At 40.1% G+C, this 1,153,433-nt stretch overlaps 9 protein-coding genes, 1 long non-coding RNA gene, 1 other non-coding gene and 1 pseudogene across 33 annotated transcripts in view; 4 read left to right on the top strand and 8 right to left on the bottom strand.

Annotated features, from left to right (window-relative positions):
* PDE11A (phosphodiesterase 11A) overlaps positions 1 to 107,488 on the bottom strand; it is a 349,760-nt gene extending 242,272 nt beyond the window's left edge. The window contains exons 1-4 of the mRNA XM_060178283.1: positions 106,277 to 107,488; positions 77,562 to 77,720; positions 5,196 to 5,285; positions 527 to 667 (exon numbers count right to left, since the gene is read on the bottom strand). Of these exons, the coding sequence (XP_060034266.1) occupies positions 527 to 667; positions 5,196 to 5,285; positions 77,562 to 77,720; positions 106,277 to 107,173 (1,287 nt within the window). The 5' untranslated portion in view covers positions 107,174 to 107,488. The remainder of the gene's footprint in view (positions 1 to 526; positions 668 to 5,195; positions 5,286 to 77,561; positions 77,721 to 106,276) is intronic.
* A 34,141-nt stretch (positions 107,489 to 141,629) lies between these two features.
* LOC103123573 (cytochrome c 2-like) lies at positions 141,630 to 166,287 on the bottom strand (annotated as a pseudogene).
* Positions 166,288 to 173,704: 7,417 nt separating this feature from the next.
* RBM45 (RNA binding motif protein 45) lies at positions 173,705 to 187,110 on the top strand. Of its 3 annotated transcripts, XM_016193008.2 has the most exons (11): positions 173,705 to 174,138; positions 174,666 to 174,788; positions 177,091 to 177,217; positions 177,813 to 177,935; positions 179,324 to 179,503; positions 181,323 to 181,452; positions 181,600 to 181,684; positions 181,900 to 182,066; positions 182,718 to 182,918; positions 186,659 to 186,690; positions 186,855 to 187,110. In XM_016193008.2, the coding sequence occupies exons 1-9, from the start codon at positions 173,839 to 173,841 to the stop codon at positions 182,908 to 182,910; spliced, it is 1,428 nt and encodes a 475-aa protein (XP_016048494.1). In that variant the 5' UTR covers positions 173,705 to 173,838; the 3' UTR covers positions 182,911 to 182,918; positions 186,659 to 186,690; positions 186,855 to 187,110. The 3 variants fall into 3 exon arrangements, with proteins under 3 accessions (XP_016048494.1, XP_060033644.1, XP_007534298.1); XM_060177661.1 differs by lacking the exon at positions 186,659 to 186,690 and having other exon boundaries at positions 181,609 to 181,684; XM_007534236.3 differs by lacking the exon at positions 186,659 to 186,690.
* Positions 187,111 to 188,847: 1,737 nt separating this feature from the next.
* Positions 188,848 to 188,978, bottom strand: LOC132534536 (small nucleolar RNA SNORA44). The gene has a single exon (XR_009546236.1). It is a non-coding gene; the product is annotated as a small nucleolar RNA SNORA44 (small nucleolar RNA).
* Positions 188,979 to 231,746: 42,768 nt separating this feature from the next.
* Positions 231,747 to 434,639, top strand: OSBPL6 (oxysterol binding protein like 6). 10 transcript variants are annotated; one of them, XM_060177652.1, is made up of 27 exons: positions 232,153 to 232,259; positions 334,160 to 334,231; positions 342,434 to 342,654; positions 358,997 to 359,089; positions 366,795 to 366,917; positions 369,631 to 369,684; positions 371,061 to 371,174; positions 371,282 to 371,452; positions 378,933 to 379,065; positions 382,213 to 382,316; positions 382,848 to 382,940; positions 388,252 to 388,326; positions 394,425 to 394,590; positions 399,140 to 399,273; positions 400,268 to 400,291; positions 409,213 to 409,320; positions 412,868 to 413,005; positions 416,948 to 417,035; positions 417,688 to 417,941; positions 418,926 to 419,063; positions 419,463 to 419,526; positions 421,807 to 421,885; positions 424,455 to 424,599; positions 426,463 to 426,607; positions 429,352 to 429,478; positions 432,250 to 432,372; positions 434,284 to 434,639. In XM_060177652.1, exons 3-27 carry the CDS (start codon positions 342,553 to 342,555, stop codon positions 434,390 to 434,392), a joined length of 2,904 nt encoding a protein of 967 aa, XP_060033635.1. In that variant the 5' UTR covers positions 232,153 to 232,259; positions 334,160 to 334,231; positions 342,434 to 342,552; the 3' UTR covers positions 434,393 to 434,639. The 10 variants fall into 10 exon arrangements, with proteins under 10 accessions (XP_060033634.1, XP_060033633.1, XP_060033638.1 ...); XM_060177651.1 differs by lacking the exons at positions 232,153 to 232,259; positions 334,160 to 334,231 and adding an exon at positions 231,747 to 231,841; XM_060177650.1 differs by lacking the exon at positions 334,160 to 334,231 and having other exon boundaries at positions 232,118 to 232,259.
* Positions 434,640 to 471,301: 36,662 nt separating this feature from the next.
* PRKRA (protein activator of interferon induced protein kinase EIF2AK2) lies at positions 471,302 to 485,610 on the bottom strand. Of its 3 annotated transcripts, none has more exons than XM_007534229.3 (8): positions 485,323 to 485,610; positions 484,663 to 484,832; positions 482,635 to 482,716; positions 478,969 to 479,047; positions 477,112 to 477,229; positions 476,481 to 476,575; positions 474,911 to 475,085; positions 471,302 to 471,942 (listed from the first exon to the last, which is right to left on the bottom strand). In XM_007534229.3, the coding sequence occupies exons 1-8, from the start codon at positions 485,520 to 485,522 to the stop codon at positions 471,785 to 471,787; spliced, it is 1,077 nt and encodes a 358-aa protein (XP_007534291.2). In that variant the 5' UTR covers positions 485,523 to 485,610; the 3' UTR covers positions 471,302 to 471,784. The 3 variants fall into 3 exon arrangements, with proteins under 3 accessions (XP_007534291.2, XP_060033630.1, XP_016048490.1); XM_060177647.1 differs by having other exon boundaries at positions 485,304 to 485,593; XM_016193004.2 differs by lacking the exons at positions 484,663 to 484,832; positions 485,323 to 485,610 and adding an exon at positions 479,955 to 480,064.
* A 764-nt stretch (positions 485,611 to 486,374) lies between these two features.
* PJVK (pejvakin) lies at positions 486,375 to 495,833 on the top strand. 2 transcript variants are annotated; one of them, XM_007534228.2, is made up of 6 exons: positions 486,375 to 487,707; positions 488,400 to 488,595; positions 489,402 to 489,543; positions 490,661 to 490,778; positions 493,968 to 494,066; positions 494,583 to 495,833. In XM_007534228.2, the coding sequence occupies exons 1-6, from the start codon at positions 487,497 to 487,499 to the stop codon at positions 494,873 to 494,875; spliced, it is 1,059 nt and encodes a 352-aa protein (XP_007534290.1). In that variant the 5' UTR covers positions 486,375 to 487,496; the 3' UTR covers positions 494,876 to 495,833. The 2 variants fall into 2 exon arrangements, with proteins under 2 accessions (XP_007534290.1, XP_060033632.1); XM_060177649.1 differs by having other exon boundaries at positions 486,381 to 486,792.
* Positions 495,834 to 499,378: 3,545 nt separating this feature from the next.
* Positions 499,379 to 508,734, bottom strand: FKBP7 (FKBP prolyl isomerase 7). Its single transcript, XM_016193005.2, has 4 exons — positions 508,441 to 508,734; positions 507,022 to 507,173; positions 501,770 to 501,900; positions 499,379 to 499,704 (listed from the first exon to the last, which is right to left on the bottom strand). Exons 1-4 carry the CDS (start codon positions 508,710 to 508,712, stop codon positions 499,543 to 499,545), a joined length of 717 nt encoding a protein of 238 aa, XP_016048491.2. The 5' UTR covers positions 508,713 to 508,734; the 3' UTR covers positions 499,379 to 499,542.
* Positions 508,735 to 513,041: 4,307 nt separating this feature from the next.
* Positions 513,042 to 533,207, top strand: PLEKHA3 (pleckstrin homology domain containing A3). Of its 3 annotated transcripts, none has more exons than XM_060177646.1 (8): positions 513,042 to 513,197; positions 516,617 to 516,733; positions 518,368 to 518,523; positions 521,360 to 521,496; positions 522,972 to 523,184; positions 527,071 to 527,114; positions 529,534 to 529,649; positions 531,903 to 532,121. In XM_060177646.1, the coding sequence occupies exons 1-8, from the start codon at positions 513,158 to 513,160 to the stop codon at positions 531,908 to 531,910; spliced, it is 831 nt and encodes a 276-aa protein (XP_060033629.1). In that variant the 5' UTR covers positions 513,042 to 513,157; the 3' UTR covers positions 531,911 to 532,121. The 3 variants fall into 3 exon arrangements, with proteins under 3 accessions (XP_060033629.1, XP_060033628.1, XP_060033627.1); XM_060177645.1 differs by having other exon boundaries at positions 513,044 to 513,197; positions 522,972 to 523,136; positions 531,922 to 533,207; XM_060177644.1 differs by having other exon boundaries at positions 513,044 to 513,197; positions 531,922 to 533,207.
* Positions 533,208 to 553,314: 20,107 nt separating this feature from the next.
* TTN (titin) lies at positions 553,315 to 886,162 on the bottom strand. Of its 2 annotated transcripts, XM_060177642.1 has the most exons (315): positions 885,962 to 886,162; positions 882,907 to 883,010; positions 879,687 to 879,890; positions 877,954 to 878,241; positions 876,681 to 876,766; positions 876,348 to 876,592; positions 870,435 to 870,762; positions 869,737 to 869,889; positions 868,934 to 869,071; positions 867,504 to 867,635; positions 865,903 to 866,037; positions 865,191 to 865,328; positions 864,588 to 864,725; positions 861,008 to 861,301; positions 860,779 to 860,901; positions 859,501 to 859,782; positions 858,876 to 858,941; positions 857,152 to 857,410; positions 856,888 to 856,948; positions 856,546 to 856,761; positions 853,508 to 853,650; positions 851,903 to 852,108; positions 850,539 to 850,772; positions 850,184 to 850,428; positions 848,747 to 849,018; positions 848,469 to 848,633; positions 848,197 to 848,365; positions 846,403 to 848,096; positions 845,978 to 846,259; positions 844,181 to 844,447; positions 843,815 to 844,087; positions 843,433 to 843,696; positions 843,080 to 843,340; positions 840,980 to 841,240; positions 840,046 to 840,309; positions 839,694 to 839,954; positions 839,323 to 839,583; positions 838,465 to 838,725; positions 837,860 to 838,001; positions 837,607 to 837,772; positions 833,982 to 834,213; positions 830,845 to 831,129; positions 830,494 to 830,619; positions 823,436 to 823,624; positions 817,625 to 817,681; positions 803,544 to 806,027; positions 802,528 to 802,806; positions 799,665 to 800,228; positions 798,726 to 799,007; positions 798,348 to 798,626; positions 797,624 to 797,902; positions 797,249 to 797,527; positions 796,844 to 797,131; positions 796,451 to 796,729; positions 796,085 to 796,366; positions 795,690 to 795,968; positions 794,926 to 795,204; positions 794,546 to 794,824; positions 794,130 to 794,417; positions 793,730 to 794,008; positions 793,271 to 793,552; positions 792,894 to 793,172; positions 792,488 to 792,766; positions 792,111 to 792,389; positions 791,721 to 792,008; positions 791,197 to 791,475; positions 790,687 to 790,968; positions 789,068 to 789,346; positions 788,669 to 788,950; positions 787,408 to 787,686; positions 787,005 to 787,292; positions 786,572 to 786,850; positions 786,198 to 786,476; positions 785,824 to 786,102; positions 785,417 to 785,704; positions 785,007 to 785,294; positions 784,203 to 784,484; positions 783,216 to 783,494; positions 782,797 to 783,078; positions 782,338 to 782,616; positions 781,950 to 782,237; positions 781,475 to 781,753; positions 781,105 to 781,383; positions 780,711 to 780,989; positions 780,286 to 780,573; positions 779,853 to 780,140; positions 777,832 to 778,113; positions 776,563 to 776,841; positions 775,583 to 775,864; positions 775,189 to 775,467; positions 774,363 to 774,650; positions 773,764 to 774,042; positions 773,386 to 773,664; positions 773,014 to 773,292; positions 771,851 to 772,138; positions 771,414 to 771,701; positions 770,431 to 770,721; positions 768,759 to 769,046; positions 768,103 to 768,195; positions 767,696 to 767,981; positions 765,955 to 766,138; positions 765,653 to 765,742; positions 765,293 to 765,560; positions 764,927 to 765,187; positions 762,929 to 763,138; positions 762,695 to 762,772; positions 762,568 to 762,594; positions 761,977 to 762,036; positions 761,592 to 761,675; positions 759,178 to 759,255; positions 758,503 to 758,556; positions 756,223 to 756,627; positions 755,490 to 755,552; positions 754,382 to 754,459; positions 754,157 to 754,234; positions 753,256 to 753,342; positions 752,928 to 753,008; positions 752,720 to 752,794; positions 752,244 to 752,324; positions 750,813 to 750,896; positions 750,230 to 750,310; positions 750,013 to 750,093; positions 749,764 to 749,847; positions 749,389 to 749,490; positions 748,808 to 748,918; positions 746,414 to 746,494; positions 746,160 to 746,228; positions 745,435 to 745,518; positions 745,186 to 745,269; positions 744,828 to 744,911; positions 744,525 to 744,608; positions 743,719 to 743,799; positions 743,206 to 743,418; positions 740,817 to 740,894; positions 740,513 to 740,587; positions 740,180 to 740,272; positions 738,496 to 738,573; positions 738,129 to 738,287; positions 737,845 to 737,928; positions 737,595 to 737,672; positions 737,020 to 737,103; positions 736,734 to 736,811; positions 736,158 to 736,241; positions 735,631 to 735,954; positions 735,273 to 735,356; positions 734,120 to 734,194; positions 733,871 to 733,954; positions 733,273 to 733,350; positions 732,526 to 732,615; positions 731,829 to 731,903; positions 730,766 to 730,834; positions 730,544 to 730,633; positions 730,108 to 730,404; positions 729,333 to 729,413; positions 728,567 to 728,644; positions 718,366 to 718,449; positions 717,503 to 717,586; positions 717,330 to 717,413; positions 704,743 to 704,826; positions 699,392 to 699,475; positions 699,224 to 699,307; positions 698,970 to 699,059; positions 698,759 to 698,842; positions 698,549 to 698,632; positions 698,340 to 698,417; positions 697,882 to 697,965; positions 696,713 to 696,814; positions 696,434 to 696,511; positions 692,258 to 692,377; positions 690,709 to 690,777; positions 687,845 to 687,925; positions 686,916 to 686,990; positions 686,238 to 686,321; positions 684,116 to 684,178; positions 683,328 to 683,417; positions 683,174 to 683,224; positions 682,045 to 682,446; positions 681,594 to 681,872; positions 681,051 to 681,326; positions 680,735 to 680,874; positions 679,572 to 679,698; positions 679,211 to 679,474; positions 678,673 to 678,939; positions 678,270 to 678,533; positions 678,051 to 678,190; positions 677,740 to 677,866; positions 677,346 to 677,612; positions 676,986 to 677,252; positions 675,554 to 675,820; positions 675,321 to 675,460; positions 674,743 to 674,869; positions 673,189 to 673,331; positions 668,737 to 668,860; positions 667,813 to 668,079; positions 665,101 to 665,198; positions 664,006 to 664,174; positions 663,658 to 663,924; positions 663,292 to 663,558; positions 662,921 to 663,199; positions 662,421 to 662,829; positions 662,202 to 662,326; positions 661,591 to 661,857; positions 660,623 to 660,892; positions 660,229 to 660,531; positions 659,831 to 660,133; positions 658,934 to 659,121; positions 658,710 to 658,824; positions 658,038 to 658,322; positions 657,757 to 657,908; positions 656,004 to 656,151; positions 655,368 to 655,545; positions 654,546 to 654,667; positions 654,165 to 654,452; positions 653,763 to 654,059; positions 653,464 to 653,650; positions 652,892 to 653,007; positions 652,499 to 652,798; positions 652,042 to 652,341; positions 651,843 to 651,948; positions 651,537 to 651,733; positions 650,929 to 651,234; positions 650,546 to 650,824; positions 649,189 to 649,488; positions 648,774 to 649,076; positions 648,286 to 648,648; positions 645,985 to 646,287; positions 645,547 to 645,846; positions 644,065 to 644,361; positions 643,679 to 643,963; positions 643,302 to 643,595; positions 641,258 to 641,557; positions 640,830 to 641,138; positions 640,551 to 640,741; positions 639,428 to 639,857; positions 638,095 to 638,403; positions 637,813 to 637,961; positions 637,362 to 637,394; positions 637,145 to 637,274; positions 636,754 to 637,053; positions 636,338 to 636,655; positions 634,911 to 635,207; positions 634,497 to 634,796; positions 634,095 to 634,409; positions 633,858 to 634,006; positions 633,267 to 633,417; positions 632,893 to 633,174; positions 632,022 to 632,324; positions 631,345 to 631,647; positions 630,962 to 631,243; positions 630,530 to 630,829; positions 630,134 to 630,436; positions 629,738 to 630,046; positions 629,341 to 629,622; positions 628,759 to 629,058; positions 628,379 to 628,672; positions 625,317 to 628,283; positions 624,404 to 624,724; positions 623,997 to 624,281; positions 623,189 to 623,488; positions 621,986 to 622,288; positions 620,532 to 620,807; positions 620,140 to 620,439; positions 619,734 to 620,036; positions 619,104 to 619,403; positions 617,973 to 618,260; positions 617,231 to 617,527; positions 616,837 to 617,139; positions 616,424 to 616,729; positions 614,999 to 615,286; positions 614,456 to 614,746; positions 614,079 to 614,366; positions 613,265 to 613,852; positions 613,065 to 613,169; positions 611,481 to 611,678; positions 611,089 to 611,385; positions 610,412 to 610,999; positions 610,018 to 610,320; positions 592,800 to 609,905; positions 591,619 to 591,915; positions 590,919 to 591,506; positions 590,522 to 590,824; positions 590,122 to 590,418; positions 587,881 to 588,168; positions 587,472 to 587,771; positions 586,304 to 586,606; positions 585,900 to 586,205; positions 584,020 to 585,786; positions 583,052 to 583,345; positions 581,737 to 582,024; positions 581,022 to 581,321; positions 578,695 to 580,761; positions 578,289 to 578,591; positions 577,272 to 577,577; positions 576,878 to 577,168; positions 576,489 to 576,785; positions 576,051 to 576,356; positions 574,089 to 574,394; positions 572,873 to 573,154; positions 571,809 to 572,402; positions 571,400 to 571,687; positions 570,990 to 571,289; positions 570,323 to 570,625; positions 569,117 to 569,419; positions 568,430 to 569,014; positions 567,997 to 568,302; positions 567,197 to 567,496; positions 565,964 to 566,539; positions 564,868 to 565,173; positions 563,884 to 564,477; positions 558,056 to 563,748; positions 556,974 to 557,130; positions 556,160 to 556,845; positions 555,920 to 556,073; positions 554,779 to 555,081; positions 553,315 to 554,611 (listed from the first exon to the last, which is right to left on the bottom strand). In XM_060177642.1, the coding sequence occupies exons 2-315, from the start codon at positions 882,995 to 882,997 to the stop codon at positions 554,313 to 554,315; spliced, it is 103,017 nt and encodes a 34,338-aa protein (XP_060033625.1). In that variant the 5' UTR covers positions 882,998 to 883,010; positions 885,962 to 886,162; the 3' UTR covers positions 553,315 to 554,312. The 2 variants fall into 2 exon arrangements, with proteins under 2 accessions (XP_060033625.1, XP_060033624.1); XM_060177641.1 differs by lacking the exons at positions 553,315 to 554,611; positions 554,779 to 555,081; positions 555,920 to 556,073; ... (266 more) ...; positions 803,544 to 806,027; positions 865,903 to 866,037 and adding an exon at positions 808,306 to 816,524 and having other exon boundaries at positions 865,191 to 865,341; positions 867,505 to 867,635.
* LOC132534312 (uncharacterized) lies at positions 800,438 to 802,246 on the bottom strand. The gene is made up of 2 exons (XR_009546035.1): positions 800,989 to 802,246; positions 800,438 to 800,925 (listed from the first exon to the last, which is right to left on the bottom strand). It is a non-coding gene; the product is annotated as an uncharacterized LOC132534312 (long non-coding RNA).
* Positions 886,163 to 946,037: 59,875 nt separating the features above from the next.
* CCDC141 (coiled-coil domain containing 141) overlaps positions 946,038 to 1,153,433 on the bottom strand; it is a 214,787-nt gene continuing 7,391 nt past the window's right edge. For 2 of the 6 annotated variants that reach the window (XM_060177636.1, XM_060177635.1), the window contains 22 exons: positions 1,122,266 to 1,122,457; positions 1,117,301 to 1,117,409; positions 1,110,929 to 1,111,182; positions 1,085,988 to 1,086,104; positions 1,065,479 to 1,065,673; positions 1,038,480 to 1,038,652; positions 1,017,432 to 1,017,567; positions 1,009,922 to 1,010,041; positions 1,006,871 to 1,007,062; positions 1,002,411 to 1,002,590; positions 993,538 to 993,717; positions 992,810 to 992,935; positions 987,575 to 987,763; positions 984,757 to 984,936; positions 981,713 to 981,862; positions 969,895 to 970,035; positions 968,524 to 968,718; positions 966,075 to 966,258; positions 961,695 to 961,807; positions 957,434 to 957,550; positions 949,346 to 950,196; positions 946,038 to 947,380 (listed from right to left, as the gene is read on the bottom strand). In XM_060177636.1, coding sequence (XP_060033619.1) covers positions 947,113 to 947,380; positions 949,346 to 950,196; positions 957,434 to 957,550; positions 961,695 to 961,807; positions 966,075 to 966,258; positions 968,524 to 968,718; positions 969,895 to 970,035; positions 981,713 to 981,862; positions 984,757 to 984,936; positions 987,575 to 987,763; positions 992,810 to 992,935; positions 993,538 to 993,717; positions 1,002,411 to 1,002,590; positions 1,006,871 to 1,007,062; positions 1,009,922 to 1,010,041; positions 1,017,432 to 1,017,567; positions 1,038,480 to 1,038,652; positions 1,065,479 to 1,065,673; positions 1,085,988 to 1,086,104; positions 1,110,929 to 1,111,182; positions 1,117,301 to 1,117,409; positions 1,122,266 to 1,122,457 — 4,362 coding nt within the window. In that variant the 3' untranslated portion in view covers positions 946,038 to 947,112. The remainder of the gene's footprint in view (positions 947,381 to 949,345; positions 950,197 to 957,433; positions 957,551 to 961,694; positions 961,808 to 966,074; positions 966,259 to 968,523; positions 968,719 to 969,894; positions 970,036 to 981,712; positions 981,863 to 984,756; positions 984,937 to 987,574; positions 987,764 to 992,809; positions 992,936 to 993,537; positions 993,718 to 1,002,410; positions 1,002,591 to 1,006,870; positions 1,007,063 to 1,009,921; positions 1,010,042 to 1,017,431; positions 1,017,568 to 1,038,479; positions 1,038,653 to 1,065,478; positions 1,065,674 to 1,085,987; positions 1,086,105 to 1,110,928; positions 1,111,183 to 1,117,300; positions 1,117,410 to 1,122,265; positions 1,122,458 to 1,153,433) is intronic. The other 4 variants (XM_060177637.1, XM_060177639.1, XM_060177638.1 and 1 more) reach the window with 4 other exon arrangements.

Genomic DNA, 1,153,433 nt, shown 5'->3' with positions numbered 1-1,153,433 from the left:
GTGTGAGGACTGACTGGGCAAGCTACTCAACCCCTTAGAGCCCTTATCCATAAACACACAGACCCTTGCCAATGTTATGAGTCTAGTTCTAGCGTGACAGCAAAACAGTTAAAAAGTACATGCGAGAGGAAAATAAAAAACTAATTTTTATTAAAACCGCCTCATGATTAGAAAAGTCACAAAGACAAAAAGGTCAGGCCACTATTTCCCAAATTTAATTACATGTAAATATAAACTGAACAATATTCCATTAATGCAGACTGTAACGGTTCATGAAAAATAAATGAGAGGCCGGGTGGTGGTGCACCTGGTTGAGTGCACATGTTACAGTGTGCAAGGACCCAGGTTCAAGCCCCCAGTCCCCACCTGCAGGGGGAAAGCTTCACAAGTGGTGAAGCAGTGCTGCAGGTGTGTGTCTCTGTCTCTCACCTTCTCTATCCCTCCCTTCCCTCTTGATTTCTGACTGTCTCTATCCAATAAATAAATAAATAAAATTTAAAAAAAAGAAAAAGAAATGATAACTTACTGGTGATTCAATGTCCTCCAAAAGTAAAACCGAGCAGCGTTCACACTTCAATAGAGTCTGGGCCCGGTGCATTATTTTCTTGACGATTTTCTCCAGGTCAGTCTGTTCTTCAAAGAGGTCATTAACTACCTCTAGCAAAGCCTAGGAAAGATGAAATGAATATATCTAAGTAGATATAGAGCTGAATAAAAATGCTGACTCCTTTTCTCAAAAGATAAAAAGCCTAACTAGTCTATAATAAAATGAAAATACTTTGTGTAGCTACATTATAAAATCATCTATGATTTTTTGACATATTTCTATCATTCCACTTTATAACACAGTATTGAACTGAGAAAGAGAACTTGATATAAATCCCACATAGAGTTTTATAACTTTCTCCCACATAGCTAACAACAACATGGTCCCATATTGTTATTAACTATAATATTCCCCTGCCTACAGTACCTTTTTTTTTTTTAACAATTCAAGTAGGTATAAACTCAGTGTTTTATAAATAACAAATATGTAATTCTCTCATAAGGATATTGATTTCAGAAAATTACAAATCAGTTCTTCCTCACCATTAGAAATTAATAGCTTCTTGGTCAAACTTGAGACTTATTTTCACCAATACATCTCTCACAGAATGCTGAAAAAATTACAGCAATGAGTGCTGAGTTTCAGAGCTTTCAAATATCACATATGTATATATATGTGTGTGTGTACATATATATATATATATTTCATTAATCCCTCTACACAAAAATTATTGACTAACCCAATACTAAGAACACTTAAACATTATTATAACACAGAAAAAAGCATCATTAAATCTTTTGCTAAAACAACAGAATGAGAAACACAAATTAAAGAAAATTTTAAATTCTAACTTTAAAAAACTGTGTATTTATCTAAAAATAAAATTACATTAGCCTGTAATTTTATACAGCTACATTAGCTTGCATGTTTGCGTTGAAATAACATTTACTTAGAAATTTTTTTATTATTATTACCACCAGAATTATCATGCCATTTTTCCTTTTGCCTGTTTCCCTCCCTCCTTGCCTCTCTCCCTTCATTCCTTCCTTCAGATATAGATAGAGAGAAATTGAGAGGGGACAGATGGATAGAAAGTGAGAGAAAGAGAGACCTGTGTTTCACTCCTACGAAGCTTTCCCCACACATATGCAGTCAGAGAAGTACAGTGAATTGGTTGGAGAGCAATTTATTCAGTAGAATTTAACAAAATACATACTCTCAAATCTGACCTCTCCTGAAATGATTTCATGGGTATCAAATTCACATCTATTCAGCTAGAGGGTATTAATCATCATTCCAGGGACAAGACAAATTTTCAAGTTTGGTAATGAATATAATTTCTCCTGAAACCATTTGAAACGTGAACATTTTTTTTTTCTAAATCTATTCAGGTAGAAAAGCATTTGAATGAGTTAAGAGATCCATGAAATGAGTCAACTTCACTGAAGCATCTAAAAGAAAACCAAATATCCTGGTAGCACTCACTAAAAAGAGCTTCCAAATATAGATATGGGCCACAAATTGCGCTCTGGTCTCAAAGTAAAAAAAAAAAAAAAAAAAAAGGAAGTAGACCCTCACTGTTTGGCATTTGAACATCAAATTTCTATAAGCGGTCAATGTGCAATATCATGTTCAAATACAGCATTAACAATGAGCCTGGATAATTATCAACAAAATTCCCTGTTAATAAGAGGGAGGAACAGTATTTCCTTAATCATCCAGACATTTCTTCAGATAAATTAGATGAACTGAACAATTATTTAACTTTTTAATTTGTTGTGACTACATAAATAGAGCCTCTGGGACCAATAAGCAAGAACATTTATCTCAGATAGAAAACTAATTGTGCCTTGAGTCTTGCACTGACAAATTGCATTATAGTGATTTTATTGTTTCCAATTTCAATGTGCTGCTTACTAACAAGTGATGAAGGTTTTGCAAATAACAATGCAGATTAGTTCCAGAATAGGAGAAAAAGAAAAGAAAAATTGAGGATGATATGCAGATCAACAGAGATTTTTAGATATTTTCTTCACAACTAAACACTCCCTGCTTCTTGACTTGCCTTCCAAGAAACAACTATTGTATTTTCCTCCTTCTGCTAGTAATTTTTCTTTCCCTCCTGTGCTCCTCCTTGATCCTCTTCCCTTCTTATATCTATACATTTCCTGCTAGATTAATCCTCCCGGTATCCTAGTTTTAAATATCATCTATCTGTTGATAGTTTCCAAATAACAATTTCTGGTCCTGATCATTGCCAAACTAAATTCCTCTACCCAGATGTTCATTTGCAAGTGCTCAAGTCAGAAATCATCTTTAGTTATAATATTTCCACGTCACCAAGTCCTGTAGATGTCATCACTAATTTGGGAGGAAACATGGCACATCTCACTTCCCTAGTCCAAGACAAACTCCTTTTATTCTTCAAGACAGTGATTTTATATCACTCTGCTGTAAGTGGGGCTGCTAGATGATCTGGTAGTTCCATGTTTAATTGTTTTTAGGAATTTCCAGACTGTTTTTCATAGTGTCTGCAACAAAAAGTTCCTTCTCTTTACATCCTTGTCAACACTTGTGTTTTTTTTGTCTTTGCTATTCTAATAGGTTTGACTAGTGCTAGTAACGCTAATTCTCATTGTGGTTTTGATTTTTTACCTTACCATAATGATATGTGATGTTGACATCATTTTATATACCTGCTAATACATTTTATCTGATCTGGAAAACTAGTGGGTCAGCAAAATAGCTCACCAGAGAGGGAGTCTGCTTTTTTCACACACACGACATATGTTCAAACCTAGACCTCACCTACTAGGGGAGGTCTTGGCATTGTGGTGTTTTCCCCTCTCTTCCTCTATCTCTGTTTTTTTTTTTTTTTTGCTTTTGTTGCTTGTCATAAAAAAAAAAAATACTCATTTCCAATAAGAAGGCTTATTTTATTTATATTATTGAGAAGTATTTGTTTTTTCTTTAGTGAGTTTTACAGTATTGGGTTCTATATTGTCTTTAGTTCTTTTCTCGTTAGTTTTTGTGAACTGTAATACAAGTTCAGTTTCAGACCTCTACATGTGAAAACTTAATTTTCTCACCATTCATTGAAAATATCTGATTTTTCCATGAAGAGTTCCTGGACTTCTTTTCAAATATTAGTTGACTGTGTATGCATGGATAATTTATTTCTGTACTCTTAATTCAACTCTTGTATACTACTTTTGTATTCTTTTATACAATTCTTTTTTATGTTTATTTTATTTATTTATTGGAGAGAGTCTGAGAGAAATTGAGAGGGAAGGGAGAGAGAGAGGGAGAGAGAGAGGGATCTTCAGTATAAGCCTCTTCTAGTTCCTCTTCTCCCTTTGACTCTTTTCTCCTCCTACAGTCAGTTGATTGTCTCCATGGAAACCAGTGATGTCTCTTAAAAAGCATATCAGGTTTGATTCAAAATCTTCTAATGGATTTTCCTTGCACTCAGAATAAAAGTTAAAGTTGCGGTCATGCCTACAGGCCATTTCACCATCTGGCCCCTGGCCCACTCCCCACTCTCATTTTATTTCACTCTGTTCCCTGCCCTGTGTTTACCAGATGCACGGAGACAAGTTCTCTTCTCCCTCAGGGTCACTTGAGATTTTTGGATTAATTTACTTAAAAATGAAGATGTAACTGACGTGTGATTACATTGAAATTTAGAAGCATTCTGATTTGATATGTGTATACTGGTAAATGCAAGTTTGCTCTCCCCAGATCTTTGTGTGGTTTTATTTTTCCATTTCACTCAGGTCATTGCACAGATACGATCTGCTTCTATAGACCTTCACCACTATCTCTGAAATAAGCATTCTCTCAGACTGTCTTCAGTGACCAATCATTATTCTTTTATCTCACATCATTTCTCCTTAGAGAACTTGTCACTACTGAATACTATATATTTTTCATCTATGTGTTTTTCTATTACCTGTTTCTCCCATGATCGTTAAGTTCTATTACTATTAAAAAGCAGGGGCTTTGGGGGCACACAGTAAGTGTTTCTTGAATGAGTACATGAGTGATCCCGTACATGAGGATACAAAGAATGAAATACAGTAAGCTTCTCTTAAGGGGTTCAAAATGTAGCTGGAGAGGAAAATTATACGAAGTATAAGTGTACACAACATGGACACATATACAAGGAAAAATAAATAAAGAAGGAAAGATTAATTGAAAGACTGGGCTCAGTCATAAAGGACAAGCTATTGGGACAAAACGGATGGAACTGGAGGTGATTATGCTTAGCAGAATAAGTAAAGAGATGAAAGACAACTACCGGATGGCTTCACTCACACGTGGAATCTAAACTGATATACACGAACCTAAAAAAAAAAACAAAAACAGAAGCATGGAAAGTGTTTCTAAGACTTGTGAGAACTCTGGTGGTTCTCTCTGGGAGGCTGGAGGGAGGTTCACAGAACTCGGATGGTGGGTGTGGTGTGGAGCTGTACACTGTAATCTTACAATCTTGTAACCTACTATCAATCACAAAAATTTTAAATTAAGAGAGTAAAAATGCCTAGACAATTCAAATATTATCTGCTATCTTTAGAAGACAGTGATTCACAGACACTTGAAAAACAGACCATTTTCAGGTCTGTCAGCAATATTTCTTTCCACTCACCCTGCTTCTTTCATATTCTTTCCTTGAGGCAGCAAATAGCTGAGCATTAGATATGGCAATTCCACAAAATGGGAGATACATCTGCATAACCTGGGGGCAAAAAGAGCATTAGAAGCAAGAAAACATCACTGAACCAAACCCTACCTCTCCTGAATATGCCTGGTTGTAATATTTGCTTAATATTTTCTTTTCAATCACAGAGACAGGGTATATAAAGTTGTTCATACTCATATTTTAACTTCAGAAGAGATATTTTCAGAGCTAACTGTAAGATGGTTTCAGTCAAGTTGGAAACAGGGACAACTGCATGTATGAAGACATAAACTGAGGTGACAGACTAGAAGGCACCTTTGCATTTATTCTTTGATCAGAAAAAATTTGACATATCTAGACTTTAGGTCAAAACATTTTTATGAAATCCTCACTCTATTTTCATTCCAGAATTTTATTCCAGAGAGAGGGGATGTCCTAAATAAGGACCTAAGAATAGGGAGTCGGACGGTAGCACAGCGGGTTAAGCGCACGTGGCACAAAGCTAAAGGACCGGTGTTAAGGATCCTGGTTTAAGCCCTCTTGCAGATGGGGAGCCACTTCATAGGTGGTGAAGCAGGTCTGCAGGTGTCTATCTTTCTCTCTCCCTCTCTGTCTCCCCTCCTCTCTCAACTTCTCTCTGTCCTATCCAACGACAGCAACGACAAAAATAATAATAATGACCACAACAATGATAAAACAACAAGGGCAACGAAAGGGGAAAAAATGGTCTCCGGGAGCAGTGGATTCACGGTGCAGGCACGGAGCCCCAGCAATAACCTTGGAGGCAAATCTTCACAACATGTGGCACTGGGGAAAGTGACATTACTCTGGGACTTTAAAACAGAAGGAAAAGGGCACCCCCAAGTGCCCTCTCTCTCTCTCTATCTCTCTCTCTCTTTCACCCCCTTCTGTAAAGAGGTACAGAAAGATAGCAAAACAAGTTTCTGCTAAGCTGCTAAGATGGCAGTGCAGGGCTCATGGTGGATGGGGGGAAGTATATCTCTCAGTCTTAGGTATTATTTGCCCGTCATGCAACTGATGCTATTAAAAGTCAGTCATCAGTCTGTTCTCTATGGACTATGCATCTTTGTCTCTAGTTTCTGTAAGATCTCATATGTCTCATGGTCAATTTGTCTTTTCCAGCAACAATCAAAGTTTTCACTGATTATACAGATCTCTAATATAAACACTGATTGAAGATTGCCGAGAAGAGACAAAATTGTGCCTATATGGCTACATTGCAAGTTGAGAGAGGATCTTACAGCACTCTTGGGTCATACTCATCATCACTCTGAATATCATAAAATAGCATGATCCAGAGTTTTTAAATAAATGTACAAGATCTGGGGAAATAGTATAGTGGTTATGCAAAAGACTCTCATGCTGGAGGATCTGAATCCCCAGGTTCAATCTGCATTACCCTCAGAGGACACAGTTGAACATGTTTTGTTCTCTTTATCTCTGCATTTCTCCTATTAAAAACTTAATAAATAACTGTTTTTAAAAAATTAAGTTAAGGGGCCAGGTGGTGGCGCACCTGGTTGAGCAACATGTTACAGTGCGAAAGGACCTGGGTTCGAGTCCCTGGCCCCCACCTGCAGGGGGAAAGCTTTGCGAGTGGTGAAGCAGGGCTGCAGGTGTCTCTCTGTGTATCTCCTCCTTCCCTCTCGATTTCTGGCTGTTTCTATACAATAAATAAAGATAATTTTAAAAATTAAGTTAATAAGCAGGAGACACAAACAAACACATTTACAAAGAATATCAAAATATGAAGCAATATGGAAATAAGACATTAGAATAAATAAAATATCTATGTTTCAGCCCCAGATACAAATCTAGATAGATAACAGAGAGATGGATATAAATATTGCTCTACTCTGCTCTTTCTAAAGCTCCCCTCCTCCAATTAAGAAAGAACATTAACTTGGTCATCCATGTTCCGAATACCAAAAGGTCTAAGAAGCCTTAATGACTAGGAGCTAATGAGTCTGTACACCCTTGTGCAGCACTCTCCAGCTTGAGAGCACTTTGTGAACACTGACTAATTAATCTTTACAGCATCTCACTCAGGAAGGGAGTTAGACTAAAAATCATTAAGTAGTGTGAAAAAGTCACTTTAGCCTCCATGAAAAGTATCACGAATAAGCATAAAATCTGAGTATCTGGCCCTTCTATCAATGTCCTAAAGAAAGTCCGTGGTTATCAAGCTTTCCCAAACATATAAAGCACAGAGTCCCGTGGCCTGACCTTGTTCAGTTACACCGGAAGTCTACACTGGAGAGCCTCAGTGAGGACCCTGGGGCTGTCCCTGCAGACTTCACTATAATGGCAAAACAGCTTGAATAGCGCATGACTCTCAAGCAAATTCATGGCTGAAAGAAGGCCTCCCTACCTACCATTATGCAACATCTTCCTCTGTGCACATTCAGAAACTGGTGTTCTGAGGTCTCTTTTTGCCTTCAGGTCTTAACGGTAAGGCAAAGCTTCACTGATCTGGGTCCTACTGATCTGGAACTGGGAATGTTAAATAAGCTCTCTTGTGGAATACTTTGAAAAAATGAAGTATCAAAATGTGGAAGCAGTTGAATTATTTTCATAAAGTGAAACACCTGCATGTTTTAGAAACAGCATATTTAAAATAGCAAATATATATATGGAAGTTTTCTAGAAACTTTGAAGGAGATTTCTGTTTCCAAAGGTATAGTTTTTTTTTTTCCAAAGGTATAGTTTTCTTTTTTTTTAATTTTTACTTTTTATGGTGGTGTGGGGGATTGAATTTGGGACTTTGTGGCCTCAAGCATGGGAACCTCTTTGCATAACCATTATACCATCTACACCTGCCCTACCAAAGGTATAATTTTCTTTAATGGAGCATTATTTCAATGCAAATTCATAAAACACAATAGGTGTGGTCTTAATTTCAAGAGTCAGAATCACAAACAAGTATGTCAATTTACAACAAAGTATAAACTCTTGTTTAAAGCATCACTTTGTATCATATTGAACTTTTTTTTTTTAATTTGAAAACACAGAGACGCAAATTCTCAAGTTTATTCATGAAAATATCCAGTGTCCAGGGGAACTCAACAGCTAATGGACCCCTTTGTGAGCCCTTAATAGGACCTGGCTCTCAATGTGGATTGACAATGGTAGGGGCTGTCCCATTCATTCTCCTAAGGGAAGATGGGTCAGCATACTCTCCCACTCGAAGAAGACTGGTTCTGAAATGAGTGCAGCCTAGAATGTTCCTAGTCGTGACCACAGAATGCGAGCTCAGACCTACAGGGATGCAGAAGTTGCATAGGCTCCTGTACTGAATAAGGGCCCCAGATCAAATCGATGGGGTTTACAGTTAACAATATTTATACACTTTCCCCATATTTTGGAGCTACTCTCAGCCCTGATCCAGCTTTCTAGTCCTATTTCCAACCCTGACACCATCTCCCCAGACAATACCTTGGGTCCACCTGCAAGTTAGCTGTTGGGCTCAGACAAAACTTAGTAGAGTCATGAGCCCCTTGAATTTGCCTAAAATAAATGGAGACCCCAAATTTTCATCTGCAATATTCTTGCCTTTAGGTTCATGATTAGTCAACAATTTGTCCTGCTTTATATCTTAACTCTTTTTCAGCCACCAGGTTCCAGATGCTACCATGATGCCAACCTGACTTCTCTGGGCAGATGACCCCACCAATGTATCCTGGAGCCCCGACTCCCCAGAGCTCTGCCTCACTAGGGAAAGAGAGACACAGGATGAGAGTATGGATTGACCTGTCAATGTCCATGTTCAGTGGGGAAGCAATTACAGAAGCCAGACCTTCCACCTTCTGCACTCCATAAGGATCTTGGGTCCATACTCCCAGAGGGATAAAGAATAAAAAAGCTTTCAAGGGAATGGATGGGATATGGATTCTGGTGGTGGGAATTTTATGGAATTGTACCCTTCTTATCCTATGATCTTGTCAATATTTACATTTTATAAATAAAAAACTTTAAAAATAAAGTGTATGCTTTGCAAACCTGAGATCACAGCTGGGCTCCTAGCATCATATGTGGTCAGAGTAGTTCTCTCCTTTTCAATCTCTCTCTCATTAAATTAAAAAAAAATTTAAACAGTAAATAAACATGTCATTATATACTATCTTTAATTGTCCATTTAAGAAATTAACTTTCTAAAATGGGTGGGGGTTATCATTTAAAAATAATGGAAAGCAAGATGGGAAACAAAGAAGGTCATTCTTCTGACTATCTTTCTTAGAAGAGAGAAATGTCGGTGCTTTTGACTCTGGCCCAGATATTAAAGCTGGAATTGGGATGAATACTTTTTCATTAATCTCACTCCTCTCCTCAAAACTAGTCATAGTTAATGATCCCCAAGAGGCCAAGCTTTCCCATGGCTGGACAGACTATAAGAAAGTTTTATAGCACCATAAGCTTTATGGCACCATTAAATACTGTTGGTATTTTAGAGGTTCTGGTCAGTTGAGCACTTGAATGATATCATATGATAGCTTTATTTCTATTTACCCCAATCTTCTCTTGACTAGAAACAATTATAAAATGTCAACTCTGGGAAGCTGGGTGGGAGTGCACTTGGGTAAGCACACATGTTACTATGTGCAAGGACTTGAGTTCAAGCCCTCCCACCCCATCACGTGCCACACTAGCAGTAGGGAGATTCATCTGTTTCCCTCTCCTGCCTGGAGCAGTAGATTCCTAGCAGGCACCAAACCCCAGGCATAATCTTGTTATTTGGAGGCATTAATTGAAAGGAAAACACTGTGAAGACACATTCCTGGAGTCATGTCCTTACACCTTAAAAAGGAGGGTGGGGGGAATACTCAAATAGAACCATTATGAATATTTGGAAACTAGCATTCAAGATTTCTTTTTTCTCCTGATTAACATAAACCCAGTAGGCTAATCCTATGCACAATATCTCATTAGCTGATTTTTTTTTACTTTTTATACCCAGCTGTTACTTACTACAACCAATTTACAGTCATAATAAAAATAACCCACTGCATTACCCTGACAAGAAAAATGTATAGAAGTAGATTGTTACTAACAGCAGTAACAAGACCAGCTGTAAATAGGCAAGAGGAATCTTACTGGGGAGTATGTTCTAAGATGATTGGACTACTTATGAAGTTACCAAAAACACTACATTGTTTACTTTAAAAAGGTACATTTTGTGATTTAAAAAAAAAATACACCTGAATAAAGTTGTTTAAATCATCATAAAATTTTCACTTGTATAGATTAATAACATTTACTCAGACAACAATCCACTTCTGAATATTTAGGATAGTACTAGCTTTATTTTTAAAAATTTAAAATCTTAATTAACTTGTTCTTTGGAAGAAAATGAAATAAAGGTACTGACTGGGTGAAAAGAACAACCAGGAATTCATTTTGAAGTTTGTTCTTTACACTGGAGGTTTTTTTTTTTTTTTTTTTCAGATGTGTTTGGGTTCTAGAATGAGTACTACAGAGCCAGTCTAAATATCCAAGCAGTACAAAACACAGACTGAAAAATCAGTCTCCCAATTCAGTTGCCCAGACATCAGGTTGTCCTCCCCTAGGGCAAACACTCATGACAATGTTTTCATACCTTTTAAGTTGGAGATTAATTTTTCAAACTTTCATTCTGGATAACAATAAAGCAAAGCCCCATGGACCCACTGCGCTGCGCCAGGCCCCAGCAATGGCTTGCTAACCTTGCCAACTGCCCTGCTATCTCCTCCCTCCATCCCCACATCCAGCCTCAGCCTCTGGAGCTCTGTGCAGTGTAAGTGCTGTAGCCCATCAGACAGGGGAATCCTATTCTGGCACCACATGGGAGCTAATATGGCAACTATGGTGTCTTCCCTCTATCTGTCTCTATCTGCATTAAAAAAAGGGGGGGGTTGGGCAGTAGCGCAGTGGGTTAAGCGCACGTGGAGCAAGGACTGGCATAAGGATCCTGGTTCCCCGCCTGCAGGCGAGTCGCTTTACAGGCAGTGAAGCAGGTCTGCAGGTGTCCATCTTTCTCTCCCCCTCTCTGTCTTCCCTTCCTCTCTACATTTCTCTCTGTCCTATCCAACAACGAACGACATCAACAACAACAATAATAAGCACAACAAGGCTACAACAAGGGCAGCAAAAGGGGGAAAAATGGCCTCCAGGAGCAGTGGATTCATGGTGCAGGCACTAGCCCCAGTAATAACCCTGGGTGCAGAAGAAAAAAAAAAAGACCCAAAGCAGTGAAACTGTGTCCCGGTTCTACATGCATACGAATACAACCACAATAGCATCTTCACACCTAAAAAAAGGTAACAACAATTTTAAAATATTGCACTTATTGTTTAAATTCCTCTTATGTTTGAATTAGAACCCAAATAAGGTATGCACATTGCTGTTTTCAAATCATCCCTTAATAAGCCTCTTTAATTTATAAATGGCCCTTCTGCCTCTCTTGTTTTCTTTGTAAAATTTTTTTGTGAGGAATCAAGGTCATATATCTTCTGGTGTTTCTCAAAGTGTGGATATACTGGTTACATCCCTGTGGGGGTCATTTCATGACCTCCCCCCTGTCAGCTGTATTTCCTCTAAGTTGGGAGATAGAAAAAAGAGATCTGAACAGGGGAAAAAATTATTATCTTTATTTATTAGACAGAGACAGCCAGAAATCAAGAGGGATGGGGCAGATAGAGGAGAGAGAGAGACACCTGCAGCACTGCTTCACCACTTGCAAAGCTTTCCCCCTGCAGGTGGGGACTGGGGGCTTGAACTTGAGTCCTTTCCCATTGTAACATGTACACTCAACCAGGTGCGCCACCAATCCATCCCTGGATACTACTAATTTTAGATTAATAATTCTGGTGTCAAACATCTCCAGTCACATTTTTTGGACATTCTGTGATTATATTCTTAAAATAAAGCTCTTATATTAAAACTTACTTTGTGCACCTCACACTAAAGAATTTCCTTTGACTACAGAATCTTTCTTTCTTGTCCTGCTATCAGTTCTCCTTTTAATATCTTCCTGATGTTATTTACAGTACATTCTTCTGCATTCTGCATATATATATAGTCAGTATATTCTTCTGCATTCTGTGCATATATACTACTTATATGTTTATATAAATTATATATAAACATGTTTATATTATATGCTATACAATATAAACATATATGTTGCATTATAATATATACATAATGCTTCATTTTAGTGATATTTGTAAACTATAAGTGGGCTCACACTACAAGTTATATTCTACAACTTATTGTTGCCTGGCAACTTATCTTGGAAATCTTCGTCAATTTAAAGAGCTCTATTTCTTTCAAATTTCTACTAATTTTTCAAAGAAGTGAGTGTTCACAATAATAGACAATCATATTCTCTCCAAATTTTCTATATTACAAATAGCACAATTATGGACTTTCTTACAAATATATATTTGTGCACCTGGACAATACTCCTACTGGACAGGTTCCAGCAGTATAATTTTGGTTGAAGAATACACGCGTGCACACGCAAACACACACACACACAACAATCTTAATAGCTATTGCCAAAACATGCTTAATAAGGCTCTAGCAACTTCTGCCCCCACTAACTATCAGAGTATATACCTACTCCTACTTATGCAACACTGACTTTTCTCATTCTATGATTTTTATCTGACTGGTTAAATCAATACTCACTGTTGCATTTGCTTGCATTTATTTGATTACTAGTTATGTTTTGAGAGTTATAGTTTCCACAAATTGCTGTATATATATATGTATATATATGTATATATACATACATATTATTAAAGCTATTTTATTGTTATTTTTGACGGATACAGAAGTCGACAGGGCAGGTTAAGTGCAGGTGGTGCAAAGGGCAAGGACCCCGGTTCGAAACCCTGGCTCCCCACCTGCAGGGGAGTTGCTTCATAGTTGGTGAAGCAGGTCTGCAGGTGTCTATCTTTCTCTCCCCCTTTCTGTCTTCCCCTCCCCTCTCCATTTCTCTCTGTCCTATCCAACAACAACAATAATAACAATAATAACTATAACAATAAAACAAGGACAACAAAAGGGAATAAATATTTGAAAAGAAAGAAATACAGAAGGAAAGAAAGGAAGAAAGAAAGAGAAAGGAAGAAAGAAGGAAAGAAAGGAAAAAAGAAAGAAAGAAAGGGAGAGAGAGAGAGAGAAACCTCAACTGGGTTTGGTATACTGCACCCAACCAAAGGACTATAAGGAAGGGGAGGAGGCAGGAGTGGGGGAAACAGGGTCCTGGTGCATGACGGTGGAAAAGGACCTAAGTTGAGGATGAGTATTTTGCAGGCGCCTATCACAGAAAGATGAGAAATTATACTTAGGTGTCAACAAATGCTCAAAGTCACTGATGATCAGTGAAATGCAAATAAAAACAGTGAGATACCACTCAGTCATTTTTACTGGACATTCATTCACTTGTTATTGTCTAGCAAGCATTTTTCATACTCTAATAATATTAGGCATCCTTCTATTCTCCTATTACTTGGTAATTTTCAATTTAATCTACTTGATCCAATATAATGGGTTTAGAAGCTGTGGTTGCTTTGTCTAGTATGATTTGATACCATGAATCAATAAGCTCGGCCTACTTTAGAACAATACCTACCTTTACAACTCTGCCAGGGTCATTTTTATAAGCAGGCTGACCTATATATCTCATTCTGTATACTTGTTCCATCCATTTTTATAAATCACAGTTGTTGTAAGAAGTTAAAATTACAGTTTAATCAAGACCTTCTTGAGTTTACCATTTACCAACTACAGATTTAAAAAATGTCGGAAGTTCTACTCCCACCTTTTGCAACCCATGCTCCCAGAGAGGGAGAAATGATAGAGGAAGATGATGGAGAGCTCTGAATTCCAGTTCCATCAGGACCCAGAGAAAGAAAAGCAAAAAAGGAAGGACACTTGGAAACAGTAATAGTATGACTATGACTTAGAAAGGAAGAGAAAGCAGGACCATAGGAAAAAGGTGGGCAAATATGTGTAAATATAGGTAGACAGTTATAGAAATAATAGTCAACCCATATCTGTTTCCTTTGGAGTACTGCAGTTTCAAATGGAGGGAATGGAGACACAGAACTCTGGTGGTCGGAATGGTGTGGCGTTATATCTGTTATCCTATAATTTTGTAAGTCAATATTAAAATCACTAATAAAAATAAAATTTAAAAAGATAAAAGCAGCTGCCTTTAGAAAGGAGATCAGACATTACTTGAAAGGAAGGAAGGAAGGAAGAAAGAAAGGAAGGAAGGGAAAGGATGACTGATGAAGTAGCATGAGAGTGAATATACCTAACTGAATCTGGCTTCACCATATTCATATATGAGAAATAAAATTTTCTTGTAGAAACTACCCAGTCTATGACATTTTGTTATAGCAGCCTCATTTGATTAATACTCCTCATCAAAAAGTTCAGCAAAATTTTTGGCTGAAATTGGCAAGATAATTTTTAAATGTACATGAAAATATATTAAGATCTTTTACACTTAATTTCCATTAAACTACTTCAGGAGATTGTATGTGGGTGAATGTGGAGGCGTAGGGAGGGAGAGTTGATTTTGTAGTCAAATGACTTCTGTTTCGAATTTTAAAGCTTCCCAACCTGCAACACCAAATATACACATTCAGCATCGTGGTTTTAAAACTGCCAGCACAACCTTCTCAGTCCATGGCATTACTCTTCTCCCAACTTCCTCTTAAGGAATAAAAAGGTAGCAGTGAGATTTCTAAATAGGCAATTGCCATTTGAGCAGTAATCTCACTCTTGTACACGTTAGTTACTTAATGAACCAACTTTCCAGGATAAATATGACTATAATAAACAAAATGCTGACAAGGAATAAGAATGAATCACAATCTGCAAATTTCACAGAGTAACTGTGGACTATTCACTTTGTCGGGACACATATATGATTTGGCAGGACTTCAAGCTTCTTGTTGCTCAACTGAAGTTTATTTTTTGTGGTTGAAATTGATCAATTAATTATGTACGATTCAACAGCTATCTCACAATAGCATTACATATTGGTGCTGCTAGTCATAAAAGAACTAGTTTTTCTGATGCTATTTTTCTAATGAATTTGAGAAGATGTTTTGATAAATTTGAGAGGTAGTTTAGTTTTAAAGTCAGTTAGTGAAATAAACAGTTCATACAGGCATACAGAGTAGAAGCCTGCACACAAGCAGGTGTACAATATTTAACTTACAGGTAGATAACAGTCATATTCAGCACCTGGGTGAGTAATCAATGAATAAAATTATGTGAGAAAAGACAAAGTATGTGATCTTACAGAGAATCCCTGTATCTATTCCTGGGAAACCCAAGTCAAATGCAGAGTAACAAACTTAAAATTTGAAAACTGGGGATCAAGGGGAGGCAGAGGTAGACAGTATAATGGTTATGTAAACAGACTCTCGTGCATAAGGCTCTGTAGTTCTAGGTTCAATCCCCCTCACCATCATAAGCCAGAGCTGAGCAGTGTTCTGGTAAAAAATTAAAAAAAACAGAAGCCCGGGTGGTAACGCAGTGGGTTAAAACGTGTACATGGCACAAAGCACAAAGACTGGCATAAGGATCCCGGTTCCAGCACGCAGCTCCCCACGCACAGGTGGGTCACTTTACAAGCAGTAAAGCAGGTCTGCAGGTGTCTTTCCTCCTCTGTCTTCCCCTCCTCCCTCAGTTTCTTTCTTTCTTTTCTTTCATTTTTTCCTCCAGGGTTATTGCTGGGGCTCGGTGCCTGCACTAGGAATCCAGGGTTCGTGGAGGCCATTTTTTCCCATTTTATTGTTGCCCTTGTAGTTTATCATTGTTATTATTGTTGTTGTTGTCATTGCTGTCATTGTTGGATAGGACAGAAAGAAATCGAGACAGGACAGGAAGACAGAGAGGGGGAGAGAAAGACACCTGCAGACCTGCTTCATCGACTGTGAAGCGACCCCCCTACAGGTGGGGAGCCAGGGGCTCCAACTGGGATCCGTACTCCGGTCCTTGCACTTTGTGCCATGTGCGCTTAACCTGCTGCACTACCGCCCACCCCACCCCCCTCGGTTTCTTTCTGTCCTATCCAACAACAACAATAATAATAGTAACAATAAACAACAAGGGCAACAAAAGGGAAATAATGACCTCCAGCACTTGTAGTGCAGGCACTGAGCCCCCAGCAATAACCTTGGAGGCATAAATAAATAGATAAATAAAATAAAATAAAAATTTTAAATAAAATGAAAGAGTTGAATCTCGGCGTCAATAAAATAGTTCACTTGGATGTGATGCTTTGCTGTGTGCACTATCCGGGTTCAAGTCCAGCCCTCATTGGACTGAAGGAAGCTTTAGTGGGTCCCTTCCTTCCTCTTTCCCTTCCTCCTCTCAGTGTCTGTCTTTATCTTTAATAGAAAGTAGAATACTAAATAACTACCAAGTTCTGGAATACCCTGTTCTCTACTCAGATATGAGATGCAAAAAAGAGTAGAAAAGGTATGAAATTACAATCATAAAGAAAAAGGCATGCACATCAATTAAACTAATGCAATACCCGGAGGCACTTTAGAAATGAAAAAGGAGCTCGGAGTCGGGCAGTAGCTCAGTGCGTTAAGCGCAGGTGGTGCAAAGCCCAAGGACCGGCATAAGGATCCCGGTTTGAGCCCCCTGCTCCCCACCTGCAGGGGAGTCGCTTCACAGGTGGTGAAGCAGATCTGCAGGTGTCTTTCTCTCCCCCTCTCTGTCTTCCCTCCTCTCTTGATTTCTCTCTATCCTATCCAACAACAACGACATCAATAACAACAATAACTACAACAATAAAACAACAAGGGCAACAAAAGGGAGTGAATAAATAAAATATAATTTTTAAAAAAAAAGAAATGAAAAAGGAAAACACAACACCGAACCCTCTGATTAATGAGACACAATTCCCCAAAACACACTCATGAACTAACTGGAACCTTGGAGAGTTCAGAACCTAACCAGTCTCTGAACCTTAAGTGAAAGCATTTCTGAACATTCATATTAAGCAGTTCTGCACTGTGACTTCCTGGTTAGGTTTAAATCCCCTGGAGATTCGTATTTAGTTATCCCACGCTTAACACCATCAATAACAGCACTTATTATTATTATTATTTTTTTTGCCTCCAGGTTATCAGTGGAGCTCGGTGCCTGCATTATGAATCCAGTGCTCCTGGAGGCCATTTTTTCCCTTTTTGTTGCCCTTGTTGTTTATCGTCGTTGTTATTATTGTTCTTATTGCTGTCGTTGCTGTTGGATAGGACAGAGAGCAATCGAGAGAGATGGGGAAGACAGAGAGGGGGAAAGATAGACACCTGCAGACCTGCTTCACCGCCTGTGAAGCGACTCCCCTGCAGGTGGGGAACCAGGGCTTGAAACCAGGAAGCTTTGGCCGGTCCTTGTGCTTCACACCATGTTTGCTTAGCCCGCTGCGCTACTGCTCGGCCCCTGAACAGCACTTATTTTACCCCACTGAAGGTACCATCTTTTTCTAAGTTTGCTATTAATAAATGATAATTTAAATCCCACATTTTCATTTATCAAATGAAATATATATGTGTCTTAGCAATAATCAAGACTCCTGGTAAGAATATTTATAAAAACGGTTGCCGGGTGGTGGCACACCAGGTTATGTGCACACAGCAAAAAGCACAAGGATCCCAGATAGACCCCCATCCCTATCTGCAGGGATTGCTTCACAAACAGGGAAGGAAGTCAGCAGGTATCTGTCTATACTTCTCTCTCTCCATCTCTATTTCCCCTTCTCCTCTCAATTTATCTCTGTCCTATCCAATGGAGGGGAGGGATGGCCACCAGGAGCAGTGGATTTACAGTGCTGACACTGAGCAATAAACCTGGAGACCAAAAAGTAAGTAAGGAAAGAAAGAAAGAAAGAAAGAAAGAAAGAAAGAAAGAAAGAAAGAAAGAAAGAATATTTATAAAGTCTCCACCAAAAGGTACTTTAAAAACTCATGTTTGACTTAAACTTGTCCTAGGTTCAAGTTCTATCACTATTGGTGCTTTAGAATCATTTAAAGTATTCATAGATCCAGGGCCAGGAAATGGTGCGCCTTGTTAAGCTCAAAGACTACCGAGTACAAGGACCCGGTTTGAGCCCCTGCTCCCCACATGCAGGGGAGACATTTTGAAAGCAGTGAAGCAAGTCTACAAGTGCTAATCTTTCCCCCCTTCTTTATCTCCCTATCCTCTCTCAATTTCTCTCTGTCATATCTAATAAAAATTAGAAAGAAAAAAAAAGGTGGGGGGGATGGCAACAGGGAGTGGTGGATTTGTAGTTCCCACAATGAGCCCCAGCAAGAACCCTGATGGAAAAAAAAAAAAGTATTCATAGACCCATCTTCTTAGCACCACTGCTGCTATCTCGGACTTTTAGGACTACCCTGTATTGGACATCTCTGAGCTAAACAGCTACAAATTCTACCAGGTAAGAAGACCCAAGGGTTCAGCCACAATGAAACCAAAGGAAGACATCATTTTACTGTTTTGATGTAGGTGTGAACCTTTAAAATCAGTGCTTTTGCTTTGGTGTGAACAGTGATCATCTTGAATTGACATCTGAGCCCAATACATGTGTGAGACTGCATTACTGTCATATGTTTTACATTGGCTTGTTCTAGCCCTCCCCCTCCAAGAGAATTGGATGAGTCTTGTTAATTTCGCGGGCCTGCTTGGCCCCGCCCCAAGGGACCCTGGGAGAGGGTTCCGGAGTCTGAGAGTTCCTGAGTTCCGGAGTTCGAGAGTGCGAGGGTGCGAGAGTTTCTGAGTTCGAGAGTAAGGGAGAGGGTTCCTGAGTTCGAGAGAAAAGGAAAGAGTGCTTGCGCCGCCACAAAGAGACAGCAGAGTTCTGTTTGGTGATTAGTTTGTCTTAGTTTATGAATCGTTGTTCCTGAATAAAGAAATACAGCTTCCCTGCCCAGCCGTTGTCTCCGCGTCTCTGTTCACCACCGTGAAGCTAGCCGGCCCGGCAAGAGCCCCGGAAATTTTAACAACAAATGGCGCCCAACGTGGGGCTGACCTGCACATCTCTCAGATAAGTAAAGACAATTTGGCTACCTATGTACGATGGCCTTCTCTTCTGCTTGTGAAGAGATCTCCAAAGGCCTCTGCTCTTTCTTCACGAGACTGTTTTGCTGTTTCTAGAACATTTATCTCTGGACCACTCTGTGGTTTCCACTCGCTCGGGCGAACTCAGAACAGCCAGCGGGAAGAGCCAGTGGGCGGGAGGCAAGGCGCGGAGCTGCTGTTTCCACCTGGTCAAACAGCCAGCCAGCCGGCTGCGCCCAGACAACCCCGCGCACTGCGCCCGCAGCCCTGCAGCCCCGCAGCCCGCAGGAGGCCTACGCCACCATGCAAGAGCCCGATGCCAGCACGCTAGAGCCCGATGCCAACATGCTGGAGCCCGATGCCAACATGCTGGAGCCTGAGGCCAACATGCTGGAGCCCGATGCCAACATGCTGGAGCCTGAGGCCAACATGCTGGAGCCCGAGGCCAACATGCAAGAGCCTGAGGCCAGCCCACAGGAGCCGGCTCTCCACCGCGTGGCGCAGGGCACTGGACGCGTGATCCCTCCACGCTGCTCGGCCACTGCGAACAGGGCAGCAGACATGGCAGGGCCATGGGGCAGGGCCGCGGCGTTCTATCATGGCCGCCACCCCTGGGCACCTAGGCTCACGCCTTCTACAAAGATGGCCTGCCTGCCCTCTTTCTATGAATTCTGGAACCATCCCGGGCCTCCCGGACCCCCGGGCTCCCTGCCAAAACTGGGCACACGAGATCTCCAGCCGCCGGTCCGGTCTGAAGACAGACAAGCTGGAGTACGCAGAGATTTGTGCAGAGATCGCAACCTGCAATTCCTAGAAGTGGAGCTGCGCGAGAAGCCACCTCCGGATGGTGAACCCCCCCCCAACAACTAAGACAATATAGATTTAAATTCGTGTTTAAAATGACATGTCTTCGTAACAAAGGTTTCTCTCCTCGTGTATTAATGACTATGTTTATGTGTATGTTTAAAGTTTGGTAAACAGTAGCTTTAAGGCTAAATTCTTACTAGTCAAAGATAAATGAAAAAGGTTTTCAACATAATTCTCATAAAGATAAAAATTAACTTACATTTAAAGTCTGAGGTAAAAATTAGTTAACAATCAATATATTTCAACTAAGTTGGTCTAAACAAAAGGTTAAATAGACTTGTTGATATGTAAAACACTACCTTCTCTATTAGAAATGGTAGATCGCACAATGGCTATGCTAATTATTCTCATGCCTGAGGTTTCCTCTCCGGCCCACACCTAGGGTGTGTCTCCATCTTGAATGGGTGTAACAAAAGGTTAAAAGACGTTGTTGATATGTAAAAGTCTCAAATTCCTTCTCTATTAGAAATGTTAGATCGTGCAGTAGATATGCTAATAACAAGTTTTGTTTCATAGTAAGTAAGTTGCAGCCAGCTGCCTTTGGGACCCTAGGCCGTTCCCCGCCCCCATGCAAATGCCCGTCGAGGCAAGTAGCCCCCCAGAGGCAAGAAATGTTTTTTTTTTTTCAGATATGGCCCCCTCAGGCCTTCCCTTGGCAACATGCTGGTTTTGGTTATATATGTTTCTGTTCACCCCACACCCTTGATACTATAGTCATTTAGTTAAAAAGAAAAGGGGGAATTGTCGTATGCTTTACATTGGCTTGTTCTAGCCCTCCCCCTCCAAGAGAATTGGATGAGTCCTGTTAATTTCGCGGGCCTGCTTGGCCCCGCCCCAAGGGACCCTGGGAGAGGGTTCCGGAGTCCGAGAGTTCCTGAGTTCCGGAGTTCGAGAGTGCGAGGGTGCGAGAGTTTCTGAGTTCGAGAGTAAGGGAGAGGGTTCCTGAGTTCGAGAGAAAAGGAAAGAGTGCTTGCGCCGCCGCAAAGAGACAGCAGAGTTCTGTTTGGTGATTAGTTTGTCTTAGTTTATGAATCGTTGTTCCTGAATAAAGAAATACAGCTTCCCTGCCCAGCCGTTGTCTCCGCGTCTCTGTTCACCACCGTGAAGCTAGCCGGCCCGGCAAGAGCCCCGGAAATTTTAACAACACATTACACAACAAAGCACAGGGAATACTGAAATGACTCTATGAACAACTGCTCTTCCACACCTTCCATACACAAGAGGGGCCCCTGCTTCATGTCCACCGGTCTTTGACCAGTTCCCAGGACCTTTGCAGGAAGGTACAATCAGAGGCAGAGCTGTGATTTGAAGCCAGAAGACGTGTGCTTGAATCCTGATCTCGAACCCGCCATCAATCATAATATGACATTGAGTACGATAACTAATGTCTGTAAAAGGATCTCAGCCCTGACTCCCTACCCCAGGGAGATATCAGAAAGATCAACATCTCTAGCCAGCTATGAAACTGCCCCTTTGGGTCTTTGCAACTGCAACAACAACAAAAGAAAACTAACAATTCGTGTCAAGAAGTAGTTTGCTTTATTTTATCCAGGTCTCCAGAAGCTCCATTCAGCCTCTTCTGTAGATCTCTTATTTTATTTTTTTTTTAATTTAAAAAAGGAGACATTAACAAAACCATAGAATGAGAAGGTACAACTCCACACAATTCCCACCACCAGAACTCTGTATCCCATCCCCTCCCCTGATAGCTTTCCTATTCTTTATCCCTCTGGGAGTACGGACCCAGGGTCATTGTGGGATGCAGAAGGTGGAAGGTCTGGCTTCTGTAATTGCTTCCCCGCTGAACATGGGCGTTGACAGGTTGATCCACACTCCCAGCCTGCCTCTCTCTTTCCCTAGTAGGGTGCAGCTCTGGGGAAGCAGAGCTCCAAGACACATTGGTGGGGCTACTCTCATCCCTGATCCAGCTTTCTGTCCCTTTTCCAGCCATGACATCACCTCCCCAGACAATAACTTGGATCCACCTGCATATCAGATGTCAGGCTCAGAGAGAAAACAAAAAACAAACAAACAAAAAAACGAATATAGCTACAGGCCCTTGGAAATATAACTAAAATATGCCTACTAGCTATCTACACAATGGAGGACCCTCCAACACTTCATCTGCACTATTCCAGCCTGTAGATCTCTTCACTTACTGTCACCTATTGACATAGGCAACCACAAAAAATGCTGACAGGAACTAACGCCACTTGAGTAAGGCTCAAGATACCGACCAAGAGGCCAAACAGCTAACAAAGAAGGCTGAGACAAGTCTGAGAGATACTACTGAGTCTCAAGTCACAATCATGTTCTCTTTCTGGTTTTTCCCTGCTCTCTGAGAAACACTGCTGTTTTCCACCCCTGGGATATTTTGAGTATGGTTATATTTTGGCACTTGTGTGACAATGTCAGAGTCACATTGTGCCAGTGACATTTGTGCCCATTTTTCATTCTCTGTCTAGAAAAAAATTGACACTCTACCTTTGTAGTTTTGAGTCATGGACAGAATGTCATCCCTGCATGCTCTGTGCAATGTAAACAAACCATATAAATCGCTGATTAATTAGAGCCCCACTCTCCACAGACCTCTCCTAAAACAAAACAAAACAACAACAACCAAATAAAAAAGCTAAGAAGGTTCACAGGTTCTCCAGGTTGCCCATCGCAGACCCTCTGTTACAGATAAGCGAATATTTGAAAAGTGGAGATCTGGTGGTGGCAATTGTGTGGAGTTGTACCCCTCTTATCCTACAGGGTTTTGTCAGTGTTTCCTTTTTATAAATAAAAAATGTTTTGAAAGAATATATTAAGTATGGAACCACTTATAAGTGCTTGCACCCAAACAAGCACTGTTGATGATAGAGAATGAGAGCCAGCTCTCTTCAGAAACATTTCTGAAATATGAAAACTAAGGAATAAACACACGAGGTGTTACTATAAAATGTGCAGGATCCGGAGATGGCTACGCTAAAGATTTTCATGCCTGAGGCTCTGAAGTCCTAGGTTCAGTTGCTAGCACCACCATAAACCAGAGCTGAATAATGCCCTGTTACAGAATAAAAAATAATAATAAAGTGTTTAATAAAAAAAAGAAAAGTGCCTTAAACTAGAAATTTACTTACTCATTCTCAGCGCTCAAAATATTATGGCATGGTTTGTAGTTTTGAACACCCCTTTGATATTCCTGGGAGCAAGAGTTTTCAGAGTTTAGGTTCTTAAGAGGACTGTCAAGCTTAACTGCCGTGTCCCTAAAATCCCTTGTGAATCACCACTTTGCACATTTTCAGTAGGAAAGATTTATGTGCTTTCACAGCCCACAAATCAGTGACCATAGATCACTGTTTGCTTTGGGAAGGCCTGGCTTATGCTTGTTGACTCATATCATTTCACTAGTAGAAGTACTCACTTAAAAAATTATCTTTTAAAAGAGTATTTATTATTGGATAGAGACAGAGAAATTGAGTGGGGAGGGGGAGATAGGGAGAGAAGGAGAGATACCTGCAGCCTTGCTTCACTACTCATGAAGCTTTCCTCTTGCAGGTGGGGACCAGGAGCTTGAAGCTGGGTCCTTGAGCGCTGTAGTGTGAGCATTTAACCAGATGCACCACTGCCTGGCCCCTTGAAGTGCCCAGTTTATAGGATAAGTTGTATGGTGACCTCATTCTAGCACACTTAGTTTTATAAATCAATCCTGAGGGAAACAGGAAAAACAAGCTTTGAGGAAACACAGAATGTATTTAACACAGAAACATCGTAACAGGGTAAATGTTTTGTTGGTAAGGGAATGAGAATATTTCTTGTAGGATTTTCTCTGTGAAATTGATCTAAAGTTTCTTTCTATATTTTCTTTCCCTAAAACTTCAGTGAGCTGAGCAAGAACACTTCTGACTCTGCTTGAATTCTAAGCTGAAAAGAAACATCTTTCTAGCTCAGACAAGAAGCAGATTCACCTGTCACCCAATACACAGGCATGACAGGAGATAGAACTGGGCTATGAAGCTTGAGGCTTTTAATTTTCGTCTTAAATCAATTTTTATTGAAGGAGTATTAAATGACATAATCTTGGGTTGTACATCATCATTCTTTTTTAATTGGGAAGATTAATGGTTTACAGTCAACAGGGGATATAGTTGTTGGTACAGGTTTAAAATTTCTCAGTTTTCTGTAAAGCCGGCTGAACCTTGGCCCAGGTCCTCCTCCGCTATTGTGCACCAGGACCTGATCCCTGCCACCGCCAGCCCCAGCCCCAGAGTCCTTTACTTTGCTGCAATACACCAAAACCAATCCAAGTTCTGCTTTGTGTTTTTACTTCTGTTTTTTATTCCCAATTTCTGTCCATGAGTGAGATCATCCCATATTCATCCTTCTGTTTCTGGATAATTTCACTTCAAGTTCCATCCAAGATGAGGTGAAGAAGGGGGATCCATTATTTTTCACAGCTGAGCAGTATTTCATTGTGTATATATACCACAATTTTCTCACCCACTCATCTGATATTGGACAGCTGTGTTCCTTACAGGTTTTGGCAATTACAAATTGTACTGCTATAAACATAGGTATACACAGATGTTTTGCAATGGGTGTCTTTCATTCCATAGGATATATCCCCAGGAGAGAAATTGCAGGGCCATAGTGTAGGTCCATGTCTAGCTTTCTGAGAGTTCTCCAGACTGCTCTCCACAGGCACTGGACATTACATTCCCACCAGCAGTGCAGGAGGGTTCCTCTGCCCCCACAGCCTGATATATGACATTCTGCTATAGGTGAAGTGGTAGCTCATTGTCTTTATTTGCATTTCCCTGACCATCAGTGACACGGAGAATTTTTTTATATGTCTGTTGGCCTTTTGGATCTCTCATCTGGCTAATATTCTGTTCATATCTCCCCCCCTATTTTTTGATGGAGTTATTTGTTTTTTGTTGCTGAGTTTGGAGAGCTTCTTACATACTTTGGTTATTAGCCTCTTATCTAATGTCATGGCATGTAGGTATCTACTCCCATTCTATAAGAAGTCTCTCTGTTTGGGTGATGATTTCTTTTGCTGTGCAGATTTTTTTAATTGGATGTAGTCCCATTTGGTTTATTTCTGTTTTAGTCTTCCATGCAATTGGATTTGTATCCTGAAAGATGCCTATAAAATTTAAATAGAAAAAGTTTTGCCAATATTTTTCTCTAAGTATTTGATAGTTTCTGGTCTAACATTCAAGTTTTTGATCTATTGGAGTTAATTTTCTGAATGTTGAAATGTAGTGGTTCAGTTTCATTCTTCTGCATGTTTCAACCCAATCACCCTCACACCGTTTGTTAAAGAGACTCTCCTTTCTCCCTTTACAGTTTGCCCCCACCCCCTTGTCAAGTCGATATCCATAGGAGCGGGGCTAATTTCTGGGCTCTCAATTCTATTCTCTTGGTCAGTGTATATATTTTTGTTCCAGTACCAGGCAGTTTTGATTACAATGGCCCTATAATATAGTCTGAAATCTGGGAGTTGATGCCCTCAGTTCATTTTTATTTTTATTATTTATTTATTTATTTATTTATTTTTACCTCCAGGGTTATTGCTAGGGCTCAGTGCCTACACTATGAATCCACTGCTTCTAGAGGCCAGTTTTTTTATTGGATAGGAAAGAGAGAAATTGAGAGGGGAAGGAAAGATAGAGAGGGAGAAAGAACGACACCTGCAGACCTGCTTCACCACTTGTGAAGTGACTGCCTCCCCTCGCAGATGGGGGAGCCAGAGGCTCAAACCGAGATCCTTGCATGGGTCCTTGTGCTTCATATTATGTGTGCTTAACCCAGTGCGCCACCGTCCAGCCTCCCCCAGTTCATTCTTTTTTCTTGATTGTTTTGACAATCCTAAGTATCTTCTGGTTCCAGGTAAACATTTGTAGCTATTCTATTCTTTAAAAATTGGTGGGATCTTGATAGGTATTGCATTAAATTTTTAAATGGCTCTGGGTAGAATAATCATTTTGAAGATGTTAATTCTTCCACTCTCTGAATATAAAGTACCTTTCCACTTTGCATCATTTTCAATTTCCTTGAATAGTGAATCATAGTTTTAGTATACAAGGTTTTCATTCGTTAGGTTTTTTCCTAGATGTCCTATTGTTTTTGCTGCTATAATGAAAAGGACTGATTTCTTCTTGATGTTTGCATAAAGGAACACCACCAATTTCTGCACACTAATTTTGTAGCCTGATGCCTTACTATATATTGCCTGATAATTTCCAAGTGATTCCTGAGGGTTTTTTTTCTTTTCTTTTTCTTTCTTTTTTGCCTTCAGGGTTATTGCTGGTACTCAGTGCCCGCACCATGAATCCACTGCTCCTGGAGGCCATTTCCCCCCCCACACACACTTTTATTGCCCTTGTCGTTGTAGCCTTGTTGCTTGTTGTGGTTATTATTGTTGTTGTTGATGTCATTCATTGTTGCATAGGACAGAGAGAAATGGAGAGGGGAAGGGAAGACAGAGAGGGGGAGAGAAAGACAGACACCTGCAGACCTGCTTCACCGCCTGTGAAGTGACTCCCCTGCAGGTGGGGAGCCGGGAGCTTGAACCAGGGTCTTTATGCCGGTCCTTGCGCTTAACCTGCTGTGCTATCGCCCTACCCCCTCTTTAGGTTTTCTACGTATCCTATCACATCATCTGCAAGTGGTGAGAGTTTGACTTCTTTTCTTGCAACCTTTATCCCTTTAATTCCTTGCTCTTGCCTGGTTGCTATGGCAAGAACTTCCAACACAATGCTGAATAGTAATAGTGGTAGTGGGCAGCCCTTTCTAGTAGTGTTCTAAGTGGGAATGCCTTCAGATCTCACCATTAAATATAATGTTGGCTGTAGGTCTGGTGTAAATGACCTCTATCAAATTAAGGAATTTTTCTATCTATTCCAATTTTTTGTAGTGTTTGATCATGAAGAGAGAATGGATTTGGGGGCTGGATGGTGGTACACTTGGTTGATCGTACATGTTACACTGTGCAAGGACCCAGGTTCGAGTCCCCTGTCCTCACCTGCAGGGGGAAAGCTTCCCAAGTGGTGAAGCAGTGCTGCAGGTGTCTCTCTGTCTCTCTCCCTGTCTATCACCCCCTTCCCTCTCGATTTCTGGTTGTGTATATCCAATAAATAAATAAATAAATATTTTTTAAAAATTGGAACATGTCATCCTGGAGCACCAAAGTCCCTGAGATGACTCCCACAGACCAGGTATAATTTTTATTTTAACATCTTTGTTATTTTATAGAAAACATTGTTGTTTAATTACTTTGATTTCAACTATTTGGCCACTATTTACATGCATATTAAATTCATTTTTCTCTGTAAATTGTCTCCTCATATTTCTCTATTTATTTAAATCATATAAAATAAATATCTACATGATTGAATTTCAATCTTCTTACATAGTATATAGACATATTTCCTTATCTTTCTCTTTATCTTACCACTCTAACTCTAGCTTAGTATTGCCATAATTAATTTCCTGCCTTTACACAACAAGCATGACTTTCATATGTTTATTCTGTGCCTTCTGTTTAGAATGCCATGCTCTCATTTTCCACCCAAGAGACTCTTATTCTTCCACAGATACAATATCCTTTCCTAGGTTAATGCAAAGCAGATATTGCCTGAGTTTGGAGTATTACACCAAAGTAATCAACTCCTGGGGGGAGAGTGAGAGTGAATTTTTAACTCCACTACACAGGAGTGAAGATAGGGACACAGACCTTTGGTGGCTCCTGTTAACTTATAGCCGTATAAATCACTATTTAATCAATATGAGAAGGAAAATGGATTGAATGTCTCAAACTTTTTGATGCATAGACCACAGTTTTCAGTATATATTCCTTCAATCTAATCACTTAAGACTTTAAATTGGTAACATGATTGAATTTAACAGTGGACTTAAATTGTCAATGCATTTCTAATAATGACTTTAAAAACATTAAATCACCTATAATCTTAGACCAGGGAGATCAGAAGCAACTGGTCTCGTCAACAAGATATAGTTACTTGTAAATAGCATCAAATAGCATAAATCACGATAAGGTCTTGTATGATACAGTAAACATAGTATTTTTCAAAGTAACCCAAACTCCCAAATAACTTGATTATAACAATAACAATCTATTACCTTCTTAAATTTTAAGACCCACTCTCTATAAAACCCACTATTTCTCTCAGTCCTGAAACCTCTGGGGCTTTGCTCATTCTCCTTCATGCTTCTCTCAATCCACACCATTTGATGCTGCATCTGCTGAGCTCAACCTAGTCAATGAGACCAGTAGCACCTTGACATGTTTCACTTCAGATGGAGTCCAGAGACTCCAGGCATGGGATGTCAACCCTTCAGCTCCATTACCATTACTCTGGTGAGACCTTCCCTAGCTCATGGGACTCCTTAATTTCATTTCGGGTGATGCACTTCCTAACAAAGCCACAGAACCTAGATATAGTCCATGTGCACATGTATTCATATGTTAGGGGAAAATATATTCCTTAAAGTAAAATTGTACAATAGTTTGCAGTGACTGAATAAGTGCAGCAAGCAAACAGAAAGACAGAAAAAAAAAAAAGACACCATAAAGTGTAAAATAGTTTCACATAATTTCTACTTAGACTTAGATACCCTCCTCACTTGCCTCAATCATTCTAAGGCTAACCTTTTCAGATAAAGGTCTACAAAAACTGGATAAGGGCAAAAGACCAATATATTTTAATGATGGCTCTTTTGGTCACTACCAGGCCATCCCATCATCCAGGGCCCTAGTCAGGTAATCCTGGGATTCCCACATAGATGTGATGGGCCTAGACCTCTAACAGATCCCTCTCTCCAACACTGCTGGTCACCTCCATCAGGAAAAGCATTGTGGACCCTCTTGTGGGCCTCTACAGAACCTTTCCCTTAATGTGGAACAACAATGGTGGGGACTGCCCCACTCTCCAGATGGCGGCTGTGTCACAATACTCTGCCACTCAAGGAAGACGAGTCCTGCAATAAGTGCAGCCTAGAATGTTCCCAGCTATGACCATGGAATGCGAGCTCAGACCTAGAGGGATGCAGAGGTTACACAGACTCCTGTGCTGAAGATGGGCCCCAGAACAGATCGATGGGGTTTACAGTTGATGGTATTTATATACTTTTCCCATATTTGGGAGCTACTCTCAGCCCTGATCCAGCTTTCTAGTCTTATTTACAATTCTGACACGATCTCCCCAGACAATACCTTTAGCCGACCTGTATGTTAGCTGTTGGCTCAAGCAAAAATTAGTAAAGTCATGGGCCCCTTGGAATATACCTAAAATAGACTTTCTAGCTTTTTACAAAATAAAGACCCCAGATATCACTTGCTCTATTATTTTTAAAAACTTTTTTTTATTATCTTTATTTATTGGATAGAAACAGTCAGAAATCGAGAGGCTAGGGGGAGATAGAGAGGGAGAGAGAAAGAGAGAAACCTGCAGCCTTGCTTCTCCACTTGCAAAGCTTTCCCCCTGCAGGCGGGGACCAGGGGCTCAAACCTGGGTCCTTGCACATTGTAACGTGCACTCAACCAGGTGCGCCACCACCTAGCCTCCCCACTTGCTCTATTCTTACCTTTAGGTTCCTGATTATTAAACAATTTGTTTTGCTTTATATTTTAATGCTTTTCAGTCATGAAGTTGCATATGCTACCATGAAGCCAACCTGACTTCTCTGGGCAGAGGACCTCACCAATGTGTCCTAGAACCCCATCTCTCCAAAGCCCTATACCACTAGGAAAAGACTGAAACAGGCTAGGTGTATGGATCAATCCGCCAATGTCCATGTCCAGTGGAGAAGCCATTATAGAAGCCAGACCTTCCACCTTCTGCACTTCATAATGATCCTGGGTCCATACTCCCAGAGGGATAAAAAATAGGAAACCTTCCAATGGAGGGGATGGGATACGGAACGCTGGTGGTGGGAATTATGTGGAATTGTATCCCTCTTATCCTACGGTGTTGTTGATCATTATTAAATCAGTAAGGGGGGGAGAGAAAGGGAGGGAAGGAAGTAAGGAGGGAGGGAGGGAGGAAGGGAGGAAGGTAGAAAATTCTTTCCTGCAGTAGATGGCATGATTTTTGCTTGGCAGTGTCTATTCCACCTTTTCTCAACAGAAGCACTTCAATTTCTCTTTGGGAATTACTTTTCCCCCAGAGCACACAGCCTTAATTGTCTTGTCAAAGAATCCTGTCTTGTCCCAGCTGAGGAACAGAAATGTGACTCACACTGAGCCAATTAAACTGCCTCTTGGTAATCCTGAGAAGCGTCATGGGTACAGAAAAGGCTTGGGGTTGATTCACTCCTGAGCAATTCTCTTCAGCAACTGCCCTTTAGTTCCCACTGCCCTGGTGCCCAGAATATCCCAACATAGGCTCCTTCTGAAAACTGGTTCTTCAAGGTCTCTCTCCTTCACTCTTTAATTCTGTCAGAAACCTATACCCTTCCAATAATTTAACTTTATTTTTTCTCTGTTGGCTTGTTCATTTCCATTTCAGGTAACTGATTAACCAATAACATAGCCCTCCTGCATGGAGACTTCTTCAACTCTTTGAAGTATTTCTGCCATCTTACTGTGGTCACACCCTCCTCTGAACACTGCATATAAAAATTCTCCTATAACTAGTATGTTCTGTAAATTATATCATAGCTACTCATTTTTCTTCTCATCTGATTCCCTGGCAGGTATTCACTACATTCTCTGGAACACCTTCCACAGAACCTGAAACAGCTGGGGAGCTTATAGATGTGGACTGAATTAGAACTACTAACTTTGAAAATAAGTAATCATTTGCCTTCACAAAGAATATAAATATATCAGATTTTGTTGCCACGTTGTCTTGTTTTATCTGGGCTAAAGTTAAGAGTAGTGTCTATCAAGAATGGCTTAAATTGAATGGGCAGATGATTCATGAACACAAGTGTAGGGCCTCTTTTGTAAAATCAAAGTGGAAATTATCAGACCAAGGTCTGTGTTGTTCTTAAACTGTCCCCACCACCATGAAAAAAATGTTAATACCAAAGTACATGCTAAGGAAGAAGGGGGTCGGAAAGTGGCACACCTGGGATGGTGAACATATTACAATATGCAAGGACCCAGGTTCAAGCTTCCAGTCTCCACTTATAGGGAGAAGGCTTCACAGCAGTGTTGCTGGTGTCTCTATTTTTCTCTTCCTTTCTATCTTCCCCTTTCCTATCAAATTATCTCTGTCTCTATCCAATAAATAAATAAATAAACAAACATGTTTAAACAGAAAAACAGTGATTCAGAAGACCTCACGTTGACTCAACTGTCAGTCTTCCAAGCATGAGGCCCCAAACTCAATCCCCAGCATCACAGATGCTAGAGTGATGCTCTGGTTCTTTCCTCCATTGTTCATAAACAAACAGATACTGAACAATGAAACAGCAACTCTATCACAAAGACCATTCCTAAAAGTAAGCAATACTAGGTAAAGATTCAAAGCATAACCATAGCATTCAAGAGACCGCAGAGCAGCAGAGCACAGGATTTGCTTGCCTGAGACCATGGAGGGCACACATTCAATCCCTGGCAATACAGTATACCAGAACTCAGCACTGTCTAGTATCACTTGCTCTCTCAAATAAATAACTAAATATTTAATTTAAAATTTATGTTTACAAAATAAAGTATAAACCATGTTCATTTTCCATTTCAAACAGAAAACCACTTTGTTTATATATACTTGCTGGGAAACAACTAGATACTCCTTAGCTAACTGAGGTTAAGAAAAATTCACAGGATACAAAGTTTCATTCTTCTCTTCTAAATCTGTACCTCTTCCAAGATGAGAAAACTGACATGTTAATAGGGAAATTTGGAGTAGGGCACCAAAGTAAAAACCCTGGGTTGAGGGTGAGCTTCACGGGTAGGGGTGGGGTGGGGGAGGGGGATGGGATGGAAAACAGTCTTTTGGTGGTGGGAATGGTGTTTATGTACACTCCTATTAACTTATAGTGATATAAATCAATATTTAATTAATATGAGAGGGGAAAATTGATTGAATGCCTCAAACTTTTCAAAGCAAAGACTGGGTTTTTTTTTTTTAATACATGGCTGAGTCTTTAAAAGCCTAGACCAGGGAGAACAGCAACCGGTGGCACAGCTATATACAAATAATGTCAAAGGACATAAATTAGGATGATGTTATGCATGATACAGCAAATCCTAACAAAGGGATATTTCAAAGTTAACCCAATTGCCAAATAATGTGATTATAGTAATAACTATTTATTGTCTTCTTAAGCCCTAAGACAGCAGGAACCCCCCCCCCCCTTCCTCTTTAGAGCCTATATTTTCCCCAGTCCTGGAACCTCTAGGGTGGGGCTCACCTTCCTGCATGCTTCTCTCAATTCATACCAAATGATACTGCATCCACTGATCCCAACCTAATCAACGCAAGGAGTACCGCCTCAGCATGGTTCACTTCAGACTGTGATCAGAGACATCAGGCATGTAATGTCAACCCTTCACCCTCATTACTCAGGTGAGACCTTTCCTTTCATAGTATTCTCTAATTCCATTCCAGGAGGTTCACTTACTAATAAAGTCCCAAAACCCAGATATAAACCGGGTCCCATTAGACAGAGCATATGCTCACATGTATCCATAAATTAGGGCAAAATATAGACCTCAAAGCAAAATATACACAATAGTCTGTAGTGAGTCAGTATCAAGTTCCTAATGAAATAGTGTCTACTTAGATTTAGGTACCCTCCTCACCTACTTCCTATTACAGTCCTCACTCCAAAGCTAACCTTATCAAAGCAAGGACTGCAAAAGCTAAATAAGGGCAAGAGACTGGCATACTTTAACGATGACTCTTTAGTCACTATCAGGCCATCCCATCAGCTGGGGCCCTAATCGGAGAGTTCTGAGATTCCCAAACAGACATGATGGACTTAGAACTTGAATAAATCCCTCTATCCATTGTTACTGGTCATTTCTATCAGGAACAACACAATAGACCCCTTTGTGGGCCCCCATAGGACCTTGCCCTCAACTTGGATCAACAATGGTAGAGAATGTTCCATCCTCTGAACATAGGATGGACAACATACTCTATGCTACACCTGAGGAAGATGGGTCGATATTGGGGCAGCTTGGAATGTTCCTACTCATGACCACAGAATGTGAGCTCAGGGATGCAGAGGTCACATAGGCTCTTAAGCTGAATATGGGCCCCAGATCACATCAGATTGATGCCGTTTACAGTCAACACTATTTATACCCCTTTCCCATATTAGGGAGCTACTCTCTTCCCCGATTCAGCTTTCTGGTCTTTCTTCCAGCCATGACATCATCTCCCCAGACAGTAATTAGGATCCACCTGCATATCAGATTTCAGGCTCAGGGGAAAAAAGAGAAAGGAAAAAAAAAAAAAAACTAGTATAGCCACAGGCCCTTTGGAATAGAACTAAAATATGCCTACTGGCTATCTACAAAATGGAAGACCCCCTCCCCAACTCTTCATCTGCACTATTCCAGCCTTTAGGTCCATGACTGGTCAACAATTTGTTTGGCTTTGTATGTTAACTCTCTTTTCAGCCACAGGTTCCAGATGCTAGTATGATGCTGACCAGACTTCCCTGGACAGACAACCTCACCAATGTGTCCTGGAGCCCCACTTCCCCAAAACTCTTCCCTACTAGGGAAAATGAGAGACAAGCGGGGAGTATGGATTGACCTGTCAGTGCCCACATTCATCGGGGAAGCAATTACAGAAGCCAGACCTTCCACCTTCTGCATCCCACAGTGACTTTGGGTCCATACTCCCAGAGGGTTAAAGAATAGAAAAACGGTCAGGGGAGGGGATGGGACACAGAGTTCTGGTGGTGAGAATTGTGTGGAGTTGTACCCCTCTTATCCTATGGTTTAGTCAATGTTTCCTTTTTATAAATAAAAAATTAAATTAAAAAAGTAACTAATTTAGCCAACACCCCTTAGCTTTTCTACATGAAGTGCAGGACTGATAATAAACTAATATCTCATTTGCGATTGATAAAACAAAACAAAAACAAAACAACAAAAAAAGAACTCTTGCTTCTTCAGGTAGTTACTGGATGAAGGTGGAGAGGAGAAGGAGGAAGGACCATAATGAAACAGTAAATACCTGGAGATCTCCAATGTGTATTATTGTGCAGTGCTTCTTATTCACATGTAGAAGAATCATCTGGGACCCTATTAGATTGCAACTTCTGATTCAATAGCTCTGCATGGGCCCAAGAATCTGTGTTTCTATCAAGATGCTGCTTCATACATTATATTTGGAATAGCAAGGTACTCGAAAATATGTCATCAATTGTTCTATCCTTTCCTGACACCTCCAGACATCAATGTACAAATATTTGCACCTTGCAGGAAAACCCAACATTGTGCATAACATACACAATTTCTCCTGACCAAAACAAACAAAAAGGATAAAGAACATGACAAATTTAATTCTCTATTTTCCATTATCTCAGAACTTCAACTGGTAGAGATATTAAATTTAATAGCGCTTCTTTCACAGAACTTAATATTATCAATTCAATACAAGAAGTTTTTAATTCTAAAAACAACAAGAGCAAAACATATGACTTCCCCTGGGTGGTGTTGCTGAGGAAGAAACAGAATTCAACTATATTGTACGATGTGATTTCCAAACCAATTATGTCCGAAAAAGAATCGTACTTAAAATCAGTTGTGAACCCGAAATGAGTTTTTTTTTTGAACTAGGAAAAGACACAGCATGCATGGAACTACATGATGATCCAGGCTATTAGAGACAAACCTTGGAGGCTTGGGGGCAGCATCAGAGAGAAGAGCTGAAGGCCTGGATGCTCAAGGCTTCACCTCAGGCTTTTAGTTCTAATAATTCTCTTTATAAGAACATTCTTTCCACCTGACCCTGAAAATGAAGTTAAAGCCAATACATGTATTATTTTAAAGTATAATGAATAATGGAAAACGTAAAAATTATAAACTTCATTCAGTGGTGGAGAGACAGCTCACTGGGCAGTGTCTGTGCTGCTAATGCACATAGCCCAGGCTCAAGTCCCTGCACCATATAGGAGTGCCAGGGTACTGGGGGCATCTCTGGTGCTGCGGAGTCACTCCTTCTCTCAGCCTATTATTCTGTTCTTCTCTCTGAATTAAAATATCAGCCTGGGAACAGAAAAATTCTTATGCAGGGCTGGAGTAGATAGCATAATGGTCATGCAAAGAGACTCTCACACCTGAGGTTCTGAAGTCCCAGGTTCAAAACCCCACACCACCGTAAGCCAGAGCCACTCAGTAAAAAACAAAAAACAAAAAAAAAGAGGGGGCTGGGTGGCAGCACAGCGGGTTAAGCGCACATGGCGCAAGGACCAGCGTAAGAATCCCGGTTCGAGTCCCCAGCTCCCCACCTGCAAGGCGGTCGCTTCGCAAGTGGTGAAGTAGGTCTGCAGGTGTCTATCTTTCTCTCTCCCCCTCTCTGTCTTCCCCTCCTTTCTCAATTTCTCTCTGTCCTATCCAACAACAACAACAACAACAGCTATAACAACAATAACAACCATAACAAGGGCAACAAAAATGGGAAAAACAGCCTCCAGGAGCAGTGGATTCATAGTGTTGGCACCGAGCCCCAGTGAGAACCTGGAGGGAAAGAAAGAAAGGAAGAAGGAAAGGAAAGAAAGAAAGGAAGAAAGGAAGAAAGAGAAAGAGAGAAAGAGAGAAAGAGAGAAAGAGAGAAAGAGAGAAAGAGAGAAAGAGAGAAAGAGAGAAAGAAAGAAAGAAAGAAAGAAAGAAAGAAAGAAAGAAGGAAAGAAAGAAAGAAATAGAGAAAAATTCTTGGGTAAGATCTTAGCTCTGAAAAAATAAAAGCCAAACTATTTGTTGAAGTGTATGTATTGTTTTTTTCCTTGCAACCTTCCAGTTGATTTTAAGCATAATTAGAACCCTATGGTACAGAAAGTATTACAGCATGATTTCTCCCCCCCAACAATATGTGCATGGGCTTAATGGGGGTTGGTCAAATGAGAAGTAGAGGTGAGTAGTGTGAGATCAACACAAGTCATATATCTATGACCTTGGGAGAACTACTGCAGTTTCCAATGGAGGGAATGGGGATACAGAACTCTGGTGGTGGGAAAGGTATGGAATTACACCCCTGTTATCTTATAAATTTGTAAATCAATATTAAATCACAATAAAAATTTTAAATCACCGTAAATCCTGTACACAATTACTTTTATTTGATCTCTAAACTTTTATGTAATTATATATACCTAGTTGTAAATCTATATCTACAAAGGAAAATAAGGGTGAGACAGCATAAATTATTCTCTTGTAATTTAAAAAGGTACTCATGAAATATCATTCTTGTAAACAGTGTGAATAACTCATTTCACTCTGTTGGCTATTACCTCATAAAAGAAATGGAAAGAATAACTCCCAAAGAAGCAATGCTAAAACCTCTAGTGACTTCATCAGGAAAGAACACCATTTCTGAGACTGGGCAACTCTCATAGCTGAGGTTAGGAGAAAACAAGTATTGTATTTTTCTGTCTTCGCATATAATTTCATTCTAAAGTTAAATGAAGATTGATACCATAATATAAATAAGCAGAGAGAGCTTGAAGAGTCAGAGGTTCCTAATACATTAAGTAAAAGAAAAATGCATATATTGAATTCATAGAATAGCTACTTGACCAAAGTCTGTTGAGCCCTACTACACTATAGGCGTTATGCTAATTACTGGTAATCAGCAGCACCTGTGATGATAAGGTTATTATTCTCAGGATGCTTATATTCTAAAGTGGGCAGAGGAAGGGCAGACACAGAGAGTAAATAAAGAAAAAATACAATAATTTCCCAGCTATTAAAAAGTGACTTAACAGGCTGGGTGGTAGCACACCTGGTTGAGCGCACGTTACAATTTGCAAGCACCCAGGTTTAAGCCCCCTGCACCCCCGTCCCCACCTGCAGAGGGAAAGCTTCGCACGCAAGTGGTGAAACAGTGTTGCAGGTGTCTCTCTGTCACCTCCTTCCCTCTCAAGTTCTGGCTGTCTCTATCAAAAATAAACAAAATAGAAGGAGTCATTAAGGATGAATTCCCTATGAGAGGGACATTGAAGTGACCAGAAGATGCTGATCGGGGGACAGAGAATTCCAAAAAGACAAGGAATTGTATTGAGGTACTGGAGAAAATTTCCCCTGCTGGGGTTCTTCTAGGGCTAGACAAAATAGCACCAGACTGGCTTACAAAGGATAATCAATTTATTAATATATGCATGGAGAACTTACATAGTTGTAAATTCTAGAGTAAAAAAGGGACAAATAGGAGAACATACAAATAAAATAAAATAAAAAATTCTAGAGTACAAAAGGGACAAATAGGAGTATATATGTTAAGAAATTCTGAACATCAAGGAGCGTCATGGAGACCTCACACGACCAGGAGAGAATGATTTCATCTGCTACTCTAAGAATAAAAAGCGGTTCATGATGCAGGACTAACCACTGATACGCCCACACCTGGATGGCTCCTCAAACTAGATCTTAAAAAGGGGAAGGTGTAGTTGCAGAAATTGTTTCTTTTAATTAAAGAAGGACAAATAACTGAGTCAAGAGTAATGGCTAAAAGGAGAAGGGTGAACATCAGATGATCTCACTTCTAGGTGGACAGAAAGGGAAAACACAAATTAAAACTTGGGCAGGGTTTTTGTGTATTGCACCAAAGCAAGGGACTCTGATGAAGGAAGGCAGGGAAGTCAATGAGTTGGGGAGTTTCGGTGTCTTGATACATGATGTTGAAAAAGGGCCTATGTCGGAGGCAAGAATGTTTTACAGATATCTATCGTGGGGAGATGAGGAATGACACCCACAAGTCAACAACTAGACTATAAACCACTAACTACCACCACCCCACAGTAAAATGTAGTAATAATAATGAAGAGGAGGGGTGGGGAGGGATGGGAAAGAGAAGGAGAAGGAGGAGGAGAAGAAGAAGGGCTTCTTCTCAATCTATACAGCCGTGTCCTGCTCTTAAAATAATTTGTAGAGGCCAGGGAGAAATCCATCAGGTAGAAAGCATACTTTATCATGTGAGAACCTGGGTCTAAGGCCCTGCTCAACATATAAGATTACAAAACAAGAATGAAACTTCCAGAACAGTGGAACAATGCTGAGGTTCCCTCCCCACCCCCCATATCTAAATGGAAAAAATATAGAGTGTTGGAACTGTGTAGGTACAAAACCCCAACAAAGCCCTGGTGAAGGGGAAAAAATAGTAACCTGTAATATTTATTTAAATAATGGAAATGGACTTCCAAAGATCCAGAAAGTCTTAAGTTTCCCAGACCAAAGCAACTCCTATTAAAAGAGGCCTACTCTGGACATAATATGGAAAGTCAGGAGGCCTAATGAGTGATCTGATACTCTCAGGTGCACATCAAACTTCCCCTGGAAAATCTCCCTCTTGGTTTGTAAGTCTCTCCTTTTACCTGTATGATTCCCTGAAACAGAAGAAAGAGCAGGGGAGAGGAGCTGTTTGAGAAGGTGTCATAGCTTTCAATGATAAAGAATCTTTCCCCAGGCAAAAGAACTCACTTGGGTAGTGGGCTGCTTTGCCTTATAAGAGACCCAGGTTCAAGCCTGGTCCCATTGCATTAAGGAAGCATCAGTAGTATGGCTTCTGTACCCTTTTCTCTGTACCTCTGTCTCTACCTGGAAAAAAAAAGAAGAACCTTTCTCTTTCTGTAGTAGTGTTTGACTTTTTGTGGCAGCAAACAGCCTCATTATTCACATACTAGTTGATAAATCAGTAAGTTATTCAAAAGTCAAATTAAGTGGAGTTGGATTTAGATAGGAAGAAGAAAATTAATAATAGAAGCCTAAGTGTTAGTGGGGGGGCTAGATGGATATTTCTCTAAATTTTACTTTAGTTAGAACCTTTACATTTTTAGGTAATTAGAATATTTATCAGTATTTAATACTGATTGATATTTATGAAAATAAATCACTGTAAAAATATTAACTAAATAACAGTATATATAGTCAAATCATGACCCTTGCCCAAATAGTGATGGACTCACTTATCTCTTTAACACAACAGGTTTGGTAATTATCTCAAAACCTCCTCAGCAGGGGTAATGAGCCGTCGTTACCACTTTGATCTCTGGACCACTTGGGGGAAGAAATTACTTACAGTTTTTAATATTTTTCATCTTCATGTTAGAGTTTCAAAGTGTCATTAGAAGTCAGATATTAAAAATAAATTAAGGCTGACTGGCTTCAGTTGAAATAGACATTGGGATCATAGATTCTCTTTATCACCCACCATAAAGGACCGATAATTACTTGAAAATAAACTGACTTTGATACTGATGTATTACCAAGAAGCTAATCAAACCATTTTGGAACTCACTGAGAATGAAGGAAGTTCAGCTGGAAAGCAAAGTTAGTGATGTTTGTTTATGAATATTGTTTTCCAAACTGAATTTCATGAGAGTCATTTCATACGTTTCAAAGCCAAATTCGTATTTAAACATATTTCAGAATAAATTTATTAGCACTCACAGGCTGTCACAAAGTAAAATTTCATGAAAGAACCAAGGCAAATTATGTAAAAGAGAACATTGTTTTAATTGGGGCAGGGGTGACGGTTTCGAGTACAGTCTTTGACACAGGGGCACAACCACTCCTCTTCCCCTGGAGTCAGTTGTAGGGTTCTGGGAATGGGCCACTTTTATTTTCTCACTAACCCACTACTTTAATTCCTTGACTAAATGAACGCCAAGTCCTGGGCTCAGTGCCTACACAATGATTCCACCATTCCTGGTGGTCTTTTTATTTGTATTTGTTATGATAAAAAGAGACAAGCAGAGAGAGGAGGGAAGGAGGGGGAGAGACAGAGAGGAGAGGGAGTTATAGCATTGCTTCATCACTCATGAAGCCTCCTTACTGCAGGTGGGGACTGACATATATAAGGTGGGGACTGACATATATAAGTTCTGACATATATAAGTTCTTCCCCACAACACAACAATTCTCCAGATACCAGTAGTCATCCTACAATTTAACACTGTTAGGTCCTATAGATGATAGGATCATGGTTGCCTAAAAAAAAAAAAAAAAAAAAAAAAAAAAAAAAAAAAAAAAAACTAGTGGTCCGGGAGGTGGCACAGTGGATAAAGCATTGGATTCTCAACCATGAGGTCCTGAGTTTAATCCCCGGCAGCACATGTACCAGAGTGATGTCTGGTTCTTTCTTTCTCTCCTCCTATCTTTCTCATAAATAAATAAGTAAATTCTTTTTTAAAAAAGAAAGTCTTTAAAAAAAGGCTCCTTGGCATCATAGGCATAATTTTATTGCTAACTGTGACACCTACATAAATAAAGTGTTTTTGTGTGTATCATATTAGGAAGCTTTGCCACCAGAAGGCAGGGACTATATATCTTATTCGAAAGATAAAATATTGAAATTTGAGGGCCATATATGTGAAAAAAAGTCAAACAAACTCATTACTAGAAGTGATCACTATATTCAGCAAGTAAGTTTTATTGTGTGACTAAGAGTTGCAACAATTTATATTGATATCAATATTATAAGTGGCAATTCACCCTACTGAACAACAATTTATGCTATAGATAGTAAAAATGTAGTGAGTTTATTTCTTTATCTTGTTATTTTACTACTATGTATCTCCTAGATAAATATGTATATTAAAAATGCATGTAACCATGCAGACTGCTAAGAGTTTTTATTTTCAAGTACATACTTCTTAGTTTTTTAATTATCTTTATTTACTTATTTACTTCTTCTTCTAGTGTTTGCCCTTCTTCCGTAGCCAGTCAACAACGTCAGGTTGAGGCCGATGTAAAGTTTCGAGACCTCCTTTGAATCTGGAGAGGTGACAGTCATTGACTATGTGGGTCATAGTCTGTCTGTAGCCGCAGGGGCAGTTCGGGTCGTCTCTGGCTCCCCAGCGATGGAACATAGCGGCGCACCGGCCATGGCCTGTTCGATAGCGACTGAGGAGGACCCAATCATAACGTGCTACTTATTTACTTGTTGGATAGAGACAACCAGAAATTGAGAGGGAAGGGGATGATAGCGAGGGAGAGACACACCTGCAACACTGCTTCATTACTCACAAAGCTTTCCTCCTGCAGGTGGAGACCAGGGGCTTGAACCCAGGTCCTTGTGCATTGTAGCATGTGCGCTCGACCGGATGAACCACCATCCGGTCCCATCATTTATTTTTTGTATAGAGACAGAGAAGTACAGAGGCGATGAGAGTGTGAGAGAGACCACAGTCATGAAGTTTCCTTCAATGCAGGAGCAGCTGGGCTCGAACCTGGGCTGTGCACATGTCAATATGTCAAAGCATATTTTTGTGATTTTTTTCCAGAGCACTGCTTGGTTCTGGTTTGTAGTGGTGCCAGGGAATTGAACGTGGGACCTTGGAGCTTCAGGAATGAGAATCTGTTTGCGTGACCATTATGCTATCTCCCTGTTTCTTGAGTACCTACTATATACATCAGACATTTATAATTGCCAGAAATACAAAGTTGAAGATTTTATCCCTGTTTTCATATGTATGTTCAGAAGAGAAGCTAATCATTATTATTTTAAGTAAATGTCTGTGGTTTAACTGAATTCTGGATTGAATAAGCAAATGGAAAGAACAAGGATGATCTGTTTGGGCTCCTATAAATGGCAAGAACTTATGTGAACAATATATGGGAGGACAGCATCTAGAAAGAGACTTGTCCCCCCTTTCCTGGCAACTTACAAATACTCAATATATGTTTTTAAAGGAAAAATATAAAGTAGTTAGTTGAGTGACATGGTGTTGGGGGGAGGTGTCCAGCAAGTACCGCTCATTCCATGCATATGCTATCCCTCAATCAATGGACATAGGAGCAGACGGAAGGAGAGAGGACGGAGGGAGAGGAGAAGGAGACTCAATCCTGAAATAATTCATCCTAAAATCTGTGGACTTTACACTGAAAACAGTGGAGAGTGGTGAAAGGTATGAGCCGAGTGGCATGGTCACATTAGGACAGCAGAAATACAACTCAAGTAATAACATACCAGAGAGAGAATAAGAATCAAGAATGTGCAAATAGAAATAGTTACTTTAAAAGGCCAAAGATCCAAGATTCTTTTGTAAATAAAATGATAGAATTTCACAATCAATGAGATAATAAAGGATGGAGTAGAATCAAGGAAAATGGCAAACTCTTTAACTGTAATTGAAAGAATGATGACAGTACTTGGACAATACTTGGACAAAAAAGAAAGAAAGAAAGAAAGAAAGAAAGAAAGAAAGAAAGAAAGAAAGAAAGAAAGAAAAGAAAGAAAAGAAAAGAAAAGAAAAGAAAAGAAAAGAAAAGAAAAGAAAAGAAAAGAAAAGAAAAGAAAAACCTTAATCCTAAGACACCAAGTCAGAAGTTATGGAGACAGGACTTCCAGAGGTAGTGCTACGAAGCAGCAGCAGCAGTATTTCTCTCCTCTCCTCTCTCGAGTCAACTAGGAGAGACTGGCTTTGGACATATGAGAAGCTAGCAAGAGAGGCACATTGAAATAAATATGGAAACTTGGAGCTTCAGAAATGAAACAAGCCTCGTGGTCTACATTCATCACAAGGAGAAGAGCTGAAATGATACGCACTAATGAGACTTCCAAGCAGAGCAGCAGAGAGCAGAAAATTGCATCTTTGGAGGTGCCCACTCAATTAAAAGACAGAGAGAGGGAGAGAAACAATGTATTGAAGTGGAAATTACAAACAAATGAAATATAACACATTTGTTTCAATATATACTGATCCTCCATATATAGATAGATAGATAGATAGACAGACAGACAGACAGATAGAAAGATATAGATATATGATGTCTTACTAGTCATTTCTTTAATCTCTATGAAGCAGTAAGATGACAGAGCTACCCAACCCTCCTCCCTGAAATCTCCTCTGTTGCCATGACTATGGGTTGCAGTCAAAAAGGTTTGAATGGGGAGTCAGGCGGTAGCGCAGCGGGTTAAGCACACATGACATGAAGCACAAGGACTGGCGTAAAGATCCTGGTTCGAGCCCCAGCTCCCCACCTGCAGGGGGGTCACTTCACAGGCAGTGAAGTAGGTCTGCAGGTGTCTATCTTTTTCTCCCCCTATCTTCCCCTCCTCTCTCCATTTCTCTTTGTCCTAACAATGACGACATCAATAACAACAACAGTAAAAAAGAGCAACAAAAGGGAAAATAAATAAACATAAATTTTTTAAAAGGTTTGATACTTGCTGCTTTAATGTTACAGATCTAGTGAAAGGTGACTTCTCAAATCAAGAAGCAAATGCCAAGTAAGGAGAAGTTTCAAGGATTAACAACTGAGTATCATCTGAAGTCATTCATTTTCTCTTTCAGTATCTTTTTCAGTATCTCCAGTGAATTAATAGAAGTACAATTTGATATCTCTGACTTTTATATCCTATGACTAATGTACAATCAACTCTTTTGTTTTTGGTCTAACTAGAATTCCAACTGCATCAACTCAAGGCACTTTTATGAATTAAAGTCATTTCTTATTTTTTGTTTTCATTTATTGTTGAGAGAAGTTAAACTGCAACACAGAAGTTAAACTACAACATCATTATTTCAACTACCTAGTTAAAGAGTTTGCCATCTTCCTTGATTCTGCTCTGTCCTTTATTCTCACATTATATATCGCATCGATTGTGAAATTCTATCATTTTATTTACAAAAGACTCTTGGATCTTTGGCCTTTTAAAGTAACAATTTATATTTCCACATTGATTGACTGACATACCAATAATAAGACAATCATTCTGATATTAGGGAGAAAAACAGTTACACTGTCACAATGACAGGATTAGTTTCACTGATGAAACTTTAGGTTTAAAATATTAGCCCAGTTTTCAATATCTACACAGGTCTATGAAGATTTATTTAGTCATTTGACAAGGACATTGGTTGTGTGTGTTTAAAAGAAATTCTTCTGAAGCAGAAAATTAACTCAATGTAGCTTTTTCACTCCATTACACATATTAAACTACATTGATTTGGGTAATAGAAAGAGATGGAAAGAAATGGAGAGGTATAGGAGGAAAAGGCCGGGAAGGTTATAAATTTCAAATTAAAGAGAGTCAAGAGAATCACCAACCATTTATTGTTAGAGAAATGAAACTGTACTCATGCCCTTGAAAATGTTGATAGTGTCGTATAAAATAATCATTTCCAAATGGAGGTGTGTAGTTCTAAAGCAGACATGAGAGTGGTGAAAAAGGTGCTGTAACCCTAAGCAGTTCAATGAGGATATCTCCCTCTCTCTCTCTCTCTCTCTCTCTCTCTCTCTCACACACACACACACACACACACAGGTTCAAATATCAGGTCATTTATTCATTGTGATTTGGGGAAAATCATTTAACCTCAGTAAGTTAATATCCTCATCTGTTAGTATTTTGAGGAGACCATAAGAAACTTCAGAAGGTTGCTACTAGGTGTCCATAGGGGAATGTAATAAAATATTTATTATTTGAATTTATCATGACATTAGTTTCTCAGGATGGCTGAAACAAAGCACCACAAATTATGTGGTAAAGAAGTGTATAATCTCACAGTTCTGGAATCTAGAAGCCTTGAATCAAGGTGTTTGAAGGACCATAATCTCTCTGAAACTTGCAGAGGAAGGATCCCTACTCTTCTAGCTTCTGGTTTGTGCTACAGTAACATTCCTAGCCTTGAGCCCATGTGTTTCCTATTTTCTTAATTTAGTTTAATCTAATTTATTGTAGAGATACAGAGGGAGAGACACCTGCGGCCCTGCTCCACCACTCATGAAGCTTCTGCCCTGTAGGTATGGATGGGAGACTTGAGCCCAGGTCCTTGCACAAAGTAATGTGTGAGTTACCAGTTGTGCCACCGCCCAGCCTGTGATGCCTATTTTCACATGGCACTCACCCTGTGTCTTTGCAATCAGGCCTGCAAACTATATCCTATAGAGGAACATTCAGACTGGATAACCGCTAACTTCAGGCCCAATGTAGAGCTCAGTACACAGAGGATTTTGTGCACAAGAGTATGCTCTGCAATTCTCAAATGCAATAACATCCCACAGAAAAAGAACATGTAGCCTTAGTGTGAACTATTTGTTAATCATGTAACGCTAATAGCCCTCCTTAGAACTTCAAGAGGACGACACAGAATTTAAATGGACATAAATTACATACTTATTAATCAAAATGAATTCTTTTCAGTCGAGTTTTTTTTTTCTTAAATTTTTTAAATCACTAATAGGGGTCTTTCCTTTTTTTCTTGTCTAATTTTCTTTCTGCCATGATTCTAATTATAATGCTATTTTAATCATGAAAAAGCATACCGAAGCATTAAATATTCATTTATATATACATACACACTCACACACACACACACACACACACACACACACACATATATATATATATACATATTGCCTCCAGTTTTATCGCTGAGGCTCAGTGCTCATTTTTCCATTTTTATTTATTTATTAATTTACTGGATAGGTCAGAGAGAAAATGAGAGAGGAGAGAGTGGGGGAGAGAAAGACAGACACCTGCAGACCTACTTTACCATTTGTGAAAGGACCCCCCCCCCCGCAAGAGGGGAACAGGGGGCTTGAACCGGGACCCTTGCACTTCATACTGTGCGCTTAGCCCAGTGCACCACCGTCCAGCCCCCTTCCTTATACTTTACATAACAAAACTCCACAAAGTTTAGCATACTGTTAAAATTTGATCTTCTAACATGTAACAATGAGCATAACTATAACACAATGCAAGTTAGTTAATTTAAGAAATAAATATAGAAACATCGGGCCGGGTGGTGACACATCCAATTGAGCACATACACTACTCTACACAAGGAACTGGGGTTGAGTCCCCACTACCCACCCACAGAGGGGAAGCTTCACATGTGGTGAAGCAGGTCTGCAGATCTCTCTCTCTCTCTCTCTCTCCCTTTCTATCTTCCCCACTGTTCAAATTCTCTCTGTCCAATCTAGTAAAAAGAAGGAGAGAGAGAGAGAGAGAGAGAGAGAGAGAGAGAAGGAAGAATAACTGTCAGTGTGGTAGTGGATTCACAGTGCAGGCACCAAGCTCCAGTGATAACCCTGGAGACAATTAAAATAAAAATTAAAAACTTAACTAAAATATCTGAGAACAAATTGAGGATGATACATCATACAGCATTCTTTTTAGCTGTATTGATCCACACTTATTCAAATTCATTAATGACCTTCTCTAACAGAATATGACAGAGAAAAGGACTATAGGCAAACGTGAAGGGAAGAGAATGCAGAGATAGAAGGAATGACTTTAGTACTCTATAGTGTCAGGCAACTTTCTTTGTTTCTAAAAAGTGCTAGTCAAGTGTGACTCCTAAACATAATTTCTTATGTTTTATACATATTTCGTTTTTAGTCAGGGTTTCCCTGCGTCAGACTGACTTTTCAGATACAAAGAGACAGAGACAAAAACTGAAGGAAAGACACTGCGACACAGAAGCTTCCGCCAAGTGCAGATTAAACCCAGTCAGCACACTGTACATATGACACAACAAGTACACTATTTACATGAGCTATTTTGTCAGCCACAAATGCAACTTTATTCAACCAGTCTTGGATCCCTGGGATAAATCCCATTTGCTCATGACGTATGATCTTTTTAATATACTGCTGTATCCAGGTGGCTAGATTTTGTTCAATATTTTAGCGTCTGTGTTCATCAGAATATTGGTCCTCCAGTTTCCTTTTTTTGTTGTGTCCCTATCTGCATTTGGTATCAAGGTGATGTTGGCTTCATAGAAAGTGAAAGGGAGAATTCCCTATCTTTAACACTTTCACAGAGGTTAAAAAGTATAGGGTTTTTTGCTTGTTTTGGGTTTTGTTTTGTTGTTGTTGTTTGCTTTGCCTCCAGGGTTATTGCTGGGGCTCAGAGCCTGCACTATGAATCCACTGCTCCTGGAGGCCATTTCCCCCCCCCCATTTTGTTGTTGTTGCTGCTGTTATTGTTGTTGGATAGGACAGAGAGAAACTGAGAGAGGACGGAAAGACAGAGGGGGAAAGAAGGGAAGACACCTGCAGACCTGCTTCACCTCTTGTGAAGTGACACCCTGCAGGTGGGGAGCCGGGGGCTCAAACCAGAATCATTGCTCCCATCCTTGTGCTTCACACCATGTGCACTTAACTCACTGCGCCACCCGACCCCCAAAAGCATAGGTATTAACTTTTCCTTGTAGGTTTGTAGAATTCCTTTCTAACACCATCTGGTCCAGGACTTTTATTGTTGGGAAGGTTCTTGATAACTTTCAATTTCTTTGACTGTGATTGGTTTGTTCATGTTTTCTAGTTCCTCTTGTTTCAATTTTGGAAGAGTCTATGTCTCAAGGAATCTTTCCATTTCTTCCAGGTTCTCTAGCTTTGTGGCATACAGTTGTTCATAGAAGCAAACATATCTTAGAGGAACTATTAAATTCAGACTTGGCCCTATCAAAAGCCTGCAGTCGTCCAACCTCCCTTCAGAGAATGGAGCATTCCCTACCATTGCTGATCCACATTGAGGGCAAGGTCCTATAGGGGGCCCAGGGGTTTCATTATGTTGTTCCTGATGGAGATGGCCAGTGACAGTGACAAGGGGAATCTGTTAGAGATCTAGGGCCATCATGTGGGAATCCCAAGACTCCCTAACTAGGACCCCAGGTGGGGTGGCCTGACTGTGACTAAAGAGTCATCATTAAAGTATGCCAGCCTCTTGCCTTTATTCAGCTTTTGTAGTCCTTACTTTGTCTGACAAGGTTAGCTTTGGAGTGATAGAGTGACCTGTAAAGAGGGTATCTAGTCTGAGTAGAAACTATTTCATTAGTTTTTATGGTGTCTTTTTGGATCTTTCTGCTTGCTTGCTTGCTTGCTTGCTACATTTATTGACTCACTGCAAACTACTGTGTACTTTTGCTTTAAGGTGTATGATTTCCCCTGACTTACGGATGCATGTACATATGCCCCATCTCATGGGCCCTGTCTATATCTAGGTTTTGAGGTTTGTTAAGAAGTGCACCACCCGAAATGGAATTAAGGAGTCCTACAAGCTAGGAAGGTCTCACCAGAGTAATGAAGCTAAAGAGTTGACATTCTACACCTGACGTCACTGGACGCAGTCCAAAGTGAAACATATCAAGGGGGTACCGGCTGTATTGATTAGGCTGGGATCAGCAGGTGCAGTATCAGCTGGTATGAATTGGGAGAAGCATGCAGGAAAGTGAGACTAGAGGTTTCAGGACTGGGAGAAATACGGGCTTTCTAGAGAAAGGGGAAGGTTGCTGCTGTCTGAGAGTTTAAGAAGGCAATAGACAGTGATAGCTATAGCCAAATTATTTGGCAATTGGGTTAATTTTGAAAATCCCATTGTTAGGATTTGCTGTAGCATACAAGACCCCACCATAATTTATGTCCTTTTATACTATTTACCTATAGTTGTATCTTATAAAGGAACACCACCAGTTGCTTCTCTTCTCTCTGGTCTAAGCTTCTAGGATATTTACTATTTCAAAGAACAAGTCATTATCAGAGATGTATTAACAATTTGGTCCCACTGTTAAAATTCAATCTGATTACCAATCTGAAGTCTAAGTGCTTAGATAAAGGAACATATACTCAGAGCTATGGCCTATATATTAAAAAGTTTGAGACATTCGATCCATTTTTCCCCTCTCATATAAGTTGAACGGTTATTTGTGAGACTATAAGTTAATATGAGTGTATATTAACACCATTCCCACCACCAAAGGTCTGTGTCCCACTACCCCCCACCCCCCACCCCCAGTGAAGCTGAACATCAGAGATTTTTTACTTTGGTGCCATATTCCAGACTCAGTCAGATTCTGCTTTGAGTTTCTCTTTCTGTTCTTTTTTTTAACTTCTGTCTATGAGTAGGATCATCCCGTACTCAACTTTGGTCTTGTCAATAATTCCATTTATAAATAAAAAATAACATATATATGTAATAATAATAAATAATAAAAACAAACAAACCCTGTAGTCATTATGGATGAGCAGCAGTAGTGAATCTATACCACAAGGTGGCGCTATAATGGATGGACTTTGGCGATTTTTTTTTCCACATTTTTTTCTTTTTCTCTCTCCTTTTTTGTGCTTAATTTAATCAGCCTCTACTCAAATAAAAATTATTCCATCTTACTGGTCCAAGGAAAACTGGAAAATCTGGATCTTAGAGTGTAGTAAGGTAGTGAGCAAAGATTGCATAAATGGTATAAAAGCAGTTAGAATTATTATACAGAAAAACCACTCCAGGCTTTCATCGATACCAAAGAAGTCACTTGAGACTACTCGTGCTTATTGTGATATTCTAATTACGTGAGAAATAAAACAAATTCATGAGCTTTCTGATATTTGACAAACTAAAGGAAACTTTTCGTATGTCCTGGACTCACTGATCCTTTTGTTTTGAGATACATGGTAATAAATTTATAGCTTTCCAGCAGGCAGATAAACAGGAAAAAATATCTAAGAATTCACTCATTATAACCATAACATAAACAAGTTTGATCATCAGATCTGTGTAATCTGATTATTTCAGTCAACTAAGATTGACAACTGAGATTGACAGCTTAGAAAAATGACCTTCCAGATGACGTCTATAATTTATGAAGGGTTTTGGGCTGGGGAGACAGCACAATGGTTATGCAAAGAGAGTCTCATGCCTAAAGCTCCAAAGTTCTAGGTTCAATCCCCAGCACCACCATAAGCCAGAGCTGAGCAGAGCTCTGGTCTCTCTCCCCCCTCTCTGTAACTCTCATTAAAATCAGTAAAATATCAAAAAAAAAAAAGTTTTTATCTGAAATGCAAGACCAACTCAATTCCCAAAGAATTAATCAACAAAACAAACTAACATACGTTCTATTTAATGCACTAGCCTCCTATTTCCTTCAGCAAAATTCTCACTTCTACTTAACAGCTCTCAATCAATCCTAAAATAACTATCATACTGTGCAACTGTTGGACTTAGTAAAATGAGTTATCAAGAAAATGGAGTGTTCCAATCAGTTCTTGAAAAGGATTTACTGAAATCTGATAGTGTCTTAATGCCACTCTGATTTTGGACTGATGTTGAAGAGCTAAAAGTGATGCATAGCACAACGCCTGGAGTTACTGCTCAGCCAACAGACTAAATAGTAAACAAAGCCTTTATATATTAAAATCTACCATGTTTAATTCTGTCATGAAACCAACATCATATTGCTGAAGGGTTCTGAGCCAAGGAAAACCTGGAGAGAAAGTAAACGTATGTTATACCAGACTCTCCTTTCATCATTTTCAGGTTGTGAGTTTTTATTCTCTATGCTTTCCTTGATTCCACATTAACTTGTGTCTATTTCTGTTTCAGTCCCCAATCAAATCAAAAGTTCTTTAGATTTGGGAATGCATTGTCTCATTTTCAGCTCCCCACAGTTATAATAATAAAAACACAATAAAGACTACAGTTTGCTAAGCTCTTATTAGAACTTAGGTACTGTGATAGTAGATATACCATTCTCACCAACATGATCCCTGGAAACCAGTACTAATGTTCTCTCTGCTAACAAATGGGACACGAGGCTATAAGTCAATTTCCCAGGTTTATACAACTATCAATCAAAGAGCCGGGCTTTGAATCTAAGAGCACTTGAATCCAAAGTCCCTGGCTCGTCTTGTAGAGTGGACTCAGAGCACAGTGGTCAACAACACAGTGCCTGTAGTCTACCTGTCTCCGAAGCTACCAGACTTTATGGGGCTGGCACATTATTTACACATTCTGTGCCCCAGAATTATCATACCGCACAGCAGTTCACAAAGCAGAAATTCAAAAACTCATATAAAATATGTTCCAAGTCCTTTCAGGAACTGCCAAGCTGATTTATTTATTTAAAATAATCATACTCTAGCAGACTAATAAATCAACTGGCATCTGATATAACTGAAGCAAGGTGCATGTTTGATCTTCAGAGGTAAGATCCCCAGTGGTTTCTGAGAGGCGACATTATGCTATGACTATTGGTAATCCAGTGCTTGTAGTTAAATGGCATTTTCTCTTTTCAGTCATTCTACACAACTCTCATTTAGTAAGTCAACTTGGTAACAGTATACATGTATAATAAACTTCTATTTAAAGTGAAACTTATGTCAACATTACTAAATCTTGTTGAAATGGTACGCAGTTTCATCACCACCTTTATTTCATTTACTCTCTGTGTTGCCTTCACTTATCAAAGCTATATTCATAGCTTTCTGGTAGTAATGGGGAATCTGTTTTAAATTATCATTTCAAAAAGCATGTAAGAAGAAGCATCATAGGGGATCCTATCATTTTCTGGAAGACTCACTTCAACCAAAACAATCAGTAATGAATAATATTCTTCTCTTGCAGTCGAAGACATTCAGCCACCACATTTGAAGAAATGAATTCATTTTTCAGTGGGATAGGAAGTCACAGAAAGTGACAAACTTTGAGCTTCACCGAAGCTCTATCACTAACCAGCTGTGTGTCACTGGACCAAATACTGCTTTGTGCCTCGATCTTTTGTTCTGTAAATAAGAAGTCTTTTGTTCTTGAATGTTGAGATTGTAAGAATTGGGGACCTGGGGACAGCACACCTGGTAGAGCAGGTGCCTTGGTGCCTGAGCCCCAGTAATACAAGGGCACCCATCACACAGGGTGGGGTTGTTGTGGTCTTCCCTTTCAGGCTCTCTCCTCCCCACCTCTCTCCCTCCCCTTCTCTCTCTCTCTCTCTCTCTCTCTCTCTCTCTCTCTCTATATATATATATATATATATATATATATATATATTTAAAATAAAAAGAAGGAAAATATTGATCCAGGAGTGGTAGAATCATGCATGTTCATGGTCCCAGTACCAAAAAGAAATGAAGAATTGGCAGTCCAAAGGAGAAATGTTGGGGTTCCAGGAGTCATGTAAAATGTTACATGAAGATCGAGAATGCCCAGGCACTTGTATTTACTTCCAAAACTCTTAAGGTAAATTGCTGGAAAAAGGGACTAAAAGGACCCTAGAAATAACTATGGACATAGAATGGCTATGAATATGCAATTGTGTGTGTGCAGTTAGGAAGGTTTTAAGATTTATACTCTGCTCTTGTTTTCACGCCGTTTTTGGTCATAGGAGGATCTGGAGCAAAAGCTCCCATAGACAGAAAAGCCTGGCTTGTACCTTCTGATGATAATCATGCCTTGTGAAGCAAAGTGCCATGAGAAGCAGGTAGAGGGTAAGAATGGAGGGTTGACCTTTGGGCAGTAAAGTCCTAGTATGGGTGGGGAGTCATGTACACATACTCCATGAGTCACGCAGAACATACATCTTCCTTGAATTGTTTGGCTCACTTGCCTTCAACTTCTGCTTTCTCTGATGTAACTGTAGTAAACACCAATACAAGGAGCCCAAACTTCGGTTAGGGGGCTGCACTGAGGATTCCCCTGCTGTGGGGAACTTCCTTGGATACAGCCCCTCGAGCACACTTGCTCCCTGCATTATGTGTATGAGTCTTTCTTTTCACTTAAGGCCACTTACGGCTGATGTCAGGGCCTGAAGCCTGAGAGAAAATAAGGTGACCTGTATATATGTCTATGTCAGACATGACCCTGGTCCTTCCCAGAAGAAATGGAGAACCATAACAAATTGAAATGCCATAGTATCGAAGGTGATGTATGTTTGTGTGTACGCATATAACACACACACATTCACAGATTTCTATGTAACTTGTCACTACAGTATAAGCGCTCTTAATTGTTTCACATCAGTAATTTGCAACAGAAATGGATTAACACTATAAAGCATATTGGCTTGTCTAGAGCACGCTGAACAGTCATAGCTAGGAAATTAATGCACCTGCCTACAGCTGTGCCTGCTAGCTGACAGGTATCGAGTGTATTTGTTCCCAAACCTCGTCATGTCAGTTTTACTAATATAACTTCAGAAATGAGCTTAATTACATAAATCAAATACATACATGAAATGCAAAACCATTTTATTTTGTGAGAAAATTCAATGTCCTAGAAAAAATTGATAAAACTGTCCTCAAAAAGATAAAGCCCTCAAGAAATATATGGATAAAACAATTTAAAAAATAGTCAAAAATCATAAAAACGTAGAGGGATTTGTGATTTCTGTCAATATAAATCCTTTTCAATATAGCTCTATTTTAAATCAAACACAGTATCAATGAATTATAGGCATGATTTACATAAAAAATAAAGTGGTTCCCTAGTTAGTGGACCCAGGATTAAAAAAAAAACTTTCCTAGTAAGGAAAGATTATCCAATGTTATAGATAACTACTTTATTTTTGAAATAATTATTTATAGTGGGGGCCTAACTAACCAATACTGTCTCAGTCATATAGATAAGAAGAATTCTGTATTATTTAACCTTATCTCCTTTATTTCTTCTTTCTTTTTCAGATCACTGTTCAGCTCTGGCTTATGTTGGTGTTGGGGACTGAACCTGGGACTCTGAAGCCTCAGGCACTATAGTCTTTTGCACAATGTTTATACTATCTCCCCGTCTGTGACCTTATTTTTAACATAACCTATTATAGTCACATCTTTCAGGTTTTACAAAGTACACAATAACCTTAAATTTCATTGATTTTTGCTTAAGGCATTGCACACTGGACATTACTTATTATAGATAGCTGATTCAAAACTTGAAGATTAAAGTCCTAACTTTGGAAACTGAATACAATATGTAATGTTCAACTTTTTTCCAACAAATGATCTTGAGACAGTGATCTTCTGGTTACTTTTCAAACAGATACAACCCTCTGCTATCTTCTCTCAGTAAAATTTCAAGGATTCCATGAAGACCCCCTCTCCCCCAAACCTATGCCACCTGACCAGCTTGTACATGTCTACAGTGCTGTAATTAATAATTCACACTAGTTTTCTTTCTTTGTTAAATATTTTATTTTATTAATGAGAAATTCAGGAGGAGAAAGAGAAAGAACCAGACATCATTCTGGTTGGTACATGTGCTTCCGGGGATTGAACACATGACCTCATGCTCGAGAGTCCAGTGCACCATCTCCCGGACCACAACACTACTTTTCAGAAATTATTTCTGAAAGCAGTTCCTCTCACAGTGAAAATTAAGAGTCAGTGAGCCCTCTCACCCTTGTGGAGGAGAAAAGGAAAAGAAAGGGTAAAGAACAGAAGGTCTCAGAATGTTAAGTGCATACTACGAGATTGCTAGTTTGCCCTAATGTTTGAAAATTTCAAGTATCTAGTCTATCATTCAACGGTCACAGAATAACTATTAGTTGACAACTTATAGAATCACCAAACTAAGAAATATTGTTTGCTTTCCAAGCTGCATTTTCCTAACTTCTAAGTGGGGACAATGGTATATATCAAACTGAATAGTTACATAAAATAAAGGTGTAGCAGATACAGTGAATGAATGAATATTAGTTTCACATCATTGCATGATTTTTTTCCACATCAGAAATCAAAAGATATTTTTTTACACTGATAGTTGAATAGATAATAAACAGCTGTCTCTTGAATCATTTTGCTTGGAAACATTCTATGTATGACTATTGCAGAAAAAAAAAAGATGGTGTTTACTCTCCTAGGAAATATTAAAAACAAGAAATGTCTCACCTGTGTTTTAATTTTTAACATTTATTGTATGTTTTGTTTGCTTATACTTTGTGCTATAGCAAAAAAAAAATTTAAAAAAGAGCCAATGTTCTTTTATGAATTTTTCAATGGCTCTCAAACATTCCTCACAGGTTTTTTTTTTTTTCCAGTGCCAAGGGCCTCAGGCACTTGTTTGATTTCACAAGTTAAGGCTGAATTTTTCACACAGGAAGAGAGAGACAAACAGAGATGCACAGAGAGGAACAGACAGCAAAGCACAGAAACTTTCCCTGGGGCCACAGCATTATCATGTGGAAGAGAGGGGCCTCTAGCCTGGGCCACTGTCCTCTTGCCAGGCCTCAGAAACCTTTCTCAAGTTAATGCTTTCTTCTTCATTGTCACAGCTCAGTATGAAAAGCAGCAGACTAGGTGTGTAAAATGAAATGAAGTCTCTCTCTCTCTCTCTCTGTGTGTGTGTGTGTGTGTGTGTGTGTGTGTGTGTGTGTGTGTCTGTGTGGATAGTACACCTGCTTTGTCAGTGCATAAACCAGATTCAAGCCTGCATTGGAGGAATAATCAGTGCTTTGATGATTTTACCACCCTACACACACACACACAGTGTGCCTCTGCCGCCCTCTTTTTTTTTTCTTTTTTGAAAAAAAAAATTATCTTTATTTATTTATTGGATAGAGACAGACAGCCAGAAATCAAGAGTGAAGGGTATGATAGAGAGGGAAAGTCAAAGGGACACCTGCAACACTGCTTCACCACCCTGCAAGTGGGGAGCAAGGGCTCAGACCTTGAGCATTGTTAACATGTGTGCTCAACCAGGTGTACCACCATCTGGTCCCATGTCTCTGCCTTTCTATCTCTCTCTCTTTCTACCTGAAAATGACACCCGAGTGCAATGAAGCTCCTAGCAACAACAGAAGAACAGGAGGAGGAGGTGGAGGAGAAAGACGAGGAAGAAGATAGCTTAGGACAAAGGAAAGAAAGAAAGGGTAGGGGGAGGGAAGGACAAACAATCCATTAGAATATGGGGCAAGAACTTAGAAACTTCAGCAAGGAAGACATCCAAAGAGCCAACAGACTCATGACAAAGTGCTCAAAGTCACTGTCAAAGAATTATAAATAAAGAGAATGATAAGATATAACTTTGTACCTGTGATAGTCATACATTAGAAAGAACAACCAAATGTTGGAAAAGATGTGGAGCATAAGAGACAATTCTGCACTGCTGGTAGAAGTATGAATTGGCCCAAACCTTTTGAAAAACACTCTAGAGATTTCTCAAAACACTAGGACCTACTCTGTGACATGGCAATTTCTCTCCTGGGAATTCACCTAAGGGGGGAAACACACACAACACACACACACACACACACACACACACACCTATCAGGAGAGATCTGTGTCCGCCTATGTTCATAGCAGCACAATTTGTAATAGTTAAAACCTGGAAGCAACCTAGATTACCAATGACAGATGAGTGGCTATATATATAGTCTATGTATTTTATATATATTATATATATATAATATAATGGGCTGGGCAGTGTTGAACCTATTTAAGCAAACATATTACTAAGGACTCAGGTTCCAGTCCCCACTCCCCACCTTCAAAGCGGATGCATCACAAGCAGTGAAGCATGTCTACAGGTGTCTTTCTTTCTCTCTTCTACAATATGCCCACCTCCCCTCTCAATTTGTCTCTGTTTTCTCAAATAAAATAGAAAGGAAAAAATGAAAAAAAAAATAGCCACCAGTAACAGTGGGTTCACTGTGCCAGCACAGAGCCCCAGTGATAAACTTGGTAGCAAAAAAGAAAAAATATATACATATATTTGCAATTACCTAGTCTATTATTTAAAAATGTAAAAACTAAGCACAAGGACCGGCATAAGGATCCCGGTTCGAGCCCCGGCTCCCCACCTGCAGGGGAGTCGCTTCAGAGGCGGTGAAGCAGGTCTGCAGGTGTCTGTCTTTCTCTCCTCCTCTCTGTCTTCCCCTCCTCTTTCCATTTCTCTCTGTCCTATACAACAATGACAACAACAATAATAACTACCACAATAAAACAACAAGGGTAACAAAAGGGAATAAATAAATAAAATAAATATTTTTAAAAATGTAAAAACTATATATCACAAATATAAGGACAGAGTCATATGAGTTAATTTGTGTATGCAGATTAAAATCTCCACAAGTATACATTTTAATGTTATTCCAATGATTGATGCTTCTAAGATAGCAGACCATGCAAACAGCATACATGGCATGCATTCTACCATCTTCCTTTTGACTGCATTTCTAAATACAGCACTAGACCAGCAGGTCTGTCTGTAGCGTGAGATCCCTTAGTGCCCATAACAAGTGTAGTACAAACACTCGCATCACTGAACCATGAAGGGCAAAGGTTATTTTTGCAAAGTACATTTCTGGGAATAACTGTGAAGAATCATCCTCCGAGTGAATGACTGTGACCTTGTGCTTCCAACACAAGCAGAACTATGTTTTATATGCTGGTTCTGGTGAAGATGTAATTTCAAAAGAGAGTGACTTATTACTCTACATGACTGGGGAACAATAACCCTTGCTTAACCCAATGATCTGTGCATTATCTTCCCCAAGGAAACAAGAAAAGAAAAAAGCTGTTCAGTTTCTAGTTTTCTTTTACTTAAGAAATCCATGCTTCAGATCAGACATTTGCCATAATTTCTATAGTTCTCTTGTTTTTCACTGAATGAGTCTTCAAAGTGGAAAGCAAATGGAAACATCCATGGCAACAAGCCTCAGGCATCAGAATCAAATCTTAAAACAGCAGCCATTCTAAACCCAGACCAAAGTGAGTTTATTTTAAATCTCAGCCACATAATTCCTGCCACCTATGCTCAGAAAATTCAAAAGACAGGAACAGCAATATTTTCATCATTATCCTGTGACTATCTTAATCATCAAAATGTAGTGTCAAACTGCTAAGATGATATTTTAAAACAAATTTAGAGTCAAATACTGAGAAGGAGCAGTGGACACGTAAGTCAAGGAAGTGTGATTCTGCTTTCATGTCAGAAGAGAGTAACTTTGGGCTTATTCTGATGCCTCATTCTGGGTATGGAAATAGAAAATTAGACAAAACACCTAGCAAATTTCACTTACATTTAACCAGAAAATACCACTGAGAGCTCATGGCAATAGGACTTGATGACAGTACTAAAATAAGGCAAAATTAATCAAAACTTTTGAGACAGAAAACAATACAGGTATGTTTTGAGAAACTGAACATACCTAATAAGCACTGACAACAAAGTTAAGATTTCACAGCTAGGGCCGAGGAGGTGGCGCACTGGGTTGAGCACACACGTTACAGTGCACAAGGACCCAGGTTTGAGTCCCTGGTCCCCACCTGCAGGGGGAAGGCTTCATGAGTGGTGAAGAAGGGCTGCAGGTGTCTCTCTGTCTCTCTCCTTCTATCACTCCCTTCCCTCTCAATTTCTGGCTGTCTATAGCCAATAAATAAAGATTTAAAATTTTTAAAAAATCAGTTAAAAGAAAGATTTCCAGCTAGATATTAAGTACTCAACTAAACACTGAGTGACATCTTTACAAAAAAGGTATTGACTTTCCGGAGGCTTATTCTATGCTCCATAGAACAATTCTTCCAAAAGCACCAAACAGGCTTTTCAGATGGCCAGAGCACCTTCAGGTCTTTTGATGATGTCAACTAATTCTAATTGAGGGATCATTTTAAATTCTCTCCAGTGAGAGAGTTGTGATATTGCATTTTAGTTTCATTTAAACCTCTTTCAAGAACTGAGGCTAATAGACCTTTAGAGTATCTCTGGGCAGCTCTAACTTATATAACCTCATTTTTAAAACTGTTCATTACTTTCTCCCCCTCTTAACGTGCTCTCACTGTAGCTCAGAGCTTCCCATGGGGAGCTTAGCTGCCTGCTTTGGTAATATAGTAGTGCCTACCTTTGAGACTCCTTCTCATTTTTAAATGGAGTGTACAGAATATGAAGGGGATGGGAGAAAGGCTTCTTAAGCATTGTTGATTGGGAATGGAAACAGAATCTGCCAGTGTAAATAGCCTCCAATCATATCTTGCCAGAATATTATCCAGGGCACATGTGGGTGATATAAAAGGAAATAATGGAAAATGACAAAAAGAAATGGTTTCATTTCTACCCCCATACAAAAAAATAAATAACAAAAGAAGAAATATTCTGGATTATTTTAAAAATCAATATACTGTAAGAAATAAAAATTACAATGTGTGCTATCGTCATCTTAAATTCTATTTGAATTCTGAAATGAGAAATATGATGCAGTTTCATTTAAATAGCAAACTTTTGCTAAATAAAGGGGAAACCCCTAAACAGACTTCCTGGAACACCCACTTCATTGCTCTGTGAAATTGAACAGTATATGAAAATTCTGACATGAATAACAGCTCTTTGAAGCAAAGAAAGCCACAGTTAGACTAGTCCTTATCCCCTTTTCACACTCAAAAGAAAAAAATCATTAAAAACATAAATTTTTAGTGCCTTTTTGTCAGTGAAGACACAAAGGTGAAATAAAAGGAAAATATTAAATTATCGACTTCATAGTTGTATGTGCACAAAGCCAACATCCTAAAAATAATTCTTGACTCTCTAGCCAATTAGTTTTTTATATATTTTTTTTACTGTCATAAGGCACAAACTTAGTTACAGGTATATGGAAAAGGCTGAAATGCCCACAGGCAGTGTGACTTAGAAGTAATGTTTTATCCAATCAGACATTCCAAAATTTATTAATAATGTAGAAGCACAATTATAATTATATATGTGTACCAAGTAGATCATGATTCTAAGTGTTCATGAGTCCCCAAAGAATAGATAACTCAATAGAAAAATTATGAACATTCACAAAGCAGCCCTAGGTTATCAAGAGGAGAAGGACAAACAGACACTATGTCCAGCTCTGCCACATACAAGACAAGTGATCCTAGAAACAATCTTAAATCTCTCCCATTCAGTTTTCACATAATAGTTACCCCCGGGTTGGGATGATGATGAAGTGACATCAGTATGCAAAGCATCTATCACTGAGTACACGATTAATAAATGGCTTGCTATTTTCTCATTTAAAAAGAAAAATAAGCACTGAGCAAAGCTTCAAGCTCTTCTGGTGTCAGTTCTTTGCTTTAAATTCCTTAGAAAAACAGTAAGTGTGGGAGCACAGGTTTAATATGCTATTAGAAGACAATAAATTGACAAGAATTTACATTCAGAAGTAATCAAAAAGCCATAGTCCATAATACAGAAGTGATCCAAACACTCTTTATTGCCATCAACTTTGTGGGACTTTGCCAATGTCAGAAATGGCATTTCACTGATTAAAAAACTAGCAGCCTCTTAATGTGCACAATAGATAAAAGATATGAACTCTAATTACTAAAGTTAATGATATTCAAGATATGTGTATTGGTAACAATATTCTAGAGGTAGTCTTAGAGCATGTACTAGTATGGTATAAAAAGCTCACATTTCCCAAACTTGTAGGAAACTTGGGGATAGAGTCTGAGACTAGTCCAATCCTGCCACTGGGTCAAAGGCTCCTGTTGTTGATTTGGTGGATTATATTAATTCACTTACATGTACAAAATCATCCTTAGCCCTAGGGTAAATTTGACTTGGATATGATATACAATCTTTTTGAGATGAATTGCTGAATCCAGTTTGATAGGATTTTATTCAAGAGCTCAGCATCTATTTCATCACAAATATTTGCCTCTAGTTAGTCTTTTGTTTGTTTTGCCATATCTATGCCAGCTTTTGGTATCAGAGCAATATTGGCTTCATAGAAAGTGCTAGGGAATATTCCTGAAGTCTCAATTTTTGAAATAATTTGATATATATATATATATATATATATTAGGCAGAATATATATATTAGGCAGACTGGAGGGTTTTTTTTTCCCTCTGGGGGTTACCAATGGGACTTGGTACCAGCATTATAAATCCACTGCCCCTGGGGACCATTTTTTCCATTTTATTGGATAGGACAGAGCGAGAGGAAGAGAGAAAGACAGACACCTGCAGTCCTGCTATGCTGCTTGCAAAGCTTCACTCCTGCAGGTGGGGAGCCAGGGGCTCAAACCCTGACCCTTGAGCAGGTCCTTGCACTTCTCAGAACATTAGAAATGGACCTACCCTATGACCCAGCAATTCCTCTCCTGGGGATATACCCAAAGGAAACAAGCAAACCTACCCAAAGAAATTTGCGTATACCTATGTTCACAGCATAATTTGGAATAGTCCAACCTCGAAAACAGCCCAGACGTCCAACAGCAGGTGAGTGAATAAAAACACTGTGGCGCATACACAATGGAATACTACTCAGCTATCAAAACTGATGAAGTCTTCTCTTTTGCTTCATTACGTTCAGTGAGATAAGTCAGAAAGAGCAAGAAAAATACCAGATGATCTCTCTTTGAAGTGGAAGTTAAGACACAAACCTGAAAAGGAAAACACCAGGCAAACCTTGGGCTGGGCAGAGTTTCCCGCACCAAAGCAAAAGGCTCTGGGGAAAATGGGTTGGGAGGGAGTGAAAAGGGTGATGGGCACTGGTGTGCCCATGTGGCAATAACCAAACTATCAACCACTGACCCTACAATATTAAGGATGGACAGACAGACAGAAATCAGATTCTCTTGGAAGGTTTTATAAAATTCACTGGTAAAACCATATAGTCCTGGAGTTTTGTTTCTGAGGAGACTTGATTACTGTTTCAATTTCCTCAGTTGTAACTGGTCTGTTCGTATTTTCTGACTGTTCCCAACTCACAAATATCAGGAAGATATGACTCTACTGACTTATTCATCTCTTCCAGAAATCTCTAGCTTGGTGGCATTTAGATGTCCATATTACTCTCTCCTGACACTTGGTTTCTGTGGTATCTATTGTGATGTCTCCTTTTTCATTTACAGGCCTGTTAGGGTCTTTTTTTTTTTTTTTCCTGAGCCTGACTAAATGTTTTTACATTGAAACTAAGAGCTGGTACTTCATACTACTCTTTTTTCTTTCTGACTAAACACATTGATTTCTGTAGGTAGAATAGGAGCACAGAAATCTGTGGCAGGTGTGGTGCAGAACTGAACACTGTAATCTTACAAGCTTGTAAGCTACTAACTTTAAGTACATATATGTTTAATTTAGAACAGTGGTTAAACAATTCATATGGAATGCTTGCATACACAGAATAAATTAAAATATGCTGAAATTAAGTAAAATTAAAAATCAAAGAAATAAAAATTTTAGATTACACTCTATAATTTGAGTAAAAGTTTATATATACTTGACATACTGTTTTTCACATCATAAAGCAACACTACTGTCTAGAGAGAAAGTGGGTAAAAATTTATAAAGATACTTAAAATTTTAAATTCCATCAGAGGTTCATGCTCAACATGATTTGCCACAAGGGTAATGTAAATCCAAACCTGATCACACCCGCTAAAATGCCTACAATAAAAAGCCAATAATAACAATAACTGTAAAAGTTATGAAAAATAGGAACATTCATACACTGCTGGTGGGTATGTATAAGGATGAATACGGGATAGTCTCACTCGTGGGCAGAACTTAAACAACAAGAACAGAAAGGGGAAGCACAAAGCAGAACTTGCACTGGTTTCTTGTACTGCAAGGACTTTGGGGAAGGAGGTCACAGGGTGTTGGGGGAAAGCGAGGGTGAAGGGTGGAGGGGGGGTCCAGGTACTGATACATGATGACGGAAAAGGACCTAAGCTGGGGGTGAAACTGTTTTGCAGACACTTTTCAGGGTGAGATAGAAAACTGTACCTATGTGCAAACAACTGTACTGCAAACCATTAACCTTCCAACAAAAAAGAAAGAAAGAAAAATTACAGATAAAAAAGGTTAGACATTAGTTAAATTACCCTAAGAATCTACAATTCCGGGAGTCGGGCTGTAGCGCAGCGGGTTAAGTGCAGGTGGCGCAAAGCACAAGGACCGGCATAAGGATCCCGGTTCGAACCCCGGCTCCCCACCTGCAGGGGAGTCGCTTCACAGGCGGTGAAGCAGGTCTGCAGGTGTCTGTCTTTCTCTCCTCCTCTCTGTCTTCCCCTCCTCTCTCCATTTCTCTCTGTCCTATCCAACAACGACAACAACAATAATAACTACCACAATAAAACAACATGGGCAACAAAAGGGAATAAATAAATAAAATAAATATTAAAAAAAAAGAATCTACAATTCCACACCTAGGTATACACCCCAGAAAAACAAAATCATATGTCCGCACAAAATCTTGTCCATGAAACAGCTGTCAATAAATCTATGTAAACCAAAAAAGAAATATGTATACAATTATAAGCAGAATGTTTATAGTAGTATTTTCATAATAGTCAGGAAGTGGAAAGAAGACAAAATATTTAACAACTGATGAAAGGATAAATAAAATGTAGTGTATCCGTACAACTGAATACTATTTGTCCATAAAAAAAAAATCGGCTTCCCTAGGCAGACAACCTCACCAATGTACCCTGGAATCCCACCTCTCTAGAGCCCCGCCCCACTAGGGAAAGAGAGAAACAGGCTGGGAGTATGGATCAACCTGTCAATGCCCATGTCCAGTAGAGAAGCAATGACAGAAGCCAGACCTTCCACCTTCTGCACCCCATAATGATCCTCGGTCTAGCTCCCAAAGGGATAAAGAATAGGAAGGCTTCCTATGGAGGGATGGGATGTGGCCCTCTGGTGATGGGAACTGTGTGGAATTGTACTCGTCTTATCTGACGGTCTTCTCGATCATTATTAAATCAATTAAAAATTGGCAGTGATTATATTATAACATATAGCAACCTGGGTAACATTATGCTAAGTAAAAGAAGTCAGTCATAAAAAACCACACACATTTTACATGATCCCATGTATAAAAAGTGTACCAGTAGGTAAATCCACAGACAGATGAAGTAGGCTATTGTTTGACTAAAATAGAGTTAGGGGTAAACAAAAGACTGTTAATGGGTATTCGGTTTCAAGATAGAGATATTTTTAAAACCAGTTATGGTGATAAGTATGCCCCATCTCTGCAAATTCATGGAAAACCATAACTGTACACTGCAGACAGGTGAATTTTAAGGTGTGACTGTATTACAGCACATTAGGAAATAATGTTCACCCCACTTGCAAGAAAGAAGCTTCAGAAGTGGTAAAACAGTGCAGCATGTGTCTCTCATTCTCTCTCCTTCTCTAGCTCCCCCTTCCTTTCAATTTCTCTCTGTCTTTATCCAAAAAAAAAAAAATTAAAAAAAATGACCACTTGGTGTGATGCATTCATCTTGCAGGCACCAAGCCCCAGTGATAATCCTGGTGGCAAATAAATAAATAAACAAAAAAAATATTCAAACCCCTTCATCCAGTAATCCTCACCATTAGTCTCAAATATTGTAAACTGCCATATATTAAACCTAAAAAAAATAGCAATTTAATAGAACTATCCTACGGATGCCACTCAAGGCTTATTCGCATAGAAAAATCACTAGGGGAGGGCAGTGAAATAACTCAGTTTGTGTGTTGGTTTGCCATATGTGTGACCCAACTTCGAGCCCAGCCCCCACCTCCTTGAAGGAAGCTTCAGCTTTGTATCCTCTTTTACTCTCATTAGTTCTTTGCCTCTATGTCTCTATCTAGAAAAATAAAAATAAAATATTTGGGGTGGGGATACAGTGCAGAGTCAGCATACTAGACTAGCAAGCCTGAGGTCCCAGAGGTCAGAGGAGCCACCACATTCAAGAGCTAAGGAGTTCCCTTCTCTCCCTCACTTCCTTTCTTCTCTCTCATAAACAAATGATTCCAACTTTTAATTGACAAGCTATTAACTGTAATTTTATTATAGCATGATTTAGAAACCTAAATATTGAATGAAATGGTTAAACTGGTATGTAAGTAAAGAAAAAGTAATAAAGAAATACACTAAGAATATTAGGTTACAGGAGTCGGGCGGTAACACAATGGGTTAAGCACAGGTGGCACAAAGCTCAAGGACAGGAGTAAGGATCCCGGTTCAAGCCCCCGGATCCCCACCTGCAGGGGAGTCGCTTCACAGGCGGTGAAGCAGGTCTGCAGGTGTCTGTCTTTCTCTCCCCCTCTCTGTCTTCCCCTCCTCTCTCCATTTCTCTCTGTCCTACCTAACAATGATGGCATCAATAACAACAACAATAACTACAACAACAATTTTTTTAAAAAGACAACAAGGCAACAAAAGGGAAAGTAAATGAATAAAATTTTTTAAAAATTTAAAAAAGAAACAATCTCATCATTGAAGAAATGGAAAACTAACCCAGAAAGACTAAGATTTTCAAGTCAAAGATAAACAAATATACCTACAATTCTTCTCAATCTCACTTTTAATATAACAGAATTTTATTTAAATTTTCCAAATTCCAATCCAAGTATTTTGTTGTCCTAGGTGTAAATAACTCTTGAAGTTTTATGCAGACTATAGCCCAACCAATTATTCAAAGAAGACAGCTATCTATCTGAATTTGAAATCTCCAGTAAACAAGAATTCTCAACACCCTGTTCTAATCTGTTAATAACAATTCTTCCTGCCAACAAAAGCTTATTTATTTCTAATCTGTATTTGCAGAATAGTGTCCCTTATCCAAATTCTGTGAGATAATTCTTTATCATTTTTCACATTAAGAAACAGTTTGACTAAAGATGATTTCATATTCTGCCAACTGTCAAAAATGGATGTACTGACCTTGAAAAATCATAATGCAGAAACTCCTGAGTATTCCACATTTCCCTTTCAAATACCTCAGAGTTCTTCTGTCCAGAAATATATATATCAGGGTAAGATCATTTCAGTCCAGGTGATGGTAAATTGATATTGTGATTATAGTTTGATATTCACGAGAAAATGTAGCATAAAGATGAGGGAGATGACTCCAACAACAATCCTAATCCATACTCCCAGTAGGATAGAAGTGATAGGAGGAAGAGGATAAGAGGGCTTTCAACTCCAGCTCTATTGGGGCGCAGAGATAAAGGAGGAAAAAGAGAGAGACATTTGGATGTAGCAATAGGATTATGGGAGGTTTGGGGGGGGGGGCAGGATTGGACCTGGAAGAAAAAGGGGAAATCATGTACAGATGTAGACAGATAGTTAAAGAGATGATAGTTAACCCATGTCTGTCTGCCACCTTGGGAGAACTATGGTGGCTTGCCACAAATGGATTGGAGATTCAGAACTCTGGTGGTAGGAATGATGTGGAATTATACCCCTATTGACATGCAATTTTGTAAAACAATATGAAATCACTAATAAATTTTTTAAAAAGAAAAAAATGAACATAGTACAAGATACGAACATAGAAACATGAAGAAAGAAAATGAACATAGAACAAGAGTGAAATGAGCATAGTAAAAAAAAACCAACATGTTTTTGTACTCCACATTTAGTGCTTACAGGGACATATAACTTATGTGACCACCTGAAGTTAACAAAAGAAAAAAAGAACATATATTCAATTAGTTTTCCATCACTTGTCATGGCTTAGATATCATAGTTGAAAGAGAAATTTGGATCAAATGTTACTACACAGCAAAACATATTCTATTTTTAAAAGTACATCATTTGAGGCCAGGTGATGATACACCTGGTTGAGCACACCTGTCACAACGCGCAAGGACCTGGGCTCGAGTCCCTGATCTCCTGCAGGGAGAAAGCTTTGTGAGTCATCACTCACATGAAGCAGGGCTGCACGTGTTCCCTATTTCCCCTTCACTAATTATTTCTGGCTGTCTCTATCCAACAAATAAAGATAAGATTTTTTTAAAAAAGAGCATCATTTAATTTCTTTTTCTTCTTTTTCTTTTTCTTTTTTTTTTTTAGTTTCAGGGAATAGGGTTTCTTTTTTGGCCTCCAGGGTTATCACTGAGACTCAACGCCTGCACTATGAATCCACCACTCCTGGAGGCCATTTTTTCCCATTTTGTTGCTCTTGTTGTTATTGTCATTGTTGTCACTGCTGTTGTTGCTGTTGGATAGGACAGAGAGAAATTGAGAGAGGAGGGGAAGACGGGGAGACAGATAGACACCTCCAGACCTCCAGACATGCTTCACTGCCCATGAAGCGACCCCCTGCAGGAGTCAGAGGCTTGAACCAGGACCCTTGTTCTGGTCCTTGCACTTCATGCCACATGTGCTTAACCCGATGCACTACCGCCTGTGCCGAATAGGGTTTTTTTAGCTCATATTTCAAACTTTGCATTACTATCTCCCTCTTGGGGAATAATGTGGCACTTTAATTTCAGCAGAAAGTATCCCTATCCATCCTCATGTAAGAAGCATTATCTTCTTTCTTTTTTGATGATATTTTTTTAAAAATAATTTTCTTGGTGGATTAATGGTTTCTGGGGAGTGAGGGCAGGCAGAGGGCTGGGGGAGTGCTTTGGGTCCTGGTGGATGATGGTAGAAAAGGGCCTAATTTGGGGGTGAGAGTGTTTTGCAAACACTTATCATGGGCAGACATTGTACCCATGCATAAGATACCATCTCAAGATGAGCTCTCTGGAGATTATCTGGCTTAGTTAGGCCTATTCTTTTCTGTGAAAGGGTTACAAAAAATATTGAATTGCCCACATTATAAAAGTTATATATGTAATTGCCGTTTGAAAATGTTATATTCTTACATGTTTCTTTTGTTTATTGTCTGTCTTTACTAGAAGACCTCTACACTATCATGCCCCAGGACTCATGCTCCCTACAGGGCCCCTCTGTGAGCACAGTGTGTGTGTGTGTGTGTGTGTGTGTGTGTGTGATGACACCATTTATTTGACTATATTCAAAGCTTACTTTCAATTCATCATCTTCTTGCCCCCCTGCAAAGAACTCTGTAAGCAAAACAAAGATGGTTAGTTTCATAATATTAAAATGAGGAGAGGGATGCTGGGAACCACTGTATCACAGAGTTACCCAATAGTAGGAATGGGACTAGACCACTTCTTTTTTTGTTTCTCAACCAAGTGTAATAATTGAGAAAAATTGGATCTTGATAGAGATATGCTCTGGGAAGTCTGGTAGGAAGAAGGCTCTCACACATGCAAAGTATAGCACAAGATCAAACTAGACACATTAAGAGGTGGAGAGAGACTTTCCAGAGCGCATGGAAAACTATATGCATGGTGAGAGGAGAAGTGAAGGCAGAGGAACTCTTTGGCAGATAAGAGAAGAAGAAGAAAACTGAAGCCTTTAATGTCAGTATTAGAATTCAGAACTTTAGACGTTGGTATGAGGCATGCCAGGGTGAACTCAGAGCCTCACACGTGCAAAGCATGTGCTCTGTCACTACACCATATCCCTGGCCCCAAAGGGCTCAGTTTTTTTTTTTTTCCTCAACAGCTGGAATAGAAAGAGGTAACTTGGACAGTGGAGGAAGAGAGTCCAGGATTCAAATGCCAAAGCTGTCTCTTTCTGTTTCCCAATCTTCTTCTTTTTCTTTCTTACAGCTCTTTATAAATAGCACATATGAGTGAGATCACCCAGTATTTCTCTTTCTGGCTTATTTCACTTAGCATGATCCCCTCCAGTTCCATCCATACTGTAGCAAAAAACAAGATCTCATCTATTCTTATAGCTGAATATTATTTTGTTGTGTATATATCCCACAACTTCTTTATCCACTATAATGTCTGTAGATACTTGGGTTTTCTCCAGACTTGGAGCAGGGTATACATTGCTTGATGAATATGGGTGTACATATATCTTTTGGACATTGTTTCTGTGTTCTTCAAAGAGATACCGAGGAGGGGTGTCACTGGATCATGTAGGAGATCTATTCTTAAATATACTGAAGCATTTCCATAGAGGCTGGAGTAATCAGCATTCCTTCCAGCAGTGTAAAAGTACTCCCTTGTCTCCACAACAGCAACCTTTGCTTCTACTCTTGTTAATGTGATCATTCTCACAGGTGCTGGCTGATGTCTCATTGATGTCTTTGACGAACATTTCTCAGATAATGAGTTTTCCTTTTCCCAGGTGCCTATAGGCCATCACTGTATCTTCCTTGGTGAACTGTCTGTTCAAGTCTTCTCCCCATCTTTTGATGAGGTTTTTTTGTTGGCGGCAGTGTGAGTTCTGAGTTCCTTACATATCTTGATTACTAGTCGTTTATCCTACACACAATGGGCAAATATCTCACCCCATTTAGTAGGGTATCTTTTTTGTTGTGGTGATGGACACAAGAGAAAATATGCATGTAGCTAACTAGTTGTAATTTTATTTTTCTTCTTGGGCATTTGGTCATATGTTTTTATCCAGTTGTAGTCACTGGGGAATATTAATATGAAAAATATTAAGCTATAAAATATTGGGAACTGGGAGTCAGGTGGTAGTGCGGCGGGTTAAGCACACATGGCGTGAAGCATAAGGACTGGCATAAGGATCCTGGTTCGAGCCCCCCAGCTCCCCACCTGCAGGGGAGTAGCTTCACAGGCGGTGAAGTAGGTCTGCAGGTGTCTATCTTTCTCTCCTCCTCTCTGTCTTCACCTCCTCTCTCCATTTCTCTCTGTCCTAACAATGACGACATCAATAAAAACAACAATAATAACTACAACAACAATAAAAAGGGCAACAAAAAGGAAAAACAAATACTATATATAGATAAGATAGATAGATTGGGAACCACTACTATAAGCAGACAATTATCACTCTGGAATAGTGCATTGAAAGAGCATAAAGAGGAGAATTTATGTAATTAATTAGGAATATAAATAAGTGTATGACAATGAAATAGCTCACTAGGATAGTGTGCTGCTTTGTCATATGTATGTGACCCTGGTTGGAGATTGGCCCCCATTGCAGGAGGCTTTGGTGCTGTGCGCTCTCTCTCTCTCTCTCTCATCTCTCTATCTCTGTATTTAAAAAGAAATAAATAAAAATAAAAATATGGGAGTGAAAATCACAAGACCACATTAGAGGCAGAGCAACCTGTGTCTGTAGAGTTGTAACCCCTAAGATGGAGCCTGGCAGACTAACTTTCCAACTTACCCTGAGGGTACTCTACACAGCACTAACCTCTTTTATAAGAACACTTTAAAAAGGAACTATTTGAAAAGTATTTTGAAAAATATCTATGTGTAGAAAATAACTTTGTGGTCCAGGAGGTGGCACAATGGATAAAGCATTGGACTCTTGAGCATGAGGTCCCAAGTTCAATCCCTGGCAGCACATGTACCAGAGTGATGTCTGGTTCTTTCTCTCTCTCCTCCTATATTTCAAATAAATAAATAAATAAATAAATAAAATTTAAAAAAGGAAAATAACTCTTCATAAAATAACAGCAAAAATCTGCTTATCCCTGTTCCCATTAAATTGATCTTATTAAACTAGTTATTCGGGAACTGGCTATTATGATAAGAGAATTTGAAGTCGTATCTAGAGGCTTGCAAAACAAATAAATGAATGAGTACTGTGTCAGTCAAATGCTGCGCAAATCACAAATCAGTAAGCTGCATTCAGCCTTCAGAAGAAGAAAAAGAAAAAGAGAAAGAAGGGAGTTGGGCGGTGGCGCAGTGGGTTAAGCGCAGGTGGCGCAAAGCACAAGGACCGGCATAAGGACCCCGGTTCGAACCCCTGGCTCTCCACCTGCAGGGGAGTCGCTTCACAGGCGGTGAAGCAGGTCTGCAGGTGTCTTGTCTTTCTCTCTCCCTGTCTTCCCCTCCTCTCTCCATTTCTCTTTCCTATCCAACAACGAACAACATCAACAATGGTAATAATAATAACCACAACAAGGCTACAACAACAAGGGCAATAAAAGGGGGAACAAATGGCTTCCAGGAGCAGTGGATTCATGGTTGCAGGCACCGAGCCCAGCAATAACCCTGGAGGAAAAAAAAGAAAAAGAGAAAGAAAAGCCAAGAGCTTGTGAAATCCTTCCCTCTCTGGCTATGAAACGTAGGCCTGTCACAAACAGCAAAACTGCAGAGTCTGAGAGACGTATTAGCATCACCATGCATCACTCTCAGCACCTACTGGCAGGGGACCATCATCAGTAACAAGTTCCTGGCCTGTGTGAACAAATCCTCAGCAGCCATGCTCATCTGACCTCACTCCAGCTCTGCAGAGTGTCAGCATGAGGGAGAGCAGCAGGCTAGGCAGACACTGAGTTATGAGCTAAAGAGAGCTGACCACAGATTCAAGAAACCCTGTAGAGATTATCCAAAGAAAAAAGCCACAACTGGTTACAGATTGGAAAGTTACTAATGGATATATCATTCTCTATGCAGTGCTACAATAAGAAATGGTTCCTCTGAGCTATCCCTGGGAAAAGTAGACGAGAACCCACATCCATTTCTATATCCCAGGATTCATTCTGATATATATCTTGGTAAATGACCAATGTTGGTTCCCATCCAGTTCTCATTTAGTTTATTCTTTAAAATAACACCTTCCTGGGGGCTGGGCAGTGGTGCAGCAGATTAAGCACACATGGTGCTAAGCACAAGGACTGGTATATGGATCCTGATTCAAGCCCCCGGCTCCCCACCTTCAGAGGGGTCACTTCACAAGAGGTGAAGCAGGTCTGCAGGTGTCCTTCTTCTCTCCCCCCTCTATCTACCCTTCTTCTCTTAATTTCTCTCTGTCTTATCCAACAACAACAGCTATATTAACAATAACAACAACAACAAAAAAGTAAAAAATGGCCACCCTGATCAGTGGATTCCTAGTGCAGGCACCAATCCCCAGTGATAACCCTAAAGACAAAAAAAAAAAAAAAAAGATAAAATGAAATAAAATACACCTTCCTTTACTCACCCAGGAATAACAAAGTGGATAATTAACTGGTTGCAAGGACTCTCAGTATCCCACATAAATTAGTTATCTTACACATATCATTGAAAAACAGAAACATCTGCTAGAAACTCATGAGGTAGACCAGAAGATTCCAATCATCTCTTCTATATATACTGCTTTTGTGAACACATCCAGTGTGAATTACTAAATGGATTATATGTCAGATGGTAACAGAAATCATTAAATTATTAATGTGTGCACATGGTGGTCTACATTTCACACAAAACTCTATTACTGAAAAGTCATTTTGTAAAACGGCATCTTGTTGCTGTTTTCCTTGCATTTATCTGATCATCTGTGACTCTGAGCATTCTTTCATGTGTCTACTGACCCTTGGCATCTCTGCGTTGGGGAACATTCTGCCCATCTCCTGCATGCTTCAATGGGACTGTTTGGTTTTTATTGCGAGTTTGGAGATTTTTTACTTGATATGACAGAGAAAAATTGAGAGGGAAGAGGGAGATAGATAGATAGATAGATAGATAGATAGATAGATAGGGACAGACAGACAGACAAGAGAGAGAAAGACAGACACCTGCAGATCTGCTTCACTCCCTCTGCAGGTGGGGAGTGGGGCCTAGAGCTTGGATCCTTGCACATGGTTACATGTGTGCTCAACAAAGTGTACCATCACCTGGCTCCTGTTGATGTATTTTGGTAATTAGCCCTTTGTCCGATGTATGGCATGTAAAGATTTTCTTGTGCTCCATGGTGAGTCTCTCTGTTTTGGTAGAAGTGCCTTTAGCTATGCAGAAACTTTTCAGTTTGATCTTATCCCAATGGCTTACTATTGGTTTTGTTTTTCTTGCTGTTGGACTTGTCATCAAATATGTTTTTAAAGTTTACATTTAAAAAAAGAGTTCTGGGAGTTGGGCGGTAGCACAGCGGGTTAAGCACAGACAGCACGAAGCACAAGGACCGGCATAAGGATCCCAGTTTGAGCCTCCAGCTCCCCACCTGCAGAGGAGTCACTTCACAAGTGTTGAAGCAGGTCTGCAGGTGTCTGTCTTTCTCTCCCCCTCTCTTCACTGCCTCTCTCCATTTCTCTCTGTCCTATCCAACAATGACAACATCAATAACAACAACAATAATAACTACAACAATAAAACAAGGACAACAAAAGTGAATAAATAAATAAATATGAAAAAAAAGAGTTCTTCCACTAAGGAGAGTGGTAAAGCAACTGAAGATAATTCTTCCAGTGCTGCACACACCTGGCCATGCATAGGGTCTGGGTTTGAATCCCAGAACCACATGGAAGGGACCATGGCACTACGGAAAACTACACAGATCCTATGTGCAACTATACGGGATAAATAAATAACCCAGAAATGAGTATACCACATTTACTTTTTCAATTATTTGAGATAAACAATTCGTTAGTTTTCATTATTGCAAAATATTTTGGAGTTACATCAAACATAACACAGTTACCAGTCTCCAGCAATCAATACTCTAAGATAACAGGATATTATAATAAATGTGTAATAATTTTGTCACTAGCCATATACGTGATAGTATACAGCTGTATGTATAAAATAAAACTAATATGGTTAAATTATTTTAGTTTAACTTTAAGATAGGTGGTACGGTCTCCTAAAGGTAATTTATTGACAGTAAGAGCCATATCCTACACTTGACATCAATAACCTGTTTTACTTCTCAAAACAACCCTATAGTGGAGGTTACAAGGTTAAGAGGGACTGAGCAGCCTGTTCAAGGTCATTCAACATAGATTTAAGTCTGCCATAGATAATATCTGACCTAAAGTCCCTTACCAAACACTAGCCACCGCTTCTGCTTCCTTGCTTACAGTCAACACTGAATAGTTGTTTCTGAGATTTATTCAGGGGTTGTGAGAGAAGGTTGTCTGAAGTCTGACAACCCAGACTTCAGTCTTGCCCACCAGACTAAGGAAAATTAATTTTGAGTTTGAAAATGTGAATGAACAAAGGTGTTGGAACACTGTGAAAAGTAGCAAATGCACTCTGCTACCATCTTGACATTTCCAAAACCTATCTGGTAACTTGCAGTAAGAGCTATAAAACTTTTCTTAGCCCTTGACTCAGTAATTTCAGTCTTTGGAATATGTATGCCCAAAAGAAATGATACAGTCAGAAAAGTTAATTTTTCCAAGCTGTACATTCAGGGGTTATTTATATCAGAGGAAAATTGGATACAACCAAAATTGTCAGTAATATGACAATGACTAAAAAAAATTAAGCTATGTAGAAAAAGAAAAAGGGGTAAACTTATAACCTCTCAAAATGACAAATTTATACTACATTCACACATGAACAGAGCTGTAAGGAATAACTCTTTTATGTTAAAAGCACAGTACAGGGAGTCAGGTGGTAGCGCAGCGGGTTAAGCGCACATGGCGCAAAGCGCAAGGACTGGTGTAAGGATCCTGGTTCAAGCTCCCGGCTCCCCACCTTCAGGGGAGTCGCTTCACAGACAGTGAAGCAGGTCTGCAGGTTTCTATCTTTCTCTCCCCCTCTCTGTCTTCCCCTCCTCTCTCCATTTCTCTCTCTGTCCTATCCAACAACGACAACAATAATAGCTACAACAGCAAGGGCAACAAAAGGGAATAAATAAATAAATAAATAAATATTGTTTTAAAAGTACAGTACAAAGTAGTATAAGCATCATCTTTTATAGCCAAGTAAAGCAGTATGTTCCCAAAATTGGGAACAAAACAAAAGAAGTGTAACTCATAAGATGTATCTCTCCTTGAATATCATTGTTGAAAGTCTAATAGTTCCTGGCATAAAGGTTATGCTTAATAAGAAGCCTATATAAATTATATAATTTCAAATGTAGTTGACTATATCTCACATGTATTAATGTGTGATCAGTTAAAAAAAACGAAAACCTATTCTTTCATAAAGACTTATGAGGTCCCAGTTCTTTCCCTATATTTTCTTATTCAATATCCCTACATAAACTTATGAGATAAGTATGATTATAAATGCTTTTCAAAGGGAAGAACACTGGACCACAATAAAGCACAGAATTGTGCAAGGTTATACAGGTTGAAGTAGAGACAGAAGTTCAAATCAGGTATATGGCTTACATGCAATGATTATGCCACAATGTCTTCCCTTACTTAGAAGTATCTAATTACTGTTATTTCTCATTAATTATTTCTAGATTTCATCTTCAGCTTTTCTTCATTATTATTTCTGTGTGTCTTACAATATATATAATTCTTGAATTAAAGATCAATAACCAGATAAAGAAACAGAGATAAGATACATTCCATCCAGTGTCAACTGCATTAATCCATCTGCCTTAACTAGAAGGATAACATCCTAAAAAGTGACACTAGACTTCTGTTTACACAGGTAAAGAATTATAGAGACTTGAAACATAAAATTCTGGGTACATGAAATAATTCCACATGTGAAATATATAACATCTGAAGCAAGGAAATTCTCAAATAAGGCTGAATCAAATAAATAAGATGTCTGGGAAGATGGGTCCTGATATTGGGGCAGTTTGGAATGTTCCTACTCATGACCAAGAATGTGAGCTCTGATCTATAAGGATGCAGAGGTCACATAGGCTCCTAAGCTGAATATGGGCCCCAGATCACATCAAATTGATGGGGTTTACAGTCAACAATATTTATACACCTTTCCCATATTTGGGAGCTACTCTCTTCTCTGATCCAGCTTTCTGGTCCTTTTTCCAGCCATGACATCATCTCCCCAGACAATAACTAGGATCCACCTGCATATCATATTTCAAATTCGGGAAAAAAAAACTAGTATAGTCACAGACACTTTGGAATATAACTAAAATATGCCTACTAGCTATCTACAAAACAGAGATTCCCCCACAATTCTTCACCTGCACTATTCCAGCCTTTAGGTTCGTGACTAGTCAACAATTTGTTTGGCTTGATATGTTAAACTCTCTTTTCAGCCACCAGGTTCCAGATGCTAGCAGGATGCCAATCAGACTTCCCTGGACAGACAACCTCACCAATGTGTTCTGGAGCTCCGATTCCCCAGAACCCCGCCCAACCAGGGAAAGAGAGAGGCAGGCTGGGAGTATGGATTGACCTGTCAACGCCCATGTTCAGCGGGGAAGCAATTACAGAAGCCAGACCTTCCAACTTCTGCATCCCACAATGACCTTGGGTCCATACTCCCAGGGTGTTAAAGAATAGGAAAGCTATCAAGGGAGGGGAGGGGATACGGAGTTCTGGTGGTGGGAATTGTGTGGAATTGTACCCCTCTTATCCTCTGGTTTTGTCTGTGTTTCCTTTTCATAAATAAATAAAAAATATATATCGAGTCGGACAGTATTGCAGTGGGTTAAGCGCACGTGGCACAAAGCGCACGTGGCGCAAAATCCAAGGACCGGCCTAAGGATCCCACTTCAAGCCCCTGACTCTCCACCTGCAGGGGAGTCGCTTCACAAGCAGTGAAGCAGGTCTGCAGGTGTCTATCTTTCTCTCCCCATCTCTGTCTTCCCCTCCTCTCTCCATTTCTCTCTGTCCTATCCAACAACGATGATGACAACAACAATAACTACAATAAAACAACAAGGGCAATAAAAGGGAATAAATAAAAATATTTTTAAAATATCAACAATATAAAGAGAGAAAAACAAAAAAAAGAAATAAGATGTCTGAAAATGACAAATATAGGCTATTTTTCAACTATTTGGGAAAGTTATTGTTTAGAAATAGAAAACCATAAGCAATAAAGTGCAGTGTGTGATCTGCATGCATGCAATTCAGGTTCAAGCCCCACCACCACAAGAGAGAACCATGGCACTGAGGTTTTTAAAAAATCATTTAAAAATCATAAAAGTTTTAAAAAATCATATATAGATGCATGGCAGTCATCAAATTTAAGCAAGCTAATTTGAAATTTTCTTTTACCACCCATGTTATAAACAGCCCACCAGACTCTACTTTAACATGAAAAAGTTTCAGAGCTAGAACTTCAGTTCTTTGAAGAGTCTAACTGGTTAACTAACTACTGGTGAAAAAATTTAAGATTTCAGGGTAAAAACATATATAACTTCTACCAAGGTAAAAAAAGGGGGGAGGGACAGAGTAGAACTGGGACTGGGTTTGGTGTATCGCACCAAAGTAAAGGACTTGGAGTTGGGGGGACTTTCAGGTCCTGGTTCATAGCAGTGGAGGAGGACCTAGGCTGAGTGAGAGTGTTTTGCAAAAAACTGAGAGATTTTACATATGTATCAACAACTGTGTTCACTATGAACAATTAACCCCTTTAGTAAAAATAAATAAAACATAAGAGAGCAAAGTAGAAGACCAGAGAATAGTAAGACTACTACTGAAGTTTGCAATGAACAGCAAACTAGGAAAAAGATGAAGTGATTATTTTCAATTATATCACGTTCTATGAAACATAAAAAACTAATTATGTTTTTATTGTTGCTGTTATTGATGTCATCATCGTTGGATAGGACAGAGAGAAATGGAGAGAGATGGGCAAGACAGAGGGGGGAGAGAAAGACAGACACCTGCAGACCTGCTTCACCGCCTGTGAAGCGACTCTCCTGCAGGTGGGGAGCTGGGGATGTTTTATATGATATCAGAGTTACTCGAAACTTTACATCAGGCTCAACCTGACGCTGTTGACCGGCTATGGAAGAAGGGCAAACGCTAGAAGAAGAGTTACTTGATCCATAAATCAAATGGTCCAACAGCTAGTTACATAATTTCTACCCCTTTTCAGGAAGAATAGCAATTAGTGCTCAAAAAAAAGAGAGAGAGGTAGAAGTACAAAAAGTATGAAATCTCACCTTTTCATCATCCTCTGTAAATGGAGCACCTTCAGGAGTCTTATTTATTGCTTGGGCCACACCAATGATCTCACCATCACTGCTTCGGATAGGCATGCACAATAATGATTTTGTCTTGTAGCCAGTTAGCTTGTCGATTTCATCATTGAATCTTCGATCCTAAAAATAAGACAGAGTATGGGGTTTACAGTCAACAATATTTATACACCTTTCCCATATTTGGGAGCTATCCTCTACCCTGATTCAGCTTTCTGGTCCTTTTTCCAGCCATGACATCATCTCCCCAAATAATAACTAGGATCCACCTGTATATCAGATGTCAGGCTCAGGGGGAAAAAAAATTATATAGCCACAGAACCTTTGGAATATAACTAAAATATGCCTACTAGCTATCTACAAAACAGAGATCCCCCCCCCCAACTCTTCATTTGCACTACTCCAGCCTTTAGGTTCATGATTAGTCAACAATTTGTTTGGCTTTATATGTTAACTCTCTTTTCAGCCACCACGATCCAGATGCTAGCAGGATGCCAACCAGACTTCCTTGGACAGACAACCTCACCATTGTGTCCTGGAGCTCTGATTCCCCCAAAGTCCTGCCCCACTAGGGAAAGAGAGAGGCAGGCTGGGAGTATGGATCAACCTGTCAACGCCCATATTCAGCGGGGAAGCAATTGCAGAAGCCAGACCTTCCACCTTCTGTACCCCATAATGACCCTGGGTCCATACTCCCAGAGGGTTAAAGAACAGGAAAGCTATCAGGGGAGGGGAGGGGATACGGAGTTCTGGTGGTGGGAATTGTGTGGAATTGTACCCCTCTTATCCTATGGTTTTGTCAGTGTTTGCTTTTTTATAAATAAAATTTTTTAAATTTTTAAAAATTTAGACAGAATAGACATTATCTGTATGTGCACTGTTGTTAGAAAGAGAAAAGTGTATTTTATGTGTGTTACCTTATCACTGAGAACTTTACATACGCAATTTTTCTTCTTTCCTTGATAGCAGGGCTTCACTGGGGCCTTCTGGCTCTTTGCATAGTATATGCACGTGGTGGCCAGAGGCTTGAACACGGGTCCTTGCAGTAGTGTGTACTCTACTAGGTGTGTGTACTCTACACCTAGTACTCTAGTGTGTACTCTACACCTAGTACTCTAGTGTGTACTCTACTAGGTGTGTGTACTCTACACCTAGTACTCTACACCTAGTAGTGTGTACTCTACTAGGTGGTCACTCTCCAAAACCCTTCCATATAATTCTAATAATAATAGATTTGATTTCACACTGAATTCTAGAGGAACAGAGATGAAAATGAATCACTACTATAGTTGTTATTGCTGATAAATGAAGATGAAGATTTAAAAGTCTACATGAAAGGAAGTGTCATTCTCATGGAGGAAAGTGAGGTGATGGCAAAACTCTACATATAAAAAAGTCAAGAAGGCTGATAAATCAGTTTGTGAAGCAAGTTTAATAGTTTGACTTAACTCAGTGGCATAGACCAGGACAAGGGGGATCTGGGTACATATAAGCATTATCTGAGGCTTTTAAATAGTCATGTCTAAGCTTTACTCCAACCCAAATTATATAATATATATACATATATATGCATATATATATTTCCAAGTGCTCATAGGTGATTATCAACTAAGAATAATTGTTTTAAATGCTCTATTCTTTGTTATAGTCTGAATCTCCAGAAAATATTTCTGAATAGACTGGCCACCAAAACTGTGGAGTGGTCTTTCACAAAGCATCTAAAGCCACATGGTAGCAACAGACATCCACTGGTATGAACAAGAAACTCAAAAATATCACAAGTGACCGCCATCCTCTTCCAGCTACTTACATTCACCTCATAAACTTGTAACTTGAGGAGAAAAAATAATTATCTTGATAGATGTGGTATTAATCTTCCAATTTAAAAACTGAATAGGAAGATGTATTATACTACATCTCACCAATTCTTTTAAAAAGCACTGCATGTTAAAGCTTGATTTGTCTTCTCTTCATTACACCACTTGCAGTGTAATTCTCACAAATCAAGTTAAAATTTTATATGATCCATTTAACAAGAGATTGGAATATCTGATCCATCTGCACACTTTCCTAATGTATGATTAAACTTTGGGTTAATTTTCTAATATAAAAATGAAGCTAAGTCAAAAATTGAGGTGTAAACTAATTGTAGGTGATGAAGAAAAATAGGAAAATAATTTGATAAAATTGTATGTTACTCTTGAAAACGAAGAAAATTTTAATAACAAATGATAGCAAAAAAATCCAGATTTCAGTAAAAGCAATAATCAACCCTATAATAGTAGGGGCAATGGAAGATATTGTGGAGTACGGAACAGAGGTCATATCTAGTCTAAGGTCAAAAAAGAAAGGGAGTGGGGGAGGGACGGGTGGTAGTGCACCAGGTTAAATGCACATTGTGTGAAGTGCAAGGACCTAAGCAAGAATCCGGGTTCGAGCCCCCAGCTCTCCACCTGCGGGGGAGGGGTCGCTTCACAAGCAGTGAAGCAGGTCTGCAGGTGTTCGTCTTACTCTCCCCCTCTCTGTCTTCCTCATCCCCTCTCAATTTCTCTCTGTCCTATATAACCACAATAACAGGAAGAACAACAACAAAGGGGGGAGGGGACGGCCTCCAGGAGCAGTGGATTCATAGTGCAGGCCCCAGCGATAACACTGGAGGCAAAAAAAAAAAAAAAAAAAAAAGTGAGATGTTAAAGCTGATACAACTCAAAGTATCAGTATCCCAAGAGGAAGGATTAATAACAAAAGCCACAAGAGAACAGAGGAACTGGAGAAGTGAAGTAGATAAAGAGGGAAAGGACAACTGCCTCAATTTCAATCATCTGTTGAATAAAGATATCTAAAGCGAATGAACATGGAAGAAAACAGTTATCAAACTGTTTCCTGGACTTTGTGGAAACTCCGGTGGCTATTAGAGGGAAGAACTCTGGTGCTGGGTGTGGTGACACTCACACACATATATACAGGGCACGGAATCTTTAAATTTTGTAAACTAATGTTAAATCACAAATAATAAAAAATCATTTTTAAATATTATCTTTATTAACTTGTTGGATAGAGTGGATAGAGACAGCCAGAAATTGAGATGGAAGGGGGAGGCAGAAAGACCAACACTGCTTCACCACTCTTGTGAAGCTTTCCCTTTGCAGACAGGGATCTAGGGGCTTGAAACTAGGTCCCTGTGCACTATAACATGTGCACTCAACCATGTGCACCACCACCAGGCCCAATAAAAATCATTTTAAAGGGCAGACAAAAACAAACTATTATTTAAAAAATATTTTTTTGAAGATAGCACTGAAGAGCTATAGGACAGCAAGCTTGAGGCTGAAGAAGGAAGGTCTAATTCGCATGTCTAAACCTGTAAGCCTATTATAGAGGACAGCGTTGGCTGGGGAGCGTTTTGTTTTTGAACAGAGGTGAGAGAGGGAGAACCAGAAGAGGAAAGACGCCTGCAGAACTGCTCCGCCACTTGTGAAGCTCCCCCCCTGCAGATGAGGAGCAGGGGCTTGAACCTGGGTCTTCTTGCATAGTGACATCTGGGTGCAACATCGCCTGGCCCCACTAGAGGGTTTTTTTTTTTTAATTCTTATTTATAAAAAGGCTTGGGGGTCGGGCGGTGGCGCAGCGGGTTAAGCGCAGGTGGCGCAAAGTGCAGGGACCGGCGTGAGGATCCCGGTTCGAGCCCCCGGCTCCCCACCTGCAGGGGAGTCGCTTCACAGGCGGTGAAGCAGGTCTGCAGGTGTCTGTCTTTCTCTTCCCATCTTCCCCTCCTCTCTCCATTTCTCTCTGTCCTATCCAACAACGAACAACATCAACAATGGCAATAATAACCACAATGAGGCTACAACAACAAGGGCAACAAAAGGGGAAAAAAATGGCCTCCAGGAGCGGTGGATTCATGGTGCAGGCACCGAGCCCAGCAATAACCCTGGAGGGGAAAAAAAAAAAAAAAAAGGCTTAGAGGGTTTTAAGGAGATGGCTAGGAGTAACATAACGGATCCTCCCCCTTACAGAGTGATGTCATAGCTAAATAATTCATTGGAAGCAAGAGTTTCATCGAGAAAGGGCCTGGAATAGAACATCGAGATTGTTTAGGCAATAATGAGGAACTCTGGGAGTCGGGCTGTAGCGCAGCGGGTTAAGCGCAGGTGGCACAAAGCACAAGGACCGGCATAAGGATCCCGGTTCGAACCCAGGCTCCCCACCTACAGGGAAGTCGCTTCACAAGCGGTGAAGCAGGTCTGCAGGTGTCTACCTTTCTCTCCTCCTCTCTCCATTTCTCTCTGTCCTATCCAACAACGACAACAACAATAATAACTACAACAATAAAACAACAAGGGCAACAAAAGGGAATAAATAAATAAAATAAATATTAAAAAAAAAAAAGAATGAGGAACTCTGCTTAGTAACTCTGAAGATGAGGTCTCCTGGAGCTTACCAGATTTACCTGCAAAGTTTCACCAAGAGCCAGGTCAGAAGGAAACAGAACAGATATGAAGGCAGAAACACTGGGTCTATTTATTACTGAAAGTGGATATTTGAATAAGAAACTTAGCAAATGTCTCTAGATCTATAATGAAATATCACATAGAGAATTGTGTCCAGTTTTTTCATTTCCCTGAGAAAAAAGAAATAAGAAATTTTCTACAATGGGAAATATTTCTAATAAATTAAAAGTAAGAGCTTCTATAATAAGGTTGTTAAAATCTGCAATGAGTCCTTTTTACGGGTGAGGTAGATTCTCTTTGTTTAGAGAATTTTTATGTCATAACATTTTTCTTAGCTCAGACATATTAAGTATAACTGTTCTTGAGAAATGCAGAGATCTCCATTCCTTCTGTGTGCATTGCAGACCTATTTTTTGTAGCACTCAACTATGATTTTTTTTTTTAATTTGGTGTATATTAACACCGTTCCCACCACCAAAGGTCTGTGTCCCCACCCCCACCCCCTTATAATGAAGCCAAAAATCTATCCTCTCCCCGCACCTAGAGTTTTTTACTTTGGTGAAATACTATGATTTTTAATATTTTAAAATACAAAGTTATAAAGCCAATATCAATTTTCCCTTTTTGACACTGGAACTGACCTATGATCCTACACAGAAAATAATAGTTGGCACTCTTTTCCCCCCAACCAGAAGACTGCTCTTCTCTGGCTTATATTGGTGATGGGGCTTGAACCTGGGACATTTAGTGTCTCGAACAAGAAAGTCTTTATGCATCTGTATTGTGCTCCCAAATTTAATCATAATTAAGATCCTAAGGCTTCTAGTAATTCATCAAAATTGATTACACTATGGGACAACTTGCTTGATCTTCTTAACCTGTCATTTCTGACTACTGACTCAAAAGCATCCTTAATATTTGACACCATCTTTTCATATTGGCCACATGCTTAAAGTATGAATTTTCTTGACTATTAAAAAACATTTTATATAATATCTTATCCAAAGCAATAAAATCTAGCAGCTTGTAAGAAAAAAATAAATAAATAACTAGTGCTACTTCCCTCACAGACAGTATCTGTCATTGGCAGGTGATTCACACTGGTGTCATAAATGTTTGAATTCTTCACAAAAATTTTCCACTAGGTCTTCATTCACACTAAATTCAATATGTAGTCAAGTCCCGCAGTCTAAGTACCTGCATACCTATCCATCCAAAGTCCTCTGGTGCCAACTGCCTCAAGTAGAGAACAATAGCACAATCTGGCTTTGCAGCAGCAGCCAGTTCATGACTTTGGCTTTCAGTCTTGATTTTCTAAGTCAGTAGACAAGTAAAAAGTAAACAAGTGCTACACAAATTACTCCAGCACTGAATGTGGTGAATTGGCCTTCAAAAGAAAATACTAAGTAAGATTTGCCTTCAGCTTACATTATGAAACTGATTGGTTCCTCAGATGATATAGACAATGGCTATCACTTACCAAGTAGCTATCATGTGCCAGGATGAGACAGGTGCTTTACACACATGAAACATTCACAGCAGTACAGAAAAGAAATGGCATTGTCTCACTGCATACATGAGGAGCCTGAGGTGGAAAGAAGATAATTCATCTAAGTCGATAACTGAGTGTGGGTGCTAATTCAAAGATGTTTGAGCCTAAATCTTGGATCATTTCACTATACTATTCTCTCAAAGAAGTAGAGAGTTGCCCTTGGAATCACTGTCCAACTTGTTGGTAAACAAATCTCTAAGACCATAGAGACTTTTCAGAGGTATAAACTGTGGTTTGTGTTCAAAGTAATGCATGAGAACAGAATCAGAAGTTAATACTGTATGTTTTTCTTCTTGATGAAAAACACTACATCATCACTACAGACACTTTTGTTCCCAGTCTAAGATTAAACATATTATCAAAGGTTAATGGGGCCAGGTGGTGGCACATCTGGTTAAGTGCACACATTGCAGTGCACAAGAACCCAGGTTCAAGCCCCTGGTCCCCACCTGCAGGGTGAAAATTTCACAAGTGGTAAAGCAGGGATGCAAGTGTCTCTCTGTCTCTTTCCCTCTCTATCTCCCCCACCCTTCTCAATTTCCCTCTGTCTCTATCTAATAAATTTTTTTTTCTTTTTTTTGTATTTTACTTTATTTTTGAGAGAGATGCAGAGAGAGAAAGACACAGAGGCAAATATCAGAGCACTGCACAGCTCTGGCTTATTGTGGTGTGGGGGATTGAACCTGGGACTTTGGAGTCTCAGGCATGAGAGTCTCTTTGCATAACCATTATGCTGTCTACCCCCACCCTATAAATAAATTTTTTTACCAAAAAAAAAAAGTTTACTTTTAGAGAAGATAGATACAGAACTCAAGTAGGCAAAAGCCTGAAACTACCTCCGAAGGCCTGAAGCTCTGCTTAGTAAAGAGTAAGAACATCTTGAGTTGAAATACTTTTCCCCAAGTATAGCCCGCTGTATAGAAATGAAGATATGGTCAATGAGAGTGAAGTTACAATTCCGATTTTTGTTTAATTAAAAAATAAAACGTTAAAGGGGCCAGGTGGTGGACACCTGGATAAGCTCACATAGTACTAAGCACAAAGATCCCGGTTTGAACCCCAGGCTTTCCACCTGAAGAGGGAACACTTCACAGTGGTGAAGCAGGTCTGAGGTGGTCTCTCTCTCTCTCACACTCACTCACTCTTTCTATCCCTCTCTATCTTCTCCCTCCTCTCTCAATTGTTCTCTGTCCTATCCAATAATATGGAAAAAATAGCCACTAGGAACAGTGGATTCATAGTGCCAGCAGCAAACTCTGGAGTAATAAACAGATGTTCAAAAAAGTAATAAAAAGGAAAAAGTATAAAGTTAGTATAAAGCACGATAACTTGGCATCCCTATCACTGGAAGGCTGGGTTTACATACTATCCTGAATTCTGTAATGTTGGGGAATGGGCCCACTGTCCCGGAAAGTCCAGGCCATTGTTGCCACGAGATCAGAGTGGGTTGACCCCTAACTCTCCTTTCAGGTCGAGAGAAGGGCTGGTTCCTTCAGTCTCTGGAATTTATGACAACTGGACCCCCAGACATGGGCATCTTTCTACACATGCCACCGCTCCCCCCCCCTTTTCCTTCTTTGATTAAAAGCCATGGATTACTGTGTTAACTTTAAAATCCCAGCAAACATCTTAATTGCTCAAGCTGTCTCTGCTTTTCTTCTCAGGTTTGGGTTAATGGATACCCCAAGCCTTCCCCCTGAGTTATGGCCTATATCTACCTGCTTTTTCTTTCAATAAACGAATTGTCCCACTGAAGCTCTCCCAGGGCTGCCTGCTTGTCTCCCGGTGCACTTTGCCCTTAGCGTGCTGAGCTACCCCAGGACCCCCGGGGGCCGCTTTTGACCTTCGTCTCCCAATGGTCAGAGAGACTGGTGGACCCAGAGTGAGCCGGCACTGTAAGATTTCTTAGATCTTATTTTTGAGAAGTCATCTCTTATGCCACTTATTATATTCGGTTGCTTTCGTGGGTGTCTGTCCCCAGCAGTCAAACCAACCCATGACTAAAACAACAAATGACTCCAAAGGACTTCCCCTCTAGCCAAATACCAAGGAGCCTTGGGATCAATAAGTCACTGTTACAGCTATTACTTTGAAGCTCTACTTAGAGTTCACCTATAGTTACTAAAGTTCCACAGTAAAGAAAAATGTACAATTTATTCTAGCATAATTTGCTTGCTTATATTCTCCTAAACTCTAAGTCTTTCCTCAGAGACATATACACATCTTTTGCTTTACAATATGTATATATATATATATATATATATACATATACATATATATATATATGTAAGATCTGTAATAAACAATGCTAGCTTTGCCTTGAAAATTATCAATATCTCTAAATTACCATGGGAAAATTATTAGCAGTGTGCTCCAGTTCATTGTTAATGATATAAATAAGTTGTCCCAGCAAGCTTTCTATTTGCCAATAAGAGCAAAAAATATGAAATATGAAATATTTTCATTTTGAAAGCAACTAATCGTGTTGTACAAGGAAAGAAGGAAGGAAGGGAGGGAGAGAGAGAAAAAAAGAAAGAAAGGGAGGAAAGGAAGGAAGGAAGGAAGGAAGGAAGGAAGGAAGGAAGGAAGGAAGGAAGGAAGGAAAAAGTAGAAGAGGGAGTCGGGCAGTAGCACAGCAGGTTAAGCGCATGTGGCGCAAAGGATCCCGGTTGGAGCCCCTGAGTCACCACCAGCAGGGGAGTCACTTTACAAGCAGTGAAGCAGGTCTGCAAGTGTCTGTCTTTCTCTCCCCCTCTCTTCCCCTCCTCTCTCCATTTCTGTCTGTCCTATCCAATGACGACAACAACAATAATAACTACAACAATAAAAACAACAAGGGCAACAAAAGGGAATAAATAAATATTTAAAAAGAAAGAAAGAAAGAGAGAGAGAGAGGAGAAAATGTGTTTGGAACAGAAAGATGATACACACACACCCCAGAATCCTAGATTAAAATGCCAACAGAGTTGAATTTTTAAAAATGACTTTTTAAGAAGAAAATAAAGGCTGGGTGATTTTTTTTTAAAAAAAAGGAAAGAAGAGAGAAAATACTTCCTATGTACAACAAGAAAAAAACCTTCAGGAAACATTTGCCAGCAGAAACTTCAGGTTAACAGAAATAAGATTTGAATCAATCAATCAGGCTGAGAATCATCAGCATGATAACTTCTGAATCACCACTGCTAACAATTCTTGGTGGATATTAGGCTATGTAAGAGCTATAGCATTGAAATAACATTTGTCACTGCTCTCACTTTAATAAGAGCCTGGGTTTTGCCCATAGTCTTTAAGTATCATTTTTCCTATAACTAATCAACTCAGAATATACTTTATGGGAAGGTTCTTTTTTATTACAAGGCATTGACCTACAGTGGGGGAAAGACAACCAATGGCCACATGAGGTAACAGTGTGAAATATAATTAAAATCTATTTATTTTTAAAGAAAATCACACATTTAATGTGATTATATTTTTTTAAAAAAGAAAAATGTCTTTCTCTCCCCCTCTCTGTATTCCCCTCCTCTCTCCATTTCTCTCTGTTCTATCCAACAACAATGACATCAATAACAATAATAACTATAACAATAAAAAACAAGGGCAACAGAAAGGAATAAACATTTTTTTAAATTAAGAATAATGACATTAAAATATCTTTAATCTAAACAAGATCAGAAGAGAAAACACAAGTAGAACCTGAACTGGAGTTGGTGTATTGCACCAAAGTAAAAGACTCTGGGGTGGGTGGAGGGGAGAATACAGGTCCAAAAAGGATGACAGAGGACCTAGTGGGGGTTGTATTGTTATGTGGAAAACTGAGAAATGTTATGCATGTACAAACTATTGTATTTACTGTTGAATCTAAAACATTAATTCCCCAATAAATAAATTTTAAAAAATAGATACACCATGGAATACTATTCAGCTGTGAAGAAGAATGAATTTACCTTCTTCCCTTCCTCCTGGAATAGAGCTTGAAGGAATCCTGTGAAGTGATATCAGCCAGAAAGAGAAGGATAAAGATGGGCACATGTCACTCATGGACAGAAGTGGTGAAAGAACAGAAATGGGCAGGTGTCTCTGTCTCTCTCCCTCTCAATTTCCCCTTCCTAAATTTCTCTCTGTCTCTATCCAATAATAAATAAATAAATATTAAATAGAAAAACAGGTATGCTGATTGTCAAAATTAACATAAGTACTTTATACTTGTCAAGTATAGAATGTGTATTATGTCTCATAAATCCTAATATTCCAGCATGTTTGCTTAAAGTATTTGACTAAGTGTTAGGGTAATCCCACCTGTGTTTGAAACATCATGTATACGGAGTGTACTGTGAAAGTAATTTTTTAAAAATATTTTATTTACTTACTCCCTTTTGTTGCCTTTGTTGCTTTATTATTGTTGTTATTGATATCGTCATTGTTAGGACAGAGAGAAATGGAGAGAGGAGGGGAATACAGAGAGAGAGAAAGCTAGACACCTGCAGATCTGCTTCACCGCTTGTGAAATGACTCCCCTGCAGGTGGGGAGTTGGGGGGGTAAAACTGGGATCCTTAAGCCAGTCCTTGTGCTTTGCGCCACCTACACTTGACCCATTGCGCTACGCCCAACTCCTGAAAGTGATTTTTAAAGTCAGGTCTGGTAAGATAATCAGACTTGGGGCCGGGTGGTGGCGCACCTGGTTGAACGCCCATTACAATGCGCAAGGACCCAGGTTCGAGCCCCCCGTCCCCACCTGCAGGGGGAAAGCTTCACAAGTGGTGAAGCAGTGCTGCAGGTGTCTCTCTGTCTCTCATTCTCTCTATCCCTCCCTTCCCTCTCAATTTCTGACTGTCTCTAGCCAATAAATAAATAAGGATAATAAAATTTTTTTTAAAAAATTAAAAAAAAAGATAATCAAACTTGAAAGTGACTTCCATGAAGGAATCATGATACTCACAGACCTTTGGAAACTAGAGGAACAGGCCTGCCGTTCAGGGCCACAGGGCAGAAGAGTAGAAGGCAGAGTAGGGCCCAAAGCTTCTATTTGGTTCTCTTGGGAAAATAAGGGTGAGGCAGCAGGGGTTCCTTGAATCAGTCAGTTGAGGGTTGGATATGTCCAACACTTTTGGTTGGCCCTGGACTATAGAGATAGTTTTCTTGAATCTCGTTTGTCTGTGACTTTTGAGCGAGGGAAAATACAAACTTGATGTTTGAGCTTGGTACAGAAGATGTCTGGTGATGTGGGCCCTTGTTCTTGTTGGGTGGTATATCAGAGATGTGCTTGCAGGGAAGTCACTTGCTATGATGAATGCCAGATCATCAGAAAAATTGGAAATACAGGGACTATCATATTTTAAATCAAAGCTTCCCTCTTAGATACAATGTCCTCTGAGAGGTTATCCCTATGAATAAATCCTGTCACAATATACACTTTAAAGTATTAATAAAATGTTATAATCCAAGGGCCGGGCGGTAGCGCAGCAGGTTAAGCACACATGGCACAATGTGCAAGGACCAGCATCAGGATCCCCATTCGAGCCCCTGGCTCCCCACAAGCAGGGGAAGTTGCTTCACAAAGCAGTGAAGCAGGTCTGCAGGTGTCTATCTCTCACTCCTCCTCTCTGTCTTACCCTCCTCTCCTGATTTCTCTCTGCCCTATCCAACAGCTGTTACAACAATAACAATAACAACCACAACAAGGGCAATAACAAGGACAACAAAATGGGAAAAATAGCCTCCAGGAGCCTTGGATTCGTAATGCTGGCACCGAGCCCCAGCAATAACCCTGGAGGCAAAAATAAATAAATAAATAAGTAAAGTTCCCATTCTCTTTCCTATTCCTCAAAATCCAGCATTTTCTCTCCTTCTCTTTCTCTCTCTCTCTTTAAAAAAAAAGAAAAGAAATATTATAATCCTATTCTACCCATATGAATATTCTACCCATTGTCTCACTAAAACCTAATAATTAGACTTAAATTATAGACTAGGCCCTTACAAAATATTATGGGGTAGGTATATCTGGAGATATTATCCTGACATTATAGGTGAAAAAAATTAGAACAGAATCCAAAATTCCTATCTTTCGGTCTAGAATATGTTCTATGTTCTGGTGTCTTTTACAGCTTAACAAAATGATTAGCAATCTAAGAATTCTATTCTCAATCAGTGTCCAAATCAAAGAAGGAGATTCTAAACTACAGCTTCTAACCTATAATCCAGTTTCACTTGATTGAAATATTCTTCTCTTTTGAACACTGAATTTCAATTTGTAAAGCTTAATGGATGAAAAATGCTGAAAACAAGTTCTTAACTGTCATGGTATTTTGTTCTGCTGCTCACTGTTAAATATTTTATTTTTTCAGTTGGCAAGTATAATGAAGAGCTGATAACTACAGAAAAGAAATAGCTCTCACTTGGACTTGCCCCCTTAATATTCAATAACTACTCTTTAGAAAGAGTAGGATATAAATGCAAACATCTCAGATGTTTGGATTTCTATGGGACTATTTGAAAGTATAAGATGTATAGTCAGCGAGGGGATAGATAGCATAATGGTTATGTAAAGAGACTCTCATGCCTGAAGCTCCAGTGTTCCAGGTTCAATCCCCTACACCACCACAAACCAGAGCTGAGTAGTGCTCCGGTAAAAAAAAAAAAAAAAAAAAAAAAAAGTCTGGCAGTAGTGCAGTGGGTTAAGCTCAGGTGGCCCATGCAAAGTGTAAGGATCCCAGTTCGAACCCCCGGCTCCCCACCTACAGGGGAGCTGCTTCACAGGCAGTAATGCAGGTCTACAGGTGTCTCTCTTTCTCTCCCCCTCTCTCCATTTCTCTCTGCCCTATCCAACAACGATGACAACAGTAAAACAAGGGCTACAAAAGGGAATAAGTAAATATTAAAAAACAAACAAAAACATCAAAAAATACACTCAAAAGTACAATATTCTTGGAAAAAAGTAAATAAGGTTAGTCAGTACAGCCTCCCTCTGGGCCAGGCAGTGGCATACTTGGCTAAGCGCACACATTACAGTGTGCAAGGACCGGGGTTCAAGGCCCTGGTCCCCATCTGCAGGGAGAAAGCTTCACAAGTGGTGAATCAGGGTTTCAGGTGTCTCTCTGTCTCTTTCTCTCTATTTCTGCTTCCCTTCTCATTTTATCTCTGTCTCTAACAAATAAATAAACTTTTAAAAAAATACAGCCTCCCTTATCTGAAACTATTTTCAAAAAAAAAAAAAAATCCTAATAGGAGGGTGGGGGCACAAAACTGTGGTTGTGGGTACAATGTGGAATTATACCCAGTAGCGTTACAATCTTGTAAAACAGTATTAATCACAAAATTTTAAATGGCTTGACAAAAAGGGGGGAGGTGGAAAATAAGGCAAAGGGGCAGATAGGAGTGTGCAAAGGACACTTTGTGGTCAGCAGAGGCTACACAGGAAGTGGGTGGATATAAAGTCTTTCCAGTCTGTTTGAATCCTAGCAACTCTGAGAGATTTAACCCCTCCATGCTTTGGCTTCTCCTTCTGGAACGAGGAGGTTGGTGGTTGCTAGCTTTAGGGATTATCGAGAAGATTAAATTTAAACAATGCTTACTAATGAGGTAATGCCTGGCGCACAATTAGTATTCCATAAATGGAGTCCTTATTAACAGTGGAGTTTCAGTTTTCTCTATTATAGTGGCTTCGTTTTTTAAAAAAAAGGAAAAACCCTGTGGTGAGGGGTAGACATGCAGCTTCCTGGGACAGTGGGGGGTGGGAGTGGGTGGGAGGGATGGGTCACAGTCTTTTGGTGGTGGGAATGGTGTTTATGTACACTCCTAGTAAAATGTAGTCATATAAATCACTAGTTAATTAATACGAGAGGGCAAAAATTAATTGTATGTCTCGAAGTTTTTCAAAACACAAACTGAACCTTTTCAATATATAGGCTGTGTAATTGATATGCAGACTCTCTCAAAAGCCTAGACCAAGTAGATCAGAAGCAACCAATAGCACAACTATATACAAGATACTGGGTACTGTACAGCAAACCCTAACAAAAGGACTTTTCAAAGTTAACCCAATTACCAAACAATGTGATGATAACATTAACTATCGATTGTCTTTTGGAACCCTAAGACAGCAGGAACCTCACATCTGCACTATAGAGCCTCTACTTCCCCCAGTCCTGGAACCCATGGATAGGGCCCACTTTCCCGTATGCCTCTCCCAATCCATGTCAAATAATATTGCATCTGCCGATCACAACCCAACCAACACAACGATTGCCACCTCAACATGCTTCACTTCAGACTGTGTCCAGAAACTTCACATGTGGAATGACAACCCTTCAACTTCATTACTCAGGTGAGACCTTTCCTTTCATAGTATACTCTAATTTCATCTCAGGTGGTTCACTTTCTAACAAAGTCCCAAAACCTAGATATACACCAGTTTCTGTGAGAGAGAGCATATGTTCACACATATCCATAAACTACTGCAAAATATATGCCTGAAAGCAGAAGTACACTAGAGTTTGCAGTGAGTACCCCCCCCTAACATTTCCTCTCCACTATTCCAAGCTTTGGGTCCATGATTGCTCAACAATTTGTTTGGCTTCGTATGTTAACTCTCTTTTCAGTCACCAGGTTCCAGATGTCATCAGGATGCTGGCCAGGCTTCTCTAGACTGAAGACCCCACCAATATGTCCTGGAGCTCCGCTTCCCCAGAGACCCACCCTACTAGGGAAAGAGAGAGGCAGACTGGGAGTATGGACCGACCAGTCAACGCCCATGTTCAGCGAGGAAGCAATTACAGAAGCCAGACCTTCTACCTTCTGCAACCCACAATGACCCTGGGTCCATGCTCCCAGAGGGATAGAGAATGGGAAAGCTATCAGGGATAGCTTTATTTAAAAATAAATAAATAAATAAATAAAATAAAAATTTAAAAAGTGATATTCCACAGGCTGATTGTTTTTAATTCAGGTATAAAAGATTTTTCTTGTACTAAATTTGTGACAACCTAGAGATATATTTCATGATAGGAAACAGAATTTATCATTAATGTGTTACTGAAACCAATCAATTAATAAGAAACACTTGAAACTACAGAAATTTCATATATTTACTACCAGGAAAATTTTACTATTTACTATTTTAGTCCTGAGACTATACAAATAAATAAATAAATAATTTTAGCCTGAATGCCTAAGAATGATAGAAGACCAAAATTTCTCCCAAAATATTAGAATCCCAACCCACTATTTTATAACTATCTACTTCTTTTATAAGCTATATTCCACTTTCCAAAAGAATGTGGTTATATTGCAAAGCATCACCCTTAAAATAAGCCACTAATGGAGCTCACAGTGAACTCATGGATCTTGTTGCATTTTTCTATAAAACAGTTAAGAGCTGTTAAGTGAAAAGTTTCATAGGACTCTCCAATACTGTATAAAACATGAAGCTCTTAACTTCCAAATTAATCCAGCTTTGTAAATAAACAGGTAACCCAAGTTTCAGGAATCAAAAAAATATATTGGTCAGATTAGTAAACATGTAGTTTGTGGGCTGGGAAAAAAACTAAGTTAACCTTAAAGTGCCTTCCCATGATTCTGTAGGGACTGTACTTTTACATAATCTATCCTCTCGTACACAGCAGCAAATAAAAATTGTCACTGTGTTTATCATGATCGTGTGTTTGTCAGGAAAAGGGGTGAAATAGCAAATGTTTCTGCCTCAAGTATAAAACCAGTTGTGTTTCTGGCCCAGTATTATGTATTATGATCATGAGCTTGGGGAAATTTAAAACACTATGTGAAAAACTAAAATAAGATTTTATGAAACACCTTTGCAATACTAGTGTTAGACTAGGATCAGCATCTGCCTTTTAAGTAAATTTCAGAAACTCAATCATAGGACCATGGAACCACATCTGTAAGCATTGGCTCATTGGGGAGTAAGTCATAATCATCATTAGATATTTTTTGTTTGTTTAGATGCAGGTAGTTGGCACTACTAAAGCCAAACACTTTGAAATGTTCTATTTCAAGAGAGGTTGTTCTAAATGGAAAATGTTAATTCAATAAAGTTTTATAACTAAATATTATTTACATTTAATAGCTATGATAAAAAACATACTGTCAGTAGTACACTTTATATTTAACTACAACTTCATGTAGAATAGGGGGTGATGTTTTTTTGCTTGCTTTTTTTCCCATCTGCTTTCTTCAATATAAGCAATCATTTCTCCCCATTCACATCATGAAAAGACACGGCAAGATTGGAATAAATGAGTAGAGATGGAGCGAGAACAGTTGTGGAAGAAGAGTGAAGACCATAGGAACAGAAAAACACTATCCAGGGCACTTAAATGGCATGAGATTTAACTGGGATGGAGCTGGGGCCATGTGAAAGGAAGCAATAATAATGTCCACATCACATATCCTCAAATCCTGATTGGGATTTGGACAGGAACATGGCAAGGATCAGGTATATGCCATCACAGAGAAAAACAAGTCTGTAGTCATTTCAACCCAGAGCTATGGTACATTCGTCAGGCAACTCAGTGAGATTCTCCGATGCTCAATGCAAGTAAAGTAAGTCTTCATTTAACACTGAGAGACTTAGAAACTGTGACTTGAAGTGAAATGCCAATGAAACCAATCACACAATGGGATTCTTGATATAAACAGAAGTTAAGTTTCTTGACATACTTCTAGTCACAAGACATCACCAAACTTCCAAATACTCAAGCATTTCTAATACTAATCAATAATTCACATTTCATTCATTTATTTTTCATCACACTTAGTCCATTCAGAGTTATGGGTGGTTGGATTCTGTCCTGGCAGCTCAGGAACCAACTCTGGAAAAGACGCCCTTCCATTACTGGGGTGTCTCTCTCTCTGTCTCTGTCTCTCTGTCTCTGTCTCTCTCTCTCTCTGTCTCTGTCTCAAACCAAGATAACTGTGACACACCCAAGAACTTAACAATTATATCTCGGGGATACGGAAGGAAACAGTATTAGGAGAAACCCCATGCCAGTGTAGGTAGACTATGCAAACTCTACCTAGACAGTGAGCCTGATTGGGAATCAATTCAATTTCCCAGCACAGACATTACAATCCGACCCTACTGTGAGTTGAGGCAGTAGACCACAGGGAAGGGAGAATCGATTGCTCTCCTTCCAGCTAGTCACTTGCATTATGATACTGCACTGAGTTCCACAAATTATGTAGCTGGCTCTACTTCGAATCTTTACTTATCCAGCTATTTTCTTTTTTCTTTCTGGTTTTTTTTTTTTTTTTTTTTGCCTCTAGGGTTATCGCAGCTATTTTCTTATAATTACCCTTCGCCAGAAATGAAAAAGAGCTACCAGATGATGTCACTCATATGTGGAATATAGAGAACTGAAACATAGGAACTTGAAAAAAATACATATATGCATTTTTTCCTCAACCTGTAGGAACCTGAGGTAACTGTGGTGGTTGTCACTGAGAGGGGAATGGGGAACACAGAATTCAGTGGCAGAAGTAGCATAGAACTATACTACCTTTTAAGTCCCTAGTAAATCACTAATAAAAATGTTAAAAAGAAACACATTTAAAATAATTAGTTATCCTTCTCCAGATCACAGAGGTTTAGAACCTCTGAGTCACCAAGTTGCAGATGCTACCATGATGCTAACAACCTGACTTCCCTGGGCAGATGCCTCACCCATGTGTCCTGGAACCCCACCTCCCCAGAGCCCTGCCCACTAGGGAAAGAGAGAAACAGGCTGAGAGTGTGGATCCACCTGCCAGTGCCCATGTTCAGTGGAGAAACAACTACAAAAGACAGAACTCCCACCTTCTGCACCCCATAAAGATCTTTGGTCTATACTCCCAGAGGGATAATGACCAAGAAAGCTTCCAATGGAGAGGATACAGAACTCTAGTGGTTGGAATTCTATGGAATTGTACCCCTCTTATCCCACATTCTTGTTGATAATGATTAAATTACTAATAATAATTTTAAAAAGAACCTCGGAGTTACACCTCCCTGCTGGCCCAATCCACACCTGCAAGACTTCTTCCATCTATCCACTTTACCCATTCCCACTTGAGTGATTCAAAGCCTCACCTCAGACTGTCATTATTGATTCTTACTTCATTTCACAGCTACAAGTTTCTCTTGCTGATGCCACTCAGTCACCATAAGCAAGTTACCCAGAACGCCACTCTGATTGTGCTAAATATGCTTTGAAGGGCTCCTGGTGACCTGCTGCTAGTGAAGTTCAAATTCTTCAGTCGGAAATTCTAGGTTTCTTTCTACTATTCTCACATGATTTTTTGAATATTCATTCTATAGCATATTCAATCACTGATCAAATTAAACTCTCCCCTATACATATTTGCACGTGCTCATCACAACCTTTTCAACAGTGAAATCCGATGCTTTTTCCAAGTTGAATGGCACACCCTCAGTGAAGTCTTCCGTGTTGACATCAGTCAGAATGTGACTACATCTTCCTTTGAGGCCAACGCTACTTAGCGTGTGTCATTGACAAAGGACAGACAACTCAACGCCAGTTATCTGTACAGCACGCCCTTAGATGGTAAGCACCTGGAGGGCAAGAAGCGTTTCTTACACCTAAGTATATCTCCTGGACTTTACCCATGCCTTGGGCCTAGTATTCACTCAGTATGTGTGTACTGGAGTTGATGAATAAATGAGTCTGTTGTGTAAACAGGTTTTTCTGAAAGGCTGTCACACCTATAACCCTTTGCGTCATCGCTTTGCCTCCTCTCAGTTCTCCTAACAAAACATCCTGGCTGCTTTTCAGACCCAAAGCCCATTAAACACCTGTATTATCATCATCAACACTAACAAAAATATCACCTCACACTTTTTATTAATGTTTAGAGCTCTGTATTCTCAATGCTTAAAATCGTCTCAAAGAGAACACCTGTTACTCAAGCGCTCTTCCTTTCAACCTCTTGGGGGCACGTTTTTCATGACTATATTAAAGTGGACTGTTTAATAACTTAGAGCGTCAGTGGAAAAGCAAACTGCAGTCACCATGAACCACACAGGATACCTAAAACGACTATTCCACTTGCAACACTTTATCATCCTCCCCCCACCTATTTCAAATTTGTTTTTAGGACACATTGAGAAAAGTAATGAAAAATGATGAAATAAAGGAGGAGTGTTGGGGGGGCGTTTTTATGGCCAAAATTTTTGTTCAGCTTTAGCATTTCATGAAATAGTTTGACCTTCATTTCAGAATGCCATGCTTACTGCAGAATTTTGTAAATGTCTTCAGTATCTTTTCTTACTCATTGTCTGACACTCCAAAGGCTCATCAGTCTAATCACCAATTTAACCATCACAATTAAATCTTGGAGCTCCGAGTGATGGAAAAAATGATCTCCTGAAGAAGAAAAATAGTGTGTGGTTGAATATGAAAAAGAAACAACCTAAAAATATCTGAGCAACAAGGACCAGCAGAAGGATCCCTGTTCAAGCCCCCGGCTCCCCACCTGCAGGGGAGTCACTTCACAAGCGGTGAAGCAGGTCTGCAGGTGTCTCTTTCTCTCCCCCTCTCTGTCTTCCCCTCCTCTATTTCTCTCTGTCCTATCCAACAATGATGACATCAATAACAACAACAATAACTACAACAATAAAACAACAAGGGCAACAAAAGGGGATAAATAAATAAATATTTTTAAGAAAACATCTGAGCAAGAATAGTATCAGGGTGAATGATTCTAACTTTACAAAGCAAGATCAATTTAATCACATAAAGTGTCAAAATCGTAAGAGTATAACGATAAAACTATAGCCGCAGGAGATGCAGAGACAGGGACAAAGCCATAGAACGTATGAGGGAGACAACCTAATAAAAAGTCTGACTTGTGTGACTGACTAGGAGAAACAAAATATAGAACTTGTGGAGACAACACTAATAAAAAGTCTGACTTGTGTGACTGACTAGGAGAAACAAAGTATAGAACTTGTGATAGAATAGGCAAGATTTGAGTTTTATCATTCACATTTAGAGGGATCTTAGGTGGAAAACGGAAGAGAAACCCCCACCTGCAGGGGGAAAGCTTCACAAGTGGTGAAGCAGGGTTGCAAGCATCTCTCTGTTTCTTTCTCTATCACCCCCTTCCCTCTCGATTTCTGGCTGTCTCTATCCAAATCAATAAATAAAGATAATTTTAAAAAGAAAGAAAGAAAATGGAAGAGAAACTATTTCCATACTCCTTGAGTGTAATGCTGGTTCTAAAAGATTTAAATGACATATATAGCATGGGTCAGGGAAGAATTGGGATGGTCAAAATATGCTGAGTTCACAAATCAGTGCAAGACAAAGAGAAAAACTACTGAAGATGAGATAAGAAGAAAGAAACAGAATCCTGGCTTGTATCATGATCAAAACTAGCATAACAGGATGTAGGTATATAGCTCATTGGTATATATGAGATCCTGAGCTGGATCCCTAGCTTTAAAAAACATAATATTGAGCAGGGATAGATAATACAATTGTTATGCAAAGAGCCTCTGGTGTCTGAGGCTCCAAAGTCCCAAATTCAATCCCCTGCACCACCATAAACCAGAGCTGCTCAGTGCTCTGGGTGGGGTGGACATAATGTTATCATTTTTTTTCCTGAGTAATTACAATGTATCAGGTACAGTTTTAGGGACTTCAATGTAATAGTTCACTTTTCTCTTAAAGCAGTAATTTTTAAAACACAGCTATTATTATTTCCATTTTGAAAATGAGGAAATGAAGACTATGAGATTAAGAAATTTTCCCAAGGTGACATTAATAGGTCACTGTTATATGCCATAACAAAGAAAATTGTTTTATCAAGGAAAAACAGTATAAAAAGAAAAAATACACCAGGCTACATAAAAATATGTATTAGAAGTCAATAGGGTAAAAAAGGAGAAACTTGCTAACCAAATAAAAATTAAGACTAGCAATTAGCAAGATCTTAAATTCTCAATCCACATAATACCCCCTTCCCTGCCTTTTGCCAATATTAATGGCCCAGTCTTTACAAGTCATCACTGCTACCATGAAGAGAAAAAAAGGATAAAACTTTTTTCTCAATATCATTTTACAATTATTAAAAAGGCAATTTTGCTTTTCAGGCTGCCTTCATAGTAAGAGTTAGGCCCAGAAAAAAAAAAAAAAGTGTCAACTGCTAAAAATTTGATTTTCTATGCCTATAATAACACCTACAGCTATAATTCTAGGCAACAGAATCACAAGTTAATTGCAGAGGAATCAGGAATTATTCTGTTGAAGACAAAATAATACACAAACAGTATTGTTAAAATTTAGGAGCTGAAAGGGGAAGTAAAAAATAAAAACTATAGGAATGGGAGAAAAATCCAGTGGAGAAAAGTAAGAAAAGTAAAATCAATAAAGAGAAAAGACTGGAATTCCTGAGAAGTTCATCTCAGAAGGGATTTTTTTTTTTTTTTTGGCCTCCAGGGTTATTGCAGGGGATCGGTGCCCACACCACAAATTCACTGCTCCTGGAGGCTATTTTTTTCTCTTTTGTTGCCCTTTTTGTTTTATTATTGTTGTGATTATTATTGTTGTTGTTTTTATGTCGTTGTTTGGATAAGACAAAGAGAAATGGAGAGAGGAGGGGAAGACAGAGAGGGGGAGAGACAGACACTTGTAGACCTCCTTCACCACTTGTGAAGTGACCCCCTGCAGGTGGGGAGCCAGGGGCTCAAATCTGGTTCCTTATGCCAATCTTTGCACTTCACACCATATGTGCTTAACCCACTGGGCTACCGCCCGACCCCCTCAAAAGGGATATTTTTATCCCAAGCACACAATAAGGACATAGAAATAGTGGGAGGGAAGTTTGTGATTGTTCACATTTTTACAGAATCTCCAACAGACCAATTATTAAATTATGTCCCATAGATGTCTAAAACTGTACAGAAATGGACACTAAAGACCAAACGAATGTTATCTCTTACTTGACCTAACCCTGTCAAAGTCCTTAAGGATACATGAATAAAGCACTTCACCAATAACAGAAAGTTAACAAAAGTAGCATTTTAACAAATATGTTAAGTTGTTAAGTGTTGTATTGACAGACATCTCAAAAAAAAAAAAAAAAAAAACATAGGGAGTCGGGCGGTAGCGCAGTGGGTTAAGCGCAGGTGGCGCAAAGCACAAGGACCGGCATAAGGATCCCGGTTCGAGCCCCCGGCTCCCCACCTGCAGGGGAGTCGCTTCACAAGCCGTGAAGCAGGTCTGCAGGTGTCTATCTTTCTCTCCTCCTCTCTGTCTTCCCCTCCTCTCTCCATTTCTCTCTGTCCTATCCAACAACGACAACAATAATAACTACAACAATAAAACAACAAGGGCAACAAAAGGGAATAAATAAAATAAACATTTTAAAAAAACATAAAGCTTGGATTTTGTATAAACTGGTCACTTTTCTATATGAAATTGTCAACTTTCCCCCCACACCTATGGACATCTAATCTTTGATAAGGAGGCCCAAAGGATTAAATGGAAGAAGGAGGCTCTCTTCAATAAATGGTGCTGGGAAAAACTGGGTTGAAACATGCAGAAGAATGAAACTGAACCACTTTATCTCATCAGAAACAAAAATCAACTCCAAATGGATTAAAGACCTGGATGTTAGACCAGAAACAATCAAATACTTAGAGGAAAACATTGGTAAAACACTTTCCCTCCTAAACCTCAAGGACATATTTGATGAAATAAACCCAAGTGCAAGGAAGACTAAAGCAGAAACAAACAAACTATATTAAATTGAAAAGCTTCTGCACAGCCAAAGAAACTATCACACAAAGAGACCCCTCACAGAATGGGAGAAGATCTTCACATGCCATACATCAGACAAGAGACTAATCACCAAAATATACAAAGAGCTCAGCAAACTTAGCAACAGAAAAGCAAATGACCCCATCCATAAATGGGCAGAGGATATGAGCAGAACATTCATTCCAGAGGAGATCCAAAAGGCTAACAAACATATGAAAAACTTCTCCAGGTCGCTGATTGTCAGAGAAATGCAAATAAAGACAACACTGAGATACCACCTCACTCCTGTGAGGTATGGCATACATCAAAAAGGACAGCAGCAACAAATGCTGGAGAGGCTGTGGGGACAGAGGAAGCCTTTTGCACTGCTGGTGGGAATGTAAACTGGTCCAATCTCTGTGGAGAGCAGTCTGGAGAACTCTCACAAGGCTAGATAAGGACCTTCCATATGACCCAGTAATTCCTCTCCTGGGGATCTACCCCAAGTACTCCATAACACCCAACCAAAAAGATGTGTGTACTCCTATGTTCATAGCAGCACAATTCATAATAGCTAAAACCTGGAAGCAACCCAGGTGCCCAACAACAGATGAGTGGCTGAGAAAGCTGTGGTCTATATACACAATGGAATACTATGCAGCTATCAAGAACAATGAACCCACCTTCTCTGACCCATCTTGGACAGAGCTAGAAGGAATTATGTTAAGTGAGCTAAGTCAGAAAGATAAAGATGAGTATGGGATGATCCCACTCATCAACAGAAGTTGAGAAAGAAGATCAGAAAGGGAAACTAAAAGCAGGATCTGACTAAATTGAAAGTAGGGCACCAAAGTAAAAACCCTGTGGTGAGGGGTAAACATACAGCTTCCTGGGCCGGCAGTGGGGGGGGGGGGCGATGGGACACAATCTTTTGGTGGTGGGAATGGTGTTTATGTACACACCTATTAAATTTTAGTCATGTAAATCACTATTAATATGAAAGGGGGAAAATTGATTGTATGTCTAACAAAGGGACTTTTCAAAGTTAACCCAATTACCAAATAATGTGATGTTAACAATAACTATCCATTGTCTTCTTGAACCCTAAGACAGCAGGAACCTCACATTTCCACTATAGAGCCTCTACTTTCCCCAGTCCTGGGACCCTAGGGTATGGCCCACTTTCCCGTATGCTTCTTCCAATTCTTTTTTTTTTTCTCTGTCCTATCAACAACGACTACAACAATAAAATAATAAGGGCAACAAAATGGAATAAGTAAATAAATATAAAATATTTTTTAAAAAAAGAAACACAAAGAAGGAAAAAAAATGACCCCAAACTCCATGACCCGAGATGTTCATATTTTTGGACGGTATTTTTGTAACCTACTTAAAAAAAAAAAAGATTTGGAAAATGTTCTATCTATCCTTGTCAATACCCTTAATGATAGAGGCCTCAGGACTTGTACTTACATAAATGCTTCTTGAATTTTTCCACCCAAGTTACCCTAGAGGCGGGGAAGATGAATGAATGTATTGCTAGGCTGGTGGAAGGTGAAACCATGTGTGCCTTACTGGTGTGTAAGAGAGCAGAAGAAACTTCTTTGAAACCCTAAAGCAACCAGAAGGACAGAAATTACTAAAGTTAGGGCAGAAATAAATAACATTGAGAATAGGAAAACCATACAAAAGATCAATGAAAGTAAATGTTGGTTCTTCGAAAGAGTAAACAAAATCGACAAACCTTTAGCCAGACTCACAAAACAAAAAAGGGAGAAGACCCAAATAAATCGGATAGTAAATGAAAGAGGAGATATCACAACAGACACTGCAGAAATTCAACATATCATGCGAGGCTTCTATGAACAACTATATGCCACCAAGTTAGAGAACCTGGAAGAAATGAATGATTTCCTAGATACCTACCAACTTCCAAAACTAAGTAAAGAGGAAGTGGATAACATGAACAGGCCCATCACAGCTAATGAAATTGAAACAGTTATCAAAAATCTTCCCAAAAATAAAAGTCCTGGACCAGATGGTTTTACAAATGAATTCTACAAAACTTTCAAAGAAGAACTAATACCTCTACTTTTAAAAGTCTTCCAGAAGATTGAAGACACTGGAATACTCCCTGCCAGCTTCTATGAAGCCAACATCACCCTGATACCAAAAGCAGACAGGGACACAACCAAAAAAGAAAACTACAGACCAATATCTCTGATGAACATAGATGTGAAAATATTGAACAAAATTCTAGCCAACCGGATACAGCAGTATATCAAAAAAAATTGTTCATCATGACCAAGTGGGGTTTATCCCAGGCATGCAAGGTTGGTTTAATATACGTAAATCAATCAATGTGATCCACCACATCAACAAAAGCAAGACCAAAAACCACATGGTCATATCAATAGATGCAGAGAAAGCCTTTGACAAAATACAACATCCCTTTATGATCAAAACACTACAAAAAATAGGAATAGATGGAAAATTCCTGAAGATAGTGGAGTCTATATATAGCAAACCTACAGCCAACATCATACTCAATGGTGAAAAACTGGAAGCATTTCCCCTCAGATCAGGTACTAGACAGGGCTGCCCACTATCACCATTACTATTCAACATAGTGTTGGAAGTTCTTGCCATAGCAATCAGGCAGGAGCAAGGAATTAAAGGAATACAGATTGGAAGAGAAGAAGTCAAACTCTCCTTATTTGCAGATGACATGATAGTATACATGGAAAAACCTAAGGAATCTAGCAAGAAGCTTTTGGAAATCATCAGGCAATACAGTAATGTATCAGGCTATAAAATTAACATTCAAAAGTCAGTGGCATTCCTCTATGCAAACACTAAGTTAGAAGAAATTGAAATCCAGAAATCAGTTCCTTTTTCTATAGCAACAAAAACAATAAAATATCTAGGAATAAACCTAACCAAAGAAGTGAAAGACTTGTATACTGAAAATTATGAGTCACTACTCAAAGAAACTGAAAAAGACACAAAGAAGTGGAAAGATATTCCATGCTCATGGGTTGGAAGAATTAACATCATCAAAATGAATATATTACCCAGAGCCATCTACAAATTTAATGCTATCCCCATCAAGATCCCAAGCACATTTTTTAGGAGAATAGAACAAATGCTACAAATGTTTATCTGGAACCAGAAAAGACCTAGAATTGCCAAAACAATCTTGAGAAAAAAGAACAGAACCAGAGGCATCACACTGCCAGATCTCAAACTGTATTATAGGGCCATTGTCATCAAAACTGCTTGGTACTGGAACATGAACAGACACACTGACCAGTGGAATAGAATTGAGAGCCCAGAAATGAGGCCCCACACCTATGGACAGCTTCTCCCAATTCTTATCAAATAATATTGCATCTGCTGATTGCAACCTAATCAATACAACGAGTGCCACCCCAGCATGCTTCACTTCAGATTGTGTCCAGAGACTTCAGGTGTGGAATGACAACCCTTCAGCTTCATCACTCGGGTGAGACCTTTCCTTTCATAGTATTCTCTAACTCCATCCCAGGTGGTTCACTTCCTAACAAAGTCCCAAAACCTAGATATAGACCAGGTTCCAGGAGATAGAGCATATGTTCACACGTATCCATAAACCAGGGCAAATATATACCTGAAAGCAGTAGTACACTAGAGTTTGCAGTGAGTACCCCCCAACACTTCATCTCCACTATTCCATCCTTTGGGTCCATGATTCTTCAACAATTTGTTTGGCTTTGTATGTTAACTCTCTTTTCAGCCCCCAGGTTCCAGATGCCATCAGGATGCTGGCCAGGCTTCCCCGGATTGAAGACCCCACCAATGAGTCCTGGAGCTCCGCTTCTCCAGAGACCCACCCTACTAGGGAAAGAGAGAGGCAGACTGGGAGTATGGACCGACCAGTCAACGCCCATATTCAGCGGGGAAGCAATTACAGAAGCCAGACCTTCTACCTTCTGCAACCCTCAATGACCCTGGGTCCATGCTCCCAGAGGGATAGAGAATGGGAAAGCTAGTGGGGAGGGGATGGGATATAGAGATTGGGTGGCGGGAATTGTGTGGCGTTGTACCCTCTCATCCTATGATTTTGTTAATGTCTCCTTTCTTATATTAAAAAAAAAGAAGAAGAAGAAGAAAATAAATTGTCAACTTTCAGATGGAGTAGAGAAATTTTTTCCAGTAGTGTCCTTCCCAGCACTTGTCATTATAATTTTTTTTTCCCTCCAGGGTTACTGCTAGGGCTCAGTGCCTGCACTGTGAATCCACTGCTCCTGGAGGCTACCTTTCCCATTTTTGTTGCCCGTTACCCTGGTTGTTGTTATTGTTATTGTTGTTGTTGCTGTTGTTGTTGGATAGGACAGAGAAAGATCAAGAAAGGAGGGGAGACAGACAGGGGGAGAGAAAGACAGACACCTACAGACCTGCCTCACCGTCTGTGAAAGGACCCCCTGCAAGCTGGGGGCTTGAACCAGTATCCTTATGCTGGTCCTTGTGCTTTAAGTCACTATAACTAACAGCAACCAAGCTCTAGAAAAATCTGTCACTCTATTTAACAACTACAGTAAGTGTTCATTAGATGATTATAATACTTTCATAACCAAGGACAAGAACTTACAACTCCTATGAGCCTGAAGAAGTATCACCGTAAGTGATGTCAATTTTCACCACATTCAGCGAACAAATATTAAAATAAATTAGAAGTTAGAAATCACTAGTTTTCAGAGCTGGCTTATAATATCAATTACAAAGATGAATGTTCTGGCAATACCAGACTTTAGATTTCCCTTTCCAGTTGAAACTTACCCTCCAGATTGCCTTTGTAATTACTAGAACTTTGTCTCTTTCTTTTTGATTTACAAACTGAAACCCCACTAGTTCAGTCCTGTCAAAAGCTGACTCATATAATGCTGTATTCCAGCCTAAAGATAAATAAGTCCTCTTGTCCACAAAAAAGTACAAACTAAGCAACAGCTTAACAGAAACAGAAACAGCTCAAATATATTTTTAAAGAAACAAATCCTTTTCTCATCTTCCCTGTCCTGGATTTCATGCAATTGTAAGCTAGAGGTGGGAACAGAAGAACCCTTAAGCACTTTCTTCCCTTCCCAGTCTTGAATGAAAAGGAAATGCACTATGATCTCAAAAAGATATCAGAGACACAAACATGCCTATTTTCTTAAGATTAACACTGGAATTCTAGATATTTTCTAGTGTTCACAAATACATCCTAAAGTCAAATTGTGATATTCTTAAAGTATCTTGACAGAGAAAAATGTGGTATTACTTGGTTAGAAAAGTATCCCTTCTAAAAAGAAAAAAAAAAAAGTATCCCTTCTAACTATGAATTTTCTACAAGGCACTGGTGTTAGGTAAAGACCTTCACATGGGGGTCGGGCGGTAGCACAGCAGGTTAAGCACACGAGGTGCAAAGTGCAAGACCAGCATAAGGATCCCGTTTTGAGCCCAGGGCTCCCCACCTGCAGAGGAGTCACTTCACAAGTGGTGAAGCAGGTCTGCAGGTGTCTATCTTTCTCTCCCCCTCTCTGTCTTCCCCTCCTCTCTCCATTTCTCTCTGTTCTATCCAACAAGGAACTACATCAACAACAACAATAATGACCACAACAAGGCTACAACAACAAGGGCAACAAAAGGGGGAAAAATGGCCTCCAGGGGCAGTGGATTCATGGTGCAGCCACTGAGCCCCAGCAATAACCCTGGAGGCAGAAAAAAAAAATCGCATTAGGGAATACTCTATTAACATTCTAACTTGGCATAAACTTAGAAGGAATTTAAATAAGATTCATATTGTAAGGAGTGAGGATCAATGTGTTCTCGGATGCCGAAAGGCAACTGAAGTTTTGGTTTGCATGGCATTGGGACCTTAAGAGGGGAACAATGCAAAATCCTACCTGGTAGGCATCTGGAATGTTGACCGTTTCTCCATGCTCCCCCACATAGCCAATGATGCCTTTGCCCCAGGGGACCTGCACCTCGTTGGAGTTCTCTGTGTTGCTACAGGGGAGCAGTGGAGTTCCTGCATGGACATCAAAGAATTTGGAGACCAAGCTCTTCTTGCCAGCAGCTGCCCCTTCAACCAGAAAGAGAGAACAGCGGTCAGCATCTACCATGAGGCAGACAAAAATGAGGATCTTGTAGCTCAGGCTGGTAAGGTCAAGGTCATTGGAGATATCTTTGACAAGTTCCAGGAAGAACTGACGCTCGTTGTGTTTTTTGAGGTGGCACTTGTAGTCCATGGCAGTAGGGGGGTACTGAGGCAGATTAACCCTTGATTCCAGCAGGGCGCTGAGAATGTGGGCTGTGGTGGGCGGCAAGGAGCTGGCCTTGCGGAGAAGCGCTCTCCGGCGCACACTGCTCAGGGGTTCCTGGGAGCGAGAGGTCACCTGTTCATCGTAGGTCCTGTTCGCATGAATGGCCTTGGAGCGAGCGAAACTCTTCCTCAGCTCTTTCTGAGAAGTTCTCCGCTGCAGGTTCTCATTGCCCGGATTGCCGCCGGCCCAGCTGGTACTCAGGGCAGCCCCACCACAGTTCCCAGGGGTGGCCTGGCTATTGTCAGAGTCATTTTGTGCCACGCCACTACCAATGCTGCTGCCGCCATCGTCAGTCAAGCTGGTGGTGCCAAGCGGTGTGGACCTCGGACTCACGGCCCCCTGACTCTCTCTGTGCCTCTGCAGCCACTTCTCCACCATCTCCTGTTTCCCCTTCCGCATCCAGTAATCTTCGAATAATTCTGGGTGCCTGTCCAGGAAACTTTCCACCTCCCCAAAATCCAGGCGGGAAGTTGTCATGGTCCCGGACACAATTTTCGTTGCTTCTCTCTACTTGGATGAGACGTCTACCTGTCAAAGCCCGCCCGCTAGCTGCACATGTCAACCCCCCGCAGTACTGGGATCCCAGCTAAGTGCAGAAATTCTGCTGAGCAGTGTGATTCCAGCTTGGGGGGGGCCGGGGCGCCCCTTTCTCCAGGCTCGGAGAGTGGCTGGCACTAACCCCTCCCTCTGTCTTGAGACTCCTGCGCCCGGGTGCAGAGAGCTGCGGCGGCCACAGCTCGGTCCGGAAAAGCCAGAGTTTCTCGCTGCCCTCGCTCCGCCCGCCGCCACTGCTGTAACGCGCGAGTGGAGCACAGGGAGAGGAGGTGGGGCAGGACACGCCCCTGCGAGGGCCACGCGGACCCGAGGCTCAGGGTGGGAGGAGGGAGACGCGGGCTCCAGAGCAGCCCAAGTCGGGACTAGCCCAGAATGGGAGGGAACAGGATCAACACCGAAAGAGAGCACGATCAGAGAGGTAAACCTCTTTCCTGCCGCCTCCTTTCTCTCTTACGTCCCCAACCCTCCCACTTCCCTGCCCCCCCCCCCCAATTTGACAGTTTTTCTAGGAGGTCCCGGGAGTCCAGCAAGAGAGAGCCCAAGTGCCAAGTGTGAGGTTTTACAAGGATCAGACCCAGAAGCTGACTCCAAAGAGTATGCTGGGAGACAGGCAGGATTCCTGGGACTGCCTGCTAACACTGCCCAAGTCCTTGTGGGCTTTCAGAAATAGTGATGGGATTGAGTTTACTGGAAGTTAGCAAATTAAGCTACCCTGTCTGAGCAATTCCTGATTTCAAACACATTCAAAGATCTGGCTATGAGGAGTTGAGAAAAGAATGGGAGGTGGAGGGAGGATGTAAAATGGTAGTTTGAATGAGGAACTCTGCCCAGCACTGACAGGGTTTGGTGGATTTGAGGGTTCAAAGGGCTTTCTTCCAAGCCTGCCCTTCATAGTGGGAGGTTTTTCTTCTTTTCATGAACAACTTGATGATACCTGTGTCCACTCAATCTGAAATGTCACCAAGACTATTTCCTTCATGCTCAGTATCCCAGTGTTGCTGGGAAAGGATTTCTCCTCTCTGGGGCTTTTTTTTTACTTTATTCCCTTTGCCCTAGAGATGCTCCAGGTCTGGCTAATCTCACTAGTTAGGCTGAAAATAACATCAGATTTCCCTTGGGTCTTTTCCAAACCTAGTGGTTAAGCTCAAGTGATTTGCCAGAAAAGAACAGGATAACACTTTCTAGAAGCCCAGGGGTCTCTTCTTTGTGAGAAACAAAAGCAGCTCAAAAAACAGAGCAATAGTATAGACTGGCTCTCACAGAATAGAGTGGTAAAGAGGGAGAGAAAGAGAGAGAGAGAAGAGGGAGAGAAATGAAAAGAAATTGGACAGCAATGTTTTATTTTTTTATTTATAAAAAGGAAACATTGACTAAACCATAGGATAAGAGGGATACAACTCCACACAATTCCCACCACCAGAACTCTGTATCCCATCCCCTCCCCTGATAGTTTTCTCAATATGTATACCCCTTTCCCATATTAGGGAGCTACTCTCTTCCTCTCTTCCCTGATCCAGCTTTCTGATTCTTTTTCCAGCCATGACATCTTTTCCCCAGACAATAACTTGGATCCACCTGCATATCATATTTCAGGCTCAGGGGAAAAAAAGAAAAATTAAAAAAAAACTAGTATAACCGCAGTTTGGAATATAACTAAAATATGCCTACTAACTATCTACAAAATAGAGGACCACCCACCCCCCAACTCTTCATCTGCACTATTCCAGCCTTTAGGTCCATGATTGGTCAACAATTTGCTTGGCTTTGTATGTTAACTCTTTTCAACCACCAGGCTCCAGATGCTAGCATGATGCCGACCAGACTTCCCTGGACAGACAACTCCACCAATGTGTCCTGGAGCTCTGCTTCCCCAAAGCCCTTCCCCACTAGGGAAAGAGAGAGGCAGGCTGGGAGTATGGATCGATCTGTCAATGCCCATGTTCAGTGGGGAAGCAATTACAGAAGCCAGACCTACCACATTCTGCATCTGACGGCAACGTTTTAACAGGTTTTCACATGGGAGGCATACACCAAGTAGGACACAGTAGGTAAAACTTACACCCAGAAGACATCCTCAGGCAAGTGGACAGAGTACTAACTATGTAGTGAGCAAATTAAATTAACCTATTTAGTGATCCTAAGGTAGACTTCTGATATGGGAGGACTCTTGTTCCATTTGAAAGGTGGGGAGATGTTGAGAATTGAATAGTTCTCCTAAGGCACACAGGCAGTCAGTGTCAAAACTAGACTGAATCCATTTCACTTGACTTCAGGGTGAGGCATACTCTTGGTCACATCACTGCATAACTTCCTGCTTGTGTTATCTTGGTCTAATCTATGCCAGTATTTGTGTCAGAGACAAAAATGGAGAGACAGGAGTAAAAGTTTCTCTGAATAGTGTTCTGATAGCACCAAGAGAACCAAAGAGGGAGAGAGAAAGGCACTGGCTCAAAAATACCAAACTTTCCAATACAGTATGTCTACGGCACTGTAAATACACCCTAGTATAAATCAGCTCCTTCGTAGGGCTACATTATGGTGGAGAGACAGCCACACACACACAAAGACACACACAGGAAACAATGTCAGTGATAAGTGTTATGAAGGAAAAATAAAGAATTAGCAAAGAATTAAATAAAGGTGTTCAACAATTTGCTTGGTTTTGTATAGTAACTCTCTTTTCAACCACCAGGTTCCAGACGCTAGCAGGATGCGACCAGCCTTCCCTGGACCGACAACCCCACCAATGTGCCTTGGATCTCTGCTTCCCCAGAGCTCTTCCCCACTAGGGAAAGAGAGAGGCAGGCTGGGAGTATAGATCGACCTGTCAAAGCCCATGTTCAGCGGGGAAGCCATTACAGAAGCCAGACCTTCAACCTTCTGCATCCCACAATGATCTTGGGTCCATGCTCCCAGAGGGATAGAGAGTGGGAAAGCTATCAGTGGAGGGGATTTTATACGGTGGTCTGGTAGTGGGAACTGTGCGAAGCTGTACCCCTCTTATCCTATAGTTTTGTCAATATTTCCTTTTTATAAATAAAAAATTTAAAAAAAGAAATAAAGGAGTGAGGTGATGGAAATGTCTTTCTTTTTTAATATTTTTATTTAGATATTATTGGATGGAGACCGAGAGAAGTTGAGAAAGAAGGGGATATAGAGAAAGAGAAAGACAGAGAGATACCTGCAGCCCTGCTTCACCACTTGTGAAGCCTTCCCCCTGCAGGTGGAGGCAGGGGGCTTGAATTTGGATCTTTGAGCACTGTAATGTGTGTGTTTAACCAGGTGTGCCACTGCCTAGCCCACGGAAATGTGTAAAACTCACCTAAACAAAGGTCTATTAGAAACGGAGAATGAGATTCGACTTCCGGAGGCGGAGCTACGAGCAGCAGATGGCTTTCTCTCCTCTCCTCTCCTCTCCCAGATCAACTAGGAATACCAAAGGAGACCACCCGGACCGAAACAAGACAGGACTAGAATGACCACAGAAACCCAGTAAATCACCCGTGAGTACAAACACGCGTGGCTGGTGACAGAGAGGAGAGAGGGGCCTAAGGAGAGATTAAGTGACTGCTAACAGTTCGACAGTTTGTCAGTGGAGACACCACCTCCAGTCTGCTCCACCAACAAGGGGACAGCTGAAGGGAGGAAAGGACTCCCCAGAGACTCACCAAGTACAACTCTGAGTCTCCATTGCTACTACCCTCAGAATCTGGAGCAGCAACAGGGAGGGACACCAGGGCACAGAGATCTAACCGGGAAACTCAGGAGAAGACCTATACCTCGGTGGCATAGCTGAAGGGCTGTGAAAGTCTCTTTGCATAACCACTGGATTATCTCTGCCACACCCTGCTTTATCTCTTGGTCAGGAGTCATTGATTAAGCCAAGAAGCCTATTGATAGTTTAAAAGCCCTCAGGCTACCATAGCCTACAGGGGAAAAAAAAAGGCTTTTACACCACTGAACTCCAACTCAGGGATTGAAAAAACTGTTAACTTATATAAAATGGTTAAAACAACAAGAAAAAATAATGGAGACTCGAACCAGGACAAGAGTCCAGCTAAAAGTCCTCCAGAGGGCGAAGCACAAAACAACGAGTTCAACATCCAAACATTAGCTAAGGAAATAATAACAGGAGTGAGTAAAGAATTTGAAAAAATTGTAATCAGAAATGCAGGAACAACAAATGAGAATATGGAAGAAAATTCTAATAATCGCATGGTTATTAGAGAGCTGAAAGCTGAAATTGCTGAGCTAAGAAGGCAACTAGCTGAACAAGCTAAAACAGTATCAGAGCAGGGCAACAAAATAGATGAACTCCAGAAAGCAGTAGAGGGCAGAGAGAATAGAATCAATGAGGCTGAAGACAGAATTAGCAAGATTGAGGATGAATTAGAGACAACTAAAAAAGAAGTAAGAGATCTCAAAAAGAGATTAAGAGATGCTGAAAACAACAACAGAGTCCTATGGGATGACTTCAAAAGAAACAATATACGCATTATTGGCTTACCAGAGGAAGAAAGAGAAGGGGAGGAAGAAAGCGTTCTCCAGGCCATAATAGCTGAAAATTTCTCTAGTCTAGACAACACCAAAGACATAAAGATTCAAGAAGCCCAGAGGGTCCCAAACAGAATTAACCCAGACCTAAAGACACCAAGACATGTCATACTTAGATTGGAAAGGAATAAGGATAAAGAAAGGATCCTCAAGGCTGCAAGAGAAAAACAAAGAGTCACCTACAAAGGAAAACCCATAAGATTAGCAGCGGACTTCTCCATACAAACACTACAGGCCAGAAGAGAATGGCAAGATATCTATCGAGTGCTCAATGAGAAAGGCTTTCAGCCAAAAATACTATATCCTGCTAGATTGTCATTCAGACTAGATGGAAGCATCAAAACCTTCTCAGACAAGCAACAGTTGAAGGAAGCAACCATCACCAAGGCTGCCTTGAAAGAAGTTCTGAAAGGTTTCCTATAAACAACCAGACCACCACAAATAGAACATATATCAAAACACTCTAAAACTCTACAAGAATGGCGTTAAAATATCTTCAATCTTTGATATCAATAAATGTGAATGGCCTGAATTCACCTATTAAAAGACACAGAGTAGGAATATGGATCAGAAAACACAACCCAACAATATGTTGTCTACAGGAAACTCACCTAACGCAACAAGACAAACACAGACTTAAAGTGAAAGGATGGAAAACTATCATACAAGCCAATGGCCCACAAAAAAGGGCAGGAACAGCTATTCTCATATCTGACATGATAGACTTTAAAATAGATAAAATTAAAAAAGATAGGAATGGACACTACTTAATGCTCAGAGGATCAGTCAATCAAGAGGACTTAACAATTATTAATATCTATGCACCCAATGAGAAGCCATCTAAATACATCAAACTTCTACTGAAAGAGCTACAGCAATATATTAACAGTAACACAATCATAGTAGGGGACTTCAACACCCCACTATCTCAACTTGACAGATCATCCAGGCAGAAAATCAGTAAAGACATAAGGGAGCTAAATGAAGAGATAGATAAACTAGAACTATTGGACATTTTCAGAGTCATTCATCCCAAGAAACTGGAATACACATTTTACTCAAATCCACATGGATCATTCTCAAGGATAGACCATATGTTAGGCCACAAAGACAGCATCAGCCTATTCAAGAGCACTGAAATCATCCCAAGCATCTTCTCAGACCACAGTGGAATTAAACTAACACTTAACAATCAACAAAAGATTAGTAACAGTGCCAAAATGTGGAAGCTCAACAGTACACTTCTTAACAACTTCTGGGTCAAAGAGGAAATCAAGGAAGAAATCAAAATGTTTCGAGAGTTCAATGAAAATGAAGACACAAGCTATCAAAATATTTGGGACACAGCTAAAGCAGTCCTAAGAGGGAAGTTCATAGCTATACAAGCACACATTAGGAAACAAGAAAAGGCACAAATAAACAGCCTGATTGCACATCTTAAAGACCTAGAAGAAGAACAACAAAGGAACCCTAAAGCAACCAGAAGGACAGAAATTACTAAAGTTAGGGCAGAAATAAATAACATTGAGAATAGGAAAACCATACAAAAGATCAATGAAAGTAAATGTTGGTTCTTCGAAAGAGTAAACAAAATCGACAAACCTTTAGCCAGACTCACAAAACAAAAAAGGGAGAAGACCCAAATAAATCGGATAGTAAATGAAAGAGGAGATATCACAACAGACACTGCAGAAATTCAACATATCATGCGAGGCTTCTATGAACAACTATATGCCACCAAGTTAGAGAACCTGGAAGAAATGAATGATTTCCTAGATACCTACCAACTTCCAAAACTAAGTAAAGAGGAAGTGGATAACATGAACAGGCCCATCACAGCTAATGAAATTGAAACAGTTATCAAAAATCTTCCCAAAAATAAAAGTCCTGGACCAGATGGTTTTACAAATGAATTCTACAAAACTTTCAAAGAAGAACTAATACCTCTACTTTTAAAAGTCTTCCAGAAGATTGAAGACACTGGAATACTCCCTGCCAGCTTCTATGAAGCCAACATCACCCTGATACCAAAAGCAGACAGGGACACAACCAAAAAAGAAAACTACAGACCAATATCTCTGATGAACATAGATGCGAAAATATTGAACAAAATTCTAGCCAACCGGATACAGCAGTATATCAAAAAGATTGTCCATCATGACCAAGTGGGGTTTATCCCAGGCATGCAAGGTTGGTTTAATATACGTAAATCAATCAATGTGATCCACCATATCAACAAAAGCAAGACCAAAAACCACATGGTCATATCAATAGATGCAGAGAAAGCCTTTGACAAAATACAACATCCCTTTATGATCAAAACACTACAAAAAATGGGAATAGATGGAAAATTCCTGAAGATAGTGGAGTCTATATATAGCAAACCTACAGCCAACATCATACTCAATGGTGAAAAACTGGAAGCATTTCCCCTCAGATCAGGTACTAGACAGGGATGCCCACTATCACCATTACTATTCAACATAGTGTTGGAAGTTCTTGCCATAGCAATCAGGCAGGAGCAAGGAATTAAAGGAATACAGATTGGAAGAGAAGAAGTCAAACTCTCCTTATTTGCAGATGACATGATAGTATACATGGAAAAACCTAAGGAATCTAGCAAGAAGCTTTTGGAAATCATCAGGCAATACAGTAATGTGTCAGGTTATAAAATTAACATTCAAAAGTCAGTGGCATTCCTCTATGTAAACACTAAGTTAGAAGAAATTGAAATCCAGAAATCAGTTCCTTTTTCTATAGCAACAAAAACAATAAAATATCTAGGAATAAACCTAACCAAAGAAGTGAAAGACTTGTATACTGAAAATTATGAGTCACTACTCAAAGAAATTGAAAAAGACACAAAGAAGTGGAAAGATATTCCATGCTCATGGGTTGGAAGAATTAACATCATCAAAATGAATATATTACCCAGAGCCATCTACAAATTTAATGCTATCCCCATCAAGATCCCAAGCACATTTTTTAGGAGAATAGAACAAATGCTACAAATGTTTATCTGGAACCAGAAAAGACCTAGAATTGCCAAAACAATCTTGAGAAAAAAGAACAGAACCGGAGGCATCACACTGCCAGATCTCAAACTATATTATAGGGCCATTGTCATCAAAACTGCTTGGTACTGGAACATGAACAGACACACTGACCAGTGGAATAGAATTGAGAGCCCAGAAATGAGGCCCCACACCTATGGACATCTAATCTTTGACAAAGGGGCCCAGACTATTACATGGGGAAAGCAGAGTCTCTTCAACAAATGGTGTTGGAAACAATGGGTTGAAACATGCAGAAGAATGAAGCTGAATCACTGTATTTCACCAAATACAAAAGTAAATTCCAAGTGGATCAAGGACTTGGATGTTAGACCAGAAACTATCAGATACTTAGAGGAAAATATTGGAAGAACTTTTTTCCGCATAAATTTTAAAGACATTTTCAATGAAACGAATCCAATTACAAGGAAGACTAAGGCAAGTATAAACCTATGGGACTACATCAAATTAAAAAGCTTCTTCACAGCAAAAGAAACCACTACCGAAATCAAGAGACCCCTCACAGAATGGGAGAAGATCTTTACATGCCATACATCAGATAAGAGTTTAATAACCAACATATATAAAGAGCTTACCAGACTCAACAACAAGACAACAAATAACCCCATCCAAAAATGGGGGGAGGACTTGGACAGAATATTCACCACAGAAGAGATCCAAAAGGCTGAGAAACACATGAAAAAATGCTCCAAGTCTCTCATTGTCAGAGAAATGCAAATAAAGACAACAATGAGATATCACTTCACTCCTGTGAGAATGTCACACATCAGAAAAGGTAACAGCAGCAAATGCTGGAGAGGGTGTGGGGTCAAAGGAACCCTCCTGCACTGCTGGTGGGAATGTCAATTGGTCCAACCTCTGTGGAGAACAGTCTGGAGAACTCTCAGAAGGCTAGAAATGGACCTACCCTATGACCCTGCAATTCCCCTCCTGGGGATATATCCTAAGGAACCCAACACATCCATCCAAAAAACATATGTGTGTACACATATGTTCTTGGCAGCACAATTTGTAATAGCCAAAACCTGGAAGCAACCCAGGTGTCCAACAACAGATGAGTGGCTGAGCAAGTTGTGGTATATATACACAATGGAATACTACTCAGCTGTAAAAAATGGTGACTTCACTGTTTTCAGCCGATCTTGGATGGACCTTGAAAAAATCATGTTGAGTGAAATAAGTCAGAAACAGAAGGATGAATATGGGATGATCTCACTCTCAGGCCGAAGTTGAAAAACAAGATTAGAAAAGAAAACACAAGTCGAACCTGAAATGGAATTGGAGTATTACACCAAAGTAAAAGACTCTGGGGTGGGTGGGTGGGTGGGGAGAATACAGGTCCATGAAAAATGATGAATGAAATAGTGGGGGTTGTATTGCTAAATGGGAATCTGGGGAATGTTATGCATGTAAAAAAAAAAAAAAAGTAGAAACGCAAAGCAGAAATTGAGTTTGGAGTATGGCACCAAAGTAAGAAAGCAGAAGTATACTAGAGTTTGCAGTAAGTACCTCCCTAATACTTCCTCTCCACTTTTCCAAGCTTTGGGTCCATGATTGCTCAACAATTTGTTTGGCTTTGTATGTTAACTCTCTTTTTAGTCACCAGGTTCCAGGTGTCATCAGGATGCCGGCCAGACTTCCCTGGATTGAAGACACCACCAATGTGTCCTGGAGCTCAGCTTCCCCAGAGACCCATCCTACTAGGGAAAGAGAGAGGCAGACTGGGAGTATGGACCGACCAGTCAACGCCCATGTTCAGCGAGGAAGCAATTACAGAAGCCAGACCTTCTACCTTCTGCAACCCTCAATGACCCTGGGTCCATGCTCCCAGAGGGATAGAGAATGGGAAAGCTATCGGGGGAGGGGGTGGGATATGGAGATTGGGCGGTGGGAATTGTGTGGAGTTGTACCCCTCCTAAAATAAAAAAAAAATAAAAAAATTTATTTATTTAAAAAAAAAAAAAAAAAAAAAAAAAAGAAACGGAGAATGAGCTATGCTGGTAACTAGAACAATACCTCTATAAAAATAGAAAGAGTGGCATAACAGAACCGGGTGGTATGTGATCTCAGAACCTATGTTAGTATCTCTTTCCAATTCCATGTTCATAATAACATCATATAACTGTCAATAAGCCACAACAGAAGTATTTACAGCATGGAAATCAGCACAAGTCATGAATCAGAAATTTTCTCCCAGACTGCTTAGCTATCAGACATTTATCATCATACATTCTTTAAAAAATCAACTGTTCATCAGCTGCAAAGTGGATAAATTAAATGTTGTTTATCAGAAACTGAATATTATTTTACCATAATAAAATAAAAGTATGCATGCACTAATATGTGCCATGACTTTGATGAATGTCGACACCATTATGCAAAGTGAGAGTCACCTACAAGACACTTAATATTCTATGATTTCATTTATATGAAATAGTCAGAACAGTTAAACCCATAAGAAGCAGAGGGTAAATTAGGGATTCCCAGGAAATGGAAGAGGTCTAGATGGGAACAGAGAAGAAGGAAGGTGACCACTACTGGGCCCAATTTTTTAAAATTTATTTATTTATTTCCTTTTGTTGCCCTTGTTGTTTTATTATTGTAGTTGTTGTTGTTATTGATGTCGTCGTTATTGGTAGGACAGAGAGAAATGGAAAGAGGAAGGGAAGACAGAGAGGGCAAGAAAGAGACTTGCAGACCTGCTTCACTACCTGTGAAGCGACTCCCCTGCAGGTGGGGAGCCGGGGGCTCGCACCAGGATCCTTATGCTGGTCCTTGCACTTTGCACCACGTGTGCTTAACCCACTGCACTACCACCCAACTCCCTGGGCCCAAAGTTTCTTATTCCAGGGAGTAATGAGAATGTTCTGAAGTTAGATGTTGTGATGGTTGTACAAGTCTATAAATAAAATTAATGAATTGTACACTAATTAGGTGAGCAGCATTTGATATGAATTGTATCTCAATAGTGTTCTTATAAAACAACAAAACCATTCACAAACACATGACTGCTCAAAGCACAACAGTCATAGTGCCGTGTGTGGATGCAAAAGATGCACTGAGCATCCTCAAGGAAAGGAAAGGAAATTGGTCCTGGGTTGCCTGGAAACAGATGGTTTAAAAAACAGACATTTCAAAAAACAAAATAGACATTTCCTGTCTTTTGCTACAATAGAGATGGAACTGGAGAGAACAATACTAAGTACAGTAAGCCAGAGAAGGGTCCAGGTGTGGTGTGTCAGGCAAAGTTCACACACTACTGTGCACAAGGACCCAGCCAGGTTCAGGCCCCACGTGCAATGGAGAAGTTCACAAGTAGTGGAACAGTGCTGTGGGTGACTCTCTTTCTCCCCATCTCTATATCTGTCTTTCTCAGAAAGGAAAGGGAAAAACAGTTGTCCCTGGGAACTGTGGAGTCATTGTGCAGGCATGGAGCCTCAGGACTAGCCCTGGTAATCAAAATGATGGTGATGATGATGATGATGATGATGATGATGATGATGATGTCGTTAGAAGGAATGGGGCAAACACTGAATGATCTCACTCATAAGAAGAACTTAAGAAACAAAGAAAATGAAAATACATGGTGAGACATTTAAACCTTTGGTCTACTTCAGCAATTCTAAGGACCTTAAAGGGTGATAGGGGGCTGGCAGGTGGTTCACTCTGGAGAGTGAACATGTACCATGTGTGAGGGCCCAGCTTTGAGCCCCAGGTCACCACAGGGGAGAACTGACAAAGGTGTAGCTTCAACAGCAGTGATGCTGTGGTGTCTCTCCTCTTTCTCCCTCTCTCTACCTCTATATCTCTGTCTTTTGCTCTCTAAAAAAAAAAAAGTTGCCCAGAGTGGTGGAGTCACGCAGACACTGAGCCTCAGTGATAATATAGTAGCAAATAATAAGATAAAATAAAACAAAGTAATAAAGAGAAGGGTGGAGGCTCAGTGTCCTGTAGTAGAGGAACATGGCACTTTGTTAGTGGGTGAGATGTGCTGACATGACACCTACTTTAAGGAAATGTAAAACTGCACTCCTACAACAATAGTCTTGTAAAGCAATGTTTATTCAATAAAAATAAGTTAATATAAGTAACTAATGGGAATTTACGTAATTCCATCTTCTTCGTATTTATTATACAAACACTGTAGCATTTATACATTTCAGAATCTGGGGACAAAAGACCAGGAGCCTCCACCTACAGCCCCACATGAGTGGGAGTAGAGAATGCTGGGAAGGACGGGAAAATGAATTTTCTGCTTTGGTTTTGAATTGGCTGTGAGCGGCCCTCTTAGCACAGTGGGCAGCGTGCCAATCTCATAATGTGAAGGTCTTGAATTGGCTATATCCTTGCTCCATGTTTGGTTCATGAGGTCAAAGGAGGAGTCAGTAATTACAGAAGAAAGCAAAAGGTGACAGAGAGCAAACATCAGATGGTCAAGGGGGTTAGGATGGGGGGCTGATTAATCAATGTGTACTGATGTACATACTGATGTTCCAACTGCCATTTCATCTTCATTCTCAACTTGTAGAATGGCATGCGCATTAGTCATGGCTCCAGCAGGAAACAAGATAAATCCAAAGTCCAAGAGGCTTACTACACAAAGGGACTAACTACAGAGGTGGAGTGGAAACAGTCAAAAACAAGTTGGGTTTTGCAACAGCATTAAGAGTCCCTACAGGGGCCAGGTGGTGGCACACCTGGTTTAGCGCACACATTACAGTGTGCAAGGACCCAGGTTCAAGCCCTGGTCCCCACCTGTAGAGGGAAAGCTTCACGAGTGGTGAAGCAGGGCTGCAGGTGTCTTTTTCCTTTTCTACTGCCTCCTCCCCTCTCAACTTCTCTCTGTCCCTATCAGATAAATAAATAAAGAAGTCCCAACACAGATGAGGAAAGATTATCAGAAGCCTAAAGATGAGAGTGACAAACCTCATGAGAATAGGGGGCAGGGTAGGGGCACACCTGATTAAGTACACGTAGTACTATGCTCTAGGACCTGCACAAGGACTGGGTTCTAGCCCCCCCACACACAAGGACTGGGTTCTAGCCCCCCCCCCGAAAGCCTGTCCCAGGAGAGAAGGATAGAATGTCTGGGACACCTCCTCATAAAACGGAAAAAATCCCATGGTGGAGGGAAACGCAGGGCCACAGAGGCGGGCGGATGCCACTTACCTGTGTCTGGGCGGCTTTTCTGGACCTCAGGCTGGGCATGAGTGCGGGACACGTTGAGCGCCAGATGTTGTGCCAGATCTTGTTGAGCGCGGGCCGCGGAGATGAGAGAGAGGAGGTCCGGAGCGAAGCGGGAACACAAATCTTTATTTGCGCTGGCACCTCAGAGTTGGGTGCTAGAGAAGCAGGTTGGGCCACGTGGAGGTAGCGAAAATAGCTGCCTCATGCAGTAACCTTTCCTGCATCTGAACACCGGAGTGAAGCGCTCAGCCTGATGCTGTTGACTGGCTACGGAAGAAGGGCAAATGCTAGAAGAAGAAGAAGAGAACGAGGTGCGGAAAACGAAGGGTTTTTATAGGAGTAGCTTTCATGAGAATGGGAAGGGGGAGGAGTAACCATAGCACTCCAGGATAGGATGATAGCTCTCGTGAGAATGGGAGGGGGGAGGAGTAACCAAAGCACTCCAGATATCGTGGAGATATAGACAATGCCCTGAGGACACAACATGGCTGAACAGGCACTCCAAGAATGTCCCAACTCTCATGGGAACTAGTAGCCTGAGGGGAAAACATGGCAGATGTGAATGCATCTGCACAATTTCCCAGCATCTCCCCCTTTCCTTTTATCTAATGCCCAGGGCAACAGTGTGTAAAGTCTGTGAACTACTCAGGGTCAGTCTATGAAAAACCAGTAACATGAAGGGAAGAAAGCTGCTGTAAAATTGTCTAAAGTGTCCAAAGGGTATACCAGCAAGTCTGATAAAAGTCTCAGTCCAAAGTAGGCGACTAGGGGGAGAAATGGCAGGGGATGAAATGCTGCATGAGGAAGGTCAGCCTCTGGAATTCTGCTTTTCTGTAGAGAGTGAGCTGGAACCGCCAAAACATGACAGGTAAAAGCAGAAGCAGGAAAGGCAGACAGACAGTCAAAAAGTTCTGTCCTTGGAGTCTGTGAATCAGGTTCTTCAGATCGCATCAGGTGACATCTAGGGTTTGGGGGGGGGGTGTGCCACTGTAGTCGTGCAATCTAGTGGGTGATTTCAGGGTGTGCAGGGGTCCAGATGTTTTTTTCTGGGATTCCTGTGGAAGAAACACAAACAATCTGCTTCTCGTGGTTAGCAGGGCATCTGATTTAAATGCTTTATAGAAAAAGAGGTTTGGTTCCTTGACCAAATGAGTATTGGGGGATGTATCTTTCCTATTCATTTATGATTATATTTTATAGTATTTGTCATGGCAGTCAGCCGTTATCTGGAAGGTCCTGGGTGATTCATGGGGAAAAATAACTTATCTTTTAACAAAGACTCTAAAGTGTAGGGAAGCAGGAACTATCTTATCCCCCCCTTTTTTTTTGTATCTTGCCTTTGTTGCCCTAGTTGTTTTATTGTATGTAATTATATTGTTGTTATTGCTGTTATTGTGGTCGTTGGATAGAACAGAGAGAAATGGATAGAGGAGGGAAAGACAGAGAGGGGGAGAGAAAGACACCTGTAGACCTGCTTCACCGCCCGTGAAGTGATTCCCCTGCAGGTGGGGAGCTGGGGACTCAAACTGGGATCCTCAAGCCAGTTCTTGCACTTAGCGCCACCTGCGCTAAACCTGCTGCGCCACCGCCCAATTCCCAGGAACTATCTTTTAACATAAACTCTATGGCCATGCCAATAGCAACCTTGAGGGCACATGTGGCTCCCCACATGTCCCCTTGTCTTATATCATGCTTTGATGTTTGGCGGACTTTGTTTTGTGGCAGGGTGGACTGTGCCTGTCTTAGGTTGGGGATCAGCCTTCCGTCTTACCCGTCATTGGAACACCTGGTCATTTTTGCCCAGTAGTACTAGGTGCCCTGTCTTAGGTTGACTGGATAGCGCTAGTTTCCTCTTACCCGTCATTGGCTAGCCAGCCCTCTACATGGTGGATGTTCTGATGGAGGGGGGCAAATCCTCCCCAGCAACTCAATATTCTGCCATGTCCAGCCGATGTTAGTGAGTTTGTATTGGTTGCATCTTTATGGCATCAATCTGTTGTCGCAAAAGGCCATGAGCTTGTTAAGAATTATAGGACCGTGGTCTGGGAGGTGTCGCAGTGGATAAGGCGTTAGACTCTCAAGCGTGAGGTCCCAAGTTCGATCCCTGGCAGCACATGTACCAGAAAGATATCTGGTTCTTTCTCTCTCCTCCTCTCTTTATCATTAATAAATTAATTAAAATGTTTTTTTTAAAAATTATAGGACCTATTGTGAGCAGAAGAAGTAAAACAAGCTAGGGTCCTACAACTAAGGGTAGACAGGTAAGGAAGAGGGAATGTATCCATTGTATGAAGAGGTGGGATCATATCTCAAGTCTAAGGGAAGCAGTCAGTGGATGTGATGTCTAGGGGAACAGCCATTTGTCTTTGGGGGTAGTAAAGATGTCTGTGGCATGGGTGATGTTATAAAGGGAAACATCTTTAAATTGTTGGCTGACAAAGGCATGGCTTATGGTGGCAAGACAAGATACACCAGTTAAGTGTACAAGAATATGTGAATGTTGTTAATTCACATAGGTTGGATATGGAGGAACTTCTTACAGTTTAATACCTTACCATATGAACAGATGGCTCCTCATATGAAGGCTTGATAGCTGTAATCACTTACTTGTGAAAACAATAAAACTTGTAACAAGTTAGAGGTTTACTATAATTGACTTTGGACTATAAACAGACTCAGGTTACTTAGAGAGTTAACACATGTTAGTGACAATGGTTTTAACATTTAGAGTACTTCTGAGCAGATGGGTCATACAAAAATTTTTGGTCATTCAACACACTCACTCACAAAACACAACTGGCCGGTCATAACATAAGACATTCAGAGAAGGTGTAGGAGAGAGGGCTCTGTGAGCCAACTTTTGTAGGTTCTGCCATGTCATATCATGGATCCTGGGATGTATCCTGTGGCTAGTCCTCTTGTATTTCTTGTTCTTCAGGGATAACAGTTTGGCAAACGCTAGAAGAAGAAGAAGGGATAACAGTGCCATCATGAGGGTATTGCCGGACATGGCGGGCAGGAACTCAGACAGGTTTAGAGTAATTATGTGGGAAAATGCATGCAAAACCTCTTCCCATGGTCAATAGAGGGTCAGGCCCTTTCCAAATTTTATCAAGTGGGTCTTTCCATTTGACCTTAATAGATGGGAGAGTAGATGGTGTTTGCCAGTGAAAAATAATAGGAGGTAAGTCTGAGTTATTGTAAATATTAAAGAGATTTAACGTAGTTAAGGCTTTTGCTAGCTGGATATTGGGCGGGTACATTCCTCCTTTATCTTTATTTAATTGAGCCTTAAGGGTTTGATGGGCCCTCTCGACAATGCCTTGTCCCTGTGGATTATAGGGAATGCCTGTGGTATGAGTAATGTTCCAGAGGGAACAAAAATCTTTAAATTGTTTGCTTGTAAACGCTGGTCCACGGTCAGTTTTCACTTGAAGAGGTAAGCCCATCACAGCAAAACAGGAGAGCATATGGCTTATAAGCTTTTCAGAGCTTTCTCCTGTCTGAGCTGTTGCCCACATAAATTTAGAAAAGGTATCAATTGAGACAAACACATATTTTTGTTTGCCAAAGTTTGGTATGTGGGTGACATCAATTTGCCAAATAGCATTAGCTTTTAAGCCTCGGGGGTTAACACCAAGAGTCTGAATAGCAGGTGTTTTTATGAGACTTGCACAGGAAGAGCATGTAGCTAGGATATGTTTTAATTGTGGTAATGGAACATCAGGAAATCGAGCTTGAAGGCCTTTAAGATTAACATGGGTTAGAGAATGGAAATCAGCAGGATCAGAGACAGAGACTAGGAGAGCTCCTGTGGATGCAAGGCGGTCAGCTGCAGCATTCCGTTTGGACAGGGCACCAGGAAGAGGGCTGTGGGAACAAAGGTGCTGAATATATATATAGTGGTTGGGTTCGAGAAGAGAGCATAGAGGCGATTTGAATCAAGAGAGGGGAAAGTGGGTTGTCATCAATTTTCACATAAGAACGAGCAAGCCATGGGAGTAAGTTAACAGTATACACACTGTCAGAAAAAAAGGTTGAACGATTCTGGTACAGCTTTTAATGCAAGGAAAACAGCATAAAGTTCTTTGTACTGAGGGGAATTCTCAGGAAGCTCAATAAAGAGAGGTTTAGGGGGACGGAATTGTGGTATCATGCCTTCCCAGACAATAGAGCGCAAGAGTAGTGAGCGGACGTCAGGATTATAAACCTTTCTCTCTAAGCTTGTCTTCACCCTTGAGATGAAGCTCGCTAATGATTCATCAGTGCCTTGGCAAAGAGAGTTAATGGGAACTGAGGAATCTACATCGGGTGGGATCACCCTTTCCCATGCTTGTGTTGCACAGATGCGTACCTGTTCAAAATAACTGGCTGGAAACCTGGCTTCTGCCTGCTGAGCTCCAGATTCATAAGCTCCTTCTCCAAACAAAGCATCAGAATCCCATTCTACCTGTTTGTTACTATTTTCCTGCAACTGTCTAGAGCACTCATCACAGAAGCATGCCTTCCACTGTAGGTAGAGGGGGTCTGGGAGTACAGCACGAGCCAGATCTTTCCAATCTTGGGGTGTGTTAAGATGGTGGTAAAAATGCCTTAAAACGGACTTGGTCCATGGAGTGTGCTTTCTGTCCTCCCTGACTGCTTGACTGAGTGCTCCGAGATCTTTAGAGGAGTATGGCTGCCACAGCTGAGGGTTTTGTTTAGAAGGGGCCACATTTACCGGGAAGGTGTGGATTTGGTTCGATGACACTGGGGAGAGATCTTCGGAAGTGGAAGGTGCCGTGGAAACTGCTGTAGTAGCAGGGGAATCTGAACACGTATCTACCGGGATGGAGCTCTCGGGGTGGACTGCAAATGGTTTAAGGTCCTTAAATGCTGAAAAAATATCCTTTAACTCTTGTATCTCAGCCACAAGGTCTCTTAATGATGAGGTGTCAGCAGGGGGTGGGGTCAGAGAAGCAGAAACCTCAGGGGAATCCAAAACCGGGGCGGTAGGAGGAGGGGCTAGAGAACCGGAAGCCTCAGGGGAAGCAGGGGGCGGGGCCAGAGAAGCAGAAGGAACTGAACACGTGTCTGCCACAGAAGGGACCGAACAGGTGTCTGCAGAAGGAGCCGAACACGTGTCTGTGGGGACAGCTGGGGGAGGGGTCAAAGGAGTGGCCAAACACGTGTCTGCGGGGGCAGTGGGGAGAGGGGTCGTGGAAGCGGAAGCTGCCGCAGGAGAAACCGAACACGTGTCTCCAAAGGCAGCGGTTTTGGGGCTGACTGAAGATTGCTTGGGGTGTTTAAGTCTTAAGCAAATATATTTTAACTCCCGTATCTCAGCCTCAAGGTCACTTAACCTTTTGGCAGGAGGCCTTGTACATATCCTGAAAATAGTAAATATAGCCATGAGAACCCACGGTGTAGCGAAAATTAAAGCGTCTCTGAGATCAAAAGCCTGTCCCAGGAGAGAAGGATAGAATGTCTGGGACACCTCCTCATAAAATGGAAAAAATCCCATGGTGGAGGGAAACGCAGGGCCACAGAGGCGGGCGGATGCCACTTACCTGTGTCTGGGCGGCTTTTCTGGACCTCAGGCTGGGCATGAGTGCGGGACACATTGAGCGCCAGATGTTGTGCCAGATCTTGTTGAGCGCGGGCCGCGGAGATGAGAGAGAGGAGGTCTGGAGCGAAGCGGGAACAGAAATCTTTATTTGCGCTGGCACCTCAGAGTTGGGTGCTAGAGAAGCAGGTTGGGCCACATAGAGGTAGCGAAAATGGCTTCCTCACGCAGTAACCTTTCCTGCGTCTGAACACCGGAGTGAAGCGCTGGCAAGAGAGCGAGGTGCGGAAAACGAAAGGTTTTTATAGGAGTAGCTTTCACGAGAATGGGAAGGGGGAGGAGTAACCATAGCACTCCAGGATAGGATGATAACTCTCATGCGAATGGGAGGGGGGAGGAGTAACCAAAGCACTCCAGATATCGTGGGGATATAGACAATGCCCTGAGGGCACAACATGGCTGAACAGGCACTCCGAGAATGTCCCAACTCTCATGGGAACTAGTAGCCTGAGGGGAAAACATGACAGATGTGAATGCATCTGCACAATTTCCCAGCAACAATGATTATGTAAATAGACCACAGCATCAAGCAATGCAGGGGAGCTGGTGTAATGCCCAACATCGTGTGTGTGTGTGTGTGTGTGTGTGTGTGTGTGTGTGTGTGTGTGTGTGTGTTTGTGTGTGTGTGTAGAGGTGGGAGTGGAAAAGGCGGTGCTGATTTTGAAAAATTGACTCACATGTTAATGAAAGTAGAGAAGTCCCATGAACGATTGTTTGCAAGCTGGAAATCCAAAAAAGCCAATGATGTAATTCAGACTGAATCCAGGGACTTGAGAACAAGTGGAACATATGAAATTCTAGTCCAACAAAAGTTGTATAAGGGCAAGAGACCATCATACTTTCATGTTGTCCCTTTTGGCCACTACCAGGCCACTCTATCATCTAGGACCCTAGTCAGGGAATCCTGGGATTTCTGCATAGATGTGATGGGCCCAGATATCTAACAGATCCCTCTCTCCACCATCACTGGTCATTTCCATCAGGAACATCATCATAAATTATAAACTCTCTTGGAGGCCTCTACGTGGCCTTGCCCTTAATGTAGAACGATGGTATAAACTGCCCCATCTCCAAAGTGAGGCTGAGTCAACATACTCTGCCACTCAAGAAGACTAGTCCTGAAATGAATGCAGCCTAGAATTTTCTAGCTGTGTGGGTTAAGCACATGTGGTGAGAAGCACAAGGGCCAGCATAAGGATCCCATTTTGAGCCCCCGGCTCCCCACCTGCAGGGAAGTCACTTCACAGGCAGTGAAGCAGGTCTACAGGTGTCTATCTTTCTCTCCCCCTGTCTTCCCCTCCTCTCTCCATTTCTCTCTGTTCTAACAACAATGATATCAATAACAACAACAATAATAACTACAAAAGCAAGGGCAACAAAAGGGAAAATAAATAAATATCAAAAAATTAAGCTTAAAAAATTAAATTTAAAATACCTTCTCTACATCTGGAGAAAATCAGAGTAGTATCTGAGAAAATTTTAAAAATATATTTGAGATTCCGGAGGCGGGGCGATGAGCAGCAGCAGATCTGTTTCTCTCCTCTCCTCTCCCCTCCCCCTCTCCCCTCCCCTCTTCTCTTCTCCTCTCCCAGATCAACTAGGAATACCAAAGGAGACCACCTGGGACCGAAACAAGACAGGACTAGAAGGACTTCAGGAACCCACCAAATCACCGGTGAGTGCAAACACCTGTGGCTGGTGACAGAGAGGCGCCTAGGGAGAGATTAATGGCTGGTAACAGTCCAGCAGTTTATCAGTTGAGACACAACCTCCAGTCTGTTCCACCAACAAGGGGACAGCTGAAGGGAGGAGACAACTCCCCTGAGACTCACCAAGTACAACTCTGAGTCTCCATTGCTACTGCCCTCAGAATCTGGAGCAGCAGCAGAGAGGCCCTGGGCTGACAACAGGGGACAGAGAACTAACCAGGAAGCTCAGGAGACCTCATAACCATGGGGCTATGAGAGTCTCTTTGCATAACCACTGGATTATCTCTGCCACACCCTGTTTAGTCTCTTAGTCAGGAGTCAGTGATTAAGCTAAGAAGCCTACTTATACTTTAAAAGCCGTCAGACTCCCATAGCCTACAGGGAAGAAAAAGCACTGAATTCCAAATCAGGGATTAAAATACTATTGAAACAACTGTTAACTTCCACCACTGTGAACCCTTTAACTACCTTACTTAGACACAAGCCAATACAGGCAAGAGTGATCAGTAATTTGAAAAGTACTGAGAGAGGGAACTCACAACATAATATATAAAATGGTTAAACCAACAAGAAGAAATACTGGAGAAATGAACCAGGACAAGAGTCCAGCTAAAAGCCCCCCAAAAGGTGAAGCACAAAATAATGAGGTCAACATCCAAACACTAGCTAAGGAAATAATCACAGGAGTGAGTAAAGAATTTGAAAGAATTGTCATCAGAAATATTGGAACAACAAATGAGACTATGGAAGAAAACATTTAATTATCTCAAGGTTATTAGAGAGCCGAAAGCTGAAATAGCTGAGCTAAGAATACAACTAGCTGAACAAGCTAAAACAGTATCAGAACAGGGTAACAAAATAGATGAACTCTAGAAAACAGTAGAGGGGAGAAAGAATAGAATCAATGAGTCTGAAGACAGAATTAGCAAGATCGAGGACGAATTAGAGACAACTAAAAAAGAAGTAAGAGATCTCAAAAAGAGATTAAGAGATACTGAAAACAACAACAGAGACCTAGGGGATGACTTCAAAAGAAACAATATACACATTATTGGCTTACCAGAGGAAGAAAGAGAGAGAGTAAGAAAGCATTCTTCAGGCCATAACAGCTGAAAATTTCTCTAGTCTAGACAAGATTAAACATAAATATTCAAGAAGCCCAGAAGGTCCCAAACAGAATTAACCCAGACCGAAAGACACCAAGACACATCATATTTAGAATGGAAAGGAATAAGGATAAAGGAAGGATCCTGAAGGCTTCAAGAGAAAAAACAAAGAGTCACCTACAGAGGAAAACCCATAAGATTAGCAGCAGACTTCTCTACACAAACACTACAGGCCTGAAGAGAATGGCAAGATATCTATCGAGTACTCAATGAGAAAGGCTTTCAACCAAGAATACTGTATCCTGCTAGACTGTCATTCAGACTAAATGGAGGCATAAAAATCTTCTCAGACAAGCAACAGCTGAAGGAATCAACTATCACCAAGCCTGCCCTGAAAGAATTTCTGCAAGGTCTCCTATAAACAGTCAGACCATCATAAATAGGACATATATCAGAACACTCTAAAACTCTACAAGAATGGCGTTAAAATATCTTGAATTTTTTATATCAATAAATGTGAATGGCCTGAATTCACCTATTAAAAGACACAAGAGTAGGAAGATGGATCAGAAAATACAACCCAACAATATGCTGTCTACAGGAAACCCACCTAACTCAACAAGACAAACACAGACTCAAAGTGAAAGGATGGAAAACTATCATACAGGCCAATGGCCCACAATAAAGGGCAGGAACAGCTATTCTCATATCTGACATGATAGACTTTAACATAGATAAGATTAAAAAAGATAGGAATGGACACTACTTAATGCTCAGAGGATCAGTGAATCAAGAGGACTTAACAACTATTAACATCTATGCACCCAATGAGAAGCCATCTAAATAAATCAAATGTCTACTGAAAGAGCTACAGCAATATATTAACAGCAACACAGTCATAGTAGGAGACTTCAACACCCCACTCTCTCAACTTCACAGATCATCAGGCAGAAAAACAATAAAGACATAAGGGAGCTAAATGAGGAGATAGATAAACTAAAACTATTAGATATTTTCAGAGTCATTCATCCCAAGAAACTGGAATACACATTTTACTCAAGTCCACATGGGTCATTTTCAAGGATAGACCATATGTTAGGCCACAAAGACAGCATCAGCAAATTCAAGAGCATTGAAATCATCCCAAGCATCTTCTCAGACCACAGTGGAATTAAACTCTTAACTATCAACAAAAGATTATAATAGTCTCAAAATGTGGAAGCTCAACAGTACACTACTTAACAACTACTGGGTCAAAGAGGAAATAAAGGAAGAAATCAAAATGTTTTGAGAGTTCAAAGAAAATGAAGACACAAGCTGTCAAAATATTTGGGACACAGGTAAGGCAGTAATGAGAGGGAAGTTCATAGCTATACAAGCACACATTAGGAAACAAGAAAGGGGAGTCGGGCTGTAGCGCAGCAGGTTAAGCACAGGTGGCGCAAAGCACAAGGACCGGCATAAGGATCACGGTTCGAACCCCGGCTCCCCACCTGCAGGGGAGTCGCTTCACAGGTGATGAAGCAGGTCTGCAGGTGTCTATCTTTCTCTCCTCCTCTCTGTCTTCTCCTCCTCTCTCCATTTCTCTCTGTCCTATCCAACAGTGACAACAACAATAATAACTGCAACAATAAAACAACAAGGGCAACAAAAGGGAATAAATAAATAAAATATTTTTTTTAAAAAAAGGAAACAAGAAAAAGCACAAATAAGCAGCCTGATTGCACATCTTAAAGACCTAGAAGAACAACAAAGGAACCCTAAAGCAACCAGAAGGACAGAAATCACTAAAGTTAGGGAAGAAATAAATAACATTGAGAATAAGAAAACCATACAAAAGATCAACAAAAGTAAATGTTGGTTCTTCAAAAGAGTGAACAAAATCGACAAACCTTTAGCCAGACTCACAAAACAAAACAGGGAGAAGACCCAAATAAATTGGATAGTAAATGAAAGAGGAGATATCACAACAGACACTGCAGAAATTCAACATATCATGCGAGGCTTCTATGAACAACTATATGCCACCAAGCAAGAGAACGTGGAAGAAATGGACGAGTTCCTAGATACCTACCAACTTCCAAAACTAAGTAAAGAGGAAGTGGATAACATGAACAGGCCCATCACAGCTAATGAAATTGAAACAGTTATCAAAAATCTCCCCAAAAATAAAAGTCCTGGACCAGATGGTTTTACAAATGAATTCTACAAAACTTTCAAAGAAGAACTAATACCTCTACTTTTAAAAGTCTTCCAGAAGACGGAAGACACTGGAATACTCCCTGCCAGCTTCTATGAAGCCAACATCACTTTGATACCAAAAGCAGACAGGGACACAACCAAAAAAGAAAACTACAGACCAATATCTCTGATGAACATAGATGCGAAAATACTGAACAGAATTCTAGCCAACCGGATACAGCAGTATATTAAAAAGACTGTTCATAACCAAGTGGGGTTTATCCCAGGCATGCAAGGTTGGTTTAATATACGTAAATCAATCAATGTGATCCACCACATCAACAAAAGCAAGACCAAAAACCACATGGTCATATCAATAGATGCAGAGAAAGCCTTTGACAAAATACAACATCCCTTCCTTTATGATCAAAACACTACAAAAAATGGGAATAGATGGAAAATTCCTGAAGATAGTGGAGTCTATATATAGGAAACCTACAGCCAACATCATACTCAATGGTGAAAAACTGGAAGCATTTTTCCTCAGATCAGGTACTAGACAGGGATGCCCACTATTACCATTACTATTCAACATAGTGTTGGAAGTTCTTGCCATAGCAATCAGGCAGGAGCAAGGAATTAAAGGGATACAGATTGGAAGAGAAGAAGTCAAACTCTCCCTATTTGCAGATGACATGATAATATACATAGAAAAACCTAAGGAATCCAGCAAGAAGCTTTTGGAAATCATCAGGCAATACAGTAAGGTGTCAGGCTACAAAATTAACATTCAAAAGTCAGTGGCATTCCTCCTTGCAAACACTAAGTTAGAAAATGAACTCATTTTACTATAGCAACTCATTTCCAGAAATCAACTCATTTTACTATATTAACAAAAACAATAAAATATCTAGGAGTAAACCTAACCAAAGAAGTGAAAGACTTGTATACTGAAAATTATGAAATTGAAAAGACACAAAGCAGTGGAAAGATATTCCATGTTCATGTGTTGGAAGAATTAATGTCATCAAAATGAATATACTACCCAGAGCCATTATACAAATTTAATGCTATCCTCATCAAGATCCCAACATTTTTTAGGAGAATAGAACAAATGCTACAAATATTTATCTGGAACCAGAAAAGACCTAGAATTGCCAAAACAATCTTGAGAAAAAAGAACAGAACCAGAGGCATCACACTACTGGATCTCAAATTGTATTATAGGGCCATTGTCATCAAAACTGCTTGGTACTGGAACATGAATAGACACACTGACGAGTGGAATAGAATTGAGAGCCCAGAAGTGAGGCCCCACACCTATGGACATCTAATCTTTGACAAAGGGGCCCAGACTATTAAATGGGGAAAGCAGAGTCTCTTCAACAAATGGTGTTGGAAACAATGGGTTGAAACATGCAGAAGAATGAAGCTGAACCACTATATTTCATCAAATACATAAGTAAATTCCAAGTGGATCAAGGACTTGGATGTTAGACCACAAACTATCAGATACTTAAAGGAAAATATTGGCAGAACTCTTTTCCGCATAAATTTTAAAGACATCTTCAATGAAATGAATCCAATTACAAAGAAGACTAAGGCAAGCATAAACCTATGGGACTACATCAAATGAAAAAGCTTATGCACAACTAAAGAAACTACTACCCAAACCAAGAGACCCCTCACAGAATGGGAGAAGATCTTTACATGCCGTACATCAGACAAGAGGCTAATAACCAGAACATATAAAGAGTTTGCTAATCTCAACAAGACAACAAATAACCCCATCCAAAAATGGGGAGAAGACATGGACAGAATATTCACCATAGAAGAGATCTAAAAGGTCGAGAAACACATGAAAAAAAGTGCCAAGTCTCTGATTGTCAGAGAAATGTAAATAAAGACAACAATGAGATATCACTTCATTCCTGTGAGAATGTCATACATCAGAAAAAGTAACAGCAGGGGGTCGGGCGGTGGCGCAGTGGGTTAAGTGCATGTGGCACAAAGCACAGGGACCAGCGTGGGGAATCTTGGTTCAAGCCCCCGGCACCCTACCTGCAGGGGAGTCGCTTCACAGGCAGTGAAGCAGGTCTGCAGGTGTCTGTCTTTCTCTCCCCTTCTCTGTCTTCCCCTCCTCTCTCCATTTCTCTCTGTCTTATTCAACAACGAACAATGTCAACGATGGTAATAATAATAACCACAATGAGGCTACAACAACAAGGGCAACAAAAGGGGGAAAAAATGGCCTCCAGGAGCGGTGGATTCATGGTGCAGGCACCGAGCCCAGCAATAACCCTGGAGGAAAAAATAATAATAATAAAAGAAAAAAAAAGAAAAGGTAACAGCAGCAAATGCTGGAGAGGGTGTGGGGTCAAAGGAACCCTCCTGCACTGCTGGTGGGAATGTCAATTGGTCCAACCTCTGTGGAGAACAGTCTGGAGAACTCTCACAAGGCTAGAAACGGACCTACCCTATGATCCTGCAATTCCTCTCCTGGGGATATATCCTAAGGAACCCAACAAACCCATCCAAAAAGATCTGTGTACACATATGTTCTTGGCAGCACAATTTGTAATAGCCAAAACCTGGAAGCAACCCAGGTGTCCAACAACAGACGAGTGGCTGAGCAAGTTGTGGTCTATATACACAATGGAATACTACTCAGCTATAAAAAATGGTGACTTCACCGTTTTCATCCGATCTTGGATGGACCTTGAAAAAATCATGTTGAGTGAAGTAAGTCAGAAACAGAAGGATGAATATGGGATGATCTCACTCTCAGGCAGAAGTTGAAAAACAAGATCAGAAAAGAAAACACAAGTAGAACCTGAAATGGAATTGGCATATTGTACCAAATTAAAAGATTCTGGGGTGGGTGGGTCGGGAGATTACAGGTCCAAGAAGGATGACAGAGGACCTAGTGGGGGTTGTATTGTTATATGGGAAACTGGGAAATGTTATGCATGTACAAACTATTGTAATTACTGTTGAATGTAAAACATTAATTCCCCAGTAAAGAAATTAAGATATATATATATTTGAAAAAAATTATTTGAAACTTTACTAAAGGAACTTTACTTAAAGTATTTTAAATAAACTAAATTAAAATTAAATAAATCAACTGTTAAGTTAGATGATTATATAAAAATAGTGTATCATTCTTTTTCTCAAAGAATGTTTATAATTTAACTAGAAAAATATATTTGCAATAAAGTAAATAAAATCATGTACTATTAAATTACTCTGCAATTTTTTTCTTGTTTTTTTTTGTATTTGTATGTCTACACTTATAATGTTAGAGATTATAGGCTGACTACAGACAATACCATGCATCGTACTTGAATACACTTTTGATTTCTTTTATAGATTTCTTTGTCTACTATTTTCCATTAATGTATTTTGTATTGTCAATAGTACTTTTTGAAAGAATATGAATTAGACATCACTCTGGTACATTTGCTGTACCAGATTGAACTGGGGACTGAACTCAGGACCTCATGCTTGAGAGTCCAGTGCTTTATTCACTGTGCCACCTAATGGACCACAAGAAGGTATCTATTATGTAATGTATGTTTATTGGTGATTTTACAAGATTGTAAGATAATAGGGATGTAATTCTACAACACTCCCACCACCAAAGTTCTGTTCCCCACCCTCCAGTGGTAGCCACCATAGTTCTCCCAAGGTCATAGATGAAAGGTGACTAAATATACATTCATATATTTTTTTTAAGTTCATGTCTTAGTTCATTGTATACGTTCCATGCTTCTTTTTTAATTTTGTATTTATTTCTAAGATGCAAGTGAGTGATTTTTACTCCATTGTTTAACTCTTTCCCCCACCCCACCTAAGTACTCCTCATTATTTTTCTTCCCCTTCTGATATCTTAGTCTTTTAATCAAGAAAATGAAAAGGCATGTACCAGAGAAGCACATGGGTCATTTGAGCAAAGATGGCTGACCCCATGTGGAAGCTGATGCCCATTTTTACTTACTTCTGAGGCCACACCTTCACTTCCTCTCTAAGCCATTCATACATCTGTGATAACTTCCTTTTCCCTCCTCTCTCTCACATAAGGAAAAACAGAGCCTGACTTCCTCAGGTGATTTCCAGATTCTCTTCCCTCTCAGTGATGGAGCAAAAACAAAGGTTCCTGAACACAAAAGTTTCAGGTCCTACTGCAGCTGGGAGTCAGAGCCTCTGGGAATATGGAGAGAGAAATAGAGAGAGAGAGAGAGAAACAGAGGGGAGGAACCCAGAATATAGAAGAGAACTACATATCTGGATAATATATGGCAGGGAGTAGCAGACAATGAGTCTAGAAATTGAAAATAGAGGTGCAGTGGTATATGGATCTTACATTAGTTTCCCAGGGCTGCTGAATTAAATTACCAACACTTGGTGATTGCACATGAAAGAAATGATTCTCTGACAGTTAAGAATGCCAGTACTCTGAAATAAAGGTGTTGTGAAGACTGACTTTTTTTTTCCTTTGAGGGAGAATTTATTCCATACCTCTCACCAAGCTTGGGGTGGTTGCCAGTAATCCCTGATGTTCACATTCCAATATCTACTTCTGTCTTAACATCTATCTGTTTCTATTTTCCCTTATACATTATACATAGAAAAGTATCTGAGAAACAGAACAGGAAAGAAGGAGACGAGCTGGGTGGCAGCGGGCCTGGTTGAGTGCACATGCTACAATGCACAAGGACCCAGGTCTGAACCTCAGTACACACCTGCAAGAGAAAAGCTTTGAAAGTGGTGAAACAGTACTGCAGGTCTCTCTCTCTCTCTCTCTCTCCCTCTTTATTTCCCCCTCCCCTCTTGATTTCTGGCTGCCTCTATCCAATCAATAAAATAATAAAAAGTTTAAAAGAGAGAGGAGGAGGAGGAAGAGGAAAAGAAAAAGGAAGAGGATGAGGTGGTGGAGGAGGGGAAAGAGGAGGAGTGAAGAGGAGGGGAGGGGAGGGGAGGGGGAGGAGGAATCTGAAAGGAGATCACATACCAGAAGCACTCACAAGTGAAACTTAACAGGGGCTGGGAAGACAGCATAACAGTTACGCAAAAAACATCCTTCCCTGAGGCACCAAAGTCCCCATGTTCAATCCCTAGCACAACATAAACCAGAAGTGAACAGAACTTTGGTGGTGGGTGTGGTGTGGAACTATCCACTGTAACTTTACAATCTCATAATCCACTATTAATCACAAATAAAAACTGGGAGAAAAGCATATATAGAGGGCCAGCAAGATAGCTCACTTAGATAGTGTCATAGCTTTGTCATGAGCATGACTCATGTTCAAACCTGCCCCTCACACACACTGAAAAAAAGTTTTGGTGTTGTAGTATCTTTATATCTATTTCGGTCTCTGTTTTTCTATCTAAAAAGTTGACCTGGAATGGTAATGCCCCAATGACAACTCAATAAATAAGTAAATAAATAAATAAACTGCCTAACACAGATATTGGAGGGAGGACTGCCAAGAGGCCTTAAATTTTAGCTCCAGAAGATGTAGGAACCAAATTTAATGAAATTGTTACCTGTAGTAACTTGAACAGGTTATAAAACAAATGAGTGTACTGCCTTGAGGTGGAACAAATTATTACTAGTATGCCTTGGTTATTACTAGCTATATCTAATAAGATTCTACAAAAGAAGTTAACTGGGGGGGGGGGGAGTTGGCCTAATAGCAGGGTGCAAGGAAAAATTAAAAATTCAGAAATTCTAGCTGAACTTGAAAGCTACAACTGTTTTTCAGCTCAACTTTAGATGAATTTAAAAATACTCTATACAACAAAAGTACAACTCAGTCTTGGGGCAAAGAACTGATAGCTCAAGAAAAACACTGATTTCATGAATAACTGACAAGCACAAAAATATCACAAAAAAATAACAAAAATATACAAGGCTTTTGAAGACACTTACACTGCCCAAAGCACCACCCCACTAGATTCAAACAATACTACCGAATACTTAAAAAACAGTCCTCAAGATGAAGTCATATGGTGACTTGACCAGACTAGATAACACATTCCTTCTGGCTCCCTGACAGCAGTGACTATAGAGTCCTGTGTTCTTAAACCTTTTACACTAAACATGTGAAGTAGTTCTCAGATATAAACCTCTAGTCACTGGCTCTTGTGGAAAGCAGGAAACACACTATTTATTTTTAAAGAATTATTATTATTATTTAAATATTTATTTATTCTCTTTTGTTGCCTTTGTTGTTTTATTGTTGTTGTTATTGTTGTTATTAATACCGTTGTTGTTGGATAGGACAGAGAGAAATAGAGAGAGGAGAAGACAGAGAAGAGGAGAGAAAGACAGACACCTGCAGACCTGCTTCACCGCCTGTGAAGTGACTCTCCTGGAGGTGGGGAGCTGGAGGCTTGAACCGGGATCCTTACACCGGTCCTTGCGCCTTGAGCCATGTGCGCTTAACCCGCTGCGCTACTGCCTGACCCCCTGAGCACCTTTTTTGATGCAGAGTCAGAGACAGAGAAATAGACAGACAAGACACCGCAGCACTAGAATTAGAAGCGGCATTTCTTGCGTTGTTCTAGAAGCCTTCCTTAATCAGAATGGTTTTGTTTTAAATATTGAGATTCTTTGAAGGAGGGTTTGACTTAATCAAATGATTCTGTAAATGAAATATATTTGAACATGAGAGAAATGACCCAACACTCACATCTTACGGAGGCTGAAATACTGCCCTTCTCTGCATGCATGCCTCCCTCTCCCTTCTCATCTGCTCCTGTGACCCCAACCACTATGCTGGCGCCCTAACCCCATCTCTCCTCTGATAGTATGCTGGGCTTAAATGGGGCCCCATTTGCAAGGCATAAAGAACTGAAGCTAGTGAACAGCACAAAACTATAATCACAATTTGATGACAACAACCACTGAATAAAAAAATATATATGGAAAAGAAATTTTGATTCAAAATTCCTATCCATGTTACTAGTTTATCAGAATGTGATAAGGAAAAATAAACAACATATTCTCAAAATCATACTACATTATATACAATATCTTGTAGGACACAGGGGCTCAGTTTAAAAAAATAATAGTTCAGGGAGTCGGGCGATAGTGCAGCGGGTTAAGCACATGTGGTATAAAGCGCAACTACAGGTGTAAGGATTCCAGTTCAAGCCCCTGGATCCCCACCTTCAGGGGAGTCTCTCCACAAGCGGTGAAGCAGGTCTGCAGGTGTCTGTCTTTCTCTCCTCCTCTCTGTCTTCCCCTCCTCTCTGTTTCTCTCTGTCCTATCCAACAACAACAATATTAATAACAACAATAATAACTACAACAATAAAACAACAAAGGCAACAAAAGAGAAAACAAATAAATATTTAAATAATAATAATTCTTTTAAAATAAATAGTATGTTTCCTGCTTTCCACAAGAGCCAGTGACTAGAGGTTTACATCTGAGAACTACTTCACATGTTTAGTATAAAAGGTTTTAAGAACACAGGAACTAACAATATCCCACGGCTTTCTGAAGACTGCTCTCTGTTCCTTCTGAAACACTTAAATAATTGCCAAGTAAACTGTTCTCTCGTTTTTATTCTAACAACTGAAACAACACTTTATCCTTCCAGATCCTCATCAATATAGATTAAAATGTCCTATGCTGAAACTGATATAACCACATCTTACATAATCATCTGTCTGCCATACGTTTCAAGTACCCTTTTGTTGTTATGCAACCAGCATAACATTTCCTGGTCACTAGTGTCTGTTGCTGGTGCTACAAAACAAGGATTTTCACTTTCTTCTTTCAGATTTCAAAATCACAGGAATTTTCTCTCTAACATGAATCTTTTTTCTTCTACTTAATCCTTAGTTCAAGTTTAAGAGAATTGGCAGACTTCAATAACTTGACAACTTGAAACTATTCTAAAATTAATTGTGCTTTCCTTTGCTATGTTAAGCTACATCAAATTTAAACTGAAGAACACTCAAAGAGTAATCCCATTAGGAGGTCCTGATATTCACAATGAGGTGTGAATATCACACAAAAATACGATGTCTGGGTTGGAAGTATGGATTGACCTGCCAACACCCATGTTCAGTGGGGAAGCAATTACAGAAGCCAGACCTTCCACCTTCTGAACCCCATAATGTCCCTGGGTCCATACTACCAGAGGGTTAAAGAATAGAAAAGCTATCAGGGGAGTGAATGGGATATGGAGTTCTCGTGGCGGGAACTGTGTGAAATTATACCCCTTTTATCCTATGGTCTTGTCAATGTTTCCATTTCATAAATAAAAACAAAAAATGATGTCTGTTATCAGCTAAGAGTTTGACCAGTAGTGCACAAAATTGGAGTGTTTTTTTTAAGTTAACTTAAGTATTTATAATAAGAGAAACTTAACTAGATCTATCTTTATGAAAAGTAATGCCAGTGTCTGTTCCATTTACATTTACATATTAGAGAAAGAAGAATGCAGAAACTACTTCCATCACCAACAGCAGTTACTAGGCTTAGGGGAAGGTGGGAGGAGTAGCATGAATGGACACTGGATCCTGCTGTGTCTCCCAGACACCAGTCAGTGGGAGATGAGAGCTTGTACCTGTGTGTTAAAGACTACACTGTAAACCATTAGCTCTCCAATAGAACATTTAAATATGTACAGTATAGAACTACAGAAGCACAAGACATTTCAATTTCCTTACTGTTCTCCTCCATCCTAACCTTACCCATTTCTTCGTGAGCAGTCAAAAACAAGTGTCATCTCTCAAGGGCACTTGACCAGTAGATCACACACAATTCAAACTGTTTATTCAAATGCTAACTTTACCATAGAAGTCTGGGTCAAGAAAGATGAGGTTTAACTTCTTCAAACATGCAAGATTAAAAAGTGGAAACTTTGTTAATAACCCTCCATGTTTAGATTTAGACTTAATAAGCTTGGGATCCTAGGAGAAGGGCCTATAAAAGGCATCAAAAATTCTCTGACAGATTAGACTTAGACCTAATAAGCCTGGAAACCTAACAGAAAGGCCCCAAGAAGGAAGACCCCATAAACCTAATACTGCTTTGTATACAACAAATGACACTCACTCTTTAACAAATGGAAGAGTCTAAACTTGTCAGGTAAAGAAATGACTACCAAAGCTGGATACGGGCAAGAGACTGGCTAACTTAATGATGACCTTTTTGGTCAATACAAAACCATCCCATCATCTGGGACACTTGAATTCCCACACAGGTATGATGGGTCTAGACCTCTAATAGATCCCTCTCTCCACCATCACTGGCCATTCCCATCAGGAATGTCAGCATAAGACTACTTATGTGCTAGTCCAGGAACTTGTCCTCACTATAAAGTAGCAATGGTAAGGACTGCCCTGCTCTCCAAAGGGAGGCTGGGTCTTCCTACCCTGCCACTCAAGGAACACTGGTCCTGAAATGAGTGCAGCTTAGACTATTCGCAGCTGTTTTCATGAACTGTGAGCTCAAACTGACAGGGACTTCGAGGTTATACAGGCTCCTATGCTAAATATGAATATATATGGGCCATAGGTCAGTTTGAAGGGGTAAACAGTTCATTTTTATTTATATATTGTCATAGTAAGGAGTTACTCTCTGCCCTAATTCAACATTCTAGCCCTATTCTCAACTCTGACAATCCAACTCTATGTTAGCTATCAAACTTAAGGGAAAACTACGATAGTCATGGGCCCTAGGAGCATACCCAAAATGGACTTCCTCACTCCTATCCACCTTAAGATCCCTATTCTCATCTGCTCTATTCCTACTTTTTAATTTCATATTTATTAATCATTTTGATCTGCTTTATATCTTATTACCTTTAAGCCACCAACTTCCAGATGCTATCATGATTCCATTCTGATTTCCCTGGGCAGACAACCTCAGCAATGAGTTCCAGAACTCCTCCAGAGCCCTACCTGACTAGGCAAAGATAGAAGCAGGCTGGGGATATGGATCAACCTGCCAATGTCCATGTCCAACAGAGAAGTAATTACAGAAGCCAGACCTTCCACCTTGTGCACCCCAAAAAAGAATATTGGACCACACTCCCAGCAGAGAAGAAATGACAGGGGAAGATGATCAGAGGGCTCTGAACTCCAACTCCATCAGAACCCAGAGAGAAAAGAGAAAAAAAGAAAAGACATTTGGGAGTAGTAATAGGTATAGATGTGACTTAGAAAAGAAGGCAGGACATTGGGAAGGGGAGGGCAAAGATATATTAATAGAGACACATAGTTATAGAATAATGGTCAACCATATCTGTGATCTTGGGAGAACTACTGCAGCTTCCAATGGAGAGAACGGGGAATTCAGAACTCTAGTGGTGGGAATGGTACAGAATTATACACATTATCTTATAATTTTGTAAATCAATATTGTCAATAATAAATTTTTTTAAGTGGGTGTTTTGGCCTATTTAGAACTAATATTATTTCCATTATAAGATCATTTTATGTGGGATGCATCTGCAAAAGCCTACCGCCTCCTTGGCCACTGGAGGCTAGGATGGGGCGGCCGCCAGAGGTCTAGGGAGGCACCTGAGGGTCGGGGATGGGCACGCGGAGGAAGACACGACCCCAGGAATGCTTCAAAGAGACAACTCAATTTCACTGGGGTGAGAACAGATTTATAGATGGTTTAGAAAAAGAAGAAAAGGGGCAAAAAGGGAGAGGACCAATAGGGGAAGGTGAGTCCAAATAAGGAATATTGGGGAGAGGTCCATTTCTGGTACATGGAACAAGGTGGCTAGTACAGGAATTTATGGTCAGGCTGGTCCTGGTGAGTGGGGCTAATCTTATCTCTGGCCAGGGGGCTTCTTTATTGCAGGGCAGTGATCCATTCCGCTTCCCCATAAGCCAAGGGGGGAAGTACCAGCCAACCTCTTTGTAGAGGGAACCCAGGATTCAACCCCCTCAAGGCCTGGGGTCGCCTAGGGACCACTCCCCACAATTTTATGAAGATGTTGCCTGTTTAAAATACTGAATAAGATCTTCTCTCTCACTCTTTTTTTTAGATCAGGAAGATCATTTTAATTCCAGGAATGTATTTCTTCGAGTTTTCCAAATATTTCTGCAGAGTTCCCTCTCCCCCAGATAATACCAATAAACTTGAAAATAATAAGTTCCTGTAGTTACATTTATAAATCTTATTTACTGATATGACCCACATATGGAAACAAAAGATTACTCTGAACATTGGTGGAGAACGTATAGTGTGGAACTATACCCCTGTAATCCTATAATCTTACTAAACTACTATTAAATCACTAATGAAAATAGGGAAAGTTAATAAAAGAAAAATAAAAAGAATAATTTTAGACTAATAGAAAGGCTATTATAAACAAAAATATATTTTTTCACCTACAAGAAATTACAAAATTAGCCTTTTGTGTTCTACTCTGTGACTTCCCTGTAGAAATTCAATACCCACGTTATTTAGTATTATGAACAAACAACTCAGAAGTGTTTTGCCTAAGTAGTAACCCATCCTCTCAGAATCATATAAATTCCTTCTAAAAAATATTTTGCAAGTAATTTAATCCAGCTCATCATTTTTCAGATTTGTAAACCAAAATAAATGGCAATAACTTGTGCAAAGATATGATTGGAATCAATAATCTCTGATGATCAACTCATATTTCCACATTTTTGCTGTACATCATAACAACAAACCTTTGTATATTTCTCTACCAAAATATATTGTTTCAAGAAAATATTTAAAAATCTACTTCCTTTTCCTTTTTTTTTTAAATCAGCCAGAACAAAAAATAGACAAAGAGAAATAAAAATGCTAAGTCGAAAATGACAAAAATTTTGAAGAAGCACCTGTAACTTCTAACCTTGGAGTTTGTACATATAGCCATCCTACATTTGTATAATCAGAAGGCTACTGATGACATACAATTTTGTCCAAAGTAAAGGGATACCCATTACTAATGTTCTTGGAAGGAGAAATTATTTTCCAAAGTAGGTGGCAAATCCTAAGGAGTTAAATCATAACCTTCTAGTTGGTTGCAAAGAGGAAAGTAGATATTGGTGGGTTGTGAATCTCTTCCTAAAGTCAGTCGGACACCAAAGTCAAAGGAACGAAGAAGAAAACACACAGACATGGCCTCTTCAAAAGAACATTACCTTGTTATAGGACAGGAAAGAAGCAAAAGGTGCTTGATAAAGCTATCACTGCCAGTTTTTGTTATCTAAAGATATGTGCCATAAATTCTAATAAATCATGCACACTCAGACACATACACAAATCTCCTAACAGAACTGTAATAGGTAAGTAGCATATTTATTTACCCACCCACTATAATTGCCCCTGGTTCCCATCTGCAGGGCAAAAACTTCACAAGTGATGAAGGGAGCTACAGGTGTTTATCATTCTCTCTCCTTCTTTATCTCACCTTCACTCTTAATTCTGTATCAAGAAAAGGAAAAAAACAGAGAGAGAGAAAAGAGAAACTGCTGGGAATGGTGTTATTTGTCATGTAGGCACCAAGTCCCAACAATACCCCTAAAAATAAAATAATACAGAGTTAAATAAAAATACATATCAGAATATACATGCTATTCAGATAAAAATCATGATCACATTTCCATGGAGTTAAAAAAAAAAAAGTTGGGGGCTGGGAGGTAGCGCAGCAGGTTAAGCACACATGGCACAAGGCATAAGGATCCTGGTTCGAGTCCCCAGCTCTCCACCTACAAGGCGGTTGCTTCGCAGGCAGTGAGGCAGGTCTGCAGGTGTCTCTCTTTCTCTCCTCCTCTCTGTCTTCCCCTCCTCTCTCCATTTCTCTCTGTCCTGTCCAACAACAACAACAGCTATAACAACAATAACTAACCACAACAAGGGCAACAAAATGGGAAAAATAGCCTCCAGGAGCAGTGGAGAAAAATAGTGGAAAAATAGCCTCCAGTTCAGCAGGCGCTGAACACACCAGCGATAACCCTGGAGGCAAAGAAAAAAAAAAAGTCTTTTACCAGAAACCAACAAGTACATAAAGGGAAACACTGACCAAAAAAATGCTCAAAGCCACTGATTGTCAGAGAAATACAAATGAAGAGAATGATGAGCTACCTCTTCACGTATGTACCCATTTGTGACTAAGTGTCTTACGAAGTCACAGCTGTAAATTGGCAAGTTTTTAGGTGATAAAAACAAAACTTGTTCCTCTCCACTATTCCAACCTTTGGGTCCATGATTGCTCAACAATTTGTTTGGCTTTGTATGTTAACTCTTTTCAGTCACCAGGTTCCAGATGTCATCAGGATGCCGGCCAGGCTTCCCTGGACTGAAGACCCCACCAGTATGTCCTGGAGCTCCGCTTCCCCAGAGACCCATCCTACTAGGGAAAGAGAGAGGCAGACTGGGAGTACGGTCCGACCAGTCAATGCCCATGTTCAGCGGGGAAGCAATTACAGAAACCAGACCTTCTACCTTCTGCAACCCTCAATGACCCTGGGTCCATGCTCCCAGAGGGATAGAGAATGGGAAAGCTATCAGGTGAGGGGGTGGGATATGGAGATTGGGTGGTGGGAATTGTGTGGAGTTGTACCCCTCCTACCCTATGGTTTTGTTAATTTATCCTTTCTTAAATTAAAAAAAATAAAAACTTGTTGCTTTAACACAATCCCCATCCCCATCCCCATCCCCAGTGACACACCTCAGCTGCTAATCCCTTGCCATGCCACCAGGAATTGGCTGGCATTTATTTTTCTAGCTGGCTGTGGGAGCCTGAGCCAACCACAGGGCTTTGATTTCAGCTAGATTTTTTTAAAATTTATTTATTTTTATTTATTCAATTTTTTTATTTTTGAGAGAGATGCAGAGAGAGAGAGAGAAACACCAGAGCACTGCTCAGCTCAGGTTTATGGTGGTGTGGGGGAACCTGGGACTTAGGAGCCTCAGGCATGAGAGTCTGTTTGCATAACCATTATGCTGTCTCCCCCGCCTCAGCTAGATTTCTTCCTTAGACAGTAGTGGGACCTGTGGGCAGTTCAGTATCCCTGAGTTCACAAGGTAAGCATGTAGATCTACTGCCCAGCCACAGTCAACATGTTCTGTTTCGGGTTTGGAGCCAGTGGTCAATGAGTATGGCTTTTTGAGTCCCGAGAATCTCTCCCTCACCCTTTTCCATCCACTAACCACATGGGTCTGCACTCACCTGTGGCTTAGTGAGTTTCTGAAGAAATCTTGGTTATATTGTGTTGACTTTTCAAGTGATTTTCACTGCTTTTTCTACTTGATTGGGAGAAGGAGCTGAGACAGCTGTTACTCTACAGCCACACCTTCAGAAGGCTCCTGGTTCCTGTTACAATATTTAAAGTCCACATGATGTAGGGTTGTTGCTACGATTGTAAATATAGTATAAATTGTATCCTAAAAAAGCCATATGAGACATAGACTTTTCTTTAAAACATGAACATTTCCAGGACTGACAAAAGAACTCACTGGGATAATAATGTACCTGCTTTACCATGCGCACTACCCAGGCTCAAGTCTGCCCCCCCAACACACACTACATTGGAAGAAGTGCTGCATGTGTCTCTCTCTGTCCTCTAAGATTCAAAATAATAATATAAAAATAGGCAAAGAAAAAAGAAAATGTCAACCCAAAGGTAGCCCCAGAAATGATGAGAGAGGAGTTTCATACATACATACATACATATATATACATATACATTTAATAGGACACCATGTCTGTGTTCTGTGTGTAACTATGTCTAACTCCTCACAGAGACCCTCTAGCACCACATGAAATGTTCATTATTTTTAATTTTTATTATCTTTATTTATTGGATAGAGATAGCCAGAAATCAAGAGGGGAGGGGAGGTAGAGAGGGAGAGAGACAGAGACACCTGCAGCCCTGCTTCACCGCTCATGATGCTTCCTCCCTGCAAATGGAGACCAAGGGGCTTGAACCTGGGACCACCTGGTCCCCTGTGATGTTTATTATCTAACCTCATGTCCACTTTGTACATTTCATACTATGTGAATGGCATCAGCTTCACATCAAAGTTCTTTGTTGTTGTTTTTCCCCATCAGGATTACTGCTGGGGCTCAGTGCTGGCAGTATGTTCCTGGTGGCCATTTTTTACCTTTATAATTTTTTATTATTTATTTATTTTTATTTGACAGGACAGAGAGAAACTGAGAGGGGAAGGGAGATAGAGAGGGAAAGGGGCCAGGTGGTGGCACAGCTAGTGGACATAACATGTTACAATGCTCAAGGATGCAGGTTCAAGACCCCAGTCCCCACCGGCCGCGGAAAGCTCTGTCTCTCTCCTTCTCTATCTCCCCCTTCCCTCTTGATTTCTGGCTGTCTCTATGCAAAAAATAAATTTTTTTAAAAAAAAATTTGTTTTAAACAGAGGGAGGATAGAGAAAAAGATACACATCTGAAGACCTGCTACGCCGCTCATGAAGCATCACCCCTACCGCCCAGCACCTTCCCGTCATGCTGTATGGGCTAAGGCCTTCTGCCTCAAGGAGGCCTGTTGACGCAGTTATTCAGTAACTCAGACATTCACCAGATACCATTCTTCAGAGAACAGGAACTGCAGCAACGTGAAACCTGTGTTACTGCATGTAGTCAAGAATTCCAAAGTTCTATACAAAGCTCTTAATAATTAACGAAATGGAACAGCAGAAAAACAGTATTGCGAGAATATATCAATAAGTAAGGCATTATGAATCACAGGATTGCCAACAAGGAACATATGCATGGGGAGAATTCGTGAGTGGTGGAGCAGTACTGTGGTCTCACTTCTCTGTCTCTCCATCTGTCTTTCACTCTCTGACTTAAAAAGAAAAAACAGGGCACCGGGTGGTAGCACAGCAGGTTAAGTGCACATGGCACAAAGCACAAGGACTAGCCTAAGGATCCTGGTTAGAGCCCCCGGCACCCCACCTGCAGGGGGGGTCACTTCACAAGCAGCGAAGCAGGTCTGCAGGTGTTTATCTTTCTCTCCCCCTCTGTCTTCCCCTCCTCGCTCCATTTCTCTCTGTCCTATCCAACAATGACAGCAATGACAACAATAATAACAACAAGGGCAACAAACTGGGAAAAATGGCCTTCAAGAGCAGTAGATATCCCCACACCTATGGACATCTAATCTTTGACAAAAGGGCCCAGACTATTAAATGGGGAAAGCAGAGTCTCTTCAACAAATAGTGTTGGAAACAATGGGTTGAAACATGCAGAAGAATGAAACTGAATCACTGTATTTCACCAAATACAAAAGTAAATTCCAAGTGGATCAAGGACTTGGATGTTAGACCACAAACTATCAAATACTTAGAGGAAAATATTGGCAGAACTCTTTTCCGCATAAATTTTAAAGACATTTTCAATGAAATGAATCCAATTACAAAGAAGACTAAGGCAAGTATAAACCTATGGGACTACATCAAATTAAAAAGCTTCTTCACAGCAAAAGAAACCACTACTCAAACCAAGAGACCCCTCACAGAATGGGAGAAGATCTTTACATGTCATACATCAGATAAGAGTTTAATAACCAACATATATGAAGAGCTTGCCAGACTCAACAACAAGACAACAAATAACCCCATCCAAAAATGGGGGGAGGACATGGACAGAATATTCATCACAGAAGAGATCCAAAAGGCCGAGAAACACAGGAAAAAATGCGCCAAGTCTCTGATTGTCAGAGAAATGCAAATCAAGACAACAATGAGATATCACTTCACTCCTGTGAGAATGTCATACATCAGAAAAGGTAACAGCAGCAAATGCTGGAGAGGGTGTGGGGTCAAAGGAACCCTCCTGCACTGCTGGTGGGAATGTCAATGGGTCCAACCTCTGTGGAGAACAGTCTGGAGAACTCTCAGAAGGCTAGAAATGGACCTACCCAATTCCTCTCCTGGGGATATATCCTAAGGAACCCAACACATCCATCCAAAAAGATCTGTGTACACATATGTTCTTGGCAGCACAATTTGTAATAGCCAAAACCTGGAAGCAACCCAGGTGTCCAACAACAGATGAGTGGCTGAGCAAGTTGTGGTCTATATACACAATGGAATACTACTCAGCTATAAAAAATGGTGACTTCACCATTTTCAGCCGATCTTGGATGGACCTTGAAAAAATCATGTTGAGTGAAATAAGTCAGAAACAGAAGGATGAATATGGGATGATCTCACTCTCAGGCCGAAGTTGAAAAACAAGATTAGAAAAGAAAACACAAGTCGAACCTGAAATGGAATTGGAGTATTACACCAAAGTAAAAAACTCTGGGGTGGGTGGGTGGGGAGAATACAGGTCCATGAAGGATGATAAATGACATAGTGGGGGTTGTATTGTTAAATGGGAAACTGGGGAATGTTATGCATGTACAAACTGTTGTATTTACTGTTGAATGTAAAACATTAATTCCCCAATAAAGAAATAAATTTAAAATAAAAAAAGAGCCGTAGATAGGTAGTGCAGGCACCGTGCCCCAGAGATAGCCCTGGAGGCAAAATATATATATATATATGGAGAGAGAGAGAGAGAAAGAGAGAATAGAGTCTGTAGGGAAAGGAGGAATCATGAACGGATGGAACACTAATGATAACCTTGGCAAAAAGAAAAGAATTGGTAAGACAGACAGACAGATAAGACTATTGGAAAAGTGATACAAATTTTTGCATAGGAAACATGGAGGGGCCAGATGGTGGCACACCTGCTTATGTGCACGCATTACAGTGCACAAGGGCTTGGGTTCAAACCCCCGGCCCCCACCTATGGGGAGCTTCACATGTGGTGAAGTAGATCTTTCTCTCGCTCGCCCTCCCTTCCTTTCTCTGTCTCTATCCAATGATTAATTAATATTTTTAAAAGCACATATAAAAAAAGAAAACATGGAAAAAATACATCAGGATTCTTTCAACAACCCAATATATGCATGTCTATGTGTATACATGCACATATGCACGTACATATATATATATATATAGAGAGAGAGAGAGACATCACGATACTGAGGCTTCTTCCAGCACAGGAGAGGTGGGGCTCAAACCTGGGCTGTGTGTGCAACAAAGCAGGTACATTATCCAAGTGAGCCATCTTGTCAGTCCCCTAACTCTTTTTCTTTTTTTTTATTATTTATTTTTATTGATTTTCCCTTTTGTTGCCCTTTTTTTTTATTGTTGTTGTAGTTATTGTTGTTGTTGCTATTGTCGTTGTTGGATAGGACAGAGAGAAATGGAAAGAGGACGGGAAGAAAGAGAGCGGGGAAAGGAAGAGAGACACCTGCAGACCTGCTTCACCGCCTGTGAAGTGACTCCCCTGAAGGGCTCAAACAGGGATCCTTATGATCCTTGTGCTTCGCGCCACATGCACTTAACCTGCTGCGCCCTCATTCCCTAATTCTTAAGTAATGTTACAGTCAAGGCTTTTTACAGCTTTTAAATGTTTAACTACAGTCATCAGGATGCCGGCCAGACTTCCCTGGATTGAAGACCCCACCAATGTGTCCTGGAGCTCAGCTTCCCCAGAGACCCACCCTACTAGGGAAAGAGAGAGGCAGACTGGGAGTATGGACCGAACAGTCAACGCCCACGTTCAGCGGGGAAGCAATTACAGAAGCCAGACCTTCTACCTTCTGCAACCCACAAGGACCCTGGGTCCATGCTCCCAGAGGGATAGAGAATGGGAAAGCTATCGGGGGAGGGGGTGGGATATGGAGATTGGGCGGTGGGAAAAAAAAAATGTTTAACTACAATCTATAATAATAAAATCTATACTTGTAATGAGTTTTAAATTTCAAATTAATGCTATAAAGCAATAAAGTTCTCAAAATAACCAAAATAACCATAGGGAAATAAGAATTACTTTATAATCAATCTAGACATCAGTATTTCAGAGATTGATTGCTCTTGAAATAGGATAATAAAATTACAAAAATACTATCGATGAATATTAATCTAAAGTTAAAGGGCCAAATAAGTGGAAACAATAAGTAAATTTTAAACTGCTTCACTCGATCTATCAACTGAAAGTCCTACTGCAATAATTCAATTCAGTTCTGACACTAAACACTTAAAGTTAGCACAGACATTATTGTCCCAAAAAAGACTGTCCTCACTCCACACAGAAAGTGCAAGTTTGAGAGTTGGGCAGTAGCGCAGCGGGTTAAGCGCACATGGCGCCAAGCACAAGAACTGGCATAAGGATCTTGGTTTGAGCCCCCGGCTCCCCACCTGCAGGAGAGTCACTTCACAGGCGGTGAAGCAGGTCTGCAGGTGTCTGTCTGTCTCTCCCCCTCTCTGTCTTCCCCTCCTCTCTCCATTTCTCTCTGTCCTATCCAATAATTACATTAATAACAACAATAATAACAATAACAACAATAAAAAGGGCAACAAAAGGGAAATAAATAAATATAAAAAAGGAAAGAAAGTGCAAGTTCAGTGATTCCCCAGGCCATCCAAATTTCTGACCAAATTTAAGAGTTCCCAAGACCTCATTAAGTTCAATAATTCACTCAGAACAGAATTAAATTTGATTTTATTGATAGTTACAAATCAAGTAAGTTAGATGAAGAGATCATATAGAGATACTAGAGTCCAAAAAATAGTCTCTCATTACTGATACTGCATAATAAGGGTTGAGCATCTGCCCCCTTAAATTCATGTGCTCCTGAATTATAAAATGCAAACAGAGCTTCCAGTGTAGAGTGCCTAGAATTTTCACTAAGACTTCGCTACAGGACTTCCAGGAGAATGGAAGAATGGGGAACAGAACTGATCTCCCCAAAAACAGCAAGTATCTACAACTATCGAACTTAACAAAACTCACCAACTACAACTGAGCCATCTGCAGGAGCACCACAGCCTCAGGCACCCAGTAGCAGATGCTGTCGTGACCCCATCCTGACTTACCTGGGCACACGACCTCACCTGTATCCCAAAGGCTCACCTCTCCACTAGGGAAAGAAAGAAACAGCTAGGGGTCGGGAGTCGGGCGGTAGCATAGCGGGTTAAGTGCTCGTGGTGAGAAACAACTAGGGGTATAGATTGACCCTCAACACCCATGTCTAGCAGAACAGCAATTACAGAAGCCACAACTGCCACCTTCTGCACCTGGTTGAATGCACATTTTACAATGAGCAAGGACCTGGGTTCAAGCCCCCAGTCCCCACCTGCAGAGAGAAAGCTTTGCAAGTAGTGAAGCAGTGCTGCAGGTGTTTCTCTGTCTCTCTCCCTCTCTAGCTCCCTCTTCCCTCTTGATTTCTGGCTGTCTCTAGCCAATAAATAAATAAATAAATATATTTTAAAAATTTAAGAATTTTGGTACTTACTCCCAGAGGGATAAACAGGGAGCCTTCCAATGGAGGGGATGGGATACAGACTCTTGGTGGTGGGAACTGTATGGAATTGTACCCCTGTTATCTGACAATCTTGTTAATCATTATTAAATCACTACAGAATTAAAAAGATGTAAAGTGGGTGGGGGAGACAGCATAATGGTTATGCAAACAGACTCTCATGCCTGAGGCTCCAAAGTCCCAGGTTCAATCCCTCACACCACCATAAGCCAGAGCTGAGCAGTGCTCTGGTGTTTCTCTCTGTGTCTCTCAAAAGTAAAATAAATATTTAAAAAAAAACTAAAAAAAAAAAAAAAAAGATGTAAAGCATCCTTAACAAAGACTTTACTTCATTCTGGCGTGTTTCAGTGTAAGTGTTTTGTCAAATATATATTCTGTAGTGTGAACCTTTATTATAGGTTTCCCATAAGTAAAAATTTGCTGAATTCAAAACATGTTTCTCAGAGTATAGTTTAGTTTAGTTTAGAACCAGAGTCATTGTAGATAATGATTAGTTACATCGAAATATGGCCATGCAAACAGAATGGGCCCCATAATTCAGCAAGACTAGTATCCATACAAAATAACCAAGTGCAAACAAAATACACACAGGGGACACAGAACGTGAAGCGAAGACTAGGGCTGTGCAGCCGTAAATAAGCAGCACTAAGGTGAGTGGAAAATCACTAGAAGATACAGTAAGCAAGTGGTGACTGCCCTGGGTGTTTCAGAGGGAGCGTGGTCGTGCCAATACCTTGAGTTTGCACCTCCAGTCTCCAAGACTGTGAAACCATAATTTCTTGCTATTTTAAGCCACTTAATTTAATGTGTTCAGAATGCTACACTATTCCTGTGAAGTGAATATAACTCTTGAATACTAAGATATATTAGTAACGACCTAAAATAGCAGGTTCAGCATATACCGCCCACTTTATCCATGTGGGGTGGGGTGAAGTTTGTCTGGAAGCAAAAGCAGTCTAGGAACCAACCTTTTACCAACTGGCCATCCTAGTGAGATGCGCCGCTCCCTCCCAAGTGAATGAACACTTTGGTAAAACGAAAGCCAGCAGCCTTCTTTCACAAACGTTGCTTTCTCCAAAATTCCAAATGACAAACACTTCCTATATCATAACTATTTATAATATACGCATCTAATAATTCGCTTTTTCTGTTTTAAGTGTCTGAAGCAAGGCTTTTGATTACTGAGGAGTCCTCTTCAAAGATGTCCCTCTCAAATAAATACACTGTCACCTACAAGACAAGATAAAGAGCCAGCCTGCCCCTTCTATGAAGTTCCTATTTTATTTCAGAAAGTTTAGGAAGACCTAAATAACTGACCCTCTGAATAACAACTTGCTTTTTCCCTTTCCTTGTTTTAATTATCACTTCTTTTAATTCATCAATAAAATGTGAACTCAAGAAGTCTTAGGTACTGCACTCTTAACCCCAATAAAAGCAGAATAGAGAGCCAGTGATGTCTCTCAGTAGAGCACAGGACCCTCAAGGGTGAGGTCCTAGTTTTGATTCACAGTGCTGCATATGCCAGACCTGACTGGTCTTCTAGTCAACTCCAGTCACTCCACATAAAATAATAAATACTAAAGTAGTCTGGGAGGTGACACGGCGGATAAAGCATTGGATTCTCAACCATGAGGACCTGAGTTCAATCCCTGGCAGCACATGTACCAGAGTGATGAATGATTCTTTTTCTCTCTCCTCCTAGCTTTCTCATTAACAAATAAGTAAATTATTTAAATAAATAAATGCTTTTTACAACAAAGAATAGGTCAATCCAAAGACAGAAAGACTACTGGTTGTCAGGAGCCTGGGTAAGAAGAAATGGGGAGGGGGGCCCAGCAGTAGTGCACCAGGTTAAGCTCACATAGTACAAAGCGCAAGGACCTGCGCAAGGATCCAGGTTTGAGCCCCCACTCCTCACCTTCAGGGGGGGATTGCTTCAGAAGTAAGTCTTTCTCTCCCCTTCTCTATCTTCCCCTCCTATCTCCATTTCTTTCTGTCCTACCCAAATAAAAAAAATGGAAAAAATGGCCTCCAGGAGTAGTGGATTCGTAGTACAAGTAGCAAGCCCTGGCGATAACCCTGGAGGGAAAGGTAGGAAGGAAGGAAGGAAGGAAGGAAGGAAGGAGGGAGGGAGGGGGGAGGGAGGGAGCGAGGAAGGAAGGAAGGAAGGAAGGAAGGGAGGAAGGAAGGAGAGCGCGAGTGATGGAGGGAGGGTGAGGGAGGGAGAAAGTGGAGTGGTTTCTTAATGAGTGTAGAGGGTCCTTTAGGATAATAAAAACTTTGAAATTACAGAGCAGCGGTAACTATACAACACTGGCTGTGCCAAGTGTTACTGAATGATACACTTCTGCTTTCTTTTAAAGATGTATTTACTTATTTTCACAAGAGAGAGAAAAATAAAGGTGAGTATTGTTCTACTCAGCTCTGGCATTTGGCAGTGTTGGGAGTCAAACACGGAGCCTCAGGCATGCAAGGTTTGTGCTCTAATGCAGAGCAATTTCTTCAGCCCTAAATTTCATATTTTAAATGGATAGCTTTACATCATAGTAATTTCATCTCAATAAAAAAGATCATAGTTGGACAATGGTTCATCTAATAGAGTGCTCATTGCCATATGCATGGACCTGGGGGTTAGCTCATGAATGGTGGCCTGGTGCTGTGGCATCTCTTCTCTTTCCCTTCCTCTCTGTCTCTCTCTCTCTATCAAAAAAGGACAAAAGGAAGACTCAAGTGGGAATGGTGGAATCATACAGGCTTAAAGACCCAGTGAAAGGGGTTCGTTGGTGGCACATCTGGTTGAGTACACATGTTACAATTAAAAGGACCTGGGTTCAAGTCCCCAGTCCCCACCTGCTTCATGAGTGGTGATGCAGGGCTGCAGTTGTCTCTGTCTCTCCCCCTGTCTCCCTATCCCTTCCCTCTCAATTTCTGACTATCTCTAGTAAACAAATAAATAAAGATAATAAAAGTCTTTGAGGATTCGACTTCCGGAGGCGGAGCTACGAGCAGCAGATCGCTTTCTCTCCTCTCCTCTCCTCTCCCGGATCAACTAGGAATACCAAAGGAGACCACCCGGACCGAAACAAGACAGGACTAGAATGACCACAGAAACCCAGTAAATCACCCGTGAGTACAAACACGCGTGGCTGGTGACAGAGAGGAGAGAGGGGCCTAAGGAGAGATTAAGTGACTGCTAACAGTTCCACAGTTTGTCAGTGGAGACACCACCTCCAGTCTGCTCCACCAACAAGGGGACAGCTGAAGGGAGGAAAGGACTCCCCAGAGACTCTCCAAGTGCAACTCTGAGTCTCCATTGCTACTACCCTCAGAATCTGGAGCAGCAACAGGGAGGGACACCAGGGGACAGAGATCTAACTGGGAAACTCAGGAGAAGACCTATACCTCAGTGGCATAGCTGAGGGGCTGTGAAAGTCTCTTTGCATAACCACTGGATTATCTCTGCCACACCCTGCTATATCTCTTGGTCAGGAGTCAGTGATTAAGCTAAGAAGCCTATTGATAGTTTAAAAGCCCTCAGGCTCCCATAGCCTACAGGGGAAAAAAAAAAGGCTTTTACACCACTGAACTGCAACTCAGGGATTGAAAAAACTGTTAACTTATATAAAATGGTTAAAACAACAAGAAAAAATATTGAAGACTCGAACCAGGACACGAGTCCAGCTAAAAGTCCTCCAGAGGGTGAAGCACAAAACAACGAGTTCAACATCCAAACATTAGCTAAGGAAATAATAACAGGAGTGAGTAAAGAATTTGAAAAAATTGTAATCAGAAATGCAGGAACAACAAATGAGAATATGGAAGAAAATTCTAATTATCTCATGGTTATTAGAGAGCTGAAAGCTGAAATCACTGAGCTAAGAAGGCAACTAGCTGAATAAGCTAAAACAGTATCAGAGCAGGGCAACAAAATAGATGAACTCCAGAAAGCAGTAGAGGGCAGAGAGAATAGAATCAATGAGGCTGAAGACAGAATTAGCAAGATTGAGGATGAATTAGAGACAACTAAAAAAGAAGTAAGAGATCTCAAAAAGAGATTAAGAGATACTGAAAACAACAACAGAGTCCTATGGGATGACTTCAAAAGAAACAATATACGTATTATTGGCTTACCAGAGGAAGAAAGAGAAGGGGAGGAAGAAAGCGTTCTCCAGGCCATAATAGCTGAAAATTTCTCTAGTCTAGACAACACCAAAGACATAAAGATTCAAGAAGCCCAGAGGGTCCCAAACAGAATTAACCCAGACCTAAAGACACCAAGACATGTCATACTTAGATTGGAAAGGAATAAGGATAAAGAAAGGATCCTCAAGGCTGCAAGAGAAAAACAAAGAGTCACCTACAAAAGAAAACCCATAAGCTTAGCAGCAGACTTCTCCATACAAACACTACAGGCCAGAAGAGAATGGCAAGATATCTATCGAGTGCTCAATGAGAAAGGCTTTCAGCCAAGAATACTATATCCTGCTAGATTGTCATTCAGACTAGATGGAAGCATCAAAACCTTCTCAGACAAGCAACAGTTGAAGGAAGCAACCATCACCAAGCCTGCACTGAAAGAAGTTCTGAAAGGTCTCCTATAAACAACCAGACCACCACAAATAGGACATATATCAAAACACTCTAAAACTCTACAAGAATGGCGTTAAAATATCTTCAATCTTTGATATCAATAAATGTCAATGGCCTGAATTCACCTATTAAAAGACACAGAGTAGGAAGATGGATCAGAAAACACAACCCAACAATATGTTGTCTACAAGAAACTCACCTAACGCAACAAGACAAACACAGACTTAAAGTGAAAGGATGGAAAACTATCATTCAAGCCAATGGCCCACAAAAAAGGGCAGGAACAGCTATTCTCATATCTGACATGATAGACTTTAAAATAGATAAGATTAAAAAAGATAGGAATGGATACTACTTAATGCTCAGAGGATCAGTCAATCAAGAGGACTTAACAATTATTAATATCTATGCACCCAATGAGAAGCCATCTAAATACATCAAACTTCTACTGAAAGAGCTACAACAATATATTAACAGTAACACAATCATAGTAGGGGACTTCAACACCCCACTATCTCAACTTGACAGATCATCCAGGCAGAAAATCAGTAAAGACATAAGGGAGCTAAATGAAGAGATAGATAAACTAGAACTATTGGACATTTTCAGAGTCATTCATCCCAAGAAACTGGAATACACATTTTACTCAAATCCACATGGATCATTCTCAAGGATAGACCATATGTTAGGCCACAAAGACAGCATCAGCCTATTCAAGAGCACTGAAATCATCCCAAGCATCTTCTCAGACCAGAGTGGAATGAAACTAACATTTAACAATCAACAAAAGATTAGTAACAGTCCCAAAATGTGGAAGCTCAACAGTACACTTCTTAACAACTTCTGGGTCAAAGAGGAAATCAAGGAAGAAATCAAAATGTTTCGAGAGTTCAATGAAAATGAAGACACAAGCTATCAAAATATTTGGGACACAGCTAAAGCAGTCCTAAGAGGGAAGTTCATAGCTATACAAGCACACATTAGGAAACAAGAAAAGGCACAAATAAACAGCCTGATTGCACATCTTAAAGACCTAGAAGAAGAACAACAAAGGAATCCTAAAGCAACCAGAAGGACAGAAATTACTAAAGTTAGGGCAGAAATAAATAACATTGAGAATAGGAAAACCATACAAAAGATCAATGAAAGTAAATGTTGGTTCTTTGAAAGAGTAAATAAAATCGACAAAGCTTTAGCCAGACTCACAAAACAAAAAAGGGAGAAGACCCAAATAAATCGGATAGTAAATGAAAGAGGAGAAATCACAACAGACACTGCAGAAATTCAACATATCATGCGAGGCTTCTATGAACAATTATATGCCACCAAGCTAGAGAACCTGGAAGAAATGAATGATTTCCTAGATACTTACCAACTTCCAAAACTAAGTAAAGAGGAAGTGGATAACATGAACAGGCCCATCACAGCTAATGAAATTGAAACAGTTATCAAAAATCTTCCCAAAAATAAAAGTCCTGGACCAGATGGTTTTACAAATGAATTCTACAAAATTTTCAAAGAAGAACTAATACCTCTACTTTTAAAAGTCTTCCAGAAGATTGAAGACACTGGAATACTCCCTGCCAGCTTCTATGAAGCCAACATCACCCTGATACCAAAAGCAGACAGGGACACAACCAAAAAAGAAAACTACAGACCAATATCTCTGATGAACATAGATGCAAAAATATTGAACAAAATTCTAGCCAACCGGATACAGCAGTATATCAAAAAAATTGTTCATCATGACCAAGTGGGGTTTATCCCAGGCATGCAAGGTTGGTTTAATATACGTAAATCAATCAATGTGATCCACCACATCAACAAAAGCAAGACCAAAAACCACATGGTCATATCAATAGATGCAGAGAAAGCCTTTGACAAAATACAACATCCCTTTATGATCAAAACACTACAAAAAATAGGAATAGATGGAAAATTCCTGAAGATAGTGGAGTCTATATATAGCAAACCTACAGCCAACATCATACTCAATGGTGAAAAACTGGAAGCATTTCCCCTCAGATCAGGTACTAGACAGGGATGCCCACTATCACCATTACTATTCAACATAGTGTTGGAAGTTCTTGCCATAGCAATCAGGCAGGAGCAAGGAATTAAAGGAATACAGATTGGAAGAGAAGAAGTCAAACTCTCCTTATTTGCAGATGACATGATAGTATACATAGAAAAACCTAAGGAATCCAGCAAGAAGCTTTTGGAAATCATCAGGCAATACAGTAATGTGTCAGGCTATAAAATTAACATTCAAAAGTCAGTGGCATTCCTCTATGCAAACACTAAGTTAGAAGAAATTGAAATCCAGAAATCAGTTCCTTTTTCTATAGCAACAAAAGCAATAAAATATCTAGGAATAAACCTAACCAAAGAAGTGAAAGACTTGTATACTGAAAATTATGAGTCACTACTCAAAGAAATTGAAAAAGACACAAAGAAGTGGAAAGATATTCCATGTTCATGGGTTGGAAGAATTAACATCATCAAAATGAATATACTACCCAGAGCCATCTACAAATTTAATGCTATCCCCATCAAGATCCCAAGCACATTTTTTAGGAGTATAGAAAAAATGCTACAAATGTTTATCTGGAACCAGAAAAGACCTAGAAAAAAAGACCTCGAGATTGCCAAAACAATCTCGAGAAGAAAGAACAGAACCGGAGGCATCAGACTCCCAGATCTCAAACTGTATTATAGGGCCATTGTCATCAAAACTGCTTGGTACTGGAACATGAACAGACACACTGACCAGTGGAATAGAATTGAGAGCCCAGAAATGAGGCCCCACACGTATGGACATCTAATCTTTGACAAAGGGGCCCAGACTATTACATGGGGAAAGCAGAGTCTCTTCAACAAATGGTGTTGGAAACAATGGGTTGAAACATGCAGAAGAATGAAACTGAATCACTGTATTTCACCAAATACAAAAGTAAATTCCAAGTGGATCAAGGACTTGGATGTTAGACCACAAACTATCAGATACTTAGAGGAAAATATTGGCAGAACTTTTTTCCGCATAAATTTTAAAGACATTTTCAATGAAACGAATCCAATTACAAGGAAGACTAAGGAAAATATAAACCTATGGGACTACATCAAATTAAAAAGCTTCTTCACAGCAAAAGAAACCACTACCCAAACCAAGAGACCCCTCACAGAATGGGAGAAGATCTTTACATGCCATACATCAGATAAGAGTTTAATAACCAACATATATAAAGAGCTTGCCAGACTCAACAACAAGACAACAAATAACCCCATCCAAAACTGGGGGGAGGACTTGGACAAAACATTCACCACAGAAGAGATCCAAAAGGCCGAGAAACACATGAAAAAATGCTGCAAGTCTCTGATTGTCAGAGAAATGCAAATCAAGACAACAATGAGATACCACTTCACTCCTGTGAGAATGTCAGACATCAGAAAAGGTAACAGCAGCAAATGCTGGAGAGGTTGTGGGGTCAAAGGAACCCTCCTGCACTGCTGGTGGGAATGTAAATTGGTCCAACCTCTGTGGAGAACAGTCTGGAGAACTCTCAGAAGGCTAGAAATGGACCTACCCTATGACCCTGCAATTCCCCTCCTGGGGATATATCCTAAGGAACCCAACACATCCATCCAAAAAGATCTGTGTACACATATGTTCTTGGCAGTACAATTTGTAATAGCCAAAACCTGGAAGCAACCCAGGTGTCCAACAACAGATGAGTGGCTGAGCAAGTTGTGGTATATATACACAATGGACTACTACTCAGCTGTAAAAAATGGTGACTTCACCGTTTTCAGCCGATCTTGGACGGACCTTGAAAAAATCATGTTGAGTGAAATAAGTCAGAAACAGAAGGATGAATACGGGATGATCTCACTCTCAGGCCGAAGTTGAAAAACAAGATTAGAAAAGAAAACACAAGTCGAACCTGAAATGGAATTGGACTATTACACCAAAGTAAAAGACTCTGGGGTGGGTGGTGGGTGGGGAGAATACAGGTCCATGAAAAATGATGAATGAAATAGTGGGGGCTGTATTGTTAAATGGGAATCTGGGGAATGTTATGCATGTAAAAAAAAAAAAAAAGAAGTAGAAACGCAAAGCAGAAATTGACTGAGTTTGGAGTATGGCACCAAAGTAAGAAAGCAGAAGTACACTAGAGTTTGCAGTGAGTACCTCCCTAATACTTCCTCTCCACTTTTCCAAGCTTTGGGTCCATGATTGCTCAACAATTTGTTTGGCTTTGTATGTTAACTCTTTTTTCAGTCACCAGGTTCCAGGTGTCATCAGGATGCCGGCCAGATTTCCCTGGATTGAAGACCCCAGCAATATGTCCTGGAGCTCAGCTTCCCCAGAGCCCCACCCTACTAGGGAAAGAGAGAGGCAGACTGGGGGTATGGACCGACCAGTCAACGCCCATGTTCAGTGGGGAAGCAATTACAGAAGCCAGACCTTCTACCTTCTGCAACCCACAATGACCCTGGGTCCATGCTTCCAGAGGGATAGAGAATGGGAAAGCTATCAGGGGAGGGATGGGATATGGTGATTGGGCTGTGGGAATTGTGTGGAGTTGTACCCCTCCTACCCTATGGTTTTGTTAATTAATCCTTTCTTAAAAAAAAAAAAAAAAAGAACAGGGCTCCATCTCCAGACAGGCATTGCTGAAAGGCTCCTGGTGGCATCCCAGGTATTCTGACACATAGACTGGAAAGGAGCTCCACAGTGAAGGTGGGTGGTGATGTGTAAGAATTTAGCTAGAAGCATCATAGTGTTCTTGGTGAGAGTGAAAAGTCAATTGCTGGAAATTAAATGCACTGTGAAGTGGCAAAAAAAAAAAAAAAAAGTCTTTGAGGACAAACTTTAAAAAAAAAAAAGACCCCGTGAAAATCCTGGTGACTAAATAAATAAAAATTCCTTTCCAAATAGTGAAATTGGGGTCTATAAAAAATGGTAGGCCCGGGAGTCGGGCTGTAGCGCAGCAGGTTAAATGCAGGTGGCGCAAAGCACAAGGACTGGCATAAGGATCCCGGTTGGAACCCCGGCTCCCCACCTGCAGGGCAGTCGCTTCACAAGCGGTGAAGCAGGTCTGCAGGTGTCTAGCTTTCTCTCCTCCTCTCTGTCTTCCCCTCCTCTCTCCATTTCTCTCTGTCCTATCCAACAATGACAACAACAATAATAACTACAACAATAAAATAACAAGGGCAACAAAAGGGAATAAATAAATCAAATAAATATTTTTTAAAAAATGGTAGGCCCTCCTTGAACAATTCTAAACAAAGTTTTATAGTTGTACTTCTGGAGCAAATGCTAATAGCTGGTATATAACATCGATAGAATATTAAATTACTCTGCAAGTATTAATTTACTTACCCTTTTCATATATTTTCAGTTCAACCCTAAAATGGTTTCTCAGTTTAATTTTTATCTGACTACCCACTTGCCCACCAATAAGAAATTACTGAACACACTTTTTCAAGCAACGTACAACATTCTTCCAACACTACTGCAAATAGAAGCCTACTGTCATGCCACTGACATGACCAGTTTTTCTCCTCACTCATTACTGACTTGTAGCTAGATTGTGCTTCTTCTAGCTAAACATATTGCAAACAATGAAATATTTTTATAGCCAAAAACTTACACCACAGAGGACTGCTAATTTCTCTGATCAAAAAGATGGTCAGTTATCCAAGTGCAGGCTTTATAATATATACATCAATATTTCAGAAAAACAAATATTAAGACTTTTAGTGCTTCAAATGAGAAAATAATTTATCAATTCGTGTGCCTTCTTTGCTACAGAACATCTGCATCTCTCCATTCTAATGTTTACCTTTGCTCTTTTTTCCTTCAGTATAAGAAAATCCTGGTGCTTGTCCTGTTTCTCTACCAAAAAGGCTCCAAAAATTTGGTCTGCTCTTGTGTTTTCCACCGTGTGACTGGCACTGAGCACATTTACAAATAACTATCTCCTTGCCTGCTTGAAGCATTTCCCATTTTGTTGTGCAATGAAACCTTAAATCACAGATAGAATCAGTTTGAAACTTTGATTGAATGGAATATTAGTGACATTAAAAAAAACAGAATTTAAATGATGCATGCTTTAAAGTTTGAGTGCTCAAAAACAGATACAACATACAGTTCATCAAGGCTTAATGAGTGACCAGGGGTTAGTAGAGTGGATTAAGCGTTAGACTCTCAAGCATGAGGTACCAGGCTTAATGCCAGGCATCACATACACCAGAGTGATGCTCGGGTTCTATCTGTCTAGCTATCTTTTAAAAAAATATTTATTTATTCCCTTTTGTTGCCCTTGTTGTTTTATTGTTGTAGTTATTGTTGTTACTGATGTCATTGTTGTTGGATAGGACAGAGACAAATGGAAAGAGGAAGGGAAGACAGAGGGGGAGAGAAAGACAGACACCTGCAGACCTGCTTCACTCCCTGTGAAGGGACTCCCCTGCAGCTGGGGAGCCAGAACTCAAACAGGGATCCTTACACCGGTCCTTGCGCTTTGCACCACATACGCTTAACCAAATGCGCTACTGCCCAACTCCCCTATCTTGTTCTCTGCCTTTCTCTTAATCTCACCAGCTTTGTTTTAGATTTCTAACTTTAGCTACTTCAGAAACAGCTATCAACATAAGCCTGGTTTTACCTCATTTTTCAAATAACTACAGTAATTAATCTAGGCTAATAAAATTTTCACTTCCGAAAAATACATATGGGAAACATGATGTGAAGCATATAAGTAGTTTAATATTCCCTTGCTTAAAAAATTAAGATAGCGGGAGTTGGGCAGTAAGGCAGCAGGTTAAGCGCACGTGGCGCAAAGTGCAAGGACCAGCATAAGGATCCCAGTTCCAGCCCCGGCTCCCCACCTGCAGGGGAGTCGCTTCACAGGTGGTGAAGCAGGTCTGCAGGTGTCTGTCTTTCTCTCTCCCTCTCTGTCTTCCCCTTCTCTCTCCATTTCTCTCTGTTCTGTCCAACAACGACATCAGTAACAACCACAATAATAACTACAACAATAAAAAAAAAAAATTAAGATGGGGGCCAGGCGGTAGTGCATGGTGCAAAGCCCAAGGGCTGGCTCAAAGATCCTGGTTTGAGCCCACGGCTCCCCACCTGTAGGCGTGGGGGGGGGGGGTTCACTTCACAAGTAGTGAAGCAGTTCTGCAGTTATCTATCTTTCTCTCCCCGTCTCTGTCTTCCCCTGCTTACTCGATTTCTCTCTGTCCTATCCCACAATGATAGGAGTAACAACAATAATAATAGCAACAATGATAAATAACAAGGGCAACAAAAGGGGGGGAAATGGCCTACTGGAGCAGTGGATTTGTAGTGCAGGCACTGAGCCCCAGCAATAACCCTAAAGGCAAAAAATAAAATAAATTTTTTAAAATTAAGATAGGGCTGAATAAATTAATTAATCATAAATTAATTAGCTGATTGATTAATTAGAGAGGTCCAGCAGTGGTAAAGCAGACTTTCATTTGTAAGGTATCTGAGGTACCATGTTCATTCCACAGCATCACCTTAAACCACCTGAGCTGATCAGTGCTCTGGAAAAATAAAAATAATTTAGTTAGCTTTTAAATTAAGGATAGGACAAACTGAGAAGTATGTTATTTATTATTAATTAGTACAAATGCCTGCAATAATCTGTAAAATTAAAATCCATACAGAAAAGAATGGTCAAAGCTAAATAATATACAATTTCCTATTTATTTTATATTCTCAACTGTAAGTATTATCTGAAAGCATTATCTAAAAGTAGTCAGAAATAACACTGAGTTCAGTCATGGTAAGTCTCTGCTACTTATATAGTGGAATTATACAGTTCTATGTAGGAAAGATGTATTAATGCCTGGTGATAAATTTATATCACCAAATTTTACAAAGATATTTAAGACTTTCAAAAACTGTTATATAGTTAAATAGATGCTTCTTCCACCAAAAAATGTAAAAATTAAAATAATTCCAACATATTCAAAAATACGGTTAGAAATGTAATCTGGTACTACAACAATAAAACAACAAGGGCAGAAAATGGAATAAATAAATATTTTTTAAAAAAGAAATGCAATCTGGGTTTTGTTTTCATGATCTTTTAAGTTCTTTGAAAGACAGGTTCTGGGAAGACAGAGTACAGATGGGCTTCAACGTGAGGTACTATTATAGAAACTATGATTGCACCTTATGCTTTGCCAATATAATTGTAAGTAATTTTCACCTCCATAAATTTATTGAGAAGATGTTTTTTTAATATTTTTATTATTGGATAGAGACAGAGAAATTGAGAGGGGCAAGGAAGATAAAGAGATAAAGAGAGAGGCACCTGCAGCCCTGCTACAGCACTCATGAAGCTTCTCCACTGCAGGTGGGGACCAGGGGCTTGAAACTGTGTCCTTGTGCACTGCAATGTGAAAGCTTAACCAGGTGCGCCACTACCTGGCCCTTTGAGAACAGACAATGTCTATGCTATTCTGCAAATACTGAAAGTTACAATACTGGTTTGTAAAATTTGCATATTACTCAATAATGCTGGTACTTCATTTATATTGACAATAACTTGCCTTTTTTGTAGATCACTGAAACTGGCTCATTTTACATAGAAGTGGGATGTCCTAGAAGATGTTTGGTGATCTGGCATTGTGATTTTTTAATTTATTTTGAGTAAGAGAGATAGATATATTGAAACCAGAGCACTACACAGCTTATGGTGGTGCTGGCGGTTGAACCTGGCACCTCAGACTCTCAGGCATGAATGTCTTTTCCATAACCATTATGCTGTCTCCCCAGCCCCAACCTACAAAATTTTTGTTTTTTAAATATTTATTTATTTATTCCCTTTTGTTGCCCTTGTTTTATTGTTGTAGTTATTATTGTTGTTGTTGATGATGTCATCGTTGTTGGATAGGACAGAGAGAAATGGAGAGAGGAGGGAAAGACAGAGAGGGGAGAAAAAGACACCAGCAGACCTGCTTCACCGCCTGTGAAGCCGGGATCCTTAGGACAGTCCTTGCGCTTTGCACCACATGTGCTTAACCCGCTGCAATACGGCCCAACTCCCTAAAATTTTTATCTTAATTACTTTAAGAACCCAAATTAGTGTCAATATCCCAAAAGGAGGAAAATAATTTTCTCTGGGTAGTAGTAAAAAAAATTATTTAATATTTTAGATATAATAAAAATGAACTTTATCAAGAAAAGCTTACTTTTCCAAACTCCACTTCTACATATGAGTTCTATCAAATCTCAAATTAAGTACAGAATTCAGTGAGGCCTCCAGCCAGAGAAAATAATTAGTTTCAGTATATTTGTATAACACTGGCATAGTCAAGGTCGAGTGTAAGAAGTGACAGAAGAGGACAGTGGATCTGACTCAAATATTTTAAGAATGAAAACTATAGACACTCAATAACATGATCATGGATTCTGCGTGCTGTGGTGGAAGTTTTTCGTAATAGCATCCTAATGAGGCCCGAGACAAATCACTTCAAATCTACGATCCTGGACTCTCACAGACGGATGTCTTTGGCCACTTGCCCTTTTTTTAAAAAAAAATTTTTTATATTTATTTATTTTCCCTTTTGTTGCCCTTGGTTTTTTTTTTCTCATTGTCGTAGTTATTATTGTTGTTGTTATTGATGTCCTTGTTAGATAGGACAGAGAGAAATGAGAGGGGAGGGGGAAGACAGAGAGGGGGAGCGAAAGACAGACACCTGCAGACCTGCTTCACCGCGGGAGCCGGGGCTCGAACCGGGATCCTTGCTCCGGTCTAACCTGCTGCGCCACCGCCGACTCCCCGCCACCTCCCCCTCTAATGAACTTTGACCCGAGATGGGAGCAGAAGCCAGCTTTCCAAGCTCCCCATCTGGATCCATCAGAAGTGACTTCTGAGCAGCGCGGAAGGGTCAGCTGAGAATCTTTCCGCCCCCAAATCAGAGTTTGAGGCGAGGCCACTCCTAGCAACGGTCCGACCAGGCTGAAGCTCAGGTGAGCCTGTTACACAGGGGCCGGCGGAGGCCCGGGGTGCGAGGCACTTAGTCCCGGGCCGGGCGGCGGCGCAGCGGGTTAACCGCACGTGGCGCAAAGCGCAGGGACCGGCGTAAGGATCCCGGTTCGAGCCCCCGGCTCCCCACCTGCAGGGGAGTCGCTTCCCAGGCGGTGAAGCAGGTCTGCAGGTGTCTGTCTGTCTCTCCCCCACTCTGTCTTCCCCTCCTCTCTCCATTTCTCTCTGTCCTATCCAACAACGACAGCAATGGCAACAATAACAACAAGGGCAACACAAATGGGAAAATGGTCCCCAGGAGCAGTGGGTTTGTAGTGCAGGCACCGCGCCCAGCAATATCCCTGGAGGCAAAAAAAAAAAAAAAAAAGCACTTGGTCCAAAGGGGCTGTTCCCACCCCTCCTCGGGTCAACATTGGCCCAGACGCCCCTGCCCATCGCCACTACTCAATCTGCTGCTTCTACACCACTGCCCCACCTACCAGGAGACCAGCAGCTCCACCCTCGCCAACCCCAAAGAACCCCAAGCGTTCACCTGGGCCTCTGCTGTGTCAAAGCGGGAAGCTCTAAGTCCAGGCTGGACTTCCACACGGCGCCCAACACACGCACGCGCATGCGTAACAGTCTGCCGTTGGGCACGTGCTTCCCTGGGCGCCACGCGCATGCGTAACAGTCAGCCGTTGGGCACGTGCTTTGGGCACGTGCTTCCCTGGGCGCCAGCCAATGGCAGCGCTCGCTCTCTCCACGCCGCTCACCCCGCGATAGCGAGGACTTCCAGCTTGCCCCTTCCGTGTGGTTGCTCGCAGATTCTAATGTAACAGAGGGAGTGGAGTTCGGGTCTGGTGACAAGCTCAGTGTTTTAATTTTGACCTAACCCAAGAGTAAAACTGTCTGTACATTCAGTGTAAACCGATTTTTACCCGGAGTAGGAACTTAACGGTGTAACCTAATGGTCCATTAACATTGGATCACAATTCAAATCATGTCAATAAATGAATAAAATGAAGGATTATAATGGGCACAACGTTGTGCTGAGCAACTTAGAAATACAAACACTGAGGTCAGGCAACAGTGCAGCGGTTAAGCGCACCTGGCACAAAGCACAAGGACCTGCGAAAGGATCCCGCTTCGAGCCCCCGGCTCCACACCTGCAGGGGAGTCGCTTCACAGGCGGCGGTGAAGCAGGTCTGCAGGTGTCTATCTTTCTCTCCCCCTCTCTGTCTTCCCCTCCTCTCTCCATTTCTCTCTGTCCTATCCAACAACGACGACATCAACAACAACAATACTAATAACCACAACGATAAAACAACAAGGGCAACAAAAAGGGGGAACAATAGCCTCCAGGAGCAGTGAATTTGTGGTGCAGGCACCAAGCCCCAACAATAACCCTGGAGGCAAAAAAAAAAAAAAAAAAAAAGGAATATATACACTGCCCCATTGCTCCAGTTCTCTGAGTTATATTTAAGTATAGCTGGAGTTGTATTTAAGTATAATGTAAGTGAAGTCATCATCATAAATGAGCTTCATTAAAAAATGCAAAGGTTCAAGAACTGACAGCAAGGTTCAAAGCTACTTGTTAAATGCCAAAAGAGCAAAATGTTCCTGAAGGAGGAAGGTAACATGGAGGGAAGGGCTGAGAAAACTGCAAGGCTATTGGAAGGCAGGTTAGAACATCAGAGCTGTGTAATGGATGAGCAGAGGCAAATAGCTTACCCATAATTACAGAAGTTAGTGAGACATGAATGGAAATACCCAGGCCCCACCTGTAGGATCACAAGTAGTTAAGCTGGGCTGCAGGTGTTTCTTTGTCTCTTTCCCTATCTTCCCCTCTCCTCTCAATTTCTCTATCTCTATCCAGTAATAAATAAATAAAACAAGCCAAGATGTTTACATTTTTCAGCAATCAAGTTACTTAGAAATGTCAAAGTGGGGGCCGGGTGGTGGCGCACCTGGTTGAGCGCACATGTTACAGTTGCACAAGAACCTGAGTTTGAGTCCCCCTCCTGCAGGGGGAATGCTTCACAAGTGGTGAAGCAAGGCTATAGGTGTCTCTCTGTCTCCTTCTCTCTCTGTCTCCCCCTTCCTATCAATTCCTGGCAGTCTCTATCAAATAAATAAAATTTTAAAAATTAAAAACAAGGGAGTCGGGCAGTAGTGCAGAGGGTAAAGCGCACGTGGCGCAAAGCGCAAGGACCCGCATAAGGATCCCGGTTTGAGCCCCAGGGTCCAGCCCCCGGCTCCCCACCTGCAGGCGGTGAAGCAGGTGTGTAGGTGTCTTTCTCTCCCCCTCTCTGTCTTCCTCTCCTCTCTCCATTTCTCTCTGTCCTATCCAACAATGAAGACAGACAACAATAATAACTATAACAATAAAACAAGGGTAACAAAAAGGGAATAATAAATAAATAGTTTTTTAAAAGATTAAAAAACAAACAAACAAACAAAGAAATGTCAAAGTGAAAATTGTATGCTTTGGGTAAGAGGAAGTATGCCCAATATTTTTGTTTTCCAGAGCATGACCCACTACACAGTTTCCTATACCTGGGGGATTAATGGTTTACAGTCAACAGTAAAATACAGTAGTTAGTACATGGGTAATATTTCTCAGTCTTCCCCATAGCACTCTAGCCCTTACTCCCAGGTCCTCCTCCGCCATCCTGTTCTAGGACCTGAACATTTTCCCCTCGAACCCCAGAGCCTTTTACTTTGGTGCAATACACAGTTCTGCCATGCTGAAAATGCTTTGCTTGAGCACTGTGTTTTAAGTATCTTTGGGATCCTTGAAATGTGGCTAATGAGTAACTGACTTTTAAATATTTTAATTGTAACTGACTTTGATTACGTTTATTTTAAAATTAAGCTTGTTAATTTTAAGACTTCTTTATTTAATGTGTGGTAAGGACCAAACTCAGGACCTCATAGATGGAAATCCTTCGCTGTGCTCAGTGAGTCACCCCCCTTAATGCTCACATAGCTGAATGACTGTTCTCACTAGTAACCGTGAGTTCTGATATCTAAACGATGTACGTCATCAGAATGAGTCAAAAGGACCAAGACTTCTGGGAAAAATAATTAGAAATATGACTTTTATTTTCAAACTCAGAGACACACAACAACAAAAAATAAATAAATAAAGAGAAATATAACATTTCTTGAATATGTACCACAGACCCAACTCAGTGCTTACGTAGATTGTTTCTAGTCTTATAGATGAGATAAATTAAATGGAGACTCTTAACCATATTAACAAAGATGAGTTTGAAATTGATCACTACTTAACACCAGTGGTAAAAAAAAAAAAATCTATTAAAATTTTCAAATAAGGAGGCCTGGAGTTCCAGGTTGAGCTCTTCTGTTTCCATATGTTAAGGAGCTGAGCCCTGGATCCCCTCCTGCAGGGTGGAAGCTTCTCATGGGATGAAGGAAGTATGCAGCTCCTCTCCCTCTTCCTTCCTTTTTTCCTCTCCAAATGGGAGCACCCCATGGACAGCACCTTGGAACTTCATGGATACTAGAGTTGTCTGTCAAACTGTCAGTGAAATTTTAGGTTGGGCCTGGAAGGCTTAGCACTGTTGCACACGCACAAGACTCTGAGTTTCTCTTTTCAGCCACCAGTCCCAGATGCTAGATAATGCGACCAGACTTCCCTGAACAATCAACCCCACCAATATGTCCTGGAGCTCCGCTTCCCTGGAACACCACCTCACTAGGGAAAGAGAGAGGCAGGCTGGGAGTATGGATCGACCTGTCAATGCCATGTTCAGCTGGGAAGCAATTACAGAAGCCAGACCTTCTGCACCCCATAATGACCCTGGGTCCATACTCCCAGAGGGATAAAGAATAGGAAAGCTGCCCCCACACCTATGGACATCTAATCTTTGACAAAGGGGCCCAGACTATTACATGGGGAAAGCAGAGTCTCTTCAACAAATGGTGTTGGAAACAATGGGTTGAAACATGCAGAAGAATGAAACTGAATCACTGTATTTCACCAAATACAAAAGTAAATTCCAAGTGGATCAAGGACTTGGATGTTAGACCACAAACTATCAGATACTTAGAAGAAAATATTGGCAGAACTCTTTTCCACATAAATTTTAAAGACATCTTCAATGAAACGAATCCAATTACAAAGAAGACTAAGGCAAGTATAAACCTATGGGACTACATCAAATTAAAAAGCTTCTTCACAGCAAAAGAAACCACTACTCAAACCAAGAGACCCTTCACAGAATGGGAGAAGATCTTTACATGCCATACATCAAACAAGAGTTTAATAACCAACATATATAAAGAGCTTGCCAGACTCAACAACAAGACAACAAATAACCCCATCCAAAAATGGGGGGAGGACATGGACAGAATATTCACCACAGAAGAGATCCAAAAGGCTGAGAAACACATGAAAAAATGCTCCAAGTCTCTGATTGTCAGAGAAATGCAAATAAAGACAACAATGAAATACCACTTCACTCCTGTGAGAATGCCATACATCAGAAAAGGTAACAGCAGCAAATGCTGGAGAGGGTGTGGGGTCAAAGGAACCCTCCTACACTGCTGGTGGGAATGTCAATTGGTCCAACCTCTGTGGAGAACAGTCTGGAGAACTCTCAGAAGGCTAGAAATGGACCTACCCTATGACCCTGCAATTCCTCTCCTGGGGATATATCCTAAGGAACCCAACACACCCATCCAAAAAGATCTGTGTACACATATGTTCTTGGCAGCACAATTTGTAATAGCCAAAACCTAGAAGCAACCCAGGTGTCCAACAACAGATGAGTGGCTGAGCAAGTTGTATACACAATGGACTCAGCTGTAAAAAAATGGTGACTTCACCGTTTTCATCCGATCTTGGATGGACCTTGAAAAATTCATGTTGAGTGAAATAAGTCAGAAACAGAAGGATGAATATGGGATGATCTCACTCTCAGGCAGAAGTTGAAAAACAAGATCAGAAAAGAAAACACAAGTAGAACCTGAAATGGAATTGGTGTATCGCACCAAAGTAAAAGACTCTGGGGTGGGTGGGTGGGTGGGGAGAATTCAGGTCCATGAAGGATGACAGAGGACCTAGTGGGGGTTGTATTGTTATATGGGAAACTGGGGAATGTTATGCATGTACAAACTATTGTTATTTACTGTTGAATGTAAAACATTAATTCCCCAATAAAGAAATTAAAAAAAAAAGAATAAGAAAGCTATCAGGGAACATGATGGGATATGGAGATCTGGTGGTGGGAACTGTGTGGAGCTGTACCCCTCTTATCCTATGGTTTTGTCAATATTTCCTTTTTATAAATAAAAAGAAATAAAAAGAAATACTCTGAGTTTATCCACTAGAGCCACACTAAAAAGGGTATACACACAGACATACACATGTAATTTAATTGAAGACCATGTAATTTTAAATGAATGGATTGTATGAAAAATAAACTCTATCTCAATAACCATGTTTAAAATAATTATGTCTTAATAAGAAATATATATATATTGTGTTTTAGTATTTATTTTCCACTAGATTTATCAGTAGACTTCAGGTCCTGCACAAATCCACTGATCCTAGTGACATTTTCTTAAATAAAGGGTATGGGACAGAGAGCAAGTGGGAGAGAGAAAGAAGGAGGAGGAGGAGGAGGAGGAGAAGGAGACATCTGTAGCATTGTCCCACTGCTCCTGAAGCTTCTCTGCTGCAGGTGGAGACGGGGGACTTGAACTCAGGTCCTCAAAACCTGGGGCCTTACTCATGATAATGTGTCAGCTCTACTGGCTGCACTATCACATTGCCCCTAATTGGATAATTTATAAGCAGACTCACTTTCCTTGGATATGAGCGTTTCACGAATGGTAGAGAAGCTAGGCATTTCTAGCATTTCCCATTATTTATTTTCCTGGATTTATTTATACAAGCTTTATACATCCCTTAGGAAGAAATAATTAACTACCCTGATCATCAACCTAAAATACCTATGATGGCAATTAGTAATCCTGCTTTACGTAGACATTTCCCAATCAGTAAAATTTAATGCTTAGCTAGCAAAGTTCAATCACTAAATACACAGTTATACATTCTCCACTAGATGGCACTGGCGTGCAAAAAAGAATTAAAAGAACCTGTACTTCCTTATTATAGCAATGAAAGCATTACATTCATCACATTGTCTCCATCCGCTTTAATTGATCTGGCTAAGATAAAAAGATGTGAGAAATTAAGACAAGATACTACTTTGATCTGTGGAAATACAGTAAATAGTGTTAAAACAGAGATCTCATTTTATTAGACGTGAAATGTAATAGGATGAAGTCAGAATCTTGTGTTAAAGTTGGGGAGAAAAAACAGACTCTTTGACTTCCAGTTGTCAGCACACAACCATACAACATCAAGAGTGGGAAATGGAGACCACTATAATAGGAAGAAAGAAAATATATATTATGCAGCAATATATATGTGTGTGTGTGTGTGTGTGTGTGTGTGTGTGTACATATTACCTCATTTGATCCCTTAGCTGTCAGTTCATCTATTATCACATACAACCAAAACTACACAAGTCAAAACTACTCACTTCATGAGGAAAAAGAGTGATTATTTGAACATAGTGTCACTTGCATATGTGCTGTGCCCAACATTTAGTAGGCACCCACTCAGAAACATTTGTTACTTCAGCAAATGGATGAATTACTAATCACTTAAATTTGAGAACAATCTCATCAAGTAGACAAAATTTCAATGTTACAATGGAGGAAACTTAAGTTGGAAATATAATTTGTCCAAATCAACATAATTCGGTGGTAAAGTCATTTAACACGATACCACATTACTTTGTTTTTTGCTGTCAGGCACTCAGCCACTACAGCACTTTTAGATTTATCCCTTATTTAATTCCACCAATTAATCAAGTCTTTTTTCTGAATTTCTTCCAGTTTTTGTGCTAACCTTTCCTCTAAGACCCAATCAATAATTCTTTTTTTTTGGGGGGGGGGGGCAGGTGGTGGCACACCTGGTTGAGCACTCGTGTTGCAATGTGCAAAGACCCAGGTTCAAGCCCCCAGTCCCCACCTGCAAGGGGAAAGCTTTGCGAGTGGTAAAGCAGGATTGCAGGTGTCTTTATGTCTCTCTCCCTCTCTGTCTCTCCCTTCCACTTGATTTCTGACTGTCTCTAGCCAATAAATGAATAAAGATAATAAATAAATTTTAAATACTTCTTTTTTATTTGTTTTTTTTTTAATTTTTTTTATAATAAAAAGGAAACATTGACACAATTCCCACCACCAGAACTCTGTATCCCATCCCCTCCCCTGATAGCTTTCCTATTCTTTAACCCTCTGGGAGTATGGACCAAGGGTCATTGTGGGATGCAGAAGGTGGGAGGTCTGTCTTCTGTAATCACTTCCCCGCTGAATATGGGCGTTGACAGGTCGATCCATACTCCCAGCCTCCATACTCTCTTTGCCTAGTGAGGAAGAGCTTTGAGGAAGCAGAGCTCCAGGACACATTGGTGGGGTTGTCTGTCCAAGGAAGTCTGGTTGGCACCATGCTAGCATCTGGAACCTGGTGGCTGAAAAGAGAGTTAACATACAAAACCAAGCAAATTGTTGACCAATTATGGACCTAAAGGCTGGAATAGTGCAGATGAAGAGTTGGGGGTAGTCCTCCATTTTGTAGATAGCTAGTAGGCATATTTTAGTTAAATTCCAAAGGGCCTGTGGCTATACTAGTTTTTTGTTTTGTTTTGTTTTGTTTTGTTTTGTTTTGTTTTTTGCCCCTAAGCCTGAAATCTGATATGCCAGTGGATCCAAGTTATTGTCTGGAGAGATGATGTCATGGCTGGAAAAAGGACAGAAAGCTGGATCAGGGAAAAAGGTAGCTCCCTAATATGGGAAAGGGGTATAAATATTGTTGACTGTAAACCCCATCGATTTCGAAACAATAATTCTTAGAAACCCACTAACAGCTTCCACTGAGAGAGAATGGAAGCCTGGACTGTTTTCGGGCTCCCCCGGGCCGCGAGGAGGCGCTGCAGGCCACCGCCCCAGAAAGCAGCATCCCGGGCGTCCCGCCTGCGCCCGCGGCCAACTCTTTTACTCTTTCACCTTCCGGAAGCGGCGTCGCGGCGTCGCAACTGCTGCTGGAGCCACGGCGACTGCGGTGGCGGACGCGGGGCCGAGCGGGCGGCCTGCGGTGGAGCCGGGGCCGGGCTCCCGCGCCGGGTGGAGCGCCATGGACGAGGCCGGCGGCAGTGCGAGCGGGGGAGGCTTCCGCCCGGGCGTGGACAGCCTGGACGAGCCGCCCAACAGCCGCATCTTCCTGGTGATCAGCAAGTACACGCCGGAGTCGGTGCTGCGGGAGCGCTTCGCGCCCTTCGGCGACATCCAGGACATCTGGGTGGTGCGGGACAAGCACACCAAGGAGTCCAAGGGCATCGCCTTCGTCAAGTTCGCTCGCAGCTCGCAGGCCTGCCGGGCCATGGAGGAGATGCACGGCCAGTGCCTCAGCCCCAGCGACAGCAAGCCCATCAAGGTGCGCGCCCGGGCGGGGTGCGGGATGCAGCTGTGGCTCGGGGCCGGGGGGGGGGGGGGGGCGGGATGCAGCTGTGGCTCGGACCCGGGGCCGGGGGGGGGGTGCGGGATGCAGCTGTGGCTCGGGGCCGGGATGCAGCTGTGGCTCGGACCCGGGGCCGGTGGGAGGGGTGCGGGATGCAGCTGTGGCTCGGACCCGGGGCCGGGGGGTGTGCGGGATGCAGCTGTGGCTCGGACCTGGGGCCGGGCGGGGGTGCGGAGTGCAGTTCTGCCGCCGGTGTGATTCTTTCTCTCACTGTCTGAAATAAAAGAATGAAAAAAGTCAACCTGAGAGAATCACACCACATCTCACAGCCACTGTCATACAGAAGAGAAAAAAAGAAAATTTCGTGATACTCTTCTTATATCGCACTAAATCTAAGATGAATTCATACCAACGATGAGATATCTGTACTTCAAGAATAGAAAAGCTTTCCTGATCTTTTTTTTTTTTTTTCACTTTTTACTGTTGTTGTTCACTTCTCTTAGGTTTTCATTGCTCAGTCCAGATCATCTGGAAGTCACAGAGACGTTGAAGATGAAGAACTTACAAGAATCTTTGTTATGATACCAAAGTCCTACACGGAAGAAGATCTACGGGAAAAATTTAAGGTACTTACATTATCGTCTGCTCAGCCCGTGTCTTTGATCGTTCTCGAAGTGTTACTGATTTAGATCATTAGGTTGGATGTGGGCAATTGAATGACTTACTGTTATTTTAGACACAGACAGACAGAGAGAGACCACTACACCAGAGTTTTGTTCCCAGGCTCAAACCTGTCTGAATGAATTATTTCACCCCTCCTAAATGACTCGTTTTTTTTTTTTTAGTTACCTGTGTCAGTCTACTTTTTAAATACTAGGCCTATTATAGATTTAATTACTTTAAGTTAAAGAATATGTAAGACCTGGAAAATATTCATAATAAATTTCCCCTCGACTTTCTAATGGAAACGTGTACTCCCAGAAATGAAATGTCAAGCTCAGTTTTAAGTAAAGTCACACACCTAGTAGCAGGCGATAGAGCCTCTATTTAAAATCCTGGCTGTCTGAATTCAGAGCCAGTTCTGTCTGGCATTCTGAGACTTCAGAGCACACCTTTATCCCGCTCTGTTGACATGGTGACTTGGGCAGACTTGAGTGTGTCAACTGTAGTATCTAGTATTTGCTATACATCTATGGTAAATTAACATTGTAGTTATTCAGAGAAGGCTTATCATTTATAGTTTGTGTCATAAGATTAGGCCTGGAGAGGCTGGGTGGTGGTGCACTTGGTTAAGTGCACATGTTACAATGTGTGAGGACCCAGGTTCGAGCCCCTGGTTCCCCACCTGCCGGGGGAAAGCTTTGCAAGTGGTGAAGCAGGGCTGCGGGTGTCTCTCTGTCACTCTCTCTCTCTATTACCTCCTTCCCTCTTGATTTCTGACTGTCTCTATCCAATAAATAAAAAAAGAAAACAAGGCCTCCAGGAGCTGAATTTAAAGAATAAAATGGCGGCAGAGGAAGGCAGTTTGGTGGAGGGAGAGGTAGGTGTATGTTTTTACTTACTTGCAGTCTGGGAAGTGACTGAGTGAACAACAGTGTTGGACTTTGAAGCATGAGGTCCCGAGTTTGAGTCCCAGTGACCTCCGTGCCAGAGTGATCCTCTGGTTCTCTTTCCTCATGCTAATTTTTTTTTTTTTTAAAGATCTGTTCATTTATTTATGAGAGAGGAGAGTTATACTTTCACAAAAATAAAAAAGCAACTTAAAATTTGAGTTGTAATTTTGTATTCTTTTTCTACTACTACTATTAATATCATGGGTTGGATCGATAGTACACAAGAAAGGAAGAAGAAGTAATAAGTAATTTTCAAGTTTACTCTTTATGTTCTGTTCTATTTGTTAACGAGAACACTGCTCAGCTGGCTTATCGTGGTGCAAGGGGTTGAACCTAGGACTTTGGAGCCTCAGAAATGACCATCTCTTTGCATAACTATTATGCTATCTCCCCTACCTCATACCCCAGTTTAGAATTTAACAAAACATTTAAAATGTAACAAATACTAGAATTATACTGTATTTTCTTCAATAGTCAGTAAAAGGTTTATCAAATTCTGCCATTTTCTAAATGAACCTTGATGATATTTTAGTATAATTAGGTTGTATACTGATTTTATTTTTAGAATGAAAAATAAATACTAAGAATGTTACCTCATATTTCTTCCAGAATGAAAAGTAAGCACTTATAACATAGTTTCTCTCACAGAGTGTTAACTTTCTAAATGTTTTGGAAATAAGTTTTGAAAGACTCTGTTTCAGAATATGCTACAGTCACTTACTCTTTTAGAAAGCAGACTAGTCACTAAAGACGACACTTACTAAGTGATTATGTTCCCAACCTTATGTAAACAACTGTAGGTGTGTTAGTTCTTTTAGCCTTAACAACAAACAAACAAATTTCTATGTCATGAGTACAGCTATTAGTCTCATTTAACAGATAAGGATATAGGTACAGAGGAGGTAACTAAACTGCATAATTATGAAGTGGCTGAACCAACACTTTAATCTAGAAGATTTGATTCCAGAGTCTGTGCTTTTAGCCATCACAGACAAGACTTTGAAGCTGTCCAAACCATGTAAAAATTCTTACTCAGAGGATCCATGCACAGGAGAAAGGAAAGAAGCAAGTAATAGATACCCTTAAAAGGTCATTGTAACAATAAGATCATGTTTACAAGGCAAGTTCTCAGTAAATTAAAACCATCATTACTATGGTTATTTTACTACTACTTTATTAGCGTGACTTTATTTCATTATTAGAAATGCAATTCTAATTTTAGTTGTTCTTTCTTGCAAGTAAAGGCACAAATAAAAAAATTAAACTCACTCTAATCTCATTAATTTTAACTAATCATTTCTTTTAACTCTCATAGGTATATGGAGATATTGAATATTGCAGTATTATTAAGAATAAAGTCACTGGAGAAAGTAAAGGTTTGGGCTATGTTAGGTACTTAAAGCCATCGCAGGCAGCCCAAGCAATAGAAAACTGTGACCGAAGTAAGTATATGTTTGTTTAACTTTGTAAAGGGGGGAGTAGAGACGGAGAGAGACAGAGAGACACCTGCAGCCCTCCTTCACCACTTGCGAAGCGTTCCTCCTGCAGGTGGGGCCCAAGGGCTTGAACCCAGGTCCTTAAACACTGTAGTGTGTGCACCTAACCAGGTGCACCACCACCCTGCCCTTTAAAGTTAATCTTTGGACTCTTACTTAAAACCCTAGATTCAGAGACAATGTGGTTAAAGGGTGGTTCTAATTAATTGAAGAGTATCTACATTAAAAACGGGTAAGAAAGTTGCTATAAAAGAACATATTCTCAGTATACTTCAAAGGAAATGACAGGTTTAATATGAAGGAGTCAGCTGAGGTAGACTAGAAGAAAGGGCGTTCTTGACCTCCATGTCTACATTGATACATTCTTTGGGACTCTTGTTTCTTATTGACTCTTTGCCGTCTTCCAAAAAAGCTAAGAAGTAGGTCTGGTAGAGATGGTTGTTACATAGATTTTTTTAATGTAGCTGGGCTTTCAAAGCTAAGTCAAGCAGTAGCGAGTGTACTTAGAGATATCTAGATATTCACAGATTCTCTCTTTCAGGTTTTAGGGCAATCTTGGCTGAACCGAAAAATAAAGCAGCTGAATCCTCAGAACAAGATTATTATAGTAATATGAGGCAGGAGACTTTAGGGCATGAACCTAGAGTAAATATGTTTCCGTTTGGTAAGTGAGCTACTTTACCTTGACTCAATAGGATACAAGTCGTATGCACGTCTGATTTGAGTGTGTGTATATATATTACCAGCAGTCTGTAAATGTCAGCAAATAAATGTCTTAATGTAATGTTTTTTTCTCTTCCAAGAAGTTGATCATGAACCCTCATGTCTTTGATAGTTCATACCATATATATACATATATATATATGTATGTATATTACTTTCCAATGATAAGTTTTCTTTAAAAAAATTTTTTATTCCCTTTTGTTGCCCTTGCTGTTTTATTGTTGTAGTTATTGTTGTTATTGATGTCGTCATTGTTGGATAGGACAGAGACAAATGGAGAGAGGAGGGGAAGACAGAGGGGGAGAGAAAGGTTGATCTGCAGACCTGCTTCACCGATTGTGAAGTGACTCCCCTGCAGGTGGGGAGCTGGGGGCTCGAACCGGGATCCTTACTCTGGTCCTTGTGTTTTTGCGCCACGTGCACTTAACCCGCTGCACTACCGCCCGACCCCTATTCCTGATAAGTTTTCTATGGCATGTTTAGTTCTCTGTGTCTTTTGTTTTGTTTTGTTTTGTTTTGTTTTGAATTAAGCTATGCACTATTACAATTTGAGGGTAGCATCAGCTCCTCAAAAAGGCATAAGCCAAAAAGATGTATGCAGTCATCCCCCCAAAAAAAAAAAATCCTACAACAGTAGTTTATTGCCAAGCTATTGTTGCTTTAAAATTAGGAGAAAGGAAAAGGATGACAAAAATAGAAACCAGAAAACAGAGGGCAAATGACACTTGAAAGCAAGGTCTGTGAATTATTTTGCAAAACATTCTTTTAGGTAAAATACTTGATGTGCTGGGAGTCGGGCGGGTTAAGCGCATGTGGCTCAAAGCGCAAGGACTAGCATAAGGATCTGGGTTTGAGCCCCCGGCTCCCCAACTTCAGAGGAGTCACTTCACAGGCTGTGAAATAGGTCTGCAGGTGTCAATCTTTTTCTCCCCCTCTCTCCCTTCCCCTCCTCTCTCCATTTCTCTCTGTCCTATCCAGCAACAACAACATCAATAACCACAACAATGTTAAACAACAAGGACAACAAAAAAGGAAATAAATAAATATTAAAAAATAATTTAAAAATACTTGATGTGCTTTACATACTAAACATTCCTATGAAGTTATATTACATATTTCTGCATAGAAAGTAGGTCAGTGGAGAGTTGTGGGTATTCTCCGTGGCATCTTCTGTTACAGCTAATGACTAAGTGCATGCCGCAAAATGCAGTGCCTGTGATCAACTTGGTGACAGATCATTTTATTTTTTAATACCAGAAGTGTTAAATGAATTTTTAAATGAATAGAGAAAGTTAGATTTACTCTTTTCTTTCATATATACCATTGGAGAACAACAATCTGAATTTGCAAGTTTTGACAAGAATGACAACAGAGGCCAGGAAGCTATCTCCAAACGTTTGTCAGTTGTATCAAGAGTTCCTTTCACTGAAGAGCAGCTTTTCAGTATTTTTGATATAATACCAGGATTGGAATACTGTGAAGTTCAGCGAGACCCTTACTCAAATTTTGGTAAAGTAATGTCTACATTATTTTTAAATTCACTGTGTTTTGTCAAAATGACTTTTCTCAATAGTGCTTTTTTAATGTTTAAACCTGTATAAGTGTTTTTTCCTTTGGCTCCAGTTTAGACTTCAAAATACAGAGATACCTTAATAAATAATTTCCTGTCATATATCCCCTTTATACAATGTGTGTGTGTGTGTGTGTCTGTGTGTGTGTGTGTGAGAGAGAGAGAGAGAGAGAGAGAGAGAGAGAGAGAGAGAAATTGATCAAGAGAGAGGTACTAGAGCTCTGCTCTGTCTTTGTGGGGCCAAAGGTTGAATCCAGGGCCTCTTACATGTAAGTCATGCACTGAGCTATTTCTCTGATCCCAGTAGTTTTTAAAATATTCTAACTTCCACAAAATAGAGCCTGTAATTCTAATTGTACTGGAATACCTCAGTATAAAGTCTGTCTGTGCTTTTTTGGCTAATAAACAAGGTTTTAAAAATCCTTAGTGGTTTCTTCTCATCACTAAGGCTGTTTTGCTTAAACTAAGGATACTCTTTCCCTTCATTTCAAGTATTTAACTGCTCTACTCCAGCTACAGCAGGGTTGGTTAGGGGTAGATAGCATCGTGGTTATGCAAAGAGGCTCTAATGCCTGAAGCTTTGAAGGTTCTATCCTCCACCACTACCACCATGACCTGAGCAGTGCTTTGGTATTTAAAACAAAAGAAGAAAGGCTCTGATAAAAGTTATTTGTGAGGGAGTCTGGCAGTAGCGCACGAAAGCACGAGGACCAGCCGAAGGATCCCAGTTCGAGCCCCTGGCTCCCCACCTGGAGGGGAGTCGCTTCACAAGTGGTGAAGCAGGCCTACAGGTGTCTTATCTTTCTCTCCCCCTATCTCTCTTCCCCATCTCTCTCCATTTCTCTGTCCTATCCAACAACAACAACATCAATCATAACTACAACAATAAAATAACAAGGGCAACAAAAGGGAATAAATAGTAATTTTTTTTTTAAAAAAAAAAGTTATTTGTGGTTTTGTTTGTTTACCAGAGCACTGCTCAGTTCTTGTTTATGATGGGTCAGGGGGTTGAACCTGGGACTTTGGAGCCTGAGGCATGAGAGTCTCTTTGTAGCCATTATACTATCTCCCCCTTTTTCTTTCTTTCTTTTTTTTTTTAAATTAAATCGCTTCTTATTTTCATTTCCTTTACTGGATAGAGACAGAAATTGAGGGAGAGAGCAGGAGAGATACCTGCAGCACTGCTTCATGGCTGTCTAAAACACACGTCCGCCTCCACAGATGAGCATGGGAGCTTGAACACAGGGCCTGTGCACAGACATGTGGACTCAAGCCAGTACACCGCCACCCAACCCCAGTCATTTGAACTTGTAACTAGTTAAATGAATGAAGCTGTTTTCTGGTTCTAGCCTACTACATCTTTGTGAGATTGTGTGCCCTTTTTATCCCCAAGGCATTGTGACATAATGAAAAAGGTTTGGCACTTTTCTGTGCCAGTGTTGGTGGGAATTAGAAACAACATATATAAAATACTTAGTACAAGTCCTGGCATTTGTTGGTTTGCTTTAAAGAACTAGAGGTAAAGAATAATACAGAGGCTAGAACTTAAGAATAGTGATTTTTTTTTTTTTTAACCAAAATCTGAGTTACGTTGATTTTCTAGGAAAACAGCTGTAGCATCTGACACGTTCAGCCCTGCATTTCTTAGTGCTGTGATAATAAGGTGTTTCTATGTTGGTTCATTTTTCAGACAACACACACTTTCCGTTCTCTGCTAGCTTTCTTTTTAATTCCTCTCTGTGCTTTACATTGTTTCAGGTCATGGAGTAGTGCAGTATTTTAATGTAGCATCAGCTATTTATGCAAAATACAAGTTGCATGGGTTTCAGTACCCTCCTGGGAATCGAATAGGTGTTTCTTTCATGGATGATGGGAGTAATGCAACCGAGTAAGTAACCTTTAACTTCGAGTGCACATAATTATGACTGTAAAACTAAAGTAGAAAAGTAGTTGTCCTCTCAGGTGAGAAGTAACCAAAAATGTTAAAAGACTGAATATTTCTACTTTTCTGTAAACTATTAGTTATTATCTCTAGTCTTCTTAGAAAAATGGCAACGCAGATGGTAGCTGCCCAGCTTGCATCAATGGTGTGGAATAATCCAAGTCAACAGCAGTTTCTAGTAAGTATGTAAGAATGTGACCTTCATAGTTCTTCAGTGTGTTGATTTTCAGGGTGGAAAGTAAATGTGGTGTCTGCTAATTAATACTTACTTAGGAAATTCTTCAGAGCTTTGGCAAAAAATACCACATAGATACTGTGATAAACACCACCTTTACCTTTCGGTTTTAAAATCCTTAATGTCCCCTCCCCCCCATTTTGCATCTGTCTCTTCAGCCACAGTTTGGAGGGAGTTCTGGTTCACAGTTGCCGCAAATCCAGACAGATGTTGTGCTGCCATCATGCAAAAAAAAAGCCCCTCCTGAAACAGCTGTAAAGGAAAGACTTTTTATTGTCTTTAATCCTCGTCCTTTGCCTTTAGATGTATTAGAGGACATATTCTGGTAAGATATTGACAAAGCTTTAAGTTCTACAGATTTAAACCGCTACCATAAGCAGTCTCACATTTTCCTCCTGACTAAATTAAATAGTGATTTATAAGACTATAGGTTAATAGGAGTATAATTTAACACCATTCCCACCACCGAAGGTCTGTGTCCCTACCCTCACCCCTTACAGTGGACCTGATAGTCCACCACCTTGCCCAGAGTCTTTTACTGTGGTGCAATATTCCAAACCCAGTCCAAGTCCTGCTTTGTGTTTCTCTTTCTGTTTTTATTTCTCAACTTCCGTGTATAAGTGGGATCCCATATTCATCCTTCTCTCTTTCTGGCTTATCTCATCCTGGTGAAACACTTATTAACAGGTACGTTAGGGTATTTGTCCGTACATTAGAGGCAATGAGAAGCTACTAGAGAGATTTCTATGGAGGAAATTATACTTAGATGTTAGAAAGACAGAAGAGAATTGAAAGGGACTAACCCAGGGACCAGGGGAACTAGTGAAGAATGTATTAAGATAAGGTAGATATCCTAGAAGGAAGATCGATGTAGGTGGAGGAGTGAAAAGGGAAGACAGAATGGAAGCAAGCCTTTAGACCTGAGCATCGCTAACAATTTCAGTTATTTTTTTTTCCCCCTCCCGCTTTGTTTCAGCCGCTTCGGTAATCTGATCGAGGTTTACCTTGTGTCAGGAAAAAATGTGGGGTACGCTAAGTATGCAGATAGAATCAGCGCTAATGACGCCATTACTACTTTGCATGGAAAAATCCTGAATGGAGTCAGACTTAAAGTCATGCTGGCAGATTCCCCAAGAGAAGAATCTAATAAACGGCAAAGAACTTACTGAATTTTGAGGTAAGCCTTTTTTAGTCTGAGTTTTAAAATACACTGACTCAGTAGTATAGCAGGAAGATTATATGTAAGTATCTGTTGATGGAGTTTCTTTTGCAGTTAGAAGTACTGTGGGCTTAAAACTGAACTGATAGAACCTCAAATGATTTTTAACTTGAGCTTCTTAAACTTGGAATGAATGTTTTTGGACCAGAAGGTACCAGCTTACCTATCTGATGGGAAGTGTGCTTTGCCGTGTGCAGGGCCCAGGTTCAAGCCTCAGCACCACAAGAGCAAATCCCAGCACTCTCCTCGGGGAAGCTCCAGTGCCTGTGGTATCTCTCACTCTCTCTCTCTCTCTGTCTGTCTGTCTGTATCTGTATTGGCTGGGAAAGAGTCAGCTGAAGAACAGTGGAATCATGAATGTGTGAGACCTTGGCATCTCAGAAAAGAAAAACACTGTATTTATTAGAATGTTGTTTTTGCCTATCTATAAAGTAATATCAAATTTCAATTCCAAAATTAATTTTTTTTTGCTTATGGATACTTAAATAACATTAAAGTTGAAATACGTCTAAAGATATTTTTAACTAAAAAATGTAATGTCCTTAGTTGTGAATTGAGATAATTTAGAGGTATCCTTATAGCCTTTAAAGGGTTTTAAATTCTCATCACTAGGGTTGGGGAGATGGTATAATGATTATACAAAAGACTCTGAGGCTCAATCCCATGCACTACCATAATCCAGAGATGAGTAGTATTCTGGTCTTGGTGTCTCTCCCTCTCTTTTTCTCATTAAAATATTTAATAAAGGGAGTTGGATGGTAGCACAGTGGTTTAAGTGCACATGACGCAAAGTGCGAGGACTGGTATAAGGATCCGGCTCAAGCCCCCAACTCCCCACCTGCAGGGGAGTCGCTTCACAGGTGGTGAAGCAGGTCTGCAGGTGTCTGTCTTTCTCTCCCCCCTCTGTCTTCCCCTCCTCTCTCCTTTTCTCTCTGTCCTATCCAACAACAACGACATCAGTAACAACAACGATAACTACAACAACAATAAAAACAAGGACAACAGAAGGGAAATTTAATTAATTAAAAATATTTAATAAATAAATTCTCACCAGTAAAATGCCTTATCAAATAATACATCTTTGAACCTAAATGTTGGTGTTTTTTAGACTTATACTTGTGAATTTGTGCATCAAAACTACCTATTCGGAAAATATTCTCACGTGCAAATATATTTTTAAAATAACAATGACAGGGCTGACAGAATAAATTCACTTAAATAGTGTGCTGCTTTGCCAGGGTTGTGGTCTCTTTCACTCTCTGCCTCTCTCAATTTTAAAAATAAATAAATAAATAAATAAATAAATAAATAAGGGCCAGGTGGTGATGTATCTGAGTGCACATGTGTGCAAGGACCCAGGTTCAAACCCCCAGTTCCCACCTGCAGGAGGAAAGCTTCACAAGTGGTGAAGCAGTGCTGCAGGTGTTTCTCTGTCTCTCTCTCTATCACCCCCTTCCCTCTCAATTTCTGGCTGTCTATCCAATTATTAAATATAATTTTTTAATTTAGAAAATAAATAACCCTGACAAATTAACAAAAATGCTCATCTGTAGACAACTACATATATAGTTATGTGAGTTACTTTGTATTTTATTTTTCAGAACTCAAACTCATTTTTAAGGCATTTATATTTCTCTAGTTAGAGAAACATTCTCATAAAATTAGAAATAGTTATTTTTATTATTGTTATCATTCTTATTAGTCTGTAAATCCTGAGTTTCAAGGGAAACAGTTTATCTGCTTAACACACCAGAGACACTAGTTCTGCTACTGGCTGAATGCTAACACTTAGCAAGCTTTGTAGATTGAGCCTGGCTTGAAGGCAATTTTTTCACTTCAGGACTAGCCTTCTGTCCAATTCTGAGAATTAACAAGTCTGAATGAATTGTCTCCAGTCTTCAGGTGGTGCTTCCTTTAATGAGAGTGCTAAGTTCCTCCATCCTAGAAGACACTTGACCATTAGGATGAAGCCCATTAGGAGCAATCCAATTGAGAAAGGCTTTCTAATGTTTTATTTCATTATAAAGATGATTCCCATTACTGTATATAATTAGAAATGTTACAGTGCTCATAAGGAGATTCGTAAGACTTTCTCACAACAAAGCATTTTTGTGTTTACAAAAGTTAAGAACCAAATTCAATTTTAAAAAGCTATCGGGAGCCCAGCGGTAGCACAGCGGGTTAAGTGCATGTGGTGCAAAGTGCAAGGACCAGCGTAAGGATCCCGGTTGGAGCCCCCGGCTCCTCACCTGTAGGGGAGTCACTTCACAGGTGGTGAAGCAGGTCTGCAGGTGTCTATCTTTCTCTCCCCCTCTCTGTCTTCCCCTCCTCGCTCCATTTCTCTCTGTCCTATCCAACAACAACAATAATAACAACAAGGGCAACAAAAGGGAATAAATATTTTTTTAAAAGCTGTCTTCTAGAAAATAGAAAAATATACTGATTGATATCTGTAAGTATTTCAGTATACCAATAACAGTTTTTACTTTTATTCAACAACTCTTTGTCCTCAAAAAAGAACTATTTATACTCACTTCTTATTTTGGGAAAATGTATTATCTACTCTTAAAATTGAGCCTTCCTGAATTATTACTTTTATAGAAAGAATATTAGACTAAAAGTCAGGAATTTTGATTATAATACTTGCTCTGACACATAACTATTCTTGAACAGATCTTTTATGTTTTATAAGTCAAATTTTTTCATAAGATTATAGAAAGAAATGAGTCAGCAAAATCTCTTTTAGGTTGTGTTTTTTTTTTTTTTTAAGATTATTTGTAGTGAGTTAGATCTCTTGCTGTGGTGACTTCAGTGAACTTTCTGACATCATTTTATCCAATTATCAGAACTAAAATTTTAGTACAGAATCTCTTGTGAGGATGAAGCTTTGTAATAACTGTGCGCCGCCCCCCCACACACACACACAGTTATGTCTATTCATTCAATTCCTTATACTAAGGGAAGTGCATATGCTTCAGCAGTGCATGTTACTGATCATAACATATCAACCTGTCCTTTCCCGGCTATTGACCTGCTCACTCTTAGAGCAAAAGTAAAGTAGGGTGAGAACAGATGAGACAGTAGGGCATAATTAGCCAGATTGAGTGTGAACATCATCTAGTTGCAGTATCACTTTTTCAAAGTTGATTTTTGCTTCAGATCTTCTATTTGGACTCCATAACAAGAGTCCCTTCCTGTTGGTACACTACATCAATATATTCTCTTACTTTAAGGTTCAGTACAACAGTATGAAAGACTTGCCCAACTTTACATGATTGTGGTAACCGAAGTTTAGAGGTGGGGCACTTGTTTGTTTGTTATTATTTCTTTATAAGTAAAAATATAAATGAATGATACATGATAAAGTATATAGGCAATGTAGAAGAGTAATATTAAAATATATTAAAACAAATATTTTCAGGTAGATATTTATAATTTCTTTATTTTCAAGGGGACACATGCCACTGAAGAGAGCTAGTTCCTTTTGTCTCTGAGGAATAAGCCTAGGATTAAATGAGCCACACCTAGGAAATAGGAAAAGGAACTGGCCTGAGGGTATATCTTTTAAAGTAGTTGAGTTCTATTTTGAGATGGGTCTGATATGAAAATGTCTTTCTCTTTCTACTTGAGGAAAATAGACAATTTCAGTATTTCCAAGCATTCTGGTCCTGTTTTAATCCATAGCATTTTCCCTCCAGAAATTCAGTGCCTGCTTGCATCATCCTTCTGAGTAAGTTTGGTTTTGTTTATTTGGGGACATCTTCAATAAGTAAGCATATCACACTGGTTATATTCAAATAAAAGATCAATTCCTCACATTTTAGGAATACTATATACAACAGCTGTTTCCTTTCAGGTGATGATTTTCATACTTGTGTTGTGTTCTTTCTACAGAACAAAGACTAAATAATGACATAATCCTCAGCTGACTGACTGAAAATGTGACTGGACGCTCTCCCTGTGGACTGTTGACAGCTTTTTTTTTTCAGATACCTGATAGTCTGCACAACATTGGTTTGTCTGGGGAGCAGGAATTATTGACATGTATTTTGAAATCCAAACATTAATGCTAAAGTTGTCTAGGTAGTTGTCTCTTAGAACAATATATTGTCATGTGAAGCAAAAATAAAGCTTTCTTTGCTTAACTAAATCATGCCTTATTTATGTAAAAGAGAAGAATGAGAAAATTCAGTAGTGTTTGAAAAATGACTAAAATTCATTGATGTTGAGGTGCACTTTTTTTCACATTTGACACTTCTAAAATTTGAAACACCTTGATATAGTATGCCTTAGTATAACTGGCAACACTTTTTCATTAGTGGGACAAAATAAAGGCATTAATTTCAATCGCTTTCATCTTAGAGTCAATAAAACAGGTAATTGTCACTCCACACACAGGTTAGCTACTTAAACATATTCTAAACAGCATTTCATTGGAATGTTTTTATATTTATACCAAAACTTCTTGGTGGTTTTGTAAATATCTTTAAGGATTACAGAGCAATGTTGGGTTTTGTTTTTTGGTTTGTTTGTTGTTGGTTTTTTTGTTGGCTATTGATAACATTTTTAGTTAAAGTCACTATTGACGTGGGGGGGACATTTTCTTCTTATAAATCTGGAAATATATGACCACTCCAAAAAAAATAGCTTTTCCGAACAGACTTCTTCTTCTAGTGTTTGCCCTTCTTCCGTAGCCAGTTAATGGCTTTGAAAGTGACTGGGATCCATGTGGATTCAGTCGGCTAGGAAGGATCGTCAGTTTCCCTAATGAATGGGTACTCACGGGATGCACCACGGGAAGGTCGATCCAATGCATCCCTCCGAACAGACTATGATAGGAGAAATAGTCATAAACTTAAAAAATTAGAAATTAATTAAAAGACTACTCTGCTTATATCTTCTTTTTAAAATGTATGTCTAGATCAAGAACTTGACACCTTAAAGAAAAGAAAGAAAAAAAGGACAGAGGGTCAGCAAAATAGATGAGCTGAATAGCTCGCTCTTTTGCTGTGTATATACCGCCCATGTATACAAGCGCAACTCCCCCACCCTATTAAAGAGAGCTTCAGGGCTGCGGTGTCTCTCTATCTCACTCTCCCTTCTCCCCCACCCCCACCTCCCTCTCAGCTTCTATATCTCTTTCTGGTATGAAGTTGTTAAAGCTTCATATAACTACCTTCTTATACTGCTCTCATCCTGAATTAAACTAAAAATAGACTAAAAGTAGGGGGGTTGGGTGGTGGCACACCTGGTTGACCGCACATGTTGCAGTGAACAACGACCCAGGTTTGAGCCCCCGGTCCCCACCTGCAGGGGGGAAAACTTTACAAGTGGTGAAGCAGTGCTGCAGGGGTCTCTCTGTTTTTCTCCCTATCACCTCCTTCCCTCTTGATTTCTGACTGTCTCTATCCAATAAATAAAGATACAAAAAAAGAAAAAACTAAAAATGGTGAAAGGCTAAATGCACTGAGCATAATAAAGTATTTTATACTTGGGGTCATCCTTCCATTAAAGACATTAAATCTTGTTGTTTTTTTAACTTTTTAAAAAAATTTTATTTTTATCAACACTAGAGAAAGATGGGATGCTTGGGATCAATCTTCAAAACCTCAAGACTGTGGCCACTGTAGCCCCTGCCACTCTTCCTTGTCCCAGCTTGGTTCCTTTTGATTCTCCTCTATATTGCCCAGTACATCCTAGGAGCAGATGAAGATCGCTTTACTGGTAACAGGTCTTACGAGAAAAGCAGAACTCCAGCAACTGGTCTCTGTCACCATCTTTACTATTGGCACTGCCAGGGAATCTGCTGAATAAATTAAAATTTCTTATGTTCATTCTAACCAAAACTGGTAAAAATCCAAGAGAAAATATTGAAGTCCATGTTCTGAAATATAGGAAAGTTGGGTGGCAGCTACAGGTATTATACTGAGCTGTGCTGTCAAAGTCTCTCCAGTTTATTCTTGCATGTAGTTGGAGAGCCCATGGCTACCACCAGCCATAAACCTTGGAAACATGCTGAAGACATTACGTCTTCTTTTATTATTTTTTTAGCGATTCAGTATTGATTTACAAAATTACATGTCAGAAGGGGTATAATTCCATGCTGTTGCCACCACCAGAGTTCTGAATCCTAAGTCTCCATTGCAAACCACTGTGGTTCTCCCAAGGTTGCAGACACGGTTAACAGTCATCTCTACAACTGTCTGTCCACATTAGTACATAATTGTCCCCTTTTTCTTCCAGGTCCAATCCTCTCTTCTCCAAGCCACACATAACCCTATTGCTATATCCAAATCTCTCTCCTTTTGTCCTCTCTCTCTGGGACCTGATAGAACTGGAGTTCAGAGGCCTCTTATCTTCTTCCTATCACTTCTCCACTGGGAGTATGGGTCAAAGTTGTTTTGGGGGTGCAGAAGGCAGGAGTTCTGGCTTCTGTAACTGCTTTTCTGCTGGAGTTGGATATTGGCAGGTCAATCCACATCCCCAGCCTGTTTGTCTTTCCCTGGTTGGTAGGGCTCTGGAAAGGTGAAGTTCGAGGACACATTGTGACATCGTCTGCCCAGAGAAGTCAGGGTAGAATCAAGGTCGAATCTGCATCTGGTGTCTGAGAGGTGGCAGGACATAAAAGTAGACAAAATGGTTAAGGAACAAGAACCAAAAACTAGAAACAGCAGATGAGGTTAGGGATCTTAAGGTGGAAGAAAGCTTGGAAGTCTATTTTAGGCATGTTTCTGGGGGCCCACAACTATGGTAGTTTTTGCTTGGGTTTGATAGCATGAAGCTAGATTAAAAAAAAAAAAAAAACATTGGAGGCCAGGTGGTAGCGCAGCGGGTTAAGCACACGTGATGCGAAGCTGGGCTGATCAAATGACACAAGTGGCAGAAAATAAGGTCATCAGATAAAGAGAGGACTGCAAAAGTAGGATAATGGCAAGAGACAAGTTCACTTAATAATGGCCCTTATAGTCAACATCACACCACCTAACCATCTGGGGCTCTAGTCAGGGAATCCTTGGATTCCCACACAAATACGATAGGCCTGGACCTCTAATGGATCCCTCCCTGCACCACCACTGGCCACTTCTACTAGGAACATCATCACAGGCCCTCTTGTGGGCCCCTTCAGGACCGTGCGCTCACCATACACAGCTGTGGTAGGGACTGCCCCAGTCCCTGGAGGGAGGCTGGGATGTCCTGCCCTGCCACTAGAGGGAGACTGGTCCTGAGGTGAGTGCAGCCTGCATTGTTCTCAACTGGGATCATGAGCTGTGAGCTCAGACCAGTAAGGGCTTAGAGGTTACACGGGTGCTGGTGCTAAATATAAATGTGTATATGGGCCCTGGACTGGGTGGAAGTAAACAATTCTATCCACAGAGTATTTTCAAGAATGGGAGCTATTTTCTGCCCTTAGCCAACTGTAGCTCTTTGATGCCATTTTCTCAAAATGTTTTTTTTTTTGGGGGGGGAGGATGAGGGGGATCTGCCTTCTTTGGGCCTTTCTGTTAGATTGCTAAGCTAACTTGGTCTAAGTCTAATCAATTAGAGAATTTATAATGCCTTCTTTTGGCAATACAACTAGGTTATTTTTTATCAGTAATTTTAGTATATTTAGATAAAATGTTCAGTCAAACTGAACCTATGTTTCTGGGAGCTAACGTGTAAATTCAGAAAAAGAAAATGCTTATTTTAGAAATGAAAAAAACTAAGGAAAGTTGAGGGTTAATTACCAGCTAAGGTAGATTCATTTCACCCGAGGCTCATTTAATGCATGTGATTCCACTTTAACAGTCTAAAATTAAACGGCCCCACCAGTTAATCTGATTCTACCACTCAGCACTGCGGTGCAGTGTTAGCCTGGCTCAAAGCTGAGTTTTGCGTGTAGTAAGACAAGCACCTTATTTTGCCACCTGTCCTCCCCACCTGAAATATTTCAAATCTAAATAATGTCAAAACTGCTTCCTACCTCTTACCTGAGTACATTGCATTTTCAGTGACTCCTCATAATGTGAGCTGGCCCTTAAGTTTTCCACAGGATCATAAAGGAATTGAATCTTACATGGTGGCTGTCATGTATTCTGCTCTTGAAATTTTCCATTCCGAGTAATCTCAAATTCTCCATCCTGCCTTTGTGGTCAAGCATCCAGTTCTAGCAAACTGGTGTTTCAGTAAGGTGCTTTGTCTAGGTTTAGTTCTTAAGAGCCTCATAAATTCAACAAAGATGTATGTCTCTGCCTATAAAAATAAACTTGTTTGTTCGTGTGTGTGTGTGTGTGTGTGTTCCACAGCTGTGTCTTAGTGAACATGGTTATTGTGACTTCTTTGTACATTTGGTCTTAACTTAACCTTTACCCCATTCTTTTTTTTTAAGTAAATCTTTTTTTAATATTTACTTATTTCCTTTTGTTGCCCTTGCTATTTTATTGTTATAGTTATTATTGTTGTTATTGATGTTGTTGTTGGATAGGACAGAGAGAGAGGGGGAGAGAAAGATAGACACCTGCAGACCGGCTTCACCTCCTGTGAAGTGACTCCCCTGCAGGTGGGGAGCCGGGGGCTTGAACTGGGATCCTTATCCAGTCCTTGTGCTTTGCGCCACCTCCATATCTCCCCCTCTCCATATCTCTCTGTCCTATCCAACAACGACATCAATAATAACTACAACAGTAAAGCAACAAGGGCAACAAAGGGGAATAAATAAATATAAAATAAATAAAACCAGATCAGAACTTCTTACTGTCAGGGCTTTTATGAAAGATAGAAATGATAAAAGAAGCTATCAAATTTGGGGGGGGTGGTTTGTTATAGTCAAATATATATAGAAAATATTGGGTTACTAATTAACAAGTTTTTAACCATATAACTTCTCAAATACTAATGAATCCATCTCTATCTCCTAAAGAGAAACACTGAAATGTGTCTTTCAAAGCACACTGCTAGCAGGGAACTGGATTCCACGGAATACAATTTAAGAAAAATTCTATAGGGCAGGGGAGGTAGCATAATGATTATGCATAGTGCCCTCACCACCATAAGCCAGATATAATTCTTTAATATATACTGGTTTCTGTTTGCAAAGTGTGATGTGGTTTTATTTATTTATGTTTGTTTCAAATTTTTTTATCCTTCCATAGATGAAAGTTTACTGCAAAATACTATTCTAAAAGTTGAGCTTTTTCAGAGTTAATTGGGATCTTTTTCAGTATTCATCAACCAGTGGAAACTAGAAATAAAGGGTTTTACCACTAGGTGGTGACAAATACTATCACTCAGAAACAGTGATGTGCCTCTTTGCAACATTAAGACACTGAACAACATGATTAGATTTGTATTGTTTAAACTGAAGTTTTAAAGTTTGGTATCCTCAAGAATCACAGCAACTATGTGAAATGCAGACACATTGATTCTGTAGATTGGGGTGGGCAGGGGCGGGGGTATCTTTTCAACAAACATGCTAAGTCATTCTGATAAGATTGTGAGTGGCATTAACTTTTGCTATCTCACAACCTAAACAGATTCCATATGTTGAGCCCTAGGTGGAAAGTTTTAAGAGTAACATGTTGAGAAGTTTCTAAGTCTTTATATCTTAGGTATTTTTTAGAATCAAGCATCTGACTTCCCCTTATGATAAGTAAATATGAATTGCAACAAACAAATGAAAAAATACAGTGTCATAAATGATAGAGTCTGGAGGAAAATGACAGGCTAGATATCTTTTTTAAAAATATATTTATTCCCTTTTTGTTGCCTTTTTTATTGTTGTAGTTACAATGTTGTTGTTACTGATGTCGTTGGATAGAACAGAGAGAAATGGAGAGAGGGGGAGAGAAAGACAGACACCTGCAGACCTGCTTCACCTGCAGGTGGGGAGCCAGGAGCTCGAACCGGGATCCTTATACCAGTCTTTGTGCTTTGTGTCACCTGAGCTTAACCCACTGCACCACCGCTCTACTCCCCAGACTAGATTTTTTATATAACCGTGTATCTTTTGATGTTTACAAGGGAAGCGAAATACTTGCTCGGAGCTGCCTAGTTTACTTTTAATTTTAAAGTGAATTATGTTAATTATCATTAAAGATTTTTGGCTCTAATGATTTATGTAGGCATGTCTTATTCTTTTTAAATAGCAAAGGAATATAATGATATGTAATTAGCATCAGTGTCTAAAAGTCTGAAATTGGATCATTGAAAGTTTGTATAGCGGGGGGGGGGGGGGGGGGGGGTAGACAGCATTATGCAAAGAGATTCTCATGCCTGAGGCTCCTAAGTCCTAGGTTCAGTCCCCTGCACTACAGTAAGCCAGAGCTGTGCAGTGTTCTGTTGTTTCTGTGTCTTTCTCTCTCTGCATCTCTCTCAAAAATAAAATAAGTAAAATACTTTAAAAAAAGAAAAGAAAAAAAAAGTTTGTGTAATATGTGTGAGTTCTCGCAACCCTAAAGTGAAACCTCTTATAAAATGAATGGTATTGATACACACCCAAAACCATTTGATTTGTAAAGACATTGCAACTTTCTGAAATGTCTTAATAAATGCATAAAACGCATTATCACTGAGGACACATCCTGATATTTACATAATATTTTTTACTTGGTGTAGTCTTGCTCCTACCTGTGGATGGTAAGCTTTATTAAAAATAATAACAATTATTTCTATACATTGATTTCAACTAAGAGAAAAAATAGAGGTCTTCCTTAGTAGATATGTCAGTTTTATTATTTGCTTTCTAATAAATGGATTGCATTATTTCCCTTTTCTAGAAACAGGAACTCAAGAACACATGGATTCTGGCAACGAAAGGTATGGTATTGCTAGGGCTCTGGACAGAAACACTGAGTTAAAACGAAGTTGCAGGGGGGTCGGGAGGTAGCACAGTGGGTTAAGCACACATGGCATGAAACGCAAGAACCCTGTGAGGATCCTGGTTGGAGCCCCTGTCTCCCCACCTGGAGGAGAGTCACCTTACAGGAGGTGAAACGGGTCTGCAGGTATCTATCTTTCTCTCCCCCTCTGTCTTCCCCTCCTCTTTCCATTTCTCTCTGTCCTATCCAACAACAATGACAGCAATGACAACAATAATAATAACCACAACAATGATTAAAAAAAAAACAAGGGCAACAAAAAGGGGAAAAAGGCCTCCAGGAGCAGTGGATTCCTGGTGCAGGCACCCAGCCCCAGCGATAACCCTGGAGGCAAAAAAAAAAATGAAGTTGCAGTTCACTCATTACAGTGATCATTGCTTTGACTTTAAGATAGAAAGTAGCTGTGCTAAAGAGGAAACAGTTCCCACTGTACTTGAAGAAAGTGACCAGAGCCTGTAAAAAATCCTTTTGAATATTGAAAAGGGAGTTCAGAGAGTGCAGCTGATATCTGAGCTTCAAGGTTCTCGGAGGAAGCTGGCTAATCTCCAGCTGGCAAGTGCTTCATCCCCTGTGGAACCTTGATCAGACTGCTGCAAAATTGGGTGAAGGAAGGCATTAAGGTGTTTTGGGAAAATGGTTTGTGTTTGAAATACACAACCAGAAACTATGAAAAGGCAAGTATTCCCCCCTCCCAGAATTTTTTTTTAAAAAAAGAAGAAAAAAAAAAGCCCAGCATAATAAAATAGCCAAAATACTTATTGCAGAGATTCATGAATCTACACCTTGAATTTTTCCACCTGTCTGTCTTTGTTGTTTTATAAACAAATGATGTTACTGCTGATTTTCTTACTCCTCATTTCAGTTATCAGTAATAGTCATAACATTCCTGAGCATAAAGTTCTTGTTCTCGTGGTCTGGGAGGTGGTGCAGTGGATAGAGCATCGTACTCTCAAGCATGAGGTCCTGAGTTTGATCCCTGGCAGTACTGTACCAGAGTGATATCTGGTTCTTTCTCTCCTCCTATCTTTCTCATTAATAAATAAATAAAATGTTTAAAAAAATTTTAAATCCTATTTTAAAAAATTCTTGTTCTGTTATTTTTAATACAAAAAGAAAATATTTTTGTTCTGTTATTTTTTAATGTGGAAAGTAACTACTCCGGGGCCAGTCAGTGGCTCACCTGGTTAAGTGCTCACATTACAGTGCTCAGAGACCCAGATTCAAGCCCTAACCTTCAGGGGAAAAGCTTCAGGAGTGGTGAAATTGAGTTTTAGGTGTCTCTGTCTCTTTCCTTTTCTATCCTTTTCCCCTCTCAATTTCTGTCTCTACCCAATAATAAATAAAATCATTTTAAAAAACAGATTAAAAAGAAAAAACTACCTCAAGTTATCTGCCAACTTCCTAGGAGATCTAATTTATAAAAATGTATAATTCTTTTCAGCAGCAAAGACTGTCACATTAGATTTTAGCCATTGTAGATCCTTTTGTCATCCTTACATCAGTGAGCCATTGGCACAGGAGTCCTCATCCCTGCTCTATGTTAGTAACTTGGGGGAAGATTAATTATATTTTGTTACTTACTGAACTGACTTTAACAAAGATCTCTAATAGTCTACTAGTTGCTGAGAGCTCTGGGACTGACTCTGCCTGTTCACCCATATTAGTTATCAAGGAAATGCACATTAATACTTTAATAATACAGTTTGTACTGTTAGAAACAGCAAAAACAGTTTCACCAAGTTCTGCTGAGGTTAGGTTGGTGCAATCCCTCTTTAGAAATACTTGACAAGGGGGCCAGGTGGTAGCATAGCGGATTAAGCGCACATGGCACAAAATGCAACGCGTAACAATCCCTGTTCAAGCCCCAGCTCCCCATCTTCAGGAGGGTCGCTTCACAGGCGGTGAAGCAGGTCTGCAGGTGTCTGTCTTTCTCTTCCCCTTCTCTCTCCATTTCTCTCTGTCCTATCCCACAACAGCATCAATGGCAGCAATAATAAGGGCAACAAAAATGGGGAAAATGGCCTCCAGGAGCAGTGGATTCGTACTGCAGGCACCTAGCCCCAGCGATAACCCTGGAGGAAAAAAATAATAACTTGACAAATATCTAACAATGGAATACACATCTACACTCTCCACTCCCTGGTTCTGCTTAAAAGTATATGTCCAAGGGCGTCGGGCAGTAGCACAGCGTAGGGATCCCAGTTGGAGCCCTCGGCTCCCCACCTGCAGGGGAGTCACTTCACAGGCGGTGAAGCAGGTCTGCAGGTGTCTGTCTTTCTCTCCCCCTGTCTTCTCCTCTCTCCATTTCTCTCTGTCCTATCCAACAATGACGACATCAACAACAACAATAATAACTGCAACAACAATAAAAACAAGGGCAACAAAAAGGAAATAAATATTTTTTTTAAGTATATGTTCAGCAGAGAGAAGAAAATATATACCCGCCTGCTACACACACACCCCAAAAATGCTTTTAACATTATTCACAAAAGCCTCAAATTGGAAACAACCCCAGTGTCCATTGCTAGAATATATGCAATGGTGTACTCTAGGAAAAAAGTGAGTGGTCTTCAAAGCAATGTTGACAAAAGGACCCTGCCAACTAAAATGATGTATGACATTACCATGTGCAAGGACCCCAATGCAGGAGGGAAGTTTCATAAGTGGTCAAACTGCTGTAAGTAAGTGACTTTCTCCCTCTCTAACCACCTTTCCTCTCAATTGCTCTATATGAAAAAAAAAAAAAAGCAGTAAAAAATTCTGTATGGTTCATCCCCACTTAAAGTAGTGCTTAGAAGGAAAGCAACAAGACAGAATGGAGTTTGAAGGGGTCTGGTACCTTTTCTAGCTAGTATTGCAGTAGTGATGAGCTGTGCTCTGTGGCTCATGCTTTCTATGTGTTTATTTTAAATGCCTCTATGTAGTGTTTTATTTTATTGGATAGAGACAGAAACTGAAAAGGAAGGAGACAGAGAAGGAGAGAGTGAAGGAGATGCCTGCAAGCACTGCTTCACCACTTGTGATGCATTTTTCCTGCAGCTGAGAACTGGAGGCTTGAATCCAGGTCCTTGCACGTTGTAACCTGTATGATCTAACAAATGCACCACTGCCCAGTCCCAGCTCCTGGGTTATGCTTTAAAAAAAAAAAAATGTCTAAATGAGTTAAGCAAAATAAAAGATGAGATAATCCTGTAATGTAAAAAAACGATATATCGGGAAGTAGCGCAGTGGTTTAAGTGCAGGTAGCACAAAGTGCAAGGACCGGAGTAAGGATCCCGGTTCGAGCCCCCAGCTCCCCACCTGCAGGGGGTCGCCTCACAGGTGGTGAACCAGGTCTGCAGGTGTCTGTCTTTCTCTTCCCCTCCTCTCTCCATTTCTCTTTGTCCTGTCCAACAATGATGACATCAATAACTACAATAATAAAAAACAAGGCAACAAAAGGAATTAAGTAAATAAATATTTTAAAAAGCAATATATCAAAAAAGGCTAAAAGAATTTTTTTTTTTACTTTTAAGCATGAGTGGCAAAGAAATGTCTACTTTGGTGCAACAGCATGAAGAGCAAAAAAATGAGAGTAGAAAGAAGCTAAATCAGGGTTTGTATCAGAAAAAGTAGGTAGTCTTAGAGCCAAAGAAAACCCAACCCATAATCATCAGTGAATATGGGATGAAGAAGCCGGCAGGACAACGCCCAGCACAGTGCATATATTACTATCCTGGGGAAGTTGGGTTCAAGACACTCTCCACACACCCCCCACACACACACCTGCTGAGATTAAGCTTCCCAAGTGGCAAAGCAAGTGTCTCCCTTTCTACTTCCCTTTGTCTCTATTTAAAGGGGGGAAAAATCAGAACACTGAGAAACTACTTTCTGAACCCTCTAAGTTTTCATGAACCAGCTAAGGAAAAATGAGAGGTTTGCCCCAATATCATAGTGGCCTTTATCAACATTATACATTGTGCTTAATGAGATTTCCTTTAAGGGATCCTAAGACTTAAAAAAAATGAAAACAGCAAAGCAAAAGATAAAATTTTATTATTATTTTTTGTAGAGGATGGAACGCTTTATTTTCTTAGTTACGAGTTTATAAAGGGGTAGCTGTGCAGAGGAAGTGGCCAGGCTGGCCAGTGAGACCAGTATCTCCTTATAAGGGAAAAGAGCAAGGCAATGAGAAGGTGTGGATGGTGATGCAGAAACCGGGAAATAGAAGTTTGAAGAAGGTGAAGACCACCAGAGGGAGGAGGGGTGGGGTGATGCGAGGCTGATAGGAAGGTTGGAATTCCCCGTGGACTCTGGCCACATCTCGCTGGACCACAAGGCAGGCATGCCAAAGGGAGTCTGATAGATGAGCTTCTGGGGGGTAAAATTTTTTTAAAAAAACACTGATTTTCGTTAGTAACTGCATTATCACTTGCCAGAATTTATGATTGCAGAGCACCACTCTGGCTGGCACATGGGATGCCAGCACTGAACTGGAAACCTCACGCTTAAGAATCCAACACCTTGGGAGTAGGACCGTAGCGCAGCGGGTTAAGCGCAGGTGGTGTAAAGCACAAGGACCGCCATAAGGATCCCAGTTCGAGCCACCTGCTCCCCACCTGCAGGGGCGTCGCTTCACAGGCGGTGAAGCAGGTCTGCAGGTGTCTATCTTTCTCTCCCCCTCTCCATTTCTCTCTGTCCTATACAACAACGACGACATCAATAATAACTACAACAATAAAACAATAAGGACAACAAAAAGGAATAAATAAATTTAAAGAAAAAAGAATCCGACACCTGGTAGTGGGGTGGTAGGGCAGCCAGTTAAGCGCAAAGCGCAAGGACCCACGTAAGGATCCTGGTTGGAGCCCCGGCCTCACCATCTTCAGGGGAGTCACTTCACAGGCGGTGAAGCGGGTCTATAGGTGTCTGTCTTTCTCTCCCCCTCTCTGTCTTCCCCTCCTCTCTCCATTTCTCTCTGTCCTAACAATGACGACATCAATAATAATAATAATAAACAAGGGCAACAAAAGGGAAAATAAATATAAAAATAATTATAGTAAAAAGAATCCAACACCTTCTCCACTGCACCACTGTCTAGGCCCTGAGATAAAACTTTAAAAGCACCCTTAGATTAATATAATAAGAAAAAAAGAGTACAGATTTTAAAGGATAGCTACAGATATTTAGTCTCTGAATAATAGGTATTTCCAAAGACAGCCAAAATATTGGGGGTATAGCATAATGGTTGTACAAAGAGACGCTCATGCCTGAGGTTCTAAAGATCCAGGTTCAGTCCCTTGCACCATCATAAGTCAGAGTTGAGAGAGTTCTGGTGAAAAGAATGAAGGAAGGCGAGTAAAAATATGTGAATTTTAAGAAATCTTGATCAAAAAAAAAAAAAGGCTGGGGTAGATAGCATAATGGTTATGCAAAGGCACTTTCATGCCTGAGGCTCCACCACCATAAACAGAACTGAGCAGTGCTCTGGTGGTAAAAAAAAAAAAAAAAAAAAAAAAAAAACTCAAATTCTCTCCTGCACATTAAAGCCAGCAGGAATTGAGCAATTGAATAATCTCTACAGAATTGTATGTGAGGATTTCTTTCCCCATTCAAATGTAAAAGTAATAGAAAAATGTTTGCCTTAGGAAGACAGCGTAATGGTTATGTAAAACAACTTAAGTGCCTGAGGCTGTAAACTCCCAGGTTCAGTCCCAGCATAACAGGCCAGAGCTGAGCAGTGCTCTGGTTAAGGAAAAGAAAAATGTTCAACATACATACTCCTATTGGCCCTTTATGAAAAAATTTGGCAAAATAAATACAGTTACTACACTAGATGGATCAAAATTAAGAACAGAGAATAAGAAAAGAGGAGCCAGTCAGTGAAATCAGTGAAAGTGGTATTAGGAAAATGCAGATCGATGTTTAATGAGAATGATTAATGCTTTATTTAACATAGTCTTAATGGGGTTTATAACCAGTTTGTTAGTCAAAATTAAGAGTACCTTATGTGATGGGGGTGAAGTGAGTGATACAGCCCTTTTGTAAAGATCACTCTTTGTTTACTTTGAAGACTAAATGTAAGTTTAAAGCATCTTTTGAAATCTGTCAAAGTTGTTCATAATAAAATTAATAACAAAATATCACTTGTCCAAATTCTTGAAAAAGACATAAATGACCAGAAAAAGCAATTAAGACTAAAACTTTAAATTCTAAAACCAAAATAAATTGCTTCCTCTAAGATGCAAATTTGATCTTTAGATCAAATTCTGCTATACATACTTAACAAAAAAGATGTCAGGATGCAATTTAAGAGAGAGTATAAACTTAAATTACAATGGCATACTCAGTAATAAGATTACAATCAGTAAAAAAATGTATACTTGGGAGTCGGGCAGTAGCACAGTGGGTTAAGTGCACATGGCATGAAGTGCAAGGACTGGCGTAAGGAAGCTGGTTCGAGCCCTGGCTCCCCACCTGCAGGGGAGTTGCTTCACAGGCAGTGAAGCAGGTCTGCAGGTGTCTTTCTTTCTCTCCCCCTCTCTGTCTTCCCCTCCTCTCTCCATTTCTCTCTGTCCTGTTCAACAACGACATCAATAACAACTACAACAGTAAAACAACAAGGGCAACAAAAAGGGAATAAATAAATATTTTTTTTAAAAAAGAAAACTACCTGTTTAAAAAAGATATATACCTATTAAACCTAGAATTAGTAAGCATAGAAAAAAATGGAATATAACTTTTTCTGAAATGCAGTTATTTACAAATCAATCTGTAATGTTGATTGATACAGGCAGCGGCACAGGGGGACAAGAATCCAGACTTCTACACATCAGTTGATTTGGAAGTATTTATAGCAGGATTAAAAACTAAAAATAGTAATTAAAAAAAACTTTTTCCCCATCATTTTTTGTTCTAAAAATGAATTATAAAAGACATTACTTACCCTCTGCCCTAAGCCTCCATCCTGTTAGTCTCAGATTTCAGCCAGAAATGAAATGGGTCAGCATCTGAGTGGACTGAGAGCAATCCACGGAGCCTCATAATCCCCTGGAAGTGGACTTTAAAGGGCGGAAGTTGTGCAGGACCTGTCCTTTCACCACAAAGTAATAAAAATTAGAACATAACAAAGCAGGATCAACTGGAAAATGACTGGAGGGCTAAAACAGCCATCAAGAAAAGTGCAACAGAGTTGAGAGAGAATGAAAACAACAAAAGTTGATGCATTTAGAGTCGTGTAAAATCACAAACTGATAACCATGGAGAGGAGGAAGGAATGACTAGAACAGGTGACACTAAAAACAAAAGTTGCAACAAAGATAAGATTAATTATAATTAATGTAAAATATATTTTTTAAGTTCTAAGTAATAGTCATTTAAAAGCATGGGAAGACTTTTTTTTTTTTTGCCTCCAGGGTTAATGCTGGGGCTCGGTGCCAGCACTACAAATCCACTGCTGCTGGAGGCCATGTTTCCCATTTTGCTGCCTTTGTTGCTGCCCTTGCTGTTGTCATTTTTACTATTGTTATTGCTGTTGTTGATGTCAGGTAGGACAGAGAGAAATGGGGAGAGAAAGACAGACACCTGCCGACCTGCTTCACCGCCTGTGAAGCGACTCCCCTGCAGGTGGGGAGCCAGGGCTCGAACCAGCTTCCTTACGCCAGTCCTTGCACTTCATGCCATGTGCACTTAACCCACTGCGCTCCTGCCCAACCCCCCAGGAACACTTTTTTAAAATGTTATCCTAGACTATGTTTTTTTTTTTTTTTTAACTTCAACATAAAGTAGTTAGTATACAATTTTAGGAAATCTAAAAGTTAGAAAACCTGAGCAGGTAGTAACCAAAAAGCATTCAATTAAATTTTCTCAGATGAGCCCTGATCACTTAATACATTCTTCCAGACGTTTTGAGAGACACGTTATTATGCCTATGCCACATGACTTTTTCAGCAAGCAAAAAAAAAAAGGTGAGTATGTAACTGATTTCCCATATTAATGTTAACTCTGACACCAAAACTTAAAGACAACCAAAATCAAAGCTATAGACTATGGTTAGGTTGACAGAAAAGTCATGACGTATTTTTCTGTGCAGAATGTGTCACAATTTCTGACAATAGTTCATCCATGAAAGTGGATATCAGCACATGTATAGGATGCATTGGATCAGCACATGTAGGGATGCATTGGATCGACCTTCTCGTGGTGCATCCCGTGAGTACCCATCCATTGGGGAAACTGACGATCCTTCCTAGCCGACTGAATCCACATGGATCCCAGTCACTTTCAAAGCCAGCAACAAGCAGCTCCTGACAGCTTTCAACCTGACGCTGTTGACTGGCTACGAAGAAGGGCAAATGCTAGAAGAAGAAGAAGCACATGTAAATTAAAAAATTAGGGAGCACAAATAATTTGTTCAAAGAGCAGTTCACTCACCCAAGCCAGATAAGATTTATCTTGCTATGTCCACGACATAGGTTTGCTGAATTGGTTACTCGTCCATTGCTGTTATCATGCGAATGCTGTGGACTATTCAGATGTTTGCAGTTTTACCTTTACTTATTTTCATTGATTGGATAGAGGCAGCCAGAAATCAAGAGGAAGGGGTGGGAGTAAAGACGGAAAGCAGCAGAGAGACACCTGCAGCCCTACTTCACCACTCCTGACACTTTCCCTCAGCAGGTGGGGACCAGAGGCTTGAACCTGGGTCCTTGTGCGCGCTGTACTGTGAGCACTTAAGCAGGTGCGCCACCACCTGGACCCATGTTTGCAGTTTATTGAAACATTCAATAAACGGGGTAAGAGAGGCTTCTCCTGATCCATTGCAATTAACCAGTATCTCTATATTACTCCCAATTAATTGTATGACTGCTTTATAACGGAAAAGGCGTGGGGTGAGGTGGGTATTTATTCCCTTTTGTTGCCCTTGTTATTTTATTGCTCTTGTTATTATTGTTGTTGTTATTGATCATTGTTGTTGCATAGGACAGAGAGAAATGGAGAGAGGAGGGGAAGACAGAGATGGGGAGAGAAAGAAAGACACCTGCAGACCTGCTTCACTGCTTGTGAAGCGACTCTCCTGCAGGTGGGAAGCCAGGGGCTGGAACCAGGATCCTTGCTGTCATTGCACTTTGTGCCACGTGCACTTAACCTGCTGTGCTACCACCGACTCCCTGATGTTTATTTTTTTGTGACAACAAGCAGGATACAAATACTTGTATATACTGTGGTTTATAAGTTTTAAGCTAAATTGAAATTTCAGTAGAAGCTAACTTGTTTCCTTTTCATTGCTCATATTTTTTGTAATTTTTTAAATCTAAAAAATACACTGTTTTCCTTTCAAGATGAAGAGCCTTTTGCAAGCAAATCCTGTTTAGTTTTGTAACTTCAAATCCAGCTATCCACTGTGCACATAACAGGTACAAAATATGAATCCATTTGGATTACTTTTTGCATTATGACAAATTCTTTTATGGCTCCTGCTATAGAGTTTCTGTAATCAAGTTCATATTATTTATAAATTTCCTCTTCCTTTCTCTCTCTCCTTCTCTCTCTTTCTTTCTTTCTTTCTTTCTTTCTTTCTTCCTTTCTTCCTTTCTTCCTTTCCTTCTTTCTTTCTCTCCAGGGTTATTGCTGGGGCTTGGTGCCAGCAATACTGCTCCCAACTGTCATATTTTACTTTCTCTTTTTCCTAATTTACTTGCTAGGACAGAGATAAATTGAGACAGAGAGGGAGAGAGAAAAAGAGACACCTGCAGTCCAGTTTCACTACTCAAGTGTCCTCCTGAAGGTACAGAGTGGGAGTTCAAACCCAGGTCCTTGAGGATGGTGATATTATGCACTTAACACAGTTGTTCCAGCACCCACACCCTATGACTGTTACAGTGTTTCTTCAGGTACTATCTTTTGGGGGTGGAGCCCTCTTCCTAGGTTTATTTTAACATATCCTGATTAGAAAATTGAACCTGGGACTTTGGAGCCTCAGGCATGAGAGTCTCTTTGCTTAACCATTATGATGTCTCCCCCACCCATGTTCTGGCTTTTATCACATCAATAGACGCTGAGGGTCAGCATGTTCAACACTTCAGTTTCCACTTATTTATTTATTTATTTGCCTCCAGGGTTATTGCTGGGGCTCAGTGCCTGCACTACAACTCCACTGCTCCTGGAGGCCATTTTTTCCCATTTAGTTGCCCTTGTCATTATTGTTACTGTTTCCATTGACGTTATCATTGTTGGACAGGACAGAAATGGAGAGAGGAGGGGAAGACAGAGAGGGTCTGAGAGAAAGACAGACACCTGCAGACCTGCTTCACGGCTTGTGTAGTGAACCCCCTGCAGGTGGAGAGGCCAGGCTCAAACCGGGATCCTTAGGCCTGTAATTGTGCTTTGTGCCATGTACACTTAACCTGCTGCGCTACCACCTGACCCCCCATTTCCCACTTTCTTCATAGCATGTATTTTCTGTTCCTGGTTTACAGAAAAGCTTACGTTAGTGTACATAGCTGCCTCTTTCTAAACTATGTATTTATATTTTCCTATATTACATATCATGACCTCTATTTGTTCTGGGAGATAGCTTGAACCATCTACAGTCAACAGCTCTGCCACCAAAAGTCCTAGAATTTTATATGCAATTTCTCTTTTATTTCCTGCCATCATTTCAATAAATAAAATCTATTTTAGCATCTGTTGGCACCCAAGCATGCCTAAGTTTAGCACATTACCAAAAAATATCAAATTCTTGAAAGATAGACATAAGCAAATTTAGAGCATCTTCAAATAGTCAGGAAAATTATATAAAAGAAAAATAGAAAACTGTCTTCTATTCTTGTCTGCAGATCTGTTCTTTAAGATTAGCTACTTTTAAATGTGTACATTAAGGGCTAGTGTATTTTTTCACAGTTTAGTTATTCTATTCTCTATGCCTCATCCAAAATATTGTCTCTTCTTTGATTTTTTAAAAATTATTTATGAGATAGATTACTTAAAACTTCAACTATAAAATATACGGAATAACAGAATGACCTCTGTCTATCCCTCGCTGCACTGCACATCTCCAAGGATTGGCAAGTTATGACTCAGGTGTCACATCTTCTTCACTCCTCATTTTTGTTTGTAGACTTTCACTGGCAGGCAGCTGTGCTCTTTTTTTATGTCAACGTCTGCTTTCATGCTCCAGTAGGAGAGCTGAGTAATGTCAATAGATCATATAACCTACCGAGCCTAAAATATTTACTATCCAGCAACATGCAAAGCAGAAAGTTTGCTCATCCCTGAACCCATATTCTCATCAACTCCCTATCAGCAAAGATATCTTATTTCAAAATGTTCAGTATCTATTCTAAAAGATAAGGACTCAAAAAAAAAATGAAAGAAAGCATGCTTACTGTAAATGTATTAGCAATAGTTGATTAGCTTTGACTCTTCTCTACAAAACTACCACATAATAAAGACAGGTGGAAAGTATGCATTTTTCCCTTTTTTTTCTGTTAAATCTTTTTTTTTAATTTTCTTTTTTATTTAAGAAAGGAGACATTAACTAAACCATAGAATAAGAGGGGTACAATTCCACACAATTCCCATAGCCCTATCTCCATATCCCACCCTCTCCCCTGATAGCCTTCCCATTCTATATGCCTCTGGGAGTATGGACCCAGGGTCTTTGTGGGTTGCAGAGGGTGGAAGGTCTGGCTTCTGTAATTGCTTCCCCGCTGAACATGGGCGTTGACAGGTCGATCCATACTCCCAGTCTGTCTCTCTCTTTCCCTAGTAGGGTGGGGCTCTGAGGAAGCAGAGCTCCAGTACACATTGATGGGGTCGTCTGTTCAGGGAAGTCTGGTCAGCATCTTGCTGGCATCCGGAACCTGGTGGCTGAAAAGAGAGTTAACATACAAAGCCAAACAAATTGTTGAGCAGTCATGGACCTATAGACTGTAATAGTGCAGATGAAGTGTTGGAGCTATTCCCTGCATGCTCTTGTGTACTTCTGCTTTCAGGTATATATTTTTCCCTAGTTTATGGGCACGTGTGAACCTATGCTCTATCTCAGGGGACCTGGACTACTACCTAGGTTTGGGGACTTTATTGGGGAGTGGAACACCTGGAATGGACCTTTTTTTTTTTTTTTTCTTAATTTTATTCAACTCCTTCCAGAGTCTAGAGACCATTTTCTTACCTTTAAGAGAATTTCAGACTTTATCTTTATTAATAGTCTTCTTGCTTCTTTCTCTTTTTTTTCTTTTTCTTTTTCCTCTTTTTTTCTTTTTAACCACCACAGGACCTCATTACTCAAGGCCAGATATTAAAATAGAATCAGAGATGGAGAGAGGGAAAGACGCCACAATGTCCCTCAATGTAATAAGGACAGGGCTTGAACTTGGGTGGTATGCATGACAAAGCAGACACTCTGCCAGTGTAATTTACTGGCCATAGTTTTTTCATTTATTTTTAGTTTTCTTAAATATATATATAGAAGAGAGACTGGGTGGTGGCCTCTGTTGTTGGACACCTGAGTTGCTTCCAGGTTTTGTTTATTACAAATTGTGCAGCTATGAACATAAGTATACACAAATCTTTTTGGATGGGTAAGTTTGGTCCCTTAAAATATATCCCCCGGGGGAGGAGGGTTGGGCAGTAACGCAGTGGGTTGGGCCATAGCACAGCGGGTTAGGTGCACATGGCGCAAAGCACAAGAACTGGCATAAGGATCCTGGTTGGAGCCCCTGGCTCCGCACCTGCAGGGAAGTGGCTTCACAGGCGGTGAAGCAGGTCTGCAGGTGTCTATCTTTCCCTCTCTCCCTCTCTGATTTCCCCTCCTTTCTCCATTTCTCTCTGTCCTATCCAACAATGACAACATCAATAACAACAATAATAAGTACAACATAAAAAAAAGGGCAACAAAAGGGAAAATAAATAAATTTTTAAAAAAAGCTATATCCCCAGGAGAGGAATTGCAGGGTCATAGGGTAGGTCCACTTCTAGCCTTCTGAGAGTTATCCAGACTGCTTTCCATAGGGGTTGGATCAATTTACATTCCCACCAGCAGTGCAGGAGGGTTCCTTTATCCCTACATCCTCTCCAGCATTTGTTACTGCTACCTTTTCTGATGTGTGACATTCTCATAGGGAGTGAAGTGGTATCTCATTGTTGTCTTTATTTGCATTTCTCTAACAATCAATCATTTGGAGCATTTTTTCATATGTTTATTGGCCTTTTGGACCTCTTCTCTGGTGAATATTCTGTTCATATCCTCTCCCCATTTTAGGGTGGGGTCATTTTTTGTTGTTATTGTTGTTGCTGGGTTTGGTGAGCTCTTTATATATTTTGGTTATTAGCCTCTTTTAAAAATTTTTTATTATCTTTATTTATTGATTGGATAGAGACAGTAGTCAGAAATCGAGAGGGAAGAGAGGGTGAGAGACAGAGAGGCACCTGCAGCACTGCTTCACCACTTGTGAAGCTTTCCCCCTGCAGGTGGGGACTGGGAGCTCAAACCCAGGTCCTTGCGCATTGTAACATGTTTGCTCAACCAGGTGCGCCACCACCTGGCCCGGTTATTAGCCTCTTATCTGATGTTGGGATATAAAGATCTTCTCCCATTCTGTAAGGGGTCTCTTTCTTTGGGTAGTGGTTTCTTTTGCTGTGCAGAAACTTTTTAATTTAATATTTTTCCCATTTTCAGAAAAATGGAATTAGATTTAATCTAAGTAACATAGGATAGTTCTGTTTCATTTTTGTTAACATCTATTTTTAGGTCACCGAAGACAATACAATTAATGTTTAGATTAAGAAAACAATATTCTACCTTTAGAGTTCTGAAAATAAAATCCTGCCATGTTCGGTAGTTTTTTATATAACTAATTTTTTTTTTTCCTCTATTGGGGGATTAATGTTTTACATTTGATAGTGAATACAATCGCTTGTATATGCATAACATTTCTCAGTTTAACTAATTATTTTAAACTGATTCAAGTTTAAAAAAAACTTTTTTTTCAAAGTAATCACCTCTAGTTGCATTTTTTCTTTACTAAAATAAAATAATATTTGCAGTTGTAGTTTAATGTGTTAAAGTGTTGTCTAAAAAGAAACATTAAACTTCTTGGCTTGTGTTTGTCACATCTCTTTTTTTTATTAAAATTTTTTTTTCATTTCTGTTTTTTTTAAAAGAATTTATTTATTTATTTATTTATTTATTTATTTATTTATGAGAAAGCTAGGCGGAGAGAGAGAAAGAACCATGTGCTGCCAGGAATTGAACTCAGGATCTCATGGTTGAGAATCCAGTGCTTTATCTACTGTGTCACCTCCCGAATCACTTCATTTCTGTTTTTATAGTTGGTCCTTTTTGATTTTGTTTTTCTTTTTTAACCAGAGTACTGCTCAACTCTAGCTTATGATGGTTTGGGAGATTGAACCTGGCACTATGGAGCCTCAAGCATGAGAGACTGTTTGCTTAACTATTACGCTATCTATCCCGGCCCCTTTTTGATAATTTTTCAGTCCTCCCATATTTTATTTGTTTTCTGGCAAGATATAAAAGTAGGACACATAAATTGATAGTAGGTGCTGAGTGGAACTATACCCAATAATCTTACAATCTTGTAACCTACTATTAATCACACACTACTACTGCTATTACTACTACTTAATAGAACCATGATACCTATTATCCTATGTAAATTTTGGTCACCAGCATATGATTTTCATCAAATTATAGACTTCAGAAATCAGTAGTGAATTCTGATGTAGTTTAAATATATGAATTAAACAACTTTTTTTTTTTTTACAATTTGAACATTATATTCATGGTTCTAAAAATTGGAATTGGGGTTGCTTGATTAATTTTATGATAAGTCATTTCTATTTATATAATCTCTGGTACCAGATTGATTTTTATGTGCTAGGACATTTCTTTTTCTTTAAGATTTTATTTATTTATGAGAAAGATAGGAGGAGAAAGAAAGAACCAGACATCACTCTGGCACATGTGCTGCCAGGGATCGAACTCGGGACCTCATGCTTGAGAGTCCAAAGCTTTATCACTGTGCCACCTCCCAGACCACATGCTAGGACATTTCTAAAGCATCCAAGTAAAGATTAAAATAATTTTCTCTTTCTCAACAGTTTCTTGTGCAGTGTTTCTATTAGTCTAAAAAAAGTATCCAGTTGGGAGAGGACTTAGGTTGGGAGGAAACAGAAATTTGGTGAGGATATTGTGACTTGCATGTCCCAAGTTTGGGTATAAAACTACTCCTGAAATCTGATAAATTTGTAAAACAATATTAGACCACTAATAAAAAATAAACAAATTTAAGTGTCCAAGGCTTTTCCCTGAAGTTTTCAGATGAGTATAAGTAAAATGACATGTATAGCACATTTATTCTACAGTACCTAGTTCTTCTCATCCAAATGTCACTTTTTAAATTCTTTTTAATTTATTTATTATTGGATAGAGACAGAGAGAAATTGAGAGGGGGGGAGATAGAGAGGAAGAGAGACAGAGAGACACTTCTTCTTGCAGACCTGCTTCACCGCCTGTGAAGGGATTCCCCTGCTGTTGGGGAGCCAGGGACTTGAACCGATCCTAACCCATCCTTGTGCTTTGCGCCACGTGCGCTTAACCCGTTACTACTGCCCAACTCCCTTGAGTCACTTTTAAAAAGTGGATTTTCAGGAGATTACAGAATAGAAAAACCCGTGTCACTGGGCATATAATATATACACTAAAAGCATCCATACAGAAAGGATTAGAATTTAAGTGAGGATTAAGATGAGGGCTAGAACAAAATAGTGGTGATTATAGAAACAGGATGGAAACCATGAGACCAGAGTGAGCAGTAAGTTTGCCTTCAAGATAACTAAATCATATTTTCATGTTTCTACTCTCTAGTAGAGAGCATGAAAGCCACATTTAGGGAGTCGGGCTGTAGCGCAGCGGGTTAAGCGCAGGTGGCGCAAAACACAAGGACCGGCATAAGGATCCCGGTTCGAACCCCGGCTCCCCACCTGCAGGGGAGTCGCTTCACAGGCGGTGAAGCAGGTTTGCAGGTGTCTATCTTTCTCTCCCCCTCTCTGTCTTCCCCTCCTCTCTCCATTTCTCTCTGTCCTATCCAACAACGACAACAACAATAATAACTACAACAATAAAACAACAAGGGCAACAAAAGGGAATAAATAAATAAATAAAATAAAATATTAAGAAGAAAAGAATAAAAAAAAAAGAAAGCCACATTTAAGTAAAATTTATGAACATGGTTGTCAGTAAAATCACTTTGTTTCACCAGGCATGAAATGTGGTTTCATCTTCTTTCATTTCTTCATATTAATGCTCTGTATCCCATTAGGGGGATGCTTGAGAAAAAGAATTTGGGGTGCTTTAACTTTCTTTTTTGCCTCCAGGGTTATTGCTGGGGCTCAGTGCCTACACCAGGAATCCACTACTCCTGGAGACTGTTTTTTCCCCTTTTTGTTGCCCTTGTTGTTTTATTGTTGTTGTGGTTGTTATTATTGTTGTTATTGATGACATTGTTGGATAGGACAGAGAGAAATGGAGAGAGGAGGGGAAGACAGATTGACACCTGCAAACCTGCTTCACCGGTTCTGAAGCGACCCCCCTGCAGGTGGGGAGCTGGGGGCTCAAACCCGGATCCTTACATTGGTCCTTGCGCTTCGCGCCAAGTGTGCTTAACCCGATGTGCTACCGCCCAACCCCCGGGTGTTTTAAATTTTAAGCACACTGTAAAAGTGAGTAAATTTTGTGGTTTTAGATCTTGTTTTGAATCCTGCACTAGTCTTCTGGGCTCAGCTGATTTTGGAAGATAGATAAGATAGATAGATAGATATCTCTATATAGGGGAAACTAGGAAATCTTTTTTGATGACTATAGAATTTAAATTTTGCAAGATAGGAAAGTTCTGGGAATTAATTGTGAAGTAGTGTAAATGTACTTAATCCTTAACTGTAAAATTTTTATTGCCTAAGCTGTTCAAAATATGCTTTTTCAAATGATTTTAATTTATTTATTGGACAGAGACAGTCACAAATAGAGAGGAAAGGGAGAGACAGATAGACAGACACCTGTTACACTGCTTCACTACTAGCAAAACTAGTAGTCTCCCTGCAGGTAGAGACTGGGGGATTGAACCCAGGTCCTTGAGCATTGTAACATGTACGTTCAACCAGTTGAGCCACCACCCAGCCCATTTTTTTTGTTTGTTTTAAATACTAAGTTACCTACACTCTTAGACAGGATGGATCAGGATCATTTGGTCCTGCCACTTTTTAAAATATTGTTTTTAGTAGATATCATTAAATGACATAAATCATGGTGAAATCAAATATAGTAAGGTAAATCCCAACCATGGGTTTTCCAAAGAAAAACAAGTGCCCAACTAACTTGATTATAATCATTATCTATCTCCTTTTTTAAATCCCAAAGCTATAAGGAACCTTTTCCATTCTCTCTAAAATCCATATATCTCCCAGTCCTGGAACCTTTGGGACTTTGCTTGTCTTTCTTGAGCCTCTCCTCTTGATCCCTCACCCTGTTACACTGCCTCTGCTGACCTCAAGTAAATCAGCACAACCAGAACTACCAGGCCACGTTGTGCTACCACTGCCTCTTTGCCTCTGATTGTATCCAGAGACACCAAGCCTGCGATGTCAACTTCCAACCCCAATAATCTGGTGAGACACATGGGATTACCTAGCTCCACTTCAGATGGTGCTTTCTCTAGGAAAGTTACAGATCCTAGACATAGGGGACTAGGCACATGTATACATAATGCACATATACATAAGTTAGGGACAGCTATATACCTCAAAATAAAAGTGCTTAATAGTCCTCTGTGATTAGATTTAGAACTATTCATCTCAGCAATCTAGTAGAAAGGTCTAAAGAAGGCGCCATACATTTTCTAATCAAATATTTATTGCTTGCACTTAGACACCTTCTGTCCTACCCCTATTTCATTTTCCTCAATCACCTTATCTACTCAACTAATTACAGACAAGAAACTAAGATACATCTCTTTTTTTAAAATTTATTTATTTAAAAAACAAAAAAGGAGACATTAACAAAACTGTAGGATAGGAAGGGTACAACTCCACACAATTCCCACCACCAGATCTCCGTATCCCATCCCCTCCCCTGACAGCTTTCCCATTCTTTATCCCTCTGGGTGTATGGACCCAAGGTCATTGTGGGATGCAGAAGGTGGAAGGTCTGGCTTCTATAATTGCTTCCCCGCTGAACATGGGCATTGACAGGTCGATCCAAACTCCCAGTCTGCCTCTCTCTTTCTCTAGTAGGGTGCAGCTCTGGGGAAGCAGAGCTCCAGGACACATTGGTGGGGTTATCTGTCCAGGGAAGTCTGGGCGCCATCATGCTGGCCTCTGGAACCTGGTGGCTGAAAAGAGAGTTAACGTACAAAGCCAAACAAATTGTTGAACAGCTATGGACCTAAAGGCTGGAATAGTGCAGATGAAGTGTTGGGGGTTACTCACTGCAGACTATTGTGTACTTTTGTTTTCAGGTATATATTTTGCCCTAGATATATCTCTTAATCTCTTTTGACAACATCAGCATAATTATCACCCTCTGATAATCTTTAGAAGAAACACTATATACAGTTGACCAAGAGATACACTGGCAAAAAAAATTATCAATTAAAGGATAATTATTGTCCCTATGACAACCTTTAGTATAATCACCAAACAAGTAAATGCAGTAAAACTCAAGATCAGTTTAGACCCCACTAAGATCCTAGGTGAATTTCCTCCCTAACTTGAGGGCAGACCCCATAAACCTAATACAGGCTTGACTACAACAAATGATGCTCATTATTTTAACATCTGGGAGAAAACCTAAAATTGTCACTTAAAGAAGGAACTACAGTGCTGGTGGTATAGTGGTAAGCATAGCTGCCTTCCAAGAAGGAACTACGAAAGGACGCTTCCCTCACTATAAGCTACCGATAGTGAGGACTGCCCCACTCTGAAGGGAGGCTGGGCCAACCTACTCTCCCACTTGAGGAAGATGGGTCCTGAAATGAGTGCAGCCTAGAATGTTCCCAGCTGTGAATATGGACTGTGAACACAGGCTGACAGGGACTCGGAGGTTATACAAGCTCCTGTGCTAAATATGAATAGATATGGACTCTGGGTCCTGACCAGCCTGGCTAATAGTTCATTGTAATTACATATTTTCTTCACTGTCTGTCCTGATCCAGTTTTCTAGTCCTATTCTTAACTCTGACACCATCTTCCCAAACAATGTATTTAGTCCACCTGCAGGTTAGCTATCAATGTCCAGGAAAAATTACCACAGTTATGGGCCCCTAGGAACATACCTAAAGTAAACTTCCCCTGCGGGTGAGGAGAAGGGTTTGAACACAGGTCCTCAGCATAACAAATGTGCTACATTCTGGCCTCTGGTTCTGCTTCTTTTATAAACTCTGATTAATACACAAACTGATTAAATTATGTTGCACTCATTCATTGGAATACCATGCAAACATTATGAAAGGAATGTGGTAATTTCATAGATATTAACATAGATTATTTTCAAAGAAATTTTCTTCACTAAAAATGCCCTCAATATAGGGGATTGAGAAATATTTCATCTGGTAAGGCACACACTTTGGCATGCATAAAAACCCAGGTTTGAGCCTCTACTCACCATATGCGCCCACTTGCAATGGGCAGAGTTTCACAAGTGATGGAGCAGTATTATGGTGTCTCTCCACTCTCTGTGCCTTACTTTCCCTTTCTCTCGCTTTGTCTCTCTCACCTTCTGTCTTAAAAAAAAAAAATTCCTTGGGAACAAAGGAATCTTGCAGGAGCAGAGTCCCAGTTAATACTCTGGTGACAAAAAAAAAAAGTGCCTCAGTACATAAGATGTTTGCAGTGATACTGTTTATATAATTCTTATCTATATATTATCTTCTTTGCATATTTAACAGCTCTAGGGAGACTTAAGACTGGTCTCAGTGGCTTCTCCAGAGAAGGAAGCTAGTAGCCTGGCAGTAAGAGAAAGACTTTTGACTTAATGTCTTTTGCACCTTTTTGGATATTATAAATTACTTGATTCAATTAGAAAATAATAATTGTTTTGAAATATCCTTAGTTCCAGCCAAATGCATTTTTGTTGTCTAGTCATTGCTATATTGCTTTTGATAGAGTTAAATGAGAGCAAATAGTGTTTTAAAACATTTAACTTAATTTATTTATTTTTGCCTCCAAGGTTGTTGCAGGGGCTCTGTGCCTGCACTACGATTCCACAGTTCCTGGTGAACATTTTCTTCCATTTTACTGAATAGGACAGAGAGAAATTAGGTGGGAGGGAAATAGAGAGGGAGAAAGACGCCTGCAGACCTGCTTCATAGCTTGCACACCAACCTCCCTGCAGGTGGGGGCAGGGCTCAAACTGGGATTCTTGAGCCTGTCTTTGTGCTTCTTACCATGTATGAGTAACCCAGTGTGCCACCGCCTGACCCCCGTGTTAGAACATTTAAAAAAATAGAAAAATATTGGGGCTGGAAAAATAACCTGTTTTTTTCATGTGTTTGAACCAGGTTTGAGCCTGGCTCTCACCACATAAGAGAAGGTTCTATGCTATGATTTCTTTACCTCTCTCTCTCCCTGCCTCTCTGCCCTCAGGAGTGCTGAAGCAGTGCTGTGGATAGCTCCTTTTCTTTGTCTGTGTGTCTTATCTATCATCTATTTATCTATCTCTGTTTCTGAGACTCAACCAAAGAAATCGGGAGGAGTGGTCCTGGAGGTGGCACAATGGATAAAGCATTGGATTCTCAAGCATGAAGTCCTGAGTTCAATCCCCTTCTGCACATGTACCAGAGTGCTATCTGTTTTTCTCTCTCTCTCTCCCTCTCTCTCTCTCTCTCTCTATCTTTCTATCTATCTCTCTATCTCATTAATAAATAAATAAAATCTTTAAAAAAGAAAAGAAAAGAAAACGGGAGAAAAATGGCCGACAGGAGCAGTGGGCTGTGCAGGCACTGAGTAGAGCAATAACACTTGTAGCAAAAAAAAAAAAAAAAAAAAAAAGTCATTGCGTTTTATTAAAATGATTCAGAAGATTCCCTCCTAGTAATAAACTCTGAAACGCTTTATTATTTTCCAACTCCAGTATTATTTTATTGAGGAAATGTTGATTTACAGAATTTTGTTGTCAAAAGGGTACATTTTCATATTCCCCAAGACAGATGTCTTGAAATACATTTCACTCTGAAGCTTTTTGTCAAGAAAAGAGACTGTGTAGTTTTATTTGGCCTGATTAGGTTTTTTTTTTGTTTTTTTTTCCTGCACCAAAGTAAAAGACTCTGAGGGTGGGACCTCCGGAGGGTTCAGGTCCTGGATCATGATGGCAGAGGAGGACCTAGTGAAGGTTGAATTGTTATGTGGAAAACTGGGAAATGTTATGCATGTACACTATTGTATTTTACTGTCAACTGTAAGCCATGAATTCCATAATAAAGAATTTTTTTTTTAAAAAAAAGGTCTTTTTTTTTTTTTTCCAGGTCAGCCAGTGGTGCACTGGGTTAAGCACACGTAGTAAAGCTCAAGGATCCTGTTAAGATCCCCCATCCCTATCTGCAAGGAGGGCTTTTTTTTTTTTTTTTTTTTTAATTTAAGAAAGGATTAATTAACAAAACCATAGGGTAGGAGGGGTACAACTCCACACAATTCCCACCACCCAATCTCCATAACCCACCCCCTCCCTGCAAGGAGGGCTTTTTGCAGACAGTAAAGCAGGTCTGCAGGAGTCTTTCTCTCCCCCTTTCTATCTTTTCCTCCCCTCTCAATTTCTCTGTCCTATCCTATAAAGCAGAAAAAAAAAAAAGGCTGCCAAAACCTGGATTTGTAGTGCAGGCACTGAGCCCCAGTGATAACCCTGGAGGCAAGAAAAAAAAAAATCTGGAGTTACATTTAGCAAATTATATTTATTTATTTATTTAAAAAACATTTTTAAAATTTTATTTATTGATTCATGAGAAATGATAGAAGAGAGAGAAAGAACCAGACATTATTCTGGCACATGTGCTACCTGGAATTGAACTCAGGACCTCATGCTTGAGAGTCCAATGCCTTATCCACTGTGCTACCTCCTGGACCACAAGCAAATTATATTTATGTAGCTAGAGTACACCTAAATAATATAATGAGAAAGGGATGGAGAGCCAGGATGGCTGCATAAAGACAGTGGTAGGCTGACTCTTCTCAAGAAATCTTGGGTGGGGTAGATAGCATAAATAAATCTCTTGAGTGCATGAAAATTACCCCAAACATCTTCTCAGGAAAAGGTCCTTTTTTATTCTGAAAGGAAGGAATACAAATTATTTCAATGTCCATTCATCTATACCTTTCTTATCATGAAGTTGTCTATGATAGAATTAAACAGTGTTATATGATTCTTTCTTATTTTTATTTCTTTTTTTATTTTTGTTCTTTTGATTTATTTAAGTCGCAAATAAGAGACATAATTTATTTTTGTATTTGCACTTTTTGGTAAGTTTAATTAATGGCATAACTTAAATGGCATTAGATGGCAGTTTACATTAAATTAAATGGCATACTGAAATTTTGTAAACATAGCTTTTATATCTATTTACTAAAGATACTAATTTCTACATTTTCAAAAGTACAAACTTTGATTTATCTCTTTTCTTTCCTTGATTACTGTGGGCAATGGGGACATAACGCATCTTGTAGAGCATGCGCGTTACCACACTCCAGGACCTGTGATCAAGGCCACAGACACCACTAAGGAGCACCAGTCAGGTGTGTGGAAAGGTTTGTGACAGTGGAGGAACAGATGGTGTCTCTCCCTCTCACTTTCTCTCCCCTTTTATCTACAATGATAAGAGTGGGGTAAGGGCAGAGGAATCCTGCAGGGATGGTTTAAAAAAAAAAAGGGAGTAGTTCTATTTTTTCTTAAAGATATATTTATGTGTTATAAGAGACTGAGAAAAAAGAATGACAGAGTCCAAAGAACCATTTAACTCTTGCATGTATTTTTACTTTTTCATTCTTATTGGCAGAAGTAATTTTTAGCAGCAACGTTCTGTGCATTGTTCTACCTGTATTTCAGTGGTTCTGGTATCGTGTTTCATTGTTATTATATCCTATATAGTCTCCAATATATAGTTAGTTTTTAATGCAAAAACCATCTTGAGGAAAAGAAACAGAAATGGAGGCATCAAACTCCCAGACCTTAAACTATATTATAAAGCCATCATCATCAAAACAGCATGGTATTGGAACAAAAATAGGCACACAGACCAGTGAAACAGAATTGAAAGCCCAGAAATAAATCCCAACACCTATGGGCATCTAATCTTTGATAAGGGGGCCCAAAGGATTAAATGGAAAAAGGAAGCTCTCTTCAATAAATGGTGCTGGGAAAACTGGGTTGTAACATGCAGAAGAATGAAATTGAACCACTTTATCTCACCAGAAACAAAAATCAACTCCAAATGGATCAAAGACCTAGATGTCAGACCAGAAACAATCAAATACTTAGAGGAAAACATTGGTAAAACACTTTCCCACCTACACCTCAAGGACATCTTTGATGAATCAAACCCAATTGCAAGGAAGACTAAAGCAGAAACAAATCAATGGGACTACATCAAATTGAAAAGCTTCTGCACATCCAAAGAAACTATTAAACAAACAGAGAGACCCTCACAGAATGGAAGAAGATCTTCACATGCCTTACATCAGACAAGAAACTAATCACCAAAATATATCAAGAGCTCAGCAAACTTAGCACCAAAAAAGCAAATGACCCCATCCAAAAATGGGCAGAGGATATGAACAAAACATTCACCTCAGAGGAGATCCAAAAGGCTAACAAACATATGAAAAACTGCTCTAGGTCACTGATTATCAGAGAAATGCAAATTAAGACAACACTAAGATACCACCTCACTCCTGTAAGAATGGCATACATCAAAAAGGACAGCAGCAACAAATGCTGGAGAGGATGTGGGGACAGAGGAACCCTTTTACATTGCTGGTGGGAATGTAAATTGGTACAGCCTCTGTGGAGAGCAGTCTGGAAAACTCTCAGAAGGCTAGACACGGACCTTCCATATGATCCAGTAATTCCTCTCCTGGGGTTATACCCCAAGGACTCCATAACACCCAACCAAAAAGAGGTGTGTACTCCTATGTTCATAGCAGCACAATTCATAATAGCTAAAACCTGGAAGCAACCCAAGTGCCCAACAACAGATGAGTGGTTGAGAAAGCTGTGGTATATATACACAATGGAATACTATGCAGCTATCAAGAACAATGAACCCACCTTCTCTGACCCATCTTGGACAGAGCTAGAAGGAATTATGTTAAGTGAACTAAGTCAGAAAGATAAAGATGAGTATGGGATGATCCCACTCATCAACAGAAGTTGAGGAAGAAGATCTGAAAGGGAAACTAAAAGCAGGACCTGACTAAATTGTAAGTAGGGCACCAAAGTAAAAGCCCTGTGGTGAGGGGTAGACATGCAGCTTCCTGGGCCAGTGAGGGGTGGGAGTGGGCGGGAGGGATGGGTCACAGTCTTTTGGTGGTGGGAATGGTGTTTATGTACACTCCTAGCAAAATGTAGACATATAAATCAGTAGTTAATTAATATGAGAGGGGGAAAATCAGTTGTATGTCTCTCAAAACATAAACTGAGTCTTTTTAATATATAGGCTGTGTATTTGATATGCGGACTCTCTCAAAAGTCTAGAAAAAGTAGATTAGAAGCATCCAATAGCACAGCTAGATACAAGATACTGGATACTGTACAGCAAACCCTAACAAAAGGACTTTTCAAAGTTAACCCAATTACCAAATAATGTGATGATAACATTAACTATCGATTGTCTTTTTGAACCTTAAGACAGCAGGAACCTCACATCTCCACTATAGAGTCCCTACTTCCCCCAGTCCTGGAACCCTTGGATAGGGCCCACTTTCCCGTATGCCTCTCCCAATCCATACCAAATAATATTGCATCCGCCAATCACAACCTAACCAACGCAACGATTGCCACCTCAACATGCTTCACCTCAGACTGTGTCCAGAGACTTCACGTGTGGAATGACAACCCTTCAGCTTCATTACTCGGGTGAGACCTTTCCTTTTATAGTACACTCTAATTTCATCTCAGGTGGTTCACTTTCTAACTAAGTCCCACAACCTAGATATACACCAGTTTCTGTGAGAGAGAGCTTATGGTCACACGTATCCATAAACTACTGCAAAATACATACCTGAAAGCAGAAGTACACTAGAGTTTGCAGTGAGTACCCCCCTAACACTTCCTCTCCACTATTCCAACCTTTGGGTCCATGATTGCTCAACAATTTGTTTGGCTTTGTATGTTAACTCTCTTTTCAATCACCAGGTTCCAGATGCCACCAGGATGCCGGCCAGGCTTCCCTGGATTGAAGACCCCAGCAATGTGTCCTGGAGCTCAACTTCCCCAGAGACACACCCTACTAGGGAAAGAGAGAGGCAGACTGGGAGTATGGACGACCAGTCAAAGCCCATGTTCAGCGGGGAAGCAATTACAGAAGCCAGACCTTCTACCTTCTGCAACCCTCAATGACCCTGGGTCCATGCTCCCAGAGGGATAGAGAATGGGAAAGCTATCAGGGGAGGGGGTGGGTTATGGAGATCGGGTGGTGGGAATTGTGTGGAGTTGTACCCCTCCTACCTTATGGTTTTGTTCATTAATCCTTTCTTAAATAAAAAATTTTTAAAAAAAAGAAAAAAATTTCTTTATTGGGGAATTAATGTTTTACATTTGACAGTAAATACAATAGTTTGTACATGCATAAACCAATGTTAGTTTAAATTTCATTACTGAAAGGATTGAGAGAGCTACTTAAAAACTTTTCTAGGTAGGAATAACAGAATTCAATTTTGCTATGGAAATTCCCATTCTTCTTTTTCTTTTCCTTTTTCTTTTTCTTTTTTTTTTTTCCCATTCTTCTTGCCTTAGAATCAGAGTGTGCTCTCCATTTTCATTTTTCTGTAGTTCATTGCGATTTTCTCTATGGCTAAATATATGGTCAATTTTATAAAATTCCTGTGGGTGTTTGAAGATATATTCTCATTTTTAACAATAAGGACTTTTTCATTCATAATACTAATGAAATGTACTGGAATTTTATTTACTTTTGTCTCCTTGATCTACTGTAGAAAGAAATGAATAATTTTGTACCACTGGTGTGTGTGTGTATGTGTGTTTAAAGATTCTACTTATTTATTAATGAGACAGATAGGAGGAGAGCAAGAACCAGACATCACTCTGGTACATGTGCTGCCAGGAATTGAACTCAGGACCTCATGCTTGAGAGTCTAGTGCCTTAGCCACTGCGCCACCTCCTGGACCACCATCCTTTTTTTTTTTTTTTTTAATATATTTTATTTATTTATTAATGAGAAAGATAGCAGGAGAGAGAAGAAACCAGGCATCACTCTGGTACATGTGCTGCTGGGACCACCATCCTTTAATATATATTATATATATGTATTATATATAATATATATATATATATATATATTGCCTCCAGGGTTATCACTGGGACTCGGTGCCTGCACTATGAATCCATTGCTCCTGGAGGCTATTTTTTTCCTTTTATTTCCCTTGTTCTTTATTGTTGTTGTTGTTATTGATGTCATTGTTGTTGAACAGAGAGAAATCGAGAGAGGAGGGGAAGATAGAGAGGGGGAGAGAAAGATAGACACCTGCAGACCTGCTTTACCACCTGTGAAGGGACTCCTCTGCAGGTGGGGAGCCCGGGGCTCGAACCAGGATCCTTCGCTGCTCCTTGCGCTTTGTGCTATGTGCTCTTAACCCGCTGTGCTACCGCCCAACTCCCTGCATTCCTGTTCTTCAGAAGCACAGTGATGGTGTATTGCACCAAAGTAAAGGACTGGGGGGTGGGAGACATAGTCAGGTCCTGGAACATGATGGTGGAGGAGGACCTAGGTGGGGGTTAGAGTGTTATGTGGAAAACTGAAAAATGCTACACATGTACAAACTACTGTATTGTATTTGACTGTTAACTCTAAACTATTAATCTCCCCTAATAATAAGTGGGGAAAAATGCTGCTTTAAGAATAAAAAGAAGTGTGGGGCCGGGTGGTGGCGCACCTAGTTGAGCACACATGTTACAATGCACAAGGACCCAGGTTTGAGACCCCAGTCCCCACCTGCTGGGAGAAAGCTTTGCAAGTGGTGAAGCAGTGCTGCCGGTGTCTCCCTTTCTCTCTCCTTCTCTATCTCCCCTCTCCTTCTCAATTTTTGGCTGTCTCTATCCAATAAACAAATAAAGATGCGAGTCAGCGGGTTAAGTGCACGTGGCATGAAGCATGTAAGGATTCCGGTTTGAGCCCCTGACTCCCCACCTGCAGGGGCATCACATTTGGTTTCGGGTTAACGGCTGTTCTCAATATTTGGGGTTTTCTCTAACCTCCACAGGAAGTATTACCTGTAGAGTACATGTGTTAAGCCCTGGGTTCAAGCTGCAGCACCACATGGGAGCACCAGGGGAGCTTTCTGGATAGTGGGGAGGTGCTGTGCTGTCACTCTTCTCTGTTTGTGTTTGTGTCTCTTCCTCTCTCCTTTTCTAAGATTGAGAAATTGTATCAGGTGGGTACTCAGCGGTGGTAACATGCATGTGTGAAGTCCTGGATTCATTCTCTGGTTACATGTTAGAATATATAGATAAATGACCTGAGCAGTGGTACAGCTAGTAGAGCTCACGTGTTACTTTCTACAAAGACCCTTGGTTAACCCCTGGTCCCAACCTGCTTGGGGGAAGCTTTATGAGTGGTGCAACAGTACTGTAAGTGTTTCTCTTCCTCCCTCCGTCTCTTTCTCTCCCCTTTCACTATCTATTCTTTTTTTTTTTACATTTATTTATTTATTCCCTTTTGTTGCCCTTGTTTTATTGTTGTAGTTATTATTGATGTCCTCGTTGTTGGATAAGACATAGAGAAATAGAGACAGGAGGGGAAGGGGAAGGAGAAAGACACCAGCAGACCTGCTTCAGTGCTTGTGAAGCGACTCCCCTGCAGGTGGGGAGCCCTGGGCTCGAACCGGGATCCTTCCTCCTGTCCCTGCACTTTGTGCCACCTGTGCTTAACCCGATATGCTATTGCCCGACTCCCTCTTTTTAAAAAAATTTTTAAAAAATATTTATTTATTTTCCCTTTTGTTACCCTTGTTTTTTATTATTGTTGTAGTTATTATTGTTGTTGTTATTGATGTCATTGCTGTTGGATAGGACAGAAAAAAACGGAGAGAGGAGGGGAAGACAGAGGGGGAGAGAAAGTCACCTGCAGACCTGTTTCACCACCTGTGAAGCGACTCCCCTGCAGGAGGGGAACCAGGGGCTTGAACCAGGATCCTTGTGCTATCCATTCCTTTCTGTCTCTACCCAATAAAAAATGAAATAAAATAAAATAATCTCTTGAGGTCTAGTAGAACAAAAATCACCAAGTTCTTACACATGCTAAGTCTGAAATGCCTGTGAAATATCTAAGGGGAGATATTAGGTATGAAGTTAGAAAGGAATGGATATAGCCCAGAGAAGATGACTGGACTGGAGGGTTTATCTAGAGAAGAGAAGCATTGGAGGCCCTGGGTGAAGTCTTAGACAAGTCAAACATTAAGAAATTGCTGGAATTGGAATTGAGGGAGGTGAGTCAGGAAGAAGAAAAAAATACTGAGAATGTGATGTTCCAGAAGTCAAGAAAGAAAACTGAATGTCTCAAAGAGGAATTAGTGAACTTATCAAATGTAGCTAAAGGCTAAAGGTGTAGAGATAAAAGTATACAGTGGATCTGGTCAGATGAAAATTACCAAGAACAAATTATAGTATCCATTGAGAGAAATTTTGGTGAACCACTGGGCAGAAACTAGATTGAAGAAAGTTGTGGATGGATTATGAAGTTAAGTGGAGAAATTTAACTATGGAAGGGAACAGAGTGGTCCGGGAGGTGGCGCAGTGCATAAAACACTGGATTCTCAACCAAGAGGTCCTGAGTTCGATCCCCAGCAGCACATGTAGCAGAGCGATGTCTGGTTCTTTCTCTCCTCCTCTCTCTCTCATGAATAATTAAATTCTTAAAAAAAAATGAAGAAGAAAGAAAGGGAACAGAGAAAAATCTAGTAAAGGAGCTATGATGTTAAGATCAAGGAAGGCTTTCTGGAGTGGACAACTCTATAGTATGTCTGTTTGTTGTTGGAAATGGTCCCACACAGAAGGAGTGGTTGATAACTTGGCAGAGGGAAAGGATAACTGAGGGAGCAAAGTCCTCGAGGCAGCTAAGGCAGCTGAGCTCCAGAGCCTGTCATGTGACCTCAAGTAGGCAGGGAGTACAGGGTCCACAATGGATAAAGCTGGAAAGCATGAAGTTTCTGTTTGACGCTATTTTCTCAACATAAAAAGAAAAAAATGAGAAAAGATAGCTGAGTTTCAAAGTAATAAAGAATGACAAAATTGAGACTGGAAAAACAGGCATGCAATGATGTTTGAGAGTCAGCAACAAAAGCTATAGTAAAAGTAATATGATCGCTGTGTTATAGACAGGGCACTTTTGAGGACCAAAATTTTCAAAGTAGAGTGAAGTCAATGTGCAAATTTTCTCCAGTGTTCAGTCACTCAGATGCAGGGCAACAGAAGGTTGGGGGTGGAGAGAGAGGTCATACAAAGTCGGACTTTAGCTATTCAGAGAAAGCAGAAGTCAAGTGTATCTTATTGAAGCATTAGAGTAGTGGACTCTAGAATATAAAATTGATGCAAAGGAACAGGAAGAGGAGGACACCGATGGAGAGTGACAAAGTTGTGGGCTGGAGAGAATTAGTTACTGTGCTGCTCTGCTGCTCTGTTCTTGGAGCTTCCTCCTGGTAGTTAGGACTTATTTTTTCTTGTTTTAATCAGACTCTGTCTATCTCTCTATGCCACATCGACTGATGTCAGCTGAACTTTGTATGTTCACTGTGCCATACACTTGAGGCAGTTCTTGCTGAAGTCTACCTGCAATTGAGGGTGGAGGACGTGAATGTTCAAGATATGCTTCAGGATTGCTCTGTGTGTATGTGTGTGTGTGATTCTTGATGAGGAGGAAAAAATCATACTACTTTGTTTATTTTTATTTTTTATATTTATTTATTTATTTTCCTTTTTGTTGCCCTTGTTATTTTATTGTAGTTATTTCTGTCGTCGTTGTTGGATAGGACAGAGAGAAATAGAGAGAGGAGGGGAAGACAGAGAGGAGGAGAGAAAGACAGACACCTGCAGACCTGCTTCACGACTCTCCTGCACGTGGGGAGAGGGGGGCTGGAACAGGTATCCTTACTCGGGTCCTTGTGCTTCGTGCCACGTGCGTTTAATCTGCTGTGTTACCGCCAGACCACCGACTACCCTGTTTTTTTTTTTCATGGGTGGTGAAGCAGTTCTTCTATTATATATATATATATATTTTTTAATTTTATTTATTTATTCCTTTTGTTGCCCTTGTTGTTTTGTTGTTGTAGTTATTATTGATGTCATTGTTGTTGAATAGGACAGAGAGAAATGGAGAGAGGAGGGGAAGACAGAGAGGGGAGAGAAAGATAGACACCTGCAGACCTGCTTCACCGCCTGTGAAGTGACTCCCCTGCAGGTGGGGAGCCGGGTCTACCCTGTTTTTATACTGACTCAGTTCTGGATCTTTTGTCAAGAGCAGTACACTACTGAGCAGATTCGTACACACTATGGTCCTGTAGCGGCAGATTTATCATACACGCAGAACAGCAAATGGCTAACAGCAACCAAATAATGATTCATGATAGTCTGTCCTGAAAAAAATTGATTTCACAGAGAGAAATCTTTGGAAGGATGAATGAGTTAACTAAGACTTAAAGATCTGAACAATATGACTCAGAAAACATTTCTTTCTTTCTTTTATTTTATTTTATTTTTTTGAGAGAGATGTAGAGGGAGGGAGAGAGAGAAACACCAGAGCACTGCTCAGCTCTGGCTTGTGGTAGGGCAGGGGATTGATCCTGGGACTTTGGAGCCTTAGGCTTGAGAGCCTGTTTGCATAATCATTATGCTATCTCCCCCACCCGTTTTAATTATTTTTTAAAGACTTTCTTTACTTATTGATGAGAAAGATAGGCTGAGAGAAAGAACCAGACATCACTCTGGTACATGTGCTGCTGGGGATTGAACTCAGGACCTCATGCAGGAGAGTCCAGTGCCCTAGCCACTGCACCACCTCCTGGACCACAACTATATACAATTTTGCTATTTAATTAAAATAATCTATAGCAAATGTCAAAGACATGTACTGAGGTTTTGAAATTAATTTATAATTCTTTCTTGTTAAAGAATTGTTTAGATCTGTTAGTCAAATGTGGCTACAAAGATAATATCTGTGTTGCTTTAGTTTCAATTTCTTAAAATTTTTTATTTATAAAAAGGAAACATTGACTAAGCCATAGGATAAGAGTACAACTTCACACAATTCTGCCAGTTATTTCCCTTTATTTCTCCAGTTCTTTCTCCATTGTCCCATTTAATGATCTGCATTGACACTCTATTTCATGATCAGGGTATCTTTTTGACTCTCCATTTATGCACCTTAAAATTTACCATAGGAGTAGATTTCTTTTCCCCCATCGGTTCTTAATGAGGTGGTATCTTCTTCCAAGAAGTTGAAAATGTCATAAAACGTGTTATGTACTAAATTTAAAAAAGAAAAAAAAATGGGTGGGGGTAGATAGCATAATGGTTATACAAATAGACTCTCATGCCTGAGGCTCCAAAGCTCCAGATTCAATCCCTCGCACCACCGTAAACCAGAGCTGAGCAGTGCTCTGGTTAAAAAAAAAGAAAAGAAAAGAAAAAAGAAAAAAAAAGGAATCACCTATGTCAAATCACTTTGGATGAGAGATATAAATATATTCTATATACATGATATATACTTAGTATGTAAAAATACATTTAAAGTCTTAGATACTGGATTGTATATGTAAAATTGTTTAAAGGTTAAGTTTTATGTCATGTACATTTTACTTAAATAATTCACCCCCCCAAAAAAAATTAAAAAATGTTTTTCCAGCTCATGTGTTTCATTCTTTATATTACACATATAAGTAAAACCATCTGGTAGTTGTCTCACTTCTTTTTATTTTATTTATTTATTTTCCTTTTTGTTGCCCTTGTTGCTTTTTATTGTTGTAGTTATTATTGTTGTTGTTATTGATGTTGTTGTTGGATAGGACAGAGAGAGGAGGGGAAGACAGAGAGGGGGAGAGAAAGATAGACACCTGCAGACCTGCTTCAGGCTTGTGAAGGGACCCTCCCCCTGCAGGTGGGGATCTGGGGGCTCAAGCCGGGATCCTTATTTGGGTCCTTGCGCTTTGCGCCACGTGCGCTTAACCTGTTGCGCTACCTCCAGACTCCCTGTCTCACTTCTTTACTTACTTCACTAAGCATAATCACCTCTATCCATTTCGTCCCAAAGGACATAATACTGACTTTTAAAATTGCTGCATAGTATTCAATCCCACAACATCTTTATTCAGTCATCTGTTGATGGATATTTAGGTTGATTTCATATCTTGGCTATTGTGGAAAATGTAGTTATGAACGTGAGGGTGCATATGTCTTTTTGAATTAGTGTTTTCCTGTCTTTTGGATAGAAGTCACACAGTTTTGAAATGTGTCTAACACCATGGTGGAACTCAGTTTTAAAATTTTATTTAATGTCAATTAAAATTTAGATAGCTACATGTGACTGCACTACTGCCTACTTGATTTCATTATTTAAGATCAGTGTATTGATCAGCACCATTCTACATTGTACTCCATCTTATAAAGGAGATCCTGATTGGTCTACTTAGAAAGGGCTATTTCTTCATACTAATATTAAATGTCTTTCCTGATTGCAGAAATTTTCTTTTCAAGTATTTTCTTTTAAAATTTATTTTTATTGAGGACATACCATTTTATATGACTGTTGTTGTTTTAGAGGTACAACTTCACACCTCCAAATATGTGCCAGCACACCTCACCCATCACCAAAGTGGCATTTTAAACCAACTCTAACTTGGCTGTACGAATGTTCTGTTGATGTCTACAATATCCTCATGGGAAATAGATAATGGATGAATTCCATGCCCTGTATTGGGGCCAGGAAGGAGGAACAAGTCTCTTTCATTTTATCCAGCTGTGCAGAGAACTGATAATTATTTTCTTTTTGTTTTAATTTTTTAAATTTATTTATTACTGGATAGAGATAGAGAGAAATTGAGAGAAGTGGGGGAGATAGAGAGGGAGAAGAAGACAGAGAGACACCTGTAGCCCTACTTCACCACTTGTGAAGCTTTCCCTCTACAGGCAGGGACCAGGGGCTTGAAGCTGGGACTTTGTGCAATGTAATGTATGCACTTAACCAGGTGCGCCACCGCCTGGGCCCCCACTTTTTAAAAAAAATTATTTCTTTATTGGGGAATTAATGTTTTACATTCAACAGTAAATACAATAGTTTGTACATGCATAACATTCCCCAGTTTCCCATATAACAATACAACCCCCACTATGTCATTTATCATCCTTCATGGACCTGTATTCTCCCCACCCACCCACCCCAGAGTCTTTTACTTGGGTGCAATACGCCAATTCCATTTCAGGTTCTACTTGTGATTTCTTTTCTGATCTTGTTTTTCAACTTCTGCCTGAGAGTGAGATCATCCCATATTCATCCTTCTGTTTCTGACTTATTTCACTCAACATGATTTTTTCAAGGTCCATCCAAGATCGGCTGAAAACAGTGAAGTCATCATTTTTTACAGCTGAGTAGTATTCCATTGTGTATATATACCACAACTTGCTCAGCCACTCATCTGTTGTTGGACACCTGGGTTGCTTCTAGGTTTTGGCTATTACAAATTGTGCTGCCAAGAACATATGTGTACACAGATCTTTTTGGATGGGTGTGTTGGGTTCCTTAGGATATATCCCCAGGAGAGGAATTGCAGGGTCATAGGGTAGGTCCATTTCTAGCCTTGTGAGAGTTCTCCAGACTGTTCTCCACAGAGGTTGGGCCAATTGACATTCCCACCAGCAGTGCAGGAGGGTTCCTTTGACCCCACACCCTCTCCAGCATTTGCTGCTGTTACCTTTTCTGATGTATGACATTCTCACAGGAGTGAAGTGATATCTCATTGTTGTCTTGATTTGCATTTCTCTGACAATCAGAGACTTGGAGCATTTTTTCATGTGTTTCTTGGCCTTTGGATCTCTTCTGTGGTGAATATTCTGTCCACGTCCTCCCCCTATTTTTGGATGGGGTTATTTGTTGTCTTGTTGTTGAGTCTGGCAAGCTCTTTATATATGTTGGTTATTAAACTCTTATCTGATGTATGACATGTAAAAATCTTCTCCCATTCTGTGAGGGGTCTCTTGGTTTGGGTAGTGGTTTCTTTTGCTGTGAAGAAGCTTTTTAATTTGTTGTAGTCCATAGGTTTATACTTGTCTTAGTCTTCCTTGTAATTGGATTCGTTTCATAGAAAATGTCTTTAAATTGAAGTATTACACCAAAGTAAAAGACTCTGGGGTGGGTGGGTGGGTTGGGAGAATACAGGTCCATGAAAGATGATGAATGACATAGTGGGGGTTGTATTGTTAAATGGGAATCTGGGGAATGTTATGCATGTACAAACTATTGTATTTACTGTTGAATGTAAAGCATTAATTCCCCAATAAAGAAATAAATTATAAAAAAAAAAAGAAAATGTCTTTAAAATTTATGCGGAAAAGAGTTCTGCCAATATTTTCCTCTAAGTATCTGAAAGTTTGTGGTCTAACATCCAAGTCCTTGATCCACTTGGAATTTACTTTTGTATTTGGTGAAATACAGTGATTCAGTTTCATTCTTCTGCATGTTTCAACCCATTGTTTCCAACACCATTTGTTGAAGAGACTCTGCTTTCCCCATGTAATAGTCTGGGCCCCTTTGTCAAAGACTAGATGTCCATAGGTGTGGGGCCTCATTTCTGGGCTCTCAATTCTATTCCACTCGTCAGTGTGTCTATTCATGTTCCAGTACCAAGGAGTTTTGATGACAATGGCCCTATAATACAGTTTGAGATCTGGGAGTGTGATGCCTCCAGTTCTGTTCTTTTTTCTCAAGATTGTTTTGGCAATTCTAGGTCTTTTCTGGTTCCAGATAAAATATTTTCTTTTTTAATCTATTTATAAGTCAACAAAATCCTCACAAATAATATTTTTTTAAAAAAGAATTTATTTATTTATTTATTCATGAGAAAGATAGGAGGAGAGAAAGAATCAGACATCACTTTGGTACATGTGCTGCCGGGGATCTAACGCAGGACCTCATGGTTGAGAATCCAATGCTTTATCCACTGCGCCACCTCCTGGACCACACAAATAATCTTTTAAAACATTTTTCTTTCACCTTGAAAACAAGACCCATGTGAGAGGTTTCAAAAGAACTTACCTTTAGGTAACTGATGTTTCTCTGTAGGACAGAACTAATTGGATGATCGAACAATTCCTGGAAAGGCAGGAAGATAAATGATAGGCAGAGAAGCAAATAGTGGAAGCCAAGTCAGGCCTGCTATATGGCGCAGCCCCAGCCGGCTAGGGCTAACTGCAAATCGGAAAGTCCTGGACTAAACTGAAGCTATTTTCCCTTACATTGATAATTTAAAGACCTACTGGCTATATTGGATATGCACAAATAGTACCTGGGGACAATGAAAGGAAATCCCTGGGGGAAGTACATTGTGACAACAATTATGGCAGTGAGTGTGACAAGACACACAGAGATAATATGGAACAGAGTAAAAAAAATGTGCAAGCATTCTTAAGATAACACATGAACTTTAGGGATCACTGAAGATGTTTTAAGTGGTGGAGTTTTATGGTTTCTATGTGTTAGACACTGGGTTCTATCCCTGCCAATACACAAGAATGCCTACCAATGAGTGGGTGGGACTCTCTGGAAGGTGGAGCAGTGCTATGGTGTCTCTAGCACTCTAGAAATAAAAATAAAAACTGTGGGGGGCTGAGCGGGTTAAGCACACATGGTGTGAAGTGCAAATGATGCAAAGCACAAGGACCTGCATAAGGATCCCGGTTCGAGCCCCCTGCTTCCCACCTGCAGGGGGTGGGGTTTGCTTCACCGCCTGTGAACAACAGCAGCAATAATAACACAAAGGGCAAAAAATGGGAAAAATGGCTTCCAGGAGCAGTGGATTCATGGTGCAGGCACTGAGCCCTGGAGGCAAGGGGAAAAAAAGTTCTGTGTATTCTCATCTTCTTTTACCTTATCCTATATATGAGGTTTGACTTTTTTCCTTTTTCTAAAAAAATTTATTTATTTTCCCTTTTGTTGCCCTTGTTGTCTTTTTATTGTTGCTGTCGTCGTTGTTGGATAGGACAGAGAGAAATGGAGAGAGGAGGGAAAGACAGAGGGGGGAAACAAAGAGAGACACCTGCAGACCTGCTTCACCGCCTGTGAAGCGACTCCCCTGCAGGTGGGGAGCTGGGGGGCTCGAACCCGGATCCCTACGCCGGTCCTTGCGCTTTGCGTCACCTATGCTTAACCCGCTGCGCCACCGCCTGACTCCCCCTTTTTTTTTTAAAAGTAGAATGGTTTTAGTTCTGTCAATGGAACTCTATTGGAACAAAACGAGGCAATGAACAAGGGAAGGCCGGTCACCTGGTTATTCCTTTGAAGAAACTCTTCATGGGGAAGGGGCTAAGGTGAGAATGCCATGTAGTACCAGCATCTATTGTTTTATGACAGGAGTTCATGCAAGCATTGTTGGCCAGAGTAGAAGAAGCTGATTGCAAAGGTGAGACTGAAGATTCAGTTAAATTATGGGAAAGAGAGCTTAGAGTCATGCTTAATAGCAAGTTAGGATTTAATTTTTTCCCCCTTCTGTTGTCCTTGTTGTAGTTATTATTGAAGTCATCGTTTTTGGATAGGACAGAGAAATGGAGAGAGGAGAGGAAGACAGAGATGGGGAGAGAAAGACACCTGCAGACCTGCTTCACTGCTTGTGAAGAGACTCTCCTGCGGGGGGGGGGGGTGCTCAAACCTTGTGCTTGGTGCCATGTGCACTTAACCCATTGCTACCGCCGGACACCCCCCCCCCCCCGCAAGTCAGGATTTTATCAGCACAGAGAACAGTGAAATGCCATCCCAGTTGTCTCAGTGGGTGGCAATATTTCAATTTTTGGAGGTACTACTTCTTCCCCTCTCTCTGCCACATCGGGACTCCTAGAAAGCCCACCAAACTCTCTCACGCAGCTTCTATAATATTTTCCGTTAGGCTCAACCAGAGCTTTCTGAAAAATTTCCCCCTGGAGATGGTGATGACAGAAATGTCTTTGAAATACTCCTGACATTTCCCTTGTCACCTATTTACAGAAGAAACGTCTGTGTAAATATTTGAACAACCCAATCCTTCTCAGCAAATTTCCCTTCGATTAGTAGCCCTTGGGCACAGGCAAGGGGCAATTTTAAAAGGCGAAAGCCATAAAGAAGGTGGGGAGGATTGGATGAGGTGAGACTGAATGACAGACTCCCCCACCTTTTTTTTAAACCAAACCTGAATTTAGTGTTTTTCTGCGTCTGGGAAGTTGCTAATTTGGAGAATCAGGGAATGTGGGAGGGAGCTCTCTCTCCTTCCTTCTCTCTCTCATCTCTCTTTCTCTCTCCTGTACATTTATTGACCAGCCACAACCCAAGTCAGGGCTATGAGAAGCTCCAATAGAGGTTTTTCAGCGCCTCCGGGAAGGCCACCAGGCTGTCCACCCCTTACATTTCTTCCATCCACGGAACGCAGAGAGGCTGTACTCCAAGCCCCAGCCGCCTGGGGAGCCATTAGAGGACACTCCTTTCCTTTCTTGCAGGGCGCCGACCCTTCTCCAGGGATCTGGGGTGAACGAGGGCGCATGTACGACTCCCAGACCCGGAGATGCAGGGTCAGTCCCCAAGGTAGGGACACCAGGGTTTTTCGTGGGGAGCAGGTGGGGGCAGCTCAGGCGGTGGACCTGGGCGCTCTGGCACGCCAGCGCTCCAGGTCCGAGGCTCTACCGGCCGCACGACGGGGTAGGGCTGGCGTGGAGGGGAGCCCCGAGCGTCCTCAGCTCCACTCCTCCCCGCCAGCCAGCCGCAGCGGGAGCCCGAGCCGGGGGCGGGCAGCCCCGAGCGCCGCCCCGCCCGTGCGCCCCGCCCGTGGGGGAGGAGGGGCTGCGGCGCGCCGGGGCCACTGGAGGCGCAGCGCCGCCGCCGCGGCTGTCGGAGTGGAGACCGCGGCTCGGCCGCCAGCTCCCCGGCCAGCCCGCGCGCCCCCCGGGGCCGCCTCCCGCCGCCGCCGCCGCCGAACCTGCAGCGCCGCTGCTGGTCCTTCCAGGTGGGTGTCCTGGCGTCCGGGGGGCACCCCTGCAGCCCCCGCGATGGTGCCCGCACCGCGGCCCGGTTGCATTGTGCGCGTCCGAAGCGCCCAGGACTCCCAGGGACGCGCGGGTGGGTAGCCTTGTCTTTGGGCCCCTGAGGCATGGCCGACCCCCGGGGTTAGAGTGGGAGGTTGGGGGGGGGAGTCCCCAGGGCAATCCAAGCGGCCTGAGCTGGGGGGCGGCGGTGCGGGTGTTGCCGGGCGGCGGAGGTGGGAGGGGAGTGTGGGTCACCGTCCCTGCTCGGCGCCCTGCTTGCAGCCTCAGTGGCCGGGAGACTGCGGCCGCCCGGCTCCGGTGCCCGCATTTCTCGGGGCGCCCCCTCCCCCCTCGCGGCTGTTGGGGATTGAAGCTGGGACCCTGAGGAGGACTGATGTCATGGTCAGTGGAGAACTGAACCCGCGCGGGGCAGAGTGCAGGCGCCCGAGCCCATTCTGCAAACGCCTGCGCCGCGCGCACCTTTCAGGGAAGCCGGGGATCGGACCCGCGCGCCGGGCAAGTTGTGCATCGCGTGTGACGGTGCGCGTGCACTGCGGACTGCCCTCGGGGCCACCCCTGCCCGCCCGCTGCGGTCTCCCCTGCAGCCTGCCCTGCAGCCTGCGCCCGCACCGCCGGCCTGGGCCCTGCCTGTCCGTCTGTCTGTCTGCCTGCCGGGGTTCACACTGGGGCAGGGTTTGCATTGCAGCAGAGACGCGCTTCCCCTGCATTGAATGTAGCCTGGAGCTGCCGGCAGATCCTGTCGCCGGGGATGCTGGGGGAGGCGGGTTTGGAAGGCCTGGGGAAGAGGCCGGGTAGAAGTAATGACACTAGCAGCAGATTTTTTTTCCTTAAGCCTCTACACATCTCCATGACACCTTTTAAGCTGCTTTGTGAAAGTTCTGACCAAATACCGATTTCATTGCAATTCTTTGATATACTTGAACCGTAGCTTAAACATGAGAGTCTTAAAGCTGGAGAAAGCATTACATAATGGACAGGAAGCAAATGACACGAAACTAAGTGAACCCATTGGGTTGCCAGCTTATTTCTTTCTCCTGGACGCTAAGTCCTGTAACTCTCCGTAAAAATATCATTTTCAATTGCTGGATAAGTTTTAGCAAATTGTAGATGATGTTCCAGTCGTGATTTACCCCTAAATGAGAAAACAATTTTTTTTCTTGAATGACTTCTCTTAAATGTCAAAGTTGCATGTTGATGGATAGTTGTATTCCACAGAGATAACCAGCAAATTCATTTAAAATAACTCATCCTAGTATCATTAACTTGGCTTTCCTCTTGGTTGTATTATTTTTCTTCTCCTGTACCCTGCCTTTTTTTCTCTTCTTTTTGAAGCGTTTCTACAGTTTTATTCACTGCAAGCTTGCAATGTTGATATTCCCATCAAATGCTACAGCATTGCAGATACAAAGACTAATAATAAATGAAACAGAAAGCCTCACTGTAACTCAGTGAGCGGAGCTCCCAAGGTCGAAGGGAAGCTGCAGTGTAGCTTAGCTGTAATCACCAACAGAGAATTCACATAGCCCTCATTGGGTTATAAGGAAAGTGGAATATTATTCATATTTTCCCCTAACATATTTTATTCTAAAAGTATAAAAGTATTTTGATATTAAAATATTGACTTTTATAAAGACTAAAGACCCCGGTTTTTTTTTTTTTTTTGCTTATATTTGAATTGTCATGTTGACAACTCAGTTACACATTTAGTGGATGAACTCCTTTGGGGACATCTCAGTTTTAACACAGTGATGGTTTACTAGTTGCCTCTTCATTGTAGTAGAATGTGATCCTTTTGAACTTACATACTCTGTATTTTTTTTTTTTTGCCTGTATATTGCTTGAACCTTTTACTTACTTCAAGAAAGGTAAAAGTCCTTCCAAGATGAAATGTTTGTGGTGGGGATGGGTAGTTCCACTGCATAGGCAGAATTAGGTAAATGCCTAAGTAGGTAATGTTCTGTATGATTTTAGTTGGGAAGCTAACTAGGGAGAAAGTTAAAATTTTCCTAAGACCTGGGGAAGAGGCCCGGTAGAAGTAATGACACTAGCAGATTTTTTTTTTTTAAAGCCTCTACTTTGTATAGACACATCTGCATGACACCTTTTAAGCTGCTTTTGAAAGTTCTGACCAAATACCAATTTCATTGCAATTCTTTGCTATACCTGAACTGTAGTTTAAACATAAGTAACATTCAATAATTACATATAGAGTACCAATCTGCTCAAAATATTGGTTGAGATATTTTGGGAAGATACAAAGAAGAATAAAAGACATCCTTGCCGGCTAGGTTTGTAGTTTTATTTGCAGGCATGAATCCTCTAACAAGGGATTTTTTTTAAAAAAAATATTTATTTATTTATTTTCCCTTTTGTTGCCCTTATTGTCTTTTTATTGTTGTAGTTATTATTGTTGTTGTTATTGATGTCGTTGTTGTTAGAATAGAGATAAATGGAGAGAGGAGAGGAAGACAGAGAGGGGGAGAGAGAGAGACACCTGCAGACCTGCTTCATTGCTTGTGAAGCGACTCCTTTGCAGGTGGGGAGCCGGGGGATCTAACCGGGATCCTTATGCCGGTCCTTACGCATTGCGCCAGGTGCGCTTAATCAGGCTGCGCTACCGCCTGACTTCCAAAAGGGATTTTTTTTTTAAACTTTTACTGCTGAGATTATGCAATAATTTTAATATTTAAGAATTTTTTTTCCTAGGGCACCAGTTGGTGTCTCACCTGGCAGAGCATACATGTTGCAATATGCAAGGAACCAAGTTCAAGCTCCCAGTCCCCCGCTGCACAGGAATGCTTCACCAACAACAGTGAAGTAGTGCAGCAGGTTTCTTTCTCTTCCTCTGCCATCCTCTCTTCCTCTCTCCCTCTCTTCCTGTTTCCTCTCTTATTATCTGTGTCTCTATTCAATAAATGAGTAAAATATTAAACAAATTTCTCTGTTTAATTTTGAAAAAAGGAACCTCAGGGGGTCAGCTTGTGGCGCACCTGGTTCAGCCTACATAGTACTTAGATGGAAGGATCCCTGTTGGCGTCCTGGGCTCCCCATCTGCAGGGCAGGGATGCTTCATAAGCAGCGAAGCAGGTCTTCAGGTGTCTTTCTCTCCCTCTCTACTACTTCCTCCCCTCTCAACTTCTCTCTGTCCTATCCAATAAAATGAAAAAAAAAAAAAAAGTAACCAGGAGCTGTGGATTCTGGTACGGGCACCTAGCCCCAGCAATAACCCTGGAGGGAAAAAAGAAAAAAGGGAGAAAAAAAATAATCTCATAGTACTTGTTAACTTTTGGAACTTCTTCCCCTGTCAAGGTTATGTCACAAAAATTCATCTATGTTGGATGTAGCTGTAGTTAGTTGATTCTTGCAGTTGTACAATATCCAATTATGTATCTGTTACACAGTGAGCTTCCCTACCTATTCTGCTGTTTGTCATTTTTTTTCTTTTGAGAATAATTGCAGAGAGGAATACTCTGATCATTCATGCTTCATGGACATATGTGTTAGTATTTCAGAGGCCTTTTTTTCTTTTCTTTTTCGTTTTGACAGAGGGTGAGAACTGGAAAGAGATAGAAAGGGAAGAGGGTGGGAGAGACAATGTGTTAGTGCTTTTATTGGTAAACTCCAAGCTATAGAATTGTTTATTTGAAGGGTGTGTGATTAATAAGCTTATTAAGTATTACCAAATTATTTTCAGAAATATTGTACTTATTTACAGAAACCAGGAAAGTAAATATAAATAATCAAATAAAGCCATTTCCCACATCTGTAGCTTGAGGGATGAAGAAACAGTATCTGGGAGGCCGGCCTTAGTGCACGCGGTTAAGCGCACATAGTATGAAGCATAAGGACCCGCTGGTTCGATGTCACCTTCAGCGGGATCGCTTCACAAGCGGTGAAGCAGGTCTGCAGATGTCTTTCTCTCTTCCTTTTTTCTCCTCTCTCACCTCTCTCAATTTCTCTGTGTCATATCCAATAAAACGGAAAAAAAAAAAGAAAAAGGCCGCCAGGAGCAGTGAATTCTTAGTGTAGGCACCAAGCCCCAGCGATAACCCTGGAGGCAAATTAAATAAGTAATTAAGTAAACAGTATCAGCAGTAACTGTTCAGTTATTGCACAATTCAGTTGCCAAGAATTTATGGTAGAGATTTATAAAGAAGGATGACCAGGAAGCAGTCTGAGATGAGGTAAACCACCTCAAACGACATGCTATGAACAGAAATGGAGGGATTGGAGGTTGGGCAGTGGCGCAGCGGGTTAAGCGCACGTGTGAAGCGCAAGGACTGGAATGAGAATCCTGGTTCGAGTCCCTGGCCCCCCACCTGCAGTGGGGGGGCGGGGGTCGCTTCACAGGCGGTGAAACAGGTCTGCAGGTGTCTTATCTTTTCCTCTCTATCCAACGGCAATAACAACAACGACAAGCAACAAACAGGAAAAAATAGCCTGAAGGAGCAGTGCATTCTTAGTGCAGGCACCCAGTCCTAACCATAACCCTGGAAGCAAACAAAACCAGAAATGGAAGGATTCAAAAGAAATTTTCTACAACTGACCTCTTAAGGGGTTAACAAAAATGTCAGGAGAACTGATAAGGTGAGAGTTGGAAATCCAAGATAGTGTCCTAGTTAGGAGACTATTGATGGAAAGAGTTTTCCAGTTGAAGAAAACTGGAAAAAAAAAAAAAGGATTCTTACAGACACTGGAAGGAGAATCCAAGACAATGATTCTGGACAAGAAGAAAAGGGAATCAAATATGCTTAACTATAACTAGAAGAAATAAAAATGAGGTGGGGCCAGGAGGTGGGCACCTGGTTAAGCGCACACATTGCAGTGCACAAAGGATACAGATTCAAGCCGCTGGTCCCTACCCGCAGAAGGAAAGCTTCACCAATGAGTCTTTTTCTGTCTCTCTCTCTTTTTAAAAATATTTATTTATTTATTTTCCTTTTTGTTGCCCTTGTTTTTTATTGTTGTTGTAGTTATTATTATTATTTTTTATTTATTCCCTTTTGTTGCCCTTGTTTTATTGTTGTAGTTATTATTGTTGTTGTTGTTGTTGTTGGATAGGACAGAGAGAAATGGAGAGAGGAGGGGAAGACAGAGAGGAGGAGAGAAAGATAGACACCTGCAGACCTGCTTCACCGCCTGTGAAGCGACTCCCCTGCAGGTGGGGAGCCGGGGTTCGAACCGGGGTCCTTATGCCGGTCCTTGTGCTTTGCGCCACCTGCGCTTAACCCGCTGCGCTACAGCCCGACTCCCTGTTGTTGTAGTTATTGTTATTGATGTCGTCGATGTTGGATAGGACAGAGGGAAATGGAGAGAGGAGGGGAAGACAGAGAAGGGGAGAGAAAGATAGACACCTGCAGACCTGCTTCACCGCTTGTGAAGCGACTCTCCTGCAGGTGGGGAGCCGGGGGCTCAAACCGGGATCCTTATGCGGGTGCTTGCGCTTCACCTTGTGCGCTTTACCCGCTGCGCTATCGCCCGACCCCCTTTTTAAAAAAAAAATAATTAAAAAAATTTATTTCCCCTTTTTGTTGCCCTTGTTGTTGTTGTAGTTATCGTTGTTCGATAGGACAGAGAGAAGTGGAGAGAGGAGGGGAAGACAGAGAGGGGGAGAGAAAGAGAAACACCTGCAGACCTGCTTCACCGCCTGTGAAGAGACTCCCCTGCAGGTGGGGAGCCAGAGGCTCGAACCTGGATCCTTACGCAGGTCCTTGCGCTTCGCGCCACTTGCATTTAACCCGCGCTACCGCCCGACTCCCGAAAAATCTAAATCTTAATAAAACTTAGAAATGTTAATTAATAAATAAATAAAATATTAAAAATAAAAATCTAAATCTTAATAAAATTTAGAAATGTTAAGCAATATTTGTAAAATAAAAGATAAAACTAAAAATAAAAGAGGTAGCAGGGAGACTTTTAGTGTTATGTAGATTGTTTAGTTAGGGAGGTAGATTCAAATGAGGTTTTGAAGACAAGAATATAGGAAGTGAAGACACAGAAGGATATGATCTTCTAATGCTGTATCCTAGTGAACATGAAAAAAAATGTAATGGGGAGATTGCATGCATTCATTTCTATTGTTTGTTACTTGAGTAACAAACATGAGTTAAGTACTTTCTGGGTTAAGGTACAAAGAAGATTTTACAGGGGCCATGTGGTGGCGCGCTGGCTTAAGCACACACATTACAGTGCACAAGGACCTGGGTTCAAGCCCCTTTTCCCCACCTGCAGGGGGAAAGCTTCATATGTGGTGAAGCAGGGCTTCATGGTCACAGCTGGGAACATTCTAGGCTGCACTCCTTTCAGGACCAGTCTTTCTCAAGTGGCAGATTAGGCTGACCCGGCCTCCCTTCAGAGAGTGGAGCAGTCCGTATTATAATTGCTTCATGGTAAGGGCAAAGTCCTGGACAGGCTCTCAAAAACATCTAATAATGATGTTCCTGATGGAAGTGACTGGTGATGGTGGAGAGAGGGATCTATTAGAAGTCTAGACCCATTCTGTCTATGTGGGAATCCAGTGATTCCCTGACAAGGGCCCCAGATAATCGGGTGGACTGGTATTGACCAAAAAGGCCACTATTATGTGTGGTTTTGGTTTTAGAATTTGCATTAAGTATCTGTTTTTTTCTTTTGTTGCCTTTTTTTTTTTTTTTTTGCAGACTTATGTTTAGACCTTTAGAGGGGAAAAATGCAACCCTTGCAAAGAAGTTATTTTTGAGTAGAGTTGTACTTTATTGACTTTCTAAAAACAGAAGTCTTTATAAGGATTTACTCCTGAGAAGACTTTAGTTACAAGGATATTTAACTAATTTTTAAAAAATTTGTGATTAGTAGTGGGCTACAATATTGTAAGACTATAGAGAATAGTTCTTTTTTATATTTGTTAGTGATTTACTATTAACTTACAAAATTACATGTCAACAGGGGTAAAATCCACTTTGTTCCCCACCACCAGGATTCTGAGTCTCCAGTCGCCTCACTGCAAGCCACCACGTGGATCAGCCATCATCTTTACAACTATCTGTTTTCATTTATGCACAATTCCCCCCATTTTCTTCCAGATCCTTTCCTCTCCACCCCTCCAAGCCACTCATGACAACATTACTTCCTCCATATGCCCCTCTTCTTTCCCCCATCTCTCTCTGGGTGCTGATGAAGCTGGAGTTCACTGCTCTCTAGCTTCTTTCTCCTATTACTTCTCCCCTACTGGGAGTATGGATCAAGGTGGTTTTGGGCTGTGGAAGGTTTCTGTAATTGCTTTTCTGCTGGACGTGGACATTGGCAGGTTGATCCATACACCTAGCCTGTTTCTTTCCCTAGTGGACCAGGGCTTTGAGGTGTGAGGTTCTAGGACACACGGGTGAGGTCATCTGCCCAGAGAAGTCAGGATGGCATCATGGTACATCTACAAACTGGTGTGTGGAAGGTGGCAGGACATACATGGAGACAAAATAGTTAATGAATAGGAACCATAAAGTAGTGACAGGGTGGAGGAGATTAGGGATCTTAGGGTAAAAGAAAGCTGGAAAGTCCATTTTAGGCATGTTCCTGGGCGCACACAGTTATGATAGTTTTGCTTGAGTGTGATAGCTAGCCTGAAGTTGGATCCCGGTCCGAACCCCTGGCTCCCCACCTATGAAGAGTGGTGAAGCACGTCTGCAGGTGTCTCTCTTTCTCTCCCCCACCTCAATTTCTCTCTGTCCTATCCAATAAAATAGAAAAAATGACCAACAGGAACAATAAATTCGAAGTGTTGGCACCGAGCCCCAGTGATAACCCAGGAGGGGGGAAGAAACTGAGGAAGACTTAAGTATAAAGCGCTAATAATAACCACAAGATTATCTTCTCTTTTAGAGATGATGAATTCTGCTTTCTGTTTAAGAAACTCTATATGTCAACTAATAAAATATGTGAAGAAATCACTCAGACATTAGAGATACTTGTATTTGTTTGATGTACTCATATTTGAATGGCCTTTATGTCAAATTCATAAAGTTCTAAAACTGAGGGGGATTTAAAAAATTTTATTCTGACTTCTCCCATTTTCCAGGTAGATAAAGGTGAGACCCGAGATTAAGTATTAGCACCATGTCCAGAGACAGCTAGGAGCTAATGTACCAAGTATTTCACTTCACTTTACTTACTGGTGGTGGTAGCTGGAATTCAGATTCTTTCTTCAGTGTAAACTGTAAGTAGGTGAATCAGAAGATGAGTCAAAAACCACATGGACAGTGGGGTTTTAAGCTTATTTATTTATTTGAAAGGTGGAGAGAGAGAAAGAACCAGACATCACTCTGGTACATGTACTACTGGGGATTAAACTCAGGACCCCGTGGTTGAGAATCCAGTGCTTTATCCACTGAGCCACCTCTGGACCACACTTTATTTATTTTTATTTTTATTTTACCAGAGCACTATTCAGCTCTGGCTTATGGTGGTGTAGGGCTTGAACCTGGGATTTGGAGCCTCAGGCATGTGAGTCTGTTTGCATAGCCATTATGCTGTCTACCCTCCACACTATTTTTTTTAAGTGTTTTTTTTTTAATATTTATTTTCCCTTTTGTTGTCCTTTTTTAAAATTGTTATAGTTTTTATTATTGTTATTGATGTCATCGTTGTTAGGACAGAGAAACGGAGAGAGGAGGGGAAGACAGAGGGGGAGGGAAAGATAGACACCTGCAGACCTGCTTCACCACACGTAAAGCAACTCCCCTGCAGGTGAGGAGCCGGGGGCTCAAACCCGAACCCTTTTGCCAGTCTTTGCGCTTTGTGCCACGTGTGCTTAACCCAGTGCACTGCCACAGACTCCCTTAAGCTTCCTTTCTATCATTTGCCTTCTTCTTTAGCTGGTATAGAGAATGAAATCATGCATATAATATTTAATTTTTTAAGGTTTATTGAGAATAATCTTTGTTTTTGAGAGTATGATGGAAAGAATATCATGATTTAGTATAGTATATACTTTTTAATAGAATAATTTTTGATTGTATGCTACTGTGATGCAAATAGCGTTATTTCTTTCTTTTAACTCAATAGGATAGAGAAAAACTACATATTTTTCTATCTCTGTTCTTTCCAGAATGAGAATATGAAAGAAGAATCAAAGTATAAAGGAAACTCAGTCAGGACAAATTTTGGGACTTGGGAGATAACTCAACTTTAGAACACAGTACTTGCATGCCTGAGGCCTTCATGGGTCCAGTTCTGTCCCTGAAACTGCCATAAATCAGAGCAGAATCGTGCTCTGGTCTCTCTCTAGTTCTGCTTCATAGAAAATAAGTAAAATAAATGACATTAGCTTTTACCTTTTCATCTTGTGTCTTATCTAGGCAGTTCTCACTGTCACTCATGAACAGACCTATTCTGTTGACTGGAGTGTGCAAGGAGTATGCAAAACAAGAGAATATTTTTAGAATTTTTTTTTTCAAAAGTCAAACCTAAAATAAACCTGTCCTCAATTTCCAGGATAGCTTTATTTTGTATCTCCTAAGCCAGTGCCTAAGCTTTACCATGAATTTGAAGAAGTCACTTTGATTTCTTTTTATTTATTTATTTATTTATTTATTTATTTATTTATTTATTTATTTTCCCACCGCCCAATCTCCATATCCCACCCCCTCCCCCGACAGCTTTCCCATTCTCTATCCCTCTGGGAGCATGGACCCAGGGTCATTGAGGGTTGCAGAAGGTAGAAGGTCTGGCTTCTGTAATTGCTTCCTCGCTGAACATGGGCGTTGACTGGTCGGTCCATACTCCCAGTCTGCCTCTCTCTTTCCCTAGTAGGATGGGTCTCTGGGGAAGCTGAGCTCCAGGACACATTGGTGGTGTCTTCAATCCAGGGAAGTCTGGCCGGCATCCTGATGACACCTGGAACCTGGTGACTGAAAAGAGAGTTAACATACAAAGCCAAACAAATTGTTGAGCAATCATGGACCCAAAGCTTGGAAAAGTGGAAAGGTAGTATTAGGGAGGTACTCACTGCAAACTCTAGTATACTTCTGCTTTCTTACTTTGGTGCCATACTCCAAACTCAGTCAATTTCTGCTTTGCGTTTCTACTTCTTTTTTTTTTTTTTACATGCATAACATTTCCCAGATTCCCATTTAGCAATACAACCCCCACTATTTCATTCATCATTTTTCATGGACCTGTATTCTCCCCACCCACCCACCCACCCCAGAGTCTTTTACTTTGGTGTAATACTCCAATTCCATTTCAGGTTCGACTTGTGTTTTCTTTTCTAATCTTGTTTTTCAACTTCGGCCTGAGAGTGAGATCATCCCATATTCATCCTTCTGTTTCTGACTTATTTCACTCAACATGATTTTTTCAAGGTCCATCCAAGATCGGCTGAAAACGGTGAAGTCACCATTTTTTACAGCTGAGTAGTATTCCATTGTGTATATATACCACAACTTGCTCAGCCACTCATCTGTTGTTGGACACATGGGTTGCTTCCAGGTTTTGGCTATTACAAATTGTGCTGCCAAGAACATATGTGTACACAGATCTTTTTGGATGGATGTGTTGGGTTCCTTAGGATATATCCCCAGGAGGGGAATTGCAGGGTCATAGGGTAGGTCCATTTCTAGCCTTCTGAGAGTTCTCCAGACTGTTCTCCACAGAGGTTGGACCAATTGACATTCCCACCAGCAGTGCAGGAGGGTTCCTTTGACCCCACATCCTCTCCAGCATTTGCTGCTGTTACCTTTTCTGATGTGTGACATTCTCACAGGAGTGAAGTGATATCTCATTGTTGTCTTGATTTGCATTTCTCTGACAATCAGAGACTTGGAGCATTTTTTCATGTGTTTCTCGGCCTTTTGGATCTCTTCTGTGGTGAATATTCTGTCCAATTCCTCCCCCCACTTTTGGATGGGGTTATTTGTTGTCTTGTTGTTGAGTCTGGTAAGCTCCTTATATATGTTGGTTATTAAACTCTTATCTGATGTATGGCATGTAAAGATCTTCTCCCATTCTGTGAGGGGTCTCTTGATTTGGGTACTGGTTTCTTTTGCTGTGAAGAAGCTTTTTAATTTGATGTAGTCCCATAGGTTTATACTTGCCTTAGTCTTCCTTGTAATTGGATTCGTTTCATTGAAAATGTCTTTAAAATTTATGCGGAAAAAAGTTCTTCCAATATTTTCCTCTAAGTATCTGATAGTTTGTGGTCTAACATCCAAGTCCTTGATCCACTTGGAATTTACTTTTGTATTTGGTGAAATACAGTGATTCAGCTTCATTCTTCTGCATGTTTCAACCCATTGTTTCCAACACCATTTGTTGAAGAGACTCTGCTTTCCCCATGTAATAGTCTGGGCCCCTTTGTCAAAGACTAGATGTCCATAGGTGTGGGGCCTCATTTCTGGGGTCTCAATTCTATTCCACTGGTCAGTGTGTCTGTTCATGTTCCAGTACCAAGCAGTTTTGATGACAATGGCCCTATAATACAGTTTGAGATCTGGCAGTGTGATGCCTCCGGTTCTGTTCTTTTTTCTCAAGATTGTTTTGGCAATTCTAGGTCTTTTCTGGTTCCAGATAAACATTTGTAGCATTTGTTCTATTCTCCTAAAAAATGTGCTTGGGATCTTGATGGGGATAGCATTAAATTTGTAGATGGCTCTGGGTAATATATTCATTTTGATGATGTTAATTCTTCCAACCCATGAGCATGGAATATCTTTCCACTTCTTTGTGTCTTTTTCAATTTCTTTGAGTAGTGACTCATAATTTTCAGTATACAAGTCTTTCACTTCTTTGGTTAGGTTTATTCCTAGATATTTTATTGTTTTTGTTGCTATAGAAAAAGGAACTGATTTCTGGATTTCAATTTCTTCTAACTTAGTGTTTGCATAGAGGAATGCCACTGACTTTTGAATGTTAATTTTGTAGCCTGACACATTACTGTATTGCCTGATGATTTCCAAAAGCTTCTTGCTAGATTCCTTAGGTTTTTCCATGTATACTATCATGTCATCTGCAAATAAGGAGAGTTTGACTTCTTCTCTTCCAATCTGTATTCCTTTAATTCCTTGCTCCTGCCTGATTGCTATGGCAAGAACTTCCAACACTATGTTGAATAGTAATGGTGATAGTGGGCAGCCCTGTCTAGTACCTGATCTGAGGGGAAATGCTTCCAGTTTTTCACCATTGAGTATGATGTTGGCTGTAGGTTTGCTATATATAGACTCCACTATCTTCAGGAATTTTCCATCTATTCCTATTTTTTGTAGTGTTTTGATCATAAAGGGATGTTGTATTTTGTCAAAGGCTTTCTCTGCATCTGTTGATATGACCATGTGGTTTTTGGTCTTACTTTTGTTGATGTGGTGGATCACATTGATTGATTTACGTATATTAAACCAACCTTGCATGCCTGGGATAAACCCCACTTGGTCATGATGAACAATCTTTTTGATATACTGCTGTATCCGGTTGGCTAGAATTTTGTTCAGTATTTTCGCATCTATGTTCATCAGAGATATTGGTCTGTAGTTTTCTTTTTTGGTTGTGTCCCTGTCTGCTTTTGGTATCAGGGTGATGTTGGCTTCATAGAAGCTTGCAGGGAGTATTCCAGTGTCTTCAATCTTCTGGAAGACTTTTAAAAGTAGAGGTATTAGTTCTTCTTTGAAAGTTTTGTAGAATTCATTTGTAAAACCATCTGGTCCAGGACTTTTATTTTTGGGAAGATTTTTGATAACTTTCAATTTCATTAGCTGTGATGGGCCTGTTCATGTTGTCCACTTCCTCTTTACTTAGTTTTGGAAGTTGGTAGGTATCTAGGAAATCATTCATTTCTTCCAGGTTCTTTAACTTGGTGGCATATAGTTGTTCATAGAAGCCTCGCATGATATGTTGAATTTCTGCAGTGTCTGTTGTGATATCTCCTCTTTCATTTACTATCCGATTTATTTGGGTCTTCTCCCTTTTTTGTTTTGTGAGTCTGGCTAAAGGTTTGTCAATTTTGTTTACTCTTTCGAAGAACCAACATTTACTTTCATTGATCTTTTGTATGGTTTTCCTATTCTCAATGTTATTCATTTCTGCCCTAACTTTAGTAATTTCTGTCCTTCTGGTTGCTTTAGGGTTCCTTTGTTGTTCTTCTTCTAGGTCTTTAAGATGTGCAATCAGGCTGTTTATTTGTGCCTTTTCTTGTTTCCTAATGTGTGCTTGTATAGCTATGAACTTCCCTCTTAGGACTGCTTTAGCTGTGTCCCAAATATTTTGATAGCTTGTGTCGTCATTTTCATTGAACTCTCGAAACATTTTGATTTCTTCCTTGATTTCCTCTTTGACCCAGAAGTTGTTAAGAAGTGTACTGTTGAGCTTCCACATTTTGGCACTGTTACTAATCTTTTGTTGATTGTTAAGTGTTAGTTTAATTCCACTGTGGTCTGAGAAGATGCTTGGGATGATTTCAGTGCTCTTGAATAGGCTGATGCTGTCTTTGTGGCCTAACATATGGTCTATCCTTGAGAATGATCCATGTGGATTTGAGTAAAATGTGTATTCCAGTTTCTTGGGATGAATGACTCTGAAAATGTCCAATAGTTCTAGTTTATCTATCTCTTCATTTAGCTCCCTTATGTCTTTACTGATTTTCTTCCTGGATGATCTGTCAAGTTGAGATAGTGGGGTGTTGAAGTCCCCTACTATGATTGTGTTACTGTTAATATATTGCTGTAGCTCTTTCAGTAGAAGTTTGATGTATTTAGATGGCTTCTCATTGGGTGCATAGATATTAATAATTGTTAAGTCCTCTTGATTGACTGATCCTCTGAGCATTAAGTAGTGTCCATTCCTATCTTTTTTAATCTTATGTATTTTAAAGTCTATCATGTCAGATATGAGAATAGCTGTTCCTGCCCTTTTTTGTGGGCCATTGGCTTGAATGATAGTTTTCCATCCTTTCACTTTAAGTCTGTGTTTGTCTTGTTGAGTTAGGTGAGTTTCCTGTAGACAACATATTGTTGGGTTGTGTTTTCTGATCCATCTTCCTACTCTGTGTCTTTTAGTAGGTGAATTCAGGCCATTCACATTTATTGATATCAAAGATTGAAGATATTTTAACGCCATTCTTGTAGAGTTTTAGAGTGTTTTGATATATGTTCTATTTGTGGTGGTCTGGTTGTTTATAGGAAACTTTTCAGAACTTCTTTCAAGGCAGGCTTGGTGATGGTTGCTTCCTTCAACTGTTGCTTGTCTGAGAAGGTTTTGATGCTTCCATCTAGTCTGAATGATAATCTAGCAGGATATAGTATTCTTGGCTGAAAGCCTTTCTCATTGAGCACTCGATAGATATCTTGCCATTCTCTTCTGGCCTGTAGTGTTTGTATGGAGAAGTCTGCTGCTAATCTTATGGGTTTTCCTTTGTAGGTGACTCTTTGTTTTTCTCTTGCAGCCTTGAGGATCCTTTCTTTATCCTTATTCCTTTCCAATCTAAGTATGACATGTCTTGGTGTCTTTAGGTCTGGGTTAATTCTGTTTGGGACCCTCTGGGCTTCTTGAATCTTTATGTCTTTGGTGTTGTCTAGACTAGAGAAATTTTCAGCTATTATGGCCTGGAGAACGCTTTCTTCCTCCCCTTCTCTTTCTTCCTCTGGTAAGCCAATAATGCGTATATTGTTTCTTTTGAAGTCATCCCATAGGACTCTGTTGTTGTTTTCAGCATCTCTTAATCTCTTTTTGAGATCTCTTACTTCTTCTTTAGTTGTCTCTAATTCATCCTCAATCTTGCTAATTCTGTCTTCAGCCTCATTGATTCTATTCTCTCTGCCCACTACTGCTTTCTGGAGTTCATCTCTTTTGTTGCCCTGCTCTGATACTGTTTTAGCTTGTTCAGCTAGTTGCCTTCTTAGCTCAGCAATTTCAGCTTTCAGCTCTCTAATAACCATGAGATTATTGGAATTTTCTTCCATATTCTCATTTGTTGTTCCTGCAGTTCTGATTACAATTTTTTCAAATTCTTTACTCACTCCTGTTATTATTTCCTTAGCTAATGTTTGGATGTTGAACTCGTTGTTTTGTGCTTCGCCCTCTGGAGGACTTTTAGCTGGACTCTTGTCCTGGTTCGAGTCTCCATTATTTTTTCTTGTTGTTTTAACCATTTTATATAAGTTAACAGTTTTTTCAATCCCTGAGTTGGAGTTCAGTGGTATAAAAGCCTTTTTTTTTTTTTTTTTCCCCTGTAGGCTATGGTAGCCTGAGGGCTTTTAAACTACCAATAGGCTTCTTGGCTTAATCAATGACTCCTGACCAAGAGATAAAGCAGGGTGTGGCAGAGATAATCCAGTGGTTATGCAAAGAGACTTTCACAGCCCTTCAGCTATGCCACCGAGGTATAGGTCTTCTCCTGAGTTTCCCGGTTAGATCTCTGTGCCCTGGTGTCCCTCCCTGTTGCTGCTCCAGATTCTGAGGGTAGTAGCAATGGAGACTCAGAGTTGTACTTGGTGAGTCTCTGGGGAGTCCTTTCCTCCCTTCAGTTGTCCCCTTGTTGGTGGAGCAGACTGGAGGTGGTGTCTCCACTGACAGACTGTCGAACTGTTAGCAGTCACTTAATCTCTCCTTAGGCCCCTCTCTCCTCTCAGTCACCAGCCACGCGTGTTTGTACTCACGGGTGATTTACTGGGTTTCTGTGGTCATTCTAGTCCTGTTTTGTTTCGGTCCGGGTGATCTCCTTTGGTATTCCTAGTTGATCCGGGAGAGGAGAGGAGAGGAGAGGAGAGAAAGCGATCTGCTGCTCGTAGCTCCGCCTCCGGAAGTCGAATCCCGTGTTTAGTCTTAAACTGTGTGACTGAGGCCGCCATGCAACAGACTCCGCACAGCCGGCTGGCAGCTACAGCAACTCTCACTTTGATTTCTTTTAAAAAATGTATAAAGCAATGTTGACACAAGCAACACACGCTTCTACTGAAGTTTGATAACTTATCTAAAAGAACATTATATATATTTTTAAAAAGTGTTACTTGTCATTTATGGAGAGTGATTTTATTTTAAATTAAGATAACATTTTTGTGTTCTGTTTATCTGTAGCAGCTAGACAAGTTTTTGCATATTCTCACCCCATTAGGCACCAATCTGAACAGTTTTTGTTGTATAATTTTTCTCAGAATAGAAAAGTAGCACAATTTGAATGGCATGTTGATTATGAAAAGACGTTAATGAAATTCTTTTTGATCTGAATAAACTTGAAATTGAAACAAGAATTATAAAAAGAATGTGATCACCAAGGTAGTCAAAGCAAATGTAGGGTTCCTATAAAACTCCAGGAAGGAAGCCAGGAAGAAGAGAATAAACTAACTGCACAAGAGATGCAGGTTAGTGGGATAGGAAGGTCAGGGAAGGAAGCAGTTGTATATTGCACCCAGCTTGTTTTTGTTTTTAATCCCAGTCTCTTTTCCAAAATGGTCAACAGGAAATAAAAGCAAAAGCATCAGATATTAGGGAAGATGTTATGAAGATTTGGTATTATGGATACCTGCCTCTCCAGTTAAAAAAAAAAAGGCTTTTAACTATCTTGAAGAACACAGATGGTGTAAGGCAAAATGTTGATGTCTAGGCTCATTGTATTATAGGGGAATTGATTTTTAAATTCTTTTTATTATTTATTTTTATGAGAGCACTGCTCAGTTCTGGTTAATAGTGGTGTGGGGGGATTGAACCTGGGACTTTTGAGCCTCAGGCATGAGAGTCTCTTTGCATAACCATTATGCTGTCTACCCTCCACTTGATTTTTGAATTCTGTTTTTTTTCTAGCCTTTTTGTATTATTTATTTTCCCTTTCATTGCCCTTGTTGTTTTACGATTTTAAAATTCTTTAAAAAATTTTTTCAATATTTATTTACTCCCTTTTGTTGCCCTTGTTGTTTTATTATTGTAGTTATTATTGTTGTTGTCGTTGTTAGATAGGACAGAGAGAAATGGAGAGAGGAGGGGAAGACAGAGGGGTAGAGAAGGATAGACACCTGAGACCTGTGCCTGTGAAGTAACCTCCCTGCAGGTGTGCAGCGGAGGTTTGAACCAGGATCCTTACGCCGGTCCTTGGGCTTCCGCGCCACATGCACTTAACCCGCTGTGCTACCACCCAACTCCAGTTTTGAAACTCTTAAGGATCACTTGTACTGATTGAGAATATAGAACTGTTGTAACAGTAGCATTCCTTTACAGTTTGGGGACCCATTCTTGGTTGATGTAAGAACATGGTGGTCATTACCATAAAGACTCACTACTACCCCAGCCAGCACTTTACTGTTGAAAGACGAAGCAATTCGAAGCAGTTACCCTTTGGGACATAATTGGCACATCTCCAATTTTTCTGCCCATGCCGCTGCACCTTCCAACTATCTAGTCTCTCTGGGAGGGAGACTCAAGGAACATTTATTGGGACCAGAGACCAGATGAGATTTTAGGTAGACAAGATAATGAAATAGTGTTGGATAGGGAGAGCACAGCAATAGATAAAATAGTATTAGTTGCCACTCCAATTTCATCAGATGCAGCCTGCACTTAAGCTCTTCTGCTACACCTCAAGTTTGGTATGATGTCTAGGGAAATGTATTTTTTAAACATTTATTATTAGTGATTTAATAATAATTAACAAGATTGTAACATAACGGGGTACAGTTCCATACAGTTCCCACTGCCAGAGTTTCATGTCCAGTCCCCTCTGTCGGAAGCTTCCCTATTCTTAATCCCGCTAGAAGTGTGGACCAAAATTCTTTATGGGGTGCAGAAGATGGAAGGTCTGGCTTCTGTAACTACTTCTCTGCTGAACATGGGCATTGGCAGGTCGATCCATATCCCCAGCCTGTTTCTAGAAGATGTATTTTTAAACTGTACTTTTGGCTTTTGTGAGCCTGTCTGGATTTTATTATTATTATTATTATTATTATTATTATTTTTCTCCGTTGGGGGAATGAGTGGTTTACAGTCAACAGTAAACTACAATAGTTTGTACATGTATAACGTCTTTGCTGCTGGACTCTTTAAAGCTATCTCCTTCATCCCATGAAGTATCTACTCACTGGACTATTTGTATAATTACCACCAAAACCTTTATGGTATTTTAGTCTTAAATACATGGCTTTCCTAAGAATAGCTTTGCTCATCGTGCTTTTGCCCTTGTAGGGCCCACTGAGTATTGCAGTATAGAATAATAATATACAGAAAGCCAAAGTAGCAACTGAATGGTCAGTGGGCCATAGCTTAGGGAAGAATAATTGTATGCTGATATGAATTTAATAAGCAATAATATGAATAATTAAGAGTCATGCTGAAGAGGACAGACAGTGGCAACCAGAGATCATGTTACAAAATGTTTTTCTAAGGCAGAATTACAGTTTAATTATCATCATTAATACATATTTATTCAAAGTCAATACACATAGGCCTTCATTTGGAATTGGTAATTTTAAATTATAAACCATGCTGACAAATTATACAGGGAAAACTATTACATCAGTCTCTTTCTTTTGGCCTATGGGCATAACATTAGGATTAAATATGTATCTTGATAAATGAGTCAAGTGAATAATATGCATTCCTTTTCTCTGTGGAAGTTCTGATGTTCTTTTTTTTTTTCTTTTTAATTTCTTTATTGGGGAATTAATGTTTTACGTTCGACAGTAAATACAATAGTTTGTACATGCATAACATTTCCCAGTTTTCCATATAACAATACAACCTCTACTACGTCCTCTGCCATCCATTCTTTTTCAATCAAGTTTATTTGAGAAAAGAAGGCATAAGCAGTAGCCCGTAACAGTGTTTGATGAGAAACCTTGTGTGCAAGGCCGGGTGGTGGTACACCTTGAGAAGGGACTCAGTTTCAAGCCCCCCACTCCCCACCTACAGGGAGGGTACTTCTTGAATGGTGAAGCAAGTCTGCAGTTGTCTGTTTTTCTCTCTCTTTATCACTATCTCTTCTTCTCTCTCAATTTCTGCTTTAGCAGATAAAAATAAAGTCGAAAGAAAAAAAAAAAAAGGAAAAAATGGTCGCCAGGAGCAGTGGATTTGCTGACACTTAGTCCTGGCGATCACCCGGGAGGCGAAAAACAAAGCAAAGAAACTAGTGTCAAAGTCGGATGATAATGAGGAGTAAATGTAGAGATGGGGGAAGGTCAGAGAAGCTTGATGTTGCATAAGAGGAGACACTGGAATGTCTCCTTTGGTGGTTGCCTTTATGGGAGTCCTGTGGGAGCATCTGGAAAGCTCTTTCCATAATTCCATAATGGCCTTTTGAAATTCATGGATGCATTTGATTCTTAGTGAGTGTATGGTCTTTTAATTCCTAATGGGATGTTGGAAGCAGATTTAATTTGATATAAAAGCACATTCAGCGACATATCTTCTTCTTTTTTTCTTTTCTTTTTTTAAAGAATTTTTTTTCTTGCCATGTAGGCTTCTTAAAAATTATCTTTATTTATTTGTTGGATAGAGACATCCAGAAGTTAAGAGAGAAGGGAGTGATAGAGAGGTAGAGAGACAGAGAGACACCTGCAGTCCTGCTTCACCACTTCATGAAGCTTTCCTCCTGCAGGTGGGGACCGGGGACTCAAACCTTGGTCCTTGTGCATTGTAACATTTGCATTTTTCCCTTAATATTTGTGTATATGATAGTGAGGGAGAAAGAGAAACTACAGCACTATTCTACCGCTTATGAAGTTTTGTTTGTATCTGTCTTTCGTCTTTATATCCACAGTACGTCACAATGGCAAGATATGCTCTCTACCTTGAACTTATCTCCCTGAGCTATTAATTACATTTCTTTATAAAAAATTACTTTATTGTTATTTTTATTTTCATGGGACAGAGAGAAATTGAGAGAGCAGGACAGCGAAAGAGAGGGGTTGAGTGGTAGTGTAGAGGGTTAAACGAAACGCACATGGCCCGAAGTGCAAGGAGCAACGTAAAAGATCTGGGTTCGAACCCCCGGCTCCCCACCTGCAGGGGGGTTGCTTCACAGGCATTGAAGCAGGTCTGCAGGTGTCTGTCTTTCTCTCCTCCTCTCTGTCTCCCCTCCTCTCTCCATTGCTCTTTGTTCTATTCAACAACAATGACAATAATAATAACGACAACAACAAGGGTAACAACAAGGGCAACAAAATGGTAAAAATGGGCTCTGGGAGCAGTGGATTAGTAGTGTAGGAACTGAGTCCCAGCAGTAACCCTGGAGACAAACAACAAAAAGAGAGGAGAGATACCTGCTGCACTGCTTCATCCCACTCAAAGTAATCCCCTTGCAGGTGGGGACCTAGGACTTGAACCTGTGTTCTTTTTTGGTGTGTGTTCTGGTCAGACGGAGCCTTTTTTTATTTTTATAAGTTTTTTTTAAAATTTATTTATTTTCCCTTTGTTGCCCTTGTTGTTTAACATTGTTGTGGTTATTGATGTTGTTGTTGTTGGATAAGACAGAGAAAAATAGAGACAGGAGGGAAAGACAGAAACCTACAGACCTGCTTCACCACTTGTGAAGTGGCTCCCCTGCAGGTGGGGATCTGGGGGCTTGAACCGGGATCCTTAAGCGGGTCCTTGCGCTTTGCGCCACGTGCACAACCCGCTGCGCTACCGCCCGACTCCTAGACAAAGCCTAGTTAAGGTACAGACATTTGAGTTGAAGCTGAATGATGGGAAGAAAGAGCTTGTGAGAAATGCTGGATCTAAGTCCTTCCTGGCAGAGGAAACAGCAGTGTAGGGGCCCTGACAATGATCCTTTAGGTGGCTAAGATGCCTATAATAGGCTTTAAAGTTTTAAAAACACTGTCTGGAGGGGTTGGGCAGTGGCACACCTGGTTAGCATACGTGATACCATGTGCAAGGGCCCGGGCTTGAACCACCGCTTCCCACCTGCTGGGGGGGGGGTGCACTTCATATATATGCACATCTCTCTTTCACCCACCCCTCTCAATTTCTCTATGTTCTACCAAATAAAATAAAATAAAATAAAATAAAATAAAATAAAATGAAGAAAAGAAAGAACAGCATAACTACTGGGAGTGGTGGATTCGTAGTGTTTGCACATTGATAACTCTGGAGACAAAGAAAGAAAAAGAAAGAAAGAAAGAAAGTCAGTCTGGTTTGGGCAGGTTACTTTCATAAAAACAGTACTGTTTTACTTTTGAGTATTCATGGACTGTCTTTCTTTTGATCAACGACAAAAATAATTTTTCCGCATATCGCACCAAAGTAAAAGACTCTGGGGTGGGTGGGTGGGGAGAATACAGGTCCATGAAGGATGATAGAGGACCTAGTGGGGGTTGTATTGTTAAATGGGAAACTGGGGAATGTTATGCATGTACAAACTATTGTATTTACTGTTGAATGTAAAACATTAATTCCCCAATAAAGAAATTTAAAAAAGGGAAAATAAATGAATATAAATTTTTTTTTCCTAAAAAAATTAACTGCTGATAAATCAGGCTTACCAGCAGTGACTAATCACATTTTGTTTGGTGTATTGCACCAAAGTAAAAGACTCTGGGATGGAGGTAGGGGGAGTGTTCAGGGCCTGGAACATGATGGCAGAGGAGGACCTAGAGGGGGTTGAACTGTTATGTGGAAAACTGAGAAATGTTACACATGTACAAACTACTGGATTTTACTGTCTACTGTAAACCATTAATCTCCCCAATAAAGAAAAAGTAAATGAAATATTCAAAAAAGAGTTTTGTTGATTAAAAGTTGACTTAATTTTAATAGAATTTTTCATCACTTGGGCTTATAATCTAAAAGTTTTAAGTATAACAACATCTGAGCATTATATGGACTTTTTAATAATAGAGATTTCCAATGTTAAGAAATTAAAGCTAAATATAGCCTCTAAAAACCTAACTAAATACATTGAGTTGTCATTTTTAATAAGACTATAACAAAATTGTAGTTGTTTCTTGTGACATCCAGGGCTAAGTAGTATTACTATGATTTATGTTACCTATTTATGAAAGTTTTTGTTTTTTAAATAATTTAAAAACAATACAGGGCATAGAAAACTGTATGAAAATATTAAGTTTCGGGGATAGGTGGTGACACACCTGGTTGAGCGCACATGTTAGAATGTGCAAGGACCCAGGTTCAAGCTCCTGGTCCCCACCTGCAGGGGGAAAGTTTTGTGAGTGGTGAAGCAGGGCTGCAGGTGTCTCTCTGTCTCTCTCCCTCTCTATCACTCCCTTCCCTCTCAATTTCTGACTCTTCCTATCCAATAAAGATAATAAAAAAATTTAAAAAAGAAAATTAAAATTTTAAAATTATATTTATTTATTGGATAGAGACAGCCAGAAATCGAGAGGGTAGGGGAGATAGAGAGGGAGAGAGACAGAGAGACACCTGCTGCAGGTGGGGACTGGGGTTTGAACCCGGGTCCTTGAGCACTGTAAAGTGCGCTCAGCCAGGTGTGCCACCACCTGGTCCTCCAAAAAAGAAAATATTAAGTTTCTCAAGATAGTCAAGAAAATTCTATATTAGATTAGCAATATATTTAGAACTAGGGCAAAGTAACTTAGGATATTGTAAGATATCATGCATAATTAACACTATGAATTATACATCAGTACATTGTGTATGTATACCTCAGCCAGAACTTTGATGTAATTATACAGATATGTTTATTTGTATTACAGAAAAATATATTGCTGATGAATAATAAGTGTCTATAAAAAGTTCTAGATGAGTTTTAAAAAGCTTATGTAAAGGAGCTGGGTGGTGGCACACATAGTACAAAGCACAAGGACCCACTCAAGGATCCCAGTTTGAGCCCCCAGCTCCCCATCTGCAGGGGGGTTGCTTCACAAGTGGTGAAGCAGGTCTGCAGGTGTCTATTTCTCTCTCCCTCTCTATCTTCCCCTCTCCTCTCAAGTCCTCTTTGTCTTATCCATTAAGAAGGAAAAAAATGGCTGCATTTTTTTCAGCAGTGGATTCTTTATTTTTTTTTAAAGATTTTATTTATTCATTCATGAGAAAGATAGGAGAGAGAGAAAAAGAACCAGACATCACTCTGGTACATGTGCTGCCGGGGATCGAACTCAGGACCTTATGCTTGAGAGTATGATGCTCCATCCACTGCGCCACCTCCCAGACCACAGCAGTGGATTCTTAATGCTGGCACTGAACCCCAGCAATGACCCTGGATGCAAAAAATAAAACAAACGAAAAAAAAAAACTTAATGTAAAATTAGATTTTTGTAATGAATGATTAGGTAGGTAAGGGCTATAATTACAGGTTAGATGGAACAAAGCTACCTGTGTTACCTTGAATAAGCCATTTAACCCTCTCTGAGAAATCCTATTTATAAAACAAAGAGTATAAATGTAAAAATAGTACCTTGCACATAAGAGTTGTTGAGAGAATAGAGTGAGCTAGTATATATGCATTTTAGATTGTTGAGAGAATAGAGTGAGCTAGTGTATATGCATTTTAGAAGCGTGTGCACTATGTGCCTGTGTAAGTGCAGACAATGTTTGTAGCATGTCTGTTGAAGATTAAATGTTAATATTGACTAATCAGAAAACTTTTAAAAATGTAAATATAGTCATAATGTTTTATGCTTTGCTGTAATTCAAAAGCTAATTAGGAGAGATAAGGAAATTGTCAACAGTATATTTAAGACTCTTGTTTTGATGTGAATAAACTGTTAAGCATATTTTATGTTTGCCTTCTTAGTGACCACCAATGCCTGTGTCCAAGAGGTTTTTTTTTTCCCTCCAGGGTTATCACTGGGGCACGGTGTCTATACTAGGAATCCACTGCTCCTGGAGGCCACTTTTTCCCTTTTGTTGCCCTTGTTTATTGGTGGTATTGTTACAATTATTGTTGTCATTGTTGTTGGATAGGACAGAGAGAAATGGAGAGAGGCGGGGAAGAGAAAGACAGACACCTGCAGACCTGCTTCACCGCCTGTGAAGCGACTCCCCTGCAGGTGGGGAGCTGTGGGCTCGAACTTCATGCCACTTGCCTTAGCCCGCTGTGCTACCGCCTGGGCCCGTCCAAGAGATTTCATTAGGTCTTAGAGGACAGAGAAGTGGATTAAATTGTGGCTTCTGTTCTCGAGAACCTATTCAACCAATATGGGAGACAAAATTGTAATATCATTGTATTGTATATATAATTACAACATATAATTGTATTATATACAATTATATTGTCTATAATTTGTATAAATTTATATTGTAGTATAAATTATAAAGTGTAATGAGCTAACTACCACACCAAGAATATGATTTAGTACTTTGGCACTGTAAGAGGCTGGGATATATTTGAAGATAATATGTGGGAATAAATTTGGGGGAATAAAAATTTTGGAACTGATGATGTTTTTAGGGGACTGGAAAGAATAGGAGAAATTTGAAATCGAGAATGAACAGTTAGATGAATACATAAAAACTGAGGACCAAGTCCCCATGCCAGGAAGAGAAATGGTCTATGACAAATATCACAGAAGAGTCAAGGAGAATGAGGAGTGAAGACAGACCATAAAACTTATTCATTCCTTTTCTTTCCTGGGGCTAGAGATTTGGCTGGGGGAGTTACTGACTTTTCTTGACAAGATAGCATATGGTGCATAACTGAAAAAGTACCAGGTCAGGTATGGGAGAGTTATATATTGATGTGATTTAAATACAGTGAAATTTTTAGTAGTCTTTTCTTTTAATTCCTTATGGAGCACAGACCTGCTACCATTTGTTTAGATGCTGCGGCTGCTGCTGCTGGTGGTGGTGGTGGTTGTTGCTGTTTTCTGCCAGACATTCTCCTGAATGTTTGCGAGGATCATCCTCTCCATGGAAGTTTTGTAGGTAGATGAGAATGCCATGGTCCATCTGTAGTAAGTGACCACATTGGAGGCAAACTCAGTTTGTCTGGTCCAGAAGCCTGGACCCTTAACCAATCTAAAGACAGAGTATAATTATAATTAACCTCCAGGAATTTTAGATGCAGGCTTGTTAAGACTCATCTGTCGTTGATAGCCAGCCTCACTGACCTCCTTGCTGTTCTTTAAATAAACCTGAGTCATTCCCACTTCAAGGCCTTGGCACTTATTCTTTTCTTTTCTTTCTTTCTTTCTTTCTTTCTTTCTTTCTTTCTTTCTTTCTTTCTTTCTGTTTTTTTTTTTTGCCTCTGGGTTATTGCTGGGCTCAGTGCCTGCACCATGAATCCACTGCTCCTGGAGGCTATTCCCCCCCCCCCCCTTTTTTTGTTGCCCTTGTTGTTGTAGCCTTGATGTGGGTATTGTTGTTGATGTTGTTCCTTGTTGGATAGGACAGAGAGAAATGGAGAGAGGAGGGGAAGACAGAGAGGGGGAGAGAAAGACAGACACCTGCAGACCTGCTTCACCACCTGTGAAGCGACTTCCCTGCAGGTGGAGAGCCGGGGACTCGAACCCGGATCCTTATGCTGGGCCTTGCGCCACATGCACTTAACCCACTGGGCTACTGCCTGACTCCCTTTTCTTTTCTTTGTTAAAGAATTGTGTTTTTTTTTAAATGTATTTATAAAATGGAAATATTGACAAGACCATAGGTAAGAGGCACATAATTCCTACCACCAGAACTCCATATCCCATCCCTTCCCCTGATAGCATTCCTATTCTTTAACCCTCTAGGAGTATGGACCCAGAATTATGGCATGCAGAAGTGGAAGGTCTGGCTTCTGTAACTGCTTCACTGCTGTACATGAGTGTTGGCAGGTCGATCCATACTCCCAGCCTGTCTTTTTCTTTCTCTAGTGGGGCAGGGCTCTGGGGAAGCTGGGCTCCAGGACACATTGGTGGGGTCGTCTGTTCAGGGAAGTCAGGTTGGCAGCATAGTATCAACCTGGTGGTTGAAACAGAGTTAAGATATAAAGCGGAACAAATTGTTGACTAGTCATGAAACTAAAGGCAAGAATATTGCAGATGAAGATTTGGGGTCTCCATTTTGGAAGAAGCTAGTAGGTTTGTTTTAGGTATATTCCAAGGGGCTCATGATTTTACTAGTTTTTCCCTGAGTCTGACAGCTAACATGTAGGTGGACCCAAGTTTTTGTCTGGGAGATGGTGTCAGAGTTGAAAAAAGGACTAGAAAGCTGGATCAGGGATGAGAGTAGTTCCCAAATATGGGGGAAGTATATGCAGAGGTTACATAGGCTCCTGTGCTGAATATGGGCCCCAGATAAAATTGATGGGGTTTACAGTTAACAGCCCTCTTAAGTGTTAAGATTTCAACATAAGAATTTATTGTGGAGACACATTCAGACCTTTACAATGATCCTTAGTGAACACTGTTGAACCAATGAGTATACCATTTAGAAAAAGCCATTGTTGGAGAATAACAAGAATCCAGGTAGAGTTTGGGTCACAGTTACTAATTAGAACATTCTAGCTTGGCATTGTGGTGAGCACTAATTACAGGGCAACTTGATTTCAGTGTACTTTCATTTCTCCTTCATTGACCTTTGTATTGTTGTTATCATACATTTAACTGTCGTATGTTTTAAATCCCATATTACATGACAATCATTTTATTGTGGGTTCTGATATTGGGGCAGCTTGAAATGTTCCTACTCATGACCACAGAATGTGAGCTCAGATCTACAGGGATGCAGAGGTCACATAGCCTCCTAAGCTGAATATGGGCCCCAGATCACATCAAATTGATGGGGTTTACAGTCAACAATACTTGTGTACCTTTCCCATATTTGGGAGCTACTCTCTTCCCTGATGCAGCTTTCTGGTCCTTTTTCCACCCATGACATCATCTCCCCAGACAATAACTTGGATCCACCTGTATTATCAGATTTCAGGCACAGAGGAAAAAAGAAACAACAACAACAAATGAATATAGCCACAGGCCCTTTTGAATATAACTAAAATATGCCTACTAGCTATCTACAAAGTGGTGAGCCCCCCAACTCTTCATCTGTACTACTCCAGCCTTTATGTTTATGATTAGTCAACAATTTGTTTGGCTTTATATGTTAACTCTCTTTCCAGCCACCAGGTTCCAGATGCCAGCATGATGCCAACCAGACTTCCCTGGACAGACAACCCCACCAATGTGTCCTGGAGCTCTGATTCCCCAGGAACCATGCCCCACTGGGGAGAGAGGCAGGCTGGGAGTATGGATCGACCTGTCAATGCCCATGTTCAGCGGGGAAGCAATTACAGAAGCCAGACCTTCCACCTTCTGCAACCCACAATGACCCTGGGTCCATACTCCCAGAGGGATAAAGAATAGGAAAGCTATCAAGGGAGGGGATGGGATACGGAGTTCTGGTGGTGGGAATTGTGTGGAATTGTACCCCTCTTATTCTATGGTTTTGTCAGTGTTGCCTTTTTATAAATAAAATAAAAAAGAAAAAATATTTATAATTTTGATATGATAGAAGTTGAGAAGGAAGAGGGAGTTGGGGGTGGGGTGGGGAGATAAACCTGCAGCACTGCTTCACCACAAATGAAACTTCCTGCCTGCAGGTGGGAACTGGTGCTGAACTGGGCCTTTGCACATTTTAAAATGTGTGTTCCACTGTCTGGCCCCTATTGCAATGATTTTTAATAGTCACCTGTTAAAAAAGAGTTAAGTAAGCTTTTGTGTTTAGTTATGTAGTTACCATTTATAAGGCCCTTCGTGTCCTTTCATGGACTTGTATTTTCTATTTTTCTATTTTCTATATTTTTGTATTGTCTGAAGTCATTTTCTTTCTGCTTAAAAGCTTTAACATCTCTTGTGCCTGATTGTATGATTTTTTTTTTAAGTCTTCTGTGTGTCTAAAACTATTTCTATTTTGTCCTCAGTTGTGAAAGAATGTCAAATCCAAATGGATAGCACTTTTTTCTAGCAAACGAAAGAGTGTTCCTGGTTTGTATTCTTTCTTTCTTTTTTTAAAAATTTATTTTTTAAGTTTTTAAAAATTTATTTATTTATTTTCCCTTTTGTTGCCCTTGTTTTTTAAATTAATTAATTTTTTAATTCCCTTTTGTTGCCCTTGTTGTTTTATAAAAATAATTTTTTATTTTATTTTTTGTTTTTCATAGTTGTGGTCTACTTTTTGTTCATTTCAGACAGGAAAGTAACCCTGGTGCCTGTTAATTCATCATGGCCAGAAATGAAGTTCTCCAGCAATCTGCTGAAACTAAAATTCAGGAATGAAGCAGAAGCTTTGAGTAGTTGTTATAGACATTCAGAGTGGATGAGATGAGGTTGAGTTTCTTCTAGAAGCGTTAGAAACACATAAACAAGTTGGCTAGTGGTTTTATTGATTCCTTGTTGTTGTTTTTTTTGCCTCTGGGGTTAATCACTGGGGCTTGGTGACTGCACTATAATAAATTCACTACTTCTGGAAACCATCTTTTTCCCGTTGTTGTTGTTGGATAGGACAGAGAGAAATAGAGAGAGCAGAGGAAGAGAGAAAGATAGACACCTGTAGACCTGCTTCACGGCTTGTGAAGTGACCCCCCTGCAGGTGGGGAACCAGGATCCTTATGCCAGTCTCGTGCTTCATACTATGTGTACTTAACCCTGTGCAGCACTGCCCGGCCCCTTGTTTTTTTTTTTTTTTTTTTTTTTTAAGCTACTGTGTATAAGTTTGCTAAATGTCTACTGCTGTGTCAGGGTCTTGAGATGCAATTTCACATCTCAAAGGTAGGACTTAGGGAGATAACATAATGCTTATGCAAAAAGACTTTCATGTCTGAGACACCAGAGGTCCTTAATTCAGTCATCAGCATCAGAGTTGAATGATGCTCTGGTACAAACAAATAAATAAATACTGAAAACAAGACAAAACAAAAAAGCAGCCAACCAAACAAACTTTGAAAGGGCCAGTGAAGTAGCTTAGTTGGATCATATGCTGCTTTGCCATGTGTGCAACCCAGGTTCAAGCCTGACCCCCACCGCCAGTGCTGTGGCCCCCTTTTTATTCTCTTGGTCTCTCTGCCATCTCTGTCTAAAAATATAATAATAATTGGCTTAAGGTAGCAAGGTGTTGTTATTGATAATCTTTCTTCACACCCCGTTGTTTCCCTCCCCCTCTCTCAGCCTCCATCCTCAATATCACAAATAAGCAAAGAGAAACATCAATGACTACCATAGCCCTATGGTTTAGAAATTGTATAATAAAATTTCAAATATAGTTCTCTAGCTCCAAAGTCAGCTGGTCAATACTAATTTGTTCTTGCTAATATTGAGGTTTGTGTTGAGCAAGTAACTGGGGAATGTCAGGCAGAGGTTGATGAGTGGGAAAGGAAAAAATCTCAGAGATGATTTGAGTGAAATATACTGGTATCTATCCTGAGGAAATGTGGAAATGTACATTTGTGACAACAAAAATCCTGTGAATCATTACTCCCCTGATACAGTGATAATGGTATAACTTAAAAGTGAAAAACATAAAGATCTCAGAGGTCCTAATCTCTCTCTAGTGTGATCATGGCTTTAATGACTTTAGAGGGAGCTTGAAGTTAGCCTATGATTAAGAGAGTGAAAATTGATTTTGGAGACATTGTCCCCAGAATTTTGCCTGATTTTCTAACAAATCCTGGGTCTTCAGTAACAGTCCCAGATAGTTTATAAATCTGAGAGAGGCAAAACAATATTGCTAAATAATAATAATAATAATAATAATAATGAAGTTGTCCTAGACAAGATAGAGCAGGTTTCACAAAGGATAAAATTGACAAATTAGACTGTTTGTAAGTTCTTTTCATCAAAAAGTATTAATAGAGAGCAAAACAGCAAGTAATAGAAGAGATTTCTACTACATAGTATTTAGGTCAGTTACTTGGCTGATTGAGAAGTCATATGTAGTTACTTATTGCAACACTAAAATGTTTTATTCCTCCTACCAGAAATTCATTATCAAACAGTATGGCTTTGTGTATTTCCAGAATTGTTTGTCTAATCCTCTTAAGGGCATTATACCAGTAAGCAGCAGAGCTAAGTGTTTGGTCAGTTTTAATTAGAATGGTCATTTGTCACACTTTGGAAGTATTTGGCTTTTGGCTGTGGAAGTATCAAGATCTGGGCAAAGAAGCTGTATTAATTGTATACTTTAAAGTTACATTTGAAACTGTTAAAACTACTCACTACTAGTTAATGAATTGTTTAGTAAGATCTACTTAGTATGCTGGTCAGATTGTGTATCTACTGATATTTTTCCACAATTCTTTTGTTAACATTATAGTCAAAGGTCATATTATTATTATTATTATTATTATTATTATTATTTTGCCCCCAGGATTATTGCTGGGGCTTGGTGCCTACTCCTGGAGGTCATCTTTTTTCCCTTTTGTTGCCCTTGTTGTTCTATTGTTATTATGGTTATATTATTGTTCTTATTGCTGTCATTGTTGTTGGATAGGACAGAGAGAAATGGAGAGAGGAGGGGAAGACAGAGAGTTGGAGAGAAAGACAGACACCTGCAGACCTGCTTCACTGCTTGTGAAGCGACACCTCTGCAGGTGGGGAGCCGGGGGCTCGAACTGGGATCCTTATGCCGGTCTATGCACCAAAGGTCATATTATTAAGGTTTATATTATTGGTCATTTTAAGAAGCTCAACATATAATTTTGTCTTATATTAAAATAGTCTCAGGTAGTTAGGAGGAAATAAAAAAGGATTCCCAGTTTGATTTTTCCATGGGTAAGAAGCAATTGCATGCTATGTTAACATAAAAAAAAGAAAGATTAGAGAGTACTGTATGGTCAGTAATTATAAAGTGAGATAAGCACTGAGACAGAGACAGACTACAAGGGAAAACCAGCATCATTACTTGGTAGTTGTCCTTTATATTCCATAGACCAATGAAACAAAAAAGTCAGTACAAAACAATGAGGCCATAGTGGTATAACCCATATACTACATTATTTTAATAGGTTATTTTAACTTTAAATTTAATCAGAGCATGATTTTTAATGTATCAAAAGTAGTTACCAAGTAAAATACAAAGGTTGCTAGAATATTCAAAGAAGAATGATATAAAACACAGTGTTTGGGGTTGGGTTGCAGGGATAGGCTATGCTGCTAGCTTTGTTTATGAGAGAGAGGGAGAGGAAGAGAACAGAGAGGGAGAGAGGGAGAGGAAGAGAACAGAGAGGGAGAGAGGGAGAGGGAGAGAACAGAATTGTGACTGGGTGTTTCTGTACCCAGTAAAGCTCACATGTTAACTGTGTTTGTTCTAAGACCTGAGTTCAGGCCCTTGATCCCCACCTACAGAGTGAAAGCTTCACAAGCAGTGTCTTTCTATTTATTTGTCTCTCTGTCTCTCTCTCTCCCTCTCCCTCTGACTCTGTGCTTCTCTCTCTCTTCCTCTGTTTCACCTTTGAACAAAGAAAATGAAAAAAAAAAAGGATAGGAGCAGTGGAGTCATTGTGTACATTGTGTAGGTACTGAGCCCCAAGAATAACTCTGCTGGCAAAACAAACCAAAAAGAAAATAAAAAGCAAAAGCAGAACACCCAGTTGACTGGGGAAATGGTTCAGCAGGTAGAGCAAAAGACTTGCATCTGAGAGACCCCAGGTTCTACTTGTGCTCCCACTTATGACAAAACAATACTCTGGTCTCTTTCTCTTTTGTGAAACAAATAAAACCCTCAGGCAAACAACAACATTTACAAATGGCTACTAGTTGCCATGAAATAATGACTACATATCAAAGATAATTTTAATATGTCAAATAATTTTGAAAGGAATTTATTATTTTTTTATCATTTCCAGAGTAAAATTTTCACACAAGAGAGAAGAAAATATCTACAAAATTCTAACACTAAGTTCAACCACCCCAATAAAGACCTTTAAGCCCCAGGCATGCAGAGGACTATAGTTTACACTGACTAGTTTGACTTTTCACCTAACAGTGAGAAGGGATTTACAAATCCTCAATGTCTAAGGAACAATACATACAAATAAAAGTTTTTTTTTTTTAAGTGTTTAAACAATACAATGTTTATTAGGGTGAAACAGGTAAAAAGCAAAATAAGCAATTATCATCAGGGGTTAAGAGTATGCTAGGTCCATAAAATCTGAGTATAGTTATCAAAAGTTTAGTCCCATAAGATGAATAATTATCAGCTGAAGTAAAAGTTGCTGATGGCTGTAGAGAGGTGGAAAAGTTTACCAGCTAGCAGAGTCACACATGTTCAGTTCCCAGGGGAAGTAGCCATGGCAGATACCTGGAGCACCTCCATCGAGATGCTTCTTTTTTTATTTTATTTTATTTTTTTTATTTCTTTATTGGGGAATTAATGTTTTACATTCAACAGTAAATACAATAGTTTGTACATGCATAACATTCCCCAGTTTCCCATATAACAATACAACCCCCACTATGTCCTCTATCATCCTTCATGGACCTGTATTCTCCCCACCCACAAATAAAAGCTTTATGTGTGACCTTAGATAACCATGATAAAATTTTAAAAAATATTTTATTTATTTATGAGAAAGATAGGAAGAGAGAGAAAGAACCAGACATCACTCTGGTACATATGCTGCTGAGGATCGAACTTGGGACCTCATGCTTGAGATTCCAAAGCTTTATCACTGCGCCACCTCCCGGGCGACAACCATGATAAAATTATGAACAAAGATACTAGCATTTTAACAGGGTCAGGTTCTCGGCAAGTGATAAATTATTTATTTTTTTGGTTTTCAAGGCGAGGAGAGAAAATTTGATTCATGCTAGATCATTTACAAAAGGATTCGATGTGCAAAGCCTTTATTAACTGCTTTATAACTCTTAAAGGAATTGCTTTTCCAAGTGAAAAAGTGTTACAACTTGTGTCCTGCTTATTAAGGGTGTGTATGTATGTTAGTGGAATGGAGTGTTATATTCACTTCCTATGAAGACTGTAACAAATTACCATAGACTTGGTGGTTAAGACATCATGGATTTATTCTCTCATAGTTCCGTACGTGAGAACTCTAAAATTAGTTTACTTGATGGAGATCCTGGTGTTGGCAGGGTCACACTCCTCCAGGCATTTATTCTTTAACTTGTGACACTATACCCCTCTGAATCACTGCATCTTCAGTTATCCAGCTTTTCCTCAGCGTTCATCTTTCCTGCTTATGTCAAAATTCCTTTTTTTCAGATCCAAGTCCCTGGTCCTCATCTGTATAGGCGAAGCAGTGCTGCAGGAGTGTCTTTCTCTTTCACTATCTCCCCTTCCCTCTCAAATTCTCTCTCAAAAAGAAGAGAGAGAGCTGGGAGGTGGTGCCCTTGGTTGAGTGCACACATTACAGTGCACAAGGACCCTTTTTCAAGCCCCTGTCTCCATTTGCAGGGAGAAAGCTCCATGAGCAGTGAAGCAGTGTTGCAGGTGTCTGTTTCTCTCCTTTATCTGCTACTTCCTTCTCAATTTTCTGTCTCTATCCAAAACAAAAAAGAACCCCCCCCCAAATTCCCTCTTTCTCTTGTATTTCTTTTTTTAAAATAGTTTTTGTTTTTCCCTTTTGTTGCCCTTGTTTTATTGTAGATATTATTGTTGTTGCTATTAATGTCATCATTGTTGGATAGGACAGAGAGAAATGGAGAGAGGCGGGGAAGACAGAGAGGGGGAGAGAAAGACAGACACCTGCAGACTTGCTTCACCTCCTGTGAGGTGACGCCCCTGCAGGTGAGGGCCAGGCCTCGAACCGGGATCCTTAAGCCTGTCCTTGCGCTTTGCGCCATGTGCACTTAACCCGCTGAGCTACCGCGGACTCCCCTCTTATATATCTTATAAAGACGTGTATTGAATATAATTTGCATTTGAAGTATTACAAGCACCTCTCAGTATCTTAGCTTAAGTATATGTATATATGCATGTGTGTGTATGTGACCATTGACCATATAAAATAACAAATTCCAGGGATTCAAAGATCAGGTAGTGAATATGTCTGGGCTTTGGGGTGGGGGCATTTTTCATCCTGCCACATTTGGACTTTCCAGCTGTGAGTACACAGGCCATCAGGAGAGCCTGCAGAGGTGAATTATTGAACACCTGGGTGGCATTATTATGCAGGTGATGTTGCCTTTAAGAACGACAACATCTGAACTAGAGTTACATTGCTGGCTGTGTTGGGGGAGGCAGAGAGATTGGAGTGAATATTTTGAAAGAATCTTGAGAGAAGATAACCAGTGTTCAGAGACCTTCCTAAAGCTAAGTAGTAACTGCTTTGAGAAAGTTCAATTTAAAAGCTAATGACTTCCAATTCATATTGAATGCATTTTTAAGTCCTTAATTGGGTGATGATAAGCAAATATTAGTCAAATTAAGGAGACTGAGTTTGGAGACTTGTGTGCCATTTAGCACAATTTTATTAGAAGTAAAACATTCTTCAAGAGGCTACATTCACTGGTACGCCTCACGATTTGGTCTTAAACCTTTTTTTAGTTATTACAAATATTGGCAGCTTTATCCTAAGCACCAATTAAATTTAAATTTGCAATGTTTTCATTATTTTTATTTAAAAATACTTTAATGAGAGAGATACAGAGGAAAAGAGAGACAGAGTGACACTAGAACATTACTCAGCTCTGGATTATGAGTTCTGGGGTACAGGGGATTGAACCTGGGGCCTCAGTCATGAAAGCCTTTTCCATAACCATTATGTTGTGTCCCCAGCCAATTGTATTTCTTTTTAATTTTTGCCATAATTAGGGATTCACTGCTTCAGGCTAATTTTTTTTTTCCCAGATAGAAAGACAGAGAGACAAATGGAAAAATGTCATAGTGCAGAAGCTTCCTTTAATATCATGGGGTCTGGGATTGAGCCTGGGTGGTCTGCATCTTGGTGACGGTACACTTTATTTCTTATTTACATTTTAGACTTTAACAATAACCCTATTAAATCAACAGCTAGTCCTTCCTGCTTTTTAGACTTGTCTGTGTAAAACCTTGACCTATTGGGAAGTATGTAACCTGCTCATGGTCACAAATAATAAGCACATTTTTCTTTCTTCTTCTTCTTGTTCTCCTTCTCCTCCTTTTTTTTTTTTTTTTTTGCCTCCAGGTTTATCACTGGGGCTCGGTGCCTGCACCACAAATCCACTGCTCCTGGAGGCTATTTCCCCCCCTTTTGTTGCCTTTATTTATCGTTGTTGTTGTGATTGTTACTGTTGTTGTTAGATAGGACAGACAGAAATCGAGAGGAGGGGAAGACAGAGATGGAGAGAGAAAGATAGACACCTGCAGACCTGCTTCACCACTTTTGAAGTGACCTGCCCCCCTGCAGGTGGGGAGCTGGGTTCGAACCAGGATCCTTATGCTGGTCCTTGCACTTTGCACCACGTGCGCTTAACCTGCTGTGCTACCGCCCGACTCCTATCCACATTTATTAATAACTTGAATTTTATATGGTATCAATGGACTAACCATCTAAAGTGATTTTATTTTAGTTTAGCCTGACCCCCCCCCATTATGCACATTTTTAAGCTTTGAACCTACAGTCTATACATTTACTTACTGTGCCAGGGTTTGATGCCCAGCTGTTAACTGTTTTAGACTTTGCAGGTCATACAATCAACTTTTGCAGGCAATGTTTCAGCTCAGCCGGAGGTGGCTTTTGTTTCAGTAAAACTTTATTCAAAAGACTAAACACTGGCCAGGTTTGGTCTGTTTTCCAGCCTCTGCAGAGTACTATGCAATGACTTGCTTTTCCAAAGTAGTTTTATTAATTATGTATTTTCTGATAATTACAGGTAAGTTGATAGTGTCCAGACAGCAGAGTATTCTGCTTACCTTTCACCCACCCCTGCAGTGTTAACAGATCACCTAACCATGGTACATTTATGAAAATGGCATTGGTAAAACACTATTAACTAAATTATAAACCTCATTTAAATGCCACGATTTGTTTTCTTTCTATATCTTTTCTTCTTTCTTTGCAGGGTTATTGCTGGGGCTCGATGCCAGCATTATGAATCCACTGCTTTGTTGGCCTTTTTTTTTTTTCCCTTCCTTTTTAATTTTATTTGCTAGGACAGAGAGAAATTGAGAGGGGAGGAGGAGACAGATAAAGGAAGGAAGGAAGATAGGAAGAAAGAGGAAGGGAGTCGGGCAGGAGTCCTATCTAACAATGATGACATCAATAGCAACAACAATAATAACTACAACTACAATAAAAAACAAGGGCAACAAAAGGGGAAATAAATACATACAAATTTAAAAAAAAAGAAAGACCCCTGAAGACCACCACTCATGAAGCATCCCCACCTGCAGGTGATGAGTGGGTCCTTAAGCACAGTGATAGCACGCTTTTAACCAGGTACACCACTGTCTGGCCTGTCACCATTTTTTTTTTCCAGCAGTTCTCTTGACTCTCATCAAGGATTGAATCCAAGATCTTCTCACACAGCATTTAGTTATTTGTCACCTTAGTCTCAGCCAACTGAGTCTTTTCTTTCTGTCAAGATCTTGACATTTTTGAAGAGTACCGCTCAGATATTTTGTAGGGTATTTTAAAATTAATGTTTGTCTGACTTTTGATGATTTTGATTAGGCCATGTATATTTGTCAAGAATGCCAAAAGGTAATGTTCTTTTCTTCAAATATCATCACATCAGGAGATGCACGGTATCATTATGCTCTCCTAGAGGTGATGCTAACCGTGCTCACTTAATTAAAATAGTGGCTGCTAGGTTACTCTGCTGTGAAGTTACTATTTTCCCTCTTCAGTTAATAAAAATCTTGGGGACAATATTTTCAGAAAAGCACATATCCTGTTTCTCCTCATCTGTTTACATATTAATTTTAGTGTGCCCATAAGTAGATTTTGACTGTAACAGTTATTACTGAGGTGTTTGCCTAATGGTGGTAGTTGATTCCTCTTTTCTGTATTTTGCAACTGAATTATTCTGTGAAAAATATCTGCCTCTTCTCCTCTAGTTAAGTTAAAAGGATTTTTCTTTAAATTTTTTAAAAATCATCTTTATTTATTAAATAGAGACAGCTGGAAATCAAGAGGGAAAGGGGTGATAGAGAGACAGAGAGACACCTGCAGCCCTGATTCACCACTCTTGAAGCTTTCCCCTTGCAGATAGGGACCGGGGTCTTGAACCTGGATTCTTGAGCACTCAACGAGGTGCACCACCTCCTGGACTACTTTAAGTGCTTTTGCTAAGTAGTTTTTCATGAATCTAGCCCAACTTTGCATCCGTTGTCTAGTTCTTTGTTACTCAAATGATAAGTGTTGGCTTAGCGGGTTTGACATCGCCTGGTATTAAATTTGAAATGCAGAAACTCAAGCCCACCACAACCTTCTGCAGCAGAAAATGCCTTGTAGCAAGGTCTCCGAGTATTTACTGAATACATGAATTGCCTAATCTAGATTATATTTTTACTTTTTATTAGTGATTTAATGGTGATCAACAAGATTGTAAGACAGCAAGGGTACATTCCATACAGTTCCCACCACCAGAGTTCCAATTCTCATCCTCTCCATCCTCTTCAATAGCTTCCCTATTCTTTTTTTTTTTAAACAGTTTATTTTAATTTTTATTTATTTATTTATTATTGAATAGAGACAGAGAGAAATTAAGAGGGAAGGTGTAGATAGAGAGGTAGAGAGAGGGGCCGAGTGGTGGTGCACCTGGTTGGGCATGCATGTTACAGTGTGCAAGGACCCAGGTTCAAGCCCCTGGTCCCCACCTGCAGGAGGAAAGCTTTTCGAGTGTTGAAGCAGTGTTGCAGATGTCTTCTCTCTGTCTCTCTCACTCCCTTCCTTCTTAATTTCTGGCTGTCTCTATCCAATAAATAAATTAATAAGAGAGGAGAGAGATGGAGAGACACCTGCAGCCCTATTTCACCACTCATGAAGCTTCCCCCCTGCAGGTGGGGACCAGGAGCTTGAACCCAGGACTTTGCGCACTATAGTGTGTGCATTTAACCAAGTGCACCAGCACCTGGCCCTGAAGTTTCCCTATTCTTTATTCCTATCTTGGAATATGGACCACAATTCTCTATGGGGTGCAGAAGGTGGAAGGTCTGGCTTCTGTAATTACTTTTTTGCTGGATGTGGACGTTGGCAGGTCAATCCATTCTCCCAGCCTGTTTCTATCTTTCCCTAGTGGGTTAGGGTTCTGGAGAGGTGAGGTTTCAGGACACATTTATGAGTTTGTCTGCTAAGGGAAGTCAATATGGTGTCATGATAGTGTCTGCAACTTAGTGGCTGAAAGGAGGCAAGATATAAAGCAGGACACATTGTTTAATAAACAAGAACCCAAAGGTAAGAATAGAGCAGATGAAACTAGGGTCTTCATGTAGGAAGAGTCTAGGAAGTCTACTTTAGGTATATTCCAGAGGGCCCATGACTTGAATAATTTTTGCCTGAGCGTGATAGTTAACATGCAAGTGGACTAAAAATATTGTCTGGGAAGATGGTGTCAGAGTTGCGAATAGGGCTAGAAAGCTGGATGAGGGCAGATGGTAGCTTCCAAACCTGAGGAAAATATATAAATGCTATTGACTGGCTTAACCCACTGATCTGAGCTAGGGCCCATATGTGGCACTAAAGAGTAAACCAGTAACTTTGTGCATGTGTGATGGTGCAGAGGGAACTACTTTTTTTAAAGCCTGTATTCGGACAGAGGAGAAAGATGAAGAGACAAAGCACCGATTCACCATCCTGGGAGGTGGCGCTACCATGGGGTGCCGGGGCTGAAGGCTGAGTATAAGCTTGCACTCTACCGACTGACCTTGATTCTGTCCCTACTGTGGAAGAGTAAAATAAATAAACGAAAAAGAAACTCAGTAATTTTCCCTTCAGTTCGGGTTCGTATGATACTATTTAGTTATGACATCTCTCTTTACCCAAGCGTTTCTTTCCCTTTTTCCGTATTTAAAATTTTCTCTTGTAAACAATGCAAGGTTAAATTTCTAATCTGAAAACCTGTTTAAATATTTGATTCGTTTACATCTCAGGTGATCAGTGGCATACTCGAGATTAAATACATTGCTATTTCCCCCTTTCTCCTCTCGATTTCCCTCCGTCCTCACCACAACAATGGCATTTCGTACTATGTGCCATTAACCTGGTGCGGCACCACCCCACTCCCCCCACCGGAAGTAATTTTCTTTTCTTTTCTTTTCTTTTCTTTTTTTTTTTTTTTGCCTCCAGGGTCATTGCTGGGGCTCGGTGCCTGCACTAGGAATCCACTGCTCCTGGTAGCCATGTTTTCCCATTTTTGTTGCTCTCGTTGCCCATGTTGGTGTTATTATTGTTATCATTGTCATTGCTGCCATTGTTGTGGCTAGGACAGCAAGAAATCGAGAGGAGAGGAAGATAGAAAGACAGACACCTGCAGACCTGCTTCACTGCTTGTGCAGCATCCTCCCCGCTGCAGGTGGGGAGCCGGGGCTCCAACCCGGATCCTTACTCCAGTCCTTGGCTTCGCACCATGTGTGCTTAACCTGCTGTGCTACTGCCTTGCCCCCGGAAGTAATTTTCTACTAGGATGTTCAAGACATTAGTCCAGTCCCAGCTCACTTTCAGTGTTTCTGGTAAAACTAGAACTATTATTAAACTTTTTCTTCTTAGTTCAAGTTTGTTTTCTGCCTGATAGTAGTATTTTCTATTTATTTATTATTGGACAGAAATTGAGAGGGGAAGAGAGACACCTGCAGCCCTGCTTTACCACTCGTGAAGCTTTCCGCCTGCAGGTGGGTAGTGGGGACTTGAACCCTGGTCCTTGCACACTGTGGTGTGTGCACTTAACCGGGTGCGCCACCACCTGGCCCCATGTTTTCTCTTTCTAAATACATTTTTTCCCCCTTTATTTCTGGACCAATTCAATCTGAAAAGGTATGTTCTTAAATCCTGTAACATCTTTGTGTGGTGTGTGTGTGTGTGTTGATAGCAGATTCTCCACATTTTCTCTATTGTCTTTTCATAGGGCTGTTTTTACTTGAACTTTGGCCGTCCCTATGAGAGAGTGTCACACGAGACAGAGTATGAACAAGAGGCCACCTGGAGACCCAGTGTGGTCTGTGCAGTGTCTGGGATAGAGCCTCAGGCATGAAAGTCCAGTTCTCTGCTACTTGAGCTATTATTACTCCTTCTGCCTGGTGTCTATTCCTATTTAACAGCAAGTCCCCATTCAACTCAGAACTGATTTGGAAATGCCAAGCTTTCTAGTAGGGCTTCTGTTTATGGAGGCATCACAGACAGAACATCCATTTGCAAGTCTGTCTTTACAATCACAGCAGTATGTCTAGGGATTTTCTGAGTTGTTGAGGGCAGATAGTGATAGTAATCTCCCAAACTTCTGCCTGAAGTTCAAGTCCTGACTGCTGTTATTTACTGAAATAGTTTAAAGTATTTTCAAAACACAATGCCGTTTTCTTGTTTTGTATCTTTCATTTCATTAATGTATATATACTAAAAATAAAATTATATTGACAATAAAATTTTTGGGGGGTTAGGCGGTGGCGCACTGGGTTATGCCCACGTGGCGCAAAGCGCAAGGACCAGAGTAGGGATCTTGGTTGGAGCCCCCGGCTCCCCGCCTGCAGGGGGGTCACTTCACAAGCAGTGAAGCAGATCTACAGGTGTCTATCTTTCTGTCCCCATCTCTGTCTTCCCTTCCTCTCTCGATTTCTCTCTGTCCTAACCAACAACAACAGCAGTAACAACAATAATAATAACAAGGGCAACAAAAATGGGAAAAATGGCCTTCTGGAGCAGTGGACTTGTAGTGCAGGCACCGAGCCCCAGCAATAACCCTGGAGACAAATAAATAAGATTAAAAAAAACTGTTAAGTTTAAAAATGAAAAAAAAGTAATCAAAGACTTTCACATTGACCCTTCTGTCATTAGGCCAGACTAGTATTTTATTGTGAGATTATTTGATTTAAGGCTACTACTTGATGGCCATCTTTCTTTTATTCAAAAGAGAAAAACATTTATTTATTCATGACACAGAGAGTGAGGTGGGGGCAGGCACCAGAGCACTGCTTCAACATGCATGATACTGGGAAGAGAACCTGGGACCTTACACATGTAAGTCCTGTGCTCTACCACTGAACAACCAACCTGTCCAGTCCCTTCCCTCAGCCACCTTTTGAAGTGAATTGATATCTCAAGTTTGGGTATCTTTGCAAGACTGATGTGGACATAGCATGTTTTTTTTTTTTAAAGATTTTATTTATTTATTCATGAAGATAGAAGGAGAGAGAGAGAGAGAAAGAACCAGACATGACTCTGGTACATGTGCTGCCAGGGATTGAACTCAGGACCTCCTGATTGAGAATCCAACACTTTATCCATTGCACCACCTCCTGGACCACAGACATAGCATGTCTTATTCATACTAGACATATAAATAACCAGTTTTGTCTCTCCTGGGATAAAAACAGGGACTGGTATGTATACAGTTACTTGGAACCAAACTACCAAATTTAATTGGGTGTGATTATTTTACTTCTGTTTTCTTTTCTGATCTTGTTTTTCAACTTCTGCCTGAGAGTGAGATCATCCCACATTCATCCTTCTGTTTCTGACTTATTTCACTCAACATGATTTTTTCAAGGTCCATCCAAGATCGGCTGAAAACAGTGAAGTCACCATTTTTTATAGCTGAGTAGTATTCCACTGTGTATACAGACCACAACTTGCTCAGCCACTCATCTATTGTTGGACCCCTGGGTTGCTTCCAGGTTTTGGCTATTACAAATTGTGCTGCCAAGAACATTTGTGTACACAGATCTTTTTGGATGGATATGTTGGGTTCCTTAGGATATATCCCCAGGAGAGGAATTGCAGGATCATAGGGTAGGTCCATTTCTAGCCTTGTGAGAGTTCTCCAGACTGTTCTCCACAGAGGTTGGACCAATTGACATTCCCACCAGCAGTGTAGGAGGGTTCCTTTGACCCCACACCCTCTCCAGCATTTGCTGCTGTTACCTTTTCTGATGTATGGCATTCTCACAAGAGTGAAGTGAAATCTCATTGTTGTCTTTATTTGCTTTTCTCTGACAATCAGAGACTTGGAGCATTTTTTCATGTATTTCTTGGCCTTTTGGATAAATCTTCTGTGGTGAATATTCTGTCCATGTCCTCCCCCCATTTTTGGATGGGGTTATTTGTTGTCTTGTTGTTGAGTCTGGCAAGCTCTTTATATATGTTGGTTATGAAACTCTTGTCTGATGTATGGCATGTAAAGATCTTCTCCCATTTTGTGAGGGGTCTCTTGGTTTGGGTAGTGGTTTCTTTTGCTGTGAAGAAGCTTTTTAATTTGATGTAGTCCCATAGATTTATACTTGCCTTAGTTTTCTTTGTAATTGGATTCATTTCATTGAAGATGTCTTTAAAATTTATGTGGAAAAGAGTTCTGCCAATATTTTCTTCTAAGTATCTGATAGTTTGTGGTCTAACATCCAAGTCCTTGATCCACTTGGAATTTACTTTTGTATTTGGTGAAATACAGTGGTTCAGTTTCATTCTTCTGCATGTTTCAACCCATTGTTTCCAACACCATTTGTTGAAGAGACTCTGCTTTCTCCATTTAATAGTCTGAGTCCCTTTGTGAAAGATTAGATATCCATAGGTGTGGGAGCTTGGGCTCTCAATTCTATTCCAGTCATCATCAACTATTCATGTTCCAGTACCAAGCAGTTTTGATGACAATGGCCCTATAATACAATTTGAGATCTGGGAGTGTGATGTCTCCGGTTCTGTTCTTTTTTCTCAATATTGTTTTGGCAATTCTAGGTCTTTTCTGGTTCCAGATAAACATTTGTAGCATTTGTTCTATTCTCTAGTCCTGTCTTGTTTCGGTCCCAGGTGGTCTCCTTTGGTAGTCCTAGTTGATCCAGGAGAGGAGAGGAGAGAAACAGATCTGCTGCTCGTAGCCCCGCCTCCGGACGGTGTGATTATTTTGTCAACATACAAAGTCAGGAAGGTTTTTTTTTGTTTGTTTTTTTCTTTTTTATGAATCTACTGCTCCTGGAGGCTATTTTCCCCCCTTTGTTGCTGTTTTTGTTTATGCTTGTTGTTGTTATTTAATGCCGTCATTGTTGGATAGGACAGTGATAAATGGAGAGAGGAGGGGAAGACAGAAAGGGGGAGAGAAAGACACCTGCAGACCTGCTTCACCACCTGTGAAGCGACTTCCCACTGGTGGGGAGCTGGGGCTTGAACCGGGATCACTGTACTGGTCCTTGTGGCTTCATGCCATGTGGGCTTAATCCACTGCGCTGCCACCCAACCCCCCAGGAAGGTCTTGAATCACCTAGTCAATCTGGGAAGGCCTGTGTACAAATATAGCTCTGTAGTTCTGATGAGGTTTCAGAGGTTTATTTGTTTATTTATTTAAATTCCATAGCACTGCTCATCTCTGGTTTATGGTGGTGTAGAGACTTGAACCTGAGGCTTGGGAGTCTCAGGCACAAGAATCTCTGCATAACCATGATGCTATCTCTCCCACCCTCAGAGACTTTGGAGAACAGTCTGTCCTGGAGGTCCAGTGACCTCCAGTCTTCAGTGAAGAGCTGACCTTGACTTTGACTTGCCTTTTGAGTTTCCCACTCCTTCGTCTCCACAGTGGTCCTTTGGGAGCACGATTGCTTCTGCAGCTTCATATTTGTTTTCTCACCACAGCCTAACACCATCTAGATAGGAATTCCCAGCTTTCAGCTATCCCTATAGCTATAGGGCTTGAATCTTTGCCATACCCCACTCTAAAATACCCCCACACCTTCATTTTTGGATTTGCCTTTGCTGGGGTGGTAGACATTGATCCTAACTGATACCTGTTCTCTCATCATTGCCACTCTGCTTGGAGCCAGATGAGTCCTTTTCCTACTGTTGGGAGGATTGGCTTCTGTGTCTAGCGTGCCACTGCTGCTGAGGACAGAGGCATCCTTCTGTTCCACATATTGTCTTCACAAAAGCTATAATGCTTATGAGTGGTGTAAGTTATAATTGAAATGCTATAAATGAACTCTGATTAAACTGTATTGTGCTTTACACAAGATCTGGGCTCATCATTTAGAACACAACATTTAAGGAAGATATATTTCTTTTTTTAAAAAAATTTTGAATTATCTTTATTTATTGGATAGAGAAAGCCAGAAATTAAGGGGGAAAGGGAGATAGGGAGAGAGACAGGGAGACCCCTGCAGACCTGATTCACCACTTGCAAAGCTTTCCCCCTGCAGGTGGGAGCCAGGGGGCTTGAACCCTGGTCCTTGCACATTGTAACATGTGTGCTCAACCAGGTGTGTCTGACCCCTAGGAAGATAAATTTCAAGTTCCATGTAGTTGAACTGAAAAGCCAACTTTTGGGCCTAAGCCCCACTGGTAAATTGGGAGACTAGCTTGTAGCAGCAGCAAGGGGGTGGGACGTCATCATCAAATTTTCATTAAGCTCCCACTTGTGCATCATGCTGCTCTGACTGTTGGATCTAGGGGGCCTCTGCTGGGCCTGTTTTTATAAGCTATTATGAGACCCCCTTACAGATTGCCCTCTGAACCTCACTACACTGTAGAGCTTTCTGTGACATAAGTTGTTTCTTACTAATGGGGTGGATTAAGGCAAAAAGCATTCCAAGTCTGATCAAGTACAATTTTAATTTAAATGCCTCCTTTGTCTGGAACCCAAGTTGTGGTAGTCACTGAGCCTGTACTAATTTGTGTGATTCTTTCAGGGACTGAGATACTCTTAGAGTTTTTTGAAATTAGTACTTCCTGTTGGTTCAGTGTTTCTTTTAAGTGAAGGGATGGTGCGACACATAGCGATTTTCAAAAAGATTAAAGCAGTGTGTTCTAATGTGAGCTTTACTAATTGCCTGAACTAATTATACAAAAAGGGCCAAGCCATTCGTGTTAATAAGAAGTGACTTTAGAGAGTACAGTTTGACCCAGAGAGTGGATAACTACTGCAAACACTAATCAGTGAGGTAGTGTCCATTGTTAAAAAAAAAAAAAAGCACCTTACTTGGAAATTATTCATGTCTATTCATATTGAGTTTCCCCCACATTGTTAGACTTTCAATTTGGTCATTTAATTTTTTCAGTGAGAACATGCACCCTTTTGAGCCCAGAGTCTGAACTAACAATGGGTGATGGAAACTGGTTGTTTCATAACATGTGCATTCTATGAATAAGCGAAGCGTCCTCTGGATTGTTTTCCTGAAGGCTCATCTTCGACACATTTTAAATGTTAGTGCCCCCAGAATTCTCTTCTCTTTTATTGATGGTTTTTTGTTCATTGTATTTTGCTTCATATTATTTATATGAAGTTCTGGGTTTAACTGGAAATTTTTCTCAAGTCATTTTTTAAATCTATGATAAGTGGTTTGCAAGATTATAAGACTATAGATACAGTTTCATAGTGTACCCACAACCACAACCAAATTTCTGTGCCCCTACCCTCCCAAAGATAACCACCATAGTTTTTTTTTTTTTATAAACTTTATTTAATTTTTTAGGACAGAGAGAAATTAACAGGGAAAGGAAGAGGGAGAGAGAGAGGGAGAGGGAAAGAGAGACACCTGTTGCCTTGCTTCACCACTTATGAAGTTTTCTCCCTGCAGGTAGGGACTGGGGTCTTGAAACTTTTTTTGTGCCTGGTAGCATGTACACTCCACCAGGTGCACCACCACCCAGCCCCAGGCCACCATAGGTCGCATAAGGTTTAGAGACAGTTTATTTACTTCTGCTGCTTTTTTGTTTTGCAAGTTCATGGCTCCAGTTCTCTAAATCCCACATATACACGACACCATCTGCTAGTTGTCTTTTATCTCTTTATTTATTTCACCAAGCATAATCACCTCCAGTTCTATTTTGTCCCAGAGGACACGATATCATCTATTATGACTGCAGATGAGTATTCCATGGAATACATATCCCATAACCTCTTTAGCCAGTCATCTGTGGATGGGCATTTAAGCTGTTTCTGCTTTTTGGCTATTGTGAATAATGCAATTAAAATCCATTGTGTTTTGACTCCACTAACAAATCCCACATTCCAGTTATCTTCTTTATTTCTAATGTGAGTTTCCATGTAGATATCCTGTGGAAGTTGTAATATAGTCATTCTCATAGAACTAGGGTCCTTTCTCTCAACCTGCCCTTTCCCACCTGGCCTAACTCTTAGGGAGCAGTATATAGCTCAAGGCCATGTTCTCTACGTCCCCATCATTATGCCTTTGTTCACACTCCCCTTGTCTCCTTCCTGAACTGAAGTGAACGCCTCACAACTATCCTCCCCAAATCTAACTTGCTTCCTTCCTGAAATTATATGTTTTCTAGTAGTGTTTTCTTTTCTTTTTAATATTTATTAATTTATTTATTCCCTTTTGTTGCCCTTGTTGTTTTATTGTTGTAGTTATTATTGTTGTTGTTATTGATGTCATTGTTAGGACAGAGAGAAATGGAGAGAGGAGGGGAAGACAGAGAGGGGGAGAGAAAGATAGACACCTGCAGATCTACTTCACTGCCTGTGAAGTGACTCCCCTGCAGGTGGGGAGCCAGGGGTTTGAACCATGATCCTGACGCCAGTCCTTGTGCTTTGCACCACCTGCGCTTAATCCGTTGTGCTACCGCCAGACTCCCTCTAGTAGTGTTTTCTTAAATATTTATTGTGTGAGAGAAAATGAGACAGGAGAGGAGAGAGGAAAATAAGAGAGCTTAGAACTCCGTTCATCTCTGGTATAAGGTAGTACTAGGGATCGAACCTGTGACCTCTAGGGTCTCAGGTCTGCAACTTCTGTGTTCTAAAAGGTGGATCTGTCTCCCCAGTTCTAGAAAAGGGTTAAAACACAAATATAAAATCATGCCATCATCTACTTAATAGTGTTCAGTGACTATGTCTTATTGAAGATAAACATAGCTTATTAATGTGGCCAGGCAATCTTATATAATCTTCATAATTCACAGAAGTTCCTATTTGTTGGGCATTTTCTTGAATGTCCAGCTTTAATTCATCTCCCTCCTTCCCTGTGTAAGGTCTTTGTACAAATGCTTCCTTGGGTATGGTATTCTCTCCATCTTAATACTTGCCTGGTTACTGACTACTTACCCTTCTAGTTAAAGCTTCACCATTATTCCTCAGTGATATTTCCATAATCCTTCCCAGTTGGATTGATTCCACTGCTAAATATGCCAACAGGATGCCAACCATCCTGTATTTCCTAGGATTCATTATCACTGTAATTAATGAGTATTGGTGTAATTATTGTTTTGATGTCTGATTCTCCAGTTAGCCAATAAACTCCCTAAGAGCAGGGGCATGCCTGTCTGGCTCACCGTTCTCTCCTCAGTGCCTTTCATAACAAGTATTTGTCAGATGACTGAGTAATGAATGTGGCTGGGCAGAAACCGTGGCATATGTTATGTGTATTTGTACTTATGTTGGAATACAAGGTATTTGATGTTCTAGGACTTGAACACTTCCCACACTGTAATGAAGCAATACTGTGAAAGCTTTTTTTTAGCTCATGTTGACTGTTCAGATGTTGCGTCCTAAATTCTCTTTATTCTGGAAGTAGATTGCGTGTCAGGATTCTACCAGAGGAACAGAACCAGAAAGAGATAAAAGACCTGGTTGGTGTAGGAGTCAGTTTACGGAAATCAGAGACTTGCTAAGTGATTAGGAAATCTGTAGAGCAGGTGGGGCAGAGGGGAGAGCTGCTGTTCAGGGCTGGACTTTCTTCAGGGAAGCCTAACTGTACTCATCAGGTTTGTTTTTTTTTGCTTCCAGGGTTATCGCTGGGACTTGGTGCCTGCACAACAAATCCATTGCTCCTAGAGGCCATTTTTTTCCATTTTTGTTGGCCTTGTTATTGTTGTCATTGATGTTGTTGGATAGGACAGAGAGAAATGGAGAGAGGAGAGGAGACAGAAAGGGGGAGAGAAAGTTAGACACCTGCAGACCTGCTTCACCGCTTGTGAAGCGACCCCCTGCAGGTGGGGAGCCGGACACTTGAACCAGGATCCTTGTGTGGGTCCCAGCACTTCATACTATGTACTCTGAACCCGGTATGCCACCGCCTGATCCCCTGAATTTTTAAAAAGTATTTTATTTATTTATTTAATTTATTTTTGAGAGAGAAAGATACAGTGAGAAACACCAGTGCACTGCTCTGCTCTAGCTTATGGTGGTGTGGAGGATTGAACCTGGATTTCAGAGCCTCAAGCATGAGAATCTATTTGCATAACTATTATGCTATCAACCCCTGCAACCCTGATTTTGTTTTTAAAGCACCTATTTGAAAAAGAAACTTGGCACTTCTGAGACTTTAGAATGATTAAGTATTTTATCCCATGGGTTTCTAATTGACTATGAAAATAATGTCTATCTTAAAGTTTTTTTTTTTTACCTCTTGAATTATTCCAAAGGATCTCCTTACTCTCCAAAACAAATGTTTTATTACTTAAGTAATAATAAATATTCTAAGATCACTGACTTACTTGTAGTGCTTCTGGTAAAGTGGACAGCTACTTTCTGCTGCTGACATTTACTGAGCCCTGCATAGAGAAGTTTGGCCCATACTGTAAGTCACTTTTTTTTAAGTAAATATATATACTTAAAAAACTCTTTTATTTAAAAAGATAGCATAGACATTCTATTTTGAAAATCTCAACTGATTCCAAGAAGAGTTTTATAATTAAAGATGAAGTACAGGGGAGTCCGGCAGTAGCACAGCGGGTTAAGCGCATGTGGCACAAAACAGAAGGTCCGGCATGAGGATCCCAGTTTGAGCCCCCAGCTCCCCACCTGCAGGGGAGTCCCTTCACAAGTGGTGAAGCAGGTCTGCAGGTGTCTTTCTCTCACCCTCTCTGTCTTCCCCTCCTCTCTCCATTTCTCTCTGTCCTGTCCAACAACGACAACATCAATAACAATAATAATAACTACAACAATAAAACAACAAGGGCAACAAAAGGGAGTAAATAAATATATGTATTTTTTTTCCTCCAGGGTTATTGCTGGGCTCGGTGCCTGCACCATGAATCCACCACTCCTGGAGGCCATTTTTTCCCCTTTTTGTTGCCCTTGTTGTTGTAGCCTCGTTGTGGTTATTATTATTGCCATTGTTGATGTTGTTCGTTGTTGGATAGGACAAAGAGAAATGGAGAGAGGAGGGGAAGACAGAGAGGGGGAGAGAAAGATAGACACCTGCAGACCTGCTTCACTGCTTGTGAAGTGACTCCCCTGCAGGTGGGGAGCCGGGGGCTCGAACCGGGATCCTTACGACGGTCCTTGCGCTTTGCGCCACATGCACTTAACCTACTGCGCCACCGCCCCACCTGCATAAATAAAAATTTTTTAAAAAAAGAAGTATATATGGTAGATATTGGGAAGGAAAATCAACTAGTTGGTATTGGGGAAAAAAATAAAAGACCAACATTCATAAATTATTTTTGCATGTTTTCTGAATAGTTTCAAGGCAAATTTAAAAGCAGTTTGGACTTGAATATAGTTCTTGGTACATATTCATATTTATTACATAGTGGTAATCATATTCACTAAATACGTTCTCCAAAAAAGGCAAGTGTGACAGGCTCTTGCTGATCCAATCTAGGAGAATTGGAGCATCATAATAAATAATGACAACAGTGTATTACAGGCCATGAGATGAAATAAAGTTCAGTGAATCTATATTGATAAGCAAACAAATTAAAGTGGTAGAAGGAGAGCTTTTCTTGTAGGAGAATGCCAAGGAACAATATAAAAGAAGGGTAGGAAATAGAAAAATCATTTGGCAAACATCAGAGTGATGGTTGATAAAAGTAGGCATTGTCAATGTGTGGGAGGAAGTTTGATGAACAGGATATTGGCAGAGGCTCATAATATTTCTCCACCAAAAAATGTTCATTAATTACAAGGAAAGGAGGACAGTTGTGACTGTACCATGAAGACTTACAGAAACGTATTTGTCCAGATGACCAAGGTTAACATCAGTGAGAGGATGGATGATCTGACATCTGTACCTCTTGACATGATGCTGAGAATAGCACATGGTCATTTTTTTTTTAAAAGATAAATTCCCATGACTAGTTTGCTAATTTTATTTTCATTTTTTATTTGTGATTAATAGGTTACAAGACAGTAAGATTACATAATGTATTCCATGGGGTCTGGGCGATATCACATCGGGTTAAGTGCATATGGCAGGAAGCACCAAGGACCAGTGAAAGGATTCGGGTTAGAGCCCCTGGCTCCCCACGTGCAGGCGAGTCGCTTCACAAGTGGTGAAGCAGGTTTGCAGGTGTCTGTCTTTCTCTCCCCCTCTCCGTCTTCTCCTTCTCTCTCTTGATTTCTCTCTGTTCTATCCAATAACACCATCAATGACAAAAACAATAATAAAAACAAGGGCCACAAAAGAGGAAAAAATAGCCTCCAGGAGCAGTGGATTCATGGTGCAGGCACCAAGCCCCAGCAATAACCCTGGAGGCCAAAAAATAAAATAGTAAAACAAAATAATGTACTCCACACCACACCTACCACCGAAGTTCTACCCCATGCTCCCCCCTCCTCAGGATAACCACTGTAGTTCTCACAAGTCTTAGCATCAATTTGTTTGCTTCTGTTTTTTTTTTTTTCCAAGTTTATGTCTATCAGTTCTCTAGATCCCACATATGAATGAAACAATCTGGTAGTTGTCTTTCATCTCTTTACTTACTTTGCTGAGCATAGTCACTTCTAGTTCTATCCATTTTGCCCCAAAGGACACAATATCATTTCTTTGTATGTCCTAAGTCTGGAGTTTGGTCATGGAGAGTTATCATGTGAACCTAAACTGAGGGTGACCCAGGTCATCTGGGAGAAAAACTACAAAGATATTTTAACCCTTTAAGCCTGTCAGGGATGAGAAGCAGGGAAAAATTGAAGAATTATTCCAGAGTTAGAGAGACTTATAGTTATTACATAAGAGAGTGTCCTTGCCTTAGGAAATCTATACTTGGTAGATACATGAAGAGGCCACATATTCACAACTTACTCTCTGACAGTGCAAAAAATTACTGAAGACTATAAACAATTGCATCTTGAGATAAAGGGAAAAACAGGACTACTTCATACTACTTCTATAACTTTCCTTTTTGGTGGTATAATTTTAAATCATTCATTTTTTCATTCAGTCACTCATTCATTCAGTCATTCACTCATTTGTTTACTCTTTGCAGGAGCACTACTCAGCTCTGCCATATTGTACTATTGGGAATTGAGCATGGGACCTCAGCGCTTCAGTCAGGGAAGTCTCATTGAGTATCTTCTATGCTATTTACCTACTCTGAATAGAATTTTTTTTTTTTTAAGTTGTAAAGATCAAGCAATTGTTTTGGGCTAAAAGAGCCTGAGAGATATGCCAAGTACGATGAGTGATCTGAGTTGGATCTTTTCACTCATAAAGGAACTTTATATTGAGAGAATTGTCAAAACTTCCAGCAGGTGTCTGGGTGAAGAGGATATGGACTTTCTTTGTGCTGCTCTTGCAGGTCACCTCTAAGTGTGACATTATTTATGAAATAGCTTTTTAAAAGTGCAATTGCTTTTCTGCAATGTAAACAGTTTTTTTTTTTTTTCACTGAAATAGAATAGAATTTGTTCCTGCTGTTAAGAGACCAACTGGGCTGTGCATTTGCTATAGAGAAGAATGAATGGATGTTAAGATTTGAAGAAGGAAATGACTAATGATGCACTTAAAGGCAGGTGTGGCCAGGGAGGTGGTACAGTATAAAGGATGTTGGACTATCAAGCAGGAGGCCCTAAATTCAGTCCCTTGCATCTCATGTGCCAGAGTGATGCTCTGGCTCTCTTTCCCTTCTCTTCCCCCCCCCCTTTTTTTTTGCCTCTAGGGTTATTGCTGAGGCCTGGTGTGGGCACTACAAATTCACTGCTTCTGGCTGCCATTTTTTTCATTTTTATTGGATAGGACAGAGTGGATTTGAGAGATAAGAGGGAGATAGAGAGGGAGAGACACCTAGTATCTATACACCTGCAGACCTGCTTCACCACTTATAAAGTGATCCCCCTGCAGGTGGGGGACCAGGGGCTTGAACCGGGGTCCTTGTGCTTAATACTGTGTGTGCTTAACCCAGTGTGCCACTGCCTAGCCCCTCCCCTCATTAATGAGTGAATGTATACATATATATTTAAAATAAAATAGAATATGTGGGAGGGGCCGGCAGTAGAGCACCTGGCTAAACGTATATATTAACAATGCGCAAGGACCTGGGTTCAAACCCCTGGTCCCCACCTGCTTCCTGTGTGGTGAAGCAGTGCTGCAGATGCCCTTTCCTATCTTTCCCTTCCCTCTTGATTTTTTTTCTCTCTCTCTTTTTAAAATTTATTTTTATAAAAGAACCAGACATCACTCTGGTACATGTGCTGCCAGGAACTGAACTTGGCACCTCATGCTTGAGAATCCAATGCCCTACCTACTGTGCCACCTCCCGAACCACTCCCTCTTGATTTCTCTGTCTCTTATTCAATAAATAGTAAATAAAAATAAATATTAAAAATATATAAAATAAGTTCAGGGTAAGACTATCTGCCTGGTAGGTTGTGTAGAATGGATCCTTCTTAGAACAAAATAGGTCAAATATGTAATTGCTGTTTTTCAAAAGGAGAATATAGGTTGGGCTTATGCAAAGAGACCCTCATGCCTGAGGCTCCAAAGTCCCAGGTTCAATCTCCTGCACCACCATAAATCAGAGCTAAGCAGTGCTCTGGTTTAAAAATATATGTGTGTGTGTGTGTATACATATATATAAAATAAGAAGAAAGAAAGAAAAAATAGAGGAGAATATTAATGAAATGTCAACTGTTATTGATCCAGTGCTGTACAGAGCTATATGGTCCAATTTTCAGTCTCTTTCACACTATTAATAGAAGTGTTCTGGTTTGGTAATGGGAATATACTTCTCCTTGTTTCTCTTTTCTCCTCATTATGATTCTCCAATATCTTCCCACCCAGCTGGTGTCTTCTATAGTCCTCTTTCAACATCTTTCTCTTCTCTTGACTTCTCTTTCTGTTTTTTATTGCTCACCTCTTTAATTTTCCCATCATATGCATAATTCTTTGTGTCTTCGTTATCTTTCCTCTCATCTAAAGTTTTATTTCCCTGCCACTCTGCTACTTGCTTTCCCTTTTGTTGCAACCCCAATGAGTCTAGTTATAATACTGCCTTTCCAATTAGCCTTGTTTAAGAGAAAGGTTAATAAGAATTAGACTCTGAGCAGTAGAGTTATTTGTAACATACGAAGTCTTTTACAGTTTTGTCATTTGTAATTAGTAGTACTACAAGGTTATAGAATTACAGTGAATAGTTCCACACTAACCCACTACCCGAGTTCTGTATCCCCCCCCCTTTCACCTCCCAAAGATAATCACTTAATTATTACAGGTCTTACAGTTTGCTTCTGTTTTTCTTTTTTCCAAGTTCATGTCCATAATTTCTCTAGATTCCACATATCAGTGAATCAATCTGGTAGATGTCTCTCATCTCTTTCCTTATTTTGCTAAGTATAGTCACCTCCAGTTCTGTTCATTTTGTCCCAAAGGACACAATCTCACTCGTTTTGATCGCAGAGTAGTATTCCATGAAGTATATAGCCCATAACGTCTTTAGCCAGTCATCTGTTGACGGGCATTTAGGCTGCTTCCAATCTTTGGCTACTGTGAATAATGCAGCTATCAACATTCAGGTGAATATGTCTCATTGAGTTAGTATTTCAGTGTCCTTTGGATAAATGCCTAAGTGGTATGGCTAGATGGTAAGATAATTCCATTTTTACTTATTTCAGGGCTGTCCATAAACTCTTGCAAAGGGGCTGCACCAGTTTGCATTCCCATTAGCAGTTTAACAGAGGTCCTTTTTTTTTTTCTTTTTTAAAAAAGTATTTATTTCCTTTTGTTGCCCTTGTTTTATTGTTGTGGTTATTGTTGTATAGGACAGAGAGAAATGGAGGGAGGAGGGGAAGACAGAGAGAGGGAGAGAAAGACACCTGCAGACCTGCTTCACCGCCTATGAAGCGACTCCCGTGCAGGTGGGGAGCCGGGGACTCGAACCGGGATCCTTTTGCCAGTACTTGTGCTTTGCACCACCTGTGCTTAACCCGTTGCGCTACTGCCTGACTCCCAGAGGCCCCTTTTCTGTATAACCTCACTAGCACCTGTCATTTCCTGGTTTGTTTATGTAAGCCATTTCCTCAGGTGTGAGATGTTATCTCAATGTAGTTTTAATTTGAATTTCTCTAATAATAAGTGAGGTGGAGCATTTCTTCATGTGTGTGTGGGCCATGTGTATCTCTTCTTTAGAAAACTGTCTAGTTCTTTTCCAATCCGGGTTCCAGCCCCCGGCTCCCCACCTGCAAGGGGGTCGCTTCTCAAGTGGTGAAGCAGGTCTGCAGGTGTCTGTCTTTCTCTCCCCCTCTCTGTCTTCCCCTCCTCAACATTCCTCTCTGTCCTATCCAACAACAAGGACAGCAATAACAACAACAATAAAGAACAAGGGCAACAAAAGCAAAAAAAAAAAAAAAAAAAAAAAAAAGGCCTCCAAGAGTAGTGGATTTGTGGTGCAGGCACAGAACCCCAGCAATAACCCTGGAGGCAAAAAACAAACAAACAACAACAAAAAAAAACCCCTGAGAATCATCTAATACAGTTGTGGCAATATAGACATTTATTACTTGGAGAACATCAGTGAAATTTTTATCTTCTACACACACATCAAACACACTGACTGAGGAACAAAAACTCTTCTAATTTAATTTACATTTCTCCTAAATATGCTCATACTTTCATCTACTTTTACTATTTCTTTCAGTGTCACTCAATAATTATACACCATGTATTAAAAGATTCTATGCTTTTAAAAAAATTTTAACCACAGCACTGCTCATATCTGGCTTATGCTGGTGTCATAATCTGAGTCCTCAAAGCCTCCATCATAAAAGCCTTATTGCCTAACCCTTATGGTACCTCCCCAACCCCTATACTTACTTTCATAATTTATTCCTTTAAGCTGTAGTATGCGCTTACTAGGTTATTGCCAGTGATGTTTCTTCCCTACAGTAACAGGACAGAGAATATCATGCTCACCCACATTTAATAATGCCATTTAAGTTCTTGATTGGTATTCAGGTTTATAGTTCTCTGCTCTCTCCTCTCCTCTCCTCTCCTCTCCTCTCCTCTCCTCTCCTCTCCTCTTCTCTTCTCTCTCTCACTATCTCCTTCTCTTTCTCTCTGTTCCTCCCTTTTTCTCTCTGTTTCTCTGTTGCATACACACACAGCAGTTACTAAGCAGCCATCACTAAGCTGTACACAACTGGGATTTTTACAGACTATTGCAGTGGTTAGTATTTACAGTCAGTATAAGTAGTCTGCTTGAAACACCTGAACCCCAGCATGAGGGGGGAGCAAAGAGGCTCTTCACTGCATAGAATCCTTGAACAGCATCAATGAGTTGAAAATTCATTTGTCTCTGAGCTAAACACACAAGAGAACCTGGCTTGCCTGACATGTTTCACTTATTCCACAAGGACATTCCCCCCACCCCCTAGAAACTTTTACTGTTCGTCCACACTCCAGCAACATCTTGCTACTGTATTTTTCCCATGCAGTGTCTCAGCTCAATGTGCTAAAGGTACAAAATTGACAGGGAAATCACCCTCCAGGAGGTGGTTGTAATGTCAGCAAAATAGCAGGAGCACAGCACAGTCACAGGCTGAGGATGTGGTTACAGCTCAACTGGTGATGCTTCAGCAACATCATATCTTACTTCTTTGGAGAAGAATACACTTTAAGAATGGCTGCATTTCCTCTACAAAGCAGCATAATAATGTGTATCTGTAAACTATATTTTATAAGCAGTGGTTTCGAATTTTAATTAGACTTTCTTCAACTTTAAAGAAAAAAAAAGGGGGGGGGGAGAAAGGCATACTTCCTTCAATCCAAGATAGTCAATTAGCACAATAGTCCTTAATTTCTCCAACTTCAGCCAAACCTATTTGGCATTTACACCTAGCCAGGCTTCTGATTAGGTATGTGTCTGGCTTTCATCTCAGTGGCTGTTTTTGCTGTAAGTGCCTATAATGACATTGTCATTTAAATGGCTGTAGGGTTTGGCTGGACACACAGACTGTGTCCTGATTTTTCTACAGTGTTTTGATTCAAGCACTTACCCTGGTTAAAGCAAGAATTAAGGAAATAAAAGAGGTTTGTAAAGGAGTATGTATCCATCATTACTTTAAATATAATAAGGGGCTTATAGGAATATAAATCCTGGGATAAAATAATCTGGTTTATTTAGCAACATATGCTATAAATGTCTGGATAATAGAACTGTGGGCAATTTTAATTTCATGAAAGAGAGGTTTCACTTTAATACTTTTGGCCATAAACAAATAACTTCTTATAGTAATACTCTGTTTTGAAACGCTATATGGAATAACAGTTTCCATACATTTCAAGATCATTTTCAGCAGACTTCACTAACTCATTGAAAATCATTACATCTCTGCAGTATATGAGCAGTTACTCCATCGGAGTGGAGTCCCCATAATCAGCTCACAGACTGTGTACAGGGTGACTGCATTCTGCCCAATAGCCCCAGCTCCGTCCTCAAACGTTCAAAATCTAAAAACATTTGAATTCCTTGTATGCTCATGTTTATGAAGTCTCCAGAATATAGTTTAAGGAGAGTCCTGACTGTGTCGCACTGAAATATCATCATTAAAATAGCCCCAGAAGGCATCCCAGGCGGCAGTGCAGTGGGTAAAGTGCTGGACTTTCAAGCATGGGGTTGAAAGTTTGATGTCAGGCATGTCGTGTGCCATAATGATCCTCTGGTTCTTTCTTTCTCCTCCTCTTTCTCATTCATTCATTAATTTTAAAATTTGAACAGGGGGAGAGGCAATGGTGCACCTGGTTGAGCACACATATTAAAATGTGCAAGGACTCAATTTCAAACCCCGGCCCCCACCTGCAGAGGGAAAGCTTCACAAGTGGTGAAGCAGTGTTGCGGGTGTCTCTCTGTCTCTCTCCCTCTCTATCACCCCCTTCCTTGTCAGTTTCTGGCTGTCTCTATCCAATAAATAAATAAAAATAACTTTTAAAAAAAGGTTAAATATAAACATAGATAAGGCAAATAACACAACTCTAGAGTCCATGGTAAGTATTTGACAAATGTTATTAGTAAGGCTTCATTAGAAAAAAATGGACACTTGGATTCATGAAGCAGAATCAAGAGCCCAGAAATGAGCCCACACATATACAACCACCTGCATGGGAAAAAAATGCAGTAGCAAGATGTTGCTGGAGTGGGGACGAACAGTAAAAGTTTCTGGGGGAAAAAAAATGACTTTGTGGGATAAATGTAACATGTCAGGCAAGCCAGGTTCTCTTGTGTGTTTAGCTCAGAGACAAATGAATTTTCAACCCATTGATGCTGTTCAAGGATTCTATGCAGTGAAGAGCCTCTTTGCTCCCCCCTCATGCTGGGGTTCAGGTGTTTCAAGCAGACTACTTATACTGACTGTAAATACTAACCACTGCAATAGTCTGTAAAAATCCCAGTTGTGTACAGTTTAGTGATGGCTGCTTAGTAACTGCTGTGTGTGTATGCAACAGAGAAACAAGAGAGAAAGAGGGAGGAACAGAGAGAAAGAGAAGGAGATAGTGATAGAGATAGAGAGATAGATAGAGAGAGAGAGAATAGAATAGAGCAGAGCAGAGAACTATCAACCTGAATACCAATCAAGAACTTAAATGGCATTATTAAATTTGGGTGAGCATGATATTCTCTGTCCTGTTACTGTAGGGAAGAAACATCACTGGCAATAACCTAGTAAGCGCATACTACAGCTTAAAGGAATAAATTATGAAAGTAAGTATAGGGGTTGGGGAGGTACCATAAGGGTTAGGCAATAAGGCTTTTATGATGGAGGCTTTGAGGACTCAGATTATGACACCAGCATAAGCCAGATATGAGCAGTGCTGTGGTTAAAAAATGTTTTTAAAGCATAGAATCTTTTAATACATGGTGTATAATTATTGAGTGATACTGAAAGAAATAGTAAAGGTAGATGAAAGAAAGTATATTTAGGAAAAATGTAAATTAAATTAGAAGAGTTTTTGTTCCTCAGTCAGTGTGTTTGATGTGTGTGTAGAAGATAAAAATTTCACTGATGTTCTCCAAGTAATAAATGTCTATATTGCTACAACAGTATTAGGTGATTCTCAGGTGTTTTTTTTTTTTTTTTTTCCTCCAGGGTTATTGCTGAGGCTCTGTGCCTGCACAACGAATCCACTCCTCCTGGAGGCCATTGTTTTTTTTTTTTTTTTTTGCTTTTGTTGCCCTTGTTCTTTATTGTTGTTGTTGTTATTGCTGTCCTTGTTGTTGGATAGGACAGAGAGGAATGTTGAGGAGGGGAAGACAGAGAGGGGGAGAGAAAGACAGACACCTGCAGACCTGCTTCACCACTTGTGAAGCGACCCCCTTGCAGGTGGGGAGCCGGGGGATTGAACCCAGATGGTTACAGGTCCTTGGGCTTCGCCACGCGCCCTTAACCCTCTGCGCTACTACTCAGCCCCGATTCTCAGTTTTTTAAAGATAGACATTTGTAGTGCTCATTAATCAAATGGAATCTGTTCTTACATAGATATCCACCAAATTTGCAAAAATATGGCTTTGATACAGTACCAAGGTAATTGATTCAGTTAACCAATGATTTTTTTCTTTAAATTGGGAGATGAATGGTGTACAGTATGATTGCTGTCACATGGATACAATTTCTCATCTCACGAAGATAAGTGTCTGCAGAACACTCTTCCTGTCAAGTTAGGTCCATCATCCTATACCAGGACCTTCCTTAAAAGCCGCCCATCCAGGGAGTCGGGCTGTAGCGCAGCGGGCTAAGCGCACGTGGTGCAAAGCGCAAGGACCGGCATAAGGATCCCGGTTCGAGCCCCCGGCTCCCCACCTGCAGGGGAGTTGCTTCACAGGTGGTGAAGCCGGTCTGCAGGTGTCTATCTTTCTCTCCTCCTCTCTGTCTTCCCCTCCTCTCTCCATTTCTCTCTGTCCTATCCAACAACGACGACAACAACAATAACTACAACAATAAAACAACAAGGGCAACAAAAGGGAATAAATAAATTAAATAAAAAAAAAAAAGCCGCCCATCCTGCCCACCTCCCCCAGAGTTCTGTTGTTTTGGTGCGGTATACCATCATTCCAAGTTTTATTTTTTATTTCCTCTTTCTGTTCTTGTTTCTTAAGTTCTGTCCATGAGTGAGATGATCCCATATTCATCACTCTTTCTTACTTATCTCACTTCACATGATTCCTTCCAGCTCCACCCAAGATGTGAAGAATTCATCATTCTTTGTAGCTGAGTTGTATTCCATTGTGGTTTTATAATCAGTATAATGTACCAAGTATAATCAGTATAATCTACTTGATGTACCAAGTAGAGATATTTAGATAGTTACTTAGCAGGACAGGTGTAAATATGAGCAGATATGGCTTCCTTGAGCCTAGATCTCTACTGTGGAGTGAGTCTCCTACACGTGCACAACACTTAAATGGTCCTCACTGGGGTAGTGGCCACCCCCAACTCTGAATTTAAAAAAGAATGCACACACAAATTCCATGCTCTCTGACACTTTAAGCTTTTCATTCTTCCTCTCCTTCTCCTTCTCCTTCTCCTTCTCCTTCTCCTTCTCCTTCTCCTTCTTCTCCTCCTCCTTCTCCTCCTCCTCCTTCTCCTTCTTTTTCCCCTTCCCCCTCCTCCTCTTCCTCTCCTTCTCCTTATCTTTCTCCTTCTCCTCCTCCTTCTCTTAATCATAATACATTGGGAATGGATGGGAAAATTTCCAAAGAAATCATCCTGTGGAGACTGCTACCAATAATGTTTTATAGCATGTCTCCTGCATAATTTAGGATGTTCTTTTTCTGTGGTTATATCAGGGAGTAGCCCTTGGCTACAGGTGTCTCAGGTAACTAGCCCGACTTCTTAGAATGGAAGCTGCCATGCTAATCGCTTGTTCACCCGTCTACTTAATTTACATAGATGTTTAAGAATCTTCTATAATCTAATTTATAGTGACTCATATACTGAAAGCAGATCTAACAATCAGATTGACAAAACTAGCTCACTTGGATAGCTTGCTGCTTTGCCATGTGACATATACAAGACTCGGAGTTGAGCCAGCCCCCAACCATGTTAAAGGAAGCTTTGATGCTGTTCTCTCTCTCTCTCTGTCTTCTACTTGAAAAAGTGAGCCTGAGCAGTGAAACCCCAGAGATGATAAAGAGAGAAAGAGAGAGAGATATAATAACCTTGGTCTCACAGACAGCTTACTAAAAATGACCTTGATATGAATAGAAATTAATTATAGTTTTTTTTAATATTTCAAAACTAAATGTTATTATGAGGAGTCGTATTTGTTTATGTGTGTGCTACCAGGTGTTCCACTACATGTTTTCATAGTTGTATTTGTTTATGACAGGAGAAATTAAGGTGAACCTCTGCCAAGAAATAAAAATCACCCAACCTAGGTTTAAGCCCCCAGCCCCCACCTATAAGGGGAAAGTTTCGAGAGCAGTGAAACAGTTTTGTAGATATCTGTCTTTCTTCCTCTCTGTCTCTCCCTTCCCTTTCAATTTATTTTTCTCTATTCAGTAAATAAATTAATTAGATATTTAAAAAAAATCACCCATAGTACCATTAGCCAGAAGTAAATAGCACTTTGTGTTAAGTAATCAGATTTTTCTGGCATAATATTTAGGTTTCTTTTTTTTTTTTCTCAAAATTTTTTAAAAGATTATTTATTTATTTATTAATGAGAAACATAGGAGGAGAGACAAAGAGCCAGACATCACTCTGGTACATGTGCTGCCAGGGGATTGAACTCGGGACCTCATGCTTGAGAGTCTGATGCTTTATCCACTGCACCACCTCCCGGACCACAATATTTAGATTTATATAAATAACTTATATTTAAAAAGCCATGTTGGCCACATACATACTATTTGGTAAACCTCTCCTTTCCTTATCCCTTGCTCCAGTAAGAGAAAACACTTGGACCGCTTTTGCATATTGGTGACTGTATGTTTACATCGGTATTTGGAATGGCTATAGGCATTTTCTGGTCACAGGCTGTATTCTGATTCTTTTGCTTTTACAAGTAATGTTGTGATAAACATCTTTGTACACATGACTGGGCGACTACTTGATTATATATTTAAGATAATTTCTTAAACGTAGATGGTACTACATGAAAGCAGAATACACGCCGATGGCTTGTGAGGGTCGTTATTCGTTCAGCCTAATTCTTTGATCTGTGAAGATGGTCTCTCTTTGTTTTAAATTGCAGCTTGGTCTTTTAGACTCAGCATTTCTCTGTATTATGTTAGCCATTTGAAGTATGTGGCATATTGGATAATTCATGTTCATTTAGAGCATTCCTATTCTAGCTTATTGCTTTGTGAAAACACTTTATAACTCAGAGACATGGGTTGATTTTCTTCATGGTAGGTACTTTCCTCACTAGATTGGAGTTCTGACTGAGATTTAGTCAAATCTAACATTAATATTTTCATAGAGCCTTTGAATAGGAAGGTATTTTAAATATTTCTAAGAAAACTGTCAACAGTAAAAGGGTTCAAAATGCCCTTTCCCCTTGCCCCCAGACCTTTCATTTGATTGCCTTACTTTAGGGTAGACTATTCCTTGAATCATTTGATAAAACCAAGTAGCTAAATATTTTTACCAGCTAAGTGATTGGCTTCCATGTGCTGTTTTTCCTCAAGTGTTCTTCTTAATGGTTTTAGCACACTTACCTGTTATTCCTTTTTAAAGCTCATATCTTTGGCTCTTGGAAATAGTCTGTTCTCTTGGGTCCCTAAGGCTCTGGGAGTCTGACAATTTTATGATTATGCAAATTTTATTGAGGTTGTCTTGATGGATGTTCCGGAGCCCTTGGCTGACTACACAGAGACTGCGCCTTTAGCTGTCACAGGGCTGGCTAGTGTGACCTTCACATCAGACTGCATAAAACATGCTTGCCAGGCATCCTAGGACAATTTGGAACCGTTGCCTGGGCAACCTCACTGCATATAATCAAATGCCCAAAGGAACACCCAAGTCCCCGTGAGGAGGCCACATCTGAAAGGAGGGACTCTGTCCTTAGCATAGCAGGAGAAGAGCATTCACTGATTTTAGGGCCCTTTGCTAATGTCAGGGAGAAGTGAGTTATGGTTTGACAGTGAACTCAGGGAGGGAAAATAATAAAGGAAAAGGGAATCAAGGGAACAGGGCTAGAGGAGAGACAGAGGGAGGAGAAGATTTTATTGAAGCAAGTTAGATATTAAAATGAAAAATACAAATCAGTGAAAAAAATTTCTCACGCATAAGAAAACATTGTGGCAGAGTGACAGAATGGTACAGAGAATGAAAACAGAAAAGTTTTATTTAGAAAAAAAAAAATCCATGCTGCAGCGAGGGAAAAACAAAGGCAGAGACATCTGAATAGTATACAATAAAAATAATTTTTCTGAAGCAAATTTGTCTATGTAATATTTCTGATCTAGTCTTTGGATTGTGGGTTTTCTCCTCTGTACCTTCTGTTGTTATCTGGAGTAAATCACGAGTGGACACCCCCCCCCCCACATCTGAATGACATCACTCAGAATCATAGGACACCCTTTTGCTTCCATGAATGAGAACCGCCATAGATTTGAGAATATTTACAGCTTTTTTTTTTTTTTTTTAAATGCAGTCTACTATATATTAGGGTGGCTGTTAGGACAGGTGCAACATTTTAGCAGCTTGAGCAAGCTGAGTGCAGACTGGGTGAGAAAGGCATCGGGATGAAAGGTGATCCTGAGATAAAAGCATTTCTGGGGAGACCGAAGAGCTGACTATTTCCTACCCTCACTTATGTGTTTAATTCATCCCACTGAGTAAAGAAAATTCCCTCCTGAAATACCTAGAACTTCTCTCAACAAATTCCCTTGCACATCTCAAAGCATGTACAGGAGAGATGAGAATTTTACTGCAGTAGACCAACCAGCACTTGAAAAAATATTCAAGGCAGCTATTCAATAAATGTTGGACAGAGTGATCATATTCAGATTTCAGGTTCTGAATTTCATCTTAAAACTATTTGTAGGGGAGTCGGGCTGTAGCGCAGCGGGTTAAGCGCAGGTGGCGCAAAGCACAAGGACCGGCATAAGGATCCCGGTTCGAACCCCGGCTCCCCACCTGCAGGGGAGTCGCTTCACAGGCGGTGAAGCAGGTCTGCAGGTGTCTATCTTTCTCTCCCCCTCTATGTCTTCCCCTCCTCTCTCCGTTTCTCTCTGTCCTATCCAACAACGACGACGACAACAATAATAACTACAACAATAAAACAACAAGGGCAACAAAAGGGAATAAATAAATAAAATAAAAAATATTAAAAAAAATTTTTAAAAAACTATTTGTAAGGGGTTGGGTTGTGCTGCACCTGGCTAAACGCACGCATTACAGTGCACAAGGACCTAGGTTCAAACCCCTTGCCCTCACCTGTAGAGGGAAGCTTCACGAGAGGTGTAATAGTGTTGTAGGTATGTTTGTGTGTCGTAACACGCCATTTCTGTCTGTCTTTATCCAAAATAAATAAATAAAATATATTCAAAATAAGTAAAATGTATGGGTTTAGAAAATATTCATAACATTAGAGTGAGGAGGAGGGGGAAATTTCCCTGCTATGTATCAGAACCTTTTCTGCAATTATGGGAGTTTGGATAGTGTTATGACATGGAGACAGAAAAATTCACTAGTGAGAACGTTTTAAAAATGTTTCTTTTTTTTTTTTTAAAGAAATTATTTTTTTGATAGAAGTGAGGAGAGGCAGAGAAAAGGAGAGACACCTTTAGTACTGGCTCTGCTGCTCATGAAGCGGGGACTTCTGCAGCTGGAGACCAGAGCCAGGGTCCTTGTGTATGATAAATTGTACTGTGCTGGGTGTGCCACTGCCAAGCCCCCCCAAGCCTATACTAATTTTGTATTAATTAATTAACTAATTAAATTTATTATTATTTTTAAAGAGTGATTTTTTTATTCCCTTTTGTTGCCCTTGTTGTTTTATGGTTGTAGTTATTCTTGTTGTTGGATAGGACAGAGAGAAATGGAGAGAGGAGGGGAAGACAAAGAGGGGGGAAGAAAGACAGACACCTGCAGACCTGCTTCACCACTTGCTTGTGAAGGGACTTCCTTGCAGGTGGGGGGCCGGGGGCTCAAACTGGGATCCTTATGCTGGTCCTTGCGCTTTGTGCCACATGCACTTAACCCACTGCACTGCCGTCCGACTCCCTAATGAAATTTATTTATTTATTTATTTTTACCAAAGAACTACTCAGCTTTGACTTAGAATAGTACAGGGGATTGAACCTGGAACTTCAAAGCCTCTGTGATGAAAGTCATTTGCATAACCATTATACGATCCCCAGAAAAAAAAAAGCCCAGAAAAGATGGCGAAGGGGAGATAGTGGTTATGCAAACAAATTCTAGTGCCTGAGCCTCTGAGGTCTCAGGTTCAGTCCCTCACACCACTGTAAACCAGAGCTGAGCAGTGCTCTGATTTAAAAAAAAGAAAGAGAGAAAGAAAGAAAGAAAGAAAGAAAGATAGATAGATGCATAAACATGCTGCATTAGTGTTTTAGAGTCACCATAACAGAATACCATAAGTTGGGTAACTTTAAAAACAGACATGTATGGACAAGCTGTTTCAACCTGTAGCCAGACTTCTAGTGTCATTTCACAGTCAAAGTGACCTCTTTGCCCTTTCCTGTGGGTTGCTCCCATTAGGTTTAAAACACTGTCACGCCTTTGAAACAGTAACACTGCTGGGTTGGGGAGACAGCATAATGGCTATGCAAAAAAGACTTAAAAAAAAACAAAAAAAAACAGACATGTGTTTTCTCAGAGTTCTAGCGGTTGAAAGTTAAAGTGCTGGGAGAGTTGGATTCTCCTGAGGCCTCTCTACTTGGCTTCAGGTCACTGCTTCTTTGCTGTGAACTCATGTGACTTTTCTCTGTTCATCTCCCCTAGTGTGTCTTCCTTTTCTTAGGGATATCAGTCTTAAGGGAGTAGGACAATATCCGCATAATTTCATTTAACCATAATTACGCACATAGAGGCCTCATATATAACTGCAGTCACAGTGAAGTCTTGGACTTCAACATCATGGATATTGTTTCCTTACCATGTGCTTGCATACATATTATGGACCTTGGCTTATGTCAGATTAGTAGGAATAGGAAGAGTTACTCACCAAATGGAGTTGAGGAAAAGTAAGTATACTTAGGAGAAAAGATGACATCAGAGCTTTACGTCATATTATACCAAGAAAGTCAACTTCAGAATGATGGGAGTCTTTTGTTTTATTTATATTTGTGAATTAACAGCGGTTTATCAGATCATAAGATCACAGGGTGGTCAAAGTCATAAATGTGAGAAATAAAACTTCAAGGCTTAATTTAGGCTTGAGGATAGAAAAACGTTCCCAAGTTTTATTTCTTTAGATTTTTAGGTTTCAGAGAACGCATTTCTTTTATTTAAATATATTTTTAAATTTCTTTATTGGGGAATTAATGTTTTACATTCAACAGTAAATACAATAGTTTGTACATGCATAACATTCCCCAGTTTCCCATATAACAATACAACCCCCACTGGGTCCTCTGTCATCCTTCATGGACCTGTATTCTCCCCACCCACCCACCCCAGAGTCTTTTACTTTGGTGTGATACGCCAATTCCATTTCAGGTTCTACTTGTGTTTTCTTTTCTGATCTTGTTTTTCAACTTCGGCCTGAGAGTGAGATCATCCCATATTCATCCTTCTGTTTCTGAGTTATTTCACTTAACATGAATTTTTCAAGGTCCATCCAAGATCGGCTGAAAACAGTGAAGTCACCATTTTTTACAGCTGAGTAGTATTCCATTGTGTATATAGACCACAACTTGCTCAGCCACTCATCTGTTGTTGGACCCTTGGGTTGCTTCCAGGTTTTGGCTATTACAAATTGTGCTGCCAAGAACATATGTGTACACAGATCTTTTTGGATGGATATGTTGGGTTCCTTAGGCTATGTCCCCAGGAAAGGAATTGCAGGGTCATAGGGTAGGTCCATTTCTAGCCTTGTGAGAGTTCTCCAGACTGTTCTTCACAGAGGTTGGACCAATTTACATTCCCACCAGCAGTATAGGAGGGTTCCTTTGACCCCACAACCTAGAGAAAATATTTCTTAAGCTATAGAAACAAGTAATGTAGCCAAAAGATTGACAGATTGAACTGTATTAAAGTTAAAAATTTGTATAAAATGCCTGAAATTTGGTTTGATAGAATTTGTCAGTCAAAAGAGATTTAGAATAAGTGAAACAGGGAGTCAGGCAGTAGCACAGCGGGTTAAGTGCAGGTGGCTCAAAGCGCAAGGACGTAAGGATCCCCGTTCGAGTCCCCTGCTCCCCAACTGCAGGGGAGTCGCTTCACAAACGGTGAAGCAGGTCTGCAGGTGTCTTTCTCTCCCCCTCTCTGTCTCCCCCTCCTCTCCGTTTCTCTCTGTCCTAACCACCACAACCACATCAATAACAATAACAATAATAACTAATCAACAATAAAACAACAAGGGCAACAACAGGGAATAAATAAATATTTTTTAAAAAAGAATAAGTGAAATAAGATTAGCTGTAAATTAATTGATATTTGAAACTGGGTAACTCGGGTCACTATATTAGAAACACAAAAGATAAAAAGATTAGAGTATACAGAGATGACATGGCAATCAAGAAGAAAAGCATGAATAGTCCAGTAGAAAAACAGACAAAGGACACTAAAGAGTATTTTATAGATACAGATAAAGAAACAAATGCAGGAAAGAAGTGTGTCGTACAGCTTTGCCAAGTGTGTGACCCAGCATTGACTGCTCTCCACTGCGCTGGTTGAAACGTTGATGTTATGGTGCCTTTCTGTCTGTCTCTGTCTCTCAGCCTCCCTACATATATATCAACCTGAACAATTTGGCATTGTTTGTGATTTGGAGAGGAGTAATTGTTGGTATGCTTCTAAATTCTGCTTCTAAGACCCATTCTGTTGTTGCATTACTTACGATGTGGTCTATTTACATAATCACTGTTTTACCTGGGTCCCGCCCTGCCTGCAGGGTATTGGTTTAATTCCCACTGGGTAGATGGAAGTTTTCTATGTTCTGTTCATGCTCTTTTTTTGCTCCGCCCCCTCTCCTAGTCATTTCCTTTCCCTTGCCACTTCCAGTGAAGAGATGCATAAAAGGCGATGTATCTGATTAATAAACGAGATACTGCTTTCCAGCTCAGTCATGAGTCCCTGGTCGTCTCTCTACCGCCTGTGAAGCTAACCCAGCCCTGCAAGTAATAATTCTCAAAGACAGTTTTGCACACATGCTGTCACGCTGTCTATGTGTGGGGCAAGTGACGCATGATCCAAAAAGATTATTCAGAGAGACATAGGTTCTATATCTAACTGAGACTCTGAGGGTGTCTCCACTGAATGCGGACCCCTATAGGATGGGGAACAAGCAATGGAGCTCCCCCTTCACAACCTCGTTTATTAGCAGATTTTACTGTACATTGTCAATTCCAGGTTTCAAAGGAGTTGATTCAGCAGGAAGCCGAACAAACAGTGGACTACATGGATAGATAGCTTTAGGATACCGGAAGTGGTTATTGAACTTCTAAAGGTTTTAAATCTAGACTCATAATCTAAATAACCATTTAATAACCATTTTTTTCCTCCATAAGCTACTGATCCTCTCTTAACATATCTGCAGTCAATTTATCCAGGGGCCTTTGTGTCCTGAAGCCCTGTGCACATTGACCTTTCCTAGAATTAACTTTACTAGGAACAGAGTCATGTAGGTGCTGGGGTAGATATTAAGCACACATGAAATCTGAAATCATCAGATACTTATTAGAATGTGCTGCTACACTTACCCTATCTCGGATATACTCTCCCAGCATCCAGGTTTGTAGAGACTTTTGTCTTTGAAGTCTGTTCCACATTAGTACTGAAGTTGGGAATTAGCTGTGAGCTTTCCCACATCTCTCACATAGATAAGGTTTCTGTAGACTTTGAGAACTTTGATGATTCTTCATTTAAATCTCCCTCCCTCCCTTCCTCCCTTCCTCCCTTCCTCCCTTCCTCCCTTCCTCCCTTCCTCCCTTCCTCCCTTCCTTCCTTCCTTCCTTTCTCTCTCTTTTTTTCTCTCTTTCTCTCTCTCTCTTTCTTTCTTTCTCTCTTTCTTTCTTTCTTTCTCTCTTTCTCTCTTTCTTTCCTGGTTACCAGTAACATTTTTGAGTGGTTGTCCAATGCAGCAGGAACTTTCCAGTAATTGTAACCAGAATCCCCACATTTCTTTGGGCTGTACTTGTCTCCCTCTTTCCCCAAGAATCAGCAGATATTCATCTGTGACGTCATCTTTTAATTTGGCAGTGTAGCTGATGTTAAATGTCACCCTGTCAGAAGTCAAGCATAGTGACTGCAGTTTTTCCTTTTATTTAAATCAGTGAGAATTTTGAGTCATAGCAGTTTGGTTAGAGAAACAAAAATCAACCCAGGGATCCAGATATAGATTAGTAAGTAATCTCTTATAATCTGAAATTACAAATCAGTGTTTGATGCAAACACTGCATTCCTATCATCTTGTGGTGCTTTTCAAAACCCTACCAACTGGGCAAAATGTGGTTAAAAACCTTGTGTTTAAAGCCCTCCTGTGGGCCTCTTCAAGACCCTGCCCTCGACTGGGAGTATGGACCGACCAGTCAACGTCCATGTTCAGCGGGGAAGCAATTACAGAAGCCAGACCTTCCACCTTCTGCAACCCACAACGACCCTGGGTCCATGCTCCCAGAGGGATAGAGAATGGGAAAGCTATTGGGGAGGGGATGGGGTATGGAGATTGCGTGGCGGGAATTGTGTGGAGTTGTACCCCTCCTACCCTGTCGTTTTGTTAATTTATCCTTTCTTAAATAAAAAATAAATTAAAAAAAAAAGACCCTCCCCTCACTATAAAGTAGCAATGGTAGGGACTGTCCCACTCTCTGAAGGGAGACTGGATCATCCTACACTCTACTCAAGGAAGAAGGGTCCTGAAAGGAATGCAGGCTAGGATGCTCCCAGCTGTGACCATGGACTGCAAGCTCAGGCTGACAGGGACTCAGAGGTGCTACAGGCTTCTGTGCTAAACATGAATGTATATGGGCCCAGGGTCAGATCGGTGTGATAAAGACGTAGTTGTATTTATATATTTTCTTCAAATTTAGGAGATACTCTGTGCCTTAATTCAGCTTTCTAGCCTGATTCTCAAGTCTGACACCATCTTCCCTGACAATATTTTTAGTCCACCTGCATGTTAACTATCAAGCTCAAGCAAAAATTGCTATAGTCATGGGCCCCCTAGGAGCATACCGAAAATAGATTTCCTAGCTTCTTTCCACCCTAAGACTCCTATTCTCATCTGCTCTAATCCTACTCTTGGTTCCTGTTGTTTTTTTTTCAAGTAACTTAAACTTTTATTGAAAGCAAAACATGTTAGGGAAAGAGAGAGAGAGAGAGAGAGAGAGAAGAGACTACCTTTACACTGGTTCCTGTTTATTAAAAATTTTGTCCTGCTTTATATCATACTGTCTTTTATCCACCAAGTTGCTTATTGCTACTATGATTCCATCCCACCTTCCCTGGATAGACGACCTCACCTCTCCAGAGCCCTACTGCACTAAGGAAAGATAGAAACAAGCTAGGGAGAGTGGATTGACCTGCCAACACCCATGTCCAGTGGAAAAGGAATTACAGAATCCAGAACTCCCACCTTCTGCACCCCATAAAGAATTCTGGTCCATAATCCGAGAGAGGGAGAAATATTAGGGGGAAGATAACAAGAGATTTCTGAACTCCAATTCTGTTAGGACCTGGAGAGGGACGAGGGAAAAAGAAAGGAGATTTGGAAGTAGTAATAGGTATAGATGTGAGTTAGAAAGGGAGAGGAAGGCAGGATTATAGAAAACATGGTCAAATAAATATAATTATAGATAGATTGCTGTACAAACAGGTCAACCCATACCTGTGACTTTGGAAGAACCACTGCAGTCTCCAATGGAGATAATGAGAACAGAAAACTCTGGTGGTGGGGATAAGGTGGGATTATACCCCTGTTAGCCCATAACTTTATAAATCAATATTAAATCAGTAATAAAAAACCTTACGCTTTATCAAATAAAAAGCCTTATGCTTTATCAAAGAAATAGTCAATGAATTCAATGATTTAAGAGCCCTGTTTTAAACATTAAAAAAAAATCTTTAAATTCATTTTCCCTTTTGTTGCCCTTGTTTTATTGTTGTTGTAGTTATTTTGTTGTTGTTATTATTGATGTCATTGTTGTTAGGACAGAGAGAAATGGAGAGAGGAGGGGAAGACAGAGAGGGCAAGAGAAAGATAGACACCTGCAGACCTGCTTCACTGCTTGTGAAGCGACTCCCCTGCAGGTGGGGAGCCGGGGGCTTGAACCTGGATCCTTACACCTGTCCTTGCGCTTCGTGCCACAAGCGCTTAACCCATTGTGCTACCGCCTGATTTCCGTGTTTTAGACATTTTAATCATCTAAGCCTTGTCCTAAACATTAAAAAAAGAGTTTTTTTTTTAACATTATAGCTAGGAAATTATATATATGTATACAACACACCTTCAACATATAGTTGTATTTTCTTATAAAAGCTTTTACATAAAAATATTACACAAGGAAGGGGAAGATGTCCGAGTGCTATTGAGATGCTGGACTAAGTGATACCATATATAAAGCCTTTGTGCTCTCCATTCTCATAGTTTTGGAAGCTATCCTGAAAACTGACCTTGTAGCCTCATCTGGGCCCTATATTCCTTTTTTTTTTTTTTCCCCATGAAGGTTATTGCTTGGTGCCTACATGATTCCATCATTTCTGGCACCCACTTTTTTTAAAAATGGGGGTGAGAGACTGCGAAATAGATATGCAGCACTGCTCCACCAATAGTGAAGCTCCTCCCCCTGCCCCCTGCATGTGGAGACTGGGGGTCTTGAACCTGAGTCCTCACACATGGCAGTGAGTAAACTACCAAGTGCACCAACCTTCCAGCTCCAGGATCCTGGATGATGATGATGATGATGATGATGACTGTCCTTCTATTTCTTCTCCTACTTCTCTTCCTCCTCCTCCTCCTGCTCTTCCTTTTCCTCCTCCTCATCCTTCTTTTTAACTATTTTTATTTTATTATTGGATAGAGACAGGAATTGAGAGGGGAGGGGAAGACAGAGACACCTGCAGCCCTGCTTCATCACTCGTGAAGCAGCCCTGCGGGTAGGGACTGGGGCTTGAACCTGGGTTCTTGCACACTGTATTTTGTACACTTACCCAGGTGTGCCACCACCTGACCCCCGGATCCTGGAATCTTCTGATCTCTTCTTTTCAGCATTTCTGCATTTCTTACCTTGTTGCTGTCACCTGTCACTCTACTTATACAGTTTTTTTTTCATCCAGCTTTCCTTTCATGTTAACATTTTCTGTCTCTTTTTTCCCTTTATTGTGAGTGCGTTTTCTGACTCTCCTTTTTGAAAGCCACTTTACTCCTCAGTCTGAACACTTATCAGTAATGACCAATAACCCTAAGTAACCGTCTTTCAGTCCCTGCTCCTGCTGGCTGATAACTGTTCGCGTCTGTGTGGCAGATGCTTCCTGAACATCTTCACTAGTGGTTTCTAGATGCCTTTTCTGTATTTCCCCTGCTGCTGTCTTCCACTCCTCTTCCTCCACTTCAACTCCTGCAATATTGAAACACTTAGAGTTGTCTCTTGCTCTTCTGAAAAATGACAACAGAATTATCTGTGGACTTCATCTTTAATTCCACTAGCTGCTCCTACCACCAATAGCAACAACAACAAAAACAAAAACCTCACCGCCAAGAACTCCAGTTCCCATCCTCTCCTCAGAGTCCAGTATCTAGGTATCAAATCACACCATGCCCCAAATAGAATAGATGTGCTGTTCGTCTTTCATGGAATTATTCCCCACTTTCTCAAAATAGAATTTCTGGTGTCTTCTTCAGATAACATTGTTGGGAAACCTTGATGCCTTTATTATTTATTATGACCTCTTAATTCACCTCCATTTATTTCTTGCTCCGTCCCAGAAGGTCTCTTATTCTGCTGCTTGAATTACCTTCTTCTCAGTTTAGTTTGATTGTATCACTCTCCTGATTAAAGGTCCCTGCATCCTCATTTGTTTTCCTGACAGGGCAAAAGCCAGTCCATTTCCAGCACACTAACAACTGTGCCCAGTCTGCACTAGATACTCAGCAGTATTTGCTGAATGAACAAACCTGGTTTCAGTCAGTCTTACTCGTCAGCTTTATTTCCCTGTGACCATCAACAATAGGGGGTCTATACTGTTGTGTCCTCACCTCTTACCTTTGGCCCAACACCCCCCAGTTAATTGCTCATTCATTGTTTTGTTGTGTTTTTACTTTTCTTTACTGTCCTTTATTTAATTTCAACTCAACTCAAATCCAATTATCTGTTTCCCTTGAGCATTCTTCAGTTCAGAAAACTCACTTTTGTCTTTTTCTTTGTTGAATTCAATCAGTTTTCATTGCATATCTTCTTTCTTCATTCCCATCCATTTCTGTTGCTTTGTATTTTGCGTTATTAAATGTTTAATTCTTCAAATACTGTATGAGGATAGTCAGTTCTGTGTGGTATGTTGTACTAGCTTTCTTTTGCTTCATGACTTCTTGGTGGGGAGAATTATTAGCTGTTTGTCTTTTTTCCTGGTAGTTTTCTATTCTTAGACTATTTATGGATGCCCTTTAACTGGTTCAAGTGTTTATATTTCTGTCCAAATAGGTAAAGTTTTTTTTTTAATTGGTCAGTTGGTGTTAGCGGATGGTAGAGTTTGACATGTCTTGTTTAATTCCTATCTCAGTCTTCCTTGTAAAAGCATTCCCACCCAACTTACTTACTCCCTTCCTCCTTCCCTCCCCTACTCTCTCACCTTCTATTCTCCCTCCCTTCTCCTTTCTTTATTTATTCTCCCCTTTTCCTTTTTCCCTTTCTTCCCCAAATATACTTCTCAAAGGTCTCTGGTCCCTCACATTCAAGCCCTTCCCCTTGCATGGTGATGTTAGTGTGGTTTTGTCTGTGCTTTACTGAAACCCTCACCATACCCCTCTTGTCACATTTTTTTAAAGTTTTTTTTTTAATATTTATTTTTTATTCCTTTTTTGTTGCCCTCATTTTTTTATTGTGTGGTTATTACTGTTGTTGCCACTGACACCTGCAGACCTGCTTCACTGCCTGTGAATCGACTCCCTTGCAGGTGGGGCTCAAACTGGGATCCCCATGCCGGTCCCTGCACTTTGCACCACGTGCGCCCAACCCGCCACTGACAAGACTCCCTAAAGCTTTTATTTATAAAAAGGAAACACTGGGGAGTCGGGCGGTAGTGCAGTGGGTTAAGCACATGTGGTGCAAAGTGCAAGGATTGGTGTAAGGATCCGGGTTCGAGCCCCCGGCTTCCCACCTGCAGGGGAGTTGCACCACAAGTGGTGAAACAGGTCTGCAGGTGTCTGTCTTTCTCTCTCTTAACCTCCTCTCTCTATTTCTCTCTGTCCTATCTGACAACAATGACGACATCAATAATAATAATTACTACAACAGTAAAACAACAAGGGCAACAAAAGGGAATAAATAAATATAAATATTAAAAAAAAAACACTGACAAGACCATAGGATAAGAGGGGTACAATTCCACACAATTTCTACCACTGGAACTCCATATCCCATCCCCTTCCTAGATAGCTTTCCTATTCTTTAACCCTCTGAGAGCATGGACCCAGGATCATTATGGGGTGCAGAAGGTGGAAGTTCTGGCTTCTGTAACTGCTTCCTCACTGAACATGGGCGTTGGCAGGCTGATCCATACTCCCAGTCTCTCTCTTTCTTTCCCTAGCGGAGCAGGGATCTAGGGAGGTGAGGCTCCAGGACACATTGATGGGGTCATCTGCCCTGGGAAGTCAGGTTGGCATCATGGTGGCATCTGGAACCTGGTGGCTGAAAAAGAGTTAAATAGAAAATAGAGCAAATTGTTGACTAGTCATGAACCTAAAGATAAGAGTATTGTGGATGGAAGTTTGGAGTCTGCATTTTTGAAAAAGCTAGTAGATTTATTTTAGGTCTATTCCAAGGGGCCCATGACCCAACTAGTTTTTGCCTGTGCCTAATATCCAATATGCAGGTGACCTAAGCTATTGTCTGGGGGGGGATGGTGTCATCATTGGAAAAAGGACCAGAAAGCTGGATCAAGGAAGAGAGTAGCTCCCAAATATGGAAAAAGTATATAAATATTGTTAACTATAAACCCCACTGATCTGATCTGGGGCCCATAGTCAGCACAGGGGCCTGTGTAACCTCTGTATCCCTCTAAGTCTGAGCTCACACTCTGTGGTCGCGGCTAGAACATTCCAGGCTGTGCCAATTTCAGGACCCATCATCCTCGGGTGATAGGCAGAGTATGCTATCCAACCTTCCTTCAGAGAATGGAAGATTCCCTACCATTGTTGATCCTCACTGAGGGCCAGGTCTGTTAGGGGCCCATAGAGGGGTCCATTATGTTGTTCCTGATGGAGATGACCAGTGTTCTTGTCACATTTTTCCCCCACTCTTTTTTGTTTGTTTTTGCCACCAGGGTTATCACTGGGGCTCAGTGTCTACCCAACTCTACCACTCCCAGTGGTCATCTTTTCTTTTCTTTTATCTTTTTTTTTTTTAAAAAAAGATAGAAGTAGAGATAGAGAGAGGGTGAATGACAGGACAGTCTCCATGATGCTTTTCCATTAATCATGAAGTTTCTGCTCTAAGGCACTTTGTGTGGTAGCTGGAGCTCAATCCAAGGTCTCACACAGGATTTTTTTTTTTTTTAAGATTTTCTTTTCTTTTTAACCTTTTATTTACTTATTATTGGATAGAGACAGAGAGAACTTGAGAGGGAAGGGGGAGATAGAGAGGGAAAGAGACAGAGAGACATCTGCAGCCCCACTTCACCACTTGTGAAGCTTTCCCCCTGCAGGTGAAGACCAGGGGCTTGAACCTGCACACTATAATGTGAGCACTTAACCAGGTGCGCCACTGCCTGGCCCCATGTGTGTGTTCTACTGGGTGAGTCACCTGCAGATCCCTGCCCTATTCTTTTTATCTGTAGTTTGTATTAGCTGTAGGAGTTTTACTGGAAATTTATGTCTGGATCTCCACTTGTGATTGGAAGTTTGTGCTAAGTCCTGCCTTAATACCACTGATTGGCTTGTGCCTTGTGATGAGATTGCCCTCATGCTAAGTTTGTGGCCTTTTGGAAAGGCTGTATAGAGAGATTTGGATAGGGTGGAAGGTAGATAGCATAATGGTTATGCAAACAGACTCTCATAACTGAGGCTTCAAAATCCCAGGTTTAATCCCCGGCATCACCATAAGCCATAGCTGAACAGTGCTCTGGTTAAAAAAAAAAAAGAGAGTGAAAGATTTGGATTCATGCAACTACCATTGTCCCTGGAACCCAACAGTTCTGTAAGGAACAAACTTTGTTGGAGACTGTGCTATATGAAATAGAACTGGGTAGTACCACCATATGGTATGGATTTTGTATGCTAGTTTGTAACCTATCAAAGTAATAAAATTTGAACACCACTTTCCAATAAATCATGATGTTTAAAAGCTACAAATTCATTTATTTTCATATATGTGTCATCCTTTATCTAATTAATTTGTTATTAGAGAGAGAATAATATTTTTTATAAAGCTGTCATTTGTTTTTTTAACTTTTTAAAATTATCTTTATTATAAATAAATAAAATCTTAAAAAAAGAATTAATTGCAGCTTTTTCTCTTTAGAGCAAAGGAATAATATATAGAGGACCTATTTATAACTTTTTACTCTCCTTCACTTGTTCATCTTTGTGTTTGATTTTAGTCAACTCCCTATAGGCTCAGGGCTGACTTTCTTATTTTCAAAACACCTCAGATAGAGAAATACAGAGAGAGAGTATAGAAAGAACTCAAGCTTGGCTTCTGTTCCTGAGGGAGAGTCATCATGGCTCCGAATAGGGGTGGAAAGATTGAATCCAGTCCTAAAAGTTTTTATTTTGGTTAAGGCATCAACTCTATCAATATTATGAAGTCAAAGTTAGCAACAATAATTACTATAAATCCTCCTCTTTCTCTTCTCAACTAGAGGAATATCTGTGTCTAATTTTCTGTGGCATAAAATTGTATTAATTGTGTGAGTGCCCATTTCCACTTAACAAGCAAGGACTTTCCAGGAGAGCAGAACGGAGATTGCAAGGGGCCTTTCATGTTTGATTGCTGCAGAGGAGGCGGGCTTCAACAAGAGCTTCTCGGAAAGCATATATATCATTCTGGACACTTAATCTATCCTCCCAGGCCCCTATGATGGGGATCTTTAAGACTCAGAGTTCTGCTGTCTTTCAAGGTGGTTGTTCTTTCTGCTCACACACTCTTCCTGCCTAAAGCAGTGAAGCCACAGAAGAGCTTTGCTGAGTTAAACTCTAAATTCCTGTACTGCTGACAGTTCCCTCGTGGGTAGTGGTGCCAAGTGGCCACGGCTTTTGTGCTGTCCTTCTGCGCTCTTCTCAGAGTACAGATCATGGTGGTGGTACTCACTTTCCTGTGTGTTTGCCGTTGTGTGCTTTCACCTTTTGAAATGCTGGAGTTGAAGCAGAAAGAAATGTAAATTCTGGGAGTCCGGCGGTAGCGCAGCGGGTTAAGCGCATGTGGCGCAAAGCACAAGGACCGGCATAAGGATCCCGGTTCGAGCCCCCAGCTCCCCACCTGCAGGGGCGTCGCTTCACAGGTGGTGAAGCAGGTCTGCAGTGTCTATCTTTCTCTCGCCCTCTCTGTCTTCCCCTCCTCTCTGTATTTCTCTCTGTCCTATCCAACAATGACGACATCAATAATAACTACAACAATAAAACAACAAGGCAACAAAAGGGAGTAAGTAGATAAATATTAAAAAAATGACCTTGGGACAAGTTATTCGGTCTGATATCTTTGGAACTTATTCAAGCTTTGGTATTAACACTACCCTGTGGTTTGACCTTGATACTTGTGAGTTTCCTGCCACAGGAAGAGACAAATCAGAGTCCGGCATCCACAGTGGAGAAGCTCAGCTTCCTGATTTTGTGAACTGCATGGACTGTTGTATGGTATCACGGATGTATAGAAGTTTTCTTCTTTAGTAGCAGAAAAGCTGTGCTCTTTGATAGATTTATTAGAGGCAAAAAGCAAAGAGCTGGTGTGTATGGGAGGCAGCATAGTGTCTTAGAGAAAATGCCTGTTCCATGGATATGAAGTGTTAGATTTAGAAGGAGAAATAGAATTAAAAAAAAATTATTTACTCTCTTTTGTTGCCCTTGTTTTATTGTTGGAGTTATTATGGGGAATATAATTTTAAATAGATTGTAATGGATTTTCTACAAGTGTAGTAGCTGGAGTGGAAGTTCCAGCTGAGTCATGATTTTTTTCTTCTATTTTTTCTTTTCTTATGGGAGTTTTTTTTTTTTTTTAAGTGACAAGTCACCTTTTCTCTGCTGCATGCTTTACTGTGATAAAGCAATAGGAAGTGGGCAGAGGCTAGGCAGTGATGCATGTGAAAGTGCACACTTTGGGGTGTGTGAAGACTCAGTTCAAGCCCCTGGTCCCCACCTGAATGGTGATGTGGGGGAGGGCGGAGAAGCTTCACTTGCAGTAAATGGCTGTGCATCTCTCTTTGTCCTTCCCTCTCTGTCTCTACCAGGGAAAAAGTAAAGAATAAATAAATAAAAGGAGGGGAGAGCACCAGGAGCAGTGGAGTCATGATGTTGACACCAAGCCCCAGTGATAACTCAGGTGGAAAAAAAAAACCCAAAAAGATCATGTTTAGTAATTTTTTAAGTAGTATGTCAGATGGTGTTCCTCAGGCTGTCCTAAAACCTCGGTCGGTACAATCAGCCATTGCTTTTACACACATGCAGAGCCCTTGAGGAGGGAGCACCAGTTCGTTTCATGCAGAACAGAAAGGCTACGTACGAGGGGATCCTGAAATATAAGGAGCGCGTTCCCTAGACTGGACATTACAGGGGAAGAGAATACTGCAAGTAGACCCTGGTCCTGGTGCGTTCATCTATTATTTGAAGATGAGTCAAGGCAGAATGATTTATCCAAGTGATCTTCTTGTAAGCATGCCTTTTCCACTAGAATGTGTTTGTTTACAGCATCACTCTGAGGGTCAGCTCATAGTGCAGGGAGCTGGGTGGTGGCACACCTGCTTAAGTGCTCACATTTCAGTGAGCCAGGACTCAGGTTCAAGCCCCTGGTCCTCACCTGCAGGTGGGAAAACTTCATGAGTGGTGAAGTAGAGCTGCACGTGTTTCTCTCAACCTCCCTACCTTCCCCTCCCCTCTCAGTTTCTCTCTGTCTTATCAAATATATAAGAAAAAATATAATAAAAATAATAATGTCACTCTCAGGGCTGGGGAGATAGCATGATGCAAAAGACTCTCATGCCTGAGGCTCTGAAGTCCCTGGTTCAATCCTAAACTGTGCAGTGTGCTGGTAATAATAATAATAAACAAATAAATAATACATTTGGCAACTTTATTTATTTTGAAACTTTGGGCTGCAACAACGTATCATGCCAGTACTATTTGTATTTTCTGGGTAAATCCTGGCTTGTGAGGATTGTAGAGTAGATTTACACCTGCAATTTGTAGGTGCTTTCCATCTCTCCCTCTCTCTCCTTCCATAAGGGTTTTATCTTGTGATAATTGTAACTAACTGAAGTCATTCTATCAATTTAAAAACTAAAGGCCAGGAGTAGATAGTATAATGGCTGTGCAAAGAGACTCTCATGCCTGAGGCTCCAAAGTCCCAGGCTCAATCCCCCACACCACATAAGCCAAAGCTGAGCAGTGCTCTGGTAAACAAAAATCCTAAAGTAAAATAAAGGAATAAGTGTTATTATTTTAAATTTTACTAGTGATTTAATATTGATTTACAAAATTACATGCCAACGGGTATGATTGTGTGTTTCCACCACAAGAGTTATTCAAATCAAAGAGTTTACCTTTGCAGTCATGGTCTCTGAATACTTACCATGTTGTTTTGGAAGAGTCACAATGTGTTGTTTTATGTTTTTTCTGTGCAAAAAACACATGACTTGCTGGGGCCTTATCTGGGGAGTCCTGAGATTCCCACACAGACATGATGGGCCTAGACCTTGAATAAATCCCTCTCTCCATTGTTACCCGTTATTCCTATCAGGAACAACAAAATATAACAGAGCTGTTATAATTTAGTCTCCCCAGAAAGTCCCTTCCTGCATCCCACCCCCTGCCACTTCCCGCGAATAGCTGAACACTGGCCAGTGCTTGGTTCCACAGAAACACAAACTCTGTTACGCCAGCTTTTGCATGAAGGGAAAAAGCCTTATTGCCATTAGAAGCAAGCTTCAAGGAAGAAGTTATTTTACTCAAATCCACGTTTTCCTCCCTCCAAAAGGAGTCAGTTTTTTTTTTTTAAGATGATGATTTTTTTAAAAAAAAATTTTATTTATTAATGAAAGAACCAGACAATACTCTGGCACATGTGCTGCCGGGGATTGAACTCAGGACCTCATGCCTGAGAGACCAATGTTTTATCTACTGTACCACCTCCCGGACCACAGGAGTTAAGTCTTATGTGGGCCTGTGTGGGGGAGGGCTAGAAAGTCAGGAAGTGAATTTAGGGACAAGTTGGAGACATCTCTCACCTTGAGATCTTCCTTCCCTGAGATGCAAGATGCATCCTTCCTTTAATAGTAAAGCTTGGGACCAATTTAGTTGGTCTTAAATATTTTTTATTATTTTGAAGGGACAAAGGGAGCCAGTCGGTGTGTTTCCGACTTTTATAGTTGTCATATTGTTTCCACTTCTGCTCTTAGCATATTAACTGTTCCTTTGCAAGAGTTGTTGCAAGCAGAGCACCCGGAGTTACAGTCAGTTTGCCCTCACTCCAGGGCCCTGTCTGACAGTCCTGTCATTCGGAGAGCATGGTTTCACTCTCATTTGACTTCCCGTACTCCCTAGGTAACTGCTGTTGAGATTTTGTTTTTGTTTTTTCCTCCACCAGAACTTAGTTTGCTTATTCATGAACTTCATAGGCATTTGCATTTCTCAGTAGGAACTCTTTCCTATCTGGCTGCTTTTATTCAGAACTATTGGTAGTGATGTCTTTTGACTAATGTATTGAGTGGATATACTATCTGTTGAGACTTGAGATCTTTATCTCAGAGTTAGAGAAATACGAGTTTTTGACTGATACTCTGAGAAAACCCAGGCTCTGGTCTCATTTCATTATTGCCCACGCTCATAGAGATATGAGTAATTTTTCTCTGTGTACAAGGACCCTCCATCCCCTCCAAAGGCAGTTGATTCAATTTGGAGGGTTGGTGGTTGAGGATGTGCTTCAGCCAGAAATTATCTGCCAGTGGCTAGCTGAGTCATTTCTTATAATGGTGTGCCCCAGCCTTCAGGCACCCTGCTCATTTCTCTAATTTATCTGTCTGTTTTTGAAAACCTCTTGATCAATCTTCTTTGGATGTTGTGCTGGTATATATGGGTTTTTTTTATCAATCTATTTTTTAAATTTTTTGTTTATAAGAAGGAAGCACTGATAAAAACCATAGGATAAGAGGGGTACAACTCCACACAGTTCTCACCACCAGAACTCCGTATCCCATCCCCTTCCCTGATAGCTTTCCTATTCTTTATCTCTCTGGGAGTATGGTCCTTACGGGGTGCAGAAGGTGGAAGGTCTGGCTTCTGTAATTGCTTCCCTGCTGAACATGGGCATTGACAGGTGGATCCCTATTCCCAGCCTGTCTTTCTCTTTCCCTAGTGGCGCAGGGCTCTGGGGAAGAGGGGCTCCAGGACACATTGGTGTGTGGGATTGAACCTGATACTTTGGAGCCTCAGGCATGAGAGGCTCTTTGCATAACCATTATGCTATCAAACCCCCCCCCCCATTGCTGATATTTTTAAGGTCAAACATTGATAATTGAGAGATCCAGAAAGCCATTTACTTGTCTTTTTTTTTTTTTTTTTTTTGTGGGATTACTTAATGGTTCTGTTCTACTAATTAAGTAGAAGAGAAATGATCAAAATAGTGGTTAAGTTAATGTATCCAGAGCTTGTGTTTAGTTTAAGCTCATTTAACTTAAAAGAAATCAGTGAGAATTCAAAAGTAGAAGAGATCCAAATGTGTTTTTCTTCCGTAGGGAATTTTCTTTGAATTTTCTAGCTCAGTTATCTCTATTTCAGGTTAGAAAAGGATAGCATAGACCAATAAAATAAAAATAAAAGGCAAAATTACCCTTGCATTTAGCTTTTAGGCAAGAAGTGTGTAATAATTTATTTGGAAAGGCTTATAAGTAGAGCAGTGAACCCAAGGGTGAACTAATTTATAGATGCCTCTGGCTTCTTTGACAGGCAGCAATTTCTTTCTCAAAGAAAAGTTTAAACACTGATGCTGCTGAATTGCTTGTCATTTCTTTAGCTGGTTGGCATGAAGAGAGCCCTCAAGGTAAATAACTGACTTTATTCCCTTTGTTGTCTGTATTAAGTTTGAGTCAATACTGGATGATATGACTGGCTTCCGGTAGTCATAGCTGCTGTTGATCATTTCCACTGAGATCTTGCTCATTCCTTAGTAGGTGCTAATGGTAATCATCTAATATTACCATTTTTCAGTTATTAGGTGGAGCATTTTTATCGAGAAACCATTCTGTATCAAGGCCAGGTAGTATAGCACCTGGTAGAGTACACATGTGTGAGTACCCAGGTTCAAGAATGCTCCAAGTCCCCACCAGCAAGGGGGAAGCTTCACAAATGATGCAGTGTTGCCGTTGTCTCTCTTTCCCACTTAGTCTATTTTTTTTTTTTTTTTGGCCCTAGTTACAGGGCTTGTAGTCGAAAAGCAGGATAGGTGCTGATTTTTTTTTTAATTCTTTTTATTTGCATATTTACTGGATAGAGGTAGCCAGAAATCGAGAAGAAGGGAAAGATAGGGAGGGAGAGAGACAGAAAGACAACTGCAGCATTGCTTTCCTCCTGCAGGTGTGAACTGGGAGCTTGAACCTGGGTCCTTGTGCATTATGACAAGTGTAGTCAACCAGGTATGCGACCACCCAGCCCCAAGTGCTGATTTTTACCTTGTTTTATCTGGCCTTTTCCAAAGGTGATTGATAGTTTTGTTGTTTGACAGTTAAGATTTTTTCCCCTTATATATCTAGGATAGTGCTATGTTCCCAACACTATAAAGAAAAGCTCTCTGCTTCCCAAAATCGCCAAATTAAAACGCTTCCCCACCCACCTCACTGTAATAATCAGTGCTCTTTAATTTCTTCAGTACAAGGAAGGATTAAGGGTTGTTGATTATGACTGTATGGTTTTGAATTAAGATCACCCACAAATCATACTGAGTGGCCAGATACTTATTTTATTTACTTATTTTTTTGTATGTGTGCCTCCGGGGTTATTGCTGGGGTTCAGTGCCTGCACTACAAACCCACTGCTTCTGGAGGCTATTTTTTTCCCCTTTTGTTGATCTTATTGTTTATCATTGTTGTTGTTATTGCTGTTGTTGTTGGATAGGACAGAGAGAAATTGAGAGTGGAGGAGAAGATAGAGAGGAGGAGAGAAAGATAAACACCTGCAGACCTGCTTCACTGTCTGTGAAGCAACCGCCCTGCAGGTGGGGAGCCGGGGGCTTGAACTGGTATCCTTGAGCCAGTCCTTGCGCTTTACACCATGTGCACTTAACCTGCTGTGCTACCGCCTGGCCCCCAGATACTTATTTTATAGAACAGTATATTTCACATAGGCTTTATCTACTTGTTGCTTCCGCCTTCTTAGAGCGGAAAACACACTGCATATATCATTTGACAGGCTATGTCTTATCTACAGTAAGAAGTTTAACATTCACCATGAAGGTGTCTAGTAACCAATGTATCTTTATTCTTTTTGAGACCATCAACTTGTGGATTTAAATATACCTGATATGCTTCAATCCATCTGCAGTCATTCTGTTGATGAGCCAGCTGCCTCTCACTGTTCACTAGAGTAACACTCTGCTGATCACCTTCCGAGCTCTGTGTATAATGTGTGTGTTTAATTATTTTAACACAGCCCCACTAGTCACTGATAATTAAGTGTTCTGGTTTATTGTACATTTTTGTTCCCAGAAATGGAATTGGCCACTTTTCAAGGAGCTCTGGTTGCTGTTAATAAAAATATTTCAAGATAGAATATGATCACTGGGGATGGTGATTGCCGCTTGACTAGTCATTATTTCAAGGTCCCTTCAGAGAATAAAGTTGAGAATTGTAGCTTAAATTAAACTGTTTCGGGGCCAGGTGGTGGTGAACCTGCTTGAACATGTTAGCGAGCATAAATCAAACCACCATCCACTGCAAGGAAGCAAAGATGTTTATTGACGAATTGCAATCCGGGCCGAGATGGTGACTGGTGTTAGTCTACCAAGCTTGACCCCAAACAGGGCTCAAACCACACAATTTATAGGAATTCAGACTACACTCGGGAGGGGGGGACACATCACCTTATCAACCTACATCCAATAACAGGCTATAGTAAACACAAAATCCAATCATTTCAAACTTAGCAAAAGCATGATCCATTCAAAGCAAAGCGCAGGCTAGTTTCAAATATAGTAAGATCACACAACCAATAGAATCTAGCCAGGTAGGGTCACCACATCCCCCCCACCATCAGCTATGACCACCCATCTGGTAAACAGCACGCCACAAACTCTGTGCAAAGGTCCTGTTAAGGCTTGTCCCCATGCAGGGTCCTTCAAACAACTTACAAAACAATGGGTGGCCTTCACTGATTAGGTCCTGTTTTTCAAGGGGAAAGGGGCAAGGAATTTTCCATCTCCCTCAGCAAACAACTTAACTTTCAAAAAAGAAAAAGGAACTTAACACTTAAACCCTAAAACTAAAAGGGAGAAACTTAAGAAATTTAAAATCTAATTCAGAAGGGGGTTTCAATGTAACAGCTTACTACTGCCTGTCACAGAACACACATGTTATAAAGGAAATGGACCTGGATTCAAGGCACTGGTCTCCACCTGCAGGGGAAACTTCATGAGTAGTAAAGCAGAGCTGTAGATCTCTCTCTCTTTCCATATATATAGCCTTTCCCTCTCACTGTCTCTATGGAGTAAATAAATAAATTTTTAAATAAATCATTTCATAAGCTCATACATCCAATTCAAATTGAAGCTTACTGACAAATGATTAGTCAGACAAGTGTGGGGTGAATGACTAAACCTTATAGGGTAATGTACTCCATCTGCAGGGGAAAGCTTAACAAGTGGTAGAGTGGGCCTACAGTGTCTTCCTCTTCTCTCTGCTCTCATCCTCTTTCAAAGAGGAAAACAAATGACTGCCAGGAGAGCTGCAGTCATGTAGGCACCAACAATCATTTAAAAAAAAAAAGGTGGGGAAGGTAAAGAAAGGGGGAGGCGGTATTATGCAATTATAGAAAGTGGAACTCAAAGGGATCTCAGAATATTGAATGGACTGTTCCCTGCCTACTCCTGTACTTTTTCACAAAAGTTGTATTTAAGTGTTGGAGTAGAGAAGAGGTTCAAAAGGTGAAGCCCATACCGTCACTAGCTTGAGCAATATGGAAGTGACTGGAAGCCTTGGCGTGACTGTGGAGAGATCAGAAAACAGATGACAGCAGTTCCAATGGAGAATTTTATACTGAGAACATTTCAGCTTTGGTTGATATTCCAACTATTTTCTCATTTTGAATTCAATTTTCTTTTCTTCCTCCCCCCCCCCCTTTTAAAAAAATAGCTTCTGTCTCTAGATATCAGTTATTTGAGAAGGCTGGGTGGTGACTATTCCAGCTGAGTGCATATATTACAGTGCACAAGGACCTGGTTCAAGCCCCCAGTCCCCACCTGTAGGGGAGCTTCACCACCAGTGAAGCAGTGCTGCGGGTATCTCTCTGTCTTTCTCCCCACCTCCTTCTTCCTTCTTGATTTCTGTCTCTATCCAACATACATATATATATATATATATTTTTTTTTTTTAAAAGAAATCAGTAAACCAGCTAACTAGATAGGTTAAATTGAAACAAAATTAACTGCCAGCCAGTTCTAGCTTTTCTTGTTGGCCATGAGAACTCACATGTCATCACTTTGTCAGATTTCTTTTACTAATTGTAACTTTCGTATTACTGTTTATTTTTATTTATTTATTCTTTTTACCAGAGCACTGATTGATTAGCTCTGGCTTGCGTTGATGTGGAGGACTGAACCTGTGACTTCAGAGCCTCATGCATGAGAGTCTGTCTGCATATTCATTATGCTGTCACCTCTGCCTGTTATTGGTTTTTTTATTTATTTAAATGAGAGGCAATATATAAAGCACTTTTAACTAGCATCTGTATTGTACAAAATGCAATGACAGACTTGAGCTTCTGTGTTCTCTGGTTCTGCTGGGATATACATGATAGCACATGGTTGATATCTAGGCAAAACTTCACGTTTTCCTGTTATCATAACTAAAGATGCAGAAATGAACCATTTTACTTACTTTACAAAGAAATTCAACACTCAGTACAGTGGTTTTTAATGTTTTATTTTGCTATAAATGGTCTTTACTATGAAGGATTAAAATGCCAGCCTCAAACCATGTCAGTTTTTAAATTGAATATCTATAATATATGAAGTAAATGTTAGCTAGCTCCAATTATTTGACTATTAAATAATCTTTAATTCATACTGCAGAGATTTGTTTTGATGCTGAAAACGAAAATTTTCCAGCTTTGAAAGCTAGTATGCAAATACTAGCGAAACTCCATTTCATCATTATCATTCAGGATCTTTCTCCATAAGGAGTGTCACTTCATGAATTAAGATACTTATGTAAAGTATCACTATATTTATATTTAGCCTTAATATTAATTTAAAAGAGGAAATGCTAATATTTTGAATCAGGCATCAGTGAAATGCAATAAGGACTGTTATCTTTTTGCTATTTCAAGAGATAAAATAATTTACTAGCTTCCTTCTAGGACAGACATAGAGGGCATCCAGCCCCAGTTAGACAACCCCTTGAAATGCTAGCAAAACATCTGTAAACCCCATCGATTTGATCTGGAGCCCATATTCAGCACAGGAGCCTATGTAACCTCTGCATCCCTGTAGGTCTGAGCTTGCATTCTTTGGTCACGTCTAGGAACATTCCAGGCTGCACTATTTTCAGGACCTATCATCCTCAGTTGATAGGTAGAGTATGTTATCCAACCTCCCTTTGGAGAATGGAACATTTCCTACCCTTGTTGATCCACACTGAGGGCAAGGTCCTATAGGGGCCCAGAAAGGAGTCCATTATGTTGTTTCTGATGGAGATGACCAGTAACAGTGGAGAGAGGGATCTGTTAGAGGTCTAGGCCAATCATGTCTGTATGGGAATCCCAGCCTTGAGGATCCTTTCTTTATCCTTATTCCTTTCCATTCTAAGTATGACATGTCTTGGTGTCTTTAGGTCTGGGTTAATTCTGTTTGGGACCCTCTGGGCTTCTTGAATCTTTATGTCTTTGGTGTTGTCTAGACTAGAGAAATTTTCAGCTATTATGGCCTGGAGAATGCTTTCTTCCTCCCCTTCTCTTTCTTCCTCTGGTAAGCCAATAATGCGTATATTGTTTCTTTTGAAGTCCCCTTGTTGTGGAGCAGACTGGAGGTGGTATCTCCACTGATAAACTGTTGAACTGTTAGCAGTCACTTAATCTCTCCTCAGGCCCCTCTCTCCTCTCTGTCACCAGCCACGAGTGTTTGTACTCACGGGTGATTTACTGGGTTCCTGTGGTCATTCTCATCCTGTCTTGTTTCGGTCCGGGTGGTCTCCTTTGGTATTCCTAGTTGATCCGGGAGAGGAGAGGAGAGGAGAGGAGAGGAGAGGAGAGGAGAGGAGAGGAGAGGAGAGGAGAGGAGAGGAGAGGAGAGGAGAGGAGAGGAGAGGAGAGAAAGCGATCTGCTGCTCATAGCTCCGCCTCCCGAGACTCGTTTATTGAGAAAGCAGGCAGATATACCCACTGCACAGGGATATGGTTAAGGTAATCATTAACCCAAACACAAAGTAACACAATGCATAGTCACATTTTAACCTACAAACTATTGGTCACAAATGAAGAGTTACCATACAAGGTTTGATCACAAGCTCACAATGCAATTTTCCCCGGGGGTAAATTACAGGCACTTCAGAGGAGGGAGAGGAGGGGGGCAGTTGAGTAACAGGACGTTTGCAGTGGTTTTCAAGTTTGGCCAAACACAATATACAGTAATTCATGGCCTTTGTTTTAAGGGGGAGAGGATGGACATGTGTAGAAAGGTAGCCCTGTCTGGAGAAGCCATCTGTCATTAGTTCACAAGGTGAGGGGGGGGGGGGAAACCTACCATTTTCTCAGCCTGGAGGCTGGAGAACCTGGGGTTTACCTGGGTGCTCAGATCTCATGGAAACAATGGCCTGGACTTCCTGGGCAGTGGGGCCACTCTCCAACATAGGTCTAAGTAGAAACTATTTCATTAGTTACTTTATGGTGCCTTTTTTAGGTCTTTCTACTTGCTTGCTCCATTTATTGAGTCACTGCAAACCATTGTGCACTTTTGCTTAAGATATATATTTTCCCCTAACTTATGGATACATGTGTGCATATGCCCTATCTCATGGACCCCGGTCTATATCTAGGTTTTGAGAACGGAACCAAGGAGTTGCATGAGCTGGGAAAGGTCTCACCAGAGTAATGAAGCTGGAGGGTTGACATTCCACGCCTGATGTCTCTGGACACAATTTGAAGTGAAACATGGTACTGGTACTGGTTGCATTGATTAGGTTGAGATCACAGGCGCATTACCCGTTGGTATGAATTGAGAGAATTATGCAGGAAAGCGAGCCCCACCTCAGAGGTTCCAGGACTGGGAGAACTATGGGTTATATAGAAGATGGGGAAGGCTTCTGCTGTTTTGGGGTTTAAGAAATTATTGTTATAGCCAAATTGTTTGGAACTTGGGTTGAATGTGACTTTTCTTCCTTTCTAAGTCAAACCAGTACCTGTTACTACTTCTATCTGTCCTTTCTTTTGTCCTCTTCTCTCTGGGTCCTGCTGGAATTGGAGTTCAGAGCTCTCTGGTTATCTTCCCCTAACACTTATCCTTCTGGGAGTATGGGCCAAAATTCCTAAACGTGTGGGCCCCTTAGTTGTCTTTAATTTTGCTATGCCTTCAAATATCTAGGGAAATGACACTTTCTTTTTTGGAAACACATTCAAATACTAATTCTCAATCAGTATACACAATATCTTTTTTTTTTTTTTTTAAATAGGTTAAAAAGTACATCTACAGGGCAGGGTGGTGGTGCAGGTGATACAGCTCACATGCTACCATAAGTGATGACAACCTGAGTTCAAGCCCAGGGCCCCACCAGGTGGACGACTTTTCCTGAGAAGTGGACTAGTGCCACAGCTTTCTCTCCATCTCTCTTTCTCCTTCTCTTCTTCCTTCCCTCCCTCTTTCACCCTCAATCAGAGGCTGTGGGGGGAAAGCCACCAGGAAAAGTGGAGGATCAAGCCCCAGTGACAAGCCTGGTGAAGGGAAAAACAAAAACAAAAAAACTGCATTTGTGTTTTCTCTTTCTCTACTCTATTGGTAATGCTGGGGATTGAACCTGGGCACGCTAAGCTTTATGTAAATCTAAGCAACATATAAAACGTCAAGTTTCTCAAGAAAAGTAGAGATGAGGTGTCAGAAGGTGGTATGGGATTTATTAGCAGATGAATAGTACAGTCAGTGAAGTGATGTTCTCCATTAGTATCAAGTTTTTTGCCTCCAGGGTTATCACTGGGGCTTAGAGGCTGTTTTTTTTCCTTTTGTTGCCCTTGTTGTTTTCATTGTTTTTGTTATTATTGCTGTCGTTAGATAACACAGAGAGACGTTGAGAGAGGAGGGGAAGAGAAAGAGTGGGAGAGAAAGATAGACACCTGCAGACCTGCTTCACCGCTTGTGATGCGACCCCCCCCTCCTCAGGTGGGGAGCCAGGGGCTCGAACAGGGATCCTTGTGCTTTGCACCATGTGCGCTTAACCCACTGCGCCACCACCACCACCCAGCCTCAGTGTCAAGACTCTTAACAATGAATGGCATGTATAGCATGTGTAATGTAATGGTAGGCCATAGTTCTAGCAAAAAAAAAAAAATGTATAAAGATCCTGATTATTATAACCTAAGGGAGGCCGGGAATACATTTTTCCTGCTCATAGTATTGCTCGCATGTGCAGACTTTGAACCTCAGGGACATCCAGTGCCCGCAGACAGTCAGCATTTGAGTGAATTTTGAGATAACATCCAATTTTTGAAATGGAAGCTCAGTGGAGCAAAGCATTCAGCCAATTACTGAATTCTGACCCTTACAGATATCAAGGATCCCTTGCCAATTTCATGGTGTCTTTTGTGCTGTAATTCTAATTGACAGTTTGTTCTGTGCCAAAAACTCTTGTCCCACTGCTGCTGCTGGAAAACGTTAAAGATGTCAGGCGAGGGGCTGGGCAGTGGCAATGTGGGCTAAGCGCACATAATATGAAACCCAAGGACCTACACAGGGATACTGGTTCGAGCCTCTGGCTCCCCACCTGCAGGGGGGGTTGCTTTACAAATGGTGAAGCAGATCTTCAGGTGTCTGTCTGTCCCTCTCTATCTACCCCCTCCTCTCTCAATTTCTCTCTGTCCTATCCAATGAAATGAAAATAAATAAATAAATAAATAAAAGCCTCCAGGAGCAGTGGATTCATAATGCCAGCACTGAACCCCAGCAATAACCCTGGAGGGAAAAAAAAAAAGATGTCAAGCAAGACCCAAAACAACACACTTCCTAGTACTCACCTGTGTTCATGAGGAAAGTTTCTGCTTCCAGTAGGGCAGGCATTTGAACTGCACCACGGAGTCTGCGAGAGAGAGCCCTGCAGCAGGGTTGGGGTAGGCTCAGGTCAGATGTACACCAAGAGTGACAGAAATAAGGCAGAGAGTGCTTTTCAAGAAAAATTTCAATTTGCCTCTCATATCAAGGAAGATACCAGTTTCCTTTAGCAGCAAGAGATGACCAGGGAGTCATAAAGCATACCCTTTAACTGGAGTCGGGAAATATGTGCAGTGTCAATTCGCTTTACAAGTTAACATTGGGCATCTTCTATACACTGAATATTCTTCGGTCTTGTTTGTTTTTGCAAAACTGGGGGCTTCACACATGCATCATGTCACTACCTCCTGGCTGATTTATCCCCCTCTTTTTGTTTCGGCTAGAGAGAGACAGAGGGAGAGGGAGAGTCACCTCAGCTTCCCCTGGTACCATGGTGTTGGGGTTCTAGCACAGGAATTCATTCATGGTAAGGTGGTGAGCTAACTCTCAGCTCTTGTGCCAAGTTTTTTTCTTTTTTTTTTTTTTGCCTCCAGGGTTATCACTGGGGTTTGGTGCCTGCACTATGAATCCACTGCTCCTGGAGGGGATTTCCCCCATTTTTTGCCCTTGTTGTTGTTGTTACTATTATTGTTGTCATTGTTGCTTGTGGATAGGACAGAGAGAAATCAAGAGAGGAGGAGAGAAAGACAGATACCTGCAGCCTGCTTCACCGCCCATGAAGCGACCCTCCCCTGCAGGTGGGGAGCCTGGAGCTCGAACCAGGATCCTTACGCTGGTCCTTGCGCTTCGTGCCATGTACGCTTAACCCGCTGCGCTACCGCCCCTCCCCAAGTATTCTTACTTGATACTAATTACAACCATATGGAATGGGTCCTTGTAGCTATCCCGCTTTACACATAAGAAATTATGGAAGAGAGAAGATGTCTCTCCCAAGGTCACATAGCTAAAGAGTAACAGAGTATGAATTTGAAAGTAGGTGCTTCCAAAGCTTCACTACTTAACTCATGACAGCTGCCTTAAGTGGTGCTTTGAACTTTTGGGTTCATGAAGTTTATTTCTTTTTTTTTTTTAATATTTTTAATTTTATTTGTTTATTCCCTTTTGTTGCCCTTGTTGTTTTATTGTTGTAGTTATTATTGTTGTCGTCGTTGTTGGATAGGACAGAGAGAAACGGAGAGAGGAGGGGAAGACAGAGGGGGGGAGAGAAAGATAGACACCTGCAGACCTGCTTCACCACTTGTGAAGCGACTCGAACAGGGATCCTTATGCCGGTCCTTGTGCTTTGCGCCACCTGCGCTTAACCCGCTGCGCTACAGGCCGACTCCCCATGAAGTTTATTTCTATGAGCCTCAGAAAACTTAGATATGCAATATGAAAGTTTTGATGACTCTTTGCCTGTAATTTTTCTTGGGATGGCACATTTGTAGTGTGAAGGAAATACGACATGTGAAAAAGTTGGAATTACTTGTAGGCCTCATTGAAAAACAACAAAATGAAAAAACTTAAACCTAATATTGATTGCTCTGGTTCAGAATCTCTATGAATTAGCAGCCAGACATACTACTCAATGTCTTTTGAGGGGAGGGCCCTAAATGATGTATATATATGGCATGAGATAATAATTCTGAGGTTTGGATATCAACGGATTACAAGATTTTTATATTCACTTACCGTTTGAAGACTTACCATGTGGTATGTGCCCTGTAATTTTATTTATTTTTTTTCCTGCAATTTTATTATCTCTAATTTTCAATGCAACTTGAACTAGGTTTTATTAGAGCTCAGATCTCCATTTTTTTGGAAGAAGAAATTGAAAAGTAGGCCCAGTTTCATAACTAAAAGACATCAACACTAGAATTTGAAGCAAAGCTATTTAACTCTGAGACTCACGTTCCTTCTGTGATACCACAGACTGCCTTCTCTACCCATTAGGAAAAACCAAACAAACATGAAATTAGAACAAATTTGTACTATAAAAAATGTTGTTGTTTACTGTCTCAGTATTAGATGTTTTCCAACTTTATTGCCACTACCACCTCTACAGGACTTTTGTATATAAAATGCTATTTTATATATTACTTCCTTATGGTGTAAAAATCAAACCAGTAAGTCACTGTGGAAAATGAATAAAGACCTAGGTGATAAAGCAAGAAGTCTGAAAAGTGGAGCAGGGGAGACAGGGTAATGGTTATGCAAAATGACTCATCCCTGAGCCACCAGAGGCCTCAGATTCAGTCCCCAGCACCACCATAAATTAGAGCAGTGCTCTGGTAAAACAAACAAACAAATACAAGTAGGGGATGGGACCAGAGGTCTGGCGGTGGGAACTGTGCGAAGTTGTACCCCTTTTATCCTATGGTTTTGTCAATGTTTCCTTTTTATAAATAAATAAATAAATACAAGTAAGTAAATAGGGAGGAGAAGATAGCATAAAGATTATGCAAGGAGACTCTCATACCTGCGGTTCCTAAGTCCCAAATTCAATCCCCACCACCATAAACCAGATCTGAGTAGTGCTCTTGTGAAAAGGCAGCACAGAAGGTCAAAGAAACTAACTTGAAGACAAATAAGGCCAGAGATAGCTTGTTAAATAATTTATAAAGAAGCATAAAGATTAGTCAAACTTTAGACTTATCATTTCAAACACTATATAAATTATGATTGTACCACTGACAGTATTTACCTATTTTGTTAACAAAGTTTTGACATTTATTTTGACTTCAGTTTGCACATGGCAGGCGTATCATACTTTAAAAGAACAGCTATAATAGCTATTTTAGAACACTCAGAGTCGCCTGCTATCTGCCCCAAGGATTCAGTTGTCATTTCTGTAATCCAAGAGACACAACTGGTGATGTGATACTGGAAACTGAATGTTCTAGATGTCATTGATATGAAAGCCATATCAAGTGGAAGAACTCAACAGAAAACTTCCCATGAACTTGACTCTAAATCAAATCATTTCTATTTCTTCCCCCCCTTTTTTTGCCTCCAGGGTTATTATCACTGGGGCTTGGTGCCAGCACTATGAATCTACCGCTCCTGCGGTAATTCTTTAGATTTTTTTTTTTTTTTGATGGGACAGAGAGAAATTGAGAGGAGAGGGGAAGACAGAGAGGGAGAAAGATAGATACCTGCAGACCTGCTGTACCATTTGTGAAGGGGACAAGCTTCATGAGCGGTGAAGCAGGGCTATTAAGTGCCTCTTTGCCTCCCTCCCTGTTTATCTCCCCCCTCCTCTCAATTTCTGGCCATCTCTATCCAATTAGCAAATAAAGATTATTAAAAAAAAAAAAAAAAGACTTCCCTCCTTGAGACTGACAGATTTCAGGTACAATCCCTTGTATCAAAATAAGCCAGAGGTGAGCAGTGCTCTGGTTAAAAAATAAAAAGTCTTTGGAGGGAAGTGTTTGAAAGACTATCCTAGTCAGGGGAAAAGCACAAAATGGTCAAAGAGGGGAGTCTGTTGGGGGGAAATTACAGAAAGTTTTGCTTGGTTCAAAGTTGTTTTTTTTTTTTTTTTTTAATTATCTTTATTGGGTAGAGATAGTCAGAAATGGAAAGAGAGGAGAGAGAGAGAGAGAGAGAGAGAGAGAGAGAGAGGTTTGCAGCCTTGCCTCACCACTCGTGAAGCTTTTCCCCCCTGCAGGTGGGGACCAGGGGCTCGAACCTAGGCCCTTGTGCATTGTAACATGTGCACTCAACCAAGTGCGCCACTACCCAGCCCCTGAAAGTTTTAAGAAACCTATCATGGAAAAGAAAGTTGAATAACGTGGTCCGGGAGGTGGCTCAGTAAATAAGGCATTAGACCCTCAAGCATGAGGTCCAGAGTTCAAATCCCTGGCAGCACATATACCAGAGTGATGTCTGGTTCTTTCTCTCTCTCTCCTCCTATCTTTCTCATAAATGAATGAAGTATATATTTAAAGAAAGTTGGATAAGTAGTTGGAGTTAACTGTGGAGGGCCTTTAGCACCTTGATTACGTGGGATTATGAGGATCACTAAGTAGGACCGTTAATGTTTGAGCATTTTGACTGTGTGTTGGGGGGGACAAAAATTGCTGTTACACAACTACAGTTTTTGTGGGGTGGGTCAAAATGGCTTTTTTTTTTTTAGAGTAAAATTTTCCATAGAAATAGTGTTAGTTATAGCACATCACAAATATACCCTGCCATTCAGACAAACCTCAGTTCCATCAGGCTAGTGTGTGCTTATTTTTTATTTCTCCCGAAGGTCCACATTGTTAGAATCCACATTTCACAGCTTTCCTGTTAACCACATGAGTAATCCATTTATCTGGCAAACAACATGGTTTGTTTGAAACCTGAGTCATTAACCTCCTGTTTCTTCCAGTTTCCTACTTAGCATTTCCCTTCATACTCATTTGTGAGTAGTGAGGGCCTCCTACCTAGCGTTTCCCTTCATACTCATTTGTGAGTAGTGAGGGGCTCCTACTCAGCATTTCCCTTCATATTTATTTGTGAGTAGTGAGGGGCTCCTACTCAGCGTTTCCCTTCATACTCATTTGTAAGTAGTGAGGGGCTCCTTGCTTTGCTTCCCAGCAAAGGGCAGCTCTGGACATTTGTTTGTTTGTTTTTCTTTTCAAAGGAGTTATTTTAGTGTGCTTTGGAAATATTCTGAGCTGATATTTTTAGCTACTGGAGGCTAATTGTAGGAAAAAAAAAACTGAACCTTACCATTATGTTTGAAATCATTGACAAAGCACAATCGCAAAAGGGTCATGTTGGTGCTCTCTGAACAATTCACTTGCTTGACTTGAGGCCTATGGAGCATGACCAGTTTGTTTTTCTATGTGATTATGCTTTGGAACTCCTAGTCATTGATTTCAATAAATAATTATAATGATAGCGAGCAGTTTCATAATTTTGAGTACTGTGTATGTAATGATTTATCTGATCTTCTGAGCACTCTAAAAATGTACACTTATGATCTCTCCCTTTTCTCATCATGAAACAGGCAGTGAGAACCTGTGTACCACCTGCACCCTATTACTGATAATTGACAAAGACAAATTTAATGGGCTGGGGAGATAGCATAATGGTTATGCAAAAAGCCATTCATGCCCGAGGCTCCAAAGGCCCCAGGTTCAATCCCTACTACCACCATAAACCAGTAAAAATAAAATGAAATAGGGAGTCGGGTAGTAGCGCTGCCGGCTAAGCGCACGTGGTGCAAAGCGCAAGGACCCACATAAGCCCCAGGCTCCCCACCTGCAGGAGGTCATTTCACAAGCAGAGAAGCAGGTCTGCAAGTGTCTATCTTTCTCTCTCCCCCTCTGTCTTCCCCTCCTCTCTCCATTTCTCTCTGTTCTATCCAACAATGACGACAACAATAATAACTACAACAATAAAACAATAAGGGCAAGAAAAGGGAATAAATAAATCAGTATAAAAATTAAAAATAAAATAAAATGGAATGAAATGGAAGTGACAGATTTAAACCTAAGCATCTAGGTTCTGAATTCTTTACTACTCCAGCTCATTAAAATCCAAGGATACCAGTAAGGATGTTCCTCAGAGTTAAGCAAATACAATGTATGTCTTTAAGGTTAATTATTTTATATAGCATGATGTTTGGAGTTTAAGAAATTCCATACCAGTGTTATGATATACAGACACCTTTAGTCTATTTAATGTCTCTTTTAAATTTTTTTAATAAGAAAATGTATTTATTCCTAATTTTTAGTTCCAATAGTTTACAAATACACTTTTACTCTGATAATACGGCTTTGCAACTAGCAAAGCAGTTGAACTACCCATAAATTTAGGTGGGGAGACCATTAATGTCTCTTTTAATTAAGTAATAATTGGATAGACACAGAGTGAAGTTGAGAGGGGAGTGGGAGATAGGGAGAGAGACAGAGAGACACCTGCAGCCCTGCTTCACCACTTGTGAAGCTTTCCCCCTGCAGGTGGGGACCAGGGGCTTGAACCTGGGCCCTTGTGCACTGTAATGTGAGTGCTTAATCAGGTGTGCCACCTGGCCCCAATGCCTCTCTTTGTCCATGACTAATTATACATAACTTCACAGAGATGACTCTTGGGATCTGAGCCAGAACTTAAGATGATTAAGTGTTCAAGGGACAGAGAAGAGCATGCCAGGTACATGTATATAAAGAGATAGAGATGAAGTGGTATTCAGTGTGCATGTTTGCAAGACAATATGATGTTGATTATATCTAAAACAGAAAATGAGGGCGGGGGGTCGGGCAGTAGCGCAGCGGGTTAAGGGCACATGGCGCGAGGCGCAAGGACTGGAGTAAGGACCCCGGTTTGAGCCCAAGGCTCCCCACCTGCACGGTGGTTGCATCACAAGTGGTGAAACAGGTCTGAAGGTGTCTGGCTATCTTTGGGAGTTGGGCAGTAGCGCGGTGGGTTAAGCACAGGTGGCACAAAGCGCAAGGACCCGAATAAGGATCCCAGTTCGAGCCCCTGAATTCACAGGCGGTGAAGCAGGTCTGCAGTTGTCTTTCTCTCCCCCTCTCTGTCTTCCCCTCTTCTCTCCATTTCTCTCTGTCCTATCCAACAATGACGACATCAATAACTGCAACAATAAAAAACAAGGGCAACAAAAAAGGAATAATAAATAAATATTTCTAAATAAAATAAAATAACTTTTTTTTAAAAAAAAAAAAGGGCAGGGGTAGATAGCATAATGGTTATGCAAAGAGACTCTCATGCCTGAGGCTCCAAAGTCCCAGGTTCAATCCCCTGTACCATCATAAACTAGAGCTGAGCAGTGTTCTGGTAAATAAATAAATAAATAAATAAATATTTCAAAATAAAGAAAAAGAAAGTAGGGCAGAAAAGCGTGTTCAGTGGGTAGATCTCAGGCCTTGTACCCTGGGTTCATTCTCTGGCACCACAAAGATAGTTCTAGAATATCTCAGTGGTTGGTGGAGCAGTGCTTTGGTCTCTCTCTCTCTCTCTTCTTTCTCTTTCAAAAGATATAGAATAGAAGAAATTGGGCTGATAAGTGTGTCCTCAGTATTGAGCATGTACAAGGTCATGGTTTCATCCCCAGCACCATAAATAAATAAATAAATAAATAAATAAATAAATAAATAAAGTAGAGGGGTGAAGAGGAGAGTGATTCAGATGTAGTTTAAAATGGCAAATTATACCTAGCCAAATATCCTATCACTATTCTTGACCTTTTATTTTTTAATTAAAAATTTTTTAAATTACTTTTTTTTATTACTGGGTAGAGAGAAATAGAGAGGAGGATATGGAGAGAGAGAGAGAGACCGACCGACCGACCTGTAGTGCCCTGCTTCACCACTCATGAATCTTTCCCCCTGCAGGTGGGGACTGGGGGCTCAAACCTGGGTCCTTGCACACTGTGATGCCTGAGCGCAAGCAGGTGCACCACCACTCAGCCCCTATATTTATTTTTTTTAATTATAAGATAACAGATACACAGTTCCATTCCGTTCCCATCTCCAGAGTTATGTGTCCCTAGTCCCTCCATTGGAAACTGCAGTGGTTCTATTAAGGTCACAGATATGGGCTGACTATTATTTCTATGTATTTATCTATATTTTTGCACATTTTTTATGGTCCTGTCTTCTCTTTCTTTTTAAATCACACCTACACCTATCACTGCATCTGAATGACCTCCCTTTTCTCCTCTTCTCTCTCTGGGTCCTGGTAGAATCGGGGTTCAGAGCCCTTTAGTCTTCTTCCCCTAACATTCCTTTTCATGTGGGAGTATGGATCAAGATTCTCTTTGGGGTGTAGAAGGTAGGCGTTCTGGCTTCTGTAATTACTTCTCACTGGACATGGATGTTGTCAGTGGATCCATATCCCCAGCCTGTTTCTATCTTTCCCTAAGTGGGGCAGGGTTCTGGAGAGCTGAGGTTCCGGGACACATTGCTGAAGTCGTGTACCCAGGGAGATCAGGATGGAATCATAGCAGCGTCTGCAACCTGGTGTCTGAAAGACAGTAAGTTAAGAGGCAGGACAAAATGTTGAATAAATAGGAACCAGAAAGTAGAAATAGAAAAGGTAAGAATAGTGGTCCGGGAGGCGGTGCAGTGGATAAAGCATTGTATTCTCAGCCATGAGATCCCAAGTTCAATCCCCGGCAGCACATGTACCAGAGTGATTTCTGGTTCTTTCTCTCCTATCTCTCTCGTGAATAAATAAATAAATTCTTAAAAAAAGAAAAGAAAAGTGAGAATATGGATTTTAGGGTGATAAGATGCTAGGGAGTCTATTTTAGGTATGTTCCTAAGAACCATGATTTTAGTGATTTTTGAGCAATATGCAGGTGGACTGCAACTATTGTCTGGGAAGAGAATAGTCAGTTGAGAATAGAACTTGAAAGCTGGATTAGGGCAGAGAAAATATATAAATATAATTAACTTTATACCGCATGGATCTGACCCAGGGCCCATATCTATTCATAATTAGAGCAGTAGACTGACCTCTGAGCTCCGAACAATCTGAGCTCTCAGTCCACGGTCACAGCTGGGAACGTTCTAGGCTGCACTTATTTCAGGACATGTCATTCTTGAGTGGCAGAGTAGGATGATCCGACCCCTATGTATTTTAACAAGAACAAATATAAGGGTTTATATCTATTTGCAGAAGATTTCTGGCAGCTTCTAATGTCACATATAAAACTGTAAACACCTTCCATTTAGCAGGAGAGAATAATTGAAGGTATACTATAGCATGATTAATTATGTGTTTTAAGAAAGATGAAGGGGCTGGGTGGTGGCACATCTGGTTGAGTGTACATGTTGTAGTGTACAAGGACCCAGGTTCGAGCCCCCCAGTCCCTCATGAAGAGGGAAAGCTTTGCAAGTAGTAAAGCAGGGCTGCAGGTGTCTCTCTGTCTTTCTCCCTCTTTATCTCCCCCTTCCCTTTCATGAGAGTTGGTTTGCATAGCCATATGCTATCTCCCCCACCCCAAACTCTAAATTTCTTTTAAAAATATTATGTATGTATGTATGTATGTATTAATGAGAGGGATAGCAGGAGAGAGAGAGAGACAGAGAGAGAGGAAATACCAGACTTCACTCTGGTACATGTGGGAGAAAGAGAGAGAGAGAGAGAGAGAACACACCAGACTTCACTCTGGTACATGTGTTGCTGGGGATCAAACTGAAGTCCTCAGGTTTGAAAGTCCTATGCTTTATCCACTGTGTCACCTCCAGGACCACTAAACTCTTAAGTTTCTTAAGGGAAAGAGTTTCATTGAATTGTTTGTAACATTTCAGTATCTTCTTTCCTGTCTAGTTTCTGTATCTGTGTGTAAACCACAGATAATTTGCTGTGGAATGTAGAAATCAATTACTACTTAATGGCAGCTATAAAAACTCAGATATACTATTTCAGCTTATGCATTTTAGCTTCTTCGATATATAATTGCACTAGTGAGATTAGATTTCTAAGGTTAAAAGTCTTTTGCTTGCTAGTTATTGATAAGAAAGCCGTAGTATTGTCAGGGAAAAGTAGCTTGAACCTGTGATTTCCCTCTTCCAGAAATTGTCACAGAACAATATATTCCCACAATTTCTGTTGGGTTATCACACTAAAACCATTTTCTAGAGACTTAGCTACTCAAAGAAATCAATTCCTTGTCTAAATATTGCTGCTAGTAGAAGTAATAATTGACTCTTGTTAGCCAATTAAGATGGTGGCAACAGTAGACAATGTAAACCAGGCAATGAAGAAAAGCTTTGAGCTAACAGAATAGCTGATGTGGCTGGAGCACTATTTTGCTACGTGTACCACCCAGGTTCAGGTCTAGCCACACACAGTGGTAGAAGCTTTGATGCTGTGGTCTCTATCATTCTCTCTCTCTTTCTCTCACTCTCACTCTCTCCCTCCCTCTTCCCCTCCCTGCCTACCTCCATCCTTCCCTCTTTGTCTCTTTACTGAAAAAGTCATCCCAGAGTAGTGAAGACCCAATGATGAAAAGAGATAAATAACGGTTTTCTACCATTTATAGGAATCAATTTTCTTTTCCTTTTTCTCTTTTTCTTTTCTTTTAAAAGTATTTTATTTATTTATTTTTATTAATGATAAAGGTAGGAGGAGAGAGAAAGAACCAGACATCACTCTGATACATGTGCTGCTGGGGGATTGAACTCAGGACCTCTTGCTTGAGAGTCCAGTGCTTTAGCCACTGCACCACCTCCTGTGTTGTTTTCGATGGGTTATGTTGTTTTCACCTGGCTGGCTTCACGGGCGGGTAACAGATGACCAGGGACTCATGGTTGAGCTGTAGGCAGTATCTCTTTATTCATGCAGGACGCAGCACAATCTAAGACGAGCTAAGCTAAACTCAAGGTAAAGTACCGTAAAACTCACAATGCTGTCTTTATATATACTTGCCAAGTAAGGTGGAAATAGGATGTGAAATAGAGAGGGTGGAGAGAAAAGTGACTGGTGAAAATCAGAGTGTGACAAAGAGGGGGCAGATTAGGCGAGAATCCTATCACTGAACCACAAATGCCCTGGAGGGAGGGTGGAACTTGTTAACAGTGGTTTATGTAAATAGAATGAAGTGGTTATGTAAATAGAATAGTGTTAAGCAGGAGGGATTTAAACCAAATGAAACAGAAGGGGTCTCATGCATACCAACACTCCTGGACCACTTCTTTTATTTTTTTAAGGGAGCGGTTTCCAGGAAAGAAATTTAGGATAGTTGAATTTATTTTGCCTCCAGGGATATCACTAGGGCTCGGCGCCTGCACTACGAATCCCCTGCTCCTGGAGGCCACTTTCCCCATTTTGTTGCCTTTGTTGTTGTTATTGTTGCCATTGCTGTTGTTGTTGGATAGGACAGAGAGAAATGGAGAGAGGAGGGGAAGATAGAGAAGGGGAGAGAAAGAAAGATAGACATCTGCAGACTTCCTCCTCTTCTTCTTCCCCTCCTTCTTCCTTCTTCTTCTCCTCTCCCTCCCCCTTCTTCTTCTCCATTATCATCATCTTTTTCTTCTCCTCCTCCTCTTTCTTTTACCAGAGCAGTGCTCAGCTCTGGCTTATGGTGGTGCAGGGGATTGAAACTGGGACTTTGGAGCCTCAGGTATGAGAGGCTCTTTGCATAGCCATTATGCTATCTACCCCTGGTGTGTGTGTGTGTGTGTGTGTGTGTGTGTGTGTGTGTGAGAGAGAGAGAGAGAGAGAGAGAGGACTGTCTTTTCACTATGTCTAAATAATCTGGTTATTCTGATTGTACTGTTGTAAGAATTTTTCACTCGATATGTTTACAGAATGGTGGAACTTGCTTTATCTCATCTCACCTCCGCTTTGCATTCTGTGTATTAAGTTAGCTGCATGGCATGGTCTAGCCTTTGGTAGAATATATTTTCTATTCAAGACTTTGAAGGGCTTGAATAAGAATTGATGGAATGTGTGAGGAGGCGTGTACTGGACAAGAACATGGTGTATAGTGGATAAATCCAGGTTGTGGGAGGATTAGTCAGATGATGGCTTACAGGAAAAATTCTGTTCCAAAGATAATGGATCATTTGCTTTTTGAGTGAGCCATTCAGAACTCACCTAGGCTAAATCACTAAACTTCCATCTCTGGATTTTCCAGAGACTTCTACTCCAGTACTGGCCAGTATCAGGGCCTTTGCTTAAATCAGCCTTTCTACCGTTTACTTTATTAGTGGCTTTAGAGGAGGGTATCTGGAATATATATATATATTTTAATATTGAATATATAATTCAATATTGAATATCTTAAACTAGATCATGATTTTTTGGGGGTTGGTGTTGTTGATGTAATATTTTAGGTATCAGTATTGCTAAAAGTTTTAAATGCCAATATTTTCTTCCTTTGAGTTCATTTCTCTTTTTTCCAAGTCATTTTATTGAGGAAATAATGGCTGACAGGACAGATTTTGGCACATGGCTACAGCCTCTATTCTCTGTGTGGTAAGTATCTGCCCACCTTTCCCACCACCCACCTGAGTCTTTTTCTCCGCCATCATTAACACCGTCTTCCTCGAGTCTCCCAGAGTCCTTTACTTCACTGCGATACACCAGTTCTCTCTCTCTCTCTATATATATATATATATATCTCCAGTTCAGGTCTTACATTGTGTTTTACCTTTCTTTTTTCCCCCTTAGTTTCCACCTATAAGTGAGATGAGCTGTTCATTCATCTTTTTCCTTCTGGCTTATCTCACTTAATATGATTTTTTTATTTCTTTATTGGGGAATTAATGTTTTATATTCAACAGTAATTACAATAGTTTGTACATGCATAACATTCCCCAGGTTTCCATATAACAGTACAACCCCCACTAGGTCCTCTGTCATCTTTCTTGGATCTGTATTCTCCCCACCCCAGAGTCTTTTACTTTGGTGCAATACACCAATTCCAGTTCAGGTTCTACTTGTGTTTTCTTTTCTGATCTTGTTTTTCAACTTCTGCCTGAGGGTGAGATCATCCCATGTTCATCCTTCTGTTTCTGACTTACTTCACTTAACATGAAATTTTCAAGGTCCATCCAAGATCAGCTGAAAACGGTGAAGTCACCATTTTTTTTATAGCTGAGTAGTATTCCATTGTATATACATATATTTACCACAACTTGCCCAGCCACTCATCTGTTGTTGGACCCTTGGGCTGCTTCCAGGTTTTGGCTATTACAAATTGTGCTGCCAAGAACATATGTGTACACAGATCTTTTTGGATGGGTGTGTTGGGTTCCTTAGATGATTTTTTTAAAGTTTCATCCAGAATGAGACAAAGGAGATTTTGTCTCTTTTATGACTATAATATCTGTCTGTCTGTCTGGTTATCTATCTATCTATCTATCTATCTATCTATCTATCTATCTATCTCTCACAATTTTCTCCCTTTCTTTGCCTGTGTCTTGAATCTGGCTTGTGCACATAGCAAAGCAGCACACTATTCAAGTGAGGTATTTTGCTGGCCTTGCCATAATATTCTTGGCAACTTGTCCACCATTGGGCATCTAGTTTGTTTCCAAACATAGGTGTACATAGAACTCTTTGGTTGGGTGTTTCTTTGTTCTTTGCAGCAGGAATGTGCAGTTAGGTATTGTGAGACTTTGGACAAACTTCATCAGACCAAGGAACTCAGAACATCTGAGTTTCTTTCTTTTTTTAAAAAATTTGTTTATGATTTATTTTCCCTTTTGTTGCCCTTGTTGTTTTTTTGTTGTTTTAGTTATTATTGTTGTTGTTGATGATGTCATTGTTGTTGGATAGGACAGAGAGAAATGGAGAATGGAGGGGAAGACAGAGAGGGCGAGAGAAAGAGAGACACCTGCAGACCTGCTTCACTGCCTGTGAAGCGACTCCCCTGCAGGTGAGGAGCTGGGATCCTTATGCCAGTCTTTGCACTTTGTGCCACCTATGCTTAATCCACTGCACTACTGCCTGACAACCCCCCCCCAGTTTATTTCATTTCCCTTCCTCCCTCCATCCCTTCCTCCCTCCCTCCCTTCCTCCCTTCCTCCCTCTCTTCCTTCCTTCCTTCCTTCCTTTTTTATTTCTTTTCCCTGTTGTTGCCCTTGTTTTTTATTGTTGTAGTTATTGTTGTTGTTATTGGTGTTGTCTTTGTTAGATAGAACAGAGAGAAATGGAGAGAGGTGGGGAAGACGGGGGAGAAAAAGATAGACACCTGCAGACCTGCTTCACCACCTGTGAGTTTATTTCTTAACTAGAGCTTTAAGAATTTATCTTTGCTGTGTGTTGTTACAAAAAGTAATTAGGCCTGAACTTTGTAAGTTTATCACCTCTGGACTTCTGCCCTGCATCCATGTTAGGTGCAAGGTAAAACACTGACCTGTTCAATTTTTAATTAAAATCAAACATACTGCTTGATTACCTTTTTGGTTTTCAATGAAGACAGTACATAATAGTCACTTCGAAATTTGGAATTTACATATAAATATTTCTATACCAAGTAAATTTTTGAAGTTGAATTGAAATCAGTATTCACAGTGTTTCTGATTTGCATGACTCTCAGAGATGGTTGGCTATTTCTGAACTACTGATTCCTAGAATGAGAACTTCCAGTGTTGAGTGTACTAGACATCCTAAGACACAGCACTTTTTAATTTTTAAAAATATTTGTTTATTTATTTATTTATTTTCCCTTTTGTTGCCCTTGTTTTATTGTTGTAGTTATTATTATTGGTGTTATTGATGTCATTGTTGTTAGATAGGACAGAGAGAAATGGAGAGAGGAGGGGAAGGCAGAAGGGGAGAGAGAAAGATAGACACCTGCAGACCTGCTTTACCGCCTGTGAAGCGACTCTCCTGCAGGTGGGGAGCCGGGGGCTCGAACCGGGATCCTTACTTGTGCTTGGCGCCATGTGCGCTTAACCCTCTGTGCCTGACTCCCAAGACACAACACTTTGTCATGACTTATTTCTTGAAAGTTGCACATAATGTCCTTATGAATATTAGCCTAAGAATATGCCAAAACTTTTATTTTGTGGCATTTCTCTGTGTGAAAACACATCCTTTAATGTACCTTGGACAGTAGTAGATTTATTTTCAATAAGGCCCGTAGAAGCAGAAACCTTGTAAATTTTATTTTTTAACTCTCACACATACAGAGAGAGTGAAGTATGGTTCAGTCTGTTTCCCAGAGTTGTCACAGCCTGGTGGGAGAGATAAGAGGTGTAAGTAAGCTGCACTCTTACTTACTCTTTCTGGGCCCAAAGTATACTGGTTATAGTGACAAGCTGCTTCTTTGTAGCTAGAGAGATGAACGAACAAGTTGGGAGTTATGTTCTAAGGTGGATTTTTGAAGGATGTATGTATATACAAAGAGTGTAGGTGGGGGGAGGGAAATGCAGAATGCTTCTCTGGTTTCCTTTATCATAGGCTAGAAGTGAAGACACGCTGTGCGTGTGATGTGGGTGAGGGGCTAGGAATCTCTCAGGTATGGTCAGCAAGATTGGCCCTCCCTTCATGCTCCCCTGTGTTGTGGAAGCAATGGGGGCCAAGGGCGACACCTTGATCTTCAGCTAACTTATGATCCTCTATTCTTTACCTTCCCATTTGTCACTGCAAGATGTTTAGAAGTTTAGGAGAGAGGCAGGCTGGGAGTATGGATCGACCTGTCAACGCCCATGTTCAGCGGGGAAGCAATTACAGAAGCCAGACCTTCCACCTTCTGCACCCCATAATGACCTTGGGTCCATACTCCCAGAGGGATAAAGAATAGGAAAGCGATCAGAGGAGGGGATGAGATACAGAGGTCTGGTGGTGGGAATTGTGTGAAGTTGTACCCCTTTTATCCTATGGTTTTGTCAATATTTCCTTTTTATAAATAAAAAATTAAAAAAAAAAAAAGAAATCTAGGAGAGAGGAATGAGATGACCCTGAGCAAGAAGAATTGCAGTGTAGCACAGGGGATTCTAGGCAATATTTTTCTTCTCTCTGTGTCAGTGTTCTCTTTTCGGTCATCCTATAATTAGATATCATTAAAGAGTACAGGTTGAGTAGTGCTTGTAGAAAAATAAGCAGTGTGGGGGCCAGGTGGTGGTGCCTCTGGTTGATCGTACAGATTACAGTGCACAAGGACCCAGGTTCAAGCTCCCGGTCCCCACCTGCAGAGGAAAAGCTTCACCAGTGGTGAAGCAGGGCTACAGATGTCTTTCTATCTCTCTTCCTCTCTATCACCCCCTTCCCTCTCGATTTCTGGCTGTGTCTATCCAACAAATACATAAATAAAGATAATAAAAAATTTAAAAAAGAAAACTAAGCTATCTTTTAAAAATAATTAATCTTAATGTTAAGCATACAAAATTAATCTTGATGATGGGGGCTGGACAGTGGAGCAGTGGGTCAAGTGCACTAGTACAAAATTAATCTTGTTGAACTCTAACCTTAGTTCTTTCACAGTCATCAAATTAAGTTTACCTAAGATCTACAAAGAATCATGTTACAATATGGTTGAATTTTTGACATTAATTTTTTAATTATCTTTGTTTATTGGATAGAGACAGCGAGAAATCAAGAGAGAAGGGGGTGGTAGAGAGGGAGAGAGAAAGAGAGATGCTGATGTTAAGTTTTGTTTCTGACCGTACCCGTTACAAAGTAAGATAAACTGAGGCCAACACAGGACATAGAGGAAGATGAAGTATTTATTTACACAAGCACATAGAATAGCCATTATAACAATTTACACATGGAAAGACATAGGAACTAACACACAAGGACCTCAGGAGAGCTGAGGGGTTCCCCCTCCAAAGCTGGAGTGCCAAAAGTGGCCCCATTGTCTGGGAGAGAGAGACAGAGAATCCTCAAACTCATATAACGATCAGGAACAGGACGGTCACTCTTACCCCGAGGGGCAGAGGGGCAAAGGGGCTGTTTCTTTGTGAGTTCTGTAGTCTCACTCTTTGTAAAAAACAGTTGTCCTTGGGGTGTTCAGCAGGAGGGAGTCTCTGAACATCTGAAGAGCCAGTTGGCCTTGGGTGCTCAGCAAGAGGGAGTTTCCCAATATCTGAGGAGCCAGGTGGCCTCTGTCTGGCCATCTGAAAAAATGGAGAACTTTTTAAAATGAGAGAGCTCTGAGGAAAGCCTCAGGGTAAACTCGCTTTGTCACCGTGAGAAAGGCGAAACCCTGCTCCATCACTCGTGAAGCTTTCTCCCAGCTGGTGGGGACCAGGAGCTTGAACCTGGGTCCTTGTGCATTCAGCCAGGTGCACCACTACTGTTTGACCACCTAGAGTTTTTTGGTATTTCATTATGTTACTTTATATATTTATTTTGTATAGAGACAGAGAAATTGAGAGGAACTCGGAAAGTTGGGAGAGACAAAGAGAAACACTTGCAGTGCTGCTCGACCGCTGTGAAGCTTCTGCTTCCCCCTACAGATGGGAACAGGGATTTGAACCAGGCAACATAGTTGAGTTTTAAAAATAAAACTTTTGGGAGTTGGGCGTTAGCACAGCGGGTTAAGCGCAGCTGGCGCAAAGCACAAGAACCAACCTTCCTTCCTTCCTTCCTTCCTTCCTTCCTTCCTTCCTTCCTTCCTTCCTTCCTTCCTTCCTTCCTTCCTTCCTATCTTCCTTTCTCTTTCCCTCTCTCTCTCTCTTTCTTTCTTTCTCTCTAGTTTGTATTACCAGATCTCTAGATTCCACATATGATTGAAACCATCCAGCAGTAGGCTTTCACCTCCACTTATTTCACTAAGCATTATCACTTCCACTATATTTTAATAAGGATATGCCACAACACCAATTGAAAGAGCTATAACACTACGTAGTTTCTGTCTTGTGACTTTTTGCTACATTTAAATGTCTTTATCCCCAAATACTCTTTATCCCTTGATCGAATATTAGTAACCTTTCATTTAGAGGGATTTTTAATAAAATAGTGACCTAGATCAAGTCAATGTCAAAATCCATACCCCTGAGACTAAAGGCTCCCGCCCTGCACTGGGAAGAAGCTGGTTCTTATGAATACAGAATGTCCTCAAGTGTGACCCTCTGGACAAAGTCATTTGGAGGTGGATGTGAGAAGAGGATGTACGATGACCTTTTCTTTGCACTCTGCACAGGTTATTGTATTTACTTCTCAGCTCCTTAATTAGCTGTGATTGCCCCCATTTTACAGCAGAGGACTCCAAAGCACAGAAAGATTATATAACTTGCCTGTGGTTTTATACTTAGGAACGGAAGTTGGAATTGTCTTATATCTAAGTTACCAGCGGAAATTTTTAGTGTAGAAATAAAAGGAGAGAAAGAGCACCAGAAGAGATTGGGGAGATAGCTCAGTATATTAGAGCACAGGGTTTGCATGCCTGAGACCTCAGATGTCCCAGATTTAATCTCTGGCACAACTATGAGGCAGAGTTGAGCGGTTCTTTGATGTGTGGGTATGTTGTGATGTACTTCTTTTTTTATTATTGTTGTTGTCATTGCTGTTATTGTTGGATAGGACATAGAGAAATGGAGAGAGGAGGGGAAGACAGAGAAGGGGAGAGGAAGAGAGACACCTGCAGACCTGCTACAGGTGGAGAGCTGGGGGCTCGAACCAGGTCCTTACGCCAGTCCTTTCGCTTTGTGTCATGTGCGCTTAAACTGCTGCGCTACTGCTAGATCCCCGTGATGTACTTCTGTATATTTAGAAATCCACATTGCACACACCCCTGTGTTCTGCATGAATCCATGCTCCCATTATGGTTGACTCCAAGTTCCCGGAGCATCTCTCTGAGGGCTGATGTCAGAGGAGATGCATAAGCACTTCTGAGTCAGTGCAAGTTGGTTTCAACTCACACTAGTTGTGTGCAAACACAGCCACACCCCCAATTACATGAGTTTATGAGCTGAAGAACCTAAGGCCTGGCAGTAATTGTGTACTGTTCCTTCTTCCCTCTAAGAGAGAATGAACAGTAATTGAAGCCAGCACTGGTTCTGAACGCCTCAGGCAAGTGGCATTCCGGGCACCCTGATCAGTAGGTAAGGGTCTGCATAAACACAGCTATTCTGGAGGCAGAACAGTGTTTAAAAAAATCCTGCTAGGTTTTTCATAGAGGGTTTTAATTTGTTTTGTAACCTGACCATGAAAAATCTGTGATTAGGTAGATAATGGCTCGTAAATTAGGCAGGTGGTAGATGCAGTAATTGTGTGACCAGGCTAACCCATCAGCAGTGTTTTTGAAAGAATGACGTGGCTGCCTCATTTCCATTCCTAATGTACAACTCAGCACCAGGGAGAACAGAGCCTAATAATGCCACAAGCCTCTGGAGTACCATTAGCAGCCTGGTGGGTCTTTTTTTAGGAGAACCCAGCGGCCCTCTCTTGGGAATGTTGAACTTTGTGCAGCCTTTATCTCCAGATCACTCCTGAACAGATCTGCAAATCATCTTTGGATTATTTTGAGTTACCTCTGGGCAAATGTAGTAAGAACTCAGAGCTGATGTGAGGGCCTTACCTGACAGTCAGCCTGTGAGCACAGTCAACTGTACTTACTGCTATGATGGATGACAGATATTTTAACTAAAATGATCAGCTCAGTAAATAATCTGGGTTGTTTTCTGAGGCCCATGACATTTGGCTACAGTAATAAAAGTGACATAGGTGGTCTGGGAGATGGCGCAGTGGATAAAGCACTGGATTCTCAAGCATGAGGTCCCGAGTTTGATCCCCGGCAGCACATGTGCCAGAGTGATGTCTGGTTCTTTCTCTCCTCCTATCTTTCTCATGAATAAATAAATTAAAAAAATTTTAAAAATGTGTTTAAAAAAAGTGACATAGTCTCCACCCTCAAAGATGTTGCCAGACCATCATGAGTAAATATGGGTTCAATGTATGGTCTCCATGTAGTCATAAGGGTGGAGGGAAAGCAGACGGGGGGGACAATTCCACTAAGTCAGACATACTATAAAGCATATTGAGAACACATTGAGGTGCATCTGATTTTATTGTGTTTCTCATCATCACACCTCCTCAAACACTCTTTTTTAAAAAATATTTATTTATTCCCTTTTGTTGCCCTTGTTGTTTTATTGTTGTAGTTATTATTGTTGTTCTTCTTAAATGAATCCAGCTCTTGGCTATGAATAAGTAAAGCAGTTCCAAGAATTATCCCAGTTTTAAGACATGGGTATGAATCTGAAGAGTCCTATGCATAGATAGATATTGATAGTTGTCTTGGGGTGCAAATAACTATGGTTATGTGTTTTCATTGATCCCCAAAGGCTGGGTCACATGATGCACAAACCCTTATGCCTTCCATGCCTGAATGCTACGTGCTGGATCTTGTCATCATGTTCATGACATGGCTCAACTAAACAGACAGTAGACATGGACTGGGATGTTATTAATCCAATGTGTAGTGGAGATTAACTTATCAGGAAAGAAATTGATGTATTTTGTACTTTGACAGGATCCATGATGTAGCATTATAATCTACTTTAATATAAAGAAGGATATAAGAAAAAGGTTAACAGACATTTGTTACATACTAATAATTTCATCCTCTACTTTAAAATCTGGAGGAAGAAATAATATATACAAATAGGTCAGAGTTCTTCTTCCTGCTAATGTTACAGTACTTTTCCTAAGTCTATATCTCTAATTTGTGTTTTAGTTTATTTTGTTTTTGGATTCCCTCAATATATGCCTCTTCTTTTCTAGCCAAACCTGATTCATGAAATGGACAAAAACTGGAAAAACGTCTGCTTCTGTGTCTGTGAACTTGAGATTCCACTGTGACGCTCTTAACTACGCACAGCAGCTAGACTCTCACTGCAGCTATGAGTTCAGATGAGAAGGGGGTATCCCCTGCTCACAAAGCATCCACTCCAACCCACAGAAGTGCCTCCTCTTCAGCATCCTCCCAGAGGGAGAGTCGGCAGGTAAGAGAAGATTCTAAAGAGCACTTTGTCATTTTCTGCAACTATGTCTCCATTGGGATATGGTGGAGTTGCTAATTAATTCTACAATTTTATTGTGAAGATATTTGTCCTACAGGAATTTTTTTCTGTAGATTTACCTAATTACACCATCAAGACTCTGGCCCTCTTTTTCTGATACTCAGCCCATATATTTACAGTGCAGACCTGAGACTGGCCTACAGTGTTCTTCTCACTGTCTGTGTCTGGAAGCAGGGGCCAACCTTAGAAACCTGAAAGTTCTGCTCTTCTCCCTAACCTCCCCTTTCTCCTATATATTTTTTTTAATCAAAGCTTTTTTTTTTTTTTTTTTTTTAATTATTGATCTGAATGAGAGAAACAGAATACAGAGCACAGTTCCACTCTAGCCTATTATGGGCCCAGGGCTAGAACCTGTGACCTTTGGGCCTAAGATATATATATATAAAGAAGTTTGGTGTGCAACCATTGTGCTGTCTCCCTACTCCCCTCCTGCCTTCTTCTTGGAGATGAAAAGGTCTCCCTATGAGCCTCTCACTGGCCTGCTGAGCACTTACTCATGTTTGGTGTTTCATGGACTTTTGAGACAGTCAACTTCAGTAATTAGGTTATAAATAAAATTGTGGTCTCAGGGAATTAAAGGAGGAGAGAACTTGGTACTTAAACACAGATTAAATCATTAATTCTTAATTTACCCACTGAACCAATTCTACAAATGAATTTTCTCTACATAAGTACTTTGTGGCTATTCTACAACCAAGGTTAAGTGTAGATAAATCATCTGAATATGCTTCATTGTCAAGACAAGTGGCTAATTCACCCAGCACATATCTGACTATTGATACTAGCCTGTGGTTCTATTTTTGTTGTGTAACTAGAGATTCACAATAAACAGGCATTATTAACTTTAATTTTTGTTTCCTCTGAGGTGATGAGCAATGAATGATTTTTCTTGTGGAGTCACCCCCCACCTCCCATTTTAAGTGCTCAAAGTTTATGCCCAGTTTCTAAAAGTATGAACATCTCTTATACTATAGTAGTATAGATTTGTGTTTTGATACAGCCCATTGCAAGTATGAATTAAATCTAGTTAGTGAGAATGCACTGCTGTGAGTATTCCTGAGGGATCTCTCTATCTGCAAACCTTTCCAGAACTTCCATTCCCATTTCTAGCAAGACTCCAGGAGAATCTTGAAGAATCCAGGGTTTCATCTTTATGTGTAAATCTTTCACACATTCTTTTAAAAGGTATTTATTTTTATTATTTTTTAATTTGACAGTACAGAAAGAAGTTGAGATAAAGGAGAAAGGAAGAGAGACACTTGCAGCACTGTTTCACCCCTTGTAAAGTTTTCCCTCTGCACAGAGGGACTGGGATTTGAACCTGGGTCCTTTCACATGGTAATTATATGCTCAGTCAGGTGTGCCACCACTGGTTTCTTTTTCATAGATTCTAAGGTAGATATCTATTTTTAATATTTTATTTATTTATTTATTAATAAAAGTCAGATACAGACAGGTGGGGGAGGGGAGAGGTGGAAGGAGGGAGAGAGAGAGTGGGGGGGCAGAGAGAGGCAGAGCACTGCTCAGCTCTGGCTTATGGTGGTGCTGGAGACTGAAAAACTGGGGATGTCAGAGCCTCACACTTGCAAGTCTTTTCGCACAACCCATATGCTGTCTCCCCAGCCTGGGTAGATATTTCTACTATAAGTTTGTAATTTTTTACATCAGTGTCCTTTCTTACAGAATTCAAAGAGGGTACCTCCATTCAGTTCATTAGAAACTAACTAAATCTGTGTCTTGGCACAGTGACAGTGTACACTGCATTTCATTGGCTGAGGCAGAGAGAGTTAATACAATGAATGAATCCATATTTATGTTAAATCACTTCCGCAGGCTTGACAGGCCTTTTAAGTTTGAAAATTTAAGTCTACCCTTCCCTTCTGTCCTTTCTGGAGATTTTATCCATTTATTCCCCTTGCCCTGGGCACTTAAAATTAGAGCCATAAGCAGCATGGCCTTCCTGGCTGTGGGAGAAGGCAGGGATCAACCTGGTTTACCCTGGAGAATTACAGCAAATGGAAAAGACTGATGACTGCTGTGGAAACATCTGCCTGTCGCACCTGAGCTCTGGGGCTGATGTGCAAAACAACAGGAAAGAGCTGAGGCCCTGGTCTGCCAGAGGGAGTCTGAAGGTGAACTGTATGACTGCTCACTGTCTTATGTATGGAAAGTTTTTGATAATGGGAATTGAGTAAGCATCTATAAGTTGGCAGTGAATTCTGGAAAAAAAAAAAAAGAGAAAGAAAGAGAGAGAGAGAAAGAAAGAAAGAGAGTTCAGATGGTTACTCTGTAAAGCGTTCACAGTCCTGTTTATCACAGCAGGTGGAAATTTTCCCAAATACTTTCTTCTCTGCTTCCTTCCTGCCTCCTATTTTGTCTCTCTCATCTCCCTGAAGGGAGGAAAGACTAGAGAACAACTGCAGCTCTGTTTTGCCTTCTTCCGTATCTCAGTTACTTCCTGAACATCCAGCAATTTTCTGTAAATCAGAAATTTGGGGTGATGATGTGATATATTATGCAATGATAAGATTTTTGTGTGCTGACTGTTTTCATGGTGAAGAGCAGCATGAAGAGCTAGTGGAAGTGTGAGACATTTGTCTTGGTGGAGGGTTGCCATCCTCCTGGTTTGACTGAACTATTGCAAATTCTGTAACTGTTCTCCTAAATTGACCATGTAGATAGCATGCAGCTAAGCATTTCTAAGTAGATTACCAGTATCACCTTAAATCCGTATGCAAAAATCGATTTGCTAATCATTTTCTCTTGGATCCAGAATTCCTTTTTTTTTTTTTTTTTTCTTCCTTTGCCTCTTTACCATTCAGTGGGCGAAGTTCTCTTGATTAATTTTTCTTTATAATTTTATAATCCAGACTCTCTTCACCTTGACCCGTGTTTCTGGAAAATGCTCTTGCCTCATCCCCTCTCTTAGAGAATTGTGAAATCAAATCACCTTTGTGTTGCAGACTGATGTTCAGGATCTTTTAAAGACTCAGTTCCCTACACAAGGCCAGATTTCCTTAGTATCAGTGACTACTATGTACTCTAACCTATCTAGTCTTCTCTGCTCTTACTTCTAACACTGCCTTAACTCCATCTTTCCCCTTGTCTTTCCCGCATGGAATTCCCACCACCACCCCTCCACCACCACCCCCCCTTTTTTGCCTCCAGGGTTATCGCTGGGGCTTGGTGTCTACACTAAAATCCGCGGCTCCTGAAGGCCTTTTTCCCCATTGTTATTGTTGGATAGGACACAGAGAAATTGAGAGAGGAGGGGAAGAAAGAGACACCTGCAAACCAGCTTCACCGCTTGTGAAGCAACTCCCTGCAGGTGGGGAGCCTGAGGCTGAACCGGTATCCTTGCGCTCCGCACTATGTTCACTTAATGCGGTGCACGACCGCCCGGCCCTTCTTTCACATGGTACCTCCCTGTGTTCAAGGCTTTGGTCATGTGACACTCTGAAAGCTTAACTCACCTGGTCCTCTCCTTTACTCTGAACATTTATATGATTTTGAGCAATATTGACACACTTATGTTGATTATGTTCTTTTGTCATTGTCATCAGGGCTTCACTGCTCTAGGCCATAGCTTTCAAGTAGAGAGAGGCAGGGAAAGACACCACAGCGCTGAAGCTTCCTCCAATGCAGTGGGAACCAGGCTTGAACCTGGGTCCCATACATGGCACAGCACGTGCACTATCCAAGTGAGTCATGTTGTCAGGCCCTGATTGCCTGCCTGTTTATGCACTGACCTGCTCAGCTATATAGCAAACTCTTAAAAAGATTACACATCATAACTTAAGAGACGGCCCTTGCACTTCAAAGATTTTAATATATTCTAGAGGATATATTTGTAAAGGCTTACAACAATATTAGTCTTGTCTTTTTATTACAAAATTTTCATTTCAGATTTATTTGCCCTTTCCTCTCTTCCTTCCTTGTAGACAAGTAAAAGAAAGAGCCCCTGCCAGGTGCATAATAGTAATAGGCTGTCCTTCCAGTCAAAAAATTATGTAGCCCACTATGTGAAGGAGGCAGAAGAGATAGGGGAGAAAGTGAATCAGTGCCCCTGTGATTTTGTTGTTTCTTCACCAAGGACAAGGTCGAGACTCCACTTAATATTTAACCAGTTGATGACATTAGTGATTGATTCATTTATATTTCATTCATGTGTATTATTAGATATCTTATTGTCCAACAAAATTCACCGGTTGTGTATATCAAGCACTGGCAGAGAGGAGTTAGTGGAGTCCAGATCTTGTGCTTTATGCTGACAGGGAGCTAAACAGTAGAAAAAATGGCTGAGGCTTATGAAGAAAAAACTGTCAGAAGCGGGAAATAAGTCTTTACTCTGAATCTGGATCAACCTCTCTATTTGCTGTGTGGTGACATTGTGCGCTAGGACCGTTCTAGTGGGGATGAGCTGGATGGATTCAGTTTACATGTTTGCTCTGATAATCTTTCTCACATTTACATATTTTAGAGAAGGTTTTACAACATGCAAGACTCAAACCATGTCTCTGGAGTTCAGGGAACTATATATATATATTTTTTAATATTTATTTTTATTTATTTATTCCCTTTTGTTGCCCTTGTTGTTTTATTGTTGTAGTTATTATTGTTGTCATTGTTGTTGGATAGGAAAAAGAGAGAAATGGAGAGGGGAGGGGGAAGACAGAGAGAGGGAGAGAAAGATAGACACCTGCAGACCTGTTTCACTGCTTGTGAAGCGACACCCCTACAGGTGGGGAGCCAGGGCTTGAACCAGGATCCTTATGCGGGTCCTTGTGCTTAGCGCCACCTGCGCTTAACCCGCTGTGCTACAGCCCGACTCCCGGGAGCTATATTTTTAAAAGCGAGGCCTCTAGTTGAAGCTGTTGGTTATTTTTATTTGTATCCTTATGAAGTCACTGGAAAAAGTAAAACACCATTGCTCTAAGAAGTTAGTTTTAATACATACCCCAATGATTAATATAATATATTAGAGTATACAGTGATAATTCTGTGAGGTTCGACATGACAAGTGCTTACATAAATTGATTGCTGTTGCTTAATGGGAAACCAGTGGAGAAAATATCGGCCACTCCTTAAAATAATTTAAAGTTTGCTGAAGCGATCATAAAATAATCTTTTAGGGAAAAATTACATCATAAATAAGGTATAAAGGTTGTCAGGTTTTCTAAAATATATTCTCTGTCTCATGGTCAATCCTTACAATTAATATAAGATTTCAGTTATATGGGTACCTAAATTCTTGCCTCCATATTATTTATAGCAATGCACTTGAAAAGCAACTATGACCCATTCAGCTAAAATCTACTGATGACATATAAAATGTTTTCCCAGCAGGGATTCCGTGGGCAACTGTAACTAGTGACTGCTGATGTAACCTTTTAGTTTTGATGATAGTAGCACCAGCTCATTTTTATTAAAAGTGAAGAAAGTGCTTAGAAATCCAGAAAAGTGGAGCCAGGTGGTGGCACAGCTGGTTGAGCGCACATGTTACAATGTGCAAGGGACCGGCCCCCACCTGCAGAGAAAAAGCTTTGCAAGTGGTGAAGCAGGGCTGCAGGTGTCCCTCTGCTTCTTTCCCTCTCTGTCTCCCCCTACCCTCTCCATTTCTGGCTGTCTCTATTGAATAAATAAAGATAATTAAAAAAAACACACAACTTATTTATTAAAAAAAGAAAGCCAAAAAAGTGAAAAATATTTACCAGTGTTTATACATTATGTGTATCTTACAGTATATACATACTAAGTGGGAATTTTATAACAATAATTTTTGTTGCACAAACTGATTATTAAAAAAAAAAACTCCCTGGGGTAGGGTGGGGGAGGGACTGTCAGTGGTGCAGCTGTAGAGTTCATATGTTACAGTGTGCAAGGACCCAGATCCAAGCCTCCAGTCCCCACCTGCAGTCGTGAAGCAATGCTGTGGGTGTCTTTCTTTCTCTCTCCCTCTCTGCCTTTCCTCCAAAATAAATAAATTAAATACTTTTATTTTATTTTATTTATTTTGTTTTGTTTTGCTTCCAGGGTTATCACTGGGGCTTGGTGCCAGCATTACGAATCCACTGCTCCTGGAAGTTATTTTTCCCATTTTGTTGCCCTTGTTTTTGCCCTTGTTGTGGTTGTCGTTGTTATAGCTATTGTTGTTGTTGGATAAGACAGAAATCAAGAGAAGACAGAAAGACAGAGAGGAGGAGAGAAAGATAGACACCTGCCGACCAGCTTTACCGCCTATGAAGCGACCCCCTTGCAGGTGGGGAGCTGGGGGCCAGAACCGGGATCCTTAGGCCAGTCCTTGTGCTTTGCGCCATGTGTGCTTAACACGGGGCGCTACTGTCCAGCCCCCAAATTAAATATTTTTAAACTTTCCCAGGGCCAGGTGGTGGCACATTTAGTTGAGTGCACACATTACTATGTACAAGGACCTGGGTTTAAGTCCCCAGTCCCCGCCTTCAGTGAGGGAAGCTTCACAAATGATGAGATAGTGCTGCAGGTGTCTCTCTTTCTGTTCAATCGCCTCTCCCCTTTCAATTTCTCTCTGTCCTGTCAAAAGATAGACCTTTTTCAATTAAACTTCTAAATCATCTTCTTCAGATAACTTTGTTAAATGAAATAACCAAATCACTGCTTTGAAATGTAGTATTTCTGTAATTGAATATGAAACCTAGATCTATCTCTGATTCATTTAAAATATAAAGTCACCTCAAAAATGTTCTAGTTTTTAGAGAAAAAAAGTTTAAGTACTCTTGATTTAATATTTACCTTCCAATTTAGATTCTTCCAATCTTATTAATGAGGGTGGATGTGACTTAAAATCCACCATTGTGTGTGTGCAGAATAAAATTTTAGCTTTATGTGGAATTCAGAGGATGACCCTGGACCCCAACTGTCAGGTTCAAAGAGGAATATTCATCTGATTTTAAAATCTGCAGTGTCAGTACTAGATTGATGCTGGTGAATAAGCCCTTTGGTGCTAGATATATTTAATTTCATGTTTTTTCTTTTATTATTTGTAAAATGACAAAAATGAGATTAGCTAAAAAGAGAAGGATGAACACTTGATGAGTTCAGGGACTCCACCCAGCCCATGGACTGAAGACGTTTGGACTTACAGATAATTCATTGGGAAAATAAGGTCTGCTTGCAGTAATTTACACTTGGGGTCAACTTTTGTGATTTAAATACATTCTGTAAATTGAGTTGCTGAAAAATCTAAATATTGGGCAAAGCTTATGAATTATATGAACAGTAACAAAAACGAATAGGAACAGCTGATATTTTATGAGTTCCCAATGTGAAAAAATTGGAGCTATTGTCATTTTTTCCCCAGAGAAATAGCACTGATATAAAGTAATGGAATACCTTGTCCACAGCCTATGGGCATGCAAGAAAGCTTTTACTCCCTGAGAACCTTACTCTGGAACCCCTGTTTGTGGTCTCCTCATTGTTCTGAGAGGTAACAAAGTGAATACTCATGGGAAAGGCCTTCTGTACATGCCAAAGTCCACTTTGTAAGGCAGTATTTGTCAATTAGTTTTGCTTTATGTGTTGCCTCTTCCTTTTCCCCACCAGCATTAGTAGTGATTTTTTTATATCATCCTGAACTTGGGAAATAATAGACCAAAATATTAATAGTTGTTATGAAAAACAGACAGAAACAGTGTATTTTGTATCCTTTATGTTTTCTTTCTTTCTTTCTTTCTTTCTTTCTTTCTTTCTTTCTTTTTTCTTTCTGGGTTATCACTAGGCTTGGTGCCAGCACTATGAATCCATGTTTTCCATTTTCTTGGATAGGACAGAAAGAAATTGAGAGAGGAGGGAAAATAGAACAAGAAAGAGAGACACCTGCAGACTTGTTTCACCACTCATGAAGTTTCACAGTTGCAGGTGGGGCACCAGGGACTCGAACCTGGATCCTCGAGCGTGTCCTTACGCTTAGTACTATGAGCTTAACTGAGTGTGCCACTGCCCAGCCCCTGCTTTTCTAAGAAATTTTTTAAAAATTGGACTGAGAATCTTTGATTATTTCTTTGTGTGCGGAAAACAATAATGTGTCTTCTCAGTAAAAGTGAGCAGCCCACAGCTTTCTTCGTCTTCCGCCATTTGGAGACTGCTGTCGCCGCTGCTTGGTTTTTTCAGTATGTGCTTAGTCCAGGTCAGATGTGCTGAGACCGAGACCAGTAGGTAGAACTTTACCACCTGGCACGCAGACGCTCATTATCCACAAGTGATTACACACTTTGTCTCTGGGCAAAATCTGTTCACTGTTTTCTCTGCTGTGTCTACCAAAACCCCTTCATTTCTCTAGATCTGCCTTACCACTTACTTTAAAAGTTTCCTTCTATTACTTTGAGCCTATTGATCTTGGGTAGCATTTGTCTGTCAGACCCAAGATTAACCCTGCCTGTTCCATTCCTAAGTGCAATACCCAGTGGAGAGAGCCAGTGTACAGAGTGAGTTACTGGACCTCAGAGTGTCTCATTCAGTAGGTTACTGAGGAGGCCTGGACATCTGCTGATTACAGAAGCTCCCCTAAAAGGCTCTCATCCACCCAGGTTTAATTCTCATGGCTATACAGAGTATACTTGTAGGTGCTTTGCTAGTACTATAAAGACATCCTCCTGAAAGACTGTAAGTCTGAGAAACTGCTTGATTTGATTTTCAAGTTGGGAAAATAAAAATTTTACTATCTAACATCCAGAGTAGCTCCTCAACTGTGAGTAAAATAGTGTCACGGCAGCTGAGATCTGTTTGTCAGGGAGTAAGAACGTGAACATTTTATATATAACAACAACTATTTACTCATTTTTTTGTTCAGCAAATATTTGAGTATATATAGGCAAATAAATCATAGACATAACTTCTTTGAGTATACCTGTGTTACAGAAACAAACTGTCCCAATTATGCATACAGAATGTTTTTTTCTTGTATTGTTAGCAAAATCATGTGACTGATAATCATACTGAAAACTTTTGTTGTTCTTATTCCAGATCATTGTAATAATCTTGCAAAAAATTAGAAATTAGCTTGACTTTGGTCTTCCTTTCCCTGACCTTAAACTAACACCTCATGTTTCAGAGCCTTTATGCTTGAAGCGACTTAGTGTTTGTTTGTTCCAATGACTTGCTGTTTGTTTATGATAACTGTAATGAAGTATGGTCATAGTTGTAGGGATAGTGTTATGTACTTGTGAGTACTGAGACTACAAATAAGAAGCAATTTCACCACTGAGGTCTGTTTCTCGTTCTACTTTGTTTTTAAAAGAGTTGAAGGTGATCTTTTTTTAACTTTCAGTTTCTTTTTTAAATACCTTTTTATTCATTCATTATTGGATAGAGACAGAGAGACAGAAAGAAATTGAGCAGGGAATGGGAGATAGAGAGGGAGAGAGATAGACACCTGCAGCCCTGCTTCACCACTGGTGAAGCTTTCCTCCTGCAGGTGGGGACCAAGGGCTTGAACCTCGGTTCTTGCTCACTGTAATTTGAGCACTTGACCAGGTGCACCACTGCCTAACCCCTAACGTCCCATTTCTTTTTGAAAAAGAGAAAGGTGAAGACCAGAGCACCATTCTGTGTGGTGCTGGGTATTGAACCCAGGACCACAAACATGTAAGACATAAGCTCTGCCAGCTGAGTCACCTTCTTGGCCCCACTTTTCTATCTAAAGGCACACAAAGGGATTTTTTTTAAAAAAAAAACCTGCTTGGTCATATGCTCTTACGGTCAGAGCTACTCCTAGTTACAGATGGGCCACTTAATGTGTCCTGATGGCCTGCCTTTCTTTCTTTCTTTCTTTCTTTCTTTCTTTCTTTCTTTCTTTCTTTCTTTCTTCCTCCAGGGTTATTGCTGGGGCTAGGTGCCTGCACCAGGAATCCACTGCTCCTGGAGGCTATTTTTCCCTTTTGTTGCCCTTGTTGTTTATCGTTGTTGTGGTTATTATTGTTGTTGTTATTGATATCACTGTTGTTGGATAGGACAGAGAGAAATAGAGGAGGGGAAGACAGAAGGGGGGAGAGAAAGACACCTGCAGACCTGCTTCACTGCTTGCGAAGCAACCCCCCTGCAGGTGGGGAGCTGGGAGCTCAAACCGGGATCCTTACGTCATTCCTTGCACCTCGTGTCATGTGCGCTTAACCTGCTGCGCTACTGCTCATACCCTTGATGGTGTTTCTTATATAAGGTGGGTTTCCAACAATACATCAGTTCAACATGAGGCTTTTGCTGTTGGTTCAGAGTGACTTTCATATTTCTCTGCAGCAAGAATCAAGACTTTGGTGACTGTTTTCCTTCCTCTAGGCTTTCCCAGGTGTATTGTGTAGAATTTTTCCAGCCACTTTTTTCTAAAGTATTCTACTTTCACTCATGTTAGTAGCTCTTAGAGAGAGATTTATTATTAATGTGATTCTGCCCTCTTTCAGTGAGGGCTAGAGAGTTGTTGCTGCAGAGAAAGTAGTAGAATTACTCCTCTAGTCATGCTTTTCTGACTTAAGTGATTTAAATACTTTATGCTGTTCCAAAATTAATAATGATCCTTAGAGGGACAGCAGGCAAGTCCCCGTGCATCTTCTGCTGCTGGCATTCAGAAGGTCGCCAGATCCTCACCGTCATCCACGGCTCTTGCAGTCCTCCTGGTGAGTGCTGTAGGGCGCCAGTCTCCACTTACTTCCTCAGCCTTCTCAGTACATCCCGCTACTCTGCTACTCTCACTACTCTGGTCACAAGGTGGTGCTCACTAGTTACTGGGCTGATCAAGTAACAAGAGCTCTTTGCTCGTATGCATTCTTTACTGCCAGAAGGGGACCCACATGTCATATGCCTGTTGGCTATTTGGAGACCTCTTTCTGTGACATTTAGATGCCTAAGATTCCAAGCATGTATTCTTGTGCTATTTACATAGAGCTGAGGTCCTAGCTGTCATTTGTTGAGTATTGTCCACTCCCAGGCAACACTGCGTATACTGGATGCCAGTTCTGTGGAATATAACATCTTCTCAGACTCTGCAGATCAAAGGGCACTGAGGTAGAGGGGCTGGGCAGTCGAGCAGCGGGTTAAGCGCATGTGACACGAAGTACAAGGACTGGCACAAGGATCCTGGTTGGAGCCCCCCACCCCACCCCACCCCCACTCCCCACCTGCAGGGGAGTCGCCTCACAGGCAGTGAAGCAGGTCTGCAGGTGTCTTTCTCTCTCCCTCTCTGTCTTCCCCTCCTCTCTCCATTTCTCTCTGTCCTATCCAACAACAGCAACAAAAATAAAAGCAAAAACTGTAACAAAGGAAAAAAAAAAAAGGCCTCCAGGAGCAGTGGATTCATAGTGTAGGCACTGAGCCCCAGCAATAACCCTGGAGGCAAAAAAAAAAAAAAAGAGGGAGGTTTATGATTTGCCTAAGTCATATGGTAAATACCAGCATTGGGGTAGGTTTGCTATACATATGGCTGAAAACATTCTTTTCTCTGCATTGAGCATCACATCTCTTCTTTTTAAGATTTTACTTATTTTTATGTATATTGGATGGAAATAAACAGAAAGTGAAATGGAAGGAAGAGATAGAAAGGGAAAGAGATACCTGCAAACCTGCTTTCACCACTTGTGAAGCATCCCCCCTAAAGGTGGGGACTGGGGGCTTGAACCGGGATCTTTACACACTGTAATGTGTGTGCTCAAGCGAGTAAGCCACCACCTGGTCCCTGACATGGCACTGCTAAAGTCAAAGCTGACTGATTTGATTTCAGTTTTCTTTTTATTGCCATCACAGTTTACTGTTGGGATTTCTGTGCCTACATGATCACCACTTCTTTTTTTCATTCTTTTTTCTTTTTGATAGAGTCAGAAATTGAAAGGGATGGGGATGATAGCTAGCTAGATAGAGAGCTAGCCAGATGCATACAGACAGATCTGCACCCCTGCGTCACCACTTGTGAAGCTTATTACCCTGCCCTCCATTGCAGTTGGGGGCCAAGAACTTAAAAATGTGCTTGTGTGTGGTACTGTGTGTTCCACCACCTAGCCCCTTGCTTCTTTATAATTTGAAAATGAACCCTAAATTTGCATCATGTTTGAGTGATGTAACCTTTATATTTTTGTTTCTCTTATTTCTGCCTCTACTTCCATGGAAGTTGTGGTAGAGGTTACCTTTCATGTGTGCAGTTAGTCTTTAGGGAACACTGTGCATGGCTGTAATTTTTATCATTTACTGTTAGCTTTTACTTCAATAAAAGACTGTATTTAAAAGCTTGGACCCCAGAGTAAAATCATAATTTATATCCCAATTTCAGTATTTACTGATTGTGTGGCATTAATTTAACTTCTCTGTTCAAATAGCCACAAACATCAATTGAATAGTCATTACTTAGAGGGTTTTTGTGAAGTTGAAATGAAATCATTCACATATAGAATAGAGACAAATGCAGTATGCACTAATATTAGTGGCCACAACCAGCATCATCACTGTTGTATCAAGGTTACCACCATCCTTGAAGTAGTGTTGCTACTACTTAAAATTAAAATTAAATATAACTAGGAAGATGTCTTTATTTTAGAAAGACAAGCTAAAACTTGAATTTAAAAAATACTTTAAAAGGCTCTAGGTAATGTGTATCATTAAAATACATTAAAATATATATAATTCATGAATATAAAAATAGCCTAGATGAAATAGAACTATTTCAGTGAAATCTGTATGAAAAACTAGTCAGTACAGAAATGTATAGGCATAACTTAAATTTTTTTTTTTTTTTTAATCAGAGCTCTGCTCAGCTCTGACTTCAGGTGGTGTTGGTGATTGAACCTGGGACTTTGGAGCCTCTGGCACAAGAATTACTTTGCATAACATTATGCTATCTATGTGTTCCCCCTCCAAATATTTTCAACAGTCCTTTTATATCTGTAAAATTGAGGTAAATGACAGGGCCAACTAAGTAACAGACCTATTCAAGAGATTGGACTCTGTTCTCTCTGCAAGAATTACTCTAAACCATTCGGCTGTTATTAAATGTCCCATTGTCTGTCTGTTTACTCATATCTTTGGTACTGAGTAAACCAGGCTCTAGTTATGTTGGCAGATTTCCACTTGCTGTAGCAGAGGTATTGGAATCAGTAAACAGTGCTGGGAAGCACACTTTCACCAAGTCAAAGAGGCACCATGAAACATTTGGCATAGACTTTGGGTTTTATGTTGAATATGCATCAGTTTTCTCTGAACAGGGGGCGCAAAGGACAGGTAAGATACTTCCCTATCCTCTTCGTGTTCTCAGTTCTGTAAATCTGACCTGAATGAACCTAAGTTCTTCAACTGTCACAATTGTACTTCTCTGTTAGGAGATAATTGCTAATGTTGGAGGGCTAATTGATAGTATGTGGGGAGGTAGAGAGAGAGAGAGAGAGAGAGAATTAATATGTACTTACCTTTCGATTTTTCACTGAAATTAAAACTGTTGGTATTTTTTCCCCCCTAAAGTCTTTTAAAAAACACTGACCTGGAAATTAAACTGTAATTTTAGTATTTGAGAGAAAACTTGATTGTAAAAGAGTAATTAACAGGTTTATATAACCCTTTATTAAACCTGCTTATATAACATGGATAGCACCTAAAAGGCATGTGACATGTGTTACCAAGGTACTGTGAAAGAATATGAAAATAGCCAGCTTGTGAAAAAGCACAAGTTATGGTCTTCAAGGAAACTTTAGGGAAAGAATAATTTGTTATTGAAGATATCGCCAACATTAAGGTTGATGTGTTCCCATTGACATACTAGTTTTAAATCTGATAAGTAAGAACTTTCCACTTGATTGTTTGGTTTAAAAGTTAAGCACTACAGCCACCGAGACGGCTTAATTGGTAGATTGCAGAATTATCAACATGAGAACACAGGCTCTATCCCAAGTGTCACATATGCTGCAGTTCCTGTTCTGGTCATTCTCTTTCATAAAATGAGTAAGTCGTGTGTGTGTGTGTGTGTGTGTGTGTGTGTGTGTGTGTGTGTATGTGTGTTAAATCTTTCACAAGTTAAAAAAAATCTGTCTTATTGGAGCTGTGATTCTTGTAAATCCAAGATAGACAGCATTTTTATGACTAAAAGAACGATTCTACAGATTAATCAGAAAGCACTGAAAAATCCCAGACATCTTTGACTGGCTGTTACAAAATGTAAACCTTTGTTGGGGGAGGGGAGCCACAAGTTCAATGACATTTATTACAGTAGTGGATTAAGGTTTTTTGTGTTTTTTTTTGGATAATGATAAGTTCTAAAAAAAAAATAGGCAAATGTAAGATTCATATGTATGTGTAATTTTTTGGTTTTGTTATAATTTTGATGCTAATGAAATATATTTTTGGAATGATCAAGATGATAGCATTATACATTGTGCTCTATTTTTTTGGTAAACTACACATGTATATGTCATAGTAGAACTATTCATTTAAATAATGTTTATCAATAAATGTTTTTATGATTCTCTGTACTGGGAAGTCAACAAATTTAAAGGTTGAGGTTTTCACACAGCTAACTATTCACTCTGTGTACTACATTTGAAATTAATTAGCCTCTCAGTTTAGATTCATAATATAAAAACATTTTTTAATTAGCTAGGAAAGAAAAGTACATTCTTTGTGAGTTATTGTGATATTGTACAAATTCTTTTAACTTTTTTTGTATTATCTTTATTTATTTATTGGGAAGAGGCAGCCAGAAATCGAGAGAGGAGGGATTGCTAGAAGTGGAGACAGAGAGACACCTCCAGTACTGCTTCACCACTCTTAAGAGCTTCCCCCCTACAAGTGGGGAGTCGGGGTTCAAACCTGGATCCTTGTGCTTTGTAACATGTGCACTCAACCAGGTGCACCACCATCTGGCCCTGATATGGTACAAATTCTATACTATTTTGTTTTGTTTTTTGGTTGCTAACTTTTTTGATCCACAAACTTCTAGCTAGCAACTTTAGGTAACCTCTAACATCTGTAGAGACAAAACTAATTTGTACCACACTTTGAATATTTTAATTGATTTCTGTATTTGTGCCTTGATTTAGAAATGAGGGGATTAATTTTCCTTTTTCTGGTCAAGTTCTTCCAGTTAATCCTTTATTTTTGACTTATATAAGTTTCACATCAAGTTGTTTTTTTTTTTTTTTGCACCATGTTTATTTGATGGCAGAGATGGGACAAGCAATGTATATCTGTTTTATTACCCAGAAACCTGCAAGTATGAGACTAGAGTAGGATCCTTGAGGAGAAGTTCAAACCAAAGATATTTTGCTAGAAATTTTTTAGTAAAAATAATACCACAGAGAACAAGTATTATAGGGTTAATGTATGAACTTACGGAAGTTTGTTCATCTTCCCTTGGTCTTTCGTGTAATAAGAAATCTCTTGAATATATAAGCTTTACAGGAATAGTTCTCTTGTCTACTTAGTTCTGTGCCTGGCACAGTGTAAGTGCTCAGTAATGACTTTCATTAATTGAATCAATGAATGAAAAATAATAACACATCACACTGGCAGTTTCTGGTCTTCTACTCCATTATATTTCTATTAACTGGTGAGGGAAGTAATAGAAAAATATATATATAAAGGCATGTACTGTTTATTGTACCTGATAAATTGTTTTTCTTTTCTGTGCATTTTTATTTTTTATTATCATAATTTATTTATTGGATAGACACAGTCAGAAATCCAGAGGGTAGGGGAGCATAGAGAGGAATCAAGACAGAGAAACCTGCAACACTGCTTCACCACTTGCAAGCTTTCCCTCTGCTGGTGGGGGCTGGGGGATGGAATCTGGGTCCTTGCGCTTTATAACGTGTGCACTCAACCAGGTGATCCCTCTGAGCATTTTTACATAAAATCTATGATCTACACGGTGTTAGGCTATATATATCTTTCTGTTTGTCTATGATGAGTGAAGAAGATCTTGTATTTCTATAAAGGCACATTGTCTAATTAGTAGGCGTATCATTTTCATAAGATATAAAAAAAGTGCAGATTTAATCTTTCTGTCTCAACAATTTCCAAGAGCTATTAATCTCTGACTCTCTCTCTCTTAACACAGAACCAACTTTTCAGGACAAGTTCTGCAGCAAATGTATAACATAGAAAACAAAAGCCTTTACAGACATTACTGTTGCCATTGCACTCCTCAGGAAGTTGTGGTTTTAAACACAATGTACTGTTTTTACTGGGATCTGTGTCATCTCCCTCCCCCACACCCATCCCTATGAGGAATGAGTTGTATAACCCCGGACTATGTTTCTATTTCCAGAGTATCCATGTACTGGAAAGAACTGCTTCCTCTAGTACGGAGCCTTCTTTGAGTCGACAGTTGCTGGAACCTGAGCCTGTTCCCCTGTCCAAGGTCAGTGATGGGATGTATCACTTTCAGTCATGGGATGATGCCTTTCTGAACTGAAAATGATTGTTATACCTGACTCCCACTAAATGACTTGTGACATCCATTGTAGAGATGCCCTTCCATTCTTTCAGCCTCTGATGGTATGTAAGATCTCTCTGTTCTCCATAAGGAGCGACCAGACAAAGAGTATGTTTTGCTCATAGATCCAGAATTCTCTATACTCTTAGGGAGAATATCAGAAGAAACCATTGTCATATAGAGAACTGAGAAAATATTTCTAAGCTGAACTAACAGGAAGAACTAGATCCAGCATTAATTATTAGATCCAGCAATGATAACAGTGGCTACCACAATGTGCTGGTGCACTGCATCCCACTTTAATAACACAATCCCATTTAATATTGTTCCCACAGCACAGATAGTCATACATTTTGCAATAATGGGAACCAAATATTAGTGCCATACCCACAGTATAAGAAAAGAAAAGAAAACTGCTTAGGAGCAGAGTAAGGATTCAAACTTAGACTCAGTATAGGCTCTGCTCTACTTGCAGGGTGAAACACTGGGTTGCCAGAAAAGTCATGACATTTTTTTTCTATGCAAAAATGTGTCAGGACTTTTCTGACAATTGGAATCTGAATGGTCAAGAGCTCTTCTGTATACGTGCTACTGAGTTGTCAGAAAACTGACTTTAGGCTCCACCAGTATCTGCAGACACATGTTTTCTACACTTTCCATGCTGTTTCTCTTCACTGCTGGTGTCTGTCCCTCTGTCCAAGTTCCTGGCATGCCCTTCCACCTACCATCCTCCTTCATAAAGCAAGCCTGCAGGAATCCTCTTTCAAATACCCAATGCACTGCCAGCCTAGACTGACTTGTGTAACCTGACTCTCATACCATACTTACTGCTTTCTTTCACGTTCTCTCATATGTTAACTTCCCTAGGAAGAACAATCTGAAAATTGGCTTAAGGGTGTTTGTGATTTATCTGGGGCAATCATTAAGGATAAGGAGAATGAGGGAAGAGATTAGGCCAGGTGTCAGTGCTAAGCAAGAAAGGATTTTAGCACATGTCCCAGACCTCACCCAGTGAGGTCTGGGACATGAATTGTAGCACAGAGTTGCTCTCACCTTGAGATAAGGGGGACTTTTTTGGTCCTTCAACCCTTTGTCTATTATATCTTTGAGTCATTGAGAGTCATCAGGGAGAAGAATGTTGTGGCATAACATCACAGGCATGAAGGCCCCAGCTAGGCCAAGCACAGTTCCTTGTCAGAGGCAGTTGTTAGCCTTAGCAGTACTGTGCTCACGGCAGCCTGATACAGGAATCTGGGTAGGCCACTAAAGGTATCCTCTTCCCACTATTCCTACACACTGTTACTCACTTTTGCCTTGTTATAGAACTAATCCTACTGTATTTTTTTTTTTTTTGTATTAATACATCTCTTGGGGCCTTGTAAGCCAAAGGATCAACTCAGATATCAAAGCATCTCACCACTTCTCAACACTTTTGAGAGAAATAGGGTTTCCTGTGGTTGGTGGTGGAAAAACATTGTTTAAAGTGCCCATTGTTCTGTCTCAGGATTTGTTCAAGTTCTTTGTCCATTGCTTTCACTTCCTAAAGGATTTGAACTTAACCTCTGCCATGGTGCATACACACACACACACACACACACACACACACACACACACAACTTTAAGAAAGGAAGTATCTTGTATGAAAAGACTAGGGCTGTTATTAAGTTACTTTCTGTTTTTAACTGTTCTCATCAGATCAGAATTTTAAAATTTTTTTATTAGTTATTTAATATTAATTTGAAAAATTATAATATACCACCAGTGTTCTGTGTCCCCATTCCCTCCACTGGGAACTGCATGATTTCTCCGAAGATCACAGATATGGGTTGACTATTATTTCTTTTTTTTTTGAAGATGTTTTAAAAATTATTTTTATTTATTGGATAGAGAGAGCCAGTAATCAAGAAGGGAGGGAGTGATAGAGAGGGAGAGAGACAGAGAGACACCTGCAGCCCTGCTTCACCACTTGTGAAACTTTCCCCCTGCAGGTGGGGTCTAAGGGCTCGAACCAGGGTCCTTTTGTATTGTAACACGTGCGCTCAACCAGCTGCACCATCACCCGCCCCCCTATTATTTCTTTTTTATTTTTGTTTTCATTTTTTTTTACCAGAGCGCTAATCAGCTCTGGCTTATGGTGGTGTGGAGGATTGAACCTAGGACTTCAGAGCCTCAGGCATAAGAGTCTTTATGCTATCTACCCTCCACCCCCGCCCGGTTGACTATTATTTCTCTATCTATCTATATTTAATATATTTGTCCATTGTTTTCTATGGTCCTGCTTTCACACCTAACTACTTCTGAGTGTCATTCTCTCCTCCCTTCCTTTATTTTTTCCCTCTTCTCTCTTGGACCCTGATGGAATTGGAGTTCAGAGACCTCTGGTCATCTTCCCCTAACATTTACCCCTCTGGGAATATGGACCAAAATTATTTTTGGGGTGCAGAAGGTGGACAGACTGGCTGACTCAAGTCAGGTAATGACATGATCACATTAAGGCTTTAGAACTCTGTTATAAATAAACCTAGAAAAATTAGAAACTTTTCAATAGAAATTAACATCAGTTCTTAAAAAAATTCTTCAATTTTCAGAAAGTAATTTTAGTTTTCCTAAGAGAGACCTCTTCCACTGAGTAGAACAATGTATTCAGTAATGTGATGAGTGTTTCACTTCTTACACACCTGATTTGTAAAATTACTATTACCATTTATATTTGAAATAGAGAGTGTTGTTTGATTTGTTGTTATTCTTTGCTTCTTTGTCAATTTAATGGCTTATTTAAATATAAGACTATATTACGAGGCTGGGAAAATCGCATAATGGCTATGCACAGACTTTCATGCCATAGGTAATAAAGGTCCCAGGTTCAGTCCCCAGCACCACCATAAACCTGAGTTTAGAACAGCTATATTAGGATTCTTTTCAGGTTTTTGTTTGGTTGGTTTTAGTAATTTTGAATCTGAAGGAATAGAATTATTCACAGGTCGCTAGTGTGTATGTTTTAAAAATACCTTTTAATTTTTCATCTTTTCTGTGCTATTACTTTTATTCTTTCCTCATACAGTTAAACTCCCAAGGTGGTAAGCATATGCACAGTGGGAGGAGACCTAGGAATAACATAGTCACAACCTCAGAGGAAAATCAGCCGTGGTGCACCTGGTTACAATGTACAAGGTTGGGGTTCCTAGTCCCCACCTGCAGGGAGAAAGCTTCACAATGATGAAGCAGTGCTACAGGTGTCTCTCTGTCTCTCTTCCACTCTATCTCTCCCTTCTCTCTCGATTTCTGGCTGTCTCTATCCAATAAGTAAAGATAATTAAAAAGTTAAAATAAAACATTAGATAAAATTTAAAAAAAGAAAGAAAAAAGAACATTTAATTCTGAGTTTAAGTAGAGAAAATAATTATTTTAAAGTATTTATTAATATTTAAAGTATTAAATAATATAATATTTTAAAGTATTTATTTCTGTTTTGAGACTAGCAATATAGCTTACCCGGATAGTGTGCCTGCTTTGCCATGTGCAGGGTCTAGATACAAGCCTGATTCCCCGACACACTTTCTCTCTCTCTCTCTCTCTCTTTCTCTCTCTAAAGGAGGCTTTTTCTGTGCTGTGGTGTCTTTCCATCTGCCTGTCTTTTGGTCTGGCTGTCTGGCTGGCTGCCTTCTGTCTGTATCTTTTTCTATCTGAGAAAAGTCAGCCTGGAGCTGGAGTGAAGCCCCAGTGGTGACAGAAAATAATGTTTCTGTTTTCACAAGTAATTCAGATTATTCATCATATACATACACGCACAGGAAAGCAGTCCAAGACAGCAGCAGTCTTCAAATAATATCTAGACGAAAATAAAGCTTTTCTTCTTGAAATACTATCCATGAATGGGACTTCTAAAAACAGAAATGTCCTAACTATAGCCTGTTAGGGAGAGATTGCTAGTGGATATGTATAGATATACATATGTGGAGGATGTGTTCAAGGCCTTGGTTATAACACAGTTTTAAAAAGAAACCAATAGAAAGTCATCATTTTAATAAGAAAAAAAGTACCTGCTTTTCCGGCAGGTACGTTTTCTGGCAGGAAACCAAAGATGCTGGACTTTTTTTTTTTATATATATATATAAGAACCTACTTTTTTCTTGTTATTACTCTAACTATTCATAAACAGTTACCATTTCTTGAGTTGAAGTTCAATATTTAAAAATGGAAATGTAAAGTTAAATCACCTGAACAGTGTGCTTACTCTGACCCGTGTAGGACCCTGGTTCCAGGTTTGTCCCCACGATACTGGAAGAAGCTTCAGTAGTATGACTTTTTTTTTGCCTCCAGGGTTATCACTGGAGCTTGGTGCTGATTCGACAAATCCACTGCTCCTGGTGACCATTTTTTCCATTTTATTGGGCAGGACAGAGAGAAATTGAGAGAGAAAGATAGACACCTGCAGACCTGTTTCACAATTTCTGATATCCCTCCCCACCTCCCCACTATCCCTTTGCAGATGGGGAGCCAGGGGCTTGAACCAGGTCCTTCTCTTAGAGCATTATGTGTGCTTAACCTGGTGAGCCACTGCCTAGCCTCCCCAGTACTATAATATCTTTAACTCTCTCCCTCTCATCTCTCTGGATTTGCCTCTCCCTATCTGAAAAAGTTGGCTTGGGTCAGTGAAACCCTAGTGCTGTTTTAAAAATGAAAAAAAAAAAAAAGCATTCTTGAAACATGAGAGGATCTACTTTACACTCCAAGTGATAATGTCTTTGATTGTCTAAAAATCATGATATGCAGTCTGTAAAACTGATTTATCATCAACATTTAAAAAGGCAATCACTGTCTCAGGCACTCAGAAACTAATGGGAGACTGGAGAGCTGAGGCCCTGTGGTGGAATAAGATGAAGGCGTGTGAGGGTGAGATACCTGTCTTGAGGAAATGTAGAAATGTACCCTTATGACAACAACAACCAAAAAAAAAAATCCTGTAAATCAACATTTCCTCAATAAAGTAATACTGGAGTTGAGAATATATATATATCACTGTGTCAGGGACCAGTGTGTACCCAGTTAAGGACACATAATACTAAGCACAAAGGCCAGCACAAGGGGCTTCAAGCCCCCTCCCCACCTGCAGGGGAGACACTTCACAAGCAGTGAAGCAGTTCTCTCACCCTCTCTATCTCCCTTACCCTCTCAATTTTTTTCTGTCCTATCCAATAAAATGGAAAAAATGGCCACCAGGAATAGTGGATTTGTACTGTAGGCACTGAGCCCCACTGATAACCCTGGAGGAGAAAAAAAAAATACCATCTAGTTAACAAATGTGGTCAGATTAATCACAGTTATTTATTTATCTTCAAGTAGAAAATCACACTATAAATTGTTTTCTTATGTAAAGAAAAAGGTACAGTTCCCTTATAAGGGTTCTTTTTTAGTTTGTTGGATAGAGACAGTCAGAAATCAAAAAGGGAGGGGAAGATAGAGAGGGAGAGAGACAGAGAGACACCTGCAGCCCTGCTTCACCACTCACAAAGCTTTCCCCCTGCAAGTGGGGACCAGGGGCTCAAACCTGGGTCCTTGTGCACAGTAATGTATGCATTCAACCAGATGCACCACCACCCAGTGCCACCCCCCCCCCATATAGGTTCTTAATGTTGCCTGCCAGTATTGAACACCTATAGTTATATTTCTGTGATGGACATGGTCTGTGTTACTGTATCTCTTTTTCTTTCTTTCTTTCTTTCTTTCTTTCTTTCTTTCTTTCTTTCTTTCTTTCTTTCTTTCTTTCTTTTTCTCTTCCTTCATTTCTTTCTTTTTAAAATTTCTTTATTGGGTGAATTAATGGTTTACAGTCAACAGTAAAATACAACTGTTTGTACATGTGTAACATTTCCCAGTTTTCCACATGACACTGCAACCCCCACTAGGTCCTCCTCTGCCATCATGTTCCAGGACCTGAACCAGCGTCTTTTACTTTGGTGCAGTACACCTTGTATCCAGCTTGCGAAAGCTGAGGCAGCAGAGCAGGTTAAACTGGGAGGTATTGCTTCCCTGCGCTGTGAGCAAGATTGAGGCAGTTTGCCTGTGGAACTAACTCTTTGTTCTACCTCTGCTCAATTGTATCACATGCCAAAGCTTTCGAATATGAGTGTTTGCCAGGCCAATGGTTACTTCAGAGTGGCGTTTTAGAAGTCAGTTGCCCCAGGGATTTTAAGGCCCAGGATGTTGTTAAGAGCCAGATAGCTACCACAGAAACAAAGTGAGGACATCTTTCCCTCATTCCAAGCTCATATTGCCAGACTCAAAGACTTTGGAAAATTCAAGAAGTTTGGATTTTTAAAGTCTCAAAGTCTCTGATTTTTTAATGTTGAGAGTTCATCAAAGAAATTAAATGCCATGTAAGGTAGGTGGTGATGCACTCAGTAGAGTGCACATGATACTATGACAAGGACTTGGGTTCATGCCCCAAGCTCCCACCTGCAGGGGGGGAGCTTCATGAAGAGTAGAGCAATGCTGCAGGTCTCTCTCTCTCTCTCTCTCTACCCTCTCCCTTTCTGTTCCTCCCTCTTTTCTCTATTTCTCTCTGTATCAAAAAGAAAGAAAGAAAGGGAGTGGGGAGAGAGAGAAAGAAGATAGGAAGGAAGAGAAGAAAGGAGGAGAGAGGTAAAGGAGAAACTAGACACCATACACTAAGCACATCTTATGAAAGAGGAAACCATGACTGTTATTGTGGGTCTGTTGCCATATCACCCTGAAGGCACCCAGTCTTGGTGATCTTACCTGATCTTGGAATATTGTTGGTGTAGGCTGGGGAGACAGCAGAGTAGTTGTGCAAAAAGATTTTCTTGCCCAAGGTTTCAAGGTTCTTCAAGGTCCCAGGCTCAATCCCCAGCACCACCACAATGAAAATCTTAACAGTGCTGTTATTAAAAAATAATTAATTAATTGAAATTAGTACTGATGGTGTGGACTGTAGAATCTCATATTTCTGGCATTGTAGTGTGATGTTCTTCCCATGGGTTCTCGAACATTTATGTCTCCAGATGTGTATTTTTGAAATACAGACTTCTTGGTGTATGTTTGATGAGTGGGTCAGTAGGGTCTCTCAGTCTCCCCCCACCTCTCTCTCTCTCTCTCTCTATCTATCTATATATATATTGAAAAATACTTTTGGCCTCACTCAGAGAAAGCAGAAGCCCACAGCACTACTTTTCCACATAAATAAGTTACAAGCCACTAAGATTGCTGCAACCTTCCATTTCTACATAGAAAGCCAGATTCACACACTAATTGAACATGTGTCATCAAAACAGTCTTATTTTTAAAACTTTAAATTGCCCCTGTGCCCAGAGATTAACTGTCTGGAAAAATAAAGTGCATTTGAAACCTGATAAAGAGCAATTGAAATTTCATCTCGCCCCAAACTCCAGCCCCAGTGAGTGTCTGATGACCTGACATACCTCCAGGTCTACCTGGAGACTCCTAACTGAAAGCTCAAGTGTATATCTGGGTCTGATGTTAGTATGTGCTCAGAAATGTTGTTTATACTTCTAGTCAGCTAAGTGCTGTTTCAAAACTTCTACTTAAGAATTTTCTCTAAGTGTATCATCAAGCATCCAGAAATATGTGGTTTGTTTTTCTTGTCTCTCAGGAAGCCGACAGCTGGGAAATTATAGAAGGATTGAAAATAGGCCAAACCAATGTCCAGAGACCAGACAAACATGAAGGATTTATGCTAAAGAAAAGAAAATGGCCATTAAAAGGCTGGCACAAGGTAACATTTGCATCTTATTCATGTTCAGATCATCATTGTAAAGAGAGAATATCTTATTTGGTGTCACTAAGTAGAAAAACAAGAGTGTGGATATATGTGCTCAGTTGATTATCAGGACCCTATTGTGTGGGCTGCAACTGTTATGCCTATTTAAATATGAGATCAATAATGCCTGCAGACAGGATAAGCTGTGTTATATGATGTCTAAATTCCAGTTCCTGCATATTATTATCTACTCTGCTTTTTCCACTGTGAAAGATTATGCGTATGCTGTTATTGACTATTCTTCTAAATATGATGTGTTTTTTAATGAGATGTTTTTAAGCCACTGAATGGATTTATACCACACCATTATTGAACTAACCGTTACCCCTGTTATGTGTAGATGTGTAGAACATACATATTTTTTTAGTGCTATGATATGATGATGAGTATCCTTATATATGAACTTCTGTTCAATCCCTTGGGATAAATTCCTTAAATTATTGCTACCAGTGCACAAAAAAGATGGGAAATCACTGGTCCTTCAGATGTGTTCATCATCCTTAATGGTACAGAGTTCATTCCTTCACACACACACACACACAGACACACACACACACACACACACACACACACACACACTTTTCCCATTTTCCAGTTTATGTGGTGAAGAAGGCATTTTTGTATTACATTGTTGAAATTATTTCAGTAGCAAGAATTCTGTGAGGCTGAGGAGGAGACATTGTTTTCCATTCTCCATATTCCATTCTTCATAGACCACCAGCATTTTCTTTGGAATCACTGGAAGAATAAGTTGATTTATTTGGTCTCATCTGCTAGTGGATTTCACCTCTGGGCAAAGCAATTTGTTGGCACAAGTCACTCAATGGTGACTGTCCATTGACTTAAAGCAGGGATGTGACAGCCATAAATGATACACTTTAACGAAAAGACTTAAAGCTGAAAAGGTGGGAATGTTTCTGAAGGTAGAAAAAGAATAGGTCAAAAATATAGATGAAAATAGATGTAAACAAAGAACTAGTGTTCCCTCTCATTTGTCAGAAACATCATCAGTCTTCCCTGAACACGTACTATTTTCCCGCTTCCAGGAATCTCCTCCCTGTTCTTCAGTGTTGCCTGACTCATCAGACTGCTTCCTAGAATCGCCTTTTGCCTTTCGTACTGACCATACATACCACTTTGCAATTCCTCAAATCGATGCCCATGCTGACTTCTTTCTCTGTGTCCTCCCCATAGATCATCCCAACCTAAATTCTTTATTAAGTAGAAAAAATAGGAAAAGGGGTTCAAAGAAACATTCATGAATTGCTAAGTACTGCATCCTCATTCCGTTCATCAGTAAATTGGACTGTATTTCAACAGGCAGTCTTTCTGTTCCCTGCCTTTGAGAATTTTGTAGTGCCACTCCGTTGACTTTTTAAAATATTTATTTATTTATTTTTGTACAGAGACAGATATTGAGAGTGGGTGGGAGATAGAGAGGGAGAGGAGAGACAGAGACACCCACAACACTACTTCACCATTCGTGAAGCTTTCCCCTGGGGACCAGGGACTTTAGCCCAGATCCTTGTGCACTTAACCAGATGCACCACCACCTGGACCCTCTACTGGCTTTTAATGTTATCAGATATTTATTCAAGCCTTATCACAGTTGATTTCCCAAATCATGGGCAGTTTAGTACATTAAGTGTTTTTCAACACTAGAGATTACTTTTTAGTGCTTTCATATTGCCCTCAAACCTGTAACACAATGGTTACAGTGGCCTTTTGTGAGTCTGTGCAGTGTCGCCAGACCTGACTGCCTGCCGCCTGAGCAGCAAAGAGCAGAATCACATCAAAACTTCCCAGCCATGTAATTTTTCGTTAACAGAAAGACTGCCAGCACTCCTAGAGGCTAGACAAAGTCCTATACCAATTGATTGCAGTCATGGGAGCTGTTTGGTCTCTTATAAATTGCTTCCCGGGACAGAACACAGCAGAGAGTTCCTGAGAGTTTGCAAAAGAAAAGTTAACTAAATTCACTTGGACTGACTAGCACCTTGGAGGAGAGAGAATATTGCCCCAAGTCTCTCTTATTAAGGTAGTTCAGGAATGATTTTTAATCTTTTTTTTTTTTTTTTTTTACTAACAGTGAAATGCAAGCATGTTTACAGTATATTGCAAAGCCACTTCTTACACTTTCCAGATAACCTGTTCTCCATAGATCTAGGCTACTGACATCTGTAACACCCTTGAGCACCTTTCAAGAATTATCTAGGGAACTACAGGAATTTCTGCCTCCAAAGTGGGGTGGGGGGCACAGACACACCTCTATAGATAGGCTTCTCACAGAATCTTTGTGGCTTGACCCAGATTATTTTCATTTATGAGTCTGAAAAAGATCCAAAAAGTGATCCTTCATAAAGGTCTTAGCTCCATGTCCTGTGATTTCCTTTCTCTACAACCATCCTGTGCTCCAACTAGGAAAAACCATGATAGGAAGACTTTCTGTTTGTGTAGAAGCGCCCTAGTAGAGTAATAGTATATATCTCAAACTCTGGCTTCCTCACCACTTACTGTGTTGGTCTGTGGCCAGATGCACTGAATTCAAATACATTAAAATTATTGGGCATATTGATGACTAATACCAAACAGTGTTAAACGCACACTTGTGAATGCTTCATTTAATTCAAAATGCAGGCAATAACTGGGGGTTATTTGGTTCTTGCAGCGTTTTTTTGTCCTGGATAATGGAATGTTAAAGTATTCAAAGGCACCACTTGATGTAAGTAGCACACAGGACAAGTTTCAAAGATTGATTTAGAATTCTGCTTCAAGTGAGTAAACACGGAAGTATACAAGCCTTGTGCCATAGTTACCAGCTTTGTGCGTTTCGGTGCCTGTAAGATTTAACAAAACTTCCAAACCTCCATGTTTCTTAGAAGTTTAATGCTTATGCTAAAGCTAGCATAAATTCTCAAAATGGTGCGTGAAGACTTAACCATTAGGATGTATGTTGTTAAAAACTGAAGCTTGAACCTAAAAGTAACACACTAACAAACATCACCTTTCCTATCTTGACGCTTATCTCTCAATAAGCTGTGCTTAATGTGCTTTCAAAGATTTAAAGCAACCTTATTCTCACCAATGCCTTTTTATGATCTGTGTTTTGAAACTCATTTCTGTTTCATTTATCCTTTTACCTTGAAATCCCAACACACTAAATTTATTCCAAATTACTTCTCCTTTATTATAAAAAGTAGACTTTTTTTGCATGCAAAATTGAGACATTCCCTCCTTATTATAAGGTAAGGGGTCAAATTCCATTGCTTAGCTCTGTTTCTTCCATTGAGCCAGCTATGTGACCTTGATAAAAATTGGAGAGTCAGAAGGAAGAGCTAGCTGACTGCTCCCAGATTTCTGGTCCCAGCTGCCTGTTTCTGCCTCAACAGCTGTCTTCTAATTACTTTGGGATGTTCTGGGTTGACCATAGTTATATTAGGATCCACTAAAGACATATTTCTGAGTTACACATTAGATAGCCTAGTATTATGAACAATTGACTTTATATGTCATGCCCTAAACCAGAATAATTTTTTTTTTTTTTTGTCATCAGGGTTATCACTGGTCTCTGTGCCTGTATGATGAATCCACTGCTCCCAGTGGTTTTATTGTTGTTGTTGTTTGATAGGACATAGGGAAATTGAGAGGGAAGGGGGAGATATAGAGAGGAAGAGAGATTGAGAGATATCTTCAGCACTTACCTCACCACCCCTGAAGCTTCCCCCTCGCAGGTAGGGCCCAGGGGCTTGAACCTAGATCCGATCCTTGTGCTTGATAACGTGTGCTCAAGTGGGGGTGCTCTACCGCCCAGCCCTGATAAAGAATCTTATTGAAATTGGTGTGAGGTCACTACAAGTTCAGCTGTCTCCAGATTAATAGCCTTACCCTCAGAACCTTAACCATTTTATTTTCTTTGAAAAGAAGGTGTATATCTCATCACCCACTGATCAATATTACATTAATATGTGTTTATCTTACATTAATATGTAATGAATGTTAATAAATATTGTAAATATCATTCATCTCCATGGTGTTTCAGTCAGGAAACACATCAGATCTTCTATCCTTCCAGCCTATTCACTAGTCTCTTGATTTCAGATACAAAAAGGGAAAGTTCATGGGAGCATCGATGTCGGACTCTCGGTTATGTCAATTAAAAAGAAGGCTCGGAGAATAGACCTTGACACAGAAGAGCACATCTATCATCTGAAGGTAAATTACTTTTTCAACAGCTTCTGGACCTAGGAAAGTCAGTTGCCTACGTCACCAGTAAATGGAAGATCAGTGTCTCCATTACCTTCTGTTGTGCCCTGTTTTAGGTGAAATCCCAAGACTGGTTTGACGGATGGGTCTCCAGACTCCGCCATCACCGATTGTATCGGCAGAATGAAATTGTGAGATCACCGAGAGATGCGAGCTTTCACATATTTCCTTCAACCTCCACAGCTGAATCCTCACCAGCTGCTAACGTGTCTGTTGTGGATGGAAAGGTACAGTTCTGTGAGATGAAAATAAGTCTAGGGGACAACAACCATATGGTTTCATGAATGTGTGGGATATAGATAACTCAAACCAATGAGCTTGCAAAAGCACACAAAACCACCTAACCAGTAACAACAGCAAAATGGTAGCCAACTTGTCTCTTGGACTTTGTGAGAATCGAACTGGTTATCCTTCAGTGGTGGGCAGGTGGGACACAGAAATTTCCTAGAGGTCATGGTGATTTACAGTTAACGTTCATGGGTATACTTAAAAAAAAAAAAAAAAAGGCCCAGGGGGCTGGCAGGATAGCTAACGTGGATACTCGCCTGCTTTGTCATGCATCCGAGCCAAGTTCTAGCCTCGCCTCCACTGTACTCCAAAGCTGAAGCTTTGGTTCTGTGGTATCTTTCCTTCTCTTCCTCTGTCTTGTCTCTTTCTATCTGAAAAAGTCAGCTCAGAGCCATGAAGTCCTGGTGATGGTTACAGTAAGTAAATAAATAAATAGTTTAGGAATTGCCTAGAAAATTGCGTACCATATAACTGAGTCTCATTTTGACAACCAGAAGGAGAAGGTTTGCTTGTATTTTAAACACTCAGAAGACCACAGTAACTTTTGGCATCCAAGTCAATCATATGTACAGGTTAGGCAGAATGTAGGCCACCAAGAGAATTTCAGTTACTTTTTTGTAAATGAATCGCATCCCAATTTTATGTGAAATTTGTAGAAGTATTAGGGAGTAGTGTGAAAGTTTGGTTAAACAGCTTCTAGAAATCAGTGTCTTAGGGCTGGGGAGATAGCACAGTGATTATGCAAAAAGACTTTCACGCCAGAGGCTCTGGAGTTTCAGTCCCCAGCACCACCATAAGCATAACTGAGCAGTGTTCTGGCCTCTTTCTTTCCCTGCCCCTCTCTGTATCTGTATAAAATAAAATAAATAAATAAAAAAGAGAAATCAGTGTCTTTCTGGGTAATAATAAGAATGCTAAAGTTTTTGTTTAATGTTTTAAGTTATTTATTTATTTGAGAGAGACAGAAAGAAATTAAGAGGAGATGGGGAGAGGGATTGAGAGACACCAGCTGCATTGTTTCACCACCAAGTTTCCCCCTCGCACATGGGGACTGGGGGCTTGAATCATGTGCAACTCCATCCAGCCCTAAGGGGGGGAAAATATATATATATCAAATTAAAGCAAAGTGGGCTAAAAAATGTGACAATAATATTAGCAGAGTGAAAGTAACCATTTGACTTTTTTAAAATCTCTGATCTTTAATTATAGCCAAAGCACAGAAACAGTAAAGAATTTTTCTGAGTGGCATAGTCATCAGTGAGCTAAGTCAGGATCTGAATTCTCACTAATCTGTTTCTAAAATCTTATCAGATGGGGTACCAGATTAAAGGAAGTTGAAGTTATTCCTTAGGTTCTGTTAAAAATTCATTTTATACAAGGTCAGAAGAGAAGACACTAAGCAGAACCTGGACTGGAGTCGGTGTATTGCACCAAAGTCAAAGACTCTGGGCTGGGGGCGGGGAAGTACAGGTCCTGGAAAAAGGATGACTGAGGACCTCATGGGGTTGTATTGTTGTGTGGAAAACTGAGAAATGTTATGCATGTACAAACTATTGTGTTTTCTGGTGACTGTAGGGCAGTAATCCTAAAGAGGAAAATTTCATTTTCTATGTTACTGAAATAATAGAAGTTTTGTCTGTTAAAAATCAAGATTAGAGTTTGTGAAGGATCCGTGTTCTTTGAAAGTCTTATATAGAATTAGTAAACCCGGGAGTCGGGCTGTAGCACAGCGGGTTAAGCGCAGGTGGCGCAAAGCACAAGGACCGGCATAAGGATCCCGGTTCGAACCCCGGCTCCCCACCTGCAGGGGAGTCGCTTCACAGGCAGTGAAGCAGGTCTGTAGTGTCTGTAGTGTCTGTCTTTCTCTCCTCCTCTCTGTCTTCCCCTCCTCTCTCCATTTCTCTCTGTCCTATCCAACAACGACAACAACAATAATAACTACAACAATAAAACAATAAGGGCAACAAAAAGGGAATAAATAAATAAAATATTAAAAAAATAAAAAGAAAGAATTAGTAAATCCATCTGGACCCAGGCGTTTATTCTTGGGAACACTTTTTATTAATCTGTCATTGCCTATTGAGGCAATCTACTTGTTCTTGGGCTGAGTTTGGCAGGTGATACCAGCCTTTGGTAAAAATCAAGGTCCAGTTGGTACAGTGAATAAAGTGTTGGACTCTCAAGCATGATGTTTCTAGTTCTCTCCCTGGCATTGCAGGTTTCAGAGTGGTGTTCTGATTCTTTCTTTCATAAAAATAAAAAAAAAATCTTTTTGAAAAATCAAGAGGAGATATCAGGCAGTGGCATACCTGGTTAAGTGCACATAATAATATCATGTGCAAGAAGCCATGCAAAGATCCAGGTTCAAGCCCCTGTTTCCCACCCACAGAAGGGATGCTTCATGAGTAGTGAAGCATGTCTGCAGGTGTCTGTCTTTCTCTCTTCCTCTATATCTTCCCCATCCCTCTCAAATTATCTGTTCTAGCAAATGAAAATAGAAAAAAAAAAAAAAAGGAAAAAATGGCTGCTCGGAGCAGTGGCTTCATAGTGACAGCACTGAGACCCAGTGATAACCTTGGAGGTTGGAAGAAAGGAAGGGAGGAAGGAAAGGAAAGACAGATCAAGGGATCTAGCACTGTGGTAATGCCCAGATTTCCATACTCAAAGCTCTGGAAATCCCAGGTTCAATTCCCAACCATACCATACACCACAGCCAGGAAGTGACAATGAGTGAAATTTTAATCTTTAGAAAAAAATTAAGGTTGAGACAACTTGTTGAGAAGCAGCTGTTTCTGCCTTTGATTTGTAATTAAGTTTCTGAGCCCTAGCTACATGGCACTGCCCGGGGATGCAGCTTCCCACTTGCAACCTTTGAGAACAGAAAGCATTTGTGTGTAGTTGACTGCCACGAGGCATTAGATTTAAGAGCATTGCAATTAAAGAGGTTGCTTTTCTCTGATTTCTGATGTAGAAATACATATGATACAAATATTCATTTATTTTTGGAAAACCTCATGGAGTAAGGCAAATCAAATCAGTAAAGGAAATACTAGTGTTTTGGGGTTTGTTTGGTTTTTTTCCCCTTTTGTTGCCCTGTTGTTGTAGCCTTGTTGTTATTATTGTTGTTGTTATTGATATCATTTGTTTTTGGATAGGACGGAGAGAAATGGAGAGAGGAGGGGAAGACAGAGAGGGGGAGAGAAAGAGAGATACCTGCAGACCTGCTTCATCACCTGTGAAGCGACTCCCCTGTAGGTGGGGAGCAGGGGGCTGGAACCGGGATCCTTACGCCGGACCTTGTGCTTTGTGCCATGTGCACTTAACCACTGCACTACCGCCCAACCCCCTGGGTTTTGCTGCCTTACTGGAAATGGCTTTAGTATTTTTGTTAACTACCATTAGTTATATTTCACAAGACTCTCAAACCTTAGATGATTTCATTCAGATTGCAGCCTTGGGTAAAGATAGATAGCATAATGTCTATGCAAACAGATTCATGCCTGAGGTTTCAAAGTCCCAGGTTTAATCCCCTATACCACTATAAGTCAGAATTGAGCAGTACTCTGGTAAAACAAAACAAAAGAAACAAAAAGCCCCACCTGCAGGGGGAAAGCTTCACAAGTGGTGAAACAGTGCTGCAGGTGTCTCTCCTTCTCTATCACCCCCTTCCCTCTCAATTTCTGACTGTCTCTATCCAGTAAATAAATAAAGATTTAAAAAAAAGTAGCTTTGCCAAGACCTGTTTATTCAGCCTTATCCTACTACTACTAGGTGTTGGATTCACCCTAATACTAGGCAGTGCTGAAATGAAAGGAAACAAACCAGAAAGTCAAGGAGTTAGTGAATATAAAATGACCCAATGCAAGATGTTTAAAATATTTCCCATGTCTCTCTGTGGACCTACCATGTTCCCAGAGTTAGTCCAAATTAAACAAGAATGCATCCCAGATGGGTGTTTAGAATGCATAAATGCTTACTCAAAAGACCCCCTTGAAGCAAACAAGTAATGCACTCTTCCTCACCTTTGGTAATTGGCCCTGTACCAGCTTACCCATCACTCCCCTTGGTGACTGTTTCTTGACTGATCTATTCTAATGAGCTTTAACAAACTATGAATGACTGATGCGTTGGTTTCTTCAACTTCTGCCTGCCTCTTTGGCACATAATGTGGATAAAAGATGTATCACACTCATCTGTACTTTTATTTATATAACAACGTGGGTGACATCTGAAAATGAAGAAATAAAACCAAATCCTCCCCACCGTTTGCTTTGGAATAAGAAGGCTCTTCAAACTCTGTTGTCATAAAGGACCTTTTGCTCTCTTCACAAATGACATACCTCCAAGATCTTACTCAGTGGGAGGTTTTCATCACATTTATCAAAATGCAGCATGAATTGAAAAGAGGCTTTTTGTCACTTTGTTTGCATTCTAAGTATCAACTTAGGAGACTTCTGAATGTTAATTGGTTTGTGGTCTTGTGTGGATAATAAATAAGTCTGGGCTTGCTAAATGTGTAAATCACTCACTTCACAGTGATTTAGAAGAGACACCATCAGTTCTAATTGAATATTAGAGTTAGATATAAAATTTTAAAATTGTTTCAGCTTTGGGAGGGCATAAGAATATGTTTCTTTTTTATTTTAACTTTACTATCTTTTTTTTTTTAAGACTTTATTTATTTAGGGGGTGAGGTGGTAGCCCAGTGGGTTCAGTGCACATGGCGCAAAGCGCAACGACTGTGTAAGGATCCCAGTTCGAGCCCCCGGCTCTCCACCTGCAGGAGGGTCGCTTCACAGGCGGTGAAGCAGTTCTGCAGGTGCCTATCTCTCCCTCTCTCTGTCTTCCCCTGCTCTCTCAATTTCTCTCTTTCCTATCCAACAGCAACAACAACAACAATAATAATAACAATGATAACAAGGGTAACAAAAGGGAAAAAATAGCCTCCAGGAGCAGTGGATTCGTAGTGCAGGCACTGAGCCCCAGAAATAACCATGGGGGCAAAAAAAAGAAAAAAGATTGTATTTATTTATTAATGAGAAGGATAGGATGAGAGAGAGAAAGGGAGAGAGAGAACCAGACATCATTCTGGTACATGTACTACCAGGGATCAAACCCAAGACCTCATGTTTGAGAGTCCAATGCTCCCAGGCCACTTCACCTTACTATCTGTTGGATCACATACAATTTATTCGACATAAACTCTCTTTAATGGAAAGCAGCTATAGGTAATTATGGCTTGCCAGGACTTCCTTTTAATGGATTTCTGTGTTATTATTGTTGTTATTTTGCCACCAGGGTTATCCTGGGATTCAGTATCTGCACAACTCCACCAATCCTGACAGCCATTTATTTTCTTTCCTGTAGATGTAGGGGGCAAGGCAGAGAAAGCAAGAGACACTGCAGTACTGCTTCACCACTTGTGAAGCTTCACCCTTGTAGGATCTTCTGTCTGGTAGCTGGGGAGTCAACCCAGAGTCTCATGCATGGTAACATGTATGCTCTGCTGGGTGAGCCACCTTCTGTTCCCCTATAATTTTTACTATGTTTCGACCAAATGGTGGGGTTGCTTACTGGTAGATAAGCTTGAGTGGGCAGTGACCACTTGAATCGATCATAAGGATACAGCGACAATTTTGAAAAGGAAAGGCCATCAGCCATCAGTTAAGAGTATTCATGTAGGGCTGGGCAGTGGCGCACCCGCCTGAGCACACATGTTATAATGTACAAGGACCCCAGTTCAAGCCCCCAGTCCCCACCTGGAGGGAGGAAGCTTCCCAACCAGTGAACCAGTGCTGCAGGTGTGTCTTTCTCCCTCTCCCTCTCTCCTTCCCCTCTCAATTTCTGTCTCTAGCCAAAATAAATAAAATGTATTTTTAAAAAAGATCATTGCGCTAATGTGGTTGGGATGTGGCTTGGTGGGCAGAGTGCAGGACTTGCATATGTGCTGCCCCAGGTTTGATCCTTCTACCTCGTATGGCTGAGTGGTACACTGGTCTTGCTTTCTCTTAAAAGAGTACGGCAAAAAGGGCATTGTATCAATTACAACTCAGTGATTAGGGTAAAAATATTGGGGATTTGGTGTGGTGCCCTGGTTACGCACACATTACCATGCCAAAAAAGAGAGAGAGAGAGAGAAGGAAGGAAGGAAAAAAAAAAGAAGGAAGAAAGAAAGAAAAAGAGAGAGGAAGGGAAAGGAAAAAAAAATCTGGGGGCTAGGCAGTGGCGCATTTGTTTGAGTGCACAGGTTACAGTGCTCAAGAACCCAGGTTTGAGCCCCCTATCCCCACCTACAGGGGGAAAGCTTCACAGTGGTGAAACAAGGCTGCAGGTGTCTCTCTGTCTGTCTATCCCTTCCCTCTAGATTTAGGACTGCCTCTATCCAATAAATAAAGATAATTTAAAAAATTTTTTTTAAAGAAAAAAACCTACCTCTAGCAGAGGAGAACCTAGAGGGAGTTGTTATGTGGAAATTGTGTGCATGTACAAACTATTGTATTTCATTGTCTTCTGTAAAGCATTAACCCCCCAATAAAGAAATTTTTTAAAAAGGAGGAAAAAAAAAAAAAGAAAAACTGCCCCCAAGAGCTGTGGATTCCTAGTGCCAGCACTAAGCCCCGGCGATGATAAACCCTGGTGAGGGAAAGGGAAAAAAAGAGAAAAAAAATCTGTATGTGTGAGTATGAGATCAGACAATATGTGAGTATGAGATCAGACAATATGTGAGTATGAGATCAGACAATATGTGAGTATGAGATCAGACAATATGTGAGTATGAGATCAGACAATATGTGAGTATGAGATCAGACAATATGTGAGTATGAGATCAGACAATATGTGAGTATGAGATCAGACAATATGTGAGTATGAGATCAGACAATATGTGAGTATGAGATCAGACAATATGTGAGTATGAGATCAGACTGTCCTCTGTTGTGTGATGCAAAGAGCAGTGTAACAGGAGTGTTGCTGTCGTCCCTCCATCATGTCAGATCTCTTCCATATTTTATGCTCTCGCTCTCTCTCTTTCTCTTTTCCTCCCCCTTTCCCTCTCCCTCTCCCTCTCCCTCTTCTCTCTCTCTCTCTTTCTCTATTTATTTATTGCCACCAGGGAGGTCCTATAGATAACCACCGTAGTTCTCACAAGTCTTAGAAACGATTCTGGTTTTTGGCTTTGTTTCTTTGTTTGCTTATTTGCGCTAGCAAGTTCCTGTGAATGAGATCTCTAGAGTCCCTGTCTGAGTGGTAGTTGTCTTTCTCTTTTTTTGCAGGTTTCTTCTGGATCCTGTGGATCCTTTCAGCTTTTCTAATCAATTAAATATATTGTTTCTGCCTAGTGTAAACATAGCAGCCCTCAGTTAAATATATTCTTTCTGCCTAGTGTAAACGTAGCAGCCCATCTGTTTTTGTCCATTCTAGGTACAGCCAAACAGCTTTTCCTGGCAGTCCCCTTTGCCCTGCAGCAGCAGCCTGCCTGCCACCTGCACGACTGGTCAGAGTAAAGTGGCAGCCTGGTTACAGGACTCGGAAGAGATGGACAGGTGTGCAGAAGGTGAGCTCTTGCCCAGTGGGGGCTATCGGAAAACACGAAAACAAAAGCAAACTAAGCAGTTGAGGTGTGTACCTTTCACCCTCAACCTCCCTTAATTGCCTCTCCTTTCCTCTTTCATTCTCATTCTCTCCTTCCTTCCTTCCTTCCTTCCTTCCTTCCTTCCTTCCTTCCTTCCTTCCTTCCTCTTTCTTTCTTTCTTTCTTTCTTTCTTTCTTTCTTTCTTTCTTTCTTTCTTTCTTTCTTTCTTTCTTTCTTTCCATGTTCCCTACCCAATAAACTACCACTCAGTCTCCACATTTTATTTTTTTGGCGGGGGGTGAGGGCATGGATTAGTAGCTTACAATATTATTATTGACATATGCCCAAATCTTGGAAACAACCCAAATGTCCAGTGATATCTGGCTAGGAAAATTGTGATATAGGTATACAGTAGAGTACTACTCAGCTATCAAAAAGGATAAAGTCATCTTTGCTTCATCCTGGATGAAACTTGAAGGAATTATGCTAAGTGAGATAAGTGCAAAAGAGAAGGATACATACTTTTCCCCTTATTTTTTTTTTTACTACCCATTCTTCTTCTCTTAGCTAAGGCTTCTCTTACCTATCAGCTTTATCCTCCAGTCCCACAATGACTAATCTGGTTTTGACCTTACCCTGCCTTCCACCCTCTTCACCGGTCTTCTCATTGCTAATTCCCTCTGGATTCTTAGCCTCTCACACCGCGGACCATTGGAATCATCATAGCTGTGTTGCTTTCTCTGGTATACCCAGTGTTCTGCTCTTTGATTCTCTGCTAGACTATTTCACAGCTGCCTTCTCTGGTGCTCTCTCTGTCTTGCCTATAAGTAAGTGTACCTTTCCTGACAATCCACCAGTCAATGGGTAATTCCAGTACAGTGTGTCATATATCCACATGTGACTAGCAACACCTTTCTTTTTTTATATTTATTTATTTATTTATTTATTTATTTATTTATTTTCCCTTTTGTTGCCCTTGTTGTTTTTCATTGTTGTTGTAGTTACTGATGTCGTCGTTGTTAGATAGGACAGAGAGAAATGGAGAGAGGAGGGGAGGACAGAGAGGGGGAGAGAAAGATAAGACACCTGCAGACCTGCTTCACCACCATGAAGCGACTCCCCTGCAGGTGGGAGCCGGGGGCTCGAACCGGGATCCTTATGCCGGTCCTTGCGCTTCGCACCATATGCGCTTAACACACTGTGCTACTGCCTGACCCCATTTTTGTTGTTGTTGTTGTTTGCTTGCTTGCTTTACATATATTTATAAAAGGGAAACACCAACACGTCCATAGGAGAATAGGGATAGGGGTACAATTCCAATTCCCACCACCAGACTCCATATCCATTCCCCTCCCTTGCTCTCTCTCTCTCTCTCTCTCTCCTTCTGTTTTTCTCCTGCTGCCCCTCCTAAAGCATATTGGATGGTTATTATGGACTAAGCTGTGAACTAAGCTCTTTACATATATAGCTTTGTGTAAATATTTCTGAAGGTTTATTTACCTAAGATACAGAAATAGAGTTTCATAGGAGAGATCTATCAGAGCGAGAAACCAGAGCACCATTCCTGTACATGTGGTGCCAGCCATGAAGTCAGGAGCCTCAGCCAGACAAGTCCTGTACTCCACCGGCCAGGCTTTTTCTTCAGCCAGTCTTTGCAGTAATGCAAAGCAGTGTTATGAGCCTCCTGTTTTTAGATAGGTAAACTCAAGCTTAGAGGGATCAAATAACTTGTCTACTGTGCTCAGAAAGTACTTTACATAGCTGGAGGGTTAAGTCAGATTAACCTGATCCTAATGAAAATGATCTGTGCTTAGGAAATGGCAGGTAAGCTTGTAGTTTCAACTGAAGTCTGTATTTTCAGAAGGTCACAGTAATTATGGCAGTGGTGCTGATTATGATACCTGTGTTGTTCAGGGTGATATTGTGGCAGCTGGTAGGTGTTGGGCATTTATTTCCTCTACAGTAAGTACTTCCATATCTGTGTTAACTCAGTTGAATACATTTTATAATCCTCTCAACTCAGTTTTACAGATGAGGAGATTTAGAATACAGACAAGTTAGCAAACTTTGATCAAGTTCATACAGTAACACTTGACACTGGCTCATCCAACTGAAACTGAATGTTGTTATGTCTTCAAAATATATACACTTTCTTCTCACTGTCATTACTCTTCCTCTTGAACTCAGTACCTTTTCAAGTATGTAAAGGAATTGTTTAACATATGAAGATCGTTTTCCCCACAGAAACAAATAGTGAATCATTATTCCGTATGGTGGCATTACAGATGGGTCTGTACAGAAGTTGAAAAATAAGAACAGAAGGGAAAACACAAAGTAGAACTTGGACTGGGGTTGGTGTATTGCAGCAAAGTAAAGGACTCTGGGGTGAGGGGAATGTTCAGGTCCTGGAACATGATGGCAGAGGAGGACCTAGAGGGAGGTTAGAGTGTTATGTGGAAAACTGAGAAATGTTACACATGTACCAACTACTGTGTTTTACTGTTGACTGTAAACCATTAATCCCCCCAATAAAGAAAAAAAGTGGGTCTGTAACTGTTTACCAAATCAACCTGACCTGTGGGCAGGAATACTATTTTGTAATGCAGATATTAAAATTTTCTATGTAGTTCAAATACACCCCTAAAGAAATCAAACATCATTTATTCGTTTTAAGCATTAACTCAAGAAAATGAGTTTCATGCCCAGATGATGTTGGTGCCGCTCGACCAGAGAATGGCTTTTTGAGAATCTTCAGTTTTCTTTAGTATAAAGTTAATAGATTTTAATGAAATCACTGCAGAATTGCATGTGAGCTATTTACAGATAAATCTGTTTTGAGTGTGCTTTTTATATGACAGAGGCCACCTGAGCATAAAAGTAGACACAAATAAATTGAGGTTTTAATGGTTTTCTGTGCAAATAGGTGTTGATTTCTAAGAGTGGGCTTTGAAGTAACTGACTTATACTGCTAATAGAGATAGCTCTGTTTATTTTCCAATGTCATCATTTTCAAAATATGGGTCAATATAACCATGTTTGCCATAATTCAGATTGATTCCTTTTTTTGTCATTATCATAATTCCTTGACAAGTTATTAATACATGTATTTTTACTTTTGATTCTTATTAGACCTTGCACACTGTCAGTCAAACCTTGTGGAACTTAGCAAACTGCTACAGAACTTGGAAATACTTCAGAGAACCCAGTCAGCACCTAATTTTACTGACATGCAGGTAAACATGTCATTGAGACGGGTAATAGTACTTAAAATATCAATTCAATTTTTATTGGACTGTGAATATCTGCATAAGGTAACATTTAAAAGAAAATTCCATTTTTATTCTGGAATTACACCTAGTAGTTTTGAGTTTTGGTATCATTGTATTATCTTTCTTAAAACATTTTACCTTTAAACACAAATTAATTAGAAGAAATTAATACCTGAATCATCCTTCCATGCTTGTATTAGATATGATTTAGATACTCTCAGAGATATTATTGTCATTCCATGTAAGAAAGAAGTTAAAGATATCTCATGCTGTTTTCATTTTGCATGACAGAAAAGCCTATGTTACGATTAAATTGTTATCTCTGTTCTTATTGTCTACTCTGCATCAGACTACTGCCTTTCTCTCCAGCTGGTTGGCTTAGATGTGTAACAGTGATTCTTTACTAACTTGCTATGCTCTCTCTTTGTACTCTCTTTGTACTGTCTGTGTGAACTTAATAATACTTTGTTGCTTTTAACTATTTGTGTAATGTAGGCTAACTGTGTAGATATTTCAAAGAAAGACAAGCGAGTCACAAGACGATGGAGAACAAAAAGTGTCAGCAAAGATACAAAAATACAACTGCAGGTACAAACTTTATTTTCCCCTACATTTCTGTTGATGCGTACTTTAGAAATATTTGTCTTTGAAAAAAGTAAAAATATTAGTCTCTGTATAAAAAAATAGTCTTTGTTCATAAAATACTGAGGAAGCAATGCATGCTTAAAATTCAGTTCTTTTCATATTATAACCTAAAATAATAGGAATTCCATTTTTTGAATCCTGGCATAGTAAAAAGAAAAGTTAAAGTTAAAATTAGACAATATGGCTGCAAAGTGGTATTTCATTCTCAGTTGTTGCTCTGGAGCCATTAAAATATATTTTAATAAAGAGCTGCTTTGGAAATCTAAACTAAAAATCCACGGGTTATAATGAACATTCATTCATATGTGCTAGACTTTAAAGGAACCTCTGATGCATTATCTCATTCCAGACTCGTATCTGTCAATAAAAGGTAGCGAGGATTGAAAGAGAATAGAAATCAGCAGTCTTGGATTCCAATCCAATCACTGTGATTTCCTGGCACTGTAGTCTTTTGCATTTTTCCTGAATTTTCTAGGTTACTTCTATTTGTTCCTAGATAAAGTAATGATCGCTGGACTCCCTGTTAGCTCTAAAATCCTATTATTCTGCAAAATAGATATTAATTTAATCCTTAATTACTTTAGAACCCTGAATCATTAAGCTCTTAATGGTTAATGATAAATTTATCTGAAATGAGTAAAGAATTTTGAAGACTATTTAATACTATTGCATTACAATGATATGAAATACTATAAAAGCCTCTTGTCATAACTCATATTACATTCAGATTTTTACACGAATATCTTTACTACTCTTCTTCTGACTATATATTATAAACAACTCCTGCCCTGCACAATCAAAATTAGACTTGTGATTTTTTTCTTTTTTATCAGACTACAAATCAAATTAGACTCTAATATAAAAGTCATAGGGACTGCTTTTCAGAATCCTTTAGTGTCTTCTAATTAAGTACCAACACTTCTTTAATTCTAACTGTATTGATAACACTTTGTGTTGCAATTCTGAATATGCAAATAAACTCTTTTGCTTGCTGCTCTGATGTATTTGAAAATAAAATTCCTTAACACTACTGATTTATTCTTTTTTCTCTAGAATGTGCACACTCTGTGAACACATTTTTTGTGTCCCTTTGTTGAATATGTTTTTGTTTTTATTCAGGAAATTAATACTGTAGGGAAAAATGTACGGAATGATTTCATGAGAAAATTATCTACAATTGCTTTTGGAGGTTGCCTTTGTTTTGAGTATGTGATTGTTTAAATCTATGGCTTTTTTTTTTTTTTTTTAAGAATTGGATTCTATGGTTATCATAGCTAGGTAAAAAGAACCATTATAAATAATTGAAGAAAGTCAGCATCATATGAATATGTACCTTTATGGATAGATATGATTTTAATCTTGTTTTTATAAGATAGTCCAATAAACAGATTTGGATTCACAGCTTGAATAGGTTGCTTCTCAGAGAGTCTGACTGCAATGTCTGGCCACCTACTGCTACTACAAGGTCTGCCGTGGCCCCATAGCATTTTTTTTTAAGGAAGCAGAATGTACCTTTGAATTGCCTGCATAGTGATGGGATGTGCTTTTCAATTTGAAGACAGTTCATGTATATTTTTGAGTCCTTAGAAGAAATTATTAAAAAGAATCTTTATTTGTTCTTCTGTCTTCTCTCTGCGTGATTTTCTAAATTTGTGCTTTGTGTTTGTTTGGATAAAGAATAACTAAATGGCTCTGGTGATTCTGGCTTACTGTTGTTTTTTGTTGTTGTTTTTGTTTTGTTTTCAAAGAAATTGAAGTCATTCTATCCCCAGACTTGAAGAAAACAGTAAACTTTAAAAAGAGAAGATTTAGTTCCAAGTAGAACTCAGTAAACTTGAAGGTGTGACAGAATGCTGTTAAGTAGTGCTAAGGAAAAACCACTTCCATTTGTATTGGTGAAGCAACAAGTGCCACAGTTTAAAGGCTGTAGCACGTGGATATTTTATTTTCTATTCAAGGCCCTAGAGGAGCCCTTGGGGACATTATTCTCTGTTTCTGGGCAGTTAGTAGGAAGTGTCTTCACTGTGCTTAGGTGGATGCAGTGCCATAAAACCATCGATGGATAACTTTGACCGTATACATGTCATCAGTCATCAATATTTTACTTAAGGAGCCATAACATTTAGTTTTATAACAGTACATGAAATATATCCACTACAGTCTCCCATTTAAATATACAGATTTTGTTTGTTTGCTTCCAGGGTTATCTCTAGGGCTCAGTGCCGGCACTACAAATCCACTGCTCCTGGCAGACATTTCTTTCCATTTTATTATACAGGACAGAGAAAAATTGAGGGGGGAGGGGAAGGTAGAGAGAAGAGAAAGATAGACACCTACAGACCAGCTTCACTGCTTGTGAAGAGGCTCGAACCGGGATCCTTATGCAGGTCCTTGTGCTTCATACCATGTACACTTACCCAAATTTTGTTCTCTTGTAAGTTTCTTAGTCATGAGCACCTCAGCTGATGGTGCTCAGTATTTGCTTTAAGTCCACAATCATCTCACTACTCACTACTTGAAACACTTTGATGGTCATTTCAGCTGCTGACTTGAGACACTTATATGAGCGCTTCATTTCTCATCCCCAGCTATTCTGTGGAACTTAGTCATTTGTGAAGGAGAGTAGTGTTTTGTAGGGATAGTTGTTGTTGTTGTTGTTGTTACACTGACCTCTGCATTCACTGTTGTGTAGTAGTGGCCATTTTGAAATAGTCAAAGAGATCATTTGAAGAAAAAAAAATCGACCTCAGAAAAGGAAAAATGAGCAGCATGCTATGTTGGATTTCTTTTCTTTTCTTTTCCTTTTTCTTTTTTTGCATTATCTTTATTTACTGGATAGAGACAGTCAGAAATCGAGAGAGAAAGAGGTGATAGAGAAGGAGAGAGTCAGAGAGACACATACAGCACTGCTTTACAACTTGCAAAGCTTTCCCCCTGCAGGTGGGGACCAGGGGCTCAAACCTGGGTCCTTGAGCACTATAACTTGTGCGCTCAACCAGGTGTGCCACCACCCAGCCCCTAGTTGTTGTTTTTAAAATGTTTTTTTCTGTCTTGGATGTTTCATCGCATATTCTTGCATAGGTTGGATTGTTCCGTTGATTTGAATGTGAAGTTAAATCAGGACCTCTAAGACTGTATTTTGCCACGAGTCTGACCTCAGTAATCCACTGTGTAACTCACTTAAGTCAACACATGACCGAGTGCCTTCTTTAGAGATTTTTTTTTTAATAAAAATAACTTCCTGTCTCAAACTTGGAAAATTTTAGTTCTCGTGAAAATCCCAATATCCTTATGATGCAGAAACATTTGCATTATTTTGTAGAAAGCATTATGTATGTCTGTATGCACAGTACACCTATGCTTGTTATGAAAACAGTAGAGAAGTCATGTAATTTGGAAACTTCAAAGAAAATTAGAGATAAAAAATTTTAATATAGTTTTGTTGTTCCAGACAGCCTCCGGGCTATATATATTTTTTCCTTCAGTCCATACTGTTGACCCTAAATATGTCTTAGTTAACTGGCATTGGAATTATTATTCACAAACTTAGCAATCAGTATTGGTCAATAGAGACAGAATTGAGTGGACTAGAAGCAAGTATCACTATCCATTAATCTGTCCACTAACCAGAAAAATCCCTAGCTTCTACTGGGCTAGATACAGAATCACGTCACTGAAGGAAAACCAGGCTTTCAATTTTCCAGAGTTGATGTATAATCATTCCCACAACTCACTCAGGGAATTTAGGTATTTTTTGTTTGCTTGTTTATTTCCTATGCTGTTTCCTCCTTGGAAATTTCTTCTTGAAAATCCCAGTAATGTCTCAACTGTTAGACCCCAAAGAGCATTGTGGCAGGGGGATAGAGTTTAAGAGCCCTGTTGTAAGGGGGATAGAGTTTCAGTCCTGTTGTAAGAGGGATAGAGTTGAAGAGTCCTGTTATTAGGGGGATAGAGTTTAAGAGCCCTGTTATTAGGGAGATAAGAGTTTAAGAGCCCTGTTGTAAGGGGGATAGAGTTTAAGAGCCCTGTTGTAAGGGGGATAGAGTTTAAGAGTCCTGTTATTAGGGGGGTAGAGTTTAAGAGCCCTGTTATTAGGGGGATAGAGTTTAAGAGCCCTGTTGTAAGGGGGATAGAGTTTAAGAGTCCTGTTATAAGGGGGATAGAGTTTAAGAGTCCTGTTGTAAGGGGAATAGAGTTTAAGAGTCCTGTTATAAGGGGGATAGAGTTTGAGTCCTGTTGTAAGAGGGATAAGAGTCCTGTTATAAGGGGGATAGAGTTTAAGAGCCCTGTTATAAGGGGAATAGAGTTTAAGAGTCCTGTTATAAGGGGGATAGAGTTTAAGAGTCCTGTTATAAGGGGGATAGAGTTTAAGAGTCCTGTTGTAAGGGGGATAGAGTTTAAGAGTCCTTTTATTAGGGGGATAGAGTTTAAGAGCTCTGTTGTAAGGGGGATAGAGTTTAAGAGTCCTGTTATAAGGGGGATAGTTAACGACTGCCACCTCTCCAGATTCAAAGGAGGTCTTGAAACTTTACATCAGGCTCAACCTGATGCTGTTGACTGGCTACGGAAGAAGGGCAAACGCTAGAAGAAGAAGGGGGATAGAGTTTAAGAGTCCTGTTATTAGGGGGATAGAGTTTAAGAGCCCTGTTATAAGGGGGATAGAGTTTAAGAGTCCTGTTATAAGGGGGATAGAGTTTAAGAGCCCTGTTATAAGGGGGATAGAGTTTAATAGCCCTGTTGTAAGAGGGATAGAGTTTAAGAGTCCCAGTACTCTTCCCTCACTTTTGCCTCTCAGTAAGAAACACATTTCTGTCTGACTAATAATAGGCTGTCACAACAACCTTTTCCTTTTAGGACTTTGTTTTATTTACTCACTCTCCCCCCCCCCAACTATTTAATACTAGTACTGAATAAGTACCCATTTGCTGAATATAATTTTACATACCCTAACATTTCCTGAAAGACTCTGTGCATTTATTGTGCCTTAAGACCACAGACTATTTGTCAACCCATAACTTACCATCTCCTTTTGGGATCAGAGGTATGTTCAACCAATAGATTTAAGTGTCCAGGTGCCCTATAATGAGAATGATCAACTATTTTGCAGCACTTTCTAATACTAAGATTTGGGAAGTCAGCGTCATTAAAAAAAAAAAAATTCCCGATCCCTTGTCTGATTCTCTTTCACCCTCCTATATCTGTCCTCTCCCCCGCTCCTGTGTTTGCTCCTCCCTCTCCTCCCATTCACTGTCAGGAAGGGCCACCTGCGAAGGGCCAGTTCAGCACAACTCGGCGCCGGCAGAGGCTAGCAGCAGCCGTGGCTACAACAGTGAGTCGATTCCAATCTCGAGTGGATGTTTCATGACAATGAGAAACTGTCTGAGAGTCACCTGTTTTGATGGTGTCCCCCACATGCACTGTATTAACGCAGCCTTCGGGTGTTCTCTGGCTACCTTTGCATGACAGAAGTCCTGCATAGGCATTATTTTTGCAATGGGAAACTGTTACATAATCCAGTTCTCTACTTTTCCTACCATTTTAAGAAATTACTTAAATTGCAAAGCTGAGCACAGACAGCTCCCTGTAGTATGGGATTTCCTTAAGTGAATTTCTTTGCCAGGCTGATATTTATGTTTTTCTAAGAGAATTCATGTTGCCATAGGCATGAATTGTGCTTTTTTTGGGGGGGTAGCAATGTGCCTGGAAAGGATCTGAAAATCAAGAAGTAAGAGGGTAAAGAAAGGTCGATCTTGATGCCATCTATAAATATCTCTGCAGAGTACATACGTCAAGGGAAAATTGTTTTGCAGAAAGAATATTCAGCTGAAAATATAGTGTGGAAAAGAGAGAAACTTTCAAGTTAAATGGTGTCTGATGCATATCTAGAGGTTTGTCATTTAAAAGAAAAAGAATGGTGTTAGGAGGACAGAGGCCATATTGAGGTAGATATCCTAGGTAGCCAAAGTTTACCAAAAAAGAGGTGTTTGCAGTAATTAGCTATCTATGAAGAATACAAAATAGGGAATGTAAGCAAGAATTTCCCGGATGGAAGTAAATCATACTGTTTGCTTTTAATCATGATATCCTGTTGTCTTTTTGAATACAGAGCACTAAATTGATAGTAGTCTTAGTTGTGTTGTTTTTGGACTTGACAGTAGTCTTGTTCTTATTAATGGTGGAATAAATTTCAAAATTAGAATTGCTGAAAAACTATGAAAAGGTTTTGGTTGCATTCTAAGAGACTGAATACCAGTGCAAAGATTATGAGTTTCCTACTTTACGATTAATAGTTGACTCTTTATATCTGGGTGCTTAGTTAGACTTTTTTGAGAATCAGGGTTATTTTTTATTATGAAATGAACCAGTGACTTGGAATTAGGGAACTGACTCTTAAACTCCCAGTCTTGTGAACATTTGAAGAAATTATTGAGATCAACTTCATGATTAATGCATCTTATCCCTGCATTCAAATGCAGGTGAGACATTTGACATGGTGGCAGAGTCTGGCAGTAGATATTTTGTAGTGAGTTTAGTAATTCTTAAGTGTAATTCTTCATAAAATTCAGAAACCCAAGGAATCATTAGACAGGGAATACTATTCCAGTATAGAAAGCAGAGGTCAGTCATTTTAAGAAAATACTTAGGTCTGTTTAAATAATGTGCTTCTGATATCACTTGCAAAGAAGTGAGTCTGTTTCTACTGTGTTCACTTCTCAGTTGCACATACATACGGTGAATATAACAAAACTGAAGCTAGCATCTACTTGAATAGAATAGATCATGATTTTCTTAAGTAACAATTAGAAGAGAAAAACCTTCACAAGAGAAAAGGATTAATGCCCATCTCCCAGGATAGTTGTGAGCACAGAGGTTGAAAATAACCTACATGTATGTATCTAAATGAGAAAAGCCGGCAGCAACCTTCTAACAGAATGCCGCCTGGCTGGCTCTCGTGGCCTCCTCCCACTCGCATCTCACTGGCCTAACACTGGTGATTCAGCCCCTCTTTCTTTTACCACAGTACTTCCCTCTAATTCCCAATCCTTCCTCTTCCCAACACTAGTGCTGTCCCACATACTTTGAAGCTATTCATCCTACTATTTGCCTCTCACTTAGAATTCACCTAAATGACTCTTAGTTCTTTTCCTTGGCCACCTCAGTGTCTGGGGCAGCCAAGATTGCTTCCAAAGAAAAATGCACCTCGGGAGATGTGTCAGAGGTCTATCTGTGTTGATCCGTTAGCAGTCACACCTGAAATAGTTGACTAGCAACATCAGCTACAAAAAGCAAGATGAGCTAAAAAGAGAAAGAAATGCTAGCCCCTCCCCATGGACCACCTCAATCCTAGTGCAGTCACTGTTCCAGCAAGGACCCCTGGCCATGAAATGCACATACGTGTCATAGTTGTCTTAGCTCTACTGTTGCATTTTCACTTTTCTTGTTCACATTTACCATTGTTAAATTCTAGCACCAGTACCTTCTCTGTGAGTTCATTTCTTTTTTGATTTCTTAATAAGCTATTAAGAGCATCTCCTAACATCCTCATTTTAAGCTGCAGTGACTGGTACCAGTATGTTCCAGTATTAGGCTTTTCTCCCTTAAGTCACAAGACTTTAAGGAAGCCTTAGACTTTTTTCCTCGGCAGGGCATAAAGGCTGCATCCAGAAGTAAGTATTCTCAGAGATGAATTAAAGCTGTAGATGACTCCCTCTCCAGCCACCACTGATGAGAATCACACATCTCTCAGTCTCATGATACTCAAATTGATGACTAAAAAGCTGAGTACATAAGTCCTCAGGCTGAAGAGGTATTCCATTAGAGTTCGATTAATACATTTCAGTATGTATTTTCGGTTTCATTTCATTAGTTCTTCTATTTAAATTGCTTATTCTGTATGCTTTTCACAAGAAGATGTCCATATAAATATTTTTAGTTAGAAGTATGTAAAATTAGCTTTCAATTCAAATTCCCAGAGATTTGTCTGACTGCTATTTGAATGGAGCATTCCCAAGTCACTTTCTCTCTGGAATATATTCAAAATCACTTTTACTGTTTTAATCATCAACTTAAACTCCCATTACATTCAAAATATAAATCTGTAACATGTATTTTTCTTCTCAATGTCTGATTCTTTCAGTAGAGAAGCTGTTATTTTAGGGAGAAATCTGGGTCCTTACAGGACTCTTTGGGCCTCAACTGTATCCTGAATGTCTATCACAGCCTCTCTGACTCTCCCAGCCACCCATAGAAGGACTTCCCTTCTTTGTGCCCTAACCATCTTGGCAGTATTGAGGGTACTCAAGTGCAGATAAAAATCCTCCTTGGTCCATATCACATTACATTCCCCATGAACCCAACACACCCACTTTTTTTTTTTTTTTTTTTTTTTTTACCAGAGCACTGCTCAGCTCTGGCTTACGGTGGTGCAGGGGATTGAACTAGGACTTTGGAGCCTCAGGCTTGAGAGTCTCTTTGCATAATTGTTATGCTGTCTATCCCTGCCCACATTCTATTCCTGCCCACATTATTTTTTTCTTTTTCCCTTTTATTGCCCTTGTTGTTTATCGTCATTGTTGTTATTATTGTTGTTGTTATTGCTGTTGTTGTTGAATAGGACAGAGAGAAATGGAGAGAAGGGGAGAGAGAGACACCTGCAGACCTGATTCACGGCTTGTGAAGCGAACCCCTTGCAGGTGGTGAGCCAGGGGCTCAAACCGGGATCCTTACGCTGGTCCTTGCGCTTTGCGCCACCTGTGCTTAACCTGCTGCGCCGCCTCCCGGCTCCCTCTTTTTTTTCTTAATGCTCTTCCTGATAGTGGAAAGCTGCTCTGACAACTTTCTGGTCTGGTTTATCCTTAAGTCACATCCTCTCCCCTTGATTTACTTCCTTAACTGGATATTTAAGACTGGAGTTCACCCTAAGTGTACTTCACAGCCTGTAACTCTTGTCTTCAATTTCCATTGTCTTCCATTTCCTATCTAGTGACTCTTTGAAGTCCTACATTTCTTTCTTAATTCATTTCACCATGTTAAATTGAGAGTTGCCACCAACTTTTTCATAAATTTATTGCCCTTCCAAGAAGGGTATAGATCCATGATTCTTTCTAGATCTGTCATCATCACAGTCATGTTAGAAATTTATTTATCATTAAATATTCTTCCATATAAATCCCAGTACTTATGGGCATTCCCAAAGACCTCAGTCATTGTTTTCACAAAGTCACCAAGACAGAATTCCAGCAAAGTATTAAATTCACAGACCATTTTCTCAAGTGGTCTGTCTGACACTTCTCTGTCTTCTCTTTCGAACAGCCAGAAACATTTTTAAATTTTTGTATAAGGAGTATTTAATAATGATCAACAAGATTGTGGGACAAGAGGGATACAGTTCATGCAATTCCCACCACCAGAGTGCTATATCCTATATCCCATCTCCTCCCTTGGGAGCTTCCCTAGTCTTTAAAAACCCTCTGGGAATATAGACCAAAGATCTCTATGGGATGCAGAAGGTGGCAGTTCTGGCTTCTGTAATTGCCTCTCTGGACATGGGTGTTGACAGGTCGATCCATACCCCCAGCCTGTAGTTCTACCTTTCTCTAGTGGGTTAGGGCTGTGGGGAGCTGGGGTTCCAGGACACACTGGTGAAGTTGTCTGCCCAGGGAAGTCAGGTTAGTATCATGGTAGTACTTTTCAGCTTCTGTCTATGAGTGAGATCACCCCATATTCATTCTTCTCTCAGCCAGAAATTTTGAACCTGATGAGATTCTCCAAGCTCAGAGTAGCCATGGTTCCTATTGCGAAAGAGAGAGACTTACTCTGATAACTCCATATAGCAAATGCTTCAGACATCTTACACTGGCATCCTTAGCTGAAATGGAGATGGGAGGGAAGCTTCCAACTTACTTCCTTCTCCAGTAAGCTATGAAAATTTTTTTTTAGGTAATCATCCCTCAGTTGAGGCATCGCAATTTCTCCAGGACCCTCTGCCCAGTCTCAGCTGCCCTCACTCAGATCCACAAACTAAAGCTCCTTTTGGGTTTTTCACTTCCGTGCATCTCTTCGACCTTTCTGTATCTTCGGGGCATGCTGGTTTGTTCTTTCTTTCCTCGCTTTCTCTTTTTCTACGGGAAAGCTTAAAACAAAAGTTTTTTAAATGGAGGAAAAAGGAAATGGTTGTGACATACATATACATCAGACAAGCTACTGCTTCCTTTCTCCTACAGCCCGCTTCCTGTTAGAGGATATGAATTATCCAAATTATACAAAATTCATCTTGAACAAGGATCTTGAGAGTCTGATTCTTGTAGATAATTGAATGAACATCTGTGCAGTAAGAATTAGAAGAGGCTACTGATTACCTTGTTTATAAAAGACATTAATGTTTTCATTTTCAAGAAGGTTTGGTTGACAGCATTTGTAATGAGTAATTAGGTGAAATCTTCTAGAAGGAAAAAGGAAAGGTGCTTTGCCTCCACCTGTAATAAGCTTAGTTCCGATCCATCCCAGTCAGAGAGAAATGCCTTTGGCTATTTGAGAAAATCTATAGTGATGAGACTTTTTTTTTTTTTTACTTAATGCTTTTCAGCGCGGTCTAGCGCATAAGCCATATCCATATATGTAACAAAACTGTAACACACAAAGTTGAATCATAGACATTTATGCTATATTCCTTTCAAAATTATTTCAGTAAATTTCAAATTCATTTGCAGGTCTCTTTAAGCTATTGTTACATTTGCTATTAAACTTGACTTATGTTTTAGCTCATGGCTACAGAGCAAGTGAATTTTTCTATAAGTGCACATTTTGAGATTTTTCAAGAAGCCTCTGCACCAGGCTTAGAAAAAAAAAAAAGTAAGCATTAAAGTCCTCTGAGGACAGGGGAGACACCATAATGGTTATGCAAATGTACTTCATGCCTGAGACACAGAGGTGCCAGGTTCAATCCTCAGCACCACCATAAGCCAGAAATGAGCAGTGTTTCAGCTTCTCTCTCTGTATCTTTCATTAGAAAATAACAAAATATTAAAGAAGAAAAAGATTTAAATAAATAACACAGCAGTTCTATAACATGAGCCACCCAGACTTTGTAATAGAAAGTTTATCATATCCAACTGCTATTTTCTTGCCAATAAAATTTCAGTGCAACTGTGGGTTAAGAGCAGACACTTGGGAGTCTCTCTGCCATTCTGTAGTCATGTGTCTGTAACAGTAAAAACCCAGTGAGTCACTGGCCGTGCTAAATCAGCTATGAGAAATGAGACTACTTTCCAACCCAGCCACCTGCAAAATAAATGAGTACTGAGTGTCTCCAAGTGTGCCATCAGAGAGGAATCTATTCTTTTGCAAAACGGCAAAGAGCTTTTCTGTGTATATAACTGAGAAACAAAGCTGGATTGCTCTGGAATAACTTGTACCTTCTCTTTTCAGGTTCCTTTCAGTGCTACCATGTCACCCGTTCGTTTGCATTCCTCCAACCCCAACCTCTGCGCAGATATTGAATTTCAGACGCCTCCTAGTCACCTCACTGACCCTCTGGAAAGTTCAACAGATTATACAAAACTTCAAGAAGAATTTTGTCTGATTGCACAGAAAGGTAACAGAAAATATCATGTGCTCTTTAAGAAACTCTCTTCTTTAATGAAAGGTTGCCATTTACTCTTTTTATTTTTTTTTCCCTTGGTCTAGATGGTCCTGGTAGAAAATTTCATTTATGGGAGTTGGGTGGGCGGTAGCGCAGCAGGCTAAGCGCAGGTGGCGCAAAGTGCAAGGACCGGCATAAGGATCCCGGTCGGAGCCCCCGGCTCCCCATCTGCAGGGGAGTCTCTTCACAAGCGGTGAAGCAGGTCTGCAGGTGTCTGTCTTTCTCTCCCCCTCTCTGTCTTCCCTTCCTCTCTCTATCCTATCCAACAATGACAACATCAATAACAACAATAATAACTACAACAATAAAACAACAAGGGCAGCAAAAGGGAATAAATCATAAAATATTAAAAGAAAAGAAAATTTCATTTATATACTTATTGGAGTTCAGTATTGAAAGAATACACACAGTTGAGCAGCCATGGTCGTGGCACACTGGATAAAGCACTAAACTCACAAGCTTGAGCTCCCAAATTCAATCTCGGGTGCCAGACTGATGTTCTGTTTCTCTCTCTCTGCCTCATTAATCAATCAATAAGTAAACCTTTTAGGAATTTTGTAGAATTGTATGCCTATTTCTGGGAGAACAGACATCATGAGATTATAGTTTTGACTGAATAAGAAAAGTTGCATTTGTTTGAATAGGAGATTGGTTGGGGACAGGAGGAGATGAGACAGAGAAAGACCAAGAAGGTTATCCTAGACAGACCAGCAGACACTACTGCTTAGTATCTTTTTTTCCATTGTCTTTTAGTTATTACATAATCTCCATTTATAAGTTATCTTGATTGTGCTTTGCATTTGCAGTTCAGGAGTTCAGACAGGGCTCGACTGGACAGTTCTTCTGCACCATGTGGCATTGACTGGACTCACTTGAGGCTAGGCTGGTTTGAAAGGTCCAAGGTGATGTCAGTCATTTTCCTGGCATGTTGGTAGCATAGCTGGGAGACTCTACATAGCTATGCCCCCCCCCCCCATGTTAGCTCAGAGCTCCAAAAGGCTGGATGAGAGGCTGCTAGTCAGAGATCAGAACAAAGTAAGTAGGATGGCAAAGTATAGGTCAACTATGTCGTCTGCATTTACCAAGAATCCTGGCTTTCACGTTCATTCCTCTCTAATTTCTATATCTTTTTAAACTTCTATGACTGAATTTTTTTCACTTAAGTGAGTACCTTTGTAGACACCATCTTTTAAAATGAGTAAACTCTTAGAGAAAGATGCTCATTACATTGGTCTTAGTCACTGACACCTCATGTGAATCAATCACATTTATTTCCTACAAGACTGGGGATAATTGAGGGGTTTTGTTTTTGTTTTTTTACCAGAGCACTGCTCATCTCAGGCTTATTGTTCAATCAAGGGATTGATTGAACCTGTGACTTTGGAGCCTCAGGCACGAGAAACTCTTTGCATAAACATTATGCTATCTACCCCCCCAACCATAATAGAGTTTTTGGTGTTTTTTTTTTTTTTTTGTCTTGGTTTGGTTTATGCCACCAAGGTTATTGCTGGAGATCCATTCCAGTGGCCATTATTCCTTTTTTTTTTTTTCAAGGATAGGATAGAGATAAATTGAGAGGAGAGGTGGAAGAGAAAGAAAGAGTGAAAGACTCCTCACAGATCTGCTTCACCACTTGTGAAGCTTCCTTCTAGGTGTGGAGCAGGGGATTGAACCTGGATCTTTGCACATAGCAATGTGTGTGCCAAGCCAGGTGCTCACTATCTGGCCCCCAGGATAATAGGTTTTAAAATATTTTAGAAAGTGCTTTAAATAGCTCCTAATTCAAGAGCCTTGTGGCTCAGGAAAAGAGAGGGATTCATACTAAAGGCACTTCTGGGAAGGAAGGAAGTAAGCAGCATTGTCAGTACTTTCACTTCCACTGGGGGCTGAGGATGAGGTTTCAGTGCCGAGAGCATGAGGCAAATGTGTGAGTTAAGTGCAGCTTCTAAAGGAGGTAGGTGCATTTGAGAGTAGCCCAGGGATGCTTTGTGTATGTGGTCACGATCTTGCAGCTTGCATAAAATCCAGGTTTCAACATAATTACAGTCTCTGTTGAAACAACATATTTTCTTTTCAGCACTTCTTTTGAAGAATTCTCAATGGGAAAGGGGGAAAACAAGAATTTCATGTGGCTGTTGAGTGAGCCTTTAGAAAGAATTACAGACTCTGAAATGAATGAGAATCTCCTTTTATAGCTGCTGATCGGGCTAATGTATTCCAACTCTCGAGTTATTACCTTTAAATTGATGACTGGAATGTAATACATAAATCATTGAGCTGAGAGGCCTGTTTAATCCTGTCATTTTTCCCTTTTAATATAGGCCACTGTGTTTTATGCTAAATTTTCCAATTCTTAAAAAAAAAAAAAAGATAACCTTTTTCAAATGAGAAAATGAATATTTTAAAAGACCGCATATTGTAGCAACTCTGCTTTTATACAAATAGGAGTTAGAAATTCAACCTTTTGGCGGGAATTGTCGATCATTATTATATCAGGAACTTAAAGAAAAAAGAAATTCAACCTTTTGTGTGTGTGTGTTTCACAATTTAATACTACCTCAGATTTTGCCCCAATGTATGTTATTAGATAGGAAGAAATGAAGGCAGAGGTGAAGGGGCTCTTTTGTTTTCTTTTTTCTGTTTCTTTCTGGTTTGTATCCCCAGTATTACTTTGTTGAGAAAATACTGATTTATAAGATTATTATTGTCACAAGGACACATATCCCCAATATAACTACCAATACATTTCACCCTCAACCAAACCATCTTTTTCTCCCATAAGGACCTACATACCTAGGGGGGTGGCTATTTTTATTTTGCTCTTATTTTATTTCCAGCTTTATTGAGGTGTAAGTGGCATTGAATAATTCAAGGTGTGCATGCTGATTTGAGTACACATTCATATACTGCAACACAGCTATGTGGTATCGCATAATTACCTTTTGTGTATTGGTGTGTGGTGAGAACATTTCAGGTCTACACTTTTAGTAGCTTTCAAGCATATTAAACACACAGTAGTACTCACAGTAAGTGTTGTACATTAAATTCCCAGAACTTATTCATCTCATAACTGGACGTGTATACTCTTTTAAAGCATTTTTGATATGAAGCTGTTCCTAGCTAAGAAAGTACTGTAAGTTCAGGGTTTTGTTTTGTTTTTTTTTCTTTATTGGGGGATTAATGGTTTACAGTCAACAGTAAATGCAGTAGTTGTAATTATTCTCAGTCTTCCACATAACACTGTAACCCCCTCTAGGTCCTCCTCCGCCATCATGTTCCAGGACCTGAACACTCCCCCCTCCCACCCCAGAGTCCTTGACTTTGGTGCAGTACACCAAATCCAGTCCAAGTCCTGCTTTGTGGTTTCCCTTGTGTACTGACTTTTCAACTTCTCTATCTATGAATGGGATTGTCCCATATTCATCCTTCTCTTTCTTCTCTCACTTAACATGTGTCCTTCAAGCTCCAATCAACATGAGGTAAAGGAGGAATTCCTCAATTTTAATAGCTAAGTGGTATTCCAAGTGCAGTTCTTACAAAAAACTCATTCCCTACCTCAAAGAGAAATAACTGGTCAGGACTTCTTGTTTAGTAGTCCATTTCATTCTAACAAAACTCAAAATGCTTTTCAAGAGGTGCATACTTCTGAGAAATTATTTCGGGACAGTTTTTATTTGGATTAAGTGTCATTGAACACAGAACTGCTAACTAGGGAAGATATATATAATATTCTACTGCAACAGTTGTAGATATTTCCGTTTCTTGATAGGAATGAGAGATTAATTTCCAAATACTTATAATTAGAACAGATACTGATTTTATATGCTACTTTCACAACTTTGTTGGTTTATCTGGTATGAAATGTGAAAATTTTCACCCTGATTAATGACCATTGCCATATTTGTTTTGTGTCTAGGCATTCTGATCGATTCCATTTTAAAGCTTAGCTTTATTTTTCTAGGATGGGTATGCTTATTTTATTTTTTCCCTTTATTGGGGGGGATTAATGTTTTACATTGAGCTGTAAATATAATAGTTTGTACATTCATAATATTTCTCAGTTTCCCATAACAATCAGTGCAGTAACTAACATGGAACCAACCAACTTCAGGACTGTTACTGCCACAGCTGCTTGGATCTGGATTTTTCTGGCTGAGCACATTTTCAGAAAAAGACAAGGCCCACTTCAGGAGTAACTCTGAAGGGGGTAACACACCAGAATACTCACAACTGACAGGTGACAGACAGGATGGTAGTTATAAGGTAGTTATAGCCCAAGTCACAGAAGTTACCATCTGTATCTCATTCAAGAAATTAAGAAATTCCTCGAAGTAGACTATCAGAGAAAGTGTACTACTTCCCAGAAAATGTCTACATGTGAATTGAGGTGCTGAACAATTTGCAATTTGGAATTTTCTTTCTGGACCCAATTGATTTGTTTCTCCCTTCTCTCCCCCCCCCCACCCCTCTAATACCCTCCCTCGTCACCCCCCCCCCCCAGTGCATTCTCTTTTGAAGTCTGCATTTAATAGCATAGCTATAGAGAAGGAGAAGCTTAAGCAAATGGTTTCTGAACAGGATCACAGTAAAGGCCACAACACGCAGATGGCCCGGCTCCGGCAGTCTCTGTCTCAGGTAAGAGAGAGCAGTTGTTTTCTCCTCGTAACACATTCCCAGACCTGTAAAGCAAAAGCTAGGGGGTGGGGGGTGGGGGGGGAGAGGTATTCCAACAAGAAAATTATGACACATTCTGAATTTTTTCCCAAAACAATGCAGCCATCAGTATTAAACTTTGCTAGTTTTCTTCCCCAAAAACCGTCAAGTTAAAAAAAAAAATCAACCAATCTTGTAAATATATAGTTACTGTTTTGACTTCATGTCTTAATGCCTTTCTATTGTCATTTATTAGGCAATCTCTGGTGTTAAACACTGCTTTCACAGCTAACATTCAATCCAGTGTTAAATCGAATAAAGCTACTAGATATTTCACATTTAATGTTTTCCAACCTATAATACATTTTAAACTGTTGAAAATTGCCAACTATCATTACATGTTATTGTTTTTTTTCCCCCTTTCATTCTCTTATCTGATAGGATAGAGAGAAATTGAGATGGGAGTGGGCAACAGAGAGGTAGCAGAACAAAGACATCAGCAGCACAGCTTCCCCACTTGCGAAGCTCCCCCTGCAGGTGGGGATGGGATGGGGGCGGCTTGGAATCCAGGTGTTTGTGTGTAGGTGAGCCACCACCTGGCCTTCTCTGAGTCTTGGTTTTCTTTTTTCCATTTGTACTCTTAGGATTCTCTTCCTGTTTAAGTTGGCCTCAGTGAAGCCAATTTTTATTGTTAAATTTAGATTATACAAGTCCCATATTCTTACTACTAACAATACTTATTAATACAAATAAAAAATAAAGCCCCTGTGGACATCAGAATTGGATTTTGACAAAAATTTGTTAAATTGTGCTTGTAGTTTTGTTTTACTGAGCACTTCCACTGAAACTTTTTCTTCATTCAGTCTATAAATACAGCTTTTAAATTTTTCTTTGGGAATTCAATGTTGTTATGTGATTATTGTGAGAACTCGGTGTTTATATAAAATATTATTCACTTCCTGGTGTCTTGGATCAGAGTGAAGGAGGAAGCAAATCCTGGGTAAGTGGTTTTCCTTGTGGATCAGCTGTTGCTTGAACCGTTTCCCTCAGTCCCTCAAAGTTGGACTTACACTGCCTGTTTTATGTACCTGAACTGTCAGCTGATTTTCGGTGTGAAGTTTCCTGTAATTGAGTGCTGTTAATCTGGGCTACACTTCCTGCATTCACCTTAAAGCACTGTCAGTTGAGGTGCATATGCTGCTTCCAGAACAACTCTGGGGAATTTGGAATCATGAGCATTCAGAGCAGAAACTGCCATGTCGGTCTGCAGAGGGCCTTATAAATCACAAGGTTTGCCCCATACTACACTCATGCCGTGTATTGAACACCCAGTCCATATGAGTTGATCTTCTGAGTCATTGTTCTGAAAGTATCATGAATCAGAAAGATCAAAATAATGGCTAGGTGAACTTGTCAATGTCATCTTGTAAATGTGTGAGATACACCACTGTACGCCCTAAATGTTGCAATGTTCCCTTCAGCTTTATTAAATGATGGAGACCTAGAGATATAAGACAAGCTTGTAGTAAAGAAAATGTGTTCCTTGCTTGCTTGCCTGCTTGCTTTTATTTGCTTGTTAAAACAGAATGGCAAAGAGATCTGGGTTTGGAAGATGGTGTGAGATTAGAAATGATGACAGCAAATCTTACAAGCAAATCTTATCCTGTATTTCATTCAGCTGGCAACATATTAACTCTCGTGTAAGATGCAGAGCACCTGTATAAAAAGTAGCACTTTGGCATGTTCCCAGGAAACTCCTGATCTGATTAGCAATGGAAGCTGTATCTCCCATCGTGTAGATACTCAGGACAGTTACATGGGTCACACTGCCGACCATTTAGGAAGGTGGGTAGGTGCTGCAGAATCACAGGGCTCTGGCTCAGAAGACAGGAGATCCCTGAGTTGTAAGCAGAACCACAGAATAGGCTTCTGGACAGGTCGGATTTTAAATTGGGCCTGAATAGACAGTCACCACTCCCTGAGAAAGGATCTGATATTGACAACATAAAAGTAAAATAAAGCAAAATCATATTAACTTTGCATCCTTGGGTTAAATATTTCCGTCTCTTGATAGCTTTTGGTTTGTGTCAAAATTTAGAACCGTGGTAACTTTTTATTGCATTGTTTGGGATATTGTTATCATTATATTAATTTTCTCTTTTACCAAAAAGCTCAGTTCTTTTCCTGTGTTTATTTTAATTTTACATATTCACATATGAATGAAACCATCTTGTAGTTGGTTTTTACTTCTTTACTTATTTTACATAACCACCTCCAATTCCATCCATTTTGCCCCAAAAGATACAGTCTCATCTTTTTTTTTTTTTTTTATTGCAGCAGGGTATTCTGCTGATGCATACCCCTCCAGTTATATGTCAGTGGGCATTTAGACTGAGTCTATACTTTGACTTTTGTGAACAGTGCAGCTCTGAGCATAGTTGTACATAGATTCTTTCAAATTTGTGTTTTCATTACTTTTGGACAGATGCTTGGGAGTGGAATTGCTGCATCATAAGTATTTACATTTCTGTTTGTTGTTGAATTCTCCAAACTGTTTTCCATAGGGGCTACATCAGTTTGTATACTCACCAACAGTGGTCTGTGGAATTTAAAATTTATAAAATTGGTATTCTTTGCTTCATATTATCTCCTTTGGACATGTGATAATTTACCGAGCTGAGCAGTCTAATGGATTTCTCTTCAGAAGTGATATTTGTTCCCTGACTTATCCATACACAAAAGTAACCTAATTCTGTTCTTTTACCTTCGTAACACTTTAATTTTCACATCTCAAAGACAACATATATGTTAAACTCAGACTGGTAGGACAGGGCATTTTATGTGGCATCTGTCTCCTTTAAATGACTATTTCACAACAGAAACGTATTCATTTTATGTCCTATTTAATGTAGGACTTTGAGTACCAAAATGAGGCAGTAAATGATAAGACTAAGAAATTTAAAAATAGGGAGCCAGGTGGTGGTGCACCCAGTTAAATGCACATAGTATAAAATGTGCAAGGATCCACGCAAGGACTCAGGTTCAAGCCCCTGCTCCTTACCTGAAGCTGGGATGCTTCACAATCAGCAAAGCATGTCTGCAGGTGTCTCTCTTTCTCTCTCCCTCTGTATCTCCACCTCCCCTCTCAATTTCTCTCTGTTTTAGCAAATAAAATAAGGAGAAAAAAAAAAGGGAAAAACTGCCACCAGAAGTGGTGGATTCATAGTGCTGGCACTGAGCCCCAGTAATAACCCTGGAGGAAAATAATAATAAAAACTAGTTAATTAATTTAAAATAATATGACTAACATGTCCTCAGCGCCTTACAGTCTTGAACTGTAGGCAAAAGGTTGGTTTAAGAAACATCATAGAGCGAGTCGGGTGGTAGCACAGCAGGTTAAGCGCATGTGGTGCAAAGCACAAGGACTGGCATAAGGATCCCGGTTCGAACCCCCGGCTCCTCACCTGCTGGGGAAGTCGCTTCACAGGCGGTGAAGCAGGTCTGCAGATGTCTGCCTTTCTCTCCCCCTCAGTCTTCCCCTCCTCTCTCAGTTTCTCTCCAACAACTACAGCATCAACAACAGCAATAACTATAACAATAAAACAACAAGGGCAACAAAAGGGAAAATAAATAATAGTAAAATTTTTTTTTTTTACAAAAGGAAAGAAACATCATACCATAACTAAAATTCCAATTATAGGACAAGCAAGACCAGTAACCTTTTGGAAATGTACGTGCTTTTCATGGCTTTGACCCAGGTTCCAGGCCTGGCCCCCAATGCATTGGAGGAGGATTCAGAGCTGTGGTATCTTTTTCTCTCTCCCTCTGTGTCTCATTATTTACGTGAAAAAGTAGGCCTAGATCAGTGAAGATGGCAGGGATGGCATCGTCATCATCATTATCAAATAAAATCGCAATACTAATATTTGCCATCTTTCCTGCCTGTCTGTGATACTTCACACATCCAGAATAGCTACTGAGTCTGGATCAAAGTTGTGTGTGTGTGTGTGTGTGTGTGTGTGTGTGTGTGTTTTGTTTTCGTTGTTTTCAAATTCCATCATTTTATGAGATTTCACCAAGTTTGTTGATGGACTCTTTTACATCATTGTCAGCTCTCTAGCTAGTTAAAGTGATGGTCATAATTTTGCAATGTTCATTAAAAATATTTTAAACCAATTTTATCCTTTGATGCTTTGATCCATGATTGGTATGTCCAGTTTAAAAAAAGTAACACTGATTACAGGAAACCACTATGCACATAAACATTTATGATGACATTATTCTATTTAAAATCAGCATTCTGGTACTGTTAAAATCACTTGTGAAGAATTTGCAACATAAGTCTTTGTGTGCAAAGAGTAAGTGGCAGATGCATCCTATAAAGTATGTTACCACTAAATAGTATGGAAAATGCACACATAAAAGTCTAGAAAAAACATACCACTACCCTTCCAACAGTTGGTAGAGTAATAAGTATCAATTTAAAAAGATTATTCTACTTGTTACATTTTCTTTCGAATGAAGTATTATAAATATTAAAATTTTAAAAACAAGGTGTATTTTATTTTTATTTTATTTTATTTTTTTAAGGAAATATGCAAGCTTTGGTTCATGACACCTCTAGCATTGATGGTTTCCTTACATGTTTTCTTCTCCCTTCTGAACCAAGTTTGCTTTTTTACCCATGGGGGTTAAGTGTCTGATGGTCCCACTTTGCCATTGTTTCATATTCTTTTGCCACCAGCCTTTCTCAGAATCCACGGTTCCAGTAAGTTGAATGCCTATGCTAGGGTCTTGCCGAGTCTCAGTCAACTTCTGCCAGTGGAGATGAGTAATAGTTAATAACCAAGCAGGCAGTGTCTGGGCAATTGATTTGTCACTCAGATCTTCATCTAATGACATAGTTTATCAAAATTAGAGTGGAGCTGCGATTTCTTAGATATGCTCGGCTTAAATGTGTAGGAAGACACAAGGCATTGTGGGAATGAACGGACTACACCTGTGGAGAGTTAGTAGTGCAGTTTGAGCCCACTAGCAAACGCAAGTAATGAGAAGAAGCACAGGATCTGCTTGCTGAAGAGTCTAAACATAGCTCCCGAGTTTCTGGATGCTTCCCCTGGAAGGTGTTTGCTCCCTGTAGGTCCCTCACAGGCAATGCTGTTTCTGACACACCTCCATAGCTTTTCTGGCTCCTTGGCTGGCACAAGTGACTGGTAGGTGATCGGCCTCCTTTTCCCTTGCTTCACCACTGTTGGTGCTCCTTAGATTCGCGCTGACGTTGTTTCTGTCGTCATCTGAGCTCTCTCATTTAACTAGCACCATCAGTATCATTTCTCGGAAAGTGCTCATGTCTTCCAGTGTCCCCAAGATATCCGATATAGTCCCAGAGAAAACAGTTGTGTTGCAGAGAGGGGTAATAGCACCCTCAACACAGCAAAGCTCACAGCACTGGGTGGTAGCAAAATTCAGAAACCATCCGTATGATCAAGGCAAAAGGAGGAGCCACCGGTAAGATGCACAGAAATGGGCTGTTGCATGCTCAGCTGTCTGCTTCCATGTCTTCTCAGTGGGATTACCTCAGTCGGACCAGTCTTTGCCTCTATACTTTATGTGTGTAACCATTTTTCACACCCCTGCATGTATATATGGATATTAATCAAGTATTTCTTTCAAACTTGTAGCTCATTTTCTGTTGCTATCAATGGCTAGCATCTGTCTTAATGTATCATCACACGTGCCTGAAGGCAGAGTCCTGTTGAACAGATACTGAATGAAATGAGAGCTTCAATGAGAATGTAACTTTAAAAATTAAAAAAACATATTTATATATACTTGTTTTTATTTTTATTTTCCCCCTTTCTTTATTGAGGGTATTAATGGTTTACAGTCAGCAGTAAAGTACAGTAGTTTGTACATGTGTAGCATCTCTCAGTTTTCCACACAAATATTCAACCCCCTCTAGCTCCTCCTCTGCCATCATGTTCCAGGACCTGCACCCTCCCCCATTTCAGAGTCTTTTTACGTTGGTGCAGTACACCAAACCCAGCCCAAGTTCTGCTTTGTGTTTTCTTTTTCTTTTCTTCTTTTAATTTCTTTATTGGGGGATTAATGTTTTACATTCGACAGTAAATACAATAGTTTGTACATGCATAACATTTCCCAGTTTTCCATATAATAATACAACCCCCATTAGGTCCTCTGTCATCCTTCTTGGATCTGTATTCAGAGTCTTTTACTTTGGTCAGAGTCTTTTACTTTGGTGCAATACGCCAATTCCATTTCAGGTTCTACTTGTATTTTCTTTTCTGATCTTATTTTTCAACTTCTGCCTGAGAGTGAGATCTTCCCATATTCATCCTTCTGTTTCTGACTGATTTCACTTAACATGAATTTTTCAAGGTCCATCCAAGATCGGCTGAACATGGTAAAGTCACCATTTTTATTTTTATTTTTTAAAAGAATGTATTTATTTATTTATTCATGAGAAAGATAGGCAGAGAGAGAGAGAACCAGATATCACTCTCGTACATGTGCTGCCAGAAATTGAACTCAGGATCTCATGATTGAGAATCCATTGCTTTACCCACTGCGCCACCTCCCAGACCACTTGTTTTTATTTTTTTATTGATAAGACAGAGAGAAATTGAGAGTGAATAGGGATGTAGAGAGGGAGAAAGAGACACTTGCTTTGCCACTCATGAAGCATCCCTCCTGTAGATGGCGGCTGGGGATTGCATCTTGGTCCTTGTGCATGGCGGCATGTGCTCAGCCAGGTGTGCCATGATCCAACCCTGAGAATGTAACTTTTTCAAATATCCAGTGTAATACTGCTTATAAATAGGATATGTTTAAAACTCCCACTCTTTTTTAATAACATTTTTAAGTTTTTATTATCTTTATTTATTTATTTGATAGAGATAGCCAGAAATTGAGAGAGGAAGGGGAGATAGAGAGAGTGACAGAGACACCTGCAGCATTGCTTCACCACTTGTGCAACTTCCCTCCTGTAGGTGGGGGTGGTGGCTTGAACCCGGCTCCTTGCGCAGTGTAACGTGTGTACAACAAGTGTGTCAACTCCTCGCCCCAAAACTCCCACTATCAGATCAACCATTATTTACCCTTCCCCTCAGGTTTTGTGGGTCTATTCTAATGTAACAGATCACTTTTATATGAAACCCTCTCGTCTATGAGACAACCTATGCTGGGGCCTTCTACTTCCAACGTGGCAAAATATATCTGCCTCCAAGTCTGACGATAACTCAGATAACTTTCAGTCATAGGCAGAAAATTAGACATGAACAAGTAAGGATCTATATTATAGTCACAGAAGATAATAGCAATACAATCTTTTTATTTATTCTCCTTTGTTGCCTTTGTTTCTTGTTGTTGTTGTAGTTATTGTTGTTCTCGATGTTGTCGTTGTTGGACGTTGTTTGTTGTTGGATAGGACAGAGAGAAATGGAGAGAGGAGGGAAAGACAGAGAGGGGGAGAGAAAGATAGACACCTGCAGACCTGCTTCACTGCTTGTGAAGCGACTCCCTTGCAGGTGGGGAGCTGGGGGCTTGAACCGGGATCCTTACGCCGGTCCTTGCGCTAGGAATACAATTTTTTTTAATTTCAAGTGTTTTTATACTTTCCTTGAGTTAAAATAACCTTGAACACTTTGTAGAATGTAGAGATAATAGGATTCTTTGAAGCACGTGCTTTAATTGCTTATGGAGTAATCACTGCTTTTTCTAATGAGCACGTCTGTTTCCTCAGAGAGCTGGACTCACTGCCATCGCTTCACAGATGTAACGGTTATGGGATCTAGACCCACCCTCAACCCATCAATACTTGGCAGCCCACCAGAGCAAGAGTGTTTATAGTTTACATGTATTTTTCAAACTGTTTTAAAGATTGTTTTTTAAAAAAATAAAAGCCAAAAACTGTCAGTAAGTGATTTCCTCTTCAGAAAGCAAAATCTGGGATGAAAGGAGGGAAGAAGTTAAGACCTGGGATCTGGAGAGGAAAGGCAGAAGCTATTCAAGGACTGTACACTACTCAGTTCAAATGAAAAGTCATCTGCTCTGTAATTTTTCCTAGAATGACTTACATCTATTAAGGTGTAGTGTTGTAATTTGACTATATTTGTATATGTATTGGTTTATTCTCCCTCCCTCCCTCCCTCCCTCCCTCCCTCCCTCCCTTCCTTCCTTCCTTCCTTCCTTCCATTTTGTGACCAGTCCCAGTAATTACTGGGGCTTGATGTCTATGTGGCTCCACTGCTCCTGGCAGCCTTCCCCTATATATATGGGAAGGGAGTAGTAGGGGAGGGAGGGAGTGAAAGAGGGGTGAGATATATGGGGAGGAGGGCAGCCTGCGGCACCACCCCACCACTTGTTCTTTCCTTTGTTTTTTTGTTGTTTTTTTTTTTTTTTTTTTGCCTTGAGGGTTATTGCTGGGGCCTTTTTTTTCCCATTTTGTTGCCCTTGATGTTTATCGTTGTTATTATTATTAATGTTATTGCTATCGTTGTTGTTGGATAGGACAGACAGTAATGGAGAGAGGAGGGGAAGACAGAGAAGGGGAGAGAAAGAGAGACACCTGCAGACCTGCTTCACCTGCAGGTGGGGAGCCAGGGCCTCCAACTGGGCTCCCTCTGCCCGTCCTTGCGCTTTGCGCCGCGTGCGCTAGCCTGCTGCTACCGCCCAATCTCCCCCACCTACCACCACTTGTGAAGCTTGGCCCTGTAGCTCCTCCCATGTAATGATCAGGGCCTCCAGCCTGGATTCTCTCACGTGTGCATTCTACAGGGTGAGCCACCTCCCAAACCATCTGAGTTCCTGTTTTCTTTGGTTGCATATGAAGAAAAGTAAAATGTCCATCTCTGGGGCATATACCCTCTTACATCAGCCCTGATACTGATGGTTCACTCTTTAAAAGATCTGTCACCTTATCTCCATTTTAAAGTGAATTTAATTTCTGATTTAACAACTAATTCTAATAGGAGGGAAAGGGCCTATCCATATTTTTCACTGTCCTTACAAAAGTCTTTCTCTTGAGATTTGCTATAATATTGGGCAGCCACATCTGTCTTACTATATAGGAAACGTGGGCTCATGCATCAGTGTGATGCACCTATGTACTTGGTCCATAGGGCTCTTGGGGGCACCATGCTTAGAGCTGTTCTCATATTTGCTCTGTTATAGTGGGTGATGTTTAACTGAGAGCAGCTTAAGAGAGTGTTGCATATAGTGCAATGCAGAGGACTTCCTTTCTGTTTTATGTTCCTCATTATTTTTGTGGATGTCTACACTGCCCGTTAAAGGAATCTTTTGTTCTGCACTTGAGTTAGGTCTGCTGTACTAGCCCATGTATTAATTATGTGCTCCTACAAAATTAAAATATAGTTATTGTCTTTCATCAGACTAAAACATAGTTCTACAAAAATGAAGTTAGCTCACTTTTTTCATTCTACATCCAAATAATCATTAGACTATCCGACTTTGAAATTACTACAAACTTTAGAAATAGGAACAAAATTTAAAAAATGTTTTGATTCCAATAATAGGTAATACACTGTAAATGTCATATATCTGTAAAAATGTAACACATATGTGGTGGTAAACCGGGCTTGGATGAAATAGGTGTCACTCCAAGAGAGAGGAAACTCCACAAATCATTTTTATGAAACCCATGAACTCTGATGACCCTACTAACCCAGTCAATAGTAGTAGTTTCACATTACCAAAACCTGAAGACCTTAATTCTAAGCCATTTACTCCTTTGCTGTGCACAGTAGGATGTTGGTTTTGATCTCCAAAGTCACAGCTAGAACCAAACTAGACTTCATTGTCTTCAGTTTCACCTGTGTGCTGCGTCTGTTGTATGCTTGCTTATTAATTCAGAATTACATGTTTGATTTTTGTTATTTTAAGGCACTCAACCAGAATGCTGAACTAAGGAGTCGGCTGAACAGAATACATTCAGAATCTATTATTTGTGATCAGGTTGTCAGTGTAAATATTATCCCTAGTCCTGATGAGGTAAGACTCATTTTTTAATTGATATAGATGACTTATTTTATAGCATTTAAATCCACTAAAATATCTGTTTATCTTTATGCAGTTATTTTGTCACTGATAATAAGACCAACTCTATTTACTTTGTTGACAGTTCAGTATTTAGAAGGATGCTTATGAATTTGACATAATTTTTTTCTTAGTTGGCAGTCTGTTTTTATTACTTTGTTCACCTGATGCCATAATGTTTAGTTTATATATACTGCAACTTGTGGATTTTCTGTGATTGTCTCAGTCTTCATTTTAAATACTTTAAATTTTATTTATTTTATCAGTGATAGAAATGAGAGGGGGCGGAGAGGACACACACTCTGAGCAGTACTCTATCATATGTGAAGCTAGGGCTGAACTCTGGGCTTAATGCTTGCACCCGGATTTCTGCCCATACACTGCCTTCTGGGTTAATGAAATGTTTTCATTGTTTGTTTTGTGGTTTTGGGGGTGTTTTTTTATGTATTTTTATTATTGTTGTTTTACCAGAGCACTGCTCAGCTCTGGCATATAGTAGCACAGGGGATTGAATCTGGGACTTTGGACCCTCAGGCAAGAGAGTCTCTGCATAACCATTATGCTATCTCCTCTGCTTTCATTTTTTAAAAAATATTTACTTATTTATTCCCTTTTGTTGCCCTTGTTGTTTTATTGTTGTAGTTATTATTGTTATTATTGTCATCGTTGTTGGATAGGACAGAGAGAAATGGAGAGAGGAGGGGAAGACAGAGAGGGGGAGAGAAAGACAGACACCTGCAGACCTGTTTTACCACCTGTGAAGCAACTCTCCTGCAGGTGGGGAGCCGGGGGCTCGAACCGGGATCCTTATACCGGTCCCTGCGCTTTGTGCCACCTGCGCTTAACCTGCTGCGCTACTGCCCGACTCCCTCATGTTTTATTTAATCATCAAATGGTTCATATAATGTTGAAAAAACATTTTTATCTGAAAAGGTGCCAAATCAAAAATTTCTTTGAAAACCTAAAGAGATCATCTGACCTTGCTAAAATGACACTAGTGGTTTGACTACAGCTACCATTGATGATGAGCTGCTGACACGTGACAGTGCTGCCCACGTGCTCAGCATTTGTTGTCTTGAAATATATCATCTCATTTGACAGTCCTATTGACACTCTGCAGCAGATACTATTCTTATTCTGTATCTTAGGGGAAAAGTTGTAAAGTGGAAAGGGGGTAGGAAAATACTCAGTATTTAACCTCAAGTAAACAATCCTATTTGTAACCATTTATAAAATTGTTATTTTATCACCATGAGATTTTACTCTTTTTGGTAGTTATTTTAGTGCTTTTATATGATGAAATGTATAAAAAGGTCAGAGTTTTGACTGATGTTGAAGTCATATTTTCATCAAAAACTTATACTTTGCTAGATTTATTGGTGTAAGTGTTCTACCATCTAGCTGTGTAGAAAATGTCATCCCAAGAGAGTTTTTCTTTAATCTAAGTTGCCTAACCTAGTCCACTCATCTCCATGATCACTGATGACACTTAGATACACTCATTGCCCAGAATCTAAAGGTATTTCTAAAATTTTATCATTCAGTAAAGTGAAAGGTCTTGGTTTTAACCTGAAATACATATTAGGCTACATGTGTGCATGAACAACCTAGTGTACAAAGACAGTAGGCATATGCAAATATGTATCTGTATATTCTCTTAGCTTTTCTTTTTTTTAATTTTTAAAAAACTTTTTTAAATTTTTCCTTTTGTTGCCCTTGTTGTTTTATTGTTATAATTATTATTGTTGTTGTTATTGATGTCCTTGTTGTTGGATAGGACAGAGAGAAATGGAGAGAGGAGGGGAAGACAGAGAGGGGGAGAGAAAGACAGACACCTGCAGACCTGCTTCACCGCTTGTGAGCTTGTGAAGCGACTCCCCTGCAGGTGGGGAGCCGGGGGCTCAAACCCGATCCTTAAGCTGGTCCTTGCACTTTGCACCTCCTGTGCTTAACCCGCTGCGCTACTGCCTGACTCCCCAACTTTTCTTTTTTTTGCCTCCAGGGTTATTGCTGGGGCTCGACGAATCCACTGCTCCTGGAGACCATTTTTTCCCCTTTTGTTTCCCTTGTTGTTTTATCATTGTGGTGGTTATTATTGTTGTTGTTGTTGCTGTCGTTGGATAGGACAGAGAGAAGTCGAGAGAGGAGGGGAAACAAAGAGGGGGAGAGAAAGATAGACACCTGCAGACCTGCTTCACCGCCTGTGAAGCGACTCCCCTGCAGGTGAGGAGCCGGGGGCTCGAACCGGGATCCTTACGTGGGTCCTTGTGCTTCGTGCCACCTGCCTTTAACTACCACACGACTCCCAACTTTTCTTTTTTTTTTTTTGTTTAACATTTTTTTAATTGGATAGAGATGGTAAGAGATTGAGATGGAAGGGGAAGGTTGAAAGGGAAAGAGAAGACAGGGGTAGATAGCATAATGGTTATGCAAAGAGACTCTAATGCCTGAGGCTCGTTAGTCCCAGGTTCAATCCCATGCACCACCATAGACCAGAGCTGAGCAGTGCTCTAGTTAAAACAGGAGAAGGAAAGGGAGGGGAGGGAAAGACAGACATCTGCAGCACTGCTTCTCCACTTGCAAAGCTTCCCTGCTGTTGGTGAGTGCCAGGATCTTGAAACCAGATCCTTATGCTTTGTAACGTAAGCGTTGCAAACCATAACCAGGTGTGCCCCTTCTCTTAGTCTTTTTATGAAGTTTAAATTGTTCCCTAAATATTCTGTGCTAATATTTAGCACTTACAGATTTAAAAAAAGAAATGTTTCAGTGCTCTAATCATAAGCTTTATTGGTTAGAGTTCATGATCAAACTGTAAAGAGACTTTATAGATTGTCTCAACAACTAGTGTTATGATTATATTCTTAGCAAATCTCTAGTTTCTACAAGTACTTTTTAAGGCTTAATATACAGGTTAAATATAACTAGTAATGACAGACCGAAGTGCATGAGAATGAACTTGTCTCCACAATAAATTCAGAGTATAATAAAAGCTCACCCAATTAAATTCTCCTTCATGTCAGTTGAGGATAGATTTAAAACCAAGTCACAGTACCCTTTGGCTATGTTTCTTGGACTCTATTGAAAGGAAATTTTGGCTTGTGATCATTACTACTAAGTTGCAACTGAAAACTACTTTTAGTGACTAAGCTTAGAGCATATGGTGTGAACTTCTCTAGAAATCTGATAATTTGGGGCCGGGTGGTGGTGCACCTGGTTGAGCATACATGTTACAGTGCTCAAGGACCCAGGTTCGAGCCCCCGGTCCCCGCCTGCAAGGGGAAAGCTTTGCGAGTGGTGAAACAGGGTTGCAGGTGTCTCTCTCTGTCTCTCTTCCTGTCTCAATTTCTGGCTATCTCTATCCAATAAATAAATAAAGATAAAAAAATAACCCTTTAAAGAATAAAAAAAAAAGAAATCTGGTAATTCAGCCATGACCTAATTTGAATGAATAGTTGCTCTTACCGGGGGAAATGGTGACACCATATGCTTTTCTCTTCTGTAGGCTGGTGAGCAGATTCATGTCAGTCTCCCCCTCTCACAACAAGTAGCCAATGAGAGTCGCCTCTCCATGTCAGAGTCTGTCTCTGAGTTCTTCGATGCCCAAGAGGTGCTCCTTTCTGCAAGCTCATCAGAGAACGAGGTAAGGTTCGCTGATGTGCCAACTGCAGCTACAACTACTACTTCTGCTGCTTCTCCTTTTCCTTCTTCCTCTTCTTCTTCTCCTCCTCCCCTCCTCCTCTGCCTCCTCCTCCCTCCCTATCCTCCTCCTTTATTGTCATGAGGGCTATAACTGGCACTCAGTACTAGTGCTATGAATCCACCACTCCCAGTGACCATTTTTTTCCTTTTTCTTTATTTCCTTCTTTCCTTCCTTCCTTCCTTCCTTCCTTCCTTCCTTCCTTCATTTTCCCCTTCCTTCCTCCTCCTCCTTCTCCTCTTCTTCTTTCTTTTTCTTTTTTTTTCTCTCTCTCCCTTTTCTTACTGTCTATTATGCTTTATAAGACAGAGAGAAATTGCGAGAGGAAGGAAGATTAAGAAGGAGAGTAAAAGATAGATTCCTGCAGACCTGCTTCACTACTCATGAAGCAAGTGCCTCCCTGCAAGTGAGGAGCAGGGGCTCAAATCTGGTCCCTGTTCATGGTGATCTGTCAACACTTAGCCAGGAGCTCAAATCTGGTCCCTGCTCATGGTGATCTGTCAACACTTAGCCAGGGGCTCAGATCTGGTCCCTGTTCATGGTGATCTGTCAACACTTAGCCAGGAACTCAGATCTGGTCCCTGCTCATGGTGATCTGTCAACACTTAGCCAGGAACTCAAATCTGGTCCCTGCTCATGGTGATCTGTCAACACCTAGCCAGGGGCTCAAATCTGGTCCCTGCTCATGGTGATCTGTCAACACTTAGCCAGGGGCTCAAATCTGGTCCCTGCTCATGGTGATCTGTTAACACCTAGCCAGGCACACCATGGCCTGGCTCCCCTGTAACTGCACCTTACCATAACTTGGAAAGTTAGGGAGTTTTCTAACATTCTGGTAGGATGCCCAAAGAGTTGCAAAGACAAAAGCATGCATACCTAGCCACAGTGTATGCTGTGTTAGTCCCCACTTACTATGCACCTAAGCACCTCAGGGAACAAACTGTTATCCTTATATTTGGCAAATAGGAAGAGGAAAAAGAGACAAGAGCTCTTTGTGTGTTTCGCATTTCAGAATAACAAAATAATTGATGATAGTTCTTTATAGGAGACTATAGAGATGAGATAATTGGAAAATAATTATTCATGGGGGCCAGGCGGTAGCACAGCAGGCTAAGCGCACATGGCATGAAGCTCAAGGCCCAGCATAAGGATCGCAGTTCGAGCCCCCAGCTCCCCACCTGCAGGGGAGTCACTTCACAAATGGTGAAGCAGGTCTGTAGGTGTCTATCTTTCTCTCCCCATTTCTGTCTTCCCCTCCTGATTTCTCTCTGTCCTATCCAACAACAGCAACAATAACCACAAGGGCAACAAAATGGAAAAATGGCCTCCAGGAGCAGTGGAATCATAGTGCAGGCACCAAGCCCCAGCGATAACCCTGGAGGCAAAAAAAGAAAAGAATTATTTATGTTTATACTTATATACACAAATCTGTTTTGAAGAATATATGTGGGTGTGTGTGGGTGTGTGTGGGTGTGTACACGCACATACTCAGAGTCTTGCATACTTGTGATTGCACCAATCTTGGCTACCCTTAAGAAAGAAAAGCACAGCAAAAGAGACCACAACATTGGAGCTCCCACCTCCCTCACCCAGTTCCACAACACCTCCTGTGCTCCTGGGTGATGTCAGGGTTCAGACCTGGGTCGCACTCATGGCGTGACACATGCCCTACCTGATGAGCTCTGTCTCTGGTCCCGCATAACGATCTTTGACAGAAACATGAAGTTGAGTTTAGAAGAATAATGTCTAGCATACCTCTACTCAGGTAATTGTATTTTGGGGTTATTACTGGCTATCATATGAAGTGCTCTTTTGAGTTCTTCATTCTCACGAGTTTTGGCAAGGTCTTAGAAAATATTGCAGGTGGGATCATGATGTTCGAGGGAGGGTATGTTTTCTGTTACCTCAACAACAGCAAATCACTGGCCTCCATGAAAGGTGGAAAAGAGAGAGAGGTGGTGGGAGAGGAGTTGGGTTCCCAGTGCATGTTAACAGAAAAGGATCTAAGTTGGGTTGAGAGTGTTTTATAGATTCCTATCACAGGAAGATGAGAACTGATACCCATGTGTCAGTCATCATGTCCATAATTGTGCTATAACCATCTATTAATCACCCAAGAAAGCAGCAAAATAAAAATGAATAAATAAAGCAAAGCCACAGAATACATAGAAAAGCCTCCAGAGAAATAGCTGTGGATCTTAGACAGTCTTCAACAGCAAAAGACAAAAATCTAGCTGCTAGGGGGCCGGGTGGTAATGCAGTAGGTTAAGCGCACATGACGTAAGGATCCTGGTTCAAGCTCCTGCCTTCCCACCTGCAAGGGGGGTCACTTCAAAAGTGGTGAAGCAGGTTTTCAGGTGTCTGTCTGTCTCTCCCCCTCTCTGTCTTCCCCATCTCTCTCAATTTCTCTCTGTCCTACCCCAACAACAACAACAGCAATAACAAGGGCAACAAAAATGGGGGAAAATAGCCTCCAGGGGGGTCAGGTGGTAGTGCAGCAGGTTAAGCACACATGGCGTGAAGCACAGAAACCAAAATAAGGACCCTGGTTCAAGCACTGGCTCCCCACCTGCAGGGGGTCACTTCATGGTGGTGAAGCAGGTCTGCAAGTGTCTGTCTTTCTCTCCCCCTCTCTCTGTCCTATCCAACAACAGCAGCAACAATAACAACAACAACAACAAAGGCCTCCAGGAGCAGTGGATTCATAGTGCAGGCACCAAGCCCCAGAGATAACCCTGGAGGAAAAAAGAAAATAAATGCAGCTTCTAGTCAGTGAAGACACAGAGACACTCACTCACCAAGGCAAAAAGCTGCTGTGTAACAAGAAGACACAATGGGGAAGAAACCTATGAAATACAGGAATTTAGTTCAATCAACCAAAAATCTGCAGCATTGTTATAGACTTGCTCATTTAGACATGCAGTTATTTTTGTCCACCACTCTAATCCCCTTTACATGTGTTAATTCTCTCTTTTTTTTTTAACTTTATTTATTTTTTGGATAGAGACAGCCAGAAATTGAGGGGAAGGGGGAGATAGGGAGACACCTGCAACCCTGCTTCACCACTTGTGAAGCTTTCCCCCTGCAGGTGGGGACTGGGAGCTTGAACCTGGGTCCTTGTGCACTGTAACATGTGTGCTCAACCAGGTGCATCACCACCCAGCCCCACATGTATTAATTCTTAGCTCATGTTCAAAAGAGTAGATGTAAACCCAGAAACCTTAGAGACAGAGACCTATTATATACACAATTCTATGCTTTCGTGTGTCAGAAAGGTATCAATGTTATATTGATAAAATAAATTTTAAACTAGGAAAAAAATGTGGCCCATGTGAAAGAAGAAAATAAATAAGTTTAAGAAAAAACCAAAATCACAAGAGATAAAATTCCAACTTTAATTTTAAAAAAAACTTTCAATGTATGTTAGATAGATATTAGAAAATGTTGAAAACAGGACCTAGAACTAACTGATTTTGCTACGTGAAACAAGAGGCCAGAAATCGACCTCCTCAGATAGGGTACCTGCTTTGTCATGTGCCCTTTCTAGGTTCAAACCTCAGCACCCCAGGGGAGGTGGTAAGACCCTAGAGAAAGCTCCAGTACTGTGGTATCTCTCCCTACCTGTTGGAATGGAAAAGCAACCCAAAGCAGGGAGATCACCTATGCACAATTCAGTTCCACACACGCACCAAGTCGCAAGTACTGCCTTCTAGACGCCCGGTATTCTGACTCAAGGAAGATAGGTCCTCATTTGTTCATTGCACAGATGGTGGCTACTCTTCCAATTGTGACCTCTGCTACTCCTTTGGGAAATACCTTGTTTTTAACTGTTCACTTTTCTAAACTTCCAGTTCTGAACAAAAATTCTGACCCTTTCTTCCTCAGGCTTCAGATGATGAGTCTTACATTAGTGATGTGAGTGATAATATCTCTGAAGACAACACCAGTGTTGCAGACAACATTTCTCGGCAGAGTAAGTAGCATCTGAGATTTGATTTCTCTGTCTACCTGCCTAACTGCAATAGATGAGCATCCCCTCCTCCACTGCCTCCACCCTCACACACACACTAATGGTTTCTTTTGCAATCGCTAGTTCAATAAATACTGTATTTGTATAAACTATTGAGACACATAGTTAGAAAATCCGTCAGGTAATCAATTCAGTGAAAAGGTTTTATTGTTTGCTCAAGTAAAAGTTTGAGCCCTCCTTATTAAATTTAGTGTGACTTGTCTTTTCATGAATGATACTTGAGTATATTTAACATCTTGTTTAGTAAAAATATGCATGAATACTTTATGGATTTGTTAGTTGTCTGACAACTTCATTATCAGAATTAATGGAGACTTAAGAAATATATCAGCGGCCAGGTTGTGGTGCAACTGAGTGAGCACACATATTACCATGTGCAGAGACCTGAGTTCAAGCCCACTTGTAGGGGGAAAACTTCACAAGTAGTGAAACAGTGCTGCCAAGTCTCTCTCTCTCCCTGTCTCTCCCTTCCCTCTTAATTTTTCTCTGCCTCTATCAAAATTATTTTAAATGCGCTATTTCCCTCTAGGGTTCTATGAAATCAGAAAAAGCAGAATGGTTTTCATGGTGACTCTCACCTTTGCCCCTTTTTCAGTCCTAAATGGGGAGCTTACAGGAGGGGCCTTCCGAAATGGACGTCGAACTTGCCTGCCAGCCCCCTGCCCTGACACCAGTAACATTAACCTCTGGAACATCCTGAGGAACAACATTGGGAAAGATCTGTCTAAAGTCTCTATGCCTGTGGAACTGAATGAGCCTCTCAACACTCTGCAGCATCTCTGTGAGGAAGTTGAATACAGCGAACTTCTGGACAAGGCTTCAGAAACGGATGACCCCTATGAGCGCATGGTAATGCAAGACAGAGCAGTGCGCTTTGGGGACTTGTCTAGCCTAGACCTGGGCTAAGCCAGAATTCATTGTGGCGACATACTGGGTTTTGCACACGATTCTCGTTGCATAGGTAAGAGAGGAATCAGTCCATTTGGCAGGACCAAAAAAGCTCCACATAACCCTATTGAAAGAGGCACTCTTTTGTGACTGTTTTTGCATCCAGGAGGTACATGTATCAGATCCCTTACTGATCTGAAGCAAGCCTCCCCTTTGCTTTACAAACTCTTCCTGAATGCTAAGTGAGCTCATTTGGTAGAGGGCTTAGGTCTGAGAAAATAGCCAGGTTGTGAGTGGGCCAGGCAGTGGCGCACACAGTTAAGCACACAGTATGATCTGGGTTTGAGCCTCCACTCCCCACCTGCAGGGGAATTGCTCCACAAGCAGTGAAGCAGGTCTTCAGGTGTCTTATCTTTCTCTCTCCCTTTCTATGTCCTCACCCCCTCTCAATTTCTCTCTGTCCTATCCAATAAACTGGGGGAAAAAATGACCACCAGGAATAATGGATTCCTAGTGCTATGAGCCCCAGCAATAAGCCTGGAGGCAAAAAAGAAAAAAGGAAAGAAGATAACCAGGCTATGCTTTCCCCAGATCTCTATTCTGTACAACTATGGAAGGCTTGCCCTAACTTCTGAAAAGTACCAGCAACCACAACCCAGTTGTCCCTGGTACTAACCTACAGACTCTGATTCTCATGTAAAGGGAGAACTCTTGGGCCCCGTTGCCTGCCAGTTTCCTTATACAGAGTTTAATCTTGGTTTTTTTTTTGCTTTTTTTTTTTCTCTCTCTCTTTGAGTTTATGGAGAGTCTGCACAAACAGTAGATAATTAAAGACCATCAAATCAGTATACCTGTTGTCAGGGATGTGTCAAATCTAGAGGAGATGCAAACAGAGCTGGAAGGAGCCTCTCCTATATCATTTTCCTTTCTTAAATGTTTTAACAGGTTCTTATTGCTGCATTTGCAGTTTCAGGATATTGCTCCACCTATTTCAGAGCGGGAAGTAAGCCATTCAACCCTGTCCTCGGGGAGACATATGAATGCATTCGAGAGGACAAGGGATTCCGATTTTTCTCTGAACAGGTAAGTTGAGGTTGCCATGGAGACAGAAGTGCAGCTTTGATGAAATCAGGTCTATGAACACCTGCTCGAGGTGGGTTATGACACCTGTTAGCAGAAAACTCACTTTGATTGTTACATAAGTGTCCCCTCCAAATGCAAATCAACTTGCGGTGTTAAGCATAAAGTCTTAAAGATTAAAGATCCAGTAGCTTGCTTTTTTAATTTTTATTTTGGAAACAATTCCTGATAGAGATGGATGGACTGAGTAGTTTTTGTTTGGAGATAGCCACAAATAATGTTCATATAAAAGTTGTAACACCCATGTTACAAAAATAATGTTTTTAAAAATAATGTTCATATAAAAGTTGTAACACCCATGTCATTGCCCTTTTTGTTGTTTTTGTTTGTTTTGATTCGCAGGTTAGCCATCATCCACCTATTTCTGCCTGTCACTGTGAATCCAAGAATTTTGTGTTTTGGCAAGGTTTGTATTTTCAATTATAACTTAGCAACTCAGTTATTAGCACTATGGAAGTTTCTAGTTTCCCAGGTATGTTGGATTCAGGTTACATTTCTACCTTTGGATCTCAGGGAATGCTGGTAACAGGGGTGGTCATCTAGGAGGTGAGATTGTTTCCCTAATAAGCAAATTCTTTTTTTTTTTTAATTTTTACTTATAAAAAGGAAACACTGACAAAAACCATAGGATAAGAGAGGTACAACTCCACACAGTTCCCACCACCAGAACTCCGTATCCCATCCCCTCCCCTTCTTCTTCTAGCGTTTGCCCTTCTTCCGTAGCCAGTTAATGGCTTTGAAAGTGACTGGGATCCATGTGGATTCAGTCGGCTAGGAAGGATCGTCAGTTTCCCCAATGAATGGGTACTCACGGGATGCACCACGGGAAGGTTGATCCAATGCATCCTGATAGCTTTCCTATTCTTTCTCCCTCTGGGAGTGTGGACTAGTAAACAAAGTCTATGGCGAAGCATAGCTTCATGTTGACTGAGCCAGTTCAGCCTGTCACTTTGCCTCATTGCACCTGGTGTTCTGCATCTTTAGCATGGAAGCTATCTTTGCCTCACTTGCAGACATACCGAGATATTAATCATGAGGGTTGCTTCAGTGATCTATCACATGCGGTCATGGAGTGTGTCGATGGATAATCATTGTGGTCACACTACGTGGTCTTCAATTCAGGGTTTATGAATTTGGACTGAAGTTTCTACTTAGTGTCTATTGTGCAGACACAATTATTGCAAAGTTACCTAAAGTAAAAAAGAAATGTACATATTTGTAAATTTAGTCATTTATATAGAAACAGCTCTGCTCATTTACTTGGAAGGATACCTCCATTGGTCACAGAATGGCTCTTCTCAGATGCACTTCCTCAGCGTGAAAACGCACACCAGTAGAGCTCCATGACTGTACTACTTTACAGAATAAGAGTTGGTTACTTTTTTATGATTAACAGAGTCAGAAAAATTTTTGGAGATAACAGGAAACTCCCTTAGTTCACCCAAAATGGAACCAGGTGATTATTAAAAGTGCTTAAGTAAGCCTGAGTTTCCATGAGTAAAACAGAAAGTCACATGAAAGAAAGTGCTGAAGTATACTGTAAACCACTAACCTTCCCCTACCACCACCACCACCCCCCAATTAAAAAAAAAAAATGTGCTGGGCAGGGGAGATAGCATAATGGTTATGCAAAGAGTTTTCATGCCTGAGACTCCAAAATCCCAGGTTCATTCTCCCGTTCCACCATAAGCCAGAGCTCAGCAGTGCTGGACTCTGGGCTGTATCTTTACAAGCAGGTTAGGAACATGCTCACTAAACTAATCACACTTTTTCATCAGTATTCATAGATTACTAATTTGCTGCACTCCTAAATGATATAATTCCTCAAATAAATGTATATATAAGCCAGTGATGTTACCAGGTATTAAATATTTTATTACATGCTTTCTTCTTATATGTACAAAAAGTAACTATGTCTACCATTTACCTAAGACTTTTAAAATTTATTTATTCTTTCAAGCAGTATAGAGTATTAATTGTAAATGAAGATGCATAGGTAAGTAGACAAACATGTTATTCCAGGCTATTCCTAGTTTTTTTACTTTTTTTTAAGTTGAAAACAAGTATGGAATATATATTAATAATAACCAAATTCTCCTTTTTAGAAAAATCACAGCTAATTTATTGAGCCCTGGACCGTCCTTAGGTACATGTCATGACAATAGAGAATCAATTGTGTGATCTGGGAGATGGCACAGTGGATAAAGCACTGGACTCTCATGCTTAAGGTCCTGAGTTCAGTCCCCAGCAACACATGTACCAGAGTGATGTCTGGTTCTCTCTCTCTGTCTCTCTCTCCCTCCCTCTCACCTCCTATCTGTCTCACTAATAAATAGAATCATTTAAAAGAGAGAATCAATTGTGATTATGAATGTTCTTTATAAAATGTAAAGTGCAATATAAAAAATCAGTTTCTGCAGAATAAATCTTTTTTTTTTTTTAATTGAGAGGTTAATGGTTTACAGTACCATTGCTGGCACATGACAACAGTTTCTCTATTCTACCCAGAGTCAGTCTTCTGCTTCACCACTTGTGGAGCCTTCTCCCTGCAGGTGGGGACCAGGGGCTTGAACCTAGGACCTTGCGCTCTATAATGTGTGTGCTTAACCAGGTGCACCACCGCCTGGCTCCCAGAGTCAGTCTTCTAATGTAGAGAATGTATTTGTCTTCTGCCTATGTTACTTAGATATCAGATGGAAAAATAAGTTCTGGGGGAAGTCGATGGAAATCCTGCCAGTTGGAACACTGAATGTCATGCTTCCAAGGTAAGTATCTCAGTTTCCTTCTGGTCTCTTATTTGCTACTATTTGAAAATACATGTGATGTGCAAATTTAAAAAGTGACTTGAGGTCATGTTATCTCACCCCTTGGCAGAATTTCTGTAATCTTAATCACCAGAGTTTTGTTCAGTAGCATCTATGCTCAACTTTCTTTTTCCCAGGAAGGCTTCATATTTTCATCATTAACTTAGAGTATGAAGTTGTCCTTGAATTATTTGCTCTTTAATGCACACCCTCTGGTATCTCTCTCCTTTTTTTGAGCCCTTCCACAATGACCCAGTGCCTGCAGTGCAGACCCAGACACACTGGTTTGTCTCTGAAGGTGTATACCTTACCTCTCCAGCCTTGCCTCCATACAGACTCACTCACCTTTAACACCCCTACAGGTCCCCAGAAGCATCATACTATTCCAGTCTCTGTGACTTCGCAAGTATTTTTCCCAGCCTACAATGCCCCTCTCTCCATTTCCTCAAGCCTAGACTCAACTCCCTCAAGAATTCTTCCAAGGAAGAATTAATGTTTCCTGCCCACGTTACAGGCAGATCAAGGCCTATGGACTCCCTTTTCTGTGTTCACTTGATGCTTCCTGAATGTATTTTATTATAATTATAGCTCTTCATTGACTTAGGATGGGGTTACATCCTGATAAATCCATTGTAAGTGGAAAATATTGTTGAGTCAAATGCCTCTAAGGGTATGGAAATTATACCCCTGAAATCTTAGTTGTTTTTTAACCCAACATTAAATCACTAGCAATAAAAACTGCTTTTAAAAAATCCATTTAGGAAGTCGAGCGGTAGCGCAGCAGGTTAAGCGCACATGGCGCAAAGCTCAAGGGCCGGAGTAAGGATCCCGGTTCGAGCCCCCAGCTCCACACCTGCAGGAGGTCACTTCGCAGACAATGAAGCAGGTCTGCAGGTGTCTGTATTTCTCTCTTCTTCTCTGTTTTCCCCTCCTCTCTCCATTTCTCTCTCCTATCCAACAACAACAATAGCTATGACAATAATAACAACTACAACAAGCACAACAAGGGCAACAAAATGGGAAAAATAGCCTCCAGGAGCAGTGGATTCATAGTGCAGGAACTGAGCCCCAGCAATAACCCTGGAGGCAAAAAAAAAAAATCCATTTAGCACACCCTACTTACTGGACATTATAATTTAACCTATTCTGCCTCAAACATATACTGAATACTTATTTTAACCCACATTACAAAAAATCATCTAGCAAAGGAGATAAAAAGAAACTTTTTTAAAAAAATCACTTAACCCCACAACGACCCTGGGTCCATGCTCCCAGAGGGATAGAGAATGGGAAAGCTATCAGGGGAGGGGATGGGATATGGAGATTGGGTGGTGGGAATTGTGTGGAGTTGTACCCCTCCAACCCTATGGTCCCTATGGTTTTGTTAATTTATCCTTTCTTAAATAAAAAATAAATTTAAAAAAATCACTTAACATAAAAAAATCGCTTTACATAAAGCCGATTTTATTATAACGTGTTGAATATCTCGTGCAAATTCCTACTATACTGAAGGGGGGTGGAGAAACAGTGTGGAGTTATGTTTGTGTAGCCTTGTGATCACATATCGACTTGGGAGCTGCCACTGGCCAGCATCACATCACTACCTTGGCAAATATGGATATTCAAAGTACAGTTTCTACTGGATGCTTTTGTACCCTTGTATCAAACCAGCATAAGTCAGGATCCATCGTCTATGGCCATACCACCCTCAACATGCCTGACCTCGTCTGATCTCAGAAGTCAGGATCCATCTGTAGTTGCTGACATGTCCATCCACCCCCACCCAGGTTGTTGACTCCAGGAGAGCTGGAAACAATTTCCCTATTCGACTTGCTAGCTTTTTAGCACCCAACCCATAGAAAGCACTGAGATATTCCGTGAATGAATGAATGAATGAATGAATGAATGAATGAATGAGTGAATGGATGACTTCAGAAGCATTCTTGATTTCCGTAGAAGCTGTCAACAAACTAATAAGAAGAATATATGGAGAAGGAAATTGACCAAAGAATGTTCTCATTAGTAAAAGCAATAATATTTGTGACTTCATTGTTTCTAAGGAGCTGGGATTATAGCTCATTAGTAGAGCACACAGTCTTTGACTGTAGGAAGCCAGGAGTTTGATCACAAAGAAAAAGAAAAAGAAAAACTCTTGGGGGCCGAGTGGTGGCACACCACAATAAATGCACATAGTGCAAAGCACATGGATTGGCTCAAAGATCCTGGTTCAAGCCCCCCGCTCCCCACCTACGGGGGGGGGGGCGGTCACTTCAACAAGTGGTGAAGCAGGTCTGCAGGTGTCTTTCTCTCCCCCTCTCTGTCTTCTCCTCTCTCCATTTCTCTCTGTCCTATCCAACAACAACAACAGTAATAACAACAACAGCAGCAAGGAAAAAGAAGATGGCCGCCAGGAACAGTGGATTCATAGTGCAGGCAATGAGCCCCAGCGATAGCCCTGGAGGGAAGAAAAAAGCAAGAGAAACATTCTTGTTCTTTCACTATTTTGAATCAGTGTTGTGTTCTTCACTAGGTACGGAGACTGCTATGTGTGGAATAAGGTCACCACATGCATACACAACATCCTCAGTGGGAGGAGATGGATAGAGCATTATGGAGAAATAACCATTAGAAATACCAAAAGCAGTGTTTGCATTTGCAAACTCACATTTGTCAAGGTAAATAATAACATAGTATTCAGTGCTTCCTACCCTTACAACAGCACATCTGTCCTATAACATTGAACCTTTAGGATATTTTAGATAAAAGCAGAACCAACTGCTGGAGTTACTTAAGGCATGCAGGCTTCTGACTGTGTGAAGATTCAGAAAAGGCAACATTTCAAAACCGGAATGGAATTGTCTTTATAATCAGCCAGTCAGTTCAGCCAGAGTAAAATTTCAGAAAATATTTCTTGCATGTAATAAGTGTTCTGGGTGCTATTTCTGTTCTGGCTTGATTACAACATATTCCAGTGATCTTATTTTAGAAATCTAATTATGCTGTTGTCAGTTTTTTTTTCTTCAGTTGTCACTTTTTGAGGATTAATATAGAAGACAGCTACCAGTAATGATAAGCTTAGCCAGCTCTGCCACTATCCAAATAAGTTCAAAATAAAGTGCCACCCTTATTAACAAGGAAAGATAGCTATGATAGAAATGTGTGCGTACCACTGTTAGCTCCTTTTTTTTTTTTTTTTCTTGTAAGTTTATTAGGTGACTCAGAACTGAGGAATCAAGACCATTATTTCCCCTGACTGGGCAATGACAGTAAATATATACATTTCATTTTAAAAGCCATGACACCTGCCCCTGTCATTTACAGAGCTCAGGTCACATGTATAAATTAATAGGAGTGCCTATACCTTGTGTGTAAATATTTAAAATGTGTAAATCAGGCCTGCAAACTGGCAGAATATGTTCTGTCCTTTCACCAGATATACTCTTCCACTCCTCAGTCAACCCCCCAAATATATACTTTTAATACCAAAACCTGCATGACAAGGTGGGGTACCTTTGAACAGCAAAACAGTCCAGACCCACAATCTACCCACTTTTTCCCCATCATCGCCTCTGTTCTGCGTTATGCTGTGAGGGGCCTCACACAGACACTGATGATGATAGTCCACCCCACAATCCTGAGCTCTCGCCACACATACACCCTTGGCCCTGTTGCCTTACTCCTCTGGTATAAGGTAGACACATGGATGGGTGGTGTGCCCTTTGGTGGATGGGTACAAGTAAAAGCTTATGTACATTGTGGCATCAACTTAGACGCATTTAGACAGGGAATGCATACTTGGAGCTTGATTTAAGAGAGACATGGGATTCAGGGAGCTATGTAATCCACCAGCTTCTCACCCCTGCAAGAGGAGTACGACTTGAAGATGGGAAGAACCTGCAAGAAAAAAATGTAACCATTTTCAAATATTATGAAAATCATTTCACAAACTCTATCTGCAGCATTGCCAGTTGAAATTCTTTTTTCTTTCTCTCTTTCTTTCTTTCTTTCTTTCTTTCTTTCTTTCTTTTTCTTTTTTAATATATACCAGAGCACTACTCAGCTCTGGCTTAAAGTGGTGCAGGGGATTGAACCTGGGACTTTGTAGCCTCAGGCATGAGAGTCTCTTTGCACAACCATTATGCTATCTACCCCCCCTGCCCAACTAGTTGAAATTCTTTAAAATCCATGAATCGCATGAAACTGTAAGAGAAGAAGATTGAGGGGAAAAAAATTAAGAGCCTATAAATGAATGTTGGGTGATTGAAAATGAGCCCTTTTTGGATTACATGACAGTGCTTTAGCCTGATACAGAGATGCCCCTTTCCTTCAAGTTAAGCCAGCTGTCACATAAATAGCTGACCTTCCACAGAGAACATTTTGAGACAGATTTCTGAAAACTATTTGAATAATAAGGGACTTCAAAGTTTGAAGTCCCACTTAAACTTCAAAATTTAGAGTGCCAAAATTTACCATTTCCTTGTAAGGGTTGCTATTGTAAAAACAGATTTGGTATTTTAATGGGCACTTGCCTTTTCCAGGTGAACTACTGGAATTCTAATGTGAATGAAGTCCAGGGGGCTGTGATAGATCAAGAGGGAAAGGTGGTGCGCCGGCTCTTTGGGAAGTGGCATGAAGGACTCTACTGTGGTGTGGCCCCTTCGGCGAAGTGCATCTGGAGACCAGGTGAGACTGGTTTAAGTGTCCTGTCTCACGAGGGCACCATGGGTGGCAAAAAAATTTTAAAAAGATGTGTTCCAGAGACATAACACCAGGTAGGTGCATGTCTTGCCATGCACACAGCACAGGTTCAAACACCAGCACTATGTGGTACCAGGGGTAGCTCCAGTGCTATGGTGTCTCTCTCTCTCTCTCTCATCTCCCTCTCTGTGTCTGTCTGTTTCTCTCCATCTCTCTCTCTCATCTCCCTCTCTGTGTCTGTCTGTTTCTCTCCATCTCTCCATCTCTCTCTCTCATCTCCCTCTCTGTGTCTGTCTCTCTCCATCTCTCTCTCTCATCTCCCTCTCTGTGTCTGCCTGTTTCCATCTCTCTCTGTCTCCCTCTCTCTCTCTCTTTCTCTCTCTCCCCATCCATCCATATATATATTGAAACCATGCATGCACAAGGCCCCAGCCCCACCAAAGGAAGGAAAAGAAGGAAAAGGAATATCAGATCATTCTATTCAGTCTATCTTGTATTATTTTACAATGAGCTTGAGAACATGGATACTTAAGGCACTTGTAATTACATTTATGCATGATGGATGCATTCTGTAAGTCTTCATATTTAGTATTTGATACATAATTTTTAAATGCAGGACAAATCTCTGGCATGTGGTCAGACACTGTTTTCTGAAACTTCACTCTGTAAAGCCCACATTTCAAAAGTTAGGCATATTTATAAGAGTTTAGATAATTGAAATATATAAACTTAAATCCTCACTTGTTTATTCTCTGATTAGGGGGGTGGGGAGAAGGAAGGCTTGAAAGCTCCTCTAAACCATAAATTCAGTAATTTCTAGGACAAGTGATCTTTTTCACTTGAGCAGCAAAACCTGCAATATGCTGACATTTAACAAAAGATATGAAGAGATTTCTGGTAACACACTATCATGTAATTGAATGTTAAGTGTAAATGGAGCACAGCTTTACACAGCATTTATTTTCATTGAAATTTTGTCAGTTAATCCCTAGCTTTAAAATTAGCTATCGGTTTCCTAAGAGACGTCAGTGAGTATTTAAATTTCCTACTTGTAGAGTGCTGAGTTCATTCATTTAGCAGTTGTTTATTGATTTTTTTTTAAACTTTTGACTCTCTGGGTTAATTTTTATTTTCAGTTTTTTTTACTTGTTATTAATAGTAGGTTACAAGATAGTAAGATTACAGTGTATATAGTTCCACATCACACCCACCACCAAATTCTGTGTCCTCCACCCTCCCGCCACCCAAAATAACCACCATAGTTCTCACAAGTCTTAGAAACAGTCGGCTTGCTTCTGTTTTTCTGTTTGTTTGTTTTTCACATTCATATGAAGCACGTCTCTAGATTCTACATATTAGTGAAACAATCTAGTAGTTGTCTTTCATCTCTTTACTTACTTCACTAAGTAAAATTACCTCTAGTTCCATCTATTTTGTACCAAAAGACACAATATCGTCTTTTTTGATTGCAGGGTAGTATTCCATGGAATATATATCCCATAACTTCTTTGGCCAGTCGTCTGTTGATGTTAGGCTGCTTCCATTCTGGCTATTGTGAGGAATGCAGCTATGAACATAGGGGTGAATATGTCCCTTTCAATTAGTATTTGAATGTCCTTTGGATAAATGCCTAAAGAGTAGCATTGCTGCATCATAATGTAAATTCCATTTTTGATTTGCTTAAGGACTGTCCACACAGTCTTCCAAAGGGGCTGCACCAGTCTGCATTCCCACCAACAGTGCATTAGAGGTCCTTTTTCTCCAAAACCTTAGTAACACCTGTCCTTTCCTGGTTTGTTGATGTAAGCCTCTCTCTCGGGTGTGAGATGGTATCTCACTGTAGTTTTAATTTACACTTCTCTAATGATCAGTGAAGTGGAGCATTTCGTCATGTGTCTGTGGACCATATCTAGCTCATCTTCAGAAAACTGTTTAGTTCTTGGTCCATTTTTTATTGGCTTATTTTTTGCTTCGTTTGTAGATCTGTACCAATTCTGTGTAGGTGTTTAATATCAGTTGTTTGTCTGATGAGTGATGTGAAGATATCTTCTCCCATTTACTCAGTTGCATGGTTATCCTTGTGTAGTTTGCTTTTATGTATAGAAGATTTTTAGTTTCATGTAATCCCTTTTGCTTACTCTTGTTTTCATTTCCTATACCCAGGGGATTGAGTCTCCAAATACATCTTTGATGTGAAGGTTCTGCAAAGCTTCACCAACATTTTCTTCTATAAATTTTAGAGTTTCTGGTCTAATATCTAGATATTTAATGCACTTTGATTTGACTTTGGTGTATGGTGTTAGGTGGTGGTCTAGTTTTACTTTTTTTTAATATTTATTTATTCTCTTTTATTGCCCTTATTGTTTTATTGTTGTAGTTATTGTTGTTGTTATTGATATCATTGTTGTTGGATAGAACAGAGAGAAATGGAGAGAGGAGGGGAAGACAGAGAGGCAGAGAGAAAGACAACTGCAGACCTGCTTCACCACCTGTGAAGTGACTCCCCTGCAGGTGAGGAGCCGGGGGCTCGAACCGGGATAGTTTTACTTTTCTACATGTGACTGTCCAGTTTTCCTAGTGTCAGCTTTGAAGAGACCTTCTTTACCCATTGAATGGTTTTGACCCTTTGTCAAACACTAGGTGGTAATATATTTGCTTATTAACTAAGCACCTACGTTAAGTCAACTTTTCCAAATTGTGTAAGCATTTTTTTGCCTTTCACATTTCAGGTTCCCTCCCAACTAACTATGAACTCTACTATGGCTTCACAAGGTTTGCTATTGAACTCAATGAGTTAGACCCTGTACTTAAAGATCTCCTTCCACCAACAGATGCCCGATTCCGACCAGATCAGAGGTGAGCATGGAGTGGTATTTAAGATGGTCACGAGATGATTATATAGCACTGCAGATGAAAGCAAGACTTATTTTTCACCACTGACACTTACCTATTGAATCAATCATTTATTCCCTTATTTACTCAACAATATTTGAGTTTTCTAGCCTAGATTTTAAAAAAGTATGCAGAGGATTCTTAACAGAAGTTCCTCACAGAACATTTTCTAACAAAGTCTCTCTCCCTGGGGCCTGAGGTGGCTAGCAAGACTAAGCACACATGTTACAAAGTTTCTCTCCCTGCCCCCCAATTTACCAAGTCTGTACAGATACACCAATTCTCTTTCCACTAAATCCAGAATTACTCCCAACCCAATGTTTTTACTTGTTTATTTATTTTTTTAATTGTTTTTTTTTAAATTTATTTATTCCCTTTTGTTGCCCTTGTTGTTTTATTGTTGTAGATATTCTTATTGTCATCATTGTTGGATAGGACAGAGAGAAATGGAGAGAGGAGGGGAAAACAGAGAGAGGGAGAGAAAGACAGACACCTGCAGACCTGCTTCACCGCCTGTGAAGTGACTCCCCTGCAGGTGGGGAGCCAGGGGCTCGAACCGGGATCCTTAGGCCAGTCCTTGCGCTTTGCGACTTGTTTGTTTTTTTATATTTATTTATTTTTTGGATAAAGATAGTCAGAAATTGAGAGGTGAGGGGGAGATAGAGAGGAAGAGAAACTCCGGGGGGTGGGGGGGGTGGGAGCTGGCAGTGGCGCACAAGGTTAACTGCACATAGTATGAAGTGCAAGAACCCACGCAATGATGTGGGTTCAAACCCGCTGCTCCTCCCGAGGGGTGTCACTTCACAAGCAGTGAAGCAGTTCTGCTGGTGCCTCTCTTTCTTTCTCCCTCTGTCTTCCCCTCCTCTCTCAATTTCTCTCTGTCCTATCAAAAAAAAAAAAAAAAAGGAAAAAATGGCCACAGGAGCAGTGGATTCACAGTGCAGGCACTGAGCCTCAGCAGTAACCCTGGAGGCAAAAAATTTAATTTAATTTAAAAAAAAAAAAAGGTGAAACACCTGCAGCCCTGTTTCACCACTCATGAAGCTGTCCCCCAGCAGGTGGGGACCGAGGGCTTGAACCTGGATCCTTGAGCATTGTAACATATGCACTCAACCAGATAGATGCCCCGCCACTCAGCCCCACTTTTTTAAAATTTCTGTTACTTTATTCTTTTACATGGAGGATCTTAAACTGAGAAGAGAATATGTTACAGAGTCACTTAGAAATTCTTTGCAGCAAAATCTGGAGTTTGTCCAACATGATTTTGAGCCCACAAAGTGAAAGAGGGACTTAAAATACAGTACCTTTCAGACTTTCCTCTTTCTTTTTTTGAATTTTCTTTATTGGGGGGGAGATACAGTCAACAGTAAATACTATAGTTTTTACATATGTATCACTTTTCAGTTTTCCACATAACAATTCATCCCCTCTAGGTCCTCCTCTGCCATCATGTTCCAGGAGTTGAACCCCACCACCACCACCACCACCACCACCCCAGAGTATTTTACTTTGGTGCAATACGCCAAAAGACTCTCCACTTTTGTTTAACTATTCTTAAGTAATTCTGTACTCACACTACTCACAGAATTAATTTTACTTTTTCCAAAAATTATACATACCAGATAAATTCTAGCCAAGATCATTTCTGTTTTCAGTCTTTTTTTCTGGCTTTATCTGTCTTCAGCCAAACTGTTCTCAGTGTTGAATGTTCTACTATTCAGTTAGCTTGTATCCCTCTTCTCAAACATGCAATGTCACTATTAGACATTCAAATTTTTTTAATAAACTTCCTGTACAGAGTGATTATGCTCTCGTTTTGAAATTTAAATAATTGCAAATCACTACTGGGTCTCCACTGTCTCAATTCTATTTCAGTGTTCCCTTTCTGAATATCATATACTATTCATTTCCTTTCAGTTGCTTTCTATAATGTTCCCCCCAACTGTTACCTTTTCTGTGTTTTTTGGTTTTTTTTAATCAGCTTTACTCTTGCCAACAAAACAGGAAATCTCCTTCCCTCTCAATATGTTCTGAAAGTAAATGGAGAGCAGCCAGTAACCACCCTCCCTTCTATGGTTTTAATGATGTTTTTTTAAAATATGGAAAAAGAGCCCAATCTGGGATAGAATGCTATTCTTTTTTTTATTATTATTATTCTTTTTTGTATTTATTTACTTATTCCCTTTTGTTGCCCTTGTTGTTTTATTGTTATAGTTATACTGTTGTTGTTATTGTTGTCATCGTTGTTGGATAGGACAGAGAGAAATGGAGAGAGAGGAGGGAAAGACAGAGAGGGGGAGAGAAAGACAGACACCTGCAGACCTGCTTCACCACTTGTGAAGCGACTCCCCTGCAGGAGGGGAGCCGGGGGCTCAAACCGGGATGCTTACATAGGTCCTTGTGCTTCACGCCATGTCCCCTTAACCCGCTGCGCTACCACCCGGTCCCCGATATATGCTATTCTAACCCTGATCTGTATAGTCATAGTCATCTTGAAAATCTCAAGCTGTAGAAGTCTAGACAACACAGAAAAACCTTTAAGGCCAAACCTATAAGAACAGATCGTTCATATGCAGAACTAGTGTGTTGACTGAGTGGTCTGGAGCAGTGGTGAGAGGCTGTTATCAGACTGACTGTTTACTACTATGTTTTATTCATAGCAACCAGTATGTTACTTTATGCAAATGACACTTCTTTTTTCTCTGAGAAGAGGATAATGTCTGCTTTCTGCTTAGATTTTTGGAAGAGGGAAATTTGGAAGCTGCAGCAGCAGAGAAGCAAAGAGTTGAAGAACTCCAGAGATCTCGAAGACGATACATGGAAGAAAATAACCTGGAACATATACCAAAATTCTTTAAGTAAGTCAGTTTACACCCCTGCCCCCAGCAGTTCCATGTATGGCAAATTGTTATCACAAGCAAAGAGAAACTCCAGGTAAAAAGAAAATGAGAGTTATTTTCAGAATTTATCTGTGTTTTTCAGCATGCCGTCCTTCAACTCTCACATATGGTAGCGCCAGCGATGAAAGCTCTCACATACAAGTCTTATGAGCTACTGCTCAGCTATCTCCCCAGCCCAGTTATTTATTTACTACTTAATTGCCTACTTACTTACTTTCTTTGCTAAAAGTACTGCTCCACTCTGGCTGTTGGTGGTACCAAGGATCAAACCTGGGACCTCTGAGTGCAAGTCCTCTGTGCTACCTCTACACTCTCTTCCTGGCCTTCAGTAGCTTAAAGGTAGAAAAGTTAGACTTATTTTGTACATTTGGATTTAGCAGTGAAGATACTGAATGATATTTCTGAAAACTCTGTAACCTGAAAAGTAAATTCCTCTCTGTCAGCTGTTTCCTTTTAGAAGGGCAGCAAAAAACAGGTGAAGGTCTTACCCAGAACATTCTTTGTCCTTCAGCTTTTAGAATGATAAAAACCTATTCTCTGGACAGAGGTAGATAGCATAATAGTTATGCAAAGATACTCTAATGCCTGAGGCTCCAAAATCCTAGGTTCAGTCATCCACACCACAAACCAGAGCTGAACAGTGCTTTGGAGAGAGAGAGAGAGAGAGAGAGAGAGAGAGAAAGGAAGGAAGGAAGGAAGGAAGGAAGGAAGGAAGGAAGAAAGAAAGAAAGAAAGAAAGAAAGAAAGAAAGAAAGAAAGAAAGGAACTTGTCCTTACTTCTTCCCTCAAAGATATGGTGGGAGCTCACTACCCATCCTCACTTCATTGATATTTAATTTTATTTCTGTTATGTGGAGCTTGTATTTGATTTATCTGTGGTGTGATTCTGGGTGATTATTACTGGATTATTTGCAGAACTATATGGACATCACACAAATTAATTTGCACTTTCCAAATTTGTCTAATGCCCTCCAGAGCTAGGACAAAAGAACTCAGACTAACTTCATATTGTTTAAAGTTGCCATCTCATCACTGTCCCAGGATGAAATACAACTTTGCCCTTTAGATGAAAAGTCAACTTCTTTCAGGAGACAGCCCAATAGTTATGCAAAAGACTTTCATGCCTGAGACTCAGGAGTAATAGGTTCAGTTCCCAAAACCCTCATTACCAGAGCTGAGTAGGGCTTGGAAATGAAAGAGAAGGAAAGGAATAGCGAGGAAAAGAAAGGAAGGCATCTGGACATGGGCCCAGCAGAGAGTTATAGAACTACTGAAGTTGCATATTCCATCCCACAAGTGAAACAGACGATCCTTCTTAAGCCTGGGCCTTTGAAACTCGTAGTTAAAGTTACAGTAAAAATCTTTGTTTAAAGTTTTTTTTTAATTATCTTTATTTATTGTATAGAGACAGCCAGAAATCAAGAGAGAGCGGGGAGATAGAGGAGAGAGACAGAGAGACATCTGCAGACCTACTTCACCAGTCGCAAAGCTTTCCTCCTGCAGGTGGAGACTGGGGGCTTAAACTCCCATCCTTAAGCTTTGTAACCTGAGCACTCAACCAGGTGCACCACCAGCCGGCCCCTTACAGTAAAAATCTTAACTGGGACACTTCACTTTCCAGCCCTGCCTAGAGATGATTAATTCCCACCCTCCACACCTCTTTCCATAAGTCTACCCACTTCCATTTTGAACATTTAAAAACAAAATAAGTTATTTCTGGTCGAAGCTGGTGACCTCCTCAGTAAGCAGGGAGGTTACTCACAAAGTACTGTTCATATGGACATATCCTTTCTTCAGGAAAGGGCCCAGTTGTCAGGTCACCTTGATGTGATTGATGTGTGGCTAATGTTGATTTTTCTATGTTCACAGAAAAGTGATTGATGCCAATCAAAGAGAAGCCTGGGTCTCTAATGACACCTACTGGGAGCTGCGAAAGGACCCTGGGTTTAGCAAAGTAGACAGCCCTGTTCTTTGGTGAACTGAGATTGTAGAGCTAGCCAACAACATATCATGCTCCGAATGAATTAATAACTATGCACACTTATGTTTCTTAGAGCTCTGCGTGGTTTCTGGGTTGACTGAAAACCGACCTTTTGCTTTTCTATTCATCTTTATAATGGACTTTCAGAAGTGCATTAGACAAGGCCCCTAACCACTTTTGGATCCTTTCTGTTTTGCTGCAACCATATTCCTTAAAAAAGAAAAAGAAAAGAAAGAAAGAAAAACCACACACCCTTCTCAAAAAGCAGAATAAAAGGAACAGAATATCAAACCCAAAGTCTGAAGAGTTTGTCAAGAAAAAAAAAAAACTGTAACTGGTGCTTAAAGCTGATCCAGAGAGTTTCAAGCAACACGACACACATAAAAGCCACATCTGGTCTGTTATCTGGAAACGCCATCCCCCTCATCGTAGGAACTCCTGGGCCTGCAGCTGGCCAGCTCAGACTTGAAATATGTCTGTTTGATGTGGTGGACTTGCACTGGCCCTGTCCAATGACAACGTGATGCTTCTCTGAACCTGTCCCATCTGTGCGCCATTGTTCATGCCTTAAGAAATGCAAAGATGTACAATAAATCATTTTTTAAGTGTTTGCTCATAGGTTTATGTGAAGGACAGGTCTTTTGAATCATGGCATGAGTCACTTTCTGGGAATCAAAAAAGTTATGATACTAACTTCAATGAATTTTTAACAAGTAAACAATGAATGAGCTTTACTTTGACTGTTTGCTGTATGGTGTTTATGAAGGATAAGAAGGGAAAAGTGTTGATAATTGTATTCACATTTGCTCATTAAGACCCATTCTTGTATCCAGATAATAAACCATCCCTCTTCCACCTAAATTCACATGTGCCCCTTTATTTGTCAGAATCTGTATTTGATTTGGGCATCTGGCATCAGTGTTAATCCCTTAGAAGGAAATAACAAAAAGCACATGGGGTTTCTGTTTCTGTGTGAACTGAGGAGTACTGTCAATGTAACTTTTTGAGTGAAGCACAATATAACCTTAGTTATGCCCGACCTGTTGGCACAGAGAACAGCAGCAAGAATACGAGTGGCGTATTTGCGTTGAGTGAGTTGTATGTTCAACTATCTGTTTTCATCAATTGGTTCTATGTGATACATGACCATATATTAAGCATTTACCTTGCTATTGACATATATAAGCTTAAACTAAGGAATTTACCCACCCCAGCACAAAGCAGAGGAGGCAGGAATATGTTTTGCACACTTGAGATCTGCATTTTTCCTTCTCTAGTATGTGGAGGCTTTTGTAGAAGGCTTCCATCAGTATTCCTGAGTTTCTGCACATAGGTAACTACGTAAATGCCTGTTTGTTTGTTTTTTAGTCACTTTGAAGATTTTCCTAGAGAATTCCACAGTTACATATATGTTATTCTTAGTTTTTATCTATGAATTCTTACCATCATATTCTAAACTTAAACTCTAATCATCATATTTTAAACTCTAATAGCAAGGTTAGTGACATCTGACTATGAAGTGTTGATTTTCATATTATTTCTGCTCTGATAATGACTAATACATAATATCAAACCAAAACTGCTGAAAGTATAAAAGAAAGCTGAAATTTCCACTAGGTGGAGCAGTATTTTAGTTATTCTAAAACACATGCCTACTTTTATCTGAGTGCATAAATATGTGTTATAGTACACACTGATTAAGGATGAAAATTCATTTCAAGTAAATTCCCTATCCATTGCCAGATCCAAGCACTCCACTCAAGCAGTATCCTCCCAGCGTTCCTCAATGCCGTTAATTCCCCTTTTAAATTGACTGGTGTATTTGCCCCCTAATACTATAAATTTTCATTTATTATCCGTTGTTTTCTGCCCATTCATCTTAATGTCATTTTTTTTTCTGCATTGGGGAATACATCCCTTTAATGAGAATTGAAAATCTTAATAAATTTTAAATATAATTAAAGTGGTCATGGTCTGTACTTCTATATACTTCCCTGATCACTTGCAAAATATTGAACTTAAAGATAAAAGGGGGGCAGGTGGTGGTGCACCCGGTTGAGCACACATGTTACAATGCATAAGGACCTGGGTTCGAACCCCCAGTCCCCACCTGCAGAAGGAAAGCTTTGCAAGTGGTGAAGCAGAGCTGCAGCTGTCTCTCTGTCTCTCTCCCTGTTACCCCCTTCCCTCTTCTAGCTATCTCTATCCAATAAATAAATAAAATAAAAAATTTTAAAGATAAAAAATTCATTCTGGAAAGTAAAGGTATTATAAATAGAGAAGGGGGAAATTTAAATTTCAGTAGTCATCAGATATGATTTCTCTCAGGCAACTGGAAAAGAACCCAGGGCCGTGAGAGCGCTTTGCATAAAACTGTCACGGGGGAGATGAGAAATTGCGCCTATGTGTCAACAGCTGTACTGTAATTTGCTGACTCCCTCCCACCCATAATGTAAAAATAAACAAACAAACAAACAAATAGGAACCCAGGACCCATCAGGGAAGCAACCATCACAACTAGCATTTGGGTTTTGATTAAGAAAAACAGGGAGTTGAGTGGTAGCGTAGTGGGTTAAGCGCAGGTGGTGCAAAGCGCGAGGACCGGCATAAGGATACCCGTTCGAGCCCCCGGCTCCCCACCTGCAGGGGAGTCACTTCACAAGCAGTGAAGCAGGTCTGCAGGTGTCTATCTTTCTCCCCCTCTTTTCCCCTCCTCTCTCCATTTCTCTCTGTCTTATCCAACAATGAAATCAATAACAACAATAATAACTACAACAATAAAACAACAAGGGCAACAAAAGGGAATAAAATATTTTTTAAAAAGAGTAACTACTCATTGGACGATAAATTGAAGCTACAGATCAGGGTACTGACTGTTGATTAGACAGACCTAAAAAATTCTGGTAAAGGATTTCAAGAGGAGAATGAGGAGAATGTCAAATTAATTAAAATCACATCTTATGGTCTGACTCATTTAGAATATCTTTGGAGATTCTAGTATCCTGATTAAACTTCCAATTTAAGTGATCAGTTAGTGTTAGATAACACTTATCAAGTAGCAATCTCCCCATCAAACATTTATCTAAGTATAAGGACTTCATTCCCCATTTCTTATCCTTTTTTTAAAAATTTTTTTGCACCTCTTCTATATATTGTGGTTATAGAATTGTGAGATTTATTCTATTTGGGATTTTATCTGCATCCTCGGGGTTTTTTGAGACTAGTTTAGATGGCAAAAAGTTAGAATAAATGTTAGGTCACTCTTGATAAACCTAATTTACTTCTTAAAATTTCATATAGACCCTTTTATTTCAAGGGGAATTTTCTTGTTCTTCCCTAATATGTCTGGTATGATACGGGATGGGGAGCCAGTTAATAATATCTTTATATCTCCCTGTGTTTATTCCTAAACTGCTTTGTCTCTGGGAGTTGGTCATTAAGGAAGCAGTAATAGGTGACAGTGGTCCCGTAGATGTGACTGGATTGAACAGGTCGATGGCACACACATCAGAAGCACAAGAGTCAGCCAGAAACATTATTTTTATCTTCATATGCTGCCACCCAGGGTGTAAGTTTGCTGTTAATATTTTGCTATTATTTTACTGAGGTTTGTTTTTTTTAACTTAAGTCATTATGTTTCATGGATTACTTTTAAATATCCCATGGTTTCCAGGAAATTGAACAGAATAATCCTCATTTGAGATACCTTTTAATAGTACATGTGAGTTCTGTATGATGTAATAACTACAAAACATGTTTTGGGGGTAAGAGAAGATGAAGGATTTTCAATACAAGGAATGCCAGGTCGTTATTTTCCAGACCTTTTATTCTGGCCTCAGGCCTTTAGGGACTCCAATAATCTATCATTAGCTGCTACCCCAAGGACCAGCTGGAGGGGGGGGGGGCGGGCAGAGTTGAAGGGGAAACCAGTAAGACTGTTTTTGTTTAGTTCTGGCTATAGCTGTGACTGGAGAACTATCTAGTATATGTTTCTTTTTGCTGTTTCCTTGTGGATTTTAATTATTCATCTTGTACAATCTTGTTCTCCGTCATTCTGGATAATGAAGTGTTTGTGAGAACAGAGCTCCTCACACACCAGGGGTGGTAATACATGTTTGCACTTAGCTTGACTTGGTGTATTGAATGTGGCACAGTAAATAAAGTTTGTGTACAAAATATTAGTTTATTTCTATGGGAGCCATTATGTTCAGATATATAGAATGTATCTAATTAAACAATTCTGAACCTATTTTGTGCTCTAGAAATGTTCTTTTGGGAGAAGATGGGAAAAACTGTCATTAGAGCTAAAATTAAAGCATTGGGGCTTTTATCTTTTTTCTTTCCTTTCTCTCTCTCTCTCTCTCACTTTCCACCTTTCTCTAAAAGCTTTCCAGACATTTAGGGGAAATTGCTGATTTAATCAGTATTGAAATTCAAATTTCAATTTAATTTATCTTGTGAAATTAGCACATGTAAGCTATGCATTGCCTAAGTCATCCTGCAACCTGACTTTAACTTTAGTACATAATGGGATGAGTGTACAGATTGTGAGACCTTTGCTGCATCTCTGGCTTTTAAAGTTGTTTTTAAAAGGCTTAGTTTTAATTCTTCCATAATGAAAGCAAAAAATAGTAATAAATAAACAAATTATTCAAAAGTGGCTATGATAAACCAGTATGTCCAATATCACAAGCCCCATGATTAAAGCAACTCAGGAGTGAAGAGGTGGCATATCTTGTCACTTGTCAGTTATATGTATCTTTTTTAAAACTCTTTCCTTTTAATTTTTTTAATTATATTTATTTATCGGATAGAGACAAGCAGAAATGAAGAGGGAGGGGACTGATAGAGAGACAGAGAGAGAGAGACAGAGAGACACCTGCAGCCCTATTTCACCGCTCATGAAGATTTCCCCCTGAAGGTGGGGATCTGGGGCTTGAACCTGGCTCCTTGTGCACTGTAATGTGTGCACTTAACTAGGTGCGCCATCACCTGGCCCCTATATATGTTATTTTTCAAAGCAGCTATCTGACCTAACTCACTGTCTCCTTTTTCTTAATCCCAGTATAGTGAGAGACATGGCTACACATGTATATTCTTTTACACTGTGCTACTAAGTGTAAATATTACAGGATTTACACGCAATTGCAGGATAAGAGAATTAACGAAGTCACTGAATTTAGGATACTATGGAATACTTAAATGTTTGTGGATTGTATATTGCTTATTTCTTTGATATTGCCAGACTGGTAGCAAAAAAAAAAAGTAAGAATACTTTTATCTTGGGGGTTAAGGGAGGATCAATCATGCTTCTAGATACAAATTAGAGCAATTGTAGAGAGGAATATTGAGTTTTCACAGAACAAGTTATAGGAATATTTGGATTCTGTTTGTTCTTACTTTAAGTTACTAAGCTAAGTAGCTGAATTTTTTTTCCCTGCATGGCTATTTCTGTGACTCAGTGCCTGCACTATGAATCCACTGCTCCTGGAGGCTATTTTTCCCATTTTGTTGCTTTTGTTATCATTGCTGCTGTTATTGTTGGATAGGACAGAGAGAAACTGAGAGAGGAGGGGAGAGAAAAAGGGAGGAGAGAAAGACACCTGCAGACCTGCTTCACCGCTTATGAAGCGACTTCCCCTGGAGGCGGGGAGCCAGGGGCTTGAACAGGGATCCTATGTCAGCCCTTGAACTTTGCTCCATGTGCGCTTTATCTGCTGCGCTACCGCCCGACCCCCAGTAGCTGAATTTCTTAGCACTATTCAGGAAAGAATGATAAAATTATTACCTCTTTCTTCTTGCACACCCTACTCCCCTAGCTCTCCTCATCTAATTACTTCTTTGGGAGATTAAGCTCTTGCTGGAAAAATTTTCATTTCAAGCCTATTTTTAAAGACTTCTTGAGATAAAACTAAGGTACAGTATACTTGATTTTTTTTTATCTTAATTCATTTATTGAATAGAAATAGTCAGAAATCAAGGGGAAGGGGGAGACAGAGAGGGAAAGAAACAGAGAGACACCTGCAGCCCTGCTTCACCCCTCGCAGAGCTTTCCCCCTGCAGGTGGGGACCGGGGGCTTGAACTCTGGTCCTTGTGCATTGCAACATGTGTGCTCAGCCAGATGCACCACCACTTGGCCCCTCAATATACTTCGTATATTCTGAAATGTACAGTTTGGCACACAGTAGAACCACATCACCACAATATTTTTCCTGGCCCTTTAGAGCTTCTCTAGCCTCTGGCCATCCTTTGCCCCAAGGTAGTCACTGGTCTTCTTCATGGCTTATAAATATCTGTATATGTTCATGTAATTACTGCCTGTGGGTTTTTCTGAACTGCTCTGTGCTTGTAGGTAGACCTGTGTCTTCAGTGCTTCTCATGCACTTACCCAATCTCCATCTTAAAATAGTAACATACTGTATGAGAGAGAGAATTATTGGGGCCAGGCAGTGGTACACACACTGCAGTGCGCAAGGACTGGGGTTCAAACCCCTGATCCCCACCTGCAGGGGGAAAACTTCACAAGTGGTGAAGCAGGTCTGCAGGTGTCTCTGTCTCTCTTCCTCTCTATACCCCCTTCCCTTTTTTAAAATTATCTTTATTTATTTATGTATTGGATATAGACAGCCAGAAACCTAGAGGGTATGGGGACAAAAGAGAGGGAGAGAGACAACTGCAACATTGCTTCACCACTCACAAAGCTTTCCCCCTTCAGGTCGGGACTGAGGGCTCGAACCTGGGTCCTTGGGCATTGGAACATGTGCACTCAATCAGATGCACCACCACCCTTCCCTTTTAATTTCTGTCTCTATCCAATAATAATTAAATAAATAAGAGAGAATGTTATTTAAGTTCTCATTCTGGTAGCCCAGTAGGAATTTCACTTTTGAAATACTTAGAAAACACGTTTTTGTTACTGAAGCGGCCGTAAAACTTAGTAAGTTCATTTCCTCTTGGAGACCTCCAAAGTAACTGAAGTTGCTGGTGGCACCGAGGGAGGCCTACAAAGTGTCATTCTCTTGTTTATAATGAAAAAAAAGCACATCAGTAAAGCCTTGGGACTTCAGACTGTGCCTGAAATGATGGCTAGATAATGAACAAGGACATAATGATGTTTTAACAGAAGGATAAGCAGCTGTGCAGAAATGGTTATTTCCCCAGCCCCAAACATTTGAAGCTTGTCACGCTCAAGAAAAGCTATCTTTCCATCTCTTGTAGCACCTTCATTCCCTATCTGAGGATGAAGATGCTACATCGAATTTTGAAAAAAATGAAATTGAAGTTCCCAAAGTCCAGTGAGTTGCCCTTGGTAGCTTGTGTAAAGGTGAAAATGTATCTCATTTCCCCTGACCACCCCACCACCACCACAACTACCCCCACAAAGCCTGTTACTCACAAGTAGAAAACTTAGCTGGAGGACCCAGGTGGTGGCACACCTGGTGGAGTGCACGCATTACAATGCACAAGGACCAGGGTTCAAGCTCCCCACTCCCCATCTGTAGGGGGAAAGCTTCATGAGAGGTGAAGCAAGTCTGCAGGTCCCAGCCTCTCTCCCTCTCCCTACCCCTCTCCCTCTCCTTCCCTCTCTCTCTCCCTCAATCATCCCCTTCCCTCTCAAATTCTCTCTGCTTCTACCCAAAAATAAATAAATAAAATACAAAAAAAAAACTTTAAAAAAAGAAAGAAAACTTGCCTGGAAACAGTCAGATTCAGTATGATTGCCATTAAGTGCCACTAAAGAGAAAAGCTGATCATGAGTAACAGAGAAGTGAATTCTGGGAAAGAAACATTGGTTGCCTAAATGGGATGGAGACCAAGTTCCTTGGGAGCATATGAATGGGTGGGTTCAAGGGAGCAAGGAGCCCTGGATGTTTGTTTATGGCAGATTATGAAATTTCCCACCAAAGATTCTGAGTCTGTACGTTTTATGTATTGATCAACACTCTGTGTTTTATTTTTTTATTTTGCATAGAGATAGAAATTGAGAGGGGGAGATAAAGAGACACCTGGGGGAAAGCGGTGGTGGCGCACCTGGTTAAGCTCATATCTTACAATGCTCAAGGACCAGGGTTCGAGCCCCCTGTCGCCACCTGCAGGGGGAAAGCTTTACAAGTGGTGAAGAAGAGCTGCAGGTGTGTCTTTTTCTCTCTGCCTCTTTATCTCCCCAACCCTCTTGATTTCTGACTGTCTCTATCCAATAAATAAATACAATTAAAAAAATTTTAAAAAGAGAGAGTGGCATGCAGGGTGCCAAGGATCAAACTTAGGGCCTCATGCTTTACAGCCCAACACCTTGTCCACTGCACCACTACCTGGGCCCCAAGTACAAGCTCTCTGCCCAGGAAAGTTTGAGACACACAGATGGAGGACCTCTGTGAGCATGTGCTAACCCTCCCCCCACTCTCCCTCACACTCTTTTCCCAAACTGTCTTTCTGGTTGATTGCTTTTTTCATAGTGGCCTTCAGTAGTTGGTGAGAAATTCTAGGTTAAGAACCAAAAATTGATTAGTATTCAGTGACTTGTGACTCACTTTGCTGTGCGTTTTTGTCTTTTTTTTGTGTGTGTGTGACTCTCCCAAAGCAAGTACTATAATATGGAGGTGAGGGCAGGGGATTGCAGAACTCTGGAATCTTCAAGATGAGTTTTGTTAATGGACAAGGATGATTCCTGAAGCATCGTAACCAGTCCAGAGAATTTGAAGGCTTTACTCTTTAGAGTTTGAATCAATCTACCTGCCTCCAGCTGTCATCCCTTCCTAGACTTGGTCTGTGTCTCTGAGGAAAGATGCTTTTTTTGTTTGTTTGTTTGTTTGTTTCCTCAGCTTTTATGTTTTTCTTGAAGTAGTATTGATTTGCAAAGCTGTCTGTTTGGGGTTACCATTTCATGCCTTCTGTTGTTAGTGAGTCTCCTCCATCCTTACCCTTCTTTCCACTTACCCCTTTGCTGACCTGGTTCTGCAGAGTCTAGGGACTTGTGCTTTGACTTTATCTGTTGTAAGGAGAGTTTAAAATTGAAGGGGGTTAAGCGTATATGTCGAGAAGCACATGGACCAGAGTAAGGATCCCTGTTTGAGCCTCGGCTCCCCACCTGCAGTCGCTTCATGGGCGGTGGTGAAACAGGTCTGCAGGTGTCTCTCTTTCCCTCCTCTCTTGATTTCTCTATCCTATTCAACAACAATAACAACAACAAAATGGAAAAAATGGCTGCCAGGAGCAGTGAATTCATAGTGCAGACACGAAACCTCAGTGATAACCCTGGAGGCAAAAAAAAATGCCCATGGTCTCCTGGCTGGTAGGGAAACTACCAAAAATCCTATGAGCAAGCTTTTTTTTTTTTTTTTTTTTTTTTTTACCAGAGCACAGCTCAGCTCTGCTTTATGGTGGTGCTGCAGGTGACTGAACCTGGGACCTTGGAGCCTAAGGCATGAGAGTCTCTTTACATAACCATTATGCTCTCTACCCCCACCCAAACTTTCTTAATTATCTGGTTGACACTATCATGATGAGGTGTTGCTGCAAATTCTTACCTAGGTCAGATTCTTCTCAGAAATATATATTTTTTTAATCTTTGTTTGAAAAACTCCTACTATGGGGGAGTGGGGTCAGGCGGTAGTGCAGCGAGTTAAGCACACCTGGCACAAAGTCCAAGGACCGGCATAAGGATCCCAGTTCGATCCCCTGGCTCTCCACCTGCAAAGGGGTCGCTTCACAAATGGTGAAGCAGGTCTGCAGGTGTCTATCTTTCTCTCCCCCTCTCTTTCTTCCCCTCCTCTCTCCATTTCTCTCTCTAAAAAAAAACAAACTCCTACTATGAAAGGATTGTGCTTATAATGAAATGAAAAATATGAAGCTAAGTAGCTACATACAGTTTGTTGGCATATGGTTACTTTGAGATAGGAAAAAAAATACAATGTGTATTAAGGAAAACATTGCAAGCAACTTTCTACAGAAAATAGCTTGCAGTGAAATTTCCTAATGAAAGGAATTTTTCACTAAAAAACTAATTGTTGAATCTGTGCCATCACCATGTTAGAATTATGCTTCTTCAATGAATATTGTATATAAGAGCATTAAATCTGTAAAAGCCCTGGAAACTCAATAAGTTTTAAATCAGTTGCATAATTAGTCTTGGGGAGATTGTATATTTTAATGATTTTTCCACAGAATCAGTGAATTGGAAGCACTTCCAGTAGGATATAAAAGACTAAGTATTCACTTTGCCAGCTTTTTTTTTTTTTAATATAGTATCTATGTAGTAACTGTTTTCAAATAAAATACCAGAACATTGGACTTGCCCCTGGATTTTAAACTTATTTGTATTAAAAAATGGGGGAGACAGGGAGTCGGGCGGTGGTGTAGTGGGTTAAGCGCATGTGGCGCAAAGTGCAAGGACCAGCATAAGGATCCCGGTTCGAGCCCCCGGCTCCCCACCTGCAGGGGAGTCACTTCACAAGAGGTGAAGCAGGTCTGCAGGTGTCTCTCTTTATCTCCCCCTCTCTGTCTTCCCCTCCTGTCTCCATTTCTCTCTGTCCTGTCTAACAACAATGACATCAATAACCACAACAATGTTAAATAACAAGGGCAACAAAATGGAAAATAAATAAATATTTTAAAAAGTGGGGAGGATTAAACTGTGTCTAATATCTTGTGAGAACTATGGTGGTTATTGTGAGGGAAGTGGTTCAGAACTTTGGTGAAGGGTGTGGTATGAAACTATACCCCTGTAATCTTATCATCTCGCAAACCATTATTTAATGACTAGGTAAATAAATGTAAAAATATTTTTGAAATCTTAGAAATATGACTATTTTGTATCAACATTATAAAATTAAAGTTGTAGTTCATAAAGACAGCACAAGATGCTCAGATCAAAGTTTTCAATTGCTAGTGTCTTGAGAAAGTCGTAGAGATGTTCTTCTTCTCGTGCAATAGCTCACTCGGTTTCTCTGCGCCCCCCCCCCCCAGAGCACTGCTCAACTTTGATTAATGGGGGTGCAGGGATCAAACCTGGGACTCTGGAGCTTCAGACATAAAACTATGTTTGCATAACTATTATGCTTTCTCTTTAGAGAGTTTTCAAGGGGGAATATTTGTGTGTGTGTGTGTGTGTGTGTGTGTGTGTGTGTGTGTGTGTGTGTGTGTGTCTGTGTGTGTGTACATACTTGTACATGCACACAAGTGCATGTGTTTGTCTCTGGAGCAGAATAAAAGGAACAGAAGCCTCACACATGCATGATTTCACCATTTAGAGTTATTTTTTCAAACATAGACATACAGAAAGGGAGAGATACAGCATTAAAGTTCCCTCCAGTGCTGTAGAACTCTTATGTGGTACACAGGGGCCCAAGTGGATCAAGCCCATAGCAAGTCAGAAGGCCTACCAGGAGCTCCATGGGGAGGACTTTCTGTCACTGGTGACAATAAATTTAAAAAAGGTAGCATGTCCTCTTTTTGTGTCTTCCTGTGCATTTTAAATAGAGGACTTATCAGCCTTGATCTTCAACTTTCCAATTTCTACTTTTAAAAAGTAGAAGTGTGGGGCCAGAAGTTGGTGCACCTGGTTGAGCACACATGTTAGAATGCGCAAGGACCCGGGTTCAAGCCCCTGGTCTCCACCTGCAGAGGGAAAGCTTTGCAAGTGATGAAGCAGGGCTGCAGGTATCTCTCTGTCTCTTTCTCCCTCTCTGTCACCTTTCCTCTTGATTTCTGACGGTCTCTATCCAATAAATAAAGCTAATAAAAAAATTTTTTAAAAAAAGTAGAAGTGTTTGGAAAAATGCAAAGAAAGTCCCCAAATCTGTTTTCCTAAAACAAACAGTAATAGTCCATCTATTTCAATCCTGTTGGAATATGAAGGCTTTCAAGTGCCTGGAATGAGACATGGCCAAACAGCAGTGGGTTGGTGAGGCAGGATGTGTGGCAGGCTCCAGATACTGTCCAAGCACAGAGGTGTGGGAACCTTATAGTTTCACCTCCTGGGAACGTGTTCCTAAGATTATGATGAGAAGAAGCATGCGCATTGAGACGTATTTCTTTTATGTATCTTTGTCTTTTTTTTTTTTTTGTATATGCCAGAAATTCTTATGTAAGAGCAAAGGAAGAAAATAGGGAGAGGGCCAGAGAGACTGAGAAGTGGTAGAAGTTTGAAATGCCAAAGGGATGTCTCTCCCCTTGCTATATGCAATGAAGATAGTGGGGGGGTGGTGAAAATACTTAATACAGAGACACCATAGATAAAATTCTTACCTGCATAGTTTGTAATTACATAACCATGATTATCAAAAGTCAGTTCCCTTATCCAATTATAAAATCATGCCTGCAGGATTGGGGAGACATTATATGGTTATGCTAACTGATTTTCATGCCTGAAGCTCTAATTTCCAAAGTTCAGTCCTAGTTCAGAGCTGAGCAACGATCTGGTTAAAAAAAAAATGATGGGGAGTCGGGTGGTAGCACAGCGGTTTAGCGTAGGTGGTGCGAAGCATAAGGACCAGCATAAGGATCCTGGTTCCAGCCCGAGGCTCCACACCTGCAGGGGAGTCCCTTCACAAACAGTGAAGCAGGTCTGCAGGTGTCTATCTTTCTTTCCCCCTCTCTGTCTTCCCCTCTTCTCTCCATTACTCTCTGTTTTACCCAACAATGATGACATCAATAACAACAATAGTAACTACAACAACAAAAAAGGGCAACGAAAGGGAAAATAAATAAATAGTAACTACATAAATTTTAAAAAAAGAACTCCATTTCCATGATAGTGGTTTTTTTTTCCCCAAAAAACTCCTAAGATCATCCAATCCCCAAATGAATGAGACAGATTTGAGACCTCTCTCCTATCTCCTTGTCAGTTAACCTCAAAATCAAGCCTCCTCTTTTCTCAAAATTTGGTACCTTAGTTTTGCTTCTAAGTGGCGTGGGCAGGAAGATCTTGCCTAGGAAACCAACCAACCTTAAATGCTTTCCAAATGTCACCTAATTAGCATAACCAAACTCCATTATAGCTCTCTACCTTAGTAAATTCTGTGGTCTTTAGGAAGTCAGTGTCAGAAATGGAAAGAAAAAAAATCATTTCTTTCTAATAATATATCACCAAACTGCATCATCCCATCAATACAACTATGAAAATAAATTCACAAAATTGGGCACAAAGAATGAATTCCAGAGGTCTTAAGTTAGTCAGAGAAGACGTTGTAACAGAAGCGTGCTGTAATTTTTACCCCGTTATATGTGGGCCTTCAAGAAACCATGCCCACACATCTACAAAAGATATATATATATATCCTCCAGGGTTATTGCTGGGGCTCGGTGACTACACTATGAATCCAGGCTCCTGGAGGCCATTTTCCCCGTTTTGTTGTCCTCGTAGTTGTTATTATTATTGTTATAGCTGTTGTTGTTGTTGGATAATACAGAGAGAAATCAAGAGAGGAGGGGAAGGCAAGACAGAGAGGGGAAGAGAAAGACACCTGCAGACCTGCTTCACCGCTTGTGAAGTGACACCCCTGCAGGTGGGTCCTTACTCTGGTCCTTGCGCTTTGCACCATGTGCACTTAATCTGCTGTACTACCGCCCACCCCCCACAAGAGATCTTCTTTTTTTTCTTTTTTTTTCCTCCTCCAGGTTTATTGCTGGGCTCGGTGCCTGCACCATGAATCCACCGCTCCTGGAGGCCATTTTTTCCCCCTTTTGTTGCCCTTGTTGTAGCTTCCTTGTGGTTATTATTATTGCCCTTGTTGACGCAATTCATTGTTGGATAGGACAGAGAGAAATGGAGAGAGGAGGGGAAGACAAAGAAGGGGAGAGAAGGATAGACACCTGCAGACCTGCTTCACCGCCTGTGAAGCGACTCCCCCTGCAGGTGGGGAGCCGGGGGCTCGAACCGGGATCCTTATGCCGGTTCCTGCGCTTTGCGCCACATGCGCTTAACCCACTGCGCCACCGCCGGACCCCCGAGATCATCTTTAAAAAAAAAAAAAAAAAAAAAGTATCTGTATTTATTTATTTGGATAGAGATAGCCAAAAATCGAGAGGGAAAGCGTGATAGCGAGAGAGAGAGAGAGAGAGAGAGAGAGAGAGAGAGAGACCTGCAGCTCTGCTTCACCACTTGTGAAGTTTCCCCTGTAGGTGGGGGCCGGGTGGGGCTTGAACCCAGGGCCTTGCACACTGTAACGTGCACTCAACCAGGTGCACCACCACCTGGCCCCCAAGATATTCTTTATAGTAGATTTTTCGTCATGATCTTCACATTTCCCCACACATAAACTGCATTTGCCTTAGAGATAATGTTCCCTTCGCTAAATATGAGTTTGAGTATAGATTTCCTTTTTTTCTTTTTTGTTAGAAAATTATATTGTTGCAGGGGAAAGAGGCTGAGGAGTCTCTTCCCCATGGATTCTGGTTTGTCATACTAAACTTGACAAAGAATTGGGGAGAAGTACATGATTTCTGGTAAGTGAAAACACACGCACAGATACATGAACAAGGCAGCATGGTGATGGCGTTGGACTCTTAGGAACAATATTTACATGGATAGGGAAGTAACTAACCAAATCTTTCTCTCTCCCTCTCCTTTCTCTAGACTAATCTTCAGTTTGAGTAACTTCAATTTCTCTTTAATTAAATTTTGAATTCACTTCACAGCAGTTGCTATTTTAATTACCAAAAAGAATTAATTCATCAGCAAATAAAACAAACAAAAAATATGGTATTTTTTTTTTTAGTACTTTCTCAAAGGTGACCTGGTTTGTTCAGTAAATAATACATAAAATCTGTATTCCTTCTTAAAAAGTTAGCTTCATGGGAGTTGGGCGGTAGTGCAGCTGGTTAAATGCACCTGGTGCAAAGATCAAGGACCGGCATAAGGATCCCAGTTGGAGCCCCCTGCAGGGGGGTCGCTTCACAAATGGTGAAGCAGGTCTGCAGTTGTCTATCTTTCTCTCTCCCTCTCTGTCTTCCCCTCCTCTCTCCATTTCTCTCTGTCCTATCTAATAATGGCACCAACAACAACAACAATAACTACAACAATAAAAAGGGCAACAAAAAGGAAAATAAATAAATATTTAAAATATTTTTTAAAAAGTTAGCTTCATTAACGCCACCTTTTAATTTTGGTGATTATTTTTCCCAAAGTCTAATTGTAGGGGGCCAGGTGGTGGCACACCCGGTTAAGTGCACATAGTGCTGTGCAAAGATACACGCAAGCATTTGGGTTCAAGTCCCCACTCCCCACCTTCAAGGTGAAACACTTCACAGTAGTGAAGCAGATCTGCAGGTGTCTTTCTTTCCTTCTCTCTACCCACCCCTCACCTTTCTCAATTTCTCTCTGTCATATTGAATAAAAGGAAAGATTTTTTAAAAGGCTGCCGGAAGTGGTGGACTTGTAGTGCTGGCACCAAGCTCCCCGCTACTGGAAGCAAAAAAATAAAAAATAAAAAAGGTCTAAACTTAAAAAAAAGAGGACTTGTTATTGTTAACCAGATTACTACTCAGCTCTGCTTTGTGGTGGTGCTAGGGATTGAACCTGGGAACTTTAGGGCCTTGGGCATAAAAATCTACTCTGTGGAATGTAACACTTTTTAGTCTCCCCATCTGTGGACAGATGATGCCTTACAGGTTGCAAGCACTGGCGTTTTCCTAGAGTGATGGTTCTATGTCAAGGTTTTTCTGGGCTCATTCTTCCACTGACTTAATTATGATCTATGCCTAACAGAGCCCACGTACAACTTTTTGCAGAATGCTATTACCCTAGAATTACTATAGCACATATTAAGACATAATTGTACTCCCCACTAGATAGAAACTGTCCCCAACAATAAACTTTGATAATAATAATAATAATAATAATAATATAACTGCTCTGTAACCACTGTGTTATCTCCCTGGCCTTAAAATGAGAACTTTTACAAAATAAGAAAACTATAACAACATCTAACATACTAACAGTATGCTTAACGGCAGTTACTTCATAGCTGGTTAAATTCTTCTTGACAGAAGCCAGAAAATGGAATTCCCAAAAGGGACCATTAACAGTAACAACAGCCAAATTAATTGAAAGTCAAGGTCTCAGAGAGCTATTTGTACATGTTCAGAGGAGCACCAGTCCAAATTGCCAATAGGTGGAAGCAACCCAAATCCACCTACAGGGAAATCAATGAACAAAATGTGATGTAGATATTAAGTGTCATACTATGCAATCTTTAAATAAAAGGGAATTCTGATTCATGTGGTTACATGACATAATCCTGGGAACATTATGCTACGTCAAGTTGTCACAAAAAGAAATTACTGCAAGATTCTATTTATGTAATATGCATGTACTAATAGTCTAGCTCACAGAAACAAAGTCCCAGGTTGACTGACTGCCAAGGGCTGTGCAAGACAGAGAATTGGTGTTTAGAGGATAGAACTTCAATTTTGAAGGGGAAATAAAAGAATTCTGGAAATGGGTTGCATAACAAAGTGATTGTAACTTTGAAAAATAAAAATTATTGTTGTTGTTGTTGTTATTTTGCCTCCAGGGTTATCGCTGGGGCTCAGTGCCAGCACTAGGAATCCACTGCTCCTGGAGGCCATTTTTCCCATTTTGTTGCCCTTGTTGTTGCGCTTATTGTAGTTGTTATTGTTATTGTTGGCATAGCTGTTGTTGTTGGATAGGACAGAGAGAAATGGAGAGAGGAGGGGAAGACAGAGGCAGGGAGAGAAAGATAGACACCTGTAGACCTGCTTCACAGACTGTGAAGCAGCCCCCCTGCAGGTGGGGAGCTGGGGGCTCGAACTGGGATCCTTACACTGGCTCTTGTGCTTTGCGACATGTGCACTACTGCCCAGCTCCCTGAAAAATAAAAATTATTAAAAAAAAAAAAAACTCAAGGAATAGTGGTCCAGAAGTTGGCGCAGTAGATAAAGCATCAGACTCTCATGCATGAGGTCCTGAGTTCAATTCCCGGCAGCACATGTACCACAGTGATATCTGGCTCTTTCTCTTCCTGTGTTTCTCATTAATAAGTAAATAAAATCTTTTTTTTTAAAAAAAAAAAACAACTTTAACAACAACAAAAAAAACCTCAAGGAATAAAAACTATTGCAAAGTTGTTATAAATGTGTTTCTAGGATGTTTATATAAGAAAAATGTCATTTTTATAAACTGCTTTAAAGACAAATTATAATTTGGAAAAAATGATAATTTTTAATCACTTGAAAAAGGTTAAAAATGATTAAAGTGGGGGTACAGGTGGTAGCACACCAGGATAAGTGTACATAGTGCAAAGCGCAGGGACTGGCTCAAGGCTCCCCACCTGCCGGGAGGTCGCTTCACAAGCGGTGAAGCAGGTCTGCAGGTGTCTATCTTTCTCTCCCCCTCTCTCTCTTCCTTTCCTCTCTCAATTTCTCTCTGTTTTATCCAACAACAACAATAACAGAAACAACCAATACAAGCAATAACAACAACAACAATGGAAAAAAGATGTCCACCAGAAACAGTGGATTCATGGTGTAGGCACCGAGCCCCAGCAATAACCCTGGAGGCAAAAAAAAAAAATGGCAGGGGAAAGAGCATAATGGTTATGCAAAGAGACTCTCATGCCTGAGGCTCCAAAGTCCCAGGTTCAATCCCCTGCACCACCATTAACTAGAGTTGAGCAGTGGTAAAAAGGAGAGAGAAAGGAAAAAGAAAGAAAAAAGAAATGATTGAAGTGATTTTGTCCAAAATATTTCTATAGTTAGGACAGATTTTGAAGTTTAATAGTATTATGTGTGCCTTAATAAGGAATTGCTAAACTTAGAATTTTGGCTAAAGAGAGTAATTGTTTCAGAAATTGTAAAAAGAACAAGTAAGAAATTATAAATAAAACAGATCTTCTAATAAATTATGGACCCTGTGGTTTGGGAGGTAGTGCAGTGGATAAAAATTGGACTTTAAAGAATGAGTTCTTGAGTTCACTCCCAACAGCAGCACATATACCAGAGTGATGTCTGGTTCTTTCTTTCTCTCCTTTTTTTTTTTTTTTTTTTTACCAGAGCACTGTTCAGCTCTGGCTTATGATGGTACAGGAGATTGAACCTGGGACTTTGGAGCCTCACATGAGAGTCTGTTTGCATAACCATTATGCTATCTACCCTCCATCCCCCCTCTCCTTCTATCTTTCTCATTAATAAGTAAACCAAATCTTAATAAAAAATAAATTATAAGTCCTGTAAATACAAGATTCTGTCTGTTGAGACTAGTAATAACAAGTTTGCCTAAGCTATAGTTTTTTTTTTCCATTTATTTATTTATTCCCTTTTGTTGCCCTTGTTGGTTTATTGTTGTAGTTATTATTGTTGTCGTCGTTGTTGGATAGGACAGAGAGAAATGGAGAGAGGAGGGGAAGACAGAGAGGGGGAGAGAAAGACACCTGCAGACTTGCTTCACCACCTGTGAAGAGACTCCCCTGCAGGTGGGGAGCCGGGGGCTCGAACTGGGATCCTTATGCCTGTCCTTGTGCTTTGCGCTTCATGCGCTTAAACTGCTGTGCTACCAACCGACTCCCTAAGCTATAGTTTTCAAGGAATCTGCTTTTCATTAATGTAGAATGGCTCAAAATCTATTTCAAGAGAAAGATATGATCTACACTTATCCAAATGGACACCTTTATTGTTTGATTTTAAAAGTGTTTATTGATTCTTATATCTAAGAATGTTTTTGTTGATAAATCAATGTAATATTCTATGTTTGTGTGTTTCTCAAGCTATTGTGAAATAAAATGAGACCAGAGCTCATACTTAAAGAAAAAAAAGTGATTGTATACAACAATTCTAAACCACACACCTAAAATTTGTTAAGATGACAACTTCTGGGGTGCCTGGTTGAGCATATGTTACCATGCGTGAAGACTCAGGTTCAAGCCCCTAGTCCCCACCTGCAGGAGTGAAGATTCATGAAAACATTGCTGCAGGTGTCTCTCTTCTTCTCAATTTCTGTCTCTATCCAATTAATGAAATAAATAAAATATTTTTAAAAGATGACAACTTTTATGTTATGTATATATTGACTTACTATAACTTAGAAAATTAATTTTAAAAATGGCATGGGTGCATATATGTGACACCACCTCGTTTTATATTTTAATTTCTTTATTGGGGAATTAATAATATTTTACATTCAACAGTAAATACAATAGTTTGTACATGAATAACATTTCCCAGTTTTCCATATAACAATACAACCCCCACTAGGTCCTCTGTCATCCTTTTTGGACCTGTATTCTCCCCACCCACCCACCCCAGAGTCTTTTACTTTGGTGCAATACGCCAATTCCAGTTCAGGTTCTACTTGTGTTTTCTCTTCTGATCTTGTTTTTCATCTTCTGCCTGAGAGTGAGATTATGTCATATACATCCTTCTGTTTCTGACTTACTTCACTTAACATAATTTTTTCAAGCTCCAACCAAGATCGGCTGAAAGTGGTGAAGTCACCATTTTTAATAGCTAAGTAGTATTCCATTGTGTATATATACCAGAACTTGTTCAGCCACTCATCTGTTGTTGGACACCTGTGTTGCTTCCAGATGTTGGCTATTACAAATTGTGCTGCTAAGAACATGTGTGTACACAGATCTTTTTGGATGAATGTGCTGGGTTCCTTAGGATAGATCCCCAGGAGAGGAATTGCAGCATCATAGGGAAGGTCTATGTCTAGCCTTGTGAGAGTTCTCCAGGCTGTTCTCCACAGAGGCTGGACCAATTTTCATTCCCACCAGCAGTGCAGGAGGGTTCCTTTGACCCCGACAACGTCTCCAACATTTGCTGCTGTTACCTTTTCTGCTGTATGACATTCTCACAGGAGTGAAGTGGTATCTCATTGTTGTCTTTATTTGTCTTTCTCTGACAATCAGAGACTTGGAGCATTTTTTCATGACCACCTTGTTTTGATAGTGTACTATGTTAGGCATATTGTATGAAAGGCTGGCATATTGCACCAAAGTAAAAGACTCTGGGGTATGTGGGTGGGGAGAATACAGATTCAAGAAGGATGACAGAGGACCTAGTGGGGTTGTATTGTTATATGGAAAACTGGGAAATGTTATGCATGTACAAACTATTGTGTTTACTGTTGAATGTAAAACATTAATTCCCTAGTAAAGAAATTAAAAATATATGTTGTATGAAAGGTACCAGGGATGTTTCTGCACTGATTATGACACTTCCTGTGAGTCTATCATGACTTCAAAGCAAAAAGTTTTTTTAAAAAATTGCATTCTTGTGTGTGTGGGGAAAGTGAGGAAGTTCTTAGAATGCCACTTCAATACCTTGGACTAGGATAACATACCTTCACGGAGACACAGATTAAAGAGCCTATTTAACCACGGTCTGCCCATGAGGAGAACTTTGATCAGAAAGATGCTCCCAAGCTGGGACCCAGCAGGACCAAGTAACTCATATAATGATTATTACAAGTTATTAGCCTTCAAGGAAAGTTGAGTGAACACGGTTCCCCTTTGGCATAGGGGTTTTGGCAATGGCTTTCTATAGAGCAGCGTTTCCAACAATAATACCCCTCCCTGCATGTCAAATACCTTATTTGCCCAACAGAGAACCATAAAATAAATCCTAGATCCTCTCCAAGTATATTATCCGCAAATATCATAACGTGAGGGCATAGCCCATAGCAGTGCTTCTGGCTGAGGCCAAAATACACTGGGTGCTTTTCATTCTGGTTTTAGACACCTGATTTCTCTCTTCCTTTGGAATGTTGATGGAAAGTTTCATGGACTATTGAATAAATTCAAACTAAAAAAGGAGAAGTAGACCTTTGAGGTTTACTTTTCCACCTTATTCTTGAAGGCTTGCAAGATGTCAGAACAGAACCTTTTCTTTTACTTTCTTCTCTTTCTTTCTTTCTTTCTTTTTTTTTTTTTTGCATCTAGGCTTATCACTGGTGCCTGCACTATGAATCCACGGTTCCTGATAGCTAATTTTTCCATTTTACTGAACAGGACAGAGAAAAATTGAGAAAGGAGGAGGAGACAGAGAGGGAGAGAGAAAAATTGGCACCTGCATCCTGCTTCACCGCTGGTGAAGTGACCCCCAGTAGGTGGGGAACCGGGGGCTCCAGCTGTGACCCTAGTGTGTGTCCTTGTTCTTCTCACTTGGTGCGTTTAACTGGGTGTGTCACTGCCCAGCCCCCTCAGAATCTTTTCTAGGTGCCAAAGTTAAAATAGAAAATGTTACCAGCCAGTTCATGAATTCCTGGTGTAGAAAGAATTCAACATTACATCAAGATATCACAAGATGAAAAATTTATTTAGCAATAGAAGGGGAAAACACATTTCACAGAAGAGTATTGTACATGCTTCAGGGTGTCTACACGTCTGAATTGTTTATCATTTTTTTGAAAAAGATTTATTTATTAGAAAGAGAGAACCAAGAGAACCATTCAATGCTGGGACCTGACTTACAGCCATAGCATCACCTTCTAGGTCACACTGTATAGCAATTTTATGGAACTTGTTTATAAAAATTAACGCAGGATAAATAATTAAGTAGCTATTTTCTAAGGCAGGAGAGTAGGATTTTTTTTTTTTTTTTGTCTTGAGTAAACTGTTGCTCAGTTTGAAGAGAAAGGTTGGAAGGCTCCCTTGAAGTGCAGAATTTAGGAAAAGAAAAGTTAGGTCTTGGCAGTCCGATGAAATCTCAGATTAGTTTTGTCTCTTCCTCAAAGTTCCTCTCAAACAATATCAGTGTGATTCAATGATTTGTCCTTTAATTTTTATTTTTTATTTTATTTTATTTATTTATTCCCTTTTGTTGCCCTTGTTGTTTTATTGTTGTAGTTATTATTGATGTCGTTGTTGTTGGATAGGATAGAGAGAAATGGAGAGAGGAGGGGAAGACAGAGAGGGGGAGAGAAAGACAGACACCTGCAGACCTGCTTCACCGCCTGTGAGGGGACCTGCCTGCAGGTGGGGAGCCGGGGGCTCGAACCGGTATCCTGACGCCGGTCCTTGAGCTTAGCGCCACCTGCGCTTAACCCGCTGCGCTACAGCCCGACTCCCGTCCTTTAATTTTTTTTTTAATTAAGCTAAGTTATTTCTATGAGGAGAAATAATTAGTTTTCTTTTCATTTTTGTACTTAGAAGTAGGTTACATGATTATAAAACCACAGCGCATAGTTTCACACCCACCATCAAAGTTCTGTATCCCCCACCTTCCCAGGATTCTTGAAAAACAAAATGCTGACGGACTGGCTTAAATAGACGGGTTTACATGCCTGCCACATTCTGTCTCCATGGTTTTGGAAAATGGGAGAGGGGTGTCGAAGTTTCTTAAAGGGCTATATACATAATTTTCATGACTGGTTTTCACTGTGATGATTTTCCATATTTAGTATCCCGGCCCTTTCCTGTGTTCTTCTCCATCTGTCTAGCTAGCCAGCCTCAAAAACAAGGTGACCAGTTTTTGTCTCCACTGAATTTATGCTGTAATGTCCATATAGTTGTAATACATTTCATTTCTTTGTTAAAATGAAACAGCATAGCAATATAATTGACCTTTACCAAAAATCGTTAGGCCTACTGCATTCCTAGGACAAGTTAATTATATCTTTTTTTTTTCTACAGATTCTTCTTATGTGGTTTAATTTCAAGGTTACATAATGGTAGTTAATACCAAATAGCAGTGGAGTTGTTTTTATTCTGCCTACTCTGGAGCAACTCAGATAAAATTTGTGGGGCTCAGATAAAATTTTTTTTTTTGACAGCTTGATTGAACTCATCTCTAAAGTTGTTCAAACGGGGGGGGGTGTATTTTGTTTTATGAAGTTGAAATTTTTTGTTTAATTTTTTTTTAAATATTTATTTATTTCCTTTTGTTGCCCTTGTTGTTTTATTGTTGTAGTTATTGTTCTTGTTGTTGATGTCGTCGTTGTTGGATAGGATAGAGAGAAATAGAGAAAGGAGAGAGAAAGACAGACACCTGCAGACCTGCTTCACCACCTGTGAAACAACTCCCCTGCAGGTGGAAAGCTGGGGGATCCTTACGCTTGTTCTTGTGTTTTGCGCCACCTGCGCTTAACCCAAGGCACTACCACCCGACTCCCTTCTCAGTATAATTTCTTTAGTGGTTATTAGTCTATCCAAATTTCTGAAGTTTTGTGTTTTAAATATTTGTCAATTTCATCTTGGTTTTGAAAATTATTACTGCACAAATATTCATAATTAATTTAGTATTTTTCAAAGTGTATGTCAGAGGGGTGTGAAATAAAATGTGAAGGAGGTATAAGAAAATATAGTGGGTTTTATTTGTAAAATAACAATGTTAACAATAAATAAAAAGTATCATTGAAAGGAAAATCACTCAAACAAAAGTCTGAATTAAGCAGTAGTGGTTGGATAATGAGTAGGGTTTTCATTTTCTTATGGAAAAAAAAAATTTTTTTTTGCCTCCAGGGTTATCTCTGGGCCTTGATGCCAGCACTACAAATTCACTGCTCCTAGCAGCCATTTACCCCCCATTTTTTGTTGTTGCTATTGTTGGATAGGGCAGAGAGAAATCGAGACAGAAGGGGAAGACAGAGAGGGGGAGAAGATAGACACCTGAAAACCTGCTTCACCACTTGTGAGGTGATGCCCCCTGCAGGTGGGGAGCCGGGGACTCGAACCGGGATCTTTTCACCGGCCCCTGTACTTCATGCCATGTGCACTTAACCTGGTGCGCCATTGCCTGTCCCCTTCTTATGAGAAATTTTATAGAAAGGATATTTTTACTGTGAAATAAGCATGATAAATATTCCACACAGACCTGATGGGCAGAATTAGCAAAAATGCCATCTAGGGGGGTTTTCTTGAGATTTTATAATATTGTACAGAAGGAGAAATACCAGTCCTTTAGTGGAAAGATGCTTTGTTTGTGAGGATATTAATTACCTCAGTGTGCAATAATAGTCAGACTAATGACTATGAGTGAAAAAAATTTACTTCTACACTGTAAACCATTAACCCCCTCAAAAAAATTACTTCTTACATGTATGAAAAGAAATTTCCTTTTATCTTAGGCTCCCTTCAAGAATAAAGTCAAGATTATTTGACTTGCAAAATTAAATACTGGCCTCATTTCAAATGGAATAATATTTAGTCCTTGATCATAACTCCCTTGGTGCAGTTTATATTAATTTAATTATTTTTAATTACCATTGTATATTGATTTAAGCTTAGACAATGTATCTAAACAGTTATGTTTAAGGTTTTAAAGTTAAATGCCAGGGGGAGATGGAATTTCTTCAAAAGAAATAGTATAGGCAACTTTAGAGGAATTTTTCCTTAGTGGCTATCAAGTGTTCTAATTTTTTTATATTTATTTATTTATTTATTTTCCCTTTTGTTGCCCGAGTTGTTTTTCATTATTGTTGTAGTTATTATTGTTGTAGTTATTGATGTTGTTATTGTTGTATAGGACAGAAAGAAATGGAGGGAGGAGGGGAAGACAGAGAGAGGGAGAGAAAGATAGACACCTGCAGACCTGCTTCACCACCTGTGAAGCGACTCTCCTACAGGTGGGGAACCAGGCGCTCGAGCCGGGATTCTTATGCAGGTCTTTGCGTTTTGTGACACATACTTTTAACCCGCTGCGCTACCGCCCCACTCCCAGCTATCAAGTTTTCTTAGCTGTGCAATGATTTCAGTCTGAACTCACTGGCCACAGAAGAATGGAATAGGTGGTAGTTAGTATCTTCTAGGTAAGATTATACGTGGTTTGCAAATGGGCAGAGTATGCAGTGTCCATTATGGCAGAATTTGAGGAAGCAGAAAAGCCGGAGAGTTTGTGTGTTTTCCTCTAGCGACCAATGCTCCAAAGTACCTATGACTACAGATATTTGCTTATTTTATATTTTAATTCTAAGGATCTATGTATACAGTACCAATTCCAGGTTGATATATGAAATGACATGACACATTATATACACAGAAGGAATATAACTACATCTATACACTGGGGGAGATGCATATGCTGGGGGGCCAAGAGGTGTTGCATGTGGTTAAATTAAATGCACACACTACAGGGCACAAGCACCTGGGTTCAAGCCCTTGGTCCCTACCTGCCGGGGGAAGTCTTCAAGAGTGGTGAAGTAGGGCTGCAGGTGTGTCTCTGTCTCCCTTTCTAGCTCCTCTCCTCTCAATTTCTCTCTGTCTTGATCCAATAATAGACAAATAAAATTATATTTAAAATTTAAATTATATTTAAAAGGGGTGCTGGGTGGTGGCACAGCGGGTTAAGCGCACTCGGCGTGAAGCGCAAGGACGGGCATAAGGATCCTGGTTCAAGCCCCTGGCTTCCAACCTGCAGTGGGGTCACTTCACAAGCAGTGAAGCAGGTCTGCTGGTGTCTATCTCTCTGTCTTCCCCTCCTCTCTTAATTTATCTCTGTCCTATCCGACAGCAATAACAACAATAATAATAACAACAGCAACAATAAACAACAAGGGCAACTAAATGGGAAAAAATAGTCTCCAGGAACAGTGGATTTGTAGTGCAGGCACCAAGTCTCAGCGATAATCCTAGAGGCAAAAAAAATATATTTAAAAAGAAAAGAAATGTGCATATGCTGTGTCAAACTACTGTAAAATAGTAAGAATTGTCAGGGCTCAGAGAATAGGGTAGTTAAGGTGGTGCTTTCCAAAGGGTGCAAGATGAAAATCAGCCATTCATCTGGGTTCTTCTTGGGCTAAGGGAGTAACCTAAACAGCAAAAAAAGATTATCAAATGAGAAATCAGTTTAACTGTGCACACAGGGACTCCACAATGACTATTTGGACCCCATCTCCTGAAATGAGAGATGGGGATATGAATCTGGAGTTGCATCTTGAGGCATCAATGAGAGAGGACGGGGAGCTCTCACTTGACAAGAAAGGGTGGTCTTCATGCCAAAGACTAGAGAGATCTGCAGATAGAGAGGACTTGTTTATAGACTAACTTAGCTTGGGTGGTAACTTCCTAAACCACATTCTTTTGCACTACAAAGAGGTCAGTGACTCCTCTTTTGATTAGAGGATGGGCAAAAGGACTAAGGCAAGGGTAAAAAGGAAAAAAGGAAAGACACCTAGAAGTAGTAGTAGGTGTAGGGGTGACTTAGAAAGGAATTGAAGGGAAGCTGGGTGGCAGTGCACTAAGCGCACATAGTGCAAAACACAAGGACCATCTAACGGGTCCTGGTTCCAGCCCCCAGCTCCCTACTTGCAGGGGGGTCTCTTCACAAGTGGTGAAGCAGGTCTGCAGGTGTCTATTTTTCTCACCCCCTCTCTGTCTTTCCCTCTTCTCTCAATTTCTCTCTGTCCTATCCAACAACAGTAATAACAACAATAACAACAGTGGGGAAAAAATGGCCACCAGGAGCATGGATTTGTAGTGCAATTACTGAGTCCCAGTAATAACCCTGGAGGCAAAAAAAGAAAGGAAGGCAGCGCCATTGAAAAAAATGAGAAGAAAAAATATATATATATGATCAGCCCGTATTGTGACCTTGAGAGAATTACTATAGTTTCTCACAGAAGGGATGGGGACACAGAACTCTGGTTGTGTGACCTTATAATTTTGTAAGGCAATATTTAAAAAAAAAAACAAAACAACCTTCTCTTCAACTTCTAGGCTTTCTTGGCTCTTACCACAAACTAATCAGCATTCCACAGTATTGTCATTCAAACTAAGAATAAGGTATAGCAAGGCTTTACTTCTATTCTTTAGAATTCCCGTCCAGGAGTCAATCCTAAAGTGCTCTCTAAAATAATGCTGCATCGGTTCTCTTAGCTAATAACAGAAATCAGTTTGGGGTCATATTGCAGGCATGATGCCAGGAACTGCAGATGAACACACTTCAATTTCTAAATAAGTAACAAGAGGTCATAAAGATTGGTGACTACAAAAGCCAAGTCTGCTAAGATTGTGTGTGTGTGTGTTTACCATAACACTGTTCAGCTCAGGCTTATGGTGGTGCAGGGGATTGAACCTGGGAGTTTGGAGCCTCAGGCATGACAGTCTGTTTGTACAACCATTATGCTATTTACTCGATTTAGTCTGCTAAGAGTTTCAAGTGCTACAGGTGGTTTGCAGAAGCACTACAACTCATATGTGTTACTGCAGCGGGTTTATAGAGCTTGTGTGTTGAGCCCCCTTACTCAGATCTTCAGAAATGCAGCCCAAGATAAAACCCTCCAAGCACTCAGCTGTGTGTCATGTGTTCCTGAGGGGAATGGGTTTGTATAGACAGAAAGAGAGGAGCTAGTCCACATTTATGTCCACGTATGCAAATATGACTCTTAGAGCAGTTATTCACTCATAGCTTTTGTATAAAAGCAAACCATGTGGAAAGTATTTAAAAATATCTACTTGAGGGGGCCAGGCGGTAGCTCAGCAGGATAAGCGCACGTGGTGCGAAGTGCAAGGACCGGCATAAGGATCCCCACCTGCTGGGGGGGGGTCACTTCACGGGCGGTGAAGCAGGTCTGCAGGTGTCTGTCTTTCTCTCGCCCTCTCTGTCTTCCTCTCCTCTCTCCATTGCTCTGTCCTATCAGCAAAAACAACAGCAATAACAACAACAAAAAGGGTAACAAAATAGGAAAAACTGGCCTCCAGGAGCAGTGGGTTTGTAGTGCAGGCACCGAGGCCCAGTGATAACCCTGGAGGCAAAAACAAACAAACAAACAAACAAATAAATAAATAAACCTACTTGAAAACTGAAACATTAAAGAGGTATGTGTACCCATATGTTCACTGCAGTACTAATTTCAATAACTAAGATTTGTAAATCCTTTCTTGTAACAGCATGAGTTACCTGTAGTTTCTACTCACTGGCCACACGTGTGCTGTGTTCTCAAAACACAAAACAATTCTTTTCCTTCCTGAGGTCACACCTTAACATTTTAAAATAGTTCCTGTTAGTTTTCCACTAGAACTGAGTTAAATCTTACAGAGAAAGTAACACCAGCCCAGCTGGAGAAAGCCTGCTCAGACTGAAGTCCAACTTTTATAGAAACTTTCTGAAAGATGTTACAAATACCACATTTGACATGAAAATTATATTTATCCAAAATGACAAAAGAAACCACAAGTTAGAATTAAAATTTTAAACTAACAAATATCAACAAATGTATAGCATGTTTTTATGAATTAGTTGACAAAGTATATTTTGCTTCCGATGTTCTGGGTTAGGTTTTTCTGATTGTTTGTTTTGTTTTGTTTTGTTTTTGCCTCCAGGGTTATTGCTGGGGCTCAGGTGCCTGCACTATGAATCCACTGCTCCTGGAGGCCATTTTTCCCATTTTGTTGCCCTTGTTGTTGTTGTTGTTATTGTTGGATAGGACAGAGAGAAAACAGAGAGGAGGGGAAGACAGAGAGGAAGAGAGAACGGTAGACATTTGTAGACCTGCTTCATCGCTTGTGAAGAGACACCCCCTCACTCCCTGCAGGTGGGGAGCTGGGGCATGAACTGGGATACTTAGGCGTCCTTGAGCTTCCAGCCATGTGTGCTTAACCCGCTGTGCTACCATCTGGCCCCCAACATTAACTTATTTATTTATTTATTTACCCCTTTGTTGCCCTTGTTGTTTTGTTGTAGTTATTGTTGTTGATAATGATGTCGTCGTAGTTAGCACAGAGAGAAATGAAGAGAGGAGGGGAAGACAGAGAGGGGAAGAAAAAGACAGACACCTGCAGACCTGCTTTACCGCTTGTAAAGCAACTCTCCTGCAGGTGAGGAGCCGGGGGCTGGAACCGGATTCCTACGTTGGTCCTTGTGCTTTGTGCCACCTGCTTAACCCGCTGCACTACTGCCCGACTACCCAACATTAACTTTTATGATTATTCTATTGCAAGCTCACAAAAGCAGGACATGTGTTTGTTTACTTGGATGAATGAACTATTAAGTCCTTAGGTTTTTTTTTTCTTGCTAATTAAAATCTACTTTTATTCACTAGAAACATAAAAACAAATAGCAATTCAGGCAATCAGGCACAGATGGGTTACACCCATCAACTTCCGAATTTCAAATTAACAAATACTGTGCGGTAGCGCACCCATGTGGTCATAATGTAGCTTGCAGGAAAACAAATATTTGTAGTAGAATCCAGCACTTAATGGACCATTATTTTTTGGTTGTTGTTATTTTCTTATTTCTTTATTGGGGATTAATGTTTTACAGTTGACAGCAAATATGATAGTTTGTACATTCATAACATTTCTCAGTTTTCCACACAATACAACCCCCACGAGGTCCTCCTCTGCCATCCTGTTCCAGGACCTGAACTCTGCTCCCAAACCACCCCAGAGTCTTTTACTTTGGTGCAATACACCAACTTCAGTCCAAGCTTTGCTTAATGTTTTCTCTTCTGATCTTGTTTTTCAGCTTCTGCCTGTTAGTGAGATTGTACCAAAGTAAAAGATTCTGGGGAGGGGGGGAAGGATTCAGGTCCTGGAAAGTGATGGCAGAGGATCTAGTGGGGGTTATATTGTTATTTGGAAAACTGGGAAGTGTTATGCATGTACAAACTATTGTATATACCCAGGACTGTAAAACACTAATCCCCCAATAAAGAAATTAAAAATTCTTAATCTACCACTTTAAGGCGCTCTAAGGCTTTATAGTGACATATCATTAAATCCATGCCTTTATTTGGCTTTGCCATATACTCAAAAAGTTTCTCTCTTTTTTTCTGGGATGTAACTAAATCCTTTCCATATTTCCGTTGTATTTATTAGTATAAAAATGCTATAGAGGGACCAGGTGGTGGTGCATCTGGTTAAGCGCACACATTACAGAGAGCAAGGACCCAGGTTCAAGCCCCTGGTCCCCACCTGCAGGGGGGAAGCTTTACAAGTGCTGAAACAGGGCTGCAGGTGTCTGTCTCTCTCTCTCTCTATCTCTCTCTTCCCCTCCCTTCTCAATGTCTCTCTGCCTCTATCCAATAATAAAGAAATAAAAATACTTTTAAAAAATGCTATAGAAATGTAGTTATCCACTAATGCTGGTAGCATCAGTAGAAGGAATTTGTTCATATCTTCTTTCTTCAAAACTCCACTTTTTAAATTCTTAATTCCAGACCACATCGACAGTAAGTGAACATAGATTTCCTTTCATGGACTTGGACCTCTCCAAGGTTCAGACTGGCTGTGGATCTTTATTTCACAACATCCTGGGTAGATAGTCCTTGTGATAAACCCTGCCTGCCATCAAAGAACAAGAAGAGAAAGGGGGTTGAGGACACAGCGTCCTAGGGATGAAAACTTAATTTTTTTAAAATTTATTTACCCCTTTTTTGTTGCCCCTGTTTTCTTGTTGTAGTTATTATTGTTGTTATTGATGTTGTCGTTGTTGGATAGGACAGAGAGAAATGGAGAGAGGAGGGGAAAACAGAGAGGGGGAGAGAAAGATAGACACCTGCAGACGTGCTTCACCGCCTGTGAAGTGACTCCCCTGCAGGTGGGGAGCCGGGGGCTGGAACCGGGATCCTTCTGCCTGCACGGGTCCTTGCGCTTTGTGCCACCTGCGCTTAACCCGCTGTGCTACTGCCCGACTGTCAAGGGATGAAAACTTTTAAGATCGAGTCTGCACAGTGTTCAGATGTGCCTTGAATATTAACGTAGTTGCCATGGTTGTGTCACTATGGCTTATTTACTTGAAACCCGGGAGTCTGTGTCTTTTTACTCCTTCACCCATTCCCCCGCCCCTCCCCTTACCATTCTGTTCTCTTGGTCTGAGTTTGCCTTTCTTTCCTTTCTTTCCTTTCCTTTCCTTTCCTTTCCTTTCCTTTCCTTTCCTTTCCTTTCCTTTCCTTTCCTTTCCTTTCCTTTCCTTTCCTTCCCTTCCCTTCCCTTCCCTTCCCTTCCCTTCCCTTCCCTTCCCTTCCCTTCCCTTCCCTTCCCTTTCCTTTCCTTTCCTGGCAGTAGCGCAGCGGATTAAGCACACATAGTGCAAAGCGCAAGGACCCGCTTAAGGATCTCAATTCAAGCCCCCGGCTCCCCACCTGCAGGGGGGTTGCTTCACAAGTGGTGAAGCCGGTCTGCAGGTGTCTCTGTCTCTCCCCCTCCTCTCAATTTCTCTCAGTCCTACCCAATAAAATGGACAAAATGGCCGGTAGAAGCAGTGAATTCGTAGTGCAGGTACTGAACCTCAGCAATAACTCTGGAGGCAAAATAATGATAATAATAACAACATTAATAATAATAGTTCTGAATGCAATATTTTATGAAACTAATAGAATAAAATCTTGAGAAAACTACTTCAATAATTTTCACTTTATATATATTTTTTGCCTCCAGCCAGAAATCAAGAGGGGAAGAGGAGATAGAAAGAGACAGACAGAGACAGCTGCAGCCCTACTTCACCACTTGTGAAGCTTTCCCCCTGTAGGTGGGGACTGGAGACTTGAACTTGGGTCCTTGCGCATTGCAACATGTGTGCTCAACTAGGTGCGCCACCACCCGGCAACTCGTAAAAATATTTTATATATGGAGGTCGTACCGCGGCAGGTTTTGGCGCAAAGTGCAAGAACCTGCATAAGGATCCTGGTTTGAGCCCCGGCTCCCCACCTGTAGGGGAGTTGCTTCACCAGCGGTGAAGCAGGTCTGCAAGGGTCTGTCTTTCTCTCCCCCCTCTGTCTTCCGCTCCTTTCTCCATCTCTCTCTGTCCTATCCAACAATGAAAGACATCAATAACAACAGTAACAATAATGACAACAAGGGCAACGAAATGGGAAAAAATGGCCTCACAGTGGATTCATAGTAGTGTAGACACCGAGCCCCAGCAATAACCCTGGAGGATATATATATATTTATATTTGATAGGACAGAGAAGAATTGAGAGAGAGGGGGTGGGTAGAGAGTGAAAGAGAAAAAAAGACATCTGCAGCTTTGCTTCACCTCTCAGGAAGTTTTCTCTTTGTAGGTAGGGAACCCGGGGCTTGAACCCTGGTCTTCGCTCTTGATAACATGTGCAGTCAACCAGCTGTGCCACCATCCAGCCCCATGACAGGCTCTTTCATGACTAAAAACTTTTTCCCCACCTGCAGGGGGGTCACTTCACAAGCGGTGAAGCAGGTCTGCAGGTGTCTGTCTCTCCCCTTTGTTTTCCCCTCCTTTCTTGATTTCTCTCTGTCCTATCTAACAACTATAACGATAATAATAACAAGGGCAACAAAAATGGGAAAAATGGCCTCCAGGAGCAGTGGATCCATAGTGCAGGCACTGAGCTCCAGTGATAATCCTGAAGGCAAAAAAATAAAAACAAACAAAAAAACCAACTTTTTTTTTCTGATACCACAATTATTACTAGGGTTCAGTAGCTCCTCCTCTTCCAGTAGCCATTTGTTTTTCTCTTCTTTTCCTTTCCTTCTTTCCTTACCCCCTTTTTTTTCTTTCCTTTTCTTTCCAAAAGCTACAGAGAGTTGGAGGGGAGTGGGAGAAGGAGAGGCCTGCACTGCTACTTATGAAATGGCCTACCCGCATAGAGAAACCAGGGACTTGAATCTAGATCCTTGGACATCGTAGCATGTGTGCTCTACCGGGTGCATCAGTCTGGCCCATAAGAGTGTACTTATTTATTAGCTAAATATAACCAGAGTATCACTCGGACATACACAGTGCTGGGACCAAACTCAGCACCTTGCACGTTAAGTCTTGTATTCTACCAGTGAATCTTGTCTGGTTGCTCTTTCATGGTTTTAAGTTTTTTTTTTTTGACACTTGCAGTGCAGTGTTTAGATTCCACCTCTTTTATGGTGGGCGTTGTCCTCAAATCATGATTTTATTTTTACTGGAAGGATTAATCATTTATAGTAAATACAATTGACACATATGTAACGTCTCTCAATTTTCTGAAGAACATTCTCCCCTCCCCCCCAAGCCTAGGTTCTCCTCCACCAGGACCTGGAAGTTCTCCCCCGCCCCCGGAGTCCTCTGTTTCATCTGTTTTCCATCTACACCATGCCTTGGCCTCACGTGAGCTTAATGTGCAGCTTGGCGATACGAGAATCCGGCATGAAGCCCAGCCAGTCTATCTTGGCGTTACTCTCGATCGCACCCTGTCATTTCACGAACATCTCATAAAAACTGCAGCAAAGGTGGGCGCGAGGAATCACATCATTGCAAGACTGGCCAGCTCCTCATGGGGCGCGAGCGCTTCCACACTACGATCATCCTCTCTGGCATTATGCTATTCCACTGCAGAATACTGTGCCCCAGGATGGTTCCGTAGCCCCCATATCCACTTGGTCGACTCCAAATTATATTCCTCCATGAGGATCATTTCTGGAACCATCCGTTCCACCCCGGTTCCATGGCTGCCAGTTCTTAGCAACATCGCCCCGCCAGATATTCGTCGGGATGCGGCATCATCTAAGTTCATTTCCCACGTCTACGCTCGACCGGACCTGCCAATATACGCGGATATCTTCGCCCACCCTGTCCAACGCTTGACGTCTCGTCACCCAATCTGGTCCCCTACGCCTACACTGAACTTCTCTGTTCCAGTCTCTTGGAAACAGAGCTGGCAGTCAGCTGAGGTCAAGAACAAACACCTCATCACAGACCCCTGCGAGCGTCAACCCGGCTTTGACCTGGCACGTTATGATCGGGCCCTCCTCAATCGCTATAGAACAGGCCATGGCCGGTGCGCCGCTATGTTCCATCGCTGGGGAGCCAGAGATGACCCGAACTGCCCCTGCGGCTACAGACAATGACCCACATAGTCAACGACTGCCACCTCTCCAGATTCAAAGGAGGTCTCGAAACTTTACATCAGGCTCAACCTGATGCTGTTGACTGGCTACGGAAGAAGGGCAAACGCTAGAAGAAGAAGAAGGAGTCCTCCACCAGGACCTGGAAGATCTCCCCCGTCCCCGGAGTCCTCCACCAGGACCTGGAAGCTCTCCCTGGCCCCCGGAGTCCTCCACCAGGACCTGGAAGCTCTCCCCCGCCCCCGGAGTCCTCCACCAGGACCTGGAAGCTCTCCCCCGCCCCCGGAGTCCTCCACCAGGACCTGGAAGCTCTCCCCCGCCCCTGGAGTCCTTTACTTTGGAGCAATACACCAAAGCCAGTTCAAGTTCTGCTTTGTGTTTCCCTTTTCTGTACTTATACCTCAACTTCTGTCGATGAAGATCATCCCATAGTCATCCTTCTCTTTCTGGATTATCTCATTTAACATGGTTCCTTCAAACTCCATCCAAGATGAGGCAAGGAAGGCAGATTCATCCTTAACAGCTGAGTTTCCATTGTGTATATATGCCAAATATATGCCACAACTTTCTCAGACACTCATCTGTGATTGGACAGGGAGATTGCTTCCAAGTTTTGGCTATTACAAATGATGCTGCTGTGATCATAGCTATCATTTTGTACATATTATTTTGGATGCTAAGAGTAATCTTTTCAAAGTGCAGATATGTCCTGCTTATTTGCACACACTCAGAGAGACCTGCAAAGAGGAAAACTAGCTACAGATTCATAACCACTCTCTAGAAATTTTAATAAATGGAAAAAGATATGTGAAAAGGAGAGGAAAAAAATTGAATTCAAAATTACATAGTTTATCTGATTTTTTTGTATGTTAAGTAGTATCTTTTCCCATTAAGGTTGGATGGACTATGAGAGACAGTGGGTGGGAAGCTTACTTGGAAATCAGCTGGGTATCACCGTGCACGTAAAAGAAATTAAGATTTAACAGAGGAGTTGGGTTTTCATGATATCTCAAAAAAGTTCTCAGCAGACCCCAAAGAAACTCTGAAGCTCATTGGCCCTTCAGAACGACCCCAAGCTGGAGCAAAAGACTCAGATGTTTGTTAACCAGTAATCAGATTTAGATTGCCCAAAGACATGGATGCAACTTGGATGAAATGATTATTTTCTTATATAAATATTTATTTATCCCCTTTTGTTGCCCTTGTTTATTGTTGTAGTTGTTATCGATGTCGTTGTTGTTGGACAGGACAGAGAGAAATGGAGAGAGGAGGGGAAGACAGAGAGGGGGAGAGAAAGATAGACACCTGCAGACCTGCTTCACCGCCTCTGAGGTGACTCCCCTGCAGGTGGGGAGCCGGGGGCTGGAACCGGGATCTTTATGCTGGTCTTTGTGCTTGGCACCGTGTGTGCTTAACCCGCTGCACTACCATCCAACTCCCTTGATGAAGTGATTCTTTTTTTTTAATCTTTATTTATTGGATAGAGACAGCCAGAAATTGAGAGGGAAGGGGGAGATAGTGTGGGAGAGAGACAGAGAGACACCTGGGGCCCTGCTTCACCACTCGTGAAACTTTCCCCCTGCAGGTGGGGACTAGGGGCTCGAACCTGGGTCCTTGTGCACTGTAATATGTGCGCTCAACAAGGTGTGCCACCACCCAGCCCAATGAAGTGATTCTTATCTACCAGGATATTTTGAAGGCTTCTATCGAGGGCCAATTATGTGGGTGCGTGATTTATGTAGTCATATGGCCACAAGCTACAAGTCTCTCTCTTTTTTCCTCCAGGGTTACTGCTGGGGCTTGGTGCCAGCACCGTGAATCCACTGCTCCCTGCGGCCATTTTTTATTTTATTTTTTCCATTTTATTCAATAGGACAGAGTGAACTTGATAGGGGAGGAGAGAGGAAGAAAGACAGACTAGAACCTGGGTCCTTGCACATTGTACTATAAGCACTTAACCAGGTATGCCCCCACTTGGCTCCCTCTTAACTAATCTCATTGACAGATGCTTTTTTTGCAGGACTCTGTACAAATGAAGTGATAAGACCTTTCATCTTGTGGTCCGGGAGGTGGCGCAATGGCTAAGGCACTAGACTCCGAAGCATGAGGTCTTGAGTTCAATCCTCGGCAACACATATACTAGAGTGATGTCTGGTTCTTTCTCTCTCTCCTATGTTTCTCATTAATAAATAAATAAAATCTTTAAAAAAGACCTTTCATCTTGAAGTGCTATGTGGCTGAGAGGCCAGTGCTCACTAGAGTGCCTCCTTGAACTGCTGAGTCTTTGCTACCTTGCTTGTGTAAATATACTGGCCTTATTTGCGTGATCCCAGATCTATCTTTTGTTTTATAGTGAATTGCTGTACAACTTTAATCACTTAATGAAACTGTGTCAACTTATATCCTGACTGGTCGACAACGTAGCTGTGGAGCATCTGTCGTGCTGTGTCACTATCAGATCCTCTCACACCAGGTTCTGCTTGCTCAGTGAGGTTTGCTACAGGTGGCACGGCTTTGGTCCAGATTCTCTACGAATCTGAATGGGGATTTGGCATAAGCTTCACACAGCGTGTTTTCTCACCAGTGATGTATCTAGTATAACAGGCCTGTTCAATTGATTTGAGTAAGTGAACAGGTATAGTTAACAGACTGGAACAATTGTAGTCAGAGTCTTAACAAAGAAGTGAACAAAATGTTGTTAAAGAATGCTTGATGGGGGGGGGTCAAGTGGTGGCACATCTGGTTAAGCACATATAGTACTAAGTACAAGGGCTGGCATAAGGATCCAGGTTCAAGTCCCCGACAGAAGGGATGCTTCACATGTGGTAAAGCAGGTCTGCAGATCTCTCTCTCTCTCTCTCTTTCTTCCCTTCCTCTCTCAATTTCTGTCCTTTCCAATAAAAATAGAAAAAATGGCTGCCAGGAGCTGTGGATTCAGTGCTTGCACTGAGCCCAGGTGATAACCCTGGAGGGAAAAAAAGAAAAAAAAGAATGCTTTATGCTACAGCTAAGTCTCTAGAAAATCTGGACAGTCTGATGGAGGTGGCACACGTGAACAGTATATTTGGGAAGGCCGTCTCTCTCTACAGTCAGTAGTAAGGAAACCACAGCTAGCAGGAAGAACATGGCTTCCAGAAACCTTAGTCAGACCTCATCAAGAATGGGTAAATAGAATGGGGCCACAGTCAGTAACACTTTGATAAAATGAACAGACCCTATTATTACAACAGCTCTTTATTACATGGATTCAAATACACAGCAGAGCAATCATGTTCCCTGAAATTTAACAACACTCAGTACACAAATGCCCATGTGTTTCTTGATTCTCTAATTCCATACACAAAGAACAGGTGACCAGTAAGAAAGACTGTTGCTAGCAGGAGTTTGATTTCATCAAATCATCATCAATAAACATGCAGTTCTTCTTTCTATGTACATGGCACTTAAAATGGGTGCTACACTCTGTCTGTGGTACAAAGTTTATAAAGACAATATACCAATGCACAGTTGAAGCCATTAAAAAGTGTGTGACGACAACTACTAGGACAGAAGTGTACTTGATGGATGTTGATGGAATCCAAGATGAGAATTAGACACAACACACCAGCTCAAAGCTTATAGTAAACATTTTGCTCGGGAAGGGAACAAAGGAGGATTTTCCACGTACTGTTGACAGGTCGTCTATGCCGGTCCCGTGCTACTTTCTTTCTGCTATCATCTTTAGATACTGCAAAGCATTGTGAGCTGCATCACTCTGCGCACTGCCGCAGGAGATCCCCAAGCCATGACACACTGTGATGGGACTTGTGGACAGTTCAGCGAGACACTGATATTGTCCATTGGCACTCAGTTCTTCTGTAAGGACATATTCAGACATGATGGTTAATGCCAAGTGTAGAGGAAAAACCCTCTTTGTAGGAACAGTGCAGTTTTTATTACCCTCTCTATCTATAAACATCATGGTATAATACTACGCTTAGTCACTGTCTTTGTCATGTACAAATGGAAGAAAAAGGAATTGCTCAGCCATTGCCATTTTTAAATACCTCTTCAGTCACCAGAGGGAACGTTACAGAACTTCAGGTACACTGGCCTTCCTCCTGCCTGCTCAGTAAGAATTATGGGGATAGGGGTTGCAGGAGGGAGATTCTTGCATTTAATAAAAAGTTCCCAAGGCAACCTGAAATTGTCTATTTAATCACTCCTAGTGTATTACAGAACCATAACAATTTTTTCAAAAGGTTAAAAAAAAAACACAAACATTTGCCAGAGGTCTGAAGACACTGTATTTCTATTATAAAGTCTAGGAAAAGGGTTCTCTATATCCTCACCAGTATTTGTTACTATTTGTTACCTTGTTGACACCAGGTTTATTACTGAGGCCCCATGCCTACATGACTCCACCACTCCTGGAAGATTCCATTTTTCTTTCTTATTGTTTTACGGTGGGTGGGAGGTAAACTACTTTTAAAAAAGTTGAAGAATAAAAGTCATCCCAGGAATGGTGAAATCACACACAAGTGTGATGCCACACCTCAAAAAAGCAAAACAAAACAATACAAACAAACAAAAAATAAAACACTGAACACCATTTCACATGCTTGCTATTTGTACACCTTTGGAAAACATCTAGGTTCTTTTGAAGTAACTGCATAGATGTCAGCCAAAGTTGTCTGCTGTTGACTGCCTTAATGATTAAGGGTCAGAGAAAATATAGATAATAATAGCTAGAATATGGGACAGATTATAAATTCACTTATCTCTCAGGATTGGCACATATTGGTAAAGTGGAGAATATGCCCCCCCCGCAAAAAAAACAAACAAACAAAAAAAACAACTTGCTCTTGATCTAGAAATGTGTCTCTCTTTTCATCTGTGAGGCTGCCCACCAAGGTTACTTTAGTAGTGTAACTGCTGTAATCCTTCTCCTAATCTTGCTCTACTCCTGATTTTGCTATGTAAACTTGGGTGAGTTACTCAAAGTTTCTGTGCCTTACTTTTTTCACTTATGTATAAGTATAATAGGACCTACTTCATCAGGTTAGTTTGAGAATTCAGTAATTGATACACGGAAGTACGGTCTTAAACTGGGACTGGCACACAACCAAAATCTATAAATCTAAGGGTGGGAGCGGTGGCACACTGGGTTAAGCGCACATAGTATGAAGCTAAGGATCCTGGTTTGAGTCCCTGGCTCCCCACCTGCAGGGGAGTAGCTTCAAAAGTGGTGAAGGAGGTCTGCAGGTGCCTTTCTTCCTCTCTCCCTATCTTCCCCATCTCTCTCAATTTCTCTCTGTCCTATCTAAAAATTTGAAAAAAAGGTCACAGGAGCAGTGGATTTGTAGTGCTGGCACCAAGCCCGAGTGATCAACAGACCCCTTTGTGGGCCCTTATAGGACCTTGCCCTCAACATGGACCAACAACGGCAGAGAATGTTCCACCCTCCAAAGGGAGGCTGAACAACATACTCTATGCTCCACCTGAGGAAGATGGGTCCTGCTATTGGAGCAGCTTGGAACGTTCCTACTCATGACCACAGAATGTGAGCTCAGATCTACAGGGATACAGAGGTCACATAGGTTCCTAAGCAGAATATGGGCCCCAGATGACATCAAATTGATGAGGTTTATAGCCAACAATATTTATACACCTTTCCCATATTTGGGAGCTACTCTCTTCCCTGATCCAGCTTTCTGGTCCTTTTTCTATCCATGACATCATCTCCCCAGACAATAACTAGGATTCACCTGCATATCAGATGTCAGACTCAGAAAAAAGAAAAAAAAACTAGTATAGTCATGGGCCCTTTGGAATATAACTAAAATAGGTCTACTAGCTATCTACAAAATGGGGCACCCCCCCCCCCCCGACATCATCTGCACTATTCCAGCCTTTAGGTTCATGATTAGTCAACAATTTGTCTGGCTTTATATGTTAACTCTTCTTTCAGCCACCAGGTTCTAGATGCTAAGATGATGCCAACTGGACTTCCCTGGGCAGACAACCCCACCAATGTGTCCTGAAGCTCCGCTTCCCCAGAGCCCTGTCCCACTAGGGAAAGAGAGAGACAGGCTGGGAGTATGGATCGACCTGCCAATGCCCATGTTCAGTGAGGAAGCAATTACAGAAACAAGACCTTCTACCTTCTGCATCCCATAATGACCCTGGGTCCATACTCCCAGAGGAATAAAGAATAGGAAAACTATCAAGGGAGGGGATGGGATACAGAGTTCTAGTGGTGGGAATTGTATGGAATTGTATCCCTCTTGTTCTATGGTTTTTGTCAGTGTTTCCTTTTTATAAATAAATTTTTTTTTAAATTCTATAAATCTTAACCATTGTTGCTTTATTATTATAACTATAAGGATAATGATAATAGCTATTATTATTAAGAATGAGACATGCCAGGAGTTGGGCAGTAGTGCAGTGGGTTAAGCACACGTGGCTCAAAGCCCAAGGACCAATGTTAAGGATCCCGGTTCCAGCCCCTGGCTCCCCACCTGCAGGGGAATCGCTTCACAGGCGGTGAAGCAGGTCTGCAGGTGTCTGTCTTTCTCTCCCCCTCTGTCTTTCCCTCTTCTCTCCATTTCTCTCTGTCCTATCCAACAACGATGACATCAATAACAACAACAATAAAACAAAGGCAACAAAAGGTAATAAATAAACATTTAAAAACATTTTTAAAAGAATGAGACATACCATATATACATTCTGTTATAGGCAGAATCTTTAATCAGTGAAATAAATTGCAATTAATTATTTTTGTTTCTCAAACATATTTTAAAAACATGTTTGGGGATAATCCAAAGGAATAAAATCATACCTATATCCAAATATGTTATATTAAAGCCTTGTTCCTTGGCGATTTCACTGAGCAGCTGGATATAATCTGTATTTGGAATGCTGAGGAGGCTTCTTTTCAGTAAATTGATCTTTTCACCAGGAGAATTTCTCAAGGAATGCCATGTACATCCCAAAGAATGTCCTACTACATTTGTCTGGAAAAAAAAAAAAAGATTAAGTCTAGGCCCAAGTTCTAACACTATTATATTTAAATGTACCTAATTTGGCACACACATCTAAGACTTCACACAGCATGTTAACTTATAAAGCAAGTTAGCTATTTAGCTGGTTAATTTTCCAATTTAGACAACATTCACAGGTACACCCATTTAACAACTACCACAAGAAAAATACAATGATGTGTGTGATAATATACTGGAAGATATATAGAAGTATTTAAAAACATTTTGTAAAGTATAAAGGTGTATAGAAGCTGGGGAGACAGCATAATGGTTATGCAAAAGACTTTCATGTCTGAGGCTCTGAGGACCCAGGTTCATTCCTCAGCACCACAATAAGCCAGAGCTGAGCTGAGCAGTGCTCTGATCTCTCTATGTATCTACCTCTGTAACTTTCCCTCTATGTTTCTCTCATTATAATAAATAAAATATTAAAAAATAAAATAAAGGTAAATAGTATAAAGTTTCAATTTTGCAATGATCACATTAAGACATATAAGATGTTTAAGAACACTATAAGCAAATATACAGATAAATGAATCTGCTTGATGGAGAAATTTGCAGATTATTTTATTAAAACAAAATCCATATATTTATTATTTTTTTATTAAATATCAATTGCTATAAATGACAGGTGTAAAAGAGGACAAAGTAAATGGTGTCTGATACTTTTCAGTTAACAAGACCAAAATTATTTTATTTGTTTTCATTTATTTATTTATTTAAGAGAGGAAAGGGAAGAGAGAACCAGAGCACTACTCTGGCACATGCAAAGCTGGGAATCGAATTAAAGATTCCATGCTTGAGTGCCCAACACTTGAATGACTGCATCACCTCCAGGGCCACCATAGTCTATGATTTTTTTTTCCTGAAAAAAAAAGTCTTTTTTTTTTTTTATGATTTTTGTCTTGTCTACTGAGAATGATGTCCCCTTTCTGCTTTTCTATTATATACTGTCTTCAATAACCTATCACAAGATATACCTATCAATGAATATCAGAATTTCAAGCACTATACCATATGTAGCCTAATTTACTAAGTTGTTTGTCCAGTTGGCTACTCCATCTCTTCACTAAGATTCACCACATAAACTTTAAACTATGTAACACTTCAAACTCAGTGCAAAAAGCAGATATTGCTGGTCAAGCAACTTTAGATCCCGTTGTGATTTCTGAATCTGATTGTCGCTGCCAAGTCCTCTTACCTGTTATTCCTCTGATTCCAACTCAAATATATGAAGAAGCTAAAACTGGGATAATGTACAGCTTAACGATAAAGTGATATCTTAAAATGACAACTCTGAAATGTCTATAGAACAAGAAAATAAGGTCCTATAGCAAGCATGTTAACATCTAAATGATCAGTACTCACTAAAGAAATGTGGTTCTCTGGAGAAATATTACTGAACTTGGCAAGAAATTTCTCAGCAGCATTTCTCTTGGCTTGTTTTTTTGATGCTCCCTTTCCTAAATAAAGACGAAATGGTATATTTAGGGGAAAAAAAAAGGTTAGTGTCCATAAAGCATGGCAAAAAAGTATAAAGTATTGTGTGTAACCACGGACATGGCTGCTTCACAGACCTGACATCTTCCCTTGTTGTGTTTCATACAGCCATTTATTCTTCTATTTGGAAAACAATTCTTTAATATTTTTTCTTGATTAGGATAGCTTCTGTTTTTCTTTAGCAATTATATTTCCCTATATCTAGCTTTGGTAATGTCTAGTTCCTGTTTATAATCTCTTAAAACTGACAACCATAGGGAATTTCTCTTTTTTAAGATGAATGACAAAGGCACGAGATGCCAGAACTGAATGGAATCATAACATATTTAAATCCCAACTTGCAGAAAAGTCAGAGAGAGTAGAATAAGAGTATATCAATTTCCCACGGAAATATTCTTGAAGACATCACAACAGATATTTCTATAGGGATTATCTGAAAGTACTTCAAATGTTTTCCAACTACATGAGAGTTAAAAAACAAACAAAAAAAACTATATACCAGTTTCCATAAATGACTCTAGCCTGCAAATTGTGGTGTATTCTCTCTTATGAGCAGGTCCTCCCTCCTGGGAAAGCGTATACTCAGGAAGTCTCCAGCCATGATGAATTGCCAATTCCTATACAATTGAGATGAGAGTTAAACAGTGATTTATACTATGCAACTGTTCAGTCACATGGATGACATTCTTTCCTAATGCTGAGCCCATTTTTATTTGCATATTTGACAAGAATATTTGGCAATGAAGAAATGACAGAAGACCCTGTAATTCCCCTGAGATATTCCTGAACTTTACACCTGACAAACCCACGTACCAACATCTAGGCAGTTTTCTGCTATGAATGATGTTTTTCCATTATGTTACAGTGAGATGGTATCAAAAACCTTTGCAGGGGCATCAGAGAGACATCTACAGGTGTGTGCCTACCAACAGTTCCTAAATTGGTGTCCCCTCAGACTTACAGAATTTCATACCCTTAGCTGGCTAAGCACTATTTAATCAAGAGCAGATGAGGCAGGCTGGAGTGATAGCTCACCAGGTAGGGCATGTGCCTTGTCATGCATGTAGCCCAGGTTCAAGCCCCAGCACCGAGAAGATCTTGGGTGCTGTGCTCAACCTCTCTCTGCTTCTCTATCTGAATGAAAAAACAAAACAAAAAAACCTGCCTGGAGCATCGAAATCTCCTGCATATATAAGATCCTAGTACCACAAAAGAAGGAAGAAGAGGAAGAGGGGTGAGGAACAGAGATAGCACACAAACAGACCTACACAAAGTGAAGGAAGGAAGGAAGGGAGGAAGGAAGGAAGGGAGGGAGGGAGGAAGGGAGGAAGGAAGGAAGGAAGGGAAGAAGGAAGGAAGAAAGGGGGGAGGAAGGGAGGGGAGGGTGGGAACTAATGTTCATAGCAAGAAGAGACTAAAGCACTGGTTGGATAAAGGTCAGAGGAGTTGTCCAACAGAGCACAGGGAAAATATGCTAAAAGAACGCCTGCAAGATACACACACACACACACACACACACACACACACACACACACACACACACGTATGTATGTACATATGTGTAAGAACAGAATAAGCAAATAAACAAACTATTTCTCTTTACTTGAATCAGGTTGAGTCTTTTATGATAGCACTGTGTGATCTTCCTGGCCCCACCCTTTTTATTTTAAATACTTAAAAACAAAGGAAGAGAGAGAAAAATCAAGCACTGCTCCACTATCCAGGGAGTTCTTAGTGGTTTTCATAGTGCTTCATTGTGGTTTCAGGTGTCAGACTGAAGGTTTGCTGAGTTATCTCACAGTCTTATAAAGTCTCCTGTGTCAATAGTATTTTTTCTTTTCAGTGCCAAGGGATGAACTCAGGGTCTCTTGCATTTAAATACCATGGCTGAGCAGTCTCTCTAGGTCAATTTTTCATGCCTTAATTGGGGGGGGGGGGATTATCACACAGCACCAGTCCACTGTGGAGTTTCCTTAGTGCTGTCCATGGTAATCCTGTGTGGTGCTAGGTTCTCAAGTCCAAGCCTTGCACATGGTGAAGTATACTCTCTACTGGGTGAGCTACTTCTGGGCCAAGAAATATTCTTAAATTATAGAACTCTCAACTCATTGAGTACCCAAAGGTCTTTGTTGATCTCAAACAAGAATGCCACAAACCAAAGGAAAAATATATGGGGAAAAATATCCAAAATGTTAATACTTAGGAAAATAACTTCAAGTTACTGATCTAGTAGCTAATGACTTGTGACTTGGAAAATCAATTCTATGCCTTAGTACCTACCAATGACTGGATCAACTGACATCTTTTTTTTTTTTTTAAAGTAAACAAAACTGTACAGGAAAACTGTGTGGCTTACCTGTAATGAACCGATAGGATTCAGCTGGTTCTTCGGCTGCTTGGCAGGGTCAGGCATAAGAGGGTCAGCAACTGCAAAGCTAACCATTAAAAAAAAATGTTACAAAACAAAAAATAATTTCCTTCAAATTACTAAACAAATGACAAGTATTTGTCTACTTAGCCCACTATGTCTTTGCTTTTGTCATGTCGTTCCTTATACTTGGAGAATGCCCTTCTCTCCCACCTCTCCTATGACAATCAGACCTATCACCTAATGCCATGTCCTCTAAAAAAACAAACAAACAAACAAAAACAAACTATTTTTTAGCCCAGTGGGATATAACTTCTTCCTTTGAACGTTTAGTAGGTTTTATTTGAATCTCTTAAGAAAATTACTGTTATCAATTATATATTCTCATAAAGATAAGTGATTTGTCCCTCCCTCTCCTTTGTTGATACTCTAAAGTTCTTGATGGTGGGGCCTATCTTCATAAGCCCAATAGAGCTTTGCAAATAATAAGTGTTCAATAAAAATAGATGTAAATAAAACACACAATAGCCATATAAATAGGTTAAGATCACTAAATAGTCAGGAAGTTCAACCTGGTAACATGGATAATACAGATCATAAACACTGGCTTTTCATCCAGGTAAACTAAGGAAAAATGACCTATTTCATTGGTTATCTGCTCAGTACTAAGATAATCCTCCCAAGATTTGTATCCTCAATAAAATAAACTGCCTGCATACAAGTTAGTTTTTAGCATGTAGAGATTGTAATTATGGAAAAGAGAATAATCTCTTCTGATTTGAAATTACTAGTCACTTGGGAAATTAGTGCCTAACATTAACTAAGAAGCCTTCTAAGGTTACCAGCACTGAAGCAACTTAAGGGTTATTTCTGCCATGATTAAAGAAGTGCAGTTACTACCACTTCCTCAAGCTTTTCAGATTGCCAGAATCTCAAGTTCTATACAGACTGATGAGAAATGAATATTCACTTACAATGATGCACGCCGAAGCTACCCAAATAATTGTGATGGAGATGTGAGAATGGCTCTGTTTTAAATCTGGCCACTTTAGGCCTGATTACAGCTTAGTAATTCCCATTTTATCTGTCAAGAAGCACAAATATATAGTAAAATTTGTTAGCCTTTTTTTTGCTGATAAGTGAAGGGCCCATGTGCAGATGGACAATCTGTATACTAACTTCTACAAAGAAACTCAACACATTGAGCTGTCCTTTGGACAGCACAGAAATAATATGGCCACCACCAGTAAGGGGAAAACCCCACTGCGAGCCCTTGCATCTGCCATGACATGAGTGCTAGCATCAATTTATCATGACTGAATATGATGACCATGACAACCTGATAGTTGTCACTGATCAGCTCTAAATTACCCAAATAGTTTAGAATGGCTTAGAGAAAGCCAACACGAGAAGCTATATATCCTTAAGCTAAAAGTCTTGCTAAAGGTGGGGAACAAAAAAACCTATTCTAAAATCCCATGGACCTCTGCTGCTGGCTCTGAACAGATCACGTCAAAGCTGTTGTCCAAGTATAATTAAGTGCATGTTAAAGAGAAGCACGTGAAGGCATGCCACCCCCCAGGGTGTGCCTGTTAGGAGGCAAAGGATAACACCTTATGATACATGAGCTGCTCGACTGATACTTTATTTTGGAAAAATGTGTATTCTGGAAAGCTATGTCAGGAATGAACACCCTAGGGGGCAAGGCAGGGGCATAACCCAGTTAAGAGCACATAGTACCATGCTCAAGGGCCTGAGTTTGAACCCCACCCCCACCCTGTTCCCCACCTGCAGGGGGGACACTTCACAAGTAGTGAAGCAGGTCTGCAGGTATCTATTTCTCTCTCTCTCTCCCCTTCCCCTTTCAATTTTTCTCTGTCCTATGCAATAAAGTAGAAAGAAATAAAAATGGCCTCTGGGAATGGTGAATTCATAGCCCTGGCACAAAGCCACACAGTAATAACCCTGTTTTGCAATAAAAAAAAAAAAGTAATACCTTACTTAACATCCTCTTATCCTTTAGTATAAAATATACATTCTATAGTAATAAGTAATTTCCTTGTTTCCTTCATCCAAATTGGAATTCCCAAAACAGTAATTATAGGGCCAGGAGATAGCTCAGCCTGTTAGAGCACTAATTTGCATGATTGAGGCTACAGAAATCACTGGTTTAAATCTTTAGCACCAACTTATACCAGACCTGATCAGTGCTCTAGTCTTCTCTCTCTCCGTTCTCTTCCATGCTCATAATAAATAAATATTTTTTAAAAGTCATTATAGCTAATTATTTTCACTTCACAATTGTTTTGCCAGTAGAAATGGTCTTAGCATAATCCACTATTTCCCAGAAAAATGTTGTTATTATCCTGTTGCAAAGCATCTGACAGAAACAACAATAACAACAACAAAAGCCTAGTTCATGAGAACCTCCCTTTAATAGCTAGTTGCTGAATTTAACAGGTTTTGTTGTTGTTTTGTTTCCAGGGCTTCCTGGGATTTTGTGCCTGCATAATTCCACTGCTCCTGGCAGATTATTTCTTTGTTTCGTTTGGTTTTGTTTTCAGGAAGAGGGTAAAAGGAAAGGGGGGGGGGCAGTGGTGCACCAGGTTAAGCGCACATAGTGCAATGTGCAAGGACCAACTCAAGGATCCCAGTTCAAGCCCTTAGCTCCTCATCCACAGGGGCTCATCCGCTTCACAAGTGGGAAAGCAGGTCTGCAGGTGTGTGTCTTTCTCTCCCTATCTTCCTCTCCGCTCTCAATTTCTCTTTGTCCTATAAAAGATAAATAAATAAATTTAATTTAAAAAGTCCCAGGAACAGTGAATTCATAGTGCAGGCACAGAGCCCCAGAGATAATCCTGGAGGAAAGAAAAAAAAAAAAAAGGCAGAGGGTGGAAGGGTGGAAGGGTGGAAGGAAAGAGAGAAAAGGAAGCTAGACGCCAGAGGATCAAACCCGGATCCTTACACATAGTAAAGTGTGCATTCTATCAGGCTGAGTCATCCCCAAACCTCTTAATTTCTTTTTAAAATTGTTATAGTATTTATTTATTTGAGGGTGGGAGATGAGAATAAAGCAGGCAGGAGAGAGAAAGAACCAGAGGTCTTCTCAGCTCTGGCTTAAGTTGGTTGAATTTGTGGCATCTGGGGCTTTAGACATGGATTTAATTTAATAAGAACAAAAGTCTTTAACCAATGACAGGTTAGAAAGAATCTTTTAGGGAGCCGGGCGGTAGCGCAGTGGGTTAAGCGCAGGTGGCGCTAAGCGCAAGGACCGGCATGAGGATCCCGGTTCGAGCCCCTGGCTCCCCACCTGCAGGGGAGTCGCTTCACAGGTGGTGAAGCAGATCTGCAGGTGTCTGTCTTTCTCTCCTCTTCTCTGTCTTCCCCTCCTCTCTCCATTTCTCTCTGTCCTATCCAACAACGACGACATCAACTACAAGAACAATAAAAAAGACAACAAGGGCAAAAAAAAAGGGAAGATAAATAAATAAAAATTACCAAGAAAAAAAAATTTAAAAAAAAAAAAGAAAGAATCTTTTAGAACTAGATACTAACAACTATTTGCTTTGCTGCTTTTGTGAGCATGCTCCCATTTTTCATCTTACCTCAGCCATGATATTTTTGAGCTGCAGAATACAAAGAAATTTAGCTCACCAAATACTTGCATTGGCTTTCAAAATGTTTATGGCAGCCTCTGCAGCTCTATGTTTTGCAAGCTTCTTACTTGTACCTTCACCTGGATGTAAAAAAAAAAAAAAGAAAATTTCTATGCTATGCAAATGTAAGGCTTACATGGCTATATTGATAATATAAAACTAAGTTATTACAGGCATGACATATACATACTATGTTAATAAGATATATACTCGTGAACTTATATACTACAGTAAATACACAACATGTAAAATTAATGTTGTAAATATCGTGATTTTAAAAATTCTACACATTTAGCTCTATGAACACCCTTATAAAAGCTCTTATTATTTCTGCATTTTATATATATATATATATATATATATATATATATATACATCTTAGTACATAAAATAAAATGGTAATAAAGTAGACCACATTACACTTTTAGTATTTTACTTTTCCCTTATTCCTAGAGAAAGGAAATTCTTTTATAGCAAGAAGTTGTTTGGCGGCAAAATGTGCATTTTATTAAAAAAAAAAAACCGGTCCTGTCCTATCCTACATTAAACTCCTCTGTTTGTCTGAGCAGTCACACTACACACTGGGTACAGTAAGTAAGGCTTCTGTAGGGAATAAATCAACTGCTTATGTAGGTCTTCCACTTCCTTGATGTGGGCAGTTAGGGCAGAGTTGGGTAGAAGATAGAACTAATCACTATTCTTCCAAATTAAATTTAATGTTCAACATTTTTTGTGCTTATAATGAAAACACAAACATAAGCAATAAAATGTCTACATTTACAAATGACAACTTTACCTACTAACTTAATTTTTAGCAGAACACAGCTAAACTGTGAGACCATAGTTATGAGTCTGAACTGATATGTCCCTATTATATGACACTGGGCAGGTTACATATAATCTATCCAAAGCTGCTTTCTCATATATAAAAGTAAATATCTTATTAAAATATCCCTGAGTCGGGCAGTAGCGCAGCAGGTTAACTGCACGTGGAGCAAAGCACAAGGACCACCATAAGGATCCCAGTTTGAGCCCCCGGATCCTCACCTGCAGGGGGGGGTGTCACTTCACAAGCGGTGAAGCAGGTCTGCAGGTGTCTATCTTTCTCTTCCCCCCTTCTGTCTTTCTCTCCTGTCTCCATTTCTTTCTGCCCTATCCAACAACGACAATAAGAATAACTACAACAATAAAACAAGGGCAACAGAAGCGAATAAATAAATATTTTTTAAAAATTTAAAAAAGATTTTAAAATATCCCTACCATTTCAGAAACTAGTAGATACAATGCAGTGATATTTGAGTTCCTACCTTCCCCAATTTTGTGTGGAAACAGAACGGAGCATGATACAATGGACCCAAAGTGTCAAATAATGAACACACACAGAGGGACCACGCACCTGGTTGAGCGCACATGTTACAATATACAAGGCATCAGGTTTAAGCCCCCAGTTTCCACCTGCAGGCAGAAAGCTTTGCAAGTGACGAAACAGGGCTGCAGGTGTCTCTCCGTCTCTATCCCTCTTTATCACTCCTCTTCCCTCTTGATTTCTGGCTGTCTCTACCCAATAAATAAATAAAGATGATAATTTTAAAAAGAAGAAATTTACAGAAAAAATATAAACACAGAAATGGAAGAGGCCCAGGTAATTCTGGAGTCATACCGCCAGAAAACCTAGTAACTTCTGAAACTTGACGGCACCTACTGACCCACCTATGGTGGCATCTAGAGCCTTTCCTGCTTCTCTCCAAATAACTGAAAGAACCTTGGAGGAGTCTATGATGTTTCTGAGTTTCTCTTGGTATGCAGAAAAAAGAAAATTAGAGAAAGAACCAGATGAAGTCACAAAATCTAAGGGGTGTGAGATGATGAAAAGTCTGTTTTGAGAGCATGCTCCATACAACACAGCTATCTGGTAAAAAAAAAAAAAAAAGGTTAAAAAAAGAAAAGAAAAGCACTCTAACTGGATAGTAACACAGGTCTCAACCACCGACCCACACGGCCCTCGGGGTGAAGTGTGCATACGGACCTGTGCAGGTTATGTCACCAACGGTTACTCTGAAGGTGAAAATGGGCGCGTGTATTTGCACATCAGATCTTTCACATTCATACACCGGGATGTTCTTGGTCTTCATGCCGTATTCATGTAGTACCTGAATCGGTGTTTTCCCTGGCTTAGCTGTAATCATCTTCCCTAAACTGCAAAAAAAAAAAAAAAAAAAAAAGAACAAAGCGTGCTTTGCATGTTAAATGCAGGGAGGGAGGAGGGACTTAGAAGCTAGTTCTGACAGTCACCGGTGGTGGCAGAAGACGAAGCTGAACAAGGACGGAGCGCAGAGCTGGGGAAGGGCACAGTCAGTCTCTAGTAGCAGGATGACAGGTCTGACACCCGCGCCGCAATTCCCTCCACCCATTCGCACAACTCCCCGCCCCCCGCCCCGGGGAGGGGCGGAGCTCCACGAGGGGCGGGGCCAGGCCGCAGCCCCCGAGCCGCGCGCGCCGGAGGGCGGGGCCCAGCGCGCGCCGCTCCGCCCACAGCAGCGGGAGCCGGGTTCTGGCCGAGCCTCTGCAGGGCTTTTCCCAGAATGCCGCTGGAATGCCGCTGGAAAGCCGCCCCGCCGTGGCCCCCAGTCCCGCCGTTCGTAGCCCTCCCTCCAGCTCCCGGCCTACCCCGAGCTCGGACGCTGACCTGAAGGTCCCGCTATCCTCGCGCTCCAGCGGCGGCGCCGTGATGCGATGTCTGCTTTGAGACATGGAGACAGGGGACGGCTCGGCAGCGGGGAGCGCCCAGCGATATAACTCGGTGCTCGGATCCTCTGCCCGGCGGGTCTGCTGGAAGAACGCCGCCGCCCGCCCCTTTCTGCCCCTCCTCTCCTCGGCTGCGTCCATCCGGCAGCGGAGACGGGCGGGAGTGGAGGCGGAGCTCCGGTGTTGCAGTTCGGGTTCCGCGGCTGGGGCCACGCCCCTCAGCCCGGCCACGCCCCTCAGCCCGGCCACGCTCCGCCCTCCCGGGTCCAGGCCGCTCTCCGCACTGGGAACTGCAGACCCGCAGTTGCTCCAGACCCCTCACCTTGCTCCCGCGGCTTCCCGGCCCGCAGCTCCCCAGATCCTTGCGGGACGGGAGCCCGCAACCACGTGCAGCCCGCAGCTCGCTGTCCTTTCAACAAGATCGCTTCCCCCTCGCCCCCGAAAGGTCTGCAGCTCAGCCTTTTAATTTGAGCAGGGTAGAAGATTCTGAATGCAGAATTATTGGAGAGCATCCCTGGGTCCCCCCAAATTAGAGAGTTGTGGCATCTCTCCGCGCCCCCAGAGCTGTGGTGGCTTCTGCAATTCGTGAAGATGGAGAGAGGACCCCCTACACACAAACACACACCACCATCACCATACACACACTCTTACAATGGAGGCTTTTGTCTTCTAGCCTTAAAAGCGAGCAGATCCCAGCGGGCAGATGCCCAGCTGGGCGGGCAGACCCCAGCAAGTCAAGTTAGGTGTAAAAAGATGGCTTTTGGTGTAGACCAGATTCCTATTTAGTGCTCTTTGCAACATCTGTGTTGTTGATTGTAATGGCGTTTGCCTGTGATGCATCTCCTTTGTGTCCTTCCTATTGGGGCGCTAGCTGCTTGCAGAAATGACTGTGCCTTCTCTTTCTTCTGGAAGATTGTTTAGCATGAGGCTGTTCGCACGAAGATATATATATATATGTTCCTCGCGATCCCTGGGTAGTTGAAAAAGCAAATTTTAAATTTTAAATCAGAATCTGATCAAAGTGGTTTTTACTCTGTGAAGCTTAACTTTTTTTTTTCATCTCCCAACCCCACGTTCCCTCTCTATCGTATGTTTTTATATTCACAATGGTAGATTTTAATTAAAATCCTGTTGAAAGTTCCACATAGCCACTCTTTCAAATTATATTAACCATTCAGACTTGTTGCTAAAATGTACTTCTAGCTAAAAGCTCCTTAAAATCATGCTAAGATGTTGTGTAGTGCTTTTTAAAGACTAAATAATTTAGTAACAATGATTAAACAAACAAAAAATGCAAGACCCTTTTTCAAAGCGATGTTGTCTACATTTATCAGTTTTGGGCCTGGGTTCGAGATTCTGGCTCCCCACCAGCAGGAAGGAATGCTTCACAAGAGGAGAAGCAGGTCTGCAGGTGTCTATCTCTCTTCCTGTCACTTTCCCCTTCCTCGATCAATTCTCTGTCCTAGTCAAAAAAATAGAAAAAATGGCCACCAGGAGCAGAAGAGAGAGAAGTAGATCTGCATACAGTTCATTTGATTTTGTAAGCATGCAATGAAAATGCTCAAACAACTGTATACCTTCAGGATTCAGAACAGCTCAAAAGAATTGCTGCAAAAAAAAAAAAATCAGAATTGCTGCAAAATTGGTATGATAGAATAGTGAAGGACTTTATTTGGATTTAGGCTCACTGTAGTATGGTTTCTAGAACCAATATTAATGCCTAAACTGTTTTTCTCCCCCTAAGGCCACATGATTTTCTAAAAGAAAGGAAGGATGAAAAGAAAGAAAGGAAGAAAGAAAGATTGCTTCTAATGAAATCAGTAGTTTTAGTTTTCTGTGTATATTTTAGTGCTACAGACTGCAATTCTAAATTAGGCTTGCTTTTACTATATCGTTTTACACTTGATTTATAATTGATTACCTGGGGACACCAGGGTAGGCAGTGTTGTGAATTGTATACTGGTAAACTACTTGGTAGAAACATGCTTTCTATTTTTTAATGGGTATAATTACTTTTAAAGTCAAACAAGGTTCAGTTTTGTGCCTGATTTTCTTTGAAAATATGGATCTGTTATCTGGAGGGTGCAGATGATGATGTTTTGATACCATATTAATATGTTTGCTGCCGCTACTAAGAGCTTTGTTAAGCAAGTTGGAGATGGAGGGAGATTAGTTCCTGTCCCGAGCCTCAGTGAGGCTGACAAATACCAGCCTCTAAGTCTGGTGGTCAAAAAGAAGCGATGCTTTCTGCTTCCTAGATATAAATTTACCTCAACACCATTTACACTGAAAGATATTCTTCTAGGAGACAGAGAAATTTCAGCTGGTAAGTTTACATGTCTTTACATTCAGCTCTATTATTGGTAATTGAAACTGAGGTTATAAATGTTATTATGTTTGTAACATCTGTTTCACTGATAAAAGCCATTCTTGATTGCTAGATTAACATTAACATTGCTTAAGTAAACATGCTAACACAGTATCAAATCTTTCATTTGTTGAGTAATCTTCAAAACCATAAGGTTATTTATTGTTTGATTTTGTTTCAACTCTTACAAATTATTTTAATTAGAATGTGATGTAATTTATTAATCTATAAAATGGAGTTATTTAGTATTAAGTATTTTGTAGGGTCAGATGAGATGCAAGTAATTTGTGCTATTACACAAACCATGCAAGTAATTCACTTATTGCAGCTGGCATATTGAAATCTAATTTAATAGCTAGATTAAAAAACAAATGGACAGTTAGTAAGCGAGTTCTAATTAACACTTTTTTTTCTTTCAGTCACCCAGTGGACCTTGATCCTTTAAGGATTTGTTATTTGAGTTTGAGTTCATTTAAAGTATTTTAGTGTTTATTTCTTTTTGTTATCAAGTTGAATTTATATTTTTAATTCTGTTTTCAAATATTGCCTTTTTCATTAACATCTAGGTATCAACTAGTTAACAAGATACTATTAATATATGTGATTTGCAATTGATTGAGAAAAAATTTTAAATGCAAATTTCCTTAAAGGTATTTCATCTTACCAATTACTAAATTATGAAGATGAATCAGATGTGTCTCTCTATGGAAGGCGAGGCAACCATATTGTAAATGACGTTGGGATTAACGTTACTGGATCAGATTCCATTGCAGTAAAAGCTTCATTTGGTGTAGTAACCAAACATGAAGTGGAAGTATCAACATTGCTCAAAGAGATTACTACACGGTCAGTGTGATAGTCCTTTGTATACTTCAGTGTCCTTATTTAATATTCTTTTTTTTAATATTTATTTTATTTATTTATTCCCTTTTGTTTCCCTTGTTGTTTTATTGTTGTAGTTATTATTGTTGTTGTCGTTGTTGGATAGGACAGAGAGAAATGGAGAGAGGAGGGGAAGACAGAGAGGAGGAGAGAAAGATAGACACCTGCAGACCTGCTTCACCACCTGTGAAGCGACTCCCCTGCAGGTGGGGAGCCCGGGTTCGAACCGGGATCCTTATGCCGGTCCTTGTGCTTTGCGCCACCTGCACTTCACCCGCTGCGCTACAGCCCGACTCCCTTAATATTCTAATTATATAAGCTTCATTACAAAAAATACCTCAGAAAAAAGTGCTTCAAGCATTCAGGTTGTGCTAGTGTGATTGGTTTGAAATTCTACAAATCAGAAACGCAGGTAAGCTTTAGATAAGTGTACATGTTTAATCATTTGTAATTTTAACTGTCCTCCCAAATTCTTTTGGGTTTACACAAATTTACTAAATTACTCATTTAAAAATCCAGAAGACTGCTTGCAACAAGTATAATCGGGGAATTTCTGCTAACAGACTCATATACTAAAGCCTGTTTTAAGAAGATAGAAAGAAGAGGAATTAAATTTCTTCTGTGCATACGTTCTGTGTATTAGATCTACCTTGCTTCCCTTTTAGTAAATATTTCTCATAAGTAGGTGGGACATGACAGCAGAAAGTGTACTTGATTAAATGTAATTGGATGTTACAGATTCATGCCAATGACTCTCTTTCTTATTTTAGAAAAATTAATTTTGATCACAGCTTGATCCGTCAGTCAAGGAGCAGCAGAAAGGCGGTATTATGTGTGGTGATGGAGAGTATTCGGACAACACGTCAGTGCTCACTGTCTGTGCATGCTGGGATCCGAGGGGAAGCCATGCGGGTAAACTTATTCAGACTTGTTTTACTGAAAAGCTGCAGAGTGGGATTTTTTTTTAATTTTCCGTTTTGTTGCCTTTTTTTAAAAATTGCTGTTGTAGTTATTATTGATGTCGTCGTTGTTAGATAGGACCGAGAGAAATGGAGAGAGGAGAGGAAGACAGAGAGGGGGAGAGAAAGACAGACCCCTGCAGACCTGCTTCACCGCTTGTGAAGCGACTCCCCTGCAGGTGGGGAGCCGGGGGCTCGAACCGGGAACTTTACGGCAGTCCTTGCACTTGGTGCCATGTGCGCTTAACTCACTGCGCTACCTGACTGCCAGTATTTTTTTTTTTTTAAGTACTTGACTTCCAATTAGACTTGTGTGTTTTGTCAAATGTTGGGATTATGGAGCTGCGATTACATGTATTGGATGTTGCACAGTGTTAGATTTTAGAACATGAACAAAATTGAAGAGAATTTGTGCTCCAAACAGGTGTAATATAAATAAAAATTTTACAAAATGATGGTACTATTGGGGGCTGCATGGTGGTGCACCCAGTTAAGTGCACATAGTACTAAGCACAAGGGCCCCTGTAAAAATCTGGTTCAAGCCCACCCCCACCTGCAGGGAGTACACTTTACAAATGGTGAAGCAGGTCTGCAGGTGTCTGTCTTTCCCTCTCCCTCTTTCTCCTCCTCCCCTCTCAATTTCTTTCTGTCCTGTCAAATAAATGGAGAAGTGGATTCATAGTGCCAAAGAATAACCCTGGAGGCAAAACAAAACAAACAAAGCAAAGGCAGTATTTAAATATGATTGGTTTCCATAATTTGTAGTGGAAAGAAATGGGTTCCCATGCCAGGGCATTACTACTGTGATAGCGCTAATCATTGGCTTGAATAAAGAGTAAGTGAGGAATTTCACAGATAATGTTTCCTAACGGAGATCTCAAGTCCCAGTTGGACTTGAGATTTGGACCTCTGCGGTAAACAGTTGAGTTCCAGTAGGGTGTGTGTGTGTGTGTGTGTTGGCTTTGTTTTCATTATTTTTTCTTCTGGATTGTAGGAAGCGTTATGTTTCTCCAAAAAGCTATCTTTACACATGATGATCCTTAATAATGTTATTCATTTATTTAATACAGTTTCATTTTATGGATGAACAGAACCCCAAGGGAAGGGACAAAGCTATTGTCTTCCCAGCACACACCACAATAGCTTTCAGTGTGTTTGAACTGTTCATTTACTTGGATGGTGCCTTTGGTAAGTAAATTATTTGCATGAAACACTAAAATAATTCTATTATTAAAGATAACTTAAGGGCGGTTAGATTGTTGGGTGGGAAACTGAGAAATGTTTCATATTTGTACACGTGCACAGACTACTGTACTGTCGGCTGCAAATCATTAATCCCCCTCCAATAAAGAAAAGATAGTTCAAGTGGAAGGTCTTTCTCTCTGAGTGTTTAGTGATTATGAAACAGTAAGATTCTCAAAACAGTCAATCTTATGTTTGGGTGAAGTGGCTGGAAAAGACTGGTAAGTCCCTATTTCTCATATATCCATTTTCTGTTTCATAGTGAAGTCTGTTGAGTCTCTACTAGTCAACTTATAAATAAAAACTAAGGGGCTGGGTGGTGCTGCACCTGGCTGAGCGCATATGTTACAGTTTGCAAGGACCTGGGTTTGAGTCCCCAGTCTCCATCTGCAGGGAGAAAGCTTTGCGAGTGAAGCAGTACTGCAGCTCTCTCTGTCTCTATCTCTCTCTCTCTCACCTACTTACCTCTTGATTTCTGGATGTCTCCAATAAATAAATAAAGATAAATTTAAAAAAATTAAATAGAAACTGGGAGTCGGGCGGTAGCGCAGCAGGTTAAGAGCACGTGGCACAAAGCGCAAGGACGGGTGTAAGGATCTGGGTTCGAGCCCCTGGCTCCCCACCTGCAGGGGAGTCACTTCACAGGTGGTGAAGCAGGTCTACAGGTGTCTGTCTTTCTCTCCCCCTCTCTGTCTTCCCCTCCTCTCTCCATTTCTCTCTGTCCTATCCTAGAAACACCCCCACCCCCATTTCCCACTGAGACCAGATTCCCTGAAAATCATCCCTCTATATTACTTGAACATTTCCCAGGTCTTAGAAAGCTGGGCTGCTGAAATCTAGGTGAAGCCAAAAGAACTTGGGTAATTTATAAATATTTTAGACTTCTTTTTATTTGCTCTGTAGTTTGGTGGGAAATGGGACTAGGGAAACTAGAAACAAAACTATATATGAATTAAATGAATTAAACTATATATGAATTAAAACAAAACTATGTATGAATTAAATTGTTTGGAACACTTTAGGTGTAGTTTTTTATAATTACATTGACTATTGGGAGTAGTAACAGATACACCAATATTTCAGTGTGTTTCTATGCAGTCATGCAGTAGAAAACTATGAAGTCATTAATAAAAATGAGGGAACGCTATAGCTCTGGACATAGATTAATCTTTTTTATTTTTTATTGCCACCAGGGTTGTTGCTGGGGCTTGGTACTGGTACTAGAAATCCTCGGCTTCCAGCAGTCTTTTTTTTTTTTTTCCCATTTTATTTTATTTATTTATTTTCCCTTTTGTTACCCTTGTTTTTTATTGTTGTTGTAGTTATTGTTGTCGTTGGATAGGACAGAGAGAAATGGAGAGAGGAGGGGAAGACAGAGAGATAGACACCCACAGAGCCTGTGAAGCGACTTTCCTTGCAAGTGGGGAGCGGCGGGGGCGGGGGGGGGGGGGGGGGGGGGGAAGGGGGGCTCGAACCAGGATCCTTACGCTGGTCCGGTCCTTGCACTTTGCGCCACAGTCGCTTAACCCGCTGTGCTACCTCCCTACTCCCTTCCATTTTATTTTTTCCTAATTTTTACGAGATAGGATGGGGAGATAGAGAGGGAGTGAAAGATAGACACCTGCAGACCTACTTCACTGCTTGTTAAGCAGACCCCCTGCAGGTGGGGAGCGGGGGCTGGAACCTGGGACCTTAGGCTAGGTAATATGTGTGCTTAAGAGGGTGCGCCTCTACTTGGCCCCGAATATAGAATAATCTCTAACAGCTACTTCAAAAATGTTTATCTAATGAAAATCTGATACATTTATTTCAGAGAAAAGGAGAGAATGATAGATAGATAGATAGATAGATAGCCAGAATGTATCATTCTAGTATATGTGATATCACTGATTGAGTGCAGGACCTCATGCCTGAGAGTATAACAGTTTATTCAGTATTACCTCCCAGGCCACTCTAAGAGAGAAATGTATATGGTATGTCAATAGCTTCAAGAATTCTACATGCAGAGAAATAGTGTGCTGCTTTGCTGTGTGTGAGAGCCAAGTATGAGCCTGGTCCCCAATGCACTGAAGGAAAGATTTGATGCTATGCTTCCTTTCATTCTCTTTTTTTCTCTTTGCTTCTCTCACTTTTCTGTCTTTTGTAAAAACAAAAATAATAACAATACTAAAATAATATATATAGATTCATTTTTGCTTGCAAAATATATGAAGTATTTATGAAAGTATACACTAAGTGGTTACTTTGAGTGTAAAAAAATTCAGATTGGGGGTTGGGGAAATAGCTTAGTTGTTATGTAAAAGACTGTCATGTCCAAGGCTCTGAGGTCCCAGGTTCAATCCCTAGCACCATCATTAGCCCGAGCTGAGCAGTGGTTTGGTCTGTGTCTCTCTATCTTTCTCTCTATATATCTCCTTCCCATTAAAATAAAAGAAAAAAAGAAAAAGGAAATCGAGGTTGGGGTCAGGGTTGACTAGAGACTTGCCGTTGTATTCCCTTTCTGGACTCTGAATTTTGTACCATAGAAATATTATCTTTCCCAAAAATATATGAAAATTAAAAAATATAGTAAATCAGACTGGTGAGATAGCTGCCCTAGATACATTTCTACATAGAGTTTTCTGCTTAGCGATTGTTAGCTTTAATTGGTGTTTAACTCAACATTTAAGGATGACAGGAGTGTACTGATGACTTTATGGTGTTTTAGATATTGTTCTGGGTCCAGTATAATGAGAAAAAATGTGTCAGTAATTTAAAATAATTCTAAATGTTTAATTGCAGTATCACATTAAAAGAGGATGCCTGCTTTGCTATGTGCCCAGCCGGTACCCCAAGTCATTCCCTGACTGATGACTATGACCCTGGGGGTAAACTTCACCACTCATTTTTTTCCCCCCAATCAGGGTTATTACTGGGGCTTGGTGACAGCATTATGAATCCACCACTCCCAGCAACCTTTTTTTTTTTTCCTCTCCTTTTTTCTATGTGCTATGATATCTCTTCTCTCTCTGTCCATCAGAAAAAAGTTGGTCCAGAATGGTGAAGCCCTGGTGATGATAAAATAAGTAAAAACCCACAACCAAATGCTCAGTAAATGAACTTTTTTTATTAATAAATTTTTCTAATTTCTTATAGACCTTTGTGTCACTTCAGTGTCAAGAGGAGGATTTGAAAGGGAAGAAACAGCAACATTTGCCTTCCTCTACAGACTGAGAAACATACTATTTGAAAGAAGTATGTTCATCAAATAGTAATTCAATATGTGTGTTTTTTATTATTTATTTATTTTCCCTTTTGTTGCCCTTGTTTTTTATTGTTGTTGTATTACTGTTGTTGTTATTGATGTCGTTGTTGTTGGATAGGACAGAGAGAAATGGAGAGGGGAGGGGAAGACAGAGAGGGGGAGAGAAAGATAGACACCTGTAGACCTGCTTCACTGCTTGTGAAGTGACTCCCCTGCAGGTGGGGAGCCGGGGGCTCGAACCGGGATCCTTACGCGAGTACTTGTGCTTTGTGCCACGTGTGCTTAACCCACTGCACTACCACCCGGCTCCCTCAATATGTGTTTTTTCTTGGATTAATACATGAGGTTATATGTTCAGTAATCTTGTCTGTTAAGGAAGTATTTAAATGTAAGAGCCAGATCACTTGGTGACTGATGATGGATAGTGATCTCTGTATTTGGAAATGTACTTTGGTTACAGTTTTTTTATTTTGTGTTCTAACACATTTCTGGTTTTGTCCCTTTAGATAGAAGAGTGATGGATGCCATTTCTCGTTCACAGCTTTACTTAGATGATCTTTTTTCTGACTACTATGACAAGCCTTTCAGCATGACTGATATTTCACTCAAAGAAGGGACTCATATTCGAGTTAACTTACTTAATCACAACATTCCAAAAGGACCTTGCATCCTCTGTGGAATGGGGAACTTAAAGAGGGAGACAGTCTATGGGTGCTTTCAGTGCTCTGTGGACGGGCAGAAATACGTGAGACTTCATGCAGTTCCTTGTTTTGATGTTTGGCATAAGAGAATGAAATAAAATGAAAAAAATATTTGCACTTCACTTTCTTAGGTATAACTCTACCACACATCTTCCCAAAATTATTAGGTTCACTTCGTTAAATTAAAAAGGCAGAGGAAAGAAAAATTAACCTATCTGGACATCATATTCTGTTACAAAGTAGAAGTGATAATGTCTACCTCATAAATTTTCATAAAGATTAGTAATGCCATTTACATAAGAAAGGCTTGAATATAAAATTGTTTGTAAAATCTGCCATTTGCTTGAGAAATGTTTTTGAGGATTAGTCTGTGATTTTAGATAAACTTTTACAGAGATTTTCTACTTAGTGATTTTATTTTTAATTGGTGTTTAACCCAACATTTAAGGATGACAGGAGTGTACTGATGATGACTTTATGGTATTTTAGATATTGTCCTAGTCCAGTAAAATGAGAAAAAATGTGTCAATAATTTAATGTAATTCTAAATGTTTAATTGTAGTATCACATTAAAATCATACTGAGCTCAGCTCGGAGCTTTGTGTACACAGTTACCAGGGTGACTAACGGCAGTATTGGACCACCATTCTGCTCACTAGTTTTGTCTTTATAAGAACTCACTGCTTATTGTCAAATGTAAAACATTAATTCCCCAACAAAGAAATAAAAAGTAAACATAGTTTATCTGTTGACTATGTCATTATTGAAATTAAAAAGAAAAAAAAGAACTCACTGCTGTCATGTTAAAGTCATCTATGACACATTTTTCTCCTCCAAGCATGTTTAAAACACTTAATATATAGACTTTTGAGAAATCTTATGTACTCTTGGTAGTATTTGAAATTTTTCATGTACATGCTTACTCTAAATCGTTAATTTAGTATGCAACCTTATAATAACTGAAAACACGGTAATATTCTAGGACTCAATGTACATATCTTATAAAAATTGCAGTCCTATGAAAGTGTAAAGCAGCTGTGAAGAAAATATGAAATATGTGTGTATATATGTGTCATATGAAATATGTGTGTATATATATGTGTCATATGAAATATATGTGTGTATATATGTGTCATATGAAATATATATGTGTGTCATATGAAATATGTGTGTATATGTGTCATATGAAATGTGTGTATATATGTGTCACATGAAATATGTGTGTATATGTGTCATATGAAATATGTGTGTATATATGTCATATGAAATATGTGTGTATATATGTGTGTCCTATGAAATATGTGTGTATACACGTGTCATATGAAATATGTGTGTATATATGTGTCATGAAATGTGTGTGTGTATATGTGTCATATGAAATATGTGTATATATGTGTCATATGAAATATTTATGTATATATGTCATGACATATGTGTGTATATATGTCATATGGAATATGTGTGTATATATGTGTGTCATATGGAATATGTGTGTATATGTGTGTCATATGAAATATGTGTATATATGTGTGTCATATGAAATATGTGTGTATATATGTGTCATATGAAATATGTGTGTATATATGTCATATGAAATGTGTGTATATATATGTGTCATATGAAATGTGTGTGTGTATATATGTGTGTCATGTGAAATATGTGTGTATATATGTGTGTCATATGGAAAATTACTAAAGTGAAAAAAATTGCTTCATTCATGTGTGATTTTTTCACCACTCATTCCCCCCCACACAGGGTTATTACTGTGGCTTGGTGACAGCATTATGAATCCACCACTCCCAGCAACCATTTTTTTTCCTCTCCTTTTTTCTTTTTTTAAAATTAGATTAAAGGGGGGTCAGGCGGTGGCGCAGTGGGTTAAGCACATGTGGCGCAAAGTGCAGGGATTGGCATAAGGATCCCGGTTCAAGCCCCTGGCTCCCCAACTGCAGGGGAGTCGCTTCACAGGCAGTGAAGCAGGTCTGCAGGTGTCTTTCTCTCCCCCTCTGTCTTCCCCTCCTCTCTCCATTTCTCTCTGTCCTATCCAACAACTAGTAACATCAACAATGGCAATAATAATAATAATAACCACAAAGAGGCTACGGCAACAAAAAGGGGGGGGAAATGGCCTCCACGAGCGGTGGATTCATGGTGCAGGCACCGAGCCCAGCAATAACCCTGGAGAAAAAAAAATTAAAGGAAATTTGAGAGGGGGGAGGTGAGGTAGAGATGGAGAGAGACACCTGCAGATCTGCTTCACCACTTGTGAAGCTTCCCTCCTAACAGGTGGGGAGTGACTACTCATCTTTTGAGTCAGATGGACAGAAGAAAAGAGAGGGAGAGATGTCACAGCACCAGAGGTGTCTCCTGTGCGGTGACACTCTGATATAGTGCTGGGACACACATGTGGCAGGTTACTCTACTCTGGAAGCTGTGCCTCTGGCCCTTACTTTTATTATTATTTTTTTAATTTTTACTGATTAGTGTTAGAATAAATCTTCATTCATTTAACATCTCCACGTTTATTCATTTTTAAAAGATTAAAAATTTTTTTCATTGTTGTATTTTATTGATTTGATAGAACAGAAAGAAATTGATAGAGGGAGAGGAGATCGGGACAGACAAAGAGAGATACTTGAAGACTGCTTCACTACTTATAAAGCTTCCCCTCCTGCAGGTGGGGACTGAGAGCTTGAACCTGGGTCCTTGTGCTTTGTAATGTGAGTATCCAACCAGGTATGCTACTATGCTGCCCATATTTGTATATTTTTAAAACATTAACTTTGAAAACCACGGGGCCGAAGTTAGAATTTATAGAGACTATTACAGGATAATTTCTCCTTTCACAATCTTTTTTAAAGATAATTTTTAAGGTAGAGTCATGTTCAAATGAGTACACTAATGGGGAAGAAAAGCTTTAGGGTTTATGTGCATATAAAGAATAGGTGTCTCTCCAGACCAAAACAATAGTTACCAACTTACTTTACTTCAATTAAACACTTTTTCCCCCTGAGGGAAGTAGATTAAAGACTGGACTGAGCAAGGTAGGAGTTACAAAACTGGGTATAAGAATGATGACATATTGAAAGAAGGGCTTTATGGCGGTCCGACTGCTATGTACATGTAGCATCTTGGAACCTGGTGTTCTTTCTGTTACCCCTCCAGCTTTTTAAAAGTGATTTAATAATGATTAATACTGTAGGATAAGGGGGGTACAATTCCATATAGTTCCCACAACGCAGTATCCTATCCCCTCCACTGGAAGCTTCCCTATTCTTTATCTTTCTGGGAGTCTGGACCAAAATTCTTCATGGGGAGCAGAAGGTGGAATGTCTGGCTTCTGTCATTGCTTCTCCACTGAACATGGACATTAGCAGGCCAATCCATATTCCCAGACACCTACATTCCTTTTTTTTTTTTTTTGTAAATATTTATTCTCTTTTGTTGCCCTTGTTTTATTCTTGTAGTTATTGTTGTCGTCATTGTTGGATAGGACAGAAAGAAATGGAGAGAAGAGGGGAAGACAGAGGGGGGTAGAGAAAGACACACGCTTCACTACTTGCAAAGTGAAGCCCCTGCAGGTGGGGAGCTGGCATTCTTATGCTGGTCCTTGAGCTTCGCACCACATGCGCTTAACCTGCTGCGCTACCTCCGGACTCCCTAGAATTGAGTGAGTTGAGGAAATACGTTTTCCTTTCAAAATAATCTTATGGATGGGCCCTACATTATTAATAGAAGTTTCTGACAACTTATTTAAAGTGGTTAAGAGGTGAATAGTGACCAGTAGTTTGGAAAGAGCCAGTTTTAACAACTTCATGGATTGAAAATGAAAAAGAGGCCTTTGTGGTGCTGGGGACCAAAGCAGGTGTTCCATGCCTCTTGCACCTAAGTCTTGTTCTGTACCCACTCTACCCTTTGTGCCATTTCCCAAGTTGTAAAAGAAAACCAAAAAGTAACCCTCCCCCCCCCAAAAAAAAAAAACAACCCTTGTTTTGAAATCCTTGGTACATATGCAGTATGTCAAATCTTACATGTCCCAATAAAGATGTCCCCTTTCTGTAGCACCACAGTGATCTTATTCTCAAATAAACTACATCATGATTTATGACACAAATTGCCTTCCCACTGTATATAGCCTCATGGTTACATCGTGTGAATGTCTATAGTTGTAAAAATTTGACAACATACCAGTTGATAATGCTCATTATTTTTAAAGACAACTCAGAAACCTTTAATTAATTAATTAATTAATTAATTAATTAATAATCATTATTGTTCTTATTTTTACCAGAGCTCTGGTTTATGGTGGTCCTGGGAATTGAACCTAGGACTTTTGTTGCCTCAGGCACGAGTCCTTTTGCATAACCTTTAAGCTATCTCCCCAGTCCTCATTCATTATTAACAAAAACAAAGTGAAGTGATATGACACAGGAAAGAGGTACTTAAGAGAAAGGGTAAGTGGTGGTAGTGGTGGTGTAACTGGTTGGGGACACACATTATCATGTGTAAGGACCTAAGTTCATGCCCCACTCCTCACTTACAGAGGAATGAGTGATGCTGCAATTCATGCTTGCAAAATAAATAGGAAAAACCACCATATCTTATCAAAGTTTAATTTGCAAACAGTCTCATAATTTATTATTCCCAAATTATACATTATGAGTCTATCAAAACTTGTGCTCATGGAGGAAAACACAACTTGGAGAAAAGTGGCCTTGTTATATATATATATATACTACAGTAGGAATAATTGAAATAAGATCTGCTATAGTTCATCATGTTGATATACATTATATTCCTTGGATGAGATGAAGCCATCACCATCATGGTCATTCTTCTTAAAAATATCTTCTAAAACTGCATTCTGATATGACTCGTCACGTGGCTTCTCATCTTTTTCAAATTCTTTTTTCAAGTAATCACTTATCTAGAAGACCAAAATAACATTTCTTTAATAGAAAGGTATCACATAAAGTTAGTAACTTTGAGCACTTTATTTGCAAAGCTCTGTTTACATAAGGAAAGAGGCAGTGTAGGTCCACAGTTAAGAGTAAAGTAGCGGTGGTGGTGTCAGTGCTGGGTTGTGATCTAGTCTTACCACTTCTGACCTTAAGTTAATTACTTAATATGCCTGGGCATAATTTCTTTTTCTAGAAAATGAAAAAAAAAAAGACAATAGTTTCTGTTTTTTTTTTTTTGCCTCTAGGGTTATTGCTGGGGCTCGGTGCCTGCACTATGAATCTACTGCTCCTGGAGGCCATTTTTTCCCCTTTTGTTGCCCTGGTCATTTTATTGTTGTTGTGGTTATTACTATCACTGTTATTTATGTTGTCATTTTTGGATACGACAGAGAGAAATGGAGAGAGGAGGGGAAGACAGAGAGGGGGAGAGAAAGATAGACACCTGCAGACCTGCTTCACCACCTGTGAAGCGACTCCCCTGCAGGTGGAGAGCCAGGAGCTGGAACCGGGATCCTTACACTGGTCCTTGCGCTTTGCGCCATGTGCGTTTAACCCACTGCGTTACCACCCGACCCCCCAATAGTGTCTGTTTTACAGATTGACCCTTGTGATGAAGCAGTATTAAAAAAGTTATGTAATTATTACTCTGAGCTCTTTTTTCCCCCGTTCTTTTTTTTTCTATTTTACTGCATAGGACAGAGAGAAATAGAGGGAAGGGAAGCTGGAGAGGAAGAAAGACACCTGTAGACTTGCTTCACCATTCATGAGGCTCCCCCACTCCACCGCAGGTAGAGCGAGGGCTCAAACCTGGGTCCTGGCATATGGCAACGTGTGTGCTTAACCTGGTGTACCACTGCCTGGCCCCTTGAGATTTTTTTTCAATTCCTCAACTCATAAAGCTAGAAATCCAATGAAATATTCAATAGTTTGATTACAAACTTCTTGGTGATATAAGAAATTATATCCAGATGCCAACAACTGTACTTTAAGCCATTAACCTCCTAATAAAAAATAAATGGGGGGGGTAGAAACATACCACAAAAGAAAACACAAACTAGCTGGTATGTGTAGGTTATGTAGTTGAGCTCTTGGTTCCTGTCTATCAACTTTCTACTCAATTGTTATTACATGATTCAAATTCTTGCTCTTTGCATAATCTCATATGAATCCCACCATCTTTTTTTTCTCATTTGTTGCCCTTGTTGTTTATTGTTGTTATTATTATTGTTGTCATTGCTGTCATTGTTGTTGGATAGGACAGAGAGAAATGGAGAGAGAAGGGAAAGACAGAGAGGGGGAGAGAAAGACACCTGCAGACCTGCTTCACCGCCTGTGAAGCGACCCCCCTGCAGGTGGGGAGCCGGGGGCTTGAACCAGGATCCTTATGCCGGTCCCTGTGCTTTGCGCCATGTGTGCTTAACCTGCTGTGCCACCAGCCAGTTCTCCCACAATCTTTTATTTTTTAATTAATTAATTATTCATTTCATTTTTTCATTAATTAATTATTCAGAGAAATTGAGAGGGGAAGGAGAGTTAGAGAGCAAAACAGAGACACCTGCAGCTCTATTTCACCACTTGTGAAGCTTTCCCCCTACAGGTGGGGGCTGGAGGCTTGAACCCAGGTTCTTGTACACTATAACATGAGCTGCACTCAACCAGGTGTGTTACCACTCAGCCCCGTAATCCCCACAATCTTATGAGATGGTAATCGATTGTCAGGTATAAATTTCTTTCATGTTGTTTAAAAGAGACCTGTTCCTGCTATCTAAGTGCTGGGCATTTCCTGTAGAAATTAGTTTGGTTTTCTAAGGACTCTCTGGTAGTGGGAAAGGCAAATGAACAAGGTGACTCAGTCGCAGCTATTATACTGGAAAAGTGTACTTCTTCTCAGAGCTTAAGTCTTCTTATAACCAGTGCCATAAAAGCAAAGTAATCAGTTCACATTAGGTAGAAATAAAAATAATAGCTATAATTCAAATGCATTTAAACTATGATGGAAAACTTAGTACCCATGGAATTTGTTTGAATTACCTCAACTTTAGAGAGTTGCCTGTCCTTGTCAGTGTCTATCTGTTTAAATGTCTCAATGCTTCGTGGTCCTTTGGTCACAGCATAAAGCTCAATCTCAAAAATCAAGGTTGCGTCAGGTGGAATCTTGCCTCCTGTTAAGGGTGTACATTTGAAAAGTTCAACTTACATGACAAATTTCTAGTACTTACTCACAAATCGCTATATAAAATATCACCACTGTGTTATTTCATATTTAAGGGATTATCAGGAAAAAAACATGACACATTTTTGCATATAAGAAAAATATGACATGCCTTTTCTGACAACACAATATAAAACCCCGGACCTCAAACATGTCAGACATACAATTTATCACTGAGTTAAAATCACTGGTCCCATTTTCTCATATGTTTTTTATTTTATTTTTTAAATATAGAAACAGAGAGAAATTGAGTGGGGAGAGGAAAATAGAGGGGAGAGAGAAAAAGACGCCTGCAGCCCAGCTTCACCACTCATGAAGCTTCCGCTTGGGGACCGGGGCTTCAACCTGGGTTATGTGTGTGCACAACCGAGTACAGCGCTGCTTGACTTCTGCTCCGTAAGTTTTTTAAACCGAGCCATCCCAAATGACCCAGAAGAGACTATTATTTCCAGATTAAAATATAAATTGCAGGGAGTGGGCCGGTAGAGCAGCGGGTTAAGGGCACGTGGCACGAAGCGGGAGCACCTGCGTAAGGATCTCGGTTCCAGCTCCCGGCTCCCCACCTGCAGGGGAGTCGCTTCACAGGCGGTGAAGCAGGTCTGCAGGTGTCTACCTTCCTCTCCCCCTCTGTTTTCCCCTCCTCTCTCTGTTTCTCTCTGTCCTGTCTAACAACATTAATAACTACAACAACAAGCAACAAGGGTAACAAAAGGGAAAAAAAACTTTAAAAAATATATAAATTGTGTAATTTTTAATAATATACCCCATTGTTATATAGGAGAATTGATACAAAGGAGAAATGCAGGGACAGAAAAATGTAACAAATCCCTTGCCTAGTTTTATTTTAGTGTAAATAAACCATGTGAATCAATATATTTGTCTTTCAGATTCATAATAGTAAAAAAACAAAAACAGGTGCAACAACAGAAAATTATCCTGTGAGTAATAAAGTTCTAACCAAGTACTACATGTAACCTTAGATTAGAAAAGTAAGAGCTAGAGACTGATTCCACTGCTCCTGGAGGCCATTTTTTCCATTTTGTTGCCCATGTTGTTGTTGTTACTGTTGTTGCTGTTGTTGGATAGGACAGAGAGAAGTCGAAAGAGATGGGGAAGTCAGAGAGGGGGAGAGAAAGATAGACACCTGCAGACCTGCTTCACTGCTTGTGAAGCGACTCCCCTGCAGGTGGGGAGTCAGGGGCTTGAACCCGGATCCTTATGCTGATCCTTATGTTTTGCGCCAAGTGCGCTTAACCCACTGCACTACTACCTGGCCCCCATAAAGTAATCTTTTTTAAAAAAGAAAATAGATTATAAGTGGAAGTTTCTGACCAACTTTCCCGTAAGTGTGAAAAAGTATTCTCAGTTGGGTTCTTTGCAAAAATTAAGAGTATGAGAAAATAATGCACATGCCATAATATTACTTAAATTTAGAGAAGCACATCAAAGACACATGAGTTAATATACATACCATAAGCACTATTAACTAGAGAATTAGTCACATGCATTTCAAGACATGCAGGGATGTTCTGTGATATGAGGCAAGAATATTTTGCAGAGGAAAGACTTCTTCAAGTGCTACCTAAAATAAAATTACAGTTAATGTTAGTTCTAATAATGACATCAAGATTTATGAAGCAGTTACTTATGATCTAAACTGCAGCTTTTAAAATAATTGAATCTAAGTTATTTAGTGGATGGGCTAGCAATTAATTACTTTCCAAAGCACATAGACTTTGGAGGCCTCAGTTTAAGTGTAAAACATTGTTGTTGTTACTGGTGAGATTAATATTTTTTTGTTGTTTGTTTTGGAGCACCTAAAACTAAGATGAACTAATTTCACTTCTTCAAGTTGAACTACAACATCTCAGGTCAAGTGTCAAGTTTGACCAAAGAAAAAGTCAATAGCCTGAACAAACCAATAACTAGTGCAGAAACAAAAAGGACAGGACACCGTTAAAGGCAATAGAGAATGACACAAAGAAATAGAAGAACAACCCTTGTTCATTGATTGGAAAAACACATTTTATTAATGCCAGCCTACCAAAAGCAATCTGTAGATTCAACACAATCGCTATTAAAAGCCTAGTGACATTTTTCGAAGAAATTTAATTCATGTGGAAACACACACACACACACACACACACATACACACACACACCATGAATAGCCAAAGAACTCTTGAGAAAATGCGGGAAAAACTGAAGTTTTATACCCCCAACTTCAGTTTATATTACAAAGCTATAGTAATTAAAACGGTGTGGTATTGAAACAAAAGTTGACACTCAGACCAATGCAAAAGAATCAAGAGCAAAGAAGCAAAGCTACACATATAGGAACACTTAATATGTCACAAAATAACCAAACCATTCAATGAGGGAAAAAGAAGGTCTCTTCAACATATGGTGATGGGAAAACAGGACAGCCATATGTAGAAAAATGAAGTTAGACCACCACTTAACATAATGCACCCAAATTAGCTCAAAATAGATGAAAGACCTGGGTATTAGACTTTACAGTACAAAATACATAGAAAAAAAACATAGTTTAGAACGATAACATCAATGACTCATTTGGAGACTCAACCCAGTGGGCAGGTGAAATGAACACAAAATTAAATAAATGGCACTACATGAAACTGAAAAACTTCTACATATATGAATCAAGATAATTTGTGCTTTCACATATGACAAGTGATTGATAACACACATTTATAAAGAAATCACACAGCTGATAACGACAACAAATGATAGTAATTCAATAAAGAGATCTGAATAGACGCTTTTCTAAAGAAATGGCCCACAGAAACAGTTCCCTTACCATTTGAAAAATGAAAATTAAAACTACACTGAGGGGCCGGGTGGTGGCGCACCTGATTGAACACATATGTTACAGTGTGCAAGGACCTGGGTTCAAGCTGCCGGCCCCCGCCTGCAGGGGGAAAACTTCACAAGTGGTGAATCAGGGCTGCAGGTGTCTCTGTCTCTCTCCTTATCACCCCTTTCCCTCTCGATTTCTGGCTATATCTATAAAATAAATAAATAATTAAAGATAATTTTAAAAAAGAATAATAAAACAAGGGCAACAAAAGGGAAAATAAATAAAATATAAAAAAATTAAAAAAACTACATTGAGATTTCATCTCATATCTGTGGGAATGGCTTACATCAACAAAACAAAAAAGACAAGTGTCAGCTAGTATGTGTAGAAAAAGGGACTCTGCTACACTGCTGGTGGGAATGCAAACTGGTACATTCACTACAGAAAACAACAGAGAAAGTCCTTAAATAAACAAAAGTAAAAATACCTTATAATCTAGCAATATTATCCTGAGGCATTGACTCAAACACAAGAAAACGTTAATTTAAAGAAATACAGGCACTGCTTAGCTCTGGCTTATGGTGGTGCCTGGGACTGAACCTGTCACCTGGGAGCAATCAGGCGCTGAAGTCTTTTTTTTTTTTTAAGATTTTTTAAAAAATATTTTTTATTTACTCCCTTTTGTTGCCCTTGTTGTTTTAATGTTGTAGCTATTATTGTTATTGTTATTGATGCCATTATTGTTGGAACGGACAGAGAGAAATGGAGAGAGGAGGGTAAGACAGAGAGAGGGAGAGAAAGACAGACACCTGCAGACCTGCTTCATCACTCCTGAAGCGACCCCCGGCATCCTTACGCTGGTCCTTGCACTTTGCCCCACTTGCACTTAAGCCACTGCCCTTCTGCCCTCCCGCATTAAAGTCTTTTTTGCATAACTTTACGTTATGTCCCAGGCCTGGATCCTATAGTTCTAGAATTATACTCTCTGATTTTTATTTATGTTTTTTTTTGAGTGCTTAATTTTATTAACTCTGGGAAAATATGCAGTAAATAAAATTAAATGTAAAGTTCAGTAGTGATAAACAACCCTATAATCAATCTTCAGAACCCTCTCATCTTTCAAAAAGGGAAATTCTATACCTACTAAAACACAAGTTTCTAAAACCAAGCAAGCAAACAAAATCAACCCAATACCAAAACCTGAAAAAACACCCCACAACTTTCCATTCCACCCTAATCCTCTAGACTCTGTCAATCATCCTTTTCTTTATGACTATTCTATATCCATTTAAGTATAGCTGTACAAAATTAATTTTGGGGGGCTGCGTGGTGGCGCACCTGGTTGAGCACACATTGCGTTACGATGCACAAGGACCCAGGTTTGAGCCCCCAGTCCCTACCTTCAGGGGGAAAGCATCACAAGTGAAGGGCTGCAAGTGTCTCTGTCTCTCTCAAACCCTCCCTTCCCTTTCCTCTCGATTTCTGACGGTCTCTAATAAATAAATTAATTAATTAAAAAATTAATTTTTAAGAAGGTTTAGCACAACTGTACTAAAGGTTTATTCATGCTCATGTCAACATTTTCTTGTTCTTTAAAAAATTTTTTAATTTTATTTATTTATTTATTATTGGATAGAGACATCGAGAAATTGAGAAGGGAGGGGGACACAGAGAGGGAGAGAGACAGAGAGACACCTGTAACACTGCTTCAAACCACTCATGAAGCTTTCCCCATGCAGGGGCTTGAACCTGGATCCTTGTGCACTGTAATGTGTGCACTTAACCAGGTGAGCCACCGCCTGGCCCCCATTTTCTTGTTCTTAAGGGGTAAATAATATTCACATACATGTGCTCATATGTATGTGCACATACATGTCATATATTGCTTATATACATATATGTACACATGCCATATTTTGCTTAGCTATTATTTTTCTATCAGTGGACACAGGCTATTTCTACCTTTTGGCTATTGTAAACAATACTGGGGTAAAGATTGGTGTTATTTTTATTTATTTATTTTCTTTTTACCAGAGCACTGCTCAGCTCTGGTTTATTGGTGCAAGGGATTGAACCTGGGACTTCAGAGCCTCAGGCATGAGAGTCTCTTTGCATAACCACTATGCTAAGTACCCCTACCCCAAACATAGATGTTGAAATTCTGAGACCCTGTTTAAAATTCTTTTATATCCAGTGTCTATGATTTATTTTTAAATATAACTTAAAATAAAAATAAATTTAAAAACCTTACCATAGCCTTCTTTTCCATATGCAAATGAAGGGGGTATAATCACTTTTCGCTTCTCTCCAGGGCACATATTCATCATAGCAATGTCTAAGCCTTTTATGACTTGCCCAACTCCAAGAACAAACCATTTAGGGTGGCCTTCATTTTGTGTTCGACTGTAATTAAAAACAGCACTTAGGTAAGAAAAATGAAGGCAAACTTTTGGAGTCCTCTCTAACCATTTCTTTTCCCATACTGGCACTTACTCTAAACCCCTTGGCAGAGTGATGGTTTCAGATATTCCATAGCAGCCAGAAAGAAGTAAGATTTGCCAAAATTAGAAGGCAGCCTTTTTCTTTTTGCCACCGTCACAACTATTCAACAGTTAACTTGTTAATGGTTCCCCTGACTAGTTTCATGCCTTGTTCAAATCACCCAGCCACTCCGGGGTTGTTAAAAATAAATAAAGAGGGGAACGGGCGGTAGCACAGCCGCTTAAGCGCACATGGCGCAAAGCACAAGGACCGGTGTAAGGTTCCCGGTTCGAGCCCCCGGCTCCCCACCTGCAGAAGGGTCGCTTCACAGGCGGTGAAGCAAGTCTGCGGGTGTCTGTCTTTCTCTCCCCCTCTCTGTCTTCCCCTCTTCTCTCCATTTCTCTCTGTCCTATCCAGCAACGACAACAATAACTACAAGAATAATACCAACAACGAGGATAAACAACAAGGGCAACAAAAGGGAAAAATAGAAATAGTCTCCAGGAGCAGTGGATTCATAGTGCAGGCACCAGCCCCAGCAATAACCCTGGAGGCAAAAAAAAAAAAAAACTAAAGAAATAAAAATAAAAATGGTCATGCAGAATTGGCCGCATAAAGTCATTTTAAGCACAATTAAAATGAAAAATCGTCTTATTTTTCTATTTTTTTCTAAGTCGAGAGAATTGTCCAGTCCTATTTTCAAACCAATAATTAAGAGTTAGTGGTGTCACGTTCAGAGAGGGGCAGGAACAAGGGCTCAGGGCTCAGAAGTCAACAGAGAGTAGTTCCTGGTGAGTTTTTGATACAGTCTTTAATTTTAAAAGCTTTCACTTCTTAAAGTCAAATGAAATCTCAAACTACCCTACATAAACTTCAGTACAGAGACCAACAAATGACAAAATAATCCACATCCCAATAGGACCATAATTTAGTCCTATTAATTCCAAGGGGGTGGTGGAGGCTGAGCGATGTGTATGGATGTAGTTTCTCTCTGATAATTATTTGGACCAAAAATTTTAATATTTTGAAAAGTAATATTCAGTTTAATAAGTAACTACTGCATCTGACACCCCCGAGTTAAAGGCTGAACGAACTCAGTACTGTTAAAAAGCAGGAACACAACCGTCAGCCAATTAGGCGTCAGGTTGTGGATCTTAGATTCCCTGCACCTCCAGGGGGCTTTTCCTACCTGCAGTAGAATTTCGAACCGTCTTTAGCCAAGTAGCCATCGTAATGGGCATTCAACATGTCTCCCTTTTTGCTAGTCTTAGAACAGTTCTCTGGACGATGCAACACTTCTATTTTCACTTCCTCTGTGCTCTCATTCTGAGCAGCAAGGATGCCCCACACGTAAAGGAAAACGACCGATCGGAATAAGGAAAGCATGATGCCCCGAAAAGGACCACCGCGCACCCTGCAGCGTGCAGCAGCCCTGCAGCAGTTCCGACGCGTGGCAGGCATTGTCCTACGTCACAAAGGCTCGGCCCCGCCCCGCCCCTCCCCTCCCCGGCGGCCTGGCCCCGCCCCTTACCCGGAGACAAGCCCCGCCCCCAGAGGCAAGGCCCCGCCCCTTCTCCGCACCGGTTCTCGTTCCTGTGAAGCTTTGCAGTGGCTGATGGTTTTTTCTCCCTGGGCCAGCGCAGCACACACATGCCCCTTCTCTTTGCTAAATCTGCATACTTATTAGACACTTTCCTTCGGATTGGGAAGTTGCATTCTCCTGTCCTAAAGTGAAATCACTCAAAGACAGAATAAAACTGTGGGTTCCAGGATGGAGTCATCCGAGAATGTGGGGGCCGGGTGGTGCTGCACTTGGTGGAGCGCACATGTTCCCATGCTCAAGGACCCAGTTGAAGCCTCCGGTTCCTGCCTGCATAGGGGAAGCTTCATGAGCAGTGGAGCAGGGCTGCAGGTGTCTCTCTCTCCCTTTCTAAAATGTTTTCTAAATTCTTTTTAAATATATTTTATTTTCCCTTTTGTTGCCCTTGTTTTCTATTGTTGTAGTTACTATTGTTGTTGTTGTTGTTGATATCGTCATTAGATAGGACAGAGAGAGGAGGGAAAGACAGGAGGAGAGAAAGACACCTAGAGACCTGCTTCACTGCGACTCGCCTGCAGGTGGGGAGCCGGGGATCGAACCGGCATCCTTACACCCGTCCTTGCTCTTAGCGCCACGTGCACTTAACCCACTGCTACCGCCCGACTCCCTAAAATGTTTATTATTATTATTGTTATTTTTGGCCTCCAGGATTGTCTCTGGGGCTCAGTGCCTGCATTATGAATCCATCGCTCCTGAAGGCTATTTCCCCCATTTTTGTTGCCCTTGTTGTTATTGCTGTTGTTGTTAGACAAGACAGAGAGAAATGGAGAGAGAAGGGGAAGACAGAGGGGGAAAGAAAGCCACCTGCAGACCTGCTTCACTGCTTGTGAAGCGACCCCCCCCCACACACACACACACAGGTGGGGATCCAGGGGCTCGAACTGGAATCCTTACTCAGGTCCTTGCATTTCGTGCCAAGTCCCCTAAATATTATTTATTTATTTATTATTGAATAAAGACAGAAATTGGGAGGGGAGTGGGAGCCAGACACCTGTAGCCTAGCTTCACCACTAGTGATGCTTCCCCACTGCCGGTGTGCGTGTGGGGGCACCAGGGGCTTGAACCTGGGTCCTTATGCATTATAAGTGAGCACTTAACCAGATGCACCACCACCTGGCTCCTTCTGTGTTTACCTTTCTATCTCTCCCACCCCACTTCTTTGTGTCCTATCAAATTAAAAAGCAAACAGACTGCCCCACAGGACCCTAGCGGGTATTGGGGAAGGATTTCTGGAAAGTAAATGTGGATAGCAGGCCCATGGAGACTGATGCGAACTGCTTGTTCCAGGTCAGAGTTATGCATAAACAGGCTCTAGGTCATTCACTCATGAAGTGAGTAAAGAGATGCATAAAATGTTTTTTAAAAAGAAAAATAGAGGGACCAGGCGGTGCCACTCCTGATTAAATGCACATGTTACAATGCACAAGGACCCCGGGTTTGAGCCCCCTCGTCCCACCTGCAGGGATAAAGCTTCGCAAGTGGTGAAACAGGGCTGCAGGTGTCTTTCTGTCTCACTCCCTCTTTATCCCTCCCTACTCTCTGGATCTCTCTTCTGGCTGTCTCTGTCCAATAAATATAATACAGATTAAAAGAACTAAAAGCTAGGGGAAAGTCACCCACCCATCAGTTGGCTCTTTTTAATTAATTTTTTAAGGGGGTTAATGCTTTACAGTGCAATTTCATTATGTACCAGCCCCCCTAAAGTTTACTTCCTCTTCTCCTTCCCCTGGTTTCATGATTTTTTTTTTCCTACAACTTATAAGGGATTTCAGTTTTTTTTTTTTTAGTGATGATTGACAAGATTGTGGGATATGAGGGGTACAATTTCATGCAATTCCCAGCACCAGAGTTCCGTATCCCATCCCCTCCTTAGGAAGCTTTCCTATTCTTTATCCTCTGGGAGTATGAAGCAGAGTCTTTATGGGGAGCAGAAGGTGAGAGGTCTGACTTCTGAAATTGCTTCTCTGCTGGACCTGGATGTTGACAGGTCGATCCATAACCCCAGCCTGTTTTTTTTTTTTTTTTGCCTCCAGGGTTATTGCTGGGGTTCAGTGCCTGCACCATGAATCCACTGCTTCAGGAGGCCATTCCCCCCCCTTTTGTTGCCCTTGTTGTTGTAGCCTTGTTGTGGTTATTATTGTTGTTGATGTTGTTCGTTGTTGGATAGGAGAGAAATGCAGAGAGGAGGGGAAGACAAGAGAGGGGGAGAGAAAGACACCTGCAGACGTGCTTCACTGCCTGTGAAGCAACTCCCGTATAGGTGGGGAGACCCGGCTTGAACTGGGATCCTCACTCCAGCGGGTCCTTGTGCTTTGTGCCATGTGCGCTTAACCCGCTGTGCTACCACCCGACCCCCTGCCCCCGCTTGTTTCTATCTCTCCCTATGGCAGGGCTCTGGGGAGGCGAAGTTCCAAGACACATTGGTGAGGTCACCAACCAGCGAAGTCAGGTTGGTGTCATGGTAGCATCTGCAACTTAGTGTCTGAGATTAAGATAACAAGCAGCTGAGAATAAAAAAATAAAATTGTAGCAAATATTCAAAAAAAAGACATCAACCAGGACAAATTATTTAGTAATCAGGAATCTACAAGTAAGAATATAACAGATGAGATTTGGGGTCTTCATATTGGAAGAAACTACTTGTTTTCATGATTTCTAATGCCCAGTAAAGTTGGAACTGCCAACTTGCTGACACAGCTTGGGTCCGTCCCTATAAAAGTCTTTTCACTGGCTACACAGTTTGTGGTCTTAGGAAGAGATAATTTCTCAACACCCCTCCTTCGCACCCCCAAATGAGAACTGGAAGCAAACAAAAAGGGGAAGTTGTGTGCCCGGTGGTAGCGCAGCGGGTTAAGCGCAGGTGGCGCGAAGCACAAGGACCGGCCCCGGTTCGAGCCCCGGCTCCCCACCTGCAGGGGAGTCACTTCACAGGTGGTGAAGCAGGTCTGCAGGTGTCTGTCTTTCTCTCCCCCTCTGTCTTCCCTCCTCTCTCCATTTCTCTCTGTCCTATCCAACAAAGACATCAATAACAACAACAACAAAATGATAAACAACCAGGGCAACGAAAGGGAAAAAAACAGCCTCCAGAAGCAGCGGATTCATAGTGCGGGCACCACGTCGCAGTGGCAACCCCGGAGGGGAAAAAAAAGCCCCAAACAAACAAACAAACAAACAAACAATGGCAAGTGCTTTATTTTATTCTCCAGAAGGGTGTGGGAGTGGCGGGGGTGGCGCCGCCGAGCACCGGAAGGCCCCCGGGCGGCCAGGCGTGCGCGGGGAATCGGGCCTCGGGTGGGCGCGGGGGCTGCGCGCCGGAGGGTCCGCGTTCGCGGGCCTGCGCGGTGGCGGGGTGACCGGAGGGCCCGGCGACCGCTGGCGGGCGGCGTGCGCGAGGAGGAGGAGGAGGAGGGGGAGGAGGGGGAGGAGGGGGAGGAGGGGGAGGAGGGGGAGGTGGAGGGGGAGGGGGAGGGGGAGGGGGAGGGGGAGGAGGAGGGGGAGGGGGAGGGGGAGGGGGAGGGGGAGGAGGAGGAGGAGGAGGAGGAGGAGGAGGAGGAGGAGGAGGAGGAGGAGGAGGAGGAGGAGGAGGAGGAGGAGGAGGAGGAGGGAGGAGGAGGAGGAGGAGGAGGAGGAGGAGGAGGAGGAGGAGGGGGAGGAGGGGGAGGAGGGGGAGGAGGGGGAGGAGGGGGAGGGGGAGGGGGAGGGGGAGGGGGAGGGGGAGGGGGAGGGGGAGGGGGAGGGGAGGGGGAGGAGGAGGAGGAGGAGGAGGAGGAGGAGGAGGAGGAGGAGGAGGAGGGAGGAGGAGGAGGAGGAGGGAGACTGAGGCTGCCCGGGCCCTCGCCCTGCCTCTCCTTGTCTGTCTCTCCGCGCAGGGCCCGCCGCCCGCCCCGCAGCCCCGCCGGCGGGGAGGGGTTTCCCGGGACGAGCCGGCCCCTTTCATCCAGGAAGTGAAAGCGACGTCGGGGTCAATGAGAACAAACTGGGAGCCGGGGGAAGGCGGGCGGCGGGCGGCCGAGCGGGGCTCCCGGAGGAACGGCGGCACCGCGGGGCGGGGCGGGGCGGGGCGGGGGCGCGCGGCAGGCCGGCGGGGGCGCGCCCGCCCGGGGGATGCCTGAGCCCGCGCCTCGCGGCCCCCGAGCTGCACGCCGAGCGCTGCGCCGCGGCCTTTGAGGCGGCTGGTGCGGGCGGAGGGCGGCCTGGGCGGCGGGGCCCCCGGCGAGGGTCGGGCCGGGAAGGGCCGCGCGGCTCTGCCTGCTCCCCGTCGGCGGCCGGCCGGGCCAGGAGGATGCGCGGCGCCGGGCTCTGAAGCATGGAGGGGGTTCTGTACAAGTGGACCAACTATCTCACAGGTACGGGGCGCCGGCCGCGACTCCCGGGGACCCGCTTCGCCCCCGCCGCCCGGTGTGCGGCCACCCTCCCTGGGAGGACCCGCTTCTCCGGGACCCAGGTTCGGCCCCTGCGGAGACCGCGCCCCTGCCCCCGGCTGGGAAATGCACCTGAGCCCCGCACCTGCCTGCGGAGCCCGCGTCTGCCTCTGCGTGTAGCTACCTGCTCGCAACAGTTACTCGTGGGTGGTGCTGCTTTTCCTTTTTTTATTTCTTTTTGGCACTATCCCTCCTTAGTCATACTTAATTCATTTTGGTATTTTGGTTCACGGCTGAGTTGGAGAAATGGAACCTTTAAATCAAGATTTAATGTTTAAGATTTCTCATACACCCCCCCCCATATATTTTAATTTCCTTAGCAAGCTGGTTTGTTTTCAAGGTTGTCTTGAAGTTGTTTGAGGGTATCAAGTGCGATTCTTTTCTTTTTTTTTTTTTTTGAAGTTGTCCCTGGACAGCACTCTCTCAGGGACCAGTTGTCAACGACACACACACACACACACACACACACACACACGCACACAAATGTAGGGAAATGTGTAAGAAATAATAGGAGAAAATGCACTACACAGAAGTGGAGCAGACACATCGGTGTCAGCCAAGGAATGGGTCGGAGAGAACTACAAAGAGTTAGGTGTTTCTGTAGGGAAGACAGACCAGCAGGAAAGAACTAATTTCCTTCCTTCGTATTCATACAATTATTTGTCTTATGAGAAAGAAATAGACCAAAATACGGCTTAGCAGTGACATATATAGGAGGTGCCGGGGACCAGTGTCAACACTGGAAGCTTTTGACCAACAGTCTGGCTTATTAACAGAACCTTCAATCTGTGCTCCGGGAGTTGGCACAGTAGATGAAGCCTTGGATTCTCAAGCACAGGTCCTGAGTTCAACCCCCCCAGCAGCACATGTACAGGAGTGACGCCTGGTTCTTTCTCTCTCTGTTTTCATGAATAAATAAATAAAATTAAAAAAAAAGAACCTTAAATCTCAGCTATAAACCCCCACCTCTGCCTTTAGCCAACAGCAAGGACGGAGCTCTTCTTCTCTCAGGAATTCAGTCTCATAAAGCTATGAATGAAATGAAGCAGTTTATTCTGAAATTGTCTTTAACTCCAGAGTTGTATGACTCCAGTAAGTGAGAGGAAAATGGGATGGTTCAAATGAAGTAGTAACGCTTACATCCCCGAGGAACAAAAATTAGATGATTTTTTATGTGCTAGAGAGAGAGAGAGAGACTAGACCACTGTTGTGCCTGCATAAGTTAGTGCCAGGTGTCCAGCCAGGGGCCTCGTGCGTACAAGTCTTGTGCTCGCCTGGTGAACCACTTCCCTGACCTCTGTCTGGGAAGTTCTTATTAGTCACGAGGCTGTCATACACGATTACAAACTATTTTCAAAGAATACAAGAATATACGCTTTGAGACGTGAGCAAAAGATGGCCTCAGTGTAGGTCTTATGGTCCACTTCTTTACTGTTAAAAGTGTTGAAGCCCCTCGTTAATCGGAGCACTAAACTTAAGCGCATGTAAAATCTCCACAGAAAACACTTAAAGGCACAGAAAGCACCGAGCTACAGTTGCCTTATTTTAAAATGTGTACTACTAGCACTAGATTTATAGCATCAAATACTCAACACTTAGGATACACAGATGTTTTGTTTTATTCTCACTAAAACTCCGTAAGCAGTCTCTCCTTCCCCCATTAAGGTTATTGCTGGGGCTCCATGCCTGCATGATCCACTGCTCAGGGTGGACTCTGGTTTTAGAGACAGGGTGGGAGAGACACTACAGCACTTCTCTCAGCTTTCAAAGCTCCCCCTTTGCATAGTGCTCCTGTGTGTTTGCTGGGACTCGAACCCAGGTCCTTGAGCATGGTGTAAATCTACTATGTGTGCTGTCTTCTGACAACCCCCCCCCCTTTTGTTTCTATAAGTGATATTGTAACAGGAACGTTTAAAGAATGAGAGAGATTTTGCAAGAACAGTTTAATAGAGATGATTTTATTAACTTTTAAAATGGTAGTTTCTGTGCTTTGAGATGCCAATGACATCTCATGGCCAGCATTCATAAACACAGTGTCTTGGCAAGTTTTTGACCACTCATGCATAGCCCAGAGCACTGTGTGATGATTGGAATGAGTCATAATTTATCCGAGTAAAATGTGGTCTTGGGGGTCCGGCAGTGGTGCGTTGGGTTAAGCGCACATAGTGGAAAGAGCAAGGACCAGCATAAGGATCCGGGTTCGAGCCCCCGGTTCCACACCTGCAGGGGGGTTGCTTTACAAGCAGGTGAAGCAGGTCTTCAGGTGTCTTATCTTTCTCCCTCTCTATCTTCCCCTGCCCTCTCAATTTCTCAGTCCTAGCCTTTAGGAGTAGTGGATTCATAGTGCAGGCACTGAGCTCCAGCAATAACCCTGAAGGCAAAAAAAAAAAGTGGTCAAGGCGGCATTCTTTTCATCTCTTATTACACTGAGCCGAGCTCTTCTCATGCTTAAGCAGTTAAATTAACTGCTGGTATGCAAAGCAAAAACTTGTTAGAGTGGATTATTTTGTTTGGAATAGTTCCATTTTTAAAAGTTAAAATTGACTCTGGCATACTGATTTTCAAAAGGATGACCAGCTGTTTATACTAAGTAATCTTTAAGGAACCTTCCAGTTTGAAGGCATTGTTTTTTGAGAGTATGAAATTAACAGTGTGTGTGTGTTAATAACTTTTAAAAGTTATTTTTATTTATTGGCTAGATAGAGACAGTCATCGAGAGGAAGGGAGAGGTAGAGAGGGAGAGAGAATGAGAGACATCTGTCTCATTGCTTCACCACTTGCAAAGGTCCCCCCCCCGCAGGTGGGGTGTGCTTTAATAATTTAAATTTGAAGTTTCCTCAGAAATTTTACCCAATGGAGATTGACGCAAGAATATTTTGGGCAGGGGGGCTGGGTTGCGGTGCACCAGGTAGAGCACACACATTACCTTGCATGAGAACGTGGGTTCAAGTCTGGCATCTATACCTCTTAAGAGAGGAAGCTTCATGAGAGGTAGAACATTGCTATTGTTTCCCTGGTTATGGAAAAAAAGATATATATATATATATATATATACATACATACACACATTTATGAAATAGATATATATATTTCAGGCAAGGCTAGTTTATAAAAACTTTCATTGTGAGAATGTTTTATAGCAAGAAATAACATAATCATGGTTTTCTGTGATTATATAACTAAAGGCCGTTTCTATGAGATACTAGTGTTACTGTCAGCAGATAAATTTCTGTTAATGTTTTTCAAAAGTAAGTTCCATGTGGATCTTTTGAGGCTGCTGGGGATTGAACCTGGGTCTTCAGAGCCTCCATATTAATGCTTCTTGTTACATTTGATCTTTGTAGGTTGGCAGCCTCGTTGGTTCGTTCTAGATAACGGAATCCTGTCTTACTATGATTCACAAGATGATGTTTGCAAAGGAAGCAAAGGAAGTATTAAGATGGCAGTTTGTGAAATTAAAGGTAAGTATTGATAGAATTTTAGGGGAATTTAAATTTTAGGGAGAGAGACACCTACAGCCCTGCTTCACCACTTGTGAAACTTTCCCCCTACAGGTGGGGACCTGGGGCTTGAACCTGGGGCCTTATGCACTGTAATATGTGCGCTCAACCAGGTCCACCACCACTTGGCCCCATCTATTCTTATTTCTTAACTTCTGTCCATGAGTGAGATCATTCTATACTCATCCTTCTCTTTCTGGCTTATGTCACTTAACATGATTCCTTCATGCTTCGTCTAATGAAGTGAAGAAGGTGAATCCATCATTCTTAATAGCTACTATTCTAATGGAAGGTGATCATGGTTTTGTTAAGATACAGAAGTGCTTCAGCCTGGTATGATGTTACTTGTTACTCCCTAAGATATAAGGGGTATGATTTTGCTGCTTATTTTTTAACTAACATATTGAAGTATACATCAGTAAACGTTGGCATTCCAGGTACTCAGATTTGATCTATGAAGTTATTTTCAACTACATTATCATCATCACCCTTACCATTCCAGAATCTCTTTTAGAAATGCCTTATGCTTATAAGTAACATAAGAAAGGCACATCTGAAGCATAAATTATATTTATTTATTTTTGTAGTAAGGGCAGGGTCAAACTGGGGGTGTGCACATGGCAAAGCAGTAAGTACACTGTCCAAATGAGTTACCTTGCCGGCCCAGTAGCAAAACTTTTGTGGCACTAATGCACCGCTGCATACTGAGTGTCTGGTCAGTGATTAACCTAAACTAGGGCGTTTGCCAGACTTCCAGGGTCCCTCATAATTTGATGTTCCTCAGCTTGTCCATTCATGAATAACATTCCTTTGTATTATAATACAAAGCTCAATTTAATTTTGTCTCCTGATAGCCTCAGTACATATTATACTTAATTCCTTTTGAGGCATACAGTTTTCCTCTTACCTAAATTTTGCTATCATCAAATCTTTCTTCCTGAAGTTTTTTTTTTTTTTTTTTTTAAAAAACAACTCCTGAGACCTTCTTACCTTTACCTGTGTTTATGAAAGAAAGGTAGAAAGAAAAAAAAATTTTTTTTAAGCGAGAACAAGAAAGAGAGAATCAGAGGCAGGAATGAGTAAGAATACAGTTCCCCCGTCCAAGGAGTTCTCGCTCCTGCTCCTGTGTCGCCAGTGATCACACCCAAGTCCTCAAGCAGGAGCTGCTCCGCTGCGGAGCCACCTCCCCAGCCCCAGAACATCTGTGTGCCAGGCAGTGTGCTAAGCATGGGCTGCTAACATGCAGACTGTTTCCAGAAAACCAGTTAGAAAGAAGCGGTAAGTATAGGACTGCTTGTGTATTTAAGGTCGGACAGGTTGCTTCAAGTGAGGGAATGGTTGGCTCTCGCTTCTCAGCTAATTTGTTTTCTCTTTCATACACCGCTGCTGATTTGGCGCTGCTGCTAGGCTGGGTGCATGTGAGTGGTGGTCCTGAGGGTGAATGCAGATGGCCACTCAGGGAGCGGCACTGCGGCGTCTTGAGTAGTAGCGTGTTGTTTGGACATATTTAACACTGTTTAAGAGCAATCATTTAATTCTTCCCAAATTACTAAAGGCCTTCTTTGTATTTCCCTCTGTGTTTCTTCTCATCACAGTTCACTCAGCAGACAACACAAGGCTGGAACTAATCATCCCAGGAGAGCAGCATTTCTACATGAGGGCAGTGAATGCAGCCGAGAGACAGAGGTGGCTGGTTGCTCTGGGCAGCTCCAAGGCCTGTTTGACTGATACTAGGACTAAAAAGGAAAAAGGTAATTAATGTTTGTCTTTTGTGGTGAGAATATTTCCTTAAACAGAAATGAGAAATAGGGTAGGGAGTGGTGGGGAGAGAGAGAAAGAGACACCTGCAGCCTGCTCCATTGCTTGTGAAGCTGCCCCCAGCAGGCAGGGACCAGGGACTTGAACCTACGTGCTCCCATGTGGTAGCATGTGTGTGCAGCCAGGTGCCCCACTTCCCAGCTCCATTGCCTTTTAGTGATCTCTTCTAAAGGAATAGTCAGAAATGTAGGAGAAAATAGCATACTTTGATATTTATCTTAGTAAACACTTATAACCAATGCAGTGTTTAAAATTAGGGGGCGGAGGAGCTCAGTAAACCGTAGACTGATACAGACTGATCTGTTGAGACAAAATGTTCATAAGGAGTTTTATTTTAATTTTATTTTTTTAACAAACTTTAAAAAAATTATCCATAGTTATTTATTGGATAGAGACAGCTAGAAATTGAGAGGGTAGGGGAGATAGATAGATAGATAGATAGATATAGAGAGATACCTGCAGCACTGCTTCACTACTTGCAAAGCTTTCTCCGTGCAAATGGGGACCAGGGCCTAGAACCACCACCTGGTCCCCTGAATGAAAGAAATTAATCACATAAAAAAGAAAGTACTGTGGGATTCCACTTCTATAAGGTCTTAGGTTCACAGAGGTAGAAAGTGATCTCGAGGAGCTCATGGGCTCAGGGCTAAGGCTTGCGGGGGTTAGTGTTTCATGGATAATGAGTTTCAGCTGGTGAAGAAGAAAAATATCTGGAAACAGTGATTCTAAATGCTGTAAGACAGTGTGAGTGTACTCAGCACCATTGAACCATTCCTTAAAATGGTAGATTTTTGTCTCACGCACTCACATTGCAATTCGAAAGAAAAGATATGAGCCCCCACTCCCTACCTGCAGATGAAACAGGTCTGCAGGTGAAGCAAGTCTGCAGGTGTCTGTCTTTCTCTCTCCCACTCTCTCTCCTCTCCCCTCTCTATTTCTCTCTGTCCTTTCAAAAAAAATAGAAAGTAAAAAAAAAATTGCTGCTGGGAGTGGTGGATCTGTAGTGCCAGCAGCGAAACCCAGTGATAACCCTGGTAGCAATTGAAAAAAAAAAAAAAAAAAAGGGAACGAATGATTTAAATTGAGCTATAAATTAATCGAGGTTAGTTGAAATGGGCAGGTAAAGCTGCTTTGGTGTACTCTGGCTAGAGTGATTTTTTTTTTTTTTTTAATTTCTTTATAGGGGAATTAATGTTTTACATTCAACAGTAAATATAATAGTTTGTACATGCATAACATTTCCCAGTTTTCCATATAATAATACAACCCCCACTAGGTCCTCTGTCATCCTTCTTGGATCTGGGCGGAGGGTAGATAGCATAATGGTTATGCAAAAAGACTCTCATGCCTGAGGCTCCAAAGTCCCAGGTTCAATCCCCCGCACCACCATAAGCCAGAGCTGAACAGTGCTCTGGTGTATTTCTCTATGTCTGTGTCTTTCTCTCTCTCTCTGTCTGCATATCACTCAAAAATAAAAAATCAATAAAATACCGGTTAGAGTGATTTTTATAGCTCGTACCACAGAGCCTTGTGACTGGCTCAGGGGCCATGGAGACAACCCAAAATTTACTGTGTTTGTCCATTCGCCCCTCTTCTGTCCCCTGCAGTGATACTTCTAATGGTATTGGTAAGTGGGTGGCTGAAATCATGACTGGATGTTTAGCCTGTCTTATGTCAATTAAGAAAGTTCTTAATAATAAAAATGTTCTGAAAACAATATAATGTGAAAATAAATCTATAAGAGACACAGAAGATCAATGAATTGCTATATTCAATAGTTTTAACTATATAAAAGTTAAAATCTTATGCCAAAATATGTAGGAAACAACACTGAAATGACAGATATATTTTTTTCCCTTTTATTGGGGGATTAATGTTTTACATTCAACAGTAAATGCAATAGTTTTTTTTTTAAATACAATAGTTTTACATGCATAACATTTCTCAGTTTTCCACATAATACAACCCCTGACATGACAGATCTTGAATACTGCATAGGACACATGAAAGACTATAATTTTTAATATTTACAGGCTTTATTTTTTCTTTTATAATTTATTTACTTATATGTTGCTCAGAGAACAACCAGGCATCAAACTTGAAAGCATGTGTAAGGGAAAAGAAAAGCTCTACAATAATGAAAATTATAGTAATGATGATAATGCTTGGAAATATGTGTAGGTGACAAGAAAAGCCCCCCCGTAATAACAACAACAGTAAATAATAATAAATACAAGACTTTTTAAAAACTTATTTTCCCTTTTGTTGCCCTTGTTTTATTGTTGTAGTTGTTATTGTTGCTATTGATGTTGTCATTGTTGGATAGGAAAGAAAGAAATGGAGAGAGGAGGGGAAGACAGAGGGGGAGAGAAAGACACCTGCAGACCTGCTTCACCAGTTGTGAAGTGACCCCCCCCTGCAGGTAGAGAGCCAGGGGCTTGAACCGGGATCTTTACATGGATCACAAGACTTTTCAAATGAAAGATGAGTAATAGAATGAAAATATTCTGTATAGGACATGTAGTGGTCATCACACTCTATATAGAAAATAGTTTACCCAAACTTAATGCCAGACATTGAACTGCCAGTTGTTTCCCCACTTATCTGAAGAGAAAGGGTTTCCTCGGGGGCCTTGTATCTTATTTCCAAGGTCTCATGCTTATGAAGTTATAGATGTTTGTGTCAGTTGTCTTTTAAAGTGTTTCCTCTTTCTTGTATTGCTCAAAGAATATGACAGCATCTAACTGAGTGCTTATATGTTTCTTGCAGAAATAAATGAAACTAGTGAATCTTTGAAAACCAAAATGTCTGAACTTCGTCTCTACTGTGACCTCTTAATGCAGCAAGTTCATACAATCCAAGAGTTTGTTCACCATGACGAGAATCATTCACCTCCCAGCATAGAGGTAGGTAGGACAGCTTGATCCCTAAATGTCCTGTTATGCTTCTTGCTACACTGCACTGAAGCATTTTCAGAATGGGTGACTGCCAGCTATTTTGGGCTCTCCCTACTGTAGCGTAGTTGGGACTATGTAAAGTATTCTTATTTTTTTTCTGTGCAGCCAGAGTAGAACAGGAAGCAACAGATTTTTCCAGGAAATCAAGGCCTTTGATAATTTGGAGGTTGGATTGGGGGAGAAACATTCTAGACTTTGTCCTCTTGGCTGAGTGTGTAACATCATTGGACGACTACTTTTTCTTTTGATAAATTCCCAGCTTGAACTACTGAGAATTAATTGCTTAGTTTTATAAAGTAATAATAATAATAACAATAATAACCTTCTCAGAGCAGTGATATGAGAATCAAAATTCAATCTTGAAGGACCTGGCTATGAAACAGACTCACCCTTTCTGATAAAATAGTTCTAGCTCCTAATGTTCTCCAGGTAGAACCAGCATGGCTTCCTGACTCCTTGTGCTCAACCTGCGAGAGATGGGACACAAAAAAATTTCCCTCTCTTTTCTGTGGTCCTCTCCTCTTGGGAAGTAAGTCGGTATAAAGTAGGTTGTATTTGGCCATAGGTGTCAAACTCTTAAGGACTGTCTTCCTGAAAAGCTCTCTGCAGTTAGGTACCTCCACATTTATGCTAACTCTGTACCAGTATCAGAGAGCCAGGCTGGTGCAGTGCTTCTGTGCTGCTATTCTTGGTGTTTTTTGTTTTTTTTTTTCATCTTTATACTCAAGACTTCCATGTAACTGCCAAGGTCCCATAAAGACTGGAGGCAGTGGGGACATGAAGTGAAGAGAGCACTCAATGAGCCAGAACTCTGCTTGTATTAGTGAATGAAAAAAAAAAAAATCCCAGAAGATTTTATTTTTTGTCTGAGTCAAAGGAAATCATTATAAGAAAGACACGAATTTTATGAAGGCCTATGGACTAATCTATGACTGACTTAGATTAGCCTTTATGTATTGCCCATAGTCAAGATACTTTGCTGTTGCTTTTATTCTGTCCATGAAGGGAGTATTTGATTTTGCCAGTCAGGAGGTTGGATTTAGGGTAGGACTGAATCATGCCTGGCACTAAGTAGCCCTCAAAAGTATTCTGCTGCTGTGGCTACCTTTAAAATTCTGAAAGTTAGAAAATAAGTTTTTAGTGAGGTATGTCTAACATAAATTTCTGCCTGTAGTACTCCACGATGACAATTAGTTTAAATGGAAAACTTATTTTATTTGGAATCTAATTTTCTAAGTTGTTCATTTGAGTGACAGACATTTCTTATTATGCATTGCTTTAATTTCAAGGTAATTTTTAAATAGGTTTGGACATGATTTAGGAAGGCATCTTTTGGAAATGTTATGTCATGACTAGGTTCTAAGGCAGTACATGAATCATGTAGCTATGTCTGAATCTGTTCAACTCTGTGTATTCTTTTCCAGAACATGAATGAAGCCTCTTCTCTGCTGAGTGCCACATGTAATACCTTCATCACAACCCTCGAGGAGTGTGTGAAGATAGCAAACGCCAAGTTTAAGCCCGAGATGTTTCAGCTCACCCATCCAGATCCCCTAGTTTCTCCCGTGTCACCTTCTCCTGTCCAAATGGTTGGAACTTCTTGTTTTTCTTCCATTGATAGTATCTTTTTTTTAAAGGTTGGAAACTGGCAGTAGGGGATGTGAGGATGGGTTGACAACAGGTTGCTTTTTGTTTGTTTGCTTTTTGCTTATTTGCTTGTATTTGTATTCTGTATTGTGGTTTCCTAGCTAGTGAACTCAGCACATGTGCTGCAGTCCTCATCTTCTCCCTTTGGAGGGACTCTCATTCACCCAGTGCATCAGGAAGCCCTTATAATGCCGTGTGTGTGTGTGTTTGTGTGTGTGTGCTGTGACACACACAAAGCTAGGGAGCATAGTTGTGCTTGGTAAACACAGCACAGTGGAGTTATGTTGTAGCCAAATTGGTATAGAATTCAACAACTCTTTAAGGGAGCTATAATGGGATTGAAATAACCTATTACATGGCAAACAGCATCTTTTTTAGTCAGTTGAGGTTGACTCTATCAGGAAGACAAATTACTTAATCTCCTTCCACCTCAGTTTCTTTCTTTTTTTTCCCCTATGTTTTATATTTATTTCTCCTTTTGTTGTCCTTGTTGTTTTCCATTGTTGTTGTAGTTGTTGTTGTTATTGATATCGTCATTGTTGGATAGGACAGAGAGAAATGGAGAGAGGAGGGGAAGACAGAGGGGGAGAGATAGACAGTCACCTGCAGACCTGCTTCCCCACCTGTGAAGCAACTCCCCTGCAGGTGGGGAGCCGGGGGCTCGAACCGGGATCCTTACGCAGGTCCTTGCGCTTTGTGCCACGTGCGCTTAACCTTCAGTGCTGCCACCCGACTCCCGCACCTCAGTTTCTTAATCTGTGTTTTCCACATCTGTGGGTTGTTTATTGTTTTTTATCCTTTGATTCTTCGGAACAATAAGTATTATTTATTTTTACCAGGACTGGTGGATTTGTTTTTCCTTTTAGGTTAATAAACTTGCTCAAGCAGATTATTGGGAACTTGTGGGTAAGATAAGATCTGATAAGGCTTTATATATTTTTTTCCTTGAAGTTTTCATGCACCATTTTGTAGACTACTGTAGCAGTTACTCAAGGACTGTTACAAGAAAGAATAGGGTCCAGTTTATCCTGACGCTGTCATTTTAGGATGGCAGATTTAATTATGTGCAGCTTAGTAAAAAAATTTTTTTTTATTGCCGTCAGGGTTATCGCTGGGGCCCAGTGGCACTATGAATCTAGCACTCCTGGCAGCCATTTTTCCTTTCTCTTTCTAAGTTTTATTAGACAGGATAGAGAGAAATTGAGAGAGGACAGGGAGATAGAGAGAGGGAGAGGTGGGAAGTGGGCTTGGTATCCAGGTCCTTGCCCCTGCTAATGTGTACACTTAAACATGTCCGCACTATCTGGCCCCCAGGAAAAACTCTTCTCTAAATGTATTTAGCTTACTCTTTCCTACTCAGCATTCAGATAGACAAAGACCAGAGCTGGAAGTTAGCTCACCTGGTAAAGTATGTACCTGATAGAGCATGTACACATGAGGCCCAAGATTCAGAGCTGAACACCACATGAGAGCACCAGAAACAGTAGCAGGGGGAACCCCGTGGGTAGTGGAGTGGTGCTGTGCCCATGCTTTATCTTTCTAAAATAAGAAAAACTCAGTCACTATGCAAGGCTGCTGAGTGTTGGTTTGTGTGTGAAAGACTCTGGGCTCATTTCTCAACCTCCACAAATAAGTTCATAAACACACAAATATTCATTTGAGATGTATTTATAATGGTATGTATCTCTTAATAGCTAAAGGTACTTTTTTTTTCTTGTGAAGGTGCATCCTATAGAGTCAACTACAATTAAAATGTCACCTAGCTGCCTCCTTATAAACTAAAAGATAAAAAAAACAAAAGATCTCATTGTATTTAATGAAGAGGAGGAGAGAGGGGCCAGCAGACAGAAACTAGGACACTTTTCTGACCATAGACTGTTACAGCGATCTCAACTCTGGGCTTCAGGTTTGCAAAGAATGCATTCTGCCCACCCAGCTACAAACTGCCTCATTTTTGCATTGACTACTTGAAGAAAATACCTTCTGTTAGAAATACTGTGTAGTCTATAAAGTAAACAAAGTCATATGTGTATGTTATATATAGGAAACGATATAGTATCAATCCAAATTCTTTTTTCTCAGTAGAAACATTAGAGGGTTTAGACAAGGAAATATTGATTAGAAATCACTTTTCTTCAACATGTCATTTTATTTCATACATGAGGCCAGACTTGGAGCTTTGATGATTAGTACTGGAGAAATAGTCAGAAGTTATTTAAGGGAACATCTTTTTTTTTTTTCTTCTTCTTCTTAATAACATGTATAAATGAAAAAATTTGTGAATTCCAAAACAATTTTTAAAATATTTATTTTTTGGGTAGAGACAGCAGCTATAAATTGAGAGGAGGGGGGAGACAGAAAGTGAGAGACAGAGAAAGAGAGAGAGACCAACCTGTGGTACTGCTTCACCACTCACAAAGCTTTCTCCCTCGCAGGTAGGGACTCGAGGTTTGAACCGAGGCCCTTGCTCGTTGTAATATGTGTGCTCAACCAGGTGCATCACCAACTGGTCCCTCCAAAACAATTAATTTTTTTTTTTTTTCTATGAGAGAGTGACACCAGAACATCACTCAACTTTGCTTTATGGTGAGACCAGGGATTGAACTTGGGAACTCTGGGCCTTCAGACAGCAAGGCTTAACATGTTGATCTATCTTCCAGGCTCCAAAATCATTTAACGTGAATTTTTTTTTTTTTTTTTTTTTTTACCAGAGCACTGCTCAACTCTGGCTGATGGTGGGGCAGGGAATTGAACCTGGGATTTATAAGCTTCAGGCATGAAAGTCTCTTTGCATAACCATTATGCTCTCTACCCCCCGCCCTTAAATGATCTTATAAACACTTTATGTAGTTAATCTCATTGTATCTTCCTTAACATTAACTTGTTTTATATCATCATGTGGATTCAAATAGTTATTTTGATCTATTACTGGGTGATAATTGTGAAGATATTGTTGGGAGAGAAAGGAAGTGATTTATTTCTGTTAAAAGGAGAGATTTGAATTCAGTTCCATTTTCATTTAAGTCACATTAACTGTCTTGTCTGCACATTGGATAGGACATATCATTTCAACTGGGATTTTTCAGAGCAACTGGTGGCTCATGTTAAAATTTCGCAAACATTTATATAACAGAAGTGTCAGACTTGGATATGTAAGCCTCTTCAGTTCCAGTGTGAAAAGGCATGCAGTAATCTGCCTCTCTGTGTAGTTCTACCGTTTACATTCTGTTTCCCACTTGTCATATTAATGCTCTGTTTAATCAGATAGCTTTAATTTTTAAAACTGTAGGTTTTAGAAACTATTTGATGATTAGACTTCTGAGTTCTTTCAGGACTTGAATTATCAGTTCTATCTCCCATGTAAACCATACTTTAGAACATCTGAGTAATAGCTTCCTGACTAATGCGCGATAAAGAGAAGCTTTGGTAACAGACGATATTCCGGCCCCTTAAAAATAAAAGACATTTGTTAGACTATTTTCTCACTTGCTACATATTTTCACTTTTTTTAAGGCTGTTTATATGTGATGTTTCTTCTATTTTATATAAGACATATTTACACATATATTTACATGGTTGATATAATTAATTTTAACATGTAAATTATATATGCATATATAATCTATTTTTCTATTGACAGAAACATCCAGCATGTTTTTGATATATGTCAAGAGAGATTCTAATTAATGGCATTAGAGAAAGTTTGCCATGGGACTAATGTTCCTTGGGTTTATAAAAAATATATTTCTTTATCCAGTTATCTTTTCCTAAGTAAAAGATATTATTACTTTATGTTAATGATGATAGCAATATTATCCTAGAGCTGTATTATTCTACTGGACATATGAATTGTGCTCATTTTGTTTTAATTTCTAGATGAAGCGTTCTGTCAGTCACCCTGGTTCTTGCAGTTCAGAGAGGTAAAACAATCTCTTCTTTTGACTGAGCTCTCTCACAATTGTATCTACTTAGAGAAATTCTCTGATCCCTTCGTATAAAGTGGTGTGGCACGCAAATCCTGTCAGCAGTGTGGTTCTGATTTATGTGCTCAGCATTTATCTTAGTGCTCACTACTAGGCACGGCCCAGATGCTAGTCAGTAAAAGAGGGCAAAGAAAAGCAGCAGCAACAGCAGAAAACGCTTTGTTACCAGTTGGCAGGACTGGGTCGGTTTGCTTGTCGGGAGTTAGCAGTCTTGGTCAGTGTTTCCCAGTCCCCAGTTAAGTCTGCTGCTACTCAGGTGTATGGTTCTAGAACACTGTGCTTCCCAGAGTCTGTTTACTGTGGAGATGGAATTCCAGTGTGGAGATCACCAGCCCTGCTTTCAGCAGCATTGCAGAGATCATCACAGTGACTGCTGCCACCTGCTTGATAGCAGCTACTTTCTTGTTTCCTGTGGTAATACTGTAAGTTTACTATCATAATAGATTACGGCGCTGGGAGTTGGTACCGTCCCAGCCTTACTCCAGGACACAGATTAAACACAATTCCACAAACACAATTTTATCACAGAAATAAGTGGGTCGAAAGAATCATGCTTCAATTTAAAACAAAAACAAACTTCTAAAAACATTCTGTACTATAAGATGGTCAAATAGGGACGACCTGTGTTTACCTTCTCCCATAAGAACAGCAAAGATACAACAATTCCTGAACATTCTGCATAGAATTAAAGTTCCACATCTTAGTGGTATTTTCCCTTTGCAGCTGTAGCATAGAGTCTAATTTATTTTTTTGTTGTTTTTTAAATTTTTACTTATTTTCCCTTTTGTTGCCCTTGGTTTTAGTTATTGTTGTAGTTATTATTGTTGTCATATAGGACAGAGAGAATTGGAGAGAGGAGGGGAAGACAGAGAGGGTGAGAGAAAGACAGACACCTGCAGACCTGTTTCACCACCTGTGAAGTGACTCCCCTGCAGGTGGGGATCGGGGGCTCGAACCAGGATCTTTACGCCGGTCCTTCTGCTTTGCACCTCGTGCGCTTAACCCGCGGTGCTACCACCCAACTCCCATAGAGTCTAATTCTTAGGGAAGGGTGTCTCTTCTGTCTTCACTGCTTGGATGCTGACCTTTTGTTCTCTGCTGTGTAACCTATTCTGAGTTTCTAGTCCATTTTTTCGCAGAATGTTCATGAGAGAACATTCTTATGGGAGAATTTGCTGTTCTTATGGGAGAAGGTAAACACAGGCCCTCCCTATTTGACTATCTTAGTATAGAATTTTTTAGAAGAGTTTTTTTTTCTTTCTTTCTTTCTTTCTTTTTTTTTTTTTTAAAGAAAAATTGAAGTATGATCCTTTTGACCCACTTATTTTTGTGATAGAATTTTGTTTGTAGAGCTGGGGCCTCACACATACATGACTTCAGTGCTTGCAGATTGTTTTTTCAAAGTGAAAAGGGGAGAGAGAGAGAGAGAGAGAGAGAGAGAGAGACCACAGCACTGGAGCTTTCAGCAGTGTCGTGTTGATTCATGTGGTGCCAGCAGGGCTCAGACACGGACCATGTGCATGACAGATCACCCACCCAGCCTGCCTGCTAGCTGCCTCTTTGTTTCCGCAATAATTTTTTTTTCTGGGCAGTACCTTGCCCTTTTTATTTGCATGGGTAAGACTTTGCCAAAGCTAGTTTTAAAAGCCGCAACACTGGACTGTCCGGCTGTAGTAGCTGAGGTGCTGCTACATGGCGAGGATTTGTCTCTTGATTCTCTTACAGCTAGTTTTCTGACTTTCTGAATGGGGTTTTAAAAACAATTTTTTCTGGTTCCTTTCTTGTCATCTTTATCTGCCCGCGTAGCAGCAGCCAGTGAGTTGAATTCATGTTCCTAGACTGCCCGTCTTCTTCACTTCACAAAAATGGTTTTTATCAGATATGGAGCATCAGAAATCTAACTTCTAGTTTTCAAGCATTAAAAAAAACCATTTCAGTTACTTATCTGTCTATGAGAAAGAGAGTGAAAGGGAGAGGGAACTGGAATATCACTCTGGCATGTGCATTGCAGGGGCTCAAACTCAAGCCCTCGTGCTTGAGGATTCAACACTTTCTCCACTGCACCACCTCCAGGCCACACAGCATTTGTTAATTGTATGTCCACTGTCCAGATGGACCCTCCTTTATAAGAGAAATCGCTCCTTCTTCATGGATCCTCCTTACCCATTTAGTTCAGCTCCAAGCCTATGTTCTACAGGCTACCAGCTAGAGTGTTTTGCCCTTGTACCTAATTCAGAATCAATACAAGATTACTGAGACAGGATTTAGAGAAGTAATTTCAGACTCCTAGAAAGTTGAGGGTGTTTCCTTTTGTTTTGGGACCTTAATATTTCGATGCTTTTCATTTAATTTGCAGGACTAGTCACCCTATGAAAGAACCAGTGCCTACATTTTACCGGTTCTCACAGAGACGACGAAGAACCTACTCAGACACAGACACCTGTAATGATATTCCTCTTGAAGATCCAGATCGTAAGTGAGATGGGCTCATTTTCTCTCCTTTTCTTTTTTGACCTAGTTAACCAAATTATGCAGACTTCTATAGATGCTGAGATGAAGGATGCATTGAACATTGTACTTTGTGTTTGGGATTAATTCCTTTATCCATAGCTAAGCAAATGGCACACATTTAGCAGCAGCTCATAATTTGCTTCCAGATAGATAGCATCATTACTAAGAGGTATTGAGTATTTATACATATAACATGTCTGTGTGTTATGTGTATAGTCTCTTATATTTTTACTCCTTAATATCGTTTTATTTGTATTGCATTTTCATTTGAAACTTGTTAGAAGAAAGCACAGATTGTGGGTAGGATTGCAGGAGAGAAATTAAGGCAAGTCCTAGTTCAAAGAAAAATGCAGAACAGCAAAATAAGAAAACATAGGCAGAACTCTCTTCCATTTAAGTTCTTGTAACATCTTCACTGATTCAAATCCAATTGCAAGGAAAAACAAAAGCGAAAATAGACCAGTAGGAGGACTACATCAAACTGAAAAGCTTCTGCACAGCAAAGGGAATTACTGTCATAATGGAGATCCCTCACAGAGTGGGAGAGAATCTTTATGTGTCAGACATCAGACAGAGGACTGGTAACCAAAATATGCACTGAACTCACCAAACTCAACAGTTAAAAGATTAACAACTCCATTGAAAAGGGGGAATGGGGTGGGGCAGAAGATATGGGCGGAATATTATCCAGAGAAGATATCTTGCCACGTGCGCTTAACCCACTATGCTACCGCCTGACTCCCCGGAGAAGATATCTTAAGTGCCGACAGATGCGTGAGAAAATGCTCATTCTGTGCTGATCAGGGGAATGCGAATAAAAACAATGATGAGATACCACTTTATACCCCTGAGAATGCCAGACATTAGGAAAGATACAAATAGCAAGTGTTGGAGAGGCTGTAGGGCAAAGGGACTCTCCTCCATTGCTGGTGGGAATGTGAATTGGTCTAGCACCAATGAAAAACAGTCTGGAGATTCATCAGAACTCTAGAAATGAACCTACCTTATGACCCAGCAATCTCTCTCCTAGGGATTTACTCTCAGGGAAAACAAAAATACCTACCTGAAAAGCCTTATGCATACTTATGTTTATGGAAGCACAGTTTGTAATAGCCCAAACTTGGAACCAACCCACATGCTCAGTGTTGGATGGGTAAGGAAACAGTGCTACATACACACAATGGAGTACTATACAGCTGTTTAAAATGAATAAGGCCCTGTTTGAACACACATGTTAAAGTACGCAAGGACCTGGGTTCAAGCCTCTGGTCCCCACCTGCAGGGGGAAAGCTTTATAAGTGATGAAGCAGGTTTGCAGGTGTCTCTCTCCCCTCCCCTCCCCTCAGTATCTGTCTTTACTCCAAAATCAGTCAATCAATCAATCAATCAATAAAACATGAATAGTGTCATCTCCTTTGCAATAGCATGGTTAGACCTGGAAAGAGTCATGCTGACTGAGACAAGCTAGAACGAGAAAGAACAATATCAAATGGTCTCACTTGCAAGTAGAACTGAAGAACAAAGAACAGTAAGGGAAAACACGAGGTGAAGCCTGGCCTGGGTGTAGCGTATTGCGCTGTAGCAAAGGACCGGGGAAGAGGGAAAAGAACAGGATGAAGGGACATTGGGGTCCTGGTGTGTCTCCTAGACACCAGTCAAGGGGAGATGAGAGACTGTGTCTGTGTGTTAAAGACACTACCATAAATCAGTGTGTATTTGGTAATATTTTTGTATGTGTTACTTCAATTCAGAGATTTACATACAAAAAAAACAAAACACCTTGGATCTGAGTTGTCCTAGTTTTGTTACCAGTTGAGTGGTCTAGCATTAGGCAAGTAACTTTTTTTTGGTCTTGGTTTCTTTACTTAGAAAACTAAGAGGATACCAATAGCAAATAAATTTCAACCAGGTTGTGAAAGCTCTATTAATGGAGAAAGACTAAATTCAATCCAGCAAATGGATACTGACTGTCCATTATGTGCCTATCATGATTCTAGCAAAAAAGAAACATTTTGCATTAGATAGTATCGTAATTTATCTTATAAACCTTGAAGTTTCTCCTTATGACTGCTATCTATAGTAGGAAAGTTAGATTTTTGCTTACTACAGGGTCCGGACAGTATTAGCAGGAAGCCAAGGAAATGTCACATCCATGAATATGAAATTAAGAAACTTTTTGATGGTAGACTGTAGTTAATACTGATACATGTGTAGTCTCTTAATTTCTTTCTAGGACCTGTTCACTGTTCAAGAAGTACACTCAATGGAGATTTGGCACCAGTGACCATTCCTGAAGAAAGCAAACTTACGGCCAAAAAAACATCTGAATCAGAAGATCTTCTTCCATCCTTCCCTTCCTAAGGAAATGGAAGAGTCTGACTTCCTTCAAGTATTGCTATGCAAAGGCTGCTGTAATTAAACTTGTTATAGGGAGTAGCTTTTCCTTTAGGGTTTCTCTGCACTTTATAGAGTATTATAAAACAAACAAACAAATGGAAAAAAAAAACAACCCACATAACTTTGAAGTGTATTTTATCTTTATATAGTTTATTTGCAAGAGTATTTTCCTAATAACTTCACAGTATGAATGTGCATCTTTTTTTTTAAACAAATGATGGTGTAACATTTTGGCATCCACAAGACAAATGTAGATATTTTTCTAGAAAAAAAAAAAGAAAAAGAAAAAGAAAAAAAAAAGACTGTGAAGGACCGACAACTTTGTCAGTCTGCTTTGTAGGTTATAAACACAAGGTTTCAGTTTGATAGAAACGTGATATATGTAACCTGTGCCATGGACCAAATGGTCTCCTAAGTCCAGATAAAAATGATTCATGATGGCGACTCGATGGCGCTTGCATTGTATTTCTTTGAGAGAGCAGGAGACACTTAGTATAGCCAAATTCCATGACATACAAAGGATTTTTTCAAAGAGCCAGATTGTGCTGTCCTTCATATGTGAAGCTGACACTACTAATTTGTCAATACCAAATGTTGGGTTAAAGTATTTAATCTTATTTATTTATTTTTTTCTGTTCATCAACAAATGGTTGCACCCTGACTTTTATGACCTCCCAAACTTAAGGTGTGTTCACATTGTCACTTACATGGTTTTACAGAACAGGTTCATGCTCACTTACACCAGAGAAATAAACAACTTTCAATGGAAAAGGATTTTAGTGGTTTTTTTTTTGTTGTTTCTTCCCAAAATAGACAATAAACTGATATCAGGTGTTCATGTTTGCAATCCTCTACAAGATCTAGAGACACTTTATGAGTATTTATACAAAGAAGGAATTCTGTCTAGCTGATTGCACTTGAGGAGGGCATTATTTCAGTGGCAAATCGCATTGGGGGGGTATCCATACCTGTTCCCAGGGTTGTCTTATTTACTGTTTTCTTCATTCACTTTGGAGTGACAGTTTTGTCCAAAGTCTTGAATGATGAGCATTTGAAAACAAACTGGTTTGATGTTTTAAAGTCAATCCTACATTTAATAAATTTATTGTTTTTGTATTCCAATAGTTTGTATAATCGATTGTATTTTTTACACATAGTAATATTGTCTAGTCTTTACCAAATAATATTCAAGCCCAGGGCTTGAACCCAAGTCCTTATACATTGTAATATGTGCCCTTAACCAGGTGTGCCACTCCCTGGCCCCGCCTATTTTACTTTTCATGTGAGTTTTTTTTTAAGTTAATATTTACTTAACTAAAATCTTTAATGAAGATTAAATGGAAATGAAGTCTATATACATTTAGATAAGCTGAATGCTATGCAAAATATTTGGGAATTAAGAAGAATACAAATTATTAGACTTCATTAAATAGGATCTTTTTCTGCTCATATTCTATACATGTTTGAGTAAGAGAAGTTTAATAGTCTATGCTTTCTTAATAAATAGATAATCATATTTTTGCTTTATTTTTTATTGAGAGTTTGCAGAGTGATAAGACCGTGGAACTCAAAGTGATACTGATACGAAGTAAATAAGTTTTAAGAAAGACACTGTGACACTCCTTTGAATCCATATCAAAGAATACCATTAAGGGGGTTGGGCATTGCACATGGCGCAAAGCACAAGGACTGGCACAAGGATCCCGGTTCAAGCCCCTGACTCCCCACCTGCGGGGAGGGGGAGGGGTCGTCACTTCACAAGTGGTGAAGCAGATCTGCAGGTGTCTTTTTCTCCTCCCTCTGTCTTCCCATCCTCTCTCTCTTATCCAACAACAACGACATCAATAACAATAAAATAACCACAACAATGATAAAAAAAACAATTAGGGTAACAAAAGGAAAAAAATAGCCTCTAGGAGCAGTGGATTCATCCGAGTCCCAGCAATAACCCTGGAGGCAAAAAACAAACAAAAAAAAACACCATTTCTCATTGCTTTAAGCAAAACTGAATTCTTGAGCAGTTTTCTGCAAATGTTAAAAAATACATATTTCTGATTCATACCATGTCCCCCCTGGAAACAGTTGCTCTGAGTAGATTTATTGTGACTTGACCACCCCCCCCCCCCATTTAAGAACCAACACATCTCCTGAAATCATTTTTTGAGGGGGCATACTTGTATCTTGACTTACATCTATGTTTTGGTCAATGAACTGGTAGCATGGACACCTTTATAAAGTCTCAAGGATGCTTGCATTGAGAAGCCCCGTGCATTTTCAAGTATACCTGACATTTTTTGAATTTCAAGAAAAATAATGAAGTAAATGAATATGAATACTTTTCTAAGCAATTTGTCAGGATTTCCTATAATGTATAGCTGCTGGATACTCACATCTTGTCCATGGGGTCACTGAAAAATTCAAAGATTCTCTTGACATACCAGTGATCTAAGCAAAATGAGTACTTACTGTTCAAGTGCCTAGTTTCTGTTCTGTGGGAATCACACTTCTCCAGGAGCAATGTGGTTTTAATGGGAATTCCTCTATGAATGGACTACATTAGACTTGTGTGATATCGCTATATATAAGTGATCAAATTCCGAAATGAATGGTCCTTCATTTCCAGTTGCCAGAGCTTTTGACTCTGAATGACAGTTTTTTTCTGTGCTTCATTATACAGTGTTGAGAAATCATTTTTTGATTTCAGGAAATGTATCCTTATAACATGTTCATATTATCCTGTTTATACTGGGTGTGTGCTGATGGCACACCTACTTGGTTAAGCACACGGGCTACCAGGCTCAAAGATCTGGGTTTGAGCCCCAACTCCCTGCCTGCAGGGGCCTGAATCAAGAGTGCTGAAACAAGTTTGCAAATGTCTCTCTTCCTCTCTATCTCCCTTCCCCTCTCAGTTACTCTCTTGTCCTATCAAATATAATAGGGAAAAAAAAGGGGGGTGACTTCTGGGAGCCGTGGATTTGTAGTGCCGACACCCAGCTGGTGGCAATAAAAAAATACTGCTGTTTATACTACATCTGCACACCCTATAATATCAGTGTGGACTCTCCTATTCATCTTTATGTCGTTAAGTGCCTTTGGGTCTACCTTTTGAGTCTATTTTCTGCCACTTGGTGCAAAGGGAGTGCAGTGTACTGACCTGAAAGGAAAGCCTCAGAATAGTCCTGATGTGGGGTAAGTCACAATTGGTAGACACGGCTTCTTTATTGTGTCTTCAGAACATTTTTTAAACTAGTTACTTTAATAACACTTGGCAAGATTATAAGATTATAGACTTATAGTTCCACACTGCATTTACCACCAAAGTTCTCTGCCACACACACACATATTTATGTGTGTGAGTGTGTGTGTTTTATAAGAATAAGATAATAGAGGTATAATTCCACCCCACCCCACCACCAAACTTTTCTACTCCCCTACCTTGACATGGTATCACCATAGATTTCCCAATGTCATAGATATGGGTTGGCTGTGTGTGTGTGTGTGTATCTTTTTTCAAGTCATAAAAGATTTTTTTATTGCATCTTAAAAGGTCTTTTTAAAAATTATCTTTTATTTCCTTTTGTTGCCCTTGTTTTTTAAAATATTTATTTATTGGGAGTCGGGCTGTAGCACAGCGGGTTAAGCGCAGGTGGCGCAAAGCACAAGGACCGGCATAAGGATCCCGGTTCGAACCCCGGCTCCCCACCTGCAGGGGAGTCGCTTCACAGGCGGTGAAGCAGGTCTGCAGGTGTCTATCTTTCTCTCCTCCTCTCTATCTTTCCCTCCTCTCTCCATTTCTCTCTGTCCTATTCAACAATGACAACAACAATAATAACTACAACAATAAAACAAGGACAAAAAAGGGAATAAATAAATAAAATAAATATTTAAAAAAATTTAAAAAAATTATTTATTTATTCCTTTTGTTGCCATTGTTGTTTTATTGTTGTAGTTATTATTAATATCATCGTTGTTGGATAGGACAGAGAGAAATTGAGAGAGGAGGGGAGGACGGGGAGAGAAAGACACTGGCAGACCTGCTTCACCGCTTGTGATGCGACTCCTCTGCAGGTGGGGAGCTGGGGGCTTGAACCGGGACCCTTCTGCTGAAAAGGTCTTTTTTTTTTTTTTTTAAAGAATTTATTTATTTATGAGATAGATAGGCAGAGAGAGAAAGAACCAGACATCACTCTGGCACGTGCTGCTGGGGATTAAACTCAGGACCTCATGGTTGGGAATCCAGTGCTTTATCCACTGCACCACCTCCTGGACCACAAAAGGTCTTTAAAAAATAAAAATAAAAAAACTTGCTTAACCAGGTGCGTCACTGCATGGTCCCATTCTTTTCTTTTTTTTAATTTAGTTTTTTTTAAAAAAGTAATTCGTGTGTATTATATAAAAATCAAATGGAATTAGAAGGCTTATAATGAGAATAATTCTCCCTTCATGAATCTTCATGAATTTAGGATATACTTAATAGATATACTATTTAGCTCTAAATAGTCTGTTATAGTATTTAACTTCCTCCTTGAAAATATGTTGTATTTTTTTTTTTATCCATTTCAGGACTAATTTCTTGAATTCCCTTATTAGACATAATTTACTTTCCTCCCATCCCTCTGCTTCTCCTCCGTGCCCCATTCACCCACGCCATTGTAGATTAGACACAGCTTTTTGCAAAGCCAATAGACGTAAATGTTCACTAATGAACCCACGGTAAGTTATCATTAGTTCCTATCTATGGGGATCTTTTTTTCTCCTAAATTAAAATTACTTAAATTATTATTTTTTTTTACTTCAAGGTATGTATGTACCACACTGATTATTAAAAAAAAAAAAACTTAACTGAGCAAAAACATCAAGTTCTTTTTAATTTTTAGTTCTCTGGGCACATTTCATCTACAGTGTTTCCCCTGCCATCTAGAGTGCTGCTTCCCAGTGTCGTGCTGACTCAGTGGTCATTCTGAGACTCTCCTATGTTTTTAGTCTCATGTTGGATCCTATTTACTGGATCCTATGATTTTTTAAAAATTATTATTACCAATTCACAGTCTCCTTTTTGCCCAAGTGTATCCACTTATAATATCTTTCTAGCAAAATGTACATGGCAGGTAAAGATGGTGAGACTTCCCAGGTCTAAAAATATCTGCTCTCAGGTGATTGGTAGTTTGGAGCCTCTGCCGAAAATAAATTTCACTTAGAATTTTAAAGGTGCTGCATCTTTTTCTTTATAGCATTCAGAATTCCTGTGAAATTTCGGATGCAGTTCTATTATTTATTTTTTTATTCTATTTATTTATTGGGCAGAGATAACCAGAAATCGAGAGAGAAGGGGGTGATAGAGAAGCAACACTGCTTCGCCACTTGCAAAGCTTCCCCTCTGAAGGTAGGAACCAGGGCCTTGAACCCATGTCCTTGTGCACTGTAAAAAAGAAACACAATTTGGGAGTCGGGCGGTAGCACAGTGGGTTAAGCGTACCGCAAAGCCCAAGGCCCGGCGTTAGGATCCCATTTCGAGCCTCCGGCTCCCTACTTGCAAGGGAGTCGCTTCACAAGCGGTGAAGCAGGTCTGCAGGTGTCTGTCTTTCTCTCCCCCTCTCTGTCTTTCTCTTTTCTCTTCATTTATCTCTGTCCTATCCAACAACAACGACATCGATAATAACTACAATAATAAAACAAGGGCAACAAGGGAATAAATAATAAAAATAAATATTAAAAAAGAAACACTATTTTTTAAAATATTTATTTTAGTGAGAGAGATACAGAGAAAGACAAAAGGAGAGAGAAAGACACCTGCAGACTTGCTTCACTGCTTGTGAAGCGACTCCCCTGCAAGTGGAGCGCTGAGGGCTCAAACCCGGATCCCTACGTCCGTCCTTGGCGCTTTGCGCCACCTGCGCTTAACCTGCTGTGCTACTGCCCGACTCCCATGTTTAATTTTTAAAGTGATTTTGTGAGGTCAACTGTATAGAATGTAACAAAGTTGCTCCAGAAGTTATGGTGACTCGGTCAAACTGTATTTTGTTGTTATCATTTAGAAGCAATCAAAAGAATTCCCTTAAGATGACTTGGCTTAAGTGTACAGATTTCTGTCGGGGAATGTGTACATATCCATGTGATCAAAAACTTGCATTGAGAATAGACCCATAAAGTGCCTGTTTAATTTGAAAGCAGAATACTGGAATATGCATTTTTGGTATATATATGACTTGGATAATAAAAAAACTTCCTTTGCAAAATTTTGCTTAAACTTTGAGACTAATTTTTAAGTTTCTTTTAAAAGATTTCTATTAGTGATTTACAAGATTATAATAGGAGCATAGTTTCACATCATTCCCAATACCCACTACCCAAGTGAGCTATCTTGTTAGCCCTGAGTTCCTTCCTTCCTTCCTTCCTTCTTTCCTTCCTTCCTTCCTTCCTTCCTTCCTTCCTTCCTCCCTTCCTTCCTTCTTACCTCTAGGTTTATCACTGGGGATTGGTGCCTGCATTATGAATCCACTGCTCCTGATGGTCTTTTTTATTTTATTTTTTCTTCTATTTGTTTGGATAGAACAGAGAGGAATTGAGAGGGGTGGGAAAGATAGAGAGGGAGAGACAGATAAAGACAGACACCTGCGGAGCTGCTTCATTCACTGCCTGTGAGGCTTTCCCCCCTGCAGGTGGTGAGCTGGGGGCTCGGACCCAGATCCTTGAGTCAGTCCTTGCATTTAGTACTATGTGCACTTAACCCGCTGCACCACCACCCAGCCCCCCCCACCCTTAGTAACATTAAAAAATGTATTTTAGTAGGGCAGTGAAGCAGGTCTACAGGTTCTGTCTTTCTCCCTCTCTGTCTCCTCCTCCTTTCTCAATTTCCCTCTGTCGTGTCCAATAAAATGGAAAAAATTAGTAGCCAGGAGCAGTGGATTCGTATTGCCGGCACTGAGCCCTAGCGATAACCCTGAAGGCAAAAAAAGGAAAAAAAAAGATGATTTACCTACTAATTTATTGGATAGAGACAGAGAGAAACTGAGATGGGAGGAGGAGGTAGAGGGGGGAGAAAGAGAGGCTGTTGTAGCACTGCTTCGCGACTTGTAATGCTCCCCCTGCAGGTGGGAACTGAGGACTTGAACCTGAATCCTTGTGCACTCAACCAAGTGCTCGCAACCATCCAGTCCTCTAAGTAACTTTTTTAATTTAAAGAATTATTAAATTGAGAGAGACTTTAACATTGTTCTGTGCCCTGACCCCTGAAAATAATAATCACCATAGTTCTCTCAAGGTTTAAGATTTATTTCTTTGTTTTATGAAGACAGAAATGGCCATAAAATGCCAGAGACCTGACCTGGCACTTCTGAGACCCCAGGCAAGCACGTCCTGTGCTTTAATGCTGAGCCAGTTCCCTAGCCTCTAAGGATAGCTTTTTTTCGGGCCGGGCGGTAGCGCAGCAGGTTAAGCGCACTTGGCGCAAAGCGGAAGGGCAGGCACAAGGGCGGCGCAAGGACAGGAATAAGATTCCCGCTTCGAGCCCCCGGCTCCCCACCTGCAGTGGAGTCACTTCACAAGTGGTGAAGCAGGTCTACAGGTGTCTGTCTTTCACTCTCAGTCGCTGTCTTCCCTTCCTCTTTCCATTTCTCTTGTCCTATCCAACAACAACGATAGCAATAACAATAACCACAATAATGATAAACAACAAGGGCAACAAAAGGAAAAAAATGGCCTCCAGGAGCAGTGGATTCCTAGTGCAGGAACTGAGCCCCAGCAATAACCCTGAAGGCAAAAAAAAAAAAAAAGATAGCTTTAAAAAAACTTTTTAAAAAAAATTTATTTTATTATCATCACATTATTTGGTAATTGGGTTAACTATGAAAAGTCCTTTTGTTAGGGTTTGCTGTACAGTACCCAGTACCTTGTATATAGCTGTGCTATTGGTTGCTTCTGATCTACTTGGTCTAGGCTTTTGAGAGAGTCCGCATATCAAATACACAGCCTATATATTAAAAAGACTCAGTCTGTGTTTTAAAAACTTCGAGACATTCCATCTTCTGCAACCCACAACGACCCTGGGTCCATGCTTCCAGAGGGATAGAGAATGGGAAAGCTATCAGGGGAGGGGATGGGGTATGGAGATTGGGTGGGGGGAATTGGGTGGAGTTGTAGCCCTCCTACCCTATGGATTTGTTAATTTATCCTTTCTTAAATAAAAAATAAATAAATAAAACTAAAATATAAAGTAGATACTAAATAAAAAAAAAAGAAAGGAAATTGTACCCATGTGTCAACAACTGTACTGTAAACCATTAGCCTCCCAAATAAAGTAATTTAAGGGGAGAAAAAATTTATTTTATTAATGAGAAAGATAGGAGGAGAGAGAGAAAGAACCAGACATCACTCTGGCACATAAGCTGCCGGGAACCAAACTCAAGACTTGAGAGTCTAGTTCCTAGCCACTGAGACACCTCCTAGACCACACACACACACAAAAGATAGCTTTTTTCAGTATTTTTTCTTCTTTTTAGTTTTTTTCTTCTGATATGAAGGGAAGTCATCTTTTTAAAAAAATTTATTAGATAGAGACAGTCAGAAATTGAGAGGGAAGGGGGTGACAGGGAGAGAGATAGAGAGACACCTACAACACTGCTTTACCACTCGTGAAGCTTCTCCCCTGCAGGTGGGGTCCGGGGGTTTGAACCCGGGCCCTTGCACACTATATAACACGTGCGCTTAACCAGGTGCGCCACCACCCAGTCCCCAAAGTCTTCTTATTTTATGTTGTGAAGATTGGAATATTGTTTAAATCAACCTCCTAAATAATTTTTATCCCAATTCCAGTATCAGTTGATTAAAGAAATGTTGACTGACTTACAGATTGTTTTCCCCTTTGGTGACTAGGATGCGTTTTCACATCCCCCCAAGATAGGCATCAATCTGTAGCTTTCTTTTCTTTCTTTCTTTCTTTCTTTTCTTTCTTTCTTTCTTTCTTTTCTTTCTTTCTTTCTTCCTTTCTTTCTTTGCCCTTACTATTTCCATTGTTGTTGTAGTTATTATTATTGTTGATGTCGTCGTTGTTAGATAGGACAGAGAGAAATGGAGAGAGGAGGGGAAGAGAGAGGGGGGGAGAGAAAGACAGACACCTGCAGACCTGCTTCACCGCTTGTGAAGCGACTCCCCTGCAGGTGGGGGTCTGGGGCTCGAACCGGGATCCTTACGCCAGTCCCTGCGCTTTGTGCCACTTGCGCTTAACCCGCTGCGCCACCGCCTGACTCTTCAATCTGTAGCTTTAATCCTCAACAAAACCTCCACTTTATTCCGTCACAGGGATTTAGTTCCCCTGCTTCTCTTTAGCGATTCTCCCTTTCATCTTCTGAGACCCAAATCTGCTGTGACAGACCCTAGTGCATTTAGGATTGACCTTTGATTCGTTTCTTAAAGCCTCTAAATACTTTAAAAAAAATTCTATTTATTTATTCACGAAGAATATATACAGAGAGAGCTCTGGTACATGTACTGCCAGGGATTGAACTCGGGACCTCACACTTGAGAGCCCAATGCTTTATCCACTGCATCACGTCTCGGACCATTTTTTTTTTTACCTTCTAGAAATTAGAGAGAGCAGGGAGAGAGAAGCCACAGCACTGAGGTTTTGTTTCTTTTTTAAGATATATATTCCCTATCCCCTCACCACCCCCCTCCCCAGGGTTATTGCTGGGGCTCAGTGCTGGCACTATGAATCCACTGTTCCTGACAGCCATTTTTTTCTTTTCTTTTTTTTTTTTTGCCTCCAGGGTTGTTGCTGGGCTCGGTGCACCACGAATCCACTGCTCCTGGAGGCCTTTTTGCCCCCCTTTTGTTGCTCTTGTTGTTTTATTGTTGTGGTTTATTATTGTTGTTGTTACTGATGTTGTTGTTGTTCGATAGGACAGAGAGAAACGTAGGAGGGGAAGACAGAGAAATTGTGAAGCAATTCCCCTGCAGGTGGGGAGCCTGGGCCTCAAACCGGGATCCTTAAGCAGGTCTTTGGGCTTTGCACCATGTGTGCTTAACCCCCATTTCCCCCCTATTTTATTGGATAGGACAGAGATGAGAGAGGAGGGGGAGATAAAGAGGGAGAGAGAAAGAGAGACACCTGCAGATCTACTTCACCGCTGTGATCCCCTGAAACTGGGGAGCTGGGGGCTCGAACAGGGATCCCTGAGCGGGTCCTTGCGCTTAGTACTACGTGTGCTTAACCAGATGCACCACCGCCAGGCTCTGCACTGAAATTTTCTTTAACACTGTGGGCTGAGCTGGAGAGTTGGGCACAGGCAGAGCAGTGCACTGTCCAAGAGAGCTGTTTGCCAGCCCTAAGTAAGTTTAATTTAAAGAATTATTTAAGGGGCCAGGTGGTGGCGCACATGGTTAGGTGCATGGTACAATGTCCCGGTTTGAGGCCTTGGTCGCCACCTGCTGGGGGAAAGCTTTGCAAGTGGTGAAGCAGTGCTGCAGGTATTTCTCTGTCTCGCTCCCTCTCTATCACCCCTTCCCTCTTGATTTCTGACTGTCTCTATCCAATAAATAAATAAAGATAATAAAATTTTTAAAAAGAACTATTTAATTGAGAGAGAAAAAAACTATAATATGTGGTAGTTCTGGGTACCTCTAGGATCCCAGACATTTAAGTCTATTATGCTGTACTATTTTCATGACCGTATGTGACAAATTTATATGGTAAGCAAACATACAGTAACAATAAAAATATAAAGTCTTCGGGAGTCGGGCGGTAGCGCAACGGGTTAAGCGCACGTGGCGAGAAGCGCAGGGACCGGCGTAAGGATTCCAGTTGGAACCCCAGGCTCGCCACCTGCAGGGGCGTCGCTTCACAGGTGGTGAAGCAGGTCTGCAGGTGTCTTTCTTTTCCCCCTCTGTTTTCCCCTCTCTCTCCATTTCTCTCTGTCCTATCTAACAACGACAATATCAATAACAACAATAATAACTACAACAACAATAAAAACAACAAGGGCAACAAAAGGGAAAATTAAAAAAATTAAGTCTTGCCACCAGAATCAGTCTCTGCTTGAATTAAAAAGGACACACCTATACTATGCCCTTTTTCTATAGTATCTGTTGTTGGAGTTGTTTTGCTAGCCAGAAATTTCTTTTTTTCTTAAAGAAACATTTATTTATTAATATTTAATTTCTTAATGAGGGGTAGGAGGAGAGAAAGAACCAGATATCACTCTGGCACATGTGCTGCCGGATATTGAACTCAGGACCTCATGCTTGAGAGTACAATACTTTATACACTGCACCACCTCCCGGACCATGCCAGGAATTTCAATATTCTTCTTGAATTATTTATTTATTTATATTTGCCTCCAGCGTTATTGCTGGGGCTCAGTGCCAGCACTACGATTCCACTGTACCTGGCGGCCCCTTTTTCATTTTTTTCCCTTTCTATTTTTATTTGATAGGCCAGAAAGCAATTGAGAGGGAGGGAAGATAGAGAGGGGTAGAGAAAGATAGACACCTGCAGACCTACTTCACCACTCATGAAGTGGTCTCCCTGCAGGTGGGGAGCAGGGGCTTGAACCCAAGTCCTTGCACTTAGTACTATGTGCACTTAACTGGGTGCACCACTGCCTGACTCTAGAATTGACTTACTGTGAGGACTGTTCAGAATCCCCTTGCCATTTTGGACGAAGTGTTAAAATATGTTTTACATATATAACTCCCATTTGACTTTATTGGTTTTTGTTTGTTTTCTTATTCCATTGACTGGCTAGAAGGAAGTGCATGGCAGTAAATTCCTGTGGGTTAGCACTGTGACCATTGAGAAGGATATTGTTTTTTTTTTAACCTTTCTTTTATTATTATCCTTATTTATTGTATAGAGACAGCCAGAAATCAAGAGGGAAAGGGGAAATAGAGGAGAGAGACAGAGAGACACCTGTAGACCCACTTCACCACTCACAAAGCTTTCCCCCTGTAGGTGGGGACTGGGAGCTCGAACTCAGAACCGTAAGCCTTGTAACCTGAGCACTCAATGAGGCATACCAACACGTGGCCCCACATATTGTCTTTTAATCATTTTGAAACTGTTTTCCTTCTGTGAAAGCTCTCATCAATTAGTTGTGACTTGCAAAGATTCTGAGTTTGAAGCTAGGACTGTCAGAGTGATGTACCCACCTGATTAATGATGTCTGCCGTGGGCTAGGTGGGAGGGCATGGGGAGTGGTGGCAAGGATAATTTGCTCCCCAGAAAATAGGTCAATGATGCAGTCTGACTTTGTATAACTCTGCTATTGTATATATTTTCTTGCCACCAGGTCCTCACTGGGGCTTTGTGCCTACACTATCCTACCAAATGCCCAAATCAGGGCTGGGCAGTGACACACTCAGTTAAACTCACACATTACCAAAGGCCAGAAAGTATACTCTATGCACTTTTGCTCTGAAGCTTCTGCTTGTTTAAACTGCTGTAGTAATTTTATCAATCAATAAAACAAAACCATGCCAATCGTGTGTATCGTTGGGGGTGGGGGACTGTTGAATAAATTTTGCAAAGTTGCTAAGAAAAATTTAAGTGTGGAATAGTTTGAAAAGCTAAGAGAGGCTAATCCTTTGCTTAATAAAGAAGAACATTGATAGTTTAGTGTGCACTTGGTTGACTGAATCAAAGGTATTGCTGTGATATGGGAAAAGAAATCTGGGAATGGGGGCCTGGAGGTGGTGCACCTGGTTAAGCACTCACATTATAGTTTGTAGGGACCTGGGTTTAAGTCCCTTGTTCCCACCTACAGGGAGAAAGCTTCACGAGTGGTGAAGCAGGTTTGCAGGTATCTATCTCTCTGTTTCTCTCTCTCCTCCCCTCTCAATTTATCTCTGACTCTATCCAATAACAAATAAATAAAATATTTTAAAAGTGACAGATTTGAAAAAAGGAAATTTGGAAATGTACCATTTAACTTTTAAGTGAAAACATAAAGTGGACCACCATCTTTGAATAGTAGTTTTCCATTTTAGTCAGGCTAGATTCCTGTCAGCCCTGGAGCATTTTAACTTCCTGCCTAGGTTGATCTGATCAGTTACAGAAGAATTTCTGAAGTAGGAGAAGGAACCAGAGCATCACCTTGACACATAGAATGCCAAGGATTGGATTTGGGGCCTCATGTTTTTTTTTTAATTTAAAAAATTTATTTATTTTTCCCTTTTGTTGCCCTTTTTTTGTTGTTGTAGTTACTATTGTTGTTATTGATGTCATTGTTGTTAGATAGGAAAGAGAGAAATGGAGAGAGGAGGGGAAGACAGAGTGGGAGAGAAAGATAGACACCTGCAGACCTGCTTCACCGCCTGTGAAGCGACTCCCCTGCAGATGGGGAGCCACGGGCTAGAACCGGGATGTTTACTCCAGTCCTTGGGCTTTGTGCCACCTGCGCTTAACCTGCTGCTCTACCGCCCCACTCCCGACCTCACACTTTTTAAAAGTTCAAGGCTTTAGCCACTGTGACACCTCCCGGACCATCTTTTTTTTTAAATTGTTATTATTATTATTATTATTATTATAGCACTGCTCAGCTCTGAGTTTGGGGAATTGAACCTGGGACATCAGAGACTCAGGCATGAATGTCTTTAGCATAACCATTACCTCCCCAGGCCCCATCAACAATATTTTTAAAAAACTATCCAGTTGGGGGCCGAGTCATAATGCACCGGATTAAGTGCACATAGTATGAAGCACGAGGATAAGGATCCTGGTTCGAGCTCCTGGCTCCCCTTCCGGGGGCCAAGGGAGTCATTTCACAAGCGGTGAAGCAGGTCTACAGGTGTCTTATCTTTTGCTCCCCCTCTCTGTCTTCCCCTCTTTTCTCAATTTCTTTCTGTCATATCCAACAATAGCAGCAGCAGCAACAACACTGGAAAAAAGATGGCCTCCAGGAGCAGTGGATTCCTAGTGCAGGCAACGGGCACCAGCGATAACCCTGCAGGCAACAAAACAAAAACAAAAACAAAAACAAAAACAAAAAACAACCAAAAACTGTTCAGTAATTCCAATGAGAAGCCAAGGTTGAGAACCATTGAATTAGGTGGGGAGCTTCCACTTCTGATGACTGTATTTAATGTGTGTGTGTGTGTGTGTGTGTCTGCACTCTCATATATAAATGGAGCTAAAGTTTAAGACCATCATCTAATACCTCGAAAGGCCTAATAGATTTCTAGGTCCTAATTAACATTATCTGAGGCTCAATAGTACAGACTTCACTTGAGAGCACATTAGAAATGTAAACTGTAGGGAGCCCGGTGGTGGCGCAGTGGGTTAATCGCAGGTGGCGCAAAGCGCAGGGACCGGCCTAAGAATTCGGGTTCGAGCCCCCGGCTCCCCACCTCAGGGGAGTCGCTTCATGGGCGGTGAAGCAGGTCTGCAGGTGTCTATCTTCCTCTCCTCCTCCTTCTTCCCTTTCCCCTCCTCTCTCCATTTCTCTGTCCTATCCAACAACAATAACAACGAAAAACAACAAGGGCAACAAAAGAGGAAAAAATAGCCTCCAGGAGCAGTGGATATGTAGTGCAGGCACCGAGCCTCAGCAATAACCTTGGAGGCAAAAAAAAAAAAAAAAAAGAAAAGAAAAGAGATGTAAACTGTCAGACAACAGTAAAACCTATTTTGCCACTAGAACACAACCCTTGGCGATTCTTGTCACTTTAAAGTTTGAGATGCAGTGCTGGAGGTGTAATGTAGATTTTAAAACACCCTGCTTTATGCTTCTATCTGAATTTTCCCCCTAATTCATAGCCTTTTTTCAAGAATTTAAAAATTTATTCAGGAAAAATGAGAACATTCACAAGTTGGGGGGGAGGGGAGAGCCTTTACTTACATGCTGGCAGGCTCACTTAGGGAGAGAGAGTGGCTTATTAAAAACATTCAATTATATTTGTTTTATAGAGACAACCAGAAATCAAGAGGGAAGAGGGAGATAGAGAGGGAGAGAGACAGAGAGACACCTGCAGCCCTGCTTCACCACTCGTAAAGCTTTCCCCCTGCAGGTGGGGACTGGGGGCTCAAACCTGTCCTTCTATGTTAATAACATGTTTACCACCTGGCCCAAATCCATGGCTTCTTAAATAAAGAATTTAAAAACAGAAATTAGCGCTGTATACTCAAATCAGTAGGACAGAGATGATTTTCTGACTTGGAGCACAATAACTTCTGCCACTATCATCAGCTCTGTTGTCCCCAGGATAGAGAAGGAAAAATATATAAATGGTTCTGATTGAAAGCTATGCTTTTTCAGTCCCTTCTCACAATTGCCTTGTATTAGAGATAGTAGAAGGTACTGTTGTTATTGCAAGGACACTTCATATATATTCTGAGAATTCTTTGGAGGAAAAGAAAGCATTTTCTCTTTAAGACAGTTTCTGGATGTACTGTAAATGCTAATAAAGGGGGTAGCTTAGAGGGTCAAGTGGTGGTGCACCTGGTTAAGCACACGTACTATAGAGTGCAAGGACCTGGGTTCAAGCCCCTGGTCTCCACCTGCAGGGGGAAGGCTTCAAGAGTGGTGAAGCAGGGCTGCATGTGCCTCTCTGTCTCTCTCCCTCTCTATCTTCCCTTCCCCTTTCAATTTCTCTCTGTCACTTTCCAGTAATAAATAAAGAAATAATTTAATTAAAGGGTTTAGTTTTTCTGGACTTTGCTTTTTTTAAATAAATATTTATTTATTTATTTATTCCCTTTTGTTTCCCTTGTTATTTAACTGTTGTAGTTTTTATTGTTGTTATTCATGTTGGTGTTGTTGGATAGGACAGAGAGAAATGGAGAGAGGAGGGGAAGACAGAGAGGGGGAGAGAAAGATAGACCTGCAGACCTGCTTCACCGCCTTTGAAGCGACTCCCCTGCAGGTGGGGAGCCAGGGGCTCGAACCGGGATCCTTACCCCAGTCCTTGAGCTTTGCACCACGTGCACTTAACCCACTGTGCTACCACCCGACTCCCTTTGCTTTCTTTTTTAAAAAAAATATTTATTTATTCCCTTTTGTTGCCCTAGTTGTTTTATTGTTGTAGTTATTACTGTTGTTGTTATTGATGTTGTCATTATTGGATAGAACAGAGAGAATTGGAGAGAGGAGGGGAAGACAGAGAGGGGGAGAGAAAGATAGACACCTGCAGACCTGCTTTACTGCCTGTGAAGCAACCCCCCCCCCCCGCAGGTGGGGAGCTGGGGGCTCGAACCCGGATCCTTACTCCAGTCCTTGTGCTTTGTGCATGTAGGCTTAACCTGCTGTGCTACCGCCCGACTCCCTGGACTTCGCTTTCTTAGAAAGGATTTTCTTAAGAGGACTGACTTGAGCCTTGTTATCACCTTGCTGTGGAACAGTAATGGCTACAGAGAGCCTGTTTAATAAGCAATTGTGAAAGAATCTGCTTATTAAACAGACTCTCTTGCCCGCATTCTCCAGCAGGTGTGGCTCTGGTTTTGATAGTGTGAATCCAAGACAAAACCACAGTGATAAATGGAGATCTGAATTTTGGTTCCAGCTTCCTTAATAACCATTTGACTTTGGTCATGGGATTCAGTGACTTTGAATCTGTCATTCAAGGGCATCATCCTCCCCTCTGTGCCCCCCCCCCCCCATACACACACACACACACACAGTGTTTCTACTTATTAGGGCAGGACATCTCAGCCTCTCACTGGCTCTTACTTTTAGGGACCTGGTGATGTTTCTTCTTTCCATCTTCTTTCTGTTCTAGGCAGGGAAGTGTGAATGGAAGAGGGGAAACTAGCCTTATGGATGTGGGCCAAGATTCTTGGCTGGGGAATCAGGAACACCCGTGTCCTTTGCTGGACTAGAATCTAAGAAAAGATCACAGTGATCTCAGATTATCTAGAGGCTAAGTTACTTCTTTTGAAAACTTGTTTTTATAAGTATTTGGAAATGAAGTTCTGAGTGTGAATTCCCAAAGGGATTCTTGTGCCCAACCAAACTGACTATGACCACCCGTACCTGAGGTCCAATATAGCTGTCTCAAACTGACAAACACCTACTAAGGCCTTGGGCTTCTGCTGAGTGAAAAAAAGTATAAAGTCTGAACTCTTTGCTTACCACTTTCTACATTATTGTTGACCAAGCCCAAGGTGCCAGTGACCCAGTCGCCTCCTGTGCTCACTGCCCTAGAGACTGCACATCTCAGGTGCCACTGTTTCCTTGTGACTGTGTTTTAGTTCAGCCAATAGCTATCCCACTGTTGCTTCTTTTTTATTATTTTTAATATTTATTTATTTATTCCCTTTTGTTGCCCTTGTTTTCTATTGCTGTAGTTATTATTGTTATTGATGTCGTTGTTGTTGGATAGACAGAGAGAAATAGAGAGAGGAGGGGAATACAGAGATAGGGAGAGAAAGACAAACACCTGCAAACTTGCTTCACTGCCTGTGAAGCTACTCCCCTGCCGGTGGGGAGCCGGGGGCTCGAACCAGGATCCTTCCCAGTCCTTGAGCTTTGAGTCACGTGCGCTTAACCCGCTGAGCTACTGCCAGACTCCCCTACTGTTGCTTCTGTAGTCTAATTTTTCCAGCTAAATGCTGCTCTTCCAGCCTTTTAAAAATATTTAATTTTTCTTTTTGTTGCCCTTGTTGTTTAACATTGTTGTGGTTATTGATGTCGTTGTTGTTGGTGGATAGGAGAGAAATGGAGAGGGGAGAGAAAGACAGACACCTGCAGACCTGCTTCACCACCTGTGAAGTGACTCCCCTGCAGGTGGGGCGCCCGGGGCTCAAACCAGGATCCTAACGCCCGCCGGTCCTTGCGCTTTGCGCCACGTGCGCTTAACCCGCTGCACCATTGCCCGACTCCCTCTTTCAGCCTTTTTTTTTTTAGCCTGTGCAGTCCGTGGTCAATGTTCTGTGTCCCAGCCCTAGCCCATTTTTAACCTTATTCCGTCTTTGACCCCTCCAGTTTGTGACTGTCTGCCTGCCTGATATTACCATTGCAGCACTGAACTCGGCTGAGTTTATTCTCTGGGAAATGCCCACCTGCAACCTTCACTCTGGGACTTTTCCCTTTTCTGGAATCTGTCCTCTGTGTGAATTCCTAGTATGCTTTCATTTTATGATGATATTGAGTGACTATCACATTTTATGATGTGATATTGAGTGTCAACATTGTGGAAAAGCAAGTGTGTGCATAATTCTTTTACTGGACGATGGTGTTTGGTATATATGGACCAGACAGCTATGAATAAAAGAAGGGTGTTTTCATTTGTTGGATCCAAGTGCAGGGGAGAATTCTGTCGCTATATACCTTTTAGGGAAGGTCACCTTGATATCCTTAATGACTTTCTCTTTAACTCAGGAGACTTGTATCTGTAACACCCTTAGCAAGAAGCATTTATCCTTAAGGTTTTAATGGCTCAGAAATGCCAGGTTTAGGAGGGGCTTTAAATAAGTACTCACCTATATAATGCTCACTCAGTGTCCTCTCCTGACTGCAAAAGGAAAAGAGCTTTGTGCATCAGAGCCCTTGCAGGGATTTCCAAAGTTGGACTTATCACTGTCTTTCTGGAGCTGTGTGTAGGTATTTCTCACACGGCTTGGTGCAGCTTTCTCGCTAAGAAACACTAGGCACCGTTAATTAAGCTTTAGAAATTGATTTATAGTATTATAGGTTTCATGATTATAGCTTCCCACCCATATACTTATTGCTGTATACAATTCACTGCACCTACCCCCCAAATTCCAGTACCATCACACTCTTAAGCCTTTTGAATCACTAAAATCCTTAATGAGTCTGCAGGCTGGGCAGTGGTGTACCCAGTTAACAGCACATAGTATTAAGGACAAGGACCCACTCAAGAATCCAGGTTCGAGCCCTCGCTCCCCTTCTGCAAGGGGGAGCTTCAGGAGAGGTGAAGAAGGTCTGCAGGCATCTTTCTATGTGCCTCTTCTGTCTAAATTTCTCTGTCCTATCCAATAAAAAAGAAAAAAAGAAAAAAAATGGCCTCCAAAAGTACTGAATTCACAGTGCTGGCACTGAGCCCCAGCAATAATCCTGGAGGCCAAAAAACGTGTGTAAGTCCTATCTTATGCTGCTTGTCATCTAAGGATGGTGTGAGATGTTTAAGATGGGAATAACTCAATAAAATGAGAGTAGTGTAGTAGTAAAGATTTCTCAAAGGTTTTGTGGATTGAATGAGCTGGAATTAGGGAGTCGGCATAGGCTTGCTGCTCTCTGTTGCCCCCTGTCTACACGGAAAAAGGTGGTCTGATTGGGAAAAGGGCCAAAGATACTGGGAGGGGCCTGCAGTGGTGCACTTGGCTAAGCAGAAGAACCTGTGCAAGAACCCGGGTTCGAGCCTCTGCTACCCATCTGCAGCGGGGGTGCTTCATGAGTGGTGGAACAAGGTCTGCAGGTGTCTTTCTCTCCCTATCTACCTACCCCGTCCCCTCTTAATTTCTCTCTGTCCTATAGAATAAAATAGAGAGAAAAAAAAAAAGGAAAAATAGTCCCCAGGCACACTGGATTCGTAGTGCCGGCACCAAGCCCCAGCGATAACCCTGGAGGGAAAAAATAAAAAGAAAGAAAAAACAAAGCCACTGAGAAACCACTGCAGTGGTGATTGAAAGTGGCGTTGTATGAAGCATGAGTTATCCTCCAATCCCCCCCCCCCCTTTTGCCTCTAGGGTTATCACTGGGGTTCAGTACCGGCACTGTGAATCCACTGCTCCTGGAGGCTCTTTTTCCCATTTTGTTGCCCTTGTTGTGGCTGTTATTGTTGTTATAGCTGTTGTTATTGCATAGGACAGAGAGAAATCGAAAGAGGAGGGGAGACAGAGGGGGGAGAGAAAGACACCTGCAGACCTGCTTTACTGCTTGTGAAGCTACCCGCCTGCAGGTGGGGAGCTAGGGGCTCGAACCGGGATGCTTATGCCGGTCCTTGTGCTTTGCGCCATGTGCGCTTAACCCGCTGCGCTACTGCCCAGCCCTCACCCTCCTTTTTTTCTCCCTCCATCCCCTTCTGCTGAGGAGCTTCGGAATGAGGTTGGCTGGAAAGCCCGGGAAGGGGTTTTCTTCTAGCTAGCTAGAACGCCTCTCAAGACCTCCCAGGTTGTTACTAGTGCATACAACCATGCTTGACCTTTGGCGCCAACCTACTTCTTGGACTAGATTCTCCGACTAGACTGTTGCTCCTTCTCCTGCCCCCAGGCCAAAATTGGATTCCTGGAGTGGGAGTTGCAACCAAAGGAAGTGTGAATTTTTTTCAGCTTTCAAACTGTTATTCAGGGGCTGTATCTCAGTCAGGATGGCACATAATAGAGTACTAGCAAGTCAGGGTGGAAGTCATCCTAGAGAACAGGCAAATTTTAGTCGACTTTATATGTTTACAGTAGAATTATCTAATTTAAGTGGGTAAATACAATCGTCATTTTTTTTTTTTTCTGGTACCAGATAATTCACTATCAAGTTTAGATGAGTTGTCTAAAATGTCATGGTAGGACCATACTTTTTTTTTTTTTTTAAACAAGCTCATTAAGGAGCTGGTGGGGTGGTGGCACAGCTGATTGAATACACTCATTGCAATATGCCAAGACCTGGGTTCAAGCCCCTCAACCCTCCCTCACCTGCAGGGATAAGTTTCACAAGCAGCGAAACATTGCTGCAGGCATCTCTCTCTCAGTACCTCCTCCTTCCCTCAATTTCTCATTTTCTCTATTTAAAATAAATAAATAAATAAAAATATTCTGAAAATAATAATAGAACAGGCTCTTTAGTTCTGAGGATGGTTATTCTATGTCAGTTTGGAGCTGCAACCATTCATATTAATTCAGCTCTGCACACAGTATTCCCGGAAGGTGTCATTTTTCTCTTTGCTACACTTCTTGAGGGAGAGGGTCATTGCATCTAACGTGTCTTTGTCCCCTGAGATATGTAGTACATAATATAGTGACTTGTATATGTTCAATATATTTTTTGAATTTGGCTTCTTGGGTCTCATAAAAATTTATTTTCCTTGGTAAATGCAGACTAATTTGTCTGATATTTGGAGATGTTTTTGTAAACTTTTGGACCTAAATTTACTCATGTGAACCATCAGTAGTTGAAAAATTGCTCAATACATTTAACACAACAAATCAGATATTTGCTCTAAAGAATGTATTAACATGGCCTCTTTTAAACTCGAGTGACTTTATCTCATCTATGTTCATTTCTGTGGTTAGTGTAGGTACACACCTCCCCAAACCCCCAGAATGTCACAGAAAACAATCAACTACACATTTTGAGGTGCAGATAGCTTGCTTTATTTTGTTGTTACTATCTCAGGGAGGTCCAACAATTACAACTAACAATTGTATTTATTGCTGCAGGAAAACTACTACATCCAATTGGCAATTTAGGTGGGCAGTTAGTAATATTGTTTTTAACGACAGCTTAATTTTGTTATCGTTCTTCTTTCTTTTTCTGCTGTGGCTCATTGCTTAGTTGCCCTGGTTTCAAGTGTGATTTAAATTTGGAGCTACCACACAAATGCATTGGCTGCACCTGGGACCTCCAAGAGCTGACACTGCTCTGGCCTAGGAGCACTTGAATAGCTTGGTTCAATGAGGGATGGCCAGGTGATGGTACTTTTCCAAGCTACCCAGGCACTCTCTATGGTCAGAGACAGTGTAAAAAGGGCGAACAAAGTGTTGGCCGTTACACTTTGCTCTGGTAATATTTAAGTCGTGATTTGGAGTGTGACATTCTCAGAGACAATGTAAAACGTTCAAGTGTTGCTTGCAGGAGGGTAAATGCAAACATCACCAATGCCTTACATTTCTGATTCATTAGTTACTGGTGCATGTCTCATGCACAGCATCATCTTTTAGGTGGATAAGACATCTTCAGTGGGGAATTACTCAACCCACTGAGGCATACTTAGACATCAACATTATGTTGAGGCACAAAGATTGGTTAAGTGTTAAGCAGGGTATTCGTTCCAAAAGAAACTTTCTCCTACCAGCAGTTTCAAAAGTTACATTGTAAAATGTCAGAAAATAATGGTACAAAACTTTATAACCGTTAATTCGGCCATATACAGTATGTACATGTCATTAGAAAAATGTGTGATACCTTAGATCAGTAATTATGAAAAGACTGAAATGCATGTTTCTGAACTTTGACTCATTTAGGCTGGTACACAACTACTTTAAAAATATTTACAGATCAGAAAGATTAGTCCATGTGAATCATTCGTGAAAGATGCAGGAGTATGAGTAAGAGAGCCAATGCCCTCTTAGATTGATCGGATATTTATATTCACAGTGGCAGAGTCAGATCCAAATTCATTCCCTAAAGTTAGGGTGTAAAGTCCGCCATCTTGTTTCTGTACATCCATGATGATCAGGGTTGTCAGGTCATCTGTGTTTTCAATATGGAATCGTCCTTGTTGCTCTTGATTCTGAATTTTCCTTCCACGACAGGACCATGTTATTTCAGGGACAGGTTCACCCGTAAAAGCACAGGCTACTGTTAAGACTTTGCCTTCATCAATACTGATGTCAGGTGGAAGAGCTTCAATTTTAGGTGGAATTCCTTTATGGAACAACAACAGTAAAACAAAACCAAACAGACAAAAAAAAAAAAAAGATTTAGGATCAATGAAAACATAATGACTTTTTTCCCCTACTAAATTGTATGCACTAAAAACTACACCATACTAAAGAGTTTAATCTACCTCTACCAGTAATTGTATTGCTCACCTCTTATGCCTGCTTTAAGCATTCTACTAGTTGAGCTTTCCAGTTGTGTCATACTAGATTTTCCCATAAAACTGCTGGAACTCATTTCTACAAAAGACTCTTGCATGGAGGACATGCTTTGGGCAGACATGCTTGCAAATTTCATTTCAGTCATGCTGCTAGCACTGCTGCTGCTGAAACTGCTGAAGGAGGCCTCCTGCTGGGAGGCAGCCATTTGGACTGACTGAGAGGAGAAGCTTCCTTGCAAGCTGGTGTCACCACTTGTCCTCAATACTACCTCCCTGGAAGGTTCTTCAACTAGAGCTGTGGAGCATAGCAGATATACAATGAACAACAATGACAACAATTAACAATACAACAATTAACAACAATGTTAATTGGTGACATCTGACAGTGACTTACAGAAATGGAAATCACTTCCACACAGAGATAGACAACTCCATATGCTATTGAAGCATAAGCAAATAATTACATACTTTTTTTTTTTTTGCAGACATACATTTGTCAAGGGCTAGCATAATATCTCCAAAAAATAAATCCTTATAGTATTACACTGCATGCAAGTGCTAGAATCATTAGGAGAAAAATGGTTTAGTCATATAGAAAATAATTTATATACTGTGTATCCTGAAAAAAATGTAACAGTAGGTTCACTTTGGAGGAGGACATATGTACAATTTTTTTTTTGCCTCTAGGTTTACAGCTGGGGCTCAGTGCCAGCACTAGAAATCCACTGCTCCTGGAGGCCATTTTATAAGATAGAACAGAGAGAAATTGGGAGGGGAGAGGGAGATAGGGAGAAAGACACCTGCAGACCTTCTTTACCACTTGTGAAGTGACCCCTCCCCTCCCTGCAGGTGGGAAGCCAGTGGCTCGAACCCAGACCCTTGTGTGGTTCCTTGCGTTTTGCGCCATGTGTATTTAACCCGGTGCCCTACCGCCCAGCAACCTTATCTATGATTTTGTTTACCTGTAAGGAAGCTTTGTCATTGATGATGAGATTATACAGAAGCCTGTGCCTCTTACACATGGAATTTAAGGAGGCTCTGAGTTCACAGTGCTCAGAAGACAAAGGCAAGGAAAAAAAATTGCTGTAAGCAAGGCTTTAAGTAAGACAGGAAGATAGCAAAGATATACTTACGAAGCACTGTTAATGAAGCTGTAGCTGAACACTGGCCTCGGAAATTTTTGGCCTTAATTGTGTACTTGCCACTGTCACTTATGGAAGCATTTCGAATTTCAAGAGAATATACATTTCTGGAGCGGCTTATGTTGATATTTGATGAAACAGAAATCTGAATCAAGGGGAAAAAACAATGTTATGTTCTTTAGGAAAAACCACGGTGTTTAAAACCTTCAATGCGTGTATAATTAAACTTACCGGTTGGTTGTTTTTAAACCATTCGATTTCAGGGGATGGCTCGCCACTGATTTCACAAGAAAAGAGAACAGTTTGCCCTTCATTAATATTTTGAGACCTGGGTTGTGAGAGGAAGGCTGGAGCATCAGAGAGCTCTTTGCTCAGGGTCAGATCATACTGACACTTGATGATTCCTTGACTGGTTTTGCCGATGCAAGTGAGAATGCCTTCGTCTTTGTGACTGGCCTGCTTAATGGTCAGGGTCTGATCGCTTCCCGAGACCCCATACCTGTACTCTTCAGAGTTAGTGACCTCTACCCCATTGAGTACCCATTTTACATCAGTGGCACCGGCAATGTTGGCTTTTAAAGTCACTTTCTGACCATCTGTTATGCTCATTGGAGTAGAGGATGCTTTAATCTCGGCGTGAGTTCTGATTTCTTCTGATGCCTGTGATGCTTTAGTGATTTCCTCATGGACAATGGATTTTTCCAGGGAGGCTGCTTCTGATTTTTTGAACTTTTCTGAAATCAGAACCTTTGAAGTTTCCTCCTGGAGGGTTAATTTTTCTTGAGATTTCACTTCTGACATCTTAGTTTCTTCAGAAATCAGGGCTGTTTTGGACATTTCCTCTTGGACAACTGCCTGCGTCTGGGATGCAACTTGAGAGGACTTTTGTGTAGATACTTTCTGTACCTCAGTGTCTTTTACTGAGAAAGAAAGCAACAGAGGAAGAAAGGAACATGTGTAAGGCAAACTTAATTGGAAAGATGCTGTCCTACACTTTATCCTTCTAAATTCTGAGAAGTGTTGCTGATACTGCAAGCAGACCTACCTTTTATTGTTAATTTGCAGCTGGAGCAGACAGATCCGGCTGAATTTGTCACTGTACAAGTATAAAGCCCACTGTCAGAAGTGTCAGTCTTATGAATTTCTAAGAGGAATCCTCCTTTTTCTTCAGAGAGTTTATGTTTAGCTCCTTGTGTGATAGTCTGTAGAATGCAAGTCATTTGAGTTTTAAAAAAGAGATTTATTAAGACTCTGGGGCGGGGTGGGGGGGAAGAATACAGGTCCAAGAAGGATGACAGAGAGCCTAGTGGGGGTTGTATTGTTAAATGGGAAACTGAAAAATGTTATGCATGTACAAACTATTGTATTTACTGTCGAATGTAAAACATCAATTCCCAATAAAGAAATTAAAAAAGAGATTTATTACTATGATAACTATTGTATTATCATTAAAAAAATTTTTTTTTTGTTTTTATTTGCTGGATAGAGACAGTTAGAAATTGAGAGGGAAGGGGGTGATAGAGAGAGAGAGAGACAGAGAGACACCTGCAGCCCTGCTTCACCACTTGTGAAGCTTTCCCCCTGCAGGTGGGGGCCAGGGGCTCAAACCTGGGTCCTTGCACATTGTAACATGTGCTTAACCAGGTGTGCCACCACCTGGCCTGTATTATCATTTTTTAACGAGAGTCCAGAGCATTGCTCTATCATGTGAGGTATGAGGGACTGAACCCTGGACTTCACACATGCAAGACATGAAGTTTACCAATGACCACCTCCCTGGTCCCTTGACATAATATTTAATTTTAAACTTTCTTTGGGACAGGTGGGGCTGTGGGAAGAGTATTTTTTTTTCTCTTTGACAAGTTGGGACTTTGCACACATGTGACTTCATTGCTCCAAGGCCACTTTTTGAGGGGTGGGGGAGATAGAAACAAGAGCTGGAGAGAGAGAAAGAGATACCAGGGCATCAGAACTGTAGTAGTGCCATGTTCCTCCCATGGGTTTTTGGGACTTGAACCTGGACTGCATGCACAGCAAGGTAAGCAGCCTACCTGGGGAGTTAATCCTTCTGCAGAAGGGAATCGTTTTTTAGAAGATAAAATGAAGTGATGTTTAAGAATTGATTACCTTTCCATCCTTGGTCCAGATGACATTTGGCTGGGGTTCTCCGGTAGCTTTAACAATCAATTTAGCAATGTTGTCTGAAGAAACAGTCATATCCTGCAGCCCAGTAACAATTACTGGTTTTGAGGAAATTGATTCTGGAGCTTTTGATTCTGATTTTTTGGTTTCTGTAGACTCAGCAGCTTTCTGAGATGATTTCTTGCTTTCTGTGGATTCAGCAACTTTTTGAGTTGATTTCTTGGTTTCTGTAGACTCTGAAGTTTTCTGAGCTGATTTCTTCATTCCTGATATGCTCGACACTTGCTCATGGACACTCTTAAAAGCTTGTCCCATAAACTGTAAGTTAGTTTTGGAAGTTCCACCTTCACCAGAAATCTCACAAACATATTCTCCGCAATCGGATTCAGTGAGGTTATGGATTTTGAGCTCATAAGTACCATCTGCTGAGTAGTGAAACTGGAAGTGTCCATTTTCCTTTAGCTTCTTGCCATCTTTATACCAGGTGACCTCCTTTGGACACAATATACTACTTTCGACAGAACAGGTCAGCTTTGCAATGTCTTCAGAAGCTTCTGCTTTGAGGGACTGAGTTATCTTAGGTGGGGCTGAGGCTGATAGTTGCTGCAGTTTTTCCACTGGTGTGGACTTCGTCTCTGGAGGTGACACAGCTTTGGGGTGAGAAGTCGCTGTTTCTGGGGATTTCACTCGTTTTGGAGACTTAACTGCTTCTGGGGATTTCACCCGAGGCTCTGGGGATTTGACTCTGGGTGGTGACGTCACAGTCTTTTCTGTTGCCTTGGTCTTCTGAATGGTCAGAGTAAACTGCGCTTCTTGCTTCCCCTCACTGTTTTCTACCACCACGCTGTAGCTGCCCTCATCGGAAGTCTGGACAGAAGAGATCTCAAAGGTTGACTTGTACTTTGTGGTGGTGACTTGGTGGCGGGTGGAAGCACTTATCACTTGTCGTCCACGCAGCCAGGTCACAGTTGGTACTGGTTCCCCATCTGTGTCACAGGAAAATCTTGCAGACTCACCTTCAGAGACAGTTATGGATCTTGGCTTTGTCAGAATTCTGGCTTCCAAAGTTGTCTTGATCTTTCTGTGCTTGGATTTTTCTTCCAGTGACCTTTCTTCTACTGCAGCACTTTTCATTTCTGCAGATGTGTAGTGTTCATATGACGAGAGACTTTCTCTTGTCTCTGTCAACTGTGATTTCATTTCTCTGACTGAGGAAGAAGCTTCCATCTCAGATGCTTTCTTAAACGATGAAACAGCATATGCCTCTGTTTTTATCAGCTCAGGGAAAACAGACCGGGGGACTTCTTCGTCTCGGCGTCGGGAAGCATATGTAGTATAATCTCCTCCAGTTACATCCAAGGTTGCATAGTCAGAAGCTTCTCCTTTGTAGTTGGTGCACACAGCACGGTATGTTCCACTGTCCTCAATATGGCAGTCTAGAATTTCCAGGGTCAAGACTCCACTTGTGTTGGTGTAGTGAATCTTATTGCTCTCTTGGAGTTCTACACCATTGTGGTACCACTTGATCTCAGCAGTTGGCTTAGATTGAACATTTAAGATGAAACATGTATTCTGGCCACATGGTACCCTGTGGGAACGCATTCTCAGTGTGATTCGAGGTGCGTGGTCTAAGGTAAAAGGCTGCTGACTCAAAACTTCATACTTCCTTTCTGATGTCTTCTGAGTCTTTAAAGCAGCTTTCATGGACTCATATCTGGAGAAGATATCAAATCTTGCAGACCTCTCAAATCTTGAAAGTGACCTCTCACTAGATACGGGGCTGGGAGAACGTGGACGGGTCCTTTCAGGAGTAGGAGACCTCCTTTCTGTGTCATCTTCATATTCTTCAGCTGGTTGTGGACGGGATCGGAGTAGTTCAGACACTGGCCTCATTAGCTCAATATAGCTTGGAGACAGGGAGCGCCGCCGTCTCAGTAGTCTGGACACAGACGAGGATGACTCTCTTTGAGCGCGTTTTGAGATTTCATATTCCTCTTCAATCTCGGTTATTTCTGTAACCTGTCTCTGTTGTCTTGATTTTTTCTTAGACTTTTCTTCCTTTGACATGTGGTCAAGCTCACTTTTGTATTCAGAGAGACGCTGGGTGGTAGTAACTGGCCTAAGCAACTCTTCATCCTCTTTCTCAGCCATGATTCTTTGCCTTTGTTTCGGCTGTCGATATGAGGCCTGGGCGTGGCGTTCCCGCAGCTCTGCATAACTTGTACTAATCTCAGTCTTTGTTGGGATGTGATACGTGGAATATCTGAGGTCTTTTCTTGTTTCCTCCACCTTCACATGGGGTTGTGGTGAAGGGTAGCGTAGGCTCGAAAGCTCAAAACGCGGAGGGCTTCGACTTGGTGGTGAAGCTGAAAAGCCTAGTTCAAGCTCTTCTTCAAGACGAAGTCTTTCTTCCTCTGTTCTTTTCATGGCCAAGTAGTCATCAATGGGAAGGAGCAATTCTTCATCCGACATGTCACCAAAAGAACGCCTTCTAGGTCTGTAGTAAAAGTCATAATCAGGAGAAGGTATACGCCGCCTGGCTGGTCTCACCATTTCTAGATCATCTTGGGAAAGTTTGGGAATACGCCATTTTGGTCTGTATTGATCTGTAATGCGTGGAAGAGGCATCACATAGAACTGTTCCCATCTTGAAAGGCGAATGCGCTTGGGTCTTTTCTGTACAAATCTGTCAATTTTTCCGGGCATTTCAAATTGATCGCGAATCTTTTTATACCATTTCATGTCAGACATAGGCACAAACTGTTTAATGTGTTGGTCTTCTTCTGTGGTAGTCTGTTTGTGCTTGCGTGGCTCTGGAACCTCATATGGCATACGGAGTTTTCTCTCCTCTTTCTTTTCTTCTGTCTGAAGTCGGAATTCTCCTTTTACAGTTTTGGTGCTTACAGCTGGTTTGTAAAGGATAGCAGCTTCTCTCAGAGCCTCTTGGGCTACCTGTGTTAGTGGCACCGTTTCAGTTCCAGAAAGAATTTCAGCCATTCTCAAGGTCTTGTCAATTTGTTTTTGTACATGTCGTTCACGCTCCTCCTTACTCTTATATTCTTGTTTGACATACCTCAAGTGTTCCACTTGTAGATGAGCCTGGCAGCTGGTCGATCCAGCTGTGTTTGTGGCTGTGACTCTATAGTAACCTGTGTCTTCAGGTAAAGTATCCCTGATGTGTAAAGCATAGTAGTCCAGGCCTTCATGGATAATTTCAATGTTAGGTCCAAGGGACAGTGGCTGGCCATCTTTCTCCCATTTTAGTGTTGGTGGGGGGATGCCAGACACTCTGATCTCAAAGCAGACACTTTGGCCTTCTTGGCATTCTGCATTTGCCAGTAGTCGTTTGAACATGGGTCTTAAGGTTGTATCTGTTGGAGGTGGATGTGGGGTTACAGTCAACTTCGCTTTACAACTGTCTTCACCATATTTGTTCCTTGCCACGATAGTATATTCAGCATCATCATCAGTAGTTACACTGTTGATCGTTAACTGGTAAAGACCCTTGTCAGATTCAAATGTGTACTTCTTATCATCATCACCCGGTTTGATTTTCTGACCTGATTTATACCATGTTACACGAGGCTCTGGGTGAACAGTTATAGTTACTCCAAACCGGACATTTTCGCCCACATAAGCTGTCTTGTTATAGAGAGGCAAGGTAAATTCTGGTGGTCGTTCCAGGAGTCTCATGGTATCTGTTCTGCGCCTGATTTTCTTTGTGGTTCTACGACAGTAATAGTCATAGACTTCTCTTACACCTTTAACAAATAGCTCTGCGTAAGAACTGTCTTCACCGTAGTCATTGACTACTTTGCACCTGTAGGTACCATCATCGAATCTGGTGATATCTTTGACATATATGGTGGCCACTCCATCTTCATAGGTGATTTCATATTTCTCACTGTTCTCCAGCTGCCTGACTCCAAAGTACCAGGTCACTTGGGTAGACTGATCATAATTTTCAATTCGGCACACATATTTGACATATCCTCCTTCTTCGCCAACAGCATGCATTATCTGCCCAGAAACTGGGCCAATTTCAATGGATGCCACTTTAACTTTAGCAACACTTACTCCCCTTTGAGATCGAATTGCACCACCACAGGAGATTCGGGCTGCCGACACAACCATGTTGAGGTCCTTCTTGACGAGGGTATGGTAATAGCGCCGGTGTTTTAATGTTCGGATAACTTTCGTGCTGACCTTGTCTATCTTCTGCTTCAGCCATGGGTGCTGGAGTGCCTCTGAGGCTGTCATTCGAGATTTTCTGTCTTTTACTAACAGCCGATCAACAAAATCCATGGCTTCTAGGCTAATCTCTTTGAATGCTTCTTCATCAAAATTATATTCAGCATTCATGATGTTCTCAATCATCTGTTGGTTAGTTTCGGCTAGGAATGGATTGATACCACTCAACAGCACATATACCAGGGTTCCAAGTGACCACATGTCAGTGGCTGTGCTGACAACATCATGGTGGTGGACTTCAGGTGCAAAATATTCAGGGGAAGTGAAAAGAAGCCTAAAGTTGTCACCTGGTTTCAGCTGACGGGCTTGGCCAAATTCTATGATTTTAATTATGGAGCTTCTTCTTGTTTGGTAAATGATGTTATCTGGTCTGATGTCAAAGTGTCCAATATTATGACTGTGTAAGAACTCAAGTGCTTCACAGACCTGGCGAACATAACTTACAATTTCTCTCTCATTAAGTTCAAAAGCACTTGTGTTAATGCGTTCAAATATGTCAAGTCCTGATATGAATTCAAAGATCATAACTAATTCTTCCATGCTTTCAAATGATTCATGGAGGTATAAGATGTTTTTGTGCCTGGCAATGTTTAGAATGGATATTTCCTTCTTTACCAAAACCTGATCAGTTCCTTTGACCTTAACAAATTTGGCCATGTATGTCTTCTTTGAGGATGTTTCAACACAACGGTGGACAATTCCAAACTGACCATGCCCAAGGTCTTCAGCAATCATATATTTCTCATAGAGCTCTTTGGTTGAAGAATGAGATGCTTTGGTGGTGGAAACTTCTCGGGTTTCATCTACCTCCTCATCATAGTTCATAGCTCTGGTCTTATCTTCTTTGGTTATGGTTGGTTCTGAAGGCTCGGAAGGCTTGCTCAGGCCAAATTTGTTCTCAGCTATTACACGGAACTGGTAACTCGTTTTTCCAAATAAGTTGATCACAGTATAACGTGTTTCTCGGGCCTGTCCTACACGGAGCCATCTTTCTGCAGTAGTTGCACATTTCTCAATGATATAATTGGTGATTTTGCTGCCACCATCAGAAGCTGGTTCAGTCCATGTCAAGTTGACAGAATCTCGTGAAACATCACTAACTTTGACTCCTCTGGGTGAGTCAGGAACATCAGCCACATCCAGTTCAACTGTCTTCTGATCAATTCCAAATCTGTTTTTGGCACAGACCACATAGAAACCAGCATCTTTTCTCTCTACTCCATTAGGGAAGACAAGTGATGTGAAGGATCTTGTGACAATAACTTGGTAGTGGCCATTATTGTCAATGAGATCTTGTCCTTTCTGCCAGGTGATCACAGGATCTGGTTTGCCACTGAAAGGGATCTTGATGCTGACCACTTCACCTCGGAGAGCATGAACTGCCCCCATGCCTTCAAGATTTTTAGGTAAGTGTATTTTAGCTGGAACTGTAGAAGAACAAGAGGAGAGAGAATACAATTAGCAACACCAAACATTGTCTATCAATAGTAAAGTCCATCTACCCCATTCCTACCCCGTAATCCCTTCTTGTATCAAACTGATGTCAACTGATTTGTTCTTACCTTCCACTTCCAAGGAGGCAGTGCCAGATACAGATCCCCCTTGGTTGGTAGCTCTGACTTGGTAGACTGTGGCATCATCATCTGTGACACTATTAATGATGAGCTGGTGGTAGCCACCCTTAAATTCCTGAACCCTGTACTTTAATCCATCTGCAATAATTTCTTTGCCTTGCCTGTACCATTTCACAACTGGTTTTGGATGACCAGTCACTTTGCAGACTAAAGTGGCATTGCTTTGATATCTGACATTGAGATTTCTCAGTTCCTCCTTGAAGTGCGGAGCCTGGATTGGGACATCAGATTTGGGAGTGACAGGTTCTGATATTTCACTCCATTCACTTTCCCCACCTAGGTTTTCACACTTCACACGGAACTCATATTCAAGACCTTCAATAAGATTTTGCACTGAAAAGACGGTTTCTCGGATTTCTTCTGTTGTCACAGCAATCCATTTATTCTGTTTCTTCTCACGCTTCTCAAGGTAGTAATTTCTAATCTTTGCACCTCCATCACTGGCAGGTGGCTTCCAAGCCACAACACAAGATTCTTTTGTGAGAGCAGTAATAGTTGGTTTGCCAGGAGCACTTGGCTTTTCTGTTTAAAACAAGCAAAAATACAAAGGATTTGAGTCATGAGGTGAAGCAAGAAGCCTTATTAAAAGCCGATAAAATGAAACTCTTATGAAACAAAGTTCAACTAAGAATAGCTTTTCAAGAAAAAAAAAAGTGAAGTTGGTTTACTTTATGTAGAGAAACTTGTAAAAAAAATCTCAAGTTATCTTTTTAAGAGAAGGGGTAGCCTACGCATATAGATGCCCATTTAGATAACCAAAAATTATTTTAAACGAGGTAAAAAGATGTTGTACTTAGTCTGAATCTTCATTCTTTCCTTTCCAATTCTAATTGTGTCAATTGTTTACATAAAATGAATTTTATGTAAACATGGAACTTTTCCATATGAAGATTGTAGAGATTAAAAACTCACCAAATGGACTCTTGATGATCACCACTGAGGCCACCTCTAGAGGATCACTGATGCCAAATGTGTTCTGAGCGGAGACCCGGAAATAATAGCCAGCATTTTCTGTGAGGTTTACAATTCTGCAGGTTGTCACCGAGATGGCTGAAGACACCAACTTCCATTCAGCCCCTTCCTTGGCCTCACATTTCTCTACCACATAGTTGGTGATCCAGGACCCTCCATCATCTGCAGGTGGTTTCCAGCTGATGACTACAGAGTTCTTCAACAGAGCTTCAATCACAATTGGTCCTGTAGGTTTGTCTGGCTTATCTGTTTGGAGAAAATGCAATTACAGTGTTTTTTTTTTAAAGAATGTTTCCCAAGACCTTGTTTTCCTTATGAATAAAAAGTACCAAAGGCAAAGACATGGCCCCTAGGTCAGATCAATGGGCTTTACAGTTAGCAGTATTTATATACTTTTCCCATATTTGGGAGCTGATTTAGCTTTCTAGTCCTAATCTCAACCCTGACACCATTTTCCAGACAATACATTTAGCTCACCAGCATGTTAGCTGTTGGGCTCAGGCAAAAAATTAGTTAAATCATGCCCCCCCCCGAATATATATCCCTAAAAATAGACTTTCCTAGGTTCTAACATGAAGACCCCAAATTTCATCTGTTATATATCTTACCTTTAGGTTTCTGATTATTAAAAATTTTTTTCTGCTTTATATTTTACTGATTTTTCAGCCATCAAGTTGCAGATGCTACCATGACACCAACCTGACTTCCCTGAGCAGTGTGTCCCAAAATCTCACCTCTCCAGAGCCCTACCTCACTAGGGAAAGGTAGAAAGAGGCAGAGGGTACGGATCAATCTGCCAACACTCAGGTCCAGTGGAGAAGCAATTACAAAAGCCAGAACTCCCACCTTCTGCTCCCCATAAAGATTTTTGGTTCATACTCCCAGAGAGATAAAGAATAGAGAACTTTCCGGTGGAGGGGATGGGATACAGAACTCTGGGGGTGGGAATTGTATGGAATTGTATCCCTCTTATCCCACAATCTTGTCAATCATTATTAAAGCACCAAGAAAGAATCAAAGGCAAAAAATAAGGTACCTTGTATTTCCACATCAAGGGTGGCATCAACTGTTCCATGAATATTGCTGAGCTGAACTTTGTATTTCCCAGCATGCGTCTTATGTTGAACATTCTTCAAGACGAGATGAGTGTAGTGCTCAGTGTTTTCAATAGTGATGTTTTCTGAGTTTTGCAAAAGTTTCTGGCCATGGAACCAAGTGATGCTAGGTATCGGACGACCAATGTACATAACGTGAAGTCGAAGTGTTGAACCCACAGCTCCATAATATTTCTCCTTCAGTGGGTAACCAGGATGGAATTGTGGTGTTGCTTGAAGGAGCAGCTTACTGCTGCTTTCTACTTCTCCAACTTCATTAGTAGCTATGCAGGTGTAAACGCCTTCATCTTCTTGTTCCTCTGTCATTACTGTTAGAGTATGTGTGCGCCCATCTGAAGACATTTTGTACTTCCGGCTCTGTACAAGCTCCTTACCAAATCGGTACCATTTAATGTCAGGAAGAGGTCTTCCAACAATCTGGCAGGAGAGCTGAGCAGCTTCACCCAATTTAGTGGTAACATCTTGCATTTCTTTGCGTACTCCTGGAGCCTCTCCAGCTGAAGTATACGAATGTCAACATTAGAGTCATCATTGCTAACTGTGTCATCTATGAAAATCTGTACTTGCACATTAGGAGTTAATTTAGTCTATTGGCCAGCACTTTATTGGATACTCTGATTCATTCATGATTTAAACTTTTTTTTTTTCAGGGAGAGGAGAATGACATGATTCTAATTCTTAAAAATTCTTCCTAGTAATTTCCTCAGGTTGAATGGAATAGTGATTTAGCATATCATCACATTAATATGTTGAATGACTTTTTTCTTTACTTTTTGGAGGTATTAGTAATCTATAGGGTTTTGGGGATGTATGAATTTCTCTATAAATCTGTGACATCTTTGCCCTTCCTTAGGCTCTCTGAAGTGAGATATACTTGTTGAGTCTTTGAATCTTGCTAAGTATAAAAGAACCCATTGCAATCATGGGATAAATTGCTGTAGGAATGTGCTCAGTTCTCTGTGCCCAACATCTATTGAGGCTATGTGTTTGGCATGACTTACAGTAGAACATATTCACTATATATGCCCTGTGCCTGCATAAGCCATGGTGAGTGATTTCTCTCCTTCTGAAGATCCACTTCATGCAGAGGAAGATTTAGCCTTAACATACAGCTTAGTTTGTAAAGCAAATACAGAGATTTAATGGCGACTTACATGTTAGCTTAGTCTTTACAGACATAGCAGTTCTTCGAGGCCTACTAAGTCCCGTTTCATTCTCAGCAAAAACTCTGAATTCATATTCGGTAGATTCTAGCAGTCCCCCTACTGTGAACTGCCTGTCCTTGATGCGGTCCTTATTGCTCTTCTTCCAGGCACTATCTCCAGACTGTCTGTATTCAACCCAGTATCCAAGGATTTCTTTGCCACCATCACATTCAGGTTTCTCCCACTGTAGGGTGACACTGTCTTTGGATATTGAAAGAATTTCCAGTTCTCCAGGCTGGCTTGGCTTATCTGAGGTATTTTAAAACAGTTGAAAAAGGAAATCAGTTTTACTGCTGATAAAATGTGTGGAATTGTACCCCTCTTATCCTATGGTTTTGTCAGTGTTTCCTTTTTATAAAAAAAACATATTAACACACCCCCAAAAAAAGAAAAAAAGGAAATGATGACCCCATATTCTTTGACCCCTTTCTGTAATGTTTGAACAAAACACTATGATTAAAGCTAAAATATGTTCTCTTTTGACAAATATGTGTAATACAGTGGCAATTAAATGTTAACACAGCAAAAGAGAAAAAAAAAGAATGTGAAATCCAATGCTTTAACCTAAAAAACAGGACTGGGAATTTTAGTACATATTGATTGGGATAAAGTTTGCTCTAAAATTTGTTTACAATAAAATCATAGTATAAACTATTCTATGGAAAAGAAAAGAAAAGAAAAAAGACCAAAGGCTTTCTGACTTTTTGATCTTAAGCCCCCCCCCCCTCCTTTGGAAACACTTTTCTTACCAAATGGATCTTTGCAAACAACTGGCTCAGAAGCAGGGCTGGTCTCACTTAAGCCAACATCATTCTGTGCAATGATCCGGAACTGATATTCGGCATCAGGAACAAGCCCGGTGACAGTGTACATTGTGGTTGTTATCTGGGTCTTGTTGTGTCTGACCCACTTGTCAGTTGATGTCTCCTTGCGTTCAATGTAGTAGCCTGTGACTCGAGAGCCGCCATCATCTTTGGGCCGTGACCACGACAGGCTGACAGAGCTCTTGGTCACATCGAGTACTTCTGGAGGATTGCTGGGAGGCTCTGGAGGATCTAGGAATTTAAGTAGAAAACACACATGTGTTAGAGGACAATCCTAAATCTTGTAAACTGATGATTTCCATCTCAAAACAAGAGTACCGGAAGAGTTTTCCCGTGTTATTGTTGAAAGAACACTTACTCAGTGGTGTTTTCGGTATGACTGGTTCCTCAGATTTTAAGGGTCTGCTTATGCCAAACTGGTTTTCTGCTGAGACACGGAAATGATATTCCACATTTTCTTTAAGGCCTCTGACTACTAGAGATGTGCCTCTAACTCTGGAGTCAACAGTATACCAAGCGGCCTTAGGTACTTCTCGCCTCTCAAGGATATACCCTAAGATATCAGCGCCACCATCGTCAGCAGGGGGTCTCCAACTGACCCTGACAGAACGAGCTTGTATGTCATCATATTCCAGTGGCCCTTCGGGAGAGTTGGGGCTTCCTATCACCTTAACTTTGATGTAAACAGTCTTCTTGCCACATTTGTTTTCCAGAACTAGGTCATAAGTGCCAGAATCATCTCGGTCTGCTTCTTTGATCACTAGCTCAGTGTGTGTTTCAGATGTGGCAATCATGGCACGCCTGCTGATATCTTGGCCTTCCTTGGTCCATTTACATATTGGGAATGGTTTGCCTCTGATTGGTATGTTAAGTCTGATGACTCCACCTTGTCTTACAGAGATACCTTCCTGGTATCTTTCATCAAGTTCATAATCAGGATATTCTGGGGGGGGGGGGAGAAAAAGGCAGTGTTGCAGTTACCACTGTGTGGGGAGAGGAGGAAATAAGGGAACTATAGCTGAATATAAATGATCAGCTGTCTTACCAAGCATTTCCGTGACTTTGACTGTTCCTGGGACCTCAGCAGGCTCCCCAGGTCCACCTGCATTACAAGCTAGGACACGGAATCTGTATTCAGCACCTTGAGGTAGGTGTGTGAGGGTATACTCCCGAATCTTGGTTGGGGTGGTGTTACATTTGGTCCATTCATGTTGATCTACTTTTTGCATTTCAATCAAGTAGCCTGTGACTTTAGATCCTCCTTCATCTTCTGGAACACTCCAGGCCAGGGAGACTGATGTCCTTGTTGTATCAGTAACTCTTGGGTTTTGTGGCTTTCCTGGAGGAGCTGGGAATAAGAATAAAAACACAATAGAACTCGTATGATTTCTACAGAGTTGAAAATCAGCTGTATCCTCTAACAACTTCAGCGAGTTATTAAAAACGGCATTGTCTTACTTTTCCTCCGTTTTAAAAATGTCTTATTTATAAAAATCACCACTACCTTACATTTATCAGTAGTTTTTATTTTATATTGATTTACTTTTTCTCAATTATTGGGGTGGGGTTAATGGTTTATTGTATAGTTGTTGACGTGGATATAATCTCTCATCTCCCCCTTGGTATCAGTAGTTTTTTTTTTTTTTAACCAGAGCACTGCTCAGGTCTGGTTTATGGTGGTACAGGGTATTGAACCGGGGACTTCGGAGCCTCAGGCATGAAGCTTTGCATAATCAGTATGCTATCTACCCCTTCTCAGTAACAGTAGTTTTAAAACTACTTTCATAAATGTTAGGTTGGTTTAAAATTTTAAGTGTGCAGAGGCCACGCACCAGGCAAAGGGCACACATTACCGTGTGCAAGGACCTGGATTTGGCCCCAGACTGTAAGTCCCTACTCCCCACCTGCAGGGGGACACTTCACAAGAGGGTGTCTGTCCTCTTTCTCTTTCTCTCCCTCTTTCAATTTCTCTCTATCCTATCAAATAAAACAGAAAGGCAGGGGGGAAAAAGGGAAAATTGACCACCAGGTGTAGTGGATTCATAATCCTGGCTCCAGTGATCACCTTGGTGGCAATAAAAAAATATATTTTTAACTGTGATATATAGGTCATATAAGTCCCATTCCAAAAATGAGGAAATAGCTTTGAGAGATGAATGTGAAAAAAAATTTTTTTTTTTTTTTGCCAAAAACTTCTAGGGTGTAACAAGATAGTACATACACCTGACTCATACAAAACATAGACACGTACCAATTGGATCCATGGCGACAGTGGGCTTGGAAGGACGACTCGGCTTTCCAGTTCCTCGTGCATTAATGGCTGTGACACGGTGTTCATATTCTAAGCCTTCAATAAGGCCAGTGGAACGGTACCGAGTCATCGTCACTGCTACTTTATTTACTCGGACCCAGCGATCTGCTCTCACTTCTTTGCGTTCCACAATATAGCCAGTTATTTGAGAGCCTCCATCATCTTCTGGTGGATACCAAGTAAGTGTCATACCATCGCGGGAGACGTCGAATATCTGCAATGTTTCTGGAGGTCCAGGAATACCTGCAACAGGACGAAGGTAAATACGGTAAAATGAGTAAAAGATAAAGACTCATTTATTTCTATATGTGTGACTTGGCTTTTTTTTTTTTTTTAAAAAAAAAACAATTTTCCACTGTTTAGATTTTTGTACTTTTGTTTCTTATCAATTTCTGTTTGTTCTATATAATAAAAATTAGAAGGAACAAGAAAAAAAAAGACAAAAACAAACAACAACAACAACAAAAATGCACACTGGGAACAGTGGATTCGTAGTGCCATCACTACGAATAATAAAACAACAAGAGCAGCAAAAGGGAATAAATAAACATATATAGAAAAAGAGAAATGAAATGTCGTGAGAACAGTGGAAGAGCCCAGGACTTACTGATACTGCTGCGACATTCTATGACCTCAGATTGCAAGTAAGAGCCAATCCCGAAGCGGTTTGTTGCAGCCACACGGAACACATATTCATTTCCTTCAATAAGTCTGGAAAACTTAAATGTTGGTCTCGTCACTGATTCAGACACCGGCAGCCACCCTGGACGATGAGCATCACGTTGTTCTACCACATAACCACTCAGTGGAGCGCCACCATCCAGTTCTGGTGGTTCCCAGGAAATGACAACTGAGGTAGCATCAATGTCATCAACTTTGATAGGCCCAGTTGGTGGACCGGGTTTGTCTATGAAAGAAAAGTGAAAGCCAGGGAATTAATTCTCACTTCAAATCAAAATTGAATCACTAAACTTCAACCATAATTTTCTGGTGGCTGATGTATCTATACATCCTTACCAAGAATAATAACTTTAATGGTCTCTGAAGTAGTTCCAGTTACATTTTTCAATTCAAGTGTATATTCTCCAGTGTCTCTGATAGTGGTCTCTCGGATGGTTAATTTAGTAACTTTAGTATGAGTTTCAACTGTGACACGTTCTGATTCTCTTAGTTTAGACCCAGCAAAGAACCAGGAAGCAGCAGGAGGTGGCCGGCCAGCAATTGGTATCACCAGTTCTATTGGTTTGCCAGCTGGGACATGGATGGTCTTCTGAGGCATTGTGGAAAGATCAATCGCTGGCAACACTATGAGAAAGAAAGTGGATACTTATGTATTACTTCTAATAATAACAAAATTCCCTGAAGTCTCAATTGTTTAAAGTCTTACTTAACAGTTATTGTTCTATTTTGGCTATGTGGTACATACCTCTGAGGTCGCGTACAGTCACAGGTGTGACAATTTCCCTTGGCTCTGACACACCTTTCTCATTTTGCGCCCTTACTCTAAATGAATACTGTTCGCCTTCATTTAAGGAAATAACAGTATGTTCTAGGACTGTGGGCTTTAAGGTGACAACCTTCATCCATCTCTCTGTGCCAGCTTTGCAGGCCTCAAGAACATAGCCAGTAAGCCGGGTACCACCATCATAGAGTGGCTTCTCCCAGGCAAGGGTAACGGTGGACTTGGTGACATCGATCACCTCTAGCTTCGTAGGGACCAAAGGTACTTCTGAGACCAGAACTGCATCAGATGTTTCACACGGTTCTCCAATGCCATAAATATTTTCTGGAAGCACTCTGAAATAGTACATGGTTCCTTCTACCAGTCCGGAAATTCTGTACAGTGTCTTGCTGCATTTGGTGGTTATTGTTTTGAATGCTCTCATGGCTGCTTCACGCTTCTCAACAATGTAATTGTTGACTGGGGCTCCGCCATCAATTGTGGGAATTTCCCAAGTAATGGTCACAGAATCTCTCGAGACTTCCTTCACTTTCACTGAAGGACAGGGACCAGGAGTATCTAAAAAAGAGTGAAGTTTCCATATTTAATCATATGATTTGTTGACAGTATGTATTTTTGCAGGAAAATATGTTTAATAGAGCTCTTATCCAGCGGTATGATCCATCATAGATTAAGCTGTACATATTTTAGAGAATTTGCTTATAGCATAGTCCATTTAAAAAATATATTTATTTATTTATGTTCCCTTTTGTTGCCCTTGTTGTTTTTTATTGTTATAGTTATTAATGTCATCATTGTTGGATAGGACAGAGTGAAATGGAGAGAGGAGGGGAAGACAGAGAGGAGAGAGAAAGACAGACACCTGCAGACCTTCTTCGCCACCTGTGAAGTGACTCCCCTGCAGGTGGGAAGCCAGGGGCTCAAACCGGGATCTTTACACCGGTCCTTGAGCTTGGCACAACATGCGCTTAACCTGCTGCACTACCGCCTGACTCCCAGCATAGTCCATTTTTAAGATAGATACTTACCATATACTTTAACAAGGACTGTTGCTGACTTCTTGCCAGATTGATTTTCAGCTTCAATGGTGTATTTTCCAGCATCATACCGGTTAACTTTATCCACAATAAGTAAAGAGTAGCTCTCGGTGGTGTCAATAATTGCCCGGCTTGCAAGGTCAATGCCCTTCTTGCTCCATGTGATGACAGGAGGTGGTCTTCCAGATACAGATACCATCAAGCGCAGAGAGGCTCCAGCTCTGATGGTCACAGTCTTCTTTAGGTCATCTGCAAGCTCAAGATCTGGTATTTCTGGGAAGTAAATGTCAAAACTTAATTCATGAACCAATGTGGTGAGACAGCAATTCACTTAAGAGATTATGTTACAAATGTTAGAGAGAATGTGGGGAAAACTGGAGACTTATGCACTGTTAATGGGAGTGTGAATCGGTCTAATCTTTGTGGAAAAATGCCTGGAGACTTCTAAGAACACTGACACAGCATTCTCTCCTGAGGATTTACCCAAAGGTAAAGAGATCTGTACCCCTCTTATCCTATGGTTTTGTCAATGTTTCCTTTTTATAAATAAAAAAGAAAAAAGAAAAGGAAAAGTCATCTCTTGTGCCATCTTGGATGGAATTTGAAGACATTATGGTAAGTGAGATAAGCCAAAAAGAGAAGAACAAAAACTGAATAATCTCACTTATCAGTAGATTTCATAAACAGGGACAGGGATGGAGAACACAAAGTGGAATTTGGACTGGGCATGGTGTACTGCAGCAAAGAGAGGGACTCTGTGCAAAGTGGAATTTGGACTGAGCATGGTATACTGCAGCAAAGAGAGGGACTCTGTGCAAAGTGGAATTTGGACTGAGCATGGTATACTGCAGCAAAGAGAGGGACTCTGTGTAAAGTGGAATTTGGACTGAGCATGGTATACTGCAGCAAAGAGAGGGACTCTGTGCAAAGTGGAATTTGGACTGAGCATGGTATACTGCAGCAAAGAGAGGGACTCTGTGCAAAGGGCTGAAGTAAACCTCGGCATCCTGGTGCACGATGCTGTAGAAGAACTGAGGTTGTGGGTGAGAGAGTTCTGCAGAGAACTTTCACATGAAATGAGAAATTGTACCCATGTGTCAGTGACTGCACTGTAAATCGTTAACGCCCCCCATAAAAATGATAAAAAATAACTACATCAAAAGAATGCAACCACTGCACACAAAAGAAGAGCTTATATTATAAATACCTAGTCTTTCCACAGGCTCAATTTCAGCAGTTGATTCACTGTATTCACTCATACCCTTCACATTCACAGCAGCAACTCTGAAGGAGTATTTCTGACCCATTTTAAGGTCGGTCACAGTGAATTCGGTATTTCTTATTGTGGCATTGGTATGCACTCGGTACCACTGGTCAGTGTCTTTCTCTTGCATTTCAAGAACATATCCCACGATGTCTGTGCCACCATCATACATAGGCTTGGTCCATGCCAAACTTATGCTGCGCTTAGTGGTGTCCACAACTCTTGGAGCAGAAGGTGGTCCAGGGGTATCTGTGGAATTTAGAAAAAAGGGAAGAGATATACAAGTAATGAAACTCTGAGCTTGTTATTATTGTTGTTATTGGTGTCATTGTTGTTGAATAGGACAGAAAGAAATTGAGAGAGGAGGGGAAGACAAAGAAGGGGAGAGAAAGAGAGACACCTGCAGACCTGCTTCACCACTCATGAAGCAACCCCCCTGCAGGTGGGGAGCTGGGGGCTCGAACCGGAATCCTTATGCCTGTCCGTGTGCTTTGCGCCATGTGTGCTTAACCTGCTATACTACCGCCCGGCTCCCTTCTTCAACTTTTTCTATTCAGGTCTTGCAGTTTATTCTTTTTAGTTGTTAGGTTCAAACTCTGTATAAAGTTTGCCATTTGTTTACTTGTTTAGTTAATAAATTTCTTTTTATTACCACCAGGTTTATCACTGGGGCTCAATGCTTGCACAATGAATCCACTGCTCCAAGAGCCATTCTCCACCCCACCCCCCATTCCTTCCTTCTTCCCTTCCTTCCTTTCTCCCTTTCTCTCTTTCTTTCATAAGACAGACAGAAATTGGGAGCGGAGGGGGAGACAGATATGGAGAGAAAAAGAGAGACACCTGCAGACTTGCTCCATCACTTGTGCGGAGGCTTTCTCCTGTAGGTGGGGAGTGGGAGCTTGGACCCAGGTCCTCACACATGGTAATGTATGTGCTTAACCGGGAGCATTGCTGGCCAGCCTACTGCCACTTATTTTTGAAGTTTGCATGATGATTATTTCATTAGATACTACACTACTAGAAATTTGAGTACAGCACAGGATTTGCATGTCCAAAGTCCCAGTTTTGATCTCTGACAATTTTATATGCCAGAGCTGAGTGGTGCTCCAGTCTCTCTCTCTCACTGTCTTATAAAAATAAATCCATTAGGGATAGGGGGACAGCATTTTAAGTAACAAACTTTCATGCCTGAGGCTTGAAGATACCAGGTTCAATCTTGGGCACCACCATAAGCCAGTGTTCTGGTTAAAAAAGTGAATCAATAAATACATTTTAGAAATAAAATACTAGAAAATTTATGTGGTTAAGCCTCTTCTTAAAAGAAAGTCTTTTCTCTTTCCAGTACTTATTACTATATGCATTTTTCTCCATTCTTAGGGAGATAAAATGTGTCCCTCTTATAGTAATACTATATATTTTTTCTTCCTTAGATTGGAAAATAATGTAATAATTTTCTGCAATGTAATTGCTATATTAGTGATACAAGTATTTAAATATTCTCTTTAAATATTTTATTTTTTTAATTTGATAGGACAGAGAGAAACTGAGAGGGAAGGGGGGGTAGAGAAGGACAGAGAGAGAGAGAGGGAGAGAGGGAGAGGAAGAGAGAGAGAGAGAGAGAGAGACCTGCAGCACTGTTTCACCACTCATAAAGCTTCCTTCCTGAAGATGGGGACAAGGGGCTTGAAACCTGGGTCCTTGCTCCTGGTAGCACATGCACGTAACCAGGTGCGCCATCACCCAGCCCCTTAAATACTTTCTTTCTTAGTCTGTACCTAAGATATCTCCAACAAGCATGTACTTTTCTAGACTACTAATAAATTCTGTAAGCTCTTGAAAGCATCGTGTTAGAAAATGGTTGAAAATGTGTAGGCTTTTCATCTACGTGTGTTTCTTGGGACTCACATGATGGTTCTCTGCATGAGATAAAGTTGGAAGCTTCACTGGGCTCGCTGTTACCAGCAGCGTTCACTGCAGTCACCCGGAACTGGTAATCACAGCCTTCCATCAGGTTCGACACCTTCAGCCTGGTGTCATACACCACATGGTCTTTGTTGACACGTGTCCAGCGCCAGCTCTTCTTCTCCCGTTTGTCTACCAGGTAGTTGCTGATCTCATTGCCTCCGTCGGACTCAGGCTCGGCCCACTGAATGATGATATGTTCTTTGCCAGCCCCAACTTCTTCAGGGATTCCAGGTTGTGATGGAATAGCTGTTGATAATTTTATGAAAAGAAGACGAAGAATTGTACAAAGCCAGCACTGACAGGACACCTCGCCTCGCTCCCACTCCTCCATCCCATCACATTTCAATAACCAAGTTGCCAAAAGATGTTAATACTCACTGAATGCATTTCTTGCTACAATAGGTTCTGTTTCAACAGGCACACCAGGGCCGTATTTGTTTACTGCTCGAACTCGGAATATATACTCGTTGTTTTTGATGAGTCTGGTAACTACATAAGACAGGGTGGGACATTCGCTTTCCACAATCACCCAGTGGAGCCTGCTGGTCTCACGTCTTTCCACAATGTAGTGAGTTATTTCTGCTCCTCCATCTTCCTGAGGAAAGCTCCAGGATAAAGTACACTTTTCCTCTGTTACTCTGCTGACAGTGAGTTTTCCACATGGGCCCGGGGAATCTGAAACATGTTAATGACAAGCAATGACAAAGACCATTCTTTCTACTCACGTGACACTGCTACACAGATAACACAACATTTGACTTGCTTACCAAGAACTTTCACCATGACAGATACGGCCTTGGTCCCACTGGCATTTTTCACTGTTAAGGTGTACTTTCCACTGTCACTGCGGTCACAGAACTTGATCACAGCAGTTGCTCTTTTGCCGGTGTACTGCAGAGAGACTTTTTCACAGAGATCTAGTTCCTTGTCTCCTTTGGTCCAGATAATTTTGGGTTCAGGTTTTCCACCAACTGAAGCATCAAGAACAAGATCCGAGCCTGCTCTGATGGTAACTAGATCACCCTGTAATCTAGCGTCCAGTTCAGCTTTGGGGGGAGCTGTCACAAACAAAACAGATGTGAATATGTTTATGTGCACAAAGACAGTTCATTTTCACATTAACTGTGATAATCTACAAGGAGAATTTCAACTGTTTCTTACCATATTCATCTCGGCAAGTCACTGGGCCTGTAGATTCTGATCCTTTGCTAATTACACCTGCTGCGTTTTTGGCCAATATGCGGAATTCATAAGTATCTCCTTCACTGAGAGCCGTCACAGTGAAGACGTTTTCTGAGACAATGGTGTAATTGCACTTCAGCCAGCGGCCATCTCCGACTTCACTGACTGGCTTACGCTCTATGATGTAACCCACAATCTTGCTGCCTCCATCATGCACTGGAGCGGCCCAAACCAGCGACACTGTTGATCTGGTGACATCTGTCACCTCTGGTCTTCCTGGAGCATCTAAAGGATACAAGCATAAGGTGAAAAACACAGCCTTGTATAAAAACTTTTTTTTTAAAAAAAAAGATTTATTCATTTTGTGTCTTTTGTATAGAGACAGAGAAAATGGGAGTTAGAGGGAGAGAAACAGAGAGACACCTGCAACTATTTCACTGCTTCGGAAGTTCCCTCCCCTCCATGCACCACAGGTGGGAAAAGGGGGTTTGAACCTAGATCCTTGCAAAAGGTGATGTGTGCACTTTACTAGGTGCACCACTATTCCATCTGAAAACACCTATAAGAATTTAAATCCAGGAAGCTTGCTGGTGGTGCACATGTCACCATGTGCAAGAACCAGGGTCAAATCCTGTTCCCGATAGGTTTGACGCAGCAGGGAAAGCTTCATGAGAGGTGAAGCACGCACTGCAGGTGTTGTATCAATCTTCCTCTCCCCTCTAAAATTCTCTCTCTCCTCTGAAAAAAAAAAGGGGTGGATGAGGGAAGTGGCTTCATCATGCAGGCACAGAACCCCGGTGATAACTTCGGTGGCAATAGAAAAAGAAAGAAAGGAACACAGATAATAAAAAAAGAGCCAGTTGAAAATAAAAAGGAATTTAAATCCAAAGAAATGCTATGAGTTTAGAACCGGACATATTATAATATGAAAAATACAGCTCAGAATTCTATTAGCAGGAGCAACAGCAGCAGTATTAATAGACTTTGGATACATACCGACTGGGTTTTGAGCCATGATCGGTCTTGAAGCTTCACTGGCTTTGCTGACTCCTGCAGCATTAAGTGCATATGTTCTGAACTGATATTCCAGTCCTTCTACCAACCCAGTCACTTTGTAGTTGCACTCTAAGCACGGCACTTTATTTTCTTTCACCCAAAGGATAGTGTTGCGTTCTTTCTTCTCAACCCAGTAGCCAACGATTTTACTGCCGCCATCATGGTAAGGTTCTTCCCAGCGGATTGACATGGCGTTGGCAGACACAAAGTAGACTTCTGGTCTGGTTGGAGCACTTGGAGGAACTAGAAACATAAAGTTATCTGGTATGAATACAATTATCTAAAATTTAGGAGGAGGAAATACTTCTCTATAGAAACTTTGAAACACAATCTTTATTTTTCTTACCAAATGGATGCTCAGCAATTATTGGTGCTGATTCTAGAGGCTTGCTGACACCAAATCTGTTCTCTGAACTGACTCGGAAAGAGTATTCCATGTATTTCGTGAGATGAGTGACTTTGATCTGAGTGCGCTTGACACTGGAATTGATGAGCTGCCAAGCTGTTGTACCTGACTCACGCTTTTCAACTATGTAATTAGTGATTTCTGTGCCACCGTCATCTTTAGGTTCAGCCCATGTCAGGACACATGATTCTGCTGAGACAGATGAGACCTCAATGGGGCCAGTGACGGGACCTGGCCTTCCAATGACCACAACTGTAATGGTAAATGTTTTAACACCCGCTGTGTTCTCCAGAGTCAAGAAGTATCTTCCAGAGTCACCTCTCATACTATCCTTTACAGTCAGGGTAGTTCTGTCTTTTGTTGTTGTGATACTGACTCGATCTGTTTCTTTCAGTCTCATTTCTTCGAGTTTCCAAGTTACTTTGGGGGGTGGACGACCACTGATTGGCACGTCAATGGTAAAGGTGCTCCCTGCTTTGCAAGTTATAAGTTGATTGGTAATTCCAGTGAGATCAGCAGTGGGCTCAATTTGAGGCTCTTTGATGATGACAGAAGAGAAGGCTTCCCTTGGTTCACTGTAACCAGTGTCGTTCTTGGCTTTCACACGGAATTCATACTCAGTGTTCTCCACAAGCTGCTCTACTGTGAAAGTCAGTTGTTTGGTGTGACCAGCTTCAACCCAGAAGTCAGATCCCTTTTGCCTCATCTCAAGAAGGTAGCCTGTGATCCGGCTACCTCCATCATGGTCAGGCTTCAGCCAAGCTAAGACTGCAGTGGATTTGCTTGTGTCAACAATATCAAGCCTCCTAGGTGGAGCAGGCTGTTCTGTGGCTAACATGGGTTCTGGCATTTCACAGGGTTCGCCAACACCATACTCATTTTCTGCAGAAACACGGAAATAGTAAGGGACACCTTCTGTGAGGTCGCTGACTTTGAGGATCTGACGCGTGCATTTTTCACTGACAACTTGCCAGCTACGGCGACTTGCCTCCCGTTTCTCTACCACATAGTGATGGATTCGGGCACCACCATCAAGAAGAGGGGCATCCCACATCAGTGTAACAGAGCCTCGGGTCACATCCTTAAAGGTAATTGGGCCAGGTGGGCCTGGAGAGTCCAGCACCTTTACAGTGAACGTGACTGACTTACTACCACTGTTGTTTTCCACGGTGAGGGTGTATTTTCCGGCATCGTTTCGGTTGCAGTTTTCTACAGTGAGGGTGCTGAAAGAGTCTGTTGTGTGTATAGCAGCCCGGATGCTAAGATTAGAGTCTGGTTTGCTCCACACAGCTGTCGGAGTTGGTCTACCCTGGTAGGCAATGAAGAGACGAATACTGGCCCCAGCTCTAACAATATGTGTCTGCTTGAAATTTGCATCAATGTCTAACTCAGGAGCTGATAAACGGTCAACCGCTTTAATTACACCAGTCACTTCACAGCTATCACCTTTCCCAGCACCGTTGATTGCACTAACACGGAATTTGTATTCTTCACCGGCTTGGAGATCAGTGACTGTGTATCTTGTTTTCACACAAGCCTCTGTATTCACCTTGTGCCAGTCTCCTAGGTCAGCTTTGCACATCTCAATGAAATACCCGATTATTTCCATGCCACCATCAAATACTGGCTTGGACCAATCTAAGCTCACAGTTGTTTTTGAAGTGTCTGTCACTCTGACCACTGTGGGAGCACTTGGTGGGCTGACAGGCTCTCTGCATTTGATTAGTCTTGAGGTGCCACTTGCAGGTCCTATTCCTGCAGCGTTTTCTGCCATGACATGGAATTCATACTCATTGCCTTCTGTCAGGCCAGTGACTTTGAATCTTGTCTCTGAGATTGCATGTTTGCTGGTCACTTTCACCCATCGTGTGCTTTTCTTTTCTCTCCTTTCAAGGATATAATGTTTTATCTCATTGCCCCCATCTGATTCCGGTCTTGCCCATGTCAGGGTGATACTGTTGCCTGTTATATTACTAGGTTCTGGAGTGCCAGGAGCATCAGGAGTAGCTGTAAGGTGGAGAGAGAGTCAGAGTGAGTGAGAGAGAGAGAGAGAGAGGGAGAAGTGGGGGAGAGGCTGGCTAATTGGACATGTCTGCATGGGAGTTGATTTTATGACAGTACATAATGAACAATGGGGTCAAGGAGAGAATATAGCAGTAAGATATGAAACTCGCGTGTGAGGTCCCAGGTTCGAGCCTGGGCATCACCAATAGTCAGGACTGAGTGGGTACTTTGGTAAACAATTAAAGTGAAATAAAAACACTTACTGTACTGTATTTGAGCAACTACTGGGTCAGATTCAAGTGGCCTGCCAACACCAAATTTGTTAACTGCAGAAACCCGGAACTGGTACTCATTGCCAGTGATTAGTTTAATGGCAGTATAGCTGTGGGCTTCACATTTATCTTCAATTAGTGCCCAGGCAAGTCTGCTGGTTTCCCGTTTTTCAATGATGTAGTGAGTTATGGGAGCACAGCCATCATTGAGTGGAGCGTCCCACCACAGGGTCATCTTCTCGCCAGAAATACTGGTGAATCTTATTGGCCCAACTGGTATTCCTGGTGTATCTATAAGAAAACATTTCCAAAGTTGATATTTTTTTCTTTGTCATTTTATTGGGGGATTAGCGGCTAATAGTACAGTAGTTGATACATGGGTAAACCTCCTTCAGAATATCTTCCTATGAAAGGTGTGTGCAAAACACTCTCACACCCCCAACTTAAATCCTTTTCCACCATCATGCTTCAGGACTTATCCACTCAAATGCAATTAGACTAGTTTCTTAAACAAGTCCTATAGTTGTATAATTAGAAAGCTATTCTGGGGCTGGGGAGACAGCATTAACAGTTTTGCATAGAGACTTCCATGCCTAAGGCTCTGGTGTCCAAGTTTTAGTCCCCAGCACCACCATAAGCCAGAGCTGAGCAATGCTCTAGTAAAAAGCAAAGCAAAACAAAACAAACAGAAATTATTTTTAAATACCTTGTACTTTCACTGTAATTTCTGCTTTTGCGAAGCCAGATACATTTTTGGCTTCCACAGTATATACACCACGATGGTCTCGAGTAGCATCTCTAACAAAAAGGCTTGTGGACCCCAAGACATCAGTTATTTCCACGTTCATTCTCTTCTCAATTTCTACTCCGTCTCTGAACCAAGTTACTCGAGGTACTGGTCTTCCTTGAACTAAAGCTTTAATTCTAAGGCTCTCTCCAGACTTAATAATGAGACCATCAAAGTATTCAGGGCCAAACTCTACTGTTGGTGGAACTACAAAAGAAACAGAAATAACATGGATTAGTTTGGCTTCATAAAGATACAAGTAAACATATCTTTTATTAGTATTATATCAAAAATCGAAAAGGTAATGCTTATATAGTGCTACTGAAACCTACTCTGAAAGTAATGTTGATAACTGAGCATTTAGACCATGGGTTAAACATTTACATCCTATTTGATCATCTCTTTTGTAATGTCTGTCATGTTATTAATCTTGCATTGCTGTTTACAGAAAAGAAACAAAAATATTTCCAAATCATTTACATTTTAATTTTGTTGCACAGTCATACATATTCCAGGAAGTGGCCAGTCACTGAGCTAAATCACAGGGATGACTGTGCTGTTGAGTGTAGGTTATATTTTTAATGACTTCAATAAAGACAGAAAGAAAGTAATTCTTGAAAGCTTTTCAAAGTTTGACTATAGCCAAGGAAATATCTCTGTTGTAGCACAAAGAGCTTGCATGCTAAAGGTCCCAAGTTTGATTCCCATTACCGCCAATAGCCAAAGCAGAGCTGAATGGTGCTCTGGGGTAAACAAACAAAACAAATATCATTTTAAAATTATAAATGACTAAGTCACAAAGTTATGAACTCACTCCCACTTGCATGCTATTTATATTGGGATGGGGTGAAATAGGAGATGTAAAAAGAATTGAAAGCAATTACATTTTTTTCTTCTCTTAATCTGAAAGCTAGAAAAACCTAATAATAGATCTGAAATAGTTCAACATGTCAGGGCACAATACTAGTATGTATGAGGCTCCAAGATTCCAGGTTCAGTCCCTGGCACAACTGTAAGACAGACCACAGTAGGGCTCTGATCTCTCTTTTTCTCTGTCTCTCTCATTAAAAATGACTAACTAAATCTTTATTAAAAATTCTAATTAATCTACTTAGCAGTCTCAGACAACATGTACAAAATGTTTCTGTTCTCATTTTATAGACCTAAAGCTAAATGTATTTTTTAAAAATGTAAATGTTCCCAATGACATGGAAAATCAGTCATAAATGCTTACTATTTTCATCTCTTGTCATGATGATGCCTGAAGACTGTGAGGGTGGGCTGATCGTCCCAACAGCATTTCTTGCGATTATTCTGAATTCATATCGGTCCCCAGGACTCAGTCCTGTAACTGTGTACTGACATTCACTGACATCAGTGAAGTTGCATCTGACCCACCGATCGTTCCCTTGCCGTTTCTCAATGCTGTAGGCCACAATCTTGCAGCCTCCATCACGCAAAGGTGGGTTCCATTTCAATGTGATGGTTTCTCGGGTAATATCAATGTAGTCAGGAGTGCCTGGTGGGTCTAAAAAAATTGTATGGAAGACAAACTATCATTATTTCTGCAATCAACACTTGATCATCAGTGGAAAAAAAATAAAATGAAGAAGCCCCCTAAATTCATTTTAGCCATGCATATCCATTTTTAAAAAATTTGATAGGCTTGCTTTACTTATTTTTAAAATCAAGGTAATGTTGGTCTGCAACAATGTACATGTAATAGGAGTACCATCTTACATCTCTTCAAAGGCGTGTTACCATGCCCAGTACCTCAGGATTGAAGAACGTTAAATCACTTTGCTAGACTGATTTTTTTTAAAAAAACATTCCCTTTGTATAGCTCGACCTCCCAATGCCTATGTCTAGCGGAGAAGCAATTACAGATGCCAGGCCTTCCACCTTCTGCACCCCATAATGATCCTGGGTCCATACACCGAGAGGGGTAAAGAATAGAAAAGTCTCCAATGGAGGGGATGGGATGTGAAACTCTGGTGGTGGGAACTGTGTGGAATTGTACCCTTCTTATCCAATGGACCTGTCGATCATAATTAAACCAATAAAAAATAAAAAAATCATTCCTTTTGTTTTATTTGACAAGACTATATGTGAGAAAGCAGTAAGTGGAAGAAAAGTTGTGTTTGCTATTAACATGGTAGGTTTCTAAATTGGATACATTTGCAAAATATTCAGGTCACTTACCTACTGGGGAGACAGCTAAGGTATATTTGCTTGGGTCACTAGGTGAGCTTAGGCCAGCAGAATTTTCAGCAAATACACGGAATTGGTAATCCAGACCTTCTATAAGTCCAGTAGCTCTGTACTCTCTTCCAGATATTGGTGATGTATTAACTCTCTGCCAGAGGATGCTGTTTCTTTCTTTCTTTTCAACATGGAATCCAGTAACTTCTGAGCCCCCATCATAGACGGGAGCATCCCATGTTAATGACATACCATCAGAAGTCACGTTGTATGTAACTGGCTTTCCTGGTGGGCCAGGAATTCTGAACTGGTGTTTGGCCACAATAATGTTTGAGACAAGTGGCTGGCTTACTCCATATCTGTTTTCTGCTCTAACCCTAAACTGGTATTCAGCATCTTTGACCAGGTTAGGAACTTTGAAAGTTGTCCTAGAAACACTTGAACACACCATCTTCCAGTTAGTTTGTGAAGCTTCTCGTTTCTCAATGCTGTAACAAGCAATTTCTCCTCCTCCATCATCTTCAGGCACATCCCATGACATGATGACACTGTCAGCCTTGATTTCATCAAATCGGATGGGTCCTTTAGGCTTTGATGGTGGGCCAAGTGTGATGACCGTAATGGGAAATGAGTTTCTGCAGACTGCATTATCAAGAATCACAGTGTACTTCCCTCCGTGCTCCTTCTTGGCATTCTTGATACTCAAAATAATTTTGTTCTCAGTTTTACTGAAACGGACATTTTCGCTTTCTTTTAATGGCAGCCCATCTTTCAGCCAACTTATAGCTGGTTTGGGTTTTCCTTTATAAGGTAATTCAAGGTGCACATTATGCCCAATTCTCACAGTGACTTGTGCCCCGGGAATTTCTGACAGGTCAACTTCAGGTGTTATTACAAGCTCCTTCACTGTGACTGGTCCAATAGTGACAGCATCGCTAAAACCTTTCTCATTTTTGGCAAACACTCTGAATTCCAGGACTGACTGCTCCTTAAGTTGGCCAACTTCGATTTCACATGTTTTACTGATACCAGCATGTGACCATGTCTGTTCACCTTTAGCTTTCCTTTCCACAACATACTCTGTGATGACACTACCACCATCAAAGTCAGGCTTGGTCCAGTGTAGGGTAACAGATGTCTTGGTTGAATCTTTCATCAAGAGGTCACGTATTGGAGCTGGCACTTCTGCAGCCTTCACTGGCTCTGTAGTTTCACAGGGCTCCCCAACTCCAATCTCATTTTCGGCAAGGACTCTGAAGAAGAATGGAATCTTTTCTGACAAATCTGTTATCTTAAAGGATGTACTGGAGCACTTGTGTGACACAGCAGACCATGTTCTTTTCGTGGCATCTCTCTTTTCAACGACATAATTAATTATAGGTGATCCTCCATCAATGAGAGGAGGGTCCCAGAGCAAAGTGACTGTACCTCGAGAAACATGTTTGACCTGTAGTTTCTGGCAGGCAGCTGGTGTATCAAGTACTTTAACACTCACAGTTGAAGACTTGGGCTGACCAACTCCATTTTCGATTGTGAGAATATATTTTCCTGTGTCATTGCGAGTAACTTGAGGAATAACGAGTAGTGAAGATGAATCTGTGTTTTGAATGTTGTATCTTGTATCACTGCCAAGATTCTTCTCATCTTTTCTCCATGTGACAGTGGGTGGAGGTCTACCTTTGAAGGGAATCAACACTTGTACATCTTCACCAGCTTTAGCAATAACAGAGGTTCTCAAAGCCACATCTAGGTCGATTTCTGGTTCCTCTGCAGACATCAAATGGACACACACAATGAAACAGAAAGCAAGAAAATGAGTGACTTCCTAGATCTACTAGAATAAAGATAGGAAGACACAACTATTCTCCCTAGATACATACCAAGTATGTCTTTAGCTTGAGCAGGTTCAGTCATTTCTATAGGTTCCCCTTGGCCAGCACAGTTCACAGCAGAGACCCGGAAATAATAGTTGACTCCAGGCTTCAAGTTAGATACCACATATTCGGTAGTTCTGACCTCTCCTTTGGTAGAGACAACAGTCCATTCTTCTTCTTCTCCTTGTCTCATCTCAACAACGTATCCAGTAACATCACTGCCTCCATCATAGACAGGTTTACTCCACCCAAGAGTGATGGATGATTTAGTTGAATCTGTGATTCTTATTTTAGCTGGTGGGCCTGGAGGATCTGCAATGGTCATTTATAATGCAGTGAGTACCTAGCCACTTGTACTTTATCGACATGAAAGAAGATGAAGGTGATATGCTGCATTCATGAGCACTTACCAATAGGATCAGCAGCTCTGTAGAAGTCAGATGGTTCAGAGAATGGACCCTGTCCAGCAGCATTGACAGCACTAACTCTGTATTGGTAGTCACTATTTTCTGTGAGACTTGTCACTTTATGTCGGGTATCTCGGATCGTCTCCTTTTGTACTTTAAACCACCCTAGACTCTTCTTGTCTCGTTTTTCAAGAAAATAGCCACTGATTTCATTACCACCATCTGTAACTGGCCTGTTCCAGACAACAGTCATTGAATTCTTGGTCATCTTTGTCACCTCTGGTGTGCTTGGTGGCCCAGGTGTAACTATTTAGAAAGGACAAGGAACATCAGTTCAAAGAAATAATAGTAATAATATTGATAAATTCTACCTTTTAATCTTCAATAATATTATATGACAAAAATTAATATTGGCTACTAAACTTTCCACCCAATGAACAGATGATGGTGAGAGAAGATGCGATATAAAGAAATTAAAAATCATCCTAAGAAGACATATTCACAAGCTAGCTGAATAGCCTATGTTTATTTACTTATTTATTTATTATTACTATTATTTTTTATTCCCTTTTGTTGCCCTTGTTGTTTTATTGTTGCAGTTATTATTGTTGTTATTATTGATGTTGTTGTTGGATAGGACAGAGAGAAATGAAGAGAGAAAGATAGACACCTGCAGACCTGCTTGACCGCTTGTGAAGTGACTCCCCTGCAGGTGGGGAGCCGGGGGCTTGAACCGGGATCCTTGCACCGGCCCTTGCGCTTTGCACCACCTGCGCTTAACCCGCTGTGCTACCACCCGACTCCCTATTATTATTGTTATTATTTTTATTGCCACCAAGGTTATTGCTGGGGCTCAGTGCTAGTACTGCAAATCCACCGCTCCTGGTGGCCAGTTTTCCCTTTTTATTTTCTAATTTTTATTAGACAGGACAGAGAGAAATTGAGAGAGGAGGGGGAGATAGAAAAAGGGGAAGAGAGACACCTATAGACCTGCTTCACTGCTTGTGAAATGGACCCCACTGCAGGTGGGGAGTAGGGGTTCGAACCTGGGACCTTGTACTTGGTCATATGTGCTCTTAACCAGGTGAGCCACCACCTGGCCTCCCACTTATGTTTATTCTTAAAACTCTCAAGTGTTTTATTTCAATTTTCTATTGAAACCATCTCTCACCAAATGCATTCTTTGCAACAACTGGATCAGATTCCAGAGGATCACCAATTCCGTATTTGTTCACAGCCCGAACGCGGAAGATGTATTCATTTCCTTTGATAAGTTTGGTAGTTGAAATGATGCACTCTTCCAAATTCTCAGACACCATAGACCAAACAACACGGCTGGTCTCCCGTTTTTCCACGATGTAGTGAGTGATTTTTGCACCACCATCATCTGCTGGAGGCCTCCAGAGAAGAGTGATCTTTTCAGCAGTGACAGTTCTGAATTCAATAGGTCCACCTGGAGGTCCTGGTTTGTCTGTTAATAAGAGTAGAAACAATATGTTAGTACAGTTTAAATGTAAAATTAAAAATTAAAACAAACAACTAAACTGAAAACATGACACTGGCCAGTGTTCAGCACTTACCAAGGATCTGTACTCTGATGGTGGCTGAAGCTGACCCCATGGCATTTCTTAGTTTTAATTCATAGCTTCCACTATTCAGACGATTTGCATCTTTGATAAGTATCGATGCAAGGTCAGTGGTATTTTCAACACATAGCAGTGCATTGGTTTGTAACTCTTTATCGTCTTTATACCATTCGATTGTAGGTGCAGGTTTGCCAGAGATACCTGCTCTGAGTTTCACAGATGTGCCAGCTCTGTATTTTACAACCTCTGTATATTCTAGAGGCAAATCAATCACAGGCCCACCTGGGACAAAAACAAATAAAAGGTCAAAGAGGAAAAATATATCCATAGTTTCAAATAAGATCTTTGGGTCTGGTTCTATTTTATGTATTATACATATATATCATAATGTTGTTATTTTAAGCCCTTAAATTATTCAAGACACTCTTATAACTCAGATGGAGAAGAAGGATTCTGAGCAGACTATGCATTCCAATGACATTGCACCAACTGCACAGGGAGTTAACTCTTTAAGTGTAACTTGAAATCTATTAGTTGTCCTACTTTTGTGATGCAATGGAAATACAGTGGTGAGGACACGGCTGAAGACCCTGTACTATATGTCTTGCTTCATTCTAGGTGCTCTTTCCTCTTTTTCTAGCACTCCTTATTCTTTTCATTTTCTCTTCTAACTTCATTGATTTCAATAACTGGCAATTCATATCTTATTCTTCAAGTCTGAACTTTCTACTCACAAAAATATACACTTCACTAGTCTGATCTCCTGGCAAAAAACAGTGAAATTTGGAGAAACAGAACTAACTTTGACCGACTTTATTGTCTCACAAACACTGATTTAGATTGACTAAGTCTCCAAAAAGCCTGGGTCATAAAGAACCCCAGATTATCAGCTTCTGGATCCAAGTGGCTCACTTCTGCTTATTTTTCCTAGGTGGTAAAGTAATTCCTTCTTGTAAGTGGAAACTTTTAGAAAATGAGTCACAGGGTATCTAATTCTCAAGAATTTTTAAGTTTCAAACTACTCTTTGAGTTGAATGTGATACTTAATTTCTAGAATGGTCAAGTTTGTGCACTTTGGACAGCAATATATAGAGAGTTTTGGAGTCTCCTTGAATTCCCCACTCATCACTAACTCACCACTTGATACTGGGGAAGTCATGTAAGCACTATAACCTTTACTTTCTCTTCTGCAAAATAAGTAACCTTGGAGCTGTTAAAACTAAGGGCAAAAAATTCAAGGAAAATGTTAGCTGCTGTGGATACTGTGACTAATACCTTCGCTAGTTATTCACCTACATCCATTTTCACTAGGCACTCACTGCTGCTTCTAATTATTGCCTCTCATAACTTAAAGTGGAAGATGAAACATTCAACTCATACAGTCAAATAATAATACACCATTGAAAGTGGAAGGATCTTTAGTTACTCAGCATCTCAAATTTCCTACTTTGCTGTTAAGTCAAGAATAGGACTGAGGAGGGTATCTAAGTCTAAGTAGGCACTATTTCATTATGAATTTTATACTGACTCACCGTAGACTATTGTGTACTTTTGCTTTCAGGTATATATTTTGCCCTAACTTATGCCTACTAGCTATCTACAAAATGGAGACTCCCCCAACTCTTCATCTGCATTATTATAGCCTTTAGGTTCATGATTAATCAACAATTTGTTTGGCTTTATATGTTAACTCTCTTTTCAGCCACCAGGCTCCAAATGCTAGCATGATGCCAACCAGAATTCCCTGGACAGACAACCCCGCCAATGTGTCCTGGAGCTCTGCTTCCCCAGAACCCTGCCCTACTAGGGAAAGAGAAAGACAGGCTGGGAGTATGGATCGACCTATCAACGCCCATGTTCAGCGGGGAAGCAATTACAGAAGCCAGACCTTCCACCTTCTACATCCCACAATGACCTTGGGTCCATACTCCTAGAGGGTTAAAGAATAGGAAAACTATCAAGGGAGGGGAATGGGATATGGAGTTCTGGTGGTAGGAATTGTGTGGAGTTGTACCCCTCTTATTCTGGTTTTGTCAGTGTTTCCTTTTTATAAAAAAAATAAAAGAACAGGACTGAAGAAATTAAAGAATTGTCATAAGGTTTTCACAATTCATGGTCTCTTCTAAAACTGAGTAATGGTGCATCATAAAAGTTATTTTCTACACTAAGTCAAGAAAAAGTAAGGAAACATACTGAGTTACATTGTTGTTAAGACTAAAGGCTCAAGATGCTTACCATAAGAGTCAATACATGTGATGGGACCCACAACCTCAGATGGGTTGCTGACAGAGCCAACGGCATTTCTAGCAAAGACACGGAATTCATACTGAGAATTCTGAGTCAAGCCAGAGACAATGAATTGAGTCTCAATAACATTGGTGAAGCTGGCCTTGGTCCACCTGCCATCTGGAAGGTCTCGTCTCTCAACAATGTAGCCAGTAACCTTGCTTCCTCCATCGAAGGCAGGTTGTTGCCATGAAAGGCTGACTGAGTTCTTTGATATATCAGTGACACGGACATTTCTTGGCGGTTCTGTATTAATAAGAGAAAACAGATCAGTGGCACAGAATATTGTTTTGCTCTACAAAAATAAGATTTGCATACATACACACCACATAAACACATAAATACATACCACAGGCATCGATAGCCAGGACTGGCTCAGAAGGATGGCTGGGTTTTCCAATCCCAGCAGCATTTTCTGCATATACCCTGAATTCATAAATAAGCCCAGCACTGATTGTTGTGACTTTGAAGTGAGTTGTGCGGATGATCATTTTGTTGACTTTCTGCCACAAAACGCTATTTCTGTCTTTCATTTCCAGGTGATATCCTATAACCGAATTGCCTCCATTGGACACTGGCTCATGCCATCCCACAGTGATGCTTTCTCGGGTGACGTTAGAGACCCATGGTGTCGATGGTGGTCCAGGTGTTGCTACAAAAAAGAGAAAAATCCCACAAGTTAACAAGACACCTTGAACATTCATGTGAACTAAAACCTCAGATCTTGGAAAAGTCTGACAACTTACTGTATGGTAGTTTGACAACCACGCAAGCTGAGTCTAAGTGATCGCTGATTCCAAATCGGTTTTCTGCCTTGATTCGGAACTGGTATTCTTCTCCTGTGGTCAGCTTCATGACCTTAATCATGGTTCTTGCAACCGTTGCAGAGATTTCAGTCCATACTGCCGTACTTGTTTCTCGCCGGAGTACAATGTAGTTGGTGACCTGACTTCCACCATCATATTTGGGTGGTTCCCATTTGAGGATTACACTTTCTTCAGTGACATCACTAATGGTAACAGGGCCAGTTGGGGGTCCAGGCCTGTCCAGAACAACGATGTTAATGAAAGTTTTGGTTGTGCCACTGGAGTTTGCAGCGGTGATCTCGTATCTGCCAGCATCTGCAGCAACGCTTTCTTTGAGGTTTATGGTCAAGTTCTCAGCAGTGATTTCAGTATTAAATCTCATGGTTGCTCTCAGGGGAACACCATCTCTTGACAAGGTCACTTTGGGCAGCGGTTTCCCAGAAATGGGGATATCAACTTTGAGGTTTGAACCAGCTCTAACGTATACAGTATGACTTGGGAAATTCTTCATATCAATTTCAGGTGGTTCTGAAAAATAAAGAGTACAGCAGGTGAGCATGAAAAAGAATTTTAAAAATTAACTTAAATCAATGCAAAAAAAAAAAAGTCAAACTCTGATTCTGAATGAAATTACACATACCTATTTGCTCCTTAACAAGAACAGGAAGCAGAAGTTCTCTTGGGTCACTCAGACCAGCTTGATTCTCAGCAAACACCCGGAAAAAGTATTCAGAATTCTCCCTCAGACCAGAAACAATGTGATGGGTCGACTTGACCACTGCACATCTAACCCAATTTTTCTGTCCTTTTTCTAGTGCCTCAACAATGTAGTGGACAATTCTGCTACCACCATCATGTTCTGGCTTCAACCAGGTCAGAGAAACACTATCTTTGGATATGCTCGTGACTCCAAGTTTTTCCGGTGGACTTGGTTTTTCTAAGAGAATAAAATATCAAAAGACAGGGAAGAGTATGATATTTTCTGCATTTGTGTACTTCATGCATTGTCAAAAGAAATAAGACAAATTAAATGAGGACTATGTATTTACCTAAGCTTCAGTTTTCTTACATTCTATATGACTAGTTTGACTTCTGAGTCAATCCAAAAGCTTCCTCGGCCTTTGCCATTGCCATATTACAGTACTCAAATTCAAAGTAAGTGTCAAATGGCCAGAATAAGTGTTATTTCCCCCAAGTTTATCGTGTGTATAAAAATGAAGAATGGGGCAGTCAGGCAGTAGCACAGTGGGTTAAGCACACGTGGTGCAAAGCCCAAGGACCGGTGTAAGGATCCCGGTTTGAGCCCCCGGCTCCCCACCTGCAGGGGAGTCACTTCACAGGCAGTGAAGCAGGTCTGCAGGTGTCTATCTTTCTCTCTCCCTCTCTGTCTTCCCCTCCTCTCTCCATTTCTCTCTGTCCTATGCAACAACGATGATATCAATAACAACAACAACAATAAAACCACAAGGGCAACAAAAGGGAATAAATAAATAAATATTAAAAAATGAAGAATGGGTTGATCATTCTTGTAAGAAGTTTCATAACACAATATCTGCATATAGATACAGGGTGTCTACATGGGTTTATGTGGATGAAGTTAGTCAGTCATGCTTAAGCACAAGTAATTAGATTCCAGCTATGTAAATTTCTACATCTTTTAACCTGTGAAAACTATAAGAGATTTCATTTTATGTTAATAGTATAAGCTAATGGAAGTATGAGTGAGAAGCATTTAAGATAAAAGTAACTAATCAGAATAATTCAAACTATTCTCAGAAAAGTTAGAGGGGTAAGTAGATATTCTTTGTCCTTAAGACATACCTGTTATTTTCACGCCTTCCTTAGTTTCTGCTGGCAGGCCAACACCAAACTCATTTTCTCCAGATACTCGGAAATAGTAGACTGCCCCTTCTTGTAAGTTGTGAACTTTGTAGGAAAGGCGGTGACAGTTGTTGGTCACAGAGACCCATGCTTTCTTACTGGCCTCCCGTTTTTCTATGTGGTAATTCTTCACCGGTGCTCCACCATCATTTTCAGGAACATCCCAGGACAGTACTGCAGACTCTTTGGTTACATCTTGTACAGTAACATTGGCTGGAGGGCCAGGAGAATCTAAAACTTTGACAACTAAGGTCAGTGAAGCAGCACTCAAAATATTCTGAATGGTTAGTGTGTACTTTCCAGAATCATTCCTGTTGGCATTTTCAATAGTAAGTGCCGTGCGAGAGTCCGTGGAGTCAATATAAGCTCTAGTGCGGAGGTCGGTGTCTGGCTTACTCCAGGAAACACTGGGTATCGGTCTTCCCCGGAAAGGTACGGTCATGGTAAATGAGGAACCAGCCTTGACAATCAAGGTCTTCCTCATATCAGTGTCAAGTTCAAATACAGGCTCTTCTTCTCTTTCCTTTGCTATCTGGGGATCAGAGATGTCACTGGGGTCACTAGCACCGGCCTTATTGATAGATCGCACTCTGAAAACATATTCAGCTCCTGTTGTTAGTCCACTTATTGTGTATTCTGTGCCTCTAAAGCCCTGCATGGTTGTTGTCCAGTCAGTTTCATCAGATTTTTTGTATTCTACAGTGTACCCAGTTACTGGGGCCCCACCATCAAATAAGGGCTTAACCCAGCTAATAGTTATGCTTGTCTTGCCTGAGTCCACAACTTTGGGTTTGGATGGAGGAGATGGTAAGAATATTGGATCTTCTGCCCGAATTAAAGGAGTGGTTTCACTGGGAAGGCTTAACCCAGCAGCGTTTTCAGCATAAACACGATACTCATACTCACATCCTTCTCGGAGTCCGGTTGACTTCACTCTGAGATCATAGACTGGCTTTTTGTTTACACGCACCCAACGCAAGCTGTTCCTCTCTCTCCTTTCAATGATATATCCAGAGATTTCATTGCCTCCATCAGTCTCGGGTCTTGACCAACAAAGTGTCATGAAGTCTTTGGTAACAGATGTAACTTCCAAAGATGTGGGTGGACTTGGAACTGTAAATGGGTCCAGTGCCTTTACAGCCACACTTTCTAGAGGCTCTCCAACACCATACTTATTAACACCTGTTACTCTAAAGATGTATTCATTGCCTTTGAGTAACTTGGTTACTTTACAGGAGGTAGTCATCAGCTCTGCTTCACATATAGTCCATGCTAGGTGACTTGTTTCACGTTTTTCTACAATGTAGTGATCGATATCTGCACCACCATCTTCTTGGGGTGGTCCCCAGGAAAGAGAGCACTTCTCAGATGTTAGGCCACTTATTTCTAGTGGTCCTGCTGGTGGGCCAGGCTTATCAAGTATCTTGCAATTAACTGCCATCGACCGGGTTCCTGCAACATTCTTTAGTGTTAGTATGTACTGTCCAGTGTCTCGTCTAACACAGTCTTTCACTGTTAACAAAGTACTGTTGTCTGTTGAGACAATTTCTGTTCTTGCCCTTTCTTCAATTTCTACACCATCCTTGGTCCAGGAAATGACTGGCAGAGGTCGCCCTGCAATGTCTGCATTTATCTTAAGGACCTCACCAGCTTTGACAACAATAACACCTTGGAACTTGACATCCATCTTAATTCTTGGAGCCTCAACATCATCTTTGACTGTGATAGGTCCAGTAGACTCAGATGGTTCACTGACTGAGTCAGCAGCATTCCTTGCAAAAACCCGGAATTCATAACGCTGGTCTTCAGTTAGTTCAGTCACTTCAAAGTATGTTTCTTGTATGTTAGTAAAGTTGCACTTTAGCCACCGGCCGTCTGGCAGTTCTCTACGTTCAATGATGTACCCTGTGATCTTAGCTCCACCATCATAAAGTGGTTTAGACCACTTAAGTGACACTGATTTTCGTGTGATATTAGTGACCTCAGGCTGTCCAGGAGGATCACAAGGATCTCTTGCAGGGACTGGTTCACAAGATTTACTGCATTTACCGATTCCAGCAATGTTCTCAGCGTATACACGGTACTCGTACAACAGTCCTTCGTCAAGGCCAGAAACTTTCATCTGGGTGTCAGCAATGAGGACTTTATTTGCTTTTGTCCAAAGAATGCTGCTTCTTTCTTTGTACTCAAGGTGATAGCCAATTACTTGACTTCCTCCATCATTAACTGGCACTTGCCAGCTTACAACCATGGTCGATTTTGTGGCATGCATGACTTTAGGAGTACCAGGAGGTCCTGGGGGGCTGAATGGATACTCTGCAACAACAGCTGAAGATTCACTGTAGGAGCTCTTTCCATAGCGGTTTTCTGCACACACACGGAACTGATATTCACTGCCTGTTGTCAGACGAACTATTTTAATTGATGTTCTTGCAACTGCTTGTGAAACTACATGCCATGTTGTAGAAGTGGTTTCTCTCTTTTCAACGATGTAATTGCTAATCTGGCAGCCACCATCATATTCTGGAGGATTCCAAGAAATGGTTATATTGTCACAACTAACTTCATCAATATGTATAGGCCCGGGAGGTCCTGGTCTGTCAAGGACAATAACAGAAATAGGAACTGTTATGGATCCAGCACTGTTGGAAACACTTAACTCGTAAGTTCCAACATCTTCCCTGGAAGCTTCCTTAATAGACAGAGATGTAACAGTCTTTGAAATAGAAGCGTTGACTCTAGTTGTTTCCTTAAGAGTCTGCCCATCTTTTTTCCAGCTTACAGTAGCTTGAGGCCTTCCTTTAAAGGGAATATCGACTTTAAGCTGGTCGCCAGCCTTTACACTGAAAGTATTGAAAGGAAGTTCCACTGAAGGCTTTATTTCAATATCCCTGGCAATTACTGGAACTCCCAGTTGTCTTGGATCACTTCTTCCTTTTTCATTAACTGCAGCTACCCTGAAAATATACTCTTCCCCTGCAGTTAAGCCAGATACAGTTGCTTCTAGAGTCTTAACTTGTGCACAAGTGCCCCATTTTTCACTGCCTTTAGTTTGCATTTCAACTACATAGCCAGTAATTTTGCTGCCACCATCACTTTCTGGCTTCTCCCACTTAATTGTAGCTGTGTTCCGGGTCACATCAACAAGGGTTACTCTTCCAGGTGGGAGGGGAGGCTCAGAAGCTTTGATAGGTTCAGTTGTTTCAGTAGGCAAACCAATCCCATACTCATTGGAAGCTAAGACTCGGAAGTAATAAGAACATCCTTCTTGTAGATTTTCAACCTTAAAAGTATTCTTTGTGCAATTGTTGGTAACAGTGGCATATGCTTTCCGTGTAGTTTCTCGTTTTTCAACGATGTAGTTTGTAATCTTAGCACCACCATCAATAAGTGGTGGCTCCCAAGACAATGTGACCGAATCCTTCTTCACTTCCCTTACAGTCAAATTCTCAGGTGCACTCGGTGAGTCAAGAACTCTGACATTAACAAAAACTGTTTTGGAGCCACTGCTGTTTTCTAGCGTCAGATTATATCGGCCACTGTCAAATCTTGTAACGTTGTCAATCACCAACATTGTGTATGAGCTGGTTACCTCGATCTGGGCCCTCTCAGTGAGAAGGCCTTCAGCCTTTTCCCATTTAACTTCAGGTTCTGGTCGACCCTTGATAGTGACAAAGAGCCGTAAAGTAGCACTTGCACGCAGAATGACCACCTTCCTGAGATCGGCATCAAGTTCAATTTCAGGTGGTTCTAGCCTCTCCTTAGCAAAAACAGAACCAGGAATAGTTGCAGGTTCACCTACACCTTCAGAATTGATGGCACATATACGGAAGTTATATTCATGATTTTCTTTAAGCTGTGTCACCGTGAATTGCTTTCCGTGTAAGCCTGTTGGTGGAGTGCATGTTGTCCATTCATCAGCTGTGGCTTCTTTGACCTCAACAATATAGCCCTTGACAGGTGCGCCACCATCATAAATTGGTTTATTCCATGCCAGGGAGACAGAAGACCTAGAAGTGTCTGTCACTTTTGGATTAGTTGGTGGACCTGGTGGATACAAGGCATCACATGCGTGGTAGAAAACAGATGGTTCACTAGGTTCACCCACACCAGCTGCATTTTCAGCCGCAACTCTGTACTCATAGGAATGACCTTCAGTAAGGCCAGTTACTCTGAATCGGAGATCTGTTAGTGTTTTCTTATTGCACTTGGTCCATCTAATGCCTTCTTTATCTCGTTTTTCCAGGATGTAACCTTCAATTTCAGCGCCTCCATCATCCACTGGGCGGGCCCATGTTACTATCATAGAATCTTTGGTGATTGCTGAGACTTCAGGTACTGAAGGAGGACCTGGTGGTTTATAAGGGTTACAAGCTATAACAGGTTCAGATTCTAAGGGTTCCCCAATTCCATATTTGTTCACTGCCATGACACGGAAAATGTATTCATTTCCAGGAAGAAGTTTAGTGACTTTGTAGTTAAGGGCCTGTACCTCAGTTGAAACCTGGGTCCAGGAGAGTCTGCTTGTCTCTCTCTTTTCAATGATGTAATGTGATATATTAGCACCACCATCTTGCAAAGGTGGGTTCCAGGCCAGGTAACATTTTTCAGCAGTAACCCCAGAAACTTTCAGTGGTCCTTCAGGGGGCCCTGGCCTGTCAAGTACCTTTACAGTTATGGGTATCGACTTGGTACCACCAACATTTCTGAGTTTCAGAATATACTGTCCTCCATCGGTACGTATGCAGTCTTTGACGACCACCGTTGTCTTCTGAAGAGTTGACTTAATTTCCATCCTTGCAGTTGTTCCTTCAAGTTCTTTCCCATCTTTTGACCAAACAATGTCAGGTGTAGGTTTGCCATGGATATCAGCTTCAAGGACAAATGTCTCTCCTGCATGGACAATGATGACATCTCTGTATTTTGGATCTAGTGAGGCATTTGGGGCATCAATTTCATCTCTTGCAGTAATGGCACCAGTACTTTCTGATGGTTCACTAAAATTGCCAGCTGCATTTCTTGCAATCACTCTAAATTCATAACTTTGGTTTTCAACAAGTCCACTCACTGTAAATTCAGTCTCTAATACATTGGTAAAGCTGGCTTTCATCCAGCGGCCATCAGGTAGATCTTTCATTTCTACAATATAACCCGTTATTTTGCTACCACCATCATAGGCAGGTTTCTTCCATTTTAGTGTGACGTTGTTTCTTGTAATAACAATGGCTTCAGGTCGGCCAGGTGGGTCACATGGATCCCGAGCCACATAACATTCTGACACTTTGCTAGGCTTGCCAATGCCCACAATATTTTCAGCAGAAACTCTGAACTCATACTCTAGGCCTTCATCAAGTCCAGTTGTTTTGAATTTTGTGTCTTGAATGGGAGTCTTATTTAATTTGATCCACAAAATGCTATTCTTTTCTTTCTGTTCAAGATGGTAGCCAGTAACTTTGCTTCCCCCATCATTAACTGGCTCATGCCATTGGACAAGCATTTGATCTTTTGAGACTGATGTCACAAAAGGAGTCCCAGGTGGGCCAGGTGCTTTAAATGGATACTGTACAGTGACTGGTTTAGAATCCAGGGGGACACTTTTTCCGTATCTGTTTTCTGCAAAAATCTTAAACTGGTATTCAGTGCCTGTTTTCAGTTTTGTGATCTTGATGGTTGTTCTTGCAACTGTTGCTGACACCATCTGCCAAGTGGTGCTGGTGGCATCTCGCTTCTCTACAACATAGTTGCTTATTTGGCAGCCACCTGTATAGGCTGGAGGTTCCCAAGATATGACCACAAAGTCTGAACTGACTTCATCAAACCGGACAGGTCCAACTGGAGGCCCAGGCTTCTCTAAAATTATAATGCTGAGAGTTTCTGTTGTTGTGCCAGCGCTGTTTGTTGCTGTTATGGAGTATTTTCCAAAATCATCTTTGTTACCTTCTTTAATGTGCAAAATAGTTGAAGTAGCTGTTTCCTCAACATTTACTCTTGTTGTCTGCTTAAGAGTCTCACCATCTTTGACCCAGGAAATATTAGGTCTTGGTCGGCCAATGACAGGGATTTCGATTTTAAGGTCTTCTCCAGCTTGGATGCTGTATGTATTAAATGGCAATTTAAGAATGGGCTGTATAGTTAAGTCTTTTGCTATGACAGGAACACCCAGCAGCCTTGGATCGCTTTTTCCTTTCTCATTATAAGCCTTGACCCGAAACTGGTATTCCTGCCCAGAACTCAAACCAGTAACTACAGCATTACAGACTTTTGATTCAGTGACAACACTCCATTTTTCAGTTCCTTTGGACTGCATTTCAACAACATAACCCAGGATTCTGCTACCACCGTCGTGTTCGGGTTTCTCCCACATAAGCGATGCACTGGTCTGTGACACATCAGTGAGCATAACTTTTCCTGGTGGGGAAGGAGGTTCAGCAGCTTTCACAGCGTCAACAGTTTCCACTGGAACACCAACTCCAAATTCATTTTCAGCCATAACTCTAAAATAATAAATGGCTCCTTCTGTAAGATTCTCAACTTTAAAGCTTGTTTTGCTGCACTTACTACTCACATTGGCATATGCTTTTCTGGTCGATTCACGCTTGTCAATAACATAATTCTTGACCTTTGCACCCCCATCAATAATGGGTGGCTCCCACACCAGGAAGACAGAATCTTTTTTAATTTCTTTGACTGTCAAATTTTGTGGTGGCCCAGGTGTGTCGAGAACTTTCACAGTCACAAAAGCTGACTTAGATCCACTGCTATTTTCCAGTTTGAGGATGTATTTTCCAGCATCATTTCTATCACAGTTATCTATTGAGAGCTGGGTAAAGTTCATTCCCTTCTCAATTTGAACCTTATCTGTGAATTCGCCTTCCTCTCGAGACCAAGTGATCTCAGGTGTTGGCCGGCCTTTGAATGGAATGTGAATTCTGACAGACCCACCGGCTCTTACAACGATGCCTTTTCGTAACTCAGAGTCAAGATCAAGTTCAGGTGCCTCAAGTTTATCTTCTGGTTTCACAGTACCAGGAACCGCTGTCGCCTCACCTAAGCCTACTTTATTGAGGGCACAGACTCGTATTTTATACTCTTGGTGTTCAATGAGTTTTGAAATTTCAAAACGAGTCACTCTCAGGCCAGTCTGTGGAGTAACTATTTGCCATTCTTCTTCATCTGCTTTACAGATTTCTACTACATATCCCAGAATATCACTCCCACCATCATAAATGGGCTTACCCCAGGCAAGTGTAATTGAATTTTTGGTTGTATCTACAATGTGTGCATTGGTGGGTGGGCCAGGTTTGAATACAGGATCACAAGCTTTATAATAAATTGTAGCTGGACTTGGTTCTCCGACTCCTGCAGCATTTTCTGCAGAGACTCTGAATTCATATTCATGATCTTCTGTTAATCCTGTTACTCTTAGACGCAAATCTGTAATTCGACGTTTATTACATTTTATCCACCTGATGCCACTTCGGTCTCTTTTCTCTACTATGTAACCAATAATCTCACTGCCACCATCACTGTCTGGACGGTTCCAGCAGACAGTCATAGAGTCCTTGGTAATGTTTGTGATTTCCAAGCTTTTTGGTGGTCCAGGAAGCACAAATGGATTCTTCATGACTACTGGTGCAGATTCCAAAGGCTCTCCAACACCATACTTGTTGACGGCCATTATACGGAATATATATTCATTCCCTTCTAAGAGCTTGGTAACTTTCAGAGAGTTGGTGACAACTTCTGAAGCAACAACTGTCCAGGCAAGTCGACTTGTTTCTCTTTTTTCAACAACATAGTGAGAAATGTCACTGCCACCATCTTGAAGTGGTGGAGACCATGTTAAAGTGCATTTTTCAGAAGTGACTCCAGTAACCTGGACTGGCCCTTCCGGAGGTCCTGGTCTATCTAATACTTTTACATTTACTGGGAATGACTTAGAACCGGCCACATTGGAAGCTCTCAAAATATACTGTCCACCATCAATTCTAATGGCATCTTTGACAATGAGTAAAGCCTTGAAATCTGTGTTCTTTATTTCACATCTAGCAGATTCCTCCACTTCCTTATCTCCTCTTAACCACTCAATGGTAGGTAAGGGCTTTCCATAGACATCAGCCTCAAGCCTGAATGTTTCTCCAGCATTTACCACAATTGTGTCTCTGAATTTTGGATCCATCGAAATTCTTGGGAGCTCAACTTCATCCTTGGCAGTTATTGGTCCAGTACTGTCAGATGGTTTACTTATTGCACCAGCAGCATTCTTTGCAATGACTCTGAATTCATATCTTTGATCTTCAGTAAGACCTGACACAGTAAACTGAGTTTCAATGACATTTGTGAAGCTGGCTTTCATCCAGCGACCCTCTGGCAAATCACGTTTCTCTACAATGTAGCCTGTAATCATACTTCCACCATCATATGCAGGCTTGGTCCATTGTAAAGTAATTTCATTCCTTTTGACCATTATTGCTTCTGGAGTTCCTGGTGGATCACAGGGATCTCTCGCAACATAACACTCAGAATTCTTGCTTGCTTTGCCTACACCAACGATGTTTTCAGCATAGACTCTGAATTCATATTCAATGCCTTCTTCAAGATTAAGTGCTTTAAACTGGGTGTCATGAATAATGGTTTTGTTGACTTTTGTCCACAAAATACTGTTTCTTTCTTTTCTTTCAAGGTGGTAACCCAGTACTGGGCTTCCACCATTACTGATTGGCTCATGCCACTGTATAACCATAGAGTCTTTGGAAATGGCTGTGGCGAATGGTGTGCCCGGAGGGCCTGGTTCTTTGTATGGATATTGAGCTACAATTGGATCAGACTCCAAAGCAAAGCTTTGGCCATATCTGTTTTCAGCAAATATTCTGAATTGGTATTCTGTGCCAGTTTTCAGCTTGGTGACTTTGAGTGTAGTTCTGGCAACAGTGGCAGAAACAACATCCCATACTGTGGTGGTTGTATCTCTTTTATGAACAATGTAGTTGGTGATCTGACAGCCTCCTGTATATAGTGGTGGGTTCCAAGATAATGTGATACTTTCAGCGCTGACTTCATCAAATTTGACAGGCCCTTTCGGAGGATCAGGTTTATCTAGAGTTATAATTTCAATGGATGCTGTTTTCTGACCCACGACATTAGCAACTGTGATTCCGTAATGTCCACCATCATCTTTGTGAGTTTCTTTAATGCTGAGCGTAGTGAGGTCAAGAGAATCAGTAACATTAACTCGTGTCGTCTGCTTCAGAGGAAGACCATCTTTAGTCCAGGTAATGGTTGGTTTAGGACGTCCAGAAATTGGCACTTCTATTTTCAAATCATGGCCCACTTGTATACTATAAGTGTTGAATGCAGGTCTTACATCTGGTTCAATGACCAGGTCTTTGGCAACTATTGGAACTGCAAGGGATCTAGGATCACTTCTCCCCTTTTCATTAACAGCAACAACTCTAAAAAGATATTCTTCTCCCTGAGTTAAGTTGGTAATTACTGCTTCTAGGGACTTTACTCGAGCACATTCTGACCATTTCTCACTGTGTTTAGCTTGCATTTCTACAATATACTGAATGATTTTACTGCCACCATCATGCTCAGGCTTTGTCCAACTCAAGGAGACACTGTTTCTGGTGACATCATCGACAGTTATTTTTCCTGGAGGCTGTGGAACTTCTGCAACCTTAATTGGATCTGCAGTGCATGCAGGAAGGCCAATACCATACTCATTCTCAGCTGTGACTCTAAAGTAATAACTGCAGCCTTCTTGGAGTTGATCTATTTTCCATGAATTCTTATGGCAATTTGTTACGACAGCAGCATATGACTTTCTTGTGGCTTCACGTTTCTCAACGATGTAATTTTTTATTTTTGATCCACCGTCCAACAAAGGTGGTTCCCATGTAATTGATACTGAGTCTTTAGTGATTTCTGTGACTTTCAGATTAACAGGTGGACTTGGTGTGTCCAGGACTCTCACAGTAACAAAGGCAGACTTTGTCCCGCTGCTGTTTTCTAATGTAAGCGTATATTTTCCAGTATCATACCGGTTGACATTGTCAAGAACAAGAGAGGTGAAACTGCTGGTGACATCAATTATAGCTGCATCTCGAATTTCACCATCCATCTTCCCCCACTTAACTTCTGGTGTGGGACGACCCTTAATAGGAACAAACAGTCTTAAGGAGCCACCAGCTCTTATATTTATAGTTTTCCTTAGTTCTAAGTCAAGATCAATGTCTGGGGCTTCCAATTTTTCTTCAACTATAACAGGTCCAGGGACATCAGCATGTTCTCCAACTCCAGCTTTATTAACAGCACAGATACGGAAGTTGTATTCATGCTTCTCCAACAACTTCTCTACTTCTATATGGGTTTTGTTGATTCCAGTTGCTGGAGTGCACATTGTCCATTCACCAACACTCACATCACATTTTTCAACAATGTATCCTTGGATTTCACAGCCACCATCATATATGGGTTTGCTCCAAGAAAGGAAAACAGAAGATCTGGTAATATCTGTGACTTTGGGGTTATTTGGAGGTCCTGGTTTGTAAATAGGATCACAAGCCTTTTGATAAGCAGAAGGTGGACTTGGTTCACTAAGGCCAGCAGCATTTTCAGCTGAGACTCTAAACTCATAATTGTGATTTTCTATGAGTCCAGTTACTCGCAAGCGCAATTCCCCTATCAGACGTTTGTGGCATCTTGTCCACCGAATGCCTTCCTTATCCCGTTTTTCAAGAACATATCCAAGGATTTCACTGCCACCATCAGATGCTGGTCTTTCCCAAACAACAATCATTGAGTCCTTGGTCACTGTTGTAATTTCTGGAGCCTTTGGTGCATCTGGCACTACAAATGGGTTCTTGGCAATTACTGGCTCAGATTCAAGAGGTTCTCCCATACCATATTTATTTACGGCCATTATACGGAAAATATACTCATTGCCTTCAAGGAGTTTAGTAACCTTGCAGCTGAGAGTTTGCACATTGGCATCAACCACAGTCCAAACCAAGCGGCTGGTTTCTCTTCTTTCCACAATGTAATTTATGATATCACTTCCACCATCCTGTAATGGGGGCTTCCAGGCTAGTGTGCATTTTTCTGCTGTCACTCCAGATACGACAACAGGTCCTTCAGGTGGCCCTGGTCTATCAAGAACTTTGACATTTATAGTAACTGATCTCTCTCCTGCAACATTTTTGGCCTTCAGTATGTAATTTCCACTGTCCACACGTACTGCATCCTTTACGCTGAGACTGGTGGCAAAGTCAGTGCTCTTTATTTCTAACCGAGCTGTACTTGAAAGATCCTGATCACCTTTTATCCACTGAACAGTTGGTATTGGTTTACCATATATTTCTGCATCAATCTTGAACATCTCACCTGCATGCACTACAATTGTGTCTTTGTATTTTGGATCCATACTTATTCGTGGTGGGTCTATCTCATCTCTTGCTGTAATTGCTCCTGTGCTTTCTGAAGGATCACTGAATACTCCTGCAGCATTTCGAGCTATCACTCGGAACTCGTATCTATGATCTTCAATTAGGCCAGTTACTTCAAACTGAGTGTCCATAACATTTGTAAAACTGGCTTTCATCCAGCGGCCATCAGGCAATTCTTTTTTCTCAACAACATATCCAGTGATCTTGCTTCCACCATCGTAAGTGGGTTTCTTCCACTGGAGAGTTACTGAATTCCGTGTGACAATGATCGCCTCTGGTCGCCCTGGTGGGTCACATGGGTCGCGAGCTACGTAGCATTCTGATGCTTTACTTGGTTTGCCAATGCCCACAATGTTCTCTGCAGAGACTCTGAATTCATACTCAATACCTTCCTCAAGGCCAGTTGCCTTAAATTTGGTTTGAGGAATGGGCGTCTTATTCAACTTAATCCAGAGGATACCGTTTCTTTCTTTGCGTTCTAGATGGTAGCCAATGACTTTGCTACCTCCATCATTGACTGGCTCATTCCATTGTACTTCCATGCTGTCCTTGGAGGACAATGTTACAAATGGTGTGCCAGGAGGACCAGGAACTTTGAATGGATACTGAGCTATAACAGGCTCTGAGTTAAGATACGTACTCTTTCCATATCTGTTTTCAGCTGCAATTCTAAACTGATATTCACATCCAGTCTTTAATCTGCAAGCTTTTATTGTTGTTCTTGCTACAGTAGCTGACACAATTTGCCAGGTGGTTGTGGAAGTGTCTCGCTTCTCTACAATGTAATTATTGATAGAACTTCCACCGTCATACTTAGGTGGACCCCAGGAGAGAGTAATACTATCAGCTGTCACTTCATCCATTTTGATTGGTCCAGTTGGAGGACCTGGCTTGTCAAGAACAACAATATTAAGGGTTTCAGTAGCTTCACCAGCTGAGTTAGTCAGTTTAACTATGTAATGTCCAACATCTTCTCGGCAGGCTTCTTTTATTGTCAAAAGTGAATTATTTTCTGTGCTTTCTGCATTTACTCTTGTTGTCTGCTTTAGTGGTACCTCATCTTTATGCCAGGTTACAGCCGGCGGAGGACGTCCAATGAATGGAACATCAACCTTTAGGTCTTCACCTGCTAGCACAGTGAAAGTATTGAACAGAAGTTTGAAGGCTGGTGGAATGACAAGATCTTTGGCGATCACTGGCACACTCAGCTGTCTGGGATCACTGATGCCCTTTTCATTCTGAGCTGAAACTCGGAAAGAGTATTCCTCACCCTGAATTAATCCAGTGATAGTGGCTTCAGTGACTTTGACTGTGGCACAAGTGGCCCATTTGTCACTGCCTTTGCTCTGCATCTCTACAATGTAGCCTAGAATTCGACTGCCTCCATCATGCTCTGGTTTCTCCCAAGATAGTGAAACACTGTTTCTTGTGACATCCACCAAGGTTATTTTGCCTGGAGGAAGAGGTCGCTCTGATGCCTTCACAGATTCTGCAGTTTCAGCGGGCAGTCCAATACCATATTCATTTTCAGCAAGAACCCGGAAATAATAACTACAGCCTTCTTGAAGTTGTTCTACCTTCCAGGAAGTCTTGTGGCAATTTGTTGCAACAGTTGAGTATGCTTTTCTTGTTGACTCTCGTTTTTCAACAATATAGTTCTTTATTTTGGAACCTCCATCAAGGAGAGGAGGCTCCCATGTCAGTGTGACAGAAGTCTTGGTGACCTCTTTTATCTTCAGGTTCTGTGGAGGGCCGGGTGTATCGAGTACTCTCACATTGACAAATGCAGACTTGCTTCCTGAGCTGTTTTCTATAGTTAGTATGTATTTGCCGCTGTCAAATCTGCTTACATTTCCAACAATGAGCAGCGTATAAGAGCTTGTGGACTCAATGCTAGCTTTATCCAATGATTCCCCATGCTCCCGGGTCCATTTCACTTCTGGTGTAGGCCTTCCTTTGATTGGAACGAAAAGTCTCAAGGTGCAACAGGCTCTTATAGTAACAACTTTGCGAAGCTCAGCGTCAAGTTCGATCTCTGGGGGCAGCATCCTCTCTTCAGCTTTTGGAGTTCCAGGAACAAGTGCAGGCTCCCCAATTCCTTCAGAATTCATGGCATAGATGCGGATTTTATATTCTTGATTTTCTATGAGGCCAGTAATGGTATAAGAAGTTGCCTTGAGCCCAGCTGGTGGAGTAACAATCTGCCACTCATCTTCCTCTGGCAGGGCAATCTCAACCATGTAGCCAGTGATTTCTGACCCACCGTCATAGATAGGTTTATTCCAAGCAATTGAAATGGATGATCTGCTTGTATCTAGAACTCGTGGGTTACCTGGTGGACCTGGTTTAAACACAGTGTCACAAGCTTTATAAAATGGGCTGGTAGAACTTGGCGCACTAATTCCGGCAGCATTTTCAGCCATAATTCTGAACTCATATTCATGACCTTCCGTCAGTCCAGAAACTTTGTATCTTAAATCAGTTAGAGTTTTCTTGTTGCATTTCACCCAACGTTGCCCAGCTTTGTCACGCCGTTCCACAATGTAATTGATGATTTCACTTCCACCATCAGAGTCAGGATGTCCCCAGCAGACAACCATGGAGTCTTTAGTAATAGCTGTAACTTCAGGGTTTTTGGGTGGATCGGGAGGTCCATAAGGATCCACTGCAAGCACAGGCTCTGATTCTAGTGGCTCTCCAACTCCATATTTATTGACAGCCATGACACGGAATATATACTCATTGCCTTTCAAAAGTTTGGTGACCTTTAGTTTTGTTACTTGCACTTCTGAGGCTACATTTGTCCATGCAAGTCTAGTGGTTTCACGTTTCTGCACTATATAATGGTCAATTTTGGCACCTCCATCATCCAGCGGAGGCAACCACGACAATACACATTTTTCTGATGTCACATCAGATACAGCTAAGGGTCCTTCAGGTGGGCCTGGTCTATCAAGCACCTTGACATTGAAAATGTGTTTAGCAAAACCACCAGGGTTAGTTGCTGTAAGGGTATAGGCACCACCATCCCTTCTTGATGAATCTTTGTTCACTAGATTAGTAGAGAAATCTGCAATTTTTATCTCTAATTTTCCTGTGCCTTCAAGCTCCTTTCCATCTTTGGTCCATTCCATTGTCGGAGGTGGGCGGCCTGAGACATCAGCTTCCAGCTTGAATGCTTCACCTGCTTTCAGTATGACTGTGTCTTTATATTTAACATCCACCATTATTCTTGGTGCTTCAATGTCATCTCTGCATGTGATTGCATCTGATGGCTCAGATGGTGGACTAACAGCACCGGCAGCATTTTTGGCAATCACACGGAATTCATATGCAGCATCTTCTGTTAGGCCACTGACTGTAAATTCATTCTCCAAAATGTTGCTGAAGTTGGCCTTCAGCCACCGTCCACTAGGTAGGTCTCTCTTTTCAACTATATAACTGGTAATCTTAAAGCCTCCAGTATATTCAGGCTTAGCCCATTTGAGTGTCACTGTGTGTCTAGTGATATTCAGAGGAACTGGTTTCCCTGGGGGGTCAATGGGATCCAAAGCAAACACAGGTTCAGATGACTTGCTTGGCTTGCTTTTGCCTGCCATGTTTTCTGCAATCACTCGGAATTCATAAGCAATACCATCTGTAAGTCCACTTGATTTGAAAATGTTGCCTGGTACTAATGCTTTGCTGACAGTCTGCCAGAGAATACCATTCCTCTCTTTTCTTTCAACGTGATATCCTAAAATGGGACTTCCGCCATCAGAAAGAGGCTCGTGCCAGCTTATTGTCATAGAATCCTTGCTAACCGCAGTTACCTGAGGTGTACCAGGAGGTCCAGGAACATTAAACGGATAATTGGCAATGACAGAAGCTGATGTGATGCCTGGTCCAACTCCATATCTATTTTGAGCTTTTACTCGGAACTGGTACTCCATTCCAGTAGTAAGGCGAGTGGCTTTATAGGTAGTGCGGATAACTGTGGTTGCTAACTCAACCCAAGAAGTACTGTCAGTCTGTCGCATTTCTACTACATAGTTGCTTATTGGTACACCTCCATCATTCTCAGGTGGGCCCCAAGAGAAGGTTACAAAATCAGATGAAACTTCATCGAATTTGATGGGTCCAGTGGGTGGTCCTGGGATATCGTGAACTTGAACGGTGATAACATCACCAACCTCTCCAACAATGTTCTTTGCTGTCAACGGGTAGGGCCCACTATCACTTCTCACGCACTCATTAATATTTAAGATCGTTGAGGTTGCTGTGTTTTCAAAATTAACTCTCTGTGTCTGTCTAAGAATCTGGTCTCCCTTTTTCCAAGTGACTGTGGGCTTTGGTCGGCCAAGCACTGGAATTTCGACTTTGATGTTGTCACCAGCTCTGGCAATAACTAACTTCTGGTAAATGCCACGGAGATCCAATTCTGGAAGCATTGTTTGCTCCTTAACTGTGACAGGTCTGCTTTCTCTAGGGGCACTTCTTCCAGCACTGTTCACTGCCATCACTTGGAAGGTGTATTCTTCCCCTTCAGTGAGATTCTTCACAACACATTCTAAGCCCTTCACGGTCGTCATGTGGGTCCACTGGTCAGAACCTTTCCTTTGGCCTTCAATCACGTAGCCAGTGATCTTACTGCCACCGTCATGCTTTGGTTTAGGCCATGCCAGACTGACTGTGCTCTTGGTTATATCCATGATGTTAAGGCTGTCTGGTGGTGATGGTGCTTCAGAGGCTTTTACAGGTTCTGTTGTTTCTGCTGGCTCACCAATTCCATACTCATTTTCTGCCATCACTCTGAAAAAGTATTCACAACCTTCGGTCAAGCCAGTAACTTTATATGTGCATTTATGACACTTGGTGGTGGCTGTGGAATAGGATTTTCGTGTCGCTTCTCGTTTCTCCACAATATAGTTTGTTATATGTGAGCCTCCATCTATCAGAGGGAGGTCCCAGTGCAGGGTGACGCTGTCCTTGGTGATGTCAGTAGGTCTCAGGTTCAGGACGGGTCCTGGTGTATCCAAGACCCTGACATTCACGAAGCCACTTTTCTTCCCAGCAACATTTTCAACAGTCATCACAAATTTTCCAGTGTCATATCTATTACATTCTGGAATAATTAAAAGAGTAAAGGATTCTGTATTTTCGATGTTAGCTCGATTTTTAAGGTTAATATCATCTTTGGTCCATGTCACTTCAGGAGCAGGTCGACCTCTGATTGGCACGAAGATTCTAATACTGAGTCCTGCTCTAACAACAAGTGTTCTTTGGAGCTCAGCGTCTAGTTCAAAATCAGGAGCCATTTCCCGTTCTACAATTTCAACATCTGAAATCACGGCTGGCTCTCCAACACCGGCATCGTTCATGGCACTGATTCTAAAATTGTATTTTTCTTTGGTGTGGAGGTCAGGGACAACAAACTTAGTGATTCTGAGGGCAGTTCCTGTTGTATCTTTTATCCAGGTCTCATCACCTACTCTCTGATGTTCTACGATATAGCCCGTGATTTCAAGTCCTCCATCATAATGAGGTTTGCTCCATGCTAGAGAAGCAGAACTTTTGGTAGTATCAGTGACATGGGCATTTGAAGGTGGTCCTGGAGGATCTGAAAAGGGAATAAAGACAGAAAAGTGTACATTAAAAGTTTGACTTTTGGATAAATCATGTCAAACACTAGCACTCTCAAATGAGCTGTGTTGAAAAAGAGAAATACTAACATGCAGCATCTTTCATTAGAACAGAATTTGAAGCATCACTGGGGGGACCAATTCCTGCTCTGTTTTCTGCACTGACACGGAATTCATAGGTGTTTCCTTCTTGCAGTCCTGTTACTTTGCACCTGAGGTCAGAAACTGGTGTCTTCGTTGCTCTCACCCATCTCAAGCTTTTCTTTTCTCTCCTCTCTACATGATATCCTGTGATCTCACTGCCACCATCATCAGCTGGCCTTTTCCAACAGACAGTGGCAGTATTCTTAGTCACGTTTGATACCTCTGGTTTGCCAGGAGGGCCAGGGGGACCTGAAAAAGAAAAAAAAATTGTGAGAAGCCCACGATTCCCTCAAACACTTGTATATGTTTACATATCAATTACCTCATGTGCGTTACATACCAAATCTGTCTACCATTTTGACTGGTTCAGACTGTACAGGCTCTCCTTTGCCATACTGGTTTACAGCTGATACCCGGAAGAGATACTCATTTCCTTGGATAAGCTTGGTTGCCACATGCCTGCAAGATGGAATATCTTCAGCAACCACGGTCCACAAAAGTCGGCTGGTTTCTCTCTTTTCAAGAACATAGGACTTAATCGGTGAACCTCCATCTTCTAATGGAGGTGTCCAAGTGAGTGTTGCTTTTTCAGCAGACACGTTGCTGATTTCAATCGGACCTGGAGGACCAGGTACATCCAGGACTGTGACTTTCACATGCTCTTCCTTTGTGCCAAAGGGATTGACAGCAGTGATGGTATACTCTCCAGCATCTTTCCTAGTGGCATACTTAACAGTAAGCATGGAAGACGTTGGGGTTGAAGTTATCTGAACAATATCTGATGGTCTAAGGTCTTTTCCTGCCCTTGACCAACTTGACTTCGGAAGAGGTTTGCCAAGAATGCTAATGGCATTCAAAACAATTGTATCCCCAGCTTTAACTGTTAGCCCATCCTTTATTGTAGGGTCAAGGACAATGGTTGGTGCCTCTGCAAAGAACGAAAATATTTTAATCAGAAAAGGCAGGAGGCTTAATTTGCTATTTATCAATTTTATAGTAATAGTAAAATTCACCTACCATATTCATCCTTGCAAATAATGGTTCCCGTACTTTCTGATGGAGGACTGATAGCACCTGCTGTATTCTTTGCTCTGATTCTGAACTCATATTTTCCGCCCTCAATGAGGTCAGTTACTGTAAAGGCACAATCTGGGACATTAACATGGTTGGCTTTCATCCATGATTTTGAAGGTAGATCCCGCTTCTCCACTATGTATCCAGTCAGCTTATGACCACCATCATATTTGGGCTCAGTCCAAATGAGAGTCACTGAATTCCTTGTTACATTAATAACCTCAGGCTTGCCAGGAGGATCTAAAAATATAATAAATAAGCAAAACATTAAATAAATACTCATGCTTTCTTTATGCAGAAAATATGCCTGGGTTTCTCAGTGTATAATGACTTACCAATTGGATCAAGTGCCACAACTGGCTCTGATGGCAGACTTGGCTTGCCCACTCCTGCTAAGTTGATTGCCATGACTCGAAATTCATATTCAAGACCTTCAGTCAAGCCTGTCACTTTGAAGTCTTTCATCCTAATAGGAGTTTTGTTAGCTCTCTTCCACAACAGACTGTTTCTTTCCTTGAACTCGATATGATAACCTACGAAAGATCCATTGTGTGTCACTTAGATAGAATGTACAAATGTAACTTTATTTTTTTAATGTGTGTGTGTGTGTGTGTGTGTGTGTGAGAGAGAGAGAGAGAGAGAGAGAGAGAGACAGAGAGATAGAAGGAAAACAGAGGGGAGTCGGGTGGTAAAGCAGTGGGTTAAGCGCACATGGCGCAAAGCACAAGATCCTGGTTCAAGCCCCCGGCTCCCCACCTGCAGGGGAGTCGCTTCACAAGAGGTGAAGCACGTCTGCAGGTGTCTATCTTTCTCTCCCCCTCTTTGTCTTCCCCTCCTCTCTCCATTTCTCTCTGTCCTATCCAACAACAACATCAATAATAACTACAACAATGAAAAACAAGGGTAACAAAGGGGAATAAATAAATAAATAAATAGCATCTCAAATTTAGATAAATATATATATATATATATATATATTTTTTTTTTTTTAAAGAAGGAAAACAGAGAAACTCTTAGTCATATGCAGTTTTGGGAATCAAACCAAAGGCATGACACAGACCCCTAACCTAACTTTTGTTTTTCTTTATTAGGCCTTACAGTCATCAGTAAAAATATAGTAGTTTGTACATGTGTAACATTTATCAGTTTTCCACGTAACAATTCAACCCCCACTTGGTCCTCCTCTGTCATCATGTTCCATAATCTGAATCCTCCTCCCCACTCCAGAGTCCTTTACTTTGGTGCAATACACCAAACCCAGTCCAAGTCCTGCTTTGTGTTTTCCCTTCTGTTCTTATTTTTCAACTTCTGTCTATGAGTGAGACCATCCCATATCCATCTTTCTCTTTCTAACTTATCTCACTTAGCACGATTCCTTCAAGCTCCATCCAAGATGAAGTGAAGAAGGTGAATTCACCATTTTTAACAGTTGAGTAGTATTCCATCGTATATTTATACCACAACCACTCATCTGTTGTTAGACACCTGGGTTGCTTCTAGGTTTTCCTAGCTGAACTTTTAAGTCTGTACATTTTATCCAAATGATATATATATATATATATATATATATATATATATATGGAACAAATAATCATTATTTCAGTTTCTGTATTTTTATTACCTAGACATAGTGCTGTCCTTTTCTTTTGGATACATAGTTATAAAAATAACTATAAAAACATAAAAATACATATCCCTAAGAATGATACAAATAATTATATTAGGAGCTTTTCACTGAAATTAAACACTGGCTTAACTAATGCTTAATGTATTGAATGTATAATGTACAGATAGAAAAATACATTGCTGTAAGTGAGGATGATATTATAAATAAGGATCACACATTCAGCTTGCTTCATGAAGGAAGACATGGCAGAAACATTAATGAGAAAGCTATAGAATCAGAGTAGGTGAAATACCTGTGATTGGAGAGCCACCGGTTTTCTTGGGGTCGGTCCACGTTAGAGAAACTGAATCATGTCTGACAGCCACGATATTGGGTGGTGGAGGAGCATCAGGCACATCTAGAGAAAAAAAACCATGCACACACACAGACAATAGTATGAGCTTCCTCCAAACCATGTTTTGCTTTTTCTTTTTCTGATGTTCAAACACTTACCAAATGGATGTTTAGCGACAATTGGATCTGATTTCAGGCCTTCTCCAACCCCATATTTGTTCTCAGCACTGACTCTGAAGGTATACTCCACACCTTCGTGAAGTCTGGTTACTCTAAAGGTGGTTTTCTGGACAGCAGAGGCACATGTCACCCATTTGTTGTTTACGGAATCTCTCTTCTCAAGGATATAGTTGGTAATTTCAGAACCACCATCATCCTTTGGAGGACCCCACTTTAAGGTCATGGCTTCTGCTGTTACTTCATCAAATTTGATTGGTCCAGTGGGGATGCCAGGCTTGCCAACAACTTTTATAGTGATAGTTCCTTCTTTGGTGCCAGCAACATTCTTAAGTGTGATTGTGTATTTTCCAGCATCAGATTTTTGGCAGTCATATACCACAAGAGTTGTGTTAACTGCAGATGACTCAACAATGACCCTTGCGTCAGTGGCTAGAGGGTCTTCTCCTTTCTTCCAGGTTACTGATGGAACTGGCTTTCCTTTTATGGGGATCTTAAGACGGAAGTTGCTGTTCTCCTTAGCTAAATAGCACAAATCAGGCAGATCCTTCAAGTCAAGGTCAGGAGCCACTGTAATGTAGCAAAGAGAATTACTTTAAGACCAGATGGTTAACTTTCTCAGCTCACTATGGTTTTTAAAGGATTTAAAATAATTTTCAATACATTAATATTGGTTTACAAGGTTGTATGTTTTAGGGGAATTAAAAGATTTCTATACAAGTTAATTAAGCAGAGCTTGGTGAATCACTTCTAATGAATAGAAAGGGAACATGGAAATGGATGAGCAAGCGCTTACCAACATCATCCTTTGCCACAGTAGTGATTTCTGTTGGGGTTCCTTCTCCATTTTCATTCTCAGCACTCACTCTAAATGTGTACTCCTTCCCTTCAGTCAAATCTTTTGTGGAGTATTGTAAGTTTACTGATCTCATAACTCGTTGCCACTTATTTTCTTCCGTCAGGAAATCGACTACATATCCTGTGATTCGACTTCCACCATCGCTGCGTGGCTTTTTCCAGCCAATGTTACAAGATGACTTAGTCACAGACATCACTTTCAGGTCCACAACAGGTCCAGGGGTTTCTAAAGCGAGCAGGAAATGATGTGTTTAACTCTCAGCTACCTAATGTAAGATGCCACTCAAAATGATGGGTAGCAGTTTATTTGCTCACCAGAAGCTTTGACGGCATCACGAGTTTCACCGGGATCGCCAATGCCATACTCGTTTTCAGCAAATATCCTGAAGAAGTAGGACTTTCCTTCCTCTAGGTTAGAAACTCGGAAGCTTGTTTTTGAGCACTCAGTTGTCACTGTAGACCAGGACTTCCTCTCTGCATCACGTTTTTCTACCACATAGTTTATGATGGGGCTTCCACCATCAATAATGGGAGGATCCCAGGTAACATAGGCAGAATCTTTTGAGATTTCCTTCACAGTTACATTGACAGGTGGCCCAGGAGTATCTGAATCAATAGCAGATACATAAATATGTAAGCTATGCAGACGACATTTTTCTTTTTTTTTTTTAAATATTTTATTTATGAGAAAGATAGGAGGAGAGAGAAAGAACCAGACATCACTCTGGCACATGTGCTGCCGGGGATCGAACTTGGGACTTCATGCTTGAGAGACCAAAGCTTTATCACTGCGCCACCTCCTTGACCACGCAGACTACATTTTTCTAACATATGATTTTTTAATTCAAATTTACTTACCCAGCACTTTCACTACAATGGTATATTCCTTCTTGCCACAGCTGTTTTCCAGAGTCAAGATATATTTTCCTGCATCATACTTGTTGACATTTTCACAGCGCAAGAAAGTGTCAAAGTCAGTTGACTTTATATCCAGTCCAATCCTTTCTCTTAGGTTGACATTTGGTTTAGACCAAGTTATCTTTGGGGGTGGACGTCCTTTAACTGGTACATATAGTCTCATTGTAACTCCAGCACGTAATATGAGTGTTTTCCTCAGGTCAGCATCAAGCTCTCCCTCAGGTGGGACTGTGAATGAAGAAAGTTAAAGTAACAACTTAAAGGCTGAATATATTGCCAAGGTCTAACCTAACTGATCACAAAATGGGAGTACCATGGCACCAAAGGAATTTCCAGTGCTGTGGTGTCTCTCCCACAAGTGATGAAATTGTGCATGTGTGAGGCCTGGCTTCACAAACACTAAATAAATAAAGGTGGAAATCATTATAGCAAATAAATAAATAAACAGAGGAAATGGTGAAAAAGGAAATTAAGATGGAGAGACCAACTTATGGAGAATGGTAGATTAGAAGAGAATATAAAAGTAAGAATGGCAAGTAGCACATTACCTAGTTTTAAAAATATTTAACAGGTTCAAGCCCCTGCTCCACCGTAAGCCAGAGCTGAACAGTGCTCTGGTAAAAAAATATATATATATATTTTAAAAAATTAAAGTATTTTTATTTATTATTGGATAGAGACAGAGAGAAATTGAGAGGGGAGGGGAGATAGAGACGGTGAGAGACAGAGATAGCTGAAGAGCTGCTTTACTACTCGTGACGCTTTCCCCCTGCAGGTGTAGAACAGGGGCTTTAACCTGGGTCCTTGCACACTGTATTGCGAGCGTTTAACCAGGTGCACCACCACTTGGGCCCCATTTAAAAACCTTTACTATCATAATAAAATGACTATATTCTACTTTCTTTTGAAGACATGCAATTCTCATGAAAGTATGGAAAGCTTTTCTCTTTAAAATTTTTTTATTATCTTTATTTATTGGCTAAAGATAGCCAGATATTGAGAGGGAAGGGAATGATAGAGAGGGAGAGAGACAGAGAGATACCTGCAGTCCTGCTTCATCACTCATAAAGTTTTCCCCCTACAGGTGGGGACTGGGAACTCGAACCCAGGCCCTTGTGCATTGTAACACGTGCACTTAACCAGGTGTGCCACCACCCAGAACCTTTTTAAAAGCACAAATTACCTTGTATTCCACTTGGTCTGCCAATATATACAGGTACATATTTGGGCTCACATGTATATGTATATCTAATACCATAAAGTACTAACCCAACTATCCTAAAATACACTGCTGGAATTAGCAGCTCTAAAGCTTGCAAATAAATGAACCTATACAAACTCTCAGTTTCTCTTGGTAATACTTACTTAAGATGTCCTTGGGGCAGTGACTGTCTGGCACATCACTGGGGTCACTATAGCCAATCTTATTGACAGCATACACACGGAACTGATACTCAGTGTTTTCCATCAGGCCAGTAACTTCAAAGCGGGTCTTCTGTAGTTTCTGCGGTAAATTGCACCTCACCCAGTTATCAGAGTCAGCTCGTTTCACTTCAACAAGGTAACCGATGATAGGGCTGCCACCGTCATAGGCTGGCTTGCCCCAGGATAGACTCACGGAGCTGTGGGTTGTATCATATACTTTTGGAAAAGCTGGTGGACCAGGAGGATCTGAAGAAAAAAAAAATAACAAACGTACATTTTTATTCACACCATATTCCTGGTTGTTCAGTGTTGATCCCAGCACAAGATGTGAGACTCTTTCACTGAATACTCACACTGAGGGTCCTTGGCATAGACAGCTTTGGATGCATCACTGGGTTTGCCTGGTCCAGCTTTATTTATAGCTGTAACTCGGAACTCATATTCGGTTCCTTCTTGGAGGCCTGTTGCTTTGACAGTTCTTTCTATAACAGGTTTTCTGTTGACCTTAGTCCAGTTAGCTGCCTGGGTTTCCCGCTTTTCAAGCAGATAGCCAGTGATGGGGGATCCGCCATCATCCGCTGGTGGTTTCCAGCTTACCGTCATATGATCTTTGGTTATGTTGCTAATGACAGGAGGGTCACAGCGACCAGGCGGATCTGCAGAGATTTATTGGGACGTTAACTTGCCAATCTACAAGGTAATGATATGAACAAAGCAGAATGTGAAGGTACAGGAACAAGTCCCTACCGTATGGATTTTTGGCAATTGCTGGTTCAGTTAAGATTGGGTCTCCCACTCCATATTTATTTTCAGCACAGATTCTGAACTGATATTCATGGCCCTCAATAAGTTTTTCCACAGTGCAGCTGGTGATGGGCACAGTCGCAGATACCTGAGCCCAGTTGGGCCTGCTGGTTTCACGTTTGTCAACTATGTAGTTGGTGATTTCTGAGCCTCCGTCTTCAAGAGGAGGTTCCCAAGAAAGCATCGCACGATCTGAGTACATTTTGTTGATTTTAACAGATGCTGGAGGACCTGGTTTATCTGTAATGACAGGGAAAAAAAGAGTGAAGTCTTTCATGAACATGTGTAGAATGGGGAATGAATAAAGACTGGATTTCTGGAGACCTGGGCTAGTCTTTTATATTGCCAATAACTTCTAGTGTGACCCTGGCAGCCATCTAAATTTCCTAAAATTTTAATTTCCTCGCATGCAAAATTCAGTAGCTGGAATATGTAAGTAGTAATGCTCTTCTCAACTCTAAAATACTATCATATAGTATAAATAAGAAAGCCAAGATTCTAATAAAAAATCCATAACTCTAATACCCTTCAATTATTATTATCATCTTTGTCTTCTATGGGTGTGTATAGTTCTTTGATTAGAATTATATATCAGGATACATGTCTTTTTTTCAGGCACTATTTTGTAAATTCTGTTATATTAACTAAAGTAAAATAAGAGATTTTAATGAAATCTTTTCATTACCTAGCACTTTAAGCTTAATGGTGGCTGATTTAGAACCACTTAGATTTTCAGCAGTGATGGTATAGTCTCCTGAATCCTTTCGGTTCACACAAAATAGCTCTAAGGTGCACAGGTTTCGTTGTTTGGCCATCTTTATGCCTTCTGCTGGTTTTAATGGTGTGTCATCCTTCTTCCAGGAAACTGTTGGTGTTGGTTTCCCGAAAACAGTAGCATCCAGGCAAACGTTAGTTCCGGCTTTCACAGTAAGCAAAGATTTCATAGCCAAACTCAAGTCTATCCTGGGAGGAACTGGAAAGAAATAAAAGGATTTAATATAAACTAAAGCTATACTTCTTAAAAATAAAATTGGAAATTCATATGCACTGTCTCTTTCAAGAAGTTCTAATGTAGATAATTGGTAATGCTGGGAAAGTATAAACTTAAGAGCAAAAGGCCATCTGTAAGTTCCATACCCCTAAACTCTCATCATCTTTATGAATTTCTTTGCCTTCTTTCTCTTCATATGTATGACTGAAGTTACATAATCCCCATAGTTTTGTATCCTAATTTTAAGTTTAATATGTTATTAAGATTCTCTATTGCCATAACTTTCCCTTTCTTTTCCTCCCTCCTTCCCTCCCTTCCTTTCCTTTTTCCTCTCTTTTTATAAATTTTAATCTATTTATTTATTATTGAATAGAGACAGAGAAATTGAGAGAGGAGGGGGATTGAGAAAGGGAGACAGAAACTCCTGTAGCCATGATTGACCACTTATGAAGCTTTCTCCCTGCAGGTGGGGCCCAGGGGCTTGAAACTGGGTCCTTGTGCACTGTGATGTGTGTGCTCAACCAGGTGTGCCACTGAATGCCCCCTCTTTTCTTTCTATAGGAGGTAGACAGCCAAAGAAAGAGCACTGAGGCTTCCTTCAGTGCAGTGGGTGCTGGGCTTGAACCTGAGTCACATACATGATAAAGCATTACACTATCCAAGTAAGCTATTTTACCAACCCACCATAATTATTAGGGTCTATTTGCAAAGTACCCATTGTTTTACTCTGGTCTTTGCTCATGGATGTAGACTTGGGTTTTATCAGGAGAAATGAACATCATGAATGAAATTCATCTTTGTTCATAATCCTGAACAGAATCTTACCATTTTCTGCGAGAATGGTCACTGGGTCAGAAGGTTCAGAAGGCTGGCTAATGTTTACCACTGTCTTGGCAATTGCTCTAAACTGGTATTGAGCATTCTCTTCTAAGCCGGTGGCCGTGTATTCTTCCTGGGGAATCTGGTGAGGTGTAGTATTGCATCGTACCCACTTGTCACCGGGAAGTTTGCAAGCTTCAACATAGTAGCCAATAATTTTGCTGCCTCCATCATGCTTTGGACGAGCCCAGATGAGGGATACAGTACTCTTAGAAACATCAACAACTTCAGGTTTTCCAGGAGGATCTGAAACCAAAAGAGGTACTCTTAATATATATAGTTCAATGCAATACTAGAAGTTTTAAACTTCCATATTTCAAATTACTACAGCTACTAATAAGGAACAAGCCCAACAGAATAACAATTCTCTGCTCATTAATCATTTAATCAATATACATTATTGAGTGCTTACTCTGTTGTGTGCCCACAAAGAGATCAGATACAGTTTGTTTCTACAGCAGGAGTTATAGAGTATTTCTGAATGGAAGGAATACTCTTCAGAGACTCCATAATTTAAATATGCTTCCAACATATAACAAAACAAAACAAAACATAACAAAACAAAATAGGACTCACCAACTGGCATTCTTGCAGTTACATATTCTGTTGGCTTGCTAGGTGGGCTGGATCCAGCTTTGTTTAGGGCATAGATTCTGAATGAATATTCAAGACCTTCTACAAGGCCAGCACAAGGATATTCAGTTGACCGGACAATGGTATCATTAGCTTTCACCCAGAGTAAACTGTTTCTCTCTTTGCGTTCAATTAGGTAACCAGTGATGGGGCTCCCTCCATCACTGTCAGGTCTGTCCCAAGCCACAAATATGCAATCCTTATTCACTTTAGTGACTCGTGCGTTCTTTGGTTCACTAGGGACATCTGGAAATTGAAGACAAAGGGAATTTTAGTTTCTGCTGGAAGTAACAGATTAGAAAGAAAACATGAGGGTTTTTTTTTTTTTAAAAAAAAAAAAAACACATACCAAATGGGAATTTAGCCACCATCTTTGGAGAGGTGAGAGGCTCTGAAATGCCAAATCTATTTTCAGCACGGACCCGGAAGATGTACTCCTGACCGGGGACCAGCTTTCCAACTCTGCAGGATGTTTTTGTCACAGAAGCTAGAGCTGTGATCCAGTCACCTCGGCTTACGTCACACTTTTCTACAATGTAGTTGGTGATGTTACTGCCTCCATCCTCCAGAGGGATGTGCCATGACAGGGAGCAAGCATCAGCGTCTATGTCAGAAATGTCAAATGGAGGCTGAGGGGGCCCAGGAGCATCTGAATGAATCAGAGGGAAAGAAACATAAGAACAGGGATTTGATAAGAAAACAATGTTTCTGAAATAGTCACTTATGTAATACTGAACTTACCCATGACGATAACTTTGACTTTCTGAGTGTCTGTCCCTGAACTATTCTCTGCAGTGAGGCTATAGTAACCACTGTCTTTCCTAGTGACATCTTTTATGATCAGAATTGAGGAATTGTCTGCTTTGTGCACTGCAAGATGGCTTGATGTGACAACATCATCTTCTCCTTTTTTCCATTTACAGAGTGGATGAGGCTTCCCATACACATAGGCTTCAATCCGGAGTTTCTTCCCAGCTTTGATAGTGATCTGCTCAGGCATAAGGATTTTGGGGGGCACTGAAAGTAAAATGAAAAGACATTCAGTTTGCAGGAATATTGAATTTTCTTTAGTAGGAAACTAAATATCAGTATTTTTCAAATCATGGGTTGTAGCCCATCAGTGGGTATAAATTAATGTTTGTATTGCAATCAAAATATTTTTAAACAAATGAGACATTCTATTTTATTTTTAAGTTTTCATTATTTATTTATTGTCCCTTTTGTTGCCCTTGCTGTTTTTTACTGTTGTTGTAGTTATTATTGTTGTTATTGATGTTGTCATTGTTAGATAGGACAGAGAGAAATGGAGAGAGGAGGGGAAGACAGAGAGGGTAGAGAAAGATAGACACCTGCAGACCTACTTCACCACCTGTGAAGTGACTCCCCTGCAGGTGGGGAGCCAGGGGCTCGAACCGGGATCCTTATGCTGTCCTTGTGCTTCACGCCACGTGTGCTTAACCTGCCGCGCTACTGCACAACTCCTGAGACATTCTTTTTTTAAAAATATTTATTTATTACCTTTTGTTGCCCTTGTTGTTTTATTGTTGTAGTTATTATTGATGTTGTTGTTGTTGGACAGGATAGATAGAAATGGAGAGGGGGAGAGAAAGATAAACACCTGTAGACCTGCTTCACCACTTGTGAAGTGACTCCCCTGCAGGTGGGGAGTCAGGGGCTCAAACCAGAATCCTTATGCCGGTCCTTGTGCTATGCGCCACATGCGCTTAACCCTCTACTGCCCGACTCCCAAGACATTCTTTTCTATACAACATTTTCCCAGTGAAAATATTTTAAAAATTGAATGAGACTGAACAGAAATGTCAGAATACTCAAACATGACAAGAACTGATGCTATCTTAAGAAAGCAGGGGAGTCGCTTTACAGGCAGTGAAGCAGGTCTGCAGGTGTCTCTGTCTCTCAATTTCTATCTCTATCCAATAACAACAACAACAAAAGAAATGCTTTCAGCGAGATGCACATATTAAATGTATGTATGTATATATGTATAAACTAGATCATAATGTAATGTTGATGCACTATGAGTTGTTGGCCCAGATGTCTGAAAGCGATTGTTCGTTACGACTTTTCAGGTATGTCTGGAATTTGATTCCTCAAGGATAAATATTTACACGTCTAAAGAAAATTCTAACGGACTTTATCACACGGTAAATAAAAATGATTTGATGATTACTCACGTAGCTGTTCTTTGGCCTCATATACTCCTTCAGTTTCTTTTGGCAAACTGACTCCAACAGCATTTCTGGCCACAACTCTAAATTTATATTTCTTCCCTTCCTTTAATCCAGTGACAACAAGGTTGAGATCTTTTACCACTGAGTACTCTGTCCAGCGGTCTGCAGGCTGCTCTTCTTCTCTGTAGCTTATGATATAGCCGTCGATTTTAGCACCTCCGTCACGCAGGGGAGGCAGCCAGGCTAGTGAAGCACTATTCTTGGTCATCTCAGTAACTTCTAGCTTCCTTGGAGGGTCAGGTTCACCTAGAAAGGAAATACAATTTAGAGAACTGTCCAGGTAACCCCACCAAATCTGTTTGTAATTTGCATAAATGTTTGTTTGCTTTCAGTGTATGGATGGGTCAATATATACACAGAAGCAACATATGTGGCCTGTACAGTTCAGTGTGCTGAAAACAAAATGTTTACGATGAGGTAAATCAAAAACGTCTTTAGTGAATAAGATAGCTATTGTATTGCTTGGACTTCTACAAATTAAATCTCTTTCAGTGGTAGGTTAAAATACATTTGTATGGGGGCCAGGCAGTAGCACACTGGGTTAGGTGCACATGGTGTGAAGTGCAAGGACTGGTGCAAGGATCCCAGTTCAAGCCCCCCAGAGCCCCAATTGTGGGAGGGATCACTTCACAGGTGGTGAAGTCGGTCTGTAGGTGTCTCTCTTTCTCTCTCCCTCTCTCAATTTCTCTCTGTCCTAGTCAACAACAATGGGGAAAAGATGGCTGCCAGGAGCAGTGGATTTGTAGACACCAAGCCCCGGTGATCAACCTGGAAGGAAAGGAAGAAAGAAAGAAAGAAAGAAAGAAAGAAAGAAAGAAAGAAAGAAAGAGAGAAAGAAAGGGAAAGAAAGGGAAAGAAAGAGAAAGATTTAGAGAAAAAAAAGGAAGGAAGGAAGGCAGGAAGGAAGGGAGAAAATACATTTGTATTAGACTAGTGAAATAGCTCACTTGGGTCTTGTGCTGCTTTGGCATGTATACAGTTCAGATTTGAGCCTGGCCCCCACTGCATTGAAGGAAGCTTCAGTGCTGTGGTCTCTCTCACTTCTCTGTCTCTTGTCTGTCTCTATCTAAAAATAAAATGCTCTGAATCTTGACCTAGCTTAGTAGGGGACTCCAGCTAAAAGGTGGAGGCAGAAGAATTACTTACTTAGAGGATCCGATGCAAGCACTGGTTTGGGGATGTCTGTTGGGACACCAGGACCATATTCATTGACAGCAGTTACTCTGAAGAAATACTCATTTCCAGGAACAAGATTGGTTACTTGGAAGCTTGTTTTCTTAACTTCTGAGGTAACTGTTGACCATGTTTTTCTCTCTGCATCCCGTTTCTCCACAATGTAATGTGTGACTTGGCTCCCACCATCATTTTCAGGAGGAGCCCAGGAAACATGGCAAGATGTTTTAGTGACATCTGAAACTTTTAAGTCAGACACAGGTCCTGGAGTATCTGTGAAGAACCACACACACACACAGTTAGATACACATGTCTTCTCACACTAGAACACTACACAACTTTTGGCTTGCGATGATGCAGGAGACTGAACCTGGATCCTTAGATCCTCAGGCATCAATTTCTTTTTTTAAAAAAAAATTATTTATTTATTTATTTTCCCCTTTTGTTACCCTTGTTTAACATTGTTGTGGTTATTGATGCCATTGTTGTTGGATAGGACAGAGAGAAATGGAGAGAGGAGGGCAAGACAGAGGGGGAGAGAAAGACAGACACCTACAGATCTGCTTCACTGCCTGTGAAGCGACTCCCCTGCAGGTGGCTTGAACCGGGATCCTTATGCCGGTCCTTGCGCTTTGTGCCACCTGTGTTTAAGCCACCGTGCCACCACCCAACTCCCAGACATTAATTTCTTTTGCATAACCATTACATTCTCTCTCCCATCGTAGCATTATTCTTAACACATTAACTATCAGGGGGAGGAAGAGACATTTTAGTAACTCACCTAACACTCTGACATTCACAAATACAGCCTTTTCTCCTGCTGTGTTCACAACCGTCAAGGAATATTTTCCCGAATCATCACGGGTAGAATCAGGGATAACGAGGAAGGCCATGGTGTCAACCAGATCAACTTGACCTTTTCTGACCACATTATCAATACCCACTTTTCGCCACGTGACTTTAGGGGCTGGTCGCCCTCTTACTATCGCAAATAGTCGAATAGGGCATCCTGCTCTCACAGTCACCAATTTTCTCATACTGGCATCCAAATCAATCTCCGGAGATTCTGCAAATGATAAAAACCAAACCAACCAAACAAACAAAAAACATTAGTTAGCTTTTCAGAATGTGGAGAAGGCCATGTAAGAAGTAACGTGTGAATGAATGAACACAGAGATAAAGCTTCACCTAGGATTTCTTTAGGTCTGATAGCATCCTTTAGTTCTGCAGGGCGTCCAATGCCAACTTGGTTTTGGGCACACACCCTGAACTCATATTCCTGGTTTTCATCCAAGCTGGTGACAGTGAATTCCATTCGAATGAGTTGTGCTGCAGCGTTACACCTTTTCCAGCCTTCGTCAGGAGAGGCGTCTGCTTGTTTGGGTCTCATCTCCACGACATATCCAATTATTGGCGCTCCACCGTCATACACTGGTTTTCCCCATCCAAGAGTCACCGAAGACTTAGTTGTGTCAAGCACTCTGAGATTAGTTGGTGGGCCAGGTGGTTCTGAAAGGGAATTTTATAAAGAGTAAACTTCACCTGGTAACGACTACTAATTAACAAGTAACTACATATACTCAATTTTAAGTAGGATTATGTCACACAGTTGATCAACGAATCAAAAATCGATCAACTTTGCTTCATAAAATCAGAATCCACTATTCTTTGCACATTATAGGTCTTTTGGTAAAAAAAAAATAGAAAAATATTGGCTAAAATAAAGTTTGATGTCAAAGACTTAATTTATTTTATAATGCCTCAGTGCTTGAGGTTAAGAGTAGGTGTAATGGGGCTGGGTGGTGGGTGCAAGGGTCTGCACAAGCATCTGGCTTCAAGCCCTCGCTCCGCTCCCCACCTATTGTGGGGAGGACACTTCATAAGCTGCAAAGCAGGTCTGCAGGTGTCTTTCTCTCTCCTTCTCTATTTTCTCCTCCCCTCTCAATTTCTCTCTGTCCTATCCAATAAAGTAGAAAAAAATGGCTGCCTGGAGCTGTGGATTTATAGTGCCAGCACCCAGCCCCAGCGATAACCCTAGAGGCAAAAAAAAAAAAAAAGAAGAAGAAGAAGTGTAATATCAGAAAAAGTAAGAAAATCTTACCTATGGGGTCTTTTGCTACCACTGGTCTTGATGGCAAGCTTGGTTCTCCAATTCCAATTTCATTTTCTGCCTTGACACGGAATTGATATTCATGTCCTGGGAAGAGGTTCTGTACTTTCATTCGTCTTTCAGGGACTGCACTCTTGTTAACAGGGACCCACCGTACTGAATTCTTTTCTTTTTTCTCCAAAAAGTACCCTGTGATAGACTTCCCACCATCATATTCAGGTGGATTCCAAACCACAGTCATCTCTTCTTTGCTTACTTTTGTGACTTCTGGGGGATCAGGGCGACCGGGTCGATCAAATTTGGTTTTTGCAATGATTGGTTTGCTTTCTGTTGGAGGCCCTGTGCCTATTTTATTTTCTGCACGGACTCTGAAAATATATTCATTTCCTTCTATGAGACGAGTAACTGTAGCACTTGGTATTAAAACATTAGCAGAATAGGTAGACCAAACCATTCTCTTGCTTTCACATTTTTCTAGAATATAATTTTGAATTTCACACCCACCGTCATCCTCTGGTGGATCCCAACGAATAGTACACCGATCACTGGACACATCTGTAATTTTCAGATTTCTTACAGGACCAGGTTTGTCTAAAACATTGACAGTGGCATAGGCCACAAAACTGCCAGCTGTGTTAGTTGCTGTAATTACATATTTACCACCATCACTTCTCTTTGCTTTAGTGAGAGAAAATTTAGATGTCTCGGCACTGGTATCAATCTTGACTCTTGGTGATCTTGTTAAGTCAGCAGCATCTTTGTCCTTAGCCCAGGAAACTTCTGGGAATGGTTTGCCTCTAACCCCTGCCTCAAGTCTGATGGTGTCTCCTGCTTTGACAGTTAGCACACCACTTAATTTCAGGTCAAGTACTGGCTTCTGTAAGTCTTCCTTCACAACAACTTCTTCTGTCTTTACCCAGTCACTTTCCCCACCTTCATTCTTTGTTTGCACTCGGAACTCATAAATCTGGTTTTCAACACATTTGTCGACCATGTAGTGGGTTTCTTTAATGCTTCCTTTATGTACCCTTTCCCAGTCAGCAGACCCCTTCAGCCTCCTCTCAACATGATATGATAGATTTGGGCTGCCACCATCATAATCAGGCCGACGCCATCTTAGATACACAAATGTCTTTCCTTTATCTGCAATGTGAAGGTTTTCAGGCTCACCTGGTCTGTCAATAGGGTTAATAGCCAGAATTGGAGTTTTTGTTTCAACAGTTGGCCCAACACCTACTTTATTCTCTGCACAGACTCGGAAATAATATTCATTGTTGGCTAAAAGGTTGGCTTTGATTAATCGTTTCGTGACATCTGATGCAACAATTGACCAGCCTTTCTGGTTTGGCTTGCGATATTCGACTATGAAATTTGTTATTTCTGAGCCACCGTTATCCAGTGGGTTTTCCCAGGAAATTGTACAGTTCTCTTTTGTTACGTTGCTAACCTTCAAATTCTGGCAAGGTCCAGGTCTGTCAAGGACATTAACAACAGCAGAACCCTGGGCATGTCCACTGCTATTTTTAGCTGAGATAATATACTTGCCATGATCAGCTCTGACAGCTTCTTTAATTTGTAACTCAACACGAGGTAGATCATGAATTATGTCAACCCTTTTTTCTCGTGCTAGTACTTTGCCTTCCTTGGACCAGGTTATGTCTGGTTCTGGTCTGCCCTTGACACGAGCAAGAATGCGTATAGTTTGACCCACTCTAACAGTAATAATGTCACGACAAGTAACATCAAGTTCTACTTCTGGGGGATGGAGGATGTCTTTTGCAACTACAGATTCTGCTAGTTCTCTTGGCTCTCCCTCTCCTACAATATTAGCTGCCTTTATACGGAATCTGTACTCATTTCCTTCAATTAGCCCAGGCACCTTAAAGGCACATTGCCGAATGAGTTCATCCTTATTAATCCTGTTCCACTGTGTTGTACCAGCCTTTAGGCATTCCACTACATAGCCTAGAATGGGGCTTCCACCATCACTGAGAGGCTTTGTCCACACCAACTCTGCTGATTCCTTGCTTTTGTCTTTCAGTTTAGGATTTATTGGTGGTCCAGGTGGTTTGATGGGCCGACAAGCTTTTATTGGGTCAGAACTTGGCGATGGATTGCTTAGTCCTGCAAGATTTTCAGCTAAAACTCTAAACTCATATGTATTTCCTTCATAGAGTCCAGTCACTCTAAACTTCAGGTCAGCAATAGGTGTTTTGTTGACTCTCACCCATTTGCCGGTTATCTCTCGACGCTCCACATAGTAACCAGTTATTGGACTACCACCATCAGATTTGGGTAGAGTCCAAGACACTGTTGCAGCATTTTCAGTAATGTCAGTAACCACTGGCTTCCCAGGAGGAGATGGAGGATTAAATTTATGTTTAGCAACAGTAGGTGTGGAGTCCAGGGGAGGACCAACACCCATTTTATTCTCTGCTCTAACTCGGAAAACATATTCACAGCCCTTTTGCAAATGTGGGATTTTCAGCTTTGTTTTAGTGCTTCCTGCAGAGACAACACCCCATGAGTCTTTCCTTGTATCTTGTTTCTCAACTATATAGTTTATCACAGGGCTTCCTCCATCATCCTTAGGTGGCAACCATGAGATAGTCATATATTCAGGGGTAACATCTAGAATATTGATAGGACCTGTTGGTGGACCGGGAACATCAAGAACAGTGAGATGGACAGCTACAGTCTTGCTACCAGCTGCATTGGAAGCTGTGATTTGATATTCGCCAGTATCTTTCCTTAAGCAGTTCTTAATGGTAAGCACTGATGAGAAGTTGTCAGTTTCAATTTTGTAGTGCTCATCTGTGTTAATCTCACTCCCATCAGTTGTCCACTTTACGGCAGGAACAGGCACACCTCGTACGATGGCGGGGAATCTGACAGTAGTTCCAGCTTTTACCACCAGACCTTCAATCAATTTCAGATCTAACTCCACCGATGGAGACACTGGAAATTAAACATGAAGAAATTAGATTTCAGTTTTCACAATACAAATTTAAAAAGAAATAAAACAATACTACTGTTGCTGTTAAAAACATTACCCAATTTTTCTTGACATTCTATTGGGATGGTTGTATCAGGTAGACCAAGGCCTACAATATTTTCAGCTTTTACTCGGAATCTATATATCTTTCCTTGTTGTAGTCCAGTAACCACACACTCTAGGTTTGTCACAGTTTTGAACTTAGTCCAGTCTTGGGTGCCCTCTTCTTGATATTCTACCAAATAACCAGTGATTGGAGATCCACCATCACGATCTGGCTTATTCCAGACAAGGGAGACTTCATTCTTGTCAACATCTACATGATGCAGATCCTTGGGTGGCCCTGGGGGATCTTTACAAAAGAAGGAATTATGATGAGTAAGTAATATTCTGGAGGATATCTGGACAATATTTTCATAACCAGAGAAAGCAACTCACGTAGAGGATCCAGAGCCTTGATGGGTCTAGGTGTTTCAACGAAAGGACCACGTCCATACTGGTTCTCAGCAGCTACTCGGAAGAGATACTGATTGCCTTCATTAAGGTGTTTTGCCCAGTGACTCTTCTTCTTTGACGTAGTTGAAAGAGGTGACCACTGGCCACTGGCAACATCTCTCCTTTCAACCACGTAATTTGTAACAACAGAACCACCATCATCCAGTGGTTCTTTCCAAGTCAGGTAACAGGAATCTTTTCTAATTTCACTGACCTCCAGATCTCTAGGTGGTCCAGGCTTATCTGGAAAATGTTAAATGATACAGTTATACAAGTTATTTAATCTGGATTAAAAACTCAGAATGTGCCAACTTTTACTTTGCTATTTATCTAAAATATTCGTTTATAGAGAGAGAGTGTGACACACTAGAGGGCCACTCTTATATTTAGTGCCAAGGATTAAACTCGGCTCCTCACACATGTAAGGAATGCACTCTAATTGCTGAGTCACCTTCCCAGTCACTCAAATTGTATTTTTAATGTCATTAAACACATTAGTTACTTCATAAATATTAAAACCCTTACCTAATACAAGTACTTTGACTGAGACAGTTTTTGAACCAGCTGGATTCTCCACCGTTAAGGAATAATTTCCACCATCTTCATGTTCAGCATTACGAATTTCAAGCTTGCTGCCAACTGGAGTAACATCAATTCTTGCTTTAGTTGGAGCCTCTCTGTCTTCTTTTTTCCAAGTTACTTTTGGGAACGGTACTCCTTTGATGATTGCACTAAGCCTTAGAGTATCACCAACTTTTATATGTTGCTCTCTTGCCATGTTGGCATCAAGAATCAACTCAGGAGGTTCTAAAAAGAGAATAGTACTTTCAGGTTTAGTTTTTTTAAAAAATACTTTACAATTAAGCACATGCAGTGAGATACTTATATTCCTTGCAAGTGTGGCTGAAAACATTTCACTCACCAAGCCTATCTTTTACTAGCACTGGCTCAGGAACATGAGCTGGATCAGATTCACCAGCTTCGTTGACTGCTAATACTCTGAACTTATAGCTCTGGCCATCCCGAAGACCGGTGACTTTATATGTAGTTTCAGGACATGATTCAGGAGTGTGATTGGCTCTTCTCCACTCTTCATCTCCAACCTTCTGGTACTCAACAATGTAGCCAAGAATCTTGCTCCCACCATCATGGCGTGGTGGCTGCCAAGTTAGTTCAACTGAATTACATGTTGTATCTATTGCCTCCGGATTAATAGGTGGACTTGGTTTAGCTACACAAGAGATAAAAAGGTGTTAAGACTATAGCTGAAAACAAAGTCAGATAATACAAAAACTGAGTAAGTACTTTATTACTGTACCTATGGGATCTCTAGCAAAGACTGGTTTGGATGGTGGGCTTGGATTACCAATACCGACTTCGTTTTCCGCAGAAACTCGGAATTCATACTGACATCCTTCTAGAAGATCAGGGACCCTATATTTAGTGTATGGATGGATAGGCTCTTTGGTAACTCTGGCCCATCGTTTAGACATCGTTTCCCTCTTCTCCAGGATGTAGTTTGTGATGGGCTTTCCTCCATCATTTGGTTTGTTCCAGGTTACTAATGCAGAGTCTTTGGTAATTTCAGTAACAATAGGCTGCTCTGGTGCATCAGGAACCCCTATCACAAACATTGACAAAGTGTGTTAGAAATTCCATCCTTTCTATGAGCACTATGAAATACTGAATTGCTAAGAAGAAATGAAATACATACTGAAACGATCTTTGGCTTTCATTGAGTCAGACACCAGAGGATCACTTATTCCATATAGATTTTCAGCATGTATTCTGAAAATATAATCTTTTCCTTCAAGTAGTTTAGAAACTTTGCATGTGGTTTTAGCACTTGCAGATGTGACAGGCATCCAAATATCTTTGCCCACTTCCTTCTTCTCAATAATATAATTGGTAATTTCACTGCCTCCATCATCTAAAGGTGGTTTCCAAGAGATAACCATGTGTTCTTTGGTCACCTCATCAAAAATAACCGGTCCTACTGGTGGGCCAGGACGATCTATAGAAATGAAATAAAGAGAAAAGGAAAGAAAAGAAAAGAAAAGAAAAGAAAAAGCCAAGGCACAAACATTTAGTTCCACTTTGCTTTGAAAAGAACAGAGAGCTATTCTTTTTGATAACTAATACTAACCAACAACATTAACTTGACAGAGTCCTTTCCTGGAACCTGTACTGTTCTCCACAACCACACAGTATTTGCCAGAATCTGAGCGTTTAGCTTTGACCTTCTCCAGGGCAAGCGTTGTCGGAGTAGTCTTAATATGAGTGCGATCATCTTCAAGCACATCAGCTTCATCTTTAAACCAAGTAACCTTGGGTTTGGGTTTGCCTGAGTAATGTCCAGTGAGGGCAAAGGCTTCACCAACTCGAACTATGAGCTTGTCTCTGAAGTCAAGGTCAAGTGTTGGGGGAGCTAAAAATTATAATTATAAAGGCAAGTCAGTTATTGTGGGGTGTTATGATAAACTTAGAAATGTCTAAGTTTTCAAAGTATAATCTGTATCAGACACATACCCAACTCATCCTTGCAAGTGATTGGCTTGGTGCAGAATGAAGGTTTGCCTTGTCCAACAATATTGACAGCGCTGACACGGTACTCATAGGTGTCACCTTCTTTTAAGCCTTTCACTGTGTATTTCCGGCTAAGCAAGTTGTCCTGTGTGACTTTGTGGAACTTCTCTGTTCCAATGAGACGGCTTTCTAGGACATAGTTAATAATTTCTGATCCACCATCGTACTTAGGAGGATTCCAAGTCAAAGTTACAGAATTTTTAGTAACTTCTTTGACTTCCAGATCTTCTGGACGTTCTGGTACAGCTGTAAGTGTAAGATGGACATTTTAGTGACAAAAATGTTATGATATGTTTATTGAGGTCAGCTAGTTTAGACAAATTCTCAATAATTGGTGGCTTTAGAGTTAGGAAAGTACTTTAGTTTTTACATATATAAGTAAATGGGAAATTTAAAGAAAATGATTGTGTCTATGTGAAAGAATCTGAAGAAATCATATTCTTCCTCACATCTTTTTCAGGTCACAAATACTATCCCCATCATATACTGAGAAATTGCCAAATGAATACTTGCCAAAGATGAATTTACTGGTATTTACATACATATACTTGCCATGCCACTCTCTCATTAAATGCATGAAGAAACAATACAGGGTGCAACTCTTTCTAAATCATACTTACTTATGGGGTCTCTGATGACAAGTTCATTTGGTGTCTCAACATACGGGCCCCTGCCGATAAGATTTTCAGCTGCAATTCGGAAAAAGTAGGCTTTCCCTTGAATGAGACCCTGGACGGTAGCATTCTGTCGGGTAACTGTACACGTTACTGGGGTCCATGCTTTACGATCAGCTTCCCGCTTTTCAATGACATAATTGGTGACTGGAGACCCTCCATCATCTTCTGGAGAAAACCAGGTCAGTTTGCAGGAGTCATTAGTTAGGTTGTCAGACAAGAATGGCACTCCAACAGGACCTGGTACATCTGAAAGAAGAGGAAAAGAATTCTGCTATTTATCCTCAGTAAACTACAGTGCTCAGCATTTATTAACATTTTTTTTTCTAAAAGGAGATGAGAATATTATTAAAAAGACAATAAGACCTTGGGCTCAGGAAACAGGGCAACATACAACTAAATACAGTATGAATTTCCTGACTAGCCAATGTGATAATTAGACTAGAATTCAGTAAGGTGAAAATGGTTGATGTTAGTAGTAGCTGTTAGACATTCATGTTACACTTACAGGAAAGTTGCTTATATGAAAACTGTAAAGCAGTGTAAGCACTTAGTGTCGTCTACTATACAAATCAACAACAGGTATGCAAAACTTTATGTAAAGTAAGAATACATTCATCCAAAGAGATATATTTTATATTTTATTCTTTTATAATAAGATGAAAAAGCAAGAGGGAAATTTCCAGCAATGCTAGTCTAAGATGAGGGTGATTTATTTTCTGAAAGGTTTGTAACAGTCTTATCATGATGTGGCTTTGCTGAAGATGTAAGAAAATACTATTTTTAAAAGAAGCACAAACAAATTGAACGTATTTACCTAGTACATCAACAATAATTGTCTTCTTTCTCTCTCCCCCTTCATTTTTGGCAAGAAGAGAGTAGATGCCTTGGTGGCTTCTCTGGCAGTTCTTGATGACCATAGACGAACTAATAGCTGTGGTCTCAATAGTGGCTTCCTGAGGTAATGCTCTTTCATTCATGCTCCAGGTGACAGTTGGAGGTGGCTTCCCAGACACGTAAGCAATGATCCGAATCACTCCTCCAGCGTGGACCACAATTCTGTCTCTGACACTGGCGTCTAGTTGGAGGTCTGGTACAACTGGGAAAACAATTGAAATTTCAAATGTGAAATCTTTTTTTCTAAATCCTAAATGTAAGTATTGTTAAAATAATACAAGTGCAAGTAATCACCAATTCTGTCCTTCATTTCAATGGCATCTGTGACTTCTCCAGGTTCTCCAATGCCAGCAATGTTGACTGCTCTGACTCTAAATTTGTAGAATGCTCCTTCTTTTAGTCCTGTCACAACAAGCTTTGTTCCTCTCACCTCTTTATCTTTACCCTAGGTAAAATAACAAGCACTTTTATAATTAGAAGAGTTTTTTGGGAGCTTCTTGTTTCAGTAACTTTCTAAAGCATAATCAGAGTATATTTCACTTGGTTTGGGAAATGTGCTGCCAGTTTAGGTTTTTGGGGTGAGATACTGAATGGTATATCTTGCTAGGAATCAAGTTTTTAAAGTATTATCAAGTGATTGAACAAAGCTGCAATGCTCATATATTTCATCCTTTCAGGAATTAGAACGAAAAGTTAATCAACAACAACATGCTGTAACTTTTGAGTACATTTTTGATATGACAGAAGTTTGGATTATCAATTACAATTAGGTTATTTTTTCTGATTTTTCTAATAAAATATAGGTAGGAGCTAATGTGACTAAGGATATTGACTCCATTCTTAGTTTATTTAGAGTACATTTCTATACTGCCAGGCTTGGATTACCTGTTCCCATTCTTCTTTTCCTTCTTCTTTATATTCAACAATGTATCCAGTTACTTTGGATCCGCCATCTTTCAGTGGAGGAGACCACTCTAGGTCCGCAGAGGACTTAGTCCAGTCTGTAACTTTGGGAAATGGAGGACCAGGAGGAGCTGGAAATAAACCCATCTACATGAGTATTCTTGAGTTTCAGATGGCATTTTTGAATTAAGAAAATAAAGAAATGGCTTCAAGGCTTACCGACTGGATCTCTAGCAGTCACTGGATCTGATGGCACACTTGCTGGTCCAACACCAGCAGCATTGATTGCATATACCCGGAATTGATAATCAGAGCCTTCAATAAGACCAGTCACTTTATAAGATACACCTAAAGTCATGGCTTTGATAGGATCTCGGTTAACTCTCTTCCATCTCTTTGAGGTAGTGTCTTTCATTTCTAGCCAGTATCCTGTCACAGGAGACCCTCCATCATATTCTGGCTCTTCCCAGTTGACAGTCATGGAGTTACGAGTAACACTGCTCACTGTTGGTTTATCTGGTGCTCCGGGGACCGCTGTGAAAACAAAAGAACATTGACTTCTAGAAAGACTGTGAAAACACAAGTAAGAATGTCTTTATCTGTGAAACATGTCCTACTTACAGAAGAGGTTTCTTGCTGTTTCAGGCTCACTGTCAAGAGGTTCCCCAATTCCATATTTATTCTGGGCCATGATTCGGAATACGTATTCGTGCCCTTCTAGCAATTTGGGAACTGTGTACATGCACTCTTTTGGTTCACTGGAGACACGAACCCATGTCTTCCTGTTAGCTTCTCTTTTCTCAATCACATAGTTTGTAATCTTAGACCCACCATCATCTTTAGGAGGAAGCCAAGATAATGTCATTTGATCTGCTGAAATAGATTCAAACTTTATTGGTCCCACCGGAGGGCCAGGGCGACCTGGAATCGTTGTAAATGGGGAGAGGGGAGAGTTTATTAGTTGAATCATGTTAAAAACAAATATGTCTATAAGCAGAAAAACACAACATTTTAAGAAAACCATACAATCTTTACCAAGCACATTCAGTCTCATCTCCTTTGATGCTGTCCCCAAATTATTCACAGCTGTGATGGTATATAAGCCAGTGTCACTCCTACGAGACTGTGGAATAACCAAGGTGCAAGTATCATCAACCACCAGCTTATTGACATGGGTGTCATAGAGAACAGGCTCTTTGTTCTCAGGCTTCTTCGGAGGAGCTTTAAACCAGGTTAGTGTTGGGAATGGCACACCTTTTATTTTGGCTACAATGCTAACATCAGTTCCTTCTTCAACCTCCATGAATTCTTTTAGATCAATTGACGGTGGGCCTAGTTATGAAAACACAAGTTGTCATTAGGAGCATAGAGAACTAAAAAATAGGAAGTAGAATTCACAGTGACTGTAAAGCTATTTGGATTTACTGTAGGTGCCTTGCAGTTCATCTCAACACAGAGAAGAGTTCTGTCTTCAACACTATTATACAAGCTTGGGGAGTGAGCACATGCAGCCATCATCATTTATCTTTTATCAGCTAGTTGCTGCTGCCTCTCACTTACATGCTATCATTATACATACAGATATTCAGACAAAAGAGCCAAGTCAAGTGAAGACTGAAGTAGTTCAGATTTAGAAAGTTACCATGATATGACTTTTATTTTTAATTTTATAAATCTTTATTTATTTATTAGATAGAGACAGCCAAAATTTGAGAGGGAAGGGAATAATAGACAAGGGAGAGCGACTGACACCTGCCACACTGCTTCACCACTTACAAAGCTTTCCCCTTGCAGGTGGGGACCAGAGGCTTTCAAACCCAGGTCCTTGAGCATTGCAACATATGTGCCCAACCAGGCATGCCATCACCCAGCCCCCATGATATCACATTTGATATATTCATGCAGAATTACAACAGACCCAGCGATTTTATTTTGAGACAATTTCTTTGTCTTTTAAGAAATAGAACTGCTGGAAAGAAAGTTCTCCGTTTTCTATGAAGTTAGTATAGAATATGCAAAGAGGGAGAGTTACTATCACAGTAATGTGTATTTTGATTGCATGTATATTTTATCTATTAAAATATCTCAAAGGGAGAAAAAGAAGCTTGACTATGAAGATAAATGGGTTTCTGTAGCTGTTGAGTGAGCAAAGAACTGGTTACTTTCTGCCCAGTTTGAGGAACATGCAGAGGAAATGCTTTAGTTTCTGATAAGTAAAGTGGCTTGCCATAGACTCAACTGAAAGACAATTTCAAACATCCTTTCCTTTAAAGTAAGGAAATGTCATGCATAAGAAAATCTGATAATTTGGTGGAACTTGAGGGGAAGAATAATTGGAAAATGTTCCCTATCTATAAATAACTCACTGATGTGATAAATCTCATATTCATTTTGGGCTATGATTAAATATCTAGGGAGGTGGTTGGAAAGAGGCTATTCTCAGCCAATATGTTGGTACTTACATGTCTGGTCTTTGACAATAATAGGTCCAACAGTGGCCGAAGGTTTGCTGACTCCTGCAGCATTGACAGCTTTGACTCTGAATTCATACTCTCCACCCTCTATGAGGTCTTCAACAGTAAATTGTAAATCTTCCACATCACGCCTATTGCACTGTCTCCATGCTTCTTTCTTCGTCCCAGTAGAATCCCATGCAAGACACTCCACAATATAGTGGGTGACAGGGGAGCCACCATCATTCTTCGGGGGCTTCCATGATAAGTGCACTGTGTTCTTTGTTACGAGGCCAATCTTGAGTTTAATAGGTGGGTCAGGAGGGTCTTAAAAAAAAAAAAGTCAAGCGGAATATTAAGCATTGCTTATAACAATGTGCAACACGTTTGAGAAGTTATTTTAATTAAAAAAAATGTAAGCATACATATCGGGTCTCTGGCCGTTGTCCTCTGAATGGTTTCCACAGGTGCACCAATACCAAACCGGTTCTCTGCACGCACGCGGAAGAAATACTGCTGTTCAGAGATGAGATCGGGCACAACAAACGAGGTGCTTCCACAGTTTGGATTGACTTTAGTCCAGGCTTTTCCATCAATAGTCTTCTTCTCGATAACATAGCCTTTAATTCTGTCTCCTCCATCATCATCTGGCATCTTCCATGTAAGTTTGCAACTACCCCTCGTGATGTCACTGACTTTCAAATCTTTGGGCGGCCCAGGTACATCTGTTGGGTACAAATTATAATCAAAGCAGTTATTTTTGTTCCAAATATTTTTTAATTTTTATTCCACAGTAATAATTAAAGTCTTTCTTACCCATGACTTTAACTCTGCAATGTGCTGTCTTTTGTCCTGCTTTATTCTTGGCTGTGATGCTATATTTGCCTGAGTGAGCTCGTTTACACTCCGGAATAACAATTACTGATGAGTTTTCAGCAGTCTCCAGCTTTAACAGAGAAGTAGTCACACATTAACTGAAATAATAGCAATACAGACATCAGCTTTATTCTAAAACTTAATTTTTTTTTTTTACCTGTGCATCTTCAGGTATATCATGTACTCCATCCTAATAGAAAAAACAATCGTTAAGTTTCCATGTAAATATTCCATCAGTTCACTAAGAGACTCAATGAGAGATATGGAGCATTGTAATTTTCCCTTTTTTAAAAAATATTTTATTTATTTATTTATTTTTCTTTTTGTTGCCCTTGTTGTTTTTATCATTGTTGTGGTTATTATTATTGTTGTTATTGATATCATTGTCGCTGGATAGGACAGAGAGAAATGGAGAGAGGAGGTGAAGACAGAGAGGGGGAGAAAAAGATAGACATCTGCAGACCTGCTTCACTGCTTGTAAAGTGACCCCTCTGCAGGTGGGGAGCCGGGGGCTCGAACCGGGATCCTTACGCAGGTCCTCGAGTTTCGCGCCATGTGTGCTTAGCCCGCTGCACTACAGCCCTAACCCCAGGTTATCATTTTCTTACCTTCACTGTCTTCTTTGCCTTGCCATCAAATTCCCAAGATGATTTTGGTGTTGGACGTCCCTTGATGACAGCAGGAATCCTGATCTGTGAGCCAGCTTGACAAACCAGACAGTCTTGTGCTCCAATGTCAATGAACACTTCTGGCACCTCTGCAATATCATGAACAAGGTCACAGAATTTAGTTCACCTTTCAAAAAAAGAGTATCAACATGTTTCAGTAAAATGAATCTATTTCACAAGAACACTAAAAGGTGAATAAAGGAATGGAATACAGAACAGAACCTTGAATGTCAGTGGCAGGAATCTCTGCAGTTGTATCACTTGGTTCAGATTCACCAGCTTCGTTGACAGCTTTCACTCTGAATCTGTATTTTCGGAGTTCTTTCAAATTAGGCACCACACACTCACAGGTAGTTAGCAGTTTGTCTGGCTCATTTACTCTTTTCCAGTCAGTAGTACCTTCTTCTTGCATTTCTATAATGTATCCTTTGATTGGACTGCCACCATCTTTGGCCGGAGGCTTCCATGCTAGTGAAATGCTTGACTTTGTTTTATCTTTGACCTCTGGACATGAAGGTGACCCAGGTGGATCTAATAATGAAAAAACAAACATATAGTTTGAAGTTGATGTGGCGACACACACACACACACACACACACACACACACACACGTATAGTTTCTCTACTATATAAACAACATAATGATGTCTTATTTTTAATCTATGAAGTTATGAATTCTAAACAACATAAGAAATGTTATATTTTTATTTAACACTAATGTAACAAAGAAAGCAACAATTAACTGGGATTAGAAGGGCTATTCACTATCTCTACATTGATCTGTAGTCTATTAGGCACAATTGGTGAAAAACTATTATCACTTTCGAGGTCCCTTTAAAAAGACTCTGCAATGAGCTCTACTAAAAATCTAGCTTTAATCTACCTAAAAATTAAAATAAAAAATTACTTTCATCATTATCTTGCAAGCCTATTAACATAAACTTTAAGTCTTCTTTTAAATAAGTAGCTGATGGTTTTGTTTTGTTTTTCCTTTTGTGTACAGCTTATTGTATAATAGCTGATTTTTTTTTCTTACAGAGAATCCAATAAGATGTATGACATTTTAATTTTAAAACTGATCAGCTTACACAAACCTCTCATTAAGAATTTTTTTGTAATTTGAACTCACAGGTTATGCTTAAAAATGTTCTATCTTTGCTCAGTAAATGTCATTGAGCAATTAGTAATATTCTGCTTTTTGTCGAACTCTCCCTATTGGAGAACCTGACTACTTAGTAAAGTAAATAATTTCCAGAATATCTAATGAGCCGTTACTCAGGGAATGGGAGGAGAGAAGCTTCTAATCCAGAGCGTTTCTTATTGTGATTCTTTATAAAATATTAGGCTTACTCAAAGAGCTCTAAACTACATGATTTTATGAATATATGTGCTTATAATAAACACATACACGCACATAATACTCTTCTGATAGGCTAGGAATCTTTTTACATTAATAAAAGAACTTGGCATAAACTAAAAGAAATTTAAAAAAAAATCTATGCATGTTGTGCGTATATTCCTTAAGATTAGAGTCCAGAACTGGGAGTCTACTTACATATGGGATCTCCTGCAACAGCTGGATCAGATGGTTCACTGGGAGGGCCGATTCCTGCCGCATTTATTGCCATTGCTCGGAACTGGTATTTAACACCTTCAATCAGTCGGGGAACACTGAATTCCACGCCTTTCAATCCCACTTTTGTTATTGGTGCTCGACTAACACGTGACCAGTAGCTGCCACCCTCTTCTCTCTTCTCCAACCAATATCCAGTAATTGGAGAGCCGCCATTGTCCAGAGGAGGAGTCCAGCTCACTAGCATTGACCCTTTGGTACGCTCCAAGACTTTTGGTTTCCCTGGCGGTCCAGGGAGGCGATAAGGATCTTGAATGACCACTTTATCTGATTTGCACTCATCACTCGTTCCGTATTTATTTACTGCTCTAACTCGGAATTCATACTGACCATTGGGGATAAGTTTCCAGATCTAAAAATCATATCAACAATAGTTTTTGTTAAAAAACAAAGACAAAACAATATTCTTGTGAAGAATTATACTTGTTTTTTAAGTTCAATATATTTTAGACTGAATTACTATTAAAATAAGAAGTAAACAAATTCAGAAATTTATGCAGTCTCAATTCAATATATGAAGAAAGTCTTTTAAAAATGAAAATAGTAGTCTGGCGGTAGCACAGTGGGTTAAGCACAAGTGGCGCAAAGCGCAAGGACCAGTTTAAGGATCCCGGTTGGAGCGCCCGGCTCCCCACCTGCAGGGGAGTTGCTTCACAAGCGGTGAAGCAGGTCTGCAGGTGTCTTTCTCTCTCCCTCTCTGTCTTCCCCTCCTCTCTACAGTTCTCTCTGTCCTATCCAACAACGAAGACATCAATAACTACAACAATAAAACAAGGGCAACAAAAGGGAATAAATAAATAAATATTAAAAAACTCCCAAAATGAAAATAGTTTACAGCAAATTTACTGTATTGAGTAGTGTTAGCTTTTAAGTAAATCATAATTGCTATATCCAGTAGTACTCACTAAGTAGTTGTGTGTGCATTTTAAAAACTACAAGCTTTAGCTTTAAGTGTTTCTGAGTTCAATCATTAAATTTCATTGTTATACTACAATTATAGTAATTCAGAGTCATGATGTATGCATAAGAAAATAGAAGAACTTACCCCATATCTCCTCTCTACAGCAGTATTGGTGACTTCCTCCCAATCACTTTTCTTCCTACTTGCATCACGTTTGTCAATGACATAATGAGTGATTTCACTGCCACCATTGTCCAGAGGGGCATCCCATTTCAAGTAGCAAGATTCAGCTTTTATGTCAGTAACAGCAAGATTTCTTGGTGGAGATGGACGATCTGGAAAGGAATCAACACAAGAGACTGAGAAAGTAATTCTTTAATAGACACTGACCTTTGTTTTCCTTTAAGGAATCGTGTCACTTACCATATACTTCAACATGGACATTTTTGAACACTGAGCCAAGGCGATTGGAAGCAGTAATTGTGTAAGTGCCTTTATCTTCCCGAACTGCTTTGGCAATGCTAAGCTCAGTCTTTGCTTCACTTCGGGAAACTTCTTCCTTGGTTATCTTAAGTGCATCAGTGGGTTTTTCAATCACAGCGTCATTCTTGGACCATTCAATCTTAGGCATTGGAAGTCCTGTCACATCTGCAGGGATATTAACAGGCTCTCCTGCCTTAACTTTGATAGTGTCTCCTCGCACAGAAAGACGTAACTTAATATTTGGAGGCACTGAAAAGGGAGGAGAAAGAGAAAAAAAAAATAGCAGGGTCATAAGAATGTTTGCTCAGCCTGTGAGATAAAAGCAGTTCTGTAAAATGCATTTAGATGGTTATGTTCAAATTCCACACCTTCATCATCTTGTATGACCACATTAAGAGGAAGGGACGGTTCACTTTCACCAACTTCATTGACAGCTTTGACCCGGAACTCATACATTTGGTGTTCATCAAGGTTGTCAACCAGAAAAGAGGTGGTTGGGCAGAGTCTCTTGTTAACTCTTTCAAAGTCAGGTTTGTCATGCCGCCGTTTTTCAATGATGTAGCCTTGGATGGGGCTGCCACCATCAGTGCGAGGCTCCTTCCAGTCAAGTGTGATGGTGGACTTTGTCCTTTCTGTGTATGTGAGTCTCTCAGGAGATGTAGGAGGACCTTTGAATCAGAGGCAAGTTGAAATGAAGAATGTGAACCATTCATATAAGAAATAATCACTTTAAGTAATTATGTGGAAATTGGTTTCTTTTTGGAATAACATTACATTCATCTTTAAAATCATTCTTAAAAATATTCTGGCTACCATAATGATGTTCATTCATATAGATAAATTTTTCATAAAACCTTACTGTCAAAATTACTGATAAAAATTGTATTATTTTTTTAATGTTTTTCTGGACCTCTAAACACTCTAATATATTTCTTCATCTTTACTTGGTAGAGAGAGATTGTGTGTGGGAAAGATAGAGAAATAGGAGGGGGCCAGGTGGTGGTGCAGCTGGTCGAGCACACATGCTGCAATGTGCAAGGACCCACGTTTGAGTCCCTGATCCCCACCTGGAGGGGGAAAGCCAGTGGTGAAGCAGTGTTGCAGGTGTCTTTCTGTCTCTCCTACTCTCTGGCCCCCCATTCCTCTCAATTTCTGGCTTTCTCTGTTCAGTAAATAAATAAAGATAATTAAAAAATAAAGATAAATAGGAGGGAAGGAAAGGTAGACAGAAAAGGAGGAGCCAACACAGCATCACTTCACCATTCATGGGGTTTCCATGGTGCCACACATGGTGCTTGCATTCAGTGCCGGACTTGAAACTCAGGGTCTCACACTTGGCACGTGTGTGCTCTAACAGTTGATCTACCTCCCAGGCATAAGAAGCATTTTTACATATGTTTTGCACCTTATCTAACTGAAGTAGAAGAATGTGGGTCTATGAAGTTTTGCTTTGAATGTCCAGCTGAGCTCCAAGTGTCTTATTTCCTGGACAGATAATGTATATGTTAGCTGCATGCATGTTGATTCATGCTGTTTCAAGTGCAGGTTTAAGAAGGGGTAGAAAATAATTTGTATATATTGCCTGTAAGTGTGCGCCAATGGAAGAAACTGAAAGAATATGTTTGGAATGGTGAGATCCATGCTTGTTACCTCAAACAAACAGTTGTGCAGTGGAAACTCAGGTCCACTGACGCTGATGGCACAGCATGAGCTAGAGTGGATATTTTGAGGTGAGCTGTTCTAGTAGTATAGGATGCAATTTCTTTCTGGGTGTGTGGTGGTAATGGTGGAGTAAGAAAAGTTCCTTATCTGGCAGAATAGGTCATAATCAAGGACTTTGCTTTTTTTGGGTAGGACATAGTGTGTGTTACCAAATTCATGCATTTGTGGGGTTTCATGTTTGCTCCAGTAACTGAGATTCCCTTTGCTTGGCTTTCTTTTCTTTCCAGCTTGGGACCCCCACATCCTTCCACATGGGAAACATTTGAGGACTGAAGGAAAGTGAAGGCATTCACCCCGAGGCAGTTCTCTGCCTTGTGATCTTTAAAACAAAGACTCTCTTTTAACTTCCTGGCTATTAAATGAATTATCACAGTGTACTATATTGTAAATATTTAACATTCCTAAACTATTTTAGATTATTGCTAAGGCTCAGTACATTTGGGTTATTTAGTATACAAAATCATGCAGGGCTTTACACAGAACTGACAGTAAGGCAAAAATTACTTTGAAGTTCTAGCAAATATTGTGTCCTATAAGTTGTCCACATATACTCAATCAACCTTTTGTAATGCTAAATAGCTACAGATCTTAAGACTGTTTGGAGTTTGAAATCATAAGACTAAGTAAATGAATGACTTAGCCAGGAGCAAACAGTATTTACTTGGTAAACACAACGGAAATCTCTTTTACCTAGAGGATCAACTGCAAGAATTGGTCCAATTTCAACAGGAGGACCACAGCCAAATTTGTTCTTGGCAATGACACGGAACTTATATTCTTGTCCCTCAAGAAGACCTGTGATGTCACATTTAGATCGCTCAGTCTCGATTGGTTGTCTCCAAGTGTGCATCTTGGCATCTTTTCTTTCAATAATAAAGCCTGTGATTTCACTTCCTCCATCATCTGCTGGATCAGACCAATTCAGGAGACACATCTTTCTGTTGGTTACAACAGGTTTTAAATCAAGAACTGGACCAGGAACATCTGAAAAACAGAACAACAGAATCCATGTACTAAGAAAGCATCATATCAGAAAACCCTGTGAAAATCTTAGCAACATTCCTTACCAAACACTTCTACTCTGGCTGCTGCAAATTTGGAACCACAACTGTTGGTAGCAGTAATCACATATCGGCCATGATCTTTTCTCAACGCATTCTTGATGACTAGTTCTGATTTGGTTCCAACATTCTCTATTACAACACGGTCTTTATCCAGCTCCCCTTCTTCTATAGTCCACAATCTTGTAGGAACTGGACGACCAGTTACTTTAGCCGGAATTCTAAGTGTCTTCCCAGCCATTATTTGTATCCCACCCTTGACAGAAACATCAAGTTCCACAGTTGGAGGTTCTGTCAAAGAAAGAATAGTCATGTTAGTCCAAGGATTATGAAAAAAAAAAATCTCATGCTGGGAAAATATCTATCACTGTATCCATATAACTTTAAAATACCTTGTGGTTCGGCCACAGTGACAGGTTCTGTTTCTCCAGGTGGCCCTTCACCTGCAGCATTGACAGCACTCACTCGAAGTTTGTAATCAGCACCCTCTCTTATTTCTTTGACAGTGTACTGGAGGACCTTGATCATCTTCTCGGTACAACGTGACCATTCATTTGTGCCAACCAGTTGCTTATCAACAAAGTAGCCAATGATGTCCCCACCACCATTGAAAGCTGGGGGTTCCCATTCTAGTTCAATAGTTGTAGTACTTGTGTCAGTGACTCTTGGGACAGGTGGTCCAGGTGGAGCTAGAATGAAGACAGACACACAAATCAAACCATGAACAATTTTCAAACATATAGTGGCTTATTCTAGTCTACTGTATGAGTATTTTGTAAAACTTAAAAGCTTCAATATCAAATGTACAGATGTCTGATTTACATTGGAGTCTCTATATATGTGTCTCTAAGTCTAGCTGTAACACTTTATTAAGATATTGTTCTACAACATAGGAAAATTTAAGATACACAGTTTGATGACATAAAATAGGTATTGCAGTATTCTTTTTTTATACTAAATTATTTATTTTCCCTTTGGTTGCCCTTGTTTTTTTTTATTGTGGTAGCTATTATTGTTGTTGTGATTGATGTCATTGTTGTTGATAGGACAGAGAGAAATGGAGAGAGGAGGGGAGGACAGAGAGGAAGAGAGAAAGATAGACACTTGCAGACCTGCTTCACCATCTGTGAAGCAACTCCCCTGCAGGTGGGGAGCCAGGGGCTCGAGCCAGGATCCTTAAGCTGGTCCTTGCACTTCGCGCCACCTGTGCTTAACCCGCTGTGCTACCACCCTACTCCCTTGGTATTGCTGTATTCTTGCCTTTAGGTTCATGATTAGTCACCAACTTTTTCTGCTTTGTATCTTAACTCTTTTTCAGCCACTAGGTTCCAGATGCTACCATGATGCCAACCTGACTTCCCTGGGCAGACGACCCCACCGATGTGTCCTGGAGCCCCACTTCCCCAGAGCCCTGCCCCACTAAAGGAAAGAGAGAGCTGGGAGTATAGATCAACCTGCCAACGGCCATGTTCAGCAGAGAAGCAATTACAGAAGCCAGACCTTCCACTTTCTGCACCCCATAATGACCCTGGGTCTGTGCTCCCAGAGGGATAAAGAATAGGAAAGCTAGTAAGGGAGGGGATGGGATACAGAGTTCTGGTGGTGGGAACTGTGTAAAGTTGTACTACTCTTATCCTATGGTCTTGCCAATATTTCCATTTTATAAATAAATAAAATAATAATAATATTTCTATAGCATGAAATGATATAAATGAAGATAATTTACGCCTCCCTTTTCTCTTACAGCTTGCCACTTTTTCTTTTTTTATAGATAACATCTAAATTCTACTTTCTTGATAATTCTCAAGCATATGACACGGTACGCTAATGATGATCACCTTATAGCCTCATTTTCTTTATAAAGTGTCACTTACAGATCGGATCACGTGCTGTTTTAGGGTCTGAAGGAGGACTGAATTTCCCAGGTCCAGCTGCATTTTCAGCACATACTCTGAAGACATATGTGAGTCCCTCCAACAGGCCTTCTACTTTAGTCTTCAAAGAATTGAGAAGGGTTTTGTTGACACGAGACCAATGTGTACTGTTCACCTCACGTTTTTCCAGCCAGTAACCCACGATAGGGCTTCCATTATCTTTTGGCTCATTCCACTTCACCAGCATACTGTTGCTGGTGACATCTTCCACAATGGGCTTGTCAGGTGCATCAGGTGGCTCTGACAAAAACAAACAAAAAAAAAACACCAAAAAAGTTTATTTGCATTAATTCTCTACTATGACATCTAAACTTCAGGATTATAAGCTGTGAAGAAAATACATACAATAAAAAGATATAGGTGTTAAGGGAGCCTTACCAAATGGGTCTTTAGCTAAAAGAGGCTTTGAAACGCATGGTGGTCCAGGCCCAAACCTGTTTTCAGCTCTAACACGGAAGAGGTACTCTTTCCCTTCAATTAGCTTTGTCACTGAATATTTGCACTGTCTAACTGTCGAAGTGACAGTCATCCATTCTGAGTCTGGTTTTGTCTTGTCTTTCTTTTCCAAAGTATAGTTTATGATTTCACTGCCACCATCATCAAGGGGTGGTTCCCATTTACATAAAACTGAGTCCTTTCTGATATCTTCAAACACAAAGTTGATTGGTGGTCCCGGTGTATCTATTATGAAAGAGTACAGTCATTACGATTTTGTAAAGAAAGAATGACAGTGCAAAATGTGATTGCCAGCATGTTCCTTTTACACAAATATTCATTTATCCTAAACCTGTGTATCTCTGTGTCATACTAATTAATGAATAGTAGGGCCAGTCGATTTACATGGCTAGGAGGAAAAAGGGACTTAAGGTTTCTTTTGGAAGTTATCGCCTGATTTCTTAAACCTTTTCTCAAATTCCTTTCTTTTTTCAACTTTATTTATTTAATTTGATAGGACAGAGATGAAATTTAGAGGGAAGAGGGAAATAGGGAGGGAGAGAGAGACAAAGCGACACCTGCAGATCTGCTTTACCACTTGTGAAGATTTCCCTCTGCAGGTGGGGTCAGGGGGCCTGAACCTTTGTCCTTGTGCACTGTTATATGTGTACTTAACCAGGTGTGCCAGGGCCACTAGGCCCCTCAAATTCTTTACTTTATTATTTGTTTATTTAAAAAATCATTGGGAGGTTAATGGTTTATAGTATAGTCTTTAACACATAGGCAAAACTTCTCATCTCCCTTTGATGTCTAGGAGATACAACAGGATCCTAATGTCCCTTCTCCTGCCACAGAGTCCTTTGCTTTGGTGCAAAATACCACACTCAATCTAAGTTTCATGTTTTGTCCTCCCTTACTGTCCTTTATTTTTAAATATCACCTATAACTGAGATCATTTGGTCTCAGTTCATTGGTCTTTTTCTGGCTTGTCTCACTCAACATAATGCCTTCAAGTTCTGACCATGATAATGCAAAGGAGATGACCGCATCATTTTAACAGCTGCATAGTACTCCATTCTGTATATGTACCACAGCTTTCTTAGCCATCCATTTGTTGTTGGGCATCTTGGTTACTTCTAACTTTGGACTATTACAAACTGTGGTGCTATGAATATGGGCTTGCATAGGTTTTTTTGGATAGGTGTTTTTTGTTTTCCCTTACTAAATCCCTAGAAGAAGGATCTCCAGGTTGTAAGATAGGACCATTTCTAGAGCTCTGATGAATTTCCAGACTGTCTTCCATCGGGGTTAGACCAACTTACGCTCCCACCAGCAATGTAGGAGAGTCCCTTTCTCCCCACAGACTCTCCAATTGTTGGTATTTCTGTCTCTTCTAATGTATGACTTTCTCACAGGTGCAATGTTTTACTAAAACTCTTATACAGACTTTCTTTCACTGTGAAGTATAGTTTCCGCCCCCCCTTTACTGGGAGGTTAATGGATTACACTCTGGTTGCTGACACTCGCATACAGTGTCTCATCTTCTTGCGATAGATGTCTCCAAAACACCCCCCAGCGCACCCCCAGCTTAGGTCCTTTTACACCATTATGCACCAGGACCAAATGCTTTCCTTCCCCTTTCTTTCCCCTCCTTTGCCAGAGCCCTTTACTTTTGGTATATATGAAGTATAGTTTAAACTCCCTCCACCACCTCTACCTCCTAGCTTATCTTGATTTTATTTCTGTGGACAGAGAGAAATTGAGAGGGAAAGGGAAGAGAGAGAGAAGGAGGGAGACAGAGAGACACCTATAGCTCTGCTTCACTGCTTATGAAATTTCCCAGGTGCAGGTGGGTACTGGGGGTTTGAACCGGAGTCCTTGTGCTTTCTTTTTTTTTTTTTTAATATTTATTCCCTTTTGTTGCCCTTGTTTTATTGTTATGGTTATTATTATTGTTGCTATTGATGTCATTAATGTTGGAGAAGACAGAGATGGAGAGAGGAGGGGAAAACAGAGAAGGGGAGAGAAAGACAGACACCTACAGACCTGCTTCACCGCCTGTGAAGCAACTTCCCTGTAGGTGGGGAGCCGGGGGCTCGAACTGGGATCCTTAGGATGGTCCTTGCGCTTTGTGCCACATGCGCTTAACCTGCTGCGCTACCGCCTGACTCCCGTCCTTGTACTTTGTAACATGTATGTTCTACTGGATGTACCATCATGTGACCGTTACTTCTAACTTCTTACCTAGCACAGTGACAGTACAAGGAGCTTTTGCAATGCCGTGGTCATTTTCAACTTTGATCACATACAGCCCGTGGTCTGGTCGAACTGAGTCTCGGACCCGTAGCTGAGATTCCCCCTTTCTGCTATTGTCAATGCTCAGACGCTCTGTGAGAGGCAGGACAAATGGTTCTTCTTCTTGAACTTCACCCTTCTTCCTCCTAACCACTGGTGCTACTCGCTTCTTAATTTCCTCCGGTGTAATGACTTGTTCATCTTTTATCCATGTGATTGTCGGGTAAGGTGACCCCGAAATAGTTGCATCGAGTGCTACATCACCACCTCGTTTCACCTCTAGACTGGTTCTCAAAATGACTTTTGGGGCATCTGTAATGATTAAGGATGATGACTGTTTTTTAAAAAATTCAGATTAAAATAATATGATAAATGTTATTATCCTTACAGTCCTCTCTTAAAGTGGAGAAGTGGCTATTCTATGAAACCCAACTCACCAATAGGATCCACAGCTTTGGTTGGTGGGGTGGCATGAGAAGGTTGGCCGATTCCAGCAGCATTTTCTGCGCGCACACGGAACTGGTACTCTTTGCCCTCTTCAAGTCCTTTGGCTGTGTAGGTCAGGACTGGTACCAGGTGTTCATTGCACCTCTTCCATCTCTCTTCACCCTTAGCAAGCTTCTCTATGATGTAACCCATTATCTTGCTTCCCCCATCGTACAAAGGTGGCTTCCATGTAATAGTCATTGCCTCTGCAGTGGGATTATGAACTTCAACATCTACAGGAGGATCAGGAGGCTCTGAAGAACAAGAAAAAAAATCTATTAATACCAGGAAAAGTCATTACATTAAGATACAAAGAAATACTTAATAAAAAATCTTAGCTATATTATATAACACGGCCAAACTTACGCTTTGGATCTTGAGCAATGACTGGATTTTTCAGCTCAATGTATTCGCCTCCACCAATCTTGTTGACAGCCTTAACACGGAAGAAGTATTCACCATTTGGTATGAGATCTTTCACAGTCCACGAGAGTTTGTTCTCACCAGACATGACTGGTATGTATGTCCTCCTCCCAGCTTCTCTGCGTTCTAGGACATAATGAAGGATTGGGCTTCCACCATCATATTCTGGAGGTTCCCAGGTTAATTTACAAGAACTCTTGGTTATATCACTTGCTTTAATATCTTTGCATGGTCCAGGCAGGCCTATTAGAGATAAAAACAAGAATTGTTTAGGAATATGAAAAGTCAGCATGTTAACAGTACACTCTAAGCAGGAGAACCATTTACATTTCTGGTGAGATAATCTTTGATGTATTGGAGTGTCCTGTAACTACAGGTTAATTAACACCCTTAGTTCCCAAATAATAACAGTCACTGTTTCCCTTTAAGTTTTTGTTTGAAGCAAAAATCAACCTCACATTTCCAAACGCTATCTGAGTATGAGTTGGGGGAAGGCTAGAAAATGTTTTTTTTTTTTTTTTTAAAGACCTGCTTCACCACCTGTGAAGCCACTCTCGTGCAGGTGGGGGGCCAGGGACTCGAACCAGGATCCTTACGCCAGTCCTTGCGCTTTGTGCCACATGCACTTAACCCACTGTGCTACTGCCTGACTCCCTAGAAAATGTTATTATCCCTGGCTGTGAACACTATGACAAAATGCAAATAGAATAAACACATGAGTGTTTGTTGTTTAACTATTCTTTGGGTATGCTATATCCTCTGTATTATTATTATGACTATTGTTATTATTTGCCATCAAGATTATCATGGGGGCTTGGTGGCTGTATGATGAATCCACCACTCCTGGTGACCACCATTCCTGGTGAGAAACGGTTCTCACTCTCTTTAAATTATGATAGAGACAGAGAAAAATAGGGTGAGAGAGAAAGAGACATCTGTAGCCTGCTCCACCCTTTCTGAAACTTTCCCCTCAAGTGGAGATCAGGTATTGAACCTGGGTCCTCCCTCATGGTAACTTGTGTACTTTACCAGCTGCACCACTGCCCAGTCCTTATATATTTTTTATTTAAATTATTCTTCAGATTTAAATATGTTCAAAGGTGTTAATTAATTTAATCAGGCTTTAATAAGTGATTTATTCTCCTTAGAATTTCTTTGCTTCTTATATGGGAAGAAATAATCTGAGAGGACCTTCAGTCTACACATGGCCAGATTATCAAGCCATTCATCCATCCTAATGATGCAAAGTCAATCAATATTCCCAACGTGGAGAATCTAGTGACTGATAGAAAATCATTACCTATTACTTTGACGTTGATTGAGGCTGTCGCTGAGCCAAGTTTATTTTCCAGTGTAATGGTGTACACTCCAGCATCTGCATGGACACTCTTGGGAACTTCCAGGTGTGCAGAGATGTGATCACTCTTCATTGTTAATCTGTCACTTGCTTTAACTTCTTTGCCATCCTTATGCCAACTAACAGTTGGAACTGGTACAGCTCTGAAGGGAACAGGAATGCTCAACTTTTCACCTTCAATAACAACAATATCATGTGTCTCCAGATCAATTGTTGGCTTACCTGTAAGATACAAGCCAAAACAGGAAACATTTAAAAAAGCACGTCAAAATAAAGTAGTTGAAGAAGGCCCAGTATACTAATGATAAAAGAAATGGGGTGCTTACAGTCTGGGTCTTTGGCGACCACATTCTCCGAGATTTCAGACGGCTCACTCACACCAACAGCATTGACGGCTCTCACTCTCAGAACATACTCCTTGTCAGGAACAACGCCTTCTTCAACTTTGAATTTCAAGTCTTTTATTGGACGAGAATTAACTCGCATCCATTTCTCGGTACCTACTGGACACATTTCAACATGGTATCCTATAATAGGACTTCCCCCATTTTTCTCTGGAGGCTTCCAAGCAATGGCAATGTGCTTTCTTCCAGCATCAGTCACATGTAGGTCAAGGGGCGGTGAAGGAGGACCTGAAAACAAAACAGTGAGACAGTCACACCCCAAATCTCACTAACAAGCTCTTCACGGTGTCTTTTTAAATTTTATATCATTTACTTATTAGTCACTGCATAGATACAGAGATAAAATGAGAGATGAGTGAGAGACAGGGAGACACCTGCAGTCCTGCTTTACCACTTAGGAAGCTTCTCCCCTTACAGGTGGGGACCAGGGCTTAAACCTGGGTCCTTGTGCAACGTAATGTGTGTGCTTAACCAGGTGCATCACCACCTGGCCCCTTCACAGTATCTTTTGTATAAATAGCACCACTTACTTGTTGGATCTTCAATGGACAGGATTTCTGTGGGTTCACTTGGATGACCAACTCCAGCTTCATTTTCTGCCCGAACCTGAAACTGGACTTCTGTTCCTTCAATAACATCAGTTACTCTGAAGTTACAGTCAGGTCCTGAGGTCTTCCCAGCTTTCACCCAACGGGAGCCTAACTTTTCTTTCTTCTCAATGATGTATCTATTGAAAATAGCACAGCATTTCATTAGCGCTCATAGAAGAAAAAAAAAAAAACAGTTAAAGTTTTTTTTTTTTTTTTTCCAGCCAAGTGCAATTATTCAAACTCTACCTCTGTATTGGTCTCCCTCCATCGTTTTTAGGAGGTTCCCACTTGAGGTCAACATGTCTTTTTGTCACATCCACCACTGTCAGAGCATAGGGTGGTCCAGGAGTGGCTGAAATCAAAGGATTCAATGGTTAGAAAAGCCCAGGGGGACAGGGATCATTCACTACAATTGGTGTAGTTAAGATTAAGTCAGAGGACATACTAAAGGTATCTTTGGCCAGGACTGAGTCCCCGATTTCACAGTAGTCGCTCTGTCCTATGGCATTTTCTGCAGCAACTCTGAACACATACAAAGCACCCTCTGTCAGTGGGGTCACTGTGCACTTGGTGTCCTTGACTGTTGTGTCCACTGTCTGCCAGCCTTTTCGTCTCACATCTCTCTTTTCCACAATGTAGTTGGTGATTGGAGAACCCCCATCTTTCTCAGGCACTGTCCACTTTAGGTCAGCAGTATTTTTTGTTATATTTATAACTTCAAGCCAGCGAGGTGGTGATGGAGGGTCTGAAGAAGAAAAGAAAAAGCTATTCACTTCCTTGTTGTGTCTGCTGAGCTATCTAGGGGCAGATAGCAAGGATCTCGTACTGAGTTCGCTTGTTTGTGCGTACTGCAGCTCCCCGCTCCACTCAGAAGAATGCCCTGAATGTTAAGAATAACTTACACAGCTTCTCTCGGCATAGCACAGGATCGCTGGGTTCACTGGGCTCGCTTTCCCCGGCTTTGTTCACAGCTCTAACTCGGAATGAGTATTCCTGCCCTTGCATGAGCCCTGTGAGCAAATGCTCAGTGGTGGGGACTCCTTCAGCCACTCGAACCCAGTCATCCGTTCCAGTTTTTAGCATCTCGATGACGTAAGAGTCAATCTTTGCTCCTCCATCATGCTCTGGCTTTGTCCAGTTCAACACCAGCGATGTTTTGCCTACATCTTTCACGGTGGGTTTTCCAGGAGGCCATGGAGGATCTGCAAGGCAAGGAAATGAAATCATGACTTAAGTGTGTCAGAAAAGAGTTCCTATGAGCTTCTATTTAACAGCTGCAGGAAAAAAATATATACCTATGGGATCTTTTATTAAGATTGGTTCAGTTGATCTACTTGGTTTTCCTGGTCCGGCAAGATTTTCGGCCAGCACACGGAATCTGTATTTTTTCTTATTCGTGAGGCCTTTCACTCTGTAATAAGAACAAGGTGTGAGTTGAATACCATGGTAAGAAGCAGAAACCTCTGTTTAAGTTTTCATTGCCAAGGAACATTTATTAAAAATTTCAAAACAGTGATTTGGTAATTTGACTGAAATTGTCTCAATATCAGTTAAGAATTACCATCACATACTTAAGGTTTAGCTAAATGTGTCATCCTAACTGTAACATCAACAATAATGCTCTTATTACAGTAAATTGAAGGGTTAAACACTTTAGAGCTTCCATAATGTCAATATTTTATAGTAAATTAAACATTTTTGAGAGAAACACCATTTATGAAATTATGAATAGAACACAGAAATAAAAAATAAATATAAAAATAATATTTAATCATGTATAATGAAAAAGGCTGCTAAAGAAAAAATGATTGTGTAACAAATTCAAGCACGAAATTTGTTGTGAACTGTTGGAGCTTTTTGGGCTTACCTGTATGTTGTATCCTTCACTGGCATCTTATTGCACCTAACCCATTTGTCAGTGTCAGGATCTAGTCTTTCAACCCAGTACCCAGTGATTGGGCTGCCACCATCATCATCTGGCTCGCACCACGTGAGAGTCACTGCATCTTTAGTGATATCAGAAGGTTCTAGGCGAGTTGGAGGCCCAGGTGGATCTACAGATGGAGTAGTGATATCAGTGTTAACGGTGCTATACATCAATATGACTTCTGAATTCAAGTGTGACACAAGCACTTTTTGATCGATAGTCATTAAAGAGAAGCTTACCAAACTGATATTTAGCTGTGATCGGAGTGGCCTGAACTGGCTCACCAACACCATACATGTTTTCTGCAGCGACTCTGAAGATATATTCCTTATTAGGTGTTAATTTGGTTGCCCTGTAGTTTGTGTCCTTGACAGTTGATGAGAGCTTGTGCCACACTTCACTGTCTGTTGCTTTTCTCTCCACAACATAGTTCGTGATTTTCGATCCACCGTCATCTCGCGGTGGGTTCCACGTCAGAAGACATGACTCGTTGGTCACTTCAGTGATGTCAAAGGCAGCTGGTGGTCCCGGTTTATCTGTGGATAACATTTCCCATGAAGAAAATTAATTTAAGCCGTCAAGTTTTGCTTTGAACAGTCATTTAATACACTTGCTGTTGTAAAAACAAGGTCCTCCCTTACCTAAGACATTCACTTCTACCACAGCAGTGGCCCGACCACAGACGTTCACAGCCTCAATGATATATGTGCCAGTGTCACTTCTCTTACTATCAACGATAGTCACTGTGGATTTTTTAGGGACATTTTCAATTGTGACTCTTCCATCCTGTTTCAGAAGCTTGTCAGCTTTTGTCCAAGTGATCTGAGGTTCCGGTTTTCCAGTTACGGTGGCAGGAAGTTCGATTTTAGTTCCTGCTTTTACAGTGAGGCCAGCAAGGAGCTTCACGTCAAGGAAAATTTCTGGAGCCTCTGAATTGAAGAACATTATTTGCAATGTTAGTAAGGTCAAGTAGAACTAAAGCCAGAGACCTTATTGATCAAACAAAACCTCAAAACAAATACCCTGTGTGTCCACAGCCTGGATTTCATCTGTGGGTTTGCTTGGTTTGCTGGCACCTTGCCTGTTCAGTGCCTTCACACGGTAGGCATACCACTTGCCTTCTTCAAGACCTGTCACTTCCATTCTGCCAGAGAACAAAGCAGAATAACTTATTACAATGCATATAATTACCTGTTTCATTGCACGGTATTCAAAATCTTTTGAAAATTCACACCCTTGGTATAATACTATTCTTTACTGTTACTAATGAGGACATTAGGGGATACTTTCAGCTGTAATTTTCTTCTTCTTCTTCTTCTTCTTCTTCTTCTTCTTCTTCTTCTTCTTCTTCTTCTTCTTCTTCTTCTTCTTCTTCTTCTTCTTCTTCTTCTTCTTCTTCTTCTTTTTTTTTGCCTTAAGGGTGATTTATTGCTGGGGCTCAGTGCTAGCATTACAAATCCACTACTCCTGGCAGCCATTTTACCTTTTTTTTTCTTCTCCTATGTTATTAAATAGGACAGAAAGAAATTGAGAGGGAAGGAGGGAACTGAGACAGAGGGAGAGAGAAAGACACCTTCAGACTTGCTTTCTTACTCATGAAGCTTCCATCCTGTAGGTGGGGGTGGGGGCTTGAACCCAGGTCCTTATGCATAGTACTCTGTGTGCTTAACTGGCTGTGCTAGCTCTCAGCCCTCTCAGCTACAATTTTTAAAACCAAATACTTGGGGGGAATTATCTCTAAAAAAAAAATCCCTAACACTTAGATTCTCTAAAAGAAAGTCCATATTAGTGAGTAGGTGTAAACATTTACTTTTATACAAAATAATTTTTTTAAAAAAGCCTACTTTGTATCTGCAACTGGTTCTCCACAGGCAACCCATCGATCAGAACCGCGTGGACATTTTTCAACAATATATCCTTTGATGCGTGAACCACCATCATATTTGGGTGGATCCCATGTTAGGAAGATGCTTTTGGCTGTTCGATCTCTCCATTTCACATTCTCTGGTGGGTCAGGTACCGCTGTAACATTTTAAAGAGAAGTCAGTCTTAGGCCATCTCTGAATTAGCCATATTGCCAACATGTGTCTCCTCTCCCACCCTTCATAACTTCAGCTCCAATTCTAAAAGCAATAACAACGAATAAGAGGCTACGTGGGAGTCGGGCTGTAGTGCAGCGGGTTAAGCGCAGGTGGCGCTAAGCACAAGGACCGGCATAAGGATCCTGGTTCAAGCCCTGGCTCCCCACCTGCAGGGGAGTCGCTTCACAAGCGGTGAAACAGGTCTGCAGGTGTCTGTCTTTCTCTCCCTCTCTCTGTCTTCCCCCTCCCTTCTCTATTTCTCTCTGTCCTATCCAACAACAATGACAACAATAATAACTACAACAATAAAACAACAAGGGCAACAAAAGGGAATAAATAAATAAAAATAAATATTAAAAAAAAAGAGGCTACGTAAGAAATCATCCAGAATGTACTCACTTGCAGGGGCTGACATATTTACAGGTTCATCAGTATATGCTGGTTCTCCAGGTCCACACTTGTTCCGAGCACAGACTTTAAATAAATACTCTTTTCCTTGAATGAGATCAGGAACTGTGAATTCTAAGTCAGTCACAAAGTCCATAACCTGAGACAAAGAAATACAGTTAATCAGCTGTTTCCCACAAACAAAAGGTTTTCCTTTGCCCAAATCAAAAGATTTTTTACTGTAATCAGAGAAACAAATGAAAGTTGTTTTGAATGCTAGATTGATTTTAAAAACTTTATTAGTGACTTAATATTGATTTACAAAATTATAAGATAGCAAGGGTGGAAGTCCACACCATCCCCACCACTAGAGCTCTGTGTCCCCACTCCCTCCATTGTAAGCTACAACAGTTCTCCTAAGGTTGCAGATATGGGTTAACTATTAGGGGTGTGTGCCCATTTTGTCTATGATCCTGCCTCTATATTGATTTTTACACTAGGTAAAAATTATAAATATATAGTAACATAATGTGAACTGTTTTCAGAGTTCGTATTTTATTTTTTTCATTTTTTGCTAGCACACTGCTCAGTTCTGGCTGATGATGGTGCCAGCGCTTAAACCTGGAGCCTCAGAGCCTCACATCTGTTGTGTGAACCACTCTGCTATTCCTACATATAGTTTGCACATATTTAAAAGGTGACAAATGAGGTGCTGATTCTTTCTACCAGATTGATTATCTGAAATATGATTTTATTTTTTTGATTCAACATCAAAGACCCAGCAACCAGGAACTATTAATGAATATAAATGGAGGAGAAACAACGGCAGATTAGACCGACTAAACTAATAACCTCAGGGAGTAAGAAGAACCATAACCACCAAGGAGTTAAGTATTCTTTTTTTTTAAATTTTTTATTGTTATCTTTATTTATTGGATAGAGACAGCCAGAAATCGAGAAGGTAGAGGAGACAGAGAGGGAGAGAGAAAGAGAGACACCTGCAGACCTGCTTCAACCCTTGTGAAGCTTTTCCCTTGCAGGTGGGGACTGGGGGCTCAAACCTGGGTCCTTGAGCACTGTAACATGTGTGCTCAACCAGGTGCGCCACCACTGGGTCCCTGGAGTTAAGTATTCTTAGAATGACTTAAGTGGGGGAGGACATCTTGGATACTTATTAGTCATCAGAAGTGTAACTACAATTTCTTTTTCATGTGTTATTTATTTATAAGGCTTTTATTTATTTATTTATTTATTTATTCATGAGAAAGATAGGAGAGAGAGAAAGAAGCAGATATCACTCTCCTATCACATGTGCTGCTGGGAATTGAACTCAGGACCTCATGCTTGATAGTCCTTTATCCACTGCACAACCTCCTGGGCCACATATTTATTTTTAATGAGAGAGATACAGAGAGAAAGACACAGAGAGAAACACTGGAGAAGCTCTGGCTTATGGTGGTGCTGGGGATTGAACCTGGAAGCTTGGAGCCTCAGACATGAAAGTCTTTTTTAATAACCATTATGCTGTTTCTCCAGCCCAACTAGGATTTCCTTAAAAGCAAAGCTTTTATGAGGCTCACAGAATAAGCCTAATCTTGGTTGAACTGCCTCTGGAAGCATCACTATCAACGTATTAAATGTTTTTGGTGCTTTTTAAGCAAGATGGGGGAAGAGAAGATATGAACATATGAACTTTCACGGCACCCTAGCATTTTGGGATTTCCTCTACTCTCTTAGAGTTGGTGCATTACTGTTCCAAACTCACTTTAGTCCATGTTTTCCGGCTAACTTCTCTCTTTTCAACAACATATCCAGTTAATGGACTTCCTCCATCATCATCTGGTGGTTCCCAAGTTAAATGTACTGAGTCTTTGGTTATATCACTAAACTTTAGATCTTTGGGTGCACTTGGGCGAGCTGAAAAAAAAAAAGCCAGTCACCAGTCAATATTAACAATAGCCCAAATGCGGATTTGTTCAACTGTTCAATAACCTTACATAACAAAATATCTATTCCATGACAAAATCTCTAAAGATATTTCCTTACCAATCACGTTGACATCAATTTCTCCAGAAATTGCTTTCACAGGATTTTCTAATTTCAGTGTGTAAATGCCCTTATCTGGACGTTCACTTGGAGAAATGACAAGTTCAGCATAGGCAGATAAGGTTTTCATTTTCACTCGGTCCTCTTCTGTTAGTACTTTATCACCAAAAGTCCAGGTTGCAGTTGGCCTCGGGTAGCCTGTGCTTGGAACCAGAATCTTGATAGGATTTGGGACAATAATTTCTAGACCATCTTTAAATGAACTTAAGTCCATTGTTGGTTCGACTAAAAAAGAGAAAATAGATAAATCAGAAAGAGAAGGATGAGATGAGATGATCTCACTCATAGGTAGAACTTTAATAAACTAGAACAGAAAGAGGAAGCACAAAGTTAAAGCCTGGACTGCTTTGGTGTACTGGAGGGTGGGGCAGAGGGAGCTTTCCGGTCCTGGTATTTGATGACAGAAAAGAACCCACACGCTGGAAGTGAGAGTGTTTTGCAGACACCGATTATGGGCAGATGGGAAATTGTACCCAGGTGCCAACAACTGTACTACAAGTCATTAACCTCCCAGTAAAATAAAATAAGTTTCCAGTAGTACATTTAGGTCCTTGGTATCCTGAGAGTAGGTACATACTACTCCTAAGTCTAAAAACAAAATGTCCATTTTACCAAATGCATCATCGGCCGTTAGTGGACCAAGAATTTCAGATGGATCTGAGACACCAGCTTCGTTTTCCGCAGATACTCGATACAAATATTTATTTCCTTTTTGCAATCCCGTGACCTAAAATGATCAATCAGTATTTGTAAGAGAAAATATATTTACTTAAGTTCATAATCATACACCCATTTTTATTTGTTTGTTTGTTTTGTTTCAGTGACAAATATCCTACCTTATAAGTCAGTTCAGGGACGGGCTTTACATTGCAACGGGTCCAGTTATCTTTCCCCTCTTCACAGCGCTCGATTATATAGCCAATTATCGGGCTTCCTCCATCTTTCAAAGGAGGTTCCCATGTGAGTTGAACTGATGACTGTGTCTGGTCTGTGGATTTCAGGTTCACAGGAGGACTTGGTCTCTCTAGAAGGGAACAAAGAATCAGAACATACCATTTAATCCAGTGATCATTTATTTGCTGAATCATTTCTACTACTTTTACTAAATTCACTGAATAAAGGCAGGCACAGTCTGGACTGCTATCCGATATTCTACCTTCTTTTTTTATTGAGTTATTTAAAATTTTTTTTTATTGATTCTCTTTTGTTGCCCTTGTTGTTTTATTGTTGTAGTTATTATTGTTGTTGTTACTGATGTTGTTGTTGGATAGGACAGAGAGAAATGGGAGAAAAGAGGGGAAACAGAGAGGGGGAGAGAAAGATAGACACCTGTAGACCTGCTTCACTGCCTGTGAAGCGACTCCCCTGCAGGTAGGGAGCCAGGGGCTCGAACCTGGATCCTTACACTGGTCCTTGCGCTTTGCGCCATGTGTGCTTAACCCGCTGTGCTACTGCCTGAGTTATTTTTAACCAATAGGCCCATTTCATGCAGTAATTCTTTCCTTTTTGAGGAGTCAGGACATTTAGTATGCACTCCTAGATCTTTTTTTAATCCCCCATTCGTTTAGAAGATAGACAGAAGAAGAGGCACAACTCCAGACCCGCCACCAATGCTGTGGCACTCCCATGGAGGGCTGGCACTCCAACCTGATACATGTATATACAAAGGCAGGCTACTCGGGGAATTATCTCTCCAGTCTACCGTGATTATTTTGTATTTCTGAGGAGCTTACCAATTGGATCAGCAACCTTGACGAAGGGTGTGGCTGCACTTGGCTTTCCAACTCCAATCCTGTTTTGGGCTCTGACTCGGAAACTATACTCCTGCCCTTCCACTACATCTGTGACAGTTGCAGACAAGTCTTCAGCTCTTACTGTCATGGCAGTGTCCCATCTGATAGAAGTCTTGTCCCTTAATTCAATGACGTAGTTGGTGATTTCAGCACCACCATCATACTCTGGTGGTTCCCATGTCAGTGAGACGCCAAATCTATTCACGTCCGTGATAGTGACATTCAAAGGAGGACCTGGAACATCTGAATTTCATCACAGAAGAAAACACAGACTTTGGATTATTTTAGGGAATAAAAACAAAGATAAGTTAATTTGCAGTTTACTGAAAGAATCTTACCGTATTTACTCCTTGCTTCTACAGGACTGGCAGTTTCTACTGGTTCACCGGTGCCAACTCTGTTCTTTGCGCTCACACGGAACAGGTACTCCACACCTCCTTTTTGTAATCCAGTGACAGTAAACTCACAACTGTCTGCACGGTCAGTGGCTAGAACCCAGGTCTTTCTCTTGATATCACGTCTTTCGACAACATAACCTATGATTTTGCTTCCCCCGTCAGTTAATGGCTCCTCCCAAGCAAGGCTTACTTCACCATCAAATGTTTCTGTCACTTCTAAGTTACGTACTGGACCAGGAACATCTGAAATTCACATAAACATTATTTTTTTTTAGTGCATTATCATGCTGTTAACTGTGTGTGCCAGTCAAGTCCAGGTGACTCAAGGACTTACCAATAACTTGCAAATTGATGAATCCTTCTGCTTTTCCATGTTTGTTCTGAAGCACAACTTTATATCTCCCTTTGTGTTCTTTCTTGGCTTCTAAAATTCTGAAAGAAGTCTGTTCAGCTGTAGTATCAACTGTTTTTGTAGGCAGAGCTTCATTTTCTTTAAACCACTCAGCTTCTGCTTTAGGGTAGGCATCATAGGGCACTATCATAGTGAGAGGCTGGCCAACATCAACCACAAGGTCCTGATCAGCTGTCTTGATTTTAGGTGCCGCTGATAAGGAAAACAACGTGTGAGTGGTTTTTAGTTATTTATTATAATCTAGTCACAACACAGCTTCTTTACTACATGCAGTAACTTTACAGAGAAGAGCACTAACTCGGAATTCTCATTTTGCAAATTATGAGACTGGTAAAGTCAAGGGTAAATAACGATACAGAATCTCCATTCTTTGTCAAAAATAATACTAAGAGTGCAAAACATATCTTTTTGCCATTTGATAAAGTAGACATCTTGTATTGAGTTCAAGATGAAAAAGACAAACTTTCCCTTATGCACAAGAGGTACATTAATGCCTTTTTTAAAAATATAATAACAACCTACAAGATATCTTGGAAGCTCACCACAAAATGAAATGTAAGAGAGAATAAAACTATCTTTAGGTCTGTGTTTGTTGAGTAGTGGCTTAGGGTGATAAGGTGATTAATAAGGATTTTATGCTGAAAGTTATTGACAGTCACCATACACCATGTATTGTTTGTGGTTCTGTAGTGTACAGAAGGATAATATCAATTTCCTTTGACTCAGGATACTCTGTTGTAAGAGAAATTATAATGGGTGGCATGTGGATAGGGCTCAACAGAAATAAGAGATTTCCATGCGCATTATCTTAAAATTAATGGTGCAGTATGAAATTTATGCAGTATCTGTGTAATCATGAAGATATCTGAAAATGCAAGAAAGGGACTTACCTGCCAGTTCAAGCTTAGCTCTGGCTTCTTTGTCTTTAGCAATGAATCTGTATTCACCTTGGTCACGGGGCTTAATATCACAGATCTGTAGCCTGTGCATCTTTCCTTCACTCATCATTTGGTATTTGTCACCCTGAACAATGATCATGTTGTTTCTTAGCCACTGGACTTCCACCTTATCTTTGTTGAGCTCGGCGAAAAAGACAACATCAGCACCAGGTGCTTCAAGGATATCTTGGGGAGGCCTGATGATCTCAACTGGGATTTCTGAAAGGAACCAAATACAAATACACTTGTGTTTGAAGTACCAAAAATTGTTAAGAACGTTAAACATTTTAAATCATATTTTTGTGTATTTATTGTTGGATAGACACAGAGAGAAATTGAGAGGGGCGGAGGAGGTAGAGAAGAAAAGAGACAGAGAGACACCTGCAGCCCTGCTTCACCACTTGTGAAGTTTTCCCCTTGCAGATGGGGAGCAGGGCTTTGAACCTAGACCTCTGTGCACTGTAAAGTGGTGCTTAACCAGGTGTGCCACCACCTGGCTCCTGAAGTACCAAGATTTAAAAACTGGTACTAATATTCAAATCGTCCGTTCACTTAAGTCGTACCTTCCACAAAAAGTCTAGCTCGAGACTTCCTGTCTTCTACACCACAAGCATATTCACATTCATCATCCAGTCTGCAGTCCTTTATAATAAGTCTATGTATACTTCCATCTTTTTCAAATTTGTATCTAGAAGAAGAGATGAAGTTGTTGGTTAGCTTGTAAAATGCCCACTAAGTTGTCTAAAGTGTACAGGAGCTATAGAGAAAAAGATTACACTTACTTTTTGCCTTCTTTGATTTCTCTTCCATTTCGATACCATTTGACATTTGCTTTCTCCCTGGAGAGTTGGCAAGAGAAGACAGCGTCATCAAACTCAGTGACTGTCTGGTCTTCCAAGTGTTCTACAAATTCTGTAGGGGCCTCTATGATGAGAAGCTCAGCAACAGACTTATCTTGTCCAGCAGTGACAATGTATTCACCCTCATCTGGGAAGCCACAGTCTTTGATTATTAGAGAGTGCTTATATTTATCAATTCTGTATAAGACACGGTTGTCAAATGCCACTTCTTCTCCATTTTTGGTCCACTTCAGTGTTACATTGAGACGATTCACCTTGCACCAGAATGTAACAGATTTCTTCTCCAGTGTTTCAATGTCTTTTAGAGGTTCAACAATCCTCAGGTCTTCCTCTGTTGTAAAAAGGCATAGTAATATTAATTTTGGTTGTGCTCATGCTAGAAATTGATAGTAAGAGTCTATAATGCCATTCAAATGACTTACCTTCTACTATTAGATCAGCTGCACTCTTGACATTTTCACCTCTATGATTGGTCAGAGAAACACTATAGTTGGCTTGATCATCTAAGTGTGCATCTCTGATTCTGAGAGTGTAGACCAGGTCTTTTTGAAGAATGATGTATTTTGCGCTATCAAATATGGCTTCTTCATTTCTGAACCATTTGGCTTTGGCACCTTCAGTATTGACTTCACAGTTGAAGACAGCTTCTTTTTGTTCCTTCACTCGGGTGTCTTTGAGAGGAACTATAATCCTGAGTTTTTCTAAAAGGAATCAACAATTTTTTATAGTATGAAGAAGGACTAAAGTGGTAGATGCAAATGTATGCAAACCCAAGACGCAAAAACAAACTTACCAATTACTGTTAAATGAGCTGCAGCTCTGGCCGACCCAACCATGACTACATAAGTGCCCATATCTTGTAGTGTGGCATCTTTCACAACTAGGATCCTCTTTTTGCCATCAGCAGTAACATCGTATTTATCTCCAGATTCAAGTGTCTCATCATCCCTCTTCCACTGGACTTCAAAGCTCTCCTTTGATATAGAGCAGACAAATTCAGCTTTTTCTCCTTCAAGTATTTCAAGGTTTTGTGGTTTTGTGATAAATTCAGCAGCAAGTTCTGAAAAGAATAAAGTCCCAGATGCTGAAAGTGTAAGCATTTGTGCCTTACCCACAACAATATGAATTTCTCAAATGTTGTGCACTGTAATTTCCATACCATGCACTTTGACTTTGGCATCCGTTTGAGAACTTGGCAGTCGACAGTTATAATTGCCAGCATCCTCAAGTTGAGCATTCTGAATGACCAAGATTCTCTTACGCCCATCAGTCAGTATTTCGTATCTTCCTGTTTCAATGATCTCTTCATCCCCTTTGTACCAGATCACTTCAGCCCCAGGCTTGGAGACCTCGCAAACCAGTTTTATAGTGTCTGTTTCACTAACTTCAATGTTGGCAAGATTTTTTGTGAAGACAGCTTCTTCTTCTACAAGAAGGATAAAATAATTGGCATATTGGACATTGTTATTTCCACATATCCCTCTGCAATGAAAGACCTCATTCTTACCTAGTACTGTCAACATGCCAGAAGTTCTTGCTGTCCTCACTTCACAGGAATATTCTGCTTCATCCTCCAGCAGACATTTGTTGATGACAAGAATGCGCACTGCTCCCTTAGAAATGATGTCATACTTCTTGCCCTTTTTAATTTCAACACCATCTTTAAACCAATGAACCTGCAGTTAAGATAGTGTTATTAATTTTCATTCTCTTTCAAATGTAGGACCTTGAGAATGACTATATACATCAGTTTTTCTGACAGCAACCACTGAGACCCAATAGTATGAAAAAGAACCAGTGTTGTAAGTATGGATACAATCAAACTCCAAAAATCAAGAATAAACTTCTACAGCTATTATTAAGTGAATTTCTATGACATGATGATAAGTTATTAGAAGTGAGAGATCACATAAAACCTGAATCAACAGGGCTTTAGTTTTTATGCAGGTATATGAACTGAGACAAAAAGTTGTACCAGTGGTAGTGACAACCAGTAGCACTCAGATGATAAACATAAAATTGCTGATATTTATTTATTTCTACCAGGGCTATCCCTGGATCTCTTCCTGTATGACTCCACTATTCCTAGTAGCAATGATTTTTATAGAAAATGAGAGAGAGGTACAGGGGGAGAGAAAGGGGAGGAAGAGGAGGAGGAGGGGAGAGAGAGAGAGAGAGAAGAAACAGAGAGAACTGGTGATACTTGCAGTACTGCTTGACTGCTCGTGAAGCTTCCCCCATGCAGGTGGTGACTGTGACTTGAACCTGGGTCCTCATGCATAATCACATGTACTTTGTATTTGGTGCACTACCACTGGGCCCCAATTTATTGTCTTTAACTATATAAAACAACAATTTCATTTAGTTCAAACTAAATGATATCTAGATTTGATGGTGAATATAGTGTTTTTTAAAAAATAGTAAATGATACTAATGGAGAACACATTAAAGTATGTATTTCATATCAAAGTAACACTATTTAATCTAAATATAAGGTGATTATCAGAAATCCAGTTCATTAATGTTAACTGTCATTTTAGTTAAAACAATAGTAACAAATATATGGGACAAGACAAAAGATGGTATCCATGCAGTCACAGACCTTAGCATTTTCTTTGGAAATTTCACACTCAAAGCGAGCTATTTCTTTTTCTTTAACTTGAAGATCAGTGAGTGGTCTTAAGAATTCTACATGAGGAGCTAAAAAAGAAGGTCATAATAATTAAACATAGTTCCTAGAAGTTTATTCTCACATTACTATGGAACCCTGAGAAGAACTGCTCTTATGCAAGACACTTTCTATCCTAACGGGCTACTTGGGGCTGCCATTCACATGATTACTTTGTGTTTTTACATATCTCTGCAATCTTCAGAAAGTTATGTGGTGTACTTTAAATCTAATTAGCTATAGCATGTATATTTGTTCCAAACTGAGTTCTTCTGAATGATAGTGAAGAAAAATCTTGATATTTCCCTGTAATTAAAAGCTGATATTGTCAAAGAAAACACCAACAACAAAGAAATGTCATCACATTTAAGGCTATAAGCACAATATTTGAAAAATTAGCAGAATTCAATGATAATGCAACTTGAAATGCTATGACACCTTATCTAAGGTTAAGAAGCATGAGTCACAGGCCCTTTGGGATCTAACTAAAATATGCCTACTAGCTATCTACAAAATGGAAGCCCCCCCAACTCTTCATCTGCACTATTCCAGCCTTTAGGTTCATGATTAGTCAACAATTTGTTTGGCTTTATATGTTAACTCTTCTTTCAGCCACCAGGTTCCAGATGCTACCATGATGCCAAACAGACTTCCCTGGACAGATATCCCCACCAATGTGTCCTGGAGCTCCAATTCCCCAGAACCCCCCCCCCCCCCGCAATAGGGAAAGAGAGAGGCAGGCTGGGAGTATGGATCGACCTGTCAATGCCATGTCAATGTCATGTTCAGCGGAGAAGTAGTTACAGAAGCCAGACCTTCCACCTTCTGCATCCCACAATGACTTTGGGTCCATGCTCCCAGAGGGTTAAAGAATAGGAAAGATATCAAGGGAGAGGGTGGGATACGGAGTTCTGGTGGTGGGAATTGTGTGGAGTTGTACTCCTCTTATCCTCTGGTTTTGTCAGTGTTTCCTTTTTATAAATAAATTTTTAAAAAATGGCAAAAAAAAAAGCATGAGTCAGCAACTGAAACCACAAACATTCAGCTTCTCCTTTTTGTCATCTTCAAAGATGTCACACGTAAGTCTGGCATGAAATTTATTAGTGCAATAAAGCAAAGTGATTTTTGAGATTTATTTGCTTTTGTAAAAGAGCGAGCGTGAGACCACAGCACCACTCAGCCCTGGCACTTGTGGTGCTAGGTTATCAAACCTGGGCATCTTCTGCATGCAAGTCCCGTGGTCTACCCTTGAGCTATCCCCAAAGCAATATGTTTTATATGAGAGGCTTATTCTTTTGGTCACACTTTTTGTTTCACTTGTTCTCCTGAATTAAGTCAGCTTAATTGTGCTTAGCATTGATGAGTTTCACCCTTGCCCTTCCATCTTTCAGAATTCCTTCTGAGTTCTTCCCAAGAAGACTTCCCTTGATCAGTGAGACTCTGGAACACTCATGCTGGCTAGTACATTTGAAGACATATGCTCCTTGGAGCAAAAACTTCTTGGAGCGAAGGCAAAGCAGATGACAAAGGGAAGTATGAGACTCAAGAAGCCACTCTTCCACAAGCTGAAGCAGAGCACCCACACAGTGGCAAGAGTACAACAGTGCAAGATGTATGGAAGCATAAAGCCATTATTTTGGTGCTGTTGACAGATGAGAACTAAACCGAGCAGCAAAACTGAACAAAAACACCCAGTGAAAAATATTATCACTGAACAAATGAGTTAAAAAAATGAGGTAGCAGGTGCAATTTTGATAAAAGGTGTGATAATTTTCATCACATGAAGAAGTGATATTAAAAATCATTAGAGTTCCTTTTTTTTTTTTTGTCACCAGGGTTGTCACTGGGGTTCAGTGTCGGCACTATAAATCCACTGCTCCCAATGACCATTTTTTTTCCTTTCTATTTTATTTGACAGGACAGAGAGAAAGTGAGAGGGGAGGGGAGATAGAGAGGCAGAGAGAAAGATACCTTTAGACCTACTTCACTGCTTGTGAAATGTCTCCCCTGCAGGTGGGGAGTGGAGTCTTGAACCCAAGTCTTGGTGATATGTGCGCTTAACCAGGTGCGCCACTGCCTGGCCCTGAGCTCTCACCATTCACATGACTCAAAAATCCAAGCTTTGCTCCACCTTCTTATTTGTTCTTATTCCCCAAGACAGCATTACAGACTTTGCCATAATATCTGGCAGGCCTCCCTCTCACATGCTTTTATTTAAACCAAATTTAGTGCTTATTTTCTAGCTGTTGCTTACATTGGAGAACTAATTTTTTTTTCCAAAGTGAAATGACTTTCACTCCCCCCCCCCTTTTCAAACCACTGCTCCCTTCTGGCTGTTCTTATTCAATTCTACCTCATCTGTATCAGGGTCCCTCTAAAGGAGGTTTAGCCCACAGAGATAAAGAGCACACATGTCAGCACCCAGTCAGAAGATAGCAGTAAGTGGTCAGTCTGTCCTCATTCGACTTTTTTTTTTTTTAACAATAAAAGAACAGGCTATGCCAGTATTGATAGTATAAGTTGCCAAGAAGTGCAGTTAGGCCAAGAAGAGTAGGCAATTTTTTGTTTTCCTGTTGATTTTCTGTTTGTTTTACTTTGTTATCAAAGAGTTGCGAATGAAAAGTCCTACGTAAGAAGAATACTTACGCACAACATTCAGGTTACAGGATGTCTTAAAATCCTTAGCATCGCAAGTATATGTTTTAATATCTTCTGGGGTACAGCCATGTATAATAAGTTTTCTGACCCTGCCATCAGCAACAATTTCATACTTTTTGCTTTTGAGGATCTCTGTTCCATTTTTAAACCATTTCACTTTAGCATTTTCTCTGGACACTTCACACTCCAGCACCGCAGTGGCTTCCTCTTCGACCGTTTGGTCTTCAAGAGGTTTAGTGAATTCAACAGGAGGTTCTGAAAGAATCATACTAATTAGCCAAGGAAGTTCTTTCTTCCTCCAAGAATTTCAGTCCCTCCTCAATTTTCCTCTGGTATCTCCAGCACTTTTTCTGTTTTTTTTTTTTTCTTAATGTGTCTTTGTAAGGTTTTGTTTTTTATAGAGACAAAGTGAAATTGGCAGGGAAGGGGGAGATAAGGAGCGAGAAAGAGGCAATGAGAGCACTGCTTCACTGCTCATGAAGCTTCCCCTTGGTGACTTGTAAGTTTTGATTTCACAGCTGTTTTTCTCTAATAATGATGCCTCATCATTATTTACACAGAGAAAAATTGCTTTTAATAATATGAGATATAAAGGATATGACAGCCAACTTTGAGCTAACAAAGTGGTAGTTACCTATTTTGATAATACTTCCCCCCCCACCCCAGGTATTTACTGAATGCAACAAGAAACAAGTAGAAAACAGAAAGAGAATACAAGACCTAGGATAGTCATTACTGAGTTCTTTTAAATAGTTTCTGAAGCATTTTGGTAGGCTATAAGGAAAAACTAGCCTTTTAGATATTTACTGGATTTTAGTAAAATAGGGTACACCCATCACATAAAAAATGACTGAGATTTGTCATTATTTATAAACTTTTAAGTTATACATTTAGAAATAAGACTTGAATTACCTTTCACAAAAAGGTTGGCTTGAGTTTTGAAATCCTTTGCTGTTAGCTGGACTTCACCAGCATCTTCTAACTTAACATCTCTCAGAGTAAGAGTGTGAACTCTTCCTTCTGAACGTGTGACCACCTAGAGTTTTGCAAAAACAAAACAAACAAACAAACACCATTGAGGAATATATGAAGTAGCAACCCAGTGTGTATAGTTGCATTAAGCCCATTTAGGCCAATAGTGTGAAGTATTGCTGTCCAAATTGTTTTATAATATTTTATATAGCACACACTATACTTGAAAGTGATTTTTAATTAATAGTTTAGGTTTTTTTAAAAAAAGAAATTTTAAGGGTGGGTGGTGTTGGACCTGGTTGAGTGCACGTGTTATAATGCTCAAGGACCCAGGTTTGAGCCCCTGGTCCCCACCTGCAGGGGGAAAGCTTTGCAAGGGGTGAAGCAGTGCTGCAGGTGACTCTCATTCTCTCTTCCTCTTTGTCCCTCCCCTCACCCTCTTGATCTCTGGCTCTCTCTATCTAATAAATAAAGATAATAAAAGTAATTAAAAAAAACAGAACAAATTTATCCTTTCTTAAATAAAAAATAAATTAAAAAAAAAACAGAACAAATTTTAGGTCTTCATAACCATCCTGCATAAGTATGTTGAAATGCTTAGACAAATTTTTATTTATATTTACAGTTTTTGTGCATGTTAATATAGGGGAAAATACTGCTTTTATTTTACATATATATGTATAAAAGAAAAAGTAGATAATGAAAAGACATGACTGCATAAGGCAAGTTGAAAATAAAAGTTATATCCTAGATGCAAGAAGTCTACCTTGCAGCAGTGAGTTAGAATTCTTCCCATTTATCTTTGCAATTAAAATAATTAAAATAATTTTGTAACTTTGTAATCCAACTACATCTGAAATAAGAAGGATCTGCATGGCTTATTAAAATGCTCAAAAATGCCAATGCAAATGTTGACTCTTGTCTAGAATTACATATTAAGTAGCAAAACAGAGACACTATTTCCCACATATATTAATATGCACAAAGAAGACCACACATATAAGCACAGATTTATCTAGGCATTTCAACAAAATGCCCCCCTAGAACTTATGCAGGGTAGTTGTCAAAACCTAAAATGGTAGAACTAGGTGCTTGGCCCAGTCACTGAGATTGATTTTTGCAATATTTAAGAACTCATTTAGAGTGAAAATAATTGTGATTTTTTTTTTAAACCAGTGGAAAAAGAAATGAGATAGGGAGAAAGTTTCATTTAAAGATTTTTCCTTGAGAGCTCTGAATGGGTATTACTAGGGCTACGCTTATAGTTAAAAAGGCTAAAAATATAATATGGAACATTAAACAAACAGGAGATTGTAATTAAGATATGCCCTAGGAACACAGACACATGGCATTGGAATGGGAGAAAATCATTTGTATAATGTATAAAGGCGCATTAATATGAAACTTGAATATAAATCTTGGATTATTACTGAAGAGTTCTTAAAAAAATGAGACTCTATCCCATTCACTGATACAGTTTAGCAATTAACAGCTTGAGTTAGCCATCTGAGTTCCTCTGAGGGACTCTTAATAAATAGTTCACACATAACGTCTTTCATTTTCTGTCATCTCTGGAACTTCACTGTCCTGGATTGACTTTTTCAGATTGAAATAAGACACAGAAAAGCAGAGAGGGAAAGAAATCACCATCACGAGACTTCCTTCAGTATGGTGTGGGCTGGGCTGGCACATGGATTACATGCACATAGCAAAGCACACACTATCCACGTAATCTATTTTTCTGGCCCCATAAATAATATACCTTAATTGTATATTACACACACACACACACACACACACACACACACACACACACTTTTTGTTTTTTTGCCACCAGCATTACCACTGGGCCTTGGTGTGGAGAGCTTGGTGCCGGCACCAAGCTCCCAGTAGCCATTCTCCTCTCTCCCCTTTTTTCCTATTTTATTTGATATGACAGAGATAAATAAAGGGGGTGGATAGAGAGGGAGGTAGAAAGATAGGAATTGGCAAATCTGTTTCACCACTCAGGAAGCATCCCCTCTGCAGGTGGAAAGTGGGGGTTTGAACTTGGGTCCTTGAGCATGGCAATGTATATGCTTAACTGGGTGTGTCACTACCTGGCCCCTTTCACTGTATTTTTTTAAAAAGGAAAAAGTACAGGCGCTTTATAATATTAAACCAATAAAATGCATATTTAATATTTTGTGGTGAGTTATGTGAGGGTAGTGCTAGAGACCATCCTTTAAAGCATTATTATTATCATTATTGCTATGATACAGTAAGCATTATACTTATGGCCAAACTAAATTTACAATAGATATAAAATTATTAAAGACCACTTAGGAGTTACAGTCCTTGATTGATTGCCAATGAGAAGAAACTCTTTTTTTTTCAAGTTTTCTTTTTTTTTCTTTTTCCCTCTTATGTCAATGACCTGATTTGTTTCATTAGTTGTACTTTTTGGAGGCTAAAGTTTGTTTTTTTTAAAGAGGTGGTAAAAGGTCTTAAGTAAAATGATAACAAGGAACTTGCCCTGTTAGATTTAAAACTTTCATAATGAAGTAAAATTACTATTTTTAGCATCATCTATCATATTTAAGTTTGTTTTTTATATTTTATGGGGGGATTAATGGTTTACAGTATAGTTTTGATATATCAGTACCATTTCTCATCATAAGTTTTATTTTTTTTAAAGGAGACATTTAAATCATGCTCATGTAAAAGCAAGTGTGTAGCTAAAGAAAAGGATTAAAATTCCTATGTCAAAACTGACACAAAGGCACTCATAGAGTTACTGTAAGGGGATCCTTTCTAATTCCAGCAGTCTATGGCAAGATTTTTTTTTAAAGTAAAAATGTGGATAAGAAGTTTAGGAGTCTATTTTGTAAGTTAAAATAGTACTGATTAATAAAATGTTCTTAATATGAGTTATTTAGTGAAAAATTAATTATATTGTTTTAGTGAAAAATTAATTATATTGTTTCCATGTTCATATCTTGAATTTGCAGAGATGTAAAGGATCTTAGAAAGCCAACCAGTTTAGACATGAAAGTAATATAGACTTATTGAGATGCATGGATACTTTGAAACAACAAACGTGAAGGTGAAGTTGTCCCCAGCACCCGGTTCAATCCTGAGAGACCCTCCCTGTAAGCAAGGTTTCCTATATTCACTTAATTCTCATGATGCAGTTCGAACACGCTGTTACTTTTTCTGTCTTTGGTAAAGGAGACTGATTAACCCCACTGTCTGTAAAGCAAACAGCAGACTTTCAAATCTTTAAATGACTGTTACTAAACTACCCTTTAATTATTTTGGTAGAATAGTAGAATTTTAAAATTTGTTTTAGAGTACTTGCCCCAAGAGACTATCCTCCTAATAATTCAGTCAACTCTGTGACTCTTTGTTAAACAGAATCCTTTAAAAAAATACGTTTCATTAAGTGTTCAAAGTTCAATTTGTACTAAAACTTTCTTTTTGCCACATTCAATATCACATCTGAATACTGAAATGCTATAGAAGAAAGTACTGGTCTGTGCCTTATTTATAATCCACATTTAACATTTCCATATATTTCATTTCAAAAATTCAAGATAACTGGTGAACTATCAAAAATAATTTAATTTAAATAGTGTTTTGAAGGTAAAACACAGAACTTTATCTGGGGAACAGCAGGTTGGCCTCGTTAAATAAATGCCTGCTTTTACTTCTGGGCAGAATTTTGGATGTAGAAAAGTTAACATCAAGGACTGGTTATTTCCCAAAAGTTCCTCAAGTAAATTTGCTCATACATGTAAAGAACTACAGTCTTTCTTCTTTGTCATCAGTATCATCAGTCACACTTTAAATAGTCCCACTTGTGTTCCAGAATTTGCACAGCTCAAAGTACTTGAGGGTCAAAAATAGCTTCGGAGAAATGTTTGAGGAGCAAATCTTCCCAAAAGTTATCTGGACCACTTGATCTACTGCCTGAAATGGAATTTCAATCCTTTCCTCTTAATCCCCTTCTATGCATAACACTAGACAGCATGGAGAGAAACCACCGTGAAAGCTGTGAGCTGTTGTCACAGTGCATTTAATTATGAAAAGTTCTTTGGATCCTTACTGTTAATCCTATGTGCATTACAGCTAAAGAGTGCTTGTCTTTTCTTCAGAAACAAAGCACTGGTTACTTAAATTTTTTGTTTCCATTTCAATAAGATTATCATAAGGTTAAACTCAACAAAAACATGAAGACTCTAATTTACAATTGCAGCAGAAATCCAGATAAAGTAGGCCAGAGAGAAGGGGAAGAGTAAGAGCAAAGATTGTGAAGAATGTTAAGTGGAGACAGAAGAACCTAGGAGAAAAATGAAGAGCAAGAGCAAAACAAAGCTACCAAATGTTTCGTTTGTTTGCTTGTTTTTTTACCTTATCGTTGGGTTCTAATTTCTTCCCTTTGAGATACCATTCCACCGGGATGTCCTCATAAGACAACTCACAGTCAAAGGTGGCTGTCTCCCCAGCTGTCACCGTGACATCCTTTAGAGGCCTTAGAAGACCAATAACTCGTGCTTTGCGAGAGGAAAGAAACAGCTTTGGATTACTCATTTTATAATTCCAACACATAAGTGCAGATTTAGTTATGAATCTTCATGGTTGTTTCCTCCAGGAAGAAAAGATCCACAGGCCTTTAATTCCCGTGTGGATACGGCCCCGTGATGGTGCTGAGAAGTGGAGAGCTGGTAGCCAGAGAGCAGGTGTTGGTGGAGCCCTTTCGTTCTGATACTCAAGGTCAGCGAGAAATTTGCATTGCATCTGTCCCTCCTGTAGGCATCAAGTTCCTCTTGCTACATAAGATATGTGACTTCCAAAATAACTAAGACTCTGATTGGGGGAGGACAAGGGCTGCCAATCACATAGCCCATGTATATCTGTCAAACACTTTACACCTTCCAAAAATACTAGCCCGCTAGTCCTTGCCTCTCTTCTTGAGTCTAAAATGCCCACACAGCAAAGTTTTCTTTATAGTGCAACAGTTGTATAGTCACTTAAGGGATGTGGTCTTTAAAGGTTCTCAGTCAAAAAACAAACAAACAAACAAACAAAAGAAAAATGAAGAGATGGTGTCTTTAACTGCAACATGAATGTAATTAGAGGAGCTCAAGCTAAACCAGAAGGAGAAAGAAAAATACTGGATGGTCTTACTCATAAGTGGGATTGAAGAAACAAACTAGGAGCATCTACAGAGACAGACATTAGTAAATCTGTAGTCAATTTCAGCAGATCTCCAGGTTGTAAAGGGGGCACACAGGAGAAAGTTAAAAGGAGACTGGGGGCTTAGTGCCTTATGGTGGAGAGAGAGATGGCACTACCTGTGGTGGGTGAGATGTGCTGACAAGTTTGAGGGAGATGTGAGATTGTACCCCTGTGACAATACCAGTCTTGCTAAACATTTCCTCATAATAGTAATAAGAAAAAAGAAAATACATGTCCTTAATAAAAGTAAATCAATTAGAGGAATAACCTCTGTGACAATATCAGTCTTGCAAAACCACTTCTTCATAATAATAATAATAATAATAATAATAATAATAATAAAGAAAATATATTTCCTTAATAAAAATAAACCAATTAGAGGAATAAAATATCATTCTGAAGATGTTTTTTAACAGGCTCTTGAGTTAGAGTTTTACTGTATGCATATCTATTTCAAAATGAAAGACTTGCAAAGTAGGAGAATCTGACTTCTTCAGTTTTCCTTTGTTTGACTTGCAAGTTGATGACCTTTCCAAAACTTTAGGATTTGATTCATTTGTGTATTAGGATGTCAATATAGTATAGAAAAAAAAAGCCAATATCTGTACTTCAGTAATGCTTTCAAATGCATTAATGACAACTCATTCCACTCATTTCATTTTTAAATGCCCCTCATTTTCAGCAGAAGTGTACACTGAACACTCAGCAGAATCACACAATACTCACGTTTGACTCGGAGGTGTGCACTAGACTTAACATTGGCAGCTTGGAAATCCACACCACCAGTCTGGTCCAGGCGGCAGTTGTGCAAAATAAGGAAATGCATTTTGCCTTCTTCCTTGATCTCACAGTCCTGTACCAAAAAAAGGGAAAATATTCCATAGAAAATCATCTTCATTGACATTTTTTCCCGAATGATATACTTAAACAAATGCTCCAAATAACTAGCACTGTAACTTTATATAACTTTGAGCTTTTCCATGAAATAAAGTTTACAACTATCTACTACTACAAATACTAAAGTTTGCAAGTAAAGCTATGCTTGACTTTAGCTGCATAATTCTGAATTCTAGTGACATCACAGAATATCAACAATCTTAGTCCCTTTTTTGCTTGACCAAAAATCATTCAAGTGTACCTACCTGAGCCCATGGCTAGATGCTAATGTCTTTCACTGGTTTTACAGTCTGATAAAGAACCTGATACTGTATTTTAATTGCCCTGTGTGCACTCTGACTTTTTGCCTGTCCGTTTCTACTTCGTGTGTTTCCCATAGGCATCAACAGACTCAGAAATAGCCTTACGGGTGTCTGGAGCAGGGCCTCGCCCTTGAGTTTCCAGTTGGCATGTATATCATCTTCAGAGATTTCGATTTCAAAGCGGGCCGTCTCTGTCTCCGTCACCTCCACACTGTACAGGGGTCGTACCAGTTTAATTTCCCGATCTAGAAAAGTGCAAAGGGTCAGCACATGCCATTTATCTCTGGTAGAAAGAACCCCAGCAATTTCTAGAATGAAACTCAGGGGAATCCCCTTACCCTCAATGTCAAGTTTTCCTGAGGTCTTGTCTGTCCCACAGTCACAAGTGTACTGTCCAATATCTGATTTCAAGGCTTTCTTTAGGATGAGCATGCGTTTTTTGCCATCTGCCTTAATAGCGACATTTTTAGATGGCTTTATTTCCTCCCCATCCTTAAACCATTTCACTGGTGCATCCTCTTTGCTAATTTCACACTGTAAAATCACCTCATCTTTTTCCACACCGGTGTAATCTTTAAGTTTTCCTGTAAAGTAGGGATCTCCCTCTGCAAGTAAAGTGGAAGTGGGAAAAAATTCATTAGACATGTAGGGAAGTGACAATCTACTGGAAAGTTTAAGAGGCAGCTTCTAGAGTTTGAAGTGTGTTGAAAAGTGTATCAAACTTTTACTCACTTTGCATGGTTTGTTCATAAGTTCTCAAAATGTTAGAGAGTGAATTATGTGTGGGATTTATAAAAAAAAGTCACCCCTCTATTATATTTTGAAGCATTTGCTTAACGGTAGTTTTAAAGATGCTACAAAGTCTAACTTCACATGCAAGCATCTTTTCCTTCATTTTTTCAGCTGATCTCATTTCTTAAAGAATCTACTGGCTAGTTTACTTTTTGAGATTTCAGGTTCACATTACTAGTTGTTTTTTTTTTTTTTTAACCAATTACTAGTTTCTTTTTTTACTAGTTTGTTTTTAATAGCTTCTATATATCTTAGATTTCACATGCAATGTGTGTGATATTAAGGGGTCGAGAAAAATAGTGCAGTTTATTATACTTTAAAGTTTGTTTTATCTCACTAGAAATATGAGCAATATTTTCTTAAATAACTTCAATAAAGTGAGAATAGAAGAATTACGTATATTTCTATTTTAAACATGAACAAACTTGCTAACTAATTAAGTATTTTAGCCACTTTTTTTTGTCTGATCTTCCTTACCTCAAATCTCGCATATATATTTTTTAATTTTATTTATTTTATTTATTTATTCCCTTTTGTTGCCCTTGTTGTTTTTTTATTGTTGTAGTTACTATTGTTGTTGTCGTTGTTGGATAGGTCAGAGAGAAATGGAGAGAGGAGGGGAAGACAGAGAGGAGAAGAGAAAGATAGACACCTGCAGACCTGCTTCACCGCCTGTGAAGCGACTCCCCTGCAGGTGGGGAGCCGGGGTTCGAACCGGGATCCTTACTCCGGTCCTTGTGCTTTGCGCCACCTGTGCTTAACCCGCTGCACTACAGCCCGACTCCCAAATCTCACATATTTTATGTATACATTTTACTTAAGTTTTTTAAAGGTTTTTTAAAAATAAGTCTGAGAAGCTTGTTGCAAAGACAAGTGCTGCTTCATGTAACATGACACCTCTTAGACTATTTTGCATAACAGTCTACTAAATTCTGCTGCGTTTCATGGGATCGAATACAAATAGACAAAGGTACCTACCAAGCACAGTGAGCTTAGCTTCTGAACTTATCCCCATAGCTTCCACTTTAATTTGAGAGGTATCATCCATAGAGAGGTCTTTGAAGGTGATTGAGTGAGTCTTCCCTTCATCATGCATGGAGACCAACTTGCTGGTGTGCAGACGTTGGTCATTTTTAAACCAGCTGACTAGGATGTTGTCATGGGACAGCTCTGCAGTGAACACAGCACTTTCCCTCTCTTTGGCTGTTACATCCTTGAGTGGGGTGAGGAATTTGAGCCGTATTCCTAGTAGGAAATAAAACATAATTAATATCAGGGGTTTAAGAAATATAGATATGCAAAAAAAATCCTTTAAAAGTGGTCTTTAAAAATATTTACCCTCAATGATCAGTTTGCCACTTGTGTGCTTGTCTTCAGCTTCAAAAATATACTTAGCTTCGTCTTCAAATGCAGCTGATTTGATCACCATTGCATGTCTAGTGCCATCCTTCACAAGTTCAAATTTGTCACCACTGGCTATTTCTTGGGTTCCTTTTCGCCAACGGAACGTTTTGGGCTCCCTGGAGACTTCACACTCAAATCTAGCCTCGTCTTTCTCAAAGACTTTAACATCACTGAGAGGTGTGATGAAGATGAGGGGAAGTTCTGCAAGAGGAAGATGGTGCAGACAAAGTCAGAATATGCTTCCATTCATGACCCCTGATCAGGTTAATGTCTGATAAGGAAGATTTATGAATGAAATACAAGAGGGTGGTTGGCACATAGAGCATACCTTTCACTTTCAGATTAGCTGAAGACTTAGCATTGGCAGCTTGGAAGGAGACTTCTCCTGTCATGTCCAACTGGCAGTTATAAAGGACCAGGGTATGCTTCTTCCCATCTACAATGATTTCACAGTCCTATTTTGAAGTGAGGGTGAGAATGAAAATGAAGGACATCATTTTCACAAATAATAATTCCCACCAATCTTCCACGATTATTCTTAATTATTAAGACATTTCACTACAGATGTGCACTTTTTTTTTTCCACCCTAAACAATGAGCCCAGCCACCCAACCATTCAACCACATCATCTAAACTTACAGGGGAAGCAGTTAAAGGCTCTCCTTTTAACTTCCACTGGCCATGGACATCAGGTTCAGAAAGTTCAATTTCAAAGCGAGCTGTTTCTCCAACAAACAGTTCTACTCCATACAGAGGTTTTTCCACTTTTATCAGTCGAGCTGAAATTATACAAGGTTGAAGTGAGGACTGAATCACAACAACAAAACCCTAGCAGTTTCATGTTTCTAAGAAACTCACCTTCCACAATGACATTTGCTTTTGTCGTGTCTGTACCACAGTCACACACATATTCGCCTTTATCTGCAAGTTCTGCCTTTTTGATTTTTAAGATGCGGCGCAAACCGTCTGTCTTGATTGAGTGTTTGGGTGAAGGTACAATCTCTTCACCATCTTTGAACCATTTCACTGGCACATCTTTGCTCACTTCGCATTTCATAATAATCTCATTCTTCTCAACTCCAGTTTTGTCATGTAATTTCACAGTGAAGTAAGGTTCAGCCTCTGGAAAAGGCATTTGGTAGGTTATCAGAAAAATGTGGAAATTCAAGTTTATTGGAGAGTAAGTGACTGAGCTACTGTCCTCTCCCACCAACTAATCATTGCCTTTTTTTTTTTTTTTTTTATAGTTGGTCACATTTACCTAAGACCTTTAGGTTTGCTGTGGAACTCAGGTCCTTCACTTGAGCTTTTATCTGGGATATATCATCCAGTGTCACCTCTTTTATTTGCAATTTGTGAGTCTTGCCCTCAGATGAGAAGAGCACAGTCCTGCTTGTGTGGAGTTTGACATCGTTTTTGAACCAGACTACATGCATTTTTTCATGAGAGAGTTCACAAACAAAAGTTGCTGTTTCTCCTTCTTTCACTGTTTGGTCTTCAAGTGGTGATATGAATTTTAATCTAATACCTGTAATGAAAGCATAGATAATGTGTTCAAAAACACAGTTACCTTCTAAAACTTCTAATCTGATCTGGGCAACAATGATTCATTTCCATGGCACTTATTTATTCCTGGTTTTCAAATGGAGCTATCTTCAGTTTAAGAGAGTTATTTTGGCGGTAATGTGACAATAAAACAAAGGAGCTGATTGTCACTGGTGGCCACAATAAACTGATTTTCTGTCTTTAAAGTCATACCTAGATACTGGATATTATAGTCAAATCTTATCAGTTCTTACCTGTAACAAATAATTGTGCAGACGTCTTCTTGTCCTCCACTTGAGCAGTGTAGACTCCTTCATCATCAAAATGAGAATGATTGATAACGAGAATATGTTTCTTTCCATCAGCAATGATATCAAATTTGTCAGATGCCTTGATTATATCAGGACCTTTGGACCATATAACATTTGCTTCTCGTGTGAGGACACATTCAAATCTAGCCTGTCTCCTTTCTGGAACGGTGACATCTTTCAATGGCACAGCAAAGTCAAGTTCAATTTCTGAAAAACCAAACATTAAGAGTGAGGTTTTTTTTCCAGAATGTACCAAGGTGTTAAATGAAGTTGAGGCTACTCTATGAGTTCTAAAATCTCATACCTTTTACAGTCAGAATGGCGGTTGTGATTGCATTACATGCCTGGTAAAGGACCTCACCAGCTTGATCCAGTTTGACTTTGTGCAAAGTTAAGAAGCGTTTTCCACCTTCAGCTTTGATTTCACAAGTCTGAAAAAATAGTTTTAGTTAGCATTTGGATAAGATAAATTCCCTAGAGTGTCGGGGTGCCCCACGTTGGGCGACAGATGTTGGGATTTGTTGGGGGAGGACAAGGCAGGAATGAGTTCACTAAAAGGGGTCTTCTAGTGTGTTGTGGCAGCAGACGATACACAAACCTCTTTTAGGGCACTGTTGCGGGGAACAAAACATCTTTATTGATGTAGTTACAATATTATAAAGGGGTAGCTGTGCAGGGGATGTAGCCAGCTGGCCAATGAGGTCAATATCTCCTTATAAGGGAAAAGAGAGCAAAGCAATGAGAGGGTATGGATGGTGATGCAGCAATAGGGAAATAGAAATATAAGGAAGGCAAAGCCCACCAGAAGGGGGGAGGGGTGGCCAATGTGGCAAGACTGATAGGAAGGTTGGAATTCCCCCCATACTCTTAACACATTTCACTCGACCGCAAAGCTGGCATGCCAAGGGGAGACTGACAGATGAACTTCCAGGGGGGTCAGCCATCCATGCTCAAGCACACATTACACCCACACTAGAGGAGAAAAGTTTCAAACACAGATTTCTATGAAGTTTTAATTATTATGCTACTAATGATAGGTTAGAATGTCTGGTCATAATGTAAGTATGTATGTGTATATATATGTGTGTGTATAAATATATGTATATATACTCATACACCTATATATTTTTATTAATGAGAAAGAGAAAGGGCAAGAGAGAAAGAAATGGGGAGAAAAAAAAGAGAGAGTCACAACAGAGCACTGTTCAGCTCTGGTTTATGGTGGTGCCAAGGATTGATAGTGGGACCTATAGGGTTTCATGTCAGTTTTAACTCCTTGACCTTGGGCATAAATTTAACAAATTTGTTCAAGCTGTCCATAAACAGTGCATCAAGTCTCTTGCTATCTCTGAGATTTTAGAAGTCCCAAGGAATGCCATGATTATTACTGGATAAACCTTAAGGTCAAACCTGAATATACAAAGTAGTTATTTTAGGATTAACAATTTAAAATGAGAAACCACTCACAGGTGAGGGTCTTAAGAGTTCTCCCTTCAGTTTCCATTGTCCAGGAATGTCTTCCTCAGAGATTTCTGCATCAAAACTTGCACTTTCTTTCTCATAAATGGTAACATCCTCGATTGGTTTCAGCAATTCAACATCACGATCTGTAGTGGCCAGGAATGGAGGACCATAATGTTTTAAACAATCTCATGATACCTTGCTTTCATGGAGCGCGCACGTGTGTGTGTGTGTGTGTGTGTGTGTGTGTGTGTGTGTGTGTGAATTTGCCATCTACATACACAAAACTTATCTTTTAGAGTGAAAGGTAACATTTTTATACCTCCAAGTGTCAGGTTTGCAGTATATCTTTTCCCTTCAATTTCCACTGCATATTCATCTATATCTTCTGGCGTAGCATTTTTAATTTTCAGGTATAGATGATTTCCATCTTTCAGTATCTCAGTCTTATCATTTGGTTCCAATGGGATCTCATCATATGCTTTAAACCACTTAATATTTGGTGTATCCTTTGCGATATCACAGGTGAAAATAGCTGTCCCCTTGGGCTTCACATGCTGATCCCGGAGGGGTTTCACCAACCATTCTCTAATGATTTCTGTGTAAGAGTGAGGTCAGAAAAGTAATTATAATTTGATCAAGTAATATAAATAAATAAATTCCTCAGTACATTCCCAAAACAGAAGAAACTAAAACTGGAGATAATTGACCTAATATATATCACATATGATTACATACAATAATGAAATGTGCCCCTCTCTTACTAAAATATAAGACTATTGTCTGATACAGGGGAATAGAATTCTCTCTTCCATTTTATCAATATTATAATAAGGAGACCAAAATTTCCCAGCATAGTACTCACCTACTACTTTTACGCAGGATGAGCATTCTAGGTTGTTGGCATTTTCCACAGTGACTGTGTATGTTCCAGCATCAAAGTCATCTGTGTCATTGATGGTTAGGACTCTCAGCAAGCCAATGACACTAGGCACAATTTTTCCAGGCTTCTCCACCACAATCTTCCCATCCTTTCTCCAGACCACATCACGCTCTTTGTTTAATTCACAGCTCAAGTACAGTGGTTGTCCTTTGACCACTGTTTCTTCTTCTTCAAGTGTTTTTACAAAGCGCACGGGAAGTTCTGTGGAGAATTTCAGTGTTAAAAATCTAACAAGTCTTTTTAATACTCACATATTCTCAGTGAAGTAAAACTTGGAGATGAGAAGCTTTTTCTAAAATTACAATGAAAGGTGTTATTGAGATTTATTGTCTTAAAGTTTAATACAGATCATATTCAGAAGACTGGAAATTACCTTCTACAATAAGCTTAGCAGTGGAGGTCTTTTCTTTATTTCCCAAACGTAAAACACAGGTATATTCGCCAGCATCAGAAAGCTGAACATCAATGATATGTAGCTTTCTGTCTTTACCATCTGCAATGAATCTGTGCTTTGGGCTTTCACGGATATTGCTGCCATCTTTCATCCAGCTCGTCACTGCAGTGGATGGGGAAACTAAACATTCAAAGATTGCAGAAGAACCAATGGACTCTGCTTCTGTTAACACAATGTCTTTGATCTCTTTCACAAACTTCAGTGGTACAGCCTTTAGCTGGTAGGTGAATGGAGCTTCGTCAGGCGGCTTCTCCCCACCACTACCTGGTCTTAACTTTTTCCTTTCAGCTTCTATTGGTGATGGAGTCTTTTTTACTACCCCTAATTAGAAAGGAAAAATAAAAATTTGATTTGCCATTTTCATAAGGGTCAGAAAATGCATACTTGACTGTCTGCAGGTAAACCCATTATGCAAGCGACTAGAAGACAAGAATATAAAATTAGAGACTAGGCAATTGAAAGTCAGTTGAAATTCTACTGTCAGATAGGAAATTCTAAGTCAGATAGGAAAATGAGATGGAATGAGAAATCCATGAATAGTAACTGTTTTTCATTTTCCCAAGTTTTAAATTCAAGTATAAACTGTCCACAATAATGTTTAAATATCTTATCTAGCATATGTATAAATATGTATACAATATATATAAGAATGAGGCTCAAAACTTACATAATTCGCTATGTAAATTATATTTTATAGTATATTATTAATAATTTTTTTTTTTACCAGAACACTGCTCAGTTCTGGCTTATGGTGGTGTGGAGGATTGAACCTGGGACTTTGGAGCCTCAGGCATGAAAGTCTCTTTGCATAACCATTATGCTGTCTACCCCTATCCAATTAATTTATGCTTATAGTACCCATTTGAATAATATTAGAGATGTATCACTTGAGATAACAGAAGACATACTCGTTTTAGTAGAATCAGGAATAATAAAGATTACTATATATATATGATTTTTTTTCTTCTCTGTCGAATGTTATTTCTTTTGACTGTGAGGTTTCCCAGATTAAAAGTTCACAAGAAGGGGTACAGGAGAAATATAGTACCTTTGATAGGCCCTTTAGGTTTGGCAGCTTCTTCTTTAGATGCTTTCGCTTCTAAAATAAGAAAAAGCACTCAGCATTTAAAAAATTCTCAGACTTCTTTCATATTCAGTAAGCCTTACAAGGAGAGAGAGAAATAGATCTACAGAATAAATACCTGCTTTCTTTCCAACAACAGGCACTGTCACTGGAGCAGCAATAGGAGTGGGGGCAGGCTCCAAGGGAGGTGGTTTGATTGTTTTCACTTCTGTATGGGAAGATGTTCATTACATTAACATAGCTGAACTAGTGTATTCTGAAATTAGGAGTTCATTGCTTCCTCAATGGGTGTCCTACTGCCCTATTTGTGCAACTGTAACCTCTTCAAATGGCTTTTAGACACTATATCCTCACTACAATATAAAATAATCTATATGTAACAACGTAGTCTTACGTTTAACATATCGTTTAAAATATACTATGTTCTGATAGTGTATTAAGACATTAATGTTCTTTCCTGGATATTCACTTTCACTTACTTTTTTTTTTTTTTTTTTGCCTCCAGGGTTAGTGCTGGGGCTATGTGCTGGCACTAAGAATCCAGCATTCTGGGTGCCTCTTTTCTTTTCTTTTCTTTTCTTTTCTTTTCTTTTCTTTTCTTTTCTTTTCTTTCCTATTTATTCAATAGGACAGAGAGAAACTGAGAGGGGGAGGAGAGAGAGAGAGAGAGAAAGAGAGAGAGAGAAAGATAGATACCTGCAGACTTGTTTGGCCATTCATGAAGTATTCCTGCTGCAGGCAGGGAGCAGAAGCTGAAACCCAGGTCCTTGAGCAGGTCCTTAGGCATGAACTATGGGCACCCAACCAGGTGTACCACAGCCTGGCCCCACATTTACTTTTTATTATACATTATTTGTGTGAAGCATGAAGGAAAGTACTACTGACATTGAATATAAACTTATTTACCTGGTTCAGGCTTTGGTTTTGGTTCAGGTGCAGGGAGAGGTATTGGTGGCTTAATTTCAGGTACTAAAATAATTCACAGTAAAAGCAGGTTATTAAAGCACTTGTGTGTGTATGTTTCTACAAAGTCAAACCAAAATTGAACTGAAGTGACTTAATACATCTTAGAAAAGGAAAATTTGGGAGTCAGGCGGTAGCACAGTGGGTTAATCGCATGTGGCACAAAGCACAAGGACCGGTGTAAGGAACCTGGTTCTAGCCCCGGGCTCCCCACCTGCAGGAGGGTCGCTTCACAGGCGGTGAAGCAGGTCTGCAGGTGTCTATCTTTCTGTCTCCCTGTCTTTCCCTCCTCTCTCCACTTCTCTCTGTCCTATCCAACAATGACAACATCAATAACAACAACAATAAGACAACAAGGGTAACAAAAGGGAATAAATAAATAAATACTAATGAAAAAGAAAATTAAGGCCAGGTGGTGGTGCACCTGATTAAGCGCACATACTACAGTGTGTAAGGACCCAGGTTCAAGCCCTTGGTCCCCACCTGCAGGGGGGAAGCTTCACAAGTGGTGAAGCAGGGATGCAGGTGTCTCTCTGTCTCCTTCTCTCTCTGTCTCCCCCTTCCTCTAAATATCTCAGTCTCTAGCCAGTAATAAATAAATAAATAAAATTAAAAAAATTTAATGAGATCTTCCCTTCTATTAACAAAAAAGAAAAAAGAAAAGAAAAAGAAAATTTTACACACATAGAGTCACCAGTCAAATCAAATATCTTGAGTTTATTTTGCGTTTTGGACAGAATATTTAGAAAACATAGTGAAGTCGTTTGTTGGTTCTAATGCTGTTAGCCATTTCATTGTCCAAATTCTCTTTCTTTTTTCCCTCTTTTTTCTTTTTGGTATTGGAGCTTAACACCTAAGTGATTTGGGTCTCTCTCTCTCTCTCTCTCTCTCTCTCTCTCTCCTCTTTTCCATTTCAAAGGATAGAGGTAGAGACAGAAAGGCAGAGAAGGAGGTAAAGAGGAAAAAGGAAAAGGAAGGAAGGAAAGGGGAACACTAGAGATGTGTTTCACCACTCATGAAGCTGCCAGGCATGGCGCTTCTATGCAGTTCCAGTGGCTTGAACCCAGGCCCTCAGGCACGTGAAGTGGTGAAGTATGCACTCTGTTGAGTGACTGATCTCCCAGTTCAAAACATGGTAAGGGAGGGAAAAGGAGGAAAGAGGCAAAATGCTCTAGATTAGAGAGGGAAACTGCAGTAGAAAGTGAGGTGTCCTAATGCGTATTTTGGGGAGAGGTGAAATTGTACCCCGGAGATAGCTCAATGCTTTATTTATTTGTTTATTTATTTATAGTCTCCAGGGTTATCGCTTGGGCTTGGTGCCTGCACTACGAATCCACTGCTCTTGTGGCCATTTTTGTTTGTTTGCTTGTTTAGGACAGAGAGAAATTGAGAGGGGAGAGAAGAGATCTGCTTCACCAGCAGGTGGGGCACCAGGGGCTGGAACCAGGATTCTTGCGTGGATCCTTACTCTTAGTACTGTGTGCGCTTAACCCAGTGGGTGCCACCACCTGCCCCCCCCCCCAATAGCTCAACACTTTAATAGAGCATGTCTTCAATATAAAACTACCTAGGCCCTTCTAAAACTTTAATAATTTGTTTTAATATTTATTTATTTTCCTTTTTGTTGCCCTTGTTGTTTTTATTGTTGTTGTAGTTATCATTGTTATTGATGTCATTGTTGTTGGATAGGGTAGAGAGAAATAGAGAGAGGAGGGGAAGACAGAGAGGAGGAGAGAAAGACAGACACCTGCAGACCTGCTTCACCGCCTGTGAAGCGACTCCCCTGCAGGTGGGGAGCCTGGGCTCCAACCGGGATCCTCACACCGGTCCTTGTGCTTTGCGCCACGTGCACTTAACCTGCTGTGCTACCGCCTGACTCCCAGCTTTAATAATTTTATAACTGGATGATCGTTAGCTAACTGTAATGAGTGAAATGGTAAAAGAAAACAAGTCACTAGTGATCAGATTAAGATCATAGATTCAAATCTTAAGGACAATGTGCATTTAAATAGTGCATATCTTTCAAATTAAAATGTTGCTAAGAAAGTGCTAGTAAACTTTGTACCTTTAGTTCGTTCAGGAACTTTTCTTTCCACTTTTGTAACAGCTGGAGGTGCTTCAACCTCGTCGACAGCTTTGGGAGGTGGTTCTGGTAGTTTAAGATAAGATTTTTTTTAGTGTTATTTTAATATTTGAATAATTAGAAAGCACCTGGTCTCATATAAGTAAATCAAACTATTTTTTTGAAAGTACAATAGGTAGCTTACATTCTATCAATTAGTTTCTATTTTCTTGTATCGACTCTGCTTCAATGTCTTTTTCTTTCCTTTATTTCTTCCACACCTCCCCTCAACCCCTTCAATTCTGTTTCTACTTCCCCTCCATAATTATTGCTAATAAATATGTCTTTGAAAATAGGTTAGTGATAAAAATCAATCCACTTAATAGATTCCAAATTTTTCATGATCTTTACTGACACCCTACTATGACGTTATTCTGCAATCACTTCTACTGTTTCAGAATCACTTTGACAGGAAGAACTTAAGTGTAGAAGTACTAACATTAACAAGGAGCAGAGGACTTTTATACAGATAGCAGACAATGGAAAGCACAGATTATATCACAGATGAGATGTGAAGCCATGTGTTTTAGTTAACTCCATTTATGTTTACAAGATAAACCTTTTGTTAAACGTCCATTTTGTTAGAAGATAATTATACACATTTGTTGCTGAGATTCCTACCTGAAGGTTTTTTAATTTTTTCTACTTTTTTAGGTTCTACTTTAGGTTCTTCTTCTTCTGGCTTCCTTCTTAGAACTTAAAAGACAAAAAGGTCTACTTGTAAACCATGAAAATTCAATGACCACATTGAGTAAGTTTGACAAATGAATATGTACACACAATGAAAATGAAAAGCATGCAACCCTGTGAACTGGGAGGTGAGCATTTACACTAAAAGTTCTTTAGAAAATGTAAGATTGTTATGTTAGTTCCAATAGATCAGAGTCATTTACCTTTATGCCAATAGTCTATTCAGAGATAAATTTGTGACAGAAATCATATCAAAATGAATAATTTATTTAGCAACAAATTCTCCTTTAGTTTAGTGAGGAATATATAAATGCATGCTTGCGTAATGGGAACATCTAAAGAATGTAGTCTCCAGATTAGTAAATCTAAGCAAATACATGTTAAGACTCTGATCTTATGAGACTGTCTTATTTATAATTCTTTAATGTTGTAGCAAGAAGATTTGTTCAGTTTTTTAAAATGTTATTTATTAGTTCTGATGATGCTATGTTGTACTTTTAAAGTGAATCTAAGTTTAAGTTGTTTTGGTTAGAGTATTTAATAACTTTAGTATTTTAACACCTAATTTGATTATAAAATGACAGCTTTGGTCATTGTTATTAGGTTAGAACATTATCAGTTTTGTTATGCTTCCTCGTATTATGTTTGAAAACACTTTGAATGCTCACAATTTTTCTGTTTTCCTTTGCATATGATAGCCTTGTTGATTTTCTTAAAGTGTCGTTATAAATGAACTGATACACAGTGGATTTAATTTAAAGGAAACAAACAAACAAAAAAAAAAAAAACCAGAAGTGCTTTGTGAGCTTTCAGTGTTTTTTGTCTCCTTAAGACTGGCATAACGGCTGAAAATACTATACCGCTTTTGAGAATCACTTCCTCCTTTGGTTGAGGTTTCGGTTCAGGAAGTAATTTTCGAACCTTCTTTTCAACTCCAAGCACTTTGAAAAGAATATGGTTTCAAATTTTAATTGAGTTTACACATACATTAAGTCTCAGCAAGAAACATCACTTTCCAAGCTAGTTATTAACAGTGCAACAAACCATTTTTGTTGCTTCTATGTGTCACAGAATTTGAAAGCAAGTGAAAATAGGTGGTTATTCTCTATTGACACACATAAATAACCTTGTGTTGGAATTAAGTCAAATGAACTGCATACAAATATAATCACTTTTTTGCATGCAAAAGATACAGCTCTCCTCTGACTTAGTGAATCTTTTGTCAAATACAAGATTTTTGACAGTCCTTTGATCCATTTCTGCCTTAGTATCTCCCAGAGTGTTAGTTACATACAAATGGTATTAGCAGTTGTTTGTGTCAATATTTCATTTTCTCTACTAACAAGAGAAGGGAATTAAGAGAACGAGTTTTATAGTCTTGATTTTTTGAGAAAAGTCCATGTCTCATTTTCTGAACATAAAAGGGTTTCCTGTCTTAATGTCACTCTTTTGAGATAATACTAATATAAAATAATAGAACTACCAAATTTCAAAATTGGTGTTAGGGTTTACTTTAAATGGATAAAAAATTTTTTCTTGTTTTTATAATTTAGATGAGAAAGGAACCCAAGGAATTCTGTATTAATTTTTTCTTGAATCTGCCTTGACTATTGGGACTGATGATATTATTTGAATAAAAGAGAAATGTTTGGTGATTACTGAGTCATTGACTTAATTACAATATAGTTTTTAGGTATTTTGTGGTTTTTTTTTTTTGCCTCCAGGTTTACTGCTGGGGTGCGGTGCTTGCACTATGAACCCACTGCTCCTGGAGGCCATTTTTTCCCCCCATTTTTGTTTCCCTTGTTGCTCTTGTTGCTGTTATTGTTGTCATTGCTATTGTTGTTGGATAGGACAGAGAAATTGAGAGAGGAGGGGAAGACAGAGAGGGGGAGAGAAAGACAGACACCTGCAGATCTGCCTTACTGCTTGTGAAGCAACCCCGATGTAGGTAGGAAGCCGGGGGCTCAAACTGGGTTCCTTACACCAGTCCTTGCGCTTCACACCATATGCGCTTAACGTGCTGTGCTACCACTGGGCCTCTTTAATAGTTTTTTTTTAAGTTGATCTTGGCTTATAAACTTCTGATTTAGAAGTCCAATTCCTAATCTTCTCAAAACACATTACACCTCATCAACCTCAAACCAATATTCCTCCACAAAATCTATTTAAAACAGGTTTTCCTTGGATCACATAATTTTTATATGTGTTCCTTTACTGAAATATGAATTTATTAGATACTTCTATAAAAGTAGACAGTTGGTGAAACATGACATTTCTAATCTATTGTCTAACTTTTCAAAAATGTAAGCATACTAGAGACAAATGTACAAAGGTTTCATGTTAAATAATGACTTGTTCACTAGTAAAATCTCACTGGTGAACATTAAATTATTCAGAGTGGTATTCTTGAGGTGGGTAAAGTACACTAACACTTATTTTGGTAGAAGTGTGAAATTGTACTTCTGAGACAACAACAATCTTATGAAATAACATTTATTCAAATAAGAGTTATTAAAGACTAAAAATGTTAGTATTCAGTGTTATTTTACCAATATTTTTAATGGATAACTATTTTCATTGATTGAACTTGTCTAGAGAGATGACATTGATCTAATCAATATTAATTAGTATAACATTACTTATATAACAATTTTGATGAAAATATATCTGTTCATTTATTTTCCCATACTATTATTTTACTTTTAAGATTAAATTGATATTCGAGACTCAAATGCAAAACCTACCACTTTGATCTTTATCAGTGGCTTTGTAATGATCCTTTATTAGTATTCATAGTAGCATTATTTTATAAATCAGGGAATGCATATTCAAATTGATACTTTCCCCCAAAATTCAAGAATAAAGAACAGATTTAATTTCCAGATATAGAATAATTATTACTTAACCAGAACATAATTACTCCCTATATTTACTAGAAAAATTAAGAATTTCAATTTTTAAAGCTTTATTTACTAACCAGAGAGAGAAGAAGAGCCAGAGGATCACTCTGGCATGAGTTAGACTGGGGACTGAAATCACATCTCAGGTTTTTTGGTTTTATGCTCTAGTCACTGGGCTACCTCCTGGGCCACAAGAATTTCATTTTTAATTGATGTTTTATGGGCTTTTAAGATCCATTCATTTTTATAGTGTCTAAGTTTAGATATGGGAAATATCATCTTAAAAGAAATAAATTTTGAAAAGTGAACTGCAGTGATAATGAAATTTCCTTAAAAGAGATAGTTACACCAGAAAGAATGTCTTAGAGTCAGTGAGAAGAGAAATTCACAGGAACATCATGAGAAAATCCCTGTGAGTCACTTTGATGCTATGGAAAGACATGATTTACTTCTAGTGCTTGCAACACTAAGTAGAACACAGTGATTCATGTAACATTGGTATTACAAAGATGTGTCCTGACAGTCATTTCAGCTAACCAGTAAAGTCTGGCATTAAAATCAGGAAAATGCAAGAAGAAATGCAGATGAGGCAAAAATAAGCAATGGTTATTCATGTGATACATGGCATGGATGGAAGACAAAAAGCAACACTCATGTACTAAGACCGAAAAGAAAAAAACACAACAAAACCAACACTATAAAAGTACAATGATCTTCTGATGATTAAAAAGAAAAATAAAAAGAATATTCTAGAAAGTAGAAAGAACAAGGAGTCAAATGAAAGAATACCACATATAAATGTGCTTTCCTGATTGAGATACCTTTAGGTGGTGTAAGCTCCACTTTTTCTGGAACCACAGGTTTTTCTGGAACTTTCTTCTTTGGAACAGCTTTAAAGAATACAATTTTAGTTTCATTATTTGTATATTAAGACTAATTTGAAATAAATTACTGGGTACAAGAATGAAATCCAAGCTTTACTTATAATCCAACGCATTAGTAACAGCCAACAGCTACCAACTAGCACAGAGAAAGCATTAAAACCATGACAACATTTCAGTTTCACTATGATACTGAATAATAAATTAAGGTATGGTCAAGAAGGAAGATAGTTTTTATTTTTTGTAGGAAGAAAGGAAGAGCAAATTTTCCTCTGAATATAAATTTTATACTATGGGACATTATATTTACATCTGTGTCTTCATTGATTACCCAAGCAATGGGTAATTTTTTAAAGAAGTGCCTACTTTTCTATGTCTAACTTAAAATATGGAAGTCCCATCTGTCTAGTAGAGAAGTCTTATATTGGAGCAAGAATCACTAGAAGTAAAGTATTACTCTAGAAGATTCTGTTTTTGTGCATGTTTAGGTGAGTTTTGGGAAAATGTTCATATAAGATTATATCTAGATTATTTTAAATTGGTGAAGATTGTAACATTACAAAGAAGACAATTTTATTTAAAAATATTTTTCCAACCTTTTAAAAAAAGATTTAAAATTAAAATAAATTATATGGTACCAATACAAAGAAAAATGTAAACATACAAAAACAATGAAGTGAAGAGATTCTGAATATTAAATTGTATTTATAACCACTCTTTCTCACCATTTTAAGTATTGCCATAGAACACAGCTGGAGCTTTTATTATGTTACAAGAAAAAACTGAACATGTATTTTCCTTTTTATGATATATAAGCCCTATCAGCTATTAGATGCCATAAGTAAACTACTTATCATTTATTTAAAAGCACATGGAACTCTTTAAGAACAAAATTTTGACATTTGCTATAAACTTGTTCCTGCAATATTAACAACATCTTGTGAAGACATCTTACATATTCCTCATGCATAAGATCCTAGAAATATGCACAAGAATCATGATTTGAAGCATAGAATTCTCACTATAAGAAAATTAGTTGGACAGCCTTTGCATTCAGAAGCCCAGCATGATACTGAAAATGTACTTTCTGACATTGGGGTAGAAAGTACATGGTCTGTCAAGGCACCCCAAGACTGTAGCAGCCCATGGCTCTATGCAAAATCACTTCCCCAAGTATACACATCTCTTTTAAGCACCACTTCAGGTTGATTGGATAAAAGTTTTTTTTTTTTTAAATTTTTTTTGTTATCTTTATTGGATAGATACAGTCAGAAATGGAGAGGGAAGGAGGAGATAGGGAGAGAGACAGAGACACCTGCAGCCCTGCTTCACCACTGGCAACGCTTTCCCCCTGCATGTGGGGACCAGGGATTCGAACCCGGATTCTTGAGCACTGTAACATGTGCTCTCAACCAGGTGAACCACCACCCAGCCCCTGGATAGAAGTTTTAAAGCAGGTTAGTAAAATGTTGAAAGTGGCAATTTGTACCTTTAAGCTGAAACATTTTCTCCTTCACATCTTCTTTGGGTGGAGCAGGAGGAGGAGCTGGGGGCCTTGGTTTGAGTTTTGGTTTGTCAATGACCTTCTTTTCAGGTTCAGGTTCATGTTCTTAAAAGAGTATTTCAGGAGTATTAGTGTTTCTATATGTTAACCATCACGTGGCTAGATAGCATATTTAGTAATTTAATTCTACATAGACCTAAAGAGTTTGCTTTTGTAAACATTATTGCTCAACATAAAACACAGAACAGTATCCAACATGAAACATGAAAGAAAAAAAACAGATGATGAAAAACAGATGATGAAAAACAGAACAAAGACACTCATGAAAATTACCATGGAAGCATGCATAGAAGCCACATAGACATGAGACAAACACTGCACACACAAGAAGGAGATAACATTTAAAACACAGACTATCTGACATACAGATGCAGAGAGATGTATTACACACATAGAACAACATCAATGACATAGAGTTCAAGATGAAAAATATGATGATGAAGAAGACGTAAGTTCATTTAAGTGAATACCTTGTACAGGTATTTCTTCTGGCTGGGGTTCAGGTTCAGGCTCCTCAGGCTCAATATAATTTTCAATTTCTTTAAAGAATGTTAACAAAGGACATGAGATTGTACTGTAAAGTTCTTCACAAAGATTCATACCAATTCCTCACCAATGCAAAAACTATGGTCACAAAGACTCAAATATAGAATTCATACAGATTCACTTATATAGAAAAAGAGGTTAAGATTTCTGTAAATCTCTTCTGCATCCCCTCAAGAATTTTGGTCCATACTCTCAGAGGGATAAAGAACAGGGAAACTTCCAATGGTGGGGATGGGACATAGGACTCTGGTGGTGGGAATGTATGGAACTGTTCCCCTGTTATCTTGTTAGTCATTATTAAATCACTAATAAAAATGAGCTCTGTAAATCATAGATCTCTTCTAATTTATAATTCTCATAGAGAATAATCAAAGGGCGGGCTGATAGCCCTGTGAGAATAATCAAACTAAATTTTTTGCTTCAAACAAAAGTGCAATTATTTAAAAAGTAAAGCAATCATGCTTTGGAAAGATGCTTCCAGACATAATTTTACAAGAGATTATCATCCTATAAGTATTTCTAAGAGGAGTTTTCAAGAAATTAAAAACCATATTTATACACACAAATACCTTCAACTAGGGAAGTCACTGTTCTATCAATGGTTATGGAGGATTTTTCTTCATATATTACTTCTTCAGAAGATTCTTCCACTTAAAAGACACACACACAATATTTTATTTTAGACTGTACTTGGAACACTGAAACTGCTAAACTGCAACAGCAACCTAGCTGGATCTATAACACATGCTCCAGGTGATTACCCCAGATACCAATAACTATACTACATAAAACAGACAACAGGTGATGCATAAGACACATCTACAACCAAAGAAAGATGATGAAGACTACTGTCATCTTTCCAAGAATGCAGAGAGCAGCTGAATACCTTGGACAGGGGGAGCTACTGGCTCCTCAGGAGTAGGTGTAGATACTTTCCTTTCTGGGATGATTTCCTTGGGCACTTCAGGCACTTAAAGATATTAATTTCATTAAGAAATTAATATCAAAAGTGCAATTATTTAAAAATTAATCAAACAAAAGTGCAATTATTTAAAAAGTAAAGCAATCATGCTTTGGAAAGATGCTTCCAGACATAGTTTTACAAGAGATTATCATCCTATAAGTATTTCTAAGAGGAGTTTTCAAGAAATTAAAAATCATATTTATACACACATATACCTTCAGCTAGGGAAGTCACTGTTCTACCAATGGTTATGGAGGATTTTTCTTCATATATTACTTCTTCAGAAGATTCTTCCACTTAAAAGACACACACACAGTATTTTATTTTAGACTGTACTTGGAACACTGAAACTGCTAAACTGCAACAGCAACCTAGCTGGATCTATAACACATGCTCCAGGTGATTACCCCAGATACCAATAACTATACTACATAAAACAGACAACAGGTGATGCATAAGACACATCTACAACCAAAGAAAGATGATGAAGACTACTGTCATCTTTCCAAAGGCAGAGAGTAGCTGAATACCTTGGACAGGGGGAGCTACTGGCTCCTCAGGAGTAGGTGTAGATACTTTCTTTTCTGGGATGATTTCCTTGGGCACTTCAGGCACTTAAAGATATTAATTTCATTAAGAATTAAGAAGTTAGAAGATATGCAAGTTTCTGAAAAGAGCAGGCAAAGACTACAGAGCAAAGAGCTTAATTTCACAAGATATTTAAGGAAAATGGATTATGGTCACTTCAGCCTTTTGGACATCCTACTTTTATGAATGAATCTTCTCAACCATCTTCATTTGCATCTCTTCCTCTGTGTTTATATTCAAAGGAGTTGTTCATCCTTGATCTAACCTTGCTGTTTTGATATATTTTTTTCCTCTAGATTCTTCAGCAATAATTCTCTATCCAATATTCTTGTTTCCATGTGGGTCATTTCCAATCCCTTTCCTACAGTCTAGATTCACATTCCTAACTTACATACTTGACAAGTGAAAAATGAACTCACTATTGTTTATGTTTCTGGGACCCAGTGAACCATTTTCCTGACTGTATATCTTCAACCCACATAACCATCTTGAAGTCCTAATGACTTTGATGTCAAATGATAATTGGGTTTCCATCTTTTTCAGATCTAATATTCTTTTCCATTTCTACCTCCTCCATTGTTGCCCAGCTCTTAATTCCCTTAAATAACTGAAATGACTCTACAACTATCATTGTTTTTTAATAGGCGCTGCTAGTTATCTTTCTCATGTCAAACTCTTATGTGCCTGTATTTGTACAACCTAAGAAGCTTCCTACTGCCCACAAATAGAGTACATCTCTTATACAGGGATCCAAATACTCCAAAGTATAACCCTCATCTTTACATCCAGCTATATATCAAGATATTTCATAACTAGTCTAGATTCAAATTATAAAAGCTTGATTATCCTTGAAGTTCCTAGACTCTCCATCTTTGTGCTGTTTGATTTTTTTCTCTTTGCCTGTGCTGCCTGTGATGCTATTTCCTCAATTGCTAACATAAAAATCCATGAAAACTGAAATATCCGCCTCTTCCAGTTTTCACTGATGGCTCTGTCTGAAATTCATCTTTTCTTGTTTTGGATGTCTATAGTCATTTCTATTCTCTTTGCAGATATAATCACTACCAGTCTGCATTAGAATCATACTATATTTTTTCTACATTTATTCACACAGATTTACATTGCTTGAAGACAGGGTTAGATCTTTTATTTCAACACAATGTCGTTTTACTGATAAATATGTACTAGACATCCCCAAACGACCTGTTCTACACATTGAGTGAAAGCAAGTCTCTTTTATATCACATGTGATCATGTCATAACACAACTGAACCTCATTCATTTTTCCCCTCTGACTTGTCTCTCTCATTTCCTCTCTTTTCCATCATTATCTCTCTCCTCCTTTTCTGTAAAATGTGATTTTATATCAACTTTGGACTCAGGACTCTAAGAACTGTAAGGACTATTACTGAAATGTTAGAATAGCATTCAGAGGAATTGTAGGTACCTTTTGTGGGCAGGACTTCTCGCTTTTTGGCAACAGGCACAGGCTCTTTCTTTACTGGAACAAGTTTCTTGGGCACCTCAGGAACTTTGAAGATATTAGTTTTATTTTAAAAAGAGTATTTATGACATTGCAAATGTCAAGAATAAATAATCATGGAGGAGCATTCAAAATAATGGAGAAAAAGTAGGTACACCCCTGGAGGTGATACCAATAAGGACAGCTTATTGGATTAGACTTCAAGACATCAGGATCCTTAAAAATCTTACTCTATCAATGATGACTCAAACTCTTTTACCTGCTGGTGTTTCTGGCTTCTTAACAGGTGGGACTTTCTTCGGTGGGACAACTTTCTTTGGCATCTCCAGTACTTTAAAGATATTAGTAGTATTTAGTAATATAAAGTTGAAAGATATGCATGTTAATTTGACAAATGTATTCACACTATAACATATAAATGACAATTAAACAATAATACAGCATAATACATCATAAGACCAATGTAAAATTTTGGACAACACACAAAATTGAAGTAAACATTTTGTTTCATTGTCAGTACCTTTAGGGGGTGGAGCTTCTGGTTTTTTGATGATAGGAACCTTTTTCTCTGGAACAGTTTTCTTGGGCTCTTCAGGCACTTGAAAGACAGGAATGTCTTTTAGAGTCAGATAATTTAATAAAAAGTGTAAAGCAAATAAAGTCCTGTAGTACCAAAGATTTTTGCACACACATTAATTTTGTTCAAGTAAGGAGATAGAAGACTGAAATTTTACCTTAAAGAAAATATAAAATAGACACAAAAATCAAGCTACTTTAAATTGTGGATTCCACTTGGTACCTGCTGGTGGTGGGGTAACTGGTTCCTCTTCTACAACAGGAACTGGCTCTTCTTCCTCAGGAGCAATTTCCTCAGGTTCAATTTCCTCAGGTTCTTCATATACTTTAAAGATATAATTAGTTTTATTTATGTGTGAGACAATATATTTAAAAAATATTTATTTATTTATTCCCTTTTGTTGCCCTTGTTTTTTATTGTTGTAGTTATTATTATTGTTATTGTTCGATAGGACAGAGAAATAGAGAGAGGAGGGAAGACAGAGAGGAGAGAAAGACAGACATCTGCAGACTGCCTGTGAAGCAACACCCCTGCAGGTGGGGAGCCAGGGGCTTGAACAGAAATCTTTCCACTGGTCCTTGTACTTTGTGCCACCTGCACTTAACCCACTGCGCTACTGCCTAGCTCCCAAAGTTAGACACCTGCAGACCTGCTTCACCTCCTGTGAGGGGAACCCCATGCAGGTGGGGAGCCGGAGGCTCCAACCGGGATCCTTACGCCGGTCCTTGAGCTTTGTGCCACGTGCACTTAACCCACTGCACTACCGCCCAATTCAATATATATATATTTAAAGCCTAAAACATCAGACATAGTAAATAACAGTCTTGGATTATTTCCTTGCTTCAATAATATCTTCTCTTATGGTTAATGATGAACACTTTTATCTGTACTGACTTCTCTTGATTTGAATATTTGGAAAACATTTTGGGCATTTAATGTCATTTATAGTCATTAGTTCTTCTGTACTATTTTCTGTTTGAAGAAACTTTGTTTAGTATAGTTTAAGATATCCTAGTATAATTGTTGCTTGATAATAACAAATAATAATAAATAATTGATTTCTGAGTTAATTATGAAGACACATAATTGAGTGATAGAATATCATCAAGAGATTGGAATAGTCAAGGACTCTGAAGGGGAGAGGCAAGAGGGGCTTGAGATGACAGTGAGGTTCCTGCACACAACAGAGGAGAAAGACTTCAAGTGATGCGAGAGTGGTAGGAAGACAGGGAGCTAGCAAATACTGTTCATGTGACAACTGTCTTGTAGATCATTATTTCCCCAATAGAGGGGGAAAATGACAAGCTGATACTGGACTAGGAAAGATGAAAACCAGTGTTTCAATTTGTGTTAGTGGCAAATGGCAAGATTATGAATGCTCTTATATGTACCTTCTGGAGGAGGGGACTCCATTTTCTTGGGCACAGGAACCACTGGTTTCTCTTCTAAGATGGGTTTCTTTGGCACTTCTGGTACTTTAAAGACATTAGTTAGTTTTACTTCTGGGTAGCTGAGAAGTTTATGAAATTTAAACAACTAGCCTATTAGCCCAGGGACAGACACAAGAACAGAATTCACAATAAGGGCAATGATCCGTCCTTGGATACACAGAAATGAGAAGGCAATATGGCCTTTAAGAACATAGAAACCATATGAGCAAATTCATTTGATGCTTATAGTAACTGCACCAGTACTTCAAGAATTATGTTATTTAAGAGCTTTACATCCTAAGTATTCAGAATAGTGGGTTTGTGGTGGTGAACTCACAAACGTAAGAGTTTCCTAAGTTAAGTGACTTTTGACATCAAGATTAAGTATGCTTCTGTAGGGTCTCGTTAATGACATGTACCTTTAGCTGGTGGGACTTCCGGTGTTTTGGGGACTGCTACTTTCTTTTCTGGAACAACTTCTTTTGGGGCTTCAGGCACTTTAAAGATATTAGTATTTTTTTTTTTTAACATTATGAAGAAGGGCTAGCAAACATCACATTCACACAGAATGAAAATTCTTTGAAGAGTTGGAAGACTAATCAACTTCCATCAAAAGGTGGACATGTACCTTTGGGAGGTGGCACTTCAGGTTTTTTGGGAACCACTGAAGACACTTTCTTTTCAGGAACAACCTTCTTGGGCACTTCGGGCACTTTTAAAAGATATTAGTGGGGTTTAGGTTATAGTTTCAATAATGTACAGGACAGCATTAAGAAGGCCAGGCCATTTTATAAGACAGAACTTTTTAAGACAGGAAGTTAGTGGTTATGAGAAATACCTTTCGCTGGGGGTGGTTCAGGTTTTTTGGCAACAGCAGCAGGAGCTTTCTTTTCTGGAGCAGGTTTTTCAGGTGGCACAACCACTAAAGATATTAGAATTTATTTTTAGAATCACTGAAATCAATTGAGAAACAAGAATAAAGTTCCTAATGCCCAGAATTGACAGGTGAAGCAGGGTGAAAGGCTGGCTAAGGCATCCTCTCTTTCTACCTTTTGGAGGAGGTGTGGGCTCTGCTTCTTCTGGTTCTTCTATGACTTCTGCCAGGTCTTCTGGAGCCATTTCCTCAGGTTCTTCAGACACTTTAAAGACACAAGCTCATTTTAACATTAAGGTTGATGAACGACTATGAAATTACTTTGCAAATAATATTTTGAACAAATATGAAATTACTTTGCAAATAATATTTCTTAAGCACCAAGATGAAAGCTTTTCTTAAACATAGTGTGCAGAGTTTCATCATTACCTTCCGGGGGAGGACTTTCTGGTTTTGGGGGACGGACTTCTGGTACTTTCTTTTCTGGGACAGCTGCCTTTGGCACTTCAGGTACTTTAAAGATATTAGTATTTCGTGATTAGACAGAGTATGAAAAAAATAGACAAGAGTCAAACATAATAACATGAAGGTGACTACCTTTGGCTGGTGGGACTTCAGGCTTTTTAGGAGGTGTCACTGGTACTTTCTTTTCAGGGACCACTTCTTTGGGGGCTTCTGGCACTTAAAGGATATTAGTAACATTACATTGGGGGGAGTGATGAAAACTGCTGACACAAACACTTTTTCAGGGCAGAAAATCTGCAACATGGGTGGAGGGCAGATAGCATAATGGTTATGCAAACAGATTCTCATGCCTGAGGTTCCAAAGTCTCACCAGGTTCAACACCCACACTACCATAAGCCAGAGCTTAGAGTGTTCTGTTAAAAAAAAAAAAAGACCTGCAACTTTCTTTTTTGCCTCCAGAGTTATTACTGGGGTTCGGTGCCTGCACTATGAATCCACTACTCCTGGAGGCCATTTTCCTCATTTTGTTGCCTTTGATGTTATTGTTTTTGTTGTAGTTGGATAGGACAAAGAGAAGTGGAGAGAGGAGAGGAAGACAGAGAAGGGGAGAGAAAGACAGACACCTGCAGACCTGCTTCACCACTTGCAAAGAAACCCCTCCCAGCAGGTGGGAAGCCAGGGCCTAGAACACAGATCTTTGCACAGGTCCTTCTGCGCCATGTGCGCTTAACCCATTGCACTACTGTCCTGCCCCAGATCTGCAACTTTTAAAGTGTAAGGTTAGAGACAAACCTTTAGCAGGTGGGACTTCAGGCACTTTAGGAGGTGTCACTGGTTCTTTCTTTTCAGGGACCACTTCTTTGGGAGCTTCTGGCACTTAAAAGATATTAGTAAAGTTACATTCAGAAAGGATGAAGACCACTGACACAAACACTTTCTCACAGCATAGGAGCCATGACGTCAAGTCTCAGGTGAGAGACGAACCTTTAGCAGGTGGGACTTCAGGCTTTTTAGGAGGGGTCACTGGTTCTTTCTTTTCAGGGACCACTTCTTTGGGAGTCTCTGGCACTTAAAAGATATTAGTAAAGTTACATTCAGGAGGGATGAGGACCGCTGACACAAACACTTCCTCAGAGCATAAGGTGTGTGACTCTCAAAATCTCAGGTGAGAGACGAACCTTTAGCAAGTGGGACTTCAGGCTTTTTAGGAGGTGTCACTGGTTCTTTCTTTTTAGGGACCACTTCTTTGGGAGTCTCTGGCACTTAAAAGATATTAGTAAAGTTACATTCAGAAGGGACAAATGCTGCTGACATAAAAAAATCTTTTTCAGTGCAGAAGACTAATTCCTTTTATGTACTAAAGTTTCTTTCTTTCTATTTTTTCTTTTTTATTGGATGGGACAGAGGGAAAATGAGAGGGAAGGGATAGAAAGAGAGGGGGGCACAGGACCTTGACCTCAACTTGGATCAACAATGCTAGAGAATTTTCCATCCTCTGAAGGCAGGATGGACAACATACTCTATGTTACACCTGAGGAAGATAGGTTGACACTGGGGCAGCATGCAATGTTCCTACTCATGACCACAGAATGTGAGCTCAGATCTACAGGGATGCAGAGGTCACAAAGGCTGCTAAGCTAATTATGGGCCCCAGATCACATCAAATCAATGGGGTTTACAGTCAACAATATTTATACCCCTTTCCCATGTTAGGGAGCTACTCTCTTCCCTGACCCAGCTTTGTGGTCCTTTTCCGAGCCATGACATCATCTCCCCAGACAATTAACTTGGATCCACCTGCATATCAGATTTCAGGCTCAGTAAAAAAAAAAAGAAAAAAAAGAAAAGAAAACCCCCAAAATAAAAACAAACAAACAAAAAAACTCACTAGTCTAGCTATAGGCCCTTTGAAATACAAAGAAATATGCCTACTAGCTATCTACAAAATAGAGGACACCCCCCCCCCCCGCCCAACACTTCCCCTGCACTATTCCAACATTAGATCCATGATAGGTAAACAATTTGTTTGGCTTTGTATGTTAACTCTCTTTTCAGCCACCAGGTTCTAGATGCTAGCAGGATGCGACCAGACTTCCCTGGACTGACAACCCCACCAATGTGCCTTGGAGCTCTGCTTCCCCAGAGCCCTTCCCCACTAGGGAAACAGCAAGACAGGCTGGGAGTATGCATCGACCTGTCAATGATCATATTCAGCGGGGAAGCAATTAGAGAAGCCAGACTTTCAACCTTTTGCGTCCCACAGGACCTTGGGTCCATGCTCTCAGAAAGTTAAAGAATAGGAAAGCTATCAGGGGAGGAGATGCGATACAGAGGTCTGGTGGTGGGAACTGCGTGAGGATATACCCCTCTTATCCTATGGTTATATCAATGTTTCCTTTTTATAAATGAAAAATTTTAAAAAAAAAAGGAAAGAGGGGGAGAGATAGACCCCTGCAGGCCAGCTACAGCACTTGTGAAGAGGCCCCCTCCTGCAAGTGGGGGGCCTGGTGGAACTGGGATCCTTGCAATTCACACCATATGTGCTTGACCTGCTGCATTACCACCTGGCCCACAGACTAGTGACTTTTAAAGTCCAAGGTCAGAGACAAACCTTTAGCAGGTGGTACTTCAGGCTTTTTAGGAAGTGTCACTGTTACTTTCTTTTCAGGGACCACTTCTTTGGGAGCTTCTGGCACTTAAAAGATATTAGTAAAGTTACATTCAGAAAGGATGAAGACCACTGACACAAACACTTTCTCACAGCATAAGAGCCATGACTTCAAGTCTCAGGTGAGAGACGAACCTTTAGCAGGTGGGACCTCAGGCTTTTTAGGAGGGGTCACTGGTTCTTTCTTTTCAGGGACCACTTCTTTAGGAGTCTCTGGCACTTAAAAGATATTAGTAAAAGTTACATTCAGAAAATATGAAGACTGCTGACACAAACACTTTCTCAGACCATAAGAGTCATGATGTCAAGTCTCATGTTAGAGACAAACCTTTAGCAGGTGGTACTTCAGGCTTTTTAGGAGGGGTCACTGGTACTTTCTTTTCAGGGACCACTTCTTTGCGAGCTTCTGGCACTTAAAAGATATTAGTAAAGTCACATTCAGAAAGGATGAAGACCACTGACACAAACACTTTCTCACAGCATAAGAGCCATGACATCAAGTCTCAGGTGAGAGACGAACCTTTAGCAGGTGGGACTTCAGGCTTTTTAGGAGGGGTCACTGGTTCTTTCTTTTCAGGGACCACTTCTTTGGGAGTCTCTGGCACTTAAAATATAAAAGAAAAGTAAAGTTACATTAAGGAGGGACGAAGGCTGTTGACATAAAAATTTTCATGCAAAGACTAGTTCCTTTTATGTACTAAAGTTTATTTCTCTCCATTTTTTTCTTTTTTATTGGAAAGGACAGAGAGAAAATGAGAGGGGAGTGGAAGAAAAAGAGGGGGACATAGGACCTTGCCTTCAACTTGGATCAACAATGCTAGAGAATGTTCCATCCTCTGAAGGGAGCATGGACAACATACTCTATGCTACACGTGAGGAAGATGGGTCGACACCGGGGCAGCATGGAATGTTCCTACTCATGACCACAGAATGCAAGCTCAGATCTACAGGGATGCAGAGGTCACACAGGCTCCAAAGCTAATTATGGGCCCCAGATTACATCAAATCAATGGGGTTTATAGTCAACAATATTTATACTCCTTTCCCAGATTAGGGAGCTACTCTCTTCCCTGATCCAGGTTTGTGATACTTTTCTGAGCCATGGTATCATCTCCCCAGACAATAGCTTGGATCCACCTGCATATCAGATTTCAGGCTCAGGCAAAAAATAAACAAACAAACTAAAAAAACAACAAAGAAACAGACAAAATCACTAGTATAGCTCTAGGCCCTTTGAAATATAACTAAAATATGCCTACTAGCTATCTATAAAATGGAGTATCCCCCAACACTTCATCTGCACTATTCCAGCCTTTAGGACCATGATTGGTCATCAGTTTGTTTGGCTTTGTATGTTAACTCTCTTTTCAGCCACCAGGTTCCAGATGCTAGCAGGATGCGACCAGACTTCCCTGGACAGACAACCCCACCAATATGCCTTGGAGCTCCGCTTCCCTAGAGCCCTTCCCACTAGGGAAAGAAAGAGACAGGCTGGGAGTATGCATTGACCTGTCAATGATCATGGTCAGTGGGGAAGCAATTACAGAAGCCAGACTTTCAACCTTCTGCATCCTATAAAGATCATGGGTCTATGCTCCCTGATGGTTAAAGAATAGGAAAGCAATCAGGCGATGGGATGGGATATGGAGGTCTGGTGGTAAGAAATGTGTGAAGTTGTACCCCTCTTATCCTATGGTTTTATCAATGTTTCCTTTTAAAATAAAAAATTTTAAAAAAAGGAAAGAGAGGGGGAGAGATAGACACCTGCAGGCCAGCTACAGCACTTGTGAAGGGACCCCTTAGTGCAGGTGGGGAACCGGGTGGAACTGGGATCCTAGAGGTGGTCCTTGCACTTCACACTATGTGTGCTTGACCTGCTGTGTTACCACCTGGCCCCCTGATTAGCGATTTTTAAAGTCCAAGATCAGAGACGAACCTTTAACAGGTGGTATTTCAGGCTTTTTAGGAGGGGTCACTGGTTCTTTCTTTTCAGGGACCACTTCTTTGGGAGCTTCTGGCACTTAAAGATATTAGTAAAGTTACATTCAGAAAGGATGAAGACCACTGACACAAACACTTTCTCAGACCATAAGACCCATGACATCAAGTCTCAGGTGAGAGACGAACCTTTAGCAGGTGGGACTTCAGGCTTTTTAGGAGGGGTCACTGGTTCTTTCTTTTCAGGGACCACTTCTTTGGGAGTCTCTGGCACTTAAAAGATATTAGTAAATTACATTCAGAAAGGATAAAGATTGTTAATACAAACACTTTCTCACAGCATAAAAACCATGATTTCAAGTCTCAGGTGAGAGACGAACCTTTAGCAGGTGGGACTTCAGGCTTCTTAGGAGGGGTCACTGGTTCTTTCTTTTCAGGGATCACTTCTTTGGGAGCTTCTGGCACTTAAAAGATAAAAGAAAAGTAAAGTTACATTCAGGAGGCATGAAGGCGGCAGACATAAAAAAAACTTTTAGTGCAGAAGACTAGTTCCTTTTATATACTAAAGTTTCTTTCTTTCCATAATAATAAAAGAAAATAAACTTTATTTTCCAAGAAAATAAAGTTTCTTTTATTTTTTTATTAGAAAGGAGAGAGAGAAAATGAGAGGGAGAGGAAAAAAGAGAGGAGGAGAGATAGTCAGCTGCAGGCCAGCTTCACCACTTGTGAATGGACCCACTACTGCAGGTGGGAGTGCCAGTGTGGAACTGGGATCCCAGAGCTGGTCCTTGCACTTCCCACTATGTGGCCTGAGCCGCAGTGTTACCACCTGGCCCACAGACTAGTGACTTTTAAAGTCCAAGGTCAGAGACAAACCTTTAGCAGGTGGGACTTCAGGCTTTTTAGGAGGGGTCACTGGTACTTTCTTTTCAGGGACCACTTCTTTGGGAGCTTCTGGCACTTAAAAGATATTAGTAAAGTTACATTCAGAAAATATGAAGACTGCTGACACAAATAATTTCTCAGACCATAAGAGCCATGACGTTAAGTCTCAGGTGAGAGACAAACCTTTAGCAGGTGGGACTTCAGGCTTTTTAGGAGGGGTCACTGGTACTTTCTGTTCAGGGATCACTTCTTTGGGAGTCTCTGGCACTTAAAAGATATTAGTAAAGTTACAATCAGGAGGGACGAACGCTGATGACATAAAAAATATTTTTCAGTGCAGAAGACTAATTCCTTTTATGTACTAAAGTTTCTTTCTTTCCATTTTTTTTCTTTCTTATTGGATAGGACAGAGAGGAACTGAGAGAGGAGGGATAGAGAGACTGGGGCATATAGGACCTTGACCTCAACTTGAATCAACAGTGGTAGAGAAAGTTCCATCCTTGAAGGGGAGGAAGTACAATAGACTCTATGTATACCTGAGGAAGATGGGTCGACACTGAGGCAGCATGGAATGTTCCTACTCATGACCACAGAATGTGAGCTCAGATCTAGAGGAATGTAATGTCACAGGGGCTCCTAAGCTTATTATGGGCCCCAGATCACATCAAATCAATGGGGTTTACAGTCAACAATATTTATACCCCTTTCCCTTATTAGAAACTACTCTCTTCCCTGACTCAGTTTTGTGGTCCTTTTCACAGCCATGACATCATCTCCCCAGACAATAACTTGGATCCATCTTCATATCAGATTTCAGGCTCAAGCAAAAACAAGAACAACAAACAGAAACAATAACAACAACAACAAAACCCCACTAATATAGCTACAGGCCCTTTGAAATACAACTAAAATATAACTACTATCTACAAAACGGAGGCCCCACCACACTTCATGTGCACTATTCCAGGCTATAGGACCACGATTGGTCATCAATTTGTTTGGCTTTGTATGTTTACTCTCTTTTCCACCACTAGGTTCCAGATGCTAGCAGGATATGACCAGACTTCCCTGGACGGACAGCCCCACCAATGTGCCTTGGAGCTCTGCTTCCCCAGAGCCCTTCCCCACTAGGGAACGAAAGAGACAGGCTGGGAGTATGGATCGATCTGTCAACGATCATGTTCAGCTGGAAAACAATTACAGTAGTCAGACCTTCAGCCTTTTGCATCCCACAAAGATTATGGGTCTATAATCCCAGATGGTTAAAGAATAGGAAAGCTATCAGGTGATGGGGTGGGATATGGAGGTCTGTCTGGTGGTAAGAACTGTGCCAAGTTGTACCCCTCTTATCCTATGGTTTTATCAATGTTTCCTTTTTAGAAAAAAAAAATTTTTAAAAGAGAGCGGGAAGAGATAGTCACCTGCAGGCCAGCTACAGCACTTGTGAAGGGACCCCTTAGTGCAGGTGGGGGACCAGGTGGACCAGGGATCCTAGAGCTGGTCCTTGCACTTCACACTATGTGTGCTTGACCTGCTGAGTTACCACCAGGCCTCCTGACTAGTTACTTTTAAAGTCCAAGGTCAGAGACAAACCTTTAGCTGGTGGGACTTCAGGCTTTTTAGGAGGTGTCACTGGCTCTTTCTTTTCAGGGACCACTTCTTTGGGAGCTTCTGGCACTTAAAAGATATTAGTAAAGTTACATTCAGAAAGGATGAAGACCACTGACACAAACACTTTCTCACAGCATAAGAGCCATGACGTCAAGTCTCAGGTGAGAGACGAACCTTTAGCAGGTGGGACTTCAGGCTTTTTAGGAGGGGTCACTGGTTCTTTCTTTTCAGGGACCACTTCTTTGGGAGTCTCTGGCACTTAAAAGATATTAGTAAAGTTACATTCAGGAGGGATGAGGACCGCTGACACAAACACTTTCTCAGAGCATAAGGTGTGTGACTCTCAAAATCTCAGGTGAGAGACGAACCTTTAGCAGGAGGGACTTCAGGCTTTTTAGGAGGGGTCACTGGTTCTTTCTTTTCAGGGACCACTTCTTTGGGAGCTTCTGGCACTTAAAAGATATTAGTAAAGTTACATTCAGTAGGGATGAGGACCGCTGACACAAACACTTTCTCAGAGCATAAGGTGTGTGACTCTCAAAATCTCAGGTGAGAGACGAACCTTTAGCAGGTGGGACTGCAGGCTTTTTAGGAGGGGTCACTGGTTCTTTCTTTTCAGGGACCACTTCTTTGGGAGCTTCTGGCACTTAAAAGATATTAGTAAAGTTACAATCAGGAGGGACGAAGACTGCTGACATAAAAAAACTTTTTCAGTGCAGAAGACTACTTCCCTTTATGCACTAAAGTTTCTTTCTTTACAATTTTTTTTATGGATAGGACTGAGAGAAAATGAGAGGGAGGGGAAGAAAGAGGGGGAGACATAGCTACCTGTATGCCAGATACTTCAGTTGCGAAGAGACCCTCTAACTGCAGGTGGGGGCTGGAGTGGAACTGGGATCCCAGAGTTGGTCCTTGCACTTCACACTATGTGTGCCTGACCCGCTGTGTTACCACCTTGGCCCCTGACTAGTGACTTTTAAAGTTCAAGATCAGAGACAAACCTTTAGCTGGTAGGACTTCAGGCTTTTTAGGAGGTGTCACTGGTACTTTCTTTTCAGAGACCACTTCTTTGGGAGCTTCTGGCACTTAAAAGATATTAGTAAAGTTACATTCAGAAAGGATGAAGACCACTGACACAAACACTTTCTCACAGCATAAGAGCCATGACTTCAAGTCTCAAGTGAGAGACGAACCTTTAGCAGGAGGGACTTCAGGCTTTTTAGGAGGGGTCACTGGTTCTTTCTTTTCAGGGACCACTTCTTTGGGAGTCTCTGGCACTTAAAAGATATTAGTAAAGTTACATTCAGGAGGGATGAGGACCGCTGACACAAACACTTTCTCAGAGCATAAGGTGTGTGACTCTCAAAATCTCAGGTGAGAGACGAACCTTTAGCAGGTGGGACTTCAGGCTTTTTAGGAGGGGTCACTGGTTCTTTCTTTTCAGGGACCACTTCTTTGGGAGCTTCTGGCACTTAAAAGATATTAGTAAAGTTACAATCAGGAGGGACGAAGACTGCTGACATAAAAAAACTTTTTCAGTGCAGAAGACTACTTCCCTTTATGCACTAAAGTTTCTTTCTTTACATTTTTTTTTATGGATAGGACTGAGAGAAAATGAGAGGGAGGGGAAGAAAGAGGGGGAGACATAGCCACCTGTATGCCAGATACTTCAGTTGCGAAGAGACCCTCTAACTGCAGGTGGGGGCTGGAGTGGAACTGGGATCTCAGAGTTGGTCCTTGCACTTCACACTATGTGTGCCTGACCCGCTGTGTTACCACCTTGGCCCCTGACTAGTGACTTTTAAAGTTCAAGATCAGAGACAAACCTTTAGCTGGTAGGACTTCAGGCTTTTTAGGAGGTGTCACTGGTACTTTCTTTTCAGAGACCACTTCTTTGGGAGCTTCTGGCACTTAAAAGATATTAGTAAAGTTACATTCAGAAAGGATGAAGACCACTGACACAAACACTTTCTCACAGCATAAGAGCCATGACTTCAAGTCTCAAGTGAGAGACGAACCTTTAGCAGGAGGGACTTCAGGCTTTTTAGGAGGGGTCACTGGTTCTTTCTTTTCAGGGACCACTTCTTTGGGAGTCTCTGGCACTTAAAAGATATTAGTAAAGTTACATTCAGGAGGGATGAGGACCGCTGACACAAACACTTTCTCAGAGCATAAGGTGTGTGACTCTCAAAATCTCAGGTGAGAGACGAACCTTTAGCAGGTGGGACTTCAGGCTTTTTAGGAGGGGTCACTGGTTCTTTCTTTTCAGGGACCACTTCTTTGGGAGCTTCTGGCACTTAAAAGATATTAGTAAAGTTACAATCAGGAGGGACGAAGACTGCTGACATAAAAAAACTTTTTCAGTGCAGAAGACTACTTCCCTTTATGCACTAAAGTTTCTTTCTTTACATTTTTTTTTATGGATAGGACTGAGAGAAAATGAGAGGGAGGGGAAGAAAGAGGGGGAGACATAGCCACCTGTATGCCAGATACTTCAGTTGCGAAGAGACCCTCTAACTGCAGGTGGGGGCTGGAGTGGAACTGGGATCTCAGAGTTGGTCCTTGCACTTCACACTATGTGTGCCTGACCCGCTGTGTTACCACCTTGGCCCCTGACTAGTGACTTTTAAAGTTCAAGATCAGAGACAAACCTTTAGCTGGTAGGACTTCAGGCTTTTTAGGAGGTGTCACTGGTACTTTCTTTTCAGAGACCACTTCTTTGGGAGCTTCTGGCACTTAAAAGATATTAGTAAAGTTACATTCAGAAAGGATGAAGACCACTGACACAAACACTTTCTCACAGCATAAGAGCCATGACTTCAAGTCTCAAGTGAGAGACGAACCTTTAGCAGGTGGGACTTCAGGCTTTTTAGGAGGGGTCACTGGTTCTTTCTTTTCAGGGACCACTTCTTTGGGAGCTTCTGGCACTTAAAAGATATTAGTAAAGTTACATTCAGGTGGGACGAGGGCTGCTGACATAAAAAACCTTTTTCAGTGTAGAAGACTAGTTCCTTTTATGTACTAAAGTTTCTTTCTTTAAATTTTTTATTTTTCTAATGGAAAGGAGAGAGAGAATATGAGAGGGAAGGGGAAGAAAGAGGAGGAGAGATAGACACCTGCAGGCCAGCTACACCAGTTGTGAAGAAACCCCCAACTACAGGTGGGAGTGCCAGTGTGGAACTGGGATCCCAGAGCTGGTCCTTGCACTTCACACTATGTGTGCTTGACCTGCTGAGTTACCACCTGGCCTGATTAGTGACTTTTCATGTCCAAGGTCAGAGACGAACCTTTAGCTGGTGGGATTTCAGGCTTTTTAGGAGGGGTCACTGGTACTTTCTTCTCAGGGACCACTTCTTTGGGAGCTTCTGGCACTTAAAAGATATTAGTAAAGTTACATTCAGAAAGGATGAAGACCATTGACACTAACACTTTCTCAGACCATAAGACCCATGACTTCAAGTCTCAGGTGAGAGACAAACCTTTAGCAGGTGGGACTTCAGGCTTTTTAGGAGGGGTCACTGTTACTTTCTGTTTAGGGACCACTTCTTTGGGAGCTTCTGGCATTTAAAAGATATTAGTAAAGTAACAAACAGGACGGACGAATGCAACTTTTTCAGTGCAGAAGACTATTTACTTTTATATATGAACATTTCCTTCTAAAAAAAATTAAGTTTCTTTCTTTCCATTTCTTTTTTATTGGATAGGACAGAGAGAAAATGAGAGGGTAGGGGAAGAAAGAGAGGATGACATAGGAACTTGCTCTCAACTTGGATCAACAATGGTAGAGAAAGTTCTTCAGAAAGTCTCTCTCTGAAGGGAGGATGGACAATATACTCTATGTTACACCTGAGGAAGGTGAGTCGACACTGGGGCAGCATGGAATGTTCCTTCTCATGACCACAGAATGCAAGCTCAGATCTACAGGGATGCAGAGGTCACACAGGCTCCAAAGCTAATTATGGGCCCCAGATTACATCAAATCAGTGGGGTTTACTTTCAACAATATTTATACCCCTTTCCCATAATAGGGAGCTACTTTCTTCCCTGATCCAGGTTTCTGGTCCTTTTCCCAGCCATGACATCATCCCCCCAGACAATAAATTGGATCCACCTGTATATCAGATTTCAGGCTCAGGCAGGAAAAATAAAATAAAAATAAAAACAAAACCCCACTATGATTGCTACAGGCCCTTTGAAATTTAACTAAAATATGCCTACTAGCTATCTACAAAATGGAGGACACCCCCAACACTTCATTTGCACTATTCCAGTCATTAGGTCCATGATTATTCAACAATTTGTTTGGCTTTGTGTGTTAACTCTTTTTTTCAGCCACCAGGTTCTAGATGCTAGCAGGATGCGACCAGACTTCCCTGGACTGACAACCCAACTAATAGGCCTTATAGCTCTGCTTCCCCAGAGCCCTTCCCCACTAGGGAAAGAAAGAGACATGCTGGGAGTATGCATCGACCTGTCACAATGATCTAGTTGAGCAGGAATGCAATTAGAGAAGCCAGACCTTCAACCTTCTGAGTCCTACAATGACCTTGGGTCCATAATCCCAGAGGGTTAAAGAATAGGAAAACTATCAGGGGAGGGTATGGGATATGGAGGTCTGGTGGTGGGAATTGTGTGATGTACCCCTCTTATCCTATGGTTTTATCAATGTTTCCTTTTTATAAATAAAGAATATAGGAAAAAAAAAAAAGAAAGAGAGGGGGAGAGATAACACCTTCATGCCAACTACAGCACTTGTGAAGGGACCCCTTAGTGCAGGTGGGGAACCGGGTGGAACTGGGATCCTAGAGGTGGTCCTTGCAATTCACACTATGTGTGCTTGACCCGCTGCATTTCCACCTGGCCCCCTGAGTAGTGACTTTTAAAGACCATGGTCAGAGACGAACCTTTAGCAGGTGGGACTTCAGGCTTTTTAGGAGGGGTCACTGGTTCTTTCTTTTCAGAGACCACTTCTTTGGGAGCTTCTGGCAATTAAAAGATATTAGTAAAGTTACATTCAGGAAGATGAAGACCACTGACACAAACACTTTCTCACAGCATAAGAGCCATGACGTCAAGTCTCAGGTGAGAGACGAACCTTTAGCAGGTGGGACTTCAGGCTTTTTAGGAGGGGTCACTGGTTCTTTCTTTTCAGGGACCACTTCTTTGGGAGCTTCTGGCACTTAAAAGATATTAGTAAAGTTACATTCAGGAGGGATGAGGACCGCTGACACAAACACTTTCTCAGAGCTTAAGGTGTGTGACTCTCAAAATCTCAGGTGAGAGACGAACCTTTAGCAGGTGGGACTTCAGGCTTTTTAGGAGGGGTCACTGGTTCTTTCTTTTCAGGGACCACTTCTTTGGGAGCTTCTGGCACTTAAAAGATATTAGTAAAGTTATATTCAGGAGGGATGAAGGCTGCTGACATAAAAAACCTTTTTCAGTGCAGAAGACTAGTTCCTTTTATGTACTAAAATTTCTTCCTTTCCATTTTTTATTTTTTTACTGGAAAGGAATGAGAGAAAATGAGAGGGGAGGGGAAGATAGAGAGGAGAAGAGATAGACACTTGCAGGCCAGCTACACCACTTGTAAAGGGACCCCCCTACTGCAGGTGGGAGTGCCAGTGTGGAACTGGGATCCCAGAGCTGGTCCTTGCACTTCACACTACGTGTGCTTGACCTGCTGCGTTTCCACCTGGCTCCGAGACTAGTGACTTTTAAAGACCAATGTCAGAGACAAACCTTTAGCAGGTGGGACTTCAGGCTTTTTAGGAGGTGTCACTGGTACTTTCTTTTCAGGGACCACTTCTTTGGGAGTCTCTGGCACTTAAAAGATATTAGTAAAGTTACATTCAGGAGGGACAAATGCTGACATAAAAAAATCTTTTTCAGTGCAGAAGACTAGTTCCTTTTATGTACTAAAGTTTCTTTCCATTTTTTCTTTTTTTATATTTATTTTATTTATTTATTCCCTTTGTTGCCCTTGTTGTTTTATTGTTGTAGTTATTATTGTTGTTGTCGTTGTTGAATAGGACAGAGAGAAATGGAGAGAGGAGGGGAAGACAGAGAGGGGGAGAGAAAGATAGACACCTGCAGACCTGCTTCACCGACCTGTGAAGCGACTCCCCTGCAGGTGGGGAGTCGGGGCTCGAACCAGGATCCTCATGCCAGTCCTTGTGCTTTGCGCCACCTGCACTTAACCCTCTGCTCTACAGCCCGACTCCCGCATTTTTTCTTTTTTATTGGATAGGACAGAGAGAAAATGAGAGGGGAGGAGAAGAATGAGAGGGGGACATAGACATTGCCTTCAACTTGGATCAACAATGCTAGAGAATGTTCCATCCTCTGAAGGGAGGATGAACAATATACTCTATGCTACACCTGAGGAAGATGGATCGGCACTGGGGCAGCTTGGAATGTTCCTACTCATGACCACAGAATGCGAGCTCAGATCTACAGGGATGCAGAGGTCACACAGGCTCCAAAGCTAATTATGCACCCCAGATCACACCAAATCAATGGGGTTTACAGTCAACAATATTTATACCCCTTTCCCTTATTAGGGAGCTACTCTCTTCCCTGATCCAGCTTTGTGGTCCTTTTCACAGCCACGGCATTATCTCCCCAGACAATAGCTTGGATCCACCTGCATATCAGATTTCTGGCTCAGGTATAGAAAACAAACAAACAAACAAACCAACAAAAAAAAAACCCACTAGGATCGCTACAGGCCTTTTGAAATATAACTAAAATATGCCTACTAGCTATCTATAAAATGGAGGACCCCCCCACACTACATGTGCACTATTCCAGCCTTTAGGACCATGATTGGTCATCAGTTTATTTGGCTTTGTATGTTAACTCTCTTTTCAGCCACCAGGTTCCAGATGCTAGCAGGATGTGACCAGACTTCCCTGGACAGACGACCCAACTAATATGCCTTGTAGCTCTGCTTCCCCAGAAGGGGAAGAAAGAGACATGCTGGGAGTATGCATCGACCTGTCACAATGATCTTGTTGAGCAGGAATGCAATTAGAGAAGCCAGACCTTCAACCTTCTGAGTCCTACAATGACCTTGGGCCCATACTCCCAGATGGTTAAAGAATAGGAAAATTGTCAGGGGAGGGGATGGAATACGGAGTTTTGGTGGTGGGAATTGTGCGAAGTTGTACCCCTGTTATCCTATGGCTTTATCAATGTTTCCTTTTTATAAATAAAAATTTTTTTAAAAAAGGAAAGAGAGGGGAGAGATAGACACCTGCAGGCCAGCTACACCACTTCTGAAGGGATTCCCCACTGCACGTGTGGGTCAGGGGAGGAACTGGGATCCTAGAGCTGGTCCTTGCACTGTGTGCTTGACTGGCTGCGTTACCACCTGGCCCCCTGACTAGTGGCTTTTATAGTCCAAGGTCAGACATAAACCTTTAGCAAGTGGGACTTCAGGCATTTTAGGAAGTGTCACTGGTACTTTCTGTTCAGGGACCACTTCTTAGGGAGCTTCTGGCACTTAAAAGATATTAGTAAAGTTACATTCAGAAAGGATGAAGACCACTGACACAAACACTTTCTCACAGCATAAGAGCCATGACGTCAAGTCTCAGGTGAGAGACGAACCTTTAGCTGGTGGGACTTCAGGCTTTTTAGGAGGGGTCACTGGTTCTTTCTGTTCAGGGACCACTTCTTTGGGAGCTTCTGGCACTTAAAAGATATTAGTAAAGTTATATTCAGGTGTGATGAAGGCTGCTGACATAAAAAACCTTTATCAGTGCAGAAGACTAGTTCCTTTTATGTACTAAAGTTTATTCCTTTCCATTTTTTATTTTTTTTACTGGAAAGGAATGAGAGAAAATGAGAGGGGAGGGGAAAAAAGAGAGGGGGAAGAGACAGACACTTGCAGGCCAGCTACACCACTTGTAAAGGGACCCCCCCCCCCCACTGCAGGTGGGAGTGCCAGTGTGGAACTGGGATCCCAGAGCTGGTCCTTGCACTTCCCACTACGTGTGCTTGACCTGCTGCATTTCCACCTGCCCCTGAGACCAGTGACTTTTAAAGTTCAAGGTCAGACAAACCTTTAGCAGGTGGGACTTCAGGCTTTTTAGGAGGGGTCACTGGTACTTTATTTTCAGGGACCACTTCTTTGGGAGCTTCTGGCACTTAAAAGATATTAGTAAAGTCACATTCAGAAAGGATGAAGACCACTGACACAAACACTTTCTCAGACCATAAGACCCATGACATCAAGTCTCAGGTGAGAGACGAACCTTTAGCAGGTGGGACTTCAGGCTTTTTAGGAGGGGTCACTGGTTCTTTCTTCTCAGGGATCACTTCTTTGGGAGCTTCTGGCACTTAAAAGATATTAGTAAAGTTACATTTGGAGGTATGAAGGCTGCTGACATAAAATAACTTTTTCAGTGCATAAGACTAGTTCCTTTTATGTGCTAAAGTTTCTTTTTTTCATTTTTTCTTTTTTACTGGATAGGACAGAGAGAAAATGAGAGGGGAGAGGAAGAAAGAGGGGGGAGAGATAGACACATTGCCCGCCAGCTCCACCACTTGTGAAGGGACCCCCTACTGCAGGTTGGGGTCTGGGGTAGAACTGGGATCATAGAGCTGGCCCTTGAACTTCACACTATGTGTGCTTGACCCGCTGTGTTACCCTGACCCCCAGATTAGTGACTTTAAAATCCAAGGTCAGAGACGAACCTTTAGCAGGTGGGACTTCAGGCTTTTTAGGAGGTGTCACTGGTACTTTCTTTTCAGGGGCCACTTCTTTGGGGGCCTCTGGCACTTAAAAGATATTAGTAAAGTTACATTCAGAAAGGATGAAGTTTGTTAATACAAACACTTTCTGACAGCATAAGAGCCATGACTTCAAGTCCAAGGTCAGGGACGAACCTTTAGCAGGTGGGACTTCAGGCTTTTTAGGAGGGGTCACTGGTACTTTCTTTTCAGGGACCACTTCTTTGGGAACTTCTGGCACTTAAAAGATATTAGTAAAGTTACATTAAGGAGGGATGAAGATTGCTGACACAAACACTTTTTCAGGGCAGAAGGTCTGCAACTTTTAAAGTCTAAGGTTATAGAGTCAAATCTTTAACAGATGGGACGTCAGGCTTTTTAGTTAGTATATCATTGGTACTTTCTTTTCAGGGACCACTTCTTTGTAAGCCTCTGGCACTTAAACGATATTAGTAAAGTTACACTCAGGAGGTATGAAGACAGCTGACACAAGCACTTTTTCAGAGGAAGACCTCTGACCCTTAAGTCTAAGGACAGAAACATGCTTCTGAGAAGTAGAAATCGATGCTTTTTAGGAGGTGCCAAGTGGCTTTTTCTTTTCAGGGACCACTTCTTTGCGAGCCACAGACACTTAGAAGATGTTAGTAGAACTACATTCAGGAGTTCAGAGACTATCAAACACAATGTTTTAAAAACTGGCTGTGGAGATCTTGCTAAGTTTCGGATGAGTCACCTGTGACAGATGGAGCTTCAGCCTTTTTAGGAGGTGTCACTGGTACTTTCTTTTCAGGGACCACTTCTTGAGGTACTTCAGGCACTTAAAAGATATTAGTAGTTTTACACTTAGTTTAATGAGATCAATGGACTAATAATATTCCTAACAGCGAGAGAATTATTTCTTTTGTACACTGTGTAGGCATACAGCCTGGGAAACAGATGGCACAATCAGCTGAGTGCCAGATATGTATGTGTGAGGTCCAGGGTCTCTTCTCTGGTATAGGTCAAAATGATGCTCTGATTCTCTCACACTCAAGTGGATTAGTTACTTTTTTGAAAGAATACAATAGGATGAAAAATACCTGAAACTGCTGGGATCTCTTGTTTTTTGGCAGGTGCCTTGGGAACTTTCTTTTCTGGGACAGCTTCTTGAATAACTTCAGGCACTTAAAAGATATTCATAGTTTGACACTTAATAAAGGGCAATAGACTAAGACTGTTTTAACAGCTGAAGAGGCAGCTCTTTGAAGAATGATGTCAAGGCAAGCATGTACCTGTGACACGGGGGGCTTCTGGTTCTTTGGGCCATGCCTTGGGAACTTTCTTTTCTGGGACAACTTCTTGGGCAACTTCAGGTACTTAAAGATATTAGTAGTTATAGGATTAGGATAGTAAGAGCAATGAACTAAAACATTCCCTAGAATGATATATCTTCTGTAAAATGAGGTCAGGTTCACATATACCTGTAGTGAGTGAGGCTTCCGGTTCTTCTAATGGTACTTTGGAAATTAGCTTTTCTGGAGCAACTTCTTTATCTGCTTCAGTCACTTGAAAGATATTAGTAGTTTTAGAATAAGAATAGTGAAAGCATATACTGCAGTGACTTTGAAGAGGAATGGACTATTTTTGTCTTCTTAATAGAATAGAGGGTTACGCACCTTCACCAGCCAGAGTTTCTTGTTTTTTCGGCACAGCTATAGACACTTTCTTTTCAGGTACAACTTCTTTAGGAGCTTCGGGAACTTTGAAGACATTAGTTTCATTTAGTTATAAATTTTTGAAAGGGGAATATCAATCATGATGTTACCAAAAAAAAAACAAAACAAAACAAAACAAAAAAACAAGCCCCAATTGTGAGATTGGCAGGCACTCCATACACACTTTTCCCAGCCTCCTGAAACAGATGGTCAAAACAGGGGAGGATAAATACCTTTAGCAGGTGGAGGCGCTTCTGGCTTCTTTGGAGGAATCACAGGCACTTTCTTTTCAGGGATGGCTTCCTTTGGCGGCACCTCAGGCACTTAAAAAATATTGATAATTTGTGTTTAGAAAAGGTGAAAACAACTGATGGTAATATCATTCATTGACATACTAAGGCTTTTTGGATCACTGTCTTTTTCCCTTTGGAATTATAACACCGTCTGTAATGAAATTTATCTAGATACACAAACACATACAACTTTCTAGCTGAAATGGCAGTTATTTCTTTGCTGGTATTCATAATCTGACATTACCTTCAGGGGGAGGACTTTCTGGTTTTGGGGGAAAGACTTCTGGTACTTTCTTTTGGGGGACAACTGCCTTTGGCACTACAGGTACTTTAAAGATATTAGTATTTCGTGATTAGACAGAGTAAGAAAAAAAAGGACAAGAGACAAACACAGTAACATAGGTAGGAGGTGACTACCTTTGGCTGGTGGAATTTCTGGCTTTTTAGGAGGTGTCACTGGTACTTTCTTTTCAGGGACCACTTCTTTGGGGGCCTCTGGCACTTAAAAGATATTAGTAAAGTTACATTCATGAGGGATGTAGACCACTGACACAAACTTTTTCAGAACAGAAGTCCTGTGATTTTTAAAGTCTCAGGATAGACACGAACCTTTCCCAGGTGGGACTTCAGGCTTTGTAAGAGGTGCCACAGGAACTTTCTGTTCAGGGACCACTTCTTTTGGAGCCTCTGGCACTTAAAAGATATTAGTAAAGTTACATTTAGGAGAGATGACAAACACAGAGGGAATGGGGCAGCAGTGCAGCAGGTTAAGTGCACATGGTGCAAGGCACAAGGACCAGCATGAGGATCCAGGTTCAGACCCCAAGTCCCCATCTGAAGGGGAGTCGCTTCACAGGTGGTGAAGCAGGCCTGCAGGTGTCAGTCTTTATCTCCCTATCTTTGTTTCCCCATGCTCTCTGCATTTTCTCTGTCCTAACAATGACAACATCTATAACAACAACAATAACTAAAACAACAATAAAAAAACCAATGGCAACGAAAGGGGAAAAAACAGTTAAAAAAAAAAAGTCACAAACACTTTCTCAGGACAGAAGACCAAAGACTTCAGTCTCAGGTGAGAGACGAACCTTTAGCAGGTGGGACTTCAGGCTTTTTAGGAGGTGTCACTGGTTCTTTCTTTTCAGGGACCACTTCTTTGGGAGTCTCTGACACTTAAAAGATATTAGTAAAGTTACATTCAGAAAGGTTGAGGGCCACTGACACAAACACTTTCTCACAGCATAAGAACCATTACATCAAATCTCAGGTAAGAGACGAACCTTTAGCAGGTGGGACTTCAGGCTTTTTAGGAGGGGTCACTGGTACTTTCTGTTCAGGGACCACTTCTTTGGGAGCTTCTGGCACTTAAAAGATATTAGTAAAGTTACATTCAGGAGGGATGAGGACCGCTGACACAAACACTTTCTCAGAGCATAAGGTGTGTGACTCTCAAAATCTCAGGTGAGAGACGAACCTTTAGCAGGTGGAACTTCAGGCTTTTTAGGAGGGGTCACTGGTTTTTTCTTTTCAGGGACCACTTCTTTGGGAGCTTCTGGCACTTAAAAGATATTAGTAAAGTTACATTCAGGAGGGATGAGGACCGCTGACACAAACACTTTCTCAGAGCATAAGGTGTGTGACTCTCAAAATCTCAGGTGAGAGACGAACCTTTAGCAGGCGGGACTTCAGGCTTTTTAGGAGGGGTCACTGGTTCTTTCTTTTCAGGGACCACTTCTTTGGGAGCTTCTGGCACTTAAAAGATATTAGTAAAGTTACATTCAGGAGGGATGAGGACCGCTGACACAAACACTTTCTCAGAGCATAAGGTGTGTGACTCTCAAAGTCTCAGGTGAGAGACGAACCTTTAGCAGGTGGAACATCAAGCTTTTTAGGAGGGATCACTGGTTCTTTCTTTTCAGGGACCACTTCTTTGGGAGCTTCTGGCACTTAAAAGATATTAGTAAAGTTACATTCAGGAGGGATGAGGACCGCTGACACAAACACTTTCTCAGAGCATAAGGTGTGTGACTCTCAAAATCTCAGGTGAGAGACGAACCTTTAGCAGGTGGGACTTCAGGCTTTTTAGGAGGGGTCACTGGTTCTTTCTGTTCAGGGACCACTTCTTTGGGAGCTTCTGGCACTTAAAAGATATTAGTAAAGTTACATTCAGGAGGGATGAGGACCACTGACACAAACACTTTCTCAGAGCATAAAGTGTGTGACTCTCAAAATCTCAGGTGAGAGACGAACTTTTAGCAGGTGGGACTTCAGGCTTTTTAGGAGGGGTCACTGGTTCTTTCTTTTCAGGGAACACTTCTTTGGGAGCTTCTGGCACTTAAAAGATATTAGTAAAGTTACATTCAGGAGGGATGAGGACCGCTGACACAAACACTTTCTCAGAGCATAAGGTGTGTGACTCTCAAAATCTCAGGTGAGAGACGAACCTTTAGCAGGTGGGACTTCAGGCTTTTTAGGAGGGGTCACTGGTTCTTTCTTTTCAGGGACCACTTCTTTGGGAGCTTCTGGCACTTAAAAGATATTAGTAAAGTTACATTCAGGAGGGATGAGGACCGCTGACACAAACACTTTCTCAGAGCATAAGGTGTGTGACTCTCAAAATCTCAGGTGAGAGACGAACCTTTAGCAGGTGGGACTTCAGGCTTTTTAGGAGGGGTCACTGGTTCTTTCTGTTCAGGGACCACTTCTTTGGGAGCTTCTGGCACTTAAAAGATATTAGTAAAGTTACATTCAGGAGGGATGAGGACCGCTGACACAAACACTTTCTCAGAGCATAAGGTGTGTGACTCTCAAAATCTCAGGTGAGAGACGAACCTTTAGCAGGTGGGACTTCAGGCTTTTTAGGAGGGGTCACTGGTTCTTTCTTTTCAGGGACCACTTCTTTGGGAGCTTCTGGCACTTAAAAGATATTAGTAAAGTTACATTCAGGAGGGATGAAGACCACTGACACAAACACTTTCTCACAGCATTAAAGCCATGACTTCAAGTCTCAGGTGAGAGACGAACCTTTAGCAGGTGGGACTTCAGGCTTTTTAGGAGGTGTCACTGGTTCTTTCTGTTCAGGGACCACTTCTTTGGGAGTCTTTGGCCCTTAAGAGGTATTATCAAAGTTACATTCAGGAGGGATGAGGACTGCTGACACAACACTTTTTTCAGAGCATAAGTTGTGTGACTTTCATATTCTCAGGTCAGAGACAAACCTTTCATAGGTGGGACTTCAGGGTTTTTAGGAGGTGTCACAGGCTCTTTCATTTCAAGGACAGTCTTGGGAACATCAGGCACTTAAAAGATATTAGTAGAATTATTTTTAGGAGTTCAGAAACCATCAAGCCAAATAACTCAACAATAGATGCCATGTATCTTCTTAAATCTAAGATGAGTCACCTTTAGCAGGTGGGACTTCAGGTTTTCTAGGAGGTGTCACTGGCTCTTTCTTTTCAGGGACCACTTCTTTGGGAGCTTCTGGCACTTAAAAGATATTAGTAAAGTTACATTCAGAAAGGATGAAGACCACTGACACAAACACTTTCTCAGGGCATAAGAGCCATGACGTCAAGTCTCAGGTGAGAGACGAACCTTTAACAGGTGGGACTTCAGGCTTTTTAGGAGGGATCACTGGTTCTTTCTGTTCAGGGACCACTTCTTTGGGAGCTTCTGGCACTTAAAAGATATTAGTAGAATTACTTTTAGGAGTTAGGTGACAATCAGACAGAGTATTTCATGAACAGATGTTTTATTATCTTCTCACATGTCAACTGTGTGACAATTACCTCTAATTGGTGTAGCTTCTGGTGCTTTAGGAGTCGTTCTTGACACTTTCTTTTCAGGAAGAACCTCTTTGGGAGTTTCAGGAACTTAAAAGATATTAGTAAATTGACATTTAGGTCACAAGCATTAGCAAAGACAAAAAAAAAAAAAAACCAAACCACATCACATTTGCATATCTATAGAACTGTCAAAGATAGTAAGATGGTTCTTTCTTTTATGACCTCCCTACCATAGCAAGGAAGGGCCAGTTAGGAAAGTAACTAACTTCAGCTTCAAGGTTTCTGGGTGGGTGCAATTTTATTTATTTATTTATTTATTTATTCATTTGTCCTGGTATAACTTCCTCGGGAACCTGAGGCACTTTGAAGATATGAATGTTTTTGTTTGGCAATATATATATTATATATATATATATAATATATATATACACACACACACACATATATATCAGTACACACAGGAAACATGTCCATTTCTCCCTGCAAATTCCTAGTGACATATACCTTCGGCAGGAAGAACGTCAGGCTCTTTCTGAGGAACCACATGTGTTTTCTTTACAGGTGCAATTTCTTGGGGAGCTTCAGGCACTTAAAGAGATTAGTATTTTGATGTTAAGTTTATGAAGATTTCCTGGAACAGCCAAATATTTTGAAAGCGACAAAGAGAAATTTCTTCTTAAACTGCAAAGCATGGTCACTTGTACCTTTCATGGATGATAGAGGGTCTCTCTTTTTGGAAGAAACTCTTTTTTCAGCAACAACTTCTTGAGGCGATTCAAGCACTTTAAAGATATTAGTATTTCACATTTAGGAGTTAATTGATTTATGAAAACACCAACAACAATAAGCTAGGAAATATAGTTTCCTGGTAGTCTCGTCTGTTACTCTATTTCTCCCTGTTTCACCAGTCCACTAAGTATAGAGGGATTAAGAAGTCCCGTGGGAAGAGCTGTTCACTGCTCTCCCACCTTTGGAGGAGCTCCCTTGTTACTGCAAACCTTTCTATTTCCCTCTTTTTAAATATTTATTTATTAATGAGAAAGATAGGAGGAGAGAGAGATAGAGAGAGAGAGAGAAATAATCAGACTTCACACTGGCACATGTGCTGCCAGGGATTGAACTCAGGACCTCGTGCTTGAGAGTCCAATGCTTTATCTATTATGCCACCTCCCGGACCACATGCGAACCTTTCTTGTTAAGTACTTGTTGAATTTTATTATTTTACTTTTTATTTATTCATTTTTACCAGAGCACTGCTCAACTCTGCCTGATGGCAGTGCAGGGGATTGAACCTGTGACTTCAGAGCCTCAGACGTGAAGTCTTTTGCATAGCCACTCTGCTATCTCTACTTTTTAATATTAGGGTTTTATTTTATGGCAGGGACAGTCACAAATATTTTGAGAGGGAATGTCTTCTCAAGCTTTGGGGGCTTGAGATGTTAGTTTAAATTTAAGAGTTATTAAGAACATTCCGGGGCGTTGGGTGGTAGCGCAGTGTGTTAAGCGCACGTGGCGCCAAGCACAAGGATGGGCTGAAGGATTCTGGTTTGATCCCCCAGCTCCCCACCTGCAGGGGAGTCACTTCACAGGTGGTGAAGCAGGTCTGCAGGTGTATATCCTTCTCTCCCTCTCTCTGTCTTCCCTATCTCTCTCCATTTCTCTCTGTCATATCTAACAACAACAATAATAACTACAACAACAATAAAAAACAAGGGCAACAAAAGAGAAAATAATTTTTAAAAGTTATTAAGAACATTCAACATGGTCTGGGAGGTGGCACAGTGGATAAAGCCTTGGATTTTCAACCATGAGGTCCTGAGTTCGATCCCTGGCAGCACATGTACCAGAATGATGTCTAGTTCTTTCTCTTCTCCCATCTTTCTCATGAATAAATAAACAATTATTTTTTTTTAAAAAAAGAACATTTGACAAACAGTGTTAAGAGCAGACAACTTTCTTCTTCAGGATCTTTTCAGTGATGACATGTACCTTCCATAGGTGGAGATTCTGGCTCTGTAGGAACATCCTCAGCTATCTTCATTTCAGGAAGAACTTCTTTCATAACTTCTGGTGCATTGAAGATATTAGTGTTATATTTAGAGTTTAAGTTATCAGTGGAAAAGTAATCATTATACCAGTGATTTTTATAGCTACAAGAGTGACTCCTTCAAGAAGTGCATGCAGTAAGCAGTCTTCAGGAAAGGAATCAAATCTTTATCCTTATTAATCTCTTATTATCCTTAATAGTTCCCTGGTGCCCTGCATATATATGCTAGCATTTAATAGGTACAGGAAGGCCTGGTGAAATGAATGATACCTTTCGTGAAATGTATTTCATTTTCAAGGGGAGGTGTCACCGGTATTTTCTTTACAGGAGCAATTTTTTGAGGTGATTTTATTACTTTAAAGATACAAATGTGTGGTCGGGGAGATGGCATAGTGGTTAAAGCACTGGACTGACTTTCAAGCATGAAGTCCTGAGTTCAATCCCCAGCAGCACATGTACCAGAGTGATGTCTGGTTCTTTTCCTCTTTCTCCCTTATTCCTTTCTTTCCCCCTTTCTTTCTTTCTTTCTTTCTTTCTTTCTTTCTTTCTTTCTTTCTTTCTTTCTTTCTTTCTTTCCTCCTTTCTTTCTTTCTTTCTTTCTTTCTCTTTCCTGTTTTTTCTTTCTTCCTTTCTCCCTTTCTTTCTTTCCTCCTTTCTCTTTCCTGTTTTCTTTCTTCTTTCTTTTTTCTTCCTTTCTTTTGTTTTTTTCTTTCTTCCTTTCTTTCTTTTCTTTCTCCCTTTCTTTCCTCCTTTCTTTCTCTCTCTTTCTTTCTTTCTTTCTTTCTTTCTCTTTCCTGTTTTTTCTTTCTTCCTTTCTCCCTTTCTTTCTTTCCTCCTTTCTCTTTCCTGTTTTCTTTCTTCTTTCTTTTTTCTTCCTTTCTTTTGTTTTTTTCTTTCTTCCTTTCTTTCTTTTCTTTCTCCCTTTCTTTCCTCCTTTCTTTCTCTTTCTTTCTTTCTTTCTTTCTTTTTCTTCCTTTCTGCCCTCCTTTCTTGCCTCCAGGGTTATCTCTGGGGCTTGCTGTCTGCACTATGAATAGTCTGCTTCTGGAGGCCTTTTCTCCCCATCTTTTGTTGCCCTTGTTCATCATTGCTGTTACTATTATTGCTGTCATTGTTGTTGGGTAGGACAGAGAGAAATGGAGAGAGGAGGGGAAGACAGAGAGGGGGAGAGAAAGACAGACACCTGCAGACCTGCTTCACCGCTTATGAAGTGAACCCCCTGCAAGTGGGGAGCCAGGGGCTTGAACCGGGGTCCTCAGGCCAGTTCTTGAGCTTTGTGCCATGTGCACTTAACCTGCTGCACTACCACCGGCTCCCATAAATTCTTTAAAATTGCAGTATATCCTGAGTATTTTGAAGATATTTTCCTTCTGGATGTCTAGAAGCTTTCTCATCTAGTTTTAGGGATATAAATATTAAAAGTGGCTATATTATAATTTTAACTGTTTATAGAGATTTGTTGGTTTTATTAATGGGAGAGGGAGGTAGCCGAAGCATCAGTGTAGTAGATGTAGTGCCAGGGATGAGACTCGGACCTCATGACTGCGAAACCTACATTCTACTACTGTTCTACCTCTTGGGTTATTGACTCTGCCCCCTTTCTCTCTCAGAGCACTGCTCAGCTCTAGTTTATGGTGATGCTGGGCATTGAACCTGGGACATTTGATGCCTTGGGCATGGAAGTGTTTTCTGGTTCTGGTTGTTGATTTTTATCTTTTAAGTGAACCATGACAGTACTTTCACACTGAAGTATTTCTCTGACTCCCATCTGCCTATTAAACATGAGTATGCATTCAGTACTTTCACACTGAAGTATTTCTCTGACTCCCATCTGCCTATTAAACATGAGTATGCATTCTCCAGAAGCCTCCTAGACAAATTCTATAGCCCGAGCATCTTTTCATGTATAAGTTATAGATTTTTCTTCTCTGTTTTCTCTTTCCTGGCTCATGGGGAGATGCATATACCTGGCTGGGGAACTGCTATGGGGAATCAATATCTCTGAAATGACTTGCTTGTATGGCCTCTGGGTCTTTAAAGATGTTAGTATGCTTAAATATGTTAAGTACAGCTACACCATGAAATAAGAAATGTGACTTTCTTCCAGCTTGTACCATTTGTTGTTGTTTTATTCTTTCTAGCAACAGGGTTTGTCTTTCTGTAACACTTTTCTTGGAGACTTCCAACTCTTTAAAGATATTAGTATTTTTTTAATCAAGAAAGGCAAACACATGAAGACAATTCATAAAAAGATGTTAGGTAAATTAGTAGACATTGTAACTCAGAATTGGAAACTTAGTTTTTCTTCGAAATAGAATGTATATTTATAGTATAGGTGTGGCACTTCACTTTGCAGTGTGAAGGGTTGTTATTTGGTATCTATTTGGTGCTCTAAAGAAATTAGTATTTTCTTATTACAGGCTATGAGAATGTACATAGAACACTATATCTGTTTTTCAAATTGAAGAAAGAGCTTAATAATATTTTCACAACTAAAACTGTACCTTCTGTTGGAGAATGTTCTGGAATTTTAAGAACAATCTCAGATAGCTCCATCCCTGGAAAAACTTCTTTGGTTGTATCAGGCACTTTAAAGATATTAGTAGGTTTACACTTAAAAGTTGTTAAAAATGGTTTTTAATATGATATTTTTGAATCTTGAAGTCAAAGATAATCATCCAAGTTTGATGTGGTTGAAATGTACCTTTAACTGCTGGTGCTTCTTTCTTTTTAGGGATTGTCACATGTATTTTGTCCTCTGGAATAACTTTCTTGGGTGGTTCAGGAACTTAAAAGATAAGGACAATATTTATATTTGTAAATAGCAAAAGAAAAAGATTGACCGGTGAGTCCAAAATACAGTTTCTTCAGAATGGAATGATATACTTTTACTAGTTTTATCTTCGTCTTTTGTGAATGAGTCACAAGTAATTTTTCTTCTGTAGCTAATTCTTCAGAAACTTTAAAGATATTAGTATCAATATTTTAGGGTTATTTCAAGGTGAAGAACAGAACTGATAAAACACACAACTCTTAATAAACATTTATTGCCCAAATTACTAGAAATACAAAGACACAAATTAGTGACAAGAACACATTTGGTTAGGATGAAATCTCATTCCTAACTTTATGATGTAGACTCTCAGAATTTCCTTATGATCATAATGAGAAAATTGAGGAATTCACTGGTAAGGGAATATATAGTCCTTAATTTTTTAAATTAACTGCTGTGTAAAATTTCTCAATTTTCTGCAAATCACTCTCACCTCAGGGCTAGGTCTTTCTCCACCATCATACACCAGGTCCTTAAATTCTGTCCATGGAAAGTTATTGGTAAAATTATTTTTTTTCTCTCTTATCAGAGCACTGCTCAGCTCTGGCTTGTAGTGGTATGGGGACTGAACCTGAGACTTCAGAGCCTCAGGCATGACAGTCTATTTGCATAACCATTATACTATCTACCCCTGTACTATTTTACTGTATCTGAATAAGATGATTTTTGTGCCCTTTGGAAGAACATGGTTGAAATTATAGATGATTTTGTTTAACAAAATAAGTAGAGATGAAATACAACTATCAGAGAGTATCACTCATATGTGGAATCTAGAGAACTGATACACATAAATTCACAAAAATGCCAAATATAAACCAAGAGAAGTAAGCAAAGTTTCTAAAACTTTGTGGGAACTATAGTGGTTATCTTTGGGAGGTGGAATGGTGGGGACACAGAACTTTGGTGGTGGGTGGGTGTGGTATACACTATAATCTTTTAATCTTATAACCTACTATTAATCACAAATAAAAAACTGGAAAAAGGTAAATAATTATTCTATTGCTCATATTTTTATGGGATTCTTTATGCATAAGAATTGGCTCTATATTGATGTTCACATTGAAATTCACCTACTATTCCTACTAGAAATTCGTGTAAGTTCCTGACTTATAGGAATCTAGTTATCTACATTTCCAAGCCATATGTAGTTTATAACTCCACAATTAATGTCAATATGAAAACCACTAAGGGACTTGAGGCAGAGAAGTAAAAGAAACATGATTAAATATTTGGAAAATAAGGCGAATGGAGAACAGAGATGTATCCAGCACTTAGAAAGGAATGCTGGCTGATAACAACAGCCAAGTTGCATATATAGAAACAGTATCAAATGACAATAGTCATTATATAGATTTATCTCAATCTAGTAGTGTAGGTTACAAAAATGAGTTTAAGGGTCTGGCAGTGAAATACCAGGTGGAGCGTACATGTTATCACGAGCATGGGTCTTTTGGTGCCTTCAGCATTTAGGTCTTTCTCTATAGCCACTATGCTATGTTGTAACCAGTCTTAATAATACTATTTTAATCCTCAGATTGTTTCATGATCATTTAGCATGGGAACAAAAGACATTTTGAGAATTCTTTTTAGATTTTTGAAACATCTTGAGAATTTCTTTTTTGGCCTTGAAAGATACCAAATTATTACTTGAAAAACATCAAATTGTTAACTGTGATTGTGAAGAATAAAAAAAATGTTAGAATACTTTGACTCTATAAACTACAGTGAAAGTATTGTTATTAAGTTAAAATAAGTTAGCTTATGGTCTGAGAAAATTTATTGCCTCAAAACAAAAGGAAGTACAACTGGTTAACAACATAGTGTAATGATAAATTGAATAAAACAAATGGCTTCTAAGCCTAGGAAATATAAGGACAGGGATATTTATATTTTAAATTGGTGAGAAAATTTACTTTGTCTGAGGCTAATAACCATTCAAATATTTTTTCATGTTAAACTTTTTACAAGATATTAGTTTACTTATTTTTAAGAGCTATCAGGACAAACAGTAAATTTGAGAAAACAAAATCAGCTTTCCACACTTACTGCATACATTTGTGAATTGTAGGTGCATTATTTTCTTAAATACTTTCTGTAGGCATATCAGGAACTTAGAAGATATTAGTATATGAATTGTTATTAATAAGATACTAAGACGATAGAAAAGCACAAGGATTTATCATGACACAGATTCACATTAAACTATGTAGAGCTAAAGAAAGAGTCATTTCATAATGTGATCAGCATAAGTGGATACCTTTTGCTGGTGGAACTTCAGGTTTTTTAAGAACAGGTTTATGAACTTTTTCCTCTGGAACAATTTTCTTGGGTACTTCAGGAGCTTTAAAGATATTTGTTTGATTGTAAAGAACATCAATCAAGACAAGAAAAATACAAAAACATTTCCAAAATGATGAGTTATCTGAACAGTTAACGCATGTCTCTAGATTGTCTGGTCAGTGAGTTCTAGATCTGTCAAATTTGAAACACTGTTCTTTTGACATGGCCTTGTTTTGTTACAATTGGAACATGTTCATTTGTTTCCTGAGATACTTGACAATAGCTTCTAAAAAAATGGCTTTGAAAGAGAATTATTTTCTTTGTTATTTAAGATTAGGGTTAGTACAAAAATTAATGACTGGTTTTGCTCTTAGAGGGTTGTCACAAGGGCAAGATTCTGGTGAAGGACATAAACTGAGGTTTCTGTCACTTAGCCATATTGTGGCATTGAGAGGAAAATCGATCCCTTTCTTGTCTCTATAGTAAATGAGTAGAAAGGGGGTTTTAATTAATATTGAATCAGTAAAGTCAGGTACCTTTAGCTGGTGGGACTTTAGGTTCTTCAGGAACATGTACTTTTTCTTCAACCACAATTTTCTTGGGTGTCTCAGGTACTTTAAAGACAGTAGTAGCAATTTCTTTTACTTTTAAATATGTATAAAGATTTTTAAACAAGCAGAATGTAAGTAGAACATAACACAACTACAACATAATATACAGACACTATTAGATACAACATTGAAAACAATTTTAATTTGACAACAATAAAAGTTCAAGGAAATTACCTCTGTTAGAATTTTAAGAACTTGACATGAAAGGACAAAGTAGAGTAACTGGCACATTCTCTTTAAAGATAATGTTCTTAAACATTTCAAGGGACTTTAGAGATGTAAGTATGTATTATTTATTAGGTTTTGTTATTTATATTTTGAGATTCAAGAGGTTTATAAAAATTAACAAAACAGACAAGAACACAGTCACTATATATTTCTATTTACTAGGTGACTACACTAGCAATCAATAGGAAGACATGGATTTATTAATAAGCATGATACTGAATATATAATCTAGTACTACAAAAATCTGGGTCCACTGTTCAGCCAATAGACATATTTATTTGGGTATCTGTGGTATAACAACAATGACTTTCTTTTTTGCTAGGACTTCCTTCAGACCCTCTCCACTTTAAAGGTATTAGTTGTTTTAGAAATTCACAAAACGCAGAAGAAAAACATCAAGTAGAATGTTTAAATGTGTGACCATACACAGAAGTAGTAAAGTATTTTTTCATAAATAAGATACCTTTAGTGGGTGGCTCTTTTCGAGGGACATCTTTAGCAGGTGGTTTCTTTGGAGGGATGGCTTTCTCAGATATCTCAGGCCCTTCAAAGATATTAGTGTTTTCATTTAAAATGAGCTCTTTAGAGGACTACCGTTAAAGCTATGATGAAGAGGCTTCATAAACACTTGATACATTACACTTTTAAAAAAAAACAATTTTGCTAAATTTCATCTGTATTATATACATTCCCTCATAGTAGACAAATATTAATTTGTGCAAAATCTGGAATGGTTTTTACCATCAGGAAATTTTGGAATGCAGGTATTGTTACCAACATTTCATTGACTTCATTAATTCTACTTAACTAATGAAAATATAATAAAATGGTAGAATACTTTGCTAAGTAATAATCAGTTTGTGAATAGTTGACTGAAATAAAAAGAAGCAATGATTATTTTGCCAAAATATGTAAATTCCTTAGCAGACTGAGAAGAACTTTTTTCACTCAGTGATGACACTGGTCAGTTATATTGGTATATAACACTTCAGATAATTGACAAATTCATAGTTACTTTCTTGTAGAAGTAGGTTTAAATTATTATCTTGTCAGCTAAAAATGATATTCTGTAGTTAATGTGTATACATTTAAACCAGGTCATTTTAAAGTCATATTTGAAGATATTTCACAATTTCATCATGGAAAGTGAGTTTCTAGTATTTCAAACCAGATTTAAGAAGTATTTAAAAATTAGAATTAGACATAGCAATTCAGAAAAGTTACAGAATTCCCTATACCTTTAGGTGGAACTTTCGGTTTTTCATATATTTCCACTTCTTCAGCCTCGAAGACTTGAATTTCTCTATGAACTTCCTCAACTTTATGTACTTCTTCAAATCTTTGTTCTTCTACTTTGATGAATTCTTCAACTTCATGGAACTCTTCTTCTTCAAAGTACTCATCAACTTCATGGAATTCTTCCTCCTCAAGAAACTCTTCCACCTTTGCTTCTACTATTTCAAATTCTTCTTTTTCTTTTATTACTTCCTTTTTGTGAAAGGCAACTGTGATTTTTTCTTCAAGAACAGTTCTCCCTGCAAGAGCATCTACTTTAAGATATTTATCTTTTTTTGAAGTACCAAAAAGACAAAAATCTAAATTCAAACTATAAAACTAAACACACAAGACTTTCATTTCATAACCCATGGAAATTAAAGATCTTTCCCAAAATACCTTTAGCTGGGGGAACAGCTTCCTTTTTAGTCACAGAGACTTTCTTGTCAGGTATTTTCTTTTCTGGGACTTTCTTTTGTACTTCAGGCACTTTAAAGATATAGTTTGGATATTTAGGATTACAAGAGCATACTTTTATAGACAGACATGAAAGATAATCTAGACAAAGACACATAAAGGTTTTCATTGAAAAGAAATTTAAGGTTAAGCAAGATAATGTACCTTTGACTAGAGGTGCCTCTTTTTTCTGAACAGGAACAGGTACTTTTTCTTCAGGGATTTTCTTTGGTGCTTTAAAGATATTAGGCATTGCAATTAGCTGACAATACTCAGTGAGAAACATAAACATCAGAAACAACATCGACATTAGAATAATCTGAATCTCAGGAGTCACTATGTACTTTGTGGATAATCATTCAAAAAAAAAAAAACTATTTCCTAAGTCACCTATTTGAGCCATCCTTTTAGAAGGTATGTGTACAAAGACCCCATTTGATTTTTAAGTGACAGGGATTACCAATATTAGGTCTATGGCTGCTCTTTTATTTTGATAAAGATTTTTTTTTTCTAGAGTAAGTATCCTAATTTTGACATAGATATCATGTTCTCTGGAGCTAACCACTGTAGCTGCTGAGACGGCTCCTGTAATAAGGATGGCATAACCTAATTAACCAAGAGCACAATGAACTCACCTAATTAGAAAGCAATAAGAAGGAGACACTTTGTAACAATCTTGAATTCTGGGCCAAATATTTGAGATATGAGATATGAGTATCTTTAAACAGCATTGGCAAATATGAAATCATTGTAATAATTACATTGAGAGAATTCTGCATATGGAATGGAATGAAATCTAGGAATGGAATGTAGAGAAGAGAAATTATCTGTATAAATATAAATAGATGTAGTCTTAATATTAAATTTTCTAGCTATTAAAAATAAACTTTTGGGGGTATATAGCATTATGGTTCTGCAAAGAGATTCTCATGCCTGAGACTCCAAAGTCTCAGGTTCAATCCCTTGCACCACCATAAGCCAGAACTGAGCAGTGCTCTGGTAAAAAAAAAAAAAAAAAACACTAAAATAATTTATTTAGACATAATCATTTATTAACAATTTAAATAGACTAAAAAAGTGGAATGAATTATATGTCTACTACTCTTAACAAATTACATATGTTTTCTATTTAAATGACCCTAAGAAAGTGGCAGGAGAAGTAACTTTTGTTTTCCAAAAAGAAAGTTAATGTAAATCCAAAGGTATTATTCATGAGGTTTTGTTATACCTTTAGCTGGTGGTGGCTCCACTTTCTTAGGAACTGGAGTCGGTGCTTCAGGGACTGCTTTCTTAACTTCAGGCACTTAAAAGATATTTGATGGACATTTTGAAAAATGACATGCAATGAACAAGACAACATTTATATACTGAAGAGGAAAAACAAAAATAAAAACACAAACAACAAAAAAAGTCCTATAAAACATCGATTTATCTTCAAAAAAGTATTAGCAACATAAATGTAAGTATATTTATAGAATAGTGGTTCCATAAATCCAGAGGTGAGAGGGAGATAACTTGGAAATCCTATGTGCAAATATATTATGAATTATGATTGTTGTAATAGTCTTTAGGAACAACACATCAAGAATTATTTTTAAAAGCAAACACCACAGAAATATCTTTACCTTACCTCAATATCAAAAGAAAAAACTAAGAATTGGAAATTGGTACAAAGTACTGCATAGGCCCTGACCAGAAAAAAATGGATGGGACAATGAGGAAGTCTCTCTTAACTGTAATGCAGAGGCAATAAAAAAGACATGGGCACAAAACTTTAGGTGTCACTAATAATGACTCTAATAATTAATCTTCAAGTTATCACTGCTATGATATAAGGAGACCATAAAGATAAATACTAGACGAATTCTGAAAAAGATTTGGAACACCAAGTACTTAAGAAGTTCAGCTCATAAAAGTGGCTTTACCTCTAGGTGGCGCCACTTCTTCAACCTCTTCTATGCTAGGCGGCTCTTCCAGGATCTCTTCTGGAACAGGCTCCTCAGGCTCCTCAAACACTGTAAAAAGATCATAATTTTGCAAGTATTTTTTTAGAAGGCCTCTTGAATATTATATTAATGTTATTTGAAGGCTGATATTGTCTGATCAGTATATATAACATAGCTCAGGCTTCCAAATATGTATGAAAACTAATCCTTGTTTATCTATATATATATAATTTCATAATATATCAAGTCCTTCCAAAAACTTTAGAATTGGAAAAGATGTTAAAATTTAAAAATTGAAAGAACTTAGTTAAAATGGTCACTGCATTTTCAGTAGTAGTGAACTACTTTGAAGACAAACATTCACTTAGGGTTAGACATAGGGTTTTTCTACATCAATTACACTCAGGTTTCACTGGAATTTCACCCGGACAAATTGATTCTATAGTCACAAACCAAGTCATCTGATAAAAATTTGAGTGGCTAATAGTTTTCTTTTAAAGGTTTTCATTAAACTAAAACGACAAATAGACAAAGACACTAACATGTAAGAAAGAAAGTTCAATAGATTTTAGTTGGCCTACATAGTTTCTTTAAGATTAATTATAATTTTCTTTAGAGTCTCAGTATATTTGTTTCCTGGAGTGAAATGTGCATTTATCTCCTTCAAATATTAAACAGTAATAACGCAATGGTGACTGTCAAATTTCTATTTTCTTAGACCTCTACCTTCAACTGGCGGTACTTCCTCTTCTTCTTTAGGGGGTATGATTCGTCTTTCTTCCACTTTCTTAGGTACCTCAGGAACTTAAAAGATATTAATTGTTTTAGGCCCTTAAAATGCAAGAGCCAGAGAAGAATACATAAAGACTCAGTTTCCTGTTTTCTCAGCGTAAGAGATCAGAATGTACATGCACACGATGATGAAACATTTCACAGAATCAGTGAATGAGACAAAATACAGGGATCTATGGTTTAAGACAAAGAGTCCCCTAAAGAGATAATCTACCTTCTGGTGCTGGAGCCTCTACTTCTGTAAAGAATTGTTAAGCCACTGGGACACCTGGGACTGATTGCTTAGTTATTTCTGACTCTTTTAAAGATAAGTGATTTGAGTCTTTTTCAGGAACGACACAGAGATAATCAAAGTAAAACACACAGGCACAGAGTGGAAAGACTGACAGAGCACAGACATGAGTACCAGAGAGTCACAAGTGACAAGTCACACTGCACATAATGCAAACATTTTTGCTGAACAGACTCTGCAGATTGCATCACGGGTCAGCACGGGTGTAGCAACACATCTCTTTTGGGATGAGATAGGTACCTTTTGCAGGTGGTGGCACCGGTTTCTTAAGACCAGGAGGAGGCACCTTCTTTTCAGGTTCCGGTTTCTTAGGCGCTACAGGCACTTTAAAGATAGTATTTAATTTTTAAGTTCATTTTCACAAACACAGGGACGGGAGACACAGCAAAACTATTAAGCTACGTTCACAAACACTGAAGCAAGACACGTTGACTTTTACAGGTGAATGAAAGAAATGACAGTGTTGAATTCGCTTGGGAGGAGTGGTACCTTTGACAGGAGGGGGCTCCTCCTTCTTGGGAACCATCACTTTCCTCTCTGGCACTTTCTTCTTCACTTCGAGCACTTGAAAGATATTGTTTGGTCATAAGAATTTATCCCAGGGACAAACATCAGAGAAAAACCACGAAGTTCACACACACATAAAGACCAACATGCAACACTCATAGGAGCCTAATATATAAGTTGAGAGGCCAAGTGTTGTGTGGTATAATTAGGTTTTATAGAGCAAAGGCTCAGCAATCTCTTTCAATCTTAAAAGACAGATGCTGTCATTTCACCCATTTAAATTCCACTAATAGTTTACAAAATTATTGTCAAACCATCACTTAATCTTTGAAATCCAGTTAATGATCAGCTTTACCATTTCATTCAGTATATGACTATTTAGTCCAGTAGCCATTTATGGCTAGTTTAAGCAATGATGCCATGCATTTGCTAAAAAAAAAAGACTTTTGAAGCACAAATATATTCCTTGACTATGTCTGAACACACTAGGTGTGGATATTATTCATTCAGTGATAAAGGACCTTTACATATCTTTATTTCGCAGTAATATCTGAGCCCCATGAAAATGGTTTCCCCATTTTGTAGAAGAGGAATGAGCAGCTCAGCTTAGTTAAAGGCTGCCCTTAGGGCAACACAGCAAGGTACAAATCATGGCTAAGCAAAGCTTTCTGAGCTATAATTTATACTTCTGTATCAGAAGATATAAACTATTATTCAGCTTTGATAAATGCATGAATCATTATTTTCACTCTGATGTTGTAAAGATACTGAATAGAAAGGGCTAAAGGATGGAATCCAGAAAGATTTATTCATCATGATTTTTTAGTACATAATTTAGAGTTGTATAATATCTGTGTAAAATTATGATGCTTAATAAAAATTACTATAGGAAATCAGGTAGAATTTTTGTGGCAGCTCTGGGAGAATACTTCCTTTCATCTTCTGCTTGAGTCTTTCAAGCAGAAAACGAAATTTTAGCTTTTCATTTATGGAAAGCTATTATCATTGTTTCTAAAAAAATTTAGAAGTTAAAATGTGGCTTCTATTGTGTGATTGTACGTATAACTTAGTAGCACCATCATTTTTTGAGTGGGGTTACAGATGAAGAATGTATGTCCACTTGTGAGATTTGTACCTTTGGGTGGTGGAGGTTCCACTTTTTTAGAGGCTGGAACAGGGACTTTCTTCTCTGGTACAGGTTTCTTTGGCACTTCAGGCACTTAAAAAACATTTATTTTTAAGACATTAAATATCATATAAAACAAAGACACATGAAGATTAGACCACAAGCCACCAAATAACATATCATTAAATTTGAAATGACAAACAAGACAGACACTAAAGAAGTGCATCTATGGAATCTTTTCTAAGAGTTAGAGTTGAGATAACAAAGAATAAGCCATTATATATAAAATTTGAGATGAACAAAAAGACGTAAAGATGGAATTCATCACAAAACAGAGACTTTGATGATTCCTAAGGAGTTGCTATACCTTGTGCAGGTACTGGTACTTGAGGTGTAACTTCTGGAACAACTTCCTCTTCTTCAGGTACAACTTCCTCCTCAGGAGCAACTTCTTCCAGAGGAGCTTCCTCTTCCTCTGGCGGAATTTCCTCTTCCTCTGGTGGAACTTCCTCTTCCTCAGGTAGAATTTCCTCTTCAAGGGTAATTTCCTCTTCAAGGGTAATTTCCTCTTCAAGGGTAATTTCCTCTTTAAGGGTAATTTCTTCTTCAATGGTAATTTCTTCTTCAAATGAAACTTCCACTTCTTGTCGTAGAGCTACAGGAACTGGAGCTGCCTCACGTTTCTTTGCCACTTTAAAGATATTTATTTAATTGTACAAGGATCACTTTGTGCATTATATTCATAACAGTGATATACGAAAAGTAAACATCCTGTGGCCACAGGGCATCGATTATCATGTTTTAAGTGCTACCAAGCATTAGTTAAAATTAGCGAGCTGTAAAACGCCAGTTAGTCTTCCACTATGCCCTGATTCTGCTAAGAGGTTAATGTACCTTTGGGTGGTGGAGCTTCCATTTTTTTCAGAACACGTGTTGGCTCTTTTTCTTTTGGGGCAAGCTTCTCCGGTATCTCTGGTACTTTAAAGATATATTATGTGCTTTTAGAATGAGTTCTCTTAAAGGTCTTTGAGCAATACATATGAAAAAGAATTACAAAGTGCCTGACATATTTCTATTAAAATAGGTATTTAAAATATTTATTTATTTATTCTCTTTTGTTGCCCTTTTTTTTTTAAATTGTTGTAGTTATTATTGTTGTCGTCATTGTTGGATAGGACAGAGAAATGGAGAGAGGAGGGGAAGACAGAGGGGGAGAGAAAGACACCTGCAGACCTGCTTCACCGCCTGTGAAGTGACTCCCCTGCAGGTGGGGAGCCGGGGGCTCAAACCAGGATCCTCACGTGGGTCCTTGTGCTTCATGCCACGTGCGCTTAACCTGCTGCGCTACCGCCCAACTCCCAAAATAGGTATTTTTTTTTCAACACATAATACTATGGAGGAATCTGTGTGTCAACATGCATAGTTGTAATGCTGTTTTCCCCCTGTCCTTTAAATAATGAAGTACTATACCTTTTACGGGTGGAGCCTCTGCTTTCTTAGGAGCAGGAACCTTCTTCTCAGGTACAGGTTTCTTGGGCACCTCTGGCACTTGAAAAAAATCATTTAGAGGAAAAAATTTGAGTAAGTTTAATAAAAGTATGACCAAGGCATTTTCAGATGCATTTCTAAAATAACATCATTTTCATTGAAGAGTGTTCAAGATTTTTATCTTCAGAAAGCATGGCACTAAATTAATGGATTTTAATCACATGCACAGTGAATTGAAAACAAGTTGTGGTATTGTAAGCTCATGTACCTTTGGCAGGTGGTGCTTCCACCCTTTTAGGAGCTGGTACTGGCACTTTCTCCTCTGGAACAGGTTTCTTGGGCACTTCCGGAACTTTAAAGATATTAAATAGGATTTATGTCATATTTTTTCACAGTAACAGATTAGAACCCAGCGACTTCTGGCCTTATTAATTAAAGCAGAATGGATACAGTAGCAATTTTATTTTAGACATGAAAAATGATATTGAGACCAGGAAGTACACAAAAATGAAAATGAAAGACACTGAGGAATACATAGACTGATTAAATCAAGACAATACACAATGTCTGAATGGTGAATCTGTTTTGATATTATGTTAAGAACCTATTTTACCATAAGAACATTCTATTAGAGAAAAAAAACAACTAATTATTAGGTGCAGCATCCAAAGCTGATAATAATCAGGGATTACTAAGAGAGTGACTGCTCCTCTGACAAGCCGTGTTGTCACTGTCTTGGCACTTAGTGTTCTCATCAAGAAAAAGAACTAATATGCCTTATTATCAAGTCACAGGGCATGGGTAAACTACATTAGCTCTCTGACGGATTAGGAAGAGAAGTACCTTTAGCTGGTGGAGACTTCTCTTTTTTAGGAATCGGCACAGGAACCTTCTCCTCTGGCTTCTTTGGAATCTCAGGCACTTTAAAGATATTGTTTATGAGTAAGTTCTAACTCGTAACAGGACAACCATATATGACACAGTTAACTATCTAACAACAGATAGCAACACACATAGGTTTTGAACCCAGAAGAGAGTTTACTTATAAGTATATGAAGATTTGTATATGCCCATGATATGAACAGTAGTATACCTTTTGCTGGTGGAAGTTCCTTCTTTTTAGCAACGGGAATAGGTTTCTTCTCCTCTGGAACAGGCTTCTTGGGTACCTCAGGCACTTTAAAGATAGTATTAAGAATTTAAGAAATGTTGCAGAAGAGACAGAAAGCTGGCAAGCACAGTTTGATATGTAAGAGTTTCGGTTTACAAAATAAGCAGAATTGGTTCTCAGTGCTAATAAGTCCCAGGCTTTGGCAAACTAGATACCCAAGCTCCAAAGATCCTACTGCATATGCTTTTGCAGAAGATATAATCTACCTTTTACTGGTATCACTGGCACTACTTCTTCTTCAGTTACCAGTTCTTCTTCTTCTTCTTCATAAAGGTATTCTTCTTCAGTGTATTCCTCAACTTGGCTTATGACCTCCACTTCCTCTTCATAGGTAATCTCTTCTACCTCTTGTTTTTTAGGTACTTCTGGCATTTTAAAGATATTACTTTTAGATTGGGTATTTCCCAATTACTCAACAAAATTAAGATACTTAAGGAACATAATCATTTGTACAGAAGAAGGCATAGGTTTCACCTTCCCCATAGAAGAATTTCACACATAGACCAAATATGATTTTTTTTCTCCTAACAGACAAGACACACAACACATCAACAAGAGTGGTATTATAGGTACCTCTAACAGGTGGTGCAATTTCTTTTGTAGAAACGGGTACTTTTTCTTCTGTGACAACTCTCTTGGGCTTCATGGGCACTTGAAATATTAAGTATAAGGACGTTTTATTGTCAGAAATGGGTTACACAGCCAACACTTGCTTTGTTTTACTTTAAACAAAATGATTCTGCAAGTGCCTCTGCTATGCAATTATTCATTTATAAGAATCTATATTTTTTTCATGGAAAGGATTTTGAACTTCATTGGGATTAAAAATATACAGAAGTACCCAAGCAAGTTTGAGATAGCAAGTTCAGAGGTGAAGACATGCTTAGTGGTCAGGTATCTGTATTTGTAATAACATCCTTTACTGAAAAGTTAAATTTACTTCTGGATAAGTATGCCTTCTGACATTATAGAAATGAAATTTCACACTTAGTAAAAGGTAAGAAAAAAATGACTAGCACTAATTTCTTTTGAAAATTTTAAAATGACTTTAGGATAATAAAGAGACATCGTAGCTATGGTGAATATACTAAATCAATACATCAATTTAAATAAGACAGCAGTATACCAAGTGACTAGTAGTTTTAAGTCCAAGTATGTATTTATGTGTAAATGTTCATATATGTGTATATATACACATATATGCCATGTGTTAGGAGATAGTCACTGTAGCTTGTTTAAATTTAATTTGATAAGACAGAGAAATTGAGAGGGGATGGAAGACAGAAAGGAAGAAAGAAAGAAATGAAGGAAGAAAGAAAGAAAGAAAGAGACAGACACTGGCAGCATTACTTCACTGCTCATGAAGCTTCCCTCCCTGCAGGTGGGGACTGGGAGGCTGAAATCAGGTCTGTGTGCGTGCTGCTGCACATTGTTCAATGGAGCGCCCCACTGAATGGCCCCCTAGGACACAGCCAATGTTTAAGAAGCTGGGAGTATATTCTGAAATAACGTTTTCTTTTATTTTTTTTCTTTCCAAAGATAATACTTTTTTTTAATTCTGTATTTATAGGTTTTTAAAAAGATTCATTTTCATATGTGAGGGAGATGCAGAGAAAGACAGAGGGAGAAAGAGAACTGTTCAGCTCTGGCACACGATGGTGCTGATGATTGAACCTGTCATCTCTGGGGCTTCAAGCATGCTACCATTATGCATTTTTGCCCCTGCAGGCCTTTTTTGATAGAAAAAGACAGAGACTGAGACACAGGGAGAGAGGGAAATACATCACAGCTCCAAGCTTCCTCCAGCGCAGTGGAGGCTGACTTTAATCTCAGTCACAGGTGTGGGTGGTGAGCTATAGTGCCAGATCCTTACAGATATTTATACATCTAATATTCTCCTAGTGCAGAGTAAACACACACACACACACACACACACACACACACACACACACACACACACACACACCAATAAATAGGGGGAGGGGAGATAGCATAATTATTATGCAAAAGAATTTCAAGCCTGAGGTCCTAAAGTTCTACTAAGTTCACCCACAATAATACCACAAACCAGAGTTGAGCAGTGATCTGGTCTTTCTCTTTTTATGTATCTCACCCTCTACTTCTCTATGTATATGTATATATGACAAACTAAATAGCATATTTTAAAACCAATAAAGAAAGGCAAAACATTAAGAGCTACCTTAATTTTACAAAAGTCATTTAAAAAGACCACCATCTAGGAAGAAAATTATTATACCTTTAGCAGCTGGTTCAGTCACCTGCTCTTTTTCACGTTTGATAATTGAAATGTGTATTTTTTCCTCAACGACTTTCTTTGATTCTTCAGCCACTTAAAAGATTAATTATTGAAGATAATTAAAAGTAATTACAGGAATACCATGTAAATATATATATATGTATATATATGTATATACACACACACATACACACACACACCTTTATTTTCATGAATGAGTACAAGAATGATACATTCAAAATAAACAAAGACCATAACAAAAGGTAGTATAAGACACATGTACAGAACATAGATAACAAAGATGTTTTTGGTAGTTATTAATCCTCAATGTACCTTTGGGTGGTAGAGGTTTGAGTTTCTTAGGAATGAGCATTGGTGCTTTTTCTTCAGGAACTGCCTTCTTCGGCACTTTAAAACATCAATAATAATAGATTTAAAAGCCTGAACCAGAGTTCTCAAGAATAGCAAGACTAATAAGTTAAGAATTAAGATGTACAACATAATATCCGTAGACATGCACGTCTTGCACAGTGACATCCACATGTATTTACAGGACAAACATGTTGAAAACACAGGTCTTCAAGCTTGCTACCATTATGCATTTTTACGATCATTAACAGTGTCTTTCTCACTCTACCTTTAGCTGGTGGGGTCTTTGGTTTTTTGACAACTGGCTCTTCTTCCACAGGCTTTACTGGGATGGGCTTCTCAGGCTCTTTAAAAGTATATACAAGATACTTAGTGTTAGATTTTACATAAATAACAAGTGGTGTATCTTAAATGATTCAAAGAATAAAATCTATCTTTTATCTACAATGTACCCATAACCTTTAAGGGAGAGTGAGAGTTAGAGGCTTAAATGGAATACGATCTAAAATATTAACTAAGTAGACAGCTCCCTCTCCTCCTTGTTATCTGATTCAATTATCTGTTATAACTCTCTTACATACTATAGTTCTCATTTCACACCAGGTGGCCAAAATAATGTTTACAATTCCTTTTCATTTTGCATTGGTATCCAATACTTTCTGTAAAACTATATAGAATGTTCTCAAAGTTCGGCTATGAAGCATCAGCATTTGAGTAAGATAAAATTGGGATGTATTTCAAGGTTCCAATAAGACCTATTCAATCAGTATAGTAAGTAAATATTATGGAACTGAAATTATGTATCTACTAATCTGATCTTTATTATATAAAACACCAGTGCTTGGATGAGTTTCTTTTCTTTTTTTTAAATTTATTTTCCCTTTTGTTGCCCTTGTTGTTTTTTTAATTGAGGTTGAAGTTATTATTGTTGTTGCTATTGATATCGTCATTAGATAGGACAGAGAGAAATGAAAAGAGGAGGGGAAGACAGAGAAGGGGAGAGAAAGATAGACACCTGAAGACCTGCTTCACCGCCTGTGAAGCGACTCCCCTGCAGGTGGAGAGCCGGGGGCTTGAACTGGGATCCTTACGCCGGTCCTTGTGCTTCACACCATGTGCATTCAACCCGCTGTGCTACCGCCTGACTCCCAAGTTTCTTTTTTTTTTTTAACTTTTATTTTATTTTTTAGATTTTTTTTACTGAGCACTGCTCAGATCTAGCTTATGGTGGTAAAGGGAACTGAATATGGGACTTTGGAGCCTCAGGTATGAGTCTCTGCATAACCATTATGGTATCTACTGCTGCCCTTTTTCAAAAAATATTTTTATTTTTTTAATATTTACTTTAGTTTGTTTATTAAAGACAGAGAGAAATTGAGAGAGGAGGGGGGAGATGGATGGGTGGACAGATAGATAGATAGACAGACAGAGAGACAGACAGACAGACAGATAGATAGATAGACAGAGAGACACCTGCAGTCCTGCTTCACCACTAGTGAAGCTTTCCCCACTATACGTGGGGACCAGGGGTTTGAACCAGCGTCCTTGCACACTGTAATGTGAGTGCTTAACCAGGGGTACCACCAACTGACCCCTCCCTCCTTCTCTCTCACTCTCTCTCTCTCTCTCTCTCTCTCTGTCTTTCTTTTCTTTTGCCTCCAGGGTTATCACTAGGGCTCAATGCTGGCACTACAAATCCACTGCTCCTAGCAGCCATTTTTTAAAAAATTTCTGTTTTATTTTTACTTGACAGGACAGAGAGAGAGTGAGAAGGAAGGGGAGACAGAGAGGGAGAGAGAGTGAAACGCCTGCACACCTGCTTCACTGCTTGTGAAATGTCCGCCCTTCAGGCAGGGAGCAGGGCTCAAACCCAGATCCTTGTGCATGGTGTCATGTGAGCTTAGCTAAGAGCAACACTGCCCTCTTTGTATGAGTTTTTTTTTTTTTTTTCTGTCTTAACTATTCAAGTTTTGATGGTAGGAACTTTGTAGTTTCCCAGTAACTTATCCTTGGTAACAATAAGGCCCAGAAAAAAAAAAAGTTTGGAAGTTTTTGATTATCTACTAGAATTATCTGGATACTTGAAGATACATTTAACGTGTTTTTTTTTTTTTTAATTTTGAGAAAGAAATTTAGAAACATTTGTTTTAAGGAGAATGAGGTAAGAGAAGGATAGATTACTCCCAGGACCAAAATCTAACAGTCATCTTAAGATCTACAGATTCATTCTCTAGAAGAAACTCAAGTGAAAAAAAATTCTAAATTTGCGAAATGAAGCTCAGCCCTTTTTAAATGTCTTTAGCAGCCGCATCCTCGATCTGTTTGAATGGAATGCGCATGCCTTTTTTTTTTTAAAGATTTTATTTATTTATTTATTCCCTTTTGTTGCCCTTGTTGTTTTATTATTGTCGTTGTTGGATAGGACAGAGAGAAATGGAGGGAGGAGGGGAAGACAGGGGGGAGAGAAAGACAGACACCTGCAGACCTACTTCACCGCCTGTGAAGAGACTCCCCTGCAGGTGGGGAGCTGGGGGCTCGAACTGGGATCTTTACGCCAGTCCTTGCTTTGCGCCACGTGCGCTTAACCCGCTGCACTACCGCCCGACTCCCATGCGCATGCCTTGTATGTAACCTGAGGCTTGCTGCGTTGCTCATACCTGTAACATATTCTTCATGCTCTTGATAGTCCTCATAATGTTCCTGTTTACGCTCCTCATATTCCTCATATTGGTCGTATTCTTCTGTTGGTTCATAGTCCTCGAATTCTTTGTAATCATATTCTTCATAGTCTTCATAGTCCTCTTCCCGTTCTACTGAAACAGTTTCTTCTTGGGTGTAAGACCACTCTCTCTCTTCTGTTACAGTCACTTCTAGAATATGAACAATAGGCAGCCTTTTATTTGAAGCCCAAATAGGGTCAGAGTGACAATGTACTTTGGTTTCATTTCTCTGTGATGGTCTCATGAGACCACTGCCTTATGGGAGACCATTGACTGTCCGTTTTGGTTCAAGTACTACAGACTACACATTTATTATTTATGATGTCAGACATCACATTCCTGTCTTGAGTATGAAATAAGTCAAAGGGAAGTATGTCAACTAGGAACTTGCTGGGACACAGCTGTAAAGTTTTGTGCTTCATTTTACTATTTGATCAAAGAACAATATACCTTTAGTAGGACGAGGTTCTCTCTTTGGAACTTCAATGGATACCTTTTCTTCTTTAACAGCTCTTTTCGTGATTTCGGTCACTTTAAAAAGAGTAATTATTAAAAGTGAATTGCAAGATTCTGAATATATACATATGAATGCTAAGAGAAGTTTTGTAGGAAAAAAAATGCAAGAACAAAGAAGACTATAACTGTGCTAGTTGTTTAAAAATGTTATTTTAGTGGCAAGAAAAATCAAGTCCTGGGAGTAAAATAAACATGGTCTAATATATATATATATATATTTATATATATATATGCATTTTCTAAACTTCTTAATGCTTGAAAGACACCCCCAAAGCTTTAGGAAGATTAAGTATTATTTATAAGGAAGTTACAAGAAACCACTTCGACAGTATGAATAATAGCTATCAAACAAATACTAGACAGAAATTTACGCTACATACTTTCTTTGCCTTAATCCTAAAATAGTCTCATAAAGTCTGCTGGCACAATGTAGAAAGTACAAGGTTAAACAATTTTCATTCCATTCAGAATCACCACACAAGACGAACATTAAGTCAGATGAGTTTAGCATACAAACAAATGAAAACATATTAGAAGATCTTAAGTAGTGTAGGTATGTTTGGGAGAGCTTGGTACTAAAAGAAAAGAGTACTTTTTAAGATTAGAAATCTTTTGCTTTGAAGTTACAGGCACACTGCCTTATAATTTACATTCAAATTATTTTCTACACTAAGCCCAATTCTGCTAGCTTAATTTTAATTCCTACATGTTTATTTTTGATTTGTGAAAAGCTGGTGTACCTCTTGTTGGTGGCTCTTCCATTTTCTTAGGTTTAAGTTTTAGCACTTTCTCTTCTGGGGCAGCTCTCTTGGGCTCCTCTGGCACTTAAAAGACAGATTTCTCTTTAAAGAAGTGTCCCCCTCCTTCCAACAACCCAAAGGCAGTCACAGAATAGGAGCCCAAACACAAAGACATTTTCATTATTTCAAACAGATAACAGCAAACTTAAACACTGACAACAAAAGACAGCACCCAGAGCCAGTGTGGTCTGTAAAAAGAACAGGCTAAGTACAATATTCTGCGTATTGAAAGCTCCCATGTACCTCTTGTTCTTGGAGGCTCTTCTTTTTTAGTTACAGCAACATGAACTTTTTCTTCCTGGGTAATTTGCATGTGCCTCTCAGTCACTTGAAAGATAATTTTAGGATTAGGGAGTTGGTCTACTTATAATGGAGTTTTAAAAATAGATTAGCCAGAAACTGATTTTTAGAGCGTACAATTTACAAGGCGTACACACAAAGAAACTTCACAAGTAATACTCCATCCACAGACAAGGAAATGTGCACACTGACACCAACACACACACCAGTAACCTCCACGTAAAAGGTATGACCTGAAGACAGTATTGCGAGACAAGAGACAAGACGTGTTTCTAGACTTTGTTCTGGGGGATACATTTACCTTTGGTGGGGGGAGGTTCTTCTGTCTTAGTTACTTTTGGAGGAACCTTTTTCTCTGGAACCATTTTCTTCGGTTCTTCTGGCACTTAAAATATATCAGGCAACACAGTCAAACAAGTCATGTGAAAGACATGGGATGTAGACACATTTATTTTCTATATAAATGTTATAAAAACATGAAGAATGTATGCAGCATGTTAAGATTTTTAAAAAGAGACATTATTCAAGAGCAAAGGAAAACTAGATATACCTTTAGCCGGTGGCACCTTTTTCTTTTCAGGAACTGCCACCGGAACTTTCTTTTCTGGAATAATTTTCTTGGGTGCTTCAGGAACTTCAGAAAGATTGGGTTTAAGAATGTTAGTTCACCTTATAGAAGAAGTGACACTGTTTGGGGGGGGGGGGATTCACTTTCTGAAAGGGAGACATACACACAAATATTAATGACTAGATTTAGCTAAAATATTGAGGTATATAGGTTTTCCTCCTTATCTAAATGTAGAACCTTCAGACTTGATGTGCTTTGCTAAACTGGTTTTTTATATATGGGTACAGCGTTACGACTCAACTATACAGATAAATTTTCCAAACATTTCAGCATAAAGACTAACTAACAAAAAGATTCTACTTTTGGATAGGGGAGGAAATCTGTCTGTGGTGATAAAAGACAGGATCTTATTAAAATAACAGGATTGTCGGGGCCAGGTGGTGGCGCACCTGGTTGAGTGCACATATTACAGTGCACAAGGACCCAGGTTCAAGTCCCTGGTCCCCACCTGCAGGGGGAAAGCTTCACAAGTGGTGAAGCAGGGCTGCAGGTGTCTCTCTGTCTCTCTCCCTCTCTATCACCCCTTCCCTCTCAATTTCTGACTGTCTCTGTCCAGCAAATAAAGATTTAAAAAAAATTTTAAAAATAACAGGATTGTTGTAGCTGTTAAGACAAATAGTGACATATTTCTGTGAAGAGATTTGTACCTTCACCTGGCGGAGGTTCCTCAATTTTCGCAGGAATTTTTGGCTTAGGGACGATTTTCTTCTCATGCACTTGAAAAGATAGTAAAATATACTTGTAGAAATGTCCACATTTCATGTGAATAAAAATGTAAGAATCTTTTCACATAGACAATAAAATTTGTCAACGTTTGCAAAACAGACAATAAACTATCAGAGAACAGAAAGAAGGGGACAAACTCCATACATATAAGGCTGAGATTAAAGAGCTGGTATACCTTCTGTTGGTTCCTCTTCTACTCTCTTAGAAACAAAGTGTAGCTTTTCTTCGGTAACATAGTCCTCAGGCTCTTCCATTACTTTAAAGACATCAGTTTTACAGATAATAAGTTGTGTTTTTTTTTAATTTTTAAATTTAGCTATAATTTATCACCTCAAAAAGTAACTTAAAAAACCCCAAGTGTTTAACAATTGCCAGACCCCTCATTTGTTTCTACCCAAGGAAGAATTTTTTTTTTTTTTGTTCTTTTACCAGAGCACTGCTTAGCTCTGGTTTATGGTGGTGAAGTGCATTGAACCTGGGGTTTGGAGTGTCAGGCACAACAGTCTCTTTGCCTAATCATGACGCTATCTGCCCCTGCCCAAGAATATTTTAAATCAAAGTGTTTGCCTTAACAAAGAGTATGGGCTACATTACATTAAATTAATTTTCAAATGTATCAGAAAGATAATAATGCTTTGCATTCACGAGAATCACAGGACAAAAACAAAATATAAGAACATTCTAGTGGCTGAAAGAAAAACACAAGAATTTGAAGACAAGTTTCAAAAGAAACAGAACACTTTAGATTTGAAGGTTGCAGGGCAGAAACATACTTGGATCATAAGCCTATGAGAAAGGAAAAAATCTATATTATATATGAAAGATCTGTGTGCTTGAAAACAAGCCCACCCTTAGCGCCCCCCCCCCCCCCAGTTTTATGGAGACAAAGAAAAAGCAGGAGTCTTTAACTCATTTTTGTCTTTGTGTGTATAATATCAGTTGTAGACTAGAACAACCTAGGTACAAAACATCTCTTTATATAGGAAGCAAACCTAACAAGCTACCTGTCTTTCCCTTATGTCTTTAGGACTTAATAAAAGGAAAAAAAATCAGTGACTCCTCCCCAATAATCCAGATATTATAGAACTGAAAAATAAATTAGGTGCATACTACCAACAACTGAAGTCTGATTCATCCAGTAAGAATTTTCCTTGCATACATGCCATGTTTGATTTCCCAAACATTTCTAAGTTGATGGGACTTTCTTTGAACTTAGCAACTTCTTCAATTATGCCCAAATTGATGGGACTTTCTCTGAACTTAGTAACTTCTTCAATTATGCCCAACATCTTGGCCTCTTCCAGAAAATATAACAGAACTAGTAACCTTCCTCTTGGGGTGGGGAGGAGTCATAGTCCATCTGGCTGTGTTCTAAGTCATTCCATTAAGATGGAACACCTTGGGGAGCTGGGCAGTAGTTGCAGCGGGTTAAGCGCAAATGGCGCAAAGCGCAAGGACTGGAGTAAGGATCCTGGTTTGAACCCCCAGCTCTCCACCTGCAGGGAGTCGCTTCACAAGTGGTGAAACAGGTCTGCAGGTGTCTATCTTTCTCTTCTCCTCTCTATATTCCCCTCCTCTCTCTGTTTCTGTCCTGTCCAACAACAACGACAACTACAAGGGCAACAAAGTGGAAAAATTAAGCCACAGGAGCAGCGGATGCATAGTGCAGGCACCGAGCCCCAGCAATAAACCTGGAAGCAAAAAAAACAAAACAAAACAAAACAAAACAAAACAAAACAAAAAAAACCCCAAAAGATGGAACACCTTGAATTTCACCTGGAATTGTCTACTAAGTTGAGAAAAGTGGTAACATCTTTTACTAGCTAGAGATCTGCTTGCAGGCATGTAATTATACAATCTTTCCATTGCAAGTAAGAAATTAATGATTTGTCTTTAAAGTGGAGCAAGCTATATTAGAGTTTTTAAACTATTTTTTCCATATATATTAATTAGAATGGTGGAATTTAGTATTAAATGTAGTACTGTCTTTATTTAATGGGTACCTCAAAACTAAAGTAAAATTTGTTGTTCAGCTCTTAAAAAACTATAGATAACTAGTATTATAAGTATGAGAACACCTGAATAATAGTCTAATCTGAGAGATTACATAATTTTTTTCTATACTAGAATGTTCTGTGTTCTCACTGTCTCACCACCAAACTTAACAATAAGGTCATATAATATCTTGTCCATTTCAAAACCCTGAGTGAGGACAAATGAGTGAGTTGATCAACATGACTTCATTACCCAAGTTTCAGATACGGGACTACTGAAGATTGTGCCATGGAGTGAAAGGATGCATGTAATGGTGCTCTCTAACCCACTAGCTATGGATAAATATGAAGTCCTTCTCTCCCACTGTCTAGATAGACAAGTGAGAGACAGTGGCCGAGAAATACTCGAGATGTTTAAGTAATGCCTCTGACTAGGGTTTTTCTCAAAAGACAGAGCTAATGAAGCTGGTAGGAATTCACTGAGTTTGTGTCACTTTCACTGCCTTGATAAAACCTGTAGAAGAAACGATCTCTGCAAGGCTTCAAATCATGTCTTGTTTCATTGTTATGTTTACCTTCATATTCTGTAATTTCAGCTTCCTCCTCCTCTCTTTCCTCTTCAGTGTAAACTGAAACAGACACTCGTTCCCCTTCTTCTGTATAACTCCATTCCTCCTTTGCAGATACTTTAAAAGAGAAGATTTAATTTAAACTCAAGCTGCTGAAGTAGGGATAGGCAGCTGGATAATGGTTCATCTGTTTGCTTCAGGTGTGGCTTCACCGTACTCACTATAAGGACAGCTATTTGAGATGAGGGGCCACTCACTCCACCCATGACAGAGAAGAATATTCAAGTCATGACTTATCACATTGTCAGCACCTCATTGATTTTCTTAGAATGATTTGAGACCAATTTAGAATCAAGACAAAGTCTCAGACAGCAACAAGTAGACAACAATAAGGACAATTCCCCGAGAGAAACAATCAGTTCTCAAAAGAAAAAACTAAAGAAAAGTATACACACACACACACACACACACACACACACACACACACACACACACGCACGCAGGCGCAAGCACGCACACGCACGCATGCATGCACACAGACACACAAGCACGCACACAGACACTTCTTCCTCACTCCTACTTTATACCTTCATGCTGCAAGATTTCCACTCTTTGAGGGACTGCAACAGATAGTTTTTCTTCTGCAACAAATCTTTTTTCTTCTACGACAGTTTTCTTAGAAACTTCAGCTTTTAAAAAAAAGAGGATTGATGTTGAAGTTTAAAATTTAAGAACATTACTTCTCTTCCCTAGCGTTTGGGTTTGAAGATTCGCATAGTACACCATTTTCACTAGCAAAATGGGAAAACGAGTTACATACAAGTATTCACACAAAAATTCTATCCAAAGGGAGACAAAGAGTCAATATAAGATGCCAGACCCACCCTCCACCCCACCCCACCCCCCAAAGTAAGAATTCACAGGCTCAAAGATTTTTGTCAGAGGCTTAAAACAAATCCTACCTCGAGGAGGAGGAGCTTTCTTAGCCACAGGAACAGGTACTGAGACTTTCTCCTCTGGGGCAGGTTTCTTAGGCAAAGCAGGAACTTTGGAAACATGACACACTTTTAGAACTTGAATGTTACACCACTGAAGTTCACCACAGATACACACTTACAAAATATCTATGTCACAAAAACGAACAAAATAATCATCTGCCTTGGAGCATAAACTATAAAGAGGTCTCTGAGAAAGATGGAGAGCTCAAATACCTTTTGGTGGTGGAGCTTCTTCCTCTTTCTGAGGAACAGGTCTTTTTCCTTCGGGAACTCTCTTCTTTGGCATTTCTGGCACTTAAATGATAATATTTGATTTAAATTTTTCAGAAAGGTAGATAAATGAGCAACCTGACAGGCCCCTTAGAAAAGACATGCAATTAAAGAAGCTTGAAGGGGAAACAAGGTCATTTCAGGAAGTGGCATGAGGTACCTGCTGGTGGTGGGGATTCTTCTCTTTCAGTAATGATGGTTATTTTTTCTTCTGCGATGACTTTCTTCTGTACTTCAGAGACTTGAAAAGACATCGATTTTTTTTAAAAAAAAACTCATTTTATATTTCCAAAGTAGCTACTTTTCTGTCATTTTGTAAAAAAAAAAGTAAGAAGGTATACACACTTCTGGCGCATTCTCACCTCACAAATACTCATTTTGATTTAAACTAACTCGGTTCACAGATAATCAAGCACAAAAATCTCTTTGTACTCAAGACATAGTGACAGGTTAAATTTTTGTTTTGCCACCAGCTTTGTCACTGGGCTCAGAGCCTATTCGATGAAATCAAATGCTCCCAGTGGCCATGTTCTCCTTATCCTCCTGCCCCCCCATTTTGCTTTTTATTTGATAGGACAGAGAGACATTGAGAGGTGAGGAACAGACAGAAAAGTAGAGAGAAAGACACCTGTAATTTTGTTTCATTATCATGAAGCTTCCCCCCTGTAGGTGAGGACCGGGGACATGAACCTGGATCTTTGCACATGGCTGCAAACAGTTTTCATTAATAAGCTAGACACTACCTTTAATTGTTGGCTCTTCCTTTTTCTTTGCAACAGGAACTGGAACCTTTTCCTCAGGGACAGGTTTCTTTGGCACTTCTGGGACTTAAAAGTTTTTAAAGGGAAATGTTAATTCAGACATCAATTTTTTTTAATGAACATAAGCACAAACACATATTGTTATATAATTTATTAATGCTATCATTTTTCTATTCTTTTGAAATATAGAAAGTGAAAAGTTAGACTTCAGTGTTATAAGATCACAATATGATAAATACTAAAAGTAATGTTATAGAGGTATTAGGGAAATGAAAACTAATTTTGTACACAGAAAATTACGTAGAGCATTTCTTCTTTATGTATTGGTATATTTTCATAAAGACAAAGCTGTCACTGATTATACAAATAACACAGAGTATGGATATCATATTAAAGTAAATCTTTTGATATTATTATTTTGTTTTTATATAATAATTTTAATGACTGTATATAAGAAATCTCTAAAACTACCTGCTAAAAGTAATAAAATTAGAAGTCTGAGAGAGAAAGAATTGACAAAGAGAATCAGGAAGTCAGGCAATGGGAACTCTATTTAAAAGATATTATTTTAGTAAGTTTGGTTGCTTTTCAATTGTATGATATTGAATTATTCTAGATGTGGGAATTTTGAAGCCTTACTGCTTCCTTAAACTAGGGTCTTTTTTTTTTTTTTTTTTTAATCACCAAACAAAGCAAAGCAGGAAAACATCAAAGCAAAAGATTAGCATATTTAAATACAAATATATTTATATGAAAATTCTCATGACTAGCTAAATAACTGCACTATTTACAGCAAATAATAACATTCAGCCAAAGTCTCAAGAAATATGGAAAAAAGCAAATGTCAAAAATCAATGTTTCTATCTCATCAGGCCACACCACTGCTGAACAGACTGGAAGTATTGGCAGCACTGTGTGTATCTTTATCTGGTTAATACTGAGTTCTGCCAAAGACTCTTCAGTTGACACTGTTTGTATCTTAGCATAAATCGTGACGCTCTTTTTTTGAGGGGTGAGAATTTTTCTTAGAATCATGTCTTTAGAAAATGTATTTCATTCACAAATATTTCTATTTATCAGAGAGGGAAGATGTTAAAAACTTAAGAAAGCACTTTGATATCTTTGCTTCTTTTAATAGTTCTTTTTAGTGGTGTCTATGGAATGTTCAGTACTCCAGCTAATATATCTAAAGAATAGGGCTGTGCCCCAAGTTGAAAAACATTTGCAAAACATAGGAAGCAAGTAAGAGACACAGACTTAAAAGACAGCACAGCATATATGAGGACCACTTAGAGCCAAGGACTAGCACTTGCAACAAATGGTGGTCCCATTTTCATGCCTCTCTCCTGTGCCTTCCTTATGGTTTTCCCGTCCCCTGATAATGTGTTTTGTCCACAGTGACTATATGTATACCTTTTGGAGGGGCAGCATCTTCCTTCTTGGGTATAGGAGCCATCTTCTCCTCTGGCACGGGTTTCTTGGGAACTTCAGGAACTTTAAAGATATCATTAGAGAAACAATATTGAGAATTCTAGTCTCCTTAGCCACTTAAAATTACATTGAAGTGTAAAATCCTTAGTAAGAGCATAAGAGCAAGAATTCAGGGTGTAACATGATCTGCTTTATTTAGGATGGAAATATATTCTAAATATAATAGCACAGAGACATCGCATACACTACAAGAAGCAAAGACCATCGTTAGCATGATACTGAGCCTAAAAATGTTTTTGATAAGTGTATAAGACATCATCACAAATTAGTGAGAGCAACACACAGAGAATTAAATATACTACAGATGATTTCCAGATGTTATTTTCTTTATAAACAGATGCCACAGAAAAAACTGTTATAAGACAGGCACTGACATTATTTCAAAAATACAATTCTACCTTTGGTTGGTGGGGGTTCCAGCTTTTTAGGGATGGGAACAGGGACTTCTTCTGGTTTCTTAGGTGGTTCAGGGACTTTAAAAAAAAGTACCATTTTGTGAGAGTATGCATATAGACAAAAAGGCACATTTTGCTCTAAGATTTAGAGTTAAAATGCTGGCTATGGAACTTGAAAGAATACTTTAAACTTAGAATTAATCAGTAATACCTTTAGGTGGAGGTTGAATCTTTTTGGAAACAGCAACATGAATTTTCTCTTCAGTAACAGTTTTCTTTTGTACCTCAGGGACTTTAAAAAATGTACGTTTTAATTACTGTAAAGTCTATTTTGGGTGACAATTATAACTTACAAAGAAAGTTGAAATACAAATTAAAATGGACACAAGTATGAAATCACAACTATGAAATGTCAGATGACAGAAAACTACAAGAAGATAGAGCTGTCTACATAATCACAATTTCGATAAGAAGAAGAAGAGTACAATTTTATCTACAGCCCTTCCATTTGGACTTCCAAATTCAAATTTGCCTTATACCTGTGACTGACACCTCTTCCTCTGTATGAGAAGCAAAGAACATCTTTTCTTCTGAAATAACCATCTTCTTTGTATGCACAGCTGGGACTTTAAAGAGAGTAGTTCACATTAGCATTTATTCTTCTAGGTCAAGACAACAAAGAAAACACATAGATCACACAGAGGGTGGATGGGTTAATATGACGGTTTGAGAGCAAACTCCACAGTGACAAGAAAACAAATTATGTTCTCCCCTGCAGGGAAAAACAATCCATGCAGCTTATTATCAGACATTACTAAATAGGAATCAAATAGACACAACTTCTTCACACACAAATTGGAGCTTTGCCAAATATGTTAGGGTCTATTCATCTAAATGAGAGAATGGAAAAAGCATATACAATGCAGCCCATTAATAATAAAGTTAGAAGATTACTAATTAAACACAAAACCACCATTAAATTAGAATAAAAAAATATATATGGAATTTTAAATCCAAACTAGATATATGGATAAGGAATGTTATTATTTACTATATATACAAATATATATATCTTAGCATAAGTACTTTAGATAGAAAGGCTTCTTTAATATTTAAAAAATTCTTATTTATTTATTTTATTATTGGATAGAGACAGAGAGATTGAGAGGGGAGGAGTCAGTGAGAGGGAAAGAGACAGAGAGACATCTGCAGCCCTGCTTCACCAATTGTGAAGCTTTCCCCCTGCAGATGGGGACCAGAGGCTTGAACCGGGGTCCTTGCACACTGTCATGTGTGCACTTAACCAGGTGCACCACTGCCTGGCCCCTGGAATGCTTTTATCTTGAGTCCAGATTTGTGAATTGTCTAGTAATATATGTAGACCTATCCATACATGTAGATAAAGCTTAAAACTTGTAGCTGAAAGACAAAGATGTATACCTTTCATTTCAATAACTTCTTCCTGTACTGGAATCCGGGAAGGTTTTTGTGGAACAATCTTCTTTGAAACTTCAGGTACTTAAAAAATATGTACAAATATATTTGTTTTGGGAAGAGTACCGCTTTGCATAAAATTTAAAATATCTTAATTTAGATGACTAAATAAGTAACTAGCATGTGAATATATCTCCATATCATATAGACTAGAAATGCAAATGATACTACCTTTGGTGACTTGAACTTTTTCTTCTTCCATCCTTCGAGAAGTCTTTTCAACTTTTTCAACTACTGGCTTCTTTAGAACTGCAAGCATTTTAAAGAAATTGCAGTACTTTTAGGGTTTCTGCTACATTGGAGTGCTAATGAATTATAATACTTCACATTATTTTATTTCTATATAAATATGGATATATACATATATATATATATGCACATATGTGTACAAGCCTTTCTAGAGAAAGGCAAGCAGGCTGGAGAGATATCATAATGGTTCTGCACAAGACTTTTATGCTTGAGGCTCTGAGGTCCCAGATTCAATTCCAGCACCACAATATCCCAGAGCTGAACAGGGCGCTGGCGTCCCTGTACTCTCTCTCTGTATCTCATTAAAATAAAAGAAATATGTTATTAAAAAAAAACTAAAAAGAGATTGGTATTCTGAACTTTATATGTTTTGGTACTTCTAGTGTTTGGACTATGTATTAGTTTATATTTATAAAAATCTTTTTGACATTTAAAAATTTTGGCATTAACTTGGAAGCAACCCAGGTTTCCAATAACAGACGCTGGCCAAGAAAGCTGTGGTATATGTACACAGTGGAATACTACTCAGCTATTAAGAATGATAAAATCACCTTCTTGAAAAAATTCATGTTATGTGAGATAAACCAGAAAGAGAAGGATGAAAGTGGGATGATCTCACTCATAGATGGAAGTTGAGAAGTAAGGACAGAAAGGGGAAACGCAAAGTAGAAACTCAACTGAGTTTGGTGTACTGCACCAGAGTACAGGACTTTGGGGTGGGGGTGGGAGGGCTTTCAGGTCCTGGTACATGACAGAGAAGGACACAGGCTGAGAATGAGTGTTTTGCAGAAGACTGAGAAGTTTTACACATGGATCAACAACTGTATTTATTGCAAATCATTATTCCCATAATACAAAAATTTGGCATTCAATTATTTTGGTATTTTTTAAGGAATTTTTTTTAAATATGCTAAGCTTCATAGAAGAAGTTGTGCCTATTAGATTGAACTGGTAATTAATACATCTTTGCCAAACAAGCCATAAAATAATGTTGATGTTATGATTTGACTAAATAATTCCCACTACATACCTTTAGGAGGTGCTACTGCTTTCTTTTCAGGTACTTTGGCTGGAATTTTTCTTTCATGTGATTCTTTAATAAAAACAAGGGATAAGAAGAGATGCTTACATGGACCAACAACTGTATTTACTTCAAACCACAATTCCCCCAATAAAGATATTTTTTAAATGTAAGTAGGGGAAAAAAATGACTAAACGTTGGTCAGGAAGACTGAAAACCATTTTTTAGGAAATCTGGCCAAGTCACGTAGTGACAAGATATAGATATACTATTATTAAATTCCATTTTATTTCTATTTTTTCTTCTGGAAAAAAAGTGGTGCTTAAATAAGCAAGTTCTAGTAGGTTGCATTAACTACAAAAAAAAAGTAAGTTAGGAATTATATATGTAAAAAACTGTATTTGGGGTCCTTGCTGCTAAGTGATTCTGGGAGCTGAATCTCAGAGCAGGATCAAGCAGAGATGTAGCAAGACAGTAAAAAATGAAACTGAACTTTTGCATTAGCAAAATATCCCTTTGAATTTAATCTTAGTAATAGGACTAGAAGTGTCAGAGCAGAAAGTGACTCCGGAGAAAAGGAGTTTTTTCCCCCTCTTAAAGATTAAGTTTCTAAAGACCAATAACTTTTAAAAATTGAAATGGATGGCTCATTTATCTCATATCCAGTGTTGATGAGGTTAATAATCATGAAAACATAATGAACCAAGTAACAATGTGGAAAAGAATAAACAAAAACACCTACCTTCATAAACCTCCTTTTGAATCTGAATGACTTCTCTTTCTCTATGGGTCTCCTCCCATTCTTCCTCACCTTCATCATAACCTTCCTCCCTTTCATAGTATTCTTGTCTTTCCTCAAAATCTTCTTCCCATTCCTCGTAAACTTCTTTTTTAGCTTCCACTTTGGTCTCTTCGTAGTCTTCATCTGGTTCTTCATAATAAGGTTCTTCAAAAGGCTCCGTGTATGGCTCTATTTCCAGTTCGTCATAAGGCTCTTCCACAGATTCAATGTAAACTTTCTTCTCTTCATAGACTGCTTGCTTTTTCTCATATACAGCTTCTTTCTCCATCTGCACCTCTTTCTTTCTGGTTATGGTCATTATTTTGACTTCTTCAGCCTTGGAGGATATATCAATCATTTCAGGAGCTGAAACAAACAAATGAAATAAACTTAACATATTATTTATATCCATAAATTGCTTCATTAATTGAATTCAGTATAGTCTAATAATATCAGTGTCTCAGATCTCAGTATTATGCTAGAAATTTGTTATGTTTGCTTTGCATTTTAAATTTTTCTTGACCATGAAACACAACCAAGAGTCCAGAAGCTGTTTATTCTTTTTAAAAAATATATAAATATATATTTAATTTGTTTCATTTTAATAAGAGAAAAGAGGAAGATGCAGAGGGAGGGAGAGAGACTGAGAGACATCAGAGCACCACTGAGCTCTGGTTTATGGTGGGGTAGAGGACAGAACCTGGAACTTTGGAATCCCATGCATGAAAGTATTCTGCAAAACCAATATGCTATCTCCCCCAGGGAAAACCCCTGGTTTTCCGTGGAATCGCTAATGAATCACTTCTAGTAATTCTTTCAAACATATTTCTGATTTTAGTCTGCATTTTGGACAAGTTGAATAGTGTCAAAAGTATTCAGGCTCCCCCCCCCCCCCAAACCCCTTGGCCAGAGCTTCACAGCTCTTGGCCAGCTTACTTTTTCAGGAAGGAAGAGAGAGAGCAAGAAGAAGAGACAACACAGCAGCAAAACTTCCCTCTGTGTTGCAGAACTCCCTTTACTAGTTCCTTAACATTTGTTACAGTTGTAACAATATAATAGAACTACGCCCTTTGGCAGCTTCCATTCCCTCCCTCTTTTATAGAGTCAACTTCCCAGAGGCTACAAAAACTGCCAGATATCCTTGTCTGGGATAGGAGTGATACAAACTGGCTATCATTTCTAAAGCTCTTAACACAGTGTCACCTGGGGTCTTAAGACCCAGTTTTCTACCACACACTTTCTGATTTTTTTCCAGAGGGAATAAAAAATAGTAGTAAAAATAAAATAAGCAAAACCACACACGGATGTAAGCGATAATCTCCCTTCTTATTTTCCCTAAGGCATGGCTCTCAAAGACTCTGCCTTTTATCACCCTCCCATTTTCTCTTTTGTTGGAAAATTAGCTTGTGTATTAACTTGCCCTTCCCTTATTATTTGGCTAATATTGGTGGAGGGTAGTTTCTATCATAAATTCTCTGTTCTTCAGCCAGTTTAAAAGAAAGATAAAAAATTTCAGAGTATAAACTCCTCTTTCTTCTTAGGACAAAGAATAGAACTTGGGGGTCTGGTGGTAGTGCAGCGGGTTAAGCATACATGGCACAAAACAAAAGGACCAGTATCAGGATCCTGGTTCCAGCCCTTGGCTGCCCACCTGTAGGGGGGTTGCTTCACAAGCAGTGAAGCAGGTCTGTCTTCCCCTCCTCCCTCCATTTCTCTCTGTCCTATCCAACAACAACAACAACGATAAAACAACAAGGGCAACAAAAGGGAAAAATATAGCCTCTAGGAGCAGTGGATGTTTGGTGCAGGCACCGAGCCCCAGAGATAACCTTGGAGGCAAAAAAAAAAAGAACAGTACTTAAATAATATTTTTCCATTGCTGTGAGTGTCTTACTTAAGATCTCATGGATTGGATGGAACTATTAATAAAAAGAGCAGACGAGATTTTACAATATAGAGTAAATCTAACGTTAAAAGAATAAAGGAGCTAGGAGAAATAGCTGGAGCACTTGCACCAGGGGATGTTTTAAGAATGGTGGAGTGGTGCTGTGGTATCTCTCTTCCCCCCTCTCTGTCTATATCTGAAATTAAAAAAGAAAAAAAATGTCTGTTGTCATGCATGAAATATAGAAGGAAGAAAAAAGAAAGAAGGAAGGGAGGGAAGGAAGAAATGGAAGGAAGAAAGAAGGGGAAAGAGGGATACAAACTTAAAAAATAAAAATACTTAATGATTTCATTTACCTTTTGCTGGAATTAAGAGAGTAGGAGGTGGGGGCTTCTTGGCAACCTCTGGGGCTTTAAAAACATAAAACACATGTTTCTGATTAAGTTATGCATTTTTTAATATTTACTGACCCTGTCGCTCTTGTTGGCTGGAACCATATGAAATTATTAATATGCCAAACATTTTAGTAATTTTCAATTTTAGTTTATTTGACATGTTCTGCAATGATGATAGACTAACAGAAATAGAGAAAGGTTAAATCTAAATCTAGTTTAGCTTTATATACAAAAGTTTTTTATATTTATTTATTTAATTATTATTGGATAGAGACAGAAACTATCCAACAACAATAACAAGAATGATAAAACAACAAGGGTAACAAAATGGGAAAAAAATGGCCTCCAGGAGCAGTGGATCCATAGTGCTGGAGCTGAGCCCCAGATACAACCCTGGAGGCAGGAAAAGAAAAAAGAAAAGAAAAGAAAAGAAAAGAAGCCAATATTTCACATGTCTAGTGAAAAATATTAATGTTTATCTTTTCAGGGATTAACAGCAAAGTTTATAAGATGATAATGATTTTTGAACGTCTTCTTGTTATGTAATATTTCACAAATGACCAGTCGAAAGAAAATCTAAGAAAAAATTTTAATCCAGAGAAAAGCATGTGACTGAGTCTCCATTGATTAAAATACCTTTTGGTGGTGGTGGTGCTTCTTCCTTAGGCTTTGTTACAATCTTTTTGGTATCTTTTTTCACAGCCTTTTTGGTCACTAAAAGAAATAAGGTATCATATATACATAACTTGTATGGTCAGGAAACCAGGAGATTTATTGAATTAATTTTTTAATGTCTTAACTGATAATAAACTCTCTGTGCATTACTGAATATTTCCATAAATTTTCAACCTGTTATTATTGCAATCTGTTTCGGAAATAGAAGAATGAATCAAGACAGCTTTTTTGGAGGCAGATGGAGGGGTGCTGTCACTGTACACCTGATTTTGTGCCCGCTAAATGTTAACATTTTCTAAACTTCTAGAGTAAAGTGATAACATAAATATAAAAGTTTACATACTTCCTTCTTCGTTTCACTGATAATAACAAGTGAATTAATGAAGTTTAACTCCTATCTGTGATACATTTATTGTTGCTGACAATAGTCCTTTATCATGACACCCCAATAAAAACTTGATTTAGTTCCTAATATCATGAATAAACAACAATTTTTTTTTTTGCTTTCCAGGTTATTGCTAGGGCTCAGTGCCAGCACTATGAATCCACTGCTCCTGGAGGCCACCCCCCCATTGTTGCTGCTGCTGCTGTTGTTGTTGTTGGACAGGACAGAGAGAAATTGAGAGAGGAGGGGAAGACAGGGAAGGGGAGGGAAAGATAGATACTTGCAGACTTGCTTCTCTGCTTGCTAAGCGACCCCTCCCTGCAGATGGGGAGCCAGGGGCTTGAACCTGGATCCTTGTGCCAGTCTTTGTGCTTCACACTATCTGCACTTAACCTGGTGCACTACTGCTCAGCCCCCCATTTTTAATTTTTAAAATGTGATTTCATTTCTTAATTTTTCTGGTAGGCATTAGATCTTAGCTATGGTGATGCTAACATACAAAAATAAATAATTTATTAAGACAGAGTATTATTCCTGAAAAATACAAATGTAATTTATGGCTATTGATCCTTGTTGCTTTCTGCTACTAAGAATTATGAATTATACTTAACTGTTCTCATATCAATTATAAAACTTTTCTTTGTTATTGTATCACTCATAGAACTGGAAGTTTATTTTAAACTGAATTTTCCTGAGGCCAACTGAAAAACAGCTCAGACTTTTGACCCCAATTATAGCAGATAATAGGGAACTAGCATGTCAAACTCTTCAGCCAATTACAGGAGCAGTAACCTGAGTATGGAAAAATGTGATTTGACATGAAGATGTTTTTCCCCCAGTGATGCTGTTGGGAGAATCCTGACAGCAATTGCGAACATAAAGTGCCCAGAGAACGTAGACAATCTGCTGATGGACTCACTTGAGCTGTTTGGGGCACTGCCAGTACATTTTCTCCAGTGAGAGTAACCAGGGCAATTCCCTGGCACACTCAAGAATTCTAGATAGAGGTAAGCTGACTTTCAGTTATAAAAAAAAATAAAATCTAGATATTCTAAGTCATTTTGTAATAGTGAATTTTAAAGAGTAAAGAGAACTTTCTAAAAAAAAAAAAAGATTTTGGGGGCTGGGCGGTAGCGCACCAAGTTAAGCGCACATAGTACAAAGCACAAGGACCAGCTCAAGGATCAGGGTTCGAGCCCCCGGCTCCCCACCGGCTCCCCACTTGTGGGGGTGGGGGGGGTCGCTTCGCAAGCAGTAAAGCAGGTCTTTCTCTCTTTTCTGTCTTCTTCTCCTCTCTAGATTATTCTCTGTCCTATCCAATAACAACAGCAGCAACAATGGAAAAAAGATGGCCACCAGGAGCAGTGGATTCATAGTGCTGGCACTGAGCCCCAGCGATAACCCTGAAACAAAAAAAATTCCTTTCACAAATGAGAAAGAAACACAAACTATAATTTAAAACTTGACTACTTATCAGTATGGCTTATTTCTATAAATTTTACTATAAATTGATTCCACTATTTAATTCATAGATGGTTATTATGAGTATATGACAGACTAAATCAATTAGTAAAATATTTGTTATTTTATTAAAATGAAACATTTAATGTTAATTATCATACCTGAAATATTTAATGATTCCAGTCTTTTTTTTTTTTTAAAGATTTTGTTTATTTATTAATGAGAAATACAGGAGAGAATGAAAGAACCAGTCATCACTCTGGTACATTACTGTCGGGGACTGAACTCAGGACCTCATGCTTGAGAGGTCAATGCCTTATCCACTGTGCCACCTCCCTGACCTCTGATTCCACTCTTTTATGTACATATCTACCCTATTAATGTTTAGAGCAAGCAATTGATTATTTGAAAGACAATTCAACCTATTGGCCACTAGAGGGCCAACATGTCGTATTAAACGTGTTCTACACGGCCAGCAAGCAATAGCTGAATTCTGCAATTTCACATTTAGGTAGATAATATATAATACCTTCAACGCGTTTTGCTGGTGGTTTCTTTTCTTCAGGTGATGGTAGCAACAGAGGGATAGGAAGAGCAACTGCAGGAGGAATTTCTGAAGAAAATAAATGCTTTCTTCAGTAACAGGGTTCAGATTCATATTTTTGTGTGAAACACAGTGAAAAACCTCACACATTTCTTTCATTTCACTTCTACAATATGATGATACTAACTCATTAATCAGAACCAGTGCAAATAATGTATGTGTGTAATCTTAACCACTCTCTTTCTTTGATTTGTTTTATTGCACAGAGAAGTAGGGCATGGATGTGACGGTCAGTTCTGGCTCTTTTGCTAAATCTGGCAAGGAACAGTAATTTGATCGATTACTTCTTCATCAAGCCCTGCTGTCTTACCTTCTGGTGGTACTGCTCTGATAGGCATGGTTGGGATTGGAACTCTGGAGTCAGGAATATCTGAAATGGAGTATTTAATAATAAATATAGAAGGAATTAGAATATGGATATCTATTAGACAAGTAAGATGTATATGATTTGACCGGTAGACCTAATAAGAACTGAATTTATAGAAACAAAGATAATAGAATTATTTTGAATGCAGTTACATAGACAAATTTATTCCCTATGAAATTTTGTTTTATTCTGTGGCCACACTATTTACATCATCTAGTCTATCAACTGAATGAGACCTTGTTATCTGTAGTTCTTTAAACTTACAAATCCTAAAAATTTGTCTGATTTTTTTTTTAACAGTGTACTATTTAGCTCTGGCTTATGGTGGTACAGGGGGAACTGAACCTGGACCTTTACAGCCTCTGGCATGAAGGTCTCTATATAACCTATCTCCCCTGTCTTCATGAAAACAGTTTCACTGAATAATATTTTACTAAAAAAAAAAGGAAATATTTGAGGCATTTTATTTGACCTCTATTATACACAAAATCATACTGAATATGATATAAACAGGATTGATTTTTTTTAACTTACCAGGAGGCTTCATTTCCAGTTTGATTTCTGTAAAAGAAAGAAAAAAATGGCATTTATGTATTTAGAATTGCCTGGGCAGGTTACTTTGTTCCAAAGACTGCAGTGCAGTTTTATGATGTCTTCTCACCTTTCGTTGTTAAGTACAGTTCTGCTGTGCTTCTTGCTTCACCTCTTGGTTCGAGTCGAGCGATCACTGAGTAGACACCTAAGGAAAGGAATCACGAGAATCTTGTTCTCTGAAGTTTATGAATGGTATCTCTTCATTTAAATATGGCACACACTTAAGCTTGTATTGGTAGTTTGCAAGCAGAGCAGAAAACATTAAATCATATGTTCACTGAGACACTGTTCATCATATTACCTTCATCGTCTGGAGTCACATTGTGGATGGTCATATAATGGCAGCGGCCGTCATTCCTAAAGTTGTATTTCTGGCTCTCAATCAGTTCCGTTGGCCCTTTGTACCACGTCACGATGGCATCATCGAAGGACACTTCGCATTCAAATGTGGCAGACTGATGCTCACTCACCACAATGTTCTGTATACGCTTGGTGAATTGAATTGGTTCAGCTGTTTAAGTACAGAGACGGTTCAGTAAGATGAAGGGAGAAATTTCTTTCACTGAGCACAGCTATCTAACGTCTCCATCTTTTTAATCGAGGGGAAAATGATAGAAAAGATTTGAAAATGTAAAACAAGAAAAAAAAGTTCTTCTTTGCACTAATCCCAAGAATTGCTTCAGTGCATTGGGGGTATTCTTTGGAAATCAGTGCGGGCAAAGTACAAAGACATTTCTGAGAGTCTTTAAAATTTTTCACAAAGGCAACAGTCAAAGTATCTACAGGGGGCCAGGTGGTGACATACCTGGTTGAGTACAAAAGGAGTCAAGTTCAAGCCCTAGTCTCTACCCCCAAGCTTCATAAACAGTGAAGCAGTGTTGCAGGACTGTCTGTCTGTCTGTCTATCTATCTATCTATCTATCTATCTATCTATCTATCTATCTATCTACTTATCTCTCCCTTCCTTCTTGCTTGGTTTCTCTGTCTCTATCCAAGATAAGTAAAATAAATTAATTTAAAAACTTTAAACAGTATTTGCAACTCAAAAGTCAAATTGAAATAATGAAATGGTCATCTAAAACCAGAGCACATAAGGTTAATTTGACTCTATTATTTATCCTTCTTGAAATTCTTACTTTCCTCCATGAGCTGTCTAATATATATTTCTTTCTCTGTGAAATTATTTAAAACTCATCAGGACTTCTGCTTATCTATATGTCTGATTATTTTGTTATTAGAGAGCAGATACTTATTTGTAAACATCTGTGGGCATGCGTAGAATCAACCCACTGGAAATGCCAGAGGTATTTAGCAGAGGAAGGGGATGTAGTGGAGGGCTCCTCTGAAAACGTAGGATAGAAAGTCTGTGATTCAATGTGTAAGTGCCTCATGAACACATCAGATGTCATAGGCACTCTGGTGAGCTTTTCTTTCTTTCTTTTTAAGAATGAAACTATATATGCATTTGTGCATGCTTAATCATTTTTTAAAAATGGATAGTAATTTTAATTTCATTGAAAGCCATTAAAAGTTTGAACTTGCAAATGCACTGATATCCACTGTAAACAAGCCAGATGTGATAAACTGCTTATGCCAATAAACAATCTTTACATGTATATCAACAATGGGAAGCAGATGCTATTATTATAGTCAAAATGTTCCTCAGTATAGTCCAGGGGTCTCATCCTAAGAGTGCAAAAAAAAAAGAAAGGATCACTGTTGCTTCTGAATCCTGTGATGTCATGGTATTCCAGAGCTTCATAAGCTTGGAATATGATCATTATATAATGATTATTAAAAAAAATAACTCTGGCTGTATATTATATATTATTACCTATCTATACAATTTCATAGAGGTAGAATCAAATTAATCCTGAGAAACAAATATCTCATATCCAAGATCTCCTAGACACAAAAATCATGAAATTTGGTCTCTTCACTGTTTCTTTAAAGAAATTAAGAATCATAAATGCAAAAACTATGAAATTTAATAGAATGCAATGGAGATAACCTATAAAGTCATATTTTAGTTTACATTCAATCTGCGTTGTTAAAAAAAAAAAAAACAACACTGCAAAGGTTTGTTAGTATTTTCACACTTCTCCACACATTTTGTGTGGATATTTTCTCTTCAGTTTTGTATGAATTTTGAGATGTGGCTGAATGTTCTAGTATGTGTCTGGGCATATGAGAACACATGGGTATTTGGGGCTGTATTTGAAGACAGTGTCAGAGGGCTGCCGGGGTCCTATACCGCACCTGCTGCTCCAGTAGTCACGCCTGTATTCTCTCAACCCACCTTCAATTCTGAGCTCTGCTGAAGTTTCAAGGTCTTCATATTTGCAAGTGTACTGCCCTTGATCTTCTGCACGAACATCTGCAATGGTCAGCTTATGCACTTTGTGTTCCACTTCTGTCTTAGTTCTTCCCTGGGGTTTAAGGATTCTGCCATTTCGGAACCATTCAGACTTTACATTTGGTACAGAAAACTGACATGTCATAGTGCACGTCTGGCCTTCTTTTAAAGTAACGTCCTGCAGATGTCGTTCCCAAGCAGGCTCTGTTCATAAGACAGGACACACATTTTGTTCAGTAGTCCATGTAGATCATACTCAACAGTAAATTAACCTCACAAGCTTTAAAAATAAAACTATTTTTAACTTACCAATTACAGTCAGCTTAGCACTAGCTATGTGTGGACCACACACCAATCGATAATTGCCCTGATCCTTAAGTTGACAGTTTTTGACTCTGAGTGTATGTCGATCACCATCAATACGTATTTCGTACTTATCACTAGGCTCCAGTTTTTCAGTTCCTTTGTACCATGAAAGTTTGATTTCTGGATAGTTAATCTTAATGTCAATTTCAAACACAGCATCGTTATCTTTTAGAACTGTCTGATTTTCAATATCCTTGATCAGAGTGACAGGCTAGAAAAAAAATTAAAATGCATGAATTGTGATCCCCCTTATGATTTTCAGCAGTAACTTGTTTATTTTATTACCAGCAAATTTCATTCTACCTCTGTTTGTGTTAGTCTCTGCTGAATAAATGATACAAGTTCCTCAAATTCTTTTTCTTCTTTTTCTGACTTCTCTATTTCCTCAATTTCCTGGAGAAAAAAAAAGGTGAATTATTACAAATAAAATAAAATTTTGAATTAGAGGATGCTGAATTATATACAGCTTTTACCCTTGATGCTGCTTAGTTTATACTAAATGGTCTGATACTCAATAGCTAGAGAATCTGGAAGTTCAGAGGTCATACTTTAGATGTTTCATATATGAACTTTTAAAAGATGATGTGATATTCAAAACACCGTACCAATCTATGTGTTTCTTCTTCTTGACTCTGCTTTAACAGTTCAAAAGCTTGAAGAAGTCCCCTGAAGTCGGTGATTCCATACATGCGGGCATATTTTTCATATTCCTTAGGATCAACGTTTTTAAGAAGTTCCATGATATCAATTTCTTCTTCTTCCCCAGAACCCTTCTTTAAGGTTGGAACTCTAAATAAAATTAGAAGTAAACATCATGGCCTATGTTCTGCTTATTTGAACTATCATTATTCAAAGGTTAAGAACATCATTAAGTTTTTTCCTAACAAAGGAATAGTTGTGCTCTTTATTCAAGAAATATTTTTACCATTATTAACTGTGAAACAATAAAGAATTTGTGTCTGGAGGTGGAACGAATTAATGCTGGATAATTATTACAAAGTATAGAATTTTGGCTGAACTGAAAGAAATAAAAGAGCAAAACACTTTTGCAAAACTTAATGAAAATGAAAAACTTAATGAAAATGAAAAACTTAAATAAAATGAAAAATTCTAGTGAAAAAAATATAAGAAAAACAAAGCAATGGAAACTTTTAACAAGATGATATAGGAAAGATATATAGAATTAAGCTCATTAAGCATGTAAGTGATAGCTAGTGAAATTATTGGTAAACGTGGAAAATGTTTAAAATAGGTAAGGAGTCATTCAGAGCATAAGAAGTCATGTACAGAAATGAAAAATTGTACACCTAGACATATTCAGCTTTCTATAGACACCATTTCCTTTGGTTTAACATTTTAAGAGACATTCACTGTATTATCAAATTGAGTGTCAGAAGTTGATCCTAAAGGACCATTAACTGTCTCCCAAATACTGTATATTTATGTCTTATTTCCTTATTTGTATATTTATGTCTTATTTCCTTATTGGTGGGCGCAAGGAATCACATCATTGCAAGACTGGCCAGCTCCTCATGGGGCGCGAGCGCTTCCACACTACGATCATCATCTCTGGCATTATGCTATTCCACTGCAGAATACTGTGCCCCAGTATGGTTCCGTAGCCCCCATGTCCACTTGGTCGATTCCAAATTATATTCCTCCATGAGGATAATTTCTGGAACCATCCGTTCCACCCCGGTTCCATGGCTGCCAGTTCTTAGTAACATCGCCCCGCCAGATATTCGTCTGGATGCGGCATCATCTAAGTTCATTTCCCACGTCTACGCTCGACCGGACCTGCCAATATACGCGGATATCTTCGCCCACCCTGTCCAACGCTTGACGTCTCGTCACCCAATCTGGTCCCCTACGCCTACACTGAACTTCTCTGTTCCAGACTCTTGGAAATAGAGTTGGCAGTCAGCTGAGGTAAAGAACAAACACCTCATCACAGACCCCTGCGAGCGTCAACCCAGCTTTGACCTAGCACGTTATGATCGGGCCCTCCTCAATTGCTATGGAACAGGCCATGGCCGGTGCGCCGTTATGTTCCATCGCTGGGGGGCCAGAGACGACCCGAACTGCCCCTGCGGCTCCAGACAGACTATGACCCACATAGTCAACGACTGCCACCTCTCCAGATTCAAAGGAGGTCTCAAAACTTGACATCAGGCTCAACCTGACGCTGTTGACTGGCTATGGAAGAAGGGCAAACGCTAGAAGAAGAATTGGGTTAAAATTCTTATATTCTTATGGTAATCTGAATCTTGAAGGGCATCATTCATGACTCTTGAGAGGTCTACTTTGTGAGTGGCAGATTATCATGCTTAGTTTGATTAAACTTACTTTTTCAGCATAGCTCTAAGATCTCCTTCAATTTTCTCTTGTTTCTTCCTTTCATCCACCTGCAAGTTAACATTGCTTTCAATTTCACCATGTTTATTGAAGGCAACACAGCGGTATAACCCAGAGTCAGTTTTTGTGGTGTCTTTAATCTCCAGTTTTGCTTCATCGCCTTTCTGGTGTATAAAAATGCGACCCCCTTGGTTCAGCTGCCTCCATTTCCCTTTTGTCCATTTAACATTTGGGATCGGATCCCCTCCAACTTTAGCAATGAAAGTTGCGGTGGTTTCTAAAAGGTAAGGAAAACAAATGAATAGTTGATTTAATCTTCCAAAATTTGTTCCTCTGAAATAAAATCAGTAGCAAAATGTCCAAGTGAGATGAGGGTGTATTTTTCATGAAGTACATACTTTCAATGACTCTGATGCTCTGAGGTTCTGCCACAAAGAAGAGTTTTCCATCCACTGCTTCTTTCTTAGCTGCTGGGGCTGTGGCTGGTTTGTCTAAAAGAAAAAGAAAGTTTATTGCAACTAGTTTAATATTGTAATAAAGAATCCTTTATGTAAAAGTAACTTTAGTTTGATGGTGTTGCAAATTTCATGGTCTCGACTAGCTATCTATGAGAGTTGATTACAGCAGGTAAAACAGTTTCTTGGATATTTATAGCTAGTGTGGCTCTCACACACAGATTGAACTACTGTCATATTAGCATCACCAATTTATATTTCTAGATGTAATTTTATAACATAAAATTCTCCTGGGTTAGAACATCAGTCTACCTTATGCTGCATTATTAGAGCATAGACTTTGGAATGTCAAACCTCTTGAATATGGTGAAAAAGATAGTCAAGAAATATAATGGTCAACTTGGGGTAATTTTACACAATTTGCATGGAAGTACTTTCCATTAAACTAGGTGACATTTCCATCACAGCTGAAAAGCTAGACTGAAAGTAGATATTCTTGATCAAATTCTACTTTTACTTAAATTGCAGTAAGCAAATGAGAATGAACAGTTGGCTTATTGTGAAGAACATTTTCAAGGTGGTGCCTGAGGTAGCAGTACCTTTAATGGTCACTTTTGATTTGGAAGCGTCACTTCCAGCCACATTTGAAGCTTTGCACACATAATCTCCGGACTCTGACTTCATCACATCTTTAACTTCCAGAACAGCAGTTCCATTAGCGTAGCTGAAGCTGCATCTGTCTGAAGGCTTAATTTCCCTGCCAGCCTTCAACCACTGGATCCTGATGGGCTCTGATCCCTGGACATGGCAGCTGAGCTGCAGGAATTCTCCTTCACTCACTGTTACTGGGCTAAGGTGCTTATCAAACACGGGCGGCTTCTTCGGTTCTGCAATTAAAAAGATATTTTTCATGAGGAAAATAAAAAGCAACATAAAGCATCCTGCTCTAGAAAAGAAACAAGTTCTGCCTCTAACAGGTCACAATGGCAGCTATTATGGAATGAAATCACATGCCTAACTGAGTCCTCTCGGAAGGCAATAGTTACTTTTTCTGGCTTTCAAAACAGACAAATGTCTAAAAAAGATGGCAGCACAGATGCCATGTTACCCATACATCACCCGAGCATCTGTGTCCTCATTAAGCTCTGCAAATATTACTCTGGCTCTTACTAGAAACTTCTGTTGCATACAGCATTCTACTGTTTCTTTCAAAACCCCTGTGTAGGCTGCATTTTTTGCCGAACACACACAGAAAGGCTTACTGGGGACATCAGCTCATCTGGTGCAAGTTTTGCTGACTTCTGGGAAAGAAAATCAGCTGTTGAGTAACACGAGTCTACAATATATTTTTAATATACGTCTTAGCGCATTATTATTATTATTATCTTTCTTTATTGGATAGAAACAGTCAGAAATTGATGGAGACAGGCAGAGAGACACCTGTAGCCCTGCCTCACCACTCACAAAGCTTTCCCTCTGCAGGTGGGTACTCGGGACTCCCACCTGGGTTCTTGCGCATTGTAACATGTGCACTCAACCAGGTGCGCCACCATTGGCCCCAGTCTACAAGTTTTTTCTAAAGATAGAGACAGAGAGGGGGGGAGGGGAGGAAGAAAGGAAAGAGTGAGGGAGAGAGTGAGAAAGTATGCATGTGCATGAAAGAGACCACAGCACTGAAGCTTCCTTCAATGTGGCAGGGGCCAGGCTTGAACTTGGGTCATACACACAGCTAAGAGACACACTGTCCATGTAAGCTATTTCGATGGCTCAACTATACATTTTTTTCTCTTTCTTCCTCAGCTCTGATGGTGTTGCAGAGGACTGAACCTGGGACTTGGGAGCTTCAGGCATGAGAATCTCTTTGCATAATCATTATGCTAACTACTCCCACGCCCAACTCTACATTTCCATGTAATTTTCTCTGATGTTCAACTTTAGCTGTTAAATACAGCTATCATAATAATTTAATTCCAATCTGCCCATAGGAATTAGTATTCACAAGCAGTGAAGCAAGTCTGCAGGTGTCTGTCTCTCCCCCCTCTGTCTTCCTCTCCTCTCTCCATTTCTCTTTGTCCTCCCCAACAACAACAGCAATAACAACAATAACAACAACAATGATAAAACAACAAGGGCAACAAAAGGGGACCAAAAAAGCCTCCAGGAGCAGTGGATTCATAGCGCAGGCACCGAGCCCCACTGATAAGCCTGGAGACAAAAAACCAAAAACAACAACAAAAGAAACATGATATGAGGACTGTGGAGATAACTCACCTTTGATGACAATCGAAGATGTACACAGAGCAGAGCCTGCATCATTTGACACTTTGCATGTGTACAAACCAGCATCACCCATGCCCGCCTTCTTGACTTGCAGCAGAAGTGCGTTATTCTTGAACGTAATTTCACAGTTAGAAGTTGGGTGTAGCTCTATATTATTTTTGTACCAAGCAACAGTTATAGGCTGGGAACCAGCCACACGGCCTTCAAGTTTGAAAGAATTCCCTTCTGTCTCTTCTACTGTCTCTGAGAGTTTTTTGGTGAAACTTGGTGGGATGAGCCGCTCTGTAAGAAATCACCGAGGTATGTAAAACAGAATTCAGAGTCAGGACATTCAGATAGAACTTTACAAGGAAAAAGAGGTCATATTATTAGTTAAAGTTAGAGTCGGTTGGGGGTGGGTGGTGGTGCACCTGGTTGAGTGCATGCCCAAGGACTCAGGTGCAAGTCCCCAGTCTCCATCTGTAAGGGGGGGAGCTTCACAAGTGGTGAAGCAGTACAGCAAGTTTCTCTCTCTCCCTCTCGCTCTCTCCCTCTCTGTCTCTCTCACCCTTACCACTCTCAATTATTCTGTCCTATGAAATCAAAGTAATTTTTTAAAAAGAAAATAGCCTTTAAAGATAAATGCTGGTTAACTGAAAAGAGCACATCAGTGTATGCTGTTAAGTACTGGAGTTCCCTGTGAGCAAATATATTTGAGATAACAATATTCTCTCATGTAGATATGAATAATAAGGCTAACTCATGACCACTTTCAGAAATATATTTGTCTTTCAAAAAGAAGGAGATTCATTTTAGGGTAATTTAAGTTATATAAAATTTTAGAGAAATACAGATTTAAAAAATCACTTTTAGAGAAATTGCTTTCCTCTTAAGCACTTCCTATGATTTGTTTAAGAGTGCTATCATAAATTGCATTTGTCTTAGTAAAAACTGCGCTCAGGACAGACCAGAAAATGATGCACATCCCACAATACCTTTTATATCCAGCTGAGCAGTGCAGGAGTCCTTTCCCACTTCATTTACAGCATAGCAGGTATACTGTCCGGAGTCACCCTTGTCAACTTTCAAGATTGTCAGATAGGCACTATTTTCCAGATAACTAATCTGGTAGTTTCCACCACTTCGTATTTCTTTGTTGTCTTTGGCCCAGCTGACCTTTATCGGTTGTGTCCCAGTGACATGGCACTCAAAGCCCGCACTTTCTCCCACTACAACGTCCACTGGGACAAGAGGAATGTCAAAGAAGGGTGGGTTCTTCCCCTCTGAAAGTAGAGCAAGAAGACAAGGTTTTGATTTCCATACTTCGAGTGTGCTAGTTCACAGAAGTGTGATGCTTTCTGTTTGTTTTGGTGTTCCATCATATAAAATAAACTAATTACAGAAACAGAAAGAAATGTAAGAATCCACAAACCTGTGAGAATGAGTTTGGCGTTGGAAGAAGCAGAACCAATAGGATTTGTAGCCGTGCAGGAATACTGGCCTGCAAGGCTCCAGTCTGTTTTAAAAATATTGAGAGTAGCTACATTATCTAAGAATGATGTTTGTACATTTGATCCATCTTTCAATGGCTTGCCATCTTTATACCAAGACACTGAGAGAGGTTCTGACCCAGTGACAGAACACTCAAAAATAACTGGCAATCCAACAGTTTCTTGAACATCTCTCAATTGCCGAGAAAACAATGGTGGAAGTTTTTGCTCTGTAGGAACAGAATGGAAGCAATAAACATTTCTGGACACTAACTTATTCAGAATTTACTTGAAGACAGAAAGAAACATGTAAACTTTTGGAGCACAAATTTCACTCTAGAGGTTGGACAGTGGTAAAGCATTCATATTACTATGTGCAAGGACCTGGGTTCAAGACCCCAGTCCTTTCCTGCAAGAGGGAAACTTGACAAATGGTTAAGCAGTGCTGCAGGTATGTCTGTGTCTGTGTCTGTCTCCTTTCTGTCTTTCCCTTCCCTCTCAATTTCTTTGCTATCTCTATCAAAAACTGAAAAGAAAAAAAGGGCTACCAGAAGCAATGGATTTGTTGCACATGCACTGAGCCTGAGTGGCAACTTTGATGGTGGAAAAAAAAAATCACGCTAAAACCACTTTAAAAAGCGCAAAAAATATGTAAGGGATGAAGCAACAGTTTCCTGCTTTTGAAGATCAACTTCTAAGCAGATCTGCAGGAGTCTATCTTTCTCTCCCCCTGTCTGGCTTCCCCTCCTCTATCAATTTCTCTCTGTCCTATCCAGCAACAACAACAATAATAACAACAACAGTGGGAAAAAAGATGGTCTCCAGGAGCAGTGGATTCATGAAGATCAACTTCTGACAATTTGATTGAGACATTCATGGCATAGTTTTGGGGGGAAAATGTGGTCACTAAATTTTTCAACATTAAATTATAGAGACATGTTCCTTACAAGTAAAGATTAACTTACTAGATTGCTGAGGAGACAGTAGGAGATGATAGGCCACTAAGTTATAAATAGGATTATTTAAGCTAGAAAAATTTCAAATATGTCCAATATTTTTCAAATGAGATACAATTTTTTTTTAACTTTTAAAGTAATGCAATCACCTTGAACAGTAAGGAAAGTTGACGAAGAAACCTCTCCCACGCTGTTTTCAGCTCTGCAGATATATTCTCCACTGTCATTACTACCAACCTGGTTGAAAACCAGTGTAGCAACATTGTTCCTGAAGTGCATTTTGTAGGTATCAGAGGGTCTCAATTTTGTATCTCCTTTATACCAGGATACCCCAATTTCAGGAGTCCCAGCTAGCTGACATTGCAAAGAGGCAGAATCTCCCACAGTCACCTTAACAGGCTCCAGCTGCTTGACAAAATATGGTGGTTCTGTAGCCAAGAGAGATAATCAGTTATGAAGGAGACATGTGAAAATGATTACACGTATATATCCAAAAGTAGGAATGAGCCACCATCACAAACCTAGTATCAGTATTTGGGCTGAACATGAATCTTTGCCAGAAGCATTTTCAATGTAGCAGTTGTACTGTCCTGCATCCTCTACCACACTACTTGGAACTTCCAAGATTGCAGATTTTTCAGTCGTAGTGATACTACACCGCTGAGAAGGAGCTATGTTTATGCCATTTTTCTTCCATGTGACAGAAAAGGGAGGAGTTCCAGTAAACGTGCCCTCCAGGATCAGGGGTTTCCCTTTCTCTATGCTATAATCATTGAGCCTCTTCACAAATTTGGCTGGGGCTAAAATGAAGAAATTGGAAAATGTGAAATCAAACACACAGATACATCTGTTGTTTCCTGTCAAATGATTATAAAAAACGCAGGACAAGTCAAACAAACCTTTGACAGAGAGATGTGTTGTACATGAAGCCTTGCCAGCTTCATTGCTAACAATGCAGGTATATTCTCCAGTCAGTGATGTATCTACATCAAATAATTCCAGTTCAGCAACTGAATCTTCCAAAGACACATTACACCTATCTCCTGGCACAAGCTCACTGCTACCCTTGAACCAGCTGACACTGAAAGGAGGTGTTCCTTTTATGATGCTTGTGAAAGTCACATTGCTTCCAGTTAAGACATCCATGGGATCAGGTTTCTGAACAAAAGATGGTGGCTCTAAACAAACAAACAAACAAACAAACAAGTCAGAATATTTTATACCTTTGAATTCTCTTTGATAGAGACAGAGAGAAGTTGAAAGGGAAGGGGGAGATTGTGAAGGAAAAAAGAAGACAGCTGGAGCACTGCTCCTCCTACTCGTGAATCTCTCCCACCTCAGGTGGAGACAAGGGGCTTGGATCTGGGGAGCCTGTGCATGGCAATGTGTGTGTTCTACCAGGGGGCACCACCACACAGTCCCATTTTTTGAACCTTGACGATGAAAATGCTTAATAAGATATGAAATGCAATTCTGCTTTAGTGTCTTTTACACTGACCTCTCACAGTCAAGGGGGCACTGCATTCATCAGAACCAGCTACGTTAGTAGCTACACACGTGTAGTCACCAGCATCTACTTCTTCCAGCATATTCACAGTTAGAGCACAAGTGTTATCTGTCAGGGTGGTCTGGTATTTCCTTCCACTGCTGATTTCATTTCCTTCATGGAACCAGGAGATAGAAATTGGAGGGGATCCATAGACTTTGCACTCCATTATAACCGAGCAACCAGAGAGACCATTAGTCTCTTTCAGTTTTCTTGTGAATGAGGGAGGAATAATTCGGTCTGAATGTGTTAAAAAAAAAAAAGAGAGAGAAAAGATAGGATATCCGTTATAAAATGATTTAAACAAGTAAGGGATATCAGCTACAACATGATTTAAATAGAGAAGCTCTTGTCTTTTTTGATGCCATATTCCCTAGATTATTTTTAGTTCTTCTGTGAGAATATCAAAAGAATACTCTATGGACTAAAACAATGGAGAGTCTTGAGAGTCAATGAGTCAGATAAGCGAGTAGACTTTTTAGGGATTTTGTTCTTCGCTGTGAATCATATGGTGAGTTATTCCAATATTAAGTAAAACTGGAAGACTTTATCTACTTATTAAGTTTTGCTCCAAATTGGGGGAATTTGTCCCAATAATAACTATTATACGTGTGTGTGTGTGTGTGTGTGTGTGTGTGTGTGTAACTTTTGGACTTGGTTCTCCTCTAACTGTAGATACTTTTGATTTTTCTGATTCAGAGTATGTCAGGTTCATACATATAGATGCCATTTGGGAGCTGTATTTTAATTGCATTGAAATCAAACCCAATCAACCAACCTGAGACTTGAACTGAGGTTGTACAGCTATCTTTGCCAACAGGGTTTTGCACCTCAAAGCTGTACATCCCACTGTCACTGGGCGCCACACTGATAATCTTAAGGCCAGATACTTTGTTGAAGAAGCTGATTTTGTATTTGCTGTCACTTGTGAGTTCTTTCCCATCCTTAAACCATTTAGTGCTGAGTTCAGGCGTGCCCGTGACTGTGCATTCCAAAGTACAGGTATCTCCTGTGGTAACTTTGATGGATTCTGGCTTCTCCACAATTGCTGCAGGCTCTGGAATGAGATATGAAGGACATCCAAAATGTAAAATCAACTAGAAAGACTAAAGGAAACACACACAGTGGTAAGTGTGTGTCTGTATTCACGGTAACACCTCGTTTGTACTTACCGAGAACAGATAGTACGGCAAAGCACTCCTGCATTCCAGCATCATTTTTGATCTGGCAGGTGTATTTTCCAGCATTGGCTGTTTCCACTCTTGAGAACTGTAGGGTTGTAGTATTCTCTGAATGAGAAATCCATATGTTTTCACTTTCCCTGACAATTTCTCCTTTATCTTTGAACCAGACCACTGAAATTGGCTCGGCGCCTTCGATTGTGGCCTGCAGCTGAACTTCTTTCCCAACAATGGTAGACATGTCACTAAGTTTCTCCACAAATCTTGGGGGTGCTGATGAAGAAGAGACAAATCAGGTTTTATAATGTGTGTGACTAACAGTATTTTCCTCAGGTCATGAAGCAAACTAGTGATAATATGTGATTTCCATTCTTTTTAAAAAATAATAATTTATTTATTTTCCCTTTTGTTGCCCTTGTTTTTTTTTTTTTACTGTTATTGTAGTTATTATTGTTGTTACTGATGCCGTCATTGTTGGATAGGACAGAGAGAAATGGAGAGAGGAAGGGAAGAAAGAGAGGAGGAGAGAAAGATAGATACCTGCAGACCTGATTCAGTGCCTGTGAAGCGACTCCCCTGCAGGTGGGGAGATAGGAGCTCGAACTGGGGTCCTTATGCCAGTCCTTGTGCTTCGTGCCATGTGCGCTTAAAGCCCAACCCCTGATTTCCACTCTTATATAAGAGGCTTTTTAGATAAATGAGAACAGGGGCGTATTTGAGTTTACATGAAGCACAAAGGGGAAAACATCTGGTCCCCTCTAGATTCCCAAATACAATAAAAACTTATGGGAAAGTTATGTAAAGGATATTTGGTAAGGTAAGTAGATGGGATTCACACACAAAAAGGACATGGGAAAAGGAAAACAAGAAGAGCTGTCCCATGGTAAAGAGCTGAGTAATGGTTAAGGTCGCACTAGAACATCAAAATTAGAAGTAAAATAGCAAGCAGGAGAAATCAAAGTCAGTCTAACCTTTTAGAGTTATAAAGCCAACACAAGTGTCACTTCCCACATCATTGGTGGCTTTACATTGGTACTCCCCAATATCTGCAGCATCAACGTTAAGGATGTGAATACTTGTGAGGAAGTTCTCAGACATGATCTTGTACTTCTTGCCACTCCTAAGTTCTCTCTTGTCTTTGTGCCAAGAAACTTGGAATGGGGGAGTTCCTTGAAGCTCACACTCAAGGTGGACATCAGCTCCTTTTAGGGTCTCAACAGGATCAGGCTTCTTGTGGAAAACAGGTGGCTCTGAATTTGGAGGGTCATCAAGTTAGGAAAAAGTAGAACGTCTGTTACAAGCATACAGCTGTAAGCATGATTTAGTTTTCCATTGGGGTTTACAAGATCATAAGATCACAAGACCCCACACCCACCATAGAAGTTCTGTATCCTCTCCTCGATGAAATACATATATTCAAAACTAAAGTTATGGGAATGAAGCCTAGATAGCTCTTATAAATGCGTTCAGAGAGTTACAAAACATATGTTCATAGTTTTATGTCTCAATCCAAAGTTAGTGGTAAAATATTTAGAGTAATCTTTAAAAGGTACTTTTTAGTAATAAAGACAAAATACTACAAGTAGCTGCTAAGCATTATGTTTTTCCATCTATAATAAAAGCACAAAACATAATATGGTACCAATTAAAATAATTACATAAAATAATATTAAAAGAAGAGCTGCATATTGGTAGAAATAAGTTTCATTGTGAAGCTAAAAGAAATTAGAGGGGACTGGGTGGTAACACACCCAGTTAAGTGCACATAGTCCTAAGCACAAGGACCCGTGCAAGGATCCAGGCTTGAGTCCTTGGCTCCCCACCTGCAGGAGCACACTTCACAAGTGGCACAGCTGGACTGCAGGTATCTCTTTCTCTCTCCTTCTCTATCTCCCTTTCCTCTCTCTAGTTCTATCTGTCCTATCGAATAAAATGAGGGGGAAAAAAAAAGCATGCCAGGAGCAGTGAATTTGTAGTGCTGGCACCGAGCCCCAGAGATAACCCCAGAGGCAAAATAATAATATAATAATAACAGCAGTAGTTACAGTAATCATAATAAAAAGAGAAGTTAGAGAGGTTTAATTTTATGGTACTTCAATAATCAATGAAAAAGTTAAATATAAGCTATACTTTTTCTTAATCCTTAAAAATGGGGAAGACTTTTATAATGAGCCAAGCTGGGAATTAGAGAACTAGGGAAGGTTACTGTGGAAAACATAAAGGGGAGAGTCAGCTCTGACCTTTCACTTTTAAGGAAGTGCTGCTACTCGCACTGCCCGCGGCATTGCGGGCCTCGCAGGTGTAGTCCCCGCTGTCCTCAACACTGAGGCCGCGCATCTCCAACACAGCCACGGAGTCATGGAAGGACATTCTGAATTTACTGCTCTCTTGAATTTCAGTCTCATCTTTATACCATAAAACTTTGATTTCTGGAGACCCTCCGATTTTACATTCATATCTCGTATACTCATCCTGTTTCACTATTCTTGAAGGTTCTAGCTTCTTAATGAACCTGGGGGCTTCTAAGGAAACAAGAGGGTGAAGACAAGGTAAGTAATAGGCAAAAAACAAACAAACAAACAAAAAAAACGTCATTCAGAATGAAGGGGATGGACTCCCCGGCAAATGGAGAGATGATTAGCTCTGGAAAACAAACTCTGTTAATAAAGTTCAAAGAAAACAGGTGACATCGAAGCAGAAAATAATTCTGAATAGGAATTCAATTACTGTAGGACCCATATAAATGTGTTGCAGAAGAGATGGACAGAAGGACTGGGCCGGGGTGCGCCTGGCTGAGAGGACATATTGCCATGTACAAATACCTGGGTTCTAGCCCTTCCTCTTCACCTGCAAGGGGAGGGGAGACCCACTAGTGGCGAAGCAGGTCTGCAAGTCTCTATCTTTCTCTCTCGCTTCCTATCTCCCCGTCCACTTTTAATTTCCCTCTGTCTCACCAAATAAGAAAATAGAAAAGAATAGCTACTCCCCAAAAAAGGAAGAAAAAAAAAACACATTAATCTTGATCGTGTAATCATCTTTTAACAAAAGAATCATTTTTTAAATATAAGATAAAAAGCAGTTTCTGGAAGTCGGGCGGTAGTGCAGTGGGTTAAGTGCAGATGGCGCAAAGCACAAGGACCGGCATAAGAATCCTGGTTCGAGCCCCCGGCTCCCCACAGGCAGGGGAGTCGCTTCACAGGCGGTGAAGCAGGTCTGCAGGTGTCTGTCTTTCTCTCCCTCCTCTGTCTTCCTCTCCTGTCTCCATTTCTCTTTGTCCTATCCAACAATGACAACACAATATTAACTACAACAATAAAAACAAGGGCAACAAAAGGGAATAAATAAATAATTTTTAAAAAGTAAGAAATAAAAGCAATTTGTTTGTTTATTGGTGGAATCACTCTAAGGCTCACTGGTCTATGAGTTTGACTTAGCTCCTCGATGTGAACCAGTGAAAGGTTACTTCCCAAGACTGTGAAGATACCTGTGTATATATAACCAAAGTAGCAAATTGGATCAAATATCTTAATAGACTTAAAGTCCCTTTTTTCTACAGATCTTAAATAGACATTTCCTAAACTTTGATAATTTCCCTTTAAAGTGAAGAGAACACTACCGTTCTCATTAACTGAAAGAAAAATAAATAAATAAAACCTCAGGCCTAGGGAGATCAAAATTATGAAAAACATATGGGTTGCTAATTCTAATTCTCTTTTAATCGCAATAGATTTACAAACCATCAACCACAAAGCTTTTAAAAATGCTCAAATAGGTTAGATCAGCTGGTCACTGAGACACTGAAGTTTTGACCACAGCAATGCCTATGGTGAGAGTGGAGGGAAGGAAGTTGATACAGTAAATAAGACTCTCTCTGTAGGATCTGATAGTATGGAGCCTTGCTATCTTTAAAAGGAGAAAATCCACTACCTTACTTACTACTAAATAAGTCGAGATAATTTCCTTTCTTTTGTACTAAGGTAATTTCCTTCAAATGCACTTTTTCCCCCTTTTGTAATACTTTGAAAAGTGCTGTTCACTTGCTGTTTAGTCTATTTTTAGTCTAGGAAAATGAACTGGATTCTTGGTTTTAGACTTTTTAAATAAAATATTTAAAAACCTGATCACTGGATTAATTTTGTCATTCTTAATTATGAAACCATGATGATAAGGAAAACATTCAAGCAAACCTTCCTTCTGTAGTTCAAGATATTGGCAGTGTATAAGAGAAAGTGTTACTTTACATGCTGCCTTAAGCAAGTACCTTGTACTCCCAGCTGAGCAAAACAAGAGTCTTTTCCAGCAACGTTACTTGCATAGCAGGTGTACTGCCCTGCATCTCCTTTGCCTACTTTAAGAACTGTCAGAGTGGCAGTATTGTCAACCAAAGTCATCTTGTAGTTGCCTCCAGGGCGAATCTCTCGGTTATCTTTGGCCCAAGTGACTTTGATAGGTGCGGTTCCAGTAACATGACATTTAAAAGACCCACTTTCTCCAAGAGCAAGATCAACTGATACAGGTTTTAGATCAAAGAACGGAGGCACTTCATGTTCTGAAAAGGATGAAAACCAACATGGTGACTTCAGTTCTCCTGGTCTCAAGACTTGGAGCAGATATTAAACGGCCTCTATTCTTCCAGTGGCCAAGAGCAATGGAGTTGCTTGCTGATGAAGAGGGTAGCGTGACAAGCTACTCACCTGAGAGGATGAGCTTGGCACTAGATGAAGCAGTCCCAAGAGGATTAGAAGCTGAACAGTTGTACTGACCAACGTGACTCTGGTCAGTTTGCAAAATCTGAAGAGTGGCTACATTGTGAACAAAAGATGTTTGCAAATTGGGTTCATCTTTCAAAAGAACCCCATCCTTGTACCAAGATACTTGGAGAGGTTCTGAGCCATTGATGCGGCATTCAAATGCAACTGGGAACCCAAGAGTCTCATGAACATCCTTCAGTTTTCTTGCAAAGGAAGGTGGAAGTTTGCGCTCTGTAAAGAAGTCATAGATAATCTCTTTACTAGAGGCCACACCCATAACATATTTCACTCCATTAAAATGTTGATGTGGTAAGGAAAGTGAAATATGTCAACACACAACAAGACTTGCTAAGTAAAAGCATCATCACCTTTGATTACAAGCACAGCTGAAGACGCGACTGCCCCCACACAATTTTCTGCCTTGCATGTATATTCCCCCACATCACTAGGATCCACTTTATTGATCACTAAGGAAGCAATGTTGTTTCTGAACTGCATTTTATATGCTGGAGCCGATCGTAGTTTTGTGTGTTCTTTATACCAGGAAACTTTAATTTCTGGAGTTCCATCTACTTTACACTGCAAAGTGATAGGTTCTCCGATGGCTGCTTCCACATGCTCCAGAGGTTGAATAAAATACGGTGGTTCTGAAGTAGAGAATGTAGATTAATCCATCATTCTAATTAAAAGAGGTTTATATTTGAAAGAAAGGAAGAAAGAAAGAAAGAAAAGGCAACAAGGAAGAGATAACTGTGAACACACCTAAGACTGACACCAGAGAGTCACAAATATCTTGACCAGCTTCATTTTCTATCAGACAACTGTACTGTGCATAGTCTTCTACTGTGCTATCAAGAATTTCCAGTATTGTAGATTTTTCTGTTGTGGTAATACTGCAATTCTGAGACTGTGAAAGAGCATACTCATTCTTTATCCAGATGACAGAGATGGGTGGTGTGCCGGTATAAGTGGCCTCAAGAACTATCGGGCTTCCTGTCTCCACACTACAGTCAGTCAATCTTTTCACAAAAGTGGCTGGTTCTGCAAGGAGATAACACGAGGGTAAAATTGGTATCTACAAGTGAAGACAGAAAAAAAAGAGGGGAAGATACACTTGAGAAAAAGAGCAAACCTTTGACAAAAAGGTGTGTTGTACAGGAAGCACTGCCGGCATCATTAGTGACAAGGCAAGAGTAGTCTCCACTCTGGAATGGCTCTAGCTCAAACAACTCCAACTCTGTGACAAAATCTTCCAGAGAGATGGCGCACGACTCCCCTGAAACCAGTTCCCTGCTGCCTTTGAACCATTTCACGTTGAAAGGAGGGGTGCCTCTAATAACACAGGTGAATGTGAGACTCACTCCAGGTAAAACTTCCACAGAATCAGGAATTTGTTCAAAAGATGGCGGTTCTAGATACGGGGTGGAGGAAAAATGAAACAGAAGAAATCACTGTGAGAAGTGCTGTCACCACATGAAGAAAAAGGCACTAAGGCTGAAAATTGCTGTATATTGAAAACAATATACAGAAATGCTATGCAAGCAGGCTCTGAGTCACACAGGAAGGATATCAGAGGAGCCGCTGCCGTGTGACTCGTGAACACTGACCTTGTACAGTCAGGGCAGCTGAGCATTCCTCAGAACCGGCCAAGTTGGCAGCTACACATGTGTATGTGCCTGTGTCAGAGGGCTCTAGTCCGCTCAGATTCAAAGTGCAGACATTTTCAGAAAAGCTGGAATGACATTTAGGCCCACTGACAATCTCATTTCCATCCTGAAACCAGCCAACTGAAATGGGGGCTGAACCAGAGACTCTGCATTCCAAAACCACTGAAGCCCCCAAGACGGCATTTGTGTCTTTCAGCTTTCGAACGAAGGAAGGAGGCACAATTCGATCTACGTGGAGAAGGACAGTTGTTCATTTCAAGGAAGTTCTGCAGTTTATTTATTTTTTTTCTGGAAAAATGACAGATTCATAAAATCTCCTACAACTTACCCGAAATGTGGACAGATACAGTGCAGTTACTTTTACCAACGTTGTTCCTCACTTCAAAGCTATATAATCCTTTGTCACTCATTTCTGCAGAAGGGATTTTAAGCGAAGCCACTTTGTTGATGAATGTGATGTGATGTTTGCTATCTGCAGATAATTCTCTTCCGTCTTTGAACCACTTGGCTGAAAGTTCCGGTGTTCCAGTCACTACACATTCTAGTGCAAAGGCATTTCCAGTAGTGACAGTCATAGGCTCTGGCTTCTCTATGATTCTAGCTGGTTCTAAAGAAGGATACATCATATTGAAAATAATGTGAGATCCAAACAAATAATACATATATTTATGTATATATACACACATGTATATATCAGAACTTGATTATAATACTGGTTAAAATATTTGCATACAGTGACTATAGACCATATATATATTCTTTTCCAAAGTTGTACTTTTCCACTAACCTAATACAGTCAAGACTGCTGAACATTCTCTCATTCCAGCATCATTTTTGATCTGGCAGACATATTTTCCAGAATCAGATGCTTCTGGGCTTCCAAGTTGAAGTGTTGCGATGTTATCAATAAATGAAATCCTAGTGTTTTCACTCTCTCGGATGACTTCACCTTTATCTTTCAACCACACAACAGAAATTGGCTGGAAGCCGTCCACTACAGCCTGTAGTTCAACAGCATCTCCAACGAGGGTTGATGTGTCACTTAATTTTTTCACAAATCGTGGAGGTTCTAATGAAAGAAATGTGTGGTCAAAGGAAAAAATGAGAGTCACAGTCACATAAAATATGTTTCAAGTTAAAACTAAATAAGGGGAAAAAAAAAACTAAAACTAAAGGGACTCTATTTGTGTGTCCATGTATACAAACCTTTGAACTTGACGGTGCACAAACACGTGTCACTTCCCACTTCATTGGTAGCTTTGCAGTGATATTCACCTACATCAGAGGCTTCCAGATTAAGGATATGAAGACTAGTATCAAAATTTTTCGAAGTTATTTTAAATTTCTTGCTACTTCGAACTTGTTTTCGGTCCTTAACCCACACTACTTCAAATGGGGGTGTTCCCGAAATTTCACACTGGAAGATGACATCAGAGCCCTTAAGGGCTCCTACTGGAGAAGGTTTCTGTGTGAAAACAGGAGGCGCTACCATAGGAAAAGAGAACATAAATAATAAGAAAATTTTATTTGGAAAATTATATATTTAGCATCTATAATTATTTATTATTGTTTATTATTATTACTTTCTTCCAGGGCTATCACTGGGGTTTGATGCTGGCATTATGAATCCATGGCTCCTGGTGGCCATTTTTTCTTCTATTTTCTTTTCTTTTCTTTTCTTTCCCTTTCTCTTCTTTTATTTCTTCTTTCTTTCTCTCTTTTTTTCTTTTTTGTTTGACAGGACAGACAGAAATTGAGAGGGAAGTGTAGGTAGAGAGGGAAAGAGAAAAATAGACACCTGTAGACCTGCTTCACCTGCTTACACATGGTGCTATGTGCACTTAACGGAGTGCACACACTGCCCGGCCTCAATAACTTTTTAAAAGAAATATTTATCTGATGAGAGAAAGGCCAGAAAGCATATGCAGTTCAGGGGTTAGAATAGGGGCCTCACACATTCTACCTGTAAGGCTGTGGTTTCAGCATCCAAAATTATTTAAATAACAAGTGAAACCATTTAACAGTTTGCAGACTTAAGAAATTATTTCATACAAGTAGTTTAATAGTTAAAAGCAATTACCACTGATTAAGGTTTTCTTTTTAACTCTTACCATTAACTAGCTTTTTTCATATAAGAACTCGTAACATTGCTGCAAAGACTCCAGTGAAAGAAAGAATCTTAGTGTATCTAACCTTTAACAGTCAGTGCTGTGCTGCAGCTGGCATCACCAACTCCATTATGAGCTTCACAGATATAGTCCCCACTGTCCTCTGTGCTGGCTTCATTGATGGTCAGCAATGCCACAGAATTAACAAATGACATGCTGTATTTCCAACTTTCATGAAGTTCACTGTCATTTCGGAACCACAAGACTTTAATTTCTGGAGAACCACTTATTTCGCATTCCAGTTGGATGGGTTCTCCCTGCTTTGCTACTTTTGAAGCGTCTAATTTCTTAACAAACTTTGGAGGTTCTAGTAAATCAAAGGAAAAACAGCTTATGTTTATAGCTGAAGATCCTATCAGTACAGTTTAAGCTGGCTTATTGTGAAGAATAAATGATCTGGTAAAACAAGCTATTTTTTAAAATCTAAATTGAACTTTTGATGTTTAAATAAACAAATTACTAAACATTCTCTAGTTTCAATATGAAACATAAGTTAACCTATTATAGATGTACTTATTCGAAATTTAGAAATAGCAAGCCAAAACAGCACATGACAGGAAAGAACAGACAAGTGAATGGAGCGTTCAAACAACATTTAACAAATTTCATTTAAATGCCACATTGGCAGGATAACATTTAGAGATACACTAATTTATTGAACAACATAAAAAGAAATATACTGTTAGTGTTGCCTCTAGATTTTATATGCAATTCTAACATGATGCAGTTAGTTTATCCCAGACATTTAAAAACTAAATACATTTAGAAGACAGTCACACAAATGTGGGGAAAGAGCAAATAGTTTTAAATGCCACGTCGTGATGGATACCTTTTACACTGAGTTGAGCTGAACACATGTCTTTGCCAACGTCATTGGTTGCTTGGCAAGTATATTGGCCAGAGTCTCCTTTGCCCACTTTAAGAATTCTCAAATGGGGAGTGTTTCCCACACAGGTGATTGTGTAGTTTCCTCCAGGACGGATCTCCTTGTTATCTTTTGACCAAGTGATTCTCATTGGTTGAGCCCCAGTAACATGACATTCAAAGTCAGCACTTTCACCAGCAATAACATCTATAGACACAGGCTTGATGTCAAAGAAAGGGGATTTCTTAGGTTCTGGAAGATCAGAAGAAAAGGCAATGTTTTTTTTTTGTTTCCTTTTTAAAAACTGATCATTTATACTTGATAATGAGTAAGCAGTCATCATGTCAGTGGGAAAGATGAACATGGGAACAAACCTCTTGCTGTTAGTCGAGCACTAGAAGATGCTGTTCCAAGTGGATTAGAAGCAGAGCATGAGTACTGACCAGAGTGACTCAGGTCAGTTTGCAGAATTTTTAAAGTTGCCACATTATCTACAAATGATGTCTGTAGGTTTTCATCATCTCTTAAAAGTACCCCATCTCTGTACCAGCACACTTGGATGGGTGCAGAACCATTTAACCGACAAGTGAGTGTAACTGGTAGTCCAACTGTTTGCTCAATGTCCTTCAATTGTCTTGCAAAAGAAGGTGGGAGTTGTTGCTCTGTAAGAAGACAAGCAATACTTGAGGCACTAGTAGTTGAGACAAAATATTTCTCATAAAGTTTTTTTTTAAAAAATAAGGTAAGAGACAAAGAAATTTCTTAATTTTTAAACCATCACCTTGAATCCTGAAGATAGTCTTAGAAGAAGCAGTGCCTATGCTATTTTCTGCCGTACACGTATACTCTCCACTGTCATTAATATTCACTTTATTAAAAACAAGTGTGGCTACATTGTTTGTAAAGTAGGTTCTGTATTCAGGAGTTGACCGTAACTTGGTGTCTCCTTTGTACCAAGACACTGTAATTTCTGGTGTCCCAGCTACTTGACATTGTAAAGAAACCGAATCTCCAACAGATGCTTCCAGAGGCTCCAGTTCAGTAACAAAATAAGGTGGTTCTAAAGAAGAAAGGCATTACAGGAATTACAGAAAACCAAACAAGCCAGACTTGATGTAAGACAAATACCACTTGACAGAGACTAAAATAACACACCTAGTGTAGATACCAGAGCTTCACAAACATCCCTTCCTGCCTCATTTTCGATCTCACAGGAATAGTGTCCTGCATCTGTTTTTGTGCTATTCAGAACTTCCAGGATGCACGATTTCTCTGTTGTGACTAGGTTGCATTTCTCAGATGGAGCTACGGTAACACCATCTTTTCTCCAGGTTACTGAAATTGGAAGTGTTCCAGCATAGGTGCTTTCCAGAACGAAGGACTCTCCCGGCTCAACAGAGTGATCACTTAATTTCTTCACAAATACAGCCGGTTCTGGTGAGTGACAAAAAAAGTGGCAGTTAGCAGCCATGAAAATATAAGGATGTCAATAATAGAAAGCAAGAGGAGAAAGTGCACTTTGAGCAAACCTTTTACAAAGAGGTGAGTAGTGCAAGATGTTTGACCAGCATTGTTAGAAACCACACAGGTATATTCCCCACTCTGAGATATATCGACATTAAATAATTCCAGTTCTGCCACAGTGTCTTCAAAATAGATGTTACACTTGTCTCCTTTCATCAGTTCTCTGGCACCTCTGAACCAGCTGACTTTGAATGGAGGGGTTCCTCTAATAACACTTGTGAAAGTGATATTTTTGCCTGGAATTACTTCCAATGGCTCAGGCTCCTTCACAAAAGAAGGTGATTCTACATAGACATGGAAGACAATGAAAAGATGCGGTGAATTTTGGATTTAGTTGCAATTTTGAATTAAAAAAAAAGACTACTTTTGAAGCATGTCCATCTGCATATGCACCCAAAGAAGAATTTCCAAGGACAGGTTTGCGTGTGTAACACTGACCTTGTACAGTCAACATCGCACGGCATTCATCAGACCCAGCAACATTAGCAGCCACACATGTGTAATGGCCCGTATCTGATGAGTCCAGAGAATTCAGCTGTAATGTGCAGACATTATCTGAAAATGTGGTTTGGTACTTTGCTCCACTGACAACCTTAGTTTTCTCATGAAACCAAGCAACTGATATAGGTGATGATCCGGCTACTTTGCACTCCAAGATGCAAGAAGTTCCCAGAATCCCACAAGTATCTTTCAGTCTTCGTGTGAAAGAGGGAGGAACCATCCGGTCTGCGTGAGAAAAGGCAAAAACTTGTCATCGTTTGAGGGTATTGGAAAGACTTGAGGAAAGAAAGACTGTGAAAGGAATGCACTGAAGTAACGAGAGCGAAGCGTGAGAACTGACCTGAAACGTCAACCATGGCGGTGCAGCTGCTTTTCCCAACATTATTTTGAACCTGGAAAGTGTATGTGCCTGCATCCTGTTTTTCAACAGACAGAATCTTTAAGGAAGATATTTTGTTGTAGAAGCTAAATTTGTGTTTTTGGCTGCTGGTCAACAGCTTTCCATCCTTGTACCACTCAACTGAGAGCTCAGGAGTGCCAGCCACCTTACACTCCAGAGTACAGGTTTCTCCTACAGTCACTGTCATTGGTCCTGCCTTCTCAACAATGACTGCGGGCTCTGGAAGAAAATGTAACAGGCACCTGTCAGAATCTGTGCCATTACTATGTCTTTATTCTCAAATTTGCTAACATCACTTCTTCTAAATAATAGGGCTCCCTAGATTTTTAAAAATGTGAGTTCATTAGGGGGCCAGGTGGTGGCGCACCTGGTTAAGTGCTCACATCACAGTGCACAAGGACCCAGGTTCAAGTCCCTGGTCCCCACCTGCAGGGGGAAAGCTTCACGAGTGGTAAAGCAGGGCTGCAGGTGTCTCTCTGTCTCTCTCCCTCTCTATCTCCCCCTTCCCTCTCAATGTCTCTCTGTCTCTATCCAATAATAAATAAATAAAAAAAAATGTGAGTTCATAATTACTTGTCATCAAGTCAAATGAGCCATTGCTAGGAAATCTATGTGGATGTAGCTGAATTCTAAAATATATGTCTATTACTTTAAATGTACATTAAATAATGGATATCAATTTATATTTCACCTTCTACTTAAAGGGAAGGCTACATATCATTATGAAATAACTCAGCACTTTTGTTTTACTTTAAGGTATTAAGTTGTGGTTACTTGAAAGTTGTACAAAAATACACTGGATTAAAATTTGGTATGCCCATAGATGAAAGTACAAGTTGCTCCTACTTAACAGTAATATTTATGTCAACTTTAACAGCTAGGACTTTTGTAGAAAAAATTCTTTGTAGTATATACTGAATTTCTAACTCCCTCCCACACTTAAACTAAATCTAGTTATGATACTATCTGCTAATCCATCAAGAAAATTGGCAAATAGCTAAAACTGATGGCTGATTTTTGTTGGGATCATAGCCATAGAAAGAGAACATAAAATATTACTAAGGTCATTTTAACATTTCAAATAGATGAGGACCAGTATGGTTCTAGAAGAAATTCAAAAAGGATTCTACCAGTAACTCAGTAACTCAGCTCAACTCATTATCAGGGGACTATAACAGCTATGACAGTATACTGTACCGACCTAAAACAGTCAGTGTGGCCATGTTTTCCCTCATTCCACCATCATTCTTGATTTGGCAGATATATTTCCCAGCATTAGCTGGTTCTGCTTTTGTAAACTGCAGAGTTGCAACATTTTCCACAAATGTGATTCTTATGTTTTCACTTTCTCTAATCACTTCTTCCTTTTCTTTCAGCCACTGGACAGAAATAGGCTGGGGGCCTTCTATGGATGCTTGTAACTCAGCAGGCTCTCCAGCTACAACTGTGAGGTTGTTCAGTTTGGAGACAAATCTAGGTGGTTCTGAACAGGGGAAGATAGAGGGAAGTTATTGAAGAGATTATCCAGATAAAGGAAGAGAGGGGGAAAGGTATTTTGCACATTCCTGCTATGTCTTCCACATGCAGGAAACAGGCTTACCTTTTAATTTTACAGTACAAATGCATGTATCACTTCCTACTTCATTTTGGGCTTTGCAGTGGTATTCACCCATGTCTGAAGTTTCTACATTGAGGATGTGAATACTTGCATGGAAGTTTTTGGATGTAATCTTGTATTTCTTGCTACTTCGGAGTTGACGCTTGTCTTTGTACCATACCACCTCAAATGGTGGTGTTCCCAAAAGTTCACATTCAAGACTAACTTCAGTGTTTCTAAGGGTCTCTACTACAGTAGGGAAGCTGCTAAAAACAGGTGGTTCTGTAAAAAACAAGAATTTCTCATCAATTGGGCTATTTAATTTCTTAGAAAGAGAAACAAAAATTGTCTTTAAATTTGAAGAGTCATTAGGGAGTGAGTTGTGTCTAGACATATCACTTCAGTGTTGAGTAATAGCTTCAGAGAGCAGACTAGCATTTATAAAATCAATTAATGTCATGGATACAGAATTCAGATGAGACCCTAGACATCCTCACTGAGCAGCTCAACATGCAGTGGACTATATTATTTTAGGCTCTTTTAAAAATAGATGCAAAATTATTTTCAAAGAAAGCACTGAAACAATTAAGAAGCTGACAGAGAAGTCAGCTGGGAGAGCACAGAACTTGCAAGCTTGAGTGTTTTGGTTTGGTCCTTAGCAGCACATGTATGGGAGTTGTAATTGTGCTTCTCTTCTTATGTGAAGCTCTCTCTACTGCACATATTATAAAGAAAATAACTCCTGGGTTGGTGAAGCAACTCATTAGGACAGTGCCCTGCTTTGCTGTGTGCCCACCAAGGTTCAAGCCCACCCTCCACTGTATTGAAGGAAGCACTCGTGTTGTGGTTTATCCTGCTCTTTCTACCTCTCTGATTCTGTGTCTCTATATTAAAAAAAAATTCTTTAAAACCATGAAAAATAAAATACATAAATTAATTAAAATGGTTTGCATGAGGCATAGAATCCTCACTTATGGGGTATGGAAATCATCAAAATATTTGCCATCTAAGTCCTCCAGTTCAACAAATGGTTGTTACACGAATTACTCACAAAACAGACTGGGGAGTTTGATGAGACTATTAGAATATAACAGCAGGAAGTACTCATGTTACGAACTGAGGTATATACGGTTACAATTTAAAAATAGAGCAACTGATTTCTGAAAGATAAAAATATACATATTTGGTCTGTTCTAAATGTAAATCTTATTTGATTGTAACCTGTATATGTAGAGCAAATCCTCCTTATTAGTGGCCATGATTATAGTGGGGATAATGATGTCAACTGATGAAAGCAAAATCATTTTAAATGCCTATTTTGTTTTGTGCATGTATTTGAGACATAAGACTTGAAATTCTTGGACAAATGTATTGAGATAATCAGAATTAGGACACAGGTATGACAAGAAAATTTTTTTCATAATGAATAGCTACATATGAGCAAAGCTTAAGAGGAGTTAACATCTGCAAAGGGAAATAAAAGTAGCTAGGAAAATACAGTTTGATTCCAGGTTTAAGTTAGAATGACAACCAAAGAATGAAGAGGTATACTACCCAGGGGTGAAGAAGTTAGTTTTAAGTAAGGACAAGTTAGTTTCAAGTAAGAGGAAAGAGATTTCTACCTTTCACTATGACCTTTGTACTGCAGCTTGTGCTGCCGGCAGGATTGTGAGCCTCACAAATGAAATCCCCACTGTCTTCAGCACTGGGATTGTTTATCTGAATGACAGCAACCGAGTCAATGAAAGTCATTCTGTATTTATCACTGGCTGGTAGTTCATGTTCATTTCTGTACCACACAACTTTGATTTCTGGTGATCCAGTTATCTTGCATTCGAGTCGTGCAGAGTCACCTGCTTTCACTATTTTGGATGCTTCTAATTTCTTTACAAACTTTGGTGGTTCTAGAGAGTGAAGGAAAGAGATGATTATAAGGGAAAGATAAAACAAGTAACAAACAGTTAAGTTAGATCATATGTTGGAAACAGAACAACATGAACAATGCCTGGAAAATACAGTGTACTGTGTTAGAAGGAAGGGTACTTAATTGAACAAATGCACTGGCACAAATTACAGAAAGGACAGGAGACATGGGTAAGACAGAAACATAACACAATCAAAGTCGCACCCACCTGTTACAAGCAACACTGTAGTACAAAAGTCACTACCAACATCATTGGTAACGTGGCAAGTATACTGTCCAGTCTTGGAAGCGTCCACTGAGTAGAGATTTAAGAAGCTAGTTGACCCTTCCAACCCAATGAAACATTTAGGCCCAGAGGCAAGTTCTATATCATCTTTAAACCATTTGATTTTAAATGGTTGTGTTCCTTTGAGTACTGCTTTAAATTCCACTGTAGAATCAGGTACGGCTTGCTGTCGTTCTGGCTTCACTAGGAAACTTGGGGGCTCTATGGATTGTAAGAAAACATACTTAATTAAATTTCTTGTAGTTGAGCCTTTTGGACAGGTGTGTGGACATGTAAGAAACGTTACTGGAAAGAGGGAATGATGAAATGTTTTTAAAAGTCAGTGGATTTACATTTAAAGAAATGTAACATTTGAGACTTAAGCTTTAATGGATACAAAGGAAAGAGTGATATATTTAAAAAGCATTTACAGGATGAATCAAGAAGAGGTAAAGAGAGATTCTAACCTTTTACAGTTAAGATGCCACTGCACGCATCATCCCCTGCTACATTTGACACTTTGCATGTGTAATTAGCAGTATCTTCTAACTCTAGATTGTTGACCTCCAACGATACAGTGTTTTCATGACACACAAGTCTGTATTTTGCACTTGTAGATATTTCTTTGCCATCTTTAAACCAATGGGCACTAATAGGAAGTGACCCGGAAACTTTGCACTCCATGTGAATAGAAGATCCAAGAACTTTATCCATTTTGGTTAATTTTTTGGTGAACGATGGAGGAATATTTTGATCTGTCCAATGAAAGCAGCGAAACACATCTGTTAATATGTGGTCATTTGTTTACAAAGGGCATAATATCAGCAACAAAAGCTGACAGAGGTCAAGATACAAACCGAGTACTCTGAGGTAGGCATCACAGCTACTGCTCCCAAAGTCATTTTCCACTTTGAAAGTATATTGCCCACTGTCTTGCTTCATTACAGACTGAATCCTAAAACTGGCCACATTGTTTTCAAAGCTCATGGAGAAATATCTACTGGGAACAATCTGTTTCCCATCTTTAAGCCACTTCATTCTGAGTTCTGGTGTTCCAGCCACCACACACTCTAAGGTCACTGGGTCTTTTTCGGTAACATCAACAGATTTGGCTTTCTCTAGGATCTGAGCAGGCTCTGTAGTAAGAATCAAAATGTGGATGAGTTGCATTGAAAATTCCACTAGAAATAACCTGTGTTTATGATGTTGTCTCCATAGGGAATAGCCTACAAACCTTGTACTAGAAGGAAAGCATAACATCTTTCAACTCCTGACTCATTCTTGGCTTGACATGTGTACCTCCCACTGTGTCCATTATCCACAGCTCTGATTTGAAGGGTGGCTACATTGTCCACAAAGGAGATGTGCACGTTATCATCCTCATCAAGAATCTGATCATCCTTTAGCCAAGTTACAGAAATGGGTGGGGAGCCTGTGATGGTACTCTGGAAGGTGGCAGAACTTTTTAAAACAGTAGTGACATTTTCAATCTTCTTAGTGAACAATGGTGGTTCTGTGATTAGATGAGGTTGAGAAGAAAAAAAAAAGGAAGCAGACTTTAACTCCAACCCACAATGGTGACATTAAAGAGAATTACAGAATGTTGATTTGGCAGCCTGCTTCTTGTGTATATGACTGACCTTTTAGGGAAACTCTAGTATTGCAGGAACAGCTGCCACCTTCATTGGATACAATGCACTGGTATTCTCCAGTGTCTGAAGGGTCACACTTGGTTATGTGGAGGTTAAACACAAACACTCTGTCAGTCAGTGTATACTTTTTGCTGCTCCGAATTTCCTTGTTATTCTTTAACCAAATTACTTCAAAGGGAGGTGTTCCTGAAACTTCACATTCTAGCTCCACATCATTGTCTTTCACGACTTCCACAGGCTTCAGCTCCCTGATAAAGCTGGGAGGTTCTAAAGATTCAAAAGGAAGAGAGACTAACTTATTCAAGGGCAAACTCAGGAACTACATGGCATCACAGCCAAAATATAATGTAGCTCCAGTCACGAACCTTTCACTTTTAATTCAATGCTGCAACTTGCAGTGCCAGCATCATTTCGAGCTTCACAGACGTACGTTCCACTGTTTTCTACCCTGGCACCAGATATTTGGAAAGTGGCTAAACCATCAATGAAGGAAATACCATGTTTCTTAATAGCTGTTACTTCATTCCCATCCAGATACCAAGAAACTTTGATTTCAGGAGTACCAGTTATCTGGCACTCAAATGCTGTAGATTGTCCATTTCTCAGTATTAATACTGGGCTGGGCTTCTTAATGAATTGAGGAGGTTCTAAAGATGGGGGGAAAAGATGTGATGTTGAACATTTGAAAACAAACAAAAACAAAACAAAACAAAAAACCCAAAGACTACAAGCAAAATTGTTATCTTATGCCCTGTCCTTCCTGTCCCCACCCCACCCAAGAAAACCTAAACAAGCAAGGAAGTATGAAGATGTAGCGACCAGACCTTTTACAAACAGAGTTGCTTTACTGGTTGCTAAGCCAACATCATTGCTTAGTTGGCAAATGTAGGTTCCAGAATCAGCAGTTTTGGCTGAAAAGAGCTCGAGAATGGTGGAGGTGTTATCCTTCCAGACTGAGCGAGCTGCTCCTGAATGTAATTCTTTGTTATCTTTAAACCACTTTATTGTCATGGGTGCAGTACCACCCACAAGAGCCTTTAGTTGAACTCTTGTACTGGGGTTGACGTCTTGTGACTGTGGCTTTTCCACAAAGTACGGGGGCTCTGGATGGAAGAAAAATGCAAAAGAAGAAAGGAAGGTTTACTGTAAAACAGATCAGGCAAGGCAAGGATTAAGATGAAAGAGCGATTAGTCCTTGATAGGCAGAGACAAAAAGATGCCAACCTTTGACTGTCAGGTGACCACTGCACTGGTTATGTCCTGCCTTATTAGTGGCAGAACATGTATATGTCCCACTGTCTGTGCCTTCCAGCTGACTGATCTCCAAGAAGGCAGTATTGTCATGGAAAGAGAATTTGTATTTTTCACCAGCTGATATTTCTTGGTCGTCTTTGAACCACTGGATGCTTATGGGGTGTGACCCAGCCACTATACATTCTAGGTCAATGAAGGACCCTTTAATGCTGTCCATTTTCTTCAACTTTTTGGTGAATGAGGGAGGTATGATAAGATCTATGCAATGATAAAGCCAAAAAAAAAAAGTTAGGTTAATCTAACCATTTGCATTTCCCCTCAAATTATTAAGACCTGGAGGAACATAGAAATGTCCAATTTCTTTCTACAAAAATAGCAATACCAACCTAATACATTAATGCTAGCCTTGCAGGTGCTTCTTCCAACATCATTTTGGACCTCAAAAGAATATTCTCCACTGTCTTTCTTTTCTGTACAAATAATCTTCAGTATAGAGACTGTGTCAGTGACACTGATTTTATATTTTTGGCTCAAGGTCAGTTCTTGGCCATCTTTTAACCATTTGGCTTTAATTTCCTTAGTCCCTGAAAATTTGACCTGCAAAGTGGCTGGGTCTCCTTGAGTGACATCTATGGACACAGCTTCCTCTGTGATTGTTGCAGGTTCTACAGAAAACAAAGGGGATAGATGTAGGTTGTGAATTACTCCACCGGAAGCAGACATAGGCATTTTCCTCTCAAAGTCACAGCCAACTTTCTGAACTAACCTTTTACTGAGAGTAATGCAGAACACCTTTGTATTCCTGCATCATTTTTAGCTTGACAGAGATATTTCCCATCATGCTTGACTTCAATGCCACTGAGGTACAAACTAGCTACATTGTTCTCGAAGGTCATTCTGATGTTTTCATCTTCAGTGATTTCATCATTATCTTTTAGCCAGGTCACAGTGATTGGCAAGGAGCCCTTCAAAATGGCCTGGAAGGCAGCTGTGCCTCCTCGAAGTGAGCTGGTGCTTTCAATCTTCTTCACAAAGGTTGGGGGTTCTAATAGAAGAGTGAATTCTCAATCAATACCACACCTAGAGGAAAACTGGCTTTACATTTTTTAATGTATTACAAGACAGAGACAGAGGGAAATTGAGAGGGGTGGGGGAGACACAAGGAGAAAGAGACAGAGAGACACCTGCAGCCCTGCTTCACCACTCATGAAGCTTTCCCCCTGCAGGTGGGAGAAAAGCTGGATTTAAAAAAAAATTAAAAAGTTTCTTTATTTATTGGGTAGAGACAGCCAGAAATTAAGAGGGAAGGGGGCATAGAGAGGAAGAGAGACAGAGAGACTCCTGAAGCACTGCTTCACCCATTCGTGAAGCTTTCCCCATGCAGGTGGAGACCAGGGACTCGAACCTGGGTCCTTGCTCATTATAACATGTGCGCTCAACAAGGTGCGCCACCATCCGGCCCCCTGGATTTTTTTTTTTTAAGAGTTGACTATGCAGAAAAGCCAGCCTTCCATTTGAACTGACACTAACCTCTTAAAGTCACTCTGGCACTGCAAGTGCTGCTGCCCACCTCGTTGGTGACCCGACACTGGTATTCTCCAGCATCAGCAGCTACAAATTTGAGGATCTGCAGGCTAACCATTTGGTCCTGAATGAAGGTTTTATACTTCCTACCACTTCTCAACGTTGTGTTGTCTTTGAACCAAGTGATATCAAAAGGAGTCGTGCCTGCCACCTCAGCCAGCAACATGACATCATACTCTTTCAACACTTCAAGTGACTTGAATTTCTTGGTAAAGTAAGGTGATTCTATAGCAGGAAAAGGAATTGTTTTGAATTAGTATGTGTGCATGTGTGTGTGTGTGGGGGGGTTCCATGCTATGGGCCACAACTGTGGTAACGACAGGGATAAAGGGAACACAAACCTTTGACTATTAAAATGCTACCGCAGTGGTCATTGCCAGCCTCATTTTGAGCTTCGCACATATATTCCCCACTGTCTTCGATGGTAACATCTGTAAGTCTTAGAACTGCGGTGGACTCCACGAAAGATATTTTGTGTTTGCTGCTCTCTTTAATTTCTCTGTCATTTACAAACCACGTTATTTTAATTGGAGGGGTGCCAGTTACTTTGCAGGCCAGTTGGGTGGCATCTCCCTTCTTTAACAACTGTGATGACTCTAGTTTTTCAACAAATGTGGCAGGTTCTGTGGGAGGAAGGAAGTTATTAAGAAGTGCAAAGAGGAAAGAAAGTAATAATGACATAAAGAGGTCAAGAAAATGATGCAAACCTTTCACAAACAGGTTTGCACTGCATTCCACGCTGCCAGCAACGTTGCTGATCTTACAGGTGTATGTGCCTGAATCAGAGATTTTTACTGCATAGAGTTCTAGGGAGCTTTCTAAAGCCTCTTTGGTAATGTAGCAACTCCCACCAGAAACCAGTTCTTTGTCACCCTTAAGCCATCGGATTGTCAGAGGAGTAGACCCTCGAAACATGCTCTTCAGGCAGACTGCTGAACCAGGCAGAACATCCTTGGATGCAGGTTTAGTTACAAAACTGGGTGGTTCTAAAGAAGGGGCATAAGAAGGAATTTCAACAAGTTACGAGGTGTGATCTAAGAAAAGAAGACGCAATTTGAACACTGTTTATAGTAAGAATGAAATGCAAGTTTCCAGCCAACCTTGCACAATCAGAGCTCCACTGCTGTCTTTGCTTCCTACAGAATTTGTGGCTCGACAAGTGAAATTCCCTGAGTCATTCATGTCTACACTGCTTATCTCCAACGATGCTGTGCCTTCCACAAAGGCAATTCGGTATTTGTCAGAAGAGGTTATTTCTTTACCATCCTTAAACCAAGACACCCTCATTGGGAGGGAGCCGGCGATTTTGCAGTCCATTCTACAGGTACCACTGACAACGCTATCCACATTGCGTAGAGGTTTGGTAAAGAATGGGGCAATGTCTCGATCTGTTCACGGCACAAGAAGGGAAGGAAGGTCAATATAGAAACATTCTCAATGATTTCCTCTCTGCTGATTTGTTGGGATTCAAAGGAATGTGGAACATAGGTTCCAAGAATACTAACCTAACACAGTGAAAGTTGTCTCACAGGAACTGCTGCCCACTTCATTGGAAATCTCAAATGTGTATTGGCCACTGTCATGCAGTTCAGCCGAGTAAAATTTGAGCTGGGCAACATTGTTTTTAAAACTTAGTCGGTACTTCTTACTGGCGACCAAAGGTCTTCCATCTTTATACCATTTGGGCTTGAGTTCTGGAGTGCCTGCGACTGTGTACTCCAGTGTGGCTGGGTCTCCTGCTGTCACCTGGATCAGTTCTGCTCTCTCAATGATTTTGGCAGGTTCTACAATGGTATTAAATTGTTAGGACTCTTAATGTGCATTAATATTCAACATTAAATGGAAATATAGCTTCAAAGTTAAAATGCCTCTGTACGAACCTTTAACTATTAATTCCCCAACAGATGTTTGGCTTCCAGCTTCATTTGCAGCCAGACATGTGTATTTATCACCAAAACTCATCTGAACGTCAGGGATTGTCAAGACTGTCACACCATTGGAAAAGCTCATTTTGATTTTTCCACCTTCTTGAATGACCTCTTGTCCTTTCATCCAGGAGACAGAAATAGGTTCTGACCCTCTCACAGCAGCTTGCAAGATAACAGTTTGTCCTGCTAGTGCAGTGAAATCATCGACTTTCTTTACAAAGGTTGGTGGTTCTAATTAAAAGAGTACACAGAACTTATCAATTCCTGCTTTCAATACCATATAATTTAAGAATCTTTTTCCCCCTAAATTATAGGTAACTTCATCAATATTTATATTCAATGGTATAGGCTAACAAGCAGAAGAAATGCAGTTTGAGAAGAATGAAAATTTCATACCCCAAACCAGAAATACAAAAGATACATGGTTACAAATCAGCAGTATGGCTTATGGCATCATATGCTTTTGTGAGTAAAGGACAGATGCTTATATTCATCTTAAGATAAAGATCGGGTGGAAGCCACTGATTTTGTCCTCAAGATCTCAAGTCAAGCCAAAGGCAAACTGTATATTCAATGTACAGGGTTGAAAAGAAAACACCAGTTGTCCTCATATGGATTAAGAAAGATCTCTGGGTGTCTTTTGTTTTTTTAAGACAACAGTTTTTCAAACACTAACCTTTTAGTAAGTGTGTTGCAACACAGCCACATTTCCCGACTTCATTAGCAACAACACACTCATATTCACCAACATCTGCACTATTGAAAGAAAAGATCTCCAGAGACACAACAGACTTCTGAGAAAACAACCTGTACTTTTTACTACTTCGAATTTGCTTCTTGTCTTTGAACCAGCTGATTTCAAACGGTCCAGTGCCTGCAATTTCACATTGAAGAAGAGCATTTGTTCCTCTCACTATGTCTGCAGGCTCAAGAGTTTTGATGAAAGAAGGTGGTTCTATAAAAGCATGAAAGCATTATATAAATGATGTGTTGCAAGGAGTTAAGAGGAAAACCTTTTCTTAGGAAAGCAACGACTATCACCAAGTAAACAAACCTTTGACAACTATTTCAGAACTGCAGCTGTCACTCCCAACATCATTGACTGCTTCACATGAGTAATTCCCACTGTCTTCGACTTTTACATCCAGAATATCGAGTACAGCCTCGGAATTGACAAAAGACATCTGGATTGTGTTACTCTCATTAAGTTCTTTGTTATTTTTAAACCAGGTAACCTGGATCACAGGTGAGCCTTTCAGCTTGCAATGGAGGCGTGCTGATTCGCCTGGTAGCATTAAATAAGAAGGATCCACCTTCTTCACAAAGGAGGGTGGCTCTACATGGAGTTAACAAAAAAAAAAAAAAAAAAGAAAGGAAAAGGAAATGACAGCTGAAGCATGAACTCCACAAAAGACACATACATCTAACAAAACGACAAGACACACAGAAACCAGTTCCAAGTTCCTGAAAAAGATGTGGGAAAGCTCTCCACATTCCCACGGTTCTAAAATATTTTCCTAATTTTTTCACTCAATGACAAGAAAACAAACAAAAACTACAACAATAAAAAAAAAACAGAGAGACTTAACTTATATGAAGAGCAATTTTATAAAAGAAGACATCTAAGGATTGCCTAGATATCTGAAATTCTTAGAAGAAATTGTAAGCAAGTTTTGTTAATGGCAGATAGTTTTAAGAGAACAAAAGTTAGTAAATTATGAAGATTTTTTTAAAAAACTCACTACTAGAACATTTCTAAACAAAAAATATCTGCATAAAATGATCTCAATGACAAAGTATGCAAACTCAATGTTTGTTAGCAATTTTGATACTGGGGTGAAAGAAATGAAAAATAGCATTCACTGTCCTATCCAACAACGACAACAACAATAATAACTACAACAATAAAACAACAAGGGGAACAAAAGGGAATAAATAAATAAAATAAATATTTAAAAAAAGAAAAGAAAAATAGCATTCACACGTTTCTTACCTCTTATAGTTACTGTTGCTGAAGAGGAACTACTTCCAGCCTCATTCGAAGCTGTGCAAATATAAGTTCCTGAATCTTTCAGTTTGGCCAAAGGAATCTCTAGTGATGCTATTTTATCTTCAAAACAGATTTTATAATCTTTCCCAGGGGGAAGCTTTTGCCCATCCTTACTCCATGTCACTGTGACTTTTCTATCTTCATCTACTTGACACTCGAGGTGGATCTTCTTATTGATGGCTGATTGTACTGGCTCTAATTCTTTAATGAAATGTGGTTTGTCGATTACAGTCAGTTCAGCTTGGCAGATGTCAGCTCCGAACTTGTTGGAAGCCTTACAAGAGTAAACTCCTCTATCTTGAACTGTAAGATTTGAGAGTTCTAAGATGTGTTTGTTTTCTGCATGTGAAATCTTGTGGCTAGGTGAAGGTGAGAGTGTGGCACCATCCTTCTGCCAAATGGTTTCAATCACAGGAGTCCCTGACACTGTACAAAGGAACTTGACTGCCTTACCCACAAAAGTTGTAACAGACTTAGGTCTGGAGAGAAAGGTTGGTGGATATGCCTCTGCAGAAAGAGAAATTTTTTCAGCATTACATTTTGTCCTCTCCAAAGCTTTTGATGTAATTATACATTCCAAGAAAGAAAAGATGATCTATAGTTTTCAATATGTGAAAAAAAAATCCTTAAAATGTATAATGCATTAATAAGATGAAAAGATTCATCAAGGAAAGGTATGAAAGTTCTTTATAGATTAATAAGGCTATTTCTATGACTTTATCAAAGGAAGGGATAAATGTTCCTTTATTTAGCAAAATTACCTTAGCAATGCTAACACTTTGTCCATTTCAGTTTTCAATTATTCTAATTATGTTAATCCAATCAGCTGTATTTTAATTCTGGTGTCTAAAAGACTATTTTAAGAAAGATCAAGAAAAAATGTGCTTGACTTTTTTGAAGCGTAAGTATATTATGTAACAAAGAAGGCTGGGTAGTTTTGTAAAATCTCTCTGACTTCAACTTCAACCACTGGTAAATCTTTAAATGATTCAACTTTGAATGTATCACCAAAGTCACTCAGACTTTACAAAAAATAATAACAGTAATTTTCCATTGCATTTTGTATATATTAATATAAACTTATAGTATGTAGATAAAATTTATTTATAAATATATAAATTGTATATATAATTTGCTACCAGGGTTATCACTGAGGCTCAGTGCCTGTACAATGAATCCACCACTCCTAGGAATCATTTTTATCCTTTTTTTTTTTTTTAATTTTTTATTTAAGAAAGGATTAGTGAACAAAAGCATAAGGTAGGACCTTTTTTTTTTTATTAGATAGGACAGATATAAATTGAAAGCAGAGGTGAGAGAGAAAGAGAGGGAGAGAGAAAGGGAGAGGTAGAGGGAGAGGGAGAGGGAGAGGGAGAGAGAGAGAGAGAGAGAGAGACATCAACAGACCTACTTCCTGCTTGTTAAGCTTCCCCCCCCAACGCAGGTGGGAGAAAGTGCTTGAACCCAGGTCCTTGCACAAGATAATATGTGAATTCAACCGGCGCACCACCACTCAAGTCTCCCAGTTTTGTAGTCAGTATGTCTTTAGGAATCTCATTTTCAGGATTAAAATGATTTTCCTTCTTCTTTCCCCTTATTAGCTGAAGCTCAGTTATTAGTCCCATTACAAAAATTGGCCAAATTTGGGTAAAGACATTTTCAGAAGTATTATTAAGAATAATGCCTCCATGCATGTGTTTGTGTAATAATTTTTGATCACAAAGTAAAAGCCACTGCTGGGTCACCATGGGATTGGAATCTAGATTTTATGATATATGAAAGAGTTATAGATTTTAGATGTCATTGGAAAACATGTTTCTGCAAGTTAAAGAAATGTGCTACATTTGCTTTTTTTTTTTTTTTTTCTTTCTACATTTACTTTTCCCCTTTACACTCTCATTGAAAAAGCTGACCAAGACAATTAGAAAAAATAACATTGTGTCCTTTAGGACAAAGTAGATAGTACTGGAGCTGATTATGCTTAGTGAAGGAAGGAAATGGAAGATAACTACTGGATGGTATCATTCATATGTGCAATATAGAGAATTGGAACATATGAATTTTCAAATAGAAAAGTTAACTAAACTCTCTCTAAGATATTAGGAGAACTGGAGTGGTTATCAGGAGGGCGTAGGAACGCAGGAATTTGGTGGTAGGTGTGGTGTAGAACTATACTCCTATTATCTTACAATCTTAGAAATTACTACTAGATCACTCATAATTCTTTCCTCCAATAAGGAAATAAAAAAAGAAATTTTAGAATAGAATACTCATTTTTAAATTAGTAATGAATCTTACATTTAGAGTGTTCTTTGGAGTCTTGTACAAACTCCCTTTCCCACATAAGGACTTAATTTTATTCTTATTCTATGACTTACTTTTTTTTAGGTTTATAATTCACTTCTTAATAGGTTAATTTGCCTCCAAATTATTAAACTGAAAGATATTGAGATCTTTCATATTAAGAGCGAACCCAGACAACTTATTAGTAGTTAGACATTTCCACTAAACTAGTCATTAACAAAATAGAGAACAAAACAAACAAAACTACTTCTCATTTAATTTCTTAACATTGTTCTTGAAATAATCATTGTTTTTCCTTAACTGCTAGTAACTGTTAGTAATGTGACATTAAATAATGACTTATTGTCCCATCTAGGCTCTGAAATACCTAGGTACCATGTTAGCATCTTGTCTATTGTTGTCTACAACTGGTGGGACAGTTTCTTGCTGCACCTGTTCAAAAAGCAAGACAGGCAGTAGTACAAAAAAGGATGATATATCTGAGTCTGAGTGTAGCATTTACCTGTCACAGTCAGTGTGGCTGTGCAGCTGACACTGCCATACTCATTGGAGGCTTTGCAAGTGTATTCGCCGCAGTCAACAACCTGGGTCCTGAAGATTTCCAGGCTGGAGACATAATTTGCTGATCGAATTGAACACTTGTCGCTCTCATAAATTTCCCGGCCAGCTTTAAACCACTGGAACCGGACATTAGGGGCACCTTGGATCTCACAGGTGAATTTGGCTAGGTGTCCCAGAGCTACTTCCAGGGGTTCAATCCTCCTTCTAATCACTGGAGCAGCTGCAAAAGGAAACAGAGTCCGTCAGCTGACTTCCTTATTAGGAATCTCACATATCTCTTTTTCCTTCCACCTCTTGTTAATGAAGTCAAACAGTTGAAATTAGTGAGGAAGATTGCAGCAGCGTTAACAAAAGTGACTGGGGAATGAGAAAGATTGTTGAAAGTAAAAGAAGACAATACACTCTTTCAGTATATCCAATCATTCCTTTGCAGTGAGCTGTGGGGGAAAAAAAGCATTAAAATATGATATTGGTTTACATGCATACAAACATGACATATTCTTTAACTATACCATGGTGACTGAGAATAATGTGATGAAAATCAATATTTACTAAATAAAGTGAAGTGAAAACAATAGTGAAAGAGAAACAAGCACAAGTGAACAGGTAATCATGGTCATGAACTTAAGGATGAGTTTGAGGATTTCAGAAAGGCTATGTATTCACTGATAGCTTTTTGTTATATATAAGTAAGTAATTTCATGTCTAAAAAGATAAAAAGCATATATATTCATGAGACACAAAAAAAATAGCAACATCGATGTAACATCATACTACCAAGGTAGTCAGGGAAAAGGAGAAAAGTTCATAACCATGATTACGGCTGTGACTTCACTATTACCCTAAATAAATCGAACTCTAGCAGTGGCAGATAAAGTGAAGGTTCGGTGATGAAACCTAGATCATTCCAATCCAGTGAATGTTAGAGCCTGATCTACTTGACCTTTAAAATCTAACCTCTTTTCACTACAGTGAGTGTTGCTGATGTTGCTGTTTTCCCGTGATCATTCAAGGCCTCACAGGTATATTCTCCTTGGTGTTCTGCGTTGACTTTGTCTATTAATATTGTATATATGTTGTCATCTTGGAAACACTTGAACTTTTCATCTGAAAGCACCAGTTTATTGTCAAGATACCAGTTCACCTCTTTGGCATTCATTATGCATGATGAGAGGTTTACAATGTCCCCTTCCTCAACAGTGGCGTCCACCAAGGATGTATGTATAGTGGGTCCTTCCTCTTTGTTGAAGCTGTCCTCAGCATCCTGGAGGCCTATTTCTATACCTTCTGTACTATTTGCAGGTGATTTGTCTTCTTCCTTTGGTGGTTTTAGCACCTCATCTTGTTTTTCATCAGAGACTACAGCAGTCATAGGTGTGGGGTCCACAACTTCAGCTTGACTTCCTATTAGAAAATGACTAACCTCTTCTGTCGAGACTAGATATTTAGCTTCAACTTCAGGTTCAGTGTTTGTTTCAGCCTTCTGTAAATCTGAGGATGTGCTTACTTCTTGCAAGATTGTTTTGATTCCGTTCTGAGCTCTAGGGTCCTCAGCTGTTAAAATGTTAATTTCTTCACATATGATAGAGCACAAAGCATCCTTAAGTTCAGTCTTCAAGTTAGCCATTTGAGGATCAATGTCTTTAATTCTAATGGTTACTTCTTCTGTCAGAGATTTCACGGAGGTAATCAGGTAGGTGCACATAATGTTTTTGGGCTCTTGGGTGTATTTTACAGCCTTGACCTCTACCTGTTCAATGCTTCTTAGCCACGCAGAGAAAAGGCTCATTTGCTCACTGGCCACTGCTGTTTGCAAGGCCCTGCGGACCTGTGTTTTCAAGTTTAACTTTTGCTCTTCTGGAATAACAGAAAGCAAATTTTCTTTAGAAAGAATGTCACTTCCCTGCACTGCCTGCACCCTCTTTATTACCATGGGCTCTTTTTTATAGTCAATAGTTTGGTTCAGGGGCATTACCAAGTTGTCAGAATGTTCTTCCTTGAGCAATATATGCTTTTCTTCGCATGCTAGTGGAAGCTTTAAGGACTTGCGCTCCTCAGTTCTGACTGCAGTGTCTTGACCTGCACTTTCCAGTTGGTCTGCACATTCCGTCAAGATTTCACCGTCTTCCATACAAATGTGCTCTTCAGGAATCTGAAGATCTACCTCAGAAATTGTGTCATCAGGACCCTTGAAACTTTCCTCATGCGCTTCAGCGAGGTTCTGACTTAGAATGAAAGTGCTCTGTATTTCTTCTTTTTGAAGAGTCATTCCTTGCTTTTTGTCTATTGCAGATACTATGTTTTCTTTAGGTAAAAGTGAGTCTTCAGTCCCAGAGGTAGGATATGAATGGGCAGAAAGCTGTTCTATTGAAGAGTGTGAATAGTTCCTTTCAGGCCCGGCTAATAAAGTTAAATCCAGAGATTTAACTGTTAATGAACTAATTTCTTCTATGGCTGTATAGCTTGAAGAGATTTTTTCAGTATCTGATAGAACCTCCTGTAATATAGGTTCTTGCATTAAAACAGTACCTGCATCACAGGTGGTTGAAACAACTTTCAAGATAGTGTCCTTGACAAAGGTTGTAACTTCTGTTTCTGAGTCAAATGTCTTAGCTTCAGAACCTTTTAATGATGCCTGTGGAAAGCCTTCAGTCTGGTCTGCATCTTCCAGAATCACAAACAGCTCAGCAGCACAGGAGGACTTGCCCCATATGTTTTCTGCTTTACAGACATAGAGACCACTATCTTCCACCTGAGGGTCATTGACAATAAACGTTCCAGTACCATCAGGATGATGAATGATCGTGTAGTAAACATTGGTGCAGAGTTGCTTGTTTTCCTTGAACCATGAGACAGTGGGTGTAGGCTCTCCAAGAACTCTGCACTCAAAGATGGCAGGGAGACCTTGAGTACAGTGAATTGATTTTAGCTCCTTAATAAAGCAAGGAGGATAAGGACTGGCAAGCTTTTCCAGAGGTTTCTCCACTTCAAATTCTGTCTTTTTGTGTCCTCCTTTGGAATTTATTTTGAGATAGGCACTGCATACAGCTTGTCCATATTCATTACTGGCAATACAGGTATACTCTCCTTCATCCTCAAACTTGGTCAATAGGATAATCAAGCTATGAACATTATCATCAAAAACAAATTTGTAGTCAGCAGAAGGGGTTAACATCACTCCGTTAAAAAACCACTGAATTTTAGGTTTAGGAATGCCAGTGACGGTAACAGACAGCTTAGCCACATCACCTAGGCTTAATTCAGCATCTGATACTTCTTTGACGAAAACTGGGACACTGCCTTCCTTTTTGGAGTCAGAGTTAGTTGAATGAACTGGTGGTTCAGATGAAAGCTCAAGTGTTTCATTTCTACTAGATAACTGAAGGTCAGAGATATAAGTCTGAGAGTCTTCTTCCTCAGCAGTCAAAGAACTAGAAATTTCTGTGTAGGAAAAATAATCATTATTTTGTTATTTTTGTTTAACAGCAACAAAAGAAGGCAAAAAATTACATACCAAATGATGATCTTCTCCTTATTCCTGGAGTTATCACATCATCCTAAGAATAATTTATTAAAAAGCACACATCTAGAATTTTTAATCTTAGCTTAGAGTATTATATGATTATAAATGCTGTATGAATGCAATTTTCTGTTAACGTCACTTGTGTCTATACATTTAAACAAATAAATCACAAATATGTTCTTAGTTTTACTTTGTGGTATAATATCAATTCTAAAGTTTGAAAATTTATAATAAAATAAATCTAGCATTATTTACATTGATTTAAAGATACAGAATTATAATTTATTTTGAATCTTCCTGAGCTTAGTTAAGAATTCTTTTTTATTTTCTAGTGATTATTTCTAAAATAAAACACCTATACTCTAGCTACTGTTTACAAATGGAAGTTATTAGAAAAAAATAATTCGTTTATATAAATTGTTTAAATATTGCTTGGATACCAGGAATATTCAATATGAATTGAAAGAGAACCACTGCCTTTGTTGCCTTTGTCAATGTAAATAGCCATCTTCAACAAGGCTTTTCTAATGAGACTTAATTAAGTAAAGAAATGGTAGAATCAGAGATAAAAAAAGAGATGACACCAATATTAAATCTAATTTATTTTATTATTCTAAAAGTACATACACAAAATTCTGAACATAAAACCAAGGCAGTGAATAACAGACATTCTCTAGCTGGTATCATGGACTTGAAGATGAAAGACACGCATTTGTCAACAAAGAATTAGGTTCTTTCTTAAGCTACATGAGTAAAACAGCCCTTTAATAGTTTTATTGCCTTGCTAAAATGTAGCTTTATTATTTCATTAATTTACTTCATACATGGAAATAGTCTTATACTTTAATTCCATTATGCTTTAGTAAATATGCATTAGAAAACAGAAACTCAGTATCTGTTATCTATAAATGTACTGATAAAAACCTGTTAATGGTATTTATATACTTTCCCCCCATATTTGGGAGCGACTCTCTTCCCTAATATAGCTTTCTAGTATTATTTCCAACTCTGACACCATCTCCTCAGATAATACCGTTAGCCCACCTGCATGTTAGCTATGGGATTCAGGCAAAAATCAGTAAAGTCATGGAACCCCTTGGAATATACCTAAAATAGACTTCCTAGCTTTTTCCAAAATGGACACCCCAAATTTCATCTGCCCTATTCTTACCCTTAGGTTCCTGAATATTAAACAATTTATTCTTCTTTATATCTGAATGCTTTTCAGCCCCCAAGTCACAGATGCTACTATGACGTCAACCTCACTTCCCTGGGCAAATTACCTCACCACTGTGTCCTGGAACCCCACCTCTTCAGATCCTGGTTACCACACTAGAGAAGGATAGAAACAGGCTGGGGGTATAGATCAACCTGCCAATGCCCATGTCCGGTGGAAGAGCGATTACAGAAGTGAGATCGCTCACCTTCTGCACCCCATAATGATCCTGGTCCACACTCCCAGAGGGATACAAAATAGGGAAGCTTCCAATGGAGGGGATGGGATACAGAACTCTGGTGGTGGGAATTGTGTGGAATTGTACTCCTCTATCCAACAGACTTATCAATCATAATTAAATAAAAAAAAAACCTATCTGTAATATGGTGCACATATACTAAGTTATTTACTATTTTGATTTTTAAGCCACTGAGTAAGTTACTAGAGGTTACTGTATAAATTGACTTTTAATCTATATTTTACTCATGCCAATTTACTTTCATTTGAGCTTCCAAATATCTATATAAGGAATGAGTATAAATATATTTGAAATACCCTTACTTGATAAGGTGTAATGTTTTTAATTGCTTTCCATTTTCTTCTGAACATGGAATATTAAACATAAGATAGAGTCAAATATGCTGAAATGTGGAATATGTAGTTAAAAATACATGTAGTAACAACTAGTCATTCTTTTTTTGTTTGTTTGTTTGTTTCAAAGAGAAATTGAGAGGGGAGGGAGAGACAGAGGGGGGAGAGAAAGACACCTGCAGACCTGTTTCTCTGCTTGTGGAGCGACCCCCAAGCAGATGGGGGATAACTAGTAATTCTATCTAAATTGTGCTACATGAATTCCTTATCTAGAATTTGAGAAACTAATATCTCATGCTTTAAATCATATATCACTGACTGAGAAAATTTTAAAAAATCATTTAATTACAATTATTAATGAAGTAAAGTGTAAAGATGGCTTATATTTCTTTTTTAAAAATGTATTTTATTTATTTCTTAATGAGAGGGACAGGAGGAGAGGGACACTCCAGAATTGAACTCAGGACCTCACGTTTGAGAGTGCAACACTTTATCCACTGCACCACCTCCCAAACCACAAGAAAGCTTATTTTTCTTTATCCAGTTATTATTAACCTCCACATCCTCAAATTCAATGGATTTGATGTAACAGAAATCTAATGAAAAACATAAAAAAATTCTTCCTGAGGTTTACAAAGTACACATTTTCAGCTTTTCCTAAAAATTGAATCAGGTGCTAAATTTTATTTCATTTTACAATCAAGAAATATGTTTGCACTGTTGTAGTTCTATATGATGTTTGGTTAAAATGTACTTGTCATGTTTAACTCAGCCTGAATTTTAAATTTATTTAAGCATTTATTATGTGACTAAGAATAGACTAAATCCTTAAGCTCTTGCAGTATAGAATTAGAATTAGTTTTATTTAAGGGGTTTATGATGTGCCATTCTATCTATAAATATTATCACAGATACTTTGAACTCACTGCTTCAAACTAAAAATATTATTTAGTAATAATGTATTATTGAGTTACAGTGGCTTAAAAGAAGTAAAACAACTTTTTTTCTCCTTAGGGTGGGATGGGGTATCAGCTTGATAATGTTGTCTATATTCTTCTTATTCTCCAAATTTCTTTTTTGATTAGGAAGGTTTTTAGGTAATTTATAATATAGCAATAAATAAATTGCTAGATAAAAGAAGCATAATCCAAGCAGGATATATTATTTTTTTTAAAAAAATTAAAGTTGAATGTTTACATTTTTAGATTAAAATTAGTATATTTAATACAATCATGCTACTTAAAAAATTTCTCAATTCAGGAGACAAATATAGTTTTTAGGTAACAGTGACTATTTTGAATCTGAGGGAGGAAAGATTCATAATTTCATGACTATATTTTATTATCTCATTGTTACAAAACTACGCTTATCTTAATTACATTGAATAAATTTACCACTAAGCTGACATAGAAGTATATTATTGAGTTATTCTTTTTTTTTTTTTTTCCAGAGCACTGCTCAGCTCTGTCTTATAGTGATGCAGGGGATTGAACCTGGGATTTAGGAGCCTCAGGCATGAGAGTGTGTTTGCATAACCATTATGCTATCTACCCCTGTTATTACTTCTGAGATACTTGATCTAACTCATGTTTGGATTCAGTTTTCAGATTAGAAAACTAAATTGTTTTATATTTATTACTTATTGTCTCAATTCTAAAACTGTTACATTTTTTTATTTTAGAGATTTTGAAATTAGACTGTAAATTAAAATCCAAGCTCTACACAAACTTAATATAGTAGTTAACTTTTTGTTCATGAAAATGTTGAATTAATGTTGCATTTTACATTTGATTCCCTATCAACATTTAAGGGACAATTTTATTTATTTTTTAAATGGAAAGGTCTTACTTGTATATTCTACAAATGTCCAAATGAATCATACCCCAAAAGAAAGTTCCACTGGACCCTTCAAAATACTTAAGACACTTTAGGATCCATTAAGGCACGTAAGAACAAGGAAATTAATGATGAAAATATGTTAAGAGCCAAAATATATTAAGAATGCAGTGTAAAACAGATTATAGGATTATTTAACAATTGGGTGAAACTAGCTACTATTGCTTATTTGGTTGTTTCTAAATTCAAGTGAAAATCATGGATTTGGTGACAAAAGAGTTATAATTTCAACACTACTTATAATAAAAGAGCTTTTCCCTTACCAACTTGTCTTCATGGTCATCTGACAGTCTTCCATTTTACATCTAAATGTGTAGTTTTTATCTGCTGAAAGAATGCATTTGGCTAATAACACTGTGTGTGCAGGAGGAAGTGGGGTAAAGTAAAAATACAAACTCATCGGTGGTCAAGAAGATATTTAATCATGCTTGGCTCACACAAGTGATGACTCCACAGTTTGGATATCCGACTATTTACAGAGAGTACAAACAGATTTTTTACAGAGAGAAACTTTCCCCAGGGGTCTTCAACGTAATGTGCACCGGTAGACTAAATGTCTTTGTAAATTTATTAGCTCTAGATAATTTAGAAAACATGAAAGTACTCAATTCAAATTCTGCTAATCGCTAAGACATGGAATCACTGCACAGGAAGTTTCAAATCAGGGTGAGTGTGGCCGAGGTCTCAGCAGTGCCTGACCTGTTTGTAGCAACACATCTGTACTCACCCTCATCACCTCTCACTAAGCTTGTTATGAACAGGTTGTGGAATCCTATGCCACTTTCCTCAGCACTGAACCTTGCCCCCCGTATCAAACTTCCGTCCCTGTACCATTGGACCGTGGGTCTTGGAGAGCCACGAACCAAGCACTGGAAATAAGCTGCTGTCCCTAGGGGTGCGTAACAGTTAGAAATACCTTTGATAAACCTGGGAGGCCCTTCTACCACCTGGAATTCAAAGAAGCTGTCTGAGTATTTGCTTCGTAAGAGTAATTCTTCCTTCAAACTACTCAACGTCACTTTGCCTTTCTTCATTATGAGAGCAAATATTTCAGAATCCCCCATGGTGAGGAATCCCCGACAGAGAGCCTCGCCTACACAGTTGACAGCTCTGCACCTGTATGTAGCACAGTCCGAAAGAGTGACATTTTGGATTTTAAGGGTGTGGCTTCCACTCTCTTCACTAATCTCATATTTAACATCATCTGGCTCAATACACACATATTCTTTATACCATTTAACCTCCGGACTAGGGATGCCTATGACTGAACACTTGAACACGGCATCTGAATTTTCTGGTATTTTAAAATCACAAATGGGCATTATAAAGCGAGGAGGCATTTCAAATACTTCTAAATCAATTTTTAAATCTTTGTTCTCTTCTCCCCTTGAAGCTGAATCTGTACCTGCTGTCGTCAGTGGAAGAACATCTAGGTTCACAATCATGCTTTTATGATCCGGAGTAAATTCAGGAAGTGTGACTATTTTCACTTGCTTCTCAAATTCCTTAACATCTTTTTCACTTAATTCAACTTCCAGAATAATTTCTTGAGGAGAAGGTGTTCTTGACGAAGTGCTATTTTCCAAATCAAACTCCATGACATGCTGATGTGTAACTGGAGGTGGGAGTGCCACTACTCTTTCTCTCTGAGGTATGATGTCTACATCTGCAATGCTTTTTGCTTCTCCTATGATATTTACAGCATGACACATGAATTCTCCCCTATCTTTTTTCTGCATGTTAGAAATTTCCAGAGAACAGACATTACCTATCCTTTCTATCTTGATTCTTTCATCTGGCTCTAGCAAAGATTTATTTCTATACCATTTCACACCAGGAATTGGAAGGCCTTCAACCTCAACAATGAAACCTAGTGTCGTATTTTCATATATCTTCCTTTTGGTCAGAGGTTCAATAAAAGATGGAGGCATTTCATTGTCCTTTGGTTCAATGGCCTCACTGGGTGTGCCAAATGAATCAGAACGCCACATTTCGTAAGCTGAACTCCTCTCTTCTGTAGGTGTATGGAAGTGCTCATTTGGTGTGCTATCTTCCCTTTCCATTTTCGATGGGTTGCTTTTAAAGATTCCAGTGAGTTTTGGTCCTCCAGTAGAAAGAGAATATTCATGACTTTTTTCTCCGCCTAAAGGTGTAGCGTATCTCTCCAGTGTCTCTCCTGGAGGTGTGGAATATCTCTCCAGTGCCTCTCCTGGGGGTGTAGAAAATCTCTCCAGACTCTCTCCTGGGGGGGTAGAGTATCTCTCTAGTGTCTCCCCTGGGGGTGTGGAAAATCTCTCCAGAGTCTCTCCTGGAGGGGTGGAATATCTCTCCAGACTCTCTCCTGGGGGGGTAGAGTATCTCTCTAGTGTCTCCCCTGGGGGTGTGGAATATCTTTCTGCTGCCTCACCTTCAGAAGGTGTTGAGTACCTTTCAGCAACTTCCTCCAAAAGTGTGGTTCTTTTCACAGTCTCCAAACTTGTTGAGAATTGTTTAGTTGAATCTGAAGGAGTGGTATAAAAATCAGGAGACTTCGGGGTTTCGAAATGTTCAACAGAAGATGGTGGAGTATAAAACTGATCTAACTCAGATATTTCCTCACTGCTTGTACTTCCCAAATCAATTGAAACTTCAGATTCAGGAGAAAATGGACGATCGAGAGATTCCTGTCGCTGCTTGTAATATTCATACACAGTGTTGAAAGTTACTTCTTCAATCTCCATTGATGTGATTGATCCACTCTGAATAAGTTCTGTCTTTTCTTTGGTTTCAGGAACTTCATACTTCCCAGCAGCAAGCAAATATTGTGTTAGGGAGGTCTCCGATTTCATTACTTCTTTTGTATGGGCCTCATCCAACTCGGGAACATTTTTAGAAAAACAAGTTTCTAACTCTTTTTTAGCATCAGAAAAAGAAGCTTTATTTTGACCTTGGACTTCCTTATACCATTTTTCTTTTCCAGTGACATAAAAATTTTCACTTCTTTGTTCAGTTGGATCCTGTTCTTCAGTTATCAAGAAGGGAAAACACTGACTTAGGGAGAGCTTTCTGTGGAGTGTGTCAGCTTCCTGGACATCACCTTTGTGTTCTAAAATTCCATGGGAACTATCCTGTATTTGAAATGATGCCAATTCTGGTTCCAAAATGTGTCCTTCCTCTATTTCTGAGACCTCTAAAGTTTTTTTCTTACTTGCTGCTTTCTTCAAATGTGAAATGAAACTTGGATCTCCATTTTCTAGAGAACTTTTTTCCTCAGAAACAGCTGTTTGTTTATCTGCAGATGATGTTTGAATTAGAGCATAAGATTCACTATGAGTTTCTTCAGAAAAGAGTTTAAGAGAAATGCCAGCATTGGAGACTTCTAAACTTTGTTCCTGTATATCTTGAACTTCTTTGTCCACATAAGAGGTACTTTCATCAAAATCATTTTTCTTCATGGTAATTTTACTTGAAAATCCCTGACTGGGGACCATCTCTGGGCTAGCAGACGTGCCATTTTTCACATCATCTGTGGTATCCAGTACACCAGAGTGAATTGTTTCAGGATTAGAAGTTTCTTCTCCATAATGTGTTTCCTGTAGATTAGCTTCTTGTTCTTGGAACTCTTTATCTAGATATCCTATATGAGAATACATTTGTTTCAGATCAAACACAATGTCCTCAGCATCATTTGTTTCAGGGGCAGGATGCTGGGCTTTAAAATAAGTTTCTTCTTGTTGATCACTCTCCAAATCTTCGATTTCTCTGTCTACATGTTCTATTTGAGAGTGAAACTGCTTTAGGTTGAATATAATAGGTACTTCATATTCTGATTTGGCAGTATTATCAGACTCATCTGTAAGAATTATTTCTCTCTGTTGCTCCCTCTCTTGTATTCCAAATTCCTTGTGAGATTGATAAGAAGATTGTTCTAAATTCATCACAATCTCTGGTGAATATGGTTCAGTGTCTGAAGAAATTTTCTCTGCCTGATGCACATTTGTGCTTAGGTCATTTGATATTGATTCTTTTTGTCTTAAAGGGAAGTCAATGTCACCAGGCTGCTTTTGTGAAGGATAAACAAATAATTTGCTGTCGGATATTTTTTCTGGAACTCCTTTCTCTACGTTTTGTAACTTTTCAAATGCCATGATTCGATGTCTCACCTTTTTACGTGGGTGCTGTCTCTCATCATCAGGGGGCTCTTCATATTCAGTGCCAGAAGAGCCTTTCATAGGGTAAGTATGCAGAGTTTTCTCAGACTGGATATTCCATAAAATGTCACTGTGGGCATATTCTTGCACATTTTCCCTTCTTGGTCCACTGAATTTTCTAAAATTGCTTCTTTCTTTCCTCATTTTGTCTTCACTGAAATAATCAGTACATGGGTAATCAGTACCCTCTGCTTGGCTCAGTTTTGATTTTTCACTGACATGTTTCCCTTCATCAGGCCATTGTATGAGTTCCTCTCTGTAAGGCTTGCTGGTTGTTATGGATCTAGACACACTCTGCATAAATCTCGGTAGTTTTTCTCTAGACAATGTGCAATGGACGTGGCTTTTCTGGTCTATTTGCTCAACTGTCTCAAGACTCTGAAAATACTCCCTTACAGAATATTCTTTTACATTAAAATGGGGAGTATAAGAACCAGTTGGATAATCCCTTACAGATTCTCCCGGATTTTGTAGATCTTTGGAATATTTTGCATATACTTGCTCAATACCTTCTAACTGACTGTATTCTGTATGAGTGACATTTTCTACTATTAAATCTGAAACACTTTTAACTATTCCTGAATCCTTTTCAGCAACACACTTATATCTTCCAGAATCTTTTGAATTAACTGAGGGGTCAGGCTGTAACATACGGAAATTTGTGTGCTCTTCTCGCTTCAGAGGTGGATGAGTAACTTTAGTTTGTTTAAATGCCAAAGCCAACTCCTCTTGTTCATCAGTGCAGTAATCCTGTAATACTGGCATTCTGTGTGCTCTGATACCAGGCCTTTGCTTTGCTTTTACTGTAAGTACACCATTTGTTCTTACTGTTCCATATTGGTTAAATAGAACACAGGTAATAGAACCTCCATTTTGAGGAAGAACAGAAGAAAAAGTTAATGTTGAATAGTTTTCCAGAGTATGAATGATAAAATTTCGGTTATGTGGAACTGGCATATCATTGTTATACCATGTCACTATAGGTTGAGGATAACCTTGGAAATGGCACACAAATGTACAACTGTCACCTTCGTAAACTTCTTGAGATTCAATTTCTTGAAAAAATGAGGGTGGACAACGTGGTGGACGCTTTGGGAAAAGATTTTCAGAAACTCTTGCATTTTTCTCTTCCCATTCAATTTTGAATTCTTCAGCTTTGGTGGTAGTGGAGGACGGCAATTCTTTCAAATCATCCTTTCTCATTATTTCACTATCTGTTTCTTTATTTTCTTTAACACTAGCAAGTGTCTCAAAAGGTTCACTGGCATGTTGCATGGTAACTGGAGCCACCGTTACTGGAGTCTCATCTATCTCTTCACTTGTATATATATTAGTGGCACATTTAGATGACTCTCCAGTTCTGGTTTTAGTCACAGCTTCTTCAAGCTGTCCTCTTGACTGGGTAGTCTCACTTTCTAGAATACCACCATAGAAGTGGTCTTTCAGTGAACTTTCCTTCAGAGATGCCTCTTGCCTCGTTCTTACTTCAGTCTGTAGAATTTCTTCATGAGCAATAGTTTGAAAGCTTGTGGAAGGTTCTCTTGCAAGTTCGGCATGTAGAGGCAGAGGATGGGACACGGTCTCACTTGAGTTATCTACTTCACCTTTACTTTCAGTGAACTCTGATACATACTGGTTTTTTACTTCATTTCTAGAGAACAGCCTAGCGTTATTACTAGCTTCACTTCTCAGAGTTCTTGAGTTTATTTCAGATGATGTATCTAAAATCGCTAATTTCTTTTTCTCCATGAGCATTTTCCTAGCCTCCCGCAATCGTTGCAATTTCATCTTGGTCTCCGCATCCAGGAAACTTTCACCTACATTAAGCCATCCTCTTATGTCAGGTCTACTTTCTAGACCTTCTTCATCACACATTAAATCTGCTTTCTTGCCAGAACTTATTGTCTTAAAACGTATAGTTCGCATCATTCCCCTTTGTTCCACATCTTGTTTCTTGTTAAAGGGAGAACCAGTAAACCTCAGGTCAACCTTTAGCCTGTCTTCTCTCTTTTCTGCTACAGCCTCCATATCGCCACTTGTCTGTTCTATCATTTTCAGAAACTCTAAATTTTTATCTTGTCCTTTTTGGACAACCAGCAATGATGCAGTGGATTCAGTAGACCCTTCACTATTAATTGCTAATAATCTGTAACTTCCAGAATCCCTGTATTGGACCCTTTTAATCTCTAAACTAGAAGAGTGATAATGTAAATCACTCTCAGTTCTTATAACCCGTCGAAGACCTGTGGGGATAGCTCGGTTATTATGAAACCAAGTCATTTCTGGAGTGGGACATGCAATTAGTCTACATGTAAAGGTAACAGGTTCACCCTCTAAGACATATTTAAACATAAGCTTCTGGGTAAAAGAAGGCTTGAAATATTCTGGCCAGGAGCATGTAGATAGTATTCTACTTGCATATCTCTTAGCAGCCATGGAGCTGTGTTCCATGTCTTCAGAATCTGAAAAGGCATCGCGTGTATCTCTGTCTGAATCTTCAGATTGTCTCCCAGGGAATAATTCTGGAAAAAAATTAATTATAAAATATTTTACTATTTTCTGTAGTATTTTGAAGTTGAAATAAATGAAATTGCAAAATAGAAAATGAAATAAAGTGCATGCTTCAGATTCTCACAAATCCATAAAAAAATTCACTCACCATATTTGTTCGAATAAACGCAACACCATGCTCTGTTTAAAAGATTCTGACACGAAAATCGTTCGTTGTCTGGTCTGTTCTTCAGATTGCTGAAATTTCTTCTTGAACAAGCAAAAATGCATTTCAAAATAACATGTTTCTGTGCGTATTTGTTTTGAGAGCAGGAAAACTTTGTTCTTTTGATGGCTAAGAGGAAATTCTTACCTGACTTGCAGAGAGTGGAATAAACGCCCTTTCTGATACTTTTGAGTGTGCATTAAATTATATATATATATATACATATATATTTATAATTAGCTACTTGAGAATAAATACAAGAACTATAATCATAAATACTTAACTAAAATATAGTGAGAAGGCGTTTATTCGAACTAATACAGCCATGAAGTCACAAAGTTATGCAAAGAAAAGCAGGCAATAAGGTTCACATGAAACAGCTATCTGCAAGCCAGTGTAAGACACATATCAGTGTTAAACTGGTGTATGTGCATGGAGTGTAAACCAGAATGAGAATGTAATGTTTCCACACACCCTAAATACAGTCGCATTTCAGTGGTAATTCATTCATGACATTGCATTCTGAGAATGACAGCTATGTCATTGCCTGTTGTTCAATGTAATTCACCATGATTTTAAAAATCTTCTGTTATACGAGTTCATGCATTAAGATAATGACTTATTCTCATACACACTTTTCAAAAACAGCTGCAAACATGGACATTGAATATGGATAATTAACTTAAAGAAACAAGATTTTAAATAAACATAGAACGAATTACTATAGAATGCATGTAACCATCAGCATACTAAACCAGGCATGCGACAAAGTAACATAGACTCTAAGATATATTTGTAATTCTATGTCATTTTCCCTCAACAACTCTAGAAAAAAAGAAGGCTACTCAAGGATTTTATTAATCCTTCAGACATTCTACCTCTATTTCACATTCAGTGTAACAATACCTTTCATCTCCATCTCAATCTCTTGTTCGATCCTCTCATGCAAAATTGATTCAGGAGCTAAAATGGAGGCAATATATAAGAGACTTTAATGATGAATTCAATTGAATTTCTATTTCAATTCATGATTATACAATTTTCTCATTATTATACTAGTAGAGCACTACACCCCTCCCACAAGTGCACTCAAAATATCCATGCTAAACAAATACATCAGCTGAGAAAGTACCTGACAATACTGACAAAAAGATTTTAAAAGATCTTTATTTTAGGTTCTTCATAAAATTTCCACTCTTAGTTCCATGATTCCCCATGCCTTTACATGCATCCAGAAAAGCAATCCACAAACTAAAGTAATATTTTTGAGTGTCCTACTAACTAAACACTAGCTAAGAGATGATACCTTACTTAAAATTGGCATGCATTTTCTAACTTGTCACATTTAATTGAAGATATTTTCAGGTTTTCTGGTATAAGTAATCTTTTTTTTTAACTACCTTTACAATTTTTAAACTACACAAAGTCCAGTTACATATTATGGAACAAAGCAAAGAGTCTTCAGTTCAGAATTGTTTTTATTACATGAGAAAAAGACACAGGCACAGTAGTTTCTGGGGCAGCTTCTTAAGAAAGGCAGGTAAGTTCTGCTATCACTCTCACTCTGAGATCCATGTAGCATGGTGTCAGTCCATTTGATTCTCTGGCTTCTTAGTTCCTTGTCTTTGGCGTGAAGTTAATGACACACTTGATGATTTTCTTTGATGATTCTCTCTTTACTTCACTGGTCGTTTTAATTTGTGACTCTAAACGTTTTAACACTTTTAGTGTCTGAACCAAGAGTAATTTTTGTAACTGCTCTGGCTTGAGATAAGGTAAGGATAAAGTTAGGAAAAGGAATAAATTAGCTGTGTTTGTGAGAGTAAAATATATGATGAATTTTGAGAAGATGGAATGCCATTAGGATGAGAAGGAAAGCAGCATGTTAGGCGCAGAACTAAGATATGATATTTCTGTGCTTACAATGAATATAACGGCTCTGCTCATAACAAAACTGCTGCTGTTTCCTCTTTGTGAATAAGTATGTATCCTATATAAAATTATTAAGCTAAAATACAAGATGAACATATAAAAACTGGCCTTGCAGTAGATAATTAGTGCACCTAATAATCTACTGCAATTATCTGTTACTCTTAAAAAATGTCTTTTATTAGTGATTTAATAGTGGTTTACAGATTCTAAGATTACAGAGAGTAGTTCCACATCACATCCTACACTCCCAATGATAACCACCATAATTCTTATAAACTCTTCAAGACAATTCTTATTTTTTCTTTCTTTCTTTCCTTCCTTCCTTCCTTTTTTGCAAATTTATGTGCTTCAATTATATAGCTTCCACATGAGCGAAGTTATATAAGTAAAGTGTATAGGAATTACTCCACCTTGGGGGTCAGGCAGTAGCACAATGGGTTAACCATACATGGTACAAAGCGCAAGGACCGGCGTAAGGATCCCAGTTCAAGCCCCGGCTCTCCACAGGGGGGTCGCTTCACAGGTGGTGAAGCAGGTCTGCAGGTGTCTATCTTTCTCTCCTCCTCTCTGTCTTCCCGTCTCCATTTCTCTCTGTCCTATCCAACAACAATGACATCAATAACAACAATAAAAAAACTTTAAAAAACAATAATAATAACAATAACAACAAGGGCAAAAAAAGAGAAAAAAATAGTCTCCAGGAGCAGTGGATTCATGGTGCAAGCACCAAGCTCCAGCAATAACCCTGGAGGCAAAAAAACAAAAAAATACTCCATCTTTTAATTTTCTTGAGTATATATAAAAAAAGCAGTCTAAACTTTGCAAGAAAAAAATTGATCATACTCCAAGAACACTGAGTGATATAACTATAGTAAAGGTAGTTAGAATCTAATAGATTTTAGTGCAGGGTTACTGGTATTTTGTTGGTGGAAATGGTGTAGTAACATATCATTAGGAAGAATATGAAATTGTGCCATTAAAACATACAGTCTTGTAAACCAATATTACCTTAATACAGATTTAAATGTCACAAAATATTTAAAATAATATAATTAACTGAAAGTGAGTAAATTAGAAATCTTGGTGTAAAAATGTTCAGTTCAATTCTACTCTGGGGAAATGAAGTTCAAGTATGGCAAGAAGCAAATTGAGAAAGCCAGGCCGTGGCTCACATAGTTAGGAAGCGCAAGGACACGCACAAGGATCCCAGTTTGAGGCCGGGTTCCTCACCTGCAGGGGTGTTACTTCACATGTGGCAAAGCAGGTGTGCAGGCGTCTCTGTCTCTCTCCCTCTCTATCTCCTCTATCTCTATCTCCTCCTGCCTTCTCTATTTCTCTGTCCTATCCAATAAAATAAAATGGCCACCAGGAGCAGCGGATTTGTAACGCTGGCACCAAGCCCACCATAACCCTGGAGGCAAAAACAAACAAACAAACAAACAAACAAACCCCAAACTGATCACAGATGAGGTGGTGGTGCACCTGGTTAAGCACACACATTACAGTGTGCAAGGACCAGGGACCCTGGTCCCCACCTGCTGGGGGAAAGCTTCAGGAGTGGTGAAGTAGTGCTGCAGGTCTCTCTATCTCTTTCCTTTCTTTCTATCTTCCCCTCATCTCTCAATTTCTCTGTCTTTATCCAATAATAAATTAAAAAAATTTTAAAGGAAGCAAATTGATTGACTTCTCTCCCACCATATATATAGTCAACAGCCAATTACAACAAGCACAATGCCACCTACAAACCTCGTAGGAAGCACTTACAGAGAATGATTCTAGAGGAGCTGCAAAAAAAATGGAGGGTCTACTCTCTGAAAACGTGTGATTTTTGCATCTAATTTAAACAGTTTGGGATCTTCAGCAATATTTATAGCAAGCTTGGCTAGTGACATGACAGACTCTCACAAGTCATTTATGAATAGAGTTTAATTAACATATTCAGTCACTTGATTTGCATGGCAGAAAAGGAGTTCAAAGTGGTGAGGATGAAATGAAACAAGTCTTAGCTATATATGTAAAAAAAATCAAATAAGCACCTTCTACGCTAAGAACTGCTGATGTTGTCTTCTCTACATACTCTACATACTCACTGTACACAATGCAGCTCTATAATCCTGGGCCTACCAGTTGAACATTACATATGGTCAGAAATTGAGTATTTCCATTTTGTGACTGCTTCCTTCTCTCAGATTCCTCTCCCTTTACACCATCATGAGTCCAGGTTACATCAAAGGACGATTCATCTTCTACCACACAGAGGACATGAGCAGTATCACCACATTTTACAGAGAGGTCCCAAAGATGCAGAAGAATCCTTGGTGCCTCATCCATTGACTCTTCAGCATGTTCCTCAGATACTGCAGAACTTCTGTACTTTGTGAAAGGGATGCAGTCCGGTGCAACTGCACATCTTGAATGGATGCAGCTGTGCAGCTGGAACTTTGGTATATACTTTCAAAAACCTGCACTTCATATTCATATGATGGTTCTTGAAATGACTTAATTTGGTTTTGGGATATTTTGTTCCCAAAGAGGACTCGGTCACTGCCTGGGACTTGGTGGACTCTCTTACATGCTTCCCAGGACTTTTCCTAGCTAGAGCTTACACTGTATGATCAAGTGACAAGGAAAAGAAGAGAATATTAAGATCTAAGCTTGTCACTCAGCTAGGTTAGTAACATAAAATGGCATGGAAGATGAGATGAAAGGTATCATTGTTCCTTGGAGCAGCATGGCAGATGCAGTATGCACTATGATGTCAGTATCACAGGAAAGAAAGTTCATTCACAGAGTTTGAATGGTGAATGATGCCCATGCATATGCCACACTGTGTGATTCTTTTCTTCTGTTGTCATTATAGCTATCCAGAGTGATATATCCTCTCTCTTTCTCTTTCCCGATCTTTCTTTTGCTGACTCTTTTTGACTTAGCATTTTTCCTCTTTCCAGTATATATTGTAGAAGAAGTGTACAAAGCATAGTTTATTTAATGACACAATGATGAGTCGTTATTTAGAAAAGTGAAAATGCCAATGCAAGATGGCGTCTAACAAATTAATTGCTAGCGTTCTAACTCACAGGACACATACGTCAGCAAAATGCAATGTATATCAGATTATCCATAACTGATGACATTTAATTGAGGAGGACTTGTTGGTTGTTACTTTATTAGTAAACTATGGACTGACTGCAATATGCAATGAAATGACAGCAGAGACTCTCATTAGTAACAGTGGGAATAGAGGGTGTGCAGGAAATCAAAGTCCTTGAAGCAAGATGGACTTTACCTTTCGGAGTCACTGTGAGTGTAGTTGTACAACAGGCTTCCCCAGCTCTATTGGTTGCTTTGCAAGAGTACTGCCCAGCATGCTCTGAGTAAGCATCAACTATAAGCATTAAAGCCATGCCTGTGGATTCCTCAAAATGGAAAACTATATCTTTGGTTGGTAGCATTGGCTGTTGGTTATGAAACCACTGGATTTTTGGCTTGGGAATGCCAGAAATCCTTGCATGAAATCTGACTGCCTCCCCGCTGTGCACCCTGAGGCTTGATAGAGGCTGGATGAAGATGGGCCTTTGGCCAAGGGACTCCTTCTTACATGAAACTGATGAAGAGACATGCCTTTGGGAGATTGATGTAATTTCTTCAAGTTTGCTAAATCCTGAAAAGAAGCATGCCAATCTTTAATGTCTTAACCCTGCATTGAAATCAGAACTCATTTGGAGTTGTCTATATGCCTGTTGCAATTTCAGTGGTGGGCTAGAATCCAAAACAATCTTAATGCCTTGTAAGGATATGTCACTCTAAATTCAAAGTCACACAAGTTCACTTCCATTTTCCTGGCAAATGAGCTAAGCCATACGTAGTCTTAAAAACTTCACTATGTCATTCATGAAGGTAGTAGTGGAGCATGTAATCAGTTTAGGCGTTCATGTTTTCTGCCTTTAATTTTTTCCCTCAGGTTGTAAAACCAGATTTTCTATTTAATAAGTCACTTTAAATGGATTACTGAGACAATATCAAGTTATAAGAGTGTTCAAAATTAAAGAACACTTGTGGGCAAAAGTTCCCCATAATCCTTAGTTATTCATATGTACTTAATATGACATAGATTAAAGCAGTCTGAACTTTATTGTTCTGATCAAAGTCCACCCACATAGTTCCAAAGTGTTCCTGGTTACAATTTAAGAATCTCAAATAGTGGCAATGTTAAAAAATTTTAGAACCTAACCCCTCATCCCTTGGGCATTTTTGAATGGCAGTGTCAATATGTCTTCTAGTAGAGACCTGAAATCATCTGCTATAACTTCTATGAAATTATAGTCATATTAACACAACGTGGGGATGCAGACTTGACAATATTATATTAAAAACTTGATTTTATCCTAACCTAATGAAAAAACAAGTCTATTTATTTCCTCAGCATATTTCTCCCCTTTCTGATACATGCCAATCAGGAAGCAGAGACCAGAAATGAAAGCAATACATTAAAAAAATGTTATGGACCCAAAGCATAGCAAAATAACAAATGATGGCTTATGATTCACAATGAGAAGCATGAATGAAAATCAAGAATATCACATCTTATATGGAAAAAAATTAGTGTATTAGAGAATGGTAGGTCAAGTAATGATTTACATGAAATCTTTAGTGACTGTTACTGAATTTGACACATTATATATGTTTATATATATTTATATATAAATTTATATATGTAAATATATATATATAAATATGCTATATATAAATATGTAAATTCATTTCTTAAAATATGTTTTACTCTACCTTCCAATCTCAAGTTGGCTGTGCTTGACACTTGACCTACGGCATTACTAGCCACAAAAGTGTAAATTCCTTCATCTTCTGGATACGCTTCTGCAATTTCTAGTTGGTAAGTGTCTTCAAATTGAGTCATTCTAAAGAACCGAGATGGCTTGATTTGCTTGTCTTTGCTGTACCAAGATACTTTAAGATCTATTATTACAAAAGAAAAAAAAGATATTTAAGTCACAAAACAAGTGAATATTATTTTATTTACTGATTAACATTATACTGATTATACTGTTGACGACATTTCACATTTATCTTAAGAGCATTATACTTCTACTTTGGGCAGATCACATCTGCTCTTATATGATTTTGTTTCATCTTCATGGAGGAAACCTAATTCTAGAAAAATTCAGCCTATAGATTGTTGCAATGTTTGAAATTTTGCTATTTCATTTAAATTCTTTTTAATCATAACCACTGTTAATGGAAGCATGAATAACATACTGACATACCCAGTGACACTGAGAAAAATGGAAGTTCCTAGAAACAGTCAACTTGAAGGATTTTATTGAAGGCTGTGACTATGTACTGGGACAGGTCATGGGGGAAATGGGTACTGCTGATAATTAGAAAAAAGGTCAAGCAGATCAACTCTCCACAAAGTCTAACACAGATCTCTGAAGACCAAAGGAAAAAAAATAAATTCTAATTAATTTGAAATTTTTCATCAGTGAGAAAGTAGTGGTAGGTCACAGGATAGCAGAGAGTAATGTTTGACAAGACTGATTTATTCATTAATGAGATAGAGGGAGAGCCAGAGCATCACACTAGCACATGCGATACTGGGGACCGGATTCAAAACTTTATGCCTGCGAGTCCAGTGCTCTAGACACTGGCAATCTCCTGGGCCACAGAAAGAATAATTTTTAAATTTCAAAAAGTTATCGAACTGAGATAGCTTATTTAGACTGACCTTTTTCAAAGTGACAGCAATAATAATTATTATTAGCTAAACTATGAATTATTCAGCCAGTAGAGCACATTCTTGCATGTTAAAGGCCCCATATTTTATCCTGGTGTCTCTCTCCCCCTCTCTGATATACACACACTAAATAGATAAATATTTTTTAAAAAGTCTTGCTATTTCCACACAAGGATATGAATCATGTTAAAATTATAGAAAAATTAAAAAATAAGTAAATATATTATGTTGCTATAGTTTAAGCTGATGTGCACTTAAAGTAATAACTTCTTACAAGTGGATTTAAATGTTATTTTTTACATGATGTAGCCTTTATCTATGTACTTTCCTCCATTTTTCAAATGTGATCGGCTTATGTACAGGCAGTTATAATTTTTTTTTTATCATTTCATTGGGGTCCTAATGGTTTACAGCGGCATTGTTGACACATACAAATTTTTCATCTCCCTGTGATTTCCCTCCTTTCTAATCAGTGATTTAATAGTGTTTAAAGGTTGTAAGACTACAAAGGACTAGATCTACTCTACACACATCACAAAGTTCTATGGCCCACCCGTCTCTTGGTTATTTCTTTTGAAAGTCACAATCAGGGGCTGAAGAGATAACTCACTATGCAGGATGAGTACCATGCTGAGCACACACCTCAGGTTAATACTATTGCATTTGTTTGTATTCTAGCGCAAACACTGGTTTATGAAAGTTCCCTTTCTTACCCAAATGGTAGTGGCTTATAAACTAAAAATTCTTCTTTTAAGTAAACGAGTACTTTCACTTCCTTGGGTAGCAAGGTAAAGTAGAAAATGTAATCTTGAGCTATAACTTACAAGCTGAGCGACCTTAGACATGCCATTTAAGGCTTCTTGTCTAGTCTTTTCATTTGTAAGATGAGATTCATAACAATTGAGAAAATATTCATTGCATAAAATTGTGGTTTTTATCACATGAGCAAGTGGAAGGAATTTGTATGTCAATCTAATTGCAAGGATGTCTAATATCACAGGAGATGTGTGCTTATAAATAACACGACAGAAGACAGGGTCGCATTACAGAACAAGAAACATCATTACATGGAATTTAACAGTCAAGCCACAGCTAGTTTGCTAAATCAACGAAAATGGAAGGATGAAGAATTGGTCCACCCTTTTCCAAAGTTGTCTACACTTATCCTTATTTCTGAATTCGTCCTTTGCTGAACTGAGCAATGCACCAGGACACGCATGAGTTGTGAAAACAAATAAGCTAAACGCTGAAATTTCTTTTAGTAATGAACTTGGTGTTTCTGGCTGGGCTGTCGCTACCTGCATTAGTCACAGGACATTTGTGACTTCCATGAGGTCACCTCATACCTCCTGCTCTTTACTTCCAACTCTGTTTATTTGGAACGTATGTTCATCCTGCCTCCTGAATTCTTCTATCATCAACCTGCTGTCTCTGATAATTGAGGGCCTTGCTAATATCTGCCAGATTTATTCGGATAGCCTCTCTCTGGACTCTTGCTCCAATCTTATCTCTGATATCTGTCTATTCTTCATTTTACTATCACATCATTTTTGCAAAAAAAAATGCATAACTGACAATGTTAACTGAGGTTAAAAAAAAAAAAGGGAGTCGGGCAGTAGTGAAGCGGGTTAAACACACGTGGCGCCAAGCACAAGGACCGGTGTAAGGATTCCAGTTTGAGCCCCTGGCTCCCCATGTGTAGGAGAGTCGCTTCACAGGTGGTGAAGGAGGTCTGCAGATGTCTATCTTTCTCTCTGACCCTCTCTGTCTTCCCCTCTTCTTTCCATTTCTCTCTGTCCTACCTAGCAATGACGACATAAACAACAACAATTACAAAATGAAAAACAACAAGGGCAACAAAAGGGAAAATAAATAAATAAAAATAAACCTTTCCAGATCCTCAGTGTAAAGAAGAATATCAAGGACAAAAGACCAAAGCCTTTAGTCTCTAGCCCTGGCTTTCTTTTCCAGCCTCCTCACACACTCATTCCTTTATTTCCCAACCATAATGAAACCACTTGTTATTTTCAGCATATGAAGAGGTCTTGAAAGATTTTATAGTTTTATGAATGTTGCTCTCTGCCTGGAATGCCAATGTGCTCAAAGATCCTGTAATTCCTCAGTCCTCAGTCCATGCATTTTTTTGTTTCATGAAAGAAAGCACTAAGTACATGGCTGCTACAGGACTTATAGTCTTAGAATCTGGTTGGACATGTGTACAATCTTCACCTCCACCCTGAGCTCCATAAAAAGTACCAGGTTTAAGGGGGCTGGGCGGTAGTGCAGTGGGTTAAGTGCACATGGCACGAAGAGCAAAGACCAACTGGCACAAGGATCCTGGTTCAAGCCTCCAGTTCCTCATCTGCATGGGGGTCACTTCACAAGTGGTGAAGCAGGTCTGCAGGGGTCTTTCTTTCCCCCTCTCCGTCTTCCCCTCCTCTCTCGATTTCTCTCTGTCTTATCCAACAACAATAACAAGGGCAACAAAGTAGAAAAAAAAATGGCCTCTAGGAGCAGTAGATTCATAGTATATGCACCAAATCCTAGTGATAATCCTGGAGGAAAAAAAAAAAAAGTACCAGGTTTTGACATTGCTAGCACCTTATAGAATGTGTCCATAGTAGGAATGCAATATATGTTGCTAAAAGAAAAACTTAGTAGATGTCTAAATGGTAGTGGGAATTCTTAATGGATTGGCTATTTATTATTTAATTTAGTTAGTCGTTAGTCTGTAGACCTATACATGATATTATAGTGTGTAGAATAAACAGCAAGAAGCCTCTCTTAAGGGTTAAAATGGGAATGCCCAATTTTTTCTTCCACCAGCAGGTGGCAACAAAGTTCTTCAGCAAATAACAAAATAACACAATCCTTGACAGGCTCCATGCTTCAGTAAGTACTAAGCTCTCAAAAACATGCCTGAAGACACATGCTATTTTTTCTCAACTGTAGAAATCACAGTTGTATCTATTTTGTTTTATTTCATTTCATAAAATCTTTATTGTTCTAACACTGGTTTACAGCTCATTATAGGTTTCAGATAGACAACATTATGATTCGGTATTGATATATGCTGCACTATTTTCTTCAATGAAAATTCAGCTTCCTTCTGTCATCATAAAATTGATCCCTTTAACTAGTTTGCCTGGATTTACTGTCTTAAGATAATACCAGGTCAGTGCCACCGTGGTACTTCCACATGGTACTGGGGCTCAAACCTGAGTTATACATATGGCAAGGCACACTCTCTACTCGTAAGCTAACTAGCTTCTTTGCAAGCTTTTGAAAGACATTCTAATTAGAGAATTTAATTTCACCTACCCCATACTATCTGGAAAATTCCCAATCTCACCAGATGTGCAAATTTAATTTCTATAACACACAATAGGTTTCTAAGAGGCTACTAAAACCTCTGTATAAATATAAATATTACTGCACAGAGTGTTGAGACCAAATGAATTTACAAAGGCCATGCAAACATTTAAAGACTTCAGTTCAAAAAAGATTTTTCTTTTTCTGTCACAACTGGAATTTTATTTCTGGGGTGGGGAGGAGGAGAGAAGGAGAGAGACAGGGACTACAATACTGCTTATCTCTAGTATGTATTAGTGCTAGAAACTGATAGACCCCTGAGGTCTCAGGCCTGCAAATTTTGTTTCCAACTACTGAGATATCCCTCAAATTAGAATGTTGTAGAGTACATCAAATATATGTTTGAAACATCTTAAAGACAAACAGATAATAGGATTTATCAACTAAAAAGTCACATACAAATGTTGTTAAGACTATTATTATTTTAGACTACACACACATATATATTTGTTTGAAAAATCTCTTCTGATAGTTCAATGGGACTGTATCTTTGTCTATCTGAAACCAATATAAAGTAAAATATCAAGTAGATCTCAATAATAATTAAAAAATGAATGGGTATATTATTCAGTATGGCTTTGATTAATTTAATATTGAAACCTAGTTTCTTTTCTTTTTTTCTTGCCTCCAGGGTTATTGCTGGGGCTCAGTGCTGGCACTCTGAATCCATGGCTCCTGCCAGTCATCTTCTCCATTTTTTTATTGGATAGGAAAGAGAGAAATTAAGAGAGGAGGGAAATTTAGAAAGAGGGAGGGAAATACAGACGCTTACAGAGCTACTTCGCAGCTTGTGAAGTGTCCCCCTTGCAGGTAGGGAGCCGGGGTGGGGGTGAGGGGTCGAACCCAGGTCCTTGCACTTAGTACTATATGTGCTTAACCCAGAGCATCACTGCCTGGCCCCATTGAAATGTGTTTTCTATATTGTCTTAGTAGGGTACTATCAAATCAGTCCTCATTTGCTGACACTTAGTAGTTTTCCAATTAACATGCTTTGGAATCACGAAGTATATGATATTCATTCATGTTGCTCACCCAACATCACACTTTGATGTATTTGTAACTCCTCTCTCCGGCTATAATAAACTTAATGTGTTGAGCACCAGTCACTTGCTACTGATGCCTATAGGTGCTTTACAGACATTACAGCCTCTAACTATGCTCGTAAAATCAAATCGTTTCCTGATTTGATTTTTAGACCTACTATCAACAGCTGAAAGGATGACATCACTAGGTCATAGAAAACCAATTGAAATGCTAAATTGTTTAGGAAAATGGTTCTTGCAATGTAGAGACTGGGTCATAAGCTAATGGAAGAAGCATAAAAAAACAGAACAATAAAACTTATAAGGAGTGCAGTGAGGCGCCAGTTCTTTGAGAATTTTTTTATGGTGGTGGAATATCAAAGTCAAGAGAGTGAGGAGATGCTTTTCATTTGGGTTCGATTTGATTGACGTCAGTCTAAACTATAATTGACTTGACATGCCTCCAGACGTTTTGTCTTGTTCTACCAAGGATCCTGTGTGTGGGAAAGAACTGATGGTATTTGGGAAAAGACCCCAACTATCACAGCTGAGGGATTAACTATATGATGACTACTGTGTGATATGAGCTGACATGTTAACTAATTTGATTCTCATGATAGTTTTAAATGACTGATAGTCATTTAGTGATGATTCATCTGTCCAAGTAGCAATTACTTATTGACCATCTACCATGTACTAGGAGCTATTCTAGTGTAAAGATCCATTCTCGCACTCATGCAGCTTACTTGCTCAGAGCTCCTATTTTCAAGCACCAGGTATTGGGTACTAAGATTCTTTGCTCTCATTCTAAGTGTGTTCATGTAGTCGGACATGGGTGCACGGTTACCCTCATTTTATTCATTAAGGGAAAAGAGAAATGACAAATTTTCCTAAGATCACACAGTGGAGACAAAATTCATATCCAACCACCCTAACCAGAAAGTCTTACTTCTGATTACTTCAGGATACTGTCTTTCAGAGAAATATACTTTTTCTTACAGCATCACGTTTAGAGTGAATGTCTTACATATAAACTTCTTTAAAACTCAGTAGTTGCTATTATAATGGGTCTTAAATGATTATAGTACGGTTTAACTTTTTAAAGATTTTTATTATTTATTTATTGGATAGAGACAGAGAAATAAAAAAGAAAGGAGAGAGAGAGAGAGAGAGAACACCACTACTTCACTGCTCATAAAGCTGGTGAGGACAAGGAACTTGAAACCAAGGTCTTGTGCACTGTAATGGTGCATGTAAACCGTGTGCCGTTGTCCAGTTCCTGGGATTTAAATTTTCTCTTGTGTTTTTAAGAGGAACAATACATAATCTATTATACTCATAAAGGATTATATATACATATATATATAATCAACTATAATCATAAAATAAAACATAAAAATAAAAAATTTTTTAAAAGTAATAAAAAATTAAAATATTTGGGGCATGAGGAACCAGAGTGCCACTTGTTCATATTCTGGCCCACCAAGAACTGAACTCAGAGCCTGACACATCCAGACATGCACTCTCTGATCTTGTGATATGATGACTATTTCAAATAAGTCTGTAAGATTCCCACTTAGCTTCAAATTGAACATGATAGCTGTGAGGGGAAAATGAGGAACCACCAGCCCTGTGCCTTTCATTTATTTATTTCTTGTTGCTGTTAAATGTAAACAATGATGATTTTGTACACCCACCTGTTCCAGAAACTTTGCATTGAAAGCGGGCTGGCCGTCCCTCAGAAGTGACAATGTCCTGAAGTGGGGTGATGATGGCAGGAGGATAAACTGGCATTTCCTGATCAGGAGATACAACTTCTGGAACTAAAGAAAAGGGATCAGAGATACGTCATGATTAAGTCACCAAGTAGAACTCACAGAATAGAGCATGTCAATTCATCTTAATTTATTTCACAGGAAAGCACTTTCAAAGCTGGGTAGCAATCTACTTTTATGAGCTCCAGATTGTATTTTCAAATGCACTATGAAAGCACAAAGGCTGGATTCTTAGGTTTTATTTTTAGCTGAGAAAAAGCAAGGGATTTTTACCTTCTACTGAGAGTGAGGCTGAGGTTGTTACAATGCCATAGTCATTCTTGGCTTCACAGGTGTAGATAGCAGCATCCTCTGGGAAGGATTCAATTAGCAGAAGTGTGTATTCCTGTCCATCATGAAGACATTTGCACTTGAAGCCAGTGGAAAGCAGTTGCTCTTCCTTGTACCAGGCAATTTTGGGCTGTGGTCTGCCGGAGATCACCGTGCAGAAGCGGGCAGGCTTGCCAGATTGCACAGTGATGGGCTGCAGCTCCTGAAGAACTTGGGGTGGTTCTGGAGCTGGGAGTAAATAAAAACAAACAGTCCATAAAGAAGTGCAAAACAGGCAAGACTGTGAGATTGTGCATTCACTGCTTGCCAGATGATTCTGTACCTGGACATAATGCATTGGAACTGGGACGTCTTTACTTGCATCAGACTATTATATCACAGTGCCAAGAAAACATTTGGAATTATGTCCTTAAGTAGTGAGAAAAGCCTTAGAAATACAGTTTTGATATTGGTGGTGGTTGCAGAGAATGTGAGTTTTCTCAACACGAGGTCTCGTGTTGGTGTAGTGATAGTATCCTAAGGTATTCATTCTAGAGACACTCCAAAGTGCTACATGTTTTAGAAAGTCATATCAGCAGATGATGTGATGAAGTGACTCATCCCATTCAGCTGTGTTTGTGATTGTCAAAGTCATTTCATCTCTTTATATGTAAGTGCCAGAGAAGTGTAATCAGTATGTAGGGAGGAATGAAGGGCTATTTTTTTTCAGACTAATTAAGTAGATTTTTTAAAATTCTCTTTTAATTCTTCAAATAAATAAATTAATTAATTAATAAAAGAATAACTATATCTATAATAAAATGTGTATGGAACCACAGATGACCAGGCACAGCTAAAGGACTTTGGAGAGAAAAGTAGAATGAAGGCATCATATTCTTGATAGCAAACTACACAACAGAACATTAGTCATTAAAGCACTGTACAACTGGAATAATGACAGGCATTCAGGCTAAAGAGGTAAATAGAAAGCCTGGAAGTAAACCCATATGTATGTGGACATCTAGTGCAGGACACAGGAGTCAAAACTACACAATAGAGAAAAGAAAGCCTTTCCAACAAATGGTTGAAGAAAACTGAACAGTAATAGCTGAAAGATAAAAGAACATCACTTGACACTGTAGACAAAATTAACTCAAAATGAATTAAAGATTTGGATATGAGCCACAAAACCATAAAACACACAGAAATCAACATAAGGGATACAGTCAGGTCTTTGCCTTCAGAGATATATTTGGAGATTTAGCCTCAATGGCAAAGAAAACTAAGATAAGAATAAACAGATGGGACTATATCATTATTCTTTTCTTTACCATAGCACTGATCTGCTTTGGCTTTTGGTGGTACTGGGGAACTGAACCTGGGACCTTAGAGGCTCAGGTGTAAAAGTCTTTTGCATAGCCATTAAGCTATCTTCCTAGGTCCAAATTCAAAAGCTTTTTGAACATTAAACAACTACTACTAACACACACACACACACACACACACAGAGGCAGTCTAGCAATTGAGAGAAGATATTTGCACATTACACAAATGTTACAGAGAATGTAGGGAAAATCTATATTGCTGGTGAGAGTGTAAATTGGTCCAAACCTTCTGGAAAATGGTTTGGGGATTTCTCAGAACATTAGAAATGAACTTACCCTATAACCAAGCAATTTCTCTCCTGGGGATTTGCCCAAAGGAAACAAAAACACTAATGAGAAGAGCTCTACGTATACCTATGGTAACAGCACAATTTGCAATTACCAAAACTTAGAAGTAACCTAGATGGTCAAGGACAGATTAGTGGCTAAAAAAACTGTGGTATATATACACGAAGGAATACTGATTAGGTGCTAGAAAGGAGGCATCTTTTGCATCATCTTGGATGGAACTTGAAAACACCATGTTAAGTAAGATAAGCCAAAAAGAGGACAGATACTGTGCGATCTCACTTCTAAGTGGAATTAATAAATAGGGACAAGGAGGGAGAGCACAAAGTGAAACTTGGAACAGGCACAGTGAATTGCATCAAAACAAAGGACTCTGGGGAAGGTTTCTCATATATAGCAAGACAGACCGCTAGATATGTGATGCTGGGGCTAGAACTGTGAGTCACATACATGCAACTCTAGCACTCTACCCAGTGCACAGTTCCCAGACTATAGCTTTAAGGCTGTTTATGTAGAAATTGGAGGCTTTAGGGGGCCAGGTGGTAGCGCACCAGGTTAAACGCATATGCACTAAGAGCAAGGAATGGCACAAGGATCCTGGTTGAAGCCGGGGGGCGGGGTGCTTCACAAGCAGTGAAGCAAGTCTGCAGGTGTCTTTCTCTCCGCCTCTCTGTCTTCCCTTCCTCTCTCAATTTCTCTCTGTCCTATCCAACAACAGCAATAATAACAAGGGCACCAAAAATGGGAAAAATGGCCTCCAGGAGCAGTGGGTTTATGGTGCAGACACTGAAAAGAAAGAAATAAAGAAATAGAGGAAGGAAGAAAGAGAGAAAGAAAGAGAGGAAGGGAAGAAGGAAGGTAGGTAGGAAGGAAGGAAAGAGGGAGGAAGGAAGAAGAGGGTTTATTTATTCAGATCTCTCAGACCTTGGGGCACACTGAATTCCCTGTCTGTCTAAAGTAAGAGACCTCGGTTCTAGGGTTCGGGGCAGAGAGAACCTAGTTCCATGTTATTTGTAGCTTGTTTAGATCCTCCCTGGTTTTAAAGGAACCTTTAGGTTCTCCCACAAAGATATCACTTGGTAGTGCTACTAGTTAGGGTCAAGGATAATGAATCAGAAGAGCTGACCACTGTGTTCTGAAACCTATTTGAGATCTATTCTTATCATATCATGAATGTTCCATTGTATTGACCAACTAAGGAAGGATCTAGTTATTATTACAGTAAGGGCTTTCTGGAAATGGTATATTAACAGTCCTTTTAAAAACTGTCATCACTTTTTCATAGATATAATATGAAAGCAAATGTAACTGCAGCCATAGCAGTATTTACGAGATTTTTAGAGATATTGCAGGGAACGTTAAAACTTTAGAAACTTAAAGGATATAAGTTCAGATGGATCAACAAAACATGTTAAAATCTTGACCTACCATTGACATAGAGAGTAACAGAACTCCTGTTCCTTCCTGCCACAAAGGTGTATTCACCAGCATCGCTAAACCTGGTTTCAGAAATAAACATGCGGTGGATTCTCCTTTCCACCACATACTGGTGTCGTTCTTGAATTTGGAAATTGATTTCAATGCCATCTTTATACCAGCGGGCATCAACATCATCTTCATTGACTTCGAACTCAACCACAGCACGTTGTTTTTCAATGACCTATTGATTAAACAATGTAAAAATGAAGATGAAATCCCTAGTTTCCTTTCAGTTGGGCTATTTCTAAAACTGTTTATTTGAAGAACATGCAAAATCCATATATTGTAATACTGATGGAACAATTGACTAGTCATAACACATTATGATTCTTCCTGTTTATCCTTGGAAAATGGTAATTCTTGAGAGCCTAATGCTGTATCCATCACACCACCTCCCAGACCACAAAGAAAACAATAGAACAATAGTTCTTTTGTAGAGAATTATGCTTACACTTGCACTGCAGTGGGAGGTTGTCCCAGGGAGACAATTATTTTATCTTCCTTTTAAAAAAATATTTATTTATTTATTCCCTTTTGTTGCCTTGGTTGTTTTACTGTTGTAGTTATTATTGTTGTTATTGATGTCATTGGTACCAGATAGGACAGAGAGAAAAGGAGAGAGGAGGGGAAGACAGAGAGGGGGAGAGAAAGACAGACACCTGCAGACCTGCTTCACCACTTGTGAAGTGACTCCTCTGCAGGTGGGGAGCTGGGGGCTCGAACCGGGATCCTTAAGTCGGTCCTTGTGCTTTGTGTCACATGCGCTTAACCTGCTACACTACCGCTTGACTCCCTATTTTATCTTTCAATGTCTATTTCTAAATTAACTAGATAAATAATGGTCATTTGCATCTGTGGGCCTTTATATTTATAGCACTCTTTCATGTTACCACTGTTTGACATTCCATTCATATGGTTTGAACAATAACCCTATGGGCTATGTAGGAACTGTTATTTTTGGTTTTCTTTTTATTACAATTATTTCTCTAAAAGGACCACAAAAGCGCCAAAGCTGAAGTACTTCCATGTGGTTAACTGGGGGCTCAAAACTGAGATACCCACTTGGCATTGAAGGCAATTTATTAGGTGAACTATCTCACCAGCCCATCACTGTCATTTTTTAAGTGAGAAAATTAAGGTTCATAATTGGAAAATAAAGAATGGAACACATATACAGGCTTTATGAGTTGTCACTGAAGACTTGTCCAACTATGATGTAAAGGCTGTAAAGCCGGGTTCTTTTGGGCTGGCCAATCAGATGAAGCAGAGTTAAGATATTGTTTTTCTTAATGTGTTATTCCATAATGTCAGTAAGAAGATTAGCACAACCTCTGAACATGTATTAGAAAGCAAAGGTGTTAGGTTAGCATCCTTGTTAAGAACCAAGCTCTCTTAAGAACCAGCCCATATCCCCACAATCCTACCTCTCCGTAAGTAAAAATTTTTGGGGAAAATTCCTTGCTATTCTAAATTCCCTTGATTCTACCTGATGTGGGACTACCTCAACTTAATTTTTTAGTTCTTTTCTGGTTGTTGCTGCTTATTACATAGTGATGTTTTTATAGCTGCTTTAATTGAAGCATTTAGAGAGTTGTCAAGGACTTACTTATTATTCCCTGAGTGGAAACTCTGGGTAAACTGATTTTAAAAGAAGATTGTAAACCAGAAAGATCAAGTGATTTTTGTTTGTCTTTGTGGTGCTAGAGCTTTATGTATTGAGAACTGCCTGGTAATATATATATTCAGATAGAGAGAAAGGGAGAGACACTGCTGCAGAAGAGTATCCCCTCAAAATCTAGATATAGACCAGGTCCCCTGAGATAGAGCATATGTTCACACGTATCCATAAACTAGGGCAAAATATATACCTGAAAGCAAAAGTACACAATAGTCTGCAGTGAGTACCACCCAACACTTCATCTGTACTTTTCCAGCCTTTAGGTCCATTATTGTTCAGCAATTTGTTTGGCTTTGTATGTTAACTCTCTTTTCAGCCACCAGGTTCCAGATGCCAGCAGGATGCCGACCAGACATCCCTGGACAGACAACCCCACCAGTGTGTCCTGGAGCTCCGCTTCCCCAGAGACCCACCCTACTAGGGAAAGAGAGAGGCAGGCTGGGAGTATGGATCAACCAGTCAACACCCACGTTCAGCGGGGAAGCAATTACAGAAGCCAGACCTTCCACCTTCTGCAACCCCATAATGACCTTGGGTCCATACTCCCAGAGGGATAAAGAATAGGAAAGCTATCAGGGGAGGGAATGGGATACAGAGGTCTGGTGGTGGGGATTGTGTGGAGTTGTACCCCTCCTATCCTACGGTTTTGGTTTTGTTAATGTCTCCTTTTTAAAATAAATAATAAAAAAAAGAAGAGTTTCCTCTCATGCTATGACACTCCCATATCATGTCAGGACTTGAATGCAGGCTCTGTGATTGGGAATGCATGTGTCCTACTACTGAGATCCCTCTGGTCCTGATTTTACTCTATAGAAGACAATAATTATCTGGGAAGATAGCAAAATGGTCATGAAAAAGACTTGCATGCTTGAGGTTCCATGGTCTCAAGTTTGATCTCCACACCGCCAGAAGCCAGTGCTAAGCAGTATCCTGGTCACTTTCTTTCCCTATCTCGCTCTGTAGCTCTCATTAAAATAAATAAATTTCCTTGGTCCCTACAACCTCTCCAGCAATTGTTGTGGCTGTCATTTTTGATGTATGCCATTCTCACAGGAGTGAAGTGGTATCTCATTGTTGTCTTTATTTGCATTTCTCTGACAATCGGTGACCTAGAGCAATTTGCCACGTTTGTTGGCCTTTCAGACCTCTTCTGTGAATATTCTATTCATATCCTCTTCCCATTTTCAGATGGGGTTATTTGCATTTTTGTTCCTAAATTTGATGAGCTCTTTATCTATTTTGGTTATTAGCCTCTTATCTGATGTATGGCATGTGAAGCTCTTTTCCCATTCTGTCATCCTGGGCTCATACTCCCAGAGGGATAAAGAATAGGAAAGATTTCAAGGGGGGGGGGTGGGGGATGGGATAGGGAGTTCTGGTGGTGGGAATTGTGTGGGACTGTAGCCCTCTTATCCTATGGTCTTGTCAATATCTCCATTTTATAAATTTTAAAAAAATTTTAAAACCTTAAAAAAATAAATAGGGGGTTGGGCAGTAGCACAGCGGATTAAGTGCATGTGGCACAAAGCACAAGGGCCAGTGTAAGGATCGTGGTTCAAGCGCCCGGCTCCTCACCTGTAGGGGAGTCACTTCACAGGTGGTGAAGCAGGTCTACAGGTGTCTGTCTGTCTCTCCCCTCTGTCTTCCCCTCCTCTCTCCATTTCTCTCTGCCCTATCCAACAATGATGACACCAATAACAACAACAATAATCACTACAATAACAATAAAAAAGAAAGGCCTCTCTTTCCTGGGGCCTTATATTCTTAAAAATAAATAAATAAATAAACAGATAAAATTATAAAGGAAGACAATGATTAAATAGCAACAATTAAAATATAAAAGTATGGTTATGAGCTGCTGATCATTTTGTCAGAACTTTAGCATACTGACAATACCTGAACTTCCTTTTTAATACTTCGGATTCGAACATCTCTGCCCTCAACGGAGAGGTTAGCAGTGGACATGTTGCCTCCCGCCACCACTGTATATTTCCCAGCATCAGACATCCGTGTAGACGGGATCAGAAGGCGATGCACATATTTCTCCTTTTGCACTTTTATTCTGTGATGAGACGGAAACCAAGTTTAGTGACTAATAACTGAAAGCACACTGAGAATAAACGGAATGCAGCATGGCAGAACGGCTCACCTGTCCACAAGCTGTAGTTCCTGGCCATCTTTCATCCACTGCACAGTGATGTCAGGCTCGGAGACTTCACATTCAAACAAGGCTCGTTTCTTTTCAAGAACTTTAATGTCTTTAATGTGTTTCCTAAATTCAATATGACGAGCTGGGAAAAAAAAAACATGTAACAGTTAACCTTTTAAACTACTTTACTAAGATGTAATTCATGTACTGTACAGCTGACCAATTACAAGTATAAATTTCAGTGGTTTTCATTACATTGAGGGTTTATGTGACCATTACTGATGGTTATTTAAAACATTATCACCCCTGAGGGGAACCCTATGTATCCCTTGGCTATCCGTCCACTGCTCATATCCACCCCCAGATATATATTTGTGTCTTCTGAACATTTACTACACATATAACCACAAAATGTGTGATCCTTTGAGATTATTTTCTTTCACTTGGCAATACGTTTCACAGTTAATCATTTTGTTGCATGGGTCAGCCCTCTTATTCTCATTAGCATCCATTTGCATAGTCATAGTATACTTTATTTATTCATGATCAACTGCTGCACTGAGGAACATTTTCTGAAGTGTATTTGATATTTATGGAGCCCCTACCTTCCACATAAAGGGTGGCTGTTGATGTCGACTTTCCGGCCACAAAGGTATATTCGGCAGCATCTCCAAAGTGAACGTTCCTGATGTTCAGTGAGTGTGTGAGCTTTTTGGTTCTCATCTGGCACCTGTCAGTGGATTTGATTTCCACACCATTCTTTAACCACTTGTAAGATATGCCTTCATAGTTCACTGTCACCTCAAAGGTAATGGTGTCCTTTTCTTCAGCATTGATATCTTTCAGCATGGATGTGATCATAATGGCTGTAGTGAAGGGAAGGGAAGACACCCAAGGATAGATCAAGATGATATGGGTTTTAACAGATACAGAATGAAAATTTGGAATGGTTTTAGTATGCCTGACAACAGTTTGGAGATAAGAGCTATGAATGATACCTTCATAGTTTTTCTCTACAGGATAGTGCCAAGGAATAGATAGACAGAAAGAGCAGATACTGAAGTACATCAGTATTATTGTAAATTTAAAAAAAAATTTTGGTGTACTTTTTCTTCTTCTTCTTTTTTTTTTTTTTTTTTTCCAGAGCAATGATTAGCTCTGGCTTATGGTGGTGTGGAGAACTGAACATGGGACTTTGAGCCTCAAGAATGAAAGTCTCTTTGCATAAACATTTTGCTATCTACTCCCACTTTTTTTACTATTGTAATTTGAGAACTTTATTTAGGTTGATGGAGCTATTAGTCCTGAAATTAAATAGAACACACTGTAGGCAGTTTAATTAAAGGTGTTTGAATAGATTAAATAGCCAGGAAGGAAAATATAAAATATGGAATAATGATGACTGCACTGAATGTTCTATATATATTATTTAATAAACATATATACATATATTTATTACTTACGGGTCACTTTGAGGGTGGCACTGACTTGGTCATTGCCACAGACAAATGTGTACTCTGCTGAATCCTCTGTGCTTGTGTTCATGATGATGAGCTGGTGGAGTTTTCCCTGCACGACTATTTTGAACTTATCACTCATCTCAATCTCCACGCCATTCTTCAGCCACATGGAAGGGACGTTGAAGTGGGACACCTCACACTCAAAAGAGGCAGTTTTGGTCTCAGGTACCTCAATGCTTTTCATGGTTTTTGTAATATGTAATGCTTGGGAAAATCAGAGAGCACTTTAATTAGTACACTTTATTAAAAATAGGTCAAGGGAGCAAACAAATGTCTCATCTAGGAAAATGTCATCATGATTAGTTAATACTTACTCTCCACAAAGAGTTTAGCTTTGCATTCCAATTGCCCCACCACAGCTGTGTATTCACCAGCATCGGCCGGGGAAATATTTTGCAGCATCAGCTTGTGGACCTTCCTTTCTGAGACCACCCTGTGTTTGTTACTTGGCTTAATCTCCACATTCTTGTGGAACCATTTTACTGGAACTGTGTCATGGGAAACACTAACTTCAAAGGCAACTGTGGCATTTTCCAAAGCAGTCACATCCTTTGGCTTTTTAATAATCTTGACAGCTAATGGGGAAGTGGAAGCAAAGCAGAGATAGAGTTAACTTACAAGGTAACCAGGAGTTGGCTAAAGAACTGTGTTTCTAGGTCAACTTACTTTCAACATGCAGTCTGGCACTGGCTCCTAGTTTTCCAAGCTTGAAACCATACACTGATTCATCCACAACAGTACAGTTCTTAATAGTCAGTGAGTAAACTGTACCCTTGACTGAGATATCATACTTGTCACTGGGTTTCAGTACGACTCCATTTTTGATCCACTGGACACCTCTTACATATGGGTGTGTAAGTTCAACAGTGAAAACAGCATTTTGTGTCTCTGTCACTGTGAGGTTCTTCAGAGTCTTCTTAATTTTGACAGCTGTAGATACAATATTGGTTTTAAAAATGGCATTATTAAGTAATAATAGTCTTGAATAATTATCTGAATATGTTGTAAAAGAATACTTATGCAAGGTAAGGGAGAGGGTAGGTAATGGTTATGGAAAAGAGACTCTCCTGCCTGAGGCTCTGAAGTCCCAGGTTCAATCCCCCACACCACCATAAGCCAGAGCTGAGCAGTGCTCTGGTAAAAAAAAATTTAAAAAAAAGAAATAGAAATAAAAACAAATAAAATAATAATCGTAAAAGTCTTGCAGTTAGGCAGAAACTCTATTTTAAAATGCCTTGAGGTCATTTAGAATAAACTCAGGGCCCATTTTGAAATGTAAGCTCTACAGTGCTCTTTCTATATTTGAATGGAGTAAATATTGTGGTTGAATAAGAACAGCTTAATGAATTGAGTAGAGGAAACTGGAAGAGGACTGGATAGTGAGAGCATCTAATTTAGCTATTCCGTAGAGCTGGAATGGTTTCTTCTTGTAAAAACACAGTCAACTTCTCACTTTATGATATATGGCTCAGAAAGAAGGTCTTTGGACTTATGAAGACTTTATGCAATAAAGAAGGTCACACTATTTAACTTTTAAAATGTTAACCAACAAGAAATAATATTATTTGAAATAAAAAAAACATGTTATAATCTCACTGACCTTCAACTTTGAGTTTTGCAGAGGTTTTCGAGGAAGCCACCTTGTAGGTGTATTCTCCTATGTCATCTAACTTGGTGGCAGCAATGACAAGTCTCCTTTTGTGACCATCAGATTCCTTTCTGATGTTGTTACTCACAGGAAGATGTTTGCCATCCTTGAGCCATTCACCTTCAGAATCTGGGTTGGCGACTTCACATTCGAACACAGCTTCCTGGGATTCAGCCACAGTCTGATCTGTGAGTGGCTTGGAGATGGCGCCCCCTTCAGACAAAGAAAAATACAAGTGTGACTTCTTTGAAAGTATCCAACTGACAAATAAAGGTGTTTGTTTGTTTGTTTGTTTTGTTACTGAGTAAGAGAGAGAGAGAGAACCAGATCATCACTCTGGCATAGGTGGTCCTGGGGATTGAATTTAGGACTTTATGTAAGCAAGACTTTCACTGTACCACTAGGTCACTTGCCTGGCCACGATAAATATATACTTATGTGATTGAATGCAAATACAAAAACTAAAAACATGGTCTTGAACATCATAAAATGTCTAATAAATTATATTTACTTATAATAAAAAGACTCACAGGAACCGTTTATTCTAAATATGCATGAGTGATTCTCAAGGAAAAGACTTCGAAGAGGGAAAGCGACTTTAAAGGTAATATATAGCTTTAAACCATAATGTGTAGCATCCTATGTCATAAACTCTAATTCAATTAATTGTTCAAAGTTATATTATTTAGTCCCTTAGGAATTATTTCCTGTAAATATCTCTGATAACTGATTGGGAAAAATAAATTAGGACTTCAGATTTTTTTTTCTTAACAATTGGTTTAAATGTTTTATTCTTTATTTTAGCACTATCAATTTCTGCTGCATAGTCATACTTAAATAAAATGTTCAAGTCATCACTGTTCTCATATGATTAGGAATTCTAATACACTGTAAAGTAAATTTTGACAAGTATCATCTCTTCGATGAAGTGTGTCCCTTATTGCTTCCGCATTGTCATCCACTAGCAGAAATAATTACTTCTCCAGTGAGTCTGTTGTTAATGCATCTGTCCCTTACTAACTGTGAGTTCCTCAGGAAAAACCATCACACAATATTCATTTTTGTGCCCTGAGTTTCTCATGATTCCTGATTCAAACAAATGTTGGATAAGATCACACAGAGACTTATATTTTTCTCTTTTATCACACATCTAAGAGTGTATAATTCATATCAGAGATATCAAAGTACAGGATATGAAACTTTGTCCCCTAATATTTTTCCTGGTCAAATCTCTGTGGAAATCTTATGGTAATGTAATAAAGTTTAAACAATGAAACTTTCAAGACAAATAAGATTCCTTTGCCACTTGCTTATATACCAGATGTCATGGACAATACATTTCAATCTCAGTGCAAAATTACAACACTCCCATACCTAAATTTTAATGAGTCACACTAACTAATGATGACCTGTTTTGTGTTTCTATGGCATGACAATCATATACTTCATGTCTTAAAAGAGATTCACAGATCCATTAATATATATGTGTGTGTGTTCTATTGGGATCATGAAAAGTATTAAGAGAACAAAAGATATTAAAGAAATAAGAATAATAAAAATAAGTGTATCTTCAGTGAAGAAAATTTTCAATTAAAACTCAGCTCAATAAGCATTCATTAATTATCTATCATGTTAAAATACTGGAATACATGGAGAGAAAAGCAACTTCAGTTTTGCAAGTATATACCCTGATACAAGAAGAAATGGGGAATAAGAAAAGTATATGGTAAGCATCATAACAGAAGTACACATAATGTGGTCCTGAAGTTAGAGCAGTATGATCTCATACAAATGGGGTGATTAAGAAGACTTCATGCAGGCCATGACATTTATATACCTGGAAGGTCATTTAGTATTTAGGCACGTGTGTGTGTGTGTGTGTGTGTGCATGTGCGTGTGTGTGTACACACACACTATTGGTTTTGAAAGCAGTATAAGTAGAGACATGACAGAGGGGAAGTGATGGGAATTTGAAACAGAATCGGCAACAATTCCCCAAATTAAAGCAACCGTCCTACATAAGAACGTGGGCTAAATGATAAATGCACCAACCTGCCACAGTGAGCTTTCCAGATGTCATATTTTCTCCTGCATAAAATGTATATTCTCCTTCATCGTCTTTCATCATATTTAGAATTGTCAGCTTATATATTTTCCCGTGAGCTTCAATTTTATATTTAGAACTGGGTTTGATTTCTTTGTCCTTAAAGTTCCACACAACATCAATTCCTGAGTGGGACAGTTCAACGTCCAACACCAAATTCTGAGTTTCTGAACAAGTAATGTCCTTCAGACCTCTGATAATCTTAATTTCTGAGGGAAAAAGAAAGCAATCTCTTGGTAATTAGCACACTGGAACAGTAGGATGCTTTGCATACTGATGAGTTATGTGGGAGAATTCTTACTTTCTACAGAAAGATTGCAGCTGGTTTCAACTTTGCCAACCATCAGTTTGTAAGGTCCTTCATCTGAAGCATAGGTCCTGTTAATCACCAGTCGCTGCTTGGTGCCTTTGATAATAGGCTGTACACGGTCATCAGACTTGATTTGCTCATCATTTAAGTACCATTTCACAGAAGCCACATCAGGGACTGAGACCTTACATTCAAGTACAGCCTTGGTACCCTCAATTACAGTAACATCCTTTAGAGGTGTTATCACAGCAACACCTGCAAAGCCACATAAACAAAAAATCGATGAATATGAATTTTGTTGTAAATGTCTACTCATCAAATTTTCTGAGCTCAGATGACAGCAGGCACATAAAACTAAGTAAGGTGCACTCACTATAGACAGAGACACGCCCACTGGTTGACAGTGCAAGGGCTGGGATGGTGAAGGAGTAATTCCCAGCATCCTCCTTAGTCATGTCTTCTATAAGCAGCATGTGTGACTGTTTATCTATTACAATGTGGACACGATCACTGGGCTGCACTTCTTGGCCATCTTTCATCCAGACGCCTTCCACATTTTCTAAGGAGACCTTGACTTCAAGCTGAACAATGTCACTCTCGCACACTTTTTGATCACTAAGTCCTTGCAGGATAGCAATGGGACGAGCTGAGAAATGTAAAGAGAATGATAAAATCTATTTTTGAAATTGGTAAACCATACCGATGCATACCACAGACCAGCAGGAATGGAAAGACTTACGTTTCATCTTTAGTTTACAGGTTGTCTTTTTCCCATCAACAACAAAACTATATTCTCCCTGGTCCTCTTTGGTCACATCCTTGACGGTGAGGTTCTGACGTCCACGACGAGAAGTAATTGTGTATTTTCCGTTGGATTTAAGTTCTACACCATTGTGATACCATTTGCCTTCAATATTTTCTGGGGAGATGATGCACTCTAATTCTCCTGAAAATGATTCTGGGACTTCGATGTCCTGAAGTTCTTTCACAAATTCAACAACTGCACCTGAAACACAAATAAGGAAACGTTGATTTCTCTGGAGAGACATTCATCTCCACATAGGATACACAAAATTTCTTGTGAATCTCTTCTCTCTCCCACACTATCAGGGATAATCTTAAAATCTGTCAACAGGTGGACTGAAAATAAACCTTTTATAAAAGGAGTACTTTAATTTTAAAATTCTTCTTTTAAAAAATTTTCTTAAGGGGAGTCAGGCTGTAGCGCAGCGGGTTAAGCGCAGGTGGCACAAAGCACAAGGACCGGCATAAGGATCCCAGTTCGAACCCCGGCTCCCCACCTGCAGGGGAGTCGCTTCACAGGCGGTGAAGCAGGTCTGCAGGTGTCTGTCTTTCTCTCCCCCTCTGTCTTCCCCTCCTCTCTCCATTTCTCTCTGTCCTATCCAACAACGACAACAACAATAATAACTACAACAATAAAACAACAAGGGCAACAAAAGGGAATAAATAAATAAAATAAAATATTTTAAAATTTTTTCTTAAAAGCACAAGCTATAGTTCAATAAAAAGTATTTTACAATGCAAGGCATTAAAATAGTCTTTTAAAATTCAAGTTATAGTCTCAGCAATATAAATTATTTAGACATTGATCGATACCTGAAACTAATATAATTTACATAGTAGTTTTAACTAAATTAAAAATTCATGATTAAGAGACCTGGTGGTGGTCTCTGGTTGAGTGCACATGTTACAATACTCAAGGAACCGGGTTCAAGCCCCGGGTCCCTACTTGCAGGGGAAAGCTTTTCAAGTGGTGAAGCTGTACTGCAGGTGTCTCTCTCCCTCTCCATCACTTCCTCCCCTCTCAATTTCTGGCTGTCTTCATCCAACAAATAAATAAATATAATAAAAAAGTTATTAGAAATTTATGATATTGCTACAAAAATTATTTTTAATTCCTAAATAATACTTGTTTTAAAATATCTTGTGTGTGTGGCACTGAAATCTTGCACATGAGCAATTCACTACAGCCAAGTTACTCATTCTTTCTTTCTATTACAGAGGGGGGTGGGAAGAGACAGAGTGAGGGAGAGACATCATAGCAATCCCCTATGCCACAGGAACACCATATTTATTTATTTTCCTCCTTGTTGCTCTTGTTTTTATCATTGTTGTGGTTATTATTGTTGTTGTCATTGTTGGATAACGTTGTTGTTGGATAGGACAGAGAGAAATGGAGAGAGGAGGGGAAGACAGAGAGGGGGAGAGAAAGATAAGACACCTGCAGACCTGCTTCACAACTTGTGAAGCGACCTCCTTGCAGGTGGGGAGCCGGGGGCTGGAACCAGGATTCTTACACAGGTCCTTTTGCTTTGTGCCATGTGCGCTTAATCCATTGTGCTACTACCCGGCCCCTAGGAATGCATATTTTAATCTGGGGCCTCATATATAGCAAGACATGTACTTGACTGGGTGAGCCATTTCCCACCCTCCCTCCTGCAAGAAAAAAAATATATATAAAAGGAAAACTGCATAGCAAGTTTTAACTATGAACAATAAAATCATTATTTACTACCTTCAACAATAAGTTTAGCCGTTGTTTTAACATTTTCGTCCTCTACAAGTACACAGCTATAGTCTTCTGCATCTGATGTGTCAATGGTGAGTATGGACAGAAAGTGAACCTTCCTGTCAGAGTGCATCCTGTATTTATCTCCTGTATGAATCTCCATGCCATCTTTATACCATTTCACTTTGACAAATGGCTCTGAAGTTTCACATTCAAAGGTTGCCATGCTGTCTTTTTCCTTAGCAACAACATCTTGTAATTCCTGTGTGAAAGTGATCAATTGCTTGGCTATAGGAAAAGAAAAAAAAGGAAAACGCACTGTATTAAATTACATTCACAATTTGAAAAACAAGAAAAGATAAAAAGAAACAAGCTAATAGATATTCTTAGGCAAACAGAAACAGCCATCAAATAAGAAAAATTCAAATTACCTTGGACGAGTAAGAATGCATGGCTTGAGGTTTCCCCAGCTATATTGATGGCTTTCACCATGATGCTGGCAGAGTCGTCAGCAGTCACATCTCTGATGACCAGTTCACAAACATTGTCTTCAGGCCAATACCAGTAGATACGGTCAGAACGTTCTATTTTCACACCATTTTTGTACCATTCACATTCAGGATCTGGTTTCCCCACCACTCTGACCCTGAAGTGTGCGTCAGAACCTTGGCCAACTGTTTGGCTTTGGATTCTTTCAAAAATTTTGGGGGCCTCCATACTAGGACTTAGTTCAATTTTATCAGGTTTGAAAGTTGGAATTGTGATTTTGCCTTCTTCTTCAAGGGCTTTCTTTTCCTCTTCGGTCAACTCTTTGGTCCAGTGGAGAAGTTCATCTTTTGTCTTCTTTAGGAGTTCTTCATAGGATTCATCCTTCTTACGAGACTTGAGTTCCACAGCTGTAATGGCTTCATAATATCCCTCCTCTGTTCGGCGTTTGAATTTACTACGCAGCTCTTCTGATTCTTCGGACACTTTTTCATGAGTAATTCTTTCAGCCCTTTTCAGCTTCACAATCTCCTTGTCCTCAGTGGTGTCAACAGGTCTGTCTACTTTTTGTACCTCAAACTGTAGTTTTCCAGGTTCATGGATGTGAAACTCAGGCTTTGGTTCAGGGGCTCGCCTAAGAACAGATCTGAAATCTTCCCTCTGTTGTATCTCCAGTTTCACTTTATGTTCTGTCACACCCTCAGGATTTTCTGCAGTGACCTTGACCTCACCTGTATCATATGATTTACAGTCCACAATATCCAGATAATGAATTCCATCATAGCGAACTCTAAACCTTTTGCTCTTGCGAATGAGCTGTCCGTTGAGATACCAGTTGACTTTGGGCTGAGGGTAACCTGTCACTCGGCAGCGGAATCTAGCAGTCTCTCCTTCAAGTACTCTTACTGGCTCTGGGTACAAGACGATGTCAGGCTTTTGTTTCTCTTTCTGATCTGTTGTGACACCTGTAAGTGCACCTTCATGAGCCATCCTCTCCAGTTCTTCAATCCTTTGTAGGCCTTTTTTCCCGTCAGGGAGCTGAGATTCTTCCACAAGACTTTTCTCATCTTTAACAATAAGGGTAGCAGAGGTATGATCAGTCCCATATTTGTTAGTAGCTCTGCAAGTGATAATACCACTGTCTCTGGAATACGCAACTCCATAATCAAGGCTGCAGTACCCAAATTCATTAATCATACGGAGTCTATTGGCTGCTTCAAGTGGTTTCCCATCATGGAGCCATTCCACTACCATGGTTGGGTCACCAATGGGAGTTAACCTGCATTCAAAGTGGGCAGGCCCAAAGCATTTGAGTCTTAAGGAAGAGAGTTTCTTCTTGAAAAATGGTTTCTGTTGTTTCTCCTTGTCATAAAGGTCACCCTCTTCCCATTGCTCTTGACCATATCGTAAATGGAGAGGCTCTAGTTCTGGGGCTGCGATTTCCTTTGCTCTATAGGTTCCTCTTGGGATGATTAATTTTCTCTCTGGCTCAGGCTCTGCAAACTCAACTTCGACATTTACTTTGCATCTTGTTGTGTCCCGGCCAGCCTTATTGATAGCAGTTGCAGTATACCAGGCAGAATCTTGACTGACAGTAGAGTCAATTTTAAGGGCAGCTTCTCCCTTGGTTCCTTCAATTCTGTAGGAGATGAAAAGAAACATCAACATAGAAGTGTTACAACTTCCTTCGTTGATGTATTTATACGATAAGCTTAATTTTATTATGCAAGCAAACTGACCTGATTTTTGGATATTTGTGAGGTACAATAATTTCACTGTTTTTCAACCATACAATGTCAGGATTGGGGTTTCCCATAGCTTTGACTTTCATTGCAAGTGGGGAACCTTCTTTTACATTAATATTTTTCAGTTTTTCCACAAATACTGGTTTTATCTGATGTTCAACAGCTAAAAGAGGAAGGTTATATATAGTTTAGGGCAAGTAGTTCTGAAATACCAATTTATAATCCCAGTGATATGGAAATTTGCTTTTAGTTCTAACAGCAAATACCTTCTACAGTTAAGGTCACTGAAATTGAAGATTTTCCTGCCCTGTTTTGTGCGACAACAGTCCATTCCCCAGAATCACTGGGTGTTGCAGGGACAATAATCAGTGATTGAGTTCCATCTTCTTTAATGACTACTTTATGGGTAAAGTCGTTGACAACTTGCTGGCCTGTCAAACAAATATAAATATCATAGGGGGTGTTAAAATAGTTTCTTCTTGAATGAATGCACATAAAAGCTTATTCCTGTGGTTAATAATTTGTAAGAAAAAGATAACCATACCATCATGAAACCAGAATGTCTCCGGCATAGGTCTACCCACAACTTTTAAGTCAAATCTGGCTGTTTGTCCTTCGAGACATTTGAAAGAGGTGGGCTTTAACACAAACACAGGCTTATACAGTCTCTCAAGTTGTGACTCATCTGTTTCCTCCAGCCTTCGTGCAGGAGACATCCGTGCAGGGGACATCCGTGCAGGGGACATCCGTGCAGGGGACATCCGTGCAGGGGACATGCGTATAGGGGATCTGCTCACTGAACGTGGAGAGACAGATCTGGAATATAAAGGCAAAGCAGAAAACTTTGATATCATATATAGAAAACTCAGTGAAATAATTAAATTTCTTTCTGCCTTGCTCACTGATGCTATTTTAGAATTTTCTTTCTATACATCTCAGAAGAACTTCAAAGTCAGTGGGATTCAAAGCAAAAGACAGTATTCCAGCCCCTAATGCTATATATATATATATATATATATATATATATATATATATATATAGTCATTTATCCTCTCTCCCAGTCAGTAGTTACTTAATTTAGCTATGTATCTCGCCTCAAAATCTTAAAATGATCCTTCGTTCTTCCTTTTCCTCATCATCTGAATTTAATCACTAAATGTTTTTGATTTATTTGGCAAAGCATATTAATAAGTTTAACAGCTAAATAAAACAAGAAATACACTTAAGGAAAGTTAAACATGTACTTTCTGACCCAAGAAGAAGAAATACATAAAAATTACATTTGGAAAAAAAATCTTATCTACCCATTGTAGTCAAAAGGTTTGGACTGAATTTCAAGTGCTGGTACCATCAAAAAGGTTGGATGAGAGGCCAGGTAGTGGCGCACCTGGTTGAACACACATGTTACGGCGTGAAATGACCTAGGTTTGAGCCCCCTGGTCCCCGCCTGCAGGGGGAAAGCTTCAGGAGTGGTGAAGCAGGGCTGCAGGTGTCTCTCTGTCTCTATCCCTCTCTATCTTCCCTTCCCCTCTTGATTTCTGGCTGTGTCTATCCAATAAATAAATAAAGATAATATAATTTTTTTTTAAAAAGGCTGAATGAACTAAGGCAATTTTCACTGCATCACAGAAACCCAGTTTTCCTACTTCCAAAATAGCAATGGGAATACCTACACTGCAGGCTACTACAAAAATCAGATATTTATAACACAGTGTTAAATTAACACTGTGTTTATGTTTCTTTCTTTATATTAGTGATATATACCACTGTCCTAGGGACTCGCAAACTACTAAAGAAAATGCTTTCCCATCTTACACAGGCCAAAAAATAAAACTCTTGGCAATTATCTGTATTCCAATGACAAGTTTCTCTTCTATTTTAGTCTTCCTCTTTTTGACCCACTTGAAGCTACTTGTTACTGGCGTCTTTGGTGTTCTAAGCAACTCAAGTACTAATTAACCCAAATCATTACGAGTCTTACCTGATTCTGCTCACTGGTTCTGGTGTGGGTATGTAAGCTGGAGCACCAAGTGGTGCAGTAGGCTCCACATACAATTTCCCTGAGCAAATTGCATTCCCTTTAATATTGCTAGCAAATGCAGTATAGATTCCCTCATCTTCTGGAAGAACAACAGGTATACGCAGGCTAGCTCTGCCATCTTGTAGAAATTCCATTTGATATCTCTCTCCACGTTTGATGCGCTTGCCATCTTTGTACCATGCAATCTGCAAACAGTGTCATTCATATATGAATAAAGTGTAGATAGAAGGGTCACATTGAAATTAATCTGTATTTTCATTCTTGCACAGCTGTATGATAAATGCTCAAACATCACCTTAGGTAATGGATATCCAGACATCTTGCAGTGAAAAGTAGCACCCATCCCTTCAAGAATCCTATAATTCTTTATTCTTATGTCAAATCCCGCTTCAACAGCTTCAGATTCAGAAATGTCAACGGACATCCTTTCCTCCCCATCTTCCTCAAGAAGTTCTTCCAGTGTAGTCTTTATTATTCTGTATTCAATTTCTTTAATAAGTCTCTCTTCAAAGGAAGAAATATGGAATTCCTATGTAGCGAAAGGATGAACTTGTTAAAGAAATATGACTCACCTGACAGAAGTTCATTTTTATATTTATAAAGTTTCTTTACCCTCATTTTTAATGAGAAAAAGACCATAGTACCATTTGGCTCTGGCCAGCTGTGGTGCCATGGTTTGAGTCTGTTGCCTCTGGAGCTTTAGATATAAGAGTCTATTGTGTAACTACTGAGCTATTTCACCAACCCCTCACAGTCATTCTTAAGGGTATAAGTTAGCCTTAAGAGACTAGGACTAGGGGCCAGGCGGTAGTGCAGCGGGTTAAGTGCATATGGCACAAAGTGCAAGCACCAGCGCAAGGTTCCCAGTTCGAGCCCCCAGCTCTCCACCTGCAGGGGGGTCGCTTCACAGGCAGTGAAGCAGATCTGCAGGTGTCTGTCTTTCTTTCCCCCCTCTGTCTTCCCCTCCTCTCTCCATTTCTTTCTAGTCAATAATAAACAACAAGGACAAGAAAAGGGGAAAAATAGCAATGGATTTGTAGTGCAGGCACCGAGTCCCAGCAATAGCCCTAGAGGCAGAGAGAAAGAGAGAGAGAGAGAGAGAGACAGACAGACAGAGAGAGAGAGACAGAGAGATACAGAGAGAGACAGAGACAGAGAGACAGAGAGATACAGAGAGACAGACAGAGAGAGAGACAGACAGAGAGAGAGACAGACAGAGAGAGGGAGAGGCTAGGACTGATCAACACACATACACAAAATCTTGAAAAATTCCTTTCTCACTTGTATCAATATTATCAAAATCTTTTTCAGCTTGTGCTGTGACATCTTGGGTTAATGATGTTCTCAAATTGTGTTACATTTAAGACAGTCATCATACTGAACCTTGTGTTACATTTGGGATAGTCATCATAACTGAACCCTAACAGTGATCAATTTGGTGGTGCTAATATTTGCCTTTTCCTTCATTTTCTGTTTCCAAAGTCATCCATGCACCATGTTATAAATATTTAAAAAAACAATCTTCTCAGCAGTTAGTTTGTACAAACCAATAGTACTAACTACGGACCATCACTTGAAAATGAAAATATCAAACAAAAAGACACTGAATAAGGAAAGTCTGACGTATGACATGGTTGACTTGGCTACTGTTACACTCACCTGATCTTCTATGAAAGTTCTGACCATTACAGTATCTTTGGCCATTTTCTTCCTAATTAAGGCTTGTTCTTTTTCATACTCCTTTTCATAGTCAGTGTATATAAACCCAGGTGCTGTTTCTGCAACTTTAGGTTCTTGCACAAATGCAGTCATTTGTGTCTGGTAAAACATTTCTTGCTGAGACTTCATCAATGACTCATACTCAGCTATGGGAAAAATTAGATGACTTATTAGTGTTCTAACAAAAAGTCCTTTATGCCACTGCTTTAAGCTAGTCCTATACTAGGGGCAATTCATAAGAAAAGGCTAGGTTTTCCAAATTTTACTCTCAGAATTCTCAATAAATACTTATTAGATTGAATTTCAAACAAACTTATACCAACACATCAAATCAGTCATGAACATTAAGAAAAATTTATATTAGCAGATAGCCCTTTGGATTCTACCCTAAAGGTCTTCTTCTTAATTTGCTGTGTGGCTTTGAAAATTCATTTACCTTCCTATGAACTGATTTTCTTATGACAAAAAAGACTTTCTTGAGGATTGTTGTGCAGGTCAAAGGAAGGTAGGATGGTCTACTATAAATGTGAACATCTAAGCTGTGACACACACACATACACATACATATATGTACTTCCTTTGGCCTGAACATTGACCCATTAATTTTGAATTACTGGTAAGTATTTAAAAATCATAATTTACAACTGTTCCTTAAACACTGAATGTTCCAGTGACATTCATTCTCATACTTGAGTGCCTGGCAAAAATGTTGGGGGTGGGAGTGGGGCACAGGGAGACTACTGACCCCACTGAGGCAGGCCACATAACCTCCAGCTTAGCTTCCTTCTTTCTTTCTCTTTCTTTCTTTCTTTCTTTCTTTCTTTCTTTCTTTCTTTCTTTCTTTCTTTCTTTCTTTCTTTCTTTCTTTTTCTTTCTTTCTTTCTTCCTTCCTTTCTTTCTCTTTTCTTTCTTTCTTTCTTTCTTTCTTTCTTTCTTTCTTCCTTCCTTCCTCCCTTCCTTCCTTCCTTTCTTTCTTCCTTTATTTCTCTCTTTCTCTCTTTTGGGGGTTAATAGTTTACAGTACAGTTGTTTATGCATGGTTACAGTTTCTCATCTCCCCCTTGATAGGTGTCTGCAGGGGACTCTCACCCCCCTGCATGTAGAACCTTTTCCTTCCATAATCAAATATCAAAACGCCAAACCTTCTTTACTTCCTTCCTTCATCAGTCTTTTGCTATGGTGCCAGACAACCCACCAAGTCCAGTTTCACTGTCAACTGTCTCCACTAACCTTACTAATATCTGCTTGGATCTAGGAGACTGCTGGACTTAGAATTTCTATATCTTCAAATGTATGACACACCCTGAACTGGATGTATCAAAGAGAAACAATTGCTAGAATCTTAGATATCCAGAACGAGTACGACTTTTGATACTATGCTGTCCAAAATATTTTCTACAAACCTGAAGTCAAAAGCGGGGGCAGTGAGATCTGAATTGACATCACCATGCCAGTACAGCAGGCTTGTTTACAAACACATTGCACTGCTACTTCCCTTCATTTCTGTTCTTACTGTGCACCTGGAAACTACAGAATTGCACTTACCTTCTTCAAGCAAGGAGGCAGATGCAGAGGTTTCTCCATGCTTGTTACGGATAACAACAGTGTATTCTCCAGCATCATCAGCAAAAGTCATGGAAATCACCAGTTTGCATTCACCAGTCTGCTTGTTATAACTCACTTTATATCTTTATGGGAATGAGCAAACAAAGACTTGAGTCAGAAGTAGCCCTTATACAAGTGAAATAATCCTCACGCAGATGTTTGATATAAAATTCACTGGTCCTAAACACTTGAATAAACACTAGAGAGTATCAGATTGTTGAAAACTGAGCAAAACATGTGGTCATGAATAATGAGAGACAAACAAATTAAAATTTGTATTTAAAAGAATATTCACATATTATCTAAAGTAAATAATAAAATATAATAGGTATTTTTTTCAATTTTTGAAATCCACACTCTTTATCAGTGAGGATGAATACCCCGCAGGCTCCTTCCCTGTGAACTACATTATACAGCTGTGCAGTTATCATAGAATTCCCATTTTTACTGTATTTTAATATTAGCTTAAGATTTATGTGTCATTGAGTATGATTTGGTGGATCTGGGACTAAATGGTAATTACTCTTTTATTTTCTGCTGCTTTGATTTATATTTCATAAGAACGATATGCTTCTGGAGAGGGGGGAAGTCTGTATTTCTAGAATCAAACCTGAAGAAGTAAGAGGTTTCAGAGTTTACCATAGCAAATGACGGGGAAATAATTCAGTGTTTCGTTTTTGTACACACTATTTTTTTCTGACTGAAAATCAGAATAATGATCAAAACTATGCATTCTTTAATATATTGTAGTATTAAGCCTCTGATACACTGTTTTTCTTATTAAAATATGTTAGATTCCCTCTTAGATGATGTTTAATTTTTAGAATTAAAATGTTAGAATGCAGAAATGTTTAACTGTTTTTAAGTCAAGGCCTCATATTTGTGTGATATTTTAAATTAAATTTTTGTTATTTTTATTTATGTCTTGGATGGAGACAGCCAGAAATTGAGAGAGGAGGGGGAGATACAGAGGGATAAAGAGAGACATCGGCAGCACTGCTTCATCACTTGCAAAGCTTTCCTCTGCAGGTGGGGACCAGAGCCATTATAATACGTGCGCTCAGTCAGGTGACCTGGCTCTCATATGCGCACTTTTACCATCCCAGATGCTTTTTCATTCAGACAGAAAGAGCATCATAGTACCAGAGCTTTCTCCAACACCTTAGTATGCCACACGTTAAGTAAGCTACTCAGTAAGCTAGTTCACAGCACCTGTATTTCCTTTTTTTTTTTGTCTTAAATGAAAAAAAAAACCCTCAAAGTTCAGTTTTATTTCTAATATCAAAACAATTTATTAGCATGTGTTTTCCCTCATCGCATGATTTTTTTAAATCGTTTTTTGAAATAATTATAAATTTTTATTAAAAATTATCTTGGGGGGGTGGGTGGTGGCGCACCCAGTTGAGTACACATGTTATAGTATGCAAGGACCCAGGTTTGAGTCCCCGGTCCCCACCTGCATGGGGAAAGCTTCACGAATGGTGAAGCAGTGCTGCAGTTGTCTCTCGGCCTCTCTTTCTCTCTTTCTCTCTATCCCCCCGATTCCCTCTTGATTTCTGGATGTCTCTATGCAATAAATAAATAAAGATAATAAATTTATTTTAAAAATTATCTCAGATCCTTTACGGCAAAATACGTGTGGTTGTGTTTGTGTTGAAAAATCTGCAACATTTTTTCTATTGCAATAGAACTATAAATTAATCAACTAGAATATAAAGAATAGCTTCCATCCAATTTTGTCACATAGCTTTGATTCTCACTAGGACTTTGCACAAAAAAATGGGATGATACTTGAAAAACAAATAATGTTCCACAAGGTAAGAATTCACCTGTATACAGTGATGCAGAGGGCACACAGGCTCCTGCGTGGAGTATGAGCCCCAGATCAAATTGATGGGGTTTATAGTTAACAAGATTTAAAAAAAAATTTTTTTCCACTTTTGTTGCCCTTGTTGTTTGTCGTTGTTATTGTTGTTGTTATTGCTGTCATTGTTGTTGGATAGGACAGAGAGAAGTGGAGAGAGGAGGGGAAGAGAAAGATAGGGGGAGGGGGAGGGGAGAGAAAGATAGACACCTGCAGACCTGCTTTACCGCCTGTGAAGCGAAACCCCTGCAGGTAAGGAGCCGGGGGCTGGAAGCGGGATCCTTATGCTGGTCCTTGTGCTTGGCGCCATGTGTATTTAACCCGCTGCGCTACCGCCCGGCTCCCAGTTAACAAGATTTATATACTTTTCCCATATTTGGGAGCTACTCTTTTCCCCCTGTCCAGATTTCTAGTCCTATTTCCAACTCTGACATCATCTCTCCCAGACAATATCTTTGGCCCACTGGCATGTTAGCTGTTAGGCTCTGACAAAAACTAGTAGTCATGGGCCCCTTGGAATATACTTAAAATAGACCTACTAACTTTTTCCAAAATGGGAGACCCCAAATTTCGTCTCCTCTATTCTTGCCTCTAGGTGCCTGACTATTAAACAATTTGTTCAGCTTTATATCCTAATGCTTTTTCAGACACTAAGTTGTAGATGTTACCATGAAGCTAAGCTGACTTCCCTGGGTAGATGACCTCACCAGTGTGTCCTGGAACCCCATATCTCCAGAGCCCTAACCCACTAGGGAAAGATAGAAACAGGCTGGGAATATGGATTGACTAAGCAACATCCATGTTCAGTGGAGAAGCAATTACAAAAGCCAGACCTTCCACCCGCTGTACCCCATAAGGGATCCTGGATCCATGCTCCCAGAGAGATAAAGAATAGGAAAGCTTTCAAGGGAGGGGATGGGATACAGAACTCGTAATGGGAATTGTGTGGAATTGCACCCCTCTTAACCTATGGCCTTGTTGATATTTTTTATTGTATAAATAATTTTTTTAAAAGAATCCACCTTTATAGGGTGGTGAGGTCAATAAAATCTGCTTCTCTCTGGAGTTCTATCCTTATACAAATCCCAAATATCTCATTCAAACATCACAGTACCTGTATCCGGTGGTCAGAGGAACACCAGATTTCTTCCAGTAGATGTGAGGTTTGGGGTTGCCACCAATCTGGCATTCAAATACAACACTCCCACCTTCTACCAGCTTCTGGACTCCTGGCTTTGTAATAAAGAAAGGAGCTGCAGGTTCTCCAGGCCCTGCCTGTTCCTCTGTGATGCTGGTGTCGGTCATTACCACATCTCTTGACTCAACAAAGCTAGAAAGAAAAAGAAAGAAAATTTCTTCATATTAGCTTCCGGACTGCAATTTGCTAGTTTGTGCATAACCGAAAAATCAAGACTGTCACAGAACAAAAGAAATGAAGAACAAAAGAATGTCTCACCGTTTTTCTTCTGTGGTAAACTTTTCGGTCACGGTTGTTTCTTTTTCAAACTCCTCTGACACTAGAAAAGGACAGAAGTGTCTCACTTAAGTTTGTTTTGTTAGTCAACCTCTACTAAGCATGAGATGATTAATTGATCCCTAAAACCTAGTCCCTGCCTCCCAGTTCCATAAAGGGATACCATTGTGAATTGTGCAAAAAGCAGCCTGTGGAAAGAAAGGCTGGGAGACAATGATACACAGAGAGGGGACTGTGTCCACTAACCCTGCACAGCTAGATAGCAGGATGTGCTGACAGTCCCAGCCTCATTCATAGCACTGCAAGTAAATCTCCCACTGTCCTCTGCAAAGGCTTCACGGATCATAAGACGAGCAATTCCACTCTGGAAGGTTATCTGGAAATCAATGGAACTTTCGATTTGGTAGTCTTCTCTGTACCATGTCACTTTGGGGCACGGGTATCCAGAGATGTGACACTCCAAAGTGACAGATTCACCTTCTACAACAGTCACATTTTTTAAACCCTGAAGAAGGAAAAGAGAAAAGATACCTCAGTCTGTGTGGATATTCATCAGTCGTCTTTGTAGTCTACATTATATTTGGGATTTGAATTTGCACATTCTAATGTCCATGATTTTATTTTATAATAAATATCTAGATATATTAGTAAAGAGATTCCCATGGATACTGCAGCAGTTTCTCTGCTTATTTTAAACTTCCCATTTTGTATATGTGAAAGACCTAATGGTAACTCCTGTTTGCACCAAGCAAAAAAAAAAAATACATATAAAGAGGATCTTTACTTTTATGGTACATATTAGAAAGTGAGGGGGTCGGGCGGTAAGCAGCGGGTTAAGTGCACAAGGCACAAAGCGCAAACACCGGCGTAAGGATCCTGGTTTGAGCCCCCGGCTCCCCACCTGCAGGGGAGTCGCTTCACAGGCGGGGAAGCAGGTCTGCAGGTGTCTTTCTCTCCCCGTCTCTGTCTTCCCCTCCTCTCTCCATTTCTCTCTGTCCTATTTGGCAGCAACGACATCATCAACAACAATAACTACAGCAAAGCTACAACAACAAGGTCAACAAAAGGGGGAAAAATGGCCTCTAGGAGCAGTGGATTCATGGTGCAGGCACCGAGCCCCAGCAATAACCCTGGAGGCAAAAGAAAAAAAAAAGAAAGTGAGACTGATATTTAGCGCCTGTTTGCATCAGTAGTTGAAGAGGCCTTTGGATATCATCAAGTTCCTTTTCCAGAAACTTTGGCATAGGCTTGGAATGTGGGATTTTTTGAATGTTATTTAATCAGATTTTGTGTTTATTTTGGGTCTAGGAATACTAGAATACTAAAAATTTTGTACAGAAAAAATGATTTTCCCCCCCCTTTGCATCATTTCAACTTAAGAAAGTTTTCACAGGGATGCGTTATTTTTCAGGTGGGTGGGGGGATGATGTAGTCTCAATCTGAAATAAAAGTAAGACCGTCTCAAGTTCTTAAGGTGAAACTATATTAATATCATGTGATGAAGCAACTCTTTGCCTTCTGTTATTCTCAAATAACCAAATCATAATGAAACTTAAAGACTCAGTAGCAAGCACTGGCTTTCCAACAAAGCTTTTTGAATTGGGGCAATGCGTTCTTCTGAATTCCCTTCTCTGTTGAGCTAATTATCACCCTTTATATTGTACTGTGCTTGTTGATGCACACTTTCTCTGAGGGTAAGGCAAAGAATTCAAGGAGCACTCCACTGGTTTTTCTCTCTCCATAACCCTCACAATAACACATAACACACAACAGAAGTGCACTTTGTTTGTTGTATATAGGACTTATGTTGTCTACAGAATTTCTCTTTCTTTGGCAGATAATGTATAATCTTAAAATGAGTATTTGTAAACTAATGTCATTTTCCTGTTTGAGAAACATACTTTGCATACTGGTATCAGTAATACTGGACTGATGTACACACAGTCAACACAGTCAGATTCTTTACTCACTGAGACTAGAGTTGGTGGAGTAACAGGGATTTCAACGGGTGCAGGTACTCTTGCTGTTTCTGTTACCTACAAATTTTATAAAGGATGTTACAACATGCTCATGAAATTAGGGGAAATCTCATAAACTCTTAACACATGCAAAATAATAAAAAGAATTTGCAAAAATGAGCTCTGACCCACACCATCATCAGGAAAATTAAATGTGAGCATGGTGACAAAGAAAAGCCTGATTCCATCCTGACTTCCCTAAGCAGATGATCTCACCAATCCTACCTCACTGGGGAAGTATAGAAACAGGCTGGAGGTACAGACTGACCTGTCAGCATCCATGTCCAGTGGAGAAAATTTTGCTCCATACTCCCAGAGGGATAAATAATAAGGAAGTTTCCAATGGAAACTTAACTTCTGTGGATGGAACACAGAACTCTGGAGGGAACTGTATGGATTACACTCCCTGTCACAACTATACCTCATTACAATCTTGTAAAGCGATATTAAATCACTAATAAAGAATAAAAGATTAAGAGAGAAAGAGAGGATAGTTGCCTGTGGAACAAATGGGCAGAACGCCTGGCCTTTTTCAACAGGACTAGATTAAAAGACAGAATGCAACCCAGCAACTAACCTTGGCTTCACGCCCATGCAGCACTTCAAAGCGCTCTTCACGGACTGTGCTACCAGTGATGCTCACCCCTACTTCCTTCTTCACTTCAATGCCAGCTTGACTCTTGTAGGACTCTGGTGTGTCAGTGAAAGGGAACTGGGGTGAGGGGGTAGGCTCTGCTCTCACTCTAGCTTCACCAGGCTTCACAGTAGGTGCTTTCACGGATTTGGTGATTTTTTGAGCAGAAGATGTGGTCGATAATTCTTTCTGTAATGTTGCAATAGCACTACCGGCTATTGATGCCTAAGTGCAAGTGGAGTCCAGAAAGTAAAGTCATTTGACCATCGTCTGACTTATCACAAAATGCTTCCCAACTGGTATTCCTGTAGTGATCCTGAGTCTATCTGATAAATGGTCCTGTTCTGTAATGCTTGCATTGCCACCCTTACATAACTTTTCATTTTACTATGCCAAGAGGAAAACTCTGTATGAAAATACTTTAGTGAAATATTTTAAATCAAGAAATGATTTAATTTGCTAAGAACTACATTAAAATGGTACATGGAGGTTTCAGCTACAAATCTCTGTGAAGGTGAAAACAGGGGTATTCAGCAAAGTACTTTGAATCTTCTTTACTGTTTCTACTCTGATAAAGGTTACACTTATTTGCTTTTAATAGCAACTCAGAATTATCTCTAGATAGTAAATGTACGTCACAAACCTCTGAAGGTATACTGAGTTTGGATTCTATCTCTTGGATATTTGCAGCACAGATAGTAGTGACTAACACTAAGGATTATCATGTGCTGTCAGTTTCCTTAAATTTTTATATGTATTAATTTGTCCCTAATGACAGAATTATTCATTATAAAAGGCCGGTTAGAACACTAATCCAGGGTCTTTGGACTCCACAATTCAACAAACTCTTACAAAAGACTACCTCTACCCTTTCTTATAGGAGTGTATAAGTAGATGGTTTTCACTGACTTTATAATAGACATCATGTTTCCTGTTAAGTTATAATGAGCTGTCGTCTCATCAGGAAAAGTAGACGGTATGAGACACTGCAAATTGCACAATATGGAAAAGAGAGAATCTTGTACACACCTATGACTTATCAGAGGTTTGAAGTAATTATCTACTGTTTTACGCTCATCCTCCTGAACAATGCTTAGAAACTGAACTTTGTGTGCTTCTAAATCTACCATGAGTGCAAGCAAACATTGAGAGAGGAGAGAGAGAGAGAGAGAGAGAAAAGCCAATTTGTTTTGAGCTAAACATTTCTTTTTAACATCTTACCTCATATCCATGTTCTGTCTTAGGAACAGAAATTTTTGAAACAGTAAAGTGAGGACTTGCAGTGCGGGGACGTTTATCCACATGGACTAATCTTTCAGTTGTTAAATCTGTAGTTTTCTTGATCTGCATTCAAATGAGACTCAGTGAATCACGGCTCACCCAAAGACCAAAGAAGATGAGCTAGGTTTTCTCATGGACAAGGTAACTAAAAGAGAAGATATAGACTCACCTGTGATGATATTTGCATTCCCATTTGATCAGTAGTTGTGATATGAGTCTCAGAAGGGGCCTGTATCACTACAGGCTTGACTGCTTTAGGGACAACATGGGGTTCTGAGGCTGGACGCTGGGGGTGCTCAGAAACTTTCGTGGTGGACACTTGTTCCTTATAACCATATTCCAAAGTGGTCTTCTGAGCGTATGATTCTTCGAGATGCCGTGGCTCTCTGGGCTCTCTATCACGGGCCTGGTCTACTGCAGCAACAACTGTTGCTACAGCTTCGGCCTTTTTCCCAACGTCCACCTGAAGAAAAGGTTTCCAGAATTAATTCACAGTAATATCAAATTTGGCGGTGGGGTATGTTAGGATAGGAATTAGGAAAAGACAAATGCCTAAAGGTATGACAGACAGATGGCATCCATATTACAAAGTTCTGTTAATGTTTCCTGAAATGTAACAAAGAAATACATTTGGGGATTTAATATTTCATTGATTATTGTGATGTATAGATACCTATTTAAATAACTCTAGGTATACTTGCTTAGATTAGTTAAGATTAGCAGAGTAATCAGTATGTAAGATTTTGATTTTCTGTAGTATTTTGCCTGAAACACTCTGGGAAATCAAAACTGGGCCCGGTTAACTTTATTGATTATTTGCATTCTTATTGATCATTTTTTTCTGTGTTGATGCAGTGACAACAATGCCTCAAAAGTTGCCATGGTATCACCTAGAAAAATCTATTGTTACAGAGTTATACAGCTGCAGGTAAAGTAAATCTGAGATAACCGGAAAACTCATGAACTCACAATGATCATATTAATTTACCTATGATTCCCTAGGGATATGAAATTTTTAATCTATTGCAAAATGTCTTTGTTAGAAGACAAGAATGAATATGTGATTAAAAAAAGTGTTGTCATGTTTAGATTTAACAGAATAACCTTTCACAGTGATTCAATTCAGTTTAGGTTGAGTTCAATTTACTTTCATTATTACTTGAAGTTTAAATGAAAAAGAAATAGAAATATTGTTTTCACATTTCTATGAATTCAGTTAACATAAATGGGAACAGCTTGCAAAGGAGTTTCTCTTTCAAAAAAGCAAAGCAGTGCGTATGGCTTACATGTTACGACTCTAGAAAATACTTGGAAATCACATCATCATATGTACACCAACAGTATGCTTTAAAAGGAAGGCTGGAACATATTCCATGTTAGTGTAGAGTTTTCTGCTGCTATGAATAGATTATAAATTGAATCATTTTTCAGGTATAATACTCATATATGTTTTTAAATAATTGTCAGAGTCATTTAAGATATAAATGAGGATTTTTTAAAAATGGAATTGCACATTTAGTGATCGTGGAATTTATCCAGGCTTCCTTCGAGGATACCACAAACACTCTAATTTATCTTACAGGACTGCAAATACAGTCTTCACTATAAGTTTCATTTTAGAAGAAAATATGAAATTTGTGTAAGACTTGAGAGAGCTACTTTATCTATTTCTTTCTTTTTTTAACCATATAGATCTCTATTAACTTTAGTTTTTATAAATATTTTATAATGTTAACATCTTCAACAGATAGCAAAGTGTATATATATATATAGATAGATAGATAGATAGATAGATACAGATGTACTTACATACTAAATTTTGCCTGTAGAGTTACTGAATTTACATTATATCTCACTTTTATCTTTGAAATCAGTTTATGAGGTAGTTAGGCTAAGCTTTAATTTCATTTAATCAATGAGTAAATTTAGGCTCAAAGAAATTATCATATGCTATCATATACACATCTCACATTTCAAAATCTATGCGAGTAGTTGCTTTTACTTCTTAGTGGACTCGAAAATTCCTCATGCTTTTGGAACTTATGTTGAGAGAAATATAGGGCTAGCAGACCCATCATTCATACCAACTAAATGCTGCATTTTAATTTAGGAACACAAAAAGAAACTGTCATTTAAATATGACTTTCTACAATTAGGAATATTAACTGTTCCACTGGGGGAAGTGAACTGAATCTAATCATCTCTAATGTTTTGCTGATAAGTTAAGCAATTAGATGAAACTCAAAGAGCACAATGGTTCATGAGGGATGGAGAGTTATGAGATTTGATGATTAAATGGGATGAAACAATGCTTTTCATCTCTACAGCACCAGTTTCAGTTTTCATCGCCTCATGAAAAAGATATATTTTTTTCTTGTTTAGTAGCAAATCCATGTCTAGTATTTGGCAATGTGGCCAGCTTAGTAGGTTTTGCAGTGGCCAACATTCTTTTGGGTAGAGGTATTTTCTCAGCTTCCACTGTGAGCTAGGTTTTAGCAATAAAAATAAGACAACCAATTTTATGTACTTAAGAACAAATGTAAATTTAAGCTATAATCACTCCATCAAATGTATTACATCTTGGAAATGTGGTCATCAAGGCTGTTAGGTCATTCAACTTGGGTTAATTTTTTTTTAAGTGATCTTAAGCTATCTTTTGAAAAAAAAAATCAAATATACAGATAGAATGTAGAAATAGAAAATAATGTTCAGGGAAATACAGACAGGACTCAGATATAATGCTAAAAAAATTCAATTCAAAGTTACAGTTGTTAACTTTCAAGTACTATGTCAGTCATAAATGGTTCACTTAGGTAAGCGGCAGATTCATGGCAAATAGTCAAATTCTTAGAAATTTCACATGTACAAACAGTACACTAATATTTGTGGCTTAGTGTAGTTATTCTGGTTGTGTAAATCTTTTATGTTTTTTATAGATTTTAATGTTACATTTTATCTAGCTTTTTACAGCAGTCACTATAATTTTCTCAACTTCTTTTCTCATATGATCTTTGCAGGAGGAAAAGATAAACTTTCATTAAAAATTATGTATAATTTCCCAAAATAAATCCATATTTTGCAGTGTAATATCATGCATGTCTGATCCCTTAAGACATGTATATTCTAGACAACAAGTAAAATTTATCACTTCCACTCTTATGTTTGTGGAGTATCTTAAAATAAGCCTGCATGCAATTTAATCAACAGCTTCTAAAAAAGTTTCTAGATGTTAATAACAAGATATGGAAAATATTTAAAAGATACGGGGCAAAGTAAAGCAGAAATATTAGCGATAACAAGTACTTCGTTTTGTTAATTTCTAACTGTTTATCTAAAATAAATAATAAAAGTTTCTCATACATAAACAATTCTCAGTCTTAGTATTATGGTATTATAACAGTGGATGTCACATGATTTGGTATTAATGTATTATGATGGGGAACTGCATATGAGATTTGGCATCAATGTATTATGATGGGGAACTGCATATGAGATTTGGCATCAATGTATTATGATGGGGAACTGCATATGAGATTTGGCATCAATGTATTATGATAGGGAACTGCATATGAGATTTGGCATCAATGTATTATGATGGGGGACTGCATATGAGATTTGGCATCAATGTATTATGATGGGGAACTGCATATGAGATTTGGCATCAATGTATTATGATGGGGAACTGCATATGAGATTTGGCATCAATGTATTATGATGAGGAATTCCACACTTGGACTACCAATAGTCACCTTTCCATGAGTAACTTGAATGTGTTCTTGTCTAGTAGCCATTCCTTCTCTAGTTCTCAGTGCTGTTTCTTGTTCTTTGGCTCTAGCAGTAGCCACTGCTATTGTAGACAAGGCAGTTTTCTCAGCTTCTTTTCTCATCTGATTATTACAATAAAATGAAGGGTTGAATTGTACAGGGCTTCAGAAATACATGGCAGGCCCTCTCCCCCTCCCCCTTAGTGGGAATGCAAGATGACATCACTCAGGGTTAACTACACAAAAGAAAAGTAAGTTCTACTTAGCAATGTTTGCATATATTCACTAAGAATCACAAAATAATAGACATGTTAACTGTTAAAGAATTTCCCAGATGAAGGTTTTAAAAATCATGCAAAGAATAGTGCAAAGAATAGTGGTGAATAAAATGAGTTGTAAGTGTTGTTACAGATGGATTGAAATCAGTGTGCAGACAAAAGTGAGCAGTCACACATCCATCACTTTGTTTTTAGTCCGGGATTCAAAAAGGGACATATAGATTAATAACATACACTACAAAGGAGTTACTGCTTTACTAGAGATTAGCTTAAAGATGAACTTTTCCCAACTAAGATAATCCATATTCACCTTTTCCTGAGAAAGTTGAACTTGTTCTCTTTTGGAAGTGATGCCTTCTCTACTTGTTGATTCTACTTCTTGTTCTTTGACTTTGGGCGTGGCAACTATGACTTTGGGCACCACTGTTTTTCTAGTTTCTTTTATCATCTGGTCATATGATTAAAAAGTGAGAAAATGGTCACTGAATTTTATACAGCTCCTAATGAAAATAACAATTCAAAACGGAGAAAGCGAACAAATTTCTTCCTATTCAAAGATATTAACCACACATCTAGATCACTTGGTGCTTTGGTTACTTATACCCTTTTCACTGGCCTAAAAGGAAACAATGTGATTAGCAATACAACTATAAAGGATACATTTATTTCTCTTTCTCACAATATTCCTAATCTAATCACTGGAAAATTCTAGTGGAACAATAAATAACTCATATTTTGTTTTATCACCTTTATAAGGCCCCACAATATACTTTAATATATGATGTTAAAGTGAATATAAATGTATTAGTACTGTTTTTAAAAGTACAAAAGTTAGGTGTGAAAAGTGGCAGTGAAACCAGACAAGTGGTAAAAGTTTCTGGAGCGATTGTAAAATTTTCTATTTTAGTTATAAGGAGAAAGAGAGAGGTGAAAAAATGATTATGAAGAGTCATGATAAAAATGTAGGTGATCTGCAGTGAACTGATGAGACAGTGAATTTCACACTGGTAAGAAGTCATCACCTTTTCATGAGTTATCTGCATTTGATCTTGTGTGACATTTTCTTCTGTAACTCCAAGGGTGGGTTTTAATTTGGGGGGCTGTGCAGTGGCAACTACTCCCATGGATGCAGCTGCTGTCTCAGCTTTCTGTATTATCTGATTTTCAGAGTAAAAAAAAAAAAAGGCTTGAGTTTCAAAAGCCACAAATGAGCTGGCAAGAGAACCTTGCAAGAATCAAGAGAATACAGAATGTTTAGTGAAGAGTGAGAAACTGCCCCATTTCCATTTAAAGGAACAACATTGTTTAAAACACAGATTAATGGGAGTCGGGCGGTGGCGCAGCGGGTTAAGCGCGGGGACCGGCATAAGGATCCCGGTTCAAGTCCCCGGCTCCCCACCTGCAGGGGAGTCGCTTCACAAGCAGTGAAGCAGGTCTGCAGGTGTCTATCTCTCTGCCTCTCTGTCTTCCCCTCCTCTCTCCATTTCTCTCTGTCCTATCCAACAACAACAACATCAATAACCACAACAATGTTAAACAGCAAGGGCAACAAAATGGAAAATAAATAAACATAAAAATTTTTTTTAAAGTAAAAAAAAAATAATAAAATACAGACTTATGTATTCCTGAGGCATAGCTACTTTTTTTTTTTAAATCCCATTTGCCTTTTGACAAATTTTTTAGGAACCTGAAAAAGTTTCAACTTCAATGCACATTGGCACGTTAGGAAATCCAGTGAAAGGTCACTGGCAAATCACTGGAAAACTATAGCAAGGGCTGGGGAGAAACCATAATGGCTATGCAAAAAGGCTTTCATGCCTGAGGCACCAAACATCCCAGGTTCAATCTCCAGCACCACTGCCAGTGCTGAGTAGTGCTCTGGGAAAAAAAAAAAAAGGAAGAAAGAAAAGGAAAGAAAGAAAGAAAGACAGAAGGAAGGAAGGAGAGATAGAGAAAAGGAAAAATAAAACCTATAGTTAAGGTTGAACTTTCTAGTGGAACTAACACTGCAATGGAAGGCTTGATCAAGTCAGGAAACGATCTTGCATATTCTAAATCTTTCATTATGAGGAGAGAAATCCATTTAACAATCCCTCATCAGCCTTTTAAGTGAACAGCTCATCAATTCAGTGGGTATATGTGCAGTAGAATAGAATGTTCAGCATGAATGAGTTTCAATACTACGTACGCACAGAAAACAACAAAAAGAAAACACACACAAAAAGATTCCATCATGGATAGGATTTGGTTGCAGGGTATATGCAGCTGATTGTAATGTGACTTTTTTTTTGACCACCAGGGTTATTGCTCAGCCTCAGTGCTAAGTGCTAGGTGGTCTCGTTGCCTCTACTTCTACAGGCTCCCCCCCCCTTTCTTTATGTTTTCATAGGATAGAGAAATTGAGAGGGGAGGAAGAGACAGAGAAGGAGACAGACAGCGAGACAGACATCTGCAGTACCTGCTTCACCACTTGTGAAAAGTCCCCCCTGCAGGTGGGGAGTGGGGGCTTGAACTGGGGTCCCAGTGCATGGTAACATGTACCCTTGATGAGGGGCACTGCCAACCAGCCCCTGTAATGTGATATCTGTCAATGAGCACAAAGTATTCACAAATTCAAACTTACTGTTTCTTGAGTTACTTGTTTTCGTTCTTGTTTTGTAGTAATTTCTCCAGTAATCCTAGTTTCTTGTTCTTTGGCTTTAGTTGTGGAAATTACTACTTTTGGTACATATGCTTTTTCAGTATCTTTTCTTATCTGAAATAAATGATAAAAATAAAAACATATTGCCTCCAAGTCCCTATTGATAATAATATCGTGCTTGTTAAATATTAGACAATAAAATTTAAAGAACAAATCATCTCACTTTTATTAATATGATATGCTCAACTCTGTATAAGTTCTAAATTAAGCTATGAGAATAAATTGGATTCAATACTTTCAAAGAGTTATAGCCTTCTTTTTAAAGACTTCTAACCTTCAAACAAGATTATTATTCTATGTTACTTATTCTATGTTACTTCTACCATCAAAAATAATCTTAGAAGACAGGATACAGAATGAAATATCTTGGAAATAATTTTGTTCAACTCTTTACTTTTATATACGAGGAATAAAGTATGGATAATATGAACAATTTATAATCTGCAATTACATGATGATTTTGTTTTTGTTGTTGTTCAGAAAACTTCCTTAAATACAGAGATAGGTATGCCAGGATTTATGTTTCCAAAATTGAGACATTATGGTGGAGAAAAACTCTCATAAATACCCCAAGTAAATTCTTTGTCCAAATTTTTAACCTTCTGAAGGATGCTAGATTAGATTTGGATGCTACGCTAAGATTTGTGTCTAAGGGTGTACTAGGGAGACAGTTTTCTCCACTTGTCTTTTTCCCATTCTCATTCCCATTCCCATTCCACCAAAATTCAGGATCTCGGAGTTAAAAAGTTGAAAAGGTGAAATTTTAAGTTCCCAAATCATCCAATGGACAACTAACTCCATAGGGCAACAGTTTTAACGATGGACTTTATATAATCTGTCTCTGTATGTCTTCTGTATGTATGTGACTGCACCAATCTGTTCTTATTACTTTTCTGGTCATTTGACTTGTTAAGGCCAGGCTATCCAATCCATTTCAAATATGTCAAATGTTCTCCCAAGGAGTCAAGAAGCAGTTATTAGGTCATTTTCAAAGTAGTGTGTGTTCAAGGGTCTTTTCTATTCTTCTGTGCCCATATCTTAGCATCTATTTGTTCTCCCTGCTCTCAGCTCGTATGTTTTTAGTCACTGCATTCACTATCAATATAGATCAGGTTTCTCTTTCTGCTTTTATTATGTGTACACAGAGGTCCCTTTCGTCCACTCAAGAGAAGCATTCTGTGACTCTAAAGGACTTTGGTATCTAATCTTCAGTTATACACAGATCTGGTGTGGGGGATTTATTAGTATCATAGCAACCATAATAACTAATAATCAACACCTTTTAGAGTCAACATTATTTGTGTTGACACAAGCAATGATGACAGTAATTTCACATCAAAAACCATTTTCACCTGTTCATGAGTTACATGCATCTGGTCTTGTTTTGTCATAATTACTTCTCTGGTTCTTGATTTTAATTCTTGTTCCTTGGCTTTATCGGCGGCCACTACTACTTTAGTTATAGCAGTCTTCTCCGCCTCTTTTCTTATCTGATTTTCGCAGGGGAAAGGAAAGAAACATTTTAAGACACCTTATATGAAATGTTACAATAATAAATCAGGGTCAAGACATAAATGTCACACAAGAGAGGATAAGGAGGAAAGCTAAGAGTGAGTTTAAACTGTAACAGAAAATCTATTCAAATATGAGGTAGCAAATTATCCTGGATTTATAACATGTCTCAGCCATGAATCAAGTGTCATATTTGTTTTCAGGAAAGTAAAAGCAAAAAGTCTCTTAGGGAAGCTTAGAGAATAGTAATTCCTTTCCTGAAATGATCAATTTCCTATCTAATTCTTGGAGCTACGAGGCTCTGGATTTAACTCATCTGGGGGCCACAGTAATGAGTGCACACCCACTTCTATGGTCCAGCTGATTTTTCTGGTCACGCCATTGTTTGGATAAGCTTCGGAGCCCGTTATACTCTCAAGTCCCTGTCTGATCTCCTGTAATCACTTTCTGATAGTAACTTCTGCCTACCTGTTTACCTGGCCAACAGAGCACAGGCATTTAAGATGTTTATCTCTCAGAGGGTCACCTTTTGCTCAGAAAGCTGTCAAAAGCTTGGGCCATATAGATTGTGCTCAAAATGACTGAACACAGTTGGGTCAGACACCTCCATATGCAAAGCTTAGTGTGGACCCCTCACACATACCTGTTCTTGAGCAGGTTGGACGTGCATGGCAGTCGTAGTCGTCCTCTGAGCAGTCTGCTCTACAGCGCTGACAGCTGGTTCTCTCACTCTGGCCATGTCAACAGCAGCAACAACAGTCGCAACAGCTGCACTTTTATCTGTTTCGTGTTTCACCTGAATTAGAAGGAACCGAGTACATGTTTGCTTGTTTTAACTTTTATTTATTTATTTCATTTGATAGGACAGAGAGAAATTTTTGAGGGAAAGGGGAGAGGCAGTGAGGCAGAGAAATGCCTGCAGCACTGTTTTATCACTTGGGAAGCTTTCTCCTGCAGATAGGGACTTGGGATTTGAACCCAGGTCCTTATAAACTATAATGTGTGCACTTAACCAGGTGCACCACTGCCCAGCCCCATGTTTGTTTTTTTTATGACATGCTAGGCAGAAAATGCTGAAGTCCAAAAGGAAAGTGTACCACTTACAGTACATATTCATAAGTACTTCACATTGCAAAGAGAGGTCTGACATGCATTCTATGACTGAGTCTTTGTTCCAATTAAAAATGATTTCACCAAGCATGAGCCACGCTTCATCTTATGTTTTCACCTGGTAAGCATTTCCCCTCCACCAGACACAGAATGAGTATCATGGAAGGATTCTGGCCACTGAAACCAGAATGTGAAATAAAGGACAATAGAACAAGAAAGCTCTGACAGTACCTCTGCCGCCCCAGAAGTCACTGCCCCTGACGCATAGGTGGCGCTGGCTGACACACTAGCAGCTGTGCCTACAGCTCCACTGATGGTCACTTGCTCCTGCAGACCGTAACTCCCTTCCCATCTCTCTTCTGTCCTCATCTGAGTTGAACTTGTAACCGTGGTTTCTCTCATTTCAGTCTCAGAGGAGGCCACGTAGCCCTCTTGCTTCCAAGGGGGATGCACCTCAGGACCTGAGGCCACAGTGGGTGTCTGAGTCTTACGGATGAGTAACGGAGACTTAACAGATCTGATAGGAGATGTGGAGACCCTCCCAGCTGGAGACACGGACCTGAAAAACAAATGGCAGACGTCAAGAAGACCCGCATGTAGAGCTCCACTCAGGTCCTGAGAATATTGGAAAGAAAAATCTGTGTTTAAACGTAAGGCACAGTTAACACAAAACATGTGCTTCAATAACCTACTCAGAGGTCATCAACTTGAATGTAAATTCTGTTAAATACCAGCAACCTCACTCATGACAACTAGGCTTACTATCAATACTAAGCTAGAGAGGTTTGTGACCTACCCAGCTCTCCCACACTAGAAAAAAAATCAAGATAAAGAAAATTTTGTCTTAATATATATATATATATATATATATATATATATAGTAATGGCAAATACAGTAACCCATAACCTTGAGGTTCTCTGTACTCCTAACTTTGGGGGAGGCTGTGAGAAGTTGTCAATAGATGTCAAATGAAGAAGGGTTTCTATAATCAAAATTATGTGTGATTCTAGTAAAAACAAGCAAATCAGGTTTTGTTTTTTTTTCTGTCATATTCCCCGCAGCCTTCAATCATTGCTGTGACTCTCCAAACTGAAAGGGAACCTCCTGGTGGGCACTCTTCTTGCAGAACATTCTGGATACGGACTGTGCGACACACTTTGGAAACCACTATTCTGAAAGTCTGTTGGGGACTCCTCTTTGTAACTTCCTTTGTGTTTGTTGGTTGTCACCTCACCGTGTTGTGCTCTGTTCTTTTTAAAGAATTTTGTTTCTTTTTGCATTATGGAAGGAGTCATTTAATTTGACCCCTAAGGATATCATAGTTATCATTAATTACTTAGCTAATTAATTAATTTTGCCTCCAGGGTTCTCACTGGGGCTAGGTGCCAGCACTATGAATCCACTGCTCCTGGAAGTCATTTTTTTTTCCATTTTATTGGATAGGATAGGAGAGAGATTAAGAGGGGAGCAGGGGATAGGGAAAGAAAGAGAGTGAAAGAACTCCAGACCTGCTTCACTGCTAGTAAAGCTAACCCCTGAAGGTGGGGAGCCAGGGGCTTGAACCCAGATCCTTGCATGGGTCCTTGTGATTCGTACTATGTGCAGTTAACTATGTGTGCCACCGCCTGCCCCCCAATTCCATAGTTTTTAAAAAATATTTATTTATTTTTGTTGCCCTTGTTTTTATTGTTATTGCTGTTGTTACTGATGTTGTCATTGTTGGATAAGACAGAGAAATGGAGAGATTCCATAGTTTTTTGTTAAGTCAATAAAGAAACTTCTTCTAAAACAGTTGTCATTGCTTTTATGTGCAATCAAGCCTCTGAAAGAATTCGAATGCAGGAGTCAGTCAGTAGCGCAGTGGGTTAAGCACACATGGCACAAAGCATAAGGACCGGAGTAAGGATCCCGGTTCGAGGCCCTGGCTCCCCACCTGCAGGGGAGTCACTTCACAAGCAGTGAAGCAGGTCTGCAGGTGTCTATCTTTCTCTCCCCCTCTCTGCCTTCTTCTCCTCTCTCCATTTCTCTCTGTCCTATCCAACAACAACATCAATAACAACAACAACAATAAAATAACAAGGGCAACAAAAGGAAAAAATAGGTAAATACTAAAAAATAATAATTCGAATGCAAAATACTCGCAACTCTAGCCCCCCAAATCAGTTCCTCATATAAAACAATGATCCTAGGCTTAGGTGAACTATTTTTAAAAATATATTTATTTCCTTTTGTTGCCCTTGTTTCATTGTTGTCGTCGTTGTTGGATAGGACAGAGAGAAATGGAGAGAGGAGGGGAAGACAGAGAGGGAGAGAGAAAGACAGACACACCTGCAGACCTGCTTCACTGCTTGTGAAGCGACTCCCCTGCAGGTGGGGAGCTGGGGGCTTGAACCGGGATCCTTATGCCCTTTCCTTGTGCTTTGCGTCACCCGTGCTTAACCAGCTGTGCTGTGGTCCGACTCCCCTTAGGTAAACTATTTTAAGAAAAAGTTTATTGAAACTAATTCATTTCTTTTTTTTAATTGGGGCGATTAGTGATTTACAGTATACAGTTGTTAGATGTGTAAAAGTTCTCACCTTTTGGTCTAACCCCTGTGGAGAGCTATCTGGAGAATTAATTCATTTCTTAATCAACAAAAATGTTTAGTGTTCTCCTCCAGATGGCAGTGCTGCTTTATCACTGTATGTACCATGCAAAGTATGCATACAGGAAAATGTTTATAAATGAAAATACACTGTCACTAAAGCACAGTCACTATATACAGTTAAAGTCGTTATTCAAATTAGTATTCACAGTGCAGGTCAGATGTGTTCTAAGTTACAGGTTTATAGGAACAATCTAAGGATTGTTTTGATTATGTTCTTGCAGAAATATTTTAGTTGTTTTTTGGTGAAAACTAATTTTCACATTACAGATGAAGTTGTCTCCAAACTAAAGGTAGTTCAAGGATATATATATATATATATATATATATATATATATATATATATATGTTGAAATTGACGGACTTAAAAATGTAACAAAGAACATTTTATAATAATGTAAGGTCTATACTAATTGAAGAAAATCAGTGACACGCACTTTCAAGCTTCAACCTGTGTCTTGTTCTTGCTGTACCTAATAAAGTTGGTTTAATTCAAAAAGACCTAGAGACATGATTACCATGGCATGAGTGATTAACAGCAGGTCCCAGGTAAGCCATAACTGTGAAAATCAAAGTAATTTGAGTATTTATAGGAAATTATGGGAAAGTGCTTATTTTTGCTTTTACAACAAAAATAATCACCTTGTCACAGCTAGATAGCATGCACCATATTCAATAAAATCTGTTTGCTTTACTCTACAACAACAACAAAAGACTAAACCATAAGACATTTTAGGAAATAATTTATCTTGGATAGCCATTATTTTCTCCATAAATTAGTATTTCTATGTCTTGATTATTTTAAAGCAAAGATGAGAGCTAGGTAACTGGAACTGTTATTAATGAACTCTCGGAACTGTTAAAGTAGTCAAAATGCTCTGTGGAATCAAATAAATACTGTAATTCTAAATAACTTTTAGATTTGGATTTTAAAAACTGTGAGGTAGTTATCTCCCCAGAAATTACACATGGTTTGCCTTGCAGTTTCATAATGTAGAGTTAGGGAGAGACAGAACAGTTTTTGTTATTTGTTTTGTTTTGTTTTGCTTATTTTATTACTATTTTTTTAATTGCCACCAGAGTTATCTCTGGGGCTAGGTGCTCTCCTTTCCTTTTTCTTTCCTTTCCTTTTCTCTCTCCTTTTCTTTCCTTTCCTTTCTTTTTCTTTTCTTTTCTTGTCTTTTCTTTTCCTTTTCCTCTATATTTCATTGGATAAGACAGAGGGAAATTGAGAGAGACAGAGAAAAAGAGAGTTAGAAAGATGCCCGCAAACCTGCTTCATCACTTGTGAAGTGTCTCCTCTGTATGGGGGTGAGTACGGATTCAAACCTGGGTCCTTGTGTATGGAAATAATGTGCTACCATACAGGCCCCAGTTTTTTTTTTATTTTAAATTTAAAAGTTTGACATGTCTTTAAAACTAATGTTTAACTGGGAGTACGGATCGACCAGTCAACACCCATGTTCAGCGGGGAAGCAATTACAAAAGCCAGACCTTCCACCTTCTGCATCCCACAATGACCTTGGGTCCATACTCCCAGAGGGATAAAGAATAGGAAAGCTATCAGGGGAGGGGATGGGATACAGAGGTCTGGTGGTGGGAATTGTGTGGAGTTGTATCCCTCTTATCCTATGGTTTTGTTAATGTCTCCTTTTTTAAAATAAATAAATAAATAACAAACTAATGTTTAATTCAAGGTTTCATATTAATGTTTATCAGTACATTTAATATTTAATTGACTAGTATAATAAAGACTGGAAATATATATAGATTTTTGTATATGACAATGAACATTACATTGCATTTTGTGCTAAAATGCTTGCCTTCCATCCATTTATTTTCTAACTTACACTGCTTGCTTTTTTACTTTAAATTGGTGGGAACTGTTAAATACATTTGGTATAGTAAGTCGTACTTGATCTGTCCTAAATGTTGCAAACATTTCCCTCCAGATATACTGTTTTACAGTTTTCTTCATTAGAGGGTCTGATGTGTACGCTGATTTGTACAGCTATGTAGAGCACATTATCTTCTCAAGACTTATACCACGCACACTGCAACTATAGCACATTTGTTGCAATACTTTTATGACAGAAGCAATAAAACAGTATCTTGAGGAAAGCTTCCTTCCAATTTTTTAAATTATATTTGAGAAGAGAGAGACCTATCTTTTTGCAGGTAAGAATTCTTTTATTTTACCTTTTTTTTTTTTTTATCATCAACAGGACTTCAACACTTCACACTGACTTTTCCAGGTATAAAGAGACTGGGAGACACATTACAGCATGGAAACTTTTCCCAGTACAGTGTGGCTAGGCGAGAACCCAGGTCACACATACAGCAAAGCAGATACCCTCTGAGGCAAGCTATCTTTCTGATCCTATATTCTTTATTGAATAAACATCTATTTTCTTATTAAATGGAAAGGTCACTTTGATTAAAAATTGAAATCCCTGTGTACTTGATCTACACCTGAACCCTTTTCTGTTTCCCTGATATATTTCCTATTAGTTTATCTACATCCTACTTTGATTACAATAATGTCACAATAAGTTTAGGTCAGTTGTGTACATATTATTCACTTTTAAGTTTCTTGGAAAGAAAGTTTTCTCTATGTATGTTTCACTTATTAAAACAGATCAAGAAATAATTGTTTATTCAGAATTTTGCATTATCCAATTCATCATATCAACAATCTCATCATATCAAACCAAACCCTGAAGTTTCCAACCTGCTATGGATAATTTATACTTGATTATATAATTTTGGAGACCTGGTGGGCATGCTTGCTTTCTAAAACATCTCCATATTATCAAGGTACAGAAGTCTATTAATTTTCCAGATCAACTATTACAGACATACGGAAACTGTTTAGTATATTCTGATTACAACCTTATATTTGTATAATTATTTGCTACTTACAAAAATGTATCTCATTGAACCATGACATATTTTAACTTATTCTTATTGTGACTTTTAATGTACAAGTAAAATGACTAAGATCCTTAGGCAGGCTATTTAACTGCTCTAATGCTATCTATGAAGTAGGAGATGATATATTTGTTTAAATTGTCATGACTACTTAATGACATGATATATACATACATATATATAATGACAATAAGGTGTCTGACACAGAGGAAGTTGACAATACTTAGTGGTGACTATTTTATAATAAATCCCTAAATCAAACTGTTAGCAACATGTATTTCAAACTTGTTAGAAATCCATTAGCAAGTTCAGATTCATCTTATTCACTGTACTTTTTTGACAACAAAGCAGGTATTTAATAAATACAAAGAAGAATTCAGGATTAAAATTTTAAAAGTTCTCCTGTTTACCCAGGACAGTCAGACTCTAAAATAATATTCAATGTCTCTTTTTTGTTTGTTTACTTCACTACATTTTATATTTTTATTGCTTCCTTTATGTGTCTTCTTATCGGGTGAAACGTAATTTAAAATGCATAATAACCAGACACCTTTAAAAAGGCTTTACCTGACTGGAGACGGAGTTGGTGCCCTCACATGTCTGACCGGGGATGGGGAGTGTCTGATCGGCGATGGTGACTGCTGTCGAGCCAGCTGTGCCTTGGCAGCAATGGATGGTGGGGTTGGAGACCTTGACTTTGGCTTTGGAGGTATCCTTGGAGGTGTTTTGTGTGGCAGCTGTTGCCCAGTGGCTCCATCTATGACCATCTCAACTGTTGCAATTGACCTGGCATCAAAGTGGGCTTCAATCTTCTGTAAGAGAGAACAGAATTTGTGTAGAAGAGGGATAGTTGGTGACTAAACAGTCTGGACTTGCAAGGCAACAGTATAGAAAATTTACCTTTTCAATTCGGGTTTGTCTTGTTTCTGAAATCTGAGCAGTCGATACAATTGTTTTTGTCTTTTTAGCAGGTACTACTTCTTCACCTGGAGGAAGGGAAAGAGAAATATTTATTAAAAAAGGAATGGTGGTCCACTTTCAAATATATTATGTTAATTCTGACTACTGAGTCAAAAATTTTTTTCTATGTGTCCCGGTAGGCAAAAATGCACAACATTTTAGAATCTGTGTGACTATAAGTTAAGAGTTAAGACTAGCGATTTATTACTAGATGTGGATTTATTTAGGGCTATTTTCCCCACCCTATTTAGAGCTATTTCATTAGATGTCAATAAGCTGAAACTGTAAATGACCTATTAAAATACTTTCCAGCTGATAGTGGGGTTAATTACTGGAGGTGGTTGCAATGATTCTGAGCTCTTGTTTAGAATATTAGAGATTTTCAATTTATATGTATTAAAATGCCAGCTTTGGAACCCTCCTACCCTGCTGGTGGGAATGTCAGTTGGTCCAGCCTCTGTGGAGAACAGTCTGGAGAACTCTCAGAAGGGTAGAAATGGACCTACCCTATGACCCTGCAATTCCTCTCCTGGGGATATATCCTAAGGAACCCAACACATCCATCCAAAAAGATCTGTGTACACATATGTTCTTAGCAGCACAATTTGTAATAGCCAAAACCTAGAAGCAACCCAGGTGTCCAACAATAGATGAGTGGCTGAGCAAGTTGTGGTATATATACACAATGGAATACTACTCAGCTATTAAAAACGGTGACTTCACCATTTTCAGTTGATCTTGGATGGACCTTGAAAAACTCATGTTAAGTGAAATAAGTCAGAAACAGAAGGATGAATATGGGATGATCTCACTCTCAGGCAGAAGTTGAAAAACAAGATCAGAAGAGAAAACACAAGTAGAACCTCAATTGGAATGGGCGTATTGCACCAAAGTAAAAGACTCTGGGGTGGGTGGGTGGGGAGAAATACAGGTCCAAAAAGGATGACAGAGGACCTAGTGGGAGTTGTATTGTTATATGGAAAACTGGGAAATGTTATGCATGTACAAACTATTGTATTTACTGTTGAATGTAAAACATTAATTCCCCAATAAAGAAATTTAAAAAAAGAAATAAAATACCAGCTTTGACATAACTTCAAAAATATACAGAGCCTCAAAAAGGGAGAGAAGCAAGTGGAACCCTAAGTCCACTTCATCCTGATTAGTGTCCCCTGCTTTGCTTTCTCTATCGCTCAACCTCCGCCATATCTACCTTGAACCAGCAATTCAGCAGTCGAAGTAGCTCTTCCAACGCTATTGGTGGCATTTACTGAATAGGTCCCAGAGTCTTCGGGGTATGCTTCGGAAATCAGTAAGCTGTAGAGGTCGCCTTCTTGTGAAATTTGAAAATCAAGGGAGCTCTGTATTTCTGCTCCATCCCGATAGAACTTCACCACAGGTGTAGGGATTCCAGTCACTCTCACTTGGAGTCGTACTTGGCTTCCTTGTCTCACGGTCATGCTCTGCAGTCGTTGAACAAAATTGGGTGGTGCTGTCTCTGCTGCAGGGGAAAGAAAAGAAAATCTGGACTGCCAGTCAGGGCACTGGAAACAGGCTATTTTTAAACAATCACAGTTCCGATTCCAAACCAGGCAATGACTTGCTGAACTAGACATCCTTGACTGACCTTGGCCCCAACTCAACCAGCAGATGACAGTAAGAACGGAGCCAGGAGATGAAGGGACCCATGCTGCCACCATGCTTAATGTTGTTTGCTTTGTTTTGTGTGACAGATCTAGACTACCACCTTTCCTCCCTTTCTTTCTTTCTTTCTTTCTTTCTTTCTTTCTTTCTTTCTTTCGAGGGAAAATCCTAGATCTTATTATTTCATTTCTATTGTTACATCTGAATTTTTCCATCATTTTTCTCTTCACTTTTACATCTCTATTAATAAAATAGAACAAGTTTACAAATTTCATTTATAATGAATTCTAATGTTTGGTTTGATAGGTTCACTTATGAATTATAGAATCATCAAAATTTATTTAATTTAATCTTAAAAACCCTAAAATTTTTTCCAGTTTGACCAGAATTCAAATAACCCAAATATTTACTTGCACTTAAATATTAATCCACATAGTGATGCGATTTAATGTGAGTTATGAGAAAGAAAGGGGACAACTTGGTTACTTATGTTGAAAGGAAAAATTTATAACTATGAACGATGAATGGGGTTGATTTCAACATGTATTTTGTATCATGAACAATGGCAGAAACCGCCAACCCTGTGCACTGCCCGTTTCCGAACTGTCTGCAACTATGTTAAAGGTCATAAGGGATGTTCTTTCTGTTCAGATCAATTACAGCTCAGCAACTGAACACAGATGAAGGTACAGTTTATTGGATAAACATTACATAGATAATGCAAAATATCTTATGCAACAAAAAGTTCTTATAGGTGCCTTCTCTGATAATAAAGGATGAAGAAAAGTGTCAAAAGCCATGAAGCTTTGTGACAACTTCTCTAAAGAAATTCTGACATGATTTTGAAGCATAAGGAAACATTTGCCTTTTCTGTGTATATCTGCTACATATTTGTAGCAACGTGAGAGAAGAATTACTAGACTTTGTTGCCTACGGCAGTGTTTATTGAATGAGTGGTCTGTGAATCACCTATATCATGGTCATGTAGGTATTTATTAAAGTGTGAATTCTTGGAGTTGATTTCCTTAGTAGGCTTGTAAACAAGGCTACAAACCTTTCTGCTAGCTCAGAAACAAGATATTTTTTAGAATATACTTGGTATTCTTTTAAGTGTTAAAAATAGAGAGAAACTGATACTCCCTTTTGTGCTATATTTTGAAAAGGACATTCGATTTCAACAGGCAGACAGCTAAACTGTTAGTTCAGCCTCCAGTGGGTCCTTCACAGTTTTTTGTGATTACCTCCCCCACATGCTAGAGAGACTGTGGGTGGAAGTAAATGGACAGATTTCCTCCAGTCTACCTGTCACGAGAAGCTCAGCAGTACTAGTCGCTTGTCCAGATCCATTGGTGGCTTTCAGGGAGTATCGTCCACTGTTGGCTTTAGTCACGGCGGGGATCGTCAATTTAGCGCGGCCATCGCTAAAGGAGATCTGCACGCCGGGCAGAGTGGAAGTGGAAATCACCTGGCCATCCCTATACCAGCTCACCTCAGGAACTGGGAAACCTAGAAAGAGCAAAGGCAGTTAGTTCATCTTTACATATGAACTGAGCAATGCAAAGTCCTCTGCCATATGGACTATGTTCTCTGCCTCATCCTAGCCCCCCCACCTAAAAATAGCCACAGGGCACTGAGCGTTGGTAAACTTGGTTGAATGTACATATCACATACAATGCACTGTCCGCTTGGTCACCACCTGCAGGGAGTGGTTAGCTTCACGAGTGGTGAAGCAATACTGCAGGTGTCTCCCACTCTTTTTCCCTTTCTCCTCTCAATTTCTCTCTGTCCTACCAGATAAGTAGATAAATAAATACAGTTTAAAATTTTTAAAAGGGTCATTGTCTGGACCTGTCTTTAAGAAAATAAGTAAATAAAACCAACCCAGAGTCTAACACTCTTTTGTGATAGTAGTGAAAAAGTGCTAACTCACATGGTAAATGTGTAAAATTGGTGACCAGTAGGAAGATCTGTATGTTTAAGTACAGGTCACTGCCTTCATTTTATAGGGGAGGAAATTGAGGTTGAATTAAAAAAAGGTTCTCAGTGGTTTTTGCCAAGGTCTCTCAGACAGCAGCGGTCCTTAAAAAACTAGAATCTCCCTCCCCTGCCTTCCTATTTGGGACTCTGTTCAGATAATTTTTCTTTTCTTTAGACATCATTAAACTCATGAAAGGAATTTATAAAAGAGTTAACGGGACTTTGACATTAGAGGAGATTTTTGTCCTCTTAGAAAATTAGTGAAGAGGACAAGCAAATTAATTAACTTGATAGTGTGATGTTTTGCCATGTGTGTGAGCCAGGTTCTAAGTAACTTATAATACACTGAGGGGAGCTTTGGTGCTGTGGTTTCTTTCCCTTATTCTGCCTTTCTGTGTCTCTCTTTATCTAAAAAAGTCAGCCCAGAGCAGTGAAGGCCAGGAGATGTAGAGAAAAAAAGGAAGGAAGGAAGGAAGGAAGGAAGGAAGGAAGGAAGGAAGGAAAGAAGGGAAGGTAGGTATCAAGGAAGAGTAAAAGCAGCAGAGGTAGCTGTTGATATGTTTTATTTTACAAATAAATTAATAAAAATAAAAAATAAACTGAAAAAAATCTAGCTATCCACACAAGAGGTAAATTCATCTTTCTCTCTCTGCTGTTACATGAACAATTTCTTCCTAAATTCTCCTGTCTTCCAAATGTGCACTTAGTGAAAATGTTATGCTACCAAGAAGTCAGTTGGTAGTAACAGCCAAATAAGAGACAAACTTAGTTTTTCAGAAAAAGCACGTATAGTTTGAGTTGTAAATTAGATAGGCCAAATTATCTTTGCTCAGCATAAATGGTAAAACTAAAAAGTGCATGCACATAATTTGATGTTTTTAAGTAGGTCAAAACTCTTTGCAATCAGAAGGCATGAGGCCACTTGGCATAATGGCTGGGGATTTGTTTCCTTAAGCTGAGAAGATGAAGATAACCAAGAAAACATATTATCTGGAAGCTCTCACATTAGTCAATCTCCCATTGTGGCTGAGTGAATAATTTATTTGACAAATTTATGGTTACCAAATATTTTCAGTGGAATTTTTCTAAGAATGTTTATTAGTACTCAGTGTGAAGAAACAAGAAGTGATGAAGGAGTCAGATTCTGTGGCTCCACATACAGGAAAATTCACACTGAAGCCATTTGTGCTTTCCTCAGCTCATAAATGATGGTGTTAATAGATAAACAAGTAAATTATCTGGAATTTCATCAGAGTTTGTCATCAATGAGAAGAACTGATGTGGTTTCTAGATATGCAAAAAAAATTAATGGAGAATGATTGCATGATACTTGTACGATCTAAAATATTGTGTTATCCAATTATGAATAAGATTATTACCCCCCAAAAGGAAAAAGGAATCTTATTTTGTTATTTTATTATAAGCCATAAAATTTTAAAAAGAACATTGCACAATAGAGATGCATCAAATATGACTTTCAGCTAATCCATATAAACTTACATAACTAGTTATAATACAGCAGGAGATAATATCACTTAAATAATTTTAAGATTATTTGTATTTTAGTTTCTAAATTATTATTCAGTTTTTTTTTACAATAGGCCCCAGAAATCATACATTTTATGCAATTGTTCCTGAACTGTTATAAAAAGAAAAGAAAAAAAAGAAAGCAAAGTAAAATTCTAGAGTCAATGTTTGCTTTGTTTTAATATATAGACCAGAATGGTTCACCCATTTTCATCACTGTAAATTTATGATGATTGGGAAATCATAATTTACTAGAATTACTTAATCAACATAAAAAGAAAAAAAGTGAAAACAATTAAGAGTTAGTTTATCACTAAAAGTTTTATTGCTGAGGAAAATCAGTTGTCTTGTTATTTTCCACATAAAACAACCAAGGCTGGGGCCAGGTGGTGGCGCACCTGCTTAAGCACATGCATTACAGTGCACAAAGATCCAGGTTCAAGCCCCTGGTCCCTGCCTGCAGGGGGTAAGCTTCACAAGTGGAGGAGCAAGGTGGCAGGTGTCTCTTTATCTCTCTCCCTATCTCTATACCTCTTCCTTTCTCAAATTCTCTCTGTCTTTATCCATCATTAAGTAAATAAAATAAAAATTAAAAAATTATAAAAACAACCCCCAGACCAGTCAGCCCCCAGACAGCATGCCCTGCAGCTCCATGATGGTCCCTTTGGGCTCCAGTTCTTAGCTTCCTGTCTGGCTCTGCAGCTGAACCCAAATATGGACTGACCAAATTTGTCTTACTAAGTGGCTAGATTCTGACAGCAGTCTTAATCCAATGTTAATTATTTTTCATGGGAGAATTATAAATATGAATAAAACATTTTCAAGCCACTGGATTGTTAGATAATTTTTGTCAGTATTCTATGAATGGTATATACCTTTATAATAACCCTTCCATAACGTTGGACCAATTTTACAAAGTCAAAGCAGGGCTTAAATTTGGTGTCAAATCCTCACTCAAAGTTAGTGTGTTGGAGAGGAGGTGAAGAAAACACAGGAAAGTGGGCATATGTGAGCTTACCACTAATGTGAGCCTCAAAGGTTGCGGTACTACCCTCCAGTACCACAACGCTCTGTAACGGCTGCTTAAACGTCGGTGCTTGAGTGGCCATCTTCTTAGGCACTCTGGAAGGACATGGAAAACACGTTAGGACGTTAGGATGTTACAATGAACTGCCATTCTGAAGCTACTTTGTAAATAGCTGAGACACACATTTTCTAGAGGAATTATTCCACAGATGACCTGTAGCCCTAGAGTGGTAGGCAGCTCTTCTTAGAGAGGTTGGATTTAAGTGTTGTCTTCTAAACTGCCTTAATGTCTACCAGTTTAACAAATCTAAGGGAAAGTGTAACAACAACAACAACAACAACAAAAAGTAAATAAAGAAGTAGTCAGAACAAGGAATGTACACTACCCAGCAATCAAAGAGGGAAATACAGTCTTACCAAATGGTGAAAAGTCAAAGCTGGGAAAGAGGAAAACTGAAGTAGTGTGTGTGTGTGTGTGTGTGTGTGTGTGTGTGTGTAGGGGGTAACTGAAGTCATGAAAGAGTTGTGTAGAATTAGGAAATGAATCTTCATATCAGTTCGTTTGAGAGGCAGTATTTTTTTCTTTTTTTAAATATTTATTTATTTATTTATTTATTCCCTTTTGCTGCCCTTGTTGTTTTATTGTTGTAGTTATTATTGATGTCATTGTTGTTGGATAGGACAGAGAGAAATGGAGAGGAGGGGAAGAGAGAGAGGGGGAGAGGAAGACAGACACCTGCAGACCTGCTTCACCACCTGTGAAGGGACTCCCCTGCAGGTGGGGACCTGGGGGCTTGAACTGGGATCCTTACGCCAGTCCTTGTGCTTAACACCACCTGCGCTTAACCCACTGCGCTACCGCCTGACTCCAGAGAGGCAGTTTTTAAGAAAACATTTTGTTCCTTCTCCCCAGTACTCTTTGCGCTCTATAAATATATTTATGAAGTTAGCACCAGTTTGGCAATATTACTTATTGGCTTTTATTTTCATTTTATTTTAATTAATATTGGTTTAAAATATTAGAAAAATTGAACAGTATATTTTCATATCTATACATAATATAGACTTATTACACCCAACACCATGTTACAGTCTACACTAACCAGGAAAAAAGGGTTAGACTTCTCTCTTGCTTCTCCCCACCTCACTTCCTTTGATAGGCACCATAGTTGTCACAAGACTAAGAATCAATTTTATTAACATTATTTTTTGAAAGCAGTTACTTTAAATAATCAGGTGATTACTTCCAATAGTGACCAAAATTAAAACTGGAAATTCTGAAATTCTTTATTTGAAAAAGTTTGGCAAGTTTTGTCAAATCTTCAGATTTGAGGTAAACAGCACAAAGTGTTTTCTGCTTCTTAATATTTCTTCATACTGTAATTGGTCAATAGAGGTGCTTTACAAATAAGAATATTCAGGAAACTTCACATACATGTAAGTAGACCAAATCTGTATAGGCCCAGAAGAAAAATCCTACTTTGATTATCTCTTCTTCCCCCAACCCCCTCCCCCCTGCCCAAAGCACTGCACAGCTCTGGCTTATGGTGGTGCAGGCGATTGAACCTGAGACTTTGGAGCCTGGGGCATGACAGTCTCCTTGCAAACCATTATGTACCTCTCCCTCCCCTTTGATTTCCTTAATAAGGAAAAATGGGCAGACATTGAAAAGGGAGGCTGGTGTGATATACAGACAACAAGTAAAGACCTATGCTTTTATAACAAATCAAAGAAGTGAATGAATTTATTGTTAAATCCTTTTGTTAAATGGAAGAAAGCGATAGATTATGCAAAGAATTTGCTGATGCGTGAAAACCTTCTATGTAACCATGACTCTATTCTAAAATTAAAAGCAGGTTCTCAATTGCCAACTGCTTCATTGCTATTTTGTTTGAGTCTTTAATTACTAGAATTTTACTGAGCAATAATATTCCTAGTGATAATTATGTACCCTACTACAACTTTTGACTTACCAGGAAACTGTAACTAGAATTCTGAAATAACAAAATTTATATTTGGAAAATCCAGATATTATCCAAAGGTCCTCGTGAAACTTTTATTAAGAATTTCTTATTATTGCATATATCGTTAAGATGAACAACTTTTTGTGCCTAAATTTTTCTCTTTAAAAACTAGTGAATTTTCTAAAAGTAGCTGTTATCACTTCATACTATGTATTCATGTACCTATATACTGACAAATATTTATTAGTATCATTTTTATTTTTGGATGATGGTAGATCAAAGTAGACTTTGAAATAAAATGTCTCCTCGACTTCATTTCTTACCTTTCCTTGAGCCAGCCAACCCTTAAATCTACCATGTAATCTGATTATATATTTAATACAAATTCATAGATTCTGAGTATATTGAAGGAAACAATTCTAGAGTTTTATTTTAAATTTCTAAACATATTTCAGTTATCTGACATAAACTGGTCTTTTTAAAATTCCTTTTGTCTAGCTAAAGTTTGTTGTCTTAGTCCTTGCTCTTCATAAGCCTTTGTCTAATTAGGGCTGAAGACATGCATCTAAAATGTCATGCTCCCAAAATAACCTCTCCAGTGTTGACTGACAGCGGGCAAGTGTTCTGTCACAGTCCTGCAACTGATCCCTCAGCAGTTGATTCCCTTAAAAAGTCATCAGGGTGTAGCTGATACCACATGCATTTTATCAGAGCTATTCTTGGTCTCTCGCTTTATCACCGAGTAATATAACCTTGAACATTCTCGACAGACTAGATGACTCTATAAAAGAAGCAAAACATTTCTATCCTAATTTGGGACCTCACCAGTAACACATTCAGAATAGAAAGTGCATTTAAAGAGTCTGAATTTTTGATTGTGCTGATATGTTAAAGCAACGAAAACTTTCAAAAGAAAATATTCACACACTAAAGAGATTTTAACATGCACATTTGAGATGAGATCATCACCAGTAACAAGCAGGAAAGTACATATGTACAAGCATTAAAAATACAAGATAACCTGGAACGAAATTGCAATAAGAAAGGGCCTTTACTATTTAAAAAAGTAAACATGAGTCTTACCTGATTTCTCAGGAGTGCCTAAAAAGGATGGGGCTATGCCCAGTGTTGTTTCTGAAACGACGTCCTATCTAGAGTTGGTTTTTTCGACCATCTCCAACATGAATCGGTGAGCCTCTAAACTTAAAAAAACAAAACTACACAGTCAAGACTGTGTAGTTTTGCTTTTCTATGCAATCCCTACACCCGAGGCGAGGCTGGGAATGCGACTGCTCAAGAGCCAGGGTCTGGCCTTGCCCTTATATTCACCAGATCTGCTGACAGCCCCACATCCTCAGGCCAGCGCCCCAGTGATTGGCTCTCTTAGGAAAGCATGATGGGAAAAGGACCTATTTGGTAGTGTCACAGAACACCTGTTCTTCTGATTGGCATTGCTAAATTTAGCACCTCTAAACAGGCTTTACCAGAGAAGTAGAACCATATTTAAAGAGTAACTGTTGAGGCTTATAGAGAAAAGTACTTGTCCAAGTTAAAATCGGAAAGCATTGATCTGAGAGAAATATGTGACAATTTAAAATACTTAAGGTCAGTCATGAATTAACCCAAATCTATGGGCTCTGCTGTGTGAGTTAGTCCCTGTTTCCTTCCCCTCTTCTTCCCCCTAGAACTAACCAACTGGACCTGTCAATCAAGAAAACAGATGAAGGATTTTACTTCACACAAAAGACTATCTTTTGCAGAATCAGTACCTATAAACATTAGTACTGAAAAGAGCTCATTTTCACTGTCGACATTCTTTGGAATCCACTTGCACTTTGGGAAGAGTTAAGTCAATATTAATGACCTAAGTGTTTATGCAACCTTGTAAGAATTAATATTGAACAACAAAATCTGAATTCTATTTAGAACTCATCTATACAGTGTGATGCTTTTATATCTGTCGGATTTCACTGTTAGTTGGCAATAATATTTACAACAATGCATGTGCTGTTCTTTACCAGCTCTAAAGTTTAAATCACCCATAGGGTTCTTTTTTCCCCAGGCACATGATGGCTGCTCTAATCTCTAGTGTATGCTATTACAAATGGGAAGCAGTTGAGAGATGATAAGGCTGCTATTTTAAGACCAAATTTAATTTCAAGTAAGAGATACTTCAGATACAGAGAGTACACTGAAGAATCTTCATGATGGTTCATATAAGAGATTTGTAAGACTCCACAAAGAGGAATGAAAATTATCTTCTTGAGAATTCAAAGATATTTTTCTTTTAAATAAAACTAAAAAAGTTTTTGATTTCAGATGCATTGATTTATGTCAGCAACAAACATGTTCCCCATTGTAAAGGATCTTGACTATGTTCTCAATTTACTTTCTATCTCAAACTTCACAATTATTTACTTAGTGGTCAATTTATTAACATATAATAGAATTAAAATATTTTGAATAGTAATGCAGTTATATAAGTGATATGACAACATATAGTTATTTCAATATTCTCCTTTGCTTAATTGGTGAGTTGGCAATATCTGTATGAATGGAATAACCTATCCTCCAAATTCAACCTGCCATAATCCCTTTTGACTGCTTTATTCAAAAACAACTAATTTTATAATGTGTTATCTTTCTGACTTGTAGAGAATAAAACTGAAATGCTATCTGTGTGTGTGTGTGTGTGTGTGTGGTATGATATGTGTCTATGTATGTCTTTAGATTATTTTAACCTAATGTAAAATATAAAACTGTCTTAGTGAATCAAAGTTAAACCACTTTATTCCTATGAGAACTAAAGGGAATGAGTGGGTAGAATCTTGAAGCTGTTTTCATCTTGACTGACCGCAATACAGACAACTCAAATACCAGGAAGGTGGACCCTATATTACACATTTAAGGTCAGGTGTCTGGCCCCAAAGCTGCTTGTCTACTAATTGTTTTAGAGCTTTTTAGACATTGTCATGTCGTCCAAATCATTGCCTTTGGGGATTACATTCTTACCATGACACTGGGAGTTAAAAATAGAAGGGCAAAGAAAAGAATAATGGAAAGAAGAAAGAAAGAGCTCATAAACAAGTAATATTCTGCGGCTGAAAGTGGCCGCAAATACTGGACTGATGAATGTCCTGCTGTGGTATCATGCTAAATACGGATGTAAAATTCAGTAAACTATAGTTGGGAAATAGAAAGCTAGCCCAGTGGCAGTTAAAGACTACTCATAAGTACGGCATCTGCTGATGCATTAAGGTCTCGGTTTACCATGCTAACAGTAGGAAGGAGACCCATAGATAATCCCAAACAGCTGATCATTCAAATAGACTGCTTACTTAGTTTTGGAATGCATAGCATGAATCTCTTTTAGAGCCCTGCAGACAAGGCAATCAATAACTATTAACCAAGCATATGATCAGTGTAAAACACTGTGTCAAACTATTATGATTTTGAATTCTCTCATTACTTATTGACTCAACAAGAAAATCAGTGATGGTTTTGTGCCAGACAATTGTGTTAGATGGTGGCTAGCAGTGGCAAACAAGAAGAAAGCTATGGTTCCTATCATCTTGGAGGCTGTAGTCTACATAAAATTTAAATTTTCAGTAATCTGTGACTAAGACCAAGATATGTTTTGAACTCTGGCAGTGACTCTACATGGTGCTTTGTTCAAACTATACAGAATCATTTACTGAAGAAGGACTTATACTATTTGAGAAATGGGTATACTTCTTGAGGCGAATGTCAGAGTCCTTTATGAGAAAATAAAAAGTAAAATTAATGTCTATTAAAATCACTAACATTTTTTAAATATTTATTTACTTACTGCCTCCAGGGTTATTGCTGGGGCTTGGTGCCTGCACTACAAATCCACTGCTCCTGGACGCCATTTTTCCCCCTTTTGTTACCCTTGTTGTTTATCATTGGTGGTGTTCCTATTACTGTTATTATTGCTGTCATTGTTGTTGGATAGGACAGAGAGAGGAGGGGAAGACAGAGGGGGAAAGAAAGATAGACATCTGTGGACCTGCTTCACTGCTTGTGAGGTGACCCCCTGCAGGTGGGGAGCCGGGGGCTCGAACTGAGATCCTTACACGGGTCCTTGTGCTTTGCGCCACATGTGCTTAACCCGCTGTACTACCACCCGGCCCCTAAAATCACTAACATTTTTTTATGTGTTTTGACTGTTAATTCAAATTAATTCAGGCACTGGGATTATGGAAATACTCACCAAAGGCAGACATTTCTGCCCTTAACGAGTTAATATTTTATTATTATCTATAAAGTTTTCTTTCACTCACAAAGTATTTCAACACTGAAATAAGGGGCCAGGTGGTGGCACACCTGGTTGAGTACACATGTTATAAGGTGCTAGGATTCAGGTTAAAGGCCCCAGTTCCCATATACAGGGGGACCGCTCTGCACGTGGTGAAGCAGTGCTGCAGGTGTCTCTGTCTCCCTCTTTACCACCCACATGGTGAAGCAGGGCTGCAGGTGTCTCTGTCTCCCTCTTTACCACCCACATGGTGAAGCAGGGCTGCAGGTGTCTCTGTCTCCCTCTTTACCACCCACATGGTGAAGCAGGGCTGCAGGTGTCTCTGTCTCCCTCTTTACCACCCACATGGTGAAGCAGGGCTGCAGGTGTCTCTGTCTCCCTCTTTGCCACCTTTCCTTCTCGATTTCTGGCTGTCTCTATGCAATAAATAAATAAAGAGAGACTAGAGTTGGTATACTGCACCAAAGGAAAAGATTCTGGGTGAATGGGGGGGGGGGAGTACAGGTTCTAGAAAAGGACCTAGTGGGGATTGTATTGTTATGTGGAAAACTGAGAAATGTTATGCATGTATAAACTATTGTATTTACTGTCAGCTGTAAAACATCATTCCCCCAATAAAGGAAAAAAATAAATAAAGATAATAATTTTTAAAAGAAGATAATCTTAAAAAATAGACTAAAAATAAATTATTCAAGTAGATAGGGAAGAATGTACTGACTCAAATAGCCCATTTTAGAGGACTGTTGTCTTTGTTGCTTTGTTGTTATAAAGGCAAGCAAAACTACGTTGCAGACACAGGTAGCTGAGTAGGATGACCCAGCCTCCCTTTGGAAAGTGGGAGAGTCCTACCACTGGAAGTTCACAGTGAGAATATGGTTCTGAAGAAGCCCACAGAGGCCTTGTAATGAATGTCTTTTCCTGGTTTTACTAGTAGCAGTTACAACTGCATCAGTAGCAAGATCAGATAGATTTCTAGTGAACCATTAAACACCAAATCATTAATTAGATATGTGTATTACTAAAAAAAAAACCAGAAATATAGGAAAGTAAAAGTCTAAAATTTCTACAGAGAAAATTCCTACAGCTGATTTCAGGGACATGTGAAATTTGCATATGGACATAGTTCATGTACTTAAAATCACTGAGTCTTAGACTTGTCAGTTGTAAACTGGAGATGATGCTATTCACTTTCAAGAGTTATTGGGAAAATGAAACAAGCAGAATAAATATGTGTCCAGGCTAGGAAGAATTTAACATGTGGTACTGAGTTTGTTTACTGCTCCCAAGCACGTGACAATAGAAAAATCACTTCTATATTGCATTGCAATATTTATTTTATTAGTTATGTAACTATGACTGAATATTCAGGATAGTGTTTCTAAGAAAAAAAAACTCATAGAATTTGTGTTTTAGGATCTTAAACAAGAAATAAGCTGAGTGTCTGGAAAGTTGGGACAGAAAAGCATAAATCAGATCAGATTCAACCACCAGCAGATGCTCAATGGAGATTATTCCCTCCCCCCCTCAAATAATAAGATTGACACATACCATAGGGGAACAGTCAAGCTCATTTTACCCTGTAATTAATGTTACAATCTTGGGGATAAGGGACTCTTCCACTGTCAAAAATGTGTTTCAGAGATATAAATAAATAGTAAGTCTTTTGTTTGAAACAAACAAAGGAATATGAAAAAGGGAAAACAATGTTTTTCAAATACCTACAGAAGAAATGTCAACTTATCAATGTGTTTATTATATTTATGTTTGACATATGAAGGGTTTAATCTTACAAAATATAACCTGTGTGGGACAAATCTCTAAAAATGACCCTAAACCATCTCCACAGTTTCAAAAAATAAAAGAAACTGAAATACTTGAAAAAAAAAACTTTTGAGACTTAAACAAAGTTCTATGTTCATAGGAGATTTTGAGGAGCTTGTATGTCTACTAGAGATTTAGTTAGGTCTTTTTTTTTTTTTCCCCTCCAGGGTTATTGTTGGGCTCAGTGCCTGCACCATGAAGCCACCGCTCCTGGAGGCCATTTTTCCCCCTTTTGTTGCCCTTGTTGTTGTAGCCTCATTGTGGTTATTATCATTGCCATTGTTGATGTTGTTGGAAAGGACAGAGAGAAATGGAGAGAGGAGGGGAAGACAGAGAGGGGGAGAGAAAGACAGACACCTGCAGACCTGCTTCACCGCCTGTGAAGCGACTCCCCTGCAGGTGGGGAGCCAGGGGCTCGAACCGGGATCCTTATACAGGTCCTTGAGCTTTGCGCCGCATGCGCTTAACTCACTGCGCCACTGCCTGACCCCCTTAGTTAGGTCTTTTAACCTCAACATTCATCTCTATATTTACATTTCCTAGTCTTATACATGCCTTTCTCCACCATTTTCTCACTTACTTGTTACACAGAATCTTTTTTGATTATTTGTGGTACTTGGGACTTGTGCATATATGATACCAATTCTCCTTTTTAAGATGTATATAGAGAAAGAGGTATAGAGACACCACCAACACGGCTCCATCATCTGAGGTGCTCCCCCAGTGATAGCATTCTAGCACATGGGCCATCCCCCAACCCCTATATATAGAATACTTTGGGAGCAATCTCTTTCCATGAAAACACAGTGTGAGTGTTGGAATCCTCCAGTTGTTCTGCCATTCACCACACCCCTGGGAAGTTCATACCTAGAGGGGTCTTCACTTGGCCTCTGTTTTCTGCTGAGACTCAGCCAATGGTTAATTCCCGAAGGACAGAATCTGGGGCATCAATTATTTTAGGCTCTTTCCTTGCTTGACTGGACTTTGGCCATGACCTTCCTCTATCCGAGGCCATATTTCTGTCAGCTCAACAGGGTCTCTCTCTCTCTCTCTCTCTGACCCTCCCCTTTCTCCTTAAATTCTGATAACTACTCCTTTGCTGTGTTCATAGCTAGAGCTTTATAGTGTTACTATGTATAGAACTATTCACTAGCCATTGCTACTTTTCATCTTTGCACTAAATCCTCTTCAATTATGCTATTGAGGTACATGTGATTTATGCCTTATAACCTGACTTACTTGCATGGAGACAGTAGTATGTCTTTCTCTGTGTCTCTCTCCTTCTCTCTCAAGCTAAACAAACCTAAGTATTTATCTTTGTTACTACGTTATTGTTTCAATCATTCATTTTTTCCCTATAGACAGCATATTTTTAAATCAAGTTCAGATTTCTTTTTCTCTCTTAAATCTTCACTCACTCATTTATTTCATTTTCAAGTGTTTTTTTAAAATTATTATTATTAAGTACCTTCCAGGTACCAAGCAAGAACTATGGAAGTCAGAAAAACAAATGGAGCACATTTCCCTTACCCATTGGAAAAGACAAGACAGCTATGTAACGCACAAGGAGAAAGAGTGAAAGATAAGAACCTAAGTGACTGAGAGACACTCTAAGTGCTCAGGAATCTAGAGCAGGAGGAGGGCCACGCCGGCCGGAACAAGAGCAGAGCACCTACCACAGTGGACGACTTTATTCTACAAAAGAATTTCAGTGAAAGCACGTTACATAAAAAAAGAATCCTCTGGAAATGATAAAATCATGTACATACAAAGCTCCAGAAACAACCCTGGTGGCAAAAAATAAGAAATGTAAATATATATTTATACATATTTACCATACATATGACATCTATAGTCTAGAAATATACATATCAGGTGATATATGGAACATAAAATATATAACAATATATTTACAGTTGATAAAGAGACTTAATATATATGTTGATGTTTTGGGTAGAAAAAAATCAACAAGGGGGCCGTGTGATGGTGCACCTAATTGGGTGAACATGTTATAATGTGCAAAGATCCGGATTCAAGCCACTGGTCCCCACCTACAGGGGGAAAGCTTTGAGTGGTGAAGCAGGGCTGCAGGTGTCTCTCTGTCACTATCTCCCCCTTCCCTCTCAATTTCTGGCTGTCTCTATCCAATAAATAAAGATAATTTAAAACATTTAAAAATGTCAACAAAAGTCAGGTGCATAACACTAAAAGGCAACTTATTAAATGCAAATAAATGAGGGGCTAAAGACCCACTGTTTAAGTAAAAAAAAAAAAAAAAAAAAAAAAAGGAAAGAAGTAAAAAGAGGGAGGGAGGGAGGAAAGATGGAAGAAAAAAACAGGAGTATGGCTTCAACCCCTGATCAATGAGTAGGATTTATATGAGCCAAAAGACTTCCCAATAACTGTCAGTCTCTCTCAGGTATTCCTCTGACAGGAACTGGTTCTAAAAGTCAGCAGTACTCTCTGCCTAAGCTCAGGGTGGTTAATAACATAATCTTTAAGAGCTTTGACTGATGTTTGTTTTATGACAGAGAGTGAGAAGAAGTCTACTGCTCTGCTACTTGTGCTGTCCCATTTGCATTTGCTTTTTTGTTTCTGTGTTAGTGCCAGGTGTCAAACCCAGGGCTACTGGCTAGGGACTGAGCACGTTGCCTGCAGAATACCGCAGTGCTGGAGTGCACAATACCTGACCATCTAGGCAAAGCTGGGCAAGGTGTTGAAACAAAAGAGCAGAAATATAACAAAAATAACAAAAGAGCAGACATTTAGTGCTTCCAGGCAACACCTAGAATGGAGCAGCCTCCCCAGGGGGCTGGTCAGCTCTGTATGCAGCAACTTCAGACACAGCCCAACCAGGTTCTCCAAGCTCCCCTGGGTTGCTGAAGAGGTGTGGCTGTGGTGGGGTGTGCCTGGAGCCTAACTGTATCCTCTACCAGGAGTTTCCAAGAAGCTGGTGAGGCTGGCTCACTGCAACAGATTTGTAGACAATGAATCTTTCACGGGAGCTAAGGAAGAGTCCCATCAAATAATAAATACATAAAAATATTTTTTCAAGAGTTCTGTGACTGTAAAAAGGTTCTGGTTAGTTTTGGCGTTTGCCTGACTCCAAGCTTGAACCTGGCCTCCACTGTACTAAAGGAAACTGCAGTTTCGTGTTGTCTTTCTCGCTGTCTCTATTTTTTTTTATAGTTTATTTATTTATTTTTTAATTTATAAAATGGAAACACTGACAAGACCATAGGATAAGAGGGGTATAATTCCCACCACCAGAACTCTGTCCCATCCTCTCCCCTGACTTTCCTATTTTTCAACCCTCTGGAAGTATGGTCCCAAGGTCATTATGGGATGCAGAAGGTAGGAAGTCTGGCTTCTGTAATTGTTTCCCTGCTGGACATGGGATTTAGCTGTCTCTATTTTTCTGTCTCTTTGTGTTTTCTATTTGTTTTGTTTTATCTGAAAATGTTGGTCTTGGGTGGTGAAACCTCAGTGGAAAAAAAAAAAAGGGAGGTGGGGAAGCTGATGGTTGCACACAGGGTTAAGCACGTGTAGTACCAAGTGCAAGGACCCATGCGAGGCTCCTGGTTTGAGCACTACCAGCCCCCTGCAGGGAGGTCACTTCACAAGCAGTGAAGCTGGTCTGCAAGTGTCTCTGTCTTCCCCTCCTCTCTTAATTTCTTTCTGTCCTATCCAACAACAACAAAATTGAAAATGGTGGCCCCAGGAGCAGTGGATTTGTGGTACAGGCACTGAGCTACAGCCATAACCCTTGGATGCAAAAATAAAATAAAATAAAATAAAATAAAATGAAAACAGTTCCAGCTAGTTCTACTGCCAGGAAAAGTGCACATGTGACTTTTCATATTATATCTGAAATTTCCTAAAGCCTATGTGTAACAGGAGAAAGGGCCTGCGGATGTCTCCTGGATTTCTAGTGGAAGTAGTGGTTAGGTTTTAGTGCCCAAGAGGCAGGTCCAGCCACCCACTTAGGGGATAACTTAAGTGAGCCAAGCAGAATGGTCTGGATGACCAGCTCATGAACCTGACCCTGTTCAGCTCCCCCAAGATATGGTGGACACTGTGCAATAATACAAGGTGAAGGGCAGAAGAAGGACAGGGAGGGGCCGGGTGGTGGCGCACCTGGTTGAGTGCACATGTTACAGTGCACAAGGACTTAGTTCCCACTGGGACTGGGGGAAAGTTTTGCAAGTGCTAAAGCAGTGTCGCAAGTGTCTCTCTGTCTCTCACCTTCTCTATCCCTCCCTTCCCTCTCAATTTCTGATGGTCTCTATCCAATAAATAAAAAATTTTAAAAAAGGACACGGGAGTCACAGTCTATGTACCACAAGGTAAAGCCACCACATTTAGGGATGAGATACCCAACATTCTGGAGACAAGGCAGCTGCTCAGGACCAGCTGTCCGCAGGTCAGCCACCTCTCCAAGGCCCTGGGACTCCTCACCTCCCGCTAGCTCCTCCTCCTTCCCCTTCCGCCATCCCATACACAGGTCACCAACTTCTCTTAATGTAAGTAAAGTGAAGTTAAATTTCATTTTATCTATCGTTTTTCATTAATATCTGTCTAGATTTAAAGTTTTGTATTTAAAAAAAACAATACATTTATAAACAGTCAAATGAAAAATAAAAATTACAGGATTCAGAAATGGGCTGTTTCAACGCTCATTCCTCTTTGTGGGAAAAACCCACTTGGCACTCCTCATTTTCACCACTTGTCATGCCTCCTAGGACCAATTAATGGCAAGTACCAAGGTATCACTGTAAATTACTTCTAGTTGACAATTTTGTTCTTAGACTATACAATGATGATGCAGAATAGTTCCTCGGAGAGAATGCAAGAATCGATTGTTCTCTTTATAAATGAGTAAGAAGCAAGCAAATAGCCCTTGGGGAAGGTCAGAAAGAAGTAGAAATATCTCTCAATGGCAGAACCTGCTGATGCAAGTAAAGGTTGCAGGCACTGCTCTGCGCTGTTGTGTAGGAAAGAAACTTCTAATATAAAGTTGTGTCCTTTGCCGATGTTAGAATCACTCTAGTCAAGGTGACTGTCTCAGACCTCCATTTTTTAGGACGTTAATTTAAAGACTGTAGAGGATAATACTTGGCAGTAAATATGAGTAGGAATTACCACTAGAGGGCAGGGGTAGATAGCATAATGGTTATGCAAACAGCCTGTTATGCCTGAAGCTTCGAAGTGCTAGGTTCAATCCCTTGAACCACCATAAACCAGAGCTGATCAGTGGTCTGGTAAAAAAAAAATAATAATAATAGAAAAAGACTGATAAGTTATGTGTTAAGTCTAAGTATTTGATATTTAAACTTCTGAAGATCAGAAGGCCATGAAAGAGAAGAAACTAACAAAGTGCAAAGACATAACAGTGCAAAGACCTAGCAGTTATGGCACACTGTGAGTGATCTGTAGAATCAGGGCAGTTAATTTTGAGGAAACATAGAGTTGACCATACAGTTGTGTATCAAAGAATCATCTATTAATAAATGGGACTAGTGGATCAGAGACACATTAGTGTGTGACTTTTGTTCTTTACTATGACTCAGAGAATTACCGAATGATAAAAAAATTATTCTGGGAAATTATAACAGGAAAAATAAATTAAAAACAATTTATATGTTTATTAATAGGAACTATTTATTCTGATGTAATGGGCCATTAGGATGCTAAAAAATAGGAAATACTGTTACATATTACAAACTACTGTATTTTACTGTTAACTTAAACCATTAATCCCCCCAATAAAGAAAAAAAACTGCTGGGGGGGTTGGGCAGTGGTGCATCAGGTTGAAAGCACAGTACGAAGTGCAAGGACCTGAGCAAGGATCCTGGTTCGAGACTCCAGCTCCCCACCTTGAGGGAGGTCGCTTCACAAGTGGTGAAGTAGGTCTGCAGTTGTCTTTCTGTCTCTCTCCCCTCTACTTCCTCCTCCCTTCTCAATTTCTCTTTGTCCTCTCCAATAAAAATTAAAAAATGGTCATCAGGAGCAGTAGATTCGTAGTGCAGGCACTGAGCCCCAGACATAACCCTGGAGGCAAAACAAATAAATAAATAAATAAATAGTGGGATAATGTTGAAAGGAAGCCTACATTACCAAAAGTAAAGACTTAACTCTCGAGCTACAGTAACCAACTGCAACTTCTGTAGTATATTCAAATATTGCCCAGAAACAGATTTAAGCAACACCACGCACCCCCCCCAAAAAAGGTATTAATCCAAAGATGGCATAACTCATATGGTGCTGGTACAATTAATCTTTATCCATAATAAAGTTCCTTAAACCGTGTTAAAATCAATCCAAAGTGGACTAAATATTTAAAGGTAAAAAGAATATAATAAAATATTACAGCAATCTACATGGAAATATGCGGCCGGTGAAATACTCTCATGGACAGTGTGTTGCTTAATCATGTATGCAAGCAAGTTTCAAGCCTCACCCCCACCACACTGAAGGAAGCTTCAGTGCTATGGTATCTCTCTTTCCCTCCCTCTGCATGTCTGCCTTCTCTCTCTCTTAAATAAATTTATCTCACAAGTCAGAGTTCTTAACACTGGAAATGCAAATGCTATAGTAAAGATTGAGCATTATACCAAGCATATAGTTTCAGATGGCAGGATCTACCTAGTTAAGTTGATAATGAGAAAATAATTGCATGTCTTATCAGCAAGTGATCAAATGACTCAGAATATAGAGGCATGAGTGTAAACAGAATTAAGCATCTCTTGAAGCGCAAGGACAAGCACAAGAAAAAAATTAGGAAATAAATTGAATGTCAATAAATAATGGAATTATTTAATTATTTTTGGTATAATCATGATATGAATGTTATCCAGCAATTAAAGATAATGAGGTAGACCCATACATGGTCATGACAGTAGACAGAGAAAGAAAATTGTAAGACCAGGCTGTGACATATATGCTTAAAGTCTCATGTTACAATGCTCAAAGACCCAGGTTCAAACCCCTGGTCTCCCACTGCAGGTGTAAAGCTTCATGAGTGTGAAATAGTGCTGCAAGTATCTCCCATCTCTGTCTCCCCTTTCTCTCAATTTACCTCTATTTATACCAATATAAAAAATAAGATTTTTTAATAAAAATTTTAAAATAAAAAAAACAGAAAAAGAAAATCACAGAATGATATGATGCGCATTATTCTCAACCACAGCAATTTGCTAATTTCTGTCGTGGTTCTTATTTGCTTGTGTTGTCTGTATGCTTTAAGTTTTTTTACTGAGTGTTGCCTGATCTTCACAACGGGTTGTAATTTTTGTACCTTTCCTAAGCAACAAATCTTTTTAGATTGCCTTTACAGTCCATATCTGATACAGTGCTGTGTTATATGAAAGACAGTGTTTTAATATTTGTTTAATAAAAATTCACAGCAAGATTTGAAACGACACAGAATAAACTAAGTAATTTGCTCTATGTAGTCTTAAGCCAGAATGAAAAATTCACTTTTCCTTTACACCTCTATAAATGATTTTTCAATATTAGTACAAATCACTTTAAAAAAACAACAACAATTTAACATTGGGGGCTGGGAATAAAGCACTGGGTTAAGCGCACATAGGACCCACACGAGGATCCCAGTTTGAGGCCATGGTTCTCTAGTGATAACCCTGGATTTGTGATTCCTGCTGCATAAAGAAAGACCATGGCCCTACAGAGAACTTGCATCAGAACTACAGGGATGAAAGACACTCTGAGTGCAGTTCAAGCTCAGGTGGAAGGCTTAGGCAGTAGACACACTCATGCAGAAGGAAAGTTCTAGTCTAGAAGGCAGGGTTAACCCACATGTCAATGTACAGATGAGGGAGAGCAAGGTTTAGAAATAAAGAAGCAATTCAAGGAAATTGCAGACTCCGTCAAAAGGTTGAATGTAAGTGAGACAGAAATATCTGAGGATAACGAACTTTGCTATCCTCAACCCCACCTTATAAAAATTATAGGTGAGCAAGGAGGAAGCAAAGGAATGCATGCTCTAAGTGAGGTGAACAGCAGCAGACTAGAACTGCGAGCACAATAAGTATAGGGAAGAGTAATAGAAGAAAAGGAATTAAAAAACAAAGCAGTTATATCAAATGTTTGTTGATTGAGATCAAATGAAATAAGTTAAGTAAGACTTCTCACATACAAAATGTTAGCTATTACACTTATGGTAACCACAATTACAACAAGGAACTGAGAAAGCACAGGAAAAATCAGTGGGAAACTCATCCACACAAAAGACCAGGTAGAATCAAATGGACAAAGAATCAACAATTTTAGAACAAACTCAAATAAAAAATCATAAGGGATGTAATTATACCGCAAAGAACAATAATCACCCTTAAATGTGAATGGCCTAAATTCACTTGTCAAAAGGCTCAGAGAAGCTGAATGGAGTAAAGAACAGGATCTGCCCATTACAAGTCTTCAGGAAACACACAGCCAGAGAAAAGATAATGGGGAAACTTTAAGTCAGAGGCTGTAGCAAGATAGTCTGAGATAATTCACAATATATGGCAGGGAGAGCTATTCTGTGTTCTGATAAAACAGATGTTCAGGTAAAGAAAACAACAAAGAGGGACATTACATCATGGTCAATGGATTAATCCAACAAAAAGACATAACTGTCAGAAATATATATGCTTCAAACTAAAGGGCACCAAACTATATAAAAAAATCACTTACTGAACTTAAGGGAGATATTGACACTACCACAATACTAGTAGGGATTTTAACAGGCTATGCACAGCAGACATATCATCAGGACAAAAAAAAAAAATGTCAATACAGGAATAGCTATCTTAAAAGAAACCACAGACAAAATGGACCTAATCCCTATATACAGAGAATTCCATCTCAGAAGTAACAAAGGCAGATTCTGCTCAAGGACACGTGGAACATTAACAAAGACTGATGACATGCTAGGCAAACGGGGTGAATTTAATTTTTTCCCATCTTGACTATGTGTCCAACAAAACATTGGCATGATGTTTAGTGTTATGTATCTGCTTCATTTGCACATATTTTTGCAACTATATATGAAGTGTCTGAAAGATCCTAACAGATTTTATTCAGTAAGTACTAATCTCTCTTCACCCCTAGAAACACCAGGCTTTTAGATCCTAGGTCATATAAAGACCACATCAAGGACCCTATGATAATAAAGGTAATAACATTTCTACCAAAAAGTAAAAGACTAGTGGCTAACATTCCGGTGACCACTGGCCATCACTGCCCAGCCCTGGCCCGTATTGCCCCTCCATGGCCATCACTGCCCCGCCCTGATGCTATGACCCCCTGGCCACGACTGCCCCGCCCTGCTGGTGTGACCTCTTGGGGGCCATTGTGACCAACCAGAAACCTATAAAAAGCCGCGTCTGAGGGGGGTCTCCTGTCCATATGCCCTGGAAGCTCTTGGTAGTGACCTGTGGCGGACTCCCCAGCTAGCTTACGCACCACCACTCCCACACACTCGCTCTCGCTCTCGGTTCTCGCTCTTTTGATTCCCCTCTCCCTATCCCTGCACTTTACCTGATACCCTCTCCCATTACCCCTCTCCCCACTCCTTTCCCTTACCCCACGCTCTCCTTCCCCCCCCTTTACTCTCCTCTTTGCCATTTCCCCCTTCCCTTGTTCACCCCCCTCCCCTTAGTTATCTAGGATAGCCCTAGCGCATTCTAGTTTGACTACCCCTGTTTTGGGTAGAGCCAGTAAGAGTAGAAGGTAAGTTAGATCTTGCTTGTTGTTTTTTGGTAGCGACAGTCCTAGCTTAGAGTTCCTAGTTAGTCTACAGTGAGTGTAGATAGGTCTATGGCTCGGCCTAAGACCTCTCCATTGGGAGAGGGAATGGCCGAGGACGACTTCTGTGTCCTGAGCACCCTTGGGGCCGGCAGCTTCTCTGTCGTCGTGCTGGCCCGCCATCGTCACAGCGGCAGAAAAGTGGTCATCAAGAAGATGAAGATGCTGGGGCAGACAGGCCTGAAGATGGCGCATCACGAGTGCAACGTCATGCGAGGTCTGAGCCACCCCAACATCTTGCCCCTGCTGGGCACCATAGAGAGGGCATTCCAACTGCAGCTGGTCATGCCCTACGTGAGGGGGGGAGACCTGCGGGACTATCTCTGCCGCAAGGGCCCCATGAGGGAGGAGGAGGCCAGAAGGGTGTTCCGCCAGTTGGCCTCGGCTGTGGAATATTGCCACTCCAAAGGAATCGCTCACAGGGACCTGAAACCTGAGAATATTCTCGTGCAAAGCCTGAACCGGGTCAAGATCATGGACTTTGGCCTGAGTGGCAATTTTCTTCAGCAGTCCATGGACAGCCTGCAGGGCACCTTGGGCTACATGGCACCCGAGATAGTGACGGGGGGCACCTACGGCCCCGGGGTGGACATCTGGAGCCTGGGGGTGGTGTTGTATGAAATGGTGAAAGGTCACCTGCCAGAGGAACGACCCATCTGGACTCTATTCAGAAGGAAGCCCCGGCTCTCCCAGGAGCTCCGACACCTGCTGCACCGCATGCTCAACTCTGACCCCAAGGAGCGAATTGGCTGGCCAGAGATCCTGAGCCACCCATGGGTGACCCAGGGCATGGGACCCATGGAAGCCTACAGGGAACCCACCTCCTCCGATGAGCCAGCCCCAGCTGACCAGTCCATTCCTTCCAGCCTGCTGCCAAGTAGGAAGAAGAGGGCCAGCAGGAGCAGGAGCAGGAGCAGGAGCAGGAGCAGGAGCAGGAGGAGGGGTGTGTCTGCCCCAGCAGCTCTGCGCACCGGCTCCTGGGAGGAAGACGAGGCCCCGGAGCCTGGCCAACCCCCCAAGTGCTGCAGTCTCCCTGTCTTCAAGTCCACGTCCACCCCCAGCCTGGCCCCCCCAGCGGTGCCTCCCAACACACCACAAGGCAGCTGCCCTGCCTCCGGCCCCTCCCCCTCCTCTGCAGCAGCCCCAGCACCTGGGGAGGAGAGCTGCCCCCCCTCGGGCCAGGGCGCACAGGCCAGCAGCCCCTCCGCCACCTGGATCCCCATCCGCCATGGGGCAGCCCGCAGGCTGCTGAACCGTCTCCTGCGGCTTTGTTGCGGCTGCTGTCTGGGTCCCCACAAGGGTGGCAGGACACGTGTCCACCCGCTCAGGACATGAGCAAACAGGGCCCCTCGCATGGCCTGGTGAGTTAGTGGGCATGGGGGGGGAGGTCACCCCTAAATGCAGATCTCAGAGGCCTGTTGTCTCCTCTGCAGGTGGAGGCCGAGAGCTGAGAGAGAGATGCTCCCTGCATCCCGCTGAGGCCAGGGTCCCTGCTGCCTCTGAACTGTCTGCCGCTGAAGACCCCGCTGCCCCATAGGGGGCCTCCCTGAATGTGAAATAAATTGTGATTATGCATTAATAGAATGTGAAATAAATTGTGATTTTGCATTGGTCTACTTTTGGTGCTTTCTTTTCATTTGCGCCCCTGGGGGTCACTCCAGCTACAGGCCCTGCCCAGCACTGCCCACCTGGCTTCCTGCCCCAACCTAGAGTCTGCATTCTTAAGGGAGGGGCAGCCAGAGCTCACAGTGTCTGGAGGCACCGAGCCTGCTGCACACACACATCACAGTGGCCATGACATGCAGGCCTCCCTCACTGATGACATGGCCTCTGCTTTGTCTCCGACTGAGCTTCCCCCAAAGTCAGGGCACTTCCTCCCTGGCTCTCAGCTCTCCCATGGCCTGGGTGGGCCTCCATCAGTTTCCATAAGCCTGGGATAGTCAATACCTCTTAGTAGGGTGCAGGGGTAACCAACCCAGCAGACAAGACACAAGAGCACGTGCCAGAACCAGGGCTCGCCACACCCCCGGAGCCCACCTCCAAGGGGAAGCTTCATGAGTAGTGGGCTAGTGCTACAAGTGTCTGAACTCCTCTCCTAGGCCGCACTAATTTGTTGGTTTTTTTTTTTTTTGGGGGGGTTGTATTTTTGTCACTGCCCTTGTGTTGATAATAGACTATCACCAGCCTATCAAAAGGTGTTAAGCCAGTCATTAAAATGTCACTTACGTACATATATGGGGTGAAATTTCTATCAGTGGAAGAAAGATCAAAGTACAGTAGGAGTTTGTGATTCCTGCTGCATAAAGAAAGGACCATGGCCCTAGAGAGAACTTGCATCAGAACTACAGGGCTGAAAGACACTCTGAGTGCAGTTCACGCTCAGATGGAAACGGCTTAGGCAGTAGACACACTCATGCAGAAGCAAAGTTCTAGTCTAGAAGGAAGGGTTAACCCACATGTCAATGTAAAGATGAGGGAGAGCAAAGGTTTAGAAATAAAGTAGCAATTCTGGGAAAGTGCAGACTCCGTCAAAAGGTCGAATATAAGTGTGATAGAAATATCTGAGTGAGGATGGGTCTCAGGCGGTAGCACAGCGGGTTAAGCACATGTGGCGCAAAGCACAAGGGACCGGTGGAAGGATCCCAGTTCGAACCCCTAGCTCCCAACAACCTGCAGGGGAGTCGCTTCACAGGTGGTGAAGCAGGTCTGCAGGTGTCTATCTTTCTCTCCCCTTCTCTGTCTTCCCTTCCCCTCTCCATTTCTCTCTGTCCTATCCAGCAACTAACATCAACAACAACAATAATAACCACAACAAGGCTACAACAACAAGGGCAACCAAAGGGGGGCAAAAATGGGCTCCAGGGGCAGTGGACTGATGCACGGTGCAGGCACTGAGCCCCAGCAATAACCCTGGAGGCATAAATTAAATTTAATATAACTAAATTAAATTAAATATAATTATATTAAATTAAATTTAAAAAGGAATATCTGTGGATGAGGAGGGGGTCAGAAAACTAGTGACCATTTGAGAGAAATTTTAGCTGAGAACTGTCCTCACTCAGGCAATCTTCAGCATAGACCTATTCCAGAGGCAGAGCACACACTCAGGTACATGAATGCAAAATGCCTAACAAGGAGGCACATCCTTGTAAAACTATCAAACCCCAATGTCAACGTACACAATCTGAAGGCTTCTAGGAGAAGGAAAGAAGTTGCATACACAAAGGTAGACTTATCCAGTTTCCATCAGACCTCCTTTCACAATCCCAAGACACAAGGAAAGAGTGGGATGACATATTCCAAGTACTAAAAAAGGGGAAATTCCAACCAGGAATTTGGCAGCCTGCAAAGCTGTCTTTCACGTATGAGGGGTAAATAATGGTCTCTTCAAATATCCCAAAGCTACAGGCACTTGCTCACCTCAACCTCACCTTATACAAATTATCCATGAGAAAGGCGGAAGCAAAGGAATGCACGTTCTCAGTGAGGTGGGCAGCAGTAGACTAGAAACAGAGGAAACATTAATCAAGCAAGAAAAGGAATTAAAGGACAAAGCCTTTCTACCAAATGTTTGCTAGCTGAGATCAATTTAAACACGACTTTCTCACATACAAAGTGCTAGCTATTCAACTGATGGTAACCAGAAGAAACACCAGGAACAGAGATGTACAGAAAACACAAGAGAAATCAGTGAGGAACTCATCGGAGAAACTCACCTACAGAAAAGGACAGGTGGAAACAAATAGGCAAAGAATCAACAATTAAGACAGCCTCGGAATCAGAATGGACATAAATAAACCACACAGAGCAATGAAGACCCTAAATGTGAACGGCCTAAATTCACTTTTCAAAAGTCTCCGAGCAGCTGAATGGAGTAAAAAACAGGATCCATCCGGCACTTTTCTTCGGGAAATACACATCTAAAGAAAAGAGAAATGGAAACCTCATGCCCCAGGCTGCAGCCAGCTATTCTAAGACACTAATTCACAACAGGAGGGAAGGGACAGCTGCTCTGCCTTCTGATAAAACAGATGTTCAGATGTAAAGAAAGGAACAGAGAGGGACATTACACGGTGGTCAGTGGGCTAACCCAACAAAAAGACGTAACTGTCATAAAAATATATGCCCCAAACTCAAGTGCACCCAAATAGATCAAACAAGGACTTAACTGAACTTGAGGGAGATATGAACAGTAACAATCATAGTAGGAGCTTTGAAGACACCACTCACAGCAGACAGATCATCAGGACAAAACAAATCAAATCACTAGGGGGAGAGTGCTCTTAAATGAAACCATAGATGAAATGGACCTAATTGATATCTACTGAACTGTGCATCTCAGAAGAGATAAACACACCTTCCGCTCACGTACCCATGCAACACCCACAAGGAGTGACGACATGCTGGGCAAACTGGCGTCAACTTACTTATTTGCCATCTTTCCTATGTTCCCTAAATGTCCTAAAGACGGGCATGGATTTCAGTGTGATGGAGCCATTTCATTCAAATAGAGGCAGAGGTTTTCAGGCAAAGGTGATCACAGATATTTTTCCCAATGGATATGGAAAGTGTCCTAAAGGTCCTACAGATTTTATTCAGTAACTACTAATCTCTAGGCACTCCCAGACAAACACAGGATTTTGGGTCCTAGGGTCATGTAAGGACCACACCCAGGCCCCTATGGGAATAAAGGCATTAGGTTTTCTACCATGAAGGGGAAGACCTGTGGCTGACCTCCCGGTGACCACTGCCCCTCACTGACGCACCCTTCTGCTGTGACCTCCTGGCCACGACTGCCCCGCCCTGCTGGTGTGTCCTCTTGGGAGCCATTGTGACCAACCAGAAACCTATAAAAAGCCGCGTCTGAGGGGGGTCTCCTGTCCATATGCCCTGGAAGCTCTTGGTAGTGACCTGTGGCGGACTCCCCAGCTAGCTTACGCACCACCACTCCCACACACTCGCTCTCGCTCTCGCTCTTGGTTCTCGCTCTTTTGATTCCCCTCTCCCTATCCCTGCACTTTACCTGATACCCTCTCCCATTACCCCTCTCCCCACTCCTTTCCCTTACCCCACACTCTCCTCCCCCCCCCCTTTACTCTCCTCTTTGCCATTTCCCCCTTCCCTTGTTCACCCCCCTCCCCTTAGTTATCTAGGATAGCCCTAGCGCATTCTAGTTTGACTACCCCTGTTTTGGGTAGAGCCAGTAAGAGTAGAAGGTAAGTTAGATCTTGCTTGTTGTTTTTTGGTAGTGACAGTCCTAGCTTAGAGTTCCTAGTTAGTCTACAGTGAGTGTAGATAGGTCTATGGCCCGGCCTAAGACCTCTCCATTGGGAGAGGGAATGGCCGAGGACGACTTCTGTGTCCTGAGCACCCTTGGGGCCGGCAGCTTCTCTGTCGTCGTGCTGGCCCGCCATCGTCACAGCGGCAGAAAAGTGGTCATCAAGAAGATGAAGATGCTGGGGCAGACAGGCCTGGAGATGGCGCATCACGAGTGCAACGTCATGCGAGGTCTGAGCCACCCCAACATCTTGCCCCTGCTGGGCACCATAGAGAGGGCATTCCAACTGCAGCTGGTCATGCCCTACGTGAGGGGGGGAGACCTGCGGGACTATCTCTGCCGCAAGGGCCCCATGAGGGAGGAGGAGGCCAGAAGGGTGTTCCGCCAGTTGGCCTCGGCTGTGGAATATTGCCACTCCAAAGGAATCGCTCACAGGGACCTGAAACCTGAGAATATTCTCGTGCAAAGCCTGAACCGGGTCAAGATCATGGACTTTGGCCTGAGTGGCAATTTTCTTCAGCAGTCCATGGACAGCCTGCAGGGCACCTTGGGCTACATGGCGCCCGAGATAGTGACGGGGGGCACCTACGGCCCCGGGGTGGACATCTGGAGCCTGGGGGTGGTGTTGTATGAAATGGTGAAAGGTCACCTGCCAGAGGAACGACCCATCTGGACTCTATTCAGAAGGAAGCCCCGGCTCTCCCAGGAGCTCCGACACCTGCTGCACCGCATGCTCAACTCTGACCCCAAGGAGCGAATTGGCTGGCCAGAGATCCTGAGCCACCCATGGGTGACCCAGGGCATGGGACCCATGGAAGCCTACAGGGAACCCACCTCCTCCGATGAGCCAGCCCCAGCTGACCAGTCCATTCCTTCCAGCCTGCTGCCAAGTAGGAAGAAGAGGGCCAGCAGGAGCAGGAGCAGGAGCAGGAGCAGGAGCAGGAGCAGGAGCAGGAGCAGGAGCAGGAGCAGGAGCAGGAGCAGGAGCAGGAGGAGGGGTGTGTCTGCCCCAGCAGCTCTGCGCACCGGCTCCTGGGAGGAAGACGAGGCCCCGGAGCCTGGCCAACCCCCCAAGTGCTGCAGTCTCCCTGTCTTCAAGTCCACGTCCACCCCCAGCCTGGCCCCCCCAGCGGTGCCTCCCAACACACCACAAGGCAGCTGCCCTGCCTCCGGCCCCTCCCCCTCCTCTGCAGCAGCCCCAGCACCTGGGGAGGAGAGCTGCCCCCCCTCGGGCCAGGGCGCACAGGCCAGCAGCCCCTCCGCCACCTGGATCCCCATCCGCCATGGGGCAGCCCGCAGGCTGCTGAACCGTCTCCTGCGGCTTTGTTGCGGCTGCTGTCTGGGTCCCCACAAGGGTGGCAGGACACGTGTCCACCCGCTCAGGACATGAGCAAACAGGGCCCCTCGCATGGCCTGGTGAGTTAGTGGGCATGGGGGGGGAGGTCACCCCTAAATGCAGATCTCAGAGGCCTGTTGTCTCCTCTGCAGGTGGAGGCCGAGAGCTGAGAGAGAGATGCTCCCTGCATCCCGCTGAGGCCAGGGTCCCTGCTGCCTCTGAACTGTCTGCCGCTGAAGACCCCGCTGCCCCATAGGGGGCCTCCCTGAATGTGAAATAAATTGTGATTATGCATTAATAGAATGTGAAATAAATTGTGATTTTGCATTGGTCTACTTTTGGTGCTTTCTTTTCATTTGCGCCCCTGGGGGTCACTCCAGCTACAGGCCCTGCCCAGCACTGCCCACCTGGCTTCCTGCCCCAACCTAGAGTCTGCATTCTTAAGGGAGGGGCAGCCAGAGCTCACAGTGTCTGGAGGCACCGAGCCTGCTGCACACACACATCACAGTGGCCATGACATGCAGGCCTCCCTCACTGATGACATGGCCTCTGCTTTGTCTCCGACTGAGCTTCCCCCAAAGTCAGGGCACTTCCTCCCTGGCTCTCAGCTCTCCCATGGCCTGGGTGGGCCTCCATCAGTTTCCATAAGCCTGGGATAGTCAATACCTCTTAGTAGGGTGCAGGGGTAACCAACCCAGCAGACAAGACACAAGAGCACGTGCCAGAACCAGGGCTCGCCACACCCCCGGAGCCCACCTCCAAGGGGAAGCTTCATGAGTAGTGGGCTAGTGCTACAAGTGTCTGAACTCCTCTCCTAGGCCGCACTAATTTGTTGGGTTTTTTTTTTTTTGGGGGGGTTGTATTTTTGTCACTGCCCTTGTGTTGATAATAGACTATCACCAGCCTATCAAAAGGTGTTAAGCCAGTCATTAAAATGTCACTTACGTACATATATGGGGTGAAATTTCTATCAGTGGAAGAAAGATCAAAGTACAGTAGGAGTTTGTGATTCCTGCTGCATAAAGAAAGGACCATGGCCCTAGAGAGAACTTGCATCAGAACTACAGGGCTGAAAGACACTCTGAGTGCAGTTCACGCTCAGATGGAAACGGCTTAGGCAGTAGACACACTCATGCAGAAGCAAAGTTCTAGTCTAGAAGGAAGGGTTAACCCACATGTCAATGTAAAGATGAGGGAGAGCAAAGGTTTAGAAATAAAGTAGCAATTCTGGGAAAGTGCAGACTCCGTCAAAAGGTCGAATATAAGTGTGATAGAAATATCTGAGTGAGGATGGGTCTCAGGCGGTAGCACAGCGGGTTAAGCACATGTGGCGCAAAGCACAAGGGACCGGTGGAAGGATCCCAGTTCGAACCCCTAGCTCCCAACAACCTGCAGGGGAGTCGCTTCACAGGTGGTGAAGCAGGTCTGCAGGTGTCTATCTTTCTCTCCCCTTCTCTGTCTTCCCTTCCCCTCTCCATTTCTCTCTGTCCTATCCAGCAACTAACATCAACAACAACAATAATAACCACAACAAGGCTACAACAACAAGGGCAACCAAAGGGGGGCAAAAATGGGCTCCAGGGGCAGTGGACTGATGCACGGTGCAGGCACTGAGCCCCAGCAATAACCCTGGAGGCATAAATTAAATTTAATATAACTAAATTAAATTAAATATAATTATATTAAATTAAATTTAAAAAGGAATATCTGTGGATGAGGAGGGGGTCAGAAAACTAGTGACCATTTGAGAGAAATTTTAGCTGAGAACTGTCCTCACTCAGGCAATCTTCAGCATAGACCTATTCCAGAGGCAGAGCACACACTCAGGTACATGAATGCAAAATGCCTAACAAGGAGGCACATCCTTGTAAAACTATCAAACCCCAATGTCAACGTACACAATCTGAAGGCTTCTAGGAGAAGGAAAGAAGTTGCATACACAAAGGTAGACTTATCCAGTTTCCATCAGACCTCCTTTCACAATCCCAAGACACAAGGAAAGAGTGGGATGACATATTCCAAGTACTAAAAAAGGGGAAATTCCAACCAGGAATTTGGCAGCCTGCAAAGCTGTCTTTCACGTATGAGGGGTAAATAATGGTCTCTTCAAATATCCCAAAGCTACAGGCACTTGCTCACCTCAACCTCACCTTATACAAATTATCCATGAGAAAGGCGGAAGCAAAGGAATGCACGTTCTCAGTGAGGTGGGCAGCAGTAGACTAGAAACAGAGGAAACATTAATCAAGCAAGAAAAGGAATTAAAGGACAAAGCCTTTCTACCAAATGTTTGCTAGCTGAGATCAATTTAAACACGACTTTCTCACATACAAAGTGCTAGCTATTCAACTGATGGTAACCAGAAGAAACACCAGGAACAGAGATGTACAGAAAACACAAGAGAAATCAGTGAGGAACTCATCGGAGAAACTCACCTACAGAAAAGGACAGGTGGAAACAAATAGGCAAAGAATCAACAATTAAGACAGCCTCGGAATCAGAATGGACATAAATAAACCACACAGAGCAATGAAGACCCTAAATGTGAACGGCCTAAATTCACTTTTCAAAAGTCTCCGAGCAGCTGAATGGAGTAAAAAACAGGATCCATCCGGCACTTTTCTTCGGGAAATACACATCTAAAGAAAAGAGAAATGGAAACCTCATGCCCCAGGCTGCAGCCAGCTATTCTAAGACACTAATTCACAACAGGAGGGAAGGGACAGCTGCTCTGCCTTCTGATAAAACAGATGTTCAGATGTAAAGAAAGGAACAGAGAGGGACATTACACGGTGGTCAGTGGGCTAACCCAACAAAAAGACGTAACTGTCATAAAAATATATGCCCCAAACTCAAGTGCACCCAAATAGATCAAACAAGGACTTAACTGAACTTGAGGGAGATATGAACAGTAACAATCATAGTAGGAGCTTTGAAGACACCACTCACAGCAGACAGATCATCAGGACAAAACAAATCAAATCACTAGGGGGAGAGTGCTCTTAAATGAAACCATAGATGAAATGGACCTAATTGATATCTACTGAACTGTGCATCTCAGAAGAGATAAACACACCTTCCGCTCACGTACCCATGCAACACCCACAAGGAGTGACGACATGCTGGGCAAACTGGCGTCAACTTACTTATTTGCCATCTTTCCTATGTTCCCTAAATGTCCTAAAGACGGGCATGGATTTCAGTGTGATGGAGCCATTTCATTCAAATAGAGGCAGAGGTTTTCAGGCAAAGGTGATCACAGATATTTTTCCCAATGGATATGGAAAGTGTCCTAAAGGTCCTACAGATTTTATTCAGTAACTACTAATCTCTAGGCACTCCCAGACAAACACAGGATTTTGGGTCCTAGGGTCATGTAAGGACCACACCCAGGCCCCTATGGGAATAAAGGCATTAGGTTTTCTACCATGAAGGGGAAGACCTGTGGCTGACCTCCCGGTGACCACTGCCCCTCACTGACGCACCCTTCTGCTGTGACCTCCTGGCCACGACTGCCCCGCCCTGCTGGTGTGTCCTCTTGGGAGCCATTGTGACCAACCAGAAACCTATAAAAAGCCGCGTCTGAGGGGGGTCTCCTGTCCATATGCCCTGGAAGCTCTTGGTAGTGACCTGTGGCGGACTCCCCAGCTAGCTTACGCACCACCACTCCCACACACTCGCTCTCGCTCTCGCTCTTGGTTCTCGCTCTTTTGATTCCCCTCTCCCTATCCCTGCACTTTACCTGATACCCTCTCCCATTACCCCTCTCCCCACTCCTTTCCCTTACCCCACACTCTCCTCCCCCCCCCTTTACTCTCCTCTTTGCCATTTCCCCCTTCCCTTGTTCACCCCCCTCCCCTTAGTTATCTAGGATAGCCCTAGCGCATTCTAGTTTGACTACCCCTGTTTTGGGTAGAGCCAGTAAGAGTAGAAGGTAAGTTAGATCTTGCTTGTTGTTTTTTGGTAGTGACAGTCCTAGCTTAGAGTTCCTAGTTAGTCTACAGTGAGTGTAGATAGGTCTATGGCCCGGCCTAAGACCTCTCCATTGGGAGAGGGAATGGCCGAGGACGACTTCTGTGTCCTGAGCACCCTTGGGGCCGGCAGCTTCTCTGTCGTCGTGCTGGCCCGCCATCGTCACAGCGGCAGAAAAGTGGTCATCAAGAAGATGAAGATGCTGGGGCAGACAGGCCTGGAGATGGCGCATCACGAGTGCAACGTCATGCGAGGTCTGAGCCACCCCAACATCTTGCCCCTGCTGGGCACCATAGAGAGGGCATTCCAACTGCAGCTGGTCATGCCCTACGTGAGGGGGGGAGACCTGCGGGACTATCTCTGCCGCAAGGGCCCCATGAGGGAGGAGGAGGCCAGAAGGGTGTTCCGCCAGTTGGCCTCGGCTGTGGAATATTGCCACTCCAAAGGAATCGCTCACAGGGACCTGAAACCTGAGAATATTCTCGTGCAAAGCCTGAACCGGGTCAAGATCATGGACTTTGGCCTGAGTGGCAATTTTCTTCAGCAGTCCATGGACAGCCTGCAGGGCACCTTGGGCTACATGGCGCCCGAGATAGTGACGGGGGGCACCTACGGCCCCGGGGTGGACATCTGGAGCCTGGGGGTGGTGTTGTATGAAATGGTGAAAGGTCACCTGCCAGAGGAACGACCCATCTGGACTCTATTCAGAAGGAAGCCCCGGCTCTCCCAGGAGCTCCGACACCTGCTGCACCGCATGCTCAACTCTGACCCCAAGGAGCGAATTGGCTGGCCAGAGATCCTGAGCCACCCATGGGTGACCCAGGGCATGGGACCCATGGAAGCCTACAGGGAACCCACCTCCTCCGATGAGCCAGCCCCAGCTGACCAGTCCATTCCTTCCAGCCTGCTGCCAAGTATGAAGAAGAGGGCCAGCAGGAGCAGGAGCAGGAGCAGGAGCAGGAGCAGGAGCAGGAGCAGGAGCAGGAGGAGGGGTGTGTCTGCCCCAGCAGCTCTGCGCACCGGCTCCTGGGAGGAAGACGAGGCCCCGGAGCCTGGCCAACCCCCCAAGTGCTGCAGTCTCCCTGTCTTCAAGTCCACGTCCACCCCCAGCCTGGCCCCCCCAGCGGTGCCTCCCAACACACCACAAGGCAGCTGCCCTGCCTCCGGCCCCTCCCCCTCCTCTGCAGCAGCCCCAGCACCTGGGGAGGAGAGCTGCCCCCCCTCGGGCCAGGGCGCACAGGCCAGCAGCCCCTCCGCCACCTGGATCCCCATCCGCCATGGGGCAGCCCGCAGGCTGCTGAACCGTCTCCTGCGGCTTTGTTGCGGCTGCTGTCTGGGTCCCCACAAGGGTGGCAGGACACGTGTCCACCCGCTCAGGACATGAGCAAACAGGGCCCCTCGCATGGCCTGGTGAGTTAGTGGGCATGGGGGGGGAGGTCACCCCTAAATGCAGATCTCAGAGGCCTGTTGTCTCCTCTGCAGGTGGAGGCCGAGAGCTGAGAGAGAGATGCTCCCTGCATCCCGCTGAGGCCAGGGTCCCTGCTGCCTCTGAACTGTCTGCCGCTGAAGACCCCGCTGCCCCATAGGGGGCCTCCCTGAATGTGAAATAAATTGTGATTATGCATTAATAGAATGTGAAATAAATTGTGATTTTGCATTGGTCTACTTTTGGTGCTTTCTTTTCATTTGCGCCCCTGGGGGTCACTCCAGCTACAGGCCCTGCCCAGCACTGCCCACCTGGCTTCCTGCCCCAACCTAGAGTCTGCATTCTTAAGGGAGGGGCAGCCAGAGCTCACAGTGTCTGGAGGCACCGAGCCTGCTGCACACACACATCACAGTGGCCATGACATGCAGGCCTCCCTCACTGATGACATGGCCTCTGCTTTGTCTCCGACTGAGCTTCCCCCAAAGTCAGGGCACTTCCTCCCTGGCTCTCAGCTCTCCCATGGCCTGGGTGGGCCTCCATCAGTTTCCATAAGCCTGGGATAGTCAATACCTCTTAGTAGGGTGCAGGGGTAACCAACCCAGCAGACAAGACACAAGAGCACGTGCCAGAACCAGGGCTCGCCACACCCCCGGAGCCCACCTCCAAGGGGAAGCTTCATGAGTAGTGGGCTAGTGCTACAAGTGTCTGAACTCCTCTCCTAGGCCGCACTAATTTGTTGGTTTTTTTTTTTTTTTGGGGGGGTTGTATTTTTGTCACTGCCCTTGTGTTGATAATAGACTATCACCAGCCTATCAAAAGGTGTTAAGCCAGTCATTAAAATGTCACTTACGTACATATATGGGGTGAAATTTCTATCAGTGGAAGAAAGATCAAAGTACAGTAGGAGTTTGTGATTCCTGCTGCATAAAGAAAGGACCATGGCCCTAGAGAGAACTTGCATCAGAACTACAGGGCTGAAAGACACTCTGAGTGCAGTTCACGCTCAGATGGAAACGGCTTAGGCAGTAGACACACTCATGCAGAAGCAAAGTTCTAGTCTAGAAGGAAGGGTTAACCCACATGTCAATGTAAAGATGAGGGAGAGCAAAGGTTTAGAAATAAAGTAGCAATTCTGGGAAAGTGCAGACTCCGTCAAAAGGTCGAATATAAGTGTGATAGAAATATCTGAGTGAGGATGGGTCTCAGGCGGTAGCACAGCGGGTTAAGCACATGTGGCGCAAAGCACAAGGGACCGGTGGAAGGATCCCAGTTCGAACCCCTAGCTCCCAACAACCTGCAGGGGAGTCGCTTCACAGGTGGTGAAGCAGGTCTGCAGGTGTCTATCTTTCTCTCCCCTTCTCTGTCTTCCCTTCCCCTCTCCATTTCTCTCTGTCCTATCCAGCAACTAACATCAACAACAACAATAATAACCACAACAAGGCTACAACAACAAGGGCAACCAAAGGGGGGCAAAAATGGGCTCCAGGGGCAGTGGACTGATGCACGGTGCAGGCACTGAGCCCCAGCAATAACCCTGGAGGCATAAATTAAATTTAATATAACTAAATTAAATTAAATATAATTATATTAAATTAAATTTAAAAAGGAATATCTGTGGATGAGGAGGGGGTCAGAAAACTAGTGACCATTTGAGAGAAATTTTAGCTGAGAACTGTCCTCACTCAGGCAATCTTCAGCATAGACCTATTCCAGAGGCAGAGCACACACTCAGGTACATGAATGCAAAATGCCTAACAAGGAGGCACATCCTTGTAAAACTATCAAACCCCAATGTCAACGTACACAATCTGAAGGCTTCTAGGAGAAGGAAAGAAGTTGCATACACAAAGGTAGACTTATCCAGTTTCCATCAGACCTCCTTTCACAATCCCAAGACACAAGGAAAGAGTGGGATGACATATTCCAAGTACTAAAAAAGGGGAAATTCCAACCAGGAATTTGGCAGCCTGCAAAGCTGTCTTTCACGTATGAGGGGTAAATAATGGTCTCTTCAAATATCCCAAAGCTACAGGCACTTGCTCACCTCAACCTCACCTTATACAAATTATCCATGAGAAAGGCGGAAGCAAAGGAATGCACGTTCTCAGTGAGGTGGGCAGCAGTAGACTAGAAACAGAGGAAACATTAATCAAGCAAGAAAAGGAATTAAAGGACAAAGCCTTTCTACCAAATGTTTGCTAGCTGAGATCAATTTAAACACGACTTTCTCACATACAAAGTGCTAGCTATTCAACTGATGGTAACCAGAAGAAACACCAGGAACAGAGATGTACAGAAAACACAAGAGAAATCAGTGAGGAACTCATCGGAGAAACTCACCTACAGAAAAGGACAGGTGGAAACAAATAGGCAAAGAATCAACAATTAAGACAGCCTCGGAATCAGAATGGACATAAATAAACCACACAGAGCAATGAAGACCCTAAATGTGAACGGCCTAAATTCACTTTTCAAAAGTCTCCGAGCAGCTGAATGGAGTAAAAAACAGGATCCATCCGGCAATTTTCTTCGGGAAATACACATCTAAAGAAAAGAGAAATGGAAACCTCATGCCCCAGGCTGCAGCCAGCTATTCTAAGACACTAATTCACAACAGGAGGGAAGGGACAGCTGCTCTGCCTTCTGATAAAACAGATGTTCAGATGTAAAGAAAGGAACAGAGAGGGACATTACACGGTGGTCAGTGGGCTAACCCAACAAAAAGACGTAACTGTCATAAAAATATATGCCCCAAACTCAAGTGCACCCAAATAGATCAAACAAGGACTTAACTGAACTTGAGGGAGATATGAACAGTAACAATCATAGTAGGAGCTTTGAAGACACCACTCACAGCAGACAGATCATCAGGACAAAACAAATCAAATCACTAGGGGGAGAGTGCTCTTAAATGAAACCATAGATGAAATGGACCTAATTGATATCTACTGAACTGTGCATCTCAGAAGAGATAAACACACCTTCCGCTCACGTACCCATGCAACACCCACAAGGAGTGACGACATGCTGGGCAAACTGGCGTCAACTTACTTATTTGCCATCTTTCCTATGTTCCCTAAATGTCCTAAAGACGGGCATGGATTTCAGTGTGATGGAGCCATTTCATTCAAATAGAGGCAGAGGTTTTCAGGCAAAGGTGATCACAGATATTTTTCCCAATGGATATGGAAAGTGTCCTAAAGGTCCTACAGATTTTATTCAGTAACTACTAATCTCTAGGCACTCCCAGACAAACACAGGATTTTGGGTCCTAGGGTCATGTAAGGACCACACCCAGGCCCCTATGGGAATAAAGGCATTAGGTTTTCTACCATGAAGGGGAAGACCTGTGGCTGACCTCCCGGTGACCACTGCCCCTCACTGACGCACCCTTCTGCTGTGACCTCCTGGCCACGACTGCCCCGCCCTGCTGGTGTGTCCTCTTGGGAGCCATTGTGACCAACCAGAAACCTATAAAAAGCCGCGTCTGAGGGGGGTCTCCTGTCCATATGCCCTGGAAGCTCTTGGTAGTGACCTGTGGCGGACTCCCCAGCTAGCTTACGCACCACCACTCCCACACACTCGCTCTCGCTCTCGCTCTTGGTTCTCGCTCTTTTGATTCCCCTCTCCCTATCCCTGCACTTTACCTGATACCCTCTCCCATTACCCCTCTCCCCACTCCTTTCCCTTACCCCACACTCTCCTCCCCCCCCCCTTTACTCTCCTCTTTGCCATTTCCCCCTTCCCTTGTTCACCCCCCTCCCCTTAGTTATCTAGGATAGCCCTAGCGCATTCTAGTTTGACTACCCCTGTTTTGGGTAGAGCCAGTAAGAGTAGAAGGTAAGTTAGATCTTGCTTGTTGTTTTTTGGTAGTGACAGTCCTAGCTTAGAGTTCCTAGTTAGTCTACAGTGAGTGTAGATAGGTCTATGGCCCGGCCTAAGACCTCTCCATTGGGAGAGGGAATGGCCGAGGACGACTTCTGTGTCCTGAGCACCCTTGGGGCCGGCAGCTTCTCTGTCGTCGTGCTGGCCCGCCATCGTCACAGCGGCAGAAAAGTGGTCATCAAGAAGATGAAGATGCTGGGGCAGACAGGCCTGGAGATGGCGCATCACGAGTGCAACGTCATGCGAGGTCTGAGCCACCCCAACATCTTGCCCCTGCTGGGCACCATAGAGAGGGCATTCCAACTGCAGCTGGTCATGCCCTACGTGAGGGGGGGAGACCTGCGGGACTATCTCTGCCGCAAGGGCCCCATGAGGGAGGAGGAGGCCAGAAGGGTGTTCCGCCAGTTGGCCTCGGCTGTGGAATATTGCCACTCCAAAGGAATCGCTCACAGGGACCTGAAACCTGAGAATATTCTCGTGCAAAGCCTGAACCGGGTCAAGATCATGGACTTTGGCCTGAGTGGCAATTTTCTTCAGCAGTCCATGGACAGCCTGCAGGGCACCTTGGGCTACATGGCGCCCGAGATAGTGACGGGGGGCACCTACGGCCCCGGGGTGGACATCTGGAGCCTGGGGGTGGTGTTGTATGAAATGGTGAAAGGTCACCTGCCAGAGGAACGACCCATCTGGACTCTATTCAGAAGGAAGCCCCGGCTCTCCCAGGAGCTCCGACACCTGCTGCACCGCATGCTCAACTCTGACCCCAAGGAGCGAATTGGCTGGCCAGAGATCCTGAGCCACCCATGGGTGACCCAGGGCATGGGACCCATGGAAGCCTACAGGGAACCCACCTCCTCCGATGAGCCAGCCCCAGCTGACCAGTCCATTCCTTCCAGCCTGCTGCCAAGTAGGAAGAAGAGGGCCAGCAGGAGCAGGAGCAGGAGCAGGAGCAGGAGCAGGAGCAGGAGCAGGAGCAGGAGCAGGAGCAGGAGCAGGAGCAGGAGCAGGAGGAGGTGTGTGTCTGCCCCAGCAGCTCTGCGCACCGGCTCCTGGGAGGAAGACGAGGCCCCGGAGCCTGGCCAACCCCCCAAGTGCTGCAGTCTCCCTGTCTTCAAGTCCACGTCCACCCCCAGCCTGGCCCCCCCAGCGGTGCCTCCCAACACACCACAAGGCAGCTGCCCTGCCTCCGGCCCCTCCCCCTCCTCTGCAGCAGCCCCAGCACCTGGGGAGGAGAGCTGCCCCCCCTCGGGCCAGGGCGCACAGGCCAGCAGCCCCTCCGCCACCTGGATCCCCATCCGCCATGGGGCAGCCCGCAGGCTGCTGAACCGTCTCCTGCGGCTTTGTTGCGGCTGCTGTCTGGGTCCCCACAAGGGTGGCAGGACACGTGTCCACCCGCTCAGGACATGAGCAAACAGGGCCCCTCGCATGGCCTGGTGAGTTAGTGGGCATGGGGGGGGAGGTCACCCCTAAATGCAGATCTCAGAGGCCTGTTGTCTCCTCTGCAGGTGGAGGCCGAGAGCTGAGAGAGAGATGCTCCCTGCATCCCGCTGAGGCCAGGGTCCCTGCTGCCTCTGAACTGTCTGCCGCTGAAGACCCCGCTGCCCCATAGGGGGCCTCCCTGAATGTGAAATAAATTGTGATTATGCATTAATAGAATGTGAAATAAATTGTGATTTTGCATTGGTCTACTTTTGGTGCTTTCTTTTCATTTGCGCCCCTGGGGGTCACTCCAGCTACAGGCCCTGCCCAGCACTGCCCACCTGGCTTCCTGCCCCAACCTAGAGTCTGCATTCTTAAGGGAGGGGCAGCCAGAGCTCACAGTGTCTGGAGGCACCGAGCCTGCTGCACACACACATCACAGTGGCCATGACATGCAGGCCTCCCTCACTGATGACATGGCCTCTGCTTTGTCTCCGACTGAGCTTCCCCCAAAGTCAGGGCACTTCCTCCCTGGCTCTCAGCTCTCCCATGGCCTGGGTGGGCCTCCATCAGTTTCCATAAGCCTGGGATAGTCAATACCTCTTAGTAGGGTGCAGGGGTAACCAACCCAGCAGACAAGACACAAGAGCACGTGCCAGAACCAGGGCTCGCCACACCCCCGGAGCCCACCTCCAAGGGGAAGCTTCATGAGTAGTGGGCTAGTGCTACAAGTGTCTGAACTCCTCTCCTAGGCCGCACTAATTTGTTGGGTTTTTTTTTTTTTGGGGGGGTTGTATTTTTGTCACTGCCCTTGTGTTGATAATAGACTATCACCAGCCTATCAAAAGGTGTTAAGCCAGTCATTAAAATGTCACTTACGTACATATATGGGGTGAAATTTCTATCAGTGGAAGAAAGATCAAAGTACAGTAGGAGTTTGTGATTCCTGCTGCATAAAGAAAGGACCATGGCCCTAGAGAGAACTTGCATCAGAACTACAGGGCTGAAAGACACTCTGATTGCAGTTCACGCTCAGATGGAAACGGCTTAGGCAGTAGACACACTCATGCAGAAGCAAAGTTCTAGTCTAGAAGGAAGGGTTAACCCACATGTCAATGTAAAGATGAGGGAGAGCAAAGGTTTAGAAATAAAGTAGCAATTCTGGGAAAGTGCAGACTCCGTCAAAAGGTCGAATATAAGTGTGATAGAAATATCTGAGTGAGGATGGGTCTCAGGCGGTAGCACAGCGGGTTAAGCACATGTGGCGCAAAGCACAAGGGACCGGTGGAAGGATCCCAGTTCGAACCCCTAGCTCCCAACAACCTGCAGGGGAGTCGCTTCACAGGTGGTGAAGCAGGTCTGCAGGTGTCTATCTTTCTCTCCCCTTCTCTGTCTTCCCTTCCCCTCTCCATTTCTCTCTGTCCTATCCAGCAACTAACATCAACAACAACAATAATAACCACAACAAGGCTACAACAACAAGGGCAACCAAAGGGGGGCAAAAATGGGCTCCAGGGGCAGTGGACTGATGCACGGTGCAGGCACTGAGCCCCAGCAATAACCCTGGAGGCATAAATTAAATTTAATATAACTAAATTAAATTAAATATAATTATATTAAATTAAATTTAAAAAGGAATATCTGTGGATGAGGAGGGGGTCAGAAAACTAGTGACCATTTGAGAGAAATTTTAGCTGAGAACTGTCCTCACTCAGGCAATCTTCAGCATAGACCTATTCCAGAGGCAGAGCACACACTCAGGTACATGAATGCAAAATGCCTAACAAGGAGGCACATCCTTGTAAAACTATCAAACCCCAATGTCAACGTACACAATCTGAAGGCTTCTAGGAGAAGGAAAGAAGTTGCATACACAAAGGTAGACTTATCCAGTTTCCATCAGACCTCCTTTCACAATCCCAAGACACAAGGAAAGAGTGGGATGACATATTCCAAGTACTAAAAAAGGGGAAATTCCAACCAGGAATTTGGCAGCCTGCAAAGCTGTCTTTCACGTATGAGGGGTAAATAATGGTCTCTTCAAATATCCCAAAGCTACAGGCACTTGCTCACCTCAACCTCACCTTATACAAATTATCCATGAGAAAGGCGGAAGCAAAGGAATGCACATTCTCAGTGAGGTGGGCAGCAGTAGACTAGAAACAGAGGAAACATTAATCAAGCAAGAAAAGGAATTAAAGGACAAAGCCTTTCTACCAAATGTTTGCTAGCTGAGATCAATTTAAACACGACTTTCTCACATACAAAGTGCTAGCTATTCAACTGATGGTAACCAGAAGAAACACCAGGAACAGAGATGTACAGAAAACACAAGAGAAATCAGTGAGGAACTCATCGGAGAAACTCACCTACAGAAAAGGACAGGTGGAAACAAATAGGCAAAGAATCAACAATTAAGACAGCCTCGGAATCAGAATGGACATAAATAAACCACACAGAGCAATGAAGACCCTAAATGTGAACGGCCTAAATTCACTTTTCAAAAGTCTCCGAGCAGCTGAATGGAGTAAAAAACAGGATCCATCCGGCACTTTTCTTCGGGAAATACACATCTAAAGAAAAGAGAAATGGAAACCTCATGCCCCAGGCTGCAGCCAGCTATTCTAAGACACTAATTCACAACAGGAGGGAAGGGACAGCTGCTCTGCCTTCTGATAAAACAGATGTTCAGATGTAAAGAAAGGAACAGAGAGGGACATTACACGGTGGTCAGTGGGCTAACCCAACAAAAAGACGTAACTGTCATAAAAATATATGCCCCAAACTCAAGTGCACCCAAATAGATCAAACAAGGACTTAACTGAACTTGAGGGAGATATGAACAGTAACAATCATAGTAGGAGCTTTGAAGACACCACTCACAGCAGACAGATCATCAGGACAAAACAAATCAAATCACTAGGGGGAGAGTGCTCTTAAATGAAACCATAGATGAAATGGACCTAATTGATATCTACTGAACTGTGCATCTCAGAAGAGATAAACACACCTTCCGCTCACGTACCCATGCAACACCCACAAGGAGTGACGACATGCTGGGCAAACTGGCGTCAACTTACTTATTTGCCATCTTTCCTATGTTCCCTAAATGTCCTAAAGACGGGCATGGATTTCAGTGTGATGGAGCCATTTCATTCAAATAGAGGCAGAGGTTTTCAGGCAAAGGTGATCACAGATATTTTTCCCAATGGATATGGAAAGTGTCCTAAAGGTCCTACAGATTTTATTCAGTAACTACTAATCTCTAGGCACTCCCAGACAAACACAGGATTTTGGGTCCTAGGGTCATGTAAGGACCACACCCAGGCCCCTATGGGAATAAAGGCATTAGGTTTTCTACCATGAAGGGGAAGACCTGTGGCTGACCTCCCGGTGACCACTGCCCCTCACTGACGCACCCTTCTGCTGTGACCTCCTGGCCACGACTGCCCCGCCCTGCTGGTGTGTCCTCTTGGGAGCCATTGTGACCAACCAGAAACCTATAAAAAGCCGCGTCTGAGGGGGGTCTCCTGTCCATATGCCCTGGAAGCTCTTGGTAGTGACCTGTGGCGGACTCCCCAGCTAGCTTACGCACCACCACTCCCACACACTCGCTCTCGCTCTCGCTCTTGGTTCTCGCTCTTTTGATTCCCCTCTCCCTATCCCTGCACTTTACCTGATACCCACTCCCATTACCCCTCTCCCCACTCCTTTCCCTTACCCCACACTCTCCTCCCCCCCCTTTACTCTCCTCTTTGCCATTTCCCCCTTCCCTTGTTCACGCCCCTCCCCTTAGTTATCTAGGATAGCCCTAGCGCATTCTAGTTTGACTACCCCTGTTTTGGGTAGAGCCAGTAAGAGTAGAAGGTAAGTTAGATCTTGCTTGTTGTTTTTTGGTAGCAACAGTCCTATCTTAGAGTTCCTAGTTAGTCTACAGTGAGTGTAGATAGGTCTATGGCTCGGCCTAAGACCTCTCCATTGGGAGAGGGAATGGCCGAGGACGACTTCTGTGTCCTGAGCACCCTTGGGGCCGGCAGCTTCTCTGTCGTCGTGCTGGCCCGCCATCGTCACAGCGGCAGAAAAGTGGTCATCAAGAAGATGAAGATGCTGGGGCAGACAGGCCTGGAGATGGCGCATCACGAGTGCAACGTCATGCGAGGTCTGAGCCACCCCAACATCTTGCCCCTGCTGGGCACCATAGAGAGGGCATTCCAACTGCAGCTGGTCATGCCCTACGTGAGGGGGGGAGACCTGCGGGACTATCTCTGCCGCAAGGGCCCCATGAGGGAGGAGGAGGCCAGAAGGGTGTTCCGCCAGTTGGCCTCGGCTGTGGAATATTGCCACTCCAAAGGAATCGCTCACAGGGACCTGAAACCTGAGAATATTCTCGTGCAAAGCCTGAACCGGGTCAAGATCATGGACTTTGGCCTGAGTGGCCATTTTCTTCAGCAGTCCATGGACAGCCTGCAGGGCACCTTGGGCTACATGGCGCCCGAGATAGTGACGGGGGGCACCTACGGCCCCGGGGTGGACATCTGGAGCCTGGGGGTGGTGTTGTATGAAATGGTGAAAGGTCACCTGCCAGAGGAACGACCCATCTGGACTCTATTCAGAAGGAAGCCCCGGCTCTCCCAGGAGCTCCGACACCTGCTGCACCGCATGCTCAACTCTGACCCCAAGGAGCGAATTGGCTGGCCAGAGATCCTGAGCCACCCATGGGTGACCCAGGGCATGGGACCCATGGAAGCCTACAGGGAACCCACCTCCTCCGATGAGCCAGCCCCAGCTGACCAGTCCATTCCTTCCAGCCTGCTGCCAAGTATGAAGAAGAGGGCCAGCAGGAGCAGGAGCAGGAGCAGGAGCAGGAGCAGGAGCAGGAGCAGGAGCAGGAGCAGGAGCAGGAGCAGGAGCAGGAGCAGGAGGAGGTGTGTGTCTGCCCCAGCAGCTCTGCGCACCGGCTCCTGGGAGGAAGACGAGGCCCCGGAGCCTGGCCAACCCCCCAAGTGCTGCAGTCTCCCTGTCTTCAAGTCCATGTCCACCCCCAGCCTGGCCCCCCCAGCGGTGCCTCCCAACACACTACAAGGCAGCTGCCCTGCCTCCGGCCCCTCCCCCTCCTCTGCAGCAGCCCCAGCACCTGGGGAGGAGAGCTGCCCCCCCTCGGGCCAGGGCGCACAGGCCAGCAGCCCCTCCGCCACCTTGATCCCCATCCGCCATGGGGCAGCCCGCAGGCTGCTGAACCGTCTCCTGCGGCTTTGTTGCGGCTGCTGTCTGGGTCCCCACAAGGGTGGCAGGACACGTGTCCACCCGCTCAGGACATGAGCAAACAGGGCCCCTCGCATGGCCTGGTGAGTTAGTGGGCATGGGGGGGGGAGGTCACCCCTAAATGCAGATCTCAGAGGCCTGTTGTCTCCTCTGCAGGTGGAGGCCGAGAGCTGAGAGAGAGATGCTCCCTGCATCCCGCTGAGGCCAGGGTCCCTGCTGCCTCTGAACTGTCTGCCGCTGAAGACCCCGCTGCCCCATAGGGGGCCTCCCTGAATGTGAAATAAATTGTGATTATGCATTAATAGAATGTGAAATAAATTGTGATTTTGCATTGGTCTACTTTTGGTGCTTTCTTTTCATTTGCGCCCCTGGGGGTCACCCCAGCTACAGGCCCTGCCCAGCACTGCCCACCTGGCTTCCTGCCCCAACCTAGAGTCTGCATTCTCAAGGGAGGGGCAGCCAGAGCTCACAGTGTCTGGAGGCACCGAGCCTGCTGCACACACACATCACAGTGGCCATGACATGCAGGCCTCCCTCACTGATGACATGGCCTCTGCTTTGTCTCCGACTGAGCTTCCCCCAAAGTCAGGGCACTTCCTCCCTGGCTCTCAGCTCTCCCATGGCCTGGGTGGGCCTCCATCAGTTTCCATAAGCCTGGGATAGTCAATACCTCTTAGTAGGGTGCAGGGGTAACCAACCCAGCAGACAAGACACAAGAGCACGTGCCAGGACCAGGGCTCGCCACACCCCTGGAGCCCACCTCCAAGGGGAAGCTTCATGAGTAGTGTGGGCTAGTGCAATAAGGGTCTCTACTCCTCTCCTAAGCTGGACTGATAATTTTTTTTTCATTTTCCTTTGCCTTGATTATAAACTATATCTGGCCTCTCAAAGTGTGTTAAGTAAGCCAGTCATTAAAATTTTCCATAAGGACATATGTGGGGAGAAATTTCAATCAGTGGAAAGAAAGATAAAAGGACAGCAGGGATGAGAGACTCTTCCTGCAGGCACTGGGGAACGAGAGGACGAAGGCCCTACATAGAATGAATGTGAACCACTTTATCTCACCAGAAACAAAAGTCAACTCCAAATGGATCAAGGACCTGGATGTTAGACCAGAAACTATCAAATACTTAGAGGAAAACATTGGTGGAACACTTTCCCACTTAAACCTCAGGGGCATCTTTGATGAAACAAACCCAATTGCAAGGACGACTAAAGCAGAAACAAACCAATGAGACTACATCAAATTGAAAAGCTTCTGCACAGCCAAAGAAACCATCACACAAACAAAGAGACCCCTCACAGAAAGAATGGAAGATCTTCACATGCAATACATCAGACAAGAGACTAATCACCAAAATATACAAAGAGCTGAGCAAACTTAGCAACAAAGATACAAAAGACCCCATTCAAAAATAGGCCAAGGATATGAACAGAACATTCACTACAGAAGTGATCCAAAAGGCTGACAAACACATGAAAAATTGCTCCAGGTTGCTGATTATCAGAGAAATGCAAAGAAAGACAACATTGATATACCACTTCACCCCTGTGAGAATGGCATACATCAAAAAGAAGAGCAACAAATGCTGGAGAGGCTGTGGGAACAGAGGAACCCTTCTGCACTGCTACTCAGAATGTAAATCAGTCCTACCTCTGTGGAGATCAGTCTGGAGAGCTCTCACAGGATAAACATGGACCTATAGAAATGCTCTTTGCGCTGGCCAACACTTTCCACTGTGATGGTGTGGGTTCAGGAAATGTGATGCCCTGCTCTCAGAAAGACATCTAAATTGATTCCAACATGGCTGATATTTGTATCTCAGGCAACAATAGGTCACAGATCATATCAAATCGATGGGATTTACAGAACAGAAGTAACTGGTGGTATTACTCTATAAGACATAGCTATATACAAATAATGTCCAATGACATAAATTATAGTGATGTTGTATATGATACAGCAAAACATATCAAAGAGATTTTCAAAGTTAATCCAACTGCCAAATAATCTGATTACAGCAATAACTATCTATTGCCTTCTTAAACCATAAGACAGCAGGAGCCTTCTGCTTCCTCTACAGAGCCTATATTTCTCCCAGTCCTGGAACCTCTAAGGTGGGAGTCACTTTCTTTCTTTCAAGTCATACCAAATGATACTGCATCTGCCAATCCCAGCCTAATCAATGCAACGAGTACCACCTCAGCATACTTCACTTTAGACTATGTCCGGAGACATCAGGCATGGAATGTCAACTCTTCAACCTCATTACTCGGGTGAGATCTTTCATTTCATAGGATTCTCTACTTCCATTTCAGGTGGTTCACTTCCTAACAAAGTCCCAAAACCTAGATAAAGACCAATTCCCATGAGATAGGGCATATGTTCACATGTATCCATAAATTAGGGCAAAATGTAGGCCTGAAAGCAAAAGTACACAATAGTCTGCAGTGGGTCAGTATATGCAGCAAGCAAGTAGAAAGACCTATAAAGACACCATACAGTTCCTAATGAAATACTGTCTACTTAGACTTAGATACTCTCCTCACCTACTTCCTATTATACTTCTCTCATTCACTCCAAAGCTAAACTTATCTAAAATAAGGACTGAAGAAGCTGAATAAGGGAAAGAGACTGTCAATTTCTCTCTGTTCTATCAAATAAATAAACAAATGAACTGTTAATACAAAAGAAAACACTAATTTATATAAACTGTTCAGAAGACCATACATAATAGAAAAGCAATTAGGCTTCAATTTAATATACTTGTTCAATTTAATATAATGAAGGATAAGCATTTTAAATTGCTAACGCCACTACTTAGTGCTCTATAAACAGATAATATGTGGGTGGACATGTTGACAGCCTGGTTTACAGTGCTATATTTTTAAATTTATTTATAAAATGGAAATATTGATAAGACCATAGGATAAGAGAGTACAGTTCCACACAGTTCCCACCACCAGAACTCTGTAGTATCCCATCTCCTCCCTTGAAAGCTTTCCTCCGCTTTAGCCCTCTGGACCCAGAGTCATTATGGGGTGCAGAAGGTGGAAGGTCTGGCTTCTGTAATTGTTTCTCCACTGAACATGGTCACTGGCAGGTGGATCCATACTCCCAGCCTGTTTCTATCTTTCCCTAGTGGACAGGGCTCTGGAGATGCAGGGTTCCAGGGTTTACTGGTGAGGTCGTCTGCCCAGGGAAGTCAGGTTGGCATCATGGTAGCATCTGGAACATGGTGTTTGAAAAAGCATTAGGATATAAAGGGGAGCAAGTTATTAAATAATCAGGAACCTAAAGGCAAGAATATTGCAGATGAGATTTGGGGGTCTCCATTTTGGAAAAAGCCAGTTCCTCTATTTTAGGTATAATCCAAGGGGCCCATACTTTTACTAGTTTTTGCCTGAGCCGGATAGCTCACATGCAGGTGGGCCGAAGGTATTGTCTTGGGAGATGGTGTCAGAGTTGGAAAAAGGACTAGAAAGCTGGATCACGGCAGAGAGAAGCTCCCAAATACGGGAAAATATATAAATGTTGTTAACTGTAAACCCCATCAGTTCAATTTCATTGCAGAAGCCTATGTAACCTCTGTATCCCTGTAGGTCTGAGCTCACATTCTGTGGTCACGGTTACGAACAGTCTAGGCTGCACTCATGTCAGGATCCATCTTCCTTGAGCGGTAGAGTATTTTGGTCCAATCTTCCTTCGGAGAATGGGCTACATTTTTTTAAACATTTATTTCCCCTTTTTTTCTCATTTTTTTATTGTTGTAGTTATTATTGATGTCATTGTTATTGGATAGGACAAAGAGAAATGGAGAGAGGAAGGGAAAACAGAAAGGGGGAGAGAAAGACAGACACCTGCAGACCTGCTTCACCGCCTATGAAGCGACTCCCCTGTAGGTGGGGAGCCGGGGGCTTGAACCGGGATCCTTCCAGCAGTCCTTGCACTTCGTGTCACATGCAATTAAGCAGCTGCGCTACCACCCGACTCTCCCCCCCCTTTTTAATGTTACTTATCAATGAAGTTCTTCAAGATTCCATATGTCAGAAGGTCTCACAGCACTGCTCCCCCCAGTGTGCTTAGGGCCAGGCTGGAAACTGGGTCAAGTGCATAAAAAAGCAGCCCCGGTGCATTTTATACTCACTTTGAACAATAAGAAAGTTCAGAGAGTGTTATATTTCTCTAAAGAATGACAAGATATAAGTCAACTTTCGCTTTGCTAATATAGGGACAAATTGTCACTTTCATTTCATATGTGCACTATAATGGTCATTTTATTGTCCAACTGCAGTCAGAATGTCAACAACATTTTCATTAAAGGACTTTAAATGAGGTATACTGTAGGCTGATTAAGAGTTTGACAGTGTTTGTGTATGTCGGCTTTTTGGTTAGTTTTCTTACATTTTTTTCTCTGTTGAATAAAAGAAATAATATCATAGCTGCAAATAAAGTTCTTATCTGCTCAAGAGACCAGCATACTTTAATGATGGCTCTTTTGCTTACTACCAGGCCACCTTATCCCCCAAGGCCCTAGTCAAGGAATCCTGGGATTCTCACACAGATATGATGAACCTCTAACAGATCCCTCTCTCCACTATCACTGGTCATCTCCATCAGGAACAACTGAATAGACCCCTTTATGTGGCCCCATGAGACCTTGCCCTCAATGTGGATCAACAGTGGTAGACACTGCCCCATTCTCTGAAGGGAGGTTGGACCAAAATCCTTTACCACCCAAGGAAGACAGGTTAGACAATGGATATAGCCTAGAATGTTCCTAGCTATGATCACAGAATGTGAGCTCAGACCCACAGAGATACAGAGGTTAACACAGGCTCCTGCACTGAATATAGACCCTAGATCAAATCGATGGGGTTACAGCTAACAGTACTTATATATATTTTCCCATATTTGGGAGCTTCTCTCTGCCGTGATCCAGCTTTCTAGTCCTTTTTCCAACTCTGACACCATCTCCCAAGACAATACCTTCGGCCCACCTGCATGTGAGCTGTCCGGCTCAGGCAAAAACTAGTAAAAGTATGGGCCCCTTGGATTATACCTAAAATAGAGGAACTGGCTTTTTCTAAAATGGAGACCCCCAAATCTCATCTGCAATATTCTTGCCTTTAGGTTCCTGATTATTTAACAACTTGCTCCCCTTTATATCCTAATGCTTTTTCAAACACCATGTTCCAGATGCTACCATGATGCCAACCTGACTTCCCTGGGCAGACGACCTCACCAGTAAACCCTGGAACCCTGCATCTCCAGAGCCCTGTCCACTAGGGAAAGATAGAAACAGGCTGGGAGTATGGATCCACCTGCCAGTGACCATGTTCAGTGGAGAAACAATTACAGAAGCCAGACCTTCCACCTTCTGCACCCCATAATGACCCTGGATCCAGAGGGCTAAAGCGGAGGAAAGCTTTCAAGGGAGGGGATGGGATATGGAGTTCTGGTGGTGGGAACTGAACTCTCTTATACTATGGTCTTGTCAATATTTTGTAAATAAATTTTTAAAAATTAAAAGAAAAAAAAGAAATTCTTATCTATCTTTTGCTTCCCAGCAACTTTAAGCTTTATTGTGAAAGTGACTGAATTCTTGATTATTTGGGCCCAAAATATTAAACCCTTTGTAATACCATCTGTTGTTCTAGTGAGAAACTAAATAATGTTTTTGTGTACTTAAAATATCCCTTTGATATCAACAAGGATTGGATACACTTTTAGAGAATATTAAAGTTATCATTTGCAAATAAAGGAATATAAGGATCTGAATTTTTATTTGCCTCGATCTTTAGAACTCTTGTATAGATCTAGAATTAGAATTTAAGTGTTAAGCTTTCCAGAGAGCAACATTTAAGATGAATAATAGAGTAGTCATACCTAAAATAATGGTTTTTTTATATATAAATGCAAATACAAATGCATTGTGTACTTTACATTGGTGTTACACTGCTTTAAAAGTATTGCTTAAGTAACGTGGTGACAACCTCAAGAAAAATTTTGTTTATTCAATTAAAAAAAGATTAAAATACCTCTCAGTTTATCTAATTAACACCAATAGAGGGGCTAAAGTTTAAGTCATTTGCTTTATCTCCAAATGGTAATTATACACTAGACATATAGAATCATATTCATCATTTAGGAAAATGAAATTAAACATTTTCTATAATTCTCCTCCTGGCAATAATGCAATAATGTTTACAGTCAATGCTATCTAATTCAACCATTTGAAAATTTTAAAGTTTTATTTTTAATTTTGTGGGCATAAATTTTTTTTTACTGATTTGACAGTGATTAATAGTGGTATCTCACTGTTTTCTTTATTTGAATTTCTCTGATAATCAGTCTTTGGGGACATTCTCATCTGTCTGTTAGCCCTTTGGATCTCCATTGGTGATGATTCTGTTTATGACCTCACTCCATATTTAATGGGGTTGCTTTTTTTATTGCTGAGTTTAATGAGTGCTTTATATATATTAGTTATTAGCACTTTATCTGGTGTATGACAAGTCAGTATCTGCCATTCTGTAGGTTGTTGTTTACTTAGTAATGATTTTCTTTGCTGTGCAGAAATTTTCAGTTTGATGTGGTCCCATTGGTTTAAAAAAAATATATAATCATGGGCCCTTTGGAATATAACTAAAGTAGAACTACTAACTTTATCTACAAAACAGAGAACCCCCCCCCCAACTCTTCATCTGAACTATTCCAGCCTTTAGGTTCATGATTAGTCAACAATTTGTGAGCTTTATATGTTAACTTTTTTTTCAGCCACCAGGTTCCAAATGCTAACGTGATGCCAACCGGACTTCCCTGGGCAGACAACCCCACCAATATGTCCTGGAGCCCCACTTCCCCAAAGCCCTGCCCCCACTAGGGAAAGAGAGAGGCAGGCTGGGAATATGGATCCACCTATCAATACCCATGTTCACTGGGGAAGCAATTACAGAAGCCAGACCTTCCATCTTCTGCACCCCATAATGACCCTGGGTCCATACTCCCAGAGGGATAAAGAATAGGAAAGCTATCAGGGGAGGGGATGTGATATGGATTTCTGGTGGTGGGAATTGTGTGGAGTTGTACACCTCTTATCCTGTGGTTTTTGTCAGTGTTTCCTTTTTATAAATAAAAAATTTAAAAAAGGAAAAAAATTTAATGGCACTAATATTAATAGCAAAGTTTGCTTAGTAATCTCTGCATACAGAACATTAGTAGACATTAATAATAAAAAATTAGATTATCAACTTTTATAGCAAAATGTTTAAGTGAACATTCCATCATTTGAGTTTTTAGGTCACTGAAATGGTATGCTTTGAGAATTCATATTGCAAAACTTTCTAAAGGAATTTTAATGTTGGTATTGCCTTTTACGTTATTTATGCTGTTTGGTATGACATATAACTAACTACATAACTATTTATTTCTAACTATTCCCCCCTTAGGAGTTTTAGATGCACAGAATACTCCTAACTCAATATTTTTTTTGTATATTTTTGAGCAAGTAAGCACTATATTCATTATAGTCTTTCTGATCTGCTGTGGCTCTAATACCTTTGGCCCACCTGTATGTTAGTTATTGGGCTCAGGTAAAAATTAGTAAAGTCATAGGCCCCTTGGAATATACCTAAAATAGACATACTAACTTTTCCAGAATGGAAACACCAAATCTCATCTGTTATAGTCTTGCCTTTAGATTCCAGATTATTAAATGAATTGTTCTGTTTTATATCTTAATGTCTTTTCAGACACCAACTTCCAGATGCTACCATCATGCCAACCTGACTTCCCTGGGCAGATAACCTTACCAGTGTACCCTGGAACCCATCTCTAAGGAGCTGTGCCCCACTAGGGAAAGATAGAAACAAGCTGGGAGTATGGATCCACCTGTTAATGCCCATGTTCAGTGGAGAAGCAATTACAGAAGCCAGACCTTCCACCTTCTGCACCCCATAATGATCCTGGGTGCATGTTCCCAGAGAGATAAATAGGAAAGCTTCCAGTGGAGGAGATGGGATATGGAACTCTGGTGGGGGGGAAAGTGTGGAATTTCACCCCTCTTATTGATATTTTTATTTTATATTTTATTTTATATTTTATTTTATATTTTTATTTTATATTTTTATTGATATTTTTATTTTATAAATAAAAGACTAATTGGGCATCACTATGAATAACAGAATATTATTCTTCTGGTGACTATTTTTCAGACTATTTGATGGCATCTCCTAATATCACACATTATCACAAGTAGCCGATCCAAGTGTGATGTCTAAATCTGAATTCATTTTCAAACAAACTCTGCAGACTTCAGAGTGGTTTATATTGCTATACCATCTTTTACTGTTTCTGCTTGTAGATATTGGTCACACTATCTGAATATCTCCAACGTCAAAACGGTATCAATTTAGAGAACAAATTTCCCCAATATAAATTGTATATGGAATTACAGCTCTTTAGAACTCAGGGTATTCTCTAAAACAGTGTTTCTCAAACTTTGATAGGAATAAAAATAACCCAGGAATTTTACTAAACTTTAGATTGTGATTTAGTAGATCTGCAGCAGAATCTGAGAATCATTTTCTGCATGTTTCTAGATGATAACTGATGCTGGTGCTCTGTAGTGCAGTTAAGAGACACACCAGATCCCCTCAAATCCCCATGTGTCCCGGATTGGAGGATCCTTTGGTTATATCCTAGCTGCCCCCTCCCCAAACCCCCATAAAAATAAATGTTGCATTTCATTGTTAAGAGAGAGAGACAGAGAGAGACAGAGAGACAGACAGACCTGGGCAAATCAGCCAAATGATGGCAGACCTGTTCTTTAGGATGTTCCATAGTAGATATGAAAAATATCCTTTCTGCTACTTTATATTAAAGCCTCACTTAGAGAAAATCCAGAGTGATGGGAGAGGCCAGTGCATGTGGATACACAATGAAGATGCCTGCCTGAGAATTCTCAGAGTTAGACCTAATGGGGTGATTAGATGGAGACAGATGAAGATCAGGTCTGACTCAGAATCCTTGGGCCAGCTATCTCTGGTAGAACAATGTTCTTGGAAAGTCTTCTCCAATTTACTGTGCACACAAAATCATGGAAAGCTTTCCGATTTATCCTATTTTAAGCAACTAATAAAGCTTCATATTGGTAAAACAAGTAAACAAAAAACCATTTCTTCATTCTATTTAATAAGGAACACTGGGTTGTCAGAAAGGTCATGACTTTTTTTTGGTTATTACCTATTTATTTATTTTCTTGATTTAATAATGATCGATAAGGCCATAGGATAAGAGGTGTACAATTCCACACAATTCCCACCACCAGAGTTCTGTATCCCATTCCCTCCACTTGCATTTTCTATGCAAAAATGTGCCAAGACTTTTTTGACTATATATATGGTGTATTTGTTCCAACAATGAACAGCAAAAGAAGGAATTGGACAGTTTCTGAAATACCAACACCACAGAGAATAGAATAATAATCTGTTTTGCATTTCCTTTACAATACCTTCTGAGTCCCATCCTCTGTCCATTTTTTCAGTTCTATCACAGCTATCGCTTATCACCTTACCTATTTATTGCATTAGATCCTTAGACAATACATCCACTTTGTGTCCAGTACGAACTTCTGTTTCACCAAATTTTACCAGCAGGACTTCATGAATCTGAAAAATGTTTAATATGACCAACGGTTGAAATGATCCATGCAGCATACAGTTATCTTAGTGCTAGGTAAAACAAATTATTATTTATCTCTCTGAAATTACTCATAATTAAGACTTGTGACATAGTGAGAAAGTAAAGAAGAATTAAATAGCTAATCCCTTTAACTAAGAGGAGTACACCAGTGTGTGGGGGGGTGGAGAACAGGTCAAAAATATATGTTGTTTGTCTACCAGGTACACTCCTTTGAATAATGACATCCTGAGGCCTGTTTTTCAGGCTTTGTTACTTGTTATGAAAATTCTACTCTAGGGCAAAACATCTGGATATGTCAGAGTTTTTTCTTGGCCCATAGGTTAAGAAAGAAGGTTGTATTGCCACAGGAAATCACCCATAACTCTGATGTCTGGCTGCTGCCAGGAAGGTCTGGACTTGTGCATGGGATAACTGGGTTAAACTCAGTATCATATGGCATCAAAAAGAATGTACCTGACATGACATTTGGACAATGACTGTTTTAAGCACCCTTACCCTGATGTTTTCCTCGTTAGACATATATTCTGATCTTTATCTATGTGATGTGTAACCACCTGTTACTTGTACCTTAGTAATTACTCCTAAAAGACTGGGATAGATTAGCACACACTTGACACTGCCCCAGCTCAGGATATGCTGTGTCCCACTTGACTTCTTCTGATCAATTGTACGGCAACTAGCTATAGTTATTTCCTCTCCATTCTGGGACATGTCTAATTTCAGGGCCCTAGCTAGTGGCTAAGGTTTTCAACCCATGCACCTACATCATTCTTCACGTATTTCTAATTACTGTTCTGTTATGAAACACATCACTCTTCTTATATAACATGATGTTAAATAAGAGTATGTTCTTATAAAATACTAACCACCTTGATATTTGCTTTTGAATTAGATTCACTGGCACTTGTGAGTCTGTATTCATACAAAATTAATTATCTCTATCTACAAAGTATTTAATGAGATAATCAGATTAAATTTATAACCATTATGGAAAATTGGTGTTAAGTTACATTTTAGAGAACTCTCAGTAGAAATAAGAAATTGGCAAATAAATGCTACTGTTCTGTGGTACTTAGTAGGCAAGGCATACTTTTCATTACCAATATGTACAAATCACTAGCAATAGGTTATAAATACACAAACATTTGCTCCTGAAATAATCATATATGCTTTAAGAAGTGAGCTTGAGAAATACAACTCTAAATACTCATATTTAGTATTTCATATATAAAAATTTAAATTTAATTGCCACTGGACTAAAGAAATCCACATCTGCTCCTGGATCATGATTTATAATGTTGTTATTACATTTAAATAAAAGCGACCTCTAAATTCTACTTAAAATTTAAACATTTCTGAATGTGTAGCTATGAGGAATTTAAATTGATATGCCTGGGATTGTGTGTATATACATTTACATAAAAATATTTCCACTTTCATCAGATTTCTGGACATTTCATTTCAAATATAGCTCACTTTAATTATATATTTAAAAATGGAGTTGAAGTATTTGGTCTTGTAGCATTCATATAAATTTATTCTTGTACTACCCTTGCTAATTTAGGAAAAATTCATTTCTTCATTTTTAATGTATTTCCTGACACTTCTGTTTAAATTTTATTTATTTATCGGATAAGCAGAGATAGATAAGGAAGGGAGGATAGAGAGAGATACCTGCCAGTGGGGACAGGGGGCTTGAAGCTGGATCCTACATATTGCTAACATATGTGCACAACCATCTAGATGTACCACTGATCCCCCCATTTTCTTCATTAGCTCTCAGTCATAATATTACCTACTTCATACAGACATGAACCTATACTGAAAAATCTGTACACACACACATATGCACACTCACACGCACATACACACACGCACACACATCCTTCTATCAGTAAGGTCCAAAAATCTTGAGATGGTTTTTAATAATTCAAAATACTAATTATATGTGACATACTGTGCTGTATAATTGTGATTGAGCTGACCTGCAATTTCTTTCATTTAAATAAATCATAGTGATGGGGGAGAATTCAGTTTTAGAGCACAGGACTTGCTTGTCTAAAGCCCCAGGTTTGATACCCAGCACTTTTAATATGCCACAGCTAATTGGTGCTCTTCTCTCTCTTATTTTTAAATATTTATTCATATATTATTGGATAGAGACAGATAAATGGAGAGGGGAGGGCGAGATAGAGAGTGAGAGAGAGAGACCTGATTCACCACTCATGGAACTTACCCCCTGCAGGTGGGGACCAGGGTCTTGATTCTGGGTCCTTGCACATTCTAACAAGTATAATCCTCAAATGGCACTAGCACCCTGCTCTTTCTCTCTTACAAACAAATTAACCCTTAAAAAAAAAACTATAATTGCTTCCCCACCGAACATCTGAACATGGACATTGAGTGATCGACCCATACTCCCAGCCTGCCTCTCTCTGTCAGACCTTCCACATTCTGCATCCCACAATGACCTTGGGTCCATTCTCCGAGAGGGATAAAGAGTAGGAAAGCTATGAGGGCAGGGGATGGGATATGGAGTTCTGGTGGCAGGAATTGTGTGGAGTTGTACCCCTCTTATGTTATGGTTTTGTTAATGTCTCCTTTTTAATAAATAAAAAATAATAAACTATATAGATTGTTTCCCCCTAACTCTGAAGCATTTTGAAAAGTGGCACATTCCTTCTAATTTGACTTCTTCCTTGAAATAGAAAATTCAGATAGCAGAAGAATGGGAACATAAATCCATCACTCCAGGCAAACTATGTTTTTTATTTCCTTTTTTGCAAATATAGAATATGAGACAGAGACAGTTTCAAAATCACTCCACTGATTTTGAAACTTGTCCTTTGTACAGTATCCCATGTGGTGGCAGGAGGCTACAACCTGGGTCCTTGCTCATGGCAAAGTGTGAGCTCTACCCAGTGAGCTATCCTCCTAGCAGCCTCCAAGTGGGGTTTTTGTGCCAAGAAAACCACCCCTTGGATCAGACTGTAATAATGACTCACATGTGTACATTCTATGACACCCAGCTCAATCTTTATTTTTTCCTTTATTGGGGGATTAATGTTTTACATTCGACAGTGAATACAGTAAGTTTGTACATGCCTAACAGTTCTCAGTTTTCCACATAATAATACAACCCCCACTAGGTCCTCTGCCATACATTTCTAGGACCTGCACTCTCTCTCCACCCACCAGAGTCTTTTACTTTGGTGCAACACATCAACTCCAGTCCAGGTTCTGCTTAGTGTTTTCTCTTCCGGTCTTGTTTTTCAATTTCTGTCTGTGAATGAGATCATCCCATAGTCAACCTTCTGTTTCTTATTTCACTTAACATAATTTCTTCAAGCTCCAAGATGGAAGCCCAGCTCAATCTTCATGGTGTTCAAGATTAATTTTTAGTTACAGTAGCAAATCACTATTTGTACAAGTATATCATGTGCTGTCATAGGGATGAACAAAAAAATACCCTGAGTGACTTGTAAGTCATGAATAGGTCTTAATATTGTGCCACTGTGTATATTTACATATTTCCAACAATTTTCATAGAATATGTTTCATACTTGACTTTGTGATATAATATAATGCCATTCTATTTCAATTTTAGACAAATGGTATGTCTGAACAAAAACTGCCTTCAAGAACATGGAAATGCAAAATATAAAAGAATTATTTTCATTGAAATTATTTTTAATTTAATGTAGGTGCCAAAGTGTTCATTTGTACTCATTTTTACTAGTGATTTTATTATAGTGCTTGGCAGCTCATAATTGTATGGTTCCACACAGGACCTACCAACAAAGCGCTGTGCCCTCACCACAACTCCCTAACAATAGCCACCATGGTTTCACCGAGTATTAGACACAGGTTGGCTCCTTTCACCTCTTTTCTTCTTTTTCTGCAAGTTTGTGTGCTTCTTGATGTATGAGTGAAACCATCCACCAAATAGTTGTCTTTCATCTCTATACTTACTTTACGAACTATATAAATTCATTTCTATTCATTCATTTTTGTCTCAAAGAACATAGCATCTCTTTAAATTGCAGAGTAGCGTTCCACTGAATATATAACCCATAACTTCATTATCCAGTAGCCTGCCATTCTTTTTCATTAATCCATAGATGTTATCACTTTTTGAAAGTGAAACTGTTAACATTTAAAAAAATTAATATAATTTAGTGATTTAATGATGGTTTAAAAGATTACAGAGATATAAGTACACGCCACACATACTACCATAGTTCTATGAACACCCCCTTTTTTATAACCACGGTAGTTTTCACGTTTGAGAGACAGTGACTGGCTGCATTTAATATCATCAAACAATGGTTGAACTGTTTTAGTCTAGTCTCTACCATTTTTTTTTTTTACTATCCAATAGCTGCATGAGCTCATTCCAGTTGATAGTGAAGTACTTATCCATGGAGATATTCATTAGAGTAATGAAGTGGAGTATCAACAAAGCAATCACCCACTTTGGGATTTGACACCAGAGGTTAAGAGCACTCTTTATCTTCCAATGTATCTAACAATGATGTTAGAATAGAAAAAAAACAGAGCTCTATAGCTGAGATAGCTTGTTGTTAAAATTTTCGGAGACTCTAGCTCGCCGGGCTAGCTTCATGGGCGGGTAACAGAGACGCGGACGGCTGGGCAGGGAAGCTGTATTTCTTTATTCAGGAACAACAATTCATAAACTAAGACAAACTAATCACCAAACAGAACTCTGCTGTCTCTTTGCGGTGGCGCAAACACTCTCTCTTACTCTGCTACTCTGGAACCCTCTCCAACTCTCTTACTCTCGAACTCTGGAACTCTGGCGGGGTTCCTTCGGGGCGGGGCCAAGCAGGCCCGCGAAACTAACTGGACTGATCCAATTCTCTTGGTGGGGGAGAACCACCCAATGTAAAGCATACAACAATTCCCCCTTCCCATCTCCTGGCCTTTCTTCCTCTTGTAGTTGTTGCAGGCCTCCTGTTTATGGTGAGTTTGCTATTAAAAAGGTTTTCTATTCTTCTTAATCACTTTATTAGCAGAAATGATTTACAAAACAGTTATATAGTTTATCTCCCCATTAATATATGTCTATATATATCACAGCCACCACTAACTGGTATCTTCCATCTCCTCAGTGCACACAGAAAGTCACATTTGCAAATTAAGTTAGTTAAGAAAAGTTAATGTCTTCTTTTCTTATCTGGATAAATTTATTGACTTTCCTTCTCTGACTTGATGGAAGTTCTAGTTTAAGGAAAGTGATGAGACAGGATATTCTCACCTTGTTCCCAGTCTTTGGGGGGATGTGTCCAGTTTATCATCACCACATAAGCTGTTGGTTTCTAGCAGATATTACTTATCAAGTTAAGGAAGTTTAAATTGTCACTAATTTTATGAAATGGTTTTTGATTTTGATGAACATTGATGGATTCTTTTCAAATGCAGTTCTGCATCAATTTAAACAATTATATGAGTTTTCATCTTTTGCTATATATGTGATAGATTATATTGATTCTTTTGAACATTAGGTCAGATTTGCAAACGTGGAACAAATCTTAGTTGTTATGTATATTTCTTTTTATTTATCATTGAATTTTGCTACTGTTGCGTTGAGACTTTTCCTGTGTATATTTATTAGAGATATAGAGTTAATTTAATTAGCTTTCTCTCCATATAGAGAGAGTTGATTTAATTTTCTCCATCCTGGCTTTAGTACTAGGATAATTTGAATTTTGCATGAGTGAGAAAGTACTCTGTCTATATGTCATGAAGAGGTTGTGGATAACTGGTATAACTTCTTTATTTTGCTAAATTTATTAGCTGAAGTATCAGTTTGGGTGAGAGGAAAAGCACAGAAATTCTTTTTTTCTCGCCTTGACTACATTTTGTTCCTTTATTCCTTTTCTTTTTTTTGCATGTAATTATCATAAAGCAAGTAGTAAATCCAGTAGGGATCCTGTTTTGAAGGAGTCTTCCTTCCTTAAAACTCATAGTATCATGGAATGTCTAGGGGAGTATTTTCATGTAGAAGATAAATTGATGAATTAGAATGTACCATACCAAGGCTATTCCTCAAATGAAGAAAAGAACCAAGACAATGCAGCATAGTCTGGGAGTGACAGTCCAAAAGGCTAGATGGTTCCAATGAATAATTATCTCTATACTTTTCATTGCTAGAGAAAGGCATATTAATTTTTCAAAAGCATGTTCCTTGGACTGTTTTCCTGACACAGTTTTAACAAAGCAAAATCAGGGTGACTTAAAACAACAGACATTTGTTCTTTCACAGTTAATGAAGGCTATTTTCACAGTTATGAAGGCTAGAAGCCCAAAGACAATGTGAGAAAGACCATGCTCTCCCTGGAGTCCTAGATAACAATCTTTTAACACTTCGTCTTGAATTCTGGTGATTGCAATCATTGAAGTCCAGCAGCTTGCAGAAACAATGGCTTCACATCACCACTCTCTTTCACTGTGTCTTCTTTATGGTTCCACTTCCATCTCTCATGTATTTATTATAAGAATCCCAGATATTTGGCACCCACCTTAATACTCTTCAATCTGATACATTCTTCTAATTAGGTGAAAAAATTATCATACAGACATATTTTATTGTGGACTCTAATGTCTTCTCAGGATGTTACCACCAGCATTTGCTGAATCCATAAGAAGTCACACTGAAAGTAGGGGTAGAAAGCTGGATTCCGGAACAGAGTAGCTCCCAAACTTGAAGAAAATATATAAATACAATTGACTATCTATCCCCATGATCTGATCCAGAACCCATGTATATTTAAACTCTGTAACTTCTGAATCCCTGTCAGTCTGAGCTAGCAGTCCATGGTCATAGCTGGGAACATTCTAGGCTGCACTCATCATTTCAGGCCCCATCTTCCTCAAGTGGCAGAGTAGCATGACCCAGTGTCCCTTGGGAGAATGGGGAAGTCATTACCATTGCTACTTGACAGTGAGGACAAGGTCCTGGAAAGGGCCACAAAAGAGCTTGTGATGACATTGCTGATGGAAATGACCCGTGATCGAGAGAGGGATCTCTTTTTAGCCCTACTCTCAAATCTGACAACATCTACTCAAGACAACATTTTTTAGTCCACTTGCATGTTAGCTATCAAGTTCAAGCAGAAATTAGTCACGGGCCCCTAGGAACATGCCTAAAATAGACTTCCCAGCTTCTGTCCACCCTGAGGTCCCTATTCTCACCTGCTCTGTTCCTACTTTTTAGTTTCTGTTTATTTAAAATTTTGTCCTGCTTTATATATTACTGCCTTTCATCTACCAAGTTGCAGATGCTACTATGATTGCATCCTTACTTCATTGGGCAGATAACCCTACCAATGTGTCCCAGAACCTTACATCTCCAGAGACCTACCCCATAAGGGAAAGACAGAAACAGGCTGGGGGTATAGACTGACCTACCAATGCCCATGTCCAATGGAGAATCAATTATAGAAGGCAGAACTACTAATACATAAAGAATTTTGGTCTTTACTCCCAGAGAAGGAGAAATATTAGGGGAAGATGACAAGAAGGCTCTGAACTTCAAATCCATCAGGAACCAGAGAGAAGAGGAAAAAGGAAGGACATTCTAAAGTAGCAATAGGTAGAGGTGTGACTTAGAAAGGAAGAGAAAGCAGGACCATAGCAAGAATGGACAAATATATATAAATATAGTTATAGAAATAATAGTCAACCCATATCTGAAACCTTGGGAGAATTACTGCAGTGGAGAGACTGGGGACACAGAACTCTGGTGGTGGGACTGGAGAATTATACCTCTATTATCTTATAATTTTATAAATCAATATTAAATACTAATAAAAATGAATTCATATTGAGGGGAAGAGTGAAAGCCAAAGCTGACATGATTCTGACTTTTCTCCTATTCTCGTGTTACACTCGCCACACACATCTTTCAGGTTTCACCTATTCCCTCACAAGAATGTATGGTTTCATGGTTTTTATGCAGAGCCAGGGCCTCTGGGCATGCAGTAATGCTAAATAAAGCTGAATGCTGAGCCCAATTTCTGTTCTATACAGAGAGGCAAAGAGAGAAAAGCAACATTTCACCACTCCTGGGCTCTTTCTGTTTTTGTCTTTGGTTCTATGTACCAAAGCATTGCACATGGAAGGCTTGTGGCCCAACCCCAAGACATTTTTTAGGGCACTATATCCCATTTTTGTGTCTTTTGTGATGCTGTACTCTATTTTGTGTGTGTTTGTATTTGTGTGTGATGTGGAAAACATCTCCATTTAATCTGATAGCTCAGATGAGGATGTGATAATAGTTCTGTTAATTCACTAAGTGTAGTAGGAATAAGTAAATAAATAAATACGAAATTTAAGAGGGACCTCTAGAGCTGCATTGACCTAAATCAAAGAGAGGCCTGTTAAGTTGGCATGACAGTGGCTGCCACAGAAGAAATTTTGGAACAGTTGGGCATTTCAGTCCTTCTGACACTGCCAGGCTTTTGCCAGTGGTTTTCGACTCTGTCTTCACTTCCAGCTGGCCCTGTTTACCAACAGCTTGTTTGTGTGTGAGGCTGCAATATACTGTTCACAAAGAAAGGTAGTTTTCTGGCACCAGTAGGATAAAATGGGCTAGAAACCACTATGAATGACATGTTTTCCTTTGTATTTCATTTGCTGATATCTTCAGATGGTTCTGTTAAATGATTTTTAATGCGAACATAAAGATTTAAAGGGCCATTTTTGCAATTGTTTGGTTCAATGGTGTTCTTGGAAAAAAACAGGTGTTGAATGATGGAGGGAAATGTTTCTTTTATTACCTAACTCTGGAGCTGTTATTTCACAAATATTCATATTTAAGTGGATTCTAAGTAGAAAAAAAAAGGGCTATTTTTGAATAACCACTGAATATCGATTGAAAACTTCAGATAGGCAACTATTATTATTTTGATTTAAGGCAAAATAAGGTTGATCAATGTTTTCATCTACTCCCCTGGCTAAATCTTTAGTCCATCTGATTTTTACTGTGCTGACTGAAAATATACACAGTCATGCCTGCCTGTGCAATTCTTTCTCTTCTCTTTTCCTTCACAGAGGAAGGGGTATTGATTTTGTGGTATAAGAAAAGGAGAATCAATGGAGTTGGGTCTGGCAGGTTCAGGATTATACAAAATAGATTATTACAGGAGGAGGAACTAGTCAAACTGCAGAATCAAAGACCTGTTCATCTGGAAAGGTGTCACCCACCCAGTGTTGTATGCCTGTATGCTGCATGATAATAAATAAACTCTTATTAACACCAGGAATAGTGCTTTAGGAATTCCTGGGAAAAGGCCAAATGAGCAGCTATGATGCTCAGTTTTTTGCGGTCGAATTCAGATGTAGCTGATAGCATTCAAATATCATCTCATTGATGAGCACAGAGATAATGGATCGTTGTTGCTTTAAGTAGAGAATCGATCCATTTAGTGAATGCAAGGTCTCTGTGACTTACTAATGCAGTTCTATAACCGCCTTACTATAAGCAGAAAATGGTCTGTCAAGCTTTGGCATTGGATTTGACAAACAACAGTAGAGCTTACTAGAAGGAGATAATTTGTTTCAGCTAACTTATTTCATAGCTACACTTAAATTACTGTACATACAACAGTAGATTTAAGTTTCAGATGACAATTTCTAGTAAGGAATGGTCATGATAAAAACAATATGGAGGGGCCGGGTGGTGGCACACCTAATTGAGCACACCTATTAGAATGCACAAGAACCCAGGTTTGAGTCCCCAGGTCCCACCTGCAGGAAGAAAGCTTTGCATGTAGTGGAGCTGTGCTGCAGGTGTCTTTCTGTCTCTCATTCTATCTCCCCTCCTCTCTTGATTTCTGAATGTCTCTATCCAACAAATAAAGATAATTTTAATAATTAAAAATAACAAATATGGCGTGTGATGCAATATTTTTCCTCTTAGGTTAAGAATTTAAATAATTAAAGTTCTTAGAAGTGGATTTTTTAATACTTATATTTATGAATAAAATGCTGGTTTGCAAGTAAGCTCTCCTGATAATCAGATTACTGAACCTAGCAACAGTGAAACACTGATAATCCCTGCACCATTCTAAAGAAGCCATAACCCTTGGAGACTAGGCAGTTTCTCTTTGTGCACTCCCTTTTGGTCCCTCTCTGAAAAAAAAAAACAAAACTAAGACTTATCTTTGTTTACCTCTAACGATAATTTGAAATATTTATTGAATGTGATTATGTGATTATGTTTGGGGGGCATATAGTGATGAGTGAGTTGTTTGTAGATCAAGCTAATAAGGATCTCACCATCTACCTATCCAAAGACTGTTGTTTGAACATATGATAATTCCATTGCTCTGTCTTAAAGGTCATGGTCTGGGAAGTGCAGGTCCTGACTGTGTACACAGCAGGAACAACTACATTGGGCTTGATAGGTCACAAGCCTTCCTGTGGGAAGTTATGTCTTAAATAGTATTGGAAGAATAAGCTAGAGTTAAGCCACATGAAGATAGGCTAAAATATGATAAGGAAGTCACAGAGGGAAATCAGATCAGAGGGAAGAAAGAAAATGATAGGGTATAAGCCTGAAGTTAAATTTTGGCTTAGTGAGGGGAGAAGGGATCAGAAGGAATGGAACGAGGCTTTAAAAAGGGAGATCAGGTGCTCAGAGTTTATATAAGAGCTAAAGGAGTTTAAACTTGAGTGAAGCATTTAGAAGCTTCTTGCAATAATCTATTTTAAGTTTGCTTCTTGTTTACAAGTGATGATTACCTCTGATAAATGGAATAGCTTTCTCCTGCTTCCCCCCCCCCAATATTTCAGACTTTCTGAAAGATTATAGTTTCCAGTATAAGGATTCCTGTAGTCAAATTGTTATGGAATTAAATTTTTAAAAGTGTAGCATCAAATGTGTACACTTCTCTTATTTTTCATTGTTTTATATGTGTGTGAGAGAGACATAAACAGAAATTAGACCACTGCTCAATTCTTGCATTCAGTAGTACTTGGGATTGAACCTACATCCTCTGTGATGTAAAGCATAGAAATTGGTGTGCTCTGTGATATCTCCCTGGTCCTATACATCCTTTTATTAGAAAATAAAAACTGAAAACCATTACATTATTGTCTGGTAGGAAGCTCCAAACACAATTTGTGTTGTATTCTTTTCATAAGTCAAGTCTATTTTCTTTTTAAATATTCCTTTAATTTTCATTTCCTTGTTAAAAAGTATTTTTGTAAAAAAAAAAAAAAGCATTTTGGTATTGCTAACTGTCCAGGGTATTCTTTAAAAGAAAATATTAATAGATATAAAGTATGTATATATCTTAGAACAGAAACATGATTTGAATTTCCTAAATCTTTCCATTTAATCAGTTATTTCACTTCAAATTTCACAGAGAATTCTTTTAAGATAGACATTCGCAAACAGGAGTAAGTCACTGAAGACTTTGAAATCAAAATATAACCACAAGAGTAATTAAGTATCTTATTAGTCTTAGCTGATATGAAAATTACTAGCTGGTCAATCACAATCCCAGAAGAATAAACAGGTAGATAGGTGGACAGAGAGATAATTAATGACAGATAGCTAATAGAAGACAGGTAACTAACAGATGAGGATGAAAGACAGAAAGACAGAAATGCCTTAGTTTCAGTTCCAGGCACCAATGACTAAACAGTGCTGCAGTCTCATAAAAATAAACAAATAAATATTTAAATGAATGTGTAGAGGGAAAAATATAGGTACTGAACTGTATCTTGAATATCAGCTTTTTATAGTATCTATGCTTATGTATGCCTATGTATATATACACATATATTTCTATTTTACATTAGCCATACACAGGGGGTTACATAGTCTAACTTGGTTATGTGCCAAGTATTTGTGTATCTTTTATTCTTCTTAACATTTAAACTGGGATGCAACAAATAAAACAAACAATGTTCATGTCCCAACAACTTCTAACCACAAATTCAATCTAGTTGACAAATAGTTGATAATCTAGTTGACAATTCCACCAAACAAGAAACAGAGTTTTGGAAGAGAGAGAACTTGTAATCTGGTCCAAACTTGCCCTCTTTGTACATGAACATATTTAGCTTTAAAATAGGAAAGATATGTAGGAAAGATATGCAAAATACTTGTAACTGAACAAGAAAGGTAGGAGGACTAAGATATTATTTTCCCCTAAGATTCTATATGTACATTTAACAGGTTTCTGTCAAAATGTACAAGAAAATTAAGAAATTCAACTGAATGTACATCACAAGAAAAATAGCAAGTCTTTATCCATCCACACATGCATATATTCTGATAACATTTAGTGACTTTTTAACATAAACTTGAATATATACATTTAAATACTTTTATTATTTGCAGAGAGTATTAACAGCAACATAACTAATTCCTTCCATCAAAAGTCTATAATGAATAATTCTTCCACATTAAGGATTTGTTGAAATCTGACAAAATTACCTTAAAAAAATCAACTAAGTCTCTTATTTATGCTTGTTTTTAAAAGGAACCCCCCCAAAAAATGGCCCTGTTTTCTGAATAATTTATTTCCAAAAAGCAAAAAACATCTTCAATGTCACAGAGAAAAATTTAAAAAGAAGACAGTTCATTTTATGACAAAACATAGAGTTCATTCTATGTCACCCAATTATATATACATCTTTCTCCTAAATCATAGAAAGTGTATCCTCCAGAGTTTAATTTCAAGTCTTTGAAAAAGACATGGTCTTAAGAAGCTGGAAGGAATGTGTGCTCCAATTAACAAAACATCATTTTCACACATGGGAATAACTGGGAATCATTTACTAACATCGCTCCTTTAATGAAGTATTCTACAGAAGCAACATCTGAAACAGAAATAGTGGGCAGAAGACAGAGTGAAGACAAATTACACTAAGCAATGTAATTACCTTTAGTCATCACAGAGTTCTATGAACTTTCACAACTTTTACATGAAATTAAAAGGGAATCATTGGAGGTAGATAAGGCACCCTTTCTCCATATGGGAAACTGAGGTACTGAATCGCCCTATACACAGATTGCAAAAATACTGGGAGAGGGGCTGGTGCACCTATGTGAATACATACGTTCTCATCCACAGGAAGGACCTGTGTTCAAGCCCTCAATCCTCACCTGCAGGGGTAAGCTTCAGGAGCAGTGAAGCAGGGCCTCAGGTGTTTCTGTTTCTCTCCCTATATCCCCCCTCTCTCAATTTCTATCTTATCAAGTAAAAAAAAAAAAAGACAGAGAGAGAAGAAAAGAAATAGAATTATAATTAGAAGCATGCTAATCTGGTTGCACTTATCTGTTTAACTATACACAAAAATTTACAATGAAATGTCAGCGATAGTCAGAGCACTCCTGCAATTTATTCCATCTTGGTCTATGGCATAGCTCACTGGTAACCTGGAACTCCATTTCAAGTTGAAGGCACATCTATTCCACTATGTTAAGCCCATGAAACTTAACAGAAGATTGATTATAGCAGCATTTTCAGACTGAGTTATATAGGGTATATGGCAACTATGTAGAATGTATTTCCATAAACAAGATCAGGACATGAAAAAACAAAATTAAAAACAACCGATAAATAACGGAAATTACAACTTTAGTTCAACATTTCAACTTATCCTATAAGTAGATCTATGAGTACAATTAAAAATAAGTTATCAAATGACTGGATTTGAAATTTAACTCACATCTATATGCTGTTGTGATCCTTGATCTGAAAGCTGTTAAATTAGGAAGGTTTTAAGCATAGTGTCATTTTAATATGTTTTCTATTGAATGCAACTCCTAGAATACAAAAATGTATGCTTACTCAATGCTAAGTTATCCAGCTCCTTAAATGCATTAAGGTACTAAAGGTAATCTAGTTATTTTGTTGAACAGTGGAATTAATCAAGCAGCAATATGACTAGAATGGAGATTTACTTGGTGGGGAATTGTTCATGGGAGTTGCAGAAAAATAAACAACTGTATGGTCCTTCAGGTTGCTGGGGAAGATGTCCTTGGGCACCAATCCCAGTTACGGTGTGAGTATCCAGTACGCGAGAGACACACACACATAGATGGCACACAGAGTTATCCAGTTTATTCTCTTGATCGGTGGCCTGTGGTTACCTGTTACATGGAGGATGGCACTGGAAGAGAGAATGCCACTAGAGTTTTGAGCCCGAGCCACATAGAGACCCGCGTCTGCCTTGCATACCTTTGGAATGAACACCAAATGTCTCGTCTCCTTGTGTAAGACCTGTAAGTGCTCATCTGCAGACAATTTCTGGCCCTTCTTGTACCTGAAGCAGAGAGTCAGTTTTTAAAGTGAGAATCACTATTTATATCATTTCTAAGTTCTAATCATCATTGCAAACCGGTCCACTACCATTGTAATGTCCTCTAGAATTAGCTGGAATTTTGTAGCTGCCACAAATTCTAATGAGGCAGTCAATTTGTAGCCAGAAAAGTCTTTGGTTCGGGATATGTCAATAATAAAATAAATAATTTATAATATTTATAATAAAAATAATAATAATAATAAATAAAAACGGAACCATTGACCATCTAACAGTTGCAGTGTTGTAAATGAAAATGCATATATCCAGCTGCTCTTAAGAAACCATACCAAAAATAAAATAAGAGAAAGAAAAGATTTCCAAGTAGCCAATAAATACAAAAATGCACTCAGCAAAAAACAGCAACAACAAAAATAGCTGAACCATAACATTTAGTCACGCTGGGTCATCATGACAACAATTACCTGACATGTACTTGACCGTGCTGCACCCTCCCTGCTTTTTACTGGGTAGCAGCAATTATTACTTTTTGGAATCCACTGGGGTAAGACTTACCTGTCCAAGATCCAAATGAGAATATCAGTATAAGGTGTTAGAGGAAGGTGCTTAAACAGTATTAAATGGCTAAGTGAGTTCATTTAATTTTTGTGAATTAATTTCATTAGAAGATGATTTCTAATTATAAAAGGCATTAAAATTGGATTATTACTGCTGATGATTTGTTTATGTTTCCTAGGAACATAAGCACTTATTTGCATCTTCTTATAAAGCAAATAATTTTCTTATTTTCATATATTCTGGATTGTTTATTATTTATACCCACGTTTATCTATAAGCCTAGACCCTTTTCTGTTCCCATCACCTAAGTGATTACATTTGTATTTTTCTTAGTGTCTGAAAAATGTATGATCTTCTGAGAGCTTGCCAGTTCGTAATTGTGCAAAATAACTGTAAATCTGAAAGCAAGATTTTTTTTAAAGACTACTGAAAATTTTTTCAACAAAATAAACTGTCTTGAAATATATATACAAAACCAAGAAACAATTTAGACAATATTTTCCTTTCAGGTGAATCAATATTTAATGATAAATTAAATATCTTTCAGATTTATAAGTATGAAATTATTGACTTTTTAAAAACATGCAACTGTTAAAACCAAAAATGTAAATGACTGAACCACAGCACAAGCACGATTTCTATTAATATTCTGAGAACAGACAAAACCTGCCTGCAGCTTTAACAGTAACCCACATATCAAGCTGATTAGAGCTGTTTTTATAACAGCAGTCTGTGACTCAAAACTTGTGTTCTACAGTTTACTTTCATAAAAACAAATAGGCCAAAAATAATAGTAATGAAGTCTCCAGAGTGAAATCATATTGTCCACAGCTCAGTTATTACACCACCTTTCGAAATTAGATTTATTACCTGTCACTGGTAGCAACTATGTGAAAGAAATATTTTTATTGCATTTCTCACATTGAATAAATTTGTAAAAAGGAATCTTGGTGAAACAAGTATTATGAAAGTGACTCGCGTGAGTCCTTTGAGAGAAGGAAAAAGATGAAATAGGTCAGTGAATCTGAAGGGAAAGGCAAAAATTCATGTTTGTAATTGATTAAGAGATGCTAAACAAAGCAAGCTTCATGCTTTTACAGAAATCCACAGGAGGAAAGCAATTCAAACCACAATCTTTAGAAATGTGGGATGTTAACTGATACGAAAATCAGACAAAAAAAATTGTATATGACTTTTGAAGTACTTTTGGAGTCCGTTAACTTATTTTTCATGTTTATTTTATTTTTCTTAAAATGTTAGCCATGCTTCTACTAAGCCTCGAGGGTGTGGTGTGGGGTTGATTCATGCAGTTATTACTCAGCCTTCCCTACAACTTTAGGTCAGTGCACACACAACAGTTTGCTCAGTGGATTTGTTTCTGTTTACGACTTGTCATTATAGGCTACCCACCATGTCAGTGTAGGTTCTGGAAATCCTGTTACTTCAACTTCCAAAGTCACTGGTGAACCTTCCATGACAGTTACATTAGACAGGAGCCTGGAGAAATTAGGTGCCTGGTCAGCTAGGCTGACCACGCTCTTGTTTGCTGATGTACCTTTAATCTTTTCTTGGGGAACCACTTGCCTCTGGTAGCCACGGTTTTTGAGTGACTGAAACTTGAGGCCCGGGAATGCATCAGGGGAAGCATGCAAACTATCACAGGTTTTAGTGGCATTACTGTCATCATGCATATTCTCCCGAGTTTCTAGCGAATCTCTCTGAGCCTGCTGGTGCTGCTGTAAAGCTCTCTCATGCACCTCACTCGGCATGCTCTCTGGAAGTTTAGCACTGATTTTGCAGAAAACAGTGCTCTTTTCCAGAATTCCTTGGGTGGCTGGGGGGAGTTCAACTTTAAATTGGGGATAAGGTCTTTCAAAATAACTTGAAAATGTTTCTTTTTTATCACTGTAGACATCTGCAGAGGCTGGAGGTGGAGGAAGGCTAGCTTCCTGGACGTCCCCTGGACGGCTGGCTCCCGCCTGCATTGTTCTGGAGCTACGTATGCTGAGGGAGGGGCTGGGACTTTCTTCCCTGTCCACATCTGATGGTATGAGGAATGATTCTGGGCTTCCTGGGAGTGGAGGCAAGGATATGTCATCAGGAGAGACACATTCGTATTCTTCTCCTGAAATCACGTCTGCAGGCAGGAGCAGGCCTTGGACACGCTCTTCTTTGGCAGAGGGCAGATGCATCATGCCCCGTAAAGGTTGACTCTCCTTTCTTCCCCTGATGGCCAAACTGTCTGCCACATGTGCTTGCTCCTTCAAAAATTGAAAATCCAGTGTCAAGTTAGTCATTGAGCGTTGTTTTTTGAGGTTTCAATTAGGGTGAAATACAACTTCAAAGAGACAACTTGAGTAGACCTACAACAAGCTAAAACTTGGAGCCCAGGCACAAGCATTACAAAACCTGCTGTTTGTTTACCTTAGTCCAGAACTAAGCAATCAGAAAGCTGAGCTCCAGTCTCTGGATAAATGTGACAGACTTTGTGAAACACAAGAAAGTCCTGGTTTAAAAACATATTTTTTAAAGAAAGAGACAAATTGAGGGGGAGGGGTGAAGGAGAGAGACAGAGAGTCACCTGCAGCCCTGCTTCACCACTCATGAAAGTTCCCCCTGCAGGTGGGGACTAAGGACTTAAACCTGGGTCCTTTGTGCACTGCAATATAAGCGCTTAACCGAGTGCACCACTGTCTGACCCCAATTTCTCTCTGTCTCTATCCAATAATAAATAAATAAATAAAATGATTTTAAAAAAAGAAGTTTAAAAATAAGACCAAAAAGGGTCTTTTATATACTAGGTGCTATACTAAATACTGGAGAGAGAAAATGATAAAGTAGCTTCCATCTCTTTTCTCTTGGAAATGATAAGCTAGTGATGGAGACAGAGATTCATGGAGTAATATATTACTGTCTTCACAAAAGACATGCTGAGATATAATAGAGGAACACCTGCCATTTCTGCTCCATGGGAAGTGTGAGTCATGCAAGGATCCAGGAATAGCAGTGCTTCACCTCCTGTGTACACTGGTCTAGTGTTTCTCTCTACTAACCTAAGTTCATGTTTGGTTTAAGAGATTCAAATATCCCTTTTGGCCTAGACTCAAAAGAACACTGATGCAAAGTGGGATCTCGTCTTTCCCAGCTTTCGTGTTTCATATCTACTTTGACTTCCTGTCTTTCCTCAGCATTTGGGACGCATCTTATTGAATAATTAATGGCTGGTTCCCTATTACTACTACCTGCATGTAAGAAAGTCTTACTTGCCATGAGTTTAAATCCTCCATTTCAGCCCATGGTCACATTCCTGACATGTAATGACTTTTGATAAATAAATGCTCTAAGGTTGAAGATTAGAAACAAAAGCAAAACAAGGCTACGTGGCAAATTCACTGCTCCTGGTGGTCACGTTTACCTTTTATTTTCTTCTTTGCTTTGCTTTTATTTGATAGGATGAAAAGAAACTGAGAGAGGAGGAAGATAAAAGAGAAAGAGAGAAAAAAGAGATGTGCAGAACTGCATAATCTTATAGGTAAGGAGCTGGGGCTTGAACCCAGGTCCTTCCACATGGTGAAGTGCACTTAGCTGGAGGCACCATCACCCACCCCCAGGAATGTATTTATTTCATTCATTTATTATCATTATTATTAATATCACTATTATTATTGTTTACCAGAACAGTGGCCAGAAGATGTGGCCTTTGTGGCTAAGTGCTGAACCTGGAAGCTCAGCACCTCAGGCTCCATTATGCTGTCTCCCCAGTCCATAATAGAAGTTTAAACTCTGGGCGGAGGGTAGATAGCATAATGGCTATGCAAACAGACTCTCATGCCTGAGGCTCCAAAGTCCCAGGTTCAATCCCCTGTACCACCATAAGCCAGAGCTGAACAGTGCTCTGGTTAAAAAATAAAAAAAGAAAAAGAAAAAAAAAAGAAGTTTAAACTCTTGGTTTAAAGGTTAGAAGTTTTTTAAAAGTTTGTCTGAATTTTTAAGTTGCTATATAAGCATATACCCAGTAGAAAATGGTCTCATTTCCTTTTTATATCCTATAGCTAAACCCTGGCTCTTTTATCTCTTCCTTTTAGTGAGGTTTTTGCTCTAACCTTTTTAATCTAAGGATCTTTTCTATAATGTTCTAGCGGCTTCTGGTGAACACTTTTCCTGTAAGGGTATTTTAAAAACTAATTTTATGCTGACTTTGTGTTAAGAGTGACTTCGTCTGCCTATATCTAGTAAAGATATACCTTCCCACAATCAGCACAAATGGATCTGAACTGACCTCCTGGAGGGACAGATATCTCCAACTGCTTCCTTCTTCTATCAGCCTTTATCTATTTAAAGTGTCAGTCCCACAAGCTCTCTCTGGTCCCCTACACCTACACTGAACTTCTCTGTTCCAGACTCTTGGAAACAGAGTTGGCAGTCAGCTGAGGTCAAGAACAAACACCTCATCACAGACCCCTGCGAGCGTCAACCCGGCTTTGACCTAGCACGTTATGATTGGGCCCTCCTCAATCGCTATCGAACAGGCCATGGCCGGTGCGCAGCTATGTTCCATCGCTGGGGAGCCAGAGACGACCCAAACTGCCCCTGCAGCTCCAGACAGACTATGACCCACATAGTCAACGACTGCAACCTCTCCAGATTCAAAGGAAGTCTCGAAACTTTACATCAGGCTCAACCTGACGCTGTTTGCCTGGCTAAGGGCAAACGCCAGAAGAAGAAGAAGCTCTCTCTCTCTCTCTCTCTCTTTGTATTAAACACTTACAGCTCATCTCCGGTTTGAATCACAGAAATGCCTTTATCCTAGTCACATTCTGAGTGACCAACTGCTACTAGGTTCTCAGCTTCCTTATAGAAGAGCTTGTTGATCTGAACGTCATCCAAGGAGTCCTTCAGAGAAGAATCATATTTTAAAACCATCAGAAAATTTGCAACAAATTTAAAGAGAAACTTGAATAAAATTCAAGGCATGCCTCTCTACACTTCACTCACTTCCGAGGAAGAATTCAGTTGCCTAATCCAAGATTTGAAAGAAGAAAGTGATGATGTTTAGTTCTGTGTCTCTCCGAGCCCCTCTCTTGAATCTGTCTTCCATCAAATAAGTGCATTCACATTAAATACATAGATATATATAGATGCTCTTTTGTTGACCTAGTTGTTTTATTGTTGTAGTTGTTATTGTTGTCATCGTTGTTGGATAGGGCAAATAGAAATGGAGAGAGGAGGGGAGGATAGAGACGGGTAGAGAAAGATAGACACCTGCTTCACTGCCTGTTAAGTGACTCCCCTGCAGGTGGGGAGCCGATGGCTCGAACCGGGATCCTTTTGCTGGTCCTTGCACTTTGTGCCACCTGTGCTTAACCCACTGTGCTACCGCCCTACTCCTGCTTACATTAACTTTAAGGCAAGAAAATCTCATGTAGAAATCTGGATGTTTCATTGTACACTCCATTGAGTCAAAAAGCAAGTTTACTTATATCAGAGGTGAATTTTTCAGACCCTTACTAGAAAAGTCTTTAAGCCACACCCTCCAATCCAACTTAAAAAAAAAATATATATATATATATATTTACTTATTATTGGATAGAGACAGAGAGACACTGAGAGGGGAGAGGGAGACAGAAAGGGAGAGAGACAGAGAGAGACACCTACAACCCTCCTTCACCACTCATGAAGCTTTCCCCCCTGCAGGGAGGGGCCTAGGGCTTGAACATGGGTCCCTGTTCACTGTAATGTGTGCTTAACCAGATGCACCACCACCTGGCCCCTCTGATTCAACTTTTACTAGATATTTATAATTGACTTTTGTCTCGCTTTCAGGTGGTGCAGAACTCAAGTAGGGATTATTATTATTATTATTATTTTACAATTCCTAAGTATTTTCTGTTTTAAATACTTTCCCCAGAAAATGATACTACCAGATGATTTCTACTAACAATAGGAAATTCTCACATAAGTTCTTATAGAAATTTTTCAATGGGAAATAATCATCTCTTTGGTCTAGATGATAGTTTTGTTGTAATTCATCCTCTGTGTGTATGTGTTTATAAGAACCACGTGGGACTACTGATTCACACTGAACTTTGAATCAAGTGAAATTTCCTACATCTCAGGCCATTAGTACCATTGATAAAAGTATTGGACACTGCAGAGTTAGGGGCAAAGGCATATTTCTGGGTATTTTTTTAAACTCTCTTTTTTTTAATTTTTATTTATAAAATGGAAACACTGACAAGACCGTAGGATAAGAGGGGTACAATTCCACAGTTCCCACCATCAGAACTCCCTACCCCATTCCCTCCCCTGATAGCTTTCCTATTCTTTATCCCTCAGGGAGTATGGACCCAGGGTCATTATGGGTTGCAGAAGGTGAAGGTCTGGCTTTGGTAATTGCTTCCCCACTGAACATGGGCATTGACAGATCGATCCGTACTGTCAGACTGTCTCTCTCTTTCCCTAGTGGGGTGGGGCTATGGGGAAGTGGGGCTCCAGGACACATTGGTGGGGTTGTCTGTTGTGAGAAAGCTGTGGTATATTTACACAATGGAACTACACAAAGCCATATTTCAAACCAATGCAGATTGCCTTCCAGGCTGACGCTAATGAACTACTTAACATTCTTGAGTACAATGATAACCTAACGAAACTCTTTTCACACTCATGTTTTTCTACTTAAGAAAGACATGAGGAGTGCCTTTATCAACTTCCTAAAATCATACTAAGTTTTGCCGATGGCACTAGCCTAGACTTGTCCACTAAGTGACCATTTTAGAAAGCAAAAGGTCAGCTTAGTACATCGTTCTGAATAATTTCATGTTGACTATTGGCACTTCTACTTTTACTTTCAGTGTTTAATTCAAGATGGAGTTTTACAAAAACTCCTTTTAAAATTCACGGTGCTATATAATTTCTGGGTTTGCCTGGGTTTCCTCTGTGAAAATGGCCCCAGATTTTCATGCATGCCAATACCTTTTTTTTTTTAATTTCCCCACAATAAAACCACTTTTGTGATTATTAGGAAAAAGAGTCTGGGTATGCTTCCTGAAAGGAGAACACTACATAACTCATCCAGACTATATTTGCATCAATCTCATCAACTCTACCAAGATAACTAGGAGACTGAACTGAATCATGCCAAACATAACTCAATCATGCCGAACATAACTCAATCATGCCAAACATAACTCAATCTCAATTTGCTTCTCGTAGTAGTTTTGACTGATTTTATGCTGTTGATTCATTTTTCTTCTTCTATTTTCTAAATATATTAATGATATATAATTTTGCATTTAACTCCTCTAATTCTTCCTATACACTTTTTATTCCTCAAAGGTGACCACTATTTTCAATAGCTAACTAATCCCATGTATTTAACTTCCAAATATCTAAATTTTCAGTTTCACTGATAGAAACAGTTTTGTGGATTTATAATTATCATCATGTAGGCAAGCCAAGTGAAAAGTATGGAAGAGAACATATAATGCAGGTAATGCTACTCCACGTCCATTAAACTAAGTACACAGAAGCAACCCCCAAAGCAGATACAAGTATAAGTTGTTTATATATGAATTTAAGAGATCACAAGACTTCACCTTCCAAAATATTTCCATGACAGATATTCTTTGGATAAACGAGATCAGATGAAAGTAAGTGGAAAGTGGGGGAAGAAAATACATTAACCATAAAGCTTTCTCTCCAAAAGGAGTTTCTGGGGAATGTCTTTGACATACACTTTGGATCATCAGGGTATGACCTGGAACCTTTAGATACCTTGGGAAACATAGCAAAAACGAAAACCACAGAAAAGGTGGTAAAGGAAATCATTTCATCTCCTTCCTACTATTTGTTCAGACTATTGTCTCCAGAATCTTTCCCTTCTGTTTGTCCTTATTAGCTGATCTGAATTAGCAGAGGAGAGGCCCCAAACTATTTCACCCAGTTTGATAAGAGCATAGCACTGAACTGCTTTTTGTGTTTTCAACTAATTATGTAAACATTATGAATAGGAAGGGGGAAAATGGCTCAGGACTCTTCAGTATCATGACAAAAGTGGTTAATTTAAATGCAGCAGTTCCCTGACATGCCTCTTCTGTCTTGTGAAAAAGTACATAGGTGAAATTAAGGGGAACTGATTGCCTATCAATTCTGACATGTTTCTGTGATTTTTGTAAGGAATAATATTTAATCTCTTTTGGCCTCAGTGTCAATTGTAAAGTAAGACTTATTCAAATGACTGATAAATCTCTTCATGAAATTTTCTTTTCTTTTTTTTTTAATTTTTAAAAAATATTTTATTTTATTTATTTATTCCCTTTTGTTGCCCTTGTTGTTTTATTGTTGTAGTTATTATTGTTGTTGTCGTTGTTGGATAGGACAGAGAGAAACGGAGAGAGGAGGGGAAGACAGAGAGGGGGAGAGAAAGATAGACACCTGCAGACCTGCTTCACCGCCTGTGAAGCGACTCCCCTGCAGGTGGGGAGCCGGGGTTCGAACCAGGATCCTTATGCCGGTCCTTGTGCTTTGCGCCACCTGCGCTTAACCCGCTGCGCTACAGCCCGACTTCCGAAATTTTATTTTCTAACAAACAGTTCTGTGACTATAGTCAAGACTCTTACTACTGAATGCATCCATTTAATCTACGGATTTTTCAGATATTACTGTGAATTTAGCTTTGGTGATCACCCTGAGGGTAAAAGACCATCACTAGTCTCTTAGTAGTACATTGCTTTGACTAATTGTCTAATTCCAGTCAATCCCTGCTGCATTTTTAATTTAAAAAAAAAATAGGCCAACCTGACTGCCCCGGGCAGATGACCACACTGATGTGTTCGGAAACTACACCTCCTTAGAGTCCCGACCCACTATGGAAAAAAAGAAACAGGCTGGGAGTATGGATCAAGTTGTCAACGCCCATGTCCAGTGGAGAAGCAATTACAGAAACCAAACCCCCCACCTTCTGGCTCCCACAATGACTTTGGGTTCATACTCCCAGAGGGGTAAAGAACAGAGAAGCTTCCAATGGAGGGGACTCTGGGGGTGGGAATTGTATGGAATTGTATCCCTCTTATCCCACAATCTTGTCAATCACTATTTAATCACTAATAAAAAAAGGAAAAAGAAGACAAAATCACAGTATGGTAAAGAGGAAGAAGTAAAAATTTGATTCTAGAATTGAATATAAAATGGCAAAGGGAAGGAAAGTTATAGATGGGAGAAATAAATGTAGACTAGACTAAGAGTATGGAGATTGAATGACCGTTCAAATGCTACTATGGAAAACTACAGTCCCAGTGTAACAGAAGGGGCTCAGGGAAATAACATAGGTGAATGAAGAAGGATGCATATGTAGAAAGGTGAGGAAAGGAAAAGGAAATTCATGTTGCATTTAGATTAGGAGGCTTGAGATTCAGATAGACAAGACGTCTCCATTTAATTTACATTAAAAAGTACATAATGATTCTATCCTCAAATAGAAGGTTATATAGTTTTCTTTACCTTATTCATTTCTTCACTGAATATTGTCTGCTTACTTCTCACTGGTTCTTTCAGTAGGCCAACATAGTCATCATGGAAGTCTTCCAAATTCAGATTCATCTCTAAAACATCTCCCTGCTGTTGAGAGTGATGGTTAGTATGAACTTGGCCAGAAAAGCAGGAGGAACAGTGCAGTACAACCACCACCTGGAGGACAGTGTAGGTCACATGCAAGCTTCCATTAAACGCATTCACTGGAGACATACATACTGCCATGATGTGATTTATAAAGAATCCCTCTAAGCTCACAGTCCCCCTCCTCACAGCTCTCTGTTGATGGAGTTCATTGCCAAGTAAAATGAGCTGTTCGAAGTCCCAGCAGGAAATAAAAAGCACTGTCGCAACAGGATGCACCTATAGGCACATTCTCGAGAGAACAAAGCCACTGTGCGTGACATTTCAAATCATTTGGAGAGTCTGGGGGGAGCAGCAACAAGGTAGAAATGAATAAAAATCTCTGGTGGGGAAGCACAGAGGTGGGGGACCGAGAATTTGCACAAACAAAATGTTTGGGGGACTGATGAGAAGAGGGAGTATTGAGTGTGGCGTCGAAGAGAGGACAAAGGACATTTTGTGCAAGTGAATATCCACTCTATTTGTAGAAGTACAGTGAGTTACACACTGCTGTGGAGTCATTGTGTGGGCTAAGGCTTAGTGAAAGTCAAAACAAGGAGTTACAGCAAGGAACAAAACGCCAGTCTCTGGATGACTATATTGCAACAGATTTTCTATTAGGTTATTAGCTGGAACTTAAAAGAAAAAGCAATATTCCTTAAAGTGCACTTGCTACTTTGACTCAGGACTTGGAGACACACACTTCTGTGGTGATTCAATCTTAAGTCTCAATTCTAAAATTTGAACTGGACAAATCATTCTGCCTTAGCTATTTTTCTATGCATCTTACAAAATGGCAGCAGTTCTGAAAAGAATGCCAGGTTTTGAACTCTATACCAGTTCCAATTCCAGACACATTATTACTGATGGTCAGACCCCAAGCACACCACTTCTGGCCTCTTTAAACTTCATTTCTGAAACAAAGAAAATAACATTTGCCTAATCTCCAATATCAGGTTACTTAGGAGTCATTAATGTGATGTGTATGGGGGGAAAAAGGCGTCTGGCAGTGGAGCAGCGGGTTAAGCACAGGTGGCGCAAAGCGCAAGGACCAGTGTAAGAATCCTGGTTCAAGCCCCCGGCTATCCACCTGCAGGGGAGTCGCTTCACAGGTGGTGAAGCAGGTCTGCAGGTGTCAATCTTTCTCTCCCTCTCTCTGTCTTCCCTTCCTTGCTCGATTTCTCTCTGTCCTATCCAACAACAATGAGATCAATGACAACAACAATAACAACAACGACAACAGTCAACAAGGGCAACAAAAGGGGGGGAGGGAATAGCCTTCAGGAGCAGTGGATTCATAGTGCAGGCACCGAGCTACTGCACTGCTGAGGGGCTTCTGTGCCCAACTGTTTTCATTTTGAGAAAGGAGAGTAAGAGAGAGAAAAGAAAAGAAAGGGGTTACACCACTGCCCCACTATTGATGCAGCTCCTGCCCCTATGTGGTGCTGGCACTTGAGCCGGGACTTTGTGAGCTGGTGTCTGGATCTCTACAAAGAATTTTTATCACTTTCAGTCTTAACAAAAGATTTCTGGATCTGCTTTTTAGCCACCCCTACAAAAGAGAGCCAGAGCACCAAAACCTTAAGACAGACTAGGTGCTTATGCTCCTGTGATAAATATCTGTGGAGTGTTAGCAGGCATTCTCAGACCAGCTTTTGTTCAGCTGTAACTCACTGAGGCAGTGTTGGTTGATGTCTAGTTCTTTTGCCGAAGAGGCCCTTCTTCACTTCAGTATCCACACACATCAAACCTTTCTGAGTTACTGAAAAACTACTCTCTCCACCAACCCTCTCAGCATTTCCCACAAATTCCATTGGGGGTATAGCTCACAGTAGAGCATCTGACTGCAAATGCCACGACTCTTTCTGTAGAACTGCTTAGTGCCACATGCAAAACTAAGAGGTTTCTCATTTGTACTTAAGTGAAAGAGCAGTGGTAGTTATCTGTGACTTTGGCAAAGAAGATCTGTGTTCTGAGACATAATAAAATGCTAAAAACAAGGGAAGGGTTGGGGGCTGGGTAGTGATACGCCCAGTTAAGCACACACATTACCAAGCACAAGTACCCAGGTTTGAGCCCCTGCTCCCAACCTGCAAGCTATAAAACAGGTCTGCAGGGGTCTAGCTTTCTCTCCCTCTATCTCCCTGTCCTCTCTCAATTTCTCTCTGTCCTATATAATAAAAATTATAAAGGAAAGAAAAAAAAAAAAGGGAAGATGGCCTCTGGGAATGGTGTACTTGTAGTGCCGGCACAGGGCCCCAGAGATAACCCTGGTGGCAATTAAAAAAAAAAAAAGACAAGGAAAGGGTTGTAGAAGTGGAGGCATTTGTCTTTGTCTTTGAGAGATGGTGAGATTTAAATAAACAGAAATATAAGTCTATGTGTTTGAAGTAAAGGTTTAGAAGCAAAAAAAACCTGGGAGCATGGAGCTATAGACAAGGGAGACAGAACCCTGTGAAGGATACAGATGCATAGTCCTTTGGGAAAACAAATCTCAAAACATTGGAAGGCCTTGTGTTTAAGTTTATTTGATTTGCTAGTGATTGAATAGTGATTTATAAGATGATGATATAATAAGGGAATAGCTCTCTACCATCCCCTCCACCAAGCATTAGAACTTCTCCTTCGAGATGTCTCTCCTTCTCTCCCATCTCTCTCCCTCCCCTCTATTTTCCCTTCCCTACTTTCCTCCCTCCCCAAAAACCTGGGTCTGAACCTAAGATCTCTGAGTCTCAAACAGGAAAATTTCAGGCAAGAAAGTCTTTTGTATAATTATTATACTATCTCCTAGGCCTGAGAGTAGAGATTACTAAACAAAATATTTTGGATGGACACCAACTGAATTGAAACCTAGCAAACTATTTTCCTAGATTTATATACTGATTTTCATGAAAGAAAACCAGAGCGTCACTCCGGTAGATGTAATGCCAGAAGCCAAACTCAGGACCACATTCCTGCAAGTCCTGAGAATTACTACTCAGAGAGCTCTCCAACCACAGTCACCCAGCAGACTATTTTGAATGAAATAGAAGCTTAAATTTATGACAAGGCAACTCATACAGAATGGTTGGTGGGGAAAAAAACACACTATAATTCTTACAGCTAGGGAGATAGCATAGTGGTTATGCTACAGACTTTGATGCCGGAGCTCTGATGTCCCAGGATCAACCCCCAGCACCATCATAAACCAGAGCTGAGCAGTGCTCTGCTAAAATTAGTTCATTCATTATAAAAATATCATTCTTCTCTAGACTATAACTGCACCATTATGTCTCAGTAACAGTGTTCACCACAACAGTGTCCAGGGCCAGTCTGTGACCACCTCCCCTACTTCTTATATCTCATGGTTCAAGAAACTAAGACTCATTGAGATTAAGTAATTTATCCCAATCACAAATACAATAATTTGGAGAGTTGGTATTCTGGGTTAGCTATTTTTTTTTATACCAACCAATGATTTTAATTAAACTGCCATTCTCTGCTTCACCAAAAGTTTTCTTCAGTCAGCTGTTAAAACAGCACCAACGAAATCACTTTTGCATGTCCTGGACAAAGCAGTCTAAACAGTATAGGCCATTCTCTCTTCTAATTGGATTTTGCCTAGATGTAGATGTAAATATATTTTCATTATATTTTCTATGAATTTATTATTTCATGAAAGATACTCATGACTGGTTTAAGATGTTCATGAATTCTGTGATTCTAATACCTGAAGTCTAGTTTTTTATATCTGGAACATCAGTTTAGGAAAAAAATACACCTTAGGTCAATTATTTACAAATGAAAATATAAGGCTACCTAGTATAGCCTTTACTTCTATTTTAATGGCATACATTTACCCTTTAGGATATGATCCATGAAAATGTAAATGAGACAACTTAATGGTGTTTAGCCTTCACTCCCAGCAACATTTTTCTCTGAAGTAATGGGAAAAGAAACAGAATTAATTATCAGAAATGCCCAGATCATTGTGTTAGAATGCTGGGAAACAAATGTGTACATTATGTCCTTTGAGAATTCCTATGAGAACATCTTTGTACTGGAAGACACTTGATCAACACATTTTTATTTAAATCACTTGAAAATACATATCCTGACAAGAAATTACCTTCAGTTTTTCTTCAAGCTCTGAGAGAGTGCTACATAATTCAGTAACAGATTCAAGCACCTCATTGTGCTTTGCCACTGTTTTCTCCACATATTTTTGCCCTTCTTCCAAGCCTGTGGAAGAGATAAAACTATGTAGACAATAGTATTTTGTTGGTTAAAAAAATAAAGTCAGCATTTCAAATGGATATAAAGCTACTGTGTACATACATTTCATAGGTAAAGATTTTCTTTTTAATAAAAGAGAAATGATATATTAGAAGGAAGTATTTGTTTTAGATTTTGGAAACAAAACAAAAAGGGTTTGGGGAATATAGCAGCATAACCATTATTGGGCGATCAGTCCTTAAATAATAACTTTACTTAAACATATACAGAGATGAGACCACTTGCAAATTCCCTTTCCCCCTTCTTTATTTCATTTTATTAGTTTTATTAGTGATTTAATAATGAGTAACAAGATAACAAGGGTACAGTTCCATACAGTTCCCACAACCAGAGTTCTGTGTCCCATTGCTCCATTAGAAACTTCCCTATTCTTTATCTCTCTGGGAAGATGTACCAAAAATTTCAATGAATGCCAAAATAATCCAACTAAATGACCATGCATAGAAGTGCACACTGCCTCCCTCTGGTTTATCTGTGCTGGGCACTGAATCTGGGACTTTGGAGTCTCGAGTATGAAATTCTTGTTTTTAATCTTTTTTTAAAATATTTTTATCATCTTTATTTATTTATTGGCTAGACAGCCAGCAATGGAGAGAGAAGAGGGAGATGGAAAGAGAGACAGAGAGATACCTGCAGCATTGCTTCACCATTCATGAAGCTTTCCCCCTGCAAGTGAGGAATGGGGGCTTGAACCCAGGTCCTCGTGCACTATAACATGTGTGCTCAACCAGCTGTGCCACCACCCAGCCCCGAGTAAGAAATTCTTTTGCATAGCCATAAAGCTCTCTCCCTAGCGCTCTAGACATGAATTTTAAATTTCCTTCAAAATTCCCACAGCAGCAATTAAGTATTATTTCTTACTCCAGAAATGCCTCTCTTTTCTCCCATTTCTATAGCAAAAACCTTATCTGCTCTTCAAGTTCTACCCCCAATTGCCAATATCTTTGTAAACAAAATATTGAGCTTTCTCAATTGATTTTAACTGTCCGTAATGGGATAATAATATAATATAGCCACCATGTGGTGAGCATTTACCATCTGCCTAGGCCTAAAGCCCTTATATACATGATGCAGGCTAATTCTTGGGTATGTTCAAATGCATTTTACAAATGAGGAACTTGAGTCTAAAAGAGGTTTTTCAGGTAGCTCAGACAAGAAATGAAGAAGCGGGGATCTGAATGACTTGAATGTAGGACAGTCAGACTCTACAGTTTAGGATAAAGTTGTATAGTACTTTGTTATACACTGATTTAATTCTCCCAAAATATTTTAAATTGAAATCTTAAAATATGGTACCTGTAAATGTAACTATTTGGAAATCTTTCAAAAGTTAAAAAATGTTCTAAAAAAGAAGCCATTAGGGTAGAACCCTAGATCTTGTACTTCCAGTCTTCAGAATTGTGAGAAAATACATTTCTGTTCACGTTTAGACCACCTAAAGTTTCTGTTTTGTTATAGCAGCATTGGAAAATGTAAACACACTTTTTGTACTTTTGTACCAGCGTTTACCATACTATGACTTCTAGGTGTGAAGAACTAGGCATTTGTTTTCATGTTAATCATAGTTCATTTTACATAACAAAACCCCCAGTTCTGGTGAGTTAAGTCTGTTGGCATTAATATTCTGAGCTCAAAAAAAAAAGTTTGAGTGGACTACAACAGTTTTGTTTTTAATATTTATTTATTTTTGGATAGAGACAGAATGAACTTGAGAGGAAAAGGGGGAGACAAATAAGGAGAGAGCAAGAAGCACACCTACTGCACTGCTTCACTACCTGCAAAGCTTTCCCCCTGCAGGTGGGAACCAGGAGCTTAAACCTGGGTCCCTGTGCATTGTAACATGTGCACTCAACTGGCTGTGTCACTGCCTAGCCCCTGCAATGATTAATATACTATTCCTAAGCTATCTTACTTGATGCAAAGTTTTAAAAATGCATAAATTCTACATGGAACTGATGAATACTCATGTATACTACTCAATAAATAATTCATTTACTCATCAAATCTTTGTTAAAGGTGTACTATGTATCACTAACCAGTGAACTGAGAGTAGAAATTCCTTCTCTTTCTTTTATAGGTGATAAGGACAATGAGACAACAAATAATTGTATTAGCTGGTGATATAGACCAGATATTCAAATAAAGCTGGGTATAAATGGGAAATTAATTTTTATGGGACATTAGGGAGTAGTTACCATATTCTAAAACTGAATAAGTACCAAAATTCAGTGATGAAAATATACTCCCCATTCCCTCAAGGAGCTTATTATGGTCAATAAAGACGAAGAAAATTAAATGGGTAAGTATGCCAGAATGAAAAATAAAATAAAACAGAGCAGGGGTAGATAGCATAAAGGTAATGCAACATAACATAAGCCAGAGCTGAGCAGTGCCTTAGCAAAATAAAAAAAAAAGTGCAATAACAGAGGGAAATACATACAGTAGCATGAGAGAAGAGTGCCTTCACTAGATCTTAGTGCACTTAAATAGAAATTATAGTAAGGGGAGTTGAGAGGTAGTGCAGGTGGTGCAAAGCACAAGGACCTGTGGAAGGATCCCAGTTCGAGCCCCCGGCTCCCCACCTGCAGGAGAGTCGCTTCACAAGCGGTGAAACAAGTCTGCAGGTGTCTTTCTCTCCCTTTCTGTCTTCCCCTCCTCTCTCCATTTCTCTGTCCTATCCAACAACGACGACATCAATAACTACAACAACAACAACTAGGGCAACAAAAGGAAATAAATAAAAATAAATTTTAAAAAAATTTAAAAAATGATTGGATAATTTGGCTCAAAGTCATATCCCAGGCATAACTGGAAAATATTGGAAGAGAATCAGAGTTGAGGAGGGTGGGCCTGATTCCAGATAAACATTTATAGCTTTTGTTCTATTCTTTTAAAGAAGTTTGTTAAGACCTTAATGGGGGCTGACTGTTTTATATCTGTATATGGCTCTGGATAGAACAGTCATTTTGATGACTTTAAGTCTCATCATCAATGAACATGGAATTTTTTCTTTGTATTTTCCTATTTGAATTTTTCTTTTTCCTTGACTAGTGACTCAAAAATTTTAGTATACAAGTCTTGCACTTATTTTTTTAGGTTTACTCTGATATTTTACTGCTTTTTGCCTCTACTGCATATGGATAGCTTTCTGAACTTCTTCTTCTTCTGACTTAATGTTTACATAGAGAAATGACACTGATTTTTATATATTAATCCTGTAATCTGCCACTCTACTAGATTGCTCAATGATTTCCAGGAGATTCCAGATCGATTCTTTACAACTTTCTATGTATACTATCTTATTATTTACACACAGTGACAGTTTGACTTCTCTTCCAACCTGCATCCTTTTAATTCCTTTATTTTACAAAGGACTATCAGACGTGAAAAAAATTCTCAATGTCACTGATTATTAGAGAGATATAAATAAGGCCAACAATAAGATTGTGGGAATGTCCATACATCAGAAAGGGTAGTAACAATAAATGTTGGAGAGGTTGGAGGGTAAACTGCACTGCTGGTAGAAATGTAAATTGCTCCAGGCCCTGTGGAAAGCAATCTGGAAAACTCTCAGAAGGTTAGAACTGGACCTACCCAATGACCTGACAATTTCTCTCCTGGGGATATGTCCTAAGAAATCAAACACACTCATCCAAAAAGACTTATGTATACCTATGTTTATAGCAGCACAATTTACAATAGCCCAAACTTGGAAGCAACCCAGGTGTCCAACAACATATGAGTGGCTGAGAAGGTTGTGATATATATATATATATAGTACTCAGCTATTAAAAACGATGAATTCACCTACTTCACCTCATCATGGATAGAACCTGAAGGAATCATATTAAGTGAGATAAGCCAGAAAAAGTAGTATTAATAAGTTATGCCCATGAGTGACACAGAACAAGGACAGAAAAGGAAAACATCAAGTTAAACTTGGGACTGGTTTGGTTTGTTGCACTACAGCAAAGAACTCTGGGTGAAGAGTGGGGAGGTATGGGGAAGGGAGGTTTTTGGTCCTACTATTCAATAGTGAAGCTGACTCAGAGGTGGGAGTATTTTGCAGACATCTATCTTGGTGAGATGAGAAACTATATCCATGTGCTAACAACTCTATTACAAACCATTAACCTCCTAATAAAAAAATAAAGGAAAGTAAATATAAGGAAAGGTAAAGAAATGGTAAGTAAAAAGAAAAAAGAAAATTCACCATATAAACGTTGTGCAAGGTCACAGATCTCCTGGATCCTTCTTTCTTGCTGAGGTACTGAGGGCGTGATAAATTTGTTAAATTGTTGGTAGAGAATCTGCACAGCTTCCTTTGTTTTGCACCCTGTGGAGTATTTCCCGACTCTGATAACAGTGGCACTTGCATCTTCATACCAAAAGTGGCACTGAATTAAAATGGGACAAAGCACTGGTTAAAGGCACCACTCTTCGAGATTTTTCACTTTGACCACTGAGATAATTGTATTTCAATTTCCTCACACTTTGTATTCATATTCATTTGAACATTGAAGTGATTTATAATAAGTAAAATGTCAAAACCTGATTACGTATTTATGCACATGAAAAGTATAGAAACAGACTTGGTTCGGAGGACTCCTGCCTTCTTATATTTGCCTGGAGTACAATTCTTAAGAGAAATCTTGCAAACTTACAAGAATGGTTTAATACAGGGAGTCGGGCAGTAGAACAGTGGATTAAGCGCAGGTGGTGCAAAGCACAGGGACCAGCCTAAGGATGCTGGTTCGAGCCCCCATCTCCCCACCTGCAGGGGAATCACTTCACAGACGGTGAAGCAGGTCTGCAGGTATCTGTCTTTCTCTCCGCCCTCTGTCATACCCTCCTCTCTCCATTTCTCTCTGTCCTATCTGACAACAATGACATCAATAATAACTATAATAATAAAAAAGGGCAACAAAAGGGAAAATAAATATATTTAAAAAAAAAGAATGGTTTAATACTAAAAAAACAAACAAAAAACATGTGGCTTCCTCAAATAATCTATACATCTAATAACAGTAAATAAAGTCAAAAATCACAAAATCTAGCCTCATAAACTGAAACCCTTAACGATATACAAACATTGTCTGAGGGGCGCAAATAATTAAATTCTGATTTAGGAATGGTATTTAAAAAATGGATTAAAGAAGTGCCATCTATAGGACAGCATTTGACCTTTATGAGTAGGAGATACTCACATAATTTCAAAAACACAATGAATAAGTGAAACAGTTTATCACTAGCAATAAATAACTATGATGGAAAGAAAGTGTCCAGTCAAGGCCAGAAGCACTTATACTGATTGAGAAATAGAAACACAGAATTATGTTCGCAGCTGGTTTTAATAAGTGTCACAAAGTCACAGCAAACCTATATATCAGCTATGGAAGAATAATCATCATGATCCCTCCTAACGTGGTGTTAAATCTAAAACTCAACTGTATTAGTGGTATAGAGACATTTTGTATCTCAGAATAACGGCCTACAGAGAACACTCAAAGACTTCTAGTGTACAGTTTCTTCAATATGACGTGTGCAAATAATAACTTTAACCTGTCAAGTCTCATGGGTTTTGCATATATTTTGCCATTTATTCTAACAAAACTGAATAATATCAGTAGCAAATTTTGTATCTGAAAAACCTCAGTATCAACTTTTTAAAAGTATTTCAATGTCTGTGGAATACTGAAGTGACTTTGAGTTTTTTAAACAGACATCCACCAGTAGATATAATGCCGTAAGTATCTTCAGTTGATAAGATTATTGAGAAAAGAAAGTTTCATCTATTGCTAGTGAGTGTAACAGTATCTTTCTGAAGAGTAATATCATCAAAATTCCGTAACAGTCATCCCTATTTGTCCAGCAGTTCTTCTCTAGGAGATTATGCTAAGGAAGTAATCATGGGGGCCAGGAGGTAGTGTACCAGATTAAGCACACATCTTACTGAGCTCAAGGACTCAGGTTTGAGCCCCTGGTCCCCACCTGCAAGGGGACTGTTTCAAGAGTGGTGAAGCAGGTCTGTAAGTGTCTCTCTTTCTCTCTTCCCACCATTTTTAAAATTTTATTTATTTACTGGCTCAAGACAGTCAGAAATTGAGGGGAGAGGGGCGATAGAGAGGGCGAGAGAGAGACACCTGTAACACTGCTTCGCCACTCACAAAGCTTTCCCTCTGCAGGTGGGCGCCAGGGGCTCAAACCTGGGCTCTTGTGTATTGTAACATGTGCACTCAACCAGGTGCGCCATCACCCAGCCCCCTCTCTCCCTATCTCCTCTTCCTCTCTCAATTTCTCTCTGTCCTATCTAATGAAAATTAGAAAGAAAAGATAAAAAAGGAAGTAATCACGAATAGAAGCATGTTACTTAAATTTAATGACAGTAATTGTTACTGAAACATTGTTTTCCTTTTCTTTGCTGTTATTTTAATGTTGTTTATGGGGGGGGGTGATTTCTAGTAGAGTTCTTGACTCACAGGTACAGCCCACTATCTGCCCATGATCAGTGTCTAGATGTGTGGGAGACAGACCTTCCACTACCCTAGGTCCCTTGCCCTCACCATATACTAGGGCCCCAAGCCCCTAAAGCATTGTTTTAAAGCAGAAAAGTACCTTTTTAAACAACATTACAGCACAATACCATGACAAGAGGAGAGTACCTCTTCTATCATCTCCTGGAGATGTGCGGTTAAGTCCAAATTCTTCTTATAATCTGTCACAACCTTGTTAAACTCATTGACATGATTCTGCAAATCCTTCATGGCTTCCAAAAGGACATCAGCTTTGTTAACTGGATAATTTATGAATGAATCTGAAATTTTATTCTCAAATTTTTCCATTTTTCTTTTCAAAACCTGCACAAAAAAGGTTTTAAAAATAGCATTTAATCCTTATTTTTAAGGTTGGTTTGTAACTGAATATTTAAGAGAAAACTTGGAGAAACTTTCATAAATTCCTCCATTAAAATACATTAGATCAAAATTGTTACAAATGCTTTTTGGAAAGAATGAGCTTATTGCTAGGCCATTTATTGATTTAACATTCAGCATATGAAAAATCTACGTAACAAGAGCTATTCCAGATTTTGAGAATAGTTTCATGATTTGTAAAAAAAAAAAAAAAAAGCAGATAATCATAAAAATCAAATGCTGTATTATTCTCCATAAATTCACTATCTCCTGAGAAAATCATTCAAATAACCTAACCAGCAGTGACAATCAAGGCAGGTACAAAAAGCAACAGAAATGAAGGAAATTCATCACATAGGCAGGCTCCAGGAAAAGAAGGGGGCTGTCCAAAAGTTCCTTTTCTCCCTCACCCTCTCTGTCTACAATCCCTGAATCTCATACATGCACTATCTGACTGCTCCCAAGCCCTGTATCTCATACATGCACTATCTGACTGCTCCCAGGCTGCTTTTGTATTCAGATAGAGAGACAGAGACATAGCTTTAGAACAGCTTCAAGGGTCCTGGTACTCCCATAGGGTTCCCAGACATGAATCTGTGTGCAAGCATGTCAAAAACTGGTGTCTTACCCAGTGAGCTATTTCTCCAACCCATAAAAGTTTTGTTTGCATATGTGTGCGAAGAAAAAACAGAATCAGATAGATTGGGGAACTTTGGCAGAAACCATTTTGAAGCTGCCATAAGACAGAAATCAATTTTTAATAAAACTTTTAAATGTACATGAACATACAGACATTTTTTTCCAGATAAAGACAGAGAAGGCACAGAACCAGAGAGGCAGTGAATAAGACCAGCACCAAAGCTTCCTTCAGGGTGGTGGGGTCAGACTCGAACCTGGTTAAGGTACATTAATAAGCAGAACATTGTCCAAGTGAGGTCCTTCAGCCACCCACACCCAATTTTCTATATGGACACAAAGGAGCCAACTGTAAAAAATGGAAAGCTATACTGTCATTCCCAATTTATAAAAACTGCAATTGTTAAATATCAGTAAAATTCAAAGTGACTTTACAATAATTGTAGTAACACATACAAACTCACACATACACCACATTCTTGATACCTGTATTTTTTCAGCATATATATCAACTTGTTGAATTTGATATTTAAGAGTCTTTAGATTCCGAGCTCTTTCATTTTTCTTTGTGTAATTAAACTTCAAGTTGTTGAATTTCTTTTTTATATCCTTGAATGACTCTTTGAACTGCAGTTTAGTAAAAAGGAGGAATTTCTTTAGAATGAGAATATTAACATCCATTTGCAACAAATCAGAATATCCAACCACTTCAAAAATATTTGTGATCTTCAAAATGTGATTACAGTTGTTCAACAGAAAGTCAATAAATGAAGCAAGTAGAAAGACCTCAAAAGACACCTTAAAGTACCTACTGAAAGAGTTTCTACTTAGACCTGGATACCTGCCTTACCTACCTCCTATTACATGCCCCTCAATCACTCCAAAGCTAACCTTGTTAAACAAAGTAAGGACTACAAAAGCTGAATAAGGAATTGAGACTGGCATACTTTAATGATGACTCTTTAGTCACTACCAGGCCACTACATCACCTGGGGCCCTAGTCAGGGAGTCCTGGGATTCCCACACAGACATGATGGGCCTAGACATCCAACAGATCCCTCTCTCCACTATCACTGGTCATCTCCATCAGGAAAAACATAATGGACCCCTCTGTGGGCCCCTATAGTGCCTTGCCCTCAATGTGGCTCAACAATGGTAGGGAATGTTCAACAATGGGAGGTTGGACAACACATTCTACCTATCACCCGAGGAAGATGGATCCTGAAATTTGTGCAGCCTTGTATGTTCCGAGCCATGACCACAGAATGCAAGCCCAAACCTACAGGGATGCAGAGGTTGCATAGGCTCCTATGCTGAATATGGGCCCAAGATCAAATTGATGAAGTTTACAGTTAACAATATTCATGGGAGTAGGGCGGTGGTGGAGCAGGTTAAGTGCAAGTGGCGCAAAGTGCAAGGACCGATGTAAGGATCCCGGTTCGAGCTCCCGGCTCCCCTCCTGTAGGGGAGTCGCTTCACAGGTGGTGAAGCAGGTCTTCAGGTGTCTATCTTTCTCTCCCCCTCTCTGTCTTCCCCTCCTCACTCCCATTTCTCTCTGTCCTAACCAACAACGATGACATCAAGAACAACAATAATAACTACAACAATAAAACAACAAGGGCAACAAAAGGGAAAATAAATAAATATAAAAAATATTAATATACTTTTCTCATATTTGGGAGCTACTCTCTTCCCTGATCCAGCTTTCTAGCCCTCTTTCCAACTATGATACCATCTCCCCAGACAACAACTTGGGTCCACCTGCATATGAGATGTCAGGCTCAGGCAAAAACTAGTAAAGTCATGGGCCCTTTGGAATATACCTAAAGTAGACCTACTAGCTTTTTCCAAAATGGAGACCCCAAATATTCATCTACAATATTCTTGCCTTTAGGTTCATGACAGTCAACAATTTGTGAGCTTTATATGTTAACTCTTTTCAGCCTGGGCAGACAACCCCACCATGTGTCCTGGAGACCTGCCTCCCCAAGGCCCTGCCCCACTAGGGAAAGAGAGAGACAGGCTGGAGGTATGGATCCACCTGCCAATATGTCCAGCGGAGAAGCAATTACAGAAGCCAGACTTTCCACATTCTGTATCCCATAATGATCTTGGGTCCATACTTCCACAGAGATAAAGAATAGGGAAGCTATCAGGGGAGAGGATTGGATATGGAGTTCTAGGGGTGAGATTTGTGTGGAAATGTACCCCTCCTATCCTATAGTCTTGTCAATATTTCCATTTTATAAATAAAAAATAAAAATAAATCTTTGAAGTGAACACAAAATATAAACACAAACACGTTCTCCAGATATTACTAATTACAAATTTTCCTTCATTCTGTTTTTATCTGTACCATAGTATTACAATTACAGAATATTCTCTGGACTTCATGCAAGTAACTTTCTGACATACAGATTTAATGACCAATTTTCTTATTTGCACTTATTTGATATTATTCTTCCTGCTTGTTCAATGTCCTGAATGCTAAGATTTGCCTCAGATCCTTCCATCTCCCAATGTTCCCTTACAGGTGTTGAGTGTAAATTTACTCTAGTTCCCAGAGGCTGAAGTTGACATTGAGACCACACACAACAACTTGCTACTCCGTTACTTGCCCATAGTCTTTACTAAATGATCTATAAAACCTGGAGCAACGAATGTCTTTTCCAACTTCCTAAAAATAGTTAATCCAGCAGCAGAAAACAGAGAAGAGAAAGTTCCTATTCTTATTGCTTCCTATCAGAATTTTCATTCAGAAAACATTTAAAAGTTGAAATAAAAGGACCTTAAACCTATCATATGGGAAACCTTTAATATGGGAAGAAAATGAGTAATGATGGCCAAAGGGGCATAAGATTCAGAAAAGGGGAAAAGATATTGATCGGTAAAAATGACCATTTTAAACCACTTAATAAAGAATTTATTGTTTTATTGTTAAATGGGAATCTGGGGAATGTTATGCATGTACAAACTATTGTATTTACTGTTGAATGTAAAGCATTAATTCCCCAATAAAGAAATAAATTATTTAAAAAATAAAAAATAAAAAAAATTACTTTGTATTTTTAAAAGGAAGCCTTATGGAAGCAACCCAGGTGTCCAACAACAGATGAGTGGCTGAGCAAGTTGTGGTATATATATACAGTATATATATATATATATATATATATATATATTTATAATGGAATATTATTACTCAGCTATAAAAAATGGTGACTTCACTGTTTTCAGTCAATCTTGGATGGACCTTGAAAAATTCATGTTAAGTGAAATAAGTCAGAAACAGAAGGATGAATTTGGGATGATCTCACTTTCAGGCAGAAGTTGAAAAACCAGATCAGAAAAAAAAAACACAAGCAGAACCTGACCTGAAATTGGCGTATTGCACCAAAGTAAAACACTCTGGGGTGGGTGGGTGGGGAGAATACAGATCCAAGAAGGATGACAGAGGACCTAGTGGGGGTTGTATTGTTATATGGAAAACTGGGGAATGTTATGCAGTACAAACTATTGTATTTATTATTGAATGTAAAACATTAATTCCCCAATAAAGAAATTTAAAAAAATAAATTAAATAATACCTTAGCAAAAAAAAAGAATTTAATTAAGATCTAATATATAAACAAAGTCATTTATTATTATTTGCAGAAGTTTTCTTTTGGAACACAATGAAGTTCCAAATCTTTATATTCAACGGGACTATATAAATTTGATTATATGAAACGAAATAAAAGGTAAATAAATGAGTATTTAAATAAATCAACTAAATCTTTCAGTTTTCAGAAGAGATTTACTGCTGAAAAGTCAATAAACTCCAGGGGTCCTGGAAAAATGGAAACGTAAAGTAGCAGTTGTTGCCAATGATGGTAATGCTAATTCACGTGCAGAGCACACGAACTGAACACAGGGCATGGGTTCTGAGGGGACTGAGAACAAACGGTTCGATTTTTAACACTGAACCAAAATTCTAAGCTGGTCACTTTCATGAAACACAGGCTGTGTGCTTTCCTGTATATAGAATAAACATATTCATATTCAAGAAGGATAAATAATTCATATTATTAGCAAAAAGGAGTACAGGGTAAACATGAACCTCAGATTATATGTAATTGTTTAATACAATAATGATCAATGTCATAACTAATGGCAAGAATAGCCAATGATATGATTGATAAATTTGGGTAATGACAAGGCAAGTCAGAAAACACTGAAATTATTTTCAGTGAGAGAAAATAAATTATTTTAGAAAGTAATACAAGTTTGGCACAAGCTAGATTTTAGACTTGCAATGAAAGAAAGCAAACATGTCCTATATAATATGCTTACTTTCTCATATATATATGTGTGTGTGCGTGTGTGTGTGTGTGTGTGTGTATATATATATATATATATATATATATACACACACATATATATATATATTTTTTTTTTTTTTGCCTCCAGTGTTATTGCTGGAGCTCAATGAAGGCTCTACGAATCCACTGCTCCTAGCAGCCATTTTTCATTTTTCCCTTTTTTCCATTTTATTGGCTAGGAAGAGACCATATAAAACTGATTAAATTTATTTTAAAAAATCAGTAATGCTTTAAAGCAATAGACAGAAATACAGTTTCATCATCTGAAAACTATCTCTATTAAAACTCAGAAAATATTTAAAGGACCAAAATTCACTGTAAAAAAATAAATCCAAGGAAACATCAAATATTGAAATCCTTTGATATCTGCTATTTTAATAGCCGTGTATTTGATTCTGGAGGGAAAGGACAAATGAGGTAAATGTTCTGAGGCTGCTCTCAAAACTTTGTCAGGAAGTCTTTTCCTGAAGTCACAATCTGCAGTATATGCGTGAAAGCGAGCACATCTGAAGAATGAGAGAATTTTTTACTGAAAAACAAGTCCTCAACGGGGAGTTACTGCTTAAGGAATACAAAGTTATCTGTTAGAGATGATGGGAAACGTGCTGGTTGGGAACAGGCTTGAACTGGAGTCGTGAATATGTCAAAGCAGAATACTATCCAAGTGAGTTATTTTGCCAATCCTATGTTATACACATTTTACCACAACTAAAATAAAATTCTGAGAGTTGCCTTTGGGGTTTCACCATTTGGGATGACTGTTTCTTTGTTTCTTTGTTTTCAGCTAGAGAGAGACAAACAGGTGGAGAAGAAGAAGAAAAGACACTTTAGCATTGATGCTTCTTCCAGTGTGGTGGGGAAGTCACTCTTGAGTTCAGGCTGCAATGTATGGCAAAGCAGGTACATGAACCAGCTGAGCTATTTTGTTGGCCAAAATTTTTAATAACTAAAAGGTGATATGTTTTATAAATAAATAAAACTAAAATAAATTTAAAATTAAGATAATAAAATCAAGGTGAAAACATGTCTAATTGATCTACCCATTGAGAAATATATGCATTGAAAATAAAAATGTATATATACTTTTTCCTTATTAGAACATGCCATCAAGTCTGTTAAACATGAGGGTTAAAACTGCTTGTCAAAACCCACTTGAAAACTACATTTTGAATGGAGAAAGACTGAGATTTAACACTATTGTTCTAGTCCATAATATTTAAAATCTATTCTGGATAAGAACTTCAGGGCTGACCAGTATTGGACCAACTTCAGGACTGACGGTATTGTGTTTCTGTTTGCTTCAGAATGTATGTACCTCCCTTGAAGATTATTTATAAGGTCCCAGAATGTTCATGGCGCCATGAGTGTGTAAAATGGGATCAGCTCCTTTCTGACATACGAGCTCCTTTGACAAACTTGCTGGTACTTATTTTTTGACCCACTGGAATTCCATTTTAAATCCTGTGCTTTTCCCAGTTCAAACTCAAGACTATTGCAAATGCAAGCAGAATGAAAAAACTACCGTCAGCATATAGATTTTCAAAAAACATCCAGTAGTGTCTAACTTCCTTATGTAAACATCTCAGTATGAAAACTTGACTTTCCATATAATCCTTAAGCAGCATGTGGTAATACTGTTATTTAAAGGAACTGAGTGCCGTGTTACCTGCCTGTGGTATCACTGTGGCCGCAGCTGTTTGACTTTGGTTAGCTTGTCAACAATGAGGAATGGTGGAGATGGCTAAGACAGCTGCTCAGCTTGAGTTCAGTACATAAACTAAAAATAAACACTCATAGTGTGGGGCAAGGTATGGTTCTATCTTGCTTAGAAATCTTCAGATGTTGTAGAAATTCGTATTAATAAAATTTCTGAGTCTTAGAAAAATCAGGCAGAAGAAAGATCTTTCTTCCTTCTTTGTGAAGAGGTGAGGCCTTACCTCACATAAACACAATATACCACTGCTCTCAGCTTTCAATTTTTTATTCAGATAGAGAAAGGGAGGGAGAGACACCACAGCATTGGAACACCCACCAACACAGCCCATGTCTGCACCTGTTAAACTAACCACCTGAAAAGATATCATTTGGATCAATTCTCTTTTATTTTTTCTAATGAATACTGTGATTCTTCAAAGCCTCAGTCTTTGAAATGGAATAAGCAGAGTAACAATATTGCTATAATTAGAAACGCTACATTAAGATTTGTAAACTGTATTTCTTATCAATTTACAAAATAAACATTTTCAAAGCGAGCAATAATCCTCCCCCTAGGGTTATGTATGAACAAAGATTATCTGTGAGGAAACAAAAGACAAGACCACTGAGAACAAGTTTGACTAGCTAAGTTTAGTCTTGCCAGAACTAGTTGAGGCAGCACAAGAATGTGCTATTTGCAGTCTGTGGCTAGCAAGGACAATTTATGTGAAGGACACAGGACATATTCATTTCATGTTTGGTCAGATGCAGAACTATGAAACAACTCAACAATTTTCATTTTTCTTAATGGCCACTTCACAAATATCTTGACACCATTTTGCCCATTCTGAGGTTCCTTTTCAGTAACAGAAAGTTGCTATGCTGTCACCTGGGTTTTCTTGAATTTGAAATGAGACTTCCAAACTAATAATTTAAACAAAATGATTTGCTACCAGTATTAAAGTGTTACTACTTGAGAGATGTCAGGATGAGACTCTTGGTCCCCTATCATCAACCATATTGCTGCTTTTCTGTGTATAAGACCAGTCTTGCCGAGTTTAGCTGCTTGGAGAGAGAAAGTGATTGTCTCTTGTCAAATTTTTGGTGGCAACATGTCTCACTAGTAGCTACTTTATCTGCTTTATTTCCTGTGCATTTTAACTGTAATTTTAGCCTTTAGCTATCTATATCCTTCAGGGGAAAAAAAGTGTCTTTTCACAGATGTTAATCACTTATAGGGTTAAATGTTAAATATGAACCCTATGGAATGAACATTACACACACCATGGACATTAACTCATGGTGAGGTCTGGTCATGAGGAGCTATGACTGTGAAGTACTCCTGTTTTCTTTAATTTTTCTTTTAAGATTCTTATTTTAATTTTTTTATTAGATAGAGCCATAAACTGAGAAGGAAGGGGAAGAAAGAGAGGGAGAGAGACAGCTATACCTGTAGCACTGCTTCACCACTTGAGAAGCTTTCTTGCTGCAGATGGGGACTGGGAGCTTGAACCCCAGTGCACCTCTGCTTCACCGCCTCTCCTGGTTTCAATTATTGTAAGTTTGCTAAGTTTCTCCACGGTCCTTGTATTCCTATGACCTGGCACTCAATCACCATAGTAAAGATACTTTTTGCGGGCGATAATTTAGTGTTTGTTTCCCCCCTTAAAATGGTGAGTTAGCGATGACCAATCTGGAAAAGAATGAATCTCTGTACAGTACCACAGTGAAGGGCACAGTGCTGTCACTGGGTGTCTTGCCCATCTACAGACTATTTTTCTGCTTCCTTTCCTTTCAGTGAGTTGTTGTCTATGTTATGGTGTGAATGGGAAAGCACTAGACGATGTCAGGTTGGATCTGCATAAGCTGTGCACGCTTCCATAGTACACTCTTCACACAATCAGCACTGTTGCCATTTACTATTACTACATCTGCCATGTACCCTTTGAAGTCATGATCTCTCTATTCAAATTGACCAAGGGATACACACCCCTTGTGTATCCCTTGTGACTGGAGCATAAGACTGATATATGGAATATACACAAAAACCAAAACTGTCTTCTTTTTTTACTTCCTTTCTGGTAGACAAGATGTTACTAAAGGGAGTTGGGCGGTAGCACAGCGGGTTAAGCGCACTTGGCGCAAAGCATTAATGGACCTGCGTAAGGATACTGGTTCGAGCCCCCGGCTCCCCACCTGCAGAGGAGTCACTTCACAGACAGTGAGCAGGCCTGCAGGTGTCTGTCTTTCTCTCCCCCTCTCTATATTCCCCTCCTCTCTCCATTTCTCTCTGTCCTATCCAACAATGACGACATCAAGAACAACAATAATAACTACAACAATAAAGCAACAAGGGCAACAAAAGGGAATAAATAAAATAAATATTAAAAAAGAAACAAAAAAATTTTTGCTACAGTGTAAAAATGCAAGCTAATTTAATAAAATTATATGAAAACTTTCATTTGAAAAATTTGAGAAAATGGATACCAACCCATTCTGTCATTGCTATTCTTTTTAGCAACATAATCGTGATCCATAAAAAAAAAACTCTAGTTATACATTTTCATTAATATAGTGGAAATGAAAATGTAAAGATAATGTTTTTGGTCAGTTTGCAAGAAGAAAACATGTTCAACATTAATTTATTATATTTCTAAATGATGATGTGTAAGGAAAGCATCTTGTGGTGTGCTGTCATGCAGCATGGGAGAGAGTGTCTATAATGCTTTGTATGCTAACTATTTATATTGCTAGGCAAGAAAAGAGGCCATGAAGTTCAGTATTCATGCATACAAATGTTTCTTTGTGAGAAGTGGATGGGGAAAAGCCTCTACAAAATCTGGAAGCCTAAAGACTATTTTCCAGTAGACAGACACAGAGAAAATCAGGCTTACTGTTTCCCACTACTATATATTACTTAAAATTAGAAAATAATATTTTACTGAAAGATAATTAAGACCCCAATCCAGGGTTCCATGTCTTTGTGAAATATCAAATCACACTTTAAAAAATTACTACTCTGTTTTGTTTTGAGGCCTTTTCTCAGGGCCTTTGGAGTCATTAAGATGATATTAAGTGGGCAGTGACATCATCACAGTGATTTGCCTGGCCAGAGGACCTCACCAATGTATCCTGGAGCTCCATTACCCCAGAGCCCCATCCTACTAGGGAAATAGAGAGGCAGGCTGGGAGTATGGATTGACCAGTCAACACCCATGTTCAGTGAGGAAGCAATTACAGTAGCCAGACCTTCCACCTTCTGCATCCCACAATGACCTTGGGTCCTTACTCCCAGAGGGATAAAGAATGGGAAAGCTACCAGGGAAGGGGATGGGATATGGAGATCTAGTGGTGGGAAATGTGTGGAGCTGTACCCCTCTTGTCCTATGGTTTTCTTAATGTCTCCTTTTTTAAATAAATAAAAAAGGACATATATACAGAAGTGTACAGAATAGAACCTTTTGAGCCTAGATACTTTTAATTGGCATTACAGTTTTGATATGCATCCATACTGGAATAAATATGACAACATGCTCCTGTTTATTGCTGCGCAACCTTCCACTGTATAAATATGCTTTTTTTCCATTCAAAAAAAAAAAAAAGAATGCAAGTTTGGGTCAGTGAAATAGCTCACATGGGTAGTGTCTTGTACTGTCATATGGATAACATGGGTTTGAGCCTGGCTCCCACTGAAAAAAGCTTCAGTGCTATTGTGACTATCTGTCTTCCTCTTCCTCCTTATATAAAAAGTAACTGCTATAAATAGTATTATACTGTTTATAACTGTTATGGCAGAAAATAAGAATAGTGGAGGAAGCATAAGAGGAAAGTGAATATTTAACATGGGCAAAATGGTGTCAAGATATTTGTGAAGTGGCCCTTAAGAAAAATGAAAATTGATGAGTTGTTTCATAGTTTTGCATCTGACCAAACATGAAATGACTAAAATGTCCTGTGTAATAACTACAACAACAAACAACAAGGACTATAAAAGGGAAAATAAATAAGTATAAAAAATTAAAAAATCAAATATTAGAGTAGGTCAATTCACGAGTTGGAGGTCAGGGGTCTTAGTTTATCTTATATATAGAAAAAACTGCATGCCATACTGCTATTAATTTCATATTATATTTTAAATAGTATACCAGTACTACTAATGATAACAGTGCATTACACTTCAAATGGCAGCATCACTTAAAAATCTAGTACCTGTGAATATTCTTCTATTAATAATATATATTGTAACATAAATATTTTATGAAAGGGCACTGAAAATATTACTTCTAATTTATTTTCTCATTAGGCTGGTGGTTAGAAAGGACAGGCTTAGGGTGTTACACTGTAACATACATATTACATATCGCAATAAGAAAGAACAGGAGAAAGGACCAAAGATTTCCAAAAGTCCTTATATGTGAAACTGTAACTTACATGAAAAGGTAGCTGGATTTGAAGTAGAAGCAAAGAGAAAGAACAGTTCTCTTAATATTTAAGATCAGGTTAAAATGATATCTGACTCCTAAATCAAGACCCAGTGTATCTGGTTACTCATTCCTGCTATGGTACAGACAATCCTGGGGCATCCCTACTATGACTGGAAGGAGCGCCTGTTGTCCCAGCCAGCTGGCCCTCAGCAAAGGCGTATCATAAGCCAACCCCATAAATAGAAACACTGAAGGAAGGACCCAAAAAGGGAGACCCAGCTCCATAAATGCCACAGTGCTTCAGAGAAATGGAAACCAAGCCATGGGGACTGGGGAAATAACCACATTTATGCTGTCAGTGATGCAGACATGACTAGAATGCATAGAGAGATTTTCACTAAGACAACAGCTTATAAAAGAAAGGGGGAGGGAGTCAGGCGGTAGCACAGCGGTTAAGCGCACATGGCGCAAAGCGCAAGGACTGGCGAAGGATCCCGGTTTGAGCGCCCTGGCTCCCTACCTGCAGGGGGTTGCTTCACAAGCAGTGAAGCAGGTCTCAAGCGTCTTTTTCTCTCCCTCTCTGTCTTCCCCTCCTCTCTTCATTTCTCTCTGTCCTATCTAACGACGACATCAATAACAACAACAATAACTACAACAATAAAACAAGGGCAACAAAAGGAAATAAATAAAAACTTTTTAAAAGTGCTGAGACTATTAAAAAAAAAGTCTTCCAGGAGGGGTGGCATCATGTAGGCATATGAACAGACCCCCAGTGGGGGTAGGGGATGCAATGAAGGGTAATCCTCAGAGAACATCATCATCATTCAAGCTTAGTCACTCATACTTTGGTCCATACTATAGTCTTTGATAATATTTGATAGTTTCTGGGCTTAGATTGTGTAAACTGAGCATAAACAGAAATCTTATCACTTCTGTCCTATACTTTTCCTAATGAGTGTGTAACATCTCAGAAAAAAAAAAAAAAAAAAACCTAGAAGAATGAAATGAACCAAGTGCCAAAACAGAACAATTAATTGTAGCATTACCCAAAGTGAACACCAAAAAAAACTGCTGGAAATGTAGATGAATCTGAATTTTATTGCCTGGGTTCCACCATCCATTCCCAGTTAAGACTCAAGATCCTTGCTATCCTCCTGACCTTTTCTTTTTTTTCCTTTACTTTAGAACAATAAGTCTTTGAATTGAAAGTTTAAGTAGGGCAAGGGTGAAATGAAGAGTAGATGCTCATTAGTGTCTGTGAGTTAGAAGTGGTAGACAGAATTGAAGAAAGGGGCTGAATTTGTATGTCAGAGGATGCAAAGATATGGTAAAAAAGTTATTAGTCTTCAATAAATATGAAGACAGCCACTTAACCTTGGTGATAAAAAGACTTCCTAGCCCTGAAAGCAAAATCTGCTCCCTGTCTCAACCCCTCTCACCATGAGTCAAACATACTGAAATAGAATCTCAATGAACTACAACTTATCATAGATGGACAGTATCATCCTTTTTGCCAGGAAAAACTATTCACTCATCCGGAGAATTGCTACAATGTTTGGGAATGGGGGAAGCACACAAAAGACTTTAATAGTATGACTGACATGTTTCTACACACCAACAATGCCCTGACAAGCCAAGTTTGACATTAGCTCAAACTTTCTGAGTCCCAAGGTCAGGGAATTAAATGTCAAGGGTGAAAGTAAAGTCTCCTGCTTCATTGTTTGTGTGTGTGAGAGAGAGTACTTTGTGCATGCACATATCTGTTTGGACACATTTTATGTTCAGAACAGCTTTTAGCAATGGTTACTTCTCACCCTGTAGCCCTACCTCGTTTATCTCATCCCTTATGTTGCAGTACTCCAAGCTTCGGGTCAGGGCCTGCTCATACTCCTCCACTTTGGCATGCCAATTGATTCTGTGCCCTTCAAGCATATCCAGCTGCTGTTGTAGGCTTTCTGCAGAAATACTAGAGCAGTTCTAAAATGCAAGAGAAGTGGAAGTCACAGAGGGAACAGATGAAGCAGCAAGACAAATACAAAACCTCCTTGCATTCTGAGGCTCACAAACAACATTTAACAAAATAAGTAAGCTCCTGATCAATTTTTCCTTGCATATGTTTGAATACAGTCATTTTAAAAAGAAGCCAGACACCTTCACGACAGGAAGGGCTAAATGTTACATCTCTAGTCTTAAACTTCAGTTTTGAAAATTTGCTCATCATAGTCAACTCCTCAGAGACATTCTTCATTATAAGCATAATTTCTACTTCAAAAGGCATAGACTATATGCGCACTAGAAACGTTGGGTTTCTTACTGTAATTTTCTTGTCAGCTTGAGCTTAACCTCGGGCTCATTATGTAAGTGCTCCAACCACTTCTCAGTACAGCGGGTTGCTGAGGCCAAGGTCAGACTTGGAGAACAATTTACATCAATTGCGTGCAGCGAAATGTCTTAAACTTTTAGATTTTAAAAATAAAAAAGTTTTTTGTCAGTAAGAGATAAACTACAGGGAAGGGCCCTCAACAAAGAGGAACCATGATAGAGTCTTATATCTATAAGTCGGCAAAAAGGAGCTAAAAAGAACAAAAGAAAAGTAAATCCCACTACATTAGATGCTACTGTGACACCAACCATCCACCTGTCAATGCCCATGTCCAGCAGAGAAGCAATTACAGAAGGCAGACCTCCCACCTTCTGCACCCCAGAAAGATCTTTGGTCCATACTCCCAGAGGGATAAAGAACAGGGAAGCTTCCAATGGAAGGAAAGGGAAAAGGAACTCTGGTGATGGAAACTGTGTGGAATTGTATCCCTTTTATCCTATAATCTTGTGAATCATTATTAAATAAATAAAAAAAGGAACAAAACATTAAAATAAAAAGTTTTATATGTTTAGTTTTGGTAACAGAAATTTTGGATCCCTACATCTTTCAAATAAAAATATACATTAGGTTTATTACATTTCGCATAGTTTAGTGGATATTTTAAGTGAATTATGAAAGAAAGCTTATCACTCTAACTTTATTATTATACATATTTTAAAGAATAAATATTATCTTTCACCCCTAAAATTGGGAATTTGAGGGAGGGTTTTTAAGTAGCTAATCAAACCCAGTATCTTCGTTACAAAAATTTGGTCAAGAAATACTTCCACCTCTTTTAGGCTCCTTAATTAAAATCAATACAATGGCATAAAGCAGATGCAATGATAAGTGTCTAAATCTTGTGGTCCAGGAGGTACTGCACAGTGGATAAAGCACTAGCTTCTCAACCATATGGTTCCAAGTTCAATCCCTGGCAGCACATGTACCAGAGTGATGTCTAGTTCTTTCTCTCTCTCTTCCTATCTTTCTCATGAATAAATAAATTATCTTCTTTTAAAACAAAGCATCTAAATCTCTTCGTGGAGCCAGAAGACTTGACTTATTCAGTCTCCAATTTTATAGCTAGGGCAGCTTCTCCAAGCCTCAGTGTCCTCAGCTATTGAGGATGATGAGAGAGCGGGTCTCTGGGGGTAATTTCAGATCAGAAATGCTCAAGTAACACTGAACAATCGAAACATAGCATGAGTCACATTGAAATTTTCTCATAGTAAAAAAAAAAGTAAAAAACAAATAGGTAAAATTCATTTTCTCATTGTTTACTGAACTCAGTATGTCCAAATACATCATTCTAACATGTAACCAGATGTTTACATAGCAATATGTTTTTCCTGTACACTAAGTCTTTGACATCTGGTCTGCATTTCACTCTTAGTGCCTATCTCAACTACTGATAAATGTCCATCAAGGAGACTTTAAATTTCATAATCTATGGCTTAAAACCTAAATTCACATACCCAAGTGGTTCATAGCAAACTTAAAACTTTTTCAGTAAGTATATTATCATTCTTTTAATTTAACTTCAATGAAAAATTTTAATATGTAACTGTATTAAATGAATACAGTGTATAAATTCACATTTCTGTTGTATGCTTTACATTGGGTTCTAGTTCTCCCCCGCCAAGAGAATTGGATCAGTCCAGTTAGTTTCTCAGCCCGCTTGGCCCCGCCCCTAGGAACCCTGCCAGAGTTTGAGAGTTCCAGAGTTGGAGAGTTGCAGAGTAAGAGAGAGTGCTTGCGCCGCCACTGGAAAGAGACAGCAGAGTTCTGTTTGGTGATTAGTTTGTCTTAGTTTATGAATCGTTGTTCCTGAATAAAGAAATACAGCTTCCCTGCCCAGCCATTGTCTCCGCATCTCTGTTACCCGCCCCTGAAGCTAGCCTGCCCAGCTGGAGCCGTCCAAATTTTAACAACACATTTCAAATGAGAAACTCCAACTGCTATGCTAGATAACAGAAGGTTACACTTTAATTAACATAAGAATAGATATACCAAGCAAGAATTGTATAATCAAATATTCTAATTTTTATAAGTGGTAGAAGATTAACACATGGTAGGGTGGGGAAGACAGCATAATGGTTACGCAAACAGACTCATGCCTGAGGCTCCAAAGTCCCAGGTTCAATCCCCCACACCACCATAAGCCAGAGCTGAGCAGTGCTCTGGTATTTCTCTGTGTCTCTCTGTCTGCATCTCTCTCAAAAATAAAATAAAATATTTTTTAAAAAGAAAATTAACACATGGATCAATGTATTTTTATTTAACATATAGAAGGCAATCTATATGGTTTCTTTCATATATATATATATTTTAACCAGGGCACTACTCTGCTCTGGTTTATGGTTGTGTGAGGGATTAAACCAGGACTTCAAAGCCTCAGGCATAAGTCTTTGCAAAGCCATTATGCTATCTCCTCACCCCATTTCTTTCATATTATAGTCCAACTCTCAACTATAATTGGGTATAGATGCTGGTGACTGAAGTTGCTTACATGCTGTTGCACTGATGAGAAGATTCCCACTCCCAGCGAGTGGGCCAGTTTGTGGAGATGGTCTACATGGGCCTGCTTTTCCTGAGAGTGATGGAGGTGAATTTGGGCAGCACGAGCGTCATCCAGTGCCTTTGGCTGTTCTAGAAGCTCCAGTTCCCTTGGTCTGATGAGATGTTCCAGCTGGAATTTAGCACATTAACAACTAGTCTAAGTATCATCAATTGAAAAAGACAGACATAAAAAAAGAGTCATTTTGCCACTGTCACTGGTCATCTCCATCAGGAACAACATAATGGACCACTTTGTGGGCCCTAGAGCACCTTGCCCTCAATGTGGATCAACAGTGGTAGGATTGTTCCATTCTCCAAAGGCAGGTTGGGCAACATACTCTACCTACTATCCTAGAAAGATGGGTCCTGAAATTAGTGCAGCCTGGAATATTCCTAGCCATGACCAAAGAATGTGAGCTCAGACCTATAGGGATGCAGAGGTTACATAGGCTCCTATGCTGACTATGGGTCCCAGATCAAACCAGTGGGGTTTATAGTGAAAAATATTTATACACTTTTCTCATATTTGGGAGCTACTGTCTTCCCTGACCCAGCTTTATAGTCCTTTGTCCAACTATGATACCATCTCCCCAGACAATAACCTGGTACACCTGCATATTAGATATCAGGCTCAGGCAAAAACTAGTAAAGTCATTGACTTTTGGAATATACCTAAAATAGACCTACTAGTTTTTTCCAAAACAGAAACCTCAAATCTTCACCTATAATATTCTTACTTTTAGGTTCATGATTAGTCATCAATTTGTTCTGCTTTATATCAACTTTTTTTTAGCCAACAGGTCCCAGATGCTACCATGATGCCAACCTCACTTCCTTGGGCAGACAACCCAATCTATGTGCCCTCGAGCCCCACTTCCCCAGATCCCTGCCCCACTAGGGAAAGAGAGAGACAGGCTGGGAGTATGGATCGACCTGTCAACACCCATGTTCAGTGGGGAAGCAATTACAGAAGCCAGACCTTCCACCTTCTGCACCCCATAATGACCCTGGGTCCATACTCCCTGAGGGATAAAGAATAGGAGAGCTGTCAAGGGAGAGGATTGGATACAGAGTTCTGGGGGTGGGAACTGTGTGGAAATGTACCCCCTCTTATCCTATATTCTTGTCAATAGTTTTATTTTATAAATAAAAATTAAAGAGTAAATAAGTAAATAAAAGAAAAGGGGGGCAAATATATAGAGACAGACAGTTGTAGAAATAACAGTCAACCCATACCTGCAGCGCTGGGAGAGCTGCTGCAGCTTCCAGTGGAAGGAATGAGGATATGGAACTCTGGTGAGGGGACTGGACATAATTATCTCCCTGTTATCTTGTAACTTTGTAAGTCACTCATAAAATTGAAAGATAAAAAATATAAAAAATCATTTCTATACCATACTTTAGTAGTTGGTCAAAATGCTATTGAGCTCACCTACAATTACTAGGGTTACAGCTGATTACGTACTACAATGCGAGAGATGGATAGGGTGAGGTTGAGGGATTATTGCTAGTTTTTTTTTTTAAAGAAGAAAACACTTATCCCCAAATCCTGGCAAGATTTAAGCATTATTTATTTATTTACCCTCCAGGATAATTATTGAGGCTGCCTACACTATGAATCCACTCCTCCTGGTGGTCATTTTTTCCATTTTTTTTCCTTCTTTCAAATTTTTCTTAGATAGAACAGAGAGAAATTGAGATTGGCTGGGGAGAGCGAGAGGGAGAGAAAGACACCTGCAGACCTGTTTCACCACCACTCGTAAAGTGGACCCACTGCACGTAAGGAGTGGTGGTTTGAACCTGGGACCTTATACTTGGTAATATGTATGCTTAACCAGATGTGTTATCACCTGGCCCCAAGACCTAAGCTTCTGATCTGGAGAATTCCAAGACTGTTTTAATCGCATATTAACATATATATTCATTTTCTGTTAATAAAGACATTAAAATAACTGAAGGTTTGTAAAATAGTAATCAACAAAGAAATATTTGCTGAATACTCTGAATGCCAGGTATCTGAGATCTTAAAAAGCTTAGATTTGAATTGGTGCTTTAAAAAAAAGTCATGTTTATTGAAAAGTAAGTAAGAATCAGGATGCTGGGACCAGATGGTGAACCACTCAGTACAGTGTTCATATTACTATGCTCAAGGTTCCAGACTCAACACCCCTGCCCCAGTCCCCACATGCAAGGGTGAAAAGTTTCACCAGTGTTGGAGCTATACTGTAGATATCTCTCCTTCTCCTCTCTCTCCCTCTCTTTCTCTCTCTCACTTGCCATCAAAAAGTGGCAGCTAGAAACCAGAAAGGGTGAAGTCATGCAAATAACAAGTCCCAACGATAACCCAGGTGGCAAAAAAAAAAAATAAAAGAAGGAAAGAACCAAGGTGTTTAAGATGACAGTTTTGTTGTATCAACAATGAGAATTCTAAGAATTTCAAGGAGAGAGAAAATTACTCCACGTATAAAGGATAAGTGAGAAAAATGGTAATAATGATGAGGTTCAGAGGGCAGGGAGGGCAGAGAAGGAATTATTAGGCAGTGGCAGCCTGAAAGTCAAGATGTGAAACTGGGAAATGTGTCTACCATCTTTGAGGGGACAAGGAGCACAGACTGGTTTGAATATAAGGGAGGACGGGGCAAGATTTCCTGATTGTAAAGTTTCTTATATCAGAATAAGATATCTGGTCTTTATTCATTACACAATACTTATTTTTAATTTCATAGTTTAAAACTGAGGGTCTACTAGATACCCCTGGCAAGCCTTACCTCTTCTTTGACTTGAAGAAACTGAATTGTCTTATTCAGGATACTGTCATAATCTTGGATTCTCTCTTTCTGCTTTTGATGGAGGGACAGAAGATCTCTAAGTTGTTGAGACTTCTCCTTCACAGGGGCCCCTTTGCCACATAATTCTTCGGCTTCTTTCATAATGCACTGAACCTCATCATTTAGTTGCTAAAAATTTTTGGAAGTGATAAATATAAATTCAGTTTCTAGAGAGATTTTTAATTTACATAAAATTGAACATAAAAGGATCTAAATAATGAATACTTCCTGTTTAGTATGTACGCAGTCTGTATAAGCCACTCTCATAAGCTGCTAGGTATCATGAGCAATGCCCTCCCATCTAAAAAAAAAAATTCTGAAAGTAGATGATGAAACGGAAAGTCATTTCTTTCTATGGTTTACCAAATATTCTATTCATGTGGCAAGTAAACATGTATACTATAGTTATTTATGAGGTCAGTATCATCTCTGATCTGGCACAGGTGATACGGTAAGAACCCAAGAGAAGACAAGTGTAAAAAGATATTGGGGAACTTGTGTTTGTGGTGAAAGAGTGATTAAAGTGAACCACCAGCATTTGAGTTATGTACCACAGCAGATATGGTTTGTTTTGTTTTGTTTTTTGTTTTTTGTCTCCAGTGGTGATTGCTGGGGCTTGGTGCCTGCACTATGAATCCACTGCTCTCAGAGGCTATTTTTTCCCTCTTGTTGTCCTTGTTGTTTATCATTGTTGTTGTTGCTATTATCATTGTTATTGCTGTCATTGTTGTTGCATAGGACAGAGAGAAATCAAAAGAAGAGGGGAAAATAGAGAGGGGGAGAGAAAGATAGACACCTGCAGACCTGCTTCACCGCCTGTGAAGTGACTCCCCTGCAGGTGGGGAGCCGGGGGCTCGAACTGGGATCCTTAGGCCTGTCCTTGCACTTTGCGCCACCTGCGCTTAACCCACTGCGCTACCACCCGACTCCCAGATAAGCTAATTTTAAACAATTATTCCAGAATCCACCAGCAGGGCTTACATGTAGGGCAGTGTAAATTGCCTTCCTCTCTCCCCAGCACTAATGCCTTCCACAAATTCAGATCTGGGGTAGAGCTTGCAAAGAGCAGAGCACACAGAGGAAACACCACTATAATTTTAGGAATAGGTTGTATATTAAAGAGAAAAGAAAAGCTGGGAATACTTGCTTTACCAAGTGCAAGGCCACGGGTTCATCCCTGGCAATGTAAAAGAGCGCTACGGATGGTGCCAAGGGGTCTTCAGGCAGGACAATGACAGTGTTGATTTGTTTCTCTCTCTTTTTCATCTTACTCTTTCTGACTTTCTCTCGTTCCCTTCTCACTCTTTTTTTCTTCTCCTTAATACAAAGACTGTAAAAATGGCCCTGAGGAAGCCACTAAGAGGTGGTACAGAAAAGGGGTGAGGCCCTGGTTTCATTATCTAATACTGCAAAATAGGAGGAGAAAGATAAAAATAATGGAAATAATTTATATCAAGAAGATATTCTATAGATTACAAGAACATTTCTTTCTTCGGACATTTTTATGTATTTGTTTATTTACTGGATAGAAACAGAGGAAAATAGAGAGACGTGAAGGAGATAAAACAGGGAGAGAGACACCTGCAGCATTGCTTCAAGGCCCTCAAAGCTTCGCCCTGCAGGTGGGGACTGAGAGCTTGAACCCAGGTCTTTGTACATTGTAACATGTGTACCCAACTGGCACACCACTGGCCAGCCCCTTAAAAGATAATTTCATCCCCAGACTGTCAACACCCATGTCCAACAGAGAAGCAATTACAGAAGCCAGACCTCTCACCTCCTGCACCCCATATAGATCTTTGGTCAATACTCCCAGAGGAAGAAGGAACAGGGAACCTTCCAATGGAGGGGATTTGGAACTCTGGTGATGGCAATTGTACCCCTCTTATCCCACAATCTTGCCTATCATTATTAAATCACTAATTTAAAAAAAAGATAATTTCACAAGAATAGAAAGGAACCCAAAATCTGGGAGGAAATACTTGGTTTTCTGTTTTGTTTTGTTTTACCTCCAGATCATCACTGGGGCTTAGTGCCATCACCATGAATCCACTGCTCCTCGTGGCCCTTTTTTTTTTAATGGATAGGACAGAGAGAAATTGATAGGGGAAAGGAAGACAGAGAGAGGGAGAGAAAATGAGACACCTACAGACCTGCTTCACCGATTGTGAGGCGACCCCACCACAGGTGAGGAGCCAGGGGCTCGAACCAGGATCCTTGCACTGGTCTTTTGTTTATTGTACTATGTGCACTTAACCCTATGCACCACTGCCCAGCCCCCAGAAAATATTTGTATGTTGCACATCTGGCGAGAGATTGTTATCAAACATCTATAAAGAAGTCACACAGTTTAGAAAGAATAAACAAATAGCCAACTAAAAAGTGGGCAAAAAATTTGAACAGATGGTTTTATATTGTGTCCTTTAGGACAAAAATGGGTGGAACTGGAGGTAATCGTGCTTAGTGAAGTAAGGAAGAAAGTGAAAGGCAGCTACAAGATGGTTTTGCTTCAGTGTGGGAAACAGGCAAGTGAAACTCATGGACTAGCAAAAAAAAAAAAAAAAAAAGAAAAAAAAATTGTGACCCACGTGAGAAATTGTACCCACGTCTCAACAACTGTACTACAAACCATTACCCCCCCACTAGTAAAAGGATTTTTTAAAAAAACACCTTTGTAACTTGTTTTAAAAGAGGAAGATTGAAATAATAAGAAAAAACTTTCTCTGGGAGTGAGGTGGGAATAGGTGGGGGAGAGAGAGGGAACACAGAGCAGTGGATATGGGTGTGGTGCAGAGCCATATACCCTGTAATATAACAATCTTACAAGCCATTACTAAATAACTAACAAAATATTTACCTTTACCAGAAACCAAAAATAAAGAGTTAAACAAGTCAGCATCAGATAGATGTACACCACAAAGATAGAACTATAAAAGACTGGAGGGGGCCGAGCGGTAGCGCAGGGGGTTAAGCCCACATGGCATGGTGCAAAGCACAGGGACTCATCTAAGGATCCCAGTTCTAGCCCTGTCTCCCCATTTGCAGGGGAGTCGCTTCACAAGCGGTGAAGCAGGTCTGAGAGTATCTATCTCTCTCCTCCTCTCTGTCTTCCTGTCCTCTCTCAATTTCTCTCTGTCCTATCCAACAGCAATGACAGCAATAAGAGTAGTAGTACAACAATGATAAAACAAGGGCAACAAAAATAGCCTCCAGGAGCAGTGGATTTGTAGTGCAGGCACCAAGCCCCAGCAATAACCCTGGAGACAAAAAAAAAAAAAAAAAAGAACTATAAAATGCAAAGATTCCTCAGAGGAATTTACACACAGGAAACTTATGTACCCTTGCACTGAAATGCAAATAAGCTTATAACACAATGTTGACTAAACCCCCAACAGGTAGGCTAGTTGTCTTCTAAAACTTGGAGTAAAGAGTATGTGTTTGGGGACCAGGTGGTGGCACACCTGGCTGAGCACATATGTTACATTATGCAAGGACACAGGTTCAAGCCCCCGGTCCCCACCTGCAGGGGGAAAGCTTCACAAGCAGTAAAGCAGTGCTGCAGGTGTCTCTCTGTCTCTCTATCTCCTCCTTCCTCTCAATTTCTGACTGTCTCTATCCAATAAATAAATAAACAAAGATAATTTTTAAAACCTTATAAAAAAACTAGTATGTTTTTTTTTGTTTGTTTTGTGGATAGGAGGAGGGATAGTTAGCTGTAATTTTTATTTTTAAAAGAACCTAAATTATAGTTTCCCTGAAAGAATTATCAGGTAGTTGATTCTAAGAGTCTTTAAAGTCAACAATTAAAAAAAAAAGAAAGTGACCACAGGAAACACAGAGATCTTAATTCTGCAGCTAAGAATAAGAATTCTGGATTACTGAGCAGACACACATTCCTGACAGTTACTTAGAACTCAGGAGGGATACCAGATGGGGGGGTATGGAGTGCAGTAATGTGCTAGGATTGGAACATGACTCAAGGTCTTGTCTCTAATATCCTGAGTGCTCTTCTGAGGTGGAAAATGGGAGAGTCCAACAACCTTTCAAAATGAGTAGTAGGAGCTTGGGTATAGGTGGGGAAATGGCATCACATGGGCCAGTGAAAATAGCTCACTTGGAGAATGTGCTGCCTTGTCATGTAAATTCAAAGAAGCTTTGATGCTGTGGTCTTTTTCCACTATTGCTTTTTACCTCTGTCTCCACGCACAGAGAGGGGGATGGGGGCGTGCACTTGTTTGGGGGCATGTGCACAATGAGCAAGGACCTGGGTCCCCAATCTCAACCTGCAGGGGGAAAGCCTTGTGAGTGGTGAAGCAGTGTAGCAAGTGTCTCTCTGTCTCTCTCCCTCTCTATCATTTCCCTCTCAATTTCTGGCTGTCTGTATCCAATAAATAAATAAAGATCAAAAAAATTTAAAAAGACATCACATTGGATAACTTTGTTCTGTTGTTCTGAAAAGTCCATTCATCTAGAACATGTCCACACTCCTCGGGAAAATAATGAGCATGAATATCCAGAATGCAGGCGTTCGTAGTGAGTAACAATGTGAACTAAATGCCATAAGGTGAGGATGTGGCATAAACAGTGTATATAACCTGAATATCTTTCCACCACCAAATATGTAATAATACAGAAAAAAAGTTTTAAAGAAGTCTTTCTGAAGTGAATTTTCATCAAGAAATGCTTTGGGGGCTGGGGAGACAGCATAATAGTTATGCAAAAGACTCAGCCTCACCTCTGAGGCTTTGAGATCTCAGGTTCAATTCCCCACACCAACATAAAACACAGCTGAGTAGTACTCTAGTCTCACTCTCTCTCTTCATCTCTCTAATTAGAAAATTAAATAAATAAAACATTTTAAAAATGCTTTTGTTTAGAAAAACAGTAATTCTCTGGTTTAATAATATTTGTAAACTGAACCATCAAGTCTGTGTTTTTCCTTTCTTTATCTATTACTATTATTATTCTTTTCTTTTTTTTTTTTTTTTCCCTCTCTGCCAGACCACTGCTCAGCTCTGGCTCATGCTGGTGTGGGGAACTAAACCTGGGACTTTGGAGCCTCAGTCATGAGCGTCTCCTTGCATAACCATTATGCTATCTACCCCACCCCCCGTTTTCTTTGCTTCTTTTGTTTTGTTTTCTGATTCATCCAGGTCTATCAATCTGTTTCTTTACCTGGAACTGAGGTTTTATCTCACGCCATTTTTCCTGTATTCCTAAAACTTTCTGGAGGCTCCCTTCAAGGTCAAGCACATACACAGGTATGAGGGCTTCCTGGAGAAGCTTTAAGTTGTGAGCAGTCTGAAATAAATATTGCACAGTTATGCACAAGTCTAGCAAATTAAAAAATAAATAAATAAAATAAAAAAGGTCTGGCTTGTCACCAGACCTTTCAATATTCATGAAAACACGACCTGCAGTGAGCTCATGACTCAGAATCTGTAAAAGAACAAAAACACAAGTCTTGAATTTCCTTTACCTTTTCTGGCTTGGTTGTGGTTAAATATGCACGGTGACATTTGCCATTTTTGACCATTTTAAGTGTACCACGCAGCGGCATCAAAACCTTCACATGGGTAGGCACCATCACCACCGCTCATCTCCAAAACATATTCCTCCTCCCAAATGGAAGCTCTGCCCATTACACAGTAGCTCTTCATTCCTCCTCCAAACAATCCCTCCCTACCCTGCTTTCTCTCCCTACCTGCTTTCTTTAATTAACCATTAATCCCCCAATAAAGATGGTTGTAGATACTTTATATATGTGAGATCCTATGATACTTTCCATTTTGTGGCTGATTTTCACCACTTACTGTGCTGTTTTCAGGTTAATGTCATGCTCTGGCATCTATCACAACCCTACTTTTTAAAAACTCAACGATCCTTATTGCATGCACTCTTACCTTTCTAAGTTGCTCTTGGAATGCTGCCCACTGCTGTGTTATAGGCTTGTTTTCAGTGGCTTTGCGTTTCCACGCTACCCAAAGGTGGCTGAGTTCTTCCCTTTCTGCTTTTTGATTTTCCACGGTGTCCTCCAAAGTGTGCACTTCATTTTGCAGATTCCGTATTTCATTTTCTTTTGCCTGTTAAATGAGTAACCCGTATAATGTCATTTATTTCCAAATGCGACATTTTGCATGCATCTATTTTGGAAGGCACATGGCTTTATCACAGCTAGATTGGAGCACGGTGCTGCTTTCACAGCAAGTCAGAATGGCCTGAGAAGAGGCACCGCTGGATTGTCAGAATCCAGATTTTATGCTTGGACACTGGGTACTGAGGTCTCCAAGACTAAAGTGGTATTTGAATTCCCTGCTGGTGTCTCTATTTCTATTCGGGTTTTGGGGTGCAATTCAGATACATTCTGGATCTCTTTGTACACCAGAAACACAATCTCTAAAGCAAAGGACTTCTCTCTCCAAGTTCTACATATCCTGGATGACAGATCTGAATTTCTCTTAACAATGATTTTTACAAGAAGAAAACAGCAAGTAAGACTGTGCTCTTAAAAGAATAACAACTGGGCACACCTACGGACATCTAATCTTTGATAAGGGGGCCCAAAGCATTAAATGGAAGAAGGAGGCTCTCTTCAATAAATGGTGCTAGAAAAACTGGGTTGTAACATGCAGAAGAATGAAACTGAACCACTCTATCTAGCGAGAAACCAAAATCAACTCCAAATGGATCAAAGACTTGGATGTTAGACAAGAAACAATCAAAAATACTTAGAGGAAAACATTGGTAAAACACTTTCCCACCTACACCTCAAGGACATCTTTGATGAAATGAACTCAATTGCAAGAAAGACTAAAGTAGAAACAAACCAATGGGACTACATCAAATTGAAAAGCTTCTACACATCCAAAGAAACTATTAAACAAACAAAGAGACCCCTCACAGAATGGGAGAAGATCTTCACATGCCATTCATCAGACAAGAAACTAATCACCAAAATATATAAAGAGCTCAGCAAACTTAGCACCAAAAAAGCAAATGACCCCATCCAAAAATGGGCAGAGGATATGAACAAAACATTCACCTCAGAGGAGATCCAAAAGGCTAACAAACATATGAAAAACTACTCTAGGTCTGGAAAACTCTCACAAGGCTAGACATGGACCTTCCATACAGTCCAGTAATTCCTCTCCTGGGGTTATACCCCAAGGACTCCATAACACCTAACCAAAAAGAGGTGTGTACTCCTATGTTCATAGCAGCACAATTCATAATAGCTAAAACCTGGAAGCAACACAGGTGCCCAACAACAGATGAGTGGCTGAGAAAGCTGTGGTATATATACACAATGGAATACTATACAGCTATCAAAAACAATGAACCCACCTTCTCTGACCCATCTTGGACAGAGCTAGAAGGAATTATGTTAAGTGAGCTAAGTCAGAAAGATAAAGATGAGTATGGAATGATCCCACTCATCAAGAGAAGTTGAGAAAGAAGATCTGAAAGGGAAACTAAAAGCAGGATCTGACTAAATTGAAAGTAGGTACCAAAGTAAAAACCCTGTGGTGAGGGGTAGACATGCAGCTTCCTGGGCTGGTGGGGGGTGGGAGTGGGTGGGTGGGAGCTTGGGTATAGGTGGGGAAATGGCATCACATGGGCCACTGAAAATAGCTCACTTGGAGAGTGTGCTGCCTTGTCATGTAAATTCAAAGAAGCTTTGATGCTGTGGTCTCTTTCCACTATTGCTTTTTAACTCTGTCTCCACGCACAGAGAGGGGGATGGGGGCGTGCACTTGTTTGGGGGCATGTGCACAATGAGCAAGGACCTGGGTCCCCAATCACAGTCTTTTGGTGGTGGGAATGGTGTTTATGTACACTCCTAGTAAAGTGTAGTCATATAAATCACTAGTTAATTAATATGAGAGGGGGAAAATTAATTGTATGTCTCGAAGTTTTTAAAACACAAACTGAGTCTTCTTAATATATAGGCTATGTATTTAATATATAGGCTATGTATGCGGACTCTCTCAAAAGCCTAGACCAAGTAGATCAGAGGCAACCAGTGGCACAGCTATTTACAAGATACTGGGTACTATACAGCAAACCCTAACAAAAGGACTTTTCAGAGTTAACCCAATTACCAAATAATGTGATAATAACATTAACTATCGATTGTCTTTTTGAACCCTAAGACAGCAGGAACCTCACATCTCCACTATAGAGCCTATATTTCCCCGTCCTGGAACCTTAGGATAGGGCCCACTTTCCCGCATGCCTCTCCCAATCCATATCAAATAATACTGCATCAGCCAATTGCAACCTAATCAACACAAGGATTGCCACCTCAACATGCTTCAGCTCAGACTGTGTCCAGAGACTTCAGGTGTTGAATGACAACCCTTCAGCTTCATTACTCGGGTGAGACCTTTCCTTTCATAGCATTCTCTAATTCCATCCCAGGTGGATTACTATCTAACAGTCCCAAACCCTAGATACACACCAGGTTCTGTGAGAGAGAGCTTATTTATGTTCACATGTATCCATAAACAAGTGCAAAATATATACCTGAAAGCAGAAGTACACTAGTTTGCAGTGAGTATCCCCCCAACACTTCCTCTCCACTATTCCAAGCTTTGGGTCCATGATTGCTCAACAATTTGTTTGGCTTTCCATGTTAACTCTCTTTTCAATCACCAGGTTCCAGATGCCATCAGGATGCCGGCCAGGCTTCCCTGGACTGAAGACCCCACAAATGTGTCCTGGAGCTCTGCTTCCCCAGAGACCCACCTTACTAGGGAAAAAGAGAGGCAGACTGGGAGTATGGACCGACCAGTCAACATCCATGTTCAGCGGGGAAGCAATTACAGAAGCCAGACCTTCCACCTTCTGCAACCCACAATGACCCTGGGTCCATGCTCCCAGAGGGATAGAGAATGGGAAAGCTATCAGGGGAGGGGGTGGGATATGGAGATTGGGTAGTGGGAATTGTGTGGAGTTGTACCCCTCCTACCCTATGGTTTTGTTAATTTATCCTTTCTTAAATAAAAAATTAATTAAAAAAATTTTTTAAAAAGAATAACAACTGGGAGTCGGGAGGTAGCACAGCAGATTAAGTGCACGTGGCGCAAAGTGCAGGGACCAGCATGAGGATCCTGGTTCGAGGCCCCAGCTCCGCACCTGCAGGGGGTTCACTTCACAGGCAATGAAGCAGGTCTGCAGGTGTCTATCTTTCTCTCCCCCTTTCTGTCCTCCCTTCCTTTCTCCACTTCTCTCTGTCCTATCCAACAACGCTGACAACTATAATAACTACAATAATAAAATAATAAAAGGGAATAAATAAATAATATTATAAAAAAGAATAACAACAAAAAGCCAAATAAAACACAAAAGTATCTATCTATCTGAAGGGGGGGGGAAGACTGTTGCTAGAGTAGCAAGAATCGAAGAAGCTATCAATAGAACTCCAAAGAAAGAATCTGAGCAAGGCCAGCTCATCTGTCACAGCTCTGTCAGCCTAGGGCCCTTATCTAATACTGAGCAACAAGAGGCTAATCAGAAAGGTTTTACTGGGTAGCACAGCAACCAAAAAAAAAAAGCTCTCAACAGATATTTGGAGGGCTTCAACTACACAGTGGATTGCTGGATAAAAAGTAAGAAAATAAATTTTAAAGCTAAGCAAAAGTCTCTGAAAAACAGAGTGGAGTAAGTCCCAAGGCAGATACTAGATTTTGGAACCTGCCAAGGAAGGGGTTGAGGATAACCTCAGAGAAAGAACCATGCTCTATGTATAAAACTTGGAGCCGGGGAAGCACTTACAGAAGCCAGACCTTCCACCCTCTGCCACCCACAACGACCCTGGATCCATACTCCCAGAGAGATAGAGAACGGGAAGGCTATCAGGGGAGAGGGTGGGATATGGAGATCGGGTTATGGGAATTGTGCGGAATTGTACCCCTCTTATTCTATGGTTTTGTTAATGTCTCCTTTCATAAATAAATAAATAAATAAATAAATAAAAATAAAAACTTGGAGCCTAAGACTAACAGAGAACCGAGCCTTTATATACATAACTGGATACTCAACTCCACCAGTTTCAGTTGCTTGGTCTAAGTGACTTCCCACCAACACCTATCTAGAAAAGAAGATAACGTAATTTGGAACCCCTACAGATTTTTTCTACATATGCCTGACATTCAATAAATGTTCACTAGAACTGTCAAATAGAAAACTACATCACTGGAAACTAAAAGTAGGCTCTAGAGGCAACTTCAGAGAGAGATGCTGCAGTTAAATTGTCAACAGTTCAAAACAACTGTGATTAATATGGTCAAGAAAGGTGGAGAAAGAGAGAACAAAAAAGAATTTTATTAACAATTAAAATTTAATTAAAAAAAGAATTTGAAATTTCAGAACTGTAAGTCAAATTTCTGAAATAAAGTTAGCAATAAAAAGTCTATGAATATATAAATTTTCTTATGAGTGCAAATGAGGGAAGTAAAAAAATTCAAAGATGGAATAAATACTGAACATGTAAAACATAGACAATAAGATAAGCTGATAGACAATACACATTCTAAATATACCAAGAAGTGAAAAATATGTATTTTTTAAGAAAGACATCTGTATAGGAACAGGGAAAATTGCTTAGCAAGTCTTCTGTGATGCTTAAGTATCGCTTTACTTAATGCATATTTTGTTGCCACATAAATTCAGACAACATAGGATAAGACAGAGAAGATAAAGAGAAAAATGTATCAAAAAAGTAGATGAGGATAGTTGAACCTAACGCTCTAAGTGAATTTGGGCTCCAGACAGGTTAATCATATCTGAATACTGAGAAAATTGCAGATGTCAGTTATCTCTGCAAATCTATAGAAAATACAAAAGGAGACAGAAAATTAGAGGGAAATGACCTTATTTTTTAAAGGGGGGTATGTAGATGGGTTATAAAACTTATAGATTTACACAGCAAACCAGCATAGGTAGTTCAGTTTCCATCAGCTTGTAAGCACTCTAGAGAAAAATGTCTTAATTACTGAAATCAACCTGATTTTTTGTCAAATTACACTTGTGTAATTGATAGGACATGAGGTATCTATCTCTTCCTTACTTTGAGCAGTATCTATTGTACCATGGTAGACATTAAAAAAATTGCTATGACATATTGATTGAGTTAAAATACTCTAAGGTCTCTCTCTCACACACACTCTGGGATCCTTTTTTTTTTTTCGGCATCCAGGGTTATTGCTGGGGTTTGATGCCTGCACTACAAATCCATTGTTCCTGGAGGCCTTTTTCTTTTTCCTTCTTTTTTTTTATTCCATTGTATAAGACAGAGGAAAAATTGAAAGGGGAGGGGATGATAGGGGGAGAATAAGACAGACACCTGCAGACCTGCTTCACCATTTGTGAAGCGATCCCCTGCAGGTGGGAAGCTGGGGGCTTGAACTGGGATCCTTGAGTGGATCCTTATGCGCTTAACCGGTGCACCACTGCCTTACCCCATCTGGGTCTCTTTTTATCTGAAAATTTTACTGAGTAGTGAAATCTGGAATAGCAAAAAGTGCTATAAGGAGAACACATAATTGTTTACAAAACTGGAAGATCAGCTGACTGCTTCAATAGATTGAGATATCAACCTACATCGTGATATTTTTATTAGGACCTCACTGCAATTATAGAAAACTTACCAAATATAAGAAATTTAATGCAGGAAATATGGCTAATGAAGGTTGGAGGCTTGAAGTTAGTTTAACAAGATGGAATAAGATGAAAACAAAATGAAGTTAAATAGAAACAAAAAGGTTTGAATTTATACATTAAAGATAAATAGTAGACACCGATATGAGATGTAAAAGACATAGCTTGGAAGGAATTGAAGTAAAGTGCAATAGAAGTTTTATTTGATCGACAGGTTAGTATCAATCAGCAAAGTGAAATTATTAAGAGTGCTAGCATAATCTTCTAAAAAATATCCTGAAACTTGTAGGTCAGTGACAAATGATACCCACTCTGTGCTGAAACTGTACTTTTCTTTTTGGTTGTACTTTACAAATAATTTGGGCAAGCCAAAGACAATTCCAGTAGGGTAGGTGAGGATGAAGAGAAAAAAATAGAACTACCTCACAATCAATAAAAAAGGATTTGTATGGGGGTCAGGTGGTGGCACACTGGTTAAAAGCACATGGTACTACGCTCAAAGACTCACATAACGACATGGGTCGAACCCCCACTCCCCACCTGCATTGGAGACACATCAGGAGAGGTGAAGCAGATATGCAAGAGTCTCTCTGTCCCTATCTATCTATCTATCTATCTATCTATCTATCTATCTATCTATCTATCTATCTATCTCCATTCCATCAAGTAAAAAAAGGGGGGGAGTGGCCTCCAGGAACAGTGGATTCACAGTGTAGGCTCTGACACCCAATGATAACCCTGGAGAAAAAGAAAAAAAAAAGACTTGTATGTATTTGACTGCAGAAAAAGAAGCCCAGATTAGGCAACTATTTTCAGTGCTGAAGGAATCTGTTGTGTAAGAGGTATAAAATATGAATACTTTCACCCGTGTAACTGCAAAGGTTTAGAACCAGATCTGAAAGCATCCTTCTGCTATCTCTTGTGTGAAAGTCTGTTGGGTTAACTGCTGTGCTATTTCCCCAGCTCTGATATAATATATTTTTTAGGTTTTCAAGCAACTGTTTCTGTAACAGTGAAATGAGTTTTATTATGAAGACAGTGAGGATTTAAAGGGAATGTATAAGCCAGCTTTTAATAATTCTGTACAGTATTTTTCATGGATCAAAAGTTAATACAGAACCCTAGAATATTTTACAGAGACAATCTGGGTACATTTCTAAAGATGTATCTGTTTTCTAAGAGAGATATAAAGATAAAGTGATAGGGAGAGAGAGAGAAAGAGAGAGATCTGAGCACTATTCTCTTCCATATGAAATGCTTGAGATCACACCCAGGGCCTCATAAGTTTTAAGTCCTGTGCTCTACTCACTGAGATACTTCTCCAGTTGATTTTTAAATTTTTTTATTATCTTTATTGGATAGAGACAGCAAGAAATCAAAAAGGAAAGAGGAGACAGAGAAGAGAGACAGAGAGACACCTGCAGCATTGCTTAACCACTTGTAAAGCTTTCCTCCTGCAGGTGGGGACCGGGGTCTCAAACCTGGATCCTTGCGCCCTGTAACATGTGCTCTCAGCCAAGTGCTCCACTGCCTGGCCTCTCCAGCTGATTTTTCAAACACAGATATTTCCTTAGGGGTATGTCTAAATTTAGTGTCACTTCACTATAAAAATACCTGCTAGGATGAAAGATACTTCAAAATGGAGATTTATCCCAACACTGTCTAAAGTGGAAATTTTAGAAAAATTGGAAATTTCTTTTTTTCCCCACAATCTCCAATGAGATAAGTTATTCAGGTAATCAGTGGATATTAAAACCATTAGAAAAGAAAAAAGAAAAAAGACTGTTGTATTTATTTTCCACCACTCACTTGCCTTACTTTTTTTTTTTTTTAATTTTCATTTATAAAAAGGAAACACTACCACAGAATACAATTTCAGACATACAGGGATGTAGAGGTTACATAGGCTCCTATGCTGAATATGGGGCCCTGATCAAATAGATGGGGGTTTGCAGTCAACAATTTTTATACACTTTTCCCATATTTGGGAGCTACTCTCTTCCCTGATCCAGCTTTATAGCCCTTTTTCCAGCCGTGACATCATCTCCCCAGACAATAACTTGGATCCACCTGCATATCAGATGTCAGGCTCAGAAAAAAACTAATAGTCATGGGCCTTTGGGAATACACCTAAAATAGACCTACTAGCTATTTCCAAAATGGACACTCAAATCTTCATCTGCAATATTCCAGCCTTTTTAATATTTTATTTATTAGAAAGATAGGAGAGAGAGAAAGAACCAGACATCACTCTGGTACATGAGCTACCCGGGATTGAACTCAGGACCTCATGCTTGTGAGTCCAATGCTTTATCCATTGTGCCACCTCCTGGTCCACACCAATATTCCAGCCTTTATGTTCATGATTAATCAACAATTTGTATGGCTTTATATGTTAACTCTTTTTCAGCCACCAGGCTCCAGATGCTACCATGATGCCTTCTGGACTCCCCTGGACATAGGACCCCACTAGTGTGTCCTGGAGCCCCACCTCCCCAGAGTCCTGCCCCACCAGGGAAAGAGAGAGACAGGCTGGGAGTATGGATCAACCTGCCAACACCCATGTTTAGTGGGAAATCAATTAGAGAAGCCAGACCTTCCACGTTCTGCACCCCACAATGACCTTGGGTCCATACTCCCAGAGGAATAAAGAATACAAAAGCTATCAGGGGAGGGGATGGGATATGAAGTTCTGGTGGTGGGAATTGTACCCCTCTTATCCTATGGTCTTGTCATTGTTTCCTTTTATAAATAATCAATAAAAAAGAAAAAAGGAAACACTGACAAAATTTCTTAAGGACTTTTATGCTTGCTCTCTACATAACTTAGAACACCTGGTTGACTTCTATTGCAGAATCCATGTAATAATAACAGTGTTGCCTTTGGAATATTATCACTTACTTTCTAATAACTAGAATTCCTTTCATGTTATCAACCAAAAGGATTATGCCCAAGCCTTTAAATACTGGGTTTGACTGTTCAACTAGGATCATGCTTAAAAAAAAAAATATTCTAAACCAGCACTGTTGATTAATGGGCAGCTAGACATTAAACTTATGACTTTGACTCTGATAAGTGATCCTTGCAGAAGATGTAACCCATTAGTTATTCTCACCATATTTATTAAATTAAGGAACTGAAACCCCAAGTCTTCAATGAGAAAACTTCTCTTTAAAAACAGGTGCCACTGTTCCTCAGTTGAGTCTGGCCAGTGTTTAACTTTAGAATCATGCACTTTCTTCCTCAGGATTTCAGTCTGGTAAAACTCCTTTACGCCCCGATATTGTTCCTTTGCCTAAGAGAGGGAGGATGTAAATGAAAAGTTAAGATCACTTAAAACATTTTTCAAAAAGAATTAACACTAGATTCTAATAAAAGTCTACATAAAATTGAATATGAACTACATTGCAGAATTCTTTTTTTTAATGTTTATTTTATTTATTCCCTTTTGTTGCCCTTGTTGTTTTATTGTTGTAGTTATTATTGTTGTTGTCGTTGTTGGATAGGACAGAGAGAAATGGAGAGAGGAGGGGAAGACAGAGAGGAGGAGAGAAAGACAGACACCTGCAGACCTGCTTCACCGCCTGTGAAGCGACTCCCCTGCAGGTGGGGAGCCGGGGTTCGAACCGGGATCCTCATGTCAGTCCTTGTGCTTTGCGCCACCTGCGCTTAACCCGCTGTGCTACAGCCCGACTCCCGCAGAATTCTTTAAATAATTATTGACTACTGTCAGTTTATTGAAAAGACCAGGAAATATATTTAGTTATATGCAGGCAGAAAGTCATGGGGTAGTTAATAGAGCTAAAAAGTTTATTATCCATAAAACACATATGTGTCCATGTCTGCCAGGGAAGCAATTCCAGAAGCCAGACCTTCCACCTTCTGCACCCCATAAAGAACCTGGGTCCATACTCCCAGAGGGATAAAGAATAGGAAAGCTTCCTATGGAAGGGATAGGATGCAGAACTTTGGTGGTGGGAATTGTTCCCCTTATCCTATGATCTTCTTGATAATTATTAAATACAACTCAGAAAGAAAGAAATCAGTGATAATTAGTAGTAGTGAGTTAAATACAATTAGCTTTTAATTAGTTATAAAGTAGAACAAAAAAAGAATGTGAATACGTATCTGCAGCAGTACTAGTCTTAAACAGTCTCCAGTACATAGATGCCTTAGAATTCTGTTTACTAATCTGTGAAACAATGTAAGTAGTACTATATTGTTTTTTAATGTTTTATGTTTTTATTAGTGATTTAATAATTCTTTACAAGACTGTAAGGGAGATCGTTGTAATAGGGGCGTAATTCTACACAGTTCCAACCACCAGTTCTCTATCCCATCCCTTCCATTGGAAGCTTCCCTATTATCTATCCCTTCAGGAGTATGGACCAAAATTTTTTTTAGGGAGCAGAAGGTAGGAGGTCTGACTTCTGTAATTGCTTCTCTGCTGGACATGGGGGTTGACAGATTGTTCCGTGCCCTCATCCTGTTTCTATTACTATATTGTTTTAAATCACTGTCTTTGACAGAGTTTATATAAAATATGACTTCAGAACTTCAGGTTAATATGTAATTAAACCATGTAGAAATAAAAACTATTGACACAAATGTTTATGCAAGTTGGATAACACCTAATGATCAACAGGACAAAATCCAAAACTCCTAAGTATCAAAGGCAATCTAAATCAGGTGAGAAATTTTAGGCAACAGGTAGTCACTATATTTCAAAGCTTTGACATCATCCTCACTACAATGAACTTTAATAGGAGAGACAACAACTGGAGCTTAGCAGCAAAGGAGATCTCGGAGCTCAGCTTTCCCTTCTCCCATTTTCCTGATGCTCACTTCTAGAAGGATCTCTGCTCAGTTTTTTGCTCCTACTTATTCTGTACAAGCCAGGTAAAGTGCTGCCTTCACTGGAGTGTCTTCTAAGATTCTCTAGCAAGAATTAAGCATTTACTTCCTCGGGTTTCCAAATATCGATCCAGAAGAAAAAGAACCACATGCCACAACAAGTATGCATAGGATGCCATGGGCACACAGAGGAGGAGGTCTCTCCCACCCCCACCCCCACCCCTCTTTCTATAGATGGGAAAGAACTTTCCAAAGGAAGTAAGTAGCCTTTGATCTATGATTTTCAGAATTGTTAGAATTAGAGGAAAAAAGCATCACAGATGAAAGGAATAACATCCTAGAAGGCACAAGAACGTGATAAATTTTCTTAGTATGGGTGAAGCTCAGATTGTATGGGTGAAGTTCATGGCTCAGAATATGACCAATAATCTCAATATGGGTGAAATTCAGGTTGCATAAGCTAAGCGGTAAGAAAAAGCTAGAGGGAGGAACCTGACGGTGGTGTACTTGGTTAAGTGCACACATCGCAGTGCACAAGGACCCAAGTTCAAGCCCCTGGTCTCCACCTGAAGGGGAAAAGCTTCATAAGTGGAGTAATAGGGCTGAAGGTGCCTCTCTGTCTCTTTCTCTCTTTATTGTCCCACCCCTTCTCAATTTCCCTCTGCCTCTAACTAATAAATAAATAAATAAAAATTTAAAAGAGCAAGAGCTAAAGCTATGATGAAACTCATCAGCAGGTTTCATCTTGTTTTCTCCTATAACCAGCATATTTGTGACACACTGTCATTATTTTGAAAGCACTGACACTTATCATAATGACTCAGTCAACGTGATAGCAGTAAGTACTTCAATAGCATCGTGCGTGCATTCCAGCCTCGGTGTCAATTTGATGGGCTGTTGGTTATGTGCAATTCTCAAGACATAAAACTCTCAACATAGTCTCCCTAAGTGCAAGTGAGAATAATGTCACTATAGGAATACCCTCAAATCTGTAACTAGTTTATTTTTTTGGTGAATTAAAGGTAGACTTTAATATATTATTATTATTATTATTACCTTCAGGGTTATCGCTGGGGCTTGGTGCTGCCACTACGAATCCACTACTCCTGGTGGTCATTTTTTCCATTTTATTGGACAGGACAGAGAGAAGTTTAAAGAGGATGGGGAGAGAGAGAAAGACACCTGCAGACCTGCTTCACCACTTATGAAGCAAACCCCCTGCAGGTAGGGAGCCAGGGGCTGGAACCAGGATCCTTACACTGGTCCTTACGCCCACCTGCAGGGGAGTCGCTTCACAGGTGGTGAAGCAGGTCTGCAGGTGTCTATCTTTCTCTCTCCCTCCTCTCTCAATTTCTCTCTGTCCTATTCAACAACAATAACATCATGGGCAACAAAATGGGGGGGGAAATGGCCTGAAGGAGCAGTGGATTCATAGTGCAGGCTCCAAGCCACAGCAATAACCCTAGAGACAAAAATGAATAAATAAGTTAAATAAATAAATAATGAAGCTGCAGAAAGCAAGTAATTCCTTATATCTTTTTCATCACACTGAGTTCTGAGTAAAGGTGTTTATGAACTGAGTAACTGTTTTTTGTAAGAAATCAGACATAAGGAAGAATTAAAAAAAAAACACAGAAAAATGACAAAAAGTTGAGTAAAGAAGATAAAAAGTAGAGAGTGCGGAGATTTCCAGAGACTGGGCATGGTTTCCTTCTGAGAGGGTGAGAATTCAGAATAGCCAAACCAGAGACATTTCCTTCACGCTGATGGCAGCAGCAGTCAGGAAAGAGGGGATAGATCGGTAGTTTGGGTAGAGTATTGGAGTGGGGGTCAGGGGTGAGGAAAAGGAAGCTGATTACACTGACTGACTGGCCTCTCCTTTGAGTGGAACTAATTGGCTCTATGTGTCATGACGCCAGCCTCCACCTCCCTGAGGAGAGTGTGGTCTGTGTGCCTCTGGGTGCGTGGAACTTGAGTTAAACGAGGTAGGACTTTAGTACTGTTTTGTTACTGATATTTGTTCCAAGAAACCAGGAACTTTGGGAAATGGAGTCGATATCTAATAAAGGGAATTTTCCAGATTACCTAGTACAACCCTGTTGATATAACACTTCAGAAGCTCTCAGAGATAAGGTGTTAAAAGGCACCAAACAAGATTTGAGACTGCACACAAAATAATTTACATCTGTGAATTTTAAATGAATCCCACTAATTCTGCTTAGTCACTCAAGAGATTCAGAGTGTAGAAGATGAAATTCATTTTGAAAAATTTCACATAAAATGACCCATCATCATTGCTGAAAGTTTTTCCAAATGGTGAGCTTTTCTGATCTTTCAATTCCTTCAGACCTCTGGTAAGAGTTCATAGTGATGGTAAAAGGTGTAGCTCCAGGAGGCCTTACCAGCGATGGCTTTCACTCAGGAATCAGAGGATCTGACCCCCATTTTGCATTCTAACTTTGTTTCATCACAAAAGGAACGAGTAGATCTTATATATCATTAACAGCCTGCATAATATCTGTGTGCATGCATGCCTACTTACGTTACTTTTCAGTTAGACAACTGGCTTTTTGAGTCCCTGGATGGTGTCTTTGGAGAATAAAGGAACTGTGAGTGAGTTGATACATAGGCACTTGGGAGGAGAATATAGAACCACCCGCCAGGGTTTACATTCCCATGGGAAACAGGAAGGTAGAAAGGGTCAGCACACAGGTGCCATACCTCCTCTGCTGATTTTAGAAACGCCACATAAGTTTTTAGGATTCGTGTTCGGAAGCCCATGCTTTGGTCAAGTACGTTTAATTCTTCCTCCAGCAATCTGACTTTAGAAGAAAGCGACGCCACTTCATCACATTCAAATTCATTTTTCTCTGCCACAAGTTGTGCAGCTGCTTCTAATTCATGTGCTGTCTCCTAAGCAAGCCAAGCACAGGGGTCAGAGCTGGCAGCTGAACCATGAAAATTCACATTCCGTTACCTTGTGTACATTCATCTATTATAATTATTAGCTGAACTTGTACCAAGACTCTTCTCAATAAAACAAAACTACAACTCTCAAAATTAAAAAAAAGAGGCCCTCAAGTGAAAACCAAATAAAATCATTCTTTCACTCTGCTAACTACAATTCCTATTTATTCCATTCTGTGTGTCACAAATAGAAAGGTTCTATTTTTCTTTTTTTGATAGGACAGAGAGAAATTGAGAGAGGAGGAAGAGAGAAAGACAGACACCTGCAGACCTACTTCGCCACTTGTGAAGCGATCCCCCTGCAGGTGGGGAGCCAGGGAATGGAACCGGGATCCTTGAGTGGGTCCTTGTGCTTCTTGCTATGTGCACTTAATCCAGTGTGCCACTGCCTGGACCCCGAAAGGTTATTTCTTACATAAACAAAAGGTTATTTCTTATGTAAACAAAATGGCAAAAATATTTAAAATAAGATGATTTTACTTGAGAATTGGTTTATAAAATATAACAACAGCTCTAGCCAATTCTTAAACATAGTGTTACCTAAGAGATGATAAATTCCTATCATAATTGCTTTATGAATTCTGCTCCAGAAAATTCCTAAACAATTAAAAAAAAAACTGTTCACTTCCAGTCTGGGTGGTGATGCACCTAGTTGAGTGAACCTGTCAACTCAACGCAAACACAAGGACCTGGGTACAAGTCTCCGATTCCCACCTACCGTGGGGGAGACTTCACAAGTGGTGAAGAAGTGCTGTAGGTCTCTCTCTCCATCTCTCTCTCTCTCTCTCTCTCTCTCTTTCTCTCCTTTTGATTTCTCTCTGTCTATATCTAATGCATTAAGCAAATATGTAAATAAATAAATATTTAAAAGTAAGAGGAAGAAATTTATTAGTGCTAGTTAGGATCTTATTTAAAAAAAAAAAAAAAAAGGAGAAGGGCCCATGGCAGCAGGCCTGTTAGAGCACACATATTGCAATGAGCAAGGACCCTGGTTTAAGAACAGCCCCTACCTGCAGGGTCACCTTCACAAGCAGTGAAACAGTGCTACGGGTCTCCTCCCACTCTCACCGACTTTCTAGCTCTTCCTTCTCTCTCGGTTACTCTCTGTCTCTATCCAAAATAAACACATGCATAAATAAAATAATAAAAAATGAAATAAAGATAAATTGTTTACTTGTTTGGTAATTTACAAAACAAAAAGATGACATCATTTCTTAAAGTCCATCTAGAAGGGCTGTTAAACTAGTGTAGGGCACATGTTAAAGAGAAAGCTTAAATGACCTAAAGAGTTCAAGAATTTGACTGGCTTAAATTGATTCCTCTGTGCTCTATTCAGTCTACAATTTCCAACACAGAAATATAACCAGTGATTAATGGATGGGTGGATATTCTAGGCATTCCACATATAATTACACAAAAAGGCCATGTTAAATTTCATGTAAGCACAAGCAAAGAATCAAGCAAAAAATAGAAGAAAAAAAGCTTTCTTCTCACTTGCAGCCAGGAAAGATGGTTTTCCTGCACATATTTAATATGCTTCCAAGTACTACTCTGAATTAAAGTAATTTAATTTATCTGAAAGTGTTGCTTCCAGAGAGCACTGCAAGGCAGGAGTGGTTCACCCATTCATTTTCCTCCTTCATTTTAAAGTTTATAAATTAAAGAAAAATGAGTTCAGACATATGTGCTATCTTAAACACCAAAAAAAAGGAGGAGGAAGGAGAGGAGGAGGAGGAAGAGGAGGAGGAGGAGGAGGAGGAGAGGGAAAGCAAATATTAAGTGGCTGTTTGTGGGTCTACAGTGGGCACAGTTTGTGAAGAAGACTCTTCTCTGCTGAGAACTGATGGAGCAGCAGTCATTTGTCATTGGCTTAGGCAAGACAGGAGAGGGCACCTGACTCATCTTCCTAAATACCAGCTGGGGTAGACAGGAATTTCAGTGATAACAAGAATGTTCGAGCCCATGAGAAATGGGTAAGAGGAAGTTAGAATAGGTGTTAGGGAGAAGAGTGGCATTTTCTGTTTCTGGAGATTTGGTAGGTAAATAAAATTGGAGAGAGAGAGAGAAGAAGGAGGAGGAGGAGGAGGGGAAGGGGAAGGGGAAGGGGAAAGGGAAGGGGAAAGAGGAGGAGGAGAAGGAGAAGGAGAAGGAGAAGAAGAAGAAGGAGAAGAAGTAGTAGTAGTAGTAAAGGAGGAGGATGAAGAGGAAAGAAGCGTTGTGGTCTCATGTATGTGCAATGTAACCACAAGCCACTTTTCACTCAGAGGAAGCAGGAGACACCAGAGCTTCCTCCAGTGCCACAGCACCTCCTATGTGGTGCCAGGCTGGAACCTGAATCACGCACATGACAAGACCAATCCTCTACCGAGTGAGTCTTCTCTTTAGCCCTAATGAGTTTTTGCTGTATTTTCCTTCTAAAATCTTGCATTGATGCATGCTGCTCCTAGTATCTGTTTTTTTAATTATCAAAAAGCACAGGTGGTTTGAATGTAGCACTCTTCCTATGTCCTGACATCTCAGAAAAGTTGCTAGATTCTCCCAGCTAAAGGAAAGTAAGCCAAATGAGAACTGAATACTAGGCTATAGTGTTGTGTTTCAAAATGTAGTCGGGCACCCTAATAAATGCACATGCAGGTATAAGTAATTTATCTATGCCTAACAGAAGCTTTGAAATCATCATTTACCTCAATACTAATTTAGAAATTTAACCCAAATGGGAGTAAAAATTAAGTTTGATAGTTACTAAATATATAGACAAGACATCATATTTATAAAAGGGTGGTCATAATACTAATTCTTATTTACCTTAGTTTGGGTGTCTAATTCCAGATATTTACTCAAAATCCTCTCTGATTCAGAAATGCTGGAACTTAGATCCATTTCCTTGGAGAGCTCTGGGATGATTTTCTGCATTAATATTTCCACCTTTAGAAATAAAATATATACTACAGTCTTAGTTGTACACATTTGCACATATGTAAAGATATAGCTTTATATCTTTAGATATGCATAAAGATAAGCAATATTCTCCACACACAGTAGACTTTAAATGTCAACTTTAATTAAAAGTTATTTAAAATATCTCAAAATTTCACTTTAAAGATTTTAAGAGGTAATACTGTTGATCCACCAATAGAAGACATGTGTGTAAATATTTCTTTCATTAATATTCTAGCAGCAAGATATAAGCAACCGCCTATGTCTTCTAAGAATTTATCATCTAGGGGGCTGAGTGGTGGTACAGTGGGTTAAGTGCACATGGTGCAAAGTGCAAGGACCGGCATAGGCATAAGATCTTGATTCGAGACCCTGGCTCCCCACCTGCAGGGGAGTCGCTTCATAGGCATTGAAGCAGGTTTGCAGGTGTCTGTCTTTCTCCTCCACCTCTATCTTCGCCTTCTCTCTCCATTTCTCTCTGTCCTATCCAAAAACAACAGCAGCAATAACAACAAAAACAATAATGGCAACAACAAGGGCAACAAAAATGGGGAAAATGTCCTCCAGGTGCAGTGGATCCATAGTGCAGGCACCGAGCTCCAGAAATAACCCTGGAGGCAAAAAAAAAAAAAAAAAGAATTTTTCCTCTATATTACCTAGAAAGAACAGTGCTCTTGCAGGACTGGGTAGTGGCACACCTGGTTGAGCGCTCACATTACAATGCACAAGGACCTGGATTGACTGCCCCAGTTCCCATCTGCAGGAGGAAGCTTCCTATGTGGTGAAGCAGCACTGCAGATGTTCTCCCTCCCCCTCAATTTCTCTTTCCTATCAAATAAAATAGCATAAAATAAATAAGACATTATTTAAAAGAAAATAGTACACTTGCTAACACATCAGCAGAGGCTGTGTATTTAAGTCACATTATAAGCTGAGTGAAGCTCAATTTGCATACATGTTTTGAAGTAAAGATGTGAAACACGGGTACTGACTGCTAGCCTTAGGACATAATCACCCTGAGGCAACAAAACCTATACACATTGCCGTAACAATACAGAAACACACTCAGGTTATTTAACTGTTGAACGTAGATCATGGTTTCATCTCTGGTACACATGAATCAACAAATTAAGTGATCTTTACAGAGAGAGTTCCTACCATCCTGCTTAATCCCTTCAATCTGCTCTAACCAAAATCTGTGCTTACTACAGTCTATTGGTTCTAAGTTGGCAGAATGACAAGTAGCAACAGCTGTGTGAGTTCTTACTGTGTTTTTCCCCACCATCAAATTAGCAGAGAGTAAGCACTAAGGAAGGCAGCAGAATCACAGCTGCCACCATAATAGGAATCCCCTGTTCCAGGTATCAGAATAAGTTTCAAATTTCAAAGTTTCTGGATCAAGAACAAGTGTTGGTTTCGATGGGTACTTGGTTATTTAATGTCCTGTCCTGTAAAACCTACTTATTCAACTTGTGTCTGTCAGGCACATAGGTTTATTTCGTCAGATAAAAATATCACTGAAACCTAGACCATGTAACAAAGTTCATTAGCATTAATGTTATTGAGATATTTGTTTTCGCTATTTATCCCATTTACAGAGGAATACAATTTTATTGTCAAACAGTAGCTATCTGATTTGATTTCTTTTTGAAAATAATAATTAAAATGATCATGTCTAAAATTACATTCAATCTGCATCTGGAAACAAGTGAGATCATGAAAAGAGATTAAAAAAATAGTATAGAGATGAAACCTCAGAACCAGAGAAAGCTTTTTTACCACTCGCTCAATGCCAGTCTAGCTTCACAGGCGGGAGAGAGATGACCAGGGACTCATGGCTGAGTTGGGAACGCAGTTCAACCTTTATTGATGAGTGGGGATGCAGTTCGATCTAGCTATCTGTAATCACAATTCTGTCCTATATATATCTCCTGAGGCAGAAGTGTCAGGTCAGAAGAGGATGTATGTAGGATGGGGGTGGGGAGAAGGAAAAAACGTGGGAACCAGTGGGGATTAAACCAATGCCCCTCCTGGAGGCAGGGTGGTTCCCAGGTAACACAGTGATTATGTAAATAGACCACAGGTAAGCAGTCCAACAGAAGAGGTCTTAGAAGCAGAATTTAGAAGCAGACCAACAACTCAAGGTAAAAAAATAAATCTACAAGTCCAAAACCAAGATACTGAGGTCTCTAAAATGTGTCAGATTTCCTAGGAAAATTCTGCAACTATTTCCTAGGAATCAGAAGATACTAACTTCTCTCTCTCTCTCTCTGTCTCCAGAGTTGTTGCTGGGGCTCACAAATCCACAGCTTCTGATAGCCATTTTTTTTCTGTTGTTGTTGTTATTGTAGTTGTTACTGATGTCGTCATTGTTGGATAAGACAGAGAGAAATGGAGAGAGGAGGGGAAGACAGAGAAGGGGAGAACTTGTGGAAGATTGCCATTTTATCTGAATTGTATCTGGACTCTTGTCAGTAGTCCCTGTAGATCCAATGTTAGTGAGCTGTGTAGGAAAACCGCTCTGAAAAGTAGTCTCTGGCTTTTATGGCAAGCACACTAAAGAGGTCTATTACATATGTTTCATGGGCAACTTTATTGTTGACTTTTTCTATTTAAATCAGCTGAATTCTCTAAAGTATGATCTGAATATTAAATAATGAAATGATAAAAATATATTTAGAATCCACTTATCCTTTCCTAGTTTGGTAGGAGAGGTAGTTGGTGCTTGTAAAATACCCTAGGGGTCAAGTTTGAGGTGGGCAGGCCTGGCTCTGTGGTCACCGGAAGCCATTAAGCCTCCTTGACTGCAGGAAAGTACTGAGTGTAACTTACCATCAAAAGAAGAAGTTTAGGGGGTCAGGGGTGTCAACAGACAGTAGCACGCCCGGTTAAGCTCATATAGTGCGAAGTGCAAGGACTGGAGTAAGGATCCCTGTTCTAACCCTGGCTCCCCACCTGCAGGGGCATCGCTTCACAAGCAGTGAAACAGGTCTGCAGGTGTCTATCTTTCTCCCTCTCTCTGTCTTCCCCTCCTCTCTCCATTGTGAACAACTGTACACAAAATTATATTTATTGGTCAGTGTGTTTGTGTGAGTACTACTGAGTGTATGAGTTGTGGACACATTCTTGACAGGAACTTAGACCTATCTTCCCATCAGACATGGTTAAAGGGTAGCGGACAAAGCACCACCCTCACAGCTGTCTTTCAAAGGTTAGAGATCAATGAGGAAAGAAAAGAAGCTTTTATCATCAAAGCCATGGTGATAGCTCAGCGTGAAGGCCCTGGATAGCATATCTGAGGTTCTATGTTTTTAAGCCCCATCTTACTCAAGGTGATGTGGTGTGAGCCTGAGTTCGAGTCCCAGTCTGGGGAGGATACCAGGTAGAGAGACCCTGTGGGTACATCTGGGCTCGATAGAGTTTCTAGCTTGCTATATTTCATGTTATCCAAAAATGATAATCTTTTAGTCATAAAATCTTTTAGTCATATTATAAGTGATCAGCAATAACTGAACTCTTAGAAAAAAAAACACATTTTACTTCTAGAGAAGTTTTTTCACAAATATAACAATCTTCATTCAAACAGCTCTATGATCTGCTTCGTTGGAAGTTATAGTCTCAACACCCAGAAAAGTGCCCAATGTATAATGAGTGCTCAATAAGTAGCATTTAAACTGTGTGGGGTTTTGTTGTTGTTGTTTGTCTATTTGTTTGTTTTTTGCCTCTAGGGTTATCGCTGGGGCTTGGTGCCTGCACTATGAATCCACTGCTCCTGGAGGTTATTTTTTTCCCCATTTTGTTGCCCTTGTTATGGTTGTTATTGTTAGTTGTTATAGCTGTTGTTGTTGGAAAGGACAGAGAGAATTCAAAAGACATGGGGAAGACAGAGAGGAGAAGAGAAAGATAAACACCTGCAGACCTGCTTCACCATTTGTGAAACAACCCCTCTGCAGGTGGGGAGCCAAGGACTCCGGGATCCTTATGCCAGTCCTTGCGCTTTGTGCTATGTGTGCTTAACCCACTGCGCTACCACCCAGCCCCGATGACTATGTGTTCTAATGTGCTAAATATTTGAATTGAGAATAACCAAAGAGAAAAAGAAAAGTAGAACAGTGGTCCTGGAGGCGGCGCAGTGGATGGGGTGCTGGACTTTCAAGTATGAGGTCCTGGGTTTGATCCCCAGCATCATAGGTACTGGAGTGATGTCTGGTTCTTTGTCTCTCCCTCCTCTTATCTTTCTCACTAATAAATGAATAAAGTAAAATTAAAAAGAAAACCACTCAGAAGACCTATCATTTTAATTTGAGCAGTTTTCAGTTTTATTTATTTTTTTGTTCGTTTTCTTTTCTAAAATTAAAAAAAGACACCATACCACCAAAGCTCCCTTCACTGTGATGGGAGTCAGACTTGAATCTGGATTGCACCCTTGCCAATGTAAATTATCTAGCTGGCCCTAATTCCACTATTTCAAAGTATTTATTTTATTAATATTATATGTGATAAGAGTTTCACATGAAAAAGGAAGACAGAAAAAAGATGGACTGTCACTCTGATAGCTGTATTTCTGGAGAGTGAACAGAGACTCTCAGGTGTACAAATGACACCTTAGTTATGCAAGTCCTACACTTGACCAGTGGAATTATTCCCCCAGCTTTTAAGTTTTTCCTAACACAATGAAAATAGGCTTCGAGGTATATGAGCTCACAGTGACTGTGCAGCTAAAGCTCGGTGCAAACTGACCCAATAAGAAGCTGTCCTAGTGATTACATGTGTGCAATTATTAACTCCCTGTCCTTTCATTATAACCATGTCCATTGTCATTATTCAGATTTGTACAGGTTATTGTTAATAATTAAAGCCAACATTATTGAACTGAACTATGTGAAATCATGGCAAAACATATCACATATCTCATATTCATGAGAAAACATATCACAAAAATGTTCTGACCTTGAAAATGTCAGTACACCCTACCTAGGTTTCTAAATTCCAATCTTTTAGAGATTATATTTGTGAAAGTACAAAGTTTTTTTAAATGAGAGGGAATGCAAGTAGTTTTCACTTTGTTATAAAAGAAATTTTTATATAAAGTTATCTAAAGTAAAAAGTTAAAAGAACACTATATGTGGTGATTTTGATATTCACTATGGTTCTATGTCATAATATGAGAAAGAAAAAATCATCTATAATTTAAAGGTGATAATGTGAAACTCAAAAAATTAAGTTCTTACTTAAGGACTACAGTTATTATGTGATAAAATCAAAAACAAAGATAACCCAAATAGGTTTTAAAGGCCATCAACCTAAATTTAATTTCTCAGTCAATGATTTGCTAGTCCCGGGAGGGGGTAAATAGCATAATAGTTATGCAAAGAGACCCTCATGTCTGAGGTTCCAAAGTCCCAGGTTCAATCCCTCTCACCACCATTAAGTAAAATGAATATATATAATTTAATTTACCAATCTTCTGTTTTGAACTAAAGTGCTCTGCATTTCCATGTATCCTTTCCATTCAGGATAAAAAAATACTCACTGGAATGAATAATGTAAAAGAAAATAAGATAATTCTTCTTAAACATTTTTCATTATAAGAACAGAAGGTAAAACACAAAGCAGAGCTTGGACCTAGATTTGGTATACTGTATTAAAGTAAAGGACTAGGAGTATGGATAAACCAGTCAATGCTCATATTCAGCGGGGAAGCAATTACAGAAGCCAGACCTTCCACCTTCTGTAACCCACAACGACCCTGGGTCCATACTCCCAGAGAGATAGAGAATGGGAAAGCTATCAGGGGAGGGGATGGGATATGGAGATTGGGTGGTGGGAATTGTGTGGAGTTGTACCCCCCCCCATCGTGCGGTTTTGTTAATGTCGCCTTTCTTAAAATAAATAAAAAATGATAATAAAAGAAAAAAGAAATAAAATAAAGTAAAGGACTCTGGGGTTGGGGGGAGTGTTCAGGTTCTGGAACATGATGGCAGAGGAGGTGAGGGGTTAGATTGTTACATGGAAAACTGAGAAATGTTACACATGTACAAAGGACTGTGTTTTATTACTGTTGACTATAAACTTTAATTCCCTTAATAAAGGAAAAAAGTCATTGTTCAATAAAGGTTAATAATGATGATAATTATTATGTTAACTGACTAATTTCTAGTGCTATTTTCAAGAGTATGGTGCTTCTACTCAGTACTGTAGACCGCACTAGTAATCTTTTAGTCATGCAGATTGAAGTGACACATGTGATGACATACTGGTAGTGTCTATTGGGTAGCAATTTGGAACAGACTAGGAAAGCAGAAAGAGGATACAAAAAGGCAACATTACTGTGTGTCTCTTCTACCAGAAGTCATCATAAATGGAATGCAAACATTGTCTTCTACAGTTTTTGTTCAAATTTGTGAGGTAATTATTAATAGCCTCTTTTTGAAAAGAAAAACAGAAAAATTTCATGGGATGAGGTAAAATGTTCCTATCAGAGAAAAATTAAATAATAAGCCTGTGTGTGTTTCCAATATAAGAATAGTAAATGTTTTTGCCACAGAAAGGATTTTCACATCTCTGCTTTTATTCAGTGTGTCTACATCCTTTTCACTGGCCTAGCTCAATAAGGTATGATAATGAAAATTCTCTGAGACTGCTAAAACTCACCTGTAGTACTTATCTGTCTACGGTATTCATATAATATCGTACATATTAACTGAAACCTTTGCAGATTGGTGCTAATGAGAATCATGGCATCACACCATATACATACATAATGTTTCAATAAACACGGTCCTGTGCAAACTGAAGACTGGTTCAGGACTTGGGTAACAAATAGAATTATTACCATATATATTAGATTTCTAGTTTTGACAGCTTGAATCAGAGAGAAGTGATAAGCAATCACACATTACAACTCAGTTCTGTGGGGCCCGGCAGTGGCGCACCGGGTCAAGTGCATAGTACAAGGCACAGGACCCGAACAGGACTCCAGTTTGAGCCCCCAACTGACTTCCCACTTGCAAGAGATGGGAGGTTGCTTCACAACCGGTGAAGCAGGTCTGCAGGTATTTTTCTCTATCTTCTTATCTCTAACTTCTCCTCCCCTCTCAATTTCTCTCTGTCCTATCAAACAACAACAACCAAAAAAACATAAAAATGGACATAGGAGCAGTGGAATCATAGTACAGGCACCAAGATAAAAAAAAAAAAAAGAAGAAAACACAACTCAATACTGTTTAACTATAAAGTCAAATTGGGAACATGACAGAATCCTAAGACCCCTTCTTCCTTCCTGCCCACCTTCTGTAGATGCCATGCCATCTAGTACCACCAGATGAGTCACTGCATCTAAACAGCAGATTAAAAAGGAACCAGTTTATGAACCTACCTTCTTTAAGTGGCCCTCCACGGAGGCTCTTAGTTGCTGTTTCTTAAAAGCAAATTCCTTGTGTGCTGAACAATGTTCAGTGAGGTGATCCACTCGTCGCTGAAGGCAGTCCATTATCTCCCGGATACCAGTCGCTCTGCAGTTGGGCAGAACAAGTTGACTGTTACTTCTCCCCCATGCAACACAGAAGCCCCAGGAAAAAGAGACATCTGAACAGGGACCTGCATTTTCATGTTAGGTCTGAGTTGAAAAAAACACTATCAGCTTTGGGTTTTATAATAATTGATGTAGCTAAAGTCCTTGTACAACAGAGAGAAAAACCAAGTCAAGTTCCTTTATGTAAGTCACACGGTCCTGAGGGAGAAGATGAATCATGGATTGTGTGGCCAAGCCGGTTCTTCTTTACTAATGATCTACTCTTTAATATTTCTCTAATATATTTTGAGAAGCTTATGGAAAAACAAAAAGCACAGTACGTTTGCTGAGAGTTTTCCTAGGAGTATTATATAAGAGCTCCAATTACCTAAAGCCACTCTTGATACAAATGTGGATCAGCCAATTAACAAGACATTGACTAACTCAAAAAATATTTAAAAATATTCATGAGTAAAATATTCATGTAGCATTAGGGTACTTGTGCTTGATAATCATGAATGCTTAAGGCTGTATTTTATTAGACAAAAACCAAGTTATCACCAGCCACTAGAAAGCTCAAGAACTTGTCCATAGAAAGAAGAAATTGGGGGTCGAGCAGTATAGCACAATGGGTTAAGTACGCATGGCGCAAAGTGCAAGGACCAGCGTAAGGATCCCAGTTCGAGCCCCTGGCCCCCCACCTGCAGGGGAGTCGCTTGACAGGCAGTAAAGCAGGTCTGCAAGTGTCTGTCTTTCTCTCCTCCTCTCTGTCCTCCCCTCTTCTCTCCATTTCTCTTTATCCTTGCCAACAATGAACGACATCAACAATAACAATAATAACCCCAACAAGGCTACAACAACAAGGGCAACAAAAGGGGAAAAAATGGCCTCCAGGAGCAGTGGATTCATGGTGCAGGCACTGAGCCCCAGCAATAACTCTGGAGGGAAAAAAAAAATCAAGCCTCACACTGTCATATTTCACCTGTGCTGGTCTCACAAGCACAAGGAAAGCAATGGGAGAACTCAAAATGAAAATGTCTTTAGAAACAACAAATGGATTTAGTCTTGGACTCTACTGCTCCAACCTAAAACGAGATTAGCAGGTCTACTAGTAATGCAAGACAAGGAAAGAACATAGTTGATGGACTGAGCACCTTTTTGTAACCTGTCCCTAAAGCAGAGTCTCTGTTACTATATAAGAAACTAAAGTCTTTAATTTCCCTTTACTCATTTCCTCAAATACTAATAAAGACTAATATGATAACTCTTAAATTTAATTACCTAGAATTAAAATGGATCTTGGAGCAAGGAACAGTAATTTTACCTCAAATAATTAATTTATGACTCTGGAAAAATGAGTTTAATTAGTAATGAAATGAGGGCAAGATCCCAAATGACTGAGAGTAACTTCACATGAATGACAGTGAGGCTGTGAAAGAGGTGAGAGTTTATCACACAGCTTGAGAATCTTGTCAAATGTGTGTGGAATTCAGCTGTGCCCTGTGGCCACCACTAAAGTCCAGAGAAGTTTAACAGGGGGGAGAAAAAAAATACTAATAAACCACTGAGAAATTTGACACATAAGGTTCCAAAGATGTTACAATTAAGACAATTAGTGTTGCACTTTAATAACTCAGAAACAGTAAAGACGTCAGCAGTTTTAGAAATAATTCCTGTGCTATTTAAATCTACAAATTCTAAAAATGCAATGGTTTGGTAATTCTATTTTGATTGGGCTTTAGACTTGCGGGCACTTAAAATCCCAGTTGTCCTACCTATCAAAGGTTTCAAGTTTTTTGTAGCACAGAATATGAAAATCCGGAATGGAAAAGGTAAAGGCACAAAAGTGAGTAACAATTGTGATTAGAAAGTACAAAGAACAAAACTTGTGGAAAAAAAAGATGAAAAAATTTTTCTAAAAGCACTTATGTGAAAAAGGACCATTTATAATGTTTTAAGTAGTCTCCTTTCTAATTTTCAGATCAAGTCCATGATCTGCATGAAACCGACATCTCAATTGTGCAGATGAGGACCGCAGGAAGAGACAGGCTCAGTAACTTGCGTAACTGGGATTTGAACCTGTTCATCTGGTATCGGAGTGCACACTCTTAACCACTACACAGTACCTCTACTGAATCTATGACAAATGACAGAAATGGGACATGTTCTTCCTCTAAAATTTCACTTCTTTTGAGTTGTTTGTTGATGGCACCAGGAATAAACCTGGCAGCCATGCTCTTTTGAACTTGGCTGGCTTCTAGACCTGAGGTTACCAAAGGGGGAGGGGATGCAGGCTGAGAATGCAGAAGCTGTTCAGTGAACTGTGATGGAAGGACAGTGCTGGTGGTTATTTATTGCTAGTTTCTGTTTTGTTTTAGGTAGAGGTACAGAGGTAAAGAGAAAAAGAGACAACAACACAAATGTTTCCTTCAATACCAAAGAGGCCAGGCTCAAACCTGGGTCTTGTACATGGCAAAGAAGTACATTATCTGGGAGTCTGGTGGTAGCACAGTGAGTTAAGCCCAAGAGGCAGGAAGCGCAAGGACCAGTGGAAGGATCCCAGTTCTAGAGCCCCGGCTCCCCACCTGCAGGGGAGTCAGTCCCTTCACAGGCATTGAAGCAGGTCTGCAGGTCAACCTTTCCCTCCCCCTCTGTCTTCCCCTCCTCTCTCCATTTCTCTCCTTCCTTATTGACAACATCAATAACAAGAACAATAATAACTACAAGGGCAACAAAAGGAAAAATAAATAAATATATTTTTAAAAAGAAGTGCATTATCCAAATGAGCTATGTTGCTAGCCCTGGCCAGGGTTCATTAACTTTTTTTAAAACATGAACCATGACTATCTCTAGATCATGAAGTCAAAACCATTTTCTTTTTTTTATTTTTAATATTTTACTATTTTAATGAAAGAGATATACAGAGAAAAAGAGACAGACAAGAGAACTTCTCAGCTCTGGCTTATGGTGGTGCTGGGGATTGAACCTGGGATCTCAGAGCCTCAGGCATGAGAGTTTTTTTGCATAAACATTATGCTGTCTCCCCCAACCCTTGTTAACTAATTTTTTTAAGGTTGAAAGTATACCCTTAAGTACAAATAAAATACTGTAATCTAAGTAAACACAATAATTAAGAAACATGTTACGAATATTTTAATTTTTATAAACTGTAAGGATCATCTGTCTTGATCCACTCCTCCACCCCCCCCCACACACACACACATCCTAAAAAAGAGAAATTGACTTCTTCATGTATTACAATCTATCTGCAATTTGAGAAATCACCACTAGAGGGACACAGTACCTTGTTCAATATCACGTCTGAAAGACCTCTACCAGATGGAGAACAGAAGAATCTTAGGGTGGGGCCCACTTTCCTGCATGCTTCTCTCAATTCATATCAAATGATATTGCATCCACCGATCACAACCTAATCAACGCAACGAGTGCCACCCCAGCATGCTTCACTTCAGGCTGTGTCCAGAGACTTCAGGTGTGGAATGATAACCCTTCAGCTTCATCACTCAGATGAGACCTTTCCTTTCATAGTATTCTCTAATTCCATTCCAGATGGTCCACTCCCCAATAAAGTCCCCAAACCTAGATATAGACCAGGTCCCCTGAGATAGAGCATATGTTCACACGTGCCCATAAACCAGGGAAAAATATATACCTGAAAGCAGAAGTACACAAGAATCTGCAGAGAGTACCTCCCCCCAACACTTCATCTGCACTATTCCAGCCTATAGGTCCATGACTGTTCAACAATTTGTTTGGCTTTGTATGTTAACTTTCTTTTCAGCCACCAGGTTCTGGATGCCAGCATGATACCGACCAGACTTCCCTGGACAGGCGACCCCACCAATGTGTCCTGGAGCTCCACTTCCCCAGAGACCCACCCTACTAGGGAAAGAGAGAGGCAGACTGGGAGTATGGACCGACCAGTCAACGCCCATGTTCAGCGGGGAAGCAATTACAGAAGCCAGACCTTCCACCTTCTGCATCCCACAATGACCCTGGGTCCGTGCTCCCAGAGGGATAGAGAATGGGAAGGCTATTAGGGGAGGGGGTGGGATATGGAGATCGGGTGGTGGGAATTGTGTGGAGTTGTACCCCTCCTACCCTATGGTTTTGTTAATGTCGCCTTTCTTAAATAAATAAAAAAGAAGAACCTAAAACAAAATGAAATCATGCTTTCCTTCACTAAAAACATTACTCTTTAGCGACTGAGAGTTTAACTGAGATGAATCAGAAGGAACAACCTAGGACCCTTCTCTCTGTGTGCAAGTCCGATTTACTTTCACTTGTTCAGTGAATGATCTAGAAGATTTGGTTTTATTTTGTGGTGCATTGTTTCATATAGCATTTATCTGTTGCTTTGCATATTCTCCAAAGGAAAAGACAACATCCTGTTCCTACATAAAACCAGTGCAGGCCTAAGCACATAGTTTTGAAAGTAAGAGATCACTGCATATTTTCAAATTAAATAAAATATTGTTTAAATACCATTACTAAAATTAAATTATTAACATAAATATCTTTTAAAGTATTTAAGGGACAATATTTAATATATTAAAAATATTTAAGGGCTTGACAGTGGTGCATTCAGTTGAGAACACGTTACCATGCACAAGGACCTGGGTTCAAGCCTCCACTCCCCACAGCAGTGAACTGTGGTCCTTTTCCCTTTCCCACTCTTAGCTTCCCCTCTCCTCTCAATTTCTCTGTCCTATCAAGTCATAATTTTCACACTTTAAATAAAGATGTATGTTTATTTAAGGAAGAGAACATAAGCACAGACAGCTTCTATATACAATGTCATTAGTAGCACCTTCTAATAGTCTTAAAACAATGATGACTGCCCTTTGTTCACTTCTAGAAATTGGATACTATGCAAATATAGCCCAATTTTGTATTTGTTATGCTTTAGCATTCATAGTTAGCTTCACTAATATTGTTTTTTATTTTATTTATTTATTTACTATTGGATGGAGACAGAGAAATTGAGAAGGAATGGGGGGGGGGGACAGAGAGTGAAAGAGACAGAATGACACCTGCAGCCCTGTTTCACCACTTGTGAAGCTTTCCCCCTGCAGGTGGGAGCCAGGGGCTTGCGCATTATAATGGGAGCCCTTAACCAGATGCACCACCACCGCTTCACTGATATTTAAAGCTTTTGCGTCACCAACTGAATTGCCTTGTTCCACTGTGTTTCACCGTCTATTCACAGCACACACCACCTTTTTTTTTTTTATGACTTAGACCTTTCCCTGGGTATGAGAAAAATCTCACTTAAATATCCTGCCTACACCAGCCAACTACTATTTCCTCTCTGTATGTACTCAATCAGACCATTTCTCTTTGATCAGGAAGTTATCTTTTCCTTGTCAACTCACTGAGTTCTATTTTCTCCTTATTCCTTCTTAGTGAAACTAAGTCTTCAGATTAAACTCAGGCTTGCTTCCATCACGTTTCCCCACCGCTTTCATTTGTGTACTGATCACCTCATTTATATGCAGCATGCCCACACTGATTCTGAATCTCTTCTTCAAATGTTCCAAAGCATTTTCAACAAGTACAGCATGCATGATGCCGATCTCCTCAGAGACTAAAAAGCAGGTGGTTTGAACATAAAAATATGACCTTGCTCTCTGTCAGCGATTTTGATATAAACTAGACTTAAATCAGCAGGGCTCATGAGTCACCCAGGAGTGAATTCTATTAATGCACAGTTCTACTAGATAGACTATAGGACACAAGGGGAGGGAAGGTAACAGAAACTTAGGTGAGCTGAGCATCCTGTAATCTTGTTCCGATTTCAAAGTCATACTGCTCATTTGCTGCCCAATTAGGTTAAGCCAGTTAAACATCTGGGCTTAATAGTCCATAGCTCTATAATCTTCACTGGAAATAGTGATTGACCATGGGCATTTCTCCATAAAAATGGGTTACATAATGCTCCTATCTGTCTTTAATATGAGCGTGAGGTAATCAAATTATTCTTGATCAAACACCATGTTGACCTCTTTAAGTATCACAGAAATACAGTAATGACCACCTGTGAAGGGTTTTTTCCTCCCCATATTTGTTAGAAACTCCACAGTGGAAGGGGCCAGGTAGTAGCGCACCTGGTAGAGTGAACACTTAACTATGTGTGACGACCTCAGTTCAACCCCAAGGTTTCCACCTGGTGAGGGGCTGGGGGTGGGGAGATTCATGCATGGTGGAGTAGTTCTATAGGTCTCTCCCTCTCTCTCTCTCTGTCTCTCTCCCTGTCTCTCTCTCTCTCTCTCTCTCTCTCTCTCTCTGTGTGTGTATCAAATACAGAAAGAAAAGGAAACTCTATGAGGAGAATAATTTCTCTCTCCTAAGTAGTCAATAACACGGGGATGAGGGAAGGGAATTACTGATGTTTTTCCCCTCAAAGAGCAAAGACATTTTGACATCTGGCTCAAAAACAGATTAGTCTATTTGCTATATTTGCTATATGGAAACAGTTGTTTTATCTTTGTGTGTGTTTGTTTACTTATTTTTTTTAACAGAGCACTGATCATCTCTGGCTTGTGGTAGTGTGGGGGATTGAACCCAGGACTTCAAAGCCTCAGGCATGGGAGTCTTTATGCATAACCATTATGCTATCACCCCCCATCCTTATCTTTGTATCAGCAGTAAATTGGGGCTGGAGGAAGGGAAGCAAACCCCACTGTTAGTACAGTCTAATGGTTCTTTGTGGGGATCAGCAAGCTACTTTCAAAGCTTCAAAAAATTATTATTGGCAGTTCATCAGGATGTGGAATTGAACCACACAGTAAATACTTGACAGCTTATTCTGTCTCAAGAGAAGAATCCGCTGATCCGCTGACCATACTTTTTTTTTTAGTCTATGGACTAACTATACTTTGAAAAGGGCTGGGCAGTGGAATACCCGGTTGAGCACACGCCTTACCATGCACAAAGACTTGAGTTTGAGACCCCGCTTGCCACCTGCATGGAGAAGCTTCAAGAGTGCTGAAACAGGTATCTCTTTTTCTCTCTCCCTTTCTATTTCCACCCACCCTTTCAATTTCTATATGTCCTAATGAAAAGAAAATAAAATGAAACATGGCCACAGGGAGCGCTGGACTTTCACAGTGCTGGAATGGAGCCCCAGCAATATCCCTGTGGCAAAACAAGCAAGCAAACAACCATGAAAAAGGAAAAAAGAATATCCTTCTCATTAGTCTTCTGCTTCTTTTGACAGGAACCCTCACAGTGACCTTTATTTGGAGGAAACTTGGTATTTTCTGATTCGCATTCATGCTCTGAAAAGGGGCTGTTTGTAGTGTAGAAGTAAAATGCATATATTAATAACAATGTTCTCTGACTTAAGTTACACATATTGATAAGCAATAAGCACTAAATACTTCTCTCTCTCTCTCTCTCTCTCTCTCTCACGCACACACCTTTTATCTACATGAAAAGTGAAAAAGCAGAAAGCAGTAGACAGAAAGCAGTAGGTGGGTTGCAGGCACAGGCCCACAGGTTCTGGTGCAGATGCAGGCAGAGAAGGTCACCAAGTGCGCCCCCCTGTGGCCCGAGAGACTAACACTCGTCCCGAGTGAAGAGCACCACAGCAAGGATTCTTCCTGAAATCTGTAACAAGAGTGAAGGTTTGTTTTGTTTTTCTTCTTTCCTTTTATAAGTGGAGACTGGAGCAAACAAGACACTGTAGCCAATTCTTATTGGAGCAAACTCATCTCTTGCGGTCAGAAAGGACACCCACCGGCCCACCCCATTTTGTGACCGCTTTAAAGCTGTTAAGAAAGGAAGGTCAAAGAAAAGGAGCAAAGCAGAGAACACAAAACAAAACTAACCAACACCCCCCTCTCTAGAAGGTCACGCAAAATGTCAAAACACATGAGGAAAGGGAACCCTAAGAAAGACACTCAGCAAACAAGAGACACATGTGCTCTAGAATGAAAATAAACACAACTATCTGAAAATGACTTTATCGTAAACACACCTGAGATCACAAGAGGCAAAGGAAAACCTGATGCCATAATAAAGAAACAAGAAACTCTAGAACAAAAATAGGCATAAAGCAAAACTAAATAATGAGTCAGATATCCTAGGAATGAAAACAGTATAGTTGATAAAACTGAAAAAAAAAAAATCCATGAAAAGGAAATACAGGGGCCGGGTGGTGGCGCACCTGGTTGAGTGCACATGTTACAGTGCACAAAGACCTGAGTTCGAGCCCCCGGCCCCCACCTGCATGGGGAAAGCTTCACAAGTGGTGAAACAGTGCTGCAGGTGTCTCTCTGTCTCTCCCTCTCTGTCTCCCCTGTCCTCTCAATTTCTGGCTGTCTCTATCCAATAAGCAAATAAAGATAATAAAAAATTTTTAAAAAAATTTTTTAAAAAAGAAAAAAAGAAAAGGAAATACAGGGAAAACTAATAAAAAGAAAAGTTTTCTCTGAGGGAGTCACTGAGAATTCAACGAACACCGCAATTAAAAATAAACAAATAAACAAGCAGAGAAAGGCAACACCTTTTACCCACAGTTAAGCATATGAAAATAGAGAGAACCACAGGAGATCAATACCTAAATTAATTGCTGCAAGTTTTCCTTGGTTGACAACATAAATCCTTACATTAAAAGGACACAGAATAAGCCAATAAAATATTCTCATTTGACTTAGAAATAACTTGGGATATATGAAAGCATTTCTTATATATTTCCTTTCAAAAAATATTTCATTTTATAATCCTTTCACCGTCAATCCTCCCTAAATTTCTAATGATGCCATAAGTTGGATCCCATTTCCCACTTAATATTCTGTTATGACCCCCCCCCCCGCCCTTTCAGAGCACTGATCAGCTCTGGCTTGTGGTGGTGCGGGAGACCGAACCTGGGACTGTGGAGCCTCAGGAATGAGAATCTCTTTGCACAACCATTGTGCTATCTACCTTCACCCAAGATGTTCTTTATTTTCAAATACTCCTCAAAAATCTACTTTCCGCTTTGTCTTACACAAATACATGCTCTGCTTGCCCTTAAACAGATCAAACATGTCTCTATTTTCCGGGAATACTTAGATGGTTTTCAGATTTGCACCATTACAGACCGCACTGTAATGAGCTTTGATATGTCAGAATGTCCTCTCCCTTTTCTCCCTTTCATTTTCCTGTGTTCCTGTCTCCCTAAATTCTCTGAGAATCCTCCTAAATCATCCAAGGTAAAGGTTTCTTCTCCTTTTCTTAGGCTTCCTTTCTAAACTCAGCTCCAGCAGCATTTCCTACTCTGGGATCCTTGATGCTTCACGAGGTTATCGGCAGCAATCATAAATGAGTAACATTCATATTAGAATGAGGTACTGCTAGTTATTTACAAAATTAATTAAATAGGTGAACTTGGAGAGACTTCCAGACTAAGGGTGTCAGAACTGTAAAAGTCTTAACAATGTTAACAAACCCAGATTGCAGTCATGACTTTTACTCAGCCTCTAAAAATAACAACTTAATATAGACACAGAAATTTGGAAAGTAGCTCTGCTAACATTGTGATACAAACCTCAACTAGGCTAGACCTCTGACAGATCCCTCTCTCCAGCATCACTGGTCATCTCCATCAGGGATGGCATCATGGACCCTCTGTGGACCTCTCCAGGACCTGGCCCTCAATGAGGAGGCTGGGTCAACATTCTCTGCCAGTCGAGGAAGATGGGTCCTAAAATGAGGGCAGCCTAGAACGTTCCTAGTTATGACCACAGAATATGAGCTCAGACCTACAGAAACGCAAACGTTACACAGGCTCCTTTGCTGAATATGGGCCCCAGATCAGAATGATGGGGTTTACAATTAACAGTATTTATATACTTTTCCAATAGTTTGGAGCTACTCTCTGCCCCAATCCAGCTTTCTAGTCCTATTTCCAACTCGGACACCATCTCACCAGACAATGCCTTTAGCCCACCTGCATGTTAGCAGTCAGGGTCAGGCAAAAATTAGTAAAGTCATGGGTGCCTTGGAATATACCTAAAATAGACTTCCTCCAAAATGGAGACCCCAAATCTCATCTGTTCTATTCTTACATTTAGGTGCCTGATTGTTAAACAATCTGTTCTGCTTTATATCTTAATGCTTTTCAGCCACCAGGTTCCAGATGCTACCAAGATGCCAACCAAACTTCCCTGGGCAGATGACCCCACCAATGTGTCCCGAAGCCCCACCTCCCAGAGCTACGTGTGACTCCAGCTTGAAACGGAGATTCGACTGCATTTCATTTCAGTTTTTAGTGGATTTCTATTCTGCATGTACCTTGTGCAAAATTGCCATTTGCCAAATGACAATTTTACTTTACTTTCAGTTCCTCCTGCAAAATGGAAATAGTATTGATTTGGAAAATATTGCAAAATCTCAGGACAACTAAATACCTTGAAAATACTATGAACTGATATATTTAGCATGGTGACAGAAACCAAATTGCTAACTTTTAAAAAATCCAGTGATCTAACCATTAAATCAAGTTTCTTGAAATCGTCCCTACCTGTTACTTTATAATGACCAGAACCTGAAAAAACAGAACTATACATGTCCCTCTTAAAAACAGTGAAAAGTAAGACTAGAAAGAACTAAAAAGGAAAAATAAGACGCCAAATAAATAAATAAATATGTCAACTATTACCCAGTGAATGGCCAAAAACAATCATTGGTACACTAAGGGTAGTAAATAATGTAAAATAAAAGCACTTATATTTATTACCTATGTTGAAACTAAAGCATATGGGGGCCGGGCGGTAGCGCAGTGGGTTAAGCACACATGGTGCAAAGCGCACAGACTGGCATAAGGATCCCGGCTCAATCCCTCAGCTCCCCACCTGCAGGGGGGTCGCTTCACAAGTGGTGAAGCAAGTCTGCAGATGTCTATCTTTCTCTCTCCATCTCTGTCTTCCAGTCCTCTCTCTATTTCTCTCTGTCCTATCCAACAACGACAGCAATGACAACAATAATTACAACAACAATAAACAACAAGGGCAACAAAAGGGAAAAAATAGCCTCGAGGAGCAATGGATTTGTAGGTAGTGTAGGCACTGTGCCCCAGTGATAACCCTGGAGACATGGACAAAAAAAAAAAAGAAAAAGAAAAGAAAGAGTTGAAAATAAAGCATAACTGGCTGGAGTAAACGAAGTAAAGTTTAATGGTAATGCACTGTGACTAGATTTCTAAATCCATGAACTGTGCATCAAAACTGAATGGGAAAGTTCAGTTTCCAGCAAAGCAATGGAGACTGAATTTGCCCCCATGCCTTAAGTGACTAGGAAAACTGGCAAAATTTACAAAATATTGGTTCTCAGATCAGCATCTGACAGATAGCCCTCCAGTGATCCCTGAGAGGAAAGAAATTAATAAAACAGGTGACTTATAAATCTACTGCTTGGAAGCTAATTTCTAGTACAAAGTTAGAGTGCTTGTATTGTTATATGGGAAACTAGGGACTGGTATGCATGTACAAACTATTGTACTTACTGTTGAATGTAAAACATTAATTCCCCAATAAAAAAAATAAATAAAAATAAAAAGCTTTTGGGGGGTTTCTGGAAGATGGCGGACTGAGAAGTGCTAGTGGCTTGAGCTCTGATCACATCTTCTGGAAACGGTAGGATTTTCTGCCTTTAGCAGGCCAGTCAATAAGGGGTCCTAGCGGTGACACCAAGGAGGTGACTATAACTTAATTTGGGTCAAGAATTAGAGTAGAGGTGGCGCAGACTAGCGGGCGGGCTGCTCCAGACTTCCCAGGCGGCGGCAGGCAAGGCGGGTACGCCGGGCATTGTCCTCGGCCCGGGAAGGCGGCTCCTCCGCCGGTTGCAGAGCGCTGCTGGGTGGCCAGCAGAGGACCGGGAGGGAGCACTGTAGCTCGGGGGCTTTCTCTTGGGAGTTTCCAGGGACCACCGCGACCCTGAGGGCGGATCTGAGGACATCCTTGAGTACAGCTCTCATTGGATCAAAAGGACTTGGAGCTAGTTTTCATCTTTGAGAAATCCTTTAAAAAAGCTTCGGGGGGGGGGGGTTCCCGGAAGATGGCGGACTGAGAAGCTGCTGGTGGCTGAGCTCTGACCACATCTCCTGGAAACTGTAGGATTTTCTGCCTTTAGCAGGCCAGCCAATAAGGGGTCCTAGCGGTGACACCAAGGAGGTGACTATAACTTAATTTGGGTTAAGTATTAGAGTGGGGAAAAAAGGGGGAAAATTTTTTTTTCCTTTTAATTTTCAAGCATACTTCCTTCCCGCCCCCCCATAACCAGTCCCTGGGGACCAGCTCCTAGCAGGGGAGAGGAGCTCCTTTTCTTTACCAAATTCCTGCCCCACCAGGGAGTATCATTAATTCTAAATCTATACCCTTCTGAAACCTCTGGCCTTTTTTCTTTCTAAGTAGCCAAACCCCCCCCACCTCACCCCACATAGCTAATTAAATAATTAAAAATAAATACAAAAAAAAACCCCTTTCCTTTCACTGCCCTTTTATGACTGTTCTTTTTCTTATCTTTTTCTTTTTTTCTCTCTCTCTTTTTTTCTCATTCTTGTCATCCCTTCTTCCTTAATCCTACAGCTTCCAAAGTCACAACCCCCATCCACCACACCACAGTGTGCTTTTTTGAATTCACTGATACACATTTGGGAATTTCCTTTCACTGCTCTTTAATTACAGCTCTATTTCTTATCTTTTCCCTTTTCTCTCTCTCATCTCTCTCTCTCTCTCTTTTTTTTAATCTTTTAATCTTGTCATACACTAATTCCTTCTTTTTTGCCTTTCTAAATTTGTGAATTATTTTGGGGAAGAAATCTGACTCAGAGCGGACTCTCTATGTGTGTATCTCTGCTCTAGTTCCCTTTCTCCTCTTGTTACCCCTAGAATATACAGTGGATAATAGATTTGCATAACTGTCTATTCTTGCTATCCTTTCTTTCTTTTCTCTTTCTTCACTGGGATTTGGTTACTATTTTTTCACGGATTGGAGAAATTGTTTGGCTAACTGGTAACGATTAAACTACTTCAATATTTGCTTCACTTGCTACTGTAATTCCTGAGGTTGGTGAGTACAATTGTCATAAAGGTATTTAGTACAGTGTTACTTGTACTCAAGACACAACAACTGAGGAACAATAGAGAATAAAAAAAAAGGAAACACATAAATCAAAAAAATGGGTAGATCAAAAACAAATAAAACTGCTACTCCAATGAATGAAGACAAGAGCCCAGAAGAAACTACAAATCAGCCAGAAGTAACCATAGATAAGAAAAGTATGCAAGCAATAATAAACTTATTAATCACAGAAATGAAAACAACATTGGAGGAAAGGAATGGCAGTATTAGGGAAACAACAGTTGAGACCCCAAGGAAAATACTGATTATCTTGAGGCAATTAGAGAACTGAAAGCTGAAATAGCTGTAATGAAGAAAGAAGCTGAGGCAAGGGAAAGCAGACTAACAGAAGCAGAAAACAGAATTAGTCAGACAGAGGATGAGTTAGAGAAAACGAAGAAAGAGGTGAAAGAGCTTAAAAAGAGATTGAGAGACACTGAAAACAACAACAGAGACATATGGGATGATCTCAAAAGAAGTAACATTCACATAATTGGCCTGCCAGAGGAAGAAAGAGAGGAAGGGGAAGCAAACATTCTAGAGGAAATAATAGAAGAAAACTTCCCAGACCTGAATAACAGAAAGGACATCAAGGTTCAAGAGGCCCAGAGAGTACCAAACAGAATCATCCCAGACCTGAAGACACCAAGACACATCATAGTCACAATGAGAAGAAATAAGGATAAAGAAAGGATCCTAAAGGCTGCAAGAGAAAAACAAAAAGTCACATACAAGGGAATACCCATAAGATTATCTGCAGACTTCTCCACTCAAACTCTAAAAGCCAGAAGAGAATGGCAAGATATCTATCGAGCACTGAATGGAAAAGGGTTTCAACCAAGGATAATATATCCTGCTAGACCTTCATTCAAACTAGATGGAGGGATCAAAACCTTCTTAGATAAACAACAGTTAAAGGAGGCAACCATCACCAAGCTGGCCCTGAAAGAGGTTCTGAAAGATCTCTTATAAACAAGAACATCACTATAATACTAGCAATATATCAGAGCAAACAAATTTTTTTTGAACAATGGCACTACAATACATTAAATCCATAATATCAATAAATGTCAATAGCTTAAACTCACCCATAAAAAGGCACAGGGTGGGGGGATGGATCAGAAAACATAACCCAACCATATGCTGCTTGCAAGAATCCCATCTGTAACAACAAGATAAACACAGACTTAAAGTGAAAGGATGGAAAACTATCATACAGGCTAATGGACCACAAAAAAGGGCAGGAACAGCCATTCTCATCTCAGACATGATAGATTTTAAATAGATTTTAGATAGATTTTAAACTAAATAAAGTAATAAAAGATAGGCAAGGACATTACATAATGATTAAAGGATCAATCAGCCAAGAAGACTTAACAATTATTAACATCTATGCACCCAATGAGGGACCATCTAAATATGTCAAGCACTTACTGAAAGAATTTCAAAAATACATCAATAGTAATACAATAATAGTGGGAGACTTCAATACCCCACTCTCACACTTAGATCAACAAAGCAGAGAGCAAATAAAGATACAAGAGAATTGAATGAAGAGATCGACACACTAGACCTCTTGGACATTTTCAGACTCCTCCACCCCAAAAAACTGGAATACATCTTCTTTTCAAATCCACATAACACATACTCAAGGATAGACCACATGTTAGGCCACAAAGACAGCATCAATAAATTCAAGAGCATTGAAATCATCCCAAGTATCTTCTCAGACCACAGTGGAGTAAAACTAACATTTAACAACAAAGAGAAAATTATTAAAAGACACAGAATTTGGAAACTAAACAACATGCTCCTTAAGAACCACTGGGTCAGAGACTCACTCAAGCAGGAAATTCAAATGTTCCTGGAAACTAATGAAAATGAAGACACAACCTATCAAAATATTTGGGACACAGATAAAGCAGTACTGAGAGGGAAACTTATAGCCATACAATCACATATTAAACACCAAGAAGAAGCTCAAATGAACGACCTTACTGCACACCTCAAGGACTTAGAGGAAGAGGAACAAACAAACCCTAAAGCAACCAGAAGGACAGAAATCACTAAAGTTCGAGCAGAAATAAACAACATCGAAAATAAAAGAACCATACAAAAGATCAATGAAGCCAAATGGTGGTTCTTTGAAAGATTAAACAAAATTGACAAACCCCTAGCCAGACTCACCAAACAAAAAAGAGAGAAGACTCAAATTAATAAAATTGTAAACGAAGGAGGAGATATCACAACTGACACCACAGAAATCCAGAGAATCCTGCAAAACTTCTATAAAGAACTATATGCCACCAAGCTAGAGAATCTGGAAGAAATGGAACAATTCCTAGAAACATATGCCCTTCCAAAACTGAACCAAGAAGAACTACAAAATCTAAATGCACCAATCACAGACAAAGAAATTGAAACAGTTATTAAGAATCTCAAGGACATCTTTGATGAATCAAACCCAACTGCAAGGAAGACTAAAGCAGAAACAAACCAATGGGACTACATCAAATTGAAAAGCTTCTGCACATCCAAAGAAACTATTAAACAAACAGAGAGACCCCCTCACAGAATGGGAGAAGATCTTCACATGCCATACATCAGACAAGAAACTAATCACCAAAATATATAAAGAGCTCAGCAAACTTAGCACCAAAAAAGCAAATGACCCCATCCAAAAATGGGCAGAGGATATGAACAAAACATTCACCTCAGAGGAGATCCAAAATGCTAACAAACATATGAAAAACTGCTCTAGGTCACTGATTGTCAGAGAAATGCAAATTAAGACAACACTAAGATACCACCTCACTCCTGTAAGAATGGCATACATCAAAAAGGACAGCAGCAACAAATGCTGGAGAGAATGTGGGGACAGAGGAACCCTTTTACATTGCTGGTGGGAATGTAAATTGGTACAGCCTCTGTGGAGAGCAGTCTGGAAAACTCTCAGAAGGCTCGACATGGACCTTCCATATGATCCAGTAATTCCTCTCCTGGGGTTATACCCCAAGGACTCCATAACACCCAACCAAAAAGAGGTATGTACTCCTATGTTCATAGCAGCACAATTCATAATAGCTAAAACCTGGAAGCAACCCAGGTGCCCAACAACAGATGAGTGGCTAAGAAAGCTGTGGTATATATACACAATGGAATACTATGCAGCTATCAAGAACAATGAACCCACCTTCTCTGACCCATCTTGGACAGAGCTAGAAGGAATTATGTTAAGTGAACTAAGTCAGAAAGATAAAGATGAGTATGGGATGATCCCACTCATCAACAGAAGTTGAGTAAGAAGATCTGAAAGGGAAACTAAAAGCAGGACCTGATCAAATTGTAAGTAGGGCACCAAAGTAAAAACCCTGTGGTGAGGGGTAGATATGCAGCTTCCTGGGCCAGTAGGGGGTGGGAGTGGGTGGGAGGGATGGGTCACAGTCTTTTGGTGGTGGGAATGGTGTTTATGTACACTCCTAGCAAAATGTAGACATATAAATCAGTAGTTGATTAATGAGAGGGGGAAAATCATTTGTATGTCTCAAGGTTTTCAAAACACAAACTGAATCTTTTTAATATATAGGCTGTGTATTTGATATGCGGGCTCTCTCAAAAGCCTAGACCAAGTAGATTAGAAGCATCCAATAGCACAGCTATATACAAGATACTGGATACTGTACAGCAAACCCTAACAAAAGGACTTTTCAAAGTTAACCCAATTAACAAATAATGTGATGATAACATTAACTATCAATTGTCTTTTTGAACCCTAAGACAGCAGGAACCTCACATCTCCACTATAGAGCCCCTACTTCCCCCAGTCCTGGAACCCTTGGATAGGGCCCACTTTCCCGTATGCCTCTCCCAATCCATACCAAATAATATTGCATCCGCCGACCACAACCTAACCAACGCAACAATTGCCACCTCAACATGCTTCACCTCAGACTGTGTCCAGAGACTTCATGTGTGGAATGACAACCCTTCAGCTTCATTACTCGGGTGAGACCTTTCCTTTTATAGTACACTCTAATTTCATCTCAGGTGGTTCACTTTCTAACAAAGTCCCATAACCTAGATATACACCAGTTTCTGTGAGAGAGAGCATATGTTCACACGTATCCATAAACTACTGCAAAATATATACCTGAAAGCAGAAGTACACTAGAGTTTACAGTGAGTACCCCCCTAACACTTCCTCTCCACTATTCCAACCTTTGGGTCCATGATTGCTCAACAATTTGTTTGGCTTTGCATGTTAACTCTCTTTTCAATCACCAGGTTCCAGATGCCACCAGGATGCCGGCCAGGCTTCCCTGGATTGAAGACCCCACCAATGTGTCCTGGAGCTCAGCTTCCCCAGAGACACACCCTACTAGGGAAAGAGAGAGGCAGGCTGGGAGTATGGACCGACCAGTCAACGCCCATGTTCAGCGGGGAAGCAATTACAGAAGCCAGACCTTCTACCTTCTGCAACCCTCAACGACCCTGGGTCCATGCTCCCAGAGGGCTAGAGAATGGGAAAGCTACCATGGGAGGGGGTGGGTTATGGGGATTGGGTGGTGGGAATTGTGTGGAGTTGTACCCCTCCTACCTTATGGTTTTGTTAATTAATCCTTTCTTAAATAAAAATAATAAAAAATTAAAAAAAATAAATTAAAAAAAAATTAAAAGCTTTAAAAAACAAATTTAGAGTGGTGAAAGCCAACAGAGCCCACTGGTCTTAGGTTTTTAACAGAACTCAGAAGCATCTAAAGCATCTAGGATTTCTGGCGGCAGATGCACCAAAGACAGATCTTCATAGGTGTGGGGAGGGGTCTTTCGCTGCCTCCTCTTCAGTTCATGCATGGAAGAAAAATGATCATGCCAGTAAAAGTACCCCAAGCAAAGAGAAACTTAAACAGAAAAAATGATTACTGTATTTGCTTTGAAATTCATTTGCTATCCTGACATGAATTTATGATTCAGTTATAAGGAGACTTCACCAAGTCTCCTTATATGATTCAGATCGATGTCTGAAATTTATCCTGAGTCCAGTCACAAAGATATCAAAGCCACTCCCATAGGATATACCTCTGCTGGAGGGGCCAGGTGGTAGCACACCGGGTTAAGCGCACATGGCACAAAGCACAAGGACAGCGCAAGATCCGGGTTTGAGCCCCTCCCCCCACATGCAGGGGTGTAGTTTCACAGGCGGTGAAGCAGGTCTGCAGGTGTCTGTCTTTCTCTCCCCGTCTTCCTCTTCTCTCTTGATTTCTCTCTGTCCTATCCAACAACAACAGCAAATAGCAGCAATAACAAGAACAACAACAACAAAATAGAAACGAAAGAAAGGAAGAAAGGAAGGAAGGAAGGAAGGAAGGAAGGAAGGGAGAGTGGGAGGGAGGGAGGGAGGAAATGCCTGTTGCTGGAAAATTGCATTTTAGCAGGGAGGAAGCCTAGTGCCAAGACTAGGGTCCTACATGGAACACTGAATCTCCCAGAGCCAAATAGAGTGGACACATCACTGATGCACAGCTTGGAGCTAGCAAGGAAAGAAACCTCATGACTACAATTGTTATTGTCAGTTTTTCACAGGGAGAAAATTATATGTCCTTCTTCTAGTCTCAGTCTTTCAAATACAGCTGGGATACTGGATTATTTCTGCTCTTGACTGTACATGATTCTATAGCAACCATTACATGCTCTGGTTAAATATCTCTGTCTGAACTCAGACTGTCTTATGGAGAGAAATCGTCCTAAGCCCCAACTTAAACACAAACAAAACAGAGTATAACAAGAGCATAAACAGAAATAAAACATCCTTTTGCCACACTCCACCTATCTAATTATCTTCAAACTAAATGTCTTGGAGTGTCAATGAGATGAAAAAGAAACACTGGACATAACTTATTTATATAAATTCCTTTCTCTATCAAAAAAAAATTCCTGCATTCATTTCCCTCTAGCCAATATCTGTCCTGCATGTCATCTGCTCTGTTATTTCTATTTTCTTTTTCTTTTTTTATTAGCTTTTTTATTGGATAGAGACAGCCAGAAATTGAGAGGGAAAGGGGAGACAGAGAGGGAGAGAGACACGTACAGCCCTGCTTCACCATCTGCAAAGCTTTCCACCTGCAGGTGGGGACTGGGGCCTCGAACCCAAGTCCTTGAGCGCTGTAGCATGTGCGTTCGACCAGGTGCGCCACTGCCCGGTCCCTCTATTTTACCTTTCAATCCATTTCTTTTTCCTGATTCCACCGCATCCTCTTTCTGTTTCAGCAGCTCCATCTTGCTCCTGTTTTCACCCAATTCTAGACTTATGCTGATACATTCACAGACTGTCCTCATAAAACAGCCTACCATAGCACAGTGGTATGAGCATGGGGTCTAGGGCCTGTCTGTGCATTTGATTCAAATTTTGGCTCTGAGTAACCTTTTGCAAATTATTTCATCTCCTTATGTGTCCATTGCTTGTGTAAGGAAAATACTAACAGTATGTACTTTGGGAACTTTGTGAGGATTAATGAAATGATTTTCCTAAAACTCTTGGTACAAAGCTGGGGAGACTGCACAGTTGAAGCATACTAGACTTGCGAACCTAAGTCCCCAGAGGTCTAGCCTTTATTCCTGTCACCAGTTTATGCCACAGTTCATGAGTATTTTGGTTTCAGTCTGTCTCTTGCTCATAAAAATAAATAAATCATTTAGAAAAGCTACTTCCAGAGTGCCCAGCAAGTGGGAGACTCTGAACAATGCAGTCACGGTTATTCTATTGTTACTATAAGCACCATTTACTTAGGGCTCTGTTTGGTAGCATTCAAGGCCATAAATTATCTTTAATTAATTAGTTAGTTAATTAAATTGCCACCAGGGTTATTGCAGGGCTCAGTGCTGACACTACGAATCCATCACTCTCTGTGGCCAGTTTTTCTTGTTTTTTCTCTTTGTTTTCTAATTTGTATTATTCGGTAGGACAGAGAGAAATTGAGTGAGAATGGGGAGACAGAGAGAGGGAGAGAAAGACACCTGCAGACCTGCTTCACCAATCATGAAGCAGACCCCCCGCAGGTGGAAAGCACACAGAGCCTGGGTCCTTGCTCTTGGCAGCACGTAACTGGGCGCACCATGGCTTAGCCCCCTTCGTTTATTTATTTCTAGAAAGATAAAGAAGAACTGCATCCATTTTCGGCTCATGAATTAAAAGGATTTAAAAAGATAAAGTCCTGATGGCGATGTTAAGACATGAGAAATACTGAGTGATAAAACGGTTTTTTCCTTGAACTTTTTATTTATTTTTTTTTAATTTTTGTCTTTTTAAAATTTTTTTTTATTTAAGAAAGGATTAATTAACAAAACCATAGGGTAGGAGGGGCACAACTCCACACAATTCCCACCACCCAATCTCCATATCCCACCCCCTGCCCTGATAGCTTTCCCATTCTCTATCCCATGTTCATCGGGGAAGCAATTACAGAAGCCAGACCTTCTACCTTCTGCAACCTTGAACTTTTTCTTATCCTCTCTTTCCCTTATCCCCTCTTCAGGAACTCATAGACAGAAAGCTTAGCTTATGATATAGCCTCGGCTCTGGATAAACAATGAATGCTGTGTTCATAATCAATTGTTGACCACATTTTAGTAGATCTTTCTGAGTTATTTTATAATGCTACAAACCATTAGAAGCAAAAGGGGAAAAAAAAAGAATCTTGCTTGCTTGTTAAAAAGTCTTTTTTTTTTTTTTAAACAGATTGTGGAAACTGTGAAAAAGCTTGTTAAACTGATGAAGAAACAGACTTGACTCACCTGCAGGAGTCGACTTGGCTGATTAAGGCGCGTCCCTTTTGCAAAGCATCAGCAGTGCAGTCTTTAATTTCTCTATGTAATTCTTCATGCCTTACTGCCAAGACAGGCAGACTTAAACCTTCTGATTTAAGGAGCTTAAGGTAAGCTTCAACTCTTCCAAGTACCTCAAATGCCTGTCATAGAAAACACATTTTCATTTTCTGTTTTTCTGCTTGAAAATCTACATCAACGTGTACAAAAAAACACTAGAGTTTAAATCAGGCCACTCTGTTTATTAGTTTAGTATTAGCAAACAAAAATCTTAGTCTTAGAAATAATTGTAGAGTTTTAAAATTCCATTGGGGAAATTGATCCTGTTTAGTTTAGCATAAATGTCAGCATCGTAAAATTGCCAAAACAGGTTTTCAATGAGAATGTCTCCATATACAGCTATGGCTATCTAGAACTTGGAGAGTCAAGTTTATTTTTTGCACATTCTGTACTATATACATGAAATAGATGTATATGGATATATACATGTAAATGGATATTTTAAAATATTATACACTTTTTCATAACTTGAATGTTCCTGTAACATTCTTAAGAGAAAATTTCCCATTAAATTTCACCTTGAACCTGAACTACTAATTGAAATATTCAAGAAACTACTACCATGCTTATGATCCTTGCTTTCCCCTACTATATTCCCAACATCTGTCTCCAGAAAATATTAGCATTTGGTTCTGAAGCAGTACCTAAGCCAAGATCCATGTCACATTTAGTTTCAAACAGACAAAACAGAATTATGTATTTAAAAAAGCATAGCCTTACAAACCAAACTCCTCTTGAGAGTTGATTTTAGAATTCATTTTCCTTATCAGATCAAAAAATTGGCATAGGGAATCAAGCACACAGAGAAAAAGATAACCAGGGTAATCAGAGGGAATAAGACAGAAAACAGAATTCTATGGTCTTCATAGTTTTCCTGATAGACCATCCTGGAGAGATGGGCTGAAAGAAAGAGAACCATTAGGTAAACTGTAGAAAAGCTGAACAGCAAACGAGCTCCCACCTTCTGAACTTTCTGTACTGTTGGAAGAAACTACCTTACAAGATGTTCCTCTCCAGTCTAAAGAACAGTTTTACCACAGCTAGCCTTACAAAACCAGTCAGCAGGGTCCTTAAAGTCCAGCCATCCTGGCTTGCGACTTGGAGTCCAATGAGTTTGAGAGGGCTCCACCAGAACAGAGTAGGAAGAGCCCACAGAAGGTTCTTGATAATTAAGAACAGATGGTCTCGTGGGTCTGATGCCACTGAGACATGAGAGAACTGAGAAGCAAGGTTGGTTTTAAAGTCAGTACCTAAAGCAAAAATCTAATTTAGTATAAATTATCGTGTAGTCATTGGCCATGCTCTAAGTTTAATTTATGTGAAGTAACGTTTATAGTAATACATAGTTACATAGTCACATAGTCACGTTCAGGGATGAGAATCATTAAGACAAAATGAAGAGATAAAGGAAATGAAGGTGTGTGTGTGTGTGTGTGTGTGTGTGTGTGTGTGTGTGTGTGTGTGTGTGTGTTTTCCTTTCTCACTTTTATCTTCCTGTAAGGTAATCCTAGTCTAAATAAGGCAAAAAATAGAAGTACTTCAAAATACTTTTCATTGCTTATAAGTTTAACTTCAACATATTTAACATTAAGTCATTATAACTTTTATAAATATCATGTTTGTTTGATTTGGGAGAAGTAAAGAATAAAAATATGAAAGTAACTAGAACTATTGTGAACATATAATAAGTACTTAGATAACATTTTTGACCATATTCTGAATCTTGACTGATAGGAAGCACAAGTTACTGAAGAGAATGTGCCCACCTGTTGCCTGTCAATCATCCAGGTGGACCTGCCTTCTGGTGGGCCCACAGAATGATTGCTCCTCTTATATTTCCTTGCATTGGGGTCATCTTCTTAGGATTTAGGTTCTAAACTCCCTTGTACATAAAGTGTGCAAGTGATGTGATTCCACCCGTTACCAAATGCTGTCACGGAACTATTATTTCCTAACAGCATGGGAATAAGTGGAAGGGTGGACATTCACAAGAAGGAGGAGGTGCTAGATTAAGGACCATGTGCTCCATAAATAAGAATCAAAATAGTCTGAAGGGGGATTGGATAACATACTCTGCCTACTACCTGAAGAAGATGGGCCTTGAAATTGGTGCAACTCTGAATGTTCCTACTGATGACCACAGAATGCAAGTTCGAACCTACAGGGATGTAGAAGTTACATAAGCTCCTAAGCTGAATATGGGCCCCAGATCAAATCGATAGGTGTTTACAGCCAACAATATTTATACACTTTTCCCATATTTGGGAGCTACTCTCTTCCCTGATCCAGCTTTCTAGCCCTTTTTCCTCCCATGACACCATCTCCCCAGACAATAACTTGGGTCCACCTACATATCAGATGTCAGGCTCAGGCCAAAACTAATAAAGTCATGGGCCCTTTGGAATATACCTAAAATAGACTTACTAGCTATTTCCAAAATGGAGACCCCAAATCTTCACCTGCAATATTCCAGCCTTTAGGTTCATGATTAATCAACAGTTTGTATGGCTTTATATGTTAACTCTCTTTTCAGCCACCAGGTTCCACATGCTACCATGATGCCAACCAGACTTCCCTGGACAGACAAGTCAACCAATGTGTCCTGGAGCTCTGCTTCCTCAGAGCCCCACCCCACTAGGGAGAGAGAGAGACAAGCTAGGAGTATGGATCCACCTGTCAACGCCCATGTTCAGCGGGGAAGCAATTACAGAAGCCAGACCTTCCACCTTCTGCACCCAATAATGACCCTGAGTCCATACTCCTAGAGGGTTAAAGAATAGGAAATCTAACAGGGGAGGGGATGAGATATGGAGTTCTGGTGGTGGGAATTGTACCCCTTACCCTATGGTTTTGTCAGTGTTTCCATTTTATGAATATATTTTTTAAAAAGAATCAAAATAATCAAGCTTTACAGAGCTTTTTCTCAAAAAATTAGTGACAGGAAAGCATTTATTTCCAAATAGTTTTATACATCAAATATAATAGATTTCTGGCAGTAAAAAGAAGGTGAATGATTTCATTCTTTCATTAGCTTGTAAACTATATTAGCAATTGGTATAGCCCTTTCAAAAAACAGTATGGAGAGTCCTTAAACAATTTTACTTTATAATTCTGTGATATCACTCCTAAACATATATCCAAAGGACATTAAAACACTAATTTGAAGGAATATATATACACCCTTATATCCGTAATGATTTTATTCACAGATTTCAAAAAGTGGAATCAACCTAAATGTCCACTGACAGATGACAGGAAGAAGTTCTGGGACATATTCAATGGAATACTAGTCTACAAGTTTAAAAAAATGATACTGTATCCTTTAGGACCGAACAGGTGGAGCTCAAGGTGATTATGCTTAGGGGAGTAAGGAGAAAGACAAATGTCGAATGATTTATCTCATATGTGGAACATAGGGCACTAAAACATATTAGTTTACACAATGAAAAAAATCATTGTCTTAAGACTTTGTTAGAATTATGATGAGAGGAGGGGTGGAGAGTGTCACAGAACTTTGGTGTTGGGTAAAGTAGGGAACTTAACCTCTGTCGTCTCACAGACCCATTATTAAATCACTAATAAGAACTAGGGGAGACTTTATCTGCAGAACTCCTACTAACAGAAGGATGGAAAGGACGCTGTATGAACAAGCTCACACCTTATACCTAACCCGACTTTAACCTTAATGGGGAATACTGTGTAGACAGAGAAGTAGGTACATTTCTCCTTCTTCTTCTTCCTCTTCTTCTTCTTCTTCTTCTTCTTCTTCTTCTTCTTTTTTTTACTAGGGAGATTGATGGTTTATAGTAAACACTTGATGATACATGGGTAAAAATTTCTCAATTTTCTGCAAAACACTCTTACACTCCCAGCCCAGGTCCTCCTGCACTATCATGCACCAAGCCTTAATTTTAAGAAGGCCTTTTCCAAGATTATACTGTGTGCAATTTTCAAATTATATGCAAAATTATTTCCACGGAGAATCAATGAGGAATCCTTCTGCCAATTTCAGAAATGATCTAAGTATCATTGCTTTCACTTAATCTACCCCCCAAAGAAGAACTGAGTGCTTTTGTATTTGCTGTCTCCTTATGGGACCTGAGACACTGAATTCAGTCTGGAAAGAATCTCTTTGTTATACAGACAGTATAGAATAGTTTATTTATGGCAAGAACACTATACTCCCCCCTCCTGGGACTAAGTACTTCCCCCTCAGCTGTTCTTTTCTTCCTTTCTTCTTTTGTTCTTAAATTTTGTCAGATCCTTGACCTTTAGCGTGCATTATTACACCATTCCTGGGTGGACTTAAATATTATTTCAGATGTATAGAGAAGGGAGGATAAAGGGACAGAGGCATCACAGCAACTCGCCACCATTCCTGAGGCTTTTCTTCATACCACCATGACGCTCCCAAAGTGCCATGTGAAACAGGGCCTTGGCGACATGATAAAGTACGTGCCCCACCAAGGGAGCTACCTCTTGGCTGCAGCCTTTGATTTTTTTTTTTTTTTTTTGTATTGCTCTTTCTTCAAGCTTCATGTATTCTAGTCAATTAAAGTTTTTATGGCTGGACTAGAAAAAAAATACTAGCATATAAACAGAAGTAAAATACTGTTCCTTCTGAGGTCTAGTTTTTCTTGACTATTTTTATGGCACTACTCAGTCAGTTTCTAGGCAGATGAGGAGTTGAATAAGTTTTTTATTTGGCCCGGGGTTAGAAAAGACTGAGGAGAGTTGCATGGGTTTTCTTCTTTATGATGCTAACAATATTTTCTTTTTCTCTTAAGTATAAGATCCTAAGGAAAATGCAAAATTAAATAGATATGCTATTAGAAGGGGGAAAAGTATACAACTGGACAAGAGACATACTTAGATAGATAGATAGATAGATAGATAGATAGATAGATAGATAGATATCAACTAAAGGACAATTACTGTCTCTGTGACAACCTTTATTAGAGTCATCAAACAAGTAACTGCAGTAAAACTCGAGGCAAAATTACAACATACTAAAGTCCTAGGGGTGTTTCCTCCCCAACTTGAGACCACACTTGACTGACCAAATTGAATACAACAAATGATGCTCAATGCTTTAACAGCAGAGAGAATACCAAGCTCATCAGATAAAGGGACCACAAAAACTGGAAGAGGACAAGAGAGTGGCTTGGTTACTAGCAGATCACCCCATCACCTGAGCTCCAAATCAGGATATACTAGGATTCCCCTGTCAATACTATGGGCCTAGACCTCTGACAGACCCCTGTCTCCATCATCACTGATCACTTTCATCAGGAACATCATAAAAAGCCTTCTTGTCGGCCTCTCCAGAACCTTGCTCTCACTATAAAATAGCAATGCTAGGGACTACCCCACTCTCCAAAGGGAGGCTGGGTCAGCCAACTCTGCCACTAGAGGAAAAAAGGTCCTGAAATCAGTGCATCCTAGAATGTTCCCAGCTGTGGTCATGGACATCAAGCTAAGACTGGCAGGGTCTAGGAGGTTATATAGGCTCCTGTGCTTTATACATGGGGCCAGGGTCAGACTGTTTACATGGGGTAAACAGTCAATTGCATTTATAGATTTTTCTTCAAGTTTAGGAGCTGCTATCTGCCCTAATCAGGTTTTCTCTCCCTATTCTCAGCTCTGCCTACATCTTCACAGACAATATTTCTAGCCCACCTACATGTTAACTAACAATCTCGGGCAAAAGTCACTAAAATCATGGGCCCCAAGAACATACCTACAATAGACTTTCTAGCTTCTTACCATTCTAAAATTCCATATTCTCTAATCCTCTATTCCTACTTTCTCATTCCTAACTATTAAACAGTTTGTCCTGCCTCATAAATTACTGCCTTCCAGACAGTAAGTTGCATATGCTCCATCTTGAGCTCCACAGGTAAATGACCTCACCTTTGTGTTCTGGAACCTCATCTCTCCAGTGCCCTACTCCACTAGGGAAAGACAGAAATAAGCCGGGGATGGGGATAGGCCTGCCAGTGCCCATGTCCAGAGGAGAAACAATTACAGAAGCCAGACCTCCTACCTTCTGCATGCCAAAAAAGAATTTTGATCCACATTCCCAAAGGGGGAGAAATGTTAACAGAGGATGACTAGAGGACTCTGAATCCCAATTGCATCAGGACCCAGAGAGAGTAGAGGAAAAAATTCTGAAGGTATTCAGAATTAGCAATAGGAGTAGCTGTGACTTAACTGGAAGAAAAGGACCACAGAAAAAAATGGGAAAAGATTGATGAAAGATAGACAGACAGACAGACAGACATAGAAATGATAGTCCGTCATCCTTCTTGGACCTAGTGGGGGTTGTATTGTTATATGGAAAACAGGGAAATGTTATGACTGTACAAACTATTGAATTTACTGTTGAATGTAAAATATTAATTCCCCAATAAAGAAATAGAAAAATGATAGTCTGGCAAAAGCTGAATAAGGGCAAGAGACTGGCATACTTTAATGATGACTCTGTCACTGTCAGGCCACCCCACCAGCTGGGCCACTAATCGGGGAGTCCTGAGATTCCCAAATAGACATAATGGGCCTAGACCTCAAATAAATCCATCTCCCCAAAGTTACTGGTCATCTCTATCAGGAACAACACAACAGACCCCTTTGTGGGCCCCCATAGGACCTTGCCCTCAATTTAGATCAACAATGGTAAAGAATGTTCCATTGTCCAAAGGGAGGATGGTCAATATACTCTATGCTCCACCTGAGAAAGATGGGTCCTGAAATTGGGGCAGCTTGGAATGTTCCTACACATGACCACAGAATGTGAGCTCAGATCTACAGGGATGCAGAGGTCACATAGGCTCCTAAGCTAATTATGGGCCCTACCTAGATCATATCAAATTGAAGAGATTTACAATCAACAATATTTATACAACTTTCCCATATTTGGGAGCTACTCTCTTCCTTGATCCAGATTTCTGGTCCTTTTTCCAGCCATGACATCATCTCCCCAGACAATAACTTGGCTCCACCTGCATATCAGATTTCAGGCTCAGGGAGAAAAGAAAAAACTAGTATAGTCATGGGCCCTTTGGAATATAACTAAAATAGGCCTATTAGCTATCTATAAAACAGAGACACACACCCCCAATTCATCTGCACTATTCCAGCTTTTAGGTTCATGATTAGTCAAGAACTTGTTTGGCTTTATATGTTAACTCTCTTTTCAGCCACCAGGTTCCAGATGCTACCATGAGGCCAACTAGATTTCCCCGGACAGATGACCCCATGAATCTCTCCTGGAGCCCTGCTTCCCCAGAACCCTGTCCCACTAGGGAAAGAGAGAGACAGGCTGGGAGTATGGATCAACCTGCCAATGTCCATATTCAGTGGGGAAGCAATTACAGAAGCCAGACCTTCCACCTTCTGCACCCTGTAATGACCCTGGGTCCATACTCCCAGAGGGATAAAGAATAGGAAAGATATCAGGGGAGGGGGTGGGATACGGAGTTCTGATGGTGGGAATTGTATGGAGTAGTACCCCTCTTATGGTTTTGTCAATGTTTCCTTTTTATAAACAAAAAAATTAAGAAAAAATATTACTCTGCAATAAAAAAAGAAATAAATAATAGTCCACCCATACCTGGAACCTTGGGAGAATCACTGCAGTTTCCAATGGAGGGAATGTGGGCCCAGAACTCTGGTGGTGGGAACAATGTGGAATTTTACCCCTTTATTTTGTAATTTTGAAATCACTAATTAAAAAATAAAATGTGAACACTGACAGTAAAAAAGAGATGCTATCAAGATATGGCACATTTTATTCTTCTTAGAATTATCTATGAGATCATTGGGTTAAGCAAGCGTCATCATTCATGCAGTGTACTTCTTGTAGCATTCTGTTTCATAAGTTGTAAAAAAATACTATGTGCTATTCCATTAACTGGAAATAAAAAATCAGTATAAAATATAACAACTAAAGAGTGCAGAACCTTGAGAATTTTCCTTTATATGTCTCAGAGTTGGGTAACAGTGTGGTTGGAGCTGTTATACCTACCAAGAACACAAAACTCAATTTAGTTTCCACTATGTATGGAGACTCAGGTGTTTCCTTCTCTTTTTTTTTTCTTTTTGGCTCCTGTTTATGATTTTTTTAAATTTTTTATTTATAAAAAGGAAACACTGACTAAACGATAGGACAAGAGGGGTACAACTTCACACAATTCCCACCACCAGAACTCTGTATCCCATCCCCTCTCCTGATAGCTTTCCTGTTATTTAACCCTCTGGGAGTATGGACCCAAGATCCTTGTGGGATGCAGAAGGCTGAAGGTCTGGCTTCTGTAATTGCTTCCCCGCTGAATGAACATGGGTGATGACAGGTCGATCCATCCTCCCAGCCTGCCTCTCTCTTTCCCTAGTGAGGAAGGGCTCTGGGGGATGCAGAGCTCCAAGACATATTGGTGGGGTTGTCTGTCCAGGGAAGTCTGTTTGGCATCCTGCTAGCATCTGGAACCTGGTGGTCGAAAAGGGAGTTAACATACAAAGCCAAACAAATTGTTAACCAATCATGGACCTAAAGGCTGGAAGAGTGCAGATGAAGAGTTGGGTTAAGCAAGCGTCATCATTCATGCACTGTACTTCTTGTAGCATTCTCTTTTACAAGTTGTTAGATAGCTAGTAGGCATATTTTAGTTATATTCCAAAGAGCCTGTGGCTATACTAATGTTTTGTTTGTTTTGCCTGAGCCTGAAATCTGATATGCAGGTGGATCCTAATTATTATATGGGGAGATGATGGCATGGCTGGCAGAAGGACCAGAAAGCTGGATCAGGGAAGAAAGTAGCTTCCAAATATGGGAAAGTTGTAGTATAAATATTGTTGACTGTAAACCCCATCAATTTGATGTGATCTGGGGCCCATAAGTAGCTTAGAAGCCTATGTGACCTCTGCATCCCTGTAGATCTGAGCTCACATTCCGTGGTCAAAAGTAGGAATGCTCCAAGCTGCCCTAATATCAGGACCCATCTTTCTCAGGTGAAGCATAGAGTATATTGTCCAGCCCCCCTCTGGAGGATGGAACATTCTCTACCATTGTTGATCCAAGTTGAGTGTAAGGTCCTATGGGGGCCCACAAAGGGGTCTATTGTGTTGTTCCTGATAGAGATGACCGGTAACAATGGAGAGAGGGATTTATTCAAGGTCTAGGCCCATCATGTCTGTTTGGGTATTTTAGGACTCCCCAATTGGGGCCCCAGCTGATGGGGTGGCCTGATGACTAAAGAGTCATCATTAAAGTGTGCCAGTCTCTTGCCCTTATTCAGCCTTTGCAGTCCTTGCTTTGATGAGATTAGCTTTGGAGTGAGAGAACTGTAATAGGAAGTAGGTGAGGAGGGTATCTAAATTTAAGTAGATACTGTTTCATTATGAACTTTATACTGACTCAGACTATTGTGCATTTTTGCTTTCAGGTATATATTTTGCCCTAATTTATGGATACATGTGAACATATGCTCTATCTTATGGGACCTGGTCTATATCTAGGTTTTGGGACTTTGTTAGGAAGTGAACCTCCTGGAATGGAATTAGAGAATACTATGAAAGGAAAGGTCTCATCCAAGTAATGAGGGTGAAGGGTTGACATTCCATGTCTGACATCTCTGGACACAGTCTGAAGCTTCACTTAGTATTTATAAAGACCAAAGATGTAGTTTTCTTTCCTAGACATCACCTGAGAAGCCTCTGATATTTCCCTATGTGACAAACTGACTTTTAATTAAGTTCCTGCCCAACCTTCCAAATGCCACAAAAGTCAGAGGCAGTGGGTGATGGGATTTGCAGCTTCCAAAATTTGCTGCCCCCAACCTGTACTCCTGTTTATTTTTTGCTTCCAGAAGTTGCCATCAGACCCCCAGAATTACCTCCCTGTTCAAGGATTACACCTGGTTTAATGGTGTTAATGAAAGATGTTTAAAATCAAAACCCAAAATAAATGTTTACCTTGTGACCTGAACAACTGTAAACAGACTGGAAAAGAAGGCACTTTGCACTGAAAAATGGCATAGATCCAAAGTGTCTCATCAAAAGAGGATGAAGGAAGTCTATGTGTTGATCATCTCTTACTTTTCCTGAGATAAATCCACCTTAGAATGGATAAACTACACCTAGAAGTAGAAGTTTAGTCAGAGATGCTCTGCTGATAGTCTCTGCATTCTTACTTAAATTGGTTTAAATAGCTTTAGGATGAGCTTGGGAGTATTAATTAATGAAATATGCATTTACAGTGTACAAGACAGCTTTGTCATTAATTCACCAAAAATGTATTGAAATTTGTGAAGCATGAGTACTGCTATGTATTAGTGAAATGAAAATCACCAAATATATTTAAGTTTTGATGGAGTAGAAAGGCAGTAGCAAATGCATACATGTAATGAAAAGCAATGGCTAGCATTTGGTGGGTGCTTAGCTGCTCTATGCACTAGTTACATGTTCCTTCATTTAACGCAGTGACTCTGTGAGGAACACAGAACCGCCATTTCTATTTTACAGAAGAATCTAGATGCATAAGAAATTTAAGTAACTGCCCCAGGTCAGAGACGAAGATTCATAAACATGTAGTCCAATTCCAGAACCCATTGTATTGGTCTAGAATAGTGTCATTCTAGCTAATGTTCCTAAATATTCACTGAACAGTCCACCGAACATTTATCTATTTACATTCCAATTCTCCCTTCTACATGGGTTTTATACACAAACTGTCAAAGGCTTTGTTACTGAATATTTTCTGAAGTAGATATGGATTGTCAGGGTTATTATAGAAAAGGAAACTGGAGCTCAAACTGTCAGTTGATTTGTCACACGGCCAAACATTTATTCATTCTGCACAGTTTCTGAACACTAGGCAATATACAAAGATGACCAAGACATAATCTCTCTCCAAAGGATACAGACAAATGCTACAGGGAGAAATAAGAAATAACAGTGCTTATTTGAGATGTCTCAGAGAACATGATATGTGACGACAAATTTCTCTACACAAAACTGTCTTCTAGGGGGTTGGGCGGTGGCGCAGTGGGTTAAGCGCATGTGGCGCAAAGCACAAGGACCGGCATAAGGATCCCAGTTCGAGCCCCCGGCTCCCCACCTCAGGGGAGTCGTTCACAAGCAGTGAAGCAGGTCTGCAGGTGTCTATCTTTCTCTCCCCTTCTCTGTCTTCCCCTCCTTTCTCCGTTTCTCTCTGTCCTATCCAACAACGAACAACATCAACAATGGCAATAATAATAACCACAACGAGGCTACAACAACAAGGGCAACAAAAGGGGGAAAAAAAATGGCCTCCAGGAGCAGTGGATTCGTGGTGCAGGCACTGAGCCCAGCAATAACCCTGGAGGGAAAAGAAAAGAAAAAAAAACTGTCTTCTTAGGACACAGACTGAGCTTGAAAATTGTGCTCATCTTCTAAGAATGTGATTTACCTATTTAAAAAAATATCTGATCCCAATTACTGTGGGTAAATATAATCTCTTCTGAACAAAGTAACATTGGCCTTGGAACTCCATAGTTTCTAATACTTCATTGCTTTTAATCACTCAACTACTTACTATGAAGTTACTATCCGGAAAAGCACCATTAGGTTACTGCTGAACACAAAGTTAAAGTACAGACTTATGACCCTCAATAATGACAAATAATTATTTTATTTACTTAGTTTTGTGAACAAAAGAGACCAGAGCAATACTCAGCTCTGGCATATTGCAGAGTCAGACACAGAGCCCGAACACTGGAACATGCAAATCATATAATCTAACATAATGAGCTATCTCGAGGCATTTAAATTTAGCAAGGAAAATTAGATCTATCCAGAAAGTCCTCTAAAACAAGAAAGAATATATTTATTAAGAAAGAACTACAAAAGGGTCGGGCAGTAGAACAGCCGGTTAAGCGCAAGGACTGGTGTAAGGATCCTGGTTCGAGCCCCCGGCTCCCCACCTGCAGGTGGATCACTTCACAAGCAGGTCTGCAGGTGTTTTTCTCTCCCCCTCTCTGTCTACCCCACCTCTCTCCATTTCTTTCTGTCCTGTCCAACAACAATGACATCAATAACCACAACGATTAAAAAAAAAAAGGCAACAGAAGGGGAAAAAATGGCCTCCGGGAGCAGTGGATTCGTGGTGCAGGCACCGAGCCCCAGCAATAACCCTGGAGGCAAAAAAAAAAAAAATCAAGTAGAAGGTGATTACTAATGATCAAGTGAAAGATGATGGCTTCTTCTGAAGTGGTGATACTTAAGACAGATTAAGGAAGCCGGTGTAATAAAATGTACTATTGGGGGGAAAATAGCCTCCAGGAGCAGTGGATTCATAATGCAGGTACCGAGCCCCAGCAATAAACCTGGAGGCAGAAAAAAAATAAAGAAAAAGGAAGGAAGGAAGGAAGGAAGGAAGGAAGGAAGGAAGGAAGGAAGGAAGGGAGGAAGGGAGGAAGGATGAGCTTCAAGCATCTGACATTGTGTATGGCAGGGTAGTCAGATAATACACTCCTGACTAAGATGTCCGTTGATTACTGCGCAAGACACTCAGGAGTGGGTGAGAATAAAACTGAATATATTTATCACAAGATTATTAAATATGGACTGAGTCATGGACTCATGAGAAAAGTTAAAATGATGAAACTATTTCTAGGCTTCAATTATTTTCAATTATGTCCATTAATAATTTTATAATAATTTAGCCATACTTATATTTTCTGTGATTTAAACAGTCTGTTCTTGATTCCAAAACCAAAGGTTTCTAAAGCATTCTTTCAGAGGCAATTCAAAAGGAGAGTGACTATTATATCACCTGCTTCCACGTTTATGTTTGCCTTATATGCTTCTGCAGACTTATGGCTGTGCTGAGCATAGTCTAAAAAGTTCTTAAAATGCTAATAATGTGATGATAACATTAACTATCAATTGTCTTTTTGAACCCTAAGACAGCAGGAACCTCACATCTCCACTATAGAGCCCCTACTTCCCCCAGTCCTGGAACCCTTGGATAGGGCCCACTTTCCCGTATGCCTCTCCCAATCCATACCAAATAATATTGCATCCACCGATCACAACCTAACCAACGCAACGATTACCACCTCAACATGCTTCACCTCAGACTGTGTCCAGAGACTTCACGTGTGGAATGACAACCCTTCAGCTTCATGACTCGGGTGAGACCTTTCCTTTTATAGTACACTCTAATTTCATCTCAGGTGGTTCACTTTCTAACAAAGTCCCATAACCTAGATATACACCAGTTTCTGTGAGAGAGAGCTTATGTTCACACGTATCTATAAACTACTGCAAAATACATACCTGAAAGCAGAAGTACACTAGAGTTTGCAGTGAGTACCCCCCTAACACTTCCTCTCCACTATTCCAAGCTTTGGGCCCATGATTACTCAACAATTTGTTTGGCTTCCTTTGTTAACTCTCTTTTCAATCACCAGGTTCCAGATGCCACCAGGATGCTGGCCAGGTTTCCCTGGATTGAAGACCCCACCAATGTGTCCTGGAGCTCAGCTTCCCCAGAGACACACCCTACTAGGGAAAGAGAGAGGCAAACTGGGAGTATGGACCGACCAGTCAATGCCCATGTTCAGTGGGGAAGCAATTACAGAAGCCAGACCTTCTACCTTCTGCAACCCTCAATGACCCTGGGTCCATGCTCCCAGAGGGATAGAGAATGGGAAAGCTATCAGGGGAGGGGGTGGGTTATGGAGATTGGGTGGTGGGAATTGTGTGGAGTTGTACCCTTCCTACCTTATGGTTTTGTTAATTGATCCTTTCTTAAATAAAAAAAAAAAAGAAAGAAAGAAAGAAAAAGAAAAAAAAATGCTATCCAAGACTATTGCTGACTCTGCCTAGTTTCTACTGCTTTTGTTTCTCCTTATGTGGAACCAACATCCTACACGCCTGGCAAATTGAATTAACTAAAGTCCCTCAACTTTTGTTTCATTCAATCCCCCATCCTTTCTTGCTCCAAATGTTCCAAATTTAGTTCAGGAGTCACCTCCCCTAAAGGAGGCTTCCTTGACACATTTCCCTTCAGACAGGTTGAGAGACTCGACTCTCTTCTGAGCTCCCCAGTGCTCTGGGATTATTCCATCATGACTTCCCACAGCACCACCACACCTCCATTTCCTGGCATCTCCTCTAACTAGACTGAAAGAGTCTCGAAGGCAAGGAGTGTATCTTTCATCACTTTAGCTCAAGTATCCGTGTGATGCATGACAACAGTAGAGAGGCAATGGATTAACTGAATACACCTGAGGAAAAAAGGGGACAGTGAAAGCAGGTTGCTTTAGTTCTAAGAGAAAATGCTGTTTTGGAAAAGAGAAGTCAGAGACAGGTGCTTAAGAATTAAAACACTGAAAGTAACTACATGTTCCTTGATGTCTAATAACAATTATTTTATTTTATGTTTAGATGGAGAAAGAGGCAGCAAGGCAGAGAGATGGGGGAAGGGAGCACAGCACTCAAACTTTCAGGTCATTCTTAAAGGTGGGGTCATGCACTCCAAGTAAGCTATTTCACCAGTCTAATAATTACTTTATTTTCTTGAACTTATTCCTATCACCTCAAGAAATTCCTTCTGGACTATATTTTGCATTCTGTACCAGGAATGGTTTCTTCTATTACAATTTACATCTGAAAAGTCATTTAAATTAAATTTTTTTCACATCTGGGTTAAAAATATCTATGTGAAAATGTCAGCATAGTGGATACATGAATTTTAAAAAAAATGTACCAAACTCCATGATTAACAATTTTATTTTTGTCTGAAATCATAATTTTGCTTTGGGCATTACTGTTTTCTTTTTCCATCACAGTAAGTATTTGAAAAAAGCAATGTGACCTTAAAAAAATGTTCAATTTTCAACAGAGATAGCAGGAACTACAGGAATAATAGCAAACGTCATATTTCAAACTGACTTTGGTGTTCCTCCAGCTGACCAAACTTTGGCTTTAATTTTTCATTTACACTGGCCACCCGAAAACTGTACCTTATGGACTTAACCTCAGTGTCTACTTACTTCCCTCAGTGAAAACATACACCCTGGAATGGGAAGTAAAGACTATCTAAGTTTATGACCCTTCAGCCATGGTTTATAGCTTTAAATTCAACCATTAAGGGGACCAGGTGGTGGCGCACCTGGTTGAGCGCACATGTTACAGTGCTCAAGGACCCAGGTTCAAGCCCCCAGACCCCACCTGCAGGGGGAAAGCTTCACAAGTGGTGAAGCAGGTCTGCAGGTGTCTCTCTTTCTTTCTATCTCCCCTACCCTCTTGATTAAATAAATAAAAATATTTAAAAAATTCAACCATTACTGGTATATAAATACAAACATATGCAGTTATGCTTCTCAAACAGTTTTAAATTATTGAGTACTTATGAGAGAGAAAATTTCACATGAGACAAACAGGCCAGCACTTCTGGTATATGTGGTACTGAGCACTGAATCAGGAGTCTCAGGCATGCTAATTCAATTCTCTACCAGCTGAATTATTTCCCTAGCTGCTTCTCTCCAAATACTTTATAGATTTATCTCTGATTTTAAACTGCATTGCCTAAACCATTAATATTTAGGGTGAGCAATGAGTGAGCATGCTAGAAATATAATACGTGAAATAATTTGTAATCATGAATGAAAATTGTGAGGGGTTAAAATGAGTTACTATAGGGAGGCAGAGCTACGAGCAGCAGATCCCTTTCTCTCCTCTCCTCTCCTCTCCTCTCCTCTCCTCTCCTCTCCTCTCCTCTCCTCTCCTCTCCTCTCCTCTCCTCTCCTCTCCTCTCCTCTCCTCTCCTCTCCCAGATCAACTAGGAATACCAAAGGAGACCACCCGGACCGAAACAAGACAGGACTAGAATGACCACAGAAACCCAGTAAATCACCCGTGAGTACAAACACGCGTGGCTGGTGACAGAGAGGAGAGAGGGGTCTAAGGAGAGATTAAGTGACTGCTAACAGTTCGACAGTTTATCAGTGGAGACACCACCTCCAGTCTGCTCCACCAACAAGAGGAGAGCTGAAGGGAGGAGAGGACTCCCCAGAGACTCACCAAGTGCAACTCTGAGTCTCCATTGCTACTACCCTCAGAATCTGGAGCAGCAACAGGGAGGGACACCAGGGGACAGAGATCTAACCGGGAAACTCAGGAGAAGACCTATACCTCGGTAGCATAGCTTAGGGGCTGTGAAAGTCTCTTTGCATAACCACTGGTTTATCTCTGCCACACCCTGCTTTATCTCTTGGTCAGGAGTCAGTGATTAAGCTAAGAAGCCTATTGATAGTTAAAACGCCCTCAGGCTCCCATAGCCTACAGGGAAGAAAAAAAAAAGAGGCTTTTACAACACTGAGCTCCAACTCAGGGATTGAAAAAACTGTTAACTTCCACCACTGTAAACCCTTTAATTAACTTACTTAGACACAAGTCAATCCAGGCAACAGTGACCAATAATTTGAAAAGTACTGATAAAGGGAACTCATAACATAATATATAAAATGGTTAAAACAACAAGAAAAAATATTGGAGACTCGAACCAGGAGAAGAGTCCAGCTAAAAGTCCTCCAGAGGGTGAAGCACAAAACAAGTTCAACATCCAAACATTAGCTAAGGAAATAATAACAGGAGTGAGTAAAGAATTTGAAAAAATTGTAATCAGAAATGCAGGAACAACAAATGAGAATATGGAAGAAAATTCTAATAATCTCATGGTTATTAAAGAGCTGAAAGCTGAAATCACTGAGCTAAGAAGGCAACTAGCTGAACAAGCTAAAACAGTATCAGAACAGGGCAACAAAATAGATGAACTCCAGAAAGCAGTAGAGGGCAGAGAGAATAGAATCAATGAGGCTGAAGACAGAATTAGCAAGATTGAGGATGAATTAGAGACAACTAAAAAAGAAGTAAGAGATCTCAAAAAGAGATTAAGAGATGCTGAAAACAACAACAGAGTCCTATGGGATGACTTCAAAAGAAACAATATACGCATTATTGGCTTACCAGAGGAAGAAAGAGAAGGGGAGGAAGAAAGCATTCTCCAGGCCATAATAGCTGAAAATTTCTCTAGTCTAGACAACACCAAAGACATAAAGATTCAAGAAGCCCAGAGGGTCCCAAACAGAATTAACCCAGACCTAAAGACACCAAGACATGTCATACTTAGAATGGAAAGGAATAAGGATAAAGAAAGGATCCTCAAGGCTGCAAGAGAAAAACAAAGAGTCACCTACAAAGGAAAACCCATAAGATTAGCAGCAGACTTCTCCATACAAACACTACAGGCCAGAAGAGAATGGCAAGATATCTATTGAGTGCTCAATGAGAAAGGCTTTCAGCCAAGAATACTATATCCTGCTAGACTGTCATTCAGACTAGATGGAAGCATCAAAACCTTCTCAGACAAGCAACAGTTGAAGGAAGCTCAACAGTACACTTCTTAACAACTTCTGGGTCAAAGAGGAAATCAAGGAAGAAATCAAAATATTTCGTGAGTTCAATGAAAATGAAGACACAAGCTATCAAAATATTTGGGACACAGCTAAAGCAGTCCTAAGAGGGAAGTTCATAGCTATACAAGCACACATTAGGAAACAAGAAAAGGCACAAATAAACAGCCTGATTGCACATCTTAAAGACCTAGAAGAAGAACAACAAAGGAATCCTAAAACAACCAGAAGGACAGAAATCACTAAAGTTAGGGCAGAAATAAATAACATTGAGAATAGGAAAACCATACAAAAGATCAATGAAAGTAAATGTTGGTTCTTCGAAAGAGTAAACAAAATTGACAAACCTTTAGCCAGACTCACAAAACAAAAAAGGGAGAAGACCCAAATAAATTGGATAGTAAATGAAAGAGGAGATATCACAACAGACACTGCAGAAATTCAACATATCATGGGAGGCTTCTATGAACAACTATATGCCACCAAGCTAGAGAACCTGGAAGAAATGAATGATTTCCTAGATACCTACCAACTTCCAAAACTAAGTAAAGAGGAAGTGGATAACATGAACAGGCCCATCACAGCTAATGAAATTGAAACAGTTATCAAAAATCTTCCCAAAAATAAAAGTCCTGGACCGGATGGTTTTACAAATGAATTCTACAAAACTTTCAAAGAAGAACTAATACCTCTACTTTTAAAAGTCTTCCAGAAGATTGAAGACACTGGAATACTGCCTGCCAGCTTCTATGAAGCCAACATCACCCTGATACCAAAAGCAGACAGGGACACAACCAAAAAAGAAAACTACAGACCAATATATCTGATGAACATAGATGCGAAAATACTGAACAAAATTCTAGCCAACCGGATACAGCAGTATATCAAAAAGATTGTTCATCATGACCAAGTGGCGTTTATCCCAGGCATGCAAGGTTGGTTGAATATACGTAAATCAATCAATGTGATCCACCACATCAACAAAAGCAAGACCAAAAACCACATGGTCATATCAATAGATGCAGAGAAAGCCTTTGACAAAATACAACATCACTTTATGATCAAAACACTACAAAAAATGGGAATAGATGGAAAATTCCTGAAAATACTGGAGTCTATATATAGCAAACCTACAGCCAACATCATACTCAATGGTGAAAAACTGGAAGCATTTCCCCTCAGATCAGGTACTAGACAGGGCTGCCCACTATCACCATTACTATTCAACATAGTGTTGGAAGTTCTTGCCATAGCAATCAGGCAGGAGCAAGGAATTAAAGGCATACAGATTGGAAGAGAAGAAGTCAAACTCTCCTTATTTTCAGATGACATGATAGTATACATTGAAAAACCTAAGGAATCCAGCAAGAAGCTTTTGGAAATCATCAGGCAATACAGTAAGGTGTCAGGCTATAAAATTAACATTCAAAAGTCAGTGGCATTCCTCTATGCAAACACTAAGTTAGAAGAAATTGAAATCCAGAAATCAGTTCCTTTTTCTATAGCAACAAAACAATAAAATATCTAGGAGTAAACCTAACCAAAGAAGTGAAAGACTTGTATACTGAAAATTGAGTCACTACTTAAGGAAACTGAAAAAGACACAAAGAAGTGGAAAGATATTCCACACTCATGGGTTGGCAGAATTAACATCTTCAAAATGTATATACTACCCAGAGCCATCTACAAATTTAATGCTATCCCCATCAAGATCCCAAGCACATTTTTTAGGAGAATAGAAAAAATGCTACAAATGTTTATCTGGAACCAGAAAAGACCTAGAATTGCCAAAACAATCTTGAGAAAAAAGAACAGAACCAGAGGCATCATACTCCCAGATCTCAAACTGTATTATAGGGCCATTGTCATCAAAACTGCTTGGTACTGGAACATGAACAGACACACTGACCAGTGGAATAGAATTGAGAGCCCAGAAATGAGGCCCCACACGTATGGACATCTAATCTTTGACAAAGGGGCCCAGACTATTACATGGGGAATGCAGAGTCTCTTCAACAAATGGTGTTGGAAACAATGGGTTGAAACATGCAGAAGAATGAAACTGAATCACTGTATTTCACCAAATACAAAAGTAAATTCCAAGTGGATTAAGGACTTGGATGTTAGACCAGAAACTATCAGATACTTAGAGGAAAATATTGGCAGAACTTTTTTCCGCATAAATTTTAAAGACATTTTCAATGAAACGAATCCAATTACAAAGAAGACTAAGGCAAGTATAAACCTATGGGACTACATCAAATTAAAAAGCTTCTTCACAGCAAAAGAAACCACTACCCAAATCAAGAGACCCCTCACAGAATGGGAGAAGATCTTTACATGCCATACATCAGATAAGAGTTTAATAACCAACATATATAAAGAGCTTGCCAGACTCAACAAGACAACAAATAACCCCATCCAAAAATCGGGGGAGGACATGGACAGAATATTCACCACAGAAGAGATCCAAAAGGCTGAGAAACACATGAAAAAATGCTCCAAGTCTCTGATTGTCAGAGAAATGCAAATCAAGACAACAATGAGATATCACTTCACTCCTGTGAGAATGTCATACATCAGAAAAGGTAACAGCAGCAAATGCTGGAGAGGGTGTGGGGTCAAAGGAACCCTCCTACACTGCTGGTGGGAATGTCAATTGGTCCAACCTCTGTGGAGAATAGTCTGGAGAACTCTCAGAAGGCTAGAAATGGACCTACCCTATGACCCTGCAATTCCCCTCCTGGGGATATATCCTAAGGAACCCAACACATCCATCCAAAAAAATCTGTGTACACATATGTTCTTGGCAGCACAATTTGTAATAGCCAAAACCTGGAAGCAACCCAGGTGTCCAACAACAGATGAGTGGCTGAGCAAGTTGTGGTATATATACACAATGGAATACTACTCAGCTATAAAAAATGGTGACTTCACCGTTTTCAGCCGATCTTGGATGGACCTTGAAAAAATCATGTTGAGTGAAATAAGTCAGAAACAGAAGGATGAATATGGGATGATCTCACTCTCAGGCCAAAGTTGAAAAACAAGATTAGAAAAGAAAACACAAGTCGAACCTGAAATGGAATTGGAGTATTACACCAAAGTAAAAGACTCTGGGGTGGGTGGGTGGGTGGGTGGGGAGAATACAGGTCCATGAAAGATGATGAATGACATAGTGGGGGTTGTATTGTTAAATGGGAATCTGGGGAATGTTATGCATGTACAAACTATTGTATTTACTGTTGAATGTAAAACTAATTCCCCAATAAAGAAATAAATTATTTTTAAAAAATGAGTTACTATATAGGAGGTGTGCTTATGTTTCAAGGCATATCCTGATAAGTCTTGGCAATTAGAGGGAAATCTTCTGCAAAGAACTATGAGAAAGGCCAGGTGGTGACATACCTGGTTGAGCACACACATTAGCATGTGCAAGGACCCATGTTCAAGCCCCCAGTCCCCACCTACAGGGGGAACACTTCACAAGTGGTGAAGCAGTGCTGCAGGTGTCTCTCTTCCTCTCCCCTTCTCTATCTTCCCTTTCTCTGTCTTTATCCAATAAAGACAAAATAAAAACATTCTTCAAAAAGGACTATCTTATAATATAGGTAGTAGACCCTTTTTTGTATTTGTTGCTAGGTGATTTTGCAATTAGACTCATCATGGATAATAGATAATTCTGAAGGATGTAGACATATCCCGTGGTCTTCAGTTACCTGATTCTGTCTTCATTTTTAATGTACCATCTTTTATTATTATTTATTTATTGGATAGAGACAGCCAGAAATCCAGAGGGAAGGAGGTGACAGAGAGGGAGACAGAGAAATACCTGCAACACAGCTTCACCACTTGTGAAGCTTTCCCCCTTCAGGTGGGGACTGAGGAGGCTGGAACCCAAGTCCTTGTGCATTGTAACATATGCACTCAACCAGCTGCGCCACCTCCTGCCTCCATCCCCCCACCCCCCATTTTTTAACTGGCTTATGAAAGGAATCAGTAGACTCTTAAGACCTCATTTGCTCACATCGCCACCTACTGCTCATTGTAGGTACAAACTTCATGTCAAGCTTAGTAAGGAAATAGGCACATTGAGCAAGAAACACTCTTGTGTCTTAAATAATGATGAACTCCTAGCAATATCAAATGAACTCCAGATTCACTGCATGGTAGTTTATCTTTCATATCTGATTGTAAATGGGATTTTCCCTTTCATTTCCCTTTCCTCTAAGCTCATCATTTGTGTATAAAAATGTGTATTGATTTTGTATCCTGCCATGCTACTGAAATTACTAATGGCTTCCAGTACTTTTCTAGTGGAAGTTCCAGGGGTTCTCTAAGTATACTTCATATTATCATGTCATCTGCAAACAGTGATAATAATCCAATATGGATTCCACTGATATCTCTTTCTTGCCTGACTTTCAGGATTATGTTTAATAATCCTGGTGACAGTGAACAACATCCTTATCTAGTTTCAGATTTTAGGAGGCAAGATAAAATACCTTGCAGTGAACCTAACAAAAGAGGTGAAGGATTTTCCAGTGAAAAACTGTAGGACACTGTTAAAGGAAACAGAGATGGCACAAAGAAATGGGAAAGAGATCCCATGTTCATGGATTGGAAAATATTTATTTAAATGGCCGTCCTTTCAAAAGCAACCGAAAGACTGAATACAATTCTTATCAAAATCCCGATGACACATTTCAGGGTAACTGAACACCTTATCCAAAAAGTCATGTGGAACCACAAAGACTATGAATAGTTCAAGTACTCTGAAGAAAAGAGGAAAAGTGGATGTATTACCCTCTTTGACTCAGTGTATACTAAAAAGCACTATCAGGTAAAACAACCTGGTGCTGCAACAAAAATGGGCACTCACTAAAAAAAACAGAATTGAGAACACAAAAATGATTTCACACACATAACAGACACCTACAGTATGACAACAGGGCCGAAACCATTCAATGAGGGAAAGACAGCCTCTTCAACAAACGGTGGTGGAAAACTGGATAGCCACATGTAGAAAAATGAACCTACAACACCACCTAACACCAAGCACTAAAATCAGATCCAACTGGATCAAAGACCTAGATATGAGATCTGAAACCACAAAATGCATAGAAAAAAGTTGAAGCAATTCAGGAACTTAACATCAAAGATGTATTTGAAGACTCAATTCCATGGGAAAATGAAACTAAAATAAAACTGAATAAATGAGACTACATCAAATTACAACATTTATATACATCAAAAACAAACTACACAAGGATGCAGACTGCCCAGTAATGGGTGTGGTGGTTGAGTTGTTTTTTTTTTTTTTTTTTTGTAAATTTGGAGATAATAAAACATAAATCAAAAAGATACTGTTTACAAATCCTAAAACAAGTTCCCTTCTTTAGTTTAAATGAATTTACCTACTATTTCATCATCTCTTGATTCTAATGTGGTGGAAATTCTTTTTAAGAGTTACTACTGCGCATCAACTTTCCAAACCCTAACTTCTAACCTTGCTGAAGTAAGTTATCATCTCTTATATTAAATTCTTAGATTTACAGTTACAAATCATTTCCTTGGTGCTTTGAAAATGAAAAATTCTGGGACTGGGCAGTTCAGCAACTGGTTAAGTGATCATGTTACCATTTGCAAGGGACCTTGGGACCCTGGTTCAAGCCCCTGGTTTCCACCTGCAGTGGGGAAGCGTCACAAGTGGGGAAGTAGTGCTGCAGGTGTCTCGCTCCCTCCGTCTCTGTTTCTTTTCCCTCCCATTTTCCATTTCTCTCTGTCCTATCAAATTAGATAAATAAAGCAAAGAAAACAGAGAATTCTATGCCTTTCTAAGTACCAAGTGGCCTCAGAGGTTGTAATAATACTGGATAAAGGTAAAGTGACCTAATTATAATTTGAGCACTAAAGCAAGCATTCAAATGATGAAGCAGACGTCAACTCTTTAGGTTAAAAATATGCTTTCTCAGGATTTGGCCAGAGTTACTCTATGAGTTTAAGAAAGTGACTACTCTGCTCTTCATTTTTTATAATTATTATCAAAAGAGATACCATCTTCCTTCAAAATCTACAAATCTATCTGGCAAGTTACCAGATAATGAGAATAGAGGAAGCAAGAACAATAATGAGGACAGTGTGAAACAGAAATAAACTCTATTTTGTTGTAGGTCTATGGGCAATGTAGAATTTGTACTAGTATTATAAAATGTTCTGTAACTGCTTTATTGAAAAACACTAAATAAACCTCATTGAAACAGCATGTAGGGAGGTGTGTCTATAGAATAGGAGCCCTTTCAGATAATGCTCCTGATAAGCTAGGAAAAAAAAACAGAAAAGTCACCTGAAACCTCAACAAAATACACCCAAGATCTTTCCAGAAACTCACTAAGCCACAGTCAACATGTTGCAGATGCTACTATGATTTCACCCTGATTTCCCTGAGCAGTTGACCTCACCAGTGCGTCCCAGAACCTCACCTCTCCAGAGCCCTACTCCACTAGGGAAAGATAAAAATAGGCTGCGGGTATGGATCAGCCTGCGAACGCCTACATCCAACAGAGAAATAATTCAGAAGCCAGACCTTCCACCTTCTGCACCCTATAAAGAATTTTGGTCCAGGGGGCTGGGTGGTAGCACAGCAGGTTAAGCACACATGGTGCAAAGTGCACCAACTGCCATAAGGATCCTGGTTTGAGCCCCAACTCCATACCTGCAGGGGGGGGGTCTCTTCACAAGCAGATCTTTCTCTCCCCCTCTCTATCTTCCCCTCCTCTATTTCTTTTTGTCCTATGCAACAATGACAGAAATAACAGCAATAATAATAACAACAAGGGCAACACAAGGGAAAAAAACAGCCTCCAAGCCCCAGTGATAACCCTGGAGACAAAGGAAAAAAAAAAAGAATTTTGGTCCATGCTCCATGTTAGGAAAGATGACCACAGGGCTCTGAACTCCAATGCCATGGGGACCTGGAGAGAGAAAAGAAGGGAAAAGAAAAACAAGGAAAGAAAGAAAGAAGGAAGGATGGAGGGAAAGAAGCAAAGAAGGAAAGAAAGAAAGAAAGAAAGAAAGAAAGAAAGAAAGAAAGAAAGAAAGAAAGAAAGAAAGAAAAAAAAAGAGAAAGAAAGAAAGAGGGAGGAGAAAGGAAGGAAGGAAGGCAGGAAGGCAGGGAGGAAGACAGGGAGGGAGGGAGAAAGAGACTCAGAAGCAGGTGTGACTTAGAAGAGACTGGCAGGACCATAGGAAAAAATGAACAAATGTATATAAATAAAGATAGTTATAAAAATAGTAGTCAATCCATATCTGTGATCTTGGGAGAACCACTGAAGTTTCCAATGGAGGGAATGGGAACACAGAGCTCTGGTGGTAGGAACAGTGTGGAATTATACCTTTGTTGTCTTATAGTTGTGTAAATCAATATTAAATCACTAATAAAAATTGTTTAAAACAAGACATAGCATATATAAAAAACACCTTCTAGAAATAATAGTATAAGCTGTGGGGATCATGTAAGTTAAGAATTCTTTTCATCTATTAATGTAGAGGAAAAACAAAACTAGCACCTGCCATCTACCTACCCCATCAACTCCATTAGTACAGTTTCTTGTCTTCAAAGAAATGCAGAACAATGACTAATTTGAGAAGTAGTTCTTCAAGATTCTTTACTATAGTTCTAGCATCTCTATTTTGGATTTTACTAGTATTCATCCTTTTCAAAAAATGTTCCACTAGTTAAGAAACTGAGTTTTAATTTTTGACATATAATAACATTGCTTTCAGAGTACATAGGTTACTACTTTAAGTAATAATGTATCTAATTTCTGGGGTTTCCCCATTCATTTCCTATCACATTGTCCAGTTTTATAAACATTGTATTTAAGGTAGCAAACAACTCCAAGAAGGGTTTTTGAACTTTTAAATTAAATGAAAAATGGTAGAAGTAAAAAAATCAAATAGAATCACGTCTCAGATACTGAGCCCTACAAAAGTGAAGTAGAGCAAGAAGAAGTAGAGCGAGAATTGCAAAAGGTACAAAGAAGGTTTCCCTTTGAGCTAGAAAAGCCAAGGCAGATCAAGGTTTTGTGTCTTTTTCTTTTCATTCATGCTTTTCTCTTTTTGTTACTTATTTTATTAGTGACTTGATATTGATTTACAAAATTTAAGATAGCAGGGGCATAATTCCTAGTGTTCTCACCACCAGAGTTCTGTATCCCCATTCTCTCCATTGAAAGCTACAGTAGTTCTCCCAAGGTTACAGATAAGGGTTGACTATTATTTCTATAACTGTCTGTCTAGATTTATACACATAGCCATGGTCCATCTACTCTTCCTTTATAAGTCACACCTACACCACTACTACTTCCAAATGTTCTTTTTTTTTTCTTCTTCCTCTTCTTTCTCCTGGTCCTGATAGAGTTGGCATTAAGAGCCCTCTGGTGATCTTTCCCCTGTCATTGCTCCCCCAGTGGGGGTATGGACCAAAATTATTTTGAGGGGCAGAAGGTGAGAGTTCTGGCTTCTACTCCGCTTGACATGGGCATTGGCAGGTTGACCCATACCCCCAGTCAAGGCTTTGTTTCTATCTTTATGACTTACATACAGAAATCTTATAGTATTGGGTTGTCAGGAAAGTCATGACATATTTTTCTATGCAAAAATGTGTTATAAAGTTTCCTACAGGCCAATATTTTTGTACCTTTAGTGAATAAATGAAGCAAAAGATCTTTTGGCAATATTAAAGGTTTGTTTTCACATTTAATAGGTTCTATGTTAATTCCCTTCGTGAGAAATGCTACAATGTGGGCTTAAGTATCTCCCAGACACAAATGACAGACAGCTCTAAGATAAAACACTTGAGATTTTTTTTTTTACATAAAATGACCTTTTACATGTGTAAGTGTAGAATTTTGTTTTTGAAAACCAAACAGTGGCCATAATAAGAAAGGATTTTTTTTTTTTTGCCTCCAGGGTTGCTGGGGCTCAGTGCCTGCACTGAATCCACAACTCCTGGAGGCCTTCCCCCCCCCTTTTTTTGCCCTTATTATTGTAGCCTTGTTGTGGTCATTATTATTGTTGTTGATGACGTTCTTTGTTGGATAGGACAGAGAGAAACCAAGAGAGGAGGGGAAGACAGAGAGGGGGAGAGAGAGATAAACACCTGCAGACCTGCTTCACCCCTGTGAAGCAACTCCCCTGCAGGTGGGGAGCTGGGGCTCAAACCGGGATCCTTATGCTGGTCCTTGCGCTTCGCGCCACATGCTCTTAACCCGCTGCACCACCGCCCGCCCCCCAAGAAGGATGTTTAAAGCTCTTCTTTGCTGTGACTGGTTCTGAAACTCTTACATGGAGTTTCAAGGTCTGGGATGTGTTCCAACCTGCTGGTGTAAGTCTCTTACTGTAATTAATTACTCTAATTATGTATAATAACCAACTTAACTTCATACTGACCTTGTTAGCACTGTTAAAAAAGTCATTTGCTTTTTTTAACCAAGTTTCCCTTTCCACCATGAGCTGGCTGAATTCATCTTGAAGTTGATTCAGTTTCTGGTTAGATAGCTGTAGATGTTCTTTCTCAATATAATCCTTTGAGAGCAGAATTTCAAGTGCTTCACTCTTCAGTTTCTCAACAGCAGAATTCCAGTCCTATAAGAGATCACTCTCTTTAGTTTACTTGGCACATCCTCTCCTTTGTAGTCTTTGATAATGTGCAGAGAAAACTTAGATGTGTTAAAATAGCATAAACCTGTCATTATAATTTCCATTCATGAAAGAGTCAATGGAATATTCCAGCTCTGAGCTCTGAATACCAAAATGTAGATTAGAGAAAGAAAAAAAAGACAGAGAAAAACAATAGGATAAAGCGGGGAAACGAGATTGATCAAGTGTCTGGCTGCCTTGACTAGAGGTCACTTCCATTGCCATCAATACTCTCTGAAAACATTCACCAAATAACAGTCAACAGCCTTTTCCCATCTCTAACTCATTTTGGCCTGTTTTTATTCACTTAAGTTTGCAAAAGTCTCACTTTCACAATTCAATCCCATGATCAGTGCAGGCAACTATATGCAAGAAGGGAGGGGGAGCTCCTATTTTATAGCTGTTGCTGTGTTGTCTGCCTACACTTAGAACCCAAAAGCAAGATCTGCTTTCCTCCACAAAATTAATAGCTGCTGGTGCGCAATATTCCCTCTTTCCTGACCTCAATTTCACCTCCCAGTGCTTTAGCCAGTGCTATAAAAGCATTTCAGAAAAATAAGAGGTCATTTTTTACTTTCTGTTGCATGTGAATGAAAAATAATAAGGAATTACTTTTAAAGTATTAAGAACGGGAGTAAAGCAAGCAAACATTAACATTCAATCTATTGGACAGGTGAGTCAAATTTCCTGCAAAAGAACTGAAGTCAGATACAGCTTCGTAAAACTATTTGTCTGCAGCAGACTGAGGTCATTCATTTGTTTTCTAGTTTCCATCTCACCTGTGATTAAGTGGCAGGAATGGGCTGTTTGTTAAAACATCAGATGTTTAAAATCAAGTTTCGGAAGTTAAAACCTGACTCCATCCTAACTTGTTCCCCAACACAAAATGTCCTGCTACTAAGTTTTATGTCACTTTACATTACATAAAGTAAGGATAGTTTTAGTATAATATGCTACTACTATTCCCATTCATTGATTTCATAATATATCCTAAGTACTGTGGATCTGTCACTATACTAGTATTGAAGTCTTAAGGAATCTAACTAAAATGCAGTGCTTACTTTTATAATACATAAATTGTTGGTTTTTATTCTTTTTTAATTATTTAATTTATTATTGGATAGAAACAGAGAGAAACTGAGAAGGGTGGAGAAACAGTGAGAGGGAGAGAAACAGAGAGACACCTGCAGCCCTCCTTCACCACTCGTGAAACTTTCCTCCTGCAGGTGAGGACCAAAGGCTTGAACCCAGGTCCTTGTGCACTGTGATGGATACACTTAACCAGGTGTGCCACTGCCTGGCACCCAAATTGCTGTTTCTGTATTTTTGTATATTTACATATATTTAAATTATTGCAGGTGTTAAATATTATTAAATACATGCTGGCCCTACAAACATATAAACAATATGGTTTAGCATTTTTAATATTTATTTATTCCCCTTTGTTGCCCTTGTTCTTTCATTGTTGTAGTTCTTATTGTTACTGATACTGTTGTTGTTGGATAGGACAGAGAGAAATGGAGAGAGGAGGGGAAGACAGAGGGGGAGAGAAAGATAGACACCTGCAGACCTACTTCACCGCCTGTGAGGCAAACCCCCTGCAGGTCCCCACCTGGAGTTCGAACCAGGATCCTTATGCCAGTCCTGGCGCTTTGTGCCACCTGCACTTAACCCACTGTGCTACAGCCTGACTCCCCAATTTAATATTTTTAATAATGGTGCAGGAGATAGAAATTGTACATTTTAAGTTATGGACTCCATTGAAGCTGTTCTTGCATTTATGCAGGAAAATTACTTTGGTCAATGGACAGAGAACAAGAACAGTAGATTAAGGGTTTGGCAACTTTTAATTACCTATTATCATATGGTGCTTATATTTTCGTTATTATATTCCTCACAAACTTTGTTTAGGTGATATTATTTTCCTTAAGTGGGCTTGGCTGAAAGGAGTAAGTTACTTAAGGGTACACAACCAACTAATTTTAGAAACAGGACTAATTTACAGGTCTCTGTAGAAAACTATAGTCCGGAGGACTGAGAGTAGAGATACCCAATTAAGTTTCTCAGTTAAGGGGGTCGGGCGGTGGCGCAGCGGGTTAAGCGCATGTGGCGCAAAGCGCAAGGACCGGCGTAACGATCCCGGTTCGAGCCCCCAGCTCCCCACCTGCAGGGGGTTCGCTTCACAGGCGGTGGAGCAGGTCTGCAGGTGTCTATCTTTCTCTCCCCCTCTCTGTCTTCCCCTCCTCTCTGTCCTATCCAACAACGAATAGCCTCAACATGGGCAATAATAATAACCACAATAAGGCTACAACAACAAGGGCAACAAAAGGGGGGAAAATGGCCTCCAGGAGCGGTGGATTCGTGGTGCAGGCACCGAGCCCAGCAATAACCCTGGAGGGGGAAAAAAAGTTTCTCAGTTGATACAAAATCAACCTTTTTAGGCATGAATGTGAATGGCATGAGTCTCAAGATCCTTCACATTTTAAAAATTTGCCCCTCCCCACAGCTAATATGTGATACGGCATTCTTTTCTAAAACACTGTAAACAGATCTCACTCGTAGACAGAAGTCGAAAAATAAGAACAGAAGAGAAAACACAAAGCAGAACTCTGACCAGCGTTGATGTTTTGCACCAAAGTAAAAGGCTGGGGTAAGGGGGAGGGTTCAGGTTCAGGTCCTAGAAGACAGAGGAGGACCTTGTGGGGGTTTGAATTGTTATATGGAAAACTGAGAAATGTTATACATGTACAAAATATTTTATTTTACTGTTGACTGTAAACCATTAATTCCCCATAAAAAAATAAACTACATCAAATTGAAAAGCTTCTTCACATCCAAAGAAACAAACAAACAGAGAGACCCCTCACAGAATGGGAGAAGATCTTCACATGCCATACATCAGACAAGAAACTAATCACCAAAATATATAAAGAGCTCAGCAAACTTAGCACCAAAAAAGCAAATGACCCCATCCAAAAATGGGCAGAGGATATGAACAAAACATTCACCTCAGAGATTGAGATCCAAAACGCTAACAAACATATGAAAAACTGCTCTAGGTCACTGATTGTCAGAGAAATGCAAATTAAGACAACACTAAGATACCACCTCACTCCTGTAAGAATGGCATACATCAAAAAGGACAGCAGCAACAAATGCTGGAAAGGATGTGGGGACAGAGGAACCCTTTTACATTGCTGGTGGGAATGTAAATTGGTACAGCCTCTGTGGAGAGCGGTCTGGAAAACTCTCAGAAGGCTCGACATGGACCTTCCATATGAGCCAGTAATTCCTCTCCTGGGGTTATACCCCAAGGACTCCATAACACCCAACCAAAAAGAGGTATGTATGCAGCACAATTCATAATAGCTAAAACCTGGAAGCAACCCAGGTGCCCAACAACAGATGAGTGGCTAAGAAAGCTGTGGTATATATACACAATGGAATACTATGCAGCTATCAAGAACAATGAACCCACCTTCTCTGACCCATCTTGGACAGAGCTAGAAGGAATTATGTTAAGTGAACTAAGTCAGAAAGATAAAGATGAGTATGGAATGATCCCACTCATCAACAGAAGTTGAGTAAGAAGATCTCAAAGGGAAACTAAAAGCAGGACCTGATCAAATTGTAAGTAGGGCACCAAAGTAAAAACCCTGTGGTGAGGGGTAGACATGCAGCTTCCTGGGCCAGTGGGGGGTGGGAGTGGGTGGGAGGGATGGGGGTGGGAGAGATGGGTCACATTTTGTGGTGGGAATGGTATTTATGTGCACTCCTAGCAAAATGTAGGCATATAAATCACTAGTTAATTAATATGAGAGGGGGGAAAATCAATTGTATGTCTCAAAGTTTTTCAAAACACAAACTGAATCTTCTTAATATATAGGCTGTGTATTTGATATGCAGACTCTCAAAAGCCTAGACCAAGTAGATTAGAAGCATCCAATAGCACAGCTATATACAAGATACTGGATACTGTACAGCAAACCCTAACAAAAGGACTTTTCAAAGTTAACCCAATTACCAAATAATGTGATGATAACATTAACTATCGATTGTCTTTTTGAACCCTAAGACAGCAGGAACCTCACATCTCCACTATAGAGCCCCTACTTCCCCCAGTCCTGGAACCCTTGGATAGGGCCCACTTTCCCGTATGCCTCTCCCAATCCATACCAAATAATATTGCATCCGCCGACCACAACCTAACCAACGCAATGATTGCCACCTCAACATGCTTCACCTCAGACTGTGTCCAGAGACTTCACGTGTGGAATGACAACCCTTCAGCTTCATTACTCGGGTGAGACCTTTCCTTTTATAGTACACTCTAATTTCATCTCAGGTGGTTCACTTTCTAACAAAGTCCCATAACCTAGATATACACCAGTTTCTGTGAGAGAGAGCTTATGTTCACACGTTATCCATAAACTACTGCAAAATATATAGCTGAAAGCAGAAGTACACTAGAGTTTGCAGTGAGTACCTCCCTAACACTTCCTCTCCACTATTCCAAGCTTTGGGCCCATGATTGCTCAACAATTTGTTTGGCCTCCTATGTTAACTCTCTTTTCAATCACCAGGTTCCAGATGCCACCAGGATGCTAGCCAGGCTTCCCTGGATTGAAGACCCCACCAATATGTCCTGGAGCTCAGCTTCCCCAGAGACACACCCTACTAGGGAAAGAGAGAGGCAGACTGGGAGTATGGACCGACCAGTCAACGCCCATGTTCAGCGGGGAAGCAATTACAGAAGCCAGACCTTCTACCTTCTGCAACCCTCAATGACCCTGGGTCCATGCTCCCAGAGGGATAGAGAATGGGAAAGCTATCAGGGGAGGGGGTGGGTTATGGAGATTGGGTGGTGGGAATTGTGTGGAGTTGTACCCCTCCTACCTTATGGTTTTGTTAATTAATCCTTTCTTAAATAAAAAAAATTTTTTTTAATTTAAAAAAATAAAAAATCCTAAGACATCAAAAAAAATAAAATAAAATAAAGAAAACTTGGATTGTAAACATACTCTCACTCAAAAACCACTTTTTGTTTGCATTTTTTCAAAAACAAATTTTCATAAGTTTAATGCAGCAGTTTCTGACACAGACACTAGGTATATGCTAATTATTAGTCCCACTTTCCTCCCTGGGTATTCCTGATTCCTTGTTAGAATAACAACAGAGGGAGTATTCACTAAACATTATTAGTCAGTTATATATTGATCAGTAGTATGGAGTAAACAAGATAGTACAGGTCTCTTTAACATAGTACTTCTTGGAATCTTTAACATGCTAATAATGGTCACAGAAACTCAATATGAAATATTCAGATTACATTTTTTAATCCAAAAATCCTGCTTGCTATTTACCTCCAGAGACCAAGACTTGAGTTGTAACATTGTTGGAAAATACTGTTCTTGAGGCTAAAAGCAACTAAATCATCTGCTGGCTCACCTGCTTTCACTAGTCTGTTTCCCTCTCCATCCTCAACCCCTACTTTAAAAAAAAATCTCTATCCCCCATTTACCAATAATACTATTCAAATGATACTCAAATGGTATTCCAAATCCTTGGTCAGTTCATTTCCTCTTTTTTAAAATTCACTTTCTGTCTTTTAAGAGCTGTGCAGTATTAATCCTCAGTGAATTCAGGTATAGAGATGCCTAATGATGGAGACACAGAAAAGTCATTTCTTTTTCCTCTTTATTTATTTATTTAGTCATTGCCAGAGTATCACTCCTCAGGCTTACTTTTTCAAATAAAGATGGAGAGACAGAGGGAAAAAAGGAAAGACACAATAACACCAAAGGCTCCCCCCAGTGGGTAGGGCTGAGGCTTGAACCTGGGTCACCTGCATGGCACAGCAGACACCTTTCCGAGTAAGCTATTTTACAGGCCCGAGATGGGTAATTCTTACAAAAAAAAAAAAAAAAGTTGGGATTAACCAGAAATGTCTGTGCCTGTTAAAGGAAGACCATTTGATAAATAAAGGGGACCCAGAAAGGCTTGGTTTGTCTTTCTAGATGCTAGTACTTTACAGGTGACAGGTGTTCTGACAGAATCTTTAGCACATGCCTATAAGATAGGAACTTTTCCCAGTTCACAGATGAGTAACTAAAGCTAGAGGGGGATTAACAACTTGCTCAAGGTCTCCACACTAGTATGTGAAAGAGCGAGAATTCAAGAGTTTTACTTTAGAATCTCTTCACTTAGCCAGTATCCCACCCTCAACTCTTTACTGGGGTGACAGACAGTGGTTTTGACACCACAGAAAAGTGAAACTCATCAGTTTCGGTCTGCTGGGGGTGAAACGTCCATAGGGCTCCAATAAGGCCTTAAAATGGCAAGTCTTTTATGGTCTTGAGATTTTCTGGTTTCAACTCAGAAGTTTCATTATTCCTCAATAAATACAATGTTATTATAGACATATTGGAGAATTTACGGCCCAAATTTAAGTTTAATTTTGCTTAGCAACTGCACCTAAATAAAGCTCTTTTCTATGAACAGAAGAAATAACTGTTCTCCAACAGTGTCCATAAATCTGTCTGTAGTTAAATTCTGCAAACATTAAAGAAAGGATCCTGGAGGAAATCCAGGTCTTTGAAAACCCATTTTAACCTTGTGCTTCACACAGTGAAAGAAAAAGTGGACTCTGGCCTTACAAAGAAGCTGTACCGGGTCATTTTGTGCCTCTTACCTTTTCTTAGTCTCCATCTCCAGTCTCCTTAATTACATTTTCACATTAACTCTGTGGCTATTGAATGAAGCCAGGTCCATTCAATAATTCTATTCAGTCTTCTCAGAAAATTGGTTCTGTTTTCTTTGGGCAAGCAATCTAGAGGTAGTCAGTATCTAGTAAACTTGTATATCATTCTGATGATGCATTTCCTCAGACATTTTGCCACAGGGACACTGCCACTATTTTTTATTTTCAACTCGAAACTTTGCAGTGTCATCTGAATCCATCACCATGTCTACATATAAAATATTAGTTGTCACTGCTGCCGAAGCTGGAGGAGTCCATTCGAAAAAATCTTAGTCCACTTGCTCTAAGCCACTGCTGCATGCTCGCTAAGTGGTAAGTCTCTGGCTGAGTTTCAGACACTTGGCAATAAAATATTTCCAGTACTTGTTCTGACCAGCAGAAAGTCAGATCCTGCCATTTCCTTAGCTTTTCAGTTTGAAAGTGATGTATGCGAATCTCTGACCCAAGAAAGGCGTGTCGCACCCACTGTGTGTTGCCGGACACAGGGTGTCTCCACAGGTCTGTTTTTTCCCTTCCCCACTCACTATAGGAGCCCTTTTAAGCTGTACCTTTCAGTATTCCATTTACTGAGGAAATAGAGAGCTTCTCCTGGATCTCTTGATTGGAAAAACACTTTTAAGAGGATTAGTGCCGATAGACAAGGAGGCGAAAATTACTTCTCTCCTTTTCGTTGTGATAGTATCAGCTCCGCTCTTTAAAGACAGTTACGGTTCACATAAAAACTATCACTAAGAAGATTTTTAAAAAATTAAAGTATCAGCTACTTCAAATGGGGGGGATGAAACCTATAGCCATAATGTGTTTAATAAGATTTGATTTGCATGACTTGTCGATGAGGGAATTTATGATATAAATGATATAACATCATGTGATAATGTATTTTCAGTATAAACTTAGCTTTAGAATATAATTTTTACTTGTTTTTAAAATGTATTTCTTTAATTTGATAGGACAGAGAGAAATTGAGAGGGAAAAGGGATATAGAGAGGGAGAGAGTAAGAGAGATAGGAGAAGCATGTCTTCACCACTCACCAAGGTGGGAAACAGGGACTTGAACCCAGGCCCTGCACACAGTTATTGTGCGCTCAGCCAGGTGTGACACCAACTGGCTCCTAGAATATAATTTTTAAGTAGAAAAAAAATGGACAAGAAGCAATAAAGAACATATTTTTAACCTGCTAAGAGAATATCTTCTGGGAAGAGACTATAAAACCTCAAATCAGAGTGAGTCTAAGTAAACCACATATATCAGTATGATATCTATGGCATGGAAGTGTACGATTTTATCTTACAGTCTTGTAACCTGCTATAAATCATAAATAAAAATGGCTTGAAGAAAGAAGGTATCGTGGGAGTCGGCGGTAGCGCAGCGGGTTAAGCGCAGGTGGCGCAAAGCACAAGGACCGGCCTAAGGATTCTGGTTCGAGGCCCCGGCTCCCCACCTGCAGGGGAGTCACTTCACAGGCAGTGAAGCAGGTCTGCGGGTGTCTGTCTTTCTCTCCCCCTCTCTGTCTTCCCCTCCTCTCTCCATTTCTCTCTGTCCTACCTAACAACGACGACATCAATAACAACAACAATCATAACTACAACAATAAAATAATGGCAACAAAAGAGAAAATAAATATTTTTTTAAAAAGAATCTTTTTTGAAAAAGAAAAAAGGTATCTACTGTGGAGACTGTTGGTCAACATCGCATATGGCAGAAGCATGTGTCTATCTTATGTATTGCTACCATAATGTGAATGCTTCCTAGAATACCTCATTAGATACAGTCCAGGCCGTTTCTCTTTTCGTCTCTAAGTCTCCACTTGATTCAGCACCCAGGAGAATTAACTCACCGAGATGAAATCACATAATTTTACATGACTGCATTAACAGATGGTACAAACAAAATAAACCTGGTAATTTTAATCAAAAAATATTTGAATCTGCTTTGAGCAGCAGGTTTTTAGAAGAAATGTCTATGCTTTTAAAGAATAGCAGTGAGCCTTTGACTCTGCAGTCTGAATTACAAACTGAGCTACATGGGTTTCCTCTAGTGCTCCTTCCCTTTCTCTCTTCCTTTATTCTCTCACGCTCCCCACCCCTCATACCCCCTTCCCCCTGCATTTCTCCTTTGACCTATACAAAAGTCAGGGTCATGCTGGAAAGGTGAGTTTCACCCCACTTGTGGGTAAGTGCAGCATTTAGAGCCCACAGTCCTGCTGAACTTTGTCCTCACTGTGCCACCTTTCAAATAAGATTCCAAACACAGAAAACTGTAGTTTGTGTGTATCGCCTATAGATGAAAAAAATACAGTGTAACATCTCCCAGTTATCAGAGAATCACAGCTCACAAGTATGGGATGCTCATGGTTAATGGCAGAGGAATTAGAAACTTACTTTTAAGAAATTATTTATAGGGAATTGGGTGGTAGCACAGTGGGTTAAGCGCATGTGGCACAAAGCACAAGGACCGGCATAAGGATCCGGGTTCCAGTCCAGCTCCCCACCTGCAGGGGAGTCGCTTCACAGGCAGTGAAGCAGGTCTGCAGGTGTCTATCTTTCTCTCCCCCTCTGTCTTTCCCTCCTCTCTCCATTTCTCTCTATTCTATCCAACAACAACATCAATAACAACAATAATAACCACAACAATAAGACAACAAGGGCAACAAAAGGGAATAAATAAATAATAAAACAAGAATTTATTTATTTATTTATTTACCTCCAGGGTTATCACTGGGGCTGGCACTACGAATCCTCATCTGTACTATTCCAGCCTTTACGTTCATGATTAGTCAACAATTTGTTTGTCTTTATATGTTGACTCTTTTTCAGCCACCGGGTTCCAGATGCCAACCGAACTTCCCTGGCCAGATGACCCCACCAATGTGTCCTGGAGTCCCACATCCCAGAACCCTGCCCCACTAGGGAAAAAGAGAGACAGGCTGGGAGTATGGATCGACCTGCCAACACCATGTTCAGCGGGGAAGCAATTACAGAAGCCAGACCTTCCACCTTCTGTACCTCATAATGACCGTGGGCCCATACTCCCAAAGGTTTAAAGAATAGGATAGCTATCAAGAGAGGGGATGGGATACAGATATCTGGTGGTGGGAATTGTACCTGTCTTATCCTATGGTCTTGTCAGTGCTTCCATTTTATAAATAAATACATTAAAAGAAAAAAGAAAAAAGTTATTTATTTATTTACTTCCAGGGTTATCACTGGGACTGGCACTAGGAATCCACTGCTCCTGTTGGCCTCCCCACCCCCATTGTTGTTGTTGTTGGATAGGACAGAGAGAAATTGAGAGTGGAGGGGAAGGCAGAGGAGGAGGGAGAGGACACCTGCAGACCTGCTTCACCACTTGCAAAGCTTCCCCTGCAGGTGGGAAGCAGGGTCTTGAACCAGGATCCTTGCTTAACTCGATGTGCTACCATCTGGTACTCTTATTTAGTGAGATGGAGATGCAGAAAGATACAGAGAGAAACCAGAGTAGACTTACGGTGGTGCTGGGGACTGAACCTGGGAGTTCTGAGCTTCAGGCATGAAAGTCTGTTGAAAAAAATCACTGTTCTGTTACGCCATCCCAGAAATACACTTTTTAGTACACTTAGTAAACCATCTCAAGCAGGGTATTTTGCTTTCCTTAATCTTCTCTTCCCTGCAGTGAAATAATAACCATCACCATTTCTTTTCCTTTTTTTCTCTCTCCAGGGTTATCACTTTACGCCAGCAACATAAATCCACTGCTCCAGGTGGCCCTTCTTTTAAATTTTTTTTTTCCTATTTGATAACATAGTGAGAAATTGAAAAGGGAGCAAGAAATAGAAAGGGAGAGAGAAAGAGATACTCCTGCAAACCTGTTTCACCACATGCCTCCTACAGGTAGGGAGCCAGAGTTCAAACCCAGCTCAAACCCACAGTCCCTGTGTGTGGTAATGCACTTCAAATTCATGGACTATAGACCTTACCAAAATACGAGATTTTAACTGTATTCCCATAAACTTTCCTAGCTTGGGTTGGAACTAACAGGGAGGTGGTGATTATCACCAGAATAATTTCTGAGCATTAGCTGCTGTTTTCTGTTTTCTTTGTTCAGTTGCCTATTCCAAAAGTTGCAAGAAGCAGTTTCTGGTTTGGAGCTGCTTGTTCAACTAGACAAATCACATGCTTGTGACTAGTACTGAAGCAAACCCATGTGTGGCAAAGCAAAAATTTTAAATCAAATGAAATGACAAACTAACAGTCACATCTTTTAGAATAATGATTGGATCAGCCATACACTAGTGTTTTTTGTTTGTCTGGTTTTTGTTTTCTTACCTCAGTGCTGAAAATTTGGTTACATGAGAAGTCAGGGGCCAGTGGGGAGGAATTAATCCAACATTTGTGTTTTCTAACACAAATAGAACTTTTTGTCCCTTTTAAAGTCCTTGTTCCTTTCAATCACATTTTCTTGGAGCTGATTAAATAAAGAACAGCACCAGATTGGGGAGTATGTGATGTTTTCATTTTTAGTCAAAATTAGGAAAGTCTAGTTAGCCAAATTATCTTCATCTAACAAAACCTGCCTACATTCAGATCATGCTGTTGTATGATTAGGTGGTCTCAATTTACACTAATGGCCTCAAAGAAGTTACATCTTAATTTTCTAAAGAATATAATGGGTGTATCTTCAGGATTACATGATTTGGAGATGAAGAGAATTAATATAATTTGAGATGACTTCTGGCATTAAAAGGTAAAGTTAGGCTAGTATAGATCTATATATGTGCGTATACATTGCCAACATCAGAGATAAACAAGAATAGTGATTCTTAAATATGACTATCTTATCTTCTGGGAAATACGTAGCAATATTATTATAGGCATAATGAAAATGCATTGGCGTTCCTTTTCCCTTTGTTCTTTCTCCACATTATTCTATCAGGCACAACACAATCAAGAACTTTTGGAAGACATGCATACAATTTAAATAAATTGTATTTGAAATTTTCTTGGGAAAATACTGCTTCATTAACTCTTAACCCAATATAATATAGAAAGCTCTTGGACATTTCAACACCAAATATAGTGAGTCTTCCAATAGATTTGGCCATTTTTCATAGTAGGCAGCTTAAAAGGAGAGAAGGAGAATGTGCAGGAGGAAGAAAAAGAGAAGGAGAGGGAGAGGAGGAGGAAGAGAGATTTTTTTTTTTTTTAATCTACAGATTTCAAGAATGTATTCCATCAACAAAGTTAAGTTGGCAGAGTTGGGAGTTGGGGACACACTGTCACAATCTCCTACTCTGAGTGAAGATATATATATATGTGTGTGTGTGTGTGTGTCTGTGTACACATATGTATGATCATTTGATATAAATGGTATGTGTATTATGTAATAGCTGCTAATTTTCTCCACAAAAATCTTATTAGCACCTACTTTCACACATTACTTTTTATCATTTTATTGGGGGAAATGATTTTCATAATAGTTGTTGACACACTGGTACAGCCTCTTCCCTCTTGGTAATAGATATCAACACACCACTCCCACACAAACCCAAATCCCTCTTCACCATCTAGCACTGGGTATCTGATGCCCTCCGCCCACCTCTCCCTAGTCCAGAGTCCTCTGCTGGAACACACTCCACCCACTTCATGTTTCACCGGGTGTTTCTCTTTTCTTCCACACAACCCCCCTTTTCCTTTCTGCCTGCTGGGTTACTGCTGGGGCTGTACTGGCACTGCAAACCCACCCCTCCTGGCAGCCAATTTCCCACTTTTATTAGATAGGACAGAGAAATTGAGAGGGGAACGGAAGACAGAGAGGGAGAGAAAAAGATAGAGACTTGCAGATCTGCTTCACTGCTTGTGAAGTGTCCCCTCTGCAGGTGGGGAGCCGGGGACTTAAACCTGAATGTTTGTGTGGGTCCTTGAGCTTAGTACTATGTATGCATAACAGGGTGTCCCATTGCCTATCCCCTACCCCTTACTTCTTAAAAGCCATCTATCAATGAAATCATCCAGTATTTACCCTTCTCCCTCTGGCTTTTATCAATTAATTAATAGGATTCCATCAAGTTCCATCCAAGATACCGAAAAAGAGAATATTTCATCATTTTTTGACAGCTGAGTAATATTGTATTGTGTATATACACCACAACAGCTATTCATCTGTCCTTGGACATCTAGGCTGTGTCCACGTTTAGGTTATTAGAAATTGTGCTGACTTCAAGTGTACACAGATAGCTGTACACAGATCTCCTTAAATAGGTTTTCTGTGTTCTGTGGATCAATCCTTAAGAAACTGCTGTGTCGTAGAATAGATCCATTCCCAGTGTTCTGAGAAACATCCAGATTGTCCTACTAATGGAACGAATTTAGCACTCCCACCAACAGTGGAGAAGTGTTCCTTTTGACCTATATCCTCGACAGCACTTGTTCATCTTTCTGATCTATGCCATTCTCACAGATGTAAGGAGGCATCTCATTGATGCCTTTATTGGCATTTCTCTGATTATTAGTGACTTGTGGCACTTTTACAGTAGTGACTTGGAGTACTACGGGTCATCTGAATATAGTGACATTCTATTCATGTTCTCTCCCCCCCACAAAATACCTTCTCAGGTGTCCATTTCAAGTATACGCAATGTCATGATTGTTATGCAACTTCCAATATAGTATTCTTACAATATTTCTTTTTAAGTCCTTAAATAAGTTTTACCTGAGCACAGTTCAGCTCTGGCATATGGTGGTGCTGGGGACTGAATCTGGAAGCTGTGGTGCTTGGTACAGGAATCAAAGTCGACTGCTGGACCACTGGTGCCATCTCCCTGCCTACTGTGCTCGCTTGACAGTAAGCAACAAGAGTAGTTTAAAAAAAAAAGCCGTAATTCATGAAAATTTTTATTTAAGGGTGTACAGATGACACAGAAAAAGATTAAGGAGAGAGGAGGAAGAGGAATGACGGAGGAAAAGGAGAAAAAATATGGATGAAAGAACTTTTTCAAAATTTATAAAGAGAGAAAAGCTTTTTTAAGCATTCAAGTTTAATGAGTTAGTGAAGATTGTGTAAGCAAAGTGACAGCAAGTCATTTTAAACCTAGTGATCACAGTGTACAATATTCTTCATTTTCCTACCTAACTCATCCCCTTCCTGGTGGGGGTGCTCATTCTGAGGGACTTTGTAAACAAATTTCCCACAGAAATGAAAGCAAGTGTTTTACCAAACGTTATATTAACACAGAAGTTAAAACTGCAATAGATGATGCCGACCAGACTTCCCTGGACTGACGACCCCACCAATGTGTCCTGGAGCTCCGCTTCCCCAGAGCCCTTCCCCACTAGGGAAAGAGAGAGGCAGGCTGGGAGTATGGATCTACCTGCCAATGTCCATATTCAATGGGGAAGCAACTACAGAAGCCAGACCTTCCACCTTCTGCAACCCACAATGACCCTTGGTCCATACTCCCAGAGGGATAGAGAATGGGAAAGCTATGGAGGAGGGGAGGGGATACAGAGTTCTGGTGGTGGGAATTGTGCAAAGCTGTACCCCTCTTACCTATGGTTTTGTCAGTGTTTCCTTTTTATAAATAAAAAAAAAAAAAAAAAAACTGCAGTAGAGTTACCACTGTAAAAATTCCTGGGGTCGGGCAGTAGCTTCACAAGCAGTGAAGCAGGTCTGCGGGTGTCTATCTTTCGCTCCTCCTCTCTGTCTTCCCCTTCTCTCTTGATTTCTCTCTGTCCTATCCAACAATAACAAAATGGAAAGAATGGCTTCTAGGAGCACCAGAGTTGTGGTGTAGGCACAAAGCCCCAGCGATAACCCTGGAGGCAAAAAAAAAAAAAATCCCATTATTCCATAGGTTTTCCAAAAGACTTAATAAATTTGATGCTATTTCTACATAGCTTGCTTGTTAGTAACAAATTTGTTTCTAATTTATGTTCTGTGAAGGATGACATCTGCTTTTAATTGGAAAGTTCATTAAAAAATCAGAGAAGTGGGAGTCGGGCTGTAGCGCAGCGGGTTAAGCGCAGGTGGCGCAAAGCACAAGGACCAGCATTAAGGATCCCGGTTCGAGCCCCGGCTCCCCACCTGCAGGGGAGTCGTTTCACAGGCGGTGAAGCAGGTCTGCAGGTGTCTATCTTTCTCTCCTACTCTCTGTCTTCCCCTCCTCTTTCCATTTCTCTCTGTCCTATGCAACAACGACAACAATAATAACTACAACAATAAAACAACAAGGGCAACAAAGGAAATAAATAAATAATAAATTTAAAAAATAAAAATAAAAAAAAAATCAGAGAAGTAAAACAAATGACTCACCCAAATGAAGACAGAGGAATTAAAATGCACTAACTCAGGTGTTTTACTGTTCATAGAGAATCATTTCATTCCTGCCTTGAGATATTCAGACTCAGACCCCTCATTTATTACATTAAGTGAAACACTTTTGAAAAAGTTTCATTTTATATATTTTCTTACTATAATCAGTGATTATGCAATCTGATCTACTGAAAAAATGTTTTCTAGTGATTTTACCATTTTTCCCCACAGATCTTCAGTGAAGGAATTTGTAATCAAGTTGAGAAGGACAGAAGAATATTCAAGTGCTTTCGATAGGTTAAAACGTGCCTTGATGAGAAGGATACAGCTCAACGATGCTTATGAAACACTTGTAAAATATTTGCCTAACTTAGGAACTGTGGATATTACTGCATACTCCCTGAAGTACTCACAAGTTGCTTTTATACTGAATGGTTCATATAAGTGCTCTTTATGAGTAAGCATTCCTGTTCTTAAGCGCAATGATGGTGTACTGCACCAAAGTAAAGGACTGGGGGGGGGGGGAACATAGTCAGGTCCTGGAACATGATGGTGGAGGAGGACCTAGGTGGGGGTTAGAGTGTTATGTGGAAAACTGAAAAATGCTACACATGTACAAACTACTGTATTGTATTTGACTGTTAACTCTAAACTATTAATCTCCCCTAATAAAGTGAAAAAAAAATGCTGCTTTAAGAAAAAAAAGAAGTGTGAGGCCAGGTGGTGACGCACCTAGTTGAGCACACATGTTACAATGCACAAGGACCCAGGTTTGAGACCCCGGTCCCCACCTGCAGGGAGAAAGCTTTGCAAGTGGTGAAGCAGTGCTGCCGGTGTCTCCCTTTCTCTCTCCTTCTCTATCTCCCCACTCCTCAGTTTTTGGCTGTCTCTATCCAATAAACAAATAAAGATGGGAGTCAGGTGGTAGCAGCCGGTTAAGCGCACGTGGCGTGAAGCGTGTAAGGATTCCGGCTCCTGACTCCCCACCTGCAGGGGAGTCGCTTCACAGGCGGTGAAGCAGGTCTGCAGGTGTCTGTCTTTCTCTCCCCGTCTTCCTTCCCTTCTTCTCTCCATTTCTCTCTGTCCTATCTAACAACGACATCGATAACAACAATAGTAACTACAACAACAATAAAAAACAAGGGCAACAAAAGGGAAAATTAAATAAATATAAAAAAATAAAATAAAGATAATTTTAAAAAGAAATGTTCATACATAAAAAAATAAAAGGTGGGGTCAGGCGGTGGTGCAGGGGGTTAAGCGCACGTGGCACAAAGCGCAAGGACCATAAGAATCCTGATTCGAGCCCCTGGCTCCCCACCTGCAGGGGAGTCGCTTCACAGGCATTGAGGCAGATCTGCAGGTGTCTTTCTCTCCCCCTCTCTGTCTTCCCCTCCTCTCTCCATTTCTCTCTGTCCTATCCAACAATCAACAACATCAACAATGGCAATAATAATAACCACAACGAGGCTACAACAACAAGGGCAACAAAAGGGGGGAAAATGGCCTCCAGGAGTGGTGGATTCATGGTGCAGGCACCGAGCCAGCAATAACCCTGGAGGAAAAAAATAAAAAAATAAAAAATAAATAAAAGGCACCTTGAAAAATCAGAATATTGGTCTTTGGATCTTAACCTGATAATGGGGTCAAGGCATAAATGCATATAGCAAAAAAAAAATTAATTATTTTTTAAAAGCATGTTGTTTTTGTTGTCACTGGAGCTTCCCCACTGCAGGACTTTTCCTGATATCTACAAAGAGACAGAAGGAGACAGACAGAAGGACACAAAGACACAGCAGCACTGAAGCACTGAGCGGGCCAGTATTAACCCTGCCTGACTCATGCTGCACACCAGATACATTTTCCAGGTGAGCTATTTTGCTTATGCAAAACAAAATCAATTTCTTTTTTTAAATTTTTTTTTTTTATATTTAACCTTATTTATTTGGGGGTAATAGCAAAGAGAAATCAAGAGGAAGGGGGATATAGGAGATGAGAGAGAGAGAGACCGACTGACCTGCAGACTTGCTTCACTGCTCATGAAACTTTCTCCATTCAGCCGAAGAGCAGAGGCTTGAACCCTTGCCCTTGTGCACTGTAATGTGTGCACTCAACCAGGTGCACCACCTGCTGGCCCCGAAACCAAATTCTAAGTACATCATGTCCACACCTTAAGAAACTCTAATGTTTATTTAGACTCTATTCTCTGAATTCTCACAACGGCGCAGTATTTCAACTCTCTTACTTAAACTCACTGGGATTCTTTTCATATTATTTTTAAAGTGTTTGCTGTCCAATGTTTTTAATAGTATTTGTTGTCCAGTGGCCACATCATTGACAATAATAACATCACACTAGAATTGATCATAATTGCAGAGATCCTAAGTTAATTCATAAGACCCCTATAGTCTGAGAAGCAGCTATGTTCTGGAGCACAGTCAGTGAATCTCCATAATTAGACATGAGAGTAAACGTCAAATAAGCAAAGTCTTACAGTTTTCTGTATTCAGGTATTTGGGCCACTTGTTCAAATTTATTCCTATGTATTTTATTCTTTTTGACAAAATTTCATATGGTACTGTTTTCTTAATTTCTCTTTTCTTAATTTTTTTTTCCTACAGAGCCGGGGTCTGACACATAAATGATTTCACCACTATGGGCTGCTTTTTCACTCTGATGAAGGCAGAGAGAGAGGCAGAAAGGAGGAGGTAGAGGAAGGAGAGACATAAGTCCTCTCGAGGGCGCCACTTCAGGAATCTGTCCTCCTTATAAAGTAGCAGTGATAGAAACTGCCCCACTCTCTGAATAGAAGCTGGGTCATGCAACCCTGCCAAAAATGAGTGCGGCCAATGGTCCAATGGTCTCAAAATGAGCACAGCCTAGAATGTTCCTAGCTTTGACCATGAAGTACAAGCTCAGACCAACAAGGACTCAGAGGTTTGTGCTTAATATGAATATCTATGGGCTCTAGGTCAATTTGATGGAGTAAAAAGTTAATTTTATTCATCAATTTTCTTCAAGTTTGAGAGCTAATCTCTGCCCTGATCCAACTTTCTAGCCCTATTCCCAACTCTAACACTTCTTTCCCAGACAATATTTCTGTCCACTTCCATGTTAGCTCTCAAGCTGAAGCAAAAGCTGTGAAAAGCCACCGAGTCCCTAGGAACATACCTAAAATGGACTTCCTTCTCTCCACCCTAACATCCCTATTCTTACCTGCTCGATTCCTGCTTTCGAGTTCTTGCTCATTAATCATTTTTCTCATTAATCATTTTGTCCTGCTTTACATCTTACTGCCTTTCAGCCACCACGCTGCAGATTACTACCATGATTCCATCCTGACTTCCCTGGGCAGAGGACCTCATCAATGTGTCTCTGAACCTCACCTCTCCAGAGCCCTAGCCCACTAAGGAAAGATAGAAACAGGAAGAGAGTATGGATCAACCTGCCAATGTCCATGTTCAGCAGAGACTCAATTACAGAAGCCAGAACTTCCACTTTCTGATGGAGAAATGATAGGGGAAGATGACCAGAGGGCTCTGACGTCCAACTCCATCAGGACCCAGAGAAAAAAGATAAAAAGAGGAAGGACATACAGAAGTAGTAGTATATTTAGGTGTGACTTAGAAAGGAAGAGAGGATAGGACAATGGGGGTAAGGGCAAATGTATATAAGTACAGTTATAGAAATAAGTCAATCCATATCTGCGGCTTTGGGAGAACTGCTATACCTTCCAATGGAAAGAGAGAATGATGATACGTAAACTCAGGTGGTGGGAACAGTGCAAGAATTATACCCCAGTTACTTCATAATGTTGTAAATTAATACTAAGTCACTAGTAAAATTTATAAAGTCGAGAGGGGGGAGGGGAAGAGGAGGGGAGGGGGAGGGAGAAGGCTAAATACCACAGCACCAGAGCTTCCTCTAGAACATATCATCTCCAATTTGGTGTTAGGACTGAAACCTGGATTCTATACATTGCAAGACATGCACCCTACCTAGCGAGTTATCTGTTTCTTAATTTCTCTAAATATTATTATTAAAGTTTTCACTATTCTCAATCTACTACAGATGAACTTCTGTTTTTTTGCACATCAAAATGGAGAGCTTGTAAAGAACTTTGGAAAGTATTATAGACCCTATACGCACCAACTAATCAACTTCTGAACACTAAAATACAACACAGAGAGTCTGTTCAGCCACCAAGTTGCAGATGCCCTCCTGCCCTTCCCAAGCAGATGACCTCACCTATGTGTCCAGGAACCACACTTCTCCATAGCCCTACCCCCACTAGGGAAAGATAGAAATAGGTTAGGGTATGGATCGACCTGACAATGTCCATTTAGAGGAGCAATTAGAGAAGCCAGACCTTCCACCTTCTGCACCCCAGAAAGAATTTTGGTCCATACTCCCAGAGGGAGATGAAGGACAGGGAAGCTTCTAATGGAGATCATGGAACACAGAACTCTGGTGGTGGGAACTTTGTGGAATTGTACCCGTTACCTTCAGTTTTGTTAATCATTATTAAATCACAAATAAAAATCTATTTAAAAAATTATCATCTCCTCAGTTTGCTTTCAGCACTTCATGTCTCTTGTGGACATTTCACACACCCTGGTTGACAGCCATTTCTTGTTGCTAAATTAAAAATTAAAACTAAGAAACTTGCATAGACAGAAGCTTACATACAGAAACATAAGTTGAGAAAAGCAATAAAACTAGCTGAAAATCATAATATAATGAGAAATTATTGTAGAGTTCTGTCAGAAGATTAGCTAAGTACAGAGTTTAAGAACTTGTGCACAGGAGTGAGAAATAGAAGGTTTACCTTTCAACTCTGTCACTGGACAGATATATTTCATTGGTAAAGTTATTTTGTATCTCTACATCTCTATTTTTCTTCTTTTTTAAAGCTTTAAAATGAGAGTAGACGATATATGTCCTTTAATGATTCTGTGACAATTTTAGGTAATGCATTTCATATGATTTGCAGTGCTCCATACAGCAAATATCCACCACAGAATTCTTACTAGTTATTTTATTTATTATTTTCCTAGAACTCTATTCAGTGGGCAATGGTATGAGTTAGTCATCTCATAACATTTTCTGTGTAATAGTAGATCAGAGTTTTTAGTTTTCCCCCTAAATTACCTACAGAATCACATTCACAAGCAGTACATGCATTTCTCAATTGACTTTAATTTGCACCTTACCTTTGCTTTTACTGACAGCTCCTCATGCTTACAAATTAGATCCTCATTATCAGAAAGTGACAAGCCCAGATTTTGTTCCTGTAAGTCTCTTATGATTTTCTGAAACCAAGAAGTAATCTAGATTTTAAAAAAAAGCAATGAGAACAAATTTCAGATGACCAAAAAACGTAAAAACACAGATATATTTTCTGAACCACCTGAAACTCAAGTTACTTTGACTTCTTTGTGTATAAACTCATAGCATGTATTAAACAGAGATGATTTTCTATCAGTTTCTATGATTTTGTTAATTTCAGTTTTCATGCTTAAAAGGAGAAAAAACAAAATAACATCTGAAAGTCATAAAAACAACATACAGTTCAGTAGATTGTGCAGCAGGAAAAGATTCAGAATCTCTAATCAAAGAAGAATCAAGAGATAATCACATGACCTCTAAACCATGGAATCCTGTAGAACACAAATCTCCCTGGACAAGAAAACGAATCTCTGTAAATCATTAACCCCCCAATAAAGAAATTTTTTAAAAAAGATGACTCTAAGTATAGTTATACAGAACTTCATGAGATATTAAACAACATATATAGATTATAATTTTCCATTACAGAAATGCAATGTAAAAATACTGGTTTCTACATTGCTATGAATCTGTATTTAAAAATAAACAGATAAATCATTAAAATTTTGTTGATATTACAAATGGTTATGGGTCTTCCTCACATCCATTTAGATTTGACTTATCGTATATGCCACATGCTAAAGATATTTTTAAATGATGACATAAGTTAACATAGGACCTAAGACACAAGATCTTTGAATTTTGATACCTTATCCCAATAAATGAAGAAACATATTTTTTACTCTAAAATATATCAGTGTTATCTTCATGATCACATAATAGCTAAGTCCTAAGAGTATATTATAGACTAGTTGTATTCCAGTTTCTTTCTTCTGGTTTTTTTTTTTTTTTTGGCAAAGTCTCTGTTTCCCTCATAACTCTATATGAATATGAGAGGAGAAGGCTAAAAAGCTGTCCAGGGTCACATAATCAGTGGCAGAGCCAGGATTTGACCCATAAGTCTGCATTCATGCAAAATTTATATTTTTCCTACTATGCCCTATCACCAGACTTGGACAAACTAAAGATTGAAAGCTCAAACCTGAAAGTTGAATTCAGGAAGCCCATTCAACATGGTGGGCCCTGCCTAGGTTCTTCTCAGTTGAGGTTACCTTGCGTACAGCAGCAATAAGACAGCTCTGAACTCCTCCAGGACAGAGAAATGTCCGGAGCAGGTGATCAAGCAGAAAGCAGGGTTAGTTGGGTCACTTAAATAGTGATTTTTTTTTTACCTTTACAGAACTGATTTCATAAAATTGAATTAGAAATAAAATAGTTTATACCAACACTGAGCATTCTTCAATATGAAATAGGCAGTAAAATTTGGGGAAGAGGATTTCTTAGCTTTCTACTAACTGTTAGAAATCTGTTAACAAGCATTTTAGGCCACTATCAGAGCAGTAGAAAGAATAAGACTGACCCTATAGTTTTCATGTAAAGCATGTTTCATTTTTTTCAGAATATTTGGCAATTTGTGGATAATATACACAATTTGATAGTTCCCATGTCTAAAGTGTCATGTTTATATATTTATGATTATTTGAAAACAGTGCTTCTCTGCCACCTCAACTAGAACAAGATGATATTCAATGTGCATATCAGAACCAACAGAAAGTATCAGCACCTATAAAACTTACTTATTAAATTACTTAATTTTGATAAATTAATTTTTCACAAAAGAAATATATGATTCATAGAGGAATGATAGATATAAGGGCTTCATAAAAGTACATCAGATCTCAAATATAGCCAGCTTTCTGAGATTAATCATTTCATTATATATTAGAAGTGAGGTTTATTAGTAGCTAAAGTGGGTAGAACTCAAGAATTTTAAGAATATGTTACTATGGAAAGTTAATATAGAATCTGGATGAATTTTTAAAAGGGCACAAACAGGTGGTTCACTAATCTCTAAAAACAGGTGAGAAATCTAAACCCTTAGATAATCCTACTTGATTTGTGAGTCAAAGACTCACATCTTGCACATGTCAACTGTGGTGAGCCAGGAAGGAGTAAGTTGTTTTAACTTGGGGGGGGGGCAAGGTATCTACTGACTTTAAGCCCTAGTTCAACACTGAAAGGATACTGTTTCAACGTGGAGATAATATTTCCTAAATAAGTTACACACACAGAGATCTAGGATGGTAAGTATACTCCCTAGATGTTTGCATCATTACTATCAGATACATCCAAGGAAGAAACAGATATGGCAATAAACTCAGAACTAAGTAGTTCATTGTGGGGGTGTTACATCTCATCATGAGACCTTCCTGTACTGGAGCAGTCTCTGAGACCGGATTTGTGTGTTGCAGGATGCTGACAAAATAGGCTTTCTGAGTCTTTATGATGAAGAACGATGACACTCAAAGGAACTGAGAGCACGTCAAGCGTAACAACACTCCACCACAGTATATCAGTCACTGCAACCCCTCGGGCAGCTACTGTGGACAGCTGCACAGATATTCTAAGAGCATTTTTATAAGCACTGATACAATGTCAGCTGCTGTCTGAAAAGCCTTAGTGACAAGCACAGTGAATGGCGCATCATGAAAATTTGTAGAACGCAGGTCTCTGCAACAGGATGAAAATAGAAGACAAAGGGGGGCAGAGGGGAGGGGGATGTGGCAAGAAAAGAAGAGAAAAAGCATTCACACGTGCCCATAAACTAGGGAAAAATATATACCTGAAAGCTGAAGTACACAAGAGCATGCAGGGAATACCACCAACACCACCCCCACCCCCACCCCACCCCCCCGCCAACACTCCATCTGCACTATTCCAGTCTTTAGGTCCATGGTTGTTCAACAATTTTTTTGGCTTTGTATGTTAACTCTCTTTTCAGCCACCAGGTTCCTGATGCCAGCATGATACTGACCAGACTTCCCTGGACAGGCGACCCCACCAATGTGTCCTGGAGCTCCGCTTCCCCAGAGACCCACCCTACTAGGGAAAGAGAGAGACAGACTGAGAGTATGGATCCACCAGTCAACGCCATGTTCAGTGGGGAAGCAATTACAGAAGCCAGACCTTCTACCTTCTGCAACCCACAATGACCCTGGGTCCATGCTCCCAGAGGGATGGAGAATGGCAAAGCTATCAGGGGAGGGGGTGGGATATGGAGATTGGGTGGTGGAAATTGTGTGGAACTGTACCCCTCTTATCCTATGATTTTGTTAATGCCTCCTTTCTTAAATTAAAAAAAAAAAAGCATTCAGAGTACAAACCGGAAGACAGTTGGGGGTGCTAGTTGAAATAAGGTGAGAACGAACAAGTTTTCACCTCTCTCTCTGTTTCCTACCTCTCAGCTTGACCTGAGGGACTCACTCTTGTCATTTCACCAGTCTGATGTGACATTAGGTCAGGAGTGAAGAAACACTTCCTGAATGATTTGGTCTGGCCCTGGCCAAGGCAACAGCAGCCTTTTCACAGCAAAGTTAGTGCTAACTTTTAAGTTGATAGTTTTTTTACTGCCAGCAAATGGTGTTATAAATATCTAAAATGCCTTTGTCAGGAAGAAAAGGTTCCCCACTCCAATCTAAGTGCTCAATTCCCAGATGAGGTAGAACTAAGGCAGAGAAGAAATGGAGCAGATATGCTTTCCGTAGGGAAGAGGGCCAGCTATCAGAAGGCAAGGGAGATAGAGTAAAAGAGAAAAACAGCAGGATGCAGAGAAGACACGATAACTGACTGGGAACTGACTGGTGGTGCACCTGGTTGAGTGCACATGTTATAATGTGCACAGACCTGGGTTCAAGCCACCAGTCAGTTCCCTACTACATGAGGTAAGCTTTGGAAATGGTGAAGCAGTGTTGCAGGTGTCTGTCTCTCTCTCCCTCTATCTCCACCTTCCTCTAGATTTCTGCATGTTTCTAAAAGAAATATTTAATAAAAACCAAGAGCTGCATTGGAAGTTAAATAGTACCAGGTAAACTTGGTGAAATAGTATGGATGCCACACTCTTCTAGATGGTAGTTACTAACCACTTATGGCTATTAAGTGCTTGAACTCTGACACGTTCAAATTGAGACAGGCTCTAAGTATAAGATATACAGCAGATTGCATGGACTTAGTACAAACAATAATGAGCATAACTTGCTAAGAATTTTAGTACTGATTACCTGAGGAAATAATATATTACATAAATTGGCTTAATCCAACACTTACTGGGCATTTATCATATGTTAAAGTGTGCTCTAAAATTTTTCACATACATAATGATTATTCTTACAATAAATCTATAGATTTATTAGCTCTGTTTTACAGAAAAAGAAGCTGAGACACTGAGGTCAAGTATCCAAACCTCACAGCTAGGTAATGTGAACTAGGATTGAAAGCCCTGCCCTCTATACCAGAGTTCCCCAGCTATCACCTCTGGCATGAAGTGTTGTCAAAATAAATGGTGGTTAGCATGTGTTCTAATTTGGATGGATTTCTATGACTTTCGAGCTCAAATGATTCTCCAACAAATACCTTAACCTACTTTGCAGTTATAGCTGGTATCATGTAGAATGGATGCTAGAGACAGAGTAAAATAAAATCCTGTGATAAATTTTCATCTACAAGTATTAGAAAGTCCTAGATGCTTCTTTCTGGACCAGGCTATTTAACACAAGTAGTGCAAGGTGACTGAACCTTTATTTTGGCTTTACATTAGGTAATGCTCAAAAACGACTCAAAAATACTTTTAAAAGCTTTACCACGTGCTAACCACTGGGTGAGACTTTTTTGTTGTTGTTATATTAATCTAGGTTGGCTAACCACTCAAGCTGTAAGTTCTAGTAAAAGGTAAGCATCATATAAAGGAGAAGAGCATGCATGTGTCTTTGCACATACTAAGTCATAATTTTTTAATTTTTTTATTATCTTTACTTATCGGATAGCGACTGAGAGGGAAGGGGGAGATAGGGAGAGAGACACCTGCAACACTGCTTCACCACTTGCAAAGCTTTCCCCATGCAGGTGGGGACCAGGTGGTTTGAACCCTGGTCCTTGCACACTGTAACCTGTGTGCTCAACCAGGTGCGCTACCGCCTGCCTGGCCCCCAAGGACATAATTTTACAGCCTCCCACCACATATAAGAGTGCTGCCCTGATGCTGTGCCTATGATATCATTTTCTGTTATCTATATTATTTACGGACATATCACAATTATATGTATATTATAATTATATTTTATTAGTATATAATTATATTATTTATAATATTGTTTTAATCTTCAATTGACTTGGAACATGATGACGTATGATCACATAAGTATGATAGACATGGTACTAAGAAAGATTTTTAAAAAAAAACTTCCACACATGAATTTCATTATTCTTTTTGTCTGCAAATAACTGTGACTTATAAGTATATATGGTCACAGTAATAAAAAGAAATGATCTTCCCTCAGGTCTTACTTAATTCTCCTAGATGTCCTTGACACTGCCTTGTACAAAGAGAACATGAATGACTTAGTTTTAATTTATTTGTTTGTCTCCTTTATGCTTGATTGGAGCAATTGAGAAAAATTGCATTCATAAATCTTTATGCCAACACAATTAATTATGCATAAAATACTCCAAGCTGCTTCTGATTTTCATTAATGAGGCAGATTATCTACAAAATAAGATGCTATGAAGTTGAAAAGAACGGTCAGCTACCGATCTTTAAATGCAAAACAAAGTGGACAGTTTTAGCTCTGAAAAACAATGATAAAGAACTTTTTATAATTATGTTTCAAACTATTACATCTCAATTAAGATAGAAAAGTATGTGGTTTCCCTACAAATAATTCAAAATTATTGCTTTTTTCCCTACAAATAATGCAAAATTAAAGTCACTATCATTCGGGACACTGATTTTCTTTTCCAAAAGAATACTAGCTGAACTACTCAAGCTGAAAGCCATTAGGCCATATGGACATAGAAACAGAGAAGAGGGAGTTGGGCGGTGGCGCATCAGGTTAAGCGCACATGGCGCAAAACACAAGGACCAGCGTAAGGATCCCGGTTCGAGCCCCCCAGCTCCCCACCTGCAGGGGAGTCGCTTCGCAAGTGGTGAAGCAGGTCTGCAGGTGTCTTTCTCTCCCCCCCCTCTGTCTTCCCCTCCTCTCTCCATTTCTCTCTGTCCTATCCAACAACAACTTCAATAACAACAACAATAATAACTACTACATCAATAAAAACAAGGGCAACAAAAGGGAAAATAAATACATATTTAAAAAAAAGAAACAGAGAAGGCTAGCTTACATATTTTAAATGGTTCTTATGAGAGAAGATGCATCAGCTATTCAGACATCAACATTATGATTCATCAGTAATCTTTGCTCTAATTTTCCATTTAATTTCCCTTTCTTTCTTAAGTGGTTAAAATGACTGCCAAAGCTTGATGTGTTATTAACACAAGGTTTAAAAGCTCCTATATGCTCCTAAATAATTCAAAAATCTGACAAAAAAAAAAATCTTGGCTTTCCAACACAGCACATGCTGCTGACACGACTCATGTCTTCCCAGTGTTGTAAGGTTACCAAAGAAATCATCTAACAGCAGGATAACCACAGGCACACATAACCAACAGATCCATAATCAATTCATTGTCATTGCTGGTATTCTTTACTGCTTTATCATCAGAAATCTACTTTTAATATTTTATTTATTTATTTAGATAGAGACAGAGAGAAATCAAAAGGGGAACAGAGAGATGAGAGAGGGAAGAGACACTTGCAGCACTGCCTCACTGCTTACAAAGCTTTCCCTTTGCAGTGGGGGCTGGGGGCTTGAACCCTGATTCTTGAGCATTGTAGCATATGTGCTCAACCTGGCCCCTCATCAGAAATCTTGGAATTAGAAAATTAATTTTAAAAAACCTATGTAAGAGAATTATGCTCTTACTTATTTGAATTTCTAAATATTTTGTGCTTACATAAGTAATGCAGTTATAATAAATAATAACTATATTGAGAAACTAAAGTCTTAACTTCCTTAACAATAGTACAGTGTTTAAATTTTTCTACATTTAAGTAGTAAATTACTAAATTAAAATTTTATTTTTTAACTATCTTTTATTTATTGGCTAGAAACAGACAGAAATTGAGAGGGAAGGGGGTGATAGAGGAGAGAGACAGAGAGACACCTGCAACACTGCTCAGCACTCACAAAACTGTCCCCCTGCAGGTGGCGATGGGGGGGACTCAATGTAACGTGTGCTCAACCAGGGGTACCACCATCCGGACACTTATATTAAAATTTTAAATTTTAGTTCTGACACAATAATATGCTTTTGATCTATCCAACTTAATTAAATGTTATATGTAATATGCACAGGTTAATTTCATCTGGTTTTGTTTGTTTTCTATTTCTGGAATAGCGTGTGCATGCCCATAAGTACTCCATGATTGAATGAAATTCTGGAAGGTGGCAATATTACAAATGTTATTAGCAATTATCTGTCTAGATAGTTATTTTAACACATTATCTCACAAACAGAAAAATACATATTCTATCTTTTTTATTTAAACAAATGGATGTCCATAGAGTAAGTGTTAAGAGTAACTGTTAAAGAGTATATAAACGGGGCAGGAGCAGAGTCAAAGTAGCTGTAGGAAGTCAACACCGTGGCTGACTCTGCTCCAGAAATCCTTCCATCTAAATTTTATAGGCATCTTCAGTGATAGAAATCCAACTGCAAGGAAGACGAAAACAAAAATAAACCAGTGCTACTGTATAAATTGAAAAGCTTCTGACAGCAGAAGAAACCACCCAGCAAATAAAGACACTCCTTACAAATGGAAGATCTTTTCATGTCATACATTATATAAAAGCTAATAACCAAAACATATGAAGAGCTCACCAAAACTCAGCAACAAAAAGCAAATGACCTCACCCCAAAATGAGGAGAGAACATGAACAGTATATTCACCAAAGAAGAGATCCAAAAGGCCAACAGACATGAAAAAATGCTCTAAGTCATTCTCATAGAATACAAATTAAGAAAACAACGAGATACCACTTCACTCCTGTGAGAATGTCATACATAAGAAAGAATAATAACAACAAATGCTGGAGAGTTTGTAGAGGGAAAAGAACCCTCCTGCATTGCTGGTGGGATTTTAAATAGATCCAATCCCTGTGGAGAGCAGTCTGGAAAACTCTCAGAAGGCTAGAAATAGACCTACACTATCAGCTAGCAATTAATTCAAAGAGACCATACACCTATGTTTAAAGAAGCACAATTTTTTAATTAATTAATTAATTTATTTATAAAATGGAAACACTGACAAGACCATAGGATAAGAGGGATACAATTCCCACTACCAGAACTCCATATCCCCTCCCCTCCCCTGATAGCTTTCCTATTCTTTAACCATCTAGGAGTGTAGACCCAGGGTCATAGCAGCACAATTTTTAACAGTCAAAACTTGGAAGCAACCTAAGTGTACAACAACAAATGAGCAACCAAAAATGTTGTGGTATATATACACAATGAAATGCTACTCAGCTATTAAAAACAATGAATTCACCTTCTTCACCTCATCTTGGATGGTGCTTGAAAGAATCCTGTTAAGTGAGATACACCAGAAAGAGGAGGATGAATAGGAGATGATCTCACTCATAGACAGAAGTTGAGAAATAAGAACAGAAGAGAAACACAAAACAGAACTTGGACTGGGTTTGGTGTATTGCAGCAAAGTAAAGAATTGTTGAGGGGTGGGGGCCTGTCAGGTCCTGGTAGGACCCAGGTAGGGGGTTAGAATGTTTTTCAGAAAACTGAGAAATTTTACAAATATACAAACAATTGTATTTACTCTTTACTGTAAACCTTTGATCTCCCCAATAAAAGAATTTTAAGTGACTTGTGAGCTCTAGTGAATTATATTAATAATATAATATGTACAATACAAATATATTTTATTATATTAAATGTATGTACATTATATATAATATTATAGTAGTATTACCATTAAGTGCAAGATTAGTAGCTAGGAACTTGAGATACGTGAGTGAGGCCTGTCCTTTTTAGACATGTCATTCATAAATGTATATATATCATGGAATGTTTAAGAGTCCAGGATCCAGGAGTTGGTGCACTTGGTTAAGAGTACACATGAAGGGGGTTGGGCGGTAGCGCAGGGTTAAGCACAGGTGGCACAAAGCACAAGGACCGGCATAAGGATCCCGCCGGTTCCAGCCCCCGGCTCCCCACCTGCAGGGGAGTCGCTTCAAAGGCGGTGAAGCAGATCTGCAGGTGTCTTTCTCTCCCCCTCTGTCTTCACCTCCTCTCTCCATTTCTCTCTGTCCTATCCAACAACAAACAACATCAACATTCACAAAAATAACCACAACAAGGCTACAACAACAAGGGGGGGAAATGGCCTCCAGGAGCAGTGGATTCATGGTGCAGGCACTGAGCCCCAGCAAAAAGCCTGGAAGCAAAAAAAAAAAAAAAGAGTACACATGAAATGCGGTAGGACCCAGGTTCAAGCCCTTGATCCCCACCTGCTGGGGGGAGGCTTCACAAGTGATGAAGCAGGGCTGCAGGTATCTCTCTCTCTTCTCCCTTTACCTCCTCTGCCCCTCTCAATTTCTCTATATCCAATAGTAATAATATATATATATATAATTTTAAAAAACACTTATAAAAGAGAATACTTGTTACCATTATTAAAGTGGCTTTGTTTCAAAACTGTTCTGAGTGGAGTCTAATTGAAAGTATAGATCTTTTTTTAGTATTAATTTTAATGAGAGGCATACAGAGAGAAAGATACAGAGATCCCAGCATACTGCTCAGCCTGCAGTGTGTCCTGGAGGCCTGCATCTCCAGAGTCCTGCCCCACTAGAGAGAGAGAGACAGGCTGGGAGTATGGATCTATGGATCGACCTGCCAATACCCATGTTCATCAGAGAAGCAATTACAGAAGCCAGATCTTCCACCTTCTGTACCCCATAATGATCCTGGATCATGATCCCAAAGGGATTCTTCTTCTTCTAGCGTTTGCCAATCCCAAAGGGATAAAGACTAGGAAAGCTTTCAAGGGAGGAAGTGGGATATGGAGTGCTGGTGGTGGGAACTGTACCCCTCTTATCCTATGGTCTTGTCAACATTTCCATTTTATAAATACATTTTTAAAGGAGGGGGAGAAAGTCTTTTGCATACTGTTATGCTATCTGTTATGCCCTGAAAGTGTAGCTCTTTTAACAATGAGTAGGCAGTCTTAAAATCATTCTATACCTGTAGCATCTTCCAACAAGTAAATATAAACAGACCTTGACATGTGATAATGCTAGGGTGGGTGGAGGTGCACCTGATTGAGAGCACATGTTACAATGTGTAGGGATCCAGATTCGAGCCCCTGATTCCCACCTGCAAAGGGGAATCTTCAAAAGTGGTGAAACAGTGCTACAAGTCACATTCTCTCTATGTCTCTTTCCCCTCCCCATCAATTTCTCTGTCTCTATCCAACAAATAATAAAATTTTAAAAATTAATTATAAAAACTTTGTTTAAACAGAGGCCAGGCAAGGGCACACCTGGCTGAGTGCACATGTGACAGTGCACAAGGACCCGGTTTCAAGGTCCCCGGTCCTACCTGCAGGGGGAAAGCTTTGAGAGTGGTAAAGCAGGGGTGCAGCTGTCTCTCTGACTCTCTCCCTCTCGATTTCTCTCTGTCTCTAACTGATAATAAATAAAGATAATAAAAAATTCAAAAAAAAAAAAAACAATAATGCCAAACCCAGGGGAATAACTTAGGCGCCTGGGTCAGCTGAGAAGAACCTGTGAGGCTTAACAAAGGAAACTGCATTTAGTAAACTCCTCTTCATTACTAGCTACCACTAAAATGACTAGAATTCCAGGCACTGATAACACTAAAATGCTAACAAGAACACTGAGCAGTTCTCTTTCATTGCTGGTGAGAAGAGCCACTTTGGAAGGCAATTTGGGCATTTCTTATAAATACCATATGTATGATCCATCCTATAAATATGGTTCCCTAGTCTTTACCCAAATGAATAAAAAAATATATGCTCACATAAAGATCTGCACATGGCTGCTTATAGAAGTTGTATTTGTAGCTATGGAAATTTGAAAGTAATCAAAATGCCCTCAATGTGGATCAATAATGGTAGGGAATGGTTCACTCTCCGAAGGGAGGTTGGACAACATACTCACTACCTGGAGAAGATGGGTCCTGAAAATAGTGCAGCCTGGAATGTTTCTAGCCGTGACCACAGAATGCGAGCTCAGACCTACAGGGATGCAGAGGTTACACAGGCTCCTGTGCTGAATATGGGCCCCAGATCAAATGGTTGGGTTTATAGTTAACAATATTTATATACTTTCCCCATATTTGGGAGCTACTCTCTTCCCTGATCCAGCTTTCTAATTTTTCCAACTATGACACCATCTTGCCAGACAATAACTTGGGTCCATCTGCATATTAGATACTAGGCAAAAACTAGTAAAGTCATGGGAACTTTCGAATATACCTAAAATAGACTTACTAGCTTTTTCCAAAACAGAGACACCAATCTTCATCTGCAATATCCATGTTTTTAGGTTCATGATTAGTCAACAATTTGTTCAGCTTTATATCTTAACTCTTTTTCTGCCACCAGGTTCCAGATGATACCATGATACCAACCCAACTTCCTTGGGCAGAGGACCCCACCACGTGTCTTGGAGCCCCGCTTCCCCAGATCCCTGCCCCACTAGGAAAGAGAGAGACTGGCTGGGAGTATGAATCGACCTACCTACCAACGACCATGTTCAGCCAGGAAGCAATTACAGAAGCCAAACCTTCTACCTTCTGCTCCCCATAATGATCCTGGGTCCATACCCCCAGAGGGATAAAGAACAGGAAAGCTGTCAAGAGAGGGAATTGGATATGGAGCTCTGGGGGTGGGCAATGTGTGGAAATGTACCCCTCTTATCCTATGGTCTCGTCAATGTTTCCATTTTATAAGTAAAGAAATAATTTTTTAAGTGCTCTTCACTGTGATATATTCAGACAACAGAACATTATTCATAGCTAAAGAGAAATGAGCTATGCCAAGGGAGAAAAACAAAAGGAAGGACCTTAAGTGTCAACTACTAAGCAAAAGAGGTCAATCTTAAATTGGCTACATAATATGTAATACTAACTATGGAACACCCTGAAAAAGGCAAAACAGTGGAGACAATTAAACGATAAGAGGTTATGAAAGACTAGAGAGCGAAGGAATGAGTAAATAAAATGCAAAGGATTTTTATATCAGAGAAATGACTCTGCACACAGTGATGGTGTATACACATCATTAGACAGACTTTTCTAATTTCTGCACAATGTACAGTACAGGACTGAAACCCAATGTAAAGTGTGCATTAGGGGGCTATTGTAAATACAGGTTCATTAATAATATCAAGTGTAGCACTCTGGTGCAGAGTGTTCACAGTAAAAAGGAGAAGGGGAGGGGGGAAGAAGAGGAGGAGGAGGAATTGGAATGTTCACAGTAGTGGAGATTATGTATGTGTAGGAACAAAAGGCATTCTGTATTTCCTGCACAGTGTTGCTATGGCTTAAAAACTGATCTAGAACAGTTCATCTGAAGATACTGGATGACTGCACTTACAGGCAGAACTTAAATAACAGGGACAGACAGGAAAAACACAAAGCAAAAACTGGACTGGGTGTGGTACACAGTACGAAAACAAAGGATTATGGAGAAGAAGGGTTTGTGAAGGGGTGCAGAGGGCCTTGAGGTTTTGGTGAAAAAGATCCTAAGTTGAAGGTGAAAGTGTGACCTACCACAGGGAGATGAGACGCTGTGCCCATGTGCCAACAACTGTACTGTAAACCACTAACCCTCAACCAAATGGAGAAAGCTAGGGAGCCGGGCAGTAGTGCAGTGGGTTAAGCTCACGTGGTGCAAAGGACTGGCATAAGGATCCTGGTTCGAGCCCCCGTCTCCCCACCTGCAGGGAAGTCGCTTCACAGGTAGTGAAGCAAGTCTGCAGGTGTCTATCTTTCTCTCCCCCTCTGTCTTCCGCTCCTCTCCCCATTTCTCTCTGTCCTATCCAACAACGGTGACATCAATAACAACAACAACTACAATAAAATAACAAGGGCAAGAAAAGGAAATAAATATTAAAAAATGATAAAAATAAAAAATGGAGAAAGCTAATGATATGTAAAAAAAAAAAGTTCAATGACAAAAAGCAGCATCTCTCCCCAGAAAAAAGAAAAAAAAGAGCTCATACAATTTCAAGACAAATGAGGCTTATAAGTTAGAGAGCTTCTCAAATTAAAAAAAAAAAAACAACAACAACAGCATATTTTTGCAATAGCTTACTTTCCTGCTTCCCAGGGTAGGAAAGGTATCTGGATTTCCCCTAGGAGACTGACTAGGTTGGAATGCTCACATTGAACCTCATGTGATTCCTCCTCCCCCCCCCCCCCCCCCGCTTTTACTTCAGAGAACAAAAGTGACTATTTTTTGCCATAGTGGTGGGGCAGAAAAACAAAGCTGCTATCTTAAAAATAAATAAATAAATAAATATCTAATTAGTTTTTATTCTTAGAAATACTATTCTGTTGGGGGTGGGCAGTGGCAATCCAGTTACACACACATATTACTAAGAAGAAGGACATGGATTCAAGCCCCTGCTTCCCACTTGCAAGGGGTCTGCCTCACGAGTAGTGTAGTGAAGTAGGTCTGCAGATGTCTTTCTATTCTGTTTCTATTCTATTTCTATTCTATCTCTATCTCTTCACCTATCCTCTCTCAATTTCTCTCTGTCCTATCTAATAAAAAGAAAAATTAGGGGGCAAAAAATAAAAGGAAAAAATATGGCCGCTGGTAGTAGTGGATTCAGAATGCTGGCACCAAGCTCCAGTTATTACTTTGGTGGCAATTAAAAAAGGAAGGAAGGAAGGAAGGAAGGAAGGAAGGAAGGAAGGAAGGAAGGAAGGAAGGAAGGGAGAGAAAGGGAGAGAGAAACTGTTCCGTTTGAGGGGACTTTCTTTGATGAGCCTTTTCTTGAATAAAGTGAGTTTTTGTCTTGATCTAGACATGAAAGGTTGTGGTTTCAATGGAATAAACTATTCCAATGATAAAGAATGTGTAATGTGTTCTTGGAAGGACTGGAAGCAAAAGTTTGGGTTTATGAACTCAATGAACAGATAAGAAAGTTTCTTCAGAGAGACAGCTCAGCTGCTGGGGTTTGAGCTCAACGCCCCACGGGGATGCTAAGGCAAAGCTCTGGTACTCTGGCATCTCTCTCTTCCACTCCACCTGAATGAAAAAGTTGGCAAATGCCAGTAAAAAACCATATGCAAAAAGATAGGTTTCTTTTTTAATTTTATAAATTCTTTTAATTTTTTTATTATCTTTACTTATTGGACAGAGACAGCCAGAAATTGAGAAAGGGGTGATAGAGAGGGAGAGAGACAGAGAGAGACACCTGTAACACTGCCTCCCCACTCGTGATGCTTTCCCCTTGCAGGTGGGGACTGGGGGCTTGAACCTGAGCCCTCGTGCACTGGAATGTGTGCGCTCAACCAGGTGCACCACCACCCAGCCCCAAAAGATAGGTTTCTTTAAGGCAGGGATGGAAAGTCTATATTCTGCCAATTTACTTATAACATCATTCACAAGTCATATACAATTACCAACTTAAAAATTAGCCCTTGAAATGTTGCTATGCAGAAAAGCTCCAGATGTATTGAATTTCAAATCCCACGAGCAGTCACTTTGGCAGGACCAGACCAACTGGTTTCACAGACCATTTGTCCCCATGCCTGCTTTAAAAGGGACAGTCTGGTAACAGGGTGTCAGGGAAGGATTCTAGGAGGGAGAAAAGGGGAGGGGACAGAGAGAGCTCCATAAAGAACTTGTTTATGCTACGAAGGATATGGAGCTACGGAGGCAGTTGTATAATAAAGCAAGCTGAAGTTGATTCCTGTACGTAGCTTTAATTTTCCTGTGACATGCCAGAATCATGGCAAAACACGATTACAAAGAGTGTCAGTACCCTGAGTTACGGGCATGTAAAGGTGCGGGGATTACACATGGGAGCAGGTGGAGGCCAGAAGATGGAAGACAAAGCACGCCAGCTACAGGATAACAGTCAAGCCGCAGAGGAAGGAAATGTGACAAAACACCAGCCGAGCATTTACCTAGAGGGCATCTGTCTGCATTTAGGTTCTGCTCTGTGCCCCTTCCTCGGAGAGGTCTTCTCTGATTCTTTTCCCGATTAAAAGAGACTAACACAACTCAAAATCTATTGTTCTCTTTGGTTTGTGTTACATAACTTAATGTGATCTATATTATATCTTCCTTATCAGGCTAGAACAATAGTTCTCATCTGGGATTAAATTTGTGCCTCTGGCCATTAACATTTGGAGACACTTTTTTTTTTTTTTTTTGCCTCCAAGGTTATTGCTGCGGTCTGGTGCCTGCACTATGAACCCACTGCTCCTGGTGACCATTTTCCCCATTTTGTTGCTCTTGTTGTTGTTGTTTTGGCTTCACAACTGGAGCATGCTTTTCTGGTATGCAGTTGGTCAAAAGGACAGCATGTGAGAGTGCACAGGACAGCCCTCTAAAAAGAATGACCTGGCAGCAAATGTTAGAAATACTGAATATCATTTGAAATAAATTTCTTAGAGGTAAGGATTTTGTCTTGTGTGTTCTGTATTCCTAGTACAAATAGTAGGACCTGATATATAATAGGTACTCAGTAACCAAATATTAGCTGTAAAATTAACTATCATGTAATCTATCAACTTTTCGGTTTGTAATAAAAGCCTGTCTGTCCTGATTTCATCTTTGCTCCGAGTCAGATGTCTATGGTTTCAATTTAGCATACAGCAATAACATAAAACATGAAAGGGAACACTTTCGCTTTTTTTTTTTTGTCTCTGCCAACTTTTATTTTGTGAATTTCACTTTAACTTTTTTTAATTTATAAAATGGAAACACTGACAAAACCATATGACAAGAGGGGTACATTTCTACACAATTCCCACCACCAGAGCTCTGTATCCCATTTCCTCCCCTGATTACTTTCCTATTCTTTATCCCTCTGGGAGCATGGACCCAGGGTTGTTATGGGATACAGCAGGTGGAAGGTCTGGCTTCTGTAATTGCTTCTCCACTGAACATGGGCGTTGGCAGGTTGATCCATATTCCCAGTCTGCCTCTCTGAAAGAGAACACTTTCTGTATATTCAGACTATACCTACTTTCACATCTTTTTCTCCTTGAAAATTCTCTCCAATAATCTGAACAGACTTAATTAAGTACGGGTTTGGGGTAGTCATAAATATTGCACTGAGTACATGGATATGGTATGAAGTTCTGTCCATTCTTACTCTCAAGTGATTGGCACAAAATACATGGCAAACACTGACAAGTAACCAGAGCTGCGTCTATAGCCTGGGTAATGGAAGTCTAAAAAAACCCTGGAAGGGGGCTGGGCAGTAGCGCAGCGGGTGAAGCGCACGCGGCACAAAGCGCAAGGGCCAGTGTACGGATGCCGGCTCCAGCCCCCGGCTCCCCACCTGCAGAGGAGTCGCTTCACAGGTGTTGAAGAAGGTCTGCAGGTGTCTTATCTTTCTCTTCCCCTCCTCTCTTGATTTCTCTCTGTCCTACCCAACAACAATGACATCAATAACAACAATAACAGTAACAACAAGGGCAACAAAAAGGGGGAAAAAAAACCCCTGGAAACTCATCAGTCATCCATCCCAAAGTCTTCTCAACATTCATCATCCAACCACAGGTCAAAACCATATTTCTTCATTGGCACCAGACCACTCCTCTAAGAACGTTATCTCTTTTTCAGCCTTTTTCACTGACATTAATAGAAACCTATACAATTCAGCGCCATCATACCTTTCCAGTTTGTAAGGAAAGTGCAGTTGATATTTCAAAATTCCAAAAATTGTGTCTAAAATTAGTGACCTGGGATGAAGTGAGATAGCTGAAGAATGGAGCATGTTGTTTGTTTGTTTGAGAATCATTTACAGTGTTTTTGATTATTATTTTTATTTATTTGATAGAGACAGCCAGAAATTGAGAGGGAAGAGGAGAGAGAGACAAAGACAGAGAGAAACCTGCAGTCCTGCTTCACCGTGTATAATGCTTCCTCCCCCTGCAGATGGGGACCAAGGGCTTGAACCCAGGTCCTTGTACACTATAACATGTGCACTCAACCAGTGCACCACCGCCTGGCCTCCTGGAACACAGTTTTTTTCGAAACTGTGCACAAGTTTTCTTCCTTTTTAAAAATAAATATTAACGAGGGCTGGGGAAGATGGCAGACTGAGAAGCTGCTAGCAGCGTGTGCTCTGATCACATCTGGAAATGGTAGGATTTTCTGCCTTTAGCAGGCCAGTCAATAATTATAGTCACCAAAGAGGTGACTATAATTTAATTTGGGTTAAGAATTAGAGTAAAGGTGGCACGGACTAGTGGGCGGGCTGCTCCAGACTTCCCAGGCGGCAGCGGGCAAGGCGGGTGCGCCAGGCATTGTCCTCCGCCCGGGAAGGCGGCTCCTCCGCCGGTTGCAGAGCGCTGCTGGGCGGCCGGCAGAGGACCCGGAGGGAGGACTGTAGCTCAGGGGCTTTCTCTTGGGAGTCTCCAGGGACCACCGCGAGCCTGAGCGCGGATCCAAAGACTTATTGAGTATAGCTCTCATTGGATCAAAGGACTTGGAGCTAGTTTTCATTTTCAAGAAATCCTTTAAAAAAGTCTGGAGGGGGGGGTTCCCGGAAGATGGCGGACGGAGAAGCTGCTAGCCGCTGAGCTCCGAACACATCTCCTGGATACAGTAGGATTTTCTGCCTTTAGCAGGCCAGCCAATAAGGTGTCATAGTGGTGACAAGGAGATGACTATAACTTAATTTGGGTTAAGAATTAGAGTAGGGGAAAAAATTCTTTTTTCTTCCTTTTAATTTTCAGGCATACCTCCTCCCCCCCACCCCCTGGGGACCAGCTCATAGCAGGATACCCCACAGCACCAAACAGGGTGCTTTTTTGAATTCACTGATACACATTTGGAAAGTTCCTTGCACTGCTCTTTAATTACAACTCTTTTTCTTATCTTCTCCCTTTTCTCTCTCTTGTCTCTCTCTCTATCTCTTTTTTTTTTAATCTTGTCATACACTTCTTCCTTCTTCTTTGCCTTTCTGAATTTGTGAATTGCTTTGGGGAAGAAATCTGACTCAGAGTGGACTCTCTATGTGTGTATCTCTGCTCTAGTTCCCTTTCCCCTCTTGTTACCCCTAGAATATACACTGGATAGTAGATTTGCATAACTGTCTATTCTTGCTAGCCTCTCTTTCTTTTCTCTTTCTTCACTGGAATTTGGTTACTATTTTTTCACGGACTTAAGAAATTGTTTGGCTAACTGGTAACGATTAAACTACTTCAATACTTACTTCAGTTGCTACTGTAATTCCGGAGGTTGGTGAGTGCAATTGTCATAAAGATATTTAGTATAGTGTTACTTGTACTCAAGACACAACAACTGAGGAACAACAGAGGATAAAAAAAGAAGAAACACATAAATAAAAAAAAAATGGGTAGATCAAAAACAAATAAAACTGCTACTCCAATGAATGAAGACAAGAGCCCAGAAGAAACTACAAATCAGCCAGAAGTAAACATAGATAAGAAAAGTATGCAAGCAATAATAAACTTATTAATCACAGAAATGAAAACAACATTGGAGGAAAGAAATGGCAGTAATAGGGAAACAACAGTTGAGACCCCCCAAGGAAAATACTGATTATCTTGAGGCAATTAGAGAACTGAAAGCTGAAATAGCTGTAATGAAAAAGAAGCTGAGGCAAGGGAAAGCAGACTAACAGAAGCAGAAAACAGAATTAGTCAGACAGAGGATGAGTTAGAGAAAACTAAGAAAGAGGTGAAAGAGCTTAAAAAGAGATTGAGAGACACTGAAAACAACAACAGAGGCATATGGGATGATCTCAAAAGAAGTAACATTCACATAATTGGCCTGCCAGAGGAAGAAAGAGAGGAAGGGGAAGCAAACATTCTAGAGGAAATAATACAAGAAAACTTCCCAGACCTGAATAACAGAAAGGACATCAAGGTTCAAGAGGCCCAGAGAGTACCAAACAGAATCAACCCAGACCTGAAGTCACCAAGACATATCATAGTCACAATGAGAAGAAGTAAGGATAAAGAAAGGATCCTAAAGGCTGCAAGAGAGAAACAAAAAGTCACATACAAGGGAAAACCCATAAGATTATCTGCAGACTTCTCCACTCAAACTCTGAAAGCCAGAAGGGAGTGGCAAGATATCTATCGAGCCCTGAATGAAAAAGGGTTTCAACCAAGGATAATATATCCTGCTAGACTTTCATTCAAGCTAGATGGAGGGATCAAAACCTTCTTAGACAAACAACAGTTAAAGGAGGCAACCATCACCAAGCCGGCCCTGAAAGAGGTACTAAAAGACCTCTTATAAACAAGACATCACTATAATACTTGGAATATATCAGAGCAAACAATTTTTTTTTTGAACAATGGCACTACAATACATTAAATCCATAATATCAATAAATGTCAATGGCTTAAACTCACCCATCAAAAGGCAAAGGGTGGGGGGGTGGATCAGAAAACATAACCCAACCATATGCTGCTTGCAAGAATCCCATCTGTCACAACAAGATAAACACAGACTTAAAGTGAAAGGATGGAAAACGATCATACAGGCTAACGGACCACAAAAAAGGGCAGGAACAGCCATTCTCATCTCAGATACGATAGATTTTAAATTAAATATAGTAATAAAAGATAGGCAAGGACATTACATAATGATTAGAGGATCAATCAGCCAAGAAGACTTAACAATTATTAACATCTATGCACCCAACGAGGGACCATCTAAATACATTAAGCATCTACTGAAAGAATTTCAAAAATACATCAATAGTAATACAATAATAGTGGGAGACTTCAATACCCCACTCTCACACTTAGACAGATCAACAAAGCAGAGAGCAAATAAAGATACAAGAGAATTGAATGAAGAGATCGACACACTAGACCTCTTGGACATTTTCAGACTCCTCCAACCCAAAAAACTGGAATACACCTTCTTTTCAAATCCATATAACACATACTCAAGGACAGACCACATGATAGGCCACAAAGACAGCATCAATAAACTCAAGAGCATTGAAATAATCCCAAGTATCTTCTCAGACCACAGTGGAGTAAAACTAACATTTAACAACAAACAGAAAATTATTAACAGAATTTGGAAACTAAACAACATGCTCCTTAAGAACCACTGGGTCAGAGACTGACTCAAGCAGGAAATTCAAATGTTCCTGGAAACTAATGAAAATGAAGACACAACCTATTAAAATATTTGGGACACAACTAAAGCAGTACTGAGAGGGAAACTTACAGCCATACAATCACATATTAAACACCAAGAAGAAGCTCAAATGAACGACCTTACTGCACACCTCAAGGACTTAGAGGAAGAGGAACAAACAAACCCTAAAGCAATCAGAAGGACAGAAATCACTAAAGTTCGAGCAGAAATAAACAACATCGAATATAAAAGAACGATACAAAAGATCAATGAAGCCAAATGTTGCTTCTTTGAAAGATTAAACAAAACTGACAAACCCCTAGCCAGACTCACCAAACAAAAAAGAGAGAAGACTCAAATTAATAGAATTGTAAACGATGCAGGAGATATCACAACTGACACCACAGAAATCCAGAGAATCCTGCGAAACTTCTATAAAGAACTATATGTCACCACGCTAGAGAATCTGGAAGAAATGGAACAATTCCTAGAAACCTATGCACTTCCAAAACTGAACCAAGAAGAACTACAAATTCTAAATGCACCAATCACAGACAAAGAAATTGAAACCGTTATTAAGAATCTCCCCAACAACAAAAGTCCTGGACCAGATGGCTTCACAAACGATTTCTACAAAACTTTCAGGAAAAAGTTAGTACCCATACTTCTTAAGCTTTCCCATAAGATTGAAGAAACAGGAATACTCCCTTCCACCTTCTATGAAGCCAACATCACTCTGATACCAAAAGCTGATAGGGACAGAACAAAAAAGGAAAACTACAGACCAATAGCTCTGATGAACATAGATGCCAAAATATTAAACAAGATCTTGGCCAACCGGATACAGCAACACTTCAAAAAGATTGTTCATCATGACCAAGTGGGATTCATCCCAGGAATGCAAGGCTGGTTCAACATCCGTAAGTCAATCAATGTCATTCACCACATCAATAAAAGCAAAGCCAAAAACCACATGATTATCTCAATAGATGCAGAGAAAGCCTTTGACAAAATCCAACACCCATTCATGCTCAAAACTCTACAAAAAATGGGAATAGATGGGAAATTCCTCAAGATAGTGGAGTCTATATATAGCAAACCTACAGCCAACATCATACTCAATGGACAGAAGCTGAAAGCATTCCCCCTCAGATCGGGGACTAGACAGGGCTGTCCACTGTCACCGTTACTCTTCAACATAGTATTGGAAGTTCTTGCCATAGCAATCAGGCAAGAGAAAGAAATCAAAGGAATACAGATTGGAAGGGAAGAAGTCAAGCTCTCACTATTTGCAGATGATATGATAGTATACATAGAAAGACCTAAAGAATCCAGTAGAAAATTACTGGAAGTTATTAGGCAATATAGCAAGGTATCAGGCTACAAAATCAATGTACAAAAATCAGTGGCATTTCTTTATGCAAACACTAAATCTGAAGAAGAAGACATCCAGAAATCACTCCCATTTACTGTTTCAGCAAAATTAGTCAAATACCTAGGAATAAAGTTGACCAAAGAAGAGAAAGACTTGTATGCTGAAAACTATGAGTCGCTACTCAAGGAGATAGAAACTGATACCATGAAATGGAAAGATATCCCATGCTCATGGATTGGAAGAATAAATATCATCAAAATGAATATTCTCCCCAGAGCCATATACAAATTTAATGCAATACCCATCAAAGAAACAGAAATGGAAGCATCACACTCCCAGACCTTAAACTATATTATAAAGCCATCATCATCAAAACAGCATGGCACTGGAACAAAAATAGGCACACAGACCAGTGGAACAGAATTGAAAGCCCAGAAGTAAATCCCAACACCTATGGGCATCTAATCTTTGATAAGGGGGCCCAAAGGATTAAATGGAAAAAGGAGGCTCTCTTCAATAAATGGTGCTGGGAAAACTGGGTTGAAACATGGAGAAGAATGAAATTGAACCACTTTATCTCACCAGAAACAAAAATCAACTCCAAATGGATCGAAGATCTAGATATCAGACCAGAAACAATCAAATACTTAGAGGAAAACATTGGTAAAACACTTTCCCACATACACCTCAAGGACATCTTTGATGAATCAAACCCAATTGCAAGGAAGACTAAAGCAGAAACAAACCAATGGGACTACATTAAATTGAAAAGCTTCTGCACATCCAAAGAAACTATTAAACAAACAGAGAGACCCCTCACAGAATGGGAGAAGATCTTCACATGCCAGACATCAGACAAGAAACTAATCACCAAAATATATAAAGAGCTCAGCAAACTTAGCACCAAAAAAGCAAATGACCCCATCCAAAAATGGGCAGAGAATATGAACAAAACATTCACCTCAGAGGAGATCCAAAAGGCTAACAAACATATGAAAAACTGCTCTAGGTCACTGATTGTCAGAGAAATGCAAATTAAGACAACACTAAGATACCACCTCACTCCTGTAAGAATGGCATACATCAAAAAGGACAGCAGCAACAAATGCTGGAAAGGATGTGGGGACAGAGGAACCCTTTTACATTGCTGGTGGGAATGTAAATTGGTACAGCCTCTGTGGAGAGCAGTCTGGAAAACTCTCAGAAGGCTAGACATGGACCTTCCATATGATCCAGTAATTCCTCTCCTGGGCTTATACCCCAAGGACTCCATAACACCCAACCAAAAAGAGGTGTGTACTCCTATGTTCATAGCAGCACAATTCATAATAGCTAAAACCTGGAAGCAACCCAGGTGCCCAACAACAGATGAGTGGCTGAGAAAGCTGTGGTATATATACACAATGGAATACTATGCAGCTATCAAGAACAATGAACCCACCTTCTCTGACCCATCTTGGACAGAGCTAGAAGGAATTATGTTAAGTGAGCTAAGTCAGAAAGATAAAGATGAGTATGGAATGATCCCACTCATCAACAGAAGTTGATTAAGAAGATCTGAAAGGGAAACTAAAAGCAGGACCTAATCAAATTGTAAGTAGGGCACCAAAGTAAAAACCCAGTGGTGAGGGGTAGACATGCAGCTTCCTGGGACAGTGGGGGGTGGGAGTGGGCGGGAGGGATGGGTCACAGTCCTTTGGTGGTGGGAATGGTGTTTATGTACACTTCTAGCAAAATGTAGACATATAAATCAGTAGTTAATTAATATGAGAGGGGGAAAATCAATTGTATGTCTCAAAGTTTCTCAAATCACAAACTGAATCCTTTTAATATATAGGCTGTGTATTTGATATGCAGACTCTCTCAAAAGCCTAGACCAAGTAGATTAGAAGCATCCAATAGCACAGCTATATACAAGATACTGGATACTGTACAGCAAACCCTAACAAAAGGACTTTTCAAAGTTAACCCAATTACCAAATAATGTGATGATAACATTAACTATCGATTGTCTTTTTGAACCCTAAGACAGCAGGAACCTCATCTCCACTATAGAGCTCCTACTCTCCACTATAGAGCTCCACTATAGAGCTCTCCACTATAGAGCTCCTACTTCCCCCAGTCCTGGAACCCTTGGATAGGGCCCACTTTCCCATATGCATCTCCCAATCCATACCAAATAATATTGCATCCGCCGATCACAACCTAACCAACGCAACGATTGCCACCTCAACATGCTTCACCTCAGACTGTGTCCAGAGACTTCACGTGTGGAATGACAACCCTTCAGCTTCATTACTCGGGTGAGACCTTTCCTTTTATAGTACACTCTAATTTCATCTCAGGTAGTTCACTTTCTAACAAAGTCCCATAACCTAGATATACACCAGTTTCTGTGAGAGAGAGCTTATGTGCACACGTATCCATAAACTACTGCAAAATATATACCTGAAAGCAGTAGTACACTAGAGTTAGCAGTGAGTACCTCCCTAACACTTCCTCTCCACTATTCCAAGCTTGGGATCCATGATTGCTCAACAAATTGTTTGGCTTCGTATGTTAACTCTCTTTTCAATCACCATGTTCCAGATGCCACCAGGATGCTGGCCAGGCTTCCCTGGACTGAAGACCCCACCAATGTGTCCTGGAGCTCAGCTTCCCCAGAGCCCCACCCTACTAGGGAAAGAGAGAGGCAGACTGGGAGTATGGACCGACCAGTCAACGCCCATGTTCAGCGGGGAAGCAATTACAGAAGCCAGACCTTCCACCTTCTGCAACCCTCAACGACCCTGGGTCCATGCTCCCAGAGGGCTAGAGAATGGGAAAGCTATCATGGGAGGGGGTGGGTTATGGAGACTGGGTGGTGGGTATAGTGTGGAGTTGTACCCCTCCTACCTTATGTTTTTGTTCATTAATCCTTTCTTAAATAAAAAATTAAAAAAAAAAAAAGAAATATTAACATAACAAAAGGTTAAAAATATAATCTTCATATAACTTACACTAGAAGACAACAAAGTTGAAACAAAAGCTTTTGAACCAAATTGTGATGATTAAGAAACTGCTCCAGCACATAACACAGTTCTTATAATAATCAAATTTCATGAGCTGAAATCAAGATATCGATATTCCTGTGAGTTACCTGATTTTCTTGTTGGTCCCACTGAGATATCTGCAGAACCTGACCCAGTTCCTGTTGCTGTTGCTTTAGGTACCTGTCCAGCTGCCGCCTCCTGTCTTGCAGCAGTTCAAGGAGGCTGTCAATTTTCAGACAGCTGTTATGAGCGCCCTGTATCAACTCAGGATTCCCATTAGGTCCGTCACACTTGAATTTTTCTATGAAGTCAGTGAGTTGCTGACTCTTGTTTAAAAGGGCCAAAGATCGTTCTAACAGCTCTGGAAGTAAAGAGGAAAGAAAAACCAAACAGTGACCTGAGCATCCATTTATACATGGCAATATTCAAACTTCAAGTAATTTAAAACATGTGTAGACTTTAAAATCAAAGTAACTTGTACAGAGTAATTAACATTTAAACATAAAATGCCTGTATTGCAACACGGCAAACACCTCAACCTGAGGTCCAGGGTCCTTTCACATCATCATGCACTAGGACCTAAGGTGCTCTTCAGCAACTCCTGCCCCAGAGTCCTTTGCTTTGATGCAATGGCCCCTGCCCAGTCCGAGTTTTATTCTGTGTTCTTCCTCCCTGCCCCTATTTATTAAGATCAGCCTATTAGTGAGATCATCCAGTATTTGTCCTCTTTTTGACTGATCTCACTTAGCATGATGCCTTCAAGTTTCATTCAAGGTGACACAATGAGATGACTGCACCATTTATGTATTCCATCATGTATATAATATATACCACATTTTTTAAGTCACTCATCTATCAATGGATATTTGGGTTGCTTCCGAGTTTCAACTATTATATATTGTGCTGCCATGAACACAGGCTTACACAGATCTCGTTTGATGGGCATTTTTGTTTCCTTTGGGAAAATTTCTAAGAGAGAAAATACTGAGCACAATAGGGTAGGTTCATTTCTACTGTTCTGAGAAATCTCAAACTATTTCCACAAGGATTGACCATTTTACACTCCCACTAACACTGCAGAAGTGTCGCTTTTTCCCTACACCCTCTCCAACATGTGCTGTTACTATACTTTCATTTTATTTTATTCTATTTTATTTTACCAGAGCACTGCTCAGCTCTGGCTTATGGTGGTGCAGGGGATTGAACCTGGGATGTTGGAGCCTCAGGCATGAGGGTCTCTTTGCATAACCATTATCTACCCCTACCCTGTTACTGTACTGTATGTCATTCTCAAGAGAGTAAAGTGGTATCTTACCGTTGTCTTTATTTGAATTTTCTGAGAATCAGTGACTTTGAACACTTTCTCATCTATCTGTTGGCTGGCTTTCCAGATCTCTTCCTCTTTCTTTTTTTTTTTTGCCACTAGAGTTGTTGCTGGAACTTCAATCCACCACTCTCAGCAGCCCTTTCTTCTTTCCTTTTTTTTTTTTTTTGTTTTTCTTTCTATTCTTATTTGACAGGAATAGAGAGATTGAGAGGGGAAGGGAAATAGAGAGGGGGAAAGACAGACACCTGAAGACTTGCTTCACCGTTCACAAAGTGTTCCCTCTGCAGGTGGGGAGGGGGGCTCAAACCTTTACACAGGGCAATATGTGGCTTAACTGGGTGCACCACTGCCCAGCCCCCCTCAGTAGAGTTCCTGACCATGTCCCTGCCCCATTTTCTAATGGGGTTATTTTGTTGTAGGTGCTGTTTACTGGGTTCTTTATGTATTTTGGCTTTTTTTTTTTTTTTTTTTTTTTTTTTTTTTACCAGAGCACTGCTCAGCTCTGGCTTATGATAGTATGAGGGGTTGAACCTGGGATGTTGGAGACTCAAGCACTAGAATCTTATTGCATAAAAATTATGCTATAGCCCGCCACACACCGTCATTATATCTTCTATTGTAGAAAGTTCTCCCAACTCTGTAGGGTGTCTTTCTGTTTGAGTGATGGTACCCTTTGCTGTCCAAAAACTTTTCCATTTGCTGTAGTCCCATTGAGTTCTATTTGGTTTTAATTTCTTTGCTGTTGGACTTGAGTCTTGGAAGACATTTCTTTTTTTTTTTAATATTTATTTATTTTCCCTTTTGTTGCCCTTGTTTTTTATTATTGTTGTAGTTATTATTGTTGTTGTTAGATAGGACAGAGAGAAATGAAGAGAGGAGGGGAAGACAGAGCAGGGGAGAGAAAGACAGACACCTGCAGATCTGCTTCACCACCTGTGAAGCGACCCCTGCAGATGGAGATCCGGGGGCTCGAACCAGGATCCTTAAGCCGGCCCTTGCGCTTTGCGCCACCTGCGCTCGACTCCCCCCGCACTGCACTACAGCTCCTGCGCACTACAGCCCGACTCCCCCCGGAAGACATTTCAAAAGAATAGATGGTGAAGTATTCTGCCAATGTTTTTATCTATGTACTTGATATTTTCTGTTCTAATGTGGTTTGTAATCCACTTAGAGTGACTTTTGTGCACAGTGATATGGGGTGGTCCAATTTCATGGTTCAGTCAAATTTTCCTCACACTATTTTTTGAAGAGACTCTCCTCCCTCCATTTAATGTTTTGGACTCTCTTTTCAAAAGTTAATTGTCCATAAGTGTGGAGGATTATTTTTGAGCTTTCAATTGTATTCCACTGGTCTGTCTCTATTTTGGTTCCAGTACCAGGCATTTTTTATTACAGTAGCTGTGCAGTACAGTTAGTCTAGGAAATGTGATGCTTCCAATCCAAGGAGATCTTTTCTAAACACATCATATTCATTTCTCTCTATCCCTCCTTCTCCCCAACCCCACACCAGTGGTTTTAGACTGTCTTAGAATTAATAACAAACTCCTAGTTACAAAACGTGGCATGGTCTAGTCTCTCTATATCTTTTTCAGATTGTCTCGATCACTGTACCTTTCTTTCTGTCTTTTCTGAATATGTCCAACATGCTGTTCTCCCTCCTGGTCCAATGTTCTTCTCTGCTTTCCCCAACAGAGACAACTGTCAATCCTCTCTTTCTCCATCTTGATCTTACTCATCTTTCAGGTCTCCGTCAATTTTCAGTTCCTCAAAACAAGTAAGACTGAACTAATCTTCCTGTTGGCATCCTAATTAAACATTCCTCTCAGTTGAATATCCCATTCACAGCTCTTTTCACATCTATAATTTTGCATCTATGTGTCAGGCTAATTGTGGAATGTCGGACTTTGCACTACATGCCGTTGTAAAATGAGGACTGAGACCACAGCTGCATCTCTAGAATTTGATGTAGTGACTAGCACAGGGGAGATGTTCAGTAATTTTTATAGACACTCTGAATTAGATCACATGAAGAATTAGGAAAGCTACAGATACTAGGGAAAAGACTTGGGATTTTGTGATAAGTTATTGATGGTAACAGAATCCAAGATATTAGGGTGAGAAGTAGGAATGTAAAAGGCAGAATAATATGAAATAATCAAGACAGTACAAACTTTAGGATATTATATTGTTAGACCAAGAAAATACCAGATAAAATATCAACAAGGTTGAATATACTGATTTTTTTTTCTAGTATGAGGAGAACTGTGAAAAACATCTAGAGAGTAAGTACTCTGATTTAATCAATGCTGAAGTCATAGATTACCCAAGGATCTTTTCACTATAAAGTTTTTCATTGATTAACAAGGGAAATGCATTCTGAGAAACTTGTTAGTCCATTTCTTCATTATATGAACATCATAGAATGGGGGACTGGGCGTTGGTACACCCAATTAAGCACCCACAGTACCATGCACAAGGACCCGGGTTCCAGCCTCAGCTCCCCACCTGCAAGGGGGACACTTCACTAGCAGCAAAGCAGGTCTGCAAGTGGCTCTCTTTCTCTCTCCCTCTCCATCTCCTCTGCCCCTCTCAAATTCTCTCTGTCCTATGGAATGAAAAAAGAAAAAAAAAAAAAAAAAGGCTGCCAGAGGCAGTGGATTCATAGTGCTGGCACTGAGCCCCGGTGACTGGCAGGAAAAAAAAAATCATAGAATGCAGTCACACAAATTTAAGGAGCACTACTTATTACTGTTACAGTTTTCTGATTTTCTGCTTCAAATTCTGTCAAAATAAAGTCACAACTATTCTAATGATATAGTGGGTTGTTGGAAAAGTCATGACATACTTGTCCATAGAGAAACAGAAAAATATGTCACAGTTTTTCTAGTAACCCAACAGCTACAGGGGTGTCACCAAGTCTGTGATCTCAAGAGTTAACTGTACATGTAAAATAGTCATTACAAAGATAAACTGTTTGCTCAATTCCCCTGATTATTCCTATGACAGCTTCATATATTTTTTTCTTTTTTTATTATTTACAGTTTCCTAGCGATTTATTCTGATAATACAATGTGCATTTTTTCCTCAAGGGCAAACAGTCTAGATATATCATGACCTTCTAGAATATATAATCTGTTTATTTTAGTTTGTGTTTATCTGCATAAACAAAATCCTACTTACAGCTATTATATCTTGGGGTATGATGCTTGCACATATTAAATAAATTGAAATACCTAAAAAATAATGCTTACTAATACTATATACAGTCTGTCATAATTATTAAGTATGGACAAAAAATTCAGAATGAATATGTGATAATAATTACAAATCATGTGAATTTATAGATCCTGTAAAGCAACCTTCCCAAAAGAATATTTCTGAAAAATATCAAGGTCACAACGTCTAGCATTGCTGTTATGATTAATATTTCTTCCTAGTTTGTTTTTAAGTATTTCAAATATCCCTCAGTGACATGATGGTTCACACTCCATCAATGAGTATTTAAAAATATGCAAACATAGGCAGACAAGACTAATGGAACCCCACTCAACTTATATCTCAGGTAGGTTTAAACATATGCTTAGGGCTGGGTGGTGGTGCACCTGGCTGACACATTACAAAGCACAAGGACCTGGGTTCAAGCCCCTTGTCCCCACCTGCAGAGGCAAAGCTTTGCAAGTGGTGAAGCATGTCTTCAGGTGTCTGTCTTCTTCTCTATGTGCCCCAACCCTCTCGATTTCTGACTCTCTCTATCCAATAAATAAAAATAATTTTTTTTAATTTCTTTCTTTATTGTCTTTTGTTGCCCTTGGTTTTTTTTTATTGTTGTAGTTATTATCATTGTTATTATTGATGTCATAATTGTTGGATAGGACAGAGAGAAATGGAGAGAGGAGGGGAAGACAGAAAGATAAACACCTGCAGACAGACCTGCTTCACTGGGCTCGAACCAGGATCCTTAAGCCGGTCCTTGCACTTTGCGCCATGTGCGCTTCACCAATAAAAATAGTTTTTAAAAAACTTGCTTAACATCTGAGAAAAAAGAAGACATATCCTGCCAGGGAGAGTCTTAAGTGTAATATTCATTTCAAAAAGACCACTGAAAACCTGGATGGTGCGACGGTGATTTTTCAAAGTTTATAACTAATCCTCCCCTTTTTGTGTGTCATTTCTGAAGATTTGTCACTGAGTCAACTTTTTTTAGAGACAGGAAGAGAAAAAGACAGAGGGAAGGAGAGAGAAGAACACAGTGTATGAGGAAGAAGAGTGATAACTCCTATCTACTTATCTAAACAGTTTCCACAGGAAAAGATGACAGGAAACAGCTGCTCTTGTCGAAATGCCTTCCCCACCACAGTCTGGCCCTTTCCAAATTCTGGCTGAAAAGTCGCAGCAAGCAAATTAGTAGTTAATGAGAGCATCTTTATGTTCCTTCAAAGGGAGTTGAAAATCTTTTTTTATTAGTGTTTTATTAGATTTTCATGTAGACAAATGTTCACACTGTCCCCCCAATCCCTTTATTTTAACTGCAGCAATGAGAGAAATATTCCTTATTTAGAGCTGTTATTTCAAGGCTGACCTTCATTTACTGGCCTTGAGAAGGAACACCCACTGAATGCAGCCTTCTATCCAACCAAGCAATATTTCTTGAGCATCTACCATGTACTGACTCCTTGCTGCTGAGGTCAGAAAGATGATTAAAGGCAGAAACAGGCCTTGTTTTCATGAACTAAAATCTAGCAGATGAAATAACAGAATTTCCTAGGGCTCATCCTCCTCCTCTACAGTTCCTTTAGAATCATTTTAGGATAACCAAAAAGGAAGCTTTATTTAATATTTTTGAAGCAAATTGATATGTATATATTCATATGTGAGCACTACCACATCAACATCTGTAAAAACATAAAAGCTGGGGCCAGGTGGTGGCATGCCTGGTAGAGTGCTCACACTGCAGTGCACAAGGACCTGGGTTCAAGTCCCTGGTCCCCATCTGCAGGGGGAAAAGCTTCATGAGTGGTGAAGCAGGGCTGCAGGTCTCTGTCTTTTTCCCTTTCCATCTCCCCTCCCCCTCTCAATTTCTCTCCGTCTCTATCCAATAATAAAAAAATATAAAAATGTAAAAGCTGAAGTGAAGAAAAAGTCTTTTTCTTACCTTTTGCATGATATTCATGAAGCTGAAGAAGTGATTTTAAAGACTCAATGCTCTCAAATTCCTGAGTATTGTGAAGGAAGTCTTCAACTTGGTCTATTTTAATAGCAAACTACAGCAGAAACATAGAAGAAACTCATTTGAATAAACAGTGTGTCATGTGTAAAGAGTACAATCACTCAGCCTTCTAAGACAGTTCTTCAAGGAGTAATCAGAGAGCGTACTAGGAAATGAACCAGTTTGCCTGAGCAACAGCCTACATAACACTGAGAGGAAAGATGCTAATATAGGGTTTTCCCTGTGTGTGCAGATATAGGAATTAAAATAGCAAGTTTCAGAAAAATGTGTAACTTACTACTATGGCTACACTTGATCTTAGTCAGAAGACCAAGAAGCAATACCCTAATCCAATTTCTTGTATTTGTGTGTGTGTGTGTGTGTGTGTGTGTGTGTGTGTGTGTATGTAATATACAAGTACATATAGTCATCACAAAAAGTGACCTGAGGGGCATGGGTGGTGATGCACCGGGTTAAGTGCTCATAGTACAAAGCGCAAGGCCCGCGAATGGATCCGGGTAAGAGTCCCTGCCCCCACCTGCAGGGCTGCAGGGGTCGGTTCACAAGCAGTGAAGCAGGTCTGCAGGTGTTTCTCTTTCCCTCTCCCTCTCTATCTCCCCCTCCTCCCCCTGCCCTATCCAATAAAATGGAAAAAATCGCTGCTGGGAGCAGTGGATTCACAGTGCTGGCACCAAGCCCGTGATAACCCTGAATGTAGACAAAGAGTGATCTGAAAAAGACAGGACTAGACTGCCTTCTTGAGATGGAGTGAGATTTAGATAGGTATGGGGAGGTGAAACCTTAGTTTTTAAGCTTGATTTATATTTTGACTTTGTCAATAATATGCATTTATCTGAATAAAATCAGAGTTGATACAATAAGAATAAAAAATAGAAAATATTCTCCTGCCTTTCAATTTGATACCCTCAACATTGAAGAATATAACCAATCTTCACTTTTCAATGTAGAACAAGAATGAAAGTGAGATGCTTGAAGTGATATTAACACTAGGGGCAAAGATAAAGAAACTCTCAGGAGAAAAAAAAACCTTAGAAATAAATTTTAGAAAAAAGGACAAGGGCTTAGTGGTGGTGCACCCAATCAGGGTTCAAGCCACACACCCCTTCGTTCCCCACCTGCACAAGGGACCCTTTACAAGCAGTGAAGCAGGTCTGCAAGTGTCTGTCTCTCTCTCTCCCTCCGCTCTCAATTTCTCTCTGTTCTATTCATAAAACAAGGAGGAAAATGGCTGCAGAAGCAGTGGATTTGCAGTGCTGGCACCAGCACCGAGCCTCAGCAATAATCCTGGAGACAAAAAGAAAGAGAAAAAGAAAAGGAAGTGTGGTCCAGGAGGTAACTTGGTGGATGAAGCACTAGACTCTCAAGCATGAGGTCCCAAGTTCAACCCCCAGTAGCACATGTACCAGAGTGATGTCTGATTCTTTCTCTCTCGTCTCCTAACTTTCTCATTAATAAATAAAATCTTTAAAAAGAAAGCAAAAAAAAAAAAAAAAAAGGAAGGAAGGAAAAAAGAAAGAAAGGAAGGAAAATAAAAGACAATACACGTCTGCTTAGTGTGACATGTTCACACTGGTAACAACAGATAAAAGTCAAAGGTATTATAAGGTTTCACCTTTGTTTCAGTTACAGAATACATTTATAAAGACAAAATATCAATGAGGATACCAAAAACTATCACCAAATTTGTACTCTGTTTCAAGTTTTCTCAAAATTGTCATCTTTGAACTTACTGATTTTGTCAATCAATTTGATTGACAAGATCTACTCTAGTTTAATTATTCAGCAACCATGTAAAATACAGCTACAAACAGCACAGAATAAGAAAAGAGAGACTGATGAGCTTGGCTCCTTTTGAAGTAACGGGTCTGCATCGCACTATCAGAACTCCATGATAGAAACCATCTCTGCCAGTTTGGGACAGTGTTTTTATATTACAACACACTGCTTGATAAGAGAATCAGCTATCTGGTGGTTAAGTGTATAAGCCTGAAATCGTCTTTTAATAATTATGAGGTATGTAGCCAAAAGTCACGATGTATTTCTAAAGAAATGTTCAAAGGAATTCTAGTTGTACATTATTTTTCCCTGTAGAACAAAATGTTTTGGAGTCACTGTATAGCTCAGATCTATAATCAGATTGTTATTCGAAATGAAAATAATGAATAATATTTAACTCATAAAAACTTTACCTAAAGTTCTATTAACTTTTATATTAAGGATTTTTCTTTCTGCCCTCAGTACCCTCCCCTCTTTTTTTTCTTTCCAACTTGTAACAGGGGGACATTTTTCAAAAACTCTGTTCTTAATTTCACCCCCATCTTCTGACAGAATTTCTTTAGGAGTTCTATCTAGGAGGAATGGTGATATAAGAATTGGTCTGCAGTTTCGCATGAACTACTTTTAAAAAACTGAGTAGGATAATACAAGAAGCAATCACCTTTTCACTGAGAGTCACAGTTCTGCTGAATTTGAAAATGACTTGGTATTTTCTTCCAATTTATACATACGTAAAAATTAATTATCATCATAAAGAAAATCAGCTAGCATGTGCACTATGATCTGTAAGGAACAAATACTGTATTTGTATGTTCAAACAAACTGAATTTTTTTTTACTTTTTATTTCTTTTTTTAAATTTTTTAGATTTTATTTGATAGAGACAGCCAAAAATCGAGAGGGAAAGGGGGTGACAGAGAGGGAGAGAGACAGAGAGACACCTGCAGCACTGCTTCACCACTAGCGAAGCTTTCCCCCCGCAGGTGGGGACCAGGGGCTTGAACCCGGGTCCTTTTGTAACATGTTAGCCACCACCCAGTCCCACAAACTGAATTTCTAGGACAGCTGGTACCTATCCCACACTTACTAAGATGGGATGCACCAGATGTAGCTACAGTTTGGCCACTGTCGGTATTACAATCCACCTGGTTTATTTCTTTTCAGGAAAGAAAACTGTATAGGAAAGTTTTCCCCAAGATAATCTATAAAATGAATTGTGTGTTGAATTCCAGTGTTCAAATTATGGAAAACAAGCCTGAATGTGACAATAAGGCTTTGTCTCTTGTTCTTTCTTTTCAATGAGAGCCTGATGCATGAGACTGTCTACACCAATTTTTATGGTCTACAACTTATCTTCTTCTCTTCATTATTTTGAATTTCAGTTACGAATTTTCAGCTTCAAAGTTGTCTTATTTTTCAAAGCCAGTGCTTTATCTTAATGAAGTAGTGCTCTCATATAAAAATAAATGGGCTTCTATTTGACAGAGAAGTTAAAACTATTATTTCCAATAACTTTTATATCAAATATAACTCTTTCCATAATGTTCTTTGACTGTCACATTTTGCAATGGAGAGCCTCAAAATATCGCAAAGTCAAAGACAAATCATGGCCAGACACAACCTTCTTAAGCACAGGACTTTCTCTTTCCTTTATATTTTAGTAAATTCAAATTATGGAATCTCACCTGCATGCCTTAGGAAACTAGTCTATAAAATGTTATGCATATGACTCGAAGAATCCACAATTAACTTTTCATAAACAACAGAAGAAACTGTATCCTCCCAACTTTGATTCTAAAACATTCTAGATTAAGACTACTTTCTAAGAGTCCTCTAACCTACAATAATAGCTTGATTTATAAGCACATCAATATCTTCTAAAGAAGGAAATTCATCAAAATGACTTGTGGGGAAATGTCTGCACATTTTAATTACCTTTAATTAACTGTATTTTTTATTTAAAGGTTTGTATTTAAAATATCAATGATTTACAAATTACAATGAAGAAGCAGATGTAACACAAACACATGCGTGTTATCAGTTATTTGCCATTTCTTAATTGACTATCATGCCTATTTGTGGAAATGCAACATTTTGAGGAATGCTATCTATTTTTATCTATACCTATATATCTGTATACACACACATATATGTACGTATATGTGTATGTGTGTATGTATGTATATATGTATGTATGTATGTATGTATGTATAGAGAGAGGGGGAGGGAGAGAGATCTGATATGTAAAAAGAAAAGCGGGGGCGGGGGGAGGCTGAGCAGCAGTGCAGAGGGCTAAGTGAACATGGAGCAAAGCGCAAGGACCTGTGTAAGGATCCCAGTTCGAGCCCCCGGCTCCCCACCTGCAGGGGAGTCGCTTCACAAGCGGTGAAGCAGGTCTGCAGGTGTCTGTCTTTCTCTCCCCCTCTTTGTCTTCCCCTCCTCTCTCCATTTCTCTCTGTCCTATCCAACAACAGCAGCTATAACAACAATTACAACAAGGACAACAAAATGGGAAAAATGGCCTCTAGGAGCAGCGGATTCTTAATACAGGCACTGAGCCCCAGAGATGAGCCTGGAGGCAAAAAAAGAAAAAGGAAAAAGAAAAAAACAAAGAAAAAGAAAAACTTTGGGGCTGGGTGTGGTGCACCAGTATGAAGCACAAAGACCTGAGCAAGGATCCCAGTTCGAGCCCCCGGCTCCTCACCTGCAGGGGAGTCACTTCATAAGTGGTGAAGTAGGTCTGCAGGTGTCTATCTTTCTCTCCCCCTCTCTGTCTTCCCCTCCCCTCTCCATTTCTCTCTGTCCTACCCAAAAATGAAGAAAATGGCCGCAGGAACTGTGGATTCATAGAGCAGGCATGGAGCCTTTGCAATAAACTTGGAGGCAAAAACAATAATAATGATGATAAAATAAAAAATAATAAAAAGGAAAAAAATGAAAAGAAAAACTTTTATATTTTTTAAGATGTACCTATTTAGAGAGAGAGAGAGAGAGAGAGAGAGAGGATTCAGAGTAGCACAGCCAGGAACTGAACTTGGGGCCTCACGCATGCAAGTCTTGTACTATTACTAAGTCACCTCCCCAGTCACAGCAAGTTTTTATTTTAAACACAGACCTCCAAGGCATTTTCAAAAAATTCAGAGGTCAGTCTGAGAAGGTCCCTTCTTCTTTCAAGCATCAGGACCAGGGCTGCCCAAGCTTCAGCCAGAGTGTCGGCCATGGCATCATAAACCTGACTCTGAGCCTTGTTCTCTTCAGCTGTTTTATCTGCTTCCTGCAAAAGTTCCCAGACCCGATCTTCCAAAGCCTACATCCAGGAGAGAAAAGGCACAATGTTATTCACTCAGTGAAAGAACACAAGGTCACATTTAAACACTTGAATGTTTGAAACTGTCTGTGTCCTAGAGAGACCCGCGAGAGGATTTGTGAACAAACTTCTTAAACATTAAGATGAATCAAAGAGGCAGCTGGGAGACACTGTGAGTGGCCAGGTCAAAAGGCGTTCAAATTTAAACATTACTCAAACAATGCAGAGATTTCTCAGAGTTAAACATCTACATCCCAGGGGTACGGAAAACTGTGTTGTATGAACTTAAAGAAACAAGTGGGCAACCCATCACTAAGGACTATGGTGCTTGCTAGCAAGCTGGAGAGTGTGATAGCCGGGAACTTTGGGGCAGAGTAGTGTGGAGCTACACCCCTGTTTTCTAATAAAACATCTTAATTAAAGATGTGTTGACTTCACCTTTATTTAAATACATCATTACGACAAATAAGAATATATCTGGAGACCAATCAAGGAAAAAGAACTTGAGAAAAAGAATCCATTAAAATTGACTACTTATTCTGAACTTGAACTGAAAGTGGCATATTGCACCAAAGTAAAAGACTCTGGAGTGGGGGGTTGGTGGGAGAATACAGGTCCATGAAGGCTGACAGAGGACCTAGTGGGGGTTGTATTGTTATATGGGAAACTGAGAAATGTTATGCATGTACAAACTATTGTATTTACTGTTGAATGTAAAACATTAATTCCCCTATAAAGAAATTTTAAAAAATTGACTGCTTATTCTAAGTAAGTTCTGATTGTTAATATTCTTGGAAATCTTAATGTAAATATTAAAAACCAAAGATATGTAGTCAACATGCTCTGATACTTGTTTTTGTCATCACGTGGGCTTCGCTGCTCCGGGTTGACTTTTTTTTTTTTTCCAGAGAAAGAGAGAAAGACACCACAACACTAACGCTTCTGTCTCTGTGAAGGACTCAGGGCAGACCAAGTACACTGCCCAGATGATCTATTTGACCAGCCCTCCAGTGAAAGCTATACCCTTAGACAACCTGTTCTTTAAAGACGGCAAAGATGAACTAAGTCTGAGGAAAAGATCACCACAATAAAACAAAAGTGAAAGAGATGGATTGAGCAACTACAAAGTAGAAAATAAATTTGGAAAACAGAAAATTTCATTTTTCAAAGGTAAATTGAAAAACGAATTATACAAACATCTGACAAACGCCAATTAAAATATCAAAATAGACAGCTCTAGTGTCCCTCAACACTTCTAGAGATGCATGAGAAAAGCATGTAAAAGTTGCCAAAAGTTTACAGCAACCAGGTGAACAATGAAGCAAGACATTGCAACTTAGAAACAGAGTCTATCTACCACCTGAGAAAGATAGGTCCTGAGAGTAGGGCAGCTTGGAACGTTCCTACTCATGGCCACAGAATGTGAGCTCAGCCCTACAGGGATGCAGAGGTTACATAGGCTCCTAAGCTGAATATGGGCCCAAGATCATATCGATGGGGTCTACAATCAACAATATTTATACCCCTTTCCCATACTTGGGAGCTACTCTCTTCCCTGATCCAGCTTTCTAGCCCTTTTTCTGACCATGCCATCATCTCCCCAAACAATAACTTGGGTCCGTCCACCTGCACACCAGAGGTCAGGCTCAGGAAAAAACTAGTATAGTCATGGGCCCTATGGGATATAACTAAAGTGGGCCTACTAGCTATCTTCAAAGTGGAGACCCCAAACCTTCATCTGCACTATTCCAGCCTTTAGGTTCATGATTAGTCAACAACTTGTTTGACTTTATATGTTAACTCTCTTTTCATCCACCAGGTTCCAGATGCTAGCATGATGCCAACCAGACTTCCCGGGGCAGATAACCCCACCAAGGTGTCCTGGAGCCCCACTTCCCCAGTCGTGCCCCACTAGGGAAAGAGAGAGGCAGGCTGGGAGTATGGATCGACCTGTCAACACCCATGTTCAGCGAGGAAGCAATTACAGAAGCCAGACCTTCCACCTTCTGCATCCCATAATGACCCTGGGTCCATATTCCCAGAGGGATAAAGAATAGGAAAGCTATCAGGGGAGGGGATGGGATACAGAGTTCTGGTGGTGGGGATTGTGTGGAATTGTACCTGTCTTATCCTATGGTTTTGTCAGTGTTTCCTTTTTATAAATAAAAATAAAAATAAAATAGGAAGGGGGAGGGTAAAATAAAGTAAAATAAAATACAGAAATAGCAGAAAAGCTTTAAGGTATCTATGTAATGAAAGTGCCTCAAAACTTTGTGGATTCAGCATCAGACTGCAGTGCTGTGAGGCTTTAGGAGTGTGGCCTCACAGCTCTGTACATGTTCAGTATATAGTTCACCACATTCAATACCAAAATCTCAATGCTCTTACACCCTTTCATATACCTTCCTCACTCCCTCCCTCTAAGGTAGCAGGCAATGAACTCATTCTAGAGTAAAGTAAGCAACTAACTACTCAATGATATGTCCTTAATATGAAAATGGTAAAATAGGGGGTCGGGCGATAGCCAGTGGGTTAAGCTCACATGATGTGAGGCGCAAGGACAGGCGGTGCAGGGATCCAGGTTCAAGCCCCGGCTTCCCACCTGCAAGGGGGTGGCTTCAAAAGTGGTGAAGCAGGTCTGCAGGTGTCTGTCTTTCTCTCCCCTTCTCTGTCTTCCCCTCCTCTCTAGATTTCTCTCTGTCCTATCCAACAACAATAACAGCAACAACAACAATAATAGTAACAACAAGGACGACGATAAACAACAAGGGCATCAAAAGGGAAAAAACAGCCTCCAGGAGCAGTGGATTCATAGTGCAGGCACCGAGCCCCAGCAATAACGTTGGAAGCAAAAAAAAAAAAAGATAAAATAAATCTGGAAGATGGCTATTTCTTTGTCTAATAAGGTTGTCTTAAGAAATAATTTTTGCGGGGACCAGACAGTAAGTAGTGCACCGGGTTAAGGGCACACAGTATGAAGCACAGAGACCAGCGCAAGGATCCTGGTTTGAACCCCCAGTTTCCCACCTGCAAGGGGGTCACCTCCCTAACGGTGAAGCAGCTCTGCGGTGTCTTTCTCCCTATCTCCCCTTCCTCTCTTAATTTCTCTCTGTCCCTATCTCCCCTTCCTCTCTTAATTTCTCTGTCCTATCCAAAATTTAAAAATTTTTTTTAAAAAGGTCGGGAGTAGGGGCCAAGTGGTGGAGCACCTGGTTGAGCGCACATGCTACAATGCACAAGGACCCAGGTTCGAGCCTCAGTCCCCACCTGCAGAGGGAAAGCTTTGCAAGTGGTAAAGCAGTGCTGCAGGTGTCTCTCTGTCTCTCTCCCTCTCTAGCACCCCCTTCTCTCTCAATTTCTGGCTATCTCTATCCAATAAATAAATAAAGATAATTAACAAAAAGGTCACAGGAGCAGTAGATTCGTAGTGCAGGCACCGAGCCCCAGCAATAACCCAGGAGGCAAAAAAAAAAAAAAAAAGAATTGTCATGTTAAACACATATACAAGAATTCCCCTTAGTAATAATATTTTTCCACTGAAGTGAAACTTCATAGATCAGTGATGCAGGGGCTTGGGGGACAAGATACCTGAAGGATAATAATTCTGAATTCTTATCTCCACTATCAGTATTTCCTTGAGACTCTCTCATGACTTCTAATGTGCAAAGTGTTTTTTTCCCTAGAATCCCAAGGCTAGAGCACTCTTGAAGAACCCTCTGTATTTAATTTTGTATTAGTTGCACTTGAAATTTTCTCCCAGAAAAAAAGGGGGGCCAGGTGGTGGTGCACCTGGTTGAGCACGCATGTGATAGTGCCCAAGGACCCTGGTTCAAGCCCTCGGTTCCCACACGCAGGAGGAAAGCTTCACAAGAGGTGAAGCAGGTCTGCAGCAGGAATGTCTCTCTCTCTCTCTCTCTCTCTCTCTCTCTCTCTCCTCTCCATTTCTGACTATCTCTATCCAATAAATAAATAAAGATAATTTTTTAAAAGCCACTAAGCATTCTTCTAAAACCTGGCGGTGGTGGGAAATATTTTATCAGAACAGATCAAAGTCTGCCTTCTAATTCCCCCCAGATAGTTAACACTTTAAGCTTCTCAAACTATGAAAAAAAAAAATCCCGACATCATCCAGCAAGTCTTCTAGCTCTTATTTCTTATCCAGACGAGGAGAGTTCTTTTTAGTATTTTCACAACATGCATTTGTTATAGGAATTAAAGCTCGACAACTTGAGGACTTAATGCCGAGCATCAGACGAGGACCTAGTACCGCTCCCGTCATCACTCTGTTTTCTCTATCTGCCTTCTGGTCTGCTGTTCGCTGTGGATAAATTCTTGTCTAAACAGAGTGAAGCAACTCCTCCAGATTGAAGACCATCAATCAGCACGTGGTAAAATGGTAAGTTTGTATTTTAGAACACAACAGAAGGAGGAGAAATTTCATTTTGCATGTTAGTTTTACTGTTTATCAATGCCGCAAAAATACTGCAATGTAAATAATAAAATGAGTACAAAGCTCTAGACTTTAAAAGAAATATAGGTTATTCGTACCGTCTTGAGAATACGATCAATTAACAGGGATCTGTATGAAGCATCCCACCTGAATGGAAAGAGCGCTCTTTATGCTCCATCGCAGTTAAAACCAAACTATCGGGGGCAGGGCGGTGGGCTGGTTAAGCACACATGGTGCAAAGCGCAGGGACAGCAAAGTATCCCAGTTTGAGCCCCCGGGCTCCCACCTGCGGGGGGGGGGGGGCGCTTCACAAGCAGGTGTCTTTCTTCCTCTCCTCTCTTGATTTCTTTCTGTCCTAGCCAACAACAATAACATCAATAACAATACTAATAACAACAAGGGCAACAAATATGGGGGGAAAATTATCTCCAGGAGGAAAAAAAAAACTATCACTTGTTCAAATGCAATAAAATAATATTCTCAATGAGTCTTATGGTTCAGAGAAATACTAACTAAAGGAAGCTAAAGTCATCCTGTATATATCTACTCATCAATACTTTCACCCTTTTAGCATGGATTTTTCCAGGCATCTACTAATCACACTGTACAAACTGTGGTGATAAATAGAAGAGATTGAGAAGTATTGTGCCTAGTTTTTTATTATGTTGTTTTTCTCTGACACATCAGATAGTTCTTAGTACTCGTGCACTTTTCAACTCACTATTGAATGCCTTGGACCCCAACATTCCAATAAACTATCTTTTTATTGTTCCACACATATTTCACATTTGTCAATGTCTACAGTCCTCATTTACTCAGTTCTTTATGATTAAGCCTGCTGCAAGCTCCATTAATTATCTGCTTCTCCTAGGTACTAGTGTGCGCTCTTATTTTATTTCTGTGCTGGGTCATTCTCTCTCTCTCTCTCTCTCTCTCTCTCTCTCTCTCCCTCTCCCTCTCCCTCTCTCCCTCTCCCTCTCTCCCTCTCTCCCTCTCTTTCTTTTGCAGGTCCATTTTCTCCATCTCCATCTATTTTTAAATTTCTAGGTGTTCCCTACACTATGGTCTTTACTCTTTTCATCTCACCCAATAGGTACCAGATACAATAATATCATATAAATGATAATCATTTGTGTAACTTTTTAAAACTAATTTTTATATAATCCACCACCCTCACCAAACTTTGCTGTTACTTGCCCTCTGTCATCAAAATCACATTAATTTCCTCATGAAAGTCTGATGTGATTTTTGAAGGCAAAGGGCAAGTGACATTGAAGTTTGGATGGACTATTCCAACAAGCCACTACTGTTGATCAGATTATCTTTCCATATAAGTTATGATAAGGCAGGGCCCTAACCCACAAGGGAAAAGCTGGGGGTATGGATTTACCTGTCAACACCCATGTCCAGCAGAGAAACAATTACAGAAGTCAGACCTTCCACCTTCTGCACCCCATAGAGATCTTTGGTCCATATTCCCAGAAGGATAAAGAATAGGGAACCTTCCATTGGAGGGGATGGGATATGGCATGATGGTGGGGGGATTATATAAATTGTACCCCTTTTATCCCACAACCTTGTAAATCATTAGTAAATCACTAATAACTTTTTAAAAAGTTGAAAAATAAGAAAACACAAAGCAGAACTTGGACTGGAGTTGGTGGACTGCACCAAAGTGAAAGACTGGAGTGCGGGGGGGGGGGGGGGGGGAGGGTTCAGATCCTGGAACATGATGGCAGAGGACCTATTGGGGGTTGAACTGTTATGTGGAAAACCTGAGAAATGTTACACATGTACAAACTACTGTATTTTACTATCAATGTTAACCCCCCAAGACAAGAAGATAAAGAATATTGTCCATTGCTTTTCAGGCAAATGCACAAGTTATATCCCATAACCACTGTCTATATCCTTTATTTCTTCTCATTTTTTTTAATTCTACTGAAAATCTTCATCCAAACATCCAGTAACTCAAACTCAAACATCTAAAACTGACCATCTCACCAAATCCTCACTGCACTCGACTTTCAGGAGCAGGCAACTTCCATAGAGTAAATCTCCCACATAATCATTCAAACACTCTTCTTCTACCTCTACATATTTACTTGGAGTTAATTTTTCATCACTTACCTATAACAACTGTTCAACTTCAGATTATTCAACCCTGAAAATATTCAGATTCAGTCTTACCCAATCTACTCTCTGCCATAATGAACTGTAGCTCCTTGTATATTAGATATGTCGTCACTCAGGAACTCATGAATATTTAAATATTTCCCACCGATTTTAAATTCCAAAGTACAGCATAGAAAAACCTCTCTCTCATCTTCTCACTCCCCAACATTGTCCTATAGCCTCCTGAGATTCTTGTACTTCCCTGACTTTTTCAGTAACCTTTCAATTTCAAAAAATGACTGAAATAAAAATCATTAAGGATTCTATTTCACAACATATGGAAACAACTGTACAAAATACAAACTTTAGGGAGTCCGATGGAAGCACAGCAGGTTAAGTGCAGCGGGTTAAGCACAGGCAACGCAAAGCGCAAGGGCCTGCATAAGGATCCAGGTTCCAGCCCACAGCTCCCCACCTGCAGGGGAGTCGCTTCACAGGCGATGAGGCAGGTCTCAGGTGTTTATCTTTCTCTCCCTCTTTCTTCCCCTCCTCTCTCCATTTCTCTCTGTCCTATCCAACAATGACATCAATAACAACAATGATAACTACAACAATAAAACAATGAGGACAACGAAAGGGAATAAATAAATTTTAAAAATACAAATTTTAGGGGGCCAGGCAGTGGATCACCAGGTTAAGCGCACATATCACCATGCATAAGGACTGGTGTTCAAGCCCCCGCTCCCCACCTACAGGGGAAATCTTCAAAAGCAGTGCAGCAGGTCTGCAGGTGTCTTTCTCTCCTTCTATCTTCTTGTTCTCTTTCAATTTCTATGTTATATCTAATAAAAACTAGAAAGAAAAAAGCCGTTGTGTGGGATGGATTCATAGTTTACTCTCGTTTCTGGTGAGATGTAGTAGTTCAGTTTCATTCCTATGCATGTTTCAACCCAATTTTCCCAACACCATTTGTTGAAGGGACTCTCCTTTCTCCATTTAATAGTTTGGCCCCTTTGTCAAAAATTGGGTGTTCATAGGTGTAGAGGCGACAGGGGCATTTTTAAAATAACAAGTATTTACCACAGCATAAGGCTTTTAAGGAGTTTAAAAATCTAAAGAGGAAAGAGCAACCAGGTCTAAGGGACCGTTCTTCATTCAGGTCTATTGGCAGAACTATAGGCCATTATTCCTCAACCCGACGAGCTCTGAAACAAAAAGATCTTGTTTCTGGGAACCCAGTTTGAGAAACTTCAAAAGGAAAACAAATCCAATTCCCAGGTTTAACTGGCACCAATGACATTAAAAATACAGACACAGGTGTATTCAGGGAATCTCTGAGGATCTATCTCCGAACTCCCGGAGTGTGGAAAGCACGTCAGGGACTGAAGCCTTCATCTAATGGATGAAGTGGGGAGAGACGAGTGCCACTTGGAGGGCACCTAATGTTGCCAATATACAGACACACAAGATCAAAAACAGCACCAGGGATGATAAGCTGTGTGAAGAATAAATTCCACTCAGAAGAAGCCACTTCCACTCTCCCAGCTTTGTAGTTGACAAATGCCACCTCTCGTGGAAGTAAAAAAAGAGAAAAAGAGTAGGGGGGTATATTGTGATGTTGTACTTGAAATCGGAAAGGCTCCAAAAGGACCTTGCCCTCAATGTGGATCAACAATGGTAGGGACCACCCCATTCTCGGAAGGGAGGCTGGGCCAAAACCCTCTACCACTCGAGGAAGATGGGTCAGGCAATGGATACAGCCTAAATCGTGCCTAGCTATGACCACAGAATGCGAGCTCAGACCTACAGGGATGCAGAGGTCACACAGGCTCCTGCACTGAATATTGGTCCCAGATCAAATCGGTGGGTTTACAGTTAACGGTATTTATATACTTTTCCCATATTTGGGAGCTACGCTCTTCCCTGATCCAGCTTTTTAGTCCTATTTCTAACCCTGACACCATCTCCCCAGACAATACCTTTGGCCCACCTGCATGTTAACTGTCAGGTTCAGTCAAAAATTAGTAAACTCATGGGTGCCTTGGAACATACCTAAAATAGACCTACTAACTTTTTCCAAATGGAAACCCCAAGTCTCATCTGCTATATTCTTGCCTTTAGGTTCCATATTATTAAATAGTTTGTTCTCCTTTATATCTTAATGCTTTTTCAGACACCAATTTGTAGATACTACCATGATGCCAACATAATTGTCCCAGGCAGACTTCACCAATATACCCTGGAACCCCATCTCTACGGAGCCCTGCCCCACTAGGGAAAGATAGAAACAGGCTGGGAGTATGGATCGGCCTGTCAATGCCCATGTTCAGGGAAGAAGCAATTACAGAAGCCAGACTTCCCACTTTCTGCACCCCACAATGACCCTGGGTCCGTACTCACAGAGGAATAAAGAATAAGAAAGCTTCCAGTGGAGGGGGTAGGATATAGAACTCTGGTGGTGGGAAATGTGTGAAATTTTATCCCTTCTTCTCCTATGGTTCTATTGATATTTTTATTTTATAAATAAATCAAATTTAAAAAATGGAAATCAGGAATCACTGGGGAACAAAGACAAAAACAACAGTGTTAACAGAGTTGGCAAGATGCAGGTCATTTCAGAAAAAAGTTGAAATCAGAAAAGAAGTATAGTAGACAGGTAAAACTCTCAGGAAATACCTTTAGCCCACTTGCATGTTAGCTGTCAGGCTCAGGCAAAAACTAGTAAAGTCATGGGCCCTTTGGAATATGCCAAAGATAGAGCTACTAGCTTTTTCCAGAATGGAGACCCCAAATTTCATCTGCTCTCATCTTACCTTTAGGTTCTGATTATTAAACAATTTGTTCTGTTTTATATACTAATGCTTTTTCAGCCACCAAGCTGTAGATGCTACCTTGATGCTAACCTGACTTTCCTGGGCAGACAACCTCACCAATGTGTCCTGTCTAAGACATTAAACAGTTGGGTTTTAATATGTTCTTCAATGCCATGGTTCTATGATACATAATAATTTATTAATCTGCTCAATAGTCACTGAGAAACTACCATTTGCAAGTTACAAGAGCTAAAGTCTAGAAACCGTGCTTTTTTTTTTCCCATGGGGTTTAGACCAATTTACATTCCCATCAGCAATGTAGGAGAGCCCCTCTGCCCCCACCTATCCTACAGTTTGTGTTCCTGACTTTTCTAATGAATGACATTCTCACAAGTGTAAAATGGCATCTCACTGTTGTTTTTCAGAACTCTAGAAATGGACCTACCTTATGACCCAGCAATCCCTCTAATAAGGTTTTACTCAGGAAGAACAAAACTACCTATCTGAAAAGACCTATACACAGCAAATGTTCATAGCAGCACAGTTTGTAATATCCCAAACTTAGAAACAACTAAGATGTTCAATGACAGATGGATGGCTAAGAAAGTTGTGGTACACAGTGGAGTACTATGCAGCTGTTAAAATGATGAGGTCATCTTCTTTACAATATTGTGGTCAACACTTGAAGGCATCATCTTGAATGAGATAAACCAGAGAGAGAAAGAACAATACTGAATGATATCACTTATAGGTAGAACTTAAGAACAGACAATGAAGTGAAGATAAGATGAAATCTGGAATGGGTGTGGCATATTGCACCAAAGCAAAGGATTCTGGGGATGAAGGAAAAGGGAGAGGATGAAGGGACACTGGGTTCCTGATGTGTCTCCTAGATACCAATCAAGAGAAGGTGAGTGACTGGCTTTGCCTCTGTGTTCAAGACTTTACTGTAAACCACTAACTCCCCAAGAAAATAAAGAAGCAAAGAAGTGAAAAGAAAAAACAGAAAAGAAACTTTTTACTTGAGATGTTTAACTTTAATCCTGACTATATTTCACACAAATATTTTAAATAAATTTTGGAGGGGTTGGGGGTCATGATGTCTACTTAAGAAGAACCTGTACTGCCCTCCTCCAGAGAAGTCAGCCAAACTTTCCTAGAGGAGGGAGGGAGGTTTGTGATAAAACCCAGGAGCCTCCATCCTACACCTCAGACTTAGAACATGGGGCCAGGGCCAGGAAATCAAAGGGTATAAATTCCACAGAAGTCACTAGAATGGGAAAGCTGTCAGGCGAGGGGATGGGATACGGAGATCTGGTGGTGGGAACTGCGTGGAGTTGTACCCCTCCTATCCGACGGTTTTGTTAATGTCTCCTTTTCTAAATAAAAAAAGTCACTAGAAGGTATGATTTTCGTTTCACTTTTACAGCCTTGCTGGGAGGAGCTGGATCTCAGTTTCCATAAGAACAGACTTTGGGAAAACCACCGAGGAGGGCTTTACTCAGCTCCAGCTAAATGAACAACCAGCCAAAGACAGAAGTTTAGCAAGAGTTGAGGGGCGGGATTGAAGGCCCTGGTACACGATGGTGGAAAAAGGCCTAGGTTGGACATGACAATGTTTGCAGACACCTATCACAGGGAGCTGAGCAATTGTACTCATGCATCAACAACTGTTCCGTAAGCCATTAACCCCTGATAAAAGAATGGGGGGGGGGGGGGCTGTGTCCCTACAGTTAGCATTCTCTCCACAGACCTTTAAAATCACGGTAGATATCAAGGGGTGAATCCCACTGCCAGCTGTGGTCTCTTGCAGTCAGAAGGCCAAACAAACTCTGCTCCCTGCCAGCCCCAATAGTGCATGCTGGGTAACTTCCCAGACCAGATAAGGCTGATGCCCAGCCTACTTTAGAACAGCCCTGGCACTGGCATCCCAATTCCATCCAGGTCTGCTCAACTTGAACACCTAGGAGCTCCACTCATTTGTGCCCATGATCTCCTGGTCACGCCCAGACTTGCTCAGTTGTGGCTCCTAGGTGTCACCAGGAACTCAAGACTCCAAACCTCAGGTTACTTACTCAAGTCTACTTAGGACTACTTGACCTCAGTGCCATTAATTATTATCGAGCACTTAAAACCACAACCACAGAAGGGATGGGAGATGGAACTCTGGTGGTGGGAACTGTATAGAATTGTACCCTTGTAATCTTACAGTCTTATTTAATTTTTACAGGACAGAGAGAAACTGAGAGGGGAAGGGTGATGAAACAGGAGAGAGACAGAGACACCTGCAGCACTGCTTCACCACTCATGAAGCTTTGCCCCTGCAGATGGGAACTGGAGGCCTGAACCCTGGTCCTTGCGCATGGTAACATGTACACTTAAACTGGTGCACCACCTCCTGGCCCCTGGTCTTATTAACCATTATTAAAGAACTAATAAAAGAAAATTTTTAAAAAACCACAAGGACCTCGTCTGAGATAGGCCTGCTTTGTCTTGGTACACTGGTGTTACCAAGCATGTACATAAAGTTAGTCCATAAAAATTACCCATCTCAGCTGTGGATTGGTAGACTGACTCATAAGTGGAAAATGTGATTAACTCAGGAATGGAGGATGATTCAAGCCTGGACTATCTGAATCCTCCAGAAATACTTGTACCAGAGTGTTTTTCACTTACTGTCTTGGGGAGATGTGAGCCCAGCTTAAATGGCTGGCCACCTTCCAGTCATGCATAAAGTACATACAAGGGATGGAGAGAAAACACAGCTTTGCCTGATCCTCCTACTTATACAAATAAACACATTCATAGAGTCAAACCAGCTGTTCAGAGCTTCTCCAAATCTTCTCTGTGCCCTTCTTTGGACACTCTTTCCCTATCACCTGCTTTAGAGCATTAACAAAATTCCCCCTTTACCTTATTGCCATCTTCAAATGCAAAGAACGTGGTGATTTATTTGCATAAAATGTCACAAAGAAAAATTAGGCAGTCTAAAGTTTTTTTTTTAAAAAAAATCTACTTCAATCTCTTTCAAAGTCTAAAGATAAAATCAATTTCTAAACAGAAAAATTGGGGACTTTTTTAAAAAAACATTTTTAAAATGAAGATATCTCGACAGTCACCAAATAAAACATTTAGACTGTCAGTAGCAGTATACCATATTTGCTATTTTGGGGGGAAAAAAACTGTTGTTAAACAGAACAAAATGAAAATGCCTAGTTTACAATATAAGCAGACTTTGTGTTGACAATGAGATATGGAGCTTCTAAGATGAGCAATTTGTGAGAAAATGGTTTGCCTCAGGATTCAGTCAAGGCCAGCTTAATTTAAGTTTTACTCTCCCACTTGGATAGTCATTAAACTCAGGAAAAAATTCTGGAATTGGATCTGAGAAAAAGACACTCTGACCACATCATAAAAACTGGCTATTTAAAGAGATACTAAAAGGCACTACTTTCCCTCTGGGTTCTAAAAGAACAGGAAATAGTGCCTATACTGTGATACTTGAAAAATGTAGTCTGTCTTTTTAAATGTAGTTTTGAAATGACTGGTATTAAATGTAGCATACTTTATGGACATTATATCACCTCAACTGCCATACAGAGCACAAAAAGGATTATAGGTTTTCTCTTCAGTGGAGCATTAAATAGTCCCCTGAATAGCAATTTTCTAAAAGAGCAAATATATGTGGCATATGTTTTCCTGACACTGCAGAGTCTATCTGTGGAAGGCAGGTAGAATCTCTAGTTCATAGAAATAATCTTTGTTTTAGCAACAGGCTAAAGGCTTCTAAGTTAAGATACTTGAAAAAAAATAATGAAAAATTCAGTAGTTTCAGAATAGGTTGTCGAATTCTGTGACTCTAATTCATTCAGTCTCTTGCTCTTAACTTCACAGATTTGCTTTGGTTTTTGCTGGTCCTTTTAGGTATAATATTTTATTCCATTTCTCCGATCAGTAACCGATTTATCTTTATGCCTTCAGTTCTACTGCTATCCCAACCAAAAGCAAGCAGTCTTATTAATTCTTTCGCCATTTTATTTCACTTTTTTCTTTCTTTCTTTTTTTCCCCACCAAGTTATCTCTCTAGGGCTAAGTGTCTAATGTGTCCCTGCAGGTGGGCATTTTTTTAAAATTTTATTGTTTATTTAATAAAGGAGACATTAACAGGTGGGCATTTTTTACTAGAGGATGATAGACAAGGAAAAGGAGAAACACCTGAAACACTGCCCCAGCATTCCCGTCCCCTGCAGTTGAGGGCCTGGAACTTGAACCCAGGTCCTCGCGCATGGCCCCATGTGCTCTCTAGCCCCATGAGCCACAAGCAGGCCCCTCTTTTCTCCTTTTCCAAATCTGGAGGCTGCATTTCTCCATATAGGACAACGCAGACCCAGCCAACGTTTAACTCCCGAAACAGGTTACAAGCTAGGGGTAGACTAGAAGTGTCACTTCATATTTTCTACAAAGCAGCAATGTTAAAGTAGAAATACAAACAAACAAAATACAGAACCTGAAATAACTTATGTCATGCTGGCCAGGAACTCTCCCGGAAGAAGCTGAAAAACGTGCCCAACTGAAGAAGCCGGAAAACCAAGAACTCCCGACTTCCCGGGGATACGCCACCTTTTCACGCAACCCATCAGGACCCCTTTACTAATATGACTGTTTGAATCACAAAGCGCCAAGTGTGAGCCAATGGCAAACCGCCAAATATGAGCCAATCACAAACTGCCAAAGATGCCAGTTCATCACCACCGGATTGTCCTATGGCAGCGGATGACACAGAAGAGCCTGGTAAAGGCCCCTAGCGGCGCAGACACGTGACTGTGGGCCAGTCCTTTGCTCACTGTCTGCGTTCCTGCACGCTTGTCTCTAACTTTCTTCTGCATTGTGGACAAGATCCTAAAAGGGCTGGGGTCCCCAGTAACAGTATATTCATTTTTTATAGTTTTTGCAATATAAAAACTACTGGCAAAGGTAAATTTAAAAAAGGGGGGGGGGGAGTCGGGCGGTAGCGCAGCAGGTTAAGTGCAGGTGGCGCAAAGCACAAGGACCAGAGCCAGGAACCCGGTTCGAGTCCCCGGCTCCCCACCTGCAGGGGAGTCGCTTCACAGGCGGTGAAGCAGGTCTATAGGTGTCTATCTTTCTCTCCCTCTCTCTGTCTTCCCCTCCTCTCTCCATTTCTCTCTGTCCTGTCCAATAGCGACCATATCAATAACAGCAACAATAACTACAACAATAAAACAGCAAGGGCAACAAAAAGGGAATAAATAAATATTTTAAAAAAGTAAAGTTTGATGCTTTTAAAGCTCATATTCTACTCCCAGGCGGTGGAGCACCTGTTTAAGTGTACACATTACAATGCTCAAGGACAGAGGTTCAAGCCCCTGGACCCCACCTGTAGGGGAAAAGCTTCATAAGTGGTAGCGCAGTGCTGCAGGCCTGTCTCTCTCTCCCTCTCCCTCTCTCGCTATCTCCCCATTGCCTCTCAAGTTCTCTCTTTTTTCAATATTTATTTATTTATTTATTCCCTTTTTATTGCCCTTTTTTATTGTTGTTCTCTTTTCTACATATGAACAAAACCATCTGGTAGTTGTCTTTTACCTTATTTTTCTCACTAACCATAATCACTTCCGTTTCCATTTGACCTAAAGGACACAATATTGTTTGTTTGTTTGTTTGTTATTGCAGAGTAGTACTCCATGGAGTTTATATCCTATAACTTTAGCCAGTCATCTGTCAATAGGCCTTTATGATGCTTCCATATTTTGGCTATTGTAAATAATATGACTATGGAGACATGAGTAACCTACACTTTTGGAAAGTATCCAAATTAGGTTTTTACCAAGTACCAGCAATCTTTTAGGGCAAGAGAGATAGAGTAAGATGAGAACAGGTCCCTTCAGCAAACACGTAACTGGATGGAGAAAGAGTTGCTCCACTGTTTCTGAATGAAGAACAACTTGTTGACAATTTTGAAAAAGAATATTTCTCTAATGGTGGGATTTGGGGTATCAGAACTGGACTGAGCATTAAGTATGTGAATACATGAAGATGAGTGTCCAAAGCATCATGGAAACCACATAATTAATAGTCTCTTCTGCTCAGTATATGGTTTTACACTGAGTCTCAGCTTCCACATCTAGAAATGAACAAAGAGTATTTTCTTCATAGCATTGAAGGAAATGAGAGTATGTAGGTAAAATATTAAGCACAGTGGCTTCTATTCAGACTCCTACCAAAGTAACTATTAGCATCACCATCATTACTAACGGTAACCAAAAGGAAAAGTGATACTAAAATACTGAATTGGGAGATTTGCAAAGTTCCTCTTACACACCTTCACTTTATGACCAGTGTGGCTTATACTTTCTTCTGTAAGCCATATTTACTTAATTTACTTTTTTAGCTTATGCATACTGAATGGAAGCAAAAATGATTTTCCTAGTTTAAAATCTTTTTCTGATGCAAGAGAAATGATTATGCCATCACCTAATTCTGGTCATAAAGACATCAGTGCACATGCTTATTTGGTGATGTTATCTCCCTGCCCTGTTTGTATGGGCTGCCCCTAATCCAAACTGGCATGCAAATGACAGAATTAGATTTCTGGTTGGCTTCCAGTCTGAAATAGAATCTACAACTAACCGGCTGCTGAAACCCTGAGGAGTGCAGCTGTCCAGATAGAAAATAGTCCCTAACTGAAACCTAGCCTCATTTAATGAAGAGTTTCTGTATTGACTTTTTCACTTCTGGGAATAAGGGGGGTAGGGGAGGCCTCTTAACCAAAACTAAGTTGGAAAAATATCGGGCAATTATTTTGTCTCTAGGAAATGTTATTTTCCTAAGCAATGACAAAGAGACAAAATTAAGAAAAACAACTTGAAGACTTCAGACATTGTAATAAATACTTCAATTTTGATTTATAAAAAATGGGAGTTATGTCTCTATTTAAGCCAGAGACACTATGTACAAGACCATAAAATTCTATTTATAATGGAAGTATCAGAACAACCTTTATCTTTCAAAGTTGGAAGTTCAGTTCCTTTGAAACTAGCTGTAGATAAACCAGATACTTTCGTCTTCTCAACTTACTACAAAATAATTGGTGTTCAATAAAGATTTCTTTTCTGCAGGGATTTTTTTTTTTTTGTCTCCAGGGTTATTAATGGAGTTCAGTGCTTGTACTACAAATCCACTGTTCCTAGAGGCCATCTTTTTTCCATTGTCATTGTTGCTGTTATTGTTATTGTTGTTGGATAAGACAGACAGTAATTGAGAGAGGAGGGGAAGACAAGAGAGGTAAGAAAAAGAGTGACACCTGCAGACCTGTTTTACCACTTTCAAAGTGAACCTCCTTCAGGTGGGGAGCCAGGGCTCAAATTGGGATCATTTTGCAGGTCCCTGCGCTTTATACCATGTGCACTTAATCCGGTGAGCTACCACCTGGCCCCGCAAGTGATTTTTTTTGTAATGCACCTGAAAAGCTCTATATTGGGGGTCGGGCGGTGGCACAGTGGGTTAAGCGCATGTGGTGCAAAGTGCAAGGACCTGCGAAAAGGATCCCGGTTCAAGCCCCTGGCTCCCCCACCTGCAGGGGAGTCACTTCACAGGCAGTGAGGCAGGTCTGCAGGTGTCTATCTTTCTCTCCCCCTCTCTGTCTTCCCCTCCTCTCTCCATTTCTCTCTGTCCTATCCAACAATCAACAACATCAACAATGGCAATAATAATAACCACAACGAGGCTACAACAACAAGGGCAACAAAAGGGGGAAAAATGGCCTCCAGGAGCGGTGGATTCATGGTGCAGGCACCGAGCCCAGCAATAACCCTGGAGGAAAAAAAAAAAAAAAAAAAAAGCTCTACATTACAATCCATATATGGAGTTTTTTTTTCTTATTATTGTTGTCTATTTGCATACAAATGACTCTTTTGTCTCTGCTGTTTGTAATAAAGTAAATAATATAACTAGAAATAATCTACAGGCACATAGATTTAATTATTAGGTAGTGGTAGTTTTACTTGTTTGAGAGAGTAGCTTACCTTTGGGTTTGTTTAGATTTCAGTACCTTTCTCTCAGAATTCTGTGGAAAAACAAAACCCTCGGGGGCAGGCGGTGGCATACCTGGTTGAGCGCACAAGTTACAATATACAAGGACCTGGTTCGAGCCCCGGGTCCCCACCTGCAGGGGGGAAAGCTTTGCACATGGTAAGGCAGTGTTGTAGGTGTCTTTCTGTCTCTCTCCCTCTCTATCTCTGCCTATTCTTGGTTTCTGGCTGTCTCTATCCAATAAATAAAAATGATAAAAATAATTTTTTTAAAAGAATGCCTTTGTATATTTTACTGGAAAACTTGAACTCTACTATGCTTGAATAAAAAGTAAAAATAAGGAAAACGACACATGCCCTAAGTCTCAATGAAAACTACAACATCAGGAAGTTTTTGTACCAAAAAGAAAGAAAAAATAAATATGAGTGCTAAACTAACATTGTTCATAGGATGAAGTCAAAGAAGAGAAAGGAGTCAATTATTTCTGACTTAAAAGTCTCACTTTCTTCCCTGCCCCAAATTTTTCTCCCTTCTGCCATTGACTCCCACATTTCAAGATTAAGGTTAGCCTTAAGTTCCCCGTCCTCCATGAAGCTGCACTGACAGTACTGATGTCTCTTCCCGTGAACTTATCCATAGTATTCTCACTAGGGACATTCTTTCATCTGGGGACCTACTTAATCATTTACTGTCTTTATCTTGTGATTTCATTGTAGTTTGATTGCTTCATGTGTTCATCAGGGTTATTTTCCTCTATGCCCTTATACATTATAAATGCCTCAAAGCTAACGAGGCCTCTTCCATTACAAGGGGGCAGAATATGACCGCCAATGACAAGCCCAGGACTAGGAGCAGTGTAGACAAAGAATGGAACTTGACCAAGTCATTATTATGCTATTGCAATTTAGTTCCTATTAGTCCAGTAAGATGCATGACTGTAACAGAGTGATGGGTGCCTAGGGTCCACCTAGGGTCCACAGAGGCACAGAACTAGAATTGGCATTTGAGGAATGCTGCTTCCTCACTGTGTGCCAAACGACTTGCTTGTACATTAACTTCCTGATTTGGGGATTTAAAAAAATAGCTAACAGTCCACCTTCTGCACCCCTTAAGGATATGTGGTCCACACTCACAGAGGGATAAAGAATAGGGAACCTGGGGCTGGACAGTAGTGCACCAGGTTAAGTGCACATAGTGCGAAACGCAAGGACCCGCTGCGAGGATCCTGGTCCCAGCCCTGACTCCCCAGTTGCAGGGGAAGTTGGTTCACAAGCACTGAAGCAGGTCTGCAGGTGTCTTTCTCTCTCCATCTCGACCTTCACCTCTTCTCTCAATTCCTCTCTGTCCTACCCAATAAAAATGAAAAAGAAAATGGCCTCCAGGAGCAGTGGATTCATATTACAGGCACTGAGCTCCAGCAATAACCTGTGGGCAAAAAATAATAATAATAATAAGGAACCTTCCAATGGAGAGGATGGGGTATGGAACTCTGGTAGTGGGAATTATATAGGATTGTACCCCTCTCATCCTACAGTCTTGCTAATCATTATTAAGTCACTAATGAAAAAAAAAAAAAGCTAACAGTGATTCAACATTGTGTGTTAGGTCATATTCTAAATGTAGAAAACATTTTCTTTTTTGTTTTTTTGTTTGTTTTGCTTTGCTTTTTAACGTTTTTTTAATTATATTTATTGGAAAGAGACAGTCAGAAATCAAGAGGGAAGAGTGAGATAGAGAGACAGAGAGACACCTGCAATATTGCTTCACTACTCACAAAGCTTTCCCCCTGTAGTGGACCAAGGCTCAAACCTGGATCCTCGAGCATGGTAACATGTGCGTTCAACCAGGTGCGCCACCACCCAGCCTTACATTCTAATAACTAGTTGAATCCTCATTTCCACCTTATGAAATTGACATTATTATTGTCCCTATTTTATGAGTCAGTAAGTAGAGTCATAGAGGAGATCAATAACTTTCCCTGAGATACACATTTAAGTAGCAACACTAGGATTTATGTCCCGAGAGATAAAACTTACATGTTCAACTGCTAAGGCAGGTTGCTGCTCATAAAATTTAGCTCAATGGCTATATGAAGACTAAAATCAACTAGTACGTTTACATCTAAATCTCTTAATGTGAAATGTATTTCATGATAATATTTTATATTAATTATAAAAATCTTGCTGATGTAGAACATTATTCACCACAAGTCTACTATATTATAAGTATACTTAAGTCCTAATTTAGGTTCCAAAATTAATACATTTGGACAAAAATTATCCAGGTCACAACTTCACATGTAATAATACGATCTCTACCTATGTGATTCTTACAGTCTTGAGAGACATATAAGTACACAAACAGTTTAGCAAACCACTGTTAAGAATCTACTAGCTGGGGGTCAGGCAGTAGCACAGTGGGTTAAGTGCATGTGGCGCAAAGCGCAAGGACTGGCCTAAGGATCTTGGTTCGAGCCCCCGGCTCCCCACCTGCAGGGGAGTCGATTCACAGGCAGTGAAGCAGGTCTGCAAGTGTCTGTCTTTCTCTCCCCCTCTCTGTCTTCCCCTCCTCTCTCCATTTCTCTCTGTCCTATCCAACAACAACGACATCAACAATAACAATAATAACCACAATAAGATTACAACAACAAGGGCAACAAAAGGGGGGGGGAATGGCCTCCAGGAGCAGTGGATTCATGGTACAGCACTGAGCCCCAGAAATTAATCCTGGAGGCAAAAAAAAAAAATCTACTAGCCAGGGAGGAAGAGCTCACTGGAGTCATAAGTACACTGACTGCCCTTCTTTACCCTTAGAGAGTCATATCTCAGAGACCTAAATAGAGTCTCTCTTAAAAAAAAAAAGGGAGGGGGTATCCAAAGTGATTCTGGTATGAAAACGTCTAATTCATGATTTAAATGCTCTATAAAGACACCTCTTGAACAAGTACCACATTCAAGTGTGCCACTGCTCTTACATAATGGGATACTGGCAGAAAAATCCTATGAAAACATTTGGAGAAAAACAGACATAAGGCGCAGTCAGTGCTCAGGAAGGAGTCCCAGAGGAGCAAGGACCCACACAAGAACCCAGGTCTGAGCTTCTGCTTCCCAAATACAACAGGGAGGCTTCACCAGCGGTGATGCAGGTGTGTAGGTCAATTTCTCTCTGTCTTATCAAATAAAATGAAGAGAGGAAAAAAAAAGGAAAAAATGATCACCAGGAGTGGTGGATTTGTAGTGTCTGCATCAAGCCCCATCGATAAACCCTGGAGGAAAAAAAAAATATATATATATATGTATATTTTTTAAAGAGTCCCAGAGGAGGGGGGGACTTAGTATTCCAAAAACTAGGGCATCAATAATTCACTCAGAAACTCATCCTCCAGCTCAGTTAAAAGAATAATAATGATACAACTCAGAGAAGCTAATCAAATTAATAATTTATCAATTCCACCATGTTCTCAGAGGAGCCCGAATGTTCTGTATATTAATAATTGAAGATTCTTAAAAACCCTCAGAACCTTTGTAAGTAAAAAGAGCAAAGTATGTGAATATCATTTAAATGGTAGTTGTGTTATTTCCTTACACATGTTCATGTTTCAGTATCTTTACTGTCCAGAGATGAAGTTTCTGCAAGTATGTAATATGTAGATGTAGTTTCCTTCCTCCTTTAATTTGTTCATTGTTCTATAAATATTCATTGGATATTTATCCTAGCACAATGCTAGAAATATGTTCCAAGTCTAGTGAAGAAGATGAAAATGAAAAATAAAGAGTATCCTACGAAACAGATGTAGAGGTAGATAGGCCACAAGTTACAGATTTCTTAGTGGAGAATGTGGTCAAAATATGCAAGGCACAGTGAAAGGAGCCATAGCCAAAATAAAAAGATGCCCACTCACTGGGAGATCTATACACACGCTATGCCAGACAAAAAGTCAATAGTCAAAATACATAAGCAGCTCACAAAACTCAGCAGCAGCAGCAGCAGCAGCAACAAAACCCAACAGTCTTAAGAAATGAGAGGACACTGGGAGTCGGGCAGTAGCGCAGCGGGTTAAGCGCATGTGGTGCAAAGCGCAAGGACTGGTAGAAGGATCCCGGTTCGAGCCCCCGGCTCCCCACCTTCAGGGGAGTCACTTCACAGGCGGTGAAGCAGGTCTGCAGGTGTCTGTCTTTCTCTCCCCCTCTCTGTCTTACCCTCCTCTCTCCATTTCTCTCTGTCCAATCCAACAACAATGACATCAATAACAACAACAATAAAAAGAAATGAGAGGACATGGGCAGCATTTCCACCAAAGAGGATATCCAGGAGGCCAACAAACATATGAAAAAAATGCTCAAAGTCACTGATTAACATGGAAATGCAAAAAAGGGACAACAATAATATATTGTTTCACACCTGTGGCAGTGTCAGACATTAGAAAGAATAGAAAATATCATGCATGTACAAACTATTGTATTTACTGTTGTATGAAAAACATTAATCCCCCAATAAAATTTTTTAAAAGAAAAAAAGGATAGAAACAGGGGCCTAGGTGGTGGCACATCAGTGGTCTCGTGGTTCCCCTTCTTTCCAAATATTACAGCTGTGTATCCTGGAAATTCAGGTGCATAGTAAACTATTCCCTAATTCTAATACTCCACCAGTTAAAACCTCTCATTTCCCCTAAGCCTAGACTCTCCGACAGTAATTAAAGTTTTTCAAATGGCCTCACCATTTTAACAGCTGCCTAGTACTCCGTTGTGTTTATGTACCACAAATTCCTTGAAGGTATCATGTTGAAAGAGACAAGACTGAGCAAGAAAGACCAACACCGAATTATCTCATGTGTAGGTAAAACTTAAGAACAAAGAATAGTAGGGGAAAAACGTAAGTTGAAGCTTGGACCAGGTGTGGCGTATTGCGCCAAAACAGAGGGAAAGGGGCAGGATGAAGGAACATTGGGACCCTGTTGTGTCTCCCAGACACCGATCAAGAGGAGATGAGACATAGTGCCTACGTGGAAAAGACTATACTGTAGGGGCTGGTGCAGTGATGCGCCTGGTTGAGTGCACGTTACAGTGCGCAAGGACCCAGGTTTGAGGTCCCCAGTCCACACCTGCAGGGGGAAAGCTTTGCAAGTGGTGAAGCACTGTTGCAGGTGTCTGTCTCGCTCCCTCTCTACGTCTCCTACTCTTTCAATTTCTGACTATCTCTAGCCGATAAGCAAAGATAATAATTTTTTTAAAAGTAAGAGACTAGACTGTACACTATCAGTCTCTTCCCAATAATGCTCTAAAAAGGTTTTTCAGTTGGCATCATCCGCTTGCTCTTGTCAATTTTGTTCGGGGAACAGCCTCGTCTTGCTACTTATGGTTCTTCCTTTCCCGTTTGTCTGCAAATAACTAAAATTGCTATACAGCTTCATTCTCTGTCTCTATCCAACACTAAATATATTTTTAAAAAATGAATATATATATTAGAATGAGAGAGGGGTTGGGGAGGAGAAAAGATGTATTTCGCCTGATCTTCTTGGCCTTGAAAGAAAGCTCAGTTCATACTTTTTCAGGCCCTACATAGGTTCGCTTGGCTATATGTAGACTTCTCCTAAGCTGAAACAATAAACCATTTTGTTTCCCATAAGATACAGTCTTTATGAATGATCATTATCAGTTCAGGTTGTGATATGTTCTTATCAGAACGTATGCACCAGGTTTTGAAGGCTTAATAAGAAAAAACAGATGAGAATCTTGGTAGAGAGTGTGGTGACTCACATATACTATGTGTGGCTGTGAAATTGTACCCCTGAAATCTTATAATTTTGTAAACCACTATTAGACCCCTAATATAAAATGGATTGTATGTTAGGTACTATTTTAGATAGAGGAAGCATATTACTAAATTAACTACACTTGTGTCTTTAATTTGCATATTAGATGAATTTTATAAAATATATTGCTTTCAGAATTAGTAAAGTCATGGGCCTTTTGGAGTATACCTAAAATAGACTTCCTAATTTTTCCCAAAATAGAGAACCCGCATCTCATCTGTTATATTCTTACCTTTAGGTTCCTGATTTCTAAACAATTTGTTCTGCTTTATTTTTTTATATTTATTTATTCCCTTTTGTTGCCCTTGTTGTCTTATTGTTATAGTTATTATTGTTGTTGTTATTGATGTTGTCATTTGGATAGGACAGAGAGAAATGGAGAGTGGAGGGGAAGACAGAAAGGGAAAGAGAAAGATAGACACCTGCAGACCTGCTTCACCACTTGTGAAGCGACCCCACTGCAGGTAGGGAGCCAGGGACTCAAACCGGGATCCTTATGCCAGTTCTTGCACTTTGCACCATGTGCACTTAACCTGCTACGCTACCACCCAGCCTCCCCCCAAGTAAATCTTTATTAAAAATAGTAAGTAATTGTAAAAGCATATTTGAAATTTCAAATGAAAAGTTAAAAAAAATAATAATGTATTGCTTTCAATGTCTTAGGCCATTCTAGGTAAGCTGCTGGGTTTCTGTGTATGGAGCTGTCAGTGTGTTCCATGGTATATTTTCATGTCTGTGGTATCTAGTGTAATATCCCTTCTTTCATTTATTATATTGGTAATTTTCATCCTCTCTCACCTGCTTTCTCAGCTTGGCTAGAGGCTTGCCAATTGTATTGGTCTTTCCAAAGAGCCATTCATATCTCTGTTGTTTACAATGGCATTGACTTCTGCTCTTTTTAACATTTTTTTTCATTCTGTCTACTTTGCCTTAATTTGCTCTTATTTTTCTAATTTCCTCAGGTGAAAACATTCATTTGAGATATTTATTTTTTATAATATAAGTATTTAATAGCCTAAAATGTATGTGATTATTATAACATTTTAAATTACATATGTGACCTGTATTTGTGACATGCATCATACATTTCTATTTATTGCTCCTCTAATAAGCATAACACAATAGAAAAGTACCTTTTTCACAACACATTAATAAAAGTTTAAGTAGTCTCTAAGGATGTTGAGCCAAGAAAGTTCAGAACCTCAGAAAGTAGGCAGCAGTAGCTTTAGTGGTTTGGTTTATCTTGTTCCAATCATGTAAAAATTTGAAAGGTCAGGGGATCGGGCGGTAGTGCAGTGAGTTAAGTGCACATGGTGCAAAGCGCAAGGACCAGCTTAAGGATTCAGGTTCGAGCCCCCCGCTTCCCACCTGCAGGGGAGTAGCTTCACAAGCGTTGAAGCAGGTCTGCAGGTGTCTGTCTTTCTTCCCCCCCACCCCCCCTGCTTCCCCTCCTCTCTCCATTTCACTCTGTCCTATCCAACAACAACGACATCAATAACAACAATAATAACCACAACAAGGCTACAATAACAAGGGCAACAAAAGGGGGAAAAAGATGGCCTCCAGGAGCAGTGGATTCATGGTGCAGGCACTGAGCCCCAGCAATAACCCTGGAGGCAAATAAAAAAAAAAAACTGAAATGTCTTTAGCTGAAACTTAAGGGAAAATACTGTGTCCCATAAAATTAAATTTCAGAGCTTAGATTTTCTGTGTATTGACAGAGTAGTTAGGTTTTCTTAATATATATATATGTGTGTATATGTATGCATATGTATGTACATACGTGTGTGTGTGTGTGTGTGTGTGTGTAACAAACACCTCTATGGAGCTGAAAATTGGCCAAAGGTGGCTGTTAGATCACCTTCTTTATTTTCTATCACTGGTGATATATTTTACTATGGAACATAGCCTCCCCACCCTCACCCCTTTTTACAGATCCTCTAGACTGAAACATTATGTGACTGACAGTTTCTTATGCTGCCTTGTACTTTCCACCACTGTGTCTATGGCACCAACAGAGAACAAAGAGGAAAAAGCAATGCTAATTCACTCAAGCTCTGAGACATAGATTCTCTGCTCAAAGAGAATGCTTGCTGTCTCTCAGGTTTGGGCACCAACTCAACTACTTCCATCTTCACTATCAAGGTTGTCTTTGGGAAATTACCTGGGCTGAGGCAGAGAAAAAAATGAAAATAAACATCAAAAATAGGACATTCTGCGTAAGGATCCAGGTTCGAGCCCCGGCTCCCCACCTGCAGGGGAGTCGCTTCATAGGTGGTAAAGCAGGTCTGCAGGTGTCTATCTTTCTCTCCTCCTCTCTGTCTTCCCCTCCTCTCTCCATTTCTCTCTGTCTTATCCAGCAACAATGACATCAATAATAACTACAAAAATGAAACAGCAAGGGCAACAAAAGGGAATAAATAAATATTTTTTAAAAATAGGACATTCCTCCTTTTTTTTTTTAACCCATGAAAGTCCTCTTTCAACAGTTTAAATTTAGAAGACTTTTTTATCCAGACTGGGTATGTACTTGTGGTGTCAGCTTGCTTTTGGATCAAAATTGGGCAACATTAGAGGAAGAGAAAACAAATTAACAAAACATCAATTTTTTAAATAGTCTCTTTCACAAATCTACCTGCTGTTTTTATTTTTCAGAATTCTCAAAATATACATTCTACAGGGGTTATATTTGAATTTATTGGAGTCAGGCTAGTGGCTATTTTATTTCACCTGGAAATAATACCCAATTTTAATACAACAAAATAAAAATTCTGATGTCACTTAGGTCCCTGAACTTTAAATATCAGTCGGAAGGAAATAGAGGATATAAGTAATTTGAAGGACAGGGCTATTATAGCCATGGAGGGAGAACTTTTATTTTATTATCCTGAGGACTAAAAGCAACATGAACTTGTGATGAGGATAAGAAAGTTCTACCATTTAAAAATTAGTTGTATTTTATACATTAGAGTCGAGATGAGAAGCATTCCAGTTAAAGCTAATCCAATTGTGTTTATCAAAATAAGTAAAGAGATAAAAGGCAACTACTGGATGGTTTCACTCATATGTGGAATCTAGAGAACTGATACACGTGAACTTGCAAAAGAAAATAAAAAACACAGAAGCAAGTAAAGTGTTTCTAAAACTCATGAGAACCATGGTGATTATCTTTGGAAGGTGGAAAGGGTAAGGACACTTTAGTCGTGGGTGTACTGTGAAACTATACACTGTAATCTTAAAATCTTGTAACCCACAAATTAAAAAAAAAAAAATAAAGACAAATAAATCGAAAAAAAGCTAGTCATGCAGGAGTCATAGTTAATTTAGACACAAAATAGAATCTTAATTCTTCATTATATGTAGTACATAGTTAAGTCTTTTCTAGGACAGAAATATCAGGTCCCTTCTGGATGTAGCATGAATGATACATTTCAATATGAACTCAGCGTTGAGACTGGAGTGGGAGTGTGTTCAGTGCTCCTAATTTGCCTCTCATCAATTTTCCTTGAACTGTCAGAGCCTGTCCTATCAGTCTAAATCTCAAACCAAGAACCTTTTTGTCATAATAAACAAAGATTTTACTGCATTCGATGAAAAAAATTCTAGAATTATGTATTAAAGACTATTTACTTTCTAAGTAATAACTACAGAGGACGGACACACACACACAAACACATATATATATTTATTTTATTTTATTTTTTAACCAGAAAACTGCTGAGCTCTGGCATTTGGTGGAGCTAGGCATTGAAGTTGGACTTTGGAATATCAGATATGACAATCAATTTCCATAACCATTGTGCTATCTCCTCCACCCCAAAATTTTACATATTAATCCTGGTCAGTTTTCAAAACGATTGTGCCTATTTTCACCAACAATATAATTAAGTGTTGCTTTCCTCACTTTCTCGCCATCATTGAATGTTATCAATATTTTATCACTTTTAATGGTGCATTAGTCAACTGATTATTATTATTTTTGATGTTGAGCATCTTTTTATACATTTATTGGGAATTTTCCTCTCTTCTGTGACTTATCTTTTTATTGATTTCATTGGCTTATTTGTTTTATCAACATAAAGGAGCATAACCATTTGACTGTCACATAAGCTGAAAATATTTTTTTCCTAGTCCATCTTCTGTCCTCTAAGTTAATAATATGGTGTCTGCAAAACTCATCTGTTGAGTTTCCCCTGGTTTCTCTGGCAGAATTAGTCATTTATTCCACAGATTAAACATAATGTTATGTGCATACTTCTGTGTGCTGAGTTATAACACAAACTCTCCTCTCCTGACCCATAAAGTACATCAGAATGCAAGTCAGACTAAATTATAATAGACATATCTTAGAGCTTGTTTTTTACTTTTCCAAATGTAAATTATTCACAAACTTCAGAAGTAATTTGTTACTTATCATTAGTCCTCTACAGTGAATAGAAAATAGTCATAAGTAGCAAACAGCCCAGAACTGGCACAACATCATTTGTGCTATGTTCCACTCATCAAAGCAGTCACAGTGTTTTAAGGGGCATAAACCTCATTTCTAAATAGGAGGCTTGCCAAAGAATGTATTGCACCCTTCCAAGGTTGTCAAAAGAGTTATCACCATTTGCTATAACCAAGAGTTGCTCTGTTCCCTGCAGAAATGTGGACTATGTCTCTCTTGCCAGCTCTGTGTCAGTTGGTATCCCAACCACAAAGCAATATAAGTGCCTCATGTTTCCCATGAATCCTTCCTTCAGCAACTGCCAAGAAGTCCAACCTTGACAGTTGAGCCAGAACAGAGATGAAAGAGAATGTCCTCTTGGCATTTTTAGTCTTAAGTCTCTGACCCTATGAAATGTTCTCCTTATAGTAGTCCTTTCCTGTCATATACTAGCTTCCTTTGGTACGGCTGAGTTCTGAACGCAGGTGTAGACTGAGCTAGTAGCAGATAATTGTGTGGCATTTACAATATTAATGTGCCTTCACTCCATGTCTGAGAAGTTCATTGTCAGGAATTCTCTAGCCTCTCTTAAACCAACTCCTGTCACAAAAATCACATTTGTAAGATTTTATATACTTCTCCACCTTCTAAGAAATGCTATTCAGATTTTATTCCACCCCACAGCTTCATACTATCCATTGATTGAATGTCTAAGAAAAGAGAGATACCCTCAGGGTTAGGAAAAGTACCAAGTAAGCCCTGGACAATTACTGGGTAGTTTTGCAGCTTCATACTTGTGAGAATACTACTATTATTTTTTAATTTAAAAAAAGTTTTCCAAGCCTAAAATAAAATTAAACTGTCTACTAGTTCCATTCCCCCAAGACTACTGTGTTATTATTTTCCTTTTTGACTGACTTCTCCCAAAATGGTTGATGAAAAATAAGATAGGTGCTATGTATGTCTAGAACACCACAGTTCAGACCTCCTTGAGTCCCAGGTCAATTAAGTCATTGAATTTGGAAAGTGCTAATGAATCTCATCTCTTTGCCATCTAGATTTGGAACCAACTGAGAAATAGACATGAAGCTCAGACAAGGATGAAAATATCTGCTCTTATTGCCAATGCAACTGAACTGGAGGATGTAGTTGATGTGTTTTTCATGTTTTCTCCCCAAAATCTAATTCTTGGGACTTGCCCATGGACTGCTGGTCTGCGAGACCAACACATTATTCAGTTGCGCTGGCTGGGTGGGGCTGAGGGCTGCCTTTATTAAAGAGGGGTGTCTTTTCAGGACAGCAGAAGCAGAGTGCAGAATCTGCAGCCCACTGTAGTCACGTTCTGCAGGGAAAGCCACTGAGACTAAATTCCCCTTGGTGGTCACATCTTTCCCTTGTCTCACCCACTCAGTAACGTTCTTATTCTTACAAAGAGAAAGGAATGAAGAAAAATGAGGGGAAGCATCTTTCCATTTATGAGAGAGTAGAATTTCCTAACTGGTGGTTCTACAGAAGTGCAGGGTCATCTATAATGTTAACAATGAGCATAAAACACTGTTATACCACAGATGATGTGAAAGATATTAGTCTTCTTCCCATACTGTCTTAAAGGGCTTTATTGCATTCAAAATAAACATGATATAAATGTTTCCCTACTTGGACATCCCCTGTCCACTTCTTCCTCCTCTTTCATATTTTAAAGTTGTCTCATATTTCTATGGTCTGTGTTTCTGGGTCTTGTTTTTTAAACTGTTTATCACCTTGCTGAGAGTTAAGTATTCCCAGGGGCCAGGTGGTGGTGTGCCTGGTTGAGCACTTGTTACAATGTGCAAGGACCCAGGTTCAAGCCCCTGGCTCCCCCTTGTAGGGAGAAAGCTTCACAAGTGGCGAAGTGGCGCTGCAGGTGTCTCACTTGTCCTTTTCCCTCTCTGTATCCCCCTTCCTCTCGATTTCTGCCTGTGTCTATCCAATAAATAAAGACAAGGGAGGAGTAAACACAGAGCTGTGATGGTGGGTACGATGTGGAACTAAATACCTGTAACCTTATCATCTTATAAACTATTATTAAATCACTAATAATAAAATTTTAAAGTCTATCTGATATGTAGCTATATGTCATTCAAATCACACCATTTTACTTTATTGAAATAATTTTGTTTGTTTGTTTGTTTTTTGCCACCTGGGTTATCTCTGGGCCTCAGTGCCTACACCAGGAAGCTTTGATCCCTACAGCTATTTTTCCCTCTTACCCCCCTTTCTTTTATTTAATAGGACAAAGAGAAATCAGAAGGAGATAAGGAGGGAGAGACACCCGGAGAACTGCTACACCACTCGTGTAGCTTTTCCCTGCAGGTGGAGATCAGGGTCTTCACCTGGGTCTCTGTGCCTGGTAGCATGTGTGCGTTACAGGTTACACCACCACCAAACACCCCTGTAATACTGAAAGACACAAAAATAAAAATACCAAAAGACACTTCCGAAAAGTGAGAAAAAAGTCTGAGAAATATGAGAAATGAATTGCAAATCTTATATCTGATAAGAAATTAATATCCAGAATATTTTTTTTAAAAACCTGCAATTCAGCAATTAAAGCAAATCTGTCTTTCTTGAATTAAGCAAAAGGCTGGAAAAGACATTTCTTCAAAGAAAATATACAACTATCTGGTAAGACACGAAAAGATACATTATATCACTAGTCATTTGGGAAATGCAAATTACAATCACCATGAGCTATTTGGTAGAACTTCACACCAAATAGCAAGGAAACAATCAGGAAAGAATAAGTTTTAGCAAGGATCTAGAGAAATCAAAATGTGTATATCTCTGATTGGATGGTAATATGATGTAACTATTGTGTAAAACGTTTCTTTGAGTGTTTCCTCAAAAAGTTAAGCATTAAGTGTTAATTGTGGAAGAAAACCCAAGTTGGCGTTCAGATACCTTTCATTAAGCTTTGCAGCTTGGGAATTGGCACAGTGGTAGAATTTCACAACTGCAAGCATGCGATCCTGAGTACAATCTCTAGTACTGTAGGTGTTACAGTGCTGGTTGGCCTGCTCCTCTCTCTCTCTCTTCCCCTCTCAATTAATTAATTAATTAATTAAAACTTTAATTAAGCATGAAAGTTTCATATGGCATTGCAGTTCCATTCCTAGGTATTTATCCAAAAGACCCTAATGAATATTCAGACATATAGTTGTATTTGTCAAAGCTCATGGTAATATTATTCTGAATAGCTGCAAAGTGGAAACAGTCCATTCTAGAAACAGAATGACTGAATAAATTAGATGTAGGATAGCAGAACTATAGAATAC

This window comes from Erinaceus europaeus, chromosome 18 (genome assembly GCF_950295315.1).
Source record: "Erinaceus europaeus chromosome 18, mEriEur2.1, whole genome shotgun sequence".
NCBI lineage: Eukaryota > Metazoa > Chordata > Mammalia > Eulipotyphla > Erinaceidae > Erinaceus > Erinaceus europaeus.
The sequence above is the reverse complement of the archived record's forward strand: the minus strand, read 5'-3'. Positions and strand labels throughout refer to the sequence as shown.

Excerpts from the sequence above, each read along its gene's own strand:
- RBM45 (XM_007534236.3), top strand. The coding sequence starts at position 173,839 with ATGGACGAGGCCGGCGGCAGTGCGAGCGGGGGAGGCTTCCGCCCGGGC. Across the intron at positions 177,218-177,812 it reads AATAGAAAACTGTGACCGAA|GTTTTAGGGCAATCTTGGCT; the intron begins GTAAGTATATGT and ends TCTCTCTTTCAG. Across the intron at positions 181,453-181,599 it reads GATGGGAGTAATGCAACCGA|TCTTCTTAGAAAAATGGCAA; the intron begins GTAAGTAACCTT and ends TATTATCTCTAG.
- OSBPL6 (XM_060177651.1), top strand. The coding sequence starts at position 342,553 with ATGAGTTCAGATGAGAAGGGGGTATCCCCTGCTCACAAAGCATCCACT. Across the intron at positions 342,655-358,996 it reads CCCAGAGGGAGAGTCGGCAG|AGTATCCATGTACTGGAAAG; the intron begins GTAAGAGAAGAT and ends TTCTATTTCCAG. Across the intron at positions 388,327-394,424 it reads CAGCAGCCGTGGCTACAACA|GTTCCTTTCAGTGCTACCAT; the intron begins GTGAGTCGATTC and ends TTCTCTTTTCAG.
- PRKRA (XM_007534229.3), bottom strand. The coding sequence starts at position 485,522 with ATGGACGCAGCCGAGGAGAGGAGGGGCAGAAAGGGGCGGGCGGCGGCG. Across the intron at positions 479,048-482,634 it reads AAAGCCAATGCAAGTATTTG|CTTTGCAGTTGCTGACCCTC; the intron begins GTGAGCTAAATT and ends TTTAATGGTTAG. Across the intron at positions 475,086-476,480 it reads CAGAGAACCACATTTCTTTA|ACAAATGTAGTAGGACATTC; the intron begins GTGAGTACTGAT and ends TTTTTTTTCCAG.
- PJVK (XM_007534228.2), top strand. The coding sequence starts at position 487,497 with ATGTTTGCTGCCGCTACTAAGAGCTTTGTTAAGCAAGTTGGAGATGGA. Across the intron at positions 489,544-490,660 it reads TCCGAGGGGAAGCCATGCGG|TTTCATTTTATGGATGAACA; the intron begins GTAAACTTATTC and ends TATTTAATACAG. Across the intron at positions 494,067-494,582 it reads AAACATACTATTTGAAAGAA|ATAGAAGAGTGATGGATGCC; the intron begins GTATGTTCATCA and ends TTGTCCCTTTAG.
- FKBP7 (XM_016193005.2), bottom strand. The coding sequence starts at position 508,712 with ATGCCTGCCACGCGTCGGAACTGCTGCAGGGCTGCTGCACGCTGCAGG. Across the intron at positions 507,174-508,440 it reads GGTTCGAAATTCTACTGCAG|TCGAACACAAAATGAAGGCC; the intron begins GTAGGAAAAGCC and ends TTTTAATTACAG. Across the intron at positions 501,901-507,021 it reads ATATGGAAAAGAAGGCTATG|GAGGCAAGATTCCACCTGAC; the intron begins GTAAGGTTTTTA and ends CACCCTTAACAG.
- PLEKHA3 (XM_060177644.1), top strand. The coding sequence starts at position 513,158 with ATGGAGGGGGTTCTGTACAAGTGGACCAACTATCTCACAG. Across the intron at positions 523,185-527,070 it reads ATAGTATCTTTTTTTTAAAG|ATGAAGCGTTCTGTCAGTCA; the intron begins GTTGGAAACTGG and ends TTTAATTTCTAG. Across the intron at positions 527,115-529,533 it reads GGTTCTTGCAGTTCAGAGAG|GACTAGTCACCCTATGAAAG; the intron begins GTAAAACAATCT and ends TTTAATTTGCAG.
- TTN (XM_060177642.1), bottom strand. The coding sequence starts at position 882,997 with ATGGCCACTCAAGCACCGACGTTTAAGCAGCCGTTACAGAGCGTTGTG. Across the intron at positions 767,982-768,102 it reads GAGCATCAGAGTCATTGAAA|AAACCACCGCAACTTTCATT; the intron begins GTATGTACTTCA and ends CTTACCTTTTAG. Across the intron at positions 692,378-696,433 it reads AGAAGCTCCACCCCCTAAAG|AACATGAACCTGAACCTGAA; the intron begins GTACTGACAATG and ends TACTCTTTTAAG.